Source organism: Kogia breviceps, chromosome 2 (assembly GCF_026419965.1).
Source record: "Kogia breviceps isolate mKogBre1 chromosome 2, mKogBre1 haplotype 1, whole genome shotgun sequence".
In the NCBI taxonomy this organism is placed as follows: Eukaryota; Metazoa; Chordata; class Mammalia; order Artiodactyla; family Physeteridae; genus Kogia; species Kogia breviceps.
This window is the reverse complement of record NC_081311.1, coordinates 128191503-129344935: the sequence shown is the minus strand read 5'-3', so window position 1 is coordinate 129344935 and position 1153433 is coordinate 128191503. Positions and strand designations below refer to the sequence as shown.

Sequence of the window (1153433 nt, the reverse complement as noted above, 5' to 3'; positions counted from 1 at the left end):
AACCACTGGACCACCAGGGAAACCCCTGCAGTTATGTTTAAAACAACAAAAAGAGTTCTTTTATTTTAGACACATGGCAGGGGGAAGGGAAGGTAGTTTAGGGTATAGCTTAGTCATGAGTTGATAATTGTTGATCTGGGTGTTGAGAACATGACAGTTTATCATACTATTCGTTCTACTTTTGTTAATGCTTAGAAATTTTCATAATAAAAAGTTTAAAAAAAAACAGTCTATCGGGCTTCCCTGGTGGCGCAGTGGTTGAGAATCCGCCTGCCGATGCAGGGGACACGGGTTCGTGCCCCGGTCTGGGAAGATCCCACATGCCGCGGAGCGGCTGGGCCCGTGAGCCATGGCCACTGAGCTTGTGCGTCCGGAGCCTGCGCTCCGCAACGGGAGAGGCCACAGCAGTGAGAGGCCCGCGTACCACAAAAAAAAAAAAAACAGTCTATCAACTTGAGTCCCAGAGTTGTCCCTTGACTCCCCAAGGTGTACAGAAAATATGGGAGCTGAGAAGATGGAGTTGATCAATTAAGTTTAATGAGTAAGTAAATAAGGGAGGTGTTTGGAGAAGGTCTCAGGAACAAGACATCAAAACTGATTTTCAGTGAGGAAGATGTTTCTTCGGGAGCATTATATCAGGCTAGAGCAATATCAGGGTAAGATTTGGTGCACTGGAGAGGGGTGGGGGGCTCTGAAGGTATCAGCTTCCACCATAAGTGTGAAAGGGAATGGGTGTGGCTTAAGTAGAACTGTTATCTCTTCTCTGTTTATTAGCTAAAATCAAACGTAGTATCTGTCTTACCAATTAAAGTACCTGCTATATTCTTTATCTGTGTACTGGACATTAATGTTTGGAGTTAGGAGATGAATTTGTAGCTTAATGAATCGGCTCCATGCCTCAGCTTGGAATTGCATTGCTTCCGGGAACGGTGCCTTCCTTTTGAGTTAATGACAGATTGTTTTCTATTGTTCCCCTTGCCGCCTACAAAGTGCTCTAATTCACTTTTTTTGTGTGTGTTTCTAATTCACTCTTAAAGAGGCTCCAGACTACATTTCCACCATTTGTACTGCAAGGATAGGATTTCCTGTAAGTGGAGTAGACAAAGTAGCTGAGCTTGAGCCATCTTGCCAGTTTCACATACAAGAGAATGTTAGACAAGAGGACCACTTGGGCTGAGGGAGAGAAGAGGCTGAGCCTGAGCCCGACCCTCTGTCAGGAGACTGTGGGCCGGGACATGTGACTTAGGGAGAGCCAACACAGACAGCTCTAGAGGGGGAAGAAAATCTGTTGGCATTAGAGAAGCAGCAGCAGCCTCAGTGGTAGCACCTACTGCCCCCTGTCCAAAGGAGCCAAGGGAGGAAATTCTCATTTCACCCTCCAAACCGAGGGTGCTTCTGTCTGGGAAAGGGGGAGAAGACGGGGGTGTGAGAGCAGACATATCTCCCATCCCCTCTCCCACTAGATTGACATTGAAGTTTTGTATTGCTTTCTTTGTAAGATTGAAGTTTGAATATGAATAGGGCTGAGCATTAGAGATAAGACTGGGAAGTTATGGCATTAGATGGAGACGTCATAAAGATAAGGGAGTTCACTGCCCAGAGTAAAGGGGGGATTTTACCAGAGGAGGCAGGGAGCAGTTAAACAGCTTCATGTTTACACTCCAATGAATTGATACGCCTTAATAATCATAGGGTTCTGCACTTCCCTGGTGGCACAGTGGTTGGGAATCCGCCTGCCGATGCAGGGGATATGGGTTCGAGCCCTGGTCCGGGAAGATCCCACATGCCGCGGAGCAACCAAGCCCGAGAGCCACAACTACTGAGCCTGCGTGCCACAACTACTGAAGCCCGCGCATCTAGAGCCTGAGCACCGCAACGAAGAGTAGCCCCCCACTCACTGCAGCTAGAGAAAGCCTGCGCACAGCAACGAAGACCCAATGCGGCCAAAAATCAAAAAAAAAAAAAAAAAAATCACAGGGTTCCTTCATTTCCCCTAACAACATAACAAAAAACGAAACGAAACCAAAAAACTTTGGTTCAGGTTTTTAGTGATACACCATCCACTTCAAACTAGACAAAGCTTGTCTTTGGCAATTGCCCTTCTTAATCGTTCCTTCCTTCTTCCTTCTCTCCCTTAACCTGCAGAAAGGATCTGTGTCCTTCTGCTGCCCTCTGTACAGTTAACTAGTGCCAAACGTAAGTACCATCAAGGACACTAAAAATAAATATCTATATTTTCTTTTAATATTTTGCCTACTGTGACCTACTTTTGGTTCAATGTCAAAAGCAAAGGGGTGAGGTGTGCCCTAAATAAACATGTCAGTGAACTCTGTCCTACCGTTTTGGCTGCATGGCTTTTGTACTGTCAACCAAAGTTGTTTTCTATAGACAGCAAAAGTTGCAAAGATCTTCCGTGTCAATACACTGATATTTCAGTTCTGAAATTCCACTTGCTTCATCAAAAATCTGTTTGTTTGAAAACTGTTTCTCACTGATAATCCTGGAATTAAGGAGGTCTAGTTAGTGCCTGAGTCACATGCAGAATCACTTCTAACCCACCGACGCAGCTGAAAAACACATTTTTCGGAGATTATAAAGTCAAGAGCTGTGAAGGTACCTTGCAAAGAGAACATTTTGTCAGCTGATGTCATTTAAAAAAAATTTTGTTTATTTATTTACTTTTGGCTGTGCTGGGTCTTCGTTGCTGCACACAGGCTTTCTCTAGTTGTGGTGAGTGGGGGCTCCTCTTCATTGCGGTGCACGGGCTCTAGGCACCTGGGCTTCAGTATTTACAGCATGCAGGCTCAGAAGTTGTAGCCCTAGTGCAAGGGCTTCAGTAGTTGCTGTGTGTGGGCTCAGTAGTTGTGGCACATGACCTCTAGAGTGTGTGGGCTTCAGAAGTTGTGGCATGTGGGCTCAGTAGTTGCAGCTCGCGGGCTCTAGAGTGCAGGCTCAGTAGTTGTGGCACATGGGCTCAGTACTTGTGGCTCACGGGCTCTAGAGCGCAGGCCCAGTAGTGGTGGTGCCCGGGCTTAGTTGCTCCACAGCATGTGGGATCATCCAGGACCAGGGCTTGAACCTGTGTCCCCTACATTGGCAGGTGAATTCTTAACCACTGTGCCATGAGGGAAGTCCCTATGTGTGTGCTTTAAAGAAATAGTTTTAATATTCTATTAAACCCTAGGAGTTGTTAATGAACACTTTAAAGTGCTCTAATGGGGAATATACACTCTAGGGGGCGGTTTGTCACTACTGAAGGGCCCTAATCAGGACCTTGGACTTGGAATAGTGGCTACTGCAGCTCCTTTGACTATCTGTTTCTGAACCTACACTAGAGAATTTATTCTTTAGCAATAAGAGATGTTGGAAATAACTTAATAATTTATTGGTGACATAGATGGTTATTGAGGTATGTGCATGGCACAGGCATCTTACCCTTAAATGAATGGGGCATAAGTTTTGGGTGAGCCCAGAACAGTGCTCTAGGCCCGGGTGTTTGTTTAATCCTGTGCTTGACACTTAGTGCAGGATTCTGTCTCCTGATCCGATGAGACGTGTGGCTGGATCCTGCTCTACAACACTGTGGTGTCCAGTTCAAGTTTTCCTTACAGGTTCTGGTCAGGGGCTACAAGTTCATGGAACTCCAGGCTCTAAGGGGACAAATTGTCAGAGGTTCCACCAGGACACCGACGATCGTGTGCCACCAAACTGGCTTAAGCCAGTTGACAACATTTGATCCACAAATAGTTCTCATGAGTTGTATTTAATGAAAAAAAAAAAAAAAGAGGACCAATAGGAAAAAAAAATCTATGTACAATGACAAAGATTTGAGGAAGCTTCATAGAAATGTGGTTTTGTCTATATAATAATAATAATAATATCAAAAAATTAAAAACAGCTTTACTACATGTCAGGCACTGTTCTAAACTCTCTCTCTCTCTCTACATATATATATTCATTGATTACTTGTCATAACTCTATAAAGAGATACTATTATCACATTATTAACCCCATTTTACTGGCAAGGAAAGTGGGGCACAAAGTATGACTTGTCCTAGATGATACAGACAAAGTGAGTGGGGAAGCTGTGATTTGAACCCAGGCAGTCTGAATCCAGGCTCTTACTGTTATAGACACTAGTTTCCTTTCTGAAAAATAGCAGTCGGTAAGTGACCAGGAGCCACAGAAGTTTATAGAATTAAAGAAAACTGGACTTGCTTTAAGAGCCCTGGGGGAAAACTAAGGAATTCTGAGGTTTTCCTTGGCTTGAGAAAAGGCTCTTACCAACAAGAGATTTTCCTGTCAGGCATCATTCGGGCTGCAGGGCTTCGGTGATGAATTAAAAATAAAGACCTGTCACTTGGCTGATGATGTGTGTAAGAGTTTTTCTAGATGCAACAAACCTGCTGAGTATTAGAAGACTTTGACGAGAAAGGCAGGCAGGTGGCAATTTGCTTCTCTTTCCCATATTTGGCTTCCTTCCTTTTATGTCTTTCTATATCATCCTATATCAGAACAACCACTCACACATCTAAGTCACAGCAAAACATTCCTTCATGAAGCCATATTTTTCTCTGCTCCTTGTACTCCCTCAACCAGGGCAAGAGTTGGGATAATCTGATTACTAGCACAGTCATTTGGTGAACTCTTTACCTGCAGGTATAAATCTGATCTTGCATCTTGCTTTTGCAAGTTCCTCTCTGGACATGGTTCTTAGAGAGACCAGAAACCCACCACCCATAGCCAGCATCCTGTGGATGTCCTTGGCTGATTTACTCATTCTAATTCCCACTATGTAATTTTACCAAGTGTTACCCGAGTGTTGCGAGGTGCATTTAGGGCCTTCTTCCATTTCCCTGTCACCGAGGCAACCCGGTGTGCATCTCTCACAGTCCTCCTTTCCTCAGCCTTGTTCTGCATGTTCTCAGGAGGCTGGTCTGTCACTCATTCAACCACATCACACAGAACTCTAGGAAACTGAGCACCAGACTAACATAATGGCTCTGTGGGCTGCCAGATCACCAAATTTTTAAAGGTTCTAGAATTTTTAGTGTTCTCATAACTGTTACTTACTTGGTAAGTTGCTAATTCTTTTTTAAAAAATTCCCAATGTTTGCATGTATCAGATTACTTTTATGTAAAAATATAATAATTAATTAATGTATTCATCCAACTTGAGTTGAGGACTTGGAACCCAATGCTGAAAACTCAAGAGGAATAAGATACAGACCCTGCTGATCCGTTGGAGTTGTTTTGATTGCAGGTGATAGGAATCCAACTTAAACTAGCTTAAACAAAAAAGGAAATTTATTGACTCATGTAACTGAAAAGTCTGTGTGTAAATTCAGGCATGGCTGGATCAAAGGAGCTCAAATGATTTCATCAGGACTCCTTTTTCTCTATTCATTTCCACTTGTCTTTGCCTCTCTGTGTGCTGACCTCATTTTCTCTTACTAAAGATAGCTTCTTCCAATATAACCTGAACAAATGGCCGTAAGAAGCTCCAGCTTCTTAAGAATGATCTTCTAAGATCATTCTTAGAGCTCAAAATAGCAGAATAGAGACCCTCTTTCCCTCAGAATCCATATATCAAAATTCAGAAAGATTCTGATTATCTCTAGTTGATCACATGCCTGTTTAACTGACCACTCTGACCAGAGGAATGGAATATTCAAATTGGCCAGGCTTAGGTTATATACTTCCCCCTTAGATGAGGAAGGTTCAACCTGGTTGTATAACATGAAATGTTTTTCCCACACAGAGCAAAGCGTGACTGATAGACAAAAAGAATAGATATTCTCTGTGGTAGCCAGCCTCAAAGATGACCCCAAATGATCCTCACTTCCTGGTATTTTTATATCCTTGCATAATCTTCTGCATTGTATCATGGTTGACCTGTGTGACCAATAGAATCCTACAGAAGTGATGGTGTGTGACCTTCACGGCTAGGTCATAAAAGACATTGTAGACTTTATCTTGCTCTCTCTTAGAATACCTGCTCTGAAGGAAGCCAGCCACCATGTTGTGAGGATGCCTAAGCAGCCCTATGAGGAGATCCACATAAAGAGTAAAAGAGGCCCTCTGTCAATAGCTGGTACCAACTTGCTAGCCACTTAAGTGTGCCATCTGGAAAGTGGATTTTCCAGCCCTAGTCAAACCTTCAGATGACTACAGCCCTGGCCTACACCTTGACTGCAACTTCATGAGAGAATCAAGCCTGAACTACCCAGCTAAGCTGCTTCTGAATTCCTGAACTGCAGATGTTATGAGATCTGTGAGATAATAAATGTTTATTGTTGTGTTTTGGGTTTTTTTTTTTGCGGTTCATGGGCCTCTCACTGTTGTGGCCTCTCCCGTTGCAGAGCACAGGCTCCGGAAGCACAGGCTCAGTGGCCATGGCTCACGGGCCCAGCCGCTCCGTGGCATGTGGGATCCTCCCGGACCGGGGCATGAACGTGTGTCCCCTGCATCGGCAGGCGGACTCTCAACCACTGTGCCACAAGGGAAGCCCTGTTGTTTTAAACCATTAAGTTTTGAGGAAATTTGTTACTCAGGAATAGGTAACTAATACATCCACTATACTTGCTCTCAAGCAGCTCATTGCCCAGCCTAAAGTAATAGACATTTAAAGGACTAATTCTAATTTGTAAGTGAGAAATAAAGACAGAGGAGATAGAAAAGAAGCCTCTGTGAAGTTTTCAGAGGAGGCCTCTTGTGAGCTGGGCATCAAGGATGAATGTGAGGAGGAATGGAAATCCAGGTCAAGGGAACGGTACAGGCAAAGGATATGAGACTTGAGAGTGGGAAATGCAAATAGAATAACATAGTTGTAGTTAAGGCCATGGCTCATTAGAATCACAAGAAGGGCTTAAAAAATAGACAGATACTCAAACCCAACCCCTAGAGAATCTGATGATTAGGAAGCACTGGTTTGCGTTTCCAAAGTTGCTTTTGGTCTTCAGTTGGTTGGTTAGCTGGTTGCTGTGGAGGGGTGAGTCTGCAGCAGTGTTTCTCAGTAGGATCTCTGGACCACTTGCTATAGAAAGCAGGAAACACAGGCTCTTGGTTTCTGGGTTTTTTAAATTGGAATATAATTGCTTTATAATGTTGTGTTAATTTCCGCTGTACAATGAAGTGAATCAGCTATATATATATATATATATATATATATATATATATATATATATATACACATATATCCCTTCCCTCTTGGGCCTCCCTCCCCGCCATACCCCCCATCCCATCCACCTAGGTCATCACAAAGCACCAAGCTGAGCTCCCTGTGCTATACAGCAGGTTCCCACTAGCTATTTTACACATGGTAGTGTATTTATGTCAAACCTAATCTCCCAATTCGTCCCACCCTCCTCTTCCCCCCCTGTGTCCACATGTCCATTCTCTACATCTGTGTCTCTATTCCTTTCCTACAAATAGGTTCATCTGTACCATTTTTCTCTTTCTGGCTAACTTCACTCTGTATGACAGATTCTAGGTCCATCCACATCTTTACAAATGACCCAGTTTCATTCCTTTTTATAGCTGAGTAGTATTCCTTTGTATATATGTACCACATCTTCTTTATCCATTCATCTATCATTGGACATTTAGGTTGTTTCCATGTCCTAGCTATTGTAAATAGTGAACATGGGGTACATGTATCTTTTTGAATTACGGTTTTCTCAGGGTATATGCCCAGTAGTGGGATTGTTGGGTCTTAACTATCAATGGCATTCTTCACAGAATTAGAACAAAAATTTTACAATTTGTGTGGAAACACAAAAGACCCCGAAAAGCCAAAGCCATCTTGAAAAAGAAAAACAGAGCTGGAGGAATCAGGCTCCCTGATTTCAGACTATACTACAAAGCTACAGTAATCAAGACAGTATGGTACTGGCACAAAAACAGAAATATAGATCAATGGAACAGGATAGAAAGCCCAGAGATAAACCCACACACCTATGGTCAACTAATCTACGACAAAGGAGGCAAGGATATACAGTGGAGAAAAGACAGCCTCTTCAATAAGTGGTGCTGGGAAAACTGGACAGCTACATGTAAAAGAATGAAATTAGAACACTCCCTAACACCATACACAAAAATAAACTCAAAATGGATTAAAGACCTAAATGTAAGACCAGACACTATCAAACTCTTAGAGGAAAACATAGGAAAAACACTCTTTGACACAAACCACAGCAAGATCTTTTTTGACCTACCTCCTAGAGTAATGAAAATAAAACCAAAAATAAACAAATGGGACTTAATGAAAGTAAAAGCTTTTGCACAGCAAAGAAAACCATAAACAAGATGAGAAGACAACCCTCAGAAGGGGAGAAAGTATTTGCAAATGAAGCAGCGGACAAAGGATTAACCTACAAAATATACAAACAGCTCAGGGAGCTGAATATCAAAAAACAAACAACTCAATTAAAAAATGGGTAGAAGACCTAAATAGACATTTCACCAAAGAAGACATACAGATGGCTAAGAGGCACATGAGAAGATGCTCAACATCACTAACTATTAGAGAAATGCAAATCAAAACTACAATGAGGTATCACCTCACACCGGTCAGAATGGCCATCATCAAAAGATCTACAAACAATAAATGCTGGAGAGGGTGTGGAGAAAAGGGAACCCTTTTGCACTGTTGGTGGGAATGTAAATTGATACAGCCACTATGGAGAACAGTATGGAGGTTCCTTTAAAAACTAAAAATAGAAACATAGGCTCTTGGGTCCAAACCAATCCTAATGAAATAGAATATTTGTGAGGGGGTAGAGTGGGGTCCAGGGACCTGCACTTTAACAAGCACTTTAGAAAATTTTATGCAAAGTAGTGCATTAGTGTACAAGTTTAAGAGATGAGTAAATTATTGAAAACCCAGGAAACAGTTGTTTTGTGGAAAAATAGGAGAGTTTCAAGAAAGAGGTGGTAAATTCAAAAATGGATTTACATTCATGCCATAATGATGTAAAAAAACACTTAAGTAAAAAGACTAGCAGGAAATATACCAAAGTGACCTTGGTTATATTATGGTGGTGACACTGTAGATGATAGTTTGTTTTGTTTTTTGTAGTACAGGTCCATTCTTTCTATAATTTTTTTTTTTCTTTCTATAATTTAAACAGTGATTTTCAGAAAGGTTAAGAAGCTGTGTTAATGCTGTGAAGAAGTCAAGTTGGACAAGGGTTGAAAAGAGGTCACTGGCCTTGGCAAGTGGGAGGCCACTGGAGACCTTTTGATGAGGGGGTGGAAGCCAGATTACAATGGTTGGATTCAGTGGATGGGGAGAAAGTGCAGGGAGCCAGTATAGACCATTAGTTCAAAAAGTTTGGCAGCAAAGGCAAAATTTAAAATAAAATTGTTCTTTTTTAAATGGATTATAAAAGTAATACTTGTTTATTATATAAAGTTGGGTAATACAGAATATTAAGTACAAAATAATAGTCACCCATAATCCCCCCCACCCAATGTCAAGCCATGCTAAGATTTTGGTATATTTATTTAATGACTATTTCTCCTTCACAACAGTGCGTTAAGAGAGAGGAAATGGTCAAAATCATCCATATTATTCTCAGATGAGGAAACCAAGGCTCAGAAAGAGACTTTCCTGAGGCCTGAAGAGTCCATAACAAACTTTGATTCCCATAATGCTTTGGCTTGCATTTACTGGGTGCTCTGCCCCCACCCTGCAGCAGAATTGGCCAGTCAGCCCTTTTCTTGTGCCCCATTGTGTCCTGAACAGATACTTCAGCTGCAGCACCTCTAAAATTTCACTGCACCTAAGGATTATATACTTAAATCACCAACTAGGCCTATCCTCTTTGACAGTAGGGCCTAGGTCTCCTATATCCCAGTATTCCCAAATCCTAGCATGGCATTTGACAGAATCACTGCACAACACGTGTTTCTAGAATGATGGGTAATGCTTTGGTAGAGTAACTAATGCAGTTTTAATTTCCAGTATTTCCTGCTTCTCTGTAATGACTCCCCCATTCCGGCAGTAGTGAGAGTGTTTCATGCCCAGATTGCCTCCAGGTAATAATAACACAGTAGAAACAGAGTCGAATTCTTGGCTTTTGACTTTCACATACTCAGGTGGGGTATAAACAACAGTTTTAGAATACAGGCTGAAAAGCTGTACTACCTCCTCCTTGCCTAAATATGGTCTAATTGGGAGGAGAAAGGAAAGTTGAGGAAAAGGAAACAAGTAAGATACCGGCGAGTGTTCCTGAGAAAGGGGCCTGGGCGCTATCTCCCACCCTGCTGAACTCCATTCCAGAATAGAGTTTGTGGAGTAGGTAGAACACCAGAATGCCCCTGCCTCGTGGCAGAGAAGAGGAAGTGTCATAGTAGGGGAGAAATGGCCACATGGAAAATCTAGACCAGCACACTGTCCGACAGAAATATAATTTGAGCTACATATGTAATTTTGAGTGTTCTAGTAAGTAGCCACATTAAGGAGAGTGAGAAGAAACGGGTGAAATTAATTTTAAATAGTTTATTTAACCCAGCATATCCAAATATTATCGTTTCAACATGTAATTGATAGAGAAATTATTAATGAGATGTTTTGCATTTTTCTGTACTAAGTTTTTGAAATCTAGTGTGTATTTTATAGTCACAGCACACCCCAGTTTGGATTAGCCATAATTCAATTAAGTGTCAGACAGAGAAAGACAAATACCATATGATATCACTTATATGTGGAATCTAAAGAAATGCTACAAATGAACCTATTTACAAAACAGAAGTTGAGTCACAGATGTAAAAACAAACTTGTGGTTACCAGGGGATAAGTAGGGTGTGGGGGAGGAGGGATAAATTGGGAGATTGGGATTGACATATACACACTACTATATATAGAATACATAACTAATAAGAACCTACTGAATAGCACAGGAATTCTATTCAATACTCTGTAATGACCTATATGGGAAAAGAATCTAAAAAAGAGTGGATATATGTATATGTATAACTGACTCGCTTTGCTGTACAGCAGAAACTAACACAACATTATAAATCAACTATACTCCAATTAAAAAATTAGTTAAAAAAAAGAAAAGGGTGCTTCCCTGGTGGCGCAGTAGTTGAGAGTCTGCCTGCCAATTCAGGGGATAAGGGTTCGTGCCCCGGTCCGGGAGGATCCCATATGCCGCGGAGCGGCTGGGCCCGTGAGCCATGGCCGCTGAGCCTGCTAGTCCCGAGCCTGTGCTCCGCAACGGGAGAGGCCACAACAGTGAGAGGCCCGCGTACCGCCAGAAAAAAAAAAAAGAAAATAAAAGAAAAGGAATCAGTACTTAAGGAAAGGCAAATGTGTAATAATGATTTTCAGAGAAGAACCATCAGGCTCAAATGTATCTTATGATATTTGCTCTGCTTAAAAGTAATCTATGAATAGAAATATGTGATTCCAATTTAAAAAAAGAAAAAGTTCAGCAGCCACCTGTGGCTGGAGACTACGGGCTAGACAGCATGGGCGGCGAGTCTGGATAATCAGACCGAAAATGGTCCCATGGACTGACTGCCTAATCCTACAGCTGAGAACTGGAGACATAAAATGTTTCCTGTGTGCTCAAGAATATCATAGACAAGGACCAAAGAGCCAGGTGACCTAAGGAGATCTTGTTTGGTAAGCAGCTTTTGGCAGGAAAGAGCTCTTTGCAGGAAAAAGTTCTCTGCGGGAAGCCCCCTTTGTCTTGTTGCTAACCTTAAACCAGGCACCCCCATGATCTACTCATCTCTGGTCCTAGCACACCTTTCAAATCTTTTGATCACACAATACCTTGCCTAACCTGTTGGTTCTTTTTGCAGATCAAAGAAGTAGAAATGAAGAATAAATAATTAACAGATGACCAGATCTCATCCCTAGATTCCCCTTCAGCAATCTCAAGAACAAACTGTGTGAACAAGATAGCATCTAAAGAAAACTCACGAGAAGTGGACAAGCCCTGCACACAGTGGGGGATGGTGACGACTCTGACCCTCTATCTCAATGATTAACTGAGATTACTTCCTTTTGTCCCCTGAAAAACTTTCATGGCTGAGCAGAATCTTCAGAGGTGGTTTTGAGGGACACTGAGTCCACCCTCTCCTCAGATTGCCAGTGTTCTCATTAGAAGCATCTTTCCTCTCTACCAACATTTTCCTCTCGAGTATTGATTTTTGAGCAGCAAGCAGTCGGACCTGATGTGGAAACAGATTCAGCTTGAGGGGAATCTGATCTAGTGCTGATCTGCATGGGCTGAGTGGACAGAGGGCCATGGGAATGCTTCAGTGGATGCCATGGAGAGATGTCTGTTCAGGCATCCAAGACCCACCCCTCTATACACATCCATACTCTGTAAACCCCCAGGAACTTGGATACCACCTGGGGAAAGATGAAACCCCAACCTGAATTGTGGCCCCTGTATTGGAAGCATGGAGTCTTAATCACTGGACCACCAGCGAAGTACCAAGAAATTTGTATCTTGATTGGGTTATTAGAGGATTGCTAATTTGGATGACGTTGTGGCTATGTGGGAAAATGTCCTTATCTCTTAGATATGAATATAAAAAAATTAGGGGTAAAATATCAGGTTACTTGTAGACCGATGTTCATAGCAGCCTTACTCATAGTAGTCAAAAAATGGGAACAACTTAAATGTCTATCAACTAATGAATGGATAAATAAAATATGGAATATCCACATGATGGGATATTATTCAGACATAAAGTATTGACTAGTGCCACAACATGGATGAAACTTGAAAATATTATGCTAAATGAAAGAAGCTGGTCACAAAAGGCTACATATTATATGATTCCTCTTACATATAATGTCTAGAATAGGCAAATGTATTTAAAAAGATGGAAGGTAGATTAGTGGTTGCCTGGGGCTGAGCATGTGGAAGGAAGTGGGGTTAACGGCTTAAGGATTCAAGATTTCCTTTTGGGATGATGAAAATGTTCTTAAATTGATTGTGGTGATGGGTTGCACATATCTGTGAATATAGTAAAAAACATTGAATCGTGTACTTTAAATGGGTGAATTGTATGGCATGTAACTTACATCTCAATAAAGCTGTATTTACAAAAGAGGGGAAAAAGTCATGCTCTATAAGTTTGTTTAAAACAACTAAGAGAAAAAAGGAGCAAATATGGCAGAGTTAACATTGTTAATCCTGGGTGCTGGATATTACAAGGGTTCATTATAGTATTCTTTTTACCTTTTTGTATGTTTGAAATTTTTAAAAAATAAAAACTGGAGGGTGGTAATTCTCACTGAACATCCATGCCCTTAAGCATTGATTTGAGAAGGCATTCCCCGTGCCTTTCCTAATTGCAAAATAAAATGGAGGAAGAGAGCAACATCCCCTCTTGGGGACTGCATGAGGGGTAGTAAATATTATTTCATTTCCTCTGCTATTGATAAGCTCTCTGGGGAGCAATCAGATGATCACCAGAGAATTGGGCTCTGGGGACCACTGATGGAAATGACCCCTCACACTTCCAGGTCACCACACAGCTGTGTGCGGGACAGAATCATGGAAAAGAAATGCAAAGAAGGGAGATAGAGGGAGGAAGGGGCACTAGAGTTGTGTCTAATTGTAAGGAAATTTCATTTATAAAAATTAAATCCCAGAAAGCAGATTAGGAGACAATTATTTGCACTACAGAAATATTTCTAATGCTTTATAAAAACATAAAATTAAATTGCACAACATTGTAAATCAACTATACTTCAATAAAAACATAAAATTAAAAAAATTTTTTTCAATAGGTATACATATGCAAATACATAGGATAAGAAAAGCCAATAGTTGTATAGCACTATGTTCATTGTTCCACTTTCCGAATAATTAACTCGTTTAATCCTTATTATAATCCCCATTTTACAGCCAAGACCATTTAAGGTTGAAAACCCACACAGCCACTAAAGGACAGACCAAAGCTTCCAGGGTCACGCTCTTAACCGCTACGCTTGACCACCCCCTCATGAGACACAAAAGAGCTGGTCCCCTCCTCAGAGGCCACCACTGTTACCAGCTTCCTGGGAATCCTTCCAGAAGATAGATAATTCAAGGAAACTTTTCTTTTTAAGGCTCATTCAAGCCCATTTTTCAATCAGCAGTTTGGAGAACAGATTCAGATGCTCCCTTCCATCCACATGGTAAGTTCTGACCCATAAACTGTGAAGTCCCTGAGGCACCCGTGGAGAGACACAGCCTGTTATGTTGCCACCTGTAAACCACAGACCCACAGACAAGGGGCCTCTGATTTACTAGGCTTCTCCCTGCTGGTCCACAGAGCCGTTAATCTTTTCCCCTGGGGCAGAGCTTGACAGTTCCCAATGGTCCCAGTGAAGTACTCTTTTCAAAGTGAAATTCTCAGTCAAATAAACTTGAAACAGACTTGGTCTGGATCCAGGTACAGAACCAACCCCCTCCTTGCCTCCAGCCAGTCGTTGGCTACACTTCACTTCCTGGGTTTTTTGAGTCCTCTGGTGCAGGCTACGTTTTTCCTTCAATAAAACAGTGATTTAAAACCTTCATTCTTCCTGTTTTAAAATTGTGCCAGGGCATAATCATTCTGTCTTCACCAAAGAGTACACAAAAATCAACCAGAGCTCTGCAGCCAGCCACCCCCATGGTGGATTATCAGGTAAACAGTTTATCAGACCCATCGATCTGGCTGGTGGGAAGCAGCAGCACAGCAGAGGGAGATAGGTTTGGTGCTTTGTGATACCTAGAGGGGTAGGATAGGGAGGATGGGAGGGAGGCTCAAGAGGGAGGGGATATGGGGACATGTGTATGCATATGGCTGATTTGCTTTGTTGTGCAACAGAAACTAACACAGTGTTGTGAAGCAATTATACTCCAATAAAGATCTATTTTTAAAAATCTTCTACTATTATCCAATAAGAGCTCTATTTTTTCACTCCTCCTTTGTTTCTTCACTTGAAATTTCATTTTGATTCTCTCTAAGCATTCAGTTTTCCCTTAGACATTCAGACTATTCCTTTTCTTAGATTAGTGCCCCCAGGCTCTCTTCACCTCTACCAGGGACTTCAGTGATTTTTCTGGTGGTGATAATAAAAAGGAAAGTTTTCTTCCTTTTCTGTAAACTCTAACAACAACAAAAAAAATTGCAAAGAATGATTTCTTGTGGGGCAGTGGCAGGGGAACGTTTTCATGCAGGGAGAAGAGGTCGAGTAAATTTCTAACATCCCCACAGTTTACGTTAACAATTATTAGAAGTCTCTTGCTGGGCACCCCATCCTTCTGTGTTCATTTTGTCTCTGAGTGTATTTATGTGGGATTCATTACTGCTGTTTTGGTCTTTTTTTCCTCCTGGCACATGGTAGGGGCTGTAATTCCCTGCCCCTTTAGAAGTAAGGTGAGACCACGCGATTTGCTTTGGCCAAAGGAACTTGAGAGGTGACGTGTATCATTTCTCAGGGAAAACTTAAAAAACCCGCATGTGATGCCTCAGATTCCCATCCCGCTGCTGCAGTGGTTGTAGTAGTAAATGTTAACATAGATCCTCCGCAGCCTGGGTCCTTGCGTGGCAATGCTTAAAAGACCCTCCCTCACTGCAATGAACAGTGAGAAATTAACTTTATGTTAAGCCACTGAGGTTTGGGAGCTATTCGTTACAATCTGGCCCCTCTAGACTGATAACATCTGAAACAACTATAAATAAGTAATGAAGAGCATTCGCTTGTGAAGACCAAAGTTAAAGTCTGTTTTTCCATCTGATGGAGCAATCTCAGATAAAATATACAATTCAATTGATTCATTTAGCAAATCTTAATTAAGGACTTACTCTGTTCAAAGCACTATTAACAAGGGTAACAAAAACTTTATTTGATTATCAGGATTATTTATTTAAAAGACACTAAAATTCCAGATAATTCAAAATAGCCAAAATGACTTAGCATCTAAGATCCTGTGCATAGTGCTTTTATTACAATTTCCCATTGCCTCTGAGCATTTTCCAGCTATAAAATTGTTAAAGGGTAGATTTCCCCCAAAAGGTAAAATCATGACTCTCATGCAGATGTAAAATGAACACATGTTAAAGATTTTACTTACTCATTATTCAATGAAGAAACTGGAATTACATTATAACTGGTTCAAAGGAGAAGTCAAAAGAACCACAATTTTCTATGGAATGAAGAAATGTTGAAATGAATTTACAAAGGGACACAAAACTGGAATTTTCACTAGGATGTGGAGCAGGGCAGTTGAGGGATGTGGGGTAGTCAGTTTAAACCACCATATGCCATAATTCCACCACAGAATTTATTTGTATGACACTAGATAGAAATTATTTTGCATTGCTGTCAAATATCTACAAATTCAGAGTTATGAAATAGCTCAAAGTCAGCAAAAGGCTAGAATCCGACAAAGCAAAGGGTATGCTCTAGACAATGCAGTTTTCCATTAGAGACATCCAGTAAGCCCTTTTCCTTATTCTGAGTTTCCTTAGAGACTGAATTCTCAAAATAAAATTAAAAAAATAATAATTAAAATAAGTGATGCTATATACTCAGTGCTAGGCAATGTGCTCAGACCTTTACATACATTATCATTAGATGGATATTATTATTACTGTTTTATAGACAGTACAACTGAGACCTAACTTTTTTTTTTTTTTTCTTTTTGCCCTGTCTCGTGGCTTGCGGGATCTTAGTTCCCTGACCAGGGAGGGAACCCAGGCCCTTGGCAGTGAGAGAGCAGAGTGCTAACCACTGGACTGCCAGGGAATTCCCTAGCCCAGAATTTAAATGAAAGTCTGACTGATTCCAAAGCTTTCAACTGTTTTCAAAGCATATTTAAGATAATGACAAGTTTGGGCTTCCCTGGTGGCGCAGTGGTTAAGAATCCACCTGCCAATGCAGGGGCCACAGGTTTGAGCCCTGGTATGGGAAGATCCCACATGCCACAGAGCAACTAAGCCCGTGTGCCACAACTACTGAAGCCCTGCGCCTAGAGCCCGTGCTCCGCAACAAGAGAGGTCACCGCAACGAGAAGCCCACAGACTGTAACAAAGAGCAGCCCCCGCTCACCGCAACTAGAGAAAGCCTGTGTGCAGCAACAAAGACCCAATGTAGCCAAAAATAAATAAATTTATTTTTAAAAAGATAATGACAAGTTTTAAAAATAATTAATATACAGTAAAATTGACATTTTCTTGGTATACAGTTCTATGAGTTTTAACACATGTATAGATTCACTTAACCACAACCACAATCAGGATACGGAAGTGTCTCATCACCCCTCAAATCTCTCTGAGCTACTCCTTTGTAGTCATATCCTTCCCCTGCCCCTGGCAACCAATGATCTGTTCTCTGTTGCTATACTTTTGTCCTTTCAAGAATATCAAATAGGGGCTTCCCTGGTGGTGCAGTGGTTGAGAATCTGCCGGCCAATGCAGGGTTCATGGGTTTGAGCCCTGGTCTGGGACGATCCCATGTGCCGTGGAGCAACTAAGCCCGTGCACCACAACTAGTGAGCCCACGTGCTGCAACTACTGAAGCCTGTGCACCTAGAGCCCATGCTCCGCAACAAGAGAAGCCACCACAATGAGAAGACCACACACCACAACAAAGAGTAGCCTCTGCTCACTGCAACTAGAGAAAGCACAGCAGCAACGAAGACCCAACACAGCCTAAAATGAATAAATTTATTTAAAATACATATATCAAATAAATTATTTTTAAAATATATCAAATAAATGGGATCACTCAGTACGTAACCTTTAAAAGATTTTTTTTTTGTGGGGGTGATAATTATAGATTCACAGAAGTTGCAAATATAGTACAGAGAGATCCTGGTACCCTTCACCCAGTTACTCCAATGCTGACATCTTACATAACTACAGTGCAATATCAAAACCAGGAGATTGACCTTGGTCCAGTCCACAGCCATTCCACATCCATCAGTTTTACATGCACTCATTTGTGGGTGCCTGCACAGTTTTATACAATGTTATCACATGTGTAGTATTGTGTAACTATCACCACAATCAAGATATGGAATTATTCCATTACTGCAAAAATGCTTGTGTCATCCCCTTATAGTCACATCTTGTGGAGTTGCATTTTTTGGAAGGCTTTCTTTATGTGTTCTCTCCTTTAAAAAAAAAACCCACTTTAAGGTAATTAAACAATTAATTCAATCCTTCTTTTGTACTGCAATATTTGTTTTTTACTGACATCATTTTTAGAAAGTTCAAAAAATTTCACTTTTTTTAAAAACTGTTTTTCTTCTTTTCATTTCATAATTATTACTGAAAAAAAATGTTGTCCCATAGAGAGTATGTTAAAAAGTGTCCCATCTGAGGTATCGTTTGTGCTGTGAAGGTCACTATTTGGAAACCAGAATCTTGGACTTGCCCAGGCATCAAGCTGAAAAAAGCTAGCCCATCATTTAAATGAGTTCAAACTCTTTTACAGCTGTTGAGCCAAAGGCAGAACCTTAATCATTTTTCCTCTTCAGTACTTTTTAAAAATACAAATTTTATAATAAAGAGAATGACATGTTAAACCTCTAAAAAAATGTCATGTTTTGGTAGCAAATAGATGAACTATGGAAATGGTTCCAAAGTTCAAACTCACTTTGAAGTTAAAAAACTGTTTTAGGGGAAAAGTAATTTTCAGACCTATGAAATCTCAGTGTTTCCTCTGGGCTCTGTTTTCCCAACTAATCAGTTATTTAAGGTAAGAAAAACTGCAAACACTCCATCTCCAATTTTTTTCTATTTGCTTATAAATTAAAATAAACTTTATTCTTAAAGAAGATCGCTGATTTGGAATTACCAGAATACTATTTAACCATATTGATTTGTGGGAGACCTTGCTTTTTCATGGACCCCATCCATATTCTTTTTTGTATCTTGTTTCTGTCTTGGGTTAATATTTCTTATAAATGTAAGGATGTTTTCCATCCTTTGCTCAAGTTATTCCTCTTGCATTCTCTGGTGAGCTTAGCCTCTAGCTATGATGGAATTCTCCTAGAGCCTGGACAGAGACATTCCATTCGGTACTTATGGCATATGCTATTTGCAGGCCCCTAGGCTGGAATAATAAAGAAACTAAACACTAATGGGAGGGGGCAGGTAGGGGATGGTTTTCCCTCCAAAGTTTACTTTTTCATTTTTACTGACTCTTCTATGTAGTCTCTTTTCTATATAATTGGAATTATAAGCCAATGTGTGGGCAATTTTCAGAGCAGACTTAATTAACTCATTACTATGATTGGATAAATACATCGTCTGTGGTTCTTGGTGAATGGCTTTGCCCTGAGGTCCACATGGCTAATAATGAGCAAAGTAGGACACTGATGTACCTTCTTCATATAAGAGAAGTAGTTTCCATTTGTCCCTCCAGGTTGACTCTCTACTCTTCTCCTCACCTGGGGGTGCCAGATTCAGCAAACAAAAATACAAGATGAAGAGTGAGGTCAGGTGTTTTCCTCCAGCTCCTCCCTTTCTGGTTGCGGAAGATTGGCTGTGTCCCTCTGTCAAGCCGTGGCTGCTGCAGGTGCCCTCTCTTGAAGCTAGAGATACTCTCTGGGCACAGTAACTGCTCTCTTCCCTGATCCTGGGGCCTAAAGAGGGTCTTGGTTCTCTGTGTTGCAAGCCTCAGAACGCTCACCATCTCTTTCTGTTTTCCCTTAACCCTCATACCACTGAAAATGGTCCCTTCATTAAATTTGCCTCAGTTCCCCACTTGAAAGTGCCATTTGTTTTCTGTCAGAACTCTGACACAAAGTGGTTCTGATTAGTGGAGAATATATCACATGTTTTGCAGAGAGATAAATTGTAAATTGAACCATAGAGTTATTATTTTTTTAATAAAATTATTCCTTTTTGGCTGCATTGGGTCTTCATTGCTGCACATGGGCTTTCTCTAGTTTCGGCGAGCGGGGGCTACTCTTAGTTGTGGTGTGCGGGCTTCTTATTGTACTGGCTTCTCTTGTTGCGGAGCACACGGGCTCCATAGTTGTGGCACACGGGCTTAGTTGCTCCGCGGCATGTGGGATCTTCCCGGACCAGTGCTTGAACCCGTGTCCCTTGCATTGGCAGGAGGATTCTTTTTTGTTGTCGTTGTTGGTTTTTAAATTTATTTATTTTTGGCTGCATTGGGTCTTCGTTAGTAAGCGCGAGCTTTCTCTAGTTGTGGCAAACAGGGCTACTCTGTTGCGGTGCATGGGCTTCTCACTGCAGTGGCTTCTCTTGTTGTGGAGCACAGGCTCTAGGCGTGCAGGCTCAGTAGTTGTGGCTCATGGGTTCTAGAGCGCAGGCTCGGTAGTTGTGGTGCACGGGCTTTGTTGCTCCGCGGCATGTGGGATCTTCCCAGACCAGGGCTCGAACCTGTGTCCCCTGCACTGACAGGTGGATTCTTACCCACTGCGCCACCAGGGAAGCCGGGCAGGCGGATTCTTAACCACTGTGCCACCAAGGAAGGCCCCCATAGAGTTATTGATTAACATAGCTGTATGTCTATGGGCTTGCATAGCTTCAAGAATGCTTTAGCTTAATTATGGTGCATCTTTATTTTTTATTTTTTAACATCTTTACTGGAGTATAATTGCTTTACAATGGTGTGTTAGTTTCTGCTTTATAACAAAGTGAATCAGTTATACATATACATATATCCCCATATCTCCTCCCTCTTGAGTCTCCCTCCCTCCCACCCTCCCTATCCCAGCCCTCTAGGGGGACACAAAGCACCGAGCTGATCTCCCTGTGCTATGCGGCTGCTTCCCACTAGCTATCTATTTTACATTTGGTAGTGTATATTTGTTCATGCCACTCTCTAACTTTGTCCCAGCTTACCCTTTGCCCTCCCCATATCCTCAAGTCCATTCTCTAGCAGGTCTGCATCTTTATTGCCGTCTTGCCCCTAGGTTCTTCATGACCATTTTTTTTCCTTAGATTCCATATATATGTGTTAGCATACAGTATTTGTTTTTCTCTTTCTGACTTACTTCACTCTGTATGACAGACTCCAGGTCCATCCACCTCACTACAAATAACTCAATTTCATTTCTTTTTATGGCTGAGTAATATTCCATTGTATATATGTGTCACATCTTCTTTACCCATTCATCTGTCAATGGACACTTAGGTTGCTTCCATGTCCTGGCTATTGTAAATACAGCTGCAATGAACATTTTGGTACATGACTCTCTTTGAATTATGGTTTTCTTAGGGTATATGCCCAGTAGTGGGATTGCTGGGTCATATGGTAGTTCTATTTTAGTTTTTTTTTTTTGTTTGTTTTGTTTTGTTTTGTTTTTTTGCAGTACATGGGCCTCTCACTATTGTGGCCTCTCCCGTTGTGGAGCACAGGTTCCGGACATGCAGGCTCAGCGGCCATGGCTCACAGGTCCAGCTGCTCCATGGCATGTGGGATCTTCCCGGACTGAGGCACGAACCCATATCCCCTGCATCGGCAGGTGGACTCTAAACCACTGTGCCACAAGAGAAGCCCCTATTTTAGTTTTTTAAGGAACCTCCATACTGTTCTCCACAGTGGCTGTATCAATTTACATTTATCAATTTACTTTCCCACCAACAAGAGGGTTCCCTTTTCTCCACACCCTCTCCAGCATTTACTTTTTGTACATTTTTTGATGATGCCCATTCTGACCGGTGTGAGATGATATCTCATTGTAGTTTTGATTTGCATTTCTCTAATGATGAATGATGCTGAGCATTCTTTCATGTGTTTGTTGGCAATCTGTATATCTTCTTTGGAGAAATGTCTATTTAGTTCTTCTGCCCATTTTTGGATTGGGTTGTTTGTTTTTTTGATACTGAGCTGCATGAGCTGCTTGTGAATTTTGGAGATCAATCTTTTGTCAGTTGCTTCATTTGCAAATATTTCCTCCCATTCTAAGGATTGTCTTTTCGGCTTGTTTATGGTTTCCTTTGCTGTGCAAAAGCTTTTAAGTTTCATTAGGTCCCATTTGTTTATTTTTGTTTTTATTTCCATTTCTCTAGGAGGTGGGTCAAAAAGGATCTTGCTGTGATTTATGTCATAGAGTGTTCTGCTTATGTTTTCCTCTAAGAGTTTGATAGTGTCTGGCCTTACATTTAGGTCTTTAACCCATTTTGAGTTTATTTTTGTGTATGGTGTTAGGGAGTGTTCTAATTTCATACTTTTACATGTAGCTGTCCAGTTTTCCCAGCACCACTTATTGAAGAGGCTGTCTTTTCTCTACTGTATATTCTTGCCTCCTTTATCAAAGATAAGGTGACCATATGTGCATGGGTTTATCTCTGGGCTTTCTATCCTATTCCATTAATCTATATTTCTGTTTTTGTGCCAGAACCATACTGTCTTGATTACTGTAGCTTTATAGTATAGTCTGAAATCAGGGAGCCTGATCCCTCCAGCTCCATTTTTCATTCTCAAGATTGCTTTGGCTATTTGGGGTCTTTTGTGTTTCCATACAAATTGTGAGATTTTTTTGTTCTAGTTCTGTTAAAAATGCCATTGATAGTTTGATAGGGATTGCATTGAATCTGTACATTGCTTTGGATAGTAGAGTCATTTTCACAATGTTGATTCTTCCAATCCAAGAACATGTTATATCTCTCCATCTGTTTGTATCACCTTTAATTTCTTTCATCAGTGTCTTATAATTTTCTGCATACAGGTCTTTTGTCTCCTTAGGTAGGTTTATTCCTAGATATTTTATTCTTTTTGTTGCAATGGTAAATGGGAGTGCTATCTTAATTTCACTTTCAGATTTTTCATCATTAGTGTATAGGAATGCCAGAGATTTCTGTGCATTAATTTTGCATCCTGCAACTTTACCAAATTCATTGATTAGCTCTAGTAGTTTTCTGGTAGCATTTTTAGGATTCTCTATGTTGAACTATGGTGCATCTTTAGCTGGAGGTGTATCCTAATATCTCAAATTGTGGAAGCATTGGAAATGGCTCTGTTCATCCACTATTAGACATAACCGTGAAGATTTCTAGGTATGTAACATGGTCCTTTTGATCTCTTCCTTACATATATGTGATTATTTGATATTTATGCAATTCTAGTCACCGAATTGACTTACTTTTCAAGAAGATATATATGTGTATATATATGTCTGTGTATGTGTATAAAGTTTAAAAAAGAGAGTGGTTAAATGGTTAAGTAACTTATGATTAATTTATACTATTTAATATGATATAGTTATTAAAAAGAATGAGATAGGTCTGTAGGTATTAATATGGAAATAGCTCCAGGACATTTTGTTAAGTGACAAAACCAAGACCAGAACAAAAAAATATAAAATCAAATAGTCTGTATATCTGTAATCATCAAGAATAGCCTGGGGAGTGTGTGTGTACCAAATCACAAACAGGGACTGCCTTGGGAGAATGGAGGGCTTGGGAGAATGATGCGTTCACATTTTGTTCTCTATACTTAATGTATTGCAAAGGATTCTTGTGTATCTATCGCAACATGTGTTTTGTGTTCATCTATGCTGTCTCCTAAAACCTCACCCAAATGACAGTAAAGACATACAGAGATAATACAGGGCCAATAGATGAGAGAGAGCACCATAGAGGATTAGAGACATCGACAAAACTTTGGAGGGTTAAAAGTGGAGAATAAGTGGTAACTGAGTTACCAGAATAGGGAAAACTGAAGCTGATGTTTCTGAAGAGGTAGTTTCCAATAAGAAGCAAACTGATTCATGGCCCAGAACGCCTGAGAGACTCAGAAATTAGAGACACCATGTACTTTCAGGAAGGGAAAGATGTGAGAGAACATAGGAAAATTAGCTGAGAGTTTGCATAAGGAGCAAGTAGACCCCTTGAACTTCTACCCCACCCCATGATGTCCAGTGATTAAACCCCCAACCTCAGCAAGAAATGGGAGGTTTGATCCATGGAGAGATGATGTTGAAGAGATGGTGAACTCAGGGATGATGACAGGCACAACTGAAGGGGATAAGGCACCAGACAGAAAACAGTGGGATTGAGTGGAAGGCTACACACTACACAGTGACACCCAGGCCCTCTCCCCTTCTCCGCCCCCACAATGCTGGCAGGGAAGCTTATATGCCTCAGTCAGCAGACTGGATAATTTTTCCTTGGAGAATTTCCAAGAAGAAAGACCTATTGACATTTAGCGTTGTCCAGTAAAATGTCCATGTTCCACATGATTACCCTACAGTGAAACTCACCATTCAACAACCCCATTCATATTCCTAGAGCTTCCAATCAGCCCTTTTAGCACCTCACATTTAATATGAACTGGCAGACTTTTTGAGGAAAGCCTCTGACATGAAAAAAAACAGGAAAAAAACGACAGAAAAAAGGAACTCAGAAGAATCAAAGACAGTACAAGGAACGGAAGGAAACTTCAAACAAATGACTAATATCCTCTGAAAGATAAGTGATGATATTAAATCGTTGAGACAAAAACAGAATGATGAGACAATGGAATAATTAACAAGAAAACGCTTTAGAAATTAAAAATATGTTGATTTAAGTAAAAAATTCAATAGAAGTGTTAAAAGACAAAGTTGAAGAATCCCTGAAAAATAGAACAAAAAACTAGAAAAGGAAAGAAAAGTAGGGCAGTTCAAGAGGTTCAATATCTGATTAATAGTGATTTCAGAAAGAAAACGAAAGAAGCAGAAATTGTCAGCTATTTTAGTAGTCTGGGTTCTCCAGAGAAACAAAACCAATGGGGTATATATTTATATTTAAATAAATTTAATATGTTTATTATAAGGAATCAGCTTACTTGAATATGGAGGCCCACAAGTCCCCAGATCTGCAATCAGCAAGCTGAAGACCCAGGAAAGTCAATGGTATATTTCCAGTTCAAGCCTAGTCCAAAGGCAGAAGACTGATTTCCCATATGGAAGACAGTCAGGCAGAGAAAGCGAATTCTCTCTTACTCAGCCTTTTTTTTTTTTTTTTTCTATTCAGGGTTTCAATGAATTGAATGAGGCTTACCCACATTGGAGGGCAATTTGCTTTACTCACTGATTCAAATGTTAATCTCATCTAGAAACACTCATAGGCACACCCAGAATAATGTTTAACCAACTATCTGGGCACCTTGTGGCCCAGTCAAGCTGACACATAAAATTAACCATTGCAGACACGATGCAGGAACATATCCCAGGATAAAGAATGTGACAGGTCCAAATGAGAATGAGAAATGAAAACGATCCATACCAAGGCACATTACTGTAAAATACTCCATCATCAGGGATAATAAGAATCTAAAAGCTTCCAGAAAGGAAAAGAAAGGTCACAAGGAAATAGAATGGCATTAGACTCTCAGCAACACTAGTAGCTAAAAGCTAATGCAGCAATGTCTCCAAAATTCTGCGAGGAAACATTTCCAACCCTATTCTCTGCTCAAACTATAAAAATATGAAGGTAGCAAAAAAAAAAAAAAAAAAAGATGTTTTCAAGCAGGCAACTCTCAAAAACTTTGCTTTCTTTGTATCTCTTTTTCCAAGAAGCTTCTGGAGCATGTGTGTTACCAAAAGAAGGGAATAAACCAAGAAAGAGGAAGATCTGATTGAGAAAACAAGCATTCCAAAAAGGAAAGAGGCAAGTTGAATTTCTAGAAGGGTGATGAAGAAATGTCCTAAGGTGACAAACCGGTTCTAGAGACAAACCAGTTCAGGTAGAAACCAAAGGATGGAAGGATCCAGGAGAGATGTCTCTATTAAAAGAAAAAAATGAAGAATAACTATTAGAATACTTAAGGTGCTTGACCATGTTGCCGGAAAGATAATTGGAGAAGTGTAAGAAAAGTATTTTGTATCTGTATCTCCACTAACACAAATGCATAAAACAAAACAAAATGAATAAGTAAGTAATATTTAATTCCAGGAAAAACAAAAAATGCATAAGAAAAGAAATGTAAACAAAGTATTGCTTACTTGTGAGCAATATTTGCATTATCATTATATTATAAAACTATTCATTTAATTTAAAAATTGCAATTAAAATACATAGGGAGGGACTTCCTTGGCAGTGCAGTGGTTAAGAATCCACCTGCCAATGCAGGGGACACAGTTTGAGCCCTGGTCTGGGAAGATCCCACATGGCACGGAGCAACTAAGCCCGTGCACCACAACTACTGAGCCTGTGCTCTAGAGCCCACGAGCCACAACTACTGAGCCAGTGTGCCACAACTACTGAAGCCCTAGTGCCTAGAGCCTGTGCTCCTCAACAAGAGAAGCCACTGCAATGAGAAGCCCATGTACCACAAGGAAGAGTACCCCCGCTTGCTGCAACTAGAGAAACCCTGCGCACAGCAAAGACCCAACGCAGCCAAAAATAAATAAATAAAAATACATAGGGAGGGAGAAGTTTGTATGTGTGTAGGGGTGGTGAAAGGATAGTAAGTCCTTATCTTCCATAGTAAGAAATGAGTAGATAATGTCTAAAATTGCATAAAGTTATTAGCAAAAATATGGAGTTAAATATAAGAGGAGAAGCAGCTAACTGGATTAGAAGTTGTCTCTGCCTTTGGGGAATCTATTGTACTACTGGGGCTGAGTATTGTGTTGTTGCTGTTTGTTTGTTATTTTAAATTTTGTAAGTATTAGTTGACCTTTCAAACCTTTTCTGGGTATTTTTTATTGCCAAAAATATTTTTATGACCTAATGAAGTTGTATATAAGGTGATATAAAACATTCATCTAAAGGGTTTCTTAATCTTTTTGGAATAGGCTGGGTCTAGACAAACAAGATATCTTGATGTTAATTACCTCTACCTATTAATCACTATTTTTCCTTAATTCAGATACCTAATTCAAATGGCTAAATGCATGAGGTCTTGTACTTTATTATATTATTTAGAAAGTATTTCTATCAGAGTAAAATATTTTCTATTATAAGGGATGAAAAAATTTTTTTTCCTTCTACCCTTTCTAGGTTCTTGGTTGGGGCTCTGCAACAAAAGGCAGAGATTAACAAGAGAAAGCATTCAAATTTATTCAGTATAAGTTTTATGTGTCACAAGAAGGAAATGAAGACCCCAAGAAACAGTTAAACCTGAATGTTTTTATACTACGTTTGATGAAGAATGGAAAGTCACAGAAAAATGTGATAGGACCAAAGGGCATGAGCTGCGAGTACTAAACTGAGGACAGATTAGCAAGGGGGCCTGTCTGTTTGGATTCCTCTCAGTGTCCCTCCTTTTCTCTGGGTAGAGGGAGAGCACTTCTCACATGAGGGTCTTTTGACCTGCTTCCAGGGAGAAAGGAAGAGCAGAGACACCTTCCTACACCTGCCATTTCTCAAGGTCCTTCAGCTTAAAATACTCAGTATGCCAAGGTGCCATATTTGGGGGTAGCGTGTTCTTAACCCTGTTACTATCATAAATTAAATGTATTAACTCTTTGTGAAATATTGTTGCTAAGAATCTTTATATAGAATCAGATAATTCTGTAATTTTATTTTACTCTTTTTACATACATCTTCTATCACATTCTCACAGTAACAGTTGAAGGGAATAACACTAGATTAATACTTTAAAAGTTAATGAATTATTTAGACATATCCTTTTGAGATATTTAGATATATCCTCTCATATAATTTCCTCCTTCTAATCAGTGTAGAAGTATTAATATCCAATCTGTATATCTTGGCTTGAATTTCTTCAAATTATCTTTATATAAGCAATTCTCTTAAACACGTAGTTCTCTAGAAAACAATCTAGAAGAACATATAATAAAAAACTAACAGTGGATATCTGGGAATTAGAATTAGGGAGGATTTTCTAAAATGTTTTACAGCCTTTGTGTGTTATTTTTATAATCACAATATATTTGTGAATGCATATGTGTATATGTATATATGTAGGATAAAATAAGAGGTTTTACATAGTAGTTTTGGGCTCTACTGCAATTCTTTATTGTTTTCACCTTCATCATAAAGGGATTTCACTATCACAAGCCTGAAAGGATATCCTGTTGAACTTCACCTGACATTCTATGATCTGGTTTAGCTACTTTAACCAAATGACTCTGAACTGAGGTGACCAAAGGCAACTGCCCTGCTCTAGACTGTTAGATCCAAATTGCGTTCAGCATGTTAGTGGTACAGCCAAGAATATCCAAGCTAGGCTAATGGGCAATCACTTGTCAGTGCACAGTCAGCCACAGAAAATACATGTGTAAGCATTGGAAATGAACTTTACAGATTAAAAAAAACCCAAACAAATAAATTATAATGATTGTTTATTAATTAATAAATGGAGTACATTTCAGTCAGTTTGTTTTCCTCCTTTCCTTGTTAGGCCATTTTATGTTGACCAGAAAACACAAGTAATGGAGTTTCATCTTTTTGCTATTGTCCTTCAGGAGTGGGAAGCATCTTCTTTCAAAGTAGCCCTTCTTACCTGAGAAGACCCTGACTGGATTAGTTCTTTGTTTTTTAATTTCTAGGATTCTCGGTCTCATGTTCTCCAGATTTTATATTATTATTATCCCAGTCCTTAGCATGCATTTAGAGATGCTGCTGGAGGTTCTATAGGTAATTCATAGTAGAATTAGGAATAGCACTGTTTGACAGTCTTTGCTCTATGCCTGCGTCAAATGGCATAATGCTACAGACGGCATGTTTTTTTGTTCCTGCAATTCCTATGTTGAAACCTAATCCCCAATGTGATGGTATTTGGAAGTGTGGCCTTTGGGAAGTGAGGTGATTAGGCCATGAGGATGGAGCCCTCCTGAATGGGATTAGTGCCCTTATAAAAGAGACCCCAGAGAGATCCCTTGCTCCTTCTCCCACTTGAGGACACAGCAAGAGGACAGCTATCTAAGAACAAGGAAGCAGACTCTCAAGAGACATCCAATCTTCTGGTACCTTGATCTTGGACTTCCCAGCCTCAGAATTGAGAAATAAATGGTTGTTGTTTAAGCCAGCCTGTTGGTGGTATTTTTGGTATAGCAGCCTGAACAGACTAAGGCACATAGGAAATTTTAAAATCTTTAAAGTGCCCCTTGACAACTGTAGGTCTCTCCTGACCCATGTCCTATCCATTAGCAAGTCTTCCCAATTCTCACTCCAAAATATGTCTCTGATGGACCCACTTCTCCCCATCTTCAGCATCCCGACCTGATCCTGGCTATCAGGAGAGACTTCTGATGGAACCACTGTCACACCTGCAAACTGGTTTTTACTCTTGCTCCCTCCAGTCTTTCTACCATGTAGCAACACAAAACAGAAGTTTGACCACTTTATTATAATTTTGTTTAAAAAGGTCAGGTTGGTTGAGGTATAATTTACATAAAGTAAAATTCATCCCTTTAAGGTATATAATTCTATGATTTTTTTTTTTTGCCATGCTGCGCACCTTGTGGGACCTTAGTTTCCCACCCAGGGATCAAACACGTGCCCCCTGCAATGGAAGCTCGGAGCCCTAACCACTGGACTGCCAGGGAATTCCCAATAATTCTATGAATTTTAGTTTTTTTTTTATTTTTATTTTTTGCAGTACCCGGGCCTCTCACTGTTGTGGCCTCTCCCGTTGCGGAGCACAGGCTCCGGACACGCAGGCTCAGCGGCCATGGCTCACAGGCCCAGCCACTCCGCGGCATGTGGGATCTTCCCAGACCGGGGCACAAACCCGTATCCCCTGCATCGGCAGGCGGACTCTCGACCACTGCGCCACCAGGGAAGCCCCAATTCTATGAATTTTAACACACACACTCTGTTGTGTTACCTCCCACCATAATCAAGATATAGAACAATTCTATGCTTCCAAAAGTTCCCTGGAGTGCCTTTGTAGGCAAACCTTTCTCCACCTACAGCTCCTGGCCACTGATCTGTTTTCTGTCTCTATACCATTACCTTTTTCACAGTGTCACATAAATGGAACCATACACTATGTAGCCTTTTGAGTCTGGTTTCCTTCACTTAATGGAATGAATTTGAAATTTATTCATGTTGTTGCTTGTGTCAGTAGTTCATTCCTTTTTATTGCTAAGTGGTATTCCAGCAACATAACTCTTTATCTATCCACCAGTTGGTAGACATTTGCATTGTTTCCAGTTTTTGGTGAATACGATAGAAGCTATTATAAACATTTGCATACAGGTATGTTGGATTTTTGGGGGTGGTGGGGGAGTTCATAGGTATCCACTTCTCTTGGTTAAACATGTAGGAGTTGGATTACTGGATAATATGGTAAATATATATTAAACATTATAGGAAACCGATGCCCTGTCTTCCAAAGTGGCCGTACCATTTTGCATTCCCACCAGCAGTGTATGAATTCCAGTTGCTCCACATTCCCCTCAGCACTTGGTGTTATTGGGGTTTTTATTTGAGCCATTCTGGCTTTAATTTGCATTCCTCTAATGACTAATGATGTTGAGCATCTTTTTATGTGCTTAGTTACTATCCATATTTTTTCCTTGGTGAAGTGTTTAAATTTGTTGCCCATTAAAAAAATTTGTTTTTTTTTTTTTTTTTTTTTTTTTTTTTTTTTGCGGTATGCGGGCCTCTCACTGTTGTGGCCTCTCCCGTTGCGGAGCACAGGCTCCGGACGCACAGGCCCAGCGGCCATGGCTCACGGGCTTAGTTGCTCCGCGGCATGTGGGATCTTCCCGGACCAGGGCACGAACCCGTGTCCCCTGCATTGGCAGGCAGATTCTCAACCACTGCGCCACCAGGGAAGCCCTGGGTAGTTTTATTACTGAGTTTTATTATCATTGTTCTAAATAAAAACTTCTGAATAGGTAATACATTCACATGGTTGAAAATCACCAAAAGTGATTTAAAAAATCATTCATCAAGAAATGCCCGGAGGTTAGGCTGAAGATGGCGGAAGAGTAAGATGCGGAGATCACCTTCCTCCCCACAGATAACATCAGATATACATCTACACGTGGAACTGCTCCTATAGAACACCCACTGAACGCTGGCAGAAGACCTCAGACCTCCCAAAAGGCAAGAAACTCCCCACGTACCTGGGTAGGGCAAAGGAAAAAAGAATAAACAGAGACAAAAGAATAGGGATGGGACCTGCACCAGTGGGAGGGAGCTGTGAAGGAGGAAAGGTGTCCATACACTAGAAGCCCCTTTGTGGGCGGAGACTGCGGGTGGCGGACGGGTAAGCTTCAGAGCCACGGAGGAGAGTGCAGCAACAGGGTGAGGAGGGCAAAGCAGAGAGATTCCTGCAGAAGATCGGTGCCGACCAGCAGTCACCAGCCTGAGAGGCTTGTCTGCTTACCCGCCGGGGCAGGCGGGGGCTGTAGCTGAGGCTCGGGGCTTCGGTCGGATCAGATCGCAGGGAGAGGACTGGGGTTGGCGGTGTGAACACAGCCTGAAGGGCTAGCCAGGAGGGAGTCTGGGAGAAGTCTGGAGCTGCCGGAGAGGCAAGGGACCTTTTCTTCCCTCTTTGCTTCCTGGGGCGCGAGGAGAGGGGATTAAGCGCGCCTCTTAAAGGAGCTCCAGAGACGGGCACGAGCCACGGCTATAAGCGCGGACGCCAGAGACAGGCATGAGATGCTAAGGCTGCTGCTGCCGCCACCAAGAAGCCTGTGTGTGAGCACAGGTCACTATCCACACTGCCCCTCCCGGGAGCCTGTGCAGCCCGCACTGCCAGGGTCCCGGGACCCAGGGACAACTTCCCCCAGAGAATGCACGGCGCACCTCAGGCTGGTGCCACGTCACACTGGCTTCTGCAGCCACAGGCTCGCCCTGCATCCGTGCCCCTCCCTCCCCTGGGCCTGAGCCAGAGACCCCGAATCAGCTGCTCCTTTAACCCCGTCCTGTCTGAGCGAAGAGCAGACGCCCTCGGGCGACCTACATGCAGAGGCGGGGCCAAGTCCAAAGCCGAACCACAGGAGCTGTGCGAACAAAGAGGAGAGGGGGAGGTCTCTCCCAGCAGCCTCAGAAGCAGTGGATTAAAGCTCCACAATCAGCTTGAAGTGCCCTGCATCTATGAAATACCTGAATAGACAGCAAATCATCCCAAGTTGAGGAGGTGGACTTTGGGAGCAAGATATATTATTTTTTTCCCCTTTTTCTCTTTTTGTGAATGTGTATGTGTGTGCTTCTGTGTGAGATTTTGTCTGTATAGCTATGCTTTCACCATTTGTCCTAGGGTTCTGACCGTCCCGTTTTTTTTGTTTGTATGTTTTTGTTTTTAAATTTTTCTTCTTAATAATTATTTTTTATTTTAATAACTTTATTTTATCCTACTTTATTTTATCTTCCCTTCCTTCCTTCTTCCCTCCCTTCCTTCCTTCCTTCCTTCCCTTTCCTTTCCTTTCCTTTCTATTTTTTCTCCCTTTTATTCTGAGCCGTGTGGATTAAAGGCTCTTAGTGCTCCAGCCAAGCGTCAGGGCTGTGTCTCTGAGGTGGGAGAACCAAATTCAGGACACCGGTCCTCAAGAGACCTCCCAGCTGCACGTAATATCAAATGGCAAAAATCTCCCAGAGATCTCCACCTCAACACCAAGACTCAGCTTCACTCAATGACCAGCAAGCTACAGTGCTGGACACCCTATGCCCAACAACTAGCAAGACAGGACCACAGCCCTATCCATTAGCAGAGAGGCTGCCTAAAATCATAATAAGGCCACAGACACCCCAAAACACACCACCAGATGTAGACCTGCCCACCAGAAAGACAAGATCCAGCCTCATCCACCAGAACACAGGCACTAGTCCCCTCAACCAGGAAATCTACTCAACCCACTGAACCAACCTTAGCCACTGGGGACACACACCAAAAACAAAGGGAAGTACGAACCTGCAGCCTACAAAAAGGAGACCCCAAACACAGTAAGATAAGCAAAATGAAATGACAGAAAAACACACGGCAGATGAAGGAACAAGGTAAAAACCCACCAGACCTAACAAATGAAGAGGAAATAGGCAATCTACCTGAAAAAGAATTCAGAATAATGGTAGTAAAGATGATACAAAATCTTGGAAATAGAATAGAGAAAATGCAAGAAACATTTAACAACGACCTAGAAGAACTAAAGAGGAAGAAAGCAACGATGAACAACACAATAAATGAAATTAAAAATACTCTAGATGGGATCAATAGCAGAATAACTGAGGCAGAAGAACGGATAAGTGACCTGGAAGATAAAATAGTGGAAATAACTACTACAGAGCAGAATAAAGAAAAAAGAATGAAAAGAACTGAGGACAGTCTCAGAGACCTCTGGGACAACATTAAACACACCAACATTCAAATTATAGGGGTCCCAGAAGAAGAAGAGAAAAAGAAAGGGACTGAGAAAATATTTGAAGAGATTATAGTTGAAAACTTCCCTAATATGGGAAAGGAAATAGTTAATCAAGTCCAGGAAGCACAGAGAGTCCCATACAGGATAAATCCAAGGAGAAACACGCCAAGACACATACTAATCAAACTATCAAAAATTAAATACAAAGAAAACATATTAAAAGCAGCAAGGGAAAAACAACAAATAACACACAAGGGAATCCCCATAAGGTTAACAGCTGATCTTTCAGCAGAAACTCTGCAAGCCAGAAGGGAGTGGCAGGACATATTTAAAGTGATGAAGGAAAAAAACCTACAACCAAGATTACTCTACCCATCAAGGATCTCATTCAGATTTGATGGAGAAATTAAAACTTTTACAGACAAGCAAAAGCTGAGAGAGTTCAGCAACACCAAACCAGCTCTACAACAAATGCTAAAGGAACTTCTATAGGCAAGAAACACAAGAGGAGGAAAAGACCTACAAGAACAAACTCGAGACAAGTAAATGGTAATAGGAACATACATATTGATAATTACCTTAAATGCAAATGGATTAAATGCTCCCACCAAAAGACACAGACTGGCTGAATGGATACAAAAACAAGACCCATATATATATGCTGTCTACAAGAGACCCACTTCAGACCTAGGGACATATACAGACTGAAAGTGAGGGGATGGAAAAAGATATTCCATGCAAATGGAAATCAGAAGAAAGCTGGAGTAGTAAGTCTCATATCAGACAAAATAGATGTTAAAATAAAGACTATTACAAGAGACAAAGAAGGACACTACATAATGATCAAGGGATCGATCCATGAAGAAGATATAACAGTTGTAAATATTTATGCACCCAACATAGGAGCACCTCAATACATAAGGCAAATACTAACAGCCATAAAAGGGGAAATCAACAGTAACACAATCGTAGTAGGGGACTTTAACACCCCACTTTCACCAATGGACAGATCATCCAAAATGAAAATAAATATGGAAACACAAGTTTTAAATGATACATTATAAAACAAGATGGACTTAATTGATATTTATAGGACATTCCATCCAAAAACAACAGAATACACATTTTTCTCAAGTGCTCATGGAACATTCTCCAGGATAGATCATATATTGGGTCACAAATCTAGCCTTGGTAAATTTAAGAAAACTGAAATCATATCAAATATCTTTTCCTACCACAACACTATGAGACTAGATATCAATTACAGGAAAAGATCTGTAAAAAATACAAACACATGGAGGCTAAACAATACACTACTTAATAACGAAGTGATCACTGAAGAAATCAAAGAGGAAATCAAAAAATACTTAGAAACAAATGACAATGGAGACACAACGACCCAAAACTTATGGGATGCAGCAAAAGCAGTTCTAAGAGGGAAGTTTATAGCAATACAATCCTACCTTAAGAAACAGGGAACATCTCAAATAAACAACCTAACCTTGCACCTAAAGCAATTAGAGAAAGAAAAACAATAAAAACCCAAATTTAGCAGAAGGAAAGAAATCATAAAGATCAGATCAGAAATAAATGAAAAAGAAATGAAGGAAACAATAGCAAAGATCAATAAAACTAAAAGCTGGTTCTTTGAGAAGATAAATAAAATTGATAAACCATTAGCCAGACTCATCAAGAATAAAAGGGAGAAGACTCAAATCAATAGAATTAGAAATGAAAAAGGAGATGTAACAACTGACACTGCAGAAATACAAAAGATTATGAGAGATTACTAGAAGCAACTCTATGCCAATAAAATGGACAACTTGGAACAAATGGACAAATTCTTGGAAATGCACAACCTGCCGAGACTGAACCAGGAAGAAATAGAAAATATGAACAGACCAATCATAAGCACTGAAATTGAAACTGTGATTAAAAATCTTCCAATAAACAAAAGCCCAGGACCAGATGGCTTCACAGGCGAATTCTATCAAACATTTAGAGAAGAGCTAACACCTATCCTTCTCAAACTCTTCCAAAAGATAGCAGAGGGAGGAACACTCCCAAACTCATTCTATGAGGCCACCATCACCCTGATACCAAAACCACACAAAGACGTCACAAAGAAAGAAAACTATAGGCTAATATCACTGATGAACATAGATGCAAAAATCCTCAACAAAATACTAGCAAACAGAATCCAACAGCACATTAAAAGGATCATACACCATGATCAAGTGGGGTTTATCCCAGGAATGCAAGGATTCTTCAATATATGCAAATCAATCAACGTGATACACCATATCAACAAACTGAAGGAGAAAAACCATATGATCATCTCAATAGATGCAGAGAAAGCTTTTGACAAAATTCAACACCCATTTATGATAAAAACCCTGCAGAAAGTAGGCATAGAGGGAACTTTCCTCAACATAATAAAGGCCATATATGACAAACTCACAGCCAACATCATCCTCAATGGTGAAAAACTGAAACCATTTCCACTAAGATCAGGAACAAGACAAGGTTGCCCACTCTCACCACTCTTATTCAACATTGTTTTGGAAATTCTAGCCACAGCAATCAGAGAAGAAAAAGAAATAAAAGGAATCCAAATCAGAAAAGAAGAAGTAAAGCTGTCACTGTTTGCAGATGACATGATACTATACATAAAGAATCCTAAAGATGCTACCAGAAAACTACTGGAGCTAATAAATGAATTTGGTAAAGTAGCAGGATGCAAAATTAATGCACAGAAATCTCTGGCATTCTTATACACTAATGATGAAAAATCTGAGAATGAAATTAAGAAAACACTCCCATTTACCATTGAAACAAAAAGAATAAAAAATCTAGGAATAAACCTACCTAAGGAGACAAAAGACCTGTATGCAGAAAATTATAAGACACTGATGAAAGAAATTAAAGATGATACAAACAGATGGAGAGATATAACATGTTCTTGGATTGGAAGAATCAACATTGTGAAAATGACTCTACTACCGAAAGCAATCTACAGATCCAATGCAATCCCTATCAAACTACCACTGGCATTTTTTACAGAAGTAGAACAAAAATCTCACAATTTGTATGGAAACACAAAAGACCCCGAATAGCCAAATCAATCTTGAGAACGAAAAATGGAGTTGGAGGAATCAGGCTCCCTGATTTCAGACTATACTACAAAGCTACAGTAATCAAGACAGTATGGTACTGGCACAAAAACAGAAATATAGATCAATGGAATAGGATAGAAAGCCCAGAGATAAACCCATGCACATATGGTCACCTTATCTTTGATAAAGGAGGCAAGAATATACAGTAGAGAAAAGACAGCCTCTTCAATAAGTGGTGCTGGGAAAACTGGACAGCTGCATGTAAAAGTATGAAATTAGAACACTCCCTAACACCATACACAAAAATAAACTCAAAATGGGTTAAAGACCTAAATGTAAGGCCAGACACTATCAAACTCTTAGAGGAAAACATAAGCAGAACACTCTATGACATAAATCACAGCAAGATCCTTTTTGACCCACCTCCTAGAGAAAGGGAAATAAAACCAAAAATAAACAAATGGGACCTAATGAAACTTAAAAGCTTTGCACAGCAAAGGAAACCATAAACAAGCCGAAAAGACAATCCTCAGAATGGGAGGAAATATTTGCAAATGAAGCAACTGACAAAGGATTAATCTCCAAAACATATAAGCAGCTCATGCAGCTCAATATCAAAAAAACAAACAACCCAATCCAAAAATGAGCAGAAGACCTAAATAGACGTTTCTCCAAAGAAGATATACAGATTGCCAACAAACACATGAAAGAATGCTCAGCATCATTAATCATTAGAGAAATGCAAATCAAAACTACAATGAGAGATCATCTCACACAGGTCAGAACGGCCATCATCAAAAAATCTAGAGACAATAAATGCTGGAGAGGGTGTGGAGAAAAGGAACACTCTTGCACTGCTGGTGGGAATGTAAATTGATACAGCCACTATGGAGAACAGTGTGGAGGTTCCTTAAAAAACTACAAATAGAACTACCATACGACCCAGCAATCCCACTACTGGGCATATACCCTAAGAAAACCATAATTCAAAGAGAGTTATGTACCAAAATGTTCATTGCAGCTCTATTTACAATAGCCAGGACATGGAATCAACCTAAGTGTCCATCAACAGATGAATAGATAAAGAAGATGTGGCAAATATATACAATGGAATATTATTCAGCCATAAACAGAAATGAAACTGAGTTATTTGTAGTGAGGTGGATGGACCTGGAGTCTGTCATACAGAGCAAAGTAAGTCAGAAGGAGAAAAACAAATACCATATGCTAACACATATATATGGAATCTAAGAAAAAAAAATGTCATGAGGAGACTAGGGGTACGATGGGAATAAAACACAGACCTACTAGAGCATGGACTTGAGGATATGGGGAGGGGGAAGGGTAAGCTGTGACGAAGTGAGAGAGTGGCATGGACATATACACACTGCCAAACGTCAGGTGGATAGCTAGTGGGAAGCAGCCACATGGCACAGGGAGATCAGCTAGCTGGTTTGTGACCACCTAGAGGGGTGGGATAGGGAGGTTGGGAGGGAGGGAGACGCAAGAGGGAGGAGATATGGGAACATATTTATATGTATAACTGATTCACGTTGTTGTAAAGCAGAAACTAACACACCATTGTAAAGCAATTATACTCCAATAAAGATGCTAAAAAAAAAAAAAAAAAGAAATGCCCAACTCTGTCCCCATTAACCTGTTAGAGAATACTTTCATTAATTTGTGTTTCCTTCCAGAGCATCTTTCTGTAAATATAAATACATATTCCTATGTCCTCTCCATTCTTACACTAGAAATAACATAATATATACACTGTTCAGCACCAATATATCCTGGAGAGCATTCTCAGACAGTAATTTTTTACAGTCACGTGGTTCTATTGTGGGGATGCGAGCAGCTTATTTAGAGTTCCCTACTGAGGGGTACTGCGTCGTTTCCAATTATTTCTGTATAAACAACATGACAATTAATAACCTTGTACACAGGTCCTTTGCGTGCAGTTCTCTCGGTGAGATATATTCCAGAAGTGATTTTCAGATTACTATTTCTTAAAGCACAGATTTCCTTAACGCCTACGTAAAAACTTCCTCTGTTCATTTCAACTAAACTCGGGGGGCTTGTGTAAACCCTATTTATGAAAAAAGAAAATTGGTGTGTGTGACCTGTGTGGTGTAGGATGGTGTGTGTGTGTGTGTGGGGGGGTGATGTATGTGTGTGTGGGTGGTGTGTGTATAGGGAGGGTGGTATGCGTGTGTGTTTGTGATGTTGTTTGTGGAGGTGTTATGTGCGGGTATAGGTGTTGTGTGGATGTGGGGTGTTGTGTAGTGTGTGTGGGTGTAGGGTGTTTAGAGGAATGGGGAGGGGGTGAGGCTACAAACTGGGAACTCTACCTGCCAGGAAAGGTACAGGAAGAGGGCTGTGAGGATTACCGAGCACCACAAAGTCCTCTCATGGTTGTGACTTAACCCTGCTTGCTGTTTTCTCTCTATTTATTTATAGCAGCCATCTCATGATTATATCTGTGCCTTTTGCTTCTGATCTCTGACTAAAGAAAGATTTTTTTCTGATCTGTGTCTCAGTCTCACCAGCGATTTATGGCATTGGTTCTTCATGAGTTTTTCTTTTGATCATCGTTTGCCCTCAGTTAATTTGCTCTAGCGAAGAGCAAACTCTCTCTCGGGAGGAGATTAGCAGGGAGAAGGACCGCATTTAGTTTTACCAAATGAAGTGTTTCTGAATTTGATCACTCACTTCTCACTCAAGGGGAAATTTAGGAAGTAGTAGTAACCTCTTTGATATTTAACAATCTCATTGATGGTCTCTGTTATTTATGTCTTAAAGGTCCACACTGACTTTAAATACTGATTATTCATTTAAACCCTAGTCACAGGCTAAAAACAGAAGTTGAATGTAAAGCACAACCACTAACCAGACTGCCTTCTGGTTAGTTCGAAATTTAACTCGCAGCTTACCTTTAGTGTTAAAGAGACCTTCTAATTTTGGCTTTCTTATGTGCACACAGGTATTGAAGTAACCGGTGGGCTGGTTGTTGATTAGAAAGAAGCGATTGTAAAAGTGAGGTCAGAGAGCTTTCCTCAGGCATGTGCCACTAGGTCACCTCACCCGCACAGTTATTTTCAGAACAAAATGCTGCAAATAGAGACCATAATATTTTTCTTTCCACATTGTTTATTTCAAGAGACATGGGAACCATCATGAAGAAGATTCATAGGCTCAAAATGTAAACCCTGCAAGGCTGCTTTGTTTGAGTTAATGAAGATGTGATTTTGGTGTCTTCTCTTCCCCATCTCACCTCTGCCCTGAGAAAATGGCAGGCCCTGAAATTTATGGGAATTCTGACCTAAAGGGCCAGGAAGTGCAAGAGACTGGAGAAGGTGGGTAGAGAGGGGACTGGCCCCCCGTGGGGCACATTTCCCAGGAGAGAAAACAGTATTACCCGCAGCTCTAGATTTTTAAACTTGCAGAGATTTGTTACTCCTCTTAAAATAGCCACAGGCATGTGGAATTCACTGGATGTCATTTAATAGATTTCCCTTCCCTTCCAAGTTTGAAGGCTGATAGCCTGTCATTTTACCTGGGGAAAATAAAAAATCTTGAAGCAATTAGAAAATCCCTAGCCCTAAAATTATAGACACAACCTGCACATACGTAGCCCAAACGAAGTCTTAGGGGAAAATGATTTGTTTTAATTTGAAATTTACTGTGAAAAAATTTATTTCAAAAGATCAATGTTTGCCAGTTCTATTAAGCTAACAGGGACAAGGCTAAAGGCTGAAAGAAGCCTTAGAGTAAGTAATGAAAGCTCCAGATTAAAAAATATTTTTTAAATGGTCTCATTGAGAAAATTTTCAAATGAGAGTCACACTTGAATGAATGAATGCTGTATCAAATTATCCGGAGACAAAGAAGAGAAGCCATTCTACCAGAACAAATGCAGCCTGCTTTGTCTAGAGGACAAACCATTCTTGCAGCCCGTTTGGAAATGTCACTTTTAAGTCAATGAGAGTTGTGTTCAAATAAGAGGGGGATGCAAGACCCTATTATATTCAGTAGGATGTGATGTTTTGCCTCTGAATGGTTTCTGCAGTGCATGAAAATTCCTTTTTTTGGGGAGGGGAGGCGTCTATCTTGTTAATGTCTTTAACTGTTTTCAGGTTTTACAAAGTGCTTTAGTTTTTACACTGAAAGGGCAGACACGATTATGCTGGAACACCAGTTGTCCGGCTACAAAAGTTCTGACTTTTGGGGCAACTCTTCTGAACTTTTAACGTGGTGAAAACGGACTGCTTGGCTCACATGAGGAAGCTGTCTTCTGGAAGTGATCCAGGGCTTAGAGTAGTCCAACGCAGCCATTTTCTCTGTCCTTCCAAGATATCACCACTGGAGCGCTGTCCATAACACGGTTGATTTGACCAGTGATGGTGTTCAGTGAAACAGGAAATTCAGAACTGAGACTGAGCAGAAATGACAGGGAAGTCAATTCACTGCCCTATACTGACCAGATTGCCTGGCATCTTCAGGATTTATAGGCCGGCCAAAGCAGTTGGGCCTTCTTGGTTCATTTTGACAAACTATAAATCTTCTAATACTATTGGTAAGCTCATGAAATCAATTCATTTTTGTTGCTTTCTTTTCTTTTGATTACTAAAAGGGACTATATGCTGGGTCTTCCCTGGTGGTCCAGTGCTTAAGACTCCATGCTTCCAGTACAGGGGACGCGGGTTCGATCCCTAGCCAGGGAACTAAGATCCCACATGCTGCATGTTGTGGCCAAAAAAAAAGAGAGAGAGAGAGACTATATGCTGAGCATCAGTCCAAATTCTTCTGGCAGATATAATAAAATATTTAAAATGACTGATGATGTATTTGTATCAATTTGATGTATGATTTTTGACACACAAGCTCAGCGGCCATGTCTCACGGGCCCAGCCGCTCCGCGGCATGTGGGATCCTCCCAGATCGGCGCACGAACCCGTGTCCCCTGCATCGGCAGGTGGACTCTCAACCACTGCACCACCAGGGAAGCCCCGATGTATGATATTTTAAAAGACAAGTTTCTCCATGGAGATAGAAGGATGTAAATGAGCTGGGCTGCCAATGCTGAGCCATCCTTGTTCAATGACAGCAAAGACCCCCAGCAGACACCAGCTTAGGGAAAAAGCAGATGCTCACTTTGATCTGTAAAATTTCTCCAGAAATACACAAAGGCTGACACCTTGTACAGAAACTCAAAGTTTTTGAATGACCCAAAGAAAATATCTCCTTCCAAAAAGAAAGCAGGTTTTAAAGGGCACACACTATCCACACTGTTGACAAAGATCAAATTCTCCACTTAATTGCACAATTTTCCATTTGGTTTTCTGGTAGAGGCAAAGCTTTAGAACAGTGATGAAGTCGTCTGTGGTCAGGAGCGTGCCTAACTTCAGCAAGAATCAGGAAATGTTCTCCATGATGCTATTTCTCAAATATGAACAAAGACCAGTACCAAATTTTTCATTACAAGTCTAACAATAGTATTGTTAGTAATCATAAAAAGAATATTAAAAGTACTACTAACAATAAGCGTATATTACATTTTACTATATGCCAGGCACTGTACTAAGTGCAGATGTGCATTTAGTCCTCAAGCAGTTTTCCTGGGGTTTGTGTTATTAGCCCAGTTTTACAGATGAGGACACTGAGATTAAGAAAAATAATTTGCCCAAAGTTAGCAAGTTATTTATTTAGCTTGGTAGAGTGGGTATTTGAATCCAGGCAGTACAACTCCAGAGCCTGAGAGCTTAACTCCTGATAAGAGCTAACACTTACGGTGCATGCTCACTGTGCACCAGGCAGGCACTGTTCTAACCGCATTATTACCATCATTTTACAGATAAGGAAATAAAGAGGTTTAAAAAAAAAGCTTTCCCCAGATCACATTGCTATTAAGGGTGGAGGTCAAATTTAAAACCAGTCACTGCAACCCTAGACTCTGAGCACTTAGTGTCTAAGTTTGTCTAACTGGTTAGAATATACGTATTTCTTACGGGAATTAGTAAAAGTATTTTCATTTTGGATTGTTAAAAAAATGGGACCTGAATTGTTTTGCCTAAATCAGTTATTCTAATGAAACGGCGGTTGACCCCTGCTAGGTAGTCTCAGGGCTATTCTGCAGCAGGCTGTATGGTTGAACTTTTTGTTGGTTTATACTACCCTCTAGTGGTTAATAGAAAATTCTGATGATGTGGCTATTTGATGACAAAGAGAATGTTGTCTGTTAAGAGGACTAAGTCCTGAACCTGGATTGATAATATTTGTACTTTTAGTATCTTTTGACTGCGGGGGTGGGGGGCCCAGGGGATTCATAAAGACAAAAAGCTACTATGAATTCAGTACCTCTTTTATGTGGGTATATTTTATTAATGTCAAGAGGATACATACACATTGCAAACAAGATATATACATATACATGTGTGTGTATATGCACCATCTTGTTTCCAATGTACACATATATACACACACATATATACATTCACATACATACATATATACATATACATGTGTGTGATTTATTTATAATTTATGTGTAAGTCTTAGCTATAGGCAATGCGTGGGGTGCAATGATGGATTTGAAAGCCTCACAGCAGACTTCCCTCCAAGCCTCTTTGGCTATAATTTCAACAAATACCCATGCCTAAACCAATAACAGACAAGGGGAACAGAATAAACACAAACTCTTAGATTATTCAGCATATTCTCCTGAATTGGGCATAAGGACCCCTTCCCTGGTGTTCTGTTCAGGAGGAAGAAGTCCTGCTACATGAGTACATCACAGTCTTACTTAAGTCTCTCGTCCCCCAGTCTCCATCCCTGGCTGACTTTAGGAGGTGCTGGCCTACAGATGGGAGGGCAGTGGGAACAATCTTTCTCTTGAAGTAATGAGGTGCATTGTCTAAAGGGAATTTAAAAACAACAATAAAACCAACCTAAAAAGGGCCTGCTTTTTATTATCTCCATCAGTGGGCAATTCTAAACAATGACAACGATAAAATAATTCTCCCTGAAAAATTCTTTGCTGGTCTAAATTCTAAATAACTATGGTTTCTGCTCAGTTTCAATAACACACTAACACATGAACATTTAATATGTTTCTAATGAACACATTTGTGTTACTTATCCTTTCGTAAACATCGTGTTCTGTGACGTAGAAGGTAATTTGGAGAACTTCTGGTTAATACAGTTGGCCTGTGACACATGCAGGCTCAGCTCTAAGCATTTTTTTTTCAGGAGTAAGTTCATGTAAACTGGAATCATTAGACCTCAATTTGCGGTTAGTTGAACCACATACTTCTGAGTCTAAACCACAGATTTGAAAGAATCAGTGATAACACAGTGATTACAAAGACTAACAGAATTTGAGTAACTTTCATTCTGTCATTCCCTGTAACCATACAAACATATTTGCAAACAGCCATAATCAACCTAGGACAACATACAGTGAAATGCTAAGCTTTAGAACTGTTCATTGAAGACTGGCACATAGAAAATGTGGAGAATACTATTAACTCTGCAAAAACAAAGCATAAGGAAAATGGACATTTCGAAGAAGCATGTCAGGAGAAGCAGCAAAAGATGCTGGTCTTACACTGCCAGAAGTAATCAAGAAGACCATGTTTGAATGCTTCAATCATTTTCACCAAGAACGGATATAAAATATCAAACACAATCAATGTTAACTATCACTCAGCCACTTTCTCTGATTTCTACAAAACAAAAATTTAGGAGGTTTAAACCAAATAGAGTAGAAATTTATGATGAAATTTTTGATGAAGATATTTTAGGGAATTTTCTTTGTGGGGGGGACTGCAGAGATATTTGAAAACTGCTACTATTCATTCTGAGGAAACAAAGACATAGATAATATTGCAATCTCTGAGATTTGTTGTGAAATAGGATTGCTATAATCTCTGCCAATCTCATCCTTATGGTTAAGTTTTTTGCTAACTCTTTGTAAATGTATTGCTTCATTTGAAAGAGGACCGTCAAAATTAAAATAATTAAAAAGGTTCTTTGTTTAATATAAGTGGAGACAGCTATGCTGTCTATTAAACATGTGAAGAAGGTTGATTTTGATAATCATTGACAAATTTGCAGACGTGAAGGCTCAAAAATAGAAACTAATGCTATTCATTTCTGCAACACACCAAATGTAGGTATAAGTTTTAGCCCCCTTTTCAAAAATCCATTACATGTTTTCTTTTGTGTCCTGTGATATTTATTTTGTTTTTTGTTAAAATTTTTTTTACTGACTTCATTATTTCGATGACTGCTGATGCCCTGTGGAGGTCACTACTTTGACAAAGTCTTCATAGTGTCTCCAAAGAGGGAGGTCAGGCATGGGATATTTATAAGGTATCGGGGTCTGGTTTAAGGTGGGTTTTTCAGTGTCAGGCTTGGTTGGGATTGGGTAAAGTTCATGATATAATAATTTTAATATAATTTAGTATAATTTAGGATTTTGAAGTGAGTCTTCAAAAACTAAACAATCAATTGCTAAGTACAGTCGAGTTAAGTATTGCTTTGAGAAGTAGCTCAGTAGCTATTTACCCAGTGTTATGGACCGAGTGTGTCCTCCCAAAATTCATATGTTAATGTCCTAATCCCCAATGTGATGGTATGAGGAGGTGGGGTTTGGGGGCTGTAATTTGGTTTAAATGAGGTCATGAGAGTAGAGCCCCCATAACAGGATCAGTGTCCTTATAAGAAGAGGAAGAGACACCAGAATTTTCTCTTTCTCATGCTCACGCACTGAGGAAAGGCCACATGAGTGCACAGCGAGAAAGTGGCTGTCTACAAGCCAGGAAGAGGGCCCTCACTGAGAACCTAATCTGTCAGCACCTTGGTCTTGGAATTCCCAGCCTCCAGAACTGGGAGAAAACAAATGTCTTCTGTTTCAGCCACCCAGTCTACAGTATTTTTTTACAGCAGCCCAAACTAAGACACCCACTAAGGGCAAATTGATGGTCTGTTGCTTGGATAAATTAATTTTTCAGGAAATTCAACTTGACCTTCCTGATCAAGAATCTTCTGGTAAATTAACAAGAGTAAAGTTGTGTTAATGCAGATAGTAAACTGTGTGGCTGTAGATGATTTTGTTTCTCGACATATGCAAAGTTCAATAAAGTAAAATGAATACTGTCTGCATTTCTTTTCTGGCTATCACTATTATTTATTTTATTTCATAATTATTTCCGAAAATAATTTTGTTCTTTAGAAGAGTGGTGTTAAAAATGTTCTGTTCTGGTTACCAGTTATGGTAGGGAGGCCTGCTAGAGGGACTATATAAAAAGACCCTGCAGTATGTGAGGTGGGAGCAGTAAGGTCTTGGCCTCATACCCACAAAAGGAAATGAGGTTTATACAAGTAATCCCAGAGGTGCTCTCAAAGGCCCAAGAGAGTTACTTATCATGTAACACTTTTGGTGTGTTAAAAATATTAATTTGTACACTTATGTTCATACCTGCATTATTCACGGTAGTCAAAAGGTGGAGGCAACCCAAGCGTCTGCCAACGTATAAATGGATAAACAAAATCTGGTATACACATACAAGGACATATTACCCAGCCTTAAAAAGGAAGGAAATCCTGTCACATGCTACAACATGGAGGAACCCTGAGGACGTTATACTAAGTGAAATAGGTCAGTCACGAAAAGACAAATGCTGTATGATTCCACTTATATGAGGTTCCTAGAGTAGTCAAGTTCATGGGGTCAGGAAGTAGAATGGTGGTTGCCAGGGGCTCGGGGAGGTACTAGTGGGGATTGTTGCTAAATAGATAGAGAATTTTAGTTTTACAAGACAAAAAGAGTTCTGGAGATTGGTGGTACAACAGTGTGAGTGCACTCAACACTACTGAACTTAAATGACTACTGAATTTAACACTTAAAAATGGTTATCGGGCTTCCCTGATGGCGCAGTGGTTGAGAATCCGCCTGCTGATGCAGGGGTCACGGGTTCATGCCCCGGTCCGGGAAGATCCCACATGCCGCGGAGCGGCTGGGCCCGTGAGCCATGGCCGCTGAGGCTGCGCGTCCGGAGCCTGTGCTCCGCAACGGGAGAGGCCACGACAGTGAGAGGCCCGCGTACCACAAAAAAAAAAAAAAAAAAAAATGGTTATGAAGGTACATTTTAGCATAATTTTAAAAATACTATTTTGTGACTTGGAAACATTGATGATCTACTACAATTTGCATAACGCTATTTTGGCATAGCTTCCTTTAAAGAAAAAGGGTAGCAAACCTCCAAAGCAGCTTTGTGCAAGTAAGAAAAGGCACCTTTTCCTCAGACACCTTGCTGCCATCTGCCAGAAAGTGATTCTCATGCAGGTACAAGTCCACAAGTATCTCTGCACAAAAGGTGCCCCCCTCTAGAGTTGTAGCACACAATGTGCTACCCTTGTGTCATTCAAAGAATCCCTGACTAAGAGCTCTGCAAAATGCAAGGACCCTGGCTTCCGCACTTCTGAGAGGCTCTGTAAATAGTCCATGGTGTGAGTTGTGGCTTTTTGAAACTTTGGGAGATGGGAAAACACAAGAAATATTTGATATGGAGAGTTTGGACTATACAGGTTGCAGTAGCTGAAAATGCTGTCATATCAATGTGAATAAGCCAAAAATTCAGGCTCCCAAGGGGCCCAGCTGGCAACTCAGGAGGCAGCTTTGAATCCGAAGTGGTTGTGCCAGGATAGAAAGATGCCACCAGAGTTGGCTTCATTCACAGATAAACGCATAGATGGATGTTACAGGACACTGGAAAGGCCCTCTGCACAGAACTAATCGTCCTATTAGTTGGGAATGCCTAGAATCCCAGTTACTTCCTTTATGACTTATAGATTGTCAGAACTACAGATAATCTTAGACATCACCTGTTCAAACCTCCCATTTCTCAGATGAGGACCTGCTGTCTAGAATGTTAAATGACTCGCCCACAGATGCACACTAATGGGGTTTAGTTTTGCTCTCCCTCTGGGCATCTGGAGAGGGAGAGAGTTCTCAAGGGGAGTGGGGAAGCATCAGAAAAGAGCAGGTAGAAGGTTCCAGAGACATGGGTGTCCCACTTCACAGTCATCATAATTTCCCTTTTCCTATAACCCCTAAGCCCCAAGAAGCAGTAAATGGGGAGGGAAAAGGGGGAGGCACAAGGATACTGATAATATTGAGAAGCCTCTTAAAGCTTAAGAAGAAATTGTAAGTACATAGTGTGAATTAGACTTTTCATAATTTATTCATTAAATATGTTGAACATCAACTTATGACAGGGATTCTGTATCTGAGGATCTTACAGCCTAGTGGGGGAGAGAGATGTAAACAGATAACTTATAATAAAACATGAAATATGTGATATTAGATGCATGAATCCAGTACTAAGAGAACTCTGAAGAGGCAACAGCTATCTTTCCACAGAGGCCTTTGGGAAAGCTTTCCAGAGTAAGGGATATTAGAGTGGGTATTGAAGGGTGAATAGGAGTTTGGCTGGTGGGATAAACGTGAAAGAAGGTTCTAGGAATTCTGGGAGGAAGAAATTGCCTGGGGCAGATTCTAGAGAGTGGCTGCAGCTATAATAACTTTAGGAATGACAGGAGGGTCATGTGACAGGAGCGCTCTGTGATTAGTGGAGAATAGGCAGAACTAAGAAGTCGGCATTTATCCTGGAGTCTACCAAATCAACAAAGGCTGTGGAGCAGAGTGTGACAGGATCCTTTGCTGAAGAGGAGAATGCTGGCTTCAGTGCAGGACAAAAGGCAGTGGGAGAGAGCGGAGGTGGCTAGTGCCATAGCCAGGTTGTGCTAGTCAGTGAACTTGCCAGGACAAGCCAGGCAGGGCGTGGAGAGCGGCTGGGCCCCCGCCCCCTTGCAGCCATCTGTTCCTTTACACACAGGCTGGGCCTCCCCCTACTCGTGAGGCAGCAGAACTGCCACTGACATGTGAAACAGTGGGGACGGCTCAGAACAAGGGAGGCCTGTGGTGAATGTCTCCCGCCCCCACTCCCGCCTCGGGGAAGGAAGGATCTGCATGTGCGTATGATGTGATGTCTGTGGCTTCCATATGCAGCACAGGACTTGAGTAGTAAGCAGGTAAACAAGGAATGTCCCTTTAGCCCTTCCAGGGAAACCAACAGCCTCTAATCCTGAGAAAGCAGGAGGGACCAGGCATTTGGGTGCAAAGCAAAGAAGACTGCCCGTAGAAGAGAAATGCTTTAATCTGGTAGTGGCTGGATACCAGAACATATCAGAGCCCACCCTAAGGTTGCCGCCAACTGCTGTAGGAACAGGCAGAGGGCCAGGGAGTCGGCTGAACCCCAGAGGCCGAGATGACCTATTGGGCCCTCAGCCTTTGGGCTCGTGTAGCATTAGTCTTACTAGCTGAGGACACTTAAAAAATATATTTTTTAACATCTTTATTGGAGTATAATTGCTTTGTAATGGTGTGTTAGTTTCTGCTTTGTAACAAAGTGAATCAGCTATACGTATACATATATCCTCATATCTCTTCCTTCTTGCGTTGAGGACACTTTCTAGCTGAGCATTTGAGAACAGTCCCTTGTTTGGGAGCCCCCAGCTCGGCATAATACTGGCTCTGGTGAATGATTCCTAAATGGAATTAAACTCAAGTGATTCACTTAATGAGATTCTTTCCTTATAACTGTGTACAGCTGAATATAGCTCTATGGCTTGTAGCAACATTTTTTGAAAAGCTGCACATTATTAATATTGGGACAGGAAGGAAAAAAGGGGTGTATGGGCTGAAACCAGGAGCAGAGGTAGGGAGTAGAGAGAAAGCTGGGCTGAGCAGGGTCTGGAGCCCTTTCTGGAAGCCCAGTAAAAGTGCTTACCCTTCAGCTGCTTGACAGGGAAAATTAAGTGTCCCAAGGGAGAGGTAGTGGGGAGGGAGGCACATGTACACTTGAATGGAAGTTTCTCAATATTTGAAATAATTATTATGGCCATCCCGGTGCACCTGGTTACTGAGGGTGAGAGGTGAGGGGCAGGAGACCTGGGGTAAGTGCCGGAGAAGGACTTGCCAGGATACGTTCATGGCATAGCAGATGGCTGCGGGGTCAGGGCTGGAGAAAGGAGGAGATCATGATGATCGTCTTCAAGCTCTTCATATTTACGTAACTCTTTTAATTCTCACAACAATTCCATGGGGGTAAATATGTTTTTTATCCCTAGTTTCCAAATGAGGGAATCAAGGAGTGTACTGGATCATAAACTAATAGAATGAAAACAGTGAATAGAAAGTAAAAAACATCCTACTCTCTCACAGGAATTTCAGAAACAATGGCCTCCCCATCACAACCTGCTCTCATGGCCCAAGGTCTCCAGCAGCTACAACTTACACTGAAACTTTGTTTTGTGATGGACAGATCTGAAGGCAGAAGATTAAAGTAGAATATGTGAGAAATTGCTTTAAAATTTGACAAGTCAACCAGTGAGAATTCAAAATCAGAGTTCTCTGTCTCTGGGTTAACCACGCGGGGTCAAGCAGAAATAAGTTAGTTGCTTTTTCCAAGAAACTGTTACTCCTAGAAGATAAGAGTATGAACCAACTAAATATCTTCCCAATCAAGAATAACAACTTGCTCATAAAGATGCCCCTCAAGACACTTGCTTCGCTGAGCCCATGAATACACAGCTATTGTTTCATAAACACTGCCTAATTCCGAACAGTTCCTCACTTTGCAAGAGTCACCTGAAAAATCACACAGCTCAGGTCCAAAAAAACCTAAAAACATCCTGCCCTAAAAGGTGATGTTTATCAACAGGTTTATTCTGGTGGTCTTTGGGGGCTTAACAGTTGACATCAAGCATATATTTAACTATATATTGCGATAACATTGTGACGTTGTCAGTAAGATGACCAAGTCTTAGAGCAGTCTTATGGGTATAAAACACATGCATTTGGATCCTTCCTGCTGTAGTGATATGTGCTCCAAAACTAGAGCCAGAGACTTATAACCTGGGGGGTCCAGCGACACTGCGTGTGGTAGAACGTCGTCATTACAATGACTGGCTCAGGGACCTCCAAGTGCCCGCTGTCCACAGTCTATTGAGTTCCTGCCTTCCACCCAAGTTGCCATGAAGTGTGTCACGAGACCCGGCCAACCTGGCCATACAGATTGGACCAGAGATAAGGTTCTGACAAATAAAAACACTATGTCAAAGAGATATCTTCACTCCCATGTTCATAGCAGCTTTCTTTACAATAGCTAAGACACAGGAACAACCTAAGTGGCCATCAACAGATGAGTGGATAAAGAAGTTGTGGTATATATATATATACACATACATACATACATACACACACACACACACAGAGTGGAATATTATTCAGCCGTAAAGGAAAGAAATCCTGCCATTTGCAACAACATGGATGAACCCTGAGGACGTTACACTAAGTGAAATAAGTCAGACAGAGAAAAACAAATGATCTAACTTATATGTGGAATCTTAAAAAAATGAACTTGTAAAAATAGAGAGTAGAATGGTGGTTACCAGGGGCTGGGGATGGAGGAATTGAGATGTTTTTAAGGGTAAAAACATTTATATGTAGAATTACAAAAACATAACCATAAATCACTCCCAAAACTCATAGAAAAGGAGATCAGATTTGTGGTTACCAGAGGCAGGGGATGGGGAATTGAATGAAGGTGGTCAAAAGGTGGTACTTATCTACCTTATACCTTCCAGTTATAAGGTAGATAAGTACTGGGGATGTAACTTACAACACGGTGACTACAGTTAGCACTGCCATATGGTATATTTGAATGTTGTTAAGAGAGTGAATCTAAGAGTTCTCATCACAAGGAAAAACAATTTTCTTTCTTTTTCTTTTTGTATCTATATGAGATGATGAATGTGAATTAAACTGACTGTGGTCATCGTTCCACGGTATATGTAAATCTAGGCATTGTGCTGTACACCTTAAACTTACACAGTGCTCTATGTCAAGTGTATCTCAAGAAAACTGGAAAAAGGAAAGAAATTGGGTTCTGACAAAGGCAACTCTATATGTTTTATGTAAGGAGAGCAGAGGTTTCTGAGGTGACCAGACATGAGAAATCAGACCAATAGGGGTGCCAAATAGAATGCTAACTCACTCATCCAATCTTCCTCATTCTGGCAAAAAGAGAGGGAAGTGGGTAAATCAGAAGCCAAGAGAAATAAAGACAGAGGTAGCAGCAGAAACAGCTGGAGACTTGAGAGAGGATCCTAGTCATGAGAGTGCAAAGGCACCAGGCAACAACAGATGCTCAGTTTGGATGGACCATAAAATGCTGGAGTCGTCAAGCTACTGGAGCATCCTAGACAGCTGTGAATCGTGTTCAGTTCTCCAAGAGGCCTGCAGTGTTGCTGATGAGATGATTTGTTGGAATAACGATAAAGCAATAAGTAACATTCATTTATCTTTTTCAGATATACAATTTAACACAATAATATCCACAGATCTTAAATGTTCTGTCCTGTGAATTTTGAAAATTGTATACCCCCATGTCACCACCACGTAAAACTTGATGGAACATTGTCATGACCCTAGAAGGTTCTCTTGTGCCCCTTTCTAGTCAATTCTTCTTGCACAAGAGCACTATAGACAAATGTGCCTGTTCTTAGGCTTCATACACAATGTCCTTGTGTCCAGCTTCTTTCACTCATTTGGAGAGTAATCCATGTGGTTGCAAGTATCAACAGTTGGTTTCTTTTCATGGCTAGGTAGAATTCCACAGTAGGAATGTGCTAAAGTTTATTTTTTCTCCTGTTGATGAGCATTTGGCTTGGTTCCAGTTTGAGGTCATTGAGGATAAGGCTGCTACAAACATTCATGTTCAAATCTTTTGGTGGATATATGTTTTAATTTTCTTGGGTAAATACAACAGAATGGAATTTCTGGGTCATAGGATTAATGCACACTTACATTTATGAGAAACTGCAAGTCTGTTTCCGAAAGTGATTGTACCATTTTACACTCCTACAGCCATAAATGAGAATTCTAGTTGCTCTGTTTCACTGTCAACATTTAGTGTCATCAATCTCTTTTTGATTTTAGTCGTTCTATTGGGTGGAAATGGTATCTCACTGTAGCTTTAATATGCATTTCCCTGAAGATTAATGATGTTGAGTACCTTTGCATGTGTTAACGTCCACTTGTATTTCTTCTTTTGTGAAGTGTCTGTCCAAGTTTTTTACCCATTAAAAAAAAAACAACTGAGTGGTTCATCTGTTTTTGATTTGTAGCAGTTCTGTGTATATTCTGGATATGAATACTTTTTAAGATAAATACACTCTATGTAATTTTCCAATCTATAGCTTGCCTATTCATTTTCCTAATGATATTTTTTTAACTTTAAAATTTTTATTTATTTATTTTTTGGCTGCGTTGGGTCTTCGTTGCTGTGCAAGGGCTTTCTCTAGTTGCGGGAGTGGTGGCTTCTCTTTGTTGCGGAGCACAGGTTCTAAGCACGCGGGCTGCAGTAATTGTGGCACGTGGGCTCTAGAGCGCAGGCTCAGCGGCCATGGCGCACGGGCTTAGTCGCTCCGCGGCACGTGGGATCTTCCCTGACCAGGGCTCGGACCCGTGTCCCCCTGCATTGTCAGGCGGACTCTTAACCACTGTGCCACCAGGGAAGTCCCTAATGATGTTTATTTTGATGAAAGAGTTCACACTGAACCAGCCACAGTATTAAGTGCTTTACCAGTTGTTTTATTTAATTCACTTTTTGAAGTTAGATATTCATCTTCCCATTTAACAGATGACAAAATGAATGCTGAGGGAGGTTAAATAATTTACACGCAGTTCACGGATGAGAGAGCCTGTATTTGAATGAGCCTCACTTCAGAGCCTGAGGTTCTAGCTACACACCAGCCTTTGGGTCTTTACTCTTTTGTTTAAATCACAAAGCCCCATCATTACAGAGAACAGAGTAGTGGTTAGGGGGAAGGGAAAGAGATGGGAGGGAGGGTAAAATGGGTAAGAGGGCTCAACTGTATGGTGATGGATGGAAAATAAATATTTGGTGATGAGCACGTTGCAGGGAAGACAGAAGTAGAAATATAATGTTCTACACATCAGTTACCTAATAAAAAATACAATAAAATAATAAAGTTAAGAAGCAAAATCTAAAATAGGATAATACAAAACAACATTGGAAATTGTGAGCATCAAAAGATTGTAGGACTGACCTGTATGTAATGATATGGGAAGTAGGTTTAGATCCAAGAGAATTATCAATAAAGAGACTGTTATGAGTTAAAAAAAAAAAAAAAACCCAAACCCAAAACCTATCATTGAAGGCAGGACATCTGAGCCTTTTCCCCTGACAATCTGAAAGAGCCTCACTTGGGCAGTAGTGAACTCCATCCCTGGACAGTGCAGACCTGCTTTTGTAAACCCACCATCTGTTTTAACCACTTTGATGCAAAATAGCCACAGATGAGTTCTTACCTTGATCCCGGGTGCTTTACTCCATCATCAATTGTTCTAAAAGCAAGGAGTTCATTATGCTGATATGGAGCAGCCATAGAACTACTGGCACCATTAAATTGCTTTGAAGTGAGGTTATAGAGTTCAGAGAAGAGAGGTTTCCTTCTGGGGAGCCATTCAGTTTTGAGGCTTGCCTTGTCATTTTCTTAATTCTCCCACATTATTTACATATAATAACCACTTCATCCTCTTAGATAGGGTCCTCTGCACAGTGCTAGCCAGACTCTCCCATATAGGGTGCTACGGTATGGGTCGCCACATCACTGCTGCTAAATATTTATGCTCTTTGTTTTTTTTTCAAGAATCTCCTGTGTCCAGTAAAACATCATCATCTGAACGTGCATCACACAGTTCTTTCCCACAACTCAATGATTTATAAAGGCTTGATTGTAGTAATAATGGAACGTACATAACAGCAAGGAATACCACACGTTATGAAGTGCTATACTGGATAGAGGAGCCAGCATGAGCTATACAACTTCAGGGGACAAAGGGCTCAGGAAAGCCTGACTACTCAGAGCAGAACAGAACTCTGCAACAGAGGGAGGGAACAGGGCTTTCCCCAAATGATAGGTAAAGAGAGAAATAGTGGGTGGAAGGCCCTGCCCAGCAGGATGTCTGTGAAAGAAAGCATCCCATGGGCTGAGGGAGCTGTTTAATGTACAGTTGACAAAGGGCAAAGAAGGTCCTGGAAATGTTTACAGGGTGCTCCAGAATGTAACCCTCTACTACCAGTCCTGTGAGCTTTGTGCTCTGGGCTCCTAATGCGCAATGTACAGATGGGATTGGGTTTGTCTCGCTTGAAATGATTCAGTGTCTATCTTGGCTTGATTGGTCTCAAAGTAATCGTTTTACAAAGTGCAATGCCTTGCACTGCTATTTCCTCAAACTCATGTTCCTTTTCATTCACTCTTAAATGTCAAAATTGGGAACCATAAAAGTCTACTCTTTCTGGCCTTCTGGCTTTCTGCTGGCATTAGAATCCAGTAAAACAGACAGACAAAAACACCCAGACCTTTTCTTTTTTCCCGTTTAGGGTGAATATGAAAGCATTTTATGGGTAACTGGTCAAGTTCTAATTCAAGAGAGCAGATTAGGGGTTTCCCTGGTGGCGCAGTGGTTAAGAATCTGTCTGCCAATGCAGGGGACTCAGGCTCGAGCCCTGGTCCGGGAAGATCCCACATGCTGCACAGCAACTAAGCCTGAGCTCTAGAGCCTGCGAGCCGCAACTACTGAGCCCACATGCCACGACTACTGAAGCCTGTGCGCCTAGAGCCTGTGCTCCACAACAAGAGAAGCCACCGCGATGAGAAGCCCGCACACGGCAATGAAGAGTAGCCCCCGCGCGCAGCAACTAGAGAAAGCCTGTGTGCAGCAAGGAAGAACCAACACAGCCAAAAATAAATAAATTAATTTTTTTTTAAAAAGGAGAGAAGATTAAATATATGGTACAGCAAAAAGCAAACGTTCTGGCTGTGTGACTTTGGGTAACAATCTTTCTGAGCCTCAGTTTCCTGGGGAGGATGATAATACCTATCCTCTATGTTCACTGAGAACACAAATGAGATGATAAATGTATAAAAAAAGCACCTAGTACATAACAGTACTCACTAAATGTTAGTTCTCCCTTCTTTTCTGCCTGGGCTTCACTTATTTCATCTGTAAAATGGGACCTGCCTCATCCTTGCCTCATAAGGATCAAAAGAGAAAACCTACATAATGACACTTTGTAAGCTGGGAAGTGCTACATGCACTACTAGTTACTATGAAACAGGTCATTATATTTTCATCATATTTGAGTCAGTCACTCCTCTGTGTTCCAGATATTCCTTAAAGTAAAAAAAAAAAAAGAACAACAATGAGAAGTTTTCTGTGGGTCCCAAACCTCCATTTTGAAGGGACTGGAATATAAAGCAGCAGGAATAAGAGCTTTTAAGATTTAGTGGAAAAGAGAAAAACAGCATTTTAATGGGAAGAAAAAAAACTTCCTAAACACTCTTCCAGACAAGCAGCATTTTAAGTATTATCTTCAACATTCAGCTTGAAAAGGTATTGGATTATAAAAATGAATTGTATGTACCCACACTGTTGTGAAAACTCAGAGACCCAGAGGTTCTCTAGTCATTGAAGAATCAGCTCTATTGATTTGTTTTGAAATAATTCCTTCTCACAATAGAATGTTACAATGGAAGTGTCGACTAGGTACAAAGATGCCATAGATGTGACATTCCAAGTGGAGGCCCCATCATGATCATCATTTGCAGAAATGGAGAAGCAGCTCCTTGACTCATGACACTTTACCCCAGAGGGAGGTGAACCCTGGGGGGTGGCAGGCTGGGGGAGGGTGCCATGGCGGGGTTGGAGGGGGAATTGCCTTGAGAATGGAATGCATTCCATACTTCCTGAGAGTTGTACCAGAAATTCCCAGTGATGGGACTCTCCAAAAAACCCACAAAAGGAGAAGTCAGTTGTGATCAAGCCATCAGCAAGAAACTTGGGAACCTCTCTGACCCCCTTTCCCCGATCCTTCCCCACTCGAGTTAGCAAACTGGGGCCCTGATGGGGATAAGGGGGAAGTTGACCCCATAGCAGATTTCTCCAGCAGAGCCCTAAATCCACCAGAATTTTAATTTTTGTATAGATCAGGCATCCTAATTGCTGAATAGACACTGTGTGACCTAAAGGGAACATAAAACAATTGCTCCCTGAGGCCCTGAGAGGATACAGATGAGTCAGGGGCCTGCCTGAGTTTTCTGCTAATCCCGCCTCCCTAAGGATCAGGAGGAAGTTTGTAGGAGTGTTTTTTGTTGTTGTTGTTTGTTTGTTTGTTTTGTGGTACGCGGGCCTCTCACTGTTGTGTCCTCTCCCGTTGCTGAGCACAGGCTCCGAACGCACAGGCTCAGCGGCTATGGCTCACGGGCCCAGCTGCTCCGTGGCATGTGGGATCTTCCGGGACCGGGGCACGAACCCGTGTCCCCTGCATCGGCAGGTGGACTCTCAACCACTGCGCCACCAGGGAAGCCCTGTAGGAGTGTGTTTTGATCGTTATAATGCTTAGTGGGGAGGGTGCTACTGGCATTTAGAGGGCAAAGACCTGGAATGCTAAATAATCCAAAAATTGTCCTGCTTGAAATGCTAACAGCGCCCTCATTGAGACATTCATGGAGGCAGGATCAGCCCTTCCATGAACAAATCTTGAAAAGACTGTGGGAGGCAAAAATAAACGTACATTTTGATTATATCATCATTCACGCTCATTCACCATATCTGTTTCGTTTAGGTTGAAATGCTTTTGTGGGTCTTTTGCGTTGACTGAAGAGCTCTTCTCCATGGCTGTTCAACTATGCCCTGGCTGCTCTCGGATAAACTGGAGCAGAAACGGGTTGTGGAGTTGGGGAAGGATCTGGCAGAAGGTGCACTGGCTGTGGGGTGTTACAGAGCCCTGGCCCAGGTTCAGTCTGTCGTGGTGACCGAAGACCAGGCTCAGTCCCAGGTTTGAGGAAACACGGGCCTAGCTGGTGTGGCAGGCTGAACGACATCCTCATCCTAATCCCTGAAACCCGTGAGCATGTTACCTTATAAGGCAAAAGGGACTGTGCTGATGCGATAGACTTAAGATTTCGAGATGTGAAGATTACCCTGGATTATCCAGGTGGTCCCAACGTATTGGGTTCTTATAGAGAGAAGCAAGAGGATCAAAGTCAGAAAAAGGAGATGTGATGACAGAAGCAGAAGTTGGAGTGATATGTTTTGAAGGTGGAGGATGCAAGTGACCTCTAAAAGCTGGAAAAGGTGAGAAAACGGAATTTCTTCTAGAACCTCCAGAAAGGAACACAGACCTGTCGACATCTTGATTTGACTCATGAGACTGACTTCGGACATCTGACCTCCAGGACTTAAGACAGTCAATCTGTGTTTTTTCAAAGCCACCATGTCTGTGGTAATTTGTTATAGCATCAATAGGAAAATAATGCACCCGGTTTAAAGTGTAACAGAAACCTTCCTACTCAGGAGACCCTAATAGTTCTCAGAATTTTGAAGAGTTTCCGTACCACAAAAGACCCCTCTCTACCAGCTTTGAATATTGCAAGGAGATAGGGAGGCAAGTCTGGCAATATCTCCCTCCAGATCCTGTGAGCAATTTGCAGTCACAGTGCTGTGTGATGTATCTGGACAAGAGTTCACATTAAATAAAAAGGATTTTTATATCATACATTATATTATATTTTCCTAAATATCCCCTCTCTATCTACATGGGTAATTGAGCACTTACTCCATCACATCAAGGATATAAACTGTTTGCTTTCATTTTCAAAGGACTCCTTGCACCCCACAAATTTGTAAATTAGATCCAATGCAGCCTCAGATCTTACAGAAGTCTTGATTAGCAAAGTAAAATAAAAATTAAAGAAAAGTAAGTGAACATTGTTGGGAAGACAAAAAGAATCTCCCTTACTCGGCAGATCCGAGCATTCAAATTGGCAGTAATCGTGTCACCATCTTGCATAGTTTCTGAGGATGTGTGCAGAAATTCATTCTACTACGACCAACTGGATTTCCCCCTCTTTCTTCAGACCAGAGATAAATATTTAGCTACAAACCTCGAGACAGAATAAAGCCAGACTTTTCGTTTATTTGACAAGAAAGCTTAGTATCAGATACTTAAATAGTAAAGGAGAAATGACAGCCTAATGCTGTTGTAGAACTAAAGATTAACTAGGAGTCAACGGGTTCTCTTATAGTCTGTATTCTACTCCTATCGGTGGGAAAAAAATGTTAATTCACTGAGAATTGGATATCGTGGCACTGAGTCTGGATTCCTTGAAAAGGTCTGTTTTCTCTCAGGAATACTTAGTCTGGCACAGGGAAAATGAAAACAAGTTAAAAAAAAAAACATTCCTGGGTAGTAATTTTTCTCTGGAGACTTAAGGAAAAAAAAAGCAGCATTTATGTTGAATAAAATGCTTTCTCTGCAACCTCATTTTGAATGTCAAGTAAAAATGCACAGAGCAGTCTCCCCTGGCAGCTGGGGTCCAACTTTGACTGCTTAAAAACAAAGTTTTTAGAATATATTTCCTTTGTCAACTGAAAAATTGGGAAGGAGAAGTTTATATGTGTTTAATAGGAAACAAAGTAAGCAGTATAAAGAGTTACTATTGCATATGCAGATCCTAAGTTTGCTAAAATTTGACAAATGTGAGAAACATAATCAATGTTATTAATCAATGTGTAATTATATCAGTATTCCGTGTAAACCCATTATTCAATGTAACTTGCCTATGGGGCTGCATTAGATGAAGGTCCAGTTATAGAAACGTGTGGCTGACAGGTTATAGTGACTGAACCGACTGCATCTGGCGTCCTCTCAGCGTTGGGATGCTCTCTGGCTTTCCTTGAGACTGGGCCCTGACTCATGGTCCTCTTCTCTATCCTACAACCCTTTTTATCCTGGTGATTTTGTCAGTAACCTCATTCCCTTCTCCAGCTCCACTTAGTCACCTACCTCTGTGGCCACAGCCTAGAGTCTGCCCTCAAGGGGCTCTGACCACAACCTTCCTTACAGCCTCCCTCCTACCATGCCAGGTCACTGACCCCATGGAGACCCTGAACCCTTGAGCCTTTTATTGTCTTCTTGTTGTCAGCACCTTTTTGTTTCTTAGCTCCTCCAGATGGGATCGCAGTTACTCACCTGAGAATCAGGGCCAGATTAGATGACCTAAGCGCTGAAAAAACTATGGTGCCCTTGTCCTAGATGTAATTCAAAAAGTATAAAGAGGGACTTCCCTGGTGGCGAAGTGGATAAGAATCCTCCTGCCAATGCAGGGGACACGGGTTCGCGCCCTGGTCCAGGAAGATCCCACGTGCTGCAGAGCAACTAAGCCTGTGTGCCACAACTACTGAGCCTGGGCTCTAGACCCCATGAGCCACAACTACTGAGCCCACGTGCCACAACTACTGAAGCCCATGCACCTAGAGCCTGTGCTCCACAACAAGAGAAGCTACCGCAGTGAGGAGCCCACGCACCACAATGAAGAGCAGACCCTGCTCGCCTCAACTAGAGAAAGCCTGTGCGCAGCAATGAAAAACCAACACAGCCAAAAATAAATTTTTTAAAAAAAGTATAAAGGAATCCAATTTCTGATGTGTTTCTCATGGTGACTGATTTTTTGTTGTTGTTTGTTTGTTTTGGAGAGGAGGTAGGGAGGAAGTGGGGGGAGAATAAAATATTCTTCAATTTTTTTTCATTTTTTTGTACCCCTATATAGCTGGTGCCTCAAGTATGGATTTAGTCTGTTCATTGGGCAATTGGACTCATTCCTTTACAAATACCCTCATCTCCACTTCATACTTGTTCCTCCAGTGCCCAGCCAGGAGAAATCTAACATTAGTTCACCTGGGCTCCAATTTCAGTGTGCCTGAGCATCACAGAAATGCTTGTTCTTATTGCTTGATACAAATGAGGTGGGGTCACACCACACCTCAGCACCCAGTGGCCATGCAGATCTCCCTGCGGTCTGCTGTGACTCGGACAGTCCACCCCGAAGCCCTCAACTGCGGGGCCATTTCAGCCCTCACCATGGTGACACCTTGGCTTGTGGGCCAGCCCTCCCCTCATCTTCTCCATCTCCTCCAAGGCCTGTGGGAAATTCTGGTACCATCCAGTCCTCCTGAGGGTCAGAGAGGTTTGTCAAAGATGAGGCTCACTCAGTCCTTCTTTCTGTCTAGATTCGTCCTAGTGAGGCTGCTACTCAGATACAGCTGCCCAGTGCTGGCAAAGGGCTTGGAAGAGGCTGCTTCCTCCCAGGTGTTCAGGAGGGAAACAGGTCATAAGGGCCCCACCCCTGCCCGCCAGAACTATCTGGGCAATTTAGGAGTCACTCTCCTCTCTAACATTCCTCCTCTTGTCTCCTATTGCCCCTGCCAATCAAGTAGCCAAACTCTTTCCCTGAGGGAAAATTGTTCCTATATCTTGGAGAATTCCTTCTCCTATGGACTCTGAGAGAGCCAGGCTCCTGTTCTTGATATTTAAGAGGAACTTTTTAGAAGACTGAAAGCCCTTTTACTCTCAGGAACCTGGCTCTCGGCAATAACAGCTTGAATTTCAAAACTATTGTTTCTGTTATTATTATTTTTTTAATGGCTGTTTTGGACATCACAACTGAGAAATGATTTTTTTGTTACTGTTTTGAATTTTATCTCACTTTCCCCTGAAACAAGCTGAGTTAAAAGATGTTCAGCTGTGGGCTTCCCTGGTGGCACAGTGGTTGAGAATCTGCCTGCCAATGCAGGGGACACGGGTTCGAGCCCTGATCTGGGAAGATCCCACATGCCGTGGAGCAACTGGGCCCGTGAGCCACAACTACTGAGCCTGCGCGTCTGGAGCCTGTGCTCCGAAACAAGAGAGGCTGCGATAGTGAGAGGCCCGCGCACCACGATGAAGAGTGGCCCCAGCTCGCCGCAACTAGAGAAAGCCCTCGCACAGAAACGAAGACCCACACAGCCAAAAATAAAAAAAATTAATTAATTAAAAAAAAAAATGTTCAGCTATAAAAAGTCTGGGAAAAACAGCAACAAAACACACACACGCACATACAAACACCCCCTGCCATGGGCTGTCAGGTTTTGTTTGGCCTGGACAGCATTTGAAGCAGCATGTAACTAGTTGCCAATATTTTCAAATGGATGAATTCATCTAAAAAGTTATATTTCTGCCTTCTCTTGGGGTCTCGGTGACACTGGGCTGTGACAGTCACCAGGACCCATATTGGATAATCCTGACCGCCCCAGTTTGCTGAAGCCCCCTCTTGGCCCCTACCACACTCACCTTATGGCCCAGCCCCTAAGAGCATTTGTAACCTCCATCCTCGACAATCGTTTTCATTTACCATCAATGTCCTTCCTCATCATATCTCTTAAAACTTATTCCAAATCTTTGCATTTTCCTTAAACTCCCTATGCTCCCCGACATTTGTTCCCCTGCACTCTCATCACATAACCTATTTTATTGGCAAAACTGAGACCAAAGTTACTGACTCTTCTATCTGCTGTCCAACCTACAAAGTTGGTTCTATAACTGTCCATATCTTGCTTCCACTCTCAGAGAATGGATAGTCCTCCTGTTAGACAAAGCAAGCTCTTCAGTTATGTTATTTTAAAAACATAATTTTTTTATAATTGTAAAAATGATATACCCTCATAACCATTCAGCCAAAGTTAAAAATAAAAGTAGTCCCCTCCACAAACTCACAATGATACTACTCCTCAAAAGTAAATACTGTTAAATTACTGTTAAATATTTGGACGAAATCCTGGTTTGTGCACATGCGCACACACGCACAGAGACATAACACATCCTCATATATACCTGAACATATATGTATACACAAAATTTTATTGTATTTTTCCAAAACTATGCTTGTATATTTTTGTATAATTTGTATTTCTCTACTTAACAGTGCTTGTGAATGCCTTTATGTGTCAGTACATGTAAATCTGCTTCTAATAGCTGTATCGTGTTCCATTGTTTGGGTATGCCATGCTTATTCAAACCCTTTCCAAAATTCCAAAAGTAGTATATGCTTACTAAAAATATTCCAAATTATACAGAGTATAAAAAGTTAAAGATGCTTCCCTGCCCATATTCCCCAGTCCCATTCTCCAAGGGGTAACTATTATTAACAACTTACTGGGAATCTTTATGAACTTTTAAAAAAGTCAGATTTACTGGAGTATAATTCACATACAGTAAAATTCATCTTTTGTAGCCTACAAATGTACAAACGCATATAGTTGTGGAACCATCACCATAGTTGAGATATGGAACATTTCCATCACCCCCAAAAAACTTCCCTCATGCCCCTTTATAATGACCTTCTTTGCAACGCCCAGCCCTCCCAACCATTGATCTGTTTTCTGTTCCTATAATTTTGCTTTTGCTTTTTCCAGAGCAAATATATTTATATTTGTGTCATATAAACAGAATACACAATGTGCGACTTTTTGAGTGTGGCTTCTTTCATTTAGCATAATACATCTGAGATTCATCCATGTTGATGTATATATTATCAAGTCCTTATTTTGTCTAGTACACAGAAATAGTCTTTGTTTCCCAAAATGGGATCATGCTATACCTGGAATTAAGCTATTTTTTTTTGCTTGTTTACTTAAGTATTATAAACTAACTTCCATATAATTTACTACATCTAGATCTAATTCTTTCTTTTGAATAGCTACCCAGTATTCCATTATACACGTGTTACAGAGTGTATTTAGCTGCTCTTCTTGTATTGGACATTCAGGTCATGTCCAAATTTTCACCATTCCAGGCAAGTAAATATGTATGAACCAGTAAAACACATACTTGTTCATAGTTTCTTGTGTATGTATAGAGTATTTCTATAAGATAGATTCTTAGAAGTGGAATTTCTAAGTTGAAAGTCAGGTACATTAAATATTTTGATAAATACTACCAAATTTCTCTATAAAACTTGTATATATTTAAATTCCATCAACCCCATTTGAGAATGTCCTTTTCTCCATAAATTTACCAACAACAGATAACAATCTTTCTAATTTTTGTTGATCTTATAGACAAAATGATGGTATCTCATTGCATATCTCTCATCTCTAATGACATTGATTACAAAAAATATTTACTTATTAGCTATTTGATTTTTCTCTCTGAAATGCTAGTTTATAGCTTTTGACCATTATCCTGTTTCTGGACGTGCAGGATCAGCGGCCATGACTCACGGGCCCAGCCGCTCTGCGGCATGTGGGATCTTCCTGGACCGGGGCACGAACCCGTGTCCCCTGAATTGGCAGGCGGACTCCCAACCACCGCGCCACCAGGGAAGCCCTGAAGGAATTCTTTATATATTAGGTAGACTAGAAATATTTTTTTTTAAGTATCTACTTGATTATGGGGTCTATAGAAACTGTATATTTTATTATCTATTCTGTAATACCTTTCTTTATGATGTCTGTAAATCATATCATACACAGGGAAACCTTTCCACTCTAAGATTTTAAAGCTATTCTCAACTCCAGAGCTTAACTAATCCTTTGCTGATAGACAAGTAAGTTGTTGCCAGTTTTCCCTGTTATAAGCAATGTTGCCTTGAGCACTCTTGTACATCTTCTGCCTTTGAAGAATCTTGTACATTTTTTCCTCCTATGTGAGCATTTTCATAAGATGTTTTTGTAAGATAAATTCCTAGAAGCTGGATCAAACGATAGGCCTATTTCAAATTTTGTTTATCTGTGCTCTTGGAGTTCATATCCTTCAGCCTATTTTGGGACCTCATTCTATCGGGTATTCCCACACTTGCACAAGTATTTAGCCTCTCCCATCTTTGGGCTCTTTCTGTTCAGCCCACAAGCATACTCCAGACTCATCTTTTTAGAAACAAAGCAGAATAAAATAAAATAACTTCCACTGAGTCTGCACTGCTTTCTAGCTGCCATCAGTTTTTCCTTCTCTCTCTCTCTTTTTCTTTTTAACGTCTTTATTGGAATATAATTGCTTTACAATGGTGTGTTCATTTCTGCTTTATAACAAAGTGAATCAGCTATACATATACATATATCCCCATATCCCCTCCCTCTTGCGTCTCCCTTTCACCCTCCCTATCCCACCCCTCTAGGTGGTCACAAAGCACTGAGCTGATCTCCCTGTGCTATGCAGCTGCTTCCCACCAGCTATCTATTTCACATTTAGTAGTGTATATATGTCAGTGCTACTCTCTCACTTCGTCCCCACCTTTCCTTATTGCCCGTTACTGCTATCCACTGCCATCTGTTTTCTATCCCTGTACTCCACTGATGGAGAAGATACCCAGGGACCTCCAGATGGTTTATCCAGCTTCACCTGCAGCTCTTGACTACTCCCTCCTCCTTATTTCTCTAGGCTCTCCGTCTCCCTGACGCTAACTCTTTCCTGGTACTGCCCTTCTTGATCAGACTTCCTTCTCCATCTCCTTTGGGTTCCTTCTTCCAACACTCACTCCTTTAACTTTGATGTTCCCAGTGCTCTCTTCTTGATCTAATGCTCTTCTCTCCATACACATCCATCCAACTGATTGTACATACTCCCACGAACTTAATGCCAACAACACATATAGTAGGCTGAATAATGGCCCCCCAATATATCCAGGTTCTAACCTTTGGAAACTGTGAATGTTACCCTTTTTGGCAAAAGGGACTCGGCAGATGTGATTAAGTTAAGGATCTTGTGATGCACAGATTACCCTGGATTATCTGTGTGGACCCAGCGTAATCACAAGTATCCTTATAAAAGGGAGGCAGACTTGACTGTAGCAGAAGAAACTAATGTGATGCCACACACACTTTGAAGCAAGATGCTACACTGGTGGCTTTGAAGATGGAGGAGGGGCCACCAGCCAAGAAGTAGGTGGCCTCTAGAAACAGGACAAGGCAAGGAAAGGATTCTCTCCTAGAGCCACCAGAAGGAACCGGCCCTGCTGACACCTTGACTTTAGCCTACCCAGACTGATTTTAGACCTCTGACCGCTAAAACTGTAAGAGAAAAAAGTTGTATGGTTTTAAGCCATTAGCTTTGTGGTAAGTTGTTACAGCAGCCTCGGGAGACTAATACAGTGCCCAAATCTATAGCTGTAACATCAGAACTCTCCTCTGATCATCATAGTCATCTGCCTGCTATCTTCAATTCAACGTGACCCCAAAAGAACTCATCACCATCTCCTTCCTCCTTCTGTGTTTCCCTGTTTCATTTAATGGAACCACCATTCCCTGAGTCACGCAACTCAGAACCCATGGGTCTTCCTGACCTCCTCCCACCCACAGCCAATAACCATCCAACCCTACAGAGTTTGTTGTCCAAACCTTTTTCAAATATGCTTCCTCCTCTCCATCCTTATGTCTCTCTGCCTATGGATTGATCCCCTCCCCCAAACCATCCTCCACATCAAAGTCAAGAGGAAGATGAAACTTCTAAAAGGCAAACATGCCAAAGCTCCTTCCTTTAACAACCGCCCAGAGTCAAGTCCCAGCTCTTGGCAGACCATACAAGAGCCTCCCCTTTCCAGCCACATCTTCTGCTATTCCCTGCCTTGAATTCTAGTGGCACTGAGTTGTTTGCCATTTCCCTGCCTGTACTAGGTACTCTCATGTCTTCATGGACACAGACTCAGACCCAGGAGCTTGGTCTTCCTGTGAAGGATACCTGTTAAGTAATTTATAATAGCTGTGGCCTGAGGGTCAGGCTTCTAATTAAACATGCATCTAGGGGTTGACTCTAATCCTTTCCAGAGACCTTAGAGGAAGGTGTTGTCTTTGTACTCTCCCTCTGTCATGCTTCAAAGCACCAGTGCTCCTTCCCTAAAGGGGAGATTTGCATGCATCTGGCACCCTGGTTTTTATGTCTGTTGCCCCAGGTTTTGTGGCAATTGCCCAGGGAATGCCCCTTGATTGCCTGGCTCTGGTGGCCTGAGGGGCTTGCATTCCTGGGTCCTGCAGGAATCTGAGTGATGATTCTTGGCAGGCTGCCACCAACAGGATACTGTACAGACAGCAGACTGGGGCACTCCCCACGATCCTTCTGTGAAGGAGGCCTCTTTGCCTGCGCTGGAGCTCTGGCCTGAGGGGCTGGCTTTGTGTTGGGCACACACCTAGTAGCCTACAGAGCTGTTCTCAAGGAATGTAGGCTGTAGATGTGATCTTGGCCTTACTCCAGCTTGCTGGTATCTCCCAGAGAAGAACTTATATACTTGTCTGGAGCCCCTATATTTGTGACTGCTGCCCAGAGGATACCTCCAGATTGCCTGGCTGTGGTGGCCAGCAGGGCTTATGCTTGTGGTCCTACAGGATTGCATATTTTTGTATACTTTTAAAAGCTGCTTGCTGAAAGTCTGGCTTTCAATCAGCCTGAATCTAGGTACTGAGAGCCTCTCCTTTTGAACACTGAAGTCTTGGCACATCCTCAATTACTGGGAGCTACTGAAAATATAACAGGCTTCTTAAATAATTACCAAAGTCTGAGAGACAGCTATGAGCTAGGGGAGGGGTGAATGACAAGATTCATCTCCTACAGGAGGCCACTCCTTCAAGACTGGAAGAGGTGGTTTTTTTATCTACTGCATAGAAACCAAAACAGAGAGTCAAGCAAAATGAAGAAACAGAAGAATATTTCCCAAAGGAAAGAACAAGATAAAACCTCAGAAAAAAAACCTTAATGAAACATATGTCATTTATCTGATAAAGAGTTCAAAGTAATGGTCATAAAATTGCTACTGAACTGGGGAGAAGAATGAAAGAACACAGTGATGGAACAAAGAGATGGAAAATATAAGAAAGTACCAATTGATGTCACAGAGCTGGAGAAGACAATAATAGAACTGAAAAATACACTAGAGGGGTTCAAAAGCAGATTAGATGAAGAAGAACGAATCAGTGAACTTGAAGACAAGGCATGGAACTCACCCAATCAGAGTAGCAAATAGAAAAAAGAATTTAAGAACTTCTCTGGTGGCACAGTGGTTAAGAATCTGCCTGCCAATGCAGGGGACACAGGTGCAAGCCCTGGTCTGGGTAGATCCCAAATGCCATGGAGCAACTAAGCCCGTGCACCACAACTACAGAGCCTGTGCTCTAGAGCCCATGAGCCACAACTACTGATCCTGCATGCCACAACTACTGAAGCTGGCATGCCTAGAGCCCATGCTCCGCAACAAGAGAAGCCACCACAATGAGAAGCCTATGCATTGCAGTGGAGAGTAGCCCCCGCTCACCACAACTGGAGAAAGCCTCTGCACAGCAACAAAGACCCAATGCAGCCAAAAATAAATAAATAAATTTATTTATTTTTTAAAAAAGAATTAAAAAAATTGAAGATAGCTTAAGGAACATATGGGACAACATCAAACCGACTAACATTTGCATTATAGGGCTCCCAGAAGGAGAAGAGAGAGAGGGACATAAATTTTATTTGTAGAAATAATGACTGAAATTTTTTTTTTTACTTTGTTGAGCATTCTGCTATGCAATGGAAAATTTCCGACAAAAGCCCCCTATTCTTTTTTAAACATTATTTATTTATTTATTTACGCCTGTGTTGGGTCTTCTTTGCTGTGCGTGGGCTTTCTCTAGTTGTGGTGAGCAGGGGCTACTCTTCATTGCAGTGCGTGGGCGTCTCATTGCGGTGGCTTCTCTTGTTGCAGAGCACAGGCTCTAGGCGTGCAGGCTTCAGTAGTTGTGCCATGCAAGCTCAGTAGTTCATGGCTCATGGGCTCTAGAGCGCAGGCTCAGTAGTTGTGGCATATGGGCTTAGTTGCTCCGCAGCATGTGGGAATTTCCCAGACCAGGGCTCAAACCCGTGTCCCCTGCATTGGCAGGCATATTCTTAACCACTGTGCCACCAGGGAAGTCCATGTTCCCTATTCTGTCCTTCTAAAGATAGTGGTGTCTAGTTCTCAACATCTGCCCTCTTTCCTTTTTAAATGATCACTGGCTCCTTGTTTCACTGTACACGTCACTTCACCTTCCTCTCAGTGTATGCTGTGGAAAAGTGCGGTTGGCTAGGTTTTTAAAAGCTTGGAAGAACCGAGCAGCATGTTGGCCAGACCCAGAAGTGTGTCCTTGCTTCAAAATCCGGCTCTCTTAGAACCACTTGACCCATGATGTCCTCTGTCAGATGGCTTGTTTCTTCATCAGCCCACAGCCAAGCTCATTGCTCAATCTTTCCTTACACTTGATGAGTTTGGTTACACCCTTCCATTATCTCTAGACTCTCTTTTGGTGCCTTATTCTGCCCATTTTATTTTATTTATTTATTAAAAAAATTTTTTTATTCTGCCCGTTTTAATCTTGCAGCAATTCTCTCTCTTCTTTAGCTTTCAGAGGGAGTAGTTTTGTTCTTCCGTGACCTTTTTCTGCTCTCATCGTCTCCATTCTGTTTTATCTGTTCTTTGATTTCACTGTTCTTGCCCCAGTGTCTTTACCTTGATTTTAGCTGTCTGTGCTCTCCCTTAAATGCCTTTGTGACAGTATCTATTTTACTCTTGAAAACCTTTGGCTGTATTTCTTTGGAGAGCTCTCTTTATGTCATTAAAAAATGTTTCACTTTTCTGAAATCTTTAAAGGGGAGCACTACTTTCGTTCTTCACTTCTCTACCCAAGTCCCTATGTTTTAAGAAATTAATTTCAACCTCAATCACGGCATGAATAGAAGTGATAAAATCTTTCACTTCACATTTTATGATCTCTAGCAGTTTTGCTTGTGATACTCAATTCTACTATATTCAGATGGCTAGCTAGCATGGACAGCTAAATAAATCTCCCTCTATCCAGTCTAATAATTTTTAAACTTGAATAACTGATGGACCCTTTTTTTCTTAAAAAAAAGAAAAATTCTCTTGACCTACAGTATTGATCTAAATTATTTTATTTATGATAAATTGCTGTTTTAATACAGATATGGTTCTGGCTATTATGGGTAGTTTCCTGACTTTAGCAAGCCTACGAAGAATCAATTCTCTCACATTCTTTTCTTTTCAAACTATCCTAAAACTTTTGTTCACGACGAACATTTATGTGGTAAGGCTTCCTTTTTTTTTTTTCTTTTCTCATAGGTCTCTGATAATTATAGTAGTGATATGATTGACCGCAGTGAGACTGAAGTTGAAAACACCAGTGCAAACTTGTGCCTGAGGTCTTGTTTAACACCTGCTGATAAAGTGGGCATACAGGTCATCCAAATACGCTTTTGCAATTATTCAGATTGATTTGGAAAGCTCTTATAGAAGACATTCACATCTTTGTATCTACCTCTTATGGTCTGATAACAAATACTTCACTGAAGGGGTCACCTTTGTTTATCCACTGCCCCAGCTTCTTTCCCAAGATGTACGTGACATCTACCCCAGCCTCATGCCTTTTCTGCACACAGGAGAGGCATCCTGTGCACATTTTCCTTTTTTAGCTTTCATTCTTTCTTTTGAGGGTTCAGATCTAAAAACTGTATCTTTTCTTCCAACCTGGTTGACTTCCATGACCTTTCCAAACTTTTAAACAAAAATCTGGAAATCTGAACTTAGGTGGCTCTTCTCCCATTGAGGAACTTGATTAGTCCCAAAGCAGTCCTTTCATACACCGATTTCTCTCTTCAAATTCAGCTCTATTTCTTAAGCCCAAGTTACATTCAGATCCTCTCTTTGTGGAGATTTCTAAGCGTTAGCTCCAGCCTGTGTTCTTACGGGGTAATGGAGACAGCGCTAGATTTGAGATTACAAGATTCCCAGAGAAGTTCCACCACTTAACAAGCTATAAAACCTTGGGGAATCTCTTAACTTCCATGAGACTTATTTTTCTCATCTATAAAATGGGATGATAGCTACCATCTCTCATGATTGTTGTGAGGATTTCATGAAATACTGTACTCATTTAGTTAAAGCTCTGCTTACCTTAGTCATGTATGTGTGTGTGTGTATGTGTGTGTGTGTGTGTGTGTGTGTGTATGTGTGTGTGTGTTTTCTTTTAGTCTTCCAATGTTTCCTTTGCAAGTTTTCCTCTCTTTCCTTTGGTGCTTCATTTTTCTTGGCTCAGGTTCTCTGTCACTTTGCTTTTTCTAATTAACTAATTAATTGGTTGATCATTCATCCATTCTATTGTATTTGGATGAAAATGTTGACCTCTTGAGAGTTGATGTCAGACTTGCTGGAGGCAGGGAGATGATTTGGGGGTAAGGTGACTCCCTAAGGACATAGTTTTTTAGGAGTCGAGACAACTACAGAAATACTAATTGCTGATTTGGGATGGAATAGAAATCAGGAGGAGGGGGAGAGGAGAAGAGTGAGGAAAGGGAGAGTGGGAGAGATGAAAGCATCCAGGAAGATAGTGTGAGGAATAGGAGACTGCCAAGGGTGCAATGAGCAGTGAACAAAATCCAGGTTGCGGGAGAGTGAGAAGTGAGTGGGGCTATCTAATACTCTATTGGAAGCTGTCTGCTTCCTGTGATGTAAATCTATGCCAAGTCTTTGGTAAGGCTTATCGTGGAAAAGGCTAAGTCCCAAGCCAAGAGCAGGGTGGTAGGATATGGGGACAGCAAGTAATGAACAAATCTATTGGAAATCAGAAGTGACCATGACAATGTAACCCCCTAGAGGCTCACAGATACCATGGGGAGGGCTTTGAAAATCCAGTAGAGCCAGGATGGGCATCAGAGCTAATCTTACTTGAAGGGAGTGGCAGTTCCTGCTGACATCTAGACATTCATTTTATTTAATTAATTAATTTATTTATTTTTGGCTGCGTTGGGTCTTCGTTGTTGCACGTGGCCTTTCTCTAGTTGCAGCGAGCGGGGGCTACTCTTCGTTGCGGTGCGTGGACTTCTCATTGCGGTGGCTTCTCTTGTTGCAGAGCACGGGCTCTAGGCATGCCAGCTTCAGTAGCTGTGGCACGTGGGCTCTAGAGTGCAGGCTCAGTAGTTGTGGCACACGGGCTTAGTTGCTCCATGGCATGTGGGATCTTCCCGGACCAGAGCTTGAACCTGTGTCCCCTGCATTAGTAGGCAGATTCTTAACCACTGCGCCACCCGAGAAGCCCTAGACATTCATTTTAAAACATAATATGTACAAATGCCATAGCCTCTTTGGACCTGGCTTCCAACTAAAGAAAGCCTATTGCACAGGAGGAACTTGATCGATGTTTGTTGAATAAATCGACTTTAATTTTTACTGCCATTTATTTACCCTCCTTTATTCCTATCTTACCCTTTTTTTAAAGTCTGAGTGACCTCAGAACTAGCTATTTTTAAGTGTTCTCTTTATCCTTTTCCCCAACCAGAACTAATTTCCGTAGTGTTTCCTTCCTGTACCTCTTGTTAACCCCTGACAACTGCATGTTTACCTTTTTCTTTCTTTCCACCTGAAAGTCATCTTAATTTTCTACTTTCCCTCCAGAATTTCCATTTCTCACTGTTTTCTCAAAGTCCACAGCAGTCATTTCTGTGGCTGTTACTGTCTCAGCATTCTCTCTCTTGCTTTCTCTCTCTCTGTGGTGTTTTTGTTTTGTTTTGTTTTTGGTTTCTGGCTCTTGTGGCTAGCCAGTCTTCTTTTTATGGTGAAAGATTCTTGGATGGTTTACATAAAGACTCCCTTTTGCTCCACCATATTTGTAAAATTCAATTTAGAGAGAGACAGAGACAGAGACAGAGAGAAAAAGAGAGAGTGTGAGTGCACACTCATGCACACATGAGCGCTTATCTCTTGGGATAATATACTGAAGTATTTTTAGATGAAATTATTTAAGGTTTGGGATTTGCTCTAAAATAATCCAGAAGAGGGAAGAGGGCAAAAAAGTGGCAGTGGGAAGTGGAGGGGGATGTTATGGATAAACAAGATTGGCTGCTTTGTTGAAGTTCTGTGATGGGTACCTGATGGTTCAGTATAATATTCACTCAACGTTTTTGTAAGTTTGAAATTTCCATAAGAAAAAGCTCAATTAAAGTCTGTTTATTAAAGATCTGCATGGGAGCCATTGATCTCCACAGCCAGCACATTTTTTTTTTCCTGCACATGACCTCATCCCCAGCACATCCCTTGCCCCCAATTGAACCATTTCTAAACTTTCCATATTGGTTTGTTGGCTTGCCAACTTCCCTTTGGCCTAAGAGCTCCTGGTGGGAAAGGGCTAGTGTCTTACTCATCTTTGTAGTGCCTAGGATACAGCCTGTTGAACTGAGGAGGAATGAGCTAAATTACCTGTCAGTAAACCCCCAGCCCTTCGCTGACAGACGCCCCCTTCCCCATCGTCCTGGCTTTTGCTGGGTCTGTGACCACATGTAGGGACTTCTAACTGTGTGGGGTCACAGCCCATTGGTGCAGGGCTGCATTCCCCAGGAGGGAGAGGGAAAAGCCCCTGTGGCTTTCTACATGCACAGCCCTATCACCGCAAATTTCTCTTATCAGCCTGGTTCTTCTTCAAGATATTTCCAGTCATTCCAAGACAGTCTCCAAGATGATTCCAGTTTCCTTTCAGATCTGGAGTTCACATCAAACTTCTTCCTATGATTCGGTGATTCAAGTGACTGCAGTTGTGGGCCTAGGTTAATGTGCGGGTCCTCGTTGCCTAGTGTCCTTTTGAGCAGCCTCTCTTCCCCTGCAATTTACCTTCTGTCTCAGGACAGAGAGAATGTCGTCCTTTTCTCTTTGCACTTCCTTGGGGTGGTTGGCCCTCATGTCACCCTCTGAAAAGGCAAATGTAGCAGTGCTGCCATCTTTGCTTCCCATGTGTCTTATCATCCTCCCCAGTTTCCTCCATGCCGTCATCTAGCCCAAATCTTCAGCTTCCCTATTCTAGATTCAGCTTATATCATCTCTCATAGTTCTCTGCAACTACTACAGTTCTGGTAGCTTCTAGGACAATCATCCTGGTATCATCTTGCTCTCAATATCCTTTAAATGGCTTATTACAAAACCCTGTGTCCATTTTGCCTTCTTCCCATTATGTCATTCCGAGGGTTCAACTGAGGGGTCAGATGTTCTTATGCCTGTATGACAAGGATCAGAAAGGTTGAGTGGCTTGCTTGAGGTTTATGACCTAGTAAGGGTCAGAAGTAGAACCCCAGTTTCCTTATCACAGTCCAGTGTTATACCTAGTACCCACCATCTGACTTATAATTTGCTATTGTCCCCTGGGAAGTGATGGCTGATCTTGAACTTCTGTGCATTTATTTGCCTTGCAACATTTACCTTTTTGGAATATTTCTGACAATAGTCCCAGAGGACTGGGAACTGAGCTAATTCAGTGTGGGGGTGGTCAGGACTAACTGCCTTATTGATTCCTGCTGGCTCTGACTGAAGGTTAATATTGTCTCAAACAGTTCTGTTAATCCTGAAAAAGAGCCAAACAACGCAGGAGAGGAGGTGGGGTGCAACGTCATGACCACTGGGCCTTCGCCAGGTGCCTTTGGATTTCCAGGAATCAGAGACAGTCTTGGCATCAGGTCATACTCCAAGGGCTGTCAACCTGTAAAGTGATGGGCTGGAGTGCTGACCCCTTCCTTGGGTAGAGAGAAATGCTGACTGTTGGATAGCATTATTAGTTAGAGGTGCAGAATGGTGGAACTATGAGTGGCAGCTAACTTCTGTGGAAAAAAAATGTGGTTGTCCCCTACTGCCACCTGAGGATGCTCTTGGCTATTTACCTGTGAGCATATGAAGTGTGTGTGTGTGTGTGTGTGTGTGTGTATGTGTGTGTGTGTGTCCCCGAGGGTAGAAGAGCTAGAGCAGGTTTCCCTCTCACTTCCACCTCCAGTTAAAACCAACTTCTATACTCCAACCACAACGTCCTGTAGCATCAGGGCCCCTCAGTTCTAGAGCATCAACTTTGTGGGAGGCCCTGAGCAAATCTCCCCTTGAAACTAGAATTCTACTTTCCTACCTTGATTGCTTTGTTGAAGAGAATATGTCTGTAATAAATCTAATACTTTCATTTTTCGTCACCAAACCTTCAAAACAATGTATTTATGTGGGAAACTGGAAAAGACATTTCACCTCAAGTGAAAACTTGAGCATGTTATACAAACACACTGAGAAGAATCAGTCCTTACGTTTGCATAGAATGTTGGCCTGTGCAAGGCTCAGTGTACTGCTTTCTAACCTTTGCCTTCAAGGAGAACTCACTGTGGGTGGAACCACTAGGTCTGTATCAAGGAGAAAAGAGCTTATCCAGGGAGGTGGAGTGGATGGTCCAGTATTCTAGATTCTCCACTTATTCAACAAAATTACACACGTAAACATCAATGGGATCCTGACTATGACCAAAATGAGGCCCAGGAATGAACCGGATTTGCAATTTTGGATGCTTTATTACCTAAAGTCAGAAGAGAATATATAAAAGCTGTTTTATTTACCAAGAAAGTGCACTAGGTGTGTGGAAAGTTGGTCCTTTTTGCTAAGCTCTCAGATTTTAGAGGCAGTTGGCTAGACGGCTGTGTTTTACATCCCAGCTTAACATTTTCGAGGCTGCTGAATAATGTAGATCCTTTTCAGTGGAGTGACCTTCTCCAGAGCAGGTCTGGGTTTTTGATGTGCCATGTGCATTATTGCTGGAAATTTATGGCTGAGCTAAAGGTGAGGAGGAAAGAAAAAAATGAGCATATTGGATTTTTTTGGTCATAAAGTATTAAAGTAGTAGAAAACAAAACAGCTGGTCAGAGGAATTTCACAGTTTTGTTTACTTCTTTGATAGTATCTCTTTTTTCCATACCACCTCTAGCTCTGTATCCATGGATATACTTGTTAACCTGGGTTTTCCCTCATTAGTGTGTTTCTAAGTTTTTAAAATTATAAAATATATTATATATAAGATAATTATATAAATTATATATATATGTATGTTTTGAAGTGACATTTTTAAAGGTAGAAATATCTTCATCAGTCCTCCAATATTAGAAATTATTCCGGCACTACTATGCATATACAGAACACTATATGCTAAGAAGGCTATGGGGACATTGAAGAAGGTCCTGGGGTGGGGAGGAAGAACACCTCAGATGTCAGAAGATCAGAAATAAAGAACCTCTGAAAGAAGTTAGGAAGAGTTAGGAGTTTTTTAGGTTGAAGTATGTGAAATTGGCCATTTTATAAGGTTCAAATAAACAGTCTGGTAAAGAGAAGGCTGAGGAATGACTTATTAGCTTCAGGTAACAAAAGTTCTCACTAGTCATCTCTGCAGAAGACATCTATGAGGAAATGAGCTTAAATAGATTTAAATTAACACAGACTGAGACTCTGACAATAAGAGGAATTTCATATGGAACCAAGAGACCTTATGGAATTTACATTAAGGACAGCTTAAGATGGAAAGGATGCCCAATGTTGCAAGTCTTTCAGGCATAGTTTTCCTAGGAGGAGAATTTGGACCCAGAGGCCTTTTGGTTCCATTCCAGTTATTGGTTTTAAAAGCCCACTGATTCAATATAAAGGTACCTAAGAACACCTTCCATAGCCAGCAAGGAAGGGATGCCTCAGCTCACTAGGAATTTAATTTATCACTATTGAACTTAGATGCCCTTGCCTTGACACTCAAATAAAAGGGGAGATAAACTGTTCATGACCCCAAACATCACACTGTTTATAGTTTGTTTGGGATCTTCTAAGCCAGGGAAAACAGATGTGCCTTACATCACTTCTCAAATGTCCCTAAGCTCTGAGCACACAGCATTCTCTTTCATGTGAAACTTGGCTCCGGCAAGTTCTTTCTTTTTGGTCTTAAAAAAATTAAACATACTGGAAGAATATACAATGAAGTGTTCACAATGATTATCTCTGAGGGGTAGAATTATGGGCAATTCCTAGTCTTTTTCTTTACTTTGCCTTTGTTTCTCTAAAAGTTTTCCTTTACAATGAGAAGGTAAAAGTTATGTAATAATTAAACCCAAGGACGGTCTATGCTGGCATTCTAGTAGAAAGGAAGAAACATAATTGAGGTATTGGCTATAAGTATTACTTTACAATCTAACAAAAGAGCTGCTGATTTATTTTTTTGTCAGATCAGTTATCATTGGGCCACATGACATGCATTTTATAGTGTGGTAAGGGCAGAGTGTTTTGTTTTTCTTTTAACGTTAGAACCAGAAGGAAACTTAAGAGGTCATCGACTTCAGTAGTTTTCTTCCAGACTAGGTGTCTATAGTGTCAACTAAAACAGATGGATTATTTCAGGTTAGCTCTATATCACATTCAGGAGATTACAGGTGGGAAGACCTACTTGGCAAGTTACTTAAAGTCAAATGTAAGGTAAAGGGGGGTGAGAAAGGAAATGAACAAATAATTCTGATATAACAGAAATCTGGGCAATTAGCCAAGGTGAGATGGATGGGGCAAGATGACAAGTTGAGAAAGAAGAGAGAAAACCACAATGTTGATTGTTGTTCTTAAGGTGTCAGAGTGATGATGGGTGGAGGTGGGAAAGGAAAGAGGAAACAGTGTGTGAGGACACACTTATTGCTTAATTTGACACTAACTAATTATTTGATCATTTCCAGGGTTATCTCCACAATTCAGGGGCTACTTTTTTGATCATTTAAAAAATTGCGATAAAATACATATAACATAAAATTTACCATTTCAACAATTTTTAAATACACAGGTTAGCAGCAATACATACACTTACATTATTGTATAGCCATCACTACCATCCATCTCCAGAACTTTTTCATCATACCAAACTGAAACTCTGTACCCATTAAAGAATAATTCCTCATTACCTCCTCTACCAGCCTTTGGTAACCACCATTCTGCCTTCTCTCTCCATGAAATTGACTACTTCATGTATCTCATAAATGTGAAAGCATGTAATACTTGTCCTTTTGTGTCTGGCTGATTTCATTTAACATAATGTCTTCAAGATTTATCCATGTTGTAGTATGTGTCAGAATTTCCTTTATTTAAAAAAAATATTTTTACTTATGTATTTATTTGGGTGTGCTGGGTCTTAGTTGGGGCATGTGAATTCTTAGTTGCAGCATGTGGGATCTAGTTCCCTGACCAGGGATCAAACCCAGGCCCCCTGCATTGGGAGAGTGGAGTCTTAGCCACTGGACCACCAGGGAAGTCCCTCCTTCCTTCTTAAGGTTGAATAATATTCCATTGCATGTTTATAGACCACATTTTGTTTATCCATTTATATGCTGATGGACACTTAGGTGGCTTCCATCTTTTAACTATTGTGAATAATGTTGCTATGAACACTGTTGCACAAATATCTCTTCAAATTTCTGCTTTTAATTCGTTTGGCTATATATTCAGAAGTAGAATTGTTAGATCATACAGTAATTCAATATTTAATTTTTTGAGGAACTGCCATATTGTTTTCTATAGTGGCTACACCATTTTACATTCTCACCAGGAATGCACAAGGGTTAGGGGTTACCTTTCAACTAAGGCATTAAACTGAGGTTGTAAAAGCTCTACTCAACTGCTTCTCAAAAGAGGAATGCCACAGATCAGAATGAATGGGAGACTGCCCCTGGGGGCTGTTGGCCATCTGTGAACTGGTCTGGCAAAATTTAGGGGGAAAAAAATCAACAGGATTGAGAAAATAGTGGAAACAATTCCGGCAAGGATAACAGCCTTAGATAAACTGCCCATAATTATTAAATTACAAATGTACAAGTTGTGGAGGGTAAGGGCTTTAAATGGACAGGTGAAAATACAACCAGAGTCAAGTTCTCTTTCTCAAATACCCCACCCCCTCAATCAGGAGCATCCTAATATAGAAAGACTCGGGGGTTGTGGGTGGAGAGTCTATAAAGGGTCTACCTTCAGACGATGGAACTGTAAATAATAGTCAATCATTAAATGCCCTGATTCTTTGCTGTAGATTTTATACCAATGGAGATAGGAACATTTTATATTCAAGTCCAGACTAGAAATAACTAGGAATAGCTTTCTAACCTACAACCTGTGCTTTAGTCTGACATCTTAACTTTGGGGACACTTTGGATTTTTCATCATTAATCTTTGTAAAATGATAGGGTTTGTAGAATGAAAGGTGTTTGTCTGACTCATTAGGGTAAAAGAATCTAGGTTAACCCCACAAGAGAAAGAAGGGTATGTGTAAGGATTCTTCCTGGCTGTGGCTCCATCCCATAAGGGGCAAAATATTGAGTTTGGAAAGCAGACCAATAGAAACTTCCACATTGAGAATTTACCTTCATTTTGGGTAGTTGTGACCTAAGAGCCTACATTTTTTGTTTCAGAGAAAAAGTCAAAGAAGTATGGTAAAAGTCTTTATGATTAGAGCTATGAAAGAAATTCTAGAAATTAAAAAGTCAGTGGCAGGTTTTGTTTTAGAGCCTGAAGTCAGGTGGTATTAGCAGACTGGCAGCTCTTACATTCATCTTTCCAGGGTGTTAACTTCCAACTTGAATGTTGGCACTTAGATTTCCACACCCCGTTAAGCAAAGTGCTTAAAACAAAACATTCAGCTTGAGTCAATGAAATTCAAGGATCATCCTACACAGAACAAGAGAAACCTGTTTAGATTTGCAGATGCCTTTGATAGTTTCCTTTCCCCCAGGATCCCATTTCACATACATCTCACTAACGTTGGCCCTGGTGACATAGCTGGCAGCTTGAAAAGTGGCCCCAATTTAACTAGGCTTCAACATTCCACCCCCATCCTCACTCCCGTTACTAATGGTTTAACTGGATACTTTTATGTTGGGAGAAGCTTCACAACTATTGCCAAACTTAACTTCTGTAACTATCCAGAGAAGGAATATATTTGGCAGTATCATTCTCTCATTCCTTGCCTTGAAATAATTAAGTAAACGAGCAATCCTAGATCTCAGGGGAGCTACGTGACTCTAAGGGGTAGACAGAACCTGGTCTAAGACCAGGTCTCCCAGATTTTTATCTTAGAGAGCTTTGGGATTACACAACCCCTCTTCTGCAGGAATAAACACGTTATGTGGCCTGTCAGTGGGCAACATGAATTCTCTCGGTATTTAGGGTTGGAAGAGGTGGGAAAGACTGACTAGAGAAGAAGGGAGGGTCCTACGTACCTAGAAAGGTAGTGGGGAGTGCAGTCTGTGTGGAGGTGAGTGGGGGAAAGAGTGGGAGGGAAAATTTTAGGCTGCTTCCCACTTAGATTTGTACAATTCCAACCTCTTGGGAATTGTTTTCCAATCTCCCAAATCTTAAACCCTAGGTTGGCTTTAAAGTAGGGTATCCAGACATGATTGGCATATGGATAGAAATTTCCTGCCATGATTGAATGGTTGCTGAGCTCTTATGAATAGGACTATAACTCTCACTGTTTTGGACTCTAAGTTCTTAAACTGGTATCAGAATGAACATGGGTTCTAGGAACTAGACATAATTCTAGCTGAGGGCATAAAGGAATGTTAATAAATGCAGAGGCTATGACCGTCATTTCTGCAACTATATTTCTTCTGGCCAGTTGTATATTGTTAGATCTTCATGACAATATATATTGTTGGGAAAATCATTGTAATGCAGATGAAAATTTATCATCAGATATCTATATATCTCTCTGTTTTTTTAAAATAAATTTATTTTATTTATTTTTGGCCGTGCTGCGTCTTCGTTGCTGCGCACAGGTTTTCTCTAGTTGCGGCCAGCAGGGGCTACTCTTCCTTGTCATGCGTGGGCTTCTCATCGCGGTGGACTTCTCTTGTTGTGGAGCACAGGCCCTAGAGCGCGCAGGCTTCAGTAGTTGTGGCATGCGGGCTCAGTAGTTGTGGCTAGGGTGCTCCAGAGCACAGGCTCAGTAGCTATGGCGCATGGACTTAGTTGCTCCATGGCATGTGGGATCTTCCCGGGCCAGGGCTCGAACCCTTGTCCCCTGCATTGGCAGGCGGATTCTTAACCACTGTGCCACCAGGGAAGCCCTATATCTCTATATTTTATGTGTCTTATTTTTTTATATTAGGCTGTATAGTTATGCATTTCTTTTTTAAAAATTAAATTTATTTATATTTATTTTTGGCTGCGTTGGGCCTTTGTTGCTGCTAGTTATGCATTTCTTTTCATTAAAAAATTAAGGTATAATTTATCTACAGTAAAATAGATACCCTCTTTAGTGTTTAGTTCTATGGGTTTTCACAAGTACATACCATCTGTGACCACCACCTCAGTCAAGATACAGAACTGTTCCTTCACCCCCCAAAACACCCTCCTGTCACTTTGTGGTAAACCCCTCCTCCCACTCTCTGGCAATCACTGATCTCAGCAGATCTATTTCTTAAAAGGCATTGGTCTTTCCACCCCAGGTTGACCTTTTTTATTATGAAATCCTATTATGCTTCAGGTTGAATTATGGATTCAGGGAAGATTTTTCTTAGCTGTAAGGGACCATGTGGATCCCACCAACTTCCATATTCAAGACAGTGACTTATGGTAATCTTGGGACTTGATTTTATTGCTGGTCTCTTATCCCTTGCCTGGATTCCAGGTGATGCCTTGTAGGATATCTCCCTGGGAATAGAAGCTAACACTTACTGCGGGCTGTGTCTGGCTCTGTGCTGAGTCCTTTGCACATGTTCTATACCTTCATTTTATTCTCACAACATCTTCGTGAAGTGGATACTATAAACCACATTCTCATTTACAGGTGAGGAAACAGAAGCACAGAGAAGTGAAGAAACCTGCCCAAAGACACACAGCTAGCAAGTGACAGAGTCAGTATAGGACCCAGGCACCTGATATCTGATGCCAGAATGCCAGAACCTGTTCTAACCAGTAATCTATGCAGTCTTAGCCACAGACCTACGCCAGTAGACATGGAGCTAAGTGTCAAAGGGTTTTTTTTTTTTTTTTAAATAAAGATATAATTGATGTTAAAAATATTTGTAACAGCACACCAACTCAATATTTTCTTATGATTTCTAAATACAACTTATTGTTGTTGTTATTTGATTCTTCTGTTTATCTTTGAAATTCAGAAGTGATATTTTTAGCTGAAAGGGAAAGAACCCTTTATGTCATAGACATATGCACATGTGTCTATAAAAAAAAACAATAAAGGCTCTGGCATCATATCTAAAGTACAGCATAATCAACCTTTACTGGCCACTCTCTTTAAACATTTTATTTGGGGTTAACATATATTCTAGAGGAATATATCTATTCCACTTAGCTCTACTTACTGTGGACATTCTATTGCCCCTGAGGAAGAAGCGTTTAGTGGGCAGTGGCAGGAGAATGTGCGTGGCAGGTCATCATCAATCCCTGCCCTTCTTCTAAAGTCAGGAAGGCAAAGAGTCACTTATGACCGCCCCGCTTCCGATCCATCTGATGGGAGAACCAAGCCCAGCTATGTGAGAAGGCTCCTTCTCACATAGCTTTCATCTGTCATTAAGATCTTGCCTGATACTACTTGCCTCATGGGCTTCAGACACACCTTTTCTTTTCATTGCCATAAAACAGATGTTACTAATTAGAGCAGAGAGTGCAGGCAGGTTGCTCTGTGTCGGGCACTGTTCTAAGAACTTCCTGTGTGTGAAACTCATTGATTCCACTCAACAGCCATCTGAAGTATATATATCCTCTTCCTTATCTTCATTTTACAAATGACGAATCAGAGGCACGGGATCAGTAACTTGCTCTAGACCTTAGAGGTAGCAAGTGGAGAAGCCAGTGCCAAACAGGGGTCTTAGAAGTCTAGCCGCACAGTTTCTACTCTAATCTTTTTCAGACCTCTGATTTTGGTAATAATAACAAGTCTTCCTTCTGCAAAGGACACCTGCCCAGTCCTGTCTCTTCAATAAATATGGGGGCAGCAGAAAGAGTGGTCCTTCAATGCCTGAATGCAATGCACCCGCCCCCTAGAAGTAGAATAAGGACCCTCACTAAGCTCACTTACAACATTTAAAAACAAACGATTGAATCCAAAACTATACCACTGTGGGAAGAATTTTCTGAGTTTCCTGAGCTACTTAGAAAGAATTCAAGATACGTAAATAAAAATAGCAATGGTCCACCACCTTCATAAATAGACTTTACTAGATAAAGCCAGCCAGTGCCCAGGCTTCCTCCAGCCCCCAGATGGGCAACCCTCCACCACCCACCCTGGCCTCAAATCAAACATTTCCTGTGGAGGAGGAATTTCAAAAAGGGCTGAATTCCCAATACACAGGCTGCCTTTTTTTTTTTTTTATAACAACAGGCCAACGTTTCCAATAAATATTTGGGATGGCAACGTCAAGTTCTGCCAGTTTGGCATCATGATTCTTGCTTAATTTACTATCTTATTTTTGAAATGTTTTATTAAATAGACACTAGGAATTTGGGAGCATCAGCTTTTCTCATCAAAACCACTTCGTGTTCCTTGAACTGAGAGCAGATTCTTTCACAAGGACATCAAACCTCTGAGTTGGAAAACACCCCAGTGGTCATCAGCTCATTCACCCATGCAGCCTCATCGGCTGGGTGGCTGGGTGAATAGCGGCTGGGAGCATCACGTGATGCACCTCACCCGTGGCTCACCTTCTCCAGTGTATCGTTCAGGGCATCCATCGTCTGTATTTTGGCAGCATTTGCAATGGCACTGTGAAGATGAAAAGAAACTTCACATAGAAATGGAAACTTTCCCACTAAAGAGGCTAAACCAACCATTTTTACAGAGGGTTTTCTACTTGGCCTTTTTTTTTTTTTTTTTTGCGGTACGCGGGCCTCTCACTGTTGTGGCTTCTCCCGTTGCGGAGCACAGGCTCCGGACGCGCAGGCTCAGCGGCCATGGCTCACGGGCCCAGCCGCTCCGCAGCATGTGGAATCTTCCCAGACCGGGGCACGAACCCGTGTCCCCTGCATCGGCAGGCAGATTCTCAACCACTGCGCCACCAGGGAAGCCCTCTACTTGGCCTTTAAGCTTTCATTCTGCTTGGCTACTTCTGGAAGACCCCCCCCCCCCCCCAAAAAAAAAAAATCCTACTCTGTATGCCCATGTACTACAACAAGCTTTGCAGGCCAACTTATTATAATTAATGTTTTTGAACTTTTCATCAAAGTACAGCATACATGCAGAAAGGTGCACATATTATCAACGTATAGGCTCGTGAACATTCACAAACTTGTAACACTAGTCAAACCAGTTGCCCCTAAGAATAATCACTACCCTGACTTACAGCCCCATATATTATTAGTTTTGACTTTATTTGTATATCATAAAATGTACTATACAGCAGGTACTCTTTTGTGTCTGGCTTCTTTTCTCGGGCCAAGTTATTTGCTAGGAGAGTTTCAATCAGGGCTGAGCTTACAGTGCTATTTCTTGAAGGGAACTCTGCGCTTGGCATACTTTTTTCTGGATGGTTTGTGTTGGTTAGTAGAAGTTATTGGGGTATGACACAGATTGATGATGCTTAGATATTTATTTTCTACGCTATATTTTTCAAAAGCTATTCTCCTAGAAGATATAAGGAGGTGTTTGTCCACAAAAAGGAGGAAATCCTATCCATGCAAACACTCACAAAGCAGGTGTAAAGAGCAGAGGTGACTCATGGGGGAGCTAGGGAAGCTTCAGGGCCTCTCACTGCACAGTCTCCTTTCAAGGCCCTGGGAGGGGCCCTAGCCATTTCATATTTGTAATTTTGTATTATATTTCCTTACAATGGTCTTCCAATTCCATAAGATCCAGCTTCCACATACCATATCTATCCCTGGTAAACAGGAAAAGAGAGCTATTTTTCTGCCGTTTTAAGTTCTGTAGTGGTCCAATTCCCATCTTTTAATGACTATTAGAAAACAATTGAATTTTTTTAAGAGGGTTCCAATCAGCACTTTATGACTCTCTAGGCAGCTCCTCTTCCTGCAGTGTTCACCTGATGTTAGAATTAACAGTAAGTCCCTTTTGCTGAGGTGCAAAGAAACAGATGACTTGTCCATGGCTGCCAACTAGAAGATCATTTCCAAGCTATGACTCTAGCTCCTGAGCCCCTGGCCCAGGCATGTTTACCGGTGTCACACTAAACAGGGTTTACACTTGAGTCAGGTTTTAGTAGCAGGATAGGTTTTCGAAGTTAACCAGCTGGCAATTCAATGACAGTGTGATGTCATTTACAGAGTGCTTTCTCTATTCTAGGAACTGTCCTAGATGCTGGGTCAGGAGATAAATAATATGTGACTCCCACCCTTGAGGACTTATAGCTTTGCTTTAATTATGCGATAGTTATTTTCTGATTCAGAAGAAACAAAAGCTTAATGCCAAAGGGGCAAATTTTTAAAGATTGAGGTATAGTTGACATATAATATTACATTAGTTTCAGATGTACAACATAATGATTTGATATTTGTATATACTGCAAAATGAGCACCACAATAAGTCTAGTTAACATCCCTCACCATACATAGTTAAATGTTTTTTCTTGTAATTAGAAGTTCTAAGGTGTACTCTCTTAGCAACTTACGAATATACAATACAGTATCATTAACTACAGTCATCATGCTATACTTTCATCCCCAGGGCTTAATTATTTTATAACTCTAAGTTTGTGCCTCTTGAACCGTTTCACCCATTTTCTACCCCAGACACCAATCCCCTCTCCCCGCAGCTTTGGCAACCACTAATGTGCTCTCTGCACCTATGAGCTCGAATTTTTGCTGTTGTTATCCTGTTTATTTTTCTTCTTAGATTCCACATACAAGAGAGATCATATGGCACTGTCTTTCTCTGTCTGACTTATTTCACTTAGTCTAATGCCCTCAGTGTCCAACCACGTTGTTACAAATGGCAGGATTTCCTTCTTTTTTATGGCTGAACAGTATTCCTCTGTATGTATGTGTGTGTGTGTGTGTGTATCACATTTTTTTATCCATTCATCCGTTGATGGACACCTGGGTTGCTTCCATGTCTGGCTACTGTAATAATGCTGCAATAAATGTGGAGGTGCATGTATCTTTTCAAGTTAGGGTTTCATTTTCTTCAGACAAATACTCAGAATTGGAATTGCTGGATCACATGGTAGTTGTAGTTGTAATGTTTTGAGGAAACTCCATAGTGCTTTCCACAGTGGCTGCACCAATGTGTATTACAAGCTATCAGTGCACAGAGGTTCCCTTTTTCCCACGTCCTTGCCACAGCTTGGTATTTCTTGACTTTTTGTTAATAGCCATTCTGACAGATGTAAGGTGATATTTCACGGTAGTTTTGATTTGCATTTCCCTGATGATTAATAATGTTGAGCACTTTTTCATGTACCTGTTGGCTATCTGTATATCTTTTTTGGAAAAATGTCTATTCAAATCTTCTGCCCAGTTTTAAACTGGCTTATTTGCTTTCCTGCTACTGAGTTGTATGCGTTCTTTATACATTTTGGATGGAGTATTTCATTTTTAAAAAATTTAATTCTTATATTTTTATTTTATTTATTATTATTATTATTATTTATTTTATTTTTGGCTGCGTTGGGTCTTTGTTTCTGCACACGGGCTTTTCTCTAGTTGCAGCGAGCGGGGACTACTCTTCATTGCGGTGCGCAGACTTCTCATTGCGGTGGCTTCTCTTGTTGCAGAGCACAGGCTCTAGGCACTTGGGCTTCAGTAGTTGTGGCTCGCGGGCTTCAGTAGTTGTGGCTTGTGGGTTCTAGGCACGCGGGCTTCAGTAGTTGTGGCTCGGGGGCTCTAGAGTGCAGGCTCAGTAGTTGTGGTGCACGGGCTTAGTTGCTCCGCAGCATGTGGGATCTTCCCAGATCAGGACTCGAACCCATGTCCCCTGCATTGGCAGGAGGATTCTTAACTACTGCGCCACCAGGGAAGCCCAGAGTATTTCATTTTAAGGTAGAAAAATCCTCAAAAAATTTCCTTCCCAGAAATTGAGAAGAAAACTTTTAAAGTGATCTAAAAAGTAATTTTATACAGAAAGAAAAAACCCCAAGAAATTCCATAGTCTATTTCCCTCCACACTTTCTTTCTGAGACTGTTACCATTTTAACTCTTAAGGATGTATCTGAGCATCCTCTAATTCACTCCTTTTGAATCACTCATGAGCTCACCTATGGAAGCCATCCTGAAATAGGCTCTGAAGCGCCTCTACTTGGAGGAGCTAGTTTCACATGTTCACTTCTTTTTGAAGGCACTATTTTTCTTACCCAAGGCATAGAGGGGCTGGGCCATTTGTACATGAGATCCAGCCTACGGCTCTCTGCTTAGCTCTGAGAAAGGTGCAGTGTGTCAAGGTTACTGCGAAAGGAGCAGGGAGAAAACAATCTCCGTATCCAAATTCCTTCCAGATGTGCCAAATACAGTGGCCATTATTTTCTAAATAATTGAGTGAGGAATTTAAAATAAAAGCACATTTCTTTTTAATTCAGATTTGCTTCAGCAGAAAGCATATTACAAACACAGGGCCAGCTTAGGGACAGTACTTTAAGGGCTAAGGTGAAAATAAGATACAGGGATGTGAGTCCTGTTTGGATGCATTCAGGACCTTGCTTTTTAAGAAGGAGGCAGTTGCACTGGCTGCAGGGAAGAGGAGGATGGGCAGAGAGAGAGTCCTCCAGAGGGTACTTAACTCCCTCTCCCATGCTGACCCCCACCCCTACCCCATCCCACCATGCCAGCTGCCTCTAACTCTGGTTAGTAAGTGCCTAGGGAGCCTTGGTTTGTCCTAGGATCCAGCAAAGCCTCTGATTTCTGGCAGTAGAGTCACTTAAAAATCAAGATGAAGAAGGAAAAGAAATTAAGCAGTCCCCTACCTTGTTTTCTCTAATCCCGTTTTCTTGGTTTGTCTCTCCAAGACGCCAATTTCTTGTTTTTTGGAAATTCGCTTTCCTCCAGCTTTTACTATAAACAAATAAGCATCAACAAGGGAGTCATATTTAGGGCAGCAAGAGAAAGTTTGCTTTGTTATTCAAGGTATGAATTTATTGTAGATTTGAAGAATTTCAGAACTTTTTGAAGAGCTAAACTTTAATCTCAAACAACATAATCAAAAGGTACCCTGAACTAGCATAACAGAAGAAAAAATTATTTTGGGCAAACAAGGTGGGAAGGAGAGAAGGGCTAAGGTTTTTGCTTGTCTGTGTTCGGAGAGGGGGACCTGAGGCTAAAAAAGGCAGAGGTGTTTACACCTTCGACTTGGGGAGGAGATAACAACTTATTCCCTTAGGCATTTTACTGAAAAACATTTTTTTCTTATTATCAAACTAATTACATTTTTCATGATAGCAACCGACAATTACAATGTGACCCTTCTGTTTTCCCACAATATTAAAGTGCAAGGCTTGCAAAATATTTTTTTCGACCAAAGCTTTCAAAAGCTAGATTGGAGAATGAGCCAAAAGTCAGGGCATGTGGTGATAACAGGCATTCAATTCAAGAGAGACGCTTCTGATCCCACCAGATGCCCACCTTCCATCACAGACCCCAAACCTCTGATGATGGAGGAGCTCAGATGTTCTAATGAGTAATTAAACTGCATTAATAATCCTGCCATTCAAGAGATCAATTAGTGTTAATTAGGCTACAGGTGACCTAACAGCAATTCAAGTGTTTAACAATGTCAGATGAAATCAACTTTTGAAAAGGAGCAGCCCATTTCAGATTGCAAGTCAAAGCACATACTTTTTTTCTGTTCCCAGGAAATTTGCACATCTGAAATCTGACAAGCTCAAATGAGAAACAGCTAAATGGACATTGATTTGTTTGAACCTGTTAATTCTTTTTATGGAAATGTCAGATTGGCAATTTTCTAAAACTGACTCCAATAAAGTGAAAAATAGGAAAACCGTGGGACGGAGGGTGACACAAGAGGGAAGAGATATGGGAACGTATGAATATGTATAACTGATTAATTTTGTTGTAAAGGAGAAACTAACACACTATTGTAAAACAGTTATAGTCCAATAAAGATGTTAAAAAAATAATATAAAATAGGAAAACCTATTTCTCAATGCCCTCGTGAATTGACTTCACCATTTTTCTTTTAAAATTATTATTTAATTAATTTTTTTGATTATGTAATAGTACATGCATAAGGCACACAATTCAAAAATCATGGAAAGGTCTGAAGTCTCCCTTCTACCATTATTTTTAGGCCTCCAGTTCATCTCCCTAGATACTACTAACGTTAACAAGTTCCTATGTATTCATCGATAGACATTCTAGACACATACCTATATATATTTTTAAATGGCAGCATACATTGTTCTACATCTTGTTTGTTTATACTTTTCATTCAGTCATGTACTTTGGAGTAAGTTCCCTATCGATATATATATATAGAGAGAATGTCTTTCTTTTTAACATCTGCTTTAAAATTTCTTTATATGAACATTCTGTGTTTACTTAACCAATTTCCAACCTCTGGACATTTTAGATGTTTCTAATCCATTGCTATCACAATGAATATCCTTTGCATATACATAATTTTGCACAAGTGCAAGTATATCCGTGGGATAAATTCCTAGAAGTGATCTTGATAATTCTTAAGAGTATGTGCATTTGAAATTTTGCTAAATCTTGCCAAGTCACCCTTCACAGTGGTTGCACCAGTTTACAATCTCACCAGCTACAATGACAGTGATTGTTTCCCTATATCTCAAGCAACAGTGAGAACTAGAAAATGTTTGGCTTTATCAACCAATAAGAAAAAGAAAGGTAATTTGCCTTTCTTATATTTTATTAAAAGTTGAGCTTGGGCTTCCCTGGTGGCACAGTTGTTGAGAGTCTGCCTGCCAATGCAGGAGACATGGGTTTGTGCCCCGGTCCGGGAAGATCCCACATGCCGTGGAGGGGCTGGGCCCGTGAGCCATGGCCGCTGAGCCTGTGCGTCCGGAGCCTGGGCTCCTCAACGGGAGAGGCCACAACAGTGAGAGGCCGCGTACCGCAAAAAAAAAAAAAAAAAAAAAAAGTTGACCGTACTTCTGTGTTTCAGAAGCCAGTTGTATTTTCTTTTATAAACTGTTCACATTTTTGGTTCATTTGTCCTGTTGGACTTCTGTTCCATTAATCTCTCTGTTTATATGCCATTACAACTTTATTTTAATGATTGTAGCTTTATAACATATTAAAACAATTTTGGGGGGCCACACCATGCATCATGTGGGATCTTAGTTCCCTGACCAGGGATCAAACCCATGCTCCCTGCAGTGGAAGTGCGGAGTCTTAACCGCTGGACCACCAGGGAAGTCCCTAACGTATTTTAATTTTGATAGTGCTTTTTTTTGTGTGTGTGTGATATGCGGGCCTCTCACTGCTGTGGCCTCTCCCGTCGCGGAGCACAGGCTCTGGACGCGCAGGCTCAGCGGCCATGGCTCACAGGCCTAGCGACTCCGCGGCATGTGGGATCCTCCCGGACCGGGGCACGAACCCCGTGTCCCCTGCATCGGCAGGCGGACTCTCAACAACTGTGCCACCAGGGAAGCCCGATAGTCCTTCTTTGCTACATTTTCTTTGCAGAATTTTATTAGCTATTCTTATTTATTTTTCCATATTAACTTTTTTTTTTTTTTTTTTTTTTTTTTTTTGTGGTACACGGGCCTCTCACTGTTGTGGCCTCTCGCGTCGAGGAGCACAGGCTCCGGACGCACAGGCTCAGCAGCCATGGCTCACGGGCCCAGCCGCTCCGCGGTATGTGGGATCCTCCCGGACCGGGGCACGAACCCCGTGTCCCCTGCATCGGCAGGCGGATTCTCAACCACTGCGCCACCAGGGAAGCCCCCATATGAACTTTTGAATCAGTTTGTCAATTCCCTCCGAAAAATCCTGCTGGTAGTTTTTTAATGGTCTTGCTTTAGATTTATAGATTTTTTTTTAAAGGGAAAATTCGTATCTTTATATTCCTGGTTACTCTCTATTCAAGAACATGGTATGCTTTTCCATTTTCTACATTTTCTTTTGGGTCCCTCAGTAACTTGTTCACATAAATCTTACACATTTATTGTTATGTTTATTCCCTAAGTATTTTCTATTTGTTGCTTCTGTTGCAGTTGTAGAGAGGGTCTATTCTTCCATTATAGCTTTCACAGATTGTTGTTCTTATATTAATATCATTGATTTTATACCCAGATCTTATTGAATTCTCTTACTACTTATAATATTTTTGTTGACTCCCTTAGGTTTTCCAGGTTAAAAAAATTTATTTAATCTTCAAATAATTATAATATTATTTTCTCTAGAATAATATTAAATAGTGGTGATGATGGACATCTTTGTCATCCTAATTTTTAATGGATTGCTTTTAGTGTTTTCCCATTAAGTATGATGTATACTTAGTTGGATATACACACACACATATTTACAATATATATATAATGTATATTCAAATATATTTCTTTCATCATTAAGGAAATATCTTTCTATTACTGTTTCATTGGGCTTAAAAAATTACAAACACATGTTGAATTTTATCCAATGCCTTTTTATCATCATGTATATAATATGGTTTTTCACCTTAATGAGGTTAATTATATTAATAGATAAAATTTTTATAAATATATATTAATGAATATTTTACTATCAAACCATTCTTGTGTTCATGGAATAAACTCCACTTGGTCATTTTGAATCACCAAGTTTTTTTAATTGATTATAAAGGCATCTCACTAGAATTCTGTAATATTAGATACAGACCAGGAAAAAAATCCTATTTTCATACATGGTCGGCTTTAAATTCACACACACACACACACACACACACACACACACACACACACACACAAAGGCATACAAAATAATCAGCAACAGAAATGAAATAATGTGGAAACACCTGCTGAATAGCCCTGGAATACAGAGATGAAATAAACCAAGGGGTGGCTTTTTCTGGAAGACTGCTTGAGAAGGGTGTGCCACTGTATGAGGAGTGGTGTGGTTCATAGCCTCTTCTACCAAGAGGAATCAAATAATAACAGCTCTAGACCTAGAGCTTGAGCCTTCAGTATCTCTCCCAACAGTATCTTTCATCCTCCTTATGACACATGCTTTTAAAACATGGAGTGCTGTAATTACTTTCTTATTAGTGTTCCTTTTGTTTTCTCTGATGCTTTTGTTTTTGCATGTTTTCTTCCATTGGTTATTATAGCCAACTATAGAAGCACACTTGTTATAGTTAAAATAAGCAATAGTTAAAAGTGAGAAGACCTTTGAAATGTTGAGCTCTACCACTCATTTGAAAGAGCACAGACAATTTAGAGAATGTCCAGATGAGAGCAACCAGAGTGGAGAACGAGCCGTGTCAGACAAGGAACTGTGAAAACTGGAAAGATTGCTTCTGAGGAAGCAAAGACTCAAGGGAAGCTTATGGTGCCATCTTCAAGGAGTTTAGGGGCTGTCTTGTGGAGGAGGAATGATTTACTGGTAAGGAAATGTTATCTAGGGTCAGAGAGCTCTACCCCCTCCTGTGCTCTGTGACCTTGGGCAAGATAAACTCCTCTGAGGCTCAGTTTCTGCATCCTTCAAAAGGGAATAATACTGATTATTCAGGTTGTCCTAGGGAATAGAGGTGACATAAGCAGCTGGTACATGGTAGGCACTTAATAATTAGTAGTTATTATTATTTATATTTATGTTTTTCCAGAGGAGAGAATGGAAAGCAAAGAATGAAAGTTCCAGAAAGGCAGAGTCTGGTTACATATAACTGTGTTAATCAAAGTGAAGAAGATTGCATAGTACAATAGTATATCTCTGGTCCCTTAGTGTGTTAAAGTGAAGAAAAGAAGTGTATCTTCCATGAATATTTTAGAAGGATTTTGGGGAATTTGGTAGAAGTTGAACTAGATGATTTTTATTGTAAGGTCTTTACTGTGATTCTAACTCTTCCCATCTACCTACAAAAGAAAATCTATTATGTCCCTCCCTTTTGAAAGAACATAGTGTACTCAGAGAAACAAATCCCAAAAGAAATGTAAAGAGAATGTAAAGGACTTCCCTGGTGGCCCAGTGGTTAAGAATCTGCCTGCCAGTGCAGGGGACATGGGTTTGAGCCCTGGTCCGGGAAGATCCACATGCTTCGGACCAACTAAGCCCGTGCACCACAACTACTGAGCCTGCACTCTAGAGCCCGCGAGCCACAACTACTGAAGTCCGTGTGCCTAGAGCCCATGATCTGCAACAAGAAGCCACCACAATAAGAAGCCCACGCACCACAAAGAAGAGTAGCCCCCGCTCGCCGCAACTAGAGAAAGCCCACGTGCAGCAACGAAGACCCAACGCAGCCAAAAATAATAAATAAATTTATTTTAAAAAATTTGTAATCTCTTACATAATTCCATGTTTAGGTCCTTTCAATAAGCAAAATGAACTAGAGATTTTAAAATGTAAGAGAGATGTTTTAGATAGTTTCGTTAGAAAATCTACATTGAGGTGGAGAAAATGAAACTTTGCTTTCCTATCTCTGAGTAAGAGTTATAATTTTGTGGCTGCTTTTGTAGTTTATAACTTTTTGAAAGTTGACCCTTGGGTTTAGAATGCTATATACTAATTTTCCAGTTCAGGTTTTCCAGGCATTTTGCACAGTGTTTGGTAGAGGGTAGTCAAGACAAAGAAAGATAAGCCTGCAAGAAAAATTGAGCTTCTTTCCTTCATTAATCAGTGGAGAATGTGTGTGAAAATGCTGACCACCACAAAGGTTTGGGCAGACTCTGCCTTGTGACTTAGAATGTTCATTTGAAGATTTTAATTAAAAGGTTAGATGTTTGCAAAACGCTTACTTTGCATTCACTGTTGAGTTTTTGGCATATTCTAAACTGTCAGTCAAGACAAAAGACTCTATCAGAAAAGGCAGGAGGGCTTCAGAGGGAGAGGGCTTGACCTGGGCCCACTTTACTGTCACATCTCTGCCCCTTCTCACCAGCTATGTGGCATTGGGCACGTCCCTCGACCTTGCTGACTTTCACTTTGCTCCTCTGTGAAACAAGGATGAGGGTACATCATCAGTCTGCAGTACTGGTGCTGTGTCTAGAAGGCTCTGTGCAGTGCCAGTCACACAGGACTGAGTGAATAGCAGCTGTTCTTGTCATCAAACCCCTGTCCCTGTGACCTGTGGGGTAGTGGGTCTTCCCAATCTCTCTGTTGAACCTCACAGATCAACTCCCAGAAGTTGACACGAGCAGACTGGAGTTGAGAGAATTAAGCTTCCGGTGTTTACTTTTTAAAAAACCATACTAGCCCTTCTGCAGTATGGTTTCCTCCCCATTTTCTGCGTTAGTTTCACCCTTGGGTATACACTCCCCAAACTTCCGTCTCTCTTTAATGATCCAGAAAATGGATTCTCTCTGGGGGCTCAGTGGTGACCCCTTTGATGGCTCTGACTCATTTGCCTTAAAACAAATTAAAGTGCAAGGAATATACAAAAACTCATGAACTGCTGCTTTTTCTGGTTCATCACATATGTACTTGGTTTCCTTGGAATACCTTCTACTCACACATTTTTGGCTGTTCAGGTAACGGAGTTCTTATAAAACTGAGAGCGAGGCAAATCAAGACAGCAGAAAATCCTTAGCAGAAAAGCTAAGCTTCCTAGAGCCCTGGCTGCCTCATGTTTAATGTAGTCTTGTTTTACCGCACAAATTTATAACCAGGATTCACAAAGGTATAATATATTATATTCATATACATAAAAGGAAAACCACTAAGCACCCCCTGTGTAGGTGGGAAAGTTACAGCTGGCTGACTTTGGAGCGGTTTCATTTTTAACCATGATGGCGCAGGCACATGTATCTTTCCCATTACAATTTTCTTCTGCTCTGAAGACTGCAGTAGTGCCGAATGCAGCCTGCAAACATCAGGACGCCTTGCAATTGAGGAGAATCATTTCTTTTGATGGCTATGTGTTTTACTAGGCCTGCATTTTACAGGGATTAACATTCATGTGCTGGGTACCTTACATAGGTTATCTCCTTTAATAGTCATAACAACCTTACAATATCAATGTTATTTATTACCGCCTGCTTTAGAGATGAGAAAACTGAGGCTCAGAGACGTGGAAGGGAAGCAGGGTTTAAATCCAGGACTGTCTGATTCCAAAGGCCATGTCAGACCTTTCACAGACCTTTCATCATGTCTGTGTCCTACTTTCAGGGACCTGTCTATTGCCTATAAAAATCAGGTGAAATTTAATGGAATTCTGGCAATGAATTATTTTTGTTCTATAAATAAAATTTTGTACAGAAGCTATCTGGTTCAGACTTAATATATAGCGAGACAAGCTGAAGGATGAGGCTTCTTTGCTCTCTTGTTCTCAGTGGGGAGGCAAAAGTCTTCCTTCATCTCCATTCTAATTATCCCAAACCTCTTATCTGTAGTGTCACAGTTCATAATAATTAATTGTCATGCCAGAGGCATTGTGACATGCTTGATGGCCTCATGGTGTGCTATGTACACAGAGTAATTAGCAATCATTAGTGGCGGAGACAAAGTTCCTGGTGGTTTCATTCAAACGTTCACTTGGTTAAGTTTATCCCTGTGATCTTTGTGTATAAACGTCATTTAGCAAATCAAGTGTTAGCTGAACTGTTTCATGAAGGATTGGGGTGGAAGTGGCGGGAAGAGAATGGCGTTTTCTTTTGTCCTTGTGTAGAAACTTCTAATAATTTGCATCGATAGTTCTTGATCATTAATTAAGATCATTAATTTTAAATATAGATAATGTTAAATATTCCTAAATCCAATTACAAACATAAAAAGTCAGCAGTCTGCTACAGAAGACCAGGACAGGGCGCTGAGAAGTGGAAACTCAGAATTAGTAGTAAAAATTCTGACTTTGGCTGGGCTGCTCACCAGAAAGCCACTGAACCTTGTGTCAGTTTTTGATGCTTTGTGAAGTTTATACCTGCCATCATCCTCTGCAGCAAAGATGATTGAAATAACCTTGGCTTAGAGGAGCCAAAGAATGATACCAGTAAATAAATTTTGTTAATGGAGAAAGGCAAGAACAAAGAGGTCAAGCTGTTGAGATGTTTCTTAAGGAAAAAAGAAGAAAGGCAGTTAAAAGAACATCAAATCAGCTAAAAATAGGCCTGCATGCCTCAGCCGATCTATATGAACATACGGTTTAGTACAATAAAACTAATATCCATATTCCAGGGAGTTGATATAAATAGCATACCTTTTTTACAAAAAGAAAAGAACTGTGGATACTTTGCAAAATGCCTTGATAGCTACCTTTTCCAGTCAGCCCGTCCCATGCTAGTGTCCTTATTAAAAAGTGCTCCTCAGCTTGGTGACAGACAAAAGACATTATTGATCACACTGCCCAACCCCAAAGCCTGAGAAGGGAGAGAAAAATTGGGTTGCTCTCTTCTGTGTGGAAGCTGGATCGGCTGGGTATGAAGTCGGATGATGTACAGGCATCTTCCCGGAGACTGAGTCCGAAAGCTGGGACCTCTGGGGAGGAATGTTTCCATGGCAGTAAATTACCTTCCAGGTGTGAATGGGTCGCTGCTAACCTGCAGCCAGGGAGGGAAGGTCCAAGCTCACCACCTGCTCCTTTCCACCAGCACCTAATCCCTTGTACTCCCACATAGAATTAGGTTTTAATTCAACCGGGCCTGACAAATCCCCAAGTGATTTTTACACAGAAGCCTAAAAGGATCAAAGACAGGAGGAACTCAGGGTGGAGGAAGGTAAAGGAACAAGGTGAGGTTGAGAGCCTCTGCTCTGTGGGGGCACCTCTGTGGAAGGCGCTGCGTGGAAGGAGGGGCAGCAGCCGCCGAGGAGTCTTGCTGTCTGCAGGACAGAGGGCAGGTGGGCAGCCTACCTGCAGGAGGATGCCCCCCTTTCAGTGCGGAGAGCTGGACTTGCACTTCACTTGCCATAGTGCGTGCCAGGGCCAGGGCCAGTGCCGGCGCTCTGGAGGCTGAGTGCGGCTGCCCCACTGCACCCTGGCTTTATATGGGCTGTGGGCGGGGTCCCTTAAGGGCTTTGCTGAGCAGCAACGGGGCTTGTCATCTAGCTTTTCTGAGAACCTACATTTTGGGGGCAAGTTTTCTCTTAGAAGAAAACTTTCCTCTTATTCCCTTCATCTGAGAAGTCAAGGTAGACAGCTAAGGGGACTCTTTCTTTCACAGGAGGAAGGGGAAAGGATCAAGCTCAGTGGAATTCTTTTTCTCTCCAACTATTTATCCATCGAGTTTGTATGGTGCATCTACAATGTGACAGGTTTTGTCATATACTCGCATGACAAGGAGGGCAAGACAAGATCTTTGCTTCAAGACATCACTTGTTTTTCTGAGGAGACAATTATAAGACAAAGTGTGATGCCTTTGTCTCAGTCTTTGCAATTTTTTTTTTTGCGGTACGCAGGCCTCTCACCATTGTGGCCTCTCACCATTGTGGCCTCTCCTGTTGCGGAGCACAGGCTCCGGACGCGCAGGCTCAGCGGCCATGGCTCACGGGCCCAGCTGCTCCGCGGCATGTGGGATCTTCCCGGACCAGGGCACGAACTGGCGTCCCCTGCATTGGCAGGCGGACTCTCAACCACTGCACCACCAGGGAAGCCATCAGTCTTTACAGTTTTAAGCATCTATACTAAGAAAGTAAAATTGGGGATGTGCACAGATATTTCTGCAAGGGATGGTAATCATATATTTCTCTCTCTCTTTTATTTTCTTTTTAATATTGATTGGAATCCACATAAACACCCCCAAATAGAGAGGGATAGTTAAATAAATTAAGATATAGCCATGAGAGTACTATGTACACATTACAAATTGTGTTTTTGAATAATATTTAATGATGTGAAAAATATTCATGATAAGACAGTGAAAAAGCAGGCTATAAACCAAGAGATGCCTGCTTTGTTAAAGAGAAAAAGTACAAATGTAAGCTTAGGCATTATTGTATCTCCAGTGCTGTCAAAGTTCAGCAAAAGGCAGGTGCTTAGAAATGTCTCTTTGTTCTTCAACACAATTAAAAACTTACACTCTTGGGCTTCCCTGGTGGCACAGTGGTTGAGAGTCCACCTGCCAATGCAGGGGACACGGGTTCGTGCCCCGGTCCGGTAGGATCCCACATGCCGCGGAGCAGCTGGGCCCGTGAGCCATGGCCGCTGTGCCTGCGCGTCCGGAGCCTGTGATCCGCAACGGGAGAGGCCACAACAGTGAGAGGCTCGCGTACCGCAAAAAACAAACAAACAAACAAAACCTTCCACTCTTCAAAAGAGATTGTTAAGGAAATGAAAACCAGCTCAAAAGTGGGAGAAAATATTGGTAGAACATATTTCTGACAAGTACTGGCATCTAGAATATATAAAGAACCCTTACAACTCAATACAAAGAGAACAACCCAATTTAAAAATGGGAAAAAGATTTAAACAGAAACTCCACAAATAGAGATATTGACAATGTGTAAGCACATAAAAGTTGCTCAACATCATTAACTATTAGGGAAATGCAAATTAAAACCACAATGAGCTACACCACATATGTATTAATATTAGAATGGCTCAACTAAAAAAATTGGAAAATACAACATGCTGGTGAAGACGCAGAGCACTAGAACTCTCATACATGGCTGATGGGAATGCAAATTGGTAAAGCCACTTTGGAAGTCTGATATTTTGTATAAAATTAAACATATACTTACTACATGACTAACAATCTAATTCCTAGGAATTTTCCTAAGAGAAATGAAAACATATGTACACATAAAAACCTGTGTGCAAATGTTTATAACAGCTCTGTTCTATAATTGCCAGAGTTAGAAACAACCCCAAAGTCCGTCAACTGTAAAATGGACAAACGGTGGTATATCCATAGAATAGAACACTACTCAGCAATAAAAAGAAATGAACAGATATTTGCAACAACATGGGTGAATCTCAGAAGCATTGTGCTGAATGAAAGGAGACTAAAAAAGCCACTTATACCAGTCTATTTATATGACATTCTTGAAAAGTCAAAATTACAGCACAGAAATCAGACCGGTGACTGCCAGAGGAGGGGGTGAGGAGAGAGGCTTCATCATAAAGAAGCAGGAGGGGACTTTTGGGGGTTGATAGAAATGTTCTGTATCTTGACTGTAGTGGTGGTTACATTCAACATACATACATCACACAACAATGGTGAATTTTACTGTATGCAAATTATACCTCAGTAAATAAAAATATCTATTTGTTAAATAAATGAATGAGAATACTCCAAAATGTTGAGTGGTTGTCTGTAGGTGAGAGTATTACCTGTTGATTTTTACTATCTTTTCTCAGTTTTTCTGTATTGTTTTTAAAATCAGTAAAAACCAATAAAAATTTTTTTTGGGGGAAAAATATACTATAGCATTGACCAAGGTAGGTACCTGCTATGGGAGCAAAGAGAAGGGATTATCCATGTCATAGGCAAATATTCTGTGAGTGGCCTTCCCTGCAGTGCCCTGGACTAGCATCTGGGTTTCAGAGGTAACACAACCCCTTCCTTGTTTTCAGAGAATCTCACAGTCTCATGGGGGATGTAGAAGGTGAGGTGAGAAGGCTAAGAGGATTGCTTTGATGATTGACATGGTTTATAGCAGCAAGGTTCAGTAGAAATGTCTGTATCTGCTCTGACCGAAAGGGTAGCCACAAGCCACATGTGATGTGAGCACATGAAATGTGGCTGATGCAACTGAGGAACTGAATTTTTAATTTTAATTAAAATAATTAAAATATAAATATAAATAGCTACATGTGGCTTGTGGCTACTGTTTGGAATGGCTGTAGCATAAAAGCTAGACATGTGACTGTCGCCCAGATCTCACTGATTACCCTCTGCTTCTACAGGTTGCAGATGGCAAGGAGGATATCAAAGGGAAACCACCTCTTAGGAGAGTCTGTACTGAGGACAGCCCAAGTGATGGGGCTAGAACATAATGCATGCCCAAGCGAGGAAGACTTCTTCTGAGCACATGCTGCTTTATTTAACCATGATGTCATATCAAATAACTTTCCTTTTCACCTCATTCATATGCAAAGCCTTCAAGAGTAGACAAAGAGTAGACCCCCCCTCCATAGGGGGAGTTAGTAGGCAACGTTTTCAGAGTTGTTTTTATTATGAAACCTTTGTTCGCACAGCTCTGAATAACAATTCTTAGAGGTCGTGCTCTTGAAAACCAGGTAGGAAAACTCTGATCTCAGGTGATGGGAGTGATGGTGTTCAGGAGGTGATGGTGAAAGAGAAATAACTGAGGAAACAGAAGAATTGATTAGAATCCACAGGGCATCCTCTAGTCTCCTCCCAACCCTACACATTGAACATGAGCCTCATGGAGTAGTAGGCTAACTTTTGTTGTTCCTTTTACCCCAACATGGAAAATATGTATAAGTTAATAACATGACTATAAATGAGGATATATAAAAGACAGCATGACCTCTAATGAGACAAACAACTGTTTTACTGTAGAAACATCTGTAGAGGAGGGGGAGAAGGAAAAATGAGGCCACAGTGGTTTTCCTCCTGGGTGGCCCCTTCTAGCACATTCCTCCCCCTCTGCCACCATCTGCTTCCACAGGAATAGGAGGCCCAGAGACCCAATCCTGACTCCCTTGGTGCATGTGTACCCCACAGGGTAGCCCTCTCAGGGGGTGGGGCTTCCTTGCTCTGTTTTATATTAGTCACTGAAAGTCCAGCCCTGTTTTGCACACAGTGAGGTGAGTCGGATTATTTACTTTGGGGATATACTAGAGCCTCCATTAGGATGAAAGTCTCATCCAAGGAAAGCAATATGTTATTACCCTTTAAATGGGCTTGTAAACCTCATTTTAAGAGGGGGCATTAGTCTAGTTAACTGCAGGGAGAGAGTAGTTCTTGCTAGGACCAAAGTATTTGGGATTATGCTTCGTAACGCTAAAAGCCTAGTAAAATGGCTTCTCAGGATGCTGAGGTTGCCAGAGAGCTTTCTGTCTTTTTGAAATGAAAGGACAATATAACACTAAAGACATTAATAATATTTTAAGATTATACAACACTTTTATCGTATAGTACTTTCTTCTTTTAATTTGTGTGTGGGGAGCCATTATTTTATCTTCTTCAAGAACTTGCAGCTTTGTAGTCTGTATCTCATGTTTGTATTTTACTTCTTTTTCTTTTAATATTAGTTACATATTGCATCTAATCCCCAGGCATGATCAGCAAGAAAGCTAACCAGGAGGCTGGTGACTTTCACGTGAGAGGGTGCTTTAGAGGGAAGCCCCCTGCAAGAGGCCCTGTCCCCTGTTTTGAAAGATGTCTCTGAGCTTCCAGTGCCCGCCTGGGCTCACCAGCTTCCTTTGTCTGTTTTTAAGAAGTAGCATGCCTTCCTCTCCCCTCTCTCTCCAAAACACTGGGCTTTTCCTCTCCTCCAGGCACATTTTAAATTCCTGGTATTCTTTAGCAGTAAACTTGCTCTGTTTTCTCTCTCTACTTGTCAGACCCGAAACAAAGAATCCATGAATAATTGAGATGTATGTAGGAATCTTTCTTCTGAATTGTCACACAGACACACACCTTTGCAGATGAGGGATTTCGCCAGCAACAAAACAAGTCTTGGCTCTGTGTGCAGGATGGCATAGAGGCATAGGTCTGGAGTGAGTCGACCTTGATAATGAGGTAAACAGTGAAGAGTACACTTTCTCTTGCCTTGGGCATTGACGTTTTAGTGGTAGGTGTTAGAGCAAAGAGGCAGATAGTCTTCATTAGACGACAATAATAGTGACTTGTTTATAGAAGCACACTTGAGTAGATAAGTGAAAACACCTATTTCTGCAACCCCCAAACTTCTCCAACTCCAAAAAGGTAAAAATGTAGTTAGCCCATTTTATAGGTGGGAAAAGGCCATAAAAAGAGATAAAGAGAGGCAAATTAGTTGTTAAATATTATTAAATGGCAGAGAAATGATTCGAAGCTGCTACTGATCCACTGTTGGCCTAATCTTTATTATTGTCCAGGTGCTTGACATGACCATCAAGCATCTGAAAAGTCCTACTGGGAATCCGTATCACATACTGGGGTAAGCAAACAGCTCAAGAGCAGCATTACTCTCTGAGCAGCAGGTGCTAGTAATAGGTTATACATCACAGGGATGAGTGGTCCTTCCATGTGTTAGAAAGTTCCAGGTACCAAAGATTCTGAAAGAAGTTCTAACTGTGGCCAGACTGGCCATGGGAAAGAGATGCCTTGTGGGGTTGCCAGCCACCAGGCTTTTGTGGGCCAGTGTTTGACTGTATCTGCTCTGCTGATGGCATCCCTCCCCTCCCTGCCTTTCCTGTTAGAGGGAAAACTAGAGCTGGAAATTCATAGACGTTGCTATAATTTTTTCCTTTAGTCTGGATTAGTTTTAGTGCTTTGTTTTCTCTTTTGATTTCATTTAGTATTTTCCTGCTGTTTCCCCATTAAATGTGCTCTAGGTGGGAAGTGGGGAATGGGGGTGACTTTATGGAGAAAATGTTCACTTGGTCCTTTGGCTTAAAGGGCTGAGACATACTTGCCTATGGGGGCCTTCTCTTTGTGCCACACAGGGTAGGGAATGGATTTCTGAGCCTGGGAATCCCTTCACATGAATTCTGAGACCCTTCAGTCATGTGATGGCCCCCTCTGCTCTGTAACTCCCATCCTACTGTTCAGAAAAAAAACACCCATTCAAGTAAATATTTATTGTGTGTCTCTTTATTGACAAAGTCCTGTCTTAGGTCTCCTACAAATTAGTCATCTAACTTAACATCTCCAAAGACTTTTACCCTTTTACTTATTGAACAAGTAACACATCCCTATAATTCAAAACTCAAAAGATACAAAATGGTATATAGTCAATCTATATGCCCTTCGTCCCCTATCCCTGCCCACCCCCACCCCCCACCAGGTCTCTGAGAGCAACCAAGGTTATCAGTTTTCCTAAGGCATTTTATACATTTAGAAAAAATTATATATATATAAATATATATATTTCTATAACACATATGGCAATATGTACATATACTGTGTACCTAACCTTTTTCACTTGAAGTATATCTTGAAGATAGTTCCCTAATTAGACATAAAATCTCTGTTATTATTTAGTGATTTTTATAGCCTTCCACTTTTTGGATGAATCAGAATTTATTTAACTGGTACTTTTCTGATGAAGATTTAAGTTGCTTCTAACCATTATTATTCCAAATAATGTTACAGTGAATGATCTTGTACAAATGCAACTTTGCCTGTGTATGCCAGTTTTTCTATAAGATAAATTCCTGGAAGTAGCTTGCTGTATCAAAAGGTACATGCATTTGTAATACTGATATTGCCAAATTGCCTTCCATAAAAGTGGGAGGGCAATTCCCACCAGAAATATATGAGTGCCTTTTCTCCCACGGTCTTGCCAATAGGCCCACTTTTGATCCCTGTCAGGTTGAGAGGTGAAATATAGTATTTGATTTTTTTAAAATCTGCATTTCTCTTAGTATGAGTGAGGTTGAACATCTTTTAATGTTTAAGACTGACTGGTATTTTCTATGTTGTGACTTGTTTATTTATAAATTATGTTGATTCTTCTATTGGTTTGTTGATATTTTGGTCATTTTTCTTATTGCTTTTTAGAAGCTTTTACATGCTGTTATGAGTATAGCAAGCAACACTGATAATTTTCTTGTGTAAATTAGAAAATACATATAGATTATTGATGTATATGTCAAAAGTCTCCTCTAGAGAAAATTATTTTTAGTCATTAAATAAAACCTTTTTATTACTTATATTTTCAAACATATATAGAAAAAGAGAGAATAGCACAACAAACGACCATGCACCCATTACCCAGCTTCAGCAATCATCAACATATGGCAAATTTTGTTTCAACTGTAACCTACCCCCATGCCCACCCACCCCCACACACAAATTCCCCTGCCCCTTGGACTATTTAGATGCAAAAATCCCTGGTGTTATAGAATTTAAACATAATGATTTCTATTATTTTAAAAACATTACTATTAGGTCTCCTAAACAAAATCAATAGTCATTCTTTAATTTCATCAGATATTTAGTCAGTGTTCAAATCTGCCTGATTCTCTCGTAAATTTTTTCCTGTAAATGGTTTGCTCAAACCACTACACACATTGCATTTGGTTGATGTGTGTCTGTTAAGTTCTTTTTAAATCTACAGGTTCCCCTCCCTTGACTTTTTTCTTGTACTTATTTGTTGAAGAAGCTGGGTCTGTAGTCCTGCAGAACGTGCCACATTCTGGATTTTGTTGGATTTGCATTTTGCTGTTTACCATGTTTTCCTGCAAACTGGTGTTTAGATCTAGAGGCTTGATCTGATACAGGTTTACTATTATTATTATTTTGGCAAGTATACTTCACAAGCGTTATCATGCACTTCCTCCTGAATCATGTCAAGAGGCATGTGAAGTCTGGTTGTCTCTCTTTGTGCGATGTTGAGGTTGGTGTCACTTTCACTGACATTCTGCTTTTAAAGAACTGTATTAGATCCTGAAAACAAAACTTGTGTCTCTATAGAAAATGAAGTGTCAAAGGAGAAACCCACACTTTCATTTTGGGAGGAGAGAATACAAGACGTGGGGAGCTTTCATGTTTCACACGGTGAAAGGCTCAGAACGAAACTGTGTTCTTCTGGTCCAAGTTCCATTTAGCTCTACATTCAGGTATTTGTGGGACCTATAGGCTGGCTCACTGTGTCAAACGAAATGAATTTGGGTTTCAGGCATTTTTATACCTTATTTTCCTTTTCATTTGACTTGGAATAAAAATGTCTTCATCTCACTTATTACCTCTCACTTTAAAAAATGCTTCTGCCAGCTACCTCTAAAATGTTAGTAAAAGGTTAGTGGGCTTGGAAGATGTCTTCCCAGGAGGACTTGATGTCTGAGGTCTCAGCTCTGATCACACTGGCTTTCAGTTTCTAAGTGCCTATTGCTTACCCTGTCTTCCTTGCCTCTGAGCTTTCACTTTCCTTTCTCTCTACAGCCCCCTGCTTTGGTTGACCCCCAGCCTTCCATGATCCCATCAGTCCATGAGATGTTCCTGCAATCATCCCACTCTCCTCATTCATAATGCTCTGTGGGTTGATGAATGAAATTTCATTGTATCTTAGATTTGAACCAACCTGTAGGTCCTCAAGAAGTACTTTTTAAAAGACAATCAAATTTCTCTGTTTTATGCTACTTTTAAAATTGCGTTTCTTCAAAGACAATTAACCCATATGGTTTCTCAATGGAAAATTACTTTTCTCAAAGCCATTCTATAATATCTGTTTCTAACTACTTACACGTTTAGATTAGGTGAATATCAACTTAGTGGTCATCTTGGGTAAGAGATAATTCTTTATTATTCAAATAAAGTAATAGATATGGAAACACAAAAGGCCCCGAATAGTCAAAGCAATCTTGAGAAAGAAAAATGGAGCTGGAGGAATCAGGCTCCCTGACTTCGGACAATACTACAAAGCTACAGTCATCAAAATAGTATGGTACTGGCACAAAAACTGAAATATAGATCAATGGAACAGGATAGAAAGCAGAGAAATAAGTTCACACACCTATGGTCAATTAATCTATGACAGAGGAAGCAAGAATATACAATGGAGGAAAGAGTCTCTTCAATAAGTGGTGCTGGGAAAACTGAAAAGCTACATGTAAAAAAATGAAATTAGAACATTCTTTAACACCATACATAAAAATAAACTCAAAATGGATTAAAGACCTAAATGTAAGACTGGGTACTATAAAACTTTTAGAGGAAAATATAGGCAGAACATAAATATCAGCAAGATCTTTTCCAAGCCATCTCCTAGAGTAATCGAAATAAAAACAAAAATAAACTAATGGGACCTAATTAAACTCAAAAGCTTTTGTACAGCAAAGGAAACCATAAACAAAATGAAAAGACAACCACAATATGGGAGAAAATATTTGCAAATGATGAGATGCACAAGGGATTAATCTCAAAAATTTACGAACAGCTCAGGTGGCTCAAAATCCCAAAAACAACTCAATCAAAACATGGGCAGAAGGGATGGCAGCCATCTTGCCTTCCATCAAAGGAGCCCTGTTGTGCCTGGGAAGGAAGACAGAAGATGAAAGAGGCATGTGAAACAGTGTCAGGGACACAGAAACCTTCTTACCCTGTTCCTGTATTGTGCTTTCCCTGGAGTGCTGTGAATGTTATTCCATCTGTCTTGCCTCATCATGTGATATGAACCTAAAGAGGAGTCGGGTAGTTGTTTGCCTTGTTGTACTGAGCAGACATGTTATTAAGATCTTTGGGACTTTTAAGAGACTGATATTAGATAAGTGCTAAGTGTGGGTCAGTATCTCCGGAGCAGTATTCAGAGACATTTGTACCACTTTTATAAACATAAAAAGTAATCTGATTAAAATACCTTGATTCTTGTCAATATTAGATGTTCAGAATGAAATTCAACTTAAAAAGGGAGGAAAAAGCCCTACATGTTGAACAGTATTCATATTGTTGCAAGAATAAAATTACATCTTTGTGCTTAAGGAAAAAAAAAAAAATGAGCAGAAGACCTAAATAGACGTTTCTCCAAAGAAGACATACAGATGGCTAAGAGGCACATGAAAGGATGCTCAACATCACTAATCATTAGAGAAATGCAAATCAAAACTGCAAAGAGGTACCGCCTCACACCAGTCAGAATAGCCATCATCAAAAAACCTATAAATAGTAAATGCTGGAGAGTGTGTGCAGAAAAGGGAACCCTCCTACCTTGTTGGTGGAATGTAAATCTGTACAGCCACTATGGAGAACAGTATGGAGGTTCCTTAAAAAACTAAAAATAGAGCTACCATATGATCCAGCAATCCCACTCCTGGGCATATATTCAGAGAAAACATGGTTTGAAGGGATACATGCAGCCCAATGTTCACTGCAGCGCTGTTTACAATAGCCAAGACATGGAAGCTACCTAAATGTCTATCGACAGTTGAATGGATATAGAAGATGTGGTATTATACATATATACAATGGAATATTACTCAGCCATTAAAAAGAATGAAATAATGCCATTTGCAGCAACATGGATGGACCTAGAGATTATCATACTAAGTGAAGTAAGGCAGACAGAGGAAGACAAATATCATGATATTGCTTATATGTGGAATCTAAAAAAATGATACAAATGAACTTATTTACAAAACAGAAGCAGACTCACAGACGTAGAAAACAGACTTACAGTTACCAAGGGGGAAAGTTAGGGGAAGGGATAAATTGGAAATTTTGGATTAACAGATACATATTGCTATATTTAAAATAGATAACAACAAGGACCTACTGTAAAGCACAGGGGATGCTGCTCAATATTCTGTAATAACCTAAATGGGAAAAGAATTTGAAAAAAGAATAGGTACACGTATATGTATAACTGAATCACTTTCAATACACTTGAAACTATCACAACACTATTAATCAACTATGCTCCAATATAAAATAAAAATTAAAAAAAATAAATAGGAACACAGCTGTGAATAATCTTATTTTATGAATTTTTTTTATAATTCTCTTAATCCTATTAGTTAATTTCATTTTAACCATAAAAAAGGACTTTTCTAAACATATCTTATGGTAATCCTTTTATGAAACATGACAAATTGATGAAACTATAAGCAAAGTGTCTTCTTTGAAAGGTTTCCACAGATCCCCCTCTTTGGGCTGTCCCTTCCTTTTGGGTATGAAAGAAACTGCAGTAATCTGCCTTCAGTAAAAGATGTGTGCTTGGGCTTCCCTGGTGGCGCAGTGGTTGCGAGTCCACCTGCCGATGCTGGGGACACGGGTTCGTGCCCCGGTACGGGAGGATCCCACGTGCTGTGGAGTGGCTAGGCCTGTGAGCGATGGCCGCTGAACCTGCGCATCCGGAGCCTGTGCTCCGCAACGGGAGAGGCCACAACGGTGAGAGGCCCAAGTACTGCAAAAAAAAAAAAAAAAAAAAAAAAAAAAAAAATGTTTGCTTGTGTGGGTTGGGGTGTGGGCAGGCTTGGAAAGGAGGCACATGTGCTCTGTTCTCTCTTGGATATTGTGCTGTGGGTGTATGTGGTGATTGATGTGCTTTGGAAATTGAAAAACTGATGAAAATCTGAAGACACTGACAGGTCTTATAGAATTTTGATGTCAACTGTGCCTGAAGAGAAGTTGTGAGGGAATACCTACTCTCCAAAAATCATCTGCTCTTTAACAGCTTTGGTTGGAGGTTAAAAAAATAAGACACACATGTATATACTAAATTTTTTATAGTATATCATTAATAAATTTAGTGTTATATCACCCAATAATCTGATTTCTGAATAAAATACCTTTTCAGCATAGGTAATGATAAAACAATTCCTTTGTTCTTAGATGACCACAACAAAACAGAGATTTAAAAATATAGTCCCTTCATTTTCTTTGCTTTGCTTGGGGTGTATACTATTTGAAATCTGTGCCTGCATGTAGGTGTGGGAAATACAAAGTCATGGATTTTAAGATGCAGAACAGTTAGGACAAGAATCGTGACTCTGGATTCTGGGTCTCTTCAGCCCCTGGATGAATTTTAACACAGGCTAACTTGCAACATCAGCATTTTTATCTTTGCATGTGCTTGGAAGAGTGTGGGATGGGGATTAGGAGAGTGGAATGTTACTCAGATCTCATGGCATGTGGTTGGCACAAAATAAACGTATGTTATTGATGCTAAGAATACAGTCATCCCCCCATCTGTGGTTTCACTTTCTGTGGTTTCAGTTACCTGCAGTCAACCGTTGTCTGAAAATATTAAATGGAAAATTCCAGAAATAAACTATTCATAGAGTGGTGTAATGAAATCTCAAGATGTCCTGCTCTGTTCCACACAGGATCTCCAACCATTGACAGTGTCACTGCTCCATGATCCAGGATCACCAGAAGCAGGTGATCCTCCTCCTGATGTGTGCTCAGCAGGTCATTAGCAGCCTAATGCTATGTCACAATGCCTATGTCATTCACCTCACTTCATTTCATCACATAGGAACTTTATCATCTCACATCATCATAAGGAGGATGAATATAGTACAATAAGATATTTTGAGACAGACCACATTCACATAACTTATATTATAGTATGTTGTTATAATTATTCTATTTTATTATTGCTGTTGTTAATCTCTTGCTGTGCCCAATTTATAAATTAAACTTTATCATAGGTATGTGTGTATAGGAAAAAAACAGTACATAGAAGGTTCAGTACTGAAACCGAGCAGGAGAGAAACAACAGCACAGCCTTTGGGCAGTGTCCTGGTTCTGCCTCAAGGGATACACATAACAATGTCTTTGAGCTCTTTACAGAATTAAACCCCCAACAAATGGAAGATGCTAGTATTCTTTATTCCAGAGAAGATCACAGTTTGATAACCTTGAGAAGCTCATCAGGAGACCACCTGAGGCCAGATTAAAGGAATGCAGACCCTGCCTACACCCTGATCCTTATCAGCAAACCCGCCCTTGAACCATTGCTATAAAACTCCTCACCAAATTCTTACACAGTTTTGAGAGGCACGAGCCCACTGTGTCCCACTTCGCCTGGCAAAGCAATAAAGCTATTCTTTTCTACTTCACTCAAAACTCTGTCTCTGAGATTTGATTTGATACTGGTGCACAGAGGCCGAGTTTTCAGCATCAGTACTATCCTTGGTTTCAGGCGTCCACTGGGGATCTTGAAATGTATCTATCCGCCACAGATAAGGGGGGACTGCTATACCAGGAAGGACAATGATAAGAAGTGTTCTGATCTTAATTGTGTGGTATTAGTAATAGTCAGCAGAAAAGTTGGCTGCTCCAACTTCCAGAATTCCACTTCAGAAAGGGAGGGCCACCAATCCAAGGTCACCAAAAAATCTTACTGATGCACTTGGAAGATAATATGACAAACAACTGCAATAAATGGCAATTTTAAGGGTTCTCCTCTGTGACCAGTGTGTATCCCATGAAAGTAGAAATGACAAGAAAAGCATCTTAAGTCTGTGAACTGTGGAAAAGGTCAGAGAATAGCCAAGGTAGTGGATGAAGAATGGAAATGTCAAAGTTGGGCAGAAGAGAGGGAAGAAAGTAAAAAAGAAGATGTAAAGAATACCTTATATAAAATGGCAGTTTTGTGGTGAAGTGCTGGCATCAGCAAGGGGAGGAGAGCTGGTTTCAGTGGCAAAGCCATGGAGGTAACTGGGTCCTACTTAAACACCAGCATTCTGTGTTTTTAAGCCAGCGGGAAATGCTTCAGAAAAGCAGCAATATCCTTTGCTGACCCCCATTCAGTTTAGCGGTGGCAATATCAATAAGGCTGTGTATGTGTGCTTCCCAAGCAGGGGCATCTTCATGCTTGTGTTGGGGAGTGGAAAATAGAGGCCTGAGGTCTCCAAAGAGTATTTCTTTTAAAAATAAGCCTACTGAAAACAAATTTTATTAAATATTCTTGCACAGTCTAAATGCATTCTGGTTTCTTTCCTAGTATGCCAGATTCTGCTTCATTTGGAGAGAAAACCAACCTCATTCTAAGCACCCCTTTCATTGTTTTCTATCTCATGGACTCCATGTTCTGAAAGATTTCATCAGCCAGACTGTATTTGATAAGCACGTCATATTTTGATTTCATCAAATGTATGGACCAAAGCTTTTTACAGGCATTTTCTCATTGCTGCTAAAATTCCAGCAAATTGTGCCTAGTTAGACTAGGAGGCAGGGCTGCAGTTTTGCCCTCCGACTGTCCAAAATAACTCAGAGACTATATGGGCAGGGTTTAAAAAAATATATTTTATTATTTATTTATTTATTTTTTTGGCTGCACCACCACACAGCTTGCAGGATCTCAGTTCCCAGACCAGGAATTGAGCCTGGGCCCCTGGCAGTGAAAGTGCAGAGTCCTAACCACTGGACCACCAGGGAACCCCCTATATGGGCAGTTTTGTTAAAATTGAATTTGAACATTTTCAGGTGGGACAAATGTTCTCTAGTCTGCCAAAGGCTACACCATTCCCTAAAGTGTTGCCTCTGCTTCATGCATTTGTATGGATGGTCTGGCTCTTGAAGATACCTTCTGGGAGAGTATGTGATTTCCCTTCACTGAAAATACCTCTGGATCCTGACTACTAATCTTTACAGTCCCCAAGCAGGCGTGAGGTCCCAGAATGGGGACCATAATTGTTCCGACAAGCTAATCCATGTGGTTTCTGTGTGGCATGATCATGTCCTGAAGGCACCTTAATCACCACCTACCTCTTAGAAGGATAAGTTGTTTCTATCAACTTTTTCATACTTTGCTTAACTTTTGTGCAAACTATCACTCAGGCAATATAGAAACTCTCTTATCACAGGTCTTTTGTTCTCTGTTTGCTTGCCTGTTTCTTTTCATCTTTCTTTGATCTTTAGATGGCAATAGAGAGAAGAACCAGCTCTACTCAGAAAGGAAATCAAAATAACCTTTTAAAACATACAGTAATATCCTCCCCTGCTAGCCCCTTGGGTTAAAAAAAGAAAAAGGAAATTGGATCTGAATATTAGAGAAAAAATATACTTTAAACTCTGCCTTAAAAAGTTCACACCTATTTGGTGCTGTGGTTACCATTGTACAATTAATGAAAATTTGTTTTTAAAAAAGTGAGCTCTTATGTTATAATCTTATTTGCTTTTCTTTTTCTAATGGAACCTGTTTTTTAATTATTCTGGTATCAGAACATACGTCCCAGCTTTGTTGCTGAAATTCTGCCCGGACTCAAAATGAGGCAGAAGAATATAATTTCATGTAAGGCATTCATCACAACAAGAGGAAAGAAAACAGCAAGTAGTAATAACGTGGAAGGAGAATCATAGACTCTCGGGACAGGAAGAGCCCTTAGAAGTCAAGTAGTTTAACCAACTCATTTAATTTTATTTTGGATTACAGTATCATTTCTGCAATACCTCCAAACTTTTTTTCCATAGGTTCACTCAAGATTGAAAATACCATGTTTTTGGGCTTTTTTTTGATATAACTGAAACTGAGCAGGACCCAGTGGGGCTCCTGTGCCTGGAAGCCTTTCTGTGTCCCCTGTTCGTAGGAAATAGGCTTCAGCATCCATGACCTTCCCTGAGTTCCAAAGGGCAGGTTCAAACAGTTGCTAATCAGGGAAGGGAGGGGATGCAGAGACAAGGGAGGAGCAGTCAAGAAGCAATAGTGCAGCCTTGGGGCAGGATCCTGGTTCTGCCTCAAGGGATACACATAACAACATCTTTGAGCTCTTCTACAGAACTAAAACCCCCAACAAATGGAACTACTTGATGAAGTTAACTACTTGATGAAGCTTCTTCATTCCAGAGAAGGTCACAGTTTGACAACCTTGAGAACCAGAGAAGCTCATCAGGAGATCACCTGAGACCAGATTAAAGGAGTACAGGCCCTGAATACACACCCTGATCCTTATCAGCAATCCCGCTGAACCATTTCTATAAAACTCCTCACCAAATCCCCCTGGGGTTGGGACACACAGTTTTTGAGGGCAGGAGCTCACTGTGTTCCCCTTTGCCTGACAGAGCAATAAAGCTATTATTTTCTACTTCACCCAAAACTCTGTCTCTGAGATTCATTCAATTCAGCACCGGTGCACAAAGGCTGAGTTTCTGGCATCATAACTAAGAGATCAAAGCTTCAACTGAAAGAAAAGCTCACCCTCTTTTGACCTTAACTCTGTAAATCTGAGCATAATAATTTAAGAGACAGGATAGCACATGGGTTTTGACAGTTGAAGAATTTGAATTCGAATACTGCCTCCCTCACTTATTAGCTATAGGTGTTGGGAGATAGTTCTCTATGAGTCTCTCACACTTCACTTGTTACAGCTTTTGTATCAGATAATCTTTTCAAGGATGTTTGTATAGCGAACAGTCTTAGAAGATACAGTGTCTTCCTCTGGGGCACTGGGCAGATTTGTTTGCTATCCATGATAATAAAAATAATGTCACTCTTAGGGCAAAAGTTGGGCAAGTTTACTAACAGCTTCCTTGTAAGATTGGGGGTTTCCTAAGCCTGGGGTTCCTCAGCTGTGAGTCATCACACCCCGGCTGCTCCCCAGTCCCTTCGTTGGACTTGGGGGACAAGGGGAACTAGAGTGACCAACTGTTCTCATTTGCTCAGGACTTTCAATGCTAAAACTGAAACAGTCCTGGGCAAACTGGGATGGCTGGTCACTCTAGTGAAGTAGGAAACTGATGTGTATAGGAAGCTCCTGCTGTCTGCTATGCCAGGAAAATAAAGTCCTTTGTCTCTGACCCAGAAGTTTCGTGTCTTCTGCCAGCATGCATGAAAATGGGGCAGACTAAGTCATTAGCTGGCAAGTAGGGTAAAATTTCAAACCTTTCCTAGTTCTTGACAGTGAGATGTTTGGCGAGTACTTCCCTGTGCCTGGGTTTTCTTTTCTGTAAAATGGAGATCATAGCATCTGCTTCAAAAAGTTGTGAGGACAAAGGAAATGGTGCAGGTAAAGCCTAAGCATCCCACCCAGGACATCCTCAAGAGCGAGTGACAGTTGCCACTTTATTACCGTAATTCCTATTAGTAGATAGAATGAGTCTAGTGCAATCATTGGTTGGGTTGTGTGTATGGTTTGCATGTGTGTATCTTCCTCTCAGTGTTTTCACACAATAGAACCCATCAGATTTTTAAATGCTCAATTAAGTATTTTTGATTATTTTTATCACTAAGATTAGACTGATTCGTGGTTGAGTCTAGTTACTGACTAAAATGTTCCCCTACTGGATGATTCAGTTACCTTATATAGTTGTTGCACATTTCGTAAGGCTTTTTTGTGTGTGTGTGTGGTCGTGCTGCATGGCTTGTGGGATCTTAGTTCCCCGACCAGATTGAACCCGGGCTATAGTAATGAAAGCCCGGAATCCTAACCATTAGGCCACCAGGGAACTCCCTGTAAAGCTCTTTTTAATCTGGTGAAACAATATCTAATGTTATTTAACAAATGACCTTTGACCTCCTCCCTTAAATCTCTCCAGCAGATAATAAAATTAAGTTCCAGGTAACATTCTTCAGAGATTATTTGCTTGGTGTCATATGGAAGTGTTCCACTGTTGTCATATAATGTAAAGTAAATACCACATCCACATGCGTTGATCTCAGCTGCTATGGCAAACAGTAAACTGAAAAATAGCATTCCCATCGTTATTTGTATTTCCAAAGATTTTATAGATATTTTTGTTACGAATATGTGATATATTTTTGGTCCTTTCCTCTAAGAGTTGGAGACAGTTTTCTTTAGAAGAAAAAAGATCCCCAGGTTTTCTTCGAATTGGAGGATTCAGAATAACAAACATCTGGGCAGTCTTTTGCTCACTTGAAGACATGGATAATGTTCATATTTTGTGTGGAAGAGGAGTGTAACATCCCTTTTATGGGTTACGAGGAAAGCGTATTTAAACTGAATATGGTTATGAAATGATTTGAAACGCTCTAGGAAAATGGATCCATTTGGGACACTATGATTATACCTCACTTAGCTAGTTCATTTATGTGTGGGTAAGACAAGAATGACAAAGAGAAAGGAAAACCCAGTGCTTCTGCCTCTACTCAGATGTGATCAAGAGTGGGTAGAGTTCATGCATTATTCTATTTTTGTTCTGAAACACAGGCTTTTGTTTCACTTGCAGGCTCAATTCAGTTCTGGATGTTTTGCAAATGTAACATGAGACTCAGTTAATTCCCTCCTAGGCCATCAAACTACCTTTGCTGAACTGGCAACTGCTTTGGTATTTCCCTTGGATCAAACATGCGATTTATGGCTTGATGTTTATCTGTAGGAAATATAAAGCATTCAGCAATGCTGCCTAAAAGAGCCAATTACGGTCTTGGTGTGATGTAATCATACAGACATGGGGTATCCTTCTCTGGCCAGACCTGAAAATCCTTCAACAACCTCAAGTGTTCTATTGGTTTCTGTTCATAGTAAGGAAAATAGACCCACCAATAATGAATAACATACATTTTAATTTAGTATTTTATTTTTTATTTTTAAAAAAATTTATTTATTTTTGGTTATGTTGGGTCTTCATTGCTGCAAGCGGGCTTTTTCTAATTGTTGTGCACGGGGGCTACTCTTTGTTGCGGTGCACGGGCTTCTCATTGCAGTGGCTTCTCTCGTTGCAGAGCATGGGCTGTAGGTGCATGCGCTTCAGTAGTTGTGGCTTGAGGGCTCTAGAGCTCAGGCTCAGTAGGGTGGTGCGCAGGCTTAGTTGCTCCGCGGCATGTGGGATCATCCCAGACCAGGGCTCGAACCCATGTCCCTTGCATAGGCAGGCGGATTCTTAACCATTGTGCAACCAGGGAAGTCCTGTATCTTATTTTTATGGAGGTAAAATCAACATATCATAAACACATTTTTATTTTTGAAGAAGTCATTGTTACTGTTTTCTTTCGGCCCAATTGCTTTGACTGTGGTCAGGAACTTCTTTCTTCATTTCTGAATGGCTTAAATCTCTTGGCTCTGAATGTGAACCCCCAAGCCCTGTCTTTAGGCATTGTCTCCTTTATTCCGTAGGCCTGAGATCTGGCACTTTTGTCTTATTCCTGTGCTATAGGGGCGGTGTCAGTTGGAAGTTCTCCCCACAGGCCTAGAGTGGCAGCTACATGACTCTGACCAGCCTTTCATGCAACCTGCTTTTCCCTCCAGAGCTGGCCTCCATTCTCCCCTGTAGGTTTGCAGTCCTACAACCCTTCCTGAGGCTCACATTTGGCTTCAGCTATGGTTTCCACAGCCCTGGAGTCAACTTTGGGCAAGTTGTGGCCTCTGTTGAATCCAGGCCTCCTGGTCCAGGTCACGCTCGGAGGCTTTGTTTTCTGCTGCAGCCCTACTGTTTGTCCCTGTAGGAGTTCCTAAGACTGCTGTAACAAAGTGCCACCAACTTGGTGGCTTAACAGCAGAGATTTATCATCTCACCATTCTGATGGCCAGAAGTCCAAAGCCAAGCTGTCAGAAGGGCCATGCTCTGTCTCTCTGAAGGTGGGAGAGAATGACCTGCTCCAGTTCCCTCTCCTAATTGTTGGTGGCCTAGGATGTTCTTGGCTTGTAGATGACCTTCTTTTCCCTGTATCTTCACATTGGCTTCTCTCTGTGCTTCTATCTCTGTGTCCAAGTTTCCCCTTTTAATAAGGATACAGTCATACTGGATAAAAGCCAACCCTAATGACCTCACATTAACTTGATATTTGGTAAAGACTCAGCTTTCAAATAAGGTCATGTTCATAGGTACTGTGGGTTACTATCTACATCTTTTGGGGAAGACAAAATTCAACCCATTACATTCCTGTTGCCTTTATACCTCTACACTCTGCTTTTAGTGTAGGACCAGAAGAGCCCATCAACAAACTGACCTGAGGCTCAGGCCTTGGGACCCTTATCACGCCATGCACCCTGGGGCATGCCTTCTTTTGCCTCAATGCACAGACAAGTTCCCCAAGGTTTCAGCCCCCCAAAAGGGGCTGCCTTTTTCTAATTTGCACAAGTTGCTCTGCAGGCTAGCTGAAGTCCCATGAGGTCAACTTCTGATTTATTCATGGACATTCACTATACTGAACATAGATTTTTTTTTTTCCAATTCAGTCATTCTGTACTCATGTATAAACTGTGTTGTCTGTTTTGATTTTTAAAAAGGGCATAGCCTTTCTTTTAGCAGAAATAGCCTCACCGTTATCGTTTATTTTCTGTAAAATTTCAAGCTTCAGAGGAAGGAAGCATAACGAGCCTATACTATGTCTCAGATGAATTAGGATCCAGATAGGTGTCTCAGCCTTGCTTCCTGCCTTCCCTTTCTTACTGGTTTCACAAGTGCCTCAGAGGCTCAGCGTATAAAAATCTGGAAGAAACAATGATTGCCCTATTTTCTCACAGTATCCAACTGTGGAATGAAAATTGAGACCTGGATTCATTATTTGAGAAGTTTCAAACATAGTTCACTAGTGGTTTGTAATTAAAACAGAAAATTCCATCTACCACAATGAGCACATCCTCTTCCGAGAGCATGACTGAGGGCTGAGCACATCTGATTCACCTCAAATCTCGTCATTGTCCATTAAATGCACTGGACAACAGTAGCCCAGGCTCAGCTCTCTAATTCTGGAGTTTGGCAAGCAGGGACAGTATTTCGGTTGCTCACTGGGGACAGGAACGCCAGCTTTGGAGAGACTAGTGTGAACAGCATCTGCCTCTGCATTTAATGCTGACTCTGTGCTCTGTCTTCCCATAGATTCATTTGCCTGGGCATCTTTGCCTATTTCAGTAGGGTAAATCTGAATGGGACTGGAGAGTGCTTCCCTGACCATGACCTCTCCAAAGAGCTCAAAGGCACAGGACTCGGAGATAATGACCTACTGATTTAGCAAGGTCAGTGGCTAACGTGTAAATCCCAGACTGTGCATTGTCCTGAGGAGCTGGACAGTGTCTGTGAAAAATTGCTCAATACGAGCCATAAAAAACCAAGGTATATCAGAGTCTACTGTGGGGTTAGATTTAGGGGTAGGTTAGTGATATTTTTGTCAGCATGTACTGCTTTTCTAAATAAAGTCTGAGCACATCTCTCTAATTTCTAGATTAAATAGAGGATTTTTACATTACCCTTTTCTTCTTTATCTATAGTGATGGTTTATAGCTTTACAGAACAGCCTGTTTTGTGCTCATTAACAAATGTTCTTACAAATATTGGAATAGAATAATCCCAGATGGTAAAATCAGAGACCCAGGAGCTCCAATGTAGATGAGACTCCACAGAAGCAAAGTAAAAGTAAACATTCAAGAGATGTGTGCAAATGACCTAAAGAAGGAATGACCTGGAGCTCCACTGTGTGGAGCTTTCCTGCTACCTAAAGAAGCAGAGTCGTGGAGAGCCCTCTCAGGGCAGTGTTGGCTGCAGCAGGGTCACGTCCTGGTGTTTGCAGTGCTGCCAGTTGGGGGGCGAGGGGAGGCACAAGGGCACCAGTGGTAGCTTCCATCACCAAACCACTTCTGCACTGTGATTTTGGATCTTGCCCCAGAGGCCTAGCTCCTGAGCATGGTTCACCAGCTTTCCTGGCAATGTTGGATGAGCCACCCCCAATCCTAATAAATTCATTTTCTGCCTAAATCGGCCAGCATCAGTTTCTGCATTCTTGGCTAAGAACCTTAACTGATTTGGGCACTCTGGTGGGGAAGCCAGAACTTGTTCCAAACAGTTGGACCCCAGAACCCACATTCTTTTTTAAGAAAAATATTTATTTTCCTCCCTCCCTCCCTCCCTCCCTTCCTTCCGGCTGTGCCAGGTCTTAGTTGCTGCACTGAGGTCTTCGTTGAGGCATGCGGGATCTTGTTGTGGAGCGCAGGCTTCTCTCTAGCTATGGCCTGCAGGTTTTCTCTCTCTAGTTGTTGCGCACAGGCTCCAGGGTGCGTGGGCTCTGTAGTTTGCAGCATGCGGGCTCTCATTGAGGCGCTGGAGCTCTGTAGTTGTGGCGTGCAGGCTTAGCTGCCCCCGCGGCATGTGGGATCTTAGTTCCCTGACCAGGGATCGAACCGGTGTCCCCTGCATAGGAAGGTGGATTCTTTACCGCTGGACCAGCAGGGAAGTCCCAGAACCCACATTCTTGAGCCCTACAGCCCTACAGCACCACCTCTACTTCAGGCAGACACTGCGTTGGGCTCCAGATTGTGGGTGTCTCGTCCAGGTGGACCATATGGATTATTGTCCAAAATAGGACATTTTTGAGAATGAAAAGGGCTTCCATTTATAATTATGCCAGGACTGTCCTTGGCAAATGAAATAGGCATAGGCCCTTCTAAGGAATTATGCTTTTTCCTTATGCTATAGAGGGGAATCCATCTGCTGGAAATTATATGTGTAGTTTAAGGCCCAGAGTTAAGGGTCATACTCACTTGATCCTATTTTAAGTTTGCTAAGATAAAGTCAGTATTGTCCATTCTGCTAAATGTCCATTTAGTTTCTTTACGAATATTCTTTAGCAAATATTAAAACCTAAGAGGTAGTACACTTCTGGAAGGATAATGTGTGCCTGACTTTAAGTGCATATGCAGAACTCTTGTAGGCCATGCTCACCATGAAGAGTAAGAGTAATTTTAAGAAAAAATAAAGCAAAAGGGAAAGAACTGCATTCTTTTCAATGAGCCTATGAAATTAACAAAATATAAAATGAATTGATAATTGAGGCTATACCAAGGTTAGATTAGTGGTTCCATGGAAATCCATAGGGCAGAAGCACATTTTATTCTCTTACCTGCTGGTAGATTTCCCCTTGAGAAGGGCATTATATTTGTTTGGAAGAAATACTCGTGATAAGCTTGAGAGAAAGGTGAGGCCCCAAGGTGAGGTCCAGGTGACAAGAGGAAATGGGTAAACTGTATTCCAAAGAGGATTTCTGTCAATTTACAGGTATTTGTTTAAGCACCTTGGGGCATCTGAGTCTGCAGAGACAGGCTGTGAAAAATGGGCTCAAATGCTCTACACAGAAAAAGGAGTAGGAAGTAGGGAGGGAGAATCAAGGAGGGAGAAGCCAGAGGGGTGGAAGCTGCGTGGGGAAACCTTGGAGAGAAAACTCCAATGATAATGCTACTGGAGATGAGAAATATCTAATGTGCTGCTTGATTGGACCTCTCTCTTTGTGACCCACAAAGCTTCAGTAAAGACCAGAAAAACCAAGTCAAAGTGCTTGGAATAATGGTGTTCCTGTGATAATCAGTGAAGGGTCTGCGTTCTGCCTCCAAGTTGACATGGTATCAAGGTGTAATTAATACACCTTGATGGAGGGATGGCAGACCAGTGGGTGTTCTTTTCTAACAAAAATGTGCTCATGTCACATCTTAGCAGAGAGGCAGGAGAGGTAGAGAGAGAAGGAGATTATAACTCTGGGAGAATGAAACTGATGACATGAGGAACAACAGAGGGGAAGACAGCAAAGGTTAGAATTCTAGAGAAAATTTGAGCAGGGAGCTCTGTCAGAATTCTAGGTCAAGTGCAGACATGGAGTGACAGAGGATGGCAAGGAAAGAGACAAGTGAAACAAAGATCCTCGCATCACTGAAGACTTGCGTAGCTCACACCATGAGTCCTAGAGAAACATGGTAAAGAGGCCCAGTGAAGCAAACAGCTTGGGACACCTGGGGACAAATCCCAGCAATACTGTCGATTACCCTACCGAGATTTGGGGAAGCCATACGCTATTTCCCTCTACCTGCTTTCACTTTTCTTTCCCGAATTATGCCAAGTAGGTTAACCAGGTGGATTTGCAAGGTTGGAAAAAGTCAGCTCATGTTGATAGGGACAGATAAAGGGACAAAGTAGGTAATTAAATAGTTAATCCCACTAGGGGACTGTAAGTAAAGAAAAAAGTATGAGAGACCCCTGTAAGTTAATGATCACTCAAAAAAAAAAAAAAAGCAGGTTTGCTTAACCACAAAACCAAGCAGGCTTGCTTAGCAATAAAACCGTGCAACAGAAACATGAGACATGCCCCCAAACAATAAAACAATGGTGGCATGAGATCCGCATCCTGCCCATTGAGCTCAGTAAGCTAATGACCCCCAGGACACGCTCTCCACAAACATAAAAAACAATAATTCATGGAAAGGTGACATTTCAAAGTGAAAGAACTTCATTTTACTAAGACCTGAAGTAATTTTTCCATAGTGCCATGACAGTCCAGTGCCTGACTGTGGGAACAAGAAAACTCCCCCACCCGACCTGGAGGAGGAGCTGATGACGGAAGTGCCACATCTACTCAAGAGTGAGGAAAAAGGTGGTCTCTTTCCCCTCCCCACTTTTCCTTTGATTATAAAACTGTAGCCCACTAAGTTCTAGGGGCTCAGCACCCTCTTGCCCACCCACTTGTAGGCCTCACAAGCTTCCTATTCTAATAAATCGCTTATCTATCACTTTGCCTCTTGCTGAATTCTTTCTGTGCTGAGACATAAACAACTGGAGCTCCTTGGAGCCCCCCGAAACATCACCTAGTGGTTTCAATGTGACTTTTTTTCTACTCCTGTTCCTTCCTCTCTTCACTTCCAACTTCTTTCCAACTTCCAGAGCAAAGTATCCCAATATGTTTGAGAATAAAGATTTCTTTTTACATCAAAAGTCTCTAGAAAAACTGCAACAGCAGTTGCTTCTACTGACTAAAAAATACATACTATCAAAAATATTGCTAATGCACTAACGTTTCAGTTGGATATTTATCTTTTTTTTTTTTTTTTTCCGGTACGCGGGCCTCTCACTGTTGTGGCCTCTCCCGTTGTGGAGCACAGGCTCCGGGCACGCAGGCTCAGTGGCCATGGCTCACGGGCCCAGCCGCTCCGCGGCACGTGGGATCCTCCTGGATCGGGGCACGAACCCGTGTCTCCTGCATGAGCAGGTGGACTCTCAACCACTGCGCCTCCAGGGAAGCCCTATCTTATTAATTTTAAGAGCATCTAAATACAGTTGAAAATATAATAACATATACATTTGTTGAGATTAGCTCTAACTGTAACAGAGATCTGAAAAACAGTGGCTTAAACAACATAGAAATTAATATTTTTATCACATGGAAGTCTGATGTGGAGTTTCCCCAGTCATTGGCAACCCAGGCTACTTCTCCCTTGTGGCTTCACAGTCACTAGAGTATGTCTCATGTCATCATGTTCCAAGATAGAATTCTAACATTTCCACATCTGAAGATATAGGGTGGAAGGAGGAGGTGAAAAAGCCAAGGGCACAAGTCTCAGTTTTCTCATAAGGAAATTTCTGGAAACTTCCATATAATTGTTCCTCTTACATCCCATTGGTCAGAACTTGGTCCTCTGGCTACATCAAGCTGCAAAGAAGGCTGGAAAATTGAGTCTCTGTTCCCGGCTGTCATGCGCTCAGATAAACTGTGGACGTTCTAAAGGGTCAAAATTAGCACTTTCTGCCCCAACAGATGTGTGTGATTTGCCTACAGCTGCATAGCAAGTTAGCGAAGAAGAGTCAGGACTAGATAGAAGCCAGCTCTTCCAGGTTTCCTGTTACTTGTTGTTTGGTATCATTTTTTTTTTTTTAACATCTTTATTGGAGTGTAATTGTTTTACAATAGTGTGTGGTATCATTTTTATTCTAGCTCCTTAACTTGCCCACTGAACTGCATACATCTCTCTACCATGGGCAGATGCCTCTCTGGTGACCTACCACGTTTTCTTAAATTACCATTTTCCTCTGTGTGTGTGTGACTTTCTGGCAATGTGTGTGATACTGTGTGTGGGTCCTCTTGTCTCAATATCACATGGCAGAATATTCTCAAGTCACACCAGATGAAGGATTGGGAGTTTGGGTGGTCTCTTGGGCACCTAAGAAAGTGCAGAGAAAGCAATGAGGCAGATAAGAATTGCTTGCAGCACATGGAGGAATTTACAAGATAATCAAGAGAGGTTGCCTTTGGCAGAGACTGAAATGAGACCCTTGGGGGTATGTAAGAGGGTGAAATAACTGAATAATAAAGGAAGTCTTAGTGCTTGGGAGATCTCTTGTGTAATACACTTTCAGAAGGTGGAAAAATATTTATGATTACTATGTTGTCGTTGTACCCAGCTCAAGACTAAAGATGCGAGCCTTGCTGTTTAAACAGCATAAAACCCACGGTTTCCAATTCCTTTTTCCTTTTCCTTTGTGCACTGTTGTGAACTAGCTGGTAAAATTGGGGCCTCAAGATTTGCAGAAAGCTGCTGCTCACCCTACTTAGCACTATCTTAGGAATCCACAAAGGACAAGTTAAAACTACTAACTTCTTAGCTCTTTTAAAGGCCAGGTCTTCATTTTACATCAGAAGAAAGAGGATTTACATAGAATGTCACCTTATATAATTCATGTTCACTTCTGCTGAGAATTATTAATGGATATTGAGTTTAGCTGTGAACACCTTTCTGCAGGAATGAGTGTGGAGGCAACACTTAACTCTGTGCAAAATCTCTTTGGCTGGTTGACTGACTCTGACATGGTGAGGCAAGATATTCAAGTCAGGGCTTAATCAGGGAAGCACAACTACTAGGTATATTAGGGCTGTAGCGACTCATTATACAACGGTGGGAGATGCTGGGGAAGTGAGGGTCTGAAAGGAGGAGTTGGGGGACCAGAGAAAAGTCAGTAATCTGTCCCCTGAAGGGCTAGTGTGGTGAACAGAGTAGAACTTGCAGGGGAATCTATCTGGAAAACCAGATACATCCAGTTGCCAAAGTAGGATCATGAAGGAGACCTGGCGAAAGGTGTGATTTCTGCATAACTATTGCTTCTGAAAGTCTGCAGCCAAGCTTCAGGAAGGGGGGTCTGGGGGGCTGTTGGTCAGTAGCGCTGTCAGTTGGGAACAGCTGGACCCAGAGCGGGAGAGAATGAGGAAAATCTGGAACTTGCCTGCACCTCTGTGTCTGTCATCTTGGGAGAATAATGGCCATGTTTTCTCCTGCCTTCTAAACCTTACACAAATTCCTCTTTTGGCGAACTCTAGTTCAGAACCACAAGGGGATTCTGGGAAATGTAGTTCCAGCTAAATCAAGTTCACACAGCACACATCCCCACTAAAACGGCCAATAGGGGAAATCATGGTTTGTACATTTCAAGAAAATTATTGAAATTCTAATATTAAATTATAACATTAATGAGTCCCCAGTTGACTGGTTCATATATTTACAAGTACAAAAAAATAGAAAGTCATGGGAAATTAACCAGTTAAAAAATATCACACTATGTTTACACTTTAAGTATGGAACAGCTATAAAATTCGGTCCTTAAAATTCCCATTCTAGATACAACTTTGGTTTCCAGTAGCTACAGGGAAGAATGTCCAGGAGAACTGGTTGAAACACTGAATGCTTTCCTGGGTTTGACAGAGTATCAAGAACAGAGGGCTGGACTCTGTGGGCCACAAAGTATCCCATGCCATTTAATAAGGTGATTTATCCCAGTAACAATCCCACTAATAGTTTCACACTTGGTGCTTATTAATGTTCATTACAGAGTATTTCCCTCAGCTCCATTAAGCTTTAATCTCAGCTGGTTTTTGGCACATTAACAATATGGCAGACCACCAAAGGAAGACTGGTCACAGACTTCATGTTTCACACACAGTAATTTGGCTAGTGAATTGCAAGGATTGGAAAACTAGAGCAGGATCCCATTCTACTCAAAAGATTCCAAGGGGCTGTGGCATCTCAAAGTCTGACAGTGTTGTCTTCTTGACAGAGTAGCTGCCTCAGAGAAATATTAGGTTGAGAGTCTCCAAAGAAGATTCCTCTCCAGTCTTGGGAATCTGTATAATATGGGAGAGCACACTGAAGCATTTCAGCCTTGGGACCATCTGCTCTCTCCCAGGCAAAGGGTAGGCTGGGAGGCACTGAGAGGCAGTGCTCCTTTTTCCACATGCTTCCATTAGCTATGCTCAGGGCTGGCCCAGGGCCAAACCATGGAGGAGGCCACTCCCTCTCTGGTGTCTCTTCTTCTACCCCCTTGTGCCCTTTAGATAGTCCTTCCCCTGATGCTTGGTGTCCTCATTAAATCTTGGTTGTCCAAGGCCACTCAGGGTTGTTTATTCCTTAGGCCAGTCTTTTTTTCTTTTTTTTTTAAACATCTTTATTGGAGTATAATTGCGTTACAATGACGTGTTAATTTCTGCTGTATAACAAAGTGAATCAGCTATACATATACATATATCCCCATATTGCCTCCCGACCCTCCCTATCTCACCTCTCTAGGGGAACACAAAGAACTGATCTCCCTGTTCCCACTAGCTATCTATTTTACATTTGGTAGTGTATATATGTCAACGCCACTCTCTCACTCCATCCCAGCTTACACTTTCCCCTCCCCGTGTCCTCAAGTCCATTCTCTATGTCTGCATCTTTATTCCTGTCCTGCCCCTCAGTTCTTCAGAACCATTTTGGTTTTTTTTTTAGATTCCATATATATGTGTTAGCATACGGTATTTGTTTTTCTCTTTCTGACTTACTTCACTCTGTAGGACAATCTCTAGGTCCATCCACCTCACTGCAAATAACTCAGTTTCATTTCTTTATATGGCTGAGTAATATTCCATTGTATATATGTGCCACATCTGCTTTATCCATTCATCTGCTGATGGACACTTAGGTTGCTTCCATGTCCTGGCTATTGTAAATAGTGCTGCAATGAACATTGTGGTATATGACTCTTTTTGAATTATGGTTTTCTCAAGGTATATGCCCAGTAGTGGGATTGCTGGATCATATGGTAGTTCTATTTTTAGTTTTTTAAGGAACCTCCATACTGTTCTCCATAGTGGCTGTATCAATTTACATTCCCACCAACAGTCTTAGGCCAGCCGTTATTGGCCAATGCTTTATGCTTCAGGCTTTCCATTTTCTCTGCCCCCGTAAAATAGACCCTTCTGGTGTCCCTCTGAGACCTTCTTTCACCTAATATCACAATACTGTTAATGGGTCCAGAAAGAATCATCAAGAGTCTCTTTAGTAGTAGCAATTAGGTGTGTCAGGCTTCCCAGATTTCCCTGCAAGTTCCAAATTAGGCAGTCTGACAGAAAGCGAATTTGGGTGAGTCTGGCAATTTTCACGGGCCACCTGCTCTACCTACATGCAGGGTAAATCATAGACATCTATGTCTGGTTAATTATTAACGTGATTGATGGTTACTGATTGCTCAAACTCAAGGTCATAAATGTTTTGCATCTCTTTTAGGTGCTAAATAAATGCTGTTGGCTGACGTAGTCTTTGATTAGACTTTGTCCAAGGATTTTGCTCTCTTAAATTACAGGGACAGGTAGGGCGCCAATATTCCAGGAGAGACTGAGCAGTGGTTCCAGAGGAGGAGGAGCAATTATGGAGGGGTGTATGACCTGGAGGGCAGATTGACAGAAGGACATCTGCGGCTCTAGGCCAGGTTTGTCAGCACACCTGAGCTTGTGGCAAGGTTTGCCACAAAAAGAAGATGAGTCATTGCTGGGGTCTACCATGGAAAAGGGTGGAAAAGGCCCAGGTACAGCCATGCCAGAAAAAGCAATTGGCTGAGACCAACTCAGTCAGTGCCTGGAAGGGGTTCAGACCACTTGTAGGAGCTCATCCTTTTCTAGAGGGTCCTGGATTTCCCAAACTCCTTTCACAGGTCCTGCCAGGGTGTCAGTACTATACAATGTAGGTCCTGCCTGCTCATGTGCTAGAAGGTGTAGGACATTTTGCCTGTTGCATTTACTGCCTGTAGGGTATATTTGGTGATTGGCATATGCCACTTCTTATTGACTAAATTCTGCCTTTCTCACTGAACTATCCACTGAGGGCAGGGACTAAGTTTTAGTACTCTAGGGTCAGCTCCAGATCCCACACACAGTAGGAAAGCAAAGTGGTGGCTGCTGATGGTGTCTGGCTAATTGCTTTGACAACAAAGGGTAGTAGAAAAAAGCAGCAGACTTGGAATGAATCTTGGTTTTCTTGATTGGTTACCTCTAACTTTGGGCCACATACAACCTCTCTGGGCCTCAGTTTCCTCACTTATAACATGGAGGCTTGACAATCCTGTCTACCTCCCAGCATTCTTTTTTTTTTTTTTTTTTTTTTCCATACGCGGGCCTCTCACTGTTGCGGCCTCTCCCGCTGCGGAGCACAGGCTCCGGACACACAGGCTCAGCGGCCATGGCTCACGGGCCCAGCCGCTCTGCGGCATGTGGGATCTTCCCGGACCGGGGCACGAACCCGCCTCCCCTGCATCGGCAGGCGGACTCTCAACCACTGCGCCACCAGGGAAGCCCTCCCAGCATTCTTGGCAAGATCAAATCAGATCATGCTTGTTAAAGTACGTGGCCAACTCCAAAACACTATACAAATGTAAGATGATACATACATATTTATAACTGGATGTAAATTTGTATTTTTTATTTACCAAAATATATTCTGAGTGAGTACTTATTTGAAAAGAACTTTCTGATAAGTTTGCTTAGGGAAGAAGTTGAGATTCCAGAGACTCCAGTAATTCAGAGAAGGGAGTGAAAACTCATACTCTACCGGAGATGAGTTGTGTTGTTTGTTTGTGTGCACAGGGAGGGACAAAATAAAGTGAAGAGGAGAGAGAGGATATAAAAACATGAGAAGGGCTTCCCTGGTGGCGCAGTGGTTGAGAGTGCGCCTGCTGATGCAGGGGACACGAGTTCGTGCCCCGGCCCGGGAAGATCCCACATGCTGCTGAGCGGCTGGGACCGTGAGCCATGGCCGCTGAGCCTGCGTGTCTGGAGCCTGTGCTCCACAACGGGAGAGGCCACAGCAGTGAGAGGCCCGTGCACCACAAAAAAAAAACAATAAAAAACCAAAAAAAAAAAACCCCCCCCAAAACCATGAGAAATTAACATCTCTAGGCTATATTTCTAAAGCTATATGGGCCAGACTCCTCCCACTAAGAATTTTAAAAACATAACATGAGAAATAATTTCCACCCTCTTAAGCTCATTGTCACCCTTAGAATGCTATTTGCCAGGACGAGGAAATAGGCCTTTTATTTGCTCCGTATAGAGCATGTTGGCACACTTGAGGAGTTTTAGATGATGATAATAGTGAGTGCTGGTAAAACCAGAAGTCAGGACGGACCTGTAGGGTTAAAACCTGGAGGGATGAGGTCAGCCAAAGATGGTCGTGCCTGGGAGAGCTACACAGAAGGTGCTGTGCATGCTGGATGTGGCAGAGGGGCCAGCTGCTGAGAGAAGGGGAGTGTAAGGCTCAAGATGGAAAATCATGAACCAGGTGACACCATCAAGGAAAAGTTAACAACTTGTGATATCATAACCAGAAACATTAGCCAAGTTCTACAAGAGGAAATGGATCTACTTGAACATGGGTCAACATGTCTTGGGAATTAATGCTACTCTCTATGGCTTAAGAACAGTCTTTTAAAAATTATTGTAAATAATAATTATTATTTTATTATAATAATTAAAATTAAAAATTTATCATTTTAACCATTTTTATGTATAGAGATCATCTGCATTAAGTACATTTGCATTGTTGTGCAACCGTCACCACCATTCACCTCCAGAACTTTTTCATCTTCTCAGACTAAAACTCTGTACCCATTAAACACTAACTCTCCATTCCTTCCCTCCCCCAGGCTCTGGCAACCCCCCTTCTGCTTTCTGCCAGTATAAATCTGACTACTTTAGTGACCTCATATAAGTGGAATCATACAATATTTACCCTTTTGTGACTGGCTTATTTTACTTAGCATAATGTCCTGAAGGTTCATGCATGTTGTAGCATGTGTCAGAATTTCCTTTCTTCTTAAGCTGATTAATACTCCATTGTGTGTACATAACACATTTTGTGTATCTAATTGACAACTTGGGTTGTCTCTGCCTTTTGGTTATTGTGAATAATGTTGCTGTAAACATAGGTGTACAAATATCTGAGTCCTACTTTTACTTCTTTGGGGTATAAACCCAGAAGTGGAATTGTTGGGCCATATGGTAATTCTGTGTTTAATTTTTGAGGAATCAGCTACGGTTTCCACAGTGGGTACATCATTTCATATTCCCACCAGCAATGCACAAGGGTTCTAATTTCTCCACATCCTCATAAAAAGTCTCTTTTGATGTGTCTCAAGTGCAACATGGGTTAGAATATCTGCCAGGTTACCAATGACAGTAATCTCATTTTGGACAGTGTATGTACCTTACAAAGATTTTGTAAGTTTACCTTTGAGTGCAGGTGGTTTGAACTGCGGTCGCTGTACTGTAACATGGTATATCCCATGGTTGATCTTGGTTTTTGGTGATCTGCTTCCTCTTTTCTTGGTTATACCTTTGAATGGTGGCTTTGTGGCCAGATACAACTCATCCCTGTTCCCAGAGAAAAAAGTAGCTTAACTCACTGGATTAGAATTTCTGACCTCTCTTTACAAAGATGTTTTCACTTCACTCCAGACTGCGTTTGCAGCAGACCTTGAGCCTAACAACATAAACTGTTCAGAAAGCCCTTCTGTTACCTGAACCTGGCATAGAAATTTGCTGATTTTAAGCAAATATATAGACAAAGATAAAATAGTAAAAAGAGGGAGAGGGAGAGGGAGAGAGAAAGTGGAGAATGAGGACACTGTAGTTGCCAGTGGTGGGAGTAGTCAGGCAAGCCCTTTGATGCAGGCGGTAGAGGGTGGAGGTGATGGCGAGGTGAGTGGGCAGGGAGGAAGCTTCTCAGGCTTTCTTCCTAACAATCTCCCCCTGCCTCGGGCAGGTGGGGCTCTTGCACCAGGGCTATTGGTGATGTCACAGGATGTAAAGGAAGCCTCTTTCCTATTTGGGCTGCCTATCATTGGTGTTGACATTTTCAATTTCCTAATATTTAAAGAGCATCAAAAATTAATAGAGAGTATAGGCATACCTCAATTTACTGTGCTTTGCAAATACTGTGTTTTTTTTTTACAAATGAAAGCTTTGTGGCAACCCCACCTTGAGCAAGTCTATATCGGTGCCATTTTTCCAGCAGTGATTGCTCACTTTATGTCTCTGTGTCACATTTTTGTAATTCTTGCAATATTTCAAGCTTCTTCATTATTATTATATTTGTCATGATCTGAGATCAGTGATCTTTGATGTTACTATTGTAGTTGTTTCTTTGCTTTGTATATTTAAATTAAGGTATGTACATTTTTTTGACATAATGCTATTGCGTATTTAATAGATTACAGTATAGTATAAATATAACTTTTATACACACTGGGAAACCAAAAAAAATCGTGTGACTCGTTTTATTGCAACATTTGCTTTATTGCAGTGGGCTGGAACCAAACCTACAATATCTCTGAGGTATGGCTGTATATCGTTTTCCAAGTTGATTTTTATGTTTCTTTAATTTTACTTAATTTCTTAAATTCCCCAAATGAGAATTTTTGAAAATCTCTGTTATGAAGTGTTTTCTGAGCTAGTTAGTCCTGATTCCTCATGGTTTCTTCTGATTTTTCTGAGGCGGCTCTCAGGATTTATGCTCCAAATGACCTTTCCCCAGGCTGGCAGGGAAAATACCTCAAGCAGTCAGGAATCTGGCTCTTGCCAAGGGAAAAAAGTCAGTCCAGAACATGCATCCACCTGCCTTCAAGCCAGGGACAAGCCAGCCGTGATTAGCCTTGATCATTGACCTGATTATGAAATTCATGTTAGCTTAGACTGGGGATGATAAACCTGGGTTAAGCTGGGCAAAGTGTGTCAAATTCCCCATGAATTTGCACTAAGTAATCCAGTGCAAGTAATCCAATCTTACTTCACGAGAGGCCTTGCAGCCTGTGACCCCTACATTTATCATCACGGTAACTCCCTTCTCCTACAAACATTCTCCAGGCAAGTTCTTACCTGACCTGGGCGAGATGAAGGGAGACCGACAGGGAGGGGTTCTAGGGACAGGAGGTCGCCTCTCCTTCAGTCTGAAACTTGTACTGACTTTGCTAAGAGCATCGCCATGAAACCAGGATGTTCCGTGATGCATGTTCGCACACAGGCCTTGGAAGTCTATTAAACATTGGGCTGTCCTCCTATGATTGATTTAAATGTTCAGTGCTTTTGGAAAAACGTTTTATTTGAAAATTAATTTTTTTGAAAAAAAGCAAACTATATGGAAGGGTAAAAAGTAAAAGTGCTGCATTCCCTCTTCCTCATTCTAGCTTCCAGTGTTGGGTGTATATTCTTTTAGGTATATGCTATACACACACACACACACACACACACACACACATTTATACATCCTTACAAAAAAAAACTCAGGTCATACTATAATACAGCTATACAAGCTGCTTTATAGCAGAGATATCCTTCGATGTCAATTCATTTTTTTAAAGGAAAAGGATGTAACAATAAGTAATCTACTTTCTGATAGCTTCATATTCAAATCAGGTTCTGAACCTCAGCTCAACCTGAGTGTTTAGCTGAGAATCACTGGTACAACCGGCCCTGGGCTGGTGTCTCCCGTGGCCGCCTGCCCCCTGTGCTCCTGTGTGTGCCCCCAACAAGGACCATGGCATCTTACCAAGTGCCCCTGGAGGTGCAGGCAGGAACTTCTGGCGAGGGAGAGTAAGTGTGTGGCCAGTTTGGCAGGAAAATTAGAAGACCAGACGGCCTCTGGGATCCGTGGTTACCCAAGGGTAGGCGGGAGGACTTCAGACGTTGTCTGGTCCAGTGGAGGCTGGTGCTATTTCTCATAAATGGTCCAACATCGGCTACCAGCCAGAATCTCCAGAAACTTATGGTTGGTTTGTTTATGACCCAGGCGTGCCAGGGGAGTCAAATTTCTGGAGTCTTCCTCATTTTATCCTCTGGGTAGTGTAGAGGCACTTGCCACTGTTGTTTGGGTGTATGGGGGCTAAGGGAACTTTGCCGTTCTTGAGTATGACACATTCTTTTGGAGGATCATAATTTGAACAATTTCTGGCATTTCAGAGGCTAATTCTCTTGACTAACACCCTCTCTTCTGAACTGCATCTTTGTGATGATGACTTCCAGGCTCTCCCATCTTTTGCTCTGACCACTTTCGGGAGCTCCTGGTCTGTTAGACCAACTTCCTTCCAAAAAGTGCACACTGGATTCCCAGGCCCACATCTAATTTGTTTAAAGTGAAGCCAATATCATCACCTGAAAACCTGTATGAATTTCTTATTTCCACCTCTCTGGTCACCCTAGAGAGAAATCGCTTAAATCGTTCTTAATTCTTTTTTTTAAAAATACTTTTTAAAAACATCTTTATTGGAGTATAATTGCTTTATAATGGTGTGTTAGTTTCTGCTGTATAACAAAGTGAATCAGCTATAAGTATACATATATCCCCATACCTCTTCCCTCTTGCGTCTCCCTCCCACCCTCCCTATCTCGCCCCTCTAAGTGGTCACAAAGCACCGAGCTGATCTCCCTGTGCTATGCAGCTGTTTCCCACTAGCTATCTATTTTACATTTGGTAGTGCATATATGTCAAAGTCACTCTCTCACTCCATCCCACCTTACCCTTCCCCCTCCCCATGTCCTCAAGTCCTTTCTCTATATCTGCATCTTTATTCCTATCCTGCTCCTACGTTCTTCAGAACCATTTTTTTTTTAGATTCCATATATATGTATTAGCATACGGTATTTGTTTTTCTCTTTCTGACTTAGTGCACTCTGTATGACAGACTCTAGGTCCATCCACCTCACTACAAATAACTCAGTTTCATTTCTTTATATGGCTGAGTAATATTCCATTGTATATATGTGCCACATCTTCTTTATCCATTCATCTGCTGATGGACACTTAGGTTGCTTCCATGTCCTGGCTATTGTAAATAGTACTGCAATGAATATGGTGGTACATGACTCTTTTTGAATTATGGTTTTCTCAGGGTATATGCCCAGTAGTGGGATTGCTAGATCATATGGTAGTGCTATTTTTAGTCTTTTAAGGAACTTTCATACTGTTCTCCACAGTGGTTGTATCAATTTACATTCCCACCAACAATGCAAGAGTGTTCCCTTTTCTCCACACCCTCTCCAGCATTTATTGTTTGTAGATATTTTGATGACGGCCATTCTGACTGGTGTGAGGTGATACCTCACTGTAGTTTTTATTTGCATTTCTCTAATGATTAGTGATATTGAGCATCCTTTCATGTGTTTGTTGGCAATCTTTGTATATCTTCTTTGGAGAAATGTCTTTGTAGGTCTTCTGCCCGTTTTTGGATTGGGTTGTTTGTTTTTTTGATATTAAGCTGTATCTGCTGCTTGTATATTTTGGAGATTAATCCTTTGTCACTTGCTTCATTTACAAATATTTTCTCCCATTCTGAGGGTTGTCTTTTCGTCTTGTTTATGGTTTCCTTTGCTGTGCAAAAGCTTTTAAGTTTCCTGAAGTCCCATTTGATTATTTTTGTTTTTATTTCCATTTCTCTAGGAGGTGGGTCAAAAAGGATCTTGCTGTGATTTATGTCATAGAGTGTTCTGCCTATATTTTCCTCTAAGAGTTTTATAATGTTTGGCCTTAAACTTAGGTCTTTAATACTTTTTTTTGTGTGTGTGTGGTACGCGGGCCTCTCACTGTTGTGGTCTCTCCCATTGCGGAGCACAGGCTCTGGACGCACAGGCTCAGTGGCCATGGCTCACGGGCCCAGCCACTCTGTGGCATGTGGGATCTTCCCGAACCGGGGCATGAACCTGTGTCCCCTGCATCAGCAGGCAGATTCTCAACCACTGTGCCACCAGGGAAGCCCTTGAGTTTATTTTTGTATATGGTATTAAGGAGTGTTCTAATTTCATTCTTTTACATGTAGCTGTCCAGTTTTCCCAGCACCACTTATTGAAAAGGCTGTATTTTCTGCATTGTATATTCTTGCCTCCTTTATCAAAGATAAGGTAACCATATGTACGTGGGTTTATCTCTGGGCTTTCTATCCTGTTACATTGATCTATATTTCTGTTTTTGTGCCAGTACCATACTGTCTTGATTACTGTAGCTTTGTAGTATAGTCTGAAATCAGGGATCCTGATTCCTCCAGCTGTGTTTCTCTTTCTCAAGATTGCTTTGGCTATTCGGGTTCTTTTGTGTTTCCATACAAATTGTGAATTTTTTTGTTCTAGTTCTGAAAAAAAATGCCACTGGTAGTTTGATACAGATTGCATTGAATCTGTAGATTGCTTTGGGTAGTAGAGTCATTTTCACAATGTTGATTCTTCCAATCCAAGAACATGGTATATCTCTCCATCTGCTTGTATCGTCTTTAATTTCTTTCATCAGTGTCTTATAGTTTTCTGCATACAGGTCTTTCATCTCCTTAGGTAGGTTTATTCCTAGGTATTTTATTCTTTTTGATGCAGTGGTAAATGGGAGTGTTTCCTTAATTACTCTTTCAGATTTTTCATCATTAGTGTGTAGGAATGCAAGAGATTTCTGTGCATTAATTTTGGATCCTGTTACTTTACCAAATTCATTGATTAGCTCTAGTAGTTTTCTGGTAGCATCTTGAGGATTCTCTATGTATAGTATCATGTCATTTGCAAATGGTGACAGTTTTACTTCTTCTCCAATTTGTATTCCCATTATTTCTTTTTCTTCTCTGATTGCTGTGGATAAAACTTCCAAAACTATGTTGAATAAGAGTGGTGAGAGTGGGCAACCTTGTCTTGTTCCTGATCATAGAGGAAATGTTCTCAGTTTTTCATCACTGAGAATGGTGTTGGCTCTGTGTTTCTCATATATGGTCTCTATTATGTTGAGGTAGGTTCCTTCTATGCCTACTTTCTGCAGGGTTTTTATCATAAATGGGTGTTGAATTTTGTTGAAAGCTTTTTCTGCATCTATTGAGATTATCATATGGTTTTTATCCTTCAGTTTGCTAATATGGTGTATCACATTGATTTGTGTATATTGAAGAATACTTGCATTCCTGGGATAAGCCCCACTTGATCATGGTGCATGATCTTTTTAATGTGCTTTTGGATTCTGTTTGCTAGTATTTTGCTGAGGATTTTTGCATCTATGTTCATCAGTGATATCGGCCTGTAGTTTTCTTTTTTAGTGTGAAATCTTTGTCTGGTTTTGGTATCAGGGTGATGGTGGCCTCTAGAATGATTTTGAGAGTGTTCCTCCGTCTGCTATATTTTGAAAGAGTTTGAGAAGGATAGGTGCTATCTCTTCTTTAAATGTTTGATAGAATTCACCTGTGAAGCCATCTGGTCCTGGGCTTTTGTTTGTTGGAAGATTTTTAATCACAGTTTCAATTTCAGTGCTTGTGATTGGTCTGTTTATGTTTTCTGTTTCTTCCTGGTTCAGTCTCAGAAGGTTGTGCTTTTCTAAGAATTTGTACATTTCCTCCAGGTTGTCCATTTTATTGGCATATAGTTGCTTGTAGTAATCTCTCATGATCCTTTGTATTTCTGCCATGTCAGTTATCACTTCTCCTTTTCCATTTCTATTTCTGTTGATTTGAGTCTTTTCCCTTTCTTGATGAGTCTGGCTTATGGTTTATCAATTTTGTTTATCTTCTTAAAGGACAAACTTTTAGTTTTATTGATCTTTGCTATTGATTCCTTCATTTCTTTTTCATCTATTTCTGATCTGATCTTTATGATTTCTTTCATTATGCTAACTTTGGGGGTGTTTCTGTTCTTCTTTCTTTAATTGGTTTAGGTGTAAGGTTAGGTTGTTTACTTGAGATTTTTCTTGTTTTTTGAGGTAGGACTGTATTGCTATAGACTTCCCTCTTAAAACTGCTTTTGCTGCATCCCATAGGTTTTGTGTCATCGTGTTTTCACTGTCATTTGTTTCTAGGTATTTTTAAATTCCCTCTTTGACTTCTTCAGTGATCTCTTGGTTATTTAGTAGTGTATTGTTTAGCCTCCACGTGTTTGTATTTTTTACAGTTTTTTTTTCCCTGTAACTGATACCTAGTCTCATAGCCTTGTGGTTGGAAAAGATACTTGTTACGATTTCAATTTTCTTAAATTTACCAAGGCTTGATTTGTGACCCAAGATATGATCTATCCTGGAGAATGTCCATGAGCACTTAAGAAGGAAGTGTATTCTGTTGTTTTGGATAGAATGTTCTATAAATATCAATTAAGTGCACCTTATTTAATGTATCATTTAAAGCTTGTGTTTCCTTATTTAATTTCATTTTGGATGATCTGTCCATTGGTGAAAGTGGGGTGTTAAAGTCCCCTACTATTATTGTGTTACTGTTGATTTCCCCTTTTATGGCTGTTAGCATTTGCCTTATGTATTGAGGAGCTCCTTTGTTGGGTGCATAAATATTTACAATTGTTACATCTTCTCCTTGGATTGATCCTTTGATCATTATGTAGTGTCCTTCTTTGTCTCTTGTAATAGTCTTTATTTTAAAGTCTATTTTGTCTGATATGAGAATTGCTACTCCAGCTTTCTTTTGATTTCCATTTGCATGGAATATCTCTTTCCATCCCCTCACTTTCAGTCCATATGTGTCCCTAGGTCTGAAGCTGGTCTCTTGTAGACAGCATATATACAGGTCTTATTTTTGTATCCATTCAGCCAGTCTATGTCTTTTGGTTGGAGCATTTAACCCACTTACATTTAAGGTAATTACTGATATGTATGTTCCTTTTACCATTTTCTTAATTATTCTGGGTTTGTTTTTTGTAGGTCTTGTCCTTCTCTTGTGTTTCCTGCCTAGAGAAGTTCCTTTACATTTGTTGTAAAGCTGGTTTGGTGGTGCTGAATTCTCTTAAATTTTACTTGTCTGTAAAGGTTTTAATTTCTCTGTTAAACCTGAATGAGATCCTTGCTGGGTAGAGTAATCTTGGATGTAGGTTTTTCCCTTTCATCACTTTAAATATGTCCTGCCACTCCCTTCTGGCTTGCAGAGTTTCTGCTGAAAGATCAGCTATTAAACTTATGGGTTTTCCCTTGTATGTTATTTGTTGCTTTTCCCTTGCTGCTTTTAATATTTTTTCTTTGAATTTAATTTTTGATAGTTTGATTAATATGTGTCTTGGCATGTTTCTCCTTAGATTTATCCTATATGGGACTCTTTGTGCTTCCTGGACTTTATTGACTATTTCCTTTCCCATGTTAGGGAAGTTTTCAACTATAAGCTCTTCAAATATTTTCTCAGACACTTTCTATTTCTCTTCTTCTTCTAGGACCCCTATAATTCAGATGTTGGTGCGTTTAATGTTGTTCCACAGGTCTCTGAGACTGTCCTCAATTCTTTTCATTCTTTTTTCTTTATTCTGCTCTGTGGCAGTTATTTCCACTATTTTATCTTCCAGGTCACTTATCCATTCTTCTGCCTCACTTATTCTGCTACTGATTCCTTCTAGAGAATTTTAAATTTCATTTATTGTGTTGTTCATCATTGTTTGTTTGCCCTTTAGTTCTTCGAGGTCCTTGTTAAATGTTTCTTGTATTTTCTCCATTCTATTTCCAAGATTTTGGATTATCTTTACTATCATCACTCTGAATTCTTTTTCAGGTAGACTGCCTATTTCCTCCTCATTTGTTTGGTCTGGTGGGTTTTTATCTTGCTCCTTCATCTGCTGCATATTTCTCTCTCTTCCTATTTTGTTTAACTTACTGTGTTTGGGGGTCTCCTTTTTGCAGGCTGCAGGTTCATAGTTCCTGTTGTTTTTGGTGTCTGTCTCCAGTGGTTGAGGTTGCTTCAGTGGCTTGTGTAGGCTTCCTGGTGGAGGGGACTGGTGCCTGTGTTCTGGTGGATGGGGCTGGATCTTGTCTTTCTGGTGGGCAGGGCCATGTCTGGTGGTGTGTTCTTGGGTGGCTGTGAACTTAGTATGATTTTAGGCAGCTTATCTGCTAATGGGGGACGCTGTGTTCTTGTCTTGCTAGTTGTTTGGCATGGGGTGTCTAGCACTGCAGCTTGCTGTCTATTGGGTGGAGCTGGGTTTTAGCGTTGAGACGGAGATCTCTGGGAGAATTTTAGCTGACTGATATTATGTGGAACCAGGAGGTCTCTGGTCGTCCAATGTCCTGAACTCGAATCTCCCACCTCAGAGGCTCAGGCCTGACACCCAGCTGGAGGGCCAAGACCCTGTCAGCCACACGGCATGTGGCAGGTGAAGTAATGGCCCCCAAAGACACAGACATCCAAATCCCTGGAACTCCCTGGCTGATGCGCAGCAATGGGGACCTGGAGTCACCAGAGGGGCAGTGTGGTGGCCTGAGGAGCACAGGGTGGCCTGGTGTCCTCGGGGTCAGAGCCAGGCAATCTGCGCCGCCCAGCGTGCCAGGGACTCTGCCTGAGCTTCACAGGCATCTGCACCCCGGATTCACCATCATTCTTAGTTCTTTCCTTTTTTTCTCCCTAATTGTTGATAAGTTCTATTGATTCTAACTCAAAAATGTCTTTCAAAATTGCTCCCTTTTTTCTAGTGCCACTGCCTCCATTGCGTCTGTCACTGCCTCCTGATTCAAGAAATATTTATTAACTACTACCATGTACTGGAGACTTTCTGCCATCCAGGGGTTCATAGTTTAATGATCCCATTTAACCTGTAGAGGGATCTTACTGATTTACAAATCTGCTCACAACTCTTCTCTGCTCAAAAACCCACATTAGCTCCTTGCTGCCTAAAGATTAGATCCGATTCCATGGCTGGACACAGTCTTTTCACATCATTGAACCTGTCTCCGCAGTCTCAACTCTCATCATCTGCCCCCCTCCCCAACCACACCCTCTGTGGGCAAGTCCCAGGGGACCCACAAGTGTTTCACAGATCCTTGTTTTTACACATGCGAATTCTCATTCTCCATATCAAACTCCTGGGACATGCCCGCTTTTTGAGGTTCTGCTCAAATGCTAACTCCTTTGTGAAGCCTTAGCTTGTTGGTTCTCTTGTGAGGTTCCTACCTTCCTCCCCTATATTCACCCGAAACTTTGCACTTAGCACCTTTGATGCATGATTCGCTCACATCTCTCAATCTTCGCCAGCCCCCATCCAGACTGTCAGCAATTTGAAGGCAGAGGCTGCACCTTCTTCATGTCGGTATCCCCAGCCGTCCACTTCATGCCTGGCACGTAATGTTAAAATGTGTGGGTACTAGACTGGCCAACCTCTGGACTCAATATTGCTTTATAGCAATCCAGGTTTGTGAGGGGAACTGTACCTAATACCTGAATCTATTGGTTGCATGTGACAGAAATCTACCTCTACCGAGTGCAAGCACAAATTGGCTTATAGAACTGGTAACTCCAAGGGTGCAGCTGGACTTAGGAGGGGGGTCCAAACGATGCTGTCAGGGGTTTCTCTTAACCATCTCATCTCTGTTTTTCTTTGCAAGTTGGTTTCATTTTTTCCCTGAGGTCTGGCCGCTCTAAGCCTATGTCCTTACAGTTTATGATCCAAAAGAGAATGACATTCTCTCTCTCAGCATCCACATATCAAATCTCAAGGGAGTCTGCTTGGACCTGTTTGGTCATATGCATTGACAAATCATAGTGGACAGGCACATGAGGTACCAGGCTTGGCCAACCCTGGGTCAGGTGTCCATACCTGTGGACAGGTGGCCGATGGAGCTCTGTGAATGACAAGCACTGTGGGAGCCACAGGGGATGGGCTAGTTTTCCAACAGAAAAAGGAGTGCTGGACAGACAAAAGCATCAGACATCCATGCCAGTCGCGTGTTTCCGTCATAAAAAACATTTCATCCAATTTGTTTATCTGTTAGCTCTCAGTATAGCTGAGGTTCCTGAGTGGCCCATTTTATTGTATCTAAAGCAGAATAGAGTTTTAAGACAGTAGGTGCTCCAGGACAGTGCTTCTCAAATTGCAACATGCTCATGAATGAACCTGTTAAAATGCAGGTTCTCAGTCACCAGGTCTGGGGTGGGACCTGGGATTCTTCATGTTTTACAAGATTATACTAGTCTGCTTGGGCTACCATAAAAATGCCACAGCCTGGGTGACTTAAACTACAGAAATTTATTTTCTCACAGTTTTGAAGTCCAGGTTTGGTTCCTGGTGAAGACTCTCTTCCTGGCCTGTAGATGGCTCCTTCTTTCTGTGTCCTCAAACGGCCATTCTTCTGTGCATGTGTGGAGAGCAAGAGCTGGTGTCTTTTCCTCTTTTTATAAGGAAACCACTGTTATTGGATTAGAGCCCCACCCTCATTTAACCTTAATTACCTCCTTAAAGGCCCTATCTCCAAATATAGCTGCATTGGGGGTTAGGGCTTCAACATATGAATGTGAGGGGCCATGATTCAGTCCATAACGAAACTTCAAGCTGAATGTTTTCTGCAGCAGCAGCACTGCCTGCCTGGCCAGCAGCACCAAAGAAGCCAGTCAGAGGAGGGCCTAGAGCTGCAGGGCAGCAAGACCCAGCGGAGCCGAGAAGCCCGCGCTCTGGGCATCTGGAAGGACCAAACACTGTGTTTGACTCTCCCAAGGTCTTCTGGGTTTTGCATTCTGAGTAGGTCTCCAGTGAATATGAAGACAAAATGTATCTCTAGTTTGGTGGTTAGTACCTGTTCAGTTATTTTCAAATTGATTTGAAAGTTTTCTAAGATCCTTTCTTCGATTTTGAGAAAGTGTGATTGTGCAAGATTCTCTAAGTACCCCGATAGCTCCAGGCCTGCTAGGGAGAAGTCTGCTAAGGAAGCTATTGCCCTGGAAAGAGAAGGGCTGGGCCCAGGATTCTCAGTCTCGGTTTTCTGGGCTTTATATTTATTATGATATTTACGTGTTTTTTTTTTTTTTTTTGCGGTACGCGGGCCTCTCACTGTTGTGGCCTCTCCCATTGTGGAGCACAGGCTCCGGACGCGCAGGCTCAGCGGCCATGGCTCACGGGCCCAGCTGCTCCGCGGCATGTGGGATCCTCCCGGACCGGGGCACAAACCCGCGTCCCTTGCAGCGGCAGGCGGACTCTCAACCATTGCGCCACCAGGGAAGCCCTTATTATGATATTTAGATAACAGCATAGGGAGTAGGGGCAGAAGAGGGGTGCAAATGCATTATATTGCCACAGGGCAATCTACCCTGCTCAATAAACTGCTCCAGACTTGTTATGGGATGAATTATGTCCACCCTCCCCTCAGATTCATATATTGAAGTTCCAACCCTCACCCTCAGTACTTCACACTGTGACTGTATTTGGAGATAAGGTCTCTAAAGAGGTAATTAGGTTAAAATGAGGTGAGCCCTAATCTGGTATCAGGGATGTGCACACAGAGAAAAGGCAGGTGAGGACACAGCAAGAAGATGGTCATCTGCAAGCCAAGGAAAGAGGCCTCAGGAGTAACTAAACCTTGATCTTGGACTTCCAGCCTCCAGAGCTGTGAGAAAATAAGTGTCTGTGTGTTGAAGTCACCAGATCTGTGGTATTTTCTTATGGCAGCCCAAGCAGACTAATACAAGACCCAAACAGCTACATTCTGCTGTATTTAGTGAGTATTAATTTGTCACTCGAATGTTAATTCATTCAACAAATATGCACCGACTCTCTCCTGGCGCTGAGGCTAAACTCATTTAAACGAGACACAGTCCCCGTCCTCACCTGCTGGTGGAGACAGACCTGAGAGGGGCCAGAGCAGTAGAGAAGGGTCTGGAGGCGAGAGAGCCTGGCGCATCCGGGCAAATGAGAGCCTGGTGGCCCAGAACTGCTGGGTGGTCCAGTGAGGGTGGTGGGAATGACTAAGGATGAGGCTGCTGGGGGGAGGTCCTTGGCCCCAGTTCATGTCGGGCTTTGGAGGCAAGTTGAAGAGTGATGACATTTAGGCCGAGAGTACAGATCAAGGGGAGAACAGGGGTTTGGGGGTGTTCTGAGGAGGCAGCTGCAGTAAACCTGGGAGGGGCAGGGGGCCAGGATGGAGTGTAAAGCATACATCTATTAGCCATTCCTTCTAGGTGCCCCATGAGGCCACTACAAGAGAATGAGGGTCTTTAAACTAGGCGGCAGGCTTGCATTTTGGTTGTTAGGGTAGAATGAGAGGCACACTGCACTGAGTTGGGTTTCTCCCTCTTCTACCGTTTGCCTGATGAGAGCAATTTCTGGGGAATTTTTCCTATATATGTCCCACCCCTAAACACACACACACACACACACACACACACACACACCCCACCACACACAGAGCTACTTGAGCAAAGATGTCATTACTAAACCCTTCTCAGTTGGTGGTACACAAACCTCATTGAGTGGAACTGGCTGGACCAGTTCTACACGGAGGAAACTGCAGATACCATCACGCGCCCAGCCACAGAAGCAGGCGGGAAACCTGAGGGCGGCCTGGATGTCTCCCTCTCACTGACCATGCACTTTGAATCTCTCCCGCCCCAGCACCCTCCTCCCCACCCCTCCCCCCTTCAGTTCATCACATCTCCCCTTGCCTGCCTCGATGAGACCCAATACCTCAACTGGTTCAACCAACCCAGCCATGCACAACAGCTCAATTCCTTTTGTTAGACACCAGTGATAATCAACCCGTTTGAGGGAGGAGAGTTTTAGCTGTCGCTCCGCAACCTCCCTTCCGGGTTGTAATACAGGGGTCTTAAGCTGGGATCCGTGAAACACACCTTTATTTTTATCAGCCTCTCACTGAAATTCAGCATCTGCTTCAGTCATGGATAGAGACAACAAACCACAGCACAGTCAGTAAGTCCCATGACTTTTTTAGCAGGAGCAATCATGGATATTTTTGTATCACATTACAGATGTTGCGGATATCTAGGTTTATCATTGGTACTTATCACTACAGCGTGATTATTAGGACCGTCACTGGATTACTTTATCGCACAGTTTCTGTTAACGAAGAAGCACCCAGAGGTCCGTGGCACAGTAAAGCTTAAGGACCTCTGCCCTGGATTGTAACTTAAAGGTCTGAGAACGTTCCCCAGCGAAGATGGCTGTGGCCCTGCCCTGTGGATTCCAAGTCCGGGGGCCTCGATCCCTCATTTGTTCCAGTGGTGGTTTGAGACAGACCTAGAGCTGATAGTTTCTGAGAAAAATCTTGTCCTGGCCTCAGGTGAGGACTGGTCTTCTCTGTGTAGTACTGGGGTACCCTTCCCCCCGCCCAGGTCCCACCAACTCCTACCCTCCTGTCATTTGTCTAAGCATTTGGAAATGCCTGTGACAGGACACAGGGACTTAATGCAAATGTAGCTGTGAACTATGTGCCGTCTCATTTTCTACTCCTGGGTAGAGCTGTCTCTAAGCCTACCTCCCCCTGGGACTCCCACCCAGCACACGGGACTGCTTCCACAACCCAGACACACCACCCATGTCCTCTGTTCTGTCCTGCTTCTCTCTTACACATGATTCTTTGACTCCAATGTCCTCCTCCCAGCCATCTGTCAAGATCCTGCTGTCCTCCTGTTCCCAGTCACCTCTTGGCTCAAGCTTTACTTAAAACAGAAAAATCAAGGTTGAAATTCATACAACACAAAACGAACCATTCTGGAGTGAACAATTTCACGGCATCCAGTACATTCACAATGTTATGCAACCACCATCTCCATCTAGTTCCAAAACATTCCCAGCATTCCAAAATAAAACTTTATTCTCATTAAACTCTCCTTTCAACACTCTCCCAGCCCCTGGCAATCACCAATCTGCCTTCTGTCTCTATGGATTTGCATATCTTGGATATTTCATATGAATGGAATCACACAAGATGGGACCCTTTGTGTCTGGCTTCTTTCACTCAGCATAATGTTTTCCAGGCTCACCTAAGTTGTAGTACAAAGTACATAGTGCTAACGCACTTCAGTCCTTTTTATGGCTGAGTAATATTTCACCAGATGGATGTACCAGAATTTGTGTATCATCCGTTGATGGACGTTTGGGTTGTTTCCACTAACATGGATGGTGCTGCCATGTGAATAATTCTGCTATGAACATGCGTGTACAGGGATTTGTTTGAGTACTGGTGTTCAGTTCTTTTGTATATATGTCTGAGAGTGGATTTACTGGGTCATATGGTAATTCTATGTTTAACTTCTTGAGGAACTGCCAAACTTTTCCACAACAGCTGAACCATTTTGCATTCAAACCAGCAATGCACAAGGGTTCCAACTTCTCCACATCCTCATTAACACTTGCTATTTGAAGCTTTACTTTTCTTGCAGGGAAATTTTTTTCTATTTACTTTGTGATTATTAAGCGAGGCATTGTTTAGTCCTTTCAGCCAATATTTCCAGTCGAGCATAGAAAACATATAAGGCAGTCATTCTGGAGAGTGGAAAGTCTGATTTAATTAACTTAACTAATTAGAAAGAATTGAATGCCATCTTTCCAGTTATTTCACTTACTACGATTTATGCTGAAGGTCCTCTTTTTAAACTCTTCAATAACCCCTTTTCTTTTATGCCCACTCCAGACTCTCCATACCCATACCTGATCCATTCCTGCAGCATTTCCCTGAATCACACTATATTGTAATTCTATACTGTAATTCTGTGTTCGCGTGTCTCTCTCTATTATTAGACTTGGCAGGCTGCGGTTGCTTGTGGACAGAGATCCCTTAGTACCTGCAGAGCGGTGCTGGCCACTCAGGTGGGCCATAGTTGTCTGTTGCCTGAATGTGTGACTGGAGGGCTCACAGCCTCCCTCCCTGTGGTGAACAGGAATAAGCCTACATACTCTCTCACCTGCCCTGGGCTAAACACTTTATTGACGTCACAGGAAGTCTTCCAAGGAAGACAAACGAGACACCAGATGGGCAAGCATGCTGAGCTCTTTGGAGAAGAGAGGCTGTGTAAATCCACCTCTTTCTTTTACTGGAGAAACAAAGTAAATGACTCCAAACTGTCTTCACTTTATCCTGCCTGCACAAGTCAGTCCCGAGGATGAAAAGAGCTCTTGCAGGCATCTGCATGAATCATCATACAATAAATGTAAGCCTTCTGGGGAAACTGTGACTCTGGCGTGCAGCGCTCTCACTAGTGACAAGGTGAATGTGTGCCCCTGTGTGACTTAGCCCTTTCTTTTCACTCCTTGTATCTCGCTGTAAAATTATGCATACTTCCTCCTGCTGCCCACTTCAGAGCATTTGTCCACGTTCCATTCACCAAAAGGTATCAGAAAGATGCTAGGCCCTGGGAAGGCAAAGATAAATAAGACCCCACCCTGTTCTCAATGTGTCCGTGTGTAAGATGATGTGTGTTAAGAAGCCACATACCTGGATTATTTTAAAGAAAGAAATCTCCACGGAAAGGAATATAAAATTTGTTTCCAGGCACACATGAAAGACGTGGGGAAGAGCAGTTATAGGTGCTTCGTTTTGATTTTATTTGGTCAGTTGGTTCCCATCCTTGGACGAAGAGCTAAATATTTTTCAGATGTGTTGGCAGTTTTAGGGCTATTATAACACTGATTTTTCTAGTACCAATAGAAAGGTAGTAGATTACATCAGAGAGAAGGATTTGACTATTGAGCTTTTCTCAGCTGAAGTTATTTCACCATTAAAAACAACAACAACAATAAAAATGGGCTTTCTGTATGGGAGAGATAAGGTAGGCTAGGAGAAGAATGTGGGATTTGTAATTAAAGACCTGGGTTTGGGTCCTAGATCTGCTACTCATTTGTCACGTTCCAACAGACAAGTCTCTGGATCTGGGGCGCTCATCTGGGCCTATCTTCTCTGTCACACACCCCGCCCCCTACCTTGGGAAATTTAAATAACTAAATCTGAAGGCTTTTCGGCAGCTTATTACATCATTCTGAGATCACAGGCTCTGTTCTTGAACCCTAATGTCACATTCGTCATTTCTGAGTTGAGATGGACCGTCATTGAGGTATCTTGCTGTTGCTGTTATGATGTGAATTTTGGCATTCAGGCTGCAGTTGCTATTTAGGTGGGTAGTTGTCTCTAAACACCCAAGCCCGAGCATCTGCTTTAACCAAGTTTATGCCTGTGCAACTTTACCCACTAGGGCTCCCTTCTCCAAGGACCTAATTATCCAAGTTTAAATCTGGTTAAACTTGGATAATTATGGTCCAGTCCTTTCCCCTGATACCTGTGAGCTCATGGGGCTTACTTCCTTGTGCTTCTCCAGGCCACCCCACTCCTGTACCCACGCGCTATTTCCACTTTTGCGCTGACTCCGATGCAGAGTTCAGCTCCCCTTTTGAGATGCCCCAAGGGACCCCCTGACTCATTAGCGGGCCTTAGAGACTCATCGGAAGGCTTGGTAGGGTTGTAGTGGGCCCAGCCCCGGGAGGGCTCACACGTGGAGGGGTGGGCAGCCTTCCCGCACCTGGCTTCCCCACTTTTTCATTTGTCCTTTTCTTCTTCCCTTTCTTAGGCTGCAATAAAAACAAAGCAACAGGGCTTCCCTCGTGGCGCAGTGGTTGAGAACCCGCCTGCCGATGCAGGAGACACGGGTTCGTGCCCTGGTCCGGGAAGATCCCACATGCCGCGGAGCAACTAAGCCCGTGAGCCATGGCCGCTAGGCCTGCGCGTCTGGAGCCTGTGCTCCGCAACGGGAGAGGCCACAACAGTGAGAGGCCCGCATACCGGAAAAACAACAACAACAACAAACAAACAGATCCTCCCCCGGGCTCTAGCCAGAACCATTCTGCCATTCAGGTCTCAGCTTCTTATCAAATATTTTCCCATCAGAAACAGTCTTCCCTTCCCGGGAGGGATTCTGGCAAGTGGATTTCCTCCAGCTCAGCACCCTCGCTTCGGGAACCCATCCAAGCTTTAGGGGCTCAGGGCTGGAAGGCCAGTGCCAGGGCAACTTCAGTGAAACCTGCCGGGATTTGTGGACAACTTGGATATCTCTTTTATATTTTTTATTTTTTAAAAACATTTTAAAATTTATTTTTATTTATTTTTGGCTGCTTTGGGTCTTCATTGCAGTGTGCGGGCTGCTCATTGCGGTGGCTTCTCTTGTTGTGGAGCACGGGCTCCAGGCGTGTGGGCTTCAGTAGTTGTGGCTCATGGGCTCTAGAGCGCAGGCTCAGTAGTTGTGGCGCACGGGCTTAGTTGCTCCGCGGCATGTGGGATCTTCCCGGACCAGGGCTCAAACCCGTGTTCCCTGCATTGGCAGGCGGATTCCTAACCACTGTGCCACCAGGGAAGTCCCTGGATATCCCTTTTAACACCCGTGACCTGTACTTGGTATTTTAAGTAAAACTCTAAAGCAAGTGGCTTTCCAGCATTAAAGTTTATTATTAAAGTGTTCTGAGGCATTCTGTTGTTTTTGAATCCCACACTCCCTGCAGGTTTTACGCAGAAAAGACCAATGGGTGGGACTTCCTCCAGATGACCACTAGAGGGCACATGATTGCCAGCTCATAAGGCCCTCCATACAGCCAATTCCTGGGGCTCCTCTGCAGAAAGGACAGTTTCTGTTTGTCTGTTTGTTTTCCCTCAGAAACAGGAGGAAAGCACTTGAAATTCCCTGGATGCAGCTAAGGCATTTTCTATGGCATTCATCTGTGCAATGTTGGCTGCGAGAAGCAGACATTCTGGCGGGTGAAGGAAACACTGCACTCTCTGTTCCCGTGGCTTAGTCCCACCCCGGGGAGAAGAAAAGGGCTGAACAAAGCTGAACGAATGAGTTTTGTTGTTTCTAAGATTAATAGTAGAATATACCTGTAGGCTACGTGTGTCTACACAGGCCTCATAGTATAGTGCAAATAATGTGTTTTGGAATTAGATCTATATGGGATTCATATCCTATCCCCAGGCTTCCTGCCAAGCTGGCAAACTAGTGTGGGCTGCTGGCAGCCCTGGAGAAACTCCAATAGGAACTTGATGTCAGGTAGCAGAGAAGTTAGGATTGTCCTTGGATCAGGTCCCTTGGGCCCTGCTTTCAGAGGAGGGGTGATACACCCTACTTTGGAGGGGAACACAGATATAGTGATGGGATGGAGAAGTTAATTGGGGTAAATAAACGTGAGTGTGGGTCAAAAGTCAGAAGTGACCTGGATAAGATCGCTTAACTTCTAAACTAGCAGGCAAACATTCAACGGTAAGTGGAAATGAAAGAAGAAGGAAAAAGGAATAAAAACCACCCCCATACTATCGATGAGAACTCTCAGCTTGGATGTTGAACTAAGTCCTCATAAAACAGTAGGGAAATGTTTCCCAGTTTCAGTGCTTACCAACTCTGTGACCTTGGGTAGGGCATACAATTTCTCTGAGCTTCAGTTTCCTCATCTCTAATATGAGGGAAAAAAACTACTGTGGTTACCAGTTTGCTGTGAAGAGTAAATATCGTAACGTGCGTGCAAGTCCTCTCCTACCTGGCTCTAGACAGTAAATGTTCTAGTTCTCTCCTCTCTTCTCCCTCTTTAGCATGTTCAGCTTATAAACACTTATTCATTCAAGAACATTTCCTGAGTGCCTGTATCAGTTCTGTTGCTTTCAGCTGCAAGTGACAGAAAACCTCACCTAGATGGCAGTAAACAGTACAGAAAAGGTATTATCTCATAACAAGCAGTCCGGAGGCAGGGCAGTTCTAGGGCGGGTTACTGTGGAGTCTTAGCAAAATTATCAGGGACTCGATTCCTTCCCTACTTTGACTCTGCCATCCTCAGCCAGTTCGCATCTGTCCTGGTGCCTCTCCCACCATGGCTTCAGGACGACTGCCACTCCACTCACCCGGGTGCAGGCCTGGGCTCTTTCCTCTCACAAGACTCTTTAGAATTCTGCTGGAACTGTTTTCCAGAAGTTGCCCCAGCTGACCTTCCCTCATGTCTCATGGACCAGAAGCAGGTCACTTCACCCCTCCCTAAATCAGTTCCTGGTGAGATGGATGTGTTTCTGTGATTGGAATGGACCAGTCATTATTCACCCTAAGATGTCTCTTAGTCTTCCAGAGTTGCTGACACTGGAACAAAATCAATTAGTAAAGACAGAAGGGAAGAAATGGCTATTGGTAGACAACCAAGAGTATTTTCTGGGCACTGTAGTTGGTATTGAGCATACAGTAGTTTTTAAGACAGATGCCATTCCTGGGGAGCTTGTAGGGGAGGTTACAGACAAGTAAACTGGCATTAACAGTATAGTGTGTAGTTGCTATGCAGGGAGAACTGTAGGGCAGTGACCCATATTTGGTGGTCAGGGAAGACTTCCTGGAGGAGGTGCTCTTTGAGAGATAAAGTAGGAGTTTTCCAGATGATAAGGGGTAGGAATAGAATGAGAGCTTGCATGAAAGCCCCAGGAGCAAGAGTGATTATGACATTCAGGTAACTGAGAGAAGTTCACCTTGGAACGGGAGACCCAGATAGAGCCCGCTAGGTGGTTAGCAGAGGCCCATCACAAAGACCATGGAAACCACGTGGGGGAGTTGGAATTCTATTCTGGCTGCCATGGGTCCGGTACATTTACAGTAATGATCTTTAATATGTGGTTGTGAAATCAATACAGTGGTTCATAACCAGCATATAAAAATAAAATAATAATGGTGAATTTGTAAATAGTAATTACTACAGTCAGTCATGGCACATTTCTGAGAGTTTTATGTATTCACTATCAACTCATTGATCCACCGTTATCTCCATTTTGCAGATGAGGAAACTGAAGCACTTGCCTAAGGCCTGTTAGGGGTTGAATTGTGTCCCCCTCAAAACAGATTTGCCAACCCTCACTACCTCAGAATGGATCCTTATTTGGAAATAAGGTGTTGTAGATGTCATTAGTTAAGATGAGGTCATACTGGAGTAGGGTGGTCCCTAATCCAACACAGCTGGTATCCTTATAAGAAGACGGCCATGTGAAGACAGGGACACAAGGAGAACACCATGTAAAGATGGAAGCGGAGAACAGAGTGATCCAGCTATAAGCCAAGGATGCCAAGGATGGCTGGCTGGCACTGGAAGCAAGGAGGGAGGCTGAACAGATTCTCCCTCACAGCTCTCAGGTGACGCCTACCCTACCGACAGCTGGAATTGGGACTTCTAGCCTCCAGAACTGTAAAAGAATAAAATGGCCACTGTTTTAAGCCACCTGCAGTGTGTGATGCTTTGTTAACACCGCTAGTAACTGAGGAACTGAGATGCAAGCCCAGAGCCTGGCTACTCTCACCACTGTACTTTCCTCAATAGGAAAGAGAACACAGTGTTAGTAGCTGGCGGGGGCAAGGTTTTAGTTGTATGTATGTGTGTACGTATGCATGTGTATGTGAGCTGGGTCGTTGTAATGTAAGACGCTTTTCACTGAAGTTTGAAAGCCACTGACCTAAAGGGGTCTGAATAGAGTAATAAGATCAATTTGCATTTTAGAAGGAACAGAGACAGGTCAAGATTTCAGAACTAGAAGTCAAGTAGTGTAAACTCATCTTTAGGGATGAATTCAAAGGCCTCATCCCTTGGCAGGATGAGGTGATCAGGTTTCTGCATTAGGTAGACGGTGGTGGGCAGGAATACCACCTAAGGTTGTGTGGGTCAAGGTGGACCTGTTGTAATTTAAGTGCATGGTGCCCTATGGCATTGTGCAGTGCACAACCTGTATGGTTGTCCTTGGTGTTCCTAGGATTGGATTAGAGACGTTCATGGGGGAAGTGGGGAGTGGCTGTACCAGTCTCCCTCTTCTCAAGCACGTTCTTCAAACAATGGTACCTTTGCAACAGATCAACATGTTGACATTCTATGTATAAAATCTACAATGAACAGGCATCAAAGGCATCAAGACTGTGAGACCCAGGCACGAGAATATAAGCTCCTCCAGAAGGTTGGCTCCCCCACCAGAATATAAGGCCAGGAGGACATGAACGTCATCTATGATACTCACTGCCGATCCCCAGTGCCTAAATACTCAGCAGATGCTTAACAAATATTGTTGAACGAATATTAAAGGCAATAGAGTGAGGAATATGCATGAAAGTAAGTCACAGGGTTATCGTTTTTAATGTCCTTGCTCCCCCACCAGCCCCCACTACCCACTGCAGCACCGCCCCTCCCCCAAAGGCCCCGGCTGCACATCTCCTCCCACGTCCCTTCCACCCCTGCAACTCTACAATTCCACGTCTGTCTCTCCTACCCATTACATGACCAGAGGAAAAGGATGCTGGTGGCAAGTCGTGTGGCCTCTGCTGAATCACATCCCCCCTGACAATGAGCCCATCACTTAACAGCTGCAGAGGCGACTGTGACATTTGTGGATGCCCTGAGCTCTGTTCCCCGGCAAGGGATTATAGAAGCATGCACAAATCCTTGTCTGCTAAGGTCACGGTGCCGGCTCAGGGTGACTGACAGAATTAAACATGGTCTAGACTTATGAGAAGTCCAAGAGGGATTTATGGTCCAATATAAAGAAATGTAAATTTCGCTCTCACTCAAACCATTCCTATGCTACCATCGAATTTTCTTCTTCTCTAGGTGTCAGGATTAATTCAGCCTTCCGCATTAGGAAGTTGACTCAATCCCAGGCAGCCCCCTAGTCAGGATCCGAGTGGCCAGAACTCCTCCTTGCTTGGTGTGCTCTCTGATGGGGGTTTGTGGCTCACAGATGCATCATAGTGTCCCAGCTGTCACCTGAGCTTTGTTTTGGGGAGACTGTCCCTGCATCCCTCTGATGCAGGGGCCCATTTAGGGTGAGCAACTCTCCCAGGGTTCCCAATTTTAGCACCGAAAGTCCTGTGTGTGAGGACACTTCTCAGACCTGGGCACACTGTGATGGTTGGTCACAAGAGCATGGCACACGGAGAAGGGAGCAGGAGCTTGGGCCTTCTTGTCGGCACAACCAAACTGGCTCATGCTAGCTGTGCCAAAATTAGAAACGTCTTCTCTCTCTGGCAAAACCGTGCTTTATTCTCATTTCAGTAAAATGGAAATGCAAGACCCATGGAGAGACAGAGTAGCCACAATGATTTTACCCCACCCCCACCCCCATCCCCCAGGCAAATGGGTGGTAAGGGAAACCCAGACTGCCTGCATTTGAGCTGTGACCCAGGCCCTTCCTAACTGCAAGTTATTCAACCTCAGTGCCTCAGATTCCTCCTCTGTAAGATGGGTATTAAAAAAAAAGTATGTCTTTTGATTTGCAAACAAAACAAAACAAAACAAAACTACAATGAGGTATCACCTCACACAGGTCAGAATGGCCATCATCAAAAATCTACAATCAATAAATGCTGGAGAGGGTGTGGAGAAAAGGGAACCCTCTTGCACTGTTGGTGGGAATGTAAATTGATACAGCCACTATGGAGAACAGTATGGAGGTTCCTTAAAAAACTAAAAATAAAACTGCCATATGACCCAGCAATCCCACTACTGGGCACATACCCTGAGAAAACCATAATTCAAAAAGAGTCATGTACCACAGTATTCACTGCAGCACTATTTACAATAGCCAGGACACAGAAGCAACCTAAATGTCCACTGACAGAGGAATGGATAAAGAAGATGACCACATCTTCTTCATATATACAATGGAATATTACTCAGTGATAAAAAAGAATGAAATAATGTCATTTGCAACATGGATGGACCTAGAGATTATCATACTAAATGAAGTAAGTCAGACAGAGAAATACAAAAATCGTATGATATCGCTTATATGTGGAATCTTTAAAAATTGATACAAATGAACTTATTTACAAAACAGAAACACACTCACAGACTTCGAAAACAAACTTATAGTTACCAAAGGGGAAACGTGGTAAGGAGGGATAAATTAGGAGTTTGGGATTAACATATACACACTACTATATATGTATAATAGATAATCAACAAAGACCTCTACTCAACATTCTGTAATAGCCTGTATGGGAAGAGAATCTGAAAAAGAATGGATATATGTACATGAATAACTGAATCGCTTTACTGTACACCTGAAACCAACACAACACTGTAAACCAACTATACTCCAATATAAAATAAAAATTTTTTAAAAAAAAGTATGTCTTATGGGGTCATGCTAAGGATTCAAAAAGAAAAAATATATAATACTCTTTCAACTGTAACTAGCTGGACAATTATTATTGTCACACCTCTCTGCAGAAATGGGGTTCTTCCATTTTCCGGAGCCTGCATTGCTTCCTTGGCAGTGGGCGGGGGCGGGTTTAAAGAATCCCGCCGCTATTTACAAATGAACGTGACTAGGAGACAGTTCTAATGGGAAGATGTGATCTCTCTTCCCTCCCCCCTTTTTTAAACCTTTTATGTTAAATATAACAAATACAGAAAGTGGCATAAAGCAAATGTATAGCTTCATAAATTACTACAGAGTGAAAACTCTCATAATGAGTTGGAGGGCAGAATTTTGCCATCCATCCCAGGAGCCCTCTCCACTGCTCTGTCCAAACTCTACCCTGTTTTTCCCCTGCTAAGAGTATCCTAATATTTATTGTATCAAGAAACGATCCGTTATTTGTTTGTTTTCTTCAGGGTAAAAAAAAAAAAAAAGGGCACTCTGTTATTACCCAATCACAACTCTCTTGATTCATCTAGAAAACAGAGGGCTGGGGTCTCCTCTTATCTGGGGGGAATAAAAAAGCAAAGCAGCATGATTTCTAAAGCAAAGGGTCTAAGTAGGAACTTGCAAACATCACCTTTTTTGTGACTACATATCCTATTGCCTGGAAAGGGCACAGAGATCTCGGGTGTATGTTGCTTAAAGAAAACAGACAATAGTCACAGTCCATTAAAATACCATCTGCTTCCTATAAAATGGAAAAGTCATTACTGGCCGAGTCAGGGGGTCTCAGGCTCATGTGGAGGAAGTGATCACCTACCAGTTCTCCCCTTACAACCTTGCTGCTTGCAAAGGGGAGAGCCACCCCCTTATTTTTCTACCAGGTCAGTGCTTTTTACACTAAACCACGCTTCTCTCCAAACAGTCATTGGTATAAAACATTCCTAATACTATTTTGAATGGTGCTGAATAGAATTCAGGGCCAGATGTGTGGGTATGGTATTAATTGCTGGATTTAGAAAGGGAGAGGCTGTATGTAATAAGAACCTGCTTCATAAAAAAAAAAAAAAAGCAAGGGAGAGGCTGGGAGGGTGTGGAAAAGGTCACTGGGTCTTAGGACTTGAGTCAGACAAGGAGGGAACATGCTTCCCTGGGGCATGCGGTGTGGAAAGGAAACAGGGCTTAATGGAGGAGATTATTCATTGATGGGCAGGCAGTTAGAAATCCAGACCAGGAAGCACAATTTGAAATATGGCTTGGTGAATCTGTGAGGATATGCTTCATTTCGCAGAACTGAAAGAAAGTCCAAATAACAGTGGCTTAAATACAATAAAGACTAATTTATCTCTGATGGTATGTAGTCCATAGTGGGTGTGTTGATTCCATGATTGGCAGGGACTGCTACCTTCCTGCTTTGTCATCCTTAGCAAGCGGATGTCCATCCTCAAGGACACCTCATGGTCCAAGATGGCTGCTGGAACTCTTACCACCATCTCCATATTTTAGGTAGGTGGAATCAGGAAAAGGTCAACAGGGTGTGTCTTAGCCCCATAGCCTTTTAAGTAGCCTTCCCAGAAGCTACGCCCAATGACTTCTGCTCACAACTCAGTGAACAGGCTGAAAGGGAAGCCGGGAAATACAGTCTTGGCTTTTTGGAATAAAACAGACCCTTCTGGAAAGTTAGATGGGGAGAATGAATGGGCAGGTGGGGCAACTAGTAATCTTTTCTACATGTAATGGGGCAGTAAATTCTCATGGTTAAGCTTGGAGCCTCCAAGGTTACTTAGGTTAAGCTCCATCACCTACTGGCTGTGTGATCAACAACAAGACACCTAACATTTCTAAGACACAGTTTCCTCATCTGTAAAATGAAGAAAGTAATAAAACCTCTCCCAAAGGTTTGCTGTGAGAGTCAGGTAAAACTGTTGACATAGAACGCTCAGGACAGTGCATGGTAGAGTGAAAGCCCTCCAAAAAGGCAGCTATTACCGTGACTCTGATTTAAGAGGCTGGGAAAGCAAAATTTCTACAACTTTTATGCTTATCCACGATAAAAATTAAACCCCATTCGAATGAACGTGTCATCCAGAAAACATGATTGAGGGGTTTCCAAGCCTGTGCTGATGACTCCTCTCAAGTGTGATCCCCACAGGACTAAATGACTTGAGGTGTCCTTGAATTCCTGTGTGAGAGGGTTTGACCAGTTTGAGGGACTCCCCATGAACCTGAAGGGATGGGGGCTCTTCCTGATCCCACTGCTGTCAACCTGGTAGAGATGGAAGGGCAGATGCTGCACTGACCACACTCAGACTACGGCGGGAAGTTCTGCAGCTGGACATTCTGCCTTCAGACTTGCTCTATCCTCACTCCAGGAGTGAGCCCCTTGCCATGTGCTTTCCTTCTCTGGGCTTCAGAGCATTCTGCTTAGCTCTCCAGCTTCCTTTAGCTCTCTGCAAAGCTCTTTGGTTCCGCTTTTTGGTGGTCCCGGTCTCTCCCTGGGCCAAGGGACCCACCCTCTTTAGTCGGTACTTCCCAAACTGTGTCCTGAGGAACATTAGTCTCAAACACTTTTCCACTGTAAAATATGTGTGAGAAACATTCCGTGCTCTAGCCCCCCTTGGCGAATCACAATGCACACTAGCATGTTACAAGCTCTGAGAAGTCCTGCAAAGAAATAAGTTACCGTTCAACTCAACATTTTCCACTTATCAACTAAAAGACCTCGGCCTACACGTCAAATTTCCTTGCTCCTGGGGGAACCTCCTATTGAGTCCCTCTTTGCAGCCAAGGAGATATCTCAGGGTTGAGGCTCATGGGCAGACCTGAGATGATCACCATTTAACTGACACCAGTAAATGATGCACCCTTTTCTGGTGCCATTTACCTCCCTCTATTCTCTGGGATGAAAAATGAGATCATGTCAGTGAAAGGTGCTCTGTAAGCCATTTAAATGCTGTGTACATGTTAGTTTTTACCCGTACAATGACTCACGCCGGTGCTCCAATCCCCTTCTCCCTGGGAAGTGGCATTTTCAGAATTACAGTTCCATAATATAAAAAGAGCTGAAACCTACACACATAATAATAGCCATTTCTACCAGAGGGTCCTTTAGGTGAGTGCAATATGGTGACTGTAAAGTACACAATCAATTTTCCGTAGAATGAGGAGGAAAGAAGTGTAGACCCCAACCCCCTGGATTCCTCAGGTTACCTCCAGACCCACAAACCCCCAAACCACTCCACCAATAAGTTCAGACACTCAGAGCTGCCTCCGGTCTGTCTGGCCCCAAACCTCCAGGGTCAGACCCCTAGTTCCCCACAGGCCCTGCAGTGGCAGCCCCTCCCGTCAGATTTCACAATGCCTGCCTTCTCTGGATCCCTGTAAAACCCTGGCCAGGAAATGCCAGGGGAGACCTGATTCGCCTAAGCCGCTAAACAATGGACACTTCCTTGTTTGTTTTGAGAGATTTGAGCTGTGGCTCCACCTTTCCTCTACCCACAGCAGTTTTCAGAGGCACACCCAGCCGGAGAGCTCAAGCAGGGCCGACGGTGGCTCAAGGGCAAAAGGTTTAAGTTCATTTTGCTGACTTCTTTCCCGTCTCTCCTCCAGAGAAAACAGAAAAGCCAGGTCTCTGTACCAAGTAAAAACAGCCACAGGTAAAAATATTTGACTAAGCCAGACACAGAACAACAAGAATTGTATGATTCCACTTACATAAGGTATCTAGATGAGGCAAATTCATAGACAGAAAGTAGAATCAAGGCAGGAGGGAGGAATTTATTTATTTATTGTGCAGCGAGTGTGGAGTTTTTTGGTTGGGAATGACAAAAAAGCTCTGGAGATGCACAGTGGTGATGGTTACACAGTGTTGTGCATGTACTTAAATGGCCCTGAACTGTACACTTAAAAATAGTTAAAATGGTAAATTTTATGTTATGTATACCTTGCCACAATAAAACAAATAGCAGTGACACCAATAAAATATTTGATATCGGTTCCCCTAATGTAGTGTCCATCCCTGGGGACAGCTCCTAATCCGTGTTGTGTGGTCCCAGGAGAGGGGATAAGAGGCCCTGGACCTTCAGTCCTGGATGATTGAGGCCCATGCATAGGAACCCAGCCCGAGTGTCGCTCAGAGTTCTTGTGTAGGTCTGGGACATAAGCAGGAAGGCTCCTTTCACCTTTGTTAAGCATCTTTCTTAAGTCTCAAGACAGCCTGGAAAGTTCTTTCCTTTTGATAGAGGCCAGAAAGTCCTGGGAAGACTTTCAGGCCTCCCTTAGGCCCAGAGCTCCGTGAGAGGAGAGTTTGGGATCACAGAGAGCCAGCATTGAGGAGGTAGGAGGAAAATGGAGTTTACTCAGCAAAGACAGGTTTTCTGAGGTCTTTTGTCTGACATGGAAAAGAGAGAAAGATGACAGGTTGGTGGCCAAACTGTCTGAATTTCAGACAGCAGCCTCTAGGTGGTGCACACACCTTAATAAATACCCTGAGAAGAGGCAGTTTCATCTGCAAATGGAGCTTCAAGGTTCAGTTCAGAAGCAGGGGAGCTTTCACAAATAAGCTACTCCCCACTGCAGCTGAAAAACAACTCCCACATCTAAACCCCTCTGGCTCCAGTGTAAAGATGGCAGGGCTTTCATCATCTTGATGACAATAGTGGGGGAGGCACTGCATCTACCTGAGCCATCCGCGGTGGCCTTTTCATGGCGGAGAGAGAGGTAAAGTGTGCCCATGGAGACGTTCAGCTCCCCAGAAAGGGCACGGTTCACCGGGGCTACTGTTACTCTTGAGAGAGTATGAGCAGCGGTGTTTCCGGAACACAGTGGTAGAAGTGGTGATTTTCTCAGCTGTCAAGCGAGTCTGCTCAGCCCCTGAAGTGCGTTTTTCTCCTCCCCTTTGCAAGCCTGTATCATCTCAGCAAGTGCTCAAGTGAGCAGGAGACCAGGACAAAGGTCATCAACTCGGAAGGCAGGGCCAGGCGCCAGGAAGATGAGGAGGGGGCAGCTCCTCTCACCATCCAGGGCCATTCTTATTTACTCAAACAATTAACAGGCACACTTGCAAACCCAGTCAGGAACAGACTTGATAATAAAGCAATCCATTGCGCAGAGAATGGAGCAAGTAGCACATCACTCTTGCGCCCAAGTTAATGCCATCTTTCTCCTCTCTCTTACACAGCTGTGTGAGGGCAGGTCTATACGTGATTCGGTGCAAAGTGGCATCACTTAGTCAATCGGTCAGACACACTGTGGGAGGGCCCTGCAAGGGCTTGACTCAAGGCTGGGGTGAGATACGGAGGAAGCAGAAACTTCTGCCTCAGCGTTCAGGAAGCTCCAGTCTAGGGCTGCACTATCCATTATGGTAGCCACTAGCCTCATGTGGCTATCTATATTAAAATGAAAAGTAAAGAAAATTGAAAATTCAACTCCTAAGTCATACTAGCCACATTTCAAGTGCTCAAGAGTCACATGTGGCCAGTGGCTACTATACTGGACAGCACCAAAACCGTTTCCATCATTTCAGAAAGTTCTATTGAACAGTACTGTTTGGGGCGCCTATGGGAACGATGTGAGACCACTTATAACAATGACAATTAACTAAGAGCAAATTAAGGGGAGGAAATGAAGGCTCAGGCATGCTGTGTCTTTCAGCCAGGGAATGGTCTTCTAATTCCTACTCCAGAGTTTAGAAGCACCCTGAGGATGGTCTTAATGCTAACACGCTAAATGTTTGTGTTTGGGGGGTGGTAGGTGCTGGATAGTTATCGGAATAGAATTTCAAGCAATTTAGAAACATGTTCTCTAACCTGTAGCCTCCAGATATGTGAATGATTCATTTCTGGTTTCACTTCATCTATGATATTCTTCCCCACCTTCCACCTTGAGAAACTCTCGCTGAGATTCACTCTGTGCCAGAGGCCGGGCTAAGTACTTTCACACATCTCATTTAATTCTCACAGTCTTCTGTGAATTGGATGCCTACCTAAGCATCACCCATCCATCCCTTGGCCTTCCCAGGAAACAGATCCCACTCCCAGCTCCAGCTCTAGCTCCAGAAGTGGGTCTATTTGGTCCAAGAGGAATCATTTGCCACTGATAGGCTGAGGAACTCAGCTCTCAGCCAATCAGGATGTGGCATCCTTGCTGCCGCAGCAGTTAGTTAAGAAATGGCATGTGACTTCTTTGGGCTAATAGGAAACAAGAGGAAGTTAGTGAAGTGCTTCTGGGAAAGAAATTTGGTTTCTTCTAAGGGAGAGTTGCTGGAGGAGTCTCTTTCTGCTGAACTTGTGTGTGCATGTAAGGCCACAACTGCTACAGCTGTTTCTCTATTGCTGACATGTGGCGGGGCAGTGAGCCCAGATACAGACAAAGGAAACAGGCCCAGACTGAGCAGCTGCTGGTCCTCTGGTCCTCAGCAATGTCAGCCATTCAGCCCCTCCATTGTTTGAGCATTAAGAGTTAAACTTTCTGTGACTTGCAGCCCAAGAACCTCAGTTGATAATCCGTTCTGCAGATAATGAAACTCGGGCTAACAGAACTTTAATAACTTGCCCAGTCTGCTAGCTAGTAAAGGGGAGAGCCAGGACACAAATATAGATTTCTTGATGCCAAAACCCATGCTCTCTTGTTTTTACCATACTGTTTCTCCCCTACATGAACTGTGTCTACATTTCAAAGGCTCTCAGGGAGAAACGGACAAAATAACCAAGAAACGACATCTTTAGGGCCATAAGAAAAATATTTTACCTTGGATTTTACCTGAGCTTTTTCTGATTGTCTGGGTTTTGTAGGCACATGAAAACCACATGCAGACTTTAAAAACTCACCGGCAGGGGCTTCCCTGGTGGCGCAGTGGTTGAGAATCCGCCTGCCGATGCAGGGGACACGGGTTCGTGCCCCGGTCCGGGAAGATCCCACATGCCGCGGAGCGGCTGGGCCCGTGAGCCGTGGCCGCTGAGCCTGCGCGTCCGGAGCCTGTGCTCCGCAAAGGGAGAGGCCACGACAGTGAGAGGCCCTCATACCACCAAAAACACTCACCGGCAGCTACACTTTGTTGTCTTTTCTATGTATTGATCTTTCTAAGGGCCCTTAGGAAACACTCTGGGATCCTGGCTTTTTTTTTTTGTTTTTTTCCCCTAGAATAGTGGGGGAAGCCTCTAAACAGAACTGCTGAAGTTTATGCCTTTCCCATAAGCTGAATTAAATTGAATACCTTGGCTCCTGCCAGAGCACAGCAAAGTGAGCTCTGAGGCAGCCAGGCAGTCACTTTACCCTTTGCTTTTATTTATCGAGTGAGTATACGGGGAGCTTGCTGGGGAGCTCTTGGAGCTTGACTCAGCAACCTTCGATGTTGGAAAGCTGTAGTCATTGCCCTAGAGACCTTTTTCAATATTTCTGGATTCATTCAACACCCCGGGGTGGCGGGGGGCATGATTTCCTTCTCTCATGGTGTTTCTTGGCTCCCCTCCTCCAATGGTGCATTTGACCTTACCATTTAATGAAGGCCATTCTCCCTGCAAATATCACATTAAACATATTGGGAACCGATCAACTGAGAGATTTCCTAGCGGAAAGGTCACAGCTGAAAGGCATCATTTTTCCCTGCTCTCCTTGGCAATAGCACTGGAGGAGGGGCCTTGCAAGAGGCAGAAGGTACCCACTCATAAAGATGCCTTGTAACATGTGAGATTAGCATCTGAGGCATGCCTGCTGTTGCACTAAACAGGGGTCCTAACTTAAACCATGCTGCCATCGAGAATTTTGCCTGTGCTCTGGCAGGAGGGACAGCTCACATCGAGAGCCAATGACCTGAAAAAATTGTTCCTTTTGATGATTAGGCCTAATGATCAAGTTGTTAGACATCTAAAGTTGCAAGTTTCCCCTCCCATCCCTACTCTCCTTGAGTTTGCTGTCCTGGAAACATTTACTGATTGTGAAAGAACCATGTGGGCTTGACTTTTCTCCAAATAAAAGACCAGGGGCTAACAACCATGTCCTAAGTGTGTGATAAGCCACTGGGATGATTCTGAATAGGATGGATTATCCCCAAAGACATGAGGTGGATTCTTGGTCCTTCTGCTTCCTTGGCACTTCCTTACTCTCTTGTTTCATGCATCTGGTCCCATCCTAATTCTCAGCCAAGGTCCCTACTTTCAACATGAGCCCTTCCCTGTAGGTGGAACCCAGTGAGGGAGGGATAAACCTCATCCCAAAGGTATGCAAATAGGAGCTGGCTTGATCCCCAGCAGCTGTGGGGTAGAAAGCACCTGCTATGTGGCAGCAGGGCACCTGGCCCTGCGGAAGTGGGATGAGCAAAGTCCCTTGGACGTGTTCAGGTTGAACTAGGGCACCTGGATGGAATGAGAGCAGTGGTGGACAGAGCGGAGAGAGGGAGGGGAGCGCCTGTGAGCAGACGTGCTGGAGTCAGACAGACCTGGGTTTAAAACCTGGCTCAGCCACTTACTACATATGGGGCTTGGTCAAGTTACTGAACTTCTCAGAGGCTTAGTTTTCTCATCCTTCAAAGTTGTTGTTTAGGGTGATGTGAAAGAATACAAGTATCCATAGAGACAAAAGTAGATTAGGGGTTGCCAGGCACTGTGTGTGGGGGGAATGGGGAGCGATTGCTAAAGGGCACAAGGTGATGCTCGGAGCATTTCTTTTCGGGGGGATGAAAATATTCTAAAGTTAGATTGTGAAGATGGTTGCCCAACCTTGTGAATACACTAAAACCCACGGAATTATATACTTTAAAATGTTGAAATTTATGGTATGGGAATCATATCTCAATTTTTTTAAGTGGGAAAGAAGGGAAATAGAGAACACTTAGCACAATATCCTGTCCAGAACTCCACTACCAATAATGGGTAGTGAAAGTTGTATTATTATTCCAATTACAGTAGTAAGGGATAGAATAGGCCCACTCTTAAGGAATTAAGTCCTACTGCAAGGAATACAAATAAAGAGCAGGCATTTTCCTAGAGAGTTCATTTAATTTGAAGACTTATGGGGCAAAGTTATAATTTAGCTTGTGAATAATTAAAATATTTTTATATTAAACAAATAAATACAGAATAGAATGCAAAATGTGCAAGATGTAGGAAGACCTATGACTTTAAATAACTTCCTAGCTTGAGAAGAACCCTGGTATCCAGATTTACACTTGTCTGCCATTAGGTTTACTTCTTTGAACAATTTTGGGTGGAACTTGCACGGGCAGATTTTTCCCAGGGGGGTTTTGCATTAATTGCTGAGACTCTGAGGCTCTGGGGAAACTTGGCCCCAAGGACGGTGACATCTGTCCCCAACAGTTTCAACAGGGACTTGTCAGACCGTGCACTTTGGTGAGGTTGGTCTGCCCTCTGAAGCTACTGCAGCCCTTTTCTTCCTCACCTCAGGACTCTGAAGATTGAACAGAGGACCTGAATGGAGAGACTGACAAACCCAAGGGCCTCGAAGGTTTGCACAACGCCAACTCAGGGATCCAGGAGGTAGGTGTTCGGGAGAACAAGGACCATCCCAAGGACTGGGTTCCTGCGCCCATAAAAACCACAGATAAAAGGTGAGCGGGGTACAGGATGGAATCTGCTGGTCACAGAGACCTCCAGCTTGTGCAGCCTCCTGTGACTGTTGGACCAGTACCACTGGATTGTTGTGTTTCTCGTTTTCTCTGCACAAACACCCTAAATGCCTGCCCCACCCCCCAGTAGAGATTTCCACCCTACAAATACACCTCCAGCGGCCTCACGGTCTCCCACTCGAAAGCAACTCTGCTGTGAATGGGGGAGAGAATCTGAAAGAGGAATTGTAATGAATCTAAAATGAAGAGATTCCAACAAAAAGTGATGCTCTAGGTAATGGTAAATAAATAGTGCGGGGCAGATTATGAGTCTGGTTCCAAACCAGTATAATCATGCACCATTTCTACCTAAGAAAAACTGACTGACTCTGGAATTGAGATTGAGCCATATGTCCCTTCCGGAAAGGATTACTAAAAGGCAACTGTGATTACTGGAAGAGATTTGGGTGGTGTCCCGTCTGTTCCCTTAGGCCCTGAGTGATCATCTGAGATATTGTCTGGCTTTGTGGTTCTGCTTGTCAGCTGGAAACTCATTGTGCCAGCATTTACTGGAGAACAGAATTTAGAATAAGGTCTCATTGGACTTCATCCTAGGGGATTTAGTCACCGCAGTTCTAAAGTTCCCATGATAAGGTTCCAGAACATAGCCCCAAGGATGAAGCTCCAAGCTGGGGTCATAGCCTGATACCCTGCAGGGTGTGTGCTTGTGTGTGTGTGTGTGTGTGTGTGCATGCGCATGTGCACGCACACGTGGTTGGGTGTGTAAGTGGGGTGTGTGTGGAGTAGGTGTCTGTGGTGGGGTGTGTTGGTGGTGGAGTGAGTGTGTTTGTAGTACGTGTATTTGTGAGTAGTGTGAGAGAGAAGAGAGAAAATGCTCAGGGGTTGCAGGTTCACTCTCACTGTATAAATTGTACTGAGACTGGGGACTCCCCTTTAATCCTCTATCTGGGACTGGGCCTCAGAAATGTTGCCTCCCGTTTTTCTCTCCTCCTTCGCCTCCTCAATAAATGCCAGTTCAGGTGTCTGTTTGCCTCAGAGGACCAGGTCCCATGCAGATTAGCAGTTCCAGCCACAAGTGACAGGGGCTACGGCTCTTGTGAGCCCAGGACATAGCTCTTCCTGGGAGTTCTGTCCCTGAGTTCTGGATTCCTTATTCATTTGGCCAAGCCCACCTGTTTCCACCTCAGGTCCTTCTTGCCCTGGTTTGCAAGACATCCCTGTCCTCCCGCATCCACTCTGCAGTGCCCACTGTTCAGGCAGGCGCTGTTTGGTTCTATTCTGTGCCTCCAAAGCCTGGCACAGAGAAGGGCCCCCTGCAGTTGGGTGCCTGGCTAAGGGAGAGGAGGGAGGGAGCCAAAGGCCTTCTAGGACCATGACAGCTGCCTTGGACAGGATCTGAAGCTGGCTCTTTGGAGCTTGGTTCCGGTTTCTCTTTCCTGATATTAGAACTTGTGTCTGGGGAAAGCAGAAGCTTGAGTTAGCCCAGCCCTTCAGGTGTTTATGGCTGGTATCTGGTGCCCCCCTCTGCCTCACCAGCCACGCCTGGCTAGAACACTCTGATGGTGCTTTTATGTCACCCAATCACATGTATCTGACATTAATCATAAAAGCCTTGACTCCCAGTACCCAGATTACATCAACTCTAATCACCCTGTTAGGTAGATGGTGCCTTTGCCACCACCTCCCTCTGATCCAATGGGTCCCTGAACATTGACCTGACAGAATTGCAGACCCACTTGGACCCTTACCCACCCCCATATACAAAATCAATGCAAAATGGACCAAAGGCCTAGATTCAAGAACCAAAATTATAAAACTCATAGAAGAAAACATGAGAGTAAATCTTCATGACCTTGGATTTGGTCATGATTTCTTAGATCTACCAAAAGTACAAGCAACAAAAGACAAAATAGATGAATTGGACTTCCTCAAAATGAAAAACAGTTGTGTATAAAAGGAGCAAGGAATAAGATAATCCACCATCCCAAATGGCACAAGATGTTTGCAAACCATGTATCTGCTAAAGGCCTGTAGCCCACCAGCCCAGCCCCCGGTGTCCAGTGGAGCATCTGTGCGGCCCCTCCTGTCCTCGGTGGTCAGGGGATTTCAGGCCCCACAGCACCCGAGAGGTGGACGCTGGTCATCCGCAGCACCAGGGTACCCACCTGATACCTTGTCTTCATACGCAAGCTATGGAGAACTCTGGGGGTAGAACACCTGGGTTCTCTTTCCAGCTCCTCCACTCACTTGCTGTGTGATCTCAGACAGGTTACTCAAACTCTCTGTGCCTCAGTTATCTACAAAGTGGGATAATTGTAGTACCTACCTGAAGACATCATAATGGGGATCAGGCAGTTAATAACACGATGTGTTTAGAACAGTACCTAGAACGTGCCAGCTGTTACTGTTGACAGTAGAAACAGCATTACGGCCACACACATCCAAGTCCAGTTGCGGAGAAAGCCTATCCTATGCAACCTTCTAGAGCAGAGATTACCGCTGCTTGCTTGGAGCCGGCTAACTAAGGGTGAAATGTAATCCTCGCCATGAACAAAGGCATGGCTTGCTTCCTGCTGAACTATGGCCAGGTTTTCCCCCAAAGACATCCACCCTGCCCCTGTCCCCATTGGGACTGAGAGTAGCATCCCTTTTGGAGGGCAGAGCCCCTGCCACTTGCCAGCCTCCCACCGAGGTCCTGGCTAGGGGGTAGCCAAGCACAAATTGCCGGGTGAATGGAAACTGTCTGTATGGCCCGGCCATGGGCTACCCCTGATGGACAGTAGGGGTTGTCTTTGTCCCCCAGGTGGTAAGAGCTTGGCTGTCCTAGAGGCAAATTATGAGGAGATTCCTGCCAGTTCCAGTGAAGGATAGAATGAGGAAGGTGGGGAAAAGTGCTGGCTACTTGCTCCATTCAGCTCTGCAGCATGTGACACCCGGTGCTCTTTAGCTGAAACCCATTAGCTGATGGTCTGCTGTCAGATGAGGCCGTCTTCCCTGTCAGCTGAGATCACCTCTCAAGTTTCCTTGTATCTGCAGAATTTTCCTTTCTGTCTATGGAGTTCAAGGCTTTGGAGTGTCGGGGTAGGGAAACGTGTGTAGTGATTCTATCCCAGATCACTGAACTCAAATGTCCGCAGGCAGAGCCCAAGCTCCCCTAACTGATTCTGATGCACCTCCCTGCTGGAAGAATGCACATTTGTGGGAATTTTCCAACCTTAGGGGTCTGAAGCCAGATGGTCATTTAGTATAGGCCTAGTAGGTTCTGTCCAAAGGTAGACAAAAATGGGCATTTTTCTGTCCAGACTCTAGTTTGCTGAGAACTGCCCAAGGAAGTCAAAATCGCTCTTCCATCTTTACTAGCTGAATTCGAACTCCATGCTGGGTAGTTTCCCAGCCCCCCTTCTGTAGGGCCATATGCCTAAATGGGTGCCAACACCCAGGTGGGGGGTCTTTGATACATCTCAAGTATCAGGCTTGAGATGTGTCCTTGTCCAAGTAGCAGAGCAGGCTGATAATAGGAAGGAACCGAATAGGCTAGCTGAGAGGCAAAGTGGGAGCCACAGCAGGTCATTATCCCAGATCCAGGGGAGGTTCCTGATGAGCTGTTGTGCATGCTGCCACGCATGAATGGAGACAACTCCCAAGAATGAATGGGGTCCCGTCCCTCATAAAGAGCCTGAGGGTTGGCAGCGGAGCATGGGCACTGCCTCCAGGGCACAGCTCACTGGACGCTCTTTGGCAGCCTGGAGCGTATGTGAGAACCTGTGGCTGAGATGCTTCCCTGCAGGCTCCCTCCTGATAACAGCCCCAGGGCTATCAGCAGGAAGCTGTTGGAAAGACCTCAAGCCTAGAGGGTGGGCTCAGGATTCACACAGTGTGAGTCCAGCTTCCAGAAATGAAGCTCATCCTGGGGCAGGCAGGCAGACTGGGCCTGTAGGACAGCCCAGCAAAGCCGTCCTCAGTGGCTCTCACGGGAGAGGAGCCTGTGAGGGCGGAGTGCCACTCTTTAAAACATAAGGAATTGCACATCTCGCACTCTGTTGGTGGTGCCGATGGACAATGATTAAACACCTGTGAGGTGCCACATTACTTCACTAGCCAAATCACAGAGGTCTGCATTGTTAATCCGGCCTCTGTCAGCTGGACACTCATTGGTTTCTAAGGCTGGAGAATATCTGTTGCCATTGTTTGACCTGACCTGTCTCCTCTAGCCTTGCTGTAGAGAATATTTGCAATAGTTATTTGCAAAAGCAGGTGGGGTGCTTTGAAGAAGAGCCCCATATAAACAGAAGACAAAAAGCAGGCTGCTCTGCCTCGAGGCTAAGACAACCCCATGCCTATCAGGCTCTGTCATGTCAGCAAGGCTGCTGCCTTTCCCAGAGCAGGGCCCTTTGAGGCCATGCAGAGAAGAATACCAAGCATGGCACTGTGGTCAGAAGAGCTGAAATGGAGCCTGAATCTGACCATGTGACCTTGGCTAAGCCACTCAACTTTTTTTCATCTGAGTCTTATTCTATCCTCTGGGAGATGTGGGGAAGCAGTGCTACTTTGCTTAAGAAATGTATTGGCTCATGTTGGTTGAAAAGTTACAGCTTCAGGCATGGCTTCATTCAAGCTCCTAAGGATGCCACTGGTTTTGCCCCTTGGTCTTGCTTTCCCCTGTGTTGGCCAGTGGTTCTGGATCCATCTGGCAGCTCTGGCCTCAGCCTCACACCATTACAACATGTAGGGCAGCAAAGGAAAATGTGCACCCGCAGCTCGCCATTCTGACAAAGTCCAGGGATTCACTCTGCCTGGACCAGGTTAAGTCATGTGCCTACCCTGAACTAAGCAGTGTGGCCAGGACACTGAATGCATGGATTGACCTCACTCACTCACCTAGTGTCTACTGAGCACCAGCTATGTGTCAGGCACTACTGTATATTCTGGGGACACAGTAGGGACAAGACAGATCAGATCCCCACCCTTTTGGGGCTTACTTACTAGTAGGAAAGAAAACAAACAAGTACATCGTGTAAAATGAGACAAAATTAAGAAATTACAAGAGCTATTGAAAAAAAACCCCAACAACCAGAGCAGATTAAGAAGGTAGAGAGTGAAGTGGGGAGGTAGGGTGGAGTGCTGCTTTAGATGAGATGGTCAGGAAAGGCCCCTCTTAGGAGGTAGCATTTGAGTAGAGGCCTGAATGAAAGGCGAATAGAGGCCATGTAAAGACCTGAGCAGAGGCAACAAGTGCAAAGGCTCTGAGGCAGAACAAACCAGGCTTATTAAGGAAGAGCCATGAAGGCCAGTGTGGCCCAAGCAGTGTGAACCGAGCAGAGAGCCATGGGAGAGGAAGAGGAGAAGGAGCCACGAGATGCCAGCCCAGCCAAGGGAAGGAGATGGAATTTTATTCTGACCATGGTGGAGAGACTGGAGCCTTTTCAAAGGAAAGACATGACATGAGTTATGTTTGAAAAAGATCTCCACGTACAAACGGCCAACTTGCACATGAAAAGTTGCTCAACGTCACTAATCATCGGTGCAATGCACATCAAATCGCAATGAGATATCACCTCACACCTGTTAGGATGGCTTTTATCAAAGATAAGAGATAACAAACGTTGATGAGGATGTGGAGAAAAGGGAACCCTTATAAACTATTGGTGGGAATGTAAATTGGTGCAGCCATTACAGAAAACAGTATGGCGGTCCCTCAAAAAATTAAAAAATTGAACATATGATCCAGCAATCCCACCCCTGGGTGTATATCTGAAGGCACTGAAATCAGTGTCTAGAAGGGGTATCTGCCCTCCCTTGTTTATTGCAGCATTATTCACAATAGCTAAGTTATGGAAACAACCTGTGTCCACCAATAGATGAATGGATAAAGAAAACATGGTGTATATATACAATGGAATATTATTCAGCCAAGAAAAAGAAAGGAAATCCTGACATTTGTGACAACAAGGATAGACGTTGAATGCTTTGTGCTGAGTGAACTGAGTCAGACAGAGAAAGACAAAAACTGTATGATCTCACTTATATGTGGAACCTAAAAAAATGGAACTTGTGAAAATGGAGAGTAGAATGGTGGTTACCAGGGGCTGGGGGTGGAGAAATTGGGGACTTGCTGTTTAAGGGTATAAACTTATAACTAGTAGATAAATAAGGTCTGGAGATCAAATATAACCTAGTGATTATGGTCAATAATACTGTATTATAAACTTCAAAGTTGCTTAGAGACTAAATCTTAGCTATTCTCAATGCACAAAAAGAAATGATAATTATGTGATAGGACAAAGTGTTAGTAAGGCTAGTGTAGTAATCATAGTACAATATATCAATGTACCAAACCAACACATATGCCTTAAAAGTATATAGTGTTATATGTCAATTATATCTGAGTTTTAAAAATTAAAAAATAATGAAAGACATATATACAACAGGTAACAACAACAACAACAAAAGCTCCCATTGCTCTTGTGTGGAGAGGGCCACGGGAAGCAGGTACAGACAGCAGTGGCTGGAACAAAGCGGGGCCGAGCTGGGGAGAAGTGGTTAGACTCAGGATATAGTTTAAGTTACGGGTTCCATCCCTGGAAGATCCTCACAACTTTCCCAAACGGAAATTAGGTGCTGCTGTCAGAAGTAGATGCTGGGGGACAAAACGCAAGAAATTTCCATTACTTCCACCATTTGTAGTCTCATGCATTTTTCCTTCAGAGATATATTTTCACCATCATCAGCTTTTTCTGGGTCTGAGACTGTATCTCTAATCTCATTTCCTTCCTCCAAGGCCTAGAATCACTGCAAGGGATTTTACAGACGATGTGGTCCAACCCCAGTCTATTTACAGATGAGAATCTCAAGTCTTGTACAAGGTCCCCCTCCAGCTAATCAGAGCTGGAACTGGGCCGCAGCTCTGAGTCCCAGTGCTGGCTTCATTCATGGAACGAAGGCTCAATTTGGGATGCTGCTAAGGACTGGTGGGGGCTATGGGAGAGGGCTTAATCCTTCTGCAGTCTCCATCAGCATCCCCCAAATAACCAGTGAGCTCAATACACAAGGACCCCAACCACTGACCACAAAGCTACCCCCAAGGCCCCCATACCGGAAACCTGGAGCCACTCCTATGTTCAGTCACCAGCTCCTCGCCAGCAATTGTAATGAGAGTCAAAAGTCCAGGCCATAAAAGGCAGGCGCACAGATGGGAAACACCAGGGTAGTGCCTTATTTTTATTATATTGTTTAGAGGAAACTGTATTTGAAGTACAGGCTTTCTGTTCCTGCTGGGAAAGCTGCCAGTGGACAGGTCATAGCTTCTGAGCCAGAGGGACATACATTAGCTTTTGGGGCAGAGCTGCAGCTCTGCAGTCTAAAAAGCAACGTGCACGGGTAGCTTTGCAGGATGGAACAGCTCGGGAGGAAGGACTGTCTGAGCATCCCCTAGATGCTCAGAGTGTGCTGGCCAGTCTCTCTGTGGGACAGAGAGCCTGAGGACACCTTGCTTTGCACTCAGGACCCAGCACGGTGCCTGACACTCAGGGGGAACTGCTATATGCTCAGTGAGGGGAGGCCCAGAGCAGCTGTACCCACCAGATATGCACACCTACTGCGCAATGGCCTATGTCCTCTTGAGTGTATCCTGGGTGACGGAGGGAGAGCCAGATGTCACAAGGGTGGAGACAGGTTGAGCAGTCTGTGGCTCTCACCCAAGGCACTGCAGTGGAAGGCCCTTTCTCTCTCTCTCTCTCTCTCTGTGGTTTTAATTTACTTCTAAGAAAAATAATCCAGCTTCTCTTTAGTCAGCAACCACGATGGTCAGAAGAAGCTGTCACAGAGCCAATGGGAGTGGTTCCTGTGTTTAATCATGAGACAGACCTGGCTGTCCTCTCCGAGGAGGGCAGGGAAGTGACGCCTTGAATGGCTTTCCGTCCTCACCCAGAGCCCACCTTCATTTCGGTGGGGAGCCAGCCGGTCGTGCAGGGCTGCCGGCTCCGCGTCTGTGTGGTGCTGAGGGGGTGGACACAGGGGCGCACATATTCCGTAGCGAGCTCCACAGGAGCGCAGGGAGTCTTGACCTAACCTCTTCCCAGATGAGCCAGGCAAGAAGGGCAGTGTCTCTGGATGAGGCAGAGGATCAGAGAGCAGGGGGCTAAGGAGTGAGAGGGAGGGGTACCGGCCACAGGACCCGTGCTGGCCTTCCTGACGGATCAAGGACTTTCTTTCTCGTGGGCCAGCTGGTGCCAGCCAGCAAAACACGAGTGCTGCACTGGAGCAGGGGTGCCCGTGGTGAGGGCGTGGCCAGGGGAGGGGCGAGAAGAGGCTGCAGTGGTGCAATTTCGGGGAGGTGGGGAGTCAGGGGTACCTGGGGGCCTGACTCCCTATTCGGACTTTAGCAAAGAAGGGATGGAGTCCCCCCTACGCACACCCGTGTCCTGCTTCTGACCTTAAACAGGGACGTGGGCTGCCCCTGCGGGCTGACACAGTCAGTGGGCTTCAGGATAACAGTCCTCACGGGCCCTTGGCAACCAGGAGAGCGCCCTTGCCAACAGGGAGGGGCACGGCGTGGAGAGGTCACTGAGAGCGCCCAGGAGGCTTCAGCCAATGCTTCCTCTGAAGGTGGCCACCAGAATGGGGTGCAGCCCTGCTCCAGCCCTCCTCTCCTGTCATTCTGCCCAGCCCCTCCAAGGCATGCAGTCACCTGCCCAGGCGGCGACCACCCGGCTCCCCGGCCTCCCCCCAGAGCCGTGTGGAGCCTCTGCGGCTGCGGAGGACATCCTCCAGCGCTTCTTGTGTGTGTTCCTATGTTTTCATCTAAGATTTTCCTCTCTTCTTCTCTAGGTGGCAAACACGTCCACGTGAAGGGCTGGCTTACATCTCCTCCACCCCGCCCCCTGCTCCCCTGCACCCAGTGAAAACTGTGTTTGAAGCAACACAGCTCAGGCTCCTGAGCTCCGTGTGTTCTAGAAGAAGCTGCCCATCTTTCCTCCTTGCACACACCGCACACACGTGCAGGGAACAGACGTATTTTTCTAACCATGCTGTATTCGGCATTCTCCTTCCCTCAAAATTTCCGCTCCCATAATATATATGTGTGTGGATGTGTTGGCCAGTTTTTGCCCACCTTAAAACAGATCATCTCTAACATCTCTGCTCGTATCACTGTGAAACCCCACGGGCACCATAGTGAAGTCTCACCTTAAAAAGGTGTTAAGTTGACCAAAGACTTTTTGGAGAGCAGATTGAAAAGTTTAGAGCTTACAGCACCCCAGACCCAGAGCACAAAGGCCACCTCTCCTGAAGGAAGGCAGCTACTATCATTTTAGTCTCACGTGCACAACATAAAGAACACCAGCTGTCCTTCTCCGGTAACCACTCACATCAGAGGTACTTCTGTGGCCCTCCCTTTGCACATCACTTTAATTGCATGAATGCCCACTGGGGGTGCGGTGCAAACTGGGAACCTTGGATTTCAGTAAAGTCCAAACTGCTTTGAACTCCAAATACAGCCAACTCTCAGTTATCCACACCGAGGAAAGGGAGCGTATATAATCCTGAACAGCAGATGATTAAAAAAGCATTCCTTTTGGCTTTTAGGAGGTGTCATATGCTATATGCAACAAAGCAGCAAAATTTCCTCTCTAGTTATGTTTTGCTCAGATTAATATTGTATTACACTTGCATTTCTCCTCATGAGCCAGCTGACAGCAGAGGGGGTGAGACACAGGAGTCTGTGAGGAAGCAAATTGAGTGGTAGGGGAAGCCAGAGCTGAGGGAAGAGCCGTGTGGCTCAAGGTACTGATGAAAAATCAAAGGCTCTGGGTCTCCTCTCTCGATTTCAAAAGAGACTAGAATGGAAGAGGAGGAGAAAGAAAAAGAAGAAAAGGAAATAAATGAAAAAACTCTAGATGGAGAGGCAAGATACAAGAGAGCAGGCTTTCCTGGGGCACCGTCTTGCTCCTGTCAAGGGTACACTTTATGATTCTGTGACATGAACCATCTTAGAACACCTGGTCGGCTCTCTGCCTCCTTGCCTTTGCTTATGCTGTACCACCTGCCAGAAAGGCCCTTTTCCTCTGTTGTACTATCCACATTTCACTCTGCCTTTCAAGACTAGCAAATTTCCCACCCCTCCATAAAGCCTTTTCCAATCATATCCATCAGAAGCAGCCTCCTTCTTCTCTCTTCCACCCCCTTCTGAATGGCCATGACACAGTCTTCTCTCTCTCAACCTACTTGGAGCATAAGCTCCGTGAGGACGGGGAGAAACACTGTCAGATTTCTGACGGGTGTGGTGTTCCCTTTAACACTTGGCAGTGTTTGGTATACGGTAAGTTCCCCTACCTGGAGATGGACAGACTAACTCCTGCAGAAGGTGTGAAGACACTAAACCAATGGTTCTCAAACTTGAGCTGAGTTAGGCTTTCCCAAGGGACTTGGTGGAAGAGTTTCCCAGGATCCTCTCCCAAAGATGCTGCTTCAGTATGTTGGGGGAACTCAGAGTCAGACATTTTTTTTTTTTTTTTTTTTTTTTACAAGTGCTAAGGTAATTTTGACCACTGAGAAGTCAGTTGTGAAACGCACAAATCACCAACGCTCACACATTCACTAACATCCTGGTGTACCACTCACGTAGGTGAAGCCAAAATGTTAAAAAACAGAGAGGCTGAGAAACACGCTGGGGTTATTACTGTTATCTCTCATGCGTCGTAAAGCTGATTTCAGCATTTTCTTAAGTAGAAAAATGCTGCAAAGAGTAGAGGTTAAGATAGCACAGAGGTCTGCAACAGATTCTCCATATTTCCTTGAGCTGAAGCTGCACTTTTTAGCATCTTTGACATCAGAATGCAGCTTACAATCGGCTTTGGAGTGCAGCACTGACTGTCCACACACTGACCCGTTCCTAGCTCTTTACTCCACCATCATGCCAATGAATTATGTGCATTGCCGGCGCTGCATATGTTGAGTTTCACTGCCATTTAAATAATTTCCAGGAGCTTATACTATAATTTGGTATTGAAATGAAAAATTGTGTACACACAAGGCCATGAAAACAGAGCAGCAGGGCATAAATTTGATATTAGTGAAACAAATATTTACTGGAGGAAGAACCGTACTTCCTCATTTTCTTGCAAAGAAGCAACCAATTGAACCAATTGCTTTGTAGCTTTGCTTCTCAAACTGTGGTACCAACCGTGTTGGCCTCACCTGGGGCTGTGTGAAAACTGCAGAATCTCAGGCCTATCTCAGACCTACTTTACATCTGCTTTTGACAAGATCCCCAGGTGACTTGTATGAACATGTAAGTTTGAGAAGCATAGCTCTATACGACTTAAGGAAAAATAGCCACAGGTGGATAAAGCTGAGATATGTTTAGTTACAGAGATACGCACAGAAAGATTATCTATCACATGCTAGGCAAGAAAGCTTGCAAAAAGATGTCAGTGGCTTAGAAAATATGGGATATTATGAGAGAGCATATCACCAATTCACTTGAAAGCCCAGAGGACATTACTGTTTGGAAAAATACACGCATCAATGACTGAAAAGTGATGCCTTAACCAACTTTTCCACTGTTATCCTTCTTAGAGTGATACATGATAACAATAGATGTTTAAATTAACCTCAAAGGGCTCTTTCAATAAGGAAAAAAATTATGAGGAAGGAAAGCATTTGGTCATAGTTAATAAGGAACATCACTTTTCCTTCATAGTACACTATATGGTGTATCTTACAAGCAAAGCCATCTCAGATTTCATGAAATATAAGTGAAAGTCCCACACACTTTATCACAATTGCCATTTCTCTTAGAGTTTAAATTTTTATAATCATTGTTTCACTCCGATGCCTCCTAACAAAGATAGGTTAAGTAGAAAATAAAGTTTTGAGTTTGTTAATTCCGCTTTTTAAGTTTTACATTTCTTTTTTAGGTCCACCAACTCCATGGTTTTAATCTGCTACTAAGAAAAAGAGAGTTTGTCTGCCCTAGCCACCACACTTTAGAATTTAGAAAGTTAAATAAGAACGGAGAAAATACCAAGTGAGAGATGGAAATGAGGCAGAAAGACATGGGTCCAGGCTGCCTCTAACAGCTATCCTATCTCCTTTTCCTATTTCAAACACCGGCCAACAGAAAACATTGAAAAAACCTATTCGCTGCTTTCACAACGTTACTGTATTTAATCCTGAGAAACCAGTCAAACAGGTATTATTATCCTCTTTCTCACAAGTGAAGAGAGCGAAGTCAGAGACATGAAATAACTCACCCAAGAAGAATGCGGGATCCTCAGTGGTGGGACCAGAATTCAAAAGAAGCATCACCGCAGCCCTGCCGAGCCGGCGACTCTGGAAGCACAGCTCTGCTACGTGCGTGCGCCTGTGTTGCAACACGCAGCACTGCAATCATTCCTCAGTGTTCGTGAATAATCCATACCCTGTCTTCTGTGGATTTGAAGGCTTTCAGCTGAGTTGCTGTCCTGACACTGCCTTTTACTAAACAACCCCTTAGGCTGCCCAAGCCCCTTGCCTGTATCATGGTACCAGCCTCCCCACCTGTTCTTGACTGCACTGAGGCCTCTGAAACTACAGAATTTCTTTCCATGTAAAATGCCCCCATTTCTCGTAGTTTCTTAGAGCTCCTTTAAAAAAAAAAAAAAATTAGATTGCATTAAGCTCACTTCACTTCTATCATTTAAAAGCATCTTGTGTGACTGACCCATGCCCAGCTCTGCGGGCCTCATCTCATTGCTAACCTTTCACCCACCTCCTGACCTCACTACAATAACTTTGTCCTGGAGATTCTTACTCTTTTCTAATTAACTCAGAATGCCACTCTGAAGTGAACCCTCTTACTTCTCATTAATTACATGAGTGGTTCTCCATTTCTGTGACATTAGAGTCACCTGGGAGCATTAAACAATATCTCCAGGGCTCAGGCCACACTGCCTGCCAATTAAACCAGAATCTCTGGAGTTGGGATCCAGAATCAGTATTTTTTCCATTTTGCAGGTGATCTCAATATGCAACCATGGTTCTGAGGTGGTAAATCACTTTACTTATCTCCTTCAGCTGTCCACTAGCTCCCTTGTTGCTACCCTTTCCAATTAAGCTCTTTAAGTTAAAAGCCCTTTAATAATCGTCCCTCTTTTAGCCACTTTTCAAAAAGAACATTGTTTTTATTACAAAAAGAACATACATTTGTTGTATAATCCTTAGCTTTGCAAATACAGTCAGGCAAGGAGAAGGAAATACAAATCACCAGTAATCTCACTACTGCTAAGCTATTCATGAAAATACTGCCAGTGTCTTTCCTTTGGGTCAATATATATTTTGCATGTATGTATTTTCCTGTACGCATGGTTTTGTAGCCTTCTTTTCTCACCTGAACATCTTTTTACTTGGACTTAACCTCTTGCCTTTTCCACCTCTGTCCTGGCCTCCATAACTTTCATAAGTCAGTCTTTCCTGTGTCTTTCAGCCTGGCCTTGTTCTGTGAATGCTGAAGCCTCCTTTTATCCTAATGGGTGATTCAGTTCAGAAGCACTAAACATGCTCCTTCTGGAGTCACTGCCTTTCCAAATGGCTCTACCACCTGGCTGCCCAACTGCTCAAGCCAGACCTACCTGAGGTCATCCCTGGCCACTTGGACACTTCACACTTCATTTCTAACCAGTTATCAAGGTATATCCATTGTGCCTCTTAATATTTTTTGTATCCATTCAAATCTCTCCATCCCAAGGTTGCAATTTCCTTCCATTGAGGCCACTCTCATCTTTGCCATGGCCTCCTAACCGGCCTCCTTATCCCCTTGCTTCTCTCTAGTCCACTCCCCACGCCATCTGGGTGCTCTCATAAACTCAATCTCATTACCTTTAAGGTAAAGTCCACACTCCTCATTAAGCCTTTCAAAACCTCTGTGATCCAGCGCTGTTTAAGCCAAGCCTCCTCCCCCCTCCTCCCACAGCCCAGCATACACCGGGGGCACACTACTTCAGAAACGCTCAACTGTTTCCCTGTTTATTCTGCCTAAAACATGCTTCTCATTCCTTCTGATGGGTGTCTGCTCATCTTGCAGCTCTCAGATAGTTCCTCATTCCTCTGGAGAAGTCTCCCCAGACTCCCTAAATCTGGATTAGATACCCGTTTTGTGCTCCCCCAACATCCTGTACCTCCCCCATCAAAGCCCACCTCACACTGTACTGCAGTCATCTCTGCTTCTCTGCATTCTCCGTCACACTGGAGCGAGGGACCATGTCTGTTTTGCTCATCATTATGTCCCCAGCATCTAGCCACGTGTACTTAAACCATTTGTTGAATGAAAAATGATTGATCACATCCCTTCATAACACATCATGGAATCAATCTTTCAGCACAGAAGGGGGTTTTTGCTGGATGCAACCTTAGTTGCTACTTAGAATGTTAGCAGGGCCATGGTGATGCTTCTCTCTGTGTTGTAAGGGGGCCCCGTGCTAAGGGGATGGCTTTTTCTTTTCCTTAGGCCCATCTCTCAATCTTTCTCGGCTTCATAGCCTTTCTTGTCTCATTTTTCCTCTATTCCTGCCTTCCTCCAGCTTCACAACCGTCAAGTCAAATTAGCCAGGCTGAATTTTGTATGAACTTAGTTTTATTTTTCACAGTGGAAGCTCCTCATCTCCTCATTAATAAGAGGCACCATTGGAACACAAAGCTCTGTGGCTTTTCAAATAGAATCATGTTTATGACTGTCTAATGTTAGCTTGCTATTGATACCAGCATTACTAACATTTTAGTGGTGGGGGGAGAAAAAAGGAGTTGGTAAAAGCCACAGATAAGATTGTATGGTTTCCAGTCTTTCTCTCAAGGAGCTTGGGTTCTTTCTTCAAAATGTTGTGAAGCTTTAGTGCCTCTGAATTAGCTACATGACACCATCTAGGGTTAGATTAGGTTTTATCGAGTCTTAGATGTATGTAATTTGGGGACCTTTAAAAGAAAAGGAATGCAAATTATACATATACTACTTACAAGCCTTGAAAAGTGCTCGTGCAAGCTGGGGGCTCCTGAATATCAGCCTGCATTAGGTAAATCTGTTCTCCATCTTCTATCTTAATTTTTATAATTGGAGAAACTGAGGTCCAGAGTAGCAGGTCCACCTGTGGGTTGCCTTGAGGACTGATGGCTGACCTACCTGTCCCCTTACTGCTCGTTATGGAGCTAGATGGACTTTAAAAATTAGCTAAAGCCTCAGTTCCCTATCTCATTCACACAGGCCAAGCCAGAAGGGTAGAAACATAGATAGGTAAGAAATCAATGTTTCTTCAGCAACTTCAGGCTCTGCTTGGGCAGTGCGCTTCTTGGTCTGGTGGGAAGAGCTCTGGGATGGGCATCAGGAGAGGCAGTTATATAGGATCTTGTTTTTATAAATACTATTAAACACCTACAAAAATTGACCTGCTTATGGGACTCTGCTGGTTGCTCAGTGGTTAAGAATCCGCCTGCCCATGCAGGGGACACGGGTTTGAGCCCTGCTCCGGGAAGATCCCACATGCCGCAGAGCAACTAAGCCCATGAGCCACAACTACTGAGCTCTCATGCCACAACTACTGAAGCCTGCGCACCTAGAGCCCATGCTCTGCAACAAGAGACGCCACGGCAATGAGAAGCCCGCACACCGCAATGAAGAGTAGCCCCTGCTCTCGCTGCAACTAGAGAAAGCCCACGCGCAGCAACGAAGACCCAACAGCCAAAAGTAAATAAATAAAATAAATTAAAAACAAAAAAACAAAGGAAATTTCCTCCTGTGTCAGAAGTGCTTTGTTTGCTGTTGTTACTGATGACACAGCTAAGCACAACCAGGAATTCCCTGGAGGTCCAGTGGTTAGGACTCCACGCTTCCACTGCAGGGGATATGGGCTCAATGCCCGGTCTGGGAACTAAGATCAGCCAACCATCCCTCCCCCCAAAACATGCATATACAGATAAGCACCTCCAGTCCCCATTTGGGTCATGTTGCTTTGCCTGCAGCACTTTTCAAGTTAAAAGAGGAACTCTGAGGTGTCAAATTTCAAGGCAAAGAGAAGGTGAGATGCATGAGGCCAGGTGTGAGCTCTGAAGCCAGTGTCACTGGCTGTTTCCACTTGGGCAAAGGCCATGGCAAACAGGACCGGGCTTGACAGTGAACCAGCAAGGCGCAGAGTGAGCTCCATGGGGGGATTTGTCACACCACCCTCTCTGAGAGGCGAGGACAGAGGCCTGCTACGGGGATTCGGAGCAGGAACTAGAGATACCAGGTCGGAGCAGGTAGGTCTGGAACTGAGGGCAGGAAGTTCATTTGGGAAAAACTCCCTGAGGCCTTGGGCAGAGCCTGAGCCTCTTCATAGAGCACCAGCCCCTCTCCTATGATGCGGAGGATGGGGCCTCACATACAGCGGTGCTCAGTTAAGGGCAGACTCCCTCCTTTCCGAGGGAGCATGAGGTATGCCCAGAACATGGCCTGTGCGAGCCGTTCCCCACCACCCCGCTGACCCCCACCAGGCCTTGGGCGCCTGGGGAGGCTCTGGTGGAGCCTCTGTGATTTCCCTGTAGGCACCCAGGCTTGGCGACCTCCAGACTCAATGTTAGTCAGGCTATTGTTGGGCCAGTTGTGTTTGCTAAAACCCTTTAAAACAGCTCGTACAAACACAGGCCTGTCCTGCAACTGTACTCGTGGCTCTGAAAGAGGTTCTTGTGCAGGCAAAACCCCCAGAAGGCCCAGGGCAGGGGATGGGGTCACCCCCTGCTTTTCCCAGTCTGGCCGCCGGCCTTGCAGTTGCAGCTGGCACTCGGGGTGAGGCTGGGCTTGCTGATGCCCATCGAGACCCATGTTGACGGTGGTGGTGGAGAACAAACGGGATTATCTTGAAGCTTCCCTGCCCTCTGCTTTGCTGAGGGTCAGTGATGGACTCGCTGGGGAGGCAGAAGGGCGGGGACTAGAAGAGTCCAGCTGCTGCAAACCCAGGCACTGCCTGTGCAGAAACCCCCCCTCCGACCCAGGCCAGCTCAGAGGGCTGCAGGCCTGCCTCGGGTCCTCGGGCAGAGGAGGGGGGAGCTCAGGCTGGGGCAGCCCTGCTCCCGGCACCTGGGCCAGGTGGGAATGTTAATCTTGGTTATCTGGGCATTTTTGTGCCAAACACCACGCTCAGCACTCTGCTCATATGCATCACAATTGACCCCACGAGGTAGATGCTTCCTGCAGCAGTGCCCCCGGGGTTAGAGATCAGGGAGCAGGTGCAGACAGGTTGTGTCCAAGGCCCAGTGGGCAGTAAGTACAGGGCCAGGATGTGAACCCAACTTGAATTCAAGCCCTTCACCTTGATGGGACTCAGATCTGCTTATGTAACTGTAAGAAAATCACTTCACCTCTCTAAGCTGCAGGTGCCTCATCTGTAACGGGGGCCTAATACACCTCCTTCCTAAGGCTGGAGTAGGGATGAGATGAGAATAAGTATGGAGAGAGCCTGGCTCTCTTCCTGGCACACAGCAGGTGCTACACGCAGCAGGTGCTACATGCAGCTCTTGGTCCTTCCTTGAGATCTGGGATGCTCTCATTGGGGTCCAAGGTGGGCATGAGGGAGGTTGTGGTCACTTTTTGCTTCCCTTTCAACTCCAGAGCATGTGACACTGGGAGCACCTAGGTACCCACCAACCATGGAGGATCTGTGAGGCTAGGCAGTGACTTGGCCCCTGGCTGCATCCTGGCCACCCTTCCCTGACAGGTGGATCCATCTTGAGCTGGCCCCTCCTGCTATGTTGGGACTACATCCAGACACCAGGAAACTACAGAGTGGTGCCTTTGTCTCCCCAAGATGCCCATCCTTCCCCTGGACCTGCTCTCCCTGAGGTCAAAATCCCAGCTCTGGACTCCTTCCCCTCTTCCCATCCTGGCCCCATTCCTGGGAACCCTGACAGACTGTGTGGCAGGCAGAAAAAGGCTCCCAAAGATACCCACATCCTGATCTGGAACCTGTGAGTGTTATTTTGTGTGGTAAAAAAGGACTTTACAGATGTGATTAAGTTAAGGACTTGGAGATGGGGAGATCATCTGAGTGGGCCCTAAATATAATCACAAGAGTATTAGAGAGAGAAGGAGGGAGATCTCACACAGAGAAAACAGAGAAGAAGGTAACGTGAAGATGAAGGCAGAGGCTGAAGTGATGTGGCCACAAGCCAGGAGGGGTGGCCGCCACCAGCAGCTGGAAGAACCAATGGAAGAGATCCTCCCCAGAGCCTCTGGAGAGAGTGTGGCTCAGTGATACTGATTTTCAACTTCTGGCCTCCAGATTTGTGAAAGAATAAATATCTGTTTTTTTTTTTTTTTTTTTTTTTTAGCTTAAAACTGTTAAAAATATACATAACATTTATTACTTTAACCACTTTTCAGCGTACACTTCTCTGGCATTAAGTACATTTGCTTTGTTGTGCAACCATCACCTCTCTCCATCTCCAGACTTTATCATTCTAAATGGAAACCCCATACCAATCAAACAATAATTCCTCCTCCCCCTTTCCCACAATCCCTAGAAAACAGTTTTCTACTTTCTGACTCTATGAATTTCCCTCATATAAGTGGAATCGTATGATATTTATGCTTGTGTGTCTGGCTCATTCTACTTAGTATAGTGTCTTCAAGGTTCATCCATTGTCATAGCATGGATCAGAATTCCCTTCCTTTTTAAGGCTAATATTTCATTGTATGTCTATATCACATTTTGTTTATCCATTCATCCATCGATGGACACTGGGTTGTTTTCACCTTTTGACTATTGTGAATAATGCTACAAATTAATGTAGTGGTAATTTGTTACAGCAGCCATAGGGAACTCATACAGGCGGTAATTTGACCCTTGGCATCCCCACTTTCCTCTCCATAGGTCAAACAGAAAAGCAGTGTTTCTAAAGGTGTGGTTAACTGATTCCCCACCTCTGAATCAACTGAGGGAGAGGTGGAAGTGGGACACTTTTTAAAAATTCAGATTCCTAGGTTCTACCTCAGAGCTTCAGAATCAGACTCTGACCAGACAGGACTAGGGAAGCTGTATTTTAAACCTATGCACCAGAAGATTTTCATGTAAAGTTTGAGAACTTCTGCCTTCATGAGCTGCTTCTTCCAAATACAAAGTTGATTATATGTGTCTTCTGGATATAATCTCTTAACCTGAAGGAATGACCTTTCTGGTGGAGGTGTCAGGCATGGAGGTGAGACACAGCTCCCTGAGCTTTCAAATCACATGGCAGATAGAGTGGACAGATGGCAGAAACCACCTGTTATTTTAGAAGGTGAGAGCAATTTTTCTTTGTTGGTCTGGGAGGAAGAATTGTTCTTAAATAGAACGGCACTTTTGTTTGGGAAACAACTATAGGAGCCTCCCAAGTGCTGAGAAAAGAGGTCCGTGGGCCTGAGCTGGATGAGTAAGGGTGAAACAAAAGAAGGCTAAACAGCTCTTGGAAACAAGAACTGTTAAAAATTTTGTTGGCATCTAGGAGGAGGTGGAGGAGATGAGGAGCTAGAAGACCAGACCAGCAGGACATGGCACAGTCGTCTAGAAGGAGCTCTGAGAGAACACAGAGCACAGTGACATGGCACAAGACTGGAGCATGCAGAAGACAGAGCTGGAGAAAAAGCCCCACTGGTAAGTAGAGGTGATCAAAACTAGGAATGGTGATGTCTGCCTAACACTGAATTTATTTTCTGCTCTGTGCTGTAAATATCCCCGTTTAGCCACAAAATCTTCAGTAAAATCTGTCTACGTGAGGCTGTCTGCAAAGAACTTTGCAGGAAAAGAAGACAAGGGTTTTGCACCATTCCAGGACACCTTAAGAAAGGAGAGAGGTGGGCGCTGCAGGAATTGGATTGACGGTGAGGAAGCAGCTGGTAGCAAGGAATGACAAAACCAATGCGAGCCACTGCCCTTGGAAATTCACAGATATATTGGGAGATGACAGACTTCCTGCAGTAGGTGGAATGGGGACTTTCCTAATCCATTTTATTTGGTGTTGGTGAGAGTCGCTCTGATAGAAGTTTTGTGTGTGTGTATGTGTAAAACAGAAGGTTTATCCAATTTTTGAAAGGCTAATAAAAGATGTTCCAGAGGTGGAGATTAATAAAAATCACAAACTTCTCCTTTCAATATTTTCCTTTCTTTCTCCTAAGGTAAATGCTCAAGTATTTGGAATTTAAATAATTGTTTTTAAGTCAAATCAATTTTGGAACAGAGAGAGTTAGTGGTTTATAGTCTACCTCGATCATCAGCAGTTGCTGATTAATGATGCTGGAGTCTGTAATTATACTGCTGTCAGGAGGCTGTGTCCTGGATAAATCAAGGCTCATGTGCCTTTCCAAGACACTGGGAGAGGAGTAGCTTGATTTATCCCCCAACTGGCACATGTTCTCTTTACTGTACCTTAGAGAACGTTCAACTACTTAATGGTTTGAGAGGTCAATTTCCATCTTGCTTGTATTGAACAACCTAGAATTTAAGTGTCCTTGCCCATGACTTAAATTGGACCTTTCTTCTTATTGCCTTTTTGGTTCATTTTTCTCTCCCTAACTAACTTCATTCATTCAAAAAACTGGGTGTGGCAAATTGCAAAAATAGCAATAACTCCCCACTTTTCTCTGAATCCATGTCCTTTAAAATGTAACTTTGCCACTCTTCCCATTACGAGATGGAATGATGGTGTCTATTTTGCTATCCTTTGAACCTGAGCTGGACTTGTGACTTGCTTTGGCTTTTAGAATGTGGTGGAAGTGACAATGGAAGTTTCCAGTCTGGTCCTCAAGAGGCTTTTCACACTTCTACTCTGAGGGCCCTGCCAGCTGCCATGTGAACAGGCCCAGGCCCAGCTGCTGCTTGATGAGAGACATGGCTGCCACCCTCCCTTACCCACCCCAGCCCTCCCCCATCCTCAGGTCAGAGCCTTCATGACTTGCAGCTGAGCCCAGCCCATAGCACAAGAACCACCCAACTGAGCCTGGCTTAAACAGACTAACTGCTGAATCATGAGCTAAACAATGATTGTTTTAATTTTGGTTCACTATGTAGCATTATTATGGCAATAGATAACCAATTCCCTGGGTATCTACTATATACTACCACTGTTCTGGAGTCTGGAGCCACAGAGAGTGAGAGGTACAATGACGGTACAGCTAAGACATTGTTCTTACCCTTGAGGAGCTTGTAGTCTAGTGGGGCAGATAGGCTGACAAACGTATAATTGTAATAGGAAGTGACAAGTAGATTAATTTTTATTGAACATCATCTATATGCCAGGCATAATGCTAAGCATTTTATCTACATTCTCATCTCACTTAGTCTTTGTTGCAAGCCTACGAGGGCTGACACTGTTATTAGCTCATTTTAGAGAATAGGATACTGAGACCTATGGAAGTTAAGTCCTGACTCCAAAGCCCGTGCTTTTCTTCCCAGCTCCTGATGTCCCTTTATAACCTGTATAAATCTTAAAGAATCAGAGGAAGGGGCAGTTGGCACTCAGGGTAGGATGGAAAGCCTCAGTGGGGCCTGGCTAAGGACAAGGACTGGGAGCCTGAGATCATAGGCCCCTAAATTAGTTCAGGGGTGAGATGTGGTGATAATGAGCTGGAGAAGCCAGATAGCATGCATTTGGGTCAGGAGCCTGCTGGGGAGCCTGGAAATATCTTCAACTCATTTTTGGGTGGAGGCTGAAGAAGGCAGGGCATAACCTGGGGGAGGCAGGGGTACAGGAGGGGTTTTGTTTGTTCTCTGTGTCAAGAAGCATTTCTGCCTTTCTCTGGGGCAGAGTATTCAGTGCCAGACAACGCCTGAATGGGAATTTTGGCATGGAATGGATTTTTAAAAAACACATCACTGTTAATAGGAAATTCAGTTTTTCCCTCTGTTGCTTTCTTGGCAATGCTGTTTTCAGATGCTTGTTTTTAAATGGATTGTCCAGCTTTCTTCTGAGGACTTGGAACTGTGCAACTCAGATTGGGGCTTGAACCCATGATATTTTAACTGAGATCACACCAGGTTCTTGATGTCTCATTGCAGAAAGAATTCCATGAGAGACAGTGATAGGTAAGAAGTAGATTTATTTAGAGAGAAACACACTCCACAGAGTGTAGGCCATCTCAGAAGGCGAAAGTGGCACCAGGGTATGGGGTTGTCAGTTTTTATAGGGTTGGGTAATTTCATACGCTAATGAGCTGGAGGAGTATTCCAGCTGTTTTGGGGAAAGGGTGGAGATTTCCAGGAATTGGGCCACCACTCACTTTTTGACCTTTATGTTTGGCTTTGGAACTGTCATGGCGCCTGTGGGTGTGTCATTTAGCTTGCTGATGTGTTACAATGAGCGTATACTGAGGCTCAAGGTCAAGGTCTAGTAGAAGTCGACTCATCTGCCATCTGGGACCTATTTGGTTCCAATCAGTTTATGTCATGTCCTTGGGCTATGTCATTCTTTTAAAGGTTGTGCCCTGTCCCCTTCCCTCCTGTTTCAGACTCATTTGGCTGAAGGGATTGGTACTGTGATGTCAGGGTGTGGGACATGCCTGTCCTGGGCAGCTCCTTACCCACTTTCTGCTCTAACCAGCATTTCCTTCTGTCGAGAATGTCCACACAGAGGGGCATGGAACAGACACAGTGTGGGTCCTGACAGATGCCTGGGCTGACTTTAGACTGTGAGCTCCTTACAGGTAGCACCCAGGTCTGCTCTATCTATTGTTCCCTTATTATAGGCGGAGGTCTGCTGTGGGGAAAACAGCTAACAGGTATGGAACGCTAGGTACCAGGCATTGCTGTGTTTATATGTGTCAATTCATAGTAACATACATACTCTCACTTCCTAGTTTTGCAGATCAGGACAAAAGCAGGAGAGGACAACTGTGTTCAAGGCCCCAGAACTGGGAAAGAGAAGGGAATGGATTTGAACCAGGCCATGTGGTTCAGAAGCCCATGGTCTTAAACTCTCTGCTTTCATTGTGTAGAAATGAAATTCCAGGGGCAAGAATCTGGGGGAAGCAGGGCTGGGGAGGTGGGTGGTGTCCTTTGCTTTTTCCATTATAAAGCTCAGTTGAGATGAATATGTAATAAAAATGCAAACCTGGGGAAAGAAAATTAAAAACGCCTCATAATTTTTTTAAAATCACAAATGTTAGCTCTGAAAGTGACCTTAGAGATGATCTAGCCCAAGGAGGAAATTGTCTTGAAGGTGAAGCAACTGTCCCAGGCCGCACAGTGAGCTGGTGATGACAGAATCTGGAGGAAAACCTGGCTGTCCTGACCTTGTCACTTCCTCTCAGGTCCTCCCACAGGACAGTATTTATGCACCACCTGAGGGTGGAGGCGTGGCTGAGGTAGGTTTGCTTGCTCCTTCTTCACCTGACTTTCTACATTCCTCACTTAGCATAATAGCCTCAAGGTCCATCTGTGCATGGCCAATGGCAGGATTTCCTTCTTTCTCATGACTGAATAATATTCTATTGTATACATACACCACATCTTCTGTATCCATTTATCCACTGATGGACCCTTAGGCTGTTTCCCTATCTTGGTTATTGTGAATAATGCTGCAATAAACATGGGAGCACAGATCTCTCTTTGAGATCCTGTTTTCATTTCCTTCAAATATATACCCAAAAGTGGCATTGCTGGATCACATGGTAGTTCTATTTTTAACTTTTTGAGGAACCTCCATACAGTTTTCCATAGTGACTGCACCAATTTACGTTCCCATCAACAGTGTGTAAGGGTTCCCTTTTCTCCACACCCTCACCAACAGTTGGTATCTTGTCTTATTGATGGCAGCCTTTTAACAGGTATAAGTCAGACAGACAAATACTCTATGTTATTACTTATACGTGGAATCTAAAAAAAGCCAAACTCATAAAAACAGAGTAAAATGATGGTTACCAGGAGCTGGGGTGGGGGGATGGAAATAGGATAGATGCTGTTTAAGGGTACAAAGTTGTAACTAGTAGATTAAGTCCTGGAGATCTAATAATAATCATCAAACTTGCTCAGAGACTAGATTTTAATTATTCTCACCACAATAAAAAAATGATAATTATGTAATGAGATAGCTACCATGGCAATCATATTACGATGTATAAATGTATCAAATCAACATGTTGTACACCTTAAATGTACACAATGTTATATGTCAAATCTATTTCAATAAAAGGAAAATAAATGAAGTACATTCCTCCCTTCCTCTCACCATCTCTGGGCCTGCCTCAAGTGCAGAGGGCTCTCATGCCGGCACCAGGCTGATTACAGTGACTTTTCTAGGTCTTTCTTGGGCCCATCATTTGGACATGCTCCATGTTTTTCTGACCTCCCTCACAATCAGATCTGCCTTGTGTCCACATCTGATTCCTTGAACCTATCTGGTCAAGCTGGAGAAACTAATCCAAGCGCACAAGTGAAGTCTGACCCTATTTTTTCCCTTGCAGGTTATAGCTGGATTTTAAGAGCAGTCATCAGTGACTTACAGGACTCCTGTAACCACTGCAGCAGCCAGGCCTGGCCAGTGGGGAAGCTCTTTCAGAATTTAATGCCTCAGGTAATGTTCTTAGTAGCAAGAAGAGTTGCTAAGTAGGAAGGAAGAACTAATTGTAGGCAACACTAAATTCCATTCTCTGGTGAGGCCAGTCAGACAAGGGATGTCAACAAAATCCCTTGTTCTCTCTCACCTTTTCCCCACTGAAGAATTGCTCTCCTCTCTGACCATTTTCTGGGGAAAGGGTGGCTAGGACATCACCAGAAAGGAAGATAAACATCAAGGCCTTCAGAAGAGAAGAGAGCCCCTGCTCTCTTCTGGGACAAATTTTAGTTTTTACAGCATCATCCAGTGTCTCTTCTCATTTTATTCAGTGATTTTGCCCTCATGCTGAACCTCCTTAAACTAAGAGAGTGGCCATTTCCTCCTCCTGATTCCCTGAAGGCAGCATATGGCAGACAAGTCACTATTGTGTGGTTCTGGGACAGGGGGGCATGCCACTTAGATGTGTTATGTTTACTGGGAACATTTCTTCTCAGTAAATCTGCTTTCTGAAGTCCTGGCCACTTCCTCTCTTGAGTTGCACAGTGGGCTGTGGTGGCTGAAGAGGACGTGAGGGTCAGGGAGCAATTCTGATCCTCATCCTGTATTTAGGATTCTAGCTTCCCCTCACCTCCCCAGAGTTTTTGTTCTGGAAAACAGCACTTATTTTCCACGGAACAAAGGTTTCTGGAAAGCATGAAGGCCATCCTGGCAGAGCCCTGTGTGGAGCAGAGAGTGAGATTCTAGAAGCCCTGTGGGTGTGCTTCTGCTGGGGAGGCCCAGCTAAGATTCAGGTAACACGGTGCCGGCAGGCAGGCCCGGGAGGCCAGACTGCACCCGTGTCTGGCAGGACAGGGACCCAGTCAGGAACTGCAGGGACTCAGTAACTGTGAACAGCCTTTTTAATCCAAAGGCTACAGATCCAGATTTGGATCTTCTAGGAACACACATTTCTTTGGGCCTCTGTTCATCATTTGCAAAATGGAAATAGTAATACTTTCCCCTCTTACCTTATAGAGGTAGTGTACCGATAACATTAACTCAGTAACTAAAACAAAGTAAAAGCACAGGTTACTAGAGCTGGGAAAATGCGAAAGATGACTATGTTCTCTCCACCTCTCTACTGTGCATGTTCCGTCAAGACAGAATGTTCACCCTTCCAGAGACCTGGGAGGACAGCTCACATAGTGAGGTACCAGTCCCCTCCCTTGCAGAGCCTGAGTTCTGAGATAACTCCCTGGATTATGTGTGTGGCTCAACATTTCCAAAGTGGACACTATTACAGGATATGATCAGATATTCTGGGAAAATATGTTTCATGCTCATGTTAATTTGGGAAACACTGGATTAAAAAATTAAGCACATTCTTCACTGCAGATGTTCTCAGAGCTTTTAATATGCTAATTGCATTGAGAATCCCAAAGGGAGGGACATAAAATGAAGCCTTTCCTAGATATTTTCGATCTCAGAGAAATATTTTTCTCATGGCACAACTGTTAATGTATCTCAGAACAGGGTGGTAAATGCCAATGTCCATTCGTATGCCTTTGGCTATACAAAGTATCTATTGTTCTTATTGACTTTAGACTAAACAAGATTAAGCTGTTCTTGATATCAGATTCAAAAAAAGAAATCCACTGCTAAACACCGTTCTCTCAGACTTCTGCTTCTGGAAAGGTGGAGTAGACATAATTTTCCCTATTCCTCCTGCTAATCAACACTGGAAACCACTGTACATTACATATAAAACAAACATAGAAAATTTTGAAAGGTGGAGAAAAGAAGGCAGCCTGACTAGGGAACTGAACCCCAGGAATGACACAGTGATGAGTTGTCTGGGTTTTCTTCTTGCCTCATATATCAAGCTAAAGAAGCTGGAAACTGAGAAAAGGGAACGCTCGTACACTGTTGGTGGGAATGTAAATTAGAGCAACCACTCTGGAAAACAGTATGGAGGTTTGTCAAAAAACTAAAAATAGAACTACCATATGACCCAGAAATTCTACTCCAAAATAAAACAAAAACACTAATTTGAAAAGATACATGTACCCCAATGTTCATTGCAGCATTATTTACAATTGCCGAGATATGGAAGCAACCTAAGTGTCCATCAACAGATGAATGGATAAAGAAGATGTGGTATAAACATTCAATGGAATATTACTCAGACATAAAAAAGAATAAAATGTTGCCATTTGCAACAAAATGGGTGGACTTGGAGGGTATCATTCTAAGTGAAATGAGTCGGAGAAAGACAAATACTGTATGATATCATTTATATGTGGAATCTAAAAAATACAACAAACAAGTGAATATAACAAAAAAGAAACAGATTCACAGATGATAGAGGACAAACTAGTGGTTACCAGTGGGGAGAGGGAAGGGGGAGGGGCAAGATGGGGTAGGGGATTAAGAGGTACAAACTATTACATATAAAATAAACTACAAGAATATACTGTACAACACAGGGAATATAGCCAATATTTTATAATGACTATAAATGGAGTACAACCTTTAAAAATTGTGAATCATTATATTACACACCTGTAACTTATGTAATATTGTACTACAACTATACTTCAATTTATAAAAAAAAAAAGAAGCTGGAAACAGCAACAAGCACAGACAAAATAAAGTTCCCACAAAAGCCTGTTCTCTCTTGCCAAAGGACCAGGAAAGGGGCCTTCTAACCAGAGAGAAAACATTTAGACAATAACAACTTCATTCCAGCCAGACACTGCAGGAAACACTGTAGTCCCTGCCTCCCCTTTACTAGCAAAGGCCAAGTAAGGCTTTTGGTATCCCAGGAGATCTAATGGAGAATCAGGATGTTTAGCATTGCCCAGTGGTAACAAGGCCATCTCCACAATGGTGTCAGTGGAGACTGCGTTGGGGAGCCAGAACTCCCACCCAGCAGTGACAAGGAGCCCCCTCACCCCTATGTGTCAGTGGAGCTTGAGTAGGGCACTTAGAATTCCACCTCCACATGGTAATAACGAGGCAGCATAACCCTTCCCTTGCTTGAGCAATGTCAAAGAAAGACAGCTAAGACAGAAAATAATATGAACATGTTCACATTTCAATCGGAAGTCATTCATCATACCAAAACCCAAGAACATCTCAAATAGAACGCAAAGACAGTTGATAGATGCCAACAATGAAATGACAGAAATGTAATTATCTAATGTGATTTAATGCTTCAACCTTATGAACATATTTGAAACAAATGAAAAAATAGAAAGCCTCAGCAAAGAAATAGAAAAATACCAGCAACACTATGGATCATATAAAGAAGAACCAAATGGAATTTCAGAACTGAAAAACATAATAACCAAAATAAAAAACCTCAGTGGATGGGTTCAACCTCAGAACAGAGGGGACAAAGGAAACAATCAGTGAGCTAGAAGATTGAACAATAGAGATTACCCAACCTGAACAACTGAGAGAAAACAGACTGAAACAAACAAATAGACAGAGCTACAGGTACCTGTGGCACTATAACAAAAGATCTAACATTTGTATCACTGGAGGTCCAGAAAGAAAAAGAGGGAAAGAGTGAAAAAGTATATGAAGAAATAATCAGTAATAACTTCCAAAATTTAGCAAGAGATATAAAGCTACAGATTCTAGAAGCTGAGTAAAATCCAGTTAGGATAAACTCAAATAAATCTACATCAAGACACATAATAATTAAATTTCTAAAAACTATAAAGACATAAAAATTCTTGAAAGCAACCAGAGAAAAACCACACCATACTTATGGGGGAAACTAGTTTGAATGACAGTAGATTTCTCTTCAGAAACCATGGGGACAAGAAGGAGTCAGCATAATAATTTTATAGTGCTAAAAGAAAAGAATGGTCAGCATCCTATAGGCAGTGAAAATATTCTTCAGAAATGAGAGGAAGTCAAGATATTCTGAGATGAATGAAAATCAGCAGAATTTGTTACAAGCAGGCCTATCCTAAAAGAATAGCTAAAGGAAATTCTCTAAACAGAAAGGAAATGAAGAAAGAAGGAACTTTAGAATATCAGAAAGGAACAAAGAACATGGTAAGCAAAAACATGGGTAATTATTGTATACTTTACTTTTCCTTTTAAATTTTCTAAATTATGTTTGATGATTGGAGCAAAAATTACAACACTGACTAATGTGGTTCTAAATGTATGCAGAGGAAATATTTAAGGCAGTTATAAATAGAGGAGGGTAAAGGGATATAAAGGGAGGTAAGCTTTCTGTACTTCACTCAAACTGACAAAATGATACCACCAGTAAACTGTAATAAATTATGTATACATAATATAATGCCTAGAGTAACCACCAAAAAGCTATACAAAGAGATACACTAAAAAATTATAGATAAGCCCAAATAGAATTCTCAAAAACATTCAAGTAACCTAATGGGAGACAGGAAAAAGAAAAAAGAGAAATTAAAAACAGAGAGAACAAATATAAAACAAAAATTAAATGGTAGACTTAAGCCTTAAGATGTTAATAATTACTTTAACTGTAAATGGTCTAAAAACACCAATTAAAAGGGATTGGCACAGTGGATCAAAAAACATGACCTAACTGTATGCTCTCTATAAGAAACTTCAACTACAGTATAATGGTATAGGCAAGTTAAAAGTTAAAGGATAAAACCACTTCACACCATTAGTATGGCAATTATTTAAAAAATAAAACAGAAAATAATAAGCATTGGTGAGGATTCAGAAAAAATTGGAACTCTTGTGCATTGCTGATAGGAATGTAAAATGGTGCAGCCACATGGAAAACAGTAAGGTGGTTCCTCAAAAAATTTAACATAGAATTACTGTTACCACTTCTGGGCATAGATCTAAAGGAAATGAAAGTGGAGGTTTGAACAAATATTTGTACATCCATGGTTTTTTTTTGTTTGTTTGTCTTTTTTTTTTTTTTGCGGTACGCGGGCCTCTCACTGTTGTGGCCTCTCCCATTGTGGAGCACAGGCTCCAGAAGCAGAGGCTCAGTGGCCATGGCTCACGGGCCCAGCCACTCCGCAGCCTGTGGGATCTTCCCGGACTGGGGCATGAACCTGCGTCCCCTGCATCGGCAGGCAGATTCCCAACCACTGTGCCACCAGGGAAGCCCCCATCCATGTTTATAGCAGCATTATTCACAATAGTCAAAAGGTGGAAGCAACCCAAGTGTTCATCAATGGATGAATGGATAAACAAAATGTAGTATACACTGACAATATTATTTAGCCTTAAAAAATAAAGAAATTCTGACACTTGCTAAGATATGGGTGAATTGTGAAGACATTATGCTAAGTGAAATAAGCCAGTCACAAAAAAAATGTGACTGGCTTATTTCACAGTCACATGAGGTACCCACAGTAGTCAAATTCATAGAGGTGGAAAGTAGAATGGCGGTTTCTAGGGGCTGGTGGGGATAGAAAACTGGGGAGCTGGTTTAATGGGTATGGAGTTTTAGTTTTGGAACATAAAAAAGTTCTGGGTATGGGAGGTGGTGATGGTTGTACAACATTGCAAATGGTCTTAATGCCACTGAAGTGCACACTTAAAAATGGTAAAAAAAAAAAGGATAGAAAAGGATATATCATATAAACATTAATCGAAGGAAAGCAGGAGTGGCTATATTAATATTAGATAAAGTAGACATCAGAGCAAAGGAAAATACCAGAGACATTCTATCATGATAAAAGGGTCAGTTCACCAAGAAAACAATTTAGCAGCTCTCAAGGTATATCCAGCCAACAAGAGAGTTGCAAAATATGTGAAGTAAAACCAAATAGAATAGGAAGGAGAAATAGATAAATCCACAATTATAGCTAGAGACCTTAATTCCCCTCTCTCAACACTTGATAGAAACAATGTTCCTGCCACATCTGAGTCTGGATCTAATACTTACTGTCTCTTCAGATTGTAGTTTTTGCCTTGTAATTTTTGGTTGAAAGCTAGATATGATATACTGGGTATGAGGAACTGAGGTACATGGTCTGTAGTGTTGTAGTGGTAAGGTATACAGGGAGAGGAAGTGTTCTATAATCCTACAATTAGATCTCAGACTTTTATTGAGCTTGTGCTCCTTGCCACCCCTCCCCACAACTTAGGTGGGACAGGAAGTTGGGGGGGGGGAGTTGGGTATTTCCCTTCCCCCAAGCTCTGTTAGACTCTGTTAAAACCTCAATAGGTAAGGTTCTGGTAAGATAGTTTCTCTTGAGGGCAGGCCTTGTTAAGAAGAGAATGCTCTGGTTTTATTTCAGAATGATTATCTTTCCCTTCCTCTTGCTGGAAGCACAAGGGGATTTTTCTCCCATCTTCCCTATGAGAACCTGGTAGGGCTCTGGAGGTAGAACTCACAAAAGTGTGCCCTACCTGCCACCCAAGACTGGGGCCCCATGTAGTTTTTAACTCTCAGAGTTGAGACTGATGAATTATTGAGCCTCCACCAATTTGTTAATTACAGTTAAGGTTTTCCTACCCCAGCACTTATTCCCACAGAGGTTTCTGCTCTGGTAAGTTGTGATTCTCTGTATCTGCCTCTTTGTTTCTCCAACTCCTGGGGCAGTGGTTTTCTCTGTGATCTCAATTCCCTGGTGGATCTAAGGAGAGTTGTTGATTTTCAGCATTTTACTTGCTGTTAGGATGGAGTGATGACTTCCAAGCGCCTTACATGCTAGACCCAAAACTGAAAGTCTAAAGGGTTGTCTTAAATAAATTAATATAAAGTTCTTTCCTCAACTCTCTACAAGTTACATGGTAAATAAGTTACTTCTGTTTTCATTTTGGACAAACTGTTCTTAAGGGATATGAGGCGAAAACCCCAGGGCTTATACTTGGAAAACAGGACACCTCCCTTTGCAAGGTCTGTCATTGTCAAGAATATTTGCTGTGAGCTTAAAAGAAAACATCTACACAAAGGAGCCAAATGAACACTGGTTGTGCCATCTTGGGGCAAAACATGCCCAGGGATGTTTTGATTCAATTAATCCTTCCTGAGATGCTGTGCCCTTTTCAATAGTGCTCTAATTTAATTTTCTCAAGAACACAAACTTCCAGAAAACTTAATTTGCCTGAAGAATGTGTAAGTAACCACTTCAGATATGCTCTGCTCCAAGGAATATAGCGTAGAGGCTAGGAGCAAGGGACATAGATTCAGACTGGACTGACTCCCAGTCAGGCTTCACTAGCTGTGTTGTTTAAGTTTTCACCTACTCTATTGGACAAAACTGACACAAGCTCACCCAGATTCAAGGGAAGGGGACTGCTACAGACTGAATGTCTGTGTCCCCTCAAATTCATATGTTGAAACTTAATCTCCAATATGCTGGTATTTGGAGATGGGGCCTTTGGGAGGTGATAAGGTTATGAGGGCAGGGCTCTCATGAATGGGATTAGTGTCCTTAGAAAAGTGACCCCAGAGAACTCCCTTGCCCCTTCTGCCATGTGAGGACACAGCAAAAAAATGGCTATCTACGAACCAGGAAATGGGCCATCATCAGTCACAAAATCTGCTGGTGCCTTGATCTTGGACTTCTCAGCTAGAACTATAAGAAATATATTTATTTAGTTTATAAGTCACCCAGTCTATGGTATTTTGTTATAGCAGCCCAAATGGACTAAGACAAGGACCTTTCAATGGGAGGAATGCCAAAGAATTTGTGGCCATGCTTTTCAAAAAAATTAATTGATTAATTTGTTTTTTTTTAAATTTTTGGCTGTGTTGGGTCTTCGTTGCTGTGCACAGGCTTTCTCTAGTTGCGGTGAGCGGGGGCTACTTTTCGTTGCGGTGCGTGGGCTTCTCATTGCGGTGGCTTCTCTTGTTGCGGAGCACGGGCTCTAGGCGTGCAGGCTTTAGTAGTTGTGGCACATGGGCTCAGTAGTTGTGGCGCACGGGCTTAGTTGCTCCATGGCATGTGGGATCTTCATGGACCAGGGCTCGAACCTGTGTCCCCTGTGTTGGCAGGCAGATTCTTAACCACTGTGCCACCAGGGAAGCCCCTGTGGCCATGCTTTAAAACTGCCACCAAAGCCACGGACTCCATAGAGTTCCTATGGAGTTCATTTTTTTCTGTGCTATTTTCTGCTCATTTTTATGTAAGGGAAAAAAAGCAAGGCTTTGAGCAGGAGGAACACACAGAAGAGGATGAACCTACCTTTTTAGTGTCTAAAATTGATAATAGAGGGCTGGGTATTGCCAGATTCACCTGCTTTATTTTCACTTCTCTGCAGCTGCAGCTTAGGTATTTAGGAAGTAAGGATGGGTACCCATGGCTTTTTGTTTTCTAAAACATCAACTGCCTCTACTCTCAGCTAAAAAGTCACTCCTTTCTAGGATATACTGGGTTGAACAGTATCCCCTCACCTCAAATTCACATCTCAGAATTTGATCTTATTTGTAAATGGGGTTTTTGCAGATGTAATTAGTTAAGGATCTGGAGATAAAAATCATCCTGGATTTAGGGTTTGTCCTAAATCCAGTGACTGAGGTCCTTATAAGAAGAGGACAGAACACAAAGAGACATGCTAGGAAGAAGGCAATGTGAAGATGGAGCCAGCGATTGAGTTCTGTTGTCACAAGGCAGGAAACACCCAGGGCCATGAAAAGCTGGAAGAGACAAGAAAGGGTCCTGTTCATCTAGAGCCATCTGTCACTCAGTCTTAAGGGGCTGGCCCAAGGGAGGGGCTCCGCATGGGTGCAGCATGTTGTCTTTATGCTCAGATCTACCAAAGCTGGTGTCTTTCCCTCTGTTCTCTTTTGTGTCTGGGCTTCAAATCTCCCAGGGCCAAGATGAAACACTGTTTTACCCTCCTCCCATGTGTGAAGAAGAATAAAAGATAGCTCTTCTTGGCTCACTTATATCATAGACCCACTCAAACCCTGCAGGAGGACAGGGCATGGATTTTAGATAAAGTTTAACTCCATTCTTGCAGGTATTGGGTGGCTTACAAATGAAGGCAACATCTGTGTTTGGACAATGGCTACCTTGGGGGAACTTATGGTTTTAATGAAGTTCTATACATCAAAAGTCTTAAAAAACCCCTGTGTCAAGAACTTGCAAAATGACCCTCCCTCTACTGGGCTCTTGGTGAAAAGTGATGCTGGTGGAAAGTGGTGGGTAGGGCAGAGGAAGGAGTATGAGCTAGCCCAGAGCACCAGGGCCCCCTGAGAGGTGGATGCCTTGGTCATGGATGTGCTCATCTCAGGAGCAGGGAGATGCATCCATCCCCCTACTCCTTTCAGGTATGTGCAGAGTGAGAAGGGACTGGGCTGATCATCTGAAGCAGCAGCTCTCCAAGTGTGGTCCAGGGACCCTGGGGTCCTAGAGACCCTTTCAGGGGGTCCACAAGGTCTAAACAATTACCTGCACAGTACTAATATGTCATTTTCCCTTTTCACCCATATTCTCTCACCAGTGTGCAGTGGCACATTATGAAGACCATATGATGTGTGATATCAGAACAGACTGAATATAGAAGCAGGTAAAATATAGCTGTCTTCTGTTAAGCCAGACATTAAAGATACATGCATTCCAACATTCACTGCAGCACTATTTACAATAGCCAGGACATGGAAGCAGCATAAATGTCCATCAACGAATGAATGGATAAAGAAGATGTGGTATATATATACAATGGAATATTACTCAGCCATAAAAAAGAACAAAATAATGCCATTTGCAGCAACATGGATGTGCCTAGAGATTGTCATACTGAGTGAAGTAAGACAGAGAAAGACAAATATCATATGATATTGCTTATATGTGGAATCTAAAAAAAAATGGTACAAGTGAACCTATTTACAAAACAGAAATAGAGTCACAGATGTAGAAAACAAACGTATGGTTACCGAGGGGGAGGGATAAATTGGGAGATTGAAAATGACATATACAGATTACTATATATAAAATAGATAACTAATAAGAACCTACTGTATAGCACAGGGAACTCTACTTAATACTCCGTAATGACCTATATGGGAAAAGAATCTAAAAAAGAGTGAATATATGTATAACTGATTCACTTTGCTGTACAGCAGAAACTAACACAACATTGTAAATCAACTATACTCCAATAAAAATTAATTTTTAAAAAAGCCAGACATTAAAGAGATTTGAGGGAATTCCCTGGTGGTCCAGTGGTTAGGACTAGATGCTTTCACGTGGTGGCCTGGGTTCAATCCCTGGCTGGGGAACTAAGATCCTGCAAGCCGTATGGTGGAGCCAAAAAAGAAAAGGAAAAAAAAAATTTGCAAAAATGAAAAACAGTCCCATTCTTCTGATTTTTTTGTTGTTCTGGAGAATGATAGTTATTTTTTCTAAAATGTGTAATTTATGTTAGCATGTAATGGGTTCATTTTTAAATGAAGTATTAAAATATTTTATACATTTCTGAATTTTAATTTCTAATATCATAAATATCAATAGATATAGCCCACATAAATGAAAGTTCCTTGGGGTTCTCAATATTTTTTAAGAATATAAAGGGGTCTTGAGACCAAAAAGTTTGAGAACTACTGATGTTATTGAGGGTACAGAACACCCCTACATCACTTAGCATCAGTGCCTCTGGGCCACATTATAGGCCTACTCCCTATCTCCACAGAATAATTAAATGGGTTCAGATCTTAATTAGGCTATTATGAATTTAAGGGGACCTTACAGTCTATGAAGATAGGTTTTAATTATAAAAGTATAGACTATGTAAGGAAAAAAGAACCTTCACCTATTGAGGTAGGAGGTAGACGGGATCTGGGCTGAACAGCTGGAGATTGTTTCCTGCTGGCACTTAAAGGAGAAGATAAAGGCAGGAGCAGAGAGGGGCTGAGCTCTGCTTGAGTAGAAAGATAAGATGACCACATTTTTCATTCTTGAGCTCAAGGAGACCTCCCTGACTACACATGTGCAAAAAGGTTCCTCAGGGGTCAAAACAGGGAAGGGGCACTAGCCCATAATACGTCCTGCCAACCTCCCAGAGACCCTCATGCTGGAATCCACCTTGGCTAAAAGACGCATGTGCACATCATGAAGGGCCCTGAGTCAGAGCAAATACAGGCATGATGCAAGACGAAGCAAGATGATTGGCCAGAGGGAACCCGGAAAACTGCCCCCATATAAGCAATTTAAGTCACCTCAAAAGTGCGACTGTCTCTCTGAGCCCACCCGAGCGATTTTCTGCATGTACTTTTCTTCTAATAAATGCTTTACCTGCTTCACTACCTTTTGTCTCTTTGCTGAATTCTTTCTTCAGAGAAGATGAGGACTGAGGTTCTGTTTCAAGCCTGCTGGCCCTCGTGCTCTAGTGGCTGGGATTCGGCCCTTTCACCACTGAGGCCTGGATTTGATTCCTAGTCAGGGAACTAAGATCCCCCTTCAAGCTGCAGCCTCTTGCAGCCCCTGAGATCACTATGATTGAGGAAAAATAACTTAGCTACTCTCATATTGCACAAAGTGTGTTCCACTGAACAGTGTTTCCTAAAAAAGGTGCCCACTCCTCAAAACAAAATGTTCTTGGGTCAAATAAGTTTGAGAAATATTGGACTTCTGAATCCAGTACTTACTGCAAGTTTTCTCAGAGCCCCCAAAATGAGCATTAAAGGTACTGTGAATCTCGACATGAGAGATATTATGCCCCATTTTCCAGGCTTACCTGAGCATAAACCTCTTCCTAGGGACAACTTGTGGAACTAATCTTCCAAGGAACATTGGAAACTCCTTTACTCAGCAAAAGGATGAAGTGGTCTCTCGAGTGCTGAGAGCTGCTTAGTATCCTGAAATCCACTTGCTTGCTCCCGTGAGGGAAGTTAGGGCTGGCTGCACACTCACTCCAGGTGTGCAGGGTCTGGTTGGGGGTGGCATGGGCTGGAAAACATTCACTCCATCAGGTTGGATAGAGAGGTGATTGGAAGCCCAGGGCAGGCCTGCGGGGAGAAGCAGAAAGGGAGGCTTTCTAGAGCTAGTGGGGAACACAGGATACTGGGGATGGGAGAGCAGAGCCCCCCAGGGGGGTACAGTGACACAGTGAGAGGTGGGAAGAGAGGGCAGGGCTGGCCCGCCTTACCCATCCAGTCACAGAACAGGAAAGGGGAATGGAGTTTCCACCTGGCCCAGAAAGGATGAGAGGGCCATGGCTGCTGCGAGAGGTCCTGTCCCTGCTTCCCTGCTCTCCCAGCAGAGGGGCAGCTACTCATCCGATAGGTGACAGCCTGATGTTCTTTTAGGGAAGTGGCTCTGGAGGCAGATGCTCTACCACTGTCACTTGGGGTGAGTGTCTTAACCTCCCTAGACTGGGCTTCCTCATCTGTAAAATGGGGTCGCAGTGACCCTCTCCTCACAACCTGCCAGTGAGACAATCCAGGCAAAGGGCTTTACTCAGTGCCTGAGACACAGCATGAACGTGGCGCCCCGGGGCGGGGGCACCAGGTTAGGGGGACGGGCCTCCCTGGTGTTCCGCACCCCAGCGGAGACACGGGTCTGGGTCGGGACTTCCCCACCAGGATGCCCTCCACTCTTGCTTCTCTAGCCTCCCTTCAGCCGCTGACTGGGGCGGGTAGGTCAGCTCAGACCTGCACCGTGGACTTGACTGTCTTAAATGCTACGTGGGGATGCGAGGGGAAAGGTGGGAAGTCCAGTTTCAACCTCAGGTTCGGCCGTGCTCTCCAAAAGGACGGCTGTTTCCCAGGGTTTCGGGTGCTGCCTGGGTTAGCAAGGCAGGCTCCCCACCTCGGGGTACGGTGTCTGTCCCCCAGCACCCAAGACAAACCCTCTTCTTATCTTTTCCCGGGGAGGGGGGTTTCTGGTTTACATGTCGGGATTCAGTTCTGTCCCTGTGTGATAAGGACACACTCCTCTCCTCTCTTGCGGTCAGAACCAGGGAAGGGTACGCCCGGGTGTATAGTGTATGCGAATGCGGGTCAGCGTTCTCATTGGGGAAGTGGATTTAGGACCTATAGCCTGACCCAGAGTGAAAAGCAGGCTTCCATAGCTACCCGGGTGAACAGAACTCACCCAGCCAGGACTTCGGGGGCGAGGGGGGGGCGGTCCCAGCCACCGCGCAGGCAGGCTAGACTCTCTGGCGTTCACCCGGGCCGCTGAGCGCCCTGAGCTTACCTTGGATTTTCCTAGGTGCATCAGGTGGTCCCTCCTCTAACCTTGAAGAGGAGCGAGGTGTAAAGCGTGAGTAAAGAGCCGAGAGACAGATAAAAGGTTTCTTTTAGCATCTTCCAGAATGCCCATGGTTCCCTTTTGAGACTTGCAGGACTGTGGGTCAGCCGTCCGGGTACGCTCTTTCTTCACAAAAGCTAGGGTAGGCGGTAGGGCCTTCTCAGGCTTGGAGGCCACCAGCCCCTTTCCCAGGCTGCACTGCCGGGCCCCCTGCCCCCTCCTCCTGTCCACGCTTCAGACGTTCCCAGCTGAGTTGCTCCTGCAGGCTGGGCTGACGGAGCTCGTTAGGTGCTCTCTCGGGTTTGCTTTATTCCTTGAGGTATTTTGCAGCAGATCTGCCAAAACTCAGAGCATAGTTTGTGAACAGGCAACTTTATAGTTGCCTTTTGTGTAGTTTTCAAAACATCTACTTTGACTTGAGCCGGTAAAGTATTTTCCTAGCTATCTTTGCTAAGGTAAACATTAAAACTGGTTTGCATTCTTTGAGCCTAATTTGGCGGAGAAGCTAGTAGGAAGCTGGAGGGGGATTCCTGGCTGGGAGAGGGGTTGTCTCATGGGCTTACTTTAGCAGAAACTTAGATTATGTGAAGGCTGGAGGTGACTGCTCTTCTGCTTCATCGGGGAGACCCAGAAGGACTGATGGGGGTCTAGAATCCAACAGATCTCTTCTCTTGCACGTTGTTTTAAGACTGTTTTGAAGATTAAATGGGCTCATGTGCGTAAAGCACGTAGTGCAGCACTTGACATTCAATATCCTAGTAAACACTCAGCAAAGGGTTATTATTTGGAGGTTTGTTCTCACCCAAACCAGTGAGAGAAACTCTTTGTTGCTTCTTTCTGCCTTTTCCACTTGCCCTTCTCCCTGTCCTTGGGTTCAGCTGGTTTTCTCCTTAGCCCCATGCCATTCTCATTTATTCTGCTTAGAATTAACCTGAAGTTAATTAACCCGAAGTTGAGTTCCTCTTACTCTATGAGGTTCACCTTGACGGCTGACTTGATGGCCGCTATCTGTTCTGATGGGCTCAGAGGGGGCTGCTTTCGATGCAGTGGGTAGAGGGGCCAGAGTCCCTATCCTCGACTTCTGAAGCTCTTCTGAGGACACCTATGGCTCTGCCCCTCAGAGATTAGAACCCACCGTAGGGTGGGGTTTCTGACCATAGATTACTGATGGTACCTGGCTTTCTGTGGTTAACATCTAAGCTGCGAGATGGGGCAGTAATTTGAAACTGACTTGATGGGGAGTCTTGCTTCTAGGACAACCTGAGCTTGAGAAATTGTATCCAGCTTTATCTTTCATGTCTAGTGAGGGTTGGGTACTGGCTTCTGCCCAAGCACAGAATTAATACAACACAGGTCTCTGGCTTGGAGCCTACATTCATAGGAACCCAAGTACTGTAATAGAAGTGTAGAGATCATCCCCATAACATCATCTATATCTTGGGCAGAGACCTATAGAGCCTTATCCATACCCTCATTTTCCTTTCTAACAGAACCCCTACATGAGCAGAGGCAGCAATGAGTCCAGGTTAAACTACTCTTCCAGTGAGATATACAGGATGGAGTCTAGGAAGGCTCTTTTAAGAGGTTAACTCAATTGGCGGTTCCACATTCCCCACCAACTGAGTTGAGAAGTGAGGGCCTCTCTTCGTTGAAGAATGAGGATGTGATGGCTGGAGTTCCAGCAGCCAGCTGGGAAGCCATGAGGATGAGGGCCATACCGAGATTAGGGTGGAGCCTGTGTTCCTGAGGACATTGTAGAACCACCACACTAGCATTGGTATGCCTATCTTTGTTAATTTCCGTATGTGAGGGAGAAAAAAATCCAAGGCCTTCTATAACTCATCTTGTTGAAGCCACAACTTTGGGGGATTTTGTTATTATCAGCCAAATATAATTCCTTAGTGATGATATGTCACTACCACAACCCAGTGATGTGGCCTCAGAGGATAATATTATTAATAGTTGCAGGTGGTGTTAGGCCAGCTTTTCTCTAATTAAGATGTTATATAGTGACAGGATGGATGAGTTGCAGTATCACCTCACCTTCCCTCTGATAGCTTGTCTCCATAGAAGAGTTAATTATCAAAGAAGCAATTCAAAAGTAGGATACAAGCAGTAAAAGTGAGAAAAGGAGCACCTAATTATTTGCAAACTGATTATTGCAAAGTGAACACACTATTATCTTTAGATCACAGTTTAGAGACAAAAAGGAGATTTCTGGTCACTGAGGCCAGCCATGATTGCAGTGATGTTGGTGGATATGTAAATATTTTAATCATTCAGCTACAGAATGTGCTTTCTGGTTTGTCTTCACAAGATAGTCTGTAAAGGCTTGAAATGCATTCCTCATTGCACAACCATTTCAATAATGGCTGCCAGATCCCCTCCTATTATGGTCATCTCCAATCTGGAGCCCATCTGAATTGAATCCTTTCCTCTAGTGCCCCAGGAAGCTGGGCACACCTGTACTCATTCTCACACCTGAGAGGAAAAGAGAGTTCCTTAGGATTGGGATGGGACAGTAACTGACTCTGCAGAACCCTTAAGAGAGACCCTGGAAGGGCATCATCCTCCCCGAAGTCATTTTATTACATTAGTACTCAGTGGATGGCAGCTCTTCAAGGCATTGGAGCCAAACACATTATATCCCATCACCAGCAAATAAAGGCAAATTTCAGGGGTGTTGCCTTTGGGGAAGCAATTGAACAGTTATAGGAGCTTTCTAAAGGAAGAATTGGATATTTTCCCACTGCTCTCAGAATTACACCTCTGACCCAGCAGAAGCTGTGTTTAATTTATTTTACAAGATAATGCATTGGTCAGCTCTGGAATCACTGGGGCATGAATGGAGGGTGAAATAGCCCATTGTGTCATGAAGTCTTTATCAAAATTCCCCCAACCTTTGGATGGGGCTTTTATAATGAAAGAGCTTGTTATAGCTCATGCAAATGATTATGACAGCACAAAATGCTTTTTGGTGATTTCAAGTTAGAATTAGGCAATAGCAATGGGCACAAATAGCCACTTAGGGGACATGCCAGCTGCTTCCAGTGAAGCTGCTGACATAAAAAACAGGGAAAAGCACGAAAACAGATACAGTTCAAGTCATAATTTCGTTGCTAATAATTTCCTTTTTGTGTCTGCAGCCTTGAAAGATTGTCCTGAGTAAGTGCATTCATAAAGACAGCGAGCCAAGTCAAGCCACCACACCTATGAATAACAGCAAACTTCTATCATAAGGGTGAGTAAGGCCGGAGTCAAAAGTCAGGATCTCCTAGAGTGGGGCAGAATGGACAAGCACCAGCTGAGAAGTTTTTCTGTATGGGTGGCAGCTCATGGCTGCACATGGTCTCTGAGGCCCAGTCCAGCCCCTGGATAGGTCAGAAGAGGGCAGCTCTCTATCAGAATGGAAGCTCCCTATGGAATCCCCCAACATGCTTTGCATCCTTTGTTCTTCAACCCCCTGGCCAGTTGCACACTAATTTAAGACTGTTTGCTTCCTCTACAGCAAGGATTTCCTTGACCTATAGCAAGATCCTCTTTGAATTCAATCCACCCTGCATTTGTAGAGTTAAAAAAATCCCATTAGCTGCTCTACCTCTGATTTCACTGACCTGTTTGTGTGCTAATACCTCTCTGGTACTTTGCTAAAAGGGCTCCTTTCCCACACTCCTTCCCCTCAGCTTGGGTAGCTTACTAGTCTTCCGAGTTGAGAAAAATCCAATTTATAAATTTCAAACCTTATAAAAACATCTACTTACAGTGGTTCGCACACAAAATATTTTAGCAGAAAATTCTTTGTAGTTATATACACCAGTCTGCTTAAAAGCTGACAGCTTACTAAAGTTAAACAGAATTCCAGAGCATTGATATTTGAAAAGCACTGTATGGGAGAGTCCTTTTGAATGAGCTATGACTGGACAGATTTATGTGTGTGTTGACAAGAAAGTAAGTTGAAAAGTAAAACTCAGGCTCATGTTTAAACGTGTTGCCAAGAGAGAGAAGTGTGTCACCCCTTTTATCTAAGGATCCAAAGAGATGTATAAACACCTCACCCACCTTGGGATTCTAGGTTATAAAACTAAGTCTCAGACAATGTCATCACTCATTTATTTTGTGATTTTTAAAGTGTTAATTTTTTTTATTGGAATAAATTTTACATGTGATGACATGTAAGATCTTATGTTTACATTTTGATGAGTTTTCCTAAATGTATACATCTGTGTAAGAGCCACCCCAAGCAAGATATAGAGCCTTTCCATCATCTCCTAAAGTGCTCTAGTCAATACCTCTTTAGGTATTGGTACCTCAATAGGCAACAATGGATCTGATTTCTATCAACATAAATGATTTTTGCCTCTTTTAAAAATAGAATCATTCAGGATGTATACTCTTTTGTGTCTGGTTTCTTTTGAGCATGTTTTTGAGATTCACCCATGTTATTATGAGTATCTGTGGTTCATTCTTTTTTATTGCTGACTAGTATTCCATTACATGACTGTACTCCAATTTATTTATCTATTCTCCTATTGGAGATTTGGGCTGTTTCCAGTTTTTGGCTATTATGAATAATGCTGTTACAAAAAATTTTTTTTAAATCTAAGTGAGCAGCAATGGCCAAATTTGCAAATATTTTTTCCTTATAATCTGGTTTGATCATGGAAGTAAAACCACCATCTAGTGGATTTAGATACATGTTCCTCCAAAGGTATTACTGAGGCTCCAGAATGAGAGGGTTGCCCAGTGGCAGATTTTAACAGGCTTGTGTTCATAGACAAGGTTCTTTTAAGGGGAGTTCTCAGCCCAACCTAAATCATCATATATATCAGAATGATCAGGACCCAGATTTCCAAAAATGAGGTTCATGTAACACCAGTGGTGGTAGACAATGAATTTTGGTGGTACATGGATATTCGTATGTTTAATAGTTAAATGTTCATTTTTATGGTTGCCTTTTTTTTTTTTTTTAGATAAATTCAGCCCCTCAAACGTCTTATGGTTGCCTTTTATTTATGGCAAGTGATGACAGTTTTTCCTTTATCCTTTGTGATAAAGTTCCCTTTGGTACATTTAAGACCGATGAAAAATTTTCAGAAAAATAGTTCGGTTGAAAACTCAAATTGCTGAATTTTAAAAACACTGGCATTGTAGTTAAGGTAGACTGTGGTGCTAACTTTGCCTTTGCCACTCATTGTGTCACCTTTAGCAAGTTACTCTCCAAGTTTGCTTCAGGATCCATAAAATGGGCTATTAGTACAGGTTTCATACATTTGCTGTGAGGGTTAAATGATGTCTGTGATACAAGTAGCACATTGTTAGTGCTAGATAAAGTGAACCAGTGGTATTTCACTGCAAGAATCAGCAATCATGTTGGAAAACCAAACACTGGCCAGAGATTGATGACTGGAAATGTTATGTGAGGTCATCATTTCTTTAAAAAAAAAAAAAAAAAAAACACCTAATTTATTTATTTATTTATTTATTTATTTTTGGCTGAGTTGGGTCTTTGTTGTTGTGCGGGCTTTCTCTAGTTGCAGAGAGCGGGGGCTGCTCTTTGTTGCAGTGCATGGGCTTCTCATTGCGGTGGCTTCTCTTGTGGAGCACGGGCTCTAGGCACACAGGCTTCAGGAGTTGTGGTGTGGGGGCTCAGTAGTTGTGGCTTGTGGGCTTAGCTGCTCCACGGCATGTGGGATCTTCCCAGACCAGGGATCGAACCCATGTCCCTTGCGTGGGCAGGTGGATTCTTAACCACTGCACCACCAGGGAAGTCTGAAGTCATCACTTCTGACATCCATGAAACACCCTTGGGCTTTCATAACTTTTAACAAAGGATGCATGGGCAAAAGATATATACTCTGGCCAAGAAGAAAAACCTCACTTCTGACATTCTAAATTTAAGATCTTAATTTTAATACTCCAAATCTTTATCACTCTCTTCCAGGCAAACGTCACACCCCAAACTCCAACCACTAAACTTTCAGGTCATAGGGCAGGAAGGTGGTGAGGGGAAGGAATGGCATGCAGGCCAAGTGGCCTCTCACCTTGACTGCACATTGCCATCAGCCAGGGAGCTTCTCAAGAACACTGATGCCTAGACCCCACCTCCTGGGGTTTCCATTGGTCAGGGTGGGACCCTCCTATCTATGAAAGCTGCCCAGGTGGTTCTGATGTGCGGTCAGGGTGGAACCTGGTCTAGCGGACCAACATTGGCTCAGTTCAGCCTTGACTCTCCAGGATTGGGTGGACGTATGCTGATCCTGGCTGAGTGGAAGCACAGCCCTCTTCATGAGAGCTGAATCCTGCATTCTACTGGGTGACATTTCCGGGCAGCAACAGAAAGGCAACTTTGTTTTAGTAGAGTTTCATTCCTGTGCCTTGGAGGGGGAGTGGGCTCAGCTCTTCGATCCATCATGCAGTTTTGTGTCTTTCAGGCTCTGCAGGTTCTTTGCTCTGGTTATAAGGGAGGAGCCTGAGAGGGCACCTGACTTTCTGCCCAGTCCTCACCCACAGGCTTCTTTCTGGCCCCATTACAAGGTCTGACTGGAGGCCCAAGTGAGTTCTTTGCAATCTAAACTTGGGTCAGTTTTTGAAATGCTCTGTCAGATGGGGAACCTGGGTCCACTAAGTTACCCCAGAGGCTAATGAGGTCACTAAAAGCAACAGTCACTGTCAATTATCTCAGGCCAGCTGCAGATTCCCTTGTACTCCTGACTCCCTGGGAGAGGGCCTTTAACCCAGATGCACAAAAATCAGGTTCAGGGAAGTCAGTGATTCAAAACTCAAACGGATACCAGACATCTCCAAAGTCCTGATGCCGGTTCCTTGGGGGAAATCTGGCAGCCTCTGCTGTCTAAAGAGGGCAGTTTCCACGGCACGTGAGGCGGAGGCAGCTGGGCAGTCTGATTGTGGGAACTGGCTCAAGTGTCATTTCAGAAAGCTTGCACGTCAGGAAGGCTCCCTATTGGCAGACTTCAGGAATCTTCCTGCTTATGCTTGTATTTCCATTTCACTTTGGAGCCTAATCTTGGGTCACAGTCCACTCAGCAAGGGAAAGCACTTTTCCCTTGGGACTCTTTCTGTGTACTCACAAATATAAGCACACACGTTTTCGTCTAGGGTTTGTGTCATATATGCAGGATATACTGAGCTGAGTCAACACCTCTGGGTTTGACTTGCCATATGGGTTGTTTCCCATGTAAGATGCAGGGTGGAAAGCCCAGACTTGGGAAGGCCTCAGACTTTGGGCCTTCTGGGGCTGATGCCCTTGTTGTCTCCAAGGATGGAGAAAAGCTCAGAAGTGATGCAGTTTGGTATTAAGACCCCCCTGCCTGCCATGTAGGTTGGGGCCTCTCCACCCTGTCTCTAAGCCAGGAATTATTCTGTCTCATGGAATCACTCAGCAAAATAATTTAGAATTTGTTTTGGTTTATTACACTGGTGCCAACCAATAAAGGCCCGACCACTGTTCTTATGTAGTTATGGAGTTCTTAAAATGATGCCAAAAGGAGTCTGTCAATTTAGTTAGGGCCAGGCTGCCAGATGTAATTTCTCTTTGTTGAAAAGTGGCGTTAAATATAGAGCAGTCTGGAAAAAAAACATGATAAAACGGTAATGGGCATTAGATTCAAAACAGAACCCAAGAAATAAAAACACTAAGATAGGTAAAGAGGAGGAAAGTTCACAGCTTCATTCTTTGGTATAGTCCATCTCACAAAGTGTATTAACTGTACAGAGCTAGGAAAAGTCCAAAATAGTTCAATATATTTAAGCTGTTTCCTACATGCAATGAGGTTCGCATTTATTAATCTGCTTTTCCGTGTCATACACAGAAAAAAAAAAAAAGAACAGGGAACAAATTTCCAAGGATGAAATTTCCACATTTATTTTTCTTTCATGTGCATAGAAAATGGCAGTGAAGTGTCCTATGAAAGAGGCAGGGAATGGGCATGGCGCTGCTATACCAGACTGGACTTTGTGCTTCAAAGGTACACCATTCATTTTGAAAACAAAGGATGTTGTAGTTTGTTTTTAACTGCTAACAATTCCTTGGGTTTCCCATTTGTTTTTTAAGCTGTCAGTTTCTTCAAATCTCTTTTCAAATGACACACTGCGTTACAAATGATGGCACTTAACCAATGTGGCATTTCCATATTTACACCAACAAAAGAAATTTACAAGACACAATAGCATACAATCTTGACATTTAGTAATAGCAATAAAACATGAAGGGCATCCATTTTATTATTATTTTTTTTTTCTGTACAAACTATCAGAACATAACTTATTCACATTAAAAAAATCATCTTTAATTTGATTTGACCTACACATCCCCCATCTCATTTCACCCATTTCTCAAACCTTTCATCACATCGCCCACACCTTCACCAGACTATAGAATCTACAGGTAATTAGATCTAATGCCTAAGTAGAGCTTAGAAAGTCCTCCCTCCCAAAGGTTGCCTCACTTCCCTGATAATTCCTCAAAAAAGAAAAAAAAATTCTCTTCACTCATTCCTTCCATGTCACTTTCACATTTCATCAGCAAATCAGCAAGATGGACTTCTCATCTCAATCCAAACAAGGTTAGAAAGAAAGAGTTCCTCTCCCAAGCATCACGATGCTACACCCACGAGTCTGGGGACCCTGGGTACTGTTCTGCTCTGTAAGAAGGTCGTTTAGTGGAATAAAAGTCTACATAATTTGTGGTCGATTTCAGTCCATACTGTGTTGAATAATCAGTAGAAGCTGGAAAGTGAACTCGTTCATCAAAATAAGGATCTTCATAGCTATGAGGAGACTGCAAATACAATCTGTATGCATCAAAGTTCTTTCTGTTGGAGTCATCTTGACTATAATACAGCTGTTGATGCTGTTGATAAAATGAAAAAGCAAATAAATCACGGCAATTTTTGGAAGTACATGTTTAGGGAAAATTAACGTGGGCTTCCTGCTTCATATTTTTAAAGCAATATTCAGTGTTTGTGAATTTATGGTTGAAAGTTGTTTCTGGTGCATACTGTATGTTCACTAGTGGACCGTAAGGATTTTACACTATGTTTACAGGCAGGCCAGCAGTTTGCTCAAGTCCTTTCCTATGGCCTCTAGAAGTCAGCGCCTTGGGAGAACCCAAGATACCTCCCTCCTTACTAGAGGCTGAGTTCCGTGCTCTGCTGTGGAGGAGCCTGTGACCTGGGCGTGTCCAGTGAAAGGATAGACTTGATTTTTGCTTTGACACAGGGGAACCATTAGCACATCATGTACTTAGTTAAAGGTTGGATTTTGGGGCTTTGTGTAATTGCACAACCATCTTTTAAAACATTTACCTCAGAGATGAAGACCGAGTCCATCCCTCAGTTTTAAAAGAAATATGTAAAGATGTTTATTAAAAAAAAAAAAAAGAAATATGTAGTTTGGTGAACAGTCACACTTCGGAAACCCTGCTGTACTTTTATTTTTTTTTTTTATTTATTTATTTTTTTTTTTGCGGTATGCGGGCCTCTCACTGTTGTGGCCTCTCCCGTTGCGGAGCACAGGCTCCGGACGCGCAGGCCCAGCGGCCATGGCTCACGGGCTTAGTTGCTCCGCGGCATGTGGGATCTTCCCGGACCAGGGAACGAACCCGTGTCTCCTGCATCGGCAGGCGGATTCTCAACCACTGCGCCACCAGGGAAGCCCCCCTGCTGTACTTTTAAAGGAATAAGGCAATCTCTGGGTGGGAGAGTAGCAAAATTAGAAGAGATACGTGAGCAAATACAATTCTAAAGGAAAAGACTTCCCCAAGCTGGGGCTAATAACTCCATCTGTAAGGAAGCAAGGTGAAACACAGGTGGGCACCATCCACCTCTGCCCTCATTTTCTTTTGTGTTGTCTTATCTCTGACCTCACATTAATTTCTTCAAATATGTTTGGAGAAAAACTGTAATGGTTCTAATGTCTGTCTTCCCCCCTGATCATGCCCAAATCCCCCTCTTAGTAAGATGTAACATATTTATCACATAGGTTTCAACACCATGTTCTGGAACTAAATGCATTCTAATATTATAAGGATTTCAGAGCTAAACTTGCTTTTTAATTAGAGTTACGATTCTGAGGCTATTTCTCCTGGCTAAAGAAGATTATGAGTAACTTGAGAGGTTCTTCTTCCATCTACAGAGAAAAGATGATGTGAAGGGAGGTCTAAGAGCATCCTTTTCTGCAGAGCAGGATATAGGCTTGTTTGGGAAACCCCCAGTTGCTCATGTGTTAATGGAAGGCAAGAGGAGAGATCAGATGGCCCAGGTAGACATGGCATCAGGAAGGACCAAAATGAACTTCAGGCCCCTCATGAATGCAGAGATTCAATGTTACAATCACTAGTCCCCATTGTGATGGAGAGTGGAATTCACCCCTGCAGGGCTGGGTCCACTCTGACCTCTGAGCCTAACAGAGATTGGGCTGTGGACTCAGGTGTTTTCAAACCACGGAGGCTTGGATGGGAGGGAGTCATGAAGATGGAGAAAGAGGTGTATGTACAAAAAAGAACAATGAGAAGAGAGAATGAAGTGTGCTTACCAACCTTTCCCCACCCACAGGATGGAAGAGATTTTAGAGATTAACAGGAAAAAAAAAAAAAGAGTTGGGAAAAAGAAATTGTTGGGCAAGGAATAGGAATTAAAGACTTCTCAGCTGGTTCCCATCAGTGGCATGGTGGCACCAATTCGGATATGCAAGGACGTAAGGCTATTGTGGAAGTGATTTGCTTAAACCACGGATGAGCTTCCGAGGAGCAGAGATCCCCCGGGAAAGCTCCTCGGCCCCTGCAGGGTGGGCCCAGCTCAGGTAAGTCAACCGGCGCGGACCCCTTACTGTGTTGATCCCTGCTAATCGGCCTTCTGTAAAAATGATATTGCAAATTCACCTGTAGCCGTCTATTTTGTTCTCTTGCTGGTGAGGAATAGGAACTGATGTAAATTGGTGAAGGTTTGCTGGAGCCTGTAAGAAAATATTTTACGAAATTAAAACTAGTGCTCATTACTCTGGTCCATTAGGTTGTGTGGACTCCCTGCTCTAGGGCTCGTGGCGTCCCTGACAGGCCCTGCCTTCCCCGGTGCCAGCACAGCCCCGGACCAGTCAGCAGCCTGGGTGCCCTGGATCAAGCCTGCTTGCTGCTTACCCAGGGTTCTTAGGGGCTAATGAATACGGCAAAAAGAGGCTGTGTGTTTCACCAAAAAGCAGTGCCAATGCATAGCTCATCCAAAAAGGGTTCCTTCTCAACCTCTGGTCACTGTGGGGAGCTCTTCCCACCTATGAAGATTTCCCTGGCTGGCTCTGAAGAGCAGACTTGCTCCCTGAGCCAAGGAACATGGCTTTTCCAGGGCTCTGAGCTAGAGCACTGGGTCAGATGAGGGGGTAGGGAAACACAGTGGAACAAGCTCCATGCCCTCAGAACAGTGTTGATTCAAAATCCCAGGTCCTGGAAGGAGCAGGCACAGGTGTGTTCTAACAGGCTGGCCACTTGGGGGCACATTCTTGTGGCCACCATATTTAAGTATGTTTCAAAACAAAAAGAACCTGGTAATCAGTTTTCTTCATGAGTCCATAGTAGACTCCCAATGATGTCATTGGTTACCCTTCTAGTATTGTTAAGGCTAGCAAAGATTTTTATTTTTTTTTAATGAGGAAAATGAAACATATTTGAGGCAAATTAGTTTATTGAAGCAAGCAAAGAAGATACAGAAGGGCGAGCATGCTAAGGAGGCGATCTTTAAAATAAAGCAGGCTGCGGCAAACCTGAAGCAACAATGCACTTCAGTTGGTATGTGCATTTCCTCTGCAAAGAGCTCGGTGTTTGAAATGTAGCATCTGCAATTTTCTGAGCTATTAATTGCCATAGTAACAATAGTTGATTAGTAAACAGTCCTGTGAAATCACAATTTTAAAGACAACAGCACAACTGAGACTGCTCCCCCAGCAGTTGTTAAATTGCCACCAGTTTTTCTTTCTTTCTTTTTAAGAAACAGTTTTTGTTGTTGTTGTTGAGAAAGGAGGGTTTCCCCCCCGGCTTTTTTGGTAGCTCACACTGCTTTATTTGAAACCTCTAGAGTAGTTCTAATTTGCAAAATAGTTGAGAATGGAGACAATAGGAAACCTCGGTAACCCTTCAGGTTGGCCTTTTTAAAGTAAATTATATGCAGGGCTTTCTGAATAGGACATAAAAATATTAATACTGGGCAACATCATTTTTGTTATTCTTAAAAAATAATCACTCTGAGGAGAATCCTGTTTGTTATTCATTCAAACTCTTTTCCACAAAAATGTAAATGGAATTAATCTCCACCTGCAGGTTTGAATTTATGAGTCAGTCCAGGAGATGTGGGCCTGCCAGGTGTCACAGAGCTCAGGTTCTGGAACACGCAGGGGAGTGGGGAGGGGGCAGGACAAAGGGCCTGTGCTGCAGGGGAGTCGGAAATGCTTTCTCGTTTGGATACAGTGCTCATTTTATTTGTGGTCACCAGACCACTACCCTCACTTGTTTTACTTAAAACAAGTGGAAAAGGCCCTGAAGCAGGAGATGGAGAGACTGGACCATGGTTTGCTGCTGGGGGACCATCTCATTGCAGGCAGAGGTTACCTCCCAGGCCACCGGCCAAGTGCCTGGGGACACGCGGCTTTTCGAGATACTCTATCACACACCCGACTGGCGTCTTACCAGGGTACAGGCCTCTATGTGTGGCATCCCCTTGGCTACTGTAATACTGCATAGGTGGCTGGGTCCTATCGTATTCAGAGCGAGGGTCTCTGATTCCTAACAGTGCTGGTGAGGAAGAGGTACTGCCGACTGAAGGGAGAGGCAGGAGGAGGCGGGAGAGAGAGAGAGAAGAAAGAGAAATCAGACTGTCAGCGTCTCTAGAAAGTCCCCTCTGGAAAAACAAAGGTCAGTAATTAGAAGTGCACGTGGCTGGCACTAAAGTCAGCTCTTAGAGGTGCTGTGAGTTGTAGGGCAGCCAGCCGTGGGTCTCTGGAAGGTGACCTGCAGCCCGGCCACTGTGAGGGTCAGCGCTGTCAACCCCCAAGCTTGCTAGAGAGCCACAGCACGTGGTGCGGGGATCATGTGGTTTTCCCACTGACACGGTGGGTCTCAACCACCTGCTTGGGCCTTTGAAACTGAGTGACGGTAACTTCCCAGTCATGCAAGAGTTACATTTGCTGCTTTATGATCTCAGTTCACTTACTTGTAACACACCCATCTATTATCTGTTATGTATAGCTCTTCAGTAAGTAGATGTTTTATGGCATGTTTTGATTTCTGATGATTTCAAAAATATCTGCATCGCTAAATGTGTTTGAATAAGAGTGCCCAGCCCATAAAATTTATAATTCTTTTTATGGTGATCAGCTGTCAGGGAAATTTATAAACTCCATAAGCCCTGCTCATCAAGCTCATGGTGCTGAGAAGCCCAGCCTCACAAAGGCCCAGCTTTTTTATCCCAGCTGGAGCCAAACATTTCATAATAACATGTCTACCCATGGGTGTCCAGTTGGGACACTTCTGCACAGAAGGAAAACATCTTCTTTTTCTCATTAAAAAAACCATCTTGCTTGCACTGAAGTATCTTGTAATTAAGAGTGGTCACTTATTCGTTGGATCCACTTCAAAGCAGCAGGCCCCAGGCCCTGCTACCAGTGGTTTTGTGTGCATTGATGCTTTCAGAGGAAGACTGACATCAAAATATTTTCCCTAGAAAGTCACTTCACTGACACACAGTGAGCATGCATGGGCAGTGTCTATGTGCTTCTCATCCTGCCTACTTTCTACAAGGTAGGAGGACAGAGGCCATCGCCACCAGCCTCCCATAATTACATCAGCAAGATATGAGACGTGCCCAGAAGCAGATGCCGTGCTAGTGCTGAGGGATGGATGATCAGTCCTCAGAATAAATGGAGAAACAAGTGTGAATTAGATCCTACCTTCAAATGGAATCCAGAGAGGGACCTAGGAACTTGGACGGGGCCCATCAGCACTGTCCAGTGCATATATTTAAGAGGTGCTCAAAACAAGTTCATTGCTCAGTGACTATGTCCTGACTTGTCTGAAATTATTCTTTTGCCTGTACACATGCCTTTTGTTAAACAGCAAACTCTCTTGCTTCCGCGGGCACCCTTCTAGCTGAGTCTCTAAAGAATCCTGAGCATTTTTATAAAGCAAGACAGCCTCAGGCTATACCTGGGAACCCAGCAAGATGTGTCAAAAACCAAGCAGAGGTCTCTTTGAAGAAAACAACTCATAATTTAAGAACTAAGACATAAATATATACCATAGGCAGAGAGAATTTTTAAAAAATTCCTGGTACAAGTGGAGACATCCAATTATGTGACAAGAAGCACCACACCAGTCATATATTAGTCTTTTTGGTCACATTTGTCCACATGAGAAATAAAACTGCCAGCAGAAGCACAGTTGAATACAACAGGTAATATTTATATGTCAGAATGGGAGATTTAAAGCCAAATAAAAAAAGATATTTATTATTTTTCCTGTTTCATTTAGTTAAGAATTAAATTTACAGGACTGAATCGACTTGGTAGTAATATTCTGTTCTTACATGCAAAAAACAAAAAACAAAAAACCCCCAAAAAACCCCCCCAAAACCTAGTCTGAGCCTCAATACATTCTTTCTACCAAATTAAACACCACCAATATGTACATAGTGTGGTTGTCAAGATTTCCAACTTACAAATCAAAGGGATTCCTGTAAAGCCACCTGCAGGGCCTGTTCCCATTAGCCATGAGTGCTGGGGGTCTGGAAGGCAGCCAGGGGATGAAGCTTTAACTGGTGAGGAGTAAGGCACAGGTGGAGATCATGGCTCTCCCAGGCTGTGGGTCTAAAGCTCACGTCTAAAGGATTCATTCTAAGAGTTTTCACCAAGAAAACGAAAAAATCACTTTGAAGACATTTCAGATTTATGGCCTGCAGGCAGGCAAGGGCAGCCATTTTCAGGCACAACCTAGTGGTTCTTAAAGTGTGTTCCTCCACTCTCCTGTATCCGCATCACCGGGCCTGCTTATCTAACGCAGGTTCCCAGGACCCTTTGCAAACCTAGTGAAGCAGAATCTTAGGGGGAACAGATGCTATTGAGGACCCCGGGATACTTTTATGCGCCATAGTTGGTGTAAATTTACATAAACTTTTAAAGCGGAAGGAGGAGAGTGGGTCTGCTGTATACAATAGCATGTAATTCCCAAAGAAGGCTTTCAGCCTGAAGAGCAAACTCTCCTTTCCTCAGTGTTTGGAGGTGACAGGCTTAATCAGCGTACGTTCACTCTCCGGATGGGAAACAATGTTCTGTCACACAAATGCTCTCACCAAGAAGGGGAGTTTACCCACTGACCTGACTGAATGACAGGTGACATCTGTTGGTTGGTGGTAGACAACGAAGGATGTGATTTGAATCGGTCTCGCTCTAATGTTGACACAGGTGTAATAAAATGGTTCTGATTCCACCCATCCTGTGGAGTTAAAAGAGAAAAAGAAACCTCTCAAAGTGGATAATGACATTTCATTACAATAAATGATTACGACCGTGTGCTCTGATGAATGCTAATTATGCCAGAGCTATTATTGTAAGTTACCTTTTTATAAATGCTCCGGAGGTCCCGATATTGCCATAATGTATTCAAGACCTGGGCTGCTGCCTTCACCACTTTCAGAGATGATCTAGGGAGAGAGCGGGGATGTCAGTGAATGCGGGCAGCTCCACTTGAAGAGACTCTGGCAGCAAAGCAATGGCCAAGAGGCCATCACTCCAAGGACCAGGGGGCAAGGAGGCTGCTGCTAGAAACCACCACCAAGGTGTACCTGGGAGTCAGTCAAGTTCAGGGCTGGCCAGAGGGGGCAAGGACCAAAGAGAGGCTCACAGGCACTTGGCTCTGTGGTCAGAAGCTGTGGTCGGGAATGAGCCCATGACTTCTGACCATGACCACACATCTCAAGTTGTCTGAGGACCCTCCCAAGTTAAGTTACCGCCCCCCCCCCCCCAATTATTAGGCCTTCATGTAAAACATGTTCACTGCCTTCTTGTCATTTGTGCCTCTTTGTAAACAGATGTGTCTGTGTGGCTCTAGTGTTTGATTTGGAAAATAAGGTCAGTTATTACCTCCCCTCTCCCTGAGGCCTTCCCGATCAGTGTGTCTGAAATGGTGACACCCCCTCCTCACCCTGGCATGCCCTATCACTGTCCCCGATTTTATTATTTGCTCTTCACTCAGCACCATCCGCAGGCGCTGCTCATCCTTGAACCTTGTCTGTTCCACCCATGGAATGTAAGCTACCTGCGGGCAGGTGTGAACTGCTCACTGCTGTAGCATGTGGCAGGTAGGCAAGAGATAGATGCTTGGTGAGTGAATCAAAAGGAAAGTAAGTGTATGTTCAGAAGACAGCTTGATTTGATCCAGGTTTTCTGAATCTCTTGTTTTGAAAAAAAAAAAAAAATTAGACTTTTTTTTTTTTTCAATATACAAAGATTTTGGCACTGGTTCAGCATTTCTCCAGCCTGTTCTTATGCCTTTCACGAATAAAGGCTATCTCACAAAACTGAAAGAGCACTAAATGCGATTTCAGTTACCCTTAGAGGAGAGGGGAAGAGAGCGGGAGGGGGCGTTAGTGGAACAGGGCCTTAGCTTTATCTGTAATGTTCCGTTTCCTTTGAAATAAAAATGAGTGTCTGTGTACTTATTACTAATGAGATAAAAGAAGATACCTGAAGGACTGAAAGGAAATATGAATAATGTTGGTAGCTGTGGTTTCTGCAGGGTGAGAATATGATTTGCTACATTATTCTTCAAAAGTAAACATAGTGTGACTTCTAGTACTGACTCTTAGCCAATTAATAAATGTTTACTAGTATGGGCCAGTCTTTGTTCTAGATACCGAGGATGCAGCAGTGAATGAAAAGACAAGGCGTCCGCTCCAGGGGCCGTCAGATGCCAGAGGGGGTCGTAAATAACCCTGGGGAAGCCACTGCCGTGTGCAGGACAGTGGGGAGACGGGCGGGCCATTTTACTAGTGATTGGGAGGCTTCTGTCCTGTTGTGTCGAGAATGGGACAAGCAGCCCTACACTTCCCGCTTCCTTGAAGGATTCTGTGATCTGATTCTAAGGCAAATTCACAGTCACCGCTATAGCTCCGTGACAAGAAACCTTCAATTTTTGCCACCAATCTTCTAATCCCTACTTTTGCTGCTTCATCACTTGGGTGTCACCCACAAGCAAGGTATGATCCAAGCCCAGGGCACATCCTGAGGCCACACAGCAGGCTCTGGCTCTGCTGCACATGGTGATTTTAGGACTTCCTGGGAGGAAATAATCCCAGAACTGAGGATTTAAGATGTTCTTGCAGAACAGGCCCTGGAGCCTGGAGCATGAGCCAAAGGTCCAAGGAGATGGGGCCCCAAGTTTTCCTCCTCATGAATTTCATCTGATTCTTCCAGAAGTCAGAACGGCCAAATGTGGCTTTAGGGACATGAACGACGGTAGGGGTGAGGGATGCTCCAAGAAAATAAAGAGCAGAAAAGGGGCCACACGACCACAGATACTTCTCCCAGCAAAACAGGTTTTAACTGCTGGAAACCGCTTAGCTTATTGGCACGTGAGAGGTGCACAAATAAATCCTTCCCAATAAGCAACGTATCCTCAACCATGGCCCTTGTCACAGGAATGAGGGCCTGGCGCTGGCGTCTCCTTGCAGCAGACTTGCCTGTCTCCTCTGCCCTTGGTTATGTTCACCAGCTTTTCTATGCCCCCCGAGTCAGCCAGGGCCTTGGCATTCTCCATGTTCTTGCTGGTGACCTCATGCAGGGCGCAGCAGATGGCTGCCACGGTCTCATCCGACAGCACGCTGGGGCTGGCGCCACCCGGGAGCCTGTTGACCAGGTCTCGCATGGCGTATTTACCTGCCCGAGGCAAAAGAGAGCTCATTTCACTTTTGGAAGGGACCTGGTTTTTGTTATTGTTGTCATTGAAAGGTTGTGACCGTGCAGACTCTTGAAAAACAAAACCTCAAAAGAGACAGTAACAGGAAAGAAAAAAAATCCACGGTAAAGAAGGAAATGACAAACATTTTAACTGTAAAGGGCAGGTTAACATCTATGGCCATGCCACTCGAAATGATTGGTTTATAAAACCTTACTGCAAATTGCTGAAAGAAAATGTAAATCAGGGTATAGAACTGGGTATAACAATCGAGTTGCTTTAGTTCCACTGTTTTCATTAACAGCAAGAATAAAGGAATTATGATAGTAAATTTTATTCTCCATTCAATTCCTATGCTTCATATAGGAATGACAACTTCCTCTTAAAGCCTTTAAAAACTTATAATACTTTTCATGAAATCTTTCTAGATCTCAACATGTGAACTGGGTACAGTCACACATCTTTTATTCCAAAATTTTTGAATTTTATCTTATTTTTTTTATACAGCAGGTTTTTATTAGTTATATATTTTATACATATTGGTATATATATGTCAATCCCAATCTCCCAATTCATCCCACATTTTTATCAAGTTGAGGGTTTATATCAGTTGGTCTGACATCAGTAACAACATGCTCATTTCTTTTAAAGAAGATAGAAGTATAATTCTGGTATGAAGATTATGGGTATGTTACGTCCCAGGAGTAATGCAGTAATAAAGTTCCCGACAGGACAAGGCTGGGGTGTCCCTTCGCTACTGAGGCATTTCCGTACAGATCCTCAATTCCCCTTACTCTTCTCCAGAAAGAGATTATTTCAAGCTTTTTCCATTTCAATTACTGACTGACAAACTGGAATAACTGCACTGCAGACAAAAGAAATTAACTAAAGCTCAAGTAAATATTTTCTTAGCTTTTCTCCCTATGCTAATAACTGAGTGGATGCTAAATGGGGTTTTTATTGAAGACCTATTTATATACAATGGTAAGCAGGAGAAGACAGGGCTTGAGTAAATGCCGCATAATTACAGCATGTAAAGTGAAGACTCGGGCATACTCACAAAGAATATTGTTAGGAAGAGTGGAAAAGCAGTGATGACTCTGTAAGCCAGAAGATAAATGTGGTTTTTAAGAACAGATGCTAAGTTAGCACTGGTGATTCTGAATACTCACGAATGACCAAAAGGTCCACGACATGTAATTCATCACTTTGCTACGGCACAATTTTAAATTGCACTCTGGAGGCTAGGGAGAAGGCCAGTCACTAGGTCTGTGCGTGACCCTAGTGGTCCCTTCAGAGCCTGCAGCCCAGACAGCTGGCTTGGTCAGACTCAGTTGAGTACGCAGCAACTTTTGTGAACTGACAAAACTTTGTTTCCTTGTGAAAAACGGCTCTGGAGAGGAATTCCATGGCTACTGCTGGTGATGGATGTGAGGAGAGAGTGAAGAGGTCAGAGAAGGGCATGGTTCTTAGGAACAGAAGTGCTGGGTAAATTAGAGTCAAATACTGAATATGGGAGGGGCTCAGACCACACAGGAAGGAAGGGATCTTCATGGGGAAACAAGAAAAAGTGACTCCTGAAACAGCTCAAGAGTACTCCAGCTGGGTAAAATAATGCTCATCAGTGGAGAGAGAAAAACACGTGTGAAAGTTTCAAAGGGGGTGAGGACATTCACAGAAAACACAGGGATGCACCGAGAGAAGGCCAGGCCCCTGAATATACATTCGTTCTTGCCCAAGGTCTTAGCACTCATGGAGCTGGCCATGCACCCTCTGCTCTCCCATCTCTCTCCTCCCATTTGTGGAATGATAGGCCACAAGGTGTGTGTGGCCAACACTGTTTTGTAGCATTAAGAACTCCCAGGGCTTCCCTGGTGGCGCAGTGGTTGAGAATCCGCCTGCCGATGCAGGGGACACGGGTTCGTGCCCTGGTCCGGGAAGATCCCACATGCCGCGGAGCGACTGGGCCCGTGAGCCATGGCCGCTAGGCCTGCGCGTCCGGAGCCTGTGCTCCGCAACGGGAGAGGCCACAGCAGTGAGAGGCCCGCATACCAAAAAAAAAAAAAAAAAAAAAAAGAACTCCCAAACTATATGGGCTTCTTATAAGCAATGCAAATAATACAGATGTAACAGAAATAACTTAAAAAATATCTTTTTAGGGACCTAAAGGATTTCTCTCAGGGAAATGTGGGATCTAGGAGCTATAACACATCTGTTGGAATCAGGCATAAGCTGGACTATGAACAGGGCATGGAAGAGGCTCCCTTCCTCTCCGGGGGGTACAATTTGGCCCAAAGAAACAGTGTTTTAAGAGCAGGTTAATCCAGGCAATAATTTAAAATAGCACGTCTACCAGGCCAGGCACTGTGTGAGGGGCCATGGTGACTCCTCATAGACACTCTCTGAGGTAAACATTGTTGTCCTTGCTCCTTTTCTCTCTCCATCGTTGTCTTGCTCTATCATGGCAGGTGTATTTTAATATGAGTTCAATATATATTCACTAATCCACATAAGATCTTGTCCAATTTTCCCTCCTTCTCCCCTGACCTGTCATCAGCTGGAGGACAGGCGTGGAGCTGGGAGGTTTGCAAGGAGCGTTTTCACAGCAAGCCCACGGTGAGGAGAGCAGGCATGGGCAGCTCCCTTTCAGAGATGGGAACCAAGGAAGAGTTTTCAATTTAGATGAAGGAATGGAGCCCACATGGGCTCCATGCAGGACACTCCAGGTTATACAGCCAGTGAGCAGCACATCCAGGGTTTAACCTGAGGTCCACTGGAGGGTCCCCACACTCTGCTTGGGATGTGGCCATGCTCTGGAGGCAAGCAAGCTAAGCTGCCGTGGGTACACGACTTTGAAGAGGCACTCATTCTCAGGTGCGTGCAAACGCCAACCTGACATCTGGATGGACCCTACGGTGAATGTCTCCTAAAATTTTGCACCCTACATGCCTCACTTGCCTTATCCTCATCCTGACCCTGCCCTGGGGTCAGGCCTTGGAACAGTGCCTCTGTTTTAAGGCAAGCATTTACACAGATGTGAGAGGGAAAAGCTATAAAACATTCATGTGATTTCTTATTTTAAATTTAGAACACAGTAGTATTGGAGAATTAGCAGATATGTCTCAAAAATCAGAAAAGGGAGAATTAAACTTTTTTTTTGTTCAAGAATTGACTCTCTGGGGAAATAGATACACCAACTCTACCAGGCAGTTTTATAGTGTATGGCTGAAATTGCTAGCTCTTCTGAAAATTTACCTTCCTGATCCAGTGTTTAATTAATGAGCCTGCCTCTTGCTGAAAAGGAATGGTCAGAAAGGACAGACGTTCGGGCACCAAATATGCCAAGACACCAGGGATTAGGACTGAGTTGCTAATCATATTTTTATAAATCAAAACAAGAGTTTTATAAACGTTGTTGTTTCTCTCTTTATAGCTCACCTGGTCACCAGAACATACCTATGAGCTCCTTGTTGCGAACATCTAGGGCCATATTCCTCAAGGCAGTCGCCACAGAAGAAACAACTCTATCATTATCCATTCTCAGAAGTTCTACAAGGATGGGGAGCCCTTTTTCTTTGCGGACAGCTGCTCGGATGTACGCTGCAAACTAGGAAATAAAACAAGGTAATAAGTAATATAAAACAGAGTTCAACTCTCAGATGTTACTGTTGCCTAAAAAAAGATGTTTCCAAAAGATAAACTAATAGATTAAATGTTTTCTTTCCAACTGGAGATTAAATCTTTGATGCCAGTAAGAGAAAACCAGTTTGGGAGAAAGATAAGCGAGGATGACTGATTTAAAAAGAAATCCCAAAGCCTGAAAACCTCAAGCCACCATCTGGCAGATATTTTTGGGTAGAGAAGAGAAGGCAGTGATTACTTTCTACTTCAGCTACATAAACATGATTAAGGACGGATGGCATGTTGTCTCTGCAGTTGGCCCCAGGCCAGGTCCAGAGGCTATAAATAGGATGGCAGAGAGGGTAACTGGTCAGTGCACATTAAAGGAGAACCTGTTTCCATCAAGTCATTTCTCCCCTGTATTATCTGCAACAATATTTACAGTTTAGTAACCTTTCAAGGAAATTGCTTGGAAAATCCCTTGCCTCAGAAAAAAAGGAATTCTCCAGGAACACTGAGCATTGTAATTCACACACACTGGTGAAAAAGTAAGTATATTTGTGTGCAAAATGCTTTACCATTCAAGATTAGTTAGCTGCTGCTGCTATTTTTCTTTCATCCACAGTCAACTTCTTTTGTGATTAAGAGGCAAGTCTGTGCGGTGAGTCAGTTTGGGCACCATATGAATTGGGAACGAACACTACGTCATCAAGGAAACAAATAAAAAAAGTAACATTTGAAAATGGGTCTTTAATCTTGTTTTGAGTTTTCACTGACATTTTTACCAATGCAAATTGTCTTTCAAAATTTAGGACAATTGAAAAATGTTGCTCATAAAACATCTAATACTTTCCTGCTGCGGTCAAGACATGAGGACACAGATCTCCCAGCCCTTTGTATTATTCTGAACAAGAAAATATGTGACTGACTACTCAGTTTCCTTAATGCCAACAGAATAGATTATTCTAATAACACAAATAAAAGGAAAAGATGCATTTCAAAGATCCTATTAGCTTTCTTCGGATGAAATCAATACTCCTATTTTCCAAATCAAATGATATCTGCAAGGGAAATAGAATACATGACTTGCTATCAGGTAAAGGACTTGGGCAGCTTTGGCAACTTCTCTCTCTGAAACCTGCAAGGACAGAACCAACACCTGTCTGTGTTTGGAGAACAACTGGCTCAGCCCAGCCCTGGGCGCCCCCCTTCCAGAGTACTACAGCCATCACCACTCCGAGACAGCTTCTGACTTGATCACATCTGTGGCCATGATTATCTTGTTTTCTTAATGAGGGCCAATATTTTGATTTACTATTTTAGACACTTTTGAAATCACTTCCATATAATGTTTATATTTTAAACGACCTTGCCATTTAACGTTTATTCACTAAAGATTCCAGAAAATAAAATTCTACAACTCAAATCGTATCTATTTTAATTATTGTCTTTTTTCTTATTATCATCAAATGATTCTCAGGTCATAAGAAGCTGGAGGTGAACACTGAGTCACCAACCTAATTTTTTTTTTTGCGGTACGCGGGCCTCTCACTGTTGTGGCCTCTCCCGTTGTGGAGTGCAGGCTCCGGAGGCGCAGGCTCCGGATGTGCAGGCTCATTGGCCATGGCTCACGGGCCCAGCCGCTCTGCGGCATGTGGGATCCTCCCGGACCGGGGCACGAACCCGTATCCCCTGCATCGGCAGGCGGACTCTCAACCACTGTGCCACCAAGGAAGCCCCAACATAAATATTTTTGATACTTATGTGCTAGGCCCTCTCCTAGGTCCTCCACATTTATTATCTTATTTAATCCTTAAAACCGCCGAATGAGGTAGGTATTATTTCCATTTTACAGATGAAACTGAGAACAGAGAGATCTGAGGCCCCCAGCTAGTAAGGGGGGTGGGGGAAGGATTCAAAGCCAAAGGGTCTGGCTCCAGAGCCAGCATTTAGATGCTATTAGCACTTTTAATTTTTAAAAAATTTATTTATTTATTCACTTTTATTGACCTATAGTTGATTTCCAGTGCTGTGCCAACCTCTGCTGTACAGCAAAGTGACTCAGTTACACACATACCAAGAACAATAACAAAATAGCCACGGTGTCTTAGAACTAGACCGTAATTATCTGTATATATTCATTAGAGCAGCTGGCCGCATGAAACAAACCTTACCTAGGCCTAGCAATGCTTTTCACGCTCATGGAAAAAACGGTGGCCAATTTTCATTTGGGGAGGGGGTGATGGAGGAAGCAGTCAAAAACAAGTATTATAGTAATTCTACTAAAATATACTTGTTAGGAAATTTCTAGAGGTTGAAATGTTTCAAAGAAGGATTGTTTGGGAAGTTGTTAGATGACATTTAAAAAGTTTTGAGAACTTGCTTATAGTGGTAACAGTAGAAATCACCTTCAGTTTTCCTACAGAAGTCACACACGTATTAGTGGAGGTGGAAACTTTGCCATGTGTATGTTCTATAAGTGTCTTGAGAGAGGAATGGTGGCCCAGCCTCAGCTCTCATTCAGGCCCTCATATCTCTCCCCAGACTCCCCTACAGAATCTCCACTGTCCTCTACTTCAAATTCGCCTTCTGTGCTGCTGCAGACGGGATCCAACAGTGTCCATATCAGCCTGTGTCGCTGGTCTGCTTCAACCCTTTCAGCGGCCCCTCTGGTCCGAAGGTCGGGTCCCAGCTCCTGAAGCTCGGCCGTCAGGCCTGGGCACGAGGCCCAGCTCCTCGGGGGCACTCCTCGTCCCACCCTCCATGTCCAGGCAACTGGCCTGTAGCCTCCAGCCACGGTATCCTCACTGTGACGCCTTTCCCCTGTTGTCCCTTTATCTGGATGGTTCCCTGTACATCCTGACCTCGACTCTGCTGGCTTAACTCTACTCATTCTTAAAGGTTCCACTTGGGCAGCACCACCCTTCCAGGAACCCTTCCCTACGTTCTGGCTCCCCTCTTTCCTTGCCTTTCCTTCACCTGCCAGGCTGGGTTAGATGTCCTCTTCCAGGACCCTGCTGCACACATATCCCATGGGGGCTACACTGTACTGGCTCCATCTGTCTGTTTTTCTCGCCAGCCTTCAGCTTCTCATGGGGAAGGGCTACGTCATATTCATCCTTGGATCCCCAGAGCGGACTGCTGTCTCCCTTGCTTTTTTCCTCCCCCACCTTTACCAAACTCTAAACAACCGTGTCCCATTCCATGATCATTGCTGATCTGGCTGCAAGAAGTGTGCACAAGTAGGAGACATCCTACCTTCCAGTTTCCAGCAGAGAGGTTCTGGAGAGATCCAGCAGAGCCTTCCAAGGTGGCTGGGTTGGAACTTTCTGCTAGAAGAGTCAGATATGGTTTTACCACTGACGGATGCCACAGCATCTCAACCCCTTTGGGGGACTTCGACAGTCCTGGGATAGGACCAACTCCATCCCACTGAAAGACAAAGAGCACGCATTAGTGGAAGCAAATATGTGAACACAGTATCCAACACCTGAAAACGTTCCTTTCTGCTAGACTCAGCTAGAGTTAAGCAGAAAAACTGCATCATGAGAAAAAAATTTTTTCTTGCCAAATATGTGATTTCTCACTCCCAGAGGAAACGAAACTTTAGAGTTTCATGTCAAGTAAAATGCTAACTTGATCCTCTTGTGGTGTTCTCTTTTTCTTCTTCTTCTTCTTCCCCCAGCAGCTTGGCTCCAAGTCTTTGCTGGGAGACTCTTTTCCGAGTAGGTCATCCAATTCGTTCAGCCCCAGCGGCCGGGCCTGGGGCACCTCCACCTCCAGCCGATACGACAGGTTCCTCAGTGTGCACACGCAGTTCTCCACGGTCTGAAACCCAACACAGTGTAGGATTAAAGCCACCATGGCACATTAGTGCAAAGGTTTCTGTACTGAGCACCAGTGATAGTAAAGAAATGTAGAACATGAAAGAACTGCTTTTCACTTTATGGGAACTGCAACAGTCTAAGGTCAGAACGGTGATTCCAGACTGTTGGCGGGACACCCAGTGACAGAGTGCAGAGCCATCCGCAGTGCAGCTGACGATCTGACTGCCTGCTGAGTGAACTGTGCGAGGCTCTGGAAAAGAAAATGCCCAGGGTTCTGCTTCAGGGCTGCTGCGGTGGCAGAGATGCGCCCAAGTTACCAGAGCCCCTCCCCACTTCTCACCACTGGGAATCCTCATCGTGACAGCGGATGCGACCAGCCTCCACCCCGGGCACAGCCCCTCCCCGCAAGCGCCACCTTTGTCGTCTGCTTCCATCTCCCACCTCCCCCCCTCCCTCTGTGGAAAGTTCCACGATCTGATCTCTTTCTCTGCTGACGTTTTGCCTTCTGCACGTGGTCTTTTTGTTCCTCCAAGTCTGTATCACGCCTCTAATTGGGAGACCAACTCACTTCAACTAAGTGTGTCTAAAACCAAGTTCAGTTTTGCCTAGCGAGCTCCCCTTCTAACTTGCTTATTCCTCTCAATTTCATCCGCAGATCTTTTGGTTCAATTGAAGCTCAAATAAAAACTTGGCTGTCACTTTGAATTTCTCCTCTAGCTCCCTCCCAATCCTATCACTCATTCTTCTTTTCCCTCTTAGACTGCTGTTTACGACCCCAGGCCTGTTTGTGGCCCCTCTTCGTCCAGCCCGTTCTGAACAACAAGTGCCCGGCTTGCCTTGGGACTCCTGACGCTTTTAGTCCCTCCTTCCTGTTTCTCCCCACCTTCCCCGGCCCCTGATGCTGAGGCAGACCTGGATGGCATCCCAGCTGAAAAATGATGAGCAGAATTCCTTGTGAGAGGGCCGGGATGGAGGAAATAGGAGGGGAGGATAAGGGGGACGTGCAGGCAACAGAGGGAGTGGGTGAAAGACTGCAACCCGGATGTAGAAAGGGGCATCCAGAGTTGGCACCGAGGCCAGAAGAGCAGAGAGGTTGGGTGGATTCCAGTGCCTGGACCGGGAAGTTTTATTCAGTAGATACTTAGATCCAGATGGATTTGACTGTAGCAGCAGGGGATACAGAACTGGAGGAAAGAGCAGCGGGGCAATCACCTTGACGATGAGCCCAGGAGAAACCACAGAGAAGGTCTGGACCCCGGTAGATCCTTCGCCATGTGGAGTCACTCAGTTTTCATGGTTCTAAGGCTATTTTCTTAAGTTCTCATGTCCCTGTTAACTTGTAATTTTTAGAGACAGTCTCTCTTTATTTATTTATTTGCTTTGAGACCGTCTCCCTTTAATCTGGAGCGTAGCCTAACAAGGAGGAGAGGGTCAAGAATTCCAGAAAGAGTCAATGGCATGCAGACAGTGGCGGTCGGCAGCTGCTGTCCTCTGCCACCGCGGCGTTCACGGCCAGGCGGGCACTGACCTTGCTGTCGTAGTCGGATGTGTTCACACACGTATGGATCACGTACAACAGAGAGTCCACCAGCCCCTCACAGGATCGCATCTGCTTCCGCGCTTCCTCCCCCGCAGAGCTGAGATTCCTAAACAGGCAGAGGCACGGGGGAGCTCATTAGCTGCGGAGCCTTACCTTAACGATCTGAGAACAGGTGACACAGCAGCACGTAGATCTGGTCTGAAGAGGTATTTGGAGCCTGCTTTTTAATCTCGAGGGGGCTCACAGTAATAGCCAGCCCCCCATTAGCCACTCAAATAGAAGGGAGCAGGGTCACTTGAATTTTGTATCTCTCTTGTGACAGGCCACCTTCTAACCTCCTAAAATAATTATTTTGGGGCTTATCTTCAGTTTCCTCATACGTAAGAAAGGGGGAATAATAGTAACTACCTCGTAAGGTTGCTGTAAGGAAGAGATGAGCTGCTACGTAGGAAACAATTAGGAAGCACCCACCATGTCAAAGGATGTTTGCTAGCCATGCATGGTTGCTGTTTTCAGACATCCTTTACCTCCCGTGTTAGGTCATCAGGTCTTTGCAGTCCCTGCACCTATTAAAATGTTTTGCATGTCGTAGGTGGTCATAAATGCTTCTTGAACGAACAGAGGAAACATATTTCTTGTATAAACATTTCAAGTTAAATAGGAACACTTGCTCATGCCACAAATGTTCTCATCTTTTTAATTATTAGAAAACCTGAAAATTGTTTTAGGTCTCATCCATATGGAAATTTGTGCTATCAATTCAACTTCGTGAATTGATACCAAATTATAAGGCTCTATTTTATGTGCCATTAACAAGGGTTCTAGGCTAACTCTGAGTTTTTGCAAAACTTAGACTAGGTAAGGGGGATCGGGAATGACTTTTCTTTTCACCTTTGTTTTTCTGAGGCCAGAGATACTATCATCCATGATCCCTCTACTGTTTATTTGTTTGTTACTAAAAAATATTTAATAGCCAAAGTAACAAAGGCACTGATTAATCATATGAAGGTGTCAACAAAGTAGAAGAGATGTGAGACTTTAACAATCAGTTTGAAGTACAAAGTCTGAATCAGCTGAATATCAACCATGGGAATAAACAAAAAAATAAGCTGCATATCTGTCCCATACAAAGAGAAAACACTTATCTTCAATTCCATATTAAATATTATCAAACCTATATCAATCCTGACCAGCTACTAGAACATAAAAGAATCTTCAATCAATATTACTCAAAATATATTCCCTAACTAAAATTAAATATTAGAAATCATATAAATTCATCTGCCCCACTTATTTGAGATATTAGAATACATACTTTTCTTTAATTTGTGATTATATTAGTTATATATTGCTGTACAACAAATTACCCCAATATTTAACAGCTCAAAAAATAAATACTTGTTCTATTATGGTTTCTCTGGGCCCAGCATTCAGGTGCTTCTTAGCTGGGTGCCTCTGGGTTGGAGTCTCCCATAAGGCTACAATCAAGCTATTATCTGGGGTTATAGTTATCTGAAGGCTCAACTTAGGAAGGATCTACTTCCACGTTCACACCAGTGGTTGTTCCCAGTCCTCAGAGAATCCACTTTCAAGTCCATTCACGTGAGTATGGCAATTCTCAGCTTCTCACTGTTTGCCAGATATCAGTTCCTGCCATGGGGGTTTCTACTTGGGGAAGCTCACAACATGGCAGCTAGCTTTCGCTCAGAATGAGGCAACAAGAGAAACAGAGAGCAAGACACAGGCCAGTCTCTTGGTAACATAATCTCAGAAGTGGTATCTATAACTTCAGAATGACTATTTATTTGAAGGATTTCACTCAATGAAAGGGGAATACTCATGGACATAACACTAGCAGGCACGAGTTTTTGCGTCCATCTTAGAGGCTTCCTGCTACAATGGTTTAAGAGAAAATAAAAGCAGAAAATATAAATTATTTATGACTGAATGACAACAGAGCATTACCTATCTAAAGTCCTTCTACTGTTCGTATCCAGGGTTACCTCTCAGCAGCTCTCAGCAGCTCACCTTTTCTGTTCCTCTAACGGGGATCCGGTAACCCTCTGGTTTTCCTCTCATCTTGCTGTCTTCCCTTCTCAGCCTCTTCTGCCTGTGGGTCCCTCTGGAGTGCCCAGGGCTACTTTGGTCGCTTCTATCTTTATTTTTGTGCTCTCCTGGGTGGCCTCCTTCCCGCTCCTTGGATTTAATACAACCTATGGACCCATGACTCACCGGTTTTTATCTTTAGCCCAACCCCTCTCTAGAACTCCAGACTCCTTTATCCAGACATTACATTTATCCACATGGATAGCTAATTAGACATCTCAAAGTGGACCAGACAAAACCCTCAGCTGCCCCTCTCTCCACCCTTCCTCCGCCCCTCTGCTTGACCTCATCAACAGCACTTCCGTGCTCCAGCTGATGCAGCCAAAGATCTAGGCGCTGTCCTTACTTCCTCCCTTTTCCTCGCCCCTCATATTCAGGCCACGAGCAAACCTTGTCAGCCTCTCCCTCCACAACATTATGTACTCCGCTCTGCCGACCTCTCTCCGGTGCCTGGCCTTTGTCACCCTCATCACCTGCCTTCCTGCCCCCACTGTTGCCCCCAACACAGCCAGAAACCATCCCTACTCTTGCGAGTAGACCCTCTCTGATGGTTCCCCATGACACCTGGCACGTAGTGTACTCCTTGCTCTGGTCTAAAAAATCCGAGGTAACTGGTTTCACTCTGCACCTTGCCCATTAAGCTCCAGCCTCAAGCCCCTTCCTGCCCCAGAGCCTTTACACTCCCCGTTCCCTTTGTCTCGAGTGCGTCCTCCTCCCCTCCCCCACCCCCGCCCTCACATGAGCAGCTCCTTGTGGGATTTCCGAGTAGGCTTAAACTTCACCTCCTATGACAGACTGCCTGACCATCAAAGTGACCACCTAGTAACTCTTACATCACCCTATTTTTTAAATGGCATCTGTTATTTTTCTTGTTTATTTATTTACCTGTCTTCATCAGTTGAACTTGGTTCTATCCGAGCCGCGACCTACTCTGTTTTGTCCATCACTGAATTTACACAGAAGGCACTCACCAACTGTTAATAGCCCTGAACCACTGGGGCAGCCTGAGCATGCATCCTGTCCCTGGGCCTCCCCTGAGCCAGGTACAGGGAGATGAGATGCTGCCCCACAGATCAGCAGTAGAGGCCATGTGACCCGTTCTGTGATGCAGGAATCTGAGTCAGGCAACTGGCCTGTCTTCTAGGAGCCCGACTCTTGTCACCCCCTCCCCTGCCCCAGTTACCCATCACAATAGCGGAAGGCTTCAGAGCAGAAGCCCAGGCGCCCCCCCTCCACCTCTCTCGAGCTCTGGTGTAGAGATGCTCAGACATCTTAGCTTAAACGGTAAATAGTGCTCACTGTGTGTTAGTCACTACACGAGGCATTTTATACAAGCTGAGTCTTCATGACTCTGAGATGTTATTGTTATTACTACCCCTATTGTAAAGATGAGGAAACTGAGGCTCAGAATGGGACAGGAAGTCAGTCTGTCTGAAGCCAGAGCCCACTCTTGTTGTCACCAGGCCACTCTGCCCCAAGGTTTCTGTTTCAAGTTCCCAGTAAGCCTGGGAAACTGGGTGGAAATTGAGCTGATGAGAGTTAATGGCAAATAATGAGCAATACCGTGGACAGTTAAAGGAGGCTTTATGGATTTTAAATGCTAAAGATAATGACTGAAAAGAGTATTTGGGCTCATTTTCATTTATTTATAAAACTCTTAAACCCGATGATTGCTTAAACCACATCTTTTTGCACCCTTTTTTTTTTTTTTTTTTTTGCGGTATGCGGGCCTCTCACTGCTGTGTCCTCTCCTGTTGCGGAGCGCAGGCTCAGTTGCCATGGCTCACGGGCCCAGCCGCCGCACGGCACGCGGGATCCTCCCGGACCAGGGCACGAACCCGCGTCCCCTGCATTGGCAGGCGGACCCTCAACCACTGCGCCACCAGGGAAGCCCCTGCACCCTTTTAAAAGTAAAAAAGTTTTAACCATTACATTTAAAAAGACTGAAGTCTAATTAACAGACATATTAGTTTCAGGTGTACAAAACAATAATTTTGACATTTGTATACACTGTGAAATGATCACCCCAATAAGTCTAGTTACCGTCTGTCACCATACAAAGTTACCAAGTGTTTTTTTCTTGTGATGAGAACTTTTTTTTTTTTTTTTTTTTTTTTGCGGTACGCGGGTCTCTCACTGTTGTGGCCTCTCCCGTTGCAGAGCACAGGTTCCGGGCGTGCAGGGCCAGTGGCCATGGCCCACGGGCCCAGCAGCTCCGCGGCATGTGGGATCTTCCTGGACCGGGGCACGAACCCATGTCCCCTGAATTGGCAGGCGGACTCTGCACCACCAGGGAAGCCCGAGAACTTTTAAGATTTACTTTCTTAGCCTCTTTCAACTTTACAGCACAATATTAGTGACTACAGTCACCTTGCTGCACATTACATCCCCATGACTAAGTTACTTTATAACTTGAAGTTTGCACTTCCACATTTTGAATTTAAACAAACACCGGGCTGCCAACACGTTAGCAATCAGAATGTGACAACCAGAAAAATGCTGCTCAAGTGGAAAACATTGGAATTTTGACAGTAATGTCAGACTGAAAGGGCTTTTTTGACTGATCTATAGAAGAGTCATTTATAAGATAATGTCTCTCAAGTCACTGCTCTGTGCTCACAATGTTTTCCTCATAGGATAACAAAGCCCAGTGGTCTAAATTTTAAAAAAAACTTGGAAACTTAGAGAGATATTAATAAAAATGAAATATTAAATCATCCTGAAATCAACTTAGCTATGACACATATTATTTAATCACAGACTTAATCGTAAAGAAGAAACAAAAATTTACCTCAGGCAACCTGTTGTATTACGCAGAACGAGTGAAGTCTGAAATTTAATTTTATGATCGTCATCAAAAGAAGAGTTATTCCATCCAGAATGTGGAACGATCACAGTGTTTGTCAGGGTTGAGAGAGCATCGCGGATGATTGTCATCTTTACGGCATCACATGAGGATAAATTCCAAAGAACTCCTAAAGAATGAGATTTTAAATATCAAATCAATTAGAAAACCTGCAGTTTTAGTAATAAAATAAACATATTAGCTTTAATTGATGGGAATTCAGTGTGTTCCAAACCTAATCTATGGCCTGAATTTACAACCAGGCTGGGGATGGACCTCTAATAAATGTTGACTGAACATATGTAAGCTTCTGGCAGTATATTACCAAGTCATCCTTATCTTAAGTCTTGGAGCCTATGTATCTATCAGGCAAGATGACTATGGTTTTGCAAAGCAAATTAGAGTTACTCTGTGAGGGGGAGGGGCACAATCCAATCAAGGGTCATAAATATGATGCATCTGTGATGGTTGTAAAAATGTGGTTCATTGGGCTTCCCTGGTGGCGCAGTGGTTGAGAGTCCGCCTGCCGATGCAGGGGTCGCGGGTTCGTGCCCCGGTCCGGGAAGATCCCACATGCTGCAGAGCGGCTAGGCCCGTGAGCCATGGCCGCTGAGCCTGCTCGCGTACCGGAAAAAAAAAAAAAAAAAAAAAAAAAAAAAAAAAAAATGTGGTTCATTGTGTGCGACAAACCATTTTTAAAATTTAGTACTTGAAAAGAACTTCTCTTTCTCAAAAGAAGGACACTTTCTCTTCATCGCACTTCCTTTTCTTACTTTTGCTACCGGGAAGCTCATGCTTAAATATTATGCTTGCAGTAACTTGCACAAAGGGTGGTTACATTTGTCTTATCTCCCTTATTTAGATAAGGTTTAAACATTTCTATTTCCATGTTAAGAGTTTTATCAGCATGTGCAAGTTACTACCATTCCTTTTTGGATACAGGCGAGACTAACAATAAATTAAAAGCTCCCAATATTGTAATTCGTATCAATGTTGCTAGGACACCAGACCTTAAATGTAGCTTATTAGAGTGTTATTTGAATTATAAGCATATTAGAGGGTCCTCGTTTCTGTGTCAAGCATAAGAGGGTTAAATTATTGTTATAAAGCACATATTTCCTAATAGTTACTCTTTTAGAAATTAGAGCAAATTCAGGATTATACCTACTCTAATGTCATTTTCACATTGATGCATTTTCCTAAGGAAGAGGGGATGGGGTGGAGGAGAGACGGTACAGCTGGATCTTCAGAGCCCTACACTCCTGATGTATCCTTGGCATGTTGCATCAGTCAGTATAGTGATTTTAGAACTATCAACACACAAAAACGCTCGAGGCCTGTGGAGGGGAAGGAGTTGGCAAAACCCGCCCGTGTCCATGGAAGCATGTGAGGCTTGTGACTGATCTAGAGTGCTGGGCCAGAGACAAGACTGAAAACTGCTGCTCTGGCTCTGGTGACCAAGGAGCTAGCCTGTAAACTGCCCGCACAGCCTTCTCGGGGCCTAAATTCGCAGGGCCCCTTACGAAGGAGGGAGGTGGGAGAGAGCTGACAGGAGCTTTTCTTTCTTTATGGAGGGAGGAGGGGTTCAAGCAAAGGGCTAGAACTGAAGAGACTAAAACAATACTCTGTGAACCGAGAGGACCATCCATTCCCCGCACATCTGCCCTGACCCACTCACACCGTGGAGGGATGGTCGATGACAGAGGCAGATGCTTGGGCTCTGTGCTGGGCCTGGGTCCCGACTCCTCTTTTAGTTGGCTTTGACTTCTGGGCCTTGCTGATTGGGTTTCCCTTGTTCCCCCAAGCCTTTCATCCTTTCTCTGCTCCTACCCTTTGGGGTGGGACAGCCCACCATAAGCACAGCTTTTCAGGACCTCAGCCTCAGTGGTGACCCATCTAGTCAGGCTCGGACTCGAGGGAGATTTGGACAGTTTAGCATCGGGAAAAGGAAGGACCCTGCTTTGCCTCTGAAGGCTTGTCCTGTCCACCACGACAGACCTTCGTTTCCAAAACTATCCTGTGGCTGATGGTCCTGGTGAGAGGGCAGCGCACACTGCAGGTGCTTATGAAGTGAACTGAAACTCCACAAGCTGAGCTACTTGTCTGTGGATTCTGATAAAACTGGCTGCATCTATGTGAGTGGGTTTAAACCGGGCTCCCTGGACTCTGGGGGTTCTGCTGGGCTCTTAGGGGCAGTCACGTGGGAGGTGGGTGAGAACTGGCGGCAGGGCTCCAGATCCCATCCCAGTTTACCGGGAGCAGCTCCATCTTTATCTGTTCTCAATACTGGGCTTCACTGTATGTTTCTGTTTGAAAAAAGGGTTTTGTGTCTAAAAGACATTTGAAAAGCACTGTATTAGGGGAAAAGTATCCGAGGACGGATGACCACAGAAGAGACCTTGGGCGCTAAGGATGAAAAACGAGTCTCTGGAGGTTGGTTCTGACCCAAATGATAGGTGAGGGGAGAGAAGACAGAAGGAGAGTGGGTTGAGGTACAGAAGCATGGATGATAACAGCCGCCGCGAACAGGGCTTTAACATTTTCCGCCAACGAGGCCAACCTCACCCCACCCAGCGCTCTGAAGGGGCCTGCCTGGGGCCTGAGTCAGCCAGAGGGGCAGCACATGGCCCAGGGGCCAGTGGTGGGGAAGGGTCACTTCCTAACCTCTCTTGATGACAATTTTATAACATGCGATTCTGAAGGCCACTGGAGCAGTTTTTCTCTCTGTGAAAGCCTTTCAAAGTCCTCACTGCACGAAATTCTACACATGGGGGAGAGCTGCATTTTCCAATAAGCTATGTTCTACTTCACAGAATAAATGCATTCCAGTAATGTTAATTTAAGGCAAGGTTTATGGAAAGTGAAGTCTATTATACTGTAGGTTATAGGTATAAAATTAGATACATCTCTACGGAAAATTAAACAGTGCTGAGTCACACACTTCAGGTGAAAACACGACTAAGAAGAGGGGTGGTTCTTACTTAGCACGTTGGATCTTGGAGCTGATGCCAAGTTCTCCGACTGCTGGCAGAAAAGCTTGTTTTTCATGGTTCCTGCCTCCACTCCTGGCTACTTCTAAGATCTACTCTGGCAAGAGGAGAGTTCCCAGGTTTGTGGATTTGCCTGACTTTCTGTGCTGGAACAAAGATTTTTGTCTGGCTCTTTCTTTTCCTTGTCAGGCATTTAGAATAACCAGTGGAGTTATATGTCATTCTACAGTTTACTATTAGCCATTACATCTACAGGGGATTGGAGAGCAGAAACATTCGTAAATCAACATACACAATAGTAACTTGGCCATTTACTATGGTTTTACTCTGTGCCAGGCACTGTGTGCTTTACACATAATACCTTAAAGAGTCAAGATGCACAAAATGAATTCACTTCCCATTTAATTATTTGGTAGGCTTGAAATTCTACATGTTGACTTTTTACAGGATGATGAGCATTTCTTTTTCTAAATTTAATATTAAATTTCATTAGGCAAGTATAATGAGTTAGAAACACTCCATTATCCTTTCTTTTATATGTTTGGTTACACATATGCAGGGGACATAACAGGTGCTCAAAAATATATGTTGATGGATCCAATTTAATAGCCTGTATTTGCTTTTAGATTTCCCTTTTATTTTTTGCCTGTCAGATTTAGCACCTAAATATGTATTCCCTCCCTTTCACACCTTTTCTTAAAACTGAGTGTCCTGAGAGTGTCCCTTGAGGTCTGTAACTACATGGAGAGGGTCAGAACAGTGGTCTGGATCTTTAAGGGAATTTGCCAGCATAGTTTTGCCTGCTTTTCTCACGAAGACCAAAACGGATGGTTGCTGAAACTACCACCCTAGCTATGGGGCTAGGAGAATTACACTGCTGCTCTATCTCCCAAAACCAGAAGTTAAATTACACCAAAATGCCTGAATCTCCATCTCTCAGACTGCAGAAAGAAAGGACCAGTGTTGCCCAATTATAAAATGTTAAATTATTTAAAAATACATACTCCTTCAGTAGGCTTGTAGGCCAGCTGACTAGGTTATCTTTCGGTCAACTCAGATGACTCATAAAATCAGTCTGCTACAGAAATTAAAACTACCTCTCCTGCAACTTCAAAAAATGTTCAAAATTATTCTTGATCAGAAGAAATGAAAGATTCTATTTTTGCTAAGTCTGTGGCATCCACACAAAGGCAGCTTTCTGATCCCGCATTAAGAGTTACATTATCCCTCTAATCCTGTACTTTGCTATGTAACACAAAAAACTACATTTGGTATGGATTTAACTCACCATTTTGAACACCAAAGCAAGTTCCAAGACATTGGTTTTTCCTCCCCACTTTCTTTTTCAAAAATAAAGGTTACGGAAAGCCAAAACAACCAGTTCTGATCAACCAACACTGGATGAAGAAGGTTCACTTAAACTTAAAAGCCTTAGCTACGGAATGATTAATTTGGCTTTTCTACTTAAAGTAAAAAGCACCATTCTTAAGACCAACTAATAATACCTGTGTGCACCTGCCTCACTAAAGCAGTAATAAAACAACGTTCTCTCCACTTACTCTGTCTAGGGCTTCATTTAATGGGTCAGGGAGAATGTTCCTAGAACAGTAAGTAACGAATGGAAAATACACCAGCTCCCATTATGTAGTGAGACTGATGAGAAAAACAGAAATATTAGCATTCTCCATCAATATGATAAACCTCCCCAGCTCTGACGTCCTAGTGCAAAATTATTTTCAAAAATATTTAGCAGCACACTCCACTGTCTCTTGGTTCCTTAAAAGAAAGTTAAAAATAAACTATAGTTCAGTTGAGGAAACTTGAGGTTTTCATTTAAAGCAATTAGCTATTTGTTGTGAGAACTAAGAATATATATAAACAAACTCATTTTGAAAATATTAGGGAATTTCCTGCATACTACTGTAGAAAACGCTGCTTATTCTCTACCACAGGAAAAAGTACACATAATTATGAGTAACCAGTAACCACAATGAGAAACTGCCATAGAGATGAAAGTTCATTTTGCCCACAAAGAATGAATAAAGTAATTAAAATACCATTCACATAAATCCTAGGCCACAGAATTTTGAAAGAGTGCACGTTTAAAACTAGCATTATAGCTATTCTTAAGCCAAATGATAATTTCATAGTTAAATTAGAAACTGATTTTACTTGATTAATTAAAATAATAGCACCATTTGAAAAATGCATTTCTTAAAGGACATTAGAAAACCAACCAAACAACATTTTGAAAATGCTATTTCTCTGGTAGCATAAATACATAACAGCCTATGCAACTGTTTTTCTTTCTTTTTCTGATATGAAAGAAATCTAAACCCATTAATTTTTTTTTTTTTTTTTTGGCAGTACGCGGGCCTCTCATTGTTGTGGCCTCTCTGTCGTGGAGCACAGGCTCCGGACGCGCAGGCTCAGTGGCCATGGCTCACGGGCCCAGCTGCTCCGCGGCATGTGGGATCTTCCCGGACTGGGGCACGAACCCGCGACCCCTGCATCGGCAGGCGGACTCTCAACCACTGCGCCACCAGGGAAGCCCTAAACCCATTAATTTTTATACAGTATTCAATTTTTGCTGCTTCTTAATTATCAGAAAACAACCAACGCCTCCTCCCAAAACTGCACAACACAAGGGTTCATGGGCATTGCAAAAGAGAAAAATAAAACAGCCAAAAAAGTGCTACTGCACTTCAAATATCACCACTGGATATGCCCCTGCATTTTCTTTCATGGGTTGGCTTCATGCTCAGTGTCTGTTCCTGACATTCTTGTTTCAGACATGCTCTTTCATGAGATGTCCACGAGGCACCCAAGCCTTAGGGGTGCGAAGAGTATTAAACTAGAGAAGAGACAGCGAGGTCTTGGCCGCATCATTCCCTGCACAGAGCAAGCATCATGATAAGTCACTATCATGCTTCAGCTCTCTGGGGGTCAGAACTGCCTGGTATACATGTTCATCCCCTCCTGGCTATTCTGCATCCATGGGCTGCTTGGAACAGGCTGGTGTCGTGTATACCCACCCTGCAAGCATTCAAGCATTCTTGTAGAAATATTAGACTAAAAGTGAAAATATAAAACATCAAGGCTGCAGATTGCATATAAGCGTCCAAGCATGTGTGCTTCTCGTAAACCCATAGTCTGTGGATAACAAGGCAGGAATATAGGCCTTGAACCCAGGGCCCCTGTCTGCTCCTAGCACGTGCCTCCATCGTGATTCCCGAGATGGTCTCTGGCTGAAACACCCAGGATCTAGCAAAATCACGTCTCCATTTCTACTCTCTGCAGCTGCCCCAAAGCTCTTCCCTAACCCCAGTAGGGTTTTTATAAACCTCTGCAACTTTCAGTTGGACAGAGTAATGACAAGATGCTATGACTACTCTATCCTGTCACAACACGGTCACCTGCATCCCTGCCCCCTTCCGGCATTAAAGCTCTGTACCTCATACCTTTTATTTATTTATTTTTTTAACATCTTTATTTGAGTATAACTGTTTTACAATAGTGTGTTAGTTTCTCCTTTACAACAAAGTGAATCAGTTATACATATACATATGTTCCCATAACTCTTCCCTCTTGTGTCACCCTCCCTCCCACCCTCCCTATCCCACCCCTCTAGGTGGTGAAAAAGCACAGAGGTGAACTCCCTGTGCTATGCTGCAGCTTCCCACTAGCTATCTAATTTACATTTGGTAGTGTGTATATGTCCCTGCCACTCTCTCACATCGTCACAGCTTACCCTTCCCCCTCCCCATATCCTCAAGTCCATGCTCTAGTAGGTCTGTGTTTTATTCCCATCCTACCACTAATCTCTTCATGACATTTTTTTTTTTTTTTTAGATTCCATATATATGTGTTAGCATACGGTATTTGTTTTTATCCTTCTGACTTACTTCACTCTGTATGACAGATTCCAGGTCTATCCACCTCATTACAAATAACTCAGTTTCATTTCTTTTTATGGCTGAGGAATATTCCATTGTATATATGTGCCACATCTTCCTTATCCATTCATCTGTTGATGGACACTTAGGTTGCTTCCATGTCCTGGCTATCGTAAATAGAGCTGCAATAAACATTTTGGTACATGACTCTTTTTGAATTATGGTTTTCTCAGGGTATATGCCCAGTAGTGGGATTGCTGGGTCATATGGTAGTTCTATTTGTAGTTTTTTAAGGAACCTCCATCCTGTTCTCCATAGTGGCTGTATCATTTTACATTCCCACCAACAGTGCAAGAGTGTTCCCTTTTCTCCACACCCTCTCCAGCATTTATTGTTTCTAGAGTTTTTGATGATGGCCAATCTGGCCGGTGTGAGATGATATCTCATTGTAGTTTTGATTTGCATTTCTCTCATGATTAATGATGTTGAGCATTCTTTCATGTGTTTGTTGGCTATCTGTATATCTTCTTTGGAGAAATGTCTATTTAGGTCTTCTGCCCATTTTTGGATTGGGTTGTTTGTTTTTTTGTTATTGAGCTGCATGAGTTGCTTATAAATTTTGGATATTAGTCTTTTGTCAGTTGCTTCATTTGCAAATATTTTCTCCCATCTGAGGGTTGTCTTTTGGTCTTGTTTATGGTATCCTTTGCTGTGCAAAAGCTTTTAAGTTTCATTAGATCCCATTTGTTTATTTTTATTTTTATTTCCATTTCTCTAGGAGATGGGTCAAAAAGGATCTTGCTGTGATTGATGTCATAGAGTGTTCTGCCTATGTTTTCCTCTAAGAGTTTGATAGTGTCTGGCCTTACATTTAGGTCTTTAACCCATTTTGAGTTTATTTTTGTGTATGGTGTTAGGGAGTGTTCTAATTTCATACTTCTACAGGTAGGCATAGAGGGAACTTTCCTCAATATAATAAAGGCAATATATGACAAACCCACAGCCAGCATTGTTCTCAATGGTGAAAAACTGAAACCATTTCCACTAAGATCAGGAACAAGACAAGGTTGCCCACTCTCACCACTCTTATTCAACCTAGTTTTGGAAGTTCTAGCCACAGCAATTAGAGAAAATAAAGAAATAAAAGGAATCCAAATAGGAAAAGAAGAAGTAAAGCTGTCACTGTTTGCAGATGACATGATACTATACATACAGAATACTAAGGATGCTACCAGAAAACTACTAGAACTAATCAATGAATTTGGTAAAGTAGCAGGATACAAAATTAATGCACAGAAATCTCTGGCATTCTTATACACTAATGATGAAAAATCTGAGAGTGAAATTAAGAAAACACTCCCATTTACCATTGCAACAAAAAGAATAAAATATCTAGGAATAAACCTACCTAAGGAGACAAAAGACCTGTATGCAGAAAACTATAAGACACTGATGAAAGAAATTAAAGATGATACAAATAGATGGAGAAATATACCATGTTCTTGGATTGGAAGAATCAACCTAGTGAAAATGACTCTTATTACCCAAAGCAATCTACAGATCCAATGCAATCCCTATCAAATTACCACTGGCATATTTTACAGAACTAGAACAAAGAATTTCACAATTTGTATGGAAACACAAAAGACCCCGAATAGCCAAAGCAATCTTGAGAACGAAAAATGGAGCTGGAGGAATCAGGCTCCCTGATTTCAGACTATACTACAAGGCCACAGTAATCAAGACAGTATGGTACTGGCACAAAAACAGAAATATAGATCAATGGAACAGGATAGAAAGCCCAGAGATAAACCTCATACCTTTTAGACACATGCTACTTATACTCAAGCACAGCTTAGACATGCACTGTCCAATACAACAGCCACTGGCTGCATGTGGCTATTGAACGCGTGCAGTGTGGCTGGTCCAAACTGCAATGTGCTGTGAATGTAAAATACACACTGGATTATGAAGACCTGGTATGAAAAAAATGAATGTAAAACACTTCACTGTTTTTATACTGCTTACAAGTTGAAGTGATATTTTGGAACTATTGGGTTAAACAAACTACACTATTAAAATAAACACATTTTTCTTTTTCCTTTTTAATGTGGCTACTAGGAAGTTCAGAATGACATGTGCCCTGCGTTTACACTTCTACTGGAAAGTGCTGGTAGGGATGTTTTCATGCCAGACTCTAAGGGATACAAGTAGGTGAGCTCTCTGCTCCCAGGAGGCCTTGCTACAAATAGTTGCGGCACCAGGCGGCTCTGACAAAGCACCCACCAGTAGGAAGAGCAATAAGGCCAACTCCACAGAAATGCCAAGCGGCAGGTACTGTGTTTCTCACCGGGCAGCTGGTACCAGGTGAGGAGATTTGCTGGAGCTCTCAGAGCTGGAAGGAAACAAGTGGATCTGACTCTGGAGCCCACACTCACTCCTCACACCATGCTGCCTCTCCCTGGATGTTTTTCTTAGCAAGCAAACCTCTGCCCTGGTGTGGAACTGGAGACCACTGCGTTCGAGCTGGCATGTGAAGGGCGGAGGCCAGGGAGAAGCGGGCTCGGGGGCGGGGGTGCCCTCCCAGCTGGGAGGAGCAGGAGTGGGGAAACCTTGAGGCTAGGGTTGGCCCAGAAGGTGAGGGGAGGATAGGGGCTGCAGATTTGGACCGGTAGCTGGGGAAGGATGGACTGCAGGGACAGGCATTATCCCAGGAGGGGACAGTGAAGCTGATGGACCAGGAGGGGCAAAGCTTGTGTCCCAGGACAGTAGGTCAGGCAGCAGATGTGAGGAGGACCTGAAGGAGTGCAGAGGGGCTGGGAAAGCAAAGAGGAAGGGAGAGTGAGTGCTTGTGATGAGAATTTGGGGCCTGACGCAAGCTGAGGGTGACATCAAAGATGAGCCAACAGTTCACCTCTGGTGTGAGAATATGGTACAGGTAACAGAAATGAGGAAATCAAGGGGGTAGAGGGATAAAAAGTAGTGTGAGAAGTGTCTGACATTTTGTGGCTTCAGGTAAATGACTCAAACTTTCCACCAGGACTGGAATGCTGTGAATAAATTATGAAACGGAAACAGAACTGAAATAATGGGAAAGCAATTATTGTGAGTGGGACAAAAGTACTGTCTTCAGTTACAGAAATGCCTTTCTCTGGATAAATTCCCAGGAAAACAAGTCATGGTGGTGGATAATCATTTACAGGGTTCCCAAGATGAGACCATCTCAGTAGAGGTTGCTGAAAACGTGTGCAGTGAGACGCAGAGCACCTGAACGTGCGGTCCTGGAGCTGGCTTACAGTCCTGTCTCCTGGCTTTCTTCTTCCTGTACCCCTGCTGCCAGGCTAGGCTTTGCTATACTCCTTGCTGGCTGGCACAGCTGGCATCCTAGGTGGCGGGCAGTGTAGCTGCCCCAAGAGCTGGGGTCCTGCAGGGAGGCCTGGCCTGGCCAGCCTTGTGTCCCTTGTTGCTCCGTGAGATTTCCAGCCCAGCTGAGGCATCCTCCATGCCAGGCATGGGAAGGCAAAGTCAGGCCCAGCTGCGGTCATGGTGGTCAGGTAACTCGGGTTCCCACCGCAGTGAGTGAGGGCTCAGGTGATCTGAGAGAAGGAAGCTGCCCAGGAGGGGGCTGTGTGGGACCAAAGACTTGAGCTAGCCGCAGACGCTGCACACAGTAGGGCCCCAGCCTACATATTCAGTCTGAAGGGGACTGATCCTGTTGCTTAAATTTGTCCCCAGCCGAAGGACCTGAATGATAGATCTTTATATTTTTAGTCTTTAAAGAACATAAGCCTTTATTTCTGTGATTTTTTTTCAGGTACAAAGGTGGATCACAGCATCTTTGAAAAGATCTATCGATTTCTAAAGCTCCATTTACAGAGCCACTTTGCATTTCACCATATTCTTTCTCACCTGGGTAATTTCCCAACTTCAGGGGTAGGTTGAGAGGATTAGTGACATCATGGAGGCATACAGTCCTATGTACCCTGGAAAGGCATTTCCTCTGAAAATCAATCAGTTTAAAATTCAGAACTGCTGACTAAGAATTGCCCGTAAGGCACGTAAAGGATGATTCTGTTAGGGGGGAGTTTGTAAAAGCGAAGGGGTCACATGAAGGGAAAGCCCCCTGAGAGAACTGCTCTGATGCAGAGGTGGCAATGGAAGCAGTGACCTGGCCACCCTGGGTGCTCTTCAGGTCGCTTCATGCTCTGACAGAGAATTTATTTACACTACCACAGAGATTTCCCTGGGACAAAGTCCCACAGTTGTAGGTTCTACAGCTGACGTTTATGTGTTCCAGGAATGTGCTTATTCATTTGTAATGGCACTAAGGCTTCCACCTTGTCATCTGCTCCGAGCAGAAGCTTAGAGATGAAAGTGCCTCCAGTCCTAAGCCACGGGAAATAAGACAGACTCAGAAACTACTAGGTACCCGAGGGACCTGGGTGGGGTCTCTTGGGCCACTCTTTTTGAGAATTTCGTCATGGGCTCTCATCCTCCTCATACTGACCTGCTGTCTCATTTACTGAGGGAGTGTCATTATGGGGCCTGTCTTGTGCTGAGAGACCCCACCCTGACAACTGGCTGACCACCTGAATTCTACAGGAATCTCTGAGTCTCCCCACTTGACTGCCTCATCTTACTCGGCATTCAGAAGCCCGCACACAAAAGAGAATGTCATATTCTACTCCCAAGGTCAAATCTTTTCATACTCAGACTGTAAGTCTTGCAAAACTCACAAGACTAAAATCACAGTTCACGTGTTTTCTAAGGAAGCTGAAGCTTTAGGATTATACCTGATCATTAGTTTGATGTGGCTGTGCTAGTGACCAAGTTCAAACATATTTATATACCTGGGTGAAATTCAGAGAGTAACTGAGATATTATGGGATTTTTTCCCCCCTTTTCCCTTTTTGGTGGTAATTTGAGAGAATAAGGGAAATGACATGTGAAAATGGGCATTTGCACCCTCCCCCAGATTTTGGGGATGGGCCAGGGCAGGCAGAGGCAGGGAAGGAAGAGCTCCAGCCTGCATGTCAGAAACCCAACCTCTAGACTCAATCTCTTTGTATCCCAGTTTCTCATCTTGTACTACAGGGGGCAGAATAGAAGATTTCTTTAGGGCCCTTTCCAGCTCAAAGTTCTGTGACTCTGAATTAAGAGTTGTTGCATTTATTAAACTATTTTTGTTTTGTTACCAATGAAACTTTTGTCATTTTATTTCTCATTACTAATGTTTATGGTTTGAAGTGTTCAGTAAATAGGAGAGTGCACGTTCCTCTCGCTATTATTTTATAAAGAGGGCCAAGTGATAAGGATCCTACTGACTGGGGCTCGGAATTGGGAGGCGATGTTGCTGGATTTCTGAAATCTACCCCTGAGACTCTTGACAGCTCTAGGGGCCCACAAAAAGCAGGACAGAAAGTAATAGGCCAACTCCTCTCTGCACCAGGGAATAAACGACTGTTTTGAAGGCACGTTAGGCCAAGGGGACATGTTTAGTAATCATTTCATTCTGTAATGGCACATAATCATCCAAAAGGTTGAATGCATGTCCATTAGGCTCTGGCTCTTTATAGGATGTCCTGCTCTTTGCTAAACTTGAGCCTGGCCCATGTACCCTTCCTTGGTGCACAACTATCATTTTCTTATTAATTTACTGTCTAATTAGAAATATGGAGCTAATGATCAGGAAGGGAATATGCCTAATTTCACGTTCTTCATAGCGTCTGGAATCCATTGCTGGCATCCAAACTTTTAAAATAAACAGTGTGGAAATATTTTACTTAGCCATATGGATGAATAATAATAATCTCTTGCTAACTTGGAAGGAATGTGAATATAGCAGTCATTTAAACAAAGTCCATTATTATTCAAAGGCTACTTTTTGGTACTTAACACCAGTGTTAATGGGGTAAGAGAAGCATGATAATTTTGGGACATCTGGTGCATTAAAAGGTAGGCCTCCAGATTCTATGCAATATCTTCAGTTTATATAGTTTTAAAAAATGATGCTTTCAGGATGCTCAATAACTTGAAACTCATATATCCTAGCTTAGAAACATATTTAATTATCTTGAACAAATGAGTTCAACATATCTCTTCTAGTGACAAGATGTTCCCACTTTCCACCCATAGTTTGTGGCCTAGCAGACATACATTTTAAAACCCAACTGGGGAACAACGATACTTCATCCAGCTTTCAGGTTTAAGCACAATAAAGGTAAAAAGTACCTTTGTAATAAAAACCTCAGCCTAAGCACCTACACGTATCAGCAATTATTGAAAGAAAAGCTCATTAGGTTCCAACCTGGAACATGTTCAACACAATGAAGAAAACACAAGAATCATGTCACATACTAGAGAACTATTTTAATTAACAATGACAGCCACACTGTCCTGGGAAAATACACTGGACCAAAAGTATTTTTCCTTTCTACCCCTGCACATTAAGATGTGGCCAAAAATGCAGGCCCTGGGCAGTTATTACATTTAAATCAAAATTCTTTTTAAAAGAATAGCTAAAATTTCTGCATTGAAGTGCATTAAAAATGCCAAACTGAAACAAAGGGAACTGGAAGAAAAGTCTTTGAATTAATAATGAGGTTGAATTACTTAATATTAAGGACAATAGAATACCTAGTTTCAAGGGGATAGTAATTTCTTCAAATAACACAATATTTTGAACACAATGGTTCACTGTGCTTTAACATTTCACGGCCCTAAGTTGACTATAGTTTACAGTGAAGAACTCTTAGGCCATACCTACAAAGGCCAAGCATCGTGCAAGGTTGGCCAGGGCCAGAGTATTTTGTGGAGACACTGGAAGAACATTAAATTTGGAGGGATATCTTCTAGGAGATGGGCAGCGGATAGGGAATGGTGGGTGATGCAGTCACATAGCACCCTGCTACCCATGTTTGGAGCAGACATGTTTTAATGAAAATGGTTCAGATGGGGACATGCTTTCCTGGTTAGGAAAGGTCTGGAAGGCTGGATTTGGGGCTAACCGGTCTTCTCTTGTAGGGCTACTCTTAGGCAAAATGAGGTCCTGAGGGCTTATCTTCTTTGCCTCTCAAGTCACACTTAATTTCTTCTTGTTGCTTTCTGGACAACTATGTTGCTCAGTCTTAATCCCATGAAGTAATGAGCCCCCTATCCCAGTGGGTTCAAGCACATAGTGGGCAGCTACTTTGTGTGGAAGCCGTACAGGGGCTCCATGCATTGGATAGCTGATTGGACAAAATGAATTTGGAGGTCCCCTCCAACCTTGTGATTCTGTGAATTAGAGACAGCTTATGAGTATTTGACTTCAGGAATAGTTAATGAAAGAGCTCAAGGTTCTCTTGATTTTGTCATTCTTTAAAATACATCAGGGATTAGTTGCTCTTAAAACATTACTGATCATCAGTTAAAGTTGGTACCACTAAATTCTGGAACTGAAAAATGTGAATAAATAATTTTTCTTGTCTCCATAAATCTTAACCTACAAATACATGTATACATGTAATACACACACAAGCCCAAGCAGCTATGCTTGATTTATATTATGACTTGGTAGTTTCATATTAGGTAGATAGTGTTTATGTACAAATCAAACTTGGGCTGACGTTTAGCATTTTTTTCTTTTTTTTTTTTGTGGTACGTGGGCCTCTCACTGCTATGGCCTCTCCCGTTGCAGAGCACAGGCTCCGGACACACAGGCCCAGTGGCCATGGCTCATGGGCCCAGCCGCTCCGCGGCATGTGGGATCTTCCCTGACCAGGGCACGAACCTGCGTCCCTTGCGTCGGCAGGTGGACTCTCAACCACCGCGCCACCAGGGAAGCCCTGACATTTAGCATTTTGAAACTGGAAACTCACTTCTGAAGTCCTCTGGTGCAACTCCTTTATATATTGTCATTTCAGTGAATTGTTTACACACACTACTGCCATTCCAAAGCAAAGACTACTTTTGAAGAAAACATTTCATAAGCAATCTGTCCACATATCAGTATAAACTGTTACAGGTAAAAGTACAGAGTTATAAAACAGTTCTTAATATTCCTAACCTATAAGTATGGCCAAAAAATACTTCTAAAAAAAGCCTAAAAGCTACTGGCAGCTATTTCCAACAAAGAAATATCCGAGGTTGTTGTTAATTTTATATTGGAATTGATACAATCTATTAGGGAAATAGCTTTTTGAATTATGAAAACTCATGTCCTCTTTCAAGGTCAAGGTCCAAGTCTTAAAACTTTTGTGTTCGCAGCAACTTAGTACTGTTCCCAAACAGAAATGAGGATATATGTAGTAAAACATCTAAATTAGCACTCACATCCAGAGTACGCACCAGGTAAATTAGTACATAAAAGCCCTTAATAGTAAAGTCTGGCTCTACTTCAAATAAATTTGATTTATTCTAAAATGAAAAAAAAAAATCACCAAACTTTCATGCACTTTACTTGTTTATCACAACATCATACAAATTCCTTGAGCTCAGTTCATGAAAGATACTGTTAGAGTTTCTCCCAAGGATAAAACCTCAGAAACAAAAATGCAGTCAAGACTTCTTCCTCCCGTGGGAAATTATGACAGAAGAAGAGAAAAAAGCTGCACATCAAGGATCAAAAGAGAACCAAATCTAGTAGAAGCTGTGCTTCCAAGGTCAGGTCGACCCTGGATAACTGCTGATCCCTCAGGGAGCCCGCACACATCATTCTGCAGCCTGGCCGGCTGCACAGGTGTATTACTGGGAGAAATTACTTGAACGTTCACAGAAGAGTTCAAAATGATGGGAAAGAAACATAAAACGAGGAAAGAAAGTACTCATATACTGCAAATAACACTTCCTAACGGGGAGCTTAGGACAAAATTTTGGGTGTAATCACAGTGATTGGGCTAACTTCTAGAATGGATATGTCTATAATTTTTTTTCTTAATTCTATTTAGTTTGTCCTAATTTTCATTTCATACACATAATACATAGTATGTAAATGTAAATAATTTATTTTTTGGTGTGAGAGAGTTTGATGCTTCAAAAGCATTTTATAAAGAGGGAGCAAGGGCTTCCTTGGTGCCGCAGTGGTTGAGAGTCCGCCTGCCGATGCAGGGGACACGGGTTTGTGCCCTGGTCCGGGAAGATCCCACATGCCGCGGAGCGGCTGGGTCCGTGAGCCAAGGCCGCTGAGCCTGCACATCCGGAGCCTGCGCTCCGCAACGGGAGAGGCCACAACAGTGAGAGGCTGCGTAACGGAAAAAAAAAAAAAAAAAAAAAAAAAAAAAAGAGGAAGCTAAATTGATTTACTAATAAATCAATATGGAGGGAGGCGAGAAGATGGCGGAAGAGTAAGATGCGGGGATCACCTTCCTCCTCACAGATACATCAGAAATACATCTACACGTGGAACTGCTCCTATAGAACACCCACTGAACGCTGGCAGAAGACCTCGGACCTCCCAAAAGGCAAGAAACTCCCCACGTACCTGGGTAGGGCAAAAGAAGAATAAACAGAGACAAAGAATAGGGACGGGACCTACACCACTGGGAGGGAGCCGTGAAGGAGGAAAGATTCCCACACACTAGAAGCCCCTTCACGGGCGGAGACTGCGGGTGGAGGAGGGGGAAGCTCCGGAGCCATGGAGAAGAGCGCAGCAACTGGGTGCGGAGGGCAAAGCGGAGAGATTCCCGCAAAGGATCGGTGCTGACCGGCACTCACCAGCCCTAGAGGCTTGTGTGCTCACCCGCCGGGGCAGGTTGGGGCTGGGAGCTGAGGCTCGGGCTTCAGTCGGATCCCAGGGAAAGGTCTGGAGTTGGCAAAGTGAAAACAGCCTGAAGGGGTTAGTGCACCAAGGCTAGCAGGGAGGGAGTCCGTTTGAAGTCTAGAGCTGCCAAAGAGGCAAGAGACCTTTTCTTCCCTCTTTGCTTCCTGGTGAGCGAGGAGAGGGGTTTAAGCGCACCGCTTAAAGGAGCTCCAGAAACGGGCGCGGAGCTGCCGAAGAGACAGGAGGCTTTTTCTTGCCTCTTTGCTTCCTGGGGTGCGAGGAGAGGGGATTAGGGGCACCGCATAAAGGAGTTCCAGAAACGGGCGCGAGCCGCTGCTGTTGGCGCGGACAGCAGAGATGGGTGTGGGAAGGTAGGGTTGCTGCTGCCGCCACCAAAAGGCCTGTGTGCGAGCACAGGTCACTCTCCACACCGCCCCTCCTGGGAGCTCGTGCAGCCCGCCACTGCAGGGGTCCCGGGATCCAGGGACAGCTTCCCTGGGAGAACGCGTGGTGCGCCTCAGGCCGGTGCAGCATCACGCCGGCATCTGCCACCACAGGCTCCCCCCGCATCCGTGCCCCTCCCTCCCCTCGGCCTATGCCAGAGCCCCCGAATCAGCTGCTCCTTTAACCCTGCCCTGTCTGAGCGAAGGGCAGACGCCCTCGGACGACCTACATGCAGAGGAGGGGCCAAGTCCAAAGCTGAACCCCAGGAGATGTGCGAACAAAGAGGAGAGGGGGAGGTCTCTCCCAGCAGCCTCAGAAGCAGCGGATTAAAGCTCCACAATCAACTTGAAGTGCCCTGCATCTGTGGAAAACCTGAATAGACAGCGAAATATCCCAAGTTGAGGAGGTGGACTTTGGGAGCAAGATATACTATTATTTTCCCCTTTTTTCTTTTTGTGAGTGTGTATGTGTGTGCTGCTGTGTGAGATTTTGTCTGTATAGCTTTGCTTTCACCATTTGTCCTAGGGTTAGACCGACCCGTTTTTTTTTTTAATAGAAATTTTTCTTCTTAATAATTATTTTAAAATTTTATTTATTTATTTATTTATTTTTGCAGTACGTGGGCCTCTCACTCTGTGGCCTCTCCTGTTGCAGAGCACAGGCTCTGGACGCACAGGCTCAGCGGCCATGGCTCACAGGCCTAGCTGCTCCGCGGAATGCGGGATCCTCCTGGACCGGGGCACGAATCCGCGTCCCCTGCATCGGCAGGAGGACTCTCAACCACTGTGCCACCAGGGAAGCCCTATTTTTTATTTTAATAACTGTACTTTATCCTACTTTATTTTGTCTTCTCCCTTTCTTTCTTCCTTTCTTCCCTCCTTTCTTCCTTCCTTCCTCTCTTCCTTCCTCCCTTTCTTCCTCTCCTCTTTCCTTCCTTCCTTTCTTGCTTTCTTCCTTCATTTCTTCCTTGCTTCCTTCCTTCTGCCCTTTCTTTCTTCCTTCCTTCCCTCCCTCCCTCCTTCCTTCCTTTTCTTTCCTTTCTATTTTTTCTCCCTTTTATTTTGAGCCGCGTAGATTAAAGGTTCTTGGTGCTCCATCCAGGGCTGTGTCTCTGAGGTGGGAGAACCAACCTCAGGACAATGGTCCACAAGAGACCTCCCAGCTCCACGCAATATCAAACAGCGAAAATCTCCCAGAGATCTCCATCTCAACACCAAGACCCAGCTTCACTCAAGGACCAGCAACGAACAGTGCTAGACACTCTATCCCCAACAAAGAGCAAGACAGGTCTACAGCCCCATCCATTAGCAGAGAGGCTGCCTAAAATCATAATAAGGCTACTGACATCCCCAAACACACCACCAGACGTGGACCTGCCCACCAGAAAGACAAGATCCAGCCTCATCCACCAGAACAGAGGCACTAGTCCCTCCAACCAGGAAACCTACTCAACCCACTGAACCAACCTTAGCCACTGGGGACAGCCACCAAAAACAATGAGAACTACGAACCTGCAGCCTGCAAAAAGGAGACCCCAAAACAGTAAGATAAGCAAAATGAAAAGACAGAAAAACACACAGCAGATGAAGGAGCAAGATAAAAACACACCAGACCTAACAAATGAAGAGGAAATAGGCAGTCTACCTGAAAAAGAATTCAGAACGATGATAGTAAAGATGATTCAAAATCTTGGAAATAGAATAGACAAACTGCAAGAAACAGTTAACAAGGAACTAGAAGAAATAAAGAGGAAGCAAGCAACGATGAGCAACACAATAAATGAAAGGAAAAATACTCTAGATGGGATCAATAGCAGAATAACTGAGGCAGAAGGACGGATAAGTGACCTGGATGATAAAATAGTGGAAATAACTACTGCAGAGCAGAATAAAGAAAAAAGAATGAAAAGAACTGAGGACAGTATCAGAGACCTCTGGGACAACATTAAATGCACTAACATTCAAATAGGGGTCCCAGAAGAAGAAGAGAAAAAGAAAGGGATGAGAAAATATTTGAAGAGATTATAGTTGAAAACTTCCCTAATATAGGGAAGGAAATAGTCAATCAAGTCTAGGAAGCACAGAGAGTCCCATACAGGATAAACCCAAGGATAAACATGCCAAGACATATAATAATCAAACTGTCAAAAATTAAATACAAAGAAAACATATTAAAAGCAGCAAGGGAAAAACAATAAATAACACACAAGGGAATCCCCATAAGGTTAACAGCTGATCTTTCAGCAGAAACTCTACAAGCCAGAAGGGAGTGGCAGGACATATGTAAAGTGATGAAGGAATAAAACCTACAACCAAGATTACTCTACCCAGCAAGGATCTCATTCATATTTGATGGAGAAATTAAAACCTTTACAGACAAGCAAAAGCTGAGAGAGTTCAGCACCACCAAACCAGCTTTACAACAAATGCTAAAGGAACTTCTATAGGCAAGAAACAAAAGAGAAGGAAAAGACCTACAAGAACAACCCGAAACAATTAAGTAAATGGTAATAGAAACATACATATTGATAATTACCTTAAATGTAAATGGATTAAATGCTCCCACCAAAAGACACAGACTGGCTGAATGGATACAAAAATAAGACCCATATATACTGTCTACAAGAGACCCACTTCAGACCTAGGGACACATACAGACTGAAAGTGAGGGGATGGAAAAAGATATTCCATGCAAATGGAAATCAGAAGAAAGCTGGAGTAGCAATTCTCATATCAGACAAAATAGACTTTAAAATAAAAACTATAACAAGAGACGAAGAAGGACACTACATAATGATCAAGGGATCGATCCAAGAAGAAGATATAACAATTGTAAATATTTATGCACCCAACATAGGAGCACCTCAATACATAAGGCAAATACTAACAGCCATAAAAGGGGAAATCGGCAGTAACACAATAATAGTAGGGTACTTTAACACCCCACTTTCACCAATGGACAGATCATCCAAAATGAAAATAAATAAGGAAACACAAGCTTTAAATAATACATTACACAAGACGGACTTACTTGATATTTATAGGACATTCCATCCAAAAACAACAGAATACACATGTTTCTCAAGTGCTCATGGAACATTCTCCAGGATAGATCACATATTGGGTCACAAATCTAGCCTTGGCAAATTTAAGAAAATTGAAATCATTATCAAGTATCTTCTCCGACCACAACGCTATGAGACTAGATATCAATTACAGGAAAAGATCTGTATAAAATACAAACACATGGAGGCTAAACAATACACTACTTAATAACGAAGTGATCACTGAAGAAATCAAAGAGGAAATCAAAAAATACTTAGAAACAAATGACAATGGAGATACGACGACCCAAAACCTATGGGATACAGCAAAAGCAGTTGTAAGAGGGAAGTTTATAGCAATACAATCTTACCTTAAGAAACAGGAAACATCTCGAATAAACAACCTAACTTTGCACCTAAAGCAATTAGAGAAGGAAGAACAAAAAAACCCAAATTTATCAGAAGGAAAGAAATCATAAAGATCAGATCAGAAATAAATGAAAAAGAAATGAAGGAAACAATAGCAAAGATCAATAAAACTAAAAGCTGGTTCTTTGAGAAGATAAATAAAATTGATAAACCATTAGCCAGACTCATCAAGAATAAAAGGGAGAAGACTCAAATCAATAGAATTAGAAATGAAAAAGGAGATGTAACAACTGACACTGCAGAAATACAAAAGATTATGAGAGATTACTAGAAGCAACTCTATGCCAATAAAATGGACAACTTGGAACAAATGGACAAATTCTTGGAAATGCACAACCTGCCGAGACCGAACCAGGAAGAAATAGAAAATATGAACAGACCAATCACAAGCACTGAAATTGAAACTGTGATTAAAAATCTTCCAGCAAACAAAAGCCCAGGACCAGATGGCTTCACAGGCGAATTCTATCAAACATTTAGAGAAGAGCTAACAGCTATCCTTCTGAAACTCTTCCAAAAGATAGCAGAGGGAGGAACACTCCCAAACTCATTCTATGAGGCCACCATCACCCTGATACCAAAACCAGACAAAGACGTCACAAAGAAAGAAAACTATAGGCCAATATCACTGATGAACATAGATGCAAAAATCCTCAACAAAATACTAGCAAACAGAATCCAACAGCACATTAAAAGGATCATACACCATGATCAAGTGGGGTTTATCCCAGGAATGCAAGGATTCTTCAATATATGAAAATCAATCAACGTGATACACCATATCAACAAACTGAAGGAGAAAAACCATATGATCATCTCAATAGATGCAGAGAAAGCTTTTGACAAAATTCAACACCCATTTATGATAAAAACCCTGCAGAAAGTAGGCCTAGAGGGAACTTTCCTCAACATAATAAAGGCCATATATGACAAACCCACAGCCAGCATTGTTCTCAATGGTGAAAAACTGAAACTATTTCCACTAAGATCAGGAACAAGACAAGGTTGCCCACTCTCACCACTCTTATTCAACCTAGTTTTGGAAGTTCTAGCCACAGCAATCAGAGAAAAAAAAGAAATAAAAGGAATCCAAATTGGAAAAGAAGAAGTAAAGCTGTCACTGTTTGCAGGTGACATGATACTATATATAGAGAATCCTAAGGATGCTACCAGAAAACTACTAGAGCTAATCAATGAATGTGGTAAAGTAGCAGGATACAAAATTAATGCACAGAAATCTCCGGCATTCTTATACACTAATGATGAAAAATCTGAGAGTGAAATTAAGAAAACACTCCCATTTACCATTGCAACAAAAAGAATAAAATATCTAGGAATAAACCTACCTAAGGAGACAAAAGACTTGTATGCAGAAAACTATAAGACATTGATGAAAGAAATTAAGGATGATATAAATAGGTGGAGAAATATACCATGTTCTTGGATTGGAAGAATCAACATTGTGAAAATGACTCTACTACCCAAAGCAATCTACAGATTCAATGCAATCCCTATCAAATTACCACTGGCGTTTTTTACAGAACTAGAACAAAAAAATTTCACAATTTGCACGGAAACATAAAATACCCCGAAGAGCCAAAGCAATCTTGAGAACGAAAAATGCAGCTGGAGAAATCAGGCTCCCTGACTTCAGACTATACTACAAGGTTACAGTAATCAAGACAGTATGGTACTGGCACAAAAACAGAAATATAGATTAATGGAACAGGATAGAAAGCCCAGAGATAAACCGACACACATATGGTCACCTTATCTTTGATAAAGGAGGGAAGGATATACAGTGGAGAAAAGACAGCCTCTTCAATAAGTGGTGCTGGGAAAACTGGACAGCTACCTGTAAAAGTATGAAATTAGATCACTCCCTAACACCACACAGAAAAATAAACTCAAAATGGGTTAAAGACCTAAATGTACTGGCAGACACTATCAAACTCTTAGAGGAAAACATAGGCAGAACACTCTATGACATAAATCACAGCAAGATCCTTTTTGACCCACCTCCTAGAGAAATGGAAATAAAAACAAAAATAAACAAATGGGATCAAATGAAACTTAACAGCTTTTACACAGCAAAGGAGACCATAAACAAGGCCAAAAGACAACCCGCAGAATGAGAGAAAATAATTGCAAATGAAGCAACTGACAAAGGATTAATATCCAAAATTTATAAGCAACTCATGCAACTCAATAAGAAAAAAACAACAACCCAATCCAAAAATGGGCAGAAGAACTAAATAGACATTTCTCCAAAGAAGATATTCAGGGGCTTCCCTGGTGGTGCAGTGGTTGAGAATCCGCCTGCCAATGCAGGGGTCACGGGTTCGTGCCCTGGTCCGGGAAGATCCCACATGCCGCGGAGCAACTAAGCCCGTGAGCCAGGGCCGCTGGGCCTGCGCGTCCGGAGCCTGTGCTCCGCAACGGGAGAGGCCACAGCAGTGAGAGGCCCGCATACCACAAAAAAAAAAAAAAAAAAAAAAAAAAAAAAGAAGATATTCAGATTGCCAACAAACACATGAAAGAATGCTCAACATCATTAATCATGAGAGAAATGCAAATCAAAACTACAATGAGATATCATCTCACACCGGTCAGATTGGCCATCATCAAGAACTCTAGAAACAATAAATGCTGGAGAGGGTGTGAAGAAAAGGGAACCCTCTTGCACTGTTGGTGGGAATGTAAATTGATACAGCCACTATGGAGAACAGGATGGAGGTTCCTTAAAAAACTACAAATAGAACTGCCATATGACCCCACAATCCCACTACTAGGCATATACCCTGAGAAAACCATAATTCAAAATGAGTCATGTACCAAAGTGTTTATTGCAGCTCTATTTACAATAGCCAGGACATGGAAGCAACCTAAGTGTCCATCAACAGATGAATGGATAAAAAAGATGTGGCCCATATATACAATGGAATATTCCTCAGCCATAAAAAGAAATGAAACTGAGTTATTTGTAATGAGGTGGATAGACCTGGAGTCTGTCATACAGAGTGAAGTAAGTCAGAAGGAGAAAAACAAATACCGTATGCTAACACATATATATGGAATCTAAGAATAAAAAAATGTCATGAAGAGATTAGTGATAGGATGGGAATAAAATACAGACCTACTAGAGCATGGACTTGAGGATATGGGGAGGGGGAAGGGTAAGATGTGATTAAGTGAGAGAATGGCAGGGACATATATACACTACCAAAGGTAAAACAGATAGCTAGTGGGAAGCTGCCGCATAGCACAGGGAGATCACCTCTGTGCTTTGTGACCACCTAGAGGGGTGGGATATGGAGGGTGGGAGGGAGGGTGATGCAAGAGGGAAGAGATATGGGAACATATGTACATGTATAACTGATTCACTTTGTTGGAGAAACGAACACACTATTGTAAAACAGTTATGTTCCAATAAATATGTTAAAAAATTAAAAAAAAAATCAATATGTAATTGAGATGTGTTAAAGCATTAATATTCGAATTACATCAGGGCAGGCAGTCCATTCTGGAGTTTAAGATTATATATAAAGTGCATTCTACTTTTAGTACATAATTTTCATACCTTATTCGAAGTATAGGGTACTTATTTTGAACATTAATATGTTATGAGAAAGTTGATTCCCCTTAACTAAATATTAGATTCAAGATGGTTTGCTACATTCCTAAGTGTTACTGAATAACAGCTGACAGAACCTAAAGCTCTGATTTCATGGTGGAAGCTAGTGGAGAATGGGATTCACTTGGAAAAAATGACGTTAAAACATTTTAAATTAACTATTTCAAGCATGAAAAATAGCATAGCAAATATAAAACAAACACCCAGATGCCCACCATCCCTAGCTTTGTTAAATACAGTTGACTTTTGAACAATATGGGTTCGAACTGCACAGGTCCACTTATATGTAGAACTTTTTCAATAGTATAAACTATAGTATTGCACAATTCGTGGCTGGTTAAATCCACAGATGTGGAACCGTGGATATGGAGGAACTACATATACGGAGGGCTGACCATAAGTTATATGCAGATTTTCGACTGCACAGAGGGTCAGGGCCCCCAACCCCCAGGTCGTTCAAGGATCAACTGTATTAACATTTTGTCTTCTTTGTTTCAGATTTCTCTTTCCTTTTAAAGAATTGGAGCCAGATTATACTCCTCAATGCCTTTTTCTCTACCTGCACCCTGCAGAGGTAACCACTATCTTGAATCTGTCTTTTATCATTCTAATGAAAAATTTTACCTTTATTGCATGTGCCTATATCAAAAAATAAAGATAGCCTCAACCTGCATATTTTAAAACTTATATACCATAGTGTCATGCTGTGCTTATCATTCTACTAATGTTTCTAGAGATTTATCTATGTTGCTACACATAGCTCTAACGCACTTATTTTAGCCCTTCTATGTGGTTTCACTGCATGAGTGTACTGCCATTTATTTAACTGTTTTCCTACCAATGAATACTCAGTATTTCCCCCTAATACTCTTATAAACAGTGCTGTCATTAATCACCCTCCTGCAGAATTGTTCTCTCAGCTTGACCTCAAGACAAAGCATCACTCAGTTCCTCTGGGACTCTCACTCCCCACGTTGGACCATCGTGGCCTGGCCATGAAATATTCTTCTCATTGTTTCTTCTTCTCCACTGCCCACCCCTTCTTTCTACCACTGATACAGTTCAAGCTATTATCTCTAGACTACTGACCTCCTCATAGGCCTCCCAGGTGCCAGGCTCATCTACTTCAAATCAATCCCCCACCCTTACTGCCTGCTGGAAGAATGCATAGAAAAGCCCAAACTAGCCACGCCATGCCCTGTAATCACTCCCACTGTATGTGGGACACAGGTTCCCCAAACCAGGCCTGTGTTTCTCTCTGGTCTTGTCTCCTTTCAGCATCCCCCTCCTGCTGGCAGCTCTGCCCCTATAACCCATGCTGTCTCCGAGCCTCTGCTTGCGACTGGAAATATTTCCCCTGTAAACCCAGCCAATGCCTCCTCAACCTTTAGGCCAGCTTTGGTTTCACACTGACCAGAGAACTTCCCTACCCATCTGCCGTGCTCCCAATGCAACCTCTACGGAGTCCAGCACTTGCATGTTTCACTGACATTCACAGAAAATCACTTGTGTTCCTCTGGAATCGAAGTGCTACTTGAGGGCAGGGACTGAGTTTTATTCATCTTTATATCTCCAGTACCTAGAGAAGCATCTGAGATACTAACAGGCTTTCAGACACAGGCTGAACTGAAGTGGAAGGTAGCCAGTCCATTAAGAACAGTTTATTTTCATAATGAAGGAGAGCCAGTCTATTTAAAACAAGTAATTACTAAGGAATATGTAATGAAAAATGACGTATTCAGCCCTCTGTGACAAGACATCTGTTAGCTGATACTTATGCACTAACAAGTACAATAAATGATACTAGTCGAGGTGACTGCAGCACTGTAAGTACCTTCTGAATCATTAGATTAACTTACACACAGCCTTTGTCACAGTTGTGAGCACTGTATTGTCACCTCCAACCTAGAACCTCCATGTCCTTCACAATGCCACCATACATGGGCAGAATCCAGATGGTTTTCAACATCTCCTCCAAGACATGATCACATTTCTTTACCCACCTGTGACCAGCTCCCTTACTTCTGCATCAATAGATTTTCTCAACAGTCGCAACAAGGCAGGTATGCCACCAACATTCTTCATCGCGATTTTATTTTCATCTGTAGACTTGCCAAAAACAAGGTTTCGGAGGGCACCACAAGCATTCTTCTGAACTTCCAAAACTCTGTGGTCCAAGAGGTCAACCAGATGCTTGATTCCCCCTAACCTACACACCTAGAATGAAAAATATTAGGTACCAGGCCTAAGTGACATGTGGTCAATCAGAGATCAAACAAAAGTCTGTTATGGAAAGATCACGGAAAACATACAACTCCAGATCATTTCAAATGATTATTTTTTTTCTAAAAAAATACACGTTCTATAAATTTGAAGGACACTCTCTAAGATGAAGCTCTTTTCATGGGTTCATGGCTTAAAGAAGGGAAGGGAGACTTAGGTGGATTAAAGGCCACAGGCAGGTAGCATGGCCATATGCCAACCCTCCGAATGTACACAGGGATTATGCTGTCACTTCCAAGTGAAATGGACAAATACACAAGCACAACAAAGCTGTATGCAGGGTCGAAGACAATACATACAGGAAGAGATTTTTGACTGAAGTCATTTGCTTTCTAGAATTGTTTCTCTAGGTGACTCTCCCTAAATTTTCTTCCATTTGTCACTTCATTAATATCTTATGTGACTATTTTGGGGCTCTATTTACTGCATTCACCTGTAGTCTGTAACTGTGTGTTGTTCTAAATTTTAAGGGGTGAAAAACACTTAAGTTCCATATGACACTGCAGGAGGAAAAAAGGTCTAAAATGTTAAATCTAGCCAATAACAATGACTCACTATGTTTCTGTAAAAGCCCCCAAAGCTTAAAATCTCAAATAAAATATTCATATATGTTCAGTATTAGTAATGGTTATAAATCCTTTACTTAATTGTGTGTTGGCACCGATTCTGACTAGAATCTCTTAAAATACATGAGTTCACAAGTACATACTATAATTTGTATCTAATAGATTTATAGAAAATACTTTTAAAATGCAGGTTAAATTGATTTTGTTTCATGTTTTATGAATAGGCTAATGAGTGGACACATGATTTGAAAATGCTAAATGTACTTCAAGAAATATTCTCACTCCAGATTTTCCCAAGAAATATTGAAATGCATAGCTGAGAAGTAAAAGAGTAACTGGTATCAGAACACCCCTTGAAAAGGGCCTCTAGATTGCATCTGGTCATTTCTTAAGCACACAAGCACGCAGCTGCTAAACGGAAAGGGACTGCTCGGCCCTCCCCATTCCCCGCCCTGCCAACTCCGGCATCCCAGGCACTGGTCCTGTACCTCCAACTTCACTTTGTTGTCGCCAAAGCACAGGTGTTGCAGGTAGGCTGCTGCGTTTGCCTGAACTGACGGGAACTGGTGCTGCAGCATGTGAATGACTTCAGGCAACTCGGGATCACGCCAGGCAAACTCCCTGCATGAGAAAAACGCGGCTTCAGAAAGGAAGGCCCATGTTCTACCGATACACTGAACATTTGTCAGAGAAGAGAGCTCAGCGGAGAAAATGGGAAGTTACAAAAATCCTAAAAGAAATATATATGTATGTATATAAATAATTTTTATGCACTGATGAACATATCACAGATGCTTATGATCTTAAAGAAATCATGATGCACAGATGCAGAGAAAGATTCAGGGTAACAAAGAGGTTCTTAATATGGGACTTTTCCATTCTTGTTTTCCTCCTCCTGATTCTAATTTTATGCCTTTCTACCTAGGTAAGAAATTTGCAGGTGTGAGGCTCAGGTAAACAAATGCACTTCAGCTAGGTGAGATGTCACTTCTGAGGAGGGAGGAGGAAGAGCCAGTGGAAATACTGTGTGGCTGATGATTTTTAAGAAATTTAATATATATGGTTGCTCTTGATTATAAGAAACATAAAACATGATAAAAATTTTTTTGCAGCAACCCTACATCCAGAGAAAACAACTGTTGACATTTCCCACTGGTTTTTTTTTCAACATATGCAGGCAAGTGTGCACATGTGTGTGTACAGAATTTTTTCCAAAGAATTGGATTATTACTAAATAGCACATACTATTCCATGCCAGGCACTATTCTAGGCATTTTATGTATATTAGTTTATCTATCCTTAAATTGACCTTGTAGATTTGGAGGTTGAAGCAGAAGGGCTAAGCGACTTGCCTAGTGTCACCCAGCTAGTCAACAACAGAGCAACATTTGAACCCAGGCATCTGCCTTCAGAGTCTGTGCTCTCACCCCCGTGCTATCCCACTTCTCTTGTACAATAAGTATACAATCATATTAAATATACATACATACTTTTATACTATGTTTTTTTCAGGTAACATCACATTGTCAGATTTTCTGATGTAACTTGATTGGCTCACTGTTTGGAATCCTTGTTAAATGTGATTTTATGTTTATGTTACATAAAGACCAGCTTCTTACAAATGGTTCACAAAGCAACAAATCTGCAGACTTTGATATCAGGATGGAGTAAACTGTTAATCAAAAATCTTGAAGAAACTTAAAAAAAATCTTTAAATTAATGACCCAGTGATACTTCTATGGCCCAGTTTTTAAAGGTCCACAGCCTCTCTGGGAGGGCTCCAGTATGAACTGGTTCATCCACTACAGAGGGTCAGGTCATTCCATACCTGCACACACATATTCATATCACACATTGGTGCATTCTTACTATGCTACAGGTGCCAGAACAGGTGCTGGAGATACAAACATTGAATAAGACATAATTTTATGTATAGGGGCTTGTATGCCAAACTAAAAAAGTTTAGTCTTAATAGCAATAATATGAATTATTACTTATTGAGATTATCTGTGTCAAGAGCTTTATAGATATTATCTCACTTACCTTGACTGTTGTTGTGTTGTAGGCACTATCAAATAACATTAGATATAGATAGACGAGGAACCCAGGATTAGTAATTAAGAGGTGGAGGTTAGTGGTCTAATATGTTATCACCACGCACAAGGAACAGAAAGCTGGTGGAGGTCTTAAAGCAGAAGAGTGAGAGAATGCAACAAGGTCACATTTATAAGGAAGATAACTCTGGTGGCCAAGCAGAGAATATACTAGAATCAAAAAAGACTGGTGGCAAGGAGACTATCCACTATCCCCACATTTGCTCAAAATAGGACCATCCTTGATTTTTCTCTTTCCCCTATCCTTCTCATCCAACCCATCAGCAAACTCTGTTGACTATCTCCAAAATATTTAATATAAACCAAATCCATCCACTCTTTCTATCTTGGCTGGACCCTCTACATGCCACTTACATGTTCTCTCTGCTTCAAATATCACTCCCTCCCCCATCTATTCTTTGCACGGCAACCAGATGATCTACTGAAAACTGAAATCAAGGGTGAGATGGAGATTTCCGGCTTGGGGAACAGACTGGATGATGATGATGTCATTAACAGGCATTAAGAAAACCATAAATGCCGAGAGGCAGGATAATGCAGCAGAAAAAGCACAAAATTTGGAGTTAGATTGCCTATGTTTAAGTCCCAGGTCCTTCAATTGTGATGTGATTTTGAAAACCATTTATATAGAACTTCAGTTTCCCCATCTGTAAATTAGGAACAATAATACTATCATGTCTAACTTCTTAGGCTGGCTATGATGACTAAAGTAGTTTACATACTTTGCATTATGAAAGATGTTTTACTAATATTCATCATCCCTGAAAAATGAACTATACTAACTATGTTAACTATTTCTGATGAAAATCTATCTAAAGTCTATTATATATAAATCTATAAGGTAATTAACGAGTGCAAGGAGTGTGATTTAATCTTTCCTTGATGACTCAATCATTACAAATACACATTTCTGTTCTCCTTAAATGGCACAGGGATGGTCAAGATTTCCTAGCATCCTTGGGTGCCTCCTGAGCCAGACAACACAAAGGGTGGGCTCCTGCTGGAGATGGGCAGTTAGGCTCAGTTGACACCGACTCCAACCTTGATTTTCAGCAGAAATTTTCCCTGGAAAGACTTCTATCAATTCATGGGCTGGCTGGATGGCATCAATGCTTGCCAAGATTTGCTTCATTAAAACCTAAGCCCAGACTTCTGTTTTTAGCCATGACAGAGTAGTAACCAGTACTGGACTTTGCCTTCCTCCCATAAACAACCATTAAACTGGACTAAATGTGTGAGGAAACTGTTTTCAGGCCCTAGACAACAAGTAACACAAGAATGTAATCCTTGAAGGGGCGGGGGCATCACCCTAGGAATCCCATACTCACTTGGCTTTCTGCCTGAGGGCACTTTTTGGATCATGGCACAGGAAGCAAGTCTGAATGGGCATGATGGTCTAAGTGAACTGAGGGGGAAAGATTGGAATTTGGAGATGCTAAAGAGGTTAAAATTTGCAGGGCAGGATATTGGAGAGGAGAGAGCTATGCAGAGGAGATTTAACAAGTCTGTGTAAGGATTACTAAGCACAAGTTGTTAGTTGAGCGCTGGGCTGTACATGTGCCTTGCATGTACATGTACAGGTCTGGTGGAGAATAGCTGCTGCTGGAATGAGAACTGAACCAGGAGTTGTTGGAATTCCAGCCCAGTCATACTGCAGACCTCACCGATCACCTCAGCGTTTAGTCTCCACAAAGGCCGTGTTTAGGAGTAAGAACAATTCCACAGAGTCAGGGCCATGTTCTAGGAGTAAAATAAATCTAAGATAGACCTGTCCTAGCAAAGAACAGAACCAATTGTGACAGGATCAAAAGCACTTGTTAGTAATTTAGTTATTTTCCACAACGAAACTTAGAATCCTAAGAGGAGACAACATAATACAGAGTCCCTACAATGTATTATCCACAACAATCAGCATATAATTTAAAACTACTAGGCATAAGAAGAAACAGAAAAATGTGCCTCTCAAAGATGTAAACAAACAAATAATAGAAACAGACCCAGAGAAAACCTAGATGTTGGAATGATCAGAGGACTTTAAAATGGTTTTTATAAATGTGCTGAAAAACATAAAGCAAAAGATGTATGTAAGGAGTTGAATAGATGGGGAATGTTATCAGAGAAATGAAAACTACAAAAAGCCAAATTAAAGTGTCAGAAAAAAAATCCACTGGATGGGCTTAACAACTGACTGGAGACCACAGAAGAAAAACACAGCAAATCTGAACACAGATTAAAAAAGAAATCCAATATGAAGGATACAGAGAAAAAAGATTAAAAAAAAAAAAAAAGAACAGAACTTTAGTAACCTGTGAGATGATGTCAAGTTATCCCAGGAGAGGAGAGTGAATTTTGGACCAGAAAAAATATTTACAGAAATAATGGTTGAATATGTCCCAATTTTGGTAAAATCATCGACCAATATTTAAAGAATCTCAGTGAATCCCAAGCAGGTTAAATGTAAAGAAAACTATGCCTAGGCTTGTTAGAGTAAAACTGCTTAAGGTCAACAATAATAAAATTCTGAAAGGCAGCCAGAGAGAAGATACATTGCATAATGAGAAGAATAGTGCAAATGTTGGCTGACCTCTCATCAGAAACAATGGAGGTCTGAAGACAAGAAACAACATCCTTTAAAGGACTGAAAAAAAAAACCCACCCTATTAACCCTGAATTTTATATCTAGCAAAAGTATCCTTTAAAAATGAGTAAATAAAAACACTTTAAGAAAAATTAAAGCTGAGAGAATGTGTTGCCAGCAGACATGCAACACAAGAAAGGCTAAAGAAAGTTCTTCAGGCTGAAGGGAAATGAGTGGAGATGGAAACTAGAATTTAGGAAGACATGAAGAGAACTATTTACAAATGAGTATGCAGGTGAATATAAAGATCATCTTTTTAACTCAGTTTAATTTCTTTAAAAGATAACTATTTACAGTAAAAATAACAACACTATATTATGGATTTTATAATGTATGTAGAAGTAAAATATCTGACAACAACTTAAAGGTCAAGGAGATGGTAAATGGAATTATTCTGTTGAATGTCACAGCTGAAGCCCTCCTCAAAAAGAACACCATGAATGCTGTCATTCGTTCAGTCACTGTCACTTTCCATAACAAGTACTTTGTTACTCCTTTCAGATGAATTATTTGTACTATTAATAAATTTTGCTTCCAAACTAGACAACTGTTAAAAAAAACTCATACATTTCCTTTTATGTATAAAACATCAACAACTTCTTAAGTCTTATAGGGTAGTTTTCAGGTTAACTATAATGTAGCATTAATGACAGAGGAAGTAAGTTTAGAAGTGAATAAAAATAGTAAAATTTGCTATTTTTAAAACTAAAAATTAAGTAATAATCATCATGAGTTTTTAATTTCATGGTTTGACTATTCAAACTTTAAACTCACTTGGATTCCAGTTTCAAATACATAAATGCACCTATTATAAGATAATCATTTATTCATCTTACAAAATGCATTATCAGTAAAGTTTCACATAATCAAAGCTAGCCATAACAGTTTTATTCATTAGACTATGAAATTAGCATACTATGAATAACTGAAGTATATTATCAGACACAAAATTCTTGTTTATAATGAATCAGCTCGTATCAGAGGTCAAAACTGAAGTCTTCAGGAATGCATACTAAACTCAAAGCTCTTATCTTATTTCACTGCCTTTCTGGGTAGCTATTCTTTTCTCTGCAGATTCAGCCAAGGGTATGGTCTAAATTACCTACAATTCAAAACGCTTTTGAGAATTTCTGTATCTAGTAGCGTGCCCTAGTCTGTTGTTCTTGTGAGGACTTCAAAAAGATTCCACATGCTGCAGAGCAACTAAGCCACAACTACTGTGCCTGTACTCTAAAGCCTGTGAGCCACAACTACTGAGCCCACACTCTGCAATGAGAAGCCACCGCAATGTGAAGCCTGCGCACCGCAAAGAAAAGTAGCCCCCACTCACTGCAACTAGAAAAAGCCCGCATGCAGCAACAAAGACTCAATGCAGCCAAAAATAAATAAGTAAACAAATAAACAAACAAATTAAAAAAAAGAAAAGAACAAAAACCAAAATCATGTAAAAAATCTTTGATTTATGGGCTTCCCTGGTGGCGCAGTGGTTGAGAGTCCACCTGCCAATGCAGGGGACACGGGTTCGTGCCCTGGTCTGGGAGGATCCCACATGCCGCGGAGCGGCTGGGCCCGTGAGCCATGGCCACTGGGCCTGCGCGTCCGGAGCCTGTGCTCCGCAACGGGAGAGGCCGCAGCGGTGAGAGGCTCGCATACCGCAAAACTACAACAACAACAAATTTTTGATTTAATTATATTGGAGGTGCTATTAGACAAATTATTTTTAGAAATCCTTAAAATAACAGAAGGGTGGCAAATAGGAATAGCAGAACCAAATGTATGCATACACTGTAAAATATTTTAGGCAAAAGAGTAAATAGGTGGAGTGGTTTTAGTGAAGTAGTGGGCTTCCCATTCAACTCAAAAGTACCTTAGGTTATTTTGTTTTAATAACCAAACCTCACTCATGCTTTTAATTCATTAGAATAAATTGGTAGGCTGCTATAAATGAATTGATAATTACAACAATCTTTCAGTGAAACAACTATTTGTGGGCGAACAGTGAATGAAATCTTGCTAATATATGCCTTAAAATAACACTCAAGCTGCTTAAAATTTAGAAATAATTTCACTCTTTCAGAAGCTAAAATTCTCTTTTAGTTTCTAAATATCTTTATTTCCTGAATATTTTAAATGACTTTCATTAGAGATGAGGCTAGTTTTTCAAAATCAATCAAGTACTAAATGACTCATCTTAATAAAACATGTTTTCTACATGGCCAAATAAAATTAAAAGCAGGAAACATCTATTATTTGCCAAATATTTTTTGCTCATGAGATGTGAGAATTTCTTGTAAACTGTTTTCCCCTAAATGGCGGAAAGCTTTTCACAGGACCTAGTTAATAAAAGCACAACATGGCACTGACCAATATGATTCAAAATGTACATGACACTGGTCTTTCCCAGTTTAAAACAACCATATGCATTTTCTGAAGCCATCATTTAAGAGGTCAGCCAAGATAAAGGAAAAGGCATAAAATGATCCTTTAAAATCTTTTGTGTGATTCAGACTAAGAGGCTATCCCAGGTAGTTGCCTTGATGAAGTATTTCAATTGTGGATGCTGCAGATATTCACACAGACCTGTGCACTTTCTAAGTTATTATTAAAGCACTGAAAGAAGGAATCTATCTCTAAAGTGAAATTAACCTCAATGACCTACAGTGCTGGAAAACAACTGGAAATGTTAGAGATAAGGAGTTACTGATATTATAACAGACACAGCAACTTGAAAAAAGTCAGAATGAAGGAACTAGTTGACTCCTGAGAGACGGTGGCATTCTGGAGACTCATAACCAGTACTTGCCTGGGATCTTTCTGAATGCTGTCTATTGATGGGGATCTCGTGGTGCCATCATCAGCTGGTGCTATGTGCTGAAGCCTGTTATAATTGCACTCTTGCACTCGGTATTGTATTGGCCTGTAGGGCTCCGCATAGGTAGCTGTTGTGTTCAGAGCATAATTATTTCTTTGGTATGTAAGGGTACTTCGTTGGCTGGACGTCCTTTGCAGATTTCCAACACCTACTAGAAAGTCAGCATTTTAAAAAAGATTTGTATGTTCTCCACAAAGTGATACTTTTCAAAGTCAAAATATTTTTAGTTTTAAGAAGGGTTAAGTTTTTAACAATTATATAAATTGCTTACTTTTAGATATTACCAATCTAGCTCATTAGTGCTAACAAAGGCACTGATGTTTTTAACATAACACAAACAGTATTTATGTCAATTTTATTAGCAGGAAAGAGCAAAAATGAAACATAAATCTGCTTACACAGTAGGTCTTAATATGTTTAAGATTTAGTAACAAAACTGAAAGTGAAATAAAGGAAAATAAACTAATCTTAGAAATAAATAACAAAATTTCATAACTACATTTTAGCAATAAAAGACAAGTAAGATATTCAAACTTATAAATAACTGAAACCGTCAAACTTTGGACACCTAGTGAAAACAGATTACGTATTTTGATATATATTTTATTCATAGACTTGTGTATTTTGATAACATTGAAAAATATACTGCACAGGAAAGAAGACTGATATATCAAATTCTTCTAAAGCTACTCCCTAAAATTATTGCATGATGCTATGTATAAAGTACTGTATATTGTATTTAACCTTTCTTTCCAAATTATTGCAGTAGGTATCTCTCCAATGATTGTGTTCATATTCTTCCTGCAATTAACATATTTTAACACTATTTACTTCTTAATCCTAATAAAGAAATCCTTCAATTTATAGAACATAATGAATGAAATATTTCTTCACTAACATATATTAAAAATTGGTACATTCTATCAGGAGAAAAATACCACAGTGGACCAAACTGTCAGTTTTTGGCAAAGAACCAATTCAAATTCAGTCTTCTCCCTCATGGTGTTCTGTGAGGTATGGCTCCTAGAGCTGTGCCTTTAGGGCATTATCATTGCTACCTGGAATTCATTTATGGGCATGTTAACAAATCTGTATTAACTCTTTTTTTTTTTAAGCGGCCTCTTGGGACTTTATAAGCCACACCCGTAGCACAATCTGGCAGCTCACGTGGCCACAGGCTCTAGCTTCTGCTCTATCAGCTGCTACGGTGTGGCACAAATGTGAACCTGGGGGTGCACGGGTGTGAGGCACTAGCTGCTTATTTTTAAAATTATTATTATTATTTTTTGGTCATGCCACGTGGTATGTGGGATCTTAGTTCCCCAACCATGGCTGGAACCTGGGCCCCCTGCAGTGGAAGCATGGAGTTCTAACCACTGGACCCCTGGGGAATTCCTGTTCCCTATTTTTATAACTGCCATCATTGTATTGTGTCCCAGATTGAGTCTATCATAAGGAATATTTATTTCACATTCTAATATTTAAGAATTCAGAAGAGATTCAGTAACGAAAAGTAATACCAAATACACTTGGGCTACATACATGCTAAATCAAAGATAAGCCAATAGCTCACGTAGGGATTTTCTCTAAATATGTGTTCTAGGAAACAAAAATTACAAAGAAATATTCCAAAACAGGCTTTCCTTTCTATAGCTGATACGCTTCCAACCTGAGGAGTCGGATTTATAGCTCAACAAACTTATTTGTGAATTAAAGTATAATCATTGTGTTCACTGATCAGATTGAACTAAGGTAAAAATATATCACTTATAAATAGATACTAAATGAACTTCTGTTTTACTGTTTATTGATTTGCTTTCACAGCTGCTTATCTGACAACCAAATGGGAAATATGAATTCACTCTAACAGGAAATCCATCTCAATAAAATCCTCTACTCTTGGGCTGGTGAAATTGGGAAAGCAGCTGAACAGAGCTGATGCCCACCCGAACCTGTGCGGTACAGTGCTGTCTGCGATCCTTGGAGCTCCACGGTTCCGTGGTTTGGGCTGCGGTAAACTGGGCTGTAATAGGTCCTCCCCTCATAGATAGGAGTGATGTGCAAGTCAGGAGACACAGCTGAACGAAGGTCTTGTCCAAGCTGGCTGTGCTGACTAGCATAGGAACTCCGTAAGCCTACAGGCAGGAAAATTACATCATTAAAAAACTTGAAAACTGTGGTGAGGTTAAAAGTATAACTACTAAAAAAAAAGTATAACTCCTAAACAACAGGACCAAATGCTGAGTCTAAACACCAAACCTAGTGAGTTTTACAAAAGAGGGATGACAGATATGAACAGGATACCATATACATTCTAAAAATAAAACTTTCTCCTCTGGCAGCAGGATAAAAGTAAATTTTCTAAAAAAAAATAAATTATTAAATGGTTTGATACTCTGAAATTCATCCCCCAACTGTTAACCTATTTTATAATGGTGACCAAAAAGAGAGCGCCGCCATGTCCCACACCTCTTTAAATCCCAGCACTTAAGACGACACCTACATAAGAGTGCTTAGAAATAGGCTGATGTTCAAGAACTGTTCTGAACTTTGTCTCAATTCATTCATCCAAGATTTTTATAGAAAAAGGTGAAATTTGATGTTACAAAGTTTAAAATATCATCAGCGAACTGATAAGATTTATAAAGTATTATTTTGTTATTTGTTATCACAATTAAAAAAACAAAACAAAAAACCAAAACAAGTGTTTCTCTAGGAATCCAAATACCGGATTCTTGTTTACCTTCTTTCTAGTGTAAAGGAAAAGTACAAAGTTAGTGTATTAAGTCACTTCAAACACTCTCATTCAAATTATTAATAATTAATGCAAATTTCAAACCCAAACATGTTATTTTCTTTAAAAAAGGGAATTAGTATATTCTACATTATGATGCTCAGAAATTTGTGATTTGTCACCATTCATTAGTAAGCAAAATTTGTCACTTGGTAAGAATACCAACTAAGGTTACATTCCAAATACGAGCAAGAAAAAGCACAAACATATCTGAAGTCAGTTAGCATATATTCGCTTTTAAAAAGACTGCAAATAATCAGCACAGTAACTAATTACCAAAAGATACGATCACTCACATCTTGTTAGCTCAGTTAATCATATGACAACTAAAAGTGAATGGGCCTCAATGTGAGTGATAATTACATGTTGCTTAGTGAGGAGTGGCAAGAAAGTTAATACATAAAAGCTTCTAAAATGAATGATTGTTACCAACGCCGGACAGCAATGTGACATGGGAAGGAATTAAATGAACAAATGTGGGTTTTGGCTACTGGCTCCTCACTTGCTAAAATGAAGATCACAGGTTTATACAATCTTATAATTGGGAGCTCATTCAGCCAAATCTTCCCATTTTAAAATTGAGGAAACAGAGCCCAAAAGGAAATGTAGTTCATCCCCTTCAGAGAGCTACTTGCTGGTAGGGCTGAGAGGAAGCCTCCTCCATGATCTGTCATTGCACTGGACAAAGCTATTTCTCAAGGATCAATGAGACATGGTGTGAGAAACCTTTAACTGGACAGAGCCCTCCACAGACATAAGGTTAAGGAGGGAGGTTAGCTCACCAGGGGTTCATGGAAGCCCATGTAACTCTAAAGACCATATTAGGATTGCTGTTGTAAAGTTCTCATCTGAGGATTTCAGCTTTCTATTCACTGGCAGATTTCTCATTCTTAGCACAGTATAAACTCCATTTCTTTATAGAGCTTGTGAGTATCTTGAACAAAAGTTGCAGGCATTGATTTTGTTAATGGTGACATAAAGTGGGCAGGAAAATGCACCTAGTTCTTGGAAATCTTATCAGTATGAGGCATTATTTTAATATTCAGTAGAGCCCTTGATTTACTGTGAGACTCTGAAGATCACAAACACTTGGGTAGAGGCAAGCTGAGCCCTGGATGCTCCTAAAGTTGGCTAAGCCGCCTTGGCTCACCACCACAGTGACGTGAAAAGAGACCAAAGCATTCTGACCCATTCAGAATGTGATATTCTCACTGGGCCAGGATCTAGTTAGAGTCTTCACTGGAATCCATATAATATGAAAACTTTCATAAATATTTACTATGATTTCACAAGAAAGGTAACCAAATGAGCTTGTTACCACTTACAACTATAAAAAGTATCCAATAAACAGCCCCCTGTTACAGGATTATTAGTGAGGTGAAATGACTGTATGTGATAGACTATAATGGGAAATAAAAATTTAAGAATTATAGTGAAATAGCAATTTCTTGATATTAGAAATCTTTGTGAATAACATTATGCTGGTAAATATTGTTTACCTACTCATGCATTAAAACAAAAACACACACTACTATAAATTGACATTTAAAAAATTACAAAATTACATAGCCCCTATAGATTAAGTAAAATAATTGTGCAGAAAGGCTATTATAACTTAGTATCTTTTAAACTGGAAGTAATATGTTGCCATTCCACAAATACATACTAGTTTACCTACTTCAATGATATATTCCTTGTTATTTAAAACCTTTATATTTTAAGTCAGTGAAAACAAACATAAATTTATCTTCCAAATATGAATTCTTCTTATTCTCAAAACTTGTCTTGATATGCTATGATTATACTGAAATGAATATTTTCAGGCAGACATATTTTTCTGTTGTAGGGAGTAATTTATATACATCATTTAAATTATGATCACCAAATATCCAAGTGTCTGAATCTATTATAAAATATTGCTTTAGGCTTATCAATTAGTAGGTTATTAAGCCTTTGAAATCAGAAGCATAGTAAATATAATGACAAGCACACCACTTTCTAAAATAAGAATAAAAAGAGAGGAATTTACAAATTAGGATCACATTCAGACCAATTGGGCAGGTAGCTAGATGATGGAAACCAAAGTGTCCCTAGAACATTTTAAGAAACCCTTTGCTTCTTTTGAAGACTGTCATATTCTAGGGAAAAAAAAATCCATAATAGGCTACGTATAATATTTTCCCCCTGAAACATAAAGTCTAACCTCATCTGCATTGTCAGAGAAGCAGGTTTTTTAAACCAAAGGAGATCAGCCCTCTAGGGTTAAACATGGAGACAGTCCTTTATGTGCTCACTTTCTTTCCTGGGCTTCCTCTTCACTCTACTGCAAACATAGATTTCTGCACAGCTGTTGCTCACATACACGGGGCAGGGCTGGGGCACAGAAATCCTCAGAACTATTTATCTCTTAAGGTTTCCTTCAGAGGCAGAATGTCGTAAATGATTCCACCTCACTTTGCTGCATACTTTTTGGAGGCATGCCAGAAAATATCTAAGCCAAGGACACCCCTCTAACAGCTGAATGAAAAAGAGGCAGTTTCTCCACTAGGAATTTCCTTGAGCTCAAAATCAAGTTCAATATTAATTCTTTGTGCAAGATTCTTCAATTAGAAAATTTCAAAAAGGCTTTACCTTTCCCAGAAGCCATAAGGAAAGGATATTAATCTTACTTCACAAATATTAAAAACTTCTGTAAATAAGAAATACCAAAAACAAAGTCAAAAGACAAATTAAATGAGAAAAATACTTGAGAAGTATATTACAAGGGGTTAATTTATTTCAAGTATAAAAAAGCATTTACAAATTAAAAAAATAGACAAAAGACCTGAATTCGCAGTTTGCAGAAAAGCAATAAAATGGCTGATAAACATATGAAATCATCAACCTCAGTCATTACTCAACACAGGCCACTTAAAACAATGAGGTACAGAGCTTCCCTGGTGGCGCAGTGGTTGGGGGTCCGCCTGACGGTGCAGGGGATATGGGTTCGTGCCCTGGTCCGGGAGGATCTCGCATGCCGCGGAGCAGCTGGGCCTGTGGGCCATGGCCGCTGGGCCTGTGCGTCCGGAGCCTGCGCTCCGCGGCGGGAGAGGCCACAGCGGTGAGAGGCCCGCATACCACACACACACACACACACACACACACACACACACACACACACACACACACACACACACACACACACACACACACACACACACACAAAACCGAAACAAAACAAAAAACAATGAGGTACAGCTTTTTAATTGCCAGACTGGCTAAGATGAAACTTTGACAACATGCAGTGCTAGTGAAGGTGTAGGGAACATGCACTCAAACTACTGGTGTAAACAGAAATCTATAAAACCTTCCTGGGGGCAATTTGACAGTATTTCATTAAGAAAATATACACACATATTTTGATCCAGCAATTCTACTTGAAGAAATGGATCCCATAGTTATCTTGGTACCTACGTGCAAATATGCAGGAAGAATAATATATATTGCATCATTGTCTCTAACAGCTAAAAATGAGAAAACCTAAATGTCCATTAATAGCAAAGTGATTAAATTATAATACATCTATAAAATAGGGTCCTACGCATCCCTTGAGAGAATGAAGTAGAACTCTCAGACATATTAAAAAAAAATGAACAAGGTAAAGAAGATATATATAATAGAATTCCAACAGCATTAAAAAAAAGAAAGAAACACAATGTGTGCACATTTGTATGTAATGTATACACTCATATATGTAATCAAACATTCTGGAAGATACATAAACTGGTGAGTGGGACTGGGTGAGGGTAAAGAGAAGGCTGAGACTTTCACTTCTCAATTCATATTTCCCTGAATAGTTTGAATTTTTTTTTTACCATTATGCACATGTTACTTTAAAAATATAATTTAGAACGTTAGTTAAAGATGAATTCATTTTAATCAAAAGAACAACTCTATACATAATGTAGGATACCTGTCGTGAAAAAACCCTGAAGGAAACAGCTAGACTACCAGTGACCTGGTTGGTGTCTTTCTGATTTAATACAAGCGGCATCTGAACGTAATTCATAAGAAATTTGTGCCTTTCCCATCAGGATGCTAAAAATCAAGGCAGTAAGTGAGAAAATACATATTTTAGTCTACACTATTCGGGCATTTCTTTTAAAAAAAAGTTGAACAGACATTCTGATACCACCTTTTAACATATCTTAGGGTTTTGAGTATGGGTAGGCCTAGCTAGTGAAAACTATTTCACTGTGAAAAACCTCAACAAACAGTTTAGAATTCCAACCAATTCTTCTAAAAGGCACAAAAGTACCTCTTATATCCTAATATTGTGAGGGATGGCGGAAATGTATTCATTGCAAAAGAGGTCTGGTGATATAAAAGTGTATAACTTGATGCATTAAAAATTATAGAGCCTGAAAGACAAGTCCGCCTGAAGTCTGCAGTATAAATTTTAAGATAAAAATATAAGCTTTTTCCACATTACATGCTCTGTTTCAGCAATGGTTACATGGAAGACTTTCCCGCTAGGCTTTGTGTAGGGCTGTACCCTTGTACTCACCTGTCAGGCTGTCTGGCCGAGGTGGAACCATCCTCTCGTAAATGTCATACTGCTGCTGTCCGAATTGTTCCATGTCATGAACAGTCCTTTGCAGTGAAGGTCCCAGATGCTGTGGTACGGCGGTCATCCCTGAGCGTTTGGGGGATAACGACCCCACCTGGCCTTGGGATGGGGAAGCTACTCGAGTCTGTGCATCTGCCAGGGTCAGTGGGGACCCCACTCTGGTGGTTGTTTGGTACTGAGGGGATGGTCCGTTGGGATTGGAGGTCTGCCGGGAGGTGACCGACCCAATCTGACGTACAGCTGATGGGGAGGCAGGTCTCTGTGCAGAGTATGGAGAGGCTGCCCGCTGAGCAGGTAACGTGGTGGAGGAGTATGCACTGGGGTTCAGTGGTCGGGAGTCGGTCACTGATGGAGAGCCGAATCCACTACCAAGAGAAGTTCTCAGTGACCCCCTTGAAGGAGACACGCCTGTGCTGATAACATAAGAAGGAGACTGTGCTCTAGATGGAACTGAACTAACTCTTCTCATGGCCCGATTGGCTACTGATGGCTGATGAAAGGGGGAGAAAAGAGAATGGTTTATCCAGGGTTGTGTGTCCATTGTCATTACAGAAAAAAATGTACATAGCTCACTATAGAATGTGAATTCACTATTTATTTTAGGCATCTAAGTTTCTTTTCCTTTTGTTGCTGTAGAGATGGATCTTAATTTTTCCTTATTCTGTTTTTCTTGTTCTACTTTTTTTTTTTTTTTTGGTGTGTGGTGGTTTAATCTCCAACTTTCCCCTTCAGAATACTAAAACCAACCAGTAAGGAGAGATCTAAAGACATTTAATATTCTTTTTTCTTTTGTCTCTACATTATTTTACTCTCTGCCTACACATTTTCCACAACACATAATATGCTGTATTGCAAGTGTGAAGGGTCACTGGAGCAGTGTACTTATTTTGTACCCTGCAAGTCAAAGTTTGGCTAAGGTAACCCATTTGTGTAAAACAAAAACAAAAACAAAACAAAACAAAACTTTTTCAATATGTTAATCTAGATAAAGCTAGAGCAGTATCTATAACTGCCTTTATAACTGTCTTTACGGGTTGGCCTCATTAACAAAAGGAAGGTTTCTTTCAAAGTGGAATAATTGAATGTTTGGATAGGGCCTGTGCTCTCAGCTCCTCCTCTGTGAGTCCTGCATTAGTGCTTTAGCCAAATCTATCTTTTCTTTTAGCTTAAGTGTGGCTGCTGGTGATTTCAGCCATTTCTTTCTACCTCCTTTGATTTATAAGCTCTTGTCTTAAGCTGGTAGATCAAAAGAGATGCAAATAAAAGTACCCTCAATCTGTTCCAGCAGGAGGAATGCTCAAAATCTCTGCTGAGTTCTGGCCAGCTGCAAATGACCAGACTGGGAAATGAAGAACATTTCTGTCATGGATAGTCCTTCTATGAATCCATAGACTTCTGCAAACACTGAGTCTCAGATCCCTTTCTTGATGCAGGACAACAATGAAGAAGAATGGTAGCTGGACTGGGGCAGTGGGTTATAAGCTCAGGACCAAGCTTTTTCTGTATCTCCTTAGTGACTACTAGAGTACAGTTGTCATCAACCCCCTTGCACTTTTAGTTGAGGCAATAAAGGAAGAAAAAGGGATGAGTCACGGACTTTGTATACTCTTAGATGCCATAAGAAGAAACATGTTTTGTCTCCATGTGTCATAAGCAGTTGGCTGGCTGAAACATCTACTCTGAGACCACTTGGGTGCTCAAACTCAACAATTCTGGGAAGGCAATAGCCACGGAGAGGAGAAGATCTGGGGAGGGAAGGGGACTGCAAATAAACAATAAGGCAAGAAAGAGGGAGTTTAAAACAATAAGGCAAGAAAGAGGGAGTTTAAAACAATAAGGCAAGAAAGAGGGAGTTTAAAAATTAGTAGGCAGGAGAACACATAGCACGCCTCAGGCAGTTGCAATGTCATGCCGGCCTCTGCCAATGCAGGCTTGCCCTGCATTCCAATTATAACTACCATACCTCTCCATCCCCCTGCATGAGTGAGCCAGAGCCCCCTAATCAGCCGCTGCTTTAACCCCGTCCTGTCTGGGTGGGAACAGAAGCCTGAGGGTGACCTACAGGCAGAGATGGGGCCAAAACCAAAGCTGAAACCCAGGAGCTGTGTGAACAAAGAGGAGGAAAGGAAATTTCTCTGTGCAGCCTCAGGAGCAGTGGATAAAATCCCCACAATCAACTTGAGGTACCCTGCATCTGTGGAATACCTGAATAGACAATGAGTCAACCCAAAATTGAGGCGGTAGACTTTGGGTGCAACTGTAGACCTGGGGTATGCTGTCTGCGACTGACTTGTTTCTGATTTTTATGTTTATCTTAGTATAGTTTTTAGTGCTTGTTATCATTGGTGGATTTGTTTATTGGTTTGGTTGCTCTCTTCATTTTTTTCAAATTACTTTCTTTTTTAAAAAAATCTTTATTCAAATTACTTTCTTATTTTTAAAATTTGAATTATTTTCTATTATTTTATTTTATTAATTATTTCTTTCTTTCTTTTTTTCTCCCTTTTTTTCTGAGCCATGTGGCTGACAGGATCTTGGTGCTCCAGCCTGGTGTCAGGCCTGAGGCTCTGAGGTGGGAGAGCAAAATTCAGGACACTGGACCACCAGAGACCTCTTGGCCTCACATAATATCAATTGGCAAGAGCTCTCCCAGAGATCACAGTCTCAATGCTAAGGTGCAGCTCCACTCAATGGCCAGCAAGATCCAGGGCAGGACACCCCATGCCAAACTAGCAAGACAGGAACACAACCCCACTCATTAGCAGAGAGGCTTCCTAAAATCATACTAAGTTCACAGACACTCCAAAACACACCACTGGACGTGGCCTGCCCACCAGAAAGACAAGATCCAGCCCCACCCACCAGAACACAGGCACCAGTCCCCTCTACCAGGAAGCCGACACAAGCCACCGAACCAACTTCACCTACTGGGGGCAGACACCAAAAACAATGGGAACTACCAACCTGCAGCGAGCGAAAGGTGATGCCAAACACATAAGTTAAGCAAAATGAGAAGACGGAGAAATATGCAGGAGATGAATGAGTAAGGTAAAAACCAAACAGACCAAATAAATGCAGAGAAAATAGGCAGTCTACCTGAAAAAGAATTCAGAATGACAGTAAAGATGATCCAAAATCTTGGAAACAGAATGGAGAAAATACACGAAACGTTTAACAAGGACGTAGAAGAACTAAAGAGCAAACAAACAATGATGAAGAACACAATAAATGAAATTTAAAATTCTCTAGAAGGAATCGATAGCAGAATAACTGAGGCAGAGGAATGGATAAGGGACCTGGAAGATAAAATAGTGGAAATAACTGCTGCAGAGCAGAATAAAGAAAAAAAGAATGAAAAGAATTGAGGACAGTTTCAGAGACCTCAGGGACAACGTTAAATGCACCAACATTTGAGTTATAGGAGTCTCAGAAGAAGAAGAGAAAAAGAAAGGGTCTGAGAAAATATTTGAAGAGCTTATAGTTGAAAACTTCCCTAACATGGGAAAGGAAATAGTCAGTCAAGTCCAGGAAGCACAGGGAGTCCCACACAAGATAAATCCAAGGAGAAACATGACATGACACATAATAATCAAACTATCAAAAAATAAATGCAAAGAAAAAATATTAAAAGCAGAAAGGGAAAAGCAACAAATAACATACAAAGGAATCCCCATAAGATTAACAGCTGATCTTTCAGTAGAAACTCTGCAAGCCAGAAGGGAGTGGTAGGACATATTGAAAGTTATGAAAGGGAAAAACCTACAACCAAGATTACTCTACCCAGCAAGGATCTCATTCAGATTTGATGGAGAAATTAAAACCTTTACAGACAAGCAAACGCTAAGAGAATTCAGCACCGTGAAACCAGCTTTACAGCAAATGCTAAAGGAGCTTCTCTAGGCAGGAAACACAAGAGAAGGAAAAGACCTACAATATCAAACCCAAAACAATTAAAAATTGGTAACAGGAACATACATATTGATAATTACCTTAAATGTAAATGGATTAAATGCTCCAAACAAAAGACACAGACTGGCTGAATGGATACAAAAACAAGACCCATATATATGCTGTCTACAAGACACCCACTTCGACCTAGGGACACATACAGACTGAAAGTGAGGGGATGGAAAAAGATATTCCATGCAAATGGAAATCAAAAGAAAGCTGGAGTACCAATTCTCATATCAGACAAAATAGACTTTAAAATAAAGATTATTACAAGAGACAAAGGACACTACATAATTATCAAGGGATCAATCCAAGAAGAAGATATAACAATTGTAAATATTTATGCACCCAAAATAGGAGCACCTCAATACATAAGGCAACTGCCAACAGCCATAAAAGGGGAAATTGACAGGAACACAATAATAGTAGGGGACTTTAACACCCCACTTTCACCAATGGACAGAACATCCAAAATGAAATTAAATAAGGAAACACAAGCTTTAAATGACACATTAAACAAGATGGACTTAATTGATATTTATAGGACATTCCATCCAAAAACAACAGAATACACATTTTTCTCAAGTGCTCATGGAACATTCTCCAGGATAGATCATATCTTGGGTCACAAATCAAGCCTTGGTAAATTTAAGAAAATTGAAATCATATCAAGTATCTTTTCTGACCACAATGCTATGAGACTAGACATCAATCACAGGAAAAAAACTGTAAAAAATACAGACACATGGAGGCTAAACACTATGCTACTAAATAACCAAGAGATCACTGAAGAAATCAAAGAGGAAATCAAAAGATACCTAGAGACAAATGACAATGAAAACACGACAACCCAAAACCTATGGGATGAAGCAAATGCATTTCTAAGAGGGAAGTTTACAGCAATACAATCCTACCTCAAGAAACAAGAAAAATCTCAAATAAACAGCTTAACCTTATACCTAAAGCAATTAGAGAAAGAAGAACAAAAAAATAACCCCCAAAGTTAGCAGAATGAAAGAAATCATAAAGATCAGATCAGAAATAAATGAAAAAGAAATGAAGGACCCAATAGCAAAGATCAATTAGAATTAGAAATGAAAAAGGAGAAGTAACAACTGACACTGAAGAAATACAAAGGATCATGAGAGATTACTACAAGCAGCTATGTGCCAATAAAATGGACAACCTGGAAGAAATGGACAAATTCTTAGAAAAGCACAACCTTCTGAGACTGAACCAGGAAGAAATAGAAAATATAAACAGACCGATCACAAGCACTGAAATTGAAACTGTGATTAAAAATCTTCCATCAAACAAAAGCCCAGGACCAGATGGTTTCACAGGAGAATGCTACCAAACATTTAGAGAAGAGCTAGCACCTCTCCTTTTCAAACTCTTCCAAAAGATAGCAGAGTGAGGAATACTCCCAAACTCATTCTACGAGGCCATCATTACCCTGATACCAAAACCAGACAAAGACGTCGCAAAAAAAGAAAACTACAGACCAATATCACTGGTGAACCTAGATGCAAAAATCCTCAATAAAAATACTAACAAACAGAATGCAACAGCACATTAAAAGGATCATACACCATGATCAAGTGGGGTTTATCCCAGGAATGCAAGGATTCTTCAATATATGCAAATCAATCAATGTGATACACCATATTAACAAACTGCAGGATAAAAATCATATGATAACCTCAATAGATGCCGAAAAAGCTTTCAACAAAATTCAATACCCATTTATGATAAAAACGCTCCAGAAAGTAGGCACAGAGGGAACTTACCTCAACAAATAAAGGCCATATATGACAAACCCACAGCCACCATCGTCCTCAATGGTGAAAACTAAAACCATTTCCTCTAAAATCAGGAACAAGACAAGGATGCCACTCTTACTAGTATTATTCAATAGTTTTGGAAGTTTTAGCCACAGCAATCAGAGAAGAAAAAGAAATAAAAGGAATCCAAATTGGAAAAGAAGAAGTAAAGCTGTCACTGTTTGCAGATGACATGATACTATACATACAGAATCCTAAAGATGCTACCAGAAAACTACTAGAGCTAATCAATGAATGTGGTAAAGTAGCAGGATACAAAATTAATGCACAGAAATCTCATGCATTCCTATACACCAATGTTGAAAAATCTAAAAGAGAAATTAAGGAAACACTCCCATTTACCACTGCTAATAAAACACCTAGGAATAAACCTACCTAAGAAGACAAAAGACTGTGGGCTAATAGGCGGCATTTGCGGAGGCTGGAGAGTTTCGGGTGTTTGTGCTACTTGCTGTTTTTGGCGCGAAAAGTGCCGGGTGCGACGGCTGCAAGCCCTGCCCCATCTGAGTCATAGGAGAAGAAGCCTCTGAAGCCCTGCTGTGTCTGCCCAGAGACCAAGAAGGCGTGCAATGCGTGCACCATTGAGAAAGGAGAAGAGAACTGTGGACACCTAATTGAGGCTCACAAGGAATGCAAAAGTTTTCTGTATGCAGCAAAGTATAAGACACTGATGAAAGAAATTAAGGATGATACAAACAGATGGAGAGATATACCATGTTCTTAGATTGGAAGAATCAACACTGTGAAAATGACTATACTTCCCAAAGCAATCTACAGATTCAATGAGATCCCTATCAAACTACCAATGGCATTTTTCACAGAACTAGAACAAAAAAGTTCACAATTTGTATGGAAATATAAAAGACCTCAAATAGCCAAAGCACTCTTCAGAAAGAAAAACAGAGCTGGAGGAATCAGGCTCCCTGACTTCAGTCTATACTACAAAGCAACAGTAATCAAGACAGTATGGTACTGGCCCCAAAACAGAAATATAGATCAATGGAATAGGATAGAAAGCCCAGAGATAAACCATGCACATATGGTCACCTTATCTTTGATAAAGGAGGCAAGAATATAAAATGGAGAAAAGAAATCCTCTTCAGTAAGTGGTGCTGGGAAAACTGGACAGCTACATGTAAAAGAATGAAATTAGCTCCCTCCCTAACACCGTATACAAAAATAAACTCAAAATGGATTAAAGACCTAAATGTAAGGCCAGACATTATAAAACTCTTAGAGGAAAACATAGGCAGCAGACTCTTTGACATAAATCACAGCAAGATCCTTTTTGACCCACCTCCTAGAGAAATGGAAATAAAAACAAAAATAAACAAATGGGACCTAGTGAAACTTCACAGCTTTTGCACAGCAAAGGAAACTGTAAACAAGACAAAAAGACATCCCTCAGAATGGCAGAATATATTTGCAAACGAAGCAACTGACAAAGGATTAATCACCAAAATATACAAGCAGCTTATGCAGCTCAATATCAAAAAAACAAACAACCCAATCCAAAAATGGGCAGAAGACCTAAATAGACATTTCTCCAAAGAAGATATGTAGATTGCCAACAAACACATGAAAGTATGCTCAACATCACTAATCATTAGAGAAATGCAAATCAAAACTACAATGAAGTATCACCTCACATTGGTCAGAATGGCCATGATCAAAAAATCTACAAGCAATAAATGCTGGAGACGGTGTGGAGTAAACGGAACCCTCCTGCACCGCTGGTGGGAATGCAAATTGATACAGCCACTATGGAGAACAGTATGGAGGTTCCTTAAAAAATTAAAAATAGATCTACCATACCATACCATATACCAGCAATCCCAGTACTGGGCATGTACCCTGAGAAAATCATAATTCAAAAAGACATGTACTACAATGTTCATTGCAGCACTATTTACAATGGCCAGGACATGGAAGCAACCTAAGTGTCCATCGACAGATGAATGGATAAAGAAGATGTGGCACATATATACAAGGGAATATTACTCAGCCATATAAAGAAATGAAACTGAGTTATTTGTAGTGAGATGGATGGACCTAGAGACTGTCAGAGAGTGAAGTACGTCAGAAAGAGAAAAACAAATACCGTATGCTAACACATATACATGGAATCCAAAAAAAAAAAAAAAGGTTACAATGAACCTAGGGGCAGGACTGGAATAAAGACACAGAAGTAGAGAATGGACTTGAGGACATGGGGAGGGGGAAGGGTAAGCTGGGATGAAGTGAGAGAGTAGCATTGACATATATACACTATCAAATGTAAAATAGATAGCTAATGGGAAGCAGCCACATAGCACAGGGAGATCAACTCGGTGCTTTGTGACTACCTAGAGGGGTGGGATAGGGAGGGTGGGAGGGAGACATAAGAGGGAGGGGATATGGGGATATATATATACATATAGCTGATTCACTTTGTTATACAGCAGAAACTAACACAACATTGTGAAGCAATTATAGTCCAAAAAAGATGTTAAGAAAGAAAAAACAAAACGAAACAAAACAAAAAAATTAGTAGGCAGTTGGAAAATTAAAATCTGTACTTGGGGTTTACTAATATAATAGTGCTAAAGATAATTTTAAAAATCCTACATATAAGCTGTTTACTATCAAAATGGGGTGACACTTGGCCCAGATATCTAGAAATTGTGTTCCCCAGAATACATGCAAGTTCAGTTTTAAAGACGGTCTTGCAATCTCCGGGAACAAAATTAACTTACCGTAAGTTAGAAAAAAATTAATTAAAAAGGTATCATGGCTACTCTTAGGGGCAAAACAGACAATCTGTGTAATTAATTATTATTTGTGTGACTTTAGACCTGCCAACATAGAAATTCACCTAAGCAGATGAACTCCTGTAAGCCTTTAGTCCAGTTTCCCAGAGTGTTTCATCAGAGCATCCCTAACAGCAGAGGAGTAAATGTATCATCTGAGGAATGGAGCTGGGGGAGAGGGGTCTGCAGCTGGAAGTAGTTTGCTATGGGCACAAGATCTCCTGTCTTACCTTAAAAATTCATGCACCATATTTGTGTTTGTTTTAATACAGAAATGTTTCTTAATACTTAAAAGTTTCCCTTAAATTGTTGAGCCAAAGTCGTTTTGTGTTTCTCCTTTGGCACTGCTAATGTTGGTCCATTGCTATGTGTACCTTCAGGGCTTCCTGTATTGCATTAAGAGAAGCTTAGGGTTCGCCTGACTTCTCTGATCATCTTGCCATTTTTCAGCTCCAGAGAAATCACGGGGGTACTTGGACAGAGAGATCCTCACTAGTTATTGCCACTCAAGACTCCTATTACTTTTATTAATTCTGGCATATGCTGGTGGACTGAGGTGAATAAAGTGGCAGTGAGTGAGGAGTTAAGGAGTTTTTATAAATACATACGCATTATTATTTTTGACTATCAAGTAAGAAAACCTTAACAGAATAGTTATGCTTCTATACAGTAGCTCTCTATAGGCAGGAATATCTATATTCTAGCAAAGCAAAAAAATACGTTTTCAGAGAACAATTCCAATGATGAAGGCAAAAACTTTGGTTAGAATGGGCCAGTCCCATTTTGTGCAGGTGTGGGAATAGTGCTTTGCCCTCTAGAACTCTTTATAGCATATTTTAGCTCTAGTATTTTTAGGAACTCATAACCCCTCAGGGACTAGAACATTCCACCCAATCCTCTCACACTCTCTGTGGACTATTCCCTTCATGTCAAACTTGCTGCTTACAGAAAAATTACTCTCCAATGTCTAGAATTTATCAGAATTCATTAATAGGAACTAATGCATTTTTAGATTTCAAGCCTAAAATTTCATTAACATCATGGACTCATAGTGTAAAATGAGTCCAGTTTTAAAAAAAGGATCGAGATGTATTTGGCTTACCTGAACCAGTGTTTGTCCTTCAGCTCTTGAATTCCTCACTAGGTGGTTATTAGTTGATCCTATGAATGAATGTTGTGGCCTATTATCTGCCTTACTCAGGTTCTGGCTGTTGTGGAAACTCCCTGCTTCCTGGTATCCACTGTCAGAATAAGAATTCATTTGTGTTGAACTTCTTGAGTTACCCAATGATCCTGAAGGAATGAAACCAGCAGAATATATCTTCATTTTACACTTCTGATGCTCATTTTCAAAATGCAAATATTAAAAGCAAACCTAATACTTAAAAGATAATACAACAGACCCTCACTTTCATGGAGAGATGTCTGTTCTGGTGAGTAGAGGGTTCCTTGTTCTGGCTCTGTCCTGATGAGATAGTTATTGGGATGGACAGCGTCAGAAGCTCTAGGTTTGTTTACACCAGTATTTGGCACATCTGGAAGAAGATAAGTTTAATCAGCTAAACTCAATAAAAATAATACATAAAAACTTGCTATAAAAAGCGTTCAGGTATTTGTAATGTCTTATAATCTTAATACAAGACTATTAACTCAAGACTTCATACAAGTTAATACAAGACTATTTTCCCCTTAAATTGCACAGTCATTTTGACTCTTTTCTATATGAAAGTGTCCCATATACTGTTTATTAATATATTTTGCTAAATTTCATGAATGTTTTTCATCCTGATTACCAGCCACAAATTAACTTATATACTACATTAAATTAAAATCTGAAAACTGACCTTGTTACCCCTTGGAAAACTCACCTCTCAGGGTGAGTTCCTCCAAGAGGATTAACAGATGGAGTGAGAAGGGTGACTATGTAAAAAAAGATCCTCCATATCTCAAACTATTGAAATGAAAACTTGCATAATGTTCACATTATTGAGCTTGGTGAATGAAACCTCTGAAGGTAGGGCTAGCTTTTTATGTCATATTTCATATCATCTAAAATCAAAGGAACTCTGTGCAGAGTTTTCAGAATTGCCAAAATGGAAATTTAAATTTCTTATCCATTTGCTTATTTTATTCTTTACCAAATGAATATAGACAAATCTAACCTCATTATTGTTTTCTTTACTCAAATCTGTCTCGCCCATCATCTTGTTTTATTTTCAACTAGTATCATTTCACCATCTTGAACTTAAAAAACAAAACAATTTATCTTCTTCCCGATTCCAACCTCTTTTTTACGCTGTAAATTTAGGTGGTGTAGATTATACTGCTTTTTCCCAATTCTAATCAAATATGTTCTCTTTCCTCTAGGTTCTTCAAAATATATTTGCCCATATTCTGATTATCTTCATGACAAGTCTTTCTTTCCTCAAGTTTAACCCTCATGTTACTAACAAACGTTTTTTTTTCAGGAATGCCACTTCACTCTCACTTTACAGATTTAAATCGAATCAGTATCACATTCCGAGTTTAACACACAATCCTAAGGATTGAAATTAGTCTTTCCTTTCCGACTTTCTTTCTTTAACTATTTATAAGGCCCTACTACATACCAGGCTCTAACAATGCAGGTAAGAAAAGATACAGTGTTTGTGTGTCGCATGCATGCAGATGTTTGTGTTACTGTTCGGGGGGAAAGGAGCTTAGGAAAAATTTCCTAAAGGAAGTCATATCTAAGCAGTATCCACTTACCACAGGAGGCCAGTTTGCCCTTTCTTTATAGCACTTATCACCATCTCTCTCCACTAGACTATAAGCTCAAAGCAGGCAGGGACTTTTGTCTGCTTTGTTTACTGTTGTATCCTCAGTGCCTAGGATAGGTGCATAGCACTCAGTAGGTGCTCAGTAAATATTTATTGAACAAACAAATTCCCAGTAAGAATAGCAGCTTCTCTTTATTGAGCACTGATTCATGCCTGGCATTGTGCTGTGGGCTTTACTTTATTGTGTTCAATAAGGTTTGTCTATGAAAAGCAAAGTAAACTTTTAGGCATTGCTGATTAACCTAGTTTGGAAAGTGAATATAGGGTTTATAGGAGAACTGGGATGCCACATTCTAAACCTTTAACTTGATGTCAGATTCAATCCAAGGTTTTGTTTCCTAGCCTCCAGAAAGACTTGCTGACATTCTTAATATAGGTTTTTGAAGAACCTGTCTCTAGGTTTATCATTTGACATTACACTTCTAGGTAGCAGAGCTCTGTGACAATTCTGAATTCTTAAGTTTGGAATTTCAATACAGATTTCAGATTGTATGTGGATTCCCTGGTACACACTGAAAACATGATCTAAGTCTCTATCAGGCTGATAATACTGGAGAGTAATCTGCTTCATTTGTAAGTCTTCTGTCTTTCCACAGTTCTAAACATTCTTACACAGCAATTCTTGAAGGAGTTTTATTAGGGACTAAGTAAAATACATAGTTTGCTAGGTTATAAGAGTTTTACAGGGAATGGAATGCCTCAGAGAAGCTAAACAAGAGAGGACCTGAAATCAGAGCTAGGTAGTAATCCACCTTTATTTCATCCAGGAATGGAATACTGGAAAATCACATAGGAAATGGCAACAAACTATAGACATGGAAGTACCAATCTGGCAGTTTCAAGAATTGGCATAATGGAAAAATGTGCCACTTTTAAAGAGAAAAAGATGTTTAGATAGTTCCTAGCTTCAGCTTTAGTACAAGTTAAAACCTGGGATACCATTACATCAAAGCTCTTGGCTTGGAAACACTAGGTGGCATGCAGTGTCAGAATCTGAAAAATTATCACCATGGAAACCAAAACCATTACAGTTCTGTGTATGTCTCTCTCTTTTTAACCATTAGGAGATATTATTTAAATAAGAAAAGGAAAAGAGACATGCTAAAAATCTGTACTTCAGCAATTTTGTCTCTTTATCCAATGGAACATTTTCTCACAAACCAGGTGACAAGCAATTGTGCTCATTTACACTCTTTTCTAAGAGAAGCTATTTAAAATAATCTTGATGGGATCAAGATGGCAGAGTAGGAGGATCCTGAGCTCACTTCCTCCTACGGATACACAAAACTGCAACTACGGATAGAACAACCATGTCTGAGAATGACCTGAAGACTAGCAGAACAGATTTTCTACAACTGAGGATATAAAGAAAAGTCCACATTGAGATGGGTAGGAGGGGAAGATACACGGTCTAGTCAGAACGCACACACTTAGTGCAGCAACCCACAAACGGGAGAGATATTACAACCGTGGAGGACCCCTGAGAAGCGAGGGACCAAAGTCCCATGTCACGCTCCCCAGACCAGGGGACCTGCACAAGGAAGACAAGCCCCCATAACATCTGGCTTTGAAAACCAGCAAGGCTTAGGTCTGGAGGAGCCAGAGGGCTATGGGAGACCAAGACTCTGCCCATAAAGAGCTCACACACAAACCCACCTGTTCCAGGTACCAGGGCAGAAGCAACAGCTTGAAAAGCATTGAGGTCATATGAGAAGGAGATTCACTGACTAATTTGGGGGTATGTGCCAGATGGCAGGTATCTGGTGGAACTTTGTCTGGGAATGGAAACACTGTCAGATGCTACTTTTTTTTTTCTTTTCACTTTCCTTCCCCCTGGATGACCTGTTGCTGGCAGCCGCCATTTCTGTTTCTCTTTCAACTTAACTAACACTGTGCACCTTCCCCAGGTGTTCCTGAGGACCAGCCCTGCCCAAACCACCTGCCCCAGTGGGCCCCTTTAAAGTGGTTCTCACTCTGCCCCAGTCAGTGGGTAGCCCCAGCCAGCACTGGCATGCCTCCAAAGTGGCTCCCACTCCAGGGAGCTAGCTCAGCATATCAGCATGTCTGCAACGGTTCCGGCTGGCCTTGCAGCCAGTTGAGCTGGGGACCAGCCCCACACATCAGTGTGCCTGCAGCAGTTGAGGAAAAACCTATCAGCTGGCTGGACCAAGGGGTGAGCCCAGCCTACCACAGTGCCTGTAGCAATAGTGGTCTAAACACAACAAGAGGGCACACACAGGGGTAGCCCTGGATATCCTGGCTCTTGTGACCAGGAGGAATTGTGATACTGGACCTCACAGGGGACTTTCTATATAAGACCACCTTTTCAGGACCAGGAGAAATAGATGATATGCCTAATGCATAGAAACAAACACAGAGAGTTAGACAAATGAGGAGACAAAGGAATAGCTTCCAAATGAAAAAAACAAGACAAAAACTCAGAAAAAGAACAAAACAAGATGGAGATAAATAATTTACCAGGTAGAGTTCAAAATAATGGTCATAAAGATGCTCACCAAACTAGGATGAAGAATGGATGAACTCAGGGAGAACTTCAAAAAAAAGAAAAATATAAAAAAGAACTAATCAGAACTGAAGAATAAAATAATTGAAGTAAAAAACACACTAGAGGAAATCAACAGCAGATTAGAGGATGCAGAATAATGTATCAATGATATGGAAGGCAGGATGGTGAAAATCACTGAATAAGAAGAGCAAAAAGGAAAACAAATTTAAAAAATGAGGATAGTTTAAGGGACTACTGAAACAACATCAACTATCTAACATTCACATTACAGGGTCTGTAGAAGGAGGAGAGAGAGAGAAAAGGACAGAAAAATCCATCTGAAGAAATAATGGCTGAAACTTCCCTAACCTGGGGAAGAAAACAGATATCCAGGCGCAGGAAGCACAAAGTCCCAAATAAGATGAACTCAAAGAGATCCACACCAAGACATAATTAAATGGCAATAATTAAAGATAAAGAGAGAAAAACAAAAAGTCACATACAAGGGTTAATATGCCATAAGGCAATTGGCTGATTTTTCAGCAGAAACTTTACAGGCCATAAAGGAGTGGCATGATATAGTCAAAGTAATGAAAGGAAAAACTTACAACCAAGAATACCCTACCCGGCAAGATTATCATTCAGAATTGAGAGATAGAGAGTTTTCCAAACAAGTAAAAGCTAAAGAACTTCATCATCATTAAACTGGTCTTAAAAAAAATGTTAAAAGGACTTTTTTAAATGGAAAAGAAAAGGCTATAACTAGAAACAAACAAACAAATGAACAAAATGATGAAAGGAAAAAATAGCACTGGTAAAGGGAAACATATAGTAAAAGTAGTGGATCAACCACCTAAAAAGTCAGTATGAAGGTTAAAGGACAAAGTAGTAAAATCATCTATGTCTAAAATAATGAGTTAAGTGATACACAAAATAAAAATAAAATATGACCTCAAAAACATAAAATATTCAGGGAGGGGAGTAAAAAAAGTAGTGCTTTTAGAAAGTGCACAAACTTAAGTGACCATCAACTTAAAATAGACTGCTATATTCATAGGCTGTTATATTTAAAACTCATGGGAACCACAAACCAAAAACCTGTAACAGATACACAAAAAATAAAGAGAAAGAAATATAAACATTACACTAAAGAAAGCCATCAAATCACAAGGGAAGAGAACAAGAGAAGAAGGAAGGAACAGAGAAGAACTATAAAAACAGCCAGAAAACAATTAACAAAATGGCCATAAGTATGTACCTATCAATAATTACTTTTAATGGAAATAGACAACATGCTCCAATCAAAAGACATAGGGTGGCAGAATGGATTAAAAAACAAGACCTATATATATGCTGCCTACAAGAGACTCACTTCAGATCCAAACACACAAATGAAGAGATGGAAAAAGATGTTCCATGCAAACAGAAATGAAAAGAAAGCTGGGGTAGCAATACTTGTATCAGGCAAAATAAAATTTAAAATACAGACTGTAAAAAGAGACAAAAAAGGGCATTACATAATGATAATGGGATCAATCCAACAAAAGGACATAACTTGTAAACAGCTATGCACCCAACACAGGAGCACCTAAATACATAAAGGGAAATACTGACAGCAGTACAATAATAGGAGACTTTAACACCCCACCTATATCAATGGACAGATCAACCAGAGAGTCAATAAGGGAACATTGACTTTAAACAACACATTAGACCAAACAGATGTAATGTGTGTGTGTGTGTGTGTGTGTGTGTGTGTATACACACACACACACACACACACAGAAAATTCCACCACCTGAAAATAGCAAAATACACATTCTTTTCTAAGGCACATGGAACACTCTACAGGATGGATCACATGTTAGGCCACAAAACAAGTCTCGATAAACTTATGAAGACTGAAATTGTATCAAGCATGTTCTCTGACCATAATAGTATGAAACTAGAAATCAATAACGAGAAGAAAACTGGCAAAACCACAAACACCTGAAGGCTAAACAACATGGAACTAAACAACCAATGGGTCAATGAAGGAATCAAAGAAAAATAAAAAAATACTTTGAGACAAACAAAGTAGAAACACAATATTTCAAAATCTATGGGACTAGGCAAAATCAGTTTTAAGAGGGAAGTTTATAGTGATACAGGACTACCTTAGGAAACAAGAAAATTCTGAAATAAATAATCTAACCTTACACCTAAAGGAACTGGAAAAAGAACAAAGCCCACAGTTAGCAGAAAGAAGGAAGTAATAAAGATTGGAGCAGAAATAACTAAAATAGAGACTAAAAAAACAATAGAAAAGATCAATGAAACTAAAAGCTGGTTCTTTGAAAAGATAAACAAAATTGATAAACCCTTGGCTACACTCATCAAGAAAAACAGAGAGGGGACTGAAATAAATAAAATCAGAAATGAAGCAGGAGAAGTTACAACTGACACCACAGAGGATTGTAAGAGATTACTTCAAACAATTATATGTCAATAAATCAGACAACCTAGAAGAAATGGATAGATTCCTAGAAACACAAAATCTTTCAAGACTGAATCAGGAAGAAAGAGAAAATCTGAGCAGACTGATTGCTAGTAATGAAATTAAATCAGTAATAAAAAAACTCCCAACAGACAAAAGCCCAGGCCCAGAATGGCTTCACAGGTGAATTCTACCAAACAAACAAAAAAAAGAAAAGTTAAGACCTATCCTTCTCAAACAAATCCAAAACACCCCATGCTTATATGGTCAATTAATTTACTACAAAGAAGCCAAGAATATGCAATGGGGAAAGGCAGTCACTTCAATAAATGGTGTTAGGAAAACTGGTGTTAGGAAAACATGCAAAAGAATGAAACTGGGTCATTTTTTTTGTTTGTTTTATAACACATACAAAAATAAAATCAAAATGGATTAAAGACTCAAATGTAAGATCTGAAACCATAAAACCCTAGAACAAGACACAGGCAGTACACTCTTTTGACACCAGTCTTAGCAATATTTTTTTGGATCTGTCTCCCCAGTCAAGGACAACAAAAGCAAAAATAAACAAATGAGACTACCTCAAACTAAACAGCTTTCGTACACCAACAAAACGAAAAGGCACCCCACTGACTGGAAGAAGATATTTGCAAATGATATACATGTTAAGGGGTTAATATTCAAAATACATAAAGAACTCATACAAATTAACATAAAAAAACAAAAAAGAAGAAATAATTCAATTAAAAAATGGGCAGATGACTTGAATAGTCTTTTTTTTGGACATCTTTATTGGAGTATAATTGCTTTATGATGGTGTGTTAGTTTCCGCTTTATAACAAAGTGAATCAGTTATACATATACATATGTCCCCATATCTCTTCCCTCTTGCGTCTCCCTCCCTCCCACTTGAATAGACATTTTTATAAGGAAGACATACAGATGATCAACAGACACATGAAAAGATGCTCAACATCACTAATCATATGGAAATATAAATCAAAACCACAATGTGCTATCACCTCACACCTGTCAGAATGGTTATTATCAAAAAGACAAAAATCAAGTGTTGGTGATGACGTGGAGAAAAGAAAACCCTTGGGTACTGTTAGTGGGATAGTAAATTGGTGCAGCCATGATGGAAAAGAGTATGGAGGCTCCTCAAAATATTAAAAATAGAACTACCATATGATCCAGCAATTTCACTTCTGGATATTTATCTGAAGAAAATAAAAGCATTGATTTGAGAAGATATATGCACTCGTATGTTCACTGCACCATCACTTACAATAGCCAAATATGGAAGCAGCCCAAGTGTCCATCAATGGATGAATGGCTAAAGATGTAGTATTCCCTTGTGTAAATATTACTCAGCCATAAAAATGAATGAAATTTTGCCATTTGCTACAACATGGACAGACCTAGAGGGTATCATGCAAAGTGAAGTAAGTCAGACAATGACAAATACCATATGATTTCATTTATATGGAAGTTAAAACCAAAACAGTAACAGACTCATAGACACAGGGAAAGAAATTAACTGTCAAGGGATGGGTGTGGGGGGATGGTTGGCAAAATTGGTGAAGGAGCTTAAGAGGTACAGACTTCCAGTTATAAAATAAATAAGTCATGGGGACATAATGTACAGCACAGATGAACCTAGGGGCAGGGCAGGAATAAAGACCCAGATGTAGAGGATGCCTTGAGGACACGGGGTTGGGGAGGGGTAAGCTGGGACGAAGTGAGAGAGTGGCATGGACATACATACACTACCAAATGTAAAACAGATAGCTAGTGGGAAGCAGCCGCATAGCACAGGGAGATCAGCTCGGTGCTTTGCGATGACCTAGAGGGGTGGGATAGGGCGGCTGGGAGGGAGGCTCAAGAGGGAGGGGATATGGGGATATATGTATGCATATGGCTGATTCACTTCGTTGTACAACAGAAACTAACACAGTATTGTGAAGCAATTATACTCCAATAAAGATGTATTAAAAAGAAAAAAGAATATAATCAACAATATCCCAATAACTCTGTACAGTGACAGATGGTTACTAGACTTACTATGATCAATTTGTAATGTATATAAATGTCAAATCACAATGTCGTACACCCAAAACTAATATAATACTGTATATCAACTATGCTTTAATAAAAATAAATAAATAAATAAATAATCTTACACAGATCAAGTACAAATTGCAAGATACATTATTCCATATTGGTCACCCTAACAGTAAAACTTAACAAAATTAGAATCTCAAAAAATGCAAACACAAACAAAATCAACAAAATTACCCCCAAGTAATATGTTCACCTGCCCTCTAAACGTTAGTATCTGTTTCTTACATATATTTTAAAATTTATTTATTTATGTATTTATTTTGGGGTACGCGGGCCTCTCACTGTTGTGGCCTCTCTTGTCACGGAGCACAGGCTCCGGACACACAGGCTCAGTGGCCATGGCTCACGGGCCCAGCCGCTCTGCGGCATGTGGGATCTTCCTGGACCGGGGCACGAACCCGTGTCCCCTGCATCGGCAGACGGACTCTCAACCACTGCGCCACCAGGGAAGCCCTGTTTCTTATATTTTTATTTATTTACTTTTTGGCTGTGCCATGTGGCATGCAGGATCTCAGTTCCCTGAACCCATGCCCCTGCAGTGGAAGAGCAGAGTCTTAACCACTGGACCATCAGGGAAGCCTATATTTCTTATACTTTTAAATGCAATGCCTCAGAAAACAGAATATAGAAAAGGACACAGAGATGTTAACTAGAACACTAAAATATTAAATCCCCATGTACCCAGAATCTAATTTGAAGATCTAAATAACTGGGTTTAGAGTACAGGGTACCTATTTTGTGCTTTATATTTCAGTAAATATAAAAGTTACAGTTTTACAAAGTTGGTTAAAGAGGTTTATTTACTATGAATTGTAAAACAACCAAATTCTATACTGTGAATAAGGTCTTCAGTCATTTTTCTACTTCTATAGTAGAGTCCAATGATAATGTATACCTGCAAAGACAAAAAGATACTGAAATCTCTTCTGAATCACTAAAAGGAAATTAAATTGTTTTCAAGATAGTTTTTGCTATTATTTACGGTTTCTTTGAAAGCTTGTAATTCACAAATCGTATACACCCACATAAATATATGTACATACAGCTACTATACCTCATATATACAAACAGGTCATTCCTAATTACTGAATAAAGTACACCTTATTGTAGGATGGTGTGTCACAATTACTAATTATGCATTATTTATGCAATCTTTCAAATACATGTCTGTTAAAAATGTCTGCTTTGTGGAATGGAAGCAGATACTTGTCAAATTTACCAGAGAAACCCACAGAGACTTACAGGATGGGGTTCATCATTTCATGATCAATACTGTAAACTACAATTAAACAGTTGGCATGCTGTTTAGCACAATCAGAACATGAAATTGAGAGATTTTTATGATTAAAAATGGCAAACAGAATATGAATGCTACTTCTTTAATCTGTGTACTGAAGAACATGTGTTACCTTTTTGAAAAAATGACAAACATGTTTTCTGGGATGCCAGAAATATACTATGGGAGATTTTCATCTCATGTTGTTTCATCTCAACATCAAATTAGCATCTTCCAAGAAAATGAATGTCTACAAATATAGAACTTGAATAAGCTTCAAGGTGGAATGAAATAATCTCCATCTGTGATTAAGACTGGGAGATTTGTGGAAGCATGGTCCTCTTGCCTGCTACATTTCATCTGAGTGTCTGAATATTACCCAAAAAAGGGCAATTAATTAGAAAAAGTAGAAGGCTGCAGCTAAGAAAAGTATTAGTGCGTAAGGGACAATAATGTTGTAGGGCTATGAAAATCTGTTACATTACCCATCCCATTAAGCTCACAGTAAAATATGAAATACAAAGTGAATTATTTTATCTTTTCTGTGATGTACCTCCCCCAATACATACCAAGTACGCATAAAAATATGCTCAGTGAAAAGTCTAAGGCTTCTTTAAAGAACTTGAAATTCTTAAAATGCCTCTGCTTTGTTAATCTGTGTCTGTTTATGTTATATGAAATGACAAAGGTTTACACTGTGTGTAAAATCACCACTGAAACAGGAACCTAGGGATCAGTAAGGAGATTTTTAAGTATGTATAACCCTGTAACTAGTCTTTCACAAACCAGCAGGCTGCAACCTTATGCTAGATTCTCCTTGTCCTGAGTTGCTATAGCGTTTAGGGGTTTGCCCTTACATAAAAGGTAGTGAGTGTAGTGTGGGTTTTGGCAGGGATCTTGGGATGGTAATAGCACACAATGTTAAGGCAGATGATACTTTCTTTGACAGTTAAGGGAATTGGGTATGTCACATTTCTTTCAACTCTGGCCTATGAGTTGAGGTCAGGCTATCATGCTCAGGTGCAACACTGTGAAAAATATGAGTAGAGAATTTAGTCTTATGGGGGCTCAACTTCCTGTTTGGCCCTGGGACTCTCACTTCCCATAGCACCGTAGGCTCAGAAGGGAGTCTACTTTCCACAGAGCTGCTGCAGAAATATTCCAGTGCCTTTAATGGCTAAGAAGTAAAGCTCTCAGCCAAATTCTGGAAGGGGACCTGGAAAATGGTCCCCAAGACTTGTCCTCTTCAGTAGCTTCTCTAATGTACAAGACTCATTCCTACAGCAGGTAACCTTATTATTGGAGGCAATGAGAACATTGGGAAATCCTGCTTCAGAGTGAAAATGTAAATAGGGTGATGGAAGCATGAAGCATAAGAACATTCCTTAATCCACATAAGATCGAAATGGATATTGACGGATATCTTAAGAATACTACAGATACTTGGAGTTTGTTGACCCAGCTACAAACTACTACATACATATATTCTTTCAAAGTTGGGTTTTAATGGAAGTAAAGACTTAGAAGAACGAGCAGAAGACCATGTTTCTTGAAGCTATTTCTAGTCTGGTTCTCTTGATACATCTAGATTTTGGGGTCTTATGCAAGCTTATACTATCTCTTAAATATTAATAAGACAATGGCCCTAAAAATTTTTACTCATACGGAAAACACTGTGTGAAAAGCCTTGGAAAACAGAAACCATTATTAATGAAGTACCTTCTAGTTCACTTTAAACCTTGCTCTAAACATCAACTAGTCTGCCTTAAAATCCACTGTAGAAGCTCATCTACCCGAATTGAATCTCATAGTTTAAACAAACTTCGTATCTGTATAAACTGGTATAAAGTACTTTATTTGATTTCTACAATGACAAATCTGAAAAATATTTTAGGTTTGTATGCCACCAGAGAGCTCTCCTGTTCAAAAACACTCCTGAATTCTCTTCAGGGATTCAAAATGATTAAAACTAAGATTTAGGGGAAAAAATAGGAATTTCCACAAGTAGTCATATTAAGATGAGTGTTTATTAAGTATTTTTAGTCTGGGTACTAATTAAAATACAGTTATTAAACCTACCATAAAAATTCATACTCTATTATACCTATAAAAGGAAAACTATAATAACAAGAAGTTTAGAAATATAAAGATGAAAAGAAATGGATCACATCTGCAAAGTGTCTGAGTTTAACAGGTGGTGTTCATAAATGGCCAGAGGGCTCTCACTTCCTCACAAATAAAGCTGAACAAAGAATAAGGGACTTGCTGTGATGTAAAAAGTGTAGTCTATGGAAAATAAGTGCTCAAAAACCAGTCAAATATTTTTCCAAAGACAAATTTTGTTCCTTTTGGGGAAAAGATGTTACCAAATATATAAATGAAAATATTTGACAGTGGGAGATACATTTATTCTGTTAAAAAAAAACAACCAAAAAAAAACCTTCTCTAAAAAATTCCATACATATTCACCATTAAAATAAATGAATGGGTCTTGTGAAACCAGGTTTTTCTGTACTTTTCTACTGGATTATCTATTTTGGTAAAGATTATAAAGATAAAGCTAAATGCAGGCTAACTTTGGCATAAAAATGAAATGTGGAGTTATAGATGGTAGCCTTTTTAATGTTTCCCAAAGTAACAATTGTAAGCTAAGGAAGTGGGGCTCTGTGTTGAGGAGATGGTAATGGAAAAACAGGAGATTTCGGACTTTACAATTTCTATTTTATTTTAGCTAGTTAATAGATTATTTCTTCACATCATTAAAAGCATGAGAAAATTTAAATATTTATTTGACATTAAACATAAATGTTAAAGGCTAAAGCTGGATATTTGATTTTTACATGAAGTACTGGGGGATGTGTTCATATGTCATGAATAACTGGCTCAGGAACATAAAGATACATGTTGGCTAAAGCTAAATGCTAATATTCTTATTTGGTGGCACAAACACCCATGCACAAACTGAGTGATAAATGTGGAGTTCTAAGCTGATGCCCAGCACGCTACAGGTGATTTTGCTTAATAAGAATTTTAACAAAATCCCATCTATGTGGAAACTCAGATTAAGTACCACCCACTGGCTGGGGAGCACATGTCACTGTCTCATAGTTCGTTTCATTTCCGTTAGGACCAGCCTTCAGAGTACGGGCAACAGCTTACTGGCTTTAACACATCACTCTGATGTATGATTTAAATTCCACTATTTTGAACCCTTTATTTAAATAATTTGTATTTAAATTTTTAAAAATTAAACTTTTTAAACATATATAAAAACAGAAAAGTATAATTAACAACACCCCAGATTTCATAATTACATTATACCTCTTTTATGATCCATTTATCTTTTTCCTTTCTTCTGTTAGAGAATTTTAAAACAGACCTCTCATATCAGATGATCAGAACTCTAAATACTTCCATTTGTAGCTCTATAAAATAAGGACTTCACAAAACTACAATTATTCCATAATGCCGTAAAATGAGTTCATATTCAGAATTTTCCTGATGTCTCAGAAATGTCTTTCTTCAGTGGCTTGTACTAGTCAGGCTGAAATAAGGTTCACTGATTGTGTTTTTGATTGTTACTTAAGTTCTTTCGATCTAGAAAGGATTTCCCATTCCTTCATTTTCATTTTCTTGGCTCACTGCTGGAACCATAGCAATAAACTCATAGGATGCGCTACATTCTAAATCTGTTTGATGGCTTTCTCACGGTGGCATTTACACATCCTCAAACCTCAATTTTTCTTGTAAGCAGAAATTTAGAGCTAAAAGCTTTGAGGTCAAACTTTTGTGGTTAGAATACTTCGTGAACAGTGCTGTGTACTTCACATGACGTCACATCATAACTTTTACATTTGCTCAGATCAATCAGCCAATTCAAGTGGTGGCAGCCTGATCTTTGTATTTTCAAGTTCACCATCTTCCTTTCTGCTAATGCAAGGATTCTCAACCTTGGTTGCACACTGCACAACTTGGTTGCCTGGAGTGGAAGTAGAGGGCGTAGAATTTGGAAACTACTGCTAACTGAGTCCCATGCCCAGAGATTCCAATTCAATCAGCCCAAGTTGTGGTATGAATATCAGGATTTTTAAAAACTCCCAAGGTGTTTCCAATGTGCAGCTAGGATTGAGAATATAGAGGTTTTTGCATACACTGACAATCTCTGCTTGACGAGTGATTTCATTAGGGGCTGTAAATTGGTGATTTTTCTAATTTTATTGTTCTTTCTACATTTATCAGCAGGAATTCTTTGGCATATTTTAGAAATCTTTAGATAGCCAGTAATGACTACGGTTATTTGGTTATCCTGAAATAAAATCTGTATAGGACAAGCAGGATAAAATTTTAATTCTTCCCTTTAATTACTAGTAACTAAGTTGATTTAATTATGAGTAAGGCAGTGGTTCTCAAACTGCAGAGTGGAATCAACTGGGGAGCTTTAAAGACTATTGATTTCTGGTTTGGGCCCCAGACTTTTGGATTTAATTGTGTATCAGGAGGCCTGGGAATAATATTTTAACAGCTCCACAGGCAATTTTAATGTGCAGCAAAGTTTGGGCACCTCTGGAGTGAGGTGTTGGTACCCAAATCACCTCCAATAGTGATAGTGTTTTTTTGCTTGTTTTGGTAGTCGTTGTTGCATTTTTGTTGACAGAAAAATGTATCTGATCATTTTGAGCCAGATACGAAAAGAGAAGAAACCAAAGCTGATAGGTATCATGACAAATTTATTAAATTCCAAGATCAGGCTTATCTCCAATTTCCATAAGAATGAATCAAATAATAGAATAGTCAGTGGTATGCTGAAGTCTCCATGCAGTGTTCTGATTTAATGAATATTTAATAATTATTTCTGTAAATGATTTTACTCTATTTAATCTGTAGATAGAGCTTATGATACAGGGAAATTTGGAGCAATTTTTTAAAAAAGCCTAATAACTTATTAAAATTTTAAATACTCATGAGCATTTACACTTTGTATGTTACTACCCTCTGGTAGCATGGGAAGCATGATAGGCATGACACTTGGTATAGGTAAGAATATATGTTTGTGGGGACCTATTTGGACCCTGAGAGCTGGCATGAAGATTATTCTAAACTAAAAATATTTGAGATTCAACAAATGCAGAAAGAAGCCTTTTTGGAGCTTCCCTTATTTCACTAAAAGCAGAAAAGTCCTGGGAGTAAGGCTGCCGTGGATCCATTCTGGGGGAGTTTTATGGAATGAAAAAAAAAAAATCGGAGAGACCACTTGCACCTGCATAAACAAACATCATCACAAACTGTCTTATCTCCTGTTTGTTCCCCTAGAAATCCACTTGTTCTTCCCAATAGAAGCCTCTTCTGCCTGCTTCCTCTCCCCTAAGTTAGGTATATAAGCCCCCAACCCTAGTCATTTAGGGAGCTACTTTCTTTTTTTAATTTTAAAATTTAAAAAATTTTAAAATATTTATTTATTTATTTGGCTGCATCGGGTCTTAGTTGCAGCATGTTGATCTTTGTTGAGACACGTGGGATCTTTCGCTGCGGCATGTGGGCTCTTCATTGCTGCGCGCAAGCTTCTCTCTAGTTGTGGCATGAAGATTTTCTCACTCTAGTTGTGGCACGGGTTCCTGAACGTGTGGGCTCTGTAGTTTGCGGCACGCAGGCTCCTAGTTGAGGTGTCCGAGCTCAGTAGTTGTGGCACGTGGGCTTAGTTGCCCCACGGCATGTGTGATCTTAGTTCCCTGACCAGGGATTGAACCGGTGTCCCTTGCATTGGAAGGCGGTTTCTTTACCACTGGACCACCAGGGAAGTCCCTAGGGAGCTATTTCTTTTGTGAGCTCTCATATGCATATGAATACTTAGGATTTTTGAAAAATTATTATTAATCTGTCTACTGTCAGTTAAATTCACAGGCCCCCAGTTACTTAACCTAAGAGGGTAGAGGAAAAATCTCCTCCCCTCCACATACTGCTAAGCATTTTCAGTGGGCAATTTGACATTATCTGCCAAAATAAAAATGTATACACCCTTGCCCAGGCAGTTCCCCTTAAAAATGTAATCAACAGAGACACTCAGATGTGCAGTGAAAAATTTTACCACTGCTTGTCAAAGTGCAAAATTGGAAAAAACAAAATGTTCACTAATAAGGGACTGGTTACATACATTTTCTAAACAATAGATAGCCATTAAAAAGGAGGCAAATCTTTATAAATTGACACAAAAACACATGCATAGTTATACTATGTTGTTAAGGAAAAAAAACTTAAGTCATAGAACGATGTATAACATATACTCATTGTATTAAAAACAAAACAAATGCAAATGTGTGGATATTTACACACACACACACACACACACACACACACACACACACACACACCCCTCAGATTTTCTGTGTGTGTAGGTATGTGGGGCAATGGTCATGGTATGGGTAGACATGGCAATGAAGGAGATTTTTACCTTTTACTCCAAATTCTTCTAGACAATTTATTTTAAATAAGAAGCATGCCAAAATAAACAACCAAATAAACAAAAACACACACACAAAAAAGCATGCCTTACTTTTGTAACAAAACATGAAAAAGTGGTGATTAGGAAGTTACAGCACTGCAATTAGGGTAAGAAGACTATAATGACTGTGTTACTAAAAAAGGTCTGAAAAAATAAGGGAGGAAAAACTTGGGACTCCAAGGCCAATATTAACAGAAATTCATATTCCTCTTGGTATATGGAAGAGAAGCAGAAATAAAATTTTGTCATTTATATAATTTATAGTCATAATAAATCATAACATTCAAAATCTGCAGTAAAATAATAGTCCTTTATACATGATTGCTAATTTAATATTCTATTTATGAATATATATAACTTCCTATTGTGGGGACAGACAGCACACTCCAGCTCTGGAGGCCGCTCCTTGTCCTAATCTGCAGGGAAGAGGAGGGGAGGGGTAGATCATCAGGCTGATGCCGCTTCCCTCCCCTCATTTTACACACAAGTACTAAAACTGGCAACTGCCTAGATTCTAGTAATTTTTCCCCTGAAAACAGAAAAACTGTGAAATTGTGATTTGTGACAAAATTCACAAATTCACAAATTTACAGGATGTGGCTGGAGGATTTAAGTAACAACTCATTGTCATTTGACAAAAGGACTCAATTTATAGCTTCACCAGCTTCTTTCTGGTAGGTAGGACACATGGTATTTGGTTATTTTTATGACTGAATTGGTGTGCTTTTTCTTAAAAGAGATGTAAGTCCAAGTTGTTTTCTTTAAAAGATATCCTCCATAATATAATATTTTCCATCATGAAGAAGTATAATTACTTGTGCATAAATTTGCATTCTCACTTTCTTCAGGTCTTTACCTATTATTCTAATATATATTTTCTGTGATTCTGGAGTTTATTTTTCTATTTTATTATATGGGTTCTTAAAAGTTACCTCAAATTTTGGTGGAACGTAAAAGACTGTACAAATACATACGTTGGTAAGAGATATGAAGACATGAATAGTGGAAAAATGGCACACTAACAAAAGAGGAAACAGGAACCCTAAAACAACATTCCCTCTTCACTCTTTTTCAGCAGAGTATACATAAACACCCACAAAATCCAAGGTCATAAGAAATGCAAGGCTAAGGAAAAAACAAAGCCATAACAGAAAATAATAAACTCTCCTCTTCATAAAAGACAAGAGGAGGTCCATTTATGTTTTTAGAGAGCAGACATGTAATGCTGGTAAGCTAGAAAATACAGAATCATGAAGAGAGACGGCAACAGAAAGGCAAGATAACAATAAAGCATACATGCTTAAAACAACTTTATTATGTCCAGGGGAGCTTCTCCTTAAGATTCCTTCCCAATCAGCCTAGGAAAATAAAAATGTTTTGTAGAATGGATGATTCTTCCCCACACTTTGGGAGGTTATCTCTTTGAGTGTTCAAGGCCTTGGCTTTCTGCTTTGCAACAGCCTGAGATCCTTGGTACAAGTTAAAAATCAAAAATCAACCAACCAACTAATCAACCAACCAGAAAACATAAGTAAAGCTGATTCTCCTGAATTGAATCATAAATGGAAATCTTTTCTGCCTAGGGCATCTTGAGCTTTTCCTTAGAAAAAAATCTCTGCAGTAAGTTAGCTATTTAAAAACAAATTCAGCAGTTGGTCTCAATTTCTGGCATTTCAATGGAATATTGCTGAAAACTCCTGAGTAGGCAGGGATCTCTCCCAGGTAGTGATCAAACTATTGCCTTGCTAACAATTCACCTTATGGCTGAAAAGCTTTTCAAGCCAAATTTGTAATAACACACACACACACACACACACACACACACACACACACACACACACACACACGGTAGAGAAACTGTCTTCAAGTAAATGTTCAAAATATTAAAGAAAAATGAGGAACAATAACAGACCTTCAATCCTAAATCCTTTCAAATAATCCTTTCTTATTTAGGAAACCAAGATAATTGAATAAAGATGTTTCTTTTGTCAAGACCTAGCCAAAGACAAACTAGACCAAAGACCTTTTAAGTATTTTTTTATATTTAAGCCACCCCTACCTCATTCTGGGTGGGACTGCCAAATTCTAAAAACAAGATTATTTTCATATTACATTCAGTGTCTCTGCATGCAAACTGGTAAAGAGAAGATAACAAACAGTTAAACTTTACAGGAAAAGTAGCAACAAAACTGTCATTTCATCCCGTTTACTTACAATCAACTTTCTAAAGGGCATCTATAACTGCTCAGAAAAAGGAATATGAAACAAATCAGATTTTTCTCTTTTATTCATACAATTAAATTTCAATTTTCTACCCTTATCATTAGAGCTTATTACCATGGTTACAATTTAAATAACTTAAGTATGGTTGAAAAGTAGGCAAATTTAAGAAAACACAAAAGAAACATTAATGTAATTAAAATAATAGAGAGTAGAATAAATATCAGTTGTGTTTGCAAGTTAATATACTTCCCCCTCCCTGCAAAAGGAAAAAGGGTAAGTAAAACTCCCAGGTTGGAATATGAGTTTGGGCAGCAGTATACTCTGACCAAAGTTAAGGGATGAAGTATAGTTATCACGTGTGAATTACGAATGTCGCTGTGGTGAGGACAGATGAATTACTACAGTTGTATTTCCCTAACACTAAAATATTTGGGGAGCTATCTGGCATATATTAAAAAATATATGAATATATAATATTTATATATTAAATGAAATACATATATAATATTTTATTTACAATATTTTATCTAGTTATCTCTCTATATTTTATACATTAGTAAATCATGAAGATGGTGGTCAAATGACTGACGCTGAGTAAATGCACTGGAGGGGAGGAGAGGGAGAAAGGATGCCAAAGGCCCAGATGTTCATTCTCCATCGTGTGTCTTCACAAGTGCATTCTCTCCATATGTAAATCCATGCAATTACACACCGTGCCTGCCTGGCTTTTGGCAGTTAAAAAATCCACAACTGCCCCCTCCAGCTCAGTTCAGTCAGGATGTTTCTCCAGCTCTACTTCAGGCAGCACTGCTGGAATGGCTGTATCTCCTTCATGGTTCCAGCTAATGCTGGAAAACTTGCCAGGTCCCACCCCCCACCACTGCTCCAGTTTGGTGGCAAAGCCACCCAGCCCCTTGTCCCTGCTGTCTTAGACATGGCAACAGCTTCCAGGAATGACCACTTCTTTGGGTGGTTGGGCTCTGACTGACACAGCTATTCTCCTTGGGCTACAACCTATCAAACGCTAGCCCTCCAAGAGAAAAGAGCAACGGCGGGATATCGAAACATTTTGTAGATAGAGATATAAACGATGATACTCATGAGGGAGTATGAGGACTGGCCTCATATACCTAAAGGGAGGGAGAATGAATGCAATCTTTTTAGGAAGGCAATCTGGTAATACATTTAAAGAGCCTTAAAAACGTTCATATAGTTTGAATAGTTTTCTTCCTAAAAATCTAGCCTAAGGTAAATCAAAGCTGCAGATATAATTTTATATATAAGGATGTTTACCATAATGATATTTATTACAATGAAAAGTTAGAAACAACCCAAATGTCCAAAAATAGAGCTATGGGTAAACATGGTATACACTTGTAGTTTTCCTTTACAGAATCCACCCCCGTCGCCCCCAATTTTAAGTGTATAGAGTTATATACCTCCAACAGACTTGAAACACTTAAGAGGGCAAGGATATTTGTTTTAAACATTGATAACTATGTGCTAGCCAACTAGACTCTCAAGAAATATTTTTGGAATAAATTAATGATGCAGTATCAAACATGAACTTACAGGAGAATTTTACATTAAATGGTACGTGTTTGCCATAGCCAAGTAGAAAATGCACTGTGTATTTTTCTTTAAACTGAAATTTTCAACTCTCTTTTTAACAGTTCACAGCACTGCTATTTCTCCTGAGGAATGTTTAAATCAGGTGACTTTTTGCTCAAATGATTTCCAGTGGCTCCCCATGACGTGCAGGAAGTTCAAAGTCCCTGGTATTTACAGATCTCTATAATCTGGCCCAGTGTGGCTGTCTAGCCTTTGCACATCTTATCATCTCTCAAACTAGTTTTAAATGTTCCCACGAGATATTTCTGTCGTCTCTCCTGCTGCCCAATGACAGTGCTCTCTCCACAGCCGGGCTGCTGGTCAAGCCCCAGGCTCCAGGCTCATCCTCTCTGCAAAGCTACCTCAGAAGTGGGCTTACCTCAAAAGTGGGCTGTCCATTTAATGACAATGTTTCCCACATAATACTTACTTGGTAGTTAACCATATATTATTTCATGCCATGTCTTTCCTTGTATTAAACTGCTGTTTGTAAGTCTTCTTGTTAAGCCTTTCACACGTCTCTTCCTAATCTATGGTTTGAGTAAAATACTACATTTCTTGGGAATAGGTTCTTCATAAAATGGCAAATTGCCTTGTATCCACTATAAATAACACCAGAATCCTGGTGCCAGGTTCAGGTAAACTCAGATACCAGGCATTCGGTGATTTAAGTTTTACTCAATTGAAACCTTGTTTAAAAACTGCCGAAGTATTTAGATATCAAGGCCTATTCTAGCATTCACACATTGCTGGCATTGTCTTTTACATTATGAGAGGTGAGGGAGGTGAGGGGCATATGCGTGTGGAGCCCAACACTGTCTGACCAACGACACGTATAGTACTCGGCTCATGATGTGGCTACTCAGGAAGCGTTTAATGAGGGAAACTGAGTATGAAGATATCAAACAACGGTGAAAGTGGCAGACACTCTCCTCAATGCAATTCATCCTTGATATGAGGTGAATTTAGAGTAAAAAGAAGAGATAAAGAGACTATGTTAGAATCTTCCAGACTATTTTAGAAGCTAGCAGGTGGTTAACATATGGATACACAAGGAAAATGAACATTTCAGGCAACTCTTCTCTTGAGTATGAGAAACACTGTAAAAGGAAAGACCTTGACTTATATAACTGGGAGGGAACTTCCCCAGATTATACAAAAACCTTTGGGAGGGCATCCCTGTATTGTATGATAAAAAATTCAGATACTGAATTGATATTAAAAATGTTTTGATGCCCAATGCTTTAACTTGTTTACAGCTGGCATATATAAATCTATTCAAGTATGTTAAAAAAATTAGGCATATTAAGAAAGTACTACTTCAAAGCAAAGCAGCTCAATACTGTCACTATTAAAGGCTTTGCTTGGCTGACTTCACCAAGAGGTAGTAATTTAAGAGAGCAGGCTTTGTCTGCGCAAAACTAAAGGAAGATATTTTATATGATTAAAAACTCATACCTGTTGATCTCCAAGGAAATGACTTCTCAGTTGAGCTAGAGAAAAAGAAGGGAAAAAAATGGAACATTTACTTCCTTTGTCATAAAATTTAACTTTGGATCTGTTTTGCATATAGACATTTAATTTTCACATTTAATTATATAAAAGTATAAAAACCTCAAACAAAATTTAAAGTGACTGTTCTAAGTTAATTTTTAGACAGTATTAAACCCTCCACATCAATGTGGGACAAAACTGTATTTCTTGGAAACTAAGGCAAGTTATAAAACGACTTATAAAGTTGTAAAACAATTTACAAAATGACATAAAATGTATGATTCTCCTTGGATAAGACAAATACAATAGCACAACTAACTGTGACCTTCATAGTCCTTATATGAAGTACTACACTGCTTTGTGTGGAATAACTAATATGAAAACTACATATAAATTAAAACAACATATATATTATACTGTACAACATATACATTAAAAAGAACCAAAAAGGCTGTTAAGAAGTTCATTCAGAGGGAGAGAGAAGATGGAGGAAGAGTAACACACGGAGATCACCTTCCTCCCCACAGATACATCAGAAATACATCTACACGTGGAACTGCTCCTATAGAACACCCACTGGACGCTGGCAGAAGACCTTGGACCTCCCAAAAGGCAAGAAACTCCCCCATGTAACTGGGTAGGACAAAAGAAAAATGAATAAACAGAGACAAAAGAATAGGGACGGGACCTGCACCAGTGGGAGGGAGGCGTGAAGGAGGAAAGGTTCCCACACACTAGAAGCCCCTTCACGGGCGGATACTATGGGTGGCGGAGGGGGAAGCTTCAGAGCCGCGGAGGAGAGTGCAGCAACAGGGTGCGGAGGGCAAAGCAGAGAGATTCCCGCACAGAGGATCTGTGCCAACAAGCACTCACCAGCCCGAGAGGCTTGTCTGCTCACCTGCCGGGGAGGGCGGGGGCTGGGAGCTGAGGCTCGGAATTCGGTCGGATCGCAGGGAGAGGACTGGGGTTGGCTGCGTGAACACAACCTGAAGGGGTTAGTGCACCACGCCTAGCCGGGAGGGAGTCCGGGAAAAGGTCTGGAGCTGCCGAGAAGAGGCAACAGTCTTTCCACCCTCTTTGCTTCCTGGTGCGCGAGGAGAGGGGTTTAAGCGCGCTGCTTAAAGGAGTTCCAGAGACGGGCGCGAGCCGCGGCTATCAGCGTGGCCCCGAGAGACAGGCATGAGACACTAAGGCTGCTGCTGCCACCACCAAGAAACCTGTGTGCGAGCACAGGTCACTCTCCACACCTCCCCTCCCAGGAGCCTGTGCAGCCTGCCACTGCCAGGGTCCCGGGATCCAGGGACAACTTCCCCGGGAGAACGCACGGCGCGCCTCAGGGTAGTGCAACGTCACGCTGGCCTCTGCTGCCGCAGGCTCGCCCTGCATCCGAAGCCTTCCCTTCCCCCTGCCTGAGTGAGCCAGAACCCCCGAATCACCTGCTCCTTTAACCCCGTCCTGTCTGGTGAAGAGCAGACGCCCTCAGGCGACCTACATGCAGAGGCGGGGCCCAATCCAAAGCTGAACCCCAGGAGCTGTGGGAACAAAGAGAAAGGGAAATCTCTTCCAGCAGCCTCAGAAGCAGCGGATTAAAGCTCCACAATCAACTTGATGTACCCTGCATCTGTGGAATAGCTGAATAGACAACGAATCATCCCAAATTGAGGAGGTGGACTTTGGGAGCAAGATATATTATTTTTTCCCCTTTTTCTCTTTTTATGAGTGTGTATGTGTATGCTCCTGTGTGAGATTTTGTCTGTATAGCTTTGCTTTCACCATTTTTCCTAGGGTTCTGACCATCCCCCTTTTTTTTTTAAACTTAAAAAAATTTTTCTTCTTAATAATTATTTTTTATTTTAATAACTTTATCTTATTTTATTCTACTTTATTTTATCCTCTTCCTCCCTTTCTTCCTTCCTTCCTTCTCTCTCTCTCTCTCTCTCTCTCTCTTTCTATTTTTTTCTCCCTTTTCTTCTGAGCTGTGTGGATTAAACACTGTTGGTGCTCCAGAGAGGTGTCAGGGCTGTGCCTCTGAGGTGGGAGAACCAACTTCAGGACACTGGTCCACAAGAGACCTCCCAGCTCCACGTAATATAAAATGGCAAAAATCTCCCAGAGATCTCCAACTCAACACCAAGACCCAGTTTCACAATGACCAGCAAGCTACAGTGCTGGACACCCTATGCCAAACAACTAGCAAGACAGGAACACAACCCCATCCATTAGCAGAGAGGCTGCCTAAAATCATAATAAGGTTATAGACACCCCACACCTTAGCCACTGGGGACAGACACCAAAAACAACGGGAACTATGAACCTGCAGCCTGCGAAAAGGAGACCCCAAACACAGTAAGATAAGCAAAATGAAAAGACAGAAAAACACACAGCAGATGAAAGAGCAAGGTAAAAACTCACCAGACCTAACAAATGAAGAAGAAATAGGCAGTCTACCTGAAATAGAATTCAGAATAATGATACTAAAGATGATCCAAAATCTTGGAAATAGAATAGACAAATTTCAAGAAACAGTTAACAAGGACCTAGAAGAAATAAAGAGGAAGCAAGCAACGATGAACAACACAATAAATGAAATGAAAAATATTCTAGATGGGATCAACAGCAGAATAACTGAGGCAGAAGAACAGATAAGTGACCTGGAAGATAAAATAGTGGAAATAACTACTACAGAGCAGAATAAAGAAAAAAGAATGAAAAGAATTGAGGACAGACTCAGAGACCTCTGTCTGGGACAACATTAAACACACCAACATTTGAATTATAGGGGTCCCAGAAGAAGAAGAGAAAAAGAAAGGGACTGAGAAAATATCTGAAGAGATTATAGTTGAAAACTTCCTTAATATGGGAAAGGAAATAGTTAATCAAGTCCAGGAAGCACAAAGAGTCCCATACAGGATAAACCCAAGGATAAACATGCCAAGACACACAATAATCAAACTACCAAAAATTAAATACAAAGAAGACATATTAAAAGCAGCAAGGGAAAAACAACAAATAACACACAAGGGAATCCCCATAAGGTTAACAGGTGATCTTTCAGCAGAAACTCTGCAAGCCAGAAGGGAGTGGCAGGACATATTTAAAGTGATGAAGGAAAAAAACCTACAACCAAGATTACTCTACCCAGCAAGGATCTCATTCAGATTTGATGGAGAAATTAAAACCTTTACAGACAAGCAAAATCAGAGAGAATTCAGCAACACCAAACAAGCTTTACAACACATGCTAAAGGAACTTCTCTAGGCAAGAAACACAAGAGAAGGAAAAGACCTACAAGAGAAAACCCGAAACAATTAAGTAAATGGTAATAGGAACATACATACTGATAATTACCTTAAATGTAAATGGATTAAATGCTCCCAGCAAAAGAAACAGACTGGCAGAATGGATAAAAAACAAGACCCGTATATATGCTGTCTACAAGAGACCCACTTTACACCTAGGGACACATACAGACTGAAAGTGAGGGGATAGAAAAAGATATTCCATGCAAATGGAAATCAGAAGAAAGCTGGAGTAGCAATTCTCATATCAGACAATAGACTTTAAAATAAAAACTATTACAAGAGACAAAGAAGGACACTACATAATGATCTAGGGATCGATCCATGAAGAAGATATAACAACTGTAAATATTTATGCACCCAACATAGGAGCACCTCAATACATAAGGCAAATACTAACAGCCATAGAACAGGAAATCGACAGTAACACATTTATAGTAGGGGACTTCAACACCCCACTTTCACCAATGGACAGATCATCCAAAATGAACATAAATAAGGAAACACAAGCTTTAAAAGATACACAAGACCAGATAGACTTAACTGATATTTATAGGACATTCCATCCAAAAACAACAGAATACACAGTTTTCTCAAGTGCTCATGGAACATTCTCCAGGATAGATCATATCTCAGGTCACAAATCTAGCCTTGGTAAATTTAAGAAAATTGACATCGTATCAAGTGTCTTCTCTGACCACAACGCTATGAATCCAAATTGGAAAAGAAGAAGTAAAGCTGTCACTGTTTGCAGATGACATGATACTATACATACAGAATCCTAAAGATGCTACCAGAAAACTACTAGAGCTAATCAATGAATGTGGTAAAGTAGCAGGATACAAAATTAATGCACAGAAATCTCTGGCATTCTTATACACTAATGATGAAAAATCTGAGAGTGAAATTAAGAAAACACTCCCATTTACCATTGCAACAAAAAGAATAAAATATCTAGGAATAAACCTACCTAAGGAAACTAAAGACCTGTATGCAGAAAATTATAAGACACTGATGAAAGAAATTAAAGATGATACAAATAGATGGAGAGATATACCATGTTCTTGGATTGGAAGAATCAACATTGTGAAAATGACTGTACTACCAAAGGCAATCTACAGATTCAATGCAATCCCTATCAAACTACCACTGGCATTTTTTACAGAACTAGAACAAAAAATTACACAATTTGTATGGAAATACAAAAGACCCTGAATAGCCAGAGCAATTTTGAGAATGACAAATGGAGCTGGAGGAATCAGGCTCCCTGACTTCAGACTATACTACAAGCCTACAGTAATCAAGACAGTATGGTACTGGCACGAAAGCAGAAATACACATCAATAGAACAGGATAGAAAGCCCAGAGATAAACCCACGCACATATGGTCACCTTATCTTTGATAAAGGAGGGAAGGATATACAGTGGAGAAAAGATAGCCTCTTCAATAAGTGGTGCTGGGAAAACTGGACAGCTACATGTAAAAGTATGAAATTACAACACTCCCTAACACCACACACAAAAATAAACTCAAAATGGGTTAAAGACCTAAATGTAAGGCCAGACACTATCAAACTCTTAGAGGAAAACATAGGCAGAACACTCTATGACATCAATCACAGCAAGATCCTTTTTGACCCATCTCCTAGAGAAATGGAAATAAAAACAAAAATAAACAAATGGGATCTAATGAAACTTAAAAGCTTTTGCACAGCAAAGGATACCATAAACAAGACCAAAAGACAACCCTCAGAATGGGAGAAAATATTTGCAAATGAAGCAACTGACAAAGTATTAATCTCCAAAATTTATAAGCAACTCATGCAGCTCAATACCAAAAAAACAAACAACCCAATCCAAAAATGGGCAGAAGAACTAAATAGACATTTCTCCAAAGAAGATATACAGATTGCCAACAAACACATGAAAGAATGCTCAACATCATTAATCATTAGAGAAATGCAAATCAAAACTACAATGAGATATCATCTCACACAGGTCAGATTGGCCATCATCAAAAACTCTAGAAACAATAAATGCTGGAGAGGGTGTGAAGAAAAGGGAACCCTCTTGCACTGTTGGTGGGAATGTAAATTGATACAGCCACTATGAAGAACAGTGTGGAGGTTCCTTAAAAAACTACAAATAGAACTACCATACGACCCAGCAATCCCACTACTGGGCATATACCCTGAGAAAACCATAATTCAAAAACAGTCATGTACCAAAATGTTCATTGCAGCTCTATTTATGATAGCCAGGACATGGAAGCAACCTAAGTGTCCATCAACAGATGAATGGATAAAGAAGATGTGGCACATATATACAATGGAATATTACTCAGCCATAAAAAGAAATGAAACTGAGTTCTTTGTAATGAGGTGGATAGACCTGGTGTCTGTCATACAGAGTGAAGTAAGTCAGAAGGAGAAAAACAAATACCATATGCTAACATATATATATATATGGACTCTAAGAAAAAAAATTGTCATGAAGAGATTAGTGGTAGGACGGGAATAAAATACAGACCTACTAGAGCATGGAATTGAGGATATGGGGAGGGGGAAGGGTAAGCTGTGACGAAGTGAGAGAGGGGAAGGGACATATATACACTACCAAATGTAAATTAGATAGCTAGTGGGAAGCTGCCGCATAGCACAGGGAGATCACCTCTGTGCTTTGTGACCACCTAGAGGAGTGGGATAGGGAGGGTGGGAGGGAGGGAGATGCAAGAGGGAAGACATATGGGAACATATGTATATGTATAACTGATTCACTTTGTTGTAAAGCAGAAACTAACACACCATTGTAAAGCAATTATACTCCAATAAAGATGTTAAAAAAAAAGGTTCATTCAATTTACTTATTTTCAAAAGAAGTCCTAGATGCTATAATAGACATATAAGTTAACGGGGTCATTTTGAACTGAATGTTGCCTTATAAAATTTAAATATCCTAAACCTTTATATCAAAATATAAGGTCTTACTAGCTAGGAGAAAATTTTAACTGTATATTTTTCTTGGTTTATAGAGTACCAATTTAAAAAATTTGTGCATAAAAACATATCTGTGCCTCCCTGGTCCCCCTCCTCCACTTAAAATACTCAATAAGGGAAAGCACGGTGCTTAGGGGATGGTGTGGTAGAACAAAGGTACAAGACGCTGGATTACTAGGGATTTATTAAATGTCAGAGTAAGTACCTCACATATATTATTTCCTTTATATTATTCACAACACTCTAACGAATAGGTACAATATTATCTTTACAGATAAAAAAACTGGCCTAAGTCTTACGCTAGTAACTGGAAGAGCTGGGATTCAAACCCAGGATGGTTTGATTTCAACAGGGCTTCTCACCACTGTCCTATATAGTAGAATAGCTTGTGATCCCATTTTTGCATTACACACACACACACACACACACACACACAGTATGCCTAGGAAGAAGTCTAGAAAAATAAAAACCAAAGTGCTAGCAGTTATTTCTGTGGGGTACAACTAAAAGGAGTTTTTCCTTTTTAAACATTTGTACTTTTTTTTTGGAAATCAGAAACAAACACATATTGAATTATTTTGGAAGTATTTATTAAGTTTATGGAAAAGGTATGTGACTTTGGGCTTAAGGAAACTGTTACTTAAAAAAAGGGACAACCTTTCAGTGCTATAGGTGTAAGATTTTAAGTCCTTGTTAGTTGCTTGATATTTCCCCCAAGTCATTAAGTGGCTAATGAAACTCTTGTTGGTTAAAAACTCTAGATTCAGTAAGAATTCCCTGAACTTCAGTTTTGTCTGTGATTTTCCTTTTTGTCACCACAGGCGGAGCAGCTCACATTCTAGGACCTTGAACTAGCTGCAAGCAGGGGGGCATGCTCTCAGTGAATGGAGTCAGTTAATGATAATCTTCAGCATTCTGGTCATGTTCCTGTACCTGATGCACTCCTAACTGATTTCAGAAGGGACTGATGGGGAAGAAAAAAAGATGAAAATTTGGTCAAGTATCAATAAGGGCACATCTGTCTTGTTCTTGAAGATAGGTCATCACATTCTTATGACTTCAAAAGTGGTTTCCTAGACTGAATTTCAGTTCCTCTTGAATATGTTTTTATTATTTAATTCTATTATCTAAATTAGTTTTCTAATCACTGAGGTTGCTATTACCCAACTATGTTCCTATTAACATGTTCATATTTTTTGTCAATATTAAAATACATGGTAAATCAAACTGCCATCCAGAATTGTGTAATATACCTCAAGTTTCTTGGGAGTGATAAAGTCTGTTATCTTCTGATTGAAATTTACATCAACTTTAATGAAATATGTTTACAAGATTTTTAAGTTATAGATCATATAATATAATTCATCTTAACTGCTCAAATTGGGCAAGGGTTGCGGCTGTTTTGCGCATCTCTTCAGGTTAAGTGCCCAGCATCCTGCCTGGCACATAGAAGATGCTTAATATACCTTGTTGCTGTAACATAAATTGTGAAAAAGTAATACCGGGTTCTTCATTGTTCTGAAACATCAGGTGTATGTAAATTATTACTTACTACGTTGTTCCAACAGGTCAAATTATTCTCTCCCACTCCAGGTAGGAAATTCCAGTAGCCTCATTGCATAACAATCAGGCAAACAGCATTTTTGCTGCTGAAAAGGCCTTTGGTCATCAAAATACAATAAGGTATTCCTATGTGAAGGCAAGGGGAAGTCTCCGTTAAAATTATTTTTCCCTAACTCTATTCTAGACAAACAATAGAAATCACTAGGAAAATAAGTTAATATTGAGGATTAAAAATAAGCAAAAGGTTCCATTTTGAAGACTATATATTCAGCCTGTTTACCTTCACACTGATTCCACAATTCTGTGTGATAGCTGGTCATTATATGTTATTCAGAACAGTCTGTTGCTTTCTGAACCACTTACTTTATCTGATTCTCAAATTATTCACTGCTCTGGGATTCAGGGATCGTGCAGTAAATATACGCAGTTTTGAAATGCTGTTTTAAGTCACTGAATGTTTTAAGTCACTTTTATTGGAACAATAAAATGAGAGGCAGCTCCACATTAGACACAGGCATATTCCTTCTTTCCTTCTCCTTCCAGCCATCTATTCCTAGAAACACTTCCCCAACTTTTACTGAATGTCTACAACGTGTCTACAGGCACTGTGGCCATGAATGACTCCCATTCCCTTTCACTTCTCATCTGAAGATGCCAAGCAGTTTATGTTCTAGGATCTTCCACTGGAATGTGAAACATTTTAAAATACAAGAATGGAATCATGCACACTAACTCTGTTTCAGTCGGGAGATGTATGCACAATTTCCAATAACTTAATTATCAACAACCTTCTAGAATGAAATCCATTTATAGGTTTGGGACTGTTTGGTTAGATAGTGAACAGCAGTTAGGAGCAAGCTCATTTGCAAATTAATAAATCAAGGCAATTCATTTTAATGTGAAAAAAATCTTAGTTTTGTTTTAACGAAGACACCATGTCTTCATCACAGAATTCATGAGAAAATGCAATAAATCACTATAAAATTCTGTACACTGAAGAAATTATACATTTTTTCATTCATAGACATAAATGGAGGCAAAATTACCTTTGCTGAATATTTATGGCTGTCTTTGAAACCCAAACCCCCCTTATCTTGACATCCCATACTATGTGTGAGAAAACTAGCATCTCACACTCCTCTGCAGCCAGAGAGCCGGCCAGTGACTGAGGGTCGCACGTGAGGGGAGGTGGTGGCACCGCGGGGAACAGTAGCGGGGGCGCTGGCCCTGGATACCCTGATTCAGAATCTGGCTCTCTGGGCTTCCTGGAGGTTCTCAAAGTTGACACCTAACAGCTTCTGATAAGTTCCTTTCCTGCTTATACAAGTCAGAGAGGATTCTACCGTTTGTAGTTGAAAGTTCTGACTGATGTTTTATGACTGAAAACAAATGCAAACAGGCCCTCTGGAAAGAGCTAAAACCTCACTCCTTAACTCTTTACCTGTATTTCCAAGTGCACACTGGATATAATACATTTTGTACTCAACACATTGAAACCCTTTTTCCCCCCAAACTCCCATTTAATCATCACCACCTAGTCACTCACACTGAAGAACATGGAGTCATTTTATTGTCTCCCCTACCCTGCCCGCCTCACTAGCATGTAAGCTCCACAAGGGCAGGGAAGTCTGCCTTGTTCACAGATACACCTACAGAACCTACGACAGTATCTGGTACATGGCGCCCACTCAAAACATACACCTTCTGAATTCATTCCTACCACCAAGGACACAGTTCAGGACTTCATCCTCTCATTGTCTTTTGGCTGGATCATTCTTTCAGTCTCTCTCCTAACTTGTCTGCTTGGCTTTGATTTCTCATCCTTTCAGGCTCTCTTCCAGGCTGCTGCTACAGTGATTTTTCAAATCTGAAAACATTCAAATCTGAAATTCTCCTGATGCTAACGCACAACAGATCCTTACAGGATAAATTTCAAACATCTTATTAGTTAGTATGGCAGAGATTCAAACATCTTTGTATGGCACAGAAGGCCCTCCACCACCTGGTTCCTTCCCGTTTGCCCTTTCCCACACAAACCTACATTCTAGGCACTTCTAATTACTTGCAGTTTCCTCACATACCAGGCTGCTTCACGCTTCCAATGCTATTTTGGGGGTAGAATGTGTAGGAACACAGTCTGGAAACTCAGAATTACACAAATTCCAGAATGGTATATGTGGTACAGTGTAACAATACATATGTCATACACCCATGAAATGGAACACTCTTAAGTTTACCTTCACTTTGTATCACTTAATAACAGGAATATCTTTGGAAAATGGTCTACTTAATTAAGTCACTACTCAATTTCCTCCTGATTTCCTACTGTGCCAGGTGTGAGCTTAAGTGGACAGGGGAGTGGAGAATTTGATGGAGCTACACAGTAACTTTACCATGTCATTTCCCTCACCTTCTCCCTGGTCTAGATGGGGCTCCTTCTATCACTAGTAAAGTGCAAGTTACTGTCATTATTCTCCTATAAGATATACTGAATTGGGACAGAATCCGAGTTATTTCACTTTGTTTTATTTATTTATTTATTTTTTGTTTTATTTTTAAAAAGTCATTGTGTTAAGAAATTTTATACATACACATATGTGTACACACACAGCCATATATATGTGAACCCTTATTAGTAGTTCAAAAAATTAAGCATAGCCAAAAACAAATTCAATTTCACTTGGCATTAAAGGACAGAAATTACTGGAATGAATATTCTAGAAACTATTTGATTTATGAATAGAGCACGGGCATGAACCACTGTCTAGACCACGCACCCTCCACAGTGTCCTCTCTGGTGAGCAATAATCATCCTTCGAGAATTAGCTAGATGAAAGTTGATCACTTCTTCCTTTACATCAAGAATGTACCCATTAATCTATCTCGAGTTTTGTTTTTCATATGATTGTAATTGCAGGATTTGTTTACCTGTTTCCACTACCAGACTATGGCTCTCTTGAGGGTAAAGACTGTGCCTTAATTCTATCTGCATCCGACCAGCACTGAATAGGATGCCTAATAAATGAGAGCTGACATTAACTTTTTGGGTTGTTCTTTATTAAGGCTAATCCTATGTTATTTTAGAAATTGTTTCAATCATTCTACAAAGGAGATTTTGGCTCTTTCTACATCTTATAGAAAAGATGTCTATTGTAAATATTATAGGAATCAATACAACAAATATTTATTGATCATCTACTGAGTGCCAGACATTGTTAGAGGCTGGGGTATAATGGTGACAAGAGGCAAAGCCTTTGCCTTCTGCATGATCACAATTGTCTTATAATTACTCATTACAGTATGCATGTGACTCCCCCACTGGATCACATGCCCCTCAAAGGCAAGGTGTCAACAGACTTTTGAAAGGCTGATCTTAAAGGCAGAAATCTGTAAGAGAGTACTTTGATGAGTCCAGCAGTGTTATGATTGAAGAAGCATTCACATATCTATAACAACCCAAAGTGTGAAACATTTGTCTCTCCTTCTACTTACCTATGAAAATGAGGTAAATTGGTATTAGGACTACCCAGGTAGGAATTTGAACATGAAGCCTCCAAGGGAAGAGGTATGTAGCATTGTGAAATGTATTGTTATATTCAAGATTTTGCTTCAGTTCCCACAGATCAAAAATTATAAAGTGCTAGAAATCAGCCAGTTTGGGAGACCATCAATATAATAGTCCACATGTGCAGATAAACCTGACATGTCATGTCTCCCCTCTGTATTACGACAATCTCTTCAAATGGTTGTTTAAACCACCCCAATTTAGCAGCATTACATAATCTATGTATTTCACTATTACAACATATTCTTTCACAATATTTTTCTAAAATGACCCTTAGGTGATCTTCCTTTACTGAACAGAGGTAATTAATAGATGAACTCTCATTGATCATATGTTCATTAATCTTACTATAAATATTTTCAAAACTGTATGTGTACAATACTGGCCTGACTTTTTACTCTTGACTTTCCTATTAGTTTTACTATTTTGAGCTCTGACCATAAATGTTGAATTCCACACAAAGGTTCTATATTTCTGGACATTCAGATGGCTGACAGGCACGAGAAAAAATGCCTGCCATCATTAATCATCAGAGAAATGCAAATTAAAACCACAATAAGATGTCACCTCACACATGTCAGAAAGGCTATCATCAAAAAGAACACAAACAACAAATGTTGGTGAGGATGTGGAGAAAAATGAACCCTGTACACTGTTGGTGGAAAAGTAAATTGGTGCAGTCACTGTGGAAAACAGTGTGGAGGTTTCTCAAAAAAACTAAAAATAGAACTACCATATGACAAAGAAATTTACTCCTGGGTATATATCCAAAAAAGCAAAAAACACTAATTTGAAAAGATACATGCACCCCCAATGTTCACAGCAGCATTCTTTACAATTGCCAAGATATGGAAGCAGCCTAAGTGTCCATCAACACTGGATAAAGAAGATGTGGTGTATATATACATATATACAATGGAATACTACTCAGTCATAAAAAGAATGAAATTTTGCCATTTTCAGCAACATAGATGGACTTGGAGGGTATTATGCTAAGTAAGATGAGTCAGACAGAGAAAGTAAACACTGTATGATAGCATTTATATGAGGAATCTAAAAAATACAACAAACTAGTGAATATAACAAAACAGAAACAGACTCATAGATATAGACAACAAACCAGTGGCTACCAGTGAGGAGAGGGATGAGAGAAGGGGCAAGATAGGGGCAGGGGATAAAGAGGTACAAACGATTATGTATGAAATAAATAAGCTAAGAGGATATATTGTACAACACAGGGAATATAGCCAGTATTTAATAATGAATGTAAATGGAGTATAACCTTTAAAAATTGCGAATCAGTACATTATACACCCGTAACTTATATAACATTATATACCAACTATACTTCAATTTTAAAAAAGTTCTGTATTTCTCCTGCACACGTTAACTCTTGAATTTAAGAACTACCACATGCTTACAGATGAAATCTCAGTAGCTGAAATAAATTCCAAAATGCATTTTTCTCCTTCTCCACCAATTCATTACTAACTGAAGTTATTCCATTAGCAAATGTTCTAGATTTTAAATTCATTATGAAAAAAATTCTGGCAGCTCATTATTGGTTTGTTATAACTGCCTTTGTAATCCATTGCTCTAATATTTATAAGTCCATCTTTCACTTGATTCCAAGGTCCATTTCTCAGTTAAAAAAGAAAAAGTTGGTTTGTTTGGGTTTTTATTTTAGGCGATTAATTCATATTGAAATTATTTACTACCCAGCTATCCTCTAGGCATTACAGATTACTTTTTAATGAACCACTTCAGAATCTTCTTAGGTATGAAAGCTATAGGCTCCATAGGCCACAGGTCACTCCAGATTTCCTATAATGCACTTAGGATTTTTTCAGCCAGAATCTGGCAAAATAACTACCAATGATTCTCAACTTTTGGTCTCTATTTGGAGTGCTACCAGATAAAATTTAAAATAAATTCCCTTAACGGAGTAATTCCTTCTATCCAATACTTAAATTTCTCTATCTTCACTAATTATAATTAAATCTTAAATTATGATATGGCGATAACATCATACCACACTTTTAAGTCTTTTAAAATTTCTATCTAGTATTGCTTTGACTTTCCTTTTAATTAGTACATTTAAAACTTCAGGAAGGGAGAAGATGGCGGAAGAGTAAGAAACGGAGATCACCTTCCTCCTCACAGATACATCAGAAATACATCTACATGTGGAACTTCTCCTATAGAACACCCACTGAACGCTGGCAGAAGACCTCAGACCTCCCAAAAGGCAAGAAACTCCCCACATACTTGGGTAGGGCAAAAGAAAAAAGAATAAACAGAGACAAAGAATAGGGACGGGACCTACACCAGTGGGAGGGAGCTGTGAAGGAGGAAAGACTCCCACACACTAGAAGCCCCTTCGCGGGCGGAGACTGCGGGTGCCGGAGGGGGAAGCTCTGGAGCCACGGAGGACAGCTCAGCCACAGGGTGCGGAGGGCGAAGCGGAGATTCCCACACAGAGAATCGGTGCCGACCGGCACCAGCCTGAGAGGCTTGTCTGCTCACCCGCCGGGGCGGGCGGGGCTGGGAGCTGAGGCTCGGGCTTCAGTTGGATCCCAGGGAAAGGTCTGGAGTTGGCAGAGTGAAAACAGCCGGAAGGTGTAGTGCACCACGGCTGGCCGGGAGGGAGTCCGGTTGAAGTCTGGAGCTGCCCGAAGAGGCAAGAGACCTTTTCTTCCCTCTTTGCTTCCTGGGCGCGTGGAGAGGGGATTAAGTGCGCCGCTTGAAGGAGCCCCAGAAACGGGTGCAGAGCTGCCGAAGAGACAAGAGACTTTTTCTTGCCTCTTTGCTTCCTCGGGCGTGAGGAGAGGGGATTAAGAGCACCGTGTAAAGGAGCTCCAGAAACGGGCACAAGCCACGGCTGTCAGCACGGACAGTAGAGACGGGTGTGGGACGTTAAGGTTGCTGCTGCCACCACCAAGAGGCCTTTGTGTGAGCACAGGTCACTCTCCACACTGGCCCTCCTGGAAGCCCGTGCAGCCCGCCACTGCCGGGGTCCCGGGATTCAGGGACAGCTTCCCCGGGAAAAGGCGCGGGGCGCCTCGGGCTGGTGCAACGTCACGTCGGCCTCTGCCGCCGCGGACTCGCCCTGCACCCGTGCCACTCCCTCCCCCCAGCCTGAGTGAGCCGGAGCCCCAGAATCAACTGCTCCTTTAACATCGTCCGGTCTGAGCGAAGGGCAGACGCCCTCGGACGACCTACATGCAGAGGCGGGACCAAGTCCAAAGCTGAACCCCAGGAGCTGTGTGAACAGAGAGGAGAGGGGGAGGTCTCTCCCAGCAGCCTCAGAAGCAGCAGATTAAAGCTCCACAATCAACTTTAAGTGCCCTGCATGTGTGGAAAACCTGAATAGACAACGAATCATCCCAAGTTGAGGAGGTGGACTTTGGGAGTAAGATATACTATTATTTTCCCCTTTTTTTCTTTTTGTGAGTGTGTATGTGTGTGCTGCTGTGTGAGATTTTGTCTCTATAGCTTTGCTTTCACCATTTGTCCTAGGGTTAGACTGACCCGTTTTTTTTTTAATAGAAATTTTTCTTCTTAATAATTATTTTTTATTTTAATAACTATAATTTATCCTACTTTGTCTTCTCCCTTTCTTCCTCTCCTCCTTCCTTCCTTTCTTGCTTTCTTCCTTCCTTCCTCCCTTCCTTTCCTCCTTCCTTTCTTTCCTTTCTATTTTTTCTCCCTTTTATTTTGAGCCGTGTGGATTAAAGGCTCTTGGCGCTCCAGCCAGGCGTCAGGGCTGTGTCTCTGAGGTGGGAGAACCAACCTCAGGACAATGGTCCACAAGAGACCTCCCAGCTACACGTAATATCAGACGGCGAAAATCTCCCAGAGATCTCCATCTCAACACCAAGACCCAGCTTCACTCAAGGACCAGCAACGAACAGTGCTAGACACTCTATCCCCAACAAAGAGCAAGACAGGTCTACAGCCCCATCCATTAGCAGAGAGGCTGCCTAAAATCATAATAAGGCTACCAACATCCCCATACACACCACCAGACGTGGACCTGCCCACCAGAAAGACAAGATCCAGCCTCATCTACCAGAACAGAGGCACTAGTCCCCCCAACCAGGAAACCTACTCAACCCACTGAACCAACCTTAGCCACTGGGGACAGCCACCAAAAACAATGGGAACTATGAACCTGCAGCGTGCAAAAAGGAGACCCCAAACAGTAAGATAAGCAAAATGAAAAGACAGAAAAACACACAGCAGATGAAGGAGCAAGATAAAAACACACCACACCTAACAAATGAAGAAGAAATAGGCAGTCTACCTGAAAAAGAATTCAGAACGATGATAGTAAAGATGATTCAAAATCTTGGAAATAGAATAGACAAACTGCAAGAAACAGTTAACAAGGACCTAGAAGAAATAAAGAGGAAGCAAGCAACGATGAGCAACACAATAAATGAAAGGAAAAATACTCTAGATGGGATCAATAGCAGAATAACTGAGGCAGAAGGATGGATAAGTGACCTGGAAGATAAAATAGTGGAAATAACTACTGCAGAGCAGAATAAAGAAAAGAGAATGAAAAGAACTGAGGACAGTCTCAGAGACCTCTGGGACAACATTAAACACACTAACATTCAAATTATAGGTGTCCCAGAAGAAGAAGAGAAAAAGAAAGGGACTGAGAAAATATTTGAAGAGATTATAGTTGAAAACTTCCCTAATATAGGAAAGGAAATAGTCAATCAAGTCTAGGAAGCACAGAGAGTCCCATACAGGATAAACCCAAGGATAAACATGCCAAGACACACAATAATCAAACTATCAAAAATTAAATACAAAGAAAACATATTAAAATCAGAAAGGGAAAAACAGCAAACACTTAAGGGAATCCCCATAAGGTTAACAGGTGATCTTTCAGCAGAAACTCTGCAAGCCAGAAGGGAGTGGCAGGACATATTTAAAGTGATGAAGGAAAAAAACCTACAACCAAGATTACTCTACCCAGCAAGGATCTCATTCAGATTTGATGGAGAAATTAAAACCTTTACAGACAAGCAAAAGCTGAGAGAGTTCAGCACCACCAAACCAGCTCTACAACAAATGCTAAAGGAACTTCTCTAGGCAAGAAACACAAGAGAAGGAAAAGACCTACAAGAACAACCCGAAACAATTAAGTAAATGGTAATAGGAACATACAAATCGATAATTACGTTAAATGTAAATGGTATAAATGCTCCCACCAAAAGACACAGACTGGCTGAATGGATACAAAAATAAGACCCATATATATGCTGTCTACAAGAGACCCACTTCAGACCTAGGGACACATACAGACTGAAAGTGAGGGGATGGAAAAAGATATTCTATGCAAATGGAAATCAGAAGAAAGCTGGGGTAGCAATTCTCATATCAGACAAAATAGACTTTAAAATAAAAACTATTATAAGAGACGAAGAAGGACACTACATAATGATCAAGGGATCGATCCATGAAGAAGATATAACAATTGTAAATATTTAGGCACCCAACATAGGAGCACCTCAATACATAAGGCAAATACTAACAGCCATAGAACAGGAAATCGGCAGTAACACAATCATAGTAGGGTACTTTAACACCCCACTTTCACCAATGGACAGATCATCCAAAATGAAAATAAGGAAACACAAGCTTTAAATGTTACATTACACAAGATGGACTTACTTGATATTTATAGGACATTCCATCCAAAAACAACAGAATACACATTTTTCTCAAGTGCTCATGGAACATTCTCCAGGATAGATCATATATTGGGTCACAAATCTAGCCTTGGCAAATTTAAGAAAATTGAAATCATTATCAAGTATCTTCTCCGACCACAACGCTATGAGACTAGATATCAATTACAGGAAACGATCTGTAAAAAATACAAACACATGGAGGCTAAACAATACACTACTTAATAACGAAGTGATCACTGAAGAAATCAAAGAGGAAATCAAAAAATACTTAGAAACAAATGACAATGGAGACACGACGACCCAAAACCTATGGGATACAGCAAAAGCAGTTGTAAGAGGGAAGTTTATAGCAATACAATCCTACCTTAAGAAACAGGAAACATCTCGAATAAACAACCTAACTTTGCACCTAAAGCAATTAGAGAAAGAAGAACAAAAAACCCCCAAATTTAGCAGAAGGAAAGAAATCATAAAGATCAGATCAGAAATAAATGAAAAAGAAATGAAGGAAACAATAGTAAAGATCAATAAAACTAAAAGCTGGTTCTTTGAGAAGATAAATAAAATTGATAAACCATTAGCAAGACTCATCAAGAATAAAAGGGAGAAAACTCATATCAATAGAATTAGAAATGAAAAAGGAGATGTAACAACTGACACTGCAGAAATACAAAAGATTATTAGAGGTTACTACAAGCAACTGTATGCCAATAAAATGGACAACCTTGAAGAAATGGACTAATTCTTAGAAGTCCACAAGCTGCCGAGACTGAACCAGGAAGAAATAGAAAATATTAACAGACCAATCACAAGCACTGAAATTGAAACTGTGATTAAAAATCTTCCAACAAACAAAAGCCCAGGACCAGATGGCTTCACAGGCGAATTCTATCAAACATTTAGAGAAGAGCTAACAGCTATCCTTCTGAAACTCTTCCAAAAGATAGCAGAGGGAGGAACACTCCCAAACTCATTCTATGAGGCCACCATCACCCTGATACCAAAACCAGACAAAGAGGTCACAGAGAAAGAGAACTACAGGCCAATATCACTGATGAACATAGATGCAAAAATCCTCAACAGAAGGATTCAAACAGAATCCAACAGCACATTAAAAGGATCATACACCATGATCAAGTGGGGTTTATTCCAGGAATGCAAGGATTCTTCAATATACACAAATCAATCAATGTGATACACCATATAAACAAACTGAAGGAGAAAAACCATATGATCATCTCAATAGATGCAGAGAAAGCTTTTGACAAAATTCAACACCCATGTATGATAAAAACCCCGCAGAAAGTAGGCATAGAGGGAACTTTCCTCAACATAATAAAGGCCCTATACGACAAACCCACAGCCAGCATCGTTCTGAATGGTGAAAAACTGAAACCATATCCACTAAGATCAGGAACAAGACAAGGTTGCCCACTCTCACCACTCTTATTCAACATAGTTTTGGAAGTTCTAGCCACAGCAATCAGAGAAGAAAAAGAAATAAAAGGAATCCAAATTGGAAAAGAAGAAGTAAAGCTGTCACTGTTTGCAGATGACATGATACTGTACATAGAGAATCCTAAGCTACCAGAAAAGTACTAGAGGTAATCAATAAATGTGGTAAAGTAGCAGGATACAAAATGAATGCACAGCAATCTCTGGCATTCTTATACACTAATGATGAAAAATCTGAGAGTGAAATTAAGAAAACACTCCCATTTACCACTGCAACAAAAAGAATAAAATACCTAGGAAGAAACCTACCTAAGGAGACAAAAGACTTGCATCCAGAAAACTATAAGACATTGATGAAAGAAATTAAGGATGATACAAATAGGTGGAGAAATATACCATGTTCTTGGATTGGAAGAATCAACATTGTGAAAATGACTCTTCTACCCAAAGCAATCTACAGATTCAATGCAATCCCTATCAAATTACCACTGGCATTTTTTACAGAACTAGAACAAAGAATTTCACAATTTGTATGGAAACACACAAGAACCCGAATAGCCAAAGCAATCTTGAGAATGAAAAATGCAGCTGGAGGAATCAGGATCCCTGACTTCAGACTCTACTACAAGGCTATAGTAATCAAGACAGTATGGTACTGGCACAAAAATGGAAATATAGATCAATGGAACAGGATAGAAAGCTCAGGGAAAAACCCACACACATATGGTCACCTTATCTTTGTTAAAGGAGGGAAGGATATACAGTGGAGATAAGACAGCCTCTTCAATAAGTGGTGCTGGGAAAACTGGACAGCTACATGTAAAAGTATGAAATTAGATCACTCCCTAACACCACACACAAAAATAAACTCAAAATGGGTTAAAGACCTAAATGTAAGGCCAGATACTATCAAATTCTTAGAGGAAAACATAGGCAGAACACGCTATGACATAAATCACAGCAAGATCCTTTTAGACCCATCTTCTAGAGAAATGGAAATAAAAACAAAAATAAACAAATGGGACCTTATGAAACTTAAAAGCTGTTGCACAGCAAAGGCTACCATAAACAAGACCAAAAGACAACCCTCAGAATGGGAGAAAATATTTGCAAATGAAGCAACTGACAAAGGATTAATATTCAAAATTTATAAGCAACTCAGGCAGCTCAATAACAAAAAAACAAAAAACCCAATCCAAAAATGGGCAGAAGAACTAAATAGACAGTTCTCCAAAGAAGATATACAGATTGCCAACAAACACATGAAAGAATGCTCAACATCATTAATCATTAGAGAAATGCAAATCAAAACTACAATGAGATACCATCTCACACCGGTCAGATTGGCCATCATCAAAAACTCTAGAAACAATAAATGCTGGAGAGGGTGTGGAGAAAAGGGAACCCTCTTACACTGTTCGTGGGAACGTAAATTGATACAGCCACTATGAAGAACAGTATGGAGGTTCCTTAAAAAACTACAAATAGAACTACCATATGACCCTGCAATCCCACTACTGGGCATATACCCTGAGAAAACCATAATTCAAAAAGACTCATGTACCAAAATGTTTATTGCAGCTCTATTTACGATAGCCAGGACATGGAAGCAACCTAAGTGTCCATCAACAGATGAATGGACACAAAAGATGTCGCACATATATACAATGGAATATTACTCAGCCATAAAAAGAAATGAAACTGAGTTATTTGTAATGAGGTGGATAGACCTGGAGTCTGTCATAGAGTGAAGTAAGTCAGAAGGATAAAAACAAATACCGTCTGCTAACACATATATATGGACTCTAAGGGAAAAAAAATGTCATGAAGAGATTAGTGGTAGGACGGGAATAAAACACAGACCTACTAGAGCATGGACTTGAGGATATGGGGAGGGGGAAGGGTAAGCTGTGACGAAGTGAGAGAGGGGAAGAGACATATATACACTACCAAATGTAAATTAGATAGCTAGTGGGAAGCTGCCGCATAGCACAGGGAGATCACCCCCGTGCTTTGTGACCACCTAGAGGGGTGGGATAGGGAGGGTGGGAGAGAGGGTGACGCAAGAGGGAAGAGATATGGGAACGTATGTATATGTATAACTGATTCACTTTGTTGTAAAGGAGAAACTAACACACTATTGTAAAACAGTTATACTCCAATAAAGATGTAAAAAAAAAAACTTTACCCATTTCTGTTAATGTATTTGTAAAATATTCCGTTAGTTTTTTGTGAGTTCTTATCTGGGTAAAGCTCATTCTGTGGTTTAGCTTTCTTGAGTGCTCTTGAATTTATGCTTGAGAAAGGCACTTTTTGAAGATAATGCCTGTGAAAGTCCCAGGTTTTAAAGCATTCACCATGTAAGCAGGTCAAATTTCTCCTCATCTTGACCTCGGCAACAATGTTCTTGAGTTCATTTTATACTCATAATTAGCATGTTGAGAAGTGGGGTCTAGAAGCCTAAGATGGAATCAAGGGCTCTCTAACGCCATGAGGCATCTTCTGATGTTCCAAGAACTCATTCCACCTAACAATAGGAAACTGATAGGTTTTAACAGTTTTGTTTTTCTTATGTTTGGGAAACAAGTACCTCATCTCTCCCTTTTAGTTAGATAAGAATTAACTAAGGGCTTCCCTGGTGGCGCAGTGGTTGAGAATCTGCCTGCCAATGCAGGGGCCACGGGTTCGAGCCCTGGCTGGTCCGGGAAGATCCCCCATGCCGTGGAGCAACTAAGCCCGTGTGCCCCAACTACTGAGCCTGTGCGCTAGAGCCCACGAGCCACAAGAGAGGCCACTGCAAGGAGAAGCCCTCGCACCGCAACGAAGAGTAGCCCCCGCTCGCTGCAACTAGAGAAAGCCGTGTGCAGCAGTGAAGATCCAAAAATAAACGCAGTCAAAAATAAATAAACAGTGCTTCCCTGGTGGCGTAGTGGTTGAGAGTCTGCCTGCCGATGCAGGGGACACGGGTTTGTGCCCCGGTCCGGGAAGATCCCACATGCCGCGGAGCGGCTGGGCCCGTGAGCCACGGCCGCTGAGCCTGCGCGTCCGGAGCCTGTGCTCCGCAACGGAGAGGCCACAACAGTGAGAGGCCCGCGTACCACACACACACACACACACAAAAATATAAAGATGAATAAAACCTATCTTTAAAAAGAAAGAATTAACTAAGAAATAAATCCTTTACATTAAACAAGAGACGTACTCTGTCTTACTGCCAGAACTAGAGCAATTAGACAAAATTAAATACATTATGATTATTCCTCCTGACACAGCTGTGGATAGCTATACTTTCACTAGGCTATTTCAGTAAGTCAGACGGGAAGGCCAATATGTACCACAGACGATGAAGGTGAAAGGCTCTGCCTGGCTGAAGGAGAGGAGGGAGCTGGGAGGCAGACGTCTATCCCTACCCACCACGTTATTTTTCCTAAGGGGCTCTGAGGACCCTAGTTTGACAAATCACTAGCCTTTAGATAATAAGGGTATTTTAGCAGTAATACTTAGAAAGCAATCCTTCTTAGTATTTTACTACATTTTGGGGAGCCTCTTCCAAATTTACTTATTGTTTGTTCATAATCAATCTCAACAAAACCAAAACCAAAAGCTCTTAGTCCAAATTTATGATTTTTCAGGACTGAGGCTCCTTTCTGTGTCCTCTTTATTGTGCTATCAGACCCTAGAAAATTTTCTATTGGATGGAGACTGATTTCCTTCTTCCTGCCAAAGGACCACTTGATACCAGCAGTCAGGAAAAGTGAAACCATGACAACATGCCCATAATCGTAGTTTATTATTATTTTTGTGTGTTATGGTTTTGAATTGCCCCCTGAAAATGGTATATGCCTGTAATTTGAACAGAGCAAGGCATAAAAAATGAGACAGGGCAAAGGCTCTCTTTTCATAATTATTTATATGTCTGAAGGTGACACTGAGGTTAAAGAAAAGGCACTTGAATTAAAAATGATGTCCTTCACGTAGAATGCAGCTGCTCCTGAGCCATCAGCAACAGGACATGAACCCTGAGTTGCCTTCCATGCATGGTGATGGATATGTGCCCGTCTGCCTGCACTCACTTGTCACAATCACCTGGGTGACCAACAGAGGAGCAAGCAAGACGTCTGCGGGAAGGCAGGCCTGAGGCTCCATGGAACACGGGAAAGGTCATATCTTACAGTCTGACCCACATACTCCCTGCTCAGTGACACTTCACCTGAAAAAACTGGCCACGCACTCAGAATGTGCTTTTACAATTTCAGTCTTCAAAAAATAATGAGGAAGGGCTTCCCTGGTGGCGCAGTGGTTGAGAATCCGCCTGCCGATGCAGGGGACGTGGGTTCGTGCCCCGGTCCGGGAAGATCCCACATGCCGCGGAGCGGCTGGGCCCGTGAGCCATGGCCGCTGAGCCTGCGCGTCCGGAGCCCGTGCTCCGCAACGGGAGAGGCCACAGCAGTGAGAGGCCCGCGTACCACACACACACACACACAAAAAAAAAAAAAAAAAAAAAAAAAATAATGAGGAACAGCAAAGGGTGCTATAAAAGTGCAATCTTGGTTTTCCACTGGCTGCTAGTAAGTTTAGAGTAAAATGTATAACTGAACACTGTGGTGAACATTTTTGGTCTCATGACTGGCTCTATTTTGTTCTCACCCTTGTTTACTCAGTTCTTCATTCCACTCCTCTCTCGTGCCACTTTACCACATTTTTGGACCCTTATAACATCTGTCTAAAATGGATTCCAGGAAAAGGTAACATAAAAATAAATAATATTACAGCCAGCCTCTGAAAGAGAAAGTTATGTACCTGATGCACAGCAAAAACATTAAAGGAAGAGGAAATATCAGATTAGCCCTTTAAACAATTCAAGTAACTTTCACAGGGACTAGAGGTGAACACACATTTTAGAAGATGTTAAATATTGTCTGACAAAAGCATTTTGTGTTACTGCTTTGAATCTATGAATAAAAGATCCAGAGGACCACATAGGAAGGGGAAGATAAAAAAGAATGTCGTACAAGACAAAAATGAGACAAACAGTTCCCTCTGGTATCTCCATAAATTATACAGGAAGCATGACTTCTGTTTAAGCCCATCCCACAACAGGTATTCCAACCAGTAAAAGCAGAAATCAGAATAGAAGGGTTTTCTAACATTTCAGATGACATTTGAAAGAGTGAAAGCAACTGAGATGAAAATAGTAAAATGACTAAATACAAAAAAACCAAACTCTCTTTCCTAAGTATTCTGCCATAACTTAGGATGCTATTTAGGCAAAGGGTCAAGCCTCAGAATAGATGGGCTACTGTGAATTATTTGTGTTGAGGTCTACAAAATGCTACTGTCTCCCTCATTTCTGTTCTTTCAAATTCTTCCAAAGGCAAAGAAACAGAAAAGGAAAATGTTTCTTAAAATTTAAGATAAAAAAAGCAAGAAACAGAACACACAAATATACTCCTTTTAGAAATATGTACAACAATTCAGATCTTACATTTTTAAATGAAGCTGGCACCGGTAAGAAGCAGCGTGAGGGTCCTGTTTTTCTACTTGCTCTACAGGAGATGGAGCACAGAGTCAACATGGGACTAAGCTGTAGAGATCTGTAGTAAGAGGCACAGTGGCTGACATCCCAAACCCTTAAAATTCCTCATTATAAATAGTTCTGTTTATGATGCATACAATTTCATTTTGAATATTATTTAGGATGTAAAATGCTTTGAAAAGCCTATATAATAATTCACTTAAAAGCAACTTTAAGATATCATAAAATTAAATGTTTTATTAAACGTGTACCGACCGCTCTGATTATTTAGGCATTCAAAAGCAAATGATATATCCATATACGATTCTTTGATACTCATGTAAAGACATTATCAAATTTGGTGTGTATTTAAAGAATGATATTCACTTTCTGTCCACTGATTACCCAGAAGATTTTATTAAAAAATTTTTATAAACAGCAAAGTTTCTGTTTATAAAAATAATTACTTTTATAAAATAAAAGTAATTTCTGAGGAAACTTTTTATTATGAGTGTGAAAAGGAAGAACATGATACATTTCTTAAAGTTCTGCTTTGCTTTTTGAGAAAAATAATGCTTCTCCCTGTAATAGCATTTTCAGCTCTTGATTCATGGACAAGCACCATAAATAGCTGTTTCAGTGCTGAAGGAGGAATGAATTCACATTTGGGGTAGAGTACAGACCCTGCATCATCAATAACTGTCCAGGAAGAAGAATGGATGCATAAGGATACAGTCAACATTTGGCAGAGCATATGCTAGGCTTCTAGGTAGTAAGACTTAACGAACCTAGCAAAGTGCTTCTAGAATGCTTATTTATATCTCCCCTGAAAGCTCTCATGGATCCCTAATTTGTCCCACATCCCCTTTCCTACCCTGTTTCCTTCTCTTCTCTATTATCCCCCCACACATAATTATGCAGGGTTTCAAAACTACTGAATAGGGGAATGAAACAGAAAAAGGCCTGTTAGAATGAATGAGAAGGAATGACAACAATGACAATGGAAAGTAAAGTCTCTTCAAACAGAATTCTTGATGTATAATGGGTGAGCCATAAACACTGCTCAGGCACTCTCCACGGCAAATGGACAAGTGGCTGGACAAGACTGTTAAATTCCTAGCTTTAATACCCAGCATTCTTCTTTTAAGAATGAAATGAAAAGAATGAATGAAAAGGGGAACAATGGTTCGCAACGTGACACAAGTGGTTGGTCTGCTTTATCCTTCTTTCCCCTCTTTGCGCCCTCTCCCATTCGTTGCCACAGTGAGCCAACGTTCTTGATGGAAAAGGCATTACAAAGTATGTGGAGCATACTGTGTAGATTCATAATCTAATTTAACTTAAATAAATATTCTTCATTTGAACTACTGAAGAAAACATCTACCACTCAGATTTTTAAAAATATGACCTTCTTAACTTTATAAAAATGAAAAAAAAAGTTTTAACCATAATTTCAGTCAGAAAATTAAGAGCTGGATTACTTAATATTTAAACTTTTTGTTATACAGCATTTAAAACACACACTCACTGATATATAAAAGAAAACAGTATAATGAACCCCCTATGGATTCATCAGCCAGCTTCAACAAATACAAGGGAACATGTGGTCAACACTTACTTCATCTATACTTTTACCCACTATTTTCTGTGCATTACTAGATTATTTTGAACCAAGTCTCAGGCATCTTATTACTTTAGATGTATCTCTAAATATAGAGACTTTTAAAAGACTATAACCACAATAACATTATCACACCTACAAAAATTACCAGTAAAATTCTTCATATCAACAACTATCTGGTCAGTATTCAAAGTTCCTATTTGAATTTTTAAAAACAGTTGCTTGAATCAAGACCAAAACAATGTCTACACATTGTATTTGGTTGCTATGTCTCTAAAAATTTCTTTTCATGCAGTCTCACCCTCCCTCTTCCATCATTTTTTCTCTGTTTGAAACGATTTCAGTTGCCTTGCAAAATTCCCGATAGACTCGATCTAACTAACGCATCAGCAAAGTGTCGTTTAACCTGTTCCTCTGTCTCTGGTTTCCTATGAATTGTTACTTATATCTAGATGGTTGAGCAATCTGGAGGCAAGAATGCCTCCTAGGTGATGATATGCACTTCCCATTGCATCATTTCAGAAGGCCAAAATTTCTGACTATCTTTTGTTTTGTAGAACATCTATCTTAGATCAGTGAGTTCAGGTGCTGTCAGCCTGATCCACTTATTGTAAAGTTTCTCATCATTTTTTCAGCTAAAGATTTTAGCAGCCATTGATGTTTACTGATGTAGATATGTTGTTTTGTCAGTGGTTGCAAAAAAAACTCACCCAAGATTTTAATTTCTAGACTTTGTTTTAATGTACTACTCTGGTCAATAGTAGCTTCTAGCTTTGTATCTATGTTCATAAGGAATATAATACTGTTTCACTTACTATTTAGAAATAAGTCTTTACTGAAAATTATTTTGCTAATGCTGCTCGGGAAATAGATATAAACCTGTATTTTGTACTTCCTAAGCACCAGTTCTTAGATGATCATTGATAATTTTGCTTGAATTTTCTCTGTGGCTCAAATAGCTTCATTATTGATAATGTAACTAAAGCTGGGGGTAGATCAACCTTTAACTGGTGTGTTCTAAAGCAGAAACAACAGATCACAGGATCCTAGAATAATTGGCTGTTATTTGTTCTTTTCCAATAAAAACAAAGGCTAGAAGAAATAAACACGTATACCCTAAAGACATTCCTCCTTGGCTTATAAGCAGTCCAATAAAGCAAACCAAATGTTGTATCTAAACTATCTGACAGTGGTTAAAATGTGTAATTGTTTAATATAAGACTTTTAAGCTATGAAAATCTGTAGCCTACAGGCATTCTTCCTCTTCAGTTTTAGAGTGGTTTTCTCCCTATTTAACTGGGGAGTAACAAAACAGCAGGGCAGAAAAATCTATGCAAAAAACAGATTAGATTGATTTGTTATTAAATAGATTGTGAAGCCTCAGGGAGGATAGCTATAATAACAATTTAGTCACTACAAAGTCTGGCAAAATTGTCAGTTGTTTTTCCCTGCCCCTGGCAGACATGCCATGTTCATTTTTATGGCAAGCTGATTAATGGCTAAAAATGCACTAATGGATGGCTCTCACTTTTAGGTGGATAATCACATTTCCAATTTCCTTTTCTATACATCATTGGATTAGAGTGTATACAGTAGTATATCTCTGAAGGGCTGAGGAAACATCTCATCACACACATCAGTCGTTCCCCTGTGTCCTTAACCTGCCAAATGGTAATAAGAATGGGAACTTAACACCAACCTTCCTTTATTTCATGGAGAGTAAAGGAATTAGATGAAGGAATGGCAAACTGCCCCCCCCCAACATCCCAAATAATGAACTGCAGAGAGTACATTAGTGGCAATGTTTTTCAAGATTGTTTTCTAGAATCTTTGAATTAATACCTACATGACTTCTTGTAACATGTCTGTGATCAACCAAAAACAGAAAATAGAAGCCACTGCAAAGTTTCTATGAAGGAGAGACAAAATAGTGGCAATGGAGATGGGGCTGGGGGCTCGGGGGTTTTGTACTTGTCTTTGTATAGCAAACAGTTTTGATATAGTCTGTGTCTATCTGGAGCAGTGGAGTGGAGGTAAGTGGGTTGCCTAAGTCTTCTCAAACGAATTCTTGACACCCCAGTGGAAAACCAATAGAATAAAACTATTTTTAGGAGAAAATATCATCTTAATGTTAAAATCAGGTGTACAATAATAATAAAAACCAAAGCAAACTAAAACACAAAAACAAACCTTGTGGAAACCCTTGAACAATAAGCAGATAATGGGTATAAAACATCAACTCGCACAAATGTTTATTATATAATAGGTGTTCAATGGCTATTGTTCTCTTCCCTCTAATATAATTTCAAAGAAGTATTTTCACCTAAGGTTATGAGAATCAAAGACACCAAAGCAAGGCCTCCCTGGATAGAGCCAGGACAATGTAATCTGCTCAACACACTGCTCTTCAAAAATAAAAGTAATAAAACATAGACATATATTTTATGCTGCTACTAAGGTACTTTGTCATATGGCTAAATTACACACAACTTTCCCTTCTACTAGACTGGAATTTCCAGGCTTCTGTATCTTTGTATCTCGACAATAAAGCAAAGGCATAACTATTTATTGAGTGAATTTAGAGAAGACATCATAAACCTCTGTGGAAGAAAATAAATGCAGTCACTAAAGGAAATGTGGACATAGAAAGAGAATGTTAGTATCATCTGTTGGGCAGCTTTGGAGAATTTGAGATCCATTATTATATATCACATATAGAGGGTTGTTTCTCCTACATACTTGGCATAATACTAAAGATTTATATTCTAAAAATAGAATAATATGGTATACTTTGTGTTGTGATGTGCCAAGGCCTGTACTATTTTAGATGTATTGATATATCCCAGAGTTATTTCAGCTCGATAAAACTAATGATAGAACAACAACAACAAAATAAACCAAATTACTCATTAGAAAAATGGGCAAAGGATATGACCAGAAGAGGAAATGCAAATGGATCATAAGGATATAAAAAGATATTTAACCTGACCAGTCATCAAGAAAATGCAAAGTAAAATGAGATAACATTAGATTGGTAAAATTTAAAGACCCTGCCTAATATTAAATGTTGGCCAAAAAGAAAAGAGAGAGAGAGAACTTGGAACTTTTTCACACACTGCTTGAGAGGGTGCAATTGTTGAGATACCTGAGAAAGCAGTTCCGCAAGGTCTAGAAAAATTGAAAACATGCATTCATTATGCCCAAAGTATTCTACTTCTAATGATACCTCTTCTAGAACCTCACATATGTAAGCCAGGAGATAAGGCTCCAAATGTTCACTGCTGCATTACTTAAAATACTTAAAAGTGGAACTTAAATGTTCTTCAATAGGGGAATGGACAGTTTAATATTCTATGACATAAATATATAACAGCAGTTAAAAAATAAACTAGATCTACACACATCAATATGAATAGATCTCAAACACTGAGTAGAGAAATCAAGATGCATAATGACACATAGATTATACCATTTGTGTATGTTAAAAAAGCACACAAAACATGGGCCTTGGATGTATATGATGTATGTATATTATATAAAAGTACACAAAGTAAGACTATATACTAGTTAATGCCTACCGGGAAGGGAGAATGGGGCAAACAGGTCTTGAATTTTATGTTTAATATATTTTTATATAAAAAAGCCAAAATGATGAATTATCGATGCTTTTCAATTCTGGGATGTACTTAAATTTTTCTTATATCATTCTCTGTACTTTTTAGTATTTTTCACATTCCTCAAGATATAGATTAAAAAGTACAAAATAAGTAATAAGAAAATATAGGATTAAAGTAATTATTAATTCCTATAAAGCAGTAAAGGTAAATTTTTCCAAAAAGCATCCTGATATATACTATGTGGCCTATTTAAATTACCTTATAATTTATCAAAATATATACATGGTTAAAAAAACCTAATGACTAAGAGTGGGGACTAGTAATATAATTCTTGTATTGATTCAATAATTCATCACTGTTACGTATTTTAGGAATAGTAATTATAGAAGGCGAACTATGAAAAATTACAGAAAATGAAATAATGCTATTTTAATTAAAACCGTTCTTTAATAAATAAATTAATAATGGCATGGTACATATATTTTAGATGTATGGGCTTCTGAATTTTAAAAAGTATTTTCCTCTTCATTAATTAGGAAAATTCATACAGCTGGGCTGCCCTCCATATTTAACCAAATGTATTAAAATAGTCTTAATCTGAAACTTTGATGCTATAAACTTTGAACTATAAACTTGATCTCTTTTTGTGGTTCCTTCTAACCATATCTCCAAATTAACATTTTAAAATGCTCAGTTTAAGAAACAGGTAATTCATTTTGAAATATTTATTCACTATGATTAAGACATTTTGTTGTATAATGTTCTAGGTCCATAAAAGATTCTAATATTTATGAAAACTACTTGGCTTAAAATTCAAATTCAACATTGTCACATTCTTAGGTTAAAATAGGTTACCTTAATGGAATACTGGTTGAATTACCTTGGGCTCATGCCCTACATAAGACTTAGTTTATGTAAGTTTAATTCAAATGTGTAGAGATAGTTGCCACTTGGATTTGTATGTGCCAGATGAAACAGGCTTGTGATCACAATGGCAATGTGCAGTAGCAATTAAAATGCTTTTTGGAAGAACTGTGCTTGAGCAAACTGCTCCAGAAAACGACTTCTGGAGAGATGCAGGTCAGCCACAGACTCACTTGTATATCTTTCAGATGTGTTACTCTTTACTGTGTTAACACAGGAGAGTTGCATCATAAACATTCAGTGTCACTAAATTTGCTCAGAAGCGAATCCATTTAATAAATATTCACTGTAGAGATCCCAAAGAGGGTTTCTGATAATTACATTCAAATATCAAATAGTTTATTCTTCATTTAGTCTGAATTCCAAATGAACATAAAGAGCTTTTATTTGTTTGACTATTAAGAGTCACTAGTGACCAAATACAATACTAAGAAAGGAAATCTGATGAACTATATTCTGATAAACATCAGAGGACTCCCAAATAGCTTACCTACTATGCACTTAAAACTAACTCAGCTAGCTCAGCAATATACAAGGATTTACCATAACAGAGAGCAAAGGAGAAAGAAAAGGCGAGCCCCTGTGAGGGAGTAGGAAGATGGATAGAGAGGCTAAGGAGAATCCTTACTACTCTCAGTGCCTCTCCCCAAACTGAGCCCCAAACTAAGAATGCCTGGAGCAGAACCCTTGGGATTTTCCCCTCTTAAAACCTGAGACATAGTAGCATTATTCGCGATTACCAAAAAGTGGAAACAACACAAATGCCCATTAGGTGATAAAAGAATAAACAAAATGTGGTATATCCATACACTGGAATATTTGGAAATAAAAAAGGATGAAGAACTGATACATGTTATAACATGGATGAACCTTGAAATTATCATGCTAAGTGAAAGAAGCCAGTCACAAAAGGCTATATATCGTATGATGCCATATATAGGAAATGTCCAGAAGAGGCAAGCCCATAGGGACAGAAAATAGATCATTGGTTCTTAGGGGCTGGGTGTGGGGGGAATGGAAAAATGGGGAAGGAGTGCTAATGGGTAGAGGGTTTCATTTGGGGATGGTGAAAATGTTCTAAAATTAGATAGTGGTGATGATTGCATAGCTCTATGAATATACTAAAAAATACTGAATCATATCCTTTAAAAGTATGAAGTTTATGACGTATGAAATACATCTCAATAAAACTATTATTTAAAAACCTCAGGTTTTGGCCAGTGACAGCACTGAAGGTCAAAGGGACAGAACTCTATCAAGCATCTTCCTGAAGCAGTACATTAAATATGTAATAAGCTGTCAAAACACAAACATTCAATTTTTGCAAAGACTCTTCATTTTTAAAGAATGCTTCCTTTGAGAAAGTTTATTTCACAGTGACTTAAAAATATTTGCTGAAGAAAAGACCTGACCCATGAAAAAGGCTTTTTGGCTACTCTCAGCCCTACGGCATTTTTAGAAGTTTTAATAGTATCAATGGAAGCCTGATGGGCAGTAGCAGATGATCCTATAAAGAGTAAAAAAAAAAAAAAGTCTGGGGGCTTCCCTGGTGGCGCAGTGGTTGAGAGTCTGCCTGCCGATGCAGGGGACACAGGTTGGTGCCCCGGCCTGGGAGGATCCCACATGCCGCGGAGCAGCTGGGCCCGTGAGCCATGGCCGCTGAGCCTGCGCGTCCGGAGCCTGTGCTCCGCAACGGGAGAGGCCACAACAGTGACAGGCCCGCGTAACGCAAAAAAAAAAAAAAAAAAGTCTGAATAGTAGTAGGGAATCAAATCTTTTCATTAAAAAAATAAGAGTTCTTTTCTTAAATGGCAATAAGAAGACTATTTGTCAAGATTGTATGACCTTTTTGAAACCATAAAGAATTCTATTTTAGCAGAGCTTTAAACTAACTGAAAAGGGAGAGATAATCTTAGGAAGAGTGTGAAGTTATTTAATTTTAATATTGCCACCCATTTCCCCCCTCATTCAGTTGATAGATATGGACAGGATTTTTCTTAGGGTCTAGAGTAACTTCCTAACACCAATGGCAGTCAGCTAAAGGACAGACAATGTGAAGGGGCCAACTGCTTCCAAATGGCATAAACAAATCTTAAGACAATGTGTAAGAAATCAAAATAAAAATTTAAAACTAAGCTTCAATTCCAAAAGTTGTCATTAGTGTTTTCTACAATTAATAAAAGGTCCATCTTTTTAAAGTATCTCTTTTTGACTTCAATATAAATGAAAATTTAGTGCTTCATCTTAAGGAGCAGACAAGCTATGATTTACTTACAAGATAAAATATGTGGAACCAATTTCTGTGTCCCAAAGAAATAAACTTTCTCCTTTACCACCTACAACTTACCTAGAAGTAAGTGAGAAGTGAAGTTTCTGTTTCTGGGCAATGGTAAGATTCTAAGCCTGTTATCAGAAATAGTTTTGAAATTTTGTACTATAAAATTTCAGAAATAATTTCTTGAATTCTGAGATGATCGTATTTATAGTTACTGACTTTTCAATTTGAACTGTATTTTCTTCTCCTTCCACAGTTTTGTTACCCAATTTCTTGAATTCTGAGATGATCATATTTATATTTACTGGCTTTTCAATTTGAACTATATTTTCTTCTCCTTCCACAGTTTCTGTTACCCAAGCTGAACCACTAGTGTAATGTCTCTGCTTGGATGAAACACACAACACAGGCCATGTCTTGTATACTCGAAGACTGAATGTACCTTGTAGTAGTTCCCCTGGCCAAGTCCCCTGCACCCACCGAGAACAGCTTGCCATGGGAAGGCTGTAGTGACCTCTAACCACCGCTAAATTAGCATCCCTTGGGTGCATCTCCAAGCTACTTTTCTCCTTGAGAATTCCTCAGACAGGTGGGAGCCATTAAAAGTTAGAACTGGCATATCCAAGTGGGACTTTAGGAACAAGATAAAAAGTTGGCCGGAGGGAATTATCTCACACTTAAATTTTTTTTGAAGAGAATGAAATGTGGCAAACTTTAAAAAGTGGTTGCCTCTTTTTTCGGGTTAATGGAAATGTTCTACATTTCAATCATGATGGTGGTTATACAACTACATGCCAAGCTGCCAAAAATCATAAAACTGTATGCCACAAAGGGTGAATTTTACTGTAAGTAAATTACACTTCAATAAACCAGACCTAAAAATAAAGTGATTATCTCTGAATGGTAGAATTACGATTTTTCTCTTTATACTTTCTTGAACTTTACAAATCGGCTAAAATGAGCATTATATAACTCCAGTCAGTTAATAAGTTAGAATACTGCTTTGGCCACACTTGTCCCCTTCTGTGCCCTTGGGAGTGTAGGTACGCAGGGGAAGTCCCCTTGCTGTCAGCCCATCCAGTGAAGTCTAAAGCAGGCTAAGGTGAGAGCAACACTCCATTGATGATACTGCAAAGAGAAAAAGAATATATCCTACATTCATCAAAATTTGGATTTGAAGGTTGTTGCTTAGCCCATGGGGGGCAAGAGGTTTAAAGGGCATTATTTTCCTCTGAGGTGCCTGTGCTATGAGATTCTCCTGAGATGCGTTGTACATACCTCTGCATCCCTTGAGGACCATTTCTGTTGCTAAGGCATGCACAACGTGCAACCTGCACGGTGACCTGCAACACAGGACATCTCACATCTTGGTACCCATTGCCACCCATGACTCTAAAAAGCTCTGCAAACAGAAGTCATCATAGCATGCTGCTTGCTTGGAGAACCTGAAATTGATCCATCCATCTACATATGCTAACTATCATCCTCCAGCCAAACTGGAGCAACAGAATTGGACTCCCGGAGAATTGCTTTTAGCTAAGCTGCTTTTCCATCCATTTATATTGTATTTAACAACAAAAGAAAGAACCCCTACGAGTCTGATCTTATAATTTAGAAACTACCGAGGACGCTGTCTGCCTCATCATGCAGTGTTCTCAACAGCAACTCGCAAGAGAAACCACTCAAGTCTCAGCCCCAGGGAAAGTAAATCCTCCTGAGCAACCTGGTTTGTTTTTATCTTCCAGACACTTTGAATCATGTAATTCATTAGTATTATTTTCTTTCGACTGGCTACCAGGACACTCAGAGCCCAAGTGACTCTCTACTTTTAGCCAATGCATAGAATATTAACAACATATATTTTGTATACTATTTTAACCTTGGTTTCATCTTATTTTTCTATTCTTGATTTCATCTTTGCCCCAATTCCCTCACTCCATTGTTGGCTTTTGTGTTTTCTAAAAATGTTCCAAATACATGTGGAGAGGTAAAATATTAAATAGTACATAGATAACTACAGTGTACTCAGTACAAATGCAGAAATGCTGTAACTTTTCAATAAACTGATTACACACCCTACTTCCTATGAGGTGAAATACTGAATATACAAATAACTATAGTACTCTCAAAACAAATGCAGAAAATCGGTATTTTCTCTATTAACTGATCCCAAGGCCTACTTTAAATGAGGTAAAAAATTAAATATATAAATATCTATACTATACTCAGTATAAATACAGAAAAGATATAATTTATTGACTATTTCTATACCTTATCTTTAATCAGGTGAAATATTAAAATAGATGACTATTAAATGCACAGGTAACTATAGTGTACTTGGTACAAAGGCAGAAAGTCTGTAGTTTCTCTATTAACTAATCCCATAGCTCCTCTTGAGGGTTTCTCAATTTGCAGTGATTATTTGTGGTCTGATATATCATCTTTGGGTACAAGCACCATCAATTCCAGATTAAGGATCATTATATATTGATATTGCTGGTGTTATTACTTGTGTTATTAATGCTTGTTTGCAGTAAATAAAACAAATAAAAATCACATTAGAAATGGGGTTTTTTATTGCTACTTTGTTTTGAAGACTACTACTTCTAAAGAGTCATTAATAGAAAACCTAGCAATCATTTTAATTTTTGATAAAGGAGTCAAGAATATACAATGGAGAAAAGATAGCCTCTTCAATAAGTGGTGCTGGGAAAACTGGACAGCTACATGTAAAAGAATGAAATTAGAACACTCCCTAACACCATACACAAAAATAAACTCAAAATGGATTAAACACCTAAATGTAAGGCCAGACACTATAAAGCTCTTAGAGGAAAACATAGGCAGAACACTCCATGACATACATCACAGCGAGATCCTTTTTGACCCACCTCCTAGAGAAATGGAAATAAAACCAAAAATAAACAAATGGGACCTAATGAAATTTAAAAGCTTTTGCACAGCAAAGGAAACCATAAACAAGACCAAAAGACAACCCTCAGAATGGGAGAAAATATTTGCAAATGAAGCAAGTGACAAAGGATTAATCTCCAAAATATACAAGCAGCAGATGCAGCTCAATATCAAAAAAACAAACAACCCAATCCAAAAATGAGCAGAAGACCTACATAGACATTTCTCCAAAGAAGATATACAAAGATTGCCAACAAACACATGAAAGGATGCTCAACATCACTAATCATTAGAGAAATGCAAATAAAAACTACAGTGAGGTATCACCTCACACCAGTCAGAATGGCCATCATCAAAATATCTACAGACAATAAATCCTGGAGAGGGTGTGGAGAAAAGAGAACCCTCTTGTACTGTTGGTGGGAATGTAAATTGATACATCCACTATGAAGAACAGTATGGAGGTTCCTTAAAAAACTACAAATAGAACTACCATACGACCCAGCAATCCCACTACTGGGCATATACCCTGAGAAAACCATAATTCAAAAAGAGTCATGTACCAAAATGTTCATTGCAGCTCTATCTACAATAGCCAGGACATGGAAGCAACCTAAGTGTCCATTGACAGATGAACGGATAAAGAAGATGTGGCACATATATACAATGGAATATTACTCAGCCATAAAAAGAAACGAAATTGAGTTATTTGTAGTGAGTTGGATGGACCTAGAGTCTGTCATGCAGAGTCAAGTAAGTCAGAAAGAGAAAAACAAATACCGTATGCTAACACATATATGGAATCTAAAAAGAAAAAAAAATGGTTCTGAAGAACCTAGGGGCAGGACAGGAATAAAGACACAGAAGTAGAAAATGGACTTGAGGATACGGGAGGGGGAATGGTAAGCTGTGACGAAGTGAGAGAGTGGCATGGACATATATACACTACCGAACGTAAAATAGATAGCTAGTGGGAAGCAGTCACATAGCACACGGAGATCAGCTCCGTGCTTTGTGACCACCTAGAGGGGTAGGATAGGGAGGGTGGGAAGGAGACACAAGAGGAAGGAGATATGGGGATATATGTATATGTATAGCTGATTCACTTTGTTATAAAGCAGAAACTAACACACCATTGTAAAGCAATTATACTCCAATAAAGATGTTAAAAAAAGAAAACCTAGCAATCATTTTAATCATTAAGAGTTTTTAAACGTTCTCAGCAAGGCATATTGCAAATGAACTGCCAAAGGCAGCTGTGCAGCTCACATTTTAGGACACTTCCTAAATAAATACATGCAGAGGCCCAGTTTCCGTACTGTAAAATGGGAACACGTCATGGCAGGGTTAAAAATTTATCTTTGGTACTGCAACTGTGAGGAAACCTAAATGCTGGGCTTTAGAGCCATTCGGGAGAGGGCTCTACAGTATATTATTTAGTACAATATTAGAGTCATTAATTAAATAGGACCTCATGCCACTGTCTACTCCTTCTTCACAGGGTGAGGCCAACATGGCAAGAACTTTGGACAAATGAAAAAGTAAATCAAAGTATGCTTTTCTTTACCCTTTGAGATCATATCTGGACTAGGAAAAATAAAATCTTACAGATCACCTTACCAACTCTGACATAGGATCTAAATCAAACAATATGAAATATAACTAGTTTTCAAATCCCCCATCTTGCTGACTAAACTTACTACCATGTAAGAAGGACCTGAATCCAAAGGAAGTTTCCTGGCTGGACAGTGATGGCACTTATAATTTTCCTTCAGCAAATCAGAAATGGCTGATGGGAAAGAGGGCTGGGGTCTGAGAGCTATTTTCTGTATCTTTAGATTCTGGTTCTGAGACTGATGGTGGGGACTGACAGGCACAGGGGGGATCTCTCAAGTGACACAATAAAAACCTATGCCCCCTTCACTAACACTGTTTTCTAATGGGCTCTTGTCAGTGTGTAAACCTGGTGGTCACAGAGCAGAGTCCTTCTTAAGGTCCACCGAAAAGCACACTGAAACGTGTGAAGAAGGCAGATATAAGAAAGGGTGAATGCCAAGTAGGTGACCTAATGGTAAAGCATCCTTTCCTGAGGAACTTAAATCACACTGGGCTTAAGTTTCATGATTTATTCAATGAACACTGAGCAGGGTGCCTGCCTACTGAGCCCCAGGCACTGTGCCAGGGCTGCGGTGAGCTTTAGCACCTCATAGGAGGCTAATACAGGCACAGAGGAATAGTTATGAGAGTTTGGATGAAGAGAGATGACTTTCCTGGAGAACTGTGGGAAAGGCTGTACGAATGCGTTAGCACTTAGCTGGGGGCATCAAGAATACATGAGAGGGCTTCCCTGGTGGCGCAGTAGTTAAGAACCTGCCTGCCAATGCAGGGGACATGGGTTCGAGCCCTGGTCCGGGAAGATCCCACATGCGCAGAGCTACTAAGCCTGTGCACCACAACTACTGAGCCTGCGAGCCACAACTACTGAGTCCACGTGCCGCAACTACTGAAGCCTAGTTGCTCTGCAACAAGAGAAGCCACTGCAATGAGAAGCCCACGCACCACAACAAAGAGTAACCCCCGCTCGCTGTAACTAGAGAAAGCCTGCGTGCAGCAAGGAAGATCAAACACAGCCAATAAATAAATAAATAAATAAATAAATAAATAAATAAATAAATAAATAAATAAATAAAGAATACATGAGAATCCAACATGAGATGGGAGTAGGGCAATCAAAGTGGATCAATTATCATTCCAACCAGAGTTCACTAACTAAAGAAACCCACCTTACTCATTACCGTTAAGATTCCATAATAGATTCCTGTCTTGCTGCCTGGCCTCTCTTCTTTCTGACTTTCACCCTACACTATCAGGACAACTGCTTCCAACTACAGCAATGTGTTTCAACCTGTCTCCTTTACAGACCTAATGAAGGTGACACTCATCATCACCTGGTTCCCAGTTCTCCACAATCAAATGCCAGCTTTACTCTTCCAACCTCGTAAGCCACTAGGTCCTTTTTAGTACACATCCTAGAAACTACCAAGCCTCTTGGAACTCCAGTACCGCAGTGCAAGATCATACACACTTCTGTGCGTACTTTCCCTCTTTCTCTGGTCAGCCCGGTTTCCATTTCTGCAGGATCCACTCACTCACTCGACATTGTCTGACTGAGCCCCAGTGCCATGCCAGGCGCTAAGCTGGGCACTGAGATCCAGACACAAAGCCCCAAATCATTGACACTATTACTCATAATATGTATTTTACTAACAGATTTTTAACGAACCTATGGATTTAGCTAATTCAAACTATATAACCCTAAAATTATTTAATACTTTAAAACATTTACTACAGAAAATAATCTAACAGCCATGCATATATCAACACCCCCTTGTTTAACAGATATCAATATTAATATTTTTTGTTATGTTTGTTCCAGATGGCAGTCTTAAATAAAATGTTACAGATTTGGCTAAAGCTGAATTCCTGATAGCTTCCTCCTCCCCCTTGTCCCTAGTGGTACCACTATCTTAAAGTGGTGTCATCCTGAAATATTTTTTATACTTCTACTAGAGATGCACTGATTCGTAAACAAAATCAAACACTATTTAAATTCAGTATTATGTATATTTTAAAATATTCATAAAGATAACCTATACCTATTCTTTTGCAACTTGTAGTTTTCACTCAAAAGTCTGTTCTGCAAAGATGTCCATGTTGATACATGTAGTTATTTCATTTTAATGGCTCTTGAGTTTACTTATCCACAGTTTATTTCCCATTTCTATCCTGATTCAAATTTTTCACTTTTGCAAATAATGTTACATTAAGCATCTTTGTACCTGTCTTCCTGTGCATACCTGTCAGATTTTCTCCAATGATATCAAGTTCTTAAAGTTTTAAATCTTTAAATCTTGCTCTCCTGCTTGCTGATTCTTACTCATCCTTGAGTTTTTTTTTTTTGCGGTGCACGGGCCTCTCACCATTGTGGCCTCTCTCGTTGCGGAGCCTAGGCACAGGCTCAGCGGCCATGGCTCATGGGCCCAGCCGCTCTGCGGCATATGGGATCCTCCCGGACCGGGGCACGAACCCGTGTCCCCTGCATCGGCAGGCGGACTCTCAACCACTGCGCCACCAGGGAAGTCCCATTCTTGAGTATCTTTGACTTGAGTTTTCTATTATCTGATTGTGAGCTCATCTTTGGTGATGTCAGTTTCTCAGCTGGGTATTCCTGAACAATGCGTACAGTTACATTTGGGCTCCAGACCCACATGCCGTACAAGCCTGGGGTTGTCCAAGGGTGCAGCTTTTGAGGGTCATGGCTTAATGCAGTGTTCCCAAGTTCAAGTCTACCACCATGAGCACATAAGGCCTCACTCTTTGGTCCCTGCAGGGGTATTAAACCTAAGACTCCAGTGCTTTGTTGGGGGCTTGACAGTGCCCAGGCCTCCTGCACTGGCAGCTCAAATGCTTGTGGCTCTGGCTTTTGGTTCTCTATTTCTAGTACCTGGGGATTTTCCTTTCTCTTTTGCCATTTCCTCTGGGTATTGACTTGTATTATTGACATATCAAGTATCTCTAGGAGTTTACTGAGAAAAGTTCTATGTTCGTTTAATTGGCAAAACGGTCAGAATAAATGCCTTAACTGAATTCTTTAAATACTGATTTTTCTAATAGTGTAAAATAATATTTGAAAAAATCTGGAAATATATAACACCACATTATTTAGCTTGTGAACTGCTCTTTTTGGTGCTAAACATACAGATATCCTTTTAAAAAACTGGGTAAAATTAAAACAAATTTTTGTTTTGACAATTTTAACTTTCTTGATAAATTATCTAATTGAGGAGTACAAAGCTAGAGTTAGAAATTTTTGATTTGTAATTTTACACCTTGCTTATAAGTTCTCTTCCTATTAAAAACTGCCTGAATGTCTTAAAAATGATCACATAATTTGTTATCTGTGTTTTGAACATTTTCTTAATCTTATTTGCATGCTTTATGCCATACTAAACATACTAACGTGCATAACTGTTAAGGGTCAAAGATTAAAAAATTCATGACAATACAATTTTATCTGCCTAATAATTTTAAATTCATAGCAATCAGCTGGGAAAGACAAACTACAGACAGCACTGTATTCACCAAGAAGGAATTTTTGGCTATGAATAATAGAAGATACTGAGAAATACAAAAATTATGATGTTAGAAACAACTGAAAGACAAGTTACTATGGGCACACACCTACTTAGGATTAAACAAACTAAGCTTAAAAATGCAAGCAACAGATGTATTTTATGGTAGGCTTTATTGGAATATGTAAATACTAAGAAAGAAACCCACAGATTGCATAAGTAGTGATTTCACCATTTGGAGTTGTGGCAGTAATTTTTATTCTAATGATATTTTAAATAGCATAAGAGGCTATTTAAATATAAAATACTTGTGATTAAATGTGCTTTTTCCCAGTAATATACTGGTTTTGCATTTACTATATATTTTTTTAAATTAATTTTTATTGGTGTATAGTTGCTTTACAATGTTGTGTTAGTTTCTACCATACAGCAAAATGAATCAGCTATACGTATACATATATCCCCTCTTTTTTGGATTTCCTTCCCATTTAGGTCACCACAGTGCACTAAGTAGAGTTCCCTGTGCTATACAGTAGGTTCTCATTAGTTATCTATTTTATACATAGTATCAGTAGTGTATATAGGTCAATCCCAATATCCCAATTCGTCCCACCCTTCTTCCCCTCTTGGTATCCATACATTTGTTCTCTACATTTGTGTCTCTATTTCTGCTTTGCAAATAAGATCATCTATGCCATTTTTCTACATTCCACATATATGCATTAATATACGATATTTGTTTTTCTCTTTCCGACTTATTTCGCATTTACTATATTTGAATACACAATTATTTCATATAGTAATTATTTCGTATAGTACTTTTCCAGAGTTCTAGAAAACTCCAAGTAAACTGAATGCGTTTTTCAAAGCTAGATAAATGTTATCACTTAGAAATATCTGTTAGTTAAAAAAAATCAATATCAGGTTTTCAAAGCAATTAGCTTTGCCAAATAATTAGCAATTAATTGTTGAAAACATTCATTAACTTTGTCTACATATAAGAAATCAGATTTCTAAAGGTAGCATAGTAGCTTTTGCTAGAGAGGCATACCAGTGCTGTATAAAACACTTCAAGCACCGGATTGAAAGATAATCAATATTACAAGAGGTTTCTCAAAATTAGAATAAATTGGCATTTTTGGTATCAATTTCAGGAAGGCCAGTTAACAGTGACAACACTGAAAGCATCATTTGCTGCATCTAGGACAACTTAATAAGGTGTGACTTGAAGGCGTGTAAGAAAATAAGAGCCATCGGCCCTGTACCTGGTGCTGGCGATGCTTGGTGATTCTGCTCCAAGCCTACATCTTTCTAGCTGACTGGCAACAATCTGCCTTTCCACCTCCAGTTCTCGGGTTAGTCGCTGAAACTGAAGCTCCTGTGATTCAAGGAAACAGAAGGCATATAAGGCACCAGGTTTGCTTAGGTAGATACATGAATTCATGTACGTCACAGGAAACACAGGAACATGCCCGTAATGTAACACTACAGTGTGGCCTTACAAGATTAGGGTTTTGAATAGAACTGTGGGCCTAAACAACCTACTAATTTGTAGCTTTTACAAACTTAAAGGCACTAGAATATATGTCTTCGTTTGAAACTGAAAACATGTAGACCTTTATTTGGCCTTTTTTGTTGGTGGTGGTGGTGGTTCTAAATGAGGTCTTCAAACAGTACTTTTGCTCCAGTGATGTATTAAAGTAAGGTTTGCAGAGTCCTCACTCGATGTGCCTGCATTAGAGGCACACCAACCAATTGTTAGCACAGCATTTAAAAAAAAAAGAAGTAAATTCCTGTGACGAGAATCACTTGACCATATTTGATATAAAGCCTTTCCATTGTTAAGAAAAAAAATCATTACAATCCCACAAAAAAGTCTTGCTATATTTATCTATAATACACATTTTTTCCTATTGTCATAAATGCATTCATGTGTCACTGCATGAAGGGACAAGAGAAAAAATAATGAAAACGTCTGAGCCATAGTATAGAATTTAAAATTGTATTAAAAAGCTGGAAAGATTGTGTCAAGAAATTATATTCTACATTCTACGATGCATCATGAAGGCCAATATTCTATTCTAGGAGAAATGTTTTAACATTATTTGTACTTATCTCATCATTATCTTGACAGGATTTTAATAAATAGAAAGCAGGCTATGTCATAAAATATCTATAAATCAAATCAAGTATACTCTAAAGGCTTTAAGCCACAAGTAACATCTCCAGTAACACCTCAAGCTCCCTTGTGCCATATTAACTCCTTACAAGTCTACTCAAAGCAAATGCTGAACTGTAAGTGGTTTAATTGGACACTGACTCCTGGTTCAAAATACCAGACAGATGAACCCTAAGTCTAGGAGCTAATCAGAAATAAACTACCTTAGTTTTGTTTATAATAATAATATTGACAACATAATATTATTTATGACAATGTGTATTTGCCATACAAACAAAAATAAAAAGCAATTTAATTGAAAAGTGTATTAACTCCCTGTGGAATCAGGCAAATGTGCAGTTACTTGACAGCATTGGCCGTGGAAATTCTACAAACTATTCCTAGAATAATTCTTAAGAAACAGTCCGTGAACTCATTATTGCTTTCTGATATTGACAGTCCTTTTCTAGTGAGCCCAGTTGGTATGGGCGTATAGGGCAGTGCCTGAATGAATAATAGTTGGCCCAATAATGCTGTACAATAGGATCATAATGAGTAAGTGGGACACTGCCTACATCTGCTTAACAATTCCTAGACCACAGGCTTTCGATAAGTGTTCGGCAACAAAAGACCAGATAGATAATAATTGCACAACGTTCAGTACCAGGCTAAGATCACTGATTTTAAGGACAAATAGTATTATGTTTACTTCACACTTAATCTTTCTTTGTCCTTAAACAGCATCATAGTTTTTGTGATACGCTTCCATTCTTTCAATTATTTTACTCAATTGTCTTATTATACACATCTTTTCCTGGAAGACTGGCTGCTTGGATCAAGCTGGGCCAGGAAAGGACCATCTGTGAATCTCAAAATATTCCCGAAGCTATCACATAACTTTTGTGTTCTCAGTTCAGTGGCTACTAGGGATTGAGGGCTGGAGGGTTTTCTTCATTTTGGGATAGCCAAAAGTTACCGGGGTAGGACTGAGGCATGTTTCAAATTAGAACATTAAAAAAATTTCCATTCATAGAAAAAAATACATTTTAGTGGATTTTTAAAATCATATTTGTAGCTGCCTATGGCCTTTTGAGCATCCTTTCAAGGAAATGGTTGGGAAATTTCCTGCTTGAAGGCACAAGTTGGAACTTAATGTCCCATAAGTCCTTCCCTTAGAAGCAGAGACAGACGACTTTGGCTCTGCCGAGATGACAGACTGTGACTTGGATGCTGAAAGCAAGATGCTGACGTCAGAAAATATGAAGCTCGTTTTCTCTTTTTTCTTTCACCTTCTTGCTGTACTCCCTGCAGTAGGACTCAAGGTCAAGTTTCTAACATGGAAATGACCTCCACGCAAACTATGTTTATACTTGGTGGCAGTGGCAGTGTTTACTTGATTTGGACACTGTTCCTGGGAGTTTAGTCTCAAGGTTTGTTCTCCAGTCCTGGCAGCAAACGTGGGAATTCACTAATAACCACCTAATAAGCGCTTTTTTCCCCCTGCATAATTAGTCATGTCAGTCTCTTCTTTTTTCAACTAGAAACTCTGACTGACATACCGCTAGAAACCATTTACAGTTGTCAAGTTGCTAGAAGAGCCTCTGTACCCACGGTGCAGCTACATTTTTTTAGAAGTTGGGTAATTCCTTTAACACGCATATGAAATGAATAAAATCTACACTGTATTCCTCCTGGCTGTGGAGCCCATAATATTGAACATCACTGGCTACTTTTATCAAAACCATTTTAGCCATTATTTGCCCACACTTCTCATAAGTATGACATCATTAAAGCCCCCAAAGCAGACTCTAAGGAAGCTGTAAAGCATGGAATCTGTAAAGGTTGTCTAATACCTGTGGATATTTACAAGTTTTATATATATATATATATATGCTTTATTATAAAATTATTATTACTTCTACAGAATATAAATAAAACCCCCACATGTGACTGGCACCAAGATGAATGAGTAGGATATAAATATTTGACAATTCTGTCTCTACTGGCTTCTTAGACTGACTGACAAGGAAGACAGTATTACACAGTCATATAAAAACACATCTAATGATTTCCAAAATAACACTCATTAAGATGATTATGCTGTGACACCATCTATAAATTTTAATATTTTATCCTCTAAACATAGTGTGTGAAGGCTGATCTTTACTGCAGCATCCCAAACTGGGCATCTAAATTATAGGGGGATCCTTTGAGAAGAGCAAGGAAATAATGTTAAAAGCATTTGCCAATGATTAGTACATGACAATTTTCTCTTAAATTCTGTCAAACAAGACCATAATCAAGTTTAGAAAGAAAGCCAAGCCTACTAACATGCTATAAATGTGGAGTCAGTTCACATGCGTTTGGAAGCTTTTGTTTATATTTACCTCATCTCTCTCAGGTAAGTATATTGATAAATATTCTCTGAAAGTCAAGGGAATAGAAGGAAACAAAGATTCACTTGTATGATCTTGTATGGTAGACAGAAATGCACGGCCCAAGGAGGCCCAAGGAAGGACTCAATACCCCAGTGGTCAGCACCTTCAGATGCAGAGAATCTCCTTGACCAAGGAAGTTGTACCCTTCTGGGCAGGCTGCATGCAGCCACTGATTGAAATGAGAATATAAAAGCCGGGTCCAGATTTGCTTCATAGCTTTCCATGGGCTTGACTGCCTGGCATGGTATTTGGACCTCTCCCCTGCCCAAGCCTGCTTTTCCTTGCCTTCACATCCACAAGTGCTGATCTATAATAAACATTCTGCATGCAAAACTCCACTCCAGTTGGGAACCCAACCTGCGACAGTATTGCTTTTGGATTCCTTTTATATAATGATAGAAGTTTTCTCTCACTCCTAATTTTTCAATACTGTGAGATGCTTTAAATGTACTGAAAAAGTATAAACAATAATACAATGAGCTTTGGCAAAGCTGATCCAGCTCTAGCAAATCTTACTATTTTGCTACATTTGCTTCAGGTTTTTTGAGTAATAAAATATTACAGATAAAATGGAATCCCCTGGTATCTTCTTCCTGGATCTTATTTCTCTCTCTTCTTCCCTCTCCAGAAGAAACCATTATCTTGAATTTGGTGTTTAATATTCACATGAATATTTTGTATTCTTACTACTCCATATATACACATCCATAAATAATATATAGTATTGTTTTGCATATTCATACAATTTATATCAATGGTATACTACACCCAGTGCTCTGCAGATTGGTTTTATTATAATAGGATTTTGAGATTTATCAGTATCAGTACACATAGATCTAGTTCATTTATTTCCATTGCTCAACAGTATTCTATTGTAAGACTACAGCACAATATATTTATATGTTCTCATAATGATGAGCCCTTGGGTTGTTTCCAATTTTGTGCAATTATAAGCGTACTGCAAAATAAGCATCGCTGTATAAATCATCTTGTGCACATGTGCCAGACCTCTCCAGTAGAGACGTAGACGTGGAATTGTTGGGTTGAAGGCTACGCATATCTTCAAGTTTACTTGATAACAATTATCAAATTACCTTCCAAAGTAGTTGTACCAATTTACATTCCAGTCAGCAGTGTATGAGAGCTCCAGTTTCTGTACATTTTCACTGATACCGATTTGCATTTTGGGGCTTAAATTTCCTTCCTTCCTTCCTTCCTCCCTCCCTCCCCTACTTCCCTCCCTCCCTCTTTCCTTCCTTCTCTCCCTCCCTTCCTTCCTTTCTTTCTTTGTAATCTGATAGGCATGGGGTTCTACCTTGCATTTATTTTATTTTGTATTTCCTTGCTAACCAACATCTTTTCATACGTTTATTGGCCATAGGTACCCTCTCTCACAGATATCATAAACTCTCAGGGGGATACTTTCCCCCTTCTACCAGCACCCAAGCTTGTCCTCTTCTGGGGGACAGGTTTCTCAACACCCTTGTACTAATGCTGTAGCTCTGTAAAGTTTTATGTTTGGGCAAGGGATATCCCATTAGACTCCCCATCTTGGGCAGCCCTCAAAGGGCACATGGCATTTGACATCGAATGGCATGCTCAAGATCACCTAGGTCTGACACATACTTACAAGGTGGAAGCCAGGTTTACTGCTTACTTAGCTTAGGAGTCTCACTTTCATTTTGGTTTTTGTTTCTGTGAGTACTTTACTTCCTTGGCAGCTCAGCCTTGCTTTTTAAAAGACGATTTAAATACTTTATTCAGTATACATATTTCGTTTCTTTCAGTGGGGAGACTGGTTAGGGTATTGAATATGCCAGAAATGGGAGTCTCCACAGCTTTTTCATATTTTCTCTTAATTTCTCTGAGAATTTCTCAGTATTTCTTTCAATTCACTATTTCTCTGTTTGCCTTGTAAAGGGTTTATCGCATCTATTCTTCACTTTTTTCCAGTGGCAACATTTTCCATTTCTGAGACTTCTAGTTGGGTCTTCTTCATATCCACCTGTCCCCGCTGCTCATTTGCAGTGAAACCTCTACCCTTACCTAAACTCCAGGTACCTCAGTCCTAAATGAGACCTTAAACTGGTGATTCAGTGTTTCTTTTAAACAGAAATAATACTGCATACCTAGTCATGTCTCCTGCCACTGGCTTCCAAAAGCCCAGGAAGCTTTCAGCATTAGGTCCTTCCACTCCCATCTCCTTCAATAAGCAGGAAGCGCTCCATCCCAGACCTCAGCTTCAAGGACTCTGGTGCTGGCACTAAAAACAGGGCATACTTTACCCTCTTGTGGCCTCCTAGCCCCTCTCACCTTCATTAAATCCTCACTGATGGCCAGTAGTGACATATCTCCTGACCCTTTCCAACTGTGCCCTATGGAAGCCTCGTTCCAGTTTGCAAATTCTCTGTTTATAAACTCTTCATCTTTTACTCAGAATATTCTCCATCTCAGGGTTACTAAGAAGACTCTCCACCTACAGACTTTAATTGAAATGTAGTTCTTTCCTGAAAATACTGCTTCTTCTGACCTCTCTCTGGTGAAGACTATGCATTCTTCACACATCACAGCTGAGGTGCTCCAGAGAAGGAACCTGGCCTTCCCCTGGTTCCTCACTACCTCTACTTATTAGCATGAAGTTGTATATAATATTCCTCACTGTCCTCCTGTCAGTAGAATCTGTAATCATATTCCCACTTACATTCTTTTTTAAAAAAAGATTTATTTATTTATTTATTGGGCTGCATCAGGTCTTAGTTGCAGCATGAGGGATCTTCGTTGGGGCATGTGGGATCTTTCATTGAGGCATGGTCTCTTTGTTGCAGTGCTCAGACTTCTCTCTAGTTGTGGTGTGCGGGTTTTCTCTTCTCTAGTTGTGGCACACGGTTCCAGGGCATGTGGGTTCTGTAGTTGTGGCACGCGGGCTCCAGAGCATGTGGGCTCTGTAGTTTGTGGCACGCGGGCTCTCTAGTTGAGGCGTGTGAGCTCAGCAGTTGTGGCACGCGGGCTTAGCTGCCCTGCAGCATGTGGAATCTTAGTTTACTGACCAGGGATCAAACTCGCATCCCCTGCATTGGAAGGTGGATTCTTTACCACTGGACCACCAGGGAAGTCTCGTCCACTTACATTCTTACATTAGTACACGGTGTTCCCTCTTTCCTTAGATGCTAGAAACAATTATTCTTCCAAACTTGTGCAAAAGCTCATTGGGGGTCATGCCATCCAACTACAGTTGCCCACTTGTATCACTAGCATCTATTTACTTCAGGTTGTTTTAACTGATTCAGTAATTCCGGAGTGACTACAATAGTTACTACCACTATGACGATGACAATTAAGAAACAGCAGTAGGCATTCCTATCAGGCCATTAGCGATGACACCCTCAACTTCCTGTCCCCACATTTATGTTAATCCTCAGTCCTCTTCCAGGCTTGGTAGAGGAGTGTCCCCTTCCTGTCTAAGGCCAGACTCTCCATGCCCTCTTGCCTCTTCCAGGATCTTGCTTCTCTTTCCTGAATCGTCAGTGTTTCCTCTCAGTTTAATGCTTAAATCTTCTCATCAGAAAACATCTTCTTCACCTCAGGACTCCTCAACCTCTGTTTCCTTCCCATCTGACCTGTATTACCTTTTAGTAAATGCTTCTCTTTAAATTGACTCCTTTTTAAGACAAGACAGTATTATCCTAGCATTAAATCATTGAAATCCTGGTTTCTAATGCTTTTATATAATGTTCTTAATATAAATTAAAATACATAATTTTTAAAGATGCTCGTTCATCTGTGTATTAAAAACCCATTCACATCACAGTACGTGTACAGCACACCAGGGGTCAACATACCTTTCCATGTTTATACATCTCAGCAGGAAAGTACTGAGTACTGGTTAGACTGAAAGAAGTAAACTGACAAGGTCATTATTTCATACAATCAGTGCTTAAGTAAGAAATAATTTTTATTTCAATCACTGTTGCTTAAAAACCTTCCAATAATAAATAATTTACCTTTCTAATTTAGTATGGTGAAAGAGTTTTATATCACTAAACGATCAATCATCACTGAATAATAATGTTAGATTTTTTTTGTGTGTGTGGTACGCGGGTCTCTCAATTTTGTGGCCTCTCCCTTTGCGGAGCACAGGCTCCGGATGCACAGGCTCAGAGGCCATGGCTCACAGACCCAGCGGCTCTGTGGCATGTGGGATCTTCCCAGACCGGGGCACGAACCCGTGTCCCCTGCATCGGCAGGCAGACTCTCAACCACTGTGCCACCAGGGAAGCCCAATAATGTTAGATTTTTAAGGTGCAGAGAATTTCACAGTATATATCTGGTATCAGCATATACTATAGCATTTTTTTCTCTTTTGCATGTTAAAAAGATGAGTAAATTATGGTCATGATCATATATTTGATGCTCTTGAGTCAGGCCTAGAGAACTACTTTAAAAATGAATATTTAAGAGCTAGTAAGAAATCCTCAAAGCATCCCAGATTCCATTCCCTAATCTAGGCTGATACCAAAACCAAAGCAGTCATATTTTCAAAGGGTCCCTGAACTCTCAACCTTAATAACCATCCACTAGTGCAGAGGTGATCAAATGTCCTGACCTTCTATCACAGTTTACTTAACAATTGACAATTCTTTATTAAGTCTACTTGGTAGTCACTAAAAACCATATATAATTAATTATAAAAATGCTAAGTATATGATGTTTAACCTCTCTGTACTGACCAGATCCTTTTGTTAAGAAGAAACATTGCTTTTCTCAATCAAACTGTGTTCTCAGATACCAGTGTCCCACTGTCCCATAGGGGTTTTAAACCTTCAAGCAGGTTTGTAAAATGCTGCCCAGAAGATTCCAAAACTTGGAGGTTCACAGTGACACTAGCAGAGTAAAAGTTTTCAGACGTCCACCAGTAGGATATCAGCTTACCTTTGTATAACCTAGCAATTCTTTGATTTATTGAAACTAACCACACTTTTTCTTTTTCAAGTAATAACTATTAACATCTCAAGAAACAATATTGTTTTGCAGAACACAACTTAGTCAACACTAAAAATTCAGCTCAGGGAATTCCCTGGTGGTCCAGTGGTTAGGACTCCGAGTTCTCACTGCTGAGGGCGTGGGTTCAATCCCCAGTTGGGGAACTAAGATCCCACAAGCCAAAATAAATAAATAAAAATAAAAATTCAGCTCATTTTCATTGTATTTTGGGATGATTGAACTAAGGGGTACTATCCTGTGTTCTACATTAAAAATATACCTTACATGCTGGAAAACAAAATTTTAATTACTTTGGTCAAGGCTGAATATTTACAAAGGGCCGGTCACCACAAAGGGTTAACCTTCAAATGGAAACTCCTGACCTCACACCACTCTGAAGAAAGGAAGGGAATGATTGTTAGGATGCTACTGCTGGATTAGTTGCTCTAATCTATGCCCACAGCTTTTTACATTTAGATCTTCTTTAAGATAACAGAAAAATATGAGACATAACCACCAATCTGATTTTTTGTTATACTAGTTAACATTCAAATAGGAGATGATCAACATTCAGATCTTTATTGTTTTATCCTACTATCAAACCACACAGGATTATACCAGGTTTTAGCTTTGATATCTATCCTTCAGTTTTAATGAAGCAGAGAGAATGGCAAAGCTTACCAGATGCTCTAAATCTATATTCTAAACCTCAGGCTCTTATCTGTAACTGTCACCAAAGCTCCTTTATTAGGAAATCAAAATGAAGAGAGGTTTACATTAAAACACACTAATGAAAGCTTTGCTTAGAGCCACATACAGAGAAGGCTGAGGCAAACAGGTAAAAGCTCAAGCCTTTCCTACAGCATCACGGATGGCTTCATAAAAACTTGTCTACCCACCAGTAGCTCACTGGCTCTTTAATCTCTTATCTGGCAGTCTCTGACCATTGCACGGGCCTGTGTAAACCAGTGATGTCCAAATCCACTATGTCTAATCAGATTCAAACTTTTCAATGGTAGTGAACTAATGGCAGTGAACTAAGCATTTTGATGGTAGTGAACTAATAAGCATCTCTACTTGAAGGATGAGCCATGGCTCACATCTAGCCATACTACCCCCTGCCTCCTGTGTTTTCTATTTCTCCACTGCAGTGGTCCTCAAAGCATGGGCCCTGAACCAGAAGCATCAGTATCACCTGGAAACTTCTTTGAACCAGAAGGGGTCAGGTCCAGCCACTGGTACTTGAACAGGACCTCCAGGAGATTCTCATGCACACAAAAGTTCCAGAATCACTAACCAAACAGAACCACCATTCCCCTTCTACTCAGACTCAAAATGCAAGTGTTTTCATCTTTGCATCATTTCCCCCTTTCTCTTATTCCCCATTTCTCACACGTTAAATGGCTTCCCAAATCCTGTCACTCAACCTCTCTACCACTATTGAATCCATTCCCACCACTACTACCCTAATTCGGACTCACATTAACTTTAGACTATTGTAATAACCCTGCACTAAGTCTTCTCCCCACCGTGGTGGTGAGGGGCCTTGACTCTGCTTTTCACATTTCTTCCAGATAAATCTGTTGAGGGTATAATACTACTCATCAATAATCTCTATCCTTTCCTGAGTGTTTCCTGGACTCTAGGCTCTCTGCTAAGCTTTAACAGGCATTACGTCATTAACTTCTTAGTCAGACTGCAAGGTAGTGAAGGTTACCCTCATTCACAGAGGGCTGACTTGACTGAAGTCATTCAAAACCAAGATTTGAATCACATCAGTCTGACTCCTAACCCCATGGTGTTAACCACCGCACACCATGCCCTTCACACCCAACCTGTAGTATGGTTACCACAGCCTTATTTTAAGACCCTCTGCAGTCTGCCCCAAATACCTTTTTTTCAGTCTCCTGCCACTCCCTTTCATGCACCTGGACAGAAGTACTCATACTTTCCTATACTTACCACTCAGAGATATTTCTCACCTTGTTCCATCCACCTGAAATATCACCCTCCCGTATGCCTACAGTCTTTTATCCAGCCCTTGGGTAAAGCACTTAGCCATTACATGTGCTCCATTTACTAAGCTGAATTCTCCTTAAAGAACAGTGAAATCTATATTTCATCCATCTAGCTTCTTACAAGACCAAGACAAGAAAATCCTGCTAATTCATTCTGGGTGAGTTTTACACAGTACACTTTATTTAGTATGTTATAATCGATCATATAAATTTTTAAATTGATTGATTCCTAAGTATTTTTACATAATGACAGGCATAATATATTATGGTTGATCCTTTATAAGGCTCTTAAAGCATTTCAAATGTAATAATAATCACACACTTACAACGTAGGTAAGGGAAATTAGAAAAATCAGTGGTACAAAAGGATTTTCTACCTTTAAAGTCACAGAGAGATATGAAGGCACAGCTGTAGCTAGAACCTGTGTTTCTCTAAATTTTGTTGACTGCTCTTTCAATAAATCAGCTTTATCAGGGATTTCATATTATTCATGGTGACATGGGCAAATAGGTTCTTTTTTTTTTTTTTTTGCTGTATGTGGGCCTCTCACTGTTGTGGCCTCTCCCGTTGCAGAGCACAGGCTCCGGACGCGCAGGCTCAGTGGCCATGGCTCACGGGCCTAGCTGCTCCGTGGCATGTGGGATCTTCCCGGACCGGGGCATGAACCCGTGTCCCCTGCATCGGCAGGCGGACTCTCTATCACTGCGCCACCAGGGAAGCCCAGGTTCTTTTTTTAAAAAAATAACATGCATAATTTCAGTGGCACAGTAGCTTAATGCTGTTACTATGACTTACTCCATGCCACTGCTTCCCCTCCCCTCACTTGCTTATACCCGTTTCCATCTGCCAAATTCCCTGATCTCTCAGGCGTCATACCCTGCCTCTCAGAAAATCAGGAGCTCCCCAGCCTTAGCATGACATTTTTGAAAACCTGTCCACCACTCCAAAGACACTTTAAATTATTAAACTAGAAATGCCTTCTTTTATTTCCATTTACCTTCTCTCCCAAAAGTAGAATGTGTGTGTGTATGAATATATGTGTGTGTAAATATAAATGCTAGATAAGTCTTCTGTTAGTTGAGGTTTTACTAACTTATGTTTACTAGTAGTCAAACAAATATTCAGTAAAAGAGCTACAACATGAAAAATGGATGCCTGGTATCAGTGTCAGTTGCAGTTGTCAGCGACAACTCCTGCCGTCATTTTCCAACACGGTAGGTATTTGGTAGAATTAACGTCAAAAACACAAAGGAGATTTCCCTTAAAATGTAATGTCTTGAATATCTGATTAGACATTTTTTAAAAAATTCATTAAGAAGTTATGAAAAATAATAATGACTTAACATTACTAATTTATCTGGTTTTCTAGTACCTAAATATTTCAAAATTAGTAAGACCAGCAATGCATATCACCGAATGTTAGATGTTTGAGAGCTAATTGACTGTGCAGATGACAATAATGCATATAAATCATTATTGCTGAAATGGAAAAGTGAGAGGAATAAATGACCAACCTCCCATTTCCTCCTCTGGACTAGTTGTTGCAAACACAACAAAGAATATGAAAAGGATAAGAGAAACAAAAACAAGACAAAATTTAATCTTCCTTTCATCAGTAGGTCTAATCAATAGTGCTAGGGAATAAGAGGCTAATTTTCAAAATGATTAATTTAAGGTTTGGTTAGGAACTTAATGAAGTGTGATGGGGAAAGAAAACAAATACTGTCTAGTGCAGGTAGCACTTGTCTTAGGATTATACTTTTTAAATTACTAGGCTTACTTCTACAGCTGTTCTTTCTGCTTTGCAGATATTTTAGGACTAAAGTGTGGGGAAGCGAGGAGGTAACTAGAATAAGAATTTACATTTATGAGCTGTGCCCTAGTCAGTTAAATGGTTCCCTGAGAAGTCTTGTTACCCAGCCCAAGAGGTATATGTGGTATTCAGTTGTTTTGCCTTTTTAACTTTTTGATTTTTACATTTTACCTGTATGGCTTCACTAACATCATTTGTTTCTAAACCTCCAGAAATTGTCCTGGGGTTCTTGAGAAATAAGGTTAAGAAAAATCAATGTATTATTGATAACCACAGGACATCTCTAACCTACAGGAAACAGTAAAGCCTTAGGACAGAACTGGGGCATGTCAATGTGTCTACATCTAGACTCATGACCATCCTTATTTTCAGGTCCACAAGTGTTTCCATACTCAGTGTCCTCTGTTTTTCTCTGACTCTCCTGCTTTCTCCCCTAACATCCAGCTCTTCTACAGATAAGCTAAATAGAAAAGCAATTAAAATTTGTTTTAATTTTAAAATTTGTTTTTCCCAATAGCTGTATGTTCCTTACTTAGCTAAAAAAGTGGACAAGTTAAATAAGGTTACTCTTTACTTGTGTTAGGTCTGTATGGCTCTCAGTAGAAAACAAAGAAAAAGAAAAAAGTTCTTAGAAAAAGGTGCCAGACTTCATTACATTATTTTTATTGTTCATACTAATTTACTTGCCTGAAAGAATCTTTTAAGTTACCATATTTAGAATTCTTTTTCTCTTGCACATGATAGATACTCATGAAATGACACATCTGCTTATGTTTGGAGCAGACATAATTTGATATCAAATGTCTTACTTTCTTATTTTTTGTTAAGTCCTAACACTAGTGGTAATACTAGGTACCACCGAATGAAGACCAACTGTGGATCAGGCACTCTACATATTTTTTTCTCTAATCCTTACAAAAGTGCAGGCCACTATTAAGTTGAGCAATCATAGCGTGGGAGAGGCAAAATAAATGACTTGCTCAAGGTCACATAATTAGGAAGTGGAGCGCTGGAAATGGAACTCTAAATTCTTGCTCTTTCTGTTACAGGAAACTGAAAAAAATAAGGTTGTCTCATTTTCTATTCCTGAAGGTTATATTTAGAACTGTATTGACTTTATTGCTTCAAAACATTTTTTCCCAAGACAAATAAAGCCCTGGAATGTAATAAGAATTAAAGAGTCAGATGCTAGTATATATGGGAACTTAGTAATTACGACAAAGGTAGAAATTCATTCAATGGGAAAAGAACTGCTGGTATAATTAGGGAAAACAAAGCTAGATTACCATCTCAAACCACACACACACATACACATACACACACACACGTTCTATAACAAATGTAGGGGAAAAAACCCACTATATGAAAAGATGACCTAAGAGAATATTTTTTTTCAGTATCTTTTTTTAAAAAAACCGAAGTATAGTTGATTTACAATGTTGTGATAATTTCTGTTGTACAGCAAAGTGATTCAGTTATACAGTTATACATATATATATATTCTTTTAAAAAATATTCTTTTCCATTATGGTTTATCAGAGGATACTGAATATAGTTCTCGTGCTATACAGTAGGACCTTGCTGTTTATCCATCCTAAATGTAATAGTTTGCATCTACTAACCCCAAACTCCCAATCCATCCCTCTCCTTCCTCCCTCAGAAACCACAAGTCAGTTCTCTATGTCCTTGAGTCTGTTTCTATTTCATAGATAGGTTCATTTATGGCATGTTTTAGATTCCACATATAAGTGATATCATACGGTATTTGTCTTTCTCTTTCTGACTTACTTCACTTAGTAAGATAATCTCTAGTTGCACACATGTTGCTGCAAATGGCATTATTTCATTCTTTTTTACAGCTGAGTAGTATTCTATTGTATATATGTACCACATCTTCTTTGTCCATTCATCTGTTGATGGACATTAGCTTGTTTCCATGTCTTGGCTATTGTGAACAGTGCTGCTATGAACATAGGGGTGCATGTATCTTTTTGAATTAAGAGTTTTGTCTGGATATATGCCCAGGAGTGGGATTGCTTGCTGGAGCATATGGTAATTCTATTTTTAGTTTTCTGAGGAACCTCCATACAGTTTTCCATAACGGCTGTACCAACTTACATTCCCACCAACAGTGTAGAAGGGTTAGGAGAATATTTTTATAAACTTGGGATGATAGAGACCTCCTTAAAGAAGACAAGAGGGGCTTCCCGGGCTTCCCTGGTGGTGCAATGGTTGAGAGTCCGCCTGCCGATGTAGGGGACACGGGTTCATGTCCCGGTCTGGGAAGATCCCACATGCCGCGGAGCGGCTGGGCCCTTGAGCCATGGCCACTGAGCCTGCATGTCCAGAGCCTGTGCTCCGCAACGGGAGAGGCCACAACAGTGAGAGGCCTGCGTACCGCAAAAAAAAAAGAAGACAAGAAACCGCCAAATCATAAGGGATAAAATAAGCATATTTAACTTCATAAAAATAAAACTTCATATTCCAAAAGCTCACGCAAAGTCAAATGTCCAAAAAAAGAGAAGAGAGAAATTTTTTTAACACCTAACATATAACACACATTTCAAATCTCATATAAACAAATTTACACATAGTAAAAATACGAAGAGTATCAACAAGCAATCCATCTAAGATGAAATGTAAATGCTAATTAAAATATCAGAAAAAATGTTCAATTAAATTCATAAGGAGAAAGAAAACAAATAACAAGATGCTGGTTTTCATCATATTGGCAAATATTTTCAAAGTGTCCCATCCAGGGCTGGGGAGGAACACTTGGAAAAAAGCACAGACACGTATTGTTCATGTTAGTGTGACTTGCTATTACAATCTGGTAACCTCTTTTAAAATTAAAAATATATATTCCCCATGAGCTTGCAATTCCACTTTTGGATATATACTCTGCAGAAATAAAATCAACTGTATACATAAAGTATTAATTGTAGTATTGTTAGAAACAATTTAAGAATCTATCTATATGGCAATATTTTAACAAACTATGGAATCTCCACACTACATATAATAACTACTGTATATGTGGTTGTTAAAAAGAATGAGCTGGACCTTTATCTGTTGCCTCAGAAAGACCATTACATGCAATTAAGTGAAAAAGCCAGTTGAAGAGCTGAGTAAAACCCAGCAAAATAATAAAATAAAAAAACCTCTATATGGGTTAGTTTGAGCATGGAGAAAACTATGATAGGAATATAGCAGATCAGGAAGATTGGTTACCTCAGGAGGGTGGGAATGAAAAAGGGGTCAAGATATTATTTACATTTATCTTCTTTTATTTATTTATTTAATCTTCTTTTATTATATTCTTTGTATTGTTTCACTTGTAGCTAGCATATGAATTCCTTAATTAAAATCTCACCCCCAAAACTAAGAAGAAAAGAATAAAAGGGCTAAAAAAATACTGTTTAAATAGTACCAGGACAGATACTGCTTAGGAAACAATCTCATTCCTAGAAAATGGTATTCTGATTCAGAGGAGAATAGATATTTTTACCTTTTTGAAGTTATTAAAGTACTTTGAAGGGTTCAATAATATTCTAATGACCCATTCAAACAACAACCAAAAGCACTTAGATTTACAAGTTCTTGGCACTGGTAAGGGCATGGAGAAAAGGTGCTATGGGGATGTATATTGGTGCAAACTCTTGTGGGGGCAATTTAAGAATATCTAAAAAAAAAAAGTGTACCAACCTATTGGTCCATCAGCTCTTTTTTAAAAAAAATTTTATCATTCAGTGCATTTTTTTTTTAATTTAAAAATTTTTGGCTGCATTGGGTCTTCGTTGCTGCACACGGGTTTTCTCTAGTTGTGGCGAGCGGGGGCTACTCTTCGTTGCAGTGTCTGGGCTTCTCATTGTGGTGGCTTCTCTTGTTGCACAGCATGGGCTCTAGGTGCGCGGGCTTCAGTAGTTGTGGCATGTCGGCTCAGTAGTTGTGGCTCACCGGCTCTAGAGCACAGGCTCAGTAATTGTGGTGCACGGGCTTAGCTGCTCCGCGGCATGTGGGATCTTCCCGGACCAGGGCTCGAACCCATGTCCCCTGCATTGGCAGGCGGATTCTTAACCACTACGCCACCAGGGAAGCCCTGGCCCATCAGTTCTAATGCTGAGATTTTGGATATACTTGGAAAGGTACACAAAACCAACCAATCAAATAAAACTAGAAACAAGCTAACATCCATCAACGAGGGACTGGTTAAATATATTACATACCACTATAAGATGGGACTCCATGCAATTGCTAGAAAAGGCTGAAGTAAACCCACATGTGCTGGCGTGGAATAATCTATAAGAAAGATTACCCAGGAAAATAAGGCTATGCAGTTGTTGTTTTTTTTTTTTTTTAAAGACAGATGCTGGAGTAAGCAGAAAACCTTTTTTTCTTGATGTATACTCAAGAAACTGAACCAGGTAAAGTTTCAACCATTGGAAAAATGGACTGGACATTTGTAGGGTAGTTTACTTTTTATTTCATACTTTTTAGGTGAATATTTAATTTTTTTAAACTTGGGTATTCATTTTTTACTAATTTTTACAAATACAATAAAATAAGAATTGTTTTTTCATTTAAAACCACACTAAGAAAAAAAAAACACACTAAGAACCTAATTTTTACTACCAGTTAAAGGCTCCAATTTTGACCTATTTAAAAAGAGCATGTTTTAAGAATTAGTTTTCATAAAGGGCATGAAATACATGATAGCAGTAATAAATACTTTACATGAAAATAAATGTTGTATAATGAACTGATTAATAATGAATTCTATGTATATATTTCTCTTAAAACTCTGCAGGACTCTTTAATAAAGAATTGGTGTCTTTAGAAAGGTGCTTCTCAGCTAGTTCTATAGTTTTAATGAATTTTCTTCCAAAAACTTCTAAGAAGTAGGGAAGGAAGTAACAACTTATGCTCAGTGTAACCATAAAAATCAAATCCACATAATCTTTCTTACAAATTCTATATATCAACATACCTTTTGGAAATAAATTCTGGAAGAGGACCCTACACTTACATTTCAATTTTATTTTTTTTTTTTTTTTTTTTTTTTTTTTTTTTTTTTTTTTTTTTTTTTTTTTGCGGTATGCGGGCCTCTCACTGTTGTGGCCCCTCCCGTTGCGGAGCACAGGCTCCGGACGCACAGGCCCAGCGGCCATGGCTCACGGGCCCAGTCGCTCCGCGGCATGTGGGATCCTCCCGGACCAGGGCACGAACCCGTGTCTCCTGCATCGGCAGGCGGATTCTCAACCACTGCGCCACCAGGGAAGCCCTACATTTCAATTTTAAATCATGTTAGGGTAAAATATACATAACATGAAATTTACCATTTTAACAATTTTTAAATGTACAACTTAGTGGCATTAAGTACATTCACACTGTCATGCAACCATCACCACCATCCATCTCCGGAACTTTTTCATCTTCCTAAATTGAAACACCATACTCAATAATTCCCAATTCCTCCCTCCACCCAGCCTGTGGCAACCACCATTTTACTTTCTGTCTCTATGAATTTAACTCTTCTAGGTAGTTTGTATAAGTGGGATCATACAATATTTGTCATTGGTGACTGGCTTTTGTCACTTAGCATAATGTTTTCAAGCTTCATCAATGCTGTAGCTTGTGTCTGAATTTGCTTCCTTTTTAAGGCTGAATAATGTTCCATTGTTTGTATATACCACAATTGTTTATATAGTCATCCATCAGTGGATAATACCTGGATTGCTTCTATATTTTTTTAAAAAAATCCAAAATTTTGTTTCAAATTTAAGCAAACTTATAAGATTTTGTTTATGAACACTGAAATTTGAAATTCATCTAATTTTCAGGTGTCATGAAATCACCTTCTTCTAATTATTTTTAAACCATTAAAAAAGGTAAAAAAACCAAAAAACAAAAAACATTTAGCTTGCAGGCTACGAAAAAACAGGTGGGGGCCAGATTTGGACTGTGAGCCAGAGTTTTGCTTACCCAGGTCCTAGAGCTTAAAAACTTGTAAGTCTCTTTAGAAGCATGTGGTTAGATTACAACAAAGATGGAAGGATTCTAAGACTTGCACTCCAACCTGGATCTGATTCTAGGCTCTGTCACTTACTAGCTAAATGATACTGAAAAGTCACTTTAACATCTATAAGCCCCAGTTTAACTGTCTGTAAAATGGGGATAACACCCATATCACAGAGGAACTGTTAAATGCTTCATAAACCATAAAGCTGTTTTTAGAGAGTTGGGCATTATATAGTAACAAATATACATTTGAAAAAAGCACCATGTTCTTCCCTAATAGGTTCACTTGCCAAAAATTTGGAGATATACAGTATTTTTAATTCCTAAGTGGAGAAAAAAATAAAGTAATCTGGACTATAAGGAGATGCCTTGGATTCCATTTTTACTAAGCTCTTAGTATTGTACAATGCTATTATACCATTCAGTTAATAATTTACTTCTTTCACCTTCTGATCATATTCTGTTCTCAATAGCTCTGCTTTGTCATTTTTTGTTTTCTCTTCTTAAACCTCATATAAAGAGGATCCAATTTTATATATCACAAGAAGAAAGTGGTGGCTGAAGCACCACTCATGACAAACAACTAAGAAAAGAGCGGTTGCTTCTTGCTAGTATCATATGCTCTATTTTCTATTTATTAAATTTCAAAACAAGTAATTTTAGCCAATCTAGGGACCCTCACAAAATTAAAATGTATGATTTCTATAGTCAGCATGATGAATGCCAATGAACAATACGGGGATGGTAGATAAATATGTTAAGTTGTTCTTTAATCTCAGATACTGATTCAATGCAACCCAAAATCGTTATTCAATATTTCCCATCATCTTACTCTATTAAGAAATTCCTTAACACTAAACCTATGGTGATCGTTTCACAGTATATACATATATTGAATCATTATGTTGTACCTCTGTAACTAATATAAAATTATATGTTAATTACATCTCAATTAAAAAAAAACTCCTTCCTGGGAATTCCCTGGCAGTCCAGTGGTTGGGACTCAGCGCTTTCACTGCCACAGCCTCACGTTTGGTCCCTGGTCGCGGAACTGGGATACTGCAAGCCAAGCAGCACGGCCAAGAAAAAAAAAAATTTTCCTTCCTTGTGTCTATTTTATGAAAATACTGAAAAACAGCTTTTTCCTCTTGTTTTTTTGAAGATATTCTGATCAGTAATTGTCATGCCAACAACTCATACCTACAGTTAACAGACATGAAAAAGATGGAGCTGAACTCTGTGACTGTCTTCTCTCCTAAAAGCAGAAGTTGATGTGCCTAGAGGATGCTACCTCTGAGCCGAATGCTTGGTGCAGGTGGTCGGCAGAGCATCAGGTTCGGTCCTCGTGCCTGTCCAGGCCCGAGGCTCAGGTAAGCAGAGGCTAGTCCACCACTCTACACCTGCCTCAGAGGTGCACCAGCCTCAGTGCCTGGGACCATGCCTGCTGCATGCATGTGTGAGTAAGAATGAGAAGGCTCGTCCCTTTGGGAAGGAAAGATAACTCAGTCTGCCAGAGGAGACCTTCTGAGTCCATCAGCAGAGTGAATGAAAGGGTGTGGAAATACCACCACATGGCAGGCTATGGCTCTCTCTTACTACTCTCCTTGAAACTAAACCTAAATGATCACTTTTAAGTACACATCTGTGACACTTATCTTTTAAAATAGACTAATGTGCTTATAATTAAAACATTTTAACAGTATTGTGTAATGAAAGTCAAGAATATCAGATGGTAGGTAAAAATACATAATTCGGTCAACCTTAGCATTTTCTCACAGCATATACAGTAAGTCAGTCTGAATAGCACAGAGTTTTAGTACAGCTTATATACTTAGCTGGGTTTAATTTAAGGACAATGACATGTTCGTGGTAAAGGCCGCTGGGCTGATGACTCTAGCCTGGCACCCTTGCACTCCAGGACAGTATATTAGAATGGCTTGGATGGTTTCTGGCTCTCCACCCCTTTTCATTCATATGAGTACAATTGTTTTATGACTGAATACACCAAATTTTAACCATTCTCTTATAATCTAATGAGACTCTAGCAGAGATTCACTTAAGGAATTATAATCATACTAGTATTACTAGCTATTATTTATTAGGTGCTTACCATGAGCCAGATACTGTACTAATGCTTTCCATGCATATCGTACATGGTGAGTACAACCAATAACCAATGAATGACTTCAACATGCTAAGTATCTCTTATTTAATTTTTATAATCACCCCACGACGTACGTATCATTACTCTCCTTTTTGAGATGCAGATCGTGAGTGTCTAAGGTCACACACCTGGCAGACGGCAGAGCAGGAAGTTGAAGCTAAGAGGTGTGACTCCAGAGTTGGTGCTCTCTATCACCGTCTTTCAGTCTCACACCGTGACCTACAGAGTGTAGCAATGAAATTGATTTCTAGGTAAAGAGAGGAAGATAATAACCTCTTAAGAACAATACAAGCCTAAGGAATCCGTCAAAGGTCTCGCTGCCTGGCTTGTTATTGTACTCTGATGTGATCACCTCCTTCAATTTAATAACTGTGACTCATCAGTCTTTCTTTGGCATTATCTAAATAAGATGGCACTGTTAAGTAATACCGTAGTGGTCTCAAGTTCCAGGGAAGCAGCTGTGGATGAAGGGAATCTAGTGTGCAGCTTTTTAGAGACATCTTCTCTTTGGTTTCCCATCTGATAAACAGGGCCTTCTGTGATGTCCAGCTCACTTTACAGAGAGCAATGTCTTCAGTGGATCTTAAAACTCTTGGGATCACAAACAAGAACTTGTAAGTGCAAGTCAGAAAAGAAGTGCTATATTGCTTCATTTATCTATCTGGATTTCTCCATTCTGAATTTTCTATGCAGATTTCTGTTTCTAAGCTCATTATTGTCAATATATCTGATTGAGCAAGAAGCTAAACAAGTCCCAGGTGAGACTGTACCATAGCAACAAGCCCGCCATGAATTCTCTGGGAAGCAGAATTTCACAGAAGTATTTGATTGCCTATTCACACTCTTGATTATAACACACCGAGCTGTTAAACTAAATTGTATGCCATTAGTATATTGAAGAACTTTAAAAAATAAACTACCCTGTGTGAAGACATTTTTCACACTTAGGTTCACACTGAGATGTGTTTAATTGTATGTAGCCCATTTCCCTTCTATTTAGAAAACAAGAGAGACATTTTAAAACTATTTCAGAACTTGCCAATGTCACAGTGTAGTAATGTGATAAATAAGGCATTACTACCCTTTATCACAGGTAACTATTGAATCCTTATTCTGGTTCATAAGTATTTGTTTAATTCTCCACTGTGATTATGACAGAATACAAATGTACTGCCCTTCGAATTTGATCAGGAGTATTAAAGTACTGTACCTTGAGTTAAATAAACAGTGGCCAAAATAACCATAGAAAAAGACATCTTGAGGTTAAACCCACCTCAGTCTCATAGTAGATTATACTTAGACTTGGCCAAGTCTAAGTATAAAAAAGTAAGACCAGGTGAGAATACAGATAGCATGAGCAAAATCCATCACAACCATCAGAAAATCAACTCAAAGCAAATCCAAATCATCGCCATCCATCTTTATGTTTAAATACAATACATTTAACCAACTCTTCCCACATTTTGGCTGTAAAGGGTGCTGGAGACAGAGTAAAACATTTCACAAACATTCAAAACAAAGGACAGAGGAATGTTCACGAAGTTATTTTTACACAACCGAATCTGTTATTTATGCTACTAGAAACACCCGGTGGTGTGGCTCTAATCCAAATTATTTACATTTAATTTTGTAATGCATGGTACAATGTTTCTATAGCAGATCTGCCTTTCTAATTACATTCTGCTCTATTATTAAAATCAGTTTACATGTCCTTAACATTTACCTGCTGTAAGGCAAAGGAAGTGTCCCAGAAGCCTACTGGGCAGGAGGACAGATGGCTCACAATTACAAATACACCAACAGGCTCCAGAGAAGAAAGAAGTGACTGAACAATCTCAAGCCTTAATTACTTTATAAGCACTTAAAGTTTACATAAGATTGGTCCCTTGTTTCCTTTCTTTCATTTTTGATGATGTTGTATTTGGCCTTCCTCTTAGAAGACTGGGGAACTCCCTGAACTACCTAGAGCACAATTAGAAGTTACCCTTTCACTAAATAAACATGTATTTATATTTAATTGACTAGGCATGGCTTTTATGAGACAAATTCCTTAGAATCTATTAATACAATTAGAATATTCAGGACTATTTATTTCAAGCAAGCAAATAGTAATCATAATATTGGGTTGGCCAAAAGGTTCATTCGGTTAATAAATACATTGTTCAACAAATTTCTTGGCGAAAATGAAAAGTGTCTTTTATTTTTTACTTAAAACTGAACGAATTTTTTGGCCAACACAATACACTGGAAATACACAGTGTTGCAAGCATTCTATAATGGACACCTGTTGCTTGTGCCACCTAGCATCTTTTTACCTTTCTTCTAGATATGGCATTCTGATTTTTCCATGGGGAGTCCTACCTGCCCTATTCTCAGACCATGTGAATTTAGTATATCAATGGTGGGGTTGCTCAAGGTATAGAGAAAGTGGCAAGACCAACAAATAGTTTTTAATAAAGACTTAGAATTATTTGGGGCCAGTACAAAGGAAGTGAGCTAAAGGACAGGGTTTTCTGGTCTAAGAATACAATGTTTAAAGGAAAAGGTCACTCCACATGAGGAAGCCAAGGAACTGCTCTGCCAGAGACTAGATGGGCTGTCCGGATGGATACTGAGGTCACCCAGAGACTCATGGTAGAGGAGCTGGAGGAGTGGCCATGAACTGGGAGCTGAGACTTCAGTGAATGAGGCTGAGTAACCAGAAGGTGGTCAAATGACAGCACTGAGGAGAAGCAGGGGTGTGGTGCAGCCAGGCAAGGGAGTCTCAAAGGAGCAAGACTAGTGCAGGGGGTGTGTATGTGAATGACTGGGGAGCAAGGAGAATAAAGACTCTTTCCTGAGCTCAAGAATCCCAGAGATTAAGAGAATAACCAGATACCCCTAGAGTGGGTTTCACTGAATGTGGGATCCGCTCAGGGGACAACCAGACTGCTATTAAGGAGTGAAGCAGGGAAGGAAAGATGAGAAGGCTGAGGATGTGGGGTTAGTGGCTGACCACAGAGCAGGAGTTCCAGAGGGCATGGGAGAAGGGTTTGGGAGGCAGCATGGGGAGAATGGGGTTAGACTGGACAAGAGGACAGACAGGAGGATGGGGATGGGAAATCGTCAGCTAACAGGATAACCAGACAGGCATGGACTTCTGGTGATGAAATGAAGGTAATGTGAGGTGTGAGAGACTGAGTACTTAGGTCTCAGAAAGTAATACAAAATTTGTGGATTGTCAGAGGGAAAGGGGTGTAGACAGCTGAGCAGAGTCATCCCACTGAGCTTCAGGTGCAGGTATGGTGGGTCCTCTAGGTTGTGGAGGGTCTTAGGCCTCAGGGGGTGAGCTGTCAGTCACCTGTCCCTTGGGGTGACAGATCTTATGCCCAGTGTGCAGTCACAACCTGGCAGTTAGTGGGGGCCTGGTCCACAGTGTGATCAGGTAATGCCTGCAAATTACTGGCCTCTAGAGCCAAAAGAAAACCCTACTCTTAATATTCCTATATGACAGCACTTTGCTTGGAAATCTTTTCAGCTAAATATCCAAGTACATTGCTTACATGCTTTCCACACAACTGTGGGAGACAATTCATTTATGACATCCCTATTTCAAAAGGGAGAAAAATGGAAGGAAAAAGGGAGAAAAATGGAAGGAAAAGGAGCCACCCAGCCCAAGTAATTTCAAAATCCAGTGGGGACAAGGTTTCAAGGCCTGGGAATAATATTCTGTGGCTTGAAGCTCTACCCTTGGTGTAATTTTTCCTTTTTCTTGAAGGGTAGCACATATTTGCACCTGAGTAGTTTTATAAGCCTGTTTTCTGACTATGGAATTTTGGAAGTCCAACAGCTTTCTTATGTTTCACCCTGTCTCTGTCCCTTTCAAACTGGCATTGTCGCTGCTGATATGATAGTCTCAAAAACCTTGTAGGTCTCCTGTATATTCATGCCATTAAAAAAGAGGGTTCTCCACAGATCTTTCCTGGATGATCCTATCTCCATTCCAGTATTCTGCTGAGATGGTTGACGGGACCCATGAGTCACACATCTAATCCCTTCAGTACTAAAGACTGTCCACCTACACCCCTGTCATTCTTTCCAGAGCACACTTAACCTAATAATGAATCTTCTAATCTTACTGTCTTTTGTGATCTGGATAGGCTAAGAATTTTCCAAATCCTCAAGTTGTGGTTTGCTTTTGCTTGAGAGTCCTTCCCTCAATATACGTCTTTCCTCTTGCATTTTACTGTGAACAGCAAGAAGAAACCAGGCCACATCTTCAACACTTTGCTTGGAAATCTCTTCAGCTAAATACCAAGTCCATCACTTACATGCTTTCTACACAACTGTGGGAGATAATTCATCTAAGTTTTCTCCCTCTATTTAACAAGGATCAATTTTCCTCTAGTTTTCAGTTATATATTCTCCATTTCCTCCGAGCTCTCATTGGGAGCACCTTTAATGTCTATATTTCCACCAATAGTCAGCTTAAGGCAATCTAGGCTTTTTCTATCATGTGCCTCAAAATTCTTCCAGCCTTTACCTGTTATCCAATTCCAAAGCCACTTCCACATTTTAGGTATTTGTTACATCAGCACCCCACCTCCTAGTATCGAAAGCTGTATTAATGTCCTATGCCTGCTATAACAAATCACCATAAACCTAGTGTTTCTTAGAACAACAGAAATTTATACTCTCCTAGTTCTGGAGTCTAGAAATTTGAAATTAGCTTCATTTGACTAAAATCAAGGTTGTAAGCTGAGATATATTCATCCCAGAGGTTGAAGGGAAGAATCTGTTCTTTGCCTCTTAGAGCTTCTGGTGGTTGCTGGCTTACCTGGGCTTGTGGCCCCAACATGGCTATTTCTGTGTCCACCTTCACCCGGCCTTCTCTTCTATGGATATTTGTGAAGGCATTTAGGGCTGACCTGGATAATCCAGTATCATCTCCCACATTCAAGGCCCTTAATTTAATTACACCCATAAAGACCTCTTTCAAATAAAGTAGCATTTACAAGCTCCAGGTATTAGGACCTTGTATCTTTGGAGAGAGAAGCATTACTCTGCCTACCACAATCACAATACAGAAGCATGGCATATTACTACAAGTCTATTATGTTTATTAAAAAAAAAAAAAAGCACTGAAATTGAATTTGGCTCTTTCAAAGTGACCATTTGTTACTTAATATTGCAATAAAAGGCTGCAAGTTACTTTTCTAAAGCTATTACATTAATATGAAATACTTATTCTGATTTTTCCATTTACAGATAAGTGTAATTAACTTTGCAAACATAATTTAAAAATGAGGTTGATAATACAGCTAAGTAGAGTAAGCACTGGTAAATTAGCAACTATAAATAGTTGCAAAGACTAAAAAAAAAATTTCTGCAGAAAGTAAAAAGATTTTAGGAACAGATATGCCTACATTTTAGGAAACTACTCTTTAGGAAAATACTTTTTTCCCTTAGGAGCTAGGATAAATAAGTGGCTGACATCTCTCTTTTAAAAGTTAGTTATATTCAGTTTATACTTGTATTCTTTGGGATAAAGAAGGGCCAAGGGTGATCAAATACTAGATGGGAGAATCCTGGCTGAGATGGTTTTAGTAGAGCAGCAGGCAAGCTAAGTCCCTGCCAATTTGATCAATTACCCTGGGAGCGGCTTCACAGCCAAGAAATTGGCTCGCCCACTTGCATTTGCTGTTACAGTAAAGGGAAGATTTAGAGAGACACTAGTAGCGCTAAACAAATTAATGCATTTTCTCTAACCTAGAAACAAACAGCTTGGGGTTCTCTATCTGGCCAAATAAAAACTGTGTCCTTGTAATAGCTTTAATTGTTTTGGTAAAGTTAACCCAAAGACCACAGGCCTGGTGGGAATTTTAACACTAAGAAAGGAAATTGTTCTTTTCCTTTTAAGCGTACCAGGCAAACAAGAATTACGTTAGAGAATGATCATTAGTACTTAACAGTGAAAAGAATAAATAATGACAACTAGGTAATTGTATTTGCAAAATGTTATTCTAAAAAAAATTGATTCATGAAAGTCATTTTGAATATATAGTTGTATTTTTGACATAAAAAAACGTAAATAAGCAGCACAGCAACCTAATCTGTTTTCTCTGTTATTGACATCTTTAAAAAGCTAGGCTGCCTAGACTGTGCATTCCTGGCAGGGTACCTCATTAGTTTTCCAGAAGTTTTAAAATTTTCTCTTAAAGTACTAATTTTGCAAACCTAAACCTAAACTAACAAAGTAATGATAAATGTTGAATACTTAAAACATGTATGTCAGGATTTCCCTGGCGGCACAGTGATTAAGACTCCACACCCCCAATGCAGGGGCCCGGGTTTGATCCCGGTTCAGGGAACTAGATGCCACATGTATGCCGCAACTAAGAAGCCGGTGAGGGCTTCCCTGCTGGCACAGTGATTGAGAGTCCGCCTGCCGATGCAAGGGACACGGGTTCGTGCCCCGGTCCGGGAAGATCCCACATGCCGCGGAGTGGCTGGGCCCGTGAGCCATGGCTGCTGAGCCTGCGCATCCGGAGCCTGTGCTCCGCAACGGGAGAGGCCACAACACTGAGAAGCCCATGTACCGCAAACAAAAACAAAAACAAAAAACAGAAGCCGGTGAGCTGCAACTAAGGAGCAAGCCTGCCACAACTAAGACGCAAGCCTGCCGCACCTAAGACCTGCACAACCAAATAAATACAAATAATACAAAAAAACCAAAACATAAATGTCCACTCTTGAATAAACTTTAAAACCCACAGCTATAGAATTTTAGCAATGAGAGCAGTTGCGAACACTGTTTTTCACTAGAACACAGAGCTCCAGGGATTCTCCATTGGGACTGAGAAGCAGGAGGACTCTACGAGTTTGTCAAATTGGAAATAGCCATATTTTATTTTTATTATGTTATGATAATTTCATTCACAGGTGCCTTTCTTATAATTCTGGCAATAATGCTATAGGTTCACTCACTAATCCGCCTTGATGTACATTACAAGTAGATGTCTATGTTTCAGGCAACATTTCTTCACATTAACAGACTGCCCGATTTAACTTCTCATTGGCAGCAGAGTAATTTTTTTTTCCCCTGAGGTATCTATAAATGTAACTTTGTTTGGAGCAGAGCCACAGAAAGGGCCTCAGGAGAGTGTGTGCCTGACCCTTCTGGTGTTTTCTCCTTTAAGACATTGGGACAATGCTATTACCATTTGCCACATTGCTCTGAGGTAAAATGCCATTTACATTAGGTTGCATCATTTGAGAACCCTTTTTAAAACCACAACCATACATATTAGGCATAATTGTAAATATTTCACACAACTTAGATGTTTTCATTTCTAAAAGTCCATACGATTTTTTTTTTTTTTTTTTGCGGTATGCAGGTCTCTCACTGTTGTGGCCTCTCCCGTTGCGGAGCACAGGCTCCGGACGCACAGGCTCAGTGGCCATGGCTCACGGGCCCAGCCGCTCCGCAGCATGTGGGATCTTCCCGGACCGGGGCACGAACCCGTGTCCCCTGCATCGGCAGGCGGACTCTCAACCACTGTGCCACAAGGGAAGCCCAGTTCATACGATTTTTAAAGCAATGATTGAAAGAAAATAATATTTATCAAACTAAGCCACTATATTGTCAACAAAATCATTGTAATAAAAAAGTTTTTAATTTAAAATTTTGTTAATAAATGCAAAATACAGGCATCTGAATATTAATGACCCTTTCCAAACTAGTCAACATGAAAGATTAAAATTCTGGGCTCTGAAGTTAAATTGATCTCTGCCTTCTCCCTCTGCTTATTAATAAATTATAAATGAGAAAAAAGTTGCCTGTTTTCAATTCCAAATTTGTCTATTTACAATAAACTTTAATAGGAGGATAAAACATGTTCTCATAAGAAGGTAAAAGGTGTTTGACATAGTTTCTGGTGATCTGTCAACATCTTACACGCAAGGCAACCCATGGAGGGGAGCCTTCACTCTTCTAGAAACGGTGACCTTACAAACGGTGACTACAGAATCACACTGAGCACCAGACCACTGAAAGCACTGATATCTGCAGAGTAAGTTCATCAAGGAAATGGATCAAGTGTTGGTGGTGACTAATACACCCCAGGAGACATGGAGGTCATACAGCAATACATTGGTAGATGCCAATTAGCCCTAACAAATCCTATGTAGGTCTGTATGAATATTTTTGGAAGGTCTGTGTTCTTTATAAGAACCCCATCTAGGAACCAAAAAAGTCATACTGTTCAAAACTTTAAAACAGATATTTGTACAGAGAGGCAAACGGCTAGGCAAATGACCTAGCTAGGTAAGATTAAAGGTATCTGTATGTTGTCAAGGTACAGAAATACACCAGTCAAAAACTGCTGATATATTATGGCATATAGTATAGTCTGAAAGGCAACAAAAGCTTTTGCTCCATTTTGGAAATCACGGTCCAGAGATACTGGTTAGGATATTTTATGCACAGAAAGGACCAGAGGGAAGGAAATTATGCCTACATTTTAGCTTACTCAAATTCATCTATGCATGTTAAACTGAGGGGGGAGGGGAAAGTGGGAAAAGGCACATCATATTGATTTGTCCCATTATTGTTAATTTTAACTTAGAACACTTGATTTAGGTGGTGTGTATCAGGTTTTCCCACCGTAAAGCCACTTGTTTGCCTTCTGTAATAACATCTTGTAGGGAGATACTTTGAGACTATGTAAATAGATTATATAAATATCCTGTTTCTCTTCATCCTTATCCACTAGTTTTAGCAGCCATTGGTGATTCATGCCCTAAACAATTGTTACTACGGTGATTGCCAAATGTAGGGTTTTTTCTCTCCTAATTCTATTTTAGGATTAATTTTTCACAAGCAGACATAACAGATGATTCTGAGGAAGGTAGTCTACCAACTATACCCCAAGAAATCCTGATCTGTTTTTTTTTTTTTTTTTTTTAATACCTGAGAGTAAGGCTGCCAGAGGAAGGCTGAGCCAACCCCATAAGACCCTCTATCAGAAGGAAGTAGTCCCATCTGCCAAAATACCAGGTCTGGTGTGTATCGATTAAGTACCAACTAATTGCAAACATTCCATAGGTGGGGGTCAATTTTTTTCTCTCTTCAAGGGTACATCTATGTCCAGTTACGAGAACACAATGTAAGTAAGAATAAAACAGTGCATCCCCTGGATTAAACACATCTCTTGATCCAAACAAGCCAAAAAACCAACTGCTTCATGATAAGGCAAAGATGAGCCAATGAGTTATTAGGGTTAAAAGAAACAGGGATGAAATATGGATGGATTTCAGAGGGGTGACTGCACCTAACTACTTGTAGGCCCAGCAGTTCCCAGAGTGCTGAATAGCAAAGGGTAGGGGAAGAAGTCAAAATCTAGGGGGGTGGGCACGCGGGGTGCATATTCAACCAAATCACTCCTCCCTGACAGGGATGAAGCCGCAAGGCCACTAAGAACTTCTCCAAACTCTGAAATATACTGCAATAACATTTTAAGGGATTAAAAAGCAGAACACTGACTCAAGTTTATTTTTCAGATGTGAAATAAAACATGATCCTCCTCTGTAAAAGTACCCTCTGGTAATACTGGAAACTTAACATTTAGGGAGTTGTATAACCTAAAGTGATTTCTTCAGTGTTAACACAGAGAAGCCAGATACAAATATTAAATTTTTTCCACAGGGTCAAAGTTCTACTTACCCATCCAATTCTGTTTCTTCATAAGTAAATATGAATATAACTGTTTCAATCTTAAAATACTCCTGAAGTATAAGATGTTACTTCCATAATCCTGGTCCTCAAATAGATGAGTCAGGCTTGATTTTATTAGAACTACCAACCCAGGCTCCTTACATTATTTCAGTGAAATTGTTTCCTATACTGTATAAAGTACTCCACAGACAGTTAATCGTCTGAATCCCTGTCTGCCGTCCCAAAGACTTTATCTATAATTCCAGCCATGGAAGATTACATTGCACACATGCCTCTCCAGGAGAAAAATCAATGTTAGGATGAACAAATCTACAACGAAAACTTTATATACAACAGCTTCACCCAGCCTCAGCACAGACTGGAACTCTGGCCCTTGAGCCTCACTGGCTGAACTGCAGGGAGCTTCGTTCTTCTACTCCCAGCCTACTGGGTCACCTCGTCCTCGTTTCTTTTACTCAAGGTATTTGCCCAAAAGTATTTATTGGGCGCCTAGTACCGAGCTAAATGCAGGAGATTAAAAAATTCGCTACCAAAGAGCCTGTACTCTGCTGAAGCTCACAATCTAGTTTAAGCCAAGCCACGTTCAGATTTTTAAAAACATGTAATATTTTTTAATTTAAAGTCACCTTTGAGACATAACTTACATACAATAAAACCCATTTTAAAGATGCAGAGTTTGCTGGGTTTTAGTAAACATACACAACAATAAACTACAAACTCCAATTAGATTTAGGATATTTGTTACCCTCCCAAAATTGCCTTAACTCCTTTTCAGTACTGTCCCTCCCCCTACCCTTTGGCAACCATGGGTTTGCTTTCTGCTGTTGTAGGTGAATTTTGCCTGTTCTAAAATTTTACGTAAATGGAATAGTGTAGTATGAACTCTTCTGTGTCTGGCTTCTTTAACTTAGCATATTTTTGAGATTTATCCATATTGCTGTGTGTATCAGTGGTTTCTTTTTTCTTGTTTGGCAGTATGAATATGATTTGTTTACTCACCTACTGACAGACAATTAAGCTGTTTAATTTGGGGGTACTGTAAATACCCACAAATGGTGCTATAAACATTTGTATACAAGTTTTTGTGTGGACGTACATATTTATTTCATCCATTCCTGGGTTATATCTGGGAGAACTGTTGGATGGTGAGGTAAGTGTATGATTAACTTTATAAGAAATTGTCAAACTGCTTTCTCACATAGATTTATCCATCTTACACTCGAACAGGCAAAAAAAATGTAAAAACCATCTTAGGTCACAGTCACAGTTCATACAAAAATAGGTGACAGACCACATCTGGCTGTAGTTTGCTGACTCCTGCTCTAGAGTTTTCTACATATAAAATCATGTCCTCTGTGTAAAAGGATAGTTTTAATTTTCCTTTCCAATTTTTGTGCCCTTAATTTCTTTTCCTTGCCTTACTGTACTGGTTAAAATCTTAGCGGGAATGTATTCAGTCTTCCATCATTAAATATAATACTAGCTTTAGGTTCTTCATAAATGCCCTTTATCCAAGTCTGCTGAGAGACTTCATCATAAATGGGCATTGACTTTTTATCAAATGCTTTTTCTTTATCCACTGAGATAATGATGTGGGCTTCCTCTTTTTTTCTATTAATATGGTGAATTACAATTGCTTAATTTTCAAATGCTAAGCCAAACTTGCAATCTTGGGATAAACCATACTTGGTCATGATGAGTTAAATTTTCATATATTGTTGGTTTGGTCTTGGTAATATTTTGTAATAGATTTTAATATTTATATTCCTGAGGGACAGATAGTGGTTTAGAGTTTTCTTATCATGTAATATCTGCTGGTTTGGGTATAAGTATGTTATATGTACTATTTAAAATTTAGTTGTATTAATATTTCAGGTTCTTTCCTCTATTAGTCTGCTTTTCCTCTTTAAAATATGCAAAATAATACAAATTTGCATTTCGCAAGCAGGTCTCTTGATCAAATTCTTGAAACATACTTGCCATAGATAAGTTACTACACTGACTTAACACTTACATTAAAAATGAGTTCAAAGTTCAAGCCAGATTGGTCAGACCCCAAAGGCCATTCTCTACACAGCGAGCATACCGTCCCTGGCTACCTTGTCAGTAGGGAAGTTGAAATGCTGAGAAGTCAAGAGTCTTTTCTAAAATCTCCCAGCGTCCAGCGACAGAATGAACATTAAAAAAAAAAAAGGCTTTGACTTACTCTAGCCTTGTGCTGTGTGATTCCAACTCATCTTTTACCTTTCACTGCCTGAACTTTGATATTTCAGCCATTTGTGCATATGCTCCACGCCTATTTTTCTCTCAATCCATAAGTCATACCTCACTGCTTTTTATTCATAATCTGTGCCTCAATGTTCCCCCGGCTGGGTTTTTTTTTTTTGTTTTTCTTTGGTTTGTTTTTAATGCTTATCTTCTATCCACCAAGCTGAACTGTCTGAGAGGGAATCTTTTTCTCAAAAGTGAAATTAGGTTGAATTTGACACCTTACTTGTGCTGCCAACCACTTACATTTTTTGGCTCATGATGATACTATTTTCCCAACAAAAATTTCACTTTGTTTCCTTTATACTGAGGTCAATTGAACTCCCAAATATCTTGTGACTACTTAGAAAAGGAACATTCCAAAAAGTATCGGGTTTTAAATATGCAGTGCCTTTTGTTTTTGCCATCTAACCATCTTCACTTAAGCATCTTCTGTTTGTAGATTTCTCTGAATGCAGTAATAAAAATGGTTTTCATAATCTTTCAAGGAAAGTGAAGCAAAAATCTGAAGAAAAATGATGTTTGAACAACAACCAAAAGAAACCCAAAACTATGTGAAAAAATAAATTGGGGAAAGAACTTCACTAAGTTCTTTGGGCCAAGGAATCTAAAAAGATTGACATTTGAAATCTTTTTCTTATTCATTTTATTTAATATTATTTTGAGTATATCACATAGAATTCTCTACTTAAACAAAACTCAGTTCAGATAAATCCTAGAATAGTATTACAAATTCAGCATACATTTAAAAAATAATCTGACAGCCTAATGCAGAGTTTGATGGGTAGAATCCAAATGTCAAAAGGTATTTCAGGTGTAAATGATTGAAGAGATAACCAAGTTAATCCGAGTTTACAGTTCATTTTTTTCAAGATTAAAACCAGCAAGAATAATCCAGTAACTACCTCAACCAAAAAAAAGCTTCTAATTTTGAAATACTCTCAAAGGTATTGCATATAAACCTTTTTTGATTGATCATGAGAGAAACTATATGCAGGAGAAACTGAGTCCTGGAAATTACATGAAGAAAGCAATCATAATTCTTGGCATAAATGCCAAATGTAGAGATCTTACCTTCAAAGAATTTTTATGAACATTAATTAAATCATACAATGCACTTGTGAAGTTTTATCAATAGCTTACAGATAGGAAATTCTATGGTACCAGCTTTGAAACAAGCATGACAGTAGGTGGTAAATATGCAGATATACACATAACACACACACACACACACACACACACACACACACACACACACACACACACACACAAATGAATAGCTATGACTGTTCATGGATATGCCAAATAACTACTGGAAGCAAGTTTAAGTAAGTGTGAAGATTATGAACTGAATGCAGGTATTATTAGGAAATTTTTAACTTCTGCATCTGCTTAAATCCCATTACAGTTGTGCTCTGTTACTACAAAAAGCATTAAGTTCATGAGATTTTATCAAAGCTCTACAATGTACAACACGGGCACTTGCCCTCCAGCAATTTACAACTTAAAAGAACAGACTTACCCATACCTCAAATTTTTAAAACTCTTCTCCACCTCCCTTTCTTTGAACAAAAACAACAGGAGACAGTGCTGCTGGTAGGCTTGTAGGAAGAGCAAAAATGACAAAGCTGAGAAAGCAGGAAAAGGAAACAGCTGTTAACATGAGAGTATACAGAGAAAGAAAGAGGCGGCCTAGGCGCCAGGTGAGGAAGCCACGCCCCCAAAAGGGGAAGCAAAGAGAGGCTTCCTCCTGAGGTAATCAAGCTAATCAGAAGTAATGCTCAACTGTCTTGTGCCCAGTAGCTCCCAACTAAATGTGGAAGTCAGGCCTGCTCTCTGCCATGCTTAGGACTCAAGACTATAAGTGTTGGGTCTCTGGCATGGTGCATGTGGAAAGGATGGAACCAGATCTGTAGAAGGTGAGTATCTGGTAGAAGGCAGATCGGGCAGATTTGGTAGAAGGCAGGGGGTGGGGAGTTAGAGGAAGAGGAGACAGTGAAGGTTCACTCATTGAGCTCCACCTTCCTTAAATGTCACTTCATGGTTACTACTCCCAGTTTGCACCTGCAGGTAGAGGGCTCTCTCCTGACATGGCTTTATGCTCTCCTAAAGTCTGGACAGATGATGCATGTGAACTTATTCAACAGCCAGTTATATATGGATAACGAATGTGTGTAGACAGAGTTGGATGGATGACCGAAGGACCTTCTGGCTTCTGGTGGCACGTTCCATTCAGACCACATTCAATACTCAGTGCAAAAGGAGTCACCAAAGAAAACAAGTTCTTCATTACTCTCACTGTCCCCTTATGCAGTTTACATACCACTGGACTGAAAGGAACACAATATAATCAGGACTTTTCCCACTAAGCTGGGGGGTGAGGGGTCGGGGGAGTGAGGTGGGGGTGTAGAATAACATATTTATGGCAGGGAGAACAAAATAAAGATTTCTTGACTTGAAAATATTTGAGGCCCAAATTACTCTAATCCTTATTTCTTAGTGCACAGTGCTATCAATACATAATACTTCCTAAATGGAAATAACTATATTCTTATTTTGCTGATTATAAGAATATTGTAACAATGTCTTATAACAATTTTTACAAAGTAGAGGATTTCTAAGTACTTTTATTCTCATGAGTCTCACAATGCTTTTATGTGGTAGGGAGTCAACTGATTACTTTTACCCCCATTATCCAGCACACAGACTGAGGCTTGGAAACACCATCTCACGTGGCTGGCTTAGAGCCACAAACTAGGAAGTAGTTTTGCTTCAACTAAGCATGGCTCTCCTGAAGCCTGGCAAGGGCATAAGCTCTGCCACTGGTGGCAGAATGGGGTGAGGGTAAGATTCCTGCTAATTGTTTATGAATTGTGTGAACCACACACAGCAACTTAACCCACTTACACCTCAGTTCCTCGCACTTCAAAAGAGCTAATCTGTGTTAATTCCTAAATCACAGAGCGATGGGGAATTTAATCAATACACACACTGCCATCACCTGCACAGCGCCTGGTCCAAGTGCTCAGTAAACACTAATTATTATCCTGTCAACAAAACTCTACTTGGCCTCTCTGGTAAGGATAACTAGGATGGGTAGAACTAGTCTAGTCCCTTAGTACTATTCTCCCTAGTCACAACCTCTTAACGCATTCCTTTCTAAACCTGGCTACGTGGATTCTTTATACTATTTAATAATTGTTCATTTCTCCGTCATCTTTGAGTAAAGAGCTGTTTCACAGGATTAAAATTTCTGGATATCCAAAGCTGATCCTTCAAATGTCAATTTATTTTCTGATTTCAAATACTCCTAAGGTATTATGCTTTCTCCTGACTTGTTAAATAGAATATACGGAACACGCATACTTTTCTAAATAACTGATAATAATAATCTTACTAATGAAATATGCATAACCACAACCATATGGAGGCATCACTAATCCCTGGAGCCTGCCTATAGGTTGTCCTGTCTCCTTCCCTGATGTAGGAATGTCACCTGGTGCTGTCACAGTTCCCCTTGGAATTTTGATCTCCATTCTTTCTCTTTCCTGCCCTCTGGTCCCTCTCCTCACCTCCCTGCCCTGCAACTCCTTGGCTAAATTTGTACATCCAAAACATACTCTACAAAAATACAGTGACGACCAAATTATATGTTGTAAACTAGAGGGAATAAGGTTGAGGGTGGGGGCCTAAGACCATTTTCATGGTAATTTTTAGTATGTTTCAAAGGGCTGAAGTTGCCAGTGGCCTGACCTCCAAACAAATGCATGTGTATACATGCACACAGGTGTGCATATGTGTGTGTGTGTGTGTGTGCATGTGCTGTATGTGAATACATTGGGTATTTGGGGGGTAGCTGCTACAGTCAAAACACTTTAAGTATGTAATTTTGCAACTTTTTAATCTAAGCATACAGATTAAAAATGGGAAAATTTTTTTAATTTAAAAAGTTAAATATGATTTAGTCAACAAGTATTTGAGTCCTGTACTTACCTGCTGGGCATTGTTCTAGGTACTGAGAATGAAGAGTTGAAAAAGGATAGATAACTTTCTTACTCTTATGGATCAAAATGTTTGAATTAGAAAACTTCTTTTGTTTTCCTAAAAAAGGAATGTTCTAGTTGAGATTACACTTTGAAATTTACTCATATCCAATTATAAACTGCAGGGGAAGAAGTTTTCAGGTAATAGGGGGAAAATGCTGACAACTGTAACTCTGGAGAGAAACCTGATGACATTATAAAAATACATTTAAATTTAAGACCCTGGGGTAGTATATTTTTTCCAAATGCACAAACAGAGAAGTAAAGAAATAGAAATGTAACATTTAGGATCTCATAGCAACATTAATGAGTCATACTAGGCATATTTAGCAATTTCTATTACTCTTTTACAAGATGGCAATAGCATGAAAAGTTCAATGAGGATTTTTTAAAAATTTAAGCAATATTAACAGGGTTTCAAAAATTGGCATATTTAGGCTTAAAGGGGAAACAAACTTAAAAAAAGCATTTAAAAATAGAAACTTACTGAGAACGCAAGGAAATCAAATTCAACAGCAAAAGAACTCAATCGAAAAATGGGCAGAAGACCTAAACAGACATTTCTCCAAAGACATACAGATGGCCAACAGGCACATGAAAAGATGCTCATCATTGCTAATTATTAGAGAAATGCAAATCAAAACTACGAGGTATCACCTCACACAGGTCAGAATGGCCATCACTAAAATAAATCTACAAATAACAACGCTGGAGAAGGTGTGGAGAAAAGGGAACCCTCATAGACTGTATGGGAATGTAAATTGGTGCAGCCACTATGGAGAACAGTATGGAGGTTCCTCACAAAACTGGAGTTCCCACATGATCCAGCAATCCCACTTCTGGGCATATATCTGAACAAAACTATATTTCAAAAAGACACATGCACCCCTATATTCATAGCAGCACTATTCACAATAGCCAAGACATGGAAACAACCTAAATGCCTACTGACAGATGAATGGGTAAAGAAGATGTGGTACATATATACAATGGAATACTACTCAGCCATGAAAAAGAATGAAATAATGCCATTTGCAGCAACATGGATGGACCTAGAGATTATCCCATTAAGTGAAGTAAGGCAGAAAGAGAAAGACAAATACCATATGATATCACTTATGTGTGGAATTCAAAAACATGATATAAATGAACTTATTTACAAAACAGAAACAGACTTGCAGACATAAGAGAACAGACTTGTGGTTGCCAAGCGGGGAGGGGAGGTGGGGGAGGGATGCATTGGGAGTTTGAGATTAGCAGACATAAACTAGTATACATAGCACAGGGAACTCTATTCAATATCCTGTGATAAACCATAATGGAAAAGAATATGAAAAAGAATGTGTGTATATATATATATATATATATATATACACGAATCACTTTGATGCACGGCAGAAATTAACACAACACTGTAAATCAACTATATGCCAATAAAATAAATTCCGAAAAAAGGAACCCAAGGAAATAAAATTTTGCTCTATCCTCCACAGCATTTCTTATTTACAAATGTTAAACAGCGAATAAAAAAATCAGTGTAGTGATTCTGATTCTGTTCCTTTCTGGACCACCATGAACATCCAGTACAGCTCAGCCCAGCCTAGCGCTAATCAAAAGGAGGGTAGAGTAAGGCAGGTAGAAAAGATGGCAGAGGAGTGATGAGGCCCAGGTGCCAGGGCACCCACACGCTTCCCAAGTAGACTGTGGCAGAAACTGCTGTTTGTTGATACTCATTTTATCCGAACCCATGGCTGTTCAGCTGGAGCCTGCATTTCCAGCTTTTGGGGCAGCTCACTGTGGCCAAATGACCCAGTTCACGCAGTTCAATGCCTAAGAGGAACAAGCCTCTTTAGACCACGCCCTCCAAAAAGGAATGCATCTGTTCCCCTGGCTCTTTATCCCTCCCTACCTCCTGGCAGGACCTAATGAGAACGGGGAGCTGCCTGACACCAAGAGACAGCAACCATGCAGCAACACTGCCTTGGCAGCTCTGGACCACTACTCTCTGGAATGTTTCATGAGAGAGAAATATATTTCTGTCTTGTTTAAGCCATGATATTTTGATGTCTCACTGTTTACAGCAGCTAAACCTGAAGCCCAATTAACACATATTTATGGCAGAGCTGAGTGTTTTAGTGCCGAGTTGCCTCAACTCCTATTTTGAAGCTTAGCAAGCATATTCTGAACATCCTTACTGGGTTGTAAGCATCTTCATTGGATTATGCATTTAGAGGGCGGGAATCATGTCCTCTATTTCTCTGAAACTGTCTAATACAGGGCTGACTGAAGGAGGGAAGGGGCAGGAAAATAACATAAGTTTAAGCTAGAGGCTTTGGCATCTGAGAGTCCCCTGGAATTAAATCCTTTGTCAATCCCTGGATTCTGACCAGATGTGTGAACTTGAGGAAGTTCAGTCATCCAACATATATCAGTTGAGTGTCTATTATGCAGCAGGCCCCATTCTAGGAACAGGGGCTTCTGCTATGGACGATGGTGTCTACACTCTGGCAGACTTAAGTTTCACAAACTCTCTAAGCCTCAGCTGCTTCATCTGTAAAATGGGGATAATAATAGCGACAGACTTCTAGAACTGCTGTGAAGATTACATGAGGTGACACACACAAAGTATGTGAGTCAGTGTCATGCACACTGGTACTCAATAAATGTGAACAGTAACTAAGAACTGTCAATAATTTGTGCCTGGTACAGATACTCACTAACTGCCACGGCATCAGAGCACTGTTTGTTAGCACCAAGTAAGCAAAGTAAGTCAGGAATTGCTATTTCCTATTAGAGTCTCATCTCTGACATCTGTTTGATAGGAATTCTAGACATGTCTTACAGATAAATAAGGGCTTACTAAATACAATATATATTACAGACCACTTGGGGCCTAATATTTAAAATTGAAAATATTAAAATTGTTCAAGAAATCATTCCTTTTCATGAACTTATTTAAGGAAATGAGTGGATTCCTTGCAATATGATGGTTTGAAAATCTCCTTTAAGGGGTTGGGGTTCAAAACAGAGCACTGTCCACCCTCCCGTGACGGCTGCAGGATCTGAAGCGTACCAGATTGCTTCAGCGCGTCATCCTGCACTGAGTCAGAATCTGCCGCTTCAAGCAGCCATGGCTTATATTCTCAAAACAATTAATGGCTTCTCGGATCCAGCAGAGAGCTCTTTCAGAATAATCATACTACATTATTTTGGACTGCAGAATGTTCATATTCATTTCAGGTAAGGAAGAGTCCTAAGGCAGGCTTTAACAAGAAAAAGGAGCTGGGTGTGGGATTTTCTCAACTCACCGAACAAAACTGAAAGATTGGGAATGAAACATTTCTGGTAGATGAAGATGAAAAATAAACTTAATGCTCTGCAGGGAACAAAGAGCAATAGAGTAAACAACCCTCAACACTGGTGGGTGGCTTCATTTTGCTATGGCCATTTCAGGGGCAATTAGATCTGAATGTCAGTTTTATCACGAAAACCCCAAAGACAGAAAACTTCAATATTCATGAAACACCTGAGACAGCTCTGCTTCTAAAGAGGGGCTTGACCACCTATTAAGTACCAAGCACTTTCTTAGCATTTTAAAATATATGACCTATACCCTACAAACTGGGCATTGTTGTAATTTTACAGAGGAAACAGGCTATGAAAGGTTAAGGGGCTTGCCCAATAGCATAAAGCTCTTTGTGGGACTCTGGATTTGAACCCAGGTCGGCTTGACATCAATGTCTACATTCTTCCCATTCTACCAAGAAACTACTGAATTCTTTACAAGAGTACAGTGAAACTCTGTAAGAGTTCACTGATGAGTTAGGATTATCAGATTATTACCATAAAGAGTAACAAGCCTAACATTTTAAAATATTCACTATGGTACAGTGATGTCCTCAGGACAAACTGTAGCCCCCCAGGGCTCTGTGTGCCTCTTCTAGAGGGTCCCAGGGGCTGGCTGGCTGGCTGTGAGGATGCCCTGGCCGAAGGGCTGATCATGACTGGCCTGCCCAGCAGTGCCCTCCGGAGCACCCAGCTGAAGAGAGAGGGAGAGAGCTGGGCTTCTTTGGCTCAGTTCTCCTGGTTGATGTCCTTCCCTGCCTGGCTCTCAGGTGGCCATTTGACATTTTTCTGAGCTGTAAAGGTGCTTGACCTTCCAACTTGCCAATACTAATCTGCTACGGGAATCAAAACCTGTACTTGGGAACATGGTTTTCTCAAGATGTTTAAAAACCTATTTCGGGCAGTCGAAATGCTAGCTAAAACAGTCACAGAATACAAACGGGATCTTGTACTTTGCAATATTTTGTGGCCAATCTACTCTATTTTGTTGTGTATTTCTAGTCTGCCTGGGATAAAGGATTTTGAAGCTGGGATGTTATTTTCCAGATACAAGTATTGTATTGGAAATGGCTCCACATTTTTTGCATAGTTCTAGTCATAAAATAAGACAGTCCTAATTACTACATTTACTTTCCTTTTCTTCTGTGTAGGAATATATCATAAGGGAACATTTAGAGTCTACTGATGTAAGCTCTGCCAGTTCAAATAAATCAGTCAGAGTGGATACAACTGGGTTTGGACTGCATCCAGGTTATGGAAGGCAAGAATAGATTAGAGGTATGCGCCATCACAGCAGTGACAAACTCTCAACTTCTTTGTAAAAGCACCAGTGTTTCTTCAGGCTTAGACATGACTCAGTAAAGCTACATTTTCAATGAAATACGAAATACTGCTGGAAGCACTTAAAAGCTGGAAAATATAATCATGTCAGTACAGATGCTTCGCTTCCCACCCCCAAAAGAGTGACATCATTTTGAGAAGTAGTCGGTCTGCTGTTACTAGGCTGTGGGGTTGGAGAGGCAGATGTCTGCACAAGCAAAGGAAGCCCAAGTGTGCTGTGGTCTTGGTTAAGATGAGAGGACCACCGTTTCACTTTAGAAACAAACATCCATTTTTGAACAAATCTCTTATGACTATCACTTTTGGGCAGAATTGATTTTTCTAATGGAAGGGAAAAATGGTCAGCTATAAACTTTCATACACGTCATGAGGAAACTTTATTTTATTTATTTTGGATCTATATCCCCCTCCTACTCTGTTTTTTGGGGAAGGCGCTTCTTACTTCCTCCCTCACCATCCCTAGGTAATGAATGTGAGTTTGATGTGCACTAGTATGTTTGTGTTTTGTTCCCTACTTATTTTCCATGAATACACAAACACTTTCAACAAATATATTTTCAACAAGTACTGACAGCTGATTAGTACAAGACACTACTCTAAGCTCTGGAATATAGTGGAAAGCATCCTTGGAGTTTATATCCTGCAGTGGGGCAATCCAAAAAAATGGGTGTTTGGTACACTTCTCTGCATCTTCCTTTTCTTACTTAATGATACTTTGTAGAAAAGCCCTTCAAGGCAACTGGTAAAGATATATCTGAGGAATCTCTTAACTAGACTTCTGAATATACTATGTAAAGATATCTGCAAAGAGTTGGATTTGCAGAATTACTGTAAGATGACACAACCATATCTCCATGGGTCCAGACAGATGTTGGCCCTTCCCATCAGCTTCATCGGCATTATGCCATAAGGGCCCTAAGGCATATAACCTCTGCCTCGTCCTCTGGATGGAACCCTTTCAGTGGGCCAGGTCTCAGCCTCGGCCCTTGCCTTTGAGTATTCTTCAGTTTGGATGCAGGTCCTTCCTAAGTGGCCCCGGGCTAGAACATAATGCTTCCACAAGCTTTCTACATATCATCTCAGAGATAACAACTGCAGTGAACCTTTACTGAGTACTCACTATTTTAGTAAGATTGGAACCATTATCCTCATTTAACAAATGAAGACACAGAAGCCTCCATCTGAAGTAACCTGCTCAAAGTCACACGGCATAGCCAGGGGTAGTCATGGGAGCTCCTGCTCTTAACCACTGTGCCATGATACCCTATCTGAAGACAACCATCACAGCCATGCTAAATTTTCCATTTCCACCATGAGTTATCTGACAAATTTTCCACATCTTGTAACTTATATACACTTCTTTCCTTTCCTTCTCTGTCAACCTTAGTCTATGGTAACCTTTTATTATTATCTTTTTGAAAACTTCAAAAACCTCAGTCACATTATTTTATGGCTTTAGAATTTTTATTAAGCATTACATGATTTTTATAAGGAAATTTGCAAAATACAAGGGAGAAAGCCTAAAGATACTTACTCAACATTTAGGAGTGTCTCTTGTTTTTATTAATGAGTGCACATGCATTTGTGTGTGTGTATGTGTGTGTGTACACACATACACACACACAAATATGCATGTATTTCTATAGCAAATTTGTACATATACGGTTAGATGCCTTATGTTTTCCTTTGTATTGTTAAGTTTTCCTGTCATTAAAAATTCTTTAGAAGTGTGATTTTTAAGCTGTGTAAAGCCCATCATATTTGTGTACTACTGTTGTGCAATCATTCTACTTGTATTGGACAATCAAGTTGTTGCCAATTTTTAGACTTTATAAACATCACTATGACTAATATTTTTGTGTTAACATTTACTATTTCCTTAGACTGGACACCCAGACTTGGAATTATTGGACCAAAGTGGTTTCCAAAATGGTTGTGCCAATTTACTCTCACCGATACTGCATGAAATCGCTAACATCACTATGCTCATACCATTTTAATCTTTGATTTAACTGTTGCCAATATGAAAGGCAGATATAGTCTCACTATTTTAATATGTATTTCTGCAATTACTAGTGAGCTAAAATATTATTTCATATGTACATTAGTTATTTATATCCCTTCTTTTGTCAACTGTCTGTTAATGTCAAATACCTCCCTTCCCTGTTTTTCTTTTCTCATTTCTAATTACTCTGCACAGATTGCATTCACTTTATTCACTCATTTGATAGGTACCTACTAAACTCCTGTCGCTTACCTTGTCCTTTGCTAAGGACACAGTTCTATTCTTCATAGTCCAGAATACCGTTGGGAATTTCCTTACAAGACTTTTCTAAGTGAATATATATCTTAACATAACTAAGATGATATTACCAACACTGATGTTTTAAACACAATGAAAGCACTCATAGATCCAACAAAGATAAAAACACGTATAGGAATTTGTTCCCAGCTCAAACTGAAGATTACTTTTTTTCTCTTTTTCTTTTTGTCTGTGTAAATCCAATAAGCCGACAAACCATGACTCAAAACATTCAATATAAGTTTATAGGTGGCAAAACATCTTAAGTGCTGTGACAATGAAAAATGCCACTAAATGTCTAAATGATACCGTACATTGACTGGGCATTCTCCCTGTGGAGTATCTAAAATATGCAAGCAGTTTACCAACTGTTATCAAGTGTGAATCTGAATAGTACCAATGGCTAATAGGGACAGTCACCAGAGTAACATATCCATCTGAACTACCTGAAGGAGTATATAGATTGGGGACCATGAGAAGCAGAAAAGCACTGGAGAAGAACTACAAAATCTAACTGATAGCACGTAATAACTCTTGATTCCTGGTTTGGAATATTAATTGAGTAAGAGATGATGCACTAGTTACTTTATACCATAAATTTCTCATTCTTGAGTCTTAAATTTGATTACTCTCTGAAGGGAACACATCTTCAACTACTGAAGGGTACCAGGGTACAAGAGTGAACACATTTCATGAGTTCAACACATTCAACATGAGTTGAATGTCTGAGAGTATCTTTTTCATTCTTCACACATGGAAGACAATTTAGCTGGGTATAAATCTCTTGGACTATAAGCATTTTTTCCCCTCAATACTCTAAACACAATGCTCTATACCAAGCTATAGCTATATGTCAGTCTGATTTTATCTTTTGCAGATAAACTATTTGTTTTAGCTGGATTCTTGTACAGTCTTTTTCCCCTTTATCTTTGTAAATACAAAATTTTGTCAAAGTTATTCCTAGACAGGTCTCTTTTCCACAGGTGATGCCTGTAATATGCTGACCCCTTCAAATCTATATACTCAGGACTTTATTTTCTGCTTAGAAAATCTGTTTTAAAATTATATTTAAGTATTGCTTCTGCTCCAGTTATTCTAAAATATTTCTCAGGAACATCCACAATACTTACGTTAGATTTATTCTCTATGGCCTCCATGTCTAGTGACATCTATCATATCTCCTTTTTGTTCTTTTCTTCCATATTCCAAGATAGCTTCTCAAATAATCTTATCAACATCAGTGATTCGATTTTCTTCTGTATCCAGTTTTCTCTATTGACTCCACTGTAGATTTTAACGGTTTAGTATGCATCTCTAGACTGTAACTGCCTGGATATGAATACCAGATGCCCTATTTATTAATTGTGTAAGTGTGGGCAACTTACTCAACTTTTCCTGAGTTTCTATTTTCCCATTTGTAAATGGGGGTAATAATAACTATCTGCATAATTCAAGGTTTTAATTAAAATGTTTTCTAAAATTTTTCATTTGCTTCTGGTAGTAGTAGTGGTGGGGGTGGTGGTAGAGAGAGAAGAGACAGCAATCTGGTTGTATCAAAAAGCTGGCAAGCCCAATAAAAGCAATGTAGGGTCTTTGTCCTTATAATGGAAGACCTAGCATAGATAATCCACTGACCATTCTTCTCAATCCTGTTCGATTGTCCTCATAGTAGAACTCCTCTCCAACTCTGACAATAGGGTGGGTGTCTTCAGGGTTTTTAATGGGAACTCAAAATAAGTTTTACCAAGGGTTATGAAATTTAAAGAAGAAATTCAACCAAATAAAAGTTTTGCATGCATACAATATTTTGCATGAATAAAATGTTTTCCCTATTCTATAGTGCAGATCAAATAAACTAAGTGAAAGAGCATTCTGTTCAGTATCCACAGCTATACAAATATAAATTTCATATTCCTACCTACAGACCATCAAATCTTCTAATCAATCAGCTGAGAATAATGCCAACAGGAGCAATTACTATGATATTTTTCCACAAAATAATTTAATAAGAATTCACTTTTTCATTATACTTTGCTAACTAAAAGAAAAATCAAGATCCTGCTGTTCACTGTTTACATTACAGAACAAACAATATTCACCTTACTAAGAAAAAAATGAGAAAATGGGTGCAAGAGAAAAGCTCCGGTAAGCTTGTCCCCTTCCAACAACTGTCGCTTTTAAGCAAGAAACATATGAGGTAGCTAAGGTCAGGAGTGAAAAAAGGAGGTGCCAATTTATTCTAGACTTGGGCAAGACAGGTTTACTCTTTTATTAATAAAACAATTCATGAAAATATTTTGCAAAGGGGAGAAATGATGGTTTATCTCAACTTTTTGATGCAATTTGTAAAGGAGTAACAGATGCAGAGATGCTAAATATAGAGGAAATAGTTAGAATTGATTCCCCCAGAATAGCTTATTAGAAGGCCATATGCAGTGGCTGAGGACTTTTATCTTGATTTAAGCTTTAGGAATGATTTTAGGAAAACTTATAAATCAGACATATGCCTATTTCAGTAGATAATACCACATGAATACTTTTCTGATGTTGTGCTGCTTTATAGGAATTTTCATATGTAAAGGTCTAGAAATTAAAATACAAATTTGAAATGACTAGGTCTCTAATTTTTAAAGGAAAATTAAATTTTCTTCCAAGTGCCAAGAGATTTCAATTCTAAGAAAACTATCTTTCAATTTATGATAGCCATTTTCATATATGAAATATGATTTACATAGAATTTAACTTTATAACGTGCATTTATCTTCATGTTTCAATAATGTGTTCTTTCAATTTGCTTGCAGAGTGTTTCTATTATTTTCAATCCCTATATTATTAAGGTTTCAGCGCATAAAAACTCTTAAGATTCTATAAGCTAAGACACAGATTTATCTTTGCATTTCTTGAAAAGAACTTTCCATTTTAAATAATTTTTCTTAGGAACGCCTAAAATGAAATAATCAAAACCAAAATTACTTTGCTGAGGTACAAGTAGATTCAATCACTCTGGAAAGAATACACGCATAAAATAAAAACAGATGCAGTAAGACTGTATGGATCCCTTAATGCAAAAGTAACAAAAACGGCAATTTAGAAATTGAGAACACAAACATGAAGACAGGCTGTTTCGCTATAGCTATGGAGTAACTTTAGGGTTATTCCTGAGGGAAAAAGTATGTTTCTGAAGTATTTTTCTCTCCAGAAGTGACTAAAAAGAAAAACAATCATGCAGCGTACAGAATTCAATGCTGAATAATCCTGTCACCCATTTAATCGCATCAACTCAGCAGTCACTCATTTCACATTTAGTAGCATATAGTTTGCACGTACAGGGGAAAAATTATTCCATATATTCATAATTTAACTCTGAACAGGAATTGTGAACTGAGTTATTCAACTGAAAAAGAAGTTATTGTTTTAAACATGCAAAGTCGGGGTTGAGTTTAAGTGTTAATAAAGGAAAAATATTCTATTGCTTTCAAATGTTACCCAGAGGTAAAGCTAATTCAATGGTAAAAATTAAAGTTAATAATGCCTAAATTAACAAATTTATATAAAACTGACATAATACATATCTACAGGCTGCTTAACTAAAATAGGGGGCAAAAGTACATATATTCTTGGATTTTGTGGTTCCAATTAATGAATATTCATTATGTGTCCATTACCACACATAAAAATATACAATAAGGTTTGTGACTGCATTCTTCTGAGGGTAGAAACTGTATGAAACAGACCATCTTCCTAGGTCTCCTTACCATCCCTCCCGACTCTTTCCTGGGCAGTCTTTGCTCACAGTAGGCTTTCAATCAATATTTTTTATCTAGTTAAAAGCAAGTGTAAAACAACTACAGTGGGATAGTAAGCATTTTTACATTCTTAGTTCATTTACCTAATAAATACTTTGGGGTCACCTACTATGCATATCATGTCTGCAAGTGTAATTCAGCTTTATGTGAAGAGCCAGACAGAATCTGTTCAAATTCCTGGAATTTAAGAGCTCTTCAAGAAAAACAAAGTAAAATAAAACAAACCACCTATAGTGTCAATACACCTAAAAAGATGTCTCCAATGGAATCAAATAGAACAAAAACTCAGTTATTCAAAATGTATGCCTGGGACATGTAAGCCTGGGAACTGTGCTCACAAGTCCAGTTGATCATTCATCAGACTACTGGAAAACATGAGCAGATGTAAAAGTGTATATGCTCGCTGTTAGCTAACTTGGCAATCTAAGGACTATTTTATTTTTTTGTACACTCAAATACTGAATAAATCTGTTGGCTATACTCTTTTGTATTGTTTAACCACAGAGATACCTGAAGTGTGGGATATGCTACACCTCATTAACACATGGAAGAGAAATGTTAAATTTTGACCATGTCACGTGAAACTTAAAAGGACTGATCTCTTGAGAACCAAGCATCAGTGTTAAGAATTGTTGAATCCAGGTCAAAGACTGTCACAAGACCTGTACCACTTGACCTCATTTTGAACCTGATTTCCATAATATGAAAGAGGTAAAGCTGTAAAATTTGATGATCCCACAGAAGTCACTAAGAAAAGGTCCAATCTTACCTTGTGTTTGATGACACAATTCAGGCACAGAAGATTTCCCTATGCATTACACAATTATTACAATTGCCAGGATAATTCAGTTACCAAGAGGAAAAATTATTAAGTTACTAAAAGGAAAAACGTGAAGCTTCAGGAATTGTACTTACAGTACAGTGCTTTTAGGTAAGCTACAAACTATGCTTGTTTACAGCTGAAGTAAAAATTCTGTCTTCTGCATGTGGTTGAGGTGTGTCAGGGAGAACTATTTCATTGTAAATAAACTTAGGGGCCAAATAAAAGGAAGTTGCAAAGGCAGGTGTACAACAGTTGAGTTGTTTCGGTTTCAGAGAAATAAAGTAAATAATTGTACTGGAATTTGTTCAGTTCTGGGCATTCAGCCATACAGGAAAGGGTGTGTAATTACTGAAGCTAACATATCCATGTAAAAATGAAGTACTATCAGTAGGACACCGTTGGGCTCCAAATTTCCTCTTTTATCTTCAAATATTAAGGATCTCTAATGACTCTCATTTCACTCTGTGATATTTAAATATCACTTAAATTAATATGGACACACTGAAGGTAGAATTGTAATTTTCACAAAGTCAGATATTATCTTGAGAGGTGGTATTCTCTTTGAAAGCCTCACAAGTGAAGAACATTGCAATTTTCACTCATCAAAGGTAACAAAAGAACTACACACAGTATCTAATTTAGGACTTCACCAGAGTAAGAGTAAAATTAGCATGTTTTACCAAATCTATTCTTTGCTTACCATTTCATGCTATCTGGATTGGCCTCAATCTTAAATCTGGATTCCAAACTTCTTAAATCATAAACCAAAACTAAGAGGGTGTGTGGTTTGTGGGAGAACAATGGAAGTTCGAGCGCCTAGGGAGTAAGGCCAAGTTCAAATAGGGGTCTCAATTATTCAAGAAACTTTACAACAGAAGATGAAAGAGTGTAATAAATATTACATGTGTGATTTTATAGAATGCAAATCAACATGCACCTTTATAGAGCTATGAAAAGTATTTAACCCTATCCAGGATTGGCCATATGGTCTTTTAGAGTGTTTCTACAATCCAGGATGACATTCTATTAATTATAAAACTACTATATACTTTCCCAATTGATAGTAATAGCCTGCTCCTGGCCCTTGGCTCACTGCTTCCTTGAGCCTGTGAAGTTGGCAAACTGACACATCTAAGTTGCAGGGGGTGGGAGCAAATTTCTGGATGAGTCAATGTCTTACCAAATTCCAATTCCTCTGTATCCAAAGGTTTGCTGTCCATTTCAAGGACGAATCAATCACTTTAGTCTAAGGTTTTCACAGGAGGAGGCAAGGCTCTCTGAGGGCACTGCATTTGGCCATATTTCTTTTACAAAATGTTAAGCTAGGCACTAGATCATTCTCAAGTTAGCCTGAAAACTATCAGGATACAAAAAAATGTGTTTCCAACATCTATATTCATCTTGGACTCCTGGATTTTCATTAGGAGTTGAGTTGAACAGTAGAAACTGCCAAATGATGATTCTGATTACAGCCAACAACCAACTGGTAGCTTAAGTTCAACATACTTCCTGTAACTTTACATTCGAGTCCAAGGATCACATTACTTTGTTATTCCCATGGGCTTTTTATTTCTCTTAAAGCATGATCCTTAACTGAAAAGCATTTCTTTTGTGATTACCTGGTATACATGATGCTCGTGGATATTTTGTGACATCACCAAGATAAACCACATCCTTTCCTTCCCTACACTTAATTTTCAACTAAGTTGGACAGATGGAATATAAATTTATTTCGTATTTACAAAACACCTATGCCATTATTTGACCATCCGTATGAAATAAAATTTTTGTTTGCTCCATGCAGAGATCAGATTTAATTTCTAAATCAATAGGATATAGTACAATTCAAATTGTCTTAAAGACAAGGATGTACAGCTGGGTAACAAGATTTCTAAGTGCTGTCTGTGAGATTCTCTTGCTTAGTAATGTTTCTGTGAATGTGGCAACAGATTCCATTATCCTCACAAAACAGCCAGTTGGTGACAGAGTGATCTGATAGTCAGCATTATTTATCTACTCCTTCCTTGAACAATCATTTACTGAAGCTCTAGTATATATTCAATGCCCAGGTGAGGAGTGGCCTGGGCCACTTCACATGGGTGTGAAGCAACATATAAAACACAGCTCTATCCTTAGGTAGGTTTTTATTATATCATCCAAAGGAGCATATGATAAGAGTCACAGCAGTGGTATAAAGTGCTAAAGAAGATCAGGAGAGAGTTGACTTCAGGCTGGGGTGAACATGGCTTCATGAAAGAGGTAGCACTTGAACAGAAGTAGGTTCCTTCTTTCTATCTGAAAAAGAGCAAGGACTTTTTCTAGAACTGCACATATATGCATCTATGTGACTGACATCAATGTGACAGGTCATCGCTTCATAAAAGAGAGAGGATATGAATCTCAGCATTTTGTCAAGAAATAAGGAATGGCTTCCGGCACAGGAGGATCCTAGGCAAAGTGTGGCCCAGGAGAGGAAGATTTCATTGTTCCTATGACATCCTAAATCCAATTTCAGATATTAACAGACTAATGACTCGTTAACAAGACTGCTACTGGTTACTTCCCTTCCCTACTACTTACCATGACCAGGGGGAATTCATGTGAGGTATTTTAGTGGTTTGGATATAATTTACAAGAAGAACACAGACTCCTCCTCTCAAAATTCAGTTGCATGTTGAAATATATTACTTTCCACTTCTTTAGCCAAGTGTCTTGACATTGTGTTTGGGGTTGTACTACATCAGCATGTTAATAAAATTTATTTTCACATGCTCTATAACTTATAATAAATACATAAAGCTGTTTTAACTGGTGAGACCAGTATGGTGAAGTTTGAAAAGTTTAATGTCATGCAGAAGTAAATACTGTCACAACATAAACATGGCTCAATATTCAGAAAGTTTTTGTCTTCTTATCAGTGTCCTGAAAGAAGTGTCACTCAATCCCTATAGATACATATTTAAAAGTAGAACCACCAGCTTCTCTTAAGGAGGGCATTTTTTTCTTATGCAGAGATGATGATAATAGTAATATTAGCCTTTACTATGAACATTTACTAAATGCCAGGCAGTATAAAAATTTTGCACAGGTTAATTTAATGTTGTCAATATCCATTATTATCCTCATTTTATAGATGAGAAACTGAGGCACAGAGAGGTTAATAATTTTCCCAAGATCACACAATAAGCAGTAGAGCCATGATGGGAACCCAGCCGCTTCCCCCCTTGTACCAAAGGGGTCTCTGTACCTGAACGAAACATCCTTCCTGAGAGACGTCTGCCACCAAACAAGGTCTGTCCTTTGAGATCAGCAGAGCTGATCCTATCACCTCATGGCTATGAAAATGAGGCACGCTTTTTTTTTCTCCTATAATTATACATCCCACCCAAGAATATTGCTCTTTTGATACAAAACATGACTAAGAACATAATCTAAAATTAACTATTCCATTTGAGTCTAATGCAACTAAGAATTGATATTCTGACTAGTATTTTAAAATCAAATATATAAGGTAAATAGTAATTAACTTTTTTGTTGTTGTTGTTGCTGTACGCGGGCCTCTCACTGTTGTGGCCTCTCCCGTTGCGGAGCACAGGCTCCGGACACGCAGGCTCAGCGGCCATGGCTCACGGGCCCAGCCGCTCTGTGGCATGTGGGATCTTCCCGGACCGGGGCACGAACCCTTGTCCCCTGCATCGGCAGGCGGACTCTCAACCACTGCGCCACCAGGGAAGCCCAGTAATTAACTTTCTTATTCCTAGCTAGCTAACTTTTCTGTGCTCTGTCTCATTTGACAGACAAAAGCGAGTGACATATTTCAGGAAAGTCTAAGAAATTTTTACTATGGAGAAATTAGAGTATCTTGCCTGGTACCACAAAAATCCTATGGGAACTAGAGTTAGCTATTTAAAATCAGGCAAACATCTTAGAACAGGAGATAGATATGGTGTCTTGGGTTGAATGATTAAAGCACTGAGTAATGAACACTGACAATCTTAAAAGAAATTAAGAATGAAAACTGTAAATGTATATTAATGGACTCAAATTCTTAGAACAAGAATAGAAGAGTATCTCTTCCCACTAACTAACTAAAGTGGGAGACATATGATAATTCTAACAAATAACAAATATCTGTATTTTTTTTTTTTGGTTACCTAGAGAAACCAGAATCCTTTTTGCTTTCTCCCACAAAACATCCATTCAGAATACTATTCTTTGCCAAAAGATAAAATTTTGAAGTCATCTGAGGCCGTCAAGGAATTACAGGGCAAAAATCATGATAGGGCTTCCCTGGTGGCGCAGTGGTTGAGAATCCGCCTGCCGATGCAGGAGACACGGGTTCGTGCCCTGGTCCGGGAAGATCCCACATGCCGCGGAGCAACTGAGCCCGTGAGCCATGGCCGCTGAGCCTGTGCGTCCGGAGCCTGTGCTCCGCAACGGGAGAGGCCACAACAGTGAGAGGCCCGCATACCGCAAAAAAAAAAAAAAAAAAAAAAAAAAAAAAAAAAAAAAAAAAATCATGATAGGTTTCCAATTTTCTTCAACATGCAGGATTATCTGGTTTCAAGGTACAAACACAAAAGTTCCTGTTGCTATGCCTACTGAACACAGTTTCTGGTTTTAAGTTAGTTCTGGGCATTTTGATAAATTTACCATCATGTTTCACCAAAACGCAGTATAAGCTAAGAGCCGCAAATAAATCAGAGCCTTTTCATTTTATAGCTCCTTGGGTCAAATCTCAACAACTATGAAGAAAGAGTCCCTTTTTCCTCCCTAAAGGTGACAGAAGCTTAGATAATCTATAGTTTAGTGGAAAACAGAAACAGTACTGACTCTAATTTTCTTGTGTCTTCTCAAATTCCTAGTTTGTGAAATGTTTAAAAACTTCAAATTTCTGTGAGGAATGAAAACATATTTTGACATCTTGCTACTAGGGTAAGTTGTGAAATCATTTTTTTCTTGAAAGTACAGCTCTAATGGCAGACACATCTCCTAGTTCTAGAGCAATCTTTCGTACACATACTCAGCTTTAAGTTACAGCAAACAGTAAAATAATGCAGTTTTCAATACGCCTTCATTCTTTGTCATCATTTGTCATCTGAGCTGCTGATACTGATTTTTCAAAAAATAATTCCAGCCTATATTCAACATCTAGCTTGTATCTTTTGAGAAAGAAAGATCAGTCACTTAATCATAAGATTTAAAAAGAGGATTTTACTATTAGATTATCTCCAACAAAATAACCCGCACGGAGGGCATATACTTTTTGTCTGCTTGTTTTTTGAGGGAGGGGGCAGAAAAGTCTCCCTGGAGCTTTACATTTACACTCACCTTATTAAGCTTTTAAATCTTAAACGATTAAAACCAGTAATCCCAATTTCTCTAAGCCCACCAGATAAAAATCTAATTTAGAAGGCTACTTGGGTTTGAAGGATAAATAGTATTGAGTGCCTTTAAAAAAATCAACACAAACAGGACATTTAAGCACACTGGCAGTGTGACAAGTTTTAGAACATTAGCTCACAAAATGAGTATACTCTGATTCAGACAAACACAACAAATAGAGCCTTTTATCCAAAAATCACTGAGACAACCCTATGTTATACCTATGTTAAAACGTTCAACAGATCTAAGGATATCACAGGCCTCATGTTGCCAGAGTCCTGACAGAAACGTCAGTGATGTGAAACACGCTTTATGAGGCTTGGCGTGCATGCACACACTCTGCAAGGTGAGCGAGACAAGAGACACCGATGACCACTGATATTGTCCTTACTTGCAGACGCACAAGTATCCTGCATGTTCCGATTCTGACTGGCACCTGGGGCGGCTCTACCTGCCAGTCATCCCAATGTATTCAGGGATGTAAACACCTTATAATTAGAAAACGTGAAGGCGTCAAGGACGTTAGACAAATTGAAAACACATCCAAAGATTAATTTTTAAAGGCATTGAAGAAATAATTAATTGCAAAAGTCTAAAATCAGAGGATGTACCTGCTCCTTCACGGAAGCTAGAATAGTGGTGGCTGTGGTCTCGGGTTCCATGCCTGGGCCAGTGGGGGCAGCTTCCTGGCGGGTCTGTGGTTGCCCCTCCTCCACCAATGAGGCCTGCTCAGGAGCTGGCATTCCTCCTGCAATCAAGCAGGCAAAGGGTTAACACTTTCTCCTCTGCTCCTGGGCAGGAACAGGCAGGGGCTGAGCGTTTGCAGATGGTTCCTAGGAACTACTACAGATTCTACACACCATGATCACAACACCATACGGCTATCTGACTTCTAAAAGGCAACATCTAGGGCCAAAGTATAGCTAGTACTACTAAATACTAAAAAATAACAACAGAATAAGAACGATAATAATAAACACTGAGAAAATACTTAAACAACATCATAGTAAAAAATGATGTGAAAAGGGTTAGGGAAGAGGACTCAAAAATATACTGAGGACACTAAGGGTGTTAGATGATATAAAATCGCTGAATTTTCTCAACAGTTAACCATTAAGTAAATATGATTTTCTTATCACAAACAAAATAATAACACTCTAGATTGCTATATGGGTCAGTTTTAAGAGAAGTATAAGCACAGGAAGACACCTATGAACGTGCAAATGCTTTATGATTATAGAAGAGGCTTATTCAACAGAAGAAAAAGGGGTTAAAGCTTATGAAAGGCTTGAAAATAAGCAAAATTCTGCTGTATTTAAAAGAAATGCAAGGCATTAATAACCAGCAATAAAGATAACATTGGTGGAGTATTACAGCTAGCTTGGTTTCACTAGAGGAATCTGATTATGCAAAGATGACAATGGCTATGGAGCTGGTGTTGAAAGAGAATTTATTATTTTTTTTAATATAGCTTGTGACAAAAGAATGGGTTCTCGGCAGGAGATGAGGTGCCTCTCCTAAGATAAAACACATACTGAGAGTGGTATGTTTGCCGGGAAACTTACTGATCTGATATGGACTTTGTATAAATTTGCAAAAGATGTGGAAAAGGTGTAACCTAAAATGTTGTAAATATTTTAATAACTTGTTTACCTGTCAGCCTCTCTGCCTGTTTCCTCAAGAGTACAGTCTACCATACCATGAGACTAGCCTAGTGCCTGGTAGATAATAATAGATACTCAATGTTTTCCAAATAATTGAATACATGAATGAAGGACTGACTGTCTCTTCCATGTCTCATTACAGTCATTAGGCAAATCTGACCAAGTGCTATGATGCTCATGAGACCTTATTTGTTCAATGCATTACCCTGTGTACTGGTATATGGACATTTGAGACCATAAATGCTGTTTCTGACAGTCTTCTTTTAGCTTTCTCCTAAAAATGACTCTACTGTTGTATTTTGATTTCTTATCAACTTCCACAATGTTCATTTCTGTAGGATGATCTGGGGAATTTTTTTCCCCATTCCCTCAAATGTCAGTATCAGCTTGCTGTTTATTTCCAAACTCATAATCTATAAGACAGGGGAAGATGAACATATCACCTGAGCCTCCATCTCATTCTTTACTCTCCTGACTTCCACATTAGTGAAGATGGGGTTAGGTTCCAGGTTGCCACCAGTGGTTGCTTTATTCCTACAATATTAGAAATAGACAATGGGTCTGATGAGTTTGAGCATTTTCCCCCAATGGGACTCTCCATGAGGAGTTCTCATGCCAGCTCTAGCAGGTAAATTCTTTTTTAAAAATATTTATTTATTTTTATTTATTTACTTTTGGCTGCATTGGGTCTTTGTTGCTGCGCGCAGGCTTTCTCTAGTTGCGGCGAGCAGGGGATACTCTTCATTGCGGTGCGCGGGCTTCTCATCGTGGTGGCTTCTCTTGTTGCGGAGCACAGGCTCCAGGCACGTGGGCTTCCATAGTTGTGGCACAAGGGCTCAGTAGTTGTGGCTCGCGGGCTCTAGAGCACAGGCTCAGCAGTTGTGGTGCACGGGCTTAGTTGCTCTGCAGCATGTGGGATCTTCCCAGACCAGGGATCAAACCCATGTCCCCTACATTGCAGGCAGATTCTTAACTACTGTCTAGCAGGTAAATTCTTTATCACTCGTTTCTGTGGGGCTCAAGGCTGGGGTGCAGCCTCATTTGCAAGGAGGAGAGTCTCCTCAAGGACAAGTGAGAGGAGGACCTTCAGACTTGGAGTAAGTGGCTCCAGGATCAAAACGTAAGTGCCTTGAACATGAGTCACCCTTTCCTCACTTACAAAAATGGCTTACTAATTCTTCATACAACACCATGGAATGATTTTTATGGCAATCTTTATTTTTTAGTACGTATGTTGTGTTAAGATATGAAATAGTACACTTAAAATATCATCAACTGGACAAAATAACTGTATTCAACTAATGCTCATTATGTACAAGATTTAAGGTCTATGAAGAAAAAAATGCGCCACTTAAAGATCTTAGCTTTGCATTTAAGGCTAGTAAAGATATGAAAGCACTCTATGCCACTGAAAAACTACACACCTTAAAATAAGCAGGTGGTTGCAAAGAACAAAAAAGTTACTATGCAACAGTGAAACAAATAATGCCAAGAAACAAAAATTTAAAATATCAAGAGTATAATACCATGAAATAACCAATGTGTAAGAAAAAGAGAAGCAAAATTTCAGTGAACAAAGAGAATTTGAAAAAGAGAGAAACGGAAATATCACTGGGGAAGTAATTATTCTCTACTAAAAACAGGAGAATCCTTATTGTTTAAAGAAAGATACTGAATTATATTTTTGTAATTATATTACATCACTGTGAGTATACCATACTTAATTTCATACTATTTATTTTTTGATGACTGTCCAGATCTATGACAACAGATGAGCATTTTCTGAATACCACTTTGCCCATGTAATATGCAGGGTGATAAGGGAATACAGGTATAAAGCAAGGTCACTGACCATTAGTGGCTCATCATCTAGCTGAGGCAGCAAAATATGAATCAGATCAAGGCAAAGTACAGCAAGATACAAGTGATGGAATAACAATGCTGAAGTTGATAGGAAGAGGTGGTGAAGAGGTTATAAATTTGTATAAGAAACTACTATTCAGCAAGAGAGGAGACTTTCATAGGTAGGTATGATGTTTTTATTCTCAGATTCCTCAAAGACTAGGAGACATTGCAGGCAATCACACCTATGGGATACAGAATGATGACCAGGGTACCCAGGCCTAACTGAGGATGAGACACTTCTCTACACCGCATCTCTGGAACAGTCCCCAAATACCATTACCAACATGGGACAGAGGAGGGATGCCATAATACTGACAAGCTATACACCTATTAAAGTCTTCTGTTCACTTACTTGTAGCTCTCATAACAGTTTGAGGAGTTGAAGGAATCAAGCTAAGACTAAAGTCACAGAATATTATTACCTCTCTCCATTAGCAAAGAAAAAAAAAAAGCAACAGGTACTTATATAGCAAAGAGAGGGTGAGAAATTAGGCCTTGTGCTTCCCTCAATGATCTCAATTTGCCCGAGTTGGGCAATTACATTTTAGGGACCTGAGAAAATTTACAAACAAGTTGCTGAACCTTTTTGGCTCTTTGGAGAATCACAGAGAATGGAAGAGGTGCCAGAAAACTGGAAGCAGGAAAATGCCATTGCTGTTTTTGGAAAGAAGAAAGTAGACTCTCTTCACGTTACAAACTAGAGAGCTAGACATAGATCTTGGGTGAGATTCTTACAAGAATTTTATCCAAGAGATGATCTGTGAGAACCAAAAAGGGGCACGCCAAAGAAAAGTCATGTTAAGCTGGTTTAATTTCTCTTCGGCCCTGTAACCGTGGAAATGCAGTGTGTCTAGACTCTGGTGAGGCAGGTACGGTGTTAGAAGTCCCCTATGGTATAATCAGCATAGAAATGGGGCTGGCACAAGGTCAACTGCTGACTCTGACAATCTGTAAATAGCTGAACAAAATATATCAACCTACAGAGGTTTCTAATATAATGCCAGAGAGCTCTGATCCTGGCCCAGCCCTAACCAAAAACTTTAGCCATAATGTAAATAATAATATACAAGGCATGTTCAAATTCTTCAATGAGTAAGAATACTGTATTTACCATGAGATAAAAACACCAGGGATAAACATAGGGTTTTGTATTTAGTTTAGCTCAGCAGCACACAGGGGAGAAGATTTGGGCACTTCAGATTCAAGAGTAGAAGGAGTGAACCATGAGTGAAACGAGGCTGCTGCAAAGCCAAGGTGATGCTATGCTGTACTGATATCAGCATTTAAAGTGATAGGAAGAAGGGGACAAGTGAGTGTACACCTTTTCTTCAGGTGCCTTGGGACATGTCCAGTTATGGGTGGCTCATTAACAGGAATGAACACAAGTGTAGCCATTCAAGAGAGCATGCAAGGATGAGGAAGGGATTTCAGGAGCAAGAACAAGGACAAAAGGAATTACAGCTCCTGCTCCTCATGAGCTCAAAGCTTAGCCGAGAACACAGGAGGAACAGTTGATGAAACAGGAAGAGAAAGTGTGACCTGAAGAAGAGCAGGACCACGCAGACAAGCAAAAGGTCTATAAGCCTCTTCAGGACTGCCAAGTACAAGTAAAGTTAGACTTTTCAGGTTTAGACTTTTTGGTCCCAAAAGCTAGACCGAAAACAAATGGTTTTATAACAAACTTGTATTAACCTAAATTACTACTGTCTTTATACTCTGAAGCAAATTTGGCTAATAGTTATATTTTATTATATTTATATATTAATATTATATTATAAAACTAAAGATTGGAGCCATGAGGGCAAGCTCATGAGGTCTTTCCTTTTGGAGTGAAGAGTCAAATGTCCAAAATTTCAAAAACTGATAAACCCAAAGGTGGTACATTCCCCATCACAAGACGTCTTTCTTTAATCACAGTTCAGATGATCAAGTAGTAGAGATGGTACAGAAGGCATCCTGCAGTGGGTGTGTGTTAGAATCAGGAAACAAAGTTCTCTGAATCTTGAGGCTGACACTAGGATATGACAACACCTATATTTTGAATTGATGTGAATGCTCCTCAGGGGTTTTCAGAATGTCATCTACCATAACACACCTCTGTGTAAAAAGGCACCTGAGATCCAGGATGATGCTGTGTTTTCCTGAGGGAATGATGGCCACCGGAAATCTTAGTGCTGACTGTGTTCAGCTACACAAAAAGCTCAGAGGAGTCTGTGACCAACTCTTGCAACTGTGTTCTCATTTTATCCCAGCCTTTCATTACTAAATTTCCTCTTTGCTCAGGTCTCTATTTTTATCATTCTATTGGACGGCATTCTTTTGAACCTTGTGAAACCCTTTTTGGAAAGCTGACAATGAACGGTTATGTGTTTTCACTGCTACATTTATTGAACACAAATAAGCTTTTGTGTGAAACTGTTAGCATAATATTGTGTGTGTGTGTCTTACAGTGAACTCTTACAAATTAACAAGAAATTTTTCTGCTCAAGGATGCAGGCCACATACATTCTAGTGTGATTATCTAAGGCTTTCTTTGCAGGCTGTGGATGTAATATATAGGTATAACCTAAGACTCAATAACTACAATCCTTTTTACCACAGACAACACTAATCCACAAAATCATCTTCACTAAATTTCTGGGATAGAAGATCAACTAGATACTGGATTTTCCTCTATTTACTCATTTTACTCTCCTTACAGATAATTTTTGGTCAAAGTATAATAAGTATACTTTATTTTGTCTTATCCATGAAATAAATTAGACTATGTATTTTTTTCCTACTCTTTTGCATTAGTAATCTGGAGTATAACACACATCTCCTGACTTCATTTTGAACACTCAGAAAATGTTATGATGATTGATAACAACCATTGCAAAATTAGTAGGATAAAATAAAGATGTCTAAGAACAAACTAAGACTAATAAAGGACAGAAAATAAGCACAAATATTTAAATTTGATTCAAAGCAATATATTAATAATATAGAATAAAAGTTTGTTAAATAAGCATTAGATGAACAAAATATTATGAGTAAAAATTTTTTTAAATTACTGACTATCATATGTAGCAAAGATAAGTTTCTTTGCTTTACTTACAATGAAACTGGAACAGATATTACAGAAGAAAAGAATGAAGTACTGGGAATTAGGAATATGCCTCAAAAGTAAAACACCTTCAGTACCATATGGAGTCTATTCTAGAATTCTAAAAGGAATACTAGATACTTTTCACAGTTATAGTTTAAAAATATCTTGGAAATAAGAAGCATTACAAAAATCTGCAACTGTTTAGGAAGCCTAGAGATAGTTACATACTGAACTTCTAATCAAACAGTTCATCCAAAAAATTTCAATTTCCTGGCAAGAATTTATTTAGAAGGGAGCTATAGCCAAACAGCAGAGTAATTCGAGAGAATGGATTAGATATAGTGGTTAATTATTTTGACTTATGGATTTATTATTACAATCAAAAGATCAACGCACGACAACCTGACACAAAAATAAGCAAAATGGATGAATAGGTCTTTCAGAAAAAAGAAAATCTAGATGGCCAAGAGTGAGTTGCTCAACCTCTTTAGTAATTAGAAAAACGCAAATTCATACTACAATGAGATATCAATACAAAACCACCAAAATGGCAATATATTTTATCAATATCAAATTTTGGCAAAGATGTGGAACAATGGTAAAAATCACAGGCTACTGATTAGTGTGTAAATGGGAAGCATAACCTTGGAACGCACTTGGGCATTTATCTAGTTGAGCTGCTGATAACATATATTACATAGCCCAGTAATTCCATTCCTGATTAGAGATACTTTTGCACACAAACACCTGGAGAGACATCTAAGTACGGTCATGGCAGCACTCTTCGTGAAAACCATGAATTGCAAATAACCCAAATGACAACAGTGGAATGAATAAATACATTGTGGTATACTCATGCAATGTGTTTCACCTATAGCAATGAAACAAATGAACGACAGCTGTGTAACAAGAGTGACTCTCACAAGCATAATGTTGAATAAAAGAAGAAAGTCACAAAAGAAACAAAGTAGAATTCTGCTTATGTAAAGTTTTAAAAATAGGCAAGATAAAACTATGCTTATTAGGGATGCATGCATTGGTACCAAGGAAATGGTTATCACCAAAGTCAGAGGAATGGTTACCTCTTTGGGGAAAGAAGAGGCTGTGATCTCACAAGGATGCATGAAGAACTTTTGGGGTACTGGCCTGGCATGGGCAGTAATTAATGGATGTGTATATCTTTTGAATTTTTATAATTATATATATATTTTTTATTCACTCTCCCAGTTTTTTTGTGAAAAAGGAAAAATATTAATATAGCGGAATGAGCATATGATAAATTCTTATTAGATATAATTTATAAACAGAATAATTTAGCATATTTATAAACAGAATACAATAGTGTTTAATAGCTTAAATACTAAAGATTATCCATTTTTAAGGGAACTGAATTACTTCTGGTTATAAAGTTACACTAAATATAATTTCATGGTTCATAAATGTCTGGAATTCATTTCAATAAAAGGGGGCTCACATTACAAAATAGAATGCCCTCAACACTGTATACTATTCAACAGTACTTTCTGAAAATGAAGCGCATGGTTAATAGTAGCGCGGCTCACACCTCGAGGTGGCCTCTCACACTGTGTGCAGTGTGAGCAGTGCTCCTTGGAATCAGCTGGAGTGCTGATGTGGTCCCTGTCATGACAGGTAAATCCTGCAAAACTGTTAATAAAAACTAAAAATTTTATGTTGCATAAACATAGACTGCACTCTGGTATTTTCAACCTTTCCAAAAAACATTTCTTACTGGGAGCAAAAGAGGAAATCTTTTTGGAAAATAATACAGGTTCAGTTTCCTTACGATTTGGGATTCTTTGTAGCATATAGAGGTCTGGCATGTTAAAGGGTGTAGAAGAGTTAGGATGGGGATAACCAATAGGATAAGAACATAATTAACTCTGAGGGGGGATGACTGGATGGAGACCATACATTTCCGATGACCATACATTTCCACTTTTTTCCAACTTACAACGCCATGAAATAACGGAACAGGTATTTACTCTTTTTTTAAGATGAGAAAATTAGCCAGTCTAGAGATCAAAAAATGCCACTGGTGTGTCAACATACTGGAAAAATAATGGCTGCAGACCTATGGCAAAATAACCATAAGAAACCAAAACGCAAAAGAAAAAAAAGCCTGCTTGAGAGGCTGGAGCAGTTGGTGAGGGAGCTCAGAGTCAGTGGACCCCAGAACTTGAGGCTCTTAGGCCTGGGCCACGATCAGATGATCAAAGGAAGAGAGACAATGCCACTAGGTGGTCAGTCTTGGCCCCTGCCCTGGACATGCTCAAGCAGTTGCCACAGGCAAAGAAGGAGGGATCCACACAGAGCAGGGCCTCAGTCAGCACTGATACCCAGAAGGGACAGATTCCCTAAACAGAAAAAGTAAAGTGGAATATGTAGACTAACATCCTTAGTGTTAAAATTGAAAACTGTACTGTAGAGAAACAGCCAGAGACCTTGAAAAGAAGACACAAGATAAAAATAAAAATCTCAATCAATGAAATGAATAGCAAAATGAATTTTGGTAAAAAGAGGATTTCATAAGAGTGATGTAAATAATTCTATCTGAGCACCCCACTCCCCATCCCCCCACCCCAAAGAGAGAGAGAGAGAGAGAGAGAGAGAGAGAGAGAGAGAGAGAGAGAGAGAGAGAGAGAGAGAGAAAGAAAGAGATGAAAAAGATAAAAGAACAGTTTGGAGACTAGAGACTAGATGCAGAAGTTATGTTTATTACTAGGAAGAGAGAAAAAAGGAGAAAAAATACTAAAAGAAGTAAGAAATGAAAATTTCTCAGAGGTGAAAACTAACATTTAAATGGGCCACTAAGTGAATAAAATGAATGGAACAGTCTACATCTAAAATGAATGCATTGAAACTTCTACATTACAAGGATAAAGACAAGACTATAAATGTTACCATGGAGGAAAAATAAACTGCTTATAAAGGAATGAGAATCAGTTTGGTATCAGATCACTTATCAACTACAGTGGATACAGTAATAACCTCTAAGTACTGACCAAAAATTATTATTCAAATATGAAGAAAAGAAAGGCATTTGAGGACATACCAGGACCCAAGAAAATGTGGCTTCAATACTCTTTAAAGGAAGTTCTGCAACCAAATAATAAATATGATCAGGGAAGGGTTAATGCACAAAAAACAAGTGTTAAGCAGATAATTCAGGAAATTGAAGATTAAGTCTAAAGAAACTCCCCATGATATCAGCAAGAGAGGTGTGGGGAGCCAAAGAAAGTAAAACTGGGACTTCCGTGGCGGTGCAGTGGTTAAGAATCCCCCTTCTGATGCAAGCAACACGGGTTCGAGCCCTGATCCTGGAAGATTCCACATGTCATGGAACAACTAATCCTGTGTACCACAACTACTGAGCCTGTGCTCTAGAGCCTGTGAGCCACAACTACTGAAGCCCGCACTGCCCAACAAGTGAAGCCACCACAATGAGAAGCCCGTGCACCTCAACGAAGAGTAGCCCCTGCTTGCCGCAATTAGAGAAAGCCCGCGCACAGCAACAAAGACCCAATGCAGCCAAAAATAAATAAATTAATTACTTAATTAAACAGAAAAAAACACCTAAAACTGTACTAATGTTCTTATTTAACTTACTGGGATGAAGGGCATACAGAGGAACTCCAGAGGACTGTCCCTTTGCTGCTCCTCGCAGGAAGAGGCAGAGCCCACTCTCCGCCCCTTGAATGTGGGGATGGCCTCTTATGACTCAGAACGTGGTCGAAGTGATTTTGTACAACATCTGAGGCTAAACCTTAAAAAGGATTTGCAGCTTCTTTGGGAACCTTGAGATCACTATGCCATTAAAGAGTTCGGGATTAAAAGATGCTATGCGAGACCTTCAAGATGGCAAAGATGGCAGAGGAGTAAGACGTGGAGATCACTCTTCCTCCCCACAAATACATCAAAGTAACATCTACATGGGGAACAACTCCTACAGAACACCCACTGAATGCTGGCAGAAGACCTGAGACTTCCCAAAAAGCAAGAAAATCCCCACGTACATGGGTAGGGCAAAAGAAAAAAGAAAAAACAGAGACAAAAGAATAGCGACGGGACCCACACCTCTGGGAGGGAACTGTGAAGGAGGAAAGGCTCCCACACACTAGGAAGCCCTTTCACTGGCAGAGATGGGGGTGGGTGGGAGGGAATCTTCAGCACCACAGAGGAGAGCACAGCAACAGGGGTACGGAGGACAAAGTGGAGAGATTCCTGCACAGAGGATCGGTGCCGACCCGCGCTCACCAGCCTGAGAGGCTTGTCTGCTCACCCACTGGGGTGGGGGGTGGGGGCTGGGAGCTGTGGCTCGGGCTTTGGTCGGATCCCAGGGAGAGGACTGGGGTTGGCTGCGTGAACACAGCCTGAAGGCGGATAGTGAGCCACAGCTAGCCATGTGGGAGTCCAAGAAAAAGTCTGGAACTGCCAGAGGGGCAAGAGACCTTTGTTTCAGGGTGCGTGAGGAAAGGGGATTCCTTCCCAGTGTGCCCACAGAAGGCAGAGCACTGCTTATACAAGCTCCAGAGAGGGGTGCGAGCCACAGCTATCAGCTCAGACCCCAGAAACAGGCATGAGCCACTAACGCTGTGGCCGCTGCCAACAAGAATACTGTGTGCAAGCGCAGGTCACTATCCATACACCCCTGGGAGCCTGTGCATCACGCCACTGCCAGGGTCCCACGATCTAGGGACAACTTCCCCGGGAGAATATACGGCATGCCTCAGGCTGTTTCAATGTCATGCTGGCCTCTGCTGCCTAAGGCTCACCCCGCATTCCAATTATGACTACCGTATCCTCCCTCTCCCCAGCCTGAGTGAGAAAGAGAGCCCTAATCAGTTGCTGCTTTAACCCCCTCCTATCTGGGCAGGGAACAGACTCCTGAGGGCTGCCTACATGCACAGGTGGGGCAAAAACCAAAGCTGAACCCTGGGAGCTGTGCAAACAAAGAAGAGAAAGGAAAATTTCTCTGTGCAGCTTCAGGAGCATCAGATTAAAACCCTTCCATCAACCTGATAAATGCTGCATCTGAAGAATACCTGAATAGACAACGAATGTTCCCAAAATTGAAGCAGTGGACTTTGGGAGCAACTGTAGACTTGGGGTTTGCTTTCTGCGTCTAATTTGTTTCTGGTTTTAAGTTTATCTTAGTTTAGTATTTAGTGTTTATTATCATTGGTGGATTTGTTTATTGGTTTGGTTGCTCTCTTCCAATTTTGTTTTTAAATATATACATATATGTACTTTTTTCCCTCCTTTTTCTTTTTGTGAATGTGTATGTGTATGCCTCTTTGTGTGATTTTGCCTGTATAGGTTTGCTTTTACCATTCTTTTTTTATTCTTCCCTTTCTTCTGTATTGGGTGGCTGGCAGGGTCTTGGTGCTCCAGCCAGGTGTCGGGCCTGAGCAGCTGACGTGGGAGGGCCAAGTCCAGGACACTGAACCACCAGAAACCTCCTGCCTCCACATAATATCAATTAGCAAGAGCTCTCCCAGAGATGTTCATCCCAACACTAAGACCCAGCTCCACCCAATGGCCAGCAAGGTCCAGTGCTGGATGCCACATGCCAAACAACTAGCAAGACAGGAACACAACCCCACCCATTAGCAGAAAGGCTGCCTAAGTCATACTAAGTTCACAGACACTCCACAACACACCACCGGATGCAGCCCTGCCCATCAGAAGGACAAGATACAGCCCAACCCACCAGAACACAGGCACCAGTCCCTTCTACCAGGAAGCCTACACAAGCCACTGAACCAACCTTATCCACTGGGGGCAGACACCAAAAATAACAGGAACTATCAACCTGCAACCTGCGAAAAGAAGACCCCAAACACAGTAAGTTAAACAAAATGAGAAGACAGAGGAACACACAGCAGATAAAGGAGCAAGGTAAAAATGCACCAGACCAAACAAATGAAGAGGAAATAGGCAGTCTACCTGAAAAAGAATTAAGAGTAATGACAGTAAAGATGATCCAAAATCTTGGAAACAGAATGGAGAAAATACAAGAAACGTTTAACGAGGACCTAGAAGAACTAAAGAGCAAACAAACAATGATGAAGAACACAATAAATGAAATTAAAAATACTCTAGAAGGAATCAATAGCAAAATAACTGAGGCAGAAGAACGGATAAGTGACCTGGAAGACAAAATAGTGGAAATAACTGCCACAGAGCCAAATAAAGAAAAAAGAATGAAAAGACTTGAGGACAGTCTCAGAGACCTCTGGGACAACATTAAACGTATCAACATTCAGATTATAGGGATCCCACAAGAAGAAAAGAAAGGGTCTGAGAAAATATTTGAAGAGATTATAGTTGAAAATTTCCCTAACATGGGAAAGGAAATAGTCAATCAAGTCCAGGAAAAGCAGTGAGTCCCATACAGGATAAAACAAAGGAGAAGCACATCAAGACACATATTAATCAAAAATTAAATACAAAGAAAAAATATTAAAAGCAGCAAGGGAAAAGCAACAAATAACATACAACGGAATCCCCATAAGGGTAACAGCTGATCCTTCAGCAGAAACTCTACAAGCCAGAATGGAGTGGCAGGACATATTTAAAGTGCTGAAAGGGAAAAATCTATAACCAAGATTACTCTACCCAGCAAGGATCTCATTCAGATTCAGCACAGAAAGTAAAACCTTTACAGACAAGCAAAAGCTAAGAGAATTCAAAACCACCAACCCAGCTTTACAACAAATGCTAAAGGAACTTCTCCAGGCAGGAAACACAAGAGAAGGAAAAGACCTACAATAACAAATCCAAGACAATTAAGAAAATGGTAATAGAAATATACATATTGATAATTACCTTAAATGTAAATGGATTAAATGCTCTCAGCAAAAGACACAGACTGGCTGAATGGATACAAAAACAAGACCCGTATAGATGCTGTCTACAAGAGACCCACTTCAGACCTAGGGACACTTACAGACTGAAAGTGAGGGGATGGAAAAAAGGTACTGCACGCAAATGGAAAGCAAAAGAAAGCTGGAGTAGCAATACTCATATCAGACAAAATAGACTTTAAAATAAAGACTATTACAAGAGACGAAGAAGGACACTACATAACGATCAAGGGATCAATCCAAGAAGAAAATACAACAATTGTAAATATTTATACACTCAACATAGGAGCACCTCAATACATAAGGCAAATGCTAACAGCAATAAAAGGGGAAATCGACAGTAACACAATCATAGTAGGGGACTTTAACACCCCACTTTCACCAATGGACAGATCATCCAAAATGAAAATAAATAAGGAAACACAAGCTTTAAATAATACATTACACAAGATGGACTTACTTGATATTTATAGGACATTCCATCCAAAAACAACAGAATACACTTTCTTCCTAAATGCTCACAGAACATTCTCCAGGATAGATCATATTTTGGGTCACAAATCAAGCCTTGGTAAAGTTAAGAAAACTGAAATTGAATCAAGTATGTTTTCTGACCATAGCGCTATGAGACTCCATATCAACTACAGGAAAAAAAACTGTAAAAAATTCAAACATATGGAAGCTAAACAATGTGTTACTAAATAACCAAGAGATCACTGAAGAAATCAAAGAGGAAATTTTAAAAAATACCTGGAAACAAATGACAATGAAAACACGAAGACCCAAAACCTATGGGATGCAGCAAAAGCAGTTGTAAGAGGGAAGTTTATAGCAATACAATCCTACCTCAAGAAACAAGATAAATCTCAAATAAACAACTTAAACTTACACCTAAAGCAATTAGAGAAAGAAGAACAAAAACCCCCAAAGTTAGCAGAAGGAAAGAAATCATAAAGATCACATCAGAAATGAATGAAAAATAAATCAAGGAAACGATAGCAAAGATCAATAAAACTAAAAGCTGGTTCTTTGAGAAGATAAACAAAATTGATAAACCATTAGCCAGACTCATCAAGCAAAAAAGGGAGAAGACTCAAATCAGAAGAATTGGAAATGAAAAAGGAGAAGTAATAACTGACACTGTAGAAATACAAAGGATCATGAGAGATTACTACAAGCAACTAAATGCCAATAAAATGGACAACCTGGAAGAAATGGACAAATTCTTAGAAAAGCACAACCTTCTGAGACTGAACCAGGAAGAAACAGAAAATATAAACTGACCGATCACAAGCACTGAAATTGAAACTGTGATGAAAAATCTCCCAACAAACAAAAGCCCAGGACCAGATGGCTTCACAGGTGAATTCTATCAAACATTTAGAGAAAAGCTAACACCTATCTTCTCAAACTCTTCCAAAATACAGCAGAGGGAAGAACACTCCCAAACTCATTATACGAGGTCACCATCACCCTGATACCAAAACCAGACAAAGACGTCACAAAAAAAGAAAACTACGGACCAATATCACTGATGAACATAGATGCAAAAGTCCTCCACAACATACTAGCAAACAGAATCCAACAACACAGTAAAAGGATCATACATCATGGTCAAGTGGGATTTAACCCAGGAATGCAAGGATTCTCCAATATATACAAATCAATCAATATGATACACCATATTAAGAAACTGAAGGATAAAAACCATATGATTGTCTCAATAGATGCAGAGAAAGCTTTTGACAATATTCAACACCCATTCATGATAAAAAACGCTCCAGAAAGTAAGCATAGAGGGAACTTACCTCAACATAATAAAGGTCATATATGACATACCCACAGTCAACATCATTCTCAATGGTGAAAAATGGAAACCATTTCCCCTGAAATCAGAAACAAGACAAGTTTGCCCACTCTCACTGCTATTATTCAACATAATTTTGGAAGTTTTAGCCACAGCATTCAGAGAAGAAAAATAAAAGGAATCCAAATCGAAAACAAGTAAAACTGTCATTGTTTGCAGATGACACGATAATATACAGAGAGAATCCTAAAGATGTTACCAGAAAACTACTAGAGCTAATCAATAAATGTGGTAAACTTGGAGGATACAAAATTAATGCACAGATATTTCTTGCATTCCTATACACTAACAATGAAAGATCAGAAAGAGAAATTAAGGAAACAATCTCATTCACCATTGCAACAAAAAGAATTGAATACCAAGGAATAAACCTACCGAAGGAGGTAAAAGACCTGTACTCAGAAAACTATAAGACAGTGATGAAAGAAATCAAAGATGACACAAACAGATGGAGAGATATACCATGTTCTTGGATTGGAAGAATCAATATTGTGAAAATGACTATACTACCCAAAGCAATCTACAGATTCAGTGCAATCCCTATCAAACTACCAATGGCATTTTTCACAGAAGTGGAACAAAAAATTTTACAATTTGTATGGAAACACAAAAGACCCCTAATAGCCAAAGCAATCTTGAGATGCAAAAGCAGAGCTGGAAGAATCAGACTCCCTGACTTTAGACTATATTAGAAAGCTACAGTAATCAAGACAGTATGGTACTGGCACAAAAACAGAAATATAGATCAATGGAACAGGATAGACTGCCCAGAGATAAACCCTAGCACATATGGTCACCTTATCTTTGATAAAGGATGCCAGAATATACAATGGAGAAAAGACAGCCTGTTCAATAAGTGGTGCCAGGAAAACTGGACAGCTACCCATAAAAGAATGAAATTAGAACACTTCCTAACACCATACACAAATATAAACTCAAAATGGGTTAAAGACCTAAATGTAAGGCCAGACACTATCAAACTCTTAGAGGAAAACACAGGCAGGACACTCTATGATGTAAATCACAGCAAAATCCTTTTTGACCCACCTCCTAGAGAGACGGAAATAAAAGCAAAAATAAACAAATGGGACCTAATGAAATTTAAAAGCTTTTGCACAGCAAAGGAAACCATAAACAAGATGAAAAGACAACCCTCAGAACAGCAGAAGATATTTGTAAATGAAGCAACTGACAAAGGATTAATCCCCCAAATATACAAGCAGGTCATGCAGCTCAATATCAAAATACAAACAACCCAATCAAAAACTGGGCTGAAGACCTAAATAGACATTTCTCCAAAGAAGACAGACTGGTTGCCAACAAACACATGAAAGGATGCTCAACATCACTAATCATTAGAGAAATGAAAATCAAAACTACAATGAGGTATCACCTCACACTGGTCAGAATGGCCATCATCAAAAAATCTACAAACAGTAAATGCTGGAGAGGGTGTGGAGAAAAGGGAACCCTCTTGCACTGTTGGTGGGAATGTAAATTGGTACAGCCACTATGGAGAACAGTATGGAGGTTCCTTAAAAAACTAAAAATAGAACTAACATACAACCCAGCAACCCCACTACTGGGCATATACCATGAGAATACCATAATTCAGAATGAGACATGTACCACAATGTTCACTGCAGCACTATTTACAATATCCAGGACATAGAAACAACCTAAGTGTCCACCAACAGATGAATGGATAAAGAAGATGTGGCACATATATACAATGGAATACTACTTGGCCATGAAAGGAAATGAAATTGAATTATTTGCAGTGAGGTGGATGGACCTAGAGTCTGTCCTACAGAGTGAAGTAGGTCAGAAAGAGAAAAACAAATACCATATGGTAACACATATATATGGAATCTAAAGGAAGAAAAAAAAAATGGTTCCAATGAACCTAGGGGAAGGACAGGAATAAAGACACAGATGTAGAGAATGGACTTGAGGACCTGGGGAGGGGGAAGGGTTAGCTGGGCCAAAGGTAAAGAGTAGCACTGACATATATACACTACCAAATGTAAAATAGCTAGCTAGTGGGTAGCAGCTGCACAGCATAGGGAGTTCAGCTCGGTGCTTTGTGACCACGTAGAGGGGAGGGGTAGGGAGGGTGGGAGGGAGATGCAAGAGGGAGGGGATATGGGGATATATGTATATATATATGAATTCACTTTGTTATACAGCAGAAATTATCACAACATTGTAAAGCAATTATACTCCAATAAAGATGTTAAAACGAAACAAAAAAGAGATGCTACAGAGACACAGACCCAGAGATCCCAGCCATACCAGCTAAGACCTTGGAATATGTAATACAGGCCATGTTAGAAAGTCCTGCCCTGACCAAGTCACCAGCTGTCTGTAGCCACCTGAGTAAACCCAGGCAAGATCAGCAGAACCTCCTAATTAACCTAGAATTGTGAGAAATTTAAAAATCGTTGTCTGAGTCACTGAGATTTCAGATGACTTGTTATATGATGAATAAGTAAAACTAACTGATACAACCATGAAGAGAAAACATGAGGATAAAGGGAAAAAATTTAACTTATATTATTTTTAAATGTTATAAGATTAAAAAATTAAAATTTACATGCTGAATTATCTTCTAAAGATATAGTTTATTTAATGTATTATTGATCTATCACTTACTATGTACCACACTATAAACTAGGTGTAACTGAAAATATAAAGATGAATAAGAACCTGATCTCCAAGACAATTTACAGTCTAAAAGGAAAGACAAGGTAAATAAATATCTATAATAAAATACACATCGAGAGAAATGGGGACTAAGAGCTCAAATACAGGAAGCAGGTACTCAAAGCAGGGTTTCAGTAGGTATGTATAAATGAGGACACTATACCAGGTGCAGCAGCAGGACCCAGGTGGGGAAACAAGTCCACCTATAATGTATTAACTAATTTTATTAAGCTTTTATATGTAAAAATTTGCTCTAGGTTCAATACATTTCTCAAAAACCTCCCTAGACTCTTGTTTTATATCATATGCAATTAAGGGTATGGCAAGTCATATCAAATCTCAAGCTGTTTAAATGAAATATTTATTTTTATCAGTTTTTCATATCAAATGCTAGTGTTAAAGATTAAAGACTAATAAAACCACTAGCACAGCACATATGGGGATTTAGAAAAATGGTAATTTATAAATCAATTACTAGAGGAAATAAAAACAAAGTAAAATTGTTTAATTAAGGACTTGGGCATTTAATAACATTTATAAGGTCTGTTAAAAAAAAGTATACAGTCTAGTAACAACCTGTTATCTTATGCAGAGTCTGCCTGTTTAGTTCATAATAAGTGATTTTTCTTTTTACATGGACTAGCTAAATGATTTCTCAGTGTCTTGGGATTTACACTAGGCTGTCTAGCTGAAAATAACCCACGAGTTCTGTATCAGACGTCTCAGAAGCATTGCATTAGACTTCTATTTAAATTACAAATTCATTTGTAATATGAAAGATTCCATTTAAAATTTAAAATTCTCAAAATATACTCCATGGACTACTTCTAATATGTCAAAAACAATGTTTCTATGGTTAGTAAGTGTGGGAAGTGCTACAGAGCATGCTACCTCTTGAAGATTCCAAAAAACCTTTGTTATTTAATGTGAGACCTGTGGGGCAGCTACACTGGCAGCACTTTAGAGCTTATAAGAAATGCAAAATTTCAGGTCCTACCCCACACCTACTGAAACAATCTTCATGTGAATAAGATCACCAGTGTTTTGTATATACCTTCAAGGTTGAGAAGCAGTGGTGCAGAGTATTTAAAGACTGAGAAATCTTAAAAGTAGATGAACCTGTTTAATCTCATCTAACTCAGTATCTCACACTTATCTGACCCTCAGTCATTCTGAGGTCACCTATTAACATTCTGAGGAACATGCTTTGGGAAATCCCACAATATAATAATAATTATTACTAATAAATAAATAAAGTTAGGGTACTGTCCCATTCTTCACAATTAAAATGTGGCTCTCTCAGCTTTTCCAGTGATGTCAGTCTATTAAAAGAAAAACATTAAGTACTTTTAAGAAAATGGTACAGAAAATTTTAAGTTCTCTTCAGTAAAGATTCCTGCCAACAAAATTAAGCACGGAATTGTGTTTTGGCTGTAAGTTGGGTATCAATTTCTTGGAAAACTTCATTTCTAAATGAAGGAATAAATGGCTTTCCAGAAAAAGAACCCAGACTGCTCCAGGCCAGGTGCGAGTTTTAATTCTATTTTTCATACTTGTCTTGTGAACAGTCATGTGGAAATAGACCTGGTATATGGCACACACTGTCATTTTGGTTGGGAAGATGAACTCCCCATTTCGGAGACATAACAATTAGCCTAAAACATGTCCAGTTTAAGACAGATGTTAGTCTAGAAGGCGCTTTACTGAAAGCACAGGTGAAAAAGGAAAGCTGACAGTTGTAAACTGGAGTATCATCAAAAACACTGATCTTATACATGCTTAAAGTCGCTTTTAATAATACCGATTTAAGCAACAGTGCATGTAATGATTCCAATTTTTAAAGTAGCTCTTTAGGGCTTCCCTGGTGGCGCAGTGGTTGAGAATCCGCCTGCCGATGCAGGAGACACGGGTTCGTGCCCTGGTCCGGGAAGATCCCACATGCCGCGGAGCAACTAAGCCCGTGAGCCATGGCTGCTAGGCCTGCGCGTCCGGAGCCTGTGCTCCGCAACGGGAGAGGCCACAACAGTGAGAGGCCACAACAGTGAGAGGCCCGCATACCGCAAAAAAAAAAAAAAAAAAAAAAAAAAAAGTAGCTCTTTAGAGTAAAAGGGAAAATTCTAGATTTTAAAAAGGCATCAAACTGGAAGTACGGTAGATAAACAACTGTAATAACAATCCTTTCTTTCTGTCCCCATTTTCGGCAAGTTAAAATCAGAGAAATGATGGTTAACTTTCAGTCTCCTTTAATCCAGAAGCACAGGCTCAGCGGCCATGGCTCACGGGCCCAGCCGCTCCGCGGCATGTGGAATCTTCCTAGACCGAGGCACGAACCTGTGTCCCCTGCATCGGCAGGAGGATTCCCAACCACTGTGCCACCAGGGAAGCCCTCCTTTAATCAGTTTAAATTCTGTACGCTTAATACTATATTTTGTTTTCAAGAAGACAGACACGTTTTCACACTTAACATCTCCAAACAGCTATGTGAAGAAAGCACAAGAGAAAACTACAAAGCTTCTGGCATTCTGTTGATCACAGGTGGAGCATGCAGTGGACTGTACTGAATTTCCTATCCACTGCTCTGTATCCCCTAACCATACACACTAGATTCAGTGAGAGCAGGGACTGTTTTCATCTGAATCACCACTGTATTCTCAGCACCAATACAAGTGCCTGGAACATAGTATGTGTTCAATGGCGTCTGTTCAGTGGAAGAATGAAACAAACTGAAGGAAAGAACAACAATATACCTGCACTTCTATCAAAAAAACATCTATAATAGGTGCCAGGTGGTGTTACGTTTCAGAACCATCGAGATGCTGAAGGAGCTCACGGTCTAATGGGAAAGAAAGGAATAAAAATAGTGTGATAAATGCAACAGTAAAGATCATAAAACATGCCATAGGAAGAGGGATATCAGGCAAGATGAGAGTTACTACAAAGACAGAGGTATAAAACATCACAATGTGTTGTGTTCAGAGAATGCCAACAGTCTAAAATTAGGGTGGTGAGGAGGAGGAGAGAGAAAACTCTGGAGATGAGAAGATGAAGGAACTATGAAGGCAGGGAAAGCATGGGTCGTCTACCAGGTCTTTAAAATTGCCTAAGATGATGGTGAAAGTTGAGGCAAAGAGTCCAACTGAATCAGATACCAGCGCCCCAGTGAAGGCAGTAATGTGACCTGGAGTTAGATAACACGGCTAAGGAGAGTAGGAGAGGGTAAAAGCTAGATGGTGTCAGCTTAGAGCAGCGGGGAAAACATCTGGAAAGCCCAGCGAGGAGCCAGAAAGCAACTGTGGGGAAAAAAGCAACAACATTTAAGAAGACTTCAAAAAGAACACACCATGCAAAACCTGTAACAGGAAACAATTATTCTTCTGTTCCCCATGTGCCAAGTTCCTGGGGATACAAGGATGAATATAATCCTGGGAAACCTGTCCTTCATTGTTTGAGTGGTCTGTTTAAAGAAATTACGAGAAGTCCCCAAGCATCACTACCCTCTTTGCTTCCATATCCTCACAGGGAGCATCCAAATACAATAGGGAGAGAGAAAGAAAAGAGGGCTGCTCCCAGGAGGCAAAATTTAGAAAATTTAATAAAATAAGGATAAGACTGGCTGTGAGGGGAAATAAACTAAGAATCAGTAAATGTATTCCCCTTAAGAACTTTATAAAAACTATAATCAGGAAAAGACTACAACATCCAGACCAGAATCAAAACGTGACTTATGTTCCATTACATGTAATTACCATCAGAATCAGAGAAGGGGACAGTTGTGAGTGTGAAGCACAGAAGAGGAAAACCTAGATTCGGGCCCTGTCTGGGGAAGTCAAATAAGTGAGATTACTAGAAAGATCTTCTCTATTAGATCTTGCACTATAAGGGATAGAGACGGTCCTGAAGTGAAATCTCTCTTGAAACTCTCCTCACCTTTGACAGGACTCTAGGTTCACCACTGCAACAGTTACCCAGATGCCAGAGGGAGAGGCCTGCTCAGCAACCACAGACATTTCGGCAGTTGTGAATTCATAAATTAATAAATGAGTGGTCTGGTTTACAGATCAGTCCTGGTTCCTAGAAGTGCAGAACTGAGGACAGGCTCAGGTCAGGACTGTGGGGACTTCAAAGCTCAGGATGGCGTTTGGGGAGGCCTGGCCTCTACCCCTAGTTGTTCTCCCCAGAAAACAATCTGGCTGAGGAGTGGCTCACTCCAATTCAGAAATGTAAGAAAGGGTTGACACAAAACCCACACAAATGAAAAGGTCAGTCACCATGAGGAACATATGTCCATTAGTCACTCTAGAACAGGATGAAAACAGTTACATACTCACAGAGCTGCCCGTGAAGGTTTTACAGGCCCTGTGCACAATCTACCACTGCCATGCATCCGCTTGTGCTCCTGCACTGCGTGGCCACCATATGCATGGCAATGAAAGTCAACTCTTTCAACACTCACTGGTTTAAATCAACTTCTGCAGAACCATGCCTTAATTCTGGGTTATCATTTATCTTTAAAATCTGTTTTAAATTTTGCTTTCAAAAATCAGTGCATTTACAGGGAACTGTATTCAATATCCTGTGATAAATCATAATGGAAAAGAATATAAAAAAGAATGTCTATATGTGTATAACTGAGTCACTTTGCTGAACAGCAGAGATTGGCACTACACTGTAAATCAACTGTACTTCAGTTTAAAAAAAAACCAAAACAGTGCATTGAATCATCTGAAGTGCAAACAATTTCAAAACCAAGAACCAGGAAAGCATGGTTCTGTGTTCCACATGTGACATCCAGAAAGCACCTAGGCGATTTTATTTTGTACATTTTAAAATAAAAGCCTGTCCTTGTTAAAATTCACAGTATTGGGCTTCCCTGGTGGCGCAGTGGTTGAGAGTCCGCCTGCCGATGCAGGGGATGCGTGTTCGTGCCCTGGTCCGGGAAGATCCCACATGCCGCGGAGGAGCGGCTGGGCCCGTGAGCCATGGCCGCTGAGCCTGCGCGTCCGGAGCCTGTGCTCTGCAACGGGAGAGGCCACAACAGTGAGAGGCCAGCGTACCGCACACACACACACAAAAAAGCACAGTATTTGTGTATTCCTAGTCTGGTCACCCGGGAGCACAAATGCCTACAAATGAATATACAATAATACAGAACTGTCTTCAAATTTGCAATAAGCAACCAGAAAAACTTTAAATGTTTAAAATGTTATAACATTAAAAAAATTAAGATACAATTCATATCGTACCATTTCTACTGGCTTTACTACTGCCCATTTTTATGACTAAATATGCTTTAGTCAGGATTTTTTATTAAACACCCAATGGGATGGATTCAGAGTGGGTATCTATTATGACTAGCTTGTGTTTACATATGCTCTTATTTCACGTGTAAAATTTAAATGGCATGTCACAGAGGGAAGGTAAATAAATGTTTTCTTTATGAAAGCTTGAACCAAAAACAAATTAGAAAACAGAAAATGTTTCACTCTGAAAATGTCTTCCTAACTGGTCTCAGTGTGTCTGTCTGTCTGCATCTCTCTCTCAAATAAAATTCGTTACTGCTTTCCAGAAGGAAATTCAGTCTGGTAATACAGTTAACCAAGCAAATGTTATTCATCAGGTAAATAACACATTAAATTTTTCTAAGTTTCAGCAAATTCTCCTTCTCCAAAGGGTAGAACATTTGTTTGTTTCGAAGTACGGATAAGCTTCAGCATTCAAATAAAACTCATTATGTCTCAAATTAACCAAAAACCACACTTTTGATCAACGTAATACAATGTATGGAAAACAAAAACTGTCAACCTCGAGGATTTGAGAAAAGGTTCTGTGAAGACTGGTATCACAGTAGAGCACTCTAACCTGGGCTTTGTACACATTTGTGTGTTCCCTCTCGCCTGCATTCTTCTCCTCCCTCAACTCACTCGGGCTCACAGAGATGACGTCATCCCTGACCACTGTGGTCTTCTGGAACAAGAGGAGTTGAGCAGGCCTTTGAAGGATGAAGAATGGCAGACGGTGTGGGTAGTTATAGCAGTACAGATCACCATAGAAATCAGAGGCAAACGTGTGGTGGAAATCTGGAAGGAGACGCACTGCATCTGCTTGTCCCCAAACCGTGGGCATCCTTGCAAGCAAGCAGTGGCTCCCTCAACGTAGTCTCTCCTTATGGTGCGATTTCCAGGCCTGTGATCTGCTGCCTGAGGCTGGGTGAGTAGAGCTAGCCCCTCCTCCCCACCCCAGAGCTCCAGCCCTGGGCTTTCTGCTGCTTCCTGAGCGTAGCCACTCCACCTCCTGTCATTTCAAACTCCACAAGCAAGCGTAAAACCAAGCTCACTGCCTTCTGCTTCACCAAACTGTTTCTTCCTTCTGCACACACAGACTGTGTATGTGCCTCTCCTTATGAAGGCATTTCTCGGTGTGCTCTGGAAATGCCTTTTTTTTTTTTTTTTTTTTTTTTTAATGACTCACCCCTCTAGTCTAACTAATCTAGTTAAAGTCTTAACGCCACCAGCACACAATGCTCATTTTCACCCACTTGTATCTGCTCTATAAATGTTCCCTCACTTATTTAGACTTAAGTTTATTGAAACCAGGACCCTTGTCTTAGACGTCTGTCTTTTCTTTGGTGTCTAGCACATGTGCTGGGGCATTTCATACAATGCCTGCTAACAGAGCAGGTTTTACTATGTGAGGAGTTGAAAACAGAAACTGGCACTCTACTGCTGTACTTGCTGAAAAATGTTTAATATATTAGATGGCTCATATTCAAAGAACCACTGAATAAACTGCTTCTCTAAAGAAGTCTTTTGTTCAGTAGTTGGCACTAAAAATGTCAGAGAGAGTCAGACTTCATTTTCAATCTTCCTACTTAGGTAACTTGTTTCTTTTTAGGTGAGGGTTTGACTTTCTTGAGGGAAGAACTTAGGAAAATAGCTATGAGTCAAGGAAGCTACATTCCATTAGCATGAGATAACACAACCTATGTCACAAAGTGGTCACACTAGTATTTCTAAATTCTCAGTTGCAGATCTAGTAAATAAAGCGTATTTTTAATGAGACCCTATAAATCAGAGTTATGATTCCTGCAGTAATCTAGAAAGCTGTTATCAAAGTCTTGATTATGTTTTAATATACTGAAACATCACCTGTTCCAATTAAATGGGCAGGAAAATAAAGGGACTGAATTATTCCATACTTTAAAGACATGTTTTTTACTGCTGCTAATAAAAATATAGATATCTGTGCTGTGATTTAATGAACATATCAAAAGCAGCATTTCGTGATTCTAAAACAGTGTGGTAACATACCTCAAAGATTAACTTTGTTTATATACATCTCAAACATTTTTTACTTCTCTTTTTTTGCTTAACACTTCATTATTCAGAGTGCAAAGATAACTTTATCAAAATGAATTGATTACAAATTCATAATCTATCAGAATCTAAATTAGTGTGACATACCAGATCTCAAAAAATAAGTACGAATTTTGAGTTTAGAATATTGTGCCCTAAATGCATTTTCGTATCATTTTAATTTGGTGGGGGAGACTTGTCTTTATTAATCTGAAAATCATAAACTATGATTCGAAGTTCACTGATAGGTTGACAGGGAAATGCTCATATGTCTCTTATATACTGCAGAAAACCTACCTAATGCCCTCTGAAAGGTGGAACATTCACCAATAAAGTATCGCATTACAGAGTATAAATAAGTGATGATTAATAAATATTTAGAACTCTGGCAGTGCAAAGAAAGAGAACACATGTCAGATGACTTTCCAAAGCCACCCCCAGAATCTCTCTACAATTAAGGTAATAGTGTGAATATAAAATTTTGATGCCCAATCAGCCTACTGGGATTATAAAGACTGTGTCAAAAGTACCATCTGTCCACATTGGAAGTATGTACCCTCACAACTCATAAGAATTACAGTAACATAAATAAGTTTGAACATCAGAGGCACTGTGATAAATAAGACACTTAATTTAAAATGTCTGGTGAAGATGGAGCAAACTGGCACTTTGATGGGATAGAAAAAGATACTGAAATGGGAATCTGCTCATTTTACAGCTCAACAAATTCTCTCCTCTTTCTGAGTCACTACACTCCTACTCTGAGAGCAGCTGGATCTCTCAGCATCAATTCCCTACCTATATATCAATTATAAACTGCTACAAAACACATGGAAGAACTGTCAGTGGGAATGCAGAACTGCCTAGGACACAAAGTGGTTCCCAACTTTCCCTCACTGGAATCTTCCTTTCTATCTTCCATGTCTTATACAGAATGTCTAAAGGATAAAATGTTCTCGGAGTGGGGAAAAGTGGATGCACCTATTAAAGGAGAAAGGCAACAGCCACCCTGTAGTGGAACCACAATGAGCAGAGATGGAGGAAGAAGTCTACTCCTGGGGATGGATCCAGGAGTATTTCAATGGTGGACCAACGCTCACCCTGGAGGACACTGGGTTCACATTACTTACATTCAATTGGCAACAAAAGTTTTGAGAGCTCTTCCTGGTAGCAGTCTACATTCACAACATTCTATGGACCCCACGGTCCCAAACATCACTTTCCTATCAATTGCTTAATAGAATGTATTTTCTCTCCTCTTTTGCTATCTGTGAGAGAGACAAAAGAAGTTTGAGCAAGCCATCAATGTTAACTTCAATAATCTCATGACCCAAAAGAACTGAAAAATACTAAACTAACCAAGAAGCCAAGTCTGTTCCCATTTCAAGACCTGCAATTCATTCCCCTGAGAAAGTAAAGTTTTCAAGTGGAGCCAGTTCAGCAAGGGACAGAGCTGGGGAAATGTCAGATGAAACACATCTGAGAGTTAGTTGGGAGTCTCATGTTGCCATAACTGAGTCCTGGTTTCACAGTACCCTGTTGATCTCCACCACTGTGTTACCTAAACCAGCTGGCTTTCAATTTACTTTCGACTCACAGCTGCCATGAGCAGCTCCTGAAATTACATCACAGCAAAGCCACTCCATTAACAGCATAAACTCATTCTTAAACATCACAGTGGTCAGTCACACAGAAACACTGAGAAACACACAGGTCTCTAGACTTGAATTCATGTACTCTGATTCAGCATGTGATATCAATCATTTATGGATCAATACATCTGCACCACTGCAAAACATATGTATCATGATAAATGTACAGAATATGAAAACACCCAAGTGATGGGCATGCCACCTTGGCCTTCAAAGCAAAAGAAAGAACAAAATAGTCTATGTCTGGATGGAACAGGCTTTAGGTTGACCAGAGGAATCCCTCGGCCGTTTCCCACCCGACTTTCTATAATTCCTCACTGTTATTCATGAGAAAGTAGTGGCAGCACCTCACAAGACTATGTCCTCTAAAAGTGAGTGCAGTCATGAAGAATGACCATAAACTAAACATGGTACTTTTATTTTATTTATTTATTTATTTTTTTATTATTATTTTTTTTTATTTTTTTTTTTGCGGTATGCGGGCCTCTCACTGTTGTGGCCTCTCCCGTTGCGGAGCACAGGCTCCGGACACGCAGGCCTAGCGGCCATGGCTCACGGGCTTAGTTGCTCCGCCGCATGTGGGATCTTCCCGGACCAGGGCACGAACCCGTGTCTCCTGCATCGGCAGGCGGATTCTCAACCACTGCGCCACCAGGGAAGCCCTAAACATGGTACTTTTAGAAAACACTTAGCAGTCCTCTTATTAACCTAACCACGTCTGATTTTTCTTCCCTAGTCAAAAATAAAATATCTTAACTAGTAGTTGGTTGCTCCATCCCTTCTGAAAGTACACAAGGTGAGGAACTTCCACCAGGGACTTCCCTGGTGGTCCAGTGGCTAAGACTCCGCGCTCCCAATGCAGGGGGCCCAGGTTCGAACCCTGGTCAGGGAACTAGATCCCATATGCTGCAACTAAGAGTCCACATGCCGCAACTAAAGATCCCGCATGCTGGAACTAATATCTGGTGCAGCCAAATAGATAAATAAATATTTTTTAAAAAATAAAATAAAAGTACACAAGGTGAAATTACATCTATAGGAGCTTCTTGGCAACATTTCATATACGCATTTTAGTCAGAGAGCATAGGGAAAAGTTCCACTCTAACCCTTTCCTATTCTCTTCCGAGTTTTGGAATATTTTGATTCATAAAGCTTTACTAAAAGGTTAAAAATAAATAGACATAAGTATAAATTTTGAAGAGATAATTTTGTCAATTCTTGATCAGATTTCAAAAATAATCACAAAACAAGGAGTATTAAACATAGTAAAAACCCTTATCCTAAGGATGCTCTTGTACCAAATACATGATTAGTCAAAAAGCACTTCTGTCAGAAACATCCGAGGTCACCAACACAAATCTAAACATTTCTGTGGCTAAATTACATGGAAGCAACATATACTTGAGGACTAATAAAAATAGTAGCTCTGGATACGGAAAGGACCTTGACGCTCATCTAGTTGAGTGGTTTTCCAAATTCCTATTCTTTTAACTTATTTTCATAAATAAACTCGGGAATAATACCAATACTTAAAAAAGAAAGAAAAATAGAAGCTACTCCTCCGGGACCTTCTTCCCCTCCTGGAAGGAGAAGGGAAGCTCCCTGAGGAAGGTCATTTAACATCAAGGCTCGCACTTCAGAGATGCCTAGAGGCTCAGAGTAGGGACACACTTGTCCAGTCTTGCAAATGGATTTGCTGGTTCTCAAGGCAGGTTCTTTCAACTGTTGCGAGCAACTAAAGCAATACAGTCCTAGAAGAAACATGAGTTTGTTACCATCCAATGCAAAAGTACTACACAATCTTTTTAAAATTCAGACTTCACAGTACAGCTTTGAGGGAAAAAGTTCAGATGTACTATTTTCCAAATGTTTTAATGTTTCAGAATGAAGACTGCTCAAACTTGCAGCTGAAGGATGTGCCCTCTGAGTATTGCAGAGATCTTCAGCACCAGAGCCGAGGCTGGCAGAGGTGGGCCACAGCCCATTCCAGGGCCCCTTGCCTTGCACCTGCACTTCAGGGACCACTGTACCCTGCCCCTTCTTCTAAGTGCCCCTGTACCTGGTGGTCCAGGCCCTGGCATGGCCCCATTCCAACTCTTGGTCCCTTACCTCATACTGCTGAGTAACTTCATCTGTGACCTTTTTCCTTTCTTTTTAAATGATCCACATATTTTTCTGTTGTACAGTATGTATTTTTTAAAATTTTATTTATTTATTTTTGGCTGCGTTGGGTCTTTGTTGCTGTGCGCGGTGAGGGGGGCTACTCTTCGTTATGGTGCACAGGCTTCTCATTGTGGTGGCTTCTCTTGTTGCAGAGCCCAGGCTCTACGCGTGCGCGGGCTCAGTAGTTGTGGCGCACAGGCTTAGTTGCTCCGCGGCATGTGGGATCTTCCCGGACCAGGGCTCGAACCCGTGTCCCCTGCATTGGCAGGCAGGTTCTTAACCACTGCGCCACCAGGGAAGTCCCTCTCTGCGACCTTCTTGACCTTGAGCCTAACCTTACCAACGCCCTCCCAGTCATCCCATAGCCCTCTCTCCTTTCCTCACCCACCCTGCTATTTTTCATCGTAACACTCAACACCACCTGATCTCATCTCTCTTCGTCTCAAATATAAGCTGCATGAGTATAGTAGAGACTTTGTTCACTAGTTTATCAAAAGCAGCAGCAGGCAGCAGGAAGAACCTCGGCCTCAGTGAAGCTCTGCTCATATGACTAGGACTCAGTTTCCTGATTTCTGATTCCTCCTAAGTTCCAGGAGTTCCTAAGGTGTTTGGTTTTCCAAACAAGATCTATCTGGGGGGAAGGGGGCTGGGGGAGGTAAAATCTTAAGGCTTTGGTGACCCCTTCTAGGCTAACCACTAAAAACAGGATCTGGAACCCTGAGCTCAGTTTCAAATTTCATGTTTCCTGGCCATCAACAGGGTGTCCTTCCAGACACTCAAAAACTCTGCATGCCCACAGCTGAGTCCATCATCTTTCCAAACCTGTAGAGTTTATGGAGTACCTTTCTTATCAGGATCATAGCAGTTTTCTAATTCATTCTTACGATACCCTCATGAAGCAAGCAGAAGCAGCAGAGAAAGGTGTTATAAGTTACAGTCCATGAAATGATGGCATCAGAACCAGGACAGGAATGGAAATTTCTCTTACTTTCCACCTGAAAACACTATTAAGCTCTTCTGTTCATTTTCTCGAATGGAAGAAGCACTTTGGCCAACACTGATATGAGCAGGTAGTTCGGCAATCCACAATGACTCCATCTGTCATAATTAACAGGAGAGCCATCAAAAACACAGTTAAAACATTACTGAAATTGCACTGAAGTAACTGGAAAATGTTAACATTACATAGATATTCCATGGAATTCAACATTTTAGGAACTATAACAATAAACCTGGTTTGAATGTAATGACATAGGATTGGAAATTCCCATGAATTTGGAAGAAGCGTATAAAAATAATATCTAACTTGCTATACACTTACAATCCAGATTAGCTAATAAAGTTTTTTGAAAATATATAATTAGAAGATCGAAAGTCCAGCTTGAATAGTGAACCCAAACCATCCCCAAAGGAATTTTTTAAAAAAGTTAATACTACCTATTCCATTAATTATTACTAACAAGTAAGAGAAAAGTGAAGCCTTAATTTTATGTTTAATTTGCTTCCCGCTTCTGATAGTAGAAGGGCTAAATTATCAGTGAGATAACCATCCCTCAGGAACACAAGTATGAGAAGCGAAGGTGGTAAAAACGGCAAAGTTGATAAACCAGATAACTCTCAGATAGTCAAAGTTGGATCAGCTGTTTTCAAGGAGTAACTCCATGATGCCGGGGGAAGATGAACTGCTATACATTCATTTGCTCATTTCATCATTTACTGGATGTCCCCTTTATAGAAACCTAGCACTGGGCATATGCTTTATAGAAACTTATTTATATTGAGTTCCTAGTACTGATATGAAGTTAATAGTACAGAAGTCATTGCAATGCTCCATTCACCGTCTCTCAAATTATTAATGAAAACTAGCAAATGCACATTTGGTCATTTCCCGAGAAATACCAGTCACACTGCCAGCACTATATACATTTAAATCAAAATAAGTAAAATGCAATATACTGAGAACCACAAGAAAGGGAATATGGCTAAAAAGCATCTTACATATAACTTTGGGAACCATAAAAACTCTGGCAAACCGTTCTTATCTTTCCTTTGTTCTCTTGTACCTCAAACTCATATTTGAAAATCACAACAGATCACTACTTACTAGACTTCCTAAGCAGTAGTGCTGAAAGCACGGTGCACCAGAACCAGCAACATCCCATACCTGGTAATCAGACTCTGGGAGTAAGGCGCAGAAATCTGTTTTTAACAAGCCCTCTGGGTGGTTCCGATACACACTAAAGGCTGAGAACCCCCCAAACAACAAATCAGAGGTGACAGAATGAAAGAGAGTGCATTCATAATTGTGTACACAAAGATGAAGATACAGTTTGGGTTTATACTTAGAGAAAAGTTTATAGTAAAAATGTTAAAGATCATAATTTCTTTTTAACTATAGGAATAATGCTGTACTTTTAGCATGTCGAAAAACTCAAAAATATTTCATTTACTGGGCTTGGAATTAAAAATAGTTCTAAGTAAATGAATGGTTATCAACTTTGCCCAGCTGCTAAAGTTTCTGATTAAAAAAAAATAGGAGGGCTTCTCTGGTGGCGCAGTTGTTGAGAGTCCGCCTGCCGATGCAGGGGACATGGGTTTGTGCCCGGGTCTGGGAAGATCCCACATGCCGCGGAGCAGCTAGGCCCGTGAGCCATGGCTGCTGAGCCTGTGCGTCCGGAGCCTGTGCTCCGCAACGGGAGAGGCCACAACAGTGAGAGGCCCGCATACTGCAAAAAAAAAAAAAAAAAAAAGAAAAAGGAGGTGTTTAAAATATTTGGAATGTTCAAAGTTTCAACAAAAATTTCAATGAGATATGTAAGATCTCAATTTTCCAGGGCATAATTTTAAAAATTACAAGTATATCCCCACTAAGAAAATATGATTTGATAAAACATTAATTTTTATATGAGACTATAGTTCCACTTTACAAAAATATTCTTTTCTTTATAAAATTACTTAATGGGATTTTTGTTTTAATGGCAAGTTCCCTTAGTCAGCCATTGAAATATCTGTTTATAAGTTATCACAATATTTTTGAATTCTTGGAGAAGGAGGAAATTAGAGGTAAAAAGAGAATCAAGAGAATCTACGCCAAAGTGTTAGTCACTACCGATTAAACTAAATATGAAATAAATTAAAGATAAAGCACCACTGAAATTCCCTTTGACATATCTTCTACATGAGTAGACACGCATCTAAGAAATATCAGAAGCATAGCAAGTACAGCTAACAACTTGGATATTGCTTATATCATCTGATAAATGTTGCTTCCAGGAGCTCTTCCAATTCCTTCGCATGTGCTATGGCTCAAAGTTTTAATTAGGCTGAAGAATTCCTACGAGGGGAGGTTCTAACTGGACTTATGCAAAACAGATGTGGACAGCAATGCTAAGAGAGGTATAAGATAGGCCTCAAGCCTTTAGCACTTCTTACCAAGAATTCACACAGCATTCTTAAATGTACAAATGTAAGACCACAGAGCAGAAAGTCTCAAGGATTTGTGCCAAAAGTTTATTTTAAAACAGGGAGAGTTTACTATTCTTTGTTTTTATGAATGTTGAACTTTTATTCTTACAAAACCCATCTCTAACACACTGCAGAGGCTGTACCACACGTAAAAATTCTGTATCACCATCAGCATGTGAGTTACTTTTGTGAACTACCTTTGTCTTCTGCTGCACCGAGTGCATTTGGATAGTTCTCTAAAGGATAGCAGTACCTTGGAAACGTTTTATGTTTGACATGGGACTAGCTCGGCTGAAGGACCGCAGAGAAGTCCAGTGGTGGCAGGAGTTCAGCTGGAAGCGACAGTGGTGATCCACACGAAGGTGAGGGGTAACAGGAAGACACTTCAGCTTCAGACCAGATGGGACTTGGAAATACGTAAGAAGAAAGAGCAGTGGCAGGAACTGAAGGTGAAGCACCGTGACAGGGAATTTTAAAACTCAAAGGGACTCGAGAGATTATTGAAACTTTCCAGCCCAGGGCACTTGTTTGGGAATGAGGGATCTACTTGAAAGACTTTTTGGGAGCCCTACAATAGGAATAGGAAGATATCAATCTCAGAAGAGACTAGAACCAGAGTTCCTATGGACCCAACGCTACAAAGGCCGGAATCTGGATTCTAATGAAACTCAAGGCCACTAACGTGTCCCGTACCTTATTTCCAGGAACTATCATCAAGATATCTGCTAAGTTTACAACACCAGCCAACCTGGATTATCCCAGTTCCTAAAATATGATCGCTCTTATGTACTCACTGAGATCCTGAGGTTTCATGAGCATAGTCTTTTAAATCCATACAGATGATTATGAATGCAATAAAGCAAGTCATATGATGGCTTCCATCTTACTCTATTTTACTTCACCAAGTGCTTTCAGCCCTCAGAAGACCTAAATGAGACTGTACGCATAATCCAATGCACTTTACAAATCCTATTGTCCAGAAGCTGCCCAATGCCAACAACCACGCTCCTGGAGTACATATATGGGAGAGCCTCTGAGTGATTACAAGTGATCCTGTAGTCTTAAAGATACTATGGACTGAAAAGTACATGGGAAGATCAAGGTTACAACCTGCTTTAGGCAAGAAAACCTTACATAGTAAACAATGCATGGTGATACTGCTGAGAAAACAGTATGAAAATGAATCAAAACCAACACACTTTAGAGACTGAAATGATAAACACGCACCTTTCACAGAGCTATGAAATTTGGTTCTGCCCTCACTGGAGTGTTTAAATCTGTCTTTTCAACAAAACGCTTAACATCAGATGGTAAGACAGGAGTGGCAAAGCCCTGGAGCGTAGCCAGTTCACCAGTACTGAAGCCGTGCTCACTCCAATTTAGCTCTGTTGGCTGGACGTGTGCTGTGGATGGATATCAGCAGAGTGTGCAAGCAGCTGCTACATGAGAACCTCAAGCAGGGAAGCTGTGCAGCGCAGGGAGGGAGAAATCCGAAGATGCTCTAAAGCACAGCTTTGAGTAACGTGGCATCTGTGGAATGCTGAGAAACAGAAGCACATAAAACAACCTGGCATGTAGCAATTAGAAATAAAATGGTTCCTTTAGGCGACATCAGTGGATACCCAGAAAGGCCAAAAAGGCAGAGTTGCAAGGCAATGATAAATGCTGGGATTTCTGTTGTGGTTGCTGTTACTATATTTTATTAAGTGAGAGGTTATCATTGGTAATGATAGCCTTTTTGGTAACACATGTTGGAAGTCAAACAGCCTACCTGAGGCCACAGACCAGAAGGCAGCAGAGTAGGGAAGTGTGCCCCAGGGGCACAGTGTTCACTGAGCACTGCTGAGCCAGGACCATTGTTGTCCCTGCAAAGTTCAATCTAAAACCCCCTTGTGCTCAGGTCTAGCAGCCATGCTAAATTTTCCTAGGTTTCTGAGGTCTCAGACAAAGCAATAGCTCTCTAAGATGGCTCCTAGCTAAGGGCAGCCTCAAGCAACGAAATCAAAGCAGGGAGGCTGGGCATTCAGATTTGGGATCTGTCACAACCCTCTGGTATCCACTCTGCCCAGAACACAGCTGCTAACCAGAATAACTAGATTGGCTCTAACTGTCATCATAGCTCAGAATATATATACCTTTTCACTAGTCCATGCCCTCTCCCAGATACCTACATCTCTCTGAACTTCTTTTTCTCTAATATTAGAGTCTAAAATGTTCTCTCTTATAGGAATCCTTTTCTAATTAACAGAAGAATGCAAATCATTTCTTATGGTAGTCAACCCTTACAACTTCTTCAACACACAGACTCCCATGGACTGTTAGAAATATAAAAAATGCACATAACCTATCTTATCAGATTGATTTATAGATTTATACTGCAAAGCACAAAAAGGTAGGTGTGTTTCCATTCTGCTTCTATGATAAGAAGGCTATCTCTCCCTGCTTATTAACAGAACATAATTGAATGTTACCACAAAATCCTCATAAATTGATTAACACACAAAGGAATGTTAACTTTTATTATCACTGGCCAAGGTTTTCTCAACATTACTTTCTATACAATATCATAAATATTACCAAATATCAAAGGCACGTTACAGAGGACAAAACACAGATTAAGTGGGAATCTTAAAAATCAAGATCTCTGGATCCATTTATTGATTTATGTGTGGGACACCATAGCCAGCACCATGGAGAATGGAACGGTGAATCAGAAGCTAACTCTGACTTCAAAGAAATTAGTTCAGAAGTAAATGATGGGACATAACAGCTATAAACACATCGTTAAAAAGTATCTGAGGTAATTAAAATAAAGGCAGTACAAATAAAGTGGGAAATGGTGCGTACATGTGCATGCGCTCAAGGAGAAGGAGGGTGCTAGAGTCAGGAACATCTTTATGGAAGAAATACTTGAGCAGGATCTTGCAGGGTGTAAAGCCCTTGGACAGTGATAAAAACTGTGAAGAAGATTTGAGGCAGAGTGAAGAGCATCATGAGAAAGAATGGGGGCAACATACTGCAGGTTGTGTATAGAGCGGATGACCCTTCTGGTTCGGCTGAACGACAGTGTGCCTGAAGGGGACAGTGGTGAATCCTGGGAAATGCAAAGATGGTTGGTCTTGCAGATGAAGCCTCATCTGCATGATAGGCATTAGGGCTCCAATGGAAATACCTGAGCAGGAAAATGATACCATCACCTTCACATTTCAGGAAGACCACTTTAGTAACATGTGAGGCTGACTAGAAAGAAGAGGGGACAGGAGGCCTTGTTGGGAGCTATCCCAACAGTTCAGGTAGGAGGAAAAATGGAAGTAGGCATTGAGCTGAGACTATAGGTTTGAGAAATATTACAGAAATAAGTCATCAAAAAAATAAGTCAATAAGACTTGATAACTGACTGGACATGGGAGCAGAGGAACGAGCAAAATCAAAGATGAGCTATGGTTTGATGTCTGGTACCATGAATGAAACTAGGGAAAATGAGAGGAAGAGCCCAGGATAGGAGGTCAGTTTGGACATATGGGGTTTACAGACCTGGTGGGTTGCTCTGATGGAGAAGAGGCCAGCAGAAAAACAGCAAGGACCTAACCTGGAACCACAACTCCATCAGCTACTGACTGCTTTTACTCAGTCCAGTCTCAAGCCCCAAAGTGGGCAACGCCACAAGAGCAGCTCCACAGTCCATAGGGGCCCTGGGCCAACAACGCGGGAGAGCTGGCTGAATCGCATACACGCTGTCACGGACCCCGGGATGAAGTAAGCCTAGACTCTGAGTTGGAGGTACCTCTGTGGAAAAAAATGGAGGCCATTACCATCTGCAGGCTTATATTTTCCCAAAGCATTGCAACTAAGTCAAATAAGGACTGCATTTTCTGTGGCTCAGGGAAACAAAACAAAAACGTCGTTGTGCCTTTTCTTTATAGAACTAGAGTTTTAATAAGGATAGATTATCTTTACTTTTTGCTATTATGCATGTTTACCAACGAACAAAAACATATTTGTAAGGCAAAACAAAAACTTCTCCATGCTTTATAACAGACCTTGACTGGTATCATCAACAAGGTCGTCATTATTGGCAGTTATCGGAATGACTGCTTTCTCTACAGAAGCAACTGAGCTGACTGGGGCCTTCACATTTGCTACTGCGCCATGGGTGCATGCGCTGCACTACGTTCGGGTGTTCAAGTAGAAAGAGAAATGACGGGGGTGCTAAAATAGAGCAATTAGGAAACATACATGCAACCTTAGTCTGCCCTGATTATCCATGAATATAAAACATGCCAAATTACCTTATATACTGTCCATAAATGTGCCAACAACTTACTACTGAAGATGACTTTCTTGACTGCTTTCTCTAGCATCAGTATAATAATTAGAACTTTATAACATAGCTGGTAGAATACCATCTACCATCTCACTTTCTGATACATGTTACTGTGCTAATAATAGAATCAGAAATTGCAAATTCAGGTCTGGGGAGGTGAGATTTTGATCAATTCATGCATCCTACTCTCTAAACCTTGAGTCTCTATACTCTCTGTGTTCCAATATCCTTCATTTTATTCAAGAAGCCTGAGACTAATCTATGTGCAAGGGCATTTTTTTACTTGGTGCAAGTGTTACCCATTTTTTTCCAGAAATAATTGACCTCATTTTTAACCAAGCAGATGAAGAATAAGTACTAAGACAATCGTGTGATTTAGAACACACTGTCTCATATGAAGTCAGGCCGCCTAGCTTTCAAACTGTAGTAGGGGTCAGTGGTGCTCTGCTTGGCTACCCACACAAATACAAATTCTTCTCCAGGCCAGTGGACACACAGCCAATCATCCTTTAGGAATATCAGAACACTGACCTCTGCTATTCTAACTTAAACGCAGACACGTGTTATTAAACATTATTCGGCCAAAACTCAGTGGTGGTACAGTTTCTCTAGGGCTAGAGACACAATGGGGTCACAAGGAACTAACTTCTAAGAACAAGCTAGGAAACTGAGCGAGGTGGGTCACTGGCACGCTTCACAGAGGGGTCCAGCTGGGGCAGGGTGCTCAGCAGGAAGGCTGTGGGACCTGCTCCGGGTTCAGGGGGCGGCCCACTGGAACACTGCCCACTGGGGTTGGCGGTTGTACACCCTTAGGCAATGTGCATATCTACAGTGCTGATGTCAAAGGGGTCCATTTTTTAATTAAACAAGAGCCCGACAGGTCATTTAGTCTTACGCATTTAAAATTACGTTTTACAAGCTGTCCTCCTTAGCCACCATAATAAACAGCTCAAACGTGCAGGGAATCTCAAGTAATTGCAATTCTGGACCCCTGAAGGCAACCCCATGGCAGCCTCTTTCATGTGGCGTGTTTTACTGCTCTTACTGCACAAGCAGCCACACTTATTTTGGATTCAGGAGCACTGAGCTGATGCACTAGCCCCAGGGGCTCAATCCCTAGGTGAGGTGGGGAATTCTGCTCTCTTCTGTGGCCACAGGCTGTGATGTCACTGTCACCAGCTGTGCCAGAGAAAGCCATGTCTGGTCAGAAGAGGCAGAGCACTTGTATCTCCCCCAAATCTCCCACCTTTGTAGAAAAAAACCCCACAACCTTCTCGCTGCTGGTACAGGGCAACAGCATTTGTCTGAACAAAAGGATAAGGAGTGCATATGAGAGCAAAGCAGAGAGGAACAAGTTCTGGAAGGGCCTCAGACTGTCTACTCTACCACCTTACCTCCGAGACTCAACACTGCAGAATCCCCAGATATTAGAAGTATCTTGGGGAAGATGGTTATATGGCCAATATCAGCATAATAAACTGGATTCTCAGTGATTTGCACCACTGACGAAATGCCGTAAACAAAAATGAAGCCTCAAAACAAAACGACTTTCCACAAAACAATTAACATTTTGGGAACACTATATAAAACTAACAAAATAATATAGTTCTGAGACAAAGTACCAAAATACAGAGTTTATCATGAGAATGTAGTGATAAAGACTATAAAAATGTTTTAAAATCTGGATAGGTTTTTTTGTCCTTTCCAAATCACCTTTATATTCATATTCATTTAAAAATGTGTGAAAAGGGCTTCCCTGGTGGCGCAGCGGTTGGGAATCCGCCTGCCGATGCAGGGGATACGGGTTCGTGCCCCGGTCTGGGAAGATCCCACATGCCGCGGAGCGGCTGGGCCTGTGAGCCATGGCCGCTGAGCCTGTGCGTCCGGAGCCTGTGCTCCGCAATGGGAGAGGCCACAACAATGAGAGGCCCGCGTACCACAAAAAAAAAAAATAATAAATTAAAAAAAATAAAATAAATAAAAATGTGTGAAAAGATGCACAGTTTAGAATGCCCTCCCCTTTTCTGCCCATCCTCACATCGCCTCAAGGTAGTCATCCGTTCATCATTTATCTTTTTATTTAGTCAGGAGCTGAGACTTGTTTTTTCCCCCTTCCCCATAATCCTTTCCTCATTCTCTTTCTGCCACATTCCATATCAAAGTTTATAATACTTCTGAACATGAGATAAAACTTTTGAGTTCTACCCCATACTTCTGTTTTGTTGACTTGTTTGGTTTTTGACTATACACTGAGTAGGCAATGTTTACTGGCATTTTAAACGTTGACACAGTATTTGAAATAAGATGTCTGGCCTCAATTTCATCTTTGAAAACTTGATGCAATCATCTATTGAATACTTCTTATGAGTCAGCTCTGAGCACTTTACAAACATTATATCATTTAATCTTCAAGGCAAAATTGAGTAACACATTATCCCTGTTTCACTGTTGAGAATACAGAAGCCAAAGAAGTTAATTTGCATTAAGGTCACACACCGAGCAGGTGACACAGTCTGGATTCAAGCCAAGGTCTAATTGACTCCTAAACTCTTAACCACCACCCTATATGTTTCCAGAAAAAATGGCAGACCATTTTCTACAGTCACACTTTAAAGAATTGGAAGATGATAACTTCTCCTCAATCAGTATTAATTTTCTTACATGATTTATATCTAGCACTGGGCAAGCAAAAGCAAAGGAACTAAAGAGGAGTAGGAAAAGCAGGCAAAAGGGAAGGGAACTTGGAGCTATAAGCTAGGCAAAGAGCCAAGGAAGAAGGAGGGACACTCAAAAATGTATAAACACAAATGTAGCCAAACAGAGAACAGAAAAAGTTTGCATATCACTGTAGTCAATTTAAAAAGATATGATTAAACTGGTATCCATTTACTGAAACAAAGGTTAAAAATATGTATGTACACCTCTCCTTTTTTTTTGTAAACACGTGGGTATTTTTATTGGCTACACAGAAGTCTATTGTATGATGTATCTGCTTAATATTTATATTTTTATTCCTATGCTTTTTACTGAAGTATAGTTGATTTACAATGTTGTATTCATTTCTGCTGTACAGCAAAGTGATTCAGTTATACATATATATATATACATTTTTATATTCTTTTCCATTATGGTTTATCACAGGATACTGAATAGAGTTCCCTGTGCTCTGCAGTAGGATCTTGCTGTTCATCCATCCTATATATAATAGTTTGCATCTGCTAACCCCAAACTCCCAGTCCATCCCTTCCCCACCTCCTCTCCCCCTTAGCTTAATATTTCGATGTATAGTTTTTAATATTCTAAATAACTCAGCAGAAAACAGTCTTTGTCCACTTGAGTGATAACTGCCTTACAGTACATTAGACGTTGTGAACCAAATGTACTTTCTGGATTTTTGAAGGCTGTTGATGCCTAGTGCCAACTTCCTCTTTAGAAGAGTTGTGGCAATGTGAGCTGGTGTCACTGACCCTCGTCGGTACGAGGTTCTATCATTCTTTCCAATCTTTGTCAGTCTCAACAACTGGTACCATATTGTTTTAATAGCTTTCTTTTATTACTAAAAAGGCAAAACTTAAAAAAAATAGAATGGCCATTTATTTCATCTCACTGAATTTAAAAAAACAAACAAACAAACAAAAACCCTAGAGGTAGGAATTACCTTGACTTCATCGATAATGAAATAGGCTCAAAGCAGTTAAAATATCTGCTCAAATTTAAAGGACAAGCAAATTGCAAAACTAAAACTTTTAGTTGGTTTTACAAAATCATAACTGTTTACTTACAAATTAAAAGAAACATTAAATGTATTTTATCTACAATGAGAGTATTTCATACCTCAAAAGTCTTCACAGTTCATTCAGAAATTTTCATATTAAAAAATCGAAATAAAAAAATCAAATAATGAAAGCAATCTACCATATTTTAAAGTGTTTTTACTATCTGTGATTGTGTCGTTCAAACATTTTATTCCAAAAGGAATCATCCTTAATGTTATTAATCATCACTTCAGACATACCAGGTTCATAATTTGCTCATCTACCTTCAAATAACTAAGGTATATTTTAAGTTACTTATTCACATTATTGCAAATAACTTCCTAGTTCACAGCATATTTTTGGCACAGTTGATATTTCAAATAAACTTCAGGTAAGACTGTAGAAGGGTCACATTTTTTTGCTACTAAGAAGTCTTTTTTGTTTTAAACAGAACTCATTTCCCATTCTACAATTACAAAAAAAATTTTAGAGCTGTGGTGAAATGATTTTCACAATGCACATAATGAAAACATATAACCTCTTGTCCCAGAGTGCTGAAAACAGAGCAAAATGCTTAAAGTAGTGTAACAGATGAGGATCTTGAGTGGTGTAATGCGAAATATGCTAAGTGCAAACAGCTTTTCCCTCTTCATCAGTGAATCACTTAAAGTTCCTAAATTTCAAAAAGAAAATGATCCAACTTTTATAATACTAAGAGTCTGCCTACTTCCCGAAGTCTGAAAATGTCAACCTCATTTTAAATGAATCTTGCACCCCTGGATTCCATTCCTTTCTTCCCAAAAGACCAAAAAAATGTTAGCAGTGCAATCAATTATCACACAGGAGAATGAAAGAAGATTGAGAGAAGGGATGTACACAGGGTGGAGAGAGGGGAAGTGGGAAAGAGAGGAAACCAATGGTCAGAGCTAGACTAGCATCCTGCGACATCAAGAAGTCTGTCAACAAATGAGCAGGCATACACAGATCAGAAGGCTAGGCTGAACCATGCTCATTGTCAGCAGCAAGTGCTTGACACCTATAGGGACTAGAGGCTTTGAGACCTTCTCAAATGCCCATGTTTGCTAACGTCATCATATCAGTGAATTTATCTCCCAGCATCCTGAAGCAGCCCTGGAGAGCAACAAGCCCAGTCTGGAGCAGGAAGACAGAAGGACTGGCCCCAACAGGGTGGGTCAAAAGAAAACAATGAAACCCAATTTTTATCTGCTAGACTGACCACCACATGGAAAATGGCACTAAGAGGCTGAAGGAGGGTATGGGAAGATTCAGCCATAGATCAGAACAAAATTAAGAAAATGGAAAAATGAGGCAAGTTTTCCACTGGAGGATAAATACAAAAAGAAAGACAAAAGGCTACTTGGCTCCTTGGTGAATCAATAATGGTGAGTCAAAATAATGCAAACAATTAATGGTGATTTAATTTTTCATACTAATGTTTTCATAGGTCAGTCTCTCAAGGCAATAGAAATAAAAACAAAAATAAATAAATGGGACCTAATCAAACTTACAGGCTTTGCACAGCAAAGAAAACCATAAACAAAATGAAAAGAGAACCTATGTAGTGGGAGAAAATATTTGAAAAACAACGTGACCAACAAGGGCTTAATTTCCAAAATATACAAACAGCTCATAAACTCAGCAACAATAAAAACAAACAACCCAATTGAAAAATGGGCAGAAGACCTAAATAGACATTTCTCCAAAGAAGGCATACTGATGGCCAATAAGCACATGAAAAGCTGCTCAACATCACTATTAGAGAAATGCAAATCAAAACTACAGTGAGGTACCACCTCACACAGGGCAGAATGGCCATCCTTAAAAAGTCTACAAACAACAAATGCTATAGAGAGTGTGGAGAAAAGGGAACCCTCCTACACTGTTGGTGGGAATGTAAATGGATATAGCCACTATGGAGAACAGTATGGAGGTTCCTTAAAGAACTAAAAATAGAACTACCATATGACCCAGCAATCCCACTACTGGGCATATATCCAGAGAAAACTCAAAAAGATACATGCACCCCAATGTTCACTGCAGCATTATTTACAATAGCCAAGGCATGGAAACAGTGCGGACACATCCAAATGAGAAGAAATGTGTGCGAAAGACCTTGAGAGGCTCCATATGCCCTCTGAGTGCTCTGGCTTCACTCTGTAGATAACTTAGGTCCCTTGGAGACTTTTAATCAGGGCAGTGGGACACGATGTGAACTCCAGATGGAAGAAAACGAAATTGTAAAAGGTAAACTATAAAGTTAAAAGAAGAAAATGTCGGAGAACATCTTTGAAACCTAGTAGGGAAGGACTTAAACCTACAAGCCACAAGTAAGAAAATTTTTTTTTTTTTGCAGTACGTGGGGCTCTCACTGTTGTGGCCTCTCCTGTTGCGGAGCACAGGCTCCGGACGCGCAGGCTCAGTGGCCATGGCTCACGGGCCCAGACACTCTGCGGCATGTGGGATCTTCCCGGACCGGGGCACGAACCCGTGGTCCCCTGCATCGGCAGGCGGACTCTCAACCACTGTGCCACCAGGGAAGCCCGAAAAAAAAAATTGTTTTTTGAAAACACATTTAAGAGTGTCTTTTCCATGGATAAAATTAACAGGCAGATGAGAATGAGAGATCAGAAGATTTCTGCAATGCCCCAATAATGGACTAATATCCAGAATATGAGAATATCCCTCAAATCAATGAAAGATGGGAATCCCAACAGAAAAATGGGCAAAAGCTATACACAAAAAATTTACAGAAGACGTATACCGCCTCCCAAATAACAAGCAGATGAAGGGATGATGAAGTTCACACATAGTCAGAGAAATGCAAACTAAGAGTGAGATATTTTATACCTGATACCCTGGCAAAAATCAGAAAGCCATAGCATGCCAAGTGTTGGTGGGGTGTGGGGATATATAGATGGAGGCAGCCATTCTAGAGACCATCAGGTATGACTTATGCAAATTAAATGCACTCACCAGTCTATGACCCAGCAATCGTAATCCCAGACATAGCTCCCAAAGAAATTGTCACACAGGTCCCAAGGGACATGCAGCCCACTTTGTGATGATGGGGAGGTTGAAGCAATCTGAATCCCCATCAGAGGAGTAGAGAAGTGAAACTGGATGAATGTACATCATAAAATACTCAACTACAGTCAGAATCAACAAGGTAATATTCACACAGGACCAAAGACAAATCTTTAAAATAAACTGCTGAGCGAAAACATTAACTGAAGGAGAATAATACTGTTTATGTAACAGTTTACATAATATAAAATATACATTATACAAGAGAACATACAAACAAAAAGAAATGCACTAACCACATTAGAATAGTGCCCATGGTAATGGGGTGGGGGGATGTAGGGGATGGTGATAACAAAGAATCAATAAATAAAACACTGGCTTGGCCCAGACCAATAATGACAAAGTGCCACCAACCGACGTGTATGAATAACTCAACCCTCACTAAAGTCCAACTAGAAACTTTGTACAAAATAACGATTAGCAATGTGAGCAAAGTGGGGAGAACAAACAGAAGTGAGGAGCACAAATGAAGGCAGTTTCGCCAGTCTTCTAGAGTGCTCACTACTGGAAACCTAGACACTCACGCCCTCCTCAGGACAGATTAGATGGATGTTTAAAACCATCCCCTACACTAACTCCTGAGGAGCACTGCTATTTGCATTTCTTCCTCCAGAAAAATACCTCCTTATTCCAACTTACTATTTCCCACTTCCAAACTTCAGCTCCCTATCGACAAATCAACTATTATCACCAGGTAAAGCCTAACAGCAATTTTTTTTTTTTTTTTTTTTTTTTTTTGCGGTACGCGGGTCTCTCTCTGCTGTAGGCCTCTCCCGTTGCGGAGCACAGGCTCCGGACGCGCAGGCTCAGCGGCCATGGCTCACGGGCCCAGCCGCTCCGCGGCATGTGGGATCTTCCCAGACCGGGGCACGAACCCGTGTCCCCTGCATCGGCAGGCGGACTCTCAACCACTGCGCCACCAGGGAAGCCCCTAACAGCAATTTTTAAAAACAGCCATTAAAAGTGGAACTTTGGGGGCTCCCCAGGGGCTCCCCAGGGGCTCCCCAGGTAGCGCAGTGGTTAAGAATGCACCTGCCAATCCAGAAGACACGGGTTCGAGCCCTGGTCTGGGAAGATCCCACATGCCGCAGAGTAACTAAGCCCACGAGCCACAACTACTGAGCTCGTGTGCCACAACTACTGAAGCCTGTGTGCCTAGAGCCTGTGCTCCACAACAAGAGAAGCCACGACAATGAGAAGCCCGCGCACTGCAACGAAGAGTAGTGCCTGCTCGCCACAACTAGAGGAAGCCCGCGCGCAGCAACGAAGACCCAACACAGCCAAAAAAACCTCCAAAACAAACAAAGCAGCAAATAAATAAATAAAAAAAGGAAAGCAGACTTCAGGTCAAGAGAAGGAATTTCGAATTTACCTTAATTGCAATGGTTTAACCTATTAAAAAACAAAATTGCCTTCACAACTATAAAAAGTATAACTCTAGGAAGTTACTGTAAACAGTAACTCAAAAAAGAGACACCCAGATATGCTAATATCCAGTGAAATAACATCAGAAGATTTAAGATGGTATATAAATTTCATACCTATGACATAAGTTTTCTGAAGGAAAAAATTAACTTCACTCTACCTGGATGAGATGTTTTTGTTGTAAATTTAACATCCTTATCAAAAAGCAAAATATTAGATATTGGGATGTAGAGAATGTAAACTGAAGAGATTTAGCAAAATCCTAAAGTTCAACTCCAGCCATTGTAGAGATGAGAAAATAATGGCTCAGAGAGGTGTAATGCCTTCTCCAAGACTGCTAAGGTAGTCAACAGAAGTGGAGACAAGTCTTCTTTTGAAGGACAGTGTCTGGCTCTCCTGTTCTTATCTGTTTCCAGATACCTTTTGGACGGCTCTTTTAAAACAGGCCTTGTCCTTTTCCTGACTCAGAAGCAAATTCTAAGGTCTTTCAGCACAAAACTGTCAAGGATCACGATATTGATAACACTGCTGTTCTTGGAAGTGACGTTCCATCCTCCTAAGGAATATTGAATTTATTAGAAGTGAATAATAAATTTAGTCCTTGCTCAAGGGAAAGGTATGAATTCCAGGAAGGAGGGATCACAGGAGGCTATCTTAAAAGCTGTCTACCATATCCTACCATATATTGGATACCGGGATATCAGTGAGACGGGGAGCATCCAACAGGGTCAAGACAGAAGGTCAAGATCCCTTCTTTGTGGATGCTTCCTCACATTGGTGGGACAATGTTAAGTGGTACATAAAAAAATAAAATAAGGAAAGTGCACATTGTACATATATGAATTCAGCAAGGCACCATCTCTGGAGAAGCCTCAGTTGTCAGAGGAAGACAAAGTGAAGAGTCATCTCTGAAGAAGATGAAGGAAGTGCTGAGAAGGTGAAGGCATTCTAGTAAGGATAACGTGTGCTAGTGAGTGCTAAAGAAGAGGATGCCCCAATCACATTGCAGGGTAAACAAATATTTGTTAAATTAAGCTTTTATATGTTTTTTTAAGTTTCTACCCTATCTGCATCTTACATCTCTCCCTCAAAAATATTTTTATAATCTGGTTTCATGAGAATGTGAAATTTGATTTGTAGCACATGTGTACAGAAATCTACTGTAAAATAGTTAGGAATGATTTAGTGGGTAGCAGTGATAAATATGTGGGTATAGAGGGAAGAAACTGAAAAATGTGGAGGGTCTACCTAGAAGATGATCTGATCCTGTGGAACGAATTCAGAAGTGAATAATTCCCTAACTGAAGAAACAAATCAACCTTTTCATTTATGATTTAGGCACATCTCAGGAGTTTTCTACTTAATTAATTATACACATTATATTTCATCACCATATTTACAACACACAAACATTGGCCAAATCTTTGTTTTTCATTCATTCATATGACATCACTGAGTCTCTATGAGCCAGGATTGTGCCTGGCAGTGGGATAGTGCAATGTCCTTACTCAGTAATCAAAACATATAAAGAAAAAAAAATGTGGAACAGTATCTGCAGAAACTATTCCAACACTCAAATTCTTTTAGCACAAATCTATCAAAATTTAACTTGAACAATTATATAAACATTAGACCTGAACAAAACAAAACTCTAAACCCATAGGTGCTTTCTACATAGGACATCACTCACATTTAACTCACAACAGCAGCATGGTCAAACAGAGGCCTTTTCTTTTTACATCAGAAAACTAAGCTTTGGATTCCCATTCTACTACTTACTAGCTTCAAGATCCTAGGCAAGTCACAGTTAATCTTTCAGTCCATTTCCTGGTGTGTAAAACATATATGTTGATACTATTGTATACTTACAAAGATGATGGTGAAGACAACTGGTAAATAAGAAAATATACAGAACCATTGTATGGTTCACACAAATGCACTTTTTTAAAAATAGTGCATCTTTAAAAAAATAATAAAATTATTTATTTATTTTGGCTGTGTTTGGTCCTCGTTGCTGCATACGGGCTTTCTCTAGTTGCAGTGAGCGGGAGCTACTCTGCGTTGTGGTGTGTGGGCTTCTCACTGCGGTGGCTTCTCTTGTTGTGGAGCACAGGCTCTAGAGTGCAGGCTCAGTAGTTGTGGCTCGCGGGCTCTAGAGCACAGGCTCAGTAGTTGTGGCGCACGGGCTTAGCTGCTCCACAGCATGTGGGATCTTGCCGGACCAGGGCTCGAACCTGTGTCCCCTGCATAGGCAGGTGGATTCTTAACCACTGTGCCACCAGGGAAGCCCCCACAAAGGCACTTTTAAAAAGGCTTTGTGCCAGTTTAAAATGCCCCATTTATGGCCTTAAGGCTCCACTATGTCACTTGCTTTTAACTATTACACAAAGCTTACAGGCTCATGCTGTAATCACTACTACAGGCTGAACCACACTGTGTGATAAACTCCATGTTCCAGCCACTTCTCTGTGTTCTCTGTCCCACCCTTGTTTACAGTTATATCATATATAAGGATGTTGATGTAACATTTCCTAAGGCATGTATCACAGGGCTGGAAACAGGTATATGACTATGAAGTTATATACAAGTTACATGGAAGATACTTTTCTTTGTGTTTAAAAAGTTACCGTAATTTTGACAATAACCATTCTTCGCATGCACAGCTATGACTGAAATGACCAGTGCCCAAATAACCTTACTCAACCTACAAGGACTGTCACTGGACTCATGCATTGTCTATGATCCAGCCTCGAGCTTTCCACATTCAAGAGGGAATATCCCAAGCAAACAGAATGGCTTTCAATCACCATTATTCTATACTTCATGATGATGGCATGTTGCTAAAAGGTACATCTCAAGCATCTTTCTAGACTACTTCCCAAATTCAGTTTGCCATGTAGCAGGTATTAATTTATTATGCTTTATTTAATCAATTTTCTGCCTATGTGTTAGTTGAGAAGAGCTGGATTTGGAATGTGGGCCACCTTGTTCTAAACCCCACCCTATACTTGAAACCCACAGCTCTTAGTAAGCTGCAACACTCCTCAAAGAGCTGGATGAGATCTGTAGGTCTTAGGGATCTCACAGTCATTCAAAACTTTGTGCTTTAAGTCTCTAGTCTCACCTAAAACTCAGTCCTACACTGCCACTAAACAATTAGCTCTCAAAAAAATCCATTAGATGTAATGGAAAATGTTCAGTCATATTTTGTTTAAATTTCTTGACTTCACCTTATTAAAGGTTACTTTAATAACCTCAAAGGAAAAAACATTTTACTTTTTTATGACACAATTAATATTGTCTCCATATTTCATACAACTTAATATAATAAAATTCTCTTTTATATATCAAACATATTCAAATAGGAAGAAACTACTTAAATAATAACCTATCACAAAAGTAAAAATTTAGAAACTGAGCTGCCAAGTATCTTCAAAATAATTTTACTATGATTATAAATTAAATGCCAAAAATACAATTCTCCTTATCAAATTCCATTTTTGTAATGCTTTTAGTTTGAACTCCACTCTTAATGATTACATAGATTTAATTAGAAATAAAAAATTCAATGTGGCCCAAATCAGAATATGTATTCTTTTGGTAATAAAATATGAATGTTGTTTAAAAGTTTTAAATAAATTAAAATAATAAGTTACTATAAACATAACCTTAATTAGATTGCATATGCCAATGTACCTTAATTGTTGACATAATGGATGGCTGTTACTGAACATAAGCTAATTAATACCTATTTTCATACTCATGATCAAAACAAAACTACAAAAACAAATCTCTAACCATTATGAAGTTACACATTTTTTATATTAGAATCCAACTTGCTTTACAGAAATTTCATTATCATTCCCCAATTTTACAAATGATAATGAACTAAAGGATTAAATATCTTTCCTTCTAAAAGGTTCTGATCTCATGTTCAAGCTCAGAGATGAGTCAGGTCAGACCACTTTCATTTATTCTTTCAACAAATATACACCAACCACCTAGTACATGTCAGATGCTTATAAAGAGCTCTAAAAACACAATGATAAAGGGGGAAAGGACACAGATCCTCCCTCATAGGAATTACAGTACCTTTGTGGAACTTACAACTTGCTTGTGGCAGGGAGAGACTTCAATCAAACAATCCTACAAATGAATGTGAAATTCTGAACAACAGTGTTTTGGGTTATACTGAGAGCCTATATCAGGCAGCACAGAGAGTGGTTATGAGCATGGGGTCTAGATTAATTGCCCTGGACTGAAATTCCAGCTCTGTCACTTCCTAGCTGCTTATGTCTAGATGACATACTTCACTGTTTTGTGTTTCTATTTTCTCTTCTGTAAAATAAAGCTATTAATCCCTGGCTCCATTGGGTTTTTGTAAGAATTAAATGAATTAATTCACATAAAATGCTTAGAATAGTTCATCCATATAATAAGCACTCGGTAAACAATGACTATTATTTTGAGAGAAGGTGGAAATTTGGACTTGTGTGCAGGCCAGGCTGCCAGTTTGGAACTTCTGCTTAGAGAGGAAGGCAGGTCACGCAAGGCCTCGTAGATCACAGTCAGGCTTTCAGTCTTTATCGCAGAGCAATGGTCAGTCATGTAAGTACTGAAGCAACCTAATCAAATGGCACTTTATTGTTTCTTTTTAAAGATCTGGCACTTGAGGAAAACAATAAAATAATTCTAGACCATCACCACCCAACTGAACTTCCGGTGATGACGGAAATGTATATTTGTGCTGTCCTGTGTGGCAGCCACTAGCCATGTGTGGCTATCAAGCACTTGAAACGCAGCCAGTGTGACTGAGGAACTGAGGTTTTAATTTTAATTAATTTAAATTTAAACACAGCTAAACATGGCTCGTGGATATATATTAGACAGCACAGATAGATAATTAAGGCATGACAGATCCCATTTAACAAATCTACAAACTTTATTGATATTGCTCTAAGTAGAATATAGTAAAGTATCACTAACATTCACGACAATGTTTTAAAATCTGACACTAAAGCTGTAAACTAATCTGGCACCATTTCAATAATACATATGGGTGAGTAATGCTAATTAGTATAACCAGTTTTGCTTTTCATGCGTTATATGATAGTCAATTCTCATGTATTTTACCCATGCATTATCATTCATTCCTACAAAATTTCCTTTCCCCAAAAGTAATCACATACTTGTAATAAAAGCACTTGAAATAAGCCAATCTAAAAACAGGCAAGGAAGTGAATAGACATTTTTCCAAAGACATACATATAGCCAATAAGCACATGAAAATATGCTCCAGTGTCATCAGTCATTAGGGAAATATAAATCAAAACTACAATGAGTTATCACTGTATACCCATTAGGAAAGCCTATAATTAAAGACAGACAATACCAAGTGTTGGTGAGAATGTAGAGGACTGGAACCCTCACATACTGCTGGCGGGAAAGTAAAACAGTGCAGCTGTTTTGGACACAGCCTGACAGTAACTCAGAAAGTTAAACAGAGTTATCATATGCACCAGCAATTACACTCCTAGGTATATATCGAGAAGCACTGAAAACATATGTTATGTAAAAACGCACATGAATGTTCACAGCAGCATTTTCTTAATAGCCAAAAAATGAAAACCCAAATTCCATCAGCTGATGAAGGATAAGCAAAAGGTGATCTGTCCAAACAATACAATATTATTCGGTCATAAAATGGAATGAAATACTGATTTGTGCTACAATATGGATGAATCTTGAAAATACTATGCTAAGCGGCCTAACACAAAAGTTCACATATTGTATGTTTCTATTTACATGAAATGTCCAGAACTGGCAAATCATAGAGGAAGTAAACAAGTGGTTCCCGGGGATGGGGGTGGGGGGAGGAAATGGGGAATGACTAATTAACAGGTATGGGGTTTATTTTGAGGGTGAGAATGTTTTGGAATTAGATGGTGATGATGATTGTCCAACTCTGTAAATGTACTAAAAGCCACTGAATTGTTACATGAATTATATCTCAATTTTTAAAAGCACCTCAATTTTTGGTTTTAAAATTTTGTTAATTTCCTGTTCATATAATTTTTCTTTAAACATCTTGGGGTGCTTTTTTTCCCTCTCTCTCTAAAGAAATACTAGCCATTTTATTAGGTGGTTTTGTGTAAGAATAGGTATTTGCAAATAAAAATTCTGTATAGGAGGCAAATTTTAAAAGCTGCTAGTTACTTAAAAAGGACATAGAGATACAGAAGTCTATTATAGCAGTTCTGAGCTAAAGTTTGAAAAGACAGAATTCCTCTCTTTCTGACATTCTCCTGAGCTGACAAAGGAGGGATCTGAAAGATGAAGACTGAAGCCACATGGGCAGCCCTGGTTGATGCTTAGAGCTGAAAAAACTGAGAAGCCAAGTTATGGGCAGACCCTGGATTTCAACATTAAATCAAGTAAACATGAGAAATGAGCTGAAATTTCTCTCCCTGTAGATACAAAGAGAAACTGGGGTAAAGAATAAGGCAAGTAAAGAAGCAACCCAAGTGTCCATCAACTGATGAATGGATAAAGAAGATGCAGTATATGTATGTATGTGTACACACACACACACACACACACACACACACACACACACACACACACTGGAATATTACTCAACCATAAAAAATGAAGTTTTGGGGCTTCCCTGGTGGCGCAGTGGTTGGGAGTCCGCCTGCCGATGCGGGGGGCGTGGGTTTGTGCCCCGGTCCGGGAGGATCCCGCGTGCCGCGGAGCGGCTGGGCCCGTGGGCCATGGCCGCTGGGCCTGCGCGTCCGGAGCCTGTGCTCCGCCGCGGGGGAGGCCGCAGCAGTGGGAGGCCCGCGTACCGCAAAAAAAAAAAAAAAAAAAAAAAAAAGAAGTTTTGCCATTTGCAACAAGATAGACCTAGAGGGTATTATGCTTAGTGAAATAAGTCAGAGAAAGACAAATATTCTATGTTATTACTTACATGTGGAATATAAAAAATAAAACGAATGTATATTACAAAACAGAAACAGACTCACAGATATAGAAAACAAACTAGTGGTCACCAGCGGGGAGGGGGACGAGGGGTAAGATAGGGGTATGGGGTTAAGAGCTACAAACTACTATGTATAAAATAAATAAGCAACAGGGATATATTGTACAGCACAGGAAAATATAGCCATTATTTTGTGATAACATTAAATGAGGGGTTCCCTGGTGGTGCAGTGGTGAAGAATCCATCTGCCAATGCAGGGGACACGGGTTCAAGCCCTGGTCCAGGAAGATCCCACACGCCACAGAGCAACTAAGCCCGTGCGCCACAACTACTGACCCTGCGCTCTACAGCCCGTGAGCCACAACTACTGAGCCTGTGTGCTGCAACTACTGAAGCCTGTGTGCCTAGAGCCTGTGCTCTGCAACAAGAGAAGCCACCGCAATGAGAAGCCCGCGCACTGCAATGAAGAGTAGCCCTGCTCACCTCAATTAGAGAAAGCCCGCACACAGCAACGAAGACCCAACACAAGTTGGGTCTTTATGTTGTATTTTTATTTTACAAAAATAAAAATAAATAAAATAAATAAATGTATTAAAAAATATTAAGTGGAATATAATCTGTAAATACCGAATCACTACATACACCTGAAATTAATATTGTAAATCAGCTATGTTTCAATTAAGAAAAAAAAGACACGGAGAGAGAAGTACAAAATTTGCATAAATCCAAAAGAAATCATAAATGCTTCAGAAATACATTTCCATTTCATGACTTGGAAAAGAACTGTCTGTCTGGGTCATACAGTAAGTCAGAGACTAAATAATAAATCAAAGAATAATTAACACTTATGAACTCTTATTCAGCTGTCATCAATGACAGAGTTGGATTACCACCTGTTATAGGTTAATGAAGTTTTTTTCCCTTAAAACAGTTGCTATTTGAATTCTTTTAATGATTGATAAATATATCAAAATTCTCATTTTAAGTACAAAAATGTCAAACTGCCTATGGAAACTTAAACAGGAAAATACCAAGAAAAAGAAAAATTTAAATTTATGCTACATTTAAAAGTTAGCTACTATTTAACATCTGAATTGTTGAAGAGCTGAAGGGCTGAAAAAAAATAATACCACTTAAGTAACTCCTACTAACAGAAAAAGAAAAATAAGAAAAACCTCCTGGAGGATCCTGGCTTGGCAGCCCTTCCTAGAAAAAAAATGGGAACAAGTCCCTTCCATCAAAGTACTTTGGGGGTAGAATTTACTAACTCTAATATACTGGGGGAGAAGTGTCAAGAAATCATACAACCATAACAAAGATTTTCAACATCTAAAAGCCTATATATATATACATATATATGTATATATATATAAATGATACATATATATCATTTTATAAAAACATAATGAAAAGGATAAACACCAACTTCAGAAACGCTAAGCAAATTTGGTAAAACAAGATTTCTCAAATCTGAACAAGTGTTCATCATAATGGGTGTTCATTACACTAGTCTCTGTACTTTTCTGTATTTGAAATATTCCATAAAAACACTAAACAAAGTCTCATTAGCATTAGCAATCACCAGTTTCTATTTACCCCAAAAGTTCAAATTATGTTTTTCTTTTTATTGAGGTATAATTGACATAACATTATATTAGTTTCATGTATATGACACAATGATTCAATGTTTGTACATATTGTGAAATGATCACCACAATAAGTCTAGTAAACATCTGTCACCCCAGTTACAAAAGTTCTTTTCTTGTGATGAGAACTTTTAAGTTCTACTCTTTTAGCAACTTTCAAATATGTAACAGTGAAATAGTCACCATGCTTTACATTACATCCTCAGGAGTTATTTATTTTATAACTGGAAATTTGTATCTTTAAAAAAAAATCTTTATTGGAGTATAATTGCTTCACAATGGTGTGTTAGTTTCTGCTTTATAACAAAGTGAATCAGTTATACATATACATATATCTCCTATCTCCTCCCTCTTGCATCTCCCTCCCACCCTCCCTATCCCACCCCTCTAGGTGGTCACAAAGCACTGAGCTGATCTCCCTGTGCTATGCAGCTGCTTCCCACTAGCTATCTATTTTACATTTGGTAGTGTATATATGTCCATGCCACTCTCTCACTTCGTCCCAGCTTACCCTTCCCCCCACCACGTGTCCTCAAGTCCATTCTCTGCATCTGCGTCTTTATTCCTGTTCTGCCCCTAGGTTCTTCATAACTTTCTTTTTTTTTAGATTCCATATATATGTGTTAGCACACGGTATTTGTTTTTCTCTTTCTGACTTACTTCACTCTGTATGACAGACTCCAGGTCCATCCACCTCACTACAAATGACTCAGTTTCGTTTCTTTTTATGGCCGAGTAATTGTATTGTTATATATATGCCACAGGAAATTTGTTATCTTTTGACCCCTTTCACACATCACACTTCAAATTATGTTTTTGAACAACTACCAAAACATTATGTAGCTAATTAATATTTTGTTTGTACTTCACCATGTTGCTTCAGGTTTAAGCCATTACTAATAGGTGACTCAGTCAAAAATATTTATCAAGCTATTTAATAGGAAAAAAATGAGATACTGCCCAGGTGGACAGACGACAGATGACACACGCTTGCTAATGATTCCATTTATCTTAATTATACCTACTACAACACTTTTAAAACGTGTATCTTTCAGTACAAAGAATTTAAAGACCACATATATTATTGGCATAGTCCGAAGTGTTTATTAAACTTTGAAAATCAAAATCATAGCAAGTCATCTGCCTGTGAGCATTTTATCTTACAATATTCTAACTCACTGAACGGGAGAAACAAAGCATACAACATAATGTGATTACTTTTAAGGCACAGAAGTAAATTTATTGAATGCTTCCCTAATTAAAAAAATAATAACCTAAGTAATGATTATGTCTTTATAATCTGGGATAAAGCTAAAATTCCTCCTTATTCAACAACCTCACATCTTGTAGCTAACATGAGGTTAAATTTCAAACCACATCCTTTCAGAAAGAAAACTGCAAATTTAAGATCTCTAACCTTTGCCAGTCTATTTTAGAACATTGAAAATGTTTTTAGCCTGAGCTAGAAGTTTCTCTCTAGAACACAAGAGCTAAGACTATAAACTTTGTTCCTGGCTTATCGGTTATGTATAGAAGGCATTATAATAGCTAGCAACTTATTATCTGCATACCTCAGAAGCTGGTCCCTACAGCTTAGCTGGCATGGGGCTTTAGCCATTTTTTAAATAAGGAATTGTTACCAGGAAATTGAACCTCAGCCTAATCCCAGTTGATCAATATGATAGAATTCCAGGGAACCCTGATATCTTACTTCTCTTCACAGGGTCTGTTCCTTGCTGCTTGGCTTTCAGAGAAATCAGGCCATAATTAATACTTCAACGGCACAGGAGCTGATACTTCTGCTGCAGTGAAGTAGTTCATTCACTTTGGCAAGGTTTTCTCCCGATTGCTTATTTGCAAAAAGCACACCTCCAGGTTAGTTGGCCTAGATCATTTCCTGTTTAAAATTTTTTTTGTGTGGGAGAGGTAGGGTATTAAAGTCCTGAATTCTCATCTAAATTAGCTAATGAGAGACATGGTACCTTGCCCAGGATGCTGCCATGCAATCCTACTGGACTTGCAGTTTTGAGAGTTTCCTGTGGCCTTGAAACAGTTGGGCCATCAATTGCTGTCAACAAGTTTTCTTCCTCTCCTTGGCACACATAATGGAGGTAGACTGTGGATTAAAGGCTTATGGAATGCACTGAGCTCCTGTGTGTGTCTGCACAGCACTGGGCATGTAGACATCTAAGGGTTGGAAGTACCTTCTGGCCAAACTAAGAGGTTAGGTTCAGACTCCAGACCTAAAGATCTGGCCATCTCCAGTATTCCTAAGTCAGAGATACCTAACCAGCGCTTAAGATTTCTGTAATTACTGATGATGCTTTCACTGCTTTACTTTGATATAATGACTAATGGATACAAACTGGTTCCTATCCTGAATTTGTTTCTGATCACCAACAAATTCAGAATAGGAACAAGTCTGACACCAATGAAGCAAAGACTTTATGTACTAAACAAATTACAGCAAAAAGTGCCTCACAGCTACACAAATATGGATAATATGAATTCACAAACAAAAATTTATATATAACCAAACATACTGGCAGCCAAACTCCTGGAATTTGTGGCTGGCTAGCTTGGTAGGCAGACCTAATTTGGAGACTTCATTAATCTTGCCATGATTCACCTCCACATTTCATAGGACTAAATTTTTTGTATCCCACTATCATGGCAGGGTTTGACTGTTGCCCTTAAGAGATTATTTTTATTTATTTATTTATTTATTTTTGCGGTACGCAGGCCTCTCACTGTTGTGGCCTCTCCCATTGTGGAGCACAGGCTCTGGACGCGCAGGCTTAGCAGCCATGGCTCAGGGGCCTAGCCACTCCGCGGCACGTGGGATCTTCCCGGAACGGGGCACGAACCTGCGTTCCCTGCATCGGCAGGTGGACTCCCAACCACTGCGCCACCAGGGAAGCCCCAAGAGATTATCTTTAAATTGACTAGCTCGGTAGCATGGATAGGCCTTCCCCGCCCCCTCTGAGTTTCTTAGATTTAAATAAAATGACCATAAGACATAATACTTGAAGCAACAAGAAAACTGAACTACATCAATAGAAGACAAATCCTGATGCAAATTTCTTTCCCATATCACTCACTGCCACCTCACCAATTTCTCTTGGGGCCTAAGATTTTGTTCAATAGTATCTTTAGTTTAGCTTCTCATATTTACCACTAGACCAAAGCTTCAAGTACTAAGGCCAGCTATTTAACATGAAGCAGAAAGATTTTCTTGGGTTAGGCCATTTCATCAAGATAATAAGTCCAAGAATAGATAGAGGGGGACATGTGAATGTCTTGGTGACAGTGAGAATGTTTCAGGGACCAGCGACTTGATTCATCTCACACTGAACATTTGAGTCATTCAGGAAAAGTATCTTGTATTTACTTTTTAGAAAAAGGTACATTTTGAATATGCAGAACAGTTTGATTCCACTTTTTTGAAGACATTTGAATGTCAAATCTAGGGCTATATCTGGATTCCATAACACTTGTGTGTGGTGAGGTGTTTTTTTTAGCACTTCCTAAAATTTTAAAGCATAAAGCAGCAATTACTATACAAAGATAAAAAAGAACTAATACAACCTAAAACCTAAAATCAAACACAAAATTAATCCATGAGGTGACAGAAAGGGATGTTAGCTCTCAGTAAGATCAACATATCTTTTCAACAAACCTGGCTAATAATTTGGGGATATTAACATGGTTTTGGGTTTAGGCTTCGGGTCATGACTTAGGTCTCACTCTTTTTCAGCTTCAAATTTAGACCTGCCTTGGAGGCTGGATGACCAAAATGATACCAGTAACACAAATTCCAAAGATGCTGCATATGCGCCATTGTTTCCTGCCATCCAACCTGAAGTCAAGTCTCCCAAGTAACTCTTCCAGAGTAACCCAAGTAGAGGTAACCACTGGAGAAGCAAACTGATTACCTTAAGAAGTAAAGCAGAGATGTGGCCTACAGAGAACAATCTGGCATCCATCAAGGGAAGGGCTCAATGGGATTCTGGGAGGCCCAGACTGCAAAGGCTATTCCCACAAAGGATGACCAGGCTGCAGATACACACAGACACAACCCCTGAGGAAGCAACTACATCTCCTGATCCAGGAAAGTACACGAACCTGATTCACCACCTCTCCAGATCTCAGGTTCTTCTCCTGTAAAAGGAAGGGACTGCATATTGTGATTCCATAAACATTAACCTTGTCAGCAGTGTTCTCCTCAAAGTGTGACCATCCTATCTGTGGCTTAACTTTAACACAGTCATACATTTAAAAAGGAATTTGACGGTTTATAACAAAATACCTACAGTGATCACCTCTGGATGCAGGTAAATATAGGTGGGTTTCACTTCCTTCTTTTGTGGTTTTCTGAATTTAAAGATTTTTCTATAATGGTATGGATCACGTTTATAATTAGAAAAAAAAACTATTTTAAAAGTGAATTTTCCTGTATTTAAAATAGCAGTTCTCTGATCCAAAACTGATACTATTTTAATTCAGTTAAACCTTCAGAGGATGAGCTCCCTATTCAAAGTGAGGAAAGGGATGGTAAAATGTTGACACCACAATACATTTTTGCTGTGCATGTGGATGATAAAGTTAAACCTGAAATCATATCTTTAAAATCCAGGGTTGAGATATGCCCACATGTGTACCTATAATGTCCCAGTGATTTCCTGATTGCATCTAAAAAGATTCACTGTACCAGTCCTCTGAAAGGGAAAGAACTGCTCTAAAGTCTTAAGCTAAAGGAAAAAAAAAAAAAAAAAAGATGTTTCTTTACCTTTATTGCAATTATCCTAACTCTTTGGAGGGGAGAAGCAAAGAACCATTTGAAAATCTGTTGAAAGTTATAAATCCTCTCAAAAAAAAAAAAAAAAAAAAGTCAAATCTCCTTGATTTTGTTGATTGTTCCTAATATACAGAACTTCAAATGTCTGAATATTTATGTGAATTATAACTGTACTGAGTTGGAATTCCCCAGAATCAGACCCAAGACAAGGACTGGAGTGCAAGTAATTGACTTGGGAGGTGGACAAATAAGGTAGGGAAGAAAGTGACTAAGGGGTACATTAGTAAGCAGGTCACTGCTCTGAGCAAATGGATCTCCCGTCTGCTGGGGACCTCAGGGAGCCTGCAGAGGACAGGCCTCAGGGATGTGTCAACTAAGGGCCCAAGAAGCTGGGCTACTGGTCCAGCTCCCATTAGTTGATGGTTGGGGGCTACCCCCTAGGGATGATAACCTCCTGGCATTTCTGATCTGACCCAACATTGGTAGCAGAGCCTTCAGGCTAGAAGTCCCAGGGGCTTGTAGTAGGAAGCTGTCAGGTCAGAAGACAATGATTTGATGGTGAGTGCCATGGCATGTGGGCAGGGCACAGACAGAATATGCTGCCACCATTACGTATAAGAAAAGTGCCCTCATTTAGATTAAAATGCAAACTACAATGTCTACACTTACTGAGCGCCCACTCTGTGCCAGGCACAGTTTTATGACTGTTAGTCCACAATCTAGTGGCGAGACAGCACATAGACAGGTTATCAAAAAATAAAAAAGCTCTAATAAAAAGATTTTAAAACTGGGGCCAGGGGTTCTTGACACTGGAAGTGGAAAGATTAGCTTCTTCAAAGGGGCTGTAAACGGATATAACATTTCCTCCAGGAGAACAAAGAAAGAGCAGAGATTTTACCCTGATGACAGCCACAAAAACACCACACAGTCTGCCAACTCACAATTTTCTTCAACTTAGAGAGCTGAAACCTCAGTATAAGCAACTAACCTGAAATTAAGGAAAGAGAGGCACCTCCAAGGAGATGGACCTACTTACCTGGGGCAATGCTGCTGAATGCTGGCAAGAAGCAATGAGCTAGTAAACTGGTAAAGGCTAAATGTGGGCAAGCAAGAGAATACAGAACTCTGAAGGAACACAGACAGGAGGTGAACCCACACTCAGGTTCTTCTTCATGGACCTCCCCAGGTGCCAACATAAAAGCCTGTCCAGAGTCCGGAGACTGCCTCCCACTAGGTGCACGCCTGGGGAGGAGAACAGCAACTGCCTTGGGAGAGGCACGAAATACCACCTGGATCCTTCTCTCCTATCTCTGCTAGAGAAAAAAGGCCTTAAACTGCTGAGGGAAGGGCAAAAAACCCTGTGTTCCTTAGGACACTGGTGAAAGCCCACTGTAGCTGGGAATTTGTCAGTATAGCGTAGTCACCCTATTCTATGAACAGTTTAACTCAAAAACAGCATGCTTGTTATAAACACAGCTTCCAGACCCTGGTCCCTCCTTCAGCCAGGCCACCAACCTAAGCCCCTTCTCAACAAGCACTATGGAGCCACCCAGGGTAGAGGAATCTCTCAGGGATTTGGAGGGGAAGGAGAGAAAACCATGGCCCAAAAGGGGGCTTCGGTGGAAGAAATATTTTACAGATGAAGACGTGAGCCTGATTACGTATGGGGCCAGGAAAGTCAAAGAATAGGATTAATAATGATCAGGGAGTAAGGAGGGTGGGTTCTAAATCACTTGGCATGAATTTTCTTCTGAATGTTACATCAGTGTAGTTGCTTAGACATGCAAGTTTAATTTGTTTGAAATAAGGGGGGAAAGCCTACATGAATAGATTCTGGATTAAACTTAGTATCAGATTTAATTTTTACAGTCAAGAACAATTAAATTGTCTGCTCGAATTTTCTGGATCACAAGAGCTATTCACACTGAAATGTCTAACGTTTTGCTCGTTGTCAAAAAGAAAAAAAAGCCTTCAAGTGCTGACACAAAAAACTGTGCTTTATTTCAAACTGTGCAAATCACTGCAGTAACAGAAGCTCATCACATATATGAGAGAAGACATACTGGAAGTAAGATTCATCTCTTCTCCTAGTGGGTCTGCCATAAGCAGTAGCTTCCAACTAAATATCAATGAACACCTGTTTTACTATTTCTCCAATCTTATTCATAGTTACAAAATAAGGACAATTTCCTTCTTCTATTAACTGCCATTTATTGAACTAAGCATTATTTCAAAGAAATGAAGCGCTAGTCATCGAAAAGTAATTCCATTTCAGATACCACATTAAACTTAACAGAGGCATTTAAACATTTTTGATGATTGAAAAATTAAACATGCTTAAGTTATTCAGTCTCGTTCTACAGCTAGCCCAAACTTATAAATCTTATCACATGGTTTCTAAAAGATATAGGGTAAAAAGGTATTCTTTCCCAGCTCTTTCTCTCCTCCAAAAAGCTTTAAGAAGCTCAGCGCAGAACTGAAAATTAAAATGAATCCAATAACAGTGAATGAAAAATTATCTTCAGACTGACTCTATCAGTTTTAATGTCTTTACAAGCAAACTGAGTCACAGAGAAGGGGCCTGCACACTAGTTACAGCCTATACTTTCCCTATCAGGAGGGTCAATCACCTAAGCTTCTTAAAAGCAGTACAAAATGAGACCATAGGATACAGCATAGATTTGTTATATCTTAAATATTAAAAACAAGAAATGTCAAGATATATTTATTTAAAGTAACTGAAATTGGACGTCAGGATTTTTCTTTTTTTTTCTGCTCTGAAGCTACTTTATGGAAATTTAAAAATCAGATGAGATTTCTGTGTCTTAGACCGGCATTAAAAGAAAAAATAGGGGAAGGGGGAGGACTCTGCTTTAGCTTTCCTTCAATTTTGAAGCAAGGTGATACCCTGCATATTAAATTAATTCCATTTCGCATGTTGTTTAACTTACTTTGCATACCTACACTTCTATGTGTTCCAGGCAGTTTTAAAATTTAATTTTCGAAGCAAAACCACAAATCAAAGATGTTCAGAACAACCATTTTCTTTCTCTTATCCCCAGAATCATGGACAAGTTTTAACATAAGCTTCTTGAGGACAAGCACTCTTGCTTTATACCTTTGCTGCCCTGACACGTCTCAGCCTGCGGGCGGAACGCAGGAGAGGAAAAGACTCTGGCAGACTTGAAGTTGCCAAACAGATGAAGACAATCGAGCCTCTCTGCAGTCAGTAAGGACATTTCTGGCATCTCTGAGGCTCACCTGCTACTGTAACTTCACTTCTAAGAGAGAATGTCATGAATGTAGGGACTAGGCCTTTCCCAAATCATTTCCATACCCCTTCCCATACTGAGCACTGGGCCTCTGTAATAAATGGTTCCTGACTAGAATTCTCTGAATTCTACTGAAATTTTCAAAAGATAAGCCCAAGTTTTTTTTAACTTGATGAGATTTTTTTTTAATATACTTGTGAGCATGGTCTTCTCTTTTTAAAAAAAATTTTACTTATTTAATTTATTTATTTTTGGCTGCGTTGGGTCTTTGTCGCTGTGCGCAAGCTTTCTCTAGTTGCGGCGAGAGGAGGCTACTCTTCGTTGCGGTGCACGGGCTTCTCATTGCGGTGGCTTCTCTTCTTTCGGAGCACGGGCTCTAGGTGCACAGGCTTCAGTATTTGTGGCGGGCGGGCTTCAGGAGTTGTGGCACACGGGCTTAGTTGCTCCGCGGCATGTGGGATCTTCCTGGACCAGGGCTCGAACCCACGTCCCCTGCATTGGCAGGCGGATTCTTAACCAGAGCACCACCAGGGAAGTCCGCTTGATGAGATTTTAAGTGATGAAAAAAATAAGACCACACATTCTTGTACCTCAAATACTTCCCATAATTCATTAACCAAATATTAACTAACTACTAAATAACAACTATCTTATTTCAGTATGAAGAACTGGACCACAAACTGAACTTAGTTTATTTTGATACTTTTTTTATTACTGTGACTCTCTTATAATTTCCTTGCTAGTGAAATGAAGGTAAGTATATCACCTATTTTTACAGAGTTATTAAAAGGATTAAATAGATATTAATAGAAATGCTTTGGAAACTGTAAAGCTATATCATATTGCTTTGTTAACCAAAAAACATTTACAGTTTTGTTATTTTATTTATAATTGGTCCCAGCTACTCTCTATACCAGCTGCAACAGAATTTTCTGCAATGACAAAAATGTTCTGTATCTGCCTATTACTACAGCCACTTGTCCTATGTGGCTATTCAGCACTTAAAATGTGGCTAGTGAGGACAAGAAACTGAATTTTTAATTTAAAATTTTCAATAGTCCATGTGGTCAGTAGCTACCAGATTGGACATCACAACTCTGTAGCTTCAAAAACATATAACTTTTCACTGTTTTAAAAAAAAAAAGTTCAAGAGATAAAATTTTCTTTGTTTTCTCAGTCACAGTGTTCACTCTTTTCAACATGGGACAGTACTATATAAAAATAAGAGACAACAACTTAGAGAAGCAAAATCCCACTTAATACAGCTTATTTGGCAAAGGGGTCTTTAAGAACAAACCATCAAAACTTCATTTTGACGTAGCTTATTTGACAACTGAGGTCTCCAAAACATCTAAATGGCATATACCAAAAACTGGCACATACTAGGTGCTTCGCAAATAACTATTAATGAAAGAAGGACACGAGAGACTATCTTTCGTATACATCTCAGCATTCCTAAGTTAGAGGTTGGCCCTGCCCACCAACATCACCAGCAGGCACAGCCTCTACTTCCTGAATGAGCTCTACTTGAAATGTGTCACTTGGTAGATAGCAAACATACAAGACAAAGGCCCTGCCTCCAGAGCTACAATTAACTTGCAGGAAAGAGACAAGAGAAAAGTTAATCAGTAGACGTTAACAGTCCAACACAACAACAGAAAAACCACATGGGGAATTTATCATTAAAAGCCAGAGAAAAGAGACATTTGGAGGAGAGATGACCATCAGCCAGTGGTCTGAGGTCACACACACAAGGAAGGATTTGAACTAGGTCTTGGAGGGCTGTGAGGATTGAAACAGTGCAGGGAGTCAGGAAACAGTGAGTAGAAACTGGTTTTGCTGATGCAGAAGGTTCAGGAAGGAGAGTAATTAAGGTTTGATTATGAAGGGCCTTTATTGGTAGGCAGGCTGGAGTCTAAAGTGATCCTGCAGGGTGAAAAACGGGGACTCACTAAAGGTTAGAGTGGAGACGGATGACTAAGGTTATAAACAAAGTATTTCATTATTCATTTACCCAAAGCAGGCATCTGGTGCTTAATATGTATGTCAGGCACGTTGCTAGGTGAGGGTTACAATGACGGCTGTGACACAGTTCTAACCTGGACAGTGCTCACAATACAGCCAGGAACACAGAGAAATAACTTGAACACTGTGTGACACATATCTGTAGCAGAGTTACATGCAAAGTGCTAAGAGGCACAGGTGGGAAGGTTTAAATCTGCAGAGAAGGGCAAAGGAGGCTTCACCAAGGAGGGGTCAATAAGTTAGACCTTGAAGGGAAAAAAACCATGGGCTCACCAGGCAGAGAAGGGCATACCAGCTACCTACAGAAAGCCTTCGGGAAATCTACAATTTGTTGGGAAGATCATACTTCTATGAAATTAAAAGGTGCTGAGGTTGTATCATTCAAATATAGAGAAAGGACCAAATCCTTAAAAGCACAGTGTTGAAGAAGAATGTTACTGTATAAGCTATGTTTTAGGACTAATTGTAATTATCACTTGTCTTCCTCAGCTATGATTTCAGAAGACTGTGAATGTTAAAAAACATTGATAAAAATCTTAGACTAAATATAAACAATACAGAACAAGATATAAAACTAATTAAATGATCTGATGGCATTTTAACCATGAAAACAAACATATTAGACATTCAAGGTAGAAAGGGTATAAAAACAAATCAAATTATCAATTGCAATAATTTTATTTAGACCAGACACAATTTCAACATTTTTCTCTGGCAGAAATTGTATGCAATAATCATGCAAAAAGCAAGGGGAAAACTTGCAGGGGGGTGGTGGGGAAGGGATGAGAAAACTGTGCTTTAGAAAACATCTTCTCTTCTAGGAAAGAAAGCAGACTCCTTGCCTTTAAAAGTTCCAGGTATGCTTGTTGGCTTCCACCTGACAACTGGATTGATTCCAATCACATACAAGGATACTGTCTTCATTTTAAATCCCTAGTTCGCCTGTTAGCATGGTACACAATAAACTTTTGTTTTAAAAGCATATTACTACAATTGTTTACATATATATAGGTGAAGTTCTGAAAAAACTAAAATTAACATTTTAAAATACAGAATTGTTATTGGAAATTAAATATACCTCCTGTCTAAAACAAAATAAAATATAACAGAAACAAACAAACCCTGAAGTCAAGCTACAAAGTAACTTCATGAATTCCATTTAAAATCAATGATGAGACTAATGTTCATAGCATTATTTACAACTGCCAAGATATGGAAGCAACCTAAGTGCCCATCAGTAAATAAATGGATAAAGAAGATGTGGTATACACACACACACACACACACACACACACACACACACACACACACACACACTGGAATACTACTCAGCCATAAAAAAGAATAAAATTTTGCCATTTGCACCAACATGGATGAAATTAGAGGGCATTATGCTAAGTGAAATAAGTCAGAGAAAGGCAATGATATCACTTATATATGGAATCTAAAAAATATGCAACAAACTAGTGAATATAAAAAAAAGAAGCAGATTCACAGATGTAGAGAACAAACTAGTTCTCTGTATCCAATAAGGAGAGGGAAGGTGGGAGGGGCAATATAGGGGTAGGGGATTAAGAGATACAAACTATTCGGTATAAAATAAGCTACAAAGATGTATTGTACAACACGGGAATGTAGCCAATATTTTTTAATACCTGTAAATGGAGTATAATCTTTAAAAATTGTGAATCACTATATTGTACACCTGTAACTTATATAACACTGTCCATCACCTATACATCAATAAAAAAATGAAACAAAATAAAATCAATGATGAGATTCTGCTAAAAATAAGGTAGGAGGCAGTATTTGTAAAAGAATGTACAAGTATTGTAAAATACTCGGTAATAAAAGATAAAAGACTTGGTTTCACAGACAAGGTTTTTATAATTTACCAAAACTATAAATCTAACTTTTAAATTACCGAGGTCACATGTAATTCAGTGTATAATTATAGAAAGGAAGCTTTAAAAATTATAATTTAACCCAGTAATTGCATTCCTGGACATTTCCCTCAGAGAAATATAAACTTATAAAAACCTGTATAGAGATATGTCTAATAGCTCTGTAAATTGCAAAAAAATTCAGATGTCCCTCAAAGTGTGAATGGTTAAACAAACTGTGGTACATTCTTATTACGGAATACTACACAGCAATAAAACAGGAGAGAACATTGATACGTGTAACAACTTGCATGAATTTCTAAAAAATTATGCTGAGGAGACAGATATAAAAAACTCTCATGTTACATACTGTATGATTTCATTCATGTAACATTCTTGAAATGATGAAATTATATAAGTAAATTATATTTCTATAATGTATAGGAAAAGGACAATTAGTGGTTGCTAGAGATTAAGGAGGGGGTGAGGATGGAAGAGAAGTGGAAGTGTGACTGCAAAAGGGCCACATGAGGACCCTTGGAGTGATGGAAATGTTCTGTATCTTGATGGCATCAATGTCAATATCCAGACTGCGATACCGTTCTATAGTTCCGCAAGCTGTCACCATTGGGGGAAAATGGGTAATGGGTACACAGGATGTGTGTATTATTATAACTGCATGTTCTGTGAGTTATGAACTGTGAGTTCATAATCATCTCACAATCAAAATTTTAATTTTTTAAAATTATAATTTATTCAAATTTTATCACAGTGATTACTTGAGGTTGGGGGAGGAACCACCAAAATGTTTAAGAGTGTTTCTAACTACACTTTTAAAACCAAACAAAGGCTTGCTGCACCCACTACATCAAAAACAAGCTGTGAAATTTCCTGTTTTATGACTATTAATGTTTATGTAATTTTATAGTGCTAATTATGCTTGTATTATTTTAGTAACTTTTTCCTTTGAAAGACTTCATGTGCTTAAAAATGCACTTATTTTTTACCTCAATTCATCAGCTGAATATAACAAAGATATTACTAATTCACAAAAGGCAAGGACACAGAAAGTATGCTCAATGTTATATGGCCAAAACCTGACCAAGCTTGTCTTGGTGCTTCATAGCTACATATTAATACTCTGAGAAAAAGCGTGCTATGTAAACTCATCTCACCATAGTTATAATCCAGGCAATAATGAATATGAATCAGTCTGTTTAAGATTTTCTAATGTTTTCAGCAAGGAATTTGACATAATTATTTATCTACCAAACTGTATTACAAAGGTAATTGTTTAAATAAGGCAGAATGCAGTTTTTCCATTGAAACATGTACAATAAATAGTTTTGAGCATCTAAGACCAAACGGTTTACAAAAGTAGTTTACAAAAGGAAAGAGGGATGGTATTAGGCAGGGAGAGGTTTATCCTAGAGTAGAAGGTGAAGGTATGCCAAGATTGGAATTAAAAACCCATTCATTCAATTAAGGTATCCAGAAAGACTGGAGGTCAAGATTAAGTCATGCAAAAAGACAAAGTCCCTGCTCTCAGGTAGCTCAGGGAAGTAGAAGGACCATAGGAACTTGGAACTGATATACTCCAGTTACATCTTAGGACGATGGATTTATGGATTTATGTTGTTTCTATGGAAAATTGCATTCAAAGTTCTGATCAAGTAACTCAGAAACAGTATTTTGGAAGGTTGACACCTGCAAATATATTGTCCAAAGATTTCAGACTGACACATATTTTTCATATGTGGACAGTCTGAGTTAGACATGTAACAGCTGAGTTGCTTATTGCAGGTCTCAAAATAACAGCAGTTCTTGTGAAAGTCCAATTGGGTTTTCTGATTCCTCTTTCAGTGCTTTTTAAAAACTGACTTTGCTGCTTATTCAGTCATTGACAAATTGACAATAAATGGAAAATTTCCATCAGTGCATCAGTCTGAGGTTCAAGGTAAGATTCAATGAGACCATTTATTCTAGCAGATGTCTCAAGAGGTTGTCAAAACATTCTTCTGTTTATTCATAACAACAAAAGGGAGGATTTTCAATAAAAGATAATAAGTTTGGACTTATAAAGGCATATAAATTGTATAAAGAATAAAGAAAAGCACAAAATGCAATAAACCAAAGTAATGCTATATGAAAATGAAAAAAAGAACTTACTTAAAATGGCAGATCTTAAGGCATAAATTATGGTTCTTCATAAATAATGCATTTTCGTTGTGACCAATTATTTTACATAGGCTATGAGGTAAAGTACTTCAAGAAATATAAAGCAAATAATCAAGTTCATGATTAAAGCCTTTTCTGAAATCACTATATTATTACTGGTAGAGAGTACTTTTTCAAATGCAGGCTTTTTCCAAAGAAAGCCGCTGACAGTGGTTAACGCAGCTGTCTATCTAGATTTTGGTAATGTATCACATAAAACACCTAAAAAGTAGGTTTAGCTAAAACCTAGTGAATACAAAGTCATTTTACAGCTCATCCTTAATACTTACAGAACAATTTTGCATGTTTATTTATATACCAAAGTTTTCTAGAACAATTTTTTCCAGTTCATGTATATTATCTTTACCAACTAAATGGTAAAATTAATCACAGCTTCCTCAAAGATGAAGAATACTGAATTCAACATAGACTATAAAACTCCCTAGGGAAACTCATCTTTTGGCCATGAGGCCTAGCAGAGTCTCATACAGAGCCAGGGACAAATGAATGATGACTAAATGGAAACAAAATGAATCATGTATCTTTTTAAATAAGAGGTATGCAAAACAAAACACAATTCTTCACACACAGCAGGACTCCAGCAAATATCTCAAGCGCTAATTGTGTTCAGTCCCCTCACTTGGACCCCTGGTGGTACTTAGGACTAAGAAGTTATGCTAACTAGATTAGTCCTTGTTCCCCATTCAATCCAGGTTGCAGGTGTCAGACAATATGATGAACCTCACTGCAAAGTGGTTATTACTGGTTTCCACTTTGAGTGTTTACAATTCGCTTGAAGGTATAGAAACTTAAGAGCCTGTTCAAGTGTTTACTTTGATCATACTGAGAATTCAATCAATATTGCATATCTCAGTACTATAATTGATTCTCCTTTTTGAAAATTATGTACTTATTGTATCAGCAAAGGGAAATAGTCAATCTCAATATTTTAAAATTACTGTATATGGAGGTATACATATGTAAGTTCTATAGGAATTTTTCCCCCTTTGTGGGGGAGAGCAGGATCTAGGAGAAAATCTCTTTGCTGGATTTTTTAATTGCTTAAAAAAAAAAAACAGATACAAGAGCACAAATCTAAGTAAAATATCATCCTGTTGAAATATGCTGCAATTTCTGAACACTGGTTGGTTGGCCGTGCACTAAAAAACCAGAGTTAAATGAAATGACCTATATTCTATAATGAGATATAGATCAATGAGTTCTGTATGGAAAAGCAACAGTTTTTCCAGAGGAACAACTCTGTCTCAGTTGCTTAATTTCTTTGAGGACAAATCAAACCTTTTAGGGGAAATCAAACCAAAGCAAATGGTAAGTGGACCTTTCTCATTTTAACAAGACCAGTCCCATCTAACTACCACCTCAATTAACTTCTCTTCTATTTCTATCCAACTTCTGGAAAATTTAGCCTCAACAAAGGCTTAAGCCTCAAATGTGCACAGTAGACTGGTTTGTTAACAAATGAGTCCAAGAAGGTAGCCACTAACTCAGCCATTATGGGGACAAATGTTTGTCTGGCTGCAACATTTATATTTTTAGAAGCTGAGCATTTCATATGTGTAACTTCAATTTTCTCTCCTTATCCCAGAGGGTAAATTGTAATAAATTCTTGAGAAGACCGTACATTCTTGCTGAGGAAAAAATACAACAGAATGAGAATACTAGCTGTGCTAAGAGAAGTGAAATATAAGTACTAGAAGGACTCTAGAGAGCATCTGGTCCAACACCTTCATTTCATAAGATGAGAAAACCAGAGCCCAGAGGAGTTAAATGACTTGCTCATGGCACACACACCAGCTTAGTAATATGGCCACGTCTAGGACTAGAGACTACATCTATTAAACCATTGTCTTTTGGTTTACATCAAGTATTTTCCAAACTTTTCTTCTAGTTTTTCTTGCTTTGGTAGTTTCCTGCCAATTTCAAGTGTGAATTTCAGAGAGAAAAGGCAGCTTAAAGAGTTTATTTACAACATGCTTTTTAGTCCATAATTGGTTAACACTAACACTTTCTTCACATGTTGACTAGCAAAGACATTTTATAAAATGACTACCGCTTAGAATTACAAATGCAATAGTTGCATACACATTTAAAAGGTATGTTTTACATTTTGCAAGTGTATAATACTATCAGTCTTTACCTTTTAAAGGTAACAGTTTATTAAGATGTGTTTACATGCCTCTAAGTACTGCCTGCCAAACAAGGTCTAACTTCCCTATTTTAAAAAGGCCCTTAGTTCATTCATTTTGCTGGATTCTCTTCTTTAAAAGCAATCTCTTGCAAACTATCAAGCTCATAATAATTTTTCTTCAGTAGTTTATTTCTTCCCCACAAGATACTATTTAGATTCATAATCATATTGACTAAGATCACAGAAAACAAGCCAGTAATTTGCCTGGCATATAGTAGATGCTACAGAAAGCATCATTAAGTACCACAATGTAAGAATAAAAATGACTTAAATGTATTAAGAGCTGGCCCTAAGCTAGGCCCTGTTGTAAGTGCTTTACATGTATTAACTCATTTAGTCCTCACAACAACAATATGAGGTGGATAGTTTTGTCATTCTGCTTTACAGATGAGCAAAATGAGATCCAGAGAGATTAGATAATTTACCAAGTTACACACCTAGCAAACAGAAGAGGCAGAATTGAGCCATGACACTCTGGCTGCTAACTACAACACCTCACTGACTTATAATGACACTTCTCCTGGGCTTCGCTCTGTGTGAAGGTAAAATCCCAAAGACTTGCCCTGGCCTAAAGTACCTTGGTTCACCTTGAACTGGGGTAGAGGTAGACAGAGACCTTAAAAACATTATATGGTTTATTCCCTTCCCCTCACTTCCCCAAATTATACAGTTAAAGAAAAAAAAGCTATTTAAGATGAACATGAAGGAGATTAAAAAGTCTCAGAAGAGAACCCCAACTTGCTGTTGTTATGATTTGGGGTAGAAGTGAAAATAGGAATGATTATATACAGCAATGCTTATGAAACCTTTTTTCTTAAAACAAAAAACAAAAAAACCCTGAGAACTTTGGGAACCTTGAGTTGAAATATATCTTAGATCAATGCAATCAAAACCCTGCACTTTTAAAAGTAGGAAGCTGTAACCCAAATATGAAATGATTTGTGGAGGTCATAAGGTTTAATGGCAGATCTCCTAATTTCTGGCTTAGGGTGCTTTTCACCTCCTTCTCATGTTTGCAATTAAAGAAAGAGCTTACAGTGGACCAGAATTTCAGATACCACCTACCCACTGTTTTAAAAGTCTATTTGTAAATGGGCTGTGGGCGTCCATGAAAAATTATATTCCAAGTTGCCGGCCAGGCCCCCAAAGCCTGCATGGTACTCTGATAACCCCTCTTCAACTTCACATTTTACATAACTTTCATAAAAATATAATCATTTTTATGACAAAAACCCACATCTGCTCTAAATTCAACCCGGAACACTAGGTACCAACTTCTATATTCTATGTAAGTGGTCCCTGAAAGGGGGCTTTTTCCACCTCTCCAAGCAGACAGATGCACTGGTAGTGGTGGTGGTGCGTGTGTGTTGGGGTGGGCAGGGACGACACAGGGACCCAGATTAGGGAAGAGCAGAATAAATACCCTTGGATGTTTGTAACTCACTAAATTCATACTGAATAAGACAATAACTATAGAAGTTAAACATGTCTTGCCTGTTGATGAAAAAAGGGTTACTGGTTCCCCTGACCCTCTCCCTCCCCATCCTTTATTTGTGAGTTCTGGACTTTGTGAGGGCTATATTGTATATCAGCCTACAGGGATTGGCATCTAACCAATCATCAGGCATTATTCAGTTCATGAAAAATGCTTCATAATGATACGATTTAAAATAATTCAGACACTTCCATATTTTAATTTATGTATTTTATAGTATTAAAAATGTACAGTGCAATCTAATGACATTTTATCATCTGCAATGAATCACCATATATATGAGTTATAATAAACTATATTATCAAGACTATGAATAATGAAATGATCAGCAATGTAGCCAACATTTATTGGTACGTCAAATATATTGGTATATCAAATTTATTTTAATAAATAAATTTATCAAATAAATCTAAATTATAATTTTAAAAAACCCCTCAGACCAATGACAAATGGAATGTCTATAGCATTCTAAGTTTAACTGAAGAGCACCATCATGTAATATCCCCAATTTAGTTATGGTAACATAGCCTCCAAAAGATGAAGATAATTCCACTGAACTACTGAAGTGACAGTGGGAGCAACTTTTGAACGTTGTACAACTTCTCAACTGAAACCAGTAAGCACGTGAATTATTGCTGTTTGTGACTTAGGGCCTGATGCCCTTACCCTAGAAGAAGTCTGTTATTTTTCACTGCTGGGCATCAAACTGAATTGCTAACTGATATCATCACTAACTGGAGGTATACAAAGCCTTACATCCAGTTTTACTTTGCCTGTCTTTGTCTCTCTCTGTTTGCAGCTATTTGTAGTTACATTTTGGGCATGAAATAGTTACTTAATATTCCTAACATATCCAGTCTATTGGTGTTATGAATTAGATTCTTCTTCCCCCTTCAGTCCAGGAAAAGCACTACAAAACCATTTAACACAATGAGGAAGTAATTATCTCCCAGTACACTGAAGGTGTGAAGGCAAGTTCCCAAAGTGACATACAATTCCATGAATGATTAAGCCGTAGAAGAACCCTAGAATAACCTCTACTTCATCTTCCAGTTAAAAACAAAGGAATAATGTCCATTTTAAAATGAAGGAAATTATGGGCATACCTCTTGAATGGAACAGAAAAAAAAATTAGCTTATGGAGCATTCTCAAAATACCTTAATATTTCTAAGTAGTAAGGTGAGGCACTGGACTTAAATGATCGGCATCATCCAGGGTATGAAAATTCTCTATTTACATCAACCCCTGGTCAACAGCAAGGAACTAACTCAGTTTGAAAACTGGCAATAATTGGATTTTAAAAATTAAATAAATTTTAAAGTTTTAAATTAAATTTACTTTCCCAATTTGTATAGAAAACAAAGAAAATTGCAATTCTCACTTAATATAGACAGTCCAGATACTCAAGGTCATACAATTGCTCAAGTTTTTATTCAACTCAGTTTGGTAGTAGTTTCCTTAAATTCAAATTGTGTCAGAACTACTCACATAATTAGATTTGGTTTATTCAGCTTGTAAATGCAGCAACAGCCCTTTTTCCTCCTCTGGATGAATGCCAGTTGCTCCTACTTTCTGCTTACCTTCTCTCATGCTTTCCATCACCACCACGGCTCCTCTATCTCCCTCCGAAAACAGTACAGGTAAGAATTCAGATAACTGGACGTTTCACCCCCCAAGTTAGAATCTTCTACATCATACATAAGACACAAAATGCAGCTACCTTCTCTTATGTAATAGTGGAGTTCAGGAGGGAATGCACTCTGATCGAAACAGTTTTTGTCATTTTACTGTGAATGATCACCAGTTTCAAAACTTCTTCCCTTCAAATATCTATAACAAATAAAATATATTTCTAACTTAAAGCCTACCTTTACTTGAAGCATGTAAAACTGTTTGTACAGCCAATCATACACACACACACACACACACACACACACACACACACACACACACACACACACACACATTCTCTATATACCTGAACGGGCTATTTCGATTTCTAATGTGGCAGAGAAACTCAATGTGCTTTTACTTTCTAATCTTCACATCAAATCAAATATGCACATGTTAAACTCTGCTGTGAGGACTGTGTTACATAAGTTTCCTGTTGGCATCTCCAAACACTTCCCAATATCCTACACAGTATTACTAACTCTAATTTAGAGCAAAATCTCTAAATTAGAAGGTCCACTAATTACGAACATACCTGAAAAACAAAGTAGCAGCCAAAAGACACCTTACCCAGCACTAAGTTTTCTTTCTTTTCTATTTTTCCTTTCCATTGGGTCCTTAACTAAATAAAAGGCTCTCATCTTATACTTTTCAATGCCTTTGATCCCTACACAGTAGTGTTAGCAGACAGCTGGACAATCAACTTATTATTTTCCTGAATGTGAAACAAAATAGCCAAGTGTGGAGAGGCTTATAGTAAATTCAACCTCCAAAGAAAATTGTGTCAAATAAAAGCACACATAGCATGCTTTTCCAAATCCAGAAACACTTATTTTGGACATCAATTGTTCTCATTTTCATGTTACCATTTTCCATAGCTGTTTCACAGGTACCAGAAACGAAGATACTTTCTACAGTAATATACTACATTCAAAAAGAGAAGCAGTCTTCTACTTTACCTTTTAAAATAAGAGAATCTAAGCCCAACTCTAGAAAAGCAACGTCTGTCAAAAATTTGCTTTTCTGCATTAAGGAAAATAAATTTGATTGAAACTGTATACTAATCACTTTGGATTTTACACATAATTACCATTCTTTAAAAGTTGTAGAGCTGTATTTTTATTTTTCGGTCAAACTTGGGAACAAAAAAAGAAAGAACTGTGACCTCAACTAATAAATTACATCTTGAAATATACATGATCTTGTAGTACCCATGTTACTTCCAATGGTAACTGACACGCCCTGAATTGAACTGTGCCAGACAGTCCTATCTGTCCCATCGCTGACCAAACACTGCTTCTCTGTTTCTATTCATTATTATAAGAGGTCCAAACACAGCCCAGTATGCAAGAAAAAAATTACAATTTTTATGACAGCAAAGTGATGCATTCAAGTTCTTTCTTGAAGTATATCCCCGTCCATGAGCATTAACAGACATTTTTTGATAGAGCTAAAATTACGTTGGCTGCAAGCTTTTTACTCGAAGAACCTTCGGCACCCTTTCCTGCAGGTTTTCAAAAAACCCTCGTAAAAGTCAGGCACTATTCAAACCTTGCAAACCAAACTTGCCAAGAACCTCGTGCAATTATCTATAACCTTGGCTACACCACCATCGGCCCGAAATTCACGGTCCTGGAGACCAATGCACCAAAATCCCAGAAGAAAGGCTAGCTGAAGCCCGAACTGCCGGGCTTCCTCTCCGCCGCCCTCTCTGCCGCATGGAGAAAAGCAAAGGGAGGAGAGGAGTGGAGCGAGGCTCACCAGCTCCGAAGATGCTCCGGTGACCTCTGGCTGCTCGGCGAGAGCTGGACCAGGAAGGCGCTAGTTCTGCCGCGGCGGGTCGTGTGGACTATGCCCCTGGTGCATTCCTCGCATTCCTGCACAATCTGTCGCCAGCCGAGGAGCCCGCGGTGCACGTTCCCCCCGGACACACACACCTGCTTACTGCTGCGCCCCGCGCGGCCACGGCCGCCGCGGCGCCTCTACTGCCCGAGCTCGCTGTCGCACTCAGCCAACACGCAGCCAAATCTCGGCCCAGCCGCTCAACCCCTCACTTCCCGGGGGGGGAAAAGGAGAGAGGCCTGAGCAGCCCCAGCGGCCGGCAGGGACACTCGTTCCGCCGGAGGGGGGGAGGATGGGTGGGTGCCGCAGCTCCTCTTCAACTCCTGGCAGGGAGAGAAGGAAGCGGCAGCGCGAGAGGGCAGCCGGGGAAGCTTGGGGCTGGAGAACCGGGAGGGGTGGAGCATGAGGATAGGCGGTGAGGGGAGAGGGGCACACTGGACTGGGCGGTGGGCAGGACCGGCAAGGAGCGCGGGGCTCAGAGGGCAAACACAAGACCGTACAGGCAGAAGGGACGTGGGAGGAAGGGGAGGGGGCCAAGAAGCGGGAGTTGGGGCTGGAGAGAAGAACGGACAGCCCCGAGGGCTGGAGAAGGCGGGCGCCCAGGGGTGTTGGGGGCGCGCAGCAGCGTGCCAGGCGGGCAGGAGCTGGGAAGCCTACGGGCAGACGACCAGGAGGGCTCGGCGTGGCGCTCAAGTTTGGGGCTGGGGGCCCTAGATCCAAGAAGGCCAACGTGGGGAGGGGTCGTGCGTGGAATGTAGGGGATACCGGGGGAGAATAATCGCAGGGAAAAGCAAATGGAGGGTGAAACTTGTGCGCCTGCCGGGGGGAGGGGAGCAGGCAGGCGAGTGCGGGCAGAAACACGAGGCGGGGCAGGAAAGCCGAGGCGGCCGCGAGGCGGTGGGGACGGAGTAACGGGAGGGAGGCGCCCGTCCCCGTCTCCCTCCCTCCCTGCCCCGCGCCCCTCGCAGGCAGGTCTTGGCTCCGGAGCGACGGGGCGAGGGCCGGGGGTCTCCTCGGCAGGAGTCTCCGCGCCCTCCCGCGAGCCCGCACACTTACTTTCCAGGTTAGGCAGCAGCCGTCGTCGCTCCGGGGATCAGGAACATCGGCGCCGAGGGGTCGCCGCTGCGGCACCCGAAAAAATTAAAAAAGTGCCGCGGCAGAGCGACTGCCCGCCCCTCCCTCCCCCTCCCGCCCCCTACCCCAAAGCGGCTCGCCCACCACCCCCGACGGCGGCGGTGGCCAACTTGTCCCTCTACCCCTTGCCCATGGTGCCGCCTCCGCGGCCGGCGTCGACGCAGACTCAGCCCCGGAGCCCCCTCTACTGCCCAGAGGCCGCCGCCGCCCGCCCAGCCGCCAGCCCGCCTGCCCAGCCAGCCCCAGGCTCCCGGGAACGTCAGCACGCCGCCGTCTCCGGACCTGCTCCCTGCCAATCCCATTGGTCGGAAGGAAAAGGCTGGCCCTCCCCATTGGCCCGGCCCTCATATTGAACTGACCAATGGGAACTGAGGTTTCAGGTCGCCATAGAGACCGATGCTGTTAAGAGCTAGAGGGCCTGGAAACGGTGAGGAGTAAGGATGAAGGTATCTCTGGCTTTGGGCGCGGGAGGGGGAGGGGGAAAGAACTACCGGGGGATTCCCGAGTGCTGGCTCTGAAATTGGGGCAGCTTTCTCTTTGCCTTCCTGGCAACAGCAGCTGTGCATAGTAGGGTTTGTACGTCGCGTCCAAAGCAGGGACAGCTGAGCCTCTATAAGAATCCTGAGAGCCTGGGAGTGGGCGTTTCACTTTTCCTGCGACTGGGGAGTCCCTCAGCGTCTGCCCTTTGACTTTTGACATGTGTGCAGCTTCTGCTTCTCCAGGTGAGTTTGCACCCCATCCTTTAAATCATTGCTTCTTCCTGACGTCACTGATCCACATGAATTCTACTTGTTCTTCCCAACCACTACCCCTTCCCTGGGGTGGATCTTGCCTCAAAATTTGGGGTCTAAAGACTTAAAGGAGACTCAAAGATGATTTCCTTTGGATGATATTTTGATGAGGAAACAGGCTGACGTATTGTATGATGGATGTCATTGAGTCAATGCATGAGATAATGCGTTCCCCTTTTCCCAGAGAAAACTTCTAATCTCTCCACTGAAGGATATTTGTTAAACACCCATCTGTGTGTGCATTCTGCACTATTAGCTTGACAGGTACATGGTCTTTCCCCTAAGAGTTTACAGGGGTTGGGAAAGACACAGGTGATAGAGTTGATCCTGCATGTCTTCTGATGATTTCACAAGAGAGTAAAGGAAATAGATTACAGTTGATGGATTTTATTTTCTAGGTATTTTCCAGTTTATCTCTAAATTTGATAAAGAAATTAATTGAGACATGGAATCACACAAAAAATCTTGAGCTTTAATTACAAGTGCTTTGCTTTCATTTAAAGTCACTTTGTTCTAGTTTGTCAATAGCAATTTTTTCTGTAAATAACTTTCATATTTAGATACTAGCTATTAAAGTAGGACTTCATAAACATATTAGGCTTTTAAGCATATTGTCTGATATAATCATTGATATTCTTATGTTCCTTCTTTTTGGGTGATTTTGCCATTTTTATACTAATTTATTTAGAAAGAAGACTGTGTTTATGTTATTGCCCTTCAGGTTGGAGGGACCATATTGTGTGAAAATGCTGATAGGATTTTGGAAATTACAAATATTTTGTTGGGAGAAACAGATTAATATGTGTGCAAGCTACATATGTCTAACTACTGTCCTGAATTTTAAGTTGGATAATATGCTTTGCTTTTGGTTTTTATCTTACCATAATTGAAAATTTAAAAAATAGATAAGAATTGTTAACCTGGTACCTTGATTAGAAAAACATCTTTCAAAAAAAAAAAAGAAAAGAAAAACATCTTTCACAATCTGTAGTAAAATTGAACATCGTTGATAATCCTATGCAGGGTTGGACTGTGGAACAAAACAGCTGAACATGAGTGGTCACCCTAAATATTTCCAGAACTGGGAAGAAATCAGAATTGGAAAAACCTTGGAGTGCTGTCTCATGCCTTGCCATTGTGGAAATTAGCTCATCATGCTTTCAATTTCTTCCTTTTGCTTTCTTTTTGGTGTTTGTTTGTAGGAGAATAGAAAAAGTAAAATGTACAGTTTTATAAATAAGACTCATATTTAATGTACTCACAAAATACCAATGACTTTTTTTTTTTTTTATAATCATGGAAGATGTGTCGAGTGGAAAGGAAAACATTCATATTTCCTTTTTCCTTGCCTTAGGCTAGCAAAGAAAGAAGAAAACAAGAACTAACTGATTTTTTTACTCCAGTAATCTTTTCTTTTTGCATTTTTCTCAGATCACGTTTGATGAGTATTTTGATATTGTGTATTTCATGTTTGTAATGATTAAAATGTTACTAAAATCCACCATGAAAAATGTCCCTTAAAATGTTGTCAATCAACATTATTATTATTATTATTTGTAATTGTCATGCTTCAGTGAAAGGTTTCTTTTGAACTTGCTCCTGTACAACCAAGCATTGCTGGATAAAGAAATCACTTTGTTCCACTAAAAGTTTATGCTATCCAGACTTGGCTGGGTCTTCACTGATTCTCTAAATTCCTTTCCTCATCAGGAGGGTGATTATCCAGGATACTGATCCAAAGACGTTATTCAGGGCACTTCTCCCAAATCTGTCCTATTTCTGCTCTCCTCAGGCCTCCACTCTACTTGGTCTTCTTCCAGTTCTGCAAGTGATCTTGCCTCCTACTTGACTGAGGCATCCACCACCACGAGGTTTCTCAACTTAACTTCCCTAAATCTCAGTCTCAATTTTCACACTTCATCACTTCCTTCAGTCCTGGCTGAGAAGGGTGACAGCCTTCTGTTCCAAGCTCACACTCAACTTGTGCTCCTAAACATTGGCCATCCTCCCACCCCAGAATTTTCCTCCATTGATTATAACTGCTCTCTTAGATCATGTGTTACATCCTCTCCTTCAAAATTTTTTTCCTACACCTTACAAATATCTGATCTTTGGTAACACCACTATCCTTCTCCCTCCATATCCATCTATAGGCTTTTCTTTTCACCAAGAAACAATTTGAAAGGAATTTCTTGCAGCTTCTATTTTTTCCACTCCCAATGTTCTGCCCTTGAATACTACTCAAATGATTCTGAAGATTGTGCTCTTTGCAGTCAAAACCCTAACTCTTTTTGCCAATAAAGTTCTCCTCTACAAAAGTGCCCTTTACTTGCAAATTGCAATGCCTCAATTCCAGATTTCCAGTGAAGGGTAGAAACCATTGTCTCCCACCCCAAGGGTCCATAGAAATGCAAATTATTTACATGTGAAGGGGAAGTATTTCACCTGCTAGCCACACTACCTTGGTGCATCTAACTGCTGGGAAATTGAGATAGGAAGCAGGGCCTCTGCTCAGCTGACTGTGGGGCATCCTCAAGAACAAAAGTAAACAGCAGAAATCCACGGGAACTTTTAAATTACTATCTCAGAAAGAAGTCAACCTGAACCTTTCATGATTATGAAAACTTTGTACCTTTCCAATGTTTGTTATTTTCACATTAGCCCATAATGACTAGTAGTGAATTTCTGACAAAGAATAGCAGAGGCAGCAAGGAAAAGAAAGAAGCAGGAACACTCACTGTCTCCTTTCTCATTCTTGGATGCCTCCGGAGGAGGTGGGAACAGTTAAGATAAGAACTCCACAAACACACTGCTTGGGCAGGGGGAGGTGTTGTTTGTTTTTAAAAAGAATGTTAAAACAGAGGCAGGTGGCAAATGAGGGAAAGAGAGCAGTGGAATAAACTTGTCCTGGTTGAGGATGCTAGAGCTTAATAATAATTCTACTCAGGATTGCAGAATTGGCTGTATCCCACCTCCAGCACATTCTCTGAATATGCAAATCCTCCCCTGCCTTTAGAGGCCCAGCCAAATAAACCATTAAACCTGTAAAGCCTTTTCTGAAAATTTCCTGATCTTACCTCCCTCTGGAGAGGATGATTTATGATTTAGTGTATTATCGTGGCACTTAAAACTCTCTACCCCGTGGTATTGTTATATAGTGTATGAGCCTTCTCTCCTAAAGGATCAGATACATGTCATGGTCATGACCTTAGCCTCCATAGTGCCTTGGACTACTGAAGTGCCTCCCACACTAAGAAAAGCCAACAGTCATGAATCCTTGGAAGTCTTTGGAAGAATTTGACTTACAACAATGAAAAATTAGAATCAGTAATGTTGGGAGGTAATTAGAAAAAGATGGACTAGAAGTTCAGTGTGGAAAAGTGAGGTAATGTATGGCAGAACAGAGCAGAGGTTTCTGCCATGTAACCTCCTAAGAGAGAAAGGTCTCAGATCTCATCTCTACCAGGACCTATCTCTACTCCTCTATGAGGGAGGGGACCTGTGTGAAAAGAACTGGCTGCATGTGCTTTGGCTTGAAGTTATCATATTCAGAGCTAAGACTATAAAATTCTGTATATTGGGGAAAGCAGTTGAAACTCAGCTTTGTGAAGCAGTTTAAATAAGGGTTGCCTACATTTTTTCCATTTAAAGCATCCATGTTGCTCTGTCTTTTGGAACACCATAGAATCATGCAAATTTAACAACTTCATAAAATCAGAAAGGCATCAAACATCTGGTAAGTATAATAGACATGTTTTCAGGTACCTATATGCATAGCCCTTGAAGTAAGAAGTCCTGCATGCCTCATGACCTTTCATCTGGCCGTGGAATCAACCCTGGTGGGGACCCGATACAAATGTAGCCAATCCATTGGCTGACCATTAACCCATAACCTATACTAATACCAATCTGATTTTTTTTCCCTGGAAATTTGGAATTGAGAGACCAAGTGAGCCAGAAAGAATAGCTTCCTTGGTCCTAATGTTTTCTGGGTTTTTATTCTCCCCATGAAGACAATATAATTCATTTTTTTATTGTTCCTTGACATTTTTAAATAATTAAATATACTTGACATATAACATTGTGTTAATTTAAGGTATACAGTGTGTTACTTTGATACATTTATATATTGCAATATGATTGCCATTGTAGTGATATTTATCACATTACATAATTATATTGCACTATTGTTGTCTATATTCATTATGCTGTATATTAGATCTCTATGGCTAATTTGCCACTGATTGCAAGTTGGTAGCCTTAAACATCAATCATATTTCCCTACCCCCTATCCCCTCATAACCAGCATTTTACACTGATTTTTAGAAGTTTGACTTTTTAATTAATTTTTATTTTATTTATTTTTGGCCATGCCACACAGCATGTGGGATCTTAGTTCCCCAACGAGGGAGTGAACTCACACCCCTTGCATTGGAAGCGCGGAGTCTTAACCACTGGACTGCCAGGGAAGTCCGAAGTTTGACTTTTCTTACATCCCACATATAAGTAATATCATACAGTACTTGTCTTTCTCTGTCTGAGTTATCTCATTTAGCATAATGTGCTCACTTAGGTAATGTGCTCAAGGTCCATCCATGTTGTTGCAAATTGCAGGCTGTCCTCCTGTTTCATGGTTGAATAATATTCCATTGTGTATATATACAACATCTTTTTTATCCATTCATCTTCTTGATGGACATTTAGGATGTTTCCATATCTTGGCTATTGAGAACAATGATGCAATATACATGGGAGTGCAGATATCGCTTTGAGAGATTTGTTACTTATAATCACCCTTAAGCCATTCTTTTCCTGTTTTGCCTTTAGTGAGTCTTTGTTCTTTACAATCAACAGATTTCACTAAAATATTATGCAAATATTTACAACAAAACAAAGCACATATTATGACCATTATATTGGACTATGTAGAGCAACAGTCTAAACATTTCTAAGTTTCTTTTCTTTGTTAGAATAGAAAATGAATGATCTATCTAGTTCCAAATATTGCCAACCTAATTTGGGTAAAAGAGCTTTACTTAGTGTGGTATCTATTCCTCCCCACTTCCTACAAAGCCTTATATTCCTTAACTCTCAGTTTTCCTCCTTTGAAGTTGGGAGCAAGAGAAGAACTTTGAGAAGAGGAGCAGCATGATTCCTTTTGCAGGGTAGAGTCATTTTACCACACCACTGGTATGGAAGAAAATATTAGAATTCATATTATAATTTATACTATTTTTTAGGAACATTTATACTAAGTTTTTAGGAACCAGGCTAAAAAATAAAAGTGAGATAGGAAAATTTATCAGATACCAGTAGCCCCACAACTCAGGAAAACAGATTCTGAAGTTCCAGTAATTATTGTTTGAATAAAACATCTCAGGAGGAAAACCAGACTCCATCTAAAATTTTTACAGTGTTTTATGTAAAATATCTAGTTTTCAACAAAAAATTATGAGACATCTAAAAAAACAGAAAAGTGTGATCCAAATTCAGGAAAATAAGTAGCCAACAGACAGGCAGAGTGAGCCCACTTGTTGAATTTAGTAGACAGGTAATCCAAAACACCTACTATAAATATGTTTAAAAACTTAAAGGAAAAATGACTTAACAAATGGGGACTCTCAATAGAGAAACAGAGATTGTTTTTTTAAAAAGGGAACTAAATGTAAATTCTAGACCAACAGAAACTATCCAGTATGAAAAACAATTTTAAAATATTGAGAAAAAATGAACTGAGCTTCAGAAACTTGTGGGACAGCTATGAGTAAAAGAAGGAAAGGAAGGCCAGAAGGATGTATAAAAAAATATTTGAAGAAACAGTGGCCTAAAACTTCCCAGATTTTATAAAAATTTTAATCTCTAGATCCAGGAAACACAGTAAATCCTGAGTAGAGTAAACATAAGGAGACCCACTAGTGTGGGTACATCATAGACTGCTGAAAGACAAAGATGAGAGAGTTTTGAAGCAAAAATAGAATAACAATTAATCGTATATAAGGGAACCCCAATAAAATTAACAGCTGACTTCTTATCAGAAACAAGGGAAACCAGAGGGTGGTAGAAAGACATATTCAAGGTGCTGAGAGAAAAAAGCATGTCAATCAAGTTTTCTTTATCTAGCAAAACTGTCAAAAATGAAGATGAAAGTCCTCATAAATGAACCTATATTGGAAGTATGCTAATTACTGACAGAACCCATATGTCCACCACCTTTGAGTGAAGCCCAAAGCAAAAGAAGGCAGTCCGACAGATGCAGGGCACCTGGCAAGTCAACAATCTCCATTTGAAAAGCAGATCTTGACTCAGTGCCAACCCTGGAACATCAAATGATCACCACATTAAAATGCTGTTTAAAATATTAGATTTGGGGCTTCCCTGGTGGTGCAGTGGTTGAGAGTCTGCCTGCCGATGCAGGGGACATGGGTTCGTGCCCCGGTCTGGGAAGATCCCACATGCCGTGGAGCAGCTAGGCCCGTGAGCCATGGCCGCTGAGCCTGCACATCCGGAGCCTGTGCCCCGCAACGGGAGAGGCCACAACAGTGAGACGCCCACGTACCGCAAAAAAAAAAAAAAAAAAAAAAATTAGATTTGAAGTTCTCCTAAAATAAATTCAGGGAAAATATGACCTCATCGTTTTTAACTAAAGAGCTCTTTGTCTGCTTCATAGAGGTGACAATAAGCTGACCGGAGCGATCAGGAGAGAAAAGCAAGAACTCGCCCCCTATTCTGTTCTCTGATCATGGCAGCTAGCCCTTTCCATCTCTGGCCCACTGTTTTCTTTATACAATAGGTCAGCTAACTGTTGTCACAGTTGGTTACAGCTTCTGTGCATCTCTGGGGTTGAGCTGAGGCATCAGGTAAACAGGACCTGCTAGTACATTCCCTTGTCAGGAAACAGAAGTCAAGAACTGCCATATTTTTCTATAGTTTAATAGAGATTTTTTAAAATAAGAAAAAAATGAAGATGAAAATAGATGCAGAAAAAGCAATTGACAAGATCTAATACCCATTCATGATGAAAATGCTAAAAAACTAGCAATAGAATGGAATTTCTTCAATGTGACAAAGTGCATTTATGAAAAGCCTACAGCTAACATCACATTTATGGTGAAGGCTGAATGATTTCCCCCTGAGATTGAGAATAAAATGATGTCCACTCTCATCTCTTTAACATTTCACTGGAGGTTTTAGCCATTGTAATAAGGAAAGAAAGATAAAAGCATATAGGTTGGAAAGGAAAAATTAAAGCTCTCTTTATTCACAGATGACATGATCTATGCATGAAAATCTAAAGAATATATAAAAAAAGAGTAATACTAGAAGTGATAAGAAATTTAGCAAGGTCACAAGATATAAGACCAATATACAAAAATCAGTTGAATTTTTATATGCTAAGAAATAGCAAATTAAAAATGAATTTAAGAAAACAATTCCATTTATGATAGCATGAAAAAGAGTATAATACTTAGGAATAAATTTTAGAAAAGAAATATAAAACCTCTGACTCTGTGATCCCTATTAAACCTCTGTGATCCCTATTAACATTCCAGCAAACACTTTTTGTAGAAATTACAAGCCAGTCTTCAAATGGACAAACATAGGAATAAGAACATCAAAACAACAACAAAATAGGAGGAATTATAACATCCAATTTCAAAAGTTAAAATAATAGAATATAATATTGGCATAATGATAGCTGTTCAGATCAATGAAATAGAATAAAAGGTACAGAAATAAGCCCTTACATTGATGGTCAATTAATTCTCAACAAAGATGCCAAGGTAGTTCAATGGGGAAAGGGGTGTCTTCTCAAGAAATGCTGCTAGGATAATTCGACATTCATGTGCAAAATAATGAACTTATACCCTTAATTTATACCATACAAAAAAAACCCTAAATATGCATCATAAACCTAAGAACTAAAATTATAAGACTTCTGGAAGAAGATGTAGTACAAAATCTCTGTGACCATGTTTTAGGCAATGATTCCTTAGATATTACACTATATCATGATCCATAAAAGAAGAAATTGATAAATTGGACTTTATAGAAAATTGTTTTGTTCTTCAAGAGGCATCAGTAAGAAAATGAAAAGACAAGCCACAGACTGGGAAAAAATATTTGAAAAGCAGAATCTGATAAAGGGCTTGTGTCAGAATATATAAAGAACTTCTAAACATCAAAAATAAGGCAAACAGGCCTTCCCTGGTGGCAAAGTTGTTAAGAATCCGCCTGCCAATGCAGGAGACATGGGTTCGAGCCCTGTTCCAGGATGATCCCACATGTCACGGAGTAACTCAGCCCATGCACCACAACTACTGAATCCCGTGTGCCTAGAGCCCATGCTCTGCAACAAGAGAAGCCACTATAATGAGAAGCCTGTACACTGCAATGAAGAGTAGGCCCCGCTTGCCGCAAATAGAGAGATAGCCAACGCACAGCAACAAAGACCCAACACAGCCATAAATAAATAAATAAATAAATAAGTTCTTTTAAAGAAATAGGCAAACAAATCAATTTTTAAAATGGACAAAATATTTGAATAGATATTTCACCAAAAAGTTAGACAAATGGTTAATAATCAAATGAAAAGATGTTCAACAACATTAGGGAAATGCACATTAAACCTGTAATACAATATCACTATATAACTACTAGAATAAGTATAAGGCAGAAGATTGACAATACCAAGTGATTACAAGGATGTGGAAAAACTGTAACTGTCATAAATTGCTGGTTGCTATACCCACTTTGGAAAACTGTTTGACAGTTTCTTTAAAATATAAACTTACCATATGATCCAGCAATTCTACTTCTAGAAATCTCCTCAAGAGAAATAAAAACATATGTCCAAAGAATTCTTACATGAATTATTACAGTAGTATTTGTAATAGGGAAAAACTGAAATAATTCAAATGTCCATCAAATAATGATTAGATAAAATGCTGTGTAATGGAATACTATTTAACAATAAAAATAATGAACTACTGATACATGTTACAATATGGATAAACCTCCAATATGTTATGCTAAGAGGAAAAAATCCAGCCACAAAAGACCACACTTCCAAAAAAGGAAAATAGAGACAAAAAGCAGATCAGTGATTGATTACCTTATGCTGGGATGGTAACACTGATTGCAAGTGGTTATGAGAGAACTTTTTTAGGTGATTGAAATGTTCTAGAACTAAATGGTGATGATAGTTGTACAACTATACATTTTTAAAATATTTATTTTTTAAATTTATTTTTGGCTGCGTTGGGTCTTTATTGCTGCACACAGGCTTTCTCCAGTAGGCGGTGAGCAGTGGCTACTCTTCATTGTGGTGCATGGGCTTCTCATTGCAGTGGCTTCTCTTGTTGCGGAGCACGGCCTCTAGGCACATGGACTTCAGTAGTTGTGGCATGTGAGCTCAGTAGTTGTGGCTCGTGGGCTCTAGCGCACAGGCTCAGTAGCTGTGGCGCACGGGGTTAGTTGCTCTGTGGCATGTGGGATCTTCCTGGACCAGGGCTCGAACCGATGTCCCCTGCATTGGCAGGTGGATTCTTAACTATTGTGCCACCAGGGAAGCCCAACAACTATACATTTACTAAAAATAATTGCACTCTACACTTATAATGGATGTATTTTTATGGAATGTCAGTTAGATATCAATAAAGCTATTACAAATAAAAACATTTAAAAATGGCATAAGCACATCATCTTAAAACTCTCATATATGAGCGCTTATTAAATTTGGAAACAATTTTCTAACATGACTGAAAATCTTCCAAATGCATTTCAGTGGATTTAGACCCCATTTGTTAAACGTTAAAGGAAAAAAAAAAAGAAAAAAAAAAATCTTTGCATGGAAAACTGATTGGTATCAGGGAAGTCAGAAAATTACTAGAGAAAAATACTAAGCTACAACTTTTGTATAATTAGTGGATGAAATTGAAATTTGAGTATCATAATTGAGTACATGAAGCCAATTTTGCACTTTTTCCATATCTCATTGTGGTATCTATTTTAGCTATTATAGTCCTTATAGCTAAGTATGGGAATAAACTGACCATAGACTTTGAACCCTCTATGATTCAGTATTAAACCAAGATTTTCAAGGTAATACATTTTCAATCACATAACTCTCACTAAAATATACTAAAATTATCAATACTATATACCTTTTTTGTACTTATGGATTTCTCTGTATTTGTGTTTTACAATTTACATAATATTAGTACAATATTATACTTAAAGAATTTATAACAATAATTTTATATGTATTTGCAAAAAATGCTTATTAATGGAGGGTGTATTGGAGAATGTTTAGGGACCTAAGTTTTAGTAGAATATCTTTAAAGTGTACATTCTTTCCTTCCTGTTTTGGTTTGTTTGCTTTTGTGTTTTTAGTTTTTCTCTCCTGTCTTCTCCAGGTAGTAGAAATAAGTCTTTGGAAGATGACATTCAAATCTAAACTTTTGATGTTTTGTCTTAAAGATCACTCAGATCATTTGTCTCCAGTAAATCACATTTAAATCTCTAACATCATTAGAGATGCTGATCATTATTGTCATTCAACCTGGGAGAGGTCAGTGAAGTCTTGAGTGGTACTGAGACAAGTATTATTCTTTTGACACATCCAAATGACTTGAAAGTGAGACATAAATAACAACACAATGGAAAGAAAGCAAAGGAAATTGCTGTAGAGAATTTGAGAAAAGAAAAAAATTCCACCCACACAGAATTAATGCATTTTTATTATCAATAGAAAACCTGATTTCAAAATCCTAGGCTTTCAATGATCTATTATTTAGCACTGGAAATGTCACCTTTTCACTGCCTCTGCCCCACATCTATGAAAATGAGACAATATACTTCTCCATTCTTAATACACTTCTCCATTCTCACCTTTTTTAAAGTTAAAAAATTTAAAATATGCAAACTTCTGAATTTTTAGTATGAGCATGCTACTGTACCTATAGCTGACCATAAACACAAGGGTCTTTGACATCTGAGAGTTTACCTCAGAAAAGGCCTCTTTATTTCTACTTTATGTCAATTTTTCTTTTTTCATCCTTCCTTCTATTTGTTAATATTAGGTAAAAATTTCTTTATTAATTAACATAGTCTAAAATACCATAGGTAGCATAATCATTAGCATTTTATGAACTTCTAATAAATCTCCGTTTGTTGAAGCCACTATAAACAATTTTCTTTACAAGCTTATGTTAGGTGGTATATCATAATTTCATTGGTCAAATACACTTAAATTTAATATTTAAATCTACTGTTTATTTCAATTGCCAGTTTTCTAAATTACAGAATTTTAGAGCTGAAAGAACCTTTGAGATTACAAACCAGCATAATAACTGGCTGTACAACTAGCCTAAGACTCCTTCTGAATTCAGTCTCTCTAATACAAAATCAATACGATTTAGATATTTTACTGTGTTTGCTGTATACTATTTGTGTGTGACTCATTTTCCCAAACTAAAAAAGTCAATTTTAAAATTTTTATGGGGAAAGAATATTAGGTGAAAAATATGCATTTATATCAAGAGTACTCCTTGCATTTATAAATGACTATACTGCTCTCCCACAATATTATTTGACTATTGAGAATATAACTTCAGGGACTTTGTATTTAATCTCCAGTATGTATACACTGTAGCTATTTTTTATGTTCTTGAAATTGAGGCAAAACCTATTGACCATCACATCTGTATTTTGAACGCTGACAAATTGTGTTTGATATAGTTGGTGGAAGGGCACTGAGCTCAAAGTTAGGAGATATAGTTGGGCTTTAGCCTTGCCTATGCTACCTGCTTCTTCAAGTCTTGGACAAAGCATTTAATCTCTCTGTCCCTGTGTTTACTGATCTATAAAATGTATCAGACTAAAATCTTTTCCGGGCTTACCTTAATTCATGTGTAAAATGACATACTGCATGATCTCATTCTAAATCTTGGCTTTGTTTTCTTTTGAAAGAAGTTTGCCACAAATGTTTCTTACTTTGCCTTAGCCCTTAAGTCTATTTCCACCACCCTCTTTGTTTTCATTTTTCCATAAACTAGTATTTTGAATAGACTTCTTTCTTTTTCCTTGTTCAAGATCTGTCTCTTCCCTTAACTCCCACTTCTATCTTGTCTTCCTTTCTTTCCCTCTAGGACCTTACTCTTACCCTAACAAGGGAGGAGCTGTTTACTAAAATGAAAATGACAGAAGTCCACTTCTCTGTGTTTTGAGGAGCACCACCACCTATGCTTTGTCTCCATTCCTGAGAGAGTGTAGAATACAGAAGGCAGTTAGGTCCATGGGCTCTAGAGCCACACTGCCTGGGTATGCATCTGGTCTCTACCATGCAGCAGCTGTATGATCTTTGACCTTAGTTTCCCACTCTGCAAAATAGGAGAAACAGTGTTAACGAAACATTATTGTGAGGATTAAATGAATCAAAATAGATAAAGCTCCTAGGATAGTTCCTGGCTAGGAGAAATTGCTACATAAATGTTGGTGATTATTGCACCCTACTATGTAGACCCTCATAAAATGGTAATCACTCCAGCACAGGGTAGAGAGGAAAGGTAAAGCTGGGGCAGGGGAATGTACGTGGGAGAGTGGAATGGTGTGTTCTTACAGTTCTGGGCCTGTTGCAACAACTCTTTATTCCCTACTTCCATCCTCCTGGGATGTAAATGTTAGGCAGAAGCATGATGAAGAGGAAGACTGGCCTTTCATTTAATTTGCAGGAATGCCTACGTATGGCAACTTTTTCTTCAAGTAAATTATCTGTTTGAAATGTGATTTTTTGTTGTTGTTTTCTTCCATAATTCAGAACTGCATGCCATAATTATTATACTCTTAAGACATCAAAGAAAAAAGCCCAGGAATTGTCTTTTGGGCAGGCCTATTTATACTCCATTTGAGAAAAAGCACTGGAGAAAACTGTTTTAGCAAAGAATGTTAATTGATGAAAACATTTCTTTGCTAACAATCTAAGAGAAGCAATCTGTTCTTAGCTCTTTCAAACCACAAAACAGATTTAGCTATTCATGAATAAAAGCCAATTATTTATTTTTAATACTACCTTTAACAAGTCTTTGTTTTTGATAATGTTTTTATTCCTATTCTTCATCAAAGCAGGTTCTTAATGTATAACAGTTCTTTTAATAAGGAAAAGACAGCCAAATCTAACAAGATTCTAATTTGGGTGCAAAGTATATTTTCCACCTCAATATTTAACCCTATGTTTTTTTTAAAGGGGGTGCTTATTCATTTTGATTAAGGAGTCACATTGTATCTAATATTCTGTAGAACAAGCATAACAAATATGTCACATAAAAAATAAAAACACAAGTAAAGATATTGACTGGTAAGAAGCCAAAATTCTATAGTATTTAGAAAATTATAATATTGCACATAACCGGTGAACATGGGAGAGATTGAATCTGGATAAATCAATGAATATTTTACTCTTCCTCACCCTCTTCTAGGATGGAGAGAAAACATGATACTAAACAGTATTGACAAAAAGTTACTTAGAACATATACTTTTTCAGATCATAGATATTGTGTTTTAACCTCAAAAAGAAATATATCAACAGAAGAAGAAATTAAAATTCCTAAGACAGGGGCTTCCCTGGTGGCGCAGTGGTTGAGAGTCCGCCTGCCGATTCAGGGGACATGGGTTCGTGCCCCGGTCCGGGAAGATCCCACATGCCGCGGAGCGGCTGGGCCCGTGAGCCATGGGCCCGTGAGCCATGGGCGCTGAGCCTGCGCGTCCGGAGCCTGTGCTCCGCAATGCGAGAGGCCACAACAGTGGGAGGCCCGCGTACCGCAAAAAAAAAAAAAAAATCCTAAGACAGGATGTCACATAGCAAAGAATTTGCTTTTTAATAAAACATCTTAAGCATATTTTTATTTCAAATACTAATATAAGAGAAAATTGCATGTATATGTAAGATATTGATATACAACAAATAACAACAACAAAAAACAAATGACCTGATTAAAAAATAGGCAGAGGAACTGAACAGACAGTTTTCCAAAGAAGACATACAAATGGCAAAAAGGTACATGAAAAGATGCTCAACATCACTAATCATCAGGAAAATGCAAATAAAAACTACAGCAAGCTATCTCCTCACACCTATTAGAATGGCCATCATCAAAAAGACAAGAGATAACAAGTGCTGGCAGAATGTGGGAAAAAAAAAAGAACTCTTGTACACTACTGGTGAGAATGTAAATTGGTGCAGCCACTATGAAGAATAGTATGGAGGTTCCTCAAAAAATTAAAAGCAACTACAATATGATCCAGCAATTCCACTTCTAGGTATATATCTGAAGAAATGAAATCCCTATCTTGGAAAAAATATCTACATTCGCCACTTTCATTGTGACAGTATTTACAATAGACAAGACATGGAAACAAACTAAGTGTCCATCAATGGATGAATGGATAAAGAAGATATTGTATATGTATACAATATGAAATTTTATTCATCCATAAAAAAGAAGGAAATTTTGCCATTCATGATTTTGCTAAGTGAAATAAGTCAGACAGAGAAAGACAAATACTGTATGATATCACTTATATGTGGACTCTAAAAAAAACCCTAAACTCATAGATATAGAGGACAGATCGGTCAGTTGCCAGAGGAAGGAGTAAGTGAAAGTGGTCAAAATGGATGAAGGTGTTCAAAAGGTACAGACTTCCAGCTATAAGGTAAATAAGTACTGGGGATGTAACATACAGCATTGTGACTAAACTTTAAAACAATGTATTGTATATTTGAAAGGTGCTTAGAGGGTAGATCTTGAAAGTTAACATACATGCACACACAGAATTTGTAACTATATGAGGTGATAGATGTCAACTTATATTGTGGTAATCATTTCACCATCTATACGTATATCAAACCTTCATGCTGTATACTTGAAACAAATAAAATGTTATATGTCAATTATATCTCAACAAACCTGGAAAATGGTAAATTTTATGTTATATATCTTTTACCACAATAAAAAATCATATTATCACTCTTACTAATAAAAAGAAGCTATAATTACATTGAAAAAAGAAAGAAATCAATAAACCTCTCAGGATATATAAGGCAACTAAATCTGAGCTTATTTTGCAACCTTTTAATTAGATATTTCTGAATTATTTTAGATTTTTTGGTGTGATACTTTAGAAACGTTACGGTTAATATAATTAGTTCTGAGAATCTCTTAATTTTGCTTCTTATGTATTGTGCATTTAGATTTTCATAGTTCGCTTTGGTAAATTGACAGCTTTAGAAATGAAAATTTCATTTTTACAAAGACCCACAGAAAAGATGTTGAAAATTGTCCTAGTTTGTCCAGACTTGAGACTCTATGCTAATTCAGTTACCTCTGGATTATAATAATACTTCAGATTCTGCTTCAGGCTCTTTTTCCATGAAATCATTGGTCTGTCTACCTATATAGTATGTAGGGGGTGATTTTCATTGTAAAGTGTGTTGGATTTACTTTTTAATAGACTACTGAACAGCCATCAGATAAAAACAACTCAGATATGAGCAGCCTGGAATAAGTTTGTGGTTGTTTTAATTTGCACAATAATAGCTAACATTTACATAGCAATTACTATGTGCTTGACACAGTTGTAAGCACTTCATATAATTTCATTTAGTCTCTATAAGAATGATATGAGGTAGGTATACTATTATTATCCTCACTTTATAGTAAATTATGGCACAGATAGTTACTTAAATTGTCCAGAACTACTCAGCTATTAAGTGTCAGAGCTAGGATTTGAACCCTGGTTTTTTGCTTCTGGAGTCCATCATTATAAACAATATATTTGTGAAAGACTTAGAATTGAGTTTCTAATTTCCAAATTATTCAGTTTCCTGATGAATCTTTATCATTTTTCCTGTTTCACATTTTCTCTATCTTTTAATATTGAACATTAGGATAGAAATGAGGTGTATTACTTTAAAATCAACTTTATTGTGGTATAATTTACATAAAGCAAAGTGTACCTATTTCAAGCATAGTTTGATGAGTATTGACAAATCAATCACCCATCTAAGCACCAACAGAATCATTTCCATCCCTTCAAAATTTTCCCTCACTGCCCCTTCTGAGGCAAACATTGATCTGCCTTTGTCATTTTAGATTAGATTTATTTCACATAAATGGAATCATACAGCAGGTAGTCTTTTGTTTCTGACTTCCTTTATCAGCAGAGTGATTTGAGACTAAGCCATACTGTGTGTATCATTAGTTTATTCCTTTTCATTGCTGAGTATTATTTCTTTTTATGTATATACTACAAATTGTTTATCATCTACCTGTTGATGAATATTTGAGTTGTTTCAGTTTTTGGTTATTACAAGTAAGCTGCAATGAACATTTGTGTACAAGTCTTGGTGGAGTCATGTTTTGTTTCTCTTGGACTTGTTGGACCTATGTTAGTTTTATGTTTAGCTGTTTAAGAAACTGCCAGTTTTCCAAAGTAGCTATACCATTTTACACCCCCAACAGCAATGTATGAAGTTCCAGTTGCTCCACATTCTTGTCAACACTAGGTATTGTCAATACAATTGACACTGAAGAGCAAGGGTTTGAACTGCAAGGATCCATTTATGTGTGGATTTTTTTCAGCTGTATATAGTACTGCAGTACTATACTATCTGCAGTTGGTTGAATCCACACATAGGGACCTTGGAGGGTCAACTCTAAGTTACACACAGGTTTTCAGCTATGCAGAGGGTTGGTGTCCCTGACCCCAGCATTGTTCAAGGGTCAACTGTATGTTGAATTTTAGCCATTCTAATGTGTGTGAAGTGGTTTAAGTATGCATTTCCCTGATAACTAAAGACACCGAACATTTTTTCTTGTGCTTACTGGACATGTGTATATCTTTTATAAAACATCTGTTAAAATAATTTGCCTTTTTATTTTTATGTTTTTACTATTTATTTGTTTGTTTTTGGCTGTGTTGGGTCTTTGCTGGTGCATGCGGGCTTTCTCTAGTTGCAGAGAGTGGGGGTTACTTCATTGTGGTGCGCAGCATTATACGTAGCATAATGCCCTCGAAGTCCATCCATTTTGCTGCAAATGACAAAATTTCATTCTTTTTTATGGCTGAGTAGTATTCCATGTGTATGTATACACCACATCTGTTTTATCCATTTATCGGTTGATGAAGATCTAGGTTGCTTCCATATCTTGGCAATTGTAAATAATGCTGCTATGAACATTGGGGTGCATGTATCTGTTTGAATTAGTGGGTTTTTTTTTTTCAGCTATATACCCAGGAGTGGAATTCCTGGGTCACATGGTAGTTCTATTTTTAGTTTTTTGAGAAACCTCCATAATGTTTTCCACAGTGACTGCACCAATTTACACTCCCACCAACAGTGTACAAGGGTTCCCTTTTCTCTGCATCCTTGCCAACATTTGTTATTTGTGTTCTTTTTGATGATGGCCATTCTGACAGGTGTAAGGTGATATCTCATTTTGGTTTTGATTTACCTTTCCTAATGATTAGCAATGTTGAGCATCTTCTCATGTTCCTATTGGCCATCTGTAGTTCCTCTTTGGAAAAATGTCTATTCAGTTCTTCTGCCCATTTTAAAAATTGGGTTCTTTGGTGGTTTTTTAATCAATTAATTAATTAAAAAATTTTTATTTTATATTGGAGCATAGTTGATTAACAATGTTGTGTTAGTTTCATGTGTACAGCTAAGTGATTCAATTATACATTTATCTATTCTTTTTCAAATTCTTTTCCCATTTATGTTATTATAGAATGTTGAGCAGAGTTCCCTGTGCTATGCAGTAGTTCCTTGTTGGGGGTTCTTTGCTTTTTTGTTGTTGTTCAGTTGTATGAGCTGTTTATATATGTTGGATATTAATCTCTTATTGGTCATATCATTTGCAAATATTTTCTCCCATTCAGTAGGTTGTCTTTTCTTTTTGTTGATGGTTTCCTTTGCTGTGCAAAAACTTTTAAGTTTAATGAGGCCCCATTTGTTTATTTTTGCTTTTATTTCTGTTACTCTAGGAGAAGGATCCAAGAAAGATATTGCTGTGATTTATGTCAAAGACTGTTCTGCCTATGTTTTCCTCTAGAAGTTTTATAGTATCCACTCTTACATTTAGGTCTTTAATCCATTTTTAGTTTATTTTCGTATGTGGTGTTAGAGAATGTTCTAATTTCATTCTTTTACAAGTAGCTGTCAGTTTTCCCAGCACCACTTATTGAAGAGACTTTTTCTCCAGTGTATGTTCTTGCCTCCTTTGTTGTAGCTTAATTGACCATAAGTGTGTGGGTTTATTTCTGGGCTTTCTATCCTATTCCATTGATCTTTGTGTCTGTTTTTGTGCCAGTGCCATACTGCTTTGTTTACTGTAGCTTTGTTGTATAGTCTGAAGTCAGGGAGCCTGATTCCTCCAGCTCTGTTCTTCCTTCCCAAGATTGTTTCAGCTATTTGGGGTCTTTTGTGTTTCCATACAAATTTTAACATTATTTGTTCTAGTTCTGTGAAAAATGCCATGGGTATTTTGATAGGAATTTCATTGAATGTATGATTTTACTTGTTAATTTTTGTATATTGTATGAGGCAAGGTCTGACTTTCATGTTATTTTAATAGACATCCTGCACAATTTATTAAAAAGATCAGTCTTTCCTCATTGAATTATCAGCATACATTTGTCAAAATCAGCTGAACATAAAACCACAGTGAGATATCACTTCATATCCAAGAGGATGGCTATTATTCAAAACAAAACAAAGCAAAAAACCAAACACACCAGAAAATAGCAAGTGCTGACAAGGACATGGAGAAATTGGAATCCTTGTGCACTGCAGGTGGGAATGTAAAATAATGCAGCTGCTGTAGAAAACAGTACATTAGTTTCTCAAAAAATTACATATAGAATTACCATATGATCCAGCAATTCCACTGCTAGGTATATACACCAAAGAGTTGAAAGCAAGGAGTTGAACATATTTGTATACCCACAGAATACAAATGTATTATGTATTCACAGAAGCATTATTCACAATAGCCAAAGATAGAAGCAACCGGAGTGTTCATTGATGAATGAATAAGCAAAATATGGTATATACACAATGATTTATTATTTAGAAGGAAATTCTGATACAGCATGGATTAAGCTTAAAGACATGCTAAGTGAAATAAGCCAGTCACAAAAAGATAAATTCCACCTATATAAGGAAACTAGAGTAGTCAAATTTATAGAGACAGGAAGTAGAATGGTGGTTTCTAAAGGATGGAGACAGAGGACAATGGGAAATTGGTGTTTAATGGGGACACTGTTATAGTTTGGGAAGATGAAAATTTGGTGATGGATGGTGGTAATAGTTGCACAACAATGTGAATGTACTTACTACCAGAGTTGGTTAAAATGGTACACTTTATGTTGTCTATGTTTATTCAAAATTTAAAAAAATCAATTGACCATATTCGTGGGTTCTTTTTCTGGACTCTCTTCTGTTTCATTCATTATATGTCTATCCTTATACCAATACTACATTGTCTTGATAATTATACCTTTTATAGTAAGTCTAGAGATATGATAGTGTAAGTTCTTCAACTTTGTTTTTCTTTTTCAAAAGTATTTTGGCTATTCTATGTCTTTTGCCTTTCTGGATAATTTTTAAAGGCAGATTCTCAATTTCTATTTTTAAAAAAACAACAACTGGGAGGAGCTTCAAGATGGCGGAAGAGTAAGAGGTGGAGATCACCTTCCTCCCCACAGATACATCAGAAATACATCTACACGTGGAACTGCTCCTATAGAACACCCACTGAACGCTGGCAGAAGACCTCGGACCTCCCAAAAGGAAAGAAACTCCCCACATACCTAGGGAGCAAAAGAGAAAAGAAAAAACAGAGACAAAGAATAGGGACAGGACCTACACCAGTGGGAGGGAGCTGGGAAGGAGCAAAGGTTTCCACACACTAGGAAGCCCCTTCACGGGCAGAGACTGTGTGTGGCAGAGGGGGAAAGCTTCGGAGCCACGAGGAGAGCACGGCAGCAGGGCTGCGGAGGGCAAAGCAGAGAGATTCCCGCACGGAGGATCGGGGCCGACAAGCACTAACCAGCCTGAGAGGCTTGTCTGCTCACCTGCCGGGACGGGCGGGTTGGGGGTGGCTGGGAGCTGAGGCTTGGGCTTCGGTCGAATTACAGGGAGAGGACAGGGTTTGGCTGCATCAACACAGCCTGAAGGGGGCTACTGTGCCACAGCTAGCTGGGAGGGAGTCCAGGAAAAGGTCTGGAGCTGCCAAAGAGGCAAGAGACTTTTTCTTGCCTCTTTGTTTCCTGGTGTGCGAGGAGAGGGGATTAAGAGCGCCACTTAAAGGAGCTCCAGAGAGACGGGTGCGAGGTGCGGCTATCAGCACGGACCCCAGAGAGAGGCATGAGATGCTAAGGCTGCTGCTGCAGCCACAAGAAGCTTGTGAGCAAACACAGGTCACTCTCTACACATCACCTCCTGGGAGCCTGTGCAGCCCGCCACTGCCAGGGTCCCGTGATCCAGGGACAACTTCCCCGGGAGAACTCACGGCACACCTCAGGCTGGTGCAACGTCACGCCGGCCTCTGCCGCCACAGGCTCGCCCCGCATCCGTACCCCTCCCTCCCCCCGGCCTGAGTGAGCCACAGCCCCCGAATCAGCTGCTCCTTTAACCCCGTCCTGTCTGAGCAAAGAACAGATGCCCTCAGGTGACCTACACACAGAGGTGGGTCCAAATCCAAAGCTAAACCCCGGTAGCTGTGTGAACAAAGAAGAGAAAGGAAAATCTCTCCCAGCAGCCTCAGGAGCAGTGGATTAAAGCTCCACAATCAACTTGATGTACCCTGCATCTGTGGAATACCTGAATAGACAATGAGTCATCCCACATTGAGGAGGTGGACTTTGGGAGCAAAGATATATTATTTTTTCCCCTTTTTCTCTTTTTGTGAGTGTGTATATGTATACTTCTGTGTGTGATTTTGTCTGTATAGCTTTGCTTTCACCATTTGTCCTGGGTTTCTGTCCGTCCGTGTTTTTTTTTTTTACTTAAAAATTTTTTTTTCTTAATAACTTTTATTTTAATAACTTTATTTTATTTTACGTTATCCTCTTTCTCCCTTTCTTTCTTACTTTCTTCTTTCTTTCTTTCTTTCTCCCTTTCTTTCTTTCTCTCTTTCTTTCTCTCTCTCTTTCTTTCTTTCTTTCTTTCTTTCTTTCTTTCTTTCTTTCTTTCTTTCTTTCTTTCTTTCTTTCTTTCTTTCTTTCTTTCTTTCTTTCTTTCTTTCTTTCTTTCTTATTTTTTTCTCCCTTTTATTCTGAGCCATGTGGATGAAAGGCTCTTGGTGCTCCAACCAGACATCAGGGCTGTGCCTCTGAGGTGGGAGAACCAAGTTCAGGACACTGGTCCACAAGAGGCCTCCCAGCTCCATGTAATATCAAATGGGGAAAATCTCCCAGAGATCTCCATCTCAACAGCAAGACCCAACATCACTCAACGACCAGCAAGTTACAGTGCTGGACACCCTATGCCAAACAACTAGAAAGACAGGAACACAGCCCCACCCATTACCAGAGAGGCCACCCAAAATCATAATAAGGTCACAGATACCCCAAAACACACCACCAGACACTGTCCTGCTCACCAGAAAGACAAAATCCAGCCTCATCCACCAGAACACAGGCACTAGTCCCCTCCAACAGGAAGCCCACACAACCCACTGTACCAAACTTACCCACTAGGGGCAGACACCAAACACAATGGGAACAACGAACCTGCAGTCTGTGAAAAGGAGACCCCAAACTCAGTAACTTAAGCAAAATGAGAAGACAGAAAAACACACAGCAGATGAAGGAGCAAGGAAAAAACCCACCAGACCTAATAAATGAAGAGGAAATAGGCAGTCTACCTGAAAAAGAAATCAGAATAATTATAGTAGAGATGATCCAAAACCTTGGAAATAGAATAGAGAAAATACAAGAAACGTTTAACAAGGACCTACAAGAACTAAAGAGCAAACAAACAATGATGAACAACACAATAAATGAAATTAAAAATTCTCTAGAAGGGATCAATAGCAGAATAATTGAGGCAGAAAAACGGATAAGTGAACTGAAATATAAAATAGTGGAAATAACTACTGCAGAGCAGAATAAAGAAAAAAGAATGAAAAGAAATGAGGACAGTCTCAGAGACCTCTGGGACAACATTAAATGCACCAACGTTCGAATTATAGGAGTCCCAGAAGAAGAAGAAAAAAGAAAGTGGCTGAGAAAATATTTGAAGAGATTATAGTTGAAAACTTCCCTAATATGGGAAAGGAAATAGTTAAGTCCAGGAAGCATAGAGAGTCCCATATAGGATAAATCCAAGAAGAAACATGCCAAGACACATATTAATCAAACTATCAAAAATAAAATACAAAGGGAGACTCAAGAGGGAAGAGATATGGGAACATATGTATATGTATAACTGATTCACTTTGTTGTAAAGCAGAGACTAGCACACCATTGTAAAGCAGTTATACTCCAATAAAGATGTTATAAAAAAATAAAGTAGCCTGGACACACTCAAAAAAAATTAAATACAAAGAAAACATATTAAAATCAGCAAGGGAAAAACAAAAAATAACACACAAGGGAAGCCCCATAAGGTTAACAGCTGATCTTTCAGCAGAAACTCTGCAAACCAGAGGGGAGTGCCAGGACATATTTAAAGTGATGAAGGAGAAAAAACTACAACCAAGATTACTCTACCCAGCAAGGATCTCATTCAGATTTGATGAAGAAATTAAAACCTTTACAGACAAGCAAAAGCTGAGAGTTCAGCAACACCAAACCAGCTTTACAACAAATGCTAAAGGAACTTCTTTAGGCAAGAAACACAAGAGAAGGAAAAGACCTATAAGAACAAACCCAAAACAATTAAGAAAATGGGAATAGGAACTTACATATTGATAATTACCTTAAATGTAAATGGATTAAATGTTCCCACCAAAAGACACAGACTGGCTGAATGGATACAAAAACAATACCTGTATATATGCTTTATACAAGAGACCTGCTTCAGACCTAGGGACATATACAGACTGAAAGTGAGGGGATGGAAAAACATAATCCATGCAAATGGAAATCAGAAGAAAGCTGGAGTAGCAATTCTCATATCAGACAAAATAGACTTTAAAATAAAGACTATTAGAAGAGACAAAGAAGAACACTACATAATGATCAAGGGATCAATCCAAGAAGAAGATATAACAATTGTAAATATTTATGCACCCAACATAGGAGCACCTTAATACATAAGGTAAACACTAACAACCATAAAAGGGGAAAGAGACAGTAACACATTCATAGTAGGGGACTTTAACATCCCACTTTCACCAATGGACAGATCATCCAAAATGAAAATAAATAAGGAAACACAAGTTTTAAATGATACATTAAACAAGATGGACTTAATTGATATTTATAGGATATTCCATCCAAAAACAACAGAATACACATTTTTCTCAAGTGCTCATGGAACATTCTCCAGGATAGATCACATATTGGGTCACAAATCTAGTCTTGGCAAATTTAAGAAAATTGAAATCGTATCAAGTATCTTTTCTGACCACAACACTATGAGACTAGATATCAATTACAGGAAAAGATCTGTAAAGAGTACAAACACATGGAGGCTAAACAATACACTACTTAAAAACGAAGTGATCACTCAAGAAATCAAAGAGGAAGTCAAAAAATACTTAGAAACAAATGACAATGGAGACACGATGACCCAAAACCTATGGGATACAGCAAAAGCAGTTCTAAGAGGGAAGTTTATAGCAATACAATCATACCTTAAGAAACAGGAAACATCTCGAATAAACAACCTAACTTTGCACCTAAAGCAATTAGAGAAGGAAGAACAAAAAACCCCCAAATTTAGCAGAAGGAAAGAAACCATAAAGATCAGATCAGAAATAAATGAAAAAGAAATGAAGGAAACAATAGCAAAGATCAATAAAACTAAAAGCTGGTTCTTTGAGAAGATAAATAAAATTGATAAACCATTAGCCAGAATCATCAAGAAAAAAAGGGAGAAGATGCAAATCAATAGAATTAGAAAGGAAAAAAGAGATGTAACAACTGACACTGCAGAAATACAAAAGATTATTAGAGATTACTACAAGCAACTCTATGCCAATAAAATGGACAACCTGGAAGAAATGGACAAATTCTTAGAAGTGCACAAGCTGCCGAGACTGAACCAGGAAGAAATAGAAAATATGAACAGACCAATCACAAGCACTGAAATTGAAACTGTGATTAAAAATCTTCCAACAAACAAAAGCCCAGGACCAGATGGCTTCACAGGCGAATTCTATCAAACATTTAGAGAAGAGCTAACACCTATCCTTCTCAAACTCTTCCAAAAGATAGCAGAGGGAGGAACACTCCCAAACTCATTCTACAAGGCCACCGTCACCCTGATACCAAAACCAGACAAAGATGTCACAAGGAAAGAAAACTACAGGCCAATATCACTGATGAACATAGATGCAAAAATCCTCAACAAAATACTAGCAAACAGAATCCAACAGCACATTAAAAGGATCATACACCATGATCAAGTGGGATTTATTCCAGGAATGCAAGGATTCTTCAATATACACAAATCAATCAATGTGGTACACCATATTAACAAATTGAAGGAGAAAAACCATATGATCATCTCAATAGATGCAGAGAAAGCTTTTGACAAAATTCAACACCCATTTATGATAAAAACCCTGTAGAAAGTAGGCATAGAGGGAAATTTCCTCAACATAATAAAGGCCATATATGACACACCTACAGCCAACATTGTCCTCAATGGTGAAAAACTGAAACCATTTCTACTGAGATCAGGAACAAGACAAGGTTGCCCACTCTCACCACTATTATTCATCATAGTTTTGGAAGTTTTAACCACAGCCATCCAAGAAGAAAAAAAAATAAAAGGAATCTGAATCGGAAAAGAAGAAATAAAGCTGTCACTGTTTGCAGATGACATGATACTATACATAGAGAATCCTAAAGATGCTACCAGAAAACTAGTAGAGCTAATCAATGAATTTGGTAAAGTAACAGAATACAAAATTAATGCACAGAAATCTCTGGCATTCCTATACACTAATGATGAAAAATCTGAAAATGAAATTAAGAAAACACTCCCATTTACCATTGCAACAAAAAGAATAAAATATCTAGGAATAAAGCTACCCAAGGAGACAAAAGACCTGTATGCAGAAAATTATGACACTGATGAAAGAAATTAAAGATGATACAAATAGATGGAGAGATGTACCATGTTCTTGGATTGGAAGAATGATCATTGTGTAAATGACTCTATGACCCAAAGCAACCTACAGATTTAATGCAATCCCTATCAAACTACCACTGACATTTTTCACAGACCTAGAACAAAAAATTTCACAATTTGTGTGGAAACACAAAGGACCCTGAATAGCCAAAGCAATCTTGAGAACGGAAAATGGAGCTGGAGAAACCAGGCTCCCTGACTTCAGACTATACTACAAGGTTACAGTAATCAAGACAGGATGGTACTGGCACAAAAACAGAAATATAGATCAATGGAACAGGATAGAAAGCCCAGAGATAAACCCACACACATATGGTCACCTTATCTTTGATAAAGGAGGCAAGACTATACAGTGGGAGAAAGACAGCCTCTTCAATACGTGGTGCTGGGAAAACTGGACAGCTACCTGTAAAAGTATGAAATTAGAACACTCCCTAACACCACACACAAGAATAAACTCAAAATGGGTAAAAGACCTAAATGTAAGGCCAGACACTATCAAACTCTTAGAGGAAAACATAGGCAGAACACTCTATGACATAAATCACAGCAAGACCCCTTTTTGACCCATCTCCTAGAGAAATGGAAATAAAAACAAAAATAAACAAATGGGATCTAATGAAACTTACAAGCTTTTGCACAGCAAAGGATACCATAAACAAGACCAAAAGACAACCCTCAGAATGGGAGAAAATATTTGCAAATGAAGCAACTGACAAAGTATTAATCTCCAAAATTTATAAGCAACTCAGGCAGCTCAATAACAAAAAAACAAACAACGCATTCCAAAAATGGGCAGAAGAACTAAATAGACATTTCTCCAAAGAAGATATACAGATTGCCAACAAACACATGAAAGAATGCTCAACATCATTAATCATGAGAGAAATGCAAATCAAAACTTCAATGAGATATCATCTCACACCAGTCAGAATGGCCATCATCAAAAAATCTCTAAACAATAAATGCTGGAGAGGGTGTGGAGAAAAGGGAACACTCTTGCACTGTTGGTGGGAATGTAAATTGGTACAGCCACTATGGAGAACAGTATGGAGGTTCCTTAAAAAACTAAAAATAGAATTACCATACGACCCAGCAATCCCAGTACGGGATATATACCCTGAGAAAACCATAATTCAAAAAGACACATGCACCCCAATGTTCATTGCAGCTCTATTTACAATAGCCAGGACATGGAAGCAACCTAAGTGTCCATCAACAGATGAATGGATAAAGAAGATGTGGCACATATATACAATGGAATATTACTCAAGCATAAAAAGAAATGAAATTGAGTTATTTGTAGTGAGTTGGATGGACCTAGAGTCTGTCATACTGAGTGAAGTAAGTCAGAAAGAGAAAAACAAATACCATATGCTAACACATATATATGGAATCTAAGAAAAAAAAAAGAGGTCATGAATAACCTAGGGGCAAGATGGGAATAAAGACACAGACCTACTAGAGAATGGACTTGAGGATATGGGGAGGGGGAAGGGTAAGGTGTGACAAAGTGAGAGAGTGGCATGGATATATATACCCTACCCAATGTAAAAAAAATAGCTAGTGGCAAGAAGCTGCATAGCACAGGGAGATCAGCTCGGTGCTTTGTGACCAGCTAGAGGGGTGGGATAAGGAGGGTGGGAGGGAGGGAGATGCAAGAGGGATGAGATATGGGAACATATGTATATGTATAACTGATTCACTTTGTTATAAAGCAGAAACTAACCATTGTAAAGCAATTATACTCCAATAAAGATGTTAAAAAAACAAAAACAAACAAACAAACAACTGGGAAGTTTATTGGGATGGCACTGACTCTTCATACTACTATGGGGAGAACTGACAACAACATCAGAGTTTTGACCCATGAACATGGTGTATCTCTCCTTTTACATAGATCTGTAATGTCTCTTGGGAAAATTTGTAGTTTTTAATGTAAAGATCTTAATGTACATTGTTATGATTCCTAAGGATTTTATAGTTTTGATGCTATTGTAAATGGTGTTTCATATTTCCTTTTCCAGATGTTCATTGCCAACATGTAGAAATACAAATGAAAATGATATATTGTCCTTATATCCTGTGACTGTGGTAAACTCTCTTATTAGTTTCAGTAACTTTGAAAATTTTCTTAGTGATCCCTTAGTATTTTCCATGGACACAGTGTACTGTCTTTGAATAAAGACAGTGTTAGTTTATATTACTGTGTGTGTATGTGCTTATGTGTTGGATATTCTTGGCTCCTTCTTTCTTAAAAGATTCTCTTCCACTGGTTTCTGGAACACATGCTAATCTGATTTTCCTCCTTCTCTTGCCATTCTTTTAATACTCATTTTCAGGTTCATCATCTTCTACCTGTGCATTATATCTTGGAATTTTTCAAGGCTTAGTTTAAATATCTTTTTCTTTTTCTTTTCTCTCTCTGCGAAATCTCACCTATAACATTTAAGGTCACCAAGGACCTTCAACCCTCTCTCCCCAGCCTAGACCTCTCTTACATACTCTAAACCCTTCTGCCTTCTTGGATGTCTCTGAGGCAACTCAAAGTCAAGTTAATAAAATTGTGATCTTCTCACCTGCTCAGACACCAGCCTCCAAACCTGCCCTCTTCCATTGTTTCATACTTCATTGAATTATACCTTCACCCTATCCAGTTGTGCTGGTCAAAAAACAGGGAGAGTCTTGGACATTTTCCTGTCCCTTATTCCTGTGCCATTCCTAACTATGCCTCTCTATGTATTCTCTCCATCAGCGAGTCCTGTCAGTTTTACATCTTAAAATTTTTGGACTCCATCCATTTATCATTATTGCCACTGAATTAGCCCAAGCTAAATACCACCTCTCATCTGACCTACTAAAACAGTCTCTTAACTGACCTCTATATATCCCTTCTAATTTTCCACCCCAATCTGTTCTCAATACCTCAGGCTAAAGTGATCTTCCAAAATGCAGATCAAAGCATGTCACCTGCTTTCTTAAATCTCCTCAGTGGATTCTCATTGATTTTAAGATAAAAACCCTAATCCTAAACAAAGTCTCAAAGGCTCTACATGTTTTGGACCTTGCCTACCTCTCTTTTTCTGACACCACAATACCCCTCACTATGTTCTCCAGCCACACTGGCTTTCTTTCAGCTCTTGGAAGATGTTAGCTTCCTTCTTGCCGTAGAACCTCAGCATATGCAATTAACTCTGTTTGGAATGTCCTTTCCCACCTTCAAATCATACCCTTCTCCACGTTAATCCTTATTTATAGATTTCAGCTCATGTCACCTCTTCAAGAAAGCCTTTCTTTCTCTTTAAACACGAACTTTGCATATAAATGTATAAAACTAATTATGTCACAGCCAGTTTGTTCCCAGAGGAAATAAGCTTCATGTATTCAGCCCTAGGTACTACAAAAATATTTGTTGAGCAAATGAATGATTGAGTTAGTGACTGCCTTTTTATTTTTATAGAATCCTGAGCATGATCCTAAATGAAAATTTATTGACCACTTTATGAATTATTGCCTAATGTGCATCATTTCATGTATTCGGAATGATAGTTTATTTATAGCCTTTTAAAAATTAGTTCATATTTCATTGAAAATAATAGCATAGGGAGTTTCCCTGGTGGCCTAGTGATTGGTATTCCGGGTTTTCAGTGCCATGGCCTGGGTTTGATCCCTGTTTGGGGAACTGAGATCCCGCAAACCACTTGGCGTGCCCCCCTCCCCACGAAGAAAATAGCATAGAAGAATTTAATTTCATATTAAATTTCATTATGAAGGCAAACTTTGTTTTAATATAGTGAAAAAATTTACCTCCTAGATGCTATTTGCCATTTTCTTTCCAGGGGAAAAATGGCCTACTTTCAAAATATTTCAGTCAGTTTTCAACCATACAGATTGTGTATTTTACAAAGAAAATGATCATATCCAGTTTCTAGAGAGGGAAATGGGCTTGTGGAGGTAGTTCTGACCTCTCTCCCATCTCACACATATACTCCCAAGCACCATAGCCTTACATTGCCAATACATCTTTATTCTCTAACTTAGCTGCCGTTTATTATCTCATATGTGCTGAATCCCATGTTTAGTGCTTTAGAGTATGGGGAATTTTCAAAATAAGTATTAGTAATAATGCAAAACAAGTATTACTGATCCTGTTTTACAAATTAAAAATTGAGGCCCAGAGAAATTAAGTGAATTGCTCAAAGCCATAGTTAGTAGTGCCAGATCCAGGATTCATGAAGTTCCAAATGCTTTACCCTCTCTGCTACAATTCCTGAGTCTACCATGGAAAATTGAGAGTTGACTTCAAATTTGTCTGTTCCTTGGACTTTATGGCATCAAATTCAGTTAAATGGTTTCTTTAAACTTCTATGACTCATTCTTAATGTCACCTTTCTACAGTAATTAAATTTCCATTGAGCTATTTCATTACTTTATTATTAGGGCTTGTGATTTTCACTTCTTTGGAAATCAATAGAATTATTTTGATACTTGCTTGTTTCCCAGTATTAAAAGCTAAGTAATTTAAGCCTTTTTGTTCAGTTAGTTAGAACATGATCTTGATATTGATCAGCATACAATTCTATTCACCTTCGACAGAAAAACCCAGCCCAAAGCTAAAACCAGTGCTACTTCTGGCTTACGTTCGGGTTATTATTGTCTCAAATTGTGAAAAACAACATACAGAACCAAGTTTATGTTCTGCTTCTATATAACTCTGAAAAAAAAATGAATACAAAATAATTTTTATAACTCGCTCCTCTAAAAGTTAATTTTTTCTCTTAGGGTGCATCTATTCATTTGCTAAGTCATCTGTTCATGTAAAAAGCATTTATTGAGTGCTTCCTCCATGCCAGGCATCATTCTAGGGGATACAGTTATACACAAGACAGATGAAATGCTTGCCCCATAGAGATTCTATTCTAGTGGGGAGAAATGGACAACCAAACAATGAAATAGTGATAACTGCTGATGATTAAATATACAGGATATTCTTATATAGAGGGTTGAAGATGGTAGGGGCGGGAGCTTTAATTTGGACAGGATGAATACGTAAAGTCTTTTGGTGGAGGTGACCTTGGAATCAAGACCTCAAACTATAAGGAGCCAGCCATTTGAAAAGCTGTAAGAACTACTTTCCAAACCAGACCTAGAGGCAGGAATGACCTTGGGAGGTACCAGGAAGGTGTTGCTGGAACATAGTTTATAAATCTGGAAAAGGAGGCAGGGGTCAGAGCTTAAGGATTTCAAATAAACTTAAAGTTACCATCAGATTCTTCTGAAGTAACATTATTGATATTATTACATTCACCTTAGAATTAACTTTATCACCCTGGCACTATTTATTACTTATGCCACAGAAAGAAACATATATTATCATAAAATTTTAAGAATTTAAAGGTTCCTTAAAATTAGCTAGCCCAACCCCTTCATCTTAGAGATAAGGCAATTAGCCCAGAAAAGTGAAGTGACTTGTAGCGGGTAACTCAGCAAGCCTGGGCAGGCTAGGATTTGAGCTCATGCTTCAGTATTGCAGAGTCCAGTGTTTTTTCCAAGAAAAGAACGCTCCTAAAAAGAACAATTGTTTTTAAAAGAACATTAAAACAATTTTTTAAATTTATGGCATTTCTGTGGCTCTCCTGTTTTCCATTAGGTTTTTAAAAAAATAATAGATTACTATAACTTATTATTACCAGTATTTAGGCATATTTAATTGATTTGGATTGTACATTTTTTAAAAAAATCATTGGTCAGATTCGTATAACTATCAAAGCAGAATAATACAGATATTGACTTAGTATCTTTCATTTCACTTTCACTGTACCGTCTGCATAGGTTCTTAACCTGGTGTTCTTACACTCCAAGGGCTCCACAAATGGGCTTTGAGGTTCTTTCTGCTAACCCTCTGAAAGGTGCACAACATTTAACATGCTTGTGAACATCATTTTGGGTCCTCCAAGAACCAGACATCAAGATAGGATTAGACAAGCTCAAATATGGGGAAATCCCTGGGAGAGATAAAGGAGAGGGAGCAGGAATAAGTAGCAATGAGACCACAATGCAGGTCTGACATCTGTGAGGGGAAAAAGGGAAGGAAGGATTGGGTAGAACATCTCAAACTGCAGTACAGTTCCAAGAAAGGTCAGCCAGGCTGATGCGGAGTCCCAAGGACAAGTTGCTTGTTGGAAGCATCCTATGTCAGGCAGAAAGGCACTGGCACTAGTATCCCTGCCATGCTCAGTTATTGGTTCCAAGCAACCACAGGGGAAGTGAGGTTTTGCTGTGAACACTGCCTTTAGATCCAAGGGTACAGTAGCTGGGGCTGTGCATCAACTCTGCTCCTGACAGGAGTTCTCTGGAAGGAGATCTGAGCAGTGCACTTACAGGGCCATCACACTATACTTATGTGCATTCCTTTGGGGAAAGTATCTGTGGCTTTTGTCATATTTACAACATGTTTGGTTCTGACACGTAAGTCGTTGAGTTGTAGCCCTCAGGAACCAAAGTATTAATACCAATTTATTGCCAAAAGTCAATAAACAGGAGTCATTCACCAAATCATTGAAAATTTTGGCATTTTTCCATTATTTCTTCATGAGTAGCAAAGACATTCATATTTTTCATATTTATATTTATCACAATGAAAACAAGTAGTGTCAGAATGCTGATGGGAGGGTTACATGATAGGATGTGTACATACTTATTTTTCCTCAGGGGAAGCACTAAAGATTCAGAGCATGGATAATGGAGACAGAATTCCTGGGTTCATACTGTGATTCTGCCACTGATTGGCTGCTTGACCATAGGTAAATTATTTCCCCTGTCTGCGCCTCAGATTCCTCATTTCTAACATGGATAGAATAATTAATAGTGCCTGCATCCTTGGATTGTGGGGAGGATTCAGTGAGATGACTTCCAGAAAGCTCCTCACACTGTGCCTGGCACGTAATATCCCCGTGGTGACAGGCTTTTGCACGCTGAGCACTGTAGCCGTCGAAAATGTGAACGTAGGGCATGAATGATTGGATGAATCTCTGATCCTTCAACTGCAGGAGGACCCTTTGAAGAGTCAGCTCCTCTAACACATTTGAAAATTATTCAGTGAAAAAGCAGTGTCTCTGGGTTGGTAGTATTTGAAGAGATATTAATTTTTTTTTTCTTTGTGACTGTTTTTTTAATTGAAAAAAATGTTTTTGCATTACATTTTCAATTTTATGCCCAATTCTTCAACACATCTGCTTTTAAAAAAATTATTATTGAAGTATAGTTGAAAACATCTGCTTTTTAGAGCAAGTTAGAGCTATAAAGTTGATTTTGAATGGAAGTGGATTATTCTATAGTATAATATTATTACTGTTATTGCTCAAATGTTTTAAAAGTTTTCAAACTTGTTTAGGAGAGCTTGACTGCTCTTGAATCACTTTCTGTTTGGGTGATGCTGCCTTTCCTCCTTTAATAACTTCCTTAATTTCTCCCAGCCTGTTTTTTCTGTAATTCTTGAATTCCCTATATCCTTAGCATACCCACTTTTCATTATTCCAGGTCTAAACATTTTTAATAAAGCAGATATGATATAAGGTTATTTGAGCATTTGAAAAGTTAAATGAGCGTTCACAAATTTAGTCCAGTGGTTGGCAAACTAGCGCAAGGACCAAATCTGGCCAGCAGACTGTTTGTATAAATAAAGCTTTATTGTAACCATGCTTTTTAGATTAAATATTGTCTATGGTTGCTTTCATGCTACACAATGGAATTGAATAGATACAACAGAGACTGTATGGTATGCAAAGGATAAAATATCTACTATCTGACTTCTTACAGAAAAGTTTGCCAACTCTTGATTTAGTTGACCAAAAATTTTAAAAATAAGGAAAAAAAATTTTTTTAAAATCTAAAACAGGATGACTTTTTTTTTTTAAACATCTTTATTTGAGTATAACTGTTTTACAATAGTGTGTTAGTTTCTCCTTTACAACCAAGTGAATCAGTTATACATATACATATGTTCCCATATCTCTTCCCTCTTGCCTCACCCTCCCTCCCACCCTCCCTATCCCACCCCTCTAGGTGGTCACAAAGCACAGAGGTGAACTCCCTGTGCTATGCGGCAGCTTCCCACTACCTATCTAATTTACATTTGGTAGTGTGTATATGTCCCTGCCACTCTCTCACATCGTCACCACTTACCTTTCCCCCTCTCCATATCCTCAAGTCCATGCTCTAGTAGGTCTGTGTTTTATTCCCGTCCTACCACTAATCTCTTCATGACATTTTTTTTTTCTTAGATTCCATATATATATGTTAGCATACGGTATTTGTTTTTCTCCTTCTGACTTACTTCACTCTGTATGACAGACTCCAGGTCTATCCACCTCATTACAAAGAACTCAGTTTCATTTCTTTTTATGGCTGAGTAATATTCCATCGTATATATGTGCCACATCTTCTTTATCCATTCATCTGTTGATGGACACTTAGGTTGCTTCCATGTCCTGACTATTGTAAATAGAGCTGCAATAAACATTTTGGTACATGACTCTTTTTGAATTATGGTTTTCTCGGGGTATATGCCTAGTAGTGGGATTGTGGGGTCATATGGTAGTTTTATTTGTAGTTTTTTAAGGAACCTCCATACTGTTCTCCATAGTGGCTGTATCAATTTACATTCCCACCAGCAGTGCAAGAGGGTTCCCTGTTCTCCACAACCTCTCCAGCATTTATTGTTGCTAGAGTTTTTGATGATGGCCAATCTGACCCGTGTGAGATGATATATCATTGTAGTTTTGATTTGCATTTCTCTCATGATTAATGATGTTGAGCATTCTTTCATGTGTTTGTTGGCAATCTGTATATCTTCTTTGGAGAAATGTCTATTTAGTTCTTCTGACCATTTTTGGATTGGGTTGTTTGTTTTTTTGTTATTGAGCTGCATGAGTTGCTTATAAATTTTGGAAATTAATCCTTTGTCAGTTGCTTCATTTGCAAATATTTTCTCTCATTCTGCGGGTTGTCTTTTGGCCTTGTTTATGGTCTCCTTTGCTGTGCAAAAGCTTGTAAGTTTCATTAGATCCCATTTGTTTATTTTTGTTTTTATTTCCATTTCTCTAGGAGATGGGTCAAAAAGGATCTTGCTGTGATTTATGTCATAGAGTGTTCTGCCTATGTTTTCCTCTAAGAGTTTGATAGTGTCTGGCCTTACATTTAGGTCTTTAACCCATTTTGAGTTTATTCTTGTGTGTGGTGTTAGGGAGTGTTCTAATTTCATACTTTTACAGGTAGCTGTCCAGTTTTCCCAGCACCACTTATTGAAGAGGCTGTGTTTTCTCCACTGTATAGTCTTCCCTCCTTTATCAAAGATAAGGTGACCATATGTGTGTGGGTTTATCTCTGGGCTTTCTATCCTGTTCCATTGATCTATATTTCTGTTTTTGTGCCTGTACCATCCTGTCTTGATTACTGTAGCCTTGTAGTATAGTCTGAAGTCAGGGAGCCTGATTTCTCCAGCTGCATTTTTCGTTCTCAAGATTGCTTTGGCTATTCAGGGTCTTTTGTGTTTCCATACAAATTGTGAAATTTTTTGTTCTAGTTCTGTAAAAAATGCCAGTGGTAATTTGATAGGGATTGCATTGAATCTGTATATTGCTTAGGGTAATAGAGTCATTTTCACAATGTTGATTCTTCCAATCCAAGAACATGGTATATCTCTCCATCTATTTGTATCATCTTTAATTTCTTTCATCAGTGTCTTATAGTTTTCTGCATACAAGTCTTTTGTCTCCTTGGGTAGGTTTATTCCTAGATATTTTATTCTTTTTGTTGCAGTGGTAAATGAGAGTGTTTTCTTAATTTCACTCTCAGATTTTTCATCACTAGTGTATAAGAATGCCAGAGATTTCTGTGCATTAATTTTGTATTCTGCTACTTTACCAAATTCATTGATTAGCTCTAGTAGTTTTCTGATAGCATCCTTAGGATTCTCTATGTATAGTATCATGTCATCTGCAAACAGTGACAGCTTTACTTCTTCTTTTCCAATTTGGATTCCTTTTATTTCTTTTTCTTCTCTGATTGCTGTGGCTAGGACTTCCAAAACTATTTTGAATAAGAGTGGTGAGAGTGGGCAACCTTGTCTTGTTCCTGATCTTAGTGGAAATGGTTTCAGTTTTTCACCATTGAGAACGATGCTAGCTGTGGGTTTGTCATATATGGCCTTTATTATGTTGAGGAAAGTTCCCTCTATGCCTACTTTCTGCAGGGTTTTTATCATAAATTGGTGTTGAATTTTGTCAAAAGCTTTCTCTGCATCTATTGAGATGATCATATGGTTTTTCTCCTTCAGTTTGTTAATATGGTGTATCACTTTGATTGATTTGCGTATATTGAAGAATCCTTGCATTCCTGGAATAAACCCCACTTGGTCATGGTGTATGATCCTTTTAATGTGCTGTTGGATTCTGTTTGCTAGTATTTTGTTGAGGATTTTTGCATCTATGTTGATCAGTGATATTGGCCTGTAGTTTTTTTTCTTTGTGACGTCTTTGTCTGGTTTTGGTATCAGGGTGATGGTGGCCTCATAGAATGAGTTTGGGAGTGTTCCTCCTTCTGCTATCTTTTGGAAGAGTTTGAAGGATAGGTGTTAGCTCTTCTCTAAATGTTTGATAGAATTCGCCTGTGAAGCCATCTGGTCCTGGGCTTTTGTTTGTTGGAAGATTTTTAATCACAGTTTCAATTTCAGTGCTTGTGATTGGTCTGTTCATATTTTCTATTTCTTCCTGGTTCGGTCTCAGCAGCTTGTGCATTTCTAAGAATTTGTCCATTTCTTCCAGGTTGTCCATTTTATTGGCATAGAGTTGCTTGTAGTAATCTCTAATAATCTTTTGTATTTCTGCAGTGTCAGTTGTTACATCTCCTTTTTCCTTTCTACTTCTATTGATTTGAGTCTTCTCCCTTTTTTTCTTGATGATTCTGGCTAATGGTTTATCAATTTTATTTATCTTCTCAAAGAACCAGCTTTTACTTTTATTGATCTTTGCTATTGTTTCCTTCATTTCTTTTTCATTTATTTCTGATCTGATCTTTTATGATTTCTTTCCTTCTGCTAAATTTGGGGGTTTTTTTGTTCTTCCTTCTCTAATTGCTTTAGGTGCAAAGTTAGGTTGTTTATTCGAGATGTTTCCTGTTTCTTAAGGTAAGATTTTATTGCTATAAACTTCCCTCTTAGAACTGCTTTTGCTGTATCCCATAGGTTTTGGGTCATCGTGTCTCCATTGTCATTTGTTTCTAAGTACTTTTTGATTTCCTCTTTGATTTCTTCAGTGATCACTTCGTTTTTAAGTAGTGTATTATTTAGCCTCAATGTGATTGTACTCTTTACAGATCTTTTCCTGTAATTGATATCTACTCTCATAGCATTGTGGTCGGAAAAGATACTTGATAGGATTTCAATTTTCTTAAATTTGCCAAGGCTAGATTTGTGACCCAATATATGATCTATCCTGGAGAATGTTCCATGAGCACTTGAGAAAAATGTGTATTCTGTTGTTTTTGGATGGAATGTCTATAAATATCAAGTAAATCCATCTTGTGTAATGTATCATTTAAAGCTTGTGCTTCCTTATTTATTTTCATTTTGGATGATCTGTCCTTTGGTGAAAGTGGGGTGTTAAAGTCCCCTACTATGAATGTGTTACTGTCTCTTTCCCCTTTTATGGCTGTTAGTATTTGCCTTATGTATTGAGGTGCTCCTATGTTGGGTGCATAAATATTTACAATTGTTATATCTTCTTCATGGATCAATCCCTTGATCATTATGTAGTGTCCTTCTTCGTCTCTTGTAATAGTTTTTATTTTAAAGTCTATTTTGTCTGATATGAGAATTGCTACTCCAGCTTTCTTCTGATTTCCATTTGCATGGAATATGTTTTTCCATCCCCTCACTTTCAGTCTTTAAGTGTCCCTAGGTCTGAAGTGGGTCTCTTGTAGACAGCATATATATGGGTCTTGTTTTTGTATCCATTCATCCAGTCTGTGTCTTTTGGTGGGAGCATTTAATCCATTTACATTTAAGGTAATTATCGATATGTATGTTCCTATTACCATTTACTTAATTGTTTCGGGTTGTTCTTGTAGGTCTTTTCCTTCTCTTGTGTTTCTTGCTTAGAGAATTTCCTTAGGCATTTGTTGTAAAGTTGGTTTGGTGGTGCTGAACTCTCTCAGCTTTTGCTTGTCTGTAAAGGTTTTAATTTCTCCATCAAATCTGAATGAGATCCTTGCTGGGTAGAGTAATCTTGGTTCTAGGTTTTTTTCCTTCATCACTTTAAATATGTCCTGCCAATCCCTTCTGGCTTGCAGAGTTTCTGCTGAAAGATCAGATGTTAACCTTATGGGGATTCTCTTGTGTGTTATTTGTTGTTTTTCCCTTGCTGCTTTTAATATGTTTTCTGTGTATTTAATTTTTGACAGTTTGATTATTGTGTGTCTTTGCATGTTTATCCTTGGGTTTATCCTGTATGGGACTCTCTGTGCTTCCTGGACTTGATTGACTATTTCCTTTCCTATATTAGGGAAGTTTTCAACTATAATCTCTTCAGATATTTTCTCAGTCCCTTTCTTTTTGTCTTCTTCTTCTGGGACCCCTATAATTCAAATGTTGGTGCATTTAATGTTGTCCCAGAGGTCTCTGAGACTGTCCTCAGTTCTTTTCATTCTTTTTTCTTTATTCTGCTCTGCAGTAGTTATTTCCACTATTTTATCTTCCAGGTCACTTATCCGTCCTTCTGCCTCATTTATTCTGCTATTGATCCCATCTAGAGTATTTTTTATTTCATTTATTGTGTTGCTCATCGTTGCTTGCTTCCTCTTTATTTCTTCTAGATCCTTGTTAACTGTTTCTTGCAATTTGTCTATTCTATTTCCAAGATTTTGAATCATCTTTACTATTATTATTCTGAATTCTTTTTTAGGTAGACTGCCTATTACCTCTTCATTTGTTAGGTGTGGTGTGTTTTTATCTTGCTCCTTCATCTGCTGTGTGTTTTTCTGTCTTCTCATTTTGCTTATCTTACTGTGTTTGGGGTCTCCTTTTTGCAGGTTGCGTGTTCGCAGCCTGTTTTTGGTGGCTGTCCCCAGTGGCTGAGGTTGGTTCAGTGGGTTGAGTAGGTTTCCTGGTTGGGGGGACTAGTGCCTCTGTTCTGGTGGATGACGATGGATCTTGTCTTTCTGGTGGGCAGGTCCACGTCTGGTGGTGTGTTTGGGGATGTTGATAGCCTTATTATGATTTTAGGCAGCCTCTCTGCTAAGGGATGGGGCTGTAGACCTGTCTTACTCTTTGTTGGGCATAGGGTGTCCAGCACTGTTCGTTGCTGGTCCTTGAGTGAAGCTGGGTCTTGGTGTTGAGATGGAGATCTCTGGGAGATTTTCGCCATTTGATATTGCGTGGAGCTGGGAGGTCTCTTGTGGACCAGTGTCCTGAGGTTGGTTCTCCCACCTCAGAGACACAGCCTTGACACCTGGCTGGAGTGCCAAGAGCCTTTAATCCACACGGCTCAAAATAAAAGGGAGAAAAAAATAGAAAGGAAAGAAAGGAAGGAAGGAAGGAGGGAGGGAGGGAAGGAAGGAAAGAAGAAAGGAAGGGAGGGAGGAAGAAAGGAAGGGAGGAAGGAAGAAAGGAAGGAAGAAAGGAAGGAAGGAAGGGAGGAAGGAAGGAGGGAAGTAGGAAAGAAAGGAGGGAAGAAAGGAAGAAAGAAAGGGAGAACACAAAATAAAGTAGGATAAAATATAGTTATTAAAATAAAAAATAATTATTAAGAAGAAAAATTTCTATTCAAGAAAAAACAAACAAAAAAATACGGGTCGGTCTAACCCTAGGACAAATGGTGAAAACAAAGCTATACAGACAAAATCTCACACAGCAGCACACACATACATACTCACAAAAAGAAAAAAGGGGAAAATAATAGTATATCTTGCTTCCAAAGTCCACCTCCTCAACTTGGGATATTTCGCTGTCTATTCAGGTTTTTCACAGATGCAGGGCACTTCAAGTTGACTGTGGAGCTTTAATCCGCTGCTTTTGAGGCTGCTGGGAGAGACCTCCCCCTCTCCTCTTTGTTCTCACAGCTCCTGGGGTTCAGCTTTGGATTTGGCCCCGCCTCTGCGTGTAGGTCGTCCGAGGGCGTCTGCCCTTCGCTCAGACAGGGCGGGGTTAAAGGATCAGCTGATTCGGGGGCTCTGGCACAGGCTGGGGGAAGGGAGGGGCACGCATGCGGGGCGAGCCTGCGACGTCAGAGGCCGGCGTGACGCTGCACCGGCCCGAGGCGCACAGTGCGTTTTCCCGGGGAAGCTGTCCCTGGGTCACGGGGCCCTGGCAGTGGCGGGCTGTACGGGCTCCCGGGAGGGGCAGTATGGAGAGTGACCTGTGCTCGCACACAGTCCTCTTGGTGGTGGCAGTAGCAACCCTAGCGTCCCACAGCCGTCTCTGTTGTCCGTGCCGACAGCCGCGGCTCGCACCCGTTTCTGGAGCTCCTTTACGCGGTGCCCTTAATCCCCTCTCCTCGCGCCCCAGGAAGCAAAGAGGCAAGAAAAAGTCTCTTGTCTCTTCAGTAGCTCCGCGCCCGTTTCTGGAGCTCCTTTAAGCGGCGCGCTTAAACCCCTCTCCTCGTGCACCAGGAAGCAAAGAAGGAAGAAAAGGTCTCTTGCCTCTTCGGCAGCTCCAGACTTCAACAGGACTCCCTCGCGGCTAGCCGTGGTGCACTAACCCCTTCAGGCTGTTTTCACTCTGCCAACTCCAGACCTTTCCCTGGGATCCAACTGAAGTCCGACGCTCAGCTCCCGGCCCCGCCCGCCCCGGCGGGTGACCAGACGAGCCTCTTGGGCTGGTGAGTGCTGGTCGGCACCGATTCTCTGTGTGGGAATCTCTCCGCTTTGCCCTCCGCATCCTGTTGCTGCGCTCTCCTCCGCGGCTCCAAAGCTTCCCCACTCCGCCACCTGCAGACTCCTCCCGCGAAGGGGCTTCTAGTGTGTGGGAACCTTTCCTCCTTCACGGCTCCCTCCCACTGGTGCAGGTCCCATCCCTATTCTTTGTCTCTGTTTATTCTTTTTTCTTTTGCCCTACCCAGGTACGTGGGGAGTTTCTTGCCTTTTGGGAGGTCTGAGGTCTTCTGCCAGCGTTTGGTGGATGTTCTATAGGAGAAGTTCCACATGTAGATGTATTTCTGATGTATCTGTGAGGAGGAAGGTGATCCCCGCGTCTTACTCTTCCGCCATCTTCTCGCTCCCCAGGATGAGTTCTTGAGGGTAGGAATTGTGCTTTACTCATCACTTTATCCTCAGTAGCTAGCCTAGAGCCAGGCTTATAGTAGATACTAAACAAATATTTGTGGAATTGAATTGATTACATTAATTTAAAAAGTTAAATACTTAAAATTAAAAAGAAATTTCCTCCTAGTATGTTATTATTAAAGTTGGCACTGGAGAGTAAACTATCTGGGCTAGCCCATTAGAGTGACCATTATAAATAATCTCCCTGGTGTGATGTGTAATACATTAGAAAAACATTCCTTTTTTGAAAAAAAGTATTAGTGTAATGGAATCATATGTTTGAGAGAGAATACTTGACCCCCTGCTGCTTCTTTTAACATTTTGCTTTTTATGCTAAGATTCCTTGAATAACTTCTTAATACTTTAGGCATGATCATTCATCAAATTCCAAGACTCACATGCATGAAGCTCTCCAAATATTTGCAGTAGGTGTATTGTAATACCTGGTTTGGAAAAATTGTTTGAGTAGAAAAACCTTTGTATGTATCTGGTTACAGATGTATTACAAAATTAATTTCAATATTATTGAAATTAATTTATTACTATAAAGATCAAAATGTTCTAAACTATTATAGTTTATTAATCATTTGCATTCAAAATTTCACAAAGAAAGGAATCTAATTTTAAGAATTAATACTTTTTAAAAATCAGGGCATGGGTGTCTGCTTTCCTTCTGTTAGTCTATTCATTTTTCTGTGATGAACAAGGATATTAATTAATAACAATTTTGGAAATTTTTCATAAAATGCTTCTTATTGATAGGAATCACCTGTGACACTTGTTTTAAAAGAGTTCCGGGCTTCCCTGGTGGCACAGTGGTTGAGAGTCCGCCTGCCGATGCAGGGGACACGGGTTCGTGCCCCGGTCCGGGAAGATCCCACATGCCGCGGAGCTGCTGGGCCCATGAGCCATGGCCGCTGAGCCTGCGCGTCCGGGGCCTGTGCTCCGCAACGGGAGAGGCCACAACAGTGAGAGGCCCGCGTACCACAAAAAAAAATAAATAAATAAAAATAAAAATAAAAAATACCTTCACATTTTCTTAATCATATATGAATTGATTTGAGTAAGCTTGAAAAACTTACCTGGTCCTATAATATACTCTCACCAATGATGACATCATTTTAATACATAGAATTTAATATTTGCACTTTAAAAAGCTAAATATTAGATAATTTATCAATTAGTGAGGTTCTTTTGATATTTCAGTCACTGACTCTCCTTTAGTATTTTAAGCTTATTTGGGTCAGAGATTCCCCCTGAGAAGTTGATGAAATCTGTGTAATCTCTCCCCAGGAAAGTTAACACAAAAACTTTTTGCATATAATTACGAGGTTTCGACTTACCCTGACATATAATAATGGACTCCAGCCATGGACCAGTTTAAGAAATATTCTTCAGTTGGAGCCCCTTTGTTTTTAATTTTCCTCTATATGTAGTGTCTTTACCCTTCATATTTTCTTCTATCAGATGCTATACAACCCAAAATTTAATAACTGTGTCAGTATCCTGACTGTATGTATCTCTCTTTTCAGTTAAATAGGACATATTGTCACTGTACCTCTTTTGCTTAATATGTCCTTTAAAAAAAAAGAAAAAGCCAAACTCATGGATTTTGATACATCTGGGGGGGGGGATGCTATTTATGGAAAGGAAGTTGACAGTTTCTTGGTGGAATAATAGAGGGACAGTTGCCTTGAGACTGTGACTCCTGATAGCAGTGTGATGGAAGGAAGAAGGTGCCTGGAGAAGGAGCTGAGGGGACCAGAAGCCAGCAATGAAAAACAGAGGGCAGACCGCAGTCAAAGGGGTGAGTTCAGAGGAAGCTGGCAGCACAGGCCCTTGATTCCTCCCTGGTTTTAGAAATGGGAATTCAGTGAAGGATGCAAACAGCTTGGGTGGCAGATGGCTTCGGAGGGAACAGTTTCAATCCAAATTTGAGCATTGTATCGAAAGCTCAGGCAGAAAGAATCTTGTTTTCTTCAAGGTTTTAGGGATGAGGTTGGGGCGGTGGGGAGAGAGAGAGAAATATTGAGTGGGAAAGAGAGGGAAGAAGAAGGGAGAGAGAGAGAGAAGTGAGACCAGAGACAGAAGGAGGGAGAAGTTCAGGAAAGAAACCATACTTGTATTAATCTAGACAAAACTGGGCTCGTTGATTGCACTGGAAATGTAATCTTCCTACCTGGCTGTAACGTCAAGAGCGTGTACTTAAAAATGATTTCCTGGAAATGTATATTGTAGTGTTTTACGCCTCACTGTGAGGGGAAGAATATCAGAGAATACAAGAGGGCTGGTCTCTTACCTGTCTACTCAAATTGTGGTTTGGGGCTCACGCTAGCCCACAGGACACTTGTGTGAATTAGAAACAGGCAGATGCAGCCCCACACCAGGGCATGTTGCTTAGTAAGCAGAGCACAGCTGAGATTTCAGCCCCATTTCTCTCTATTGCCAGACCCGCTTGTGCAGTGAACTCCCTGCCCAACCCTATGTGTTCACCCTGTTACAAAGAGTTGAATTTTTGCTTAGGCCTTGGGCAGTAGAAAGGATGAGAACCCTCAGATCTGTGTAAAAACGATACCTGTACAATACTGTAATTTTTTTTTAGGATTCAAACTATCCGAGTAAATGTGAATCTGGGCAGCAAGGTCATAGAGCAGGCAGGTTTGGGGGAGATGTACATTGAGATCAAGGAGGAAGGAGGTGCCTGTCCAGCCAGCCACATCACAGAGAACCACCCTGGCAATCAATAGAGAGGCAGATGTTTCAGCCAGATTGTTCTCACACCCATAAACTAGTTATAATTTTCATGTTTTCACAAATAATCACAGAAATAGTTTCAGAAGTTACCATGTTCATGTGTGTTACTGTTGTTTGTAATTTCTCGTTAATCTTTTCCATGTTTCTTAATGAAAATACAAGAAAACACAAAGATGCATTTTTGGTTTTTCCCCTGTCTTTCAAAACCAGGAAAAATGTTTAAATTCTCCCCATAATGCCCTTTTAAGTCTTGCTACTGTCTCATTTGTCGGTTGGTAACTTACCTCTTCCCTGCAAAGAGCATTAATGAAATCGTTTACAGATGCATTCACAAGGTCTCTATAAAGTTATCAAAATTAACAAGAAGTACACACTACTATATATAAAAATAGATAACCAACAAGTACCTATTATATTGCACAGGGAATTCTACCCAATACTCTGTAATGGCCTATGTGGCAAAAGAATCTAAAAAAGAGTGGCTATATATATAGTATAACTGATTCATTTTGCTGTACACCTGAAACTAACACAACATTGTAAATCAACTATACTCCAGTTAAAAACAATTAACAAGATGATTTTAAATAAACATTCATTGATTGCAGTCTTACAAGTCTCAAGATGGATTGGCTAATTTACTGGAAGCACAATGCTTGAGTTTGATGGTTTGATGATTTAGATAACTGCTGTGCTATTTCTTCTATAACTTTAAAATTCATTTAATTTCTAGCATAAAAGCTATGCTGAAAGCACCACATGAAAAAGTGTATACAGATCTAAGAAATGGTTAAGGATGTTTTATGATAAATGCAAATTTTAAAAACTCTTGACTTCAAAGTCTGATGTAAAGTGTTGTTGCAAAAGGGCGTGAACTGTTTAAATTCAGAATGCTGAAACAGTCTTGATATGAACACTTGTTTCTGGTGTGATCCTATCATCAACTAATTGATTTCAAAACTAGAAATTTTCAGTTAACTTGAGTTCTTCCTCACTGCTAATATTTCCATTCAGGGGTCACTTGGCATGCTCACTTGCTAGTACAGTTTGTGTTTCATGTTGCTTATCACTAAAATCTTGCTCCTGGCCCCCAGGATTCCATGCTACTAGACTGTGCTCCACAGACCGTGATTAGATTGTCCTTCCATCCCTGCCACCCTATTGCTAATAGGGCTCCTTTTCAACCTCAAAAGTATCTTGGATTGGATAAGAAATCATGTGGTCCCTCTATGAGATTTCTCATTGATAATAGCATCTAGATTTTGGGGACATTTGCTCTATACCAGACACTATGCTGAACTCTTTACATATATGATTTCATTTATAACTGAATATAGCCTAACTTCCATTAGGCAACTAGGGTTATAATACTTATATTACAAAAGACACTAGAAGCTAAGAGGTTAAGTAATTTACCCATGGTCATACAGCTAGTAACTGAGGAACTAAGACTTGAATTCAGGCCTGTTGGATCTATATGACTCTTTGTTACTAAAACTGTGTTATTAGGACTAGTTTGTAGCCACCGGCACTCAAGTTAGTTTGACAGCAACTTGAGGAGCTGGGGACCACTGAGTTTCTTTTGATTACCTGAAATGTATTCAGTCCATTCATCTGATAAATAAATAACTTAGTTCTTTTTATTTTTTAAAAATAAATGACAAAGCAGAACCATGAATTTTTTTATTGAGACAGGACCAATAATCTTGACAGTGTTATGTTTCATGGTGTTTTAAATTTTGTGCTAGATGCCATTTTAATTGTTTAGTTTGATGGATGCATTAGGGACAGTGGTTCACTGTTTCACTTTGGAAAAGCTGCTCTCTGTCAGGTTTGTGAACAGTCTTATTGTTTAGTTCACATAAAGGTCAGTAGCTCTAAAAATACTTTACTGGGTGATATAATAGATATTTTATATGTGTTGCAGGTGTTTTACCCCATTGGTTGAAATGAATACCTTTTTGTGCCTTCTGGAGAGAAGGTATACATATGTGTGGTGTGTGCATTCATGTGTGTTTGTGTGTGTGTGTGTGTGTGTCTGTCTGTCTGTCAATGCACATCTTGTTTGAAAGCCCAGTCTTACAAACTTGCACACTAGATTCTTTAAAATCTTTCTTAAGAAATATCAACATCCCTTGTGAATCTCTTCCGTATCATTGGGTTTGACAGGTATTTTTGTCTGTGTAACTTCGAAACACAGACTCTCGGTCAGAAGAAAAGAAAAAAGATTTGTGGTGGGTTTTGTTTGATTAAAAAAATTGAATCAATTGATTCAGTTTAGTTTGGGCAGCCTTACAGTAACTTCAGCTTCTGCATCTTCAAACCTATCTCAGCTTTTTCCTGGCCAAAGAGACTATTTCTTTCCTTTTGTTTCTTTTCTTAGCTTGATGAAATGTTAAGATTTGTTCATTTCAAAACAGACCATTTAAAAATGAAGAAGCCACATTGTTTAGTTCACTGGACTGGGAGCCTTAGAGACCTGTTCTATTCTCGGCTCTGGAACAATCTCTTAAAGCAGAATCACATGACCTGAAAAAAGATATTACTCTAGTTTGAGATAGTACATTTTACTTTCTAATCAGTGTTGAAAGCATAGTATTAACTGGAGAGTTCTTGGCAAAATTATGCTATCTAAACAGGCAAGTTCCAAATCCTGGCAGAGAATATTCTTTTGAGTTACATTTTTCTACAACTTTTAAAAGTCTCTTCTTGATAGTAATCCTTCATCCCCACTAGAATAATACAAGAGTAATCTATCCATGGGGATGATGAAGATATTTTGGATGAAGTTACTAGAAATCCTCCATGAAAATGTTGCCACATCATAATTCCCAACTCTAGTGGTCTGGGGCTTGGGGTGGTGGTGAGGAGATTGGGTTACTCTAGTCTGTAGCTGGAACTATTGGTGACCCCATGCCTGACCAAGGAAATTATTTAGCTATGCCGTCCCAGACTTTGACATATCTTTTCCTTGACCTTTGTCTTCTGTATTCAGCCAAGGCATATCTGCATTAAAAATAAGAAACAAACAATAAAAAAACTTCCGGAAAGCAAGAAAATTTTAAAGGTAAAAACAAATTTGGAAACCACACGGTGAACAAAAGCTAATTTCTGAAGACGGTGCAGTGAGCAGTGCAAAGTAATGGGTTTCAGAAGAATTATGCTCTAGCAAGCTTCACCATTTACTAGATTTGTGCCTGTAAGCAATGGTTTAATCTCTTCATCTCTATTCATCTGTAAAATAGGAGAATTCCATTTTGTACAGCTAGCCTGGGATCAAATGATAAACAGGAAAGTACTTTGTAAAAGATGGATGCTGGTAGTTGTGTTGATGATGAACTTCCCACCTTGGGGCTGTTAAGTATATTCAGTGCACAACCCAGTTGTTTTCCTCTACTTTGTGGAAGCCCTAAGGAAAAGTAATTTCAGATTGTGTGCCATCATGTGATCTCCCTTGCCTGCTGGTCTTGTCTTGGGTTCTCTGGCAGAGGTCGGGGCTTGTCTGCTCTGGCGATAGTTTATACTCCATTTCCTCTTGACAGCCACCTGCCTGCATTCCTGCCCTCTCCCCTTTGTTCTGCCCAATACCTCATTCCCTTGTCTTCCCTGCGTGAGTACTAACTTAAGGGTACCTCTCTTGCCCCTGTGACGTTTTCTAGCTTCAAGTCTTTAGAGATCCTGTCTTCTCCCCACTCTGGTTTTGTTGGCTGGGTTGGCTTATCTGAAACATATTTCCTATTGGGGTTTTGGGACAGAGTCTTGCCTTCTTTCCCTGGGCTGGACTGGAAGTCCGGCTTGTAGTGGTCTCACTGCCTTTGAGATTGGAAGCTCTTTCGCTTCACTCTGTAGCCGATCTCATTGTGCTCCTGGGTAGCCGCAGATAGAAACTGCTCTTTCCCACTTTTGAAAGGCTCCATGTTCCTTAGGGCTTTCCAAACGAAATTACCTACAGTAGTAGGTAATTGTGGTAATACTACTTAGAGTAGTCATAGTGATAATAGCATCATCATCATCATCATCTCCTTCTTTGTAGTAGTTAACATTTATTGCCCCTAACCAGGTATGCTGAAAAGTTCTTAATATTCATTACATCGTTTAAACCTCACAACAACCCTGGGAGATGAATCAGTTACTATTTTTCTTGTAGGGTTGAAGAAACTGAGACTCTGAAAGGTAAAGTAACTTGCCTGAGGTTATAAAACTAGTAATCTGGAGAATCAGTATTCAAACCCAAGTTATCTGATTTCAGAACCTGAATATACTGCTATATATTATGGAATATATTGCTATCCATTGTGAAATATACTAATTTGCGCTTGTGGCAGAGGTCACTAACTCAAATGCCCATAGGAGCCAGGCTGGAAGTGAAAAGTAGTAGAGAGAGCCCAGAGTTAGCAAGGCAAGAGTGCAAGCTGGATGGTTAAATGGTAACTGATGTTCTTCCTCCGTGTTGGGGAACTCTAAGGCATGGTAACAACTGTGGCTTCCTGGAGAACATGTGTCCTAGCTAAAAAAGCTAGCTGTGACTTTCTCCAGTAGTTGTTCTTGTGAGGGAGTATGCTTTTGAGGCATGAATTTGTTTTTTAATTGAATTATAGTTGATTTACACTATTGTGTTAATTTCAGGTGTAGAGCAAAATGATTTGGTTACACATATATATCTATATTCTTTTTAAAATTCTTTTCCATTATAGTTTATTACAATATAGTGAATGTAGTTCCCTGTGCTATACACTAAATCCTTGTTGATTACTCCTTTTATATACGGTAGTGTGCATCTGTGAATCCCAGCAGCCAATTTATCCCTCCCCCCACCTTTGGAAACCATGAGTTTGTTTTCTATTACTGTGAGTTTGTTTCTATTTTGTAAATAAGTTCATTTGTACTAGTTTTTAGATTCCATATATATGTGATATATAATATTTGTCTTTCTCTTTCTGACGTACTTCACTTAGTAGGATAATTTCTAGGTCCATCCATGTTGCTGCAAATGGCATTATTTCATTCTTTTTTGTGGCTAAGTAATATTCCATTGTTTATATATACCACATCTTCTTTATCTATCAATGGTCACTTCGGTTGAAATACAAATTCCGTAAAAGGTGATGGAAATAGGGATTTTATGTCGTATTTCTGATTATTAAATGCTGACAGCTAATTCAAGTTTAAAAAATAAACGTAACACCGTGAAGATTAAAGTATGTCTGGGGACAAAATTTCACCTGGTGTGTAACCTCTCGGAAAAAATGTACAACATTCTAACCATTTCAATGAGTAATGATGCAATATGAAAGGAGGTGTATTGGTCCCCATTGGCTAAGTAGTAAGACCATCCTTTCACTCCATCAACTGTTGCTTAACAGAAGACTGAGAAAATCCCAGTTTATTAAATGTGGCATAAAGCCTGAAAGAAATAAGCAATAACTTCTATTATTGAGTACCCACTGTGTCATGCCCTTATATGTACTATTTTATTGATTTAAATTTTCATAGCAACCCTGCTTAACAGGAGAGGAACGCCCTCTGAGAGGTTGAATGACAACAACACAACAACATCTGGCCAAAGGCATTCCTCTAGTGAGGAGCGGGGTTTGAATCCACAGGTACATTATTCCAAAGCCCTTGATCTTCCTCCTGGCTCTCCTGCCTTTACAGTGTAGTACTGCAACAAGATTAGCGTTATGCTAGAACTCAGGTAGCTGGGGACAGACTTTCCATGGTGTTGTGATTTTTGCTTTCAATGGGGGATACTTCCTCGAATCAAAATGATCTCTGCACACTACTGGAAATTCTCCCATTTCACTTTATCATGCAGCCTGAAATTCTAGCCTTTGGAGTTGTTTTTGTGTTAACAAGCATACTCCTGGGAAGGTCCCTGCTTAAGCAATCTTTTCTTCATTCATATGTTAACCTGAAGTGAATCAGATTACATGCTTCCAATAACTAGCTGAGATCATGGGAATTTTTCTACTACAGTAAGGAAGAAGGTGCCATTCTAAAGTATGGGCCACCATTCAGGTAGAATAACTAGATTGTGGAACCTGGCCCCCCATTTGGTCCCTCAGGTCACAGGCAGGCTTCTGGCTGCATCAGAAGCAGGACAGTGGACACACAAGTTTGTGAGCTACTTTACTTTTTTACCAGGAGCTATCCCTTCAAATAGACAAGGCTGTATTATTGCTCGGTGCTTTTTATCCTATTACATTTATACTACAAGAATGCAGCATTTTTGCTTTAAGTAGATTCTGAACATCTTTTATACTTCTAAAATAAAAATATAATCTTTAAAAAAATAATATATATATATATTTTGGTTCAGATTAAGGAACAGACCCAATGAATAATGAAGGAGAAAAAAAAGTTGGAGAAATAATCACAAAAAGGCTGTTTCCAAGGGATAGGATTATGATGGACTTTTTGTGTATTGTTTGAATTTTTTATAATAAGATAACTCACTTTAGAAGGAGAACATATAACAGAGTTTTGTCATTGGAGCAGAATGAATGAAAAAAATGTTAGTTGTCAGGGTCTGGTAAGAACAAGGTGGGCAAGTTTTACTGCTTTTGTGAGGTAAAATCTGGAATTACCTCAAGGAGAGAGACCCTAGTAAGGGCATGGGTGCATGGAAAGGAGCAGCCAAGGGGGTGACTCTCAAAGTCCTCTTTGGTCTTTCTCTCCCTTTCCCCACTCCTGAAGCCCCAAGAGTGGGGGTTTCTCCCAGATTTCTTTTTCCCTTCTGCAAGCGAAAGTGAGAAGAGTTGGAAGAATTCAGGGAGATTCCATGCTAAGAGTTCCCTGACATCTGCTAAGCGTTAGTACTGACTTTTATTTATTAGACAACTTTGCCCAAAACATTCCCTTAATGTTTAGTGTGCCAACCCTCGTAGAATTTACTCATGCTTCCGTGCAACATGAACCCTTCTTCTCACAACTTCTTGGCAATCCCAGAATACTTCTACTCTCTTCCCCTTTTCTTTCATTTTGGAAACCAGTTATGAAAAAATTTTATTCTTTCATTGCGGTTCAGAGGCAGCTTGCGATCCTCAACTCAATTCCCTAATGATTTATCAATGGTAATTGTTGCTTTGCCTTAACCATAGTATATTGTCTTTCTGCAAAAGTTTGGATTTTTTCCAGGAATAGAAGAGTAGTAGGTTTTTCCAGATTTATTGAGGCATAATAAAAAGTAAAATTATAAGATATTTAAGGTGTACAGCATGATGATTTCATATAAGAAGTCATGTTTGAATGTATGCATGTATTAATGTAGAGTAGCTAGGCTTTACTTTTCCCAAGTAAACTCAAAACTAGTGGACAGTGATTGTAAGTGGGCTAAGGTTCAATCATGTGGACTCGGCTATTTGAACCTTCACCTCTCTCACTGGTCAGTCTCTAGAGTTTCTTAGAGGTACTGAAGAGTAAGAAGGCTACAAAGAGGAATGTCAGAGGCTAGGACTTCAGAAAGATCTTTGGCAATTAAAGGCAAAATGGTCATCGTATCCTTTAAAATCAAATGTGTTATGTAATTATTCCATTTGTGTAACCCACAGATATCTGGTTCTAGGAAAGGCTTTTATGGGTAACTGCTCCACTCTCTGTGATATTCTTAGCATTAAGAGCCATTTATTTAGTTCCCAAGAAAGCTGCTTTTCAACAGTGTCTTTTAATATGACATGTTCCTCAATGATTTCTCTTTAAAAACCTATCCACCTCTGTGATCTGCTCTTTCCTCAGCTCATCTCTTTAATTTTGGCTGCCCTCTTCTAAATTGAAGCCAAAAGTGTTCTCAGCACCAGCAGATTTCTGTCAATCCTCTTTTCATCTATTATGTCTCTGGAGCTAAGCCTGCCCACTTGGCTCCCTAACCTGTAAACACCCTGAATTGCTTGCCTGTGCTTCTCCAAACACGTTCTGCTTTTGTGTCCCACCGACTTAAACAGCTGTGTCTTCTAAAGGCCTTCTCTCTCCCTATACATAATTAAACCGCTGTACTATAAAACTCACCCGGCACATCACCTGTGCTGCCTTCCTCCACCTTTAGCTTTCCACCTCAAGCAAAATGAGTCTGTCTGCCCATTGTGCTCCAATACCTCGGATGGCAGGACCTTTGTTTCACTCTGCAGACCACTGTTCTTCCAAATGAAGTACAGGTTAATCCTCTACAGGAAGGTACAAGAAGGCTGTGTTAGATATTCTACATATATTTATTTCAAATCTAAGGAAATAAAGTAAGCTTTTCTAATCTATAATGAACAGAACTACCCTGGTACCTTCATTCATTCCCCCATTATACCAAGTTTGCTCTCATGTATTTGCTTATATTCAGCATATTATGAAATCTTGTAATTACTTTTTTTCTGGTTTTAAGAGGATTTACAGATTATGTTAACATTTTTCCTAACCAAAGCTAACCTGCATGAAATGGCCAATAGCCTTAAATGTATTTCTACAAGGGTCTCTGGATTCTAGATGATAATAGTAATGTAGACACAACGAACAAGAAGAAAAAGCCAGAGCTGACTCCTCTGTACCCCTGTGAGCACTTCCTCAGCAGCAGGATGACACGTGCTTATGTGTAATAATATGCGGTGGCCCTGCCGTCAGACCCATTGTAGGTAAAAACAATCACAATAGCAAACATTGCATCTTACAGAAGATTTAAAATTATTAAGATCTCGTAAAATGTAGATTTACATCAACTATTGCTATCTAGGAACATTATCTTAAGGGTTTAAAAATTAATTAATTAATTAATTAATTAATATATTGGCTGCGTTGGGTCTTCATTGCTGCGCACAGGCCTTCTCTAGTTGCGGCGAGCGGGGGCTACTCCGTGTTGCGGTGCGTGGGCTTCTCACTGCGGTGGCTTCTTTTGCTGCGGAGCACGGGCTCTAGGTGCACGGGCTTCAGTAGTTGTGGCTCGCAGGCTCTAGAGCACAGGCTCGGTAGTTGTGGCGCACGAACTTAGTTGCTCCGCGGCATGTGGGATCTTCCTGGACCAGGGCTTGAACCCATGTCCCTTGCACTGACAGGTGGATTCTTAACCACTGCTCCACCAGGCAAGTCCCCTAAGGGTTTGTTTTGCCCTGAGATATTAGATGAAAGGAATACAATAGCAGAAATCTATAATAATTGTAATAAGTTACAAATGGTAAATATCCATGATTGACAGAACATACTGAATCATTTATTAGGAGTATGTTATACAAAAGTTTACAGACCACTGCCATGACACTGAGTGCTTAACACTGTTGGAGGATAGAAACTGTGTCATGTTCATCTTAGTAGCTCCAGTAACTCCAGCACCAAGCACAATAACTGGAATATAGTATATGCTCAGTAAATAGTGAGTGGATAAATCAGTGGAAGAGCCAGTACAGGAGGGGAATGCTCTGCAGAGAAACCCAAGTCATTTTTTTTTTTTCTATTTTAAGCTTGTACCCAGTACAACCTCAAACTAGTGGGGAGGAACCAGGATGAAAGAATCATCTTGACTCAGATGCTAGAAGTGGATTTATGTCTAAGTACATGTGGTGAAATGATGATCTTGCAATGTGAATATGTCTGGTGAGGTCATCACTTCCTGTCTGATGGAGAAAGAGAGTCTGCCCATTCAAGGGAAGAATTGGGGATTATTCTCCTTATGATTTCACCCTGAAACTGCACACCCTTGCTCAGATCCTCATCCAGGTCTTGTCCTTTCACACCTTCCACTTGTGCCTCTGTTACTGTGGAAATTGTGGAACCTTGAAATGCTCACCTGAATTCCTGACCTCTAGTGTGGTCACAGCCCCACAGGTATTTTCTTGTAAATGATTACAACTTTACTTATGTAACCCTGCAAGCCCAGGCCTTGTCCTTCAACGTAGTAGCAAAAGTCTTTCAGATTCATGTCATCATACTGCAGCAATAAATCTCACTTTAGGACTCAGTTGTTTTACTATTTAAGGACTGGTTATCCTTGGAAATTATGTATTCCTAATAGAGGGATCTTTTAGTCATTTATATTCATAAATAATAATATTAAGTGCTAAGGAAAGCAATATGGACTAGCAGTTAACTGTGTTTTCAGAAGTAAAGAAAGATATCACTTCCCCAGTACTTTAAAGGAGCAAAACAATTTCAATCACTAGTAATATAAAATAAAGCCTCATTACTTTGGTAGCGAATGTTTAATTCATCTATGTCGTCTTGATAAAATGTTCTCTCAGATTTTATGGTAGATATAAGCTGACCTAATATGTCTTAGGACTAGTGATGTAGGCATTTCACAAATGATACTGATGTGTAATTAAATGTTCATGATAAATACAGTATTCATTTTAAGCACTAATATTTTTCATTGCATTATTATGAAAGAGTAGCAACCATCAGTAACAGGGAGAGATGGCCTTCTGTAATTCACTTCCCGTGAGCACACCAGGCCACTGGATAGTAAGCACCACGAACGCAGGGAACACGTCTTTCATCCACTTTAGAGCCCCGGTGTCTAGTACAGGGCCTAGCACATAATAGGAGTCCAATAAATATGTGTCGAGTGAATGAATGAAGTATATGTGAGTTCATCTCTGGCCCTAGCCACATATTATACCTCTGTCTGCTCATAAAGGCAAGTCTCAACAGCTATTACTTAGGGCAGTGACTTTCAGTTTCTGATCTGGGGAACCATAGTGCTTTGTGGAGATGCTGAGGTTCTGCAAACAGTAAATGACTTTCTGCCAAACCTTTACATTGCTTGAGTGTATTTTTCAGGATTCTTAGCTACAATGCAATCTAGCTTAAGTCAAATTAAAAATTACTGTTTCAGGAATACCAACAAAGGTGGAACAAATGAAGCTGAGGAAAGGGCAGGACTCAGCCTTGGCTTCAGAAAAATTCACCACCTCCATCTCTCAGCAGGTGGGCTTCACACATGCTCACTGCAGGCCAGTTTCTTTTAGTGGGACACATGGTTTATGATAGCCGTTTAGCCTTATATCTAGGAACGTTAGTCACTGGATAAAGACTGACTTCAAGCTTTCTTTGGCCTTAAGTTTAAAATCTTGGAGAAGGAATTTTGTTTATGAAAGAGTTTGTCCATTGAAAAGGGTTTGAACATTTTTTTTGCTCTAAGCAATTAATTTGCAATCCCACCACACTTTTCTTAAACTCCTGGTTTTAGTCTCATCTGCTTTTCTTCAGCATCGTTTCCCTCATTCTGAGCTTGTGTCTCCCTGCCCAGTCTTTCCCCGTTCTTAACTCTCCTCCAGGCATATTTGGCCCTTAGATTTCCTGTTCCCTGTGCTTGATATGCCTTTTAGTCTTTCTATCCTCTTGTCTTGAGTGAAGACTCTTCGCCTAAGGAGTCCGCTTGCAAATTCTGTCTGAAAGGAATTAAGCCATATAATGCATAAATTTCAAGATGACATAAAGCATAGCTGTATTAAATCTTTCTGGTGCTTTTAGAAGGTTTTCACTTAAGGACAAAAGGCAGTTGTTTTATATCTACTGTAGTCCTGAGCAGCATGTAAATAGGGTAGAAGTTCTTAAAATAACTTTTGTTTAATAAAGTGGGACACCTTAAATCATCAGACAACTAGAATTTTCTGTGAAACAAGTGCTAAGAAATGACCTTGATTAGTAAAAAGGTACATATATATATGGAAGCATGAATAATGGATGCAGTCTTTCCTTTCTGTTTCTGGATAGTCAATCAAGGCTCCTTCTCCACCAGCCACAGCAGAACCTTCACCTGAGTCAGATTTGACAATGACATTATTTCACTTTGACCAAAGGAAGTAATAGCCCATTTTTAGAGCAGGACATTTCATCTTCCCTATTCTACTTAAACTTTTGTGCTGCATTTAGAAAATGTGAGAAACGTACCCTGGAAATACATGTTAAACACTGAGAAAATAATTACTAATTAAGTCAGAGAGCAGGATGGATCTAAACAGTTAAGGTAGTGGCCCTACAGAGCATTCTTCACTTAGCCCTATGGTGAAATTATTTAAAAATGAAGAAAAGTGAAGTTTTACTTTAATTAGTTTATGAAGATGTGGATAAGGGCTTTTGAAAGAATAGTGATGTGGCCCTTAAGAGAATGTCGGTTGAAAACTGATGTTGATCTAGGATCCACTCAATTAACTATCATAATCTCATGATCTGCAGTTGATGAGCATGAATTCTATCATGCATCAACTTTCTTTTCTTTCTTTTTGGTTCTAGGTTATTCTTATTTAGAATAATTGAAAGAAGTCCTGCTTATTTAAACTAAAATCAACTAAAAACAAAGACTATTTAGTCTTTGCTTTATATTACATCAAGTTGTAGAGAGAATGAAAATATATTATGTTATAAGGAGTGATTCTCATACTGGAGACCACCAACACATGCTAGGAGATTTGTAAGTTCTCTATGAGAATGTAAATATTTTATGTTTTTTATTTCAAACACAATCTTTAAGGAAGAATATAAACATATAGGCTTAAATTCATTCGTACAATTTTGGTGCCTATTTTGGTTTTCATGGATTTATGATGACATTAGTGCCAAGTGATCACCTAAGTGACAGAGTCTACATTTTAATATATTGTTTCTCAAATCAGAGTCTAAGAATCACAGTCTATGTACACAGTTTCAGGCATCTGTGAGTACCGTATAATAACATTAATAACTAATATATATATATTTTAAAATTTATTTTTGGCTGTGTTGGGTCTTTGTTGCTGTGCATGGGCTTTCTCTAGTTGCAGCGAGCGGGGGCTACTCTTCGTAGTAGCCAAAAAGCCCGTGGTGCGTGGGCTTCTCATTGCGGTGGCTTCTCTTGTTGCGGAGCACAGGCCCTAGGCACATGGGCTTCAGTAGTTGTGGCACACAGGCTCAGTAGTTGTGGCTTGCGGGCTCTAGAGCGCAGGCTTGGGAGTTGTGGCGCACGGGCTTAGTTGCTCCGCGGCATGTAGGATCTTCCCAGACGAGGGCTTGAACCTGTGTCCCCTTCATTGGCAGGTGGATTCTTAACCACTGCACCACCAGGGAAGTCCAATAACTAATATTTTTGATGTTAGATGCTCTTCTAAGAAATTTTCGCACATTATCTGGCATAATCCTCATGACTCTAAGAAGTACCACTATTATCCTCATTTTACAGATAAGAAAACAGGCACAGAGACTCTAAGGAACTTACCAAAGCCCCCAGAACTGGGTTTTAAACCTAATATTCTAGCTCCAGAGCTCATACTCTTGAGTGGTTTGATATTTTTCCTCCCTGATAGAGGTAATAGGTACTGTTCCCTTTTTTTAAATCATTGGTTACCCATATTTATGGTCATTAAAAAGTAATTACTTTCATTAATTTAATGGACATAGTTTTCAGTTTCTGAGAATGAAAAGACTTCAGGAAATGTTGGCTGGTCCCCGTTTTAAGAGTATGATTACTTATAGAAGAAATTAATTTATATATCAAATATTTTGAAAGTTGTCAATGGAAAACTGTTCAATCATAACAGCAACAAAGTGGAGAATTTCTGTTGAGGTACATTATCTATTTAGGAAGAAGACAATGTATCTGCTACCCAATTTTCTCTTCTTTCTCTTCCCTTCCTGAATAATCAGTCCTAAAGTCATTAGATGGGGCAGAACAAGGCTGCCTTCTCCACAGGGAGGGAGAGGGAAATGTGGTGGTCCAGAGCATGGTACTGGAGTCCAAGAAAGAAAAGAGGGGATCCATTTGGGAGACCTGACCTGCACTTATGTCAGAAACCAACCAGGATAACAGCTGTGTTCATGTGGAGGGGCAGCCTGATGTGGGTGTCAGTACCCACATGAAGTGATGGGGGGAGCACCTATGACTGGGGGTGACCCAGTGTAGTGTGCCAGCACCCAAGCAGGGTGAGGAGAGTGTGAATATATGGGGAGGGACAGCCTGACATGAGATGTAGAAACTCAACCGGAGGGGGAGACATGTCCATATGCCCTGGGACAGAGGGCAGCATGGGGAGTCAGAGTGAGAAAGGAGTCTGTTTGGAAGTGTATAGTCTGCCGTGGAATGCTGGAACTTATACGGTGGTAGGGGAGCACCTTCTGTGGGTTGTGGGAACACAAGTGGGCTGAAGAAGGCATTTGGGTAGAGGAGGGGTGGCATTAACAGTGGGGGGTTGGTTATATACAGGGAGTTGATCAAATAAAAGGTATAAAGGGTAATGGGAGCTGGGTTTCTCACTGTTTGAATAAGGAGTTACAAATAGAGAAAGGGAAAACATGAGAATGAACTTTATACTGTTGTACTGCAGTTGGAGGTATCTCCAAGTGTGCATGGTGCTTTCTCTTTATCTATTTTTAAAAGAGAAATAGAGCTAGAAATAAACATAGGTGTGTGTGTGTGTGTGTGTGTGTGTGTGTGTGTGTGTGTGTGTGTGTATGTATCTCCTAGCTTTGCGCATAGAGAGGGTCAAAAAGCCATGACAGGGCTTTCCTGGTGGCGCAGTGGTTGAGAATCTGCCTGCTAATGCAGGGGACACGGGTTCGAGCCCTGGGCTCGGAGGATCCCACATGCCGCAGAGCAACTGGACCCGTGAGCCACAACTACTGAGCCTGTGCGTCTGGAGCCTGTGCTTCGCAACAAGAGAGGCTGTGATAGTGAGAGGCCCGTGCACCGCGATGAAGAGTGGCCCCCGCTTGCCACAACTGGAGAAAGCCCTCGCACAGAAACAAAGACCCAACACAGCAAAAATAAATAAATAAAACTCCTACCCCCAACGTCTTCTTTAAAAAAAAAAAAAAGCACTGACATCTCAATAGCCACGAGCATATCTAGTGTCCAGATCGTGACTTCTAAATACCATCCTCCAACATCTTCTTTAAAAAAAAAAAAAAAGCAGTGACATCTCAATAGCCACGAGCATATCTAGTGTCCAGATCGTGACTTCTAAATACCATCCTCCAAGGGATCAGAGCTCCTTGGGAAAATAGCTGATTCCAGGACTGTGACAAGCAAAGCACAAGACGAGACTGGTAAAATATGTTATTCCAGAAAAGAAGGAAGTGCTCAAAAATGATTTCAAAAGGACACAGAACTCTGAACCGTATGTGTATTTTAATATACTTTTTGTTCTTGGCAAGGACACATGTTGTATCCTGATATAATAATGGACTTGAGTTGACTGGCTAGAGACAGACTGGCCAAAACTAGAATGGGAGTGGCCAGGTTGTTAGAGCTTGAGATGGATTTGCATCTATTTCTTAAAGGTGATGAAGGTGAATGTAGGTTGAAGAGTCCTGAGAACTAGAGGGAAAGTAGAATATGTGAGAAGGAGTCTGGGGAGGATAGGGGAGAAAGGCCTTGAAGAAAAAATGAACAATTGGTGACTTTGGGGGCCTAGGCATTGACTTTTATCAAGAACTGTGTCAGAGAATAGCAAGAGATACAAGAAACTATCCTGGATTTTTGGATCTATGGAAAGATGCTAGTTCCAAAGACTACAGAGTTTGGAGTGTCTCTGTTTGGGTTGAGAGAGCAATGGGAAAAACTGTTTCAACCTGAACTTGTGGTGATATCTGGATCCCCCTGTTAAAAGCACATCTTTAATTTGAAAGTTAAAGTCTGAGGGGCTGGAACTGAAAAAAGCTTAGGAGAAAAAAATTAATCTGCTCTGTAATCACATAGCTTATAGCTAATTTGCCTTCACTTATAGGGAAGCAGTCAGGTGCACTGCAGTAAGTCATAAGTTAGGCTAATCATTAAGATTTCTTGCGGCATTTAAAAAGTATGTAAAATCTCAGAAATCACCAGGAATCACTGGTGTGGTGAAAAGGGTAAAGCCAGTTGCTTCAAAACCTATTTTTACCACTTCCTAAATGTGCATCCTTGAACACGTTATTTAACCCCTCTGAACATCACTTTTCTCACCTGTAAAATGGAACTAATAGTAGCTATTTTATAGTGTTATAAAGTGCACTATAGATGCTCTCTCAATAATTGTTAACTTTTGTCACCTCCCTCCTCAATTAATACATATTTTTTTACTTTGGGATGCCTCTCATAGCTAAAACCAAACAAAAATCTTAGTCTAAAATCTTAAATGAGAGTGTAATTTAACCAATTTAGCATAAAGGAGAGGGCTATGCATTAGGAATGAAAGGCCCCAGAGAGATGATGCAAAATCTCCCTTTTCAGGATGCCCTTGTCTTGGTGAATGGTACAGCTAGACAGGTGGTGTCAGGGAATGTTTTCTCCCTTTTTACGTGACCCTCTCTTGCCCAAAAGCCACCTCACACTCCAGAAAGGATGCTGGGGTTCCCTAAAGAGTTGCCAGAAACCTTTTTTGACCTACAGCAAGGTAAGGAGGCTAAGTTCTATCTTGCCATGCCATAGAAGCTTAACTATAACAAAGCTCAAGAGAGAAAGAAAAGCAGGAATCCATTTGGTGTTTGTATGAAAACTGGATATGGCTACATGGGCAATTTTGTAACTTTTAATTCTTTCACTTGTAACATGAATATGTCTTCTTCTCATTAACGTTCTTTATACCATGTATTTTTGTTTGTTTATTGTTTTTGTTTTTAGGGATACAGAGTATTCCATTGAATAGCTATGCCTTATTGTTTAACCAAACCCCTAAAAGGAGAGTTTGGTTTCTGTTTAAGTATTTATTATAAACATATATAATTTATATAGTATGTTTAATTATAAACATACTATAATCAATATCTTCTTTCATATATCTCTGTGTATACCTCTGATTATGTCCTTAGGATGAATTCCTAGAAGTAGAAATACTAGGCTTTCAATACACATTGCCAAATTGATCTCCAGAAGCTTTTAGAAATTTTTATTTCTTTGATGGTGCATTGAAGTGTCATTTCACTACACTCTCATTATTACTGGGTCTTGCTATTTTTAAAATTTCTGTGAATTTGTCAGATAATCAATAATAATAATAGCTAATACATGTACAGTATAGTGTTTATAAGGTACCAGGCACTGTTCTAGCACTTTACATATGTGTAGGAAGAATTCTACGATGGCCCATAAGACTCCCAGCCCCCTAGTGTAAGTACCTTGTGTAGTACCTGGTATTGTGAATATCAGGAGATAGTACTCCTGTGATTATGTTATTTTATGAGCAAGAGGGATTTTGCAGAGGTAATTAAGGCCCCAGATTAGTTGACCTTACGATAGGGGCCCTTTAAATCTGAGTTTACAGGTCAGAGACAGTGGAAGTCAAAGAGATTCAAAGCATGAGAGAGATTTAACATGAGAGTGATTATCCCTAGTGGTCTTGAAAATGGAGGGCGTCCCATGGCAAGGAAAGCAAGCAACGTTTAGTTTCTGAAAGTGGCCCCTGGCTGACAACAAGTAAAGAAATGGAGACCAATCCTATAGCTGCGCATATATGAATTCAGCCAACAATAAGAATGACCTTGCAAGTGGATTTTCTCCAAAGCCTCTTTAGAAAAATTTAGCCTGGTTGATGTGTTGATTTCAGCCTTGTCATACCCTGAGCAAAGAACCCAGCCATGACATACAAACTTCCGACCTACAGAACTATGAGCTAATAAATTTTTTTTTTTTTAAGTAGGACATAGAAGCCAGCTTGAAGAGGTTTCCACTGGCTAAAGTGGGCATAATTTGAGTATCAAAATAAATAGAGTAACAGATGGCAACCCACTGAATAAAATGAATCTATATAGATAGTATAGACAAATTAATAGATACATAAATTAAATGTTTAATGAGGAGTGAGGTATTTACAGCATTCCAAAGTAACTCTCCACAAAATACTTATTAATTGCAAGGGGTGGGGGAAGTAACTCTATGGGGGACAAACTTGGCAGATGCTACCTTAATTAAGTGTTCAAAGTGAACATCATCAGTAATGGACACATGGACATCAGGTGATAGAATACAATGAGAAGAACACAAATCACTTCTGTAATATTCCTGCTAAACTTGCATAACCTGGGTCTAATCATGAAGATAATCAGACAAACCCAAACTGAGGGGTATTTGACAAAATAACTGGCCTGTAATCTTCTAAAGTGTCAAGATTGTGAAAACCAAGGAAAGACTGTTCCAGACAGAAGGGCTACAATTTATTTATTCAACCACTAATAGACATTTAGGTAGTTTCTAATTTGGGGCTATGAAGAATAGTCCTGCTATGAACATTCTTAAATGTACCTTCCCGTGAAAATATGTGCACATTTCTGTTGGGTATATGTAGGAGTAGATTGGCTGTGTCATATAACTGAACAGATTTCTAAAGCAGCTGAACCAGTTTACACTCCTACCAGCAGTGTATGAAGGCTCTGGTTGCTCCACCTTCTTACCAACATTTCGTATTTTCTGTCTTTTTCATTTTAGCCACCCTAGTGTGTTTATAAAGGTGCTGCAATTTGGTTTTAAATTGGATTTTCCTAATGAATAAAGTTGAACCCTTTAAAAATATTTATTTGCCTTTTGGTTATTTTAAAATTTTTTTGGTGGAATGTCTATTCAGGTCTTCTGCCCCAGTTTCTATTGTGTTGTCTCCCTTTTGCTTACTAATTTCTATGTTTATATGTATATATATATATATATATATATATATATATATATATATATATTCTGGATACAAATCCTTGTTGAATATATGTATTGCAAATATATTTTCCTACTCTTTGGGTTGCCTTTTAACTCCCTGAGTGGTATATTTGGATGAACAGAAGTTTTTTTGTTTTTTTAATATAGCAGGTTCTTATTAGTTCTCTTTTATACATATTAGTGTATATATGTCAATCCCAATCTCCCAATTTCTCATACCACCACTACCCCCCACTACTTTCCCCCCTTGGTGTCCATACATTTGTTCTCTACATCTCTGTCTGAATTTCTGCCCTGCAAACCAGTTCATCTGTACCATTTTTCTAGATTCCACATATGCGTTAATATATGGTATTAGTTTTTCTCGTTCTGACTGACTTTTCTCTATGACAGTCATTAGGTCCATCCACGTCTCTACAAATGACCCAATTTCAATCCTATATATGGCTGAGTAATATCCCATTGTATATATGTACCACAGCTTCTTTATCCATTCGTCTGTCAATGGGCATTTAGGTTGCTTCCATGACCTGACTATTGTAAATACTGCTGCAATGAACATTGGGGTGCATGTGTCTTTTTGAATTATGGTTTTATCAGGGTATATGCCCAGTAGTGGGATTGCTGGGTCATATGGTAGTTCTATTTTTAGTTTTCTAAGGAACCTCCACACTGTTTTCCATAGTGCTGTATCAATTTACATTCCTGCCAACAGTGCAAGAGGGTTCCCTTTTCTCCACACCCTCTCCAGCATTTGTTGTTTGTAGATTTTCTGATGATGGACATTCTGACTGGTGTGAGGTGATACCTCATTGTAGTTTTGATTTGCATTTCTCTAATAATTAGTGATGTTGAGCAGCTTTTCATGTGCCTCTTGGCCATTTGTATATCTTCTTTGGAGAAATGTCTATTTAGGTCTTCTGCCCATTTTTGGATTGAGTTGTTTGTTTTTTTAATATTGAGCTGCATGAGCTGTTTATATATTTTGGAAATTAATCCTTTGTCCGTTAATTCGTTTGCAAATATCTTGTCCCATTCTGAGGGTTGTCTTTTCATCTTGTTTATAGTTTCCTTTGCTATGCAAAAGCTTTTAAGTTTCATTAGGCTCCATTTTTAAATTTTTGTTTTTATTTCCATTACTCTAGGAGGTGGGTCAAAAAGATTTTTCTGTGATTTATGTGAAAGAGTGTTCTTCTTAGGTTTTCCACTATGAGTTTTATACTGTCTGGTCTTACACTTAGGTCTTTAATCCATTTTGAGTTTATTTTTGTGTATGGTGTTAGGGAGTGTTCTAATTTCATTCTTTTACATGTAGCTGTCCAGTTTTCCCAGGACCACTTATTGAAGAGACTGTCTTTTCTCCATTGTATATCCTTGTCTCCTTTGTCATCAATTAGTCGACCATAAGTGCATGGGTTTATCTCTGTGCTTTCTATCCTGTTCCATTGATCTATATTTCTGTTTTTGTGCCAGTACCATATTGTCTTGATTCCTGTAGCTTTGTAGTATACTCTGAAGACACGGAGTCTGATTCCTCCAGCTCCGTTTTTTCCCCTTAAGATTCCTTTGGCTATTTGGGTCTTTTGTGTCTCCCTACAAATGTTAAGATTTTTTGTTCTAGTTCTGTAAAAAATGCCATTGGTAATTTGATAGGGATTGCACTGAATCTGTAGATTGCTTTGGGTAGTATAGTCATTTTCACAAAATTGATTCTTCCAATCCAAGAACATGGTACATCTCTCCATCTGTTCATGTCATGTTTGATTTCTTTCATCAGTGTCTTATAGTTTTCTGAGTACAGATCTTTTACCTACTTAGGTAGGTTTAGTCCTAGGGATTTTATTCTTTTTGTTGCAATCGTGAATGGGAGTGTTTCCTTAATTTCTCTGTCTGATCTTTCGTTGTTAGTGTATAGGAATGCAAGCGATTTCTGTGCATTTTGTATCCTGCAGCTTTACCAAATTCATTGATTAGCTCTAGTAGTTTTCTGATGGCATCTTGAGGATTATCTATGTAGAGTATCATGTCGTCATCTGCAAACAGTGACTGATTTACTTCTTCTTTTCCAATTTGTATTCCTTTTATTTCTTTTTCCTCTCTGATTGCTGTGGCTAGGACTTCCAAAACTATGTTGAATAAATAGTGGTGAGAGTGGACATCCTTGTCTTGTTCCTGATCTTAGAGGAAATGCTTTCAGGTTTTCACCATTGAAAATGATGTTTGCTGTGGATTTGTCATATATGGCCTTTATTATGTTGAGGTAGTTTCCCTCTGTGCCCACTTTCTGGAGAGTATTTATCATAAATGTGTGTTGAATGTTTTCAAAAGCTTTTTCTGCATGTATTGAGATGATCGTAGGCTTTTTACTCTTCAATTAGTTAATATGTTGTATCACATTGATTGATTTGCATATATTGAAGATACCTTGCATCCTTGGGATAAATCCCACTTGATCATGGTGTATGATCCTTTTAATGTGTTGTTGGGTTCTGTTTGCTAGAATTTTATTGAGGATTTTTATATCTATGTTCATCAGTGATACTGGTCTATAATTTTCTTTTTTTGTAGCGTCTTTATCTGGTTTTGGTATCAGGGTTGTGATGGCATCATAGAATGAGATTGGGAGGGTTCCTCCCTCTGCAATTTTTTGGAAGAGTTTGAGAAGGATGGGTGTTAGCTCTTCTCTAAATGTTTGATAGAATTCACCTATGAAGCCATCTGGTCCTAGACTTTTCTTTGTTGGAAGATTTTTCATCACAGTTTCAATTTCATTACTTGTGATTGGTCTGTTCATATTTTCTATTTCTTCCTGGTTCAGTCTTGGAAGGTTACACCTTTCTACGAATTTGTCCATTTCTTCCAGGTTGTCCATTTAATTGGCATAGAGTTGCTTGTAGTAGTCTCTTATGATGCTTTGTATTTCTGTGGTGTCTGTTGTAACTTCTCCTTTTTCATGTCTAATTTTGTTGATTTGAGTCATCTCCCTCTTTTTCTTGATGAGTCTGGTTAAAGGCTTTTATTTTTATTGATCTTTGCTATTGTTTTCTTTGTTTCTATTTCATTTATTTCTGCTCTGATCTTTATGATTTCTTTCCTTCTACTAACTTTGCGTTTTGTTTGTTCTTTCTGTAGTTCCTTTAGGTGTAAGGCTAGATTGTTTATTTTAGATTTTTCTTGTTTCTTAAGGTAGGATTGTATTGCTGTAAACTTCCCTCTTAGAACTGCTTTTGCTGCACCCCATAGGTTTTGGATCGTCGTGTTTTCTCTGTCATTTGTCTCTAGGTATTTTCTGATTTCCTCAGTGATCTCTTGGTTATTTAGTAACGTATTGTTTAGCCTCTAGTTGTTTGTGTTTTTTTCCCTGTCATTTATTTCTAATCTCATAGCGTTGTGGTCAGAAAAGATGCTTGATAAGATTTCAGTTTTCTTAAGTTTACAGAGGTTTGATTTGTGACCCAAGATGTGATCTATGCTGGAGAATGTTCCATGTGCCCGTGAGAAAAAATTGTACTCTGCTGTTTTCCAATGGAATGTCCTATAAATATCAATTAAATCTATGTGGTCTATTGTGTTGTTTAAGCTTGTGTTCCTTTATTAATTTTCTGTGTAGATGATCTGTCCATTGGTGTAAGTGAGGTGTAAAGTCCCCCACTATTATTGTGTTGCTATCAATTTCCTCTTTTATAGTTGTTAGCATTTACCTTATGTATTGAAGTGCTCCTATGTTGGGTGCATATATATTTGTAATTGTTATATCTTCTTCTTGGATTGATCCCTTGATCATTATGTAGTGTCCTTCCTTGTCTCTTGTAACATTCGTTATTTTAAAGTCTATTTTATCTGATATGAATATTGCTACTCCAGCTTTCTCTTTTTTTTTTTTTTTTTTGTGGTACACGGGCCTCTCACTGTTGTGGCCTCTCCTGTTGTGGAGCACAGGCTCCGGACGCGCAGAATCAGCGGCCATGGCTCACGGGCCCAGCCGCTCCGCGGCATGTGGGATCTTCCCGGACCGGGGCACGAACCCGTGTCCCCTGCATCGGCAGGCGGATTCTCAACCACTGCGCCACCAGGGAAGCCCTCCAGCTTTCTCTTGATTTCCATTTACATGGAATATCTTTTTCCATCCCCTCATTTTCAGTCTATATGTGTCCCTAGGTCTGAAGTGGGTCTCTTGTATACAGCATATATATGGGTCTTGTTTTTGTATGCATTCAGGGAGCCTGTATTTTTTGGTTGGAGCACTTAATCCATTCGCATTTAAGGTAATTATCGATATGTATGTTCCTATTACCATTTTCTAAATTGTTTTGGGTTTGTTTTTGTAAGTCCTTTTCTTCTTTTGTGTTTCCCACTTAGAGAAGTTCCTTTAGCATTTGTTGTAGAGTTGGTTTGGTGGTGCTGAATTCTCATAGCTTTTGCTTGTCTGTAAAGCTTTGATTTCTCCCTCGAACCTGAATGAGATCCCTGCCAGGTAGAGTAACCTTTGTTGTAGGTTCTTTTCCTTCATCACTTTAAATATATCGTTCCACTCCCTTCTGGCTTGGAGAGTTTCTGCTGTTATCCTTATGGGAGTTCCATTGTATGTTATTTGTCATTTTTCCCTTGTTGCTTTTAATAATTTTTCTTTGTCTTTACTTTTTGTCAATTTGATTACTGTGTATCTCAACATGTTTCTCCTTAGGTTTATCCTGCCTGGGACTCTCTGCACTTCCTGGACTTGGGTAGCTATTTCGACTGTAATCTCTTCAAATAGTTTCTGAGGTCCTTTCTCTCCCTTTTCTCTGTTTGGGACCTCTATAATGCAAATGTTGGTGTGTTTAATGTTGTCTCAGAGGTCTCTTAGGCTGTCTTCATTTCTTTTCATTCTTTTTTTAAATTCTGTTCCGCAGCAGTGAATTCCACCACTCTGTCTTCCATGTCACTTATCTGTTCTTTGCCTCAGTTATTCTGCTATTGATTCCTGCTAGTGTATTTTTCATTTCGATTATTGTATTGTTCATCTCTGTTTGTTCATTCTTTCATTCTTCTAGGTGTTCGTTCTTTAATTCTTCTAGGTCTTTGTTAAACATTTCTTGTATCTTCTCATTCTTTGCCTCCATTCTTTTTCTGAGGTCCTGTATAATTTTCACTATCATTATTTTGAATTCTTTTTCTGGAAGGTTGCTTATCTCCACTTCATTTAGTTGTTTTTCTGGTGTTTTATCTTGTTCCTTCATCTGGTACATAGTCCTCTGCCTTTTCATTTTGTCTGTCTTTCTGTGAATGTGGCTTTCGTTTCACAGGCTGTAGCATTGTAGTTATCCTTGCTTCTGCTGTCTCGAACAGAAGTTCTTGATTTTAGCATTTCCCAACTTAATATATTTTCCATTTACGATTAGCATTTTTTGGTGAACTGTTTAGGAAGTCTTTGCCAACTCCTGGGTCATAAGTATGTTCTGCTATGTGTTCTTCTAAAAGCCTCATTTTTTATCTTTTGCATTTAGATCTTTAACACATCTGGAACTGATTTTTTGAATGTTGGGAGGTAGAGGGTCAAGATTCATTTTTTTCCATATGGGCAACCAATTGAACCAGGGCCATTTATTGAAGACTCTTTTTTGCATGCTGTACAGCAGTGTGACTCACCTCTGCCATAAGTCAGGTGACCATATATGTATGGATCTGTTTCTAGACTCTCTATACTGTTCATTGCCCTATTTATCCATCCTCGTTCCAATAACACACTGTCTTAATTACTATAACTTCATAACGGATCTTATTATATGATGCTGTAAATCCTCCAGCTTTGTTCAGCTTTGTTCTCCAAGATTCCCTTGGCTATTCTTTGTTTTTTGCATTTCTATACATGTTATTAAATCAGCTTACCAGTTTCATATGCACACAAAAAATCGAGGATTTCATTTGGGATTTTATAAATCAGTTTGGAGGAGTTGACATCTTTACAATATTATGTCTTTTTCACTGTTTAAATAATTTGCTGAGAGTCCCACAGTGTGGAAGTGGTGGAGTTGGAATTTAGTCTTCCGTAGACTTACTTCAAAGCCCAACACTACTCTGGAGTTAAGGTATACCTTAGTTTTGAAGACATGCAGTTTGATTTCAATTATATTTTAAACAAAACTATTTTGGAGGTCTAATATAGTGTTTTGTTTAGGGCTCTTTAAAACCTATTGCATGGATATCTTGTGTGTCTACATGTCTTTGATTGCCACTGATAGATAGTAGTCATATGTTATGACTATTTCATATATTACTGATCATTATATTTTGAACCAACATATTTTGATAGTACTTTTAGAGTCAAGGGGAAAATCCCATACAGACAAATTCTTACTGTTTGTCTTTGTGTCACACAATCATTTGCTCCTCTCACCACCTACCACCTCTGACCCCACAGGCAGTAAAGAGAATTAACTCTTCCTTCCCTCTTTCTCTGAGGGAAAGAAACATTTTAAATTTATTTATTTGTTTATTTTTTTACCTCCCCACCTTTCATAGGGTATTTTTGAGATTTTTTCATAAAAGGAATTTCAAATTATTGTTCAGAGAATATGGATTCCTGTGGAGAGAGATCACAAAACAAAGGTTAGAGAATTTCCCTTTCCTTTTCTGTGTGAAGGACTAGGTTGAAACAAAAATTGAAACAGGAAAAGGCTGTTTGACATCTTTCACTACATCCTCCCCATTCAGCCCCTCTTCCTACATCAGAAGTTCCCTCCCTCTTCTTCACAGTAGACTCCTCAGCCTGAGTTAGGTGCCTCCCATCATTGGAAATCCAACGCAGACCTGCCTTAGGGCCCACCTTTGATGGTTCAAAATTACCTGCCCTACCTTCCCTGTGGTAAAACTTGTAACCACTTCAGTGCAGCTGATCTAAACTTTCTAGGGAGTGAGGATGTTTTTTGTTTTGTTTTGTTTTTTTGACCCAAATTTGAGAGAACTAGAGAGAGGAAATAGGAAGTAAACACAATTTTCTTGCCTCAGATTTTCTTCTTCCTCACTCCCTCTAAACTTTATCTTAACTCCTTTAATCTTTCTCTTTGTGTCTTCACATCTTAGCCTAGAGGTCTTTTCTTTAGCAATAACAGAAAAATGATTTAATATTTCTTACCTATTATTTCACTCATTCAAAATGTATTATTGCGACCATGTTCCAGGCACTGTCATTTAATAGAATTTTAGAGTCTTTGTTGTTAAAGAGTGGTAGATTGCTATTTTTCTTTAAAAACTAAAAAAACCCCAACACTTTTGTGTAGCATTTAAAAGGAAAATTTCTCAAATAATTGATTCTTTGTTCAAAAATGATTTTTTCTGGAGTATTGAAAACCCACAGATACATTTCTCTGTTTTACTTTTTGATAGAGGAATTAAGTTTCTGAGGATTTTTATCTTTCCCCTTCCAGAACCACCTACACATCTTTTTACCTATAGTCTCATTCAACTGTGTTGAAACTACAAATGAAACACTACTGGAGTTTTAAAATAGTAAATTTTGTTACCTGTAGTTTTTTCATGCTACTATTGAAGAACAATGACAGCAATATTTTTTAGTATTTTATCCTGTGCCTGTATTGATGGGTACATTTCTAGAAGAATTTTTATACTGCTTTATATGGAGAGGCATCAAAGTCAACTGGGTGCTTCGTATCATCCCTGCCTGTATCATCTGGGAATTTTGTTTGGCTGAAAGTTATAGAACCCGATGGCAGAAGCTTGGGGATTTATTCTTTTGTATATATATATAAATCTATTTATTTATTTATTTATTTATTTTTGGCTTCATTGGGTCTTTGTTGCCGTGAGCCAGCTTCCTAGTCTCAGTGAGCAGGGGCTACTCTTCACTGTGGTGCATGGGCTTCTCATTGCAGCGGCTTCTTTTACTGTGGAGCATGGGCTCTAGGCACAGGGGCTTCAGTAGTTGTGGCACACGGGCTCAGTAGTTGTGGCTTGAGGACTCTAGAGCACAGGCTCAGTAGTTGTGGCATGCAAGCTTAGTTGCTCTGCGGCATGTGAGATCTTCCCAGACAAGGGCTTGAATGCATGTCCCTTGCACTGGCAAGCAGATTCTTAACCACTGCGCCACTAGGGAACTCCAGATTTATTCTTCTCCAGCAACAAGTCCAGAGAGAAGTAGTCCTCAGCTGGTACAGCAGATACTTGATGTCATCAGGGTTCCAGGCTCCCTTTGGCTTTATTCTCTGCAATAGTTAGTATATATCTTTTTAAAAAAACTATTTTTTTCATGTAATTTTAAAAAATTTAATTAATTAATTTATTTATTTTTGGCTGTGTTGGATCTTTGTTGCTGTGCACGGGCTCCCTCTAGTTGCAACGAGCAGGGGCCACTCCTTGTTGCGATGTGCAGGCTTCTCACTGTGGTGGCTTCCCCCGTTGTGGACCATGGGCTCTAGTTTCGTTAACTTCAGTAGTTGTGGCACACAGGCTCAGCAGTTATGGTCTGCGGGCTCTAGAGTGTAGGCTCAGCAGTTGTGGCCTGCGGGCTCTAGAGCATAGGCTCAGCAGCTATGGCACACGGACCCAGATGCTCCACAGCCTGTGGGATTATCCTGGACCAGGGCTCAGACCTGTGTCCCCTGCATTGGCAGGTGGATTCCTAACCACTGTGCCACCAGCAAAGTCCCAATAGTGTATATCTGTCATCCTAATACTCACTAGGTAATCAGAAATGTCCTACCATACCTAGTTTCACATCCACATTTCAGGCAGGAATAAAGGAGGAAGGACAGGGGAGAAGGGGCAGTGCCCATATAAAAAGGCAAATCTTGTCCTCAAATTCCCAGCAGACCTTGGCTTATATCTGATTGACTGGAACTGTGTCACATGGTCACTTGGATCGCCAGGGGTATCAAGGAATTCCAATGTTTGAACAAAACTGGGTTCTATTAGGAAGGAAAACAGGTAGAATGTCTACTGGCAACCAGCTGTGTCTGCCACAGTTTTAAACATCAGATGATAACATTTCCTCAGCATTAATAGTGCAAAGCATATCAAAATTCCATTTAATTGTTGAACCCTGTAACCTTGCTTGTGGCCTTGACATTGGCACTTTTCTTTTAATCAGCAAGCTTGTAATCAGAACAAAGAGCAATGCATTTGTGGCCATTAATCAAGAGAAAAAGTACTGTGTTTCATTTTGTTAAGGAAGATGTCAGAAGAAATTTCTTGTACAAGGTACAGCAAATTTGTACAAAAATTATTTAATTATATTCAAAATTAAAGAGAAAGTTAACTGGGTATTTCAGACTGGGCTTCATAGGGTTTTTGCAACTTGGTAGGTTCAAGGTGCTCCAGAAGTAGTCCAAGTTCAGCAGGCTCAAAGATGTGTATGATTGGTAATCAGGCTATGGGGCTCTCACTAGCAGAACCCACTGAATAATCATTTATAAGCTCGAATGTAATTGCATTAATTCTACAATAGGTAATATAAAGACCTTTCGGTGTAATATTTATTACTCTTAATTATACAAATATACATATATATGTTCTCTTTGTAAAAAAGCCAAGATTTCATTACAGATAAAGCTAAAGTCCCCTTTGAAACTAACCTCCAGTTGCAGTATCCTCTTTAGTTTGGTCTGTTTGTATAACCTGTAGACTTTTTTCCTTTGGAAAGAGAGAGGGAGAGAGAGAGAGACAGAGAAAGATGCATAGCATTCTTTTGGGTCTGTGCATATTTATGTAATGATATCATATTGTATGTATCCTAGTGCAACTTGCTTTTTCACTCAATATATGTTGGAGTTAAGAAAGACCAGGTAATCTGTGAAGAACAAATAATGCCTTTCTTAGCCTCAAGGTCTTGGAAAAGTAAAATGGCATAGAAATCCTTCAGTTACTAATAGATAGAGACATTGCCCAGGTTTCTGCATGTGGCGGGGAGGTTGTGTGCTGTGATTGGCAGCTGAGTAGCTGGTCAAGGGGCACCTTCAATTGTAGTAAATGTGAATTTACACTCAGTGCTGAAACTCACCAGGGTAACATGGGAGTGTTTCTCCTTCCTTCCTTCTTGACATACACCTCCCTCCTCTGCCCATTTTTGTTTGTCTTTTATAATAATTGTCATCTCATACAGGTGAGCTTAGATTTTAAAAATAGGAGAAGAGGAGGTGAAAACTATGTGTCTGTCTCTAATACTGCCAAGCTTTAGAGACTGAACTGTGATCTGTAATACAATCAATCCCTTGATGCTTTTTCAGCAAATGTGTATTGAGTGTCTAATATGTCAGGCACTCTGTTAGGCACTTTGGAGAAACAGATGATCAGTCAAACGCCTTGCTTTCATGGAGCATATATCCTAGTTGCAGAAGTGAGCAATAGGTAAATAAACAAACTAATAAATACCTAGTGTAATGCCATATAGTCAGAAGTGCTATGAAGGAAAAGAATTAGATTGAGGGGATAAACAGTGATTGAGGGTAGATGGGGGCTACTTCAGATGAGATGTCCAGGGTAGGTCTCTCTGCAGAGCCTGAATAAATCTATATCCCTTAGTCTAGTATATGATAGATGTTCAATACACGTTGAAGAAATGAATAAATGCATCAGTAGGGAGGTACACAAAGTACAATAGTAGCACAAGAGAGGAAAATCATCATCATCTGGATTAGGAGAAGCTCCAGAGTGATGCTTAAAATGCGACTGAAAAATGAGTAGGCATTGGCCAAAGAAGCAAGGGTTGGGAAAGGCATTCCAAGCATAGGCAGGGAGGGGTGAAAGAGCATTGTCAGTTTACCACTGCTAAATGACAAGTCACAAATAACAAATTAGTGGCTTGAACAACAAATATTTATTGTCTTACAATTCCACAGGCCAGATGCCCGTAATAGGTCTCATTGGGTTGAAATCAAGGTTTCATCAGGGCTGTGTGCCTTCTGGTGGCTCTATGGAAGAATATATTTCCTTGCCTTTTCCAGCTTCTAGAGATGCCTGCATTCCTTGGGTCACAGACCCATTCCTCCTACTTCAAAGCCAGCAGGGTAGCATCTTCAAATCTTCTCTCTGACCTCTGCTTCTGTCATCACATCTTCTTCTCTATGACTCTCCTGCCTTCCTCTTATAAGGAAAGGAAGCCTTGTGATTTACATTGGGCCCTCCTGGGTAACTCCAGGTACTCTCCATAGATAAAATCAGCTGATTAGCTGTAACCTTAATTCTCCTTTGCCAAATAACATAACGTATTCACAGGTTTTGTGGATTAGGATGTGACAGTCTTTGGGAAGCCGTTGTTCTACCTACCACAAGTATTGTTTGTTCAGGGACCTGCAAATGATTTGGGAATGCTGGAGTATAGAGTACATATGGGGTAATGGCTAAGGATGGGGCTAAACAGGCAAGAGCTGGATTTAAAAGATCCTTGTCAACTATGCAGAGTTGGAACCTTTTTTCTGGAAAGCAATGGGAAACCATTTGGTAGATCAGAAATCCTTGGGTTTTTGAGGCATCACTCATTCAGACACTTCTGTGATGGTAGCTGGGCCTAGGAGAACAGGTAAAAGGATATTGCAAAAATCTATACAAATGATTTTCAGGGAGTGAATTATATGATACCCCTCTACTGATGAAGATGTTAGGAGTAAAAGGGCCAGGAGGAAGCAGACAAGCCTCTTACTTCAAGTCTAGGTATGCAGGATAAGAAAGTGGATTCCCAAATTGTGTCGGAAGCAAGGGAGCAGTCTTCAGTTTAAGCAGGTCCAAAATGGCAAGTCAAATAAGCAGGACAGGTGGTGAGTCTTCATAACAGATGATCAATTTTATCTTTTATGGGGAGAAAATTACGGACAAAATAGTATTTCTTCATAAATAATTACTTAATTTCCCCAGTTGTTTTGCCAAAACTTGAAACTTCCAGTCATGGCTTCTGGTCAGATTTCTGAGACTATCAATGTGAGCTGTGTGAATTCATCTAATCCCCCACCTCAATGTCTGGAAATCCCCCCCGCCTTTTTTTAAACTATGTACTGCTTTAAATTAGGTACGTATGCATTTTCTCCCGGCTTTTAAAATGATCGAAATACTTTAATGATGTAGCAGGAGTGAGGGCATGAGCGACTCCACTGAAGTTACCTACACTCTCTGTGAAATTCTGAAGTCCCTCAGAAACTTCTAGGTTCCTTGCCTTGGTTAATTCTTTTCTTTCTGCTTGACTCTGCTCCCCATACTTTTCCTGGAAAAGCATACGGGGTAAGTAGATTTGTCTTTGAATCCTTTTCATAATGAGGTTGATTTAAGCTCTCCTTTTTGAGCTATTACAGACATAAAAATAGCAAAATTCATAAAGGTTGACTATATGTAGAATTTGCTTCATAAGCAACTTTATAAGAATTATGAAAAAGGCAGGGATTTTATAGATTTTCTTTGTCTGATTATGGATTTTGTTTTGCAGTGAAAGGGAAGAATTTTTTTGGAATTTTCTTTCTTGGATTCTTATACTGGTTAAATAATATATATATTAATAGTGTCGATGATGATAACATATATGTCATATATATATGTCATATAGCAGCCATTAAAGATAAGTATATATAAACATGGACACACAAATCACATGATATAGAAAGATGATTTAGGTTATTAAATGAAAAGCAACTTGTAGGAATTCCCTGGTGGTTCAGTGGTTAGGACTCTGCACTTTCACTGCCAAGGGTCCAGGTTCAATCCCTGGTTGGGGAACTAAGATCCCACAAGTCATGCGGCATGGCCAAAAAGAAAAAATAAAAATGAAAAAAAAAAGAAAGAAAAGCAACTTGTAGAACTGTACATATATTGTGATTGCATTTGTATAAAAATTGGATATGCACTTTTATATGATAAAAAAATCTTTCCAAGAATATAAAAGAAAACATTAAAAATGACTACCAGGGCTAGATACAAGTGCTGGCAATTTTAATTTTTACCTTATAGTTTTCTATACAGTTTGATATTATTTAACCAGTACTTTTATAATTGAAAAAATAGTTTAATATATTTATTTATTTCCAATAGAGAATTAAAAAATGACCTTGTAAATATTTTACTGCTAACCTTTTCAAGTTCTATAAAATTTTACAAATGTACTTAATATATCTTGTCTTTTAATTAAAAAAAGATTGGTAAGAAATAATTCAATTCAGTATTAGCGTGGAAAACTATACTCCTGTATACAAGTTCACATTTTAAAGGATTCTTGTTGTCATGAAATTGTTTCTTTTTTTACTGGTAAAATATGAAAACTGAAGTAGCATTGCCCCACATATATAGTGAAATAACTAGTTGCCCCTGCTTAGTATTTTTTAAAATGTGTTTTTCTTCTCCCGTTAAAAAGAGAAAAATTTAGAAACTGTGCTCAAGCAAAAAGAAGAAATCAAAATCAAATCCTACTACCCCCATATTGCCACTATTAAATATTTGGTACACAGAATTTGAATTGTTTCTCTCTGATCAAGCTTTATCTCCTGTACTACATTGTTGTGGTTTTTTTGGAGTAGGAGTCCTACAAACTTCTTGTACAGTTTATGCCTAGATACTTTGTTTTGTTTTGGTTGCTCTTTTGAATGAGATCTTTTCCCATTATGTTTGAATTGATTATGAGATATTTATTATGTAACTGAGTGCTTTATGTAGCCATTTTTTAATTAGCTCTCATAGTTTGTCTTTTGGTTCCATTTGTTTTTCCAGGACAATAATTTTACTTTATACTAACTATTGATACAATGCATAATGTTTCATAATGGAAGTAATACGTGCCATTCTGCCTAGAATTTAAAAGAGAATATGGCAGGTTGGAAAAATACTGCTTAAGCTAGACATTGGCAATAATATTTTAACTAATGCTTAAAATGTCATGAGATCTTTTATTTGAAAAAGGTTATAATTTGATGCTACATATAAGATATTTCTTCAGATTGTATTGTTCTCACACTGTTTGGCCTGGCAGAATCCCCACCATCTTTGAAAACTTACCCTCATGGGATAATTGGCTAATCTACACAATTAAGCAGATTAGAATGAACAAACTATCCATATGCTGCACAATTTTAGGCCTAAGTACAACTGACATTTTTTTCCTTGGTGTATTAAAAGAGATTTTCTTGGGAAAGAGAAGAATACAAATTTTAACAGTGTAAAAATATTGCCTTGTTACATAAATGATCTCTTTATTTTTTTTCTCATCTCTAGAGAAGTCCTGATTAGGACTCAACTAGTTGAGGTTGTGAATTTTTTTAAGTTTAGATTCTCTATCATATCTGTTAAAATTAACTTTATATTAAAATGTTTTTTCAGCTCTCTAGCTACTGCAAACCTATCATTATATTATATATTAAAATGTTCTTCCTACATAATAGGAAATTTCTCATAAAAATATATTATTTTAAAATATTTTCAGTAAATGGGTAGATCTAAGAGGCTTAACATTTTTAAAACACTCATAAACAATTTCAAAAATGTCACATAATGTGAACATGGAAATAATTTCTAAAACTAAGTGTTCTTAAATTATTTAACATGGAAAATTCTGTTCAAGTAGCCATTAGTCAACCAAAAGCATTTTAACTATGGGCTGAAGTTGCCACTTTGAATTTCTCACAAGTAAGCATAAAATGGAAATGGCTTAGTAACACAAACTGTAATCAAAATTGCCAATAGGAGTAACAATGTCATTAGTAAAGGTTTAAGCCAAGATCCTCCTAAACCAAACCATTTTCCTAGTATTTCCCTTAAACTGGGAAGAGGATCATTCAGAGCAGAAATTTGATTCTTCATTGTGTCATAAGATGAGTTACATCAGAAGACACTTCTTGTATAAAAACCCAACATTCAGTATGTATTATAGTGCAAGTTTCCCCCTGGGAAGCAGTTAGACTCTTGAGGGCGATGCATTGAATTCTGTAGGACCACTTTTCTCATCGTGGAGACTTCCGAATTGAGCAAGCTATTGGCTTGATTACTATTATTCGAAGCAGCTACATAAATTTTGTTAAAGCCTCTATATGATTAATAATATCTTCTATTCCAAGTGAAAGAACGAATATAGCAGCCAAATGGTCACACCATTAAAAAACTTTAATGTGAGCACCCAGTGTGTTCACATTAAAGGCAGATTGGAAGGGGCTGTTTCCAGGGCTACTTGTAGGTGACCTCGAGTCCAAGGGAAACCAAGTGTACATCTTCCCAACCAACCTGGGGAGAGTCAAAGGCCATAAACTTGTTCCATAAATCCACTGAGTTCCATAAGAGGTATTTAACATCTAGTGAAAAGGAGTATTTAGGGCCAGGTTCAGAACAGGTGTCATTAACTGGCCAGGTGAGAGGGTCCCACTTAGTGACATTGGCTTGCCCACGAGAGTTTCTTTCTTCTAAAATAAAATTTCTAAGGGCCATCCAATTAGAGCCTCCGAGAGGAAAAATCCACCAAGGTAACCTAAGAATACTGGATGTAGGAGACTGGCTACAAACCCAGCAACTGGATTTGTTTTTGAAACTTGCAAATGAGTGAGCCCAAGGAATAAATACATTTGGTTCATAAAGGAAAGTGTGAGCATTCTCAAAGCAATTAGTATATAGGCCTGGTCTGGCTGTCTACTTCAGATGTTGTCTTCTTCTTGCCCTGGCCTGGTAGTGCTGGTCTTAGTCAGTCATTTGTCAGAAACAGAAGTTGCCTTTTTTTAGGAGAGGAAGCCTGATATATCCCTTCCAAAGTGGCGGTAAAGAGTCCTTAATTTGATGTCTTTTCCAGTATGCATGATCTTCTGGTTGCAGGTCATGGGGCATCTGATCTTCATCCAAAAATAGATTACTGTGATAAGCTTCAGAAACAAACTTTACAATAGTGTAACACAGCGACAAGGAGCCATCAGAAAAGTGAGTCTTAGGCAGTAAATACAAAAAAAAAAAAAACCCCAAAAACCTCAAAGACAACAACACTGGAACTTAATGTCCACTGAAACTTATTTTTTTCTCTCTAAAATTACTCTCATTTCTACCACATATAGCCAAATTTATTTGTGAAATAAGTCTGGTTTCAATAAACTTGGCCTGATTATTTACATAAGTGTAACTGATCATAGAATCTCTTTTAAGTTGGCTGTGCTGGAACTTTTTATAAAGAATCTCAAATTGAACTTTTTAAAAATAATCTTTGCAAATACTTTTAATCAGATTATCTACTTTACTTTTTCATTAGTTACAGAAATCTAAACATAACAAAGACAACACATTTTGGAAAAAGATGAAGTATAATAAAGTCATGCTACTTTTAAACAATCAAATTGAACTGGCTGTTCAAGGCCAGGAAAGCCACACCTAGGGCATGCCATCAGATTCTACCTGCAATATCTATAAATTTGGGTGAATTCCTCTCTTCTCAAGGTCCCCAAAATATCTCGAGATTCTTGCACCTGCCAGGAGGCAGCCTTCCTTATTCACCTGATAAGGCTTCTGGGAACCTAAGGTTTCCAATTTCTGGAGGAATCAGTTAGAGAGAAAAGATGAATGTTTCAATTCTACTTAAAAAGGTATAATTTACCAAACTACTATAAGTCATAATTATCTTGAGGGGAAGGGTTTCCTTATGTCTGGAAAACACAGATTAAAAACCAGTAATATTTCAGACAAAAAAACAAAAAAATTATAACCATATTCATCAGTTTGCTGAGTCTTATGTGACTAATCCTTGATCTTAATCTTCTGTTAACAGTTTTATGAAGTCATCAGGTTTTCCATTAGAATTCTTTAATTTCTTACCAAGTTCAGTTGTATGATATGAAAAATGTACTTTCTATGAATCTTCTTGAAGATGAAGCATTTTTTGCAAAAGCATTGGAGTAAAATAATAACTGTCTATAAATGACAAAAGACTTAAAAAGGCATGGTTAAAGATCTGATTACAATACAGCTGACAAAGAAACTTGGTTACTGCTGTGGCATACATTTTAAGATAATTACTACAATTGTGACTGATTTGCTAGGACATATTCAACTTGTAGAATTTCATATAATTTCTAGAACATTTATATTAGTGATATTTACTCATACAATATAACCTAAGAAGGTTTATTACCACTCATTTGACAATGCTTCCCATATAATTGAACTTACCAAAGAAGCCTGATTAGTTTAATATTTCTCTCTCCACGATGCTTCAGGGGCCCTTTAGAAAACCTCAAAGTTAGCTAGCAGTCAAACAAAATTCAATTAGAATTTGATCTTTGGGAAGTTTGTCAAAAATATCAAAAAGATTTTAAAACACTTGGTCAAATAGGATCATATGTCACTGTGGAACAGTACATATTCACTTAACCAAAGTGACAATAAAAGACTTCAAAAGCAAATACAGAAAGTTATAACAGATTACTTAAAAGGTAAAGAAACTTTACAATTGGTTATCAAAAGCAGATTAATATTCTAAGAAAACTTTGTCCTCTTAACAGAGAGAAAACCAAATTCAGGTTTTGCACCACTTTACCCTTAATATTAAGATTCATTTACTCAGTTAAATTTGTTCCAATCTCAGTCAGTACTGACCACACATAGAATTCCTTTCTAAGATTCATTTTTTTCCCTCACAAATCTTCTACAACTTTCTATATCCATATAAATTTGTCCCTTGTTTTCTTTCCCATTTAGAAATAACCAGCTTTAGGACAAAATTACTTTCTTTTCCCTTAACAAAACACATTTCCATTCCTTATACTTTCTTTTTCCTTGCATACAAAAATGTTTTCCATATTAACTTTTAATAGTTTTAAATTATACATTTTAATTAGAATTCTTAACCTTAAAACCTTAGTTTCTAGTGAAAACTAAGAAGCAAGTAATTATGAACTGTTTGTCATACCAGCATTTCCTGATTGGCAAACTTATGAACATATTCTATAACTTAATTTCTTTCTTCAGTGGGGTACAAGATGTGTCCAATGAACCCAGACGTTTTTAGTTTTTCTCTAATAATACAAACATAGGTAAAATTAGATTTCTTTAGTAATTAATGTTCCAGTATCTTATTTGGAAATGACCTGGATATCCAATGATCACATCATGTAATTTAATTTAGCAGTTTCATGTTATCGAAAATCTGGAATAACTTATTTTAAGTAGACAGTCTAAAGCATAATTATTCCTAAAGAATTCACCTAAAAATTCTTATCTCATTTACATTTAATTTACTTAAAAGTTTCATCGTATCTAGTTATTTTTCTTGTTGACAAATTTTGTAACAGAAATAAGATCTTATTTGATTTCTAGTAAATCTAGACACAATAAAAGTATTATATTAAATGTTGACGACTCTAAAAACATGCCTGTATTAATTAAGCCAAAAAACTTAAAGTTGTTTTCATTTATTAAAATGTAATCCTAGATCATGTGATCCTGAAATTCATTTGGGTTAGTTTCTTTTTTATTTCTAAGTATTTATATAAGTGCTTAATTCCTTTTAAGCCAATTAAATAGAGCTCTTTTACAAATTAATTTTGGCAATACCACACATCTGTAACACACGTATATAGATACATACAAACACACAAATAGACACAGTGACCCCATAGTTTCCATTCCAAAATTTCAGCCATGAATCAGGTACAATAATACAAAAACCATCAGTCACAAAAGAAGTTGGATTCAAATTGAGTTTCTGGCAGATGGAACAAATCAAGGTCACCTGTTTAAATGGCTAAACCCTTTTAATTAATATTTATAGAGAAGACACTTAAGATTTGTGTTTGTCCTTAACAATTCAAGTTCTGAATTACCTATTGCCCTTTTGTTTTTAATAAGTTACCTTCCTGAAATTTGCAATTTTAAAAGATGGCCTAGTTAAGAGTTCCTGGAGAAGACCAGGTAGAACATTTACATCTCAAAGGCATAGGAGGATGAATGCAAGTACCTCCTAGGAAGACTTTGTTCTCTTAAGACCAGAATTTTTTACTTAAAACTTAAGATAAATAGGGAAGGTTTGGGGAGTGGTAAAAAGATTGCTGCACTTTGAATTGTCTCTGGATCCACAGCTCTTTAGATTTGTAAAACCAGGACACTTAGTTTTAATTCCTCAAAGAATTGGGTGGCCACCTCAATGATATCAAAGGACTGATAGACACATTCACTTAGGTTGGAATGTTTTTCTTTCCTTTATTTAGCATAGGGGAGAAGGCCAAAACAAAAAAAAATTCTAACAAGATCTGAATATCAGCTATGGTCAGTTTAGTCAGACCAGGGGCCTCCCATCTCAATAATCTATTTACAAAAATTTTGAGGATCCGCCCTGGGTTTAAGAAATTCTTTATGGCCCTCAGTATGGTCTGAAGAGGCTCACCTATAGCCTCAGGTGCTCCTGTTTCTAAAGGTAACCATTTAATAGTCTCTTCAGAGAGGAATGGCAATTCAGAGGATTACTAGAATGGGCACTCAAATAAAGGAGAATAGAGGGGAGCAGTAGTTACATCGGTCTTAATTTTTGTTTTCTTTTAGGTACATTTTATATCATTAATCTTTCATTAGCCTGCTACAACAAATCCTTCAATGAGGCTATTTTCACATTTTGAAGCCTTTTGGTACTTCTGTATATCAATTTAAATAGGTACAATATTTTAAGATTATAGTGAAACAGGAGGGAAGGAGGCAGGGCACAACTTTTAAAAGAATGACATAGCCATAGGACATGACAAAAACTGGTTAGAACCAACTAGGTCCAATATGACAGAAGATTTGACTTCCAGTGGACCTTGAGCCTCATTATATGCTCATTATAATACATTAGCATAAGCTAAGTGACAGACCCACCAGTGCCATGACAGTTCCCAGGTGACCATCAAAGATCAAAAAGTGGGCAGTGACCCAATTCCTGGAAACCTCCACCCGTTCTCCAAAATAGTTGAAATAATCCTCCTGCTCATTAGCCTATGAAATTACCCAGCCCATAAAAACTAACCAAGCCATACTTCAGGGCCTCTCATCTTCTGAGATGGCCCACACTCTGGAGTGTTTTTCTCTCTAAATAAAGCCACTTCTTACCTATCACTTTGTCTCTCACTGAATTCCTTCTGTGATGAGACATCAAGAACCTGAGCTTCATTAAGTCCTGAGACCAGGTGTGTGATCTCAATTAAAAGACCATGGGTTCAAGTCCCAATCTGGGTTTTGGCTGAGTTTGAGTCCCAATCTGAGTTGCACAGTTTCAATAGCTTTCTGAAATTTTAACAATGTAGAAGTTTTTCCAATTCAGAAGATCCAAGCATCTAGCCCTACAAATATTTTCTCCTGATAATCTAATTTTAGAAATGAAGAAAACTCTTACCTCTCTTGTTTATAGTAGACCCTGCAGGCAGAGATCCAGGAGACTGCCATAATAAGAACTTAGCTTCTGCTGGCTTTCTCTAACTCTGTATCCAAAAATCAGTTTTGGAGTGCCAAAAGAACCCCATCTTGGCTATTTCAGGGAGGGATTTCTTTTTGTTACTGAACTCAGGTCTGGCTGCTCTCCCCTTAAAGCCAATACTTGAGAGGCAAGTATTGGTAAAAAGGAAAGTTTGCTTTATTCAGGAGGCTAGCAACTGGGGGAGAAGGCAGACTCATGTCCAAAGACCAACTCTCCACTGTTGATCAGTGGGCAAGAGCTTTTAAAGGAGAGTTTCAGAGGTGTATAGGCAGAGGGAAGGGGCTACATGCAGAACAGCACAGTCAGCTCCGACAGTCATCTTGAAGTTAGTCATGCAGTGGTCTGATCAGTATCATCTTGATTGTTTTAATTACAGTTAATCTTCAGTCACAGGATCAATTTGTTCCCACTTCCTTGAGGCCAGTTCTCAAAATTGAGGCAGCTTATGTCATGGCTTATGTCTGGTCATCATGTAGTTAAATTCTTCCACCTGGTGGGGGTTTCAGTATCTACAAAACAGCTCAAAAGATATGGCTCAGAATATTATCTATAGCCCTTGAAGAGGAACTAAATGTCCTTGACTTTGTTTAATGACTAAGCTATTATAATTTTGTCCTGTTTCATTGCTTTCCTTTGCTTCTGTTTTCTCATTTGTCTGATTAAATTTATTCTTTGGCTAAAGTTTTTCTGCAGACAAGAGGCAGGCAGAGGACATGGAGGAGGGGGGTATTCTGTCATGGGAAGGCCCCATAGGGTCTTGCGCCATTTCACTTTAATTCCCAACTAAGTATTAATAAGTACATGCAAGCATACATAAACCCAGCTGGAATCCCCATAGGTAGCCATCCTCAATGGAGCTACTTCACCTTTGAGGAACAATTTCCCATGATCAAGTTGGGAGCCTAATTTATTTATTTTATTTTTATTTATTTATTTTTTTTATAAGCAAAGCATCCTGAGTACATTCATTTTTATTTTTTTCCAAGATAGACTTTCTGGATATGTAGGAGCCAAAGTTCTGTTACAGTTCTTTTTTTGTTGTAACATCTTTATTGGAGTATAATTGCTTTACAATAGTGTGTTAGTTTCTTCTGTATAACACAGTGAATCAGCTATACATATACATATATCACCATATCCCCTCCCTCTTGCATCTTCCTCCCCCTCTCCTTATCCCACCCCTCTAGGTGGTCACAAAGCACCAAGCTGATCTCCCTGTGCTATGCAGCTGCTTTCCACTAGCTATCTGTTTTACATTTGGTAGTGTATATATGTCCATGCCACTCTCTCACTTTATCCCAGGTTACCTTTCCCCCTTCCCGTGTCCACAAGTCCATTCTCTACATCTGCATCTTTATTCCTGTCCTGCCCCTAGGTTCTTCAGAAACATTTTCTTTTTAGATTCCATATATATGTGTTAGCATACAGGATGTGGTTTTCTCTTTCTGACTTACTTCACTCTGTATGACAGACTCTAGGTCCATCCACCTCACTACAAATAACTCAGTTTCATTTCTTTTTATGGCTGAGTAATATGGGGAGCCTAATTTAGATATGAGCTATCATCTGAACAACTTTCTGAGGACGGTGTGGTGGATTGAATGTGTGCTGCTTCTGAGTCTATCTCCCCAAAGATTTGCCCTTGATTCTATTAATTTTATGTGTCTCTGTCTCTACCTCCAGCAGTCTAAAACTGCTGTAGGTGCTCAGAGCACTGATGACCATTCTTTATCTCGTGTGTCCCTGGAAGAGCAGTATTTACTTAATAGTTATAGTGGGGGTCCCCTGTAAGACCACTGTACATCATGAGGATTAATCTTCAGACACTTCTGCTAGGTTCTCAATAACCTGAGAACACCTTGTGGCTGGAAGGAGCAAATGTGCCTTGTTCTTTGGAGATGAATAATTCAGTCTCTCATTTCACTAACAATATTTTGTTCAGATCAAATGTCAACCTTTTTTTTTTTCTTTTTTTTTTTTTTCAGTTTAAGCCAAATTTAACAAAACCAGCTACCCATGCTTTCCTGGGCCTCCTACACAGATTGCCCCAGGTGTCTGCCTAGGAAATTCAACAGTACCCCTTAAGACTCCAAGTATTTTGTGAAAACAGCTCAAATACAATTTTTATAATCATCATTTAAAAGCAATGAGATCTGGATATCAGGGGTACTCACTGGAACACCTGAAGAGTACTGAGAAGCTGGCAGGGATCAGTGGATCCATGCTGGTATCAGGTCTTTATTCGGCATAGATTCCAAGTGTCCTCTGGCATTTTTTTCTGATACCCTGCCAACTACACCATGCATATGTCAATGAAAAAATTAATTAATAGTCAATCTAGATATAAAGTTGTATTCCTTGCCCCAACACCTTGTCTCCCAATTTATTGGCCTGTTGTGCAGCGAGCAGAATGAGCTTGGACTCTGTAACAAGTTGTCAGGAGACCTTCAAGATGGCAGAGGAGTAAGACGTGATCACCTTCCTCCCCACAAATACATCAGAAATACATCTACATGTGGAACAACTCCTACAGAACACCTACTGAATGCTGACAGAAGACCTCAGACCTCCCAAAAGGCAAGAAACTCCCGACATACCTGGGTAGGGCAAAAGAAGAAAGGAAAAACAGAGACAAAAGAATAGGGATGGTACCTGCACCTCTGGGAGGGAGCTGTGAAGGAGGAAAGGATTCCACACACTAGGAAGCCCCTTCGTGGGCAGAGACTGCTGGTGGCGGAGGGAGGAAGCTTTGGAGCCGCGGAGGAGAGCGCAGCAACCGGGGTGCAAAGTGTAGAGATTCCTGCACAGAGGGTCGGTGCCAACCAGCACTCACCAGCCAGAGAGGCTTGTCTGCTCACTTGCCAGGGCGGGCGGGGGCTGGGAGCTGAGGCTTGGGCTTCAGAGGTCAGATTTCAGGGAGAGGACTGGGGTTGGCTGTGTGAACACAGTCTGAAGGGGGCTACTGTGCCACAGCTAGCTGGGAGGGAGTCCAGGAAAAAGTCTGGAACTGCCTAAGAGGCAAGAGACTTTTTCTTGCCTCTTTGTTTCCTGGTGCACGAGGAGAGGGGATTCAGAGCGCCACCTAAATGAGCTTCAGAGATGGGTGCGAGCCACAGCTATCAGTGAGGACACCAGAGACGGGCATGAGACGCTAAGGCTGCTGCTGCAGCCACCAAGAAACCTGTGTGCAAGCACAGGTCACTATCCACACCTCCCCTCCTGGGAGCCTGTGCAACCTGCCACTGCCAGGGTCCTGTGATCCAAGGACAACTTTCCCAGGAGAACACATGGCGCACCTCAGCCTGGTGCTATGTCATGCCAGCCTCTGTTGTTACAGGCTCGTCCCACATTCCGTACCCCTCACTCCCCCCAGCCTGAGTGAGCCAGAGCACACTAATCAGCTGCAACTTTAACCCCATCCTGTCTGGGCAGGAATAGATACCCTCAGGTGACCTACATGCAGAGGCAGGGCTAAACCAAAGCTGAACCCAAGGAGCTGTGTGATCAAAGAAGAGAAAGGAAAATCTCTCCCAGCAGCCTCAGGAACAGAGGATTAAAGCTCCACAATCAACTTGATGTACCCTTCATCTGTGGAATACCTGAATAGACAACAAATCATCCCAAAATTGAGACGGTGGACTTTGGGAGCAACTGTAGACTTGGGGTTTGCTGTATGCAACTGATTGGTTTCTGCTTTTATGTTTATCTTAGTTTAGTATTTAGAGTTTATTATCATTGGTAGATTTTTAAATTGATTTAGTTGCTCTCTTCCCTTTTTTTATATATATATAGATATATATATATTTTTCCATTTTCTCTTTTTGTGAGTGTATATTTCTGTGCTTCCTTGGGTGATTTTGTCCGTATAGCTTTGCTTTTGCCATTTGTTGTAGGATTCTCTCTGTCCAGTTTTTTGTTTTGTTTTGTTTCTTTTTTAGTATAGTTTTTAATGCTTGTTATCATTGGTGCATTTGTTTTTTAGTTTGGCTGCTCTCTTCTTCTTTTTTTTTTTTAACTTTTATTTTATTTTTAATAATTTTCTTATTTTTTATTTTAATAACTTTATTTCTTTTATTATTATTATTTCTTTCCTTCTTTCATTTATTCTCCCTTTTCTTCTGAGCCATGTGGCTGACAGTATCTTGGTGCTCTGGCTGGGTGTCAGGCCTGTGCCTCTGAGGTGGGAGAGCCAAGTTCAGGACATTGATCTACCAGAGACCTCCTGGCTCCATGTAATATCAAACAGTGGAAGATCCCCCAAGATCTCCATCTCAACGCTAAGACCCAGCTCCCCACAATGACCAGCAAGCTCCAGTGCTGGACACCCCATGCCAAACAACTAGCAAGACAGGAATACAACCCCACCCATTAGCAGAGAGGCCACCCAAAATCATAATAAGGTCACAGACACCCAAAATCACACCACCAGACACGGTCCTGCCCACCAGAAAGACAAGATCCAACCTCATCCACCAGAACACAGGCACTAGTCCCCTCCATCAGGAAGCCCACACAACCCACTGTACCAAACTTAGCCAATGGGGACAGACACCAAAAACAATGGGAACTACGAACCTGCAGCCTGCTGAAAGTAGACCCCAAACACAGTAAGTTAAACAAAATGAGAAGACAGAGAAACACACAGCAGATGAAAGAGCAAGCTAAAAACCCACTAGACCAAACAAATGAAGAGGAGATAAGCAGTCTACCTGAAAAGAATTCAGAGTAATGATAGTAAAATAATCCAAAATCTTGGAAATAGAATGGAGAAAATACAAGAAATGTTTAACAAGGACCTATAGGAAGTAAAGAGCAAACAAAACATGATAAACAACAAAATAAATGAAATTAAAAATTCTCTAGAAGGAATCAGTAGCAGAATCACTGAGGCAGAAGAACGGATAAGTGACCTGGAAAATAAAATAGTGGAAATAACTACTGCAGAGCAGAATAAAGAAAAAGGAATGAAAACACTTGAGGACAGTCTTGGAGACCTTTGGGACAACATTAAATGCACCAACATTCGAATTATAGGGGTCCCAGAAGAAGAAGAGAAAAAGAAAGGGACTGAGAAAATATTTGAAGAGATTAGAGTTGAAAACTTCCCTAATATAGGAAAGGAAATAGTCCATCAAGTCCAGGAGGTTCAGAGAGTCCCATACAGGATAAATCCAAGGAGAAACATGCCAAGACACATATTAATCAAACTATCAACAATTAAATACAAAAATATTAAAAGCAAGGGAAAAAAAACCAAATAATGTACAAGGTAATTCCCATAAGGTTAACAGCTGATCTTTCAGCAGAAACTCTGCTAGCCAGAAGGGAGCGGCGGGACATATTTAAAGTGATGAAAAGGAAAAACCTACAACCAAGATTACTCTACCCAGCAAAGATCTCATTCAGATTAGACAGAGAAATTAAAACCGTTACAGACAAGCAAAAGCTAAGAATTCAGCACCAAAAAAACCAGCTTTACAACACATGATAAAGGAACTTATCTAGGCAGGAAATACAAGAGAAGGAAAAGACCTACAATAACAAACCCAAAACAATTAAGAAAATGGTAATAAGAACATACATATTGATAATTATCTTAAATGAAAATGGATTAAATGCTCCAACCAAAAGACATAGACTGGCTGAATGGATACAAAAATAAGACACATATATATACTGTCTACAAGACACCCACTTCAGACCTAGGGACACATACAGACTGAAAGTGAGGGGATAGTAAAAGATATTCCATGTAAATGGAAATCAAGAGAAAGCTGGAGTGGCACTTCTTATATCAGACAAAATAGACTTTAAAATAAAGACTATTACAAGAGACAAAGAAGGACACTACATAATGACCAAGGGATTGATCCAAGAAGAAGATATAACAATTGTAAATATTTATGCACCCAACATAGGAGCACCTCAATATATAAGGCAAATGCTAACAGCCATAAAAGGGGAAATCAATAGTAACACAATCATAGTAGGGGACTTTAACACCCCACTTTCACCAATGGACAGATCATCCAAAATGTAAATAAATAAGGAAACACAAGCTTTAAATGATACATTAAACAAGATGGACTTAATTGATATTTATAGGACATTCCATCCAAAAACAACAGAATACACTTTCTTCTCAAGGGCTCATGGAATATTCTCCAGGATAGATCATATCCTGGGTCACAAATCAAGCCTTGGTAAATTTAAAAAAGTTGGAATCATATCAAGTAACTTTTCCAACCACAATGCTATGAGACTAGATATCAATTATGGTAAAAACTCTGTAAAAAATACAAACACATGGAGGCTAAACAATACACTACTGAATAAATAAAAATAATAAAATAAAAAAAAATTAAAAAAAAAAACTAGAAACAAATGACAATGGATACACGATGACCCAAAACCTATGGGATGCAGCAAAAGCAGTTCTAAGAGGGAAGTTTATAGCAATACAATCCTACCTCAAGAAACAGGAAACATCTCAAATAAAGAACCTAACCTTACACCTAAAGCAATTAGGGAAAGAAGAAGAAGAACAACAACAAAAATCCCCAAAGTTAGCAGAAGGAAAGAAATCATAAAGATCAGATCAGAAATAAATGCAAAAGAAATGAAGGACACAATAGCAAACATCAATAAAACTAAAAGCTGCTTCTTTGAGAAGATAAAGAAATTTGATAAACCATTAGCCAGACTCATCAAGAAAAAAAGGGAGAAGACTGAAATCAGCCTAATTATAAATGAAAAACAAGTAACAACTGACACTGCAGAAATACAAAGGATCATGAGAGGTTACTACAAGCAACCCTATGCCAATAAAATGGACAACCTGGAAAAAATGGACAAATTCTTAGAAATGCACAACCTGCCGAAACTGAACCAGGAAGAAATAGAAAATATGAACAGACCAATCACAAGCACTGAAATTGAGATTAAAAATCTTCCAATGAACAAAGCCCAGGACCAGATGGCTTCACAGGTGAATTCTATGAAACATTTAGAGAAAAGCTAACACTTATCCTTCTCAAACTCTTCCAAAATATAGCAGAGCGAGGAACACTCCCAAAGTCATTCTAGAGGCCACCATCACCCTGGTACCAAAACCCAACAATGATGTCACAAAGAAAGAAAACTACAGGCCAATATCACTGATTAACATAGATGCAAAAGTCCTCAACAAAATACTAGCAAACAGAATCCAACAGCACATTAAAAGGATCATACACCATGATCAAGTGGTGTGTATCCCAGGAATGCAAGGATTCTTCAATATATGCAAGTCAGTCAATGTGATACACCATATTAACAGATTGAAGGCTAAAAACCATATGATCATCTCAATAGATGCAGAAAAAGCTTCTGACAAAATTCAACACCCATTTATGATAAAAACCCTTCAGAAAGTAGGCATAGAGGGAACTTTCCTCAACATAATAAAGGCCATATATGACAAGGCCATATATGACAAACCCACAGCCAACATCGTTCTCAATGGTGAAAAACTGAAACCATTTCCACTAAGATCAGGAACAAGACAAGGTTGTCCACTCTCACCACTATTATTCAACATAGTTTTGGAAGTTTAAACCACAGCAATCAGAAAAGAAAAAGAAATAAAAGGAATCCAAATTTGAAAAGAAGAAATAAAGCTGTCATTGTTTGCAGATGACATGATACTATACATAGAGAATCCTAAAGATGCTCCCAGAAAATTACTAGAGCTAATCAATGAATTTGGTAAAGTAGCAGGATCCAGAATTAATGCACAGAAATTTCTTGCATTCCTATACACTAATGATGGAAAATCTGAAAGAGAAATTAAGGAAACACTCCCATTTACCAATGCAACAAAAAGAATAAAATACCTAGGAATAAACCTACCTAAGGAGACAAAAGACCTGTATGCAGAAAGAAATTAAAGATGATTCAAACAGATGGAGAGATATACCATGCTCTTGGTTTGGAAGAATGAACACTGTGAAAATGACTATACTACCCAAAGCAATTTACAGATTGAATGCAATCCCTATCAAACTACCACTGGCATTTTTCACAGAACTAGAACAAAAAACTTTACAATTTGTATGGAAACACAAAAAACCCGAAGTAGCCAAAGCAATGTTGAAAAAGAAAAATGGAACTGGAGGAATCAGGCTCCTGGACTTCGGACTATATTACAAAGCTACAGTAATCAAGACATTATGGTACTGGCACAAAAACAGAAATATAGATCAGTGGAATACGATAGAAAGCCCAGAGATAAACCCATGCACATATGGTCTCCTTGATTTTGATAAAGGAGGCAAGAATATACAATGGAGAAAAGACAGCCTCTTCAATAAATGGTGCTGGGAAAACTGGACAGCTACATGTAAAAGAATGAAATTATAACACTCCCTTACACCATACACAAAAATAAACTCAAAATGGGTTAAAGACCTAAATGTAAGGCCAGACAATATCAAACTCTTAGAGGAAAACATAGGCAGAACACTCTATGACACAAATCACAGCAAGATCCTTTTTGACCCACCTCCTAGAGAAATGGAAATAAAAGCAAAAATAAACAAATGTGACCTAATGAAACTTAAAAGGTTTTGCACAGTGAAGGAAGCCATAACAAGAGGAAAAGACAACCCTTACCATGGGAGAATATATTTGCAAATGAAGCAACTGACGAATGATTAATCTCCAAAATATACAAGCAGATCATGCAGCTCAATATCAAAAAAACAAACAATCCAATCCAAAAATGAGCAGAAGATCTAAATAGACATTTCTCCAAAGAAGATATACAAATTGCCAACAAACACATGAAAGCATGCTCAACATCTCTAATCATTAGAGAAATGCAAATCAAAAGTACAATGAGGTATCATCTCACACCATTGAGAATGGCCATGATCAGAAAATCTACAAACAGTAAATGCTGGAGAGGGTGTGGAGAAAAGGGAACTCTCTTGCATTGTTGGTGGGAATATAAATTGATAGAGCCACTATGGAGAACAGTATGGAGGTTTCTTAAAAAATAAAAATAGAACTACCATATGACCCAGCAATCCCACTACTGGGCATATACCCTGAGAAAACTATACTTCAAAAAGAGTCATGTACCACAATGTTCATTGCAGCTCTATGTATAATAGCCAGGACATGTAAGCAACCTAAATATACATCGACAGATGAATGGATAAAGAAGATGTGGCACATATATACAGTGAAATATTACTCAGCCATAAAAGGAAACAAAATTGAGTTATTTGTAGTGAGGTGGATGGACCTAGAGTCTGTCATACAGAGTGAAGTAAGTCAGAAAGAGAAAACCAAATACTGTATACAAACACACACACACACACACACACACACACACACACACACACACACATATATATATATATATATGCAATCAAAAAAAAATGTTTTTGAAGAACCTAGAGGCAGAACAGGAATAAAGATGCAGACGTAGAGAATGGACTTGATGACACGGGGAGGTGGAAGGGTAAGCTGGGATGAAGTGAGAGAGTGCTATGGACATATATACAGTATGAAATGTAAAATCGATAGCTAGTGGGAAGCAGCTGCATAGCACAGGGAGATCAACTCGGTGCTTTGTGACCACACAGAGCAGTGAGATAGGGAAGGTGGGAAGGAGACACAAGAGGGAGGAGATATGGGGATATACTTATATGTATAGCTGATTCACTTTGTTATAAAGCAGAAACTAACACACCATTGTAAAGCTATTATACTCCAATAAATATGTTAAAAAAATTCATCAATATAGAAATAAATGGACAATTTTATTTGAGCCATCCTGAAGATTATTACCTGGAGACACCCTTTCAGAAATCTCTGAGGGCTGTTCCCCCGGTTAGAGGTCAAAGCACGTTATATAAGTTTCTGAGACAAAGGTTTATAAGTCAAATGACAGATTACACAGTCCAGATCTGTGCTTACAAAGCTAATAGTGGGTCATCATAACCCATTAAAAGATTAAGGAGAAAGGTGATCTCCTGAGGAGGTCTGGTTAATGCAGATACACAGTACACTCTAAAAGGGAGGGAAGAGGCCCAAGCAGGCAGATGAAAAGTTTGTTTAAATTTTTTTTGTCTTACCCTCAGATATAAATTTTATTTCATCAAGGTCATAGTTAAGTTTGAACCATATAGTGTTGGGGAAGAAGAATTTTCCTCTACTGTTCTAGGTTCTTCTGGTTGTTCTAAGAATTAAATTGACGTGAGACAGATTAATGGGAAAATCACACAAAAGTTTAATAGCTTGTATACATGGGCTAGGCCCAGGAAAACAGAGTAAGTCGCCAAAATGACCAGAGCCCTCACCTTAAATACCATAGGGAACTGCAAGTGGGAAGGCCTTGAAGCAGAATGAACTTAGTATGTTTGAGAAATAGAAAGACCAGTGTGGTTGGAATGTGTGAATGAGATGAGGGTATAGCCATGATCAAAGGCAAGATCACCCAGGGCCTTATAGGCCATTTAAACAAGTTTGGATACTATCTTAAAGGGTATGGGTACAATTGAAGGGATTCACAAGGTCAGATTAGAGTTTTTAAGAGGATACTTGGGCTGCTGTTTGGAGAATGCACTGTAAGGGTACAAAGTAGAAAGCCTCTGTCATCCAGGTAGGTGATGGGGGCTTGAGGCAGTACAGGTGGACAGATTAGACGTGCAAAATCTTCCAGAGTGAAAAAGAATCTTAATGGATAGGATATGGGTATGAGTAGAAAGCAGATGGTATGAGGATTGTCAATATTATCAAAGGCTTAAAACAAAAATTCCTTGACAGAGACCCTATAGAAATTACACACTGAGGTTTATCCCTATATTCCTAAGCTGGTGAGCAATCTCCATGATTCTTGGTAACTTGGCAGAGTTTCTGAGAATCATGGACTGTGTGACTTTTTCTTCCATTTAAGAAGATTTAGGTTACTGCGAAGGCCACTAGACACGATCAGTTCAACCTAGTAGATATGGAACAAAAATGTATGAAAAATGTGTACTGTTATTTAAAGAACCACTTGACTAGTATCTTGCCCTAGGGGTGCCATAAAAAGATGTCAGTTCAGTTTGGTGCTGCTGCAGGTTGGGTTCTTAGGAAGGAGATGCTGAGGCAGAGTTTGGGGTGCTAGATATTTATCAGGGATCCGTACCTGTGAAAGGAAGAAGGGAGAAGCAAGATTGGGCAAATAAAAAAGTCAGTTTCAATGCAGGTCCAACAAAGTGTGGGTCAACCCCAAAGGGAGCTCTGGAGCAAATATTGCCTATCAGAGTGACCTGCATTAAGCCCAAACTGCTGGGTCTTTACATCCTTGCCTCACTCTGTCATTGGGTATAGGCTACCCCAGGAATGGTATGCCTTTGGGAGAGGCTGTTCTCTGCAGCTGAGTCCAACCCTGAAGCTGGTGACAGGTAAGCATCAAGTGCTTTCTAGAAGTGGATGGCACATCCCCATATCCACCACAAGTACTGCATTGCTGAAGAGAAGCAGTAAGTAATTTGGCTAGCTGCTTTATTGTTTAATTTAGGTATTTCTTTCCTCTTGAGAACTCAAGATAAAACATACACAATTTTTTAATCACAAAATATTTACCAGTCACTGGGACAATCTAAGAGAGGGTAACTAAGCGATTGGTTGGAGAAACCAGGATCAGGAAAAGCACAAAGAGAAAAAACTAATGGAAGGCGGCTTCTAGGAGCAAAGAGAAACAAATTTTAATAAAATACGTGGAGTTATGGCGTCCAGTCCTGGACCTTATTTCAAAAATCACTACAATGAACATATCTTTAAAACAGTTTTTTAAATTACATTGTAAAATGTTATTAGCTCTCTTTTGTTTCCTTGACAGATATGGAAAACATGGATAAAAGAGACCGACCATTCATGACAGTTCAGAAAAATGATACCTCGGGTATTTTTTCTACTTCTAAGCCTGTTTTATAATTTATGGTGGATTATTGGTGATATAAAATTGGAATGTTGATTTTCAAAAGTTTAATAATGGAAGGTTTGTTTTTTGGTCACATTGAAGATTTCTCCAGTTCCCTTACAATAGTCAGGCCAACCATTCTTTTCTGTGCTTGTCCTTAAATCGTTTGGAAGCTTCTTGCAGTCATGTGATCCATGATATACTTAATAAATCTTAATTGCCTTACATCGCACAGGTGAATTTTTCACATCATTGAGGCAATGATGCTTGAATTACCCAAACTTTTATACTTCACGTTACTTGGCCTTAGAGTATCCTCTACCTATGTTTTACTTTATCAAAATAGTATCAAACTAAACTAGGACATTTTATATGCTTGGATGGAGAATGGCTGCCCAAACATTTTGTATCAGTTTAATCTTATCTGGCCTATTAAATTTTTTAGGTTTCAGTTTCAACCTTTTTTTGTATTTAATTGAAGTCAATTTTTCTAAGTTAAAAATGCAGCTATGACTTTAAAAATTCTATTTAATTTGATTCATAAGAATGTGATACTTAAATATTCACAGTTGATGACTGACACATTTTAAATAAAAAGAATGGTCACACTTTGTAACTTGACAATATAATTTTCTAAAATTCTCAATGTACTAACTTAAATGGAAGTATTCCTTTTATGCCCTTTTAGAAGTAATTTTATTCAAGGGATATAGTGGTAATATTCTTTAAATTTCCAGAAATTGAGGTTCAAATATACTACGAATATTGCAATATATTACTTCTCATATTTGCTTAAAAATCTTTAAAAATAAGACCTGCAGTCAACATAACTCTATTTTGACTTCCAATAACATAATACTATTTCTTTGTCATTTTCTCTTTTTGATGAAAAACAGATAATCTGGTATTTCATATGAAAAATGAACTGAGAAGCATCAAGTATAAACCAGTAGACTATCAACAATTGCATGCATTAACCGAAGCAAAAAAATTAGCTTCTACCTCTACGGAGCTAAAGGTTAGAAGTTGTGTGTGAGTGTGTGTGTGTGTGTGTGTGTGTGTGTGTGTGTGTTTTCTAGTTTTGGAAAATTGAATTGCTAGAAAGTAAAATGGTAGTTACAATGAAATGTGAAAATAAATAACATTCTAAATAGTTTTTAGAATCTTCCAACTATTGGTAATAGTGAATAGCAACATTTTTTTTCCTATTTCTTTATTTTATTTATTTTTTTGGCTGTGTTGGGTCTTCATTGATGCATGTGCACTTTATTTGTGGCGAGTGGGGGCTACTCTTGGTTGCAGTGCGCGGGCTTCGCATTGCGATGGCTTCTCGTTGTGGAACACAGACTCTAGGTGCATGGGCTTCAGTAGTTGCAGCACACAGCCTCAGTAGTTGTGGCTTGCAGGCTCAGTAGTTGTGACTTGTGGGCTCTAGAGTGCAGGCTCAGTAGTTGTGGCGCACGGGCTTAGTTGCTCCACAGCATGTGGGATCTTCCTGGACCAGGGCACAAACCCGTGTCCCCCTGCACTGGCAGGCGGATTCTTAACCACTGCGCCACCAGGGAAGCCCTGTGAATAGCAACATTTATTGAATGCTCTCAGACACTGTGCTATGTAGTCTACATGCATTACTCATTTAATGTTCTTAACAACCCCATGAGGCCTGAATTCAACTTTATTTTTAGAAAGATAGCTATCTCGTTAATTTTCAACAATTTCTAACATAATCTAAAAAAAATAAAAATTGCTAGTAAGTGCTAGCTATGGATTATCATCTAATTTAAAGCTTCTTCTGCAACACCATACAAAGTATGCCCTCAGGTGCCTCTCTTTTCTCGAATTCCCTTTTTGCCCTGATCTAAGAAGAGGTGAGCCTCGACTAGATTTGGAAGAGGTTTATGTGCAAGTGATTGTGCACAGTATTTTAGGACCATGAATGTGTTTAGGATTATTCAGGCAGTATGTTTCCCTCTTATGCAAATAATAGGGTACATTATAAACAGCATTTTCATTGCTTGGTTGCATTAAAAAATCTGGTTTAGCAAAGCAACATATTAAGCAATTTACAAGCTTTCATGTGTATTTAATATTTTTGTGTTATATTAGTTTTACATAGCTTTTTATTGTTAATATCTTTTTAAAAAGGCAACTCTCATGATTTCAAGGCACATTTGATACCCTATTCTGGGGAAATTACCATATATTCATGAGCTATGTCCCCTCAAACTAAGGAGACCACTTAAAAAGTAGGGCATTATTTGTTTGTTTCAGATATAGCTTTAAAATAATTTAATGTTATTCAAAGAAATTTTATGGCAAAATCACTTACATAACTATCATCCTAATAAAATTATTTTCATATTTCTGACTTCTGTGCTGATCTATTGTATATACACCATCTATACACATATGTACTTATACATATAATAAATACTTATTATGTGCCTTGACTATATAATGGTGAACAACATATAACACCTACCCTCATGGGGTGTACTATTTGCAGGAGAGAGGGAGGAGAGAAGCCAGTGTTTATCAAATAAGCCCTGAAATAAAATTATATTAAGTATAAGCTCCAATAAAAAAGACTGTCTGGTGTATAATAGCAGGACTTGATCCTAGTTGGGTGGGAAGGCTTTTCTAAGGAAGTGACATTGTAATTGGAATCTCAAGGACAGTAAGAATTAGCCAAACAAAAACAGGAGTGATGAGTACTCCAAATAGAAAAAGATGCATACCTTATCACATTCCAGTTTTTGGATATTTAGGTTGTATCTAAGTTTGTGATATTGGAAATCATGTTTCCGTAAATATCTTCATGCATAGACACTTTATGTGGATTAATTCCCATGATTGGGATGTCTGGGCCAAAAAGTACGAATGTTTCTTAGTTCTCTCCCAAAGTACTGTTGTAGTAAAGTTGCCACTACAAACATTTTGTCTACTCCCTTTTCAGTATTGGAATGTGTACAGTTGACTCTTGAGCAATGCAAGAGTTAGGGGCGCTGACCATCTACTGGAAGAAAATCTGTGTATAATTTATAGTTAGCCCTCCTAGTCAGCCCTCTGAATCCAAGGTTGCTCTATATCTGTGGCTCTACATCCTCAGATTTAACCAGCTGTGGATTGTGTGATACTGTAGTATTTAGTGAAAAAAATGCACGTATAAGTGGACCCATGAAGTTCAAACCTGTGTTGTTCAAGGTTGACTGTACATATATGTTCACATATATATTCCAAATATTATCTATATATCTGTTCCTCCATCTGTCTGTCCATCTGTCCATCAATCTATACCTCAATCCAGATGCACATTTTGGATGAATGGGGAATCGTTGAATGTTAAAATCAATATTTGGTCAAAGTGAATTTCTCTTTGATGATAGGATTTCTATCAAAGAATAAACATATTTAAAATTTTAAATTATTAATGTAGTTTTTTGAGTTTGACATTAAGTTCAGGGACAATAATTTCTTAGCACTGTCAGCTAACTATATTGCTTCTCTGGTCACTGTGTTATACATTTATGAGGTTAAATGGATGATCACTCTCAACTGACATTTTAAATAACATCAATAACCTTTTTGTTCACAGAATATCATTCATGAAGAAGCTTTTTAGTTATATATTTTCTAGAAATAACTTGGTACTTGGGATTCATAGCTTGGCAAATCTCAAAAAATCTCTTGCCATCAACTACTGAAAATATTGACACTCTGTAGCAGTCTTTTTGACAAGCTTTTTGCTTCCGTGTTTAGTCTCCATAGATTCATAATAATAAATAATTGTCCTTTTAAACTATTTTTATAATATCCCTTGTTTTGAATTTGGTCAGTGAGAACAAACTGTGTCCTGGATACCTCATCATTTTCAAACAGTCTTCTTTCCTTTATACAATCTTCATTTTTTATTATATCTAGTTTAAGGAAGATTTATTGGGAATGTCATTTTCATGATTTTTGGACTCTTCCCTTCTCATTTAATTTAGAGATATCAACTTGACATTTTGTTTTTAATTTATTCTTGTAAGATGTGAACAATTCCCAAATAGGGCTTTTTCTTGAAAGACACATGGCTTAAATGGAATTAGATAACTGAAAATTAAATACAACTCTTAAAATTTATTTTGTTTAATGTTATGAATGCTAATATATCAAACAGCCTACACCAACTGGAATTATGATAATATTGTCTCTGTTATCCTTTCTTATATTATTGTTTAACATTTTATGAAATATGTGTTGACTGAAGAATAATATTTTATTCTTAATGTTACATAGTTAACACATTCTCTCTTAGTATTTGTATTAATTATCAGTCAATTCCCAATTCTTTACTAATTAAATATGCTCATTTTTTTGCACATGAAATTAACAGCTTTAACAATCATTATTACTATGGCACTTTACTGTGGCAATATTAAATGTAAACATACTCAAGCTGAATGACAGAATGTTAACATTTAAAGCACATAAAAAGGACTTCCCTGGCTGCGCAGTGGTTAAGAACCTGCCTGCCAATGCAGGGGAGACGGGTTTGATCCCTGGTCTGGAAAGATACCACATGCCACGGAGCAAATAAGCCCATGCGCCACAGCTACTGAGCCCTCGTGCCACAACTACTGAAGGCCACGCGCCTAGAGGCTGTGCTCCACAACTAAAGAAGCCACCACAATGAGATGCCCGTGCACTGCAACGAAGAGTAGCCTCCGCTTGCTGCAACTAGAGAAAGCCCACGCGCAGCAACGAAGACACAACGCAGCCAAAAATAAATAAATAAATAAATTTTTTAAAAAGCACATAAGAAAATTTTTGCTTCAAGTTACATCTAGAATGCTTAGCTATATTTGAAAAGAAATTAACAGTAAGTATTTTTAATTAACAATAAATTAGGAAGTCTTGCCTGATTCGTTTTGCTGGTATTGTTATACTGATTAGATGTGATAGTGACCTATATAATTGCTGTGTTATTGATCATGCACAAATTCTGGGATGCCAGATGAGAAACTGATGTGCACATTGAGTAATCTAGTCTTTCAAAGGCTGAGACTGAACCTGAAGCCAAATAGTAGACGTGGGATGAAAATTGAGACCAATTTTTGGTACATTATATGTTAACTGTTCATTCCCAGTTTAAGTACAAAAGAGATCTTTACAATTATTTTTATTTGCATTTCTTTGCTTAGCAAGAATGAATATTTCTTGTCCAACTCAAGTAATCCATCTACTAATTCTTTTTTAAAAACACTGTATTATGGAAAATTGCAAGAATATGCAAAATTAGAGTGAACGGTATCATAATTCTCCACGTAACATTATCCAGCTTCAACTATGAACAACTCTTGGACGTTATTTCCTCTGTACTCCCACCTACAACTTCCCTCTGCATCAGATTATTTTGCAATCTCAGACATCATAATATTCACCATAAATATTTCAGCATGTATCTCTAAAAGATTAGGGCTATAAAACCTCAAACCCTACAATACCATTACTATTAAAATGTTCATGATTTCTTAATAATTTCAAATAAGCAGTGTTAAATTTCCCTGATTGTCTCCAAATTTTTTTCTTAAAGTTTATTCAAATTAGTATCTAAATAATATCCATATATTACAATTGATTTTTATTTTTTTAGGTTTCCTCCTCCATCCTCTTGTGTCCTTTTTTTAATATAAATTTATTTTATTTTATTTATGTATTTTTGGCTGCGTTGAGTCTTTGTTGCTGTGCGCGGACTTTCTCTAGCTGTGGCGAGCGGGGGCTACTCTTTGTTGCGGTGCACGGGCTTCTCATTGCAGTGGCTTCTCTTGTTGCAGAGCACGTGCTCTAGGTGCGTGGGCTTCAGTAGTTGTGGTTCGCGGGCTCTAGAGAGCAGGCTCAGTAGTTGTGGTGCAGGGACTTAGTTGCTCCACACCATGTGGGATCTTCCCGGACCAGGGCTCGAACCCATGTCCCCTGTATTGGCAAGCGGATCCTTAACCACTGTGCCACCAGGGAAGCCCCATCCTCTTGTATTCTTATAATTTATTTTTTGAAGAAATTGTAGTGTTTATCCTTTATAGTTTCTTACAGTCTGGATTTTGCTGATTACATCCTGGTGGTGTCATTAAACATATTTTCCTATCTCTTGTATTTCCAGTAATTGGTAGTTATATCTGGATACTTGATCAGATTCAAGTTCAATTTATTTTGGTAAGAACACTTATTGACAGAATCTCTGCACTTGTCTTTTTCTATTATAAATAGTGCTACAGTGAATAGCTTTGTTCACCTATCCTTTTATACTTTGGCCAATACAGTTTTCAGATAGATTTCTATAGGTAAGATTGCTAGGTCAAAGGATAAATCCATATGAAACTCCAAATTCCCTTCTATGCGGGGCTGCATCATTTTGTATTCCCACTAGCAACGTAAGAGAGAGAACATGTTTTCCCATAGCCTCACACAGTGTTTTGTTAAATATTTGAGTTTTTGCCAACCTGATAGATGAGGAATTGCATCTTAGTATAGTTTTTAAAAACTTTTTATTTCTTCAATTCTGTATTGAGTTATAACTCACATATAGGGACACAAATCTAAAGTGTACATATCAATGAATTTTGACATAGGTACATGTAACCAGCAGTTAAATTGTCCACTAATTACTGTTGTATATATCTAAAGATGGATCATCTGGCCCAAAGGGCTTTCACGGTGTTTCAGGGTACCTATTTAGGGTTTTATTATCTTGGCTCATCACAATAAACTACTTTCGAATGTATTACTTTTGTAATTTTTAATTCATCAGCATTCTGCATAAATCATCATCCACCTAAAATATTGCTTTCAAATGGCTTATTGCTCAGCAAAATGAATTGGAATCACCTAGAAATTACTCGATTGAAAAAGATACAATTTTAAATCTTCTTGTTTGTTTAAAACCTTTATTTTTAAAAAAAATTTTGGCCAAAGATAAAAGTAGAGTCAATGAGTGAATTTACAAAAAACTCAGGATGTTCTGCAAAATATTGGAAGTGTCTAGTGAAAAACTGTAGCTTTATTTTCACTTTTAAAGTCTACTTAGTTGGTCTTTCCCTGGGCCCAAAGGCAGTAGCATTGATTTTTCTTTTAAATTATAGAAATGTATCTACATCTTTCACCAATGTGTTTTAATTTTTTTGCACAGTATGGACCAAATATGTCAAAGAAATGTAATTTTAAAAGTTGTGCCTGCTGTAACAATCTTCAGAGACTATAGATGGTAAATAGTTGGAATGAGTTTTAGGCATTCTTCAAGCAAACACAAGTGTCTGATTTTAGAAACACTACATATGTACTTTTATTTTTTCTGTGAAATAGAGAGATGGCTGTATGTTTTCCTGCAATGTCCTGTTCTGACTTATTTATTTATTTATTTTATTTATTTACTTTTGGCTTCATTGGGTCTTCATTGCTGTGTGCGGGCTTTATCTAGTTGTGGCGAGCCTGGGCTACTCTTCATTGCAGTGCGTGTGCTTCTCACTGTGGTGGCTTCTCTTGTTGCAGAGCATGGACTCTAGGCACATGGGCTTCAGTAGTTGTGTCACATGGGCTCAGTAGTTGTGGCTTGCAGGCTCTAGAGCACAAGGCACAGGAGTTGTGGTGCAGGGGCTTAGTTGCTCCACAGCATGTGGGATCATCGAACCCATGTCCCCTGCAATGGCAGGCGGATTCTTAACCACTGCACCACCAGGGATATCCCTCCTGTTCTGATTTAAATGTACTTTTCTCCTAAATTTCATAATTGTAGTGCTCTCAAGAAAAGATTTGACTTTGACTTTGTGTTTTTTTAAGTAATGTTTGGGTTATTTTGTTTTCTTGTACCCCTAATTTTGAATCAGTAACCAGAACAGTGGAAAGATAAACTAAAGATTACAGTAATCAGTGAAAGACAGCTAGAAATAGCATGCATTATAGAGTCTTTTTAGAACTTCTCTTCTGAAGTTTTTATATCTTCAGTATTGATCTGTTAAGCCTTTCAGGGTACTAAGTATTCTAGTAACAGGGAAAATATAAAATATGCATATTTCATCAAGTTTCTGATTTCAGATTAACACTTTTATAGATGTTTAAAAGTATTAATATGAAATATACAAGTTCAGCATGTACATGTCAGTCAGAGTCTAACCACGTAAGGATTTAGAATAGAGGGGTCTTTAACGCAGGAAATGGTTACACAGGTGATAGAGCTGAGAAGCCAGAGGACTGTGAACCAACACAGGGATTAGAACAGAAGTGAGTCATTGCCTTGCCTGGGTTGGAGGGACATTTAGAAAATCAAGGTTGTAGTACATCCTATAGGCTGAGGTTACCCAAAGATAGTTAGAACCATAGTTGAAATGTCAAGAAATGTTGGAGCAATGGAGAAGATGCAGATGCTTGTGGAGACCCCTCTGGGAGAGAGAAGGCAGGAGAAGTGAGTAATCCTTTGGCTTCTCCCTTCTTCCCTCCCTCCCTCCAATCTCCCACTACCAATGTCTCCCTTTGGCTGAACTCAGCTGGAAGGCAGTTGCTAGGGGTGTCTGAGAAACGCAGGCTGCTCTCTGATGTGGAGCAGATGAGGAAGATGGCCAAGAATGGATCTTAAGGTAAACAGACCCAGGCCTGACATATCTTATCAACACAAACCCAAAAGCATTTTTTTTAAGTCATAAAATTCGGGAAAAATTTAAATTTAGTTGAAAATTTGGGTTTCAGTGCTACCTGATTTTTCAGTTTCCTTGTTTAGTACCTTCAAATAAAGATTTGCCTGAAATTTAAAATTTAAGTTTTAATTTAAAATTTTATTTACAAAGTCATGGAGTTGAAAGATTAAAATTGTATATACAGTTCAAGGTCACATTTCTAGTAGATACTGAAGCTGAGACTAAAGCCAGGCCCCCTAATAACCTATCCAATGACCTTTTCCCATCCAGTGCTGAAGGATCACATAAAACCAATCTGAACACTGAGGTTCTATGTGATTCTGATGTTTATGAGTTTGATGGTCTTGACCAAGTCCTTTAACCTCTCTGAACTTCACTGTCCTTATCTGTAACATGGGAATAATGATGCCTATGATGCCTGGCAGGGAAGATGTGTAAAAAGGCAAGATAATATATAGAATACTCTTGCAGATTTTCTGGGGCTAGATTAATTAAGGTGTTATTTATTGTATGTATGGAAAATAGAATTACTTCACCTTTCTTTAGAAAGGTACTAATGTTAGAAAATGCATGAATAGGATTGAAAAAGAATAAGTATTTAACTTAGAAATTACAGATTAAACATTTTTATTGTGGAAAACACTTAAAAGACATGGAAATTGCTCCTCTTTTGTTTCTTTAAATCTAGATCAGAAAAGCAGTGCAGACTTCAAAGATATCTAAAGAGCAGACACTAATAAAGCAACACAAGCAAGTGTGGTGGCAAGAACACCAAAGGCTAAATGAAGTCAGGTAAGAACTGAGGGAAATCTCAATTAAGAACATGCAGGAATTACTGAGATACATTTACCTAGGTAGATATTCTGTAAATTTCTATATTAATTAAACTATTATAATCAAAATTTAAAGTTACAGTTGAATGTGAGTTAAATTAAAATCCTTTCATTTCCTCAGTTTAATTTGGAATCCAGTGAATATATTAATATGGCTTTTCCTTTCCTTAGAAAAAAAGAAAGATAATCTTTTATGTCTGCTAATCACTTACCCTTCTGCACTCCCATTCATACATGTATTTATTTATATTATACTTAGTACTTTGGAGTATAATATTTTGTTTACATATTTGTCTTCTTATGAAGTGATAAACTTCTCAAGGACATGCATCCCATCATATTCATCTTTACATAGGATACATAGAAAGAGACAGATTAAATGCTTTCAGTAAATGAATGAACTAAGGGATTCAAGTTGAGTGATTTCTAAATGTAACAGCATCATGACTAACTTGTTCAGTTTGGATTTTTGACTTTTACTATTATTTCCAACAGTCACTTCAAGATGAATTAAAACAAAATAATGATTTTATACTTGATCTTAAATGTAAACTTTGAGAAATAAATTTTTTTTCAAAGGTCAACCAGAAAGTGAAGGCAGATGTGTTTCCCCTCCTTTTAAAGCATATATATTAGTTTTAATGATGGTGGTATTTATAAAGTATGCTTTTTAAAATATATGCTTGTAAGCAAATATTTTATATAAAAATAGATAATTTTGTGGTCTCATTCTAAGCTAAATTTCCAAATACCATTAACTTCACTTTTGACATGGGTGCTTTTCATATTGATAGGAGTTTCCTATTCTGGCAAGTAATTCCTAAATGTGACATAAAAGACTCATGATTGGAAATAGTTTTACATCAATACATAACTTAAAACAGAGAAAAACAAAATTATATAGACTTTGTCATTCATACTTCCACTATAGAAACAAATCAGGCCCATTTTATCCCTCATAATGTCACCTTTTACAGAGAGAACTTTTGAGCCCATTGGAATTTTTTTTTTAGATTTGCATAATTGAAATATGATAAAAACAAAAGCCATTAGGAAGTTTTAATTATTGTGCTCACTGATGCGGGCTCAAATGTAAGGATGCTGGAGAAAGTTTTTTATCTTGGCTGTTCCACACCCTTCTTACTGTGTATATACCTTGTTCTTGAGCGAGATAAAGGAGGCACATAGATTTCATTATGGAAAGTAATTCTTTTGGCTGACCTGGAATGACACAAAGGTGATGGAAATGAGGAATATTCAAGTAATAACGTTATGTCTTGAAACTTGTAAATGTTGAAAATTGGACAAAAAAGAAGAATTCCAAGATAACTTTCTGTGTTATTCTAGAATGTAGGCTAATTAAAATGTGTATTCAGTGAAATTAAAAACTATTAGTGATAGGAGGAAAGTTCGAGAAATGGCTAGAAAGTTCGAGAATTTAGGGACCACCAGAAAATCAGGAGTTTAAATTCTATCAGTGTCTCTCAATCTTTAAAATCTACATTCCCTTTTAATAAAAGATGGAAAGTAAAATATTCTTATGCATCACCATAAGAGGCTCCCATCTGCGAATTTCAGGTCACCAGCAGGTAAGGGCCTCCAATGATATCTGACTTTTGCTGGGTAACTTAGTATATGCCATCGTATGTTAAGTACTTTACATGCTTTGTTTCATTTAATCCTTACAGTGACCCTACGGAGTAGGTATCATTGTTATCCTCATTTCACAGATGAGAACCTTGAGGTTCAGAGGATTAAAATTATTTGCATAAGGTAAACCAGCTAGTTTTTGTGGAGGTGGTATTGAATCACTTGCCTTTAACTCCTGTGCTCTCTGACCTTGGAGCTGAGCAGCTTTTTCTTTTCCCACGGGGTTCCATTCACATCACCTGAGATCTAAATGGTCTAGGCTTACTAGAAAAATAAAAAAGATCTGCCAAACATTAATTCTTTAAAATCTGTCGTAAGAAAACTAGACAATTAAAATTTCAAAATATAAAATTACATTTTATATTTAAATTTATAGAATTTAATATTTAAATTTATAAAATTATATTTACTATTTACTATGTTTTACAAACTATACCCCTTGAAGACCTTGATACACCTTGCCAGGAACATGTTCTTCCTTGTTTCAGAGTGACTGATTTTTATTTTATTTTATTTTTTTTTTTGGTATGCTGGCCTCTCACTGTTGTGGCCTCTCCCCTTGTGGAGCACAGGCTCTGGACGCGCAGGCTCAGCGGCCATGGCTCACGGGCCTAGCTGCTCCGTGGCATGTGGGATCTTCCTGGACCGGGGCATGAACCCGTGTCCCCAGCATCGGCAGGTGGACTCTCAACCACTGCGCCACCAGGGAAGCCCCAGAATGACTGATTTTGAAATTAAAGAGGAAGTTATTTATATTGGCCATGTGGTAAAGAATTGCAATTATTATTTTAATCAGAACTTTTGACTAATAAAGTTTGAGGGATTTTTTTGTAAGCCTTACTACTTTTACTGTAGTTTCTCTTAGAATTATATGTGGTCTCTTACAATTTTAGTTTTAAAGCATTATTTTAAAAGTATCACCTTTATACAGAATATATCATGGAGCTTTATCAACAATAATTAAATATTGTTGCTCCATGATATATTCTGGAAAAGTGTCTTTAAAGATGAAATTGAGGCCAGTATTCATAACTGTGTGGCTCAGGCCATGTGAGAATTCACTCTGAGTTCATTGCTTAGCCAACAGTTGTGAGATTTCCTTGTCTGCCCTCTGTGGTACACAGCTTGGGACAGACTCTTAAAAGAGAGAGAAGCAGATCAAATAGCTAGTCTGAGGTACCAAGCTGTCTGAACTGCTGAGTTCCTTCCTTATTGGAGGGATAGAGCTCTGGCCTTCAGCCTGCTCTGGTGCCCTAATTTTCTGCTGATCTCCTGGCTGTTAGTTCCACTAAGGAACTTTAACATCCTCTCTTACTCTGCCTTTCACAATCCATGCCCCTTTGCTTATTGTTTGCATAAATGGCTTTTGATTCTACCAGTCTCAGTGCCCCATGTTTTCCTTGTTCTGCTGAAATTGGTAACTAAGTGTACCCTAGAAATCCTAGGAAGCTCTGGGTAATTTTTGATGTTCTGAGGAGACTGATTGTACTACACCTAGAACTTTGGCAGCATCCTGGGAGGATGAGGACCTGTATGAAAGTAGTGTCCTGAGAGTTCAAAAATGTCCTCACCAGGCAGGTGGCTGCATTGCAACTGGGCATATCTACGAAGTAGATTAATATATCCTCTAGGCAAACAGTCAAACAAAATCTCAGGAGAATTTTTGTAGTATCATCAGATTCAGTGGAACCAGAGGACAGGCCAAGTAACATTAGGAGGTACTTAAGTTGGCAGATCTGTATATAGAATGTTGCCTTACATTTGTCCCCTATTCAGATGTGGAGACAGTTGTCTGTGCTGCAGAGTTCCGACTTGGTGAATTCCTGGGACTGAGTCTACATGTCAGTGGTGAACAGGCAGGGTTTTCCTCCCCAGAGTTACCATTTTAATGCTCCTGAGTGCATCGCAGTTTTTATCTATATTTCCTAAATCATATTCTACAAAACAGAAATATTCTTCAAGATACTCCATGGAGAATAATGAATTTCATCATCCTAAAAATTAGGAAAATACTTCATATTTCATCCCCTTTTTGGAGAACCTCAATGCACTTTAGCATAATCAAGCTTCTGAGAAATCCTGCACTATGGAAACTTGTCTGATTTGTTTAGTTCACCATTTCCCAGTTTTTCCTAGCATCTTATTGATGTTTCTGTTTTACAGGACACAATTTGGGAACGTTAGCCTGCATTCACAAGCTAGTCCCGGGGTCTTGTAGTACTTGCTCCTGGATTTTGTTAGGCAATTAGGACAATTAGAGAAATAGGCTGGTCTTGTCTGATGGTTCAGAGTTGTTAATCTACAAAGCCAGGATGGAGCTTACTAGAATTATTATATGCACAGTAGCAGGTTGATCTCCTGTATGAACAAAGCCACTTCTGTTGGTTTTGATGTTCTGCTATGGCATTCTAGATGCTGAAAATATAAGAGGGCTGAGCTAAATGGTTTAAAGTGCTATATTTTTGTTTTAAAAAATCCATTATGAAATAACTTGTGGGTTTACTCCACTATTATGCACTTATTCTCCATATAACACTTTCAAATCTAATCTTAAAAATACCTTTGACTGGGACTTCCCTGGTGGTGCAGTGGTTGAGAATCCGCCTGCCAATGCAGAGGACACGGGTTTGAGCCCTGCTCCAGGAAGATCCCACATGCCACGAAGCAACTAAGCTCGTGTGCCCCAACTACTGAGCCTGCACTCTACAGCCCGAGAGCCACAACTACTGAGCTCGCATGCCACAACTACTAAAGCCTGAGCGCCTAGACTCCCTGCTCCACAAGGGAAGCCACCACAATGAGAAGCCTGTGCACCGCAACGAACAGTAGCCCCCACTCGCCACAACTAGAGAAAGCCCGCGTGCAGCAATGAAGACCCAACGCAGCCAAAAATAAAATATATAAAATTTTTTAAAAATACCTTTGACTAAGACCACATGCTAGAAAAATAGACAGTAAGTGTCATCTACAATCGGACCCCTCCTTTATATATATAAACAAAACGCTGTCCCACATTTGTGAATTGGCTTAGAAGATGATGGCACATATGTAATATAAAATACTATGCAGCCACTAAAATAAATGATAATTATGAAAATTATTTAGAAATATCTTAAAGTAAGTAAAAAAAAAAAACAAACCCGAATATAAAATGGTAAATATGCCATAATTACAACTAGTTAAAATATTCATGCATGTAGACAAGGGTTAGAAACTTATATGCAAAAATAAAAATAATCATCATATTAGTGTTGTAATTGTTGCTATTTTCTTATTTTATACCATTTAAAATATTGTATCTTAACAGTCATAATAAATCAAAACTCTTTATGATTTTATTAAACGTTCCATAAATAAGGGATAGACTGCAATATTTTTAGATGTCCATTTAGAGCTGGTTATAGTTGTACTCTAAAATGACTATATTTAAATCATATAGTAAAAGATTATTGAGATTTATTATGTTTTTGGTGTATAAAAATATATACTTTTACTCCCATTTCCCTAGGTCAGGACCTCCTCATCTCTGAACTTTTAAAATAACCTCCTTGTTGTTCCAGGTTTGCCTGATCCCCTCCTCTTCATCTTCCACTTTTATTGCTCACCCTCCTTCTAGCCCATCCTCCATTTTGCTGCCTTGGAAATCTTTCCAAAACACAGATCTGAGCTGGCATGGTCAGCTTAATATCCCTCAGCAGCTTCCCAGTGCCCGGAGCTCTCTCCATCCGAAATAGTGCCAGGATGTACCCCGTCCTTGCCTTGCTCACGCTGTTACTTCTCCTGGAGTATTCACCTACCTTCTATCTCAGTGTCCTGGCAAGTACCTAATCCATGTTAGGAATTTAGTATGTGGTCTGAATTAGTGAACAGGTGAATAAAACCACATTAGATTGAGTGTTTCTACTGTTATTTTTTAAACCTGTATATATGTTTATGATTGTAAAAGAATTGATTGAGATAATGTCTATTTCAGATGTAAAATGGAATCTGAAATAAAATCCTTACTCAATGAAGAGAACATTGGAAATGAATGTCTTTCTGACCTTATTAATTTCGGTAGGTTTTTTTTTTCTTTTTCTTTTTTTTGGTTCCACATTTAAAGGGGAGCTTTGTTTTGAAGATGAAAGTGGGCCACACACTTCATGTTCTTTTAATATTGCTGTTTGCTTTTTTCTAAAGGAATCCAAAAATAACCTGCCTCTAATGACCTGTTCTTGAAGAAACTTAAAATAATAATATGTTGCTTTGATTTAATTTTGTTTCACCATAGAAAAAGAGTTATCAGAACAATGGTGCACATATCTTAAAAATGTAATAAATCCTCTTCAGCAATTGAGAGCAGATCTAAAATACAGACAGCATCACATTTCACAGCATTCACACTCGCACAGTGAATCTAACTCTGTGAAAGTACTGGAAGAGGTCAGTATATTTCCTTTACTTTTAATAATGTAATATTTTATTTTTATCCCAATTAGAAGAGTTGGAGATAAGAAGCATGTACGTCTTATGTATATAAATAGAAGGTACAGCAAATTCTATCTACTCGGTATCTTAAACATATCCCTGAATCTGTCCAAACACGCTAATTTCTCACCTAGAATGTTTCAATGACCTCGTAACTGGCCTACCCGCTTTCATTCTTGTCCCTCCTTCCAGGGTATTCTGAAATCCTATCATAGGGGAGGGGATCAAGCTACCCCCCTGGTAAATCCCTTCAGGGCTCCTACCGGCCCACAATTCCTCCTGCGATAGGGGCGGGGCGGGTGCGCAGCCGTTAGCACTGACTGTTATCGAGAGATCATTAGCACAAAACCGTTAGCACGTGACCACGAGCGAGTGACCGTTAGCGCTGCTGTTGGAGGTCCCGCTCCGACACCAGTCAGCTTTACGGTGGTCCTCGCGGCAGAGAGTGTGGTGAGAGGTGGTCGCAGCCTTCTCCTCCGGACCCTCCTGGCCCATTGGCCTTGAGCCAGCAGTGAGCTGAGGGGCGCCCCGGGACAGCTGTCGTCTGCGGAGCTTCAGAGGCCCTGCCACGGCCGCCCACTGGCCGGGCCCAGGCCTTGAAGCAGCCACAAACCTCTCCTCCATTTCCACCTCTGAGACCTAATGGCGGCAGCGGTCTCCGTGGTCGCAGTCCGTGGGTCCTGGCCCTGTTTGGGCGACCTGAGGGCCGGCTGGGTCCTGGGCGTCTTGCTCCCTCAGTGATGTCGGTTGGGCAGGGTATGGGGACCCGGCCCTGAGGGCACTGCCCGCTGAGATCTGCCCCCTTAGCCGGGCGTGGGCACTGGCTGGAGGACCCCGACTGGCTGCTGGACCGACGTTCCTGGGTCTGGTACCTGGCTGCACAGGGATCCTCTCCTCTTAGCCTGGGCCTGGACCTTGGAGGGAGAAAGTTGAGCCTTGGGACCTTGCCCTTTCTTGTAGAACAGAGAATACCATTTTGTTTTGGTGGAGGTTTACAGGAACATCATGACCTGACCTCAAGAACAAAGGATCTGACACCAAGAAATTTGCAACAACTAACCACACCCCTCTCGCACCTTTCCTGTAACACGGGTTTGCTGAAAGCTTTCGGGGAGTTTGGGGTTTTTTAAGGCTCGAGCCACCCGTCTCCTGGCATGGCCCTGCGATAAACCTTTCTTTGCGCCAAACTCTGACATTTTGGTATTGTTTGGCCTCGTTGTACGTGGAGCACACGGTAACACTCCCTGTACGTCTCCCTATCCGCCTCCTTTAGTCTCACCTCCTACGTGACACCCTCTTTCCTACTAGACCTTGTCCCACCGATGCTGGCCTTCTTCCTATTCCTCACATAAGCCAGACTCCTACCTGTCTCGAGGCCTTTGCACTGGCTGTTTCTTCTACTCATGGCCCTTTCTGTCTTTTAGGTCTTAGCTTAAATGTCCTCTCCTCAGAGAGGCCTGTCCTGACCACCTGCATGAGAGAAGACCCAGTCACTCCCTATTACCTCAGCCAGTTTTTACCTCACTTACCTCCCCCTGATATTTTCTTACTTACTTTTTATGAGCTTAAGACTATCTTCCTTGACTAGAGCGTAAGTTCCATTATTTTAGTTGCCCTAGATGTAGGCTTTTAGGTGATTTTTCTTACTTTATTTGTCAGTTATTCTGTAGTATTGTCATATTGCTTTCATAAATAATAATTAAAAATAAACATTAAAAATCCATGCCTAACTCTGGATTAGAGGCAAGGATGCAAGGAAAGGAGGGGGTAATTAAAGTAGAGGCAATCTGGAAAGCTTTCTGCTTTATCACAAACAAAATCCAAATGTGAGTGCAGAGTGGCTATGACTGAGCCCATTTTTGGGTTATGTGTCTAGAAGCTCCTTTAAGGCTCCTTTGTCTGATGGGCACTGCTTGGCTATGGCATCTCTTGAACCCTCTTCCATGGGTCCTCAAAGGGACTTTCCCTTATCTAATTTGTCATCATTTAATGGCTTTTGAGAAAAATTCCTGTGACTTTAAATATAAATATTAGATAAATCAATAATTTGCATACCACTTGTTCTAAATGTCCTATAGGTTGACTTCATGAAGAAACAATTGAAAGCCACCTATGAAAGACTTAGACTAGAGCAACAGAAAATAGAAAATTATCTTTCAGACTGGAGTTTGAAAGTAAGTGCAATATAGGTAGTAATTTATCAATTTGTCATTTACATTAAATAAAATAATCATATAATTTTTTTCAGACACTTGATCATTCTTCAGAAGAAAGAAGTAACCTGCTTAGTGAAATGCCCGTGGAATTAGAAACTTTGGAATGTCCATACCCTGACTTGAAGTTTTCAATCCTCAATGAATTCTGTAACTTTACAGAGAAATATCGAAAGAAACTTCAAGATTTTGATATGCAGTTAGAAGATATATACAGGTAATAAAACTACTTGAATTATCTAGATTTTTGCCACCAAATTTTTACTTTTTTAGGGGTCACTATACTTCTTGTTTACTGTTTTCATAGACACTTTGTGATTGGAATACAGACTATCAATAAATGTTTAGATTTACTATTTGTTGAATAGAGAGGTTGTTTTTTTTTCTCCAAAGTAATTTCCTTGAAATAATGGTTTTAAAGATTTTTATAAGGTTGAAACTTGATGAAAATATCCCTCTTATTTATCTCTTTACTACACAGGTAAGAAATACTTTTCAAACATGAATTTTTGATAACTATGAATTTTTATTTCAAGATGTGAAGCTCTACTTCAATGGAAATTTACAAATCAGTACTAAAAATTGATTACAATGGAAAATATACCCATGGAATTATGTTACTTGTAATCTACTGTGATTTTGCCCTATAGTGAACACAAAGTATGTTTTATAAATTTTTTTTTTTAGAAAATGCACTTTTTAAAAATTGAAGTTAAAAAAAAAGTTGATTTACAATATTGTGTTATTTTCAGGTATACAGCAAAGTAACTCAGTTATATATATACATATTTTTTCAGATTATTTTCCATGATACGTTGTTACAAGATATTGAATATAGTTCTCTGTGCTGTACTGTAAATCCTTGTTGCTTATCTATTTTTTTTAACATCTTTATTGGAGTATAATTGCTTTACAATGGTGTGTTAATTTCTGCTTTACAACAAAGTGAATCAGTTATACATATACATATGTTCCCATATCTCTTCCCTCTTGCGTCTCTCTCCCTCCCACCCTCTATCCCACCCTTCTAGGTGGTCACAAACCACCTAGCTAATCTCCCTGTGCCATGCGGCTGCTTCCCACTAGCTATCCACCCTAAGTTTGGTAGTGTATATATGTCCATGCCACTCTCTCACTTCGTCACATCTTGCCTTTCCCCCTACCCGTATCCTCAAGTCCATGCTGTAGTAGGTCTGTGTTTTATTCCCATCCTACCCCTAGGCTCATCATGACTTTTTTTTTTTTCTTACATTCCATATATATGTGTTAGCATACAGTATTTGTTTTTCTCCTTCTGACTTACTTCACTCTGTATGACAGTCTCTAGGTCCATCCACCTCACTACAAATAACTCAATTTCATTTCTTTTTATGGTTGAGTAATATTCCATTATATATATGTGCCACATCTTCTTTATCCATTCATCTGTTGATGGACACTTAGGTTGCTTCCATGTCCTGGCTATTGTAAATAGAGCTGCATTGAACATTGGGGTGCATGTGTCTTTTTGAATTATGGTTTTCTCTGGGTATATGCCCAGTAGTGGGATTGCTGGGTCATATGGCAATTCTATTTTTAGTTTTTTAAGGAACCTCCATACTGTTCTCCATAGTGGCTGTATCAATTTACAGTCCCACCAGCAGTGCAAGAGGGTTCCCTTTTCTCCACACCCTCTCCAGCATTTACTGTTTGTAGATTTTTTGATGATGGCTATTCTGACTGATGTGAGATGATATCTCATTGTAGTTTTCATTTGCATTTCTCTAATGATTAATGATGTTGCGCATTCTTTCATGTGTTTGTTGGCAATCTGTATATCTTCTTTGGAGAAATGTCTATTTAGGTCTTCTGCCCATTTTTGGATTGGGTTGTTTTTTTTCTTATTGAGCTGCATGAGCTTCTTGTATATTTTAGAGATTAATCCTTTGTCAGTTGCTTCATTTGCAACTATTTTCTCCCATTCTGAGGGCTGTCTTTTGGTCTTCTTTATGGTATCCTTTGCTGTGCAAAAGCTTTTAAATTTCATTAGGTCCCATTTGTTTATTTTTGTTTTTATTTCCATTTCTCTAGGAGATGGGTCAAAAAGGATCTTGCTGTGATTTATGTCATAGAGTGTTCTGCCTATGTTTTCCTCTAAGAGTTTGATATTGTCTGGCCTTACATTTAGGTCTTTAACCCATTTTGAGTTTATTTTTGTGTGTGGTGTTAGGGAGTGTTCTAATTTCATACTTTTACATGTAGCTGTCCAGTTTTCCCAGCACCACTTATTGAAGAGGCTGTCTTTTCTCCATTGTATATTCTTGCCTCCTTTATCAAAGATAAGGTGACCATATGTGCATGGGTTGATCTCTGGGCTTTCTATCATGTTCCATTGATCTATATTTCTGCTTTTGTGCCAGTAGTCTGAAGTCAGGGAGCCTGATTCCTCCAGCTCCATTTTTCATTCTCAAGATTGCTTTGGCTATTCGGGGTATTTTGTGTTTCCATACAAATTGTGAAATTTTTTGTTCTAGTTCTGTAAAAAATGCCAGTGGTAGTTTTATGGGGATTGCATTGAATCTGTAGATTGCTTTAGGTAGTAGAGTCATTTTCACAATGTTGATTCTTCTAATCCAAGAACATGGTATATCTCTCCATCTATTTGTATCAACTTTAATTTCTTTCATCAGTGTCTTATAATTTTCTGCATACAGATCTTTTGTCTCCTTAGGTAGATTTATTCCTAGATATTTTATTCTTTTTGTTGCATTGGTAAATGGGAGTGTTTTCTTAATTTCACACTCAGATTTTTTCATCATTAGTGTATAAGAATGGCAGAGATTTCTGTGCATTAATTTTGTATCCTGCTACTTTACCAAATTCATTGATTAGCTCTAGTAGTTTTCTGGTAGTATCTTTAGGATGCTCTATGTATAGTATCATATCATCTGCAAACAGTGACAGTTTACTTCTTCTTTTTGAATTTGGATTCCTTTTATTTCTTTTTCTTCTCTGATTGCTGTGGCTAGCACTTCCAAAACAATGTTGAATAAGAGTGATGAGACTGGGCAACCTTGTCTCGTTCCTGATCTTCATGGAAATGGTTTCAGATTTTCACCATTGAGGATGATGTCGGCTGTGGGTTTGTCATATATGGCCTTTATTATGTTGAGGAAAGTTCCCTCTATGCTTACTTTCTGCAGGGTTTTTATCATAAATGGGTGTTGAATTTTGTCGAAAGCTTTTTCTGCATCTATTGAGATGATCATATGGTTTTTCTCCTTCAGTTTGTTGATATGGTGTATCACATTGATTGATTTGCATATATCGAAGAAACCTTGCATTCCTGGAATTAACCCCCCTTGATGATGGTGTATGATCCTTTTAATATGCTGTTGGATGCTGTTTGCTATTATTTTGTTGAGGATTTTTGCATCTATGTTCATCAGTGATATTGGCCTGTAGTTTTCTTTCTCTGTGACGTCTTTGTCTGGTTTTGGTATCAGGGTGATGGTGGCCTCATAGAATGAGTTTGGGAGTGTTCCTCCCTCTGCTATCTTTTGGAAGAGTTTCAGAAGGATAGCTGTTAGCTCTTCTCTAAATGTTTGATAGAATTCACCTGTGAAGCCATCTGGTCCTGGGCTTTTGTTTGTTGGAAGATTTTTAATCACAGTTTCAATTTCAGTGCTTGTGATTGGTCTGTTCATATTTTCTATTTCTTCCTGGTTCAGTCTTGGAAGGTTACACCTTTCTACAGATTTGTCCATTTCTTCCAGGTTGTCTATTTTATTGGCCTAGAGTTGCTTGTAGTAATCTCTCATAATCTTTTGTATTTCTGCAGTGTCAGTTGTTACTTCTCCTTTTTCATTTCTAATTCTATTGATTTGAGTCTTCTCCCTTATTTTCTTGATGAGTCTGGCTAATGGTTTATCAAATTTGTTTATCTTCTCAAAGAACCAGCTTTTAGTTTTATTGATCTTTGCTATCGTTTCTTTCATTTCTTTTTCATTTATTTCTGATCTGATGTTTATGATTTGTTTCCTTCTGCTAACTTCGGGGTTTTTTTGTTCTTCTTTCTCTAATTGCTTTAGGTGCAAGGTTAGGTTGTTTATTTGAGATGTTTCCTGTTTCTTAAGGTAGGATTGTATTGCTATAAACTTGCCTCTTAGAACTGCTTTTGCTGTGTCCCATAGGTTTTGTGTCATCATGTCTCCATTGTCATTTGCTTCTAGGTATTTTTTGATTTCCTCTTTGATTTCTTCAATGATCAATTTGTTATTAAGTCGTGTATTGTTTAGCCTCCATATGTTTGTATTTTTTACAGATCTTTTCCTGTAATTGATATCTAGTCTCATAGCATTGTAGTCGGAAAAGATACTTGATACGATTTCAATTTTCTTAAATTTGCCAAGGCTAGATTTGTGACCCAAGATATGATCTATCCTGGAGAATGTTTCATGAGCACTTGAGAAGAATGTATATTCTGTTGTTTTTGGATGGAATGTCCTATAAATATCAATTTAGTCCATCTTGTTTAATGTATCATTTAAAACATGTGTTTCCTTATTTTCATTATGGATGATCTGTCCATTGGTGAAAGTGGGGTGTTAAAGTCCCCTACTATGAATGTGTTACTGTTGAAATCCCCTTTCATGGCTGTTAGTATTTGCTTTATGTATTGAGGTGCTCCTATGTTGGGTGCCTAAATATTTACAATTGTTATATCTTCTTCTTGGATCAATCCCTTGATCATTATGTAGTGTCCTTTGTCTCTTGTAATAGTCTTTATCTTAAAGTTTATTTTGTCTAATATGAGAATTGCTACTCCAGCTTTCTTCTGATTTCCATTTGCATGGCATATAATTTTCCATCCCCTCACTTTTAGTCTGTATGTGTCCCTAGGTCTGAAGTGGGTCTGTTGTAGACAGCATATATATGGGTCTTGTTTTTGTATCCATTCATCCAGTCTGTGTCTTTTGGTGGGAGCATTTAATCCATTTACATTTAAGGTAATTATCTATATGCATGTTCCTATTACCATTTTCTTAATTGTTTTGGGTTTTCTCTTGTAGGTCTTTCCCTTCTCTTGTGTTTCTTGCCTAGAGAAGTTCCTTTAGCATGTGTTATAAAGCTTGTTTGGTGTTGCTGAACTCTCTCAGTTTTTGCTTGTCTGTAAAGATTTTAATTTCTCCATCAAATCTGAATGAGATCCTTGCTGGGTAGAGTAATATTGGTTGTAGGTTTTTCTCCTTCATCACTTTAAATATGTCCTGGCACTCCCTTCTGGCTTGCAGAGTTTCTGCTGAAAGATCACCTGTTAACCTTATGGGGATTCCCTTGTGTGTTATTTGTTGTTTTTCCCTTGCTGGTTTTAATATGTTTTCTTTGTATTTAATTGTTGATAGTTTGATTAATATGTGTCTTGGCATGTTTCTCCTTGGATTTATCCTGTATGGGACTCTCTGTGCTTCCTGGACTTGATTAACTATTTCCTTTCCCATATTAGGGAAGTTTTCAACTCTAATCTCTTCAAATATTTTCTCAGTTCCTTTCTTCTTCTCTTCTTCTTCTGGGACCCCTATATTTCAAATGTTGGTGCATTTAATGTTGTCCCAGAGGTCTCTGAGACTCTCCTCATTTCTTTTGATTCTTTTTTCTTTATTCTGCTCTGCAGTAGTTATTTCCACTATTTTATCTTCCAGGTCACTTATCTGTTCTTCTGCCTCAGTTATTCTGGTATTGGTCCCATCTAGAGTATTTTTCATTTCATTTATTGTGATGTTCATCATTGCTTGCTTCTTCTTTAATTCTTCTAGTTCCTTGTTAAATGTTTCTTGCATTTTCTGTATTCTATTTCCAAGATTTGGGATCATCTTTTCTATCATTATTCTGAATTCTTTTTCAGGTAGCCTGCCTATTTTCTCTTCATTTGTTAGGTCTGTTGGGTTTTTACCTTGCTCCTTCATCGGCTGTGTGTTTTTCTGTCTTTTCGTTTTGCTTATCTAACTGTGTTTGGAGTCTCCTTTTCGCAGGCTGCAGGTTCATAGTTCCTGTTGTTTTTGGTGTCTGTCCCCAGTGGCTAAGGTTGGTTCAGTGGGTTGAGTAGGTCTCCTGTGTTCTGGTGGATGAGGCTGGATCTTGTCTTTCTTTTGGGCAGGTCCACATTTGGTGGTGTGTACTGGGGTGTCTGTAGCCTTATTATGATTTTAGGCAGACTCTCTGCTAACGGATGGGGCTGTGTTCCTGTCTTGCTAGTTGTTTGGCATAGGGTGTCCAGCACTGTAGCTTGCTGGTCGTTGAGTGAAGGTGGGTCTTGGTGTTGAGATGGAGATCTCTGGGAGATTTTTGCCGTTTGATATTATGTGGAGCTGGGAGGTCTCTTGTGGACCGGTGTCCTGAAGTTGGTTCTCCCACCTCAGAGGCACAGCCCTGACACCTCTCTGGAGCACCAACAGTGTTTAATCCACATGACTCAGAATAAAAGGGAGAAAAGAAAGAAAGAAAGAAAAAGAAAGAAAGAAAGAGAGAGAGAAGGAGGGAGGGAGGGAGGAAGATGGAAAGAAAGAAGTTTAAATAAAGTAGGATAAAATAAAGTTATTAAAATAAAAAATAATTACTGAGAAGAAAAAAATTTTAAAGTAAAAAAACCAACAACAAGAGGATGGTCAGAACCCTAGGACAAATGGTGAAAGCAAAGCTATACAGACAAAATCTCACACAGAAGCATACACATGCATGCTCACAAAAGGAGAAAAAGGGGAAAAAATAATATATCTTGCTCCCAAAGTCCACCTCCTCAATTTGGGATGATTTGTTGTCTATTCAGGTATTCTACAGATGCAGTGTATATCAAGTTGATTGTGGAGCTTTAACCCGCTGCTTCTGAGGCTGCCTGGAGAGATTTCCCTTTCTCTTCTTTGTTCGCACAGCTCCTGGGGTTCAGCTTTGGATTTGGCCCCGACTCTGAGTATAGATCACCTGAGGGCATCTACTCTTCGCTCAGACTGGACGGGTTTAAAGGAGCAGCTCATTTGGGGGCTCTGGCTCACTCAGGCCGGGGGGAGGGAGGGGTACGGATGCGGGGCGAGCCTGCGGCGGCAGAGGCTGGCATGACATTGCACCGCCTGAGGCACGCTGTGCGTTCTCCCAGGGAAGTTGTCCCTGGATCCCGGGACCCTGGCAGTGGCGGGCTGCACAGGCTCCCGGGAGGGGCGGTGTGGATAGTGACCTGTGCTCGCACACAGGCTTCTTGGTGGAGGCAGCAGCGGCCTTAGCGTCTCATGCTTCTCTCTGGGGTCCGCGCTGATAGCCGCGGCTCGCGCCTGTTTCTGGAGCTCCTTTAAGCGGCGCGATTAATCCCCTCTCCTCACGCACCAGGAAACAAAGACGGAAGAAAATGTCTCTTGCCTCTTCGTAAGGTCCAAACTTTTTCCCGGACTCCCTCCCGGCTAGCCGTGGTGCACTAACCCCTTCAGGCTGTGTTCACGCCGCCAGTTCTCTCCCTGCGATCCGACAGAAGCCCGAGCTTCAGCTCCCGGCCCCCGCCCGCCCCGGCGGGTGAGCAGACAAGCCTTTCGGGCTGGTGAGTGCCCCTCGGCACCGATCCTCTGCGGGAATCACTCCACTTTGCCCTCCGCACCCTGTTGCTGCGCTCTCCTCCGTGGCTCTGAAGCTTCCCACCTCCGCCACCCGCAGTCTTCGCCCGTGAAGGGGCTTCCTAGTGTGTGGGAGCCTTTCCTCCTTCACAGCTCCCTCCCACTGGTGCAGGTCCCGTCCCTATTCTTTTGTCTCTGTTTATTCTTTTTTCTTTTGCCCTACCCAGGTACGTGGGGAGTTCCTTGCCTTTTGGAAGGTCTGAGGTCTTCTGCCAGCGTTCAGTGGGTGTTCTATAGGAGCAGTTCCACGTGTAGATGTATTTCTGATCTATCTGTGGGGAGGAAGGTGATCTCCGCATCTTACTCTTCAGCCATCTTCTCTCCGGCCTCATTGTTTATCTATTTTATGTGTAGTAGTTTATGTGAGTTAATCCCAAACTCCTAATTTTTCCCTCGCTGTCCCTCCCTTTCCCCTTTGGTAACCATAAGTTTGTTTTCTATGTCTGTGAATCTGTTTCTTTTTTGTATATAGATTCATTTGCATTATTTTTTAGATTCCACATATAAATGATAGTATATAATATTTGTCTTTCTCTGTCTGACTTAATTCACTTAGTATGGTATTCTCTAGGTCCCATCCTTGTTGCTGCAAATAGCAATAAGAAAATGCACTTTCGATTGTATCCTGAGAATGACAATCCTCTTCTGAATGAAAACTATAATGTTAAGTGACTTAAAATTCAGTGTCAGCAGGGCCATCTTCTCTAATGTAAATTCTATATTAAAATTCATTTAATGAACAAACCCAGAAAAGCCACCCTGGGTCAGATCAATAGCCTACTTTATATAGTGTTCTGTATATGAAGTTTCTGAGAAATGTTTTGTAGGAAAATATGCTTTTTATTATATTGACCTCAAAAATTTCCCCAAAGAATATATACCTGAGAAGAAAAGAAAACTATTGAAGGGACACATGTATAGTAAATTAGCAATAGAAGTAAAAGGCTCTTCCTTTGAAATGAAAGAAGATGAATGTGACAAGTATTAGTATTTCTTATATTTCTTATTTTCTTAAATTAATTAATTTATTTTATTTTTTGGCTGCATTGGGTCTTCATTGCTGCATGTGGAATTTCTCTAGTTGTGGCGATTGGTGGCTACTCTTTGTTGCGGTGCGCAGGCTTCTCATTGTGGTGGCTTCTCTTGTTGCGGCTCTAGGTGCATGGACTTCAGTAGTTGTGGCATGTGTGCTCAGTAGTTGTGACTCGCGGGCTCTAGAGCGCAGGCTCAGTAGTTGTGACTCGTGGGCTCTAGAGTGTAGGCTCAGTAGTTGTGGCTCATGGGCTGTAGAGCACAGTCTCAGTAGTTGTGGTGCACAGTCTTAGTTGCTCCACGAAATGTGGGATCTTCCCGGACCAGGGATTGAACCTGTGTCCCCTGCATTGGCAGGTGATTCTTAACCACTGCACCACCAGGGAAGTCCCTAAGTGGGCTGTTTTGAATAAATAGAGGTGGTGGGCATCAGAAGTCTGTGGCTGGTGAGGAGTAAGGCATGTAAATGCACAGTTCTAACTAGCACAGTGAATTATATATTCAGTTGTAATATTTACTGGACTCTCATTTGCCAGTATCTGCCATTATTTTGATAAAGCCATTTCCCCTTTTGGTTCTAGTTATTAGGCCTTGTGAGAATTCACATAGATTGTATACATATATGTGTGCACCTGCACAAGTGAGTGTGTGCATATTTTATACAGGTGCCTACTGCTACAACATAAGAAGGCTGAAAGATCTAGGGGACATTTTTTAATTATGAGAAATTTTCATTGGGTTAAAGGCAGTGGGCATCATGGTTAATCCCCAATATTTATTTTAATTCCTCCTATTTTGTAGCAGCTTGCCAGTTTGGGTTGGAATGACTCCAACCCCAGATCCAAAGGTTGACCCTGATTGGGAGTGTGCACCAGTCATAACTTCATTCCCCCTGGTCACAACAATTAGCTCAGGGTGGTCCAAATCTAGGCAAAGCTCAGAACTTTCGTTAGATACTTGTGAGGAGTAGTGCATTTTCTTCCCTGTGGATCTACCAGGAAAGTACATGGCTGTGGTTGCTGCTGGCAGCCATCTTGTGAATGAAGGACAACAGCACACAAGGAGAGGAGAGGGCCCAGACAGTCGTGGGGAAACTGGTCTGGTACCCTGTTTGAACTGCATGGGAAGCCAACCTCACTGCTGAATTTTCAAGGGCAATTAGTCCATATTAATGTCTTAAACCAGTTTGAGTATAAAATTCCTAATTTTATATAATAGTTGATTTGATTTCAAAATATCCATGACTCATGAAATTAATCTGTCAATTTAGTACAATTGCAATTGAAGAATTGTTCAACATTATTCCAAAATTTATTAGGAAGATTAAGCTTGTAAAATCACCCAAAGCGAAGAATAACTTCTTTAAAATGAAGAATAACTAAGGTGGGGGAGTGGTAAAACTTGCACAGCCAAATATAAATATATATTTTAATATCAAAATAAATTAGGAAGTTCATATGTCTGTAGCAGATCAATGGAACAAAATAGAAATACAGAAAACAGAAAATATCTATAATAATTTAATTTATTTTAAAGGTAAAATTTTTATACTGTGAGGGATTATTTATATGACAGCACCAAATAACGGAATTAGAAAGTTAGGTTAGATCTCTTATTCCATATGACTCAATAAACTCCAGGTGCATTAAAATGGGAAGAAGAAAATAATCATAAAAGAATTCGATAAAAATAAAAACAAGTATTAAATAATCTTGGAGTGGAGAAGGCCTGTTAAAAACATGTTACCTGCAGTGAAAATCATAAAGAAAAAAATTAAATAAATGCAATGACATAAACATTTAATAAAATATAATGGGATGTTTCCTCAGGCAAGTATTAAATCTTTAAAGAATCAAAGGGACTTCCAGTTTTCTGTCCAGCAAGTAAGGAGCTTAGAATTTGCCACTTTGCTCTAATGAGGAGTAGAAAGTTGAACAAACTGGAAAATCAACAACTCTTCTTAACTATGTCAGAGTAATTAGGTCACAGGGCAAACCACTGTCCCCAGAGCTGGAGACACAGGTGATACAGAGAATCACAAATTACCTGAGAAGAAAATTGTTTAGCAGAAACCTTCACAGGAACCAATGTTGGGGTAGGAACACCTGGACTGTAGTTGATGAATTGCTTGAAGCTGAGTTGTGGACAACTTTGAGAGTTAAAACCTCTAGGGGGCCTTAGTTAAGGGGGGTGTCAGCACACTTTTGTGAGTTTTACCTCAAGAAGTTCTACCAGGTACCCACAGTGAATATCTGAGAAAAATCCCCTCATGCCTCTGACGGGGGAGGGGAAAATGAACAGTTTGGAAATACTCCAGAGCATTCTGTTCTTAACAAAGGCTGCCCTCAGGAGAAACTATCTTATTGGAGCCTAAACTGCTACAGTATTATCAGAACCTAACCTACCTGGGGGCGGGAAAATACACAAATCCAGCAACTAGCCTTCCATGTGGGGGATGGAAATACCCAACTCCAGCCATCCTGTCCCACCAAAGGGAGGGAAAACTGAGAAGGATTGGTAAAGTTCATAGTCCCCAGCTTTTCAACTGTGCTGAGGGTCAGTGCCCCTAACCCTCCCCTCCCTACCCTTCTTCTATGTTGTCAAAAGGTCAACTGTATACTTGAATATACAGTGATTTATTTTTAGCTATTCATTGTAGTAGCTAAAGACTGAGGAAACAATCTAATGTCAATAGGAGCTAGTTTTGTAGATTATTGTACAACCATACAATGTATTATTTTCCATATTAAAAAAAATGTAGGGAATTCCCTGGTGGTGCAGTGGTTAGGGCTCCACACTTTCACTGCTGGGGACCTGGGTTCAGTCCCTGGTCAGGAAAATAAGATCGTGCAAGCCACGCAGTGTGGCCAAAACAAACAAACAAACAAAAAAAGTAAATACTTAGTATTCACTGATATGGAACACTTTCCAAGGGTCAGGGTTAAGGTGTGATATAAGGTTAATAAGCAAGCCTTATATACAATGTATAGTACACATTGTGTAAAACAGGAAAAAGTAAAACACATACACACATACAGATATATATTTGCTTTTATATGTCTGAAAAAATATGCAAAAATTGATAACATTTGTTGCCTTTGGCAATGGGAGCTAGATGCTTGGGTCGGGGGGAATGTGAGGGAGAATTTTTATTGTAACGCCCCCGCTTTATTATACCTTTTGAATTTTGAAGCCTGTGAATATACTGTCTATTCTAAAAACAAGGAATTTTTTAAGGAAAAAAATAATACGGGTAAAAAACGAATGACAAATAGGAAACGTTGGCAAATATCAGGCACAAAAAATTAAAATCTCTAACATATAAAAACACTTTGCAAAATTAATTGATTGTTGAACAGCCAGAAGAAAAAAGGGACAAAAGAGAGGAAGAAGTGACTTATCATTCATATTTTCCACAAATATTTGTTGAGCAATTACTGGCATAAAAAAGACAAAAACCCTGTACTCATGAGGCAGGTTGGAATCACACAACAAATATAAACACCGTAGGTAAGTAAATTATCCATGGTAGTATATTAGAAGGTGATAAGTGCTATGGAACAATAGAGATTAGAGGGAAAGAGAAGTTGCTGGGATTGTCGGGGAGGGGACAGACTGCACTGCTTTTTTAATTCTTTTTGCATGTGGACCATTTTTAAAGTCCTTATTGAATTTGTTACAATACCGCTTCTGTTTTATGTTTTGGTTTTTTGGCCACCGGGCTTGTGGGATCTTAGCTCCCCGACCAGGGATGGAACCCACACCCCCCGCATTGGAAGGCAAAGTCTTAACCACTGGACCGCCAGGGAAGTCCCAACAGGTTGCAAATTTGAAATAGAAGTTTGGGGATAGTCCTGGTTGAGGAAGCGACATTGAAGGAAAGTCATGAAGCAGGTGAGAGGGCTAGCCATGCAGAAATTTGTAGTATGAGTGTTCTGGCCAGTGTTTACTGAGGTGGGCATGTTTCTGGCAAGAGGCTTGTGTGGCAGGAATAGAGTGATAGACAGGGAGAGGAGTAGAAGGTATGGTCAAAGAAGTAAGGGTGAGGGTGGGACATTTAGAGCCTGGTAGCCGTTTATAAAACTTCTAATTTTACTCTGAGTGATATGGGAAGCTACTGTAAGCAGAAGTGTGAGGAAGTGTGCTAACTAGACCTAACATGTTTTAGCAGAATCACTTTGGCAGTTATTGTATTTAAAATGGAGGAAAGGAGGGCCAAGAAAAGACTGAACCCTTAGAAAGTTATTAAACCCAGGTGGGATATAAGGGTGGCCTGCATCAGGAAGTGGAGATGGTGTGAAATAGTCAGCTTCTGGACACATTTTAAAGGTAGAGCCAACAGCATCTGCTGACAGACTTAAAATAAGGTATGTGAGAAAAAGAAAGCAACAGAATAGTCCAGAATTTTGTGGTTGAGCAACTGGAAGGATGAAGTTACCATCAACTGAGTTGGGGAAGATTGTAAGCAAAGCAGAGGGGGAAATCAGGCATTCAGGTTTCGACATGTTGAGTTTGATGCTATCAGATGTCCAAGTACAGACTTTATGAAGGCAGTTAGTTATATGTGAGTCACCAGCATGAAATTGGATGTGATCACCAAAAGAGTGTGAAGGGACAAAGGAGAGGATCAAAGACTAGTTCCTTGTGAAACTGCACAACTCAGATCGGATTTGCACACAGCCAGAACTCTGACTGGAACATGAACACTTGGGCTGAGACTTTCAGTCAGCCAAAACTCGGATTGGGACATGGATCCATGGGCTGGGACTCAAACCCACGGTCTTTCAATCGAGATTGAAAGTCTCAGGACTTAATGAAACTCAGGTTCTTTATGTCTCAGTGTAGGAGGAATTCAGGAAGAGGCAAAGTGATAGGTAAGAAGTGAATTTATTTAGAGAGCTACACATTCCATAGACAGAATGCTGTCAGTCTCAGAAGGTGAGAGCAGCCCCAGAATATGGGGTGGTAAGTTTTTACAGGCTGGGTAATTTCATAGGCTAATAAGTGGGAGGACTATTCCAACTATTTGGGGGAAGGGACAGGGATTTCCAGGAATTGGGCCACCACCCACTTTATGGCCTTTTATGATCAGCCTCAGAGCTGTCATCATCCCTGTAGGTGTGTCATTTAGCATATGCCAGTGCATTACAATGTGTGTATAATGAGGCTCAAGGTCTACCGGGAGTCCAATCTTTCAACATCTTGGACCTAGTTGGTTCTAACCAGTTTATGTCATATCCTCAAAGGCTATGTCATTCTTTTAAAGGTTGTGCCCTGCCCCTTTTCCTCCTGTTTCACTTGGGTCTGCTGGCATTACATTGTCAGCAAGAAGAAGGGTAACCAACAAAGGACACTGAGGGAAGGTCTGTGAGGTACAAAGAAAACCAAGAGTGTGCTGTCCCAGAAGGCAAGTGAAGAGGGAGTGGGCAGCACTGTGAGGAGGAGGGGCGATCCACTGGGTAAATGTTGCTAGGTCAAATGAAATAGGACTGGTGGTTGACAGCTGGCTCCACATGGAGGTCTTTGGTGACCATTTTCATTGAAGAAGTGGGAACAAATGCCCAACTGGGTTGGGTTCAAGTGAATGAGAGGAAACAATTGAAGGCAATGAACATAGATAACTCTTTTGTGAAGTTATTTTGCAAAGGAGAGCAAGAAAATAAGGCCAGACTTTTATGTTGTTGTTGTTTTGTCTTTTGTTTTGCTTAAAATGGGACAAATATTAGTATGTTTGATGCTGATGAGAATAATCCAGTAACAAGGTTTAGTGCACAAGTGGAGGAATAAGCACGAATGGTCCATCTACTACAGTAACGGGTGGGGATGCAGGATTCTATGGTCAGATGCTGGGAGGTGAATTGATATCCTTGTGGCAGTCCATGGAACTCTGGATGGTAATTCTAAATACAAATGACAGAGAAATTTATGAAAAATTCTCTACTCATCAAAGCAATGAAAAATTTTAAAATACTCAGATTTTTACCTATAAAATGGTAAAACACAAAGGAAGTTTTTAAGAATCTTTCTTATTTATTTATTTATTTATTTATTTTTGGCTGTGTTGGGTCTTCGTTGCTGTGCGTGGGCTTTCTTTACTTGCGGTGAGCGGGGATGTGTGGGCTTCTCTTGTTGTGGAGCATGGGCTCTAGTCGTGCAGGCTTCAGTAGTTGTGGCTTGTGGGCTCTAGAGCACAGGCTCAGTAGTTGTGGTGCACGGGCTTAGTTGCTCCACGGCATGTGGGATCTTCCCAGGCCAGGGCTTGAACCCGTGTCCTTTGCATTGGCAGGCTGATTCTTAACCACTGCGCCACCAGGGAAACCCAAAACACAAAAGAAATTTACCCAAGTTTAAAAATATGGAAGAAATGGGCATTTTCATACATGACTAGTGAATAAACACTTTTGGAAGACAATCTGGCAATATGTCATCAAATATCTTTATAAGTGTAATTTCTCTTTGTCTCTTTAGAAATAATCTTAAAGGAAATAATCATAGAAGTGAAATAAATAGTTGGCTTCGAGGGTGTTCAATATTGTTTTTCTTTCTTAAGTGATAGCAAAATCTTCAAAATGACTAAATAGCCAACAAATAGCTTCATCAATTATGATATATCCACACAATGGAATACCACAGTCATTAATAATTATATTAAAGAATTTTAACGACACAAGTAGTTGCAATAATTTGCTGTGCAATTAAAACTCAGGCTACAAAATAGCTTGCATAACATGGGTTGTCTTTTTTTTTCCCTTTCCCTCTGAAAGTGTTACATCCATTTAGCCACAGAAAAAAAAGACTGAGAGGTTATCCACCCAAATAAACAGTAACAATAGCTGTCCCCAGGTAGTAACATTATAAATAATTTTGGCATACATACTGTTTCTATTTTATAAAGCAAAAATACAGATTTTAAAAAATCTAAGATAAAGAGGGAAGACGGAACCATTGATATTTATTGAGTGCCTATTATATGACATGACAAGTACATGTAATTTTAATCCTCAATACACCCCATTCCAAAAGCTCTATTTTACAGATTTGTTTTACAGCTGCAGCTGTAGATGAGCAATTTTCCCAAAGTTTCTGAACTAGTAGATAGCTGAGCAGGAATGAGTTTCTTCTGCTCATCTGAATAGAAAGCTTCTCCCTCGCACCACACTACTTCAAGCATGTATACGCACCAGGATGTTGGTAAATTGGGTTGACTGCTAGAGCAGTGCTATTTAATAGAAGTAGGATGTGAGCCACATTCATAATTTAAAATTTTTATGTAGCCATATTAAAATATTTTAAAAGATAAAATGTATTATGGTAGTATATTTTAACTTAATAGTGCCAGATATAATTTCAATGTAAATCAGTATTTAATTATTAATGAGATATATTATTCTTTTTTCATACAAAGTCTTTGAAATCTGGTTTGCACTTCACACCACAGCACACCTGAATTGGGACTGGCCACATTTCAAGTGCCAAATAGCCACTTGTGTCTAGTGGCTTCTATCTTGAACAACAGAGCTTTAACAGATATTGTCTTTTACTAAAACATTTTTTTAAGAATTGGCTGCAGTTGAACCTGTTTATTTATTCAGTATGTTTGTGAAGCTATTTAGATTCTATTTGGGCTGTATTTCATTAGTAACATGAAGACAGTTTAATTGCTTGTTTTAGACTCAGATGAGATTGTGGCTTTAATTTTCTAACATTTGGATGATTAATCATACGGATGAGACATAATTGATGCTCCATTCAGCTATATCAGATCTGAAGCCAATATGTGGCAAAAGCTATAGAATAACAAGTAATTTCTACTTTATTGTTTGATAGGTTATTAAATTTTATAGTGTTGATTCATAATCATTATTCTAATTATAATTATATAATATTCTAATAATAATTATGAGATCTAAATCTTGAATGCTGTTGAAAATCCACAATGATTTTTTTTTGAATTTTATTTTATTTTTTTTTAATACAACAGGTTCTTATTAGTTATCCATTGTATACATATTAGTGTATATATGTCAATCCCAATCTCCCAATTCATCACACCACCACCCCCCTGCTGCCACTTTCCCCACTTGGTGTCCATACATTTGTTCTCTACATCTGTGTCTCAATTTCTGCCCTGCAAACCAGTTCATCTGTACCATTTTTCTAGGTTCCACATATATGCATTAATATACAATGTTTGTTTTCCTCTTTCTGACTTACTTCACTCTGTATGACCATCTCTAGATTCATCCACATCTCTGCAAATGACTCAATTTCATTCCTTTTTATAGCTGAGTAATATTCCATTGTATATATGTACCACATCTTCTTTATCCATTCATCTGCCGATGGGCATTTAGGTTGCTTCCATGACCGGGCAATTGTAAATAGTGCTGCAATGAACATTGGGGTGCATGTGTCTTTTTGAATTAGGGTTTTCTCTGGGTATATGCCCAGTAGTGGGATTGCTGGGTCATATGGTAATTCTATTTTTAGTTTTTTAAGGAACCTCCATACTGTTCTCCATAGTGGCTGTATCAATTTACATTCCCACTGGCAGTGCAAGAGGGTTCCCTTCCACACCCTCTCCAGCATTTGTTGTTTGTAGATTTTCTGATGATGCCCATTCTAACTGGTGTGAGGTGATACCTCATTGTAGTTTTGATTTGCATTTCTCTAATAATTAGTGATGTTGAGCAGCTTTTTGTGTGCCTCTTGGCCATTTGTATATCTTCTTTGGAGAAATATCTACTTAGGTCTTCTGCCCCTTTTTTGATTGGGTTGTTTGTTTTTTTAATATTGAGCTGCATGAACTGTTTATATATTTTGGAGATTAATTCTTTGTCCATTGATTCATTTGCAAATATTTTCTCCCATTCTGAGGGCTGTCTTTTTGTTTTGTTTGTAGTTTCCTTTGCTATGCAAAAGCTTTTAAGTTTCTTTAGGTCCCATTTGTTTATTTTTGTTTTTATTTCCATTACTCTAGGAGATGGGTCAAAAAGGATCTTGCTGTGATTTATGTCATAGAGTGTTCTGCCTATGTTTTCCTCTAAGAGTTTTATAGTGTCCGGTCTTACATTTAGCTCTCGAATCCATTTTGAGTTTATTTTTGTGTATGGTGTTAGGGAGTGTTCTAATTTCATTCTTTTACACGTAGCTGTCCAGTTTTCCCAACACCACTTATTGAAGAGACTGTCTTTTCTCCATTGTATATCCTTGCCTCCTTTGTCATAGATTACTTGACCATAGGTGTGTGGGTTTACCTCTGGGCTTTCTGACCTGTTCCATTGATCTATATTTCTGTTTTTTTGCCAGTACCATATTGTCTTGATTACTGTAGCTTTGTAGTATAGTCTAAAGTCAGGGAGTCTGATTCCTCCAGCTCCGTTTTATTCCCTCAAGACTGCTTTGGCTATTCGGGGTCTTTTGTGTCTCCATGCAAATTTTAAGATTTTTTTGTTCTAGTTCTGTAAAAAATGCCACTGGTATTTTGATAGGGATTGCACTGAATCTGTAGACTGCTTAGGGTAGTATACTCATTTTCATAATACTGAGTCTTCCGATACAAGAACATGGTATATCTCTCCATCTGTTGGTATCATCTTTAATTTCTTTCATCAGTGTCTTATAGTTTTCTGCATACAGGTCTTTTTTCTCCCTAGGTAGGTTTATTAGGTATTTTACTCTTTTTGTTGCAGTGGTAAATGGGAGTGTTTCCTTAATTCCTCTTTCAGATTTTTCATCATTAGTGTATAGGAATGCAAGAGATTTCTGTACATTAATTTTGTATCCTGCAACTTTACCAAATTCATTGATTAGCTCTAGTAGTTTTCTGGTGACATCTTTAGGATTCTCTATGTATAGTATCATGTCATCTGCAAACAGTGACAGTTTTACTTCTTCTTTTCCAATTGGTATTCCTTTTATTTATTTTTCTTCTTTGATTGCCATGGCTAGGACTTGCAAAACTATGTTGAATAATAGTGGTGAGAGTGGATATCCTTGTCTTGTTCCTGATCTTAGAGGAAATGCTTTCAGTTTTTCACCATTGAGAATGATGTTTGCTGTAGGGTTTGTCATATATGGCCTTTATTATGTTGAGGTAGGTTCCCTCTATGCCCACTTTCTGGAGAGTTTTTATCATAAATTGGTGTTGAATTTTGTCAAAAGCTTTTTCTGCATCTACTGAGATGATCATATGTTTTTTATCCCTCAATTTGTTAATATGGTGTATCACATTGATTGATTGGCATATATTGAAGAATGCTTGTATCCCTGGGATAAATTCCACTAGATTATGGTGTATGATCCTTTTAATGTGTTGTTGGATTCTGTTTGCTAGTATTTTGTTCAGGATTTTTGTATCTATATTCATCAGTGATACTGGTCTGTAATTTTCTTTTTTTGTAGTATCTTTGTCTGGTTTTGGTATCAGGATGATGATTGCCTCATAGAATGAGTTTGGGAGTGTTCCTTCCTCTGCAATGTTTTGGAAAAATTTGATGAGGATGGCTGTTAACTCTTCTCTAAATGTTTGATAGAATTCACAAGTAATTTCATTACTTGTGATTGGTCTGTTCATATTTTCTGTTTCTTCTTTCTTCAGTCTTGGAAGGTTACACCTTTCTAATCATTTGTCCATTTCTTCCAAGTTGTCCATTTTATTGGCATAGCGTTGCGTATAGTAGTCTCTTAGAATGCTTTGTATTTCTGTGGTGGCTGTTTTAACTTCTCCTTTTTCATGTCTAATTTTATTGATTTGAGTCCTCTCTCTCTTTTTCTTGATGAGTCTGGCTAATGGTTTATCAATTTTGTTTACTTCTCAAAGAACCAGCTTTTAGTTTTATTGATCTTTGCTGTTGTTTCCTTTGTTTCTATTTCATTTATTTCTGCTCTGGTCTTTATGATGTCTTTCCTTCTGTTAACGTTGCGTTTTGTTTGTTCTTCTTTCTCTAGTTCCTTTAGGTGTAAGGTTACATTATTTATTTGAGATTTTTCTTGTTTCTTGAGGTAGGCTTGTATTGCTATAAAATTCTCTCTTAGAACTGCTTTTGCTGCATCCCATAGGTATTGGATTGTCATGTTTTCATTGTTATTTGTCTGTAGGTATTTTTTGATTTCCTCTTTGATTTCTTCAGTGATCTCTTGGTTATTTAGTAATGTATTGTTTAGCCTCCATGTGTTTGTTTTTTTTTACGTTTTTTTCCCTGTAATTCACTTCTAATCTCATAGTGTTATGGTCAGAAAAGTTGCTTGATATGATTTCAGTTTTCTGAAGTTTACTGAGGCTTGATTTGTGACCCAGGATGTGATCTATCCTGGAGAATGTTCCGTGCACACTTGAGAAGAAAGTGTAATCTGCTGTTTTTGGATGGAATGTCCTATAAATATCAATTAAATCTCTCTGGTCTATTGTGTCATTTAAAGCTTCTGTTTCCTTATTTATTTTCATTTTGGATGATATGTCCATTGGTGTAAGTGAGATGTTAAAGTCCCCCACTATTATTGTGTTACTGTTGATTTCCTCTTTTATAGCTGTTAGCATTTGCCTTATTTATTGAGGTGCTCCTATGTCGGGTGCATATATATTTATAATTTTTATATCTATCTTCTTCTTGGATTGATCCCTTGATCATTATGTAGTGTCTGTCCTTGTTTCTTGTAACATTCTTTATTTTAGAGTCTATTTTTTCTGGTATGAGTATTGCTACTCCAGCTTTCTTTTGATATCCATTTGCATGGAATATCTTTTTCCATCCCCTCACTTTCAGTCTGTGTGTGTCCTTAGGTCTGAAGTGGGTCTCCTGTAGACAGCATATATATGGGTCTTGTTTTTGTATCCATTCAGCAAGGCTGTGTCTTTTGGTTGGAGCATATAATCCATTCATATTTAAGGTAATTATCAATATAAATGTTCCTATGACCATTTTTTAAATTGTTTGGGGTTTGGTTTTGTAGGTCCTTTTCTTCTGTTGTGTTTCCCACTTAGAGAAGTTCCTTTAGCATTTGTTGTAGAGCTGGTTTGGTGGTGCTGAATTCTCCTAGCTTTTGCTTGTCTGTAAAGCTTTTGATGTCTCCATGGAATCTGAATGAGATCCTTGCTGGGTAGAGTAATCTTGGTTGTAGTTTCTTCCCTTTCATCACTTTAAATATGTCATGCCACTCCCTTCTGGCTTGTAGAGTTTCTGCTGAGAAATCAGCTTTAACCTTATGGGAGTTCCCTTTTATGTTATTTGACGTTTTTCCCTTGCTGCTTTTAATAATTTTTCTCTGTCTTTAATTTCTGCCAATTTTAATATTATGTGTCTCAGCGTGTTTCTCCTTGGGTTTATCCTGTATTGGACTCTCAGCGCTTCCTGGGCTTGGGTGGCTATTTCCTTTCCCATGTTAGGGAATTTTTTAACTATAATCTCTTCAAATATTTTCTTGGTCCCTTTCTCTGTCTCTTCTCCTTCTGGGACCCCTATAATGCAAATATTGTTCCATTTAATATTGTCTCCGAGGTCTCTTAGGCTGTCTTCATTTCTTTTCATTCTTTTTCCTTTATTCTCTTCTGCACCAGTGAATTCCACCATTCTGTCTTCCAGGTAACTTATCCGTTCTTCTGCCTCAGTTATTCTGCTATTGATTCCTTCTAGTCTATTTTTCATTTCAGTTATCGTATTGTTCATCTCTCTTTCTTTGTTCTTTAATTCTTCTAGGTCTTTGTTAAACATTTCTTGCATCTTCTAGATCTTTGTCTCCATTCTTTTCCCAAGGTCCTGGATCATCTTCACTATTATTATTCTGAATTCTTTTTTCTGGAAGGTTCCCTATCTCCTCTTCATTTAGTTGTTTTTTTGGGTTTTATCTTGTTCCTTCATCTGGTACATAGCCCTCGCCTTTTCATCTTGTGTATCGTTCTGTGAATGTGTTTTTCATTCCATAGGCTGCAGGATTGTAGTTCTTCTTGCTTCTGCTGTCTGCCCTCTCTAAAACCCACAATGATTTTTAACAATTTTGTCCCTCTGTGTATACATTGCTAACACCCAAAACTTTTATAATTTTGCAACTAAATTATTTCAATTTACCTAATTATTAGTAACTTTCAAAATAGCTAGTCAGGGGCTTCCCTGGTGGCGCAGTAGTTGAGAGTCCGCCTGCCGATGCAGGGGACGCGGGTTCGTGCCCCGGTCCGGGAAGATCCCACATGCCGCGGAGCGGCTGGGCCCGTGAGCCACGGCCGCTGGGCCTGCACGTCCGGAGCCTGTGCTCCACAATGGGAGAGGCCACAACAGTGAGAGGCCCGCGTACCAAAAAAAAAAAAAAAAAAAAAAAAAAAATAGCTAGTCAGTAGCTTATGGACTTTTCCTTATTGTTTTTTCTCTTAATACAGAACTAATTACATTTATTAGAGAAAAGTTTTTAAAAGTTGAGGCAAACAAAGAGAAGAAACTAAAAGCTTATCTAAGTTTCTAACACCAGAGATATCCTTTGGTAACATTTTGTACATTTCAGATATATGTATATTGTTCATAAAAATGAAAAAATACTCTACACTATCCATTGTTTTTCTAGTTTGTGAACTGGATCCAATATTATTCATTTTTTCTATTAATGTTTTTATATGTTTAAGTCACTGTATTAAATATTCTTTATAGCATATTTGTTATTACATGCATGGTATCATGATACATTGTTATAATTCATCACAAATTTAACCCATTTCCTGGTTTTGGACAAATATGTACGTATTGTATATTTTGATATTTGTTTTAAAACCTTGTAATAAAAAACCTTGTCACCATATTTTGAGTAATCCCATGGTTAATCCTTTTAGATGAATTCCTAGAAATGGAATTGCTGGCCAAAGGGCATGAAAAATTCTAAGGCTTTTGAGAGTATTGCCATATTGCCTTCCAGGAAAGTAGAAACAACTTATACTTTCACCAACAGGCTATCATTTGGTCATCTTTTGGACTTGTTGGTCAAGGTATTGGCTATGGCTATCATGTGTGAATATCACCAGTGCCTTGTTCATATTCTCTTTCTCTCTCTTTTTCAGTATTTATATAGCGTAGCTCATACACTGTACTTATGTCAGTTTTGCCAACAGAATTGGCAAAAAGATAAAAGATGAAATAAATAAAAACCAGCATCAGAAGCCAGCATTCAGGAAACAGTGAGTGGCCTCACATGATTTTCTTTCTTTTATTTTTTTTTAAATTGAAGTATAGTTGATGTACAATACTGTGTTAGTTTCAGGTATATAGCAAAGTGATTCAGTTATGGATATATATGCATATATCTATATTCTTTTATTGATTCTTTCCATTTTAAGTTATCAGAAGATATCAAATATAACTCTCTCTCTCTCTCTTTCTCTCTCTGTCTCTCTCTCTATATATATATCCCTGTGCTGTATAGTAAATCCTTGTTGGTTGTCTATTTTATATATAGTAGTGTATATCTGTTAATCCCATAGTCCTAATTTATCCCTCTCCCCACCTTCCCCTTTGGTAGCCATAAGTTTGTTTTCTATGTCTCTCACATGATTTTCTTTAAAAAATATTTGAATAAACATATGCTTACATATGTGACTCTTGCTTGGTGAATACAAGATAGAAGAAGGAGAGGGAAAGGAGCCTAATAAACCATTAACATTTGCTTACTTGATGAAGTTACAGGAAGTTAAAACACTTTAATTAGCAGGTGGCATTTTTCTCTGAGAATGTATTCTCAGAACTTTTGGAAAGATTCAGGCCCTGGTCATGTCTAGTCTGAGGTTCTACATTTCTGGTCTGGGCTGATTTGTATGTCAAGGGTGGTTAATAAGGGGAGAAGTGCTCAGAAACAGGAGCATAATTATTTGAACACTAATGTGTTCACTTAGTCACATTGGTTACATGACTCCCTCAAGCAATGTCCTTGGTCACTGTAACTTCCATTTTCTCTTGGCATATTCCAACATGGATTGTCCAACCTTACCTGGGAGTTTGTATTTCTTCTGGGGAGATAATAATTGCAGACTGTGATTTTATTTTTTTGTTATGTGTATTTCATAGATTTCTCTTAAAATAAATACATCATTGAAATACTTAATTACTTTATGATCATGAACTAAAAGCCACACTTGGTGATTGTTCAACCTACTCTGGGTTTGTTGTGGGAATGAAGTGTATTTTAAATTTTCTTGACTACTGTGGAATACATTTTATCAAGGAAAAAAAAATGGGTCCAATTTCTGCAGGATATCCAAAAAACTAGTCTTAGATTTTTGCCTTTGCTTAATTAATAACTCAGTCTGTGTATTTACTGATATGTTATGTTTGTTTAAATGTCTTTGTGAAAAGTATATCTAAGAATAGTGGCCATAAATTTCTAGTTCAGCAGGCTTTATTGTTAGTATCACTGTAGCCCACAACTGCCTTCTTGATATAATTGCCTCAAATAGAAACTATACAGTGTAATGTTGCATAAGTATACATTTTTAATACTTCAGGAGACTGAAAAATCAGGGTTTTACAGGATGGAGTGAGAGTTATTCATGAGAGGTTTTTGTTTTTTGCTGTGTATGAAATCAAATTAATCTTTAGTAAATCAGATTGGAGAAAATGGAAACATAGCAGCTTGACAGATTTGTGTCCAGCACAATTGATATATGTTATTTTTAAACCTGGATGATACAGATAGAATTTGTTATTTAAATAATAAAATCTGTGTAACTATAAGCAAAGATAAGATTAACATTTCAATAGACAGGATTGTCAAAATTTTACATGAGAGAAATTATAATGCCTACTTTATATATCAAATCAATAATTAATAACAAGTTTTTCCTACTCCTTATACCTTGAAGTCCAACTGTGGGTAAATATAATCCTTTGAGGAAACTGTATCATTAAAACTGATACTATGGAGAACCAGTAATGTAGGAAATTATAATCACCACACTCACAGGCATGTGTTTATTTCCAACACTAGTGCCTATAAAAGAACATAAAGTTGAACATTGTTAATGTGTAAGAAATAACAAACTGAGAAAAAGAACCATCATTCTTCTATTCCAGCCTTACAGTTTCTTAATGATTACTGGTAGTTGGTTTGAGGTGATATTATAAGTGTTTTTATGTGGAAATTAAAATTTCAGAAGCCGTCATAATCGTTAATTAAATTTTTCCTCATCCCATCCCAAAGAAGTAAACCAGTTCTATTATTCTTGCTTTTGAACCTGGAAAATTGAGTAATAATATCCATATAAAGTAACTTTATTCACTTCAACTTTATTGCACCTAAAATATTCTTGCTCTCCAAAAGTGAAGAATAAAATGGTACATGGAAGCAGATTTTGGCTCAATAGGATTTTTTTAACAATTAGAGCAAATAATGTGATTGTGGATGATCTTGTCTTTACTGATTCTGTTCGTTTGAGTTTGAGCTGTTTTTGTTTGGTTTTCTTTTTCTTTTTGTCTTAAAAATGTTCCCAGTCAGCTCAGGAGTGTCACTGTAGATGTTGATCGCTGGCCACATTGGATCTGCATCTCTTGAATCTATATCCTTCATAGTACATTCCTTCCAAAGCAATATTAGGATGCTACATTTAAAAAAGTCATTTTTCTTCCATTCAGCTGTCAAATAGGATATCTTTAGCTGAAAGTAAGAGAATACCCAACCCAAGTCAAAGTAACATAAATAATAAAGCGATTTCTTGTTTCATTCGAAGCACAGAGGTAGAGAAGTCCAAGCACAGCGAAGCCCAGTTTTCTGCATTCTCTTGCCCTGCCTTCCTGCAGGGTAGATAGATGACTTTCTGCCAGACAACTAGAGCAGTTCCACACTGCCACACTCAGAAGCAGAAGGGGACCTTTTCTTCCTTGTGACTTGTTTTAAGAGCTAGGAAGCCTTTGCCCCCAGAAGACTTCTCCTCCAATTTCGGTGGCCTTTTGGGCCTTTGTCCATGATTACATCAAACACTGGGAAGAGGAACAGAAAGCTTGAGAAAAGATGTTTGTGAATGGCTTAAGATCAGTCAAGATTCATTCCCAGGGCTGGAATGGGGCTCACTTTCCCTGAAGTGGGGGGCCTATGCAGGAAGGTAAATCTTGAATAAAATCAGGATTATGGTGAGCAGGAGCAAGAGTAGAGGCAACGTCTGCTACAATTACCTTTTCCTTACAGTTCGTGTGATGAATATAATTATAAAACCTAGCATATGGATGGCTGAGCCATTACATTTTACTTTTAACAAGCTGTTTTGTCTTGATCATATTATTTCTAAACTTCCACTAGGAATTATACTGCCTCTTAACACTAGAGGTGGATGGATGTAGGCACAAAAGATGGTTTAGGTGTATTGCCACCATCCCAGCTACTCCACCTCCAAAAAATACACATTCTAAGTAAAAAAATTCAGCTTTCATGCAAACTACTTTTAAACAGTATCTAAGTAAAAATAGATACAGAAAACAGATATAGAGTGCTTGTTATGAAAATAACAATTGCAGCTTCCAAATAAATCACTTAGCCTCCTCTTCTGACCAGATTCTCATTCCTAAACTTTCCTATAAGAAATTCTGGAGGGTCATATTTTCACTTTCCTGTCACCCCTCAGAAGAAGGCAGCTTTGGATGCTGGTACAAGTTCTGGCTTTATCTAATGGACCACTTTTGATGTTGTTGTTGATTCTTCAATTCAGTGGATTTTAACCATACTCCTAAGAGCCCACTTTATTCTGACTGTCACCTCCCACCTGAGTAGGTAAACTGGGCAGAGCCTGGGGAGCCAGGAGAGTGAGGACTGCTAAATGGGAAGGGATCTCCTGGAAGACAATGTATATACCGAAACAACATCTAAGGAGCCGATTCTGTTGGTCAGAACTGAGTCTGCGGCCAGAGGGCCCTCTGTAGACGAGGCTGAAAATCAAAGATTTGTGTTGGACAGTAGGCCTGGGGTTGGGTGGTGAATAGCTGGGGAGACAGTTTCAGGAACCAGGCTGATCAGATTCAGTGTTTGGATGGGTCTGATTTGGAAAGACAACTTTGAAAAGTGGTGTGAAGTTGTATTTTCTAGAGGGTCAGACCCAATGCTGCCAAACAAGCAGATTGTGTCAGAGCCATCTATTATCCACGTTATTCCACCAGTGGCTCACTCCCCTGACAGCATTACACTTGAAGAGACAAGAGCTTTTCTTCAATCCAGATTCACTATGGCCATTTGCCAGTCAAGGTAGTCATCAGATGCTGGTAACTGCATCGGCTAGCGTCAGGAGGCCCTAATTACCATTTTGCTGGAAAGCCCCCCTTCACTCTGAGAAAATATAAGACAACTTCAGCCAGTTTGAATACACAGTGTTTAGTCTCATAGACTTGTCCCTGCTGTTAAGGTACCTGTTGCCCTATATGGCCTGTTTGCCATCGCTGGCTACCCCCACTCCGCTAAATGTCTTTTGATGTCACGGAACCAGAGCCCTGGGGAAGTGGTTTAATATGATTATGAAGAAAACTGGTAGTTAAGTTGATTGTGAGTCAGGTTAGGATTTTTGTAACGATTCAAACAGGTAGAATCATGGAAACGGTTAGCCTTGGTCTCGTTGAATTCTTGCAGCCCTGTCGTCCTCCTTTTCTGAGTTACCTGTTTTGTCTCATATCCTGGGAAATCACTGTGAAATGATATTGGTAGACCTCAATTGGCAGTGGGGGATGGAGGGTAAGGACTGAGCAATAAGTACCTCACCCTCCTGCAGGCTGAAATTTCCTGAAACATTTTAAATTAGAAAATTTGGATGGACAGAAAAATGGAAATTGCAGAGACCTACCAAAGATCTTTTGTCTGAAGATATTTTTTTAAAGTACAAAATTTTAGGATAATTTGCTATTTTATATAGATTTTTTTTTCTACAATGAAAAGATGAAGGTTAGAAAAGATAAATGTCCAGATTTGAATTTAGAAATTCAGATATGTTAAATTTGATTTTATTTCAGATGCTAAGTAGGAAATGGCTACTTTGTTATTGTGAAGAGGCTATCATGTTTGAATATTCATCTTAGATTTTTACTACCCAGAAGACTCAGTATATATATATATATATATATATATATATATATATATATATATATATATATATATATATATATAGTGGTGGGAGTTTTCTCCCTCATAGACAGCATCCTAATGGAGATGCATGACTCTGCCAATAGTGTTGCTGATGTGAATATTTTCTTCAAAATTTAAGCCGGCAGCTCTGGAAATTGCTATAAGTACTCTAAAATAATAATATTCTGAGTATTTATATTATCATTTCTTTTTTTAAAGTTTTTTTAAAATATAATTTTATTTATTTTTATTTTTGGCTGCATTGGGTCTTCATTGCTACGCGTAGGCTTCTCTCTAGTTACGGCGAGCGGCGGCTACTCTTTGTTGTGGTGCATGGGCTTCTCATTGCAGTGGCTTCTCTTGTTGAGGAGCACTGTCTTCTAGGCGCACGGGCCTCAGTAGTTGTGGCTCGTGGGCTCTAGAGTGCAGGCTCAGCAGTTGTGGCACATGGGCTTAGTTGCTCCGCAGCATGTGGGATCTTACCGGACCAGGGCTTCAACCCGTGTCCCCTGCATTGGCAGGCAGATTCTCAACCACTGCACCACCATGGAAGCCCTATCATTTCTTATAAGCATGTCTTTCATTTTTATCCTACATCTACTAGAAAAATGACTAACAATTTGTGTAATTGTGGTAATTGGAAAAAGCTGTTGAGATGTGAGGTTTCCAAAATGAATAGGAGCAAAATGGATGTGATCATTGTTCATAGCATACTTGGTTTGAAATATCTAGTTTTAATGTTATATTATCTTCATATGTTTAAGTGGTTTTAATGTTGTCACTAAAATGGCACCTAATACATTCATGCAATGTATAAAAATGTACTGAGTGCCACAAATTCTTCTGCTGCTATATTTATTTATAGCAATGCACACTGCTTAATGTGTGCTTTTATTTAAAAACCATTTCTGTAAATGTCTGCTATTTGCACTTTCTCTTTGAGGATAGCCACAATCTTACATCACAATTCAGTATGAGAGATCATCAAAACAATTAGCTTAGAAGTACCTCTCCATTTGCCAAAGGATTTAAATAATTTTTGACAATTATGGGTAAGGTTGCTCATAGATTATCTAGGTCAGCTCTGTAAAAGCAAATCTGAGACAGGGATTGTAAGAACATGTGATTTGTTGGGCAGTGCTCTCAGGAGAAGGATGGTAAGGGAAGCAGGATGGAGGAGGGGAAGATGTCTGTGGCAGAAGATCTCAGTGGATACAGGTTACAGTTTGCTCCCACAGTGAAACTCTGGAGCATGAATGGCATCACAGAGTTGGTCTCATCTTGAGGCAAGTGGCCTGGCCTTCTGTACCCCCATGTCAGCCAGTCATTGGTTGGGGTTGGTTCTCAAAGGTGGTGGGAGAATAGCCTCCTGGGTGAGGCAGTTTCCATTTGGCCCAGGACAGTTCTTCAGAGGAGGAAGATACATCTGTGAATTACCAGCATTTGAAGATAGGAATTCTAGCTCATCAAGGTGATCTAGCCTGGCACCAACAGCATCCTTTATATAGATAAATGACAATTTAAAAGAACAGAGAGCTTATTGGACCTAGATTCTGTTGCTTCCTCCTCCCCAGCACATACACCCCTACACATCTATCCTTGTGATCAAATAAAGATGGAAATTCAAACTGTATTCAAGTCCCTTTGATTACAGAAACAATGTAAAAGCATTAATGAGGACATGGACTCTGGGTCTATTCCTTTTTCTGATTGCTTGCAGTTTAGAAATGTGGCTAACTCTGCTATTAAAATGCATTTATGTTATCATGAATGAAATGAGTTCCTTGAGAGAGGACCTGAGATACTGTCCCTGAAGACTTGAGGGTGTTTTAAATGCCAAAACCACTAAGGCAAGCCTTTCTCCAGGCTTAATACTCCTATTTGAGATGCTGTATTTACAGAAGACTTTGGCTTAACTGATTCAGAGAAAACCCAAACACTCAATGTGTTCAATGAATGAAATCTCAAATTCTTTCTCTGCAATATATTATTATGTCATATGGAAGAAATGTAGAGCTTGCTTCTTCTTAATGGAACATGCCCAACCCACTTTTTCTTCCTATTATAGAGCTGTTAGAGAAGGTTATCTTCTTTGAAAAATAATTTTGTTTCTTTCTTGCTACTTATCAGTATCATGAAATACTTTACAGAAACTGGGTAAGTTGGATGAGGATGGTAGAATTCCCATTAGTGTCACTGATTTAAAGAGGTTTTTATTGTTTTAAATTGTCAAATATTTTTCAAGGGCATAGAGGACATACTGTAAAAATTCTTTAAATTGTACAATTAACTTTAAAGTAGAAGGCCAATGATAGAAATAAACAATAGCAAGTCTCCATCTTGGATCAAAGAAATATTTGTTGCTAATAATAGTCCCTCTGATTGCATCTGTATTTGATTATTCCAACTTATTAAACAGGAATGATGATATGCAAATAAACTCAGAATAATAAAGAGACATTAATTCAGTCTAGAGTTCAAGCTGATATTGTACCCTTTTTACTTTGCATAGGGCTTTGCTAATCCTTTCTATGGAGCACAAACCAGGCCAGAACCTAGGAAAGTTCTGAATTAAAAAAGGTGTTTTGGAGCATGTTGTATATGTTATTGGGAAGGTGACTTGAAGGGATCCTGTTACAAATTATTTCTTTAGTGATCTGAAATTTAATGCCACTGGTTATCTTTTTACTACCAATATCTAGTCTTACCTCCACAAAGCAAGAAGCTGAGAGAGTAAAATAAAAGATAATTTTAGACTTACTTTTTTTTTGGCTGTGTTGTGTCTTTGTTGCTGCGAGTGGGCTTTTCTCTAGTTTTGAGCGGGGGCTACTCTTCTTTGTGGTGCACAGGCTTCTCATTGTGGTGGCTTCTCTTGTCACGGAGCATAGCTTCAGTAGTTGTGGCACGGGGGCTCAGTAGTTATGGCTCACGGGCTCTAGAGCACAGGCTCAGTAGTGGTGGTGCATGGGCTTAGTTGCTCTGCGGCATGTGGGAACTTCCTGGACCAGGACTTGAACCCGTGTCCCCTGCATTGGCAGGTGGATTCTTAACCACTGTGCCACAAGGGAAGTCCCTAGACTTACTTTTTTTTTTTTTTTTTTTTTTGGCGGTACGCAGGCCTTTCATTGTTGTGGCCTCTCCCGTTGCAGAGCACAGGCTCCAGATGCACAGGCCCAACAGCCATGACTCATGGGCCTAGCCGCTCTGCGACATGTGGGATCTTCCCGGATCGGGGCACAAACCCGTGTCCCCTGCATTGGCAGGTGGACTCTCAACCACTACGCCACCAGGGAAGCCTCTTAGACTTACTTTTAAAGTCAACCTTAATATGTGCCTTCCTCAGGCCTTAGTTTCCTTTGTGTATTGTTTATTTGACTCTCTATATTTGTGTTTTCCTCCAGTCTAGAAGCAGGAACTTTGTTGAATTAACAAAATTCCTTTTTAATCTGTAGAGTTAATGATTTATTATTTCATTCATTGGTCATAATTTTAAAAATATTGTTATAGGCAAGATAGAATAAATATTTTAAAAATATTATGTCTCATTGTTAAACTTCTTCAAATTATGCCTGGAACTCATGGCAAGACCAAATAAGGGATTGAAAGAACCCATTGTGTTATAATTTAGAACTTTTTCTATAGGAGATATTTAATTTGGCTAATGTATTTTTTAAAAAGTCTTTATTTAATGTAATCATTATCATTCGCTAACAGCTTAAACAGTTTGAGGTCCCTCAAACTCCATGATTGCTTAAAGTGTTGTGACATTTTAATTTCTTCCAGAAACTTCCAATTAAGTGATGAAGACCACTGGTTTTACCAGGCTCTTGTGGATCAGTATCCTGGGGATCTCAGTGGCAGAAGGACTCTGTATCTGGACATGTTACAAAGACATTTTCCTCATAAATCAAGGCATGATTTGGTGAGTGCTGGACCCTATATGCTGACAAGTTCAATTGTTTTAGCAGTTGATAATTATTGAGCAAAATATATATACTTTAAATGGTGCTCTAAAATGATTTTTTTTTCTACACTCTAGAAAATAATAGGGTTATAGTTTGAAAGTCTACCATTTTTCAGGTCAGTGTGGTACATAAAAAGGTGGGAGATCCCTCTGGCCACATTCACTCTTCTGTGGCTTACTTGCCACAGAGAGCTTCACCATGGTCCCCTGGGTTGCTCTGCTAGTGTTGACCTCCAGGTGTCTGTACATTCACCTGCGCATCTCAGAGGTTCTGCCATCTCTGAGTCTTGCCTGAAAGTGAGGTGCCTGCTCCTGCATTCACACAGCCTACCACACCTCAGTCCTTCTAGTCGTGGGGAAGCCAACACTTGCCTTGGGAGCTGGTGCCTACCTACACCATCACCACCACAACTCCATTTAATCCCCCTAGACGGGTCTAAACACAAATATCCCAAATTCATAACTCAGAGTCCTGGCTGAAATTTCCCTGGGAAGTTATGGTTAAATTCTTTAGTGGACAAGATCACACAGACAAAGAAACAGAAGTTACCATGTCACCAGTGAATTTCATAGTAACTCACTTTAAAACATATATGTAAACAAACATGCATAGACTCTTACCTTTCTTTAAAAAATAAATTTATTTATTTATTTATTTTTGGCTACACTGGGTTTTCGTTGCTACGCACAGGCTTTTCTCCAGCTGCATCGAGCTGGGGCTACTCTTCGTTGTGGCGCATGGGTTTCTCATTGCAGTGGCCTCTCTTGTTGCAGAGCATGGGCTCTAGGTATGCAGGCTTCAGTAGTTGTGACACGTGGGCTCACTAGTTGTGGCTCGTGGGCTCCAGAGTGCCGACTCAGCAGTTGTGGCACATGGGCTCAGCTACTCCACGGCATGTGGAATCTTCCCGGATCAGGGCTCAAACCCATTTCGCCTGCATTGGCAGGCAGATTCCCTACACTGCGCCACCAGGGAAGTCTGACTCTTACCTTTTAAATAGGCCATACTATAAAATATTATCACATACTCTGCGTTTTTGTAATTGTTTTAAATCAAGCAAGTAACAGTCCTAACGTGTGTAGAATTTATCCTATGTCAGTCATGTGTAAACTCCTGTAATGCACATAACAGTGGATGAGAGAAGTACTATAGTTATCCTTACTTTTCAGGTGAAGAAACTGAGGCAAAGGCCACAAAATTAGTATGACCAACCTCTCTTAACCTTTCCCACCCACCAACCCCCACTCAATTATTTGTTTTAATTCTGACCTTTATTTTATAGCAAATTCTTGTTGTGTAAAAAACATGTTATATAATAATTCATTCTGGATTTTACAAAACTCTTAATTTACTAAATTAGATCTTTCTTTTTATTCCCTATAGATTCTGTTTGCTTCTGTGACCAGCTGTCATTTTTAACTGTGTAGAGTTTTATATTTGCCTACTATTAATATGATAAAGATTTTTACATTTACTTCTTACATTGGGATAATTAGTATGCATTTCTGCCTGGTGTATACTTCCTTTCTTAATGTTTGCCAAGTTTTAAGCACATTCTTGGCTTAGGGGAATAAAGCTAAGAAGTTTACCAAACAGATTTTAGGAGCTGATATTTGGTTTAGGTGAAGGCATAGCCCGTTTCATTATGTACTTAATTAACCATACCTAAGTTATTTTTTTAGGTAGGACCAACCTTATGCTGCTTGCTAGCTTCTTTTCTCACATCACTTAGGGGTTAAGTAATGTATCAAATTCAGAGATGTGGTCTATACTGGCAAAATAGAGAATTATTTAGATCATTGACTCTCAATTGCAGGAGACACACCTTTATATAAGGAGTATTTCAGAATCAACTACAGAGATTTTTTGAACTACTCAGGCTATCTCCTGTCCTGTTCTTTCCCTCAAAACTCAAATCTCCCAGGGTTGGGATTCACTGGCAGCAGGAACTATTGGTACCTATGTAAGAATATCATGTCCCTCAGGAGTGTGGGATGGGAAGGGCTACTGTCATTGCTATAAATACTTCAAGTTTAGATGTCTGAACATCTGATTGTTTCAGTAATCAAGGGTAAACTGAGTTTTCAGGATTATTGTGGCAATTTTTAATGTTTATTAGCATATGTCTAACTGAAGCACCTGGAGTCATTGTTAATACAGCAAAGCTGATTTAAAGATGGAGTATTTTTGAAATTATATGTGGGGGAAATCATATTTTCTGCTCATAGATTCATTGCTATATAGGGGTAGAAGTTGTTTTAGGGCTGTCTGGCCTGACTCCATCCTGTACAAAACTTAAAAACATTTAATGACTGGTCTTCAGTCACCATTTAGCCATGGGCTCAGAACTCTGGGACTGGTACTTGGTCCTGGTTGTTGTATTTACTATTAAGATGTTTGTCCGGGCTTCCCTGGTGGTGCAGTGGTTGAAGAGTCCGCCTGCCGATGCAGGGGACACGGGTTCGTGCCCCGGTCTGGGAAGATCCCACATGCCATGGAGCAGCTAGGCCCATGAGCCATGGCCGCTGAGCCTGCGCGTCCGGAGCCTGTGCTCCGCAACGGGAGAGGCCACAACAGTGAGAGGCCCGTGTACCACAAAAAAAAAAAAAAAAAAAAAAGATGTTTGTCCCTCATTTTTCAAAATCATTTGTTATAATTCATTTTATTCACTTTTGTAACAATGACATAAAGCGTAGGCTCAGTTTCATAATAAGTGTTTACCACCTGTTATCTTTTCAGGTCGAACATGAAAAATATTGTGACCAATATCGCTTTGCTAAGGAGCAGCGAAGGATCCTGATATCAAGTTGGAGTAAGAATAGGAGAGACTTTATACAGAAGGCTGTGCTGACAGTGGCCGAGGCCTGTGCAACTCATGAAATGGAAAACATGTTGGTTAAGGACAGGAAAAAGCAACAGGAAGTGTGTGCTGTTCTGAAAGCCAAGGTGAGACACTTTGCAGAAGGTGCTTCAGTATTTGCCTGGGTATTCACTTAAGAATTCACTTTTCCCTTTTGTTCAATTCCAACCTAAAGTCCCATTTCTCTAAAAAGCCTATTTTGAATACAATTGTTAGTTCGAACCATATGAAATTGAAATTCTTTTAGATCAAAAATTGTGAACAATCAACAGTTTCATACAGTTCAACCTGAAATTACTATAACAGGTGAGTATTGAAGTTTTGATTGAGAATGTCCAATAACAACCACAAATGCTGTACGTCAGAGTGAGGTGCTGGATGAAAATGCAGAATGTAATTATAAAGTAAACGTCTGACGCTGCTTCAGACTCATGGACCTCTCATTCACATTAAAGACTTTTTTTAAAAAAAGGGTCAAATTATGAAGAGGAGAGAGGATTTGTGAAGTGATACATTGAGGAGAGCTTGATGGTCTGTGTGTGAGCACTCAGCAGAGTGAGAGGGGGAGCAGACAGGGTTTTCCTCCTGCTCAGACCCAGCGAGGGGCCTCCAGGATGGCTTGGAGAGTTGAGTGGGTAACCCCTGTAGTTGGAGGCTTGAGCACTGGTGTCTGACGCTCACAGGGAAATATAGAGGAATTACGTTAGTGGCAGAACTGAAAACAAGAGTGGCTGCTGTGTCTGGTCACAGGTGCACGAGTCCTGGAGGCCCCATGTGAATATGACCTCTCTAGGAGTGTTGGAAGGGCCAACAAACATGAATTGTATCATGCCTTAAACTTATGGGTAAGGAAAATAATGATTCAGGGTGGTGCCAAATCCTTACTGCTAATGTGAGGTGAATTTTTGAGTGGGTAAAGGTTGCCCCTAAGGTGACCTGCTTACTTTGCAGGATGCCTGGGAGTTGTGATTTGGCAATCCCCCTTATACTGAAAGAGTAGAATGGTCTGAACCATACAAACTGGAGAAGCTGAGACAAGACCTGGGAGCTAACTAATTCCCCGAACAGGGGACTGACTGGTCAGACCTCACAAAATTGCCAACAATATTATTACCCGTGAAACTGTTGGACCTGGAGTTGGTGACCTTAGCCACCTCTCTGAAACTTAGTAGTTCTGTAACTGCAGTATAATGCCAACTGCTTGTTTGTGGTTGAGAAATAAAGATACATGCAGCACATGCACACACACAGTTGTATTGAGGTACAGCATACATACAGTGCCCAAATCTTAATTTACTGATAAATGACATGGTAGGATGATGATGGTGCAACAAGGAATTATATTCTCTTGATAGAAAAAATAAGCTGGTAGATGTTATATTATAGCAGTTAATAGCATATAGAAACAAATGTCTCTATTTTAAAACATTAGAGGAAAAATGCCTGTTCTGCATTTTAAAAAAATATTTATTTATTTGGTTTTGCCAGCTCTTAGTTGCGGCAGGTGGACTCCTTAGTTGCGGCATGCATGTGGGATCTAGTTCCCTGACCAGGGATTGAATCCGGGCCCCCTGCATTGGGAGTGCAGAGTCTTAACCAGTGCACCACCAGGGAAGTCCCTGCATTTTTTTTTTTTTTTTTTTTTTGCGGTACGCGGGCCTCTCACAGTTGTGGCCTCTCCTGTTGCGGAGCACAGGCTCTGGATGCGTAGGCTCAGTGGCCATGGCTCACGGGCCCAGCCGCTCCGTGGCATGTGGGATCTTTCCGGACCGGGGCACAAACCCGTGTCCCCTGCATCGGCAGGCGGACTCTCAACCACTGCGCCACCGGGGAACCCCAGTCCCTGCATTTTTTTAAACAAAAATATATTTCTTTTGACATTGCATAAGCTTAGGACCTAAAAGCAATAGAAGCTGCATCAAGCCCTATCTGCCATGGGCTACAGAGCTAATGTGTGTTTCTTTTCCATCTGTGACTGATTAGGAACACTCAGTGACTCTTAAAAATAAGGTGGGGGGTGGTCAGGGGCCACGACAAGTCCTTGTATATTCCTAGTCTGTTTATACTCATTTTGCACACATTATCATTAGTCCTTAAACTATGCTGTAGGTGATGTTTTATTTTTATTGTATTACCTTGAGGTAAACATACATGCAGTAGAGCACACAGAACCTAAGTGTGCTATTGAATAAAGTTTTACAAGTATATGCTGCCCATAGAAATACCATCAGGGTCAAGGTATAGAACCACTCAGAAGGCTCTCTCATGCCTTTTCTCAGTATATACTGGACCCATCCATGACCACTATTCTGAATTCATCACCATAGGTTAGTTTTGCTTATTGGTGAATTTCATATGAATCGAATCATACAGTATATACTCTTTTATACTTCTTTCACTCATCATATCTGTGAGTTTCGTCCTTGTTGCATGTTGCAATTATTTGTTATTCTTTATAGCTGGGTAGTACTTCCTACATATATGTATACATGTACCACAGTTTATTTGTATGTTCTCCTATTGATGGGAATTTGAGTTGCTTTCAGGTTTTTGCTGTTATGATAATGGTGCTATGAACATTCTTGAACATGTCTTATGGTGGACATAGGCCCTCATATCACTTGGATAAGTACCTAGGAGTGGAATCGCTGCATCATAAGGCTCATGGGTGTTTCACTTTAGTAAATACTGCCAAATAGTTTTCCAAAGTGGTTATATAAATTTGCAGCCACTTTCAGTTGCTCCACATCCTCACCAACATTGATGTTGCCAATCTTTCATTTCAGCTAATCTGATGAATGTGTAGTGGCACCTCATTATGATTTTCATTTGCATTTAGAATAAAGATATTGAGCAGCTTTTCTTATGCATATTGGCCATTTGAATATTCTCTTTCGTGAAATGGCCACTTAGGTCCTTTGCCCATTTTTCTATTCCATTGTCTGCCTTTTTTTCTTACTCATTTGTATGTTCTTTATATATTCTGTATGCAGGTTCTATTTTTTTCTCCCAATCTGTAACTTGTCTCTTCACACTCTTAACATTGTTTTTTCATAAACAAACCTTCTTAATTTTAATGAAATTCTGTTTTTTTAAATTTTAAATGTCTTTGAGGTGTAAGTTATATACTGTACACATCACCCTTTTTAGTGTACAGTTCTGAGTTTTGACAAATGCCTGACATGTAACCTCCCCTGCAGTCAGGATGTAGAACTGTTCCATCACTGTCAGCCATCCTTCATGCCTCTTTATAGTCAACACCTCACCCACCTTCAGCCTTTGGCAACTACTGATCTCTGTCCCTATAGTTTGCCTATTCTAGAATGTCATATAAATGTAACCATTATAGTATGCACTCTTTTGAGTCTGGCTTTTTTTGCTTAGCAGAATGCCTTTGAAATCCATCTGCATTATTGTGTATGTCAATAGTTTGGTCGTTTTTATTGCTGTGTAGTATTCCATGATATGGGTTTATCACAATTTATCCATTCACCAGTTGTCTTCAGTTTTTGGCAATTAGTGGTACTTTGCTTATGGTGGGAGTAGGCTTCAGGCTTTCCCTGTGAACCTGAGCCCAAGAGTGAGACTTGCTCCTCTTGCACCTTCCGCTGCAATAGGTTCTTACTAGCCACTTGCTAGCCTGGCTGGGGAAAAGGCATTCTGCTTTCTTGGTTCAGCCTCAGTCTCGGGCAGGACCTATGTCCCTGGGTCTTGGGGCCAGGACCTACTCAGTAGCTGTGCCCTCCTCCCCAGGGCAGATGAACTCCAAACTCGCCTTGGGTCTTGCTTGTTCCTGTGAGGGAGAGAGCTTGCTGCTTCTTCCCCAGGAGAGGAGGATTTCTTTGTTCCCTTTCCCCAGCTGTAAAGGGTCTACACTTGCGCCCTGGTGGGTTTGCTGCTCTGCATCCCTCCCCACCCATAGCGCCTTTTGTTCAGTAGGGTTTTGTTCCTCTGTCGCTGATTTGCACACCCATAGGGGACTTCCTCTGCTCGCCTACCCTGACCTCCATCTTTCTTAGGAGCATTCTGTGAAGTTTGTAGAGAAAAGCCTGTGAAGGAGTGTAAATTCCCCTTATGTCTATAGCTTCCATGGGTTCAATACAGAAGCTAACACTCTGCCACAGCAACAAATTGTTAAAGTGTAACTGGAATCATCACAGAGTTTTACCTGCAATCTTCTTATCCCTTCTAGGTTGGCCTTGTCTTTCCCAGGGGCTCTGCCTCAGATAAGCCAGTTCTCACATTGCCTCTCTTCCTGAAGACATCTACCTTTCTTTAAATCTCAGGCTAGTTTATTGCCCCATGACCTCTTCTACGATGGGTTCAAGAAAAGTTTTGATGTTGTAGGCTATTCAGCTTTTTCTTGTGGTTAAAGTCGGAGCAACATTTTCCTGCTTTCTGGAAGGTCCTAATGAAATACTATTTATCAATCTTTTATGTGCTCTATTTAAGAAATCATTGGCTAGTGGCATGGGGTCATTTTCAGATTTTTCTGCCTAACAAAGCTCCTGCCAGAGGTTTGGGCTCCACCCAAAACAGTGAGGTGGAACAGCAATAAATGGGAACCTGAAGGTGGAAGAGAATTAGCTAAAGGAAAATGTGTATGGGGAATTTTCCAGGAACAGTCCAGACAAGAAAACTGATAGGAGGGCAAGAGTCAGCATTAAGCACCTGCTTGGTTTACTGGAGAGTGTCAGTCACCAGTCCAATGAGAACTCTGCTTCTGTCCTTTACCTCTCCTCCCCCTTTCCCTCCCACTCCTGGACTCTGATGGTCTAAGCATGTAGGGAATGAAAGGAAATGTTATCTTCTGAATAAAGAGGGAAGAGTTGCTTAATCTCTTAGAACTAACAATTTAATTTTGAATCAAGACTGTATTTTGTGACTTAAAGTGACTGTAGGACCCTCTGTAATCCAAGAGTGAGCCATGGGTTCTGCTTAGTTTTCATCTAGTGACAGGAGAAGCATCTGAATGGGGGACAGAAATAAGGCAGTGTTTTGATTATTTCCCATACATCATGCTGCCCAACATACCAGGTGTATTCTGTGGAGAGCCCCCAACATCTCACGCATTTGAATAGATGCTTTATAGGCATTTTCTGATATTACCTTCAATGACAAATCCAAGTTAAGATGTGTAAGCGGTGCTGTAGAGCACTCACCCATGAAATCAGGGGCTGGGGTCAGTGGAGGCTACGTAATATGGAGTCTCCTCAGAGACACATGGTCACAATATGGTGAACAACTATCTCTGAACTTTTGGAGTTGCAGCCTCCAAAGAGTAAATGTGGGCAGAGAGTGGAGAAATTGGAACATAAAGTAAATTGTGGTAAAATGGATTCTATTTTCCACAGAGACAGTGTTATCGTTGGAGTTTGTGTTCCTGATCAAGGACTGAGACTCAGTAAATTATAGCTCGGACCAAAAATATATCATAAAAGAAAAGGGGTAACTCTATCAATTTGGTAGTAATTAAAAATATTAAATTATGCTCATTTTTTTTTAACCTGGAAAGAAGCTTGGAGATTTATCCCTAGTCTTCATTTTACAAGTCTGAATGGTGAAGTCCTGAAAGATAAAGTGACCCGCCTTAAGGTTAACCCCAGCTCATTTGATTTGAAATTTCGTTTTATCACTGCCCTGCACAGCTTTGCATACAAGAATCTTACAAAATAATAGAAGACAGTTATTATACTGTGAGCCCCAATGTTCTATAAAATAGACTCACAGAATGTGAAAAATATTACTTCATTGTATCATAAATTTGACCTTTCTAAAACCAACATGCTAGCTATAATAAACATTAGTTAAACATTTAACCATAATTTTGTTCTTAGTCTTGGAATTTAAAAGGGCTTGTGGGGGATGATTTAGATGATTTGTGTCTTTAAGAAAAGAGTTAAAGGAATTTTGAAATAATGAGTTCTCTGTCTCTGTTTTATTTTGGTTTTCCATCAGTAACAGCTGCTGTAGCAAGTAGAGGCTTTTAGGCCTTTCACAAGAGGGCTGAGATGAAAGTGGGAAAGTAGAGCTCTTATTCTCCTGCTCCCACAAAACCTGCTCTTTGTTGCCCTAAATTTTCCTAGACTACCAGCCCCAGACCATCCTGGCACTAACCTAGACCACTCTGTTAGCTGTGCAATTGATTCCTTAATAACCTCGTCTGTCTACAGAATGGCTGCGGAGCCTCATTCCCAGATCGTCTCACAGTTGACTCTATGTCCATACTGGGTGGTCAAGTACTACTAAGGAAAAGTCATCTTATCTGGACTCTCAATGAAATGTCCACATGGGAATTCTTAGTCTTGTCCTTTGTTCACCAGTTCTTCCTATTCCCCTTATCACTGTTTCAAAGGATCACCCGTCCTTATAAGACTCTTACCTAACACCATACACCCTCCCCACCAGACTCCCAGGAGACAACCCATTTCCTACTTTATCAATAAGATGAAGTCATGGAGGTATGAAATCGACCCTTAATTCCTGCCTCGCCAGCCCTGTGTCTGTCTCCTGCTAGTCCCCTGCTTTCCTCCCGATGCAGGATGTGATGTCTTCTACACAGTCACATCCAGTCCTTCCCTCTGATGTTTGGGACTCTGACCCATCTAACCACTTTAGAAATTGGGTTCTACTGATTATCCCCTTTCCTTATTTTTTCTTTAATTTTACTCTGTGGGGTATTCCTCTCAGTCATCCTCTAGGACCTGGGCAGTCCCTATTCTCTACCCTTTTATTTGAAATCAACCTTTTGAAAGAATCATCTAGATTATATTTTTCTCCAGGACTTGTGACCTCTCCACTCCACCAAAATCCTCTCCTCTCTCTAAAGTGACCAGTGACCTCCATATTACCTAATCCAGTCAACGCTCTTCCTTCCTGATCCTAGTGGACCTCTCACACTGAAAAATCTATGTCCCCTATACAACTGCAAGCAGGAACCCCATCTTATTCATCTTGGTGTAACATACACCTCCTCCAACTCCTCTACCCCTCCAACACCTCCCCCGCATCAGATTTTTCAGTGATTGTAACACACTTGGTGCTGAGTAACTTTTGTTGAAGTATGTAATAAGGCTTAGGCATTTTTTTCTCTTCTTAACCTCTTGAGATAGTACTATTTTCACTACCTTCTTTCTACCTTATTTATGAGGGAATCTTGCTGTAGAAACAAGTATGTGGATGTGCAAAGTCATTAAGAAATGAAGTACAAGTCTTAATTGTCAACACTGAATATGCTGCAGAGTCACATGTGGCTTTAAAAAGAAAACCTAAGGTATATTTCGGGTATGAATCATGTTACCAGGCACTTAGTTTTCTTCTCGACTTCATCTTGTTTTTGTGTCCTTTTCCCCCATCTCTAGCTAATGAATGACCTAGCCAAGAAGACATAGTAGTTAGGGAAGTCAGATAATGATGGGGTAGAAGATACCTTTTTGAATAAATAGCATTTGAACACCCTTTCCACACTTTGATCATTTTCATGGCATCAACTCCTCCCCAAATCTCCCTTCTCCACAGATTTCAGCCTCCTTTGCTGCTGGAGAACAGACTTAGACTTAGGTTTTACAAATCGGATGGTGTATGGTACTTTAATTTAAAATATAGTTTTTGAGTTACAATTCCAGTGATAATGAATAACCGATACCACCATAAACAACTATAAAACATGAACAAAATATTATTTTAAAAAATGTTTGCAGGCATTGGACAGCCAGTGACTGGATAAGATCCTTGAAATAAAACTTTGAAGGTGAGCCCTATGTTTGCTCTGGATTTCTTCCTGACATCCTGTGTTTTTTCTTTTTTTTTTTTGCCCATGCTACACGGCTTTCGGGATCTTAGTTCCCCAATCAGGGACTGAACCTGGGTCCTCGGCAGTGAAAGCGTGGAGTCCTAACCACTGGACTGCCAGGAAATTCCCCTGACATCATGTTTTAATATAACGTGGAGAGAGAAATAACCCAAGCAGAAAATTATAATCTTGATAGGTGAAGGAAGCAGATATTGGAGTTTGGGCTACAAAGGCACCTGAGATTTGGAGGATAGGGTACCAGAGATGAAGGTACAGCAGATAAAGAGCCTCCAAAATGCCTACAAAAATATCTCATGGGTCCTTTGCCAAATTATAAGCTCTGAATGTAGAGAATGAGATGCCAAAAGGCCAAGAGAGAAAATCTACTGGAAGGCTGAGAACTGCATAGAAATTTCAGAGGTCACACAGTTTTGGGGAGGTGTAGATATTTGAGTCCTAGCCCAGCTCATGTGGAGAAACCCTGGTGAACACTCTAGACGTTCAGCTGAAACTCCAGGACGGTCATACCTTAAGGGTATGGGCTGCACTCGAGGATTATGGACAAAACTGAAACAGACCTACCATTAAAAAAGTAAAAATAAATCATTAACACAATCCAGGAGATTTTGTGGCAATTTAACTACCTTTCAGATTAAAGACTCAACTCAACTCTCTATTTTTTAGAGAAAAATAATATAACTTAGAGCTTCTACGATATATCCTTGACAATGTTCAGCCCCAGATAAAAATTACCAAATAGTCCAAGAAACAGGAAAAAATGACTGATTATAAAGGAATAAAACAGTCTCAGAAATGAACTAGATATTGCAGTTAAAAGGTAAGGACTACAAAATAATTATGACAAATGTGTTAAAGAAAATGGAAGAAAAGATGAAAAAATGGATGAAAATATGGAATATTTCAGTAGAGAATTAGAATATATTAGAATTAGAATATATAAAAATGAATCAAATGGACATTCTAGAGATGTAAAATATAATACCTGAATTTAAGACTCATTGGATGAGCCTTAAGAGCAGACTAGACATTATGAGAAGGCAGAATTAATGAACTTGTAGATCAATAGAAGATTTTCAAAATGAAGTACATAAAGAGAAAAATAATAAATGAAAAGCAGAATAGAGAACATAAGAGAGATATGAAACATAGTAAAAAGGTTTAATATGCAGGTAATTGAAGTCCCAGAAAGAGGAGAGAGAGAATGAGATAGAGACAGTATTGAAGAAATAACATCCAAGAGCTTACCAAATTTGATGAATGACATTAATCTGTATTTTCAAGAAACTCAGCAAACTCCTAAGATGGATAAATACAAAGAAAAGTATTCCGAGGCACATATAATGAAACTACTGAGATGAAAAGTAAAGAGAAACACAGTTATATGAAGAGACAGATATAGCATGGAGAGCCATCTTGCTGGTGTGATCTCAAGCAAATACAGCATGTTCTGGGGTCATTGGTGATGGCAGCAACTTCCTGATTGTGCCAGAGCCAGTATGACCTTTGCCAGAACAGCTCTGTGATGTGTGGTTCTAGATGTTATTCCTGGAAGCTTAGTCTAGAGCTTGCTTCTCAGACCCTTCCAAAGACTGTGAACTTTCTAAACCCTTTAATTCTTTCCTTCTTAAACTAACTAGGGTGGATTCTCTATTGCACAGCTAATAAATTGACACAGATGATGTCTGGGCCTTGCTGTGCTATTCTAACATGCCTGTGTGCTGACTGCAGGTTAAGATGAGCAGGAGTTGGAACCAATAATGGCCCATTACTTACCTGGTCAAGCTGGAATTGATGCTCTAGGCACACGGGACCCTATATAGGATCCACCTCAAAAGGAGAGGTAACCACAAAAAACTTACCCATCAGTCACATGGCCTGAAGGACTAGATGCAGGGGAGAGGTTGCTTTTACCACATGATAACAATCTTTCAATGTCCATAGTGTTATTTACTTCTATTTATATTTCTGGCATCATCTCAGGGGTGTTTTCTTTGGTAATGAAGAGATAATGCAAGTTTCTTCTTGGGAATTAATGATCCTCACATATGCTTCCTGGATCAAAAAAGAAAAAAATGCAATTAGAAAAACTTGGATATTTAGTTTACCACAGGAACTGGCAAGGATTCAGTGGTTTCTGCCAATTTAGAGCATTTGTTCATGAATATCTTGGTGTGGTTAACTGTGCCATGCACCATCCGCACAATCAGTGTTATTGATGAATCTCGTGTGGTGCTGGATGGGCCCAGGGGCCCTATAGTCTCTGCAGTTGGACACATTCACAGAGAAGTTCTCTGTGGTTAACCTTAGATATAGTATCAGCAGAATCAAGAGACCTTTGAGGAATCATAGGCATTGATACTAGAGTGATTTTTGCTCACAGAGGCAGATGGCATTTTCTCTATACAGCTATATTATGCTATCTGTGGCTCTTGGCAGGTAGCTAATTGAAATTGCACAGGGCTTAGGGACTTGATGAATCTATGTATTTGTTCCAAGTAATATATTCAAAGTAGCCCTACTCTTAAAATGTCTTAGTTTTAAAAAACATATCTGTCAGCATTGGGGTCTATTTATAAAGTCTAAAAGAGACTGTACTTTTTAATGTTCTTTGCAACAAGAGCCTTATATTTCAGTGGCAAGTCATAACAATTCCCAAGATGTCTTTCAAATGAGGATACTTCATGTGACATATATTGTATGGGATATTTGTATTTTACAGTGACTTTGTTCAGTATAACTTCAGGAAATCATAATTTCAAGGACTGGGTAATTTAAGAGAAGAAGCCACAGCTTGGAGTTGGAAAGCCAGTATTTTAAAAATTTTTTACTAAAAATGAATGCATATCTACTAAAAAAAAATGTGTGCCTCAATTAACAGAATACAGAATCCAGAAATAGGCCCACATATCCATGGTCAATTGATTTTTTTTTAACATCTTTATTGGAGTATAACTGTTTTACAGTAGTGTGTTAGTTTCTTCTTTACAACAAAGTGAATCAGTTATACATATACGTGTGTTCCCATATCTCTTCTCTCTTGCGTCACCCTCCTTCCCACCCTCCCTATCCCACCCCTCTAGTTGGTCACAGAGCACAGAGGTGATCTCCCTGTGCTATGCGGCAGCTTCCCACTACCTATCTAATTTACATTTGGTAGTGTATATATGTCCCTGCCACTCTCTCACTCTGTCACAGTTTACTCTTCCCCATACCCATATCCTCAAGTCCATGCTCTAGTAGGTCTGTGTTTTATTCCCGTCCTACCACTAATCTCTTCATGACATTTTTTTTTTCTTAGAGTCCATATATATGTGTTAGCATACAGTATTTGTTTTTCTCCTTCTGACTTACTTCACTCTGTATGACAGACTCCAGGTCTATCCACCTCATTACAAAGAACTCAGTTTCATTTCTTTTTATGGCTGAGTAATATTCCATTGTATATCTGTGCCACATCTTCTTTATCCATTCATCTGTTGATGGACACATTAGGTTGCTTCCGTGTCCTGGCTATCGTAAATAGAGCTGCAATGAACGTTTTGGTACATGTCTCTTTTTGAATTATGGTTTTCTCAGGGTATATGCCCAGTAGTGGGATTGCTGGGTCGTGTGGTAGTTCTATCTGTAGTTTTTTAAGGAACCCCCATACTGTTCTCCATAGTGGCTGTATCAATTTACATTCCCACCAGCAGTGCAAGAGGGTTCCCTTTTCTCCACACTCTCTCCAGCATTTATTGTTTCTAGAGTTTTTGATGATGGCCAGTCTGACCAGTGTGAGATGATATCTCATTGTAGTTTTGATTTGCATTTCTCTAATGATTAATGATGTTGAGCATTCTTTCATGTGTTTGTTGGCAATCTGTATATCTTCTTTGGAGAAATGTCTATTTAGTTCTTCATCAATTGATTTAAAACAAAGATACAATGTCAGTTTTATGGAGAAAGGGTAGTTTTATGTACAAATGGTGTGGGAACCATTGAATATTCAGATGCAAAAATAAATGAATCTTGATACATACCTTGTGACCTATACAAAAATTAACTCAAAATGGATCACTGACCTAAGTGTAAAACTGAAAACTACAAAACACAGGGAAAGACAACATAGGAGAAAATCTCTACGACCTTGGGTTGGGCAAAGATTTCTTAAACACGACACCAAAAGCACTACCCCTAAAAGAAAAAAAAAAAGACCACTTAGATTTTCTCAAAATTAAGAATTCCATGGGCTTCCCTGGCGGTGCAGTGATTGAGAATCCGCCTGCCGATGCAGGGGACACGGATTCGTGCCCCGGTCCGGGAAGATCCCACATGCCGCGGAGCGGCTGAGCCCGTGAGCCATGGCCACTGAGCCTGCGCGTCCGGAGCCTGTGCTCCGCAACAGGAGAGGCCACAACAGTGAGAGGCCCGCGTACCACAAAAAAAAAAAAAAAAAAAATTAAGAATTCCTGCTCATAGAAAGACACTGTGAAGACAAAAAAAGGCAGGCCTCCCAGTAGGAGAAGATATTTGCAGATCACGTATCTGATGAAGGATTTGTATTTGAATTTATAAAGAATTATCAGGATTTACAAAGTGTTTTGTTTACTTAATGATAAGTAAACAAACAACTCAATTAAAAAGGAGTAAAATATTTGAACAATCACAAAACAAGTTATATGGCAAATAAGACATGAAAGTATGCTCAATATTATTAGTCATTAGAGAAAAGCAAATTAAAACCATCATGGGGGCTTCCCTGGTGGTGCAGTGGTTGAGAATCCGCCTGCCGATGCAGGGGACAAGGGTTCGTGCCCCGGTCCGGGAAGATCTCACATGCCACGGAGCAGCTGGGCCTGTGAGCCATGGCCACTGAGCCTGCGCATCCGGAGCCTGTGCTCCGCAACGGGAGAGGCCACAACAGTGAGAGGCCCGCGTACCGCAAAAAATAAAATAAAAAAACCATCATGAGATATAAGTATATACCTATTAGACAGTCTAAAATAAAAAATCTGACCATACCAAATATTGCCAAAAATGTGGAACAACTTTAATTCTCATACATTCCTGGTGGGACTAGAAACTGATAGTCACTTTGCAAAACATTATTGCAATTTTCTTTTTTTGGAAATGCATCAAATGAGTTTATTGACGCTTCTAAGAAGCCCAAGAAGACCTATTTTGAATAGGTTTCTAAATACAGAATTTTTTATAAGTATTGATCCAGACCTTTCATGATATATATTACAGAGAGACAAGATTTCCTACTCTTTTTTTTTCTGTTGTTCTTTTTTTTTTATTCAAACAGAAAGTCACAAAAATTATAATCATCTTCATCACTTCACTCAGTCCCATGTCATTAACTTTTTTAATCTTGTTCTTTTGTTAGCGCTTTTATGAATTCATCAGTTTTCCATTAGAGTTCTGAAAATACTTATTCATTCAGTTCAGCAGTATAGTCAGTTACCAGAAACCTGTACTTGTCAGAGTCTTTTCCATGATTCCTTGAAGATGAAACTCTTTTATAGGAACATTTTTGCAAAAGCATCAGAGTACACCCAAAACTGTCTGTAAATGACAAAAGACAAAATGACCATGGGTAAAGATTTGATGAAAGTTCATAATAATGCAATTGACAAGGAAATTTAGTTATTTCTGAGATACCCATTTTAAAGTAATAACTAGAATTATGACTTATAACATTATACCAGAACATATAAGATTTTTAGAAATTTCATGTAATGTCTGAAACATTTATATTAATATATTTCCATACAAATAACCCAAAGAAAGTTTAGTATTAGTTGTTTTATGTTTGTTTGTTTGTTTTTTTATATTGCAGGTTCTTATTAGTCATCAGTTTTATACACATCAGTGTATACATATCAATCCCAATCGCCCAGTGCAGCACACCACCATCCCCACCCCACCGTGGTTTTCCCCCCTTGGTGTCCATACGTTTGTTCTGTACATTTGTGTCTCAACTTCTGCCCTGCAAACTGGTTCATCTGTACAATTTTTCTAGGTTCCACATACATGCATTAATAGGCGATAATTGTTTTTCTCTTTCTGACTTCACTCTGTATGACAGTCTCTAGATCCATCCACATCTCAACAAATGACTCAATTTAGTTCCTTTTTATGGCTGAGTAATATTCCATTGTATATATGTACCACATCTTCTTTATCCATTTGTCTGTCAATGGGCATTTAGGTTGTTTCCATGACCTGGCTATTGTAAATAGTGCTGCAGTGAACGTTGGGGTGCATGTGTCTTTTTGAATTATGGTTTTCTCTGGGTATATGCCCAGTAGTGAGATTGCTGGATCATATGGTAATTCTATTTTTAGTTTTTTAAGGAACCTCCATATTGTTCTCCATAGTGGCTGGATAAATTTACATTCCCACCAACAGTGCAAGAGGGTTCCCTTTTCTCCACACCCTCTTCAGCATTTGTTGTTTGTAGATTTTCTGTTGATGGCCATTTTGACTGTTGTGAGGTAAAACCTCACTGTAGTTTTGATTTGCATTTCTCTAATAATTACTGATGTTGAGCAGCTTTTCATGTGCTTCCTGGACATTTGTATGTCTTCTTTGGAGAAATGTCTATTTATGTCTTCTGCCCATTTTTAAATTGGGTTGTTTCTTTAATATTGAGCTGCATGAGCTGTTTATATATTTTGGAGATTAATCCTTTGTCCGTTGATTCATTTGCAAATATTTCCTCCCATTCTGAGGGTTGTCTTTTCATTTTGCTTATGGTTTCCATTACTGTGAAAAAGCTTTAAGTTTCATTAGGTCCCGTTTGTTTATTTTTGTTTTTATTTCCATTACTCTAAGAGGTGGATTAAAAAACATCTTGCTGTGATTTAAGTCAAAGAGTGTTCTTCCTATGTTTTCCTCTAAGAGTTTTATAATGTCAGGTCTTAACATTCAGGTCTTGAATCCATTTTGAGTTTATTTTTGTGTATGGTGTTAGGGAGTGTTCTAATTTCATTCTTTTACATGTAGCTGTCCAGTTTTCCCAGCACCACTTATTGAAGAGACTGTCTTTTCTCCATTGTATATCTTTGCCTCCTTTGTCATAGATTACTTGATCATAGGTGCATGGGTTTATCTCTGGGCTTTCTATCTTGTTCCATTGATCTATATTTCTGTTTTTTTGCCAGTACCATATTGTCTTGATGACTGAAGCTTTGTAGTATAGTCTGAAGTCAGAGAGTCTGATTCCTCCAGCTCCGTTTTATTCCCTCAAGACTGCTTTGGCTGTTCGGGGTCTTTTGTGTCTCCATACAAATTTTAAGATGATTTGTTTCACTTCTGTAAAAAATGCCATTGGTATTTTGATAGGGATTGCATTGAATCTGCAAATTGCTTTGGGTAGTATAGTCATTTTCACAATATTGATTCTTCCAATTCAACAACATGGTATATCTCTCCATCTGTTGGTATCATCTTTAATTTCTTTCATCAGTGTCTTATAGTTTTTGGCATACAGGTCTTTTGTCTCCCTAGGTAGGTTTATTGCTAAGTATTTTATTCTTTTTGTTACAATGGTAAATGGGAGTGTTTCCATAATTTCTTTCAGATTTTTCATCATTAGTGTATAGGAATGCAAGAGGTTTCTGTGCATTAATTTTGTATCCTGCAACTTTACCAAATTCATTGATTAGCTCTAGTAGTTTTCTGGTGGCATTTTTAGGACTCTCTATGTATAGTGTCATGTCATCAGCAAACAGTGGCAGTTTTACTTCTTCTTTTCTACTTTGTATTCCTTTTTCTTCTCTGATTGCCATGGCTAGGTCTTCCAAAACTATGTTGAATAATAATGGTGAGAGTGGACATCCTTGTCTCGTTCCTGATCTTAGAGGAAATGCTTTCAGTTTTTCACCATTGAGAATGATGTTTGCTGTGTGTTTGTTGTATATGGCCTTTATTATGTTGAGGTAGTTTCCCTCTATGCCTACTTTCTGGAGAGTTCTTACCATAAATGGTGTTGAATTTTGTCAAAAGCTTTTTCTGCATCTATTGAGATGATCATACGGTTTTTATTCTTCAATTTGTTAATATGGTGTATCATATTGATTGATTTGCATATATTGAAGATTCCTTGCATCCCTCGGGTAAATTCCACTTGATCATGGTGTATGATCCTTTTAATGTGTTGTTGGATTCTGTTTGCTAGTATTTTGTTCAGGATTTTTGCATCTATGTTCATCAGTGATATTGGTCTGTAATTTTTTATTTTTTTGGTATCTTTTTCTGGTTTTGGAATCAGGGTGATGGTGGCCTCATAGAATGAGTTTGGGAGTGTTCCTTTCTCTGCAATATTTTGGAAGAGTTTGAGAAGGATGGGTGTTAGCTCTTCTCTAAATGTTTGATAGAATTCACCTGTGAACCTATCTGGTCCTGGACTTTTGTTTTTTGGAAGATTTTTCATCACAGTTTCAATTTCATTACTTGTGATTGGTCTGTTCATATTTTCTGTTTCTTCCTGGTTCAGTCTTGGAAGGTTATACCTTTCCAAGAATTTGTCCGTTTCTTCCAGGTTGTCCATTTTATTGGCATAGTGTTGCTTGTAATAACAAGTCTCTTAGGATGCTTTGTATTTCTGCAGTGTCTGTTGTAACTTCTCCTTTTTCGTTTCTAATTTTATTGATTTGAGTACTCTCCCTATTTTTCTTGATGTGTCTGGTTAATGGTTTATCAATTTTGTTTATCTTCCCAAAGAAACAGCTTTTAGGTTTTTTGATCTTTGCTATTGTTTTCCTTGTTTCTATTTCATTTATTTCTGCTCTGATCTTTATGTTTTCTTTCCTTCTTCTAACTTTGGGTTTTGTTTGCTCTTCATCTCTAGTTCCTTTAGGTGTAAGGTTAGATTGTTTACTTGAGATTTTTCTTGTTTCTTGAGGTAGGCTTGTATAGCTATAAACTTCCCTCCTAGAATTGCTTTTACTGCATCCCATAGGTTTTGGATCCTCTTGTTTTCATTGTCATTTGTCTGTAGGTATTTTTTAGTTTCCTCTTTGATTTCTTCAGTGATCTCTTGGTTATTTAGTAATGTATTGTTTAGCCTCCATATGTTTGTGTTTTTTACGGTTTTTTCCTTGTAATTCACTTCTAATCTCATAGCGTTGTGGTTAGAAAAGATGCTTGATATGATTTCAGTTTTCTTAAATTTACTGAGACTTGACTTGTGACCCAAGATGTGATCTATCCTGGAGAATGTTCCATGCACACTTGAGAAGAAAGTGTAATCTGCTGTTTTTAGATGGAATGTCCTATAAATATCAATTAAATCTATCTGGTCTGTTGTGTCATTTAAAGCTTCTGTTTCCTTATTTATTTTCATTTTGGATGATCTGTCCATTGGTGTAAGTGAGGTGTTACAGTTCCCCACTATTATTGTGTTACTGTCGATTTCTTCTTTTATAGCTCTTAGCATTTGCCTTACGTATTGAGGTGCTCCTATGTTGGGTGCATATATATTTATAATTGTTATATCTTCTTTTTGGATTGATCACTTGTTCATTATGTAGTGTCCTTCCTTGTCTCTTGCAACATTCTTTATTTTAAAGTCTATTTTATCTGATATGAGTATAGCTACTCCAGCTTTCTTTTGATTTCCATTTGCATGGAATATCTTTTTCTGTCCCCTCACTTTCACTCTGTATGTGTCCCTAGGTCTGAAGTGGTTGTCTGTAGACACCATATATATGGGTCTTGTTTTTGTATCCATTCAGCAAGCCTGTGTCTTTTGGTTGGAGCATTTAATCCAGTCACGTTTAAGGTAATTATCAATATGTATGTTCCTATGACCATTTTTTTAAATAGTTTTGTGTTTGTTTTTGTAGGTCCTTTTCTTCTGTTGTGTTTCCCACTTAGAGAAGTTCCTTTAGCATTTGTTGTAGAGCTGGTTTGGTGGTGCTGAATTGTCTTAGCTTTTGCTTGTCTGTAAAGCATTTGATTTCTCCATTGAATCTGAATGAGATCCCTGTGGGGTAGAGTAATCTTGGTTGTAGGTTCTTCCCTTTCATCACTTTAAGTATATCATGCCATCCCTTCTGGCTTGTAGAATTTCTGCTGAACAATCAGCTGTTAATCTTATGGGAGTTCCCTTGTATATTATTTTTCATTTTTCTCTTGCTGCTTTCAATAATTTTTCTTTGTCTTTAATTTTTGCCAATTTGATTACTATATGTCTTGGCATGTTTCTCCTTGGGTTTATCCTGTATGGGACTTGCTGTGCTTCCTGGACTTGGGTGGCTATTTCCTTTCCCATGTTAGGGAAGTTTTTGACTATAATCTCTTCAAATATTTTCTCATGCCCTTTCTCTGTCTCTTCTCCTTCTGGGACCCCTATAATGCGAATGTTGTTGCATTTAATGTTGTCCCAGATGTCTCTTAGGCTGTCTTCATTGCTTTTCATTCTTTTTTCTTTATTCTGTTCTGCACCAGTGAATTCCACCATTCTGTCTTCCAGGTCACTTATCCGTTCTTCTCCCTCAGTTATTATGCTATTGATTCCTTCTAGTGTAGTTTTCATTTCCGTTATTGTATTCATCTCTGTTTGTTTGTTCTTTAATTCTTCTAGGTCTTGTTAAACATTTCTTGCATCTTCTTGATCTTTGCCTCCATTCTTTTTCTGAGGTCCTAGATCATCTTCACAATCATTATTCTGAATTCTTTTTCTGGAAGGTTGCCTATCTCCACTTCATTTAGTTGTTTTCCTGGGGTTTTATCTTGTTCCTTCATCTGGTACATAGCCCTCTGCCTTTTCATCTTGTGTATCTTTCTGTGAATGTGATTTTTGTTCCACAGGCTGCAGGACTGTAGTTCTTCTTGCTTCTGTTGTCTGCACTCTGGCGGATGAGGCTATCTAAGAGTCTTGATGGGAGGGCCTGGTACTGGGTAGAACTGACTGTTGCTCTGGTGTGCAGAGCTCAGTAAAACTTTAATCCACTTGACTGTTGATGGGTGGGACTGGATTCCCTCCCTGTTGGTTATTTGGCCTGAGGCAACCCAACATTGGAGCTTACCTGGGCTCTTTGGTGGGGCTAATGACAGACTCTGGGAGGGCTCATGCCAAGGAGTACTTCCCAGAACTTCTGTTGCCAGTGTCCTGTCCCCATGGTGAACCACAGCTCCCCACCCCCGCCTCTGCAGGAGACCCTCCAACACTGGCAGGTAGGTCTGGTTTAGGGTCCCCTGTGATCACTGCTCCTTCCCCTGGGTCCCGATGTGCACACTACTTTGTGTGTGCCCTCCAACAGTGGAGTCTCTGTTTCCCCCAGTCCTGTCAAAGTCCTGCAGTCAATTCCCACTAGGCTTCAAAGTCTGATTCTCTAGGAATTCCTGCTCCCTTTGCCGGACCCCCGAGGTTGGGAAGCCTGATGTGGGGCTCAGAACCTTCACTCCAGTGGATGGCCTTCTGTGGTATAAGTGTTCTCCAGTCTGTGAGTCACCCACCCACCAGTTATGGGATTTGATTTTACTGTGATTGCCCCTCCTGCCATCTCATTGTGGCTTCTCCTTTGTCTTTGGATGTGGGGTATCTTTTTTAATGAGTTCCAGTGTCTTCCTGTTGATGATTGGCCAGCAGCTAGTTGTGATTCTGGTGTTCTCGCAAGAGGGAGTGAGAACACGTTCTTCTGCTCCGCCATCTTGGTTCCTCCCATCAAGAACTGCAATTTTTTATGTTAATAAACATACACATACCACATGAAGTAACTGTCCAATTTTAGATGTTTACTCATTAAAATGAAAACTTACGTTCACACAAAAACCTGTAAGTGAAAATGTATAGCAACCTTATTTGTAATTGCTAAAACTGGAAGAAACCCTAATGCCCTCAACCGGGGAAGGAATGAGCAAACTATGGTACTTCCATACAATGGATTATTACTTAGCACAAAAGGTAACAAACTACTGACACGTACAACAACACGGAGAAATCTCAAAGGTATTATCCTAAGTGAAAAATGCCAGACACAAAAGGCTACATACTATATGATTTCATTCGTAGGGTCTTCTTGCAAAGACAAAACTATAGGAACTGGGGAAGGAGGGACTTTCCCAGTCAGCTGGAGGAAGGGAGTGAGAATGCTTCATGACTGCCCTTCACGTTTATTTTCCAGAAATTGCAGAGTCTGGTCCACTTAGCCTCCCATGAACTAACACTTTCTCATACCTGCCATACCTGGCAGCATGCCGAACAGTGTAGTCTATTTTAGGTGGTTGATATCCAGCCAAAATTAAGAGGTCATTACTATGAAAGGAGAGGTGTATAAATAAGAGGGACAATTAGCAGACTATGGCTGTGAGTTACCAGCATGGGATTTGGGAGTCCCTGCCTCCCTAAGACTCTACCTCTGCTTCAGGCATTCTCACAGAGGGTCTCTATGGCCTGTTTTCTGTAAGAACAAACAAGGACCTTTGAGCTGCACAGCTCTCTTGGAGGGCTGAATCTATGACACTCTTTAGGGGAAATTTCAGGGCCAAAATGATTTGGTTAAATGGTAGCCATAGTCCTTAGCTTCCCTTATTTCCTGTTGGTGTGGCTACTTTTCCTCCTCTTCGTTCCTCTTCTACCTGCACTTGCTAAATGTTGACCAAATATATGTGGAATAAATAAGTGAAACTTTTCTTTGAAACTCATGGGTTAAAACATGTCAAATTACTGTTTCTGTGTGTCAGAAATGGCTAAATACCAGCACTTTTTTATGGCATAACCTAGTCTGTAGAGAAGTATAAGGTGTATTGGCTCCTTTTACGTTATATATAACATTATATTAACAGTGTGACTTTCTCTAGAGATCTGATTTTTACATATAACGCAATAGGTAAATGTGCTCTTTTGCCCCTCCCCACATTATTCTCACTGTGCTTACCTCCCATGTTACATTTATTACATCTGACGTAAGTGTTTGTTTATATGTCTATTGCCAGACTCTAAACATATGAAGAGAAGGGTCTGTTTTTATTCATCTTTGTATCATAATGCCTAACACCAGTTATAATCCATGATACTCAGTAAACACCAGTATTGTCTTCATATACCATTGAATAAGTTGTATTTGTATGAAATTTATTTCATTTTTTAAAAAGTGCTATAGGAAGAATCTTGTGTACTCATTTATGTTCTCTGATAATCTACTTGTATTTCAAATTGTTCACATATGGCTTTGATGTTCCTCATGGTTTAAGAAAGTTTGCATTTTAAAATAAATTCATGGTGTTAACTCATCTAAGTCTGTTTGAGGCCATCCCCATAGTTTTCATCACACCAGAGCTCATTCTGGTTTCTATATATACTTTTCTCCAACTAGAAACTCAGAAGGCAGATTTGCTTTTTGTAGTTTGCCCTTTCACCTTGGCTTTGTTTGACTGGGGAAACGTTAGGCAGTGAATGAGAGGATAATTGGGTAGAAAAACTCTAGTACTGATTCCTTGCTCTTAGCTCCAGATAACCTAGGATATCTTTTATCAAAGAATTTCAAGTTTAGGATTGACAGGTTAGAAACGGACAGATGAGGTCATCTTTTTGATGTGCCGTGTATTTTCACAGAACTCTCTGGGTGATAATAGAGAAATTAAATATACTAATTATTGATATATGTGGTATTTATGTACATTTCTACCTAGTGAAGCATTAGTGCTCTGAATACAATGACCGCTTAACACTTGTTACCAGGCCGATTCTAACCCAGTGAATTCCCATTAGAGTATTTGCACTGTAGACTACCTGAGAAAATCCCCATTTTATAAATGTCTAAAATAAGCTGTATTGAGTTTCTCCTATATTGTCTCATTATAATGAATATTACATTTGGTTATGGCGGCTTGCTGGAAATTCTTTATTGTGGGTGAAAGAGGCAGACTACTGAAGGGATAAAGTTGAACAAAAAATGAGAAAAATGATCTGTTGGTGCCTGAGACATTTATAATAAAGAGAATCAAATTTCGGAGCATGAAAGAACCATAAGAGACATGTTAAAAGTGATTCTTCTGGGCTCTGTGCCTATTTTTTTTGCTGTCACAAAAGATGGAATTTGTAAAAGACATATGTTGAATGCCTGAGTATTTGAAAATGACACAAGTTTCAAGTTTCTAATTTATTTAGTGATTATTATAAAAATTATTTTTCTTTATATATAGCATAACATACTCAATCGCCAAAGATTTTTTGGGGGGCACCTGTCTTGTGCCAGGCACTGCGATAGGCACTAGGCATACAGAGATGAATAAGATGCCCTCAAGGATCTCAGATTCCAATAGAAGAGACATATAGTTATTATGGAATATGGTAAGTGCCACAGGAGAGATGTGTGTGAAAATTATGGGAGCATAGAGGAGGGTATGTAGAGGCAGCAATAGTGAGCGCTGGGAGAGGCAACTATTTGAATTAAATCCTAAAGAATGGTATTTGTCAGCTTGGTCAAACAAGAAGCAGGAAAACATTCCAGACGTGGGATGTATTAGCCAGTCTCCCACAGATCAGAAACAACATGTCAGGGCACAAAAGCAGTTTGATGTTTCTTCTTCATACATTGTGGGTCAGGGAGTAATGAGGTGAGGCGAGAGGGGAAGGTGTGAGCTAGACCTTGCAGGACCTTGCATGCCACGTCAAGGAGCTGGAGTTTTAGTCAATCTGTGTGATGAAGAGCCATCGAAGGGTTTTAGTAGTAAACTGACATATTTTAAGAAGATCAATCTGATCTCAGGGGAAGATGGATTTTATGGGGACAGGGCTAGAGGAAGGGAGAGAAGTTAGACATCTATTGCCATAGTCTGGGTGAAAGATAACAGTGGTCTGAACTGGATAGTGATAGAGATGGAGAGGAAGGGGTAGAGAGATATTTAGAAAGTTAAAGAGACAGAACTGGGTGAGGGAGAAGAAAGAGCCAAAGGTACCCAGGTTTCTAGCTTTCATTATTGGATGGGTGGGTTCATTCATTCATTTTTATGTTCATTAATTCATTCATTCAATAAATTTTTAATGAGTGCTGAGTATATACTGACATTTTTCTAAGTACTTGGGAGTCAAACCTGAAAAAGACCCCTAAATCCCACGCCTTATCATTCTTTTATTCTAATGGAAGTTAGGATGACTAACAAGATAAATAAGTGAAATATATAGTGCAAGAGAGTGATAAGTACTAGTGAGAAAAATATTAAGGAAAGAAAAGGATAAAAAGGCAGGGTGAGAAGTAGTCAAAAATTTAGATAGACTATCTCTGGAAGCCTTAAGGAGAAGGTGACAATTGAATAAAAACTCGAAAGAGATTTTTACCGAGTCCAAGAGGTTTTCACCAATCTGCACGACGGGCCAGTAAAGCGAGAGACGATTTGTTGGGGCAAGAAATAGTGACTTTATTCAGAAAGCCAGCAGACCAAGGAGATGGTGCACTAGTGTCCCAAAGAACCATCTTGCCTGAGTTAGAATTCAGGCTCCTTTTATACTAAATGGGGAGGGAGTAAAGTCAAACACTTCCTTGTTCCCATCGGCCTCTGGAGGGGTTGTGTTAATTTCTTCCTCCCTGAAGTCGTTCACCGGTGGGTCTGGTCAGGATGTTTCGTGTGAGTTAAGCAAAGGTATTTTAGCTTAATGCTTGTGAGCTGGGAGGCAGGGTTCCCAGAAATGGGCCATTGTGTACAATTTAGGCTAATAGGCAACATCCCTTTAGTGATTAACTTGTAATAGAATACAAAGGTTCTTCCCTATTTCAAGATGAGAGAGCAAGCTATGTATCTAGAGGAAAGGTAACAGGTAAATTTAGGCAAAGGAACAGCAAGTGCAAAGGTCCTGCCTATTGCATTTGAGAACAGAAATTAGAGTAGTGTGGTTGGAGTGAGCAAGGAATGACATGATCTGACTTAAACAGTTGAACAGAATCCCTCTGATTACTGGTTTGAGAATAGATTGAAGGGGAAAGGGAAGAAGTTGGCAGACCCGTTTGGAGGCTTTTGCCGTTGGCCAGGCTAGAGATAATGTACTGTATGCTAATATATAATGACAGCCTGTACTGCGTGGCAGAGCATGCCCTGTGCCCAGTTCTTCCCAGCTGCCATCCTCCTTTCTTCCCCAGCTTGTTTAGGTGCCACCAGCTTATTCCCTCCTCAGCTGCTGCCAGGCCTCAGCTCCCTTTCTCCAGTGACTCACCTCAACCTCCATACCTGCATCTCACACATCCCTTCAGGTCCACCCCCTGGCATGTAATCCTTCTTTGCCCGCTCCTCCCCGAGACTTCAACCTCACCCCAATCCCCACCCATGTTCTTCTCTCAGCTCCTTTCTTTCAATCTCTCCCTACAGTTTCCCCCTCAGGCTCTATTCGCTGTAGCCGCAACCCCTCATCTTCAGAATTATATAACCAAATTTTTACCATAATCATTTCCATAGTTTTATTATTTGATATGCATCCCAGAGCAATACAAGTTAGTTTTAACTGTGTTTGAACTTTTGTGAATGGAATCAAGTAGTATATTATTGTATTGTGTGTGACTGTAGTATATCACAATTTATTGATCTATTTTGCTATTGATGAACATTTGGGTTATCTGCATACTAGAGTTTTTAGGAACAATGTTGTTATGAACATTTTCACAAATGTTCCCTGGTACCACAATTCTGTAGGATCTACAACTAAGAGTGGATTGCTCGGTCATAGAGTATGTGTATTTACAACTTTGCAAGATATAACCATACTTTTCCCCAAAGGGGTTGTGTGACACCAACTATGTTAGTTACACCAACTATGTATACAAGTTCCCATTGTTCCACATCCTTGCTAATGCTTGTATTCTCACATGTTTTTATTTTAGCCAATCTGGTGGATGTGAAGTGGTATTTTGTGGTAGTTTTCATTTGCAGTTCTTTGATTTCTAATGAGGCCAAGGGCCTTTTAACACGTTTATTGGCTATTGAATTTCTTCTTTGTTAAATTGCCTGTTCAGATTATTTGTCCTTTTTTTTTTTTCTATTGGGTTGTCTTTCTTTTTCTTATCAGTTTGTACTTTTTCATTAAATATATTGGATATAAGTTCACTGTGGGTTCGATGAGTTTCAGGTATGTTTTCCCACTCTGTACATATCATTTTTACTCTCTTAGAAGTACCTTTCCATTATTTATAAAAGTTTTACGTTTTTAACAAATGAATTTATCAGTCGTTCCTTTTATGATTAATGTGTTTGTATTTTGTGTAAGAAATCCTTTCCTACTAAAGTCATAAATACAATATATTTTCCTTTTAACTTTCTAAAGCTTTTATTATTTTACCTCTGATATTTAGGTCTATGATCCACCTGTATTTTTTTTAATAGCATGAATTAAAGGCTCAATTTTACTTTTTACCATAAGGATATTCAATTATTCCAGCACCTTTTATTATAAGGTCCGTTCTTTTCCACTGTTTTCAGTTCCATCTGTGTCATAAGCCAAGTGTCTGTAAATGTATGGATCTGATGCTATACCCTCTATTCTGTTTCATCTGTCTGTGTGAAATGCATGGGCCAATAATATGTTGCCTTAGTTACTATTGCTTTATAAATAAGTGTTGATTCATGGTAGAGTAATCCTTCTTACCTTGTTCTTCTTCTTCATAAATGTCTTAGTAATTCTTGGACCTTTGCACTGCCATATACATTTTAAAAGATTGCCATAGTCTAAAAAATATCCTGTTGAGGGTTGTTTAAGATTGGAATTAATATATAGATAAATTTGGCATTAATGGAGATCTTTACAAAATAAGGAACATGGTGTATGTTTTAAATTACTTAGGACTTCTTTAATTTTAATTTCTTTTATAAAGTTTTATAGTTTCTTTGCAGAGATCCTATATATATTTTGCTAGATTTATTTCTAGGTATTTGGTATTTTTGATGCTATTGAAAATGGTACCTTTAAAAATATTATATCTAATATTTATTGCTAGAACATAACAGTATAATTTATATAAATAAATAACTAGTATTCTAATATTACTATATTAAGTGTTATTAATTCTAATAAATTATCTCTATGCTATGTTAGGTTGTCTGTATAAAATAGTATTATTTACAGATGACAATATTGCTGCTTCTTTTTCATTGCTTATACCTTGTGTTTATTTTTCTTGCCTTACTGCACTGGCTAGGATCTCTAATACACTATTGAAGAGAAGTATTGATAAGGGCCATCCTTTGTCTTGTTCCTGATCTCATAGAGAAAGCTTTCAGATTAAGGAAGTTCTCCGCTGTTCCTAGTTTGCTAGAAGTGTAGTATGTATGTATGTGTATGTATATGCACATATATGTACATATAAATATATTATTATTATTAAATGCTTTTTCTGTTTCTATTGTTGCCTTCTTGCCTATATATCCCTTCTATTTTATATTCTGTATTTTATTCTGGATAGTTTCTTCTGACCTATCTTCTGAGTTATCAATATTTTTTCAGCTATTACAAATCTGCAATTACATCCACCACTGAATTCTTGTTTGGTTATTCTGGTTTTCAGTTCTAGGATTTCTATTTGCTCCTTTTTTGAAATCTGAAATGTCGATATTAATAGCTCATACATGTTCATAGACAAATTCATAGAGCTTAAAATTTTAAGCTCAGCTTTTATTCTTATAAACATAGTAAGTTACAGTCTGCTTCTGATGATTTTTGCAGAATTTCAGATGCCTTTTGATTTTGCCAGTCCTTGCTCAAGCAGGGTCCCACTGCCGTAGCCCTTCAAAACCCATGTTTTCTCTATGATCTTTCCAAAGCACTTCTCTTCCTCCCTCAGCTGGATATTTACTAGATATTGAATTTTAAATGCTGATAGAAATAATTTGATGCCTAAGTGATATTATTCACTTCTAGAAAACATGCTGCATCCTTCTACCATATACCTGAAAGCATTCAAAGCCCAGGACTGAGGCTTGAAGATTTTTGAGTCATTCAAATTATCCAGGATCCCTTAACAGAGGATGTTTCACTCAGATCTCCACTCTTGGTGAATGCTAGGTTCCATTCTCTGTTCCTCCAGTCCTAAGGATCTTTAGCTGTTTCTAGTCAAGTGCCCACAGGACCAAAGCAGGCTTCCACTGGTGCAGCCCTTCAAAATCCATGTTTCCTCCATTATCTTTTCAAAGTTTTGCTCTTCCCCCCTCCCCTGGTTGGTGAATGCCCCCAAAATGCTTACCTCTGAGTTTTTCAAAAATGAATTGATTTTGATTAGCTTTCCAAATTCCCCAAAGGAAATCTTCACTTCATCCACTAATTTCTTTTGATTTTTAAGAAGTTTTCTTAGCTCCTTAAGAAGTTATTATTGACAACTAGGGTGCCTGCTCACCACTGGTGGGGAACTCTGACACCCAAGGAGACAGGAGGAACCCCAAAGTGAACCAGTGGCTTGCAGGATCTGAGTTCACGAGCCTAGGGTCAGATGGAAACATCTGTGGTGGGAGCTCCAAGTTTGAACCACCGGATGAACAGAGAACCTCAGACCCCTGGGAATATTCATCAGAATGAGGTCTCATGGAGTTCCTCATCTCAGTACCAAGGCCCAGCTCTACACAATAGTGTACAAACCCCAGTGTTGGAAGCCTCAGGCCAAACAACCAGTAAGATAGGAACACAATCCAACTCATAGGAAAAAAAAATGAGATGGCAAAAAAATTTGTCACAGATGGAGGAACAAGGTAAAAACCTACAAGACTAAATAAATGAAGAGGAAATAGGCAATATATCTGGAAAAGAATTCAGAGTAATGATAGTAGAGATGATCCAGAATCTTGGAAACAGAATGGAGGCACGGACTGAAAAAATACAAGAAATGTTTAACAAAGATCTACAAGAACTAAAGAACAAATAGAGATGAACAATGAAGTAACTGAAATGAAAAATATACTAGAAGGAAATGAATAACAGAATAATTGAGGCAGAAGAAGGAATAAGTGAGCTGGAAGACAAAATGGTGGAAATAACTGCTGAGGAGCAGTATAGAGGAAAATGAATGAAAAGAAATGAAGACAATCTCAGAGACCTCTGGGACAACACTAAATGCACCAACATTCGAATTATAGGGGTCCCAGAAGAAGAAGAAGAGAAAAAGAAAGGGTCTGAGAAAATATGTGAAGAGATTATAGTTGAAAACTTCCCTAACATGGGAAAGGAAATAGTCACCCAAGTCCAGGAAGCACAGAGAGTCCCATACAGGATAAACCCTAGGAAAAATACACCAAGACACATATTAATCAAACTATCAAAAATTAAATTCAAAGAAAAAATATTAAAAGCAGCAAGGGAAAAACAAAAAATAACATATAAAGGAATACCCATAAGATTATCAGCTGATTTTTCAGCAGAAACTCCGCAGGCCAGGAGGGAGTGGCAGGATATACTTAAAGTGATGAAAGAGAAAAACCTACAACAAAGATTACTCCACCCAGCAAGGATCTCATTCAGATTTGATGGAGGAGTCAAAAGCTTTTCAGACAAGCAAAAGCTAAGAGAATTCAGCAACACCAAACCAGCTTTACTACAAATGCCAAAGAAAGTTCTTTAAGCAGGAAACACACGAAAGAAAAATACCCACAAAAACAAACCCCAAACAATTAAGAAAATGGTAATAGGAACATACATATCGATAATAACGTTGAATGTAAAACGTTAAATGCCCCCACCAAAAGAAACAGACTGGCTGAATGAGTACAAAAACAAGGCCCATATATATGCTGTCTACAAGAAACCCACTTCAGACCTAGGGACAAATACAGACTGAAAGTGAGGGGATGGAAAAAGCTATTCCATGCAACTGGAAATCAAAAGAAAGCTGGAGTAGCAATACTCATATCAGATAAAATAGACTTTAAAATAAAGAATGTTAGAAGAAACAAGGAAGGACACTACATAATGATCAAGGGATCAATCCAAGAAGAAGATATAACAATTATAAATATATATGCACCCAACATAGGAGCACCTCAATACATATCGCAACTGCTAACAGCCATGAAATGAGAAATCGACAGTAACACAATAATGGTAGGGGAATTTAACACCCCATTACACCAAGGGACAGATCATCCAAACAGAAAATAAATAAGAAAACACAAGCTTTAAATGACACAATAGACCAGATATATCTAACTGATATTTATAGAACATTCCACCCAAACGTGGCAGAATACACTTTCTTCTCAAGTGCACGTGGAACATTCTCCAGGATAGATCACATCTTGGGTCACAAATCAAGCCTCAGAAAATTTAAGAAAATTGAAATCATATCAAGCATCTTTTCTGACCACAATGGTATGAGATTGGAAATCAGTTACAGGAAAAAAACTTAGAAAAAATAAATACATGGAGGCTAAACAGTGCACTTCTAAATAACCAAGAGATCACTGAAGAAATCACAGAAGAAATTTTAAAAATACATATAAACAAATGACAATGAAAATATGGTGACCCAAAACCAATGGGATACAGCAAAAGCAGTTCTAAGTGGCAAGTTTATAGCAATACAATCTCATCTCAAGAAACAAGAATAATCTCAAACAATCTCACTCTGCACTTAAAGTAACTAGAGAAAGAAGAACAAAGAAAACCAGTCAGTAGAAGGAAAGATATCATGAACATCAGAGCAGAAATAAATGAAATAGAAACAAAGAAAACAATAGCAAAAATCAATAAAACTAAAACCTGGTTCCTTGAGAAGATAAAATTGATAAACCTGTAGCCAGACTCATCAAGAAAAAAAGGGAGAGGACGCAAATCAATAAAATTAGAAATGCAAAAGGAGAAATCACGACTGACAATGCAGAAATACAAAGTTTATAAGAGACTACCACAAACAACTATATGCCAATAAAATGGATAACCACACAGAAATGCACAAATTATTGGAAAGGTACAATTTTCCAAGACTGAACCAGGAAGAATTAGAAATATAAACAGACCTATCACAAGTAATGAAATTGAAACTGTAATTTAAAGTCTTTCAACAACCAAAAGTCCAGGACCAGATGGCCTCACAGGTGAAATATATCAAACATTTAGAGAAGAGCTAACACCCCCATCCTTCTCAAACTCTACCAAAAAATTGCAGAGGGAGAAACACTCCCAAGTCTACAAAGCCACCATCACCGTGATACCAAAACAAGAAAAAGATATCACACAAAAAGAAAATTATAGACCAATATCACTGTTGAACATAGATGCAAAAATCCTGAACAAAATACTAGCAAACAGAATCCAACAACACATTTAAAGGATCATACACCATGATCAAGTGGGATTTATCCTAGGGATGCAAGGATTCTTCAGTATATGCAAGTCAATCAATGTGATATGCCACATTAACAAATTAAGGAATAAAAACCATATGATCATCTCAATACATGCAAAAAAAGCTTTTAACAACATTCAACACCATTTATGATAAAAACTCTCCAGAAAGTGGGCACAGAGGGAACCTACATCAACATAATAAAGGCCATATATAACAAACCCACAGCAAGCATCATACTCAATGGTGAAAAATTGAAAGCATTTCCACTAAGATCAGGAAGAAGACAAGGATGCCCCCTCTTGCCACTCTTATTCAACATAGTTTTGGAAGTCCTAGCCATAGCACTCAGAGAAGAAAAAGAAATGAAAGGAATACAAATTCGAAAAGAAGAAGTAAAACTGTCACTGTTTGGCAATGACATGATATTATACATAGAAAATCCTAAAGATGCTACCAGAAAACTGCTAGAACTAATCAATGAATGTGGTAAGGTTGCAGGATACAAAATTAATGCACAGAAACCTCTGGCATTCATATACACTATACACCAACAACAGAAAGTCAGAAACAGGGTTTCCCTGGTGGCGCAGTGGTTGAGAGTCCGCCTGCCGATGCAGGGAATACAGGTTCGTGCCCTGATCCGGGAAGATCCCACATGCCACGGAGCGACTGGGTCCGTGAGCCATGGCCACTGAGCCTGCTCATCCGGAGCCTGTGCTCCGCAACAGGAGAGGCCACAACAGTGAGAGGCCTGCATAGCACACACACACAAAAAGTCAGAAACAGAAATTAAGGAAACATTGCAATTTACCATTGCAAGGAAAAAGAATAAAATACCTAGGAATAAACCTGCCTAAGGAGTTGAAAGACTTGTACTCAGAAAACTATAAGACACTGATGAAAGAAATCAAAGGTGGACCCAAACAGATGGAGAGATATACCATTTTCTTGGATTGAAAGAATCAACAATGTGCAAATGACTATACTACCCAAAACAATCAACAGATTCAATGCAATCCCTATCAAACTACCAATGGCATTCTTCACAGAATTAGAACAAAAAATTTTACAATTCGTATGGAAACACAAAAGACCCTGAATAGCCAAAGCAATCTTGAGAAAGAAAAATGGAGTTGGAGGAATCAGGGTCCCTGACTTCAAACTATACCACAAAGCTACAGTAATTAAGACAGTATGGTGCTGGCACAAAAAAAGAAATGTGGATCAATGGTACAGGATAGAGTGCCCAGAGATAAACCCAGACACATATGGGCACCTAATTTACAACAAAGGGGGCAAGAACATACAGTGGAGAAAAGACAGCCTCTTCAATAAATGGTGCTGGGAAAACTGGACAGCTACGTGTAAAAGAATGAAATTAGAACACTACCTAACACCATACACAAAAATAAACTCCAAATGGATTAAAGACTTAAATGTAAGACCATACACTGTAAAACTCGTAGAGGAAAACATAGGAAAAACACTCTGTGACATAAACCACAGCAAGATCTTTTTTGACCCACATTCTAGAGTAATGGAAATAAAAACAAAAATAAACCCCAAAAATAAAAAATTTTTAAAAAATTTAAAAATGGGACTTACTTAAACTTAAAAGCTTTTGCAAAACAAAGGAAACCACAAACAAGACAAAGAACCCTCAGAATGGGAGAAGATATTTGCAAATGAAACAACAGACAAAGGATTAATCTCCCTAATATACAAACAGCACATTGAGCTCAATATCAAAAAAGCAAACAATCCAGTAAAAAAATGGGTGGAAGGGGCTTCCCTGGTGGCGCAGTGGTTGAGAGTCCACCTGCCGATGCAGGGAATATGGGTTCGTGCCCCAATTCAGGAAGATCCCACATGCCACGGAGCGACTGGGTCCGGAGCCATGGCCGCTGGGGCCGCGTGTCTGGAGCCTGTGCTCCTCAACGGGAGAGGCCACAACAGTGAGAGGCCCGCGTACCGCAAAAAAAAAAAAAAAAAAAAAAAAAAAAAAAAAAAAAAAAAAAAAAAAATGAGTGGAAGACCTAAATAGACATTTCACCAAGGAAGACATACAGATGGCCAAGAGGCACATGAAAAGCTGCTCACCATCACTAATCATTAGAGAAATGCAAATCAAAACTACAATGAGATATCACTTCACAGCTGTGAGAATGAGAATGGTCATTATCAAAAAATCTAGAAACAACAAATGCTAGAAAGGGTGTGGTGAAAAGAGAACCCTCCCGCACTGTTGGTGGGAATGTAAATTGATACAACCACTAAGGAAAACAGTATGGAGGTTCCTTAAAAAACTAAAAATAGAACTACCATATGACCCAGCAATCCCTCTACTGGGCATATACCCTGAGAAAACCATAATTCAAAAAGAGACATGACATGTACCACATTGTTCACTGCAGCACTATTTACAGTAGCCAGGACGTGGAACCAACCTAAATGCCCATTGACAGACAAATGGATAAAGGAGATGTGGTATATATATACAATGGAATGTTACTCCGCCATAAAAAGGAACAAAATTGGGTCATTTGTAGAGACCTGGATGAGTCTAGAGACGGTCATACAGAGTAAAGTAAGTCAGAAAGGGAAAAACAAATATCGTATATTGATGCATATATGTGGAACCTACAATAATCGTACAGATGAACCGGTTTGTAGGGCAGAAATTGAGACACAGATGTAGAGAACAAATGTATGGACACCAAGAGGGGAAAGTGGTGGTGGGGGGAGGTGTTGGTGGTGTGATGTTTTGGGAGATTGGTATTGACATATATACACTAATGTGTATACAATGGATAACTAATAAGAACCTGCTGTATAAAAAAATAAATAAAATAAAATTCAAACATTCAAGAAAAAAAAGAAATTGAGTTCTTTGTAGTGAGGTGGTCATACAGAATGAAGTAAATCAGAAAGAGAAAAACAAATACTGTATGCTAATGTGTATATATGAAATCTAAAAAGAAAATGATACTGATGAACCTAGTTGCAGGGCAGGAATAAAGAGGTACACATAGAAAATGAACTTGAGGACATGGGATGGGAGGGGGAAGCTGGGGCAAAGTGAGAGTAACATCGACATACATACACTGCAGAATGCAAAATAGTTGGCTGGTGGGAAGCAGCAGCATAGTACAGGGAGATTGGCTCGGTGCTTCATGATGACCTAGAACGGTGGGATAGAGAGGATGGCAGGGAGGCTCAAGAGGGATGGGATATGGGGACATGCATATGCATATGGTTGATTTGCTTTGTTGTGCAACAGAAACTAACAGTATTGTGAAGCAATTATACTGCAGTAAGATTTATTTTAAAAAACGTTATTATCGGGACTTCCCTTGTGGCTCAGTAGTTAAGAATCCACCTGCCAATGCAGGAGACACGGGTTCGAGCCCTGGTCCAGGAAGATCCCACATGCTGCGGAGCAACTAAGCCCGTGCATCACAACTACTTAAGCCCGCGCATCTAGAGCCAGTGCTCTTCAACAAGAGAAGCCCGCACACCACAACAAAGAGTAGCCCCCGCTCGCTGCAACTAGAGAAAGCCCACGCACAGCAACAAAGACCCATCGCAGCCAAAAATAAATAAATGAATTTTAAAAATAGAAGTTCTTATTATTTTTAAAATTTTTGGCTAGTTTTCTTTTAGTTCAGTAGAAAGTTTAATCTGAAATACGTAATCTATCATTTTTTGTTTTATTTTCAAATAAATTTAATATTTTTTAAAGTGAGTTAAGTTAAAGAAAAATATTAATATCCACAGATTATCTGCAGATCTGGTTATGAGGGGACACTAGTGACTGAAGTTTGTCAAACACTGATGTAGTGAATGACACTAGAGGGACTTACTCAAATTGTCTTGGTTTATGTCTTATCTAGATTGCTTATGAGCTCATTAACCTTGAAGAAGTTAACCCCTCCAAGCCTCTGTTTCCTTATTTATAAAATAGAGAACTGAAAGACCTAACTCGCTGTGCTGTAGTGAGTCTTCAATGAGGCCACGTGTGTAAATCACATGGCATAGTCCCTGGCATTTAATAATGTTTCATAAATGTTAGTTATCATTTTCCTTATTTGTCAGTCAGAGAGAGGAATGGTAATGATATATTTAGGTCAATCATTAGTTTCCTTGATTATAAAACATTGTTAGCCTAATTTGGAATATTTCTTAGTAGGTGTGAACTCTGAAGTATCAAGAAAAATCATCATTACCTCAAAGAAATGTAGGTTGCCTTAGAGTAGGTCCCCAAATTCTCAGAAGTACTTTTTGAATGAAATAGTCAACCTTGCTGTGAATAGTCATTTAGGCTGTGTACTACCCAACTTTAATCTCTGAAATGGCACCACCCCCTTGAGATGTGTTCTGCATTCACCCTGCACAATTACATGCAGTAGCCCTGGGCATATCCTTCAATAATGATATATTCTTAACACATTTGCAGTATTAACTTTCAAATTATAATCTGTTGTAATTACTCCAATTTTTATTTTTTAAGAGAATTTCTTGAATACTAATTTCTGTCATAGCACTATCTGTGTGGACGTGGACAAATCACTTAATATCCCCAGGCCTCTATTTCTCTGTCTGTTAAAAACAAGAGTTGGACTAAATTACCTCCAGCTCTAAAATTCTAATATTCACATGTAAAATGCAATTCTAGTATCTCTGTAGTTAATTTCCATCTTTAGTGAATTTCTAGTATTAGCTGTTCAGTTTGAAATTGGTATTTATAGGCTGATAATTAGCATGAAGCATCATACTTTTTCCATTTGTCATATTAACAAAGCATACATATTCTAGAAAAAATGTGTGACATTTAAAATAATAGGGCTTAGTCTGACCTAAGAGGCCTTTTCAAAGCCTGTTCCAGCACCATGATTGTCTATGTATAAATGACCATTTTGGATGCCTACACATATTCACAATATTTCTTTTTTTTTCTTGAATCTTATTTATTTTATTCAAATACATTGATTTTATTTGAAATTACTATGCTAGTTTAGCATTTTATTTTATTTATTTTAAATTTTATTTATTTTTTATACAGCAGGTTCTTATTAGTTATCTATTTTATAAATATTAGTGCATATATGTCAATCAACTTGGTGTCCATACGTTTGTTTGTTCTCTACAGCTGTGTCTCTATTTCTGCCTTGCAAACAGGTTCATCTGTACCATTTTTCTAGATACCACATATATGCGTTAATATACGATGTTTGTTTTTCTCTTTCTGACTTACTTCACTCTGTATGACAGTCTCTAAGTCCATCCATGTCTCTACAAATGATCCAGTTTCATTCCTTTTTATAGCAGAGTAATATTCCATTGTATATATGTACCACATCTTCTTTATCCATTTAGGCATTTAGGCTGCTTATATGACCTGGCTATTGTAATTAGTGCTGCAATGAACATTGGGGTGCATGTGTCTTTTTGAATTATGATTTTCTCAGGGTATATGCCCAGTAGTGGGATTGCTGGGTCATATGGTAATTCTATTTTTAGTTTTTTTAAGGAACCTCCATACTGTTCTCCATAGTGGCTCTATCAATTTATGTTCCTACCAACAGTGCAAGAGCGTTTCCTTTTCTCCACACCCTCTCCAGCATTTGTTGTTTGTAGATTTTCTGATGATGGCCATTTTGACTGCTGTGAGGTGATACCTCATTGTAGTTTTGATTTGCATTCCTCTAATTAGTGATGTTGAGCAGCTTTTCATGTGCCTCTTGGCCATCTGCATGTCTTCTTTGGAGAAATGTCTATTTAGGTCTTCTGCCCATTTTTGGATTGGGTTGTTTGTTTTTTTAATATTGAGCTGCATGACCTGTTTATATATTTTGGAGATTAATCCTTTGTCTGTTGATTCATTTGCAAATATTTTCTCCCATTCTGAGGGTTGTCTTTTTAGTCTTGTTTATGGTTTCCTTTGCTGTGCAAAAGCTTTTAAGTTTCATTAGGTCCCATTTGTTTATTTTTGTTTTTATTTCCATTACTCTAAAAGGTGGATCAAAAAAGATCTTGCTGTGATTTATGTCAAATAGTGTTCTTCCTATGTTTTCCTCTAAGAGTTTTATAGTGTCCAGTCTTACATTTTGGTCTTTAATCCATTTTGAGTTTATTTTTGTGTATGGTGTTAGGGAGTGTTCTAATTTCATTCTTTTACATGTAGCTGTCCAGTTTTCTCAGCACCACTTATTGAAGAGACTGTCTTTTCTCCATTGTCTATCCTTGCCTCCTTTGTCATAGATTACTTGATCATAGGTGCATGGGTTTATCTCTGGGCTTTCTATCTTGTTCCATTGATCTATATTTCTGTTTTTGTGCCATATTGTCTTGATTACTGAAGCTTTGTAGTATAGTCTGAAGTCCGGGAGTCTTGATTCCTTCAGCTCCATTTTTTTCCCTCAAGATTGCTTAGGCTATTCGGGGTCTTTTGTGTTTCCATACAAATTGTGAAATTTTTTTGTTCTAGTTTTGTGAAAAATGCCATTGGTAGTTTGATAGGGATTGCACTGAATCTGTAGATGGCTCTGGGTACTATAGTCATTTTTCACAATATTGATTCTTACAATCCAAGAACATGGTATATCTCTCCATCCATTTGTGTCATCTTTGATTTCTTTCATCAGTGTCTTATAGTTTTCTGAGTACAGGTCTTTTACCTCCTTAGGTAGGTTTATTCCTAGGTGTTTTACTCTTTTTGTTGCAGTGGTGAATGGGAGTGTTTCCTTAATTTCTCTTTCTGATCTTTTGTTGTTACTGTATAGGAATGCAGGAGATTTCTGTGCATTAATTTTGTATCCTGCAGCTTTACTAAATTCTTGATTAGCTCTAGTAGTTTTCTGGTGGCATCTTTAGGATTATCTATGTATAGTGTCATGTCATCTGCAGTGACAGTTTTACTTCTTCCTTTCCAATTTGTATTCCTTTTATTTCTTTTTCTTCTCTGATTGCCGTGGCTACGACTTCCAAAACTATGTCGAATAATACTGGCAAGAGGGGACATCCTTGTCTTGTTCCTGATCTGAGGGGAAATGCTTTCAGTTTTTCACCATTGAGAATGATGCTTGCTGTGAGTTTGTCACGTATGGCGTTTATTATGTTGAGGTCGGTTCCCTCTATGCCCACTTTCTGGAGAGTTTTTATCATAAATCGGTGTTGAATGTTGTCAGAAGCTTTTTCTGCATCTATTGAGATGTTCATATAGTTTTTATTCTTCAGTTTGTTAATATGGTGTATCACATTGATTGATTTGCATATATTGAAGAATGCTTGCATCCCTGGGATAAATTCCACTTGATCATGGTGTATAATCCTTTTAATGTGTTGTTGGATTCTGTTTACTAGTATTTTGTTGAGGATATTTGCATCTATATTCATCTAGTTATATTGGTCTGTCATTTTCTTTTTTTGTAGTAGCTTTTTCTGGGTTTGGAATCAGGGTGATGGTGGCCTCATAGATAGAGTTTGTGAGTGTTCCTTCCTCTGCAATGTTTTGGTAGAATTTGAGAAGGATGGGTGTTAGCTCTTCTCTAAATGTTTGATAGAATTCACCTGTGAAGCCATCTTTCCCTGGACTTCTCTTTGTTGGAAGATTTTTTTTATCACAGTTTCAATTTCATTATTTGTGATTGGTGTGTTCATATTTTCTATTTCTTCCTGGTTCAGTGTTGGAATGTTACACCTTTCTAAGAGTTTGTCCATTTCTTCCAGGTTGTCCATTTTATTGGCATAGAGTTGCTTGTAGTAGTCTCTTTGGATGCTTTGTATTTCTGTGTTGTACATTGTAACTTCTCCTTTTTCATTTCTAATTTTATTAATTTGAGTCCTCTCCCGCTTTTTCTTTTTATAAATTTATTTATTCATTTATTTATTTTTGGCTGCATTTGGTCTTTGTTGCTGAGCGCAGGCTCTCTCTAGTTGTGGCGAGTGGTGGATGCTCTTCGTTGTGGTGCGCAGGCTTCTCATTGCAGTGGCTTCTCTTGTTGAGAAGCACAGGCTCTAGGCATGCAGGCTTCAGTAGATGTGGAACACATGCTCAGTAGTTGTGGCTTGTGGACTCTAGAGTGCTGGCTCCATAGTTGTGGCTCATAGGCTTCATTGCTGTGCGTCATCTTCCTGGACCAGGGCTCAAAGCCATGTCCCCTGCACTGGCAGGTGGATTCTTAACCACTGTGCCACCAGGGAAGTCCTCCCTGTTTTTCTTAATGAGTCTGGCTAAAGGTTTATAGGTTTTGTTTATCTTCTCAAAGAACCAGCTTTTAGTTTTATTGATCTTTGTTGTTGTTTCTATTTCATTTATTTCTGCTCTGATCTTTATAATTTCTTTCCTTCTGGGTTTCGTTTGTTCTAATTTTGGGTTTCATTTGTTCTTCTTTCTCTTGTTGCTTCAAATGTAAGGTTAGATTGTTTATTTGCGATTTTTCTTGTTTCTTGAGGTAGGCTTGTATTGCTATAAACTGCCCTCTTAGAACTGCTTTGCCTATATCCCATAGGTTTTGGATTGTCGTGTTTTTATTGTCATTTGTCCCTAGGTAGTATTTGATTTCTTCAGTGATCTCTTGGTTATTTAGTAACGTATTGTTTAGCCTCCATATGTTTGTGGTTTTTATGGTTTTTTTGTCCCTATAATTCATTTCTAATCTCATAGTGTTGTGGTCAGAAAACATGCTTCATATGATTTCAATTTTCTTAAATTTACCGAGGCTTGGGTCACATCTTGTGACCCAAGATGTGATCTGTCCTGGAGAATGTTCCATGTGCACTTGAGAAGAAAGTGTAATCTGCTGTTTTTGGTTGGAATGTCCTATAAATATCAATTACATTTATCTGGTCTATTGTGTCATTTAAAGCTTATGTTTCCTTGTGAATTTTCTGTCTGGATGATCTGTCCATTGGTGTATGTGAGGTGTTAAAATCCCCCACTATTATTGTGTTACTGTCTCTTTCCTCTTTTATAGCTGTAAACATTTGCCTTATTATTGGGGTGCTCCTATGTTGTGTGCATATATATTTATAATTGTTATATCTTCTTTTTGGATTGATCCCTTGATCATTATGTAGTGTCTTTCTTTGCCTCTTGTAACATTCTTTATTTTAAAGTCCATTTTTTCAGGTATGACTATTGCTACTCCAGCTTTCTTTTGATTTCCATTTGCATGGAATACCTTTTTCCATCCCCTCACTTTCAGTCTGTATGTGTCCCTAGGTCTGAAGTGGGTCTGTTGTAGACAGCATATATATGGGTCTTGGTTTTGTATCCATTCAGCCATTCTGTTTCTTTTGGTGGGGCATTTAATCCATTTACATTCAAGGTAATTATCGATATGTATGTTCCTATTACCGTTTTCTTAATTGTGTTAGGTTTTTTTTTTTTTTTTTTTTTTTTTTTTTTTTTTTTTTTTTTCAGTATGCGGGCCTCTCACTGCTGTGGCCTCTCCCGTTGCGGAGCACAGGCTCCGGACGCGCAGGCTCAGCGGCCATGGCTCACGGGCCCAGATGCTCCGCGGCATGCGGGATCCTCCCGGACCGAGGCACGAACCCACGTCCCCTGCATCGGCGGGCGGACCCTCAACCACTGCGCCACCAGGGAAGCCCCTGTTAGGTTTGTTTTTGTAGGTCCTGTTCTTCTCTTGTGTTTCCCACTTAGAGAAGTTCCTTTAGCATTTGTTGTAGAGCTGGTTTGGTGGTGCTGAATTCTCTTAGCTTTTGCTTGTCTGTAAAGCTTTTGATTTCTCTGTTGAATCTGAATGAGATTTGCCGGGTAGGGTAATCTTGGTTGTAGGTCCTTTCTTTTCATTACTTTAAATATATTGTGCTACTCCCTCAGGCTTGTAGAGTTTCCACTGAGAAATCAGGTGTTAATCTTATGACAGTTCCCTTTTATGTTGACTTTTTTCCCTTGTTGCTTTAAATAATTTTTCTTCATGTGTAATTTTTGTCAGTTTGATTACTATGTGTCTCAGTGTATTTCTTCTTGGGGTTATCCTGCCTGGGACTCTCTGGGCTTCCTGGACTTGGGTGTCTATTTCGTTTCCCATGTTAAGGAAGTTTTCGACTACAATCTGTTCAAATATTTTCTCAGGTCCTTTCTCTCCCTTTTCTCCTTCTGGGACCCCTATAATGCAAATGTTGGTGCATTTAATGTTGTCCCAGAGGTCTCTTAGGTGTCTTCATTTCTTTTCATTCTTTTTTCTTTATTCTTTCCACAGCCGTGAATTCCACCATTCTGTCTTCTGGGTAACTTCTCCATTCTTCTGCCTCAGTTATTCTGCTATTGATTCCTTCTAGTGTATTTTTCATTTCAGTTATTGTATTATTCATCTCTGCTTGTTTGTTCTTTCATTCTTCTAGGTGTTTGTTGTTTAAGTCTTCCAGGTCTTTGTTAAACATTTCTTGCATCTTCTTGATCTTTGCCTCCATTCTTATACTGAGGTCCTGGATCATCTTCACTATCATTATTCTGAATTCTTTTTCTGGAAGGTTGCCTGTCTCCACTTCATTGTGTTGTTTTTCTGGGGTTTTATCTTGTTCCTTCATCTGGTACATAGTCCTCTGCCTTTTCATTTTGTCTATCTGTGAATGTGGTTTTCACTCCAAAGGCTGCAGGATTGTATTTCATCTTGCTTCTGCTGTCTGACCTCTGGTGGATGTGGCTATCTAAGAGGCTTGTGCAAGCTTCTTGATCAGAGGGACTGGTGGTGGGTAGAGTTGGGTGTTGCTCTGGTGGGCAGAGCTCAGTACAACTTTAATCCACTTGTCTGTTGTTGGGTGGGGCTGAGTTCCCTCCCTGTGTGTTGTTTGGCCCAGTGACAAATGACCCAGCACTGAAGGCTGCAGGCTCTTTGGTGGGGCTAATGATGGACTCTGGGAAAGCTCATGCCAAGGAGCACTTCCCAGAACTTCTGCTGCCAGCATTTCCGTCCCTGTGGTGAGCCACAGCCACCCCCGCTCTGCAGGAGACCCTCCAACACCAGCAGGTAGGTCTGGTTCAGTCTCCTATGGGGTCATTGCTCTTTCCCCCTGGGTGCTTATGCACACACTACTTTGTGTGTGCCCTCCAAGAGTGAAGTCTTTGTTTCCCCCAGTCCTGTTGAAGGCCTACAATCAAATCCTGCTAGCCGTCAAAGTCTGATTCTCTGGGAATTCTTCCTCATGTTGCTGGACCCCTAGGTTGTGAAGCCTGATGTGGGGCTTAGAATCTTCACTGCAGTGGCTGGGCTTCTGTGGTATAATTGTTCTCCAGTTTGTGAGTCACCCACCCAGCTGTTATGAGATTTGATTTTATTGTGATTTTGTCCCTCCTGCCATCTCATTGTGGCTTCTCCTTTGCCTTTGGATGTGGGGTATCTTTTTTGGTGAGTTCCAATGTCTTCCTGTCGACTTTTGTTCAGCAGTTAGTTGTGATTCCGGTGTTCTCGCAAGAGGGAGTGAGTTCACGTCTTTCTACTCTGCCATCTTGAACCAATCTCTCACAGTATTTCATACAGCTGAGAGAAGTCTTCTCGAGTGATAATGGAAATGCCATTTTGTGTGTCTGAATGGTGTTTCAGCTCACCTAATATGAAACTTTATGTTCAGTCTTAAAGTTGGCTCAATGGCAGAATGTGGCTGTTTTGAACACAAACTCAGTAAATTTCTAGTGCCTCATCCTGGCCTGATAAGACCTTTGGAGAGCTTCAAGTCAGATAAATAATTTATAACTAAATATCGCAATTTAACATGTTCATCCTTTTATTTAACTAAGTCAATTTACTTTTTGTAAAAGAGAAATTAAACATTTATTTTTATAAAAAGAGAGCCTGCCAAGGAATCTATATGTATAATGGTAGTTCTTTAATTTTGAAGTGAATAGATGCTCAGGCTCTAAACTTTTTTCGGTACTGACAAGTACTGCTGATGGTGTAGGTGGGTGATTCTGTCTGGAACTTCTGTTGCCAGCAAAATGCTCACCAGACTATGCTCAGAGTCATCATGACTACTTATACTTTCCTAGAGTAATAATCATTTCTCCAGAGATTTTTTTCAGTTTAAAATTTCTTCATCAAGAATCTTTTACAAAATACTTTGAGTAAATATAACGAACAGTAATTCTGACTTCCAGCTGTCATCAAAGGTTTCCAAAGAATATACTTTGATTATAAAACTAGATTGACAGGGATTTGAGAAAAAAAAGAGACTTCAAAGGTCAAAGAATTATTAGACCCCTTTGTTCACATAAATTCCCTAGTATGAAGCCGTGGAGAAGTGTTAATATCAGAAAGTTCTTTCTTTTTTGAGAAAGGAAAAACCTAATTACTACCTAGACATGAATGGTGTGGCTCCCACTTGTGCATACAGATGCTCTGAATGGAAACCTATTATATTGTCTAAATCTAACAATAAAACAATCATAATTTAGTTATCTTCCTTAATTTTCAAAGTATTTTGAGATATATTTTTCTGTCACCAAAGCTATCTTCTGAGAGAGGACAAATTATTATCCCTAAGCCACAGATAAGAACATTGAGTCACAGAAAATAGGCCTGCCAGAAGTGACATATTTGGCATTTGATTTAGGACTAGAATTCATTCTGCAGTTTCTTAACAATGCCATTTCCTAAAGACTACAGGATTATTTGCAGGGACATAGGAATAAAAGGGGAAATGCTGCCCAGAGAAAACCAATAAAACATTTCTTGCTCTTTCTTCTTTTCCATGTTCATTTCCCTCCAACACTTATGCCAAGGCAAAGTTAATTGGCTTTGTTTCCAGCTGTGCATGCATTTTTTATGGCCACCTAGCTACGAATTTACATAATTCCTATAAGTACATTTGAATCTGTTGACTTGCCCCTTTCTTCCTGAAATCCTCTCATCCTTGCTTCTGAGAATCCTTTCTGTCCAGTTTTTCTTCTAGTCTGGGGCTACTCCTGACACTTACCTGGACTGTAGTCACAGTGTCCCACATTGCTTTCTCTAACACCAGCCATATGACCCTAAATCTCTTTTCCAAACAGCCTCCAGAATAATCTAGCTGAAACAAAACATCTGACCATGTTACTCCTCTGCTTAAAATCCATGGAAGGCTTCCTGTGACCCTTGGCAGTGGTTGTCATTGTCCTCAGCCCCAGTGCCTCCTATTTGCAACAACTATTCTATAATAACTCATTTACTCTCCCAAAATGAAATCCATAGAAAATACAATCAACATGCACACACACCTTGAAAATAAAATCAATATAGTATCCTAACAATAATGTAAAAGGGAAGTGAAATAAAATAATTTTGTATAACATAATATGTATTTCAATGTGTACATGTTTGGGCGTAACACCACCAGAAGACACAGTGATCAGATGCTTACACCTTGTGAGTAGAGTCACTGTGAGTAGAATCACTGTGAGTAGAATCACAGTGACTGTGAGGGATGCAGATGCAGATGGATATGGATGTGTGTATTCACAACTCAAATCCTTTAACAGTATTGCTGTCAGTGATGTAATTTTCTAAAATGGCAAAATTTGGTGATATAGTTTATAATATTATCTTTTCATACTTTAATATAAACATGAATCACCTGGAGATCTCCTGAAGCTGCTCATTCTGGGGTAGAGTCTGAGCCTATGCTTTTCTAATGAGCTCCCAGGTGATACCTATGCTGCTGGTCCATGGATCACAAGTTGAATAGTCAGAGCCTAGACTTCATTTGTATCCAGAGACTAGTGACATCCAGGGATAGTCCATTAAAATCTTGACGTCCCATGTAAGACTTCATAAATCCTAGCATGGGGTCATCTGTATATTGGAGTAACTGCTCTCCTGGAACTTAGCCATGGAAGCCAGCAACCTTAGGGTCTGAGCCCAGAGCAAGGTCCAGGGAACTGCAGAGAAAACACTATTTCCTTCTCTGAGAAAGAGCCAGTGACTGAGGTTGGAATCCTCTCCAAGGGACTTTTAATATTTTTCAGGAGGTAGCAGAGCAGGGTAGATCCTGATGAGCCTAAATAGATCCTCTAATTTTATGCCATGTGTCTAGTCACGTATTCAGGTGCCTGAGACAAACGCATGAGAGGTAATGATGGAGGGATGGTACTGCATCTGAGTCCTTTGAAATAGGTAGTGATGAGCATGAGTCATTCCTGTAAGGAACCCAGAATCACTGTTGCACTAAAGACTAGAGGCAATGCTGGACTGGTTAGCACCTCTAGAGTTTGGTAGCTTTGCAAGCACCAGTGATGACATTTAAGAAGAGCCTCTGTAAGAGCTGAAGACTTAGTGGATGCAAAGTAGAGATGGCAGATCCTCCCCCGAGGTCTAAGAGAGAAGCAAATGCCCATCAGACATGTAGTTGTTGGTACACGCTCTGTTAATCCCAAGAAACACTTGGGGACACTTTACAGTGGGCTGAGGAGTCAGGCACAAATGCTAATGTGACTTCATTTGTAGTCACAGGTTGAAGAGGTATGGGGACTTTGAGGCTATATTGTTAATTATTACTGATAATCATCAAATACCTCCTTCATTGTTGGTCTCTATATACCATGCCTGTTGTCACCATCATGTACACTCTTTTTACCCATCTTCATTTGCTTTTAGGTTGACATCTTCTATGTCAGATCTGTATGACTCTGGCCAAAATTTTCTTCCTGATCTTTATAAAATGCTCATCTAGGAGTTTGCCAGTCCAGAATCATAACTTACAGTGCAGAAAGCAAATCTTCTTAATACTTTTTTTCAGAGCCAGCTATTTACTTCTTACATTCTCCAGCCTTTTCCAAAGTCATGACCTTTAATTAGAAGAAAAAATTAATCTACCTTTTGTGTCTCCAAGGCTTCAATTTGTGATTACAAGTTTTTAAGGTCCAAGAGATACATTTTGGATTTTATTGTTTCATTCTTTCCCAGTGAAAGAGAAGAAGTGGGGGTGGGGTGGGTGGGGGTGGGGTGTGCTCGATTCTAGGCAAGCTCTCCTTGAACCTTGATTGGATACTCCAGGAAGGTTAATTTCCCAAATGGAACTTGCACTCAGCTGCCCCATCCTCTGCAGTAAGTACGGCACATCCCTCCTGGCACAAGCACTACGTGTTGTACTCTCTGGGACAGGGCTTCTGCAGCTTCATCAGAAGGTGTGAGTCCACCTTGCTGGGGGAGTCTCATGCCTGATGTATAGTTGAGGCATTACAGAGTTTCTCTTTTTTCTTATCTATGTCAAAGATAAGAATTGCCAAAGAATGGGCAGTAGTTGTACTATTTTTTTTTTGAATTTCGTTTAAGGATAATTTATTCCATTCATCCAAAAACTATACTTCACCTTCTATAAACCAGAGGTGTAGAAAGGAATTACCAAAGCCTTCTCCTCCATCAAGGAGACCAACTTGCATTTAGGACACATATAGTTGTCTCCATCTCTAGCACATGCTCTGCTTGTCCCTGTGATTGTTCCAAGATCATTCGTAAGTCTCAAGTGGAGCTATAACTCTTTGTACTTTCCCCAGAAATTTCCCCTATAAATCTTATGAAAACCTCTCGGAATGCTGTATTTAAGATTGTCAGGTAATGTTCATGTCTCCTCAGAGCTCACTGATAATTGACCCTGCTAGTAACAAGCTGAGCATCAGCCTAGCTTTTTGAACCTGGTTAGGAGGAGAGGGAATGGAGAAGAAGAATCAAATAAAACAAAGGATGAATTAATAGAAGTTAATTTACTATAATAGGGAGACAAAGAGGATATAAGATGCCTGAGCTTTCTAATCTGGAGTGTTTAGGGGAATAGAGAAATGAAAAGAACACTTTACTTTTTTTTTTTTTTTAGGTAAGAAGTGGATTTATTTAGAGAGATATACATTCCATAGACAGAATACGGTCTGTCTCAAAAGGCGAGAGTAGCCCCAGGGCATGGGGACGTCTTGGAAAGTGAGAGGGGCCACGGGAGAAACACACTCCACAGACAGAGTGCGGGCCATCTCAGAAGGCAAGACGGACAATTTACTTCTGTGACAAAAATCACTATGTTTGGTTTTAAGGCATGTTATTTAAATGATAGTTATACCCCTAAATGAAAATAATCAGCAGACAACATTTTATCTGATTTCAGTATAAGAAAATAGATGTATTGCAAGCTACTCATATACTGGTGAATTATTATCTAAAAGATTTAGAAGAGTACACATAAAACCCTCAGAATAGCTTATTAACTTTAAAAATCTGCATCATTAATTCTGTTGGTGAAAGTGAAGGTGATGATGATTATGCTGAAACAGGATATATCCGTTTCACAAAGGCAGGATGTTGTAAATGTTTACAATGCTTGATTATTGTAAACACTAAGCAGTTATTTGTATAATTTTCTCTTAAACATTTTAATCTGAAATCACATCCAACCTAAATTGCTCATTTTTCCCAGGAGCTTTTTCTCTACCATTCATCTATGAAGCCTATACACTGTGAATGAAGTCCAGGATTATCCTCTAAGAGTACACACATGTGGCTTCTGTCTACCATGTCAGCTTTTACCTTTTATGAAAATACTAAGGTTGCTTCCACAATAGGAAAAAAAAACCCACACAAAGAGTGCCCATAGATGTCATCAACACATATATGTAATGTATACGTGCCAGAATAAACTGTGCCAGAGAGTTGAGTTATACTTGTATTGTCATCAAGAAAATTGAGAAATCTATCCTTCTGATTAGACTAGATTTTTTCTGCTTGCTAACAAAAGCTACTTTTGTTTGCACAACCAGAAAAGTGATATCTGTTGTCAAACACAATAATAATAATACAAACCTTTACAAGATCCCGAGTTTACCTATTAATAGTTCCCTCCGTGGACATTTCTTAGAGGTAAGCTTTATTGGAGACTCTTGAGTATAGCTTTAGTAGCCTAGAGTTATCAGGATCAAGGACTCTGTTCCTTGTATAAAATAAAGTAATCCTTTCCTTTGTTATTTGCTTCTGTTCTAAATGACACAAGAGTCACTGTCACTCATGTCCTCTCTCCAGACTTGGTGTGAACCCTTGTACAGAGTAAACCTTCCTCGAGTAAGAGACTACACCTAGGCAAGCCACCTCAGTAGTTTTCCATATCACTCCAATGAGGCTCTGTCACAAAATGTGCAAGTAAAATAAGACAATGCAAAATTACAAATTACTTTAGTGAAGAATAAAAGTTAATTATTAACGTTTAGGGACTTCCCTCGTGGTGCAGTGGTTAAGAATCCGCCTGCCATTGTAGGAGACACAGGTTCAAGCCCTGGCATGGGAAGATCCCACATGCCGCAGAGCAACTATGCCCAGGCGCCACAACTACTGAGCCTGCACTCTAGAGCTCGGAGCCACAACTGCTGAGCCCATGTGCCACAACTACTCAAGCCCGCGTGCCACAACAACTGAAGCCCATGCCCCTAGAGCCTGTGCTATGCAACAAGAGAAGCCACTGCAATGAGAAGCCCGCGCACCGCAACGAAGAGCAGCCTCCTCTCACCGCAGCTAGAGAAAGCCTGCGTGCAGCAACGAAGACCTAACACAGCCCAAAATAAGTAAATTAATTAATTTTAAAAAACAGAAAAATATTTTAAAAAATGAAAATAAGTATTGATGTTTAACAAGTTGACATTAATATTTTATTGTTTTCAATAAATTTAAAATACTATCTTCATATATCTACTTAAGGTTCTAATTGAAGAGACAGTTAAGTATTAAAAATCCAACAGTTTAGTCGTATAACTTTGCAATCTTATATCTCATGCTAGAAGACATGCGTAAATATAGTACTCACCAAAGAGGAAAAATAAATGTGTTGTGTCCCTTACGGAGAGTAGCAGCATAGGTTCTGCTTTGTTCTGTTATTTACTTCCCCTCTGAGCTGAGATACATTCCAAAGGTGACTTAGCCTGTATACCACCTAAGGCAGGAACCAAGATAAGGGCTTGTGTGCAGGTAATTTATTTTGCAAAGTGACCTCAAGGAAGAAAAGTAGGGGCTTTGAAAGAGTCAAACAAGAAAGGAGGGAAAGCTATGCCTAGGATATATTATTATTTTGCTGATCATCACTGTGGGCAACATAATGTTAGTCTGTGTTCATTTCTACTGAGGAATCCTGTGAGGCACCGTAGAGAAAATGTTTTAGAACTATTCTTCCAAGGAATGGAACTATCCTTCCAAGGGGAAGAGTATGTATTCACCAGCTTCAATTCACCATTGGTCAAGTGTTGCATTAGAGTGTAAACTTTCTTGCCTTTCTAGGTTTACATGTGCATCAGAATGAGAAGGTTTTTACACATATTTCACATGTAGGGTGGGCACAGAGAAGCCATGGGGCAGAAAGTGTGAAATACATGGTGGAAGTGAGGTGAGGTTGAGTTGCTCTCAGGACCCACCTGTGAGCAGCTGGTTACCACAACAACAGCTGCAGTCAAACGGTTGGCCAAGAGGGTATGAGGTGGGACAGAGAGATGTCTGATATAGCAACTAATAAAGAAGAGTGAAGAAAAAATGATTTAGAAGAGGTCAGGCAAACTGAAACCACAATGATAAACTGCTACACTTCTGTTAGAATGGCTTCAACCACTCCTACTGCCCCCCAAAAACTGACTATCCAGAAATCTGACAATATCAAGTTCCAGTGAGAATGTGAAGCAACTGGAACTCTCATACATTACTGATGGTACTGCAGGATGGTACAGCCACTTTGGAAAAATAGTTTGACAATTTCTTATAAAGTTAAACTTACGCTTATCCATATGACTCAGCTGGATGTGTATCTGAATGAAATGAAAAGTTTTGTTTATACAAAAACCTGCAGCAAATGTTTATAAACAGCTTAATTGTAATTGCCAAAAACTGGAAACAACCCAAATGTCCTAAAACTAGTGGGTGGATAAACAATCTGTGGTGCATCCATGCAACAGAATGTTTCCCAACAACACAAAGGAATCAACTTCTATATGTGCAACAACATGGGTGAATCTCAGGTGTGTTATGCTAAGTGAAAGAAGCCAAACCCAAAGACTACTGCTGTATAATCCCTTTTTTATAAAACTGGAAAAGGCAAAACCTCCAGGGTGAAGAGACAGTAAACAGGCCTGAAGCCACTGCATAACGAGTGAAGGACTGACCAGCCTAGGAGAAGAGGCAGGTTAAAGTATTTTTTAGTTAAAGCTGAAGCTGTTCTACTTATATAAAAGCAAAATTTAGTTCTTTCAGACATCAGTGAAGATCTTGTTTTCCTATTATTAATACTTTGTTATCAACTGGGGAAAATGGCACAAGTCTCTTATCTCCTATTTAGTTCTAATACTATTATGTATTTACTAAATAAGCTGTGGGCTGAGAATAGATGTAAAAAGCTGAAATAAGTCTTTGCCCTAAAAGAGGTCCCTTGTCTGATAGAGGAGGCAACTTTAAAATAAATGATTTCAATTTAGTGAGATTAATTTTATAATAATTCTATTAATTCACTTGGATACATACCAGTAGGACTGGTGAGTCAAATGGTTATGTCCTAGAGGTGGTGGTGACACCAAAGATAATTGTCTTATCGTAACTGGATCCAGGAAGGCTTTCCAGAGAAAGAGATGCTTGAGCTGAGACTGGAAAAGTGAATAACAATTTCCTACTAAAACAAGAGTTGGGTCGGGGATCAGGGTATTTCAGAAGTAGGAAAGACTATTCAAAGACATGGGGAACTAAAACAGCATGGCATGTTTGAAGAATTGCATGTAGTTTGTTATAGGTGCAAGTAGTATGGTTTGGGTACAGGGAGGGTGAAGAAAGAATATTCTTTGATAGATAATGGGGGAAATGATATATCATGCTAAGAGTTTGAATTCTATCTGGTAGATGAGAAGTTGAAAACTGATAGCCTAAATATGAAATTGGGGCTTCATATATTTGTTTTTTAAAATGTGGGTATATTTTCAACATTAAAATATTGGAAAATGTGCATACAAATCCAGACTTCCAGATTCTCTTGAAAAATTGGAATATCTGGTTACCTGGGCCCTGCATTTCTATGTGGCAACAACTGGTGAGAGTCAAAAGCAACTGCCTTCCTTAGGTGCCTTTAGGTGGAGCATGTGCCTGTCCATCTGAGTCCAGTTCCTACTACCACTTGGGTGTCTTACACCCAGCCCCCTTTCCTTGCTTTTGATATTTGCCTGGCCCCAACAGATATTTGAACTTATGCCTCTGCTGGAGACAATGGGGGGCCATTGAAAGGCTTGAGGCAGTGGAGTAATATCAGATTTTTCATTATAAAAGGATTTTTCAGGCATGATGTGGAGGATGGATTGACATGGGATAAGTCTGAAAGTGGGGAGTCCAGTTAGGACTAATTCTCAAAGTCTAGGAAAGGATGATGAAAGTTTAACTGAACTTAGTAGCTTTGGGGCTGGAGGTGTCATAAAGGAGTCTAGACATATTGAGGATTTAGTGACAGAATGGGAAGGATGTTGGAGAGAAAGGAGTCTAGAGTGGCTCTTGGCTTGGGCAGCGGGGTGATGATCTATGATGCCATCAACTTGGATAGGGAATACAGGTTCTGAAGGAAGGTTAGTGATTCTCTTTGAATGTGTTGCTTTTAGAGGGCTTTGGATTACCCAGTAGGCAGTTGGAAATATGGATCTAGAGCCATGGAATTGGGTGTTGTGACCACATTCATGGTACTGGAGGCCCAATGGGCTGAGTGAAAAGGAAAGAACCAAAAAGGAAAGCCTGGGAACACCAGAGGTGGGTCCAGCTAGCACATGAAGATGTATAATCAGTGTTATTAATTCTGACATCTTATTAACTCTTAAATATGCTGTTATTCAATTATAGAGACCTTTTCTTATTAATTTCACAGAATATGTCTCAATTTAAGTGCTAATGGCAATATTATTCAAGGATTAGAGCCTCTCCCTATGTGATCCATGGAATGTGCATGACAAAGGAATCACACATGAGAGACCTGGAATGCCATAACTCATCTGACTCCCATGAAAAGGCAAAACAGTTTTAAATGTAAAAAATCCCCAAGACATTTACACATAATGATGTGTAGAATTACTGGTCAGTTACATTAACTCTGTAATGACAGATAGGATCTTTTTTCTAGCTAGGAGTAATTATCTATATGCAGGAAACTTGCAATAGAACATTGACGTAAAAGACCAAATTCAAATTTCTAAATCTCCTGGCATCAGTAGCAGTTAGATTCACACCATCATGCTTTATATCTTCTGTTTAATATGTTTTTATGGATTAGGACAGAGTTGTCTCCTTGGCTGAATAATATATAATTTTTTATAAGGGGTCATAGCTATTCCTTCAAGAAATGTATACAGAATACGTAATTAGAAGGTTGGGGAAATTGGAGGAACGTATAAATGAGCTGCAGTGGAGTTGTCATTTAGAAGCAAAACTGGTTCAATCTTGAACATAAAACAAATGAATTCAAAATAATGCAGATTGTTCTAGTTTTCTATCTGCTCAGAACATTTATTTCAGAGGTTTACCAAGACTTTATGGAAAAGAATAAGATTTCCCATCTCCACGAACATATTGTAATATCAGTATATCATCCTACCTCTTTCTTAGTATCTATTTGGAAAAAGTTCAAGGTGACAGGATTGATCATCTTGTGCATGCTCAGGGAATTGATGTCTGTAACTTCCGTTAGTATTTTTGGGGATCATCTGGATGAGCCCCCTTTGCATGCATAAAATGGTTCCTTAATTTTTCATCTTACCTTTTGTCTTCCCCTATTCCTTTTTTTCCTATTGCTTTTATTTTTCCCCTAAGAAGATATTGCTTATTTTTTCTGATATGTTCTGACTGTTCTTTCTGCAGGAAGGCATTCAGGCAATACGCATAAATCAATATGCACTATATCTAGTTTGAAATATTTATTGCTGAATAACATACTAAGTAAAGGAGGGTTTTGCTGATGATAATGGAAGTCACTTTATGATTTTTCCCAGTTAATCTTCTTGTGATCTCCACTTCTCTTCTTGGCCCCCCTTTATAAAAGTAAGATGTAATGAGTTTGTGTGAAGAGATTAAAAGTATTGCCAAGTTCTTTAAATTATCTGTTGTTGATTCTGTGCTGTATCTAGAAAGAACTGTGTTGATAAGTAAGAAAAATATTCTCATTGATGGCTTCCTATTTGGGACCTATGAGTTAGGAAATCCATAAACTGTAATCACCTTTTATCACACTCTATAATCACTTTCCTTAATTTTTGTTCTCAGCAGTGGTCTCCATTTCATAGCTCCAAAATTATCTTATTCTCATTTTTAAAAAGTCTATTCCAGTGGTTACTGATCTATGAGCATTTCTCTTAAGGTTTTATTCATTAAAATAATAACTCTAAGGGAAAAATATCAGAGCTTTGAGGTATATGGTTATGCTAGTATAAACCTGTGAATTTAAAAATAGTTTACTAATACTTATTTACATTATATAATACATATCTCCCTCTTTCTCTCTATAGACATCATACCATCCTAATTATAGGAAAGGATTCTAGATATGTCATCCTCCTTTCTCTAATCTATTTCACTTGCATTAATTAGGCAAATGCCTTGTTAGGCAAATGTGCTAAATATTTTATTTGTATTTTATTTTTAACCATAGCCCAAGATAAGAAAGTTCAAATTGCAGAATCAAAAGTGTAGTCATTTCTGGGGTTGGTGGCTTTGTGGAAAATCCCTGATACTGAAATTAAATTTAGGGCTCAGCAGAAAGTTGTCTCAACTTTCTTGTAAGATGTTTATTAGATCACAGATATCTTTAATAATGACTTTTACAGAGTACCTTCTATGAATTTAGCATTGTAGTTGATTTTGTAGATTACAAAAATTGTCTAAACTTTGACCTCAGAATATAAGAAGCATATAATCTAGTTGGGAACTGAGATATGTATGTGAAATGGCTAATTAACAAGACCTTTTTTCTTTCTTTTTAAAAATCTGAGATATAATTGACGTAATTTTGTGTTAATTTTAGGCATACAGTATAGTGATTTGAAATATGTATATATTGCATGAAATGATTATCACAATAAGTTTAGGTAACATTCACCACCACATGTAATTACTATTTTTTTCTCTTGTGATGAGAACTCTTAAGATTTACCCTCTCAGCAGTTTTCAAATATACAATACAGTATTGTTAACTATAGTCACTGTGCTATACATTATATCCCTAGGACTTATCTTATAACTGGAATTTTGTACCTTTTGACCCGCTTCACCCATTTTGACACTCCCCACCCCCTGCCACTGTCTCTGGCAACCACCAATCTGTTCTCTGTATCTAAAAGTTTATTTTTTGGTTTGTTTTTTGTTTTAGATTCCACATGTAAGTGAGATCATACAGTATTTGTCTTTCTCTGTCTGACTTATTTCACTTATCATAATGCTCTCAAGGTCTATCCGTGTTGTTGGAAATGGCAGGGTTTCCTTCTTTTTTATGGCTGAATAATATTCCATTGTATTTGTGTACCACATTTTCTTTATCCATTCATCTGTCAGTGGACACTTGGGTTGTTTCCATGTCTCACCTATTTTAAATAATGCTACAATAAAGTTGGGGGTATAGATATCTTTTCAAGATAGTGATTTCATTTCCTTTGGGTAAATACCCAGAAGTGGAATTGCTGGATTGTATGAAAGTTCTATTTTTAATCTTTTGGGAACCTCCATACTGTTTTCCATAGTGGCTGCACCAATTTACATTCCCATCAACAGTGTACAAGGGTTCCCTTTTCTCCACATCCTCTCCCAACACTCATTAATTCTTATCTTTTTGATGAGAGCCATTCTTATTCATTCAACCAAGAAATATTAATTAAGCACCTACTTGGGTGAGGCACTGTTCCAGGAGTGGGGTTAGAGAGTAAAGAAGGCCAAGTCTCTGCTGTCATGGAGTTTCTAAGTATAGTGAGAAACAATGATAAGAAAATAAATCAACTGATCAATAATATAATATTTTCCAGTTTTATTGAGAAATAATTGACATACGTCACTGTATAAGTTTAAGGTGTACAGCACGATGGTTTGATTTACATTTATTGGAAATGATGACCACAATAGGTTTAGCTGTCCATCATCTCATATAGATACAGAGAAAGAAAAAAATTCTCCTTTTGTTGAGAAATCTTAGGGTAATAATATAATTTTATGTAGTGATAAGTGGAATGAAAATAAAGCAAGGTAGTTAAAGAGTGCTTGGATGTCATCTATTTTTAGACACTATCAAGGATGCACATCAGAGATTGGGTTGACAAATGGTGGAGAAGTCATTAGGAAGGGGCCCTGAATGACCTTGAAGGACAGATGAGCAGGAGTGAGGGCTTCTCGGGCAAAGGCCAGTGACAGAGATAAACATGGGTGTGTAGCAGTAGGGAAGAGAGGAAGAGACAGAGGAGGAAGAGGAAAGTCTGGCCTATTTGTTCTGGGGAGTAATAGGAAATAAAGTCATATGAGTGAAGTCAAGTTCACATACGCCTTAAAAGGTTGAGTCCTCCTTTGAATAAGGTGATGTCCAAATAAATAAATGGCCATAGGAGCCACTTGAATCTTGAAATGGTGGCAAATGCAAAGCCACTGCTATTAGAATCATGTGTAAGGGAGCAAAAATATGTGAAAATCCAATAGACAAATATCTACTGAATGGGTTGAATCAAAATGACACTGAAGTCAGAAAAGTCAGCTAGAAAGCAATTGCAGCAATCCAGGAATATAGTAAACATTTGTGTAGCACTTATGCTTTCTTATCTCATTTATTCACCCATTCAAACATATTTATTGAGCATTTATTAGATGTCAGGTGGTGTGTAAGGCACTGGAGATACCATGGTGAGCCAATCAGATATGGTCCCTTCTTCATGGAGATCAGTCTAGTGGGGTAACAGAAACTGGTAAGGTAATCACAGGACTGAATGTCTGATTTCAAACTGTGATAAGTACATTGAAGAAAAAATAAACAATGTTATGGGAGCATGCAGCTAGAGGGCTTTATCTCCTATAGGGTGGATGGGTAAGGCTTCCCTGACAGACACTGGAGCTGAAATCTGGAACTAAGTATTGGTTAGGAAAATGTGTGGATGAGGCAAAGAGGAGGGGAGGAGCATTCCAAGCAAAGGAAATGGAATGTTCAACATCCACGTAGCTGGAGGAAATGTGGCTTGTTTAGGGGCTGGTTGATGGCCAGGGCTCCTGGAGCAAGAGGGTGAGTCTATGATTGGTATGAGGTTAGGAGTTGGGGCTGCAGACATAGGCAGGGCCAAACCCTAGAGGTCTTGTAGCCCATAGTTTGGAGTTCAGACTTCACCCCAAGAGTGATGGAAATCATTGAAAGTGTAGGAAGTAAGATAGGGGTGTGGGCAGGGAATGAAACCAGAGTGGATGCAGGATATATCCGTGTAGCACTAGGATGGGAGCCCTGAAGATAGAATTGAATGTGGGTCCAAGTGATAGTCGGATGCACAGTCTACAGGACTTGGTAATGGATTATATGTGGAGTGTCAGGGACAGACAGTGTCAGGGTGATTCCTGAGTTTCTGGCTTGTGCAAATTGATGGTATTTGCACAGCAATCCTGTAAGGTGTGTGTCATTGTTATCCCATTTTACATTATTCTGAAGTTACAGGTGGTTAAACAATGTACCCCAGGGAATACCATTAATAAGTCACAGGGGTAGAACTCAAGGTTTCTGACTTCAAAACCTGGATTCTCTCATCATGCTTCTGGGTTGATTGTATTATAGAAGGAATAAGGACTGTGGCTTAATGATGGCAACACAGTAGTTTTGGTCTTTATATCAGAGAGCCATAGAATCTCAGCTTTGGAAGCAATTATAGAGAAGATCCTGCTGTGTTTTTCAAGCTTCTTTCACTGTGACCTACAGTGAGAAAATGTATTTTACATCACAAATGAATACACACACAACACACACAGAGATACATACACACAATAGAAATAAAATTTCTTGAAACAGCATTACTATAATGACATGAGATGCTCTCTGATATTTTCTTCCATAAAGAAATGCTAGTTCCCATTCATGAAATTTATTTCATTATCCACTAATGTGTTGTAACCCTTTGTTTGAAAAACCGATTTAGTTTTCATTTTTCAAAGAGGATTTGAGGCCCAGAAATGGGAAATGATTTTTCTAGACCTCATAGCCAGCAGGCAAGTGATTTCCTGACTGTTAGCCCCATTTTCTGTCTCCATTATACAATTTGGCTTTGTCAGCTTCGTAAATAAAATAGACTGATAGATTTGTAACTTTTGTCCCTTAGGAAAAAATATATGTTGATAGTTTTCCACTTATTAACATTTAGTTTGTTTCTTCCTTTGCAAGTCTTGTTTTACACTAAGGTTAAGACCCTCTGGGACCCAATTAAATGAAACTTTGCAAGATTTTATTTGAAAAGTAAAGGACATTGAAACAGTCAAGATAATAGTGCATAATCATTGAGATTCTGTAAACGACTGATAAAAAGTCACAGAGAATGGAAAGTAGTTATCAAAGAGAGGTGATAAAAAATGCACTTATGAAGTCACCCAAGAAACCAAGGGACAACTGTGAAACCAAGAGGAAAAGCCAAATCCTTCTGCTAAGCAAAAATGCTAAGAGTATAGAAAGCTTTAATAATGTATGCGAAATCACAGGTACTGTATTTCATGAGTGGAGTTTAAACATAAATGGAACATATAAGATAAAAAAGCTTAGTTAAGTAATATTGAAAAATGGTGGGACATGTGGAAAATTTAATGGAACTATCACACTGTTGAAGATTTAATAAAATGAAAATTTGAAGTTTACTCAGCTGAACTGAGTTTAGAAGCTTATAGAAACACTAAGGAGAAGACAGAAAAGGATTTGCTTGACACTTTTTTGGACACATCCTCTAACATTGCTAGAAATAGGAATTCATTGTTGAAAATCCTGACAAGGTTTTCTGGATATTTTCCCTGAAGCAATCAGAGGTAGAGCTTGGGAATCCTGGAAACAGCTATGACCAGGAAAGCAAGGATCCATCATCACAGGGTGGAAGAGTCAGAAAATGGTAGCATGTCTGAGGAGGGTACCTTTCTTTCCAAAGACCAATCCAGTGGGGAGAAAGGGAAATGCTGTCAATCTAACTCACAGGCATAGTCTCAGAGCCTTTTCCATGCATTTACCAACAAGTATTTCTTGAACCCTTACTAAGTGCCAGATGCCATGCAAGGCTCTGGAGAGAGCTCATGAATAAAACAAATCTGGTCCCTGCCCTTAAGAAGTTTGTAGCCAAGTGTGAGATATAGGCAAATCCACATGGTTCCATGCTGATGTGTGCTGTTATACAGGAGAGAGACAAGTTGCTAGGGAAGTAGGGAAGTAGGGAAGAGGCAGCTGACCTGGACCTGGTAAGTTACGGAAGGCTTCCTGGAGCAAATGATGACTAAGCTTAGGGTTGAGTAGGATAAGGAGAAGTTAGCCAGATGAAACATGAAGAAGATAGCTTGCTTGTTTCAAGGATTACTTCACACCATGTGCTTAATGCCTTTATAAAGCATAGGCCTGGCACACAATAAGCCCTCATATATGGCAGTTTTTAATATTTTATAATCATCAGTTACAGGCTCTGGTCAACGGTACTTTTTCCCATATAAAACAACGCACATGATACACAGGTCCATAAATAATGGCAGATAGAATTCACAATTAATGTTTAATTGTCTGTTATTATTTAACAGGCTTATAAAACACTGACGTTCCTCATTGCAATTCATTTTGCTTGAAGAAGACAATTGCGGAGCATGCCATATTGTGGTCTCTCTATATAAGGAAAATATAAAATAGAATCAGAATATTAGGACTTAAAGTATAGAACTCACCTGATCCAGTCCTCCCCTTTAACATGTGAGAAAACTAGTTTAGCCATTTGCTCAAAGTAAAATTGTTGTCTGTAAGTGGCAGAGAGAAGACAAAAAAGCTGGTATTCTGACCAGCAGTTCAATACTCATTCCCTTTATGCAGATCGCCACTTAGAGTTATTTTCAAAGCTTTCAATTTTGATGTAAAATTGTGTTAATATTGTTGCCTTGATGTTAATTTCCACTATTGCCTTTGAAGTTTTCATGGGCTTCATTTTGTGTTTTTCTAGTACTTTATTCACCCTGAAAATATGTATGTTAATTTCCCTTGAGCCATTTAACTTTTACATTAAGAGCAAGGGATACATGTAATACTACTAACCATTTTCATTTAAAATCCTTAATTTATTATTTGCAACAGATGAACATATTTTAAACTTCATTTGTTCTCTGTTAGGTTAAGGTTTCATTCAAAGACTGTATTAACTAAAGAACTGGGAAAATGTCCTGTAGTTAATAATCTAAATAATGCTTTCCTTATAATGCGCTCCTGACTGCCACTGTGGTAATGTTCGTTCGTGATTGTTAACTTGCATTTGTTTCATGATTTATGGTGTGTGCCCCATTTAAAAGACTACCATAATCTTATCTTTTCTGGAGAACAGGAGAAACATCATTTAGACTTGCAAATGACAAGGAGGGCAATTGGGTAAATTGGTGGATAAACTGGGTTACCTGAGTTTTATTGGTCTGGTTGTTTTCTTGCTATACTTACCTTTGGAAACAGAAATCTTGACCAGTTATAAGTATTTGCTTATATTTGGATTCATAAATCATATGACATCACATGTGCAAAGGTCATTCAATGATAATTCCCATAAATTAGTCTTAAATCAAAAGGTGATAAGACTAGTTCCAAAACACAAACTTCTTTCTACTGAAATTTATAGAAATAGTCTCAGTACTTGGAAAGGATGAATGTATGCTATTTTTCTTTTTTTTTTGCGGTACGCGGGCCTCTCACTGTTGTGGCCTCTCCCGCCGTGGAGCGCAGGCTCTGGACGCGCAGGCCCAGCAGCCACGGCTCACGGGCCCAGCCGCTCCGAGGCACGTGGGATCCTCCCGGACCGGGGCACGAACCCGCATCCCCTGCATCGGCAGGCGGACCCTCAACCACTGCGCCACCAGGGAAGCCCTATGCTATTTTTCTTTACATTAGTTCACTGCTTCTCTGGTCTCATTGTCTGAGAACCTGGAGACTACAGTCTTTTATTATACAAATGTCTTTGGACATACATTATATTTTATGGTTTATTTTTTTTTTTTACAAAAATTTTTGTATGGAAAAATGTAAAAACATACAAAATCTATCATCACTCAACTTCAACAATTATCAGCTTATCAGTCAAATACCCTTACGTCTCTCCCATGCCCACTGGATAATAGTTAGCAAATCCCCAAATATCATATCATTTCATATGTATTTCAGTATATATCTCTAAAATTAAAGACTCTTTAAAAAAAAAAACATACTATGATCATACCTAAAAACTTTAACAGTTTCCATGATAGTATCATCTAACTAGTCAATATTGAAATATCTCTAATTGTTTCAAATTTTTTTTACATTTGGTTTATTCAAATCAGAAACCAAATATTATCCACATGTTGCATTTGGCTGATGTTTCTTAAATCGCTTTTAACTCATATTTTCCCTTCCTTCATTTTTCCTTGTAATTTGTTAAATCCTTGAAAGTTTTTCAAATTTCAGTTTTGCTGATTGTGTTCCCATGGTGTTCTTTAATGTGTTTTTCCATTGACTGAATTTTCTGTAAACTGATAGGTCTAGAGATTTGATCATATTCATTTTCATATTTTGGCAAGAATGGTTCAGGAGAATGTTGTATACTTATACCAGGATGCCAAAATGGCTGCTTGTTTCTCTGTGATGTTAAGATTATTCAGCATTTTCAACAGTTGTCAGCCTGATCCATCCATCATAATGTTTCCTATCAGCTGTCAAAATGAAGTTTTTAGTAGCAATTGATGATCATAAACGAGGATCCATTATTTCATTATGTGTTGCAATATGGTATATTCTCATGCTATCATTTCTTTTTTATTTATTTGGTTCCACTTTAAAATGTTATTTTGGTAAATTAAATAGGTACTAATTGAGCACCTATGATGTGCTAGCACTCTGCTAGACAGTATAAGGGGAAAACAAAATACATATATATCATGGACTCTGCTCTAAAAGAAAATAGAAACATTATGCTCAAAATGATTAGAGAACAGTTATCATATGGTAAGTGAAATGAAAGAGAGATGAGTGTGGGTTGGAGAATGTTTCATGGAAAATGTGAGACACATGCTGGACCAAGAAGCACTTTATGAAATAGGGGGGAACAGAGGGCATTTCAGGTGGGGGAATAGTTTGGGTCACGCCATGAGGCTAAGAACAAGAATGGTGGTATAAGGAAAGGCACAGGAAAAAACCTACCTAGAGATTACACATTGGCTAGGTTAAAGTAGGGCATTGGTTAGAAGTGAGAAAGCTAAATTATTTAGGTCATATTTGGAGAAATTGACATCACCCCATGAGCTTTCTGGTATTGTTCTAAATACATTTGGCACATAGACTTTGGGTGGACTAGGAAATTACAGCAAAGTGGCTTAGGGAAATTCAACAGTCTAGAAGTTGAGTTTTTATAAATAAAAGCTCATCTGAGCTTAAGAAATATAAGATTGTTCAAGAAAGAGGTAAAATGTAAAGAATTAGTCATGTTGATAGATGTACATAGTAATAAAAATGGAAACTACAGAGATACTTGTGGTTTCACAGAACAAACGAGACTGTTTGAAAGAAGAGGCAGATGCACAGGGCTTGGTGTGAAGCTATGGCAAAGTTAAAGAAGTTGAGTTTAATTTTGGAAATGTTGTGTTTTGGGTGCACATATATACAGCAAAGTCTTTGAGCATTTGTTAGGATGGGATTGCAGACAAAATGCAGAGGTGGGGCTTCCCTGGTGGCGCAGTGGTTGAGAGTCCGCCTGCCGATGCGGGGGACACGGGTACTTGCCTCAGTCTGGGAAGATCCCACATGCCGCGGAGCGGCTGGGCCCGTGAGCCATGGCCGCTGAGCCTGCGCGCCCGGAGCCTGTGCTCCGCAACGGGAGAGGCCACGGCAGTGAGAAGCCCGCATACCGAAAATAAATAAATAAATAAATAAATAATGCAGAGTTGATATTGTACATTTTAGAGTCAGACCAACAGAAGTGATAGGTTAACTCATAGGAGAGGATGAGCACATCAGATAACGAACAGAGAGAGGCTGAGGTTGAGAAAGGATAGTGATAGAGTTGGGGGTATAGGGTAGACACAGGAAGCAGGAAGAAGAGAAGGTAGTATTCATTGGTGGAGAAGCAGGGGAGAACAGTGTTATAGCCGAGGAAGGAAAGAGTTTTAAACATGAATAGATGGTTGACAGGGTTAAGTACCAACCATGAGGTTAAGGAAAGAGGGACCGAAAACTATCCTTTAGGTATTCAGGAGAGATCCCTGGCAACACTTGACAGGACACTTGATTTTGATATAGCATGTTGCAGATGGAAGGTGGGTACAGAAAGGAATAGTTGGGAAGTAGGAGTTCAGGACAGAAGGCATAGATCATCTTATTCTAGGAACAGGGTTCAAAACAAGAAGATAAATAAGGCCAAGATAAGCAGTAGATGGGGAAACCTAAGTGTACTAGAAAATCAAGGGTTGAATTTCCTTGGTTATTTTGATAAATAGAGCAAAATATATTTTTAGAAAATAAACTTTGAATAATGGAAGTGCAAAAAGAGCTTAACTATTTAGTCATTTTAGATCATCATATTTCTATACTTTTTGTATTCAATTTTCACTTTATATATTACCATAATGAGTCATGCTTATATCAACTATGTAAGACAAAGAGGTATTAAACTGAGAATGCTAGTTTATTCCTTTTCCAAAAAAAATTTCTGCATACCTCTCCATCTCCCTCCTTTCTGCTTCGTTAGCTATGTGTGTACATGGAACATGTGTTTGTTTTTATTTTGTTAGTTTCATTGGTTTACTGCTTACAAAGATAATACATGTTTATTGTAAAAATGTCACTTGGCATAGAAAGGCTTAAGAATAAATTTTTTAAATTCCATGAAATGCTACTATTCAGAGATAACCAGTATTATTGTTTTGGTAAACCTCCTTCCAAATCTCTTTCTATGTGTAGATACATAGATGATAATTTATATTAATGAGATCATACTATAAATGTGGTTTTGCACCTGCTTTTTTGCATCTAATAATATGTTGTGGATATTTTCTATGTTGATGAATATGGAAATATAGATCCTTTTTCAATGGCAGTCATTGTATGATGATACCATAATTAATTTAAGCTATCTCTTGTTGCCAGACACTTAGACTCTTTCCAGTTTTTCTGTTTAAGCAGAACTGCAGTGAATATTCCTCATGGGTACATTTTTGTGCACTTGTCCAGTTGATTGTCTTCTTTGAATAACTTCCCCAAAGTGGGGTTGTGGGTCAAAGACTATGCATGTTTTCTATTGTGATATGTATTTACATATTGCCCAGTGTCATCTAGAAGTGCTGTGCCAATTATACTTCTACCAATAACACCTGTCAGTACCCAGAAAGTTCTTTTAAATGTCTTAACATTTTTTTCATCTTCATTCAGTCTCATTTTATTCACTTACAAAAATCAGGATGAAATATATCAGTAATTCGTAAAAGTTTTAGGATATTAGGACCATTTGAAAACTGTTGACCAGAAACTGGAACTGTTGTTCTAGAAAATCACAGCTGTGCAAAAACACAAACTTTTACATAATACTTATGAGAATTCACAGATCCTTTGAAGTCAATTCACAGACTCTTTAGGATTTCATTCCATGAATCCAAGTGAAGAATCTCTGAATGAGGTGATTTTAAAGTTGCTTTCTCCTTTTAATACTAACACACACACACATCTAACACACACATCACACACTCATGTGCACACAGAATTTTAATGTGTACTTGGAAAATCTTTGACATCTGCTTGATTCAGAACCTAGTCTCCTTGTGATCTGTGAAATCACTTGAGTGTGTATAGTTATTGGAATGAATTTCTATTTCAGGTTCTTCAGTGGCAAGCCCACCAGGAAGAGGTAGCAAGACAGGAAATGGAAATTTCTGCCAGAAGAAGAGAAAAGGAAGAGGAGAAAGAGAAACTGTGGAAGAAGAAGGAATTGTTACAAAGAGAAGAGAAGAAAAAAAAAGTATTTATACTGTTGCTGTGAATGTGTGAATGAATGTTTAAATGCCTGATTGAGATTTGATTGATCTTGATGTTTGGCATGGAATCCGCATAAGCAGTTCTTAGAGAGATTCATAAGGTTCTAGTGGAGTCTTGCTTAAATATATTTGAGCTTCAAAGACATGGAGGAGAACCCACTTTATTGACCTTCACAAGCACAAGTACATATGATTAGAAGAGATGCTGTAGATAAAGAAAAGATAGGGTTTGTGATTGTTGTTAAATCGTGTACTAAGTAGGGACATGGCAAAACCAGAGGTACTGGGATACCATTTTGGTTGACTGCAGTACAGCAAATGACTATCAAAAGATGTCCTTATTGGGAAAATATATTATACTGGATTCAGTACAATTCATAGAATACCAAAAGGCCCTTTAAAGAATTTACTTCTTAGTTTATTATGTGTTAGATTGTTTGGTTTTTTATATTGATACAAATTCATCATCCTACTTTTGAACGAACATTTGTTTCCCAATCTTCAAAATATTAATCAAAACACTTATTTTTTTTAATTTTTAATTTTTTTTTTTGGCTGTGCCATGCAGCTTGAGGGATCTTAGTTCCCCAACCAGGGGTTGAACCCACGCCCTCTGCAGTGGAAGCGTGGAGTCCTAACCACTGGACCACCTGGGAATTCCCCCAAACACTTATTAACAGCTTTAAAATGATTTCTGATAACCTGTGGAAAGTAAAACATATTCAGAGGAGATTTTTTTAAATATATGGGATATTTATTTAGATATTTTGTTTTTCCACACCACAAAAGTGATAGAATTTATAGCAAAAAATATTTTTCTTTAAGATTTTATGACTTCTGTGGAAATGATTCACAAAAGGCAATTTATGATCAACTCCATAACATAATGAAAGGAACTTCCATTAACCTGTATACCTGTATTGGCTTGATCTGCATTATATGTAAAATGTTTTCTTTTGGTGTTGCTTAAAGTGCTAAGAATGACTAATTCATAGTCTTTGATGAGTAAATTTTTGCTTTTGTGAACACAATTGATACTTTATATGGTCAACCAGGTTTATTAAGCTCTTGTCTAGAAGTTTTTCCTTTAAAATTAAACATGAGGGGAAAAAAAGGCACTATGGTTTTTTAGCTAAAAGTCAGATTTCTGCATTTTATACTTCAGTTGCCATTATTCTTGCTTGTTTTGTGCTCTTATATCAGCAAATTGGTATAGAGTCAGCATGTGTAAAAAACAACACGTAGAGAAGTTATATGATTTTTGACAAAGTAAGCTGCAAAGAAGACGTAATTTACAGTCTGACTTCTAAGGAAGTTGGGTGGTTTCATCAAGTCCCCATCAAGAGAGAAACTCATAAATATCAATCATGTTTCAAATAACATAGGTGAACTATACACATCTCTGTGGGAAAACTTAACAATTATTAACTGTTATGAAACTACATATCCTTAGAGATTTGTCATCTACCTGGGCCCCTTTCATAGCCCCTCCTCTCTATGAGTTAGTATAATCATGAAAAGTAATGTATTTTTAAGCATTTGTTTGCATATAGTGTCATTTTAAGTGTCATATAAAGAGATTTAGATACATTTCCGCTTTCTGGGAACTTACAAAGACAGTGAAAGAATACACAAATTAGTAACTCAAGTATTGAGAATTGAAGTAAGTGCATTTCGTTGTTAAATTAAATTTGAGTTGGGGAATTGGCATGGTTATACAGGAATGGATAGACAGACTGCTTGCTGTTTTCTCCTCAGTCTTTTAGATTTATGGAAATGAGAGAAAGGTGTTTTGAAAGATGAGAGAGAGACCTTTATTAGCTTGCAGATAAGCTATTGACATTTGGCTTGAAATTTGGCCTGACACCAAAATAACAACAACAAAACAAACAGTGATGGAAGGAATAGTTAAGCTCTAAGCCAAATTCATGGTCAATTTCTTGAAAGTGTATGGGCCCGAGGCATATATTTTATTTTATTTATTTTCTTTTAAAAATTATTTCTTACATTTAGAAAAAAAGTTTAAAATACAGAGATTGATGTAGTAAATACATTAGTACTCATCACCTAGCATTGAAACTGTTGACATTTTTCATTCTGTTTCAGGTTTATTTTATTTTATAGATAAAGTTGAAGTCTTCTTTTGAGGACTTAACTCAGTACCATTTGCCTTCTTACCACACTAAAGACAATCTCCATCATGAATTTTATTACTATCTTTCAGGCTATCTATTGCTTTTAACATATTTTAATATGTATTTCATTTCTCTTCTCTCATGAATATTATCACACTGTATTATTCTGCAGCATGTACTTCTTCATTTACCCTTACATTTTGAGATATAACCATGTTAATACACAGAGCTAGTTTATTCTTTTAATGGCTATATAGTGTTCCACTGTAGAACTAGGATACCATTTATCCCTTCTTTTAGTGGATGACATTTAAGTTTCTTAAGTTCTGTTCTTGAAGGTGTGCTGCAGCAGCCGCTTCATACATATTGACCAGGGCATGTGTGCACAGCTTTCTCTAGGGTGTACCTGGGGTGGGAATCACTATGTTGCAGGATTTGTATGTTTTCAACTTTATAAGACTTTGTTTTTTACTTTATAAGACATTAAAACTATACTTTTTGACTTTTGCCAATATGCTAAATGGGAACAGTATCTCAATGTTTTAAATTGGATTCTCCTGGTCATTTGTGAGATTGGAAATCTCATGTTTATTGGGCAGTTTTCTTCCTCTCTGAATTGCTTATTCGTGCTTCTTGTCCATTGTCTATTTTTTCTTTATTTAATCTATAGATGTTCTTTATAAATTCTGAATATTATTTCTTTTTATCAGTTACATGAGTTGCAAATATTTTCTTTCATTGGTCATTTGCCTTTTAAAATTTTCCTCAGTGTCTGTAGTTCCATGGAAATTTCAAATGATCAAATAATCGAAGTTCTTAAATTTTTTCTTTGTGAATTGTGCTTTCCTTTATGAACTATGACCTGGTAGTGAGAATATCTATACAGAGAGCTTTTATGTTTGCCTCTGCTAAGGGCCCTATGCATTTTACTGGCGCAGGACCAGTTTGTATATTAACTTTGAGGCTTGGGACCCATGCTGTGAGCTAGGAGTGGGTGCTGACTTAGCACTCATGCACAGCACTTGGGTTCTGCACTTGGCCCTTTTCTTCCTCTGGTCCCAAGCAGAAAGTTAGCTCCTTTGTCACTCTCCTGGGGAGTGGTCACGGTGTAGCTAGTTTCCCTGGGTGTATGGACAAGTCCTACATGACTTCTTGCTCTTCGTATGTAGCTTGGTTCCTGCACCCATGTGCACAGGTCCCACAACTAACACTGAAGGCCTGGCCACCAGCTCCTCAAACATATCTCAGGTCCAGTTCTCCCCAAGAGTCACTTGGCTTTGGCTCCTTCTCACTGCTCTGACTTTGAGTTCCATCTTTATTTTCAACACTGGGACACTGGGTGTGTGTGTGTGTAGTTGTGGTATAGTTTGTCCAAAATTTCTGTGTTTAAAGTGGGAAAAAAGATTTCTATGTCAACTCAGACATACTGACCAAACTTCTGACTACCTTTATATATACTAACTGCAAATCTAGATTCCCTTTGTTTAAACTATTTTACGTGTTGGAGGCAAATTTTAGTTCCTCAGTACTTAATAGAAGCTTGGCAGAAAACCCCCTACATGCAGCCTCCCCCTGACTTGAGACTGGTTGCTTTATTACCTGGTGTTCTGTCTCTCCGCATCTACTGTATCACTTGCCTGTCTCTTCTCGTAAGAGAGCAGCAACAGAGGTAGAGAAACTATGCCATGTGTAAAACCCCACATTAGGATTTCTGAACAAGGGATCAGCTTTATCCTAATTCTTCTTCCCAGTAATTTGTCTTTTAGGAAATAATATTTTTTTTGCGGGAATAACATAATTTGTATGCAGTGGCAAAGTTTATCCTAGTAGGTGCCCAGCTCCTTGCAAATGTACATTTACTAGATCACTTTTTTCTTTTGTGCTTTAAAACTCTAGTTGAACATAATATTCACAGTTTTCATAGTTTTATCTCAAGACTCAAGGAAAGTTTTGATTCATAAGCTGTTAGGTGACAATGGTAATATTTCAGAAGCATCTCTCCACTTTTGCAGTTGTCATGGTAAAATCAAGAGATGATGTCTTTCCATAAACGATCCCTAGGAGCTATTGTAAGAAACAAGATTACCATGCTAGATGAACCTCAAAATGCCTGATACATAATATTGGTCCCAGAACCACCCTTTTTTACTAGGTGTGGCTCTTTGGATGGCTTGAATTAACAAAAAAGTTGCTCTGCATCACAGCATTTTAGGAGGTTTTGTTGCTGCATGATGCTTGGCATTCTATGGGATCCAAGGTGAGGATATTTTCAGCCTTGCTCCCAAAATGGAGATTTTAAGCAAGGCTCACAGAAAAAGGAGACATATCCCTTCATTGATTTATCATGTCACAGTTCCCTCCCAATTTTCGCCAACTCTGAATCCAGCATTGAAACCACTTATATTGCACAACTGAGGGGTAGGGAACATAGTCAGAAAAGTCAGAATAACTCCACCAGCCATGTGACCTTCAGCCTTACCTCAGAGATGTTTCTGGGGAGCCTCAAGTGACATTGCACCAGTAGATACCAATAGACACAGTCTTCAGTAGAACCTTGGCACTTGGGTGCTTCCCTTTGTCCTCAGGTGACCTGGCAAACACTCAGAATTATATTCATCTGACAGATAACCAGGGAAGAGAGGAAAGAATCTAAAACAAAAGAGGGGAGGCTATCTTAATCAGAATGCAGGCTAAAGGGGTGGAACAATACTACTTCTCAGAAGATTCAAGAAACTCTGTGCTTAGGAGGGAATCCAGAGTACATTCAGATCAAAGCCATTCTCTCTATGTGGGGATTTATGGGTTCTTATGAGAGTAATTCATCATGATATTATGAAATCTCTTCTCCAGTGTTTATCAATCTGATAATATACTGATCTAAAGAGCCAAGAGTAGAAAAAAAGGTGGACACAGAGAATGATAAAAAAAAATTCCCAGGTTTTAAACTCTGCTTCTTCAGGATTGTTGGGACTTAAAGGGGCCAATGAATAGCCCCTTGACAGACAGGCTTCTAAGATGGGCCCCGAGACTTTCTGCCGTCCCAGGATACATACCTGTATAATTGCCAGGACTGTAAATACCTAATTAGGTTATATTATATGGCACAGACAACGTTGAGAAAGGGAGATTATTTGGGTGGACTTGACCTAGTCACATGAACCCTTTAAAAGCAGAGAGGTTTCTCTGGCTGATCACAGGATGGGTAGCCAGAGATTTAAAGTATGAAAGGGACTTTACCCACCATTGTTGGCTTGGAGATGGAGGACATCACATGGCAAGGAATGTGGATGGCCCCTAGGAGATAAGAGTGGCCCTAGCTGACAACCAGAAAGGAAATAGGACCCTGTAACCTATAGTCCTATAATTGTAACAAACTGAATTTTGACAAAAAAAAAAAAAAAAAAGGAATGAGCTCGGAAGCAAATTTTTCTCTAAAGCTTCCAGATGAGAAATCAGTTTTGGCAACACCTTGATTTTAGCCTTGTGATGTCATGAGCAGAGAGTCCAGCCATGCCTTGCTGAACCTCTGACTTATAGGATTCTGAGCTAATAAGTGAGTATTGCTTTAAGTTGCTAAATTTGTGGTAGTTTGTTACACAGCAATTTAAAAAATCAATACAGATTTTGGTATCTGGACATGAAATGCTACTATAACAAATACATAAAAATGTGGAAGTGTTTTTGGAGTTGGGAAGTGGAGAGAAGTTGGAAGAATTTTGAGGAGCATGATAGAAAAAAGACTCGAATGCCTTGAACAGACCGTTAGTAGAAATATGGATGTTTGAGATGTGGCTGATAAGGGTTCAGAAGGAAGTGATGAACATATTATTGGAAACAGGAGAAAGGAGGATCACTGTTATGCAGTGGCATAAAGCCTAGGGAATTCTGTCCTGCAGTTAGATGGAAAACCTTCCTAAATAATGAACTTCATATGTAATGAAATAAGAAGATTTCCAAGGTGTTGAAGATGCCACCTGGTTTTGGTTTTTGGGTTTTTTGGGGTTTTTTTTGCTACTTAGTAAAAAGGAGAGAGATAAATTGAGGGAAGAACTGTTAAACTAAAAGGAACCAGGACTTGATGCTTTGCGAAACTCTCCGTCTATCCTAATGGCAAAAGACTCTAGAGTTAAGAGTTTATTTCCAACAGCATGGCATAGGGAAAAGACTGAAAGTGTGAATGTACAACCCTTTGTTATAGCCTCGAAAAGATCAAAAGGTCAGTGTATCCATTCATATAAGCAACACTTCCAAGAGATAAGGGGTGTTTCTCATAGATATTCTCAAACTAGAGAGCCTCAGAGAAGTTTAAGGGCAATTTCTCTCAGCCACATCAGCAGGAGGCCAAGAAAGAGAAGGGTTCATCTCAAAAAGACCTGTGTTTATTGGCTTTTTTCTAACAAGGTGAATCCCATAAAACCCACAAAGGCGCATTTGGTTCTTAGGGAACCAAATGCTCTGGGGAGCAGAGGGAGGGAGAGGGAGAGAGAAAGACTGATTGATCTAACTGGATCCCACTTAGACTAAAATGACTTAAGATATACTGTCAGTTTATGTAATATACCACTGGGGACCAACTGAATTGTGAACACAAACAAAAAACACTGTGGCAACACTCAGTCATGCAGTGACATTCAGATGATCTCAAATTGGTTTACAACACATTTTTACATTTTTATAAAATGGAGAATATGGAATATAAAAACTCTCATAGACTCTTTCGACCCTAAAAACATGTCTTTGAACCTCTCTGAACTCCAGTTTGACCTCTGCTCTAAAATCTGCCCACCCAGATCTCTCACTGCAAGCATCTCTGCAAAGGGACCACCTGCAACTAGAGCTGAAATAGCCCATCTGGCTAAGGACCAATCTGTTTAACTACTTCCCACCCTCGGTTTTGTGGTGCTCTCAATTACTAATTCCCAGAAATGTGATCTTGCAGTCAAAGTTTGAGCGGGTGTTTTTCTTTTAATTTTTGGTCCTTTTATTTGAAAATCTGATGAGATACCCAAAATATTGGCACCATAAAACCTAGTAGGTAAATTAACTATCAGGATATTACAATGGTCAAAAGAAAAGATAGTTAACGTGTATTTTATGTAGAAATGACTCCAAAATAAACTGGGGGTTCACACTTTATCTTCTGAATACTTACCCAGTCCTCTGAATGATATTGTATGAGTAAAGAAATGAATGCAGTATGGGAGAAAAGAAAATAAATCAAGGATCATATAATTTAAAAATATTCATAATGTTCCTTATTTTGTCATTAAAATTTAGAAATGAACATTAACATAGCTTATTAACTGATTATGACCTTCTAATATGAGTCTAAATGTAGGGTCAGCTCTCAGTATATGAGTCAATAGGTGACAGAAAAGTAGGATGGTAATCCAAGAGGCTCACTTTTCTGGTTTCCATGTCTTTTAAAAGTGAAGATTTCCATTAGAACTTCTTTTTTAAAAGTGGAAATTATGGAATCTTCCTACTCTTTGTCAGGACACAATTTTAAGAAAAAGTCAGATGGAGGGAAAAAAATACCCTGGATGATCAAGAGACAGATGTATTTGTTTTTCTGTAAAAGATTTCCCAGTAGGAAGTTTTAAAAGTCTTAAAAATTAACTCCAGGTGTCAATTTTTGGCTGCATTTTCTGGCTAGATCTTGATTATTCACAGTGATATGACTTAATTAACAGACACCTATACAATGCTTGCTATATGCAAGGCACAGTTCTATGTTCATTTAATCTTCTTAATAACCTTAAGGGGTGGGTACTAATATGATCTTCATTTTATAAATGAGAAAACAGAGACACATAGAGGGAATATAATTTCCCCAAAGTCACATAGCCATTAAGCAGTGCAATTAGGATTTGAACCCAGGAGGTCTAACTCCATCGTTCATGATTTTAAACACTGTGCTGTGCTGCCCATCACTGTGATTGCTGTTTGCTATTAATTTTGTGATGAATCAATTTTGAGAAAACTTGGTTTCAAACTATTTGCTTTAGGCTAATTTTCATGGCTTTGATTCTGTCCTAGTGTACTCAGAACTGTTAAATTGATAGGTAATTGATAATTTAAAATCTCTTTAGTAGTCTGCTTACTAGGAGTATTTCTTTCATGTTTTACAGGTACACGCAGTCTGTCTTATTAATATTCTCTCAGGATTTCTCTCCTTGGGTTAAGGAACCACTATAGCCAAACACTTTACAAGAAGCCAGACCATTATGGTTTGATCACAGATGACGTGTCAAGTATAAGACATGTGTTATGAGCAGGTTAAAAAAAAAAACAGCTTCATTGCCTCCTTGGTGTTGCTCTTTTGTTAAGTTGACTGAAGAAAATATTAACGATTTTGATTGTGATTTTTTTTTTTTACCTCTCAATATCTTATTTCACAAGAAGAAAATTTCCACAGGCTTCCAGCATTGCATCTACCAACCTATCAGAATCTGTACCCACTCCCCACCTTCCCTCCTTTCACAATGCATTAAGTATCTGTACTCCTGTCTATGGCCAGCCCCTTCACTTATGCACAGAATCCTATTCCCTCTCTCCTACTCAAGGTCATCCAAATCTCTCTCCCCCCACCACGTCCCCCTTTTATCTATATCTTTCCTATTAACCTATAAATAAATAAATAAATAAATAAATAAATAAATAAATAAATAAATAAATAAATAAATTCTCACTTGTATTTAGAAATACACTCTCCCTTGACCTCACGCCTCCCCCATTAAGAAAATCTCACCATCCTGTAGCCTCTACACACTGTCCTTCATCCCACCCATTGTCTCTTGAGCCATTTTGTCCCTCGACTCCAGCAAAGCTGTGCTTGTCAAGGTCATCAGTGATCTCCATGTTGCTAATTCCAGGGGTCTGTTCTCAGTCCTCACTTTACTTGAACTATTAAGATGGAAGTGATCACTGCCTCCTCTTTGGAAAACTTGATATTTAGCTTCTAGGAAGCCATCCTCTGTTCTTTTATCTCACTGGGTTCTCTTTCTCCACAAACTTGGATGGATCCTCCTCATCATTGTAAGTCTTGGAGTTCCCTCGGGCCTCGGTGCTCTAAGTATGTGTACTTTCTAGGGGATCTCAACCAATCCAATATACTTCATATGCCATTTATATGCTGACTCAAATTACCAATTAATATCTCTGGTCTAGATTTCTCTCCTGAACTGCAAACTCACACATCCCACTGCCTCAAATCTAATTTGACCCAAATGTAATCTCCTTTTTCTCTCCAAACCCACTCTTTCCCCCATATTCCTTTTCTCAACAAATGGAAACCTATTCTCCCAGTGCTCAGGCCAAAAGCCTTGATATTTTGACTCTTGTTTTCCCCCCTCACACCCTATACTCACACCCTTACCTATTGTCATGAATAGAAGGCTCTGCCTTCCAAATCAGAACTATTATAAACCTCTTTCTCTTCTAATTCATTTCTCTGCCTCCTCCCTTTCTCTTCTCTCTCTCCCCCTCCATCGATTTCCCACTCAACAGGCAGAGTGATGCTTTTAAAAGGCATGTCAGATTATGTCATATGTCTTGGATCTCATATCCTGCCACTTCCCCCATCACTCCTGCTGCTCCAGCCATCACAGCCTACTTCTTCCTCCTCGAACACCCTAGCACATGTCCCCTTAGCCTTTTGCACTGGCTGTTCCTTCTGCCTGGAAGAGTCCTCCCCCAGATGTCTGTATAACTCACTCTCTCACTCCATTCAGCTTCACGCTCAAATGTCATCAAAGAGAATGTCTATCCTTGACTACCAAACTTAAAATAGCATCCTCCTTCCTGGTCTCTCTGTCCATTTACCCTACTTTATTTTTTTCTTGGCATTTCTTGTTCCTCTGACATCTCTTTATTTATTTATTGACTGTCTTCTCTTTCTCTTCTGGAATGTAAGCCCTGTAAAAAGGGGGGATTTGTCCATTTTCTTCATTGTTTTATCTCCAGTGCCTGACACAAGGCATCAATAAATATTGTTTGAGTGAGTGAATTTAATGAATGAGCAGAATACAACTGTACTTTGATGTTGAGATATAGTGGAAAATATGCCAAACTAGGAGGCCCTAACAAGGTGGATGACCTTGGGCAAGATATGTAGGCTCTGCAGGATTTTCCCTCCCAATTGTAAAATGAGGTGTTTGAATTAAATGATTGCTAAAATCACCTCAGCTCTAAGAAGTCATGATTGAATGACTCTGAGGTTTGATTACTTTTCACTTTCACTCTCCCTGACACTTCAGGCTTTGAAATACAACATCCTCAGTATATATATACTCCCTTTTTAATGAATAGTGAAAAGAGAGAAATTAAACAAGATTACAGACAAATTCATTTTAGCAATATCAACATATGACACAATCATTATGTAATACTTCAATGCCCAGACTGAAAATAGACCTTACTCCTAAAGAAGACATAACAGTTATTTTTAAATCCACCTGGCATTTCAATTAAGAGGGAGATAACTAATGTGTTTACCCCGGAATACTTTCTTGGCTCATCATGCTCTAAGGACATAAGACTACATCACGGCAGAAAATAGCTATTGCCAATTCGAGTAGGCAGCTCTGCTATGGAAAAAATGCTCACATAAGTGACCAAAGTGAAATCACCTAAAAGATTCATGTTATTTACTTACACATATAGACATCACCTACTTCCAAACAATTTATAATAAAGGCACTAACGTTATTGTGCTAGATGTCTACCCGTTGGGGCATATATACTCTCCATCCTGCTCTGTGTCCCAGGGAGTTGTCCTATAGAAGGCTCCCTTGCCCTCTGGCTTCTGGTTGGGTTCAGTCAAAGTGGAACACTAGAAATGAGGATGAGGGAGGAGAGTGAGGTTGGGAGAGCTTCTCCCCCAGCTCCTGGCCCTGCAGAGTTGTGTTGACTAGCTGTGTCCTCCACCAAAGGTCTCAGCCCCTGTCAGGTGGCCCTCCCCACACAGCCTTCTCTGGCTCTGGGTAAAGCAGCATGGCTACTACATGATCCCTTGTGATTGTCCTGCATTCTAACCATCTTTGTCATTGTCCCCTTATTACATTCTTCTGGATTTAACCTAATTTTGAGTGTGCCATCTGTTTCCTATTAGGAATCATTAAAATAGAAAATTAGTAAGAGAGTAAGAGACAAAAAACTAAGAGGATGGGAATATAGTTATGTCAGCAAACCAAGACTAAAAAGGGGTGCTGTAATTGAACATGGTTAAAGTTAAAAGGAAGCATTTAGCTCTTATTTGCTAATAATAGACAACATCTAGCACATCAGGATCTGGCAGGGGGAGGGAGGCAAACCACCCAGAAGAAAGCATTTTCAATAGAAGTTTTACTGAGTCTAAATCAACCCTTATATGATATTGTGTTAACCTTTATAAGGCTTATGGCATAAAATTAAATCATAGTTCTGTGAAACTTTTCCATAGTAAGTGAAAGTAATGCTTCATGCAAGGTGATAAAAAGTGAAAATGTTATATACAAGGATATACAGTATTTTTGTCATTTAATTTGATATGGGAATAGAGTTTAAAAACTTCCAGAATGAATTAAGAGTCATGTCCCTTAAATATTCCTTCTAAATTTTGATTTTTTTTGGCAAGACTTTTAAAACATCCTTTTGTAATTATAAAGTCTTTTATGTCCATTGTAAATAGTTTGGAAAATACAGTCAAGCACACAAAATACAATAAATATCACCCGAAATCCTAAACCACTAGCAAAAGATTAATAACAATGTTCATATATTCTTTACTCTATATACACAAAGATTTTAATTTAACTAGATAATACTGCATATATTATTTTTAACCTGATTTTTTTTCATCTATCAATATATCTTGCATATTTTCCTCTGTATTCCTACCACAATTTTTGGTGTTTGCATAGTGTTTCATTATGTGAATAATTGCATTTAACCAATTTCTTATTTGGTGGTGTTACATTATTTCCAATTTTTTTACCCTTTTAAGGCTGTAATGAACATACCTGTATATAAATCTTTGTATAGGTGCCTGCATATTAATTCTTAAACTTTCTTTCTATTTTTTTTTTTTTTTTGTGGTACGCGGGCCTCTCACCGTTGTGGCCTCTTCCGTTGTGGAGCACAGGCCCCGGACGCGCAGGCTCAGTGGCCATGGCTCCTGGGCCCAGCCGCTCCGTGGCATGTGGGATCTTCCCGGACCGGGGCACGAACCCGTGTCCCCTGCATTGGCAGGCGGACTCTCAACCACTGCGCCACCAGGGAAGCCCTAAACTTTATTTCTTAATTCTGAAGGCTTTTGCTAGTTATTTCCCTATTTATTCTTCAGAAAGAGTATGACAATTTACCCTCTTACTGTAGGTAGATGTGCTTGTTTATCAGATTAGAGATTGGTGGCAAAAAAGTTCATGTTTAGGACAATGAAAGTAAGTAGCTGAAATACAAATAGTCTGAAATGTGGACTGAAAGGAGATCCATTAAATTCAAATAACCATGCAGGATGGTGGAAAAACTGACTTTCTATTTTTAAAAACCAAAGAACTAGCTTTGATTTCTTACCCATGTAGAGAGTTTTCCCATCTTTGCATAAAGAATGCCCTGCAAAATAATTATTTTGGAGCCAAATTTTTTGCTCAGAAGCTTCAGCACATCCTGGATTGAAGCCCACAGAGATCTCTATACCACAAAGTATAGAAGAGATAATGTTGGCTGAAAGGTTCTGAGGATGCAAGTGACCAAATGTCCACCTTTAGCCCAAAAAACCTTGAATCTGGCTTCCATGGACAATTTGACTTAGAGAAGTACCATGCCCTTATGCTCTTTTGGGATTAAATGTACCTCTACACCTCACATGGCTAAATGAATTGGTTCACTGATGTCTTTGGTCTGTCATTATTTTCTATCTGGATACTTTATTAATAGTTTTGGATTTATATGAATTGATATAAGAAAAGTACTGTGTGCAGTGTTGCCTTTCCATATTCTTTGCCACTGGAGTAGTTTATCTTGTACCTCTCATCTACAAGGTGCAATATACTGGATACAAATAAATATTACAGTATAAGCCATGTTCCTTACCTTTCAGAAGTTCACACAAGTGTGTGAAAGTTTACTTGGCAAAATACAGATGATTGTCAAATAGATCGCATAGAAATAAGAGTCAAAAAAAAAAAAAAAAGAAATAAGAGTCAGACTTCGGTTGGTAGTGACTTTATGTGATACAGGCTCATCTACGTGAAACACGTGGGAAAAATTTAAAGTAAAAGAATGACTCTTTTTCCCGTTGCGGAGCACAGGCTCCGGACGCGCAGGGCCAGCGGCCATGGCTCACGGGCTCAGTCGCTCCGCGGCATGTGGGATCTTCCCGGACCAGGGCACGAACCCGTGACCCCTGCATCGGCAGGCGGATTCTCAACCACTGCGCCACCAGGGAAGCCCAAGAATGACTCTTTTTAATGAAGAGGCCCTTCTGTGTTTTCATGCAGAGCAACAACACTTTTTCTGTGGGTGCATATTCCAGGCCAAAAGTAGAAAAGGTGTGAGATGCGAGGAATTAGCTAAGTAAATGAGAATCTAGAGAATGGAATAAAAATCGCTCCGCCTCAGTGGTTTATGAGGAAGGCAACTGGATATTCTGTATTCTGTACTTCATATTTCATGTATTTTGTATATCTGGTTAAGAATTATGACATCCTCCTGAATAAGTCATTAGAGCCTTTGGAATAATGACCTAGGAGCAAGGTACAGAAGATTGCTTGAAATCAGAGACCAAACTGTCTTCCTACTCTAATGCTTTAGTCCTCACTTTCTGGTTTCTACATGTAAACAAGAAATGCTTCTTCCATGCAATTATAATTTTTGGACTGAAGGAATGAAAATAATTGAATGGTTATATAACATTAGTCCAAGTTTTTTAAAATTAAATTCTGATATACTCTTAATACCATAAATGTCATGTTTACTAGTGGAGTTTTTAACTAGAGACAAATTGTTTGGAAGATTACAAAAGTAAGGTGGAATATAAAAATGATCTTAAACCCTCTGAAAAAAGAGCACAGCATTACTTTGGCTCATAAATCTATATAGAGAATAGTTTCTTCAGTTTGTTTATACTTTTATTGGCTTAACTCTACCAAAATGAACAAAATGTGGGATTATGAAAGAGGACTATCCAGTACAAATCAGAGATAACAAGAGGAGATGGGGGATAATGAGGGCCCATTTTGGTTTTCAGAAAAGTAAGCTTTTTCTAGAAACCTTGTCTGCAAGTCTAGAAGAGACAAGCTTTAAATTCACCTCTTACCCCACGTGCTAACTTTCTGGTTCCTCTATGGTTGGAAAGTTATAAGGATAACTCAAAAAATCTAAAGAGTAGTGTGTTTAAAATCTATGTCTCAACAAATGTTACAAAAGGCTAGTTAAATACTCTTAACCTTAACTTTAGTTTGAACCTTGCAAAGCCAATGTTTCATGACACACACACTTCCTGCCCTTATTAATTGATGGAAAGTGAATGGAACTGTCCTTAGGGAAATGTTTAGTTCAGACTTTACCATCCTGCAAATAAAACTGCTGGCCTGGTTCCCATCCATAACTTTGTTATTCTCAGACCAGAGACCAGAAAGTGCTCCCACTCACCTAATGATGATCACTTAAGCCCTTCTGGTTATGAAGTTATGCTGGCTGAGAAAACTGCAAAAGGCAGATAAACATGAAAGTGCATGATCACCTTTTCTCTTCTATTTACGTTCACACTCTAGATCTTTTCCAGTCTTGTAGCATCAAATAGCATTTGTAGCATTTTAAGTAGATATCTCCTTAATTTAGACCAGCCCCAAATTCTCCATTGAGCCACCCATCTGTACCTCCAGATGTTTATTTGGAATCTCTACTTAAGTGTTTTACAGTCACATCAATTGTTTAATGTTTAATACTGAGCTTCCTGACTTTCTTTGCCAAACCTGTTATTCTTCCAATTTCCCATCTCTGTTATTGGTACCATCATCCAACCAGTTGCTCTAGCAAAAACCTAGGAATTATCCTTTATTCCTTTTAGCTTCAATCGCCATGTCTAATCCTTAAATGAGCACTCTGACTCCACTCAAAAGGACATCTCAGGTCTGAATAATTAATTTCCTGGATCCCAGTGATCATTTTTGCCATATTCTCTTTGGTCTCTGTTTCTCCTTTGCTCCTCTACTATCCATTCTTCACTCAATATAGCCCAAACTATATTTTAAAAATCTAAGTCACATTATATCACTCTTTGCTTTAAACTCTTCAATATCTTTTTTTGTTTTGTTTCTAGAACTAAATCTTTGCCTAATCATCTAGCCCCCATCCAGCTTGCCAAACTTACCTCCAGTCTTAACTCACACTACCTGCTCCAGCTGTGCTGTTTTCTTCCCAATCTGAACATGTGCAAGGTTGTTCCCACTCAATACTGTTGCACCTAAAGCTCGCATTTCCTGCAGTGATCTCCCTCATCTCTTTCCATGGTTGTCTCACTCATCTTTCAAATTTTAATCCAAATGTCATTTTAAAATATGCCTTCTAATGGTTCTACACAGATTTTTCTAAATCATCACCATACTTATTTCCTTCTTAGAATTGAACATGTAATATTCTTTTCATTCATTTACTTGTTTATTTTCTCTCTTTCCGAAACTCCCAGCTCCATGAGGCAAAGGCCTAATTTTTCTTTAAGCACCATATCCCAAGTACATAGCACAGTATCTGGCTTAAAGCAGATGCTCATTAAGTATTTTTTGAACAAATGAATGCCAAAGTCAGTAGTTTCTTAAGACTAAATAAGGGTTTGTAGAATCAAATACAGAGACATTACATAAAATAAGGATTGAATTTGCTTTGATCATTGGGAAGTCACTGGCAAGAGTAGTGAATTGGGGTGGAGGCAGAGGTAGGAATGTCATGGTGAGGACTAAAATAAGAGATGTGAAATTGGAGAAGAATAGGTATCATTGACTGAAAGGGAACAATGAAGGGTGTGGTGCTATGGTCTTGGGGGTCTAAAGAAAGTCCTTTAGAATTTTGTTAATGGGTGAGATTTGTGTAGATTTTCATGTGAGGAGAAGGGAGCAGCAAAGACCAAGAGGTTGAAGTTACTGGGGAAAGAAGGGTAGGTGACGGAGTAAGGTTATGGGGATGGAATTGGGGAATAGGTTCTGGAGCCCAGGTGAGGGTTGCCTTGGAAAGAAGAAAGGACAGCACTTCCTCTGAGGAGCAGGACATCAAGGAAGGAATCTTTTAGGGTCTGTGTTTCCTCTGATAAAACCAAAGAAATAGAGGCAGGTATGGAGTTTAATATAGTGAATGGGTTTTGAAATACCACCGTGAGCAATCGAGAGGCACTGGCCAGGAATTCATAAAAGGAATGCTGATTGTCAATAAAGATTCAGCTGAAACCATCAATTTGGTACAGTTGCTGTTGGAAGTCCCAGGGTAATAAATCACAGTTTCTGCAGTCTAGTGGGAGAGAGGAGCAAGGATACTAATTAGCAAAGCCTTGTGGTGAGGGCTGTACTAGAGGAATAAAATTATATGACCAGAACACAAAAGATGATGGGGAAGGGCTCGTAGGTTCTGGTCATAAGATGGATGGCTATAATTGAAGCTTTTGGAATTGGAGCTGTTCTCCATGGTGGTAGAATCCCGGAAGAGGAGGTAGCTCACTGGAATAGAGGAAGTCATGGGACTCTGAGGTGGCAGGTCAGAGGGGCTTCAGACTGAAGTTGTGTAGGAAGGTAGAAGGAGTTGTTCTGGACAACAAATCCTGTGTGGCTGTGACTCATGTACCTGAATTCTCAATGAATATTTTAGAATGACCTGGAAGTCCACACATGCCAGTGATAAGGACATGTAGAGGGTGATATAGCCAGATGTTGTAAACATCAAAGGAAGAAGGCATTGTACATGAAAGGGGCAGCATCAGTGTCTCAAAGTAGCCATTAAAAAGGAAGAAAATGCCCAAATCATTCCCCAGCTTCCTGGCACATGGGACATCAGAAGAAAAGCATCCTTCACTCAGGAGAATTTCAGTCAAAACCATAAAGAGAAGGAAAGAGAGAGAGAGAGAGAGAGAGAGAGAGAGAGAGAGAGAGAGAGAGAGAGAGAGAAAGAGAGAGTGATTCTCTTGCTACAGCAATGGCTGAGGATACCAGAGTCAATGATGGAAATAATTGGTCCTGAGATGCCAAGAAGCCTCAGGTGTGATATACTTCTAGGGTGTGCACAGGACACTGCACCGGATGGTGTCAGTGATCTGAGGACACCAGCAACCTGGGGTTGGTCTGCTTGTTGTCAAGGGACTGTCAGCAGAAGGACCACTGACTTCCCGCCAAGGCCAGTGCTGGGGGTAAGCAGCACTATTGGTCTGTCAGGACCCAGAGAAAATGCCCTTTAATCCAATATCTGTTCTTCTGAAGTATCTTCTTTTTCCCTCTGATTATGAAAGAAATATATATTCATTGTCCAAAATAAGGTAACACAGAAAAATACAAAGAATAAAATAAAGATCACTTATAAACCCAGAGGGAGATAATATAATGGTTGTTAACATTTCCATATCTGGCACTAATAGAATGCCTTGGCATTTATCAGTTAGGACTCCGAAATATCAGTCAGTGTTTCCTTTTTCTCCCTTTCCTACTCTTTTTTTCACTTTCCATCTTGGTGTGCTACCTTTCTAGTTTCATCTCTGTTCTCCCTAGGTTCCGATCTCCATCATCTCTGGAGTAGAATCACTTTACCTTGGAGCCATCAGTAACTCATTAAGCATTGAATGGATGTCACTGGTGTGGCAGCTTGTGTTGCAAGCCCTGCCGCAGAGTTGCTGTGGCTGTGGCCATGGTACTGGGATGCCTCTTTTGGTTCTCCCAGGTGTCAGAGCCCATGTTGCTGGGCAAGTCTGGAAACCACTTGGCTTTTCATATTCATTTCTCAAAAGAGAAAATGCCACCTGGGGGATGAGGCTAACCCATACTCTACCAAAGCCCCTCTGCTGGTAGTCACTCACTGCCATTCACCATTAAGGTACTGTCTTTTACCAGCAAGAATCCACTCTCTTGACCCAGACACAACATGGCAGGCCAGAGCGGTTGAATGGTCCTCTGTCAATTAAATGTAAACTTCAACTGCCCCATCACTAGGGGAATAATTGTTTTAGCTCCCTAAAAATAGCTTACGTGTGCTTCAGGTTTTCTCATTCTGCCTCCATTCCCAGAAAAAGGAAGTAAAACATGCCTAGTGAGAACAATGCTTTCACCTTTTTGAGCCTGATAAATCTGTCCTTCATGTTACCACATGAGTCAGAACTACTATTTATCACAACCCTGCTAATTTTTTCTTTTCCTCCTTCCTCCCACCTATCTCCTGCCACTTCCCCAGAAGCATAAAACTTTCAACATTCTGCTGTCCATTAGCATAAATAAACTCATGCTTTTAAAGTAAAAATAGGTTTAATGCTATATTTGTTAAAGACTACATTACCATAAGAGGATAAAAATATTCTTGAGTAACAGGTAGATCATATACTTTAGAGTCAATAACATACTTTTATTGTGGTTCCCTGAAAGCCAATTATTCTAGCCATAGATTAAAACCTTAGGTCTCAGCACAAGTTACATTTCCACTTCAGAAACTGTTAAAACATGCAGTTTCTCAGGACATGTATTTTTGTGTTTTAACTTATTTTTTCTGTTGCCAATACACTGTAGGCAGATCTAAGAGATAAAAAAGATGAAGGGTCATTTAAATTCAATATTTGCTATATGAAACAATGGATAATGTTGTTATAACTTTGTTCCTTGTTTTTAACATACCTGTTGTTAATTTAAATTTTATGTGATATTTATGCAATAGATAAGAAAATACTGGGCTGAAAAAGAGCAGAAATGGCAAGAAATGGAAGTGAGAGATCTTCAGCGTCTGGAAGAACTGAAGAAATTAATGGCGGAACAGTCAGTAAAAGACAGAGAAAGGTAAAAGAAAATATTTAAATTGCGTGGTAATGGAATTCTTCCGTAATGTGTTAGGATAAATAATATCAGAGGGAGCATTTTTCTATACTTAATGTGTCCTTACAATATTTATATTCATAAATGAATAAAATGATACTTATAATGTATTTTTAACTCTCATATTCATACATGAATCTTTAGTTTTCCATTTTGTTCCTTAGAGAGCTTCCTAGTTAAAATCGTCACAGAGGATTTCATAGTATTTGATTGTCCACTGTGTGTGTGAAATAATACTGGCTGCTGCTGTGACTTAATATTTTGACCCAGAAGGAGGAAACCATTATTCAGATAAAAAGTCATTTACTATGACTGAGGCTGAGGAAGACAATACGCAATTGTTCTGTGCTCTGTGGTATTCATTCTAGTATACTTAAGATGTACCCAACGGTATAGGAAAAACCTGAATTCTCTAGAATAACGCAATTTTAGTGCTGGAATGGACATTTGAGATCAACTAATCCAGTTTCCTCATTTTATGAATGAGTGCACTGAAAAATTAAAATTATTTTTCTCAAGGTTACTACATCAATCAGGGTCAGTGAGGAGACAGACAACATGGTAATTAGGATAGGGAAAGTTTAAGATAAAGAATTATTAATTCTAACAAAAAAAAATCTCTGTTATATAAAGGGACAAAGGACTTTAAAGAATACCCCAGGGCTGAAGGAGGATTCTCATAGAAGGAACAAATTTGAAGTGGGGACCCTTCTCCGTGGTTGGGATTCAGACCTCATTGTAGAAGGTGTGGTTGTGGCCCGCTGCATGGTGGAGAGGTTCTTGGATGGGCTCATGCAGAACTTGTTCCTAGTCACGGGGCAAGCAGGCAACACCCTACCTGTGTGCAGGAGACCGAAGCTGGAAGTCAAGCTTTGCGATGCTTATGCCTGCAAGACTCAGTGGGAACCTGACCATGGGAGTACCTCTGAAATTTGATGGGAAACTGGCCACGGGGTGCAGCTGAACTCCACAAACACTGCAGGGTGTCCCCCATACATGCTGCTGGTAGCCACGAAGCAGGAACAAGAAGGAGTAAACACTGGAACTAGGAAGAAAAGCCCCTTCCTTCTTCAGCATCCCTCCTGTACCCTTTTCTGACACGGCTAAGCATTGTACCAACTGCATAGAAGAAGTAGTTACAGGGTCCATCACTATTTTCATAGAGCAGACAATGAAGGGAGATTTGGAGCTGAGAGACAATAAAGTGGTAACTGGCATAGTTATCTAGTTCAGCTAGCTCCTGAGTAGATTTTCACAAAAGATAAAGTAAATATAGATCTTACATTTCATAACATAAATCACAACAAGTTTTCTTTACAGTTCGTCATTGTAAAAAAAAATTGAACAGAACTCCTTATACTTTCTGCTCAATTTCACTGTTAACCTAAAACTGCTCTAAAAAAATGAAGTCTACTAAACTAATAAAAATTGCATTTTAGACTTATCATAACTTAGGATGACATAACTATTTTACACAACAAAGTTCACTTATATCTAGGAAGCTTCCTTTGTGACCCATGGGAATTATGTCAAACTCCAGTGACCAAGCTTGCAGAGTGAATCTGTGGTTCCACACAGATGCCATGCAGTTCCCAACAACTTTCTGGATAAAATTCACATGATTTTCCAGGTATCTCAGGATTTATAATTGAGTTTAATCTATTATGAAGAAAGCCAAGAATATAGCAAAGCTAGGGCTCAAGGCTAAGAGATGAAACAACCAGTGAGAAATCCGTTAAACAAGCCCAAACCAAGATATAGGAGGAGGATACCAGAAGGCAGTCCAGGCCATGGGTCAGGCAGAAACAAGCAGCTAAATACTAAAGGCAAGGCAAATGTGGGGGTCAAAAGGCTGGTTGGATAGTCTGAAACTATGCTGGGGAAACAAAAGAGAGCCACAGGAATTGAAGGGGTAGGTAAAAAGGAACAGATGTGAAGTCCCAGCATCTAGGAGACATGCTTCTAGTAAAATCTGCCCTCATAGCCAGGAAGTTTCTTTGATTACAGAGCGATTTCAGTTGTGTGTTCGTTGTCCCAATAATTATCAAGCTGACTCAGCCTCTACGAGGCTCTGTTTTGTCCTTTGTAAAATTGAAGTGGGTAACTTTTGAGGGCTAAGTGAGCTATCAACTTTTAAGGGTTTATGATCTGTGTATTCAACTCATATGAAATGTTGTAGATTCAGATAATTATGAATCCAATGCTTGCATGCCAGTGAGAAACCAGTGAGGAAGGCCATTAAAATATCCAGATAATATATCAGAAAAGAATTCTCAGAAAATTTTGGATGATATTATAGATAAAAGGACAGTCCTCATTTTGTGATTTAGAGAGATGGAATTTAACATGCAAAAATGCTGATAGCTTTTGCTTCTGACAAGAACCAGAAGTTTTGTTTATTTGTAACCATTCTGATGCTAAGAAATGTGGTTGATTGGTTAAAACGTTTTTTTCTACTACTGAAATACAATTCACAAATCTCATGTTTGATATTTTAGCTGTAGGCACATTTTTCTCATGTCAGAATAAGAAGGCTTGAAGCAATTTCCAGATCTGTTAAAAACATACATACACATAGCCTTGACGGTTTGAAAAGTTCTGTTATTTATTTCCTTTTTCTATTTTCTAATTCTAACATTAAGTATCTTGAAAACAATACTTGTAAATTAGCACATACATCAGGTTGAATCCTAAGGAAATTCCATTGTTTTGGGTTAACAAATGGTTAAGTATTGGCAATCTTATGAAATTCAACATAATAAAGAGATATAGCAATTCCTTTTATTTATTAATTAGATTTCCCATTTCAATCTATTACAAGCTGTCTTTTGCCCTCATCACTTTTTTTAGAAGGTTAATTAATTAATTTATTTATTTATTTTTGGCTGTGTTGGGTCTTCGTTGCTGTGCGCAGGCTTTCTCTAGTTGCGGTGGCTTCTCTTGTGGAGCACGGGCTCTAGGTGCACGGGCTTCAGTTGTTGTGGCATGTGGGCTCAGTAGTTGTGGCTCATGAGCCCTAGACTGCAGGCTCAGTAGTTGTGGTGCTCGGGCTTAGTTGCTCTGCGGCATGTGGGATCTTCCTGGACCAGGGCTTGAACCCATGTCCCTTGCATTGGGAGGCAGATTCTTAACCACTGGGCCACCAGGGAAGTCCCAACCCTCATCACTTTTTGAAAATTGTTATTGCCAAAATTTCCACTAACCTCCTAATGCCCCATTTTCCTTTCTCAACATGCCAAAGAGGTTGAGGCTGAAGACTCTAGAATCAGGTTGTGAACATTAGAATCCTGTCTCTGTCCTTTATAGCTGTGTGACCTTTGGATAAGTTATTTCAGTTTTCTGTGCTTCAGTTTCTTTATCTGTAAAATGAAGACATAAATAGTATCTATGTCATAGGATTGTTACAAGGAGTAAGGGAGATGTTAAATAGAACACACTGACAGCAGGAACATAGTGAATATTCATTAAATATAATGATTACTATCAATTGACTTTTTAAAACATGAGACACCGTCTAACATAATTTGTTTTCAAAATATTTAAGTATTTAAAATATTTTAAATAAAACATGTAAGAATGAGGACACTCATAAAAAATAAAATGTTGGGAATTCTCTGGTGGCCAAGGGGCTAGGACTTGGTGCTTTCACTGCTGTGGCCCAGGTTCAATCCCTGGTCAGGGAACTAAGATCTCTCAAGCCACGTGGCATAGCCAAATAAATAAAAATAAAATGTTAAGGTTAAGGAAATAGTGCCCCTTGATCACTAGCCTCATGCAATCTCTCCTCTAGAAGTTCTCTCTGTTATCAGTTGTTTAATACATATACATACAAACTATCTATATACACATACATAAAAAAATGAGTTTAAGAACAACAACAAAGACCCAATACATTTTACAATATAATACTATTTTATTCGCTCCAGTTGCCATAACAAAATACCATAGACTGGTGGTTTAAACAACAGAGATTTATGTTCTCACAGTTCTGGTGGCCAGAAGCCCCAAGATCAAGGTACCAGTATGGTCTGTTTCTGGTAAGAACTCTCTTCCTAGCTTATAGACAACTGCCTTCTTACTTTTTACCTAGAAAGTGGAAAGAGAGACAGCAAGCTCTCTGGTGTCTCTTCTTATAGAGCACTAATCCCATCATGAGGGCCCCACCATCATTACCTCATTTAAACCTAATTATTTCCCAAAGGACTCATCTCCAAATACCATTACATCAGGGTTTAGGACTTCAACATATAAATTTTGGAGGAACACAATCAGTTTATAACAATCATTTGTGTGAAAACAAACAAACAAAAAACCGATTTATGTATGTACAAATTACCTGTTTATTATTAACTACTATTTATTGTTTGCTGATAGCATATAAGGCTTTTGTGCCAATTAGAAAAGGTGCCCCTTTCCAGGGGCAAAGTACATAGATCCCCTACAGGAAGTAGACGGATTAGGAAAAGACAAGACGCCCCTTCTGAACCATGGCACACAGCTTGACAAGCAGAGGCAAAGCTGGACATCATACCCCCTGTTTACTCCTGGTTGAGTATCACTTCTGCAAAGCACAAACTTCAGAATGGGTATCCCTGCAAATAGACCTACCTAATTCTTTAAAAATATTATACATTATCCATGTTTCTTCTAAAGTTTAGCCATCTGGGATTTCTTTTCATAAAAGATTGGAGCAAAATGTCTGACTTTCATATTTTGGTCTAAACTGATAGACAGGTATCATGACACCAATTATTTAATGATTCGTCCTTCTGTACTGATTTGAAATGCCACCCTTTATTATATATTACACTTCTAACTGTGCTTTTGTATTCATATGGGCTCTTGATTAGATTAAATAAAAACTGATCTATATTTATATTTCTACATCAGTACCATGCCGTTTTAATTATTCTGTTTTGCTATCTGAGAGTACAAGGGTTCACTCATTGTTCTTTTCAAAAATATGTTAGTTATTATATCAAATTTCAATGCAAAAAATCAACAGATTTTGAAATTTTGTTAAGGAGAGCTGACATATATGCCAAATTTAATCTCCAATCCAGGATCATCCTTCCAGAGTAGCTCTCCAGTTCAAGTCTTCTCTTAGGTTCTTTAGCAGATTTCATAGTTCCACCTCCCCCCGCTCTGAAGAAGGCCTGGAAATTATTCTGGAATAAGTAGAAATGAGTGACCAAGAAGCCGATTACAAATTTTCTTTAGTCTCTATGTGAGAAAAGTGTCTGAACTAAGAAGTGGAAGTGGGAATGCAGAGGTGACAGATGCTTATAAAGTATTTAGATTAGGTAAAATATGGTGATTCATTTCAGTAGAGATGGTGTTTAAGGGAAGACAGAGGAAGAAACATGATTCTGAATATTATTGAACTTTTTCTGTACTCTTGGGTTAAAAGCTTTTAGTTATTTTGTTTTCGATCTCTTTTATTTTCTAATAAATTCAATTGGCTACAGGTTGTTTGGGGTTTTTTGTGTTTTTTTTTTGCGGTACGCGGGCTTCTCGGTGCTGTGGCCTCTCCCGTTGTCAGCGGCCATGGCTCGTGGGCCCAGCCGCTCTGCAGCATGTGGGATCTTCCCGGACCGGGGCACGAACCTGCGTCCCCTGCATCGGTAGGCAGACGCCCAACCACTGTGCCACCAGGGAAGCCCGCCCCTACAGGTTTTTATTATCTGTATATCTTTGGCCACTTTCTACAAGGCTTGAAATATGTTTTTTATTATTGAATTTCTAAATAGTTTACATTCATTTTTGATATCCTAACAATAATTTGGTAGATATTGGGATGCTTGCCAAAGACAAGGTTGATGGTAGATTTCAGTTTCTTCTACTTTTCTATTTTCTGTCTTTTCATAAAAATGTGCAAAAATTCGGCATGATTTATGGTAAGCTACTAACACTGCTACTTTTAATGTATTAAAAAACTCTTTATTGAAGAATAACTCATATATCACAAATTTCCCTATTTTAAGTGTACAATTAAGTGATTTACACTTATATAAAGTACATTTATATAATTGTACAACCATCACAATAGTCCAGTTTTAAATCATTTACCTCACCCCCAAAAGATTTTCATACCTATTTGCATTAAGTCCCAATCCCACTCCCAGCCCCAAATGACCACTGATCTATTTCTTACTCAGTAGATTTGCCTTTTCTAGACATTTTATATAAATGTAATGCATCTGAGTTCTTTCCCTTAGCATAATGTTTTTGAGGTTCATCCATATGGTAGCGTGTATCATTCATTTTTTTCCTTTTTACTGATGAATAAAGTTCCACTTCAACATTACTTTTTAAGTCTGTTTTGCCAAGGCAATATAGTTTCCTTTCTTGTTGGTAAAAGATTAATATTAATGTATGCAGAATGGTTAAAAAAAAGGAAGTTTTAAAATTTATGTTAAGTATAATTTTATAAAAGATGTTAATTTGTACAAAGGTCAAATATTCCCTCACATTATCCCAAATGTATGAAGAATAGTAACCAATTTCAACTTTTTTATCAGTCCCCTTCCTCTGGGGTATTGAAGAAAGATGGAAACTTTTAAAATTAAAAGTATCTCTCTCCTTCCTCTCCGGTAGTGAAGAAAAATGGAAACTTTTAAAATTAAAAGTATCTCAGGCTCTTTCATTTCTAAATGGTCTCATTTCAGATTATCTCTGTCTCTTTGGGGGGTAAGGTAGAAACTCTGCTGGAGGTCAGACAACCTCTCCCAGTAGAAGGATGGGATGGCTAATCAGCCTGCAGGTTCTGATGCCCCTCAGGGTCCTCATTACCCTCCACAATTTCACCACATCCCTCCACCTCCCCAGGGTACAAGGCAGTGCTATCCAATAAAAATATTATGTGAATCACATATGTAATTTAAAATTTTCTGGTATCTACATTTAAAGATGTAAAAAGTAGCATGTGTAATTGATTTTAATAATACATTTATTTAACCTGACCTGTCCAGAAACATTATTATTTCAATATGCTGTCAACATAAAAATTATTAATGACATATTTTACATTCTTATTTTCATACAAAATCTTTGAAATCTGCTGTACATTTTACACTTTCAACACATTTCAGTTTGAACTAGTTACACTTCAAGTGCAGAATAACCTTATGTGGTTAGTGGATCCGTATTGGCCAGTGGAGGTGCACAATAAAGCTTAGTGGCCTCCTGGCAATGGAGAGTTGAGTGACTGATCTACCTGCAGATTCTGACTCCCTTATAGAATTGATATCATATTTTATATAAATTTTGAACCCTGCTTTTCTCATCATCTTATATCTTTCAGGGTCTTCACTGGCCTTACCAGTTTGTCCTTGGTATTGCTTGTCTTTGGGAATAGGCCTTGGTCCTCAGGTAATCTGCTGGCCACTGAGCCTTAGGATGCTGGTTAATATATATGCTGCTGCTGACTACACACCCTGCCATTGCCACTGGTCCTGAGGTCCCCTCCTCAGGCCTTACCAGCCCTGGTTTTCCCAACACATGGCTTATACTTCCAGCAAAACCTTGCACAAACCATGGGAAACAAATGTTCTCTCATGTAATCTCTAAACACCTCCCCTTCCTACGTCATGCTGGACAGGATGCCATGCTAAACACAGGGCTTCCCTGGGGGGCATTTTTTACCAGGAAAGTGGGAAACTAGCCCCATGTTCTTGGACTCTCCCATAGCTATCTCAGTGTTTCTAATAAACCCCCACTAGTTACAGTTGATTCACTAAGTGGTAGAAAGTGATGAAGATGGTATCTGAGAACTTCACCTATTTCTCCTCCACACTAGTGGAATGGCCAAAGGGAAACATGATATCCAGGAGAAATAAAATAGATGAGGTTAATATTTTCACTTTAATATCTGTATTATGATAACAGTTTTTGTTTCCAGGTAACGAAATGAAGGACAGTTTTTTTTGTTTGTTTTTTTGTGGTACGTGGGCCTCTCATTGTTGTGGCCTCTCCCGTTGTGGAGCACAGGCTCCGGACGCGCAGGCTCAGCGGCCATGGCTCACGGGCCCAGCCGCTCCGCGGCATGTGGGATCCTCCTGGGCCGGGGCACGAACTCGTGTCCCCTGCATCGGCAGGCGGACTCTCAACCACTGCGCCACCAGGGAAGCCCTGAAGGACAGTTTTGATTTTCTTCTTTATATTCCTGCATTTTCTGAAATTTCCACAATGAGCATAAATTTCTGGTAGTAAGAAAAAAGCCCACAGTACTTTTTAAAATAATAAATAAAACATACTTTTCTATTTTCATTGATTGTTTGTTTGTGGGCTTCAAATTGGTGGGAAAAGTAGGAAGTAATGGGAAATGTGAATATATGAATCCAAATACAAGAGTGCCCTTTTCAGGTAACAGAAATAGCAGTCTTCAAAATAGACATAAGAACATACACTTCTCCTTGGCTTTTTACCACAATGTTTATACCTGGTATTATCTAATTTCGCAGATTCTTCACTCAGAGCCCTTTTCTGGTCTTCCTGCTTCCTTGTCATTTGATCTGATGGCTTTCCCTAGAGCCTTCTTTTCCCACCCACTGATGGAAGCTAAACTTTCTCTCTTCTTTTACATACAGTGGTTCTTTCTTTCTTTCCAGCAGGACTCTGAATGCACAGCCTTCCTCCTGGGGCCTGTTGGGGCCAATGGCACAGCCCTAGTAACTGCGGCATGTAGCTCTGTAAGCTGTATTTATGTTTCTTTTGTTTTTGAGTAATTTTAAACATACTTGTATTGTCTCCCCAAACTTTCTTTACCAAGTATTCTTTATGTTAGATACACACAGGGAGGAGTAGAAAGTAATGACACGTAATGGGCATATCTCATTTTTTGTCTTTCCTTAACATCATTGCTTCTGATTACTATTGAAATTTGCAGAGTAAATGAGCAGAAATTAGATCACCCTTCCATGCATGGGCTCCCCTAGTCATTAGGACATTTTGTAAATCCTTGTTCAAATGTTCAGTCTCTAACTTTTCTGCAGTTCAGCTCTCTTGCAGCTAACATATACCTTACTTCTTCTGTATTTGCCAATTATTGTTTCTACAAGGATGGATATAAGTGTGGCCTTTCATAAATAGCCTGCCTTTTCCATTTATCTCCTTCATAATAATTACAGCATATTAAAAGTGTTTTAAACTATATGCTCTAGAAGGTAATTTTAAAGATTTCTAAAAACAAATTAACTTGACTAAGCAGTTCTTCTGGATATCATTTTATAACCAGAAAATTGAAGCTGGGCACAGCCAACAAATAGAAGATACAGGCTCTAAGCACTTCATTGGTCAATGCTAATGTAACATAAGAACAGGATTTCCATTCTTTGCTACAGTAGAATCACCTGGGAAGCATTGGAAAGTCCTGATGGTCCAGGTCAGGCCCCAGACCAATTAAATCAGAATCCCTGGCAATGGGATTTCTGCCCCAACAGTTTCTGTAAGTCCTCAGGAGATTCTGAAGTGCAGCAACATTTGAGAGGCAGTGTACTAGAGTTCTTTCCATACTTTCTGAAGTATGGGCCTCAAATCATCTATTGGATTCTTGAGAAGAGTCCACTTTTTGTAGAAGTGCTCCTAATTTCTCTTTGCCCGAGGCTATACCCTCACTGAAATTGTTTAGGAAAGTCATGTAGGTGAAACTTTATATTCATGGGGGAGTTCTAAGAATCAGTTCTAAGAATCCTCTGTAAGGAAAAATCTTGCATTTCTCTCCAAGCAGTAGTGTGTGTGTGTGTGTGTGCGCGCGTGTGCGTGTGTGTGTGTGGTGTTTGAATGCAAATGTGTTTGCTTTTTTTTTTTCTTTACAGTCCAGGTCTTTTATTTTCTTTACACCCATCATGCCATGAATTCCTTGGGAATGGGCTTCAACAGTTCAGGATCCTTTCCATTGGTTCTCACGAGGTGTGCTTCTCTGGGTGGAGGCAGGCTGGCACTTCAGTTAAACCCAAGTACGTTTCTCTTTGGCTTCCTTCTTTTTCTGATCATTTTCCTTCACATGTTTCAGGAAGCTATCTCAGCTCTTAGAGTACTTAATATGCTCAATATGCACATTAATTCTCTTGGCAAGAATCTTGCCCTTGTTTGTTTACAATGATACCAATAGCATGCTGGGCAACATTGTAGAGTCTTCCAGTTTTGCCACGGTAACATTTGTGGGGCATTCCTTTTTGAACAGTGCCCATTCCCTTGATATCTACAATATCACTGTTCTTGTAGATTCTCGTGTATATGACCAAAGGAACAACTCCATGTTTTCTAAAAGGCCTAGAGAACGTGTAGCAGGGTGCCCCTCCTGTTTAGCAGTAACAAACAATAGTTTTTAGTTATTGTTTCTGAAAGAAGAGAGTTTTCCTATGTTGTAAAAACAAACATTTGAAGTTGAAGATGGCGGTGACCGTTTGGAAGGAAGAAACTAGAACCAGCTGCCTTCCTAACACTAAATTGGCTTTCTTAATCTAGTGTGTGTTTTTGGGTGCTTGCCAACAGCAGGGAATTGTCAGTTATTGCATTTTCTAAGTAGTAAAGCCAGATGTTTCTCTGTATTTTCATCTTTTCTTAACAATATGCAAAATTCAGCATGTTATATTAGAAGACATTAGGACATTTAAAGTGAGTCAACAGTCTAATCTTTGAGATTTTGAAAGAGCATGTTCAGTAAAGTGACTTCAACAGAAACTTTACAAACATTTGTTATGTTTTTGCTTCTCAGCATGAGATTCCCCCAAATTAGTGGGAACGTTCTTGTTCATTAAATCTCTGCCAACCAAATCCCCACTCCAAGTGGTTGTGCCTCATGATGTTGACCAAGGGTCACTGTGAGGCACTAAGCAAACATAGTTCCTAGAAAGACTGCTGTTCTGTTTTTTAAACGATATCTTAAAGTTTCACAAATTAACACTCATTTAAAAGGCTGCAAGAGACCCCACTGTTAGCCAACATGCTGTCTTATAACCCATAGAGGTAATTTTGTCTAAAGAAAAATAATAATAACATGTGGAACCTGCCCATCAGTGTAATATAACTGACTATGGCATGTGTGTATATGTGTGTCTATGTTTTCACATACACAGATCATTTGGACATAATCATAGTACTCCTTGAATGGATCTTAGCTGAGCAAGCATTATCAGCAGAGGGAGGGTTATGGACAGAGCATAATATGTAGTGTCATTTTAATGTGAAAATGAATAAGCAAACTTGTGCCCTGGGCAGACGGAGCACCAGCTGGGCAGGGATGGCTCAGCCGGTTGTCATTCTAAAGGTCTCGGGCAGCGATTTATCTGCTGAGTTACACAAGTCCAGCTTCAGGTCTGTGGCCCTTTCCAAACCACAGGTAATTGGAGAGTGCCTTTTGTATAGTAGTTTGGGCTGCTTTTACTTTAATGTTTACAGCCTTGATTTTTGATTTTAGAACTCTTTGCTCATTAAAAAAAAAAAAGGCTACTGGATTTCTACTATATGCCAAGTTGATCTGTCTGTTGCAGTTACTTGTTTAGGACATAAAATGAAATGTCAGCAGGTATGTGTTTGGTAGAGGGCAAGCAATATTCAGAAACCCTTTATAATACATTTTTAATACCAAATGAGCATTACTGCATCCCTTTAGTGCCCACCATTATTTTTTTTCATATGTATATGTCAATGAAATGATCACAGATGCTATAACTCCAAATAGAAGAGCTACATTCTATGGTATTTTCAAGATTAAGTTATCTCATATTCTCTTCCCCAGGAACACACACTTTAATCTTGGTCCACAGATATTTGAAAGTTTCTCTTTGGGCATTGGGATGTTTTGAAACTGCATTACCTTTCTCCCATTCAGCATTTATACTAATACGTAGTGGTAGATGATTTGCTGTGTTCCTCTTCTGCAGCAAAGGGATGCTGTGTCCTCCAACGCCCCACACAGTATTTGGAGTAAATACTGAGTAAAGTGGAGCAACCACTTTGTATGGTATTGATGTCTTTATCACCAACCCCTTAGCTAGGGAGTTTTACTAAGCCCTTTCAGGTAATGAAATAACTTTTAGGCATAAACTTTAGGAAGATTTTATAAAGCTGCAGGGCTAGGTAGGCAGAAATTTAGCAGCTATGATGGAAGTATAAAGCCATGGAGTGGGAGGAATGTAATGGCAACTTACACGAAATGCCACCATTGTGGCAGATACAATACAGATTTAAGCACTTGATATTTATCTTTGTTTGGAACTAATCCTGCAAAAAAAATATATATGTGTACACACAAACAGAGCTATCAGGTGATATTAAACTAATTATTTAGTTAGTGAAAGGAGCATGTTTACAATCAGGGTTGTTTTCTTTATATATTTTAATATGAGTTCTATAGAGTCATATAATTTTAGAGCTGGGAGGAATCTTGGAAAGCATCTAGCCCAGCCCTCTTGTATTAACTAGGGTTCTAGTTTGCAAACAGCAGAAATCATTTTTAGTTGAATTTTGCAGTAGAAAGATTTTGTCGAAAGATATTTGGGTAGCTTACAGAATTACCTACAGAACCAGCTCAGAAAATGGCTGGGAATAACAGAGGCTAGGAAGATTAGAAAGAGTCAGGACAGTAACCCAACTCCCTCTACAGAATCATCCCAGTGAGTCCAACCACTGACCATTAGATGCCCTGCTTGCACCTCCTCCTCTGCTGTTTCTGGACTGTGGACGTCACTGTTAGCAACGTGCCTCTGTTCAGATTCCTGCCCCAACTGCCACTAATCGTGGCCTTAAAAGAATCTCCATGGGCCTTGCTTCTTTGCATCACTGGCTTCTAAATGAAGCTTGTGGTGGGCTGAACTCAGATCAGATGCTCATGCTGTAGCTGCAGAGGAGACTGGGAAAGCAAGTACCTGGCATCAGCTTACAGTGGGGATTTCTTCAAAAGAGGAAGGGGACGCAAAAGCTGAGAAAAAAAGAAAAAGAAAAAAATGTCTCTTACAGTCTTAACTTTAACTGGCAAAATCAACATGTACCCTTCTTTCTATACTTAAACTACCCAAAAGTTTCCTTCTACCTAACATTGTGTAATTTTACCTTTTACAACCCAAAACATGCTTACCTCATTCCTAAAGGGAATCAACTCAAAGTTTCATTTATTATAACATCGGCCCTAAATTTAATATCTACAGGTGATATCTTTTTGCCCTATCATTCTCTAGTCTATCATGATCCATCTTGATATTCTATGACCTGTGAACTAAATTTTAAAGTTTACTACCAGTAAACATATCTCATGTAAAATTGTAAGGAAAAGAGAGGTGAAGGAAGCAGACAGAAAATTAGTTTAAATAAATATATATATACACATATATTTATACACATTATATGTATATAGATATGTATGTGTCTGTATGTATATGGCAGATCAAAGATGAATGCCTTCCTTTGGTAAATGGTTAAGATCACAATTCAAATTTATAATTTGTCTTCTCTATTATGCATTACATGTGTCCTTTCCTTTTAGCCAGCATCTTGGTTGTGTCAGGTTCTTTACCTAGTGGATCAACCTATTCTGGCTTGTATAGGGTGACTTTTACCACTGGCCACGTGATACCGGAAAGTATCCTGGGAATTCCTTGGATTCCCTCTACTTCTCCCTGCCTCTATTAAATAATAGCAGGCCTACTTCTCTTTGATAGGTCACTTTTTCCAGCAAACACTGTAACCTCCTTTTCTACCTGTTTACTTACTGTTATTATAAACCCCAAAGGCAAATACTTACATCAGCTCCTAATTCAATGTTACTATTGTTGTCATACTGGTGGAAGTATTAGAAGCTAAAATGAACAGAGCCTAGAATCTCAGGGATGGGAATCAAAAATTTTGCAAATGGGTCTTTAGGATTTGTAGTGAAAAGCACCATTCCCTCTTGTACTTTTTGGTCCACCTATGTTCATATACTGGCCATGCTGAGAAATAGCACCATATATTGGTCACTACTTCAGAGCAAAACCACCTCCTATAAAATAGCACCCAACCTCACAAAATATTAGTCCCCAGCTCATGATGTGTCTGAGTCATCAATAGGCCATTCCTCTGTTTTATAAGGATGGCAACATATGGGCTGCAGCGTGTTATCTTACATCTTACAGAGTGAAGGGAGTTCCTTAGGATGAAGCAACATCCTGTGAGATACTGAGTGCACAGATGGTGCAAACATGGTGTATAAGAAGAGAAAATCCAAATTGCTTTTCTGCCTTTCCCATGATAGAACAGGTGTGATATAATGCACCAGCTAACACCGGCTAATTCCCCAGGTGTGTTATATACCCTTTCAAGGGCTCAGAGTGGCAGTAGCCAGATCAGTCTTCATAAGGGCAAATCCATGTAGTTGAGCAACATGTAGTTACTGTTCGCACCACTGGGGGCATTTTATCATGAGCCCATTGAGCAAGTACCAGGCTTCTGGAGAAGATCGATACACACATAGTACATCATCTCTTACACCTAATTCTTTTATTTATTTATTTATTTATTTGCTGTACACGGGCCTCTCACTGTTGTGGCCTCTCCCGTTGTGGAGCACAGGCACCGGACGCGCAGGCTCAGTGGCCATGGCTCACGGGCCCAGCCGCTCCGCGGCATGCGGGATCTTCCCGGAGTGGGGCACGAACCCGTGTCCCCTGCATCAGCAGGCGGACTCGCAACCACTGAGCCACTATGGAAGCCCCCACCTAATTCTTTTAAATCACCTCCATAAGTTATTTCTACCCAACTCCATCAGGTCCACCCATATAATCTGTCTGAGTCTTCCTGTCACAAATCTTCCAATCATATTCCTTCCATTTCCCTAACCAGTTGGCCCAACCATGAATTATTTTCCACAAAATGTTTTTTTTTCACAAAATGTTATTAATTAATCACTTATTCATTGACTCAAAAAGTATCTATTGGGTCTCTAATATGTGGCAGTCACTAATCCTTTAGCTCAGGTAAAGTGGACATTGAGATGTTCCTCTTAAAATTATGCTCAAATGAAAATTTCCCTTCTTTACCACCTCTCAGGACACCTTGGAGCAGGGCTGTCCACCAAAGCGGTCTACTTGTGTCTGGTTCATTTTTTTTCCTCCCCCAGTCAGTTTGTCATTGAGAATGTCCCACAAGCCATAGTTGTGGGTTGAGGGAAGGATGTCAGTTGGAAGGAGAGAAAGCCACCTGTTTGGGCAAATTACTTGTGTCTTCAGGTCATGCTCAAGCCCAATGCACTTTTGTTTTATTAGTCTGTGCTGCAAGCCACTCCCAGCTTTATGGCCGGGGGCTCAGATAATACCCAGGTTATTATGAGTAGCTAGTCTCATTGTCATCTGGTGTCTTAAAGTCAAAAGTCCAATTGATACCTATAAAATAGAGATAAAAAATAATACCTGGTTGTTGAGAGGAATAAATAAGTTAAAACATAGAAGCACTTACTACAGTACCTATTACATTGTACCTGCTTGACTGACGATAGTTATCATAATAATTACCAGGGTCCAATAGTAAGCCAAGAGCTATTTCTCAAAAGAAAAAGCATAACTTGCAAAGAAATCATGAGCATGCCACTGAATCCTGAGGGTTTCTTTGACACAAAAACCTATAAAAGTTTTTGGCAGGCTCTGCAGAACATTCTGGTCATCCAGAATACACCAGTGCACCAGTGAATCCATGGTGTTATAGGGCCAAGTGGCATTGCTGTCTGCACTGTGGCTTAGACCAGCTGGACAGTTTTCTCTTGCTCTGGCCACTGTTCAAAACTGCTAGCTTTACAGGTCACCCACTAAACTGAATGGAGAGGCATTCCCAAATGCTGACTTTGCTGCCTTCAAAATCCAAAGAGTATTGCCCAACATTGCCATTTTTTTTTTAAGTGGGAAAGAGTACCATGTGTCTTTCACTATGAACATGGAGTAAGAGGGTCTATACTGAAATCCCTACGTTACCAATTCCTGTATCTGTGACCTTTGGAAAGTTACTTACCTCTCTGAACACTCCCACACAGTTGTTAGCAGAATTAAAGGAAATGACATCCGTAAAGCACTTATATTAAAATATACTCGGTAATGTTAGTTCCTCTCCATACCCTCCTCCTTATCTGTCATGTTTAGCCAGCTGTCTTCTGGCTTTGCCACATGGATGTCTCACTGGCGCTTCAAATTCTCCATGCTCCAGATGGAGCTACTCATCACCCCTTCCACCTGTTCTTCTTCCAGTGTTTCCTTTTCGTAAATGACCCACCCCGCTCACCCTACTGCCCAGTCAGAAGCCCAGGGGACTCCTCCTTCTCTCACTCCCCACCGCCACCTCTCCCAGCCAAGGGCTTGGTAAATCACATTAATTCACCTTTTCAATATTGAGCATCTTTGCCATCCTGATCAGCCTACTATCATCTCTTACTTGAATTAGGGCTACAGCTTCTCCCTACATCAGCCTTACCTGCTATGCAAACACATCCAGTCACAACATTCTGATACTGAAAACCCTTCAGTGGTTTGTCTTCACACTTTGGATAAAGTTCAGATGCCTTAATGTTGCTTACGAAATGAACCATGGTCAGACTCTATTTCATCTCTTATCTCCCATTGGACTCTTACCCAACCCACTACTCTCCAGACTACCACACTCTGTAAGTTCCTGCAGGGCCCCAGGGGTTTTTTTTGCCTCCACTGGCTCTTCAGACAGACTGTTTCTTCTACTGAGAACATTCTTGTGGCTAACTCCTACTTCTTCCTCATGTCTCTTCATGCTCAAATGTGACTTCCTCTGAGAGGTCTTTTCTGGTCCTTAGACAGGGTAGGTCTTGATATATATTCTCATGGTGCCTGTTGCAATAAACTATTGCTGGGCTTCCTTGGTGGCACAGTGGTTAAGAATCCACCTGCCAATGCAGGGGACATGGGTTCGAGCCCTGGTCCGGGAAGATCCCACATGTCGTGGAGCAACTAAGCCCATGCGCCACAACTATTGAGCCTGCGCTCTAGAGCCCGCGAGCCACAACTACGGAAACCCGTGCACCTAGAGCCCATGCTCCGCAACAAGAGAAGCCACTGCAATGAGATGCCCACACAACACAATGAAGAGTAGCCCCTGCTCGCTGCAACTAGAGAAAGCCCGCGTGCAGCAACAAAGACCCAATGCAGCCAAAAATAAAATTAATTAATTAATTAATTAAAAAAATAAACTATTGCTGCCTTACAAACCACTCCATAACTTATTGGCATAGAACACCAACAATATTATTACTATTATTATTATTATTATTATTATTGTTATACATATGGATCCATTGGCTCAGGAATTTGGACAGGGCCCAGAGAGGATGGCTTGTCTCTGCTTCATGATGTCTGGAGTCTCAGCTGGGAAGGTGTGAATGGATGGGAGTGACTTGAATGAGTGGGGCTGGAATAATCTGGTGACTTCTTTCATTTGGACTGGGATAACTAGAAAGTTAGGAATAGCTGGGAATTGTCAGCTGGAGCTCTGCATGGTTTCTCCATGAGGCTTAACTTCTTCAAAGCACAGTGGGCTTGGGGGAGCTGAACTTCCTGCATGGTACCTCAGGGATCCAGAAGCTCATCTTCCATCAAACAAGGCAGAAGCTTCATGACCTTACATGACCTAGCCTTGGAAATCACATGGGCCTATCAAGGGAATTTGGGGACCCAAACTGTCAAAAGGAAGAGTATAAATGAATTTGTGATCATGTTTAAAGACCATCACTGTGCCCCATATCTGTAAAATCTCAACACCCATGTTTTAATTGTAATTACTTGTTAAATTTTTAATTTTTTCTAACAAATTGTTAATTTTATGAGAGTGAAATCTATGTCTGTCTTCACCACCATACCCTCATATTTGGCACATTGTGGGGAACTCAATCTCAATAAATATTCATTAAGTGTAAGAATGAATATAACTAGAGTAAACTATACACTACTAGGCAAATGGTTGGACCTGGTTTCATTGTAGATGAATGAGCCACACTTATCTTTTTTGTGGTTAAACTAGAGAAATAAGGAATTGCTTCACTCTTTTCATTGCTTATATTTGTCTCAAAATTGTCAAGCCTAAGTTTTAAAGGTCATATATCTTAAAAGTAATATAGTTCAATGATTTTAATTTTTAGATCTCTTCTACTACCTCTCCACTAAGTGGTCATATATCCTAGGCATGTGTGTACGTACTTCCTGAAACTAAACTTCCTATCTTCCAGGGCAGTCCATTTCATCTTCGGATAGATATTGGATTATTTTTTTTTCTTTTCCTCTTTTTATTTGTTTATTTTTAGTAGTAAGCCCGGATCTGTCTCACTGGCTTCCATACATTAATCATCCTGCTATTGCTTGAGACAATGTAGAACAAGTCTGAACCTTCTTTTCCTTGACAACCATTTAAATATTAAGGATGGTTATGTATTTCTCTTCCTACATATCCATTCTCATCCCTGTAAGTCCTTTCTTTTATAAGCTGTCTTTGGAAGGGGTATGCTTTCAGCTCATTTGCCATTTATAGTGGAAGAAGGCTTAGGGGAAAACCCTCGCTGGCCAAAGGAGTGCACCATCATGATTCAACACATATCATAGTTCAGGGTCACTATGGAAGTATTATCAAGGGATATAAATTATTGTAAATAAAGGTTATTACTTAGAAAGTTGCCTGTATCAGTATCTAATATACATTTGTTTAATAAGACATGTTCATATCCAGAAGCAAACTAATTTGATTGCACAGAGGTATTAACATGACATGGATCTGTCAAGGCAAAGGCACTAGAGTGCAAAGACAGTGAGGGTGGCTTCCCTTGCAGAGGGAGTGAGGGAGACACTTCTCTCTAGTTCCAGGTGGAACCTGGGCTGATAGATCACGGTTCTAGTTATGATTACCTACATTATGACTCTTCCCAACTGCACTGATTACAAACTTGAAATGAGTCTTCCTATTTAGAGCAGTTCATGGCCTTCTTTAATCTTGAAGCTCTGGGAAGAGACTCCTATGGTCTGCTCAATGACATAAGAGCACAGAGCTGGGAATTCCCTGGTGGTACAGTGGTTAGGACTCTGTGCTTCCAATGCAGAGGGCCCGGGCTCAATCCTTAGTCAGGGAACTAAAATCTTGCAAGCCTCACAGCACAGACAAAAAAAAAAAAGCACAGAACTGCTTTGACCTGTCATACCTTCTAAATGAGCCCCTTTCCTTCATCAAAGCCAAGTGGGGCAGCTAAAAGGCAACCGACACAAAGGTACAATTGTAAGTTTTCCCCTTCTCTGGATTTAGCCATACCTAGCCCTCTATTTTTCACATTGCTTACAAGCAAAGAATTTTTTTTTTTTACATTTTTAAGTGGTTGAAAAAAAAAAGAAGAAATCATGTTGTGTGGAAACTATATGAAATTTAAATTTCTGTGTCCATAAGCAAAGTTTTATTGGAACACAACCATGTCCATTCATTGTCTATGACTGCTTTTGTGCGCCATAGTGACACCTATGGTGTAACACATACAGAACACACACAGAAACTCTATGGCCCAGTGTGACAATGATAATGTGATACATACAATGACTGTATGGCCCACAAGCCTAAAGCATTTATCTGACTCTTTACAGAAGTTTGCTAACCCCAGGTCTAACGGGATGGTGAAAGGGAGAGGCATTAATGCTGTTGCTTAAAAAAGCAAAAATTTTTTATATACTTGAGTTCTAGCCTTAAATAGCCTCTAGACTGACCTAACTGGAATGAAGGAAAGCTAAGAAAACTTGACATTTATTCAACCTAAGGCACCATTCTCTCCTCTCATTGCATTCCTTTTTGTCTGTTCCCTTTGACAGTAAAGCACTTGGAGCTCTAGGTATGGTCTGATCCTCCTGCCAAAACAGAGCAGAATTAAAAGCTTCTTCCCCAAGATAAACACATCAGTTAATTCTGCCCAAGGTGGCAAAGTATTTATGCATGTGTATATGAATCACTTTTAAAAATCCGTATTGGACTAATAATCATCCTTCTCTTTTTTCTCCACCTATTTCTTTAACTTTCAACTTCAGTAAAATTTTAAGGTTAAAGAAGAGTTGCAAGAACAGTACAAAAAAATTCTACCTAGATTTATGGATTTTTAGTACTGTGCCCTATTTGCTTTAGCATTTGTAATCTTGCTCTCTCGCTCTCTCAACACACACACACACACCACACACACACTCACACACACACGCTGTGTTTTGCCATACTATTTAAAAGAAAGTTGCAGACATCATGACACCTCACCATTAAGTACTTTGGCGTGAAATTACTAAGCACAAGGACAATTATGATATCGAAGAAAATGAACAATAATTCCATAATATCATCTAGCATCCAGTCCATATTCAAATTTCCCTGTCATAAGAATTTTTATAGGCTCCCCAACTAAAATATTATAACCACATGAGGAAAAAATTATTTCAAGTGACTTTTGAAAATAGTGCTCTGTACATCCTTATTTGGATGTATTCTAAGTGAAAAAGTGCTAGAAAGAAATCCTAAACTTCATTCAGTGGGTTTAGTATTAGTGGTAACATTAGTATTGTGAGCTTGAAATATTTTATATTTGTGGTAGGATAAAACATACAAGTGAATATTTTAATGTTAACCAGACTAGGACTCAGTGTACAAGAAAAGATACCTATATTAAATACATGTTTGAGAGACTATAATATTAAATATAAAATTAAAATAGCAGTGAGGACGTGTGATTTTTTTTCTTTTCAAAATAAACTTTTCTTCCTCTGGAGAGCGTCACTGAACGTATCACTAGAAACAATGACACTTCAGTAGCAGTGAGCATACCTACTTACCATTTAAATATGTGGTGCCCTTCCCTTCTGTCCTCCCACTAGATGGGATCAGTAAACTTCTTCTGTAAAGGGCCAGATAATAAAACTATTTCAGGCCTATAGGTCATACACTCTATGTACTAAATCATACAGTCTAGTATCTAAATCAATTTAGATATCGATTTCTAAATACCGTCTTCACCTAAAGGAACCAGGGCTAATTGGAAAAAAAAATAGCTGATTCGACTTTATAAAGTGAACTTACGCTGTTTTATTGTGCCACCTGATAAATGTTGAAGAAATGATAGATTTGGAAAATTACCTTTTTCAATCCCTAATGTAATAATTATTTCAGGCAAAGATCATCAATGAATAGTAAAGTCTTTGGATGGAAGATTTTTGAGTAATAGGATATTTACACAGAGCCAAAATATCACTCCATGAATTACTTGCTAAATGAAAACAGGGAAAAAGTGTACCTTTACATACAATGAGGAGATCTGGCTATCATCAGTTTCATCAAGGGTACTAATTTAACATCACTGATAGTTGAGTATCCTGGCATTGATGAATAGGAAATACATCACCTTTGTGCCAAAGGTATTTTGCTTCAATCCAACCAATTTTCTAGTCTAAGAATTGACATTTTTTAGAAGGAGACAGATTGTAATTATTTTAGTTTTTGTGGGCCACATGGTCTCTGTCACAACTACTCGACCCTGTCCTTATAGCGGAAAGGAGCCATAGACACTGTGTAAAAAAATGGGTGTGGCTGTGTGCCAGTAAAACTTTATTTACAAAAATAAGCAAGGGATTGGATTTAGCCTGTGAGTTGTAGTTTGTTGACCCCTGTTTGAGACCTAACTTACAGGAAATTCAAGGGGAAGAGGAATAAAAGGAGATTATTAGATACCAAGAGGAAATAATCAGACAAGTCCGAAAACAAGGGACGTTCTACAAAACAGCTACTTTAAATGCTTCGAAAAAGTCAGTGTCCTGGGAGAAAAAAGTGATGGGATTGTTCAGACTAAAATAAACTAGTGAGACATAAAAATCAGTCTCAGTGTGTGAACGTAGATAAAGGCCATCTTCTTTATACGTAGTGCCACTAAACCCTGTCTCCCCATCCCTGTCTTGTGCAGATGATTTTTTGGACCAATGTGCAGAATCTTTCAATTATCCTCCTCCCTCCATCAGAATGATTTGCAATCACTACCAGAATGATTAGTTTGAGAGTTCTCAACTCTCTTGGGCTGCTTTTCAAAGCCTCATGACATAAAATCAAAACTATTTTTCTCTGAACTTTTGATTAAAATCATTAAGAAAGCAAGTTTATAAAGAGAGGGCAAGGCAGAGAAGAAAATGTCTATGCTTTAATCACCAATCTTTAATTGTCATCAGTCACAAGCTGGAGGTTTATATCATTTGACCCTTTTATTCCCAAATGAAAAAAATTGTTCTGAATAATAATTTAAGTGAATAACTATATTTTTACTAATAATTGTAATAAAAGGATCATCCTTATTCACCTGCAATTTTCCTATAAGACAGAAAGAACTTGGAGTTAAAATCTTGATTTATTTCAGAAAATGTCATCTAGAAGCACCTAGGATCTGTTATAGAAACTAATTTAAAGTAACATATAAACTGCAAACTGGTCTTAATTTCAACATATCTCTTTATTGAAACCATTTACAAGAAAGTTATCTTCCAAGCTTAAAGTATCATATACCTTAGAGCAAACTAATGAAGTCAAGTAAGACCTCTTACAGACCAAGATATTTTTTAAAAAATTCATACCTCGCTGCCATGATCCTCTTCTATTCTCATAAAGCCTACACACAACTTTACAGCAGACTTCTTTACATTGGACTAATCTTTACTAGTCTGATTGTCCCTGCCTCTATTTTTCCACTCTAGTTTTGGTTTCCTCCCTTATGAAGTCACCTTTGTGAGGACAAAGCTGTTTCAAAATAGAGTTTTGTTTGATTTCCCTCATCACAATGAAAGTTTCTCCTGCTTTTGTTCCTTGGAGGAGGAGATGTTCTTGAACTTTACAGTAGCTTTTCAGTTCTGCTTAACAAAGGGCTAAAGTTTGTGCTGCCAGTAACATACAAAATCATGCAAGATAAATTGAAACTCAGTTCACCGTTTCTGCTGCTTCTATCCTACAAACCATGCTTATAGGATGATAGTTCTAAATGATTCTTTACAACCTATGTATTTGCTTGAAGATATCAGCCAAAAAGTCCAGTGTAATCCAAGGTACCACTGGGAAAGAATGCAAAAGCATGAACTGGCATGTGTATAAGATTGTTATAAATTTGCATTTGGGTGACTGCATGATTCCTAGTGTGATTCAGAAAATGATAAATATAAGGGCCATGAAGTTGGGCCATGATTATAGAGGGCCAGTGTTGATGGACTGAGCCAGGATGCAAACACAGTGGTACAAACACAGTGGTGATGTTATTTTAAATCCATTGAGCTACTTACTTTATAAATTTAAAAATTATTATTGAATGCCTACTATCTTGGCATAGAGTAGTGAACAAAGAAGACACAGTCTCTGTTTTCAAGGACCTGACAATCTAATGGGGAATGCAAACATTCTTCATGAAGGCAAGCAGCTGTACTATGGAAACATTTGGGAGCAGCACCTAAACCACCAGGTAGAGGGTGGCAGAGGGAAGTCAGTAAGTCTTCATGGTGGAAAGAAAACATCTTCCAGAAATGGGAAATGTCAACTGCCAAATTTCCAAATTTCTATGGCAATTTAAGGAACTAAAAATAATTTAGAATAGTTGAAGCATACAATTTGAGGTGTGTTGGGGAAAGTTTGTGGTGAGAGAAGATATGGGATAAGTAGAGTCCAAATTATGAAAATCCTTGGAAGTCTTAAATCTTGTGAGATTTAAGTAGGGTAAACTCTGTTTTAATTACTTGATTAATTATAATTAATTGCATTAAACAATTAGTGAATACATTTAGTGGTTTATATACTTCTATTTCCAAAAGGATTTTAATGCATGCATAGAGATTCAACAAATTCCAGGATACTAGAAGAACCTCACATAGAAACTATATCTACCATGGGAGTGATAGTAAAAACTAAGGAAGTTATTACCCTAGGAGGTTGCACATATAAATACATGAGTGAGTTCAAAATGGAATTAGACACAAAAATGGACCTAGTGGATTATTAAGGGAAGTTGTTTATTTGAGCCCCTCACATGCCCTCCCACAAAAGGACCTCATTGACATGATCAGAAACCAAGTTTCAGACATAATGTTTCTTTGGTCTGATTCGGTATTACATGTCTTAGGTATTTATATCCTTATCCCTTAATTATACATGCCTATCTGTTTGGGTTAGCCTTAGTAAATATGACCTTCAATTGAGCTTAGAACTTTGAAGAATATTTAAAAAGCTAAAGTCCATATCTACTTGTGGGGAAAATCCAGACATCCCACCTTCCATTGAGTGCCTTTTGGGGTAACTTTTTAGTAATAAGACTCTCTACCTTTAATTTAAGCTTCTGTGGGATCATTGATTAAAATGGCTGATTAAAAACAACTTTAGGAGAAAAAAACCTTAAGATAATTTTCTCTTACTGGATTCTTGTAAAGTTCTCTCTATAAAGTGCTGTAAGTTGAATCCCTCTTGACTTATCCTGAGTGGAAACAGAGAACAATGACACCTCTGTATAAAATTCCCAATCAGTCTCCAAGATCACTTTCAGTTTCCCATTAGCCTTATCATTGCCATATAAGGAGTCTTACTTTCTTTAGATTTTCCTGAGTCAGTTTCCTGATCCTTTAATAACATTTGCTGACCTCCTCCTGAATTCCCTCCTAAGAATTCAAGTATTGATTCTAAGACATTTAATTATCTCCCTTTCTACTGTTTTAGTAGGTACAGAGCTGGGCTTAAATTGTAGTTATTTTAAGTTAAAGTTAGCCAATCAGAAATAACCATACAGCTGTTATATAGTACACACAGATATGCACACACAAACACAGAACACAAACACTGATGCAAATACACATCAGGGTAGGGTCTAAAAGACAATGTGGGCAAAAGAGAGGGGATTTTGAGTACAGAAAATTTAGATATAAAATTTCTTTAAAGGAATTTCTGACTTATCTTAGAGAGGAAAGCCAATAAATAAAGTAACAACTCAGACTGAACGTTATTCAGTTGAGTTATTTGATATAGATTCTTCTTCCAAAGGCCTTGATTTGGGAGATGTTAGACCACGTTGAAAGGAAAGCAGATTGGAGGGAAATGTCAAATAGGGAAATTCACATGACTGTACTGTACTTTTGTGTTTTTTCATCTTAATACTAAGTGGGTTCACAGCAATAATGTACTGGTAAATATTTAACAACTGGCTGGGGGTGGGAGGAGAAGATGGGGGTAAGCCCTGATTTGTAGCACTTGAGGATTTCTGGGGTATAGATCCTCCCCCATGGCTCATTTCAAATGACCAGCTTGATGTCACTGAACAGAGTTGGGAAGAAATATGCCATTACACACCATTATATTTCTACCATATAGATACAATAGCTGTAAATAACCCCAAGAGCCTAGATAATAGTAATTAGACAATGATGAGTTTTGAGTATTTTTACCTTAGTTTTAAAATACAGTCTATTTCATTTTAACTTTATGTAATTTAATGTTTATTAATGGCTATGTTTAACAACTAGCTTGCAAAGATCCTGAAAGTTTAGCACTCGGCTCTCCAGCTGGTGTGAGGCAGCTCTAGCACTTGACTAAGGTTCTTAGGCACGCCTGCAGAGGAAAGAAATCATATGACTAAGTCCCATGAAGCGATCACTGTGACTCCCTACCAACTGATATGGAATTGCCAGTGAACAGACCTTCCGGGCCCTATCAGCTGAGATGCCTCCCCTGTAAACTCTCCCGCAGTTCAGAAGCAAGGTTCTAATCTCATGCACCCACCAGGCACGCTGCACTTATTCTGGCTTGGATGGTGAGTTTGAAGAAAAGTGGAAAGTGTCCAGAAACTTTGGTGTCTTAAGAAGCTGAGTGTTGGGCTTCCCCCTGGTGGCGCAGTGGTTGAGAGTCCGCCTGCCGATGCAGGGGACGCGGGTTCGTGCCCCGGTCCGGGAAGATCCCACATGCCGCACAGCGGCTGGGCCCATGAGCCATGGCCGCTGAGCCTGCGCGTCCGGAGCCTGTGCTCCGCAACGGGAGAGGCCACAACAGTGAGAGGCCCGCGTACCGAAAAAAAAAAAAAGAAGCTGAGTGTGGAGGTAGTGTTTCCACCTGATCTTCCTATTAATACTGGCAGCTTTGGAAGCAAAGTTAAATAGAAAAAAATTCTCAGGATATACTGTATATGATCTTTTAAAAATGGTTTCCTGGGTGGTCTATGACCAGAAAAAGAGGCTCTGAGCTAGGGACAAAGGATACTTCTCAAAGATGGAGAAAGTATTTTTGACAAGAGTTTTACAATCCTAAAACGGGGGAGAGAGCGGTGCAGAGTATTATCCTAAATTCGAAGAGAAAAGGCAAAAAATCACAAGAGAATGAGAGAAGAATCTTGGGGATAAATGAGTGTTACAGGTTGATGAATTGATTCCCAAGTGTATGACTGGAGTACTGATAATTATAGTGTAGAAATTAGGACCATAAACTTTGAAGTCAAGATGTTGGGTGTGCCTTCATGAGAAATTGTCAGACGTAGGAGGCACATCAAGTGTTGAAGACAATAGTATAAGCCAGTGATTGAGGAAAGCAGAAAATGACAGGGGCTGTAGACTGTGTCTAAGAGCATTTGGAGAGTGGGAAAAGCATAATATATGTACCTCAAATATAGAGAATAATCAAATAAAGCCTATGAACTGGAAATAACATTAAAGAGCAGAGATCAGATCATTTCTCCTACCTAGGGCTATATCTGGGCATCGATGGCCAGAAGCTGGAGAGGGAGGGAGTGTCTCCCAGGTTCTCATGAAGGGCAATGGAGTAATCTGATCCCAAGTGAGACAAACAGAGAGTATAGTAGCATGTGCGGAACTATCAAAGTGAGTTTAGGGGTAACCAGCAGGTATTGGAACATACACAAATATCAGGAATCTGTGGCAGGAGTTTTTTAAAAAGCTGATGAGCAGGAAGGGGATGGGATGCTGGAAGGTGAATAACATTACAGTCAGAAGAGGCCAAGCATAAAGGGCCATTCAAAGTAGAACATCAAGTGGGCAATGGGCAAAACATTTGAAAGTAGGGTAAGCACAGGCAGAAACAGGAAGGCATAAAGCAGTATCCAAAGGACTGATCACTTGAACAATTTTCTACCCCTCTTGATGCTGGGTTTTCTATAGTTCCTGTGCAGCAAGCACCGATCCCAGCAAAGCAGGGTTTCCAAACTTTCAAGAGCAAAAACATCACCTGATGGGTATGTGAAAATATAGAACCCAGAATCCTACAACCAGCGATCCTAGGTCAGGTCCAGGAAAATAACATTTTAAAGATAAGCACTGTTAAAGATTCCAGTGCAGTTGGTTTACCAACCACTTTCTGAGAAGTGCAGTAGTATAATTAATCCAGGGACCCTGCTGGTGAGACAGGTCTGGAAACATACTGTTACACAGGCCCAGAGTTTCAGCATTCCCACCTGGTGAGCAAATGCTGACTCCTATGAGAATCAAGTTCATGGCCCAGCTGTGACAATTTGTTGCAGTTGCTTAGAAACATCTACTCCTTTTACTTGGTTCTGTAAAATATCTTTGATTTGTAATGTGGCTGTTTTTCCATGGGTTTAATATTATATATCATTTCAAATCTTGTTTGGAAACAGGTAGGGTATAAATCCTAATTAAATTAAAAAATGCTGACACCCTCTCTCATATAATCAGGAGAAGTGGAGTAATGCTCTTTAGATATTAGTTGAATAATAAGTTATTTTTTATACAGAATCTGTCCTGATAATGTATGTGAGAGAAACTTGAAAACTGTAAAGTTTTATACAAAAGGTGATTTTTTAAAACATCAGCACTTTATATATACCAGAGAAGTGTGTATATTTATCTATTGTGTTCCTATAATGTCTTCATATACTCAAACGTTGTTGTATTTATTACATTGTATTAACCGAAGGGGGAAAGTCCAAAAGTTTCCATCAAATACACCTAAAGAGAAGAATATATCACTTTGTCGAAATATTGTGGCTCTTCATTCTTTGTAGCTCTTCCAAATCCCACAGAGAGTATTATCAGTACTATCTGAGTGTGTGGGGGCTTGAAACCTTTAAATGTTTCCAAAAGAGCAAAGCTTTTTGATGCTTTTTTTTTTTTTTCAATACTGGGAGCTTTTGGTGCAAGTTAATCCTTATGATCTGTCAGAGTATTGTCCCACAAACCACACCTTCCCAGGCATCTGTGCAATGGACATAAATGATTTTATGTTAGACCAGGCTCAGGTTGGGTCTTCCTGTGGTCCATATGTAGCAATTGGCCTCTTTGCAGAAAGGCTTGTCCCCATCTGCAATTATGCCAAATTCTGCATGTGAACATTTTTATGCATAGAAATAGAACAGCCCAAGCAAGTCTTTCTACTTGAACTGAAGAATACATGTAAGAGAGAAATGTTGGCTGTGCCTGGCCAAGGTGGTAAAATTATTTTCAAAACCAAGGATCCAGGCAGAAGATAGATTTATTGATGTGACAGCCTTCAGGGAAACCAGAGACATGGCCTCAGAAAGATATGTATTCAAAAGGAGGCCTCAGGGAATATTCTTGTCTTTTGAAATAATGGGGAATCTGGCAGAGAGGAGTTGTGACATCTGGGAGAGAACAATAAAGATTAAAATTTAGAGTCACCTGGAGAGAAAAATGTGAGTTGCCTTTCATATATGTGACAAGGTTGGCTATATCTCTAAGACACTAGAATTGTGTAGACACTCAGCTTATAGCTTTTAGAGAAAATTAAATAGCCTTCTTTTTGCTATCCAGGCCATTGGATTGCCCAGTAGCTTGGGTTAGAGTAAATAATCTACCTTTGAGGAGCAAGATGCACACCCCTTTTGTCATTTTAACATGGACTAAATGGATTTTCCTGCAGGTTCACTGTTTGGGGGTTATGATTAGTCCCCTTGGGAAGAACAGGTCAGCCAATTTTCTGAGCTAAATTACTGTGAAGTTCTTGTGATGAGAGGGAACTCTTCTTCCTAAGGAACCTCTCACACTGTTGCTTTGTTCTCTGTGCAAAATTTGAACACACGAGACACAACCACCTCTCGGTGTCCTTGTTAGCTGTGTCTAGATGGGCCAACACTAGGCCATTGCAACGTTTATTGAAATACAGTTTCATAAAAGTTAATTATCTATTGTGTTTAAGCCATCAACTTACTTAGGAAACTGCCTTACTTCTCTTCAGCCTCTCCACCCTTTTCCCAGCTGGTCCCCAAGTTTGTGATTTAATTGTAATTCTGATATACTGTTAAATTGTACAAATTGTGCATTTTTTGGTAAGCCTGCTTTATTGTACTCCTTTGGCCCATGACCCTCCTCTAGGAATTTCTCCATTTCCTTTGAAAGGCTTCCAGAGAGAAGTCCCATGGAATACAGGTGTGGACATCTTTAATTTAATGTAGGAAAGGAAAATACAGGGCTTTTGGAGATTTATTTCTGCCCGTACCTAAATAATGCTGTTGAGAAATTATAGGTCTCCTTTAAAAGAGGTCCTAAGAGTCAGGGACCTATGTTTTATTTGTAAATCTCTGTCCAGTTTATTATTTTATCTTTTCCAATAAAGTTGGTTCCCTGTCAGTTTAGTCAATAATATTATTTTCAACTTTGTTTATCTGCTTGGGCTCTGGAGAAAACCACACATCTCTCTCTTAGCCTCAAGTAATAGCCTTTCTAAAACATAAGCTTTGACCTCTCACCTGAAAAACTGCAGTGTAGGGAGTAAAGCTCTTGAAGGTGCCCTAGGGACCGGCCCTGTGCTCCCAGATCCAAATGCCAGTGTTCACTTTGCAGGACTGTAGGGGGCGCTGCTTTGTGGAGGTGTCTGTCTCTAAAGGAATAAGGAATAAAGATTCCAGAGCTCACATAGGGAGGCTGAACTCTGAGAGAAAGGAGACTGCTAAGAGAGGCAAGCCTTGGCAAGAAGTCACCTGAGAAGCTAGTTGAAACTTGAAGGGGGAAACTTCAGCTGCAGCAGGAATAAATCACCATTTGAGGGACTGAGCAAAGGAAAAGAGGCGCTAGAAATGTCACATCCAAAACGAAATATATTTTATCATTTGCTTTTTAAAAAGTATACTTTAAATGCCTAACCAAAAAATTTTGGTAAAGAAAATATTTTATAATGATTGTATGGGGGAGTGGGTGTGGATTAGAAGAGTTACTTAGAAAAAAAAAAGGCAAAAAGAAAGGAAACAACTCCCCCCCACCCCGAGATATTTTTGAAAGTAACCTTTCTGCTACACTGATTTTTTTTTTTTTTAACCTCAAATGTTGAAGAGGCTATTTGTGAAGCTTCTTTGCTGATCTTTTCCTAGGCTGAAAGAAAATCAGGGTTTACTTCATTGCGGTGGGTGGCTGAATCACTATAAAAATCTTTGGTCTTTTTGATGTTTGCTGTCTACAGAAGTTCTGAGAGACCTGGGAAGGAAGAAAGAGAATGTAAGGGGGATTTTCAACCAGTATTAGAGAAGGCAAGTTTTATTAATCTTATTTACTTAAATCATTTGTTTGAGGGAAAGGACTGTGGTTTCTTTTGTTGTCTCAATGCCATTCCATCAAGTCTTCTGAAGAAGAAAAACCAGTTCCATCATAACGATACAGGTGTCTGTCCCTGGAAGAACGAGGACCAATTAAAATCAGAAGTTAAAAAGAGATGAAACCAGACTGAAATATTATGATTCGATAACACAGTGGTATATTTTATTAGTGTGACTTTTCAAAGTTCCACACTAATACAATGCCTCCTTCAGTATTTGTGATTATGAAAACACTCTTATTGAAATTAGGGTTGTCAGAAATTGTATGTATCGGGCTTCCCTGGTGGCGCAGTGGTTGGGAGTCTGCCTGCCGATGCGGGGGACGCGGGTTCGTGCCCCGGTCCGGGAAGATCCCACATGCCGTGGAGCGGCTGGGCCCATGAGCCATGGCCGCTGAGCCTGCGCGTCCGGGAGCCTGTGCTCCACAATGGGAGAGGCCACAGCAGTGAGAAGCCCGCATAACGCAAAAAAAAAAAAAAAAAAAAAAAAAAAAGAAATTGTATGTATCTTCTAAGAATCCTTCAGAGGGGAAAAAAAAAAAGCTCCAATAAAACTAATCACCCATGCTTATCTTTTTCTTACCTTTAAATCCTTTCTTTTTCTTTACAAACCTAAGTGGGAAGAATTTAAAGATAGCTTCTAATATTGTGAGATAAACCAACACAAGTTCCCTTCTTATACAGCGGATAAAATGATTATGTAGCATCTTAAAGATTTTTAAAATGCAATACATATAAATTGTGATGTTAAACTACCATAAACCATTTTTTATCTACTGTAAACCATTTGCGAGTTCAAGAGTCACTGTGCAAACTATCCAATTAGTGTCGAATGACAGATGTCTTTTTTTAGTGAACTCATATGATGGCAAATGGCAAGCTCCAGATACAGGCTTAAAAATCCAGATATAGGCTCTGCTCTTGTCTACTTGATAGGTGTTTCCAGCTGCTCTGGGCTTTTCCTATGTTTTGCAGAATATGATTTTTATACATTCATGTATGTGGCATTTAATATAAATACATTGACTAAATGAATGTAAGGAAGCAATTAGGCAAATAAATGCATATTTGCCTGGGAAGCCTTTTAAATTTCAGTTCATAATAAATAATTCCTGCAAGCCAACATGTGATGATTCTTCCCTGTGCTGCCCCTCCGAAATCACAGTACCAGCAAGTCTGCTCCATGGATGTCATTTGAGTTTGCCTTTTAGCATCAATGGTTCCTGATTGTCCAAAGAAACTAGACACCTGATTTGTTTTCCAGTAATTCAACTTCTCTTCACTCCTTAAATGATTAAATACCTTACAAAGGAATACCCACTGACTAATTTGACAGGCTTAATGGAGAAGTGTGTATTCAATTTATTCTTAACTTTTTATTTTATCAACTCCCATATCCTGTGATTTACCTTCTCCTTAGGAAGTTCAATTGGGTACTTTCCATAGCTTTAGAAATTCATTCATCATTTATTCTGTCTTTCATGTATTGGTGCATACCTTCTGTTTTAGGCCCTATTCTAGTTATCGGGGATACAAAGGCAATTAAGAGATAGCCAGTATACTCAGGAAATGCAGTCTAACAGAAGCAACATGTGAAAACAAATAACTATAATACAAATCAATAAGTGTATTTGTGTTTATGCCCATTGGTTCATTTACTTGAATATCTCTGCTTGTTCATGGAAAGGCAAGTAACATTTCCCAAACCGTGTTCTATGGAAAATGTTTCTATTATCAGATAATTTGGGGAAATTAGCACACTAAGTCCTCCTTTTGTAGATTCATAATGCATACCCCTGCATCATAATAAATATTTTGAGAGATCCTACTATAAAGAAACTTATTTCACTTTATCTTAGTTTTCCTCAAACGTACTGGAACATCCAATACATTTTTGATGGCACACATGTTAACATCCTGTGGGATTTTAACATTCCATGGGCCATCAGTTTGGGAAATGAACTGATTACCACTTGGAACAGCTCTGTATGTGCTCCCCTGTTAGAGAGAGTAAAAAAGTTAAATTTTCCCTTATTAATAGAAGATATGTTTATTAGTCAGGATTCCTCAGAAGCAACTGAGAGAAACCTAACTCAAACTAACTTAGGCAGAAAAGAGAATGGATTGATTCACGTGAATGGAAATACGGAAGTGGGTCTTGCCTCAGGGGCTCAAATGGCATCTTCAGGTTCCTTTCACTCTCTACTTATTTACTCTGTACCTGTTTGCTCATTGAAATGGACTTCCTCATGTGTCTGGTCTTGGGGAGGCAGAAGGAGAGGGAGGCATGGCTCCAGGGTTAATCACATGATTCAAGGTTAGTAACTTCAGAGAGAAGAGAAAACTTTTCTTCTTCAATATACATATATAAATCCCCAGGGAAAGATTCCGATTGGTTCAGCTGAATTCACGTGCTCACTAAGGGCCAATCACTGTGGTCCTATTTGTAATATACTACTATAACCATATCTGGTCACATGTAAACCCCTAATACGAGGAAGGGTGGGGGGATTCTTGATTACAGGCTTCAACAGACCTACATGGAATGAGGTGAGGCAGTTTGAAGGGGATTGGTGTTACTAGGTTGATGCTAGAGGGTAAAAAAACAACAGATGTTTACCACAGTGTGGTCTAATTATTAAAACCTAATTTGGCCATAATAGGCAGTAGCCCTATACAATTACTATCAGAAAGCAGGGATTAAAAAAATCACTCTTCTAATATTATAGTCATTATTTTTGGAAGTCATCTCCTATTTATAAAATGGTTTATAACTAGTAATCCCAAATGTTGTGTGCCCAGTTGTTTAAGCACATAAAAATTTTTCTTGGTTCCAAGAAGTTGTATTGCTCAAAGTTATACATTCTATGATTTTTAAGTAGCTGAAGTGACTAACTGAACTATAAATATTTCAGGCTAAAATTGTTGCAGCCATGTTATAAGGTATTAAACATTGGGAACATTAAGTCTCAGCCTTTGGATTAGAGCGAACCCAAAATAACTGGCTAGGCAGAATCTTGGCCCTGTCCATGGTACCCATGGTGCCATGGTGGTTCATTTCTAAGAGGATCTGGTGAGAAATTCCAGACTTCTACTTAGCCGTGTGTCATTAGGTTTGTTCCTAAGTTTTCACAAAAGGATGTCAACACTATGCCAAGCTCAGATGCCCACTAAGGCAGAAGCTCTGCATTTAACTATCACTGTAATATAGTTACATTTGAGGGACTTAAGTGAAGTCAATCCTGAAATTACATAGAGAAAAAAATAAAAGATCAAAGGATTGGGGGCTTTGAAGGAGTTGGAGGCTGCAGGTATTCATGCCTTGATTGTAGCTGAAGTCATATTTCCCAGACAATGTTTTTAAATTGTGGACTTAAAAAGAGGATTTTTGTTGGAAACTTGGGTGGACAGATGAGGAGGAGCCAGTAAAATATGAGGAAAAACAGTCAGAAATAGGATGTGCCTTCATGAAGGAGGTGGTCATCAGTACCAGGCATTGTTAGGTCAAGTCAGAGGAGCTTTAAAAGAAGTCTCTGAGTTTACAATTTGGAGACATTGGTGAGAGCAGTTTCCACAGAGTGGAAAGGTCAGAGGCCAGACTGCAAGGGGGTTTGGACTAAATGAGACGCAAAGAGTTAGAGACAAAGTATGGCTACTCCATTTAAGAAATTTTGCTGGGAAGGGAAAAAGAGGATGGTAGCTGAAAAGAGAGAGTTGAGAGATATGTATTTTCCCCATTTGAAGAAGTTTGTATTGCAGAAGAAAAGGAACCATGGAGGAGAGAAAGACTGAAGAAATAGGAAAAGAAAAGATTTACTTCCGGAGCAAGGACCTAGAGATGACTAGGTTTATGGGATTAAGAGCCCAGGTTTAAGGAGGAAGGGATGAATAAAGATGAGTCTTGACAAGATTGGAAGTGAACAAATCATGGTAGGGAAAGTGAACGCTTATGGCCTTTTCTTTTCAGTAAAGTAGGAGGTGAGGTTCTCTGCTAAGAGGGAGACTATCAAGTAGCTGGGGTAAATAAAATCATTCTGGAGGAGTGTTAAATGTCTAGGTAAGGTTCAAACGTCACAAATTTTGGCAGGGAAATGGTGTTCCCAGACCAGGCTCGTTTTGCCTGACAGGCAGCAAGACAAAACGCTGAGAAGCCAGAGGTGTGCAGCAAAGAAAGCGTTTATTAGCTAAGCAGCCAAGTAAGGAGACAGGAGAACAAGTCTCAGAGCCCCCTCCCCAGAGGCAAGGGGATCCGGGTATTTGTGGGATAAAGAATAAAGCAGCAGGATGGTCTGAGGTGTAGGGAGCATGGGGAAAGTTGGTTGGAAAAAGGTGCAGCAATCATCGTTTTGCTCAGGTGTAACTAAGCTACAGACCTGTAGCTTACATGTTCCAAAATGTAGATGCTTAGTACGATCTGAGGGTGGAGTTTTCAGCTCTCTGACATCAAAAGGTCACCTAGCGGACACTTGTGCATGCTCAGTGGAGGGTTGGTGGTCCTATCCAGTCTTAACCAGCTCAGCTTGAGCTAGACACAGCTGACTCCTAGTTCCCGGAAAACAACTCAGGTAAACATCTTATTGTATAGGCTCCATGCAGCTTGGAGAACATGCAAGTCTTAAAATGACCTTGATTAGTGAAGGCAGGTGAAATGGATTTGATAATGATTACCCACAGTTTCAATAGATGATGCCAAGCTCCAAGTTTGGTCTAAGGACCAAAGCTGGGGCGGACCACTGCCACTGAGGGAACCTGTCATCCATGTGTGTTAGGGTCATGGGGGTGGGATGGGGTTGAAAGATTCTGCTCTTTTTTTTTTTTTAATTGAAGTACCCTTAATTTACAATGTTGTGTTCATTTCTGGTGTACACCAAAGTGATTCAGTCATACATATACATAAACATTCTTTTTCATATTCTTTTCCATTACAGTTTATCACAGGACATTAAATATAGTTCCCTGTGCTATACAGTAGGACCTTGTTGTTTATTCATTTTCTATATAATAATTTGCATCTGCTAATCCCAAACTCCCAATCCAACCCTCCCCCATCCTCACCCCTGCTTGGAAACCACAAGCCTGTTCTCTATGTCTGTGAGTCTCTTCCTGTTTCATAGATAAAGAACATGTGGTATATATATACAGTGGAATATGACATCACTTATATGTGGAATCTAAAATATGACACAAATTAAAGATTCTGCTCTTGAACGTCAGTAGCATGAAAGCAGGAACTTCTAGTGTGGGTCAATCCTGAGGCATATAACTGTTTAGCACATGCAACCATAAATAAGAAGCCCTATCTGGGTAGTAATTTGTATCTGGTTTTGTCTTGATAACAGTAGACAGGTAGAGTCCCTCTAATCAAAATATTTATCTTTGCTGTAGTTCTCAAAGTGTGGTCCCCAGACCAGCAGAACCAGCATCACCTGGAAACTTCTTAGAAATGCAGATTTTCAGACCCCGCCTCACTACTTCTGGATCAGAAACTTTGGAGGCAGTCAAGCAATCTGCGCTTCAACAAGCCCTCCAAGTGATCCTGACATTAGCGCAAAGTAGGGACCCAAGGGGCCAGGTGGTGCTGCACTCAGACCAGACTGCTCATTAGAATCACCTGGGGAACTTTTAACAAAATAGCAATGCTGGAGCCCCCAACCAGATTGTGATGTAATTAGAGTGGTGTGGGGCCCTGGTATCAGAACTTTTTCTTAGTTCCGATAATTCCAATGATAGTCACAGTTGAGAACTGTCGCTTTAGAAGCAATATAAGAAGGAGCTCTTTAATTTAGGACTTTGTGATAAATTCAAAAATAATTTATTAAAACAATTTTATGTATGTTACTAGGATGATAATTTAAGCATGCTTATGTAGAATAAACCACAAATAAGTAAGATTTAAGAGGGGGGATCTTGTCTGGTTTTTATTTTTCACTATTGTTATCCTGAGCACCTGGGGCAGTGCTTGGCACATAGTAAGTGCACAAGTAACTCTGTTGACTAATTGAATTAATCAATTCAAGACTGGAGTTGAAATACGAACTTGCCTTTACACCGCACAAAGGAACCAGTAAGCACTCTGAGCTAGAAGAATAGTATCTTTTTCTGGGGCTGGCGTGAGTTCATCTCCTTGTGGTTCTGCGGGTTCTCTGTGAATCCTCTTTGTTCTTGTCCCATGCTGATCTGTACCAGGATGTCACTGCTTTGTATCAGGATTCACATTACATTTGCAGGAACTGGTCTCTGCTTATGCCCTTCACCAGAACACCCACTGAGTCAAGTCTCATCACCCGGATCGTTAGAGGCGCGATACTGGCACTGGTTATGTTATCTCCCTTCTTTTCTCTGGGCTGGCTTCTCCACCTCCTCTCCCCCAGGCCTCCACCTTTGGACAGGTGCTGCCACCTGGCCTGCCTATGTTTTGATCTGTGCACTCTTCCCTGTTGGAGTTCCCTAGAGCTCACCGAGGGGTTCTCTTTGCTTGGTGGGCTAAAACTTTCTGAGTGGGGTTTAAGCCAAAACTGGATTTCCCAGCAGGCAGAAACAGGTTCACCATGCTGCTGCTCAAAGCCCTGTGGCAATAGCACCTCCAGCGTGTGCCTGTTAAAGGTTTCTTTTTCAATGCTGAGTAAGCCACATCACCTAAAAATGCAGTAGCAGATTTGTTTAGAAACTACCTCTCATTCAGTAGGGCAAATTACTTCCCTGAAACATTTTTGATGGAGTTCCATACTGGTTAGAGCAATCTAATTAAGATGTGTTGTTAATGCTGTTTTATTTACTGCTTAAGTTTAAAAACAAACAAAAACTGTAGAACCTCACACTATCAGCAATTATTCTGAAGTCTTTTTTCCCCTCTTGTTTGCTGTAGCTTCCTTTTAGACTGAAGTAACCTGTGTCTCCAGATAGGAGGGAAGTCAAGATTTTGTACTTAATATTTTGCCCAGTTCTTACTGAAGTTTCACTAAAGCAAAGGGAGGCTGTTACTGAAGTTCATGGTGTTTCCAAACCATTTGCATTTGTATACTCATCTCTTAGAGTGCAATACACACATAAAAATTATCCAAAATTATACATAAATTCTCCATTTCTACATGAAAGCTTCTTGTCCCTTCAACTACACTCAGGTCCAGAGGCTTAAACAAAATCCTTTTCAGATTATTGTTAATGCTGTGCCTGATTCTGCAGCAGCTGTTGCTTTTGAACAATATGATGCTTCTCTGCCCCCAAGAGGAGTGGAAAAGGCCTCCTCTGCTGCACTCTCAACCTTCGTCAACTTAAGGAGCAAAAAACAGACTGAGAGAAGAACCTAGGATTCCTGTTTTGGAATTCAGTGCAGAGCTTAAAGACTATTGAGTTTTGCCACTTCCTGACGTTGACTTTCGTAGCAATAGTTTAATTTGGAGAAAAGCTGCTACCTCAAATGGCTGAAGGTATTTATGTGGAAAATTTTCCAAATGATTGACTTTACTGTGTTGCTATTTTCTTTCCCCATGAATATGTGAGTATTTGGCTTTCTCCCAGGAGTTTTTCTGCATCACTTCTCTTTAGGCAAAGACATTTTTCTATCCAGACTGGGAAAAGAAAGATGTACCAAGAGCTTCCCCCTTTACAGTGAATTATTATTTGAGTTTAAGTGATAACATCTCTAAGAATGAAGAATTTGAGTGTGTTTGTTTCCTGAAATCTTCCCTTGGCCAGTCTTCATGGTAGTCAGAGTCATCTTGATCATCACTCTGGAGCTGGTGCAACTGTGATCAGCTTCCTCCAGCACTGCCCTGCCTCTCTCCTCCCCATTGGCATCAGTCTTACTGAAGGGGTTGTCTCTGCTTCCTCTTACTTCCTTATCTCCCGCTAATTCTTCAGCTACCTCTCTAATGCCCAGGTCGCCAATGGCTCCCTGTTATTTAATCCAATGATTATCTTATAACTGATTTGTAGCATGTGACATTGCTGTTCCCATCTTCCTTTGCTTCTTTGCCACCATTTCCCCTCATTCCCTTAGTTTCCTCCTCTTCTGCCCCTTTCTTAAAAGTTGCTTCCTTGGGTTGTAGCAGAGTGGGGAAATTAAACTGATAATATCCCCTGCCTTTTGAAAAGAAATTAAACTTCTAAATAGATGAATAAATATATATGTCTAGAATTGAAACTCTATGAGAGCAGGTTTTTTTGTTTTAATCAGCATGGATCACCCACCCTAGAACGGTGCTTGGCACAGAGTGGGCACCCAGCCAACGAATGAATGAATGATATAAAATTGATAAATTCTGAAAATATATATAGAAAAGAAGGAAAAAAAGTTGTTTCCTTGGGAACCAAGGCAAGGCCTGCCTCTCTTCTTACTCTACAGTCTCTTCCTGGCTGGTGCCATCTGTCCCTCAGACTCAATCCCATGCCATTGATAAAGATCCCCATCCACTTCTCCAGCCCAGATCTTATGACGGCAGATCTATGTCTAAACTGAACCTAATTCCTTCTCTTCCCGGTTTCTCTAAGTCTCCAGTTTTAGTGAGGGATGCCATTGTTCATCACGCAAGACAGAAACCTTAACTTCCTCTCCCCTCGTCCCATAAAAAACACTAATGATTCCTACTTATTCTATTTTCTACATAAATTTTAAATCCATGTCTTCTCCCTAACTCCTACCAGCACCCCTCCCCCTGCCCTAGTTCAGCAAACCATCAACTTGCATCTGGATGATTCTCTCTGGTCTTGCTTCCTTGCAATCCATCCTCCATATTATAGGAGAGCACTTTCTGAACCCATTGCCCTGATCAAAGCCCTCACGCTTGCAAAACCCCTGCAGTCTGGCCTCTGTTGCCTCCCCAGCCTCAGTTCTTGGCACTCCTCACCTTACATTTTTCATTTTTGGTCATTCCAAATATTTTTCAGTTCTTCAAAAGTACTGTGCTCTCCCACCTTCTGGGCCTTCATATTGCCATTTCCTTTTTTCTACCTAGAACATTCTTTCTATTCTCTCCCCATCTGGAGAATTCCTGCTCCCTTTTTAGATCTGAAATTGAGACCACTTCCTGTTGGATGCTCCCCTGAATGCCCCAAGTCTGGCAAAGGTACCTCTTCCATGACCTCTGCCCCATTGTCCCATCAGAGCAAGAGTCTCCCTGTGTCATAATTGCCTGGGTCTTTGTATTGGCATTATATGGTCACTTCTGTGAGGACAGGAGTGTGTCTCCTGTGTTGAAATCATATCTCCAGTGCTTAGCACAGTGATTGATGCAGAGAGGTGCTCAAATTTTTGTTGAAAAAATGAGTGAGCTTCAAAGTAAAGCATGAGCCAGCTTTCTTTACCACACAGCCTCAAATGCCTCACTCTGCAACCTCTTCCTCACTAGTCAAGCTCCTCTAAATAAAACAACTGTTACTTTCCCACAAAGCAGCCAAAACTTTGTTGCAGACAAAGCAACCTATACATTCGGAGGAAGAGAAACTTTTCAAAAGTTCTGAGAATTAACATATGGTAATTGTCAAATCCCAGGGTGTCTTTTAATTGAACCTTCACAGTAGTTCACTTAGCTTGTACTCAGTGCTTGAACTGAGTAGAACCTCATTAGGGTGGTTGTGTCATGCCTCAGTGAAAATGGAGGGAAAAAGAAATAGAGCTTTCCATGACAGGGAGGTGGCAAAGAAGGGGAGCAATCTGGTCTGCAGATTCTTTAATCCATGTATCTGACTGTACTGACTCCTGAGATGGGAGATGATGGTGGAGAACAGCCACAGCCATCAAGGGAGCCTAGGATCTTCCTTCCAAACCCCATTCTGGGTTTTGTCCTCGAAAAGCATCTGCTGCCTGCTTCCCTTCTCTCCGTTCCCAGAGCACCTTCTTCAGTGCCAGCCTCAGGAGCAACCTGATTTTAAAGAGTTTTCCTCCCCAGGAGCAAATCATTGAGGGAACCATGTAACTACCAGGTAATGCCCCCCAGTGCTTTTCTGGGCCTCTCTGTCACTGCTCATCCATTTGCTCTGTTCTAGCCACCGTGAACACTTTCCTGCTCAGGGCTGTGACGAGGTGGGGCAAGTGAGGCCCCCGGAGGTGCAAAACTGAAGAAGTCGCCCACCCTTGGATGCCAGCACTGCACGTGCAGGAGCCTGAGTGCGAGTGCCTCCCTGGACTCACCCCCCTCACGGCTCCTGCTCTGCCCCACCTTGGCCGCTGTGTCTCCTGGCCTCTGCAAATTCTAGTCCTCCAGACCCAGCTCAGATGCTGCCTCCTCTAAAGAGCTCTTGCTGAAGCTCACCAGTCTCTCTCACAGCCCAGCAAGTAGTCATCGCATCTTCCTCTGAATTCTCAGTGGACCTTATTTATACCTCTCTGAAGACACTGTATACCTTGTTTAGTTCTTGGGCTTGTCTTTGTCTCTGTTAAACCACAAATTGTTTAAGAACAATCGTTTTCTCAGTGTGCTTTCAATATCTAGCACAGGGTTTGGCACACATAAGTCAGTGAGGTGAGTGGAGCTGTCAGGAGGAGAAGAGAGAATGGCATAGTCGTTAGTTGCATGGGGGTGAGAGGGTGAGGAGTAGGCATGGGTCCTGGGGCTAGTCTGCCTGGGTTTGACCTCAGGCTTTGTCATTTACTAGGTGTGAGAGCTTGGACAATTTACGTCACTTGTCTATGCCTCCATTTCTTTATCTTTAAAATGGGATCAATAGTGATACCCTAACATGGGATCAATAGTGGTACCCCAACATGTGAAGTCTAATTAAGCTAAAAGAGGTAAAGCCCTTAGCACAAGACTTGGTGCCTTGTGAACACCTCAGTAAATGTCAGGATTCAGAATAAAAAAGGGTCTAGCAAAGGGATATCCATGGAAAATGCAGGTGTGCACGCTAAGGGTAAAGCACATTTGTGACTGATGCCATAGAGGAAGTTAAATCTAAACCGTTAATGATGGAAGACAGGCAACAGCCACCTACTCCCTTGAGAACTCAGGTGCCTACTGTTTTTGAAAAGACAAATCTTATCTCTACAAAGAAGATGGTTAGGGAGGCTGCCTGAAAAGGCAGCTGAGGAGACCCAAATGAACTTGGGAGTATTAAAACATGTATTTAAATATCCCTGTTTTAATATCTGCTGTTAAGGGGGATGGAAACAGAATGCTAAGGGAAAGTCATGTTTTTGCTGCCATCTACAGTCAAAGTACAATTTTCAAAGTTTCTTAACACACACACACACACACACACACACACACACACATACACATAGTTATGAATAACAGTATAGAGTTTGGTTTAAAGTCTAGTAATTGAGATACTTTGGGCATATTATTCTAGTATTTTATTTACCAGTGTTTCTAAAATTGTGTATATTTAATCAGTAATATAGCCTTTTTAACATCTCAAATTGTGTTAGAACTTACCAGAAGATGGCTGAAATAAGAGTGAGGCTGTCATCTGTTGTGTTGGATTAGCTGCAGCTGTGGCAGCTGACAGTTCATACAAAGATTTTAATGAAGAAAGAGATAGATTGGATTCTACCCCCATGTTTTCCCTGCCCCATGACCTGCAGTTCTGTGATTGTTATTGGAATTATTGTAAATTGTATTTTATACAAGCGTCCTTTATTGTTTTGATATGAGAAATCAACCAAAAGCAAGTAAAAACAGTATGATGGTGATGTCACTTCTGAGATGGCTTCTGTCCATATGCGCCTATCCACGTAATCTCCATTATCATGATGTTTTCCTAACTTTCCTGTGCATTATTTTTAAAGGGTTAAATATAGACAAGAATTATTGGAAAAGCGTTTGATGGAGAAAAAAGAAGTGACCCTTCAAGAAGCACTTGAAGAAGCAGAGAGAGAGAAGCGAATAGAAGCCCTGAGGAAACAGGTGTTTTTAATTTGGAAAATTTCATGGGTGGTTTAAAAAAATGTTTCTAAGTGCTCTTAATAACATCATTACTAGGGCTTAGTTCATGACATCTGCTATATAAAATGTAACTTTCCCAAATTGGGACACGGATCTTCATTGATGGGAGTAATTAGATTTATGTTGAACCATTTCCAGTTTCTTAGTGTATTAAAAGAATTTTATCAGCACCTTTAAAATAGCTCTCCCAAGATTTAAATGCATCCATATTACCTCTAGTTTATAAGCTGAATAGTATCCATGTACAGCAGTGAAACTCTGCATCTAGCTGAAGGATTTTACTCTTCTCAAAAAAATGTGGTGGAGATTGAGCAAGATAATCCTCCCCAGGGTAGGAACCTCTGTTTGGAAACATCCCACAGTCAACAAATAGGTTAAAAACCACTTTTTAAAAATACTGTTTTTGTGGAGAAATAAAAGTCTCCCATTGCTTTGGCTCGTAAAAGTAGGCAAAAGTTCTGAAGGTAGTAGTCGGCAAGAGCAAGAATTTAAGACCTTGGGAAATGTGATAAAATAGTTTTACTTGGTAATTTTTCATAGTTTTTAACCTGAAAGTGATTAGCTCAACCCACAAGCTCTAAAGTCTTCATTGACGCCATTTCCCAGCTGATAGGAAATGACTGTCTGGTTTCCCTTCTCTGTCAGTTAAGGCAGTATAGAATCTTGGGTAAGAACTTGGCCTCTGGTGCCATTCAAAACTGGTACAACCCAGTTCACTACTTATTGACAGAGGAAACTTAGGTCTTTTAACCTCCCTAAGCTTCATTTCTTCCTCTGAAAAATGGGAATCTTAATAATAGTACCTACTTCACAAGTTTGTAGTGATGTGCATTCACATTTTTTGAATATTTAGTAAGTATAAAGCCCTCTTCTAAATGCTTTTAGGTTTTACCTCATTTAATCTCTGCCACAACCCTATGATGTAGGAATTATTATTATTCCTACTTCATAGAAAACTGAGGAGGCCCAGAGGTTCCCCAAAGTCACATAGCTAGTAAATGTCAAACTGGATTCAAACCAAGGAAGTCTAATTAAATGAAATATTTAGTAAAGAGGAAATGTAAATGCATACAACTATTATATCACCTTTTATAAAATAGATTACAGAAATATATTCCTATACTTTGAATTTAAGTCCTGGTCATCTTAGATTCAACAAAATTTAAATTATTCAATCATTGGCAAATAATGATATACCATGGCCTTCGGGAGACAAAACTTAATGTCACTCTTACTAAACACATTCTTGTTCAAAATATAATTTTGATAACTAGAGTCCATATGATTAGGATTCTTTCCATCTGTGAGCCCTTTGAAAGAGGAAATATCTGTGCCCGTTATCTGTAATCAGTGTTTAGAACTACAGTAAAAGACATTTTGGCTAGGAAACCTATAATAATTAAAGTATGTTCAACCCCCAGTTACGTCATTACAATTTCTAAATGGCATTAAAAATGCCATTTTCTTAATACTAATTCTTGACTTTAGGAATTAACAGGCAGGTGTTATTAATGGTGCATATAATTTACAAAATTAGGGGCTTCTTTTCATTAGGATACAGGTTTGAACAATTTCAATTATCATAAAGGACAAGGGCATTTTGGTTGAAACGACTGCAGTTTTTCAGTGGAAGGGGAAACAATGGTTTTTAACAGTTCCTGGAAATCTAGTTGCCTGGAACAATGAAAACTCAACCATCTTGCTCAATAATGCCAACAACACACATGACTTTACCCATAAATGACATGCTCTAGATTCAGCTTAATCAGATTAAACTTTCTAGAAACGTTCATGGGGCTGTTACCATGGCTGTAGATTGCTAGTGGTTAAAAATGAATGTTTTCTACTTTTGGTTACTTTCAAGGTGGTTGAATATGTGAGTTTTCTATATAAAATTTCCCTTGACTTTGGATCAAAAAGAAATTTTTATCTAAATTTAATCATAACTGTAATTATGTAATCTTTAATAAAATATCTTAACTTTAATGGACATTAACATTAATAATGTTGCCCAGAAACGTTTTGCTTGTATCTTGTTCCAAGTAGCCATGCTTTTTCTTCTTTTAGGTTGCTATCGTCGCTCAATTTGATCCTGTTAGAATGATGTCAGACACAATGGCATCAAAAGCAAGGATGGGTATTGGAATCAAAGAAGAATTTATTCTTCAAAAGCCACTCTTCACATTGAATACATACAATGAACAGCAGGTAATTATGGAAATTAGCACGATTGATGCAAAAGCCATGATGATAGAATTGTAGAAGTGTGTGTTTTGGGTTACAAATTATTTTCAATATTTACATTTAAATACCATCCATATTAGCATAATTTTTATTTATAAATGAGAGCACATAATTACTGAACAATTCTTAATATAAAATAGTTGATAGGTGACCAAAGAACAAAACACTTTATGTGAAAATGTTATCTGTCATTGAAAATTATTTTAATCTAAAAAATAATTTTATAAAATTTTAAAGTTGTGTTAATACTGTGTTTTGTTTAAATATTTATCATATTCAGAATTTTTAAATGCATAAGACAAATCCTATTAAAGAAACAACTAATGATACTGATAAGACAAAGCAGAGGGAAGCTTTCTGAAATTAAAATGAACAGAAGATAATGTATCAGAGCTAATGATGAAACATTTGCTGTGGGAAAAGGTATTAAGAGGTTATTTAACTGTTTCTAGGAACTTCTGAATTATTTTAATCTGTTTCTATAGCTGAGAAAGGATTTTATAAAGTTTTTTTAGATGGATGGATGGAAGAGAAGGAGCCAGGACATATGAATGAATGGATATCACTGAAATTAAGGGAGAAAGTAGTTGTTAACTTTACAAATCTAAGAAAAGCTAAATGCTTATTTAATTATTTAAAAAGCAGGAAACTTCATCCATTCACTCACTGACAAATAAATCCAGTGTGCCTCTTCTATGCACTGCATACTTTGCTAGGGAATAAAAAGATGAACAATTCATATATTAATTGGGCAAATATTTATGGAACATATACCGTATCTGGCACTGAGACTGGTGCCAGGGCTGCATCCTGAGCAAGATAAACTTGCCCTGTGTGGAGGAAGTGAGTAGGGGAGTTGGGTTGGGAAAGAAAGTAGCATGCATGGGAATAACTCCACTAGGGTGAGATCACCTCTGGCTAAGGGCTGCAGCCGCAAGAGGAAGGGAATGAACGGGCAACCCTGAATGGGCAGTCAGAGAAATGGAAAAGGGAAAACTAAGCTCCATCTTAGTTGAGGAATTTTGGCAGCAGTAACAGAAGTCATTCCATATAATTTAAGTTAAAAACAAACAACAGCAAAACTGGATTGGGGGGAAGGGTGGGTGTAGGGAGAGGGATTAATTAGAAAATGCATGGGTATCTCCAAGAAGCCAAAGCGGGGAGGGCATTTGGGCTTACAAAGAATTGAAGTCAGAAGATGAAAAGTTTTCAGCTACCTGGGCTGAGGAAATAAGTGCTTCACCAAGCATAAAAGGGTGAAAAGAGGCCCTTACCGGTATGTGTTCAGTGTAAGGTACATGGTAAGGGTGGGTGCTGGGGGATGAGACTGGAGACATAAATTCCGGTCAGACTGTGAAAAGTATAGTAGATCTTACTTGCTAAGACTTTTGACCTTTGTCCTGTGAGCAGAGGTGAGACTTTGAAGCAGGTGAATTATATAATCAGCTTTATGTTATAGCAGTGTGGAGGTGGAGGTGGAGTCAGGTCCTTTTAAGATGGTGGAGCCCTCATAGAAGTGGCGTGGAGTGGGGGGAGGGTGGCCTGGCAGGGGCATGGATGGATCTGGCTGAGAAGAGGAGGGGAATAAGGAAAGTGAGGGTGATTCTAAACTAGGCAGTGAGTAATATTGAGAAGAGCCTGCATTTTGGATTGAAATCCTCATCCACTATTTACTGGCTGTGTGAACTTGTGTAAGCTATTAACATCTTTATGTCTTGTTTACTTCATCTGTAAAACAATAATTTGTAAGGTTCTTGTGAGGATTAGTATAATAAATGTCAATTGCCTAGAATATTGTCTGGCACCTAGTAGTAATTCAGTAAATTATAATCATTAGGTGGTGCTGCCATTAACCATATAAGAATTCAGAAGAAAAAGCTGACTTAGGGAGAGAGCATTTGTTTTGTTCATATCAGGTTTAGGTTGAAGATATCTAATACACACTTACAAGAAACTGATGGGCTTCCTCTGGGTAGGAGAATTGGGGAAATGGAGGTCAGTATGTGAGGGAGATCTTCATTTCACTTGATATGTATTGAAAAAAACAGAATTATGAAAACATTTTAAAACTCACAGTTCTGGAGCTGGGGGGAAAGAAGGTGAATCCTGGAGATAATGAGGATGTCAACAGCACACAGGTGGAGCATGAATCCTTCAAAGTGGATGAGAGTGACCAGGGAGACTCTTTTGGAGCAAAAGAGGAGAAACCTAGGTCTAAGGCTCAAATACGTTGCTTTTCAGACACAGATCTCAGTGTTATTCCTGACTTATATGCATTGTTGCCCCTAGTCCCTGTATTGATCGGTTGCCAAGTTCTATTGATTCTTCCCTTCATAGTGTTTTGGACAGTTCTCTCTTCCTTGCTACCAGCCAATTTTAGGCATTTATTATTTCATGTCTAGACAATTGTAGTAGACTCTTAAGCACTCTCCCTGCCTCCGTCTCTTCTTTCTCTGCCACCTTAATTTATCCTGAACTTGTAATCAGATGCATCTTCTTATGCAACAGCAATTATTATATTAGTTCCATACTGAAAACAGAAACACAACCTCAGTAGCTCCCCAGACTCCTTGGCATAGCCTTCAAGCCTTTAAAATTCAAGTCCCAGTCTTAGAAGTGTCCTTTTTCAGTGTTCCCCAATGGTACCAAGTACTCTACCCAGATTACCCCGATCCCAACTTAACCTATTTCGTCTCTGAGTTTGCATGTGCCTTTCTTTCTTGATCTCTCTTCCTCCCCCAGCCCCATCCCCAGCTTTATAGAAGAATAAGTTGAACTTTAAAGTTAGCTCAAGTGGTCCTCCTTACCTGAGACCATCCTAGTCTCATTGGCACTAGGAGATGTCTCTCCGTATTCTACTACTCTTGGAGCATCTGTCACATGTTGCCACAGACTGTAGTTATCTGTGTACATTTTTTTACCTCTGTTAGTGTAAGAGCTCCTTGAAGGAGGGGTTGCTTTCAACAGCTTATTATCCCATCCTCTAGGGGGACTTCAAGTTCATGTAAAATGTTTCATTAGCTGAAATCCATACGTGGCCACCTTCTTATCATTGCAAACAGTGTCTGTTGACATTAATATTCATAGAAGGAGGAATAATGTCCAATCAGCTATAAATGAAAAGGGAAATTGAACTACTCATATGTCTATATGCCTTAGAGTCAGATTGATGGAAACATTTTCTAGTTCTGCTTGAAATAGAAATCTGGCCTTGGAAGAAAAGTTCTATTGATTTTGTTTTTCAAGTAGTGGCCATGTGTTTGAACTTAATTTACATATTTCCAAATGATGGAGAAATTAAAATGTCTGTTTAAAGACAGATGTACAAGGTTGTGGTTTAGGTTTATTTTAATCAATGGTGGTATATATTTTATAATTCCAGCTAACAATAAATAACAAATCAATGATCGTACTGAAAGTAAGCTTCTTTTACCCCATCTTTTAATAATTTTAATGTTTTATTTTGACTAATCTAGTATACAATATTCTGTACATCTTATGTTGGAAACCACTGATATACTGGAAAGTGATAATGTCAAAAAGGTTTGGATATTTTCAGTAAGAATAACCAGAATATAGTAATTGTATACACAGAATTTACTGTCATCTAGTCATCTATCCAGCAAAAACAAATTACACGGCTTAGGGATATACAGAACTAAATGATAAAATTTACTTCAATGAAATGCTATTTATTTAAATCATTTTATTTCTACAGATAATTTCTGACCCTAGACTTCGTTTTGAGTTAGCACTTCGAGAAGCTGGACTTCATAAAACATTTTATGCCAAGGAGATATTACCAAAAATCGGTCCTCAAAAACCTCCAAGAAGGGATACAGAGTCTACTGTATTCAAAATCTAGAGTTCATCCTCAAGTCCGGTTATACATAAATAATATTTTTCTTTGAATACATTTATATGGATAACAATTAATACTACTTTCTAAATTTTTTTCAAATATCAGACATAGAAATCATAGCATCTGTTAAAAACAACTTTTTCTTTTATGATTCTTAGACTTTTATGCACTATTTCCAATATCTTTGTTATGTTTATTAGTACTAAATTCTCCAAAGACTATGGAACTTAATTATGACATATATGGAACATATATTATCATTTAGTAAATTGAATTTGGGAGGTTGCATTATGCCATAAAAAGAGCTCAAAATAACCATTTGCAAGAATTACAGTTTATGTTGCTACTACCTACTAATGTTCATTTCTGCTTGTTATTTCAGAATTTGAGTTTTTTAATTATGGAAGTTTCATTATCATTAATACTTCTATTATTTTTCGATTATTATAAGAGGAGACTCAACCTTTCTCTAAATTTAGAAGCCAATTTGGTATACCATGTTTACTGCAAACCAATCATCCAAACAACTTCATTTTGCAAATTAGCCTGTAAGAATAAATTAGAAATTAGAAATAGCATTTCAAGCATAAGGATATCTGTTTTGGCTTGGAAAAATGTATTTGTATGGTTGTTTGGAAGGAATGTTTTAAAATTCAGAATGCTATCAAAATGTCCATGTTATCTATTAAATATCTAGATGATTTTATAAAAAGGAAGTGTTTCAAATAAAACTCAAGCATAATTTTTTACTATTTCTAAACAATCACACAAATACAAGTAGCTGGTGATACACAGCAGGAGGTAGTGTCACTATTTTGAGAACCATAGAGATACTTGTGGTTATGATGAAAATATTAGTTGAGGTTTGGGCAGCAGCCGAGATGCTGGCTATGCCCAGACTCAGACCTTATTAATTTTCTTTGTTTTTAAAAATAGTATTAATAATAGTTACCATTCATTGAGCACAAACTGTGTGCTCAGTACCCCATAGGTACTTTACATATAATGTCTTACTGGACCATCATAACAACCTTATGAGATTGTCATCTGCATTTTACAGATAAGGAAATAGATTCAGGAAGGTAAAATAATATGCCCTAGATCAGTTGTTTGTCAAATTGTGGGTCATTAAATCAATCTAGTGAGTCCTGATCAGTACTTTTTAAATGACACAAAATAAAATAAATCTGAAATCCATGTGTGATTTGGGTTTCATCCCCTCTCAGTTCCACAAGAATTTCTCTTGTTTGGTTACCCTCTTTCTCTCCTGTATCTTCAAGTTCTCCTTCAGCATACATATACACTCGAATAAATTCCACTTAAAAAATCGATCTCCATTAACCCCACATTTTCCGCTAGCTACTAGGCTATTTCTCTGCTCCTCTTCTTAAGTGAACATCTTGAAAATGTTGCCTCTAGATATTTGGTGTCTTGTCACTTTCTAGTTACGATTACTTGTTCTGAGCTAGCTTTGCCCTCACCCTCCTCTGACACTGCTCTTAGCAAGGGCACCAGTAAACTCCATACTGACAAATTTGATGACCATTTTCAGTCTTCATCTTACTGACTTCATAGCAGCCTTTAACTCTGTTGACAACCACCCCATCCTGGAACATGTTCTTCTCTTGGCTTCTGTGACACCAGTCTGCTTTACCTCCTGCTTCTTTAGTCACTCCTCAATCTTCTTGGCTGACGCCTCCATCTCCATTGATCTCTAAGTGATGGAGAGTTCTGGGATTAGACCTTCTAGCTTTCTCTTTCTTTACTGTTGAATCGCCCAAGGGAAGACCCTTAAACACTATATTTTAGTTTTAGTCATAAAATTATGTCTGAGTGTCTTTTAATCTATAGGCTTCCCCCTCCATCCTTGTTTTTTCCCTTGAAATGTATTTGTTTGAAAAAACAAATATATTTACATGTAGAATTTCCTATGTTGGATTTTTTTGACGGTGTCCTCCTGGTGTAGTTTAATATGTTCCTCTGTCCTCTGTTCTTTGTGTGTGCTATAAATTGGTAGTTGAACTTAGAAGCTTTATTAGATTCAGTTTCTTTTTTTTTTTTTCAAAACCACTTAATTTTACTGTTGTGTTCTGTCATCTGAGCATATTTTTTTGAAATTTTAGCTATTACTAATTCTTAATGCCTAGAGCCATTAATTAATTATAGATTACATGCTAGAAATTCTGTAATTCAATCACTCCTTCTTCCTTTATTAGTGGAAACCTTATATAAGGAAAAATTTCCCTCTTCTCTATTTGGTAGAGAAGATAAGAAATGTAAGCTAAGTGTTTGAGCCTTTTTTTTCCCATTAACTTATGAGGTTTGAAAATAATGAGTTGGCTTTCTAACATCATCCAAAGGTGAACAGTTTTGTTGTATCTTTATGAAGTCATAGATTTAAAGGAACTTGATGTTTCAATCTGTTGCAGTATTATCCTTATTGCTCCTCAAATTATCTCCTCCTTGCCCAAAGGAAGTCTTTTCAGTTTGGCTCATGGGTTCTTTAAAGACAACTTAATAGACTTGATGACTTCCTTGGTATTCCAGTTATCTATTGCTTTTTAACAAAACTTAGTGGTTCAAAACTACATTTTTTTTTTTTTTTTTTTTTTTTACTATCTTTCATGGTTTCCTGGGTTGACTGAACTTTGCTGTATGGTTCTTGCTTGGAATTTGTATTAACTTTATATCACTGTTGTAACAAATTACCACAAACTTAGTGGTTTGAACAATACAAATTTCTTATTATTCTGAAGGTTGGAAGTCTGATTTGGGTCCCACTGGGCTAAAATCAAGATGTCAACAGGGCTGCATTCCCATCTGGAGACTCTAGTGGAAAATCTGTTTCTTTGCCTTTTCCAGCTCCTAGAGGCTGCTCACATTCCTCAGCGAAAATGTTAGAATTAGAATATATTACTCATTTACATTATCTCACATTTTACGCACAACAAACAGTCTTAGAATAAAATACCAGTATGATAAAAACATCAAAGTAATGGTACCACCATCCACCACATTATGCAAACCTGAAATCTGGTTGTCATTCATGATGCTATGTGCCCCCTCTCACTTGTAATACCTAATCTGTCAAGACGTATTGCCTTTCTAGTTCCAACACTGGAACCATAGTGCCCATGTTGCATATTTGCCATGATTTTTGGCTTCCTTGCCACACCATTCTCACAGTTGGGGAATACCCCACATTATGCATTCATCTTACAGAGTAGAAGCTAGATACTCAGTTTCCTCAGCCTCTCATGTTATATTATTTGGCAATGAAATGCACCCATTTGATACTTAATTGCTAAGAGAGCTATGTGAGAAAGCAAAAATCCACTTTCTGGTGGTAATGGAAGCTTTCAGCTTGGGGTATAATAGTTGCATAGCTTTTATTTATTTATTTTTACTACAGACATACCTCATTTTATTGTGCTTTGCTTTATAGTGCTTCACAGATATTGTGTTTTTTACAAGTTGCACATTTGTGGCAACCCTGCATTGGGCGCGATTTTTACAACATTTGCTTACTTCGTGTCTCTGTTTCACATCTTGGTAATCCTCGTAATATTTCAAAAATTTTTTATTATTATATTTGTTATGGTGATCTGTGTTCAGTGATCTTTGATATTACTGTTGTAATTGTGTTGGCACCATGCTCATGTAATACGGCAAACTTAATTGATAAACATTGTGTGTGTTCTGACTGCTCCACTGACTTGCTGTTTCCTCATCTGTCTTCCTCTCCTTGGGCATCCCTATTCCAGGTGACACAACAATATTGAAATTAGGCCAGTTAATAACCCTTAGCCTCTAAATGTTCCAGTGAAAGAAGAGTCGCATGTCTCTCACTTTAAATTAAAAACTAGAAGTGATCAAGCTTAGTGAGGAAGGCATGTCGAAAACCAAAGACAGGCTGAGACCTAGGCCCCTTGTGCCAAACAGTTAGCCAAGTTGTGAACACAAAGGAAAGGTTCTTGAAGGAAATTCAAAGTGCTACTCCAATGAACACATGAATGATAAGAAAGTGAAACAGCTTATTGCTGTTATGGAGAAAGTTTGAGTGGTCTGGATAGAAGATCAAACCAGCCACAACATTCCCTTAAGCCAAAGCCTAATCCAAAACATCCATTAACTCTGTGAAGGCTGAGAGAGTTGAGAAGCTGCAGAAGAAAAGTTTGAAGCTAGCAGAGTTTGGTTCATGAGGTTTAAGGGAAGAAGCCCTCTCTGTAACATAAAAGTACAAGGTGAAGCAAGTGCTGATGTAGGAGCCACAGGAAGTTTTCCAGGAGATCTAGCTAAGATAATTAATAAAGATGGTGTTACCAAACTGGGTCAATTTGCCAGATATGCGGCAAGACAAACGCTGAGACACTGAGGTTTACAGACAAGAAAGAGTTTATTCACAAGGCAGCCAAGTGAGGAGATGGGAGAACAAGTCTCACTGGGTTGGGATATTTATGGGGTAAGCAGGATGGTCTCAGGCATGGGGAAAGGTGATTAGAGGTAGGGAAAATGGTGGAGGTAATCAGTGTTCCGTGCAGGTGCATCTGGGCTACATGATTCTGCATATTCAAAATGGAGACACAGCATGATCTGAGGGTGGCATTTTCCAGCCCTCTGACATCAAAAGAGCATTCATTGGACATCTGAGCAGGCCCAGTTTTAGGGTCATAGTTCCATCCAGTCCCCAGCCAGCTCACACTGGATGGGAGCTGACTTCAAATTCCTATAAAACAACTGGGCTGTATGAAGCTAGGAAGGTATGCAGCTTAAGCAAGGAAAAGAGAAAGAAAGAAAAAAAATACTAAAGTGAACTCAATCAATGAAGACAGTTTAAAAGCAAAGAGGTTTTAACAAGATGATCCCTTATCTGTTCTTCTGTAAGACAAGTTCAAGAATTTCTATAGTTATCAGCTTCTGTTAATTCTATGGGGCACAGTTTCAGTGGCTACAATAAATAAGAGATTTTCAGTGTAGGTGAAACAGCCTTCTATTAGAAGAATATGCCTTCTAAGACTTTCATAGCCAGAGAGGACAAGTCAATACCTGGCTGACTCTCTTTAGGGGCTAATGCTGCTGGTGACTTTAAGTTGAAGCCAGTGCTCATTTACCATTTTGAAAATTCTAGGACCCTTGGCTTATGCTCAGTCTACTCTGTCTGTACTCTATAAATGGAACAACAAAGCCTGGACAACAGCACACCTGTTTACAACATGGTTCACTGAATATTAAGCATATTTACAACATATTTACTGAATATTACTGAATATATAAGCCCACTGGTGAGACTTACTGCTCAGAAAAAAAAATGATTCCTTTCAAAATATTTCTGCTCATTGACAATGTCCCTGGGCACTTAAGAGCTCTGATGCAGATGTACGATGAGATTCATGTTGTTTTCATGCCTGCTAACACAGCATCCACTTTGCAACTCATGGATTTTGTAAGGCTATAGGTGCCATAGATAGTGATTCCTCTGATAGATCTGGACAAAGTAAACTGAAAATCTTCTGGAAAGGATTCACCATTCTAGATGCCGTGAAGAACATTTGTGGTTCATGGGAAGGAGTAGGAGTAGGAGTTTGGAAGAAGTTGATTCCAACGTACATCGATGACTTTGAGGGGTTTAAGACTTCAGTGGAGTAAGTAACTGCAGATGTGGTGGAAATTGCAAGAAGACTAGAATTAGAAGTGGTGCCTGAAGATGTATCTGAATCACTGATAAAACTAACAGATGGAGAGTTGCTTGTTATGGATGAGCAAAGAAAGTGGTTTCTTGAGATTGAATCTACTACTGGTAAAGATGCTATGAAGATTGTTGAAATGACGACAAAGGATTTAGAATATTACATAAACTTAGTTAATGAAGCAGCAGCAGGGTTTGAGCAGATTGACTCCCACTTTGAAAGAAGTTGTACTGTGAGTAAAATGCTATCAAACATCACTGCAGGCTACAGAGAAATCCTTTGTGAAAGGAAGAGTTCAGTGATACTGCAAACATCATTGTTGTCCTATTTTAAGAAAGTGCCACAGTCACCCCAACCTTCAGCAACCACCACCCTGCTCAGTCATCAGCCATCAACATCGAGGCAAGACCCTCCACTACAAAAAGATTACGACTCGCTGAAGGCTCAAATGATGGTTAGCATGTTTTAACCATGAAGTATTTTATAATTAAGGTACAAACATGTTTTGAACATAATGCTCTTGCACACATAATAGACTACTACAGTATAGTATAAACATAACTTTTATATACACTGGGAAACCAAAAATTTCGTGTGACTTGCTTTTTTGCAATAGGTGCTTTATTGCAGTGGTCTGGAACCAAGCCTGCAATATCTCCGAGGTATGCCTGCATGTCGTATTTTTTCCAGCTAGCTCTGCCAGCGTGTCATCATCATCATCATCACCTCCTCCTCCTCCTCTTCTCCCTCCTCCTTCTTCTTTTTAAAATTAAGGTATAATTGACATATAACATTAAATTAATTTCAGGTGTACGTGTTTTAATATTTGTATATATTATGAAATGACCACCGCAATAAGTCTAGTCAACATCTATTACCATACTTTTAGTATCTCGCTCTCAGGATAGGTGATGCAAGCAAAGGTGCATGGGACTAGCAGAGCTGCAGTGGGTCTTCAAGGAAGCAGTCTCCTAGTGAGGGTTGAGCATCTTCTCTGGCCCTCCCAGAAATTCTAGGAAGTACCTAACACCCTTTAATAAATTGCTTTCCTATTTCAACTAGCTTAAGTGGGTTTTGCTGTTTGCTACTATGGATGCACTGATACACTGTTCTCGTTTCAGTTCCTCTAATGTACCAACCACAAAATTTCCTCTTTTTTCAGTCTCATGCCCTCTGTAGATAATCCCTCCATCTCAGTAGTCTTTCCTCCCAATTATCATTTTCTCTTTCTCCAAAAAGTAGGATAAAAAGAACATTTACATAGTGTTTTGGGGTTTTTTTTTTTTTTTGAATGTCACATTAGTTGCTGACTGCTGTTTTCCACAGCATTGTTTTCTACTCTATGAAAAGGCCTACTGAAAAATTACTTTCTTCTTTAAAAGTTTAGCCCATTTTCCCATACCCAAAGTCCTATGTAGTTTTTTTATTTTTAAAAATCGTGAAGAGGGTGAAGAAGATTCCTACATCTGGCATATATATAGTTATTCTTTATGGGGACTGCATTTCCTTGGGTTTTATTTTGCCCCCATTAACACAGCTTCATCGTCTCCTTAGCTATGCTAGATTTTAAGTGTAGGACACAGAGGTAAAATATTGTCATTCTGAAGGTAAAAGACATTTTTAAGGAAACCTGGGAAAATTGGAGACCTTTTAAGACCAAGACTTTACCTAGAGAAGTCATGAGGAAAATCTAAGATACAGACTTTTAAAGATCTCAGTCAAATCCCAGAAATGATGAAGTTTGATCTAAGGAGAAAAAAAAAGGTGTGAGAATTCTACTGTTTCTGACATCTGGTTGAGTTGTTTTGGAAAAATGGTTGTATGTTGGCAGATACATTTGAGGATGAACACTTGATAGATTACTGACGAGTGCTGGAGAGGTCCTGAGTAGGAAACTTTTCAGGAACTTAAACATTGAACATTTTGAAACACTGAGTATTTCACTTTGAGACTCAGTGTGGGACTGGATTATAATAATAGAATTCACAAACTCCATGACCCCTTATGGAATCAAGTCTCAATCATTAGGGAGGAGTGTGGCATCAAATCTGTCCTGTTCATATTTTTTAAATCTCTAGGAAGATGTTTTCCAACCCCTACAGTAATTCTTTTTTTATTCTAACAAGTGAATGTGTTCTTGTTCTTTGCTACCTTCCATAGTATTTGAGTTTATTTTTTTACTGCTTAACCTGACTCAGGTTTGCTTATTTAAATTATTTAAATACATGTTTCTAATGTCAATGTAGGCCTTACTAATATTACCAAATACCTTTTTTTTTTTTTTTCTGTCCCTTAGAGAATTTGTTATTTTATATGTGGGAATGTAACTGTGGGGAAAGAGTAGTTGCATTATTTTACTTCTACTTTGCACGTTTTCCCGGACATGTCAGTATTACTTAGCACCACATATGCTTAAAGCTCCTAATATTTATAAACAATTTCAAAAACAATTTGCTTGCATTTGTTTACATTTTATAAATATTGTATTAATCTGAAATAATTACCTTCACATATATTTAAAATAAATGCTGCAAAAAAAGTTGTCCTATTACTATTGACATATTATAAGCTTAGTTTGGAAAGATTATTAAAGGTAATATTTATTTTTAAACTTACTAAAATGAAATAAAACATTACTTGGAAGTAAAAATAACTCACTTGCTAAAGAAAATCCAGCACAATGCAACTTGAAGTTATGTCCATGTGGATTGTGACTCTATTATCTGGAAAGAAAAGATCCAGATAATGTGAAGAAAATATTTTCTCATCCGTGTTTCATATCAATATAACATTGTTACTTAAAATTGACTTAAAAGACCAGCAGAAGCCTCAGAGCTTCTTTATTTTTATGTTTCTAGACAATCTGCTTTTTTACCCTACTTTCTCTGTCCAAATCTATGGCTTAATTCAATTCAACAAATATTTACTGAAATTATGGCTTAAGAGAAAACAGAGTCTCCGCAACCATTAAAAAGAATGAGGATTGTGTTGATGGTTACACAATTCTATGAATATTCTAAAAACCATTGACTTATACACCTTAAATGGGTGAATTATATGGTGTGTGGATTATATCTCTGTAAAGCTGTTACAAAAAAAAAATAGCAAGGAGAGTTACATGGACTAATATGAAAAGAGAACCAAGATATATAGGTGAGGCATGGCGAGCAACAACAGAAAAATACATATAGAATGATCTCATTTAAGTAAAAAGAATAATGCAAATTTTAGAAGGATATATAAGAAACTATCAGCAACTGTTGCTTTTGAGTAATTAGAATAGAAAATTTTGATGGAGTGGTGACCAGGGAAGTTTTACTTTTTTCTTTATATGCTTTTACACTGTTTTAATGTTTACCATGAGCCTGTATTACTTTATAATAATGGTTTTCAATGCTGGGTTATTTTATAGGTTGCTATGTATCAGATGCTGGGGAATGTAGGAGTTCTAGAACCTGCATAAACCATTCACTTTGATGGGCAACATCTAGCGGGGCTTCAAGGTGAATAGGGGTCAGTCAATAAATGCTTGTTGACTCAGTGAATGGATGGATTGAACTATATGATTTTGCCTTTATACGGAATACTCAACCAAGAAATAGTTATCTATAGCTTCTCTGTATAGGATAAATATACATGGTAGAAAGACAAAGTTCAAAACCCCTTGTCTTCCTAAAGCATGCTCAGAATTTGGGGAGATAAAACATCTCACATATTTAGGAAAAAATACAAGTAAAAGGCAGTAGATATGAGAGAACTACAGAGCAAGACAACGTCTTATCCCACTTGCTTCTCTAATGTCTGCGGTCCAACTCCTCAGCTTCTTGGGACATTGGAACAACTTATGTCTTCTCCATTCCTTCTCTGCTCTCCTTTTCTACCTTATGCACAGAGATAAGAAAGAACTAAGAAATGAAAGGAACAGAAAAGGTAGATGGGGTTGGGTGGGTCCAAAGGACTATGTCAAGGAGGAGAAAGAGTTTTAGAGTAGACTTATGGCCTAGCATATAAGTTAAAACATGAAATTGGGACACCATTGCAAATGACTTCTGTGGAGACCATGACCAAGACCACCCTCAGAAAACCTCTGAGGGGAAATGAAAAACCTCCTAGTCCTCTACACACATGTAGATAAAGGAAACTGTATAACCTGTGGTGCAGGCACAGAACAAATGATTGTAGAATATTATGCAACCAGAATATTGAGACCCAGAACTCAAACATTAGGCATGGATAATTATTCAAAGTGTCATGGTTTGTTGAGTGGCTTTACAAGGTAGCAGAAGTTGATATTGGTACCCTTCCAGTAGGGAAGAAAATAAATTTCTGTGAGTCCTTTTGTTCAGACCTGGAAGAATTTTCACTCCTGCAGGCTGCTGACCATCATCCCCTTCTTGGTTTGTCCCCATGACAAAGGAAATGATGCACCATTCAGATATTTCCTTTGTGCTGTTTGTGTACCCACTGAGGCTTGATAAAGCTAGAAATTGGTACCTATTGGTATCTGCAAGTTTCACTTCTGTCATCCTCCAACCTAAGCCCATCCTTCTCTGACACAGGCCTATGGACCCTTGAATAACAGCCTGAGGTGTTTGAACTTTATCATGTTGACAGTATAAATGCTTTATTGGATACAGAAACAAAGATAGTGCTTTTGGAAGGTTAATATGAGAGCAGGGTACACGTTGGATGGAAGCAGGATGAAGACTAAGATTGGGGGAACTCTTTATAATTAGTTAGAATAAATCAGGTGTGAGATGATATGAAAGTGGGGATCAGTGGAGTCTGTGATTCTTATCACTTCAAGAGAAAAACTCAGATCTGAATTCATTAATTCCTTTCCCTCTTGCAAAGTTCCTTTAGATGGGTAGGGGAACAGAGGAAGCCTTGAGCAAGTAGATATGCAAATTAAAATATGCATAACACTCCTGAGCACCAAGGTGTGATAACTGGGCTGGCTCTAGATTTTCTTTTCCTCTTGTCCAAACCAAGTATTTCTGAATCTCAAACAGTACACTTACTGCTCTTCCAGAATCTGTGATCAATTCTGATCCCAAGCACAGGTGATAAGGAAGCCCCCCTCACTCCGCATCAAGCCCTTGAGGCTGCTTCTGTGACCTGCGTATCGTGTTGTTCCAGCACCCAGGGCCTGGTCTGTTGCACCCGTCATCTTGTCTGTGGTTACTTCCCTTTGCTTCCTTGGTGATGGTTTTTCTGCCTATAGTACTTTAGGACCTAGAGGTGGTGTTCTCTGACCAAAACCTGCAGCTGCTCTGATCCCTGCCTTCACACATCTCCTGTTACTAACCAGCTGCCTGGAGTTATGCCCCATCCCATCCCAGCTTGAATCTCTCTTACTCTCTGTTCACTTCAGTTATTGGTTCTTCCACCTTATCTGTCCTTCGTTTTGAATGTGCCATACTCTCCATACTCATTTCCACATGCCAACTATGCTAGCTGGCACCAAAGACCACACCCAGTGAGCCAGCTTCCCAGTTGTCAGGCCCATCTGTAGTTCCTTCCCTCCACATTGAATCTGGGTGACATTGTGACTTCTATAATATAATGGACAGAAGTGATGGCTGTGCCAGTTCTGGCCTAACCAGTAGAAAAGGCTTGGCATCTTCTGCTTCTGTGTTCTCAGAAGCCAGTTGCCTTGTGAGAAGTCTGACTACCCTGATGAAAGATAGGCCACATGGAGAGTCTTGGAGGATGAGGAGCTCTGTAAAGAGATATGCTATGTGGTGGAGCACTAAAGCACCAGATACAGGAGGGAAGAAGTCATCTGGAACATTCCACTACAGTCAAGCCTCCAAATGACTCCAGCCCCAGCTGCCATATGACTACAACCATCTGAGAGACCCCCAGTGAGACCAGCAGAAAACCACCCATCTAAGCCCAGTTAACCCGTGGAATTATGAGAAAGACAGTAAGTTTGTTGTGTAGAAGCAGATATCTGAATCCAAACCTTCAAGTGAGAGATCCTTGACTATATCCAGTCCTTTGCCTGAACTTCTAATAGTAGTTGGGTTGGCCAAAATGTTCATTTAGGTTTTTGTAACATCTTACGGAAAATCCCGAACAAACTTTTTGACCAACCCAACAATTTTTTTTTTAATGTATAACTGAGTTACCTTACTGTACAGCAGATATCAACACAACACTGTACAACTGTACTTCAACAGCAAGAAAAAGAACCCACCAAAAAACCCCTGTAACTATACATCTCAATCCTAGTTATATATATACGTACCGGCAAATAAATGAGAAATAGGCTAGATATTAACAATAGTTGTTTTGGGGTAGTAGAACTCTGGGTGACTTTTTTTTTCCCTTCATCTATTTGTCTAACTGGCCCAAGTTTTCTTTAGTGAGGAAATCTATATAATGAAGGTATGGAATTTTTTTTTTTTTCACATCTTTATTGGAGTATAATTGTTTTACAATAGTGTGTTAGTTTTTCCTTTACAACAAACTGAATCAGTTATACATATACATATGTTCCCATATCTCTTCCCTCTTGCATCACCCTCTCTCCCACCCTCCCTATCCTACCCCTCTAGGTGGTCACAAAGCACAGAGGTGATCTCCCTGTGCTATGCAGCAGCTTCCCACTAGCTATCTAATTTACATTTGATAGTGTATATATGTCCCTGCCACTCTCTCACTTCGTCACAGCCCACCCTTCCCCCTCCCCATATCCTCAAGTCCATGCTCGAGTAAGTCTGTGTTTTATTCCCGTCCTACCACTAACCTCTTCATGACATTTTTTTCCCTTAGAGTCCATATATATGTGTTAGCATACGGTATTTGTTTTTCTCCTTCTGACTTACTTCACTCTGTATGACAGACTCCAGGTCCATCCACCTCATTATAAATAACTCAGTTTCATTTCTTTTTATGGCTGAGTAATATTCCATTGTATATCTGTGCCACATCTTCTTTGTCCATTCATCTGTTGATGGACACTTAGGTTGCTTCCATGTCCTGGCTATTGTAAATAGAGCTGCAATGAACATTTTGGTACATGAGTCTTTCTGAATTATGGTTTTCTCAGGGTATATGCCCAGTAGTGGGATTGCTGGGTCGTATGGTAGGTCTATTTGTAGTTTTTTAAGGAACCTCCATACTGTTCTCCATAGCGGCTGTATCAATTTACATTCCCACCAGCAGTGCAAGAGGGTTCCCTTTTCTCCACACCCTCTCCAGCATTTATTGTTTCTAGAGTTTTTGATGATGGCCAATCTGACCGGTGTGAGATGATATCTCATTGTAGTTTTGATTTGTATTTCTCTAATGATTAATGAGGTTGAGCATTCTTTCATGTGTTTGTTAGCAATCTGAATATCTTCTTTGGAGAAATGTCTATTTAGTTCTTCTGCCCATTTTTGGATTGGGTTGTTTGTTTTTTTGTTATTGAGCTGCATGAGTTGCTTATAAATTTTGGAAATTAATCCTTTTTTTGAGTTTATTTTTGTGTGTGGTGTTAGGGATTGTTCTAATTTCATACTTTTACATGTAGCTGTCCAGTTTTCCCAGCACCACTTATTGAAGAGGCTGTCTTTTCTCCACTGTATATCCTTCCCTCCTTTATCAAAGATAAGGTGACCATATGTGTGTGGGTTTATCTCTGGGCTTTCTATCCTGTTCCATTGATCTATATTTCTGTTTTTGTGCCAGTACCATATTGTCTTGATTACTGTAGCCTTGTAGTAGAGTCTGAAGTCAGGGAGCCTAATTCCTCCAGCTCCATTTCTCGTTCTCAAGATTGCTTTGGCTATTCGGGGTCTTCTGTGTTTCCATACAAATTGTGAAATTTTTTGTTCTAGTTCTGTAAAAAATGCCAGTGGTAATTTGATAGGGATTGCATTGAATCAGTAGATTGCTTTGGGTAGTATAGTCATTTTCACAATGTTGATTCTTCCAATCCAAGAACATGGTATATTTCTCCACCTATTTGTATCATCTTTAATTTCTTTCATCAGTGTCTTATAGTTTTCTGCATACAAGTCTTTTGTCTCCTTAGGTAGGTTTATTCTTTTTTTTTTTTTTTTTTTTTTTTTTTTTTTTTTTTTTTTGCGGTACGCGGGCCTCTCACCGCTGTGGCCTCTCCCGCTGCAGAGCACAGGCTCCGGACGCGCAGGCTCAGCGGCCATGGCTCACGGGCCCAGCCGCTCCGCGGCACATGGGATCCTCCCGGACCGGGGCACGAACCCGCGTCCCCTGCATCAGCAGGCGGACTCTCAACCACTGCGCCACCAGGGAAGCCCGGTAGGTTTATTCTTAGATATTTTATTCTTTTTGTTGCAATGGTAAATGGGAGTGTTTTCTTAATTTCACTCTCAGATTTTTCATCATTAGTGTATAAGAATGCCAGAGATTTCTGTGCATTAATTTTGTATCCTGCAACTTTACCAAATTCATTGATTAGCTCTAGTAGTTTTCTGGTAGCATCCTTAGGATTCTCTATGTATAGTATCATGTCATCTGCAAACAGTGACAGCTTTACTTCTTCTTTTCCTATTTGGATTCCTTTTATTTCCTTTTTTTCTCTGATTGCTGTGGCTAGAACTTCCAAAACTATGTTGAATAAGAGTGGTGAGAGTGGGCAACCTTGTCTTGTTCCTGATCTTAGTGGAAATGGTTTCAGTTTTTCACCATGGAGAACGATGCTAGCTGTGGGTTTGTCATATATGCCCTTTATTATGTTGAGCAATGTTCCTTGTATGCCTACTTTCTGCAAGGTTTTTATCATAAATGAGTGTTGAATTTTGTCAAAAGCTTTCTCTGCATCTATTGAGATGATCATATGTTTTTTCTCCTTCCGTTTGTTGATATGGTGTATCACGTTGATTGATTTGCGTATATTGAAGAATCCTTGCATTCCTGGGATAAACCCCACTTGATCATGGTGTATGATCCTTTTAATGTGCTGTTGGATTCTGTTTGCTAATATTTTGTTGAGGATTTTTGCGTCTATGTTCATCAGTGATATTGGCCTGTAGTTTTCTTTCTTTGTGACGTCTTGGTCTGGTTTTGCTATCAGGGTGATGGTGGCCTCATAGAATGAGTTTGGGAGTGTTCCTCCCTCTGCTAACTGTTGGAAGAGTTTGAGAAGGATAGGTGTTAGCTCTTCTCTAAATGTTTGATAGAATTCGCCTGTGAAGCCATCTGGTTCTGGGCTTTTGTTTGCTGGAAGATTTTTAATCACAGTTTCAATTTCAGTGCTTATGATTGGTCTGTTCATATTTTCTATTTCTTCCTGGTTCAGTCTCGGCAGGTTGTGCATTTCTAAGAATTTGTCCATTTGTTCCAGGTTGTCCATTTTATTGGCATACAGTTGCTTGTAGTAATCTCTAATAATCTTTTGTATTTCTGCAGTGTCAGTTGTTACATCTCCTTTTTCATTTCTAATTCTATTGATTTGATTCTTCTCCATTTTATTCTTGATGAGTCTGGCTAATGGTTTATCAATTTTATTTATCTTCTCAAAGAACCAGCTTTTAGTTTTATTGATCTTTGCTATTGTTTCCTTCATTTCTTTTTTATTTATTTCTGATCTGATCTTTATGATTTCTTTCCTTCTGCTAAATTTGGGGTTTTTTTGTTCTTCTTTCTCTAATTGCTTTAAGTGCAAAGTTAGGTTGTTTATTCGAGATGTTTCCTGTTTCTTAAGGTATGATTGTATTGCTATAAACTTGCCTCTTAGAACTGCTTTTGCTGTATCCCATAGGTTTTGGGTCGTTGTGTCTCCATTGTCATTTGTTTCTAAGTATTTTTTGATTTCCTCTTTGATTTCTTCAGTGATCACTTCGTTATTAAGTAGTGTATTGTTTAGCCTCCATGTGTTTGTATTTTTTAGAGATCTTTTCCTGTAATTGATATCTAGTCTCATAGCGTTGTGGTCGGAAAAGATACTTGATACGATTTCAATTTTCTTAAATTTGCCAAGGCTAGATTTGTGACCCAATATATGATCAATCCTGGAGAATGTTCCATGAGCACTTGAGAAAAATGTGTATTCTGTTGTTTTTGGATGGAATGTTCTATAAATATCAATTAAGTCCATCTTGTGTAATGTATCATTTAAAGCTTGTGTTTCCTTATTTATTTTCATTTTGGATGATCTGTCCATTGGTGAAAGTGGGGTGTTAAAGTCCCCCATTATAATTGTGTTACTGTCGATTTCCCCTTTTAAGGCTGTTAGTATTTGCCTTATGTATTGAGGTGCTCCTATGTTGGGTGCGTAAATATTTACAATTGTAATATCTTCTTCATGGATCGATCCCTTGATCATTATGTAGTGTCCTTCTTTGTCTCTTGTAATAGTCTTTATTTTAAAGTCTATTTTGTCTGATATGAGAATTGCTACTCCAGCTTTCTTCTGATTTCCATTTGCATGGAATATCTTTTTCCATCCCCTTACTTTCAGTCTGTATGTGTCCCTAGGTCTGAAGTGGGTCTCTTGTAGACAGCATATATATGGGTCCTGTTTTTGTATCCATTCAGCCAGTCTGTGTCTTTTGGTGGGAGCATTTAATCCATTTACATTTAAGGTAATTATCAATATGTATGTTCCTATTACCATTTACTTAATTGTTTCGGGTTGTTCTTGTAGGTCTTTTCCTTCTCTTGTGTTTCTTGCCTAGAGAAGTTCCTTTAGGATTTGTTGTAGAGCTGGTTTGGTGGTGCTGAACTCTCTCAGCTTTTGCTTGTCTGTAAAGATTTTAATTTCTCCATCAAATCTGAATGAGATCCTTGCTGGGTAGAGTAATCTTGGTTGTAGGTTTTTTTCCTTCATCACTTTAAATATGTCCTGCCACTCCCTTCTGGCTTGTAGAGTTTCTGCTGAAAGATCAGATGTTAATCTTATGGGGATTCCCTTGTGTGTTATTTGTTGTTTTTCCCTTGCTGCTTTTAATATGTTTTCTTTGTATTTAATTTTTGACAGTTTGATTATTATGTGTCTTGGCATGTTTCTCTTTGGGTTTATCCTGTATGGAACTCTCTGTGCTTCCTGGACTTGATTGACTATTTCCTTTCCTATATTAGGGAAGTTTTCAACTATAATCTCTTCAAATATTTTCTCAGTCCCTTTCTTTTTCTCTTCTTCTTCTGGGACCCCTATAATTCGAATGTTGGTGCGTTTAATGTTGTCCCAGAGGTCTCTGAGACTGTCCTCAGTTCTTTTCATTCTTTTTTCTTTCTTCTGCTCTGCAGTAGTTATTGCCACTATTTTATCTTCCAGGTCACTTATCTGTCCTTTTGCCTCAGTTATTCTGCTATTGATCCCATCTAGAGTATTTTTCATTTCATTTATTGTGTTGCTCATCGTTTCTTGCTTCCTCTTTATTTCTTCTAGGTCCCTGTTAACTGTTTCTTGCAAATTGTCTATTCTATTTCCAAGATTTTGCATCATCTTCACCATCATTATTCTAAATTCTCTTTCAGGTAGATTGGCTATTACCTCTTCATCTGTTAGGTCTGGTGTGTTTTTATCTTGCTCCTTCATCTGTTGTGTGTTTTTCTGTCTTCTCATTTCGCTTATCTTACTGTGTTTGGGGTCTCCTTTTTGCACGCTGCAGGTTCGTAGTTCCTGTTGTTTTTGGTGGCTGTCCCCAGTGGCTAAGGTTGGTTCAGTGGGTTGAGTAGATTCCCTGGTTGGGGGGACTAGTGCCTCTGTTCTGGTGGATGAGGCTGGATCTTGTCTTTCTGGTGGGCAGGTCCTTGTCTGGTGGTGTGTTTGGGAATGTTGGTAACCTTATTATGATTTTAGGCAGCCTCTCTGCTAATGGATGGGGCTGTAGACCTGTATTGCTCTTTGTTGGGGATAGGGTGTCCAGCACTGTTCTTTGCTGGTCCTTGAGTGAAGCTGGGTCTTGGCGTTGAGATGGAGATCTCTGGGAGATTTTCGCCGTCTGATATTACGTGGAGCTGGGAGGTCTCTTGTGGACTAGTGTCTTGAGGTTGGTTCTCCCACCTCAGGGACACCGCCCTGGTGCCTGGCTGGGGCGCCAAGAACCTTTAATCCACACGGCTCAAAATAAAAGGTAGAATAAATAGAAAGGAAAGAAAAGGAAAGAAGGAGGGAGGGAGGGAAGGAAGGAAGAAAGGAAGGAAGAAATGAAGGAAGGAAGCAAGAAAGGAAGGAAGGAAGGTGCAGAGGAAGAAAGGGAGGAAGGAAGAGAGGAAGGGAGGAAAGAAGGGGGGAAGGAAGGAAGAAAGGAGGGAAGGAGGGAAGAAAGGAAGGAAGAAAGGAAGAAAGAAAGGGAGAAGACAGAGTAGTATAAAGTATAGTTATTAAAATAAAAAATAATTATTAAGAAGAAAAATTTCCTTAAAAAAAAAAAAAACAAACAGAAAAATGCGTCGGTCTAACCCTAGGACAAATGGTGAAAGCAAAGCTATACAGACAAAATCTCACACAGCAGCACACACATACACACTCACAAAAAGAAAAAAAGGGGAAAATAATAGTATATCTTGCTCCCAAAGTCCACCTCCTCAACTTGGGATGATTCGTTGTCTATTCAGGTTTTCAACAGATGCAGGGCACTTAAAAGTTGATTGTGGAGCTTTAATCCGCCGCTTCTGAGGCTGCTGGGAGAGACCTCTCCCTCTCCTCTCTGTTCGCACAGCTCCTGGGGTTCAGCTTTGGACTTGGTCCCGCCTCTGCGTGTAGGTTGTCCGAGGGCGACTGCCCTTCGCTCAGACAGGACGATGTTAAAGGAGCAGCTGATTCGGGGGCTCCAGCTCACTCAGGCTGGGGGGAGGGAGTGGCACGGGGGCGGGGCGAATCCACGGTGGCAGAGGCCAACGTGACGCTGCACAGGCCCAAGGCGCGCCGTGCGTTCTCCTGGGGAAGCTGTCCCTGGATCCCGGGACCCCAGCAGTGGCAGACTGCACGGGCTCCCGGGAGGGCCGGTGTGGAGAGTGACCTGTGCTCACACATAGGCCTCTTGGTGGTGGCAGCAGCAACCTTAGCGTCCGACACCCGTCTCTACTGTCTGTGCCGACAGCCGCGGCTCGCGCCCGTTTCTGGAGTTCCTCTACGCGGTGCTCTTAATCCCCTCACCTCACACCCGAGGAAGCAAATAGGCAAGAAAAGGTCTCTTGTCTCTTCGGCAGCTCCGTGCCCGCTTCTGGGGCTCCTTTAAGCGGCGCACTTAATCCCCTCTCGCGCCCAGGAAGCAAAGAGGGAGGAAAAGGTCTCTTGCCTCTTCGGCAGCTCCAGACTTCTCCCGAACTCCCTCCCGGCCAGCCGTGGCGCACTAGCCCCCTTCAAGCTTTCTTCACTCTGCCAACTCCAGACCTTTCCCTGGGATCCGACTGAAGCCCGAGCCTCAGCTCCTGGCCCCGCCCGCCCCGGCGGGCGAGCAGACAAGCCTCTCGGGCTGGTGAGTGCCGGTCGGCACCGATCCTCTGCGGGAATCTCTCCGCTTTGCCCTCCGCACCCCTGTGGCTAAGCTGTCCTCCGCGGCTCCGGAGCTTCCCCCTCCGGCGCCCGCAGTCTCCGCCCGCGAAGGGGCCTCTAGTGTGTGGGAGTCTTTCCTCCTTCACGGCTCCCTCCCACTGGCGTAAGTCCCGTCCCTATTCTTTTGTCCCTGTTTATTCTTTTTTCTTTTGCCCTACCCAGATATGTGGGGAGTTTCTTGCCTTTTTGGAGGTCTGAGGTCTTCTGCCAGCGTTCGGTGGGTGTTCTATAGGAGAAGTTCCACGTGTAGATGTATTTCTGATGTCTCTGTGAGGAGGAAGGAGATCTCCGCGTCTTACTCTTCCACCATCTTTAAGCCGTCTCTGGAATTTTAAATTATGTCACAATTGGGAGTAATTTAAGCAAAACTTGCCTAAGTGTACAGAGTGTGGTGGACTAGAAAAATTTTCAAAGTTCAGGTTGCTGTAAAAGGATTGGTTCTAGAACTTGGTGTTAGATGGGTGGGTTAGCTCAGGAAGAAAGCATAATAAGGGGATATGATGGTTGCACACAACCCTTATTGTCATTCAGTGGGTGGTATTTCCAGGTGTCATGTTGACCACAATCCCACGTGAGCTGGGGAACCCCGGTCTTCTTTTCTGCTCAGGGTTAAACATGGCTAGAGAGTGTGGTTCACACAAGTCACCCACAGAACACACCTGTGACTCTCACAGCTGAATCCAAGTTTTCCTTTTCACCTTTCTGCCCACTTGGCTGGAGCCAGAGGGAAGGGACCAGGAGGAACACAAGACATGGTCTGTGCTCTCAGCTGATCCACATCCGCTGATCATGCCTCCTGACAGCACACAGACGTCCTCACAGTAAACCTCTGGCAACTGATGATATTTCTTTTCCAAATAAGCTCATTGTTCATGGAAGAGACAGGCTTAAACTTGGGAACATTATCATCTGTATAGCTCAGTATTATCTTTAACCCAAACTGAGAGCTTCTGTGTTGGAATATGCAATGGAACACAGGATATCATCTCTGCTCTCATGGAATTCACAGTTTAGCTGCACTGCTGAGATATTTACATATGAAGAAATTACAATATAGGAAGATTATAGATACTAATTTTTTAATAGATCTTTATTGGAGTATAATTACTTCACAATACTGTGCTAGTCTCTGTTGCACAACAAAGCGAATCAGCCATATGCATACACACGTTCCCATATCCCCTCCCTCTTGAGCCTCCCTCCCATCCTCCCTATCCCACCCCTCTAGGTCATCGCAAAGCACTGAGCTGATTTCCCCGTGCTAGCTATTGCTTCCCACCAGCCAACTATTTTACATTGTCTAGTTTCCCCAGCACCACTTATTGAAGATGCTGTCTTTTCTCCATTGTATGTTCTTGCCTCCTTCGTTGGAAATTAGGTGTCCATATGTGCGTGGGTTTATCTCTGGGCATTCTATCTTGTGCCGTTGATCTATATTTCTGTTTTTGTGCCATTACCATACTGTCTCTTTTTTTAACATCTTTATTGGAGTATAATTGCTTTACAGTGGTGTGTTAGTTTCTGCTTTATAACAAAGTGAATCAGTTATCCATATATATATATATCCCCGTATCTCTTCCCTCTTGCATCTCCCTCCCTCCCACCCTATCCCACCCCTCTAGGTGGTCACAAAGCACCGAGCTGATCTCCCTGTGCTATGTGGCTGCTTCCCACTAGCTACAGGTTTTACATTTGGTAGTATACATATGTCCATGCCACTCTCTCACTTAGTTCCAGCTTACCTTTCCCCCTCCCCGTGTCCTCAAGTCCATTTTCTAGTAGGTCTGCGTCTTTATTCCCATCCTGTCCCTAGGTTCTTCATGACCATTTTTTTTTTAAGATCCATATATAGGGCTTCCCTGGTGGCGCAGTGTTTGAGAGTCTGCCTGCCAATGCAGGGGACGCGGGTTCATGCCCCAGTCTGGGAAGATCCCACATGCCACAGAGTGGCTGGGCCCATGAGCCATGGCCACTGAGCCTGCGTGTTCAGAGCCTGTGCTCCACAACAGGAGAGGCCACAGCAGTGAGAGGCCCACGTACCACAAAAAAAAAAAAAAAAGATTCCATATATATGTATTAGCATATGGTATTTGTTTTTCTCTTTCTGACTTACTTCACTCTGTATGACAGTCTCTAGATCCAGCCACGTCTCTACAAATGACCCAATTTCATTCCTTTTTATGGCTAATATTCCATTGTATATATGTGCCACATCTTTATCCATTCTTCTGTCGATGGACACTTAGGTTGCTTCCATGTCCTGGCTATTGTAAATAGTGCTGCAGTGAACATTGTGGTACATGACCCTTTTTGAATTATGGTTTTCTCAGGGTATATGCCAAGTAGTGGGATTGCTGGGTCATATGGTAGTTCTATTTTTAGTTTTTTAAGGAACCTCCATACTGTTCTCCGTACTGGCTGTATCAATTTACATTCCCACCAACAGTGCAAGAGGGTTCCCTTTTCTCCACACCCTCTCTCCAGCATCTATTGTTTGTAGATTTTTTGTTGATGGCCATTCTGACTGGTGTGAGATAATATCTCATTGTAGTTTTGATTTGCATTTCTCTAATGATTAATGATGTTGAGCATTCTTTCATGTGTTTCTTGGCAATCTATATATCTTCTTTGGAGAAATGTCTTATTTAGGTCTTCTGCCCATTTTTGGATTGGGTGGGTTGTTTTTTTGATATTGAGCTGCATGAGCTGCTTGTAAATTTTGGAGATTAATCCTTTGTCAGTTGCTTCATTTGCAAATAGTTTCCCCCATTATGAGGGTTGTCTTTTTGTCTTGTTTATGTTTTCCTTTGCTGTGCAAAAGCTTTTACGTTTCATTAGGTCCCATTTGTTTATTTTTGTTTTTGTTTCCATTTCTCTAAGAGTTTTATAGTGTCTGGCCTTACATTTAGGTCTTTAATCCATTTTGAGTTTATTTTTGTGTGTGATATTAGGAAGTGTTCTAATTTCATTCTTTTACATGTAGCTGTCCAGTTTTCCCAGCACCACTTATTGAAGAGGCTGTCTTTTCTCCATTGTTTATTCTTGCCTCCTTTATCAAAGATAAGGTGACCATATGTATGTGGGTTTATCTCTGGGCTTTCTATACTGTTCCATTGATCTATTTTTCTGTTTTAGTGCTAGTACCATACTGTCTTGATTACTGTAGCTTTGTGGTATAGTTTGAAGTCAGGGACCCTGATTCCTCCAACTCCATTTTTCTTTCTCCAAATTGCTTTGGCTATTTGGGGTCTTTTGTGTTTCCATACGAATTGTAAAATTTTTTGTTCTAATTCTGTGAAGAATGCCATTGGTAGTTTGATGGGGATTGCATTGAATCTGTAGATTTCTCTTGTAGTAGAGTCATTTTCACAATATTGATTCTTTCAATCCAAGAACATGGTATATTTCTCCATGTGTTTATGTCATCTTTGATTTCTTTCATCAGTGTTTTATAGTTTTCTGAGTACAAGTCTTTCGTCTCCTTAGGCAGGTTTATTCTTAGGTATTTTATTCTTTGTTGCAATGGTAAATGGGAGTGCTTCCTTAATTTCTCTTTCTGATTTTTCATTGTTGGTATAGGAATGCCAGAGATTTCTGTGCATTAATTTTGTATCCTGCAAACTTACCACATTCATTGATTAGTTCTACTAGTTTTCTGATGGCATCTTTAGGATTTTCTGTGTATGGTGTCATGTCATTGGCAAATAGTGACAGTTTTACTTCTTCTTCTCCAATATGTATTCCTTTTATTTCTTTTTCTTCTCTGAGTGCTGTGGCTAGGACTTCCAAAACTATGATGAATAAGAGTGGCGAGAGGGGACATCCTTGTCTTGTTCCTGATCTTAATAGAAATGTTTTTCACCATTGAGTATGATGCTTGCTGTGAGTTTGTCATATATGGCCTCTTTTATGTTGAGGTAGGTTCCCTCTGTCCCCATTTTCTGGAGAGTTTTTATCATAAATAGGTGTTGAATTTTGTCAAAAGCTTTCTCAGCATCTATTGAGATGATCATATGGTTTTTATTCCTTAATTTGTTAATGTGGTGTATCACATTGATTGATTTGCATGTATTGAAGAATCCCTGTGATAAATCCCACTTACTCATGGTGTATGATCCTTTTAATGTGCTGTTGGATTCTGTTTGCTAGTATTTTGTTCAGGATTTTTGCATCTATGTTCATCAGTGATATTCTATAATTTTCTTTTTTGGTGATATCTTTTTCTGGTTTTGGTATCAAGGTGATGGCAGCTTCATAGAATGATTTTGGGAGTATTTCTCCCTCTGCAATTTTTTGGAAGAGTTTAAGAATTTTCAGTGTTAGCTCTTCTCTAAATGTTTGATGGAATTCGCCTGTGAAGCCATCTGGTCCTGGACTTTTGTTTGCTGGAAGATTTTAAATTACGGTTTCCATTTCATTACTTGTGATAGATCTGTTTATATTTTCTAATTCTTCCTGGTTCAGTCTTGGAAAGTTATACCTTTCCAAGAATTTGTTCATTTCTTCGTGGTTGTCCATTTTATTGGCATATAGCTTTTTGTAGTAGTCTCTTATAATCCATTGTATTTCTGCAATGTCAGTTGTGATTTCTCCTTTTTCATTTCTAATTTTATTGATTTGCGTCCTCTCCCTTTTTTTCTTGATGAGTCTGGCTAAGGGTTTATCTATTTTCTTTATCTCCTCAAAGAACTAGCTTTTAATTTTATTGATCTTTGCTATTGTTTTCTTCATTTTTATTTATTTCTGCTCTCATCTTTATGATTTCTTTCCTTCTAGTGACCTTGGGTTTTCTTTGTTCTTCTTTCTCTAGTTGTTTAAGTGTAGGGTTAGATTGTTTATTTGCGATTTTTCTTGTTTCTTGAGGTTTGACAGTATTGCTATAAACTTCCCTCTTAGAACTGCTTTTGCTGTGTCCCATAGGTTTTGGGTCATCATGTTTTCATTGTCATTTGTTTCTATGTATTTTTTAAATTTCTTCTTTGATTTCCTCAGTGATCTCTTGGTTTTTTAGTAGCACGCTGTTTAGCCTTCATGTATTTGTGTTTTTTACAGTTTTTTTCCTGTAACTGATTTCCAGTCTCATAGCATTGTGGTCAGAAAAGATGCTTGATATGATTTCAGTTTTCTTAAATTTTCCAAGGCTTGATTTGTGATCCAAGATGTGATCTATCTTGGAGAATGTTCCATGTGCACTTGAGAAGAAAGTGTGTTCTGCTACTTTTGGTGGAATGTTCTATAAATATCAATGAGATCTTTCTGGTCGTTTTGTCATTTAAAGCTTGTGTTTCCTTATTTATTTTCTGTTCGGATGATCTGCCCACTTGTGTAAGTAGGGTGTTAAAGGCCCCTACTATTATTGTGTTACTGTCAATTTCTCCTTTCATGGTTGTTAACATTTGCCTATGTATTGAGTTGCTCCTATGTTAGGTGCATAAACATCTATAATTGTTATATCTTCTTCTTGGATCGATCCTTTGATCATTATGTAGTGTCCCTCCTTATCTCCTGTAACAGTCTTTATTTTAAAGTCTGTTTTATCTGATACAAGTATTGCTACTCCAGCTTTCTTTTGATTTCCATCTGCATTGAATATCTTTTTCCATCCCTTCACTTTCAGTCTGTATGTGTCCCTAGCTCTGAAGTGGGTCCCTTGTAAACAGCATATATATGGGTCTTGTTTTTGTATCTATTCAACCAGTCTGTTTCTTTTGGTTGGGGCATTTAATCCATTTACATTTAGGGTAATTATCGATATGTATGTTCCTATTACCATTTTCTTAATTGTTTGGGGTTTGTTTTTGTGGGTATTTTTCTTTCTTGTGTTTCCTGCTTAAAGAACTTTCTTTGGCATTTGTAGTAAAGCTGGTTTGGTGTTGCTGAATTCTCTTAGCTTCTGCTTGTCTGAAAAGCTTTTGACTTCATCGTATCTGAATGAGATCCTTGCTGAGTAGAGTAACCTTGGTTGTAGGTTTTTCTCTTTCATCAGTTTAAGTATATCCTGCTGCCACTCCCTTCTTTTTTTACAAATTTATTTTATTTTATTTTTATTATTATTTTTGGCTGTGTTGAGTCTTCGTTGCTGCACATGGGCTTTCTCTAGTTGCCACAAGTGGGGCCTCCTCTTCATTCTGGTGCACAGGCTTCTCATTGCGGTGGCTTATCTTAACACGGAGCACGGGCTCTAGGTGCACAGGTTTCAGTAGTTGTGGCTCATGGGCTCTAGAGTGCAGGCTCAGCGGTTGTGGTGCACGGGCCTAGCTGCTCCATGGCACGTGGGATCTTCCTGGACCAGGGTTCAATCCCATGTCCCCTGCATTGGCAGGCAGATTCTCAACCATTGCACCACCAGGGAAGCCCTGCCATTCCCTTCTTGCCTGCAGAGTTTCCACTGAAAAATCATCTGATGACCTTATGGGGATTCCATTGTATGTTATTTTTTGTTTTTCCCTTGCTGCTTTTAATTTTCTTTGAATTTAATTTTTGTTAGTTTGATTAATATGTGTCTTGGTGTGTTTTTCCTAGGATTTATCCTATATGGGACTCTCTGCTTCCTGGACTTGGGTGACTATTTCTTTTCCCATGTTAGGCAAGTTTTCAACTATAATCCTTTCAAATATTTTCTCAGACCCTTTCTTTTTCTCTTCTTCTTCTGGGACCCCTATAATTCAAATGTTGGTGCGTTTAGTGTTTTCCCAGAGGTTTCTGAGATTGTCTTCAATTCTTTTCATTCTTTTCTCTTTATTCTGCTCCTCAGCAGTTATTTCCACCATTTTGTCTTCCAGCTCACTTATTCCTTCTTCTGCTGCAGTTATCCTGTTACTGATTCCTTCTAGTGTATCTTTCATGTCAGTTATTTTATTGTTCATCCCCGTTTATTTGTTCTTTAGTTTTCTAGTTCTTTGTTAAACATTTCTTGTATTTTCTCAATCACTGCCTCCATCCTATTCCTGAGATTCTGGATCTTTACTATCTTTACTATCATTACTATCATTTACTATTTTACTATCATTACTATCTTTACTATCATTACTCTGAAATTCTTTTTCAGGTAGATTACCTATTTCCTCTTCATTTATTTAGTCTTGTAGGTTTTTACCTTGCTCCTTCATCTGTGACATATTTTTTTGCATCTCTTTTTTTTTTTTTTTTTTTTTTGTGGTACGCAGGCCTCTCACTGTTGTGGCCTCTCCCGCTGTGGAGCACAGGCTCCGGACACGCAGGCTCAGCAGCCATGGCTCATGGGCCCAGCCGCTCCACGGCATGTGGGATCCTCCTGGACCGGGGCAGGAACCCGTGTCCCCTGCATCAGCAGGCGGATTCTCAACCACTGCGCCACCAGGGAAGCCCATCTCTTTTTTTTTTTAATGAGTGGGATTGTGTTCCTGTCTTTCTGGTTCTTTGGCCTGAGGCTTCCAGCACTGGGGTTTGTAGGCTATTGGTAGAGCTGGGTCTTAGTGCTGAGATGAGGAACTCTGTGAGACCTCGCTCTGATGAATATTCCCTGGGGTCTGAGGTTCTCTGTTAGTCCAGAGGTTCGGACTCAGAGCTCCCACTGCAGGAGCTTCGGCCCACCCCTGGGCTCATGGTCCAAGATCCCACAAGCTGCCTGAGGTAGCAAAAAAATAATAATAATAAAGGAAAAAATAAGATTAGACTAGGAAACTAACCGATTTGTTAGGAAGAATATAAAAATAAAAATATAGATGAATCAACAACTGGAAGGTACATCAGTACCACAGTAGTTAAAAAAAGAGGATGAGGGAAAAGAAAAAAAAAAGAGGAGGGGGGAAAGACCTTGGTTGTGGAGAGTGGGGCCTAAGCAAGGGTGAGGTTTGGGTGGTGGGTGGGGCCAATGCTCAGGACCCACAGTGCTGGAAAAGGCCCTGGGGACTGTGGGGGGTGGGACTTAGGCTCAAGGAACAGAAGGGGCCCAGGTGTTACCCCCACCTCTGGTCTCAGAGGGCAGGGGACCTCACCTGGGAGCCCAGCAGGCTTCCTGGGCTCAAGTAGGCAGGGCAAATGCCCTCCTCTCCTCTCCTGCTCCTCTGGTCTGGGAGGGCCCCTCCCGCCTGCCTCTCCTGATACCCCCGGCCTCCCTCCTATGCCCTCAAGAACGCACACAGCCTGGATGGGGCTTTGGAGGGCGGTTACCAGCCTGGGAGCTCATCTGGCTCCCCAGCCCAAGTGGGCCAGGCTATCACCCTCTGCTCCTCTCCTGCTTTTCCCAGAGAGTCCCTCCCGCCTGCCTCTCCTCATCTCCCTGGCCTCAGGGGCACCAATCCTGTCTGGCCTCCACTTCTCCTCCCCACTTAGTCCCACTGCATCCTACTGGTTCACTTTGGGGTTCCTCCCATCTCCTTGGGTGTCAGAGTCCCTCACCAGCGGCCGGCACGTGCCCTAGTTGTGGGGAAAGACTAACTCTGCATCTTCCCACACTGCCATCTTGACTTCCATACATCAGTCAGCAATTATTGAGCACTAACTGTATACCAGGGTTATGTTATAGGTGCTTTGCATGTATGAAATAATTCGATCTGCAACAACAACCCTGTGAGATATGCACTATTTTTAGCTGTGTTGTGTAATTGGGAAACTAAGGCACAGGAAGGTGACTTACCTTGCCCAATATTACACAGCTCATAAGAACCCAGATTTAAAATCAGGAAACCTGGCTTCTGAGCCCTGAACTCTACTGCCTCCTAGTCTCAGAATTTTCCAGTCTGGCCATCCTCTGATGTCACAAATATCTAGAACTATGCTGAGAATCTATAGGAAATGATGGGACATAGTCACAAGTCAGGCATGGGGACTCTTCTTTGGATTTTTACCTGGGTATGAACTCAAATGTATCATAATGGTGTAATTTAAGAAGTGCCTAAAAAGTTCCCTAGGAGTCCCCATTATCTGGAATAAATGCTAAGTTCCTTTCAATAGTTGAAGCACTTATGAAAATGTGAATCCTCCAGGAGGACTATTCCCTTAAGCCATCGTTTCCAAGGTCTATTCCATAGAACTTTCTTTCCCAAGATCTATTCATGCACCAAATACTGTAGTCCCAGCTAGTGAGTCTAAAAATAAGGCCTCACTTCTTTTTTATATATAAATGGTTTTGCCATAACTACCATCCAGTATTTTTACCTGTTTCTCTTCTACACATTTTCGGAAATGCCTGCATGTTACACAAATGCGTCCTGGTTGAAGCTCATCATTGTAGACAGCCCTGTGGCTCCATCCACAGGTCCACTGCTTAGCAGATCATCTTTTGCCATCTCATATCTGGCTTCACTTAGGCAGTTGCTGTTCTTCCTTCAAGCTTTGCTCCAAACATGAAAACAGAGAATTTCCTTAATTCCAGACACCAATAGCCTGTAGCAATTCACAAGACTTACTGAAGGCTTGGAGGCTAAAAGGGGATTATGATCAGAGAAATAAGAAATGAATATACTAGTTGTGATCAGAGACCAACTCTTCCACAGGTCTCCCACCAGCCACCATTCTCCTTGGCATTGTATGCCATGATGTGGTAGTGGCCGGCCAGCCTACATCCAGGAGGTAACCCATGTGCCGCCTCCATCTATAGGCCAGCCTCCAACAATCTCAGTCCCCAAGGGATGAAACTATTCCACCCCTTTAGAGTCTTTCCAGGACTACTGATGGGAATAAGGAAAGAGGGCTGTGGGGAGGTGATGCAGAGAAAAATGAAAAATCCATCCCTTCCCAATTGGGTTGACTTGCCCCAAGTGCTCACAAAGTACCCATCAGAAGTGAGCACTCAGTGCCTTCTTCAATGAACTATTCATTATTGAACAACACTGTGTTGGGTATACCAAGAATTCACTGCACCAAACCCAACCTGTTACTTTCCAATCTCTTCTCCAGCATGCTGTGAACACTGGTCCAACCCCATACCTTCTGGTCATGGTTCAGTCACTGCCCCAAATCTCCTATAGGCAAATACCTAGGCAAGAACACACAGAGCACTCAGGAACAAAGACAATGTTCAGGCATAGGGTAGTCTAAATGTAGATTTAGAAGAAAAATAAATAGTTCTTAGTGTTATCATTCAGCTAAAAAATAAATCCAAACACATTACTAAATGAAACTTAATATTTCAATTTGAAGCATCTACATTCAGTTGTTTCTACTGTATTCAGGTCTTCCAAAAAGAACAGTGATGTATGTATATTAAAAAAAAAAAAAAAAAACAACACCTGCATGCTGTAATATTGTTCATTAAAAGTAGCAGAAAGCAAGCAAGCAAGCTGGGGTTAGGGACAAACCACTCCAAACCCATGCAACTTTGTAACCAGAACACTAACATCGACAATAAATGTTACCTGGGAAATTAATTGGGACCACCCAGGAGACTACCACAGTGAATGAAAAAACCCCCAGAAACAGCAGAGAGGAAATGCTGCTAACACCTCATTTAGAGCACAGGTGGTAGGTGCTGAGAAATAACCTTGGAAGTGGACCTCTGAGCTGGCAGTCTGCTTTTGTGGTGGGCCTGGGAGGCAGCGTGAGTTCAGGCCATGGCCGCCAAACTCAGAGTAACCTCAGCTACAGCAGGGCCGCAGGCTGCCAGCTCTCCTCATCCGTGCCCTTTGCAAAGAGTCAGATTTCTCTCAACCCGTTCTTTTACAGAGAGTGAAGTGGTTTAAGGTGTCCTATTTGTGGGGTGTCTCCATTTCACCTCTTTCACTGTGAACAGACTAAAGGCCTGGGCTTTGGTTTCTACAGCTGACTCCATGCCTCCTCACTCTGGGCCCCTGGAACAGAGGTCAGCAAACTTTTCTTTAAAGGGCTAGATAGTAAGTATTTTCACTGTTGCCAGTCATATGATGTCTATCGAAACTGCTCAGTTCTGCTGTTGTAGTGCAAAAGGAGCCAGAGACAATATGTAAACACTGGGCCTGGCTAGGTTCCAATAAGACTTGACAAAAACAGGAGGGCAATTTTGGCTCCCAGACTGTAGTTTGCTGACCCCTGACCCAGAGAAGCACCACTTTCTGTATTGTGTGTTCATCTGCTTCTGGGATATGGGCTTACTCTTTGTGTTTTCTCTCTCTTAAGGATTTCCCCTTATTTCTTGTGAACTTAATAAGATGTTTTAAAGTGTCTTTGTGTGATTTATCCAGATCTGGGTGTTTCAGGGTGGTAGAGGGAATTTTGTAAAACCTAGTTCTCCATCCCTTTGGAAACAGAAGTCTGGTATGTCTTTTTCTATCTCTTTAATGTCAATCTTCGGTATTATGTTTTAGAAGTGTTCCCATAAATAGGATATAGCTGGATTTTGTTTTACTTTTCAATCTGATAGTCTCTGCCTTTTAAATGATGAGTTAAATTAGTTTACATTCACTATGATTACTGGTACCTTTAAATTTATTTTAGTCACTCTATATTCTATTTTCTATTTATCATGCTATTTCTAATCTTTCTTGTTCTTCCTCTTTCTTCCTTCTACAACATTAATCAAGTTTTCCTTTATTCTATCGTTTCCCCTTCAGTTGTTTGGAAATTCAACATTTAACTACCATTCTGTGGAAAGTAGCTCTTATATTTTAAATATGCACAAGTAACTTAATAAAGTCTAGTGTCATTCCAACCTCTACTCTCCTCCCAGTGATGCTGTGCCTGTAGGACCCTCCACTGATCACACTTCAGTTTTCCATTTTAATTTTATCTAGTTCTGGGTTTTAATCCCCCAAATTGATTTTTCAGTCAGTTTTTACCAGTTTCATTGCTCACCATTGCTTCTTGCATCTGACACATTCTTCTGAGCTCATTTCCCACCCAAAATACATCTTTCAATTAGTTGTTCTTTCAGCAAGTATCTAAGTGTAGGGAATACTCTCTACATTTGTTTTTTTAAAAGTTTTTATTTTATTATTCATGCCTGAATAATATTCTACCTGGGTGTAAAATTCTGAGTTGACAATATTTTTCTTCATGACTCTAAAGATATAATCGCCTAGATAATTTAGGATCTTTCAGATTCTATGGCTGCTATTGAGATATGTGTTATCAATCAAATTGTTTATTTGTAGAGAACCCCTCTCTTTCCTTTTTTTTTTACTTTTAACATTTTCTCTTAGTTTTCTTAGATAACTTTACTACAATACTCCTATGTGTGATTTGCCTTTATTTATATTGTGCTTCTCAAATATTTATGTCTTCTACCAATTCTGGAAATTTCTTAACCATTATGTTTTTGAATATTGTCTCTTTATTGTTCTGTTTACTCTTTCTTTCTAGAACTTCTTTTATAAATTTATTAGATCTTCTCATTTTATTCTCTTATTTCATGCTTCTTACTCTTACTTTTATATTTTCCTTCTCTTTCTATGCTGTATTCTCAGGTTTTTTTTCAGTTCTATTTTAAAGTTCACTAATTCTTTCTTCAGCTGTGCCTAATCTGCTATTTAACTCATCCACTGAACTTTTTAACAATTACAAATTTTTTCATTTTTGTAATTTTCCAATTTTGAAATGTTTTGAAATTTTACATTTTATTTGGAAGTAAAATTTGGTTCTTGGTTTAGTGTAGTGGTTCAGACCATATACTCTGGTGCTATAGACTGAAAGTTGTGTTCCCCAAATTCATATGTTGAAATCCTAACCCCCAATGTGTTGGTATTGGAAGATGGGGCTTCTGGGAGGTGATTAGGTCATGAAGCTGTAGCCCAAATGAATCAGGTTAATGCCCTTGTAAAAGAGACCCCAGATAGTCCCCTTACCCCTTTTGCCATGTGAGGTTACAATGAGAAGATGGCCATTTCTGAACCAGGAAATGGCTTCTCACCAGACACTGAATCTGCTGGCACTGAACTTGCTCTTTCCAGCCTCCAGACTGACAAAAATAAATTTCTGTTGTTTATAAACCACTCAGTTTATGGTATTTTTGTTATAGCAGCCCAAATGGACTAAGACATTTGGATAGAGAATGTTTTTGTACAAACTTCAGCTCTGTTTCTTATTAGATTTGTCACCTGGAGCAAGTTACTTAATCTCTCCATGCTCCAGTTTTCTCATCTATAAACTGGTAAAATAATAATACCTCATAACACAATATAACAGTGTTGTTTGAGGATTAAATGAATTAGCATTTGCAAAACATTTTTAAATTAAAATTGGAATTTATTTTATTTATTTATTTTTAAAATTTGTTTATATTTTTGACCGTGCCCCACAGCCTGTGGGATTTTAGTTCCCCGACCAGGGATCGAACCTGCATCCTTGGCAGGAGGAAAGCCTGGAGTCCTAACCACTGGCCTGTCAGGAAATTCCCTTGCAAAGCATCTAGAAAAGTGGTCAGTGCTGTGCTATTCTTATTATCATCATCAACATCATTCAAAGCAGTCTTGACTATTTCCATTTCTCATTTCTGTGTTTCAATTACTTCTGTTACAGCTTTAATAATTTTAAAGATATTCTCTTTTGTAGTCACTTTCTATATCCCATCTGGTAACTCAAATTCTTGAATATAATCTTCCTGTATTTTATGACCATTTACTGTGGCTCACACAAAAATTGTTACGTACTTATTCAGTGACTTTTTATCATGAGCCTCATATTCAATGAGCTGAATATTTTGTGAAAATCCCCTGCCACCTGTCTATGTCTGTTGTACCACATGGTTTTGCTTTTACTTATGCCAGGAGTGCCAGGGACATCTCTGTTCATAACCTAATTTTCTGTTTATATTTTGAAATGAGGTTTCCTGGAATGCAATATAAATTTAAACTCCAACCCTGAGTAAGGATCAAGCATGGATTTTGTATCTCTCAGGGAATTACTTGTTTCCCCCCCCCACAGGTTGCCTAGACAGAGGCAGACAAGATTTACTAGGATCTCCTCTGCGGGTGGGCAGATATTTTTCTCTTGAGTCTTAGTCCCAACACCTCACCCAAAATGTGTCTACATAAACTTTAATTCCAAGCCTCCAGGCTATCAGGTCATTACTCCGGCTTTAAGTTTCTTCCTTCCTGTTAGCATCTTTTGATTCTCTTCCAGAAATGTTTTATGCAGCGTTTGCAGGTGTTTCCAGTGCTTTGGGGTATGTTAGCTCTCCATTTTGCAGAACCCCCAGTAGACTTCTTTCTTCTCACAACATTATTTCACAACTGTCTTCCTTCCTTACGAGTCCCCTTCCTTCTCAATATTTCATTTTTCATCTTATTATCTTCCCCCACTTCATACCAGTTTCTTTCCTTTCCTGGTAGTATATTTCGATCCTAGAGAGTCCCATATGTGCTATGACAATCTGAAAAGATAAATAGCCTTATTAAATGGTCTTTTACTGTCATTGAGATGCATAAGTATTTATACTAAGGGCAATGCATATTGGGTTGTTGCAGGCAATTTTCATTTTCGAATCACAGACTTTGGTCCTATAGGAATATTTCCTGATGTTGCTCTTCTTCTCTTCTCTCTACTGAATATTTTAGATTTCATCATTCTTTCTGATAGCTATTGATGTGTTAGTCATATTCTCTTACTGCATTCCTGACTCTGATAAACTATGCTTTGAAAAATAACCTTGGTTCATTATACCGTCTTGGGGAAGAGTGCCCAGACTGGCTGATACAAAGGTTCAGGCCTCCTTGGCAGATATATTCCTATATTAAAGATGAGAATATTAGGCAAAACAGTCTCTCTACTGGTAATCATAACCATACCCAGCTCCTTGCTCTGATTTCTCACTCACTGAGCAAGCTTCTTAGAGCCAATGTGACTCCTTCTGTAGAACACAGAAGCCTATGTAGATTGCCAACCAGCAGGCGTGATTCCATCAGGCCATATCGCATGAACTTTCTTTCCAAAAATTAGGAAATTAGAATTTGGTATTTTAAAAACCACAATACAGATCTCATTGAGCTTTTACTTTTTATTGTAGTAAAATATACTTATCATAACATTTACCATTTTAACCTTCTTTTGAGTGTACAAATCAGTGGCATTAGATACATTCACATGATTTTGTAACCATCACCACTATCCATCCCAAACTGAAACTTTGTACCCATTAAACAATCTCTCCCTTCCTCTTTCCCTCAGCCCCTCATAACCACTTCTTACTCTATGAATTTGACTATCTAGATACAATAATTGTCCTTTTGTGTCTGCCTTATTTCACTTAGCATAATGTCTGCAGGTTCATTCATGTTGTAGCATGTGACAGGATTTCATTGAGCCTTTACTTTTATTTTTAAATTTTATTTATTTATTTTTGTTTGGTTTACTCTAAAAAATTTTTTTTTAATTTTTATACTATTTTAAAAGGTTACTTTCCATTTACAGTTATTTAAAAACATTGGCTATATTTCCTGTGTTGTACAATACATCCTTGAGCCTATTTTATACTTAACAGTTTGTACCTCCCATTGCCCCACCCTTATATTGCACCCCCCCCCCCAACCACCAGTTTTTTCTCTACATCTGTGAGTCGAGCCTTTACATATATCCTCTGGGGGAAAGGAGATTCTTTATTAGCCACAAAGCCATAAGGAGTTTTATCTGAGTAGATACTGAGATCACTGCTGACATCTCTCACTCATCAGCCCTTTAAATGCCACTCTCTCCCACAGCTACTGCTCTGGCTCCGTCATGTTTGAACTTTCCTTAGCCTTTTAGCAAAAGAAAGACTTTGGAAGCACATTATGTTCACCTGAGAAGAGAATTTTTATTCTGAAATATGTAAGCTGTTTAACTTATTAGGTGAAAATTTGAAGGCGCTGACCTTCACAGTAGGGGAGCTGCCTAGTCTAACAAGAAAGCAATGTCTTTGACAGCCCCAGCTTACCTTTATTCCATCTCTGCCCTTCCCCCAATGTTGGAATCCTGTGAGAGGGAGCTAGTCACGTCCTGGTCACCTACACCAAGTACAGTTTTTTGTTACCAGTAATTATCTCAGCCTTACTCCTCCTCCTTCCTCTTAGCCCTTCAGACTGCCAATCTGTCCTGCTCTATGTGTTTCAGCCACTTCCGTTTGCCTGGGAATAAGGTCCAAACTCCTTCCTCTGACTTTTAGGGCTTCACATAATAGAACCCCAAGTCACCTTTCCAGATCCAGCAAAACAGGATTCTTTACTATTCTTATATATGTCCTGTATTGTCCTCCTTTGTCTTATTTCATGCTTTTTCCTTTGATGGCAACACCTCCTTTAGAGTTTCTTTCAAAATTATGGCCCTTAAATAAAGTTCATCTCAAATATCCACCTTGTCCAAGGAACCCTTTCAAATTTTTCCATCTCCATACAATCATTTCCCCTAGTAAGTCCTTAGAACACTTTTATTTCCACCTCTCTTTTCAAGTCTATCAGACTATCCTTGAATTGTAGTTATCCACACATTTGCCTTAGTGCCTCAAACTTAGTAGGCTGTGAATTGTCTAAAGGAGGTGGCTGTGTCTTGCTTTCCCACAACACCAAGCACTCTGACTTGTGCAAAGTAGGTCCTTTATCAATATATTTGTTCTGTCATTTACATGTTAACTTAGAGCATGTCCATGACACTGCAACCTTGAATCAATCATGGAACCAGTTCTAGAATAGGTGTGACCTCTGGAGACCAAGGGGAAGGAAGGAGAAGGTAGGACCAGGCAGTGTAGGAGGCAGATCTGGCTAGTAGATTGGTGTCTACTGCTGATTATTTACCCAGAGTAAGTGGGACATGGTTAACATTTTGTTTGCCCCATCATTAGTTTCTGTTGGTTACAATGTTGGGAGGAAATGCAGGTGCAAAGGACCTTACACTCAGATGAAGAAATAAAGTGATATGGAAGTGAAAAGAAGAATCCAGATTTTTAAGGACTTGTACTTCCTTTTTTAACAGAGGAGAGAGCAAAATCAGATTACTCAGATGATTTCTGTAACTCTGAAATGTCCCCAGTGCTTCACAATGTTAATGATTAAGTTACTATAGAGAATAACAGATTTTCTAAGAAATTTTAGAAATTTAGAAAATAAATAGACACAATCTTAAATTACTACCTTTTGGGGGGTAATTTTTGACTAATCCTGTACAAACTAGATGATACTGCTTTCTAGATTGTTTGCCTGATGATTTTTTAAACTATGTTATACTTATAAAAATAATGTCCAAATTATATTTAAGGTTTCAGGGGAAAAGGTGATTTAATTTAATGGTGGGCTTTTATTCTCAAGTTAAAATTGCTATGCTCAGTTTTTAGAAAAATAAATGTTAAGTTGATTCCAGACTGAGTAACACCTATTTAGGAGAAGTGAAAAAGCTAATAAGAAATGAGGAAAACCCTTGAGGAGTAAATAATGAAGCAGGTTACAAATTATAAGTATTTTTAGTTCTTCATCTTAGGAGACATTGGATGGTACACCCCCACTGGCCAATATTTTAGAATTCTTAAGAGATAGAGAAAGTCCAGGAGGACTGAGGAAAGAAATGTTTATAGAGTTCTTTATTTTTTTAAAAGGACAAAGAGAGACCCTAATAACTAAGGATTGTATTTACTTAAGCTCTAATCCTGAGATGAAGATTGTAGATCAAATCCTCAAAAAATGTACTTATGGTATAGACATCTAGAGGCACACAGGATCCTGGAGAGGAATGGTGTGACTTTATGAAACTCAGTATGTCAGACAATTTTAATTTCCTTCCATGACAGGGTGATGGAACATGTAGCTTGGAGGCAAGCAATAGAGGCCATTTATCTCTCTTTTACTCAAGCTTTCAATTCTATCATACATGGGATGCCCAGCAGCCAGCCAAGAAAGTGTAAGTTGAACACCATGTTTTTCAAGCTGCAAGTCCTGGAGACTTCCAGAATTTTAAATACAAGCATACATTCTTGAATAGAGGGTTATATCTTTTTTTTAAAGTGCTCTAGCAGTTAAGAAGAAAAATACTAACTTTGTTTTACAGTAAAAGAATTATAATTGAAAGATCTGCATATAGAATGACTTTAGCTTCTTATATTTTTCCGAATGGTTTTGGGTCCCCAGTTGTATTTTGGAGGCTGTATTAATGGATCCCAGCAGGAACCAGATGGCACAATTAAACTGGGGAACTGAGAGAATTTCCTGAAAGGACTATCCACAAAGGGGTGGGCAGGATTTAGGGAACAACAAAGGGTGGTGTAGCTGGAACAGCTGTTACCAGCCCTGATGTGAGGGGGCTGGAAGGGAGCAATAACCAGAACCTAGAGGACAGCAGTATGACTAGGGCCACCCAGAGGGACTGCGGCCTGTGGTAGGGGACACAGGTATCCTGCCATGACTCAGCCCAAGGAAAGTGTGCAAACCCATGAAATTATATGCAAACTCACGGGTATACATGTGAATGTGCATTTTTCTGCTGAGCAGGTCCATAGATTTTTATCAACGGTCTCCAAAATGAATCCCAAATGTTAAGATATATGTTTTTAAAACAAGGATATAAAATTTAAACTCACTTTGTTGTATTTCTGAAGTTGATAGTTTGTAGTCCTTGTTAAGTACCTACAGGGTGCAAAGCACTAAATAACATTCTATTACTGGATAAAAATAAACCAGGAGAAGTTATTGAGTGTATTTTGGACCAAAGATTGTGTTTTACTAAGATTGTGTTGTGTGTCAATTGTCTAGTGTGTTTGGGAGTGAAACATGGAGCAGAGGAACTGGTTTGGCTGTTAATGATCTCACATAGCAAATTACACTGAATAATATACACACATTACTCAGAAAGGTTAGTCAAGGGATAACATTTGGGCAAAATTAACTTGACAGGTAGTCAGCTATGTATTTGCTTTAACTGGTTGATTGATTGTGGTTTTGTTTGTTTTTTGGGTTTTGTTTATAGATGTACACACACACACACACGAGTGTAATTCATATATATGATATATGTCTTAGCTGTGGGTACCACAACAAAATACCAATGACTGAATGGCTTAAACAACAGAAATTTATTTTCTCACAGTTCTGGAAGCTACAAGTCCCAGACCAAGATTCCAGCTGATTCCATATCAGTTGAGAGCTCTCTTCCTGGTTTGCAGATGGCAACCTTCTCACTGCATCCTCACATGGACTTTTCTCAGTACATGTGTACAGAGAGAGAAATAGAGTGAGCTCTATGGTGTCCCTTCTGATAAGGACACTAATTCTATCAGATCAGGGCCCCATCCTGTGACCTCATTTAACCTAATTCCTTATAGACCCCATCTCCAAATATAGCCACACTGAGGGTTAGAGCTTCAACATATGAATTTGGTGAGGGGAACACAAAAATTTAATCCATAACAATATATATAAATATATTAATATGTATAATTAATTCACTTTTACTCTGTGTCAGGCACTGTGCACGTCTCTGGGGATATAAGATGGTTAAGATATTGTTCCTCTTTTTGGTGAGAATGCTAAAATCTACTCTTAGCAAATTTCAAGTGTACAGCACAGAGTTAAACTATAGTCACTATACTGTACATCAGATCCTCAAAACTTATCATCTTATAACTAGAAATTTGTACCGTTTGACCACTTAGACCAACATCTCCCCATTCCTTTCCCCCAGCCCTTGGTAACCACCATTCTACTCTCTGTTTCTATAAATCTGACTTTTTTTTTTTGGATTCCACATGTAATACCATACAGTATTTGTCTTTGTCTGGTTTATTTTACTTGGTATAATGCCCTCCAGTTTCATCCATGTTATCACAAATGGCAGGATTTCCTTCTTTTTATGGATAAATAATATTCCATTGTGTGTATCTACCTATCTATGTATAGATAGATACACACAATGCACTATGTGTATGTATATATATATATATATATACATACATACACATATATAACGCACACATATATATAACACATTTTCTTTATCCATTCATCAATCAACAGACATTTATGTTATTTCCATAGCTTGGCTATTGCATGAAAGGCAACTATGTGAGGTGACCGATGTGTTAATTAACTTGATTGTGGTAATCATTCCACAATGTGTATATATTATCAAGTCATCATATTGTACACTTGAAAATATATACATTTTAGCTGTCAACTATACCTCAGTTAGAGAAAAAAGATACTGTTCTTGTTGAGGAGTAAGAGTCAAGTAAAAGAACTTGACCTTTATATAACTAGTCCAGTGGAGGCACCATTGAAAGACTTCTAGAAGTTCAGCTGGAGGAGTGCCTGCCAGATTCCCAGACTCTTCATTCTTTTAAATCAGTGCCTTTTGACCCAGGCTGCATATCACCAGGGGTAATTTTTAAAATAGGGTTTCCCAGTCCCACTTCCAGAGATTCTCATTGAGCTGGTCTGAGGTGGGGCCCCAAATGGTGGTTTTTGAAAGCTTCCCTGCTGACCCTAACGTGCAGCAGTGTTGAGAGCCACCTGGAATAAAGGCACGGACACACACACCCCTCCCCCACCCCACGCCCCACACTCACCACTACACTACACTACACTCTGGCCTCTTGGAATCACAACTAGTTGTTGTTCTCCTGATGATTAGTTCACATTTTGTCTTAGAGATGCTGTAAAATTTTTCTCCTTATGAAGCAGCTGCTAGGCAACCCAGAGCCAATTCAGCACCTCCTGTCTGCCAATGCATGGACTGTATGCAACGCATCTTGGTATTAGCTTCAAGCTTTGTGCCAATGATGCCCCTTCCCTTCCCTTTTTCTTTTTCTTTCCCACTTAGGTCTAATTTGTACTATCTTGATGTGTTTTTATTTATCCTTGTAAACTGTCTCTGATTCTTTGGGGGAAGATGGAGAGATATGGATTTATAATGAATTAATGAAAAAAGAAAAAAAATACCAAAAACACATGCAATACCCATACATAGAAATCACCAGAAGAGTTTTTGCAAGCCTGTCTGTTTCTTGAATAGATTTCTAGGAGGGCGAGACTGAATGAGTGGAGAAGGTGGGGTTAGAGGTGAGGTGAAGAGCTGGTTCCCAGACTTAGCGCAGACAAAGGTGAGTAGTGGCTGAATGTGTGTGTCGGACAGCACTCCATGGCAGTCAAAGGGTAGAAGGAGGGCAGTTGAAGGGAGGCATGAGCCTCCCAAATGAAGACAATCTGGGCAGCCATTATCCAAGTTCATGAGAAAGGACAAGTGTTCTCAGCATAGCCTGCAAACGAGGACACATTGATATCTTCCTAGTGCAACCCTAGTTCTAAGGGAACTAGATGTGATGAACTGAGGGGGAATTAAATTTGGAGACCTTCCTGAAGGAGGTGAATCTAGGGTTTGGTTTTGACAGAGGGGAAAGCCATGCACTATAGGAGAAAGCAAGAAGTTCTAGACATCACCACAACTCTACACTGATGGTACAGAGGACTTTCCACCCCGTAAAGTGAGATGTCATGGGAGGGACAGCCAAGGAGAGCTGAGATGACAAGGGACTGAATAAGGAAAGGATAAGTCTCGCAAAGACTAGAGGCGTTTTAGTGAGAGTTTACGAAGGAAATGTATGAAGCGGATTCATTCTTCATTTAACAAACATTTACTGAGCACCTAGAATGACTCAGGCACTGTTTGGGTGCTTGGGGTACAGCAGTAAATAATACAAATGCAGTCTTTGTCCTCATGAGCCTTATAGCCTAGGCACGTTAATTCTATAGAGACACAAATCATGACATAATTGCAAGCAGTGATGAGTAATTTAAGGAGGCTGCAGAGGGCATTGTGGGAGGCTGTGGGTGGGGCTGGGAGGAAGCTGGCTTGAGGAGCAGGAGGGCTGTCCACTGGTGGACAGGTTGGAGAGCTGTCTAGAAGAATAAATTCATAGGACTTGGCAGTTGTTTGGATGTGGAAATGAGGAAGGCAGATTCGTCAAAGAGGTGTCCCAGGTTGCTGGCAGGTGCGTGCACATACACACACCCTTCCACAGGAGTTGAGGGGTGGACTGACTGCAATTATTTCTTTCTTCTCTATCCCTCTCTCATAACCTCCTCTTCTCTCAATAAAAAGGAAAATAAGATTTTCCAGGAACAGGTAAATAAAAGTTCATATTGAAGGCTTATGGAGGACAGTCTGAAGTAGTTTCCACTTGATCTAAAAATATATATGAAACACAGTGAAAACCTCACTAATGACCGCAGTGTTATTCTACCTTACTTTTAGTTCTGATGCTGGTATTTGATGGTGAATTACTTGGATACTTTAAAAATTGCACTCCAAGCATATCTATTACCAAAAAAGTTCCTGAACTGATGCTCCTCTCGGGAGATTGTTTATTGTCATTGATTACAAAGAAACAAAAGAAATCTCTCTCATGGTTGGAATTAAATTTTATTTGAGCCACAACAATATAAATATATGTATATAACGTTACATGCTATTCAAGATTGTAAGCTCTCCTCCACCCTTCTGCCATCTGTGCTTCCCAACTCTTAAGTGTATCAGCCTTAGAAGAACCCCCCAGGAGGCATCAACTCATACAGAGCAAGGTGTATCCCCTAAGTGACACCATGCCTGCCAGAGGGTCAAACTGAATAGGGGTACATGTTGGGTGCAGGCAAGACCTGCTTCAAAGTCACACAAAAGGATGACTTTAACATCTTGAACTCAGGTCTAAATTCAGTTGTTATTAATTCCTCAGCCTATGAGGTTAATATTGAAATGAAATTTTAAAAATACAGCCTCTTCAAAATGCATTTCCTTAAAAGAAAAAAAAATTGCTAGAAGGTGATTTAATCATTTGTGATTTCTGAAGAAAAATGAAGATCTTTCCTTGCATTTCCAAGGGTTTTCATTTGAAAATCAATGTGCGATATAGAATTGTTACTTTTTCTGATAAAATCACAAACATGGGCAAACCTAAGCCTCTAACCCTATTACATGGTGCACTGAAATCCTGCAGGGGAAAAAAAAGAAGTATGGTCACATTTCCCTAAGTGTAGCTTTTTCATATAGACCTACATTACACTGACACTTTTTTTCTGTAAATATTTTGAATATGCATGATCAATTTCTGTCACTTGTCCAACATCTAGAAGTGCCTGACAATGTTCTAACATGAATTTCTGGATTAGTTTCAGAAACAGAGTGACGGGTAACTGTATCCACAAGTGGTTGATCTATTTTGACGTGAACCTAATTAATGCTGCATATGAAACTCCAAATGTCACAGTACAGGAGTTTTACAGTTTTAATTATTAGACTGACTTAGCTAACTCATTCTAAAATGAAATTTGAATTTAATTTAATGTAAGTTATTAAACTCTTTTACAGTAAATTCTTTTTTTAAGAGAAAGGGTTGTATAAAATCATTCAGTTATGATTTTAGCATGTGGATGAGAACTATATAAAAATGCCACAAATAATATATGACTTCAACATTATGACTGGAACTACAAGCTTGCAGGGAAGGATTGGGCTGCCCAGCTATGATGTCTGGTCACGAAGTCCAAGCCGCCGTTTGATGAATCTGGAGATTAGGAGCTGAGGCCGTTTCTGGTACTCCACCAGAACATCATGGGGAGAGTTGATCTGGTCACATTCAAGTCTGTTGAGAAGTGTCACACAGACCACAGCAGCTAAAAGAGCAAATAAGACCATTACCAAACAAATGTGTTTATCTTTTGCATAGAAACATTAACCAGACATCCTTGTGTCCCTAGCACATGAACTTTGTGTAGTTTTCCCTGTTACGTAAATGCAATCCACTGAACCTTCCAGACTTCCATATGAATTATAATTCATATTTCTGTGGACTCCCACCAAACACTCCACCTAAATAAGTTAATTGAAATAATTTTCAGCACTCTCCCTTCTCCTTTCCCCTATAATTGGCTACATTAAGGCTTAGAAAAGGTTTGTGTTCAAGATAAGAACAAGGAGGGATCTTTGCCATCCAAAATACACAGACCTCCAGTTTTCTATCCCATTTCCAATTCTTAGAGAAGGCTTTTCTTTTTTTTTTTTTAACATCTTTATTGGAGTATAATTGCTTTACAATGGTGTGTCAGTTTCTGCTTTACAACAAAGTGAATCAGTTATACATATACATATACATATACATATACATATATCCCCATATCTCTTCCCTCTTGCATCTCCCTCCCTCCAACCCTCCCTATCCCAGCCCTCTAGGGGGACACAAAGCACTGAGCTTATCTCCCTGTGCTATTCGGCTGCTTACCACTAGCTATCTATTTTACATTTGGCAGTGTATATATGTCCATGCCACTCTCTCACTTCATCCCAGCTTACCCTTCCCACTCCCCGTGTCCTCAAGTCCATTCTCTACATCAAGCTAGCCATTTTTTTCCTGAGATGATGTTTTACTCCTTGGTGCAGTGTTTGAGTTTGCTTACTGGAGAGGGAGATAAATAGAGAAGAGATATGACCACTAACCTCGGGAAATAGCAATAAAGGTGAGTACTGACTCTTTTGAAATCTGAGAAAAAAAATGAAATGATATGCTTAAATGAAATGATATGCATAAATGATATGCTTAAGAATCAGCTGCATGAAGGAGCACATTTATTAGCATTTAGTTTCTAAAGAATGAGGACAAAATCTTGTGATAGTTACAAAACTAGAGGGAAAGAGCAAACATCTTTCTTTTAAAAAAAGTGAAATTATCATTTTTGAAAACACACCATAAAAGTGGCGTCTTTGGTTTGTCCCAGCAAGAACAAGAGAGAGACACTGGGTCCCCTGCAATTTCTTTGTCATCAGTTTCACATGAAATCTTTGATTTCAAGCAATGTGGTTATACAGTGACAACCACTTTGAATTGATAGCAGTGTCACAATCTCTATCTTCATCTGCATCATTTAAGAAAGGATTTCAGTGGATCTGGGATTAGATGTAGCTACAGTCACAAGCTTTGAGGTCATGAAGATAAAGTTGAGTGTGAGTGTGATATTTATTTCTTTGACTTCTGCACTATCTCAGACTTCTGGATTTGAGAAGGAGAAATGGACTGTAATTATAATAGATGCTATCTTTTTTGTTTGGTTTAGCTCTTGCTATATGCTGGGTATTTATTATACCATTTAGACCTCATAGCTGTGCCATGAGCTAGCTATTATTTTTATCCCCTTTGGACAAATGATGAAATGAGGGCTTAGGGAGGTCAAATGGCCCAGTAGGACACAGCTAGTAAATAGCCAATCAATTCCCAGCTTCATAAGCTGCTGAGAAGACTCCTCTACCTCCCATCCCTCCTCCTCTGCACATGGCGAACCATAAGGCAGACCTGCCCTGACCGATTAGTCAAACTGACCCTCCTGTTCGGTGAACTGAAAAGCAATTGAAAATATCCAACTTGAGCTGAGTCAAGTATTTTCATCACCTAGGACCCTGTTTACTCAAAACTCATTCAGTTGTAAAGCAAGTTGGCCCAACAGGTAAACAGGTAAATGAAAGAACTAGAAACTTCCTCGGCTTTTCAAGTTAATGATCAGCAAGTCTGTGACGGCTGACATGAGCTGGTGGTATCAGGGAAAAGATGAAAGTCCTTCTCTAATCCTTCACTTGGCAGAAGGATAAAAGGAAACATGTGCTTTGTACTTGTCAAGGAGTGGGAGCTGACTTTACTTATCGTCTTCTCCAGCTATTTCAAGGGTAAGGCCAAAGAGGGACAAGAACAGGTCATCGCAATCTCAGTGGTGCTTTCTTGATGCTGGAGGACCCATTAACAAGCGGCCTGTAATAATCTTGTCATTTGATGTAAAATTACTATTTCCACAAGCAATTAAAAGGGACTAATTTACCCAAAACAATTTGTCAAAGTTAAGCCTGACAGCTTTGCTACCATAATCCTCAGGTTGGGCAGGGAAGATGGCTCCTGCAGAGAGGCATTCAGTGACCTAGCTGTCACCAAGGAGGTTGTCAGCTAACTGACCTCCGGCTGCAATGGGATGGGAACACACCAGTGTTAACGTGAAGCTCAGAGTACCCTCGGCCACACCAGGAACTCCCAGTGATTCTAACTCCTTGATTGTTTTTGGTCCCTTTGCAAATCTGATGAAAGTTGTTAACTGCAACCTCTTTTCACAAAAATACACATATGCACATACACACAAAATATTGTATATAATTTCAAGGGTTTCAGGCTCCTGAAGCCCACCCTGAATTATTAGAAACCTGTAGTCCCCCATGGATCCCTGCTTTAGCCCCACCTCTGTGATTCAGAATGGAGTTGCAGGAAGGTTTTCCCATGAATTGTAGGCAAAGGCAGCAATGGGAGGCAGAAACTCCCTGTGCACAGCAAAACCAAACAGGGCCGGGTCTCAGAAAATGACAAAGCAGCAAAGGTTGGCTTTGGAGTTTCCAGCCTGGCCCTTAGGACTGCTCCTCTCCCACCTCTCCCCGACCCTTTACAGGGAGCCCTTCACTTCTCAAGGTTTGAGCTTTTTAGGCAGACCCCATCTTTATTCCCTGGGTGCCTGGTATATAAAACACAGAAACTTCAACAACCCAGAACCTTTGCACTTCCTCTGTCTCCTCTGAGATGTCTATCTCAGGCTGTTGACTGCTAATCAGAAACCAAGTGGAGAAAATTTATGTTCAAAGGATCTGATCAAAGCTAAGGAGCATAGGAACAAGTTGTTCATCTAGACTGGCATTTCTGAAAATGTGCTCCACTGGCCACTTGCCTCAGAACCAGAGCTTGTTAATAATGCAGATTTTTAGGCTTTATCACAGACATACAAAAAAAGGAGTGAGGAATAAGAAAGGGCAGTTAATCTGTATTTTTTTAAAAAAAAACTCGGTTAAATTATTTGCACATTGATATTTGACAGCTATTGCTTTAAAGACTTTAAACTCTATCCTGAATTAAATCAAATTAAAGCAAATGTTCATACCTGCACCCTAGTACCTTAGGTTCCCAAAGAAACAAGATTTAGCATTAACTCTATCAAAAATTGTCCCATATCTTTTATAAAAGTGTTACTAAAGACACTGTCGATGTAATATAGCTGATAATTTCACTTAAGTTTAACATTTAGATAATATTTTTATGACAAATCTTAAATGCTTTCTTTATAAGATAATGAGAGCTGTGTAACTCAAAGTGTTTCCATTTTCAACTTGGCCTCTAGGAAACTCAGAACTAAATCTTAAGTATTTAGATTTAGTATTGCCCTACCAGGTAGCTCTTTGATATTGAGAACTCCCCATCTACTCCCTTAAATACATGCCTCTTATTCTCTTTACCTTTGCTTAAATTATTTATACATTCATCTTTTATTGAAAGCTTTTGCTAATGTCTTTTAGAAAAAGGAGAAAGTATAATCTGTTGATAGATAAATAAGATACTCTTTTATACCTATGGAATAGTGCTGGGAATGGGGGTGAGGAGGCAGGAGATAACAGGGCTAGTCCATCTTCGTCTTGATCTAGCTGTGTTTCCTTAGACAGGTCACTTTTTACTCTCTGGGTCTTATTTCATTCTCTGAGAAAGGAGCAGGTGGCACCTCAAAGGTCTTGCTCAGCTTCTGTGCCTCACATTATCTTGGTATGAGGACCATGCTCTCACCTCCAGGAGGTCCAGCTGCAAACTTGGGGACTTGCACTTCTGCTGAATGCTGGACCTCCAACCAGAGATGTGTCAGGATGTGCAGAGGATGTGCCTGCTGTGCTAGGGGTGGAGGACCCAACAGGGAGAACGCAGGGAACCCCACTGGGGTCACAGGTGGGAAGAGGCGGGTCACAGGTAATGCCAACACATAAAATGTTGAATCTGTGGCCCCAAATCATTCTCTAACATGTGAGTGTGTTGGTACAGGAAGGCAGGAGTAGGATAGAGGACAAGAGAGTAGAATTAAAATGAATCAAAGAAAACTCTAGACACTGACCTTGATTTAAAATATGTAAAACCCAGCAAAGCAAGAAGAAACAATTTTTTAAAATCCTGTCTTTATAAGCATAATAAATGAATTACCATTTATGCCTGATTTACCAGACACACTGACTTATTTTCTTGGTAAAATAATAACTGTGCATACTACTGAATAAGTATCAATGTAATGCTTTATTTGATTCCAACATTAACCATCTTGGTATGTGGTTAGCCCTTAGGGGGTTTGCTTTCTTTCTAAAGTAGCACAGCTAACTTTTAAAACAGAAAAACCTGTAGGTTTTTTTGTTTGTTTGTTTGTTTTGTTCCTCTGAATAGAGATCTGAACCTTGTGCATCATGGGAGGCTGCTGGGAAGACTCAGCAGGGCATGGTGCAAAGGGACCTCAAGTCAGACAGAGCTCGGTTCCAGTTCCAGTCCAGCTACTTCTTATTTACTGTGAGAACGTGGGAAAGTTATTTAACCTCTCTGAGCCACAGTATCTCTCAGGAGATACTGTGAGGGTGAAGAGCTGCAATGGGTTGCCTTTTGCCTTTGTGTAATAATATTTCAAAACCCCAATTTTCCTCATTTTTGAGTTAAGAAACGGTCCAGCTCCAGACTGAATATAATCTTTAATCTTTGTTGTAATATCTTTTTTACTTTATCAGTGATCATCCTGCAGTTCCCAGAGCCCAATAGCCTTCATTTCTGGGACCAGCAGAAGAATATACAATGGAATTAAAGCCAGATTCTGCTCCCTTTCACTGAGCTGAAATATTATGAAAGCTGAATACATTCCCAAAGTTCCCAGTATCTGTCAAAAGAAATAACACTGAATTCTTCCATTACCCTTAAAGAAAACCCACTGTGAGTTCTGCCAACAACAAAGACAAAGATTTAAGTGAAAATAATCTTGGATAAATATTATGTTTCATATATTGCCATGCAAGCAAGCGTGTGTCAAAAGGCAGCAGGCACTGTCTTTTAAAGATGGATAAAAATTGAACGTACTTATCACAAGTTCACAGTGCAAAAGGATTAACATCTTTAATCAGAATGTTAGGGGTTTAATTAAAGTAGATTTTGCTTTAAGAGAGGGACAGAGGTATGCATATTATAAAACCATAGATGAATGCATTCATACAGCATTGTACAGTGGGTTTACCTTGTTCTGAAGGTTCAGCCTTTCAAGGTAAAATAATTTTGTGATGGCCACTATTCCCTCACCCAAATCTTTGTTAAAGCAACAATGGATTCCCACTATTATTTTTCAGGATAATGAGATCAGGATAACAGTAGTGAACTTAGGGGTGTCCGTGGCCCCATTTCAAGCAGTTTATCCACCTGTCAAATATCAGGAGATCCAAGGGTTACAGCTATAGCAGAAGTATTGTATGAAACTTACAGCAAAGGGAGGCTTAACCTTAAGGCTTTGCCTCTTCCTAGTTGGACAATTATGTGGCACTCTGAAGTCCTTTAGAAAATTCCAAGCCATAAATGTAGCTGGGTAATGAAAGAACCAGTTGAATTTGTTATAGCCATCTTCCATGGTCAGTAGGGGTTGAGTGGTCATTCTGTTCACTCATTTGTTCATTCATTTAGTAAATATTTATTGAATGCCCATATGGCAGATATTATTCTAAGTGCTAGAGATATAGCAAAAAAAATGGCAAACAAGGTCCCTGTTCTCATGCTACTTATACTGTAATGGAGGAAGATGCTAAATACATACCTCCATGCATTAATACATGTAAAATAATATGTAAGTCAATATATAAAGAAAACAAATGTAGTCTGGTATAGTGGTAAATGTGATGCAGAGAAATGAAGTGAAATGAGTGAATGAGTGAGTAAGTAGAATGAATGTGAGTGCGTTTAGTTTAGGTAGTCATACAAAACTTCTCTGATGAAGTGAGACTTATGGTGAGATCTTATATTAATCATAAAGATAAGAAGTGGTAATCCATGTGGTCCCAGGTGAATGCAGAAAGATCTGTTTTTGCACCGGTCCAGAGTCAATGACTGACTCCTCTGAGTTAGGACAATGAGCCTCTAGAAGACTCGTTTAAATTAAAAGTTGTTATTTATTAGCCATCATTGCCTTAGTATGAAGTCAGATTGGTTATCCAGTCATCTGGTAGTATTAAAGGGACATAAAAAGACCATTAGAGAAGGCTGTCTGGAGAGACTGGTTGGAAAGGGCCATTGCTGACAGTGGGAGAGGAATTGAGGGGGAGGGGCACTAAGCCTGGGAACCCTGAGCTTTCAGTGCCAGATGAAACACATTTTCCAGTGTCGCTTACCATCGGTATATAACCTCCACAATAAGTATGTTAAAACAGCTGCTTGTGAAGTCTCTCTCAGCCCTTCCCCAAAGCAAGCTTTTCTACCTCATACAGAGCTTTTCCAAGCTTCACTGCTTTTGCGGAAGGATATAATGAAGTGGGGATGAAAAGATAGGAACATGGTAGCATCATATGCATGAGGTTTTGGTCTGTTTCCTTGGTGGTTGATCTTCCACGTGTTGATCTTCGTGTACAAGGAGTGCACCTTTGGAAACGGTGGTGTCTGAGGTAGAGTCCCTGTCACCATGAAGAAATTTGGACAGAAATACTCCCAAGAACTACAGAATTACAGAGTTACAGATACAACCTTTAGTGTGAATGTTGGCAGCCCAGAAGGGGTCTGCTCAATGGAAAGGCTGCAGCAGTGGCCTGGAAGAGAGCTATTGGCAGGCTGAAATCAGCTACCAACAGCTCCAATAGCAGCAGAAAAAGGAAAACGCAGCATGGGGCAAGCTAGAGAGGACAGAGTCCAGGAAGGTACCTGAAGCTGGCCAAGAAAGCAAGGTCACAAGGATTCGTGGCAAGGACAAAAAAATCCCTCATAAGAGAATAACGTCGCTGAGGTTTTGGCAACACCCTCAAAGAGAGAAAGACTAGGGTCTGGGGTTCAGAAGCCTAGAACTCTCTCTGGCTACCTATTCAGAAAGAACTGATGGTCATCACTAAACTTACATCAGGGCAGCAGTTCGTGATGTGGCATTTTATGTTTGACTAAACTGGTTACCAAATTTTCCTCCATCTGCATATTAGGTGGAGACATGACTCAAGTGGCCGCTTGCTGTTTCCATAAGAAAGTAATGTGAGGAAACATTTCCTGGAGCAGAAATATCTGAATCCAGGTGTTCCCGCAGGTCATGTGCTGGTTAGGCTGCTGCTCAGGAAAGGACAGGCTGCCTGCCGCTGGGGCTCCCACTCCCACTAACTTGTGGAGAGAAAAGCAGATGCTATTGTTTCCCTGAAAGGAGGTATTAATGATGGCCTCCTAAAGAAGACAAGGATGCACTTGCATCCTTTACTCATATGTTACAAGGATTTGTGTGTACATTCATTCTGAGATGAGAGTAGTGGTTCTACAATTAATCTCTTCTTGTGACCTATAACTCCTTTCTAAAATGTTACCGCATACATTTTGTTTGTAGCTTTGTATATTAAAATTGATTGACAATAAGGACAGGTATTAGAATTAAAGTTCCACTTGTGATCACATAAGGCATTATTGGGCTGTAATTCTTTACTTCTTTTAAGATTTCTTCTTTGGGGCTGGGACACTAGACTCTCCAGGTATACTGCCAATTGCACTGACGACTCTTCCTTAGTTTCTGCTGGATCTCCCTCACCTCCCCTGACTTTTTCTTCTGTTTCTACACTCAGGCAGTTTGTCATCTCATTTGTTACATGGCTTTAAATGCCATCTATATGCTGTCAACTTCCAGTTTTACTTCCCCAGTCCAGACATCTCACCTAAACTCCAGATTCATGGATCCACCTGCTCACTTAGCCTCCCTTTGATGTCTACTACAGTACTGCCAAATCCGCACCCAATTTTTTCTACCCCAATTGTGATAACTCCATCCTTCCAGCTGTTCAGGCCAAAAACCTGGACATCATTTTTCACTTGCGTTTCTCTCCAAATTCACATCAAATTGTCAACAAATCGTGTTGGATTTGCCTTCAAGACGTATCTAGCAGATGACTACTTCTCACCTCCTCCACTGTTGTTGTACTAGTCTACCATCTCTCCCTAGACTACTGTATCAGCCCTCTTACCTCTCTCCCTGCTTCTGCCCTTAACCCCAGTAGGCTGTTCCCAGATCAGCAGCCAGTGTGCTCCTGTTCAAACACAAGCCAGATCCCATCACCTCTCTATTCAAAGCAATGACTTCTCATATCTCTCAGAGTGAAAGTCACAGTTCTCATAGGGACCACACAGTCCATACTCCCTCCATCTCCTACCCTCTCCACTGCTGTCACTCCCCTCCACACACACTGGTCTCCCTGCTTCTCCGGCACACTCTGAATGCTCCTGCCTGGTAGCCTTAGATTTGCATTTCCTGGACTGCTTTTGACCAGACATCCACGTGGCATTTTCCTAAATGGCACCTTCTCTGTGCACCCTTCCCTATTTTAATGTATGTTTTTTCTCCCTACCTTGGTTGTCCCTATGCCCTTTCCCTGCCTTATTTCTCACCATGATGCTCCTCAGCATCTAACATATTACCATATTATTATAGATTGCTCTCTGTTGTTGTTGTTTGTCTCCCCGCTAGACTCCACAAGGGCAGAGATTCTGTCTGCATCATCCTGCTGTGTCCCTACTGCTTGGGTGCTCAGGCCACTGGTTGATGCACAGAAGTCCTTCTTTCTTTAAGAAGATAATGATTGAGACAAATCTTATCAGCCAAAGATTTGATTTAAAAACCAAGCTTCTTGTATTGTGCTATGCACTCAGTAGGTACACTATAAAACACGTTTGATAGATGACACATTTTACGGGCTCTTTTGTGGAAAAAAAAAAAGATAATTGCTGTATGAAAAACAAAACTATGAATTCTAAAATAAGTTGCTCCAACATTTTCTTAGACATCATTATTCATATTTGGGGACTGCTTCCCACTCAAAAATAATATTTCAGATGGTCCTATTTTGCTTTAGGTCTGAGGCTTTCATAGCCAATTTAATAAAGAATATTTAATTAACTTTGCAGGTTTACCTCTTCCATCAAAAAACTTGAATTTTTTTAATCTAGAGGATGACTATGAAAATAATTTAAAATCACAACGAATAGTTATATTGATTAGTCCTTGTGAAAATTATGTTTTACTTCAATAGGTTTTCTTGGTGTTGGTCAGAGATTAGTGGTTCTATTGGAATAATTTCACCAAAAATAAAAATGCATGCCACACCCATATTTGGTTTCTTAATGCCACTCTCCAACCAAAGGAAGCAGAGATTCTTGGAGAAATGGCTGATCCCAGACCTGAGGCAAGGAAAGTGTAAGTGGTACCTAAGAATCTTGTTGTGCCTGAAAGCAAGAAAATTCTCAAGAGTTAAGAGAATTATGTGAAAAGGACAAAAGAGTGTACTAGAAGGGGGCTCTTCCTGGCCACATTTGGGATAATTTGAGTATCAAAAATATAATGACAGAAACTGCTTATAACACACTGCTTTGAACAAAATCCATCAAACAATAACGACTCCCTGCCACCAAAAAGAAAAAAGAGAGAGAAGAGTGTGAGAAAGAAAGGCTCTTCTTAAAAGAATGCTAGCTAACAAATGTAGGAGAAATGATGGAATTAGAAAATCATCATTTGTATTCCATGCTAAAATCACTGGGAGAAGACGATTGGGTTACAGGATATTCGTTCACACAGTGCCAGATTATCATCGCAGAAGTTACTTGCTACTTAGAGAGAGAAAACATTAATTTTTCAGTGGAGGGAGATGGGCAGTTACCCCTTGAGCCAAGTGATCCAACTCAAAATTACTAACAGTGGAATATCTTCACATTACCTTTCCCTGATGTGGTGCAATGGAAAGTTTACATTACTGTGAAGTATTCTTGCCACATAGCTGAATCTATTCAAGCCACTAGACTTTATTTCTGCTTTACAGGAAATAAAATGAAATCCCACGATGATGAGTACAGACAAATCTAGAACATGGATGTTCTACAAGATAACTGCCTGAACTTTTCAAAAATTCCACCATCCTGGGGAAAAAAGAAAAGTAGGGAAACTATTCTAGATGTAAAATTATAGAGATATAATAACTAAGCAATACAGTGTATGAAGTTAATTCAATATTAGATTAAAATAATCTTTAAAGATATTTTTAGGAAAATCAGAAAATTTAAACATGGAATGCATGTTAAATGATGTTATGAAATGATTTTTACTTTTCTTAAATTTTTATTTCTTTTGGTTTGATAATTGTATTGTGGTCATTAGGAGGACATCCTTATTCTTAGGAAATGATGCTAAGTTACAAGAGTTAAGTGGCATAATATTTATAATTTATATACAATGATTCAGGAGAAAAAAGCAAATAGGTGTGTTTGTGTATATGTGTGTGCATATATATGTGTGTATATATATATGCACACACATATACACTATTCTTTCAATTTTTCTGTATTATTGATTTTTTTTCAAAATAAAAAAGTTGGGAAAAGCAAAAATGCATGTAAATTAACCTTAAAAACACACTACTCCACTGAAGTTTTGTCCTTTGATGGACTATTTTAGGAATATTTTATTTGTGTCATGTCTCAGTAAATTCAATTGTAGTAGAAAACAGCATCCACTACCAGGATGAAGAAAGCAGAACAATCTATCAAGTCTTGGCTATGTAACCCACTAGCTGGTGACCTTGAGCAACTTGCTTTTGACCCTTGAGGCTTGGTTTCCTCATTTGTATAACAGAAATAATGTCCTGCCCACTCACAAGATATTATGAGATAACTGTGCATTCAACCCAAAGTAATAAATAGCTGGATTCCTTTTTCTTCTCCTGAAGAGTGAAAATAACTGCATGAAAGAGGAGAATTTGACCCTTAGGCATTCATGAAAGTCTTACCTTTTAGACCACAAAGTCTACACATGGCCGCAAACACCGTAGATTCCATTTCAATATTCCTGATGCCGGCATTATATGCTCTTTTCAAGTAGTCTAACCCCTTTTCTCTGGAAAAGGAGCACAGCGCTCCATCTAGTCGACCCTGGCCTGAAAGAGAATGGAGAATGTTTAGCGACTTGATGTCCCATGGTGGCTGTAGCATCACTAAGAGGCTTGCTGTCAGCCCTAGTGCTCTATGGCTGACTCTAACTCGTGGGCCTGCACCCCAGGTAGGATAAATCTGGCCATCTGGATCATCCTATCAAAGGACCTGGGGCAAGGCTGTGCCCAGCTCAAGAGTCTCACACAGAGAGGAATCTCCATGGCACTGAGTTCCCCCAGCTCTAGGGCAAGTGACCATTGAAAGGCCGCAGCAGCCAGCACTGTGCCCAGAGACAGCAGGACCTGGAGGGTCTCTGGAAGATCTGCCCTTTGAGGAAAATCTCAGGTTGCACCTGCAACTGGCGGCCGGCCCAGGGACAGATGCTGGGGAAGAAGAAAAGGCTCCAAGCCCCAGTGATGATCCTAAGTTACTTGAGGATCAGGGTGGTGGTTTGGACATTGCAGCTCCGTCTGTGCATCATGACCGTGGTAGCCACACAAAGATGGTCGATTTGTCCACCTTTTCCTGCCACACCCCTCAGGCTGCACGCCATTCTTTTGCAATCGCATTTTCCCTTCTAGGCTGCTTTCGGTGTTTATTTAGCATTTGAATTCCATCTGTACCAACCAGTGGGACCAGAAGGAAATGGAGAAAAGCCTGATGCTGTTATTCCTCCTCCACCATGGCTGTGCTGGGAACAGGCTTCACCGCGCCCCACCCCCAAGGGTGTCCTCTTGAAGTAGGGAGGCCAGTAGACTCTGTCACCATCCATATTGCAAAATCCTCTTTTTTCCCTTTCCTCTATCTTTCATGCTATTTCCATCCTTGCTATCTGCTTCTCCTTGTGCCCTCCTCCTTAGCGCTGCCTGCCAACACCTCTAATGCAGTGCTATTTTAGCCAATTCAAACTCAGATGTGCCACAAGTTAAGCAGGTAATGTCAACAAGGTCTGCCTGTTGGAAGGGAGCAGCCTCACCTCACCTTCAGTGAGTGTAGCCCCAGATGTGGGCCGAGGCTTGCCAGGGCTGCCATGAATAAATTATTTTATATTTTTAATGTTATGTTATTTCAAGAAGCCAAAAATCTGGATTTTCATATGAAATCTCCAGAAATTATAAATGTTCGCAAAATAATTCATATTCTAAAAAATACTGTGCAGCCCAAAGGAAACATTGACTGCAGTGGGTACCATTTGCAAGTTCTGGCTTAAACCCATTGGTGACCCTCCCCATGAAGGGGCCAGTGGCCTGAGACAAAGTCTCAACCCTATCAGACCCAAAGTGGCCCCTATTTTATAACATATATATGGTGACAACACCTTTACTAACCTGAAGTCATGTTTATACATAATATATCTCCATATATAACTGTTTAGAATTCAATATAATAGTCTAAGTTTGATCCAAAGTGAAAAGAAAAGAAAAATAATTTAAAATGAGGTAATATGTAGTTTGATGAACATACTCAAGCACAGCTACACCGCAAGATTTCTAGAATGCCCTCCAAGGAATGGTACCAACCCTGGTTAGATTCTTTCTTGTGGAATGAGCAAGGTCTGTCCTGGAGGGTGTTTTCTCCTGGCCCCTCCCCACTTGTGGCAAGAGCTGCTACTTGGGAGTCACCATCAATTTTGTTACTAAACTTGATTTGGGGACATTTTACTTATGGCCAAGAGAAAAAAGAACTGCTCTGAGACTACCCCATCCCTTAGGGATTTCCTCTCCCAAACATCTCTTCCCATTTCCTGGCTCCCACTCTTTCCTGGGTACCAGATCCCTTCCAAGGTACAGGTGACTGTACCTCAAAATGGAAGAAACATAGAAGCATATCCCCCTTTTCCGATTTAAATTAAAGGCATCAACAGAGATAAGATTTTGCTAACATCACAAATTGCATTTGAGTATACAATTTGTTCTAGGAGGATTAAACCCACTCGCAAAATAAATTCACTATGTGTGTGTCTCCACCACTTATTATGTCCTTATATTCCTATGCTTTAGTAAGTTGAAAAGGCTGTTTCAGTTCCTTTTTTAATCCCCAACTATGAATTTCTAAAGTGGAGGTTTTTTTTGGTTTTTTTTTTTTTTTTTTTTGCGGTACGCGGGCGTCTCACTGCTGTGGTCTCTCCCGTTGCGGAGCACAGGCTCCGGACGCGCAGGCTCTGCAGCCATGACTCGCGGGCTTAGCCTCTCCGCGGCATGTGGGATCTTCCGGACCGGGGCACGAACCCGCGTCCCCTGCATCGGCAGGAGGACTCTTAACCACCGTGCCACCAGGGAAGCCCTAAAGTGGAGTTTTTAATATAAACTGTGGGTTTGAATAACAAAGTGTACTGCTGGCAATTTTCTGCTGCTTTCACAGTTTATAAATTCTTCTCACCTTCATAAAAATCAGAGGTACACATCGTATGTCCAATGAGGGTTGGGAAGTCGGGAATTTCTTTGCTACAGTTGAATAGTTCCTCAGCCAGTTCTCTGTCAAGTTCAGTACTTCTGGTGACAACATTGTCCAAGATTACCTGTTCAAACCGGGGCTTAAAAAAGGAGTCTACGGCTCTATCTGTTATTACAACAGACCCCGGTGCAATCCCTGCAGTGTGGGAATAAATAGGTGGTTACAGAAGAATGTCACTTAGGTTTACTTTTGACACATAGTATGTAATCTCTTCTGCCAACGTTAATTAATGCTAGTTTCTAATGATTCTCCCCATTTTCATCTTTTAAATTATTTTCTTTTCCAAATGCAATTAAATAATAACATTCCGAACAGGCATTTACATTTGCTTTCTTTCCAGATTCACATTTACAATGTGATGGGGTTTAAATTTCAAGACAAACATGACTCTTGGACATGCAAATTAGTACTGGCCTTCAGGTTCAAATTTGAATAAAGTAGGTCAGGAATAAACTAAATGAGCCTTCCAGAAAGTAGTTTTCATAAAGTGATGTGACTACTTGATATTTAATCTTCTCTGCAACTCCTTGATTACTATAATTTCTATGCATCTCTGTCCTCTCTTCCTTTTGATTCTCATCACATCCACTCCCTCCTCCCCTCTCCGATCCCATGTAAATTAGGCCTCTTGGCTGACCTTCCATTGCTATAAAGTCTGGCTTGCTCCTGGGACTCAGGAACTCAAGTCTCAGGGACTTGAGAAACCATTTTCTGCCAACTGTTATTCCCCTGGCCTGGTGTGTTCCCTCATCCTCCCCCACACGCTTTCATCAGACCAACTTCAACTCATTCTTCCGGTGTCAGCTTAAGTCACTTCCTTCAAAAGATCTGAATCCACAGAGGAAGAAAAAATTAAAAGGCAACACAGATACATTACATTCAATTTTCCCAGGCCCAGCTTTTGACCTAGTTTTTGACCCACTCTGATTCCTGTTTAGAGCCTGGATGAGGGGATATATATTGATAGGGCCCTAGACTCTCTATCCTAACATTCATCACATTTTTTGTAATTACTCATTTGTTTGTCTATTGCCCTGATAAAACATAGGCTCTATGAAGGCAAGAGCAGTGTCTGTCCACTGTTGTCTCCCCAGTAGCATTATGCCTATCACATTATAGGTATTCAATAAAAATTTGTTGAATGAGTGAATGTTTCCATAGAGATGCCATAGACAGAGATCTGCAAACTGCAATCCATGGGCCAGATCTAGCCCATCTTTGTAAGTAGAGCTTTATTGGAACACAGCCACATTCATTCACTTGCATATTTTCTATGATTCCTTCCACACTCTAATGGCAGAGTTGAGAAGTTGCAACAGAAACCATATGACCTGCAAAGCCTAAAATATTTACTGTCTGACCTTGTATAGAAAAAAATTTACCAACCCCTACCATAACACATAGCCATATCCTTCTGGGTTCTTAATAAATTCCAGTGTGGATCAACATGGGGTTAACTTAGAAGATCCAGCTAGAGACCCAAGGTAGGCTCTGATGATAGAGCCTCGGTGAGTCAGATACTTTTTAAAGAAATCAAGCAAGTATCTTCTTGAATTATTCACAGTGTCCTAAAAACAGGAAAGTCACTGAGAAGGAAGTTGAAAATGTGGAAATCAAAAATGAAGTTATTCACATGGCATCCTAATATTTAGATGCATTAGAGCATTTATATCCCAGTTAAACTCTCTTAAAGGCCAAAACACTATTTATTTGAGTACCTCATCATCATGAAGTTTTGTTGGCTCATCTAAAGAGTGGTAACTTCAGAAAAAACAAAACAAAACAAAAAAAACCAACAAGCTACATCTCCTTCATCTCCAAATCAATGCTTTTAAGACAAAACAAACACATCTTATTGATAAGCTAAGAGTTCTTAATGAGAACAGAACTTCAGAATGATAGATAATCTACAACAGCACATTACTTTAATTTCCCACAATTCATAGACCTTCATTGTGCTACATGGGCTGTATGTATCATGTTACCATCAAACAAAAGACCTAGAATCCATGACCATGTGCTGGATGGTCAGCAGGTTGCTTTGCCCACACTGGACACTTGTTAATATCAAGGGGCAACCACAGCAGTCAGGATGGTACGTTGCATGGGCATGGGCTATGCAGACAGATCCTTGTATCCCACAACTCAATAATTATGAGCAATCTTAATAACAGTGTTATCCATTTCATGCCCAAATGCATCATTCCCTACTATTGCTTATTTGGGATAACATTGGATAAACAACAGTCCAGAAGGATGCCTGATCTAATAATGATTGCTAACATTCTCCTTCTCTTTCTGGGTGGACATCTGTAGATGTCCTTCTTTAATCCATCTGTGAGGGCCTTGGCTGGACTTTATTCCTGTACCACAGCTGTGGAAAGGGCATGATATTTTTGAACATGTTTGTTTCTAGTGAAGAATGACTCAGCCACCTGTGTAATTCTAAGACCAAAATCTCAGCCTTTTTTTTTTTTTTATAATTCCCATTCAGTCCTGTCACTCTGTCAATCTTTCAGTTACAATGCCCTGTCTGTATTTGCATTTGGTGACATAGTAGAATCATCCCCTCACAAGATCCGCTCCTGAAGAAAAAGGTGAAAAAGAAGAAGGTCTCCACAGAACTTTACCTCAGCCCAGGGTGGATGTATAAACAAGGCTCCTGACTAGCTGTCTGACCAGCCAAGGAAGAAGGGAGGAGAGGAGGCTCTGAGAAAACCTTAGGAAGCATCACCCAACTCTTCCCTAAAAGCCTGGCCTGATCTCTTCTGCTGTGTTGATGAGGAAAAGACCCAGCCAAGAAAAGGGTAGTCACCAACATGAGCTAAAAGCAGTGTTTTCCTAAGAGCTATTGATGTCTGCTTACTTAGCTGATAAACAAGGCAAGTCTTGGTGATTTATTTTTTTTTTACTTGAAAGCACTTATTTCTGTCACTTATAAAATTCCTAAGCTTCAAAATCTATTCAAACCCTCAAAACTTACTCTTATCCTCAAAACATATTTCCTAGCAATCTTCCACTCTTCCCCTTAAGAACACCTAAGTCCATCTGGGCAGTGGGCAGTGGGCAATCTCCAGGTTTCCATTCAGGGAAAAAGAGAAAGATTATATACACATGTATTTCTTTAAATTCTTTTAATTTTCTTTAAATTTAAATTTCTCAATTGCCTCAAGCCCAGCCTCCTGACACTTTTTAGCCCATCTGGGTTTCTTCTGGGTTCAGAGTACATTGGTGTGTTACCACACCAACAGCTTACCCTGTATGGAACAACTACTTGGGTTTAATAGTATATAAATCAATCCATCTCACCGATTCCCCCTGATGTACCAATTCTGATAATGGTAACGTCACAGCACCGGGCATGGTACAGTAATTTAATGAGTTCATGAAGCATAATAGAAATGGAGGGGATGCCCATGCCATGCTGTGGAGAGAAAAGGGAAAGTCATTATACACCTTGCAGACTGATAACACACACAGGACATACTTCCTTCCTTCCTGTTACAAGTTAACGGCCCTCAGGTAAATTTACATAATCATTATGACTTTGCCATAGCTGAGGAAAATGTAAGTCAGCTCTAACTGATGCCCACATGACATGCTGATAGATGGGTCCATCTGTGACGATCAAAGAGAGGCATCTCCCTATCAATTAAACTGAGTTCAGCCCTCATTGTCAAGAGCAGAAGGTGGGGATGGCATGGTGTACTGTTATGTCAGGGCAGTGCCATTTCTCAGCTCCCCACTGGGCTCTTCACAGTGAGTTTTGAAAAAGAGTTCTTTGCAAGATTGACTTGATTTTGAGGAAATATAGATTTGGCTACCATGTATTTAGTCCTTTTCCACTATACTAAGTGAAAGAGTAAATCCATTTCATTGCTCTCATGTGTCCTTGTTCATTTGTTGATAATTCTGTATGAGCTCTGAAAGGCGCAAGGGTAGAGATGTGGGTTACATCTACACCTAACAATTTGGAGTATATAATGGATACACATTCAGTATATAGATCATGACTGCAACTCTGGTCTTCCTCAGCATTTGGAAGAGTGGAATCAATGTCACAGAATAAGGGTCAACACAGGTTAGAGGATTTGGCCACTCCTGGTGATTACAGTAGGTTCTAATAACCCTCCAGAAAGATCCTCCATGCTGGAATTTGTAGTAGCTGGAGCTAAGTTTAGAATTGGTGTCTATTTCATTCCTAATATAACATGAGAGAGTCAAATGTGGTCTTCAGTATTCTACCCTTGGGCACAAAGACTTTGTGTGCGGAAAAGCACCAGGGGCATCTTGGCAGTTAGGTGATGGCTGACACTAATTCTTCATTAACAAGTCTGGAAAACCATTACAGCCATGACCACAATATTTTCACCTGAGTTCCCTCTTCTCACCATCAAGAATATTAAACTATGGAAACCTTGAACCTCTGGCTTTCCCATTTTTGGTTGCATGGAACATGTTCTGAGTTCTAAATGCATTGTAACTCTCCTAGAGGCTATCAATCAACCTGTATTAGTTGTATGTCCAACATTCAGTAACACAATAATACTGGGGGACTTTAACACCTCACTTATACCAATCAACATATCATCCAGACAGAAAATTAATAAGGCAACACAGATTTAAATGACACAATAGACCAGATAGATTTAATTGATATTTCTAGGACATTCCAACTGAAAACAGCAGATTACACTTTCTTCTCAAGTGCACAGGTAACATTCTCCAGGATAGATCACATCTTGGGTCACAAATCAAGCCTTCAGAAATTTAAGAAAACTGAAATCATATCAAGCATCTTTTCTGACCACAACACTATGAGATTAGAAATAAATTACAGGGAAAGAAATGTAAAAAACAAACACATGGAAGCTAAACAATACATTACTAAATAACCAAGCAATCACAGAAAAAATCAAAGAGAAAATCAGAAAATACCTAGAAACAAAGTGACAATGAAAACACGACAAACCAAAACCTGTGGGGTGCAGCAAAAGCAGTCCTAAGAGGGGAGTTTGTGGCAATACAATCCTACCTCAAGAAACAAGAAAAATCACAAATAAATAATCTAATCTTACACCTAAAGGAACTAGAGAAAGAAGAACAAACAAAACCCAAAGTTAGTAGAGGGAAAGAAATCATAAAGATCAGAGTAGAAATAAATGAAACAGAAACAAAGAAAACAATAGCAAAGATCAATGAAACTAAAAGCTGGTTCTTTGAGAAGATAAACAAAATAGATAAATCTTTAGCTAGAGTCCTCAAGAAAAATAGGGAGATGATTTAATCAATAAAGTTAGCAATGAAAAAGGAGAAGTTACACTGGACACCGCAGAAATACAAAGCATCATAAGAGACTACTACAAGCAACTCTATGCCAATAAAATGGACAACCTGGAAGAAATGGACAAATACTTAGAAAGGTATAACCTTCCAAGACTGAACCAGGAAGAAACAGAAAATATGAACAGACCAATCACAAGTAATGAAATTGAAACTGTGATGAAAAATCTTCCAACAAACAAAAGTCCCGGACCAGGTGACTTCACAGGTGAATTCTATCAAACATTTAGAGAAGAGCTAACACCCATCCTTCTCAAACTCTTCCAGAAAATTGCAGAGGAAGGAACACTCCCAAACTCATTCTACGAGGCCACCATCACCCTGATTCCAAAACCAGACAAAGATACTACAAAAAAAGAAGGTTACAGACCAATATCACTGATGAATATAGATGCAAAAATCCTCAACAAAATACTAGCAAACAGAATCCAACAACACATTAAAAGGATCATACACCATGATGAAGTGGGATTTATCCCAGGGATGCAAGGATTCTTCAATATATGAAAATCAATCAGTGTGATACACCATATTAACAAATTGAAGAATAAAAACCATATGATCATCTCAGTAGATGCAGAAAAAGCTTTTGACAACATTCAACACCAATTTATTGATAAAAACTCTCCAGAAAGTGAGCATAGAGGGAACCTACCTCAACATAATAAAGGTCATATACAACAAACCCACAGCAAACATCATTCTCAATGGTGAAAAACGGAAACCATTTCCTCTAAGATCAGGAACAAGACAAGGATGTCCACTCTTGCCACTATTATTCAACACAGTTTTGGAAGTTCTACCCATGGCAATCAGAGAAGAAAAAGAAATAAAAGGAATACAAATTGGAAAAGAAGAAGTAAAACTGTGACTGTTTGCAGATGACATGATACTGTACATAGATAATCCTAAGGATGCCACCAGAAAACTACTAGAGCTAATGAATGAATTTGGTAAAGTTGCAGGATACAAAATTAATGCAAGAAATCTCTTGCAGGGCTTCCCTGGTGGCGCAGTGGTGGAGATTCCACCTGCCGATGCAGGGGACGCAGGTTCGTGCCCCGGTCCGGGAGGATCCCACATGCCGCGGAGCAGCTGGGCCCCTGAGCCATGACCACTGAGCCTGCGTGCCCAGAGGCTGTGCTCCACGAAGGGAGGGGCCACAACAGTGAGAGGCTCACGTACCGCAAAAAAAAAAAAAAAGAAAAAAGAAAAGAAATCTCTTGCATTCCTATACAATAACAACGAAAGATCAGACAGAGAAATTAAGGAAACAATTCCATTCACCATTGCAACAAAAAGAATAAAATACCTAGGAATAAACCTACCTAAAGAGGTAAAAGACCTGTACTCAGAAAACTGTAAGACACTGATTAAAGAAATCAATGGTGACACAACAGATGGAGAGACATATCATGTTCCTGGATTGGAAGAATCAATATTATGAAAATGACTCTACTACCCAAAGCAATCTACAGATTCAGTGCAATCCCTAACAAATTACCAATGGCACTTTTTACAGAACTAGAATAAAAAATCTTAAAATTTATATGGAGACACGAAAGACCCCGAATAGCCAAAGCAATCTTGAGAGAAGAAAGTGGAGCTGGATGAATCAGACTCCCTGACTTCAGACTATACTACTTCAGTAATCAAGACAGTATGGTACTGGCACAAAAACAGAAATATAGATCAATGGAACAGGATAGAAAGCACAGAGATAAACCCACACACCTATGGGCAAATAATCAATGACAAAGGAGGCAAGGATATACAATGGAGAAAAGACAGTCTCTTCAATAAGTGGTGCTGGGAAAACTGGACAGCTACATGTAAAAGTATGAAATTAGAATGCTCCCTAACACCATACACAAAAATAAACTCCAAATGGATTAAAGACCTAAATGTAAGACCAGACACCATAAACCTCTTAGTGGAAAACATAGGATGAACACTCTTTGACATAAACCACAGCAAGATCTTTTTTGGCCCATCTCCTAGAGTAATGGAAATAAAAACAAAAATAAACAAATGGGCCCTAATGAAACTTAAAAGCTTTTGCAAAGCAAAGGAAACTATAAATAAGAGGAAAAGACCTCCCTCAGAATGGGAGAAAATATTTGCAAACGAATCAACGGACAAAGGATTAATCTCCAACATATATAAACAGCTCATGCAGCTCAATATTTAAAAAAACAAAACCAATCCAAAAATGGGCAGAAGATCTAAAGAGACATTTCTCCAAAGAAGACATGCAGATGGCCAAGAGGCACACAAAAAGCTGCTCAACATCACTAGTTATTAGAGAAATGCAAATCAAAACTACAATGAGGTATCACCTCATACTGGTGAGAATGGCCATCATCAGAAAATCTACAAACAACAAATGCTGGTGAGGGTGTGGAGAAAAGGGAACCCTCTTGCACTGTTGGTGGGAATGTAAATTGGTACAGCCACTATGGAGAACAGGATGGAGGTTCCTTAAAAAACTAAAAATAGAACTACCATATGACCCAGCAATCCCACTACTGGGCATATACCCTGAGAAAACCATAATTCAAAAAGAGTCATGCCGGGCTTCCCTGGTGGCGCAGTGGTTGAGAATCCGCCTGCCGATGCAGGAGACACGGGTTCGTGCCCTGGTCCGGGAAGATCCCACATGCCGCGGAGCACCTAAGCCCGTGAGCCATGGCCGCTAGGCCTGCGCGTCCGGAGCCTGTGCTCCGCAACGGGAGAGGCCACAACAGTGAGAGGCCCGCATACCGCAAAAAAAAAAAAAAAAAAAAGAGTCATGTACCAAAATGTTCATTGCAGCTCTATTTACAATGGCCAGGACATGGAATCAACCTAAGTGTCCATCATCGGATGAATGGATAAAGAAGATGTGGCACATATATACAATGGAATATTACTCAGCCATAAAAAGAAACAAAATTGAGTTATTTGTAATGAGGTGGATAGACCTAGAGTCTGTCATACAGAGTGAAGTAAGTCAGAAGGAGAAAAACAAATACTGTATGCTAATACATATATATGGAATCTAAGAAAAAAAAAAAAGATCATGAAGAACCTAGGGGTAATACGGGAATAAAGACACAGACCTACTAGAGCATGGACTTGAGGATATGGGGAAGGGGAAGGGTAAGCTGTGACAAAGTGAGAGAGTGGCATGGACATACATACACTGCCAAATGTAAAATGGATAGCTAATGGGAAGCAGCCGCATAGCACAGGGAGATCAGCTAGGTGGTTTGTGACCACCTAGGGGGGTGGGATAGGGAGGGTGGGAGGGAGGGACATGCAAGAAGGAAGAGATATGGGAACATATGTATATGTATAACTGATTCACTTTGTTATAAAGCAGAAATGAACACACCATTGTAAAGCAATTATACTCCAATAAAGATGTTAAAAATAATAAAAATTTAAAAAAAGAACCTGCTGTTTCAAAAAATAAAATAAAATTCAAAAAAAAAACAATGTTAAAGAAAAAAAATAAGTAAAAATGATAACCCCCCCTAATAAAGACAGCAATTAATCAGTTAAATAAAGCAACCACAATATCAACAAAGAGAAGCAAAAAAAATTTATATTCTATCACCCATTGACCAAATAATGACAAAACATTAGAAAAAAAGATCTGAATTAATACATGAAATACACACAAAACAGCTGTTATAGCAGACTATTTGAAGAATAGAGAAAATTTGAAGGAAACTTTAGAAAGATACATACATACACACATACATGCATACACGTATAGATGATAGATGGAAAGAAAAAGTAAGAAGGAAAAAAGAGAGAGAAAGAAAGAAAGAAAAAGAAAGAAGGAAAGGAAAGTAAAGAAAGAAAGAAAGAAAGAAAAGGAAGAAAGGAAGAGAAAGAAAGAAAGAAAAAAGGAAGAAAGGAAGAGAGAAAGAAAGAGAAAGAAAGAAATCAGATAGATGGGTAGATACATACACAAAAGATGGAAACATATATATCACTAATTCTGAATATGGCTACAGTTCCTTATTTGCATTTTTCTGTATTTTTTAAGTTGATCAAAGTTAAAAACATTACTTAATCAAAAAAAAATGTATGTCCAAGATTAATAAGACTGGACTCTACCACTAATGAGTAAACTCTCTAAATCTCATTTCCTCAATTCTATATTAAGAAAATGAACCATTATTTAATCTATTAGGTTCCTCCTAAATCAGATATTTGATAGGTTTATGATTATCACTTAATATGTGGCACGGTGATAAAATGACAAATGGGCTTGTATGTTTCTGCTAGACTCTCTCTCTTCTCTCTCTCTCTCTCTCTCTCTCTCTCTCTCTCTCTCTCTCTCTCACACACACACACACACACACACACACACACACACACACACACCCCTCAGCAGCTGCTGGAGAGGAAGAATTTTCAAAGAAGTGGTCTCAACTGGAAATCTTCTTTCTGCCTAGTGAGGCTCATTTCTAATTGTCTGACCCCTCTGGACATGATGCATATTTCAGCTCCTTTTTCCTGATGGACAACAGAATCAGTCTACTGCTGTTTTTATATCTTACTCTGAAGTTTTACTACTTGTTTATGATAGTTTCACATTTTTATAAATTTTACTTTTCTGTCCTTACCCATTTATTGTGCAAAAAAAAGGACAAAGAGTTGTAGTCTAAAAGTCAAGCAAAAGTTAGCACGACAAAATGTGCCAAGATCAGGGGATACTCAGTTTCTTTCTAATGTAGCTTTTCTGTAATTGTTGAATGAACGAATGGATTCTCCCATGTGAGCCCAAAGCAGGTTTCATGTATTTTGTCCCAGAGGGGAGACCAGCTTGGCTGTCCTACTGGTGTTGCATAATTTTCCCTTCTTCAGTCTAGGCTTCCAGCCATGATCATCCATCCTTCCATCTCCACGTACTATAGAGCAATTGATAGATAGTAGTTATTCCCCAGTGCGGGAGTCACATATAATCCAGCTCCATAGAATTATCACGTCTCTGCAGTGGATTCTTCCCTTGTCACCTGGCATGCTTAGCTGTGCCCCTTATGAGGGCTGCAGTGTCCAGATATGTACAGACTCAGAGCTATTGTTTCAGAATACAGCCCTGTGGCAGAGAGACCCACTTGGAAGGCAAGCTGGGTGCACATGCATGTACACTCTGCTAAGTGTATGCTATCCTGAGTCCAAGAGGGAAATGGTCTCTGTGTTCCCTAAAATTGCAAGTCTTTCCACTTTCATATTGTCTCGGGACACTGTGTGTCCAGAGCTGTTAACATATTCTAAATACAGGAGAGCAGTTTGCAAGAGCTCCATGGAAATGCATTAGCAGCTTTTCAGTGAGCTTATTACAGTGTTAAATGGCATCACTTGGGTAATCCTGAAAATTGGCCCCTGTGTACTAAAAGCCCAACATTCCCAAAGCTGGATAAAGGATAAAGGAGAAAAAATTGCTGGTGGCTTATTAATCAGTTACAAACTAAAGAGAGGAAGTGTGCTTTGAGGGTTTTTTCCCCTAACTTGCATAGCTAAGTGGTAACTAATAAAGCAAACCAAAGTAGCACTGAATGTTATTTTCTGCCCCTTGGACTTTTTCCAACTATGAATGTCACACCTGGACACTCAATTTATTGTGTGAAAATGCAAAGCAGGAGGGGAAAAAGAACTCCTGTATTTGGAAGTTCCCACTTTCTTTTGCTAGGTTGTGATGACTACGTGACATGCAGCCATTGAGTACTTACGCTGATAGACAGCACGGGGCCAATTTTGTACATACAATATCTGTCAGTCCCAGCACAGATGTCTTTGACGTCCTCTTCACTGTCTTCCAATCTGAGCTCCTTGTGCATAAACAGTGCAAATGCTTTCATTCTGTTAGGGCTTCCACCAACGCAGACAAACTGTTAATAAAAATAAACAATGACCTGCCTTTTAGTAACTGAGATAAAAAGCAAGGGTCAGCTTTCAACTTTAATGTTTTTATTTTATTTTTCAATTATATTCTTAAGGGTATATGTAGATGTTATGGGCTATGTTCATGAGTTAACTAATTGGCATCATTAACCGGTAAATAAGGCAACCAGAAACATAGTTTATGCACATAATTAGTAATGAAAAAGATAATCACAAAATCAAAGTAAGTGTTGATTTTGTTCAGGTGCGTGTTTCCTGGTGTTTTTGTTATGGTGAACATCAAGAAGCATCTTAAGTGGATATAGGCAGCCTATTGTTGGGCAGTAGTGGGCTATAGGCTTAATGTGTCAATTCCGAGGACATGGAAATAAGTAACATGAGAACTACACGTTTAGATGTTTTTCTGATTCTACATTCCCGATCATATGTTTTTATTATAAAATATACTATGTTAATTTAAAGCTTTCAAGAAAGCACATCAAGACTTTCCAACTTCTCATTCAGAAGACATTTTCATGGAACAGGCCTTATCATTGTAGACTAGAAATCTCACTACGGTATTTCTTCATTTCCAATGATTTGGTTTTATTTATTTATTTATTTATTTTTATTTATTTATTTTTTTGCAGTATGCAGGCCTCTCACTGTTGTGGCCTCTCCCGTTGCGAAGCGCAGGCTCCGAGGGCACAGGCTCAGTGGCCATGGCTCACTGGCCGAGCCGCTCCGCAGCATGTGGGATCTTCCCAGATCAGGGCATGAACCCGCGTCTCCTGCATCGGCAGGCGGACTCTCAACCACTGTGCCACCAGGGAAGCCCTGGTTTTATTTTTGTCTATTCACATTTTAACATCTCTGAAATTACAATATGGATTGCGGTCAAGGGTGTCAAATCTAATGAAACATGGTAATAAAATTGTCTGGTGGTTGCTTGTGCAATAGCCTCTTAGGAGTACATCAGTCCCAGGGATGGGAGAGGTGGATGTCAGAGAGAGGATGGGCATGGCCCAAGAGCAGCGTAGATGAGCAGCCAGACTGGTGGGGACCAGGGCTCAGCAGTGGGGAGGAGGAGTGGCAGCAGATGTCAGAGACCCAAGGAAGCACAGCCCACAGAAAGGTGCCAGGTGCAAAGTCATTCTGGAATCTGAGCTGAGCAGTGAGGTGCAGAGTCTGAAGAGGCTCTGAGTCAGAGAGATAAGGCAACATAGTGGTTAAAGGACTAACCTTTGAGGTTAGAGAAACCAGGCTTTGCACCCCAACCCTGTCTCTGATTAAGTAGTTTGTTCAGTGTTATACATGTAATTTCTACATGCCTCAGATTGTCATCTCCAAAATAGAAACAAACAAACAAACAAACAAAAATGTAGTATCCTTCAGAGGGTTTTTGGGAGGATAAGATGGGGTTGAACATGATGGGGGACAAAGCCAGGCACTTTCTGTGTGGTCAACAAATGACAACTTCCATTTTTCATATCATAGAGCAATTTCCTGACCCTGCCTTTGAGCTTGCTTATTTGTTTCTGTTTTTGTGGAATTTAGTGCAAATGAAGCTAGTTCAAATCCAGTAAGGAAAAGGCAGCTGGTAGTGCCTGACTGATGTGGGCAGCGTTAGGCAGAGCTTCAGAAGGATTGCCAGTAAGGCCCCTCACAGGAATAAAGAGTATCTGCCTAAGGAAATAACTAACTGAGGTTGTAGAATTAGGTGCCCGATTCACAATTTACTGTGAGTATTGGGTGGTCTCATTACATGATGCATTTTTTTTTCCATTTAGCAATAATTCCTGTGCCACCCTCATTCTCGATTGTGGGATGTAATTATCCTTTTATCCAGGCCCACTGCCTCTCTTCTACCCTCATTATTATCTTTTCTGTGTCTTCTTATGAGTTTCTCTGTTGGGGCCTAAAGTTGGTAATGAACTGCAATGAAAGTTAGCCATCAAGGCTGAGTAGCAAAGAGGATAAGACGATGGTCTAAAGTAAGTGTTTAAATTAGTATTGATTATTCGTGAAATTTTCCCCTCTGTTCGTATGGATAGTTAGGACTTGGCTCAAGATCCAAGTACAAAGAGGTCATTTTTGTTGTTGTTTCCTTTTTACAAAATACAGTAGTTTGAAAATAACCTCAGTGTGTGGTGCCAGTAAATGTAAATTACAACTATTCAGATTGACCATAAAACCAAAACAGATGTTGGAATAGCTTGTGGTTTGAATTCTTCTTTGAACTGTAGATATTGCTGTAATCAACAGGAATTTCTGAATGTTTCTGGAGACATAAAGATGATAAGTGTAGACAAAAGCTTTTTTGTTCTTGGTGTTCTGTGATTTATGTCTCCCCCCCAAAATTATCATTTGTCCTGGTTTTATCAAAGAAGATAGAAATGTCTTGGGAAGGAGTCTGAAGCATTACAAAACTATGTTAAGGACTTTGCCTAAAGACTGCCAGGATGAACTCACTTTCAAATATGCCTAGTGTCTTGAAAGACTTAGCTTTGCCATGTTGTATTTATCTGGTCCTACAGCAGTATATATATTTTGTCTGTTAATAAAGGAGTATAGAGACTTAAAATACATATTACATAGTGTTATAAGATAATGCTTTTCCATGTTACTTGAAATTTCTAGGGAGAGATTGGAGGGTACCAGTTAGTGATTTTATAAAAGATATATTTGGAGGTTGAATTTGAGTAGATAACTTCTAAAGATACTCCACTATATTTTTCAACTGATTGATTGATTCAAGTCTATATGACAAAAATCATTAGCTATTTACTGAAACTGTTCCCCCTTCTTTCTGGGCACACTACTAAACTCAACTTCCCAGCCTCCTCTTCAGTTAGATGAGGCCATATGCCTGAGTTCCAGCTACTAGAATATGAACAGAAATGATGAGTGTCACTTCCAGTTCTAGTCCATAGAAATCTCCCATTGGTGATCCTATAGATTGTCTTCTGTTTGTCTGCTGAATGGGTGCTGACACCCAGGAAAACTTTGCAAGGCACTCCTTGAAGGTGACAGAGCAACAAGATAGAAGGAGCCTGGGTCCCTAAACACCAGTTGGAGGAAAGCCACCGATTGACCAGGAACACCCACTTGGTACTCAGTGTGAGTGAGAAACAAACTTACATTGTGTTAAGCCACTGATATTTTGAAGTACAAACTACAAAACCTTTCAAGTACAGTAAGTAAGAAAATGAAGAAAATAGGAATGGTTGTCAGAATCTTTAAGATTTAAAATTTTACACACCCAGAGTTCTCCTTTTCTTTGAAGATAGTGCTGTTAATAATGATTATCATCTCTGTGAAGACAAGACTGAGTTTTCAGGTACTGATGGATTATGTACTCTCTTGTTAGCTAGAATTGCTGCCCTGGGATTTAAGGGAGTCGAGAAATTGAACCTAGCATGTTCTTATTCAAAGATAAGAATGTAACTGGAAGGAGGCAAGTTTCTGAGAAGAGCATCTATAAATATAAGTCAGGCTTTACCTGTTGCCTCTAAAGAATAGGTTAAACAGCCAATTCTGATCATTTGGAACTACGTTACCTGCTCCCCAATCTACACCCCCCCACACACACACACACACACTTTTGCCTCCTATCCATCAAAATGGCCCAATCAATAGAGTTGAACTCTGGTAGAAAAAAACATGGGTTCTAAACCAGAGCATGTCTTTTTAATCCAAAAGAGAATCTATTGAAATGGTCCACAGCCAGGTGGATTATGAGCTTGTAAGTTTGGATAGTGGTTATGACGAAGTATGAGAATAAGTGCTGATAAAAATCTAGTCAGGTAGAGGAGAGACAGATACCTAGATATGTAAATAATAGATCACTTTCTAACTCAAAAACATCAGTCTTTTTAGTTATTAATTAGATGTTCATGTTAGTTTATTAATTATGATAGATCATTTAATTAATCAGAACTATCCTTATGTAAGCGTCCTGGAAAAGTCATTGTGAGGCATGAACCTCAAACCTAACATTTGAATTCAGATAAAGTCCAATTAATGCGTATAAAAGACAGCCTTGATCAATTTACTCTTGGAGCATAAACATCAGAAACAGCAGTAGGAAAAGAAGTTCCACTGAAAAGATGAAGCAAAAGAATGAGGGAGGCCATGAAAGAGCAAAGAGCCACTGACTGCAGAGGAGTAGGGAAATGGGCGGGTCACATCAGATCAGCCCGCACCATCACACCTGTGCCTAGGAGAGATGGGGGGGGGAGGGAGCAATGTAGCCCCTACTGTTAATGAATATCATAGATTTATTTCTTCTCCTCCCCACCCCGCCACCCTTCCTTCCTTCTCCTCCTTCTCCTTCTTTGTCTAGCTAACCTCCTCCTCCTCTTCCTCCCCTTTCTTCAATGCCCCCTGTCAATTAGTGGACTATTCTCAGTTACAATGACTCAAAAAGCCCAGCTAGTGCAGTGGGCAAGAACCCTGGAAACTGGACTTAGAAGAATTTGGTCCAAGTCCGAGCTCTGCCACTATAAGGTATAATTTGTTAACCACCTTTGACCACTCTGAATTCAATTTCCTTGTTTTATGGAGGAAATGAATATCTGCTAACGCATCTAAAAGAGGGAATGTGAAGATTTGAGATAGTGGATCTGAGAGCTTTTATTTTTGTTCTTGTAATTGCTAAAGTAGTGAATAAAAGTCAGATGAAACTGCACAATTCTCTAGTGGTGAGACTGTGATTAGGTGTAGGCCTTTTAGAAAACAAAAAAAATTTTTTAAAGTTCATTCCCTTTGACCATTTGTGTAAATCTTCTTAATAGACTTAAATGTGAAAAAATTATAGGTACAAAATATCCATTTGAGTGCTGTTTATGATAGAAAATACTTCAACATTAAAGTCAATAGTAGACTATGTAATGTATGCCACAGGCACTTGGCATCCATAAACCATGTGTTTCAAAGAGAACATTATAATATGGGAAAATGTTAATGACATAAAGTTAAGTGTAAAACACAGACTGTAAAGTTATGTAATTCCAACTATTTAATCATCTATTTGTTAAAAAGAACTGAAGGAAAAGAAAATAGGTTGATGGCATCTTTGTTTAGCTGGTAGGGGGTTTTTTTAGAAGTGTTTTTAAAAATCATTGCTCTAAGGCTTCCCTGGTGGCGCAGTGGTTGAGAGTCCGCCTGCCGATGCAGGGGACACGGGTTCGTGCCCCGGTCCAGGAAGATCCCACATACCGCAGAGTGGCTGGGCCCATGGGCCATGGCTGCTGAGCCTGCGTGTCCAGAGCCTGTGCTCCACAACGGGAGAGACCACAGCAGTGAGAGGTCCGCATACCACACACACACAAAAAAAAATCATTGTTCTAGATTGGTTCAAGATGGCAGAGTAGAAGGGCATGTGCTCACTCCCTCTTGCAAGAGCACTGGAATCACAACTAACTGCTGAACAATCATTGACAGGAAGACACTGGAACTCACCAAAAGAGATACCCCACATCCAGAGACAAAGGAGAAGCCTCAATGAGATGGCAGGAGGGGTGCAATCACAATAAAATCATATCCCATAACCACTAGGTGGGTGACTCACTAACTAGAGAACAATTATACCACAGAAGTCCACCCACTGGAGTGAAGGTTCTGAGCCCCACATCAGGCTTCCCAACCTGGGGGCCAGCAATGGGAGGAGGAATTCCAAGAGAATCAGACTTTGAAGGCTAGTGGGATTTGACTGTAGGACTTTGACAGGACTGGGGGAAACAGAGACTCCACTCTTAGAGGGCACACACAAAGTAGTGTGCACATCAAGACCCAGAAGGAAGGAACAGTAACCCCATAGGAGACTGAACCAGACCTACCTGCTAGTGTTGGAGGGTCTCCTGCAGAGGTGAGGGTGAGGCTGTGGCTCACTGTAGGGAAAAGGACACTGGCAGCAGAAGTTCTGGGAAGTACTCCTTGGAATGAGCCCTCCCAGAGTCCACCATTAGCCCCACCAAACAGCTTATAGCCTCCAGTGCTGGGCTGCTTCAGGCCAAACAACCAACAGGGATGAAATTCAGCCCCACCCATCAGCAGACAAGCGGATTAAAGTTGTACTGAACACTGCCCACCAGAGCTACACCCAGCTCTGCCCACCACCAGTGCCTCCCATCAGGAAGCTTGCACAGGCCTCTTAGATAGCCTCATCCACCAGAGGACAGACAACAGAATCAAGAAGAACTACAATCCTGCAGCCTGTGGAACGAAAACCACATTCACAGAATGATAGACAAAATGAAAAGGCATAGGACTATGTATCAGATGAAGGAAAATGATAAAAACCCAGAAAAACAACTAAATGAAGTGGAGATAAGCAACCTTCCAGAAAAAGAATTCAGAAAAATGATAGTGAAGATGATCCAGGACCTTGGAAAAAGAATGGAGGCAAAGATCGAGAAGATGCAAGAAATTTTTAACAAAGACCTAGAAGAATTAAAGAACAAACAAACAGAGATGAACAATACAGTAACTTAAATGAAAAATACACTAGAAGGAATCAATAGCAGAATAACTGAGAAGTGACCTGGAAGACAGTGGTGGAATTCACTGCTGCAGAACAGAATAAAGAAAAAATAATGAAAATAAATGAAGACAGCCTAAGAAACCTCTGGGACAACATTAAACACATGAACATTCACATTATGGGGGTCCCAGAGGAGAAGAGAGAGAGAAAGGACCCAAGAAAATGTTTGAAGAGATTATAGTCGAAAACTTCCCTACCATGAGAAAGGAAATAGCCACCCAAGTCCAGGAAGAGCAGAGAGTCCCAGGCAGGATAAACCCAAGGAGAAACATGCCAAGACACATAGTAAACAAATTGACAAAAATTGAAGACAAAGAAAAATTATTAAAAACAACAAGGGAAAAATGACAAATAACATATATAGGAACTCCCATAAGATTAACAGCTGACTTCTCAGCAGAAATTCTATAAGCCAGAAGGGAATGGCATGATATATTTAAAGTGATGAAAGGAGAGAACCTACAGCCCAGATTACTGTACCCAGCAAGGATCTCATTCAGATTCTATGGAGAAATCAAAAGCTTTATAGACAAGCAAACGCTAAGAGAATTCAGCACCACTGAACCAGCTCTACAACAAATGCTAAAGGAACGTCTCTAAGTGGGAAACACGAGAAGAAAAGTACCTACAAAAACAAGCACAAAACAATTAAGAAAATGGTAATAGGAACATACGTATTGATAATTACCTTAAATGTGAATGGATTAAATGCTCAAACCAAAAGACACAGGCTCGCTGAATGGATACAAAAACAAGACCCATATATATGGTGTCTACAGAAAACCACTTCAGACCTAAGGAAACATACAGACTGAAAGTGAGGGGATGGGGCTTCCCTGGTGGCGCAGTGGTTGAGAATCCGCCTGCCGATGCAGGGGACGCGGGTTCGTGCCCCGGTCCGGGAAGATCCCACATGCCATGGAGCGGCTGGGCCCGTGAGCCATGGCCGCTGAGCCTGCGCATCCGGAGCCTGTGCTCCACAACGGGAGAGGCCACAACAGTGAGAGGCCTGCATATCACAAAAAAAAAAAAAAAAAAAAAGAAAGTGAGGGGATGGAAAAAGATATTCCATGCAAATGGAAATCAAATGAAAGCTGGAGTAGCAATACTCATATCAGATAAAGTAGACTTTAAAATGAAGAATGTTACAAGAGACAAGGAAGGACACTACATAATGATCAAGGGATCAATCCAAGAAGAAGATATAACAATTATAAATATATATGTACCCAACATAGGAGCACCTCAATACATAAGGCAAATGCTAACAGCTATGAAAGAGGAAATCAACAGTAACACAATAATAGTGGGGTCTTTAACACCTCACTTACACGAGTGGACATGTCATGCAGATGGAAAATTAATAAGCATGGACTTGAGGACATGGGGAGGGGGAAGGGTAAGCTGGGACGAATTGAGAGAGTGGCATGGACATATACACACTACCAAATGTAAAATAGATAGCTAGTGGGAAGCAGCCACATAGCACAGGGAGATCAGCTCGGTGCTTTGTGACCACCTAGAGGGGTGGGATAGGGAGGGTGGGAGGGAGACTCAAGAGGGAGGGGATATGGGGATATATGTGTACGAATAGCTGATTCACTTTGCTATACAGCAGAAACTAACACAACATTGTGAAGCAATCATACTCCAGTAAAGATGTTTAAAAAAAAGAAAATTAATAAGGAAACAGAAGCTTTAAAAGACACAAAAGACCAGATTGATTTAATTGATAATTATTGGACATTCATTCCAAAAACAGCAGATTACACTTTCTTCTCAAGTGCACACGGAACATTCTCGAGGATAGATCACATCTTGTGTCACAAATCAAGCCGTGGGAAATTTAAGAAAACTGAAATCATATCAAGCATCTTTTCCAACCACAGCACTATGAGATTAGAAATAAATTACAGGGAAAGAAACGTAAAAAACACAAGCACATGGAAGCTAAACAATAGTTGTTAAATAACCAAAACAATAGTTGCTATATAACCAAGAGATCACTGAAGAAATCAAAGAGGAAATTAAAAAAATACCTAGAGACAAGTGACAATGAAAACACGGTGACCCAAAACTTATGGAGTGCAGCAAAAGCAGTCCTAAGAGAGAAGTTTGTGGCAATACAATCCTACCTTAAGAAACAAGAAAAATCACAAATAAATAATCTAATCTTACACCTAAAGGAACTAGAGAAAGAAGAACAAACAAAACCCAAAGTTAGTAGAGGGAAAGAAATCATAAAGGTCAGAGCAGAAATAAACGAGATAGAAACAAAGAAAACAATAGCAAAGATCAATGAAACTAAAAGCTGGTTCTTTGAGGAGATAAACAAAATTGATAAACCTTTAGCTAGAGTCCTCAAGAAAAATAGGGAGATGACTTAAATCAATAAAGTTAGCAATGAAAAAGGAGAAGTTACACTGGACACCGCAGAAATACAAAGCATCATAAGAGACTACTACAAGCAACTCTATGCCAATAAAATGGACAACCTGGAAGAAATGGACAAATACTTAGAAAGGTATAACCTTCCAAGACTGAACCAGGAAGAAACAGAAAATATGAACAGACCAATCACAAGTAATGAAATTGAAACTGTGATGAAAAATCTTCCAACAAACAAAAGTCCCGGACCAGGTGACTTCACAGGTGAATTCTATCAAACATTTAGAGAAGAGTTAACACCCATCCTTCTCAAACTCTTCCAGAAAATTGCAGAGGAAGGAACACTCCCAAACTCATTCTACGAGGCCACCATCACCCTGATTCCAAAACCAGACAAAGATACTACAAAAAAAGAAGGTTACAGACCAATATCACTGATGAATATAGATGCAAAAATCCTCAACAAAATACTAGCAAACAGAATCCAACAACACATTAAAAGGATCATACACCATGATGAAGTGGGATTTATCCCAGAGATGCAAGGATTCTTCAATATACAAAAAAAACAATCAGTGTGATACACCATATTAACAAATTGGAGAATAAAAACCATATGATCATCTCAGTAGATGCCAAAAAAGCTTTTGACAACATTCAATACCCATTTATGATAAAAACTCTCCAGAAAGAGGGCATAGAGGGAACCTACCTCAACACAATAAAGGTCATATACAACAAACCCCCAGCAAACATCATTCTCAATGGTGAAAAACAGAAACCATTTCCTCTAAGATCAGGAACAAGACAAGGATGTCCACTCTCGCCACTGTTATTCAGCATAGGTTTGGAAGTCCTAGCCATGGCGATCAGAGAAGAAAAAGAAATAAAAAGAATACAAGTTGGAAAAGAAGAAGTAAAACTGTCACTTTGCAGATGACATGATACTGTACATAGATAATCCTAAGGATGCCACCAGAAAACTACTAGAGCTAATGAATGAATTTGGTAAAGTTGCAGGGTACAAAATTAATGCACAGAGGGACTTCCCTGGTGGCGCAGTGGTTAAGAATCTGCCTGCCAATGCAGGGGACATGGGTTCGAGCCCTGGTCCAGGAAGATCCCACATGCCGCGGAGCAATTAAGCCAGTGTGCCACAAATACTGAGCATGCACTCTAGAGCCTGCAAGCCACAACTACTGAGCCCGCATGCCACAGCTAATGAAGCCCATGCACCTCGAGCCTGTGCTCTGCAACAAGAGAAGCCACCACAATGCAAAAACCACGCACCGCAGCAAAGAGTAGCCCCCACTCACCGCAGCTAGAGAAACGCCATGCAAAGCAACAAAGACCCCATCGCAGCCAAATAAATAAATAAAAATTAATGCTCAGAAATCTCTTGCATTCCTGTACACTAACAATGAAAGATCAGACAGAGAAATTAAGGAATCAATCCCATTCACCATTGCAACAAAAAGAATAAAATACCTAGGGAAACAAAAGACATGTATGCAGGAAACTATAAGACACTGATGAAAGAAATTAAAGATAATACGAACAGATAGAGAGATATACGGTGTTCTTGGATTGGAAGAATCAATATTGTGAAAATGACTCTACTACCCAAAGCAATCTACAGATTCAGTGCAATCCCTATCAAATTACCAATGGCATTTTTTACAGAACTAGAACCAAAAATCTTAAAATCTGTATGGAGACACAAAAGACCCCAAATAGCCAAAGTAATCTTGAGGTAAACAAACAGAGCTGGAGGAATCAGACTCTCTGACTTCAGACTATACTACAAAGCTTCAGTAATCAAGACAATATGGTACTGGTACAAAAGCAGAAATACGGATCAAAAGAACAGGATAGAAAGCCCAGAGATAAACCCACACACCTATGGTCAACTAATCTATGACAAAGGAGGCAAGGATATACAATGGAGAAAAGACAGTCTCTTCAATAAGTGGTGCTGGGAAAACTGGACAGCTACATGTAAAAGAATGAAATTAGAACACTGTCTAACACCATACACAAAAATAAACTCAAAATGGACTAAAGACCTAAATGTAAGACTGGACACTATAAAACTCTTAGAGGAAAACGTAGGAAGAACACTCTTTGACATATAAATCACAGCAGGATCTATTTTGATCCACCTCCTAGAGTAATGGAAATAAAAACAAAAATAAACAAATGGGCCCTAATGAAACTTAAAAGTTTTTGCACAGCAAAGGAAACCATAAACAAAATGAAAAGACAATCCTCAGAATGGGAGAAAATATTTGCCGACAAATCAATGGACAAAGGATTAATCTCCAAAATATATAAACAGCTTATGCAGCTCAATATTTAAAAAAACAAACAACCCAATCCACAAATGGGCAGAAGGCCTAAAGAGACATTTCTCCAAAGAAGACATACAGATGGCCAAGAGGCACATGAAAATCTGCTCAACATCACTGATTATTAGAGAAATGCAAATCAAAACTGCAGTGAGGTATCACCTTACACCAGTTAGAATGGGCATCATCAGAAAATCTACAAACAACAAATGGTGGAGAGGGTGTGGAGAAAAGGGAACCCTCTTGCCCTGTTGGTGAGAATGTAAATTGATACTGCCACTCTGCAGAACAGTATGGAGGTTCCTTAAAAAACTAAAAACTAGAATTACCATATGACCCAGCAATCCTGCTACTGGGCATATACCCAGAGAAAGCCGTAATTCAAAAAGACACATGCACCCCAATATTCATTGCAGCACTATTTACAATAGTCAGGTCATGGAAGCAACCTAAATGCTCATTGACAGACGAATGGATGAAGATGTGGTACATATGTACAATGGAATATTACTCAGCCATAAAAAGGAATGAAATTGAGTCATTTGTAGAGACGTGGCTAGATCTAGAGACTGTCATATGGAGTGAAGTAAGTCAGAAAGAGAAAAACAAGTATCGTATATTAACGCATATATGTAGAATCTAGAAAAATGGTACAGATGAACCAGTTTGCAAGGCAGAAATAGAGACACAGATGTAGAGAACAAACGTATGGACACCAAGGGGGGAAAGCTGGAGTGGGAGGGGAGTGGTGGTGATGGGATGAATTGGGAGATTGAGATTGACATATATACACTAATATATATAAAATAGGTAACTAATAAGAACCTGCTATATTAAAATAAATTTAATTTAAAAAACAAAAATCTTGTTCTTATTTATATTTTTCCAATTTTAAAAAATGAACATGAGCCATTTTTATAATTAACATATATATTAAAGTAAATAATACTGACATAAAATTTTCCTAGTAGCATTCCAGAAACAATTATTTCATAATATTTAAGAAATAACAAAAATCTTAATAATATGAAATATTGAATAATGGTTGTTTTCAAGAAGTGGTATAAGATAGTATTGTTAGTTTTGTTATTTCATGATTTGATAAAATGAGAATTAGTGAGGTTCATCTATAAATGAAGATGTTAAACAGTGAACTGAATTGTAATGAATTCTGAACACCCAGCAGTATTGTCAATAAAATTGTATTTATCTCTAGGGACCAGAAGAGCCAAGTAACCATGTTTGCATTAGATTTAGTTTGGGAACCTTTATATCTTGTTAAGGTGGAAATGACTGTTCATGATGTACACATTCTAAATTGTTTCAGAGAATGAGCACAGCTTTTGCTCCTATTGGGACCTCTGACATTTCTCTAGCCAAAGGTGTAAAGTTTATGTTAGGAAAATAAGGAGAAATATCACCAGGGGAAACTCAATTGTTTTTCCTAAAGTTAGAAATACTTTTACCTTTACATCCCCAAACATTTCTGGTAGGTTGTGTGTTTTTGTTCCTAAATCCAAGTGATAGAGAACATCTTCATCCATAGAGTCCAGGTAAGGATTTTTAACATGAACAAAACCTTTTCTGAAAAAAAAATAATACAAAGAAGATGTAAAGGAATTTGGAGGGATAACACACAAAAGGGAAATATCAGTCTATACCTATGATAACCACAAACCCAAATATTGGACAAAAACCTTCATTTAGGATTAATTTATTTGTAAGGAAGCAATGTAGTATAATAATGAATAAAAATGGCTAATATTTGTTGTGTACTTACTATGTACCAGGCATAGCATTAAGCATGAAAATTCTACAATGTCATGAAAACTGCATATAATAAATACATTACCTTGTTTAACCCCATGACCATTCTATTAGGTAAGTAACACTAATAATTCATAAGAAGCCAAGGCTTACAGAAGTTGAGAAACTTGTGCAAGATTATACAACCAGTAGATTACAGAACAGTCATTTCTACCCAATTCTGTCCAGCCCTTGTGGCTATTTTCTTTCTTCGAAAGAGAGGCTGTGTAACATAAGCTACTGGGCTCTGGAATCAGACTGCCTGGATTCCCCTGCCAGTTCAACCATATATATACTAATTGTGCAACCTTGGGTATATTATTTTATCTTTGTTGTTTGGCTTCCTCATCTGTAAGATTGGTATAGTGAAAATAATAACTGCTTTGCAAGATTGCCTAAGGCCTGAATGAGATAATGTTTGCAACACAGCTGATGTACAGTGAACATAGAATAACTTACTCTCATTCTTACACCTCCCAACACGGAGGACCTGACAGGTACTAGCTTTAGAGAGACTGACATGCAAAAGTAGGGTGTGGCAAAGAATGCAATGTGTTCATCAAACCCCAATTCTTTTTCCTCCTGGGCACATTGCTAGACCACATTCCCAGCTTCTCTTGCAGTAAAGTGAGGTCATATGACTGAGTTCTGGCCATTGGAGTGTGGGTGGGAGTGATGTGTCTACTTCTAGGCCTGGCTCCTAAAAAACCAGTATCTCCCTCAAATTTGTTTCTCTTCCTCTCTCTCTCAGTGGATGTGCAGAATAGACACCAGTCCTTTACTCCATCAGCCTGTTTTGGATTGAGCAAGAAACCACTGACATTTTAAACAGCATTAGCCTGCTGACCAATAAGAGGTTCTTTGTTAACATACTATGAAATGATCTTTTTTCATTAGAAGATCTAAATGAGAAGTAAGTGAAGCAGGATGATGGGGTCAAAACAGAAAGCTGAGTAGGATCCTGGAGAGACTGAATGTAAGTATAATAGGGGAAAAGGAAGGATACACAGGCACAGAGTTCTAGAGAAACAGGATTTAGAGTTTATAAAAAGAAATGCTCAAGAAAAAGCGTGAAGGAAAAGAAGTGAGACTAAAGAGCTTGGAGAAAGGGGAAGTGATAAAGTGAAAGACCTAATTTTAGTAATCATTTGAAACCATAAGAGTACAAAATTATTATAACAAGTAAAGTAAGACTTAAAAACAGAAGGTAAGGTAAGAAAGAGGACACTTCAATGTAGAAACTCTATTTTCCAGTAGCCTCTTTCCACCAGATGCCCAGAAGAGAATGTGGAGATATTACTAAGAAGCCAGTGGAAAGAAAAGCTTACCAGAAAGAAAGGACTACAACTAGAAGGTCTTAAAGTCATTCTTTTTTAAAAAATTCATTTTGTTGTAGTATAGTTGATTTACAATGTTGTGTTAATTTCTGCTGTACAGCAAGGTGGTTCATTTATACATATACATACATTCTTTTTCATATTCTTTTCCATTATGGTTTATCCCAGGATCCTGAATATAGTTCCTTGTGCTGTACAGTAGGACCTTGTTGTTTATCCATTCTCTATATACTAGTTTGCACCTGCTAATCCCAAACTCATAATCCATCCCTCCCCCGTCCCCTCTCCCCGTTGGCAACCACAAATCTGTTCTTTATGTGTGTGAGTCTGTTTCTGTTTCATAGATAAGTTCATTTGTATCATATTTTAGATTCCACATATAAGTGGTATCATATGGTATTTGTCTTAAAGCCATTCTTGATGTCAGCCCATCACTCCATTACCTAGTGCAGTTCAGTGGTTACCCGTTCGCTCCCACTCATCTTGGGTGTGACATCCCAGCAGACCCTGGCCATATCAGCCATTCTGGTGATGCCGTGGCTGCCAGCCCTCCTGCCCTTTCCCCTACCGCATTAACACTACCTCACACCACAGTGGATCCAGCCATCTTTACCAAGAAACATCTGGAACTTCTCTGCTCTACGGTCCTCCCATTTCCATCCAAATACCTTAAAACATCTTAACAAAAACCTTGTATGTTTCTGTATCTCTAATGGTCCTCAACCTGATTGTGCACTAAGATCACCAGAGGGTTTTGAAGAAAACACTGTTGCTCAGGCCCCAAAAAATTTAGACTCTGAAATTATTTTTTAAATCTTCCTGGATGATCTGATGTGCAGCCAAAGTTAAGAACCCCTGCTTTAGGCCTTTGTTCCTGAAACATCCTTCTCCTTGCCCTCAGTTTTTCACCTATTAGTATCCTACTCATTCTTCAAGGTCAAATTCAAATATCACCTCCTCTGTGAAGGCTTTTCCAAGTATCTTTCCTCTCTGGTCAGTATGAATTCCCCCACACTGTGCTCCTAAAGCATTTATTTGGCATTTCATATGTCAATTTTCTGACTTCCCAGAAAGATTTTGAATTCCCTCATGCAAGCTGTCTCATGTATCTTTTTAAATTCCTAAATCTTTAAAAATTTTATTTGTTGAATTAACTGTTCAGGAAGTAGAACAGGAATACTATTAATTTCAAAAACATTTAGGACAACAGATTCTTAGTTAGTTAGTGGATCATAGCTGGTTTCAAAAGAAAGCATTCCATGATGTTAGTGCACTTTCCTACATCAGAAAAAGCCTCAAAGCAGAAGGACACCTTCTTTCTTCTCTTGCTGAGGGGCACTGTCCCTTGCTAAACAAAGTGTGATCAATGAACCAGGAGTGTCAGCAGCATCGCCTGGACAGCTTGTTAGAAATGCAAAATCTCAGTCCCTACCCTAGACATACTGAATTACAATCTGAATTTTGACTAACTCTTACGTGATTCCCATGCACATTAAAGTTTGAGAAACACTGCCATACACTTTATCTTCCAGTTTCTATTATGCTTCCGGTTTTACTCTGCCAAAACTGTTTTCACTATCTGGAGATTTTTCCTTTGGATTCCCAGCTGAATCTGTGAATCAGTGCTCTATGAAAGAGTATCATTCATCTACTCCAGTGAGTCAAACTCTAACTACATATCAGAGTCATCCGTGGTGCTTTAAAAAGTACTGATACCTGGGCCCAACTCCTAGAAATTCTGATTCAGTTGGTCGAGGAGATCTGGGACTTTGTATTTTTTAAATCACTGATCTACTCCACCTCTCCTATCTTCAAGAAGAAATTCTCAGACTGGGATAACCATTAATTATATTCTCTTGTGTTAATTATAATACTCCTCTTAATTCATTCTTTAGTTTTCTTTGATGTCTGTCCCAATGTCTAATGATCTCTTGTTCCAAAAATTGGGGCAGGGAGACATCTGTAGAAGATTTTTATTCCATTAGGCTCATCAAGAAGCACTTCCAAGATGATCACTCTATCAGTGACCAAAGGAAGGACCAGTTTGGGGTATCATGCCAAATTTAACCTAGTATGAATCAGACAATTGCAATACTTCAATCTTTCCAAGATACATAACTTTTATTAAATAGACTTGCATTTACTGTTTTCTCCTCTATCTTGTTTTTCATTTTTTCCTGAAAACAGAAGCCAAAGATGCAGTTGGGAATAAAGTCTTTTAGCAAACTATGACATGCTACATAGCATGGTCAGTATTAAATACTGGTAACCAAAGTAAAGTGCTGTATGAGCAGTCTTTCCATTTTATCATTACCTTCATCTTTGTAATGTTTCCTTTTCCCTCTCCTTGGCTTCCCTGAAGTAATGAATACAGTGGGAGGCTACCTCTGTTTGGAATGGGTAAGTGGAGCATTTTCTGAAATGCTGTCCTATGGAGCCTTTAAGCCAGACATTTAGAAGGAACTTGCAAAAATTCTTTTAAGCCTCATGAAGATTAATGCTCATTATGTTCTGTGAACCTGGGGCAGGAATTGGAGCTAAATTTGCAGACAGCTTTGGCAGATTTATGTCTACCCCTGAGATGAATAACCTACACAGTATTTTAGAAGTGCATTCTATGTAAAGTCCACCACAAAGCACTGAAATCACTTCATAATAAGCTGCAACTCAGTTACATCTCCCTTAGACACTGGGAGGCCCCTTTAATTATTTCTCAGATACAGCCCACGGTCCTGGGATTAAAGACTGAACTCCAGGCTGAATTCCAGGCTGAACTGTGAATTCATTCATTCACGCATGTTGGTTCAACTTTTGCATGTTTTTTGTGACTTGTTTTGCCCCACTTTCTTTTTTCTTTAATTGAGATGTGATTGACATATTGCCCCACTTTCTTAGATGAGCTAAACCCTTCCAAGGACTGAAAAATGAAAATGGCATTGAGAAGAAAATTGGCATTGTTTTTATTTCATTTTGTATTCTGAACTGTGTTCCAATTACATGATCTCTAAACTTAAGAAACTTACATAACTGTAGAAATCATCTTCTGAATATTTAATATAAAATCCAAAGAACCTCCCATCTCATCAAAACCAATAAAAGATCAAAATTACTCACCCAACATATGTATTCCTCTCAGATCTCATGGATGTATTGGAAGCAGGAAAACTAGAAGTCATACTTTGTAGTATGAGGATAGTCACTCTTAAGTTGATATCAGGAAAGAAAAATATTGTGATTTACTATTAAATTATAGATCGAATTATGGTAGAATGACAATTTAGAATGCCACTCTCCCTTAAAACTTGTTTTCTTCCGAAATTGCTAATGGAACTTTTCCCTTAGCATTCTAAACTCCCTCATTAATTCAAAAATATTCTCCCTGACATGGCCTTTTAAACTACAGCCCAGCTCTCGAAGCAACACTTCCCCAAGAAGATAGGTTCCCTTTGAAGGTGTGGCATCCTACCTCTTTAATAGGATAGGTTGGTTAGCTTGTTAACTGTTGACCAGCACACCTTTCCCTTACATCTGGCCTTGGTCCAGCGTGGGTCTGGGGTAGCACACAGACTTATTTACTTTTAGACAACTGTATATGGTTGCAAGTCCTCCATTGATTTCCATAACGAATCCACCAGGTTGTCTCAGAATGTGTCCGGTACACGTGAGAACTTTCAATTCCCAAACATTTCATTTTCTCACCTCATCCTACCTCTCATCAACTTGTTTTCATTCTTTGTGATCACAAGTGAGAAAAACACACAAAGTCAGGACCTCAGAACACCCCTTCATCTGAACTTTGCCCATTCAAATTCACACAGAAGTTCTGATAATTAAACAAAGCCTGTTTCCCAGGACCTCTTTATTTAGCTAAACCCAAGGCTGCCTGTAAAATCCAATGAAGCAGCTGTCCGAAGTCAACCCAGGTAGAATGACAAAATACAGACTAGTATTTTCAGAAAACAGGGTATCTCTGTTAAGAAATCCATGAATTTACTATGTTTGCTGCTGCTTCTCACTTTATACTTCTGGGGACAGAAAAATCTAAAAGACTTTAGAGGAACTTCATCCTGTTTCCCTTTTGGCTCAGCTCCGATGGCAATCAGCTGAAGTTCTATGATAGTGAGAGCATTAGGAATATTAGTCTAATGACTTTCAAGTACATCAGAGCTTAAAATGTCCATAAATGCCCAAACAACAGCAGATACAAGGCACTTCATAATGTGCATGGATTTCTCTGTAAGAATGTGTGTAACAGTGAAGAATCAAATGCCTACATCTAACTAGGGGTCTCCGTCTTAAGAAATACTCCTCTTCCTGGTGATAGTCTTTGTAGACAAACCCCTCGAATTCCATGCTGGCCTCCTTTGGTCCATCTTGGTCAGCTAGCAAAGTTTACAAATTGAGAAGGAAAGACAATAAGTAGGGAACCAGTGCAGCAGCCTAAATCTTGCCACTGCCACCACCAAATGGACATCTGTCACTTCTCCCTAGGCATCCAAAAATCACCAAGGAAACTGATCTTGGTGAAGGTAATGACAACTTTGAGGCAAAATAAGCCTGCACCTGTGTGTTGCTTGTAACTTGGGATGGTAGTTCCTGTTTGTAGTTTATAATACTACATATTTTCTCTGACCTCATGACCCACCTCAGAGCGGTGTACCTGCTGCTCTTTCCCAATGCCCACTGAGAGTTTTCAGACTCAGCATGCCCACTTACCACTGCTGGGGCCTTCCCACTTGTATTTGGTATTCCAGGCTCTATCTCTCAATTTATTGTTGGGTATAATGAGGACGACCCCCGCCCAATTCCAGTCTGGCATTTACCTCTGGCTCTGACAGGTGAAAATATTAGCTAATTAGGTAAGTGCTAGATGATTAATTACTCCAGCAAATTAATTAGACTAATTAACGTGTTGGTTTCCAATACAAATTCTGTCAGCCAATGATCTTTTTTTTTAAATTGAAGTATAGTTGATTTACAATGTTGTGTTAGTTTCTGGTGTACAGTAAAGGGATTCAGTTACACATATATATGTATATATTTATATTCTTTCTCATATTCTCTTGGGTTATGGTTTATTACAAGGTTCCTTGTGCTATACAGTAGGACTTTGTTGTCTATCTATTTCATATACAGTAGTTTGTACCTGCTAATCCCAAACTCCTAATTTATCTTTTCCCACTCCCTTTCTGCTGGGATAACCGTAAGTTTGTTTTCTGTGTCTGTCAGCCAATGATCTTCGTCACTGACATTGCCAGATAATGCCAGTAAAGATTTATGGACCCCATATAACAGCTCCCCAGGACATTATGTAAGTGGTCATCATCTGGGTGAAATGCAGAATAGTCTTGTACAATCTATGAAAGCAAAGTATTAATTCATGTTTTCTGAGTAGTCTTTTCCCTAGTTTTCAGTCTTTTTAAGACTCAATCCTACTCTTATGATAGATTGCTCCTCAATAATTTTTTAAAATTATCCATATTGCAAAAGGCTAGTCACCTGAACAGAATGGGAAAAGTTTTCATTTTTAGAAAGCATGCACAAGGCAAACTCACGCCATCACTGGGCGTTTTGTGAACAAAGGCCACGTGCCAGGAAGAGCCCATGACTCAGCACAGCTTTGAGATTAGCAGAGGCTGCATCAGTTCCACCAAATCCATGCTCCACAGTGTCTGGCCTGGGACAAAACATTTCACTTCCCACTGTCCTCCATAGTGCCAGCAATTTCTTATTCTCGCTCTCATGAAAATTTTCTCTCTGCTTTAATTTTGCCCCTGAACCTCTAATGTTGGAGAAAAGAAATCAGAGTCCTGGCGTGCAACTGGGTAGCATTTGGATCTCTCCCCAGTTGACTCATTTTCTGCTGAATCTGTGCTATTTACTCATGTAGACTTAGGACCATACCCTCCCCCTAAAACAGTGCTCCTATCACGCTGGGGAGGGACATAACTAGGAATTTGGGGCTCTTAGAACCTTGCTGTAAAGCCTGGGTATCTACCGAGTATCAGACACTGAGCCAAATTCTTTTTTTTTTTTTTTTTTTTAATAAATGTGTTTATTTATTTATTTATTTATTTATGGCTGTGTCAGGTCTTTGTTGCTGCGAGTGGTGGCTACTCTTTGTTGCAGTGTGTGGGCTTCTCATTGCGGTGGCTTCTTGTTGTGGAGCATGGGCTCTAGGCACGCGGGCTTCAGTAGTTGTAGCTCGCAGGCTCTAGAGGTCAGGCTCAGTAATTGTGGTGCAGGGACTTAGTTGCTCCGCGGCATGTGGGATCTTCCCAGACCAGGGCTCTAACCCATGTCCCTTGCATTGGCAGGCGGATTCTTAACCACTGTACCACCAGGGAAGTCCCCACTGAGCCAAATTCTGAGAACACAAAGAGGATGAAATGGATGGTGTCTTCCCTAAAGGAATTTACACTCTAGTGGGGAAGAGAGATGGGTGGTAAATATGATGGGTGCTCTGAGAACTCAAAGGAGAGGCCCTGAATCCAGGCTGGAGGAAGAGTGGGAGGGCATTTCTAGGAGGATGTGATGCCTAGGCTGAGTCTTGAAGAAAGATGAGGTCCCCAAAAATATTGCTGAAGGTGGAGGTGGGGTGAATATGAGAAGCCTGTGCTCCCTGCCCATGGAACAGTGTGCAAAATGCACAGAAGTGACAGAAAAAGCATCACATTGAGAGAACTATTAGTAACACTGTGTGGCTTTACTTCTGTGTATTTGCACCAGAACATCTCAGACAGGGCCTTTGGTGGCTTTCAGTTTTTGAGGTTCTGGTATTTTGAAAAATAGAGAAAGGCCAAAACAGACTTACAGTAATTGCAATATATTTTAAATGTTGACATTGAATGAACTGGCATCTTAACTCTTTTAATAAATGATAGTCAAATTGTGCTATTCACAAGATATTGCAGGGCTATTAAAACGTTTCTTAATTCATCACACACTGTAAGTTTAATGCAACACCGTTTAAAAGTACCTTATGTTCTTCCCTTTCTTTCAGTGTAATCAGTGAATTATGGGTATATGCATATAAAGTCTAATTTTATACCGAAGGCCCCCCTAGACCCACTGGGCTGGGCCTGCCTCCCAGAGGCCATGCTGTGGTGCCCTGTTCCTTCCTCCCAGACAGTCCCTTCTGCCGTGGCCTAGAATCTCTGCTCTTAGGGAGCCTCTCCATGAGGTACCCACTGAAGGTCACATCCATCCACCTGAGGCTGCAGCAAGCACCCTCGCCCACGAAACAATCACACACACACACACACACACACACATACACACACACACACACACACATACACACACACACACACATACACACACACACACATACACACACACACACACACACACACACCAGCACCAACCTCACAGCCTGGTGGAGATAGGGGTGAGAATGCACAGCAAAGTCCCCACATCCACTCCCTTCTTTTTGCCCTCTTTCTGTGCAGGTCTCTCAGGGTGGGGATGAGGTAACAAAGAGTCCCTACCTCTGCCACAGCAGACCCCCACCTCTGCCATTTGGCCCATGTAGCACCATCGTTAGCTTGAAAGAGCTCAAAAATGACTTGTTATCCATTCAGATGCTAAGCAGTTTTTTTTTCTTTTATTCATTCAGCAAATATTTACTGAGTATACACTATGCTCCAAGAAGTCTAGGAAGTGCTAGAGATACCGGTGTGACTAGGATAGTTCTGGCTTCTGTGATTTCTTCCACAAACAGATTGACATTCCATGAATAGAGAAGATGCAAGTTATCACCCATCTCATACTACTTTTCTATAGGTTGTAACACATGTATTAAGTGTATCTGCATCATTCTATTCTTTATGCCTAATAACTAAAACTTACTGAATCTTTGGCTCTTTCCTTAAGTGTTTACTTTCTAATACATAGATTGTAATTGCCTCAAATCTTTTTTGGAAGAAAGGATGTATTAAAAAAAATACACAACTGTTTCCTTTATAGTGTAGATGTGTTGCCGCTTGATATTTTCACACATATATTCAAAGAAAATGTACCTTAATTTCTATTAGCCATGCAGTCTTTCTCACGGTGCCCACTGTCCTAGAAGTTGGGGCAGAAGGTAGTGATTTTACACTTGCCAATCAACAGCGTCTTCACATCTTTGGTTAAATCGTCTCATTTGTATGACCTGTTCTGTTTGAGAGGCATGCTCTGTCTTTTTGATTTCCTGCCCATGTCCACTGCTCCTATGTGAAATGACGCCTACTGAATGGAGTGGGTGGGAGGGACTTACTTGATTTCTTGCCAGTGATGAAGAGGAGGGTTCCCAGAGCCATGAGCTCAGTTCCTTGTCCTTTGGCAGGTGGCAGGTCAGGCACTCTCCACTGTGTCCTTGTAAGGAATCTGTGGCTACTTGGGTTGGTCTATGAGTCCCTGAATGAGGCCACTGAGATGCAGCCAATCCCATCTCGTGCCAATGGAACATCATGCAGTCATCTCTGATGTCTGTGGCCTACTATTTGTCTCCAACCCCAAAGCCCCCTTCCCTTGTGCCCTCTCTGTTCAGGCCCCTGGCCTCTGACAGCCCACTAGCATCCAAGAATCTCTACATCCCTCGAGAGAACACTCAAGAACTTTCAGGCCCCTGCCTGCCAGACCTAGGCTTGGGGAGCCACTGTTGTTGTCTCTGGCTGTCTTTCCCGATTCTTCTGTCTCCACCATGGCTGCACTAATTCCCTCACCCCATGGTGGATGTGGGCCCAGGCTGAATGTGGAACTTCTCCTAGAGACTTGCAACCTCCCCTAGGCAACATCAAAGGATGCAGGCCTCTGGCTCCAATGTTCTCAGACTGACCTGTGCTTAGTTGGATATTTATATAGTACTCTTTTCCTTGAATTTCATCCCCAAGGGTGGATGGTGACCAAGGACCCTTGTCTGACCTTCTTTCCCCACTTCTCCTACCCGCTCATTCTCATAACTAGAAGGTAATGTCCTCTTCGGACCTTTTCTCCCTGTCTGATGTGAAATACCCTTGTATACTGAATTGCCCCTGACATCTAGCAATCTCTGTGTTCAAGATTAGCAGACCTAGTTTTCAGTATGTTAATAGAAACATAAACATTTTTCAAATCCTTATTTTTTTTCACATTGCCTGACTAGGGACTCAAAATTCCTATTCAAAGCATCAGAATTCACTACTCCATAGACAACAAGGTCCTACTGTATAACACAGGGAACTATATTCAATATTTGTAATAAACTATAATGGAAAAGAATCTGAAAAAGAATATATATTCATATATATGTGTATATAACTGAATCACTTTGCTGTATGCCAGAAAGTAACACATTGTAAATCTACTATACTTCAATTTTAAAAATGAAAAACAAAACAAAGCAAAACAGAATTCCCAACTCCAACTCCCATCCCCTGGCAGATAGGTAGGAAAATGGACTATGATAATGGCCATGTACACAAAAGGAAAAAAGAGCTTAGTAATATGTTTCAAAAGTACTATCTCCATTACGATTTTAAGCAATAAGAATTGACTTCCTAGCGCAAATGCCAGGAACACCAATGTTTGTGTTGTTCTTTTTTGGAGTGCTTGTCCCTCCACAATTCTGTTAAAATGCTGTACTCGGTCTATCTGAGACTTTTCCGGGCAGGGCCACACAGAGGGGCAGCAGATGAAGCCTCTGCCATGAGCAGGGCTGCTGGAAGGCTACTTGGTGGAGGCTGAACCATGCAGAGGCCGTTCCCCCAGCCCCCACACAGGACTGCAGCTTCCTGTTTTCAGTCCCAGGGGATGCTAGAGTTACTGTGGTTGTTTTCAAAGTTCAGTAATTGTGCATGAGACTACAAATACAAAACAGTGATGTATTTTCCAGGATCCGCAGAGCACTGACATCTGGAATCTTTATAAAGTTAAAATTCTCCCTAGGAAAATAACATCTCTTGATTTACAAAATTTCATTGATCTATTTTTCCTTCCAGAATTATATTTTCTAATATTTAAAGTATATATATATAGCCAGGAATTTTTCTTTAGGCAGTGACTGAAAATAATAAATAGAAGAACATAGTTCACGTTGCATGGACATTTATTTTTAGGGCTTTCTAGGGGATGGGGAGGACTTGACTGTTGTCAGTCATCCTAGATAGTGTCTGTTTTTTAGTCTCTTTGGGGTACTACAACAAAATGCCACAGACTGGCTGGCTACTAAAAACTAACATTTATTTCTCACAGTTCTAGATGCTGGGAAGTCCAAGGTCAAGGCACCTGCAGACTGCTTCCTGGTTCATAGGCCACAGTCTTCTCTCTGTGTCCTTGCATGGTGGAAAAGGGGCAGGGAGCTCTCTGGGGTCTCTTTTATAAGGGCACTAAGCCCATTCATGAGGGCTCCACCCTTGTGACTTAGTTACCTCCTAATATCATCACCTTGGAGTTTAGTATTTCAACATATGAGTTTGGGGAGATACAACTAGTACATGACAGTCTATCTTGAGGTGACTCCCCATGGGCGGCATTATACTTATCACTCAGCAAGTGACTATCAAGTACCTACTATGTTTGTTCATGCCTGAAATTGCATAAAAGACATAAAAGAATGGTCCTTGTTCTCAGGCCCATTCTTCTGGCAAGTCCTTCAAATGGAAAGGACTTAACTTACAACTGCCCTGCCTGCTTCGGTGGCCTTTCTTACTGGGAATACAACTCCCACAGTGTGATGAAAGCTTACATTTCCTGTTCCCCAATGGCTGATCTTAAAACCAACACCAATGCCTCAGTGATTTAATAGCCACTCTGAGAAGCCAGCAAAGGTCAGCAGTACCCCAAGTGGCTTGATCAACAAAGGCTCTTAAGACTGAAACCACTTGACTTCTGAATATACTTGACTTCAATTTTTAGAATGTTTCTGTTCCTAATGATGTTAGAGAAAAGGAAACATGAGACAGAATACCAAACAAAATTTAAGAAAAGCTCTTTTATTGGAAATGCAGCATGATATTTTGAATTGATAGCAGACAGGAATAAAATTAAAATGCTTTCTCTAAGTTCAAAATAATCACTCTTGACTCAGAATGGAAATCTGAAGGACAAGGAAAAATAATGCAAATAATAAGAAGCAGAATGTCTGTAACAATAGTGATTAATTCAGCATTATGCCAGGCCAGACTCTGGACTATCTCTTTCAGTCCTCACAACAAGCCTCTGAAATGGGTCTTATTATTTTCCCAATTTTCAGATGAGGCAGTTGAAGCCCAAAGAGGTTAAATGAAGTGCCTAAGATCCTACAATAAGTAACATGAGACTGGAATTCACACCTAGGTCTGCACAACTACAGAGTTGTGAGAACTCTTTCTATTTCACCACTGTTTTTAAGTTTTCGTGTCTTTTAAAGAAGACAAGATTCCAAGGAGAATGGCATCAACAAGAGAAGGGAATTTGATGTGCATCTTAAAGGTGATGTAGGACTGGGATTTGAAGAGCATCTCTGCAATACCTTACCCTGCTGGTCAGAAGGGTTGTTGATTTCATGCATTTCCGGGAAAGGAAGGCATAGCTAAGCCATAGCTGGTGTGAGCTCTGTGGAAAGCGCTGAAGTGAAATAGCCCCAGTAAAATGGTAGCCCAGTCCTAATGCAGATTTTTAAAATCATCTCACTGCCAGAACTTAAGTTGACCTTTAAAATATGCCTCCAACACACTTTAATTTACAGTTTAGCTCATCTCAGGCTTACTACTTCCCATGGTTTTACCCCCAAAGCTGAGTCCAGTTCAACACCCTGCGTGCAGCAAGGTGTCTGCTCCTGAGCTGTCCCTGAAAAGGGAATTAAAAGGCACAGAGCTGAGAGACTCCTAATCATTCCAATGACTTTGGACCTTGGAGATTAAAGCCCATGTTTGTTTCTCAGCACCAGATGAGAGTGCCCCAAGTGGAACGTGAAGAATATTTTAAATCAGACTCGCACTTGGAAGGAAGCTCTGTGAGTTTGACAAACCTCACAACATGAGAGAGAGGCTATTTGCCTTGGAACACAAGGAAGGTTCAGTTCTAACCTCTCACAAAAATCCAAGGTTATTACTGCTGCAGCCCAAAAGGGCTCAGATGGGAAAATAATGCTAATACTTCATGGAGGTGATGAATTCTAGGCCCAGAAAGTCATGAAATGTCAAAGCTGCCTGATTCTAATTTGGGTTTAGCTGAGGCACAGAGAATGGCGTTTTTTATGGTGCTCTGCTAACACTACTAAGTGCAATACATTGAGTTAAACATTAATTCTTTTGCTAAAGAAGTAGGAAGTCTTGAGTACATAATCATGATTACAGTTACATTTCTGTTAATGCCTCACCTTAGGAATGTCATGACTTGTCAAAAGTGTGATTCCTTTGAACACTTCACCTTGGCTTTGCATTTAATTCTCTGCTGTGATGATTGTTGGTGCTTCTCTGAATATTTTATGTTAGTATTCTTTACATTTTAAATTATGAAATATTTCAAACATATAGAAATGTGCAGTTGTAACAGATGACTGTGAAGTTGCCACACACATTTTACAATTGCTAACATTTTGCCATATTTAATACAAAAATTTTTTTAAATTAATCCATTAAAACCCTCTCCACCTTCTTTCTCCTTGGATTACTTTTGCTTTCTCCCCAGAGGTAACCACTACCCTGAGGTTGATGGATATCTTCCTAGGGCACATTTTATAACTTCTACTTGTAAGTGTATATATGTGTGTATATATATATATATATATATATATATATATATATATATATTATACATGCTCAGCACGGGCAGATTTAAGATATATACATACAACCTGCTCATGTAGTTATAATGTACTTATAAATACATACTTTAAGGTATATATATATATATATATATATATGGCGAGAGAAAGAGAGACAGGAGAATACCATATATATTCTTTGCAGTTTCCTTTTTATAGGTTGCCTTATACCTTACATTTTTAGGTTGCTTCCAGTTTTTCCCAGTGAGCATCCTTATATATATATCTCCTTGTGTATGTAATGAGAGTTTCTCTAACATCTGGACATATATTTGCACGTATTCAATTTTACTAGGTATTATTACACTGCCTTACAAGGTACCAAGTTATACATGTGCCAACAGTGTATAACATGCCTTATTTTCCCATATCCTTAGCAATAAACCTGGTGTTATTAGCTGTTTAATTCTTTTGACAATGTGATGGTCATAAAATGGTATCTCTTTGCTTCATTTTACATTTCCCTGATTATTAGGAAGGTCAAGCATTTTTTGAGTTAAATACATTTACAAATATTTTGATTACTGATGTATTTTTATTCATTTCTTCTTCTTCTTTTTTTTTTTTTTTTTTTTTTTTTTGCTGTACGCAGGCCTCTCACTGTTGTGGCCTCTCCCATAGCGGAGCACAGGCTCCGGACGCGCAGGCTCAGCGGCCATGGCTCACGGGCCCAGCTGCTGTGTGGCATGTGGGATCTTCCCGGACTGGGGCACGAACCCGCGTCCCCTGCATTGGCAGGCAGACTCGCAACCACTGCGCCACCAGGGAAGCCCCATTTCTTCTATCTTATTTTGTGTTTCTAATTATATAGAGAGATACAGATAGAGAGCACTTCTTTTCACTTCTTTCCTGCCTTCTATAGAATGATTAGGTTCTCTGTAGACTCCATTTTCCTTTGTTGATTTTGAAGTTATATATACTATTTCTGTTCTTCTAATAGTTACCCTTACATTTTAACAAACATGCTTGACTTAACAAAATTTATGGTTAATTAATGCCTCGACTCTTCTCCCAAATAACACAAGAAACTGGGAATTCTTTAACTCTAGCTATTACTTCACATTTTCCATGTGAAGCAGCTTAAGCTACCCTGTTTTCAGGTCCTCCCACCCCCATTAGTCATTATTATGGCTATTGTGTTAATATTGTGTTATGGCTATTCAGTTAATAATAATTTCCATTATCCACGTCTGCCAATGTCTTTGATCACTGTTGCTTCTCAGATCTTACTCCTTCCTTCTGTGTTTAATTTCTTTCTTTCTAAAGCACATTATGTAATAATGCATGGGCTTTTGTCTGAAAAATGCCTTTATTTTGCCCTCATTTTGCAGTGATTTTTTAGTATGGTATAGAATTCCAGATTGATGGTTATTTTCCCTCAGTCCCCACAGGATATTAGTTCATTGTCTTATGGTACCTGTTGTTGCTGATGAAGAGTTTGCTTTCATTTACTGATTTATTAGAGTAAGTAATCTGTCTAGTCTTCCTTGTGGCTTTGAAATTTTCTCTTCATATTCTCAAGTTTGCATTTAGATGTGAGTTTTAAAAAAATAAGGTTCTTCTCAGGGCTCGTCATGCTTCCAAATTATGAGAAAATAGGTCTGTTATAAACTAAGGAAAATTCCCACTGTTTCTTCCTTGGATATATTGTCTTCTCTGGCACTCCTGTTAGATATATGCCAGGCATGTCAGTCTGTCCTCCTAATGTCTTAACTTTTTCATATTATCCTATTTCTTTGCTTCTCTGCTACAAACTGAGAAATTTTCTCAAGCTTTTCTTCTTCACTCATTCTCTTTTTAGGTGTGTTTAACCTGCTCTTTCATTCATCTGCAATCTATTGCAGTAACGTCTTAAATTCTTCACGTCTCCCTGTATCCATACCCTATTCCACATACCTATGCAATGCAATGTCATCTCACCATGAATGGGGGTGCCTGTCCCCAGTCTTGACTCTGGGCTTAATCATTTCACTGTTTTGATCAAGAAAACGAGGCGGAAGTGACAGCATGTCAGTTGTTTGTGCCCTTGCCCTATCATTGTCATAAGAACATGCTCACTAGTCTGCTGATGAGAAACATGTAAAATGGAGCCCAGTCACCCCTGTCACCCCAACTGAAGCCAGCTTAGATCAGCCAATAGCCAGCTGTCCACACCGCCCCCCATAAGTGAGCAAGCCCAGCCAAGGGCAGCAGAGTCACCTAGCCCCAGCTGACCCCAGGAATGTAAGGAACAAATGCCTATTGTTGCACACCTCTTAAGTCCAGGGCAATAGCATTACTGTGGCAATAGATAACTGATACACCACCCACTGGGGTTCTTTTCAATGAATGTTTTTCACCTGTAGATATTCTAATTGTTACTTTTTCAAATTTGCCTATTCTTTATAATTCTTATTGTTTCTATATGTTTCTATTCTGTCTTTTGTCTACTTAATCTTTTTTTTTTTTTTTTTTTGCGGTACGCGGGCCTCTCACTGTTGTGGCCTTTCCCGTTGCGGAGCACAGCCTCCGGACGCGCAGGCTCAGTGGCCATGGCTCATGGGCCCAGCCGCTCCGCGGCATGTGGGATCTTCCCGGACCGGGGCACGAACCCGTGTCCCCTGCATTGGCAGGCGGATTCTCAACCACTGTGCCACCAGGGAAGCCCTACTTAATCATTTTAAACATAACCATTTTATAACTTCTTTCAGACTGTTAAATTATCTCAAGTTCTTGGGATGCTCATCTTTCTGTTTGTTGTGTCCACTGATTTCTCTCATAAGGCATTGTTTCCTCATTTTATCTATAATTTTAATTTTTGAGCCCATATTTTTTTTTTCTATGTGTGTTCAGTATAGATTGATTTATGAAAGTGTTCCAAGGCAGTGGTCTTGTATTTGCTTCTGCTGGGAGCTCCAAGTGTATCCCCAGTCCAGGACCAGATTTACATTAATTTCATGTCCTGAGGATTTCAGCACCAGGTGGCTAGCATAAATTGTTATTCTATGACCACACATAATACTTTGTTTCAGTTTCTCACTAGAAACTTTTTCTATTCACATCTGCTGACAGAGACAAACTTCCTTTGCATTTCAAGAATGGTCATCTGAACCTTTAATCCTCTTTCACTGAAGGTACAGAATTGCCAAGGTCCCAGCCTAATTCAAGAGTCTCAGGTCCAAGTTCCACCTCCTATGGGTCAGGACTATATGTATGTGTGTCCCGTAAAACCCCAGCACCTTGGCATGAGGGTATACTCCAAGGCAGATCCTCACTGGGCCACGATGACATCAGCTCATGAGCTGACACTCTTCATTTCTGAAATTCAGGATTAGCTTTGTTCCTTAAAGTTCACCCAATGTTGACTTTTACACAGTATTCCATTTTATTTACTTTAGGAGAAATGTCCATGTCGCTCAGTTTTCCATGTTGCTTGCACATGCTTTGTTTAGTAAGCACAGACAATTGACTGTAAAAATTAGACAGAGAATTCTTTTGAACTGACCCAGCCCTCAGGCAAAAGAAAAACATGGTTCATTACAAAGAATATGGCTCAGTTAACAAGCTGAAGAATAAAAACCATATGAGCATCTCAATAGATGCAGAAAAAGCTTTTGACAAAATTCAACAACAATTTATGATAAAAACTCTACAGAAAGTGGTCACAGAGGGAACCTACCTCAACATAATAAAGGCCATATACAACAAACCCACAGCAAACATCATTCTCAATGGTGAAAAATGGAAACCATTTCCTCTAAGATCAGGAAAAAGACAAGGATGTCCACTCTCACCACTATTATTCAACATAGGTTTGGAAGTCCTAGCCATGGCAATCAGAGAAGAAAAAGAATTAAAAGGAATACAAATTGGAAAAGAAGAAGTAAAACTGTCACTCTTTGCAGATGACATGATACTATACATAGAGAGTCCTAAAAATGCCACCAGAAAACTACTAGAGCTAATCAATGAATTTGGTAAAGTTGCAGGATACAAAATTAATGCACAGAAACCTCTTGCATTCCTATACACTAATGATGAAAAATCTGAAAGAGAAATTAAGGAAACACTCCATTTACCATGGCAACAAAAAGAATAGAATACTTAGGAATAAACCTATCCAGGGAAACAAAAGACCTGTATGAAGAAAACTATAAGACACTGATGAAAGAAATTAAAGACTATACAAAGAGATGGAGAGATATACCATGTTCCTGGGTAGGAAGAATCAATATTGTGAAAATGGCTATACTACCCAAAGCAGTCTAGAGATTCAATGCAACCCTATCAAATTACCAGTGGCATTTTTTACAGAACTAGAACAAAAAAATCTTAAACTTTGCATGGAGACACAAAAGACCCCAAATGGCCAAGGCAGTCTTGAGGGAAAAAAATGGAGCTGGAGGAGTCAGACTCCCTGACTTCAGACTATACTACAAAGCTTCAGTAATCAAGACAATATGGTACTGGCACAAAAGCAGAAATACACATCAATAGAACAGGATAGAAAGCCCAGAGATAAACCCACACACCAATGGTCAAGTAATCTATGACAAAGGAGGCAAGGATATACAATGGAGAAAAGACAGTCTCTTCAATAAGTGGTGCTGGGAAAACTGGACAGCTACATGTAAAAGTATGAAATTAGAACACTGTCTAACACCATACACAAAAATAAACTCAAAATGGATTAAAGACCTAAATGTAAGGCCAGACACTATCAAACTCTTAGAGGAAAACATAGGAGGAACACTCTTTGACATAAATCACAGCAAGATCCTTTTTGACCCACCTCCTAGAGAAATGGAAATAAAAACAAAAATAAACAAATAGGACATAATGAAACTTAAAAGCTTTTGCACAGCAAAGGAAACCATAAACAAGACCAAAAGACAACTCTCAGAATGGCAGAAAATATTTGCAAATGAAGCAACTGACAAAGGATTAATCTCCAAGATTTACAAGCAGCTCATGCAGCTCAATAACAAAGAAACAAACAACCCAATCCAAAAATGGGCAGAAGACCTAAATAGACATTTCTCCAAAGAAGATATTCAGATTGCCAACAAACACATGAAAGAATGCTCAACATCATTAATCATTAGAGAAATGCAAATGAAAACTACAATGAGATATTATCTCACACCAGTCATATTGGCCATCATCAAAAACTCTAGAAACAATAAATGCTGGAGAAGGTGTGGAGAAAAGGGAACACTCTTGCACTGCTGGTGGGAATGTAAATCGATACAGCCACTATGGAGAACAGTATGGAGCTTCCTTAAAAAACTACGGATAGAACTACCATACGACCCTGCAATCCCACTACTGGGCATATACCCTGAGAAAACCATAATTCAAAAAGAGTCATGTACCAAAATGTTTATTGCAGCTCTATTTATGATAGCCAGGACATGGAAGCAACCTAAGTGTCCATCAACAGATGAATGGATAAAGAAGATGTGGCACATATATACAATGGAATATTACTCAGCCATTAAAAGAAATGAAACTGAGTTATTTGTAATGAGGTGGGTAGACCTGGAGTCTGTCATACAGAGTGAAGTAAGTCAGAAGGAGGAAAATAAATACCGTATGCTAACACGTATATATGGAATCTAAGAAAAAAAAATGTCATGAAGAGATTAGTGGTAGGATGGGAATAAAACACAGACCTACTAGAGCATGGACTTGAGGATATGGGGAGGGGGAAGAGTAAACTGTGACAGAGTGAGAGAGTGGCAGGGACATATATACACTACCAAATGTAAATTAGATAGGTAGTGGGAAGCTGCCGCATAGCACAGGGAGATCAGCTCAGTGGTTTGTGACCACCTAGAGGGGTGGGATAGGGAGGGTGAGAGGGAGGGTGACACAAGAGGGAAGAGATATGGGAACATATGTATATGTATAACTGATTCACTTTGTTGTAAAGGAGAAACTAACACACTATTGTAAAACAGTTATACTCAAATAAAGATGTTAAAAAAAAAAAGAGTCATGTACCAAAATGTTGGAATCTAAGGGAAAAAAAAGGTCATGAAGAACCTAGGGGTAAGATGGGAATAAAGACACAGACCTACTAGAGAATGGACTTGAGGATATGGGGAGGGCGAAGGGTAAGCTGTGACAAAGTGAGAGAGTGGCATGGACATATATACACTACCAAACGTAAAATGGATAGCTAGTGGGAAGCAGTTGCATAGCACAGGGAGATCAGCTCAGTGGTTTGTGACCACCTAGAGGGGTGGGATAGGGAGGGTGGGAGGGAGGGAGATGCAAGAGATATGGGAACATATGTATATGTATAATTGATTCACTTTGTTATAAAGCAGAAACGAACACACCATTGTAAAGCAATTATACTCCAATAAAGATGTTAAAAATAATAAATAAATAAATAATAAAGTGAGTCTCTTTTAAGCAGCATTAAAAAAAAAAAACTAAAAGCTAAAAACTAGAATTACCATATGAGCCAGCAATCCTGCTACTGGGCATATACTCAGAGAAAACCATAATCCAAAAAGACACATGCACCCCAATGTTCATTGCAGCACTCTTTACAATAGCCAGGTCATGGAAGCAACCTAAATGCCCATTGACAGATGAATGGATAAAGAAGATGTGGTATATATATACAATGGAATATTACTCAGCCATAAAAAGGAAAGAAATTGGGTCATTTGTAGAGACGTGGATGGATCTAGAGACTGTCATACAGAGTGAAGTAAGTCAGAAAGAGAAAAACAAACATCATATATTAATGCATATATATGGAACCTAGAAAAATTGTACAGATGAACCAGTTTGCAGGGCAGAAATAGAGACACAGATGTAGAGAACAAACGTATGGACTCCAAGGGGGGAAAGTGGCTGGGGGTGGGGGTGGTGGTGGCATGAACTGGGAGATTGGAATTGACATATATACACTAATTTGTATAAAATAGGTAACTAATAAGAACCTGCTGTATAAAAAAATAAATAAAATTCAAATATTTTAAAAAAAACAAAGAATATGGCTCAGGACAAAAGTTGTTTTGGAGTGTTTTTTTTTTTAATAGCCTTGATTTTTGTTAAGCACTCAAAATAGCCTCTATCTCTTTTAAGTACTAAAGAATTGACATAAGCAGGTTTTGGACTTATGATAATGTTTTTCCAATATCAGCATCTCTCATAACTCTGTTATATTCTGTGATTTACTTTATGAGAATATGTCTGTTCCTTTATTTTCCTGGTAACACTTGATTGCTATCTTCTAACTCATTTGAGTTGTAACAACACAGCAAATCAACCTTTAGAATAGGACATAGGCATGGCACACCACATTTTTAATAGTAAATTTTATTTGAAAAAAAATTTTAATGCTTTTAAATGAATACTTTTAAAATGCCACAATGTGTGGTTTTCTAACAAATAACTTGGGTTACTGGGCATCTCCCCTCTCTTCTAGGCAGAGCCTGATCTTTCTCCTTTCTTAGGGTGAAGGAAGGGGCTGGGGGACAAGTACCAGAGATGTTCCTCCTGATTCTAATCCTCTATTTCTTTGCCTTAATCACGTCTTCATCCCACACCAATGAGACCATAGTGAACAAAATGCAGAGGCTGGGATTTTGGTAAAAGTGTCACAGTTCTGTTTCAAAGTAGAAAAAAACATTTGCAAAGTTTGGCAAGTTTTGATTTGAGTTGAGCTAGCTAGGAAAGAGAACTATGGCTTTAATAAGCTTGAAGAAAGGAGAGGATCAAGGTTTATAAAAATAGATCAACAATATACCAGATGATGTATTGTCCTTGAGTATAATCAGTGTGTGGATAAATGGAAAGTCTTTGTATTCAGAGAAAAGCCATACTCTTGGCTCTGGAAGCAGAAGGAAACAGTAAGCACAATTCTATGACAGTACATGGATGCTGTTTTGTTTCAAAATTGTAGACTAAAAAATTGCACATACAGAGGCAATATGGTATACTGAAAAGATCATTCTTTTTAAGCTGAATGGACCCATGTACTGTTGGGCAAGCTCACAATCTCTCCAAACTTTAGTTTGGTTTTTTTTTTTGTTTCCTGTAAAGTGAAATAATAGTAATTACTAGGGACTTCTCTGGTGGTCCAGTGGTAAAGAATCCACCTCCCAATGCAGGGGATGCAGGTTCAATCCCTGGTCAGGGAACTAAGATCCCACATGCCACAGGGCAACTAAGATAGAATGGGAAGATAAAATGAGAAAATATATATTAAATACCTTGTTCATTAACACATAATAAAGAATGGCAATTATTATCTTAATACCATTTATTATCTTAACACACTCTTTTTAAAAAATTATGGAAAGAGGGATTCCAGTAGAGCTAAGGCCAGGCATGTTTATGTGGCTATGTTATATCTTAGCAAGGTTCTGCCCCAGAGAGTCAGACTTCAAGCACAGATTGTGATTGTCCTGGATGTCTCCATGCCTGACAGACAAGAGAGTGATTCCTGTGATACATTTCTCTGGATGCAGTTAACTTTCCATTTTTCCACGATGATTATGTGAAGGAACAATGAACCAGGCAGCATGAAGTGCACCCCTCTCTCAATGACTGACTCATTTCTACTCATTCAGTCTTTCTCTGCTAGAGGCACGCTCGTCATTGGAGAGCAGAAAAAATGGCAGATAAGCATGAAAATATTGGAAAAGACTTTTCTTCAATTCTTTTTCTTGTAATATTGGTGGAATTCTGGGTGTATATCCAACGGAAATAAAACCAGGATCTGGAAGAGATATGGAAGAGATATCTATCTGCACTCTCATGCTCTTTGTAACATTTTCACAATAGTCAAGATATGGAAACAATCTAAATGCCCAGTAACAGATGAAGAAAATGTGGTATACACATACAATGGAATATTATTCGGTCTTAAAAAAGAAAGAATCCGGGCTTCCCTGGTGGCGGAGTGGTTGAGAATCCGCCTGCCGATGCAGGGGACACGGGTTCGTGCCCTGGTCCGGGAAGATCCCACATGCCGCGGAGCAACTAAGCCCGTGAGCCATGGCCGCTAGGCCTGCGCGTCCGGAGCCTGTGCTCCGCAACGGGAGAGGCCACAACAGTGAGAGGCCCGCATACCGCAAAAAAAAAAAAAAAAAAAAAAAAAAAAAAAGAAAGAATCCTGCCATTTGTGTCACATGGATGAACCTTAAAGACATTAAGTAAAATAAGCCATGCACAGAAGACGAAAACTACACCATCTCACGTTTACGTGAAATCTAAAATAGTCAAACTCATCGAAGCAGAGAGTAGAACAGTGATTGCCGGGGATGGGGGGAAAGAGAGAATGGGGAGATGTTTGTCAAGGGCAAGAAATAAACCTACAACTTAAATGCGGATTTGTCTCAAACATTTGTACTGGATTTGGGCTGTTTGTGTTGTTCCTACTTTGTTCATTTACATAAAATCAGGAGATTGTTGGAAGAAGTGTGTTCAGGTAATGCTCTTTGGTGAGCTTATAAAGACTTATTTCTCCTTGGGTTAACTACACTGATATTAAGTTTGCCCTCATGTAAAAAAACACTCAAAATCTCTTAAAACCAAATCAGCAGTTCACAATCTGTAATCACTACTACAAAAACAATTTCATTAATCTCCCCCTTTAACCATTCCTGCATTTCCATAGCCATGGCTTTTCATCTGATGAGGTTGTAGAGATTCGTATCACTTCACCAGAATGGGAAATCTATGCTATTTTCATTAAGTAACTAAAATGTTATGTGATTTCCAAATCTTATATAATTTCACACTCTTAGCAAAGTGAGAAAGAAAACTTCATTGCAATTATTTTTTCAGGATTGCTGATAAAGATGATAGTAGCAAAGGCTTACTAACGCAGAATACGTCATGGTTTATGATATATATGTCTATACATTATTTCATTTGAAATAAATCTTCAGAAATTTTATTTGCCAGTAGGCTTTTATTTTCTAATGAAGAAGCCTAATTTAAAATACATTGCAGCATAAAAATGTTAAGGCAAAACATAATTAAGAAAAGATTCCAGTTAATTTCAAACAAAAACTTAATCTCCATAATCTAATTGTTTTATTACAAAAATAAGGACACCTCCAGAAGTTGCCAACTATCGAAATTTTAGGTAAATAAATGAGTTTCAGAAATTAATCTAGGTTATAGTAATTATAATCAAGTAAAGAATGGGGGGACACTTGGAATTTGGGAAACAAGGCATGTGAATATATATATCTTCTCTGCCAGCAATGAGTCATCATTTAACTTCTCAAAGTTGTGGGGTTTTAATGCATGATATGCAGGTGGGATTCCACATTCTTTTACAACTTTTGCCCCTCACTATCCCCACCAAGGCAGTGAAGAGGGATTCTCTATAACCTTCCTCTCCTTTGGCCTGCTCCATCTTCACCCCTGGTGTGGAAGGTATTTTGTTTTTAAACATCAAAATCATCCTATGAGGTATAATCTACATGTTTTTATTTATTCAGAAATATTTGAGTACCTACCTTCCATCAGGAGCAATTCTGTACAGTAAGAATACAGCAGTGAACCAGAGAATTTCTGCTCTCATGTAGTCTATATTCTGAAAGCAGAGACAGGAAATTAGTTAATCAGATAATCATGAAGTTTGACAGGCAGTAACTGCTGTATCAGATATAAGTGCTATATAAAGGTAATGGATGAGAAAAATATCAATTATTCAAGAAAAGACCATGCGTATATTGCAAGTATTTCCTCTAAAACTACTGAAGCAGATTCAAAGTGATGATTGGGAACTGTACTTATCAGCTTGGGGAGAGGGAAAGAGAAGGGAGAGAAGCAGAGTGGGTCCTTTCTAGCAGTGGGTTGAGGGCTTAAAACTTTAGGTACTCAACAAATGCGCATTGAATCTGAGCATAGTCAAACTTCTAATCGTACATAAATCAAGTTAATGCAGCAGTCCTATGAAGGAAATGTTTTGGAATGCCAGCATGATGACCCTCTCTTATGGTTAAACTGTTTTCTGTCTCTGTACCTCATCCATCTGATAGTCCTGGAAAGGAAAAAGAATGGATGGGATCTCAGGGAGGAGGAGGATATAGCATCTTGTAAGGGAATCCCAGCCGCACATGAAAAGAGGGAACACCGCCCTTCCCGACCCAGTGGACTAAGGAAGAAAAATATTCCAGAGTTAACTCTTTGCAGCCTATCCCTGGGTCAAAACCTGGGACACTGGTGGGTGGTGCTGGATAGTAAACACCTGATAGATATGGAAGAAGCTGGAACATTAGGGACTAATAGCACATTCCTCTTCCTTCCTGAGGAAAGCTCCATACCCCTAGTTGAAAACCTTGAATGTGAACCCATGTCCCCAGAGTGAGAATGTGGAAGCCGAGGGAAGGGGCCAGAGAAGATCCTGAGGCTGAATTGTTGGCTCCCAGAAAACTGTTCAGGGTGTCTACAGCTCCACTGTCCAATGTGGTAGCCACTAGATGTATAAGGCTACTTAATTAAATTTTTTTCCTAACTTATGTATCTTTTCTTAAATTGAAGTATAGTTGCTTTACAATGTTTCAGGTGTGTAGCAAGGTGATTCAGTTTTATATACATATATATTTTTTCAGATTCTTTTTCATTATAGGTTATTATAAGATATTGAATATAGTTCCCTGTGCTACACAGTAGGTCCTTGTTTTTATCTATTATATATATATGAGTGTATATCTGTTAATCCCAAACTTCCAATTTATCCTTTCCCCTCCTTCCCCTTTGGTAACCATAAATTTATTTTCTATGTCTGAGTCTACTACTGTTTAATAAATAAGTTCATTTGTATCATTTTTTTGATTCCACATATAAGTCATTTCATATGATATTTGTCTTTCTCTGTCTGACTTACTTCACTCAGTAGGATAATTTCTAGGTCCATCCATGTACCTTCAAATGGCATTATTTCATTTTTTTTATGGCTGAGTAATGTTCCATTGTGTGTGTGTGTATGTGTGTGTGTGTGTGTGTTTATATATATATATATATATATATATATATATATATATATATATATATATATATACCACATCTTTTTAAGCAAATTGTTTGTTGATAGGCACTTGGGTTGTTTCCATGTCTTGGCTATTGTAAATAATGCTGCTATGAAACTAGGGTGCATGTATCTTTTCAAATTAGAGTTTTAATTGTTTCTGGATATGTACCCAGGAATGGGATTGCTGGATCATATGGTAGCTCTATTTTTAGTTTTTCAAGGAATCTCTATACTTTACTCCATAGTGGATGCACTGGTTTACATTCCTACCAACAGTGCAGCAGGGTTCCTTTTTCTCCACATCCACTCCAGCACTTATTATTTGTAGACATTTTGATGATGGCCATTCTGACTGGTGTGAGGTGATACCTCATTGTAGTTTTGATTTACATTTCTCTAATAATTAGCAATGTTGAGCATCTTTTCATGTGCTTTTTGGCCATCTATGTCTTCATTGGAGAAGTGTCTATTTAGATCTTCTGCCCATTTAAAAAAAATAAATTTATTTATTTATTTTTGGCTGTGTTGGATCTTCGTTGCTGCACGCGGGCTTTCTTTAGTTGCGGCGAGCAGGGGTTACTCTTCATTGAGTGAGCAGTCTTCTCATTGAGATGGCTTCTCTTGTTGTGGAGCATGGGCCCTAGAGTTCATGGGCTTCAGTAGTTGTGGCTCTCAGGGTCTAGAGTGCAGGCTCAGTAGTTGTGGCACACAGGCTTAGTTTCTCCGCAGCATGTGGGATCTTCCCGGACCAGGGCTAGAACCCACGTCCCCTGAATTGGCAGGCGGATTCTTAACCACCGTGCAACCAGGGAAGTCCCTTCTGCCCATTTTTTGATCGGGTTGTTTGGGCTTTTTTTTTTTTTTTTTTGATATTGAGCTATATAAGCTGTTCATATGTTTTAGAAATTAATTCCTTGTGTGTCTCATAGTTTGCAAATATTTTCTCCATTCTGTAGGTTGTCTTTTCATTTTGTTTGTGGTTTCCCTTGCTGTGCAAAGGCTTTTAAGTTTAATTAGGTCCCACTTGTTTAATTTTGCTTATGTTTCCATTACTCTGGGAGACAGATCCAAAAAAAATTTCCTGCGATTTATGTCAAAGAGTGTTCTGCCTAAGTTTTCATCTAGGAGTTTTACAGTATCTGGTCTTACATTTAGGTCTTTAATCCATTTGGAGTTTATTTTTGTGCATGGTGTTAAAGAATGTTCTAATTTCATTCTTTTACATGTTGCTGTCTAGTTTTCCCAGCACCACTTATTGAAGAGATTGCTTTTCTCCATTGTATATTCTTTCCTCCTTTGTCACAGATTAATTGACCATAAGTATGTGGGTTTATTTCTGGGCTTTCTATCCTGTTCCATTGGTCTATGTGTCTGTTTTTTGTGCAGGTACTACACTGTTTTGATTACTATAGCTTTGTAGTATAGTCTGAAGTCAGGGAGAATGATTTCTCCAGCTCTGTTCTTCATTCTCAAGATTGTTTTGGCTATTTGGGGGTTTTGTGTTTCCATACACATTTAAAAACATTTTTTCCCATCCTGTGAAAAATGCTATTGATAGTTTGATAGAGATTGCATTGAATCTGTAGATTGCCCTGGGTAGTATGGCCATTTTAACAATATTGATTCTTCCAATCCAAGAACACGATATATCTTTCTATCTGTTTGTGTCGTCTTCAATTACTTTCATCAGCATCTTATAGTTTTTGGAGTATAGGACTTTTGCCTCCTTAAGTAGGTTTATTCCTAGGTATTTTATTCTTTTTGATGCAATGGTAAATGAGATTGTTTCCTTAATTTCTCTTTCTGCTATTTCATTGTTAGTGTACAGTAATGCAACACATTTCTCCATATTAATTTTTTTATACTACAACTTTGCCAAATTCATTGATGAGCTCTAATAGCTTTCTGGTGGTGTCTTTGGGATTTTCTATGTAGAGTATCATGTCATCTCCAAATAATGAGAGTTTTACTTCTTCCTTTCCCATTTGGATTGCTTTTTTTGTTTTTCTTCTCTGATTGCTATCGCAAGGACTTTTAAAACTATGCTGAATAAAAGTAGTGAAAGTGGGCATCCTTGTCTTTTTCCTGATCTTAGAGGGAATGCTTTCAGCGTTTTACTGTTGAGTATGATGTTGTTGTTATATATGTATAATAAATTTTAAAGTTATTCACATTAAATGAAATTTTAAATTTGGTTCCTTAGTCACATTAGCCACATTTCCAGTGCTCAATAACAGTATGTGACTGATGGCTACTGTATTGAAAGGCAAATAAGAAACACTTCAATCATAGCAGAAAGTTCTATTGGACAGCAGTGGTCTGGAGCAGTGAGCAACAAACTTTTTCTCTAAAGAGCCAGTTAGTAAATATTTTTGGAGTTGAGGACCAGTTCCCTTCACAACTACTCAGTACTGTATTTGTAGCATGAAATCAGCCTTAATCCATGAGTAAATAAGCAGGCATGGCCATGTTCCAATGAAACTTTATTTACAGAAAACAGACTTTTCCTAAGGGCTGGATCTTCTGGCCTAGAAGATCTGAAAGTTCCCACATGCTTCAGTGTAGGGACAGGAGCCACTGAAAAATTTGGACTAGTGGAGTCCCAGGATAGGACCAAATTACCTGACTTTGTACCCAAAACAATGCAGGTCCAGGTGCAATTTAGCAGACCCAACCTACCAAGGACCAGACTTAGCATTGAAGAACAGCACACAAACTTGCACACACAGGGTCAAGGCCATCTTGAGAAGGAGCAGGGAGAGAAGGAAGAAACCCACAAGACCAACCTCAAATAAACCAAACGATGTAAAAGAGACTGTTTAAGTGGAACAGACAGTGATACCGTTTGTTGGCAAATGTAAATGTCATCACCCACTCTCCCAAACCCACCACCTCAGTCTACACTGTGGGGATAGGGTGAAACTCAGGAGGAACTTTAGATCAATTCTAGAAAACAAATAAGCCATAATTTCTTTGCATCTCTGAGTTAGAGTAAATAAAAGGTTAATACTGCTACACAATATTTTCTCACATGCACATGAAGCTTAGGAAAGAAAATCTTTGCACGCTTTCTAGGAGCTCTGGTTTGAGCTAATTTATCTATACAGCCCCTCCAGAGCCTCCCTGTGACTGATGATCTGCACTGAGGCATTGGGTGAAGAGAACACGGGCCTCGGAGGGAGAGGACCTGGGCTCCAGCTGTGCAGCTTCTGCTGAACCTCTTAACCATTCTAAGCCACAGTGACCTCATCTGCCACACAGGAATGTGAATTAAATGATTCCTAAGTTCTTATCCAGCTCAGATAACAATTTATGATTCATCTAAAAGACATTTGGCTGGGGTTGTAGCCTGTGATTATAATTAACATGGTGAACCAGATCACATGTTAATGAGTAAAGTCTTAGCTTTATTAGTAAGTTTCTATCAGTTCACTGAAAAGTTCCGACATTTTATATTTGGTTCGTTGTGGGATCATCTTATCATTCAAACTGTATTAGTCTGCTTGGGTGGCCATAACAAAATACCAAACGCCAGGTGGCTTAAACAACAGACATTTATTTCCTCACAGTTCTGGAGGCTAGAAGTCTGAGATCAGGGTACCAGCATGGTCAGTTCCTGATGAGGACCCTCTTCCTGGTTGCAGATGGCCACCTTCTTGCTGTGTCTTCACATGGCAGAGAGAAATACACAGAGAGAAAGAGAGGTCTCTGGTGTCTCCTCTTATAAGGGCACTTATATCATGAGGTCCCATGCTTATAACCTCATCTAAACCTAATTATCCCCAAAGGCTCCATGTCCAAACACCATCACACTGGAGATTATAGCTTCAACATATGAACTTGGCAGAGGGACTCAATTCAGTCAATAGCACAAACCTTGAAATTACTTTATGTTTGGATGCTGAGTTCTTGGAATTTTGCTCTCTGGTTATGTACAAAACCAAAGGAGATGCTCTTCTCATCAGTAGGAAACTTTTGAGGAAGAAGTATCAAATTGAGTCTCACCTTTTCTGAGGTTCAAAGCAGAGGTAGGATGTGGAAATGACTGCCTTGGTTATCAGCTATCATGATAGCTAATATTTACTGGGTAGCTTATTTCCACGAAGCACTCTTCAAACTGTATTATATGAACCATCTCATTTCACCCTACAGCAACCTTATTAGACCTATGTAGAGATGAAGACACTAATATGTGGAAAGCCTAAGGAACTTACATAAGGTCCCATAGCTAATATGAGACTGAGTCTGGATATGAAACCCCGCAGACGAGTTCCAGAGCCTGTCCTCCTAATCACCGTGCTCTACAGCCTCAGGCTGGACACAGATTATGGGGAGAGTCCACACACACACACACACACACACACACACACACACACACACACACCACAGATGTGCTTGAACAAAGTAACATATATTAATGTATTAATAATGTATTAATTAACATAGTAATACCTATAAGCTATTTATACTTTATGATGGACTTTAATCAACTTAGCAAAATGCTTTTTCTTAACATCTGGCTAAGATCAGAATTTCAGGAAATGGGAGTTTTGATGAGTGGTGAAGAGAAAGAAGCTATTATGGTTTGGGGCAATTGAGGGATGAGAGGCCTGGAAAGAAGGCTGAATTTAGGAGCCATGAACTACTAGGGTATGAGACAAAGACTTAAGTGCTTGAAGAGAGGAAAAGGGTGGGAGAGAAAAAGGAGACCCTAATGAGGAGGAGAGTATAGAAAGCTGGGTGCTCACTCTCCAGAGCTCTGTGTGCCAGACACTGTTCTCAGGACATTACAAATGTATTCTCTAATTTATCCCCACAATAATCTTTGGAAATAGATTTTACTACTTCCATTTTGTAGCTATTGAATCCTGGGGATATTAAAAACACACCTAAAGTTACATACCTGGTAAATAGACAACCTTTGAACTAAAAAAATCTGTTCTCTGTGCACAGCCTTCCTAGGACACGGTTCATTTACTTTTGCCCTTTGGCCCAACATAGCCAACATCAGCCACTAAAACCTATCTTTGTGCCAGCAAAGTGTAGAAGGTTGGTCTTGCCTTGCCAAACCAGATGCAATATATGGCTTATGTTAAAATGTGACTTCACATCGGACAACACTCAGGAGAGGCTCAAAAAGTTCAATGGTCCAGTTCAATGACAATGGATAAATAGCCAGTTATCCTAACCATTATTTCAAATAGCCTCATAAGCGAAAGGCTGGTAGGCATTCATGTCCAATATGAAGGTGGCTGAGAGTACCAGCTGGGTTTGCTGATGGTCAAGTTCACTAAATGGCTAGAGGTAGGAAACAAAGTCTGTAAGTGCAGAGATTCCTTACCATGCGTTTTCCCATCTTGCTTGGCTTTTTGAAGGGGTCTAAGATCTTACAAGACCCTGAATTTACAACCAAGTAGATAGCTGTTTTTTGGGGTGGGACAGGAATGGAACATTGCTATCTTTAATCAATTATGGAAGATTTCCTCAATGACTGATAATCAGCAGCTCAGCTAATAACAAGGTCATTTGCTTTGATGCCTCTTGGTTGACCTTGGGACCCTCCGTCCTTGTCCTCTTCACTTATGTCCCTCTACTCATCTCTCTCCTCCTTAACCTCTCTGAACTCTAGTCAGGAACTCTTTGCTTAGCCTGGGCAATTCCCTTCCTCCCTTTTTCATGGGTTTTGTGCCTACAACTCTCTTCTCCCTCTCAGCTTTCATTCACTTCCCTTATCCAAAACCCCTTTCGTTGCCCAGATATTGGTTTCTAATACCATTCTCCGATAAAAGGAACCAGGGCTCCTTGGAGAATTGACTGATACTGGGGCAGAAATATATAATATATATTATATTATATATATATATTATATATACAATATAATGTATTGATATTGGTTCATTAATTCTAACAAATATACTGCACTATTATAAGAAGGAGAAACTGAGTGTGGATATATGGGTTCTATGTACTATCTTCTCAATTATTCAACAATGGAAAATGTTGAATAATATATAATGGCAATGTAAAACTCTAAAAATAAAGTATAACTTTAAAAAATTCTTTTCATATTTCAGCAGTTTTTGAAATAAGTCCTCTTAATTCCTCCAAGCTTTGGTTTTGAAATCATCTGCTTCTATGTTGTTTGTATCAACTGCTTTCTAACTTTAAAGAATCAGAGATGGCCCCACAGAAAGCTATCTTAAAGGCATCGTGCTCCTGAGTTAGTCTTATCTCCTTCTTCTTCTCTCCCCACCCCCATTTGAGGTCTAGTTATCCATCCACCTCTTCATTCTGTGCCAGGACACGTGCCAGGGACATGGGGTGCCCTTGCCATCCAGGGAAGAAGAAAGATACCACAAACATAATCACACAAATAAATGTCACATTGCCCTGTGAGCTTTTAAACTGGGATCATTAACTGTGAGGACAATGTAAACTTGGACATGGGCAGGGAGCTTGCCAGAGAAATAAGCCAACATAGGGGACAGCAGAGGAGAGGTCCTAGGACATTATTAGAGCCTCTGGAGTTGGTTATGCCTCAACTCACTGCTCTCCTTTGACCTAATAGATATATGGTCATTAAATGCCCATTTTAACTTAAAATCACAGCTTTGTAGTTTCTATAAAAGAGAAATTCATAGTTTATGAAAGCACTTTTAGAGGGATATCACTTAGTCACAGAAGTCACGGAAGACAGGTGTAAAATCTGAGCTGAGATTTGAAGAATGTGTATTAACTAGGCAAAGAATGAGGGGGTAGGGACTTCCCTGATGGTGCAGCCATTAAGAATCCAGCTGCCAATGCAGGGGACACGGGTTCGATCCCTGGTCTGGGAAGATCCCACATGCCATGGAGCAAATAAGCCCATGTGCCACAACTACTGAGCCCATGCACCGCAACTACCAAAGTGCACTTGCTCTAGGGCCCGTGTGCCACAACAAGAGAAGCCACCGCAATGAGAAGCACACTCACGACAACAAAGAGTAGCTCTCGCTCACCACAACTAGAGAAAGCCTGCGCACAGCAACACAGACCCAACACAGCCAAAAATAAATAAAATTTTAAAATGTATATAATAGTGAGGGGGTAGAGATCCCCGGTAGAGGGTGGTAGGAGGGAACGTGTGAAGTACGAGGGACTGAACAATTACCAGTGTTTCTGGAGCCGAGTGAGGGAGGGTGAGTATTGTGGGAAGGTGCTAGAAAGAGAAACAGGGGGCCAGACCCCACAGGACCTTACAACTAAGTCAAGGGTTTTGTCTTTCCCTGATAGAAATGGTAAACTATTAGAGATATTAAGAGTTTGTGGGGAGGAAGACATGACATCATCATCAGATTTGTATTTTTGAAAGATAACTCTGGCTGCAGTGAGGAGAATGGATTGGCAGGGATGGGGTGGATCTAGTATCCTAGTTAGACAGCTACTGCAGAGACCCAGGTGGAGGCTGATGGCAGCACAGACCAGGGTGGTGGTAGAGGTAGAGGAGATGGGGAGGCGTAGATAGACTTGAAAGATATAGAAGGTGAAATTAATGGGATTTGATAATTTGGTCATGAAGCTAAGGAAAAGAAAAATGTTGAGGATGACTTCTAGATTGCTGGCTTGACCAACTGGATGGATGTCACTCATTGAGACAGAGAACTGAGAAGCCTAGAATAAGACCAACTATGCCAAACTCCTCACCACTTCTGAAAGGCACCATGTTATTTCATGCCTCAGTGCCTTCCAACATTCTGTCCTCAGCACATGAAAACCTGGCTTCTCTCTTCCTTTGTTTTGAGGGAGCTGTGTTGTATTTAATAGCACTGGCACTGCAATACGGTATAGGTATAGGAGTCAAGCATCCAGACGCTGGGGTCAGACTGCTTGAATTTAAATTCTGGATATCTGTGTGATCATGTGAGTCTTCCCAAACCCCAGTTTCCCCATATGCAAAGTGAGAATAGTAATAGTACCTGTTCTTTGAGAGTCTGGACTGCACTGAATGTGACAATGTATATAAAATGCTTATCACAGTGGTCAACACACAATAAGCACCCAGTATATGTTAGATTTTATTATAAAAGTGCATAAAGGTCAACTCTTGCCCTTGGGATTTTGATAGAGAGTCTATATCTTTCTTACTTATTCCGATCAGAGCTTCTCAAAAGGCAGGTGCACTGAGAGAAAATATTTGCAAAAGACACATCTGATAAAGGGCTGTTATCCAAAATATACAAAGAACCCTTAAAACTCAACATTAAGAAATTAAACAACCAATTAAGAAACGGACCAAAGACCTTAACAGACACCTTACCAAAGAAGATATACAGATGGCAAATAAGCATATGAAAAGATGTTCCCCATCATATGTCATCAGGGAAATGGAAATTAAAACAACAATGAGATACCAGTTCACTCCTATTAGAATGGCCAAAATGCAGAATACAGACACCGCCAAATTCTGACGAGGATGTAAAACAACAGGAACTCTCCTTAATTGTTGGTGGGAATGTAAAATGGCACAGGCACTTTGTAAGACAGTTTGGCAGTTTCTTATAAAACATATTCTTACTACACAATCCAGCAATCATGCTACTTGGTATTTACCCAAAGAAGTTGAAAACTTCTGTCCATTCAAACACCTGCACACAGGGACTTCCCTGGTTGCTCAGTGGTTAAGAATCCGCCTGCCAATGCAGGGGACACAGGTTCGAGCCCTGGTCCGGGAAGATCCCACATGCCGAGGAGCAACTAAGCACGTGAGCCACAACTACTGAGCCTGTGCTCTAGAGCCCGCAAGCCACAACTACTGAGCCCGCGTGCCATAACTGCTGAAGCCCGTGCACCCTAAAGCCCGTTCTCCACAACAAGGGAAGCCACCGCAATGAGAAACCCCCGCACCACAACAAAGGGTAGCCCTCGCTCACCTCAACTAGAGAAAGCCTGCATGCAGCAATGAAGACCCAATGCAGCCAAAAATAAATAAATTTAAAATAAACTTTAAAAAAAACCAAAACACCTGCACACAGATGTTTATAGCAGCTTTATTCACAATTGCCAAAACTCAGAAGCAACAAGGATGTCCTTCAGTAGGTGAATGGATAAGTAAACTGGTACATTCAGACAATGGAATATTATTCAGTGCTGAAAAGAAATGAGCTGTCAAGCCATGAAAAGACACGGAGGAACCTTAAAAGCATATTACTAAGAGAAAGCAGCCAATCTGAAAAGGCAACATACTATATGATTCCAACAATGTGACATTCTGGAAAAGGAAAAACTATGCAGAAGATAAAAAGATCAGTGGTTGCCAAGGGTTGGAGGGGAGCAGGATAAATAACTGGAACACAGAGGACTTTTAGGGCAGTGAAAATACTCTGTGTGATACTGTAATGGTGGATACATGTCAGTATACCATGACATATACATATATATCCAAACTCATAGAATGTACAACAACAGTGAATCATAAGGTAAACTATGGACTTTGGGTGATGATGATGTGTCAATACAGATTCATCAGTTGTAACAAATGTACCACCCTGGTGGGGAATGCTGGTAATGGGGAGGCTGGGCATGCATGAGGGCAAGGGGGGATACGAGAGATCTCTACACCTTCCTCTCAGTTTTGCTGTGAACTTAAATTTCTCTAAAAATAGAAAGACTATTAAAAAAAGAAGTGGTTTGCTATTCATCACATACAACTGGTACCCTGTCAGAGATAAATTCCTGCTAGTTCACCAGGTCCAGCAGTACCCCTTTCCTTCTTTCCCTGTGATGATGAGATTTGGGAAGAGATTGGGGAGCCCTGCTTTAAATCAGGGATCGGCATACTACAGCCCTCAGGCCAAATCCAATCCAATACCTCTTTTTGTAAATGAAGTTTTATTGAACACAGCCATTTCTGTATGTCGTTTGTGGCTACTTTCTCACTAGAATGGCAGAATTGAGTAGCTGTGACAGAGCCATTATGGCCCATCAAACCTAAAATATTTGCTATTTGGGACTTTACAAAAAATGTTTACCAATTCCTACTCTAGATTATGATGAGGAGGAGGAAGAAGAGGAGAAGGAAGAACATAAGCCACTTCTGCCATTAATTGAGTAAAATAGTTCTTAGAGTAATATAAACTCTATTATGCAAATATCGGCATTGAAGCTCAAAGACAATATGTAACCTGATCAAAGTGACAGAGTTACTACCTGGTAGTTAATATCACTCCAAAGTGTGTGCTTTTAATTCAGTCACTCAGGACCAGAATAATGAGTGGCTACTCTTGGTGTCCAGGGCATTAGCCATTAGGGATCTACCAGTACACGAGTCCTTTCCAGATGATAGTAACTCAGTGTGGTCACTGTATATTGAACATTTACCATAAGATCTACCAGTACACGAGTCCTTTCCAGATGATAGTAACTCCATGTGGTCACTGTTTATTGAACATTTACCACAAATGTGCTTCTTCCCAGTTTACACACATCCTGGTATCTCTACCACCACACACGTCCTGGTATCTCTACCATCACACTTTCTCCTGCAGCTTCATGTGAAAATTAAGCTAGTAAGGTACAGCTTTTTTTTCCTTAGGAAGATTCCTCACTGTTTATTGGAGCCTAGACTCATTGTTGAGTTCCAATTTCCTACCCGCTTTTTCCTTCAGGTTCCTCCTTTTCAGCAAGTGCCCATAGTCCCCCACCTAGGATTGCCAGATAAAATGCAGGACAGCAGTTAAATTTGAATTTCAGATAAACAACGAATAATCTCTTAGTATGAGTGTGTCCCATACAATATTTGGGACATATACAGGGTGTTCTACATTTTTATTTGCTAAATCTGGCAACCTTAACCCCAGGTTAAGGGGGTTAACAAACCCCCTGTGTTTTTACAGCTGGAAGATGAATTATCCACCATGGAGTAGAGAGCATTTACTTGGAAGGCCTTTTGGGTTAGGAAAAAGAGCGCATGATTTGTTGTTAGAAGATGTGTGTGCCAGGACAGCTAGGAAAATTACCTACATTTCAAAATACCTATATTTCACCCCCATGAAATGGGAATAATAGTATCCTACTAGCTGGGTTTTGTGAAGACTCAGTGGAATGTTGTATGTGAATAGCACTGTGCTTGGTACAAGCTAGTAACTGTTGTCTTCTATGCAAGTAAAATTTGTTAATTCTTTTTAATTATCCCTTCTGATGTCTGGATTCTGAAAAACAGATATTCTTCCATATGCCCTCAGAACAGTGCTGTAGGATTTTGTCCCCCCGAGCCCCTTCCTTTCTCAGCATCTGACTGAGGAATTTAAATGATCATTAAAGTTGATTTAATCATTATACAAAATCCTCCCCTGGTTTATAAATTTCATAGGAAAAAATTAAAATAAACAAATTCAGTTATTATGAAATGAAGGATGTTCCATACATATATTCCTTAGAGTGTCCCTCAGTGAATCTGAATAGCTCACAACCAGCTATATTATCTGCTTCTGAGTGTCATCCTGTTTCAAATTCCATATTCACATTTGATTGCAGAAAATAAAACTCATTTTAAAAAATTCCTTGAATCATAGAATTTTTGTTCCCTTTGTTCACTCAGTAAATGCCAGATCCTTCTTATTCTAAGGTCTCTTTTAGAGGCTAGAATTTTACAGTTGGAGTTAATGCAGTTTTTCATCTCTTACCTTATCAGGAAACAAGGACAGGATAAAGTAGTACATGAAAAAAAAAAAAAAAACAGAAAAGAAACTAAGCCAAGTAATCCATGTGAACAAGTTAGAGCCAAACTGTTTACTTCTCAGTCTTCACTTAGAGTCTCTGCCTCTATGCTTTTAGCAGATAGTTGCTAACGGCTCTCACAGGTTCTTAAAAATGCAAAATAAAGAAAATAATATGTTACCTGTCTCCAGGAGATGGTCTATTCTGGAATACACTCATGGAAAGCCTTAGCCCGTAAAGGTGCTTATTTATTTCTTATGAATCTCTTTAACCAAACTCTACTCTGCGAAATTTCTGTGTCAGGAACAAAACATAAATCCCTCCACTCTCTGTTGTTTCCTATTATTCTTAATATTTTCACTTCTCCACTCAGGAAAAAACAAAAGAAAAACAAAATTGAGGAAATCAAGGAGATTCACTATTAGGAATAAAAAACAAATCACCACTGTGAAAGAAGAACCCTGGAGCCAAAGAAATTTTTATTTCAAGTTGTGATGGGGCTCGTTGGTCCAAATAAAGAATATCACCTAAGAGCCATTCTACTCAAGTCTCTTCCAAGGTAAAACTGTCAACAGTGTGTAAGCCTTAAACAAATATGTTCAAATTCTAATGTATGATCATAAGAAACGAAGGGAAAACATTTACAAACTTCTCTGCAGGTAATATTCCCCAGTTCATTTTAGAATTTCAGATGAAAGCTGACAATTATTCTACTGCAGACTTAGACCTTTGAAACTGTCTTAGAGCCCAAGTTCAGGAGGCAGTTAAAGTGCCAGGGCTCCTATTTCCCACAGAGTATGAGAAAGTCTGATGGCTACAGCCTGGTCTCCTGGACTACGATTTCCATGCACCTATCTTTCACAGTAAGAAAAAGACTCACTAATGTATCACCCCCTCAAATGAAAGAGGCTGAAAAACCATTCTCTGCTATGAAATGTTGGGCCACAAACAGATGAGGAAATTTAAAAGGGAAAATGCGGGAAAGAACACTTAACAAGACCTGCCGTCCTCTGGTTTGCATTGCACCTGAAAACAACTTAGAACTTAACTGATGAGGCTAAAAGAAGAGAGAGGATTGTGGCATGAAAGGGGAAGCTTTTATTTCCCCCACACACACACACAACGTGCTGTGATTTTGAGTGTGCCACTCTCAGATGCACAAGCCCCAAATCACTCTCCATCTGTCCCAGAGCCTACTGTGACAGCTGCATGCCTTCAGAATAACTATCTATTTCTCATCCTTTGCTTTTAATCTCTGTCTTTCTATGGGGAAGAAGTTAGACATGGGTCCATAGCCAACCATTATTTTAGAATACGGTACTTTAGTAAAAGTCACCTAGTGGGACCCTAAGGGGGTCAGACACATAATAATTAAATTGTGATGGGGCTGGGCAAGCAGAATGTCTGGAACCACACTGGGGAGACCTAAATTGTCAGGGCTCAGCCCTGGAGGAGGGGAGATGTTGCAGTGGAAAAGGAGAGACGGCCAAGGACACAATCACTCCCATCACATCTTTCAAGAGCCTGCTCTGTTTAGCAGCAAGAGGGGCACAGGTAGAAATTGGGTGGGTCTTCACCTCTATTTCCAGACACCCCTCAGGTCTTCATATGGCTCTCTGATTTCCTCCTTTTCAAGCTACTCAAATGCTAGGTCCAAGAGAAACAAGAAGAATATGGTTAGACATGGAAGCGTGAATCTTGGATAGCTAATAATTTGCAACTTTTAAACCAATCTTCTTTAAATATTTGTTTGACTTAGAGGAGAGACTATGTGCTACATCGGGAGAAACTTGACAGGGAGGGTATGTGGGGAGCCTTCACTTTCATTCGCTTTCCTGAGCAGTTCAGTTCAGCCCTGGCTACAACCACGTGGAGAAGCAGCAAAACAAAAATACGCTTTAACATTCCTTGTTACGAAAGCCTCCCGAGTGGGCAGTCTCACACTGCCCCAGCCCACTTGTCTTGTACAAGTATCCCTTTCAACCACACACAGCACAAAATATGAGAAGAGTTCTTGCAAAAAGCTGTGTTCTTTCTCATTTCTCATCCAGTAACGGTTAGTGTACTCGATTAGGTGCTTGCGGGGAGAGGCCCAGCAATCCTACCATTTCATCCATCTCTGGTTGAACAGCCAGCTATGGATTCTCAAAGGCCCTTACCCTTTCACACACACCCCCTCCGCCACTGAACGCTGCTCAGGACTCTTCACCCTACATACCTCTTCTCTCTTCAGATTTTGAGCTGTGCTAAGAGTAAAAATCCAGCAAAACAAGCAAATATCCTCATACATCAGGGCTGAGTTGGGAGAAAAGCTAGCTGAGAAGATTTGTGCCCCAGCAATTTCAAAGAGTCTGGCATATAGTAAATGTTCAGTAAATACTGGTTGAATAAAAATGTACTGACAGGGCTTCCCTGGTGGCGCAGTGGTTGACAGTCTGCCTGCCAATGCAGGGGACATGGGTTCGTGCCCCGGTCCGGGAAGATCCCACATGCCGCGGAGCGGCTGGGCCCGTGAGCCATGGCCGCTGAGCCTGGCGTCTGGAGCCTGTGCTCCGCAATGGGAGAGGCCACAACAGTGAGAGGCCCACGTACCGCAAAAAAAAAAAAAAAAAAAATGTAGTGACGGATGAGCCACAGGGGGATGGGATAAGGATGATGAGCTGTCCCCTACCTGCAAATATAATCGAAAGTACACTCATTTATAATGTGCCTCTTTCAATTTATTTTTCAACAATTACAGCTGATATTGAAGTGAATGTTGTTTACACATGTGACACTAAGGAGTGGCACTGAATTAGAAAAAAAGAAACTTTTCTGTGCTTTCCCATTTCTGTTGGCCTCTTGGTTTGGCCTTGGGCAAACCCATGTGATCTCTCTGAGTAGACACTAACACCCAGGTTTAAAGCTGATGTCAGCTACCAAATCTTCATATCAGCATGTTCTTCTTGCCACTGACATACAAATGTGAAAAAAGGGCAGGTTTCAACTTATGCTGATGTTAGACGAATGAGTAAACCAGCAGCCACCTACATTTCCAAACACCCCTCAGGTCATCAGGTGGCTTTCCCATTGGCTCAGCAGTCCCACACTCATGTTACAGTGTGGATCACCTGGCATGGGCTTTACGATTGGTTTCCCTTAAATGAACCTCAACACCCCTGCTGGGTGAACATGTGGAGTTTCTGACATAGATGTTTATGAGGTAGGAGAATACACCACAGGACACCTCGAAGTTGCTTTTGGATGGAATGAAACTTGGAGTAAATGCAATGTGAGATAGAATTATAAACTGACTTAGACTATTAACCATAACTCAGATGCACACGTAAAGAAAATGATAACTGATTTTCATAATTATAACCAGAGAGACTGCAAAATGCAGAACTCGTTTGAATCTTAAAATGAGGATAGTGTGTACTGTGATTTTAGTTTCTGTTTCAATATATTTGGATTCTATGAAAAATCATATTCCACTATAACATATAATGCCAACATTTTATTAACTATAATGTCAGAGTAACTAGAATATGTAAATGAAATGCTGCATAAGAAAGAATTGATGGGGGCTTCCCTGGTGGCGCAGTGGTTGAGAGTCCGCCTGCCGATGCAGGGGACACGGGTTCGTGCCCCGGTCCGGGAAGATCCCACGTGCCGCGGAGCGTCTGAGCCCATGAGCCATGGCCGCTGAGCCTGCGCGTCCGGAGCCTGTGCTCCGCAACGCGAGAGGCCACAACAGTGAGAGGCCCGCGTACCGCAAAAAAACAAAACAAAAAAAGAAAGAATTGATGGATCCCTGATTCCCCATAGGGAAAAAGGAGGTGAAATTTACAGAACTCCTCAAGCTTATTTATGGTAGTGGAGAAACTCAGTCACAGTTATGTAAGTCTACTGGAGAGACTCACAGGAAAGAAAATGTTGTCAAGATTCAACATTTTTATACCTTTACAGGGCACTTTTCCCAGTTTTACTTTGGTCATGACTTTAAGCATAGGTGGAAGAGTAAAGAACTGGCTGTTCTATTAATTTATCTACCTCAGACACTTTCCTGGAACTTACCCTGTGTATGGCTCTTTCTCCTATTTCCTAACCCAGAGGTCAGATCCCAATCCTCACAACCTGGCTCAAAAAGACGATGTAGGCCCAGCAGATTCACCGACTGCAGAGTCCCTGAACTAACACACTGTGCAAATCAGACACGTAGCAGTGGGAAATGAAATTGTAGGTAATGATTTAGCGAGTGATTGAGGAGTTGGCTGGGAAGTCATGATGGACCATTTTCAAGTGAGATTTTGAGGGAGTGCAAACTATGAGCAAGGATTTGCTCTTGTGGTAGGTTTATAAATTCACTTAAACTACAATCCCACTGTACAGAGAAAATATAGCTTCTTCATTTGATTTCTGATTCCTTTAATATTCTTCATCAACCCCCATCCACTGAGTAACAAAAGGAACAAAGCAAAATAAAACAAAATACTTTAGTTCTTAGCTTGAGGTAATAATTTTGGTATTTATTTTGTATTACTCAATTTTTTAGAATTTTATTGCTTTCCTTCTCTATTTCAATATGGCGCCTGGGTCTATGGGGTGAGTGGGGCTTAAGTGACCTTGTGATTCTGAATGGAAAGAAGCCTAAAGCCATTCAATATCCTCTAGTCTCCACAGCCATCACCCTTGAACACCTGGTCACAGCTGGCCCTGCTGGCACTCACAACAGCCATTGGCAGGTGGCATCGCTTGTGATCTGGTCTCTTGCAATGTGGACCGTGGCTGGTGGCCCTCCTTGCCTCATGTGGCCTCACTCTGCTTTTGTTGAAGCTAAAGGGCTATGACTCTCTTCCATTCATCTGCTGCTCATCACTCTTGCTAAGAAAGAGAGTTCCCCAAACACTCAGTTTCCTCCACATTGAATCCACATCACTGGAGCACCAAAGGCAAGCCAAAAACAGTAAAACATCAGAAAGTTCATCTTTTCTGCCACACAGCACCTCTAGGTTTACTTTGACGAGGCTGTCACAGAGAGCTGTAGAGGTCAACATGGGAATCATTGCCTTCCGGAGTTCCAGGTGTGAAGTGCAGCAGAATCTTCATGTTACTTAAGTACCCAAGGTTATCTAGATGTTCCTAATGCTACCCACTGCCCTTGACCTTCAACCTTGAGGTGGCAGGAGGAGATAAGAAGAAGAGAAAAATAGGTGTCTGATGTCTCCTTTCCTCCACCTCTGCCTCCTTCTTTCTCCCACCATCCTTCAGGCTAAAAAGGGTGGGGTTTTCCATCACTTCACCTGCATCATACTATCCTCCCACCATTACTAGTCAAGCCTTGGGACTTAGCTAGATTAGATGGGAAAAGGTGTCGTCTCCATTCACTGGGAGGAATTCTATGATCTCACCCATCCAGGTTAGTTCCCAAAATTCTAAAGGGATTTAGAAAATCCTCTCTTTCATCCAAGACTGGTTTTCAAACCTGTTACTTTCTCACAGGACAAGGGATTTTATGGCTGAGCAAGTGTCAGAGGTGGAAAGGTACAAAGAATATGAATTGGGACTTCCCTGGTGACACAGTGGTTAAGAATCTGCCTGCCAATGCTGGGGACACGGGTTTGAGCCCTGGTCCGAGAATATCCCACATACCACAGAGCAACTAAGCCTGTGTGCCACAACTACTGAGGCTGCGCTGTAGAGCCAGAGAGCCACAACTACTGAAGTCCAAACGCCTAGAGCCTGTGCTCTGCAATGCAAGAAGCCACCGCAATGAGAAGCCTGTGCACCACTCGCCACAACTAGAGAAAGCCCATGCACAGCAACGAAGACCCAACGCAGCCAAAAAAAAAAAAAGAATATGACTTAAGGGGGGAGGTAAAACATATTAGTTTAATATTTTGCAATAGTGTCCCTATTGCACTATAGAGAATAGGAAATATATTTATAAAGGGTGAGAGAGTTGGTCAGAAGTGAGAAAACTGAGATGCAACACAGAGAAAAATTAAGTCTGTTATTGGTAGAGCAGTAAAATGAAACCCACAGTCATCTTACTAGAGCCATTTGGGTTATAGAAGACTCTCTCCAGTTACTGTCTCCTTGAGGACTCCTTTTGTTCGTTTATTTGTTGAGCTTTTCCTGAGTCCCCTTGCTTCTGTACAAATCTTTAATTACTTGATTTAACTTGAGTGCATTTCTGTTCCTTAGAACGAAAATATCTGAAAGAACAAAAGCTTTCGGTTAAGGTTTTCATATTCCACAATGTATACATTGTGCACGTGAGGGTCACCAAGTCTTATTTCACATTTCCTGAAATAATCTTTCTAATCCATCCCTCCACCTTACCCTAGATCCCAGTTGTCACGTTCCCAGATCACCACCATGTCGCCCTAACTGGCTGGGCTGACTACGGTTTCTCTACTCCCTTATCCTGAAATTCTTGCCCCTATAGTCTTCCTTCTTCCTGAATCTCCACCTTCACCACATCCTCTCCTGTTCAGAAACTTACACGTTCGACTTCTTCCTCCTCCCTATCATGTCGACTTGGATTTGCCTCAGTCCAGTTTTCAGGCTCTGCTCTTGTAAACTAACCCAAAACCCCTCCATGCTCACCACTCTCCTGCTCTAGGCAGGCCGATGTGCAAACTGGCTCAGGAATAGAAACATTGCTGTCTGTGCCTTCTCTCACTTTTTTTATTTTTGCACACTTTGAAATGATTTTTGCCCCTCTCCACTGATAATTTAATTCCAACCTGTTTTTCCAAGCCTATCCCAAATGCAACTTATTTTCCATTTCTCGGAATTGTTAGTTACTCTGGGCCATGCCACACTACTTTAGAGCTTTATTACATTCCCCCTTTGAATAACACATAATATCAATAGCTAATATTTATTGAGTACCTTTTACAGGCTAAGTGCTTCACAGGAATAGCTCATTTAATCTCCACATCAATCCTATGAGATGGGTACAATGATACGCACATTTGAAGGTGAGGAAACTGGGTCTCCTGGCAATTCAGAAGCTTTCCCAAGCTTATAGAGCTGGTAAATTGTTGGAGACACAATTTGTGCAAAGAAATCAAATGCCAGAGGCTAAACTTTCAGTTAATGTGGCATTTTACCCCCAAAGAATTACTCCTTCTAACTTCAAGTGTCTTCATCGTATCTCCCCGACTAGACTACTAGCACCTCTATGGGCAGGATCACGACTTCTGTGCTCTCTGGGTCTTCCTAAGCAAGCACGTAGTAGACCCTTGAATTATACTCCTTATGTCCCCATTACTGGCCTCTCCCATAGAATCATCATTTTTCAGACATAGAGCAATACGACTTTTCCATTCAAGGTGTCCTCAGACTCTGCTGTGTTTATGCACTGCATCTCTCCCCTTTGTTTCCATGAATGCTCTGGGAGCCCCTGCATGGCTAAGGTGACAACCACCAAAGGTAGGCAGCATCTGATGCCCCCGTGGAGACCCCAGTTCTCTCCGCCCATCTGCCAGGCATGACTTCTGACATCCCAGGACGCTGGCCACCACCTGACGCACTTTTGCAGTGCCAGCGTGACCCAATGTTCCTAAATCCACCTTCCAGACACAGCAGTCCCAAAGGATTTTATAAACAGGATTGTAGCCTGCAGGAGGTGGTCTCAGGCCAGTCCCCCTGAGGCTGGGCATTTAGAGCAGAGTTTAAAGGAGACCCAAAAGATCTCTCATTAAAATACTCAGCAGCCCTCGGATTTATTTGGAGAGAAAACAGCTGCCCCAGCGAGAGTGGAGAAGTGTGTCGTTTGCTAACAGATTTTAAACATTAGAGCTGAGTGTTTCAAAGGGGATTTTCCCCAGAAGGTTTCTCTTCCTTCCTTCTAAATAAGAAGCTACAAGCATTTAGCACTGCTGCCTTAAGATGCAGAGAAGTGAGGCTCTGAGAAAGTCAGCATTTGGTTTGGGTCTTTGTGGATGGGGTGTGGGAGCTTCTGCAAGCCTAGACCTGGCAGGAGGAGGTTCTGCAGCGGCCACTTTGTCGTGAGAGGACTTGGGGTGGGGGAGGGGTGGAAAGCGCTCATTTCCTCCGAAGGCCTCCTCCCAACAGTGTGGCGTCTCCCTTCCTCTCCAACCAGCACAGCAGTCTCTTCAGAGGCCCCCGCCTCTCTCTCCTTCCCCTTCCCACCTGCTGCCCTCCTTGGGAGGAAGAGGAGAACAAAGCACACTCAGAAGGGTCTCCCCAGTTCCTCAGAGCACAAGCTTCTTGTGCTACTAAGGTCGGACTGTGGGAACGAGCGACAAGGTCAAGGATGACAAGATTATTTCAGGATCCCCTTAAAAGGCCTGTCGTTTGTTTAAATTTCTGCCCACAGCTGCGTGTTTAGGAAATCTAACAAAAGCACCATGAAATCCTGTTTGATCTCAGCCATATTCACTGCTAATCCCACAGGATAGGAAAGTGGAGTTTGGTTCAAGGTGGGGGAAGAGTGGCTTTTGTGATCATGACAAACATCAGACACTTCCCCTTCCAGACATGTCAGGGGATGTTACAGGTTATGGGAGGTGCTCAGGAAAAGATGAGATTGTTCTTTCCTGGCCTGCTTATGTCTTTAATCATCAACTCTTCTTGCCTGCAGAGGATGGAAGAGAAAGAACTCCACAGGCCTATATTAGTCAAGGCAGCACGGAAAGGGAGAGGTGCTTCCTGTAAGAATTCAGTCTTTCCCTGCAAGTAGGGGACTTATTTCTATGCCTGCTCCACCTGTGCCTATGGCAAAATGGTCTTGGACCTGGTCCCTTGCCTGCAGAGAGAAAGTGAGACAACATCACTGGCCCCAACTCACCGAAGAAAAGTGGATGTACCCTGCTCTAAGAAAATCTGATTCCTGGAAATCCAGATTTATGAAAGTAAGATTAAGTCAGAGATTAGGTAGGTTTTTCATTTTACTTGAGAAACATCAAAATAGTGTCTCCCATCCAAGGGCATTTGAAGCACAATCTGGTTCTTAAAAATTTGATCCCAATAAAATTCTTGGGAATTGGATCATATACAGTTTTAATGGGAGTAGGGGAACTCATTAACTACATCTATGCAGTCCCAAGATTAAGTGGGGAAGCAAAACTTCTCAGGACAGAAAAAGGTTCACTAATCAACTGACCACTTTTGTAATTAGTTCCCACTTAATAACCTCCTATTATGTTGGTGTCGACCCTCAAACAAGGCAGCAAAATCTTTGTTGGACACTCCCATGTGGTCAATAATACAATGCAAATCAAATGCAAATTGATTGCAACAAAGTGAAATTGTATATTCTACAAAAGATGCAGGCTTTCATCTGACTTGGACGAGGACACAGCTTGAGCTTCATAAAAGAGTGATTTAAATATCAGAGAATTAATAGACCCTTGGGAGAATAAGTGAAGTTCTTTAATATTTTTGCAAAAAAAAAAAAAAAAAAAATGACCTGTTCAGTAACTGTGTAGCAAAAGTCAAATGTGAAGTGAAGTGGCTCTTAAAATTTTGTCAAACTTTCTCACACCATATCTAAAAATAAACTCAAAATGTATTAACAACTTAAATGTAAGACCTGAAATTGTAAACCTTCTATAGAAAAACGTATGCAGTACACTCTTTGACATCGGTCTTAGCAATATTTTTTTGGATCTGTTTTGACATCGGTCTTAGCAATATTTTTTTGGATCTGTCTCCTCAGGCAAGGGAAACAAAAGCAAAAATAAGCAAATGGGACTACATCAAACTAAAAAGGTTTTTAAACAGCAAAGGAAACTATCAACAAAATGAAAAGGCAACCTACTGAATGGGAGAAAATATTTGCAAACAATGTATCTGATAAGGGGTTAATATCCAAAATATACAAAGAACTCATACAATTCAATATCAAAAAAAACCTGATTTAAAAATGGGTAGAGAACCTGACAGGCATTTTTTTGAGGACATACAGATGGCAATGGGCACATGAAAAGATGCTCAACATCACTAATCATTAGTGAAACACTAATTGAAACAACAGTGAGATATCACCTCACACCTGTCAGAATGGCTGAAGAAAAAAGAAACATCAAAAAGAAACAAATAAGTGTTGGTGAGGATATGGAGAAAAGGGAATCCTCATGCACTTTGCTGGGAATTTAAATTAATGCAGCCGCTATGGAAAATAGTATGGAGGTTCCTCAAAAAATTAAAAATAAAACTACCATATTGGGCTTCCCTGGTGGCGCAGTGGTTGAGAGTCTGCCTGCCAATGCAGGGGACACGGGTTCGTGCCCTGGTCTGGGACGATCCCACATGCCGCAGAGCGGCTGGGCCCGTGAGCCATGGCCGCTGAGCCTGCGCGTCCGGAGCCTGTGCTCCGCAAAGGGAGAGGCCACAACAGTGAGAAGCCCGCGTACCGCAAAACAAAAACAAAAACAAAAACAAAACAAAACAAAAAACTACCATATTATCCAGCAATTCAATTTCTGAGTATTTTTTCTAAGAAAACAAAAAAAAACCCCACTAATTCAAAAAGGTATATGCACCCACATGTTCGTTGCAGCATTATAGCCGTGATATGGCAGCAACCTAAGTGACCATCGATAGATGAATGGATAAAGAAGATGTGGTATATATAGACAATGGAATACTATTCAGCCATAAAAAAGAATGAAATCTTGTCATTTGCAACAACATAGATGGACGTAGAGGGTATTATGCTAAGTGAAATAAGTCAGAGAAAGACAAATATCATATATTTTCACTTATGTATGGAATCTAAAAAAGCAAAACAAATGAACAAACATAACAAAACAGAAACAGAGTCATAGATGCAGAGAACAAACAAGTGATTGCCAGAGAGAAAGGAAGTGGGGGAATGAAAGAAATGGGTGAGGGAAATTAAGAGGTACAAGCTTCCAGTCACAAAATAAATAAGTCACAGGATGAAATGTACAGCATGGAGAATATAGTCAATAATATTGTAATAACTTTCCATGGTGGACAGATGGTAACGAGACCTATCGTAGTGATCATTTTGTAATGTATAGAAATAGTGAGTCACTATGTTGTGCACCAGGAACTAACATAGTGTTGTAGGTCAATTATACTTCAAAAATAAAAATACTCACCGAAAAAGAGAGCAGTTTTGTGATTCCCAGAGGTGTGGGGTAAGGGGAGGGGGAATTGGATGAAGGTAGCCAAAGGGTACAAACTTTAGTTATAAGATAAATAAGTACTAGGGATGTAATGTACAACAGGATAAATATAATTAACACTGCTGTTATGTGGAATATTGAAAGTTAAGAGAGTAAATCCTAAGAGCTCTCATCACAAGGAAAAATTTTTTTTTCTTTTTCTTTTATTTTGTATCTAAATAAGATGATGGATATTCACTAAACTTACTGTCACAATTATTTCATGATTTATATAAGTCAAATCATTATTCTGTACACCTTAAGCTTATACAGTGCTGTATGTTTGATTATATCTCAATAAAACTGGAAGAAAATTTTATTTTTAATTTAAAAAATGTGTCAGCCATGTTAAGCCAAAAAATCAACACTTGATTCATTTTCTGATTCTAAAAATTGCAAATCATTACAATTATAATACAAGATTCTGGTAAATATAAGATAGATACTAACTTGTTTCATTTCTAACAATAAAATTCAATCAATACATTAAAAAATGCCATGTATGGTAAAATTCTGGATCTTGTTTTAAGTGATTTCTCCTTTAATTTTTAAAACACCAATTATTGAATATCAATTACCTGTAAGTAATGAGGACACCTGTGGTTCTTTATAATTTCATCTATATTATTTTATTTAATACAGCCACACTATCTCTTAGTCTGAGCAACTATTAGCCCCATTTTACAGGTAAGAAAACTGAAGCCCTGGGAAGGTGATTTAAATAGCACCACAAAGTCAGTAAATATTAGATTCAATTATGTAGGCAATGCAAGTATTCTTATTATGTAAATGAGGAAATTATGTCTCTAAGAAGTTTAACCCTGGGCCACATGGCTAGGAATATTAGTCATATTTGAACCCAGGCCTTCTGACTCCCAGATCAGGCCTTATCCTACTGTATCATCAGATTTTTTTACAGAAAAAAATAGCAAATCATGATATAACCAACATTTTGAGCACTTAGTATCTACCAGGTACCATCCTAAATGTCTTATATGTTCCTCTCATTTAATCCTTACAGTAATCCTGTGAGACAAGTACTGTGCTTTATGCCTTTATCATTTTACAAATGGGGCAACAGAGATTCAGGGAGTTTAAGTAAACTGCCCAATGTCATACAGCTGGTAAATCACACCAGCTAAAATTAGAATCCATGTGTTTCTGCTCTTAACTGACACACTACTGCTTCTTTTCCCTTAACAGTTATGGGACAACCTTGCATTGTGAAATATTCAATACATTATATTGCCGGGAATGCTCTTTCTTCACCTCGTTTTATCGGCAAGGAGAAGCCTGAAAGAATGGGGCACAGGATAGTGAAATTTGACTGGAATGCTTTGAGAGCAGAGATGGCAAATAGGCTTCTTCCAAGTCAGATATTGGTACTTTACTACTGATGAGTTTATTGCTGATGGTTATCACTGCTAGAATGCAGCCTGAGGCCAAATCTGGGTTCCTGGGCAAAGAATTGCATGAGCTTTGAACACAGCTGCCTCTGGAAGGGGGATTGGCCCATGCAGGGGCCATGTATCAATATTTCCTATTTTACCCTAGGGTAGAGTGCCAAGGTATAGGCACTTTAAGATTCACGGGACTCATGAAGATTATATTCCCTAATATTTCACACCACGCATGATGAATGCAGAGGCTGCCTGAGATGGCAGGGGGTGGCCAGGGGGAGGTGAACATAAGAAGTGCCAATACTCTAAATTCAAGAAAGAAAGACTAACTGACCTTTGATCATAACAAGTAACTACCAAATTCAGGTTTAAACCCTTGCCAATCAGTTAACAACCTTGAACTGGTAACCATGCTTCTGAAAGTCAGCCAGTCAGCAGCAGCCACACTTCAGTGACTGCTCTTTCCATGGCAGCAGGTCAGCCAATCCCTAACCACGCCCACTTCTGAAAGGCCACCAATCTCTGAGCTTGGTGCTTCCCCAAACCCTATTTAAGAGCAGTCATCTGCTTTCTTCAGAGAGTTTGTGTCTTACAAACAGAGCTCTCCCTTACTTAGTGAATAATACATCCGGCTCTTTGTTTCAAATATTAAGTGGTAGCTTCTTCCTTGTCCAGGGGAAAGAGCAGAGAAGGAAAAACATGGAAAAAAACATTGTTATCATATATCTGAAAAAGTGGAAAAGGTGAAAAAGAAATCTCCACCATACATAATGGAAGGACAAAAAGCCTTAGAAATTCTCTCTCTTTCTCTCTAATTTTGCCCTAAAAATGTCAAATGGAAACTTCTAGAGTATTCAGGAAACAAGGATCTGTTGCAATCTCCATTGCTAGGGAGGGATAATCACTGTTATATTAAAGTGTATGTTTAATTCATTTTAGATTGAGTTAAATGGGCATTTCAGTCGTGAATACACAAGACTATATTTTTCTTCAGTGACCCACTTGCCCAAAGTACTACAGTGATTAAACACTAAGCAAATACATACATAGGTAAGATAAAAAAATAACACTGAGATGTTGAAAATCTAAATTTACCCAACACATTTAAGCCTAGAGCAGCAAGGTATATGTGGTATCTGTTTTTATTAATGGATTTCTATTTCTGGCTTCTTTTTCCCTTCCTGCTTTGGTAACACTAGATGTAGGTACAAAAATCTAGACATTTATTCAGAAATTGGTACTGTACTATTGATGAGTTTATACAAACAATATAACTAGGGCCATTATAATGTTAAGTGAGTTTTGAACAAATAGAGTAGAAATCCAATTATCTTTCCATAGAAAGCTTTTGTGTAGAGACATTGTTATATAAATGAGGGGAGTGGGTGGGAACATTAGAACAGCAATTTCTCCTGCCTGCATAAGGGCATTGGAGAATTTCATCCTGCACATACATTAATCCGTTCATAATGGCCTCCCCTCTGTGGTCAACCCACAAAGATCTCTTCTGGCTCCTGGATGCTTCCTTTTGGAAGTGGAGCAGAGAGTCAGGAGCAAATGACTTAGGTAAGAAATTAAAAGATGAAACACAAATTCTTGCACTGGGCAAATGGCTTAGAACTAACTCCAGGAAAGAAGGCACCCCTCTGCTGGCACCTCAGTCTAGAGCTTTCAGACCTTACCAGAGGTGACAGAAAACAGAAATTCCTTGCAGTGCTTCCAATTTGACTGACCTACGGTGAGCCTTAGATCAGTGCCTCTCAATATTTAATAAGCATCTAGTTAAAAGTGCCAGTCCTGATTAATAAATTTGAAGTGGGATCTGAGATTGCAAATTTCCAAAAAGATTGCAGGTGATACCCATGCTGTTAATCCATGGACTTTGCCTAGTGAGAATCTAAATTAACTTAAGCCTTAATTGGGACACAGAGATTTCCACTTGACTCTCAGCAATGGCCGTTAGAATCAGTCAGGAGGTAGCTTAGAACTAACTGGTCTTTGAAAATTTCTAGCTGTGTGACCTTGGGTAAGTTACTTATCCCCTCTGTGCCTCGTTTTTCATAAAAGTTTGGTTACGGGGATTAAATGAAATAATGCTTACTACATTAGTAAGTAATATCAGTGCCTGATATTCAGTGTTTGCTTTCTAAATATACTAACAAAAGCCATCTGGCTTTACTCCTTCATTTTGCGGAAGTAAAGATAAGTCGTTCTGAGGTGAAGAATCTTGCTCAACGTGACGCAGCTTGCTAGTGCCAGAGATTGAGCGGGAACACTATCTCCTGACTTCTAGGAGAAAACGCTCTCTGCCATCTAGTTAGAGCCCATTGCTAATTGAGAAAGTTGGCCACAGCATGCAGTCAGCCTCCTTCCCTGCCCCAGCCTCAGACACCCACAGAGCAACTGTGGCTTAACCCACACACCCAAATATTTTTGCTCTAGCCGGTCCTGACAGCTCAAGTCTTCTACTGTTAATTATGAAGATTGCTCAGATAATTGACTTAATTGAGAACAGAGAGTATCTCAGTGCAACCAGCCAAAATGGATTAGATCTTCTCAGTGCAGTATGCAGAACCCTGCAGCTCTCAAGAAAAGTCATTTCCTCCCTGGGGAAAATTATGAATACCCCAATTGAACCTATGGTATAAACTCTGCATAACATTAGTCTTGGTGACCTGGTCCACGGGGATAAAGTTAAATCTACTCCAAGTGTTGGGCACCTACAGCCCTCTCTTCTTCCCTTAGCATCTATATAGAAACCCTCAAGAAGAGTTTTTAATGCCCGCACTTGACAGTGATGTCTGTGGGGAGGTCAGAAAGCAGAGAGAGTAAAAATTCTCTCCCAATGTGGTTTTGCAAATAGGCATTAGCCACAGGCTGTTCCAGCTCAATGGCAAAGAGTAACACAAACTCTTTCCTTTCTCCACAGTAAAAGGAATGACATGACTTCTTTCTACAGTGCTGAGCTATGAATAACTGAACTGGAAAAAATATTAGCTGTCTGTCTAGTGTTGCTACATAATACAAAATACATCATTCCAGCATCTGCCCAGTGAAAAATTACAAACACACTAGCAAATGCATGACAAAAGTATCATCATTTCGGTTGTCCTCGTTATTTTTTTAAATAAATAAATAAATTTATTTATTTATTTATTTATTTTTGGCTGCGTTGGGTCTTCGATGCTGTGTGCGGGCTTTCTCTAGTTGCGGCCAGCGGGGGCTACCCTTCTTTGCAGTGCACGGGCTTCTCATTGCGGTGGCTTCTCTTGTTGCAGAGCACGGGCTCTAGGCAGGCGGGCTCAGTAGTCGTGGCACCCAGGCTTAGTTGCTCCATGGCATGTGGGATCTTCCTGGACCAGGGCTCAAACCCGGTCCCCTGCTTTGGCAGGTGGATTCTTAACCACTGTGCCACCAGGGAAGCCCTGTTCTCATTATTAGTGCAACCAAAAGGGGGCAATCGATCTAGTTCTTTGAAATCGACTATTTTAGTATCCACTTATCCTAAATACACAACACTTTCAACAACTGAGCCTCACATCACTTTAACCTCTGTGGAATATTTTTTTCTGCCCTACATGCTTTGAAACCATGTCGAAAATCCAGTAGGTAGGACGCCTTGGGGAGAAAAGTCAGCTTAATAAGATACAGAAAGCTGGTGCTATTGATACAAATACTGAATGGTTCCTGACATCTTCAAATTTGGGAAACTAAAAATAAGGTGGTTCTGGACGTTGGTGAGGGGACATGGAACCTTTATCTTTTAGGTGGCTGGTGACATCCTAATCAGAGTTGAGATGGAAAATAACAGAATAGAAACATTGCTATCCTTTGTGGGTACATTATAGGATGTCTTAGTTTCTTTCAAAAGCGCCCGTGAACCTGCCATCACAAATCAAACCTATCTGAGATGTTACCTTACATGCTTTGGCAACATTAGTTATTTGATAGAGTCTGATCATTTCTCATCCCTTATTATGGATTGGATTGTGTTCCCACACCCCCAGAAGAAAATATGTCAAAGTCCTAACCCCAGTACTGGCGAATGTGACCTTATTTGGAAATAGGATAATTGCAGATGTAATTAATTAAGGTCACACTGGAGTAGGGTGGGCCCCTAATCCAACGTTACTGGTATCCTTATAAAAAGACAGCAGTATGAAGACACAGAACATGTGAAGATGGAAGCAGAGGTTGGAGAGATTGCCAGCCGTCAGTCCCTGAAAGTCAACAGAAGCTAGGAGAGAGGTAGTGAACAGATTCTCTCCCAGGGCCCTCAGAAGGAACCAACCCTGCTGACACCTTGATTTTGGACCTCTAGCCTTCTCTTCATTCTGTGAGTGAATAAATTTCTGTTGTTTTAAGCTACTCGGTTTGTGATACTTTAGTATAATAGTTCTAAGAAATGAATATATCCCTTTTGTGGGGATTGTTACATTTCCATCCTCTATGTCAAGTCATCAGAGGGTTGGCCCTCTGAGATGAGAATGAATCTGAGATTCCAGGGAGCTTGAAGATAGAAAACTTTCCAAGTCCAATGCAGGCTTTGTACTGAGCCAGTGTTTTGTTGGCAATGTGTCACTTTTTTTTAAAGAACATAGAGATGACCTTGAGTCTCCTTGACTGTCTGTCTGGGAGCTGTCAGTGTGAAGCAAAACACATTTGGAAATGTGAAATTTTCACTGCACCCCTTTCAACGGATCACCACTCTTTCATTCATTCCATGAATATTTATCTTCTGCCTGCAGGGACAGGAAACTGACCTGTGGAGTACTTAGAAGTAACTGGTCTTATCTTCATTTGCATTTCCATAAACATTTATATTCACAGCATCAGTGTCACGGTCCTTAGTTGATTGATTTTGGAGTTGTGTGTTTCTCTAAGCCTTATGAACAGATAAGAACATAGGGACGGACAAGAGCTAGCAAAATTCCTGCTCAGGGTCTTTACATAAACCTGCACCCACTGGTTATAGTTTATGCTGGAAAATAGCTTTCATCTCACATGACATACAGTAGGCCAACACTGATGGATTAGTAATGAATGCCAAGGCCGAGAGCTTTGTATTGAAGTCAATTATAAGACCACCCCTGAACCCATCCGGAACATGTGATGTCTCTGCTTAGCACATGGGGGTACAGCAGCAGTGAATGGGCTCTTTCCTCCCCCTGCTCTTCAGACTCAAGTGAAAACACTTTAGGTTCGACTCTGAAAAAGAAAACTGCAAAACACAAAATATAACTTTAATAACAGAATGTGTAACACTATGAATCTTGGAGAATGTCTTAAGAAGCTCAGCAAGCACTTTCCCCAGCCCTTCTCTAATGATAGTGTATCCTTCTCCTACTGCCTAAGCAACTCACATGTCAGCAGCAGCAACTCCAAGTGCTTGGAAACTCTCGGCCAACTATTGGACACAATCTTTGCTCTTCAGAACACATTAATCTAGGTTTATTGTGAAAATCAACTTTCTAGACATTCCCTATCAAAGTAGCTTGTAAGGATAATAGGTGCTAATCAGAGGAAAACGAGTTTCAACGCTTGTGTATTTAAACAAGTGCCTCCCATATAAAATACGAACATCTCTGAATCAGTCAGTCTCCTCCCTGGGGAATTTCATGCTGGTTTTTATAGTTCGGCAGATCAAATATCATCAGTCTATGGATTGGTTTCACTCCTTTGGCTGTAAGAAACAGAGAATGTAGGGATAGCAGTGTAGACTGATCAGCCAGCCTAGGTCACAATCCCACCTCTGTGGTAGTAGGGTGTGGAGCTTGCTTGATAACCCTATTAAGATCCTGTAAAATGGGAGAAGAGTTCCTCTGATTGGAACCGGCACACCAGGGATGGGAGAGCATTCTGATCAACAACTGTGAATACCAGAGTCCACTTCAAGATCCTGAGCCCCTTAAACTCAGGCACCCCATATTATATTTCTGTGTATCCTCCATAGTTTCTAGCACTGCACTTGAAAATAGCAGTCTTTCAATAAATGCTGATACAACAAAGAGGATGCAGAGAGGTAAAGAGCTCTTTTTCACACCTCTGCCTCACCTCTTCTAGAACCTGGTCTGACGCCAAGCCAGAAACTGGGCCCCAATCCAAGCTATAGTGGCTCTTGGGCTTCCAATTTGCACAAGTTTATGGGGGTGGAGGGTCACTTTAGTGTAGAATGGAGTCCGCTAGGCTGGACGGACCGTTCCTGGGCTCTTTGCAGTTAGCTCAGTTAAGGCCTCATTCAAATTGAATGAGGAACCTCGGGCTAGTTTGAACAGGTTGCCCCTAGGTGAGGCCAGAACCGGACTTTACCCTGTGGCAGTGAAATAGGCAGAATGAATTGCTGTCTGGAGCCTCCCAATATCCACCTCGTCAATCACCAGGCATTTCTCAGCCTGAGCTCTATAGCACAGGCTTCCTGGAATCCTCAGACACACGACAAATCTCAGTTCTTCTCTGCAAGGACGTGGACTGCTATTTCCCCTCCTTGCTCTCGTCTTTGGGAGCTCCCCTACTAAAGGCCCTCTGCTAGGTCATATCCCCTCTGAGGTCTTTGAGTGATAAGCTGGTTTGGAAAAGAGAGCACTTGACTGTCAAGCAGGGCTCCCTGCAACATCTTAGAACTTACTGACATCTGCTGGACAGTTTGCCTCTCTCTGGAAAACATCTGAGCCGAAGCCTGTGCTCTATGTGTGATGGTCCCAGGACGTTGGTTTCTGGACTGGGATAGGAATGGAGAACTTGCCACGGCCTGCAGAGTGCTGTGTCTGCTCAGTGAAAACGGGGCCCCTCCCCACAGAGAACAGACTTGAGACTCTCCAGCCGACTTCAAAGACAAAGACTGGGATGGTGAAAATGAACACAATGCAGAGTTAGGCAAGTTTGGAGGGCTGGAATTGGTGATCATGGTCAAACTCTGGATTCCCGTGTTTTTTCCTCCTGGAGAGACCAAACATAAACCTGGGTTCAGAAGCATTAATTTCAGGGCATAGAGCCTTATCCTGGGCTCTGGGATTCCAGAGCCAGGTGATGCTGCTTGACTGGGTCTGTGTGGGGCCAGGACAAATGCTGAAGGAAGTAAATGTGGCCCTCGGTACCACCTGCTCTCTCAGTTCAAAGCATTTCGTTGTCTCTGGCTGCCTGCTGCAACCCCTGATGCTTTCAGAGCAGTGTACTCCTCCTGTCAGAGAGGAATGATCCAGTAGACTAATTTATTCCATCTAGGTGAAATTGCATTTTTAAAGAGAACCTCAGGGTGAGATTTATGCTGAAATCCAGTACCTCCATCCTAATGGTAGCATTTTAAACCTCAGTGTAGGCTAACACGGGGCTTCTGGGACCCCCACCCCCAGATGAACCCCAGTGGGGCAGCTGTCAGCAGGCAGCTCCTGCACCGAGCAGAGCAGTTATTACTGCCATCTTGGCCACGGAATCACCCCACAAGGAGACCACCTATTGGACTGCCCACTTCCCAGCTTCTTCCCCTTCTCTCAGGATATGGGAGAAGAGTTAGCTGGCTGCTGGCTGCTCACAGGCTCACTGGGAGGCCCCTTCTGGAAAAGCTGCCTTTCAGCGCTCCCTGTCTGAACCACCCCTCCCATCTGGGGTAGTCTCATCTACCGCATCTCATCTACCCCTGAGTCTCACCTGGGCTTCCCTCCCAATATGCCAGCTCAGTGCAGAAAGAGGGAGAACAGCTGAGTAGGTGCCCCCGAGGAGGCAGGGAGGCCTGGAGCAGGCCTGCAGCCAGTGCTGAGGAGAGGTCCTCCCAGAGAGGGGAGCTACACCCTCCCGCCAGGCACACAGCCTGCCCAGGCCAACCTCACAAACCGCACGCAGGAAATACCAACCTCAAAGACCCCCCACATTTGGGGCTCCCGTCCCATCTTCAAAATGCCTCGGGCCAGAATTTAGGGAGAGCTTAGAAATTTGACTTCTAATAGCTGGGTGTTGCCTACACTTGTTGTTTTAAATGACCTCTGGCCTCCTGGGGGTAATTATACAGTGGGCTTTGAGGGTTTAGGGGTGGGTAGGCTCGTACTGGCAAATGCCAAAGGAAGGTACTATTTCCCTTAAAAGCCTGTTAGGGCTAGATCCTCCAGTGATGAAAGAGGTCAGAAAAATACCATGATATTACTTGCTGTCTACCCTAGCATTTGGCCTCCCTGAGGTACGGCACAAAGAGGCCAGCACTGCCTGTCAGATATGAAAGGCATCGCTATGTAGCAATCCAAGCACCGGCAGAGGAGTTATTCCAACGACCTGTGGTTCAAGAATTCCCGGGATCTGGTCTTCATAGTGGTCTCTAATATCCTCAAGGAGCCCTCTCCTCACAAACCCTCCTCTCTATCCTAGGCGGACTCTTTGTGCTGGCACAATCGTTGGTTCACGGTCTCATTCCTGTAGCCCCAGCTGCACCCCTGGAATCTCCCTCATCTCTTACCTGAGTCCGGGTCACGTTTCAGCATGCACCCCACATCCCGCATCCTAATGAAACCTTCTGCATCTATTCCTTCGCTCCCCACCCACACCTCGTCTGTTCATGTACATTGTTACTTATGTATTTACTTAGGTGTCCTTTCTTGTGGAAGACAGTGGGTGTTTTGTTGTATGTCTTTCTGTATCAGTACTTCAAACACAGAGGCTTTCACTGCAAGTTACCCTGGGAGAAGTTCCTGATACAGCATCCCTGAAAAATGCTCACCTGTCTCTCCATAAACATTTCTGGTGGCAGGATGCTCACGACTTCATCCGTGGACATTCCAATAGCTCTAAGTTTTATTAGGTTCTTCTTTACACAAAGCCAAAACGAGCCATATCTGGTCCCAGTTCTGCATTATGGGCAGTTGCGAGCTCTCAATATTTAAATTTGGATTCTCTTCTCCAGACCGGAGAGCTGCAGTAATTTTGCCTGTTCTTCATTTATTGTAGTTTCCAGATCCTTGATCGTCCTGGCAGCTCTCTCCTGGGAACTTACTGGTTTCCAATATCCCTCATGAAATGTGCCGCCCAGAACTGACTGCAATATTCAGCTATGCATTCTGGGTAATGAGCACAAAGTACAGGGGGGAGGCACACAAGGGAGCTGTTTTGATGATTATTGTGATGATAATGATCATGACTGGATTCCAATGATCTTTGCTTAAAACAAGAGGGAGATGCTTTTTAAAGAAAGAAAGCAAATATTTTACCCAACCAAGGGATTCCAATTTTAAAGAAAACCAAAAGTGTAGGAATTAGAACCACCTGGATTGCAGCAGATGTGGAATCCATTTTCTCAATTTTATCTCATAGCTTTCTGATGGCATCATTGTGGTTCGTGTGAGATCTACAAAGAAGACTATGTAACTGGCTCTCCAGCTATAAATGGGCCAACTCAGAAGGTAAGTAGAGCAAGTGGGAGAATGAAGGGTGTCAAAGCTATAAACCTCCCAACCCGGCACTGGCTGACTCTTCAGACCCTTGTTAGAAAACAGCTGCATCAACCAAGTAGCCTCAGTGGTCCTGGAGGTGCTCCCACATCCCCAGGTCCCTATTCCTGCACTCCTCACCCATCCCTAAGCCTGCTCCTAGCACCTCACAATCTCTGCGGTTCCTTTAAAGAGCCAAATCGGGAGAACAGCGTCATCAAATTGAAGAGCATGGCCACCAGGGACACATGATTTCCTTTTCCACAAGATGCTCAACATACTAAGTGATATCTTACTTTAGGGCTTGGGAGACCGGATGATTTTCTTTGGTTCTTAAGGGCCTTTTGTGTATCTCTATGGCCTTAAGTAAATGGATTTTCCTCCTCTGACCTTCGGTTTACTTCCTACTCCAAAATCTATAAAACCAAAAGTCTACAGCTAATGGAGGAGGGAAGCTTAATTTCCTTTTTTCAGGAAAGCCTAAGAGATCAGACGATTTTCCTAATCACTTCAGCCACACTGACCTTTGTTTCTTTTTACTTCTGAGGTGTTTATTTTCTGTATCATTTATGTCACATTTTCACTGTCTTTTTACTTTTATTTTCATAGAGAAAAGGAATGATCAGCTCTGGAAGGAGACTCTTCTAACTCCCTCAGCAAGTTTAAGAGACTTGCCTAAAGCTGCAGAGCTGGTTAGTACAGGAGCATGCCTTCTCCTCCTGCAACTAGACGTTAAGCTCCCAAGAGGCCGGAATAGACCAGGTCAGCACATTCTTCTTTCCAGATCCATCCAGAGGCGGGCTTTGGATAAAAGAACCCCAGGCCACCTTAACCCCAAACGAGGTTAGAGCTTGGATCTGTGACTGAGGCTGCTTAGAGATGTGTGATGGAAAGGAAGTGCTCCTGGGCGTTCAGTGTAGCCCTGAGAGACTTTTGGTTGCAGAGACCCTGGTAGTCACCTACTGATCTTTAGAATCTGCTCATCTTCATCATCTCTTACCCCATGCATGGTGGTATTTTGAAAGACAGCAGCTGGGCTTAGGATAAGGAAGACATAGCTCACAGGCTAATGGCCTGCTCTTTCACCTGGAGTCCTCATACGTTTTCTGCCCAGACAGGAAGCCAGATGGACCCCTCATTCTCCCAGGCTTAATCCCAGTAGCCTGTCACTCCAAAACTACACAGAACAGAAACCCATATGGTGATTACAACATATGCCTGGATATAAGCTGATCCCAAATACAAAATGATTCCTTATAAAAAAAAAAAAGCCAAAGGAAAGTTCTTGGCCAATTTAAATGTATCAACTTTTAGGGATATGGATGAAATATCCAAGTGTCTACTCATAATATTTAATTTGTTAATTAAATTATATATTGAAATTAAAAATCATGCATTAGATAAAATAATGCTTAATTTAGAATTTTTTCATATTCGGTCATTTGAATATGAGTCATTTGCTCATATTCAATCTCCACCTATATGTTCCATCTTCATTATCTCCTTCAACACAATAGCCAGTTTTTTTCTTTTTATCTTTTACTAAGTTTTCCAGAGTACATGTCTTCATGCTTCATTGACAGACAACACTTTGAAAAATCATGTCTGATGATGTTGCTGAAAAATGTATTTCAAACCATAAACTTTCATAACAATAGGAGCTTCCATTCGTCCTATAGGTTGACAGCACAACCACTTACCTTTCTGCTTTTTTAAATGCCTGCAAAATTCAACAGCTAAAATTTTGAGGACTAGCCCCAGGAATAATTACTAAATCTGCATCGAATTTCGATGCCTCCTTTTAAAAGGAGGAATTTTAAAATTTCTGTGCCTCCTTTCCATTAGCTGACCTCTATAAAAATGCAAAACTAGCAGTGATTGAATTGTTTCAGGATTTTAAAAAATTGTATTTTATCATTAAAATAAAAAGGATCTTGACCTGGAATATGAAAAACTTCATGAGAATTTGAATAATATCTATATTTATATCTTCATCTCCCTCCTTTCTGTGAAATAGCTTTGAAGAGGAAACTTTGCCTAAAAGTAAGGAGGATCCAATTTATAGGTTTTCCTGGAGTAATTATTACTAGTGCCTCCTTTTAGTCTCAAAAGTGTCCCAGTTTGGATAATAAATTATACAGTTACTCTACTTATAACAAGGAGTGTATATTGCTCTATATTGTAATTCTGTGGCCTTGCCAGGGCATCCAACATATTGGCCGTTCAGCAAGTTTCCTGTGAGACTAATATCTGCATGGCTGCCAGACAGATCCAAAGGCACGGTAGTTGGAAATTGAAGCAATGCAGCTAATTATCTAAAATGATATTAAAATGTCTAAGATTCTGGTAATTTGACAAACAGTAAACACAGCATCTGCTTCCAAAGGAAACATTTTTTAAAATAATTCTTTTTTAAAAAATCTGATTACAATTAGTTAAGAAGGGCTGCTTTGATCTGAGAATAGTGCGTTTCGTTTATTATTCAACTAAATATTTAGTTTAACATTTCTAAGTAGTTGGAGGGAAATTGTCTTTATTTCTTATTTTATGGTTTGACCATTCATACTTACAAAGATGTCTCATTTAAGGAAACTTTCAGTTCTAACTCACTATCTTGTGTGTGAGTGTGTCGTGTGTAATGAGGGGTATAGAAGAAGGCAGAGCAGCTGCTGAGAGATCTGGGCCCGTGAAGCTCACATCAGAATTCCAGCTCCTGTGCAAGCCTGCGAGATTTCCTCGATTTCTTTGGGTTGGGCTACTGCCTGTACAAAGCTGATGGTTATGCAGAGACTAAAGGGGAGAATGTGGACAAATCCATGCAAATACACTCCCACTCATCATAAAATCACTGTGAGCACCGCATCTGCCCCCCCGCCACCTTATGGATCAGAAACTTCATCTTCAAACATGAAGTCTACCATGCAAGGTAAAAAACAACAAAGACCCAAAATTTGCTACTTAAAATGAAACTCCTCATGACTTCCCTGGTGACGCAGTGGTTAAGAATCCGCCTGCCAATGCAGGGGACACGGGTTCGATCCCTGGTCCGGGAAGAGCCCACACGCCACCGAGCAACTAAGCCCGTGTGCCACAGCTACTGAGCCCACAGGCCACAACTGCTGAAGCCCGCACGCCCTAGAACCTGCGTTCTGCAACTGCTGAGCCTGCGTGCTGCAACTACTGAAGCCCACGTGCCTAGAGCCCATGCTCTGAAACAAGAGAAGCCACTGCAATGAGAAGCCCGTGCACCGCAACGAAGAGTAGCCCCCGCTTGCCGCTACTAGAGAAAGCCCGTGTGCAGCAATGAAGACCCACCGCAGCCAAGATAAAAATAAATAAATAAACATTAAAAACAAAAAACAAAAACCTAACTAACCTCCTCTGTTTCTCCATTCTTGCCTCTGAGTTGACTGCCTGAGTGTAATAAATCAGTCCAGGTCAGTGAGACATGTACCCCAGAGATAAGGTATTTATCATACTGGGTGTGGGGTAGTTTTAGGAGGCCATTAAATAAACCGCTTGCCTTTATATCACCTACTGTATTTTACTTTAAACATGGCCCAGCAGTCTCACGAAAGCTGGCAAGATCTGAGCTCTTTCTCTGTGCCTAGCTTTGAGCAGCCCATCTCCCTGGATCCATGGATAATGTAATGGAAGAGGGTCTTGCCAGGGAGGTGTCTCTTAGGTATCCCCTCTCATCAGCCATGTAAGGGTCTCCTCCAGCTGCCTAGCAACACAGGAAAAGTTCTCATGGGCTACAATCCTGGGGACACACTTGCTCTGTGTAGAGAACTTCTATCCTCTCTGCCAGAGCTCTTGTCTGATTTCCCCTGAACCAAAGGACAGCTGTCCCTCAAAACAACCAGGACCTTGAGGCTTTGCCCTGGCCCCAGGCTGTGAGGATAAGGGAAAAGAGAAAGATTGTTTTTCTCTCTTGCACTCTCCAAACTTCTAAGACAATGGCTTCCTCACCTCTTTCTCTTTGAAAGAGTTTTCTTCCTCCTTCCATTTCCTGACCAAGGGCACAATAGGAGAAACAAGGAAAAGTGAGGGTAGGATGTGATGCCAACTTTCCCCTGTGCCCTTAGAAAGTAAGGATGTGATTTTCTTTTCCCTCTACACCCCCCTCCCCCCAGTAACCTCCTTAGACACATTGTTCCTACATTGAAATGTGTCAGGGACATTCTCAGTGTCAGGCTGTGGCCGGAGGCTGCTCCCTGCACTGTATACAGATGTGTATCTATACAGCCCAAAGACCACTAAGTAACCAGCAACACCGTCCCCTGCACTCTCTGATGGCCTGAGGGCTTGGCTATCTTTTGCAGCCTGTCCCTGTGGAATGGTGCCTTGACCTCACTGTATGCCCAGCCACTGGCCTCTCTGTCCCTGAGGTCGTAGGACCCCAGTGACCTTGACAATGGCTTGGCCTTCCAGTGGTCCGAGGCTGTGCTGCTCAGCTTGAAGTTGTGCTGTGGTGACCTTCAAGGCCTCTTCTCTCTGCTCTCAGCCCACTGGCTTCCTCACATGCCACTGCCTCTCCTGGGGAGCTGAGTGGAATGGCTGGGAGAAAGGCTCAGGTCCACACTAGCCACGCTACAGCTTGGCTCTTATTTTCGGTTCAGGACAGCCCTGGTATTATGTTTATCCAGAGCCTTTTTCTTCTTTCTCCCTCCCTCCCTCCCTCCTTCCCTTCCTTCCTTCCTTCCTTCCTTCCTTCCTTCCTTCCTTCCTTCCTTCCTTCCTTCCTTCCTTCCTTCCTTCTTTCCTCTCTCCCTCTCTCTCCCTCTCCCTCTCTTTCATTTTCTGATCCTGACTACAAACCAATAAAAAGGAAATTTTTACCAGATGATGTTGTTTTATTTTTTAATGACCAAATTGCATCTGCTAGTTCTTCAAAAAACCAAGTTCTCGGAAAGTTTTCAAGACACTTTCTTTGAGTGACATTTTTCATTTTGCAAAGACCACAGCCTTTTCTCAAACAGATTTTTATCTTTTTTCTGGGGTCTGATGTGGAAATCTCACTAAATCCCTCCATCTAGAGTATGTCAGTATTTGATTGAAATGCGAGTTTAAAGTCTCGCCTGTTAAACCATTTTTCCTTGCATCCTTTTAAAATAATACACACTTTAAAAATTAATGATGTATTTAATATTGAAAATCAGCTAAAACAGGATGATAACGGGCAGACCATTTCAAATAGATGCAGAAGATCGCCACCTTGTGGCCACCATGGAATCTGCCACTTGAACTTCTGGTTTTTCTACTGCTAATTAAATTAAAGGACTCCTAATATGATCTTTTCCCATACGAATCACATCCCACTCCTGCTTCTTCGCCGGTCAACTTGTGGAGATTTCCTGCAGTTAGGGGAAAGGAGACTATTCTAAGTGGCTTCAGTGGGTTAGCTGAAGGAAGCCTTTTGAGTCCCTAAACCTTGTTTTGGTCAAGAGAGGAAACAACTTCCTGGGAGCCGAGGTCTTTATTTTACTCAAACCCTCTGTGCTCTGGATACATTTATCAGCTTCTTTGAGGACGATTTTTAAAAGCCAGGTTTCAGGGCTCCCCTATCCTAAGACCTGAGAATTGCAACGTCTAGGGATGGGTTCTGGGACTTGCATTTTTTAAAAACTCCTTAGGTGATTTTTCTGCACTTTAAATTTCTAACAACCCTGAATTTTAGTCTACCAAAGGAAGAAATTAGAGGACTGAAAAACTAAATGGGTTTGACCCTAAGGAGTCTCCCCAGACACTGGGAGGGAGGGGATCCGGAACAGGAGAGAGCTCAAGGGACCAATGCAGTGAGTTTCAGAAGCTCCTGCCAACCCGAATGTTTGCCGCTTGAACAAAGTCCCCTAGAGACTGCAGTGACCCGCTGACTTCAGCTGAACCCTCTGAGAAGCCATGACCTACGGAAAGGGTGGCCCACTTGTAGAGGGCGCCACCCTCTGGCCAACGTAGGAAGCAGCAAACCTCAGCGAGACCAGGGAGAGGCTCCCCACCCCTCCAGAAGCTCCTTGTCCTGCAATCACCGGGCTGCACCCTGGCCAGTGCTAGAGGCAGGACAGCAGCTTCCGGGGCGACTCTCCCACTGACCACTCGTGGGGACTTGGGCAGGTTGTCCTCTCCTGTAAAATGAGAGCACGTGCATGACCGTCACTGATTTTCTTCCCAGCTCTAGCATTCTGTGATCTCGTAATTTTGAGCTTTCAGTGGAAGACTCTTCCTGAGGAGTGAACTTCGGAGCCCTATATTTATTCCAAGCTCAGGATTAAGTCTTTGCTATCTGAAGGAATTAATTCTTAGGAAGTGGCACAACCAAAGACAAGATCTTCTGTCAACATGAAAACAACACACGTTTGCAGTGTCACCTCTCTGTGGGAGAAAAACTGGGCACTGGGCCCAGAGCCCTTCAGATTGCCCCATAACCCCACGGCTTCATCACTTCCTCTCCCCTCCGCCCTCACTACTGTCCAAAGACTTCAGCTCACCCTGTCATCACAGACTCCCTTCACATGCCCACCGCAGCCCTAGGCCTCTGGTCCATGGACCCACCTCCTACCCAAGAGCCTATTTTGCAGGGCATCCAGATCCCTGCAAGAGATTGTCTAGTCAGAGGCTTCATCCGGCCCAACCTTCTTAGTCTTTCAAGCTCACTGCCACCAGGAGCCACTCCTCTGTGACTCCATTGCTACCTGGGCATACCTGGCTCAGTTCCTAACATGTGACATCATCTGTTTATGTGCCCATAGCCCTGGATGTAAGACCTGTGTCTGCCACACAGTGAATATTGATAAATATTTCATTGAATAAGTGAAACTAGGAATGAAAAAGTGAGTGAGAAAAGAAATTAAAGAATTAAGGGGATAGAGGCTGGTTATAGTACGGAACCTCCAAACCTATTCTTCGAACAAGCCTGGTTGAAGAAAGAAGGACCTGGTCCAGACTTGATGGGCCCTGCAGTTTCTGGCGAGAAGCTGAGAGTGGGGGACTGTGCCTAGGGTTGAAGAAACATGGTGACATCATAACACTGTTTGTCAAAGTGCAAGTCACAGGCCATTAGAGGGTTGTGACATAAGTTTAGTGGATTTAGACCAAAATTTTAAAATGAAATAGAGTAGAATAAAGTTAGAAAACACATCTCTTAGTAAGAGCAAACTGTTTTCATGGAGCTTTTGTCTTTATGAGCAAGTACTGCTTCATGGAACTTTTGTCTTTATAAATATGTGAATATATATATATATAATACCATATATAAATATACATCCCCTATATATATCATGATGCAAAATATACTTCTATTCACGTGATGGTCAAAAAAATTTAGAAGCACTGATCTAGAAAAGGCCATTCCTTTATACTTCACTGACTCCATCTGAAAAAATAACTTACTGGCTTATGGTGTGGCTTCCATTTATTGGAATGTAGGGACCTTTTTGTAAGTAAGTGTATATGGATCCCATGACTCTTTGGAGATCAATATATTTTCTAATTATAAGAAATGATAATGATCTGATCTTACCTTATTTCAATTATGTCCAGAACAGGTAAAAATCCTTTCTAGAGATTATTATTGTAAGACATTTTTACTGAAAGAGACCTTACCCTTGTTTTTCCTTTGGTTTCTACCCATGTATTACCTTTCTATGATGATAGCATGACACCAGCTCTCCCCTCTTTTCCATTGGGGTGAAAAATCTATTTCTACTAAGAGTTAGTAGAAAGAAATGATAAAAGCAAATTAAAAACCTTAAATCCCAAAGCCAAACTTAAAAAAAAAACTATCTAAATATCTCAGTGGGAGATCACAGTGGAAAGTTGAGATGCTAAAATTAAAATCACAAAATAAAGAAAATAATTACTGACCTTGCTATGAACTTGAATCCAAGCACATAGGATACACACATCCTCTCCTCCATGTTTTATCCTCTTCCTTTGGACAAATGGCCATTTGTTAGCCTATCCCTGGTTTGGTCAAGACACTGTCCCCAGTCTTATCTGTTGAATCATACGGGATCTTGTTTACAAAAAGTCTCCTACAATCTCTAATTTTATAAGAAGGTTTCAAAGTGGTGACCAGCAGACATGTGCTTAGGTAGACTTGCTCAGTGCTTAAAAAAAAAAAAATGTTGACACTCAAAAAATCAGAAAGCGTCATTTAAAAATTTGGAACTTGGCTTCTTTAAGAAAGTCAAAATATTTGGCACTACAAGGCCCTTATTGCTGCACAGGGACAAGAGTTCTTAACCTACATCTATGGGATTCCTGTATTTTGATATAATTAATTTCCTTTGTAATCTTACATATTTTATTTCATTAAAAAGCATCATCCTGACATGGGATCCAGAGGATTCACCCGGCTTCAAAAGGGACCCAATAAATGTTAAGAACCCAAAGTCTATAACCAAATAGCATCTGCCCCCTTTCCCTATATCAGTGGCCACCATTCACGTCATTCTTTACTTGCTCTGAGGCTGTGCATTTGTTTCCATTTTCCACTGCACTGACGCTTTTTCAAGAGTTGTGAAATATCTCCCTGTAATCATGTCTTTTTCAAATGTTGGAAAAAGAAACGAACCAAGAGGATCTTGGAATTCTTATACTAGCCTGTCCCACTTATTTATGCTTCTTCAATGGTCTCTGCCCACAAGGGTTACACTCAACACCATGGAACTTAGGTGGAGCACCGGGTTGACAATTGCAAACAGATAATTCTGGCACGTGCCATCCAAACTTCAGCGCTGTGCCAGGAGTCCTTCTCACCCTGGGTGCACTGGGCTTCCCTAGCTCTCCGGACATCACTCCCTGCTGCATCCTCCCTTCTTCCTGGGATATCAGGGTGTCATCAGTGGGGCTGTTTAGAGCTTGCTTGGGAGTGTCAACACTTACAGTCTCCTGGGGAACTCAGAGAAGACCAACTCCGTTTCTGTTTCTCCTTTTCAGCAAAGGAGCAGAGATGCCACCTCGAGCCTACCATCCAGTATTTGGACTTGAGGGAACACAGAGCTGGTCCCAATAATATCCACACTTTGTCATCCACAGAGTGGTTTACACAGCTCTCTCCCTGGACCTCAACTTAGGGGATCCTCAGACCAATCCATCTGAGGAAAGAAAAGGAATGACCCCCACTTTGCAAAGGAGGACCACTGAAGTTCAAGGAGAGTGAGGTGCAATGTCAGAAGGAGAACACAGACCTCCTGAATTTGAGTCTATCTGAACACCCTGAGGGAAAAACAAAAGACCCACTCCTCAAGGAAAGTGACTTTTGGGGAATTCCACAGCAAGTGTTGAACAAGTATTGTTTAACTGAGTGCATTAATGTTTTAATAGAGTCTGGACCTTTCAAGTAAATCTATTTTCTTCCAAACAGCCACCTTAGCCTTTATGCTAATTAGGGGGGAGGAGGGGAGAGACACCTTGGATCTTACAAGAGGGCTGGGCTTTATTTATTTTTTTTCTTATCGCAGTAAAATGTTGTATTTTATTTTACTTTTAAAAATTATAATACAGTGAAATTGACTTTTTTGGGTATATAGCTCTATGAATTTTAATGTATGTATAGATTTGTGTAACCACCTTCAGGATACAGATTCATCACTCCAAAAAGCTCCTTAATGCTAGCCCTTCGAAATGGCTTTAAAATAATTACACTACAGGGATATTTGTAAAATAAAGTATGAATTTTGTTTGTAAGACAGAATTTCTGTGTGTATGTGTGTGTATGTGTCTTAAAGGATTTGACTTCCTTCCACTTGGGAGGATTTAAAATTGTTGAGAAATATCTGGCACAGGCCATTGTCAAAGAGTTTTTTTGTTTGTTTTTTTAACATCTTTATTGGAGCATAATTGCTTTAAAATTGTGTGTTAGTTTCTGCTTTATAACAAAGTGAATCAGTTATACATATACATATGTTCCCATATGTCTTCCCTCTTGCATGTTGAAGAGTTTTTTCAATAATTTTTTAAAGGAAAATGATGGTTTGACTATTTTCAAATTGTGACAGAAAACCTTAGAGAAGTCCTGTGAACTGTGGGATGAGGTCTAAAGTGGCCACAGGAAGGAGGCCTGTGAGCATCCCCCTACAGGCTGCCGGCCCCCAGCTCCCTCCCAGCACCGGATCCTGGCACCTCTCCACTTGCTCCTCTCTTCCTCTTTCGCCCTCCTCTGCCACCTTGTAAACCCCACCTACTTGCCTCTTCCTTCTCTTTGCCACTCTTTTCTGACTTTCTATGTCTCCTACTCCTCTGGTGAGTATGATGGGAATGGAAGAGTCTATTGACAAAATGGAAAGGATTTCCTTTTTTCCTCCCACTAAAACTGTACCTAATACAGACTTCCTGTTCACCTAACATTACCTGAAATAAAGGGCAACTCTCTGCACTGCCCACCTGCTTTTCAGCCAGAGAGACTAAGCAACGCACTTCCCCCGAAGCCACATGGAAAATAACCAAACCCAAACCTTCCAGCCTTCCAGCCACTAAACTCATCTGGCTGCATCCCCCCTTGACTTCTTCCCTTAGCAAGAAACGAAGGCTGGGAGTTAAAAGAAAAAAGAGAAGAGATGAGCAACTTAGTACAGATAAAAAGAAAGCTAATGCTCACACAGTAGAGTCCTACTGAGAAAAAAAGACAGTGCCAGGTGCCTTGCCCTCTATAAATACTGAAACAGAGAGTATTCGTCTTTTTTACATATTTATTTATTTATTTATTTTAATTGGCTGTGCCAGGTCTTAGTTGTGGCATGCGGAATCTTTTAGTTGCAGCATGTGGGATCTAGTCCCCTGACCAGGGATCGAACCTGGGCCCCCTGAATTGGGAGTGTGGAATCTTAGCCACTGGACCACCAGGGAAGTCCCCAGAGGGTATTAGTCTTAACCAGACCCCTGAATTCAGTAAACAGTTGCGTTCTTACTAAATGTTTTTGGAAGCAGATTTTTCATGAGAGTTCACAGAACTTTCAGTCAGCGACTTAGACTAGTGTCCTTTGGATAATGCTTCATATAGCACCACATAAACGAAACTGTTTACTAAATACCTTTCATCGGTTATGACACAGTCTAGTTATCATAGGTGACTTCAGTGGGAAAGAGAAGAAATAGATGAATCACTTTCTCATTTTTAAAACACTATTGTCATTATATCCTAACAAGATTACACATATTGCGTTAAGCTGAAGGCCATACTGTGTGTGCAGGTACTTTATATATATATATATAAATATATTTAGTAGACTACAACTATTTTCAAAGAATGTACGCTGAAAAAGAAGAAACAAAGGTAGAAAATAAATTGTGCTTCACTGAGAAATGTACAGGAGCTTGATATAATCGGAGAGCCACAACTCAGTGATGAGACTGGCAATAAATAAAAAGCATTTGAGTATCTTTTCTTAAAAGTTAATTTATTTATTTACTATTTTTGGCTGCGTTGGGTCTTCATTGCTGGGCACGGACTTTCTCTGGCTGCGGCAAGCGGGGGCTACTCTTTGTTGCGGTGAACGGGCTTCTCCTCATTGCTGCAGCTTCTCTTGTTGCAGACCACGGGCTCTTGGCACGCAGGCTCAGTAGGTGTGGCGCACGGGCTTAGTTTCTCCGCGGCATGTGGGATCTTCCCAGACCAGGGATCGAATCTGTTTCCACTTCATTGGCAGGCGGATTCTTAACCACTGCGCCACCAGGTAAGTACCCACTTGAGTATTTTAATTAGTTTTTGGACTTAAAATTAGTTCTCCTTATGTGGGAACAAACTCATCCCACAGGCCTAAATCAGCTTTTGTATGTCCCCAAAACAACAACTCTAAACCAGGTGTTGGGGGTATGAACTTTTCACAGTTTCAACACTCAGGTATACAAATATTTGACTTTCTCTAAGTTTCTATAATAAGTGGTGTTAGCTTTTGAATCCTTGTTTCAACTTGGTGGCAGAAAATTTAAGTTTGCCCATTTGAAGTACAGTTCAGTCACTTCTGGAGTTAAAATCAGTATGTTTTGGGTAAATGGTCCATTCCAGATTCTTCCATATTCCTCCTTCCATCCAGGAGAGATGTGAGTACCAAGAAGGCTTATGTATTGTCTAGAGAGGTGAATTTAATAGCTTAAATATGTTATTCTATAATTCACAAGGTACTTCTGGGTCACCTTTACTATAAAAGTGGAGAATATTTTAAAAATAAAGTTAGGGCATACTCCATAAAAGTTTTACAACTCACTTAAAATCATAGAAGAGCTGTGTATTTCGAGATGAAGATTTAAACTCTGGTTATTTAGCAGGGTCTTGGGAGGCAGGAATTGCCGTTTCAACTGATGTTGTGCTCCATATTTCATTACTGCCTTTATGTTTCTTAAATACCTCAAGAATAAAGTTTATTCAAAATGTCACACTTTGCCAGCAGCACATTATGTCATAGAGTATACTGGTACCATTGCCGTTACTCTTACTTATTACGGTAGATTAGTTATGGACCCTCTGCCATGATATCTCGGCCTATTAACATACTGCATACAAAAAAGTGTAATGAATGTCCCCGTAATGAGCAGTTACAAAGTCTAGTCACTCCTCCTTGGCTCTCCTTTTTGTGCTGAGTGAAAAATTGAAGAGGATTGGACTTATGCCGGAAACATCGACCACCTGATTGAGTTTGTGAGGTGAGGAGGGAAGGGGACCATCTCAACACTCAATTGTTGAGAAATCCTTGCTCTCGCTCCAGGGTTAGAGATGAAGGCTAGCAATCATCAACGTTGCCTGACCTAATCTCAAGTTCAAATTCCACAGAAAGAGGGGATAGGCTGGGTAATCGAGACCTAGGCCCGTAGCATTTGTTTATCGAACTCAGTTTTTAAAAATGAAGTGGCAGGGGCTTCCCTGGTGGCGCAGTGGTTGAGAGTCTGCCTGCTGATGCAGGGGACACGGGTTCGTGCCCCGGTCAGGGAGGATCCCACATGCCGCGGAGCGGCTGGGCCCGTGGGCCATGGCCACTGAGCCTGCGCGTCCGGAGCCTGTGCTCCACAATGGGAGAGGCCGCACAGTGAGAGGCCTGCGTACCGAAAAAAAACAAAACAAAAGAAATGAAGTGGCAGAAATACACAAACAGTGTAGAACTCCACAGCACTATCTAGTTCACTAGAATATTTTTTGCTTACATAGATCTCCCATCAACTTCTGCACAGCTGGAGCCTTTTAAGAGATCCCTGCAAGGTACTCAGTAAATACCAAGGACACTAAGGGAGGGTTTTAATGGAAAGGACTAGTAAAAATCTTTTCTCAATTGACATTTTTAAAAAGGGATCGCTCATTTGAAAAAAAATTGTTAGTTTTTTTTCAATGACCATTATCAAGATAAATTAAATGATGCTCCAAAGATTCCCTACGGGATAGCAATGTGGGTAATTTTATTATCCATACTGTTGCTAGACCAGGTTTTTTGCCTCCTACAAATCAACTTGGCTAAGCATTCCAAGATACTCTATCATCATATAACCCAAGGATTCTTTTGGAATATAAGCATAATTTTCAAAAGAATTTGTGACCCAGCAGTTACGTGGAAACCAAATTTCCCTAGGTAACTCAATGGTTTGGTTGTTTTGTTGTGTCGGGGTGGAAGGTATGATAGAATTTGATCTGGTCCTGCTTGGGGGGCTGTTTCTGTGCTTTGATAATAGAGAATAGCTGTATCCACCTGTAGCAAATTATACAAGGCACATGTCTTACGTTTCATTGCTTAGTTTTACACTATGTGGCAGCAATTTGCCAACCACAGTCCTGATGAAATTTAGCTGTGCAGCAAAGGGAGCATTTATTATCAGAAACACATTTCTTTTCTGACATTAAGGGGGAAAAAAAGGTCCAGATTAACAATACTTTTAATAGGAGATGGAGTGCTATTGGAAAACTGTTCAGGAAACTGTGGCTTTAGCTTGGATTCTGGGAAGCCTATAACTAAACTTGACTATCTTCCAGCTTAATACTGCAGCAAAGCTCCTGCTCCAGGGCCCACCACTGCTTGAATAACTCTGGGGAAGATTGCTAGATGGGGTTCTAGGAGAGACAGTCGTCCGCTGATGGGCTCCCCTGCTTAACTTTCTTAATTGATTCCACCAGACCCTCCTGGTAGACTAGCTGTCACCCCAACCCGTCTCTAGCCATAGTCTGCCTCTTAATGCCGGCAGAGTCTTCTGAGACCACTTGCTGGTTCAGAGCTGGATCTCAGAGCTGCGGTTCAGCCTTGACGAGCAGATGTGTAGTAGAGGCTGCAGCCAAGTGCACGGCACATTTTCCGCTGTGGAAAGCCTGCATCAGAGACAGAACATTACTTAACAGTAGGTGGGCTGTTCATTCCGAAATAGCTCAGTTCTTCCGCATCAGGGACCCTGCAGAAGCACACTTCTGCCAGCTGTGGGAGTAAGAGACAGCTCTTGGAACTGTTGGGAGCACACAGTGGCTACAGAAGACAGACTCTAGGGAAGCCCCCGTCTGTGACTTTCCTACATAAACAACATAAAATAAACCCCCTGGGCTTGGGCTTCCCTGGTGGTGCAGTGGTTAAGAATCTGCCTGTCAGTGAAGGGGACACGGGTTCGAGCCCTGGTCCGGAAAGATCCCACATGCCGCGGAGCAAGTAAGCCCATGTGCCACAACTACTGAGCCTGCGCTCTAGAGCCTGCCAGCCACAACTACTGAAGCCTGTGCGCCTAGAGCCCCTGCTCCACAACAAGAGAAGCCACCGCAATGAGAAGCCCACGCACAGCAACAGAGAGTGGCCCCCGCTCACCACAACTAGAGAAAGCCCACGCACAGCAACGAAGACCCAACGCAGCCAAAAATAAATAAATAAATTTATTAACAAAAAAACCCAGAAAAACCCTGGACTTGCCTTCCATACAAACAAGTGGTACAAAACTTTCCTTCCCGTGCATGTGCTCGTTTGCTGCCCGTCCTTCACAGCTCCCTTGTCTGCTGCTTAAAGCTATTTTTGTCCAAATACAAAGGTGCCTAGGAGACCAATAGGTAAGCACCCGTCTCCTTCTCAGGAAAAAGAACGAGTATTATTGAGTGCCTGTTGCCAGCAGTTAGAGAGCTGTGACGATGTGAGCCTGGAAGCAGCAAAGAGCCAGTTAAGAAGCAGAGGAGAAAATGAGGCAACAAGTAAGGATACTCAGACACACCGGATGGAAAACGAGTTCTGCTGGCATTCAAATCCTTGCTTCAGCTCTCCCTGAGTTGACCACTTCTTCTGTCCCTCTGGCTGTTCGGTTACCTTCCTGTTCTTCGGATGCTAGTTCCAGTTGTGTTTCAGCCATGTGAAATCAGAGTTCTCCCCAGGGCAGGGGCCTGGCATTACAAAGCTCTGCGTTAAGAGGTAAGGATATAGAGATGGATAAGAAAGCCTCCCCAGTCTAGTGAAGCAGACAGGCACAAGGTCAAATGCTTTCGCAGGTTAATGAGGGAGCTGACGGTGCTCCCTTTGAGGACCTTATCGCACTCCCTCTCAGCTTTTAACACAACTCTCCCTTCACCCATCATTAATTCAACCCGCATTTAGTGAATCCCTTCCATGTATTCCCCTCTCCAGTCTGTGACCTTTTAAACTGAATTGATGCATGCTCCTTCTTCTTTCCTACTTAACTTCATCCAGCCTACAGCGAAAATTAAAAGAGAGGATCCCACTTATGCCTGTAACTGTGAAAATGCAACGTACCTTTAGTGGAAAGTTTACAAATAACCACCAGATGGGGCTGCTACACAATGAAAGTAAAATGTTATGGGGTGCGAGGAGACGATGCAATATCCTCCAGCTTCCAGAACCGAATATTTAAATCTTTCCTCACTAAAAACTAAGGAAAAAATATTTTACGGATGCATATGCTTCTAAACTTTTTATAAAATCAAAGCACTGCTTATAACAAATTTAGAAAATACTCCTTTTAAAAACCAAGTGATTCTTTTTTAGGAAAAAAAATACATGCTTATTACATTAGATATTTTCCCCTCGGAGATTCTGCCCACATCAAGGTTGCTTGCTTGGCTTTCTTCCTGGTTTCATCTTCATTCCTCTGTCTCTATCAGTGAAAGACCATAATATGAAATGGAAATGCATTGATTTATTTTTCTATTACAGATTTCTACATGCTCTGTATTCAGTTTCAAAGATAAATGAATGACATTCGACATTTTCTATCAGCATGCTCTCGTTTCCGGGTCTCTTCCATCTCGACCTAATTTAAACCACTTTGGCCTCACTACTTTTTCCTTCAGGTTTACAGTTTGAAGATCTAGACAATTCTTGATTAATAACGATAACATAAGGTTGCCACTGTCTCAGAAAATCCAAAATAGACAAAAGGAGGGAGAGCCCCGAGTATGCCTTTGCTATCTCAGGGACCGTCCTCCTTAATAGGGCAAGGTGACCACAGGAGGCGGCCAGCTGGATGGTGCCAATCCACCGCTGGGGTGCACGAAGCAGGGAGTCTACGGACAGAAGCAGGAAAACTGCAGAGAGGAGGCTTCCCTCCTCTTTCTACAGCACGATGCAGTCTGTGTCGCACTAACTCAAAACCCGGAATGTCCTGGTGAGAAATGGGAAACCTAAAAATAGATCTGCAGAAAGGACTTTGACCTTGGCTTGAAAGTCAGCCCAGTGCTATGACAAGAAAGACCTTTTCCATGAAGATTATGTTCTTAAAAGCCATATTTCCTCTGCGTGCCGACTTGCAGTGAAACCACACTCAGAAAATGTGCATCTTGGCTATTCTTCAACTGTAAAATCATTATATTTGGCTCTGGTTATTTTGGACATTAGATGTCTGTGTAAGGGTTTCATTTTGAAATTTCTCCCATAAAATGTTAGAGGTTATAAACTGGATTAATAGTGACATTTAAGCATGTCTGGTATTACTGTATGTATCCAGTACTTAATGATTTTTGGAAAGAATTCAAGGACAGAGCAGGAAAATGTTGCATTCAAGTAATACAGAATGTACATGCTTTAGAATTAACTACAATAAATTAATAACTTCTCTTTAAGAACTCTATCCAGAGTACCAAAAGAATATATATTTTTAAATTTTTAGTAAGTAAATCCAAAATTACAGGATACTGTCCTATAATTTCTTGCATATGTTTGAGTTATAATATTTGAAATTTTCAATATCAAAGAACTTCAGGGGGCCTTTATATGTACTCCATATATATGTCAAGGATAACTTAAACCGATTTTTTTTAAAGAGCTGTTAAACAGGAGGGAAATAACACTTTTATATACTTAAGTAACTTTCTAAGGAACAGCTGCCACCAATTAAACAACACATACTTTTTAAAGGCTCTTGGGGGTTCAATGTGCCTTCAGTGGACTGAAAAATCTGGAAAAATGGACTTCATTAGCTACTAAAAAATTATTGAAAGGATATTTTAAATGACATTTAATACCTGCAAAGCCAGGAATAATCAGTGGTTTAAAATTTCACTGTAAAGATTGGTAAATAACACTGATTACAGGTCTTATTCAAATGGAAAATAATGAATATGTGATGAAAGGAGAATAATGATCCAAATTGCTCTTAATCTTGGAACTGTGCCTATTGATTGGCCTAGAAATAATGGTGCTAATCGTATGGTAAGAAGGCCAAATGCTTGAGAAAGTCATTAACTTTGGGGAAACAGGATACCCACTACTTCATTGTACTAGTACAGTATTTTATTGAGTAAAGCCTTCAAACAACTTTGTGTTTAACTTCCAGTGTTAACCCAAGTCAAACAACATTCCTTTCCACTTCTCCGTAATTTGTAAAAGCTATTTAGGTACTCTTTATAATTCATCAAACACTGACTGAACACCTACTGTATGCCTGGCACACAACAGAATCAAACAAGTAATTTAGCATTCCGAAAGATAATTACTAATCTCGCACTGGCTTATATCTAATAAGCTTAAGAAGTAATGATCTTCTCAAAATAGTAAATTTACACTTTAGACTGTCTTTCCTGAAACACTTTGGCAAAGTTTCATAAACAGACATATGTACAATTGTCCTCTCTTATTCCCGGTTTTGCTTCCTATGCGTTCAGTTACTCAAAGTCAACTGTGGTCTGAAAATAGTAAGAGGAAAATCCATAAGTGAACAATTCGTAAGTTTTAAATTGCAGGCCATCCTGAGTAGCATAATGAAATCTCGCGATGTTCTGAGGAGTGGTTAAATCTCGCGATGTCCTGCCCGGGACTTCACTCTTCCTTTTCCCGCGTTATCACCTGTTGGTAATTGGGTTAACCTCTCGTTTATCAGATCAACTGTCAGGGTATTGCAGTCCTTGGGTTCAAGTAACCCTTATTTTACTTAATAATGACCCCAAAACGCAAGAGTAGTGATGCTGGCAATTAAGTTATGCTAAAGGGAAGCTGTAAAGTGCTTCCTTTAAGTGAAAAGGTGAAAGTCCTCAACTTAATGAGGAAAGGGAAAATACCGTATGCTGAGGTAGCTAAGACCTGTGGTAAGACGGAATCTTCTCTGTGAAATTGTGAAGAAGGACAAAGAAACTCGTGCTGGTTTTACTGCCCCACCTCAAACTGCAAAAGTTATCGCCACAGTTCATGGTAAGTGCTTAATTAAGCTGGAAAGGCATTAAGTTTGTACAAGATATTTTGAGAGAGAGACCACGTTTACTTAACTTTTATTACAGTATATTATTATAATTGTTCTATTTTATTATTAGTTGTTGTTGCTAATGTGTCTCTCACTGTGTCTAATTTACAAATTAAACTTTATCATAGGTATGCATGTATATGAAAAAATATAGGGTTTCAGGCATCCACTGGGGGGCTTGAAACGTTTTCCCTGCAAATAAGGGGGGACTACTGTATAAGCAGGATAAAGAGATACAGTCCTTTTAAAAATTATAATTTCTCATCTCTAGGAAAAGCCTCAAAGGATTTTGAATTTGAAATATGCTTACTTCCCATTAACTTTTCTTGAGGATCCATGTATCCAATTACAAGTTAAATTTACATTCTCTTTAATCCATTTTCGAGGCCTTAAGTATATTCTTAAGATCCTGGTCTTGACAATTTATCATTATTATCTTAATTTAAACAGTAATACATAAGCCTGTGATTCATAGAAACAGAAGTATACGGAAAAGTCACGCTACTCTTAGCAAATGGGTGTTGACCAAGGAGCTAATCCTTGTTAAGACTTGCCAGGTGAGGGCGGCAGAGAGCACTTGCAAAGCACGGGTTAGCTGAGAACTTCAAGGCCTGATGGTTGCCAGGGAACCCTCAGGGCACTGGGGAACGGGGCAAGATCAATCTGTCGTGAGGAAATTAGCTGAATGGAGAGGCTGGTAACCGGAAGCACTGGCCAGGAGAAACAAGGAAAAGCAACAAGAAATGGCTGAATGCAAAGAGGAAAGAGCTTGGGCCTTGAAGTCACAAAAACCTGACTTCTGACACGAAGTGTGTCACATCAGGCAAAGGGCTTCATTTCACGGTTGGTGCTTTCTGTGTATAAAATGAGTACAGTGATCTATATTACTGTTTCCCGGAATTGATACAAGGTTATAAGACGATGCCTGTAAAGTGCTTACCACGTTGCCTACCAGTGTACGGAAGGGGCTTAACAGATATTGTGAGCTATTATTATTATTTACTGCTGCTGAGGCCAGAGAAGCTGGCAACGTGGAGCTGAGTGCCTGCCTCAGAAAAGGAAATAAACGGGTACCTTGAAGTCAGAGAGGAGAAGGAAGCAAGGCAAAGGGAGCCAGGATGGTGAGGACTCCCCTCACTATGCTTGAGTTGTGCTGATGGCTTATTTGGACACTTAAATCTTTCCTCTAGGGATGTCCACCCATCCGCACCCTGTCTTAGAGATACCTTCTGAACCCAGTCATTGGTAGCAGCTGCTCTGGAAAGCAAAAGTTCTGATTAAGACCCAGCTATCTGACAAGTGCATTTATTAAATAAGAATGGGAGTGAAAAGTTAATTCCATAGAAAGGCTTCCTTAGGTACACATGGTAGGGCATTGACTGGAGATTGTTAGCTTGTTTATCCAAACAACTGATACTTGGAAGTTACTTTTATTTTTTATTTATGTAAATGGCCCCTTTATTTGCAAAAAGGTGAAGCAAGTCCCTCTCTCTTAGAGAAGGCGGTGAGGTTTCCACACTTCTGAAAACAGATGCCACAGTTTGTGAGATGTGAAATGTTCTGCTTTGTAATGGGAATTATGGGCATTTTTAACTGGACTGTGCTCCAGAGCACTCTTCCTGGCCATAAAATGTTTGTAACCTGGACTATCCTCCACTTGCTGTAGTTTCAAAGTGGAGAGCCCAGACTTTGTAAAATGTACTTTGGGACGTTTTGCTGATTGCCTTAGCTGGGCAGTGTAGCTGAAGCCGTCCTATGTGTGGGATGATTTTTCCCATCCTTAACCATCCTGAGATGGAAATGCACATGCCTCAGAATAGAAGAGAGAAACTGCTTTGCTTCAAGGGGACTGATGGCTTAGGGATGGAACTGAGGACATCTTGCAGGTGAGTTTGAGCCGGTTCTGGCCACGCAGAAGCCTCCAGGGGCTAGCCTGGGACCCTGAGGTTTGTTTTAGGCCAGCTGTAAGCCCCAAAAGTGTCCATTGGTCCCTGCAATGTCAAGCACTCAACTTGAGATTCCTTTAGCACTTAGTCAAGTTTTTATTAAACATCATGGTTTTTCCCATTTTTAATAAATGGCACAGCCATATAAATTCACCCACATGTTCAAGCTGGCAACTTCCCTACTCCTTTCCATTCCAACATCAAATCCATCAGCAGTACTATCAGTTCTGCCTCCAAAACAGCCAAATCGCAAACCTGTGCTGCTTCCCTTTCCTCTCAGCCCTCCCGACCCTGCATCCACTATTTCCCACCCGGGCTACAGCAGGAGCATCACCACTCTCCCTGCTTCTTCTCTTGACTCTTAATTCCCATTCTTTACACAGCAACCTGAGGATTCTTTTTACAGTACAACTGAGGCCAAATCATTCCCTTCTGAAAACTTTTCAGTTTCCTCAGTGCTTTCAGGATAAAGACCCAAAGATTCAGCATAGTCTGCAAGGCTAGGTCTGGACTTGGCATGCTTTGGAGAGGTTAATGCGATCTGTGGCCTCTGAGAAGAGTGACCTGGGACCCAATTACAGGGCAGTGCAAGGTGACTGTTCAAGGTGTGGGCTTCTGGGTAGGTGACAAGAGACCATGACAGGCTTCTTGGGATTCCTTCTGGAAGGCGACCCAGTAGAAGAATGGACTCCCCATTCCTGTGGGTGGGAGGTATGATAGGACAGTAAAGAAAATGTGACTAATGTCGTCGGAACAGGTTATTGAGGTCTGGGGACATATTGGTGATACACCCAACCTGGGGTAGGAAACAGCTTCCCTGTAAATCAAACCCACCCTCTTTCTCTTAGTCTCAAATTCGAGATCCCAAAATTGTACAACTTATACCTAATAATGGCTTCTGTTTATCAAGTACCTGCTAAGGGGCCGTCTTTATGCTGGGCACTTAACGTATTTGAATACAGCAAACTTATAAGATAATTATTGTTATCTCCATTAAAAATTTTTTTTCTGTTGGAGTGTAATTGCTTTACAATGTTGTGTTAGTTTCTGCTGTACACTGAAGTGAATCAGCTATATGTATACATATGTCCCCTCCCTCTTGGACCTTCATATGTGGAAACCCAGGCTCAAAAGTTTACTAAAAGTTAAATGATTGATAAGGCACACATTTTAAAAAATTACCAAATTACCTTTCTTAATGAAGGGAAGGGACTGATCTCATGTTTAACTTATCACCAAATAATGTATCATATAAGACTGGGTGTTTGTTTCTTATCGATCTCTCACTAGAATGAGAGAGCCCTGTGAGGGCAGGGGCACTGTTTACTTAACGGCTACCTTCCTAGCACATCCAACAGTGACTGATCACAGCAGTCCTTAAATAGGGATTTGTCCATGGACTGAAGAAATGATTGAAAGAATGAATTTTGACAGCTGCTCTAATTACCCAATGCATTTGATTCTGAGCTTTACAAAAATAGGAAAAATTAGTGTGAATATCTTTGTGTCCACAGATGTGGTTTTGGATATTTTTTCTTATACTCTACACTCAAGAGCTGCTATTAAAATATAACTATGCCTGTTCAACCAGAGGTTTCCATTAGCAATGAGAATTAATTAAATTATGAGTCATCAGCAGGTGACATACTAAGGCAGATTATCCCCCCAACAATTATTGTTTTTTGTTTTCCTAATTATAACTATAACATAATAAAGAACATAAGCTAGATTTATTTACTTTACAAAACAAGGTATGAACTGTTATGAAAAGATTTCCAAGATATATTTTTAATGGAAAAAAAAACAAGGTACAGAATAATGTTCATGGTATGCTTTTATCCCAGGGAATAATAATAAGAATAGTTTCTGAGAGCTGACTATGTGCCAGGCACTATATTATACCCTCTCATTTAATTTGTTTAACAGTATCATGTTGTTAGTACAATACCTCCATTTTAAAGAGTGCTTTTCTTTTTTTTAGTTTTTATTTTGAAACAAGCCCAAACTTAGAAAAAGGTTGCAACATGCAAAGTATACACAAACTCATACAGGTACACTTTACATATATTTACCCTGTATCTACATATATTAAAAACCATGAGATCATATGAATATCTATTCAATTCTTTTTTTTATAATGAATTTTATTTTTATTATTTATTTTTTATTTTTGACTGCATCGGGTCTTCGTTGCTGTGCGCGGGCTTTCTCTAGTTGTGGTGAGCAGGGGCTACTCTTCATTGTGGTGCGCGGGCTTCTCATTGTGGTGGCTTCTCTCGTTGCAGAGCACAGGCTTTAGGTGTGTGGGCTTCAGTAGTAGTGGCTCGTGAGCGCTAGAGCACGGGCTCAGCAGTTGTGGCTCATGGGCTTAGTTGCTCCATGGCATGTGGGATCTTCCCGGACCAGGGCTCGAACCCGTGTCTCCTGCATTGGCAGGCGGATTCTTAACCACTGGACCACCAGGGAAGTCCCTATAATTCAATTCTTATATCAAGTTTTGGTTTTCTCTCTTTTTATATATTTACTTCTCTTTTCCAATAATAAGAATCCTAACTTCAATTGTCCTCAGTATACTTTTTTTTTTTAGTAATTGGTAATTACTAGCTCTTAACTTTAAAAAAAAATTTTAAATTTATTTTTGGCTGCGTTGGGACTTTGTTGCTGCGCGTGGGCCTTCTCTAGTTGTGGTGAGCAAGGGGCTGCTCTTCGTTGGGGTAGGCGGGCTTCTCATCGTGGTGGCTTCTCTTGTTGCGGAGCACAGGCTCTAGGCGCACGGGCTTCAGTAGTTGTGGCTTGGTATGTGGGATCGCCACAGGCCGTGCTTAGTTGGTCTGCGGCATGTGGGATCTTCCCGGACCAGGGCTTGAACCCACGTCCCCTGCATTGGCAGGCGGATTCTTAACCACTGCGCCACCTGGGAAACCCCTCAATATACTTCTTATTAAATTGATCCCCTGCATATAACCAACCTCCTGTCACTTATACTGTCCCCATCCCTGGCAAGGATGTCTTTCTCTTTCACCAGTCTCCCACACCCCACAGCAGCCCCTCCTGTACCCCCTTTCCCTCCCACTCAGGCTCCACCACCCCTACCAGCACAAAGCTCCGAGAGCCCCCTTCCTCTGTGCCCGGCTCTCCCTACTCCACTTAGAATTTGACACTCCATGCCCCCAGCCAACCCCAACACAACAGGGACAGCTCCCTTTTGCCCATTCAGGAGTAGCCATAAGAAAGTGGCTCCTGGGGATCCAAAGTTTTGAAACTGGGTCAAGCTTAACATGTGTTAGCATCTTGGTAGCCCATTTTTGAAGAAACCAGAAGCATGGATGGCCATTTAGCCAGTCATTTGCATGAGGATGAAGCATGGAAGGTGAAAGAAGAAGAAGAAAAAAAGAAAGGAAAAACAAATTGTTTCAGGGAGGAAAATATTTCATGAGCTGAATCCCAAGCAGCCAAGTCACCACTGATGTCACAGCAGTGTTGCCAGCTAATAATGGGCTGCTTCTTAACTGTCGGGAAATGCAAACAGCACAACATTAAAATGGTTCTATTTTTTTCCATCCTTACAATAGCAACACAGCAACAGAGTGCTGATCTCTGAAAGACAAAGGCTGTGAAAATAAACATGCTCTTGAACCAGGGGGCACTTAGGTTATGAATTTTCTTTTGAAATATTAGGTAATATATCCAAAATATTCAAACCAACCCGTGACCATCTCTTGAAGTACCAGTCTGAGATCACCCACCAATCTCAAATGGCTCAGCAAAGCTTTTGGTCAGCCAGACAGCTGGGCTTCCTCTTTTCCTCACTTGCTTTGGCTGAGTTGCTTCCAAGGTGTTTCAGAGAGCAACATGCCAGATTCAAAAAAGAGCAGACACCCAGGCCAGGCCTTCATTTTCCTCTGACTGCGTTAATCGGCAGCTGCTTGGCCTCTGGTTCATCTGCCACAGCCAAAGCCGGTCTCAGTCCTGCTCTTTCTCTGTAATTGCAGAATTGCCTGTGGTTCCTGAGTTGAAAGTTTATCTTTAGTACTACTCCCTTGCGGTTTTGTTGTTACTTCGCTCATTCCCTTGACTTCATTTTTATCTGTATATTTTTCCAACAATGTGTTTTTACCTCATCTCCCTCTCTTTTATTAGTATCATTATTTTTTATTACCTCTGCCCACATCCCTGGCTTTCTCTCTAAGGACTTTGGAAAACGAGGTAAATTTTGTGTCTGTGGAAGATGCTGAGAGGCAGATCTTTAAACCTAACCCCAGTTTTCTCCTCCCACTTGAGTCCACATAAGGTGACAGCTCTCCTTTCTTGATGCGAATTCTTTCCAGTCCACCAGTAAAGCTGCCCCTTTCAAGAAATGGCTTGAGGGGCTTCCCTGGTGGTGCAGTGGTTGAGAGTCCGCCTGCCGATGCAGGAGACACGGGTTCGTGCCCTGGTCCAGGAGGATCCCACATGCCGCGGAGCAACTAAGCCCATGAGCCATGGCCGCTGGGCCTGCGCGTCCGGAGCCTGTGCTCCGCAACGGGAGAGGCCACAACAGTGAGAGGCCCGCATACCGCAAAAAAAAAAAAAAAAAAAGAAATGGCTTGATTGAGGATGCACTCAAGGTTCACAACTAACGAACAAAACCTCCTGTTATGAGACTGCAAATCTCCAGGCACTTGTGACCGACCTTTCATTGTCATAAATACGGACTGTATCTAGAAGTCTTTTACCCCATTCCAGATCATAGAAGTTCAGTGTTCCCTACCTTAGGACCAGGGAAATCCTGAAAAGACATAGGTTTTGTGATCATGACCAGGAATAGATTATTCTTAGAACAGAGACAAAATGATGAGTCCAGAGGGACTGGGAAATCACCCAATAGGGTCAAATAGGTGTGATACATAACACCCAGAGAGAACCATCCAAACTAAGACGACCTAGGGCATGCTGGACATTTTCCATTTGTTTCTCTAGTCTACTCTTTGCCACCCTTCTCCGTGTCCCAGGCAGCAGGCTGGCCTTGGACTGGAATGACAGGCTCCTGTGCCCTTTGGCTTCCTGTTAGATTCACCCAGTGGGAAACACGGGAGATCAGGAAGAGGTTCAGGTCAGGGTATTTATTCACTGGCTCCCTCTCCATGGGGTCACAGACTGGCTGAATATTCCAGCTCCTGTCAGGTGTCTTCTTTCTCTGGTTTCAGTCACCATTCTGTCCTTTGTCACTTCAGTCCTTGGAGAATAATAGTACCCTTCTATTAGCCCAGGTTACTGCACTAACCCTTGAGATTTCCCTATAACCTGCCAACACCTTTGTTAATAATCCCTTTATTAAACTCTCTTCAAATTACCCAACTCAAGTGGACCATCTGCTTCCTGCTACTAATTTGATGCTTACACAAGATCTCTGCTTAGGCAAGGCAGAAACAGTTATTTTGGAAAATTGTAATGGGAGATGATCAGGACCCAGCTACCTGGAAATTGAGGCCCCACAGGTAGGAATTTAAGTTACTCTTGACACAGAGGGACAAAGGAGAAACTTCTTTATTGAAAATTAGTGATGCAGAGAAGTGAATAAATTTACTGACACCTGGAGGTACCAAGCTCAGATTATTGATAATAACATAAGATTTACTGTGCTTTTATCATAGCCAACATTGTGCTATGCTCTTAATACATTATTACATTTTAGATTATTTCACCCACTTTACTGGGTGAGAAAACTGGGTGCATTGATCATTGCTGTTTTGTCTACCCAGCATCCCTCCCTCAACATCTTCCAGTAACAAAACTGTTTTCTGCAAGGAACTCATTTTACATGTTTTAGGTAGGGCTAACTTTGGCCTTGCCAGAGTGCACCTCCCATGTGCAATATTTGGTTCAGTGATGAACATGTAACCCAGACAGACCAGTAAATCTTCCTTAAGTTTTTGTTTTTAACAAATTTATTTATTTATTTATTTTTGGCTGCGTTGTGTCTTCATTGCTGCGCGTGGGCTTTCTCTAGTTGCGGAGAGTGGGAGCTACTCTTCATTGCGGTGCGTGGGCTTCTCATTGTGGTGGCCTCTCGTTGCAGAGACGAGCTCTAGGCGCACGGGCTTCAGTAGTTGTGGCTGGCGGGCTCTAGAGTGCAGGCTCAGTGGCTGTGGCACATTGGCTTAGTTGCTCCACGGCATGTGGGATCTTCCCGGACCAGAGTTCGAACCTGTGTCCCCTGCATTGGCAGGTGGATTCTTAACTACTGTGCCACCAGGGAAGTCCCCTTCCTTGAGTTTTGATATAGGAACTTAGGGAAAGAGCTAGAAGGATAATGATGTTAGCTGCCACTTGTCGTGGCCACCTTTCCCTGGGCTTGGAGGAAGCCATCTCCAGTAAGAAATCATACAGTATTATGCAAAGAGAACCAGCGAGAAGAGACAGATGGAGAAAGCCAAGAGCAAGCCCAGGAGAGATGACCTCATTTCCTCCTGCATCCACTGTCGTCAAGTAGCTTCTATCCCTAGGTTTTTCTTATGAGCCAGAAAATATATACTTTTTTACTTAATGTCAGCTGAGTTTCTGTTATTTATCATCAAAAATATCCTATAAATATATTGAGGTTTACTTAGAGATTCTTCAGCTGAGCAGTGATCAAGACATGTGTGTGAGGAAACCACCCAAGGTTGGGGAAAGACACTCAAATGGAGCAGGTGGAACCATCCTCAGAGCCCACATAGATTCAGAAATAGTTGCTGATCCCACAAGCCAGAATGAAAAAACTTTCTGATACATGGGACACCATGTAGAGTACTCCGAAATGTATTACATGGTTAGTAGGGAAAAACATCAGTCCTCAACTTTGTTAGTCCTGCATAACAAACCTTAAACGCAAGCGTTAAAAGGATCAAACTGTTTCTAAGTAAATTAACTATATCCTAGAACAAAGCTCAAGAATACATATAGAAATACAAGAATATGCAGCATCTAAAAATGTAAAGGTCACACTTGCTGGTATCCAATCAAAAATTACCAGGCATGCAAAGAAGTAGGAAAATATAACCCATATGATGGAGAAAAACCAATTAAAACTAACCCAGAATGACACAGATAATAGAACTAAGTAGTCAGGGGCGTGGTAACCACGTGTTCAAGAAAGTAGAGGAAGCCATAAATGTGTTAGGGGAAAAAAACAGATGATGGCATGAAAATGACCCAAATCAAACTTCTAGAGTTGAAATATATAAGTCTAAAATGAAAAATATACTGAATGGAATTAAGTGCAGATCAGACACTGAAGGATAAAGCATTAGTGAATTCAAAGACATGTCAATAGAGACTATTCAGAATAAAACCCAGAGAGAAAAATGACTAAAAAAAAAAAATCAGTAGAGCATGAGTGAGTTGTGGGACCAGCCTAAGCAGCCTCCTATACATGTAATTATAGTCCCCAAAGGAAAGGAGAGAGAATAGGGGACAAAAAAATATCTGAAGAAATAATGGCTGAAATTTTTCCAAATTTGTTGAAAACTGTAAACATCCAGATCTAAGAAACTCAGTAAACCCTAACTGAAAGAAGCATGAAGAACCCATAGCAAAGCACATCATAATCAAATCAGGGAGCCTCTCTCAGTGGCAGCATTCCTGACAGTCATACCTGGCCTTCCAATGAGAGCAACCACAGAGTGTTTTAAAGATGCAGATATTCTTAATATCACTGATTTATCACTCAGTGGCTTAATGAAAGGAATGAATTTGGGGCCATCTAGTGGAACAGAAGTGTGGGGATGGATATGTAAGTTGCACATGATAAATTCAGTCTAGTAGTCTTATCTCCCTAAGCCTGTGAATTCCCTCCTCCACATAATGCCATGGAAGCTCTGGCCTGTCATCTCATTAAATGTAGGCCACCACTAAGTCCAAGTTTTAATCAGTCAACCAAGGAAGATGTTAGAGTTACCTTCAGCTGCACAAGCTAACACAGTAAATCTAAAATCTCTAGGGAAGTGCTCTTATATCAATGAGTTCAACCCAATCTACTGTTATATCTTCTTTGGACAAATGCCCTTAAAATGCACCACTACAAATGTTCCCCACGTTTCTGTTGATACATATAATTAGCAAGGCCTTGAAAGTCTTTGGGGGTATAAATTATTTTCTCCTAGATCATAATGCGTACCCATTCCCTGGAACATGCTGGATTTGACCCAGTCCACAGGTTCAGTGGTAAGAGGGGAGGGTTTTGGTAAGTTTTGCAGAGACTGGACATCCCCTTTCAAGGCATTTGCCCCAGAGAAAATTATCACAGGGTTTTCCCAGCAAAAGAAGTATAACAATGGACTAAAAGCTCATGGAAATACATGGCCTTACCACAGACCCATTTCTTAGAAAAGGCTAGGCTATTGAAAGCTAGAATGACTTACCAAAGACTCAGGTGTGGTGGCAGTTGAGAGAAAACAGCCTGAAAATGTGGAGTTCTGTATATGCTTTGAATCGGTGACCATTACATGATGGCATCTCCCCCATAGCCAATATACATAGATCTGAAAATTAAGGAGCAGGAGTAAAGGAACAATCCATCCTGAAAAGGGAATTCAAAAATTTATCTCTAGAGAAACCAGAATTTGCTAATATTTTTAAAATAGCTAATAGCCTTCTCTCCATTAGTACTAAGAAACAGTGTTCTAAAAAACATTGAACTCCAACTTCAGCTACCTAAAAATGTGGGGGATCTTTATACATGTTCAATGCTGTATATTGTAAAATGATTACCTTATAATAAGAGAAATGAGCAGAGATGCCCAAAATGAGCAGTCGAGTACCTGGAAGCAAAACAAAAAATAGGAGAGCCAGAAACAAAATATTAAGTGGTATCCCGAATATGTTTTATTAATTCCCTAGTAAGTTCTCCAGTTCATCCTCCTATTTGATCTACTGATCAAACAGAGAAGCAGCCCTCCTGATGTTATAGGCAGACAAATTACCCTTAGTGTTTAGGGCACTATTCCAAATAAATGTTATGAGAAAACAATCGGGAAGGATCTCTGCATGTAGCCCTTCTGTAGCCTGCAGCACTCTGCTACTACAGTGGTGTGAGGACACACTGCTGAAGTTAAAAGTTAAAGGTCAAGTTGATATTATTCTCTTGGTCCTTTAGTTGACTAAAAATGTTTGCTGAGATGCAAGCAATTAATGAAAATAATTATGGTTACTTTATTAATATGACTGAATAAATATCTCTTCAGAATGCAGTTTATCACCCAAAGCATATCATATTGCCTTAAAGTTACTTAGTCACTTTCTGGCCAGAAAGGGCTTCATTATAATAATTCTTTATTAAACTTCTCATTGATATGGGCCCTGATCAGTATGGCCTCCAGCAAAGCAAATCTAGGACTTGGAAAAGTGAACCCCTATGAGTACTAGCTGAACTTACCCAAAACATTGATTTTCAGGCTGCTTCTTCTCTTCTGAATTCTAGAAAGCTAGAGAAGGATTTGATAGCCATGCAAATCCTCAAAGAACACCACTGAACCATAAAAATGGCTTTCAAAGGTTTAGAATTAATTGAAAGAATTATTTTCTTTAGGATCTAATTCTTATTTACAAGTCATTTTTAGGGGTTCAAACTTAGGCAACAATGTGACTAACTCTGACTTCACACTGGAAACCATTTATTTATTTGGTAAAGAGTAAACAAGTTCTATGGGCAATAGGTGAGTGAATAAATTAATCATAAAATCATTTAGCAAGAAAAGAAGGACTCAGAGAAAATTCAAACCTAGATATTTTTAAAAAGTATGTTTAGGGAATAAGCTATGGCAAGCCACGAAGAAAAGCCCTTCTCTTCAAAGGAGAGAGAATTATTGTCTCCACAATCGTGTGGACATAGTGGGTGTGGTGCCATGGTCAGGCATCTCCTGCTCACCCAAGGTTCACAAGGTGCACCTCAGTTTGACAAGTAGTTAAAAACTAAATAGATTTAGATACAAACTTTAAAAAAAGTTTCATGCAAATAGGCATTCTCACACTGAACTGGGACTATATATTGGTAAAACCAATCTGTAGGGCAGTTTAGCAATATATCAAGGGCCTTAAAAGTATGCATGTCCTTTGAATAGGATATTTCACTTTAGCTAAGAAAATAAGTTTTTTTTTTACAATGGTCTTCTTCATAGGAAAGAAAGAAAGGGAGGGAGGGAGGAAGGAAGGAAGAAAGACAGAAAGAAAGAAAGAAAGGAAATGCCCAAGAAAACTGTTAAAGGTTTTTAGAATTATTAATGCTCAGGAAGGTCTTAGAATAATTTTTCTAGAGTTTTTGTATTTAAAAATTTTTCTGTAATGAAAAAAAAAATTTTTTTAAAGATTCAGAGTAGCCACCTACCTCAAAGAGTATTATGAATTCGGGATTAAAGAAGCTGATTAAAAACAAGGCACCAGTGCAGTACTGCTCACATAGCATGTTCTTCCAAAATACCCTCCCCCGTCTTCTATAATAGCTGCCTGCCTTTCAGTGGCCTGTAGCCTCAAAAAAGTTGTGAAATTGTGCCAACGTGTGTTCCATCATCCCTTAATTATTTGTGCCAACTGATGGGAGCTGAAATATGGAAAGCATCAAAAAGATAATCCTAAATTAATTTGTTCTTGGACTTGGAATACAACCAGACACATGTGTTTAGACATGAATGTATTTACCCCCCACTAAACCTCATACCATTTCCTCACCACTTCTTGGCTTGGCTCCCACTTATAGCACTGGGGAGGTCCCAAGAACCAAAGAACATCTGAGCAAGGATTGTCTGGTGATGGAGATTTGGCTCTGAATTGTGGATATTTGTATGTAGAAATGCAAAAGCATCCATATATAATTGTCCACATATTTATATTTCACCTACAGTAGTTAATTTCCCATAGTTCTTTGATTAAAAGGAGAGTTTTATTTGTGCAGAATCCTCCAGATTTGGTAAAAGTGGTGACTGGGGTAATGGAAAGAAGTCTTGGCAGGACTGGTTACCTAATTTATGAAACTCAGTGTAAAATAAAAATGTGGGACCTCTTGTTCTAAAATTACTAAGAATTTTAAGATGGTGACAGCAGAGCACTATACCAAGCACAGATCCCAGTATGAATGCACAGGTCACATGCCCATGAAGCCAGTCCTGAGGCTTAGAGCCAGGTAGACATGACATCAAATTCTAGGTTTTTCATTTACAAGCTGAGTGTCTTGAGTAAGTTATTTAAACTTTTAAAGCTTCAGTTTTCTCCTCTATAAAATAGGAATCATGATTATGTATCATTCTCAAGAGTATTGTGGTGATTAATAGAGAACATTATACTAAGTGTATAGCATAGTGCCTGGCTTGTGGACACTCTGTCTTTTTTTGTCCTACATACTACAGTTAGAGTTCTAAAATGTAACCTTAAGGGTCTCTCCCCGACTTAAAACTATTTTTAGTTACCCATTGTCTATGAAACAAAATGGAAATGTATATTATAGACAATGAAGACCTTCGCTGTTAGGGTTTCATCCACTTTTCTAGACTTGCCAGCTACCACTCTCACACATGTATCAAGGTCCAAAATATAATTTGTGAGCATTTTCACTTTTCCTTAAGGGTCAGTAATTATAATAAACATAGGTGACATATGTTAACAAGACAGCAAGCCCAAAATGGGGTCACTTATGCTAAGTCCTAGGTCACCAAACCGAGAGTTAATTACAGTTTCCACTCTCCCAGAAATGGAATCTTAAACCAGTCAATCAGGAATATCCTGATCATCACTAGTTAGGTAATCTGCCCAATAGACTCCTGTCATCTCCTAAAGGAAAATACCTTTGCAATAACCAGCCTACTTTTTTGCCCAGTAAAAAAAGCCTGCTCCCTTCTGCCTATAAAAATCTTTCATTTGGTACAGCTCCTTGGAGCTCCTTTCTGTCTGCTAGATTGGATGCTGCCCAATTCAAACTGATTTTTGCTCAGATAAACTCTTAAAATTTTTAATATATCTCAATTTATCTTCTGACACATATAATAAATGTTTCTTTGTCCCAGGCACTGAGCTAAACATTCTGTTGGAAGGAAGACTCACTGTCCACTCCTGATGTTTTCTCCCATGAGAGGGAGCTCCACGAGCTGTAACCCTCCTGGATACGTCCACCTCCTCACTTATCCTCCCTGGGAAGAGTGATTTATCTCATTGGTGAGCTTGGAAGAAACTGGGTATTTATAATCTAGCCTCTTCCTTCCTCTGTAGCAAATCCCCCCACAGGGAGCATGTGCTCCCAATTGATCTCAGGGAAACTGTAAGCTTAGTAGCGAAAACCTTTGCCCAGTGGGAGACCTATTGCCTAGGACTGTGACCAGGTGGTAAATCTATTTCTGATGTTCCAGGTCAGGAAGCCTATACTCTCCAGTGTCAGCGATATTGATGATATTGTCTCCTGTCTGCCTTACTCTTTGCCTATTTCTTAATTGGTTCAGGACTTGGGTGAGGAGAATGGGTATTTATAAAAGCTATGCAAATACCCCAATACAATCTACATCTCTGAGCTCCTTTCAGTCTCATAACTACCATATGAGATAAGCATTTTTCTCATCCAGTTTTTTACAGATAAGTGAGGAATACCGATCAAGTACGTGGCGTAGAGTCAAGATCTGAACTAGGTCTATCTCATGCCGAAGATTATGCTCTTAAAATTTCCCATTTTGTTTTTGCGTGTAAGTTTCATAATAAACGATAAGAACATTCAAATTTTGGGTTGAAAAGAAAGCTAACACAGTATTATATCCAGTATACTTATATTCTATTTGGCAGAAAAGTAAGCCAAGCTAAACTTAAATTCAGCAAATGCTGAATTTTATTTTAGGAAGAGCAAGCTGCAACCATAACAAAGAACTGTATTTACAGCTAACAGCAATAACCATGTTACTGTATAGGTCTTACACTACGAACTGAAACTACATATCATGATTTACAGGGTCTGAAAAGGTAAACAGTAAAAGGTATTTTTTTGGAGATTTCTCATTAGCAACCACAAAACTAGCAATTTTGTGAGGAATTATGTTGTCTGTCCTTTCTCAAAACACATGCAAGACATTTCTTTGATGGTGAACCCATTCTGATTCCAACATCCGACTATTTTCAACATTCTGGGAACTCCTCCACTCCCTGCCTATCTCTGGGAAGGTTTGATTCCCTACCCACTTGGTGAAAAGAAAGGAATTTAGAACATTTGAGGTAGCAGTCTGCCTACTTATGACCTCCTGAGGAATGAGCTCTGCCTACCTAGTCCCTTCATGCAGGCACGTGAATGAGTCACCAAAAATTCACTAACACTTCAATTATTTATGCTGATGGCAGTTGTGCTAATAAGAGAAATGACAAAAGGGTGCAGTGCTCAAGAATTTGTAGATCTGGCAGATTTAATGCATCCACTTATATCTAAAACTCAACCCCTCCTCCATATGATCCTGGTTATTGTGTTCCATAGAATTCCTACCAAGACTCCACCCCAGTTCACCCCTGTCTCTTGTGGTCTTAAGAATGTCAATGCTATGCAGTATTTTCTTCTTTATCACATCTATATCCCTTCATGCTTTGCTCACCGAGATGTGTTTTTCTCTCATCATGTTTGTTTAATCCTGTTGATTCCATGCATTATATTTCTACCAGGAAGGCAATGCTAACAAAATATGTAGTTTGACACATATAAAGTACTGCCATGTATATACACACTTTTGTGTGTATATATCTTTCCTGCCTTTCCCATATACATTGCCTGACTTGACATTTCCTTTTTTTTTTTAATAAAAAGCTTGCCATTCATGATTATTTCTTTAACATTCTATCCAAAATCGCAGCTGGAAAGGCAAAGAAAAGAAAGTGAAGGAAGGTAATTTGCACTTTTTGTAACCTTCATTATTTATCAAATACACTTTTTTTTATAACCATCTTTGTAGCACTTCAAGACATGCCTAACTGCCAGTGTTCACTTTTACAGGCCCAGTGGATAATGGAATTCCCAGAGAATCCTGACTTGGAAAGGCAATCAATAAGGTTAGTTTGACACTACTCTCTATTGAAGGAATTGTCTTTTCTTTGAGAGAGAAGGTTGACTGATGGCAACCAGCAGGGGTTCTAGAGAACAGCTGTAGACTCAGAGCACGGATTTTAGTCTGCATGGGTGCAGCACCCTGTGTACAAAAAGGTTTCACTTTTATCACCTCACTGATATTCATATACCCTGGTAACATAGTGAATGTTTTGCCCATTTTTTAAATTGATAACTTGAGGCACAGACAGGTGAATGACTGGCTCAAGAGCATGTAGAGAATTCAGGAGCATGGCACCAACATAGAAGGCTATCCAACTCAAGGTTGAGAATTCCACATCCGGCTCTATGGGCCTTGTACTCCCCCCAGTAGAGTCAGTCTCTTGTTGCCTGCTTTCAATATTCTCCTGCCAACAGCGACCCTTACCTCTCTGGTTTAAGCAGGCGGTTCTAAATAGTTGTTGTTGGTTACCGTGGTAACAGATGCCTAGGTTTCAGCTTCAAATGCCCCTTTTAATGAGGCAATTTCAAGAATATTCATGATAAATTACCAGACCACAAACTTAACTGTGGGAAATTTTGCTTTGGAAAATCTAATAAAAAGAAAGCAGAAAGAATGAGCAGCAAATGCGCTAGAGAAAATGGGGCCAGATTTGGAGAGGCAAATGGAAGGGAAGCCAGGCCTGACTACCAAAAGCCAGATCAGAATCAATTCAAACCAGAGCTTTAAATTATAAATGGTCCCTGAAGGACTACCCGCCCGACGGAGCCAAGATTCCTCGGGAGGAAGAATGGTAAAATGAGAGGTGGAGAGGGCTGGAGTTGAGTACATCCTGCAGGAGGCTGCGTATGTTAAAGAGCTTAAGTTTTCTATTTTATTGCAGACTGTGGTGACTAAATGTCAGCAACAATCTTCCTCTGGTTTCTCCATTTATGAAACCAAGAGACACTGTGACCTGGAGAGGACACACTTAATTAGGCAGTGGAATTTGGCATACATGAACTTCATTAGCAACCTAGGTTATCCACAAGTCCCAAAGATATAGCAGTCTTGATAATGTTCCAGGATTCTGTTATTAACCTCTTATTAGCTCTTCTACCTACTAAAAATCTCACAGAAAGATAAAAGAAATTTAATACATCGCTACACTATTACACGGAAAGAAACATCATAATTACTTAAAGGAAGACATGTCAATAATCCTTTTACGTTTTAATATAAAAACGTGCCTTGCCTATGTAGTATAGTTGAAGTGTATACCCCATTGAAGGCAAAAGGATAGCCTAAAAGAGCTTTCACAGACATTTTAAATCTCTGGCCAAGCTCCTTAGGTCGCTACAGGACCATCTTACTCTTGCTGCTCACGGAAAGCACCAGGGAACAGATGCATTATAGTTTGTGACAGGAGAACAGCCTGTGGATTCCGCCTACTCCCTCCAGTCCATCTGGGAGGTGGGTGAGACAGGGAGCCCACCGAGAGGGAGGCTCTCCTGGGAATCCCTGGGGGTACCATGGTTATTGGTGCTTTATTTTCAGTAGATGGCACTGTGTCTATTGAGATAAGCAAAAAGAGAGTCTAGAGAGGAAATATAATTGTTTCTGGAGAAAGCATACTGCATTTGAAAATAATGCATGGTATATATTTTTTTACTGAGTAACATTATAACACAAATACTACTTAGTATTCATGTTAGTACTCTCTTTTGGAGCTCAAGGAACTTTATGATTTATTATTCTGGCTTAGACTCAGGGCTGTGGTGGAGCCCAGGGCCATTCTATGAGGGATATAGTTGGGATAAGAGTAAATCACTCTGAATGTTCACCCACTTTACCACCCAAACACATACATCAGCACCTGTACTCTATCTACGCCTGGATTCCCACCCTGGGCACTGGATTCCCCTTTACCTGAGACAGAACGCTCTGACACCTTGGTTCCTGCCCAGCACACAGGAATAGTCACATGCCCAGAGTCAAAGCAACCCGATCAGTTTCTTACACATGGGTGGTCCTATGTAGTAGATACTGTTAGTTTCCCATGTGTGCTTTTTCCTTTATAACAGACATCTAAATATTTTTTCTCTCTTCTGAGTGCTTTCAGGAAAGTAGTCCCTGAAAGTAGTCCCTGATTCATCAGAAGATGAATCATTTATTTTAGGCTGATTGTGGTCTCCTATTTAAAAATTGGAGAAGAACCTCAAGCTTCTTAGAAAATGAACTCTAAACACAGTGTGGAGGATAGAGTAGATGAAAAGAGGCTCTGTGAGTCAAGCACTGTGCTATGCACTTAATAGAATATTCTTTTTTATTCCTTATTATAATCTTGAGGTAGGTACTATGCTACCCATTTTACACATGAGAAAACTGAAGCTCAGAAAGTTTAAACAACCTACCTAAAATCACCCTTGCTATTGACTGAGCTTATGATGAGATTCTAACCTTTAGAGAAGTCTGCTGTGGGACTTTTGGGAAAGGGACATGCAAGGAGAAACCTCCCATTTCTGTCCCTTGACATGACCTTTTGAATATGACCGCTTGGACTGCAGCACTGATCTTGAGACAATTACAGGAGCCAACCTAAGAGAGTAAGACAGAAGTCTGAGGATGACAGAGTAGAATGATGGAAAGAACCTGGGATCTTGATGATGCTGTGGAGCTCTGAATTAACCACCCCTCAAACTTCAGATTTATGTTTCAGCCTCTTTGAAACATATCTTCTGTTACCTGTAGCACCAGCCTCCCAAATCCTAACTAATCCTAACTAATACAACCTAGCCATAATTATTGAGAAAAATGATTAGTGCCTGAGCCAAAAGCAGCTATCCATAGGGTAACTACCAAGGAGTCAGGATATGAGAGTCCACCCATCAGGACCTCTTTGCTGGATCACACCTAATGAGACCAATCAGACCCTTTCTGGGGGAGCCTGAATAGCATTTTCTCCCACCTCTTCAGGAACTTCCCTCCATCAATGAACTCATCTCTCTTCTGTATCGTCAATATTTTCTGCTTATAATAGCACCTTCTTAAATGCCATTTAAATTGTTCATAGTAAAAAAACTAACATAACACCTCTGTCAAATGTTGACTGTCTTACATATAACACTCTAACTAGCTTCTTTCTTTCACAATCAACTTAGTTGTCTCCAGTTCCTACCCTTCAAGTCACTCGTCAACCCACGGCAGTTTACACCTGCAGTGCTCCAACAGGACATCATCTCTTACGGATGTTACAGGATGGTCATAAAATAGGTTATCAACTGAGTAACAGACAGACCAAAAACGTAGTCATTTAAAACAGCAGCCACCCCAAGGTCTGCTTTTTTTAAATAAATTTATTTATTGATTTATTTCTATTTTTGGCTCTGTTGGGTCTTTGTTGATGCATGTGGGCTTCTCTCTAGTTGTGGAGAGCGGGGGCTACTCTTCGTTGCGGTGCGTGGGCTTCTCATTGCAGTGGCTCCTCTTGTTGCAGAGCACGGGCTCTAGGCATGCGGGCCTCAGTAGTTGTGCCTCGATGGCTCTAGAGTGCAGGCTCAGTAGTTGTGGCTCAAGGGCTTAGTTGCTCCGTGTCATGTGGGATCTTCCTGGACCAGGGCTCGAACCCGTGTCGCCTTCATTGGCAGGTGGATTCTCAACCACTGCGCCACCAGGGAAGCTCACCAAGGTCTGCTTTTTAAAATTTAAGAAAAAATTGCACTGTAAACATATGACAGATAGTATAGCACAGTAGTTAAGAGCAAAAATGAGTTATAAAGTCAAACAGACCTGAACTGGTAATCCTAGATTCCTTAAGTAACAATGAATGGGTTTCTTAAATTCTCTATGCTTTTGTTTATTCAAATATAAAATGAGGAGAATACCAACTTACATGGTGGCCATAAGAAGTCTACTACAAAGTCACAGCCTATCATTTTATATATTTCACTATGATCACAACACTTGCTAGCCACCTGATACATTCTTCTTTATTTTTCTTTTATTGTCTATGACTACCAGCCCCACACTGGAATATCAACTCCTTAAGAGCACAGATATTATTTGTCCTGTTCATCACTGCATTCCCAGCATGGGTAATAGTTCCAAGCACTCAGTAGATGCTCAGCAGATGGATGATGACTGGAAAGAAGGAATGGAGGGAGGCAGGCAGAGAGAGATAGAATGAGAAGAAAAGGAGAAGGAAAAATGAAAAATGGAGAGTACTAAAATAAAACTTCAAAAATGGTAAACAAAAACAAACAAACAAACAAAAAACTCTTTAGAAGTAGACCCCTCCACATGCCTCAAAGGGAAGATGCAGGCCTTCCCTGGTGGCGCAGTGGTTGAGAATCCGCCTGCTGATGCAGGGGACACGGGTTCGTGCCCCTGTCTGGGAGGATCCCACATGCCGCGGAGCGGCTAGGCCCGTGAGCCATGGCCGCTGAGCCTGTGTGTCCGGAGCCTGTGCTCCGCAACGGGAGAGGCCACAACAGTGAGAGGCCCGCATACCGCAAAAAAAAAAAAAGGGAAGATGCAGACCTGTGTGTTTCAGGATTTTTCCACCAAAAACCCACACAATTCCTTTACTGTTCCAGCCAAGTATGGCCTATCCCTACCCTCATACCTGTTTTTCTTAGTTTAGTAATAAAGAAACATAGATGGAAATAAAGAAGAGATATCAGGTAGAAAGATATAAAATAGTGGGAAAAATATTATAAGTGGAGTCGAGTAACACCACCATTTACTAGAAATGAACTTTCAGCACCAATATTAATATTTTTTCCTGTTGTATCTGTAAAGTGATAATAAGTAATATGTACATAACAATTTTTAATTTACTCAAATCTCATTTTTATAACTACTTCACAAGTAACATGCTAAGGCAACATCAGTAGATGAAAAAAGGTAGTCCCTGGCCCCAAGGAATGTTGCCCAGGAGAAGACAGAGATATGTAAAAAATACAATTACAATAGAGTATAGTGAGTGCAGCAATCAGGCATGCAGAAGGGCAAGGGTAGCAAAAAGGATCACAACACTAAAAAGAAGACTGCACAGAAGGCATAATATGTAAATTGAGTTTTGAAAAATGAAGTGGGTTCCCCAGGTGCCCCATAGGGAGAAAGGAATTCTTGGAGGAGGGAAAAGCATAATTGAAGACAGTGAATTGTTCATATAATCCAGAAGTGAAGTAGGCAATGGCAGGAGAAATGATTGGACACAGGCGTCATGAATACTTGTATGTCTGCATTTTAGCAAGTCCATTCTAATGGAAACTTTGAGGATCAACTCAGGGGTGGGGGGTCATGGTGGGACAGAATAGTCATTCCTGCAAGAAACACTGGAACCAGTTTCTACCAACCCACCAAAAAATCGACTTCAAAGGCAACGTGGTATCACAGGAAGGGCTTGTTTTATTGTTTGTTTGTTTTTAGTTCATTAGGCCTCACTTAAAATTCTGATTCCACAATGCACTTGCTTTGGGATCTTGAACAACACTCATAACTTCTGCAAGTTCCAGTATAGTAAGTTTATGTGATTACCTTCATCTGTGATATCCCTGCGTTGCAATCTTAATGGAAACTCAAGTTCAGGTCAAAGACTAGTTTCTCTGTGACTTCTCCTCTGAATGGATTCAAAAGCCATCTCTCCCATCCTCATTTAGCTTCTCTTATGGAATCTCATAAGTTCTATGACCTCTTTTGGGGTTTTTTTGTTTGTTTGTTTTTTAATTGAAGTATAGTTGATTTACAATGTCGTGTTACTTTCAAGTGTACAGCACAGTGATTCCTTTTTCACATTCTTTTCCCTTATAAGTTATTAGAAAATATTGAGTAGAGTTCCCTGTGCCATAGGGGATATCCTTGTTGTATCTATTCTATGCCTTCTTTGAATGAGCATAGCACTTGTTGTCTGTATCATTTTTATGTCTGTTGTGGCTTTGTGACTGAAAATGAAAATTTTCTATTTGTTAAAAAAAAAAAAAAGCAGCCATCGTTTATCGTCTTTCATGACTCTGCAGATGGACTAGGCACAAGTGGATAATTGTGTCCTGCAGTGTGTTGTCTGGAGCTGTGGTCATCTGGAGGCTTGACTGGACTAGAACCTCTACTATGGCTCATCCACAGGGCTGGTGGGTGGTGTTGGCACTTGGCTGGGAACATGAGTCCTTCTTCTCAGGGCACCTCCATATGTGGGGTTCCCACAGCATGAATGCTGAGTTTTTAGGGGGAGTGTTTCAAGCCTGTGAAAGTAGAAGATGCCCAGTCTCAGAAGTTAAAAATCTCACTTCTGCCACATTTTATTGGTCAATGCAAACACAATTCAGTCCAGAGTGAAGGGGAGGCAAATAGATTTCACCTCTTGTGGGAGGAATAGGAAAGAATTTGCAACCAACTTTAATATACAACTCTTATTAATGGTCTTCCTTATTGCTAATTACAGTGAAAATAATATGGTTTTTATTTTATGTGGCATCTCAATTATCGCAATATTTTGTTCTTTCAGCATCCATGACAGCACACGCTCCTGGTTTTCTTGGTACCTCTGGAGCCACTCTCACCTTCTTGTGAAGAATCCTCTTCTTTTCCTCCCACTCAAAATATTATTCCTTAGCATTCCATCCTTGGTCCTCTTCTGTTATCACTTTGTATTTTTCTATTTATCTTATTGGACATTCTAATAAACTCTCAAGATTTCCATTACTATATACATATTAATTATTTGCAAGTCTTTACTCATAGCTCCTACTGCTCACTTAAGTTACAGACTACATATCCCATCTTCACTGAACATTTCCTATTTCCATTTAAGTATCTTATAATAATCATAAATTCAAAATGTCCAAAATTGAGCTCATCATATTTTCTCCCAAAGCTTCAATTTCAGTGTAATCTCTCTCTGTGCATAGCACCATAATTCCCTCAGTTACATAATGCAGAGAATTAATCATTTTTGACTCCTTTCTTTTGCTCAACCCTATATCGAGTCACGAAAGGTAGTTAATATTACCTCTTTAATATCTTTCAAATTTGTTAAGTTGCCTGCATCTCTTTTCCAGTACTGTAGTACTGAACTCTAGTTCAGACCACTATCATCTTTTACCTGATATATTTCAGCATCTTTCATCTAGCCTTCTCACATCAGATTGGCCTCCTCTTTAATTCATTTTCTACACTGAAGCCAGAGTAGTTTTTTTTTTTCTTGTTGAGTTTTTTTTTTTTAACATCTTTATTTGAGTATAACTGTTTTACAATAGTGTGTTAGTTTCTCCTTTACAACAAAGTGAATCAGTTATACATATACATATGTTCCCATATCTCTTCCGTCTTGCGTCACCCTCCCTCCCACCCTCCCTATCCCACCCCTCTAGGTGGTCACAAAGCACAGAGGTGAACTCCCTGTGCTATGCAGCAGCTTCCCACGAGCTATCTAATTTACATTTGGTAGTGTGTATATGTCCCTGCCACTCTCTCACATCGTCACTGCTTACCCTTCCCCCTCCCCATATCCTCAAGTCCATGCTCTAGTAGGTCTGTGTTTTATTCCCGTCCTACCACTAATCTCTTCATGACATTTTTTTTTCTTAGATTCCATATATATATGTTAGCATACGGTATTTGTTTTTCTCCTTCTGACTTACTTCACTCTGTATGACAGACTCCAGGTCTATCCACCTCATTACAAATAACTCAGTTTCATTTCTTTTTATGGCTGAGTAATATTCCATTGTATATATGTGCCACATCTTCTTTATCCATTCATCTGTTGATGGACACTTAGGTTGCTTCCATGTCCTGGCTATCATAAATAGAGCTGCAATAAACATTTTGGTACATGAATCTTTTTGAATTATGGTTTTCTCAGGGTATATGCCTAGTAGTGGGATTGCGGGGTCATATGGTAGTTCTATTTGTAGTTTTTTAAGGAACCTCCATACTGTTCTTCATAGTGGCTGCATCGATTTACATTCCCACCAGCAGTGCAAGAGGGTTCCCTGTTCTGCACACCCTCTCCAGCATTTATTGTTTCTAGAGTTTTTGATGATGGCCAATCTGACTGGTGTGAGATGATATCTCATTGTAGTTTTGATTTGTATTTCTCTAATGATTAATGATGTTGAGCATTCTTTCATGTGTTTGTTGGCAATCTGTATATCTTCTTTGGAGAAATGTCTATTTAGTTCTTCTGCCCATTTTTGGATTGGGTTGTTTGTTTTTTTGTTATTGAGCTGCATGAGTTGCCTATAAATTTTGGATATTAATCCTTTGTCAGTTGCTTCATTTGCAGATATTTTCTCCCATTCTGAGGGTTGTCTTTTGGTCTTGTTTATGGTATCCTTTGCTGTGCAAAAGCTTTTAAGTTTCATTAGATCCCATTTGTTTATTTTTGTTTTTATTTCCATTTCTCTAGGAGATGGGTCAAAAAGGATCTTGCTGTGATTGATGTCATAGAGTGTTCTGCCTATGTTTTCCTCTAAGAATTTGATAGTGTCTGGCCTTACATTTAGGTCTTTAACCCATTTTGAGTTTATTCTTGTGTGTGGTGTTAGGGAGTGTTCTAATTTCATTCTTTTACAGGTAGCTGTCCAGTTTTCCCAGCACCACTTATTGAAGAGGCTGTCTTTTCTCCATTGTATATTCTTCCCTCCTTTATCAAAGATAAGGTGACCATATGTGTGTGGGTTTATCTGTGGGCTTTCTATCCTGTTCCATTGATCTATATTTCTGTTTTTGTGCCAGTACCATACTGTCTTGATTACTGTAGCCTTGTAGTATAGTCTGAAGTCAGGGAGCCTGATTCCTCCAGCTCCATTTTTCGTTCTCAAGATTGCTTTGGCTATTCGGGGTCTTTTGTGTTTCCTTACAAATTGTGAAATTTTTTGTTCTAGTTCTGTAAAAAATGCCAGTGGTAATTTGATTGGGATTGCATTGAATCTGTAGATTGCTTTGGGTAATAGAGTCATTTTCACAATGTTGATTCTTCCAATCCAAGAACATGGTATATTTCTCCACCTATTTTTATCATCTTTAATTTCTTTCATCAGTGTCTTATAGTTTTCTGCATACAAGTCTTTTGTCTCCTTAGGTAGGTTTATTCCTAGATATTTTATTCTTTTTGTTGCAATGGTAAATGGGAGTGTTTTCTTAATTTCACTCTCAGATTTTTCATCATTAGTGTATAAGAATGCCAGAGATTTCTGTGCATTAATTTTGTATCCTGGGCTTCCCTGGTGGCACAGTGGTTGAGAATCTGCCCGCCGATGCAGGGGATGCAAGTTTGCGCCCCAGTCCAGGAAGATCCCACATGCTGCAGAGCGGCTGGGCCCATGAGCCATGGCCGCTGAACCTGCACGTCCAGAGCCTGTGCTCTGGAACGGGAGAGGCCACAACAGTGAGAGGCCCGCCTACCACAAAACAAAAATAAAAAAAATAAATAAATAAATAAATAATTTTGTATCCTGCTACTTTACCAAATTCATTGATTAGTTCTAGTAGTTTTCTAGTAGCATCCTTAGGATTCTCTATGTATACTATCATGTCATCTGCAAACAGTGACAGCTTTACTTCTTCTTTTCCTATTTGGATTCCTTTTATTTCTTTTTTTTCTCTGATTGCTGTGGCTAGAACTTCCAAAACTAGGTTGAATAAGAGTGGTGAGAGTGGGCAACCTTGTCTTGTTCCTGATCTTAGTGGAAATAGTTTCAATTTTTCACCATTGAGAACAATGCTGGCTGTGGGTTTGTCATATATGGCCTTTATTATGTTGAGGAAAGTTCCCTCTATGCCTACTTTCTGCAGGGTTTTTATCATAAATGGGTGTTGAATTTTGTCAAAAGCTTTCTCTGCATCTATTGAGATGATCATATGGTTTTTCTCCTTCAGTTTCTTGATATGGTGTATCACGTTGATTGGTTTGCATATATTGAAGAATCCTTGCATTCCTGGAATAAACCCAACTTGATCATGGTGTATGATCCTTTTAATGTGCTGTTGGATTCTGTTTGCTAGTATTTTGTTGAGGATTTTTGCATCTATGTTCATCAGTGATATTGGCCTGTAGTTTTCTTTCTTTGTGACGTCTTTGTCTGGTTTTGGTATCAGGGTGATGGTGGCCTCATAGAATGAGTTTGGGAGTGTTCCTCCCTCTGCTATCTTTTGGAAGAGTTTGAGAAGGATAGGTGTTAACTCTTCTCTAAATGTTTGATAGAATTCGCCTGTGAAGCCATCTGGTCCTGGGCTTTTGTTTGTTGGAAGATTTTTAATCACAGTTTCAATTTCAGTGCTTGTGATTGGTCTGTTCATATTTTCTATTTCTGCCTGGTTCAGTCTCGGCAGCTTGTGCATTTCTAAGAATTTGTCCATTTCTTCCAGGTTGTCCATTTTATTGGCATAGAGTTGCTTGTAGTAATCTCTAATAATCTCTTGTATTTCTGCAGTGTCAGTTGTTACATGTCCTTTTTCATTTCTAATTCTATTGATTTGAGTCTTCTCCCTTTTTTTCTTGATGAGTCTGGCTAATGGTTTATTAATTTTATTTATCTTCTCAAAGAACCAGCTTTTACTTTTATTGATCTTTGCTATTGTTTCCTTCACTTCTTTTTCATTTATTTCTGATCTGATCTTTATGATTTCTTTCCTTCTGCTAAATTTGGGGTTTTTTTGTTCTTCCTTCTCTAATTGCTTTAAGTGCAAAGTTAGGTTGTTTATTCGAGATGTTTCCTGTTTCTTAAGGTATGATTGTATTGCTATAACCTTCCCTCTTAGAACTGCTTTTGCTGTATGCCATAGGTTTTGTGTCATCGTGTCTCCATTGTCATTTTTTTCTAAGTACTTTTTTATTTCCTCTTTGATTTCTTCAGTGATCACTTTGTTATTAAGTAGTGTATTGTTTAGCCTCCATGTGTTTGTATTTTTTACAGATCTTTTCTGTAATTGATATCTAGTCTCATAGCGTTGTGATCAGAAAAGATACTTGATATGATTTCAATTTTCTTAAATTTGCCAAGGCTAGATTTGTGACCCAATATATGATCTATCCTGGAGAATGTTCCATGAGCACTTGAGAAAAATGTGTATTCTGTTGTTTTTGGATGGAATGTCCTATAAATATCAAGTAAATCCATCTTGTGTAATGTATCATTTAAAACTTGTGTTTCCTTATTTATTTTCATTTTGGATGATCTGTCCATTGGTGACAGTGGGGTGTTAAAGGCCCGTACTATGATTGTGTTACTGTCGATTTCCCCTTTTATGGGTGTTAGTATTTGCCTTATGTATTGAGGTGCGCCTATGTTGGGTGCATAAATATTTAAAATTGTTATATCTTCTTCATGGATCGATCCCTTGATCATTATGTAGTGTCCTTCTTTGTCTCTTGTAATAGTTTTTATTTTAAAGTCTATTTTGTCTGATATGAGAATTGTTACTCCAGCTTTCTTCTGATTTCCATTTGCATGGAATATCTTTTTCCATCCCCTCACTTTCAGTCTGTAAGTGTCCCTAGGTCTGAAGTGGGTCTCTTGTAGACAGCATATATATGGGTCCTGTTTTTGTATCCATTCAGCCAGTCTGTGTCTTTTGGTGGGAGCATTTAATCCATTTACATTTAAGGTAATTATTGATATGTGTGTTCCTATTCCCATTTACTTAATTGTTTAGGGTTGTTCTTGTAGGTCTTTTCCTTCTCTTGTGTTTCTTGCTTAGAGAAGTTCCTTTAGCATTTGTTGTAAAGTTGGTTTGGTGGTGCTGAACTCTCTCAGCTTTTGCTTGTCTGTAAAGGTTTTAATTTCTCCATCAAATCTGAATGAGATCCTTGTTGGGTAGAGTAATCTTGGTTGTAGGTTTTTCTCCTTCATCACTTTAAATATGTCCTGCCACTCCCTTCTGGCTTGTAGAGTTTCTGCTGAAAGATCACCTGTTAACCTTATGGGGATTCCCTTGTGTGTTATTTGTTGTTTTTCCCTTGCTGCTTTTAATATGTTTCCTTTGTATTTAATTTTTGACAGTTTGATTATTATGTGTCTTGGCGTGTTTATCCTTGGGTTTATCCTGTATGGGACTCTGTGCTTCCTGGACTTGATTGACTATTTCCTTTCCTATATTAGGGAAGGTTTCAACTCTAATCTCTTCAAATATTTTCTCAGTCCCTTTCTTTTTCTCTTCTTCTTCTGGGACCCCTATAATTCGGATGTTGGTGCATTTAATGTTGTCCCAGAGGTCTCTGAGACTGTCCTCAGTTCTTTTCATTCTTTTTTCTTCTGCTCTGCAGTAGTTATTTCCACTATTTTATCTTCCAGGTCACTTATCTGTCCTTTTGCCTCAGTTATTCTGCTATTGATCCCATCTAGAGTATTTTTCATTTCATTTATTGTGTTGCTCATCGTTACTTGCTTCCTCTTTATTTCTTCTAGGTCCTTGTTAACTGTTTCTTGCAATTTGTCTATTCTATTTCCAAGATTTTGAATCATCTTTACTATCATTATTCTGAATTCTTTTTCAGGTAGACTGGCTATTACCTCTTCATTTGTTAGGTCTGGTGTGTTTTTATCTTGCTCCTTCATCTGCTGTATGTTTTTCTGTCTTCTCATTTTGCTTATCTTACTGTGTTTGGGGTCTCCTTTTTGCAGGCTGCAGGTTCGTAGTTCCCTCTGTTTTTGGTGGCTGTCCCCAGTGGCTGAGGTTGGTTCAGTGGGTTGAGCAGGTTTCCTGGTTGGGGGAACTAGTGCCTCTGTTCTGGTGGATGAGGCTGGATCTTGTCTTTCTGGTGGGCAGGTCCACGTCTGGTGGTGTGTATGGGGATGTTGGTAGCCTTATTATGACTTTAGGCAACCTCTCTGCTAATGGATGGGGCTGTAGACCTGTCTTGCTCTTTGTTGGGCATAGGGTGTCCAACACTGTTCATTGCTGGTCCTTGAGTGAAGCTGGGTCTTGGTGTTGAGATGGAGATCTCTGGGAGATTTTCGCCGTTTGATATTACTTGGAGCTGGGAGGTCTCTTGTGGACCAGTGTCCTGAGGTTGGTTCTCCCACCTCAGAGACACAGCCTTGACACCTGGCTGGAGTGCCAAGAGCCTTTAATCCACACGGCTCAAAATAAAAGGGAGAAAAAAATAGAAAGGAGAGGAAGGAAGGAAGGAAGGAAGGAGGAAGAGAGGGAAGGAAGGAAGAAAGAAAGGGAGGGAGGAAGAAAGGAAGGGAGGAAGGAAGAAAGGAAGGAAGGAAGAAATGAAGGAAGGAAGGAGGGAAGTAGGAAAGAAAGGGAAGAAAGGAAGAAAGAAAGGAAGAAGACAAAATAAAGTAGGATAAAATATAGTTATTAAAATAAAAAATAATTATTAAGAAGAAACATTTCTATTAAAGAAAGAAGAAGAGAAAAAAGGGGTCGGTCTAACCCTAGGACAAATGGTGAAAGCAAAGCTATACAGACAAAATCTCACACAGCAGCACACACATACACACTCACAAAAAGAAAAAAGGGGAAAATAATAGTATATCTTGCTCCCAAAATCCACCTCCTCAACTTGGGATATTTCGCTGTCTATTCAGGTTTTCCACAGATGCAGGGCACTTCAAGTTGACTGTGGAGCTTTAATCCGCTGCTTCTGAGGCTGCTGGGAGAGACCTCCCCCTCTCCTCTTTGTTCACACAGCTCCTGGGGTTCAGCTTTGGACTTGGCCCCGCCTCTGCGTGTAGGTCGTCCGAGGGCGTGTGCCCTTCGCTCAGACAGGACGGGGTTAAAGGAGCAGCTGATTCGGGGGCTCTGGCATAGGCCAGGGGGGAGGGAGGGTCACGGATGCGGGGCAAGCCTGCGACGTCAGAGGCTGGCGTGAAGCTGCACCGGCCCGAGGTGCACAGTGCGTTTTCCCGGGGAAGCTGTCCCTGGGTCACGGGGCCCTGGCAGTGGCGGGCTGCACAGGCTCCCGGGAGGGGTGGTGTGGAGAGTGACCTGTGCTCGCACACAGGCCTCTTGGTGGCGGCAGTAGCAACCCTAGCGTCCCACAGCCGTCTCTGTTGTCCGTGCTGACAGCCGCGGCTCGTGCCCGTTTCTGGAGCTCCTTTAAGTGGCGCGCTTAAACCCCTCTCCTCGTGCACCAGGAGGCAAGGTAGGGAAGAATAGGTCTCTTGCCTCTTTGGCAGCTCCAGACTTCAACAGGACTCCCTCCCGGCTAGCCGTGGTGCACTAACCCCTTCAGGCTGTTTTCACTCTCCCAACTCCAGACCTTTCCCAGGGATCCGACTGAAGCCCGAGGCTCAGCTCCCAGCCCCGCCCGCCCCCTCCAGTGAGCAGACAAGCCTCTTGGGCTGGTGAGTGCTGTTCAGCACCGATCCTCTGTGGGAATCTCTCCGCTTTGCCCTCCCTACCCTGTGGCTGCGCTCTCCTCTGCGGCTCCGAAGCTTCCCCCCTCCGCCACCCGCAGACTCCGCCCACGAAGGGGCTTCTAGTGTGTGGGAATCTTTCCTCCTTCATGGCTCCCTCCCGCTGGTGCAGGTCCCGTCCCTATTCTTTTGTCTCTGTTTATTCTTTTTTCTTTTGCCCTACCCAGGTATGTGGGGAGTTCCTTGCCTTTTGGGAGGTCTGAGGTCTTCTGCCAGCGTTCATTGGGTGTTTATAGAAGTTCCATGTGTAGATGTATTTCTGATGTATCTGTGAGGAGGAAGGTGATCCCCGCGTCTTACTCTTCCACCATCTTCTCGCTCCCCCTCTCTTGTTCCAGAGTAGTTTTCAATGGCAATATTCCATCGTGTTGTGCTCAATTTGACAGCATATATACTGAAATTGGAACAATACAGAGAAGAGTAGCATGGCCCCTGTGCAAGAATGACAGATTTCTAAAGCATTCTTTATTTTTTTCTTTGTTGTTGGACGCACAATCTATAAAGGTGTAATTTGCATGACAATAACGCACAAATGAAGGGAGAGAGAAGATAAAGCCATGTAAGAGCAAAGTTTTTGTATACAATTGTAATTAAATTGGTATTAATCTGAACTAGATTCTTATAAATTAAGTTTTTAATTGTAATCCTTATAGCAACTTCTAAGGAAATAACAAAAAATATAGTAAGAGAATCAATAAGGAGAATAAAATAGAAAATATCCTTTTAACACAAAAGTAGTCAGCAATAGAGGATGGAACCCCCCCAAAACACGTAAGTCATAAGAAAACAAGTATAAAATAGCAAATATAAACATGACTTTATCAGTAATTTCATTAAATGAGGAGAGATTGAGTTGAAATGCAGAGATTAGCAGAATGGATTAAAAATACAAAATCCAAGTATATGCTGCCTGTAAGAGGCACACTTTAGATTCAGAGACACAAAGAAGTTGAAGTACGGGAAATGACATACTAGGTGAACAATAACTGAAAGACCTAGAACGGCTATACTAATATCGGACAAAGTAGACTTTAGGACAAAAATTGTTACTACAGACTAAAAAGAACATTTGATAATAACAGAGTTAATCCATCAAGAAGATAAAACAATTATAAACATATTTACACCTGACAACCCCAAACTCAGGAATCAAAAACTAACAGAATTGAAGGGGAAAATGGGCAATTCAATAATAACAGTTGGAGATTTCTACATCTCACTTTCAATAATGGGTAGAACACCTAGACAGAAAATCATCAAGCAGGTAGAAGACTTGAACAACATTATAATTCTATTAACAGAGACCTATAGAACACTCCATTCAACAACTACAGCATACATATTCTTCTCAAGTACACACGTGGAACATTTACCAGGATAGACTATATGTTAGGCCATAAAACAAGTGTAAATAAATTTTAAAAGATTGAAATCATATGAAGTATGTGCTCTCCAACCACAGTGGAATGAAATTAGGAATTAATAACAAGGAGATTTGGCACATTCACAAATACATGGAAATTAAACCCAATCATAAATAATCAGAGGGTCAAAAAGGAAATAACAAAGGAAACACTAGAAAATACTTTGAGATGAATGAAAATGAAAACACAACATACCAAATATTATGGGATGCAATGAAAATAGTGCCTAGAGGGAAATTTATAGCTGTATTTGCCTGTATTTAAACAGAAGGAAGACTGCAAATCAATAACCTAACACTCCACCTTAAGGAGTGTGAAAAATAAGAGCAAACTAAATCTAAAGCAAGCAGGAAGAAGAAAATAATATAGGTTGCAGTGAAAATAAGTGAGGTAAAGAATAGAAAAACAATAAAGTCAACAAAACCAGAAGTTGGTTCATTGAAATGATCACAAAATTGACAAATCTTTAGCTGGCCTAATTAAGCAAAAAAAGAGAGAAGACTAAAATTACTAAAATCAGCAATAAAAGAGGGGATATTACTACCAACCTCACATACACAGAAAGATTATAAGGTGTTATGGACTGAATGTTTGTATTCCTCAAAATTCATATATTGAAGTCCTAACACCCAGTGTGATGGTGTTTGGACATAGGGCCTTTGGGAAGTAATTAGGGATAGACTAAGTCATGAGGGTGGGGCTCTCATGATGAGACTAGTGGCTTTAGAAGACGAGAAAGCTCTCTCCCTCCCTCCCTCCCTCCCTCCCTCCCTCTTTCCCTCCCTTCTACTCCTCCCCCACTCCCAGCCCTGGTGCATGCAAGGAAAGGCCATGTGAGGACAATAGTGAAAATGTGGTTGTCCGTCAACCAGGAAGAGAGGTTTCACCAGGAACCAGATCAAATTGGCTGGCACCTTGGTCTTGGACCTCCCAACCTCCAGAACTGTGAAAAATATATTTCTACTGTTTAAGCTACACAGTCTATGTTATTTTTTATGGCAGCCTGAGATGACTAAGACAACAAAGAAGATAACCTAGATGAAATGGATAAATTCCTAGAAACAGAAACTACCAAAGTTCATTAACGAAGAAATAGAAAAATCTGAAAAGATATATGACAAATAAATAGTTTAGGTTAGTGATCAAAAAATTTCCAGCAAAGAAAAGCCCAGGACTGTATGGCCTCACTGGTGAATTCTACCGAACATTTAAAGAAGAATTAACACCAATTCTTGATAAACTTTTGCAAATAATAAGAGGGAACAGTTTCTAATTCATTTTTTGAGTGCAATGTTCCCTGGTATCAAAGCAAGACAAAGATATCACAAGAAAAGAAAACTACAGACCAATATCCTTATAAATATAGAAACAGAACTCCTCAACCAAATACATACTAACAAACTAAATCCAGCAAAACATATAAAAGAATTTTATAACATTGCCAAGTAGGATTTATACTTGGTGCACCATATGAAAATCAGCTTAATATATCAAATTAATAGGATAAAGGGAAAAAACCCACATGATCATGTCAATAGATGCAGAAAAAGCATTTGACAAAATTCAACAGCTGGGACTTCCCTGGTGGCGCAGTGGTTAAGAATCTGCTTGCTAGTGCAGGGGACACGGGTTTAAGCCCTGGTCCGGGAAGATCCCACATGCTGCAGAGCAACTAAGCCCGTGCGCCACAACTACTGAGCCTGCCCTCTAGAGCCTGCGAGCCACAACTACTGAGCCCATGTGCTGCAACTACTGAAGCCCATGCGCCTAGAGCCCATGCTCTGCAACAAGAGAAGCCACAGCAATAAGAAGCCCGTGCACCACAATGAAGTGTAGCCCCTGCTCGCATGCAGCAATGAAGACCCAACGCAGCCAAAAATCAATCAATAAATTAAAATTTTAAAAAAAATCGAATAGCCTTTCATGATAAAGAACAAACTAACAAACCAACCAACCAACAACCACTCAACAAAACCCCACAGCTAACATAATATTTAATGATGAAAGATGAGAAGTTTCCCCCCTCATCAGGTACAAGACAATCACACTCCAATCTGATATTACTTTATAAGTTTAAAGTTATATGTGTGATAGTTAAAAGTACTTTTTGAATGGTATGATCCAGTTTTTATTCTTTAAATAAGTACATATGATGCACAGAAGTGAGTTTGGAAGTCTGTACACCAAGAGGCTGGCAGTGGTAATCTTGGGATGGTGGCAGTGGTGGTGATCTTTACATATGTTTTGTTTGTTTTTGGTTCTGTTTTTATAACATTATTGAGATGTAACTCACATACCACATACTTCACTTATGTAAGTGTACAGTTCAATGGTTTTTGGTGTACTTATGCAGTCATTACCCCTCTCCAGTTCCAGAACATTTTCATTACTCCAAAAAGAAACCTTATACCCATTGGCGGTCACTCCCCACTTCCCCCTCACCCAACCCCTGACAACAACTCATCTAATTTCTGTTTGTATGGATTTGCCTATTCTGGACATATACCATATAAATAATATCATACATTATGTGAGTTTTGTGTCTGACTTCTTTCATGTAGCATGATGTTTTCAGCGTCCATCCGTGGCCATGGCTCACAGGCCTAGCTGCTCCATGTCATGTGGGATCTTCCCGGACCGGGGCACAAACCCATGTCCCCTGCATTGGCAGGCGGACTGTCAACCACTGCACCACCAGGGAAGCCCAGCACATTCCTTTTCTTATGGCTGAATAATATTTCATTGTATGGACATACAAGATTTTATTAGACTCCATACATCGGGCTCTACTATTAGACTCCATACATCGGGCAGGCCTTAAGCTTTATCATCTGTCCCCCAATCCCTACTTCCTGTGAAACCATTAAAAATGAAATATCAATATCACCAGAATTTGACACATATGCCTATGGCAGAAGCCATCCCTGGTGTTTCCTCACCTCCTAGAAGTTCAATGTTCACTTCAATTTTTGTTTTCTTAGAATCACTGCCATCACTTTCTTGGCAGCTCAGTGATGTGTTTGAACGTTTTTGTTTGTTTCTTCATTTGTTTTTTATGTGTTCTATGGCAGTATTATTGCTTTCAGTGGGAGGATCACAGTTTCCCTTGCAGCCAGTACTAGCCATGTGATACAGTTCTGGCCAATAAGATAGAAGTGGAAGTCTGCTGACAATGATCCTTCCTTCTTCCTTCTGCTTTGAATACAGATGTAAGACCCAGAGATGCTGCCATGATTTTTAATTCATGAAGTGATAAAATAACAGATTTGCCAAGAATGGCAAAATGGAAGGAAAATAGGAACCATAAACAATAACAACATCATGAGCTGTGGCACCAACCCTGGATGTATTAGTCTAAACGTCTTAGTTAAAAAAAATGTTGGGCTTCCTTGGTGGCGCAGTGGTTGAGAGTCCGCCTGCTGATGCAGGGGACACGGGTTCGTGCTGCGGTCTGGGAAGATCCCACGTGCCACGGAGCGTCTGGGCCCGTGAGCCATGGCCACTGAGCCTGTGCGTCCGGAACCTGTGCTCCACGACGGAAGAGGCCACAACAGTGAGAGGCCCGCATACCACAAAAAAAAAAAAAAAAGTTAGTCATTTTTAGAGATACAGTACTTACACATTCATTCATCCATCCAATCAATAAGCATGTATTAAACACATACTGAGTGCCAGGCACTGCTTATAGCAGAATTTGTCAATACATATTATTATTTGAGAGCATTTTAAACATTTGTGGGAAGGTTTCTATAGTGTTACAATAACTGGGGGCTACTACCATATAATGGATTGATACTTGGAATACAGTATTTCTTAAGATGCATGGGACAGGCTTATGCAGTGAGAATTGTCCCATATCCTGCATAGTTTTCAACACCCACAAAGACATACATTTAGGTAAAAATGGAGTTTTTAATTATCTGAACTTAGAACCTAACTCCATTTTACAAGCAAATACCAAATATTTTCTACACATGCTTAATAGATCCAAACTTTCTAGGAATATTTTGTTAGAAATTTACCACAAGTTATTCAACCTCACAAGTAGCAATGCTGCATATGGTTTTTGAGTCTCCATTATAACACACCTGTATCAGTCTGCATTTATAGCATTCTCATTTGTACTGATTCTACATATAGGTACAAGCATCTGACTGTGTTATTATTTCTACCAGTCACACCTAGACATTTTCAGATTGAAATACATATTATTTTATTATAAACAACTTTGCATTTATTACTCCTTTATATTACAATTAGGCATTTTTTAATTTTTTGAGATCATGTTTATATGTAAGTTATATTAATTTAATTATTAATTTAATCTAGCAATTTAATCTCAGAATTGTAAGCAGGTCTTATAAAATTTCTATCATCACAAGTGGAGTTGGGGGCTTCCCTGGTGGCGCAGTGGTTGAGAGTCCGCCTGCCGATGCAGGAGACACGGGTTCGTGCCCCGGCCTGGGAAGATCCCACATGCCGCAGTGTGGCTGGGCCCGTGAGCCATGGCTGCTGAGCCTGCGCGTCCGGAGCCTGTGCTCCGCAACGGGAGAGGCCACAACAGTAAGAGGCCCGCGTAACGCAAAAAAAAAAAAAAAAAAATGGGGGGGGGAGTTGGGCTTTGAGAGAGTTAAGAATTACTCGTTTTAATGGTAATTCCATATCTTTAAGAAATTGTTAAATAGCATTTAGTATTTACTAGTAAGATGACAAGAAAATGTCTAAAGACAAAACTCCTGGTTGTTTGGAAAACTTGACCCTCAGCAAGGATTTCCTGCTTGTAGATTTTAAGTATGTGAGTTTATACCCTATGGCTATTTGACTCAGATCACAGAAGTTCCTGCCCCTCTACCAACTGCCCCCATTCCTGGTACCTGCTGGGGATGGTGTGAAATCATCTTTCCAAGAATTTGGCTTCACTTCTCTTGAAGTAGGGCATCTTTCCTTTGTAGGGGGAACACAAGGAGGAACTATTGACTTAGAGAAAGAATGACAGGAGAAGTGTGACTTGGCTAAGGTCATGTAGAAGGTAGTGAGTGTTAAGAGCTAGGATGCAAATCCAAATTTTCATGCTCCTGAGGCTAAATAAATTTTAATCCACTAGTATATGTTTCATATGTTGGGAAAAAACGTGGGGGATAGAGAAGAAGATGAGAATATCTATGTATGTTCAGGAAGAGCTCTCTCCTCTTTGAGCTTAATAACTTTTATTTTTAAATTTATTTATTTTATTTATTTTATTTTTTATTTTTGGCTGTGTTGGGTCTTCGTTGCTGCATGCAGGCTTTCTCTAGTTGCAGCGAGCGGGGGCTACTCTTCGTTGTGGTGCACGGGCTTCTTATTGCAGTGGCTTCTCTTGTTGTAGAGCACAAACTCTAGGCACGTGGGCTTCAGTAGTTGTGGCGTGTGGGTTTCAGTAGTTTTGGCGCATGGGTTTCAGTAGTTGTGGCCTGCAGGCTCTAGAGTGCAGGCTCAGTAGTTGTGGCTCACGGGCTTAGTTGCTCCGTGGCATGTGGGATCTTCCCAGACCAGGGCTTGAACCCATGTCCCCTGCATTGGCAGGCGGATTCTTAACCATTGCGCCACCAGGGAAGCCCTGAGCTTAATAACTTTAAAAAGATGTCTCTCACTTCCATATGAACACCTCCAGTTGACCCTTTTCTTTTTCTAAGTAAGTGAGGAGAGTGAAAAAAAAGGAAAATCTCTAGGTCACAGAAATATTAATTGACAAGGTGGGGATCAAGCTCCCTGACATTCTAGGCTGACTTCTTTAATACAGTAAGGGGAGTTGATATTCACCTCTTATCAGGGCTTTAAAATGCTGTCAGCCAATTACACCAGTCCCCCGCCTTCATCACCAGCCCCCACTAGTTCACCCTCATCTCTCTTACTGGGTACATGAAGGTTTCTTCCCTCTTTTACTGGAATCTTTCCACTTGGCTCTACCAGACACATTTGGTTTAAGAGAATTAGCAAAATCAGATGAGAAATTTCAAACACTGTGACACTTGGACTAGCCTAAGTCTTGGGCAAGTGTCTAAAACTCCCCAGACTCCAGTTCATCATAGCTTCACATCTGTGATTATTTGTGCTTTATAAATACCCACTAGAAGATTATAATATCCCAGGTATTAATGGAGCCCATAAAGCTATTTTAGGTGGAAGATAAAGGGAAATGAGATGGATCTGGTTCTACTGGGAATGTAACAGGGTTTTGGCATTGTGGACTCTTTCCTGTTTTGCCTCTAAAAATAGTCCAGAACTAAAGTACAAAAACTCTTGAAGGGTATGGGGGTGAAATACAAGGCAGAAAAGTATAGAATGGAAAAGAAGAAGAATATATATATTGGATTTCCCTGGTGGTCCCATCGTTAAGACTCCAAGCTTACACTGCCAGGGGCACCGGTTTGATCCCTGGTCAGGGTACTAAGATCCTGCATGCTGGGCATGGTGTAGCAAAATATATATATATATATATATATATATATATATATATATATATTTTATATTTTGTAATTAAGAATGTAAAGGGGAGTGCTCAAATAGACTATTCCTCCTCAACTGACAGCAATCTGGAGGTAGGTGATCCCCAGTTGGTCTGAAAGCTCACGGTGTAGTCAGGGGTCCAGGCTTTCCCAATCTTTCTTCTGGGCCATCCTCAGCATGTTGACGAAGTCCCCCATTGTGGTCATATAGAGACTGCTGGAACACCAAGCACAAAATCTCATATAACAGCTTTGATCAATACCTAAACAGGAAGGAAGTAGGAGTGAGCAAAAAGAGACTTTCTTTTCATGCCTTTCTCTTATCTGAGAGAATAGTCTTTTCCTAAAGTCTCAACAGAGCAGAACTTAGTGACATGCCCCTAGACCAATCAGAGAGAGAGAAATGGGATTGCCATAATGGCTTAAACCAATCATAATTCTTTTTTAAAATTGAAGTATAGTTAATTTACAAAGTTGTGTTAGTTTCTGGTGTACAGCAAAGTGATTCAGATATATATATATATATATTTTTTTCTTTTTCATATTCTTTTCCATTATGTTTTATTATAGGATATTGAATATGGTTCCCTGTGCTATACAGTAGGACCTTGTTTATCTATTTTATATATAGTAGTTTGTGTCTGTTAATCCCAAACTCCTAATTTATCCCTCCCCCCACCCTGCCCCTTTGGTAACCATAAGTTTGTTTTCTATGTGTGTGAGTCTGTTGCTGTTTTGTAAATAAGTTCATTTGTATCATAGTTTAGATTCCACATATAAGGGGTATCATATGATATTTGTCTTCCTCTTTCAGACTTCTTTCAGTATGATAATCTCTAGGTCCATCCATGTTGCTACAAATGGCATTATTTCATTCTTTTTTATGGCTGAGTAATATTCCACTGTATATATACACCACATCTTCTTTATCTATTTGTCTGTTGATGGACACTAGGTTGCTTCCATGTCCTAGCTATTGTGAACAGTGCTTCTATGAACGTGGGGGTGCATGTGTCTTTTTGAAGTATGGTTTTCTCAGGGTATATGCCCAGGAGTGGGATTGCTGGATCATATGGTAATTCTATTTTTAGTTTTTTAAGGAACCTCCATACGATTTTCCATAGTAGCTGCACTGATTTACATTCCCACTAACAATGTAGGAGGGTTCCTGTTTCTCCACACCCTCTCCAGCATTTATTACCTGTAGACTTCTTAATGGTGGCCATTCTGACCTCTGTGTGGTGATACATCATTGTAGTTTTGATTTGCATTTCTCTATTAATTAACAATGTTGAGCATCTTGTCATGTGCCTATTGGCCATCTGTATGTCTTCTTTGGAGAAATGTCTATTTAGGTCTTCTGCCCATTTTTTGATTGGGTTGTTTGTGTTTTTTTGTTATTGAGTTGTATAAGCTGTTTGTATGTTTCAGAAATTAAGCCCTTGTCAGTTGCATCATTTGCAAATATTTTCTCCCAGTATGTAGGTTGTCTTTTCGTTTTGTTTATGGTTTCCTTTGCTGTGCAAAAGCTTATAAGTTTGATTAGGTCACATTTATTTATTTTTGCTTTTATTTCTATTGCCTTGGGAGACTAATCTAAGAAAATGTTGCTATGATTTACGTCAGAGAATGTTTTACCTATGCTCTCTTCTAGGAGTTTTATGGTGTCATGTCTCATATTTAAGTCCTTAAGCCATTTTGAGTTTATCTTGTGTCAGGTGTGAGAGAGTGTTCTAACTTCACTGATTTACATGCAGCTGTCCAAGTTTACCAACACTACTTGCTGAAGAGACTGTATTTTCTCCTTTGTATATTCTTGCTTCCTTTGTCAAAGATTAATTGACCATAGGTGTATGGGTTTATTTCTGGGTTCTCTATTCTGTTCCTTTGATCCATATATCTGTTGTTGTGCCAGTACCATGATGTTTTGATTACTGTAGCTTTGTAGTATTGTCTGAAGTCTGGGAGGGTTCTGCCTCCAGCTTTGTTCTTTTTCCTCAGGATTGCTTTGGCAATTTTGGGTCTTTTATGGTTTCATATAAATTTTAGGATTATTTGTTCTAGTTCTGTGAAAAATGTCATGGGTAATTTGATAGGGATTGCTTTAAATCTCTAGTTAAGCCAATCATAATTTTTGTCCTGGGATTAGACATGTTACTGCAAAAGAGAAGGTAGAGCCAATGGGTAGGCAAACATCGGAGTCTGTCACATAATTAAACACACACACGTGCATACATATACACATACAAGTATACATGTGCACAGACTTTCAAATAAAGGTATACTAATACTTATTTTATATATTAGCCTCAATCTCAATGTTCTTTTTAAAAAATCTTAATATACTTCATAGATTTTTATTTTTATGTAGTATATATATAGAGTCATCTTTTTTTAAAACTACTGCAGAGTATCCCATAGTATGAATGTGCCATTACTTATGTAGTCATTCTCTAAATGGTGGACATTTGTGTTACCATGTCCTTTTTAAACCTCCCTCCCCTGGTTCTGACTCCAGGATAAGCTGGGTAATTTAAAGATGTTTCATACCAACTGTAATTCTTATTTGATACAATTCAATTCATATGTATTCAAGATACATTAAATAAGTAACTCCTCTGTTCCAGGTACAGGACTTAACATGAGGAGTACAAAGATTAGTAAGTAATATAAATCCCTGACATTAAATAGCTTACATTCTAGGAGGGAAGACATATCCCTAAATAACTAAGTACTAAGATAGAGGTACATGATATTATGGGCATTTAGTCCAAACTGGGAATTTACATCTCAACTGAGCCTTGAAGGTGAGTCCATATCTGTCAAATCAAGAAAAGTGAACAGGAATTCTAGACAGAAAACACAGTGTGTTCAAAGATGTGAGACTTGAAAGAGCATAGCATACGGTTACGTTAAACAGTAGTGGTGAGAGCCTGCCTTGCAGGTTGGACCCTAGTCATACCAACTTCTCTGAAACTCTAGTAATACCTGTCTTACAAAACAGTTCCCAAAGGTACATAATATAAGGCAGGCTATCACCATTATTCTTTCATATTGTACTGCAGGTACTAGCTAGCTCTATAAAGAACAACAATAACAAAAAGATAAGAGATAAAAGATTCCAAAGAAGAAAAAAAAATCCGTCATTTTTGTAGGTGATGTGATCATCTACTTAAAACACACATACTCACAACACAGAATCAACAAACTATCAGAACTAATAAGGAATTTTAACAAGGTTGACAGAAACATGACTGTACTAAAAATCGATTACCTTTACTCTCAGTAACTAAATTAAAAATATGTTAAAAATAATTCCATTCTTTTTTGCAACAAAAGGAAATTATCTTAAAAGAAATCAAGATATTTTGTTAAAATTAACCAGTTGACCAAGAATACACAAGACATTCATGGAAGAAATTTAAAAATCTTAATAAAGGACATAGATATGACTTTAATACATGAAAAGACTTCATGCTCTCAACCTTTATATTTTAAAGATGCAGTGTCTCCCCCAATTAATCAACGGATTTAATGAAGTTCGTCAAAACTCCAGTTAGATTTTGTGAGGAAATTTATACTATTAAGCTTATATGGAAAAGTAATGTCCTCAGATACCTATATTGCCTTTGTAAAAATAGAATAAAACTTTATAATTTTAAAACAATAATAATAAAGAACAGGATGATATTTACATGAATGAGGAATGGAAAAGAAATGCAGAAACTCTGCTAGTGGTATAGAATAATGATTTATCATAGTGTTAGACTCCATGCAATTATGGGAGCTGGTAGAAGACTCTGTACAGCTGTTGCATCTGCATCTGGTGTTGAGTCTGAAGTCTTTACTGGTCAGATGAACCAGCATTTGAAAAAGAAGGCTAGATGTGGATGAGAGCAGACAAACTGGAACCGTTGAGGACGCACTGAGACCCACAGGACAAAGGAGAACCAACATCTGTCTCTCATCACCTTCAATCTCAGTGCTGTGAGTGATCAGCAAAAGAAGGTAGCACATTTCACCATGGAGTTGACCATGCACTTGGGGCAGAACTTGGAGAAGATGTGACAGGAGCTGGAGGAGCTGATGTCTGGGCTGATTTAACAAGGTGAGCTAGCATATGAGTGACAGCATGTGCAAGATGTCACTGTACCATTGACCTTCAGAGCATTAAAAAGAAAGAAAAAAAAAAGAAAAGCTGCCCTTTCATTTTTTACTTTTCAAATATTACACAAAATGTCTCTCGTGGCCAACACTAAGTCAGAACCATACAGAAAAGAGAATTATAGGAAATGTACTTCAAGCATAGCTAATGTGACACATTACAAAGCCACCACCACAGTAATGGTGGTTTGGTTCAAGAACAAACAGAGACAAAGAGGAGCAGAAGTGAGTGCCAGGGACATATTGATGTGGGAACTCAGTAGACACTAAAGAACAATGGCAATAGGCACACAAATAAAACTGCATCTGTATATAACACAACAAAAAGGATGGAGTCCAGGTAGATTTAAGAATAAATATGAAAGGTATAACTCTAAATTAATAGAGTAAAACATAAGAGAGCATCTTTATGGCTTAGATATGAGGACGGATTGCTTATACAAAACTTCAGAAGCACAAATCATAAAGCAAAAAAAAAAAAGAAATGATTTTTTAAAAAATAAATTTATTTTTATTTATTTATATATTTTAAAATTTTATTTATTTTGGGGTGTGTTGGGTCTTCGTTTCTGTGCGAGGACTTTCTCTAGTTGCGGCGAGCGGGGGCTACTCTTCATCGCGGTGCACGGGCCTCTTACTATCGCGGCCTGTCTTGTTGTGGAGCACAGGCTCCAGACGCACAGGCTCAGTAGTTGTGGCTCACGAGCCTAGTTGCTCTGCGGCATGTGGGATCTTCCCAGACCAGGGCTCGAGCCTGTGTCCCCTGCATTGGCAGGTAGATTCTCAACCACTGTGCCACCAGGGAAGCCCAGGAAATGATTTTGATTATATTTAATTTGAGGCTTTCTATTGAACAAAGAATACCTTGGACAAATTAGTGCATAGATGACCAAGTAGAAAGTCTAAAGATTATAAGAAATTAATATCTAGTATATCTAGTAGATAAAGATCAACTAAAAATCAAAATGAAAATACAGCAAGCTCAGGGGAAAATGGGACAGTGGATATCATTTCCCCCAAAACAGAGTCTGAGGCCAAGGTTTATGTGCTACTATATTATTAAGGAGTTCAATCCCACACGGAACAGGAATGAGGGAAGGGCAAGTAAAGAAAAAAATAGAGGGAGAGAAGGAGAGACTATTTATTTACACATATGTAGAGTCATAGTTTTCTATTTTATTCAGTGGATTAGAGTCCTTTACATGCATAAATTATTCTCATGCTCAGATTTTTTTCCTAATTTAACCAGTGAACATCCCTTCAAGCTGGTTTCTGTGTCCCTGGTTTTTTTTTTTTGGTCTGCTCTTTATTTTTTATTTTTTTATACAATTTTGAAAGGTTACTTTCCATTTACAGTTACTACAGAATATTGATTACATTCCCCATGTTGTACAAGACATCCTTGAGGGGCTTCCCTGGTGGCACAGTGCTTAAGAATCCGCCTGCCAATGCATGGGACACGGGTTTGAGCCCTGGCCTGGGAAGATCCCACATGCCACGGAGCAACTAAGCCCATGCGCCACAACTACTGAGCCTGCACGCCAGAGAGCCCGTGCTTTGCAACAAGAGAAGCCACCACAATGAGAAGCCCGCGCACCATAACAAAGAGTAGCTCACACTCGCCTCAACCAGAGAAAGCCCGCGCACAGCGACGGAGACCCAACGCAACCAAAAATAAAAATAAAAAATAAATTAAAAAAAAAAAGGACATCCTTGAGCCTATCTTACAGCCAATAGTTTGTACCTCGCACTCCCCGACCCCTATCTTGCCCCTCCCACCCTTCTCCACTGGTAAGCACTGGTTTGTTTTCTATATCTGTGAGTCTGCTTCTTTTTTGTTATATTCACTAGTCTATTGTATTTTTTAGATTCCACATATAAGTGATACCGTACAGTGTTTGTCTTTCTCTGTCTGACTTATTTCACGTAGTATAATGCCCTCCAAGTCCATCCATGGTGCTGCCAATGGCAAAATTTCATTCTTTTTTATATATAAAAAAGATTTGTTTACCTATTTATTTTATATCCATTTAACTGTTGATGGACACATAGGTTTCTTCCATGTCTTGACTCTTGTAAAAAGCACTGCTATGAACATTGGGGTGCATGTGTCTTTTCAAATTAGTGTTGTTTTTTTGTGGCTATATACCCAGGGGTGGAATTGCTGGGTCATATGGTAGTTCTATTTTTAGTTTATTGAGAAACCTCCTTTTGATCTGTCTTTACCATTCTTTGAGCATAGTTGGAAGATAATCTTCCATGGGTCTTTCATATTTCTGTACATCTTGTGAGCAGAAACTCTAACTGTGCTTTTGTTGTGGATCATCTTTTCAAGGATGTTTATATAGCAAAGACCTTGGAAGGTAGATAGAGTAACTTCCTCCAGAGCAGAGATCAGCTTGCTTACCATCTAGTGTTATCAGAATAATGTCTCCTTCCAGCACGAAGGTCAGTCAGGTTGCATACTGCCTGTTATAAAAGTTCAGATTCCCTAAACTCAGCTGTGACACAGACTCACTGCCTGTGTCAGGCCCCACAGGGGTTGGGAGGTCAGGGGCACTGGCACAAGTGTGAAGTTCATGCTGCTTGCTGTTAGGTATAAAGAACTTCCTGTGAGCATTGATGAAACCATGGCAGGCTAACTTGTTAGTCTGCAAGTAGGGTCAACTCTCTGACCCTTCACAATTCTTAATAAACACATGCTTTCTAGAACAACAAGATGTTTTATGATCATCCTGTACTTTTCCTGCCCCAGCTCTGGAATCAACCACTGTTTCAATGAATCCTAGTTCTTTTTGAGTGGAAAATGGTATTTAAAAGCAACACGTGAGTGCTAAATGTGCTCCTTACTGTTTGCATGCCACTGTTCCCAGTCCCTTTCAGTGGACACACAGAGATGCATCTATTTTTTATTTCTATCTCTGTCTAAATCTATTAAAAAGTAAGAGTTCACACCAGCACCTCCAATAACCCAAGATCAAGAGTTTATTCTAATTTTGTCTTTTTCTGTGTTTATACTTCCCTTCTCCAACAAGGGAAAAACTGGCTTCCACTATCTTTGAAATATTTACTTGTTTGATTAATTTTCCTGTATAGTAAATTTCCCAACTCTGCTGTCATTCTTTCTTCCACTATACGGTTTCCTCACCCTGATTAGCTCTTATTCTCCATTCCACACTGGATGGATACCCTCCTCACATTTTCAGAGCAGGGGGGTAAGGGTGGTATTATAGATATTATAGGTTGAGTTCTCCAGAAGCACACCTTGAGATAGAGTTTAATGTGAATCAGCTATTAGAAATCAACATTCATGGAAAGAAGGGGAAGGAAGTATGATTGGCAGAGGAAGAAGTTGAACTACAGTGTAATTCTGGCAAAATCGTAACAGCCTCACTGGGTGCTCTGGAATATAGACAATCACAGTTGTCCCACAGTAACCCCAAATGGCTAGGCTTTTATGCCACCACGTGACAAATCATTGGATGTAGGTACCCTGAACAGGATGTGATTTGAGCAAGGCAATTGTCTGCAGCTGGGATTAGCTCTGAAGGAGCTGAGGGATCCTTGCAGCTCATGTCCATTACAGTCCAAGCTGTGTGCCACTCAGATACATTTCTTCAGGTATATACATATAGATTTGGAGAGCTCTTCTTCCAGGATTCTGATGTACCTCCCTTCCCAAAAGAAAATTAGAAGGGAAAAGTCAGTGGGACAAATTACAGCCCCTACCTCTAGAGCTGGTCTTAGGACCATAACTGATACTTACTATCTTTCTCATCTAATATCCATTCTAGATTACTTCTACCTCAGAACAACTTCTGCTGGTTGTGGTGACTTATCTGATGGAATTACCGAGAACCTCATATCTGAGGGGTATGAGCCCGTGGACACCATGCTTTCCTGAGGCCAGGGTTGCTGACGTGTCCCTTTATCATTACAGTTGAGCAAAGGGATAGATTGAAGCACTCAAGAATATTATCTGGATGTCATATATACTTATCACTGCCCCCATAGTGTAAGAGCAGCTCTACGGCCTCTTGATAATCAGGGTCCAGGGTCCTGGCCCTGCCAAGATGGTAACTCCTTTCCTTGTCTGCCAGTCCCTGGACACAAGGACCCTGAAGTGTCTAGGTGGTGGTGGTAGTCTGTATTTCAATGGGACACTTGCTGGGTCCCCCAGGAAAAGTGTGCCTCTTTTGGAAATCAGAAACTCTAACCCTGCAGAGTCCAGAATTGTGGGGACAGAAAGGACCAAGTCCTCAGTGGGTCCTTGGGTGAGATGATAATTGGAATCATTCCTGCTTCCATCCCTTGATTCCTAGACCTATGTATTAATCTTACTTAGGGATACAGTGTTATATAAATTTTTTGATTCAATCTTCTGGAAGATGGATGGCTTTTCCTGTGAAGGGTTGCCTCTAAGCTAGCATTTTAACTGTGTCCTCAGCAGGTCCTTTCAATGCTCCATCAGGCAGGTAGCTTCTGAGTGGTATGGTATGTGATATGACCAGTGGATCCAGTAGTCATAGACCCACTCCCATACCTCCTTTGCAGTCAAGTGGGCTCCCCTCTCTGACACAATCTTATATAGGATTTTTCCCCAGAGAAAAAATATCCTTAAAGTTCTTGGATGGTTATGGTGGCTGAACACTTGTAGGCAGGAAAAGCAAACCCATTCCCAGAATATGTGTTTATTCTTGTTTGAACAAGCCTCTGGCCTTTCCAGGATAGAAGAGACTCAATGTAGTTATCTTGACACCAGTGGCCTTCTTGAGGAAGAGCATTATATCAGGGACTCAGCATTGGTGTCTGCTGCTGGCAAGTTGGGCATTTAACGGCAGCTGCAATTAAACCAGCCTTGCTAAGTGGGAGCCCATGCTGTTGGACCCATGCCCAGCGTTCCTCTCTCCTTACCATGGCCACGATATTCATGTATCCGCTGAGCTAGCACTGAAGTAGCTGATAACAGGCCTGGTGGAATAATCTTGTCTGTTTAGCTATTTAGACCCTCCTCCATAGTTGATGCTCTCTCTCTGATGCTCTCTCGTGGGCTTTAACATACAATACAAAGATTTTCACACTTTGTTCCCACTCCCATATGTTTATCCGCCTCTTTGTTCCATTCTTTCAATCTTAGTCTTTCATGGGCACTTGCCCATGAGTCTGAATATAGTGTAATCTCAGGCCACCTCTTTCACATAAAGTGGATAAACAGGTGCATTACCCAAAACTCTGCCCATTAGCAGAATTTTCCCTCACTACTGTCTTTCAAAACCACTTCAGAATGAGGCTGCAGTGCAGCTGCTCCCATTTTTAAGCACCCACATACTAAGCTGTTCTATTTGTAAACCAAGCTTGGAGTTTTTGCTCTCCCGTCAGCAGGTGATAAGGGATTCCCAATATGATCAGAGTGAGGGGAGGGAGAGGTGCGGTGCACAGTGGTGAAGGCCATGGGAGTCTGGGCTACATGCTTATGCAGCTTGTTTTTGCTCTCTAGTCCTTCTCATGCTTGGGACTCATGCTCGTTGTCCAACAAACTGCTACAGGGCTCAAGTGGTTTGACTTATGGACCCTTAAGTGAACCTGGCTATGACTTGAGGGCTCTAGGTCAACCCAGCTCTTAATGGGCAGTTCTGGAGGCATAGCCATCTGGTGTCTCATGATCGGGCATTCCATCTCCATCAATGCCCAATAGCATGCAGAAGTTAGGATTTTTTTTTTTTTTTTTGCGTTACGCGGGCCTCTCACTGTTGCGGCCTCTCCCGTTGTGGAGCACAGGCTCCGGACGCGCAGGCTCAGTGGCCATGGCTCACGGGCCCAGCCGCTCCACGGCATGTGGGATCTTCCTGGACCGGGGCACGAACCCGTGTCCCCTGCATCGGCAGGCGGACTCTCAACCACTGCGCCACGGGGAAGCCCTAGGATTTTTTTTTAAGTATATAATTCTCCTTGCGCCAGAATCTCAGGAGTCTGCACTGTTATTTTCCCACTGGGGCTTGCCATAAGCCCTGCTGCCAAATTGCATCTTCTCCTGCCACTGATATATCTAATACTGCAGGGTTTTGTGGCCCAAGCAGAAGGGCTGCTTGCCTTGCTGCTTGGATTTGCTGCAGAACTCTTTTTTGACTAGGACCTACTCAAAGCTGGTAACGTTTATTGTCACCTGGTATGTGGGGTGGAGAATTATTCTCTGGTGTGGAATATGCTCAACCTAGAACTGAGATCAATCTATCAGGCATAGGAGTTCCTTCTTTGTATGGGAGGTATAATATGTAATGACTTGTCTTTAACTTTGGAAGGTGTGCCCTGGCACACCCCTGACTACAAGAGTACAAAATTTTACTCATGCATCAGGGATACGATTCTTTACAGGGTTTATCTCACATGGAGCATGTATGTCTTACTAAGTCCTCCAGTGTGCTGACCATGTCTTATTCCTTAGCCCCACTTAGTGTAATATCATTGATGTAATGGATCAATGTGAAGTTCTATAGGATGTCCAGTTGGTCCAGATCTCTTTGGACTATATTCTTACAGAAAATAGAGAATTAACATAGCTTTGGGAATAAAGTGTAAATATGTATTATTATCCACTCTATGTAAATGCAGACTATTCCTGATGCTATTTTTTAATCAAAATGTAAAAGAATGCATTTGCCAAGCCAGTGGCCATGTAATATCTACCTGAAACCATGTTAATCTGCTCTAGTAAAGATATTAATCATATTTAGTACTGGGATGGCAATTAGGGGAATAATTTGTTTAAATTTATAGTTAACTATCATTTTCCAAGATCCATCTGGTTTCTTCTGGGAGCCAGATTGGCAAATTCAATGGATATATATATGATAGAGTCCACCATCCCTGCATTTTTTTTTAAATCCTTAAAGATAACACTAATTTTTGCTATCCCTCTACCCTGGGGTTGTGATATTGGTTTGGGTCCTTGGATGGGATTGGGGGGGATGATTGAGTATTTTCAGAGGCTTCTACTTGGACTTCCCTACTCTGAGAGTTCTTATCTCCAAAAGGCAAAGAACCCAAAGTTGGAGCTCTATCAACCACTACATAGGTCAATCCCAAATATACATTTGGGGATTGTGAAAATGACTGCTGGGTGGATCAGCAGATCCTGTAGAGTCACTGTAAGCAGGACCTTGGTCAAGACTCCATAAGCCTCCATTCTAACAGGGAGACGGTGAAGATACTTTGGGTCTCTGCATATCAATATCAATTTAGTCCTTTGTTTCCCACAGTCTCTAGAATGATAGGGATACATAACTATAAGTGACTCCTCAGTCAATGGGTTTTGTACCTAAAAAGTAACTCAGGTCCAGGAGCTGAGCAAGCGATCATAACATTTAATTGTCCTCAGTCTAGTGAGCATCCTTCTTTTATTTATTCTGACAGTACAAGCTGCATTGTACCCTTGTTGGGTGCCCATCTATTTTGCCCCAAGGAATATTGTCTTCTCTTAACCATCTCCATTACCCTCTACATGTCAGCCCCCATTGGCTACCCTGTGACTCTGCCACTTATTTAGAAAATTACATCCACGTTGCTTTTGGCAGTTAAGTGCCACTACCTACTCTCTATTGTTTTGGAGTCCTAATGTCCCCATTGCTATCATTGAGCCTAATTCTGTAATGGCCTCTTCTACTGTTAACCCTGTCTTATTAACTTCTGAATGAGGCTGGTACTCCTCTCACCAGTGCATTGCCTATGGCCTTGGCAATAATGAATACAATAGTCCTTCCCATGGTACATATCATCCAGTGTCTCTTCCAGCCTTACGGAGATACCTACTTCACATGCCCATTTCCCTTACTTTTTAATCCCTTTCTCCACTATCTACCCTAGTAATTCTGGCATTTCAGCTTCATTTAGCATGAGCCATCATTTTTTCCATGCTTCTAAGACCTGTATTAATGGTGAGTTCACACCACCTCCTCAGGTCCTTGACAGGGTGCTAAATCTTATATTTAGAGAGAGTGCCCACAAATCAATAAACTCTCCCCTATCCAATATATTGTTCCAGCTTCTTGGTAGAGCAGCCTCAGAATCCAGTCCCAGCTCCTACAGATACATTCTAGGTAGGTCTTGCAACTCTTTTGAGTAGAGTCCCTTTCCTTCCTTATCAGTCCCAGCACGTCTCCAGCTATGTTATGTTGGAACTTAATCCTGCTTATAGGCCTAGTGGCCAGGAAGGGAAATGGGGGCAGATCATAAAGAAGGTGTATCATGCCTTCCTTCCTGGTTTTCAAGCAAAGAATGAGTGCTAGCTCTTAATGGAGAGGGGTGGTCACTTCTGTAGGCCAGGAGGATTCAGAGAGGTCTGGGGTTCACAATCTTAAATAACATTTACCCACACATCCCCAGCTCAAGTGTAGTTTTCTTTTTTTCCTAATCATGGCCCTGATCTTAGCATAAGAGTTGCTTTGATTCAGCATTTAACCTTTTCCCATTATTGTTATCAGTTTAAAACAAAAAGCCTCTGTGTCTATACATGTACAACTGGACACACAGGCATGTACATGCCACTGGACTTTGCGAGCATTTAAAGAAATTTCTGGAGGAAAATATCAAACTTTTAATAGTGGTTAAACATATGGAAGGGAGTAAAATGGGAAGATGTGGAGAGAGGAGCTTGAACTATTTACTATATATTCTTTCGTGTTATCTGAATTTTTTTTTTTACAGACATTTGTATGAGAAAAATGTAAGTGATCATTGCCTTTGGGGGAGAGAACTGAAAGAAGAAGACTTTAGCAATGTTCCTGAATTCTCCCCAAGAGATTTGACCTTACTTGACCCCATCCCAAGGGGAGGGGTATGGGTAAAGTCCACTGTGTAGTGAACCAGTCTCCTGCTCCTGGAGAAGGTTATTATCTGTGATCAGCCACACTCTCATTCCTCCTTCAGAAGGGGCCTAAGGGCTTTCAAGAGGCAATTCAGATCCAGGGGCACAGAAACTGCATCAGAAGTAGATCAACCTGGGTGCCTGTTACAGAAGGGTGATTCAGCTGGGGGTGCTCTGTGAGTGATACCACAGGAGCAGTTGAATCTGTGCATTAACAACTCTTAGCTTTTTGGCAAGTTAGCAGGATAGAAAAGGGCCAAAAAAATCTATATAAATAGAATGAAGTTTATTTCTTACAACTTTTGGTTAGACAGATTTTCAATACATTTGACAAATGTATTTAGGGTGGTGTATTAGTTTCCTGCAGCTGCTGTAACAAATTACCACAAATTTGGTGGCTTCTCACAACAGAAATTTATTCTCTCACAGTTCTGCAGGCCAGACATCAAAAGTTAGTTTCACTAAGCAGAAATCAAAGCATTGGTAGGGCCAAGCTCCCTCTGGAGGCTCTAGGGGAGAATCCTTTCCTTGACTCTTCTGGTTTAAGGTAGCTGTCAATATTTCTCGGCTTGTGGCTGCATTACGCTGATCCCCCTCTGTCTTTACATTGCCTTCTCCTCTGTGTGTGGGTGTAATCTCTCTCTGCCTTTCTCTTATGAGGACACGTGAGGCATTTGGGGCCCACCCAGGATAATCTCCTCATCTCAAGATCCTTCACTTAATCACATCTGCAAAACCCTGGTTTCCTTACAAGTTAACATTTACAAATTTCAAGGATTAGGACCTAGCACCTATGGGGGTCATTATTCACCCTACTACAGATAGACTGATTTAAAATACATAATATATGTGAAATCAACTTTGGGCACTCTGGCTTTTTGAAGAGCAGTCTGCTTCTAGAGCCTCAGACTGAGAAAATGTGAGTTTCATATATCTGCCAATCAGAAGGGGTAAAGACATCATGGATAGAGAAAGTAATCAGTGGTTTCAAACTTGAGCTCTAAACAGCCCCTCCCCACCCCTGACATATTGAATCAGAATCTCTCCATCTGATTCTCACCCTCACTAAAGACATAACAGTAGACACTAGTGTATAGGCTCCAGTTCACAGTCAAACTGTGTCTCACATGGGCAACTCCATATAGCTGACTTCTGGATAATTAGCAGAGATTAATTTGTTTACCATGTAGGATCCACCAAATAACAAGTCAAATTGAAGTAAAAAATGTAGCTAACATTTATTAAGCATTTATTATATCCCTAGTACTGAGCAAATTACCTCACGTGTATCTTGTTTAATTCTCCAAGCTGACTTGGGAGGTAGATTGATTTTGCTAAGGCTCCTGGGTTGTATCCTAGGTAAACCAAGAAAAAAGATTTATCGGAAGGTTTCTGGACTGGCTCACAACCAGAAGAGCTGCACAAGTAGGGTTAGGAAAGAGAAGTGACAAACAGCTCTGAGGAACTCAGTCTCAGCCCTTAGTGCTTTCCTCTGTCTATGGTGCTGTCATCAGATGACTATCTGAGCTGCCTTCCACATCTGTGGGTTTTCACTTGCAATTTGAATTCCAAGCAGAGTTAATCTGACCTTGCTGGAACAAAGGCACTGTCATTGGCCCCTGTCTGGGACAAAGCCCACCTTGCCAGAAGAGTGGGTTCAGTTATGAAAAAAGAGTTAAGAGGAAGAATGGAACAGACCAAAGTGATAATTCCTTCATAAATAATGTTAACCTTCATTTTACAGATGGGGAAAAACCATGCCTCAGAGACTTTAAATTTAGTAGCAAGTTGTAAAGCTGTAATCTGAACCCAATTCTGCCCAATCCAGAGTCTCGTTTCTTAACCACTATTCTCATCCCCAAATCTGCTACAGCCCAGGAATCAAAACAGATTCTGAAGCAGTTTCCATGTGACGTTACCTGGAAGATTTGTGGTACTTTTGTGAATGTTGAGACCCAGGAGAGTATTTGTACAGTGAGATCTCTCTCTGTTCATTCATTTGGTGAGTAATTTATGAGCACATATTGATTGCTAAGCATTGGGAATGCAGTGTTGAACAAGGTGGGCACATTTCATAGCTTAAGTCTGGTTGCAAAAACTCAACTCAAACAAAATTAATCCAAACAGTATTTATTGACTCAAGGGAATGGGCAATCTAAGGGAGAAATAGGCTTTAGCAAAGCTAGATGCAGTGCCATCGGGGCTTCTCTGTCCCTCTCCATGTGAAGGCAAAGATAACCACCAGCATCACCAGGTCTGCACCATCCCGACAGCCAGCAAAAGCAAGGGAAAAAAACCTCTTTTCTCCCAGCATTTATGGCAATTCTGAAAAAAAAAAAATCTGACTGGCCCCGCGTGGATCATGTGCTGAACAACAACTTAGATTCCAATCACTCTGACCAGCTAAATGGTGGACACATTCTGACCTGTTTTTCTGACTCCTGTGTCCATTTCCACGGTGGGATTTGTGGGACCACATGATTGACAGACTCACCAGGATCACGCAGAGTAGGATAAAAGCACTCCCCCCAAATAAGAGAGAGGTGCCGTTGTAGAAAAGGGGGGAAGGGATGGCAGGCAGAAAAAATATCACATTATGTACAAACCATGATTCCCTGCTCTCGTGACCTAGAAACTCTACCTTTTCAAAGCTTTTTCTGTCTATACCTGTCATAATCGTAGGCACTGGAAGTACAAGCTGATCTTCCCTCTGCAGGGGAAAGTAAAAAAGTATATGAAACCCTTTCTGCAGATCAGCTAGTTAGAAAGGCTGAAAAACAAATCTATACCAGTGCATTCAAAGTGGAATCTACCAACCAGTGGCAACACCATACCCTGAGAGCTTGTTTGAAATGCAGATCCTTCCTCCCTACCTCACCTCATCAATCGGAATTACTTCTATATGATTCTTACACTAATGGCTGGTCTATACTGGGGTCTGCAAAATGAAAATTCCAGAAGGGACAGTGGGGAAAAATAAGATCATGTGGGAGAGAAGTAAATCAAAACTAGGATGAAACACAAAAAATAAAAGTATGAAATAAAGGGGAGAAAGGGAGAGGAAGAAAAGCAAAGACATCCACAGTAGTAGAAGCAGCATTTGGATGGACAAGGCACGTTCTCAGGAGTCAGACATAGCTTTCAAGCTTACGGGCTACTTTACCCTCAGGTATCTGAGGGCTTTGTGTAGAAGTGGTGACTCTGCAGCATGAGAGTGGAAAGAGCATGGGTTTAGGAGGCAGAAAGGAGGCCTGGGTGTGAATTCTCATTTTACCACTGATCAGCCTTATGAATTTAGGCAGATTACTCATCCTCTCTGATATCAATCTTCTGATCTGTAAATTGAGCATAATACTTTCCTCACAGTATCCTCCCGAGGCTTGAGAGTGAAAATGTATGCAAAATACCCAGCAAAATGGTTGTTTATTGTGTTAGTTGCCTCTTGTTTCTCTTAACCCTCTCTGCAGAACTAAGACTTAAGAGGTGGAAAGAAGTTGGGAAGAGACAGATTGGGGCTCAATATGAGAAAGGGTTCATATGTTGGAACCCCGACCCCCAATGTGACTGTATTTGCAGGTATGGCCCTCATGGAGGTAATTAAGGTGAAATGAGGTTATAAAGGTGGAACCCTGATCCAATAGGATTAGTGACCTTAAAAGATCACATACCAGAGAACTTGTTCTCTCTCCACCATGTGAGGATGCAGCAAAGAGAGCTGTCACCAGGAACTGATTCCTGCCGGAACCTTGATCTTGGACTTTCCAGCTTCCACAGCTATGAGAACATAAATTGCTGTTGTTTAAGCCACTTGGCCTATGGTATTTTATTATTGCAGCTGAAGCAAACTAAGATTCTCCCCTCACCATAATCATTAAAACAAGCTGACAGTCACCTCTCAGAGACAGGAATTTTCTGCAGGAGGACAGTGCATGAGAGCAAACGATTCCTAAAAGCCTGTCCCAGGGCTTCTCAACCGTGGCTGCACATTAGAATCACCTGGGGAACTTTAACAATACTGATGCCCAAGCTCTCCCTCCCAGGCCAATTAAATCAGGATCTCTGGGTGTGTGCATTTTTATTTTTATTTTATTTTATTTTTTATTTTTTTTATTTTTTTTGTGGTACGCGGGCCTCTCACCGTTGTGGCCTCTCCCGCTGCGGAGCACAGGCTCCGGACGCACAGGCCCAGCGGCCACGGCTCACGGGCCCAGCCGCTCCGCGGCACGTGGGATCTTCCCAGACCGGGGCACGAACCCGTGTCCCCTGCATTGGCAGGCGGACTCTCAACCACTGCGCCACCAGGGAAGCCCTGCATTTTTAGATAGTGTCCCACCCAGGTGATTTTACTGTTCAACCAAGGCAAGGTTGAGAATTACTCCCTTAAGAGATCTGAGACCCTTTCCAGCTCTGAGTTATTATTAATTTATGGAGACTTATATCTGGTGATACAAGAACGGAATGTGTCATGAACCTCATTTTACAGGTATGGGAGAGGGAAGAGATAGAATTGTGAAGGTAAACTCCCATGTCATAAGTGGGCTGATAGTGAAGTTATAATATCATATCTTTCTGTCTGTGACCTTTGGAACCCTCTAGTAAGATGCAAACTAGTTTTAGCTATGTAGTAGAAGTCTCTTGTTTTTGCTAGGCCAGCATCCCTACCCTTGTTTTGGAAGAAGCTTGTCTTTTGGGGGGACTACAACTTCTCAATTCTATGGAGTCTTACTGTCAGTCTTATTGACAGTCTTACTGTCAATCACAGGGCCCCCCCTATGACCTAAACTAAGCTAATCAGACTCTTTCTTCAGGGAGAATGACAGTGGGAATCTAGATTGGTGGGTTGGATTGTTCCCATGGCGCGACCTAAAGAAACAGCATGGGGCTTCCCTGGTGGCGCAGTGCTTGAGAATCCGCCTGCCGATGCAGGAGACACGGGTTCGTGCCCTGGTCCGGGAAGATCCCACATGCCGTGGAGCAACTAAGCCCGTGAGCCATGGCCGCTAGGCCTGCGTGTCCGGAGCCTGTGCTCCGCAACGGGAGAGGCCACAACAGTGAGAGGCCCGCGTACCGCAAAAAAAAAAAAAAAAAAAAAGAAACAGCATGTACTCCTTACTAAGATCACGTCGCTCCCTGCTTTCCTTTCTTCCCAAGCCCTGGCTCTCAGCATTTCCTTTAATTATGTGAACTATAAAGTCTGCTTCCAACAAATTCTATTTTCCACTTGGTGAGTCAGACCTTCTTTCAGTTGCTTGTATAAGTAGCTCAAAAATTGGTACCGGGAAGTGGACACAGCAAGAACAGGCTTTTAGCTGTGGAAATAGCAGAAGTAGGTAGGTGCAAGGCAGTAGGAATTCCCCGATTCAGTTGAGAAGGTTGAGCCAGTTCTTCTTCTTGAAATTCCCAGTTGTCACATGCACCAATAAATTTTCCTTTTGCTCAGTCTAGTTCTGATTAATATAAACTACTTATTCGAGATGCAAGGAATTACACTAGTGAGATGTTCTTCTTTGTCGTTATTTGGGGGATTGGAGGGCTGGGGCTGCCACTGGGTATGCCTGGTAGCACTTTTTTTTAACCCATTAGAGTAGGCTCTGTGCACAGCAAGCCCTGGCCCAAGCCAAGCATTTTGCTTTTATAGCCCTCAAACCAATAAATGAGAACAGAAATGTAGGTATAGAGAGAAGTACCCAACCAAACTCCCCATCTTTCTAAGATTACTAGAAAGAGCCTATGGAAAGCAAAAAGGCAGAGCACAACAGGTGAACATCATAATTATGATGATGGCCACCATTTGTTAAGTCCTTACTATGTGCTAGACACTGGGTTTTATGTCATTTAATCCTAGGAGACTGATACTGTTTTGTTTTGTTTTGTTTCTAAGGTTGAGCTGCAGATTCCCAGAATTGAATTGATTCAATCAGTCGCTCTTCCGTTACTGACGTGATATAATCATCTGTCTAGACATGACCCCTCTTTTTTCTTATCTTTTTTATCCCTCATCGCCGAGTGTATCTAATGTGTCCTTCCAATCTATTTTCCATAGACTTACAGATCCACAAAAATATGTAGCGTAGTGTCTGCTTTTAAAATGTATATAAATGGATCATACTGCACGTCTCACTCTGCAATTTGCTTTTTTTATACAGCATTAAGTTTCTGAGATCCATCCATGTTGATATATATAGATAGAGCTAGTTCATCTGTTTAAATTGCTCCATTGTATACTATCATAATGATATACTATACCTTACCTATGAATTTTTTCCTGATGGATATCTAGACTGTTGCTAATTCCTATTGTACAAAGTGCCTCAATGAATAAGCTTGTACACATCTCTCAATGCATTGTGCAAGAGTCTCTCTAGGATTTACCTAGAAGTGGAATTGCTGCACTTTAAGATTCATGTATTTTCAGTTTTAGTAAATCCTGCCAAATTACTTTACAAAATAGCTTTACTAATTTACACTCCCACCAACAGTATATGAAAGTTCTTGGAATAGATACTATTATTATCTCCATTTTGCAGATGAGGAAACATACAAAATGTCCAAAAGTTAAGCACTGTATCTATGTGAACTATGTCTGTCTAGTTCCAGAACTACACTATACAATATATACTAAATAACAGTTGGAAATGCAAGTGACAGAACCCCCTAACAGTGGCTTAAGTAATCTGGGCATCTATCATCTCACTTAACAAAGATATTAGAGGGAGGAGGTTCCAGAGCAGCTCAGCTGTATCATCAGCAAGATGGACACTTTTTAATTTCACCATCCTTAGCTGTTGAATTTTCACCCTTATTCTATCTCCTCTCAGCGCTAGGATGGCTGACATTGCTGACACATCACTGCTGAGTTCAGAGCAGGAAAAAGAGTGAAACAATGGCACTATGCAGCTCTGTTCTTGTTCTTATCCTTTTTCTAGGCAAGAAAAATGCCTTCCTTGAATCCCCACTCACCCCAATCTACTTCCTTTTTTGTCTCATTGATCAGAGCCTACTATTGGACCAAACTTCAGGCAAAATGGAGTGAGATTATTATGTCTAGTTTAGATCAACCATGACTCAGCCACTGAGGCTACAGGGAGTGTTTACCTTCCTGGATTTCAAATCATCTCCATGTCTAAAATCTGTTCTGTCAGCAAGAAATAAAGGCAGTGACTGTTAGATAGCAAGTTGGTTTTTCTTCCATCTCTCTGGCCTTTTTTTTTTTCCTTTGGATTTTTTTGCTGGCTTCTCCTGATCACTCAGATGTTAAATCCTTGCTTTGTCTTGGACCTTTTCTCTTCCCAACATACTTGTAAGAAGACCAACAGATGGCCAGCAGGCCAAATTTGAGTTTGTGACCCCTACTGTATACTTTCTCCCTATGCTGAGAGCATCCATTTTCATAGCTTCAATTACCAGTTACATATTGATAACTCCTAAATTTGTATCTTCCTCCTCATTCTTGAGCTTCAGATCCATATGTACCATAGCCTACTTAGATATTCCTAAGACTCATCAAACTCAACATGTCCAAAACTGAGCTTTTCATCTCCCACCCAAACTTGCTTTTTCTTCTGGTGCATCCTATCTAAGTGAATACCACCCCCTTTCACCAGGTTGCTCAAGTCAGAGCTCTTTGAGACTTCCCACACGAGAGCTCTCAAACTTGTCTGCTTTTCTTCATTTCCACTGCAAACACCTTGATCTGAAACTCTGTTGCTACAGTGTTTGTTGTACGGACCAGAAGCATGGGCACCTGCAGAAGAGTGGACACCTGCCTTGTAAATGCAGATCTTAAGCCCTACCCTAGACCTCCTGAATCAGAATCTGCTTTTTATCAAGGTCCCCAGGGAATTCATTCAAATTTGAGAACTTCTCATCTTGACTTTTGACAAGACAATATCTGGTCTCCCTGCATCAATCTCTTGCCCCCCGAATTCTCTCTCTGTACTGCAAACTGCATAAGTCACTTCCCTGATTGAATTCCGTAACTAGCTCCCCATTGCTTTGCAGACAGAATACAAAAGCTTATAGAATACAAAGCCCTACCAAAGGTCCCCTCCTGCCTAGTTCTGGTTTGCCCTCTGGGCTTCAGCCACATTTGTATTCTTCCAGTTCCTGTGCCAGGCCTTGTTCTTCCCCTCAGGGACTTTTTACCCTGCTGCTCCCCTGTACCAGCTTGATCTCAACTTCCCTGGTGCATAGCACACTCCTACTCCTTCACCTCCTCAGAGAAGGCCCCTCTCTTACAACCCACATGAGGTCAGCCACTCTCATGCTAAGCTCTCTTTGCACACTGTGCTCCTTCAAAAGTTTATCATAGTCGTACTTAAATAATGGAGTGTGTGTGTTTCATTGTTTAACAGCAGTCTGCCTCCATTGAATTGAAGCGCTCAGGGACTGCCCTAGCTCTTGCATTGTTACATCCTTCCAGCGCCTAGCACAGTGCTTGATACATGTTACACATCAATGAGTAGCTGTTGACTTGATGAATATGAATGAATAATCATCCCCAGGGAGCTGTCCTGGCTCAGGGTGGCCTTGCTTTCTTAGTTCAACAGGAATCAAGAATCTGAAAAAGACTGAGGAAGGCCAAGGGACTATAATTTGGCCACCAGCAAGCAAATCAGGATGAAAATGTCCAGTTCTGACACATGTACCCTGTGCACGTGCTGAAAAGAAAACAGAAGCAGCTCGCCTTAGAATGATCGCAAACAGTTTGTTCCCTGGCCAGTACCCTCCTCCTCAATACACTCCCAAGCTGACCTTTGGAAGGACTTTTGTATAGTGGGAGGTCTCTTTTAACCTCCAGTGAATAAGGGTATGAAGTGGTGTTTGCTTTTTTCCCTTTGTTCTCTGGCTAAGAAAAGTCTGGAGGCGGTTGAGTGAGGCTTAGTAATACAATTGCCTTCCCTTTCAAATGCTAAAAAGGGGTTTTGCTCCTGGTTTAGTATAATCTGAGCCTTGTAGAGGTCTGGAAGAGATCCACTCCCCTTCCTTTTGGCATCTTATTTCCTCCAGGCTAGGGACAACTTCACAATTAATAGAAGAAACGAAAGCTGGAATAGTCAACATTGCTCTCCAAGCATCTCTGTATGGTGAGCCTGCATAGGAGAGTTAATCACTAAACTGACAGGGAAGGCCTCCAGGAGAAATGCAGGATGTATACAGTCCCACTGTCCTGGATCTGGCTAGAGATCCTGGCATCCGTGGCATTCTCTTCCAGAGAGAGCTGGAATCAGAGGTTGGCTTCCTCAAGTTGACTGTTATCACAGCCTTTTAACTCCCATACAGGTGTGGATCTGGGGCTTGGGGGAGCACAGTGTTTATACAACTTGGAGGGCTCTCTTTAAGAAAGAGAACACAAAACTATGAATACAGTCAGATTTGAGGCTTTGAAAAGAACAATTGAGGGTCATCATTGGCTTCATGATACTGTTACCCCAAAACATGGTTCGCCTCTTGTTGGGTGTGGAGCCAAAAGACACAGCGAAGCCAAAGATCAGGAGAAGGAAGGACTTAATTCTTGCAGCAAGTAAGGAGAACACTGGAGACCTTTACCAAAGCAATGTCTCCCTGAACTGCAAAATTGGGGAAGTTTTAAGCTAAGGGTATGTGCATATCCATGAAGAGGGTTGGGGAGGTTTAGGTATGTTCATAAGGGGGTTGAACAAAGGAGAATTCAGCTTAGAATTGGGGCAGAGGTCGGCAGAATCCAGGCTTTAGCTGATTGAAGTCACAAGGGTCAGAAAAGGTCAGCGTCATCATATCTTAGGTTCTGACCAGCCTGGGGTCTCAGCATGTAGTTACCATCCTCCACCTGGGTGGGAGCCTTAGTTCCAGCAGAACTCAAAAATATGTATCAGATTGTGATGTATATCCCTTGAGGAGTAACTAGGACTCTTTTATTGCTGAACTATTGTTTCCTGACTGCTTTTCCTTTGTTCCTGTATTCCCTTACTTCCCTTCCCATCGTTAATTGCTGAGACCTGTTCAAAGGCAAGCACTGTGGTCAGGCTTGGAAAACAAAATGGCTTAGGCCAAAAATGGCTTCTCTTATGTCAAGAAAACTGCCTGGTTCTCTTTCTCCAGGGACCCTCTACTCTTTCTGCTCACAGGACCTCTGTTTCTGCCCCCTAGCAAAGTATACTAGAAAAGATGAGGCTTGTATGCCCTAGGACAAGTTATTCCCTCCCTAGAGCCTTAATTGGGTAATCTGTAAAATGGGACCCTCTATGTATAGAATTGATGGGCAGGAAAGACACATGAGAGAAAAGAAAGTTTGCCTAGTGTTTGATAGGAGGTACTTAATTAAAAATGCCATTTTGGAGACCTCTCCTCTGGGAAGTTATGGATCCGTTCTGGGCTAGCTTCTCCTCTTCCTTGTCTCCTTTAGCTTTATTGAAGTTTTTTCAGGTATTATTGTAATCCACCTAGAATATGTATTATTAGTTTGAGACTTACCAGAAGTTCCCAAACTGGTAGCTGAAGTCAATGCATTTTTTTGGAGATCGCAAGGATTTCTAGCAAGTTTAATTTGTTTTACTTTCTAAAGAGCCAGTCCAAGGTAGTTGTTGCTATTGTTTTCTTTTGGGGCTTGTTTAATTTGATGTGTTGTTTAATTTTTTTGCCACTGTGCAAAAGGTAATCCAAAGATCAGTCTGGTGTGTGGTATGTGGTGTGGTATATGTGTGTGCGTGCGTGTGTGTGTGTGTGTGTGTGTGTGTGTGTGTGTACAGGCTGTGAATCATATTGTTTACCATCCCTAACGTCTGCCATCCCTCACCAGCTCCATGTTTATAATCCTGAAGACATCTGAGTTTATCATAAGTCAAAATCAGCTAGTAAATCTTCAGAGAAATGGAAAAGGAAGAAGGAAAATAAAAGGACAATGATGTGAAATCATAGGTCATAAGTAGGTCAATAGTACTGGGGTTAGCTGGGGAGTCCCTGGCCTTGTACTACCTTGTTCAGCCCCCAGCCTTGCCACTTACCAGTTTTTAACCTATAGCTATATTCATTTGAACTTTTAAAATCTCACTTTGCTCATCTATAAAACTGGGATATTTATAGGACTTTCCTTAGAGGTTCACTGTGAGGATTAAATGAGAAAATCCTTTCAATGTGCAAAGAATAGTAATTGGAATAGGGTAAACCCTCAATAAATGGTAGTTATCATTAAGAGCACGTCCTGGGCTTCCCTGGTGGCACAGTGGTTGAGAGTCTGCCTGCCAATGCAGGGGACACAGGTTCGTGCCCCGGTCCGGGAAGATCCCACATGCCGCGGAGCGGCTGGGCCCGTGAGCCATGGCCACTGAGCCTGCGCGTCCGGAGCCTGTGCTCCGCAACAGGAGAGGCCACAACAGTGAGAGGCCCGCGTACCGCAAAAAAAAAAAAAAAGGAGCACGTCCTGTATAGCCTATATTGTGCATTATATACGTCACCTCATGTTCACAACACTGGGAGGTTAAATAACCTGCCCAAGATGGGGAAATGCAGTTTAGACAAGAACCTAGTTTTAACAAGTCTCCATTTACTGCTCTTTACCAAATCAGAGACCCATGGGTTTGTAAGATGAATGCCTATTTCCAAGTATTGAAATGTGGGGAAAAATGTGTTTCTCAGAAATGAAATATAGTAGTGCTCTTTCCACCACACTACATCTTGCATCTCTCCCCCAAATTTCTCTCCATTAAAACTGTTAAAAGGTAAGCTGAGATATATTAAAATTTTTAAGAGTTTGAGCAAAAATTGATTTGGATCTGGCAGCATCCAATCTAGCAGATAGAAAGGAGCTCCAAGGAGCTGTACCAAATGAAAAAGACTTTTATAGGCAGAAAGGAGTGGGCCTTTTTTATTAGGCAAAAAAGTGGGTTGGTTATCACAAGGTTACTTTCTTTAGGGGACAGCAGGGATCTATCAAGCAGATTACCTAACTAGTGATGACCAGAGATTCCTGACTGGTTTAAAATTCCATTTCTGTTAGAGTGGAAACTGTAATTCAGTTAAGTCTCAGTTTGGTGATGTGGGGCTTAGCCTAAGTGACTCCATTTGGGGCCATTTGTCTTGTTCTTTTTTTAAATAGCACATTGTTCAATAGTATATGCTCCCATTTCCGGCGTTATTTATTAGCTGGATTGCATACAGAGACATCAGTGTTACATACAGGGACATCAGTGTGGGGTCCTGTAGGGTTCTCATTGTATACTCCATTGTTATCACTTTCAAGATGTGATCCAGATACATGGCAGATCAAGCTGGCAAGGCCACATTTTTCCCATCTCAAGAAAACTACTAGGCAACATTGTGGTGATGTACAAAAGTGTATCCTAATCCAAGTTTTAAGCTGATAAACTCTGTAGCGCACTTTGGCTGAGGCTGGGGAGACCTGGATGTGGAAATCCCCCTGTGGGAAGCACATGATGTAAGAAATAAACATGTTGTTTGGGATGGAGGCCCCAAGTCCACCTGCAAATTCTTCAGCACAATAGCTTTGAGACTTTAGACAAATGACATTGTCTATGAAATGACACCAATAATCCCACCCTGCCTACTTCTGAACATCAGAGTGAGGATCCAGGAGATAACGCATGTGAAATATAATGTGTGTGAATGTGTGATACAGATGTAACCTTTTTCAATGTAATTGTTCATTGCTATAGCTTGTTATTTTTAGGGGAAATGAGATGGTAGAAGTTGGACAAGTTACATATAGAAAAGGTACATGCATATATGATTGTGTGTGTATTCTGAAAAGCCTAGAAGGGCAAATGTCAAATTGTTTATTGTGATGGGGTTTTCTTTTTTTTTTTTTTTTTCGTTTGGCCACGAAGCCTGTGGGATCTTAGTTTCCCCACTAGGAATCGAACCCAGGCCCTCGGCGGTGAGAGTGCAGAATCCTAACCCCTGGACTGCCAGGGAATTCCCCGGGGGGGGGGGGGGGGGTTCATATTTACTTCTATGTTTGTGGATTGTTTGAATGATTTTTACAACAAACATGTATTTTTATAACACTTTTGTTTCAATAAATTCCTCAAAAGCAGCAAAGAACCCCTGTGCTAAGCAGAAGTTCTTTCAAAAGCTATGATTTGGACAAATTGAATCCATTTTAACACATCTTATTCTAGACCCCTACCCCACCCCCAATATGTTATCAGACCATGTGTAAACCAGCCCCTACTCACCCACTTCTCTTTAAATTCTACAGCCTGATACTTGGTTATTGTTGGTTTTATTAGATAGATATCTAGATATCTATAGATAGATATTTAGTTAGATACCCTCATGTAAGATTGGAATACTAATTTTCATACCACTGAATATCAACATTTATAATCAAAAGGGATCCAATTAGAGCAGAGAATCAGCAATTCCCTCAAATTGGAAGCACAACATCTCAGAAATTAAAAGTTTCCCATAGAGTTCCCTGGTGGTCTAGTGGTTGGGATTTGGTGCTTTCACTGGTGTGGCCTGGGTTCAGTCCCTGGTCTGGGAACTAAGATCCCTGCAAGCAGTGCAGCAGGGTCAAAAAACAAAAAGTTTCCCATAAAAGGTTAAAGACAAAATTTACCTTTTAGGAAAACAGAAATATGTAATTTCAGCTCAGTGGCTAGTCTTTGTCTGGCTCTTTTGCTAGTCAGACTTCTTCCTCTCATTTTAGAAATGGTAACATGTTTATAGCTCTGTCTTCAGACCAACCGACTCTCTAACAGACTTTTCTCTAGAGATCACCTCCATTCCTCGATTCCCCATGTATCTAGTACTACCTCTTTGTGTATAAATTCCAAATATTTTTCTCTAGCCTAACCACCCTTTTTTGTTTCTCTAAGCCTTTTAAAATTATCAGGTCAGTTTGAGTTCATTGCTGGTATCTCAACCCAAACTGAAAGCCAAATTAATCTTCTTCTTTTTTTTTTCCCCACACCATAATTCTCCCCAGTAATCCAGGGCTGGCCAAGACTGTCATTTATCTTTAACTTCTCCCTTCTCTGTGCCCCTCTTCCCCACAATGCTTTGCTTAGATTTTTATGACATCCTTTGCTTTTTCCCATGTCTACTCCCAGCTCCTGGTTCAAGCTCTTGCTTTCACAAAAAGCAACGGGAGGTCAGGAAGCCCTCACAATGGGACTAGCATGTGACTCAGAACTTGAAAGTTATTCTCCTTAAGTGGAAAAAGTTCTTCCAAAATAATGGAACAGCATCAATAGAGGCACCCCAGGCACAGAAATGCCTGGCATCATTAAAGAAAGCCAAGGAAGATGGTGGGGCTTTCAGGATGGGTATGTATAGATATTCTCAGGGATCAGACTGGTCACGTATGTTCATTCCTGGAAGACTTTGAATTTCAATCTGTAAGTAGTGGAAAAATACAGACTTATGTGACAAGAAAACCTGTTATAAAACTGTGTGATAGTTAAGGGGACACATCATGCAAGCATTGATTATGGCAATACGAATTGATACACAACATATTGAACTCTTAGAATCAACTGTTTGAGTGAGTAGTTGCTCGTGGGAGCAGAAAGGGTGGGAGATGAAGCTGCCAGAGATGACTGAGTTTAGTAGCCTGGGTGTTTAGAAGCATGCCTTGCCTTGAGGAGAAATGCAAATTAAGCTTTGTGTTATGAATGACAGTCAAGCTCAGTTTTAGCCATGTAGAGTGTGATATGTCGGTGAGATATACAGGTGGAGGTGTCCGAAACACCCTATTACCTCTGTGAGGATGATCGCCTAGGAAATCTATTCCTGGCTCCCTGTTGGATATATGGCTTTTATTTATCTGTTCCATCAACACAGAGACAACCTGTATAGTGCTGTACCCATCATGATTCATTTGCCACAAGCCACTTTCACCTTCCTACTGCCCCATGTTGGTTAATGATGTTTTCATTTCCTAGACTCCCTTGTCTACTACCTAGGGGTTGTTTTCAATTCCTCTCTCCTTTGATGCTCATATTTATTTAGGCACCAAATTGTACTGATTTTTCCTTTACAGTGTCTCTCATGTCCACATGTCTTCTGCCTCTTCTAACTCTTTAAATTGCCTAATTGCCTGGTCCTTATTTTTTATAGCATAATAACCACCTTTTGATGAGACCCTTGCCTCCAGAATGTTTCCTAACAACCCATTCTGTCTACCACAATAAGGTTACTCTTCCAAAAACCTTAAACTGATCTTTTCACTCCCTTTCTCACAACTTTTGATTGACTTTCTGTCGTCAACAAGAGAAAGTTCAAATTCCTTAATATTATAAAATTCATAATATATTTACTCCAGCATTCTCTCCAGCCAAACCGATCTGTTTACCATCTGGGAACCTATTTTTCTCTCTCCCAGCCTTGCTTTATTGCTTGCAGTTTTATTGGAGTTCACAGAGAGTGAAAGATAAATTTATAGAAATACCTTGAAGTGTAAGAAGAGAGGGGCTTGGTATTCTGGCAGAGTCTCAGATGGGGCTCCATTGAATATACCCAGCTACCCTGGCATGTTGGTGGGCTCCAATCACAGACCTAAAGTCTAGGGAAGGGAAGGAAAAGAGAAAAGAAGAGGAAATGAGAAAAGAAGGGAAGGAAGAGGAGATACAGGAAAGAGAGGTGTAGGAGTTAGCCAGGAATGACACAAATATCAGAGTGCAAAATAACAGTCTTCATAAACTTAAAAGTGATTATCCTCTTGTCTCTGAGCTTCTCAAGGGCAGAAACCAGGTCTGATTTTCTTTGTCTCCCAGCACGCAGCACAAAGACTGTCACATAGATGCTGCTCCGTCAAGAATTCTTACATGAATTGTCAGCAATTCTTGTCTTCTTCATTGAAAAGGTCTCCATTCCTTCACTATCCCCCTCAGGTTGTATTTTGCAATTGTAAAATTTTATTTTGCTTTTCATGTACCTTTTCTAAGATGTCCAGAACAATATTGAAGAAAAAAAAAAAGCACTTGAAAAAAGAGTTTTTAAAAATATGGCATATAATGGGAAAAATGATTTACCCCAACCTAGTCTTATTTTTTCATATATTTCCAGAATCATACTCGATTCTGTCTCATTTCCAGCAGCTTATGAGTAACTTTAACCATTAACTCTTTCCAGCAACAATCATTCATTGTTAGCCACTGCCCTTGTTATGCTGGTATATAATGTTTTCCCTCTTAATAAACATATTACTCTGTGCTAGTTGCTAATGACGTTCATTCTCTCTGACTCCACCTCTTCTCCATCTTGCCAGACCATTTGGAATTCTAATCCTGTCCTGGATGCCCGCCTTCCTAACTGACGATGGGTGTCATCTGCTAACAGCATGTATCATCTGTCAGCTCTAGGAGCTTATTTTCTGTTCTATCCATGTAAATCATTGATGAAATATTAAAGAATCAGTCCCAGAATAGGGTCCTGTGGGGTATGGTTTCTAATATCCCTGAGTTTGACGTGAGTGCCATTGATAGCGAACTCGTGAGACTACCTACCACAGAGCCACACTTCCCCCAATGTGTTGACTGAATGCAGTCTTGGGGAAGATAACTAAGTCTTTCTGGGGCCAAAGAGCTATGGAGAAGTTTAGGGAGAAACTTAACATACTGACTGCCCACTTTTCTGCTAGGTACTTTACGTATATTAATCAATCCTTTCACAACTCTGTAAGGCAGTAAAGCATAGTGGTTAACACCATGGATTCTAAGGTTGAACTGCCTGATGTTGCATTTTCACTCCATCATTTTATAGCTTTCTGACTTGGTAAGATATTGAAATTTTCTGTGCTTTAATTTTATCCTCTGAAAAATAAGAAGAATAGAATTCACCTCAGAGGATTGTTTTGAGGATTGCATTGCACATAAAGCACTTAAATAGTGCCTGACACATAGAGAATCTTCTACAAATCTTAGCTGTTATTATCCCAAACTAAAATTGAAGAAACTGAGTTGGTATGCAACAGAGTCAAAATCTGAGTCCCTGGGGTGTCTGACTCCAATTCTTAACCTTTTTCTACTCTAATGTGCAGACTTTTAAATTTGTATCCCACATATTTCCAAAAGAGAGTTCAGATGAAAATGGCCATAGCAATCAGAAATGCATTAGATTTTATACCAAAACCTCATAATTTAAGCTGATATTTTTTTGGTAGGGAGGTGTTTATATTTGATTAAAATCTTTTTAAAAGACAAGTTATTTTATAAGAAAAAAATCAACCTAAGTTTAAAATTAAAATTATAAAATATTAGGTTTGAAAAACTATAGGGATCATCTATTTCAAACTACTAAGCTAATAAGAGACTCTTTGGGAGTTTTTTTTTTTTTTCTTTTTACTTTTTTCCCCTAATAACATAAGTGGTAAATGTTTGAAGTAGAAAACTTGGAAAACCCTGAGAAGTCCAGCAGAGGAAATTACCCATAATTCAAACACTCATGGTAATCACTATTAATGTTTTCTTGTGTGCACTCTTTAGAGTTATTTTTCTGTACATAAATTTTCTTTACAAAATGGTAACACAATATATATGCTATTTTAGTAGCCTGTTTTTTTCACCTAGTAATAGATTATAAGCATTTCTAACATCATTATTTTATTGATCTGTAAAATCTGTAAAAAATAAATCATGGGAGACTACCATAAATAATCTAACTAATCCCCTATTGTTGGACATGTAGGTTGATCTTATTTTCTTTCCTACTATTATAAATAAAACTGTCATGAAGAATCTTGTATTATGTTGTTGCATAATTCTCTCATTATGCACAAATCCTTTTTATCCTTAACAGATGGTTAGCCAGCCTCTGTTTGATCACTTCCAGTAACAGGGAGCTCACTTCTTTGCCAGACAGCTCATTCCATTTATGGACAACTCTAATTGTTAGAAAGTTCTTTATTTTTAACCAAAATCTGTTCTCCTTAACTTACACTCATTGATTCTAGTTTTGTGGTCTGGAATTACCCAAAGCAGTCTTTCCTTTTTGTACTTGGCAGCCCATCAAATACACGAAGAAGACCATAATGAAACTCCGTAAGTATTCTCTTCCTGAAGATAAATATCCATGCTTATGAGTCTTATGATAAAAAAGGATAAGGAATTGGTAGCAGTAGGGGGTTCCTCATATAGGATATAAATTTGGTAACATCATATTTCCCTTTTTGCTGTGGCCTCCTGGAAGCTCAGAGCCTTATTGGTTGTCCCATCTTTGTAACAGTATAACCTTATCACCTCCATGTATGTGCACTCTTTTCCCTTTGGTCTAATCATCCTATTTTGCCTGTATTTTTCCTGGCTGTTATTTTTCCTTAAAAACCTTTTTTTTTAACTGAAGTATATATCCCTGTAACTTCTGTACCTGTACGGTACAAGGTGTATCATAATCAAATAAGTTTCTCTATTTCCTTTAGCCATTCTTTGTATGAAATTAGTTGATCACTTTTGTTCCCTCTCGCCATTTAATATACATTCAAGTCTGTTACTCCCAAAAGCTACCAGAATAATGGAATAGTTTCAATTCCCTGCCCCTTTTCTCTGGTGGAGAAGCTTAATGGAATGGGAAGATAGAAAACATAATCTCAATCCTGATGAATCATTAATAGCTTCTATCAAATTCACAATATCTCCTCTGTCATCCAGCACCATTTTCTGCTCTTGAAAGAGATTAGAATGCATATCTCACCAGCCTTCAGAGCAGTGATTAACATGTGTATGCCACGGCAGAGTTGACAAACCTTTCCATACCCACAAGAGGATGGATAATCCTCTCTGCAGCACCTCTGAGAGGATGTAGTATTGTCCTCATCTTACCCTAAGGGAATAGAGGCTCCCAGAGGTGAGACTTGAACCCAGGTCCTCTAACTCTGAATCTGAGAGCCCAGCACCGCCCCTGAAGCATACTGACTTCAGGAGAGCTCTGGCCTGGCCCGGACCACAAGGATTCCACTACTGTTGGATGGGAGGCAGGCGACTCTGCGTGTTCCTCCTTTTATTCGGAATCCAGCTCTGATTATCCTCTTCCCACAGAGAGAAGCGTGGTGGCTGCCAGTTGCATATGGCTTGACGAAGATAGGAGAGGACATAAAGGCGGCCCCCCTCCTCCCTGTGCTCCCGGATGAGAATCGAGCAGATTGTTTCCTATTTGGAGGAAGTGGATGTGAGAAACCTAAGGCAGCAGGCAAACCTCAGATGAGTGAGAATAAAAAATACTCCCCTGACCCCCTTGTGAGGTTTTGCCTGGAGGAGCCAGGTATGAAGGCACCAGGCTGTCTGTGGGCCAGAGAGCTAGAATGTTTCTGCCCCAGGAGCTTCCTTCCTGATTATCCCCTCCTGAAGAGAGGCTGTGATTGCCTTCGGCCTCCCTGGAAGACCTCCGCGCTGGCAGGCTGGCCTGGTGTAACAGCTCAGAGTTGAAACCCTCTTAAAAATAGCTGTTCCCTTCTGGGTTTAGCAACTCACACTTGAAAAGCTCTTTATTCTTTATAATGAATCGAGAGCAGGGACTTTTCATTGAAAAAGAAGAGCTATAGCACAAAATAAAGGCAGGCTGAGGGTAGTTATTCTTTTGAAGTGGTGGACAGAGAGGACCTCAGCACTCAGCTTTCACAGGTATCAACCCTTCCCTTGGATTATTCCTGGAAGAGAGGCGTACAGAGGCTTTTGAGCAGCTCTTGCTGTCAAAAGCCCGTGTGTGGTGGACAGTATTTTAGGTGACAGCACTAGCTAAGAGACCAGCCAGGCAGCCTGAAGTTGAAATTTCAATCTAATTAATTGACTGAAGAAGCAAAAGACCTGAAGGAAAGGTTTAACTCTTTGCTACCCAAGCCTCTAAGGCTCGTGTCCATACCCTGGAAGGACTGAGAAGGGCTGAAAATAAAAGGATGGGAATGGGAGTTCAGGAAGCTGATGCCTACCTTGGTGGTAAGAATTACTGTTAGGTGTGTGATGGGGAATCTTGGCTAGAAAGGCCAGATTCCCCAATTATGTCTTTTCCAGAAAAAGAAAAAGGAGTTCAGATGGAGAAATGAGGTAAAACTCTTAGTCTACAATGTCAAGTCTTGCTTCTAAGTAATGTATTTTCTTTGAGTCAAATGAAATGCAGCTTTCAGGATCCCACTGAGCCGGTGAGAAATTCAATCTCAGCTATTATTTGTAACTTCAGTTATAAGCATCTGGGAGGCATATGTGTTGCATGAGAAAGAGGGGTAAGACATCTGAATCAGGCGGTGTAATTAAAGCTAGTCATTAGGCAAAAGACTTCAGATCACACTGTCTTACGATAAGAAGTTTATTTCTTACCCAGTCTAACGTGGATGTTTCTCGGTCAGGAAGCCATCCTGGGCAGCTCTCCTTAGGCGGTAACTCAGGGATCTGGGCTCCCTTCCATCGTGGGCTCTTCCAGTCATTGTCTAGGCTTCACAGTCCTTTGCTTTCTGCCACTCAGACCAGAAAGGCGTTGGAGGTGGCAATGGAGAGATCATAAGGACATCTTTAAGTGCCAGGCCTCAAAGTGGTGTACATTACTTCAGTCCCCATTCCATTAGCCAGACTTAGTCACCTGGCTCCTATTAGATGCAAGGGGGCTGGCAGAGAAATAGAGTTGACCCGTGTGCCTGGGAAGGAGAGGCAAAATAGATTCTGATGAAACTTAGCAATCTCAACCAAAATATCTAATTTTCAGGCCACATGGTTCTTTCTGTTATTCTCTCTGTTTACCCCCACGTGGTCCAAAGAAGGCTGGTGCTCTCTGTTGCAGTGGGATTTGTTTGTTTTTTGTTTTTTTGCTACTTTTCCCATAATAATTTTTTAAAGTTGATATGTTGTATTTTCATTTGTAGTCAGTTCAAGAAATTTTCTTTCTTTGGCCATGCAGCATGGGGGATCTTAGTTCCCCAACCAGGGATCAGACCCTTGGCCCTAGTCCTAACCACTGGACCGCCAGGGACCCCCTGGGGTTTTTTCATATTTACTTCTATGTCTGTGCATTGTTTGAATTATGTTTACAACAAACATGTATTTTTATAATATTTCTATTTCAATAAATTTGCAGCAGTGGGATTTAATGAGGCTGGAAACCACACCCTTCGTGGTCTTGCCACTTCTCCTGGTAAGGGGCATCATGGACCCATCAAATTCTAACCCTTCTCTCTCTAAGGAAATCTATTTCTCCTTCTCTCTGATCTTCCTGTAGAACTCCTAGTACCACCTCTTCAACATGCTCAGCCTTTCACGGAAGATAAGAAGGAAAATTATCCTGAAACAGCTGTAGGTTCAGCCAACGAAAGACCCAGTAACCGAACCACCTTTTTGGAATGAAGGGAGGAGAAAAATACAGAGAGCACAACACAGATCTGTATTTCCATAAATCCTCATGCCACAAAGTGCATGAGCCCCTGGCATTCATGAGGCATCTGACTCAAGACCTACAAGTTCAAGAATGTCATCTATTTTTTTTTTTAGCCTTTTTTACTTCCATTACAACAATAGGTGATAGCTTTTTGTTCAGCATCATTTTCATAAAGATGGAGAAGTTATAATCACCATGATGGGATAAAGAGTAAGAACACAAAACACACAAACGAGATGGGGATATGCGGCAGTTGGTGAGGCTGTCATTAGCTGGGCATGCCGACGCCACTTACCACTATGAGAGTGAGCCAGGGCCAGGTGCCTCAGCAGAGCAGCAAATTCCTGACCATGTTCCTGACCATGGGTCTCTGAGCCTCTCACAGAGAGTTGAAAATGCGGAGTGTTAACTGCCATAGTTTGTTTTAATTTTCCTAAGAGACAAGACGTGGTAGGAGTTCATCTGGTGGTTTTATGAGTCCAAGTCTGTGTCTCCTTGAGAATTCCATTCCATGGGACTGAAGGAAATTCAAGTGCTATTCCACAGCCACAGAAATCTCAGAGGAATTGTGCTTCATGGGAGTGGCTTTAAAAGACAAGGTATGGGAAAAGGAGTCTGATTTTTCAGAAAGGGGGAAAAGTGGGAATCATGGCAACTACGAATGTGTAACTTGGAGGCTGATTTGTTTTAATACTCATTTAGATTTTACTAATCAACAGATGATTCATAATAATTGCAATACATAATAATACATAATAATTGCTATACACTGAATATGCCCCCCCCCAATTCATATGTTGAAACCCTAATCTCCAATGAGACAGTATTTGAGGATGGGGCCTTTGGATGGTAATTAGGTCATGACAGTGCAGCCATCATTATGGGATTAATGCCCTTGTAAGAAGAGACATCAGAGAGCTTCCTCTCTCTCTCTTCCCTACCCCCTCCCCCCACCACATGAAGTCATAAGGAGGAGATAGCAAACCAGGAGGAGAGCTGTCACCAGAACCTGACCCTGCTGGCATTGTCATCTTAGACTTCTCAGCCTCTAGAACTACAAGGAATAAATTTCTGTTGTTTAAGCCAGCCGGCCTATGGTAATTTGTTATAGCAGTCCGAACTAAGAAAGTAATCATTTCACATTATGATGAGTTTACTCAAAGTAAGTCGTACCAAAGTCATGTCTTTTCCCTTTTGAGGTGGACTATTGTCAGATTAGGGGACTATCATAGACCTGCTTTAATCTTGATAAGGTTGAAGACCTCAATAGCTATATATTTTGATGGATTTGAATCCGTTGAACAATCAAACGTAGAGCATTGTTTAAGACTGAGCTTTGGAAACAGTTTATTAATAATAAGTTGTTCTTACCTGTATAAATTCTGAAGCAACAGATAAATAAATGCAGATATCAACCTGATAGAGAAAAAACCCTCAGCTATGTTTTCGGTAAAACTGATGGGAGAAAATGGCTGGTTTTGTGCCCACAAGCTATCCCCTAATCATTCCTGATATTCCAGTGCTCACACAGTTAAATATTCCTGTCCAGTCATAGGCTTAGCTGGACCACTGCGGGCTTCCCCCTAGGGGGCAGCTCAGAGCTTGGTGGAGGAGGAGATTTTATGTGTCCTGAGCAGAGAGACTGAGAGAGACTGCAAAGAACTCAGAGAGGCCTTGGGCAGGCATTTCATTGCCTTCTCCAAAATTCAGCAAGCGTGGTTGGAGGTAGATGGAGTGGACTTGAAGTGGTAGACATTATGATCCTGACATTTCTGGAAGGGCAGAATTTCTTATTTTACCAGCCAAGGTAGGAATGCAAGGAGAGAAATAGAGTGGTTACTTCTGGCAAACAATGAGGAACCTCGAGTCCATCCTCTCTTCTTGCTGCTGTTTCAGTCCACATTTTGCTATTTGATTCATATGAAGATGCAGAAGGAATGCATATCTCTTTTGAAGTTGTTACCAAAGTAGGAAGAGTAGCTGACATGATAAATGATGGAGCCCCAATTAAAAATCATCTCAACTGAGTGTGACCCAGGCTGGACTCTCTTAGAAACTTTTGAATAGCAATAAATATCAAGGTTTTTATTTAGGTTAAAAATTTTTCAAAAAAATTCCATATACAATGCAGCTGCTCAGATACAGGGTAGAGACAGACAGCTTTGACATAAATTTATATAAAAAATGTTCTGGAGTTTTATTTCATCTGAACTTAATATGACAACTATTATGTGTCTGCTAAAAATGTTAATGCAGTTTCCAGCTGCATATGTTCAATAAATGATTGCTTAGAGTGTATTCTGTGGCAGGTACCATGCTGGGTCCTAGGAGCTGATGTAGCACAGTGTCTGGAGTAATCTGTCCAGTGAAGGGCACATAACTTTAAGAGGAGCATTAATAAATTGAAGTGGAGCATTGGTAGGTGGAGACTTAATTCTATTTCTTTAGGTTTCCATGAGGCAACTTCTAACCCGTGGGAATAACATTTGAGTATTTTATTGTTGAGAAATATTTTACCTGGAGATGAGAGAAACACTGACATAACTAGCTTAAACAATAAGGAAATTAGTGTCTTTCAGAATAATAATAATAATAATAAATTCAAAGGTAGTGCAAACATGTTATAATTGGAGCCAGAGATCTATATCTCTGCTCTACTTTGAACTCTTCCAGCCTCTGGGTAGAGGCTTTTTCTTCAGACCGTCTCCTCTTGTGCTTAAAAGATGGCTACCATCAGTCCTGGGACAGAATGCTTCCTCATTCGAAAATCTCTCTTCTAACCAGTGAATAAAAGTTCTCACCTTCAGTCTAATTAAGCTAGTTTGTATCATGCACCCATCCCTGGTCCAACAGCAGGCTCTAGGATAATGCCGTGAACTGATTGGCTTAAGCTTACATTCTGGAACCAATCACTTGCCAAGGGGATTAGAGTTACTCTTACTGGCTTGAGTTGAGAATAGGATCAGCTTCCTGAGACATTTAGGCAACATGAAAGAGAAGGGCTTACGTAAGTAACATCGGGGTTCTTTTTGAAAGGAGGAAAATAGTGGAGATGAATGCTAAACAGATACTAAATATGGTCAGAGGAGAAGGAAAGTCATATTGGATGGGTGGGTTTGGGGGAAGAGAAGCTACGTAGCTTTCCTTTCTTCTCTTTCAGGAAAACCTGTCCTCTCCTATCGGTGATACCTTTCTTTATATGGTAACAGCTGTAACTCTTACCCTTAAAGCCCTGCCCAATAGTGTAGATTCTGTTGTCCTGCTTCTCTGTATCTGACTGTGTCAGATTAATTCAATTAGGTGGGGCTTAGTAGGAAGGCTGATTATGGTCAAGGTCCAGGTTCTACTCTCACTGTGCATTTACTGGAAATAAAGCTGACCATTTGATCTTCATCTGTTGGATTCCTGTGTCTATTTCTAATTAATTCATAACCAGTAGGAGGTATGATTATCACCCCTAAAAACTTCAACAAGTGTGCCCTCAGGAGCAAGCCAGAATCTAGAGGATTCTGAAAACTCTGTCACACAGAGGAAATGTAGAGTTCAATATTGAGACATTCAGCTGCCATCAGATATCTAGATATATCTAGATATATCAGATATTCAGAAAGTTCAAAGGGTGTGAATTTTCACAGGCATAGCTGTGGAGAAGGCTGTTCTGCTAGTAATGAGAACCCTGTCATTGGAAGTATTCACACACAGGCTGGATGGCAATCTTTCAAGTGTGCTTTAAAATGGAATTCTGCACATTTGGGGAGTTGAGCACAGTTGTTTCTATAATAGAATCCAACTTTTAGTTCTGTGTAGTTCTGCTTTGTAGATATTTTAGACCTGTGGTTTTCAAAGTGTGGTCCCTGGAGCAGCATCAGCATCACCTGGGAAGTTGTTAGAAATGCACACTATCAGGTTCCACCCTAGACCCCCTGTTATGGGTTGAATTATGTCCCCCCAAAAAGATATGTTGAAGTCTTAACCCCCTAGTACGTCAGAGTGTAAAATAGGGTCATTGCAGATGTAATTAGCTAAGTCAAGATGAGGTCATACTGGAGTAGGATGGGCCCTTAATGCAATATGACTGGTGTCCTTAAAAGAAGAGACAGGCACAGAGGCACAGATACGTGAGAGGAGAATGCCATATGGTGATGGAGGTGGGGGTTGGAGTTATGCAGCTTCAAGCCGAGAATCATCAAAGATGGCCAGCAAACCACTGGAAGCTAGGAAGAGGCAAGGAAGGACTCCTTCCTACCCAAGGAAGGTTTCAGAGGGAGCATAGCCCTGCCAACACTAATTTCAGGCTTCTAGCCTCCAGAATGAAGAGAATACATTTCTCTTGTTTTAAACCATCGGATTTATAGTAATTTATTATGGCCTCCCTAGGAAACTAATACACCAACTGATTCAGAAACTCTCATACTGATGCCCAGCAATCTGTGTTTAATCAGCCCTCCAGATGATTCTGATGCACACTAAAATGTGAGAACCCCTGATTTCTATTCTAGATATAGACCAATGCCTTGCACTCAAATGTGCATGTGAATGAATTGGGGATTTTGTTTAAATGCAGATTCTGATGCAGTGAACCTGGGGTAGGGCCTGAGACTCTGCATTTCCAATACGCTTCCAGGCAATACCATACTGCTGGTCAGAGGAGCACACTTTGAGGAGCAAGGATCTTGATCAGTTTTGTCTAACAGAACTTTCTGTGATGATGGAAATGATCTATATCTGTGCTGCCCAATAAGAAAGTCACTGGCCACACATAGCTACTAGACCCTTAAATGTGGCTATTCTGAGAACTAAACTTGAACATTTTATTTAAGTTTAATTAACTTGAATTTCTGTAGCCACATGTATTCAACAGGGCAGGTCACCATCTCCTTATTCCTAGACTTAACTGCCATGCCTTGCAGAGCTTACAGGGCTCCTGACTTTTATTTACCTGCATCATCCCTGATTTAGTAGTCAGGACTGGTGGTAACGTGCAAGACTATGTGTGCTCGATAGTATATTAGGAGCCACTGGAGAACATAAAATAAATAGATGACAGGGTCTTTGCCCTTAAGGAACGTCGTGTTTATAACTGACTCTCATTGTATGTCTACCAGTTTCTGCCAAGCCTGAAAGTGTTAGTTCAATGTTAAAGGGGGGTGGGGTGGGGGGTGGAATTAAGCAATAATTAGAAGAGATGATGCTTGGCAGGGGCTTTTTTATCTCAAGGCTACCAGATTTTGTTCATGGAATTTGAGAACATGAGTGATTTGCATATGTTGCATAAATTTGCATCTTGTATTCAAGCGACCTGACTCCAAGTCTGTGAAGTACAATTTAATTAATTAGTGGAACCTACTAGTGTTGTGTTAAGAACAGAATTCAGGGCATTACACACATGAAATAATTACCTATTGACAACAATTCAGGAGATTCCAGACCAGGTCAGGAGACATAGAAAAGAAGCAGAAGAAGTTCACAGAGGAAGGGGAAAGAGAGGTACCAGGAGATTTGTTATTATCCCTGCACCCCTGCCTTCTTTGTGCCTCAGGCCTTTGTGTCTTGGGTGGTTTATTTTCCACAAACTGCACTCGGTCAAGTGAAGTTCCACAAATGAATGGAATTAGGATTTTGTGCTGACTAGCGTCCATTTCCTCGTCTTTGGCATATTCCACCCTCCTTGACTTGCTTCTTTGCCTACAACTGAATTCTGCATGGGTGTTAGCAGACATTTTAAAGAGAAAAGATAGAGTAAAAGAGATGATGCTAGGCCCTGGGGATAGAAAGTTAAATAACACAGGATCCTTGTCACAAAGGAGCTCAGTACTACAGTAGGGGATCTGGACCTATGAATGGTAACTACCATGCTGTGTGAAAAGAAAAATGATGGACGGCACATCTTAGGAAGAGCAGGGCCAGAGGAGACAAACTCTACTCACGTGGAGGGGTGGGAGGAAAGTTTTCACACGGGAGGAGCTTAAAGAAAGAGAAGGACTGTGGGTGGGGTAGTGGATTCCAGGCAGAACAGTGTGTGCAGAAACAGCATGGCGTGTTTAGCAAACTGTGTCACTAAATGGGAAGGAAAGGAGGGAGGTCAGGGTGAAGTACAAAATCCAGATCAGCCTATAAATGCTTTATTAACTTGCTTTCAAGAGCAAAGGGAATGGAACTAAAATAGGCACTTTAGTCCACCTCACCTAGGAATGAAAACATGCCAGAAATCCAAATAGAAATCCAATAAGAGGGCTTCCCTGGTGGCGCAGTGGTTGAGAGTCCGCCTGCCAATGCAGGGGATGCAGGTTCGTGCCCCGGTCCGGGAAGATCCCACATGCCACGGAGCGGCGGGGCCCGTGAGCCACGGCCGCTGAGCCTGCGCGTCCGGAGCCTGTGCTCCGCAGCGGGAGAGGCCACAACAGTGAGAGGCCCGTGTACCACCAAAAAAAAAAAAAAAAGAAATCCAATAAGACATCTTCCGCCAGTGACAGTCATCCCCTCCTAGCTTCTCCTGACTTAGGTTTGCTGTAAATCTGCCCTTAACATTCTCTACACGTGCCTCTTACTAGAAGAACCTGAGTTCTTTTATGACCCAAGTTGACTAGAAACAGGCACCTAAACAATATAAGTTCTGTTTGCTGCCTGTAACCAAATACACCCCTCAGCCTGCTGCATGGCCTGTAGCGGTCAGTTAGAAAGAGCTAAAGGGTCATCCAGAAATGATCATGCTAACCTCCTGAAAGATTCCCCTCAGATCATCCCACCTCTTTGTTGTGTCATTTACTCCTTCTTTCTTTTGAAACCTCAAAATCAAATGTGGCACCTGCATGCAGCCCCAGAGATACTGCAGATTCATTTGGTCCACCCAGTCACCAAACCTGAGAGCCACAGATTCCCCCATCATTGCCAAGCTAGCAGGATGGCACAAGGATAGAGACTAAGTGTAGTGCCTCCCCCTGCCTTACCCATGTAACTGTATCATATGGGAATACTGGCTTCCATATCTCACTGATTTACTAAATATTTCAGGAAAACACAAAGCACAGAGTATAAAATAACTAACACTCACATACCTGCTCCAGAAATAAACATTTTAAGATCAATTGAAGCCTTTGTGTCTCCCTCCCTAATCACATTCCTTTCCTGCCTCTCAAGAAGTATTCATTATCCTGAATGTGTTTATCACACCAAATACTTGTCTTTATATGGTTACTATGGTATGTTGTGTTTTAAATATTTTAATATTTATAAAAATGTTATCCAGTGGTATCCTGGTATATATTTAATAGCATTTACTAGGGAGGCTCTCCAAGGAAAAAAAAAAAAAAAGACCTGATTTGAAGCATCCGCCAATTTCCGTGGTGTAAACGTTACCACACTGGCCAGCTTCAAGCTACTGCATGATGTCAGTGCATGAGGAAGTGGGAAGAGGTGAGCCCACTAAATGTGAGCCAGTTCCAGCACCCCACTGACTTGTTATCCTGCTCTATGTGTCCTTCAGTCACCTGATTTTTTTAAACAGGAGAAATCGAACAGAAGGTTAATAACATGTATGCATGGGAGAGACTCAGGAAAACTGAGTAACTTGCCAAAATGGCTGAAGCCCTCACCTTAAATACCATCTTCCACTATAGACTATAATATCTTGGGGAAGATTTTTCATTGGCCCGATTTGGATCACGTGCCATTCCCACGTTCAGTCATTCCAGCTAGAAGGGTGAGCTACTGTGGTAACCAAGCCTGGGGCCTAAGCCCTCATCTATAGCCAGAGAGTTGCTCCAGTTGAGGTTTGCATTGCGTTACAATCCCACAATGGTATTGTGACTGGCAAACCTGCTAAAACCACATGGAGGGTAGAAGATCAAATCCACTAAAGAAGGGATCTTGATAAATACAAATAGAATCTCCCGTGAAGCCACCCCTACTTCTCTAGCCCTCCTCACTCCTCTCCACTTCTGAACTGATACTATCTCTAGAGTATCTGTCTCTACTTATCAAGTATCTTATGTCTCCTGCTAAATTATATTCTTCTTAAAGTGAGTGATTATGTCTTCACTTCTGTGTATCCTCTATAGCCCCTAACAGAGAACTGAGCTTATATGAGGCATCTGATAAATACTGATTCTTAGAACCTGTGGCCTGCTATTTCTAATGGGAGCAGATCTTTTCAATCCAGTCCTATTGACTTCAAAAATAGTTTTAACTCAGATTAGAACTTTGACATTATAATGAGATTCTGGAGATAATAACACTACCAAAAATGTGTACAGTGCATTGCAATTTAAGAAATACTCTCACATTCTTTGATCCTTACAACTGGATAGAAGGCAGATGCTATCCCCATTCTATAGTAAAGAAACTGGGGCTCAGTGTGGTTAAATGTCTTGCCCAAAGTAGACTGGCTGGTAAGTGGCAGAAACAGATTAGCCACCTTCTAACTGCGCTTTGGGAGCAAAGTTTTCTTGCACGTTCCCTAGGGAGAGCTGAGTGTTCTGGGAGGTGGGATGAGGGACTCTTCTGGAAACAGCACTCTGGGGGGCTGCCCTTGAGAAGTTTTGATCGCCTCTCCATCATGTGACACGTCCGTGAAAGATCAGCCTTTGGAGACTTTACCTACATTTGGGCATTCATCGCCTGGAACATGTGTTTGAAGCCTGGAGCTAAAGCCTCTTTGTGGCCCCGGACGTTACTAAGGAGAGGTTCAGCCCACGTTTAAATGCCAGATGATAGAAGCCAGTGGCCAAGCCATGCAGGCATTTTTGCCAAGTTGGAATGGGAGAAAGCATGACTAAGCCAATGGGACTAGAGGTAGCAAACAATTCGTGTCTGGTTGGAACCAAGCACTGTGGTGTTGGCGATAACACTTCCAGAACAAGCAAGGGTGACCATAAACCCGTGTTCCAAGGAGCACTGTAAAGGAATGAGCTGCACACACTTCTGTTATTTAACAGAAATTCACCAGGGGGCCCATCTCTTAACCTCAGCAAGAACAGAAATGTTGGCAATGTCATCGTCAGGCCTTCCCCGCCTGCTGCTAGCCTGGCAGAAGCTTGTAAAGGCAGAACTTTGGGGCCCAGACGTCTTGTTTCTGTTGCTTTTGCCAGAGAGTTGATCCAGAGGAGGCTTGCATTGTGTTATAATCACATGGTTTGCAAAATGATAGTTAAGAATCTGTTAGCATTTCCACCCCAAACCTCATATTTTCAGCTGCTCACAGTGACTCAAATATAAGAATTCTCTTTAGGCTGAAATTTGGCACACAGGGTCTCAGGCCCAGCTGGGGAGCAATTTCAACCTTTTTTGGGACCGGATTTCAATAACATCCATTTGGCTGTTTTTGAATAACAGCAGAAGCACAACAGAAGAGAAGTTAGCATTTTTATAGCAAAACGTTGCCATTATATGACTCAAAAACTGGTATTGGTAGTAGGGGGGAACCCACCCTAACAACTCTCAATACACTTTGGCAGGTGATTAGCCTTTGAGTGGACTAGGCATGTATACTATTTTCGTAAATCTGTATTTAAAAAAAACCAACCACTAGTCTGTTGTTCAGAACAGAAGAAAGATTTTGTTTAATAACATATTGTGTTTTTGAAAAGCAAAGTTGACTCAGGAACAATGACACATACCAGTGGATATTGAATTTCTGCTGCACCCACTCCTTGGTGCAGTTGGGGCAGTGGCAAATTGTAGGATGTAACTGAATTCCCAAATATAAAGGGAAAAACATTGCAAGGGAGCAGGGGACAGGGGAGAGGAAGGCAGCACCATGACTGCAAAGATATGAGGAATATCGATGATGATCTAAGATCAGGGACCCAAGATCTTGTCCTTTCTTTTTGCAGAAGGGAAGCATCAGACCTCAAATCCTCTTCTCCACCTCTCTGCTCACTAATGATAACTCAACAAATTACAAACAACAGATTCCAAACAAGCAAAATGATACCAAACTTATTTTTGTTAATGAAATATTTCAGAAAATAATAAAAGAAGGCATAGAGAATAATACAACACACACTCATGTGCCCACTACTCAGTATATTAAATATAACATTGCAAATATGATTGAGTCTTCTCTGTATTTATCAGCTTTTGTGATGACTTCCTTGTCTCTTAATACAAAGGTTATTATTGTTCTTAATATAGGTTGCTGTGCCTCCAGTTTGTATTTCATAGAAGTAATTATCTATGATTCCTCTTCCTCCTACATTATTAAAGTTTATCTAAATTCTATTTAAATTTATGTTTTTCCCAGAAGTTCCTACGTTCCACCCCTGAATAATAGTCACCTAAACCAAGGTTGGGAACTTGAGACTCAAAAGCACCTTTCTTGGTTAAAGACAAATGAAGACAGTTTTCCTCAATCTCTGCCAAAATGATGCCCCAACATACCTTAAGAACTTTCTGTCGGTTCCATCGTAGGGACTTATACCCAGAGCCTCTAAATTCCAGCCTTTGCATGCTTTCTGCCATATCAAACTTCTGTTTTTTAGGAAAACTGCCTGTTAACGTGGCCATCACCCCTTCTGTGTTGGTCAGTGCCTTTGCAAATAGAAACCTTGATTACAGACGCCTTGATTCTGTGTGTGCTACCCCAGGTTCTCTCCTGATCCCCTAACCATGACCTCTAGGAGAGCGTCTAACCAATAAATAATTGGATAATAATTAGAGTGTCAATTTTAAGACCCAGAGATACATTTGTGCCAAGAAATCCCAATGCAACAGGCTGTAGAAGTCATGGTAGTTCCCTCTCTAGAAGCATCCCCCGCCTACTTCTGGCTCATAGACCCCTGATTTTGTTTGGGTATCAGGCAACCATATGCATCAGGGAGGTGGGACCCCTCCAGCCCTAGGGCAAGAAGTGGCACTACACACCAGCTAAGAATCTAGGCTCATGATTCCTCCATTAGTAATTGTGTGACTCTAGGTAAATGACTAAAACTTGTGTGTCTCAGTTCTACTTCTCTTGTCAGAGATTGTTATCGCTGACATGCTGGGTTTGGCAGAGTTAAAAAAACCCCAAAAAACAAAAACCTTGGTAACTTGTTAATGTTGTTGAGTCCCTGAATTAACCAACCACAGGGATTTTTGTCTGCTGTATTCACTCAGATATCTCCAGCCCATAAAGAAATACTGGCACACAGAAGACGATCAATAAGTATTGGTTGAATTGAATTGACTTGACTCTCAGACTCACCAAACTTCAGACGAGTTGTTGTGTTATGTAAGATAATAAATATCCTCTTACTTCTAGATGAAAGCATCTTGATATACAGATATCATTTGTCTAGACAATAACATCCTTTTCTAGGTATGACTGTCCCTTATACCTAAACAAAGATTGTTATGATGATAGCTAAGTTAATATAATGTGACTCCCTGGGCACAGTTAGTTCATTTGGGGTGGGGGAGTACTTAACCCAAAATGGGCCAATCATAGTCCTTCCCCAGGAGTTTGGAATTAGACTGAGATATTCAAGCTCAGTCTTGCTGCTTTCTGAAATGAAAGAAAGGTGCTGGCAATTGTATTTCCTGAGTTAACTCAATGGTGAGCGCCATCAGCAAGTTAGCAGTCAGCAAGAGGATGGAGTGAAGCAGATTGATAGAAAAACAAAGACAGAAGATAGAGAACACTCATGGTATTTGTGTAGTTCCAGTTGTTTTTGAGACCCACCTACATTTCACTTCTTGGGATCTGGGAAAAGCATGAATTTTCTCTTAATAAAGTCTCCCTTTTTGTTGGGCTGGGTTTTTTTGTTTTTAATTTATTTTATTTATTTATTTGGGCTACATTGGGTCTTCGTTGCTGTGCACGGGTTTTTCCCTGGTTGTGGCTAGTGGGAGCTACTCTTCAGTGCGGTGCGCTGGCTTCTCACTGTGGTGGCTTCTCTTGTTGTGGAGCCGGGCTCTAAGCACATGGGCTTCAGTAGCTGTGGCACGTGGGCTCAGTAGCTCCGCAGTATGTGGGATCTTCCTGGACCAGGGCTCGAACCCATGTCCCCTGCACTGGCAGGCAGATTCTTAACCACTGTGCCACCAGGGAAGCCCTCGTTGGGCTGTCTCTTGAGTTGGGTTCCTGCTAATTGCAGAGAAGAAACCCTAAGAGTTTTGTTTAAGTATAGTTATGAATTCTGAGCAAATAGCACCTTACTTCCTGTAACTTATATGCACCCAAGAGAAGTAAAAATGTTATATAAAGTAGAAACACTGAAGGACAAATATAACCCAAAACGTAACTGTAACTTTGGGAAACTTACACCAAGAACGAGCTATATGAGGCTAGTTGTCTCAAGTCTACCTTTAAGCCATCTTTTATAACCCTTTCATTCCAACTCTCTGTCTTTGTCTATACAAACATGGTGACCAGTCTGAGATTCTTCAAGGTTTATTTACAATGCTGTGATCCACTACATGCCCTGGTTTTCCCATGTAGCACACTCTGTAACTGAAACCCTTTCTATTCTAGCTGTTCAGTACTTGACTCCTGCAGTTCTCCTTTTTTGGATCAGCTTCAAATAACTTCATGGTTTTCCTTTTATTTTTCTTTGAGGATTCAATTTACAGTTCCAAGACTACCTACCTTTATCAACTGAAACTATTGCTGGGTTCCATGTCAATAATTTTTCACTAGCCCACAGGGACCATCTGGTCTAATGCCATGACTCTGCCATTTGTGCAGCTGCCTGCACACCTGTATGTTCTGATGCATCCTTTTATTATTTTCTGCTTTCCATTGCATGTTGTCAAAGGCCTGGGGACTGAATCTGTTTGAATTTTGTCTGTAGGGCTCTGAGCATTGAGCAGTGTGTGGCTTGGGAAACAGAAAACATTACCTTCAGCAAACTGGATTCATGGAGTCATGATGAATGGAAATGATGAGAGAGATTTGAATCCAGGACTGGGACTGGATTCCACATTCAACTCCTAGCTATGAAAGATTATTTTAAATGTTCTTACATTGAACTACCATTTCAATGCTTTGAGCTGAGACCTACTCACACAATGGTTATTTCCTTGTAAGTACTTGTTATTTATTTGCGTGAGCTGTTTAAATATTAAGAGTTTTTATATTGGCTTTTTAGAATTGCTCACGATACATTCTTACTCTTTAACATGTATTCCCTACTCTCTCTCTCTCTGTCTCTCTCTACACACACACACACACACACACACAGGTGATCATTTGAAAAATCAGGCCTTAAGGCTGGATCTATACTTGGCCAACATCTTCAAGGTCACTGATTTTACTTCTTCTCTCTGCTGTGCAGGAGCCAAAGAGAGTGAGTCATCAGGGTGAATAATGCCTCTGTAATACTACCAGATTGTGTTTGTCTCCACTTCAAAGCTCTTAGTTTTAACAGAATAGTATTTCTCCACCCGCCCACCCAAACAGCAGTCTGGATAGCTGAGAGGCAACAGTTAGATGAACAGTAGCATCATTTCCATAGGATGGACTATGTCCCACCGCACCCACGCCCCCCCCCCAAAAAAAAATGTAGCAGCACCCCTTACAGAAGTTCTCAGGCCAAATTATAGTCAGGTTTTGGCTGACTAGTGATTGCATCTCATCACCGTCTTTTCTCTTTCTTTCTCTCCTCCCTCTCTTTCTTCAGTCCTTCCCTCCCACCCTTCCTTCCTTCCTTTCCTTCTTTCTTCCTTTGTTTTCACCTCACCCAGGATTATAAATATGCCTTTCTTGATCAGTCTTCTGTCACTACTCATCCCTTTATCCCTTTACTTTCTTTCCATCCAAAAAAAGTTTGTGACTTTGAGTTTGTCAGGAAAGAAAGAAAGGAAAGAAAGGAAGGAAGGAAGGAAAGGAAGGAAGGAAAGGAAAGGAAGGAAGGAAAGGAAGGAAGGAAGAAGAAAGAAAGTTTTCATATCCTAGAATCTATTCCCATTTCCACAGCACCCTCATGACTCCTCTTGCAAGGACTCGTTACTTTAAGAGTCCTGTCTCTTTGGTGGAATTACAGTGCGGAGTGGCTATGATGGAAAGAATAATGGCAGAACTACCAGTATTGAGCTCCTAATCATGGTGCCAGGTACTTTATACACATATTTCATGAAATCCTCACAATTGAAGTAGCCTTATTATCTTTCACACACATGATTAAAGTGAGGTTCAGAGAGATTGAATAACTTGCCCAGGGTCACAGCCAGTAAGCAGAAAGGTAGATAATATCTAACTCTATATGGTGCCAAGATCTGTGATTTTTTTGCCCAGCTGCTTCATTGAGAGGGGAGATATTAACCAGTCTAGAGGTGTAGATTTTCCAAGCCATTCTTTTCTTGATGCTAATTTATAGAATAACTTGAAAGAAAACAATTTTCTTTGATCATTCCTATGTCAGTTCAGCCCAAAGCACCTCCTCATTGTTGCTGATGGTATTTAGGCTTATCCTTCTTACGGGAGACTAACATGTCTAAGATATTTTGCCAGTCCTCTTTCGTGTCCTACAGGTGCTAGTCAAAGTTCCTCTAGACCTAAGGTAATAATACAATTAATTAATCATTCAAACTGGAACACTTTTTTTTTTTTTTCTTTTGTGGTAAGCGGGCTTCTCACTGTTGTGGTCTCTCCCGTTGCGGAGCACAGGCTCCGGACGCACAAGCTCAGCGGCCATGGCTCACGGGCCCAGCCGCTCCGCGGCACGTGGGATCTTCCCGGACCGGGGCACGAACCCGCGTCCCCTGCATCGGCAGACGGACTCTCAACCACTGCGCCACCAGGGAAGCCCTTGGTTATAGTTTGTTGTAAGAGGATGGCCATTCATTCCAGTTTGCCTGTGGCAGCCCCAGAGTGCCCAGCATAGTTATTAAAGTACTTCTTTTCATTTTTAAAAGTGTCCCAGTTTGGGCTTCCCTGGTGGCGCAGTGGCTGAGAGTCCACCTGCCGTTGCGGGGGTCATGGGTTCATGCCCCGGTCCGGGAAGATCCCACATGCCGCACAGCGGCTGGGCCCGTGAGCCATGGCCGCTGAGCCTGCGCGTCCGGAGCCTGTGCTCCGCAACGGGAGAGGCCACAACAGTGAGAAGCCCGCGTACCGCAAAAAAAACCCACAAATAAACCCCCCAAAAAACTATAACCAAGCGAGTGTCTCCTGTGGACAAAGAGAGTATTGATGATGGTCCAACCTTAACTAAACCCTATGCAAAGCAAGAGAACAGAGGTATGGGGAAGAGAAGCTGGAACAAGCAGACCCAAAGCTCTGTCTCTCACAAGCAATTGCTGCATTTCTGGGCCTGGCTGTGTGTGGTGGGAGAGGGAGGGTAGCTGGAAATGACTCAAAATTAGAATGATCATTGTCCCTGTTGCTTTAGGAAGAGGTTCTACAATTTCAGTGTACTTAAGAATCACCATCATTTTAATTTAAAATTGGGATCCTTGAACTCCAGAACTTAGAGATGTTGAAACTGTAGTCTGAGGTGGGCCCAGGAAACTGCATTTTAACACCCCCCCACCCCCATAGGGATTTTGATCTAGGTAATTTATGAACTACCCTGGGAAGGAAAACAGTGTTCTCTGATGTAAAGTATCTGCATACTAACTCTACATGGGCACGGTGGCAGAGGAATTCCCTGCAGGACTTCGTAACAGGTTATTTACAACATGAAGATTTGTTCACAGGTAACGTCTGTTTGACCTGAATCACCGTTTGGATCAAATAATTTAAACCATGTTAACCTTATAATTACTTTCAACATAGATTCTCAGAGATTCTCAGCCATATATGTGTATATACATATACATATATATATATTCTCATTATCTTTATACTGAATTCAAAGAAGAGAGAGAACATGTTCCAAGTTTTCTGATAATCACTATAACAATAGTTGCCATTTATTGAGCAATGCTCTTGTGCCAGGCATTTATCTACATTACCTTGAATACCAACACCCTCAGAAGTAAGTTGTGCTAGCTCTTTTATAGATGATGGACCCCTGGCTCGGAGAAGGTGACTTGCCTGAGGTGTTGCATCTAGTACCTGGCAGACCTGCCAATTGATACCAGATCAGCTGCCTCGCCCTTGAAATATTTAGTGAACTCAAAAGCACTGTGTGAGCACTGAAAAATACTTGTTGAAAGACCACATCATGCATGTGAGCTAGCATGATCTACTGCAAGAAGAATTCCTAGACAGAGTAAAAACTTGAATGGTGACTTTGAAAAATGCTGAGGCATCGCTTTGATATAAAAAGGCAGGATAAAGCCGATTCTCAGTCAACATTTGGGAAACTTGGGGGTACAGCTCACTGTTTTCCAGGCTGGCCTCTGGATTTATTTCTCCTTTGTTGGCTGTGCTGCTGCTATGCTCTTTATTCATATTTTCAAGGAAACACAAGTAAAGCGACTGTTCTTTCACTGCGCTCCCATCCCATAGTCAGCCTGTTCTTCCAAGTACCACGGGCTGGTTCCATACGCAGCATGTCTTGTCGAAGGGCTGGTGGCAGCTGCAAGTTGGTGTGTGACACATTGAGTAGTCATATTTTTCTTCTCTGTGGCCCTCCAAAGCCCTTTCCAACATAACTTTTCCCCATCTGTTCTCGTTTGCACTGCATAATAGGGGACAGGTTTTGGAACTTGGGATTCAAAAAACATTAAGAGAAAATAAAAATGAGATGGAATTTGAGTAGAAAGAAACTCACTGGCTCCTCCCTCCCCCTCCTCAGTTACTGGGATCATTACCAGGGTATTAAATTGATCAAGGTTTTCCTCTAGTCGATTCTCTTTATGTGGTAGTGGGGAAATGTGAGAGCATTTTAAAATCTCTTTAAACTGTCTGCATAGCAATGAGATAGACAGCATGGCCGAGTCATTAGCAGATACAGCATTGCCCAGTACCTGACTTAAAGTTTTCCCCCATTTGCTTAGAATCTCTAATAAGTTGCATTAATTGCCTCATGCCTCAGGTTCCTCCCCTATAAAACTGAATGCGTGATGTGAATTTTAGAATACTTAGAGACAGGGTTTTCTAAAGTGCTGTAAGCCCACCTCTGTGCGTGCAATAAATGATTTTGGAGATGATACAAACATCATTAAATTTTAAAAGTAATAAATTTCTTCTAACATACACTAGGAAAAAAACTGCACATGGCACAATATACCCATGATTTCACAGATATTTTTGCATAGGATGAGGCTAAACGAGGCATTTAAGTTTTTAAAGTGAACAAATTTAAAGAAGAATATTCAGCAAATAATAATAAAAGTGAATATGGCAAAACAAAAAAAGTACAAGCTTAGCGGCTTAGGAAGCAACGAGCAGTTGTTCTTTTATCCTTTATGTTCATTTTAGGAAAACCTTTATTGTGTGGGCCTCAGGTTCCCAATGTTGGATGAATTGCACTGTCATCATCAGTCTAGCAGGGGCTTCTAATCCTTTTGAGATCAGCCCTCTTTGAGAATCTCAGTCAAGTTATGGATTTCCCCTGAAAATGTGTATTACCATATACAAACTCACTTCTGCATATAATTTCTTGGTTTTCAAGACCACCTGGAGTCCATCTTTGGACTCCTGGAGATTGGGGGCACATAAATTCAAGGTTGTGTCCACTTGCTTGACAACCTCATTCTCTGTTTTCTTAAGTTCACAGGTCAGTTGAGCCTTTAAGCCACACCTTCTATATTTCTTCAAGGAACACCATCTTCCTTCACTGCCTGCCCAGGGCAAAGCTAGCCAGCCTGCTAACTACAGTCATGTAGATAGTACAGAAAATAGCCTCTCTCTTCCCTCTCTCCCCACTTTTAAAAAAATCAGAAATAATACAGAAAGTTCCATAGTTGAGACATGTTATTTTTTGCCCCAAGCCAGACCAATCAGTGTCTTTCCATTTTCCATCAGAACTTGGAAAGAGAGGTGCATGATATGAAACTCAGGAAAGGGTCCTTATTTGTTAATTCTGCAGAGAAGCGTGCCAGGTATCAGAGAGGTGATCTGTAAATGCTTTTGATGATACTGATCCCTTCAGCAAACTCCTTTGGAGCTGAAAATGCTCTGTTTTAGTAAATTACTTCCATAACCCATTTTCCACCCTCTTCTCCAAATATCCAGTTATTTGTGAGAAAGCCGGTGGTAATATTACTGAGAAGAGTAATGGTGATCACCTGCACTTAATGAACATATCCCAAGCACTGTACCTTCTGCACTGCGGGTTATATATATCCCTCATTTAATATCCTCAGCTCCCTCGTGAGGCAGGTGGTATTATCTTCTCCATTTCACAGATGAGGAAACTGAGGTTATAGAGTCAGAAAGTGCTAGAACCAGTAATCAGAACCAGGACTGCCTCACTCCAGACCTAGCAGTTTTTTCTTCTAAACTCTGAACTTTTTCCTTTTCAAAAGTAGTGAAACATCTTATCCTGTCCCTGTCTTTCTATTGTTTCCATCCTCCCCCATCCTGCCATCTCCAAGAATTTTTGTCCAATTATACTAGCCAATATAGATGTATATCTCTCCTTTTTAAACTCAAATGGTAGCATATGATCCAATTTCCTGAACTTTGCTCCCCCCCCACCCCAGTTACCACTATATTGAGGAGCTCAGTTCATAGCAATACATTAAGAATTTCCTTATTCTTTTTAAAACTTCGTAGTGGCTTATTATAAGTATGTATCATAATTTAGGGACTCACCTTGCATTTTTACATATAGCACTGCAACGAAAACCTTGCACATACATCACTTCACAGTTGGGTGGGTATATGTGCGGGAAACGGTCCTAGAATGGAATTGCAGGGTCAAAGGGCGTGGGCATTTGTAATTTTGCAATATAATGTCAAATTGCCCTTCACAGACCTTGTACCAACTTCCAATTTGACCATAATGCATGAGGGTAACTAATAGTATTCTTGATAATTTCACGTTCTTTTTCTACTCCCACATTATGTAAGTTTCATCTTCTGTAAAATGTCTCAAATTATTTCAGTAAAAGAAAAACATAAGGCTTACACTTAGTTTCTGCTCCCTGGTCACATACACACATATACAGAATTTTTCCTGTTGCACGTTTTCACCTACTGTGCTTAGAGCTCCCCCTAACTTCCAAAGGAAGCTCAGAGGATACACGGTTTAAGGAGTGACTCTCAGCAAGTTAGTCCTGGTGGACCACCCAGCCAGCAGATGGTTGATCTCCAGGCCACTTACCACTAAGCCTTTCCGGGAGTTTCCAGTACCATCTTTTTCCTCCCTATCCCCAACCATCTCTCCCCTCAGTCCACTGTCAGGCATGCCCACCACAAAGCCCCCTGACTCCAGCCTTCCTAGTGGACCAGTTCCATCTTTGCTGCATTGCCACTCTATTTCTTCTTCACATTTCTTTGGGAGGTTAATGGCTTCGTGGAAATCTAAAACAGCCCCTCTTCAGGAAGTGGTAAAGTCTCTTGGAATAATGGAAACCAGCCTTGAAAGAGCTCTTGAATTCATCAGCATTTTCAATTAATTATAAACCTTAGAGAAGTAATGATATGCATAAAAATTCAAGATGGTAGAGTGAGCAGTGACCAAAACCTGGTAAATTAATATGGATACTGTAACCTTTAAGTATGAACAATAAAAAAAAAAATCTAAAGGACACACAGAAGCACCTTCCTCCATCTCTCTTCTTCACAAATTCACATCCCTTTTCTTCCTTTAAATTACTTTTAGATATCAATTATGTAGCAAAGAAGAAGACCCAGAAGCGGAAGAGCCAGAACTGCTCCTCTTCCTAGTAATAAGGCTTTGTCTTCACAGGTACTCAAGTTCAGTTCAGAAACTTTCAAACGTGGATTTAAAGGCTTTTGTGAGTCAACAGTTAGTGAATAACACAAAATGGGCCTTTATTAATAAGCATATTCTGTTCATTATAAAGAAATGAAAGCCTCAGAATAATTTGCCAAATGTTTAAAGAGAAAACAAAAAACAATGTGGTAAACATATCAGGACTTGATGAGCTGTCTAGGTAATTGGTTGTTTCTATGCACCTGGTTCCAAAGACAATATTTAATGTGTAATCTGTTTCATTTTGCTTGGGGAAGTAAGTGTAACTCTACCCCCTGGATCACATCTGCATTAAAATTAGGGGAGGCAGTCTTGTTTCAGTGAGTGGAAATTTATGCACATGAGTTGTCTTTTACATGGAGACAGCAATTATACCCCTAGAAATGCAGTCTGTGGGAGAAAATGACATATTCAATGCTGGGGAACAAAAGCCTAATGCGAAGGGGACATTAACAAGGTTGGGAACCCCTTCCCAACAATTAACATGATCATTTACAAAATCTGCAATGTATAAAATTATTTTAAAAACATGTTTTTCAAAACAATGTGTTTTTTCTCCTTCCTTCTCAAAAAAAAAAGAAAGAAAGAAAGAAAGAAAAACAGATTCAGCAGCAACCATGCAGAATCTATTCCACTGTTACACATATTTTTAAATTGCTTCAGATATATTTAAGGACTGAAATAAACAAACTCCAGAGAGTGGTAGGTGACCCCTGGTTTAACAGCCTTATAAGGACTGAGGGGAAAATGTGGCCAAGAATTTTTCATTTTCATGTGAGGAAGTTGTGGTGTTTGAAAGTAACAATTCCTAATCAGAGTTCTTGAACTCAGGAAGATTGCATACAGCATATGCAAATAAAAGGCTTTATTAGCTAAAATTAGTTTTAAAAAAATGATTTGTTGGTTGACTTATTAAAAAGGACAAAGCTGGAGCCATTAAAATGGATTTAAGTTTTTGTTTCTTCTCTCCATCTTCTCTGGAGACTGCAAGAAAGGGATGAGGGAAGATATGTTTTTGGCCCTCAGAACATATGAACTACTAATGATCACATTTTATCTCATGTACTAATTGTATCACCAGTAGAAAATTACAAGCCCTGCTTAACTAAAATAGGTTTTTGTAAATCAATTTGTTTTGAGGTTTTCTAAGTTTTTAATGCCTGATCTTAATTTTTGGTGCATTTTTGTTTGAATAGTTTTGCTTCAAATTCAAAGCACTAGTACTTTTTATTAATCTGCTATGAGTTTTTATTTTATTTTGATTTTTGATAACTTAAGTCTTTCAATTAGTTTTGGTATATTTTCCGAAAGTAACATTTATAGAGCAACTTCAATGGGCCAGGCATTGGGGAAATGCGAGCTGCAAATTCTAAATCCTGACTAACTTTTAGAAAATAGTAGGAATTTTAAATGTGAATAAACATAGAAGAAATAAAGTTTAAAATGTTTCCAATACTTTCTGAACCACTAGAACATTGAAATCATAGATACTGTAAAACAGCATGATAACATGATATATGGGAAAGGGCATGATAGAATGGGGTTAGGAGCTCTGAATTCTACTGTATATTGATTAACTACGTCTTTTGGGGGAATTCACTCAAGTTCTTTAAGCCTCTATTTCTTCTACAGTTCAAAAGTTAAAATGGAGGTGGAGCCCATTGACCTGGTCTCCTCAACAGATCAATGGCATCAGCATCACCACCGCCACCACCACCAAGAACAAAAATGGGTGGGGTTGGGGTAGGGAGGGAGGACTAAATGTTCTCAAAATTAGAAGAGACTTAATAAAAGGCCAAACAACTAAATGATACAAGCAGGTATTGTCTGGGTCCTGATTTGATGAAAGACCTTTCTGAGAAAATCTAGGCAATTAGAATCTGAACTGGGGATGGACCAAGTAATCATTAATTTTGTTAGGTATGTTAGTGGCATTACGGTTGGGTAAGAAAATGTCTATATGTTTTAGAGATGCTTGCTGAAATCTGTAGGAATGGAATGATATGATGGCTGAAGTTTACTTCTAAATAAGACCCCCTCCCACCGGCCAAAAAAAAAGGGGGCATGGGAAGTAGATGAATCAAGTCTGGCCTAATCTTGATCATTGTTCGACCTGGTGATAGGTATATGGGGTTCATTATTCTATTTTTTTTCTTTTATGTTTATGATTGAAAGTTTTCATTAAAAAGTAACCATAACATCATGAAATCCTCAAAAAAACAGGAAAAAGAACAAGAAAAGTGGAGTTGTACTAAATTTCTCTAAATTCTTTTCAAAATAGAAAACCCCATCATTCTATTTCAAAGTCTGAACAATGACCACTGTAAAAATATAAAGCAATTTTTGTTTTGATTTTCAAAATCAAATAGTATTTAATTAAGGCTGTGTTCTGATTATTACATTTCACTGGTACCTAATACATAACTAACTGAAAATCAAGTAGAAGCAGACAATTCACAGTAGAACTTCTGATGAACGTTTGATTTGTCCGCAAATCTTTGCTTGATTTGTCAACAGGGAACCCCGACCTTTAGCAGCAATAGAGTAAGCTTTTCTAAATCGAAAGCTCATCTCAGCTCTTTGAGAGATTGTATGGAATGGCCTTTGCTGTGTGTTCACTCAGATCAATAAATTGCCTTTTTCCTCTCTCTTCACCAAATGGGTTACTTGGCCATTTTCTGTCTAGGAATAATCGCTGTCATCAATACTTTTTCCTTGCTGTTTGTGTATTTCTTTTCCCTTCCAAGGTCCTGAAGAGATTCAAATGTTTTCACATCCCACATGTTGAAACTCCAGTTTCTTAGCTGTGATCAGTATAACATCTTTAGCTGCTAAAGAATGATACCTTTGCTTTCTTCATTCCACATTGGATCTCTGTGTTAGAAACTGGAGGATTTGGTAACCTTTTGTATTCTGTGGTGAAGCACCGGGAGGAACTGAGTCATAGTGAATCTTCAGACTGTTAATTAACACAACATTGTGAATCAACTATACTACAGTAAAAGAAAGTTAATATCACACACACAAAAATTCAGACTGTGCATTGGCTTAAAAACTCATGTTTGGGGGCTTCCCTGGTGGCGCAGTGGTTGAGAGTCTGCCTGCCAATGCAGGGGACACGGGTTCGTGCTCCGGTCTGGGAAGATCCCACCCACATGCCGCGGAGCGGCTGGGCCCGTGAGCCATGGCCGCTGAGCCTGCGCGTCCGTAGCTTGTGCTCCGCAATGGGAGAGGCCACAACAGTGAGAGGCCCGCGTACCGCAAAAAAATAAAAAACTCATGTTTGTCAAAAAGAAAAATGGAGTGCAACTTGAGTGCATTTTCTATATCCTAGTATATTAGGCCCAGTGTTGATGTTACCTTTTACAGGGTTGGGTGAACTTGGCTGAACACAAGTTACCGGGCAACGTAGGAAAATCAAAGCTTATTAAAAGTTTTTTATGTTATTGGTAGTAAATACAGTCTTATTTTGGGAGCTTTAGAATGAAATTGTTGAACTGTTTTATCCAACTGCAAGGAACTTCAAAGAAGTTAGCAATTTCTTAAGTAAAATAGGAAAGAGTCCCCGTAAAGAAAGGCAGCCAGTCCCATTGCAAAAATGTGAGAAATAATAAGTGGAAACCAAGTCAATCTTTAAAAGTTGTTTATAGATTGGAATTTCTACCTGGTCAATGCTCAGCAGGAAAGAAAAATAGAAAGCTCTTTATACTCTTATCAATAAAAATAACACTAACATTCCAATGGAATAATAGGTAAAGGGCATTAACTGAAAAGAAAATTAGAAAAATACAAACAGTTGATATATTTATGAGCAAGGTACAACCTCATTAGCAATCAAGAGGATGCAAATTAAAACATACAAGTTTTTAAATTTCCAAATTGGCAAGGATAATAGAGGGTGTGGTGACAAAGACAGCGAAGGGTATGGTGAGATGGACAAGCTACTGGAAGCAGTTCAAATTACTTAGCAATTGGAAATATGATCTAGATTCTTACTTTGAGGAACCTATCCTAAGGGAATGATGAGATGCTGTAAAAGGTTGTGGTCTATCCATAGGCTTAAATCAGTCAAAAAAATCATACTCAGAGAATATCTAATGACTTGGGAAAATGCTAATAATATAACTAAGACAAGTAGGAGAAAACTATGCTTATTTCCTTGTAATATATAAATATGCACAGAAAAGATCAAGAGAAAATTATCCAAAATTTATATCTATTTATATCAGAAATAGTAAAATTAAGTGATTTTATCTCCTTTGAAATACTTTTCTCTATTTCCTCTGTATAGTTTCATAGTGAATATTGAATTATTTTAATTTACTTTCTAATAGATTTGTTTATTTTTATTATAACAATACCAATTACTTTAAAATTTTTAGGAAATACAACATAAAGAATAAAAAGTGTAAATATGGTGAGCTAATGTGTACAGGGTATCTTTTGGAGGTAATGAAAATGTTTTCAAATTGATTGTAGTGATGATGGCTGTAAAACTCCGTGAATATACTAAAAACCATTGAATTGTACACTCAAATGGGTTAAATGGGTTAATTGTATGGTATGTGACTTTAACCTCAATAAACTTGCCTTAAAAACCAAAAAAGTATAAATATCACCTGCATTGCCAAGATTACCACCGACAGCATCTTATTCCATATCTTCCAAACTCATTTCTGTGCCTCATACATATCTGTTTAAAAATTAAAAATCAGATCATACCATGCATATCATTTAAAAAGCATTTTTAATTACAACATGTGTAACTTTTTTTTTTTTCATGTGTAACTTTCTAATCAGAAAGTATAAAGGGACCTAAAGGTGATTAGGACAGCCGAGAGTTCCGAATCCAGCCTTACCTTAAGGAGTTGTGAGACCTTGAGGAATCACATGACTTTTCAGCAATAAACTTTTTCCTTGTAAAAGGCAGAGCTGGGACTAGATGAGATTTTGGTCCCTTCCAGTCTTAGACTTCTGTGAATCTATGCTTACTTGAATGGGGGAACAATAACAGTAGTAAAACTTGTAATTACTTCGTTGTAATAGCAAAGACTATTTAACAGTAGGGCCTAGTATTATTGATATGGTGATAAAGGAAGCAAAGGAGAGAAGAGTGCACAGTGTATAGTTTCATATGTCTATATGTTTCTGTAAGGAAGCATTAAGAGGGTGGGTGGCTGGGAAAATGGTGATTCTGGAATTTACTGTTTGTTATACAATATATCCTTTTGTATTTGAATACTTTGTATCTTTTTTTAAAAACAAAATAATTATTAGGGGAAAAATCTTGTTAACAAAGGAGTACAGATATCTTGGGTGTAATGATAAATGACATCAGGCAAACTTGTCACTCACTCCTTTGCTTAAACCCCTTTGATCACTTCCCTGGCTCTGTTCTGTGAGACCTGCATGAATGGGCTGGGCCACCTCAGTCTTCTCTGGTCACACGCTCCTTTCACTCCAGTCCCACTGGCCTTCTGTTAGTTCCTAGAGAATCTTAAGCTCTTCGTTCCCCCAAAATGTCAAACACAGCATCAACAATTTCAGATAATAAGCTTCTTAGTAATTCTAACTTGAGTCGTGGAATTTTGAAACTGAGAGACCTCTGAAATGCAATTCACCCCTCACTTTCCACCTGAGGAGAAGGCAGGCTGAAGCTAGGCTCTGCAATCTGAAGTTACCTGCCTAAGGTCACATAGCTAGTCCTTGCTATATGTAATTAACCTTACTTAGCAGCTGATCTCTGGAGTTTCATTAAACAAAAGTAGGTTAATAAAAAGGAAGCCTTTGGATTTTAGATATTGGTAGAGTAGGGCTACACTAGGACTTGGAAAATTAATTTGATTTCTTATCCATTAAAATGTCTTCATGATGCCAGTGTTCGGAGAGACCAGTCAGGCAAAGGAATGTTCCTTAAAAACAAAAAGCTACTGTAATGCTGGATTCTACTAAGAACTACACAGTTATATTCAAAATATATTTGTTTAACCTGAGGAAGGAATTAATTTGGTTGTCCTGAGGGCATTCATCCAGGAGAGTAGCTTTTAAAAATCCACATCTCTACAATGTAGCAAAATTAACCATAGTTAAGCAAATTAGAAACTCAGGCAGCTTCAGAATGTGTGCAAGACCGAGGACAGGGCTGATGGGCATCTAGCCCTCAAGGTTGCAAGGAAATGAGTCACAAAGAGACTGAGATGCAGGCAAAGAATGAGACAAGGCTCTGAGGCCTCTGGGAAAGTTTCTTCTGAAAGATATGGACCTACCAACAGAGCACAGAAATGCCTAATTTGAATTCTATTCTCTAATTCCTAACTCCCGCTTCACACATATAAGTCCATATACATTCCTCACCAGTTAGGTTTGTTCCATGATCGTCAGACCCTTTAAAAATATATGCTTTCTATTTTTATAATGATTATTCTTGCTTATGAAAGTAATATAGAAAACTTACAACACACAGACATGTGTAAAGAAGAAAATAAGTCAACCCTATCCATGATTCAAAGATAATTACCACACATCTGAAATAATTTCCTTCTAGTCTTTCATCTTTGTGTATATGTGAGTGTGAGGGATTTGTGTGTTTATAAGGGTCGTGGAATTGGAATATTATCTTTGTATCCTATTTTTTCAACTTCTGCTTTATTTTTGGCATTTCCAAAATTATTAGATGATGGTCATTGTTTTATATAAACCTTTGTGTGATTGATGATTATTTTCATAGAATAAATTCCTGAAATGGGATTAAAGTATCAGGGTATAAATATTTTTAAGGTATTTGATACATATCATTTAATTATCTTCAAGAAACTGCTTTCCAGTTTACACTCTCCACAGCAACTGAATGTCCTTTAAAAGTCAATCTTACCAACAGATAAGATGCTCAATTGCTGACAAATTGTAGAAAACATTTTATTTCAGTTTTGTTTGCACTACCCTTTCAATTTTTAGAGTAAACTTTTCCCTAATGTTCATATGTAAAATTTATTTTTCCTTGTGTGTTATGACATCTACCCAACTTTCTATTAAAACGTACATTTTGTTGATTGATAAGTTTTAAAAAATATATTAAAGATTTTAACCTTTTGAGTATATGTTGTAAGTAGCTTCACTACTTGGCTCCCCCCGCCCTCTTTTATTTGTTTGCTTGTTCCCTAAGACATTTTAAGGAAAAAAATTTACCTAGTCAAGCCAACCAATCTTTTTTATTTCTTCCATAGCTTTTATTTAGAGAGTCCTTTCTGGGTATTCCCTGGCGGTCCAGTGGTTAAGAATTGGCATTTTCACTGCTGTGGGCCTGGTCTGGGATCCTTCAAGCCCTGTGGTGCAACCAAAAAAAAAAAAAGTCATTTTCTCATCCAAAGGTATCTACCTATATTTGCTTTGAGTTAATTTATAATTTAAAATATGTTTAACTCTTTATTCCTTCTGGAAATATTTTCAGGAACGGTGTGAGAAGATGCAATAAGAGGATTTTGTCCAAGTGCCTCAACATTGTTTAATGAATAATCTTTCCTTTCTGCAATTGTTTTGTAATGCCTCTTTTATCATATGGTTGGCTCATAGCCACACACTGGTTTGCATGTAACCTGCTGTGCCAGGAATCACTGGATTCCTATCCCAAGTGGGAAGTGGCTGTAGCTCCCACAGTTCTCTGAATATGGTGGATGGCCAATAAAGTCTTGTATGAAATGAACAATTAACGAGTCATTCATACACCTGGGAAAGTTTAACTGGAAGATAAACAAGTGTCTGTTCTAACTGGTTAAACGTTTACCTTTTGAGGAAAAGGTTGCCAGTCCTGATAGGACTTTTAGTGACCCTTTCAGGTTATGATTTCCCATCCACCTCTTACTGTTCTGATCCAGTCATTTCAGTCTTTGGAACATAATATTGGTTTCTTATGGGCCTCAGTATTAGGACTCAATTCTAGATCTCAGGGTCTTTTAATTCATCATTCGCCACGAATAGTTATGATGCAGCTTCGTCAGTATTTCTCACACTTGAGTAATGTATGGACACCTTCAAAAGGAAAAAAATTCCATGGACCTTCAGTGATGGCTTAACTAATCTTTATAAAATTTCATTTAAATAAACTTCATGTTCTTTATAGATACATAGCAAAAAAGGGTAGTGGAATCATGGTTGCATGGTAGACATTTATATGATCCAGAATATGCATCATATTAATTACTTTAATATGGCATTAATTTCTTTTAAAAATATTGTAACTGAAGCAAAACAACAAATTTCTTAGAGAACTTGGAGATCCCCTAAGAGTATGTGTCCTAGTTCCAGTCTAACAAAACAGAAATGGGAGAATTTGTTTTACCATAACCACATCCAGCCCTCAAACTGTGCACTTTTTCTAAGTAGTTTGGATGCCTACCCAGCCTTCAATGCTCAACTTAAATGTGAATGACCACTCAACCAGATGTAAACTAATCTCCATATGCTTGTAACCATTACACAACTGTACAACCAAAACTAAATATGAACAAAACTGTAAAACCAGTGTTTCAAATAACTTTATTTAATAAGACAGATGATATTGTCTTACTGAACAAAAATGTCTGCTTGCATTGTAAACATGGTACTATTGCCTGCTGGGAGCAGAGATTTTTTTTGGTTCTACATGCCCAAATCAAATGAACAGACTTATCAGAATTTGTTTGTTCATTCCTTCAACCATTAATCTTTTTCTTCCAGAAACCTCTAGAAATTGAACTGCAGCACATCAATCCATCATGATTCTCATCAACACCAGCTCTCAAACATCCCACCAATATACTTCTAAAGAATTTGCTTGTAAAAGTTGATAATATATAACTAAGCTGAAATTTGCTTTATAGGTTTTAATAAGCCATGTTCCTTTACACGATTATGAAAGGAAAACACTCTGGGAGCCAAAAAGAAATGGCTTTAAGATGAGAGAAAATCACTCACTGTAGTTGCTTAGATATTTTAAATGAAATCATTTCTAAAAATTATAATTTATATTCTGTATCACGTACAACCTGCAAAATTTTATGGAATAAACTTCCCCAGTTTTATAGGAAAATATTGTACAGGACTCTTAGGTTGCTCAAGACTCTGTTTCCTAATAGTTTTTGAAAGCTGTTGACTTTTAGAAATGAACATGTTGATCTGGGCGTAAAGGAGGAGGACATGCAGAAAACAGAAGAGTTGCCAATTCACAATGCAGCAGGCAATTAATTAACAAGAGTCCTGCTCCTTGAAACATACGATAGAAGAGATCTGGGAATCTGAGAATAACAGAAGATGTATTTCCTCCAAGTTACTTTACTAGTGTGATTTTCCATCAGAGTTAAATCAGTGGGTTAGATGTTGGGGTAAGCCGTGGTTCTCAATGGGTAGCGATTTTGCTTCCTCCCACCTCCCTAGACATTTGGCAATGTCTGGAGACATTTTTGATAGTCATGACGGTGGAGAGAGTTCTATTTACATGTAATGGATAGAGGTCAAGGATGCTGCAAAACCTCTTACACTGCACAGGGCAGCACCAAACAATAATTATCCAACCAAAGACGTCTATAGCACCAAGGTTGAGAAACCTTGGATTAAGGTATCCAAGCCAAAGGACTGTATTTGGGCTGTATGCTTGTGTTGGTGGGCCTTGTGTGAAGGGCTGTATCCTTGTGTATCCTCCTGTTTTATACACACACACACACTCTCTCTCTCTCTCTCTCTCTCTCTATCAATTTATCTATGTTACAAGGCTGCAAGAAGTACCCAGAATCCTCCCAGAGAGTCTCCTCGAATACAACTTAGTTTACATGAGGGTTGAGTTAAGAGTGTTCTGCATTGAGCCAGCCACACAGTAAGACCACTGTGAAGTTAGAGATAAAAGGAACAGTCAAAAGCTTAACAGGATTCATTAGTTCATTTATTGACTTACTCAAAGAACCTTCGTTGAGTACTCACATGTGCTACTCTGCTAGGCATGATGATACATGGTGGACACAACCAAACTTGGTTCCTGCCCTCTTGGAGCTTACAGCCTAGAGGATACTACAAAGCAGCTTACCAAGAAGAGGTCAGTAACATGAGGACGCTGTAAATGGACCCGACTGAGGAATATTTACACAGCAGCTTGAGAAGCTCCTACATGTGAGTAATCTCATTTGAACCGCACAACAAACCTAATGAGATAGGCATATTCCCTCTTAAAGAGGGTAAAAATGTGCCCAAGGTCACACAGTTTGTAAGTGGCAGGGCTGATGCTTCAGTCAAGTGACACTGAGGTACCTGCCACATTGTTCTACAGAGCCAGAATACATACAGGCACTCTTGCTTGACTGACTGGTAATTTCCTCTCCTGATTCCCACCAGTCATACAGGTACAAAGCCCTTCCCCTTATGGAAAAATGCCCCCAGCCTTCTACATCTTCTTGCTTGTATAGTACCTGGGGATTCTTTTCTAGGGGTTTCATGTATATTTGCCTTGTGTTTCTAATTAAATTGTAAACTCCTGACCTGCAGGGACCAGATCTTCCATTTTCTTTGCAGCCTTTTGCAGTACTGCAGATAGTCACCCAGTAAATGCCTGCTGCATGAATGAATCTGTAGAGATAAAAATACTTTATGGTATTCCCATTTATTAGCTTCACGCTTTTATTTGGCTTTGTGATAGAACTGTGCATTCTAAACTTCTAGAGGGCAGAGAAAATGGCTTGGTGCTTTCCTTACACTCAGCAGGCACCATGCAAAATTTGATCCTCACATGCCTTTTTGATGCTCTGGATAATATTAGCACACTGGTGTGTTTTGTGTATGTAAGGACCGAGGTTGTCAGCCTCTCTGTGGCGGGGAATGTCCCTTCCTATACACTGTAAGCTCTCATGGCGCCTAGGACAGGGCCAGATTACTGCAGAACCCCCTCCCCCCGCCCCAAATGCATATTTTTATTACTAAGGAGGCGGACTGCAAAAATGGCAAGCTCTTGCATAACCCTAGACCTTGCGAGGAAATGAGCGAAGTGGAAGGGGATCTGAAGACAGGTCAGGATTGGCCTGGATGAGAATGCCGAGGCTTCTCTCCGAGAATCCAGCCTAAGTCTGTCAAGCTGGACTCCAGCCGCACGCCGCCTGAAGTCCCGGGCCCGGGAGGCAGCCCGCCCGCCCGCCGGCCCGCCCGCCCCGCGCGCGCCACCGGGAGCTGTCCAGACGGCCCCGCCCGCGCCTACCTGGGCACTCACCCCGCTGCGCAGCCTCTCCACCTCCCACCCCGGCCGCGGGAGCCCGGCTCGGGCCTGCCCCGCCGCCTCCCCGCCTCCGAGGAGCCCCGCGGGCGGCGCGCTCGCAGCCTCCTCCTTGCCGGCCAGACAGCGCCGGGCGCGCCGGGGGCGGCTCGGCCAGGCTCGGCGGGGCTCGGCGGGCTCGCCCCCGGCTAGGCGCCTGCAGGGGGCGCGGGGACTGCCCCGCCCCGCCGCCTTCCCTCTCCCTCCCGGCTCCCTGGATCCGCGCCGGGAGGAAATGATGTGTTGCTGCCTGGTTAATCACAGCTCCAGACACTCATTGGCCGAGCGCTCCGCAGCCACTTCCTTCTCCTCCTCCTCCCGCTCCTCCCGCTCCGGCTCCTGCTCTTTGCAGCCGCCGCCGCCGCCGCAGCCTCCCCCTCGGCGCTGGGGGAACTTTTCTACTCTCAGTGACCGTCCTCCCACCCCACCCCCGCCGCCCCCCGGGCCAGCCCCCACCCGGCCCGCCCGCGGCCGTCTTTCCAGCCCGTGCCGCAGCGCCTCGGGAAGTTTATTCCGCCCGCCCTCCTCCCCTTCCTTCTCCGCCTCCTCTTCACCCCGCCTCCCCTCCCTCCTCCGGCTCTTTCCCCGGGGTGGCTGCCGCTGCCGCCGCCGCTGCCAGGCTGCTCCTCGGCCAGCCGCGCCGGCCCCAGGGCTGGAAAGCCCCCGGCGCCCCGCACCGGCTCGCCGCACCCGCCTGCCGCAGCCGCCGCCGCTGCCGCTCTGGGCCGGCCGCCGGCCCTCGGCCCCGCTGAGTTCCGGGCTCCCTCGCCGGCTGCACCGCCCCGCCCCGCGCCGACCTGCAGCGCCCGGCTGGCTCGCACTCCGCCTCCCCCGGCTCGGCCCCCCGCCGCCGCGGGACCAGAGGTTAGTGCAGGTCGCCGGCCGCGCCTGCCGGAGCCGGGAGGACCGAGAGAAGAGGGAGCCTAGCGGGAGAAGGGACAGGAATTGGGGGTGGGAGGGTGGGCGTCTGAGGTGCCTCCCCCTCGCTTTCATTCCTTTCTCCCCCAAGCCGATTCACTCTCGGTGGGGGAAGCCGCCGCGGAACAAAACTGTCTTGCTGTGGGCCTGAACTGCCGGTGGGATGTGGCAGAGGCGCGGAGTGCGGTGGTCTCTGGTTTGCAGTGTGTGTGTGTGTGTGAGTGTGAGTGTGTGGTGTGTGTGTGCGCGCGCGCGCGTGTGTGCATGTAGTGAACTCCTTCAGGGTGCGCGCCTCTGACTTGTAAATCGATCTGACCGCCTGGCCACGGGGCTCACCTTATCCTAGCTGAGCTTGGTAGAGAGTAAAGGGATGGGCGAATCACCCCCACCCTCAAAATATCCGTCTCTTCCAAGAGGAATTTTCTGCTGGAAAGACAGCCAATAAACTCTGCTCAACGCCCTCCCTCCCTCCGTTCTTCTTAGCTGCAGTTTCAAAAAGCTTGAAAGCCAGGAATGTGGGATTCATCTTCCGATCCCCAGAAGGCAAATGTGGTTACAGATGTTGCACGGTACTTTGCCAAGTTTAAAACCCTTCCTTCAACACGGTCACCAAAACAGCGAGGCTAGACCCTTGGGTGCGCTGGGGAGAGATGTGGGCCTCTGGGGCTGCCGGACTCCCTAACTTCCGTCGGGTTCTAGACTGCCTCAGCTCTGTCCAGTTTGTGCCAGATAAGTCTCTCACTCTCCCCAGACTCCCCTTCTTTTCCCCGGGAGTTTTGAACGCTTCTTGCATGGGAGAGAAACTGTAGAAGAAGCTACTTAGGGAAGAAAACATTCCACTTAGTAGCAAAAGAGAAGTCTTGGTTAAAAAGTTGTGCTTAATGTGGCTTTGGGAGAGAGATAGCAAAGTAATACAATCGATTTGTTAATTTTATTGGGCTTTCTTTCTTTTTTAAAGTGTGTGAGGTGGGAGTTCGATGATGATGAGAAAAGTGACTGATCTCATACGTACTTTGTATATTTTTGAAAAGAGGCCCTCGCATTTAGACACAGACTAACCCAGTGGTTTTAAAGAATCCTGTCCCACGGATGCAGACTGCTTTGACAGCCCAAGGAAAGGCGGTGGCAAAAAATAGACACCACCTCCCTCCCCCCCCAAAAAAAAAAATTCTTCCTGGAAAGGTGGTGGTAAGAAATTTCAAGAGCTGGGCTGATCCAAGTGGCGAGCCTTAAATGGAAACACTATAGTATGTCCTGGCACTTGTCTCTGGAGGTGGGTGGCTGGCAGGGGGCCCGGGCTCAGGCAGCCAGCAGACACTAGACTTGTGCTGACCTCAGACACTGGCCTCACCACCCAGTTTTACAGTATGCTTGAGTATGAATTATGGATCTTCACCATTTCACTGATGGGGACACAGGGGTTGGGGAGGTTATCTTAGGCCTGGTCAGGACTTGGATCACCTGGCTTCTAAGACCAAGTCTCCTTTCTTGTGATTCAGTTGTTTTTGTTTTCTATCCTGGGATTAAAAAAACAGAAGTCTTTTGAGGCTGAGATGTGTAGACCTTAGACTGATGGCATTGTGTGTTGGATAATCGCATTTCTACCGTCACCCCCTCTGAAAATACTCAAAGGTGGTGAATGATGTTGTAATAAATTCTGCATAGATGGCAAAAAAAAAATCAAGGGCCGTGATGGGTTCATTCTGTCCTTTTCTAGAAGTATGGGTAAGTTTTACTTGAAATGGAGAGAGTGGTTTTAAATAAAACTTGATATAGGTAGTAGTCTTACAACTTTCATTCCTTGGAAGAGAGTGATCATTTGAATCCGAATAAGTTTCTTGTTACTTCTAAGTAATTTAAAAGGATACTAAGGATGCAGGGTAAAGATGGTGGAGTATGCCATATTCAGGAATGTGGCGAATTAATTTCAGAAGTGAGGAACTTAATTCCGTTAATAGTATTGTAATTTTTTTTTTCAAAGTAGTGATTTACCAACTTTTGTGCATTTGTTGACAGAACGGATAACAGTGATTGAATCAGTAAATAGAGACTATGCCTCTATCTTACCCTAGATTGCACAGAACTAGTCCCGTGATGATCGTGATAGGCTTCTAGGTAAGGTTGGATTGAGTAGTCCAGCTTTCTGGGGGAGGGAGGGATGGGGTAGAAATGGATTTGAAAAATGATCCTGCTATTCAAGGTGGTAAGGTGAAGATGGAATCAATGCGTAAATAGTGTACTTTAGGCAAACAGGAGCTGGAACTGGCAACTCTCCTCTGTGCTTGCTCTGCTGTTGGATCCCTGACTCTTTATTTATTTTTACATGTTAGAAATTAGGGAGAAGTAAACTACTGATGGTGGGAAAATCCTCTGATATGTTTTGAGTGAATTTAATGACAGATATGTTGATTTGGGGAGGAGGTGGACTGTATACAATACGCCAGGCACTGTGCTCAGCTCTTTACACACACTTTTTCATTATATTTTCACAACAGCCATATGGTTTATTATCATTTCATTCCTTTACAATAAGAAATTGAGGCTTGGCAAAATTAAGTTGCCCTAAGCTGTAGAGCTATTCAGTGTTGGAGTGGGGGATTTGAACCAGGAGTTTGTGGAACTGTGGAACCCATGTTCTCGGCCATTCTTGCCAGTGTTTGCCAAAGGTCATTCATTTGTACACTGTCTTCATGAGTTTACCATAGCTAAGTCTGTCTCAGTCTATTAGTTAGTATTTGTCTTTAAAGCAGCGATTCACCTTTAAAAAAATACCCTTAAAGACATCCTCTTTTAAGAAGAAACAATATAACACTGCTGTATTTGGAAAGCCAACTCACTGGTTATAATTAGGAAATAATCCTAAAGATGCATTCATACTTTAAAAAAAATTTATTTATCTAGTTAGTTATTTTTGGCTGCGTTGGGTCTTTGTTGCTGCACGCGGGCTTTCTTTTTTCTAGTGGCGGCAAGTGGGGGCTACTCTTCCTTTCAGTGCGCACGCAGGCCTCTCATTGCAGTGGCTTCTCTGAGCAGGGGCTCTAGGTGCGTGGGCTTCATTAGTTGTGGCATGCGGGCTCAGTAGTTGTGGCTTGTGGGTTCTAGGCATGCGGGCTTCAGTAGTTGTAGCTCGCGGGCTCTAGAGCGCAGGCTCAGTAGTTGTAGCATGTGGGCTTAGTTGCTCTGCGGCATGTGGGATCTTCCCAGACCAGAGCTCGAACCTGTGTCCCCTGCATTGGCAGGCGGATTCTTAACCACTGAGCCACCAGGGAAGTCCAATGCATTCGTACTTAGATTGAAACCCAAGTTCAGGACAATGAATTCCGTGTGTGTGAGTGTGTGTGTGTGTGTGTGTGTGTGTTGCGGGGACCTGGGGACCTGGGTGGGGTAGGGGAGGTAGGTAGATGATACAGTATTGGGTGATATTCTGGTTTTTGGATTAAGTGATGTGTTCATGGGTGCTGATTTTATTTTTAGACTTTATAACCTACATACACGATGCATACTTTTTTATAAAAAGAGAAAGGAAATTAAACACATAACCATTAACGTAATGATTACTTGGGGAGTATTTCACTGCACTGTGTAGACTTAGCTTGGTGTCTGTGTGAAGGAGGCACGCAAGAACTGTTGGCTGATTGACAAGACCCCAGGTGCTGATTTTAAAGCCAGCTGATGGTTGTCATACCTGAGTAAGATTGAGGTCTTTCCCCACTGCCCCCTACCCATTTTCTCTTGCTTCCACTCTCATTTCCAATGTTGTGACTAGAATAATAACATGGACTGTTGCGTGGTTTCTCCTGACTGCGGTTATGGGAGACATGGGCTGGGCTGAAGCTGGCACTTCTCAGCATCACCTTGTCTTATATATCTAGTGCTCAGGATGGGGCAAAGAATGCTGTCATGAAGCGTTAAAACGCTTTTGGTTTTACCCAGTGTAAGTGTGACCATTCAGACTGGGAAGCCGCTATTTAAGTTAAAGCAGTGCCTGGCTAAAATGTTCACAGGATTAAACTGGCGAGGCTCTGAAATAAAGCCATCAGAGATTTTAATTGGAGTCCACAGTCTCCTGTTTTATTTTCCCAAGCAAATATTGGGCACTGTGGCTTTATTCCTGGAAATGAGGATTTGAATTGGGTTTCCTGGTACAAAATGCTTTCTTTGATCTTTTGGAGTGAAAACTTTGTGTTTCTTTCTGTAGCCAACTCCAGCGCTTAAAAGAAACAAATGGAATACTTACCTCTTCTTTTTTAATACTTGGCCATAGACTGCTCTTGCTTGCCATGCTAGTTTAAGAATCAGAAGTTCCAAACCAGGATTTGTCTATTGGGAAGGGCCTTCAAATTAAAGACCCCTTGTGAAAGAGCTTCGTCAAGTTGGTGTGGTTGGCATATCACAGCCTTTGGTTCAGATAGAAGGTAGTTTTACTTGAACTTATGCTCTCAAAATTAACTAATAGGAAACCCAGCAGCTTCCTTTTTTTTTTTCTTTTTTTTTTTTTTTTTTTTTGCAGTACGCGGGCCTCTCAGTGTTGTGGCCTCTCCCGATGCGGAGCACAGGCTCCGGACATGCAGGCCCAGAGGCCATGGCTCACGGACCCAGCCGCTCCGCGGCATGTGGGTGGGATCTTCCCAGACCGGGGCACTAACCCGTGTCCCCTGCATCGGCAGGCGGACTCTCAACCACTGCGCCACCGGGGAAGCCCTCAGCTTCCTTTTTGAAGTTGAAACAAATATATCCCCCTACCCCCAATATTCAAACCGGCTGCACAGTTGAATAATATTCTTGTTCTCTTATATGTGTTTCTGGAAATCTCAGCTTGTTTACATGTCTCAAAGGCTCTCCTGTGATCAGGAGAGCTTTGTTTTCCAGAGCAACCGCTACTCAGTTGTTTGATTTTTGGGTTTCAGTCTTTGACCAACGTTCCACTTTGCCCATTGGAGTTGCTTCATTGTTTGCTCTGGGTATTTGACCTTTATTTTTGTGACTGGGAAAGTGACTTTACATTTTAGCTTTTCCAAATTTTGTGGCGGTTCATGCAGCAGGTGAAGTTGGTTTTTGGAGGATGGGCTAGGTCAGAGGGTCCGATTTAGCACAGGTGTCCTGATGGATTTGCAGGAGTTCAGTTCTCTCATTATAAGGCTAAACCTTGGCTGCCCTATCCCTCTTTCCCCCACTTTTGAGGACAGTCACATCCTTCAGGGCTCAGAATGGTTGGTCATTGCAAGCAAGAATGCTTCCTGGATTTTGCCTTTTGACATTCTTTTAGTGTTTGGTCATCTTCACTACTCATTCTGGGACTTGATTGATCTCTTTGAGGGCAAGGACTTCAAGTTATTTATTCCTCCATTTTTAAAGTTCTACACAATTAATTTCTCTTCACCAATTTAAAACTTTGCAAATTCTCTCACTGGGCTCCTTGAGGGCAAGGACTGTGTCGTATTCATCTTCTGTGTATCTCTTGCACCTAATATAATACCTGGCCCGGACCATACAGTCATTAAATTGTTTTTTAATTGCTGAGAGAATGATTGGATGGTTGCACGTGAAAGGAGCAAAGGAAGCCAGTACTCTAGACAGTCAGAGAGGCAGTCTCAAGAGAAGAAGATGCCAGACACAAGTCCTTAAGTGTGTTTGGGAACCAGGGACAAAAGACACTGTCGGTTGAAGCAACTGTTTTTGATATTCCTTTATTATGCTTGGTATTTTAACTTAGTGAACTCAACAAACATCTATTGTAGTCTCTTCGTATATGTTTCCTTTTTTTGACTGTTTTTGGAGTTCAGGATGACACCTCTTTTTTGGGGGAAAAATATCTCAACTAATTTTTCCTAGCCTGCAGAGCCAGGACTCCTGCAGTACCATGTGTGTGGCTGGGACTCAAACACTGGTGAATTGACTCCTTGACACTAACTTTCTCCTGTTGCATATGTTCTCAGACAGTTGCCCGTGAAAGTAGTGTGGTAGACAGTGCTCATGTGAGAGGTGGAAGGTGGATGACCTCTTGGGAAAATGGACAGAATCCAAAGTAAACTCCTCTTTCGGTAGGTTTTTAAGGGCTGATTTGAGTTGGGTGTCCCACGTAGACCTTTTCTGCTCGAATGCATGACAGCTGGATGCCTTGCTCATCTGTGAAAGCCGGATGGGCCTTTGTGGCCACCATGCAGCATGGATGCCATTGAAAATAAGATTGCTCTAGTTTTTGTTTCTTTTTCTTTTTTAGGCATTTATGGAAGAATTATTGACTGAACTAAAAAATACCCTTGAGTTTGAAGAGAAATGTGCAGAGAGGATAAAGGAAGGTAGGGGTAATCTCGGACAAAGCTAGATATTCGATGTGGGATGATACTTGGAGTTTGGAGAACAGGTACTGAGAAAAATGTGCCATAAAAAGAACTTGAAAAAAAGCATTTCTGGTCTAGAGGGGATAGGGGATAGGTTGAGGAGCTATTTTAAACCAAGTTCTGGATCTTCACTTTTGCCGTGATTGATAAGTGGTGTTCACTCTGGGTGAAAATCCAATGTGCTTGTTCACTCTCCTTAAGTGATAGTTCAATGCTTATAAGCAAATAACCACCAAGAGAGCCAGAGCTTTTGGACTTGTAACTTGATGTCAGGGACTGACAAGAGATAGAAATATATGGAGGGACAACCAGTAGGAAGAAAAAGTGTAGGTGGTTTTCTAGAGTGACTCTTAGCTTCCTTTATGGGAATAGGAAATGGTAAGGGAAAAGTGTGCCAAATGATATTTTTTATAGGCGTTTTTGAACTTGAAGAACTGAACTATTGTGCACAACAGGTGGCAAGAACAAACATTCGCCTATTTTATGAGTGTGGCCTAGTAAAAAATGGAAAATCTTAGTCCCCAGAGATTATATAAACACAAACGTTCTATTTCAGTGTTTTAAAAACATTTTTGACTCAGCAGTTGATTTTACATCATGACTGAGTGCACATACACACATACGCATGCATATTAAAGATAAAGCTGAATTACACATTTTACAAAACACTATTGCAATGCTTTCTAATTTCTATTCAATTTTTGTTACAAAAAATTCTGGTCTCTGTCTACTCAACTGATTTCACAACTTGCTCATGGGTTCTAAGCAGCTGTTTAGAAGAACCTATTCTAGGTATTGTGAAAATCAGCCTTAATTTACTTATTGAATATTTTCTCATGTGGGTGAGAATTCTGTTTTTCTTCTTATATGAGTCTCAGTCACTCTACAGATGGTCCATACCCCTCTGCTCCCCCATCATCCCCCCAAAAATCCTGGTGTTCATCTCTCTGTGTAGGGGTCTTTGCTTGTTTCTCCAAATCAGATTAAAGTGACTAATACGTGTTTTGGACCAGCTTCAAGAGTGCATCATTATCTTGATCCCAATCAGCATCGAAGGTGGGACTAATTAATTTAAACTGGTGGCAGGAGCCACTTAGCTCCCTGTTTATTTAGATGATGTTTGAATGGGAGGGTGACTTTTCATAACATGGGGACAGCAGGAGTGCCTATGCAGGTCACGTGCCCCAAAAGGATGAGAGAGAGAGGTGGGGAAGATGTCCCTGTACATTTATTGTTCAGAAATGCAACACGTGGTTAGTAGGGTACAGCTCTTTGCATTCAAAGATGTAAGTAAGAGCACAGTCCCATGGCGGTGACCATCACTGTTGTCCCCGTCCTTATCATTAACACTTCCCTGCCTTGCTGCTGCTTCTGCTTCATCTTTTTCCCCTCTTTGTCCTTCATTTATTAAGCATTTGTCAAGTTCAGTAAAACCAAGTTGATCTTAAGGTGCACTTGAGTAAGGGTTTGAAGAATCACACATGTAACCATAAAGGGCAGAACTCTGAGTATCTTGGTCACAAGATACAGAGGGATAAGGATCAACCAACACCTTTGAGGAAGTAGCTGTTTGGCTGGACTTGGAAAGAGGTACCATTTTGATGTTATCATTTGGAGAGGTATCTATATGTTTGTAGGCTGTGGAATAGGCAACATTCCAAAACCAGGGAATGGGGCAAGTAAATACAAGGTAGTTGGCTTTTGTTTGAGTCAAGTTGTAAAAAACAGAGTTGTACATATATTTTTTTAAATAAATTTATTTATTTATTTTATTTTTGGCTGTGTTGGGTCTTCATTGTTGAGCACAGGCTTTCTGTAGTTGTGGTGAGTGGGGGGCTACTCTTCGTTGTGGTGCATGGGCTTTTCATTGCGGTGGCTTCTCTTGTTGCAGAGCACGGGCTCTAGGTGTGCGGGCTTCAGGAGTCGTAGCACGCAGGCTCGGTAGTTGTGGCTCCTGCTTTAGAGCACAGGCTCAGTAGTTGTGGCGCATGGGCTTAGTTGCTCTGCGGCATGTGGGATCTTCCCGGACCAGGGCTTGAACCTGTGTCCCCTGCATTGGCAGGCGGATTCCTAACCACTGTGCCACCAGGGAAGTCCCAGAGTTGTACATATTTTTACTCACTAGAATCAGACTCAGTGCCTTGAGGTGTAGCTCTTGGAGAGGGATTAAGACCTGAGACATCTCAAAGGAACAGCAGACTCATGTCTCTGGGTTTGCACTAATTTCCAGGCCAAAGTGTCCTGAGTAGAATGGCTAGTGCTGTTTCAATGGTTATATTGCATACCCTCTCCCACTTTTTTAAAATTTTTTTTTTTTTTGCCAAGCATATATGGTAATTCCTGGAAGTTAAAAAAGTTAAAAGCTCTTTGTGATGTGATTGGAGTACCTTAAGGTGAGAGCACTTTAGAAGAAAACTTAGAAAGGGAGATTCAGTCAGAGCCAAATTATGGTTTACTTTGAATGCCAGACTAGAGGTTTTAGACTTGATTTTTTTTTTAAATTTTTTTTCTTTTTTGTGCGGTACGCGGGCCTCTCACTGTTGTGGCCTCTCCTGCTGCGGAGCACAGGCTCCGGACGCGCAGGCTCAGCAGCCATGGCTCACGGGCCCAGCCGCTCTGCGGCATGTGGGATCTTCCCGGACTGGGGCTCGAACCCATATCCCCTGCATCTACAGGCGGACTCTCAACCACTGCGCCACCAGGGAAGCCCCCAGACTTGATTTTTAAAGAGCAGCAGTAAGATAATAATACCTGTGAAGGAGGACCTGATCAGGCCCCTTACTTGCATTATCTCATTTAAGGCTCATACAACTCTGTGAGATACTTCATCTTATTATCCCCATTCTACAGAAGGAGACACTGAGACTCAGAGGGGTGATGGAGGATGTCTAAGGTCCCACGTCTGAGCTTTAACCCAGGCTATACATCCCCAAGTCACCATGCTTTATAGCAGAGGTTGAAAACTGATGGCCCCTGGGCTGAATACACCTCAGAGTTGTGTCCTGTTTGATACTGCATTCAAAACATTTTGGTTGCCAACATTTAAATATGGGGAAATTTCCCACAAAGAACCAAATTTCCACCTACTTCTGTAAAGTTGAAAGCTCTGGCAGCAGCAGGCCCATATTCCTGCAGGAAACCTGTGATTGTGATTGTGTCTGTTTGAGGAGACATGTGTGCTGTGTTTACCACAGTCCTGGCTCATCCTGTTTTCCTCCGGATACTGAGGCCCAGCATCAGTTGGTATTTATTCTTTATTTCTTTAGACTCCTAGCCTGCCTCCCTACTGTATGCTAACTGCATTGTCCCTACAGGCATATGAGTGTGAGACCCCTGTTATGTAGCCTTCCGTTGGCAATTGATGATTAGTTTAGTGGTGAAGGTAGATGGCCAGCACCTAAGAGGAAATGAAAGTAGGTAGAATTAGGGTTTTGGGCTGGAGAAGCTGTAGAGTGAATAAATCATTTTTTGTGAAGAGAGGGAGGGATGGGTGGTGGACAAACGTATCTGACTTTTGGAACCTGGATGACTAGGAGAGAATGGTGTTGTTCTTAAAAGAAAGCAGAAGGTTGGTAAGAGGAGCTGGTTTGAGATAGGGCATGGTATTAGCATTGAGGCTGTGGTGGGACACAGACACAGAAGAGGGCTTACTTGAGTCTAGTGAGGAGTTGACTGGAACCCTGTCAAATATGATACTGGAACCCTGGAGATAAGGGCTTGGAGCTGTGGAAGAGGATGGAAATGCCTTTTGGAAATGGGAAGAAGTGGGCTAAGGTCTGAATGATAAAATGAACCAGCTACAAACAGTTCAAAGTCTCTTACTGACTTTTTTGGGTCAAGTGCCCTGTCTTGCAAATAAACCAAATGTTTATCCTAACAAAGGAGTACAATAACAATCTTCAACTTTTAAACATGGGAACTGATGAACATCTGCTCATAGAATCAAAGGCAGATATGCTTTTTGATGAGTGACACCTGTAACTTATGTTTATGCCTATTTTGCTTAAGCGTTATTTAGGGGAAAAGGATTCAAGCAATTACTTTTCTTTTCTTTTTTTTTTGGTACACAGGTGATAGAAAATGTTGCTATAGTCCTGTGATTGGGGGAAAATGTCAGAGAATGGTTCAGTTTAGAATGGAACGTCCTTCTCAAATTCAGATGAGGTTTTTTTTTTTTTTTTTTTTTTTCTTCTCTCTCCTTCTCTTGGCTTGTTTGTTTAGGATTCCCTCCAACTCATTGTTACTTAATCAGTTTAGGTCCACCTCAGCTACTCTCCTTCTCCCCTGGTTCCCTTTTAATCCCTAAGGGTCTTATTGTTTTAGGACATTCTAAGCACAGGTGGAGTGAATCTTTTTCAGATGTGGGTATTGAACATGGAAATCTTCCAGGAGGGCATTTCTTTTGTTCTCATAAAGACTTTTGTCTTGGACATTTCAGTCTTCTTTTTGGGCCATCCTACTCTTAAAATTTTTTTTTTTCAAATTGGTGTTTTTATTTCTAATACACACATAGCTTTATTTCATTAATATATATGTTAATATGGGTTCTTATAAGTTTTTTCTTAAAAATTGTATATTTTTATTCATTAAAATATTTTCTGTTCTAGAAACGAAATTTATGTTATGTTGCATGTGCTCAAGGCAAGACTTGAAGTATAGGAAGGGTATATAGTGAAAGGTAACTTTTGTCCTCCAGCCTTCTACTTTACCTTCCTGGAGAAAAAAAAATGATTAAAACTAATTGGGTATCCTTCCAGTGATAACTTTTACATTTACAAACACATACTAATGTGTTTCTCCTATTCATTGTATCATAATGTGCACATTTCAATTCTATACCTGACTTTAAATTTCATTTATTTTGGAAATGTTTTGCTATCACTACCATGGCATTTCCTCATTGTTTTGGAAGGTATTTCTTTGTGTGGATGTATCATAATGTATTCAGCCAGTCTTTCGCTTGTTATTTTAGGTAACATTATGTGTTACAATGTTGTAGTGACTATCTTTACATTTACTACTATATCTACATGTTGATTTAGATACAGAGTATATGTAGATCCATCTGTCTTTCTGTCTATCTCCTGTATATCTGGGGGTAAATATCTAGGATTGGAATTTCTGAATTAAAGGGTATTTACATTTGAAATTACAGTATAGGTTGTATCATGAATTGGATATTGGGTTGTGTCAGTGAAGCAAAATGCCATGGTGGAAATGAGAAAGTAACCCATAAGACTCAAGCACTAGTCTGTCCTCTGGTGTAAACCAATTTTGTGGCCCAAGAAAGTCACTTTATCAACCTTTTTCTTTGTGGTACTTTTCTTTCCTCATCTGTGAAGAAGGGCATAGACTCCGCTATTTCTAAAGTTTGATAATTTGTTGATTCTCTCAGTCTTCCTCCGTTTTGGTCCTTGCAGTAAATGGAGCTTGATGATTTTTTTTTTTTCCCTTTGTAAGTTTGAGTCTATGAAGAACCCTGGGTTTTGGGAGCCTTGATAGCCACAGCTTTACTTGATCATTTTAAAGCACTGGGTCTGGTTTGTGCTTTACGTTAAAAGCAGAGCTTATATGGTTGGTTGTCTCTCTCTCTCTCTTTTTTTTTTTCTGTTTTTTAAATACGGTGAGTGGAAGTAGGCATTAGTGACCAAGAAACCCATATAGTCAGCTTTCTATTATTATTATTATTATTATTTTGCGGTACGCGGGCCTCTCACCGTTGTGGCCTCTCCCGTTGCGGAGCACAGGCTCCGGACGCGCAGGCCCAGCAGCCACGGCTCACGGGCCCAGCCGCTCCACGGCATGTGGGATCTTCCCGGACCGGGGCACGAACCCGTGTCCCCTGCATCGGCAGGCGGACTCTCAACCACTGCGCCACCAGGGAAGCCCAGCTTTCTATTATTGATCAAGAATAGAGGCAATGGATTTTTAGACTTAGGGAAAAATATTTTATTTTTGTAATAGCTTTTTTAAGAAAAGCAATAGGCCTATGATAGACAGTCTTTAAGAAACAGCAAAATTTTATTTATGAGTTTGGAACAGATGAGAGCAGACTGCTTTAGCTCTTTCAAAGTATTTTATAATATGAAGAAGGTAAAATAGGGGATTATTTAATATTTTGAGGTATTTAATTGGTATAGATTAATAAGATGGTTGGATTTCCTGGTGGTTACCAGATTAGATGTATTTAAAAATTCAAAACCAAGTAAATAAAATGTAATATAAAATTCATATTTATTCCCTGTACTGCAGTTTTTCTTTAGAATTGGTTTCCCTAAAATTAAGCAACATGCTTGGATTTTTTCATTTGAAAGACTTGGAAATTTTGGGCTGCTAATATAAATGTAATTTTTCTGGAAAAGATTTTGAGCCCTTGGTTACTCATCAAAAAAAAAAAATCACTAAAGCTCTCTAAGTATACAAATTTATTCAAGTCTATGTAGAGTAGCGAAAAAGAAAAAATGGAAATGACTTAAATGTTCTACAATAACCTATAAAAGTGAGGTATGTATACACAGAGACTGTGTGTGTGTGTGTGTGTGTGTGTGTGTGTGTGTGTGTGTATGTATGTATACTGTTAGTATATCTGTGGGGTAAGTATTGAGAACAGGGACTGTGTCTGTCTATTATTCCCTGTGTGTGTATCCTGTACCTAGTTTACTGCCTTATCCATTGTAGACACAAAGAAAATTTTGGAATAAATAGAATGACCATGGAGATTATATAAAACAATATTAAGTAGGAAAAGCAGGACACTAAAACAGTATAATTCCATATATATAAATTATGTACAATTCCATAAACATAAACCATAGTACAATTCAGGTTTGTAGTTATATACTATATGGATATAGAGAAAAAAGGACTAGTAGGAAATAAACTGGAATGTTAATAGTTATTATTTCTGGGCTGTGCGGGTCATGCATAATTTTGAAGAGAAAATCTTTAAATACAAAGAGGTGAAGTGAATATTGGAAGATTTTTGTCACCTTGATAATATATATTTTACCCTTTCAGCATTAAAGGTAGTCACCTTACCTAAAATGATGTATTATAATACTGTGGCCTTTTCTCCTCTTGAGTAAAATGTACTCTATCTCAGTAGTGTGACAGGTTTTATATCTACTTTAGAATTAAATTATGTTCTGAGAGTTGGACTTTTAAGAAACTGGTTTTAATTTCACATCAGTTGAAGTTAAAGGGCAGTGAAAGTATATTAGATCGGGTACAAGTGTCTAATTATAATTATTGACACATTTTCAAATGCTCTCTTAAGTGTGATACATTGGCCGTGATTTTGACAGCTGTGACTACATTAAACCTGCTTGAGTACTCTTTTCACAAAGGTTTGTTTAAACTTAGAATTGTCAGAAGGATTCTCTGTAAAGTAGATGAATGCAGATTTAGAGGTCAATGGTGTTTCATTTTCCGCTGTGCCTGGTGATTTTAGTCTGTTAAATGTTAATCAGAAAATTATCTGGGTTTCGTTTTCACTTTTAGAAAATTAGGAATTTTATTGTTTTGTATCATATAAAAAATAGGCGATGATAGTCCTCTGTGGTTTGATTCTGTGCAATGATAGCATAAATTCTGCTTGTTTCTCTTGCTGAAGAACCTCAACCACAAAACTCCAAGCTGAAAATTGGATTCTGTGTAATAACCTCATTTTCTAAAAGTCTTCCCTAGACCAAGTTCATGCATTTCTTTTGTGTAGCCACTCCTTCCTTCCGTATAGATTTGTTGACTAGCTACCGTGTGCCAGGCACTGGGAATATAAAGACAGAAAGGCTGTCAGAGAGCTCAGTTTGGGAGAGACAGAAAAATAGTCAAGCTGCACCAGAGTGAAGCACCAGAATGGAGCTGTAAACATAAAGTTGGAATGTGCAGTTCTGTTTGAGAGGGCAGTAAGGTCATCTTCTCAGGATAATGATGCATCTTGAGGGATGAGCAGGAAGGCATCAGGTGGGAAAAGGGCCTTCGAGGCACAGAGGCTTGTAAGAAAGATAGCATCCTTTAGCACTGAGTGTGACCAGAGCCATGCTACTTAAATGTGGTCCTCTGATCAGCAGTAATGGCATCATTTGGGAGTTAGCCTCACTAGAAATGCAGAGTCTCGGGCCCACTCCAGTACTACTGAATCAGAATCAGCATTGCAACAGTATCTCCAGGTGACTTGAATGCTTCTAAAAATTTGAAAAACATTAGAATACAGGAGGGGAAAAGATGGGAGAGCTGGGAAAGTAGACCACTGCCAAGGAGTTTGGCCTTTTTTTTTTTTTTTTAAAGCATGAGCTTGATAATGAGGAAGTGACATTATCAGATTCACTTTTTCCCAGAATTGCCTGGAAGTTCAAGTGAGGCAACATTTAACAAAAAGTTTCTTGAAACCTCAGGCATATAGTGCTCCACAAAAAGGTCCTCATATGAGCTTGAGAAATGCAGGATATGTCCTTCTCTCAGACACTGTAAATGACCAGAGTGCACTGGACGTTCCGAGAAGCTGGCGTTGAGGAAAACCATGACTTTAGTCATCTATCCTGGGATATCCCTGGGGTCTTTCAAGTTTATTCCACAGTGGAACCCTTTATAGCCACACAGCGGTTCACACCCCAGGGAGAGTGGATGGTATTTTGCTGAACATGTTTTGGGAAATGCTAGCACTCATTCCCAAACTTCAGACACTGCGTCATCTGAGTAGCGTGACCAACTATCCTGGTTTGCGTGGGACAGAGAGCTATCCCAGGATTTTCAGTGCTATAATCCTGGGCAAACAAGTGTGCCCTTGGGCACCCTTCCTATTTGTTTACCATACCTTTGACTACTTCATTTTTCTTTAAATGGGCACAGCCTTTTCCCCTAAATACCTGATTCAGGCTCATTCTAATGGAGTCATTCCCAAATTCGTCTGCACATTGGAAGCATGTGGGAATTTCCAAACCTGATTCCCATCCCCTGCCCAGGGCTGTGATTTCATTGGTCTGGGATGTAATGTTAAAGGTCCCCAGGTTATTCCAATGTGCCTGAAAGTCTGTTGAAAGCAGCTATACTTGTGGAAATGTGGTCTCGATGTGCACCTTAAGAATTTATTTAAAAAAAAAAAAGAATTTATTTTAATATGTAATGGGAAAAACATTAACCATTGGAAAGAAAAAAAAAATGTTAAGAACCATGGAGCCTCACGTTGGGGGACCACCAGTAGAACGTGTCCCACACGTCGGGGACACTCATGTGGAGGCAGGGGAACAGCAGTCTGGTCAAGAGACAGTGACAAATGTGGCTGGAGAGGACAGTAGAGGTTTCAGGGCTGTTGAGGGAGTTGAGCTGACTGATCTGCTCTTTGTGGTGAGGTAGAAGGAGGAGAATCTTAGGTTGCAGCAGGGGTGGGCGGCGATCACAGAACAGAAGAGGGGTGCGCAGGGAATTCTCTGAGGGGACAGGCTCAGTTTGACAAGTCCTGCTTGGGTGGCTCTGGGATGTCCAGGGGGAGCTGTCAGAAGAAAAGTGGTTATAGCTCAGGAGAAAGGGCTGGGCTGGAGACCACTGAGAGCTTCTCCAGGTCCGGGCATGAAAGTCAAGGTGGGGATCAACCTTCCTGGGGAGAAGGGCTGAGAGGGTGATCTGCCCCCAGGTCCACGGGGTGAGTGCAGGGAGAAGGGCCGAGTCTGGGAATTGGGGGAGTGTCTTCTTCATCCACCTGGAGGAAGGGAAGGCTCTCCCAGGTAGTCTTGTGACCCAAACAGATAAGCGTTCTCCAGGGCAGTTTGTTTTGGTAATTTAGGGTGGCATTCGTCCTGTTTGTGTAAGTTTAGCATGAGGGAGGAAATGAGGTTAGAGTGGCTTGAGAGGGAGGAGACTTGCTAGAGCAAATGACTCTAGGAGTTCTAACTGCAGAAAAAGCCTGGCATAGTATGGGGCCTTAGGGAATAAATCTGGGTTTGTTTGGGGAGGAGTCATCTTTGTGGTTACTCCTGGACGTTATTTGGACAAGGAATAACGATTACAAGGAATATTCAGATATTCACAGAAAAATTGCCAGAACTCTCTGGAGCCCCATGAAACTGCTTTACTTTCAAGTTGTAGCCATAAACCTTTTCTCCCCTCCTTCTTGTATTATTCCCTGGACACAACAATATCAACTTCTGAATTTATATGTTTATAAATGGTATGAACTTTTTTTTAATGGTGATGATAAGGCAGCATATGATTAAGTATTCAACCTTTGTTCCTATGTAGCTCACATTTGTGGAGGGCTTTGCAGTTTACCAAAGCACCACCACATCTTATGTGAGCCTCTAAATAACCTTTGCACAGAAGGCAGGGCCAAGATTAGTATTTTTCCATTTTACAGGAAAAAAAAAAAAGAAAACCCTGAAGTTTAAATGTATTGAAGAGGACTTGCCCAAGATTAAAGACTTGTTGATGGATCAGTGAGTGATGGATACAGTATGGAATCCTGGTCTCCTGGTGCAATGCTTCTTCCATTATATTTGGAGGGGGATGGGAGTGGAGAGTGTGTCTTTTTTTTTTTTTTCCAACTAGTTTGTAAATTCCTTGAGGACAGAGACCTTATGTTCACTGTTGAGTTGTTTACTGACTCTTCCACTCACTGCTATGTAGGGACCTTGGGAGGTGGTGGTGGACATGAGCACCCATTGGTCCAAGCGTCCACTCTCAAGGGCCTTCACATTGGTCTTGACATTACTTTTGAATGATAGAGCCCCAGAAATATACCAACAGGATTGAAAGGAGGCATCCTGGATCATACAACTTTGGACTTGTGTCTCATTACTGGACCGTGTAATTATCTTGAGACCAGCCCAGTAATATTGCCTGGCATGTTTTGTAAATATTTAAAACATACACAGTTTTTGTCATTCTGTTTTGACATTTCTTTATATAATACCAGAAGTCATCACAGTGGAAGAGGCCCAAACCTCTCTGGACTTCAGAGGGGCCCTCCTTTATGTATGAGCTACTCTGATGAGCTGAGTGGAGGGACCTGAGGATGAATCAGCTCCTCTCACAAAGCTCACAGCTTTGTTGAAAGCTGATCTTGTTTGGTAGCCCTTACAGGGCACACAGTGGGCCCTCAATAAATACTTGTTATTTTGAATCAAGGGAGCTGTTATTTTGTGTTATGCATTCTCTACTGTATCACAATGGACCACTGTCAAATTTTTTTTTTTTTTTAATGATCTTTTCCATGAGTCATTAAAGATCTGATGTTAGGATTTAGGGAAGGGGAATGATGAAAGAGAGTAAAGAAATAGAATCAGCAAGTTTTAGTACAAGAGAGGAGAGGCTTTGAGTGAGTGGTGTAAGTTGAAAGCAGGGGCAACTGGACAGATGTGGAGGCCCTTTTGAAAGAGTACACGGAGGGGAGATGAGGACGAGACAGGAGTCATTCGAATCTGATGATGTCCTAGGGAGGAAAACCGAAAGCCTTTTCAACCTTAATTGTAGCGACAGGACAAAAGCATATTAGAGCACTTTTTTTTCTACCTCTACTAAGGGCTAGTAGTGGATAACCTCTTTTGTAGAGTCATGTCTAAAAATCTGCTCTTTGGATTACATTAAAGTTTATTATTTTTTAGGGTGTTGTGGGTTGAGGAAGAAGCATAAAAATTTGACTCCCTTTCTTGTATTTATACTACAATTTCAAGCTACTGGTTCATTATGAAGCAAGGAACTTTTTAGTCATTGAGGAGATTTCCGCAGATGAGTTAATGTTTGGTCATCGGAAAATGTATCATTAGAGCTTGCTTCTCTTGAGAGGAGAAAAAGGCAAAATGTGAGTCAGATGGAGCATCAAGTCATTTCCCTCCTCTTAATTAAGCCACCCTCCTGCCGAAGGACCATCACCCCGCAAGGGTAATTCAGATGGTAACAACCGCTGGCCTTTGTAGTGGACTTTACAGTTTATAAAGCACAGTTTTGCTCTGACTCCTGTATATAAAGTTGGCATTTCTGATGAGGGAGGCTCAAGTGAGTTGTTTTTCTAGGGAAGATGCTTTAATCAATTTATACCTAAAAGTGCCATCTGCAAGTCTAAATGAGATGTTTTATTTGGTGAGGGGTCCACCAGTTGTTCATTGGCATTTATGAAAAATGTTAAAAGGTAGTAAACTAACCCGTGACATTGGGAGAGTGTAAAGTTTGTTTTACATATAAACACTCTGCTGTGTGTTCTGTGTTTGCCTATTCTATTTATTCATTCTCTTCCTCTCTCTTTGCTCTTGGCTCTATAGTGATTTCTATGTTGTGTTCCATTTTGCTGGTGACTGAGATAATCACCAAAACTTTGTGCAAATTTCTAACTAACTAGAAATATGTCTATGGGAGACGAATGTGAAATATTGGGAATAAAAACTGCTTCCATCTTTTATTTTCTTTTTTTCAAACTCTTTTATGGTCTCTTTGATTCATGTTTTTATCTGTTCTTTTTTTTTTTTTTTTTTTTTGGAATACCGATGGTGTGTTAGGCCTTGTGCTGATGACACAGGGACCAAAGGTGCTATTCCTGGCCTCAGGAGAATTCACAGCTTAGTAAGGGAGGCACATGAATCAGCGGTTCAAGTACAGCTTGGCAAGTGCTGTCTATCACAGAGGTGGGCAGAAGATCCAGCAGTGAGTCCAAAGGAGGAACACCTAACCCGCTTTGGGGGGAAGGGTGTAGGGAAGGTTCTGACTCAAGGAGGTTATTAAGTGCACACTTTAAGAATAAGTGCAACTAAGCCTTGCAATGTAGAGGCAGAATATTCTAGTGTAGGGAACATTCAGTCTAAAGGTAGAAGGCAAAAGGAGAGTGTGGTACATGCTGGGAGTGGCAGGTAGTTTAGTTTATAGCTTAGGGTGCATGTGGGAATTGATATGACATAAAGCTGGAGAGGTGGGTGAAGGCTACATCATGAGGACTCCTTATTCTGTGCTGAACAATTCAGATCCTACTCCCAAGCTATGCTAAGTATTAGGGAATTTTAGATAGGAAAGGATCTGGTTAGATTTGGATTTTGGAGCAATCACTGGTAGTAGTTTTTTAAAAATTTATTTATTTATGGCTGAGTTGGATCTTCGTTTCTGTGCGAGGGCTTTCTCTAGTTGCGGCAAGTGGGGGCCACTCTTCATCGCGGTGCACGGGCCTCTCACTATCGCGGCCTCTCTTGTCGCGGAGCACAGGCTCCAGACGCGCAGGCTCAGTAATTGTGGCTCACGGGCCCAGTTGCTCCACGGCATGTGGGATCTTCCCAGACCAGGGCTCGAACCCGTGTCCCCTGCATTGGCAGGCGTATTCTCAACCACTGCGCCAACTGGTAGCAGTTTTTGAAGATGATCTTGAAAAATGTTATCTATCTGTGCTCTGTACTGAATTGCATGTGTTTCCCCCAAATTCATATGTTGAAGCTCTAACTCCCAATGTGATAGTATTTGAAGATGGGGTCTTTGGGAGATAAATAGGGTTAGATAAGATTATGAGGGTGGGGCCTTCCTGATGGGATTAGTGCCCTTATAAGAAAGCACACCACAGAGCTTGCTGTCTCTTTGCCACATGAGGACACAACAAGAATGCAACCATCTGCAAGCCAGGAAGAGGGTCCGCCTCAGTAACTGAATTGGCCAGCACCTTGGTCTTGGACTTCCCAGCCTCCAGAATTGTGAGAAAATATATTTCTGTTGTCTAAGCCAGCCAGCATATGGTATTTTGTTATGACATTCTGAGCAGACTAATACAATCTATTTTATGTATTTGGGTAATTGTGAAACTAGGAACAGGAAGGATATTACAATAATTCAAGTAAGTAACAGTCATTTGGCTTAGTCTGTTTTGAAAAATATTTGACTGTGGAACTATTCATGTTAAACTTAAAAAATCTAGTTTTGAGATATTATTGTTAGAACATCACTTCTGTTGTAAGTCTTATGGGAGAATTTTCTTAAACATCTCAACATACTACCTTTTATTAAAGTAATCCACTCACACCTCAAATTTTTTTTTAATTGTCTTTTATTTTGCATATTGGTACAGCCCAATTATCAGTACCTAATGCCTCAGGGTTAAGTCTGTTGGACAGTTCTCCCCTGCTTCATCTAATTTTGATACTATGACATTTAGACTATTTTAAAGGAATCTTGATGTTTGTATGGTTTTAGGAGTTCCATGCAAGATTCCATGATCTTCTATCATTTAGAAGATCATAGAACTATGGCAAACTGTGATATTTGTTGTAAAACTGATACCAATCTTGGGTGTGTTTGCATAACTATTTAAAAGAGAATAATTTTAGATACTTTTGTTTGTACGTGTGAGGATGTGTCTTAAACATGTTATCCAGCACTTAACTCTGTGCCAGATATTTTTAGGTTGAGTCTAGTCTCCTTTCCCAAGGTCTTGCTCTTTATTTTTTCTCTGCCCTTTTCCCCCAAGCTCCTTCAATTTATCCTCTTTGTTGGCTTTTTCCCTTGAGCTTAGAAAATAGGCTTACGTCTTTCCTGTCATTAAACAAAATGTTTTGAACCCTATGACTTTCATAAGCTGTTTCCTGAGGAAGCATTTTAGAAAACGAGTCTACATTCATTGGTGCTGTGTTCCCTCTTCAGCCCCTGGCTGTCATCTCCAAAATATAATGTCCTTTCTCTCCCTGTATTCTTCTCAAGTTGCTCCCACTCATTAAATGTTTCTGAAGAGACCTAAGTGTCTCAGGAGTGTTTATCCCTTTCCTCAGTGGCCTCTTCTTAGTGGTAGAGTCACAAGGTTGGGAGGAGTTATTTAATCCAACCATCCAGGGTCTGCAGTGCTCTGCATCGTACCCTCTGAGTGAACCCAGGCTTCTCAGAAATTCTGCAAAGTTGAGGGATGCAGTTTCTACTATGAGCTCATTCTACCTTTGGACAACGCTGACTATCAGAAGGTTGGGTTTTTTGGTCTTTAATAAGTACAGTGTCTGTTTATCCTTTGGTCATAGTTCTTCTTTTTTCAGCTATAAGGAAGAGAGTACAATACTATATTTACATGATTAGACCTATCATGTTCATCCTGATATTCTTTTATCTGAGCAAAATCTCTCCAGAGCTTTCCAGTGGTCACCACCATCCTGCCCACCATTTGCTCATGCTTCTGTTTGGTCGAAAGGCTTTAAAAAATTGGTATTTCGAACTGATTGCAGTATTCTTGTGTGCATTTTCTCTTCTCTAATTTTTTTTTGACTTCCATGCTTGTACGCATGGAAACTGCTGTATTTCAGAGAACCACATTGTCCTACTTACTGAGTTGACTACCCACAGAAATCTCAAAGTTTCTCATATCATATCTATCTCATATCATAGATGCTGCTGTTTTCCTCACATTCTCTTTGTCTACTTGTGTCCTTGTCTTTTATTTCCTTTACTATATGTAGGACCTTAAATTTACCTTGATTAATTTCTAATTTGTCAGGTCTCGCCCATAGCACTAGCCTGTTTAATATGTTGCATTCCATTTCTATCACGTTGGGAAGAGATGAGTTCTCCTTCTGCACCCTTTGAATGCAGTAACTCATGGATACATCTGCTTATCTTTTTGACCATCTTGACCACAGATATTTCATAAGATACTTTGTTAGCTGTCTTGCTAAAATCTGTGTTCCCTTGCACTTCTAGTTTGGGAATCCTATTGAAAAAGGAAGTTAGGTTCATCTTGCATGACTTGCTCTTACTATTGAGATCCCCAGGAATTATCTCTTGCTAAGTGTTTGAAATCCATTCTCAAATTTGCCTGGGACTTTGGTCTATGTCTGTAGACCCCTCATTTTTATTTTTCCAAAGCATCTATTGATGCTTAATCCCTTCTGACTTGGTTTTTGCTGACTTCGTTTCCTTTTCCTCCCAGTTTTGGAATTTTCTGAGATAGCTTGTTTCTCTCTTTTTCAATTTCCATCCTGTATGGTTCTTGATACTTGCATTGCCCAGGAGGCAGCCACTAGCCACAGTCTACACAGAGATTTTATTGGCTCTAAGGAAACTACTGACTTCAAGTTGAAAGCCAGAGTAGGAAACGCTGACGCATGGAGTAGAAGGTTAAGGTTGACTATTCTGGGAATCCAGGGGAGAGCACAACGGAGAGAAGAGGTCACAATTTAACCAGTTGGACTTATGTGTTGCTATTGCCAGGTTACACTTGTATAGTGTGTTCGTGGCCTGACGACTGCAAACAATGAGTCATTTTGTGAATAAACATTAATAATTTTATGTGTAGAGTATTTTAAAAATAAAATCCTATGTGTAGTGTGCCAAGAGATAATAAGTTTTGGAAGCAAAATAAGTCCTTAAGGCTATTTTGACATGTGATTCTGCATAGTGCTGCTAACCTTGCTAGGTTATTAAAATACTATACAATAACGTTTGCTGTCATTATCCAGTGTCTGAATGTTTTCTGTATGCTTCAGTTTTTGTAAATACTACTAAGCATTCTTAGTCAAACAATTTTAAAAAGATACAATAGTGAAGAGTGAAGAATGTTGGTAATATTTTTAAGATGATTTGTGATTTCAAGAATTCTCAGGAATTTTATTTTCTCATTCCCACATCCCAAAGATTGAGATCTGCAGGGAATTTGGAAACGATAACCCATAGTGCTTATCCCAAGAGGTATTTGTATCTGATCTATTATATGATAGGTACAGAAATTGGGTTTATGTGTTCAGAAACTGTTAGGGCACTTTGACATTGCCATGATTTAACATGTGATCAGTGGACCCAACTCACTGGACAGGGTGTTTTACAGAATTATTCTTTGATTATGGGTGGTAAATTTAGTTGGATAATCACTGGTCTAGGTGAGAGATAGTGATGGCTTGGACCAGGCTTGGAGTTATGAAAAGAAGTTGGTTGGAATCAGGATATATTTTGAAGACAGAGCCAGTGGGTTTTGCTACTGAATTAGATGTCAGATTATTCTAGATGATCTTCACCTCTCAAGCACTTCATTTGTAAAATGGGGACAATTAGGAGATCTACACTTAAGATTATCATATCTATGTCAAGCGTTTCTCTGAGCTTCCTGGAGAAACTGCTGCTAATATAACTTCCTAATCCAGTCATATAATTCCCTTGACCTTCAGCCCATCAGCTGCTCACCAAGGCATATAGAAGAAATTTTAAACTGTTTAGATTGACTTCCTTCAGACTTTTTTCCATGGTTATCTTTGACCACATCCTCTTATACCCTTGACTATACTGTTCCAGTCAATCTATTGCTGCACGGTAAACCCCCTCCAATGTAGTGGCATAAAACAAAACCCATTTTACTCTACTCACAGTTTAGCAAAACAGGGATTTGGAAAGTGCACAGCAAGGACAGCTTGTCTCTGTTCCACAATGTCTGGGGCCTCAGCTGGGAATGCTTGAAGGTTGGGGGCTGGAATCGTCTGGAGGCTCATTCAGTCACATGTCTGGCTCGTGATGCTGGCTGTCAGCTAAAACACCTACATGTGGTCTCTCTACATGGGCTATTCTGAGCTTCCTTAGAGCATGGCGGCTGAGTTCCAAGAGCAAGTGTTGCAAGAGACAGGAAATGGAAGCTGCTAGTTTCTTAAGGCTTGGTCCTGGAGACTGGTACGGTGCCACTTCTACTGCAGTCTGTTGGTCAAGCGGTCACAGAGCCCAGATTCAAGGGTGGGGGGGAGGGGCACACAGATCCCACCTCTTTTCTTTTTAAATGGAAGTACAGTTGATTTACAATGTTGTATCAGTTTCAGATGTACAGCAAAGTGATTCAGTATATATATATGTGTGTGTGTGTGTGTAATATATATGTGTGTGTGTATATATATATATTCTTTTTCAGATTCTTTTCTATTATAGGTTATTACTAAATATTGAATATAGTTCCCTGTGCTATACAGTAGGTCCTTGTTGTTTCTCTATTTTATATATAGTAGTGTGTATCTGTTAATCCCAAACTTCTCATTTATCATTTCTGTACTTTCCCCTTTGGTAACCATGTTTGTTTTCTATGTCTCTGAGTCTGTTTCTGTTATTTAAGTGATATCATATGATATTTGTCTTTCTCTTACTTCACTTCATATGATAATCTCTTGGTCCATCCATGTTGCTGCAAATGGCATTATTTCATTCTTTTTAAGGGCTGAGTAATATTTCATTGTGTGTGTGTGTGTGTGTGTGTGCGCGCGCCACATCTTCTTTATCCATTCATCTGTCAGTGGACACTTAGGTTGCTTCCATGTCTTGGCTATTGTAAATAATGCTGCTATGAACATTGGGGTGCATGTATCTTACCGAATTAGAGTTTTCATCTTTTCTGGATATATGCCCAGGAGTAGGATTGCTGGATCATATGGTAACTATTTTTAGTGTTTTAAGGAACCTCCATACTGAATTCCACAGTGGCTGTACCAGTTTGCATTCCCACCAACAGTGTAGGAGGGTTCCCTTTTCTCCACACCCTCTCCAGCGTTTATTATTTGTAGACTTTTTGATGATGGCCATTCTGACCAGTGTGAGGTGATACCTCATTGTAGTTTTGATTTGCATTTCTCTGATGACTAGCATAGATTCCACCTCTTGATGACAAGAGAGCCAAAGAATTTGGGGCCATGTTTTGAATCTGCCACAGCCAACTATTTATTTGCCAGCTTCCTCTGTACATTTTTGTGTCTGAATGCCTCTATATGTCAACTGCTTTCCCCCTCTACTCTCTACCCCCTCCCCAGTTCAAATGCCATTTCTTTCTCCGTATAGCCTTTGTCATATCTCATCTGGCTAAAAGCAGTTTCCCCTTCCTCAGTGTTCCCACAACATTACTGTTTAATTGTTCTGTAGTTTTCACTTTTTTTTCTTTATTGGTAGATTATAAGCTCTTTGAAGGTAAGGATTATATCTTGTTTACCTTTTCATATCTCAACATGTAGGTTCATTGAATTGAAGATTCAATATTGAATTGTCTCAAAATTGGGGTGCTGATGGCTGGGACTTGGCAGTAGTTAAGAAGAAATTTTTTTTTTTTTTTTTTTTTTTTTTGCAATATGCGGGCCTCTCACTGCTGTGGCGTCTCCCGTTGTGGAGCGCAGGTTCCAGACGCGCGGGCTCAGCGGCCATGGCTCACAGGCCCAGCCGCTCCGCGGCATGTGGGATCCTCGTGGACCGGGGCACGAACCCGCGTCCCCTGCATCGGCAGGCGGGCTCTCAACCGCTGCGCCACCAGGGAAGCCCAAGAAGAAAATTTTAATGAGAATATTAAAAACTTTCCTTTTAATACAGATTGTTTCCTTTTTTTTTTTTTTTTTTTAAAGCTGACCTCCCTTTACCTGGATCAACCCTATTTATTTATTTATATTTGGCCACACCACGCAGTTTGTGGGATCTCAGTTCCTGGACTAGGGATTGAACCTGGGCCACGGTGCCGAATCCTAACCACTGGACCACCAGGGAACTCCCAGGTTGTTTCCTTTTAATGCAAATTGTTTCAAAGCTTTTTTTTTTTTTTTAATTGGCTCTCTGTTGTAAAGTCAAACTTTTATAAACTTTTCTCCCCTGTAGCCATAAAATTAGAGGAGAGTTGCCTTTTGATGTTATCATCTAACTGTCCAGTTGAACCCCTGCTACCTGGGCCTTATTGTTTTTGCAAACTGGGTTGCAGTCTATTACTGGATCAATTTAGTGAGTCAGACTCAGCGTTAGAAATAAAAGTTTTAAATAAAAACTCATGTGTTGCAGTGGTAAGAAGTACTTTGTGAAATTTTTATTTCAGCTTCATATATGTATGCATGCAATGAGTTGAAATGTAACATTTTTTACTACAGTTGGTCAAAATTTTTGCAAGGCACTTCTATGTAAATTCTTTCTAAATGCTTGGTATTTCTAGTTCATTTCTTTTGTTTCTGTATTTTTAGTTTATTCCTTTTGATGTCCTTTCTAAGGGCTAATCTGTAGGTCCCTTCTGGGAACCATATATACACTTTCTTTTATGATCAACTTTTTCTTCACCCATACAGCCTCTTTTGAAAATAAACCTCAATGGCTCTGTGTGACAAATGTTTCTTTCCCTCTTTTTATTTGGAGACTTTAAGCTTACTCTCCTGCCCTCAAGAGGAGAAGAGGTGGAATCAGCTTTTTTTCCCCTCTTTTATGTTTTTATTGAGGTATAGCACACATACAGTAAAATACACAAATCTAAACCTACAACTCAATGCATTTTTTCATCTGTATTCATCCATATTAGCATCACGTAGATGAAGATAGAAAGCATTTTCATTGCACCAGAAGGAACCAGCTTATTCTTAAATTCCTTCTGGAGCAAGATGGGTGGGTAAGTAAATTACTAGGTTCTCTCCACCTCCCTTGTAGGGCATATACTGGTAATAATGTTGCACTGTGAAGTACACAGAAGTCTAAAGCAACTCAGCAAGTGTTAAAACAGGATGCTGAACGTGAACTTTGGAAGAATAAAATGGGACCAGCTTGGGTGAGCTGGGGGGAGAAGCAAGGAAGGGGAAGAGTTCAGGGGAAGAAAGGTTTATCTGAATTTCATAGGAGGGAACATAAAGCTTAGTTTGCTATTGCCACTGTGACGCCAAGGCATGATACACTTTTAATATCTTGAAACAACGTATATTTATCCTCATAGTTCTGGAGGCACTGAGAGGAGAATCTGTTTCCTTTGGCTTGTAGCTCCTTCCTCCAAATTCAAAGCACATGGCTTCGGTCTGTTTCCCTTGTTTCACGTTGACTCCTTTCTGCAGTAAACCTCCCTTTGCCTTCTTCTTAAAAGGACCCTCGTGATTAGATTACATCCTAACCCGCCGCCCCCGCCCCCGATAATCCGGGATAATCTCCGCATCTCAAGAGTTTTAATTTAATCACATCTGCGGAACTTCCTTTGTCATACAAGGTAGCATTCATAGATTCTGAGGATCGGAACGTAGATACTTGGTTTCTGTTCTGCAGGAATCTTTCTTCACAAAAGGATAGTCTGCTGGATATTTGTTTCTAGTTCAGCCTGCTTTTTAATATTAGATTAATTTTCCTAAAACACCACATTGTACATTTTATTCCCTTGCTCAGACGTCTTTGGTGACTCCGCTATTAGCTAATAAAATTAATATGACCTAGATAGGCATTCAAGTTGCTGTTTCATCCAAGTACATTTCAGGATCCTCTCTCTCTCTCTCTCTCTCTCCCTCCCTCTCTCTCCCTCTCTCTCCCTCCCTCTCTCTCCCTCTCTCTCCCTCTCTCTCCCTCTCTCTCCCTCTCTCTCCCTCTCTCTCCCTCTCTCTCCCTCTCTCTCCCTCTCTCTCCCTCTCTCTCCCTCTCTCTCCCTCTCTCTCCCTCTCTCTCCCTCTCTCTCCCTCTCTCCCTCTCACATTGTTCCTGCACCCCCAGCTTGTCTCTCTTTCCCTGTATGGTCTCTCCCTCCTGCCTGCCTGCCTGTAGTTCCTTGCCCCTGCCCTTTAAGGCCTTCCCAGCGGCATTCCCCTCACCATCTGTATTATATTCCTAGGGCTTCCATAACGAATCACCACAAACATGGTGGCTTAAACCAACAGAAATGTGTTCTTTCATGGTTGTGAGGACCAGAGTCTGAAATCAAGATGTCGGGTCTGGCCAGGCCCTCACAGAGCGCTCTGGGGGAGGGCCCTGCCTTACCTCTTCCAGAGTCTGCTGGCTGCAGGCATTTCCTGGTTTGTGCCTCTATGACTCCAGTCTCTGCCTCCGTCTTCACATGGTCTTTCCCTCTTCTTTCTGTGATTCCTTTGTGTGTCTCCTATAGGGACACTTAGGGGCCACTGGGATAATCTAGGACAGCGTCATCTCGAGATCCTTAATTTAATTATATCTGCAAAGATCCTTTTTCCAAATAAAGTCACATTCGCAGATTCTAGGAGTTAGGATGCAGAAGTATCTCTTGTGGGTAGGGAGGCAGCACCATTCAACCCACTACAGCAGCTCAGTCATCAGTCATGGTTTATTTCTTTGACCTCTTGACATCACTGTCATAATTACATAATTTGGAACCCCTCATCTCTCTTCTCTTATTTTTCATGGCCAGACTCTAAGTGCTTGAGGGCAAGAAGGCTCTTTTGCTATGCAACCCTTAGGTACTGGCAGGGTGCTTAAGAAATTGATATAAAGATTTTTTTTTTTTTAATAAAAAGTGGCATGTAAAAATCTTGGCATAGTGATTATCAGGATGCTGTTTTGAAAGTGCTCTTTCTTACCTCAGGTTTTTTCTTAATTTCTGGTAGTCTTTTTGGGGGAGCTTTTTATTTCTTAGGAACCTTAAGTGAGTAGCTGGGAGAGAGCAGAGCTGATAGTGGAATTGCAGAGCTGAAACAGAACAGAGAAATGCAAGGGCAAACCTAGTGGGGGACAGTGGGTTTGGAGGCTGGCCAGGGAAAGCTTTGAGGCTGATTGTGGCAGATATGTCTCTGTTGGTTGGGTCTGCCTGGTCTCTTGGAAGTGTTGATCTCTACCAGAATCCTTTCCAGTGGATTTTATAAACCTAGAAGACAGTTCTTGTAGGCATCTGAACTTGATCTTCCTCAGCACAATGGAGGGCCATGCCAAGGGCAGCCCCCAACCTTGCTTTCCCTGAGGAGATGCCTTCACAGGGTCATCTGCCCTACAGGCTCATTTCTCCTTGGCTTGCCCTTTAAGCATAGCTGCTTTTTAAAGCTTAGCAGTGAGCACAGGTCTTAGGCTGTTTTCCCAACTGTTTTCTTCATTTGGCTTAATTTCAAGGTTATCTGATAATAATCATTTTTCTTTCTCTTTAGTCTCAGTCTTACTTTGAATGGATGCTGGCAGTCTAACCCTATTAAAGTTTAAGTGGCGCTCTGATGTTTTTTGTACTAAACATTTGAAGGTGACTGATTTTCAGCCTTTTTGGTATTTTCAAGCTGGTGATACCTTCATCTGGAGTTTTATTATATCCATGAATCCTAATATAACTGCTTGAGTCTGTGAAATGTAGCCATTGCTTATAGTGATAGCGTTCTATAGCAGGATTGCTCCATAAGGTGCATGTTAATCTTCTCCCATGATATCCTGGCTGGAAAGGAATGCAGAGACTTTAAGGTAATGGTTAAGAATGGCTGGTGGTGTCAGGTGAGTGTGGGTTTCAATTTCATTCTGCCACTTTTCCAGCTTTGTGACATTAAGGAAGTTACTTAACCTCTCTGAGCTTCAGTCTTATCATCTGCAAAATGGAGATAGTAGTTCCTCTTGTATGGTTATGCATGCTGGGAGGATTAAGTGTGGTAATATGCATGCAGATGTCTGGCATAGCAGTATCTGGTACCCGAGAAGTGTTCAGAAGATTGTGGCTGCTGTTATTATTTACTTTGCAAGGAAAATCAGGACACTAGTGGTATTGAGGAATGTTTCCATGTTACCCACAGTCAGATTCTAACTCGAGGGATTTAGTAAACAGTCCAGCATGTTGTGTGTGTGGGGGTAGTGTAGTATTGAATACGTCAGTCATTGCAATCTGTATGGTATTGATTTGGCTGGTTTGTGGAAAGAAAAATGACAGGAATAAAAACGCACTTAGTGACTGTATTCCTGAGCTGACGCTTTTATCATGTTTGCTCTGTAAAGCTACACCTCTCATTAGTTTAAGGCTCCTACCTCCAAACTCAATGGGAGGATAGAGTTTAGAGTATGGTTTAATTAGTATTAAATTTGTATTTTTAGCAATAATTTTGTGACTGTTAAGATCTGAGAAGTTTATTCTGTATCACTTTATCATAGAGATTACAATACATTGTTCTTTGTACTAGGAAACCTTGAATTCATCTGCTGCCTTGCTGGTTTCCAGACTGAAGAAAAGAAATCGTAGTAGATGAATCTTAGAACAGTTTCCTGCCCAGAGGCAACACTTTGGATTAAAATTCCTTCCTCTAAGCCCTTCAGTGTATCATATAATTTCAGGGCTAGGGGGAAGATAGGGCACAGAGTGCTACAAATTGAGTAAATTGGGCCATCAGCTGACATTGAATATTGGTTTTGTGACTAGAGGTCAAAGACTTTTGCCAGGGTTGTTTGGCTCATGAGTTAAAGTACTCCTTATATAGGGGCGTGTGTTCGTATAATGGAGGGAATCTTCTTGGATTTAGAGCCTTATATCAGGAGATACATGGTTACATGCATGAAAGAACTACGTGGAGTTTTCTGCCTGAATGTAAACTGCACGAGGGTAGGAACTTGGTCACATTTGCTGTCCTACCTCCAGTGCCTAAAACCGTGTAGGTGCTCAGCACCTGTTGGTTAAATAGACGAATGGCTACGGGGAGGAAAGGCAGTGAACTTGGTAGGGTTCAGAATGCCCTTTTTACTCTATGCAGTTTATTTCTAAATTGGCCTTTCCTAGGGGTCAAGAAGTTGTTTGGAAGAGAAATCCCTCCATGCTGGGGGCAGTTACATGTTGGGACACCAACTGTGTGCCAGAGCTGGGGAGGAAATGATTCAGAAGAACTTAACAGGATCTTCTTCAGTATTTGGATCATAGTTATGGTTTCTGTTTTTCAGCAGTGGAGGTAACAAGAGATATTTCCCTGAAATGACCGCTCCTAAAGCACTGGGGTGATGTCTGGGTTCGGGAGATTGGACGGATCTTTAACCATTGAGCGTAAGTCAGTCCTGAGAATTTTGGTCCTTTTTATTGTCCCTGAGAAGCAGCTGGGTAAATGTGGTCATTTATTTATTTACATGATTTCCCTGTCTTTGTGGCCTTCTGTGCTTCTTTCTGCTCCCCACTTCCCCTGCCTGCCCCAGGTGAGGAGTCAGAGCAAGTTCACCCCTCACCCCTATCCTGCCCCCTTAGATCCTTGGGTAAAAGAGTGAATGTAAGGGTCTGGAATTCCTTAATGAGCTTATGATGAAAAGGGGTTGAGAGTGAGTTGGCCTTCTTATGCCCGCCTGCCCTCACTCCCTCCCTCCCTCCCTCCCTCCCTCCCTCTATCACAATTTTGAGCCTGTGTGTTCTACAGTTTTTTCTAAGCACCAGGCTGAGATCTTACATGATTTTCAGCTTTAAAATCTCCTTTATTTGATCTCTGGGGATCAGAAGCCAAGTATGGACAAGCGGGATGGGAAACAAGGCTTGCCAGGGCATTGAGTAAGCTCGTGTGCACGTTTCATCGTTTTTGCCATACCTGGTTGGTTGTGCTGAATTTCTTGGGGGAAAAGGCCTGCAGTTCTTTTACCAACAGGGAGCAGGCATTGTGGTTGCTGTCGGGCGGGCAGCCAGGAGGATATTTATAGTCACAGTGAGTGGCTGTGGACCCACCATGGTCCTGGATACGCCTCCTGCCTTAAAGTTCCCGGTGTTCTTGAACTGAACCCTGCCCTTGTTGGCCAGACAGTGGTTAATGATAAAACGGATGGCTGCAGGATGTGGCACGCAGGATGACCTGGGCGGCTTACAGCCTGCAGGTGCTGGTGCTTTGACCGACCTGAACCCTTAGCGGCAGAGCTGGTGTCCCCCTCCCCCTTCTGGTCAGGGCTGCAAGGGGTTCCTGGCCTTTCCCTGAGTTGGCTTCATTGACATGGCGCTGATGCGACCATTCACTGACTAGAGTCCACTTTATGCCACACGGGCTAGGTCGTGTGAGGATTCATGACACGAAAAGAAATTGTGGATCATGATTTTAGCTTCCTCATCTCTCCTTGAATTCAGGTCAGATATTTAGACTTGCCTTGCAGAGGACGCCAAAATCAGGTGATGCTTTGCATGTGTTAGCTCACATTAGGGTATTAGGACTAGAAGGGAAAAGTGAAAGAATAAGTTCTCATAGGAAATGACCAAAAATGCAAAATTTTTTCTTGTTTATTTGGTAAAGTATAGCATGAGCTTTTGTGTTCACTTGTGGGTGTTCTTAGGATGGCATTGTGGTTCATCTGTTAGTTTGCATTTGCAAGGGGCAGAAAACAACGAAGGTTAGCCTTAATAAGATGAGAATCTAATGGTGGCCATCCTGGGGAGTCTAGGGGTAGGGCAGGTTTTAGGACGCTGTTATTTCCCCCCTAATTCTTCTTCCTTTGTCAGTTCCATTCTCAGGCAGGCTCTCCCTTCTTGCTAGCACAATGACTATGGCATATTCTCCGAGGTTCAAGTGTAATGGGAAAATCAAACTTTCTTTTCTAGCAGTTCCCGTAAAATCCCAGGAGTCACTCTGATTGGACCAGCATAAGCCACATCCCACACCTCAGCAGAATGCAGTGTGCTGGTCGGTCTAGTCGCCCTACTCTACCATCCTCTGAAAATAGGAGGAGCTATATCCCCAGCCCAAAGTCAGGGGTTGTTGCCGGCAGGCGGGAGGTGGTGTGGACAGAAACTGGGGAGGCAAACGGTTCCTACAAACTGCTTCTATAAATCACATATTGGGGGCCTCACGGAAGAGTATTGTTTTTCCATCTCCTGGATTGTTACTTGATGGTTACCACCTTCTAAGTTTTGGATGTGTTTTCTAGGTAAGTCTCTGGCATCCCCTGGAAGCACAGGGCCAGTGGTTTTGCTGATGCCCCAGGAATGCTCACTGCAGGGTATCAAATTACAGTAGGTCTTAATGGATGCCACATTTGGTAGCTCTATGGTGTGACATTAGCACAATTAGCTTTCCCTGTATGCCATTACATCAAAGATTGTAGCTGGACAGCCATTCTTGACATATGTTTTGTTTGTCCCTGAAAGCACGTGTCCTGTTTCTTGCTTCTCTCTGGCCATTCACATTCATTTTGGGTGACGGTCTTGTCAGCTCAGAGCTGGGGAGAAGGGAGGAGAGGCTGCATTTTGGCAGTGCTTCAAGCCCTGAGCAGCATCCTGCAGCCAGCACCATAAGCTGGATAATTTGTCCACAGAGGCCTATGCATTATAGAAATGAAAATTCCTTCTCTGACAGCATTCACTGCTTAGCACGCAGCAATTTGGCTGTCGGAAACAGCTGGCCCTGCAGGGTGGGACAATGGAAAGGCGAGACCCGAGAGAGACCAGTGCTTACTCAAGTCTCCCACTGTGAGAGGATCAGGTTACTGAGACTGTCATTAACAGCAGACTGCCAGGGGCTCTAAGGCAAAGCTTCCAGTGAGCGGGAGCCTGCGGCTCAGACAGTTAGTGATTTCCTCCTCTTTTTGCTGAATGGAACGAAAAGATAAATTAAAAATAAACTATTAACCTTTGCTGACACTCAAATTTTGGTTTTCCTTAACTGTTCTGTTCTGATTGTGTCGTCTCCTTGCCGATAAGTATGTCTGGGGAAGTAAATCCCTTCTAACCTAAGTAGAGTTGTTCTTGGTGCATTCTCGAAAACTCAGGAGTAGGAGTGAGGTGCATGACGGGTTGCTAGACATCTGCATATTTAGGTCTGTAACTTTTAGGTTCTGGTTATGTAGAAGCAGTGCTGGAAGGACCACCATTGGAGACCTCATGAGGCATGTTCAAGTGTGACGTAGAAAGTGGGTGTGCATTTTCCCCATATGCATGTGCCAGGGACAGGAGGAAAGGGACAGAGGAGCTGCGGGGGCTTGAACCTGCTTTATTGTGTGAATTTGCAGTGTGGCTGACTCTGTGCATTTTCCTGTATTAATTCCACGATGCACGGAGCATGATCTAAGCAAAAAGCTCACTTAAAGGACAGAGGAGACAGCTGTCTGTTACAGGAGGACATGTTTTCTGGCTTTAATAGCTCCAGTTTTTCCCTATTAGTTTGTATACTAGAGATGTACTCACCAGTAATGTCTCATAAAGGGTCTTTATATTTTTTTCCTTTTTGGAAAAAAGTTCATTCTTTAAAAAATTATCTTCTGAATGTGATTCTTTTATTTCACAAGTGAACTTCCCATTTAGGAAAGCAGCAATAAAATGTTCTTTTTCCTTTTTTTTTTTTTTCAAAGCTACATGTTGGGAATTCCCTGGTGGTCCAGTGGTTAGGACTTGACACTTTCACTGCCTTGGTCCGGGTTCAGTCCCTGGTCAGGGAACTAAGATCCTGCAAGCCTTGAGGTGCAGGCAAAAAAAAATTTTTTTAATTTAAAAAGCTACATGTCAAAATGGGATTTTTTCCATATAGTGCAGGTCAAGAGAGGTTTAAAGCAATGTGGTGGAAAGTACCTTGCCTTTTGAAGTGAACAGTGTTTCAGTGATAATAGGTGTCTCCAGATAAGCTTGGCTGTTGGAATTTGGTTGTTGTTCAGTGTGGCTGGAACTGTACTGCCCCCCGCCCTTTCCCTCTAAATCTGTTTCCCTTTTATGTGATAGAGGCTGGAGTTCCCAGATGTTGTTTGGATTAAAGAGTGTGTGTGGGGAAAGAAAAAAAAAAAAGCTTTCTTAATGATAATAACAGAGTCAGACTGGCTGGTACTGTACTGACAGGAAAATGGAGAGATAAAAACTCCATTAATGGTGTGTGCACTGCCTAAGTAGCCAATAAAACAATGCTGTCCTCACTGGAAGCTGGTCCCAGACTGGCAGCACTTCATGCCAACTGCGGGAGACAACAGCTGCAAAGAGGGGCAGAAGTGTTCAGTCAGGAGTCTGTGTTACAGGGCTGGCTTGGGGGCGGTTCTTTTGTTCTGTTCCTCCCCCTCCTCCCCCTCCTGTCTCCTCCTCCCCCTCCTCCCCCTCCTCCCCTTTCTTCCTCTCCTTCCTCCTCCCCCTCCCCCTCCTCCTCCCCCTCCCCCTCCTCTTCCTCCTCCCCCCTCCTCCCCCTCCCTCCTCCTCCCCCCTCCTCCCCTTCCTCCTCCTCCTCCTCCTCCCCCTCCTCCCCTCCTCCCCCTCCTCCCCTCCCCCCACCCCCTCCTCCTTTTCTTCCAACTTTTGCCCGCTTTCCTTGAGGAGCCCTTCTTAATGCTCACTGTTGCAGAAATTGAACTGCAATCTGATTAAAACTTAATGGTTACTCACAGAATGAAGTTGGCTGGTAGTTTCCAGGCCTGTTTGTCTGCACTAGTTTGGGTTTGTGACAATAGAAACTTGTTAATTTATATAAAATGCATCTAGGTGTTATGATCCTTAAAGTTTGAGAGTTCTACTTAAGAACCAGGAGAAGTCCTTGGTCACAGATGTAATGCTCTCTAGTTTCCCCACATGTATCTTTGAATTTCCATGCTCAAACTTAGCAAAAAAATAAAGTAAAAAAAAAAAAAATCTCATTTTGGAGAGTGGCAAAGGCTTGGTTTACTTACATTCATTCTCTGTGTACTTTCTGAGCCCATTCTCTGAGTCACGCCCTCTGCTTGGACCCTGGGCCAGGCAAGGCTGCGAGCAGGAGACCTGACTTTGGGCACTTACTATCCCACAGCCATGTAAGCCCTGGGGTCTCCAGAGAAGCGAAGGAAAGGAGTGCTATGTGAGTGGTGTAGAGAGCAGCTCTGAAAATTCAAAAGAAAGGTTCCGATGCCCAAGTCCTGTCTCTGTTTCCTGTGAGTTTGAAATCTAAGTTACTCTGACTTTTTAATGTATGGTGTATGATGGTGAGGGAACAGATATTTGGGTGTTTACTTTTGTGCCAAGTCTTATGTCACAGACTTTACATATATTAGGAAGTTGGTATCTGTAGCCTCATTTTACAGGTGAAAAAAACATAAAGCTTGAGTAATTAACTTCCTTAAGGCTGCTCCTGTTCTTTGGTGCAGCTGGAATGAAACAAATTATAAAGAACCAGTGATTTGGTATTTATTGTGTATTGCAGTGGGCATCCAGAAGAGGAGCTGGGGTGTTCTTTGTCTAGACCTGTCAGAATGGGGGAGGGTAGGGGTATATACAGTGCTTTTAAATCCAGGAAAGCTCCATGGAGGAGAAGAGACAGTTATTTTTTAGCACGCTTCCTTAAGTGCATGCCCTGTGCCAGGCACCATGCCAGGGCCTGGGGACTCAGAGCTGAAGAAGACAAAGTCCTGCTGGCAGAGGGTGGCTGTCGCTTCCTGGTGGGCAAAGCCAGGGCAGGGCACGTGTGTCCAAGCACCCTGGGGGAAGTGAATCTTGACAAAAATACCTGGTGGTGGCTTGGCTGGGAGTGAAGCTTGCCCAGGTTACCCTCCTGAAATGGAGGGCTTTGACCGCAGAGTGAAGATGTTGGGTAAAATGTAAAGGGAAGAGCAGTAAGTCATGGCTGCAGGTGCCACCTGTGTTCCCCTTTTGGAAACTCCATGTGGATTGTGAGTGGCCTCAAGGTTCCTGGCTGTAAACCTCTCCCTCCAGGCCACTCCCAGGCCACACCACGTGGCGGTGGCCATAGTATCTCAAGTATGGTTTCTTCTCCTGTGACTAAAGTAAGATCCACGGGCAGACTATGTTCTTTTAGGTAAGCCTTCATGTTAGGCATTTTTAAGAAAAAAGTGTGTGGTCTTTCCTAGTATAGTTTTTATTTAGTTGGCAAACTAGAGAGACCATTTTGAGGAAATATGATTCCTCAGTGATTAATACTAGATATTGAATGGCCTTTATTTAACACGTCATGCTTGCACTACTGTGCCAGCTTGTCTTTTTCTAAATGTCGGGGCATCACTGTGTTAATTTTATATGTTTGAAGGACTTGGGTGAGTTCCAGATGTGACACTTGTTTTCATTTTTAGATTTTATAGTATAAATGGCTCCATAGTGTTCTTGATAGATCTTCACCTATGCACCCCTATGGAGTAGTACGTGTACTAAATTAAAGATGTCAGTTGGCTGGTTGGTTGGTGGTGACTTGCTTAGCGTTATCCTCACTAGATAACCCTTGGGGGATGGAATCTGCATACTCAATGTCAGCGTCAAGGTTTCCCTTTAGTCTACCGATAATCTCTATTTTTAGAGTCTGAGGGATCCTTGGACTTACCATTCATTTTCAGTCCTGCCTTGCAGCAGAGCTACACTGCAGTTCATTGTGAGTATTGCAGGTCATTTCTTATTGTTCTTGAGGTCAAGAAGTTCTGATGTCCGTTAGAGCCATTTCAGTACCACCTTCTCCCGTGCATTCCATTACGTCTTGCAGACTGAGAGAAGACGGGAATTCAAAGACAAGTCAAAGTCTTTACAAGCCAAGTCAGAGTAACACTATTTTTTAGTCCTTAAAAGGTAAGAACTATTGAGAAAAACAAGGAAGTGAATATCACAAAAGTCAAGATTCTGGTTCTAATAATAAGAACAGCATCAATAATAGTGATGGCTCACCCTTTCATGGTGCTCCTGTATCAGGTTCTGCTTTGAGTGTTTTGCATATATTCATTCAGTTAGCCCTTATGATTATTACTCTGTGAAGCAGGTCCAATTCTTTTTATCTTAATTTTACAGATGAAGGAAATGAGTTATGTGCCTAAGGTGCTAAACGTAGCAAATGGCAGGGCCTGAAATCTAGCTCAGGCAGTGCGGCCCCCGTTCCGGGTTTTAACCACAGTGTAGGAGAGAAAAAAAGATAATGATGGAGAACACCTGGGAATGGGGTAGGGCATGGAGTGCTGGTAATTTTCTTAAAAAAAAAAAAAAAAAATTAGAGCCTTCACTAAAGGTTGTAGTTGCATTTTTATTATATATGGATTGATTATATATTCATATAATATGTATTAAATGTGGATATATATACATATCCATGAATTCATAGTTATTTGAGAAACGACAGTAAATGTGTATGAGATACTAAGTTTCCTTAACATTCTTTTTTTTTTTTTTTTTTTTTGTGGTATGTGGGCCTCTCACTGTTGCGGCCTCTCCCGTTGCAGAGCACAGGCTCCGGACGCGCAGGCTCAGCGGCCATGGCTCACGGGCCCAGCCGCTCCGCGGCATGTGGGATCTTCCCGGACCGGGGCACGAACCCGTGTCCCCTGCATCGGCAGGCGGATTCTCAACCATTGCGCCACCAGGGAAGCCCCTCCTTAACATTCTTGATGTTTGATGTACAATAAACCTCAGAGTTGGGAACAACTTACCTCTCTTCAGAGAGAGAATATATTCACATACAGAAGCTATGGAAGCTTTTCCCAACCTGATAGGCCCCTATTTCTATGGAATATTTATATTTATTTGCCTTTTTTTCCCCTAAATTATCTTACATATTGGATCTTGTCTTTGCTAATGGCATGAGGAGTTGACTGCAACTCTGAAGTAGCAGTTAAAGCATGGTGTGTGTGTGTGTGTGTGTGTGTGTGTAGGAAAGTTCACCATACAAAATTATGTTTGAAATAAAATAGCTTCTAGACATGTATCTGACCCACTCTTCATATGTCCAACGTGAAAAACTGTGGAAGGACACCTTCCGGTTGTGTTAAGCCAGTCTAAATTTGGCTATAAATCTAGGAGACTCAGTTGAATGTATGCTAGAATGTGTTATCTTAAGATAAACCTGACTGCACAGCAATGCTAGTAGAAGCAACAAAAATGCACCTGAGACAACTAAAATGTAAAAAAAAAAGGTTATTATCTGAGAGGTCTCTCCCCTAATACTTAACACTTTCAAAATTAGAACTAACAGAAGCTAGCCTTTTCTTCCTTCCAATTTTAGAAATGAAGCCATTCTAACACTTATAGAACATTATCATTTCCCTCTGGGATTTAAAAAGTAAAAAAGCAAAATCAGGAGACAAATATTTATGAAATGGACAAGGGTTTAGTGACCTGAAAAAACTCAGTGGAATGTTTCTTAGAATTGTTGACAGTGTGGATGGCAAACAGAAACAATTGCTAATGTTTTGTTTTTTTTTTTCATGCTAATCTCCTGGCGCCTTAAAGTGCTGCTGAGGAAGACTAGTTTGTTAACCTGTTGGTCTCTCGAGCAACTTGGGGTGAGAGAATTTAGTTGGCTGTGGTGTAGGCTCTACTTGCGGGGAGGACAGGACAACTTGCTCATCTTTTTACCTCTTCTGGAATTGCTTTTTGATGGTAGAAACGTGTGGTATAAAGTTTATATGTTTTTAAAAAAATATATGTGTATGTGTGTACATACACATGGACATATATACACACTATATATATATGTATGCATATAATTTTTTTCTTTTAATTGCTGCTTGGCAAATAGTGCACATTTTAAATGAGAATGATATTATTAAAACCACTATAAAGACTTTCACATTAGAAACTCTGGCCCAGTTGGGAATTTGTGTTATTGATGGTAAATATAGATTGTACTAATTGTCAGGTAAGGTGCTTCTTAAGAGTTGCAATATCACAAATGATGGAAAAGCTGAAGTTTCAACTTGTGCTGATTTAAGTTAATCACAGGTGTGGAATCTTGAGGCTTGTGACGAAAAGACTGCCAATACACTCAACTTCAGGCATGTTTTATTGTATAGAATTAATCTATAAAAAATGAATCCTGGTGGAAAACTGTGTTCTATTAATAGCAGCCCAATCAAGAGGCTATAATTCCATTAGTGGACTGAATGCTTAATGACACATGAGGAGATGAAAAGTATAGAAGATGTCTCTGCTTTGTGGTTACTCATATAAAATTACTTGAGTAAGAATCCTGAGATTTAAGTATCCATAGATAAGGCAGTTTTGATAATAGTGCTTGCTCTGGGAACAGCCCTATCCTCACCCTCCCACTTCACATCACCACCACCCCATAGCATTATTGGAACCAAAAGGAAGATTCCAGAAGGGTTTGCCCTAATTCTAGGCAGGCTGGCTTTGGTCCTGACTCTGCATTTGCCACATCCTTCCGGCTTTTGCATCTACCCTTTTGTCTCATTACCCCCCATACATCTATTCTTAGAGCCCATCCCATTTTATTTTCTGCCAGTTACCATCAGTCTGAGCTTGGTGGTGATTTGCAGGAAAACAGTCTCCTCCTGTGATAGGTAGGTAGTGTCTGCTTGTTTTATAGCTGGGGACTGGGGCTCAGACAATAATGTGCTCAAGATCCCAGAGCCTGGGAAGTGACAGAGCTAGGTTCAGTTCCCAAACTGTGTGATTCCAATGTTTTGGCTCTTTCCACAAAACGAATCGGGAGACAACGTATGCCCATGCAGTTAGCAGGCACTGCACAGCATACACTCAAGGTCTAAGTTATATAGAAAAAGGCATAAGAGCTTTAAGACTGATTTTTTAAAATAACAGTTTTATTGACTTAGTTCATACACCAAAACATTCACTCTTTTGTGATGTACAATTCAGTGGCTTTTAGTATTCAGAGTTGTGCAACTGTCAACACTATCTAATATTAGAACATATTCATCATCCCCAAAAGAAACCATCAGCATGTAAGACTGATTTTGAAGCTAAGATCATTGAAGTAGAAGTTGAAGTTTGGGCTCCCAATTATCCTGTGAACTAAGTGAGAGTAGAAGCCAAGTTCCTGGACCAACCCCGTGGTTGACACCAGTTTTTGTTGACAGAATCCTCTAGAACAGTAAATTCTCAATCTTTTGTTTTTTAAACCTATGCTCAATTTTGATAAACTAAGAAATCTCATATTCTTCTGCCCGTTTGTAATGAGAAAGCAACAGGATTTTTAAAAATTTTCTTTTTTTTTAAATTCAATTTTTTTTTTTTTGCCGTACCCGAGCCTCTCACTGCTGTGACCTCTCCTGTTGCAGAGCACAGGCTCCGGACGCGCAGGCTCAGCGGCCATGGCTCACGGGCCCAGCCGCTCCACGGCACGTGGGATCTTCCCGGACCGGGGCACGAACCCGTGTCCCCTGCATCGGCAGGCAGACTCCCAACCACTGCACCACCAGGGAAGCCCGAAATTCAGGGTTTTTTATTGACATATAGTTGATTTACAGTGTAGTGCCAATCTCTGCTGTATAGCAAAGTGACTCAGTTACACACATATAGACATTCTTTTTTATATTCTTTTCCATTATGGTTTATCACAGGATATTGAATATAGTTCTGTGTGCTATACCTTGTTGTTTATCCATTCTAAATGTAATAGGTTGCATCTACCAACCCCAAATTCCCAATCCATCCTTCTCCCTCCCCTTTCCCTCTTGGCAACCACAAGTCTGCTCTCTATGTCTGTGAGTCTGTTTCTGTTTTGTAGATAGGTTCTTTTGTGCCATATTTTAGGTTCCACACGTAAGTCATATCATATGGTATTTGTCTTTCTGACTTCACTTAGTATGATAATCTCTAGTTGCATCCATGTTGCTGCAAATGGCATTATTTCATTCTTTTTTATGTAAAAATTTTCTGAACATTTATTTATGGTTTTGATTTTCAAAATATGTCTGCCACCCCCCTTATTTTGATTGGATAATCATCTGCATCTCAGAACTTCTAGGTCACCTTCATTGCAGGTTTGCTTGAACACATTAAGTGAATCAATACAGTCATGATTCGAAATGACTCATGCCTTAAGCAATTTTATGTGTAAACTTCAAGTGATCCCAGGCAGCCAGTGCTAATAACAGGCAAGCTTGTTCTTGGTATCTTCCTTCTCTTTTCCTTAGCATTCAACTTTGGCCATGGGCTCCTTTCTCTTACCTTCTTTATGCTTACTAAGTTCAGTTGCATTATATAGCAATTTATGTATTTATTCTTTTCTTCCCACTGTGTGGTGTAAAAAGGTTGAGGTTGGGGAAATGGGTTGGGTGGGGAGAACCATTAAGAAGGTAGCATTGTCATGGTAAGAAGAACTCATCTTTTTCCCTCTCTGGCCCCCAGCACCTTGACTGAGGACATCTGGAGGGAGGCCAGTGAGTGAGAGCCTAGCTTTGGGAATTGTGTGGAGGCCTGGCTCCACATGACCACCTTGGAAATAATTTTCTTGGAAAAAAAATTAACATTATTCTTATAAGATGAAGCATTTCCCTTCTTACATTTTATTGACATCTTAATTTCCAGTGATGTTACAGTGTTAGCATGGTATTTGAGTGTAGCTCTCAAGCTATTTTTCTGTATATATGTAATTTAGAAAAAGATTATGGTCTAAGCTGTTGGAGTAGGGAATAATACTTTCTTGTTTTCATATGTAAGTCAGTAGGAAGCTATGGTTTAATGTATACATTTAGTTTACATACTGTCTTTTTGTATGAAATAAACACTTTAGCTCTCTCTTAGTCTCTTTAACCTAGGATCTGGGGGAGTTTTTTTTGCTTTGAATGAAAAGCCATGACAACGCTAAACGTGTATTCTGGTAGGCCTACCTCCTTTTTTGCATTAGCATAATTATTTCTTAATTTTTACTGTTCATATTTCCCTTAGAGTGTTCCTCTTCTGCTTTGAATCCATTATCAGGGTTCACCCATTCATTCATCAGCATTTGTTAAGGACCTGTTGTTTATAAGACTATCCCTGATGTTTCAGAAATGAAAAAGTACTACTTATCTTTGAGGAATTCACAGGCTTACTAAGCAGTGAAATTAAAAAAAAAAAAAAATTGAAGTGCACTTTTTAGGTGCCGTGATAACAACAGATGAGGGTGCATGTATCTTAGACAGGGTGTGGTCATGGGGGCTTCAGGGAAGATTTCCATAGGGAGGTGATTCTTGAGCTGATCCTGAAGTATAGGAATTGACAGATGGAAAAAACATTTCTGGCGGACCAAGTACAAAGGCAGAAGGCGAACAAGATGGAGGCGTTCTCAGGGAGCTGTAAGGTGCAGTTAGGGTCAGAGCGCCTGGGGGGTGATAACTGGATGAGGTGGGAGAAGTCTCAGGCCAGGTCCTAGAAATCAGGAATTTGCACATGCTCAGGAGAGGCATTGCTGGCACTGTTGGCAGGTTCTTAGAGGAAATCACTGAGAAAGAGTTGGAGTGCTGCTGGTGTGAGACAGGAAGGGCTGGGTGGTTCCATTGCATGAGATAGGACATAAAGGAAGGTTAGCAGCTTTGGGTGGAGGGTGATGTAGACACGCTGACTTGAGTTTTGTTAATCCAGATTCCTTGTCTTGGGAACTGGACACATTCCCATACCCCTTGAGAGACTGGCCGCGATAGACACCGCCCGCCTCCCCGTGCCCCGCCACTGTTATTCTGCACCCTTTTGTGCATTTTCTTACTCAGTTATTCTTCAGTTGGCAAACAAATTATTGGTAGGCAAATTAAATTAACAGCAAACCTCGGTGAGTTAAGCACTAAATTGCTAAATTAAATGAAAAATGTTTTTATCTTTTAATGAGCAGGTTGGTTCGCATTTCAGTACAGGAGTAGATTGGAAAACCATCTTTAATTAAAGAGGTAGTCTTTCCTGTTAGCATAATTCTTGAGGAATCCTGCTAGCAATTGTAAAAGAAATATCTAAACAGAGAATCTTTTAGGTAGGAGGAAACTTAGCAACTTGGGCCACCACTCTCAAGTTCTAGGTAGGAAAAATGGATTCCAGAGAACACAGGTGACTTACCAGTGTCACACAGCTATGGTGCAGGGGTGTGTCTAGCTCATTAATGTAATGTTTTCTCCACGGTGCCTGATGACCCCCTGCAATAGTTCTATCGAGATGATAGAGCAGGCTTTGAAGAAACCTAATGTTCAAGGCTGCTCAGTCAGTGATAGACCCAGAGTCCCCTGGATTCCTGACTTTAATCTTATTTTAAATTAATCTCATCATTGTTCATCAGTCAGCAAGTATTTGTTGATTGTCTGGTATTGAAGGGATGGTACCCAATTATTATAAAGCTAAACAGTAAGTAAGAAGCTATTTTCCTCTTCAAGAAGCTTGCATGTTAGTTTTTCAGATAACTCACTGCAGGTCTGGCAACTGCTTGTAAAAGGCATAGCTTGTCTGACATAATTATGGATATTAGTAGCACACAACAAGAAAACACAGCCATACAAGATACTGTTTACTCTTAATTTTTTAAAACTTTACTGGATCTTTTTCTGTTTGTTACCTTGTTCTGTCCGCACAGGGGGCAAGCAGTTTCCTGCCTAGCCTTGGAAGTGCCTATGGGTAAATAAAAATTAAACCAAACAATTAGAAAAAGAATGTTGATTGCCTTTTTAAAAAATTCTTACTGAATCTTAATTAGGGAAAATGATCTGGTGAAAATTTTATTTAGGTTGGTAATCGACATAAATATTTGCAAGAGGGCATTGGAAGAATGGTTTTTAAAAGCATTAGTTCTCTGTTCATTTATTTTGGTGCCCCTCTTTTGTAATAACCCCCTTCAATATTTCTGGAAATTTCTGTAGATATGGTTCTGAAAAACTTAACCTTAATGTGTAGTAGTTGTTTGGTGAATACATGTACTAGGAAAACTTATCACCATTCTAAAATGAAGACTGCTTTTATGAAATAGTAACTTTTCTATAATTTATATTTTTATTTTTATGTTTCTTATATTAACTTGTTCCTGTCAAATAAGAGTTTGGTACATTTTGCGCTGCTTTGAATTTAAATCTAGGGTAGAAACTTAGCTATTTAGTGATTTATGCATTTTCTTTACCAAGTTTATGAGCTTGAAACTGTTAATACTTATTGCTTTTCTGTAATTTTAAGCTTCGTTCATTCCACAAATACTTAAATAAGTCTGATGTGATACTGAACCAGGCATTGGAGATACAGCAGGACGTTGGGTATACACAATGCCTATTTTCAAGAAGCTCCCTGTTGAAGCTTTGCTAATGTCTGTCTAGTGAAGGTATATAGACCCAGGAACCCCAGAGTGAAGCTTTGGAGAAACAAACACCCCACTAGAAAACTAGAAAATCTGGTTCCGGCCCGTGTGGGTGGCATCCAGCAAACTCTTATAAACACTGCTTTGAGGTCATCCACTGATGAAAGCCTGCATGGTATTATATGTGAGGGTAATCATCAAGGATTACCCCATCACTGCCAGACAGCAGATAAAACATGCATGCCTCATGGAAATGGGGAGTGCGGAAGTTCTGCAAGAATGGGATTTACATACCTGAAATTGGGACCCAACAGAGAAAGGCGGATCTGATTACCAGTGAAGTCCAATTCTCTTCAGAGAGTAGTGCATTGGGGGCATGGAAGAAATGACAAGTTACTTCTTTCTTACCTCTGCCAGTTCTTAATCCTTTTCTACTCAAGGTGCTCTGATTCCTCACTCAGAACCTTTTTGAGACTTAGATATAGCTGCACTAGAGCTACTTAGGATTGGGCTAGTTGGGTGCCTTGAAACTCAGATCTCATCCAGGAGTTGACGTGACTCTGAAATAACCACAGACCCATTAATTGGGTGAAGACTAACAAGATTTAGTCTTTGTTAACAAGACTAACAAAACTAGTAACTATGGTGTGAAGAGAAGATAGAAAAATAAGGGGGAAAAAGTGATGGATCCATTGGATTTCTTTATCAAGCTACCAGCTGTCCTACAAGGCCTGCAGAAAGGCTTGCCATGCAGCTGGTAACATCAGCTGACCAGAAATGCTGTGTTTCCTTCCCAAAATGGTTAAAAAAAGTCACCTTTGGGCATTGTGTGGGGAAAGAAATAAGGAAAGAAAAGGAGAGAGCAGGAATGGAGAAGGAAGAGCGAGAATGAGTGAATTACATGGGCTACGTGTGAGCGAGGGTGTGTGTATGTGTTTCTGTCTTTCTGTCTGTCTCTGTTGAATCTTCTCTTCCCTGAAGTCACACCTCCTATCTGGTGAGGAATTGACGAAGGTGTTTTCTATTTTAGTCTGTAGCCTTCCCATCTGGTGTCTGGATTTCTTCTAAGGTGCCACCAGTGGGGGAATGAGTATGGGGTATTAGTCTTCCATGTTCTCTTCTTTCAAGCTTCTTTTATAATATTTATTTTTTAAATTACTAGTGCTATGAGTCAAAGTGGTCAAATTTTGGCAATTTCATATGATTCAACCTATTAATTCAACCCTTGTGATTCTCAGTCTTCCTCACTGTTTCCTCTCCTTTACGCCTGCTCCTTAAATATTAAATTTTTATTAATAGCTATCATCTATTACCACCCACCGCATGCTGCGTACTTCACATATGGCCACTCTGCAAGGGCGTCCTGATGCCCATTTTTGCCTGGGAGAGACGGCAGCTCAGTTGGCCCAAGACTAGCTGTGTAGTAACTGACAGGGCTGGGATTCAGCCCAGGACTCTGTGGTTCAAGTCTGGAACCCTCTTGCTGCTACACTACCCCACTGCCTTTGTTCCCTTGAGTACTATTATGAGCCTCATGCTTTATATTTCTGGCACAAATAAATGAGCCTTTAAAAGGCTGGACAGAGAAATGGGATTTTTGATAGGGTTCCAAACCACTTCGCATGAGGATGTTTGAAGTTATAAGTTATAAGTATGTTGTCTTCAGAAATATAGTCTGGTACTTAATTGCACTCACTCTTGTCATGGCCCACAGTAGATGCCGCTCATCTTAGCCAAATTATAATTTAAATTCTGGAGGAGAAAGGTGCTCTGAAATTTGGACCTTAAATCCATCCCAGGGGCCAAAGCATTAGGAAATCTTGCTTTCTTCCTGTCTCCACCTTGGTTGGTCTTCTTTCTAGGCTTTGAGACAGACCTTAATCTTTTCCAAAAAACATCCTGGAGACTTGGTTCATCCTCATGCTTGCCTCCTCTCCCCAACTCTTTTTCTGGTGAGTTGGATTCCTACTCAGCATCTAAATATACACCTGAAGAGAATAGTGCTTTCATGGTAGAATTCCTTCGCAGGATTTCTTGGGAAATTTATATTTTTCCAAATCCCCAGAAAAATCAGTTAAGAAAAATGGCAAATGGGAAAAAGTGTTGGGATTCTCCTGTGAGAATTAAAACAATCAACATAGAGACATAAGTACATGAAAGGAATCCACTGATGTCAAGTTGAAAGCTAGCCTACAGAACTGAAGGATAAGATTGACATTTCCCAGAGCCAGGTCAGGATAGGAGCGCAGAGGAGAGAATTGGTCATGATTGCTTGTAGCTGTTGCTATGTTATAAATGTGTATTCATGGCCCTGTCTGCTGCTACTGGTGAGTCATCCTTGCAAATAAAATAAATATAAATTTATATGCATAGCGTGTTGTATACAAATCCTGTGAGTGGTATTCCAAGAAATACGTTTCCAAAGCAAAATAAGCCTTTAAGATGGCAGTTTCAACATGTTATTCTGTGTAGTGATGTTAACCTGCATTTGGATCTATGAGGAAGGTTATTCCAGGGATCAACAAACCTTTTCTCTAAAGGGCCAGATCATAAATATTTTAGGCTTTTGCAAGCCATATGGACTCTGTCACAACTATCAAGTCTGCTGTTTCGTGTGAAAGCAGCCACAGACTATACGTGAAATGAACAAGTGGGGCTGTGTTCCAATAAAACTTTTATTTACCAAAACAAACTGAGGGCTGGATTTGGCTCGCTATTGGAATGCTCCCCAATAATGCTCACTGACATTCTCTAGCATTTGAACATTCGTTATAGACTACCATTCTTTGTAAATACTATTAAGTTTATTATTTATTTAACCTTTCTTTTAGATATCCATAATAATGAGTAAAGGGTGTTTGGAAGTATTTGTTGAATAACTTATAACTTGGGGAATTCTGGGGAACTTCCTGGACATTCCCATTTCTCATTCCCAAATCCCAAAGCGTAATGTCTACAGAGAATTTGAAAATTTCTGGAGAAGGAGATTTGCTATACCCTTGTGCTCCTCTCTGCTTCCTGATTCAATCAGCATTTATCTTTCCTCAACTTATGTGGCTCTCCTTGTTCTTTGAGCTCTGTGGTGTCCCCCAAGGTTGTCTAGGGTGTGTGACCTATTTTTTTCCCCACTGGGAGATTGGGAATCTTGGGAACTGGTTGATACCTCTGTTGCCTTTCTTCAGAATTACTGATAGATAATACCCAGTATTATCTTGCCCACGTATTCAAGTATCTGGAGTAGATTATTCTTCAAGGATCCTTGACATTTATTTGCTTGGTTGCAGCGTTGTTATTTTAGAGCCAGAACAAGAGGACATTTGTAGTATCATGTGGATGATTTGTGTTATTGTTTGGGATTGGTATACGTTATGCTTTTCTACCATGCTGCTTTAGCACTTCTATTATTTTAAGAGGTAGAAAACAGTAAAGGGACCTAAGAATATTTACTACAAGAATTCAATTCTTACAAATAGTCAAGATACAGTTTAACTTACAGGCAGTTAAGAACACAGATTTTGGACTCAGCATAACTTGAGTTGATTTGTTTTACCACATATTTCAAAAGTGTGATCTTGGGACAGTTTTACTTAACCTCTCTAACACTGTTTTCTTATCTTTCAAGTAGGAATACTAATACTTTCCTCTCCATTTTTGTGGTGTTAGGATTAAATCAGATAATGCAATTGTGTGGTTAGCACAGTTCTAGAACTAAATGATAATTGGCATTATTACTAACTCTTAAAGATGGGAGATATTAACCTTGTTTTGTGGCAGAGGAAACTGAAACAAACGGGTTAAATGATTTGTGTAAGATCACGTTTATTAGGTTGGAAAACTGGGTTTGGCTCTTTCCTAAGTCCATGTTCTTACTGCCATACACTGCTTAAAGTAATTTCAGTTAACAGTAATTCTATATCAAAGATATACACACACCATGGTTTATTTGGGTTATGAGGCTGGGTGGATAGACGGGGAAGGTATGAGATGATGTCTTTTGTCTTTTTTTTTTTTTAATTGAGGTATAATTGACATATAACATTATGTTAGTTTCAGGTATACATTGCAGTGATTTGATACTTGTGTATATTGCAAAATGATCACAATAAGTCTAATTAACGCCCATGACCATACAAGGGATGATGTCTTGAAAGAGCAAGGATTTGTAGTATTTGAAAGACAGTTTCTAGAAGCCAAGGATATAGTTATAATTAAAAAGTTGAGAAAACTTGCCCCGATTTCCCTGTTGCTTAGCTGCTGTATTGACTGCCAAGAACATGTTAGATTTTAAGTACCTTTTATGCTTGCCTGTTATCAGTCCCATCATATCACCATGACTTTTAAGACACTATGCATGTTCTCTTAAATTGGATGAAAGAAAAATGTACTACTATGTTAAGCCTGCAATTGGAGTTAGAATGTTTTTTTGTATTTCTCCTCTCCCCCTTCCTCACACCCGCCCTTCACCACTTCACAGGAATGTGCTTCTAACCTTTATGGGTCAGATTTTCACATGGCATGATTAGTTGCCAATAATTAAACCTCCATAGCTAAACAAATAAATTGGCCAAGGTTTTGGAAAAACTCAGCTCAATGAAAGTTTTGTGACAAGTTGCTGCAGTTTGCTGTATGCACATGGTCCCTGACTTACGATGGTTTGACTTAACAGTTTTTCGGTGTTAAGATGGTGCGAAAGTGATACGCGTTCAGTAGAAAGTGTACTTTGAATTGTGAGTTTTGATCTTTTCCCGGGCCAACGACATGCGCCATGCAGTACAACCCTCTCTTATGAGGCAGGGCAGCCGCAGCTCCTAGTTAGCCACGTGAGCACGAGGTTGAACAACCGATACACCTAGAGGCATATTCTGTTCTTCACTTTCTGTACGGTATTCAGTAAAGTACATGAGGTATTCAACACTTTATTATAATTTTTTTTTTAAACCCCACATTTGTTTGTTTATTTATTTTTGGCTGTGTTAGGTCTTTGTTTCTGTGTGAGGGCTTTCTCTAGTTGCGGCAAGCGGGGGCCACTCTTCATCGCGGTGCGGTGCGCGGGCCTCTCCCTGTTGTGGCCTCTCTTGTTGCGGAGCACAGGCTCCAGACGCGCAGGCTCAGTAGTTGTGGCGCACGGGCCCAGTTGCTCCGCAGCATGTGGGATCTTCCCAGACCGGGGCTCGAACCCGTGTCCCCTGCATTAGCAGGCAGATTCTCAACCACTGCGCCACCAGGGAAGCCCTCAACACTTTATTATAAAATAGGCTTTGTGTTAGGTGAATTTGCCCAACCGTAGGCTGATGTAAGGGTTGAGCAAGTTTAAATTAGGCTGGGCTCAACTATGATGATTGGTAGGTAAGAAATAGTGAATGCATTTTCGGCTTAGGACATTTTCAACTTATGATGGGTTTATTGGGATGTAACCGCATCGTAAGTCGAAGGATATCTGTATAGATATTTATTTTATCTTACTGATTTTAATTGGTGCATATGCCTCTTTTTATTTGTTTTTATTATTTAAATCTCTCGGGGTTTTGAACAAAACTACTTTCAACTGCGTTTCAGGATCTGTGACACTTGCCTATTGGCATGGAGTGTATTTGTGCAGAGATGGGTTCTGAGCAGAATATTTTAAGAGTTAAGTATTTGGAATTTGCTTTCCACCTTTGCTGTCATTTTACTGACTTGTTCTTCCTTGTAGTACACCACAGTTTTGACTTCAGTCCATGGGTTATTTGACAGGCTGATAATTTTAAGACAAATATTAAACTATGCTTAATTTGAAGACTTGATTTTTATCCAGTAACTCTTGAGCACCAACTGTATGCAAGTCGAAGAAGAAGAAAATGTGATCCTCGCCTTTTTTTTTTTTTTTTTGAGACAGACCCAGTTCAAGGAAGAGGTTTAGAGGTTTAAGTACCAGGTCATATAGAATTGAGTCCTATAGAATATTAATACAAGAGGAATTAGAATGGAAAGATCTGGAAAATGTGAGAATCATTAGGGAAGACTGAGCGAGGCAGGAGAACCTGAGCACATTCTTGAAGGAATTCTCTGCAGGAAGGTGATAGAGCTGGGAAGTTGGAAGGGAAATTAGAAGTACTTCTGTAATTAAAAAAAAAAAAAATCTCTGATTTTTAAAAATAATCAGAAAAATATGCACCAGTATTTCCTTCTTTTCTTGCTTATCTAAAGCTCCTCCCCAAATAGTACCTGTAACTTGAAGACACGGCTGGCTTTAGGCAGGGCGGCCGCCAAGGCCTCTTTGCACTCACCCCTTCTAAAATGCAGTTAGTCTTCGGCAGATGGGGAGGCATCTTCCGCCAAATTCCCCTGTCCCCGGCATCTAGGAAAACACCAGGATTTCCACAGTTTGCTCTGAAACTCAAGGGTTGTGGATGCTGCTTATCTGAAGAGTTTGTTTTTCAGGATGTCCACTCTAGAAATGGCTTTTTACTCTTTAAGTTCACTGAATGATTGCTGAAAATGTCAAGCTTCTGGTTGACCTTTCTACGGGGGGATATTTTTGTCTGTCTTATTTTAGTGTCTTATTTTTTTGTGTCTTATTTTTACATTCTCAATTCTCTTTTCAAATTGATTCTGAGGCTCAGTTTAAACTGAAGCGAGGCAAGTTTTGATATTATTTGTAAAGCATTTCTCTTGAATTTCAAGGTTGATGTGATTTTTTTTTTATTATGTGATTTTACTTCCAAATAATTATTGAGGAATGCTGTATTTTGGATTTGTTTTCTGCTTTGATTTATTTACATGAAAGTTTTCTTGGCAAAGTGTCCCTTGAGGTTAAAAATAAAAAGGTGCTATTTTCCAAAAGGAGTACGTTTTTCAATGTTTTGTGTTGCTCAGCTATTTGAATGGAAAAGTTTGGTTCTAATAAAAATTTCCTCTTCCTTTGACAAATGTTGATGTTTTTAAAGTCTTCCTAAAGGAAAAAGGAGCTTGGGTGGGTTTTTGTTTTTTTTTTGATAGTTATCTAGAGCCCCCCTTCCCTTCTGCTGTGTGATCCTAACCCCACCATTGTTTTATGAGTCTTTGAACTAGATCTGTCTACAGCTGAGAGTGGTGGTTGAAAATGGACCCAAACCAGGTTATTTTTGGGTGGATACACAAGAAACTGGTTACTGTGGTACATGGGGTGTCTCTAGGAGCAGCCGGGGTCTGGAGTGAGACTTTCATTCTATACTTGTGGACGGCTTGAACTTTGTTTTTCCCGGGTACATATCATAGTTGATACATGCAAAGCCTTTGTTTTTTGTTTGTTTGTTTTGTTTTTGTAATGGCTAGAGTAAGTGGTATATGGACTTTAAAGGAGCTTGATTTTGAAGTTTACCAACTGCAGATTCCACTGGGTTTTGTGTCATTTAGAAAAATATTTAAGATCGGTACGGACCTATGACCTCAACTTACCACATGTCTGTTTTCCAACCCTTTCCATCCTTGCTGCAATTGTAAATCGGCCTTGGTTTTGTGGGCTCAATTGAAAGGCTTGTCAAGTGTGCACTTCCTTTAGCCTGCACATTCACAACTACAGACTTTTCTTCTGCTTAGCTGTTTTTTTTTCTTCTTCCCCCTCCGCAGCCCCGAGCCGCTTGCAAGCATCACATTGCCAGCGCCAGAGCTACTGGAGAATTCTCATTATTCCAGGAGACGCTGGGAGCGCCTCCTCCCACCTCCAAGGCTCCAGGAGCAAGTGAGCGGAGCTCTGGGGAAGAGCCACTGCTGGAAGGACTGCGGGAGGAGATGCCCCGGAGCCAGCTCTAAGGTAGTCAAGCCAGCTTTTTACCTAGGAACTCTCAGTGGCCTTGCCAGGGCCAGCAGTAGAGACATTTCAACAAATCACCTCTTTTAATGCTCCTTGGCAGAGATCAAGTTGACACGGTCAATTCTTAGCCACGATGATCATTTCATTGCTTTGTGTGAATCCAACATAAGAGAGAGAGGACCAAACCCAACGGTTCTTTATTTTTGCATTACCTTGAACGTAGGCTTTTTTTGGTGGAGTTGCTCAGTTATCTTTTAACTCTGGCCAAGTTGTTCAAATACTACCAACATTTCCCTACGTATAAAATGCTTCTGCCATTCTTTTCACCTTATAGGACCACTTTTTTTTTTTCTTTCCTTCTAAATAGGCTATGTTTTAGAGCAGTTTTAGGTTCACAGCAAACCTGAGCAGGAAATACAGAGAGTTCTCATAGGCGCCCCTGTCCCCCCAACACCTGGCCTCTCCCAGACTCTGTCTCCCCAGCAGAGTGGTCCATTTATTATAGTAGTCGATCCGCACTGACACATCATTATCACCCAGAGCCCATAGTTTACAGTAGGATCTGCTCTTGTTGTGCATTCTGTGGGTTTGGACAAATGTATAGTAATATGGATCCCCCATTATAGTACCCTACAGAAAAGTTTTACTTCCCTAAAAATCCTGTGCTCTGACTATTAATTCCTGCCACCTACCCACTCCTTGGCAACCACTGATGTTTTTATTGTCTCCATACTTTTACCTTTCCCAGAACTACATTTTCATAATATGCTTCCTTGGAGTACTTTGAAATCTCTGAAAGGAAGTCTTGCTCTCAGGATGAAATGCTATTAAGGTTGTGTTAAGCTATGGGGATAACACAAATACCAACTTTAGAATAGAGTCTGTAAGATGTTTCTATGAGGGGAGGCCTGAAGTGCTAAATGTATGTGGGAGTGTCTCTGAGTTAAAAGTTGGGATTGCCTGGATATGGTTTGAAACTTGTACATAGAGACAGAAGCATGAGGTCTCTGTAGCAGAACTTTGGGGTAAGGTCTCTAGTAGTTGTCAAGTGCTCTCTTTTTTAAGGAAAGTCTAATTTATTGTTTTCAAAAATTTTATTCTTTTATGTAAAAGTTATTTTTGATTATTTAATTTCAAGTAGTACAAAACAGTCTAAAGATAAAATTTTCTCCCTTCCTTTTGTCTTTTACCCACAGCTAATGATTTGGAACACACAATTTTTCACATACAAACTTTTCATAGACACACAGATTATGTGTATTAAAAGTTGATGGAACATGGCTACACGTTTGGTTTTACAACTTCCTTTTTCCTTTCACTTGATATGCTTTGGATATTTTCCCTTTTAAGCAGAATTTTCCCTTTTAAGCAGAATCTCAATATAAGTAATGACTTCTTAGTGTTCCTTACATGGCTGTAACATAATAACAATCAGTCCTCAAGTGATGAGGTTAGCCTAAAATTTAAAGGGGTATATTGGGGGCGGGGAGACCTTTCACATTAGGGAAAAGACAAAAGCCATGACTGTTGACTTTGGACTCTTAGTCATTGAGGATGTGAGTTTTTATTTTCCAAGGCAGATGATGCACAGCTTTGGGCTGTTGCCGAGGTGTCAGTTATGTCAAGTTTTCATCTTCTGGATGCCTGGAAGGAACATTTGGCACTAGGCTGTGTTAATATATTAGCATAGTTGTTAGTTCTGGCTACCATCCTTGGAGCACTATGAGATATTTTCATGCCCATTTAAGGTGGCATGAGGTTGAATGAGTTCTAAGAGAAAGTAATGAGTAACAGGGGTGGAATTAAGAGACTGACTTTATTTTGCACATATATTTATTTGAGGGAGGAGGAGGAGATGATGGTGTTAGTTAATTGCTAACCCTGTGATTCTGAATTATGAAACAGGGTTAAAATTGTTCAGCTCAATAGCTTGCTAGTGTGGTTGACAGCAAGAATCACCAGACAAGTTTTTAGATATCTGGGGCCGATATGAATATTTGGATTATTGTTCTCTTATAAAATATTTATTTCTAGGAAGGTAATAATATAATCAATGTTTATAAGGTTTCAAAGGTACAAAAAGTAAAAAATAAGTCTCCCTCCTCCCTCTGTCTCCCAGTTACCCTTCCTGGAGACAACATTGTTACCAATTTCTTATATATTCTTTCAGAGATTTCAGGCATATACCAGCAATAATCTAAAGATTATTGCAATTTCTCTTTTTTTTTTTTTTTTTTTTTTTTTTAACCCAAGTGAAAAAGCATTCCACTTAGAGATGGGCTGGATTTTATTTAACCAGTACTATATTGATGACCATATAGATCATTTCCAGTTTTATTATCATGAACAAGGCTGTAGAGAATAACCTTGTACATATATCATTTTAAACATGTTTGTGAATGTATCTGTAGGATCCATTTCTAATAGTGGAATTGCTGGGTCAAAGGATATGCACATTTTAATTTTGGTAGAAATATTGCCAAATTGCTCTCTTCATAGAGCTTGCAAAGTTTTAGATTCCACCAGCAATGGTTGAACACCCTGCTTCCTCGTACCCTTGCCAAACTGAAAATTTCTTCTCTGCTAAATCTATAGGCGAAAAATGACAGTTTAATGGAGCTTTAATTTGCATTTTTTTCTTATTTTGATGGACATTGAGCATCTTTTCATAAGTTTAAAGACCATTTGTATTTCCTGTTCTGTTCCCTCTATGTTAGTGTCCTTTGTCTATTTTCCTGTTGGGTTATTGATCTTTTTATGATCAGTTCACAGGAACTCCTATGCATTAAAAATTAACACCTCCCCCCCCACTTTCTCTCCTTGTGATATGTGATATTTTACTTGGTCATTTGTGTATAAATAATTATTTTGCAGTGTAGATTATTTAAAATTTTGTATACTTCAATTTACCAATTCATTCAACAAATATTTATTGAATGCCTCTTATGTATTAAGCACTTATTCTAGGTAGTACAATACAATACAATACAATACAATACAATATGAAGAAAATAGATCCCAGTTCTTGCTCCATGGAGCTTATGTCCTAGTGGAAGAGACAGTAGATAAAAGACGTTTAAAAATATTAGTTATAGAGGGAATTCCCTGATGGTCCAGTGGTTAGGATTCGGTGCTTTCACTGCTGGGACCCAGGTTTGATCCCTGGTCGGGGAACTGAGATCCCACAAGCCATGCGGCACCCCCCCGCCACCCCCCCGCCACTGGCTCCCACCGGCTCCCACCGCCTCCCCAGAATATTTATAGAGATAAATATATAATCAACCTTTTTGTGGCTTCAGGACTTTGTATGACAGTTTAAAAGACCTTTTCCATTCTTAGAGTTAAAAACTTATCTTTCCTTGTAGTGTCATTTGGTTCTTTTTTTAGGCCTAAATCTTTGATCCATCTGGAATGTTAGGTATGAATCCAACTTAATTTTTCTCTAGGTGCTCTATTAATTAGGGTAAGGCTGAGTTGCTGTAACCAAGGGACTGAAATATGCTATGGTTCAAAGAACAGGGGAGTTGACTTTTTTCTTCACTTAACAGTTCCACCGTGAGCAAAGCAAGTCAGCAGAACTGCCCATATCCGCTGGTCGTTGAGAGTCAGGTTCCTTCTGTCCTGTGGCTCTAGGAATTGTCACTGTAGTTATCTGCATGGTCATAACTGGGTTGCTACCATTGCTGGGTTCCCTGCATATGAAGGATGAAGGAGAAAGTTCAGGGCAAGTGATCACATGTCACTTCCTGCTTCCATTGGTGAGAACAGAGTCTTGTGGGTGCATCTGGCTGTGAGGGAGTGTGGGGAATGCAATCCGTGCTGGTCAGCACGTGCCCAAGAAGTGAAGAAGGAATTTTAGTGGAAAATAAGCAGTCTCTGTCCCATCATTGGCTAGTCATTCCAATTTTACTGAATAGTCCCAAATTTTCCCTTTTGATTTCTTTTGTATTATAAATTCCCATGTACATTGTGGTCTATTTCTGGGATATCCATTTAGTTTAATTGATCTCTTTGCCTGTGTGTGTAGTAGGATCACACTGTTTTTCTTAAACTCTTGGAGCTTAATACTTTTTTTTCTCTTTTGTAGGGGTAGTTCCATTTTACTGAATTTTCATGTTTATTTTAAGTTCCCTTTTACAGAACTTTAAAGTTCCATTTTTACAGAATTTTCATATTTATTTGTGTGTGTGGTTTGTAAAAAAATATATAAACTTTAAAATTATCATATGTAGTCACCACTCCCTCCCTGCTAAGAAGCAAACCTGTTAGTATGATGATTGGGATTGTGTTAAATGTCTAGATAAGTTTTGTGAGGGAGGTTTCACATCTTTATGGTGTTAATTTTTCTTATTTGGTGATAATGTTGCACAGTGTTTGGGAAACATTGATCTGGACTCTCCAATCTTTCGATATCTTTGACCCATGAAACTTATGTAATTGAAGTAGGAGAGAGGAAGGACCAACTTATCGTAAGATGCTGTGTTACTTTTTTAGTTTAATACTTGATTTCTGATAATGACTAGGTAAGTGAAGCCTATTTCTCTATTAAAAATTAATAAACTTGTAACTTGAAAAAACAATTTTCCTGTCTGAAGGTAAAAAATAGTTTCAGAAGGTAACATTTCAGAAGGTTCTGACATTTCAGAAGGTTATTATATAAACTTATTTGTAACACAAAGCTGGGCAAATTTTTTGCATATGTGTATGATATGCAATGCTGTTACTTCCTCTGAGAGTGTGTGTGTGTGTGTGTGTGTGTGTGTGTGTGTGTGTGTTAGTCTGCACCGTTTTTTGAACAACACACATTCCTTTTTAGTCTACTCCTTTTTACCTTTTTATTGTAAAGTAAAACACAGATACAGATATCACACAAAGTACACATAGCTTAGTTAATTTTTATAAGGTAAATATTTTTGTGACCACCACACAGGTCAAGAGACTATTAGTGGCCTCCCTAGACCCCCTTGGCATGTTCCATGCGTGTCATGGTCCCTCTCTCTCTCCAGAGGTAACCACTTTCCTGACTTCTATAGTAATTGCTTCGTTGCCTTTCTGTATGGTCTTATCACCTGCCTGTGCATATCTAGCCACTGTAGTTTAGTCTTGCACATCTTTTTATGTCTTTGAAGTCTCCTAAACCTCAGGTTCCCCTTCCAGCTCTTTCCTTTTCTTACAGTTTATCTGTTGAAGAACTCGGCTATTCGACCTCTAATTTCCAACTGGCTGGATTTGGTGATTGCATCCTCATGGTTCATTCAATTCAACTTGTTCTCTTTCTTTTAGTGGGAAATGGTAGTTTAACCCCACAGTCTGGGTATTCGGAATGCTCACTGCTACTGGGTAGGTCATTGTTTCTAGGCCTTTTTAGTGGACAGAGGAAATATGTATGTATAAAATACTCAGTGAGTTCATACTGTTGCTTCCAATTCAAATGCAGTTTATATGGTTCTTACTTAACCTTTTTCTGAATTACATCTCTAACTCCCTTATTCCACGCAGAAAATTTAGGTCCTCCAGGACAGCAGGGAACAATAGTATTTGAATAGGCCATAGTTAGGCATTTGCTGTCTTCCACACATTACACACAGTATTCTCCACACCGCCACAATCCCAACACCACACCACTAGTGATGATAACTGAAAGGCGAGAAAGGGCTTCACTGGTGGCTCAGTGGTTGAGAATCTGCCTGCTGATGCAGGGGACACGGATTCGTGCACCGGTCCGGGAAGATCCCACATGCCGCGGAGTGGTTGGGCCTGCGAGACATGGCTGCTGGGCCTGCTCCGCAATGGGAGAGGCCACAACGGTGAGAGACCCGTGTACCACACACACACACACACACACACACACACACACACACACACACAAAGGCGAGAAAAACAATTTTCTTTTTGTGTGCTATCCCCATTCTCCTCGCAATTTTCAGGGGGAGGAGTGGGGGATGTTTATAGTTGTTGAAAACTGGGCAAATTTAAACACTGATTAGCTTTTAGATGATTTCTGGAGGAGGAATACTTTTAATTTTGTTAGATGAGATGTTGGTTTTATAGTTATGTTTAGAAAAAGTCCTTATCTGTTAAAGAATTTGTGGGTGAAATGATGTGAGTTCTGGGATTCTCATTAAAATACATCAGGAAGAAAATGGGCAGAATAGAGGAAATAAGATTTCTTATTTTTGGAACTGAGTGGTAGGATGTGGCTTATTTTTGAAACTGGGAGGTCCAAAATAGATGTTATTATCCTTTTTCTCAATGTAACTTGAAATGCCTGTTATGCAAAATTTTTAAAAATTAATTTTATAAACAGTGAAAAGACGAGGACATATGATAGGGAAAGAAGGTGATAAGGAAGGAATAGTCAGGGAAATGGAAAGATGAGTAAAGAATCCTAACCTGGTGGTTCCGTTTGGCTCAGTGGCCTTGAAGCTGGCTAACATCTTGAATGAGAAGAAGGGAGGGCTGAGATGTGAGGCCTCAAGGGAAACCAGCGTTTAAGATATGAATGGCAGAAGAGGAAACTCCCCATCCAAGGAGACTGAGCAGATCCAATCCATAAAAGTAAAGATAGAAGAGAGATGGAGCCTCTGAATCCCAGCTAGGGAAGAACCTAGGGAATGGACCAGTTGATGCCACCCTCAGCATTCTCAGCATCACCCAAATTGCCGGGGGACTGGGGGATTCCTAGGCCTCATCTCAGGTCAATCAAATACAAATCTTGGTGGGTGAGGCTTCAGTCTGACTTCTGAGGAAGCTCCCCTGTGAATCTGAAGGGTAAGGTAAGGTTACAAAGAGTTAGAACCTTAGCCAGAGGCATTTTGGTGATGGACCGGATGGAGGGGGGAGATGTGGAAGGAGCTTTGTAGAGTGCTCTTTCTAGAAAGTTTTCCGTGAGGGTATGAAGAGGGTAGATATGGGAGGACTTGGGGCCGAGGGAGGTGGTGGCTGCTGAAATAGTTGTTACTTATAATAATGTAAGAGAGGTTTGCCTATAAATTGGGAGGATGTGAATGGTTCCTTATGCAGGATGATGACTGAGTGGTCAGGCCAAGCATGAGGTTAGGCGCCCCCTGCCCAGTACCAGATAGGTTATTTTTTTGCCAAGCACTTGAGTTTTGATGGTTTGGGGAAAGCTTGAAAATGGTCATCATGAATTAGATGTTCTTTCTATTGGTTAATATTTTGAATTACACATTAAAGGAGGAGAGGTACTCAAGTCTTTGCATAGGTACCTCTGCTTCTCAAGTTCTGACTGGGCCTTTGCGCTCATCCCTGAGGAAGAAGGAAGGAGTGGGGTTTTTATGGCTGACGTTGGCCCTTTTTTCTTATTCAGCACTCCTCCTGCTCCTCTTCACATTCTGTTTTCTCTATTTTAGTTTCCTTTTCTTCATGTTCAGGTGACACTCTTATATGTGTAGAACCTCCAAGAGGGGTTGCCTGGTACAGGGTGGTGCTTTCCAGTTATTTGCTTTGGGACTGACTGTTGGAGGGATCTCTACATTTTCTGGATTTCCTAATGTCTGACTTCGAAGGTTGTGGGGAGAGGACTGAGGTGAGTACCCTGTTCCTCCTGTTTTTCTCTGCCTCCGTGTCTTTTTTCTTCATAATACATTGGATTCATCATTTCTACCCTGTAGGCTTTCTACCTCTGTGTACTTGGGAGCATCTTGTCTCCTAGATTTCATTTCTTTCTCCCCGCTTAGTAGAGTGCGTTTATTTTTACTTTTAAAAAATTTATTTATTTAATTTTTTTATTTTTACTTTTAACATGCCATTAATTTCTAATTTAGGTCAATTGAGCGTTTTGATTTTTTTAAAATAAAATTATTTATCTTATTTATTTATAGTTTTGGCTGTGTTTGGTCTTCGTTGCTGCGTGAGGGCTTTCTCTAGTTGTGCAGTGTGTGGGCTTCTCACTGCGGTGGCTTCTCTTGTTGTGGAGCATGGGCTCTAGGCATGCAGGCTTCATTAGTTGTGGCACACGGGCTCAGTAGTTGTGGCGCACGGGCTGCTCCGCGGCATGTGGGATCTTCCGGGACCAGGACTTGAACCCGTGTCCCCTGCATCGGCAGGTGGATTTTTAACTACTGAGCCACCAGGGAAGTCCGAGCGTTTTGGTTTGGGTGGGTGGTTTTTTGGTTATGAAAGTTTTCTGGTCTCTTTCTGTGTGGTATCAGAGCCTCTCCCTGTCTTATTTCCCCTCCTCCTTGTTTTCTGTTGTGGTTACTTCGATGCTAACTTGTTCCACTTGTACACTGACCCTGTGTACACGGCTCATTTTCTTTCTCATGATCATATTTATACTTTAGATGGATATATTTAAATGAACAGCTGTGCATTTGTTGAGTCATACCACAATTATCTGATTCTGCTTTAGCTGCTCCAGGGGCAAAAGCATATTTCAAGCTAAGTTGTGAGAGAATTCCGTTAATCACATTCTAACTGGGGGAGGGGAGAGGAGAAAGACCACTAAGAAAAGTCTTTTTAAAGATGAATGTTAATTAGTTGTTCAGTTATTTTAGAATAGATTGATTTGGTTGCTATTTAAGGTGTCACCTGAAGAAACTTTATAACGATGTAAATAACTATAAAGGTTTAATGATATCAGCCAGGCTAAATTCTCTGGAATTGTTGATGTGGGGATAAACTTAGTAGCTGGTTTATTTAAATAGATAAGCGGTCTTTAAAAGAGTTTCTTTCTGCAAAGACTGGTGTTCTTGACTCAGCATTCCTTGAATTCATTGGCTAAATATTTTGTTTTAAGCTTCCTGAACAGATAACATATGATACAGAAAATATTACAACTTTCTTTTTCTTCAAATCTATTAATTGCTAATTATAACCTCTGATTGAGGCTTTGGCTTCCATCAGCCAGATCTATTTTTCTCTTGACACTTCCTCAGGACTTTCTGAAGGTTATTAATAGGCATGGAAGCATGGCTTTCCAAATAGCATCAATAACTGTTAGGAGACTAGTGGGGGGAGATGATATGTCAATTCCTGACTCGGAGGAGATGTATTTTCAAGCTACAGAAGCTGTCTCAGAGGTCATTGGGGATGGCTCTGGGCAGATCAGCTGGTGTCTGCAACTAGAGATCCAAGCAGTCCTATCCAAATGGGATATTGTCCACCAGGGAGTTGTCTGGTATACCCAGAGTCTGCCAGCCGTCTTTTTGTTTGGCTGCTTCTCTTGGATGACACCCTTGAAAACTGAAATCCAGGTTACAAATGATATCTTTTAATTTATCTCCAGTACCTGGTTGCAGCTATGTTACATTGCAGATGAGGAGCAGCCCTCTCCCCCAGTCATTTCCTGGCCAGCTTGTAAAAAATTCCTTAAACCTCACTCTCCTCTCCCCACCCAAACCAAAGTGTAACATAGACCAAGATGTTAGAATTTAATGTGTTTTCATGTACATTGAGTGCCTCGTATGTGCCAGGATGGGGATGCAGCCATGAGCCAGACAGCGTCCTCACTCTTGTGCTGCTTAAACTTTGGTGTGTGGAGTAAGGAGGGATGGGAGAGGGAGAGACATAATAAAGACCAATAAACTAATACATAAATGACAGATGTCATGCAGCGTTAAGTGCTGTGAAGAAGACGGCAGGGCGCTGTGGGGTGAGCATGGGGGGGGCGGTCTGAGGCAGGAATGGGCTTGAGTGTGTGTGGGCCACGGATGAGAAGGGCTCTGGTCAGGCTGGTGTATAAAGGGTGGTTTTTCTCACCTCCACAGAAATCTGCTCTAGTGCCTCTCATTTTACAAAGAGAGAGAGAAATAGACCTCCTTGGTGCTGACGTCTTTTTTATTTAATTTCCCCCCCACCCTTCAAATTATTACGCGTTAGTCACATTAGCCTTAGAACTGAGACAGTTGTGTCGGATGGCAGTGCCTGAGATACCATTTGTCTGGTAACAGGAGGGATAGGAAGGGTCTGCACTCTTAGGCTAAAGGGGAAACTGCAGGCAGTGAGGAATGCAGCAGAGGGCCGAGAAGGCATCTAACTGAGGGCTTTGGGAGGAGGTGGGATTTTAGATGGACTTTACCGTTACTCATCCAAGAGTTTCACTGGTGGAGTTGGGGGTGAGGATGGGGGGATAACAGGGTCCTTTCTACCAGTAGGTTAAAAAAATAATAATAATAAAAGAAAGTCCCAGTTGGTAAACTGGAGGGAGAGGAGCCCTGAGCTGTCTAAGAGAATAGAACAAAACAGCTGGGAGATGATGGATCCTATCAGTTGAAACAAAGCGGAGAGCCGTGGCTATTTGATACAGAGGGAATGAAGTGGAAGACGAGGGACAGTTTCCATGTAGTCAAGCGCGTCGAAATAAAACCGAGACTTGAGATACCAGTAAGGCATGCTGTGGGTGATCAAAACATTGGAAACCCAGAAGCTTAGCTTAGTTATTATCTTTATATTTGGTAGGGGTGTAGCAAAGTCAGTTTCGTCCTGTATACAATTAAAGTAAGTCTACTGGGGTTTCTTTGGTTCTTACATGGTAGTGTATCCTTTTACTTATTTTCATTCAGTTAGGCCTCATTTACCTACCCTTGCCTTTTTTTTTTTTTTTTTTTTTTTTTTTAAACCAGATTATATTATTCTTTTCCTGGCCTTTCCAAACCACATCTTGGGTCCATCTGTCACAGCTGGAATGTTTGTAGTGTAACTCTTTCAGTCAAAACCCTTTCTTTCCTGAAATAATCTGTAATTATTTCCTCTAACTACAGGATGAACTGATCCAGGGGCTGGATTTCAGTTCTGTAGGACTTGTCCAAGAAGCTATTTGTATTCATCTATCTTGAAAGATCAAATTACATGCTAATATTCTGAAAGTAACACCCCACCAGAAACCCTCCCGAAGCAGTGAAGTCTATATAAAACCAAGCCCTGGCAACTTGCACATTGCCAGTTCAGACAGAGCGTGGTGTTAAAAATATTTCACAGGTCATTTGTGAACTGGAGAAAAGACCCTGACTTAACTTATATGGTATGATGCTTTGGTTTAGCCTTTCTTTGCAGCTATAACTGACAGCCCATGTCTCTCGCCACCCTTTCCAAAGGCCCAGGTAGTTTGGAGCAAGCTGTCCTTGGGTTCTGTCTCTGCTTGTTGAGCATAGAAGAGACATAACTCTTGTCACATAATGGCTGATTTTTGTCCCCCTTGGAGGTGGTGGTTGTAAGTATACCTTCCCTCAAGATTGTATGTTTAGAGTCTGTATTGCTGGATCTAATTCGCCTCCCAAATGTGCCCGACTTAATGCTAATGCCTGTTTTTATTTTATGATGCGTCACAAGAGAACTGAAGAACGGGGATGGCAGGGGGGAGGTAGCAACCACTTGTGTACTAGCAACGTGGCTTGTCTTCCCTTTCACATCAAGATTTTTTTTTTTTTTCCCCTCAGGGTCAGGGGAGATAATCTGAGGTTACAAGGTATGTGAAATTAATTTGAAGTTAGAGAAATGGAAAGCGGGCATGATTGAAAGGTGGCCCAAATAACCATGAGTAAAGATTGTTTTCTGAGAGGAAAATCAAGATGGGTAAAGCGCACAACGTGTTGAAGCTTGGATAAAATGTTAAGGAAGACTATGGTTAGTTCCATAGTTTAGGAAGCTGAACTATGGCTGGCTGCTTTAATAAAGGTTGTGAGCATTTGTTAATTAGGACCTGAACTCTGGTCACATGGCTTTGGGTTTGACTTTGTGTGCTTGAGCAAGTTACTTCTACCTACCCATTTTCTTGTCTGTAAACTGGGATTAATATGAGTATTTATTTTAGAGTGTTTTGGGGAGAGGTTGAAAGAGATAATACATAGGATCCCTAAGCACAGTGCCTGGCTGCTTAGTAAGTGGCACTACTGTTACTGTAATAATGATGTGCTGTTGACAGAAAACTAAGGGAAAGCAGAATCACTCTACTTCTTTTCTGCTTTGCCTCTACCTTTTATATTAAAGAGAAAGATTTTTTTTTTTCTTATGGAAGGCATAGCATAGGCCATATAAAAGAGACATAAAGAAAATAAGTGTCATGGAACAGTTGTGATAGTCCTCACCAACGGTGAATGAGTGACTTCACGTGGATGGTGAAAAAGTCATTAAAAATAGGCATGGGTGGGGGCTTCCCTGGTGGCGCAGTGGTTGAGAGTCCGCCTGCCTATGCAGGCGACGCGGGTTCGTGCCCCGGTCCGGGAAGATCCCACATGCCGCGGAGCGGCTGGGCCCGTGAGCCATGGCCGCTGAGCCTGCGCGTCCGGAGCCTGTGCTCCTCAACGGGAGAGGCCACAACAGTGAGAGGCCCGCGTACCTCAAAAAATAAAAATAAAAAAAGGCATGGGTGAATGTACAATCCATCTTTCAAGATTCTTTCTAACTTGGAGAGTGTTAGAAATTGAATTGAGAAGAGTATCAAGAAAGTCCCTATTGAACAAGTAGGTGCTCAGTAGATTATGTGTTGAACAAATGGACAAACCAAATGAGTCTAGGCCACCAGGCTAGACAAATGAACATTTTGTAGAATTTTCTGATGGGAAAGAATCTCAGGGTTCATCTTATAGCTTTGCTTTCATCCTCAGCATACAGATAACAAGTTGTTTGCTGTTCATAAGTTTAGGTTTTAGAAATATCTTTTATTCTTATAGTAGATTATCAACTATATTGCTTAATATGAGTTCTAAAGTTTGCATATAGAAGTGCATTAGACTCCTGGTTATTCTGTGACTGACATCAAAATGCTTTGTGATTTTTGGGGGGATGTATTGCAGTATATCTATGGCTTTATCCAGCTGTAAAATTGTGATGAACGAAAGAAGTGCCAAACTTGGTCTCAAGCCCACATGTGTTAAAAATTGAGCTAAACGCTAGCTCCCTAACTGGATGTCAGTCTGATCTATAAATGGAGTTTGAAAAGTACCATAGGATTTGGAAAGCAGCTCTGTTTTGTCCTGGTAGTATGCCTGTTTTGAGTACAATATCATGGGACTGTTCTGTCTCCCAAGGGAGTAGTCCTGAGACACTGTGGAAGATGGCACTGATTTAAAGAGGGTACCTTAGTTAAGACCCGAGGTCCCTAACCTTTTTCTGCATAGCTCTTTGCCTTGTGTCTGAAATATTAAGATCAGTTACCAGGGCTAGAGGGCCTTATCCAAGAACAGAAGGGAGGTGGTATATACTGGGGCAAAAATTTATACTCCAAACCCTTCAGATAATATTCTGTAACCCCCAGTAGCCTGAGGTTTTGCAGTCAGGGATTTTAGCCTTAGAATATTGCAAAAGGATTTGGTTGGACCTAAAGGAGATGGATGCTGAAGTACCTTCTGATCACAGTTTTATGTCTCATTTAAAAAATATTTCGTTGTGCACACAAAGTATTATTCCTACATGAAATAGATATCTAATGCCTTCTCCCTTGACCACTAGACTTATTGTTGACTTCCTTGATGTTACAGAGTTTCAAGAGATTTCTAAACCTGTGGAGCAGTAACATTTTTGTCAGGTATCGATCCAGTGCCCAGCCTAAAATACCTGGTACCATCTGGTTACCTGGTGTGCTAGAAGGACTGATCATTTAAGAGTAAGGCAGTGCTTCTCAAAGCATGGTCTGAGATCCTCTGGAGTTTCCAAGACTTTCTCAGGGGTTCCACAAGGTCCTGCTTCTTCCAGTCACATATACGTCTTCATGTACGAAGTTGGATTCTCTTTCCTTCAGCTGGTACAACATGTCATTCCAGATTGAATGAAGAATCATATATGAGAATCCAGTTGCCTTCTACTAAGCCAAACATTATAGAGGTTTGCAAAAATGCAAAGTAATGCCACTTTCCTCATTAGACCTTTTTGTGGAGGAAAATACAGTTCTTTTTTTAATTTAGAAAAAAATAGGGTAATATATTTTGTTATTTTAAAACAAATACAGTATGTAAAACATTCTCCATTTTAATTTCTAATAGAGTAAATATTGGTAGAAATAACGTACATAGACAAGTTCCTTAGAGTCCTCAGTAATTTTCAAGAGTATAAAGAGATTCTGAGACCAAAAATTTTTTAAACTACTGGAGTAAAGCATCCCTGAACTATTGAATTATTGCCGCTGTCTTTCCCCGCTACCCGTTCATCTTTTTGGCCAGCCCACATCTGAAACTCCTTAGCCAAAAATACTTGAGTGCAAGGGAGATGAAAATTACTTTTAAAGACAATGTTTCTTTTTTAGTATATTTAAAAATTCGAAATAGATCCTTGGGGCTTCAAGTTGGGACTTCAGCATATTGATGTTCTTTATATGTAAAATATGATCAGGAAATTTATTCCAGAACATTCTCCTCTCTGCATTTCTTTTCCCTTTCCTTTTGCAAGTACCATTTTTAATAGCTGAATTAACTGGTCAGCAGAGACACTCCAGACACTGAACAGAATGGCAACCAGTAAATGCTGCTGACATTTTTTCCCAAAGATTTTTGGCAGATTTTGAGCTATCTATCTATAAACAGCAGATTAGTTTGGAAGCCTGAATTTATAACTCCTTTTTTCCCCTGTTTTCCATTTAGGAGCCTAAATTATTGTTTTAATTTTTCTTGCACAATAATAATCAATTAAAAGGTGTTTAGGGGCATGGGCTTTTGTTGGCTTTGTGACAGGAAAAATTGTCAATGGTGATTGTCTTTTAGAATTCTTTCTTAAAATAGTGAAAGAATTCTTGATTTCGAAGCTTGAAACTTATTAACTGCTGCCTTTTATTATTACCTGAACTAAATTCTAGAGATTAAAGTTAACAGAGATGATAAATGTCTTAATCCTGCTATTCCTTTGCAGGTGTGTATGTGCTTTTTTGTTAACGGGTGGCGGGGGGGTGGGGTGAGTAATTCCCAATTCTTTGGAAATTAAACTTAAAATTGAGCTGATTAGTTCAGGGAGAATTTGAATTCAACGACTATTAAATGTGCACCTACTTGGCTCTAGTAGCAATGAACAAAATAGACTATAGATTTTACTACCATGAAGTTTACAGTGCAGTGAGGGAGACAGATGTTCAAAAGCACACACTCAAATATGAATATGTAATTATTAATTATGATAAGTGCTATAAATAAAAATTAACAAAGTAATGTATGAGAGTGTAATGAGGGCATATGAGGGTTTAGGCAAACTTCTAGAAGGAAGTGACATTTAAGTTGAGGCTTGAAGGTTGAATAGGAATTTGCCAGGTTGGGTCCTGAAAGAAGGGCTCAATCACTGGGAGCTTCATATATACAGAGGTCCAGAGATAGGCAGGGAGCTGGCTAGTTGGTGTGCCTGGGAGAATGGGGTGGAGCGGGGCCTTGACAACAACGAATGTAGGGGGCTTACTAGGGCTTACCATGTTTTACCCAGGTTCTGGCCGGGGGCTACCTCTCCAGCCTTCTTGGGTTTTCTCTCCTTACTCTTCTCTCTAGGCTCCCTATGTCCTAGCCTGGTGTTTTTTTTTTTCACATGTGAAATATGTCTTAAGTCCTCAGGAAACACCAAGCTTCCCCTGGCCCCAGGAACCGTGTAGAAACCGAGAAGCTGTGCCTTTTTCCTTAAATGCCCTCCTGTCTCCACCACAGAGTGCTCCGCACCACAACACACACACACACACACACACACACACACACACACACACACACACACACACACGAGCTCACATACTCTTATCCTTTTTGTAGTACCTCTTACTCACCTTTCTGGTTCCTGTTTATATATAATCTACCCAGGGACACTCCTCCACCCTCCAAAAAATCTTAAATTGTTTTGTTAGCAGTGTTATTTAACCATGTTTCTTCCTAACACTTATTTCAGTTTTTAATTGTGCAGTCTTTTGGATGATTATTTGACTACCACCATACATAGATTGTAAGTTCTGTAATAGTAAGGACCATGTTTGTATATCTTTATCATTCTAAGTTTTTAATTTCTAGTATATAGCAGGCTCTCAATAGTTGTTGAGGGAAGGAAGGGAGGGAAGGAGGAAGAAGGAAGGAAGGACAGACTGGGAATTAAGGATAAGACTGAGATATAGTTCAATACTTTTCAAAGGCTTTTAATGATATATCCCATCAGTTAAAAAGTTTTTTGAGTGTGTACCCTCAATATGTATGTTGCTTATAAGTTTGTTTGCTTTTTTTTTTGCTTATAAGTTTTATATAAGGTAAAACTATGTGTTATAAGACATACATAAAATAGAAATTTTAAAAAGATTTAAGATGAAATATTTGAGGTATGGCTAACGGTAATGACATTGTATTATTGATGAAAATCTCAAGCTACTCAGGATAATGTTTATTGTTTATGATACTGGATGCAAATCAGTTTTTAATGTATTTTTAAATTCTGAATTTGGTGAGCCTGCTTCATGTCACAGTGAACTGAATGTTAATTGCTTTTCTTTAAACTGATTAACAAAGAACCACTAGGAATAGCCATATCAGTTCCACCACTTTCTTACTCTTCTGTGGTATTTTCATTAATAACATGTTCAATCTGTAGTTTCTTTAATGGATTTAGAACACTTGCAATTTGGGGAGGGCTCATTTCATTATATCTAGCCATTACAACCTGAAATTCCACTTCAATAAACCCTCAAGAGTAAAGGACATGGCTGTATTCTATAAGCAAACAATGTCCACTCTTTCACATTGTGAAACTCCCACTTCTTCTGCAAGATACCTCTTGTAGTGGACTGTCATAAGGGACTGAGACAGAGACCAAATAAAGGATCGTTATTTATCACTCTGTTAGACTAAATCAGTTTTTATAAGATACAAGTTTTAGTATTTTCATCCCATAATTTAATGCATTGTCTTGTGTCGCCCTTGGATGCATGCACCCCTTTTGGGGGCAAGTAGGCTAGTGCTGGAGATTGACGTAGACAAATGATTGATCGGAGTGGTGTTAGACCAGTGCTGGGGGGTTGAAATCACTGCTGAGGGACAGGTGTTGCACCAAGCATTTGCCTTTTGAGCTAGATCATGAATGGCAGGGTAGGAGAGAGGTGGAGGGGGAGGCTCAAGACATCTGGGATGGAGGGAACCAACAGGGCGTTTTCTGTTCGGAGGCACAGAGACAAGATAGTGATGGAGGGGCCAGCACTGGTTATGAGGGTTCCAGGGTGAAGTGAGGCATTTGCATTTATATCAAACAAGGGCTTGCTCTAGAAAAGATCTATGTGAGCATGGAAATAATAGTAATAATAACACAGCAACAGTAGAATGGGAGTCACTCAAATTCCATGTGCTTTTAAAAATGTAAAAGGAAGGTCCACGAAACTCTCCTTTACCCCCTTCCCTCACCTTGCTGTTAGAGAAGGGTTAGTCTGAAATACAGCTGTGGACAAATTGAAGTGAGGGATGGTAAGATAGAATAGAGGTGCAGGGAATGAACAGTCAGACTACTAACCAAAAAACTGATTTTAAGAAGATGAGTCAGAAGCTGTCCATTCCAAACAGCTTAGATGGCAGTGGGCTTTTGCTTGTTTCTTTGAAGCTTTAAGAGTAAGATAGCCCATGAGCCTATTCACTAAAGAACTTTACCCGCTTTCTCTTTATTTTACCATCCAGAAAATTGCAACTAGTTCAAGGTTTAATTTTTAAAAATTATTCTCTGTGATAAAGAATTTGTGTAGCCAAACTCTCATCATATTTCCAAAATTTTATAGGAATTATTCAGATAGAAAAGTTCTTTGTTGTAACCCCTTGACTCAAAACATTGAGCTTCTGCCAATGTAGTTTTAGGGCAATATGAACTTAAAATTTATATCACTTATCTTATTTTCTCTCTGTTATAGTTTCATATATTAAGATTTTATATGATTTCTTCATGTCTTGATTGTGTCTATGCTTTGTTAAATTTGAGGTTAATGTAAGAATACATTGCTTTGCCATAGATGAGGGATAAGTTACAGTTTTGTGTTGTGTTTTATTTTCTTTTTTGGGGCTTATGATGATGTAGGTTGCTTCACCTCTAATCCTTTTAAAGGAAGGCTCAAACATAGTAATTTGGTTTGGATTATTCAGTCACTTAATCTTTAACATTGTGTTAGAACTGTCTATTCGTGCTTCTTAGAGTTTTTAACTTGGTGCCAATTTTGCATTCCGTGGCATAAAATAAAATTCAAACCTAAAGTCCTTTAGGAATGCCTGGCCTTATAGCTGAGAATTTTTCATGCCCCTTTTGAGTTCTTTGTTAGTGGGTAGACTCAGAGAAAGTTGCCTCAGAGTGGCCACCAGTAGGAGGTAAATTTGATTAACTCTTTAAGATGATTTATTTAGATCCATGTAAAGGGTATATGTTTAAATGTACTAAGAAATAAGGCAACATATGTGAGGGGGATTTGTAAGAAAGGCCTTGAACGGCAGTTTGAAGATGGTATGCTTAATTTAATTTGTCATCCTACAGTTAAATTTTTTGTTTTACTGATATCTCTTTTTTTCCCTCCACAGTTGTACAATGGTAGATGGAGTGATGATTCTTCCTGTGCTAATGATGATTGCTTTCCCTTCCCCTAGTATGGAAGGTAAGTGGCTCACAACTGTTTGGGGTAGGATGAATATACTGTGTGTTGTTTGGCTTACTGTAAACTAGTTTGTTCTTAATCCTATCAGATTTAGCAATCCTTCCCTCCCCCCATTTTAAAGTCTTTATTATTTTAAAGCTATGTTTTAGGTTCACAGCAAAATTGAGAGGAAGATACAGAGATTTCTCATATACCCCCTGCCCTGACACATGTATATCCTCCCCCATTATCAGCATCCCCCCAACCAAAGTGGTACATTTGTTATAATTGATGAAACTGCATTGACACATCATAATCACCCCAGGCCGTAATTTACATTAGGGTGCACTCTTGGTGGTGTACATTCTGTGGGTTTGGACAAATGTATAATGACGTATATTCATCATTATAGTATCCTACAGAGTATTTCACTGCCCTAAAAATCCTCTGAGCTCCACTTATTTCTCTCTCTCCACTTCTGCAACCCCTGCCAACCACTGATTCTTTTACTGCCTCCATAGTTTTGCCTTTTCCAGAATGTCATATAGTTGGATTCATACAGTATATAGCCTTTTCATATTGGCTTCTTTCACTTAGTATTTTGCATTTAAGGTTCCTTCCTGTCTCTTCATGGCTTAATAGTTCATTTCTTTTTAGTGCTGAGTAATGTTTCATTGTCTGGATGTACCACAGTTTGTTTATCCATTCACCTACTGAAGGCCATCTTGATTGCTTCCAAGTTTTGGTAATTATGAATAAAGCTGCTATAAACATCCATGTGCAGGTTTTTGTGTAGATATACGTTTTCAACTCCTTTGGGTAAACACCAAGGATTGTGATTGCTGGATTGTATGCTAGAGTATGTTTATTTTTTATTTTTTTTGCGGTACGCGGACCTCTCACTGCTGTGGCCTCTCCCACTGTGGAGCACAGGCTCCGGACGCGCAGGCTCAGCGGCCATGGCTCACGGGCCCAGCCGCTCCGCGGCATGTGGGATCCTCCCGGACCGGGGCACGACCCCGTGTCCCCTTTATCGGCAGGCGGACTCTCAACCACTGTGCCACCAGGGAAGCCCATGTGTTTAGTTTGTTAGAAACTGCTAAGCTGTCTTCCAAAGTGGCTGTTCCATTGTGCATTCCCACTAGCAATGTATGAGAGTTCCTATTGTTCCACATCCTCATCAGCATGTGGTGTTATCAGCGTTCTGGATTTTGGCCATTCTTATAGGTATGTGGTGGTGTCTCATTGTTTTAATTTACACTTCCCTGATGATGTATGGTGTGGAGCATCTTTTCATGTGCTTATTTGCCATCTGTATATCTTTATTGAGGTGTCTTTAAGGTCTTTGGCCCATTTTTTATTTGGGCTGTTTGTTTTCTTATTGTTGAGTTTTCAGAGTTCTTGGTATATTTTGGATAACAGTCCTTTATCAGGTATGTCTTTTGCATATATTTTCTCCCAGTCTGTGGTTTGTCTTGTCATTCTTTTGACATTACCTTTCACAGAGCAGAAGTTTTAATTTTAATGCAGTCTAGCTTATTAATTATTTTTTTCACGGATCATGCCTCTTAAGTTATTGCCATACTCAGTGAGGTAATCTAGGTTTTCTCCTATGTTATCTAATAGGAGTTTTATAGTGTTGTATTGTACATTTAGGTCTGTGATCTGTTAATTGAATAATTTTTATGAAGGGTATAAGGTCTGTGTCTAGATTTCTTTTTTTTGCATGTGAACATCCCCTTTTTATACATATTTGATAATGTCCCTTGATTTTCTTGGAGTGCAACTTATACACACCATACCTTTCTTATAAACATAAATTTAAAAAATTCAATATAATTCGCTATCTGAAATGAAGAGAAAATTCTCTGAAAATAATATGTAATTAAATGTCATATAATTAAAATAATATGTATAGACAAATGTAATATAATCTAGTGTAGTTGGGCATAAGTACACTAGAAGATGTAATGAAGTAACAAATGTTTGTATAAAAATATATACCTATACACACACATATAATAATCTTTGATGTCTTAGAAAACAGAAAACGTATTGGTACTAGGGTATTGTATCGGTGACTTAATTATCACAAGTGATCTTGCCTGCAGTGCTTGAATTTTCTGACTTGGTGGACAAATTTTGGTAGAATCCCAACAAAACAGAGAACTGTTTGTCCCTTGATTTACACAGTGGTTATATTTTGAGAAAATTTCGTATGCATTAAGACAGTATAAGGCATGCTTTGTATTTTTATGTATAAAAGAATTAGGTATTAGGTTCAATTAATTATACAGCGGTTTTCATGTAAATGAATGCTTAGTGGGTGGGCCAGTGAGAACCTGAAGGGGCACAGGATAACTCTTAGTTGTGTGGGATCACACAGGCATTTTAGGGCCTAACTCATTCTCACTATCCTCCCTCCTCCCCATTTGCAAAAAGCTACTTAGGGATGGCACTGCCTCTGTGGAGTCCACAAGAGATAATCAAGAGAAAAAGAAAATAAAAGTTGCCTATAATTCCCTGCACTTACATGTAATTGCTTTTAGCATGTTGGTGTAAATCTTTCTAGGTGTGTAAACAAACTCTTATTTTATTGTGCATTGAGCAGTTTGCACTTTATTTTATAAGGGTTGCTCTATGAGGAGTGGTGCTTACAGTATGAATCTCAGCCTTATTGTGATCAGATGGGCCAGTAAGACTAATCCCCCTCTTACAGGCTCTTGGGGGTATAGTGATCAGTTCTATACACTTGATAAGTTTCCAAGGAGGCATATAATATAAGTTAATGTAGCCAACACTGTGGAAAAATCAGTGCTTGATATACTAGAAGTCTATTTTGTTATATATTAGGTGTATAATATTTGATCTGTTCCTCCCTCCTTCTCATGTTCATTGACATGTATTATAGTCAGGGAGCCACTAGCCACATATTGAACACTCAAAGTGTAGCTGATACAAGCCGAGATATGCTTTAAGTGTAAAATACGCACTGGGTTTTGAAGACAATAAAAAATGTGAATTTTATCTGTTCCTTTTTACTACTATGAAAATTTACAATTATATAAAGCAGCTTACATTAAGTTTCTATTAAAAAACGCTATCGTCAACCACTTTAGGTATCCATAGTCTATATTCTTCTCTAAGCATTGTTGTTTGATACAGTCCAATAATACTGCAGTCATTTTAATTAGTGCCAAAAAGATATGAAATAAGGATCCTGCGTGGCAAGTTTGAAGGAGTAGGAGGTGTTTAACCAGAAGAGAGGTTGGGTCCTAGGTTGAAAGAATTACTAAGAAGAAATGGGCTGGGAATATTTGCTGGGTTAATAGTAGTTCTCATCTGAGGGGTTAATTTTATCCCCCAAGGGACACTTGACAACGTCTGGAGATGTAATAGGCAAGTTGCTAGGATTTTTCCTCTTTTTAGTTGCTACTTAATATGGTCAGTAAAAAAATAAAAAATAAAGAATGTTGTGAAATGAAGTCCCTCTGAATTCTGTATGCTTCCCTAGGTATGGTAGCAGTTCTGTGTGGTCGGACAATCCTTCAGGTTTCATGTGCTGTCCTGGTGGACTCTTGGTGTGGGCATGACAGAAAAAGAAGAGTGGAAGAGAAATTGAGGTGGAAATGTAATATGAATAGAGAAGGGGAAGTGGAGAAAGAATGGAGAAAGAGAGGTGAAAAGGGCGTTTATGGAACAATGTTAGCAACCCAGCCATTGGTTGTTTTTTCCTGCTTTAAGCTTTTAAGCTGCCCAAAGGATCCAGCAAATGACCTCTTAATCTTAATGCCAGAGTGAAGATCTGTAATGAAACAAGTTAGTCTGGCTGAAATGGAAATGGATACCACTAAGGTTTTGCTATTGAATATAACACCAGCACTAAGATGTTTACAGATATGGAGAAGAACACATCATCCTTTCGTTGCGATAGCTTTTTTTTTTTTTTTTTTTAAAAAAAAACCAATATCCAGTGAGTGCTACAACCTAGGGTACTCTGATCTTAGTAGCGGTGGCCTTAGTCTTGTCTTCCCTCAATGACTCAACTCCTAGTTAACTATCAATGGCATATTCTATGAAAAGACTCTGTTTTTGCATATTTACTAGAAAAATTTTTTTTAAAAAACCCCTGAGAACTAATTGTAATATACTCAACATTAGTCATAAAGCAAATGTCAAGTACAAAATACTCGTAAATAAATAAGGCAAATAGGGTAAATAATAGGCCAAATAACTAAAAACTTTATATTAGCCTCATAGATTGTCTAGTACAGGGCTTTAGACTACCAAGTTTTTTTGTTTTAATTTATTTATTTATTATTTTGGCTGTGCATGGGCTTTCTCTAGTTGCAGCGAGCAGGGGCTACTCTTCCTTGTGGTGTGCAGGCTTCGCATTGTGGTGGCTTCTCTTGTTGCAGAGCACGGGCTCTAGGTGCATGGGCTTCAGTAGTTGTGGCACGTGGGCTCAGTAGTTGTGGCTCGGGGGCTCTAGAGCTCAGGCTCAGTAGTTGTGGCGCACAGGCTTAGTTGCTCCACAGCATGTGGGATCTTCCTGCATTGGCAGATGGATTCTTAACCACTGCACCACCAGGGAAGCCCTAGACTACCAAGTTTGAAAGGAAACAGACCCAGGTTTGATGTTTGCAGAGCAGCTATGGCACCTTATTAATTGGGCTTCAATGGAGCTAATGGCATTCTTGGTGCATAAATAAGAAAATCATAGAGATTTTGTTCTCATATATTTTGATGGGTATTGTATTCCTCTTAGTGTATTAAAAACAAACAAAAAACCAGAAAGCTTCTTTCTTTTTGTCTCCCCAAGTACTCCCAGATGTCTTTTAAATATTGATTAGATAGTGTTAACATGTCAAATAAGAAGTCCCAAAGAGTACTTTTGGCGGAGTTTGACTAGTATGGGTGTACTTTAGAACATTTCTCAATTTCTGTGGAATTCTAAATGCTCTGGGGCCAAAAAGACCCAGTAAGTTTGGAAAATACTGCTTACTAGAACTGCCTCTTTGATGATTTATAGGTAATGTTTATTGAGTGGTTAATATGTGCCCAATGTAGGGCTGTTTTATGTTCATTATTTCCCATAATCCTCATCATTACCCTAATGAGATAGGTTAGTGGGAATGTGCTTTTGAATTGGTTAAAACTCTTGCTTAAGGTTATACAGCCAACAAAAGATGTGTTATACTTTGAGGATTGGTGTTCAAGAGTTTCAGTCATTATCAGTCTTCTTCAGAATTTAGTATTTTTTTGGTACCCTAAATTAGCTACATCCACATTCATATTACATCTGGTACATGTTAGAATCCAGCTCAATCCAGTCCATTTGAGAGGCTGAGGTGAGAGCTTCCAATAGCAAATGATGAATCCCTTTTACCTGGATTTGTTTTTTTTATTTCTCTCTCATACCAATATTCATTTTTCATGTTCATTATATATACAACTCCAGCTGCAGGAAGATTTTTATTTGCTCTCACAGAGAAGAGCACTTGAGCCCTAATTACCTGTATATCCTTCCTTTTCCTTCCCATTAATAAGACTAATCATGCTCTAATACTGCTATTATGCCACCCGGGAGAAGTCCATTTTTGTTCCAGAAGCTGCTTGTTTGGTTTTACCTTTGTCCCTGTGAGCATTTGCAGGGACGACCATGACACAAATAACTTACAGTGGAATACTGCTTCCACAAAAATATTTCAAAGCTAAGATGACCCACATTTTATTAAATTTGCAAGCCATAGTTAGATTTTATTGCAGCAAGGAAGGCTGGACTTTTGCAGAGTTTCGTTGCAAGAGATTTTGCCCTGTCTTCGAGAAGATTGCTAAGTACTAAATTATTTTCTGGGTTGACTTGATTTTAATATTTCCAAAGCCATCACTGCTCAGACTTTCCAGCCCAATTACCCAATGAGAGAAGGAAGGAGATCACTTCAATAGACTTTTTGTTAGGGTCCACAAAGGTGCCCCTCTTTGCCACTGGGGGTGAAGAATAGAATAAGCCTTTCTTTGAATTTCTCATTATTGAGAATTCAGGAAGTTTGTGAAGGGGTGAATGAATGTAAGAGAAATGTCTCAGTATTAAATTTGTTGCTCTCATTTCTCATTACTATAATTTATCCCTTTTGTTCAGAATCAAATCTCTTTCATTGACACATCATCATGTGAGAGATTTGTTGGGGAGAGAGATGAGATGCACTGAGCTATTGGCCACTATGAGGACCTAAAATGTAAATATCAGGTGAAGCTGTACACTTTTAAGATACTGCTTCTTTATTGTCACATTTTCTCACCTAACAGAATGAGTATATTATTGATGCAAGGTGAGCTGTGACAAAGCTTCCTTTCAGCTTTTCCTTTCTGGGGAATGTTTGTTTCAGCTGTGGATAGTTAAACTAAAGCCACATCCAATTTTTTTTTTTCCCAGTGAACATTATAAAATGTTCATATTCAATGCATTTTATATGAGAGGAGTTAGTGGTAGGGTGTGGAGAGGACTCTAAAAATTCAATCAAAGTCAAATATTGAACGGATGGGAAAACAAATCCAAGGCCCTAGCTCATTAAATGGTTCCTTGTGGTCAACAGTGAGTGGGCAGTGCGATAGCTTCTAAGCTTCTGTTTTATAAAGATCGGTCTCAGGGGGGAGAGGGTGGATGCCATCTCCTCTTTTTGGAAAAACTGGTGAAGCAGGAGATTTGTAGGGATGGCATGTGTGCTTCTTTTGCTATCGAAAAGTAAACACCAAGGAAAACAAAACATTTAAAAATTAATTTGTAGACTCAAGATGTAGAAAACAAACTTATGGTTACCAAAGGGGAAAGGGGGTGAGGGAGGGATAAATTAGGAGTGTGGAATTAGCAGATACAAACTACTATATATAAAATAGATAAACAACAAGGTCCTACTGTATATAGCACAGGGAAATATATTCAATATCCTATAATAAACCATAATGGAAAAGAATATGAAAAAGAATATAATGTATGTATAACTGAATCACTTTGCTGGATACCGGAAACTAACACAACATTGTAAATCAACTATACTTCAATAAAAAATTTAAAAAATTAATTTGTAATTCCCAAACATTACCAACTGCCCTCCAGAACTTCCCTCTGTAGCCCAGCATGACCTCAGGCAAGCTTCCATAGATAATGGTTATATGAAATAGTCATAATTACTCAGAACTCATGTCGATTTTCCAAGATAGTGTAAGACACAGGGCAGGGCAGCCTTCAAAATTTTCACTGTGACTCAGAGTAAAGAAACATTTTAGAGTTGGACCCAGCGCATCTACATTTAGAAACATTTTGGAGTATGACCCGCATTCATCTGAAAAGAAAATTTCATGAAAGAGTGATTACTCTTACTATGCTAATGTACTCCTGCTTCTTTTTTTTTTTTTTTATTCTATTCAGTTTTATTTCATTTAGAAAGAAAGAAACCTTGTCTTGAACCACTAAATCAATTTCGCTACCCACAAATGGGTCATAACCCACAGTTTAAGAAAGACACCTCCAGTCTGCTCCCAAGAGCTCGCTGCCAGGAAATCCTGGCTGCCCTCAGGTGAAAACTCTGACAGCTAACCCAGATAGTCTCCAGCAAAGCTGGCCCAGACCTTTTAAAAATTTATTTATTTATTTATTTTGACGACTTCACGTAGCCTGACCATCCTGTCTCTGCAAGCCAGTGATTTGACGGGAAGAGGAAAGTTTACATATGTGCCTTCTCAGCCGTGGTCAAAACACTGGAACAGCTGCTGCCTGAGTCTAATCAGCTGAATCGGAGCTCTGCAGAGCTGGGTGTTTCCTAGATCCACGGTAATGCTGCATCTAATTCTTTGTTATGGGTTAGAGGGGAACATGGACTTTCTGAGGATATGTATTTTGGGGGCATGTGGGAAGGAGAGAAGGAATAGGAGGCAGAATGAGAAATTCCTCTTGGAAGGGGGTGGTGAAATTCACCTTAAAGCAAGAACAAAAACCTCTGCTTTTATTTTTTATTCAAATGGTGATCTGGAGCAGGGAGTAGCCTCTTTTATTTATTATTTGCTGCATTTGTTTACCTTCTGAATTCTGGTATTTACACTAAGCCAATATATATAAATGGAAAAAAAAATCACACCCCTTTGGTAAAGCTATAAGGAATAGATCGAGAAAAGAAAAAAAACCTAACAGTCAGTCCAGTTTAAACTTTGGCTCCTGTGATGTATGTAATGCCGCAGGATGCAATGCAGAGTTACACAGTGTTTATCTTTAACATTACATCCTGGTTCATATGCTTCACGCTGTCAGTTTTGCACAGGGTTAGGGTAATTTTTGATAATTCAGTGGTGTTGCTAATCAGAGTGTCTTCTGAAAGGAAGGCTCTTGCCCATGCATAGGAATCAAGCCTTTCTCAGGAGAGAGGCAGAGTCAGACACCATCGTGAGCCGCCTTCTTCCTTCTTACTGTGTTTCTGTATGTGGGTTACCTCAGCTCTCAAGAGCCATTACCACAGAGCCATGCTTAGCAGTAGCAATGTGGTGGTGAGGAGTCAACCATGCAAAGTGAGGCCTAGGGTGAGAGAGGCCAGGACGTGGTGGTGGTGTTTTCTAGTCTCTAGTGTCTAAAACAGCGCCTGGCATGTATTTGGTGCTCAGTGAATATTTGACAAATGAATGAATAAATAATTCTCATAATACAGAGAAGGTAATAAGAGACCCAGGAACTGATCTGGGCTGGGGACAGGGTAAGAAAGCACATCATCCTTTCAAAGAATTTATTCCAAGTTTGGGAAAAGAGAATCAGTGATAAGACAATCTTACATTCTTGCAGTTGATAAATTACCATGAGCACACAGGGTAGGCACTGGTGATGTCAACATACCTGGAAGGGGTTTTTGCTGTCAAAGAGTCACAGTCTAGTTGGAGGAGACAAAGGTTACAGCACAGAACTAGGGGTGCTGGCCGGAAGGGCCTTCATGGCACACCAGGCTGGGATTGGGGACAGGCAGGGTTTGGGAGGATGAACAGGCATTAGACCAGCAAAGGAAGGACCGAGAAGGACTTTTTAGGCAGGGGAAGGGCCAAGCCCAGAGAAGTGGGGGGATACAGGTCACCACCGGGGTGGTCCAGCATGGCCAGAGCAGCCTCCTGAAGGCATTCGGGTTGAGGTTTGAGGCCCTGCTAGCCTGGCAGGGCCTTGTGCATGAGGCGTTTGTCTTCGATCCTGAGAGCAGTGAGAGCTATTGAAAGATTAATTAGATGCACTTTGTGTGCTTTGAAAGAATTTTGTGGTAGAAGTGGATCACAGGCTAGAGCAAGATTAGAGGTGAAGGGACAGGAAAAACTAGTCCTCCTGCAGGGTCTGGGGCAGACAGGCTCACATGCTGCCTTTTCAAAGGCATCTCGACTATAGCAACTTGATGGTGGCCAACAAAACAAAAACAAAACCCTTAGTTCCAAGAGAAGACCTTTGTTGCAGGTAGCTCACAAATAATAACAGCAGCAGCAGCAGCAGCAGCAGCAGCAGCAGCAGCAGCAGCAGCAGCAGCAGCAGCAGCAGCGAACGACAATAATCTAATACTAATTTCCGTATGAAAACAGAAGGCTGAGCTGCTGACTTTCCTAGCAACTTTTGCAAGACATTTAAATCCCTCTAGCTGGTCCTTTGTTCCCGTGTTGCCATGGTGTGTCAATAAGCCCAGCTCAGAATAACCCGGGCAGTGACATGAGAGGTGCAGCTTGCTCTCAGGCATGGTGGCTGGCCAGGTTACGCTGTTTTCATTGCTCCCGTCTTGGGAGGAGGACTGGGCAGCTGGTTGCCCGGGCAGCTGTGGAAGGTGTATGTCTCTTGGCTGCCCAGAGTTTGAAAGGCAACCAAAACTTGCCTGCCTCCTGAGCATGTGCAGCTCACGTTTGAGCAGATAGCAACTGAAAATAGCCCGTTGCACACCTGTCCCTTGTACACCAGCCCCTGGCCGACTGCCATTTAGGACAGTCTGGGCTCCCTGGGTGGATAGGTGAGGGGCTGAACGGATCTCAGGGGTTCTTAGGAAGATCCTGGGAACTTTGGCCCTGGCTTAAAAGGAAACGAAAAAGCAGCAGGCTCCTCTGAGCCAGTTCCACTGGGCACTTTTGTGGTTAGTGGGTGGCCACAGTGCTTGCATATGTGCAGTATGTGCTGAAGACGCCATACAGTTCTCTGTGCTCGGCTAAACTGGGGTCCGACAAACAGACTGAGAGGTACATGTTTTCTCTTGGAGGGAAAGGCTTTCCTAAAACACTCCTAGACGGTAGCCATCATGGTGTACCCTGCCTCAGTTTTAGACAGGGGAGGCATTGAGTTAAAACTATTTTGTTTGATTTTCTACGTGCTCTTTAATCCCCAACGATTGTCAGTAGATCACTTCTACAAGGTGGCTCTTTGCTAGATTATTCTTTCTCAGCGGTCCACATGTGGGCACAGAATAGAATCAACATGTTAGGAGCTGTCTGTTTCCCTTTGGGACCCTTTCCATGTCCTTCCGGGCTTTCATCTCTGCTGCGGGCTTGCCATCATTGGGCAGACTTGGCACGCCGATGTGGATGGAAGCAGGCTCTGGAAGGAAATACTTCTGAAATGACTGGTGGTACTCAAGCTACTATTTAAAAGTGACCCTTCTTAGAGTCTTGGGTTATCTTTAGGCCGTCAGTGCTCTACAGCCACAGGAGCCAAAAGGGAGTCTGTGGAAACTCTGGCCTGTTGCTCTCGCCTTGGTTTGTGTTTAGATATTCTTGCTCCTCAGCCAGTGGCCTCGTGACACATCTCAGATTTAGCTGCCTTTCTTCTGCCAAGGTCCAAGATTATTGTGGAAGCTGGGAATGGTGTGCTGTGCCACAGAGACTAGGGTGTGGGGGGAAGGCATGTGTGTTTAAAAAGCCAATTCTGTTTTTTTTTTTTTTTTTTTTTTTTTTTTTTTTGTGGTACGCGGGCCTCTCACTCTGTGGCCTCTCCCGTTGCGGAGCAGAGGCTCCGGACGCGCAGGCCCACTGGCCACGGCCCATGGGCCCAGCTGCTCTGTGGCATGTGGGATCTTCCCGGACCGGGGCACGAACCCGTGTCCCCTGCATCAGCAGGCGGACTCTCAACCACTGCGCCACCAGGGAAGCCCTAAAAAGCCAATTATGGTTCACAGCATTCTGAAGAAAGGCTTTCTGTTTCTACCTTGAGTGTAGGCACCTGGGGCCTTTCTGTAGGCTCCGGGGTGAAAAAGAATAAGTTCAAAATGACCTACACTCAACTGTCTTATGGTGACTGTAGGATCTTTAGTCTCTGATGAGGAAGCCAATCTTAAGCGTGTTGAATTTGGGAGTTAATGAATTCTTGTGAACCATATTAATTAGACTGATGGGGTAAAGAAGAAGGGCAAGACAAAGATCAGGTTGTAAAGGCTGGAATACAGATGCACAAGGCATGTATTCATGGGACTGAAGACATGGGATTCCTTCTTTCTTTGACCTTTCATGGAGATCTGGACCTGGTGCGGCTTTGGGACATGACTGGGAAATTGGGAGATAGGGAAGCAGCAATATCAGAGGCTTGGGCTCTGCCCCAGTTTTTCACCCTTGGATATCTTGATCTCTTTGGCTTCATTTGGGCTGGAAAGAAAATAGCCTAGAAATTACCTTGCTCCCTCTGTGCTTTTCTCTGGGGTGGGCATAGGGTAGGGAGCTAGAGAGGAAGAATTTAGCTGAATTTAACTAATTCTAGACATTTTCGCCTTTAGCTCTGGGTGCCACGATGCCTAGAGGCTGGCATTCTAAGACTGTCGTTAACAAATTGGAGCCGTGCCCATCTTTTGAAGGGTTTATCTCTGTGATTTGAAAGCTTCCGGAAAGGGTGTGGGGATGTGGTGGCGGCTGGCGGATGGTAAGCAGAGCAAAGGTTGGCAGCCTTGGAGGTTCTGTCCCTGATTCCCAGCGGAAGAGGTCGTGTAGGGCAGTGGAGGAGAAACCGAAGTGGGAGCTGGGCCTGCTCTGCTGTCCGTTCCCGTGTGGAGCCCTCGTTTAGGGTGTCCTGCAAAACCAGAATTTTCAGTGTAGAGCCTGGGTAGGAAAGCCTTGCTGGAGGGGCCGTGCACTCCCCAGATATCCCAGGAGGAGGGGGAGACAACCAGAAAGAGTCAGGAACACCTTTTCCCACACTGTGATCGGAGCTTCTAGCCCAAGACGTGCTATAGATGGTACCACATCACTGGCTCTCCTGAATCTGAACAAGGAATGACCTCTCTGAAATGTTTATAATTCCTCAGCTTTTTTCCCCTTCTTCAGTCTGTAGTCCTCTCTGTTACTCTCCCAACAAGCAGAGCTTCACTCAGATGCAAGAATGGTCAGTACTGTGTGGGGTGGGCTGCGGTGGGGTGCTTTTCATTAGGCCTCGTAATCATCTGTTCCTCTGAAGCGACGATTCAAGAAGTTTGAAGACAAAATGAAGAAAGGGGTCATTATTTCCCCCCTTATGAAGGAGTCGCTTCACAGACATGGCATACGTGTTAAAGCTAAGTCTTTGCTGTGTTCAGGGAATCGTAAAAAGCATGGAAGAGACAGACCAGTATCATCTTAGGTCATACCCCACAGTGCTCTTTAACTTGTTAGTCATTTAAACACAGACTGAGTTTTCGGCTTTGAAATAGAAGGTGAGACTGCTGCAATAGGCTTAACTTACATGGATTATTTCAGAGACCAGGAGTCAGCCCAGCCACAAAATAAACAGATGGAATTCTTTTTTTTTTTCTTCCCCCTCTCAGCTTCAGCAGTTCAAATGCAGGGTGACTTAGGAATCCTTATCACCTTCAGCAAAGCAAGAAGGGGAAAATGATGTAATTCACTCTTCCTCACTCCCTGCTGAAAATGCTATTGTTTTCACTGATAGGAGAAAAAGGGCAGCAGAGACCAGGGGCATCTTTTTCCCTGCTGAGTAGGCAAGTCCTGCAGGACCTCCCTAAACTGGCTGAAGCCAAGGTGCTCGTTGTGTTGTGTCATCCTCATCACCGTAGCATCATAGTAGCCAAAAGTCCTCAATCAGTCATCCAAGGAAGGACCTCCCATAAAAGCCTTGCTGTTCTATTGATGTATTAAATTATGCCTTGTTTTTGGAACTCTTGCATTTTACCTCTTTCCTCCAACACACAAACAAGCAAACACAAAACCTACCACACCACAGAAAGTACTAATTTTCCACACTTGCAAGCCCGAGGAGGTGAGCAGGTGTGACGCTGTGGCGAGCTCCTGTAGGGAGAAGGGGTTTGCACAGACACGCTGGCTCGGTGACTAAGCCTTGCCTGAAGATCTCTGCTGACATTTAAAGACTTTATAGGCTCAGTCTTCTCTGAAAACCAGCATCATGTCTCTTCCCACCTCTAAATCCTGTCTGTGAAGAGAAAATTCATTCTGAAACAAACGTTCATCAGGCTTGTCCTCCTGCCAAGTGCTGAGGCAGCTGTGGACAGCGTAACAGTGAGCAAAGCAGGCTCAATTCCTTCCCTCATGGGGCTCACGGTCTGCAGGGGAGACTTGGATGGTCAGCAGCCATGCAGACACACGTATGTGAGTGTAGACAGGTGGCTCCTGCTTTACATTTGGGTGTGTGAACAAAGGCTTCTCTGAGGAGGTAACAGGTGAGGTGAGATCTGAGGAGAAGACGGGCACACACTGGGTGGATGGGGGCGTCGGCAGGGAGGGAGCCGAGCATCCCACGTGGAGGGAATTGCACACCTAACAGACCTGAGCTCCTGAAGCAGGAGGAGCCCTTCTCAGAACTGAGGGGATCTGAGGGGAAGCTGAAGAGGCAGAAAGCAGGTCAAACAGGGCTTTTGTAGGCCGGGGTGACCACTGTGTCTCCTCCTTTTTTTTTTTTTGGGCAGTTTGTGCAGCTTGAGGGATCTTACTTCCCTGACCAGGGATTGAACCCGGGCCACGGCAGTGAAGGCACCGAGTCCTAACCACTGGACTGTCAGGGAATTCCCTGCATCTCCTTTTTTAGGGTCATGGAATCAAGCTTGTTAATCTGAGTGGGGGTGAGTCTGGTCAGCTCAGTGAGGGAACACTGGAGGAAGAACACATTTGGAGTGGAGGCATGATGAGTTCAAAATTGTGGAAACCCTACCATCATTTCTTGTTGTCATTATTCTAATTTGTATGTGATCCTATTCAAGTGCCTCTATTCTCTCTCTTAACTCCTGGAACATATTTGCTTCTTGGCTTTTACAGCTTTACCAAGTATCAATTTCTCTGATCAGGAAAAAAAAAATATATGATTTGGTTTCTCTAAGTGGATGTTTTATTATAATGAGAGCATTTAGGTACTTGGGTGTCTTTTATTTCTGGGAGTACAGCCTGCCTTCTTGCCAGGCCATCAAATGCCCTTCACTAGGCATTCCGGACAGACCTTTGTGTTTCCGTCTTAGGAGCAGGCTTGCTGGCAGTGATACCTGGCATTGCAAAATCCTTCCGTAAGCCTTTGTTTAATGCCAGAGATCTCAAATGCTTTCAGATTCTGGAGGGGTGCCACACTGCACTCTCGGATTAGGAGCTGATGGAAGGACTCCCGTATCTATGAGCCTAATATAAGCTGTCATTTCAAATGAATGAATCGTTTATACTGTTGGAAAGAGTCCAGGGATGTTTGGGGTTCCTTTTTTAGCCTGTAAAGTTCTGAGCTATTGGACTTTTATAGCAGTAGTCTAATAACTGCCTATTATTTGTGCTGCTTTGAGTTGAGCCTACAACAGATTCAGCCTGTTTCTTTTGCTGACTCCTGGGATCACGGCTACAGGCTGGTTGACTTGGACCATTTTCTCATTTGTCTTTTCTGTCAAGGACTTTAGTGGGAAACATGGGGTTTTGTTCACCATTTAGAATGATAATCAGTTTAAATGCCTTAGAGTATTCTGGAGTGCATGAGTGGGCAGGTGGGTGGGAGAGCACGGAGAGCCGTTTGTAGCTTGTGCCCAGATTGCTCCAGTTCCACTTAAGACATAAATGTGGGTACACTTACTACGAGGCACGAGATTATCCCAGACTGTGGACAGTCTTAAAAAGTCCTCGATGCTCTTTGCTCTGCCTCTTCCTCTGCCAGTTTAGGATTAGGCTGTGAGAGTAGGTGTGTCCAGATGGTGAGCGTGAGTATCGCCCAGAACAAGAAAAATCTTTAGAAAGTTTTGGCTGCGGTGAACCCCTGGGATTCCGAGCCTGTACCTCTGGTTGCGGAGCCAGCCCTGGCTCCTTCCAGGTGGTGCCGAGGACTCCCTGCTGCTCCCAGCCAGACCGGTCTGTGTGTTCACACGGGCCTGGTTCTGGGGCTACAGAGGGCACAGGGTGCCAGCCGTGACACTGAGTAATGCCGGGAGGTGCCTTTAGAACGGACAGTGTGGGTGAGCTCCGCACACAGGGAATACCTCTGGCTTGACGTTTCAATTACTGCATTATTTAAATGAGTGTCAATTAGGTAGCATAGACTGGCTGCCTTCTGCCAGGGCACTTCCTAGTTATTAGCACAGGCAAGTGTAAAATGCTTCATATCAGATGTGGTGCTTCCTGGCTGGACTGTTGAAAATCAGTCACAGAAGGTGATTATCCTTCCTCGGTGTTCCCTGATGTGTAGAGTATTTATATCCTGGTCTGAGAGATTAGAGGTCCGCAGACCCTTGCTTGGGGCCCTAAAAAAGCTTTGTGATAATTCTCATACCTCCTCGACCCACCAGACTACCCCAAGTAAGATATCACAGGCCCACACATGTTATTGTTATTCCTAAATTTTAACAAGACCAAAACAGTGAGTCATAGGCATTTGGGGGTCCTGCCGTGTTCCTTAGACTTGTGGATGTTAAGATCTGAAAATGTTACTACCTTGCTTTTAACCTGCTTTGTTGAATTAGTAATCCTAGCTCAGAAAATCCTTTTGGCATCTCTTCGACTAATCCACTCAGTCGGATGAAATTGCCAAAGTGGGGGTTTAACTGAAGTGTGTGTGTATGTGCGCACATGTGCATGGGTGTATGGGGTCATTCTCGTGAATTTAGGGTCTTCATTTATATCTGGCCGTATATAAAAGAATTGATTCACGAAGGACTCTGCTAATTAATTCTATGGGAATATACACATTAAGAAGATTAAATGTCGGTGAAAAGCAAAATAGGAAGCGAAGTTGTTGAAGGTTTTGTACTTTCCCATTTGCTAACTGCTGAACTGGGCTTACGGTCCCTCCGTAGCAGGGATTGAGTTAATTATTACATATTACTGAGCTGTCTTTCTTCCTCTTTTTCCCTTTTTCCTGATTGTGGTGGGGAAGATATGAAAACCTTGGTTTTTGACTTAGTTTATGACCCCACAGGATAAGGTCTGATTAAGATCTATACCTCATTATGCCTGGATGCACTGCAGAGTTGCCTGTAGTGGGATGAATCTTACTAAAGATGGTATTTACTTGAGGCTGCTCAACTCTGGCAAAATTCTCTAGGCTACAGTTTATACATATATTTATTTATTTATTTATTTATTTAGGGCTGTGTTGGGTCTTTGTTTCTGTGCGAGGGCTTTCTCTAGTTGTGGCAAGAGGGGGCCACTCTTCATCGCGGTGCGCGGGCCTCTCACTATCGCAGCCTCTCTTGTTGCAGAACACAGGCTCCAGACGCGCAGGCTCAGTAGTTGTGGCTCACGGGCCCAGTTGCTCCGCAGCATGTGGGATCTTCCCAGACCAGGGCCCGAACCCGTGTCCCCTGCATTGGCAGGCAGATTCTCAACCACTGCGCCACCAGGGAAGCCCCTAGGCTACAGTTTAAACATCTGTCAGACAGTCCCCACGTCCTTTCAAAAGCTAGAGACCTTGGAAAGGCAGTAGGCCTCTTGCACCTGTGCACCTAGAGTTCAGTTTGGGCTGGAACTTTAAGAGCAGAGTTCACTCTGAGGGCACAGCAGAGAAATTATTATTGTTTTTTTTTTTTAATTGACAATTTTTTATTTGAACCACAGAGTGTCATTAATTCTTTGGTACCCTGGACCATCCATTCCCATAGGATCAGTGATGAGTGAATCCTGTATGGTCTACAGTTATTGTTTGCTGTTGTTGCTGGGGGACCGTAGGTGCAGCAAGTGAATGATTCATACTCCTCAATTCATTATCAGCCTGTGATCTGCTCCTCTCCTATATTATTCTCACTTCACCCTTTCATCCTAATACTAACCTCACCTCCCCAACCCAGCATCAATAGGTACAACCTCCTTAATGTGTTAATTATGTATTTTTGGATATCAATGACCTTTAAAAATGATTTAGGGTTTTGAAATACATGTTTGTGTTTCAAATTTACATAGATTGCTTTATTGCCCAGTTTTTGAATATAGTCTTTTAAATTCTCTGCTGTGATCCCCAATCAGTATGACACCACTAACTCTGCCCCTCACCCCACCCATCCATTTCCCTCCAAAGAATCATCACCTGTTGGGCAGAATAGTTGGCAACTCTCAGCCCAGCTTTGTGCCATTTGAGAGTGGCAAGCATGTCTAGACTCCCTAGAAATATTATCTTTCAACTTGCTTTTGGCAAGTGTAAACTTTTTGCTGGATTATGTCAACAGATATATATGTTTCTCATCCTCATAGAAATAGATTGGTGCTGGAATTTCTCTAGGATTTCTCTAGGCAGGGAGAAGTAAAGACTGCCCCTTGGCTCATTAAAGTTATTGCTCATTAAAAATGTCTGCGGGCTCTTGATCCTCGGGGGTGAGTCTGGTGACATACATAACACTGTCAGTGGCTATTTTGGATTTTCTGCTTTCGGGCATGTCTTTGCTCTTGGATGAGCCCCTGGTGGTTTTCAGAAGACCTAGCAAGTCAATTATAAATAGAAGGCTTGTGTCTGCGTGTCTGCATGCCCTTATTCTGTGGGACAAGGCATCCACATTACAGTGGGCAGTGAACTATTTTTCACTCCTTTGAAGAGGGAAGAAGAAAGGTGAAGAATGCTTTTTCTCTTTCTGAGATAACCCACACCTCTACACACACCCACACAAATCTGTGTAAATGAACTTGACATTTTCAAAGACCTTACCTTAAGGTCTCCTCTTGAAAGCACAGCCATCCAACCTGTTATTTTAAGAAAGAAGCAGTTCTCTCACAGACCTGCTACAGAGGGTTCAGGGATTAGAAGGCAGCCTGTCTGTGCTGTAGACCTTCGGAGGGAGTTTTGAAAGCTGACTCTCTTTATACGAACAGTGCTTTGGTGAAAGTGGTCTCATCAAGCTAATCTGTGGCCTCTAGGACTTGGCTGTTTACATTCTGTCTTCACTTTCCTTCCCCACTGGTGGAAACTGTTGGGACCAGCAAGTCTGAACTAATTATTCTAACAAAAGAGGGGAAAAGAAAGAGTGATTTGAAAGATGAAACTGTAAATGAGTGTTTTCAGAAAGAGACAATTAGGAGGTCTGGTTCGGTGTGATTTACTGTAAGATTCCATCTTGCACCTTGGACCCACCTGTGTGGGCTCTTCCTTTGGTTCCACTTGTTACCTTACTGTTCAAACATTGTTTTATTCCCTTTGTCTTTTTGTGCCCTCATCCTCAATAATTGGGGCCAACTTTTTTCTGCCAGTTGAAAATGTTTAAGCAGTGTTTAGTCTCTTAATTAATGTAAAAACTTCAGTGTTGCACTACTGAAAAATTAATGTAGACATTTAGCTGACAATATTGATAATATGGATATGTAAGTATAGACCGTGCATCCTTGTGAACTCTTACTATACTGATGTATTTCTGAAGCAGACAGGTGACAGCAGCAATGTCAGCAGTCCTGTATTAGTGGTTGATGGAGGTTCGTGTGGAGCTAACGGGAGCTGGTATTAACAGATGCCATATATTTAGGAGCCTTTTTTTAAAACACAAAATAAAACACACAAAAAATGTTCTGGTAAAACATTTTATTTTGGTTCAAGAATCGGTATGTGAGAGCCCATCAGACCAAAGATACCATGAAAACCACAGTGGGAGAAGTTCATTTTCAGAAACCTGTGGACAGATGATAATCATTCTTTGGTCTAGTATAGGATATAAAAGAGTACCCAGCTTATATAAACACATTCATATCTTGAGAAGTGATTATTATTTGGTGGTTGGTCAGCTGAGAGTTACAAGATAACAGAAATATGGAAATCATGGCCAGTGGTGATACTTCACCTGACTTTGGTTAACATGTTTGTAATGGTCTTGGAGAGACTGTGTTGTTCCCCCAATGGGGTTAAAACCCATGCAGTGATTTTTTTTTTTTTTTTTTTTTTGCCATACGCGGGCCTCTCACTGTTGTGGCCTCTCCCGTTGCGGAGCACAGGCCCCGGACGCGCAGGCTCAGCGGCCGTGGCTCACGGGCCCAGCCGCTCCGCGGCATGTGGGATCTTCCCGGACCGGGGCACGAACCCGTGTCCCCTGCATCGGCAGGCGGACTCTCAACCACTGCGCCACCAGGGAAGCCCATGCAGTGATTTTTTTGTTTTCCTTCCTCTCTTCCCTTTGCAGATGAGAAGCCCAAGGTTAACCCCAAACTTTACATGTGTGTGTGTGAAGGCCTCTCCTGTGGAAATGAGGACCACTGTGAAGGCCAGCAGTGCTTTTCCTCGCTGAGCATAAACGATGGCTTCCACGTCTACCAGAAAGGCTGCTTCCAGGTCTATGAGCAGGGGAAGATGACCTGTAAGACCCCGCCGTCACCTGGCCAAGCTGTGGAATGCTGCCAAGGCGACTGGTGTAACAGGAACATCACAGCCCAGCTTCCCACTAAAGGTTCCCATGGACTTTTCTATTTCTAGATCAAGGGTTTTTGTTAGTATTGTCCTGATTCTGTGTGGGTTAAAGATGTAAGTAGCCACAGGCTTTCCTCCTGCTCTTCCAGCAGTGGGTGACAAGGGAAGTCCCTCTGGTGAGGAGGAGAAAGGCGTGGACTTTTGGAATCTACAAGGAGGATGGATGTTTTTGGGAAAGTGAGCAAGGTGATGTCTGCCTTGGGGATGGCTTGGCTGACCAGATCTCTCTTGGTGGTCATGAGCAGGTGAATAGCTCCTGACATCCTTTTCTGAAAGGAGCTATGATGTCATAATTTCTGAAACAGTTCTTCTTCGTAAATGCTCATCTCTATGTTGAGTGTGTAGGGAGCCAAGTGGAACATAAGACTCTGATGTCTGAGTGGAATACCTTTCCTTCTTTACGAGGAAGGAGACAACCTGTATCTGATGCCCAGCAATCTATCACCGAAACTTGAAGCTGGTGAGATTTCACATCAACCTTGTAGTTTATGTGGAATCTTCTCCGTATTATAGTCGATATGGATTTCAGTCCTCCTCTGAAACTGTTTCCTCATAAAATGAGCCCTAAATTGCTATCTCAGAGTCCCTACAAACCTGAGTGTACCTTGGTCTTTGTAGACTCAGTCCAAGCCAAATTTACTCTTCTTAATATATAGTATATTTTTAATAGACATACTTAACCAGTTTTGCACTCACAAAAGGAGAAATAAACGGTAGGAGAGGCTACTAATAGTATCCGCGGCCAGAAATGTCAGCCAGAAAGGGAGGAGACAGAAAAATGTAAAAAAACTGATACAAGATCATGTTACGTAATTCATAATTTTTGAAGTTATGGTGAGGACCTTAAGGCATATAGAAAAGGTTAAAAGTCTGATAAGCAAATAGGGTTCAATAATAAAGAGAGTTTTTAATAAAAAGATGTTTTTATAAGTGCGGTCAAGTATTTAATGGTTAAACCTAAAAGGGTACTTGATGGGATAAGTTCTTAAACCCTGTGAATTAAATTGTTATTAATAGTGGATGGACCATGAAGAAATGTCTGCATTCATGCAAATATTATATCTGCATTATGAAAAGTTTCAAATCTACAGAACACTCTGCCAGATTAGAGTTGTAACACAGAATTTATTTTCTTTACTTAAGGAATTTCTGATTTAATTAGGGAGGCACAATATTCATAATTTAATGCTGTACATAATTAGCTTTACACTTTATCATACAAGTGACATGTGCCAAGTTGTTGATTAATTTGGATTTGGAAAGTTAAAGGAAATTTATAAAGGAAGTTCTGCTTGAGATTGTATGGCTGAAGAGGCCAGGGACGTGGAAAGAGTAAGGCATACGTGGGGAAGAACAGGGCTTGGTGACGTGATGTCAGGAAAGGCTCTGAAATTCAGAGGTGATTATTGCCTTGGGATCTTTTAATTATGGACCTTCACTATGCAACTGAGAAACTTTGATTTAACTCACAAGGCAAAGTGAATATTTGCTCGAGTGACATGTGAGTATTCGAGTGAATTGCACAAATGTTTGAATGGGTAATAATGTCTGAGCCAGAGAGTGAATGAGTGATTAGGTGAGTGAGTGAGTCAATGATAGAACGTTTTGAGTGAGTGAATGAATGTCGAATAAGCGAGTTAGAGAACAGGTGAATGAATAGGTTCCTAGGCAGAAATCATGATGTAAAAATAGCAATGAGAATTGAGCAGTAGACATCCAAGATTCGTTGAAGAGAGAGACCACAGAGATCTTAACTCAGATAGCACTTTCTCATAGGAATATTACAGCATAGTGTCTGTAAGGGCTTGTTGGTAAAACATCCTTACAGATCAAATCCAGGTTAATAAGGATAGTATCAGAGATTTGTATAGTACTTTATATTTTAAAAACACATTTCACATAGATGCATTAATAAATTGGTTCTCAGTGGAATTTTTTCAAACTCCTATTGTGTCTAAATGAATAATGGTTGAATGACTGGGCCGTTGGCCAGGTATTAGGAAGTCTTAGTTTCAACACTTTGTGACTTGTGAGACTGTGTGGTCAGGATCGGGAGCGAGCTACTTGTTAGGCATTGGTTATGCTTAATAATAAGTAAACAATGATCTCTCTCCCATCTCCAGGGAAATCCTTTCCTGGAACACAGAATTTCCACTTGGAGGTTGGCCTCATCATTTTGTCTGTAGTGTTTGCAGTCTGCCTTCTAGCCTGCCTGCTGGGAGTTGCTCTCCGAAAATTTAAAAGGCGCAACCAAGAACGCCTCAACCCCAGAGATGTGGAGTATGGCACCATCGAAGGGCTCATCACCACCAATGTCGGAGACAGCACGTTAGCAGTGAGTGTGTGGCCCCAGGGGACCCCAAGCATAACAAAGATGGCTGAAGATGCTTTCTTATTTCAAGCACGAAATGCTAACCAGTAACTGGTGACTGGACAGTGAGTGCACACATGCTACTGGTCATTTATGTCTTCAGCAAGTATATGCCGGCACCCCTATGTGAGTTTAGTCTCCCTTACATGAGAACATTTATTTTAGATAGACATTTACATTAAATGAAGGAGTGGATTTATTTTAGTCGATCCTTGGTAGTTATTTTTCTTTTGGGAGTAAGGGGACAGGGACAGACAATGGTTGCCTATAATTTTGATGCTGGGGGAGGGCTTGGAATTTATGGTACTCAGTTACTCTATTTTTAGCAGTAAAAGTGCTTTCAAAAAAAGCACCTTTTGCTTAATATTAAAAATCACTTTCCCTTCTAGATTATTTCAGCGCCCTGTAATTTAAGACTTTTAAAACCCGACATCCAAAAAAGCAGCGATTAAATTTTTCGTGCTCCTGTGCCGCCCCCTTGTGGACTGCGCTCATTTGGTTAAACGAGTGCTGTCCGATAGCAATACGTGCGGCACATCTGTGATTTAAAATGTTCTAGTAGCCATCTTAAAAAAAGTTAAAAAAAACTTCACAGGTGATATTTTAAGAATATACTTAACATATATAATTATTATCATTTCAACATATAATTAAAGAATTATTAATTAGATATTTTGCATCTTTTTTTTTAAACTAAAATTTCAAAATCTGTGTATTTTATACGTACAGCACATATCAGTTCAGATCAGCCACATTTCATTGTCTCAGTGTCAACGTGTGGCTAGCAGCTACCCTAGCACAGGGTTTGGAACCATTGTATTTGTATGTTTTAAAGTTATTCTTTTGCACATTTTAATATGATGAAATCACATTGAAAAGCGACTGTCTTCCTTTTTTCACTTTTTAAAATCGTCTGTCAAGTGTTAATTTTAAAGCACCTTTAAACTTTAAGTGAGAAAACGGATTGCATGCTGTTGAATAGGTTACCATCAAGTGCCAATAGGAAAAGATTATAATAACATCCTACAGGGGGTACTGTGCTGAGTAGGATGCCCCCTTTAAAAAAGGTGAAGATTTGTGTTAGAAAGATGTTAATGTCATGCCAGTACTAAATTGAGACTCTCCTTGTCATTGACTGATGAATTGAAAGACGGTCAAGGTGGTAGCTTTTAATGTGATTCAGTGTTATTTGATGCCATCATGTAAGATCATCTGTATTAAGTCTTGTTCTGCTAGACGACAAACTTAAAAGTGTCTGGGAGTTCTGCAGTTAAGCCTTTTTGCTGGAGAAGACTTGCCCTCACCAGTCTTTGTAGCTCAGGTGCTACACCTGGACTACTACCCTTGGCGAGTTATTAAAACATTTGATGGTGGCTGATACAGGCTGGGAAATATCCCATCCTACTGCCTTCCCCATCACTGGACCACAGTCAAGTGTACTTTTTTGTATGAAAAAAAAGGGGAAGGAACCTTGTTTATCTTCCTCTTACCTACCTATTTAATTGTGCTACGGTGAAACTGGGAAAAGAGGAGATAAGGACATTTCATTCAAAAAGTAGAAAAATATAGTTTTTCTTTACAAGTGTACCTAGAAGTTTGTTTCAAGTTTTAAGGCAAATTAAATGAATTCATTGAGTTAGGAGCAAGGATGATACAAGGCTGAATCTTGACAAAACTTTAGCAGTAGTCAGAACTTTGTTCCTCAGAACTGCTAACATAACTAATCACATTGGGCACTGATAGGAATCTCTAGTGCAAATTATTATTTAAATGGCTTCTATAATTTTGAAAGCAGAATGCTTTCAAATATGCTAAAATAGTCTTCTCAACTCAACCGTTTTAGACGACAGTATATCACGATATAATGACACAGTAAACAACACTGTTTAAAAACAAGTTGTCATTCTTGGTCTACATACTTGCTTATTTAACTGATATTCTCATTTATATGACTCAGCAATGTGTACCTTACTAAACAGCTCTCCTACACTGAAAAAGAAGTCTTGGGATCCAAGAGTTGAAGTAGATGTTTGTTAGTCTTTGGTCGATTCCACCCACCCTGAAGTCTATGAACTCGGTTTAGAACCAGGATTGTACATTATGAAAAAACAACACATTAGTTTTATAGTAATTTCAGAATTATTCTCTCAAAAAAATTGAATGAATAAAGAGAAAAATGAACAGCAAAAGAGATAGGGAGATGTGAAACTCTACTTCATCTACATTCAGTTTCTTGTTGAATATCCATTTTGCGGCTTTTAAGGATTCTAAATTTCTTCCTTTAGATGTTCAGATTTTGGTAATTTTGCTGATCAACAGTACTTCACAGTGGTGCTCAGAGTAAGTAAAAGACAGTGAAACTCAAACAAGGCAATGTATTAATGTAACAGGCCAGCTAAAATGTTTGGGAAAGGACAGCTTTGGGGAGTATTAGATCAACATTACTGCAACCTTCCCACAATCACCATGGGCACAATATTGTTTATTATAGATAATCCATTCCTGATTCAAAAATGCTTCTGCTTCTTGGCTTACACTGAGAGTAAGAAGGGAAAATTTATGAATGAACTAATTGGGAATCTTTTTTGCAGTGTGTTCATTTTTAGAAGTAGATTTGGGGCATGGTTTTATGTTTCAATGAAATTCATATTTTTTCTCTCTGCTTTGTGGGTAACTGACATCGAGAATGACATACAGTATATGAAATCATGTGTTAGATACTTTTTTTTTTTTTTTTTTTTTTTGCGGTACGCGGGCCTCTCACTGTTGTGGCCTCTCCGGTTGCGGGGCACAGGCTCCGGATGCGCAGGCTCAGCGGCCGTGGCTCACGGGCCCAGCCGCTCCGCGGCATGTGGGATCCTCCCGGACTGGGGCACGAACCCGTGATGCAGGCAAACTCCCAACCACTGTGTCACCAGGGAAGCCCCCGTGAGAAAGTTTTGAAAATTGTAAAGCACTATAGAATTTAAAGAGTCTTTCAATTAAAAAAAAATTTTTTTTTTTTAAAGTAGACAACTGTTAACAAAAAAGAGAAATGACATAGAGGTGTTAATTTTGTGACTCTTGTTCCCCACCTACCTAGTAACCTCCATCCAGGTAGCCCTCTCTGCTTGAGTGTACCAGTCTGAGGACTCAGATGGTCATTGGAGTCTTTACAAGACCAACAACATTAGAGTCATTTGGTTCTTATTCCTAATTTGTTTGTTCCTTATTAGAGTTCCTTGGCATGTCAGCTAAAGTGCATCCTTTGATAAGTATTCTGAGCAGGGCCGAATGTGGTCAATTTTGCTCAGCTCTTGGACTTGAAGGCCTTTGATTTTTGCTCCACTTGCTCTTTTAGCTACTGTTTCCCCTTGGGCTCAGCCCTGCATGTTGGACTTTTTATTTTTTTATTTTATTTTATTTTTTTTTTGCGGTACGCGGGCCTCTCACTGCTGTGGCCTCTCCCGTTGTGGAGCACAGCCTCCAGACATGCAGGTGCAGTGGCCATGGCTCACGGGCCCAGCCGCTCCACGGCACGTGGGATCCTCCCGGACCGGGGCACGACCCTGTTTGCCCTGCATCGGCAGGCGGACTCTCAACCACTGCGCCACCAGGGAAGCCCTGAACTTTTTAATTTACATCTTTGACTTTGTCCACTCAGCTTCTTTCTTTATATATTTTCTTCTAAAACTCTGGATACAAGAAAGGACTACTCATCCCTCAGGAAAACCTATCCCATATTAGGCAAAGGGCTAGCTTCTGGTTTTCCTAAGAAATAAAACCAGTTCTTCCTCCAGTGGGGCTTTCCATGCACACGAACAGGCCATGTGTCCAGGACCACTGCCTCCATGCCAGTTACACCCATGTGCACGCTCATACTCTTAACCTGGGAGCAGTTCCTCAATACTTTCTCTTTCTCCTTGTTTTGAACCACAGGATTTATTGGATCATTCGTGTACGTCGGGAAGCGGCTCTGGTCTTCCTTTTCTGGTACAAAGAACAGTAGCCCGTCAGATCACACTGCTGGAGTGTGTTGGTAATTCTTTTTTCCCTTTCTTTGCGGGTTATGTGCTATGGTTCTAGAAGTAGGATGGACCTTGGAAAATCTGCTTCATGTTGCCTCTTGCCTGTTAAATGTCAGGAGATGTGAGGTAGCCATGTGGTAGTACGCCTCTAATCTGTGACTTGTGTTGGAGCACTCGAACGTGGTGAATTTCTTGTCAAAGAACTAGTATCCACTAGTATCCACTAGGCAGGATACAGAGTGCCCAGTCAAAAGATTTCAGTTTTAAGTAGACCCTTCAGGATAATGGGAATGCTTGAAAATGAACTAACATGGCTGTTCCTGACCATAGGCATTGGGGAATCTGAGGTAAGTCGGCTTTTGGATAGTAAACTTGATTATTGCAATTTTATACTTCCTCCCTCTTCCCCTGCCTTAAAAAAAAAAAATGAAATAAATGTACCAAAGCTACCCTTCATAACTGCTTTATTTGAACAAGAGCTGTGTACATTTCTCTGTGGCCTCTCACATTTTTTCCCATATTGGAACATATTTGTATAGAGATATAATCATAGTGTGTATATAATTTGTCCCTGTTTTCAGTTTTATGCTCACACACATTTCCATGTATTTGTACACATCACAGGTATTTTAAAGATTATGTGATTGTCTGTTGCGTGATAACAATACTGTGTGAAGAATGTTTTGCACACGTTGCTTCTTTTGAGTACGCAGAATAAATTTCAAGGAATTGAGGTTCCTGGATCAAAATTTGTGACTTTTTATGGCTTGTCTTATATATTGCCAGATTGCCCTCTAGGAAGGTGGTGCAAGTGCTTTTTTTTTTTTAAAGTTCTGATTTTTTATTAGTTTTAGTTTTATGAGGTGGGCACTTGCAAGTCACATGACAGTTTTCATTAATTTCTCCTTTAGATGGCATGCAGGGATGGCCACAGTAGCAATAATGGATTGGAAACATCTCCATACTCTCCTGGTTCTCCCCAGTTTTGGGGGGGCTGGCTTTGCAGCCCTTGCCATATCATCTTTTGCTTTTGGGGAGGTGATGGGCCAACATAGGCTGCCTTCACCACTTGGCTGCTATCCTCTGACTTTTCTTCCTGTTTTCACGGAAACCAGGACACCCCCAAATGCAGTAGTGGAAGGGGGTCATGGGCAGAGGTAGTAAAGTGACTGCCACCTTCAGGCACACAGGTGGCCAGCAGGAGCCTGTTGCCTTTTCTCTACGTCTGTAGCTACTGCAACTGTTTCTGAACTCTAACTTCATGCTTCTCCTCCATGGTGGACTGTGAGTAGAGAAACGAAACATGGAAAAGCCCCCAGTGTGCTCACTGCTTACAACCAGAGTTGTCCTCTTGTACCAGCTAACATCCCATTTGATTATGAACAAGGGTACCTGGGTAGGGGTAAGAAGTGAAGGGGGACATTACCCCCCATCCTCCTGTTCCATGGCCACTCACCATTCACAGAGCAGCAGCCCTCATGACCGCTCCTCAGAGATGGACCCCAGAGTCCAAAGGGCAAAACAATACTGCACTTTAAAAATGCATACTGTTTCCGGTTGTACAGATATTCTTCAGCATTTTTTGAAATAGTTTATGTTCATTTATAGCATTTTATTGGTTCAGTGCTAAAGAGCCATGCCTTTCAGTAGCATCTAGTTAGTGTTCATGTAGCACAGGCTTGAATAAAAATGTATGTAATGAACTGTTTGGATAATATGTTACCATTTTTGGTTGAAAAACATGAGAAGTTGGACTAGATCCGTTGTTAACAGATGGTGATCAATGAATCTCCAAATTTCAGGTGCTTTAGGGACCCCCACTTCTGGGTCTCCATGGCCAGGACTTTTGGGCAGCTCTGCTTCTGTTTTCAGGGACTTATGCATGAGGTTGCATTTGCAAAAAGCATTTGACAACTTAACAGCCTTTGAAAACCATTTAAGTAGGTTTCTGTTTCAATTCTGTCTACTTATGCTGACATCTATCTCTGTTTGCTCTAAAAAAAAGGATTTAAGGCAACTGTATAGTAATGTCCATAATTCTCTGGGATATTTTTCTCTCCTTCCTAATGAGAATATGAGGACAAAGGGCAAATAAACATACAGAATGGAACCAAAGGCAGGAAAAGATGAGCGTTCTCTTTTGTAGCAGTCGATTTTGTAGATCTCAGCACTAGCCTTCATCTTAAACTACAAATGCTGGGCAATTGCTATGACTTTATTCAAATTAATCCTGCACTAAATACTATTTTTGTGACTTGACAGTGGCCCACAAAAGACCACTTACTGGCTTCATTTAACGCTCTTTTGGATTAGTCACTGGTATTTAGTAGGAACATTGCTTATTGTAAGGGAATCTAGATTGAGCAGTTTTGATTATGTTTTGATTATGTCCAGACGTAATCTCCTGGACAGACATGCTTTCTCTCTCCATGTTTGGGTTCTCAGCGACTTAGTTTTCCAGCAAAGAGCTGCATGCCTGTATATATAGGTGGTGCTGCAGCAGCTTATTACCAGCTGGGATTCCCAGCAGCCACTTGCCTTGGTAGAAAGCCCCGCTGCCCTGCAACTCGTATCTCCTGCTGCACTGTTTTCTAGGTGCCGCGTCTGTCTTCACCTTGATCATAGCCCGTGTTGATCCCCACAGTGTCGTGGTAATTCCCTCCTCCTCCCAACCTCCCTGATCACCTGCCTGTCATTAAGGAGAAAAACGGGAGCAGCAGCGTGTAGTTGACAAGCTGACAGTTGTGCTGGGGCTGCAGGAGGGGGCATGAACTCCTCAGATCAGATCACAACTCATCACCGTTTTTTGAAAATGTCTTCTCCAAGTGGTCTTGTCAGTGTCACCCACTTGTGGCATCACGGGGACTGTCTTGCAAGCGAACACCCATGACCAGTGTCAGAAATCGGGACTGTTCTGGGATTGTGTGTTTAAGACTTTGCAAATCCTCTTTTTTTTGTGTGTGTGTGTGGGGGGGGGGGGTACTCTCCCGTTGCGGAGCACAGGCTCCGGACGCGCAGGCTCAGAGGCCATGGCTCACGGGCGCTCCGTGGCATGTGGGATCTTCCCGGACAGGGACACGAACCCATATCCCCTGCATCAGCAGGTGGATTCTCAACCACTGTGCCACCAGGGAAGCCCTGCAAATCCTCTTTTGAAATATCCTCTGCCAAGAAATCCTTTAAGGATGGCAGTGGCTGTCTGTCGATCTCCTACATAGCATTGTTCTGTGTGTGTGTGCATGTGCGTGTTAATCCTTCAGAATGTATATCTCAAACTCAGTGATCTCTTTTGTGAAAAATATAAATGTAAATTCACAAATTTGGACTCTTAGAAAATGCCGATGTTGATCCTTTATTAAGGGAAGGAATCAAGTAAGTTACTCAGTTAAGCCCCATTCATGCTTTTTGGCTTTCATCAACATTGAAATCTAATAATCTGTACCATTTTCTAAGTTTTACTAACTTTCATGTGCTTTTACAAACCATATGCATTTCATACCTTTTCACAGAGGAATGTAAATGTAAACTTTGTAATTAGCAGCTCATTGTACCAATGCAGATTCTGAGAGTGTTTCATTTGATAGCACAGTAGGGTGGCCGGGAGGGGCAGTTTCCACCTTATTTTTGGATGTCTTTACAGGCAAAAAGTAGTGGTATTTATATCCCTGAGTTGTGTTTTTCCATGGGAGGGATTAAGAGTAGCTAGCATGAAGTTTGTTGGCTACCTGTCCTGTTCTACTGTCCAATGTCACCTCTGTGTTGCTTTCCACAGGGAAAGGCAGGTATGGTGAGGTGTGGAGGGGCAGTTGGCAAGGGGAGAATGTTGCTGTGAAGATCTTCTCCTCCCGGGATGAGAAGTCGTGGTTCAGGGAAACAGAATTGTACAACACTGTGATGCTGAGGCATGAAAATATTTTAGGTAAGTACAAAAATAATCCCCTCGTTTTTTTCTAGGAAGAAATAATTGCCTGCCTTTGCCCTCTCAGATTTGGTGTGTCTGAATTCGCAAGTCTCTCCTAAATGGTGACATAGGGACCATCAGCATTTATATGCTGTTTAATTTTCTTTTCACATGAATTTCTTGTGTAAGTCTGCAAAGAAGCTAAGTTTGAAGATTCTCTGGATGATGAAAAGAAATCGTTATTGCTAATCCTCTGCAGGTTGTTATGTAAATAATAAAAATTTGTCCCAGGGCTTCCCTGGTGGCGCAGTGGTTGAGAGTCCGCCTGCCGATGCAGGGGACACGGGTTCGTGCGCTGGTCCGGGAAGATCCCACATGCCGCGGAGCAGCTGGGCCCGTGAGCCATGGCCGCTGAGCCTGCGTGTCCGGAGCCTGTGCTCCGCAACAGGAGAGGCCACAGCAGTGAGAGGCCCGTGTACCGCAAAATAAAAAAATAAAAAATAAAAATTGCCCCATATTGTTCACTTCAAGGCTTCCTCTGTAGTTCTGCTTACCCCACCCTTTTTGAATATTTATTACTTGAATCAAACTAAGAAAGATCTTTGGACGATTTCCTAGAGATTCATAGCTCCCAGGGATATCGTAATTAAATGCACATTCCTTCAAACAAGGCATCGTTTTTAAAGCCCAGATTTAGAGAAGGATTTAGCATACATTTTAATTTGGAAACTAAAGCTTGGAAACATTTGTGAAATATGTGAAGAGCCCATTGAAATACTGCTATGGAAGTATAAAGGGTTAGAATATTCCTTTAGCCCATTGACTTCGTTTTTGAAAAGTTTTTCTACGTGTGTTTATACTAATACATACATATATGATGAATGCTGCCTGGAGTGGCTTCATTGGACTCTTTATAGGATAGTGTTGGCCACGTAATGGCTACGGGATCAGGTTTGGCTTATAGGAAGGCCATTGCCAGAATTTATTTCTATTCCAGTATTGCCAGTTTAGTATTAAGCCTGAGTCAGGTTGTCTACCGATCATGGTTTGACAGTTGTCCAAAGCTTTGCTCTAACAGTTTGCTGGTATGTTCTGTCTCAGACTTGTCTCAGTTGCTGTTGTCATTTTCTCCCCTTCCCTTCCTCCTTGTGCCCTTGCCGTCACCTCGGCCTCCTCACTTGTGTCGTTGCTATGGGTCTCCCCTTTCCAGCCCATCTTGCCACACTGAATTCTCTTCCACTGGGGAGCTGAGACACTTCTGCTCAGAGTGTCTTTGATGACTCCCACGTCACTTGCAACATTTGTGACTTCTGGGCCTGGCATTCCAGACTCCCTATTTTGGGGTCCCAAGAGGACTCTGCTACTTCCTGTACAAATATGCCCACATGCAGTCAGTTCCAGTATTTGTCACTCCTTGGGAATGCCCTTGAACATTCAGCTGTCTGTGTCTTCATTCATGTTGCTCTTGGTCACCCACTATCCCCATTCCACCCTCCACCCACTCCTTCCTTCATCAAAACTTCTTAGTTCCCTTCCAGACTCTCGCAAGGGATTTACTTGGGCTTTTCTGCACTCCTGCACTTTTTACCTCCTATATAACTCTTACCGTGACCGCCTTGTATTGCAGTTAGATGCATGTGTGTTAACAACAATGACTAGTTACTATGCAGTAAGCACTGCTTTGTGTCATGCACATTTTCTTATTTAATCTTCACCAGGACCATAAGAGGGCAAATATTCTTATTTTCCTGGTTGTAACTGATAAGGTAATGGAGGTGCAGAGAGGTTAACATCACGCAGCAGGTTAAATTATTGAGCTGAGAATCACACCGGATGGTCTAACTCTTAACCACATGGTAGTTAGCTCATGGAATTGCTTCTTAGATTCTAGAGTCATAGTGTGAGGTGAAAATTCATCTACAGTCAAAATTACCTTTAAATGTCCCAATTTTTCCTCTGACACTGGAACAGACTGAGGTTCGGTAACAGATAAACCACTGGCTGTGTTAAAAGTCATGATGTACAAGAAGTTCTTATCTTTAAACAGTAGAAGTACTCTTAACGGGCAGGTGCACGAACTCTGAGAAGCACGTGGGGTCTGAGACTCACTGAAGGAAGGGCATGTTCAGGCAGCCCGTCTTCTCGTGGGCTCGTGGGCTCATGGGCTCATTGAGCAAAACACTCTAGATGTTGCCGTGCTATGCAAGTAGTCACTTTATCCATGCTTTTGAGTTAAATGACCTGTGATACCACTCCACTGTACACCCAGGACAAGAATTATTTCCATTGTTTTTGCTTTCACACGCAGTCCTGAGGACAGTTCCCTGCATGTGGTAGGTGCTTAGTAAATATTGATTAAATTGGATTTGATCACACAGGAAATTTGAAAGTCACCTTTGCAGTATGATTCATGTGAGAGAAGTTAGGTTCCCTTAGTGTGATCACAGAAGGCAAAAACATTGTCCCCCTTCTTATTACATAATAATCCATGGAAATTGTGAATTCATGAGATCTTGTTACTACCCTCATCATAATTACAGCTGTATGGATTAATTTTACTGTGTAGTCGGTCCTCTTAGTTGAGACAGCTCGTAGAAATGTACCACCTTTTTTAGTTAAACTTCTTTCCCTGCCTTAGCAGTTTTTTGGATGTAGAGACTTTAAGGTTTTCTGTGACATTTTCTTTTCTATCAAAAGATTGTTTTGACTATCATATCATGATTTCCCCCACCCTTGAGTATTGCTAACTCTAGCCCCCTCGAAATACATAATTACACACACACACACGTATAAAATTCTGGGCCCTCCTTGTTTATCCCCCCCCGCCCAAATGATATCTTTCCAATGACTAGTTTGGATTTCAGCTCTTCCTTCTGCTGTGTCTGGTGTAGAAGTCAGCAGATAAGTGAATGACGGGAGGCTCTGTTTGGTGGTTGGAACAGTGTCCGGGAGTTTGGGAAGCTATTTGCTACTCTCAGCATCATTAGAGGCCCACTCTGTGACTTTGGGCCAAAGTTGTATGTTTCTGAGCTCCTTTTCCTCATGACTGAAACCAGGGAGTTTCAGTTAATACTACAATTGCACTCTAAAGTCTCATCTTACACTTAAAAAAAAAAATTATGGTACATATGATATCACTTATATCTAAAATATGACACAAATGAACTTATCTATGAAACACAAGCAGACTCACAGACATAGAGAACAGACTTGTGGTTGCCAAGCGAGAGGGGAGTAGGGGAGTTCAGAATTAGCAGAGGCAAACTAATATATATAGGATGAATAAACACCAAGTTCCTACTGTATTGCACAGGAATATTCAATATCCTGTGATAAACCATAATGGAAAGGAATATAAAAAGAACATATATATGTATAACTGAATCACTGTGTTGTACAGCAATTAACACACTGTAAATCAACTCTACTTCAATAAAATAAATTTTTAAGAGCGATTATAGCACTTAAAAAAAATGGTACAATATCCATTAAGTTGACCTTTTTGTTTTTTCTTTTTTTTTTTGGCGGTACGCAGGCCTCTCACTGTTGTGGCCTCTCCTGTTGAGGAGCACAGGCTCCGGACATGCAGGCTCAGCGGCCATGGCTCATGGGCCCAGCCGCTCCGCGGCATGTGGGATCTTCCCGGACCGGGGCACGAACCCACGTCCCCTGCATCAGCAGGCGGACTCTCAACCACTGTGCCACTAGGGAAGCCCAAGTTGACCATTTTAATCATATAAGCGAGATTTCTTTTTTTTTTTTTTTTTTTTTTTCTGGTGGTATGCGGGCCTCTCACTGTTGTGGCCTCTCCCATTGCGGAGCACAGGCTCCGGACGCACAGGCTCAGCGGCCATGGCTCACGGGCCCAGCCGCTCCGCGGCACGTGGGATCTTCCCGGACCAGGGCACGAACCCATGTCCCCTGCATCGGCAGGCGGATTCTCAACCACTGCGCCACCAGGGAAGCCCTAAGCGAGATTTAAGTACAATCATATTGTGTAACCGTCACCACCCTCCATCTCCAGAACTGCCACATACTCTTAAAAGTACTGCTTAACCATTTAATCAGTCAGAATTCCTTGAGACCAATTGGAAGTGAAGGAAACTACCTGAAAAACATATTAAATTACAAACTTTGGGGCTGTAATTGAACCCAGAATTATTTTGAACTATAATATTAACCAGCTACTCTTGAACACTTACTGTGTGGTAGGCATCATATGAAGCATTCTACCTACAGTAACTCTTTATTTTCACAGTAACCCTTTGAGATACAGGACGGTGCTATCCGTATCTTACAAGTGAGGAAACCAAGGTGGAGATTTTATGTGACACATGTGGGATCACCCAGCTCAGGATGGTGAGCCGTATGGACGCCCAGTAGTCTGGCTCTGGGGCCCAACGCTCTCAAGCCCTGTGCTCCCCAGCATGGTGGCCTGACTCCTCAGGTATCAGAGCTGCCCGGCGCCTGGATCCCACGAGAGCTGCCCGTGAGAGGCTTACAAGGGCACTGCTTACCTCACTAAAGATTTGGGGTTTTATTTTAGTTTATGAGGCACCTGGGAGGATGACTTGGGCTGTTATGTAAGAGGCTTTTGCCCTAATCACGTTCTCTCGGTGTTATGAACATGTCCAATGGCTGGGCCAGGCTTCCAATGTATGGGCACCTGTTCAGTCTCCACTAACAGTAGAGTGCTTTGACTCAAAATACAAAAGTCCCATAAAAATGCTCTAGCATGTTGAAGCAAATGTAGGTGTACAATTCACACTTAAGTGGTAAATAGTTTTTAAAAAAATCTTACTTATTTAAAAGTCAGTTTTCTTGAAGGTCTAGAGCCTAACTAATGGGACAGACAAAAATCCTTCTCTAAGAACGTGGGGACTTAAGAAGGTGAGAGAATAAACTGTATTTATTTATGTATTTAATCAGTCACTCAGTCAATCAGATGCTACTCTCCCTTGGCCAAAGGAATCAGTAAAGGCTATGCAAATATATAGCAATAATTTAGTTTCTTTTGAGTGGGTGCTTCTATAGTTTGGGATATTCATTTTGGAGAAAGTTATTAAATATGAATATCATGTGGTTTACATATGATCATCTCAATGGATGCAGAAAAAGCTTTCGACAAAATTCAACACCCATTTGTGATAAAAACTCTCAAGAAAGTAGGCACAAAGGGAACCTACCTCAACATAGTAAAGGCCATATATGACAGACCCATAGCCAACATCGTTCTCAATGGTGAAAAACTGAAGCCATTTCTTGTAAGATCAGGAACAAGACAAGGTTGCCCACTCTAACCACTATTCAACATAGTTTTGGAAGTTTTAGCCACAGCCATCAGAGAAGAAAAAGAAGTAAAAGGAATCCAAATCGGAAAAGAAGAAGTAAAACTGTCACTGTTTGCAGATAACATGATACTATACATATAGAATCCTAAAGATGCTACGAGAAAACTACTAGAGTTAATCAATGAAGTTGGTAAAGTAGCAGGATACAAAATTAATGCACAGAAATCTCTGGCATTCCTATACACTAATGACGAAAAATCTGAAAGAGAAGTTAAGGAAACACTCCCATTTACCACTGCAACAAAAAGAGTAAAATACCTAGGAATAAACCTACCTAAGGACACAAAAGATCTGTATGCAGAAAACTATAAGACACTGATGAAAGAAATTAAAGATGATACAAATAGACGGAGAGATATACCATGTTCTTGGATTGGAAGAATCAACATTGTGAAAATGACTATAGTACCCAAAGCAATATACAGATTCAGCACAATCCCTATCAAACTACCATTGGCATTTTTCACAGAACTAGAACAAAAAATGTCACAATTTGTATGGAGACACAAAAGACCCCGAATAGCCAAAGCAATCTTGAGAATGAAAAATGGAGCTGGAGGAATCAGGCTCCCTGACTTCAGACTCTACTATAAAGCTAGAGTAATCAAGACACTATGGTACTGGCCCAAGAACAGAAATATAGATCAATGGAACAGGATAGAAAGCCCAGAGATAAACCCACGCACATATGGTCACCTTATTTTTGATAAAGGAAGCAAGAATATACAGTGGAGAAAAGACAGCCTCTTCAATAAGTGGTGCTGGGAAAACTGGACAGCTACATGTCAAAGAATGAAGTTAGAACACTCTCTGACACCATACACAAAAATAAACTCAAAATGGATTAAAGACCTAAATGTAAGGCCAGACACTATTGAACTCTTAGAGGAAAACACAGGCAGAACACTCTATGACATAAACCACAGCAAGATCCTTTTTGACCCACCTCCGAGAGGAATGGAAATAAAAACAAAAATAAACAAATGGGACCTAATGAAACAAGCTTTTGCACAGCAAAGGAAACCATAAACAAGACGAAAAGACAACCCTCAGAATGGGAGAAAAATATTTGCAAATGAAGCAACTGACAAAGGACTAATCTTCAAAATATACAAGCAACTCATGCAGCTCAGTATCAGAAAAACAACCCAATCCAAAAATGGGCAGAAGACCTAAACAGACATTTCTCCCAAGAAGATATACAGATTGCCAACAGACACATGAAAGGATGCTCAACATCACTAATCACTAGAGAAATGCAAATCAAAACTACAATGAGGTATCACCCCACACCAGTTACAGTAGCCGTCAAAAAATCTGCAAACAATAAATGCTGGAGAGGGTGTGGAGAAAAGGGAAGCCTCTTGCACTGTTGGTGGGAATGTAAATTGGTACAGCCACTATGGAGAACAGTATGGAGGGTCCTTAAAAAACTAAAAATAGAACTAACATATGACCCAGCAATCCCACTACTGGGCATATACCCTGAGAAAACCATAATTCAAAAAGAGTCATGTACCACAATGTTCATTGCAACACTATTTACAATAGCCATGGACATGGAAGCAACCTAAGTGTCCATCGACAGATGAATGGATAAAGAAGATGTGGCAATTATATACAATGAAATATTACTCAGCCATAAAAAGAAACATAATTGAGTTATTTGTAGTGAGGTGGATGGACCTAGAGTCTGTCATACAGATTGAAGTAAGTCAGAAAGAGAAAAACAAATACCGTATGCTAACACATATATATGGAATCTAAAAAAAAAAAAAAAAAGGGTTCTGAAGAACCTCGGGGCAGGACAGGAATAAAGACCTATGTAGACGTAGAGAATGGACTTGAGGACACGGGGAGGGGGAAAGGTAAGCTGGGACGAAGTGAGAGACTAGCATTGACATATATACACTACCAAATGTAAAATATATAGCTAGTGGGAAGCAGCTACATGGCACAGGGAGATCAGCTCGGTGCTTTGTGACCACCTAGAGGGGTGGGATAGGGTGGGTGGGAGGGAGATGCAAGAGGGAAGAGATATGGGGATATATGTATATGTATAACTGATTGACTTTGTTATACAGCAGAAACTAACACAACATTGTGAAGCAATTATACTCCAATAAAGATGTTAAAAAAATTAAAATAAAAAAAGATGAATATCACATGGTTTAAAGTGATAAAGCGGAAACATTTTTTTGACTGAAGTACAGTTGATTTACAGTGTTGTACCCACTTCTTCTGTACAGCCAAGTGACTCAGTTATACACATACGGACCTTTTTTATTTTTTTTTGCGGTACGCGGGCCTCCCACTGCTGTGGCCTCTCCCGTTGCGGAGCACAGGCTCCGGACGCGCAGGCGCAGCGGCCATGGCTCACGGGCCCAGCCGCTTCGCGGCATGTGGGTGGGATCTTCCCGGACCGGGGCACGAACCCGTGTCCCCTGCATCGGCAGGCGGACTTTCAACCACTGCGCCACCAGGGAAGCCCAAGACCTTCTTTTTTATATTCTTTTCCATTATGGTTTATCTCAGTATATTGAATGTAATTCCCTGTGCTATACAGTAGGACCTTGTTGTAGCAGAAAGTTTCTTTAGCAAGAATAAATAAACGTCTAAGTGCACATTTTGTTTCATATTATGGCCAGCTAAGCATTCTAAGAGAATCAGCTATGGGGAGACAAAGCAGGTGGGATAACAGGGAAGAGTGAGAGACTAAGTCTGGCTGTGGGGACCAGCTTAGAGGAAGAGGGAGAAAGACATGGGGATCATGGTGCGGAAGTGTTATTCGGTTCACTTTACAGATGTTACTTTACAGATGTCCCACAGGTACAAGTGTCAGATTGTCTTTCTCGAGTAGAAGCCAGCTTGTTTGAGGGCAGGATGATATGGTGGGTAAGAGTATGGGCTCTGGAGCCAGATTGCTGGGGACGGTTACTGGCCTTAATGTCAGTGATGTAATCTACCCCCTTCATGTGGTTGTTGGAGGATTGCATGTAGGATGTTTAGAACTGTGCCTGGCACATTGCTGATTCTCACTAATTATTAGCTGCTTCTATTGTCGATGATGATGATGATCAAATAGGGAAACCTTTCTTTGTTCCCAGAATTTCCTATGCAAGTTATGGTGTATCAGAGCAGCTGGCACCAAATTTGGAGTTGGTAGCAACTTAATAGCTGTGTGATCAATAGCTGTGTGATCCTTGGCACCTCCCAGCAGCAACTTCATCATGTGTAAAATGAGTATAATATTTATCTTTCTGGTCTACTGAGAAAAATTCCATGAGAAAATATTTGTGCAAGTGATACAAATTTTATATAAAATAGTTTATATAAAGTACAGCATGTTTATGTATTCTCCTTTTCCTTTACACTTTCACGAGTCATTTAATTCTTCAAGCCATATCTGTCTTGAAAAAGAAAATTCCCCTTGTATTTCTAAGTCCCAAATTTCACTGTCCATATGGGTGCCTATAAGGTATAGATCTATAATGCTAGGAAAGCACCTCTGTAGCAGGAAAGACAGGCACACACATCACCATTTATTTCATAGGTTAGGAAGTGCCTCCAACTGCAAGTTCTTTCAGTGTGCTGAAAAGTCCCCTCAGAATGTTTAGAAAAATTTCTTCCTTCCTCTTTATCTACACCTTTCAATATCTCACTTAAAAATTTTTTTATTGAAGTACAGTTGATTTACACTGTTAATTTCTGCTGTACAGCAAAGTGACTCAGTTATACATATATAGTCTTTTTCATGTTTACAGTTTGTCACAGGATCAGTATCTCACTTCTTTTCAAGACTACTTCAGTTGTCACTTCTTGATGGAAGCCTACTGTAACATCTAGTCTGAATTATTATGATTCCCTGCTCTAGGCTCCTACTATCCTTTGCACATATATATTACAGGACTTTTCACATATATCATAATTTTTCCGTTTTAGCTGTCTTCTTTTCTAGCCAACAAACACCATCATCTTGGTTTTCCTGTGCGACTGACAAAGAGCATCCTAGGTGCCTGTTATATTTGATAAGTTCCTTTTTTATTTTTTTTTTGGTGGTACGCGGGCCTCTCACTGTTGTGGCCTCTCCCGTTGCGGAGCACAGGCTCCGGACGCGCAGGCTCAGCGGCCATGGCTCACGGGCCCAGCTGCATGTGGGATCTTCCCGGACCGGGGCACGAACCCGCGTCCCCTGCATCGGCAGGCGGACTCTCAACCACTGCGCCACCAGGGAAGCCCTAGGTTCCTTTTTTAAATCGATGAATCAGTCACATTTAATATAAACTCACCCCTTGATTTTATATCAGAGACAATCCAAAGAGCCCAAATGAGTTGCCCAATGTTATAAAGCAGATCACAGGCAGATCCAGACTAGAACACAGGTGTCTAGGTTCTAGGCTTTGTGTTCTTTCTGGGTGGTTGATGAATGATCTATGCTTGGAATGTCAACATGATAAAGGGTTTAACACTCTCATTATGGGTAAACACAAAGATATTATTTCTATCTGAATCTTAATGCAATGTAAAAAAAAATTTCAAAGGATTATTTACAATGGAAATGAATATGAAAATTCCCTATTCACTAGCAGTGTCTTCTTAAGGTATAAATACATTATTTTTCTCTGTTGATGCCTCTGTAAACCTCCTTTCATGGCAGTTGGTAAGTTTAATTATTTTTGTTATAGGTGATCTCTACTGTATGGGTCACTATTTCTGTATAGTAAATTAAGCTGTAATGTGAAATTCTCACGTCTATTAATTTTGTTCTTGCTCTCTCCAGGTTTCATTGCTTCAGACATGACATCAAGACACTCCAGTACACAGTTGTGGTTAATCACACATTATCATGAAATGGGATCGCTGTATGACTACCTTCAGCTTACTACTCTGGATACAGTGAGCTGCCTGCGAATAGTGCTGTCCATAGCTAGTGGTCTTGCACATTTACACATAGAGATCTTTGGGACCCAAGGGAAACCAGCCATTGCTCACCGAGATTTAAAAAGCAAAAACATCCTGGTTAAGAAGAATGGACAGTGTTGCATAGCAGATTTGGGTAAATTTTTAAAAATATTTTTAAATTATTGTTTTAACTTCTGTTGTCTTCCCTTGTTTAGCCAGGTTGCATCTTTTTCCCTCCAAACACTTTGTTATGAAAAATTGCAAGCATGCAAATTGAAAGGGCTTCACGGCGAACACCTGTATATTTACCACCTAGATTCTCCCATGAACATTTTACTGTTATCACATATCCAGCCTCCATTTATCAATACAGCTTAATCTTTGATACATTTCAAAGTAAATTGCAGACAAAAGAGCCCTTCCCTCCAGTGGCTTCAGCATACACACCAATATATCATTCACTGGAGTTCTTTGTTTACTTTTTTTCTCTTTTCAGGTAAAATTTACATTTCACATGAAATGCACAGATCTTAAGTATACACTCTCAGATTTTTGACAAATGCTGTAAAATCCAAATCCCTGTCAAGATACAGACCTTCCCATTACTCTAGAAAGTCACCTTGTGCTGGTTCAGTCCATTCCTGTCTCAGCCCACCCTGAGAGGCAACCAGTACTGTTGCAATCTGATTTCACAAGCTTTACACAAAGTAGGTACACAATGAAATAACCTATGGAATGAATTTGTCTTAAAAATGGTTTATAAAGTTGTTCTCCTGTAACCAAGGCAAAATTATCAATCAAAGAAAGAGGGAAAAAAAAATCCCCAAATTAATTTACCATTTGCCCTGCTGGCATATCTCATTCTTATGGTGTTAGGGTGATGCTTAATGTAGCTTTAATTGCATTATAAATAAGATTATTTTCACTTATAGTGGCATTCTCTATAAAGCCTATTCATTCTAGACCCCTAGAATATTGGCTGAATAATTATGCTAATGAGAACTGAATTGTAATTTTGGTTATTCATTTCGGTGGACTACTGAGGATACTCACTCTCCTTGAATAAAACATGGTTGCTCTTATTTTCATATCATTATAGTTATTGTTACACTGATAAAAGGTTTAGGCAGTGTTAGCTCTAATTACATAAGTGATAAAATTGTTTTGAAACACAAGGGATTTGACATCAGGAAAATTTATTTCTTTCAAATAAAATTTCTTTATCCCTTTAAAGTCCTTGTGTTCATGCTGAGAAATTATTTTACAGTGTTTTCCAAGTATAAGGAGGCATGACCCTAACGTTTTTGTTGTGGTGTAGAAGACTTTTATGGCTGTGCCATGGCTTATGGAGCTAAGGTGATTTGAGTTTCCCAATTACTGACCCAGTATTTTTCTTTAAATAAATTTATTTATGTTTGGCTGCATTGGGTCTTCGTTGCTGCACGCGGGCTTTCTCTAGTTGTGGCGAGCGGGGCTATTCTTCGTTTTGGTGCGCCGGCTTCTCATTGTGGTGGCTTCTCTTGTTGCGGAGCACGGGCTCTAGGCGTGCGGGCTCAGTAGTTGTGGCTCACGGGCTTAGTCGCTCCGTAGCATGTGGGATCTTCCCAGACCAGGGCTTGAACCCATGTCCCCTGCATTGGCAGGCAGATTCTTAACCACTGTGCCACCAGAGAAGTCCTTGATCCGGTATTGTTGTACAGGTTTTTTCATCTATTTACCTGCCCTAAGTGCTGACCTGCTTACACTCAGGGCAAGGGTGGGGAGCTTAGCAAGGGGGACTTCAGTGTTTGACACCGTGCCTTGAATGTCTCTATTGTTTGAAACTTCTATAATAATGTGTTTATGTATTATTCATGTTACTAGAAGTCAGTTATGCCCACCTCACACAATTCTTGTAAGATTCAGAAATTTTATAAATGTTTGGCAGTTTGTCTCTTTAGTTAGTGTAATAATTATGGATTACTGGGAAACAAATTACCTCTAAAACTCAGCAGCTTAAAATAACACAAATGTATTATCTCACATAGTCGGTCAGCAGTCTTGGAACAACTCAGGTCTGTGGTTCTGGCTCAGGATCTTACAGGGTTAACAGTCATACCATCAGTCAGGGCTGCAGGCATCTGAAGGCTTGGTCGGGCCTGGAGGAACTTCTAGGGTGGCTTACTCACATGGCTTGTTGATGGGAAGCCTCAGTTCCTTGTCGTGTGGTCCTGTCCACCAGGCTGCTTGAGTGTCTTCATAACACTATGAATGAGCCCAGAGAGAGCAAACAGGAAGCCATATGCCTTCTATACCCTAATCTTGAAGATACATACACACACTCTTCTGCCATATTCTGTTTGGTAGTCCAGCCCATGCTCAAGGCATGAGGAATTGAGTTTCCCCTGGTGAAGGGAGAAGTTTCAAAACACTTGTGGATGTATTTTTAAACCACCACAGCTAGTATTTCTATTCTCTATTTAAACTGCACCTTTTTTGTATTGTTATCTTCACTCTTTGGTTCTGGAAATGGTGGAGGGGCATGTATGATTTGCGAAATGTTCATAATGGCCATAGGATCTTAAGGTTGATTATAAAAATAAGGAAAAGAGGAACCAGTCTGATTTAGTCAAATGCAGTTGCCAATATCTTTGGTATTAAGGCTGAGATAACATATGTGCTATCTCCCTTGCTTTATATGGAGTCATCATCTCACCCGTGCAAAGCCATGGAGTGGGAGGGGCAGCATTCTCCATAGATGACTTGAGGGATCCCCGTTGGGTTACAAAGGTTTACATGGTCTGCCTGCTCCAGTTTGGCAATTTTCATTATTTTGAGTGTTACAGGAATCACTTGCAGTTGGTCTGCATATGCATCAAAAAGTAATTCCATTCTCAAATAAACCATGCATGTATCTATTTCCCTTGGTCTGTGAGGAATGCTGGGTCTCTCTAATTGGCTGAGGAATTCGGAAATGAGTCATGGTTTAAGATAGTGCTTCAAAACCATTTAACGTGATAGTTGTGCTTTGAATTGAGGGCCAGGCTTACTGTTCTCTGTACATGTGGCTGCAGAGAAAGCGCTGTGGGTTTGGTCCACGTTACTGTTCAGATGAGCGGCTCTTTTTTAGGGATGGAGCAGGGCCAGGAGCAGTCGGCCCTTCATGTAATCATAAATTACCTCCAAGTCCCTGCCTCACATGGTTTGAAGTTTGTGTTTGCAGACTAGTGGGAGCTGTGCTGGAGCCTGAGAGCTTAATTTGCTCCTTGTTAAGCCACTTTGAGGCTCCCATTTAACGAGTGAGTCTGTTTCCCTGTGGATCTCGAACACTGGCCTCATATTGGTTTGGTGTATTAGTTTATTATTTACCCCAAACTTTTTGTCTCTGAGGTTCATATATTAACCTAAGAGCCTCGGAATGCTTCTGGCATCAGCCCTATTTCCTGCTCTCAACGGAAGTCATCGCAAGGGCACTCCAGAGATGACTCTGGGTGCAATGCGGCAGTCACCATGGATGCCACAAGAGGGCGCTGTTCGTTGGGTTTGGTTTAAAATCCTTCAGCAGCCGTCTGTGAGAAAGGAAGGGAGCGGATTGACACTGTTATCTTCTTCCTTTCAGGCCTGGCAGTCATGCATTCCCAGAGCACCAATCAGCTCGACGTGGGGAACAACCCCCGTGTGGGCACCAAACGCTACATGGCCCCCGAAGTTCTAGATGAAACCATCCAGGTGGATTGTTTCGATTCTTATAAGAGAGTCGATATTTGGGCCTTTGGACTTGTCTTGTGGGAAGTGGCCAGGCGGATGGTGAGCAATGGTAGGTATCTGATCTCAGATAATATTGTCCTTGTCCGAGTCCTCTTGATTCTGCTACCTTTAAAAGGGCAAAGGGAATATTTAAGTACACATTGTTCCATGAATCATGCTTGTGAAGCTGTTGGCATTTATATTTGCTTTATGGCTGGTAGGTGGAAGGCGCATAATGGCAGTCTGTTTTAACTGCAGGAGGGGAAACCGTGGTGGAAAAAGTGTTTCTGCAAGAGACTACTTATTCCTTGTTTTTTTTTAATCAGTCCATATTTTATTCTTCCTTCCTCCATCCTTATTCTGCCTTTTATTCCCCCACCCTTCCTCCTCCTTTGCTCTTTTCCCAATAAACTCACCCAAGTGAGTTTTATTGTGAGAAGCATCAAGGAAATCTAAGGGTGAATTCTGCTATTGTAGATATTTCTATATATTATAGATAAATAATTTTATATATTTTTATATATTATAGATATTTTTACTTCTTAAGTTTGGATTACTGAGAAAAGATTCATGTTGCACATTCAGAAATCACTCGTTTGAAAGAAGCAGGCTGTACCTGCAAAGTAAGTGAAGTAAGCCCTGATCAGGAGGCTCGTGCTGGTCCTCTTATAAGTAAGCTTTATGAAATGGTGTTGCCTTAGCAGCTAGGGAAGCATATGTCTATTGATAATTTTTTACCCATATTCCCTACAGTGAACTTTCACCTCCATCTTTCAAATCAGCCACAAATACATTGTTGAACTTTAAGTTCACTGTATTCTGAAAGCACTACATATCCTCATTCAAATAGCACATGCCCGATCTACCCACAAAGTGGTTATTATAGCAGAATCTTTCGAATCGACTAAATCAACCTCTTCATACCTTCACAACTGGAAGTCCTATTTCACAAAGAATGTGTCTGAAATTGTTCCAGGAAAACAGAAGAAAATGCTATATATTTAAATTAATATTCATTTTGAGGAGATATTTTACCCTCCTGGGACCCACTGGAATCCTAGATTTGAAGTATTAAAGAAATAATGCATGAAGTCACTGACATATGTGCTCCATCCCACCTTCCAGTCATATTTTCTTGTAAGGATTGAAATTTTGGGGGATACTACAATTTTCAAGAATAATAGCCAGAGAGTAGGAAGTTCTGGTTCTGTGAGCGAAGTAAAATTGGGGTAACGTAACATAGTTTTAGTGTGCAATAATTTAAATTGGCAAGCCTTTGTGGTAGCTTTTTTTCCTCCCTAACAGCAGAGTGTGTTTGCTTTTAACAAACACTTTTTTTTTTTTTTTTTTTTTTTTTGTGGTACACGGGCCTCTCACCGTTGTGGCCTCTTCCGTTGCGGAGCACAGGCCCTGGACGCACAGGCTCAGCGGCCATGGCTCATGGGCCCAGCCGCTCCACGGCATGTGGGATCTTCCCGGACCGGGGCGCAAACCCGTGTCCCCTGCATCGGCAGGCAGACTCCCAACCACTGTGCCACGAGGGAAGCCCAACAAACACTCTTAAGGGTATCAAAGACAATGTTTTAAATTAAACATAAACATACATGCATTGTAACCAGACAGTTCTTTTAAATTTTTTTTTTTTGGATGGAGTCATGAACATTTTCTTGGTAACTGTTTCTCAATTGTTGAGAGCTACTGACTTGCATTTTGTGCCATCAAATGCCTTGAGAATTGTTTGCAACAGAGCAATTGTTTTGCTGATTTATAAAGTTCTGAACTTTGCCTGAAATTGCACAGTGATCTCATTTCCCCATCCCCCTCCCTAATAATTCTTGAGTGACTTAGAGTTGAAAATCAAATTCTAATTAGTTTATTTAAACACTTTAGAGAAGGATTGGTGTCATTATAAACTGTGTGGTGGGGAACTTGCCCCAGACGAAGAGGAAGTTAATATTCCAAGGCCAGGATAGTCCAGTCCAGCTATGGGTGCTGGAGCCATTCCAGGCAAGCCTACATGATGAAAGGCAAACTTGGCAGAAACTTGGGATTTGGGCTTTGTAAGAACTCATGTTGCAAATTTGTTCACTGTGTCTCAGGCTTAAACCCAAACGGCTTTCAAAGATCAGCTGTGATTAATAGGAGTCAGTTGGAGAATAGAGCCATCAGTTTAAAATGTAGCCCAACAAATAGTTTTCTTGATCTATCCTGTGTTTAACATTATTTTTGGAAAAAATATCGTGAAGGGTAGAGGAAGAGATACTATTTTGGTTGCTTTCTGATTTACTGATCTCCCCCTTACATCATGGTTTAGATTGTTCTCTAGTGCCTAAAATTTTGCGGCTTGAGCTTCTGTTCTGTGGTGTGGTTTGATTTTTAGGGGGAGGTAAAGGTATGCCATGTCTTATTTTAAATCAGCTACTGTCCCTTGGCAATGACTAATTTGATATTTCCCCTTCTCTTTCTCTAGTCCTCCTTCTCCCATGAATATTTACATACATACAGACACACACACAGAAATCAATTTATCCAAACTCAAACTTGAAAGTGTTTAATGCTGTCGGCATACCTGTTAATATTTTCGTTATTACTACCCCAAACAGAAAAATGAGTAGAAAGAAAAAGAAGAAAAATTGGCCTTTACCTTCCAGTATTCATGTTTCTTTCTTTTTCTCTATGCAACCATGTACATATTTTTTTACTTAGTTGTAATCATAGTGTAAATATAATTCTGTATCATCTTTTTCATTTGTGTTTTTTAAAATGTTGTTAGTCTGTTTTTATTTTAGATGGTCCCATGATATTTCATTAATTTAACCATTTCCATGTTGTTAGACATCCTCTTTCCTCCATGTAGACATCTTTGTTAACACAACTTTTTCATTTGGGGGAATTATTCTTTTTTTTTTGTTTTTTTTGTGGTACGTGGGCCTCTCACTGTTGTGGCCTCTCCCGTTGCGGAGCACAGGCTCCGGACGCGCAGGCTCAGCGGCCATGGCTCACGGGCCCAGCCGCTCCGTGGCATGTGGGATCTTCCTGGACCAGGGCACGAACCCGTGTCCCCTGCATCGGCAGGCGGATTCTCAACCATTGCACCACCAGGGAAGACCCGGGGAATTATTCTTCGTCTGAAAAAAAGTAGACCTATTAGGTCAAAGAATTTGGATGGTTTTATGGCTTCACACATACTGCCAAATTGCTTTCCATAAGAGTTGTTCTAATTTACAATATCCCGCTCACCCCAGGGTGTGGTGTACCTATTTCACTTTCTTACTAGCTTTTAAGAACTGACATTAGAGGATATATATATTTGAAATTATTGCATACGAAATGTACCTCATTTAAATATATGAATATCTTAGGGAGGTCATTATAATTATGCATCTTTGAGTTTCTGAGTCCATTATAAAAACTGATGACCACATAGTTCTCTTGGAGTAATACAGTACTCAAGTGAACCATGAGTATAAAAATATGTTGCCTTTTGTATTTTCAAGGGAATTTCACATTTCTTTGCTAATAATAATAAAAAACTTCCTGCTGTGTCTGTACAGGAAATGAGAGTTAAGTCCATGTTCACATCTGAAAATGTCTCAGTAGTGTCTTTTGGAATTTACTGTTTGTGTTTAGTTTGACACTGAATTTGGAATTGGTCAGAAGGAAAGCTATTTTCTCACCATTTCTGGGTGAATTTTCTATATGAGTCTAAGGCAGGGGTTTGCCTGAATCACTAGTTCTTAAGCTGGAGAGTGTGCAGCAGAAACACCGAGAAGCACAGAGTACTGAACCATCCCCAGGAGTTTCTGATTCAGTAGGTCTAGGGTTGGACACGGGATCTCCCTTTCTAACAGGGGCCCAGGTGATGCTGTGCTGCTAGGTCAGTGACCGTACTCTCGGGATCTCAGGTTAAAATGGAATATATCGGTCTCACCCAGGCCAGGAAATAAAGACTGTCCCTGGGATGCTGACACAGCCCATCTGAGCAGGATTTCCTGATTTGTGTTCTTAGGCTTCAGGTGAGGCTGCCTCTGTCTTCCAAGCTGAAGAGGGGTCCCTTTCTCCTTTGAGTCTGGTAGCTAGGCCTTGGCCTTTCTTTCTAGATTTTTGCTACTTCTCTGGCAGTGTTCTTCCTTTCTTCCTTGTATAGTTCTGCAGACACACTGGCTTCTGGTTACCTGGGTTCAGTGTGGTGTGAAGACAGAGATTGACATGTGGATTCCACAGATAAATGGGTGCATCACAGCTCTTCACATGTGCCATTTAGCTTTGGTCTGATCAAAAACTTCTAGTAGCCCCATCCAAGCATCCTGCAGCAGTTCCCTCTTGAGATTAGAAGTCTTCTCTCTGGAACCTCAGCCTTCGGTGTCACACCTTGTTTGGATCCCTGTCTGCAGAAATGCCAGAGTTGTTTTGCTCTAATACTGTGGTCATCTGCTTATGGACTTAAAAGCTACCTAAAATGATCTTCACTGTCCCTCCTGTAGCACATCTTTGACTGTGGCATCATCCAGGCAGCATAAGCCTCTGTTATACCCTTCACGTGTTTCCTCTTCGCTGCCCACAGGAGGGCTATGTGGACATACTTTTGTTTCACTGTGACTGGCTTTGGTTATTCCATTTTGTGATGGAATCCAGTGTTGAAAAGTGTCAAAAAGCATTTGTATCTCATGGAAAAAACCCTGTTGGCTGAGCTGCATCTCTTAATGGGGTGGGGACTAGGAAATACTTGTTAGAATAAGCTTATGTTTGGCATACATACTTCGGAAAACCTCTTCTAATGAGCCCTTGGGCTTGCTAAGGAATGGTGTGTGCCTCAAGTTCCTGAGCACAATGGGCTTGTATATGGAAACCATGACAACTCTGATTTTCTCCAGCGACTTAATATGCAATGTGTTTGCCGATTTTATTTCACTACCTCAGTGTATATTAAGGTTTGAACAAAGGGAAGACTCTTATTAGGGAAAATTTTTAATATTCATGCAAGCAATTTCTTTCAGGTTTGTTTTATTTTGTTTGAAACTTCTTTAGGTGAGTGGTTGGGGGCAGGAATATGGAGGTGGTATTTTTCTCTCACTGATTCCTGGAATTTCGTGTCCCTGATTTAAAGATCTAGACGAAAGGAGGGCAGTCAACTGACCTCCCGACAAAATAACCAGAGGCCAGCAGAACTTTACTGGGTATTGTTCAGTGCTTACTAGTCTCTTTTCGTTGACACATTTTTAACAGCAGGTGTCTCCACCAAGACAAGTATCTGTGGTGTCAACCTTATAACAGCCCCAGCATCCAGTGAATGACACATTCTTCTTCTCGTGAGACCTCTACAGCTAGCAAATGCTTGGAAGTCTTCTGGAGCTTCTCCCTCTAGGTCTGAGGGGGTGTGAGATGTAAGGCGTCTTGTCAAAGCTTAACTCAGAGCATGGCTGTGCATCTCTCCTAGGCCCTTTGACCTTTCTTCTGACAACTGTAACATTAATATTTTTAGTAGGGCCTGACTGTGAAGCAATCTGTGAACCATTTATTTTGGCTATGCCACATGGCTGAGAATCCCAGTAACAGAAATTACTTTTAACAGATTTCAGATAATGCATTTAGTCTTGATTTGAATAATGTGCATGGTTCCATATGCCCATGAATTGTAGTGGGGATAGCAGGATGAGGTCATCACTGCCACACAGATACTTTACTTAGCAGGGAACAGAGCTGTCCTGCGAGCTCTGTTCCTGTTTCTGAAAGGAGTACCTGCCTTGGGGAGAGGCAGGGCTTCCCAGCTAGTGCGCCTTGTTGGTTACAGGAGTGCCTGAGGTACTGGTTCTCTGAAACTTCCAGCAGCAAGGCAGCACCAAGGGCGATCAGAACCCCCTGGGCTGTCCCCTCTGCTGTGAGCAGCTCCATCCGTTTATATATTAGTCATTTTTGATGTGGGCCATGGCTTGAAAACTGTGTTTGAAATCTTTCTGTGAGGAATGTTAAGCAAAGTGACACAAATAGTTGATATACCTTTTTGAATCCTGTTCCTACCAGGGAAAAAAATGCCTCTCTGAAAACAGTGTTTCCCAAGATTCTCTCATACACGTACTACCTTTATGATTTCTTTTCATATCCAAATGCCCCTTGTATCATTATTTTCTTAATCGTTTAAATCAGCTAACTTTTTCAAACATTTCTTTTTAAAAGGAAATTAACGTCACTACTGGAAGTGGGAAAACCAGTTATCCCATGGCATTAAATGGAAGGTAGCGTCAATAATACATACGCAGTTATTTAATAAGACAAAAAAGTTTTGTCCTTGAACCATATCTAATTTCCTCACAGGCCACCCCTGAAGGAAACACTGTATTAACTTCGAGTCCTATCAGAAGCCAAACATGAACCACTCTCATTCTCTGTAAAATGACTTTAGTCGTAATGTTCTAATCTCTGAAGGGTTTCATAATCCCTAGAGGAGCTCACTGTTAGCGGCAGCCCTCTGTAGGGATGCAGATGCTGGGGATCCTTCCCCAGATGTTACCTGGGTGCCTGCCCAAGCTGCGGTGCAGCGAAGAGAGGCCGCGGTACATGAAGTGAGCAGGCCGTTGTGAAGGGATTAATGCATGATCCCATTTGGGGCTTGTTGGCAAGAATTCTAGAATACAAACAGGGAATTGGATTCAGGTTAATGTTTGTCATTAGTTAGCTGTGAACTTGGACAAGTACGTTTTCCCTGGGTGGTCCTCAGCTTCTTTTTCTGAAGGAAAGGAAGGCTGTGATCTGCATGATTCTGACATCCCCTGGATCTGTCTTTGCCTCACCTTCAGATTATTCAAATGATAGCCAAGTCCACAGTCCCTTATCTGCAATTAAGAAATCCCCAAAGCTTTGAGAGCCAAAAGCTTTTGGTTTGGGTAGGGAGGGTCATGAGGAAGGCCTTGTTTCCAGACACTTGGCATTTTTAGAAAGACCCCTCTGGCGTTTCATGGGGTTTGAAGGTTGTTTCTAGGTTGTTCTTATTAATCTGCACATTCGTTTTGTGATGTGTACTTTAAGGTGTTGGAACTAAGCCCTGGCAATTAAGGAGGTTACTCAGAACCATGCAGCAAATTAATGATAGGGATATTGTTGGTAAAGATATATTTGCCCCAGAGAAGAGAAAACTTTCAGTTAGACACAGGTCCAGGAAAAAAAAATTGTATAAATCAGATACACATGCCCAAAGTTGTAGGGAGGAGGTTATGAATAGTTTCTCTGATCCTTTCCGTGGCCCTTCAAGTCGCACCCCCTACCGTGGAAAAGCGAGGCCTGGCACGGTTCGTCCTTCCTTGACCACTGTTTGAGAGCTCCTCTTCCACTGCATTCCTGTATCCTCTGTTGCTTGTACCACTCCTTTGGCACTCAAAGTACTTTGTATTTTTAGTCGCTTTTCCTGAATTCACGCTGTTCTCTTCGCTGGCTCACGATTTGGCAGTTGTTCATTGGGTGCTGTTGTAAAAGGACTGGGAGTCCACTTTTTCTCTGGCAGAGTGAGGAACAGTTGTAAGTAACTTCCTACCTTGACAACACAGGTAATTTCACAGTCTGACCCTGACCGCTCACCCTCCCCACCACCACGTGCACTGATTTCAGCTACAGGGAATTTCCCTCCTCCTCTCCAACATGGGAGGATCATTTGTAACCCCTTGTCTTTGTCCCATATCACCCGCCCCCAACCTGGATTGCCTCCTCTCCTTGGCGTATTCTTGTCCCATCCTCTCCTCTTTCTTGAAAACTCATCTGTCTATGTTCAGCCAGGCCCTAGCTCCCAGAAAGCTTACTTGTGCTTCCATGGCACCTGGTTTGTATCTGGTACTTAAACCACATAGGTGTTTAGTTCTCTGAAACCCACTGAGCACCATGCGCCCCCCTCACCTCTTCTCCCTGGTCCTACTTTGTAAATTTTTTTCATGTCTTCCTTTCCCATTATTCTCATCACCAATATCACATCTTTATTTTTATATCTCTAGTGCCAAGGATAACCTCTGGCTCACACAGTTTAAGGGACCAAAATTGGTCTTTGAGCCAATTTAGGAACTTGCAAATGAAACTTAGTGAGAATTTCCAATCTATCTTTGCTTCAAGATACAAAGTATACAAAGGGGTGAAAAACATTTTTGAGTGTTTTTTTTTTTTTTAAACAAGATTTCCATTATCTAAGAAAAGAGAGGGACTTGTCCTCATCTTCCACTAGACTTTGAGTTCCTTGAAACTGAGAGTATGTCTTATACTTTCATCATCCTCAACATTTAGAATGGTGTTCCACACATGGTCGGTATGTAATATACTTTATATTGATTGAAGTAATTGCTTTCCTTGACCAGAGGGTGTTCCATATAACTGCTGGAGTTTAATATCAGGTTTATTTTATGCTGGGAAAGCGTGACCAACATCAGATGGAAATAGTCAACACTTTGACTAATGGTTGACAAAAGAGGCGTGACGAAGTTCCAGGCACGATCAGTTAAACGGTATTTTTAAACTTGATTCCTTTTGTTAAAACATGGCAGTATTTAATAAGATTAAAATATGGGAAATATAAACCCAAGGGAAAACTTCATCTTTGTATAGTGAATTTTATTGTTGAGTATCCCCAGATCCTATATTTTAAAAATCCAGCCATGCTTTTTTTCTTTTTCATTTATAGAAAAACTGATGTTCCCATAACCCTTCCCAAGCTAGTCAGGCAAATTACTTCAAATAGCTGGCTGTTATGCTAGAGTTTTAAAGACTGAAACCAGGCTATTAAATATATTATCCTTCAGAAAAGTTGAGAGGTGGTGACGGGCACAATCCTACTGTTTCTTATAAGTTCATATGGCCCTTATAAAGGTATAAATTATCTTGCAGGTCTGTGTCCCGCTGTATTTTATGTGATGTCTCCTAGTAATACATGTACTGAAAAGAATTAAAATATTGTTGAATGCTTCCTGGGGTCCTTACAAGAGAAGTAGGTAAGGTCTCTGAGATGAGGTATCTCAAGACTTCTGAAAGCAGTGGTTTATGCCCAATCTGAACTGTTTATCATTTGTCAGGAAAGGTTTTAATCCATTGACTAATACACATTACAAACACAGTCAAGCAATGTGGGTAAGTTAGTCTTAATATCAACTAGAATTTTTAAATTTAGACTACATTCCAGTTTTAAAATAAACTCTTGAATCTATGTAATTTAACAAAACTGTAGTATTTAAGAGATGTTCCTTATCATGACTAATCTTTTTCATAAATGGTTTATCTTTATATGGGATTTGTGAGAACAACTTCTCACTGTTAATTTCTTTGATAAATGAAAAGGCGATTGAACCTTTTCAGGTAGCTTATAGGAGCTAGAAAAACTTAAAAGTTATTAAAACGCCTCCTCGCACCTCCGCCAACAATCACTCTGTTAGGTATTTAGGAACAGAAGAAAGTTACATGGAGGAAGGAAAGAGGGCAGTAAACTAATCCACTGTCCTCATTGTTGAGGCCTTTGATGATGAGAGAAAAATAAGGGATTTTCTGGGTCTCATTTCTATAAAGGAAAGAATCAACTTTCTAATTCTAAATTATTGCTTTAAATTTTTCTCTTTGTGGAACTACTTTCTTTGTGAAAAGTAAGGAACTGATGTAATTTTGCTGGGAAAAAAGGTTTCTAAGGCATTGGAAACCATGCAGGGGCAGAAGCTGAAATTAGCGACTTTCACATTTACTTGGGAGTGAGGGAAAAGTTCATTCTTTTCAGCCATTCTTCTGCCTTTCTAAAAGACTGTCCTCTGCATTTTATTTTATGCCTTTGATCTGAGAGGAATTAATAGAGCCATCAAATAGACAGCTGTGAATGACAGAGGGTACTCAACATACAGAATGAATGAGTGAGGAAATAGTATTTCATATTACATTACTTGCATCCTCCCATTTGGAAGGATTATTTTATAGAAATGCCTTTTCCCCTAATCATAAAAAAAGGGGTATTTTCATGATGGTCTTGGATTGTTTGTTTGCCTCCGGCTCTAGTTGTGGGCAACTTTTTATTTCAGTTTATAGTTTGAAAACACTAGATTCATGTACCTTCTTTAGGTATTTTGTCCTTTTTAATCACTGAAGGGACTCTTGTTCTGTCTCCTGTGCTCTGTTGGGCACTGTAGAGCTGTTTATATGTACTCTTGGAGCATTTTGTTATAATTACATGAGAGGTAGTCATGTTTTCTTCTAACAATTATTGTTCCTCCAGTTCTCTGCAGGGCTTCTATTTATTGCTTTGTTTTCCACTTATTTTAAGACCTACCTATAGCTTTCAGAATCACCCTGAAGTTTGAGGAAGGTGATCAGTACTTTTTCTGTCACGTTGTAACCTGCAACAACCATCGATACAACCCTGGGAACCTCTACTCTTTTGCTAACCCAACACAATTCTTGTCCATGTGTGTAGGTATTGTGGAGGATTACAAGCCACCGTTCTATGATGTGGTTCCCAATGACCCAAGTTTTGAAGATATGAGGAAGGTGGTCTGTGTAGATCAACAGAGGCCCAACATACCCAACAGATGGTTCTCAGACCCGGTAAGAGCAATGGTTTCTTAGTTTTAGAGCCAAACTTAGCTGTTTGCTATTTGCATTCTCTTGATTTTTCAGCTGGTAGAGTTCTTGAGTGATCTGCCCTGTTTCTTTCTCTCCCTATTTTATGTAGAAGAGCTTTAGACCTAGTTGAGCAGGTTCACAAAATGGTCTCATTCTTGAAAGAGCTATTTCTGATAGATCTTGTTAATGAATGACAACATTCACAAGATTTTCTACCCTTGATTAGCTCCAGGAATTGGGAGATGCATTACTATGTCACTGGCCCTACGTCTGCAGTTTCACATGTAAACCAAGAGACCTGAGTGATGGTTTTTAACCTCTTTTCTATCTCTGCATCTCTTCCGAACATAGGCTGTTTAATGCTGACAATCCTTATTGCTGCTGTTAAGTAGTGTAGCAAATCTAAGGCATTGAGAAATGACCCTATTTGCATATTTCAGTTTTAACTCTGGGTTAGTGTTATGGGCTTTTAGCACCATAAAACCATCAAACCACCATCAAGCACCATCAAACCATCAACCACACTGGTCTGTGTAACTGACTTCATAGTCAGTTGGTAGCATTAGGAGTCCAAAGCACAGAGTTCAAGAAACTCAAGATTAGTTTCTTTATCAGTGGCTAAGGCCTTGATTATTTGTGTAAGGAAAATGGTAATAACATCACTTGAACTTCACAAGACCTGCAGAGCCCTGCAAAACAGTTGATGTAACATCTGCCCAGCTACTTTTTCACTGTGGTGTTGGTTCTTTCTCTCCTCAGACATTAACCTCCTTGGCCAAGCTGATGAAAGAATGTTGGTATCAAAATCCATCTGCCAGACTCACAGCCCTGCGTATCAAAAAGACTTTGACCAAAATTGATAATTCCCTAGACAAATTGAAAACTGACTGTTGACATTTTCATGGTGTCAGGAAGGAAGGTCTGATGTTGTCGTCGTTGTCCAGCTGGGACCTAATGCTGGCCTGACTGGTTGTCAGAACAGAATCCATCTGTCTCCCTCCCCAAATGACTGCTTTGACAAGGCCGACATCTTACCCGGCCGTGTGCTGGGGAGACACCAAAACCACCCTAACCTCGCTCAATGACTGTGAACTGGGCATTTCACAAACTGTTCACGCTGCAGAGACTCATGTTGGACAGACACTGTTGCAAAGGTAGGGAACTGGAGGAACACAGAGAAATCCTAAAAGAGATCTGGGCATTAAGACAGTGGCTTTGCATATCTTCACAGGTCTCCTAGACACTCCCCACGGGAAACTCAAGGAGGTGGTGAATTTTTAATCAGCAATATTGCCTGTGCTTCTCTTCTTTATTGCACTAGGAATTCTTTGCATTCCTTACTTGCACTGTTACTCTTAATTTTAAAGACCCAACTTGCCGAAACATTGGCTCCGTACTCCACTGGTCTGTCTTTGGATAATAGGAATTCAATTTGGCAAAACAAAATATAATGTCAGACTTTGCTGCATTTTACACATGTGCTGATGTTTACAATGACGCTGAACATTAGGAATTGTTTATACACAACTTTGCAAATTATTTATTACTTGTGCAGTAGCAGTTTTTACAAAACTGCTTCATGCATATGTTAAAGCTTATTTTTATGTGGTCTTATGATTTTATTACTGAAATGTTTTTAACACTATACTCTGAAATGAACATTTTCTTTTATTATCCGTTAAATTCACATTTTAAGTGCTTCACATTTATGTGTGTAGACTAACTTTTTTTTCAGTTCATATGCAGAACGTATTTAGCCATTACCCATGTGACACCACCGAATATTACTGATTTAGAAGCAAAGATTTCAGTAGAATTTTAGTCCTGAACGCTGTGGGGAAAATGCATTTTCTTCAGAATTATCCATTATGTGCATTTAAACTCTGCCAGAAAAAAATAACTATTTTGTTTTAATCTACTTTTTGTATTTAGTAGTTATTTGTATAAATTAAATAAAATGTTTTCAAGTCAAAGTGAATTTTTTCAACATGTAAAAAAGATCTACATATTATAAAGCATTTTCTTGTGGGAACAATAGAAACACAAAATTAACTTGTAAGTCGAATTTGCTTTTTAAAGTCTGTTAATGAGCCTGAGGGTTCTAGGGGGATGCCTTCCAGTTTGAATTTGGTATCAGAAAATTTAGATTTTGGTGTTTTTTTTTGGGGGGGGATGCTGTGATTTTATTTTTTTCTTATTCAGTTTCCCCAGCTTTGAAGTGAAGGTAACACACTTGTCTGAGCTGCCTCCTCCACAAGGGATTTGTGAGTATAAGTGGAGGGAAGGTCAAAGCATTTTGTTTAGTATAAGGTCCTGTGTGAGAGGAAAGCGGTCTTATGCATCTCACCTTGCTGCTTTGGGAGAGTCCACTGTTGGCTTTTTTCACTTCTTGAAGTGTTCAACGGGATTGAAAATGTAGAGTTTCGAGTAGCTCAATAAGAGTAGAGGTGTTAAAATTCTGGAATTTTCACCAGAGGTAAGTTAATAACTTCATTAGTATATATTTACTAATATATATTAGGGTATATATTAAAGTCACATTTAACTTTTAAAAAATTGTAAAATACACATAAATCTTACCATCTTAACCATTTTTAGGTATACAGTTCAGTGGTATTAAATACATTCACACTGTTATGCTGCCATCGCCACCATCCATCCACAGAACTCTTTTCATCTTGCAAAACTGAAACTCTATCAAACAACAGCTCTTCATTTCTCACTATTTTCGATCCCTGGCAACCATCATTCTAGTCCTTCTTTTAGTTTGTCTACTCTAAGTACCTCATAGGAGTGGAATCACTCATATTTGTCCTTTTGTGAGACTGTCTTATTTCACTTAGCACATTATGTCCTCAAGGTTCATCTTTGTTATAGCATATATCAGAATTTACTTCCTTTTTATAGTTGATAATATTCCATTGTATGTATATACAACATTCTGTTTATCCATTCATCTGTTGATGGACACTTGGGTTGCTTCCCCCTTTTGGCTATTGTGAGTAATGCTGCCATGAACTTGGGTGTATAGATATCTCTGTGTCCTTCCTTTCAATTATTTTGGCTATATACCCACCAAAAGTGGAGTGGAGTCACATTTAAAGTTTGTTGAAGTATTATATACATATATAAAATTGTACAGCTTGATACATTTTTATAAAAATTTTTTTATAAATTTATTTATTTATTTATTTTTGGCTACATTGGGTCTTCGTTGCTGCGCACGGGCTTTCTCTAGTTGCGGATAGCAGGGGCTACTTCATTGCAGTACAAGGGCTTCTCATTGCGGTGGCTTCTCTTGCTGCAGAGCATGGGCTCTAGGCGTGTGGGCTTCAGTAGTTGTTGTGGCGCGCAGGCTCAGTAGTTGTGGCTCACGGGCTCTAGAGTGCAGGCCCTGTAGTTGTGGCACACGGGCTTAGTTGCTCCGTGGCATGTGAGATCTTCCTGGACCAGGGCTCGAACCCATGTCCCCTGCATTGGCAGGCAGATTCTTAACCACTGCACCACCAGGGAAGTCCCTTAAATTTTTGTACATTGGATGTACCCATGGAAGCAGCACCTAGATCAAGAAGCAGAACACTGACTTCTCTGGAGTGATGTCAGGACCATGGCAGCAGGAGTTGTTCCTTTTTTCTCTCTTCTTTGGTGTATAACTAATTACACATCCATAACTGAACAAAAGTGCCTCTGCACATTATACCAGGACAGCAGGTGATTACTGTGCCCCTCTGCATCTGAAAGTAGGTGGAGAGGACCTGAGAGGGGGCTGTGGATACAAGAGAGTCAGTGAGCCTGCCCCACCCCCACTTGCCATGATCAGGAAAAGGGGAACCTGGAGAGTACAAAACTGAGTGGACATTCATGGGAGATGGAGAATTTGTGGAGGTCCAGCCAACCTGATGGGAGATCCCAGGACACCATCAGAGCTGGATAGAGATGAGTTTGAAGGCAGAGGAGAGAAAGGAACCCCCTGAGGTACTTGTTTCCCCCAGGGTGACACTGCAGTGCTCTACACTCTTGTTGGGGTCAGTGTCTACCTCTTTGCCAGAGGAGGTGGAAAGCACAAGTGGTGAGTGACAGACTGCCTGGTGGCATGGGTAGTAGCTGGAGGTACCCGTTTGTCTCCAGCAGCACTTGCATTTCTGAGGAGGGATTTCTGTGACTAGAAGGTAGGAGAGGAAGGGGAAGGAAGCAGACAAGAATGTCAAAGGGCATTGAAATAATGTGTTTCCTCCTGTCTGCTTTGGGGTTTCATTTAGAGGTCTGCTCATGGATCTCTGAGAGTATCCCACTTGTGGATCTCCCTGTCAGGTCATGGGCACCTCCCAAAGCCCGAAGTGCTAAGCCCACACTTCCCAGCTTTTTTTGTGCACTCCTGAGTGCAGCCTTGAGAACTAACCCTAGTAAGAAAAAATAAAAAACTTGAGCTATAGCATCATCTTCTGGAACACAAGAAGAAGATTTTAAAATGCCAGCCTGCTGACCTGTAACAGCCAAAGTAAACAAATCCTTCATTAAGAAAGTGTCTGCAATTTCAAAAGCAAAAGGAGAGGTACATAACCTCAAACACTACGAAAAATCAAGCAAATATGGTATCACAAAAAGAAAATGGTAACTCTCCAGCAACTGAACTCAAAGGCATGGAATATTGTGATTTAACTGATAAAGAATGCAAAATAATTATTATGAAGAAATTCAACAAGCTATAAGAAAATTCAGAAAGGAAATTAAATGAACTCAGGAGTGAATTTAATGACCATAAGTTCTTTATCAAAGAGACTGAAATTTTAAAAATCAAATTCTATAGCAGAAGAATTCAGTGAATGAGATGAAGAATGCATTAGCAAGCATAAATAATAGATCTGATGGAAGAAGGAATAAGTGACTTGAAGGATAGGAGTTTAGAAATGATTCAGTTAAAGAGAACTAAGATTTTTAGAAAGTGAAGAAACTGACAGCTATCAGATTCTATCAGAAAAGCAAATACAAGATTAATTGTATTTGAAAGAGAAGAGAGAGGGAAGGGGGTAGAGAGTTTATTTAAAGAAATAATAGCTGAGAACTTCCCAAACTTGGGGAAGGAATTGGACATACATGTCCACGACGCTAATAAAACACACTCTTATCCCAGTGCAAAAAGACTGTCTCCAAGACACAGTCTAATGAAACTATCAAAAATAAATGATAAAGAATCTTAGGGTGGGGTGGGGTGGGGTGAATGGGGAGATTGGGATTGACATATATATATTAATATATGTAAAATAGATAACTAATAAGAACCTGCTGTATAGCACAGAGAACTCCACTGTACAGTAGAAACTAACACAACATTGTAAAACAACTATACCCCAATTTAGAAAAAAGAAAAGAAAAAAGAATAAGGTAGTTAAAAAGAATGGAGCAAATAAAGATGTAAAAGTATCATTTAATTAAGAAAAAATCTTAAAAGCAACCAGGGGAAAAAAGTAACCTACAAAGGAACCCCCAATTAAGCTATCAGTGGATTTCTCTGTATAAACTCTACAGGCCAGAAGAGAGAAGAATGACATATTCAGTGTTGAAGGATAAAAATTGCCAACCAAAAATATACAGCAAAGCTATCCTTCAGATATGAGGAGAAATAAAGACTTTCCCAAATGAAAACTGAGGGAGTTCATAAATAGACTTGCCTTGCAAGAAATGCTAAAAGAGTTCTTCAAGCTGAAATGAAAAGATGCCAGTTAGTCACACAAAAGCATAGAAGTACATAAATACTCTGGTAAAGGTGAAAATTAGAATGAGAAAACTGTAACTTTACATTAGGATGGTTTGTTAACCACTTAATTATAGTATGAAGTTTACATAAAACAAAATAACTATAGCTACTATAACATTAATCAATTTATGGCATAAAAAGGTAAATCGTGACATCAAAAATATGATAGGGGAGGAATAAAAGAGTGGAACTTCTAGGTAAACAAAGATAAGTTGCTATCAGAATAAAAAGGAATGTTTTATCTATAAGATCTTTTCTGTTCCTGGTAACCACAAAGCAAAAATCTATTATAGAGTCATAAAACAAACAAAAAAAAAGGCAGGGGGAGACTGAGCAAATCACCAGTGAAAACCACCAATTTGCTAAGGTATGCAGAAGCAGAGGAAAAAAAACAAGGGAGACAGTAAACAACCAGAAGACAAATGATAAGTCCTTACATAATCACTCTAAATGTAAATGGACTGAATTCACCAGTTGAAAGGCAGAGAGTGGCTGGGTGGATAAAAAAAAATAAGACCCCACAATATGCTGCCTAAGGAGACTCATTTCAGCCCTGAAGACACACAAAGGGATGGAAGTGAAGGGATGGAAGAGGATAGTTCATGTAAATGGAAACCAAAAGAAAGCAAGCAGCCATACTTAACGTCAGACAAAACACGCTTTAAGCCAAAAGTGGTAACAAGAAACAAAGATCATTATATAATGATAAAAGGGACAATACATCAAGAAAATACAACAACCAAATATACATGCACCCAACATCAGAACACTGAAATAAACAGATGGTGAAAAAGATGGCAGAGTAGAAGGACCTTGGGCTTACCTCTCTTGAGCATACCAGAAACACAACTAACTGCTGAACAGCCATTGATAAAAAAGACTGGAACCTGCCAAAAAAGATATTCTACATCCAAGGATGTAAAGAAGAAACCACAAAACAGTAGGAAGGGTGAACTCACGTTATAACCAAATCCCATACCCCCTGGATGAGCGATCCACAAACTGGAGAATAATTATATCACAGAAGTTCTCCCACAGGAGTGAAAGTTCTGAGCCCCATGTCAGGCTCCCCAGCATGGGGTCTGGCATTGTGGGGAGGAGCCCCCAAAGTATTTGGCTTTGGGGGCTGTGGCTCTTCCTGGGGACACGGACACTGGTGGTGGAGATTTTGGGGAGTGCTCAGCTATGTGAACTCTCAAGGAGGCAGACATCTTGCCTGGGTCATCAGCACCAAGACCTGGCCCCATCCAACAGCCTGTAGGCTCCAGTGCTGGGATGCCTCAAGCCAAACAACCAAGACGGTGGGAACACTGTCCCACCCATCAGCAGATAGGCTGCCTGAAAACTTCCTGAGCCCATGGCCACCTCTAGACACACCCCTTGACACAGCCCTGCCCACCAGTGGGCAGGCACTGGCCCCTCCCACCAGGAAGCCTGCACAATCTTCTAGACCAGCCTCACCCACCAGGGGGCAGGCCCAGAAGCAACAATACTACAGTCGAGCAGTCTGTGGAACTGAGTCCACAAACACAGAAATTTAGACAAAATAAGATGGGAGAGGAATATGTTCGAGACAGAGGAACAAGATAAAACCCCAGAAGAACAACTAAGTGAAGTGGAGATAGGCAATCTACCAGAGAAAAACTTTGGAGTAATGATCATAAAGATGACCCGGGATTTTGGAAAAAGAATGGAGGCACAGTGTGAGAAGTTACCAGAAAGTTTTAACAAAGATTTCGAAAATATAAAGAACAACCAAACAGAGTTGAATAATATAATAACTGAAATGAAAAATACACCAGAAGGAATCAATAGTAGCAGAATAAATGAGTCAGAAGAACAGATAAGTGATCTGGAAGACAGAATGGGAGAAATCAATACCACTGAACAAAATAAAGAAAAAAGAATGAAAAATGAAAACAGTTTAAGAGACCTCTGGGACTACATTAAACACACCAACATTTGCATTATAGGGACATGAGAAGGAGAAGAGAGAGTGCCTGAGAAAATATTTGAAGAGATAACAGCTGAAAACGTTCCTAACATGAGAAAGGAAACAGTCACCCAAGTCTAGGAAGAGCAGAGTCCCAGGCAGGATTGACCCATGGAGGAACACACTGAGACACATATTAATCAAACTGACAAAAACTAAAGAAAAATAGAAAATATTAAAAGCAACAAGGGAAAAGCAACAAAAAATATATGAGGGAATCTCCATAAAGTTATCAGCTGAGTTTTCAGCAGAAACTCTGCAGGCCAGAAGGGAGTGGCACAATATATTTAAAGTGATGAGAAGAAACAACCTACAACCAAGAATACTCTACCCAGCAAGACTGTCATTCAGGTTCAGTGGAGAAATCAAAAGCTTTACAGACAATCAAAAGTTAAAAGAATTCAGCACCACCAAACCAGCTTTATAACAAATGTTAAAGGACCTTCTCTAGGTGGAAAAGAAAAGGCCACAACTAGAAACAAGAAAATTACATAATGGAAAAGGTCACCATCATTAAAGGCATATAATAAAGGTGGGAAATATCCACAAATATATCAAAACCAGTAATCATGAGAAGAGGAGAATACAAATGCAGGATATTTGAAATGTATTTGAAATTAAGAGATCAGCAATTTAAAACAATCATATATTTATATAGACTGCTATATCTAAACCTCATGGTAACTGCAAACCAAAAATCTATAATAAATATACACAAAAAAAGAAAAAGGAATTCGAGTACAACACTAAAAATAGTTATCAAGTCACAAGAGAACAAAAGAGGAAGGGAAGAAAAATGATCTACAAATCAGATCCAAAACAATTAACAAAATGGCAATAAAAACATACATATTGAAAATTATCTTAAATGTATATGGATTAAATGCACCAACCAAAAGACATAGACTGGCTGAATTGATACAGAAACAAGACACATATGCTGTCTCAAGAGCCCCACTTCAGATCTAGGGACATATACAGACTGAAATGGAAAATGGAAATCAAAAGAAACCTGGAGTAGCAATACTCATATCAGACAAAATAGACTTTAACATAAAGACTGTTATAAGAGACAAAGAAGGACACTATATAATGATCAAGGGATCAATCCAAGAAGACACAACAATTATAAATATATCAATATATGCCTCAACACAGGAGTACCTCAATATATAAGGCAAATGTTAACAGATGTAAAAGAAGAAATTGACAGTAACACAATAATGGTGGGGGACTTTAACAACCCACTTACATCAGTGGGCAGATCATCCAGACAGAAAATCAATAAGGAAACACAGGCCTTAAGTAACATTAGACCAGATGGACTTAATTGATATCTATAGAGCATTCCATCCTAAAGCAGCAGAATATGCATTCCTCTCAAGTGCCCATGGAACATTCTCCAGGATAGATCAAATGCTGGGCTACAAAGAAAGCCTCAGTAAATTTAAGAGAATTGAAGTCATATCAAGCATCTTTTCCAGCCATAATACTATGAGATTAGAAATCAACTACAAGAAAATAACTGCAAAAATGCAAACATGTGGAGGCTAAACAATATTCTACTAAACAACCACTGGATCACTAAAGAAATCAAAGAGGAAATTAAAACAAATATACCTAGAGGCAAGTGAAAATGAAAACATGATGATCCAAAACCTATGGGATGCAGCAAAAGCAGTTCTAAGAGGGAAATTTATAATGATACAAGCTTACCTTAAAAAAGAAAAATCTCGAACAACTCAATCTTACAACTAAAGCAACTAGAGAGAGAAAAACAAACAAAACCCAAAGTTAGTAGAAGGAAAGAAATCATAAAGATGAGAGCAGAAATAAATGAAACAGAGACTAAGAAAACAATAGAAAAGATCAATGGAATTAAAACCTGGT

The 1153433-nt window shown here is 40.1% G+C and overlaps 5 protein-coding genes, 3 non-coding genes and 1 pseudogene across 44 annotated transcripts; 5 read left to right on the top strand and 4 right to left on the bottom strand.

The window, feature by feature from the left end:
* The first annotated feature begins 754 nt into the window (after positions 1-754).
* LOC131751684 (U2 spliceosomal RNA) lies at positions 755-940 on the top strand. The gene has a single exon (XR_009334253.1). It is a non-coding gene; the product is annotated as a U2 spliceosomal RNA (small nuclear RNA).
* Positions 941-74800: 73860 nt separating this feature from the next.
* DAPL1 (death associated protein like 1) lies at positions 74801-96069 on the bottom strand. Its single transcript, XM_059051564.2, has 4 exons — positions 96012-96069; positions 87013-87100; positions 82808-82868; positions 74801-74917 (listed from the first exon to the last, which is right to left on the bottom strand). Exons 1-4 carry the CDS (start codon positions 96067-96069, stop codon positions 74801-74803), a joined length of 324 nt encoding a protein of 107 aa, XP_058907547.1.
* Positions 96070-206605: 110536 nt separating this feature from the next.
* On the bottom strand, positions 206606-476264 carry PKP4 (plakophilin 4). Of its 28 annotated transcripts, XM_067026082.1 has the most exons (24): positions 475955-476087; positions 400111-400247; positions 399891-399987; positions 379983-380082; positions 346147-346259; positions 304260-304294; positions 282674-282805; positions 282373-282563; positions 272624-273176; positions 267230-267418; positions 265215-265431; positions 258148-258280; positions 256814-257027; positions 230582-230765; positions 225673-225790; positions 223954-224145; positions 223576-223749; positions 220153-220303; positions 216482-216677; positions 214360-214444; positions 214119-214236; positions 211438-211566; positions 209647-209720; positions 206606-207618 (listed from the first exon to the last, which is right to left on the bottom strand). In XM_067026082.1, the coding sequence occupies exons 8-24, from the start codon at positions 282529-282531 to the stop codon at positions 207370-207372; spliced, it is 3135 nt and encodes a 1044-aa protein (XP_066882183.1). In that variant the 5' UTR covers positions 282532-282563; positions 282674-282805; positions 304260-304294; positions 346147-346259; positions 379983-380082; positions 399891-399987; positions 400111-400247; positions 475955-476087; the 3' UTR covers positions 206606-207369. The 28 variants fall into 28 exon arrangements, with proteins under 28 accessions (XP_066882183.1, XP_066882181.1, XP_066882178.1 ...); XM_067026080.1 differs by lacking the exon at positions 379983-380082 and having other exon boundaries at positions 475955-476262; XM_067026077.1 differs by lacking the exons at positions 379983-380082; positions 399891-399987 and adding an exon at positions 366600-366690 and having other exon boundaries at positions 265215-265434; positions 475955-476262.
* Positions 476265-476378: 114 nt separating this feature from the next.
* Positions 476379-904376, top strand: CCDC148 (coiled-coil domain containing 148). Of its 9 annotated transcripts, XM_067026091.1 has the most exons (18): positions 476379-476754; positions 571068-571130; positions 572045-572166; positions 580503-580606; positions 586271-586353; positions 586568-586719; positions 588843-588938; positions 589013-589194; positions 620492-620630; positions 623413-623619; positions 686604-686744; positions 705771-705889; positions 748206-748323; positions 750430-750570; positions 791271-791380; positions 894860-894948; positions 895585-895737; positions 903916-904376. In XM_067026091.1, exons 1-16 carry the CDS (start codon positions 476730-476732, stop codon positions 894888-894890), a joined length of 1833 nt encoding a protein of 610 aa, XP_066882192.1. In that variant the 5' UTR covers positions 476379-476729; the 3' UTR covers positions 894891-894948; positions 895585-895737; positions 903916-904376. The 9 variants fall into 9 exon arrangements, with proteins under 9 accessions (XP_066882192.1, XP_066882193.1, XP_066882191.1 ...); XM_067026092.1 differs by lacking the exon at positions 895585-895737; XM_067026090.1 differs by lacking the exon at positions 903916-904376 and having other exon boundaries at positions 895585-895929.
* On the top strand, positions 624362-624510 carry LOC131751742 (U12 minor spliceosomal RNA). Its single transcript, XR_009334302.1, has one exon. It is a non-coding gene; the product is annotated as a U12 minor spliceosomal RNA (small nuclear RNA).
* On the bottom strand, positions 715769-716728 carry LOC131751512 (large ribosomal subunit protein eL21-like; annotated as a pseudogene).
* UPP2 (uridine phosphorylase 2) lies at positions 796988-839742 on the bottom strand. Its single transcript, XM_059051563.2, has 7 exons — positions 839675-839742; positions 834884-835001; positions 821987-822145; positions 814224-814338; positions 810840-811049; positions 808319-808465; positions 796988-797139 (listed from the first exon to the last, which is right to left on the bottom strand). The coding sequence occupies exons 1-7, from the start codon at positions 839734-839736 to the stop codon at positions 796988-796990; spliced, it is 963 nt and encodes a 320-aa protein (XP_058907546.1). The 5' UTR covers positions 839737-839742.
* A 39911-nt stretch (positions 904377-944287) lies between the features above and the next one.
* On the top strand, positions 944288-944390 carry LOC131751660 (U6 spliceosomal RNA). Its single transcript, XR_009334233.1, has one exon. It is a non-coding gene; the product is annotated as a U6 spliceosomal RNA (small nuclear RNA).
* Positions 944391-1017937: 73547 nt separating this feature from the next.
* ACVR1 (activin A receptor type 1) lies at positions 1017938-1145768 on the top strand. Of its 2 annotated transcripts, XM_059052013.2 has the most exons (11): positions 1017938-1018022; positions 1070473-1070656; positions 1089100-1089173; positions 1108688-1108951; positions 1111095-1111306; positions 1115261-1115360; positions 1119122-1119268; positions 1129382-1129657; positions 1133102-1133299; positions 1143647-1143777; positions 1144555-1145768. In XM_059052013.2, exons 3-11 carry the CDS (start codon positions 1089107-1089109, stop codon positions 1144687-1144689), a joined length of 1530 nt encoding a protein of 509 aa, XP_058907996.1. In that variant the 5' UTR covers positions 1017938-1018022; positions 1070473-1070656; positions 1089100-1089106; the 3' UTR covers positions 1144690-1145768. The 2 variants fall into 2 exon arrangements, with proteins under 2 accessions (XP_058907996.1, XP_058907997.1); XM_059052014.2 differs by lacking the exons at positions 1017938-1018022; positions 1070473-1070656; positions 1089100-1089173 and adding an exon at positions 1096901-1096983.
* Positions 1145769-1153433: the final 7665 nt, after the last annotated feature.

What these genes read in the sequence shown, in the direction of transcription:
- DAPL1 (XM_059051564.2), bottom strand. Translation starts at nt 96,069, where the DNA reads ATGGCAAGTGAAGTGCAAGTCCAGCTCTCCGCACTGAAAGGGGGGCAT. An exon ending in AGGGGGGCATCCTCCTGCAG is followed by an intron (nt 87,101 to 96,011) that starts GTAGGCTGCCCA and finishes ATTTGTTTATAG; the next exon opens with TAAAAGCTGGAGGAAAGCGA. An exon ending in ACGGGATTAGAGAAAACAAG is followed by an intron (nt 82,869 to 87,012) that starts GTAGGGGACTGC and finishes TCATCTTCACAG; the next exon opens with TGCCATTGCAAATGCTGCCA.
- PKP4 (XM_067026062.1), bottom strand. Translation starts at nt 400,242, where the DNA reads ATGCCAGCTCCTGAGCAGGCCTCATTGGTGGAGGAGGGGCAACCACAG. An exon ending in TAGCTTCCGTGAAGGAGCAG is followed by an intron (nt 346,260 to 400,110) that starts GTACATCCTCTG and finishes CTTGAATCACAG; the next exon opens with GAGCTTCAGTTTCAGCGACT. An exon ending in ACAACAAAGTGAAGTTGGAG is followed by an intron (nt 257,028 to 258,147) that starts GTACAGGACCAG and finishes TTTTCATTCTAG; the next exon opens with GTGTGTAGGTTAGGGGGAAT.
- CCDC148 (XM_067026092.1), top strand. Translation starts at nt 476,730, where the DNA reads ATGTGTGCAGCTTCTGCTTCTCCAG. An exon ending in CTACCTCTACGGAGCTAAAG is followed by an intron (nt 572,167 to 580,502) that starts GTTAGAAGTTGT and finishes CTTTAAATCTAG; the next exon opens with ATCAGAAAAGCAGTGCAGAC. An exon ending in TTTCAGACTGGAGTTTGAAA is followed by an intron (nt 588,939 to 589,012) that starts GTAAGTGCAATA and finishes AATTTTTTTCAG; the next exon opens with ACACTTGATCATTCTTCAGA.
- UPP2 (XM_059051563.2), bottom strand. Translation starts at nt 839,736, where the DNA reads ATGACTTCTAGTTTTCCTGCTTCCAATACATCCATGAGATCTGAGAGG. An exon ending in GAGAGGAATACATATGTTGG is followed by an intron (nt 835,002 to 839,674) that starts GTGAGTAATTTT and finishes TTTTTTTTTCAG; the next exon opens with AAAAGGTTTTGTTCATGTTA. An exon ending in TGGTACATCAGGGGGAATCG is followed by an intron (nt 811,050 to 814,223) that starts GTGAGATGGATT and finishes CCCACACTGCAG; the next exon opens with GGATTGCACCGGGGTCTGTT.
- ACVR1 (XM_059052013.2), top strand. Translation starts at nt 1,089,107, where the DNA reads ATGGTAGATGGAGTGATGATTCTTCCTGTGCTAATGATGATTGCTTTC. An exon ending in CCCTTCCCCTAGTATGGAAG is followed by an intron (nt 1,089,174 to 1,108,687) that starts GTAAGTGGCTCA and finishes TTCCCTTTGCAG; the next exon opens with ATGAGAAGCCCAAGGTTAAC. An exon ending in TCGGAGACAGCACGTTAGCA is followed by an intron (nt 1,111,307 to 1,115,260) that starts GTGAGTGTGTGG and finishes TTTGAACCACAG; the next exon opens with GATTTATTGGATCATTCGTG.